The sequence below is a fragment of the Eschrichtius robustus genome, chromosome X (assembly GCF_028021215.1).
Source record: "Eschrichtius robustus isolate mEscRob2 chromosome X, mEscRob2.pri, whole genome shotgun sequence".
Classification (NCBI taxonomy): Eukaryota; Metazoa; Chordata; class Mammalia; order Artiodactyla; family Eschrichtiidae; genus Eschrichtius; species Eschrichtius robustus.
In genome coordinates this window covers 8,299,940-9,139,692 of record NC_090845.1, presented here as the reverse complement: position 1 = coordinate 9,139,692, position 839,753 = coordinate 8,299,940, and the positions used below count along the sequence as shown (strand labels likewise).

Below are 839,753 nucleotides of genomic sequence, written 5' to 3'. Positions count from 1 at the left end.
CGGAGGTGGGGGCATTTTAGCTGAGACCTGAATGATGAGAAGGGCCCAGCATGTAGAGACCAGGACAAAGAGTGGTCCAGACAATGGGAACAGCACAGGAGAGCTTCGTGTGATTGGAATGAACAGGGGAAGGCCAGCGGGGCCTGCACGGGGTGAGTGAGGGCAGAACGTAGGAGAGGATATGGGGACTGGAGCGTGCTGGGCTTCTTGGGGCGGGGGGTTTGCATTTCCTTCTAAGTGAGATGTGAAGCCATAGGAGGGTTTTAAAAAGAAGAGTTATTGACCTGACAACAGGGAGAATTTGCTTTTCTCAACTTCGCTCTTCACCACTCTCCAGTTATGCCTGGACACCTTCACTTGGCTCCCAGCCAGCGCTGCCCTTGACCTTCACAGTCTTTGCTAAGGTCTGAATGCACAAAGGCGAGTTCCTAAGACACAGCCGGTGGGCGTCCTTGTAGCTCAGTGTTCCATGGGGTCTGCATGGGTTCACCAGGACTCGCCACATCGGTACGCAGAGGGACCGTGTCTGTATCATGTCTCTCTCAAGGGCCAGGGCTGTCTCTCACTCTTTGAAATACAGTAAATGCCACTGTTCTTTTCTTTTTTTTTTTTTTTTTTAAAGTCATGTTCCTTGCTTTTTTTTTTTTTAATTTTATTTATTTATTTTTGGCTGTGTTGGGTCTTCGTTTCTGTGGGAGGGCTTTCTCTAGTTGCGGCAAGCGGGGGCCACTCTTCATCGCGGTGCGCGGGCCTCTCACTGTCGCGGCCTCTCTTGTTGCGGAGCACAGGCTCCGTAGTTGTGGCTCACGGGCCTAGTTGCTCCGCGGCATGTGGGATCTTCCCAGACCAGGGCTCGAACCCGTGTCCCCTGCATTGGCAGGCGGATTCTCAACCACTGCGCCACCAGGGAAGCCCCAATGCCACTGTTCTTCAAAGGGATTTGTTGCCAGTAAAATTAAATTACTGGAGGTTATCATTCTGTTTAATATTTTTAATACCACTGTAATAACTTCAGAGAATATATTATTGCAAGTTCCAAGCTTGTGTGTGTGTGTGTGTGTGTGTGTGTGTGTGTGTGTGTTTTATTTATTTTTTTGATGAGACCAGGCTCTCTCAACATAAACCTCTAAAAAATGAATTAATTTTAATTCACTGATGATAGATAACTACCTTTTATTGTGGGTCACTCTCAACTTATCTGAACCCTAGTTCCATATCTCCAGATGTACACAGGGCATGACTGTTTGAAGAAGTTTCTCTAATTTATAGCTGAACTTATTTAAGACTGAACTCTCCTTGATATGTGCCAAGTGGGCCTGGGAGGACACTGACAGGCCTGCTATGGGACCAGTTCAGAAAACTGAAGCTTGTCGTCTGATGAATGCTGACAGGGAGATGCCCAGCCTTTTACTCTGTTTGGGAATCCATCATGTATGAGGTTTGATAGGAGGCAGGGGCTTGCTTCCCTCTGTAGCGGTGGTTCTCAGGTGGGGGTGGGGGTGGGATTTTGTCACCCCCATCCCATCCAGGAGGCATTTGGCAATGTCTGGAGCCATTTTGGGCTGTCACACTGGAGGTAGGGATTGCTTTTGGCATCTAGTGGATCAAGGCCAGGAATGCTGCTTAACATCCTGAAATGTGCAGGACAGCTTTCACAACAAAGAATTATGCAGCCCAAATGTCAATAGTGCCAAGGTTGAGAGACCCTGTTCTAGGCAAACCAAAGGCCAGAAACTTGCTGTCCTTGATACCTGGCAGCTAGAGCATGGGCTCCTACCTCCTCAGCTTGGGCAGCATATAATATAGATATACATGTACATGTATGTGTGTGTGTAGTTACTAAGTAACTACATTGGGACAATTTAACTTAATTCTCCTCCTTTCCACGCTATTCTTTTTTTTAATTAAAAAAATTTTTATTGAAGTATAGTTGATTTACAATGTTGTGTTAGTTTCAGGTGTACAGAAAAGTGATTCATCTGTCTATCTATCTATGTATTCTTTTTCAGATTTTTTTCCCTTATAATTACAAGATATTGAGTATAGTTCCCTGTGCTGTACAGTAGGTACTTGTTGGTTATCTATTTTCACCCCAGTTATTCTGAAGCTGAAATGGGGGGAAAAGCTAGTGTTTAATAGTAAAGTGTTATTATTATTATGTTATTGTAATTAAGTTATTAGGCCAGTTGTTACCACAAGTGGGCCTTTATGGGTGAGCAGATTTGACATGGTGGACTGAGAATGACAGGAGTACCACGGGTCACAACGGGAGAAATGCACGTTGCTCTGGAGAGGAGCTATGCAGAGCAACGTGTTACCAGCCACGCAGGCAGGAAACATCAGGATAGTCTTGCCTAGAGGAGTGCGAGATTTCATCCTTTCTCCCCTGTGGAAATAATTGGTAATGGATCTGGTTTGCTAATAATTACCAAAGTTAAATAGAAATGGAGCAATAATAGGGTTATGTTAATGAAATTTCCTGCAGGTATTGGATTTGCCTTTCACTTTTTAAGTATAAACTATAGCCAAGGGCCATCCAACATAATTTTTCTTTTGAAGGGGAACAACAACATGGTAGGCTATGTCTGAAACTACCAACTTACCGTATAAAGAGAAAATTAAGATAAAGAAGGTAAGAAGAGAGGGAGTAAAAGAAGTGGCTGCTGATTTTGAGAAATGTCTGGGTTTAGGGGCAAGATGAGTTCATTGTTGGAAACCCTGCAGTTGTGATGACAATGGTTATCAACAGTGAAATCCAAGAAGCAGTTCAGAGCACAGAACTGAAACTCAGGAAAGTGAGAGCTGGTTACAAATAAAGAAACGTAAGTCATCTGGTGTGGTTGGATGGTAAAACCACAAGGATGAATGGTGATAGCCTTCACGGCTTTTGTTCTTCTTTGCTATCATTCCATACTTACCAAAGAGTCTTCGGACTAGTTGGGTTTCCCTACACAGAAGGGAATGCTTGACTAGCTCACCTAAATATATTCCTGCCTCTTCGGCAGTTTTGTTTGTTATTGTAAGCATTGTGAATTAATAAATTGGAGAGAAGAAAAGTAAAAATGGAAGGAAAATCAAGAAGGTAAGTTATGAGTGGCTGTAGGGGAAGGAGGGAGAGGCTCTCTTAAGTGGTTTGGATTCACTCTAAAGTGGGATTGAAGAATTAAAGCCACAAAAGACAAGTTGACAAACCATTCTCTACCACCACCACATCAGACACAGTTTTCCAAGAAATATGCTTTGGGAGATATTAAAATTCATACTTTAACTCTTGAATCCTAGGAACAGATGTTTGTGATATTATTTTATTGCTTGGTCTCCTTATGCATTAAAAACCAAAGATATACAGGCTCTAAATACAGAGTTATTGGTACAAATATTTAAAAGATATAATCAGAATGTAGCAAAGGTTTGGGTTTTTCTTCTCTCTCTCTCTCTCTCTCTCTCTCTCTCTCAGTCAGTCTGTCTGTCTCTCTCTCCAGCAATGGCAATATAAGGCTTTATAGCCAAAGAAATATATTGTGAATTATAAAGCATGAAATAAATTGTTAACATAAATGCTAAAATATGTTACTCTGCCCCTCTGCTCTGGGGGCTCTCTACTAATTTGCTCAAGGCTCCTCTTCAGTTGCACTTTCCTTGATGTTACATCAGAAGCAGAGGCAGCCATGTAAGTAGGAAGCCTAATGCATGAGGTTATCTGAGGAGTGCTCTTTTGCCCCAAATCAGGGTTCTCCAAAGAAACAGAACCAACAAGAGATCTGGCTAGCTAGCTACATGTCAAGAAATTTATTTTAAAGAATTGGTTCACACAACTGTGAGCAGTGCCAAGTATTAAATTTGCAGGGCAGGCCAGCAGGCTGGAAACTCAGCAATAAGTTGACATTGCAGTCTTGAGTCTGAAATCTGTAAGGAAAACATTTCCTGAGCTTCTACCATGTGCTGGATATAGAGCCAGTCTCAGAGGCCATGGGGTGGGTGGGACACGTTCCCTGCTGCCTCACCAGTACTCTAGGTAGTGAGACAGACGCATCTTCAGATAATTTCATTTATTTCGTAACTTTATAAACTTACTGTGGGAGGATAAAGAAAATGTATTTAGCCATGGCCTTTACTCTGGAGGAGATGACCTCTTAATTGACTTTTTAAAAAACCATTTTAACTGTTTTTAAGTGTGCAATTTTGTGGCATTAAGTACTTTGACAATGTTGTACAAACATCACCATGAATTGCCCTTTAAAGGCTAACTGGGGGTTATTCCGGTGTATCAGACACGGTTAGATGCAATATAACACCTGTTTTCTCCCTGCCTACATTTTTTTTTTTTTACACAAATGGTAGCATACTTCACATAGAGTTTTCACCCTTGTTTTCTTCAGTTAAAATATCTTGGAGGTTTTCCATATTGATACATAAAGCATTCCAGTTTGTTTTTATTTAACAATTGTACACTGTCCCATTGTATAGATTAATATAATTTTGTGTAACTGGTCTCTTAATAGTGAACAAAATTTAATTGTTTCTAATGCTTTCCCATTGCGAACAATGCTGCAATGAATAACATTGTACTTACATTTTTTCTCACATGCGAGCAGATCTGTGGAATAAACACCTAGAATCAAAATGACTGGCTCAAGAGGAAGTTGCTTTTATCTTTGGTAGGCATTTCCAAATTACCCTCAATAGGTGGTTGTACCAGTCCCTCTCAGAATGTATGAGAGAGCCCATTCCCTCACACCTTCATCAATACATTGTACTGCTCTTTTTGTTACTGATTTTGTAGGAACTATTTACATAGTAAGGAAATTAACCCTTTTTCCAAAGTATGAGTGTGTTAGTCTGCTCGGGCCGCCATAACAGAATAACACAGACTGAGTGGCTTAAACAACAGAAATTTATTTTGTTCTCGAGGTTAGAGGTTCAAGATCAAGGTGCCATCAGCGTTGGTTTCTGGCTTCCTGGCTTGTAGACAGCTGCTTTCTTGGCCTCTTCTCTATGCATGTGGAGAGAGGGAGCTCTCTGGTATCTCTTCCTGAGAGGACACCAGTCCTATCAGATTAGGGCCACGCCCTTAAGACTTCATTTAACTTTCGTTACCTCCCTGAAGACCCTATCCCCAAATATAGTCGTATTTGGGTTAGGACTTCAACATACAAGTTTGGAGGGGTAGCACACAATTCGATCCATAACAATGAGTTAGAAATATTTTCTCAGTCTTTTTTCTTTTGTTTTTGTTTGTGGTGAATTTTGCTTTGAGTAATTTTTGCGCACCTTAATTTCACAGTCTTTTCTTATATGGTTTCTGGGTGTTGGGGCATCGTTAGAATCACTTTCGTTTAAGTCCTAAATGAATTCTTCTACGATTTTTCAAATTTATAAAAATTTTACCTTTTTACTTTAAACCCTAGATATATTTGAAATTTATTCTGGTGTAAGGAATAAAGTACAGCTCTACTCTCCCCTCTGTTTTTTTCAGTTACTCAATTGTCTCAGGACTATTTTTTCAATAAACCATTCCCCCCTATCCCCCTACACACATACAGAGATTTGAGATGTCATCTCATTATTAAGACACGAAATTCCCATGTATACTCAGATCTATTTTTGGACTTTTTACTCCAAGCCATTATTATGTCCATGAACAACACACCAATACCACGTTAAAGTACTGGGACCATCTGGCAAGTCATCCTTCTCTCATTATTCTTCTTTTTCAGAATTTTTCTTGATACTTTTGCTTGTTTATATTTCTGAATGAAATTTGGAGTTGGCTGGTCAAGTTTTTTATTTTTTTGGAAAATCTGGATGGTAATTTTACTGGAATTTTGTTAAACTTATATATATAGGAAAACTAGAACTCTTTAGAAAAATGTGTCATCCTATACGTGAATATGCAATGCCCTCCCCAAATGTTCAAGTCTTCTTCTGTGTCCCTCAGTGCAATTTTAAAGTGTTTCTTAAAATCATTTTAAAGTGTTGAGTTTATTGCTTGGTATTTAAACTTTGTTTTTGCAATGTAAGGGAAATCTTTTCCTTTTTTATATCTTCAAACTTATTATTGGTACATTTATGAAAGCTGTTGACTACATTCGACTTATGTTTTGCAATGTTTAGAATTCATGTATTGTCGTTAGTCTTATTTTTTGTCTCTTTATCTTGGATTTTCCAGGGATTCTTTCATATAATCTCAACTAATAATAATTTTACCTCCTCATTTCTAACTCTAATGCCTGTAATTTCTTTTTTCTGCTAATTGCAAAATGTTAGGACTTTCCAGCAAAATATTAACTAATAGAAGTGGTTGTGGACATTCCTAATTTTTGTGGGAATGTGTCTAGTGTTATTTATCCATTAAGCATAGTGTTATGTATCCAAAAGCATTAACCTTTTAGATTGGCATATAGTTTTTTTTTTTTATCATGTTCAAGAAATACCCATCTATCTCTTTTTATTCCGAGGTTTAACAAAATCAACAAATGCTTTGGTGAATGGGCTTCTGTAGAAGATGATAGAGGGGTTGATTTGTCCATCTGAGTCAATATGAACTGAACCAGCACAGGTAGAAAGAGGAGTCCAGAGGCAGAGGTGACCATGGGAACATAGATTTCTGAGAAGCACCATATAACTTAGGGAAACTTGATCTTCTGAGGACCTGGAGATTCAAGTGAATCAGATCTTGAGCCCCAGGTGGTAGGAAGGCCAGGCCTAGCTGACAAAGGCTTACGCTTTGCTTAAGGGTGAATCTATTAAATATTGTATAAAATGTGATGAGTTGATAATAAAACATTCTATGGTCTGAAAGTTATATGTGTGTGTCTGTGTGTCTGTACAATTGCTTTTGATTTTCTAGTTTAGACCAATGCTTCTCATACTTTACTGGGTGTACATATCCCTCAGGGATCCTGTTAAAATGCAGATTCTGATTCGCTTAGTCTGGATAGGGCATGAGAATCTGCTTTTGTATTTCTCACAAGCACCCAGGTGATGCCAGTACTTCTGGCCCAAGGAGCACACTTTGGATGGCAAGGCTCTCGAGTGCCCTGTGTGTTGTCCGTAGAAAGAAATACAGAGATTGAGAGGAAGCATTTAGAAACTTTTGTAGCCGTTTAAGAGAGTAATTTTCTTTCTCATGAATCTGAGAATAAAGAAATTTGGCGTACATTTTGCACATTTGCTTTTTATTTCACTCCATTAGTAATTTTTTGGTTTTTGTACGAAAATATCGGTGGGCAATTGATTAGAAATTAACAAAAGAAAACAACACAACCAGTCTTTCACTACGGATGGTTCCAGAAGCATTACTTGAAAGTACCTCCTCTTGAGGGAAAATTGATTCTCTCTCTTCTCTCACGTGGAAGCAGGAGCATTTGTCTAAAGTTTTCAGTTACCCCAAATTAACTCAGCTTTATAATTAGGGAGTAGAAGAGACGAGGATGACTATTCTACTATTTACAATCATAATATAATTAGCCCCTAGCTTTATCTGAATAATTTCAATAATAATTATCAATGAAAATAATATACTTGCTTTATTTTTTTAAATGCCTTTGTAATTGCTCAGAGTGGCCTCACACTTGATTCCATTGCTTTTTGCAGGGTTGTAGCACTGAGCCCCCTGAGGTGAGAAAGGATTGTGTGGCACTGATGCGGTTTGAGGGTCACCTACAAGGTGATACATTTATCCTCAGGTGAGTCTGCTATGGTGCTGGAAAATGGGCTACTCCTTCGTGGGAAACAGCATGAAATATATATTTTATTGTATCACATGATCTGGAAACAATTGATTGCATATTATACTAGTGGTTAAATACTTAAAAGAAATTTCCACTTGTGGGAACTTCCTTGGATTTTGTGTTGTTGTTGTGTGTTCATATGCTTTGCTCTCTGCGAACACTTGACAATATAGATGAGAATTGTGTGGTGGGAAAAGGGCTAAATTTAAGAATGTTCTAAAGGTTTCCTGAAAATTGTGTGTGTGGCGGGGGCGGGTATTATTTTATTTTAACAGAGAATAGCTCAGTCTGGCCCCCAAAGTACCACAGGGAAACACTGAAAACCGTCACTGTAAACTATTAACTCCAATAGATTACATTTGTTTAAAGTCACATCACTGAAAACAAACTTCAAAAGTGTGCTGAGGAGATTCATTAAGGACAAGTGAGCATTTAATTGGTGGGTGGCGTTAATTAGGGAGATAGCAGGTCCTTGTAAGAGAATTCTTTTCTCTAACTCTCCTTTCTTTCTTTCTTGTTCTCTCTTCTCCCTCTCTCTCTCCCTTCCTTCTGGCCTTCCCCCTTCCTTCCGTCTTTCTCTCCCACTACTGCCCCTTCCCTTCCTTTTAACAAATTATTGAGCACCTCCTATGTGCGAGATATTATGCTAGACAGGAAAAAAGAGAGAAAAGATAGACTTTGACACTAATAATGAGGCCCCCAGACCACCAGGATTTGGGATACTTGAGCAAAAGAGATTTGATGAAGTTTATCCTCCAAAGGTAAGGGGAGATGGGTGGTCAGAGGAGGGGAACGTTCTGGCCGGAAAGGAGTCAAGATCTGAGTAAAGGAAGCTGAAGGACACACACTTCCACTTTGGGTTTAGGAGTGGCAGGAATGCTTGGGGTGTAGGAGGTTAGCACCAGGTCAGTATTATCTAAAGGACTATAAGCCTGGCCTCTAATTTACAAGGGGTGTGGAGGCAGGGTCTAGCAGGCGGTGAACCAAAATAATTTACTGGGATCTGAAAAATAAGCTGAAGTAATAACTCCATCGTGGGTAGGCAGGCAAGAACCTTCCCCTTTCTGAGTTGAAAATAAGCCTCTTCAGTCTGGACTTGCTTTCCTAAATTCCACGTCCTCCCTTTCTCAAAAATGAGGTGAAATTCTTAATACCAGCCACCAAAAAGCATTGACTATATATAATGTGAGGCTGTGATCTTATTATGCTATAGAAGTGTCCCTTGGCTCTTTCATATGTATACCTGCTCTCTCCCTCAAAATAGTTTGTGTTTTTGGAATCCCACATAGCCTACATTTTGTTTTGCAGAGAAAACATTCAATGGCTGTGGCTGAATGAGGTCTCATCTCTACCCCCCATGCAATCAAGGCCAACTAGGTCTCTAGGCCCTCTTGATGCTAACCGCTGAGAGTCTTCTCTGGATTTGGCGATTTGGCACTGGTTATTTCCACCTTCTCTGAGAATGAAGCCTTAGAATAGAGACCATACTGAGAAAATCTTCAAAGTCTCTTTTGCTTTGAGAATCATGAAAGCAGGTAGTACATCTTACCCATCTTCTGTCCTTGGTACCTCACACAACGTGTGGCACGTACCTAATGTACAGCCGGCTGGATGGAGGTGCCCACAGCGTGCTACCAGGAGGCTGCAAAATTATTGTTGCAGTGCAGAAACACTTTTTTCCCTTTTGTTTTCCACAGGATATCTTCCTAAACCTGTCTAAATGGATGGGTGGGAGGATGGACAAGGGGATGGGACGACAGGTGAGCAGACGGGCGGGGGACTCTTCAGTATCATTAAACTATCTGATGACTCAGGGCAACTCTATCACCTATTTCTTGTTTTTTAAAATTAATTAATTAATTTATTTATTTTTGGCTGTGTTGGGGCTTCGTTTCTGTGCGAGGGCTTCCTCTAGTTGCGGCGAGCGGGGGCCACTCTTCATCGCGGTGCGCGGGCCTCTCGCTGTCGAGGCCTCTCTTGTTGCGGAGCGCAGGCTCCAGACGCGCAGGCTCAGTAGTTGTGGCTCATGGGCTCTAGGGCGCAGGCTCAGTAGTTGTGGCGCAGGGGCTTAGTTGCTCCGCGGCATGTGGGATCTTCCCGGACCAGGGCTCGAACCCGTGTCCCCTGCATTGGCAGGCAGATTCTCAACCACTGCGCCACCAGGGAAGCCCTATCACCTGTTTCTGAGTTTCACCTGGTTAAAGTTTGAAATCACGAACTTTCATTCATTTGATTCTGCCACTTTGTGTATTAATCTGCTGCAGGTTTTGACAACCTAACAGTGATAATTTCTAGTTATTTGTGTGGGTTTGATGTTGGCTTTTACAAAGTTTTATATACATGGTTTATAAACCTTCATATTTTTTGGCTTTAAATGGTTTCTTACCTTCTCGGACAATGTTACAAAACATTTTATGGTGGAAAAGTTTACAAAGGGGTAGCATGAGTTTAAAAATTATAGTTAATGACCGTGATTTAATTGAACCAGAAGAATGGAAACCCTGATCTAGATCCTCTAAATTAAAAACAAAAACGCATTTGAGGTAATCACTTTAATATTGGACTCTACAGCTATGATAGGTAGGAATTTTTTCCAAAGGGCATCCTGATTGGTGAGATCTGTCAATTGCATGAATCTACGACCCTGTGACCCAGCAGTTATAAACTCAACATTACTAACACACCTCCACACACACATTTCATAATCTTCATTGTGAGAATTTTTTAAAAAAAATTTTAAACAGGTTTGGAGGGAAGAATCATAACCTAAATCTTTTTGAGTAACTAACAAAAAGACTTAAGAAATTGCCACTGGGGGGCGATGGAAGTTCAGAAACTGCCCTGCTTGTCCCTGAGGCAACGGAGCACTTCAGCTGGTTTATTTATTCAAAGCTGGAATTTGGACTAGCGAACCACCAAGCTCAGGGAAATTCCTGGATAAGGAACACAGTCCTGGGAAAAACCTACCAAAGATGGAATTAGCACCTTGGCGGACCGCCTTTAACACAAAGAGCTTTCCTTCCTTGTGCGTCTTAAAAACTGACTGTGGTTCCCATCAGTTAGAAACAGAGGAAGCCAAGTTAAGCTGCAAAGAAATGAGACAACAAAGGAGGGTGCTTATTTATCATGACCTGCAAACACATGTAAGTGCATAGTTTAAACGGCATTAAGGTATCGCCCAGCCACTTGGATCAGAGTTTTGGCTGGTGTGGGTGGGCCTCAGTCAGGAACTTTCCTGGGGGAGGAGGGAGGTTGTAGAGTTTATCTCAGGAAACTCTGAGTCATAGCTAACACTTCAGGTGGCAAAGGATCTAGTGAGGCAGAGTTTAGATGGGTTTAGAAAGGTATCTTCTGGAAAACAAAGGAGAAAAACATGTGTCTTCACTGAAGGGGTAATTTTGCAGCCACTTGGTGGTGGGCTGTGGGTTTTATTTCTCCTTCCCGGTTACCTCTGGGATGCTTGGGACCACTGGTCGGATTGGGGTCCAAACCTGGCCCTAGACTTTGGCCCTCCCACTCCATTCAGCATTATCATTGTTGGGGGTCCACTGATCTTACTTGGTTTTCTCTTGTTTCCCAAGATTGATACCATCAGTGTCAGCAGCACAAGGGTTTTTGTCCCACTTCCACTCCAAGAAGGGCCAAAGGACAGGGAGAAGTAGAACTTGAGAAAGCAAGTCCAGACTGCACCTTCGTGCATAAGAGAAGGCATAAATATATCCAAGGAACTGTGTTGCACCCCGTGTCCCATAGGTTCTCCGTTTCTAAAGCCCTCGAACCTGGCAGAGGGATGGCCTGGGAGTTCCAAGATTGCAGCTCGGATGAGGACCCATGGATCCCGGTGCTCAGTGCCTGGTGCCCTCTGGAAGTTGCTGATGCATGTTTCTGAGGACACTCAGAAATCTATCTGGAAGCATGTTATATCAGTGAGGACATTTGGGGTTTTGAGTGAGAAGCCCAACTTGAATTAGCCAAGCAGAAAAAGGAATTTATTGGTTCACATCCCTAGGAAGTCCAGGGGTGGGGAAAGCTTCAGGAAGGGCTGGATCTGGGGGCTCTGCCTCCCTCTCTCAGCCCGGTGTCCATCTGTGTGACAATCTCTCTCCCAACTTCTTTAATATCCTGGGTAATTAGCTCCTATCAGGTCACATACTTTCTTTCGGATCAATGACTCTGTTGAGGGGTAGAACAAGGTAATATGATTTGTGGGGGCCCCGAGCGTTGTAACTGATAGCCCACCTAGGACCACATGAAATGGGAGAGAGGATGTTCCTCAGAGGAATTGATGCTGGACAGACTAAAGCAGCAGGAATCTACATGCAAATAATTTCTCTGTGCGGACAGGAAGATCAATAAGTCAAATACTAATGAGATCAGTTAGCCAACAGTAAAATTAACCCCAATTGTAGTTTTGCGTCCTTAAATCCTACCATAGGCCTAATGAAAAGGCTCTGGATTCTTGAGTAAGTAAGTTGGGGAATGTCTCTACTAATTCCAAGAGGATCTAGGAACTGTTTTCTATTGACAAATGCCTCTATCAAAAGGAACCTGAGTTGTAATCAGTACAATAAGGAAAGCACCATGAGTTCAATATCGGATGCTGAAAAGAAAAGGGAACATACTGTCTAATAACGAAAAGGACCAACAACTGCATTTGGGACTAACAGTCCTGAAATTATCCCTGGAAACCCCTTAAGGTCTCCATAATTATTTGCAAGGCTCCCTTAATTCAAGTGATCTGCTTTCTATGTAAATCCTAATCATATAAAACACATGCCCCGGTGCAAAACATAAACTGAAACAAAAGAAAACTGCAAGAAACTGAGCGCCTAAAATAGCTTGCAGCAAACACTGATAGGGTGTGATTGGAGACAGCGGGGCATTTGGGCCTGAGTGACAAGAGTCTGCAAGGCTGAGAGGGTTGTCGGAAGCCATTGTGCTGAGGGCCGACATCCACCCACAGTTGCAAGGTCTAAGAGGAAAGCCCTAGGCCCTGCGGTGGGGTGGCCTGGGAAGGATACCCTTCTGAATGTTCTATCCCCGTGTTTGAGTTCTTCTCTCGAGCTCCCTCCCTGCGGGCTGTGTATCTGGAAGTCACTTCTGCTCCCAGTGGAGTGGCAAGAATACCAGCCTGTGGAGTCATCTTGTGGATGGAACGAACTATCATATACCGGTCTAACCCAGGAGTTGGCACACTTTTTCTGTAAAGGGCGGGAGAGTTAGTGCTTGGAGCTTTGTGAGCCCTAGCCTCTGTCTGGAAACTGCTCGGCTCTGCAGCTGTGGGCAATATGTGGCTAAATGGGCGTAGCCACAGTTAGCTACCTCTCGTCTAATTGGTAGTTCTTCCCTGTTCTCGAAGCGTTATCTCCTCCCTGTCATCCTCTTAACTCTTCTGCCCCTTGTAGGAGAACATCCTTCTATGGACTGAATTGGGTTCCACCTCCCCACCCACCCCCCCGACCCCTGCCAAATTCATATGTTGAAGCCCTAGCCTCAGGTGTGACTGCATTTGGAGAAGGTTTTTTTTTTTTTTTTTTTTTTTTTTTTTTTAAGGAGGTAATTAAAGTTAAGTGAGGTCATATGAGAGGGGTGCTAATTCGATAGGACTGGTGTCCTTATAAGAAGAGGAAGAAACACCAGAACTTTCCCAGTCCACCATGTGAGAACACAGCAAGGCGGTCATCTGCACGCCAGGAAGAGAGCTTTTATCAGAAACCGACCCCGATGCCCCTCGGTTTGGGACTTGCAGCTTCCACAACTGTAAGAAAATCAATTTCTGTTGTTTAAGCCCCCTAGTCTGTGATGTTTTCTAAGGGCGGCCCCAGTAGATTAAAACAATGATGCACAAATTAACTGTATGAATCTTGTTGTCACTTTAAATTTCTTTCTTCTCTCCCTCTCTCCTTCCTTCTTCCCTCCCTCCCTCCCTTGCTTCCTTCCTTTCTTTTTAAAATTTTTTACATCACTCAAATGGAGGTAAAAACATCTGCCCTGCTTATCCAACAAAATTTTTCTGAAGCTTAAATTAAATCAAAAACACGAGGTACAATATAGTACAAGCAAATATTAAAGTATTTCTGTTTAAGCTCAATCACCTATATTTGCAGATGTAACCTAGCAACTCTGGACTCAAATGTTGAGGGCTTTCCCACCAAGCGAGGTTACTTGGTCAGTGGAGTGGTGTTTGTGTTTATTTGCTGGCGTGCTTTTATTTTTTGAGAGGTAGGGGAGCTACAGGGAGGCTAGGGGAAGAAAACATAAGAAAAGGATTCTGGTTCTAGCCCATGGTGGAGAGGTAAGGGAGGTTGGGCTCAGAACTGAGAACAATTGAATAAGGAAAATAATTACAGACTCTGAACAACGTCAGGGAGAAAACCAGCAGGGTCATGTGACAGAAGTTACAGGCCTGGGACTGGCTGTAGACGAAATAAACAGTCTTTATGGCCTCTTCGTCTTCCCTCTCATCTTTTCTTCCCCCAACCCTCATCTCCAAGGCTTTCAGGCTCCTAGTTTCTCATGAAAATGTTGAATCAGGATGCTGTTCTTTTCTTCGGTATCATCCATAATGTACAGTTCACAATAATAGTAATGACTGTTGTTAACTGTGTACTTCTGACCTGGGCACTACTATGCTAGGTGTTTTTTGTAATAAACTTTTAAAATTAGAGTAGTTTGAGATCTACAGAAAAGTTGCAGAGCCATACAGAGAATTCCCATACACTGCACACTCCGTTTGCCCTATGACTAACGTCTTATATGAGCATGGTGCATTTGCACAAGCAATAAACCAATTTTGATACATTAATATTAAGTAACTTTCATTCTTGATTTGAATTTTGTTAGTTTTTACCTAGTGTCCTTTTTCTATTCCAGGATCCCTTCCAGGACGCCACATTACAGCGGATCATCCTGTCTCCTTGGGCTTCTCTTGGCTGTGACAGTTTCTCAGGCTTTCCTTGTTTTTCAAGACCTTGACAGTTTGGAGGAGGACTGGTCAGGTATGTTGTAGAGTATCCCTCAACTGGGATCAGTCTGATGTAATGCATTAGTTGTTTACTCTGATGGCTAAGCTTCAGTGTTGGTATAAATTATTCATTTCATCGTTACAGATGAAAATATTGAGGCACAGAGAGGTCAAGGAACTTCCCCAAAGTCACACAGCTAGCAAATGACAGAAGCAGTGATCAAACTCAAGGTTGACATGACCTCATGCCACACACTTACTTGGCCTCCCCAGCTCCTATCTGCTGGATTCTTGACATTGAAATAGTTCCCTTCAAGGCTACCAGGGTGATCCTTTTTGTAGCTGTTCTTGCATACAGTTTTAAACAATTTCCTGGTATGTTTAATTAGGTTCGAACATTTCTCCAGTCAGTTATTTGCTGAACTATTTGTGTCGCTTCAGTGGCTGCTTTCTTAGGGCGCTTGGTTAATCCAGAAGGAACGTCACTAGAAAGTATTCAAGAACCTGTGTTTTCTAGGCGTGGTTCTCAAACTGTGCTCACCTGGCGTCCAGGATGGTCACCTGGACTGCTCGTTAAACACGCACTTTGCCGGGGTAGGATGACCACCTGGCCTGGTTTGCCCAGAACTGACCCGTTCCCAGGATGTGGTGCTAAAACCCAAACCGGGACAGTCCAGGCAATCCAGGATGGTTTGTCACCCTACCACAGCATTCCTGGGACTTGCTCGGGCCCAGCAATCTGCTTTTAAACAAACTGTGCAAGGGGTTATTCTGTTAAACATACGGAAGTTGGAGATCCACTGCGTCGGATATGGGAATGAATTGCTGACGTTGCTGGGGACGGGTTTCTGGAGATACTGAGAAAACCTCGATTTCCATCTGTTTTGCTATGTTTGATTCTGCTTGGAGTTGAAGTAGAATAATATCACCCAGCCTCCAGCCCTGATAACATCAGTGGGCTGCTTTTGCCCTCTAGGTAAGAAATACGCACTACTTCTCCAGTTCCACCTTTGAGCTGAGGAATGATGGGAGGTCTTAAAAGATGTAAGGTCTTTAGGAGGTCGTTATGTATCAGTTGTGATTAATGAATCTGTATTAACCTGCGGCGGTGGTTCTCAACCTTGGCGGCTCAGTAGAATCCCCAAGGAGAGGTGAAAAATCCTAATGCCCAGGTTCACCCCAGACCAACTTCACCAGAATCTCTGGGATGGGAACCCAGGCACCAGTAATTTTATAATTGGAGAACCGTGGCTCTAAAGCAGTACTGTCCGGTAAAAATAATACATGAGGTGTTATTTTCTAGTAGTCATATTTTTAAAAAGTAAAAGAGAAGCACATGAATTTTAAGAATGTATTAAATTTAACTCAGCATATCTGAAATTTTAACCTGTAATCATTCTAAAAAATTATCAATGACATATGTTGCGTGCATTTTTTCATGACAGGTCTTTGACATCTGGTGTGTATTTTACACTTAGAGCACTTTCTCGATTCAGATAGTAAATTTTCATCAGAAATACTTGATCTGTCTTTAGATTCATATATCTGAGTTGTTCCCAACGTATTTAGAAGTATTCCAGTAATGGAATCAAGTATTAGCTTTTAAATTCACATTTTAATAATTAAACTAAAAGCAGTTTCTCAGTCTCACTAATCACATGTCGGGTGAATAGACAAGTGGCTAACAGCTTTTGTAGCGGGTAGCGCGGATCTAGGCCAGTGCTTCTCAAACTTGAATTTGTACATACAAATCACCAGGCGATGTGGTTAAAATCTAGGTTGTGATTCAGGCGATGTGGGGTGGGGCCTGAGACTCTGCATCTCTAACAGGCTCCCAGGTGATGCTGGTGCTTTGCTTTGCTGATGCTTTGCTGGTGCTGGTGACCACACTTTGAGTAGCCGGGGACTACAGTAATCTTGAATGAGGGCTGCCTCAACTGATTTCTCCACTTGCTTAGTGGTATTCTCTCATTTCAAAGGCTAAGAAATGTGTGTTGGTATGAATATATACGAAACAGACAGGTAGGCATACATACACACGTTATGTATCTGAAGTATACATAGGTGTGTGTGTGTGTGTGTGTGTGTGTATATATTTATATATATATATATATATAAAATGTCTGATCGTGTCTAGACACAGAAATAAGCTCCGCAAAGAGAAGGAACACTTGAGTACTACATGTGTTATTTGTCTTCTTCACTTTCTTTCACATTCAACTTGATCTTCTTTGGTTCACTGGAACTGAACAACAGCTGAACGTTTAATCTTGATTTAAGGCCCTATATTCCTTTGTTTGCTTTTTTAAATGAGTGCAGTAGGTTTCTGCATTGTGTTTCAGTGTTTGAAGTTATTTAAAAAGTATTTGATGACCCAGGCTCTCTGTGGTTTTGTGTACAGTGCAGAGTAAATCCCAGTTCCATTTGCTTCCCTTGTGCTTGTACGTGGAAGTTGAGTGCCTCAGTCCTTGTATTTATTTCTACAGATGATTTTTATTCTTTTCTAGACATCAGTATGGAAAGGTTATGTATTACTTTTGAAGTGTTGTTTCAACATGTATTTAATTATGCAATTCAGTTGGTTCCTCTGAGCCAAAGCTTATTTGAGCCAAAGCTGATTTAACTCCTACGCCAGGTTCCAAAAAACAGATAAACAACAACAACAAAAAATCCAAAAAACAAAAACTAAAATTGAGTTCTCTTTTTGAGGATTTATAATCTGAGAAAGTTATCTGAGTATAAATAGCAACGAAAATCATAGTGAAATTGGAGGAATTGGTCATGCTTCTCCCTTTATTGTCCTTTAGTTTCTTTCTGAACTCAGACAAAGGAAGATAGGAAGAACGTAGCTATTAAAAACTTCGGGGGGAAAATCCACAGGATAACCCATTAAAATTGAAGGAAATAAAATGAGGAATAATAATTGGGTCTCTCAAAGCGGGAAGTTTTTACTTCAATCCTAATTTTAATTGTATTATCTACTATTGGTCATGTGAAGTGGGGAAGTTCTTTTTCTTTATGGGATAGATTCTTTATTCTGTATACCCTTACACATCCCAACAGTTATAGACCCCAATAATTATAAGGTATGGCATCATCCATGAAAATGGCTATTAATTCAAAAGCTTAATTCACTGGGCTAGATTCAAGAGGAGTCAAAAGTCCCAAGGGAAATCAAGGTGGAGCTGAATATTAAATGAATGTTCTCTTTATTTTTGTTTTAACTGTATGGGTATCTCTGGGTCAAGTTAGGAGTATGCTACATTTTTTATTTCCTGTGCATCAAACTGCATTTAATTATAGCTAATAATAATAGTTAGTATTCATTAACGGCTTAAAATGTCAGGACCTTAATTACTTTATTTGCCTTATTGTATTCTCATAATAACTTCATGATGTAGGTACTGTCAAAGTATTTTTAAAGAGCTAAAAACAGGAGTCTCACGCAAATAGAGAATGAATGCATGTCAAGAATTTACTCAACTCATTAATAACGGGAACCCTAAGAGGGTTAAGATGATGCCAAGAGCATTTTGAAGAATTTGGTATTTATAGACATTTTGAGGGGAAAAACAGTGTGTTGGAATAATATTGCTAGGATAGATTCAAAACTGGTTAACATGCTACAGGGCAATAAAACTACAACCTTTGAGGTTATCTTTACCACTGGACAAAAATCTATGAATTAACATATGACTTCAGAGCATATGAATTCTAATCAAATAAAAGAAAGTCAAACACAAGTACATTCCCTGGGTAATTAACTCTTCAGTAGGCAGGTTAGTGCCCCAGTAAGATTTTTTTTTTTAACATCTTTATTGGAGTATAATTGCTTTACAGTGGTGTGTTACTTTCTGCTTTGTAACAAAGTGAATCAGCTATACATATACATATATCCCCATATCTCCTCCCTCTTGCGTCTCCCTCCCACCCTCCCTGTCCCACCCCTCTAGGTGGTCACAGAGCACCGAGCTGATCTCCCTGTGCTACGTGGCTGCTTCCCACTAGCTATCTATTTTACATTTGGTAGTGAATATATGTCCATGCCACTCTCTCACTTCGTCCCAGCTTACCCTTCCCCCTCCCCGTGTCCTCAAGTCCACTGAGAGAGGGTTTGGAAACTGGTATTCTAACTGGATATTTTGGGGGCTTTTATTGGCAAAGATTATTCAGATGATAATAATATCTTGACCATTTTCTTCCTCTTTTTAAAAAGAAACCTCATTATCCTTTGCCCATTAAAACACCTGTCATTAAGGAGAATGCTTCTCAATTGGCTTCTTACGGATGGGGGTAGGGCTTGCACTGAAACATCATGCATATTATCCTTGCCCTTGACCACCAGCACACACCTGAGAACTGGCTGGCTAGGGGAGTTAGACTTTGAAGTCCTGAAATTGGCTTTTCCTTGGAACAAAGCAAAATATGTTCATGCAGAATCTAAATTCATGAACCCTAGTCTATAATCAACTCAGCCACCCAGCTTAGATCACAGAGAGCTAATACATGCCTTTTAGGTGCAATTTGAATGAAGATATTATCTCTAAAATCTAGATTTTAGAGAGAGAGGAAGAGAGGAAGAGAGAAGGAGATGATATTAATTAAAGGTAAAGTTAAATTTTGTATCCATTGAGAAGACCAGCAACCAGATTTAAAGGTTAAAACATGGGGGTAGCAGGTGGGAGGAGTGTTCGGATATGGGAACGTGGCAGCATGGATGGGCTCCACTCCTTTCCTTGGTACGCCCAACTCTGATGTACTTGCCTCCCTTGAGCCAGGCAGTTGCCAAGAAGTGGGTCACTAGAGTGGGTGAGACCTTGGGGTCTGTTGGGGCCCTGGGAGCTGGAGAGACCTAGGCTGGACTACTGCACACGGGTCACCTGACGATGTCTGGTGGGTGGCAGATCCCAGCTTGGTGTTCAGAATGCATGATGATCCCACTCGAGTGTTCTGGGTTTATGTGATCCCCATGAGTAATAAAAGAAGACAGGTATAAGAACTAGCAACGGTCATGTGACCAGTTGTAGAAACGAGGATTGTATTAAGGCATTTTTCTTCCAGTTTTGATATGGATATCTGTATATATCAATAAACTGTGTCCTTCCCTTTGTTATGTAATATAAGGATTGAGTTAAACCTGTATTTCAATTTTTAAATTGCACAGTAGGAAAGAGCTATTGTGACTGAACTGGAAGACAACCATCAACCATTTATGGATAAAATAACAAACAGGACTTGGTGGCGCCACTTGTGGGGAAAGCTTGAGTGAGTTTGCGGTGGATAGGGAATCGTTGCATCAAGTAGAACAGTAGCATTATGTTGTTTATTTGGAAGTTACAAATGGGTAAAGGGAGACTGTATGGATGCTACATTGACCAAGGGGTGGAATGTGGTGGCTTAGCCACGGTCAAGTACGATAGGTATCACTACCTCCCCTTCTAAGATCTCTTCTACATCTCTGAGAAGCCAGGTGGGCATGACATCCCTTCCAGGCTCCTTCCCTATATGGTCCTGAGTTAGAGTTTGCCAAAGAGAGTAACATAAACTTTTTTTCAGGTGAAAGGAATAGAAGCGATTATGTTCAGGGGTGGTTGCAGCTGGATGTTGGGCAGGCAGGAGACTCACAGTGGCTTTTCAGGGAGTGACGGAGAACCAAGACACTTTGGTGATGCAGACTGACACAGTTGCTGAGAGGTTGCTCGTAGAGTCTTGCAAAGTGGAAAAATTTCTGTAGTGCTTTTGATAACCACCCACACTGTGGTGATGGGCTGATGGATTCAGTGCCTGCTTCCCTGCTCTTTGGTAGTGACCTTCTTTTTTTCTTGTTTTTTTTTTTTTTTTTTTTTTCATTTTGGAATCATCTTGCTTGATCCCACTCTCCCAGATATTCCAACCCTGATATAAGCCCTAATTCGTGTATTGACTTCTTTATTCCTGGGATGTTTAGCATGAGTTTATTTTCTTGATTGAATCTAAGCTTATGCAGATAGTTTGATGAGAAGTGCGTCTCAATGATTGATTTAAGGAACATGCTATTGGAACATCGTGAAGATGCACACAAGAATCGTAGGTAGTGCTGAGCATGTTTTAAAAATACAGGGAATGAAAAAAAATAAAAATAATAAAAATAAATAAAAATACAGGGAATGAAAAAAAATAAAAATAAATAAAAATACAGGGAATGGAAAAAAATAAAAATAAATAAAAATACAGGGAATGAAAAAACACTATAATTTTCAATTGGATCTAAAGATTGGCATCTTCAGTCTGTCTTGGAGAGACATCTACGTTTTATCCCAGGGGTAAGCAAACTATGGCCTGTGAGCTAAATCCAGCCTGTCACCTGCCTTTATAAAGTTTTATTGGAACACAGCTCTGCCTTTTTTTTTTCTTCTTTTTTTTTTTCTTTTACTTTTTGACTATGACTGCTTTCCCCATAATGGCAGAGCTGAATATCTGCAGCAGAGATCCTGTGGCACACAAAGCCAAGAACGTTTGCTATTTGGCCCTTTACACAAAGTTTGCTGACCCCACTATTCTCCTAATTCCTACTACCTTCAAAAATGGAAGCTTTTTTTCTCATCATCAACTTAGCTCACTTGGTGGGATTGGACTAAATAAAAATATTAATTTTTTTGGCAAAGAGATTGAGGATGTCTTCAGAACCTTATACCTGGCTCCAAGTACCCACTTACCAACACTTCAAACTTGGCATTGCAACATGTCATGTTTATTGAGCTGAGTCCCTCCTTAATCATTTTGGCTACCTTTGCAGTGTGTCCCTCCGTGCATTGCTTAAGGTAGACAAATTGGCTCTTGCTGCCTTACATGGTTCCCAGAAGTCTCATCAGCACAAGGACTTCTCTGAAGGATACCTTTGCTCTCCAACTGGAATTGTGTCACGGATGCGAGGAGGATTGCTCCCTTCTGTCTTAATCTTCAAATAATAAAAAAGGTTTAGATGTAAAAGTGGAGTGTTTCACATCTTAAGACTCAACATGTGAGGAGCAACTGAAGAGAGATTTGGTACATTACTGGAAATAGAGAGGAATAGTGATTAAAATGCTTTAAAAGCAAAACCCTCAGTGAATCTGTTGGAATTATTCATTTTTTTTTACCAGCTGGCCATGCTAATTTCTTCTCTTTATTAAGTGACAAAATGGAGCTTGCCCTCTTCTCTAAAAAGTGGTGCTGTTAAAAAGAAACTCTGGAGAGGGTTTGACACGCTACAGCCCTGTTACGACATGCAAAGAAGATTCTTCAGCTTTTGGTTGTGATACTGCCTCTGCTATAATCCAGTGGGCCTGCAAATCTGTAAGATAATTAATCTGTTGATAAATATAATCCATGTGCACGTGTCATTCACTAAGTCCAGCCCATGCTCAATTAGCTCATTTAAAAAAGTGTGTACGCAGGGAGATCAGCTCAGTGCTTTGTGACCACCTATAAGGGTGGGAGGGAGGGGATATGGGGATATATGTATATGTATAGCTGATGCACTTTGTTATACAGCAGAAACTAACACAACATTTGTAAAGCAATTATACTCCAATAAAGATGTTAAAAAAGTCATGACGGTTGGCTGTTTAAAAAAAAAAAAAGAAGTGTATATATGTATGTACTTAGTTCCTACTGTGTGCCAGGCCTTGCTTTAGTTCCTGGGCTTATGAGGACAGGAGGCAAATAATGAGAGAAAGGAAAGTTCTGGAAACTTCTCTTGGGCTCATCCGATTGTGGAGAAATAGCTCAGTTATACAAACCCTGTATTAATGGCCGTGAGACTAACAGCTCTAGCGTGGCTCAGCCAGGCGGCCTCCTCCGCACTTACTCCTGGCTTCTGTCCTCTTGCTACGTCAGCTCTGCGCACAGAGTAACTGCAAAAGCACATAGAAGGATCACTTTGAACGGATTTTTTTGTGAAGAATCAACTCTCAAGTTTGTATTGGACCAAAGTTACGATGGAGCAGCAGGAAGCCTCTTGCACTTGGCCTTCCAACTCCAGAGCCTGATATTTATTCTTCTTGACAGGAAGATAGACTGCCAACTTTGTTTTTAATTATTTGAATAAAATTACATACATCAGTCTCCTTTTCTCATGCCTCCCTCTGAAATCCCATCTTCTGCGTAGCTGATGCTGATGAAATTGCCGGGTTTGGCATTAGTGCTTCTGTCAGCCAAGTGAGATGAACTGAGTTAATATCCACACCCTGACATGAAGCCAGGAACGTTTACCTTGGCTTCTCCCTCGCTCCCCTCACCCTCTGCCTCTCTACCTGCCACCCTGCGGACGTACCGCACGTCGATCGCATCTAACCTGGCGCCTGAATAAACATTTTCCAGTATGTTCTACTTCCCTACCTTCCCCCATCCCCCTTTCGTTCTTTTCTCTTTTTTTTTTTTTAAACAAAAGAGGTGAGTCTTCTTTTGTATTTTAGTGTAAACACGGAACAAATGTGTAACTCATCATAATGGACATCTGTTACATGAATAGTGGCGAGCTCATATCTCCCAGATTAATCACTGTTTCTATTCATATGGAATTAGCAACCTGTGACTTCGAGTAACTCCCTGATGAAACAGAACACACATTCTTTTCACAGATGTATAGAAAGAGGAATAAATCTACAATTTGGCAAGAGCTCCAGGTGCAGGACACAGTGCATACTTATAGTAAGAAAATATAATAACTGTCTTAGACTAATACATGGTTAAGTCTGACAAAGAGGAATTTATATAGTCAAAACTTCTTGAAAGCAGCCTCACCTGCATGAGTGTTTTCTAAACTCTGGCCCTGGGGGCCTGTCGTTTCCTGACAAAGTTTTCTCCTGTTATTTGTCCTCCTCAGAGACTTGAAATTCCTCATCACTTAGAAGCAAGATAGAAATTTGGAGGCTCTGAAGCATAACGGAATTATCGTCTGTAGGAGCCAGGGTCTTACTGGCTACCCTTCTTGTCAAGGGATGTTTTCAGAAAGAGTGTGTTTCTGTGTGCTAGGACTGTGTATCCAAGACATCTATCATACACGGACCATTGAGTAATTGAGTCTGCATATGCTAATGACTCACAGTTGTATCCCAGTGCACATCGAGACAGAATATTGCACGGAAACCCGAAGAAGGAGTGTACAGCGTGAAGTATTTGCTGAGTTCATTTATGCTATGAAATCATGCCAGCTTTCATGATGAGGTCGTTCGTTCATTCAGTAATCGTTATACTGAGTACCTGCTCTTCTGATTCTGGCGCTGTTCTCATTTGGGGGATAAAGACATGAACTTTTTTTCTTAAAAAAACGAATAGTGTAATGAAGGAGACAGCTATGTCTACACATGAGGCCGACACCACGAGAGGTCCTTGGACAGGCATGGCCAGTACCATGGAATGGCCAGTCTCTCTTCACTGGGCTGTAGGCAGTGAGAAGAAATTCAGTAGAAGATTAGAGGGAGAAGGTGGTGTCTTAGAGTCTTGGAAGAGGGTTCTTTATCTGGGGCCTTGGGGACAGTGTTGGACACAGGGTAGTGACAGAGTGGGAGTGTTCCTGTCTTCCTAAGGTTGCATTCTGCTCCTATCTGCTGCCAGAAGCAAACTGCGAGAGTAGAAGATAGAAGTAGGAAAATTATATAGCAGGGTCAAGGTTTGAGAGCAAGAGATAAGCGACAGCTTAGGTCACTTAACAGTTGTCATAATTGGATGGTGGGGGAAACATCAAGTAATTCACCTCTGGTTTCCTGCAGTTGACTATGCTGAGGACAAACAAGATGATAAGAAAACTGTAGATCAAAAGTTGTCAGACGTTGGTAGTTTCATTAGGTTCAATCTAGGAGGTATAACATGCATGTGCGTGGTACAAAAATCCCCAAAAACAAGAGAATGAAAAGTATGTCTCAGTTCTGTCCTCTTTCTTTGCCCATCCATTTCCCTCCTCAGGGAAGACCACCACTGGAATTCTTTGAAAAGATAACCTTACCATATTCAAGCATTTCCATAATGTCCCATGTTGTTAAAATGGGACTCTTCCAGGGTCATTTTTGGCTGAGGAATGAAGACAAGGGACACCACGTTCCAAGAGACCACCAGGACAGTCATTTTAGGTAGGCCATGGAAAACCTAAACAGAGGACTCACTGACATGGAAGATGAGAGTCAGGAGGATAGAGAAGAAAGGTGTGTTTGTGAGGGGGTTTCCTTGGAGGAAGTAGCACTGAGAGTCCCACCATTTCCCCCACCATCCAAGAATGAGGGCAGGGGACTTCTACCCCTAACCCCTGTCACAGTGAGGAGAGCACCTATGGGACTTGCGCTGAGACATGTGAGGTCTGTCCTTTGCACCCGAGGACCCCAGAGGGCTGGGGCTGGTGCCTGACTCATCTGAGGAAGCCCAGATGGCTTATGCAGAGGGAGGGGGCTCCGTCTGGAAGGAAACCGCCCTCCCTGTAGGTTGCATGGATTCTGGAGACTATCTGTGGAGTTTGTGATGGGAGTATTGGCCGAGGGTTGTTTGAGCAAGGATCTTGCAGCTGAGTGTTGTGAGTTGGTTTCTTCAGGGAGCACACCATGAGAGAGGGTTCAGTGTGCGCATGTCTAATAGAGATAACCTTGGGGTCGACACCTGGGAAAGGGAGAGGAAGGAAGCAGGATTGGGTAGAGGGTAAAGTTGAGCTGCCATGCAGGCCTTGTTAGCCTTGGCCATTCCCGTGGGGAACTCTGGTATAAAATTACCCATTATAGTGGTCCTGCTTTAGGCCAAAAGTCAGGAATTTTATACCTTTGCTTTGACCAGTGGTCATCGGGTGTACGCCACCCTGGGAAGGACCTGACCTTGACTTTAGCAGCCCTCTGCTGCTAAGTTGCCAGCTGAAGGTTTTTGGCCCGTGGCATTCTCAGCAGCTGGGGCAACAAGCTTTTCCTTGAATGGGAATCCGGATAGCACATCTCAGCGCCCATCATACCGAGCAGGGCTACCTCAGCATTACAAGGCAAGTGTGTGTGCTGCTGGGGGCAGAAGCTCAGAGGGGACTGGCAACAGTGAGTCAGAGGAAAGGCCGTATCGTGTCCCAGGGATTGCAGTCAGAGGGATCTCTCGAGAATGTAGGTTCGTGCCTCAAAAAAGCAGCCATCTTAGCATAAATCCGTCTCACAGTGGTATGAGTTAAGTTACAACTTTCCTGACCACTTGGATGAGTCATGGTATGAGCAGGAAACCGATGGCACATTCATGTTGAGTCATTTGCAGAGACTTTATTAAAGGGTCTAGTTACAAAGGTGTGGAAGCCTCAAGAGGGTCCAGTACCCTGGGGCTAGTAAGAGTTGATGCTGTTTACATCCTCAGCCAGAAGAGTGGAGGGGAGAGAACAGTTTCCAGGACCCAGAGGCAAGGAGAGCTCAGTCAAGGAGGCCAGCTGCCTAGGCTGTGACCTTCGGCCAACAAACAGAGCCTGGTTGAGATGACCCTGCAGCTAGGGCGCTGGGGGAATTCTTACTTCAAACTCAATCTTCTTGCTTTCTCTGATATTATGCTAGGACTCCCCGCTGGGGTGCTGATTCTTGTAGTCTATAGAGGTCAGCCCCCAGGGGTCCAGAGCCAGGCTGCAAGAGTGGAGTGTGCAAATCTTCTCTTCTCCCTGGGTGGGGTCCAAAGCTTCAGCTGTCAGTAGGCAGATGAGATCAGAGAAAGAGAGGGGGAAGGGGAGAAGTGGAGAGGTTGAAGAGAGGGATTGAGGGAGGGAGGGAGGGAGGGACATTGCCCTTCCCAAGCATCAGGCAGCTGGACTGCAGCCGGTGATGGCTGGGGAAAGAGGTCGCCGGCGAGGTTGTTTTCAAGTGAGAGCTGCGACCACCTTGCTTGTCTCTACGCTATACCACCCCGAGGTCACAATCTATCAGTACACCTTCTTAGTTGGGATGTAGAATGAAGTGAAACTCTTGGGTCTAGTTGAATCATAAAATGGGTGAGAGGAGGTGAGGTAGTAATATGCTCCTTGGTGTTTGCTCTGGGAAGGAAATGGGTACCCTATTTGGATTCTTCCCTTCCCATCTCCCCCTCCCCCATATCAAGGGTGCTCTTTTCATCCTAGGTCACGTGCTTGGGGACGGCTTTTCTTTCACTGAGACTTCTGAATCTAGATGAAAGAAAGTCCCAGAATTTTAACCTGGACCTTAATTGAAGAAATTAGTCCTGGGATATTTGAGCCTTGGGAGAAAAAGACACGCTAGTGTTGAAGTTTCTGTGGTTTATTTTGTTGCTAGAGATGGATGCTTGGTTCTACTGTGAGGATGATTGCTCTTCAGTTGTGGGAAGAAAAATGCCCACAGTAAACTTTTTGGTTATGTCAAAGGGAAGCTGTAACTCTAAGCCATGTGCCTAATAATTCTTCACAGCAGGTCAGAGTTGGACCCTCACAGGAGGGGAACCTGAGGCTGGTAATCAAGGATAAACTAGTGTTTCCTCTCTCTAGGTCCCAGGAGAGTTTGGGTATGGGGGAGACAAAGGTCAAAAACCCTCCCAGGAGGAGTAGGTAATGGGAGGTGGGCTCTACGCTGTAACATGGTGGGTACCAGGAGCTGTACTATTTCATATCTAGCTTTAAATGTTCTCTTCTGCATTATAGTTTTCTCCTGTTAGCCTCATGTGGTCAGCAAAAATTGATTAAGTTCTAGGGCCTGGTCTTAGTAGTTCTTTGTGAAATTAAAGGAGGGATAGGGTCCCTGTTGAGGGCAAAGCTGTGAGAAGAGTTACTGCAGCCTGCTGGGAATGGCTAGGAGACCATCAGGCACTGAATTCCAGGACTGGCTGTAGCCCCCAAGGGCACCAGGGTGAACTGAAGGAATAGTCAATACATCTTTAGGCATCTCCATGCCAGAGATACCTGGGCTGGAAAACATCCTGTGTCGTGAGCGGGGATTTGAACACTCTTACAGGGACATTAAAGGGAAGTGTCACCATGAGGCAGGAGCACTTGGCACATCTGGACACCACTGTTGGAAGGACTTGAGTGCTTTCTCTAATATGCATCTTATCCAGCCACTGCTTGGGTATCCATAGTCGTCCTTTTATAGTGTTGCATGGAGCTAGTTCGTAGAAAATCCTTTCCAATGAAAACTGAGTTCAGGTTTCCTTACTTGCCTCTTCCTACCTGTCTCCTCTTATGCTCCTCACTTCTGCACTTGTTTCTTCAGTTAAGCATTGCTTTGGTCAAGGAGCATGGCGTATGGTAGAAACAATGCTCTGGAGTCATGAAAACTCAGTCCGCATTGACTCTACTTCTTACTGGCTGGATATTCTTGGACAAAGTATTTCACTTCCCCCAGCCTGAGTTTCTACAGTTACTACTTATAAAATGTGGATACTGAACTGCAGTTACTGTTTGATGCTCAGATTTTCATAGATTTGACGAGTAGGAGCCTCTTTAAGCTGGTTCCAGTGTCCTTTGGAAATGATTCTATTTGTCTTTAAAATCTTCCTTGATTTCTGGCACTACAAAAATGTCCCAGGTTCATCTTGTATCTTCCCTGCCACTGAACCAGATCTTGAATTGGCCGTTTCTCCAAGAAACTCTGATACCTTTCAGAGGGGAATGGAATTAGAGGCCAAAATCTAAGGGCTTGGGCATTTATTTCTACTGGTCATTTTACTTGTCAGAACCAGAAAGTATGTATTTTTAAGACTTATGAGTTCATATTAATAATACATATTTCCAACTCAAATTAACAATACTAGTTTTCTGCTTTAATTTTATAATTATGACTTTGTTCTCTTATATGGAAAATCTTTTTGTAATACTAATAGCATACTTGTTTGCTTTATACTACAGGAAAAAATTCAAAATAACAATATAAATATTACTACAAAATATAAAACAACAGGGTGAACCAGAGCGACAAACTACTAATTGAAAAATACCAAATTCATAAGGTTGCAATGTGGATTTAATGATCTATGTCAATTTCTGAGACTAACACCTTGGACAACAGTCAGTACTCAATAAATGTTAGTCTTCTACCCCTGCCCCACCAACTCTCTGTCTCATTCAAACTTTTCCTTAGCAGTCTTGTAACTGTTGGATAAAGCCTAAATACAGCCTGACATTTTGGCCCTCTCCAAACCTTCTCCTGTCTGCTTTCCCTAATCCCCAACTACTCCCTTGTATTCCTGCTTGAGTTCATTGAATCCTTTCAACATGTCATATGCATTTCTGCTTTTTAGTTTTGCTTTCAGTGTTCCATTCCCCTCCTTCCTTTTCTCCCTTCCAAACGTATCATATATTTTTTTCCCTTTGTAATTGAAACAATTGCTTTAACAGACATTGAATTCTTATATATTTGAATCTCTTTGTCTTTTCTCATGTTAATTCCATACCCTTTTATTATAGTAACTTTATTATATGTTTTAAAACGTTGAGCAAATCTTTCTTTATTACATTTCAAAAATTTCTTGTTTTCATAAAAATTTATAACCATTTTCATCTGATTCTTCACCCCCCTACCCCCCCTCAAAAAAAAGTCCAACAATCCAAATAAAGTTCACTTGGATTCTTGTGGAAATAGTATTAAACCAATAGATTGACCTTCTTATTAAGTCTTCCAGAAAAGGACCCTGGTACTTCTCTACCTTTAGAAGATCTTGTTTTAATAATTTTAATATAATTTTGTAGTTTCCTTCATGTAGGTTCTATACCTTTTAAAAATGTATTTTGAAGTATTTTGTATTTCTTGCTATTACGATTTTCTTTCACTCCCCAGTTTAATTGGTATTTTAAGAGCCATTGTTTTTTAAAATAATAAAACTATTATCTTAGAATATCTTTTCATTTACAGAAAAGTTGCAAGGATAGTACAGAGTTCCCAAATACTGCACACCTGGTTTCCCCTACTAACATCTTACATTAGTATGGTACATTTGTCAAAACCAATGAACCAGTATTGAAACATCATTAACTAAAGTTCTTTGTTGATTCAGATTTCCTTAGTTTTTACCTGATGTCTTTATTCTGTCCCAGGATCTTATCCAAGAAACTGTTTTAGTCATTGATTTACATATAGTCGTCATGTCTCTTTAACTAACATCCTTTTGGCTGTGACAGTTTCTCAGACTTTCCTTGTTTTCGATGACCTTGACAGTTTTGAGGAGTCCTGGTCCGGTATATGGTAGGATAGCCGACTAATGAGATTTGTTTTTCTTATAATTAGACCGGGGTTGTGGGTTCTTGAGAGGAAGACCACAGAGGTAAAGTTCCATTCTCATCACATTATCAACAGTATATACTGCCAACATGTCTTATCACTGTTGATACTGAGCTTGATCACCTGACTGAGGCAGTGTTTGTCAAGTTCTACACTGTAAAATTACTGTGTGTGTGTGTTTTTTTTTTAACCCCTTTCTGTACTACATTCTTAGGAAACAAGTCACTATACCCAGATCATATTTAAGGAATGAGGAATTATCCTCTACCTCCTTGGGGGCAGATGATCTACATGAATTATTTGGAATTCTTCTGCATGGAAGATATGTCTGGTCTCCCCCATTTATTTATTCAATTATTTATTTCTACCAGTATGGACTCATGGATAATTATTTTGTTTAGGGTTATAATCCAAAACTACTTTATTCATTTTTTTGTTCAAATTGTTCCAGGCTCATTTTGTATATTGCTTGCCCTAGCCCTAGACTTAGCCATCACTACAAGGCCCTCTGGTTCCTTTTATTGGAGAATGTTATTAAAATCCAAGATCTGGGTATGAAGTGGGCTTGTTGCTAGTAGGTCCTCTCAGTTGACAGAGTAAGGAAATCTGTGCAGTCACATAGCTTAATTTACAGACATATCTATAAATATTTCTATATGTGAATATCTGTTCCTACATTAAGCTAAACAGGAAAAAGCTATTGATTTTTGACAGTATCTATTTAATTTTAAAATGAACATCTAATTTTACCCAGTACTCCCAATTTGGAGACTTGGTTCTAGAGAAATAAAACCACCAATAGATAAACATATGCAGAGGGATGTTTATTGTAGCATCACTAGAAGAAGCAAATGACTAGAAATAGCCAAGATGCCTTTAAAAATGGGAACAGTTGGGACTTCCTGGCGGTCCAGTGATTAAGACCCTGCGCTTCCAATGCAGGGGGCGCGGGTTTGACCCCTGGTTGGGGAACTAAGATCCCACATGCTTCAGAGCGAGGCCAAAATAAATAAATTTTTAAAAATAGGAACAGGTGAATAAATTATTGTATATTCATACTGTGAGGCATTATGCAACTATTAAAATAGAACGCATGTTTTCACGTATTAAGCAGAGGAATACTGATTATTGATAAATGAGAAAAGCAAATTGTAGAGTAATATAATCCTATTTTTGGAAGAAAATTAAAAGGCAGTAGGTACTTGTAGTGAGGTGGATGGACCTAGAGACTGTCATACAGAGTGAAGTAAGTCAGAAAGAGAAAAATACCATATGCTAACACATATATATGGAATCTAAAAAAAAAAAAAAAAAAGGTCTGAAGAACCTAGGGGCAGGACAGGAATAAAGACGCAGACGTAGAGAATGGACTTGAGGACACGGGGAGGGGGAAGGGTAAGCTGGGACGAAGTGAGAGAGTGGCATGGACTTATATATACTACCAAATGTCAAATAGATAGCTAGTGGGAAGCAGCCGCATAGCACAGGGAGATTAGCTCGGTGCTTTGTGACCACCTAGAGGGGTGGGATAGGGAGGGTGGGAGGGAGGCTCAAGAGGGAGGAGATATGGGGATATATGTATATGTATAGCTGATTCACTTTGTTACGAAGCAGAAACTAACACACCATTGTAAAGCAATTATACTACAACAAAGATGTTAAAAAAAAAAAAAAAAGGCAATAGGTACACCTTACAGTGAGCCTAAGAAAGATGTAAAAAGGTATATACCGAACTGCTAACAAAATTGTGAGATTTGGAAAGAGTTAGAATATTATTATTTATATATATATAGCTTAGTATTATATGATCATTATAGGAAATCATATGTTACTTTATAGTCTTAAGATCTATTTAAGATAATATAAATCATACACACAAATACGGATGGGTGGATTCGGGGCTACATAGAAAAAGTAGACTTTATTCCATTTTATCTATTCTCAGCCCTACGTGTTGCTACAAATTGTCTTTGGGGCTAGTTTGATGGGAAACATGTATGGTGGAACTCATAACAGACCTTCATTCTTAGAATTATGTAAGTCATCATAGCATTGGAAAACCTTGTTTCAAATATGTGTTATTATTTGGTAAAAAGACACCACATTGTATTCCAATGACAGTTAATATTTCAAGCACATAAGAAAATGTTTCTTTATACATATTTTCATATCTCCCTATTTAACAAAAATAGATGTTAGATTCTTAAGTTGGTGTACAAGTCCTTCCCTTCTCTCCCAGGTGTGGTCCATCTCATTTTCACTTTTCACCTCTGTGAAATACTGGGAAGAGGGGTGAGGTAACTAATTCAGCTTTTATGAGTTGGTGATACAATGTAGCCGCGTTAGGTAACTTGACTAAAATACTCCCTGCAACTCCCTCTGGATGGCAGTAGGGCTGCTGGACAGTGATGGCAGGAGAGTGATGGTTTATCCTCCGGTTGGACATCACTTCTGCTTTTTCTTAGTTTTGTCTGGTGATAAATTGTCAAGTCTCTCTGCAGTACGGAGGAAGATAGGCACAAGGATGATGTGAATGTAGCCAATTTCTTTTTATTTTTTTAATTATTTATTTTTGGCTGAGTTGGGTCTTTGTTGCTGTGCGCAGGCTTTCTCTAGTTGCAGCGAGTGGGGGCTGCTCTTCGTTGTGGTGCGCGGGCTTCTCATTGCGGCGGCTTCTTGTTGCGGGGCACGGGCTCTAGGCGCGTGGGCTTCAGTAGTTGTGGCTCGCGGGCTCTAGAGCACAGTCTCAGTAGTTGTGGCGCATGGGCTTAGTTGCTCCGCAGCGTGTGGGATCTTCCCGGACCAGGGATCGAACCCGTGTCCCCTGCATTGGCAGGCGGATTCTTAACCACTGCGCCACCAGGGAAGCCTTGTGGCCAATTTCTTGAAGGAAATAGTTTTCAAACCCAATGTAAGTATTTTATTGAGAAATTTGAGTTTGTGTATAATTTGAATTTTTATTAAGTAGTAAATGCTGTAGTGATGAAAATACTATCAAGCAGTGGACTAAGATCTTTTAAAAAAACATTAAATTTCCAGTAATATAAATGTAAATAATGGAGTAATACTAATGATTTGGGATTAAGGAGATGTAGTTCTAGAATTTTTTTGGAGCTCTTGTAACTAATATTTTGGAAAAGGTCTTTTCTCTGATATATTGTTCTATTTATTCTCTATAAACATCTAGGTGGTATGTTAACATAGTCCCCTTTGTGGCGGTATTGCCATCTTCTTTCAGTTGGAGATAGCATAGCATACTGAAAACTGCACAGGCTTTGGCGTTAGGTCTGCATTTAAATGCAGCCGTGGTCAAGTTATCCAGCACCTCAGGGACTTGCTTTCTCATCTGTTAAATGGAGATGAAAACATTGTCTCAAGGATTAAATTAGATAACATATAGTTACTACAGTTACTGTTTAATAAAGGATAGTTATTAACGTATGTATGCAACAGTTTTACAGCTCTCAGCTTCTAAAGAGTGAGCCAATGAATGGATGCAAGGAAATACGTGCACAAATGAGAAGGTAAAAAACTGTAGGAAGGAAATTAAGACTTTGGCCTTGAATTAAAATGGATTTTTAGGGGGATTAACCAAGATGGCGGAGTAGAAGGACGTGCTCTCCCTCCCTCTTGCGAGAGCACCAGAATCACAACTGTCTGCTGGACAATCATTGACAGGAAGACCCTGGACTTCACCAAGGAGGATACCCCACGTCCAAGGACAGAGGAGAAGCCACAGTGAGACGGTAGGAGGGTCGCAATCAGAGTAAAATCTAATCCCATAACTGCTGGGTGGGTGACTCACAGACTGGCGAACACTTATACCACAGAAGTCCACCCACTGGAGTGAAGGTTCTGAGCCCCACGTCAGGCTTCCCAACCTGGGGGTCCGGCAACGGGAGGAGGAATTCCTAGAGAATCAGACTTTGAAGCCTAGTGGGAATTGATTGCAGGACTTCGACAGGCCTGGGGGAAACAGAGACCCCACTCTTGGAGGGCACACACAAAGTAGTGTGCGCATCGGGTCCCAGGGGAAGGAGCTGTGACCCTGGGGGAGACTGAACCAGACCTACCTGCTGGTGTTGGGGGGTCTCCTGCAGAGGCGGGGGGTGGCTCTGTTTCACTGTGGGGACAAGGACTCTGGCAGCGGAGGTTTTGGGAAGTGCTCCTTGGCGTGAGCCCTCCCAGAGTCTGCCATTCACCCCACCAAAGAGCCCAGGTAGGCTCCAGTGTTGGGTTGCCTCAGGCCAAACAACCAACAGGGAGGGAACCCAGCCCCACCCATCAACAGTCAAGTGGATTAAAGTTTTACGGAGCTCTGACCGCCACAGCAACAGTCAGCTCTACCCACCACCAGAGCCTCCCATCAAGCCTCTTAGATAGCCTCAACCACCAGAGGGCAGACAGCAGAAGCAAGAAAAACTACAATCCTGCAGCCTGTGGACCAAAACCCACAGTTACAGAAAGATAGACAAGATGAAAAGGCAGAGGGCTATGTACCAGATGAAGGAACAAGAAAAAACCCCAGAAAAACAACTAAATGAAGTGGAGATAGGCAACCTTCCAGAAAAAGAATTCAGAATAATGATAGTGAAGATGATCCAGGACCTCGGAATAAGAATGGAGGCAAAGATTGAGAAGATGCAAGAAATGATTAACAAAGACCTAGAAGAATTAAAGAACAAACAAACAGAGATGACCAATACAATAACTGAAATGAAAACTACACTAGAAGGAATCAATAGCAGAATAACTGAGGCAGAAGAACGGATAAGTGACCTGGAAGACAGAATGGTGGAATTCACTGCTGCGGAACAGACTAAAGAAAAAAGAATGAAAAGAAATGCAGACAGCCTAAGAGACCTCTGGGACAACATTAAACGCAACAACATTCGCATTATAGGGGTCCCAGAAGGAGAAGAGAGAGAGAAAGGACCAGAGAAAATATTTGAAGAGATTATAGTCGAAAACTTCCCTAACATGGGAAAGGAAATAGCCACCCAAGTCCAGGAAGCGCAGAGAGTCCCATACAGAATAAACCCAAGGAGAAACACGCCGAGACACATAGTAATCAAAGTGGCAAAAATTAAAGACAAAGAAAAATTATTGAAAGCAGCAAGGGAAAAACGACAAATAACATACAAGGGAACTCCCGTAAGGTTAACAGCTGATTTCTCAGCAGAAACTCTGCAAGCCAGAAGGGAGTGGCATGATATACTTAAAGTGATGAAAGGGAAGAACCTACAACCAAGATTACTCTACCCGGCAAGGATCTCATTTAGATTTGATGGAGAAATCAAAAGCTTTGCAGACAAGCAAAAGCTAAGAGAATTCAGCACCACCAAACCAGCTCTACAACAAATGCTAAAGGAACTTCTCTAAGTGGGAAACACAAGAGAAGGAAAGGACCTACAAAAACAAACCCAAAACAATTAAGAAAATGGTCATAGGAACATACATATCGATAATTACCTTAAACGTGAATGGATTAAGTGCCCCAACCAAATGACATAGACTGGCTGAATGGATACAAAAACAAGACCCATATATATGCTGTCTACAAGAGACCCACTTCAGACCTAGGGACACATACAGACTGAAAGTGAGGGGATGGAAAAAGATATTCCATGCAAATGGAAATCAAAAGAAAGCTGGAGTCGCTACACTCATATCAGATAAAATAGACTTTAAAATAAAGAATGTTACAAGAGACAAGGAAGGACACTACATAATGATCCAGGGATCAATCCAAGAAGAAGATATAACAATTATAAATATATATGCACCCAACATAGGAGCACCTCAATACATAAGGCAACTGCTAACAGCTATAAAAGAGGAAATCGACAGTAACACAGTAATAGCGGGGGACTTTAACACCTCACTTACACCAATGGACAGATCATCCAAAATGAAAATAAATAAGGAAACAGAAGCTTTAAATGACACAATAGACCAGATAGATTTAATTGATATATATAGGACATTCCATCCAAAAACAGCAGATTACACGTTCTTCTCAAGTGCGTACGGAACATTCTCCAGGATAGATCACATCTTGGGTCACAAATCAAGCCTCAGTACATTTAAGAAAATTGAAATCATATCAAGCATCTTTTCTGACCACAACGCTATGAGATTAGAAATGAATTACAGGGAAAAAAACGTAAAAAAGACAAACACATGGAGGCTAAACAATACGTTACTAAATAACCAAGAGATCACTGAAGAAATCAAAGAGGAAATCAAAAAATACCTAGAGACAAATGACAACGAAAACACGACGACCCAAAACCTATGGGATGCAGCGAAAGCAGTTCTAAGAGGGAAGTTTATAGCTATACAAGCCTACCTAAAGAAACAAGAAAAATCTCAAATAAACAATCTAACCTTACACCTAAAGAAACTAGAGAAAGAAGAACAAACAAAACCCAAAGTTAGCAGAAGGAAAGAAATCATAAAGATCAGAGCAGAAATAAATGAAATAGAAACAAAGAAAACAATAGCAAAGATCAATAAAACTAAAAGTTGGTTCTTTGAGAAGATAAACAAAATTGATAAGCCATTAGCCAGACTCATCAAGAAAAAGAGGGAGAGGACTCAAATCAATAAAATCAGAAATGAAAAAGGAGAAGTTACAACAGACACCGCAGAAATACAAAGCATCCTAAGAGACTACTACAAGCAACTCTATGCCAATAAAATGGACAACCTGGAAGAAATGGACAAATTTTTAGAAAGGTATAACCTTCCAAGACTGAACCAGGAAGAAACAGAAAATATGAACAGACCAATCACAAGCAATGAAATTGAAACTGTGATTAAAAATCTTCCAACAAACAAAAGTCCAGGACCAGATGGCTTCACAGGTGAATTCTATCAAACATTTAGAGAAGAGCTAACACCTATCCTTCTCAAACTCTTCCAAAAAATTGCAGAGGAAGGAACACTCCCAAACTCATTCTATGAGGCCACCATCACCCTGATACCAAAACCAGACAAAGACACTACAAAAAAAGAAAATTACAGACCAATATCACTGATGAATATAGATGCAAAAATCCTCAACAAAATACTAGCAAACAGAATCCAACAACACATTAAAAGGATCATACACCACGATCAAGTGGGATTTATCCCAGGGATGCAAGGATTCTTCAATATACGCAAATCAATCAATGTGATACACCATATTAACAAATTGAAGAATAAAAACCATATGATCATCTCAATAGATGCAGAAAAAGCTTTCGACAAAATTCAACACCCGTTTATGATAAAAACTCTCCAGAAAGTGGGCATAGAGGGAACCTACCTCAACATAATAAAGGCCATATATGACAAACCCACAGCAAACATCATTCTCAATGGTGAAAAACTGAAAGCATTTCCTCTAAGATCAGGAACGAGACAAGGATGTCCACTCTCACCACTATTATTCAACATAGTTCTGGAAGTCCTAGCCACGGCAATCAGAGAAGAAAAAGAAATAAAAGGAATACAAATTGGAAAAGAAGAAGTAAAACTGTCACTGTTTGCGGATGACATGATACTATACATAGAGAATCCTAAAACTGCCACCAGAAAACTGCTAGAGCTAATTAATGAATATGGTAACGTTGCAGGATACAAAATTAATGCACAGAAATCTCTTGCATTCCTATACACTAATGATGAAAAATCTGAAAGGGAAATTATGGAAACACTCCCATTTACCATTGCACAAAAAGAATAAAATACCTAGGAATAAACCTACCTAGGGAGACCAAAGACCTGTATGCAGAAAACTATAAGACACTGATGAAAGAAATTAAAGATGATACCAACAGATGGAGAGATATACCGTGTTCTTGGATTGGAAGAATCAACATTGTGAAAATGAGTATACTACCCAAAGCAATCTACAGATTCAATGCAATCCCTATCAAATTACCAGTGGCATTTTTTACGGAGCTAGAACAAATCATCTTAAAATTTGTATGGAGACACAAAAGACCCCGAATAGCCAAAGCAGTCTTGAGGCAAAAAAACGGAGCTGGAGGAATCAGACGCCCTGACTTCAGACTCTACTACAAAGCTACAGTAATCAAGACAATATGGTACTGGCACAAAAACAGAAACATAGATCAATGGAACAAGATGGAAAGCCCAGAGATAAACCCACGCACCTATGGTCGACTAATCTATGACAAAGGAGGCAACAATATACAATGGAGAAAAGACAGTCTCTTCAATAAGTGGTGCTGGGAAAACTGGATAGCTACATGTAAAAGAATGAAATTAGAACACTCCCTAACACCATACACAAAAATAAACTCAAAATGGATTAGAGACCTAAATGTAAGACTGGACACTATAAAACTCTTAGAGGAAAACATAGGAAGAACACTCTTTGACATAAATCACAGCAAGATCTTTTTTGATCCACCTCCTAGAGTAATGGAAATAAAAGCAAAAATAAACAAATGGGACCTAATGAAACTTCAAAGCTTTTGCACGGCAAAGGAAACCATAAACAAGACGAAAAGACAACCCTCAGAATGGGAGAAAATATTTGCAAACGAATCAACGGACAAAGGATTAATCTCCAAGATATATAAACAGCTCATTCAGCTCAATATTAAAGAAACAAACACCCCAATCCAAAAATGGGCAGAAGACCTAAATAGACATTTCTCCAAAGAAGACATACAGGCGGCCACGAAGCACATGAAAAGATGCTCAACATCACTAATTATTAGAGAAATGCAAATCAAAACTACAATGAGGTTATCACCTCACTCCTGTTAGAATGGGCATCATCAGAAAATCAACAAACAACAAATGCTGGAGAGGGTGTGGAGAAAAGGGAACCCTCTTGCACTGTTGGTGGGAATGTAAATTGATACAGCCGCTATGGAGAACAATATGGAGGTTCCTTAAAAAACTAAAAATAGAATTACCATATGACCCAGCAATCCCACTACTGGGCATATACCCAGAGAAAACCGTAATTCAAAAAGACACATGCACCCGAATGTTCATTGCAGCACTATTTACAATAGCCAGGTCATGGAAGCAACCTAAATGCCCATCAACAGACGAATGGACAAAGAAGTTGTGGTACATATATACAATGGAATATTACTCAGCCATAAAAAGGAACGAAATTGAGTCATTTGTTGTGAAGTGGATGGATCTAGAGACTGTCATACAGAGTGAAGTAAGTCACAAAGAGAAAAACAAATATCGTATATTAACGCATGTATGTGGAACCTAGAAAAATGGTACAGATGAGCCAGTTTGCAGGGCAGAAGTTGAGACACAGATGTAGAGAATGGACATATGGACACCAAGGGGGGAAAACTGCGGTGGGGTGGGGATGGTGGTGTGCTGAATTGGGCGATTGGGATTGACATGTATACACTGATGTGTATAAAATTGATGCCTAATAAGAACCTGCAGTATAAAACAACAAACAGAACAACTAATACTAAACTTTCATTGGGTTATTTGTATGGAAATATGTTAATATAAATGTTTCAGACATTACATGCAATTTCTAAACATCTTATATTTGTATTTGTATGGAAGTATGTATGGAAATATGTTAATGTAAAGGTTTCAGACATTATATGAAGTTTCTAAAAAAAAATGGATTTTTAATTTATTTTTAATTTTTATACAGTTTTAAAGGGTACACTCCATTTACAGTCATTACAAAATATTGGCCATATTGCCCGTGTTGTACAATACATCTTTGTAGCGTATCTTACACTCAATAGTTTGTACGTCCCACTCCCTCACCCTATATTGCCCCTCCCCCCCACTGGTAACCAGGAGCAAAATGGATTTTTAATAAAGAATCCAACTCCCTGCGATACATTTAATTATTATAGCCTACAAAGAAAATGTCAGTATTTAAGTAAGTCCTCAAATTTATCATAGAACTGTATAATGAATTATTTATAACTATGGTTCATACTTTGAGCAAAACAATAGATTTTCCTCTAAAAGATTCAGAGAAAATATGTCCTTCTCAACATTAATCGTATTTTCTTCAATCCAATTACACTGTTGCCAATTCACAGGAAATTCGGTTTGAAGAAAACGGTTAAAATTTGAGGATATCATTCATTGGAATGCCACAAGAGTAGAACACAGATTAGAGAAACGGTTTCCAAACCAATGTCTGGGATTTTGTTTGGAATTATCCTCAAAACCCCAATTCTGGAGTTTAACTGGTAATATCAGATGACTTGCCATGTCAATTATTTCTCCTGTCCCCTCCTTGTCCCTCCTTTCTGCCAAATAATTTTTCCCTCTAACTATGGCATTATTCATTCAACTGAACCTCCATGAATGAGAAACAGACTGAAAACTCACATGGAGTCAGAAGTGGAAATAGCAGCTCATATTTTTGATTGTATAATAATGAGATATGGACTCTACATTGTAGTCCTTTTGTGTTGCTTCCTTAGCCAGCAGTGCCTTCCCAGAGTTGGAAATGTTACATATTTCAAGAAGCAGTTCTTTGTGTTAATATTTGGAAGGCAAGCTCCTTTGTGTGGTGTCCCACCCCACCCCATTACTGGTATGAAGCTGCATATTTCAAAAATGTCTTGCTTATGAATACCAGGCAGAAAAAGCACCCACGTCAGCATTTAGAGGAGAAAGAAACAGACTAAACTGGATGAAGGGCAGCATAAATGAAATTTGGAAACCCTGATTGTTTTTCTAAAGGAGTTTCCCTGGTTCCTTTGCTCTCCCCTCCTTCCAGTCTTTATGGAGCTATTTCAGAGCCAGAAAAAGAAGAAAAAAAAAAAAGAAGAAGAAGAAGAAAAGAACCACGGGGGGAAAAAAACTTCCATATGCTGTAGTATTCCTTTCCTATCTTTGTGGTTTTCTTTTCATGTTGAACAGATACTAGGTATATTTGCCTAATTTCCATTTGAATTTGCATTTTTAGTGCTTGGCCACTGTGAACACACTTATAAAGCAATCTACCCTCTTACTGATACTTGGATTTTGCCTATTGCAGTCTCTAGGGTCTGCCAGTTTACTGTTGATGTGCTTTCCCTTCCCCTACTCTGCACAAGCAAACCTCTTCTCCCTTTCTTGTTCGTTCCGAAGACTGTTGTATATCTAGGATTTTTATCACAGTTATTACTTATTTTGGAGTCTTAGACAATTTTGTTGTACACCTCACATGTTTAAGTCCTTAAGAAATTCTACAAAAAAATAATACTTTTAATCTTACAGCTTGTCTCTTTGCAAGTGGATTTATTTTACTTTTTGCTTCATTTAAAATCATAGTAGGAGCAGGATTACAGTCAAGTTAGCCAGGTTTGCTGTATGTGTAATTTCTGAGACAGGGGAAACTGTTGGATTCAAAGTATAATTGTTCCCATGAATTTATTAAGGTCTAAAATTACCTATCTAGTTTTGCACATCTCCTGTTATTTTTATATTGCTATATTTATGTTGTCTGTTGCTAAATTTTTGTGAAGCTAGAAATATCAAATTAAACAAAGTGATAAACCAAGGGGAAGCAGTTCTCTTTTTCCTCCTCCCCTTCTTCTTTGCCACTGAGGATTGGTCAGTTTCCTTGGTCCTGCTTACTGAAGAGCAGGTGAAATCAAGGCAAGAATCCTTAGTTGCCTTTACAAAAAAGGAGGGAACTCCTGCTTCCTCCAAGAAGGGGTGGTGACTCTGAAAAGGGAGCACCCACTCTCCAGGTCAATATGGTTGCTTAAAATGTGAGAATTATTTTTGCCTTAGGATCTTGGATCATTTCTGTTTGGCAGTAAAGAATCATTTCTTAATGTCCATCTTCTCACTGTTGTGGACTCTTTTTTTCCTTGGTATCCTCTTCAGCATGTCATTCGTTTCTCCATAGCACATTAACCAGAGGAGAAATGTATCTGGAAAAAATTGGGTTGGGATAGACCTTGTATCAAGCAGTGAAGTGAAATTATGGAATTGCCATGTTTATTCAAGCTATTACCAGCTCCTCTAATAGCCCGCAAAAAACAAAACAAAACAAAACAAACCCTCAATTAGAATAAGAGGAATGATTGCCTGCAAACAGCAGAGGTTTAAATAAAATGTTTAGAACCTAAGTGGATTTGAAGATAATACTTTGTTCCTTTCTGACCATACACTGTTATACCTGATCTAGGATTATTTCAGTTCCTAGTGACGGAAAACCAATTCAAACTAGACAAAGAAAAAAATAGAATATACTGATTTATGTAACTAAGAGATAAAATAATTAGTTCTGATTTCAGGCATGGCAGGATCCAGGGAGCCTAACAATGTCATTGGGAGATATATATGTGTGTCTTTTTGTCTGTCTATATGTCTAATCTTTTTTTTCATTCTCAAAGTTCTTGTAGTCCTTAAAATTTTTTTGTGATGAAATACATGTAACATACAATATGCCATCTTAACCATTTTAAAGTGTGTAATTCAATGGCGTTAACTACCTTAACAATGTTGTACAAAGAGCACCACGATTTGTTTCCAAATCTTTTCCATCACCCTAAACAATCTCTGTAATCATGAAGCAGTAACTCCCCATTCCCCTCTCCCCCCTGCTCCTGGTAACCTCTAATTTACTTTCTGTCTTTACCTATTCTAGATATTTCATATCAGTGAAATCATAGCAATATTTGTCCTTTTGTGTCTGGCTTATTTTACATAGCATAAAGTTTTCAAGGTTCATCCATGTTATAGCAGGTATCAGTACTGTATTTTTTATGGCTGAGTAATATTCCATTGTATGATATACCATATTTTGTTTATTCACTCATCTGTTGATGGACATGCATTTCCATATTTTGGCTATTGTGAATAATGCTAAAACAAACATCGGTATAGAAATACCTGTTCGAGTCCCTGTTTTCAGTTCTTTTGGATCTATACCTAGGAGTGGAATTTCTATCTGTCTAATCTTGATTCCTCTTTCCTCTTTGTTCCCTTATCCTCAGGCAGATAAAGACAGTTTATTCTGTACTCCTCAAGTTCTTTAAAATATCAAGTAAGCTTGAGATTTTTCTCTCAGAGCCCATATTAACCACTAAAGAGAAATTCTGATTGTTCATATTCTGTTCTCCACCCCTGGATGGGTCACTATACCTAGGGAGAAGCTCCTTCGTGACTGTGACCAACAACCCACTGGGTGGGAGGACAGTTCTCTGTAGAAAAGAGAGGCTCTGTTTCTAGAAATGCGGGATGCTGTTGGGTAGAGGTGTAAGAGGTGCCCACGGTCGTCTCCTTCCAGCTGTGGGCCAAAAACTCATCTTGGCTGCTGATCAGGGATCCTTGGATGAGTGGAATAACTGAAGAATGACCTAGTTGGGGTTTTGGCCGGAATGAGGGAAGACAGAAACTGTCAGTGCTTCTGATTGGAATACTAATTACGGTCACCCGTTGGGAGAGCATTTTGGTGGTATCTAACATGGCTGAAAGCGTGCAGACATTCCAACACTCTGCCCTCGATGGGGTCGCAAGAAAAACTCTTCCACTCTAGCCTCTGGAACCACGGAGAAGACTCTTCCTTGTAGCATTGTTTGTAATTGTCAAATGGACGACACCATTTCCAGCAGTAGTGGAAGCTTTTATTGGCTGGCTAAAAGACAAACTGTAGTGTAGTTACAGAAAGGAATGAGGTGCTGCTGTTAAAGATGACCTCCATCTATAGGCTCGGATGTATAACACTGAAAAAAACAAACAAACAAGTTTCAGCATCATACGTACTGTATTGGTAGCGTTTATGTAGATAAGAGAAAACATACAAGACTATATTCAGCATTGTTTTGGAATATATATATTTTTTATTATTTTTGGAATATATTTTTGGAATATATAATAAATTCCAATATGTTTGGAATATATATTTTTATTTTATGTAGATAAAATAAAAGTACAAACCCATGTCCTGGAAGGGCTCCCAACAAATTCAATAGTGAGAGGCAAATAGGACAAGGAAAAAAGTCAAGGGGATTTCAATTGTTCCTCTTCTCTTTTTTTTCATTTTAAAATTAGCTTTGTTAAATTGACTAAAAGTGAACGACCGTCATTTCAGGCTGGTTGATACTGTATTTTCTTCACTGTTCTATATTTTTTTTCAAGCTTTTCACAATTAAAAAGTAGCACATGGTTGGAGTTCAAATGGAAATCCAATTTTTTCTTTAATCTTAAAATTATGGGATATGTATGCAGATAGATAGAAAAGATAGATACATAGTTAGTAGATAAAGTATTGTGGTTTTTTTTTTTTAACTTGGTGTTTCTTCAAGTAATCATAAGAACAGGCTCTTGCCAAAATCTCCCTGCTGTGCTATACTTCTTCATGCCATTTTATTTCAGTTATGTGTTAGAGAGCATTTTGTCCTTAATCTTCCCTGTGCCCTAGTATTCCCCTAACTAGCAAAATGCCCAGTGTGTTTCCCATTAACCTCAAAATTCCTACCAGGATTTAGTCTTAGAGCCCTGGAAGGCCTCCTATCATTTGAGCAAACAATCAGGCTGCTCCCTGAACGTCAAAAGCTGGCAGAAATAAACTACCCAAATCAGTATTCCTATGAGAAGAAAGTCCTGGGAGGTGAAGATAGATTTCAGAAATCCTATTCATACCATGAGGGAAAAGTCATTAAATAATTGTGCATGAGGCAGTTGGTGACAGCCTTGTCTCTTTCGCTTTTGCCAAAACGCTAACAGAAAGATTTGCAACATCTTGCTCGATTCTGAAGTGGTTAAAGTTTTATAATAGGAACCTTAATGGCAAGGAAAAGGATCTCAGAAAGAGCATTGCTCGCTGAGCCCTGACATCACCGTGTGGGAATGAGTATTATCTTACACAATGGAATGTGCTCTATCCCTCCTCCGAGAGGGAATTTGGCTTGGTATGCAAATTAAAATATTGTTTGGAAAAATCTGTTGCCTCAAATGACAGAAAAAATTTTTTCTAATCCAGTTCTTCGGTCCTTTGTTGGCTAAGCAGTTGACAGCAAGCTCATCTAGCCAGTTTGCCTGGGCCACGCTCTTGGATTTTGTGATGGAGCCCAAGCCAATCTCAGATTTTTGTGATGGCAGAGATGCAAAAAGCCCTAAATTCTTGAGGCCTAAAAGAAAGGCAGGATAATCTACTTGAAATACTTGCAAACCCTTGAAGGCATTTAGAGTTTGAGTGTAACTTTGTTCTCTCTTTGTTGGAAAGTTAGCAGGTGAGATAGTAAGAAACTGGCTTACTTTGATAGGTGGCCTTTTTCTTCTCCTTTCAAGCTTACTTGAAGGTCTACCCCAAAATGAAGTCTTCCCAGTCTCAAGTTCTGCAGCCTGGAAATAATTTGAAATTGTTCAAAAATGTCATACATTTCACAGCTCTTCTCCCCATTGTTGTTCGTCTGGGGTTGAGCCTGAGTTCACAGGTGAGGATTCAGGGAGAGACTGATGCCATCACTTATGCTCATGGCTCCTGCATCACTCAGGGGCAGTGGCTCTCCAAGAGTGGTCCTGAATAACATTATCAGCATCACTTGGGAGTTTGTTAGAACTATACATTCTTGGAATCCACCTTAGACCTACTGAAGGCAGGACCCCAGAATCTGTGATTTAACTAGTCCTCCAGGTGATTCAGACACACACTCAAGTTTGAGAACTACTGCTCGAGGTAAATCTGTCTACTTGGATGGAGAGAAGCCCAACTCTGAGCCCTTTTACTCTTCCCCTTCCTGCTGTGGCTAAAATCAAAATGCCAAATTTGTCATCAAATTGTTTATAGTGGAATAATTTTAAATCATCATCATGTGCAAAGGACTTTGGGTGTTACTGTTTTGAAGTTTGCAGGGAAATGTTTTTCATGAGAAAGTAAATGTGTCATCCTGAGTTGTGAAGAGAGGAATGGGAGTCTGGGGTTAGTGCCCTTATAAAAGAGACCCCAGAGACCTAGCTCCCTCGTCCCTTCTGCCACATGAGGCTATAGTGTCCAATTAGCACTTATATGGATCCCTTTTTTCTTCAAGACATAAACTTGAAATTAATATTGAAAAAATCTTTCCCTGATGGTATATCTCCTCTAATGGCTTCTATCACTTAGTTGTGCTGCTACAGGACTCTTTGCAGAAACTAATTTGGCATTTTAGGTAACAGTCCTCAGACAGGTAGTGACATTTCTGGTTGCAGAATATAAATATATTTTGTACATAGAACTACCTAAATGCAAGGAATGGAGAACTATATCTAGATACTTCACCTTCTAGTTTTCTTGATGTCTATCTTTTAAAAGGCTCCGTATGGAAATAATGCTATAATTACTGATGGGGAAGGGGTTGAGGAAGAAAACTGACATTTATCAAGCAGCTAGTATAAGCCAAGTGTTCACCATATACTATCTCATTTAGCGTACCAGACAATTATGAGAATAGGTCATTTGGATCAATTTACAGATGACCAAACTGAATCTTTAATCACTTATTGTAGCAGTTCATTCGCTGTTCAGTGGTGATTTCTTTTTTATTCTTTTGTTAACAGAGGAACCCAGAATTACTGCAGGTAGCAGGTAGTTATGTGCTCAGGGAAGGAGGGCTCAGTCTCGGGATATGAAATATGTTTGGGCTTAAGTCAAACATTATTCTCTTTCCCAGTGATTCATTTGAGGGTAGCCATGTGACCTGGTTCTGGCCAATTAAATGTAAGGGGAAATTGTGGGGACTGCTGTGAAAAGCTATCCTCCCTAATAAAGTAGCGATCTGCATATTTAAAAGACCTCATTCCTTCTTACATTGGACTGCTGGCTTGTAAGGATGTGGTGTTTTGTTGGAGCTGCAGCAGCCATGTTGCAACTATGAGGTAAAAGCCAAGGGAGAACTATTGCAGTTGTCCTCCTTGGCATGGTTCCGTTTCTAGATTTCTGGTTGTGTGAGTGAAGAAATCCCTATTGTTTAAGCCACTTTTTGTTAGATATCATGTTACTTGTTATTGAAAGCATACATTCTGAGAACATATGTGTTTGTCAGGTACTAGAATAGGGATTAGAATCTACATTTAACTGATGGTTAGCACCATCCTGGTATGTTCTCTCTCTCACCACCTGCCTTCCTGCCTTTGCTTTTTTTGCTTACAAAAATAAACTTTGTCTGCCGTTATTAGCCTACGGAATTTGAATTCCTAGAAAAATGGCCAACAGCAAGGGTATTTGAAAACATTCTATTACGTACAGTTTATTCTAGACTAGATTGTGACAAGTAATACTTCATCAGTATTTTTCAGGTAGCCTGGTAGATTTTAGGTATGCATGTAATAAACACATTCTTCTTTTAAGAATTCAAATATTACACAAAGCCAAATTTGTCCATGACTCAATCCCACTTTCCTCTCCAGAAGTAATCATCCATCCCCTATTAGTAGATATCTTCCTAGATTATTTTCTATGCAGTTATATTTTTACATGCTCAGATCGAGATGATTTTTAGGAAACAGCCTTATACTGCATATATTGTGCCATGATTTTTTTAACTTCACAATATGTCTTGTAGATTTTTCCACATTAGTTGATTAGGTGTCTTTTATTCTTATTACATGAACCCAGTGTTCTGTAGTAGGAACATACCAAGATTTTATTTAGTCATCCCTTTGGCTAAAACAGTACCTGGCACGTAATAACCACTTGATAAACATTTGGTAAATAAATTTGTCTTTGAAATTACTTAGGGCATTTGTAACTTTTCCTTGTTTCAAGCAATGTTTCTATGTAAATTTTAGAGTCCCTTTGTCAATTTGCCCAAAAATAATCCTGTTGGGGCTTTGGAATTTTATTGGTGAGAATTGACATTTTTATAAGTTTTTCCATGCTTTTTTTTGCATATGTATTTTTACAGGATGCAAGTGGGATATGAATTTTTAAGATTTAATAGTTACCGCCAAAATTATTTTCAATAAGGCTTGTACAGTTTTCTGTACCATCACTAGTATATGATGGTGGCAGTAATGGTGATGCTAACTGTAATGATATAGTGATAAGGGTGCCAGTGGTGATTGTAGTGCAGTGGTGGTGGTGGGGTGATTATACTATGTTGCAGAAGAACCCAGGGCTTTTCTGTAATAATTCAATTTACCTCTGATTATCCTCAGATATCTGATCAGCTGCAGATTTTATCACTCCTCATTTTGCGCGTGGAGAGAAATCCGGATGCTTCAGCTAAAGCCATGTTAGGAAAACTAGGCTTGACTGATAGTATCCATTTTATAATTGCTACCAAAGTATTGGGCCAATGCTAGGTGAGTGCTTTAGTATTGCAGTGTTGAGTTATGCAGAATTACTTTTTAGGAATAAAGACTCCCACAACCTTGAACCACTGTCATAAAATGTCCTACGATGGCAGAGGAAGACTTTAAGAAGGGAAGGCAAGCAATGAAAATAAAATAGTTGACTGTTGGTATATGCTTATGTAGTTGTCTTGCTGAGTACCGGGAATCCCAGCTGAACTCCTCCAGTGTTTGTTTCTTAATAAATCCACAGATTTCTGTATATAGGTGGATTCCTGAACGTCAGAGGCAGCACTTAACTGGATGCCTCCATTTAGGGTTTATGTATACATTTTTAAGCTTGTTATGCAAAATTTAGAACTCCTAAACTTTCATCGCATTATGACGGGCTCATCTTCTTAAACTAGCAAAACTATGGGCAGACTGAAGACTTCTTTTGCTGACATGTTGTGTGCACATACGTTTTAGTTGTTTGTGTTTCTTTGACAAAGTATTTGTGTGCTCAAGAACTAATGCCACTAATCCAATTTTTTAAATTAATTAATTTATTATTTATTTTTGGCTGTGTTGGGTCTTCACTGCTGTGCGCGGGCTTTCTCTAGTTGCAGCGAGCGGGAGCTACTCTTCGTTGCGGTGCGCGGGCTTCTCATTGCGGTGGCTTCTCTTGTTGCGGAGCACGGGCTGTAGGCGCACGGGCTTCAGTAGCTGTGGCGCACAGGCTCAGTAGTTGTGGTGCACGGGCTTAGCTGCTCCGCAGCATGTGGGATCTTCCCGGACCAGGAATCGAACCTGTGTCCCCTGCGTTGGCAGGCAGATTCTTAACCACTGTGCCACCAGTGAAGTCCTGCCACTAATCCAATTAAACCTGATCAATTGCAATAACTCTTGTATATCATACTACATTAAGCATTAGTATTTCTTGTTTTACATATAAAGTTTTGTTCTGAATGATAAATCAAATGCTTAAATAAAATGGTTGGGGGATTTATGAATATTCTGAATTATTTAGATTCAATGACCCAAGTGTATTTCTCTAAAAAAAATAAAAGAGGAGGTCTGGAATTCTTGTGTAGAGATAATATCTTAAATATTTTTGGAAAGATTTAAGACTTGGATGCCAAGTATCATACTGTCATTATAATCTTACCATCTCTTGTAATGCTATTACCAGAAGGTCACTTTGAGGCAAAATCTGTGTTCCTTTGTATCCCTGTGAGGAGCAACATTGTACTCAGCAGAGTCGTTGGGGAAGGAAGCTGTTTCCCCACTTGGTTATGGAAGCAGGCTCTGACCCATTCCAGAGAGGGATTACTGACCTGCGTCCCTCCTTCCCTCCTTGGCTGTCAGGCAGCGTGCTCCTGCTAACCAGTGTGAGCTGAAGTTTTGGTGTAGCTCCTGCATATGGTCCATGGCTCTAGTCCCAGATGATTCTGGAAGGTCTGCCTACTCTGTGGAAGCTGCTGGTCAAGGGAAGTCCTACAGATGGATGGTGGGAATACATCAGAGGAGATGTATTGATATTAATTTTGAGTTAATACATGAAAATTAAAATGCCTTTCCAGAATGTTGACTTTGAATTCCAAAAGCTATCCTTGGTCCACTGCTGGGACCCTAGCTTGCATGTTTGAACCTGAAGCAGTCAAATGTTGAAGCCTGGACTGAGAATTCACACGTGGAGAGAGGCACCTTCGAGAAACAGAGAACTTAATCCTAGAGAAAAGAAAACTTGGTCCTTACAACTCAAACTGTGGTCCGTGGACCAGCAACACCCCGTAACCTGGGAGCTTGTTAGCAATGCAGAATCTGGAGCTTCACTCCAGACCTGCTGAATCAGAATCGTCATTTTAACAATATTCCTTGGTGATTCCTCTGCACATTAAAGTGTGAGAAGTGCCATTTTAGGAAGTATTAAGACAAGATGTGTGTTTTTTCACCTACAGTCACCCTACTGCCTAATACCACTTTTCTTCTCTATAGGAGTAGTTGTTTCTGAGCGTGTCGAAGGAGCCTCACAGGAAAGTGTTTGCACAGGCTTGTATGGAGAAGTTAAGATCAGAAATGGCAATAACAAAATAATCAAGCAGTTAATGGTAGAGCTCTAGCAAGCCATACGTTGATAAGCTCTGTGTGGTTAGAGTGGGAATCCCCAGTGCTTTAAGGGCTGACCTTGAACAATTAAAGGCTGACACTGAGAGATTATGCAGTGACACATCAGCAGGTTTTGGGTGAATCAGCATGAGATAACACTGGGTAGAAACAGATGAAAGGATAGGATCACTCATGAGGTGTGGGGTTGTGCCTTTTTTATAGCAAGTCCCGTCGTGTCTGCACCCGACTGCTAAATGCTCTGAATAAGAGAAGTGCTGTGATTGTTTTATATTGACCTTGGGTGGCCTACAGGACCTGGCTTTTATTCTTGTATCATGGACTCAGTTTGGAGCTGACTCATTACAGTATAATGAAAGAATGATATTTAACCTTGTACCTTTTAAAAGCGAGGTATAATTAAGCTATAGTAAACTGCACAAAAGTTCATTTTGATTAAATTTTGACAACTGCATGTATTAACCATCCGAAGCCAAAAAAACAGAACATTTCCACTATGCCAGAAGCTCTCTTGTGCCCCTTTCTGGTTAATTCAACTACTGTCTTGGGTTTCATCACCATGCATTGTTTTGCCTGTTCTAGAACTTCATATAAATGGATGCATACATGTGTACTCTCATGCTTGGCTTCTTTCACTCAGCATAATGTTTCTGAGAATCATCTTTGTTTTTGATTGTATTGGTAATTCGCATTGTTGATTGATTGCTGAGTAGTATTGTATTGTGTGAACATACAAAATTTTATCTACTTACATGTTGATGAACACATAGCATAGGTAGTCTCCAGTTTTGAGCTCATCAGTAAGACTGCTTTGGTCATTGGTAAACAAATCTATTTTTGGACGTGTATTTTATTAATCTTAGATAATTACCCAGGAGTGGAATGCTGGTTCTTAGGACAGATATGTGTTTAACTGTTAGAAACTGCCAAACAGTTCTCCAAAGTGGTTGTACTATTTTCAACTCTGACCAGAAATGTATGAGAATTCTAGTTGCTCCATATCCTCACCGGCATTTGATGTCTGTCTCTTAAATTTGGGTTTAATTTGCATTTCCTTGGTAACTTGTCCATTCTTATTACTATTTTCTTATTGCTGACTTGTAGGAGTGTCATAGATGGGTTTCTCTCAACTGAGAAGCCCGATGCCTCTGGTACCTCAGAGCCCAGAGGGCCACTGATGCAGTTTTCTCCGTTCTGCTTTTAGAGATGGGAGATGGCTGCCGTGCACTTGGGAAAGGCCCTATTCTTCTCACGGGGAAATCCGTCTTCTGTCCTGTCCCAGCCTTTGGCACAATACCCCTGAGAACTTGGTGACAAGCCGTGGGAATGATTTGATGGGTCAGCATAGACTCGCTCTGTGGCTGAACCCTTGATGTTGTCCTCTGTCCTGCCAGACCACATGTGACCATTGAACTTTCACTGCAATCTTGGCTTCTTTCTCCTTATCCTTTCCATGTGAATTTCTTCTCCACTCATCTTTCTGCTCTGAGTGAGAACACTTACGGCTCTCTTCTCACCTAGGACAGGCTCATTGTTTTCTGGAAATTTGTTCATTTCGGGTTCTTTGCATACCCCACTCTTAGATAGAGTTTATAAAACTTTGATTTTGTAGCTTATCAGGCTTATTTTGGTGGTTGGGGTAAGAATGGTGCTCTCTTAAGACTTTGTACATTCTAGCCAGAGTCAGAAGTCCTGCACTTTCCCCCCTACTCCATTCTTTGCTGTGATGTGCCAGAAATGTTCTCTGGATTAAAGCCTAAAGAGTGGGACATTGCTTTAGAAATCATGGGCCAGGAGGCTTATAGTAACCCAGTGTGGAAACCCTGGAGTTAGTACAGTAGAAGAGCCAAACTATATTACACTTTTATGTTAATATTTTAAAGATTAAAATAACATCCAGTAAACCATGATGGCTGTTGACCCTGAGCACGTTACTAAACATCACTGTGTCAAGTTTCCTTGTCTATAAAATGGGAATAAAAAGAGTACTTGCATCATGGTGTTGCTGGAGGATTAAACAAATTAATATATGTAAAGAGCTTAGAGGCCTATAGCAAATGCCTGATAAATGAAACCCTAGCTGTTATTAATACATTGGGAGTAATGACAGTTAGTAGTTACAGCATTGGAATTTTTTTTTTTTTAATCAAGGACTTACTTCCTCTCAGCCAATCCCTTTTGTGTCTTAATTAAACCTTAAATCAAACTTTCTCTAGGGATTACTAAGAGTTAACAGATAGAGCCAACCAACACTGAATCCATATTCCAGTTCCATGAACAAAGAGATCAGAAAACTGTGGCTTCAAAATTGATGCCTGTGGTAATAGTTAATATTATTCAGCAATATCTTTGGTTCTTCTGCCTTTGGGTGGGATTGTACCTTTGTGCCCCCTTGACATGAGGCAGGGCTACATGACTTGCATTGGCCAATGAAATGTGGCTGGGAATGTATTGCTTCTGGACAAGTCTTTTTTTTTTTTTTTTTTAATCAGGTAGGCTTTTTTTTTTTTAAATTTTTGGCTGTGTTGGGTCTTCCTTTCTGTGCGAGGGCTTTCTCTAGTTGCGGCGAGCGGGGGCCACTCTTCATCGCAGCGCGCGGGCCTCTCACTATCGCGGCCTCTCTTGTTGCGGAGCACAGGCTCCAGACGCGCAGGCTCAGTAGTTGTGGCTCACGGGCCCAGTTGCTCCGCGGCATGTGGGATCTTCCCAGACCAGGGCTCGAACCCGTGTCCCCTGGCAGGCAGGCAGGCAGGCAGATTCTCAACCACTGCGCCACCAGGGAAGCGCAGGGCCACCAGGGAAGCCCTGGACAAGTCTTTAAGAGCTCATTTGCACTGCATCGTGCTTTCTTCCCCTAGCCATGGGGACCAGGGATGTTCCAAGTAGAGGAGCCTCTGAGCAAAGGTATCTTGGAGCAGAATCATAGCTGGGCCATGATGGATGTGTAGAATAAGCCAAACATAAACCTCTGCTTTGGACGATGGAGAATTTGGAGCTGTTTGTTACATAAGCGTCACTAAGCCTATCCCGATTGACTGATGCAGTACTTTTAGGACAATTCAGACTGTTTGCTTTGCTCTTGTTGGGCAGGATTGAGTCTAGTGGATGCACTGGACACAGGAGTTCGGATGGAGGGATAGCCAGAGACATGGGTGCCAGAGAGTGAGTTCAAACCATATTCAGACAAGGTGCCAAATGTCCATGTGTCCAAATCTGTCCAAAGATCAAGTATGGGACTGGCAGGGAGAGGCAGGAAGTAGAGCCAAAAGGTTTGGAGCTGAGTAAAGGCAGTGATGGAGCAGGAACCAGGGAAGAGAGTCTGTCCATGATGTTTCATTACATAGCAAAGGGAGAGCCAAGGCGTGGTCATCTCAGGAGCAGCCGTTGGGTGTGTGGTGGGCTACCCAGGGCAAGTCAGCAACTCCTTGGAGCGATTTTTCTTTGGATGTACCCGTCTTCACACCAGCAAAATTCCCTGGTACCTCAAGGCCTGAGGAACGATACAAAAATTCACTCTGTTCTGGGTAACTTTTGCGCCCATTCTCTTTCTTATGCTGGGGATCTCCAACTCCAGAATTAAAGAGAGCTCACTCTCTAATTAGCTGAAGAATCACATTCCCTCTGCCAGAGAGAATCTCTTCTGGAACATCAAAACACACATGTTGGCTCCATTTTAAGGTACCTTGTCATTTAACTCATACAGAATGTTACAGATACAGAACTGTCCATGTATGTTTCTAATTGGGTCAGCGATGTTAACGTAGCAGCAGTGTAAGCAGAGCATTTAAAAAAATTCCTCCAGTCCTTTTGGAATTCAGCTCATGGGCTTAACAGACATGTATTGACATAACTAACTTGTTCAACATGTCTTTCTGTAAGTTATAAGTGAGGGGAAAGTAAAGCTTTGCATTAAACTAACAGATGAGATTTTTCTATTACGGATAATGTACTAATATGATACACACTAAGAGGATACAGAACTCAAAAGTGCAGTTTCATCATTTAATGCAAAATGACCTCCTCCTGGGAACTAAAGATTATTTTACAGGAAAGAGAAATAATGTGAAGACTTTCTGGGCACTGAGTAATAACCTAGAATGTGAAATAACTTGACCTGTGCCATTCATTGGCCATGTGCAGTATCCCTCTATTGAAGGTGATTGTCCAGATTCTATGGCGAATGGGTTATCAAGGCTGGAGAACGGACAATTCCTGTTACCATACACCAGGGACCAAGCTTTATAAAAGTTTGTTTTATTCTCACTTGTCCCTTAATAAACTAGAAAGGTAGAAAATTGTTGCATATGTCTGTTTTTACCTGTGGCTGTGAATTTTTTTTAACATTATTACTTATTAGTTGTTTTTTTGACAGTTGACTTATTATGGTAATAATATGCATTGACACACACCAGCACATCCACCTATACAGAGTAGATGTTTAATAAATACTTGTTGAAAGTGATTATATAAATACATTAATAAAGTTTGAAATCTGTGTTGCCAGAAAGCTGAGAACTCTTCTGTAAGAAAAAAAAATTCAAAGCAATAAAAAAACATTTCAATAGTTTGTAACATACGTGTGTATGATATGTATTATGTATATATTCTACATATATATATATATACAGAACCATCTCTGAAGAAATATTATCAAATAATCTTGAGGTGTTTAGAGGAAGATCTGTACAAGAAAGGTAGGTTCAAAAAGAAAAGCTGCCTTAACTTACTTTATTGCTTCTTTGCTAAAGGTATTTATTCAGAACATCAGAAGTAAAGCTTTAAAGTCAGATGTCTGGAGAAATTTAAATATATGTGAATGCGTATGTTTAAACTGAAGAAGAATGTTGACAGAAATAAATCACTTTTAGAGAGAATTCCCAGGACCTAGTAGTCCCTTTTAGGAAAGCTCTCTTGGTCCTCGTGCAAATACATGTTCCTTTAAAGTACTTGCCCACATAATTTATGGGTTTATGTCTGTATGCCTCTGTTTATTTTCGGTATAAAAATCCTTGCTTATAAAAAGGATAGTTAAGTATGGTACTACATAACTGTGATCCCTTTTGCCTGACTTAAGAGCTTGTACTTAAGGAACATAAACTAAAGTCGGAGGTAATTCAATTAACATTCCGAACACACAAAGGTATGCTTGCTTCTCAGCTTGAGGGCACAAAGCAGCCCCGTTAAATTATAGCAGTGATTACATCACGCATGCACATTCTTAAAAATTTCGTGAATCACAAGGCCAAGCTCTAATTTGAGATGTTTGTGTCTGTCTCTGGAGAATCAACTAAAATAGAAATCTTGAAGCCAAAGAGCTCAACTTGTCCGACTTCACAAAACAAAAACCATCACCTTCCATTCTCAGCTACATTCCCAATTCTCCCTGTTTTCTTACCACTCATACTAACTCATCACTAAACTCCATGGATGTTAGCTCTGAAATAGCTCATGAATCTGTCTACGTCTGCCCGTTTTCCTTGCCATTGCCCTGGTTCAGGATGCCATCTTCTCTCGTCCGTGTCAATGTCAGTGGTCTTCTACCTGTTCTCTCTGCCCCCATATTGTCTTCTCCAATCTCTGTTCCACTCTGCATAGATCCAAACTTTGAATAAAATAAAACTGCACCAAGCAGGATCTGCAAGTCTCAGCTTACACATCACTTCCCCAGGCCATTCCTGGGTTCAACTCCCTTACTCTGCCCTCCTGAAGCCCCTTGTAATTCCTCTGCCGTAACAAGTGTCACACTTGATTGTGACTTCTCGAGTAGTTTGTATTTTTCAGTAGATCACGAGTTCTGTGAGGGTAGGGACTGCTCGTCTTGTTAATCCCAGAACCCTTGGCTTCCGGCCCAGGGTGAATCTCTCAAATTATGAAGGAATTTATCATAACTCTTTAATATTAGACCAGTTTAGAGCCAAGGCATGTACCAACCCTCTTTAATGTACTAATATACTACTAATATACCATTTTTCTCATGCTAGTACATTTACGGCTCTAAAGGAAAATTCCCCAAGGTGTGCTGTATCCCAACAGCCTTTGTTTTAAATGATGAGAATAGTAAAATCTTACAAATTTTTTCTTGAACTAAAGGCACCAACTTAAGTTCCTTCTTTTGACTTTGACTAAAATGCTAGTAATGAGATTTTAAAGTATTTTAATTTTAGGCATGCTTTATGATAATGTGAAGTTGTATATAACTATGGTATAAAATGTGATAGGAAAATCTGCCCATGGAATCTGTGGAATGGGGTGTGGCATTGATTTCCTTAACTGTGTTAACATGTTAGATGACTTTTCATGTATTTTTCTTATTTCTTTAACACCTTATTTATAGATTTTTTCCCCGTGACCAAAAAAAATCTGGTTTAGGCTAGAAGAATGTGATAGAGGAAGAAAAATTACATGTGTCTTTCTGTGTGTATTTGTATGTATGCATATATGATGATTGATTAATGACTATTATTAAAGATAAGAAAAATGGAACATGTGGGAGTTCTTGGAGCAAAGTTCATTCACAGCTCAATTGTTAAGGAAAGGTCATTGTCAGTTCAAATGCCATCTTTTTTTCCCCTAGCTTTATTGAGATATAATCGACACATAACATTATGTAAGTTTAAGGTCAAATGACATCTCGTCTTTATTGCAAATGTTAAAATGAGTAGTGTTGAACAGACTCAGTCTGTGTTACGAAGATAGTAGAAAAAGAGGTAATTCTCCTTGCAGAAGTCAAAACAAATGTTTATTTAATTATAGCCATTGATAAAATTGGCATAAAATCTCACAAGAAATATAAACTTAAACATATATGTATATATAGAAATAATTGTAGGTGAAATGGTAATAAGCCAGGGTGAGGAGGAGAGGGAAAAGTGGGTAAGGGAATGGAGGAAAATAAGAAAGTTTCCTGAGCTGATAGTTCCTGAAACTGAGTGATGAGTACGTGGTGAGTTATTATATATTCTCCTGACTTCTGTATATGTTTGAAAGTTTCCGTATACAAACTTTTTACAGAGCAAAAAAAGAAATATGTAGAAGTAGAAACATCCTGAAGCTGATAAAGCTTAAACCTGAGGACCCGCCACTGGATGGGTCCCTTCTAGAATGCTGGGAGGAGCCCCTGTTTTCAAATGTTCTGTGTTTTTGTAAAATTTGCAGAAGTAATATAATTTAACTACAGTGGGCTAAAACTGCTGTGTCTTCCCATTTCAAAATCCCCTCCATTATACCTCTCTTCAGGGTGTTTGAGAGGCCGTGGGCTTTTGGGGAATCTAGCTAAGGGAAAGTTGAGTTGGGGATACACATAGCTAACTTTTGGTATGTTTACTCATGACTGAAAAATACAGATATAAAATTCCCAGCTGTTACATGTACTTTGACACCCCCATAATTAGTGGTGGAATATATTTATTATCAGTCTCTTCTGTGTGTATTACCACTAGTTGTTCTAGTGTAAGAATGGCTTCCATGAAGACTCCTTTTGCCCACTGCTGACTCACTCTGTGTTATGACTTGAAGCACAGGACCACAGATTGTATTGGGGTATGAGCGTGCCCCGTGGGATGTGGCACAAAAGTATGTAGATAGTGGGGAAAACAATAAAGTTTGAAATGTATGAAGCCAGAAGTCAGTCTATGGACATTTTTGCTAATCAACAGATGTGTAAAATTATATGCATTGGATTTAGTTCTCGTTGACACCTAGTTAAACTAGAAATCCTATCCAGTCAGAAATATACTCAGTGCTGCAAACCTAATTATAAATGTGTCATTGTTTTTGCATTTTTGATTGAAATCAAGAGAAATATAATTTATCAAAATGTTGTGTTGGCAGTGCACAGACTTCTAGTACCAGAAGCATAAATTTGAGTTTCCTCAAATTTGTTCAAGTTGAATGTGTGTAGCTGCTTGAATATCCATTCATTGTATCTTATCTAATGCATTTTTTCCCTGAAGCAGTGTGTGATCCCACATCTAAAGAAACTTAAAAGTGCCTCTGATGCAACAAACTGGCCTGTGTGCGCGCGCGCGCACACACCCATACTGTGGATTGAACCAGCAATGAGTGTTAGAGGTGTTCAGACATTAGTAACTGGACGAAAATGTTGCAGTCTAGTGAATACTCTTGTGAACTGAAAGATTTTTGAACGCCCCCTTCCAGAGTGACTTAAAATACGTAATGTGCTCTTTGAGGATAAAATTCAAAATAAAATGAAATCAGATGCGTTTCTAGGTTTGAAACCAAAGTTTCTTACTACTTCAAGTTTGAGCCCTTTGTGAAGATGGTTTCAAAGATAACAATCTGTGTTTTTTTTTAAAAAAATAGTCCCTCCAGAGAACTAAAGCATAGCCAAATCCCTCAACATAGAAAATTCACTTAAAAGAGAAAAGCAAGTCGTCCTGTTTCACTTGGTTATTTTCTCTTCCAAATATGGAATATAGGAATCTAGAAAGCAGGGTAACAGTGAGTTAATATTCATCATGTTTTGTTTATCTTGGCTTTTAAAATACGCATTTCTTAAATTTCTGGCTTGTATAATTTCTATATTTACCCAACCAGCCTTATATTTTATCCAAGTTTTCACTTAAAAGTGAAAATCTTAGTCCATTTTTCTCAAGTTTTCCTTCTCTTTTCCCAGACATTGTTCATCATTTTTTCTAAGAGTCTGTTTACCCAGAGCATGCTGACAGGGTACTTTGTTTTTGAAACAAAATTTAAACACATTAACACACAATCAATGATGTGTATCATATGTATGGTGAATGCAATTACATGATCCACTTATATCTTCCGTAGCTGAATACAGGATGCCAGTTGTTTGTTGGTGTGTAAGTGGTTATGCCTTTGATTAAATTATCTCCACTAGCTAAGCCTATAATGGCATAGAAGTCTTTGCTTTTTCCTGAATTTTCTAGGATATTTTTATGTGTGGAGCTTCTCTGAGACAAGTTTCCTCAAATATCGAGGAACCTTCTCACAAACCTAGCTCTTATGACTGCATTCAAATGTGTTAAGGTAAGCAAAACTATCTGTAGTGATAAGTGACCTGTAAATCTCCATGGCATAACCCAAGCACGGTTGATACGGTGTGTCAGAAGGCTGTATTACATTCAGCCATTCAGGGACCCAGGTTCCATACGTTTTATGGCTCTACTCTCCCCTGAGGCCTCAGAATTTGACTAGGTTATTTTCAACCAAATGGTAGAAAAAGGAAGAGAGGATGCATGGAGAACTGTCTGTTTTTTTTTCGGGGGGGGGGGTGGTGGTGGTAGTTAAGGACCTGGCCTCGCAGTGGGCAGCCATCACTTCCACCCACACTATGTGGGCCAGGATTCATTCATACGGCCCGGCGGCATCACAGAGGAGGCTGGGAAATCTATAACATGGAGCCTAGGTGGGTAAGAAAATGGAGTTTGGTGAGTTTATGGCCTTGACTCTGCCACCATACAGGTTGACTGCTATGATTTCAAAGGTACCGTCAAGGCCCCTGATGTTCCCCAACCACTTTCCTACGGCAAGCTGATTCCTTGATTTAGCTTGCATCGAGGTTAAATGGAAACACTGATTTCTGTTAGGTGAGACTTTAAAATATTGTCAGTCATTTAATCTCCCATGTGGATGAGGCTTTGAAAGCAGGTCTTGTTTGAGGGTAGGTGGGAAAAATTCCAAGGGTACCAGCTCGGTAGTAGGAATGAAATACTGCAGGGTGAGCAAGGTGGTTGACCAGTTATTCCTTACATACTTACAGTGGGCTAACTGCTGATTGCCCAAGAAGGACAGTGTTAAAATCTGCTGGACCCCAACCTTTCTCATTGCCACCACCGGTGGTGTTGGTTCTTTTCCTCTCCTGTAGTCTTAGTTGGGTTCTCCAGAAAACAAACTCTGAGATGGAGATTTTCATGCAAATAATTTATTGGAGAGTGCTCTCAACCCCTTTGGAGGAATGATAGAAGTAGGATAGAGAGAGGGAGGAGTTGAAGTGGTCGTGGGTTAGGAAGACTTAGAGCTTTGACGGATCTTCAGAGTTGTCCTGCCTTGAGACAAGGGGCCCAGGCTTTTATATCCCTCTCCATTGAACAGTCATTGGATGCAAGCTGCACTCAGAGAGGGAGGTGTGAACTAGGGTGAGGTGGCTCTCTTAAGCGATGAGTAATTCCTAGAGAGGAACTCAGCTGTGAGTCATCCCTATCCAATATGCATGGCAATTGGGGGTCTGGGCAGCGCACTACAGCATCTACTACACTAGCGAAATCTATCTCTAAGAAGTAGAATCAGACGCAAAGTTCTCTTTCGGAGATGATAATGCCTAGGCCTCTACCACTGCTCTTCTGTAAAGCCCCTACCTCCTCGGAGTACTGTATGAGAAGGAGTATGAAAGAGGAGCCCACGAATGTGCCTTCAAAGGCCATAGTTCTGTTTGGCAAAATGCTTTTGCAAAGACCAGTTTTGCTCAAGCTCCGTTTTTCACACCCACCTCCTACCAGCATGGAATGGCCTCCTCACTTTTAGTAACTCACAAAAGATAGCCACATCCTTTGAGGTATATCTAAATTTTCACTTTTGTGAGGCACTCCCTGCTTACCTGGATTCTAAGGGAATTCACACTCATCAGAAATCTTTTGTAGTAATTATTATCTGAGTTATACGTCTGCTACTCTGTAGGTACTGTTTTACATTGCCAGCTATGCTTTCCTGTGTGTGTCTTCACCCCAAAACGGAAGTAGTTGAGGGCAAAGGTTATGTTTTGTATTCCGTGAGTCATCATCCATGTTTGGCACAATGCAAGTCTAAAGTTATTTCATTAGTTTGACAAATATTTATTATGCACCTATTATGTTTAAGGCACTGTGTTGAATGCTAGGGAGACTTAGGTAAGAATTCACACTCAAGAAGGTGATTCTCGAGAGCAAGAGGGACAGACCTTTAGTTCCAATGCAAATAGTACTAATAGAAGTTTAAGGTGATATGGAAGGATCTAAACTCTCTGATGGACAGAGTTGGTTCAGGGGCTAGGGGCGAGGTCATGGATTAAGGAAGGCTTCAAAGAGATTAGTAACCATTAATACGAGGGTATAAAGAACTCTGAAGCCCAGGTGCTTGATTCAAATGATGGTTATTATGGTGGAAGGTTGGGAAGCAGGAACAGAGCCTAGGACTTTATGGTAGTGGGCATTAATTTATGGAACTATGGGTTTAGCCCAGGGTTTCTCAACTTTGGTGCTATTGATATCTTGGGCTTCACAATTCTTTGTTATGGGGGCTGTCCTGCGCTTGATACATGTTTAGCAGTATCCCTGGCTTCTACCCACTAGATACCAATAGTTCTCCTCAGGTCTGACAACCAATAAAATATATAGATATTGCCCAATGTCCACTAGAGGTCCAAATCATTCCCAGTTAGAACAACTTGGCTAGAAACTTTAGCAATAGGCAACACTTGCCATGATGGCAGCTTCTCTGTGAGCAATGGACATTGCTTTTGGGAGGAGGAAAACTTAGGAGTGTGTTTAATGCTAATGGAAGTCCAGATACTGACACTCTCTCTTGGGAATAATGCACTTGTGGTGGGTATTTCACTGTCTACTCTTGATGATCTGCCCATCTCAAAATAATCTCTACAGTTGAGATCTGGTATATGGACCTTATTTTCCCCACAGTTAATAGCTCAGCTTTCTCAAATGTTTCTTACGGGATACATGGTCATGGAATAAAAAGATCAGAGTTAATAATCATTTGTTTATTATTTTTTGGAAACTTTGACCAGCAGGGAAGTATGAGGATTTTTAGAAATCACCAGGGTACAGTGAAAGTTGCCAATAAAAATGTAAAATAATACAGATGTTGTTATGAAGCAGAAACATGTTATGTTTTAAATAAATCAGTATTCTTAACTATTAGCAAGAGAACTTGAGTTTTTAAAAAAGAACAATGGTATTATAATTTTATTATCTTTTTCCTACACATCTGGAATTTTGAAAAAAATTTTTGAATAAAAAAATCCCATTAGATTATTTAAGTCACTCTTGAGTTTCATTGTACTTTTGAGAATATATGGAAAAGTTCTGCCTCAAATCTCTTCTCCTTTTACAGAATCCTCCTAGTATTTTGAAAGAATTTATCTATGAGTTATTGCCTGATATATGTAGGCAAAATTCAGGGATAGTCTACAAATTTGGTTTTAAAATCACACATTCCTTTTCTTATATAACTATAAAATTTGAAAAAGAGAGACAAGTATAAAAAGGAAAATGAATGTAATTTATAATACTCTTATCTAAGTTTTATAACCTTTTTCTTGTTAGATTTTAGCGGTTCCTTAACTCTAATGTGCATAGGAATCATAGTGAGAACTTGTTTAAAAAGCATGTTCTACGTACACTACAAAAGAAGGGTAAAGTATGGGGCCTGGGAAACAGCATTTTAACAGATACCCACAGATGATCCTGATTCAGACGGTCTATAAAAAGCACTTGGAAAGACTGATATGCATCCTTATGTTGCCATCATCTCTGTATTATACACTGACTAGAGGAGGGAAGAAACTATGGATTTTTACCTTTGCTTTGTCTATTTTGGTTGCGGCATGTAGGATCTAGTTCTCCGACCAGGGATTGAACCCAGGCCCCCTGTACTGGGAGCACGGAGTCTGCTTTGTCTACTTTAAAAAGGAGCCCTGCCCCTTGTAAATATTAATTCTTTCTACAACAGTTAGCTTCTATCTAAAGACACAGCATTCATTTTAGCCTTTTGGGTTATTTTCCCTGGATTGATAATCATTCAGTGTTTTTTTGCCTTGTGTTATTTGGAACAGATACGTGAATAATCCATTTAAGATTTAATAATCTTTGAACAAGTTGAATACTTGACTTGTATTTCTCTTGATGTTAACTCTAGGCAGGATGTGTAATGGGGGTGTAAAACACAATGTCAGTGGGGAAGGAAAGGAGTGACATAGGCCTGGATGAATTTGTGAGGCAAAATCTGTAGTAATTAAAATCTGTTAAGGTACAAGGGCGGATGAGAAGGGGATGTCCTGGGTGACCTCAAGTTTGTGATCCTGGGTAGCTTGAGAGGAAGGCACAAAGAGGAGCTATACTGGGGAATCTGAGGGTGCTGGGGCAGGGAATGTAAGAAGAGAAGCATGATGTAAAGTTGCGGCGGTCGGTGAGTCATCTGTTAGCGATGTGTACATGGTAACGATGTGTACAAGCAACTTAGAAATGTTGAACCATGCTTAAGAAGTTGATCAGGGTTTGAGATAGAAAAATTGGAGCCAAAGGCGTGAACAGACTACCAGAAGAGTAAATATTAAAAGAGGGCCCCAAACTAAGCTGTGAGGTATGCCTTCATTTAGAAGCCTGAGGAGGAAAAAAAAAAAAAGGAACAAAAACTAAGAAATGGACAGAGAAGAAGTAGGAACACCAGAAACAAACAAACAAACAAAAAAAACCTGTCCTGGAATCAAGGGAACACTTGGGGAAGAAGATGTGTCCAGTAGGGGCAACCCAGAAGAATCGAAAGAAGGAAAAGATTGAAACAAACTTGTTGAGCCTGGTGGCCAGGATTTCATTGGTGACCTTTGATATTAAGTAGACTTAAATGAAGTGAAAAGCCAGGAGCTGAAGAGAGAATTTAATACTCAGTCACAGCAAGAACTTGATTCTTCATCATTAGGTTCCTTGTCTTTGTTGATTTCTGCCTGCAGGATACGTATTCACCCGCAGTCGTCCTTTGGTGACCTCTTCAATGTTCAGTGTAACCAGTTTAGTATTCTGGTGCTCGTCTGTGACCCTCATTTGAAGCTTTGTGAATTAGGCAGGATGCTTCAGTGGAGTTAATTGTTTCAACTGGCAATTCACACCCAAGAAAACTTGTCATCTCCCCAGTGACCTCTTGATGGAGAATGCCAGGAAATGAGAGGGGAGTTGAACTAATCATCTATAACCCTTTTATTTATTGTCCATGGTATAATCCCTCTCCCTTTTGCTCACCTAACACTACCTCAAATATCAAAACCACCCAATTCAACTTACCAGATCCCTGAAACAACTTAATAAAATGATATAATTCAGACATTTGGAAAAGGCCCATGGTGGGGTTGATGTGTTACCCACTTCCTTTCCTTTCTAAGGTTCAAAGTACATTTTTAAGAAACCAATTAATTTTCTTCACTGTGTCCTGTTGCATTGTCAGCTTCTCTACTGGCATGGGCTTCTAGCAAGGCATTAAGGCTGTGAACCTTTACTTAACTTTGAGAAGCTAAGTAATTTGGAAGTTGCAGAGTTGAATTTGAGCCCTGATTGCTCTGACTCCATTGTCGATAATATTTCCACCATACCATGCTACCTTGACAGATCATCTTTCTCTTCAGGTTTTATTTTAAGAATGGATAGTTAACATTTTCTTTCTGCTGCCTCCTGTGGTACATAAATACAGTTAAGAGATAAAACCAAGAAAACACACAATATCACATTGATTATGTATGACCCAAATGCTTAGGAACGAAAAATTTAGCCTTATACCCATTCATACTGCATGTGCAGCTAAGAACTAGTCCTAGTTATCGTAATGTACCTCTTGATGAGCTAGAAAAGGACCATAATGAACTTCTGTAACACATCTCTTATGTTTTAAATATTTTATATAGAGTCAATTCGTAGAGTTAAACTTCTACAACCAGATTATGGGATCTGACAGATCCCATCTTTTTAAGGCAAAAGTTGAAAATGTCTAATTCAGAGGCATCATAAATTACTTATATGTAAATTAAAGCTTTTAAAGTCTCATTTTTGGATTGCCCTCATTTTCAGGGAAGGAATGAGTTGGGATAGCAAGTTGTAAGTATAGTTTTGAGCTATCAGCTTATTTCCAGATATGGGGATGTGGAATACCCCATAAAGCATGCTGGGGAGCTGTGTATTTTATTTCTGGGTTTGAATGCTCTGAGGCACGGGCTAGGGTGAGGCTGAAGACACCAGGCCTAGGGAAAGATGAGGGCTTGGTTCTGGATGGCGGATGTGTCCAGGGTAATGTGATCTGGTTGCTGGGTCAGAGTGGTAGTCACTGGGAGGACAAACTTTATGGTTGTAAACGAGTCCCTCAGAGAAGGACCTCAGGCAGGAGCTGTGGGTTTATGGGAAATGGCACCCATCAGTCGGTCACTCAAGGGACAAAGTTGGCAAGAGTTGGGAATGGGTAGGGATGGCAGGGATAGTTCCTGGCCGTCCCAGTGGAGAACCCAGAGGATAAGGATGATTGCCATAAGGGGAATTAGGATGGCCAACAATTGGGTAGCACTGTCTCCTCCTGGTGGTAGGACTTGGTACTCCATGGCTACATTGTCACAGAAACCCCATGACGTCGAGCCCACCATGGTAACCCCAGCTACAAAGGGCTGAGATAAAGGGAAGCTGACGACTTCCAGTCTATTGGTCTTTGATCCTATAGGTCCGTGGCCACAAATACTTTGTATGTGTTTGTGATTAAGTCTCCCAGAAGTCAGCAAAGCATAGTGAATATGAGCATAGACTTTGGAGCCAGGCTGCCTGGGTTCAATTGTGGGCCCTTAGACAAGTTACTTGACCTCTTTGTCGTTCAGTTTCCTCATCTGTAAGTTGAGGATGATAGCCCCTACGTCATTAGCTTGTTATGAGGATGAAATGAGTTAATATTTGTAAAGCATTTGGAACCACGGCTGGCATAGAGTAGGAGTTCTCTTATTACATTGTCAAAACTAACAATAAAACTTCATCTGGGTTAATCGGTCCATTTGTATCAGTCTCCAAATAGGGGCATTGTTTAAAATGCAGATTCTGGGGTGTTACACCAGACGTAAGCAAATTCTTAAGGGTCGTTCTAGGCATCTATGTTTCTAACAAGTCTCCCAGGAAATTCCATTGATCAAAGTCAGATTTGGGAGTTAAATAGGCCATGTCTCTTGTTCACATTAGATTTAAGGTCATTAGCAAATTATTTTTTGACTCATTTATTAAGAAAGACCCTCAGTACATGGGACAAAGCTTCCTTACTTAGCTCACATCTTATTTATTTGAAACAAGAAAGGATATAAGCAAATCAAACTTTCTCCCTCGCCCTATTCCAGATGCAAATATATTGCTTATGAATTTTAGAATCTAGCCTCAGGCAACTTTTTGGCATGTCATTTAGTGAAACTAACCAAGAATTTGGTTTAGATTATTAACTGTTTATAATATAATAATAAAGGAAATGCAGTTATTCTGTGTTAGAAATCTCTAAGCAGATTGCCTAATTCCTAAAAGAAAAAATCACTGCAAAAGGCAATTGCTAATTTTTCATGGGTACATTTGCAGAAAATGTAGTCATGATAGAAAATCAAATGACAGAACCTCTACAAAGATTTAGCTAAATGTGGCTGCCAAGACAGTAATGTTGCATTTTAGCAATAAGGTGGCTTGTTCTTAGTTAAAACGAAAACAAAAACGTGATCTGTTCTTCTATAAATGAGTTCAATAGAACAGTAATGTACAAGTAATTTACTTGGAAAGAAAACAGAAGATGATTTCCTACTCCTGTCACTGTAAATGTTTATAGGCTGCCCTTATTTAGGCAAAGAAGATGTCCTGATATATCTTTTTTTTTTCTGATGTATCTTTAACAGATCATGTGCTAGTGGAAATGGAATTACACTGAGCCATTCTTTTTATTGTCTGGTTGCGCTTGTTAGCAGTATCATTTATTTTCAAGATGACTGGCTCTAGTTAAGGACCTATTCCATGACCTTGGAGCAAAGCAGAGTTAATTGATGTAGCGAAGCATTTGTTAGCACTTGTATCTCAACCATGAAACCAGATGGGCAGGGTAACTTAACTGAGAAATTAACTGTATCTTTTCTTGCCTCTGGGCTTTTCACACACAGATAAAGGAAACTTTGTTTTCTTCCTCTTCTTTTTTAACTTAGGAAGGCAGGTATGGCAAATTATATTTTCTCAAACTGCCACAGCAACATATCCAGTCCCACATGGTCCTCTAGAACCATGCCACAACCCTATCAAGAGGTATAATCCATTTTTCTCCTCCTCTGAGCCTGAGTAGAACTTTGGGATGGGCTCAACAAATAGAATGTAGTGGAAGTGACACTGTATGACTTAACGAGGCCAGGTCATAAGTAGTGTCCTGGCTGTACCTGGCGTGCTCTCTCTTTGGGACACTTATCCTTGAGATCCACCCACCGTGCTGTGAGGAAGCCTCAGCCACATGAGGAGACCATGTGTTCATTCCTGACTCGGCAGCAGTAGCGGAGACCATCTCCCACATTGGCAGCCACGATCAGCCACCAGAAATGTTAGTGTCCTAGCCTTCAGATAATTCCATATCCCAGTCCTCAGCCTTTGAGCAGCCCCAAGTTGCAGGGTTTCAAGCAAAACGTGTCTCCTCATGTTACTGCCTAAGGTGCAAAGTTGGGGGGTAATTTGTTCATCAAGATGACAGAATTGTGGAACCCCAGGGCTTCCTGTCTGGAGGCATGTATAGTTTTTTGCTTCAGGGGACAGATAAGGGGCCCTTGTTTTCAGAGGTCAGGGAGAACAAGATCAGGGCTCAAAGAGTTCAAGAAGTGAGGCAGCAGTCCCAGCCCCTAAGGAGCAAAATTCCCAAGCCCCACGGATAAGAGCTGGGAGTTCTGAGAGCAGTGGAGAAGGTGCCCCACTCTCAACTGGGCCTTAAGGAAGCGGCAGAACTTCAGAGTGGTGGTAAAAGGCTGTCATGATCCCTTAGGGTGTGCATGTGTGTGTAGTGGGCAGGTGGTGTCAGAAAAGCCAGCTGCCTTCACATGGCCCACAAGAGCCAGAGCAAAGAGAAATGGCAGAGATACGAGCAAATACTGAAAGACATCCTTGGAATCCTTGTCAGCCCCTGGGACCCTTTTCTGATCCTGGGAGGTGGTAGGGACTCTCAGAATTTATTCTGATGAAGGCTTTATACATATGTATATGAAAAGTGTTAGTTATTTGTTATAATGTCATTTGTCAACTGGCTAATTTGCATGTTAATCCTTTTCTCACCATTCGAGTTAGTACATTATCATATACCAAATATTTTTCTGTATTTGGTTTTGCTGTGTTTTGCTCCATTAACGTATCTGTCTGTAACCACTAAAATGACTCCATTTTAGTAATGATGTACTTATATTTTAATATCTTGTAGAGAAATGTCTCATCATTATTTTTGTCCGGAAGTCTATTGGCTTTCTCACTAGTATATTCTTCCAGGCAGGCTGTCAAATCATTTGGTGAGATTACCCCCCAAAACTTTGATTGTGATTGTCTTCTACGCAAATAGTTAAGAATGGCAGGTTGAACATATAAGTACTTTAACTCCTCTTCTTCCCCAAATCCCACTAAATGAGAGTAAAAGAACGTGAAAAGAAGATATAAATAGACAAGGACAAATAATGAGATAGGAGACAACAGTGACAAAATCTTAGAGGTTGGTATGAAGGTAGATGGGAGTTAAATGACTTCACAGACATGAGAAAGCTGAATCCTAAGCTGGAAGTTGGGAGAGGGGAGAAATGACCTAATGTCCATTGCAGAATCCTCCAAAGGAGCAGAGTTTGGCAGGTGGAAGAATTGGTTGAAAGTCTGTTTAGGAATTTAGCCCCTCATAGCTCCCTTCCAAATTTCGGCAGCTGAGCAAACATCCCTCCCCTATTCTGGCCAGAGGCTTGAGGTTTGTTCTGTAAAGAGGATAAACAGATGATCTTTGAACGAGACAATATGAGGCACAGCTAAAACAGAGAGACCAAGTAGAGAACATGGGGATTAAGATAAACCTTATATATGAGACTTGAGATCGCCAGCCTTCTCCCCTCCCATGGCTCAAGAATTTTGGCAGCCAGACATGTACTTTCAATGCAAGAGGTCAGAAGTATCTTCTCTGAAAACCTAACTTCCAAAAGAAATGAGCAGAAGATACTGGAATCGGAGGTCTTCCAAATATCACCATAGAGAGAAAAGCACCATTGACGAGCATTGCCCCCAAGAGCTCCCAGTCACCTTTTTAGTACGTCACCCTTAAATATGACCAGGCAGTCAAGGACTGCCAGACATTGATTTTTTAAAAACTAACTTGAAATACCAATGGAAAGAAAAAAAATGCAGAATAACTTTTATTAATATCTTCAGAGAAGATATGAATCTGTGAGGCAAGCAATAGAGACTATAAAAAAATTCAGTGAACGCAAAATCTTAGACATTAAAAGCGTGCTAACGCACACTGTTAGGAGACAAAATTAAGGGGACTGCCCAGAAAGTAGGATAGAAAATAAAGAGGAAAATAAGACAAGATTTTTTTTAAAAAAAGACCCATCTAGAATGTTCTGGAATAGTTGAAGTTCTATGAATAGAGGACAGAGATAACAGAGGAAAGGAAATCATCAATAAAATAATTCAAACAATGTCTCCCAGAATCGAAGAACGTGAATGTTCCAATAGAAAGGGATGACTTAAGTGTCCAGAACAATGGGTAAAGCAGACCCACTCCAAGGCACGTTATCAATGAATTTCAGAAAGCTGGGGACAGAAAAGAGATTCTACCACCTCTGAGGGAGGGGGAAAAAAAGCAAGTTTTATACATAGTATCAAGTATTAGAAGACATCAGAGTTATCAGTAGCAACAGTGTGTAAGCTAGAAAGCAGTGGAGCAGCACACACTGAAAATTCTGAGGAAGAAAACCCTTCAAACTGAGAACTGCATATTCAGTGTCTGAAAACAGAACTTAGCTTCCCATGCTGCCCTTTTCAGGAAGCTGTTTGAGATGTGCTTCTACAAAAGTATGGAGTTAATCAAGAGAGAAGACATAGGGTCCAGGAAACAGGGACTCCAACCCAAGAGAAAGTAATGAAAGAAGATTCCTGGACGACTTCCAGTTTCTAGGTGTAGTAGTAGGCAGAATTCTAGGACAGCCCCCAAGATTTCCAATCCCTGATAGACATGCTGTGAATAATCCCCTCCCCTGTGTCTGGGCAGGGCCTGTGAACATGATGGGATATCACTCCCATGATTAAGTTAAGTTATATGGTGAAGGTGAAGAGATTTTGCAGATGTAATTAAAGCCCCTAACCAGTTGATTTTAAGTTCATCAAAACGGACGTTATTTTTGGTGGGCCTGACTTGATCAGGTGAGCCCTTTAAGAGGGTCCAGAGATCATAGAGTGAAGAAGTCAGAGAGATTTGAAGCAGCAGATATTCTCTCCTGTTGGCTTTAGGGAAGCAGACAGCCATTTTATGGAGAGGATCACATGGCAGGGAATGGTGGGTGGTCTGTAGAAGCTGAGGGCCTCAGTTCTATCACCACAGGGAATGGTATCCTGCCAAGAGCCGCATGAGCTTGGAAGAGGACTCCGGGCCTCAGATGGGAATGCATCCCTGGCCATCATCTTGATTTCAGCCCTGTAAGGCTGCGTAGAGAATCAGTTCTGCCATGCCTGGACCCCTGACCCAGACAAACAGTGTGATAATGAATGAGTATTGTTTTAAGCCACTAAATTTATATCAGTAGATAACTAATGTGGGTATAACGGATCATCAATCCAGATTGATTGAAGACTCATGTATCAGATTTATCAGAAGACTCTGGATTTATCCAGAGGTGTCAATGTGTCCTAATGTCTTGAAAGATGTACACAACTTGAGGATAATTGGAATAAGTGTTGTTGGTAATAAGTACATACAAAACTAAGCAATCAAACACAAGACCATTAGTAACGGTAAGAAAAACAAAATGTTGCATGGGAAAACAGTCATAGTATATAACATGACTCAGTTATAAACAGGATTTACAGAGCCATAATAATATAAAAAGCAAATGACAGCCTAAGCAAAATTACAGGATGAATACTGTGAAGGAGGAAAAACTTTTCCTTGATCCTATTTGGGTCCCCGGCTGGGTCTGAACATCAGACTGACAAAAACAGATCGACAGGAGAAAAGCATACAAATTTATTTAACGTGAGTTTTATGTGACACAGGAGCCTTCATAAGGAAATGAAGACCCAGAGAAATGGCTGAACGTGAGTGCTTTTGTGCCAGGTTTGATGAAGAGTAGAAAGTCGTGGAAAGATACGATAGGACAAAGGGTATGAAATGAGTAGAGTGAAGTGAGGGAAACATAGCAAGGCCGGTTCATTCCGATTCCTCTCTCTGTCCCTTTGACTTTGGAGATGAAAGTGCTCCTTTCCTCCCCGTGTAGGGAGGGCACGTCTCACGGAGGGGTTTCTGACCTGATCAGGAGAAGGTCAGAAAGTCCTTCGCACACCTGCCTTTTCTCAAATTCCTTCAGCTGAAAAACTGCAATATGACAAGGTGCCGTACTTGGGGGTAGCATGTCCTGAACCCTGTCAGTGCTTAGGAGGGCTGGAGATGGGAGGTGTCTGTGGGGAGTCGGGGTGACGAGGAACAAGGACCGAAAGCTTCGTCTGCCATCGTAGAAGTAATAGGTAATGACCAGAATGGAAATAGGCAGAAGTAGCAATATATGTCTATCCTAGTGTCTATGGGACGGGGAACATTGGAGTCGAGGGACAGGTAACTATTCAATGGATCAGGGACCTTGTGAAAACCTTGTGGAAGTACTTGACTCTTTAAAATATGTGATTGTATAGATGGGACAAAAATCAAGATGAATCTAAAACAAAGCATTGAAAGTTCAATAGATGAATGTAAAGATTGGCTCTTGAGATGACATTTTCATTTAATTGCATTTTCAAATCCCTCTCCCTTTTGGGCTGTTGATAAATGAACAAGATTATAAACGGTAAAATTCAATTCGCTTCTTCCATGTGTGAACAAATGCCACAAAATAAAAGAATTTCTTTTGCTCCCGATTACATACATTGCCCTTGAAAAATGACCTTCAAGAAGCTAACGTGACCAAATAAACGAGAGCTGCCGCTTCTCAATTTTTAGCACATCGTAGAGTTAAGAGGGTGGTTGTCTCTGTTTACTGGTTTGTTCCTGAGAGTAGTTAAAATACTTGTAATATATTAACACCCCCCGTGAAAGATGGAACACTTCTTCAGTGTCTGTTTCTTCCGCGATCAACTTCTTGTTCGGAATAGCAGGACTCTAAATTCATTTTTTTTTTTTTTTTTTTTTTTTTTTCACTTCGCACTCTCCAGAAGCTGTGATTGAGCTTCTGGAAAGGCCACGTGTTGCGGTTGTTCCTGTATTTTCTACTGAATAGTATTCACTAGCTGCGCACCAGCAGTGTGCACCTGTTGCCAAACATGCACTTGCCGTGCAAGTTCCTAAACCTTGTTAAGCAGCTGTTGCCATTTCCATCTGAAGGATATAGTAATAGCATCTCGGATATAGAATTTTCTTGGAATTTTTGAATTTTATTTTTTTATACAGCAGGTTCTTATTAGTTATCTATTTTATACATATTTGGGTATAGTATTTTTGAGCGGCTTAAATGCGATAAGGGGGTGAAGGGCTTATTAGCACAATGCCTCACACAAAGTGAGAAATCAAGTGTTAGCTGCTGTTATCGTTGTTACTCAGGGGAACAGAATTGTTAGTAATAATCATTTATATTCGTGTGCCATAAATTTAAGAATGAAATTCTAACTCTAATCCAGTAGAGGCTTTTCAATTTTGTTTGTGGAATTTTCTCACCCACTCCAGGAGATAAATGGTGAATTGATGTATTTCTACCCTCTTTCTGAAACTGAATTAAACTTAGGAAGCATGGTAATTCACATACTCTTTTTTTCAACTGTTAGAATCTGTGCAGTCCAAAAGAGCTTTTGATGTTACATTCATGAAAGATGTAACTTTTCAGACTTAGAATTTAATAACAAATTTTATTTAAAATCCTCAATCCCTTCAGGAAGTTGGTAAGGAAATTATATCTGCTAAGAATTAGAAATCAGTGGCTATCTAAATATAGGAAATTATATTTAGATAGCCACTGCTCTCTAATTCTTAGCAGATACCAAAGGATTAATTGATCCTATCTAGAAAACCACATGACTATCTGTGGTTACTATTTGCATATATGAAGCAAGAAGAAGTGCTAAAGATTTATCCTTGTTAAAACTTGATTCTTTAGTTATTAAGGCTGTGGTCAGGAAAGAGGGAGAGAGGGAGAGAGGAAATGAATATGAATGATAGTTCCCCAGTTCAGCTTTTTCCATCACTTTTACCCATTTATTTCGTGCTCAAAAACAAATTTTAAAGCACAGATACCTGTGCTTTGATATTTCTGAATGATAAATTGTTAAAAGTTCACTTTAGCAGAATGGTAATTTCTCAGGAAAGATCCTTAATACAAACGTAAAGAATAAGAACCCATAAAGACATATTAATCTTTTGTTCTGGTTTATTGTTGTTCCATTGCAATCCCATAAAGACACAAGAATTAAGAACTTTTGAGTTAGGGACTGCTAAGTTGAAGATTTCTCTAGAATGCTTTCTTCCTTTAATAAGCCCATGGAAACTAAATACAAATATTGCTACCACAATATCAACGTGCGAAGTCCAATTTTTAGAACAGTTGTCAGGAAATTCCAAAAGTTCTACAGCCCAATTACGTGGGTGTTGTGGCCTGAATGTAATTTTTCTATTCCTCTCTCCCTTGTAAACTTATACCTGCAGTGCAGTTCTGTTCATGTGGTAAAACCCGTGTCCTAATTTACCCAGAATATATAATATGGCCAAGTTCTCATTGCGCCTAAGATCCTGAACTAGAAATTTCCTGAGTGTTGATTTTTCACCCTTTAAACAATTTTGCATTAATGCATACCATACAGAGTATCAGCTTGAGAGAAGAGGAGGTAACAGGATAAGGAGATTTATAAACACATGGCGTCCACAGAAAACAGTTCAATAAGACCACGTTTGCTGTTGGAATAAATACTTTGTGAGGCAGTCACCTGGTCCTTCTAAGCCTAATGAGAGGAAGAGAAAGACAAATTGTATTTTGTACAAGAGCTATGCTAGACTTGCCTCATTTATCACTGAGCTACAAAATGGAAACTTTGCCTTTGTTCACTCACAACTCTAATGTTTCAAGAAATGTGCACAAATTTGAACAACTCCCACTTCTTCTGAGTGGTCAACATGAAACCCGAAGGTTTTAGACCTTAGAAAAAAATTTCAACAAGGTAAGACATTTTTATTTGGAGATTCAAACTATTAAATACTGGGGATCTAGAAGGGGATTGGGAATGAAGAGAGATCAGAGCTGTCCAATATGGTGCAAAGTGAAATTGATGTTAACATAATTAGTTAATATCATGGTGGATTTAAGGAACATGTCTTCTGTGCAACTGTAGGAAACTATGATCACTATATAATAGAATGGGGTTTTTTTTCCCTTTTTTTTTTTTAACTGGGTTATTTTCCCACCTCCTCATCCCCATCCCTGTCCCTCTCTCCCCCTCTCTCTATTTTAATGTTCCAAATGGGACAGAATTGGCTGGAGATGGTGGTCCCAGATGCACGTCTCTTCCGCTCTTTTTTTTCTTGCCTAAATCCTCCTACTTCAGAACCCCAATTCTGTGGATTCACACTCTTTTGGTGCTTGGGCCACACCGCCCCACCTTGCCTCTGCCACGTAGCCATCAAGCCACTGTACGCTCTCTGACGGGGCAGCTGGCAAAGAGAGGGGCCACCACCCCCTTGATGGACAGAGCTGATCATTTAGTCAGTCAACAGTTGCTTGTGAGGGGTGATGTTTTTCCAGCAGCCTGACTCCTCCACGCCAGCCCCTCACGGTCCCGTTCCACAGCCTCGCGTGGCTAGCAGGCTCCCGCTCACTTTGGTGATCCCGGATTCCCAATTTTGTTCCCCTAGACTTAGGAGACTGTCAGAAGTTCTACTCAACTTCTCCGCTTCTCGTTCCCTTCTCTTGGACTTGACAAATCTCCCTCAGGGAGAAGGAGCACCCAAATGGCAGGATTACCTCTTTGTGATTCTGTTTCCAGTTCCTTGACTTTAATACGCCAATAAAGATGTATAAAAAATAAAAATAAAATAAAATGGCTTACTTCCTTGTCGTTTAATGCCATAAATGAGCTGTTTTAAGTATCTTGTCCAGTTTTCCTTCTGGGGAGGGGTGCTTCCAGTGATCTACTCTGCCATTATTGGAACCCTTCACCTTTTAAATTCATTTCTACCTCATTCCTTTGTGATGTTATATCTCTGATACCCCTTCCTTCTAGGCACAAGTCATCATGTCATCCTCTGTGCCAGCAAACTCATGGGCACATACTTGATTAGAGAGTATGTCTATTTTATAATTACCTATTTAAGCATCTGTTTCTCCCAATAGACAGTTCCTGTGTAAAGGGCCCCAATTATACCTAACCCATGTTTGTGTCCTCAGTGCCTAATGTTGATGCATATAATAGGTGCTCAGTAAGTGTTTATTGGTGGAAATGGTTGGTATTTCATGTAAATTTCATGTCTTTATAAATTCAGCATCTCAAAAATCATTTAATAGCTATGCTCCCACCACAGGAAGAAAAAATAAAGAAGGAAAACCAAAAAAAAAAAAAAAAAAAAAAAAAGCAGAACTTACTTGTCTCTTTTAGGGTGCTTCTGATATGGAAATTTTAAAAAGCAAGTATCGTCTTTGCTTTTATCAAAGGAAGGATGGGGAAATACGAAAAGAGAAGTACAGTAACCATCAAGGTTAGGAAGGGAAAAAGGAAGAAAAAGTCCTGATACATAGATTTAAAGGGATGATTTTCCAAATGCTAGTCTATTTGCGTCATTCAGCCTCTGCATGTATGCCTCTGTCCCCCAAAGGAACATCACGTGCTACCCAAATATCTGCCTCTAACATTTTACATTTACCCAATGCCTGGTAGAATGGAAATTCAAAAGTTATTTGGACAATTGTTCTCAGAGGTATCCATCTCAACGTTTAGGTTTTCGAAGTGGATATTCGATCGGTGAATTTTGTAGCAATATATATATATTTTTTTATGGCTGCATTGGGTCTTCGTTGCTGCTCACGGGCTTTTTGTAGTTGCAGCAAGCGGGGGCTACTCTTCGTTGCAGTGCACGTGCTTCTCATTGTGGTAGCTTCTCGTGTTGTGGAGCCCGGGCTATAGGCATGCAGGCTTCAGTAGTTGTGGCACGCAGGCTCAGTAGTTGCGGTTCGCGGGCTCTAGAGCACAGGCTCAGTAGCTACGGTGCACGGGCTTAGTTGCTCCGCGGCATGTGGGATCTTCCTGGACCAGGGCTTGAACCCGGGTTCCCTGCATTGGCAGGCGGATTCTTAACCACTGTGCCACCAGGGAAGTCCCTGTAGCAATATTTAAGAGTACAGAAAAAAGTGTACTTTTGGCATAAGATGTGGATGGGAAAGAATTAAGGAAATATTAATTTTTCCTCTCAGTGGAAATTCTTTTATAAGTTAAGAAAAATTGCTTTGCTTACAATAGATTGATTACTGCACATGGCAAAAGCAGATGGAATTTGTGTGCAATTCTTAATTTATCAAATAGTATGAAGAAGTTTATACTCCAAATAGAATATTGCTGTGAAAAACCATTGCCAGGTGTGATATTTTATTTCTTCACCTTTTAGACTATGAAGCAAGTAGAAAAACAGGAATAAGGGTAAAAGAATAAGAATTTGTCTTTAAAATGGAAAGTTTAAAGCATCAGAGGATTAATACCTATTGTACTGTTCTCTATTATAAAATATGTAAAGGAATACAGATAATTCACACCCATTTTTACCATTTCATTCTTATCTCCTCATTTTTTTCTCTATACTTTCCCTTATAAAGTCAAAGAAAATAGGCACATGGACAGTTTCTCTGTGTTGTTTAAGGATGTCCCATCCTCAAAACAGCAACACTATGCCACAGTTATGTTTCTAAATTCAAATTTTACAGTAAAACCAACAAAAGCAAAATCTGTCACTCAGATAAGATCAGTAAGGCATGGAGATCATGGTGTGACAGCCCTAAAATTGCTCTTAAAACAATAAGGGCTTCACTATCATTTGTTCATTCAGCAAACTTTAACTATTAAAAATCCAAGGAAAGGGGGTCTACAAGCATTATGAATCTTAACACACCAATCTCATATTCTCTCCAACAGCCTGTGCAGTAGGTGGTATTACCTTCTTAAAACCTTAAGAGACGAGGCTTCTGAGAAATGTAATATCTCATCCAAAGCAAGGAAGAGAAAGAAGAGAACCAGAACACAAACTCCAGGACATAAACTTCCAAATCCCTGCTCTCTTCCCTTGACCACACTGTTTTTAGTCCTGAGGCAAGACATGTGTGGATCACGATCCCGACACCTACAAAGATGAATCCCTCCAACGTGATGCAAAATAAAATAATGCCAAAGCCTAAATAAGTGCAAAGAGGTCCCGTGAGGTTTTACATTTTTCCCAAGGCTAATATTATGCTTAGTTACTATGGAAATAGCAGTAACCAAGTATTTTCAAAGAGCACCCCAACCCCTCTTTCTCCCCCCAAGCCCCGCTTTGGTATTGTCATAAGCACATGCTTTTTGTTTTTCATTTATGTAACATGGTACTAGTCGGGGTAGGAAAACTTCTCTGTGGAGCAGAGATTCTCAAATAAGGTTAATGGACCACTAAGCAACCAGTGGATGAACTAAAGATGTCAATGAAACCCCGAGTAGTGTGCAAAGCGTTGGGTTAGTGTATGGGCAGTTTTCTGGGGGTGAAGGCTAGAGCTTCTCTTGCCATCCCCAAAAGCTGAAGAACCACTGTTGTAAAAAGTTGGGGATGCTGGGAATTCCTCAAAGCAGGAGAGGAGACTGAAGAACAAATAAAGAGTAAGTTATTCAGATTGCTTTTTTAAGAGAAATGCTAGACGTTTCACTCATCTGCTTTGAAATTAAGAACAAGGATTATAAAATCCAATAGCTACCAAAAATAAAGATGACATTTGCTAACTTATATGTACCCAGCAATGTTCTAAGCATATTGCATACTTTAACTTATTTATTTTTTCCAGTTGTTCTTTTATTTTGTATTTTTATTTTTTTAAATTTTTATTGGAGCATAGTTGATTTACTATGTTGTATTAGTTTCAGGTGTACAGCAAAGTGAGTCAGTTATACATATACATATATCCACTCCTTATAGATTCTTTTCCCATATAGGCCATGACAGAGTATTGAGTAGAGTTCCCTGTGCTATACAGTAGGTCCTTATTAGTTGTCTGCTTTATATATAGTAGTGTGTATATGTTAATCCCAGTCTTACATTAACTTATTTAATCATCACAAGAACCCAATGAAGTTAGTGTTAGTGTCATTTCCATTTTATTTAAAGTGCAAGATGTTTTCAGGAAGAAAAATAGAGCAAAGAAGGGATGGCGGATGAAAGGGTGAGGAAGAGAAATCTAGTAGTGAAGTATTGCAGGAAAAAGAAGTCATAACTGCTGAGACCATAGTGAAAAACACAATTCTGCTATTTGCCAAAGTCACATGCATTTACAGATTAATCATTTTAGAAGAAAAAAGAATATATAAATGATTAGATTAAAAACATGTATAAACACTGTCAAAATTTATTAGAAGCGTTTGAATTTCAGCCTAATATTTGGAAATACAGACATTTCTGAAATGTTTTCTTTTCTTCATTTGATGGAGAAAATCCTTATTTGCACAATGTAGAAACAGACCGAGAAAATAGTAGTTTTGTCGAATAAACATCCATCTTCCACTTGGTCTTTTGGACTTTAATTAATGGTCCCTCATAGTTCATACTGTATGTTGCTGAAATTAAGCCAAGAACTATGTGGAGACCACAGATGAATGCTAGCCCATCCTTCCTTGCTAGCCAAGTCTACCGTGAAATTGAACCTGGCCTGTCATAATTGGAAAGTAAATTATCTATATTGTACTGAAATGCTTTCAATATGTTTAAAGTAGCCCTGTATACTACCTGCGATAATAAACATACTACTGTAGGAATTGTAACTGGATTCTTTCTCCTCTTTAACGAAAAATTGAGGAAAACAGTGAATGTATTTAGCACAGTGAAGTTCGCGTGATTTTCCTATCAAAGAAATTTCATTATGCAAGAGGGAATGGATGACTTAGGCTCAGGATCAAGTTTTCTTTTTATTTTTTTACCTTTAAAAATGTGGAGGGAAGAGTGGAAATGAGTATTAAAATTGACTTCGTTTTTCTACCTTTATTCTCAGTGATCAGAGTAGCTCTAGGATGTATCTTTTTTGAGTGTTTTCTAATACATTTGGTATATGTTGCATTAATTCTCCCCTTTGCCTACCTCACTCTCATCCCCTGCATACACTGTCTACTCTACAAGGCTACAGGGCCATGGAATTGTACAATTTGGGGGTGTGGGGTGAGGATCTACCATTCAGATACTCTGTGAATTGTCCCACTTGCAGAACTGATTCGTAACAATTTCAACTAAATGGCTGTCAAAGTTCGACGTTAAATTCCTTGAATTGACTCCAAATGACCAATTCTTTTTCAAAAATTTAAACATGTACATTTCAAACATAGAAAGGGAACTTGCTTATTCACTATTCCCTTTATGTTCATTTATAAAAATATGTACTCCCTACTTGCCTATTCCTCTCACTGGACATAGACTGTTGTCACAATCAGCTCATGAAGCTGTCAGCAGGTCCATGGAGACCACCTTATGATGTCAAAGTAAAGGCAGAGTAACACTGATGCAGATCCCATGGTTATTAACAAAACAAACAGAACTCATTTTAAATGACTTTTACAGTTGAGGTCCCCTCTCTGGACTCTTCCTCACTACTGTGTCTCCATTTCAAAGTCACATCTTTGTTAATAATATCATGGGGTCCTGAATTCAAATTGCTTGTGTATTGCTAATTTTGGGAAGACTCACGCTAGTGTTCTAATTTCCCTTGGGCACATTAGAAAACCACAAACTATTTAAAAGGTTTTTAGTGTTGGTTAGGCACTTTGTACATTACAATGCTATATTATTGCATCGGAATTTAAAATCTTCCCTTGAATTGGGGGTATTGAGTCAAAGAATTCAGCTAATGGTGTATCACTGGACTATTTGCAGATAAAGAACATTTGAATTAGGATTTCTTCAGTTTTTACTCAGTCTTCCAAGAGGAACATTTATTAAGTGCTTACCATATGCCAGACGTTGGTTACATGTTAAATAGGGAGAAGAATAATGCAAAGAAGGCACACCCGTGACACTCATGGGTTCTATGGAGGTTATGAGTCAGGGAAACACAAATGCATAATTCCAGTACAGTGTGCCACTATGTAGGTGTGCTCCGTGAGACTGAGAGCCCGATGCCTGAGGGAATCTGATGATGTGTCTTAGGAGGGGGATATGAATTTGGTCATAAAGAAGGAAGGATATAGTGGATGATTGTTGTCTAGATTCTTTTAAACACTATTGTAATAAGTGGGAAGCTTCTTGCCTCCCAAAGTAGAAGGCAAAAAACTCTCCCCCAGCCTCATTTGGAGCCAGACACTTGCCCATGACCTAGATTTCAGCAGTCAAAGGCACCCATAGGAGACATTGATATAGAAGTGAGCAATGTAAGTGTATGGGATTTGCCTTCTGAAGACAGAAGTAGAGTTTTGGTGTGAGCTGTACAAGGGTGGGAAAGCTGTGATGTTGGCCTCATTTGGAAGAGACTAGAGTGGTTGGGTATTGTTCTTGGCTTCCGAGTAAACAAACTGGTCCTTGGTTTTTGTGGAGATTCTGTACATTTCCTAATACCACTCAGTACGTTGTGTGAGCTACTGATATCCTGTAAGTAAGACAAGATTTTTTTCCATGAGGTATGCCTATCAGGTAGGCCTGCATGTCTAATTCTTCCCTTTCCGAAGTGCAACTTTCCGCCCCACAGGAATTGGTCTAGGATGCAGCAGGGTGATCATCTACTGGATCCAAGATGTGTCCATGACTCAGTGGAGTTGATCCTCCCGCGTGGCCTCGCATGGAAAGGCGAGTCAAGCCAGTCAGATTCCTGCCCCTTGGAAATTTAAATTAGGACGTGCAAAGCGAAGGGTTGGATTTTCCTTCCAGCTCTTCTTTAGGAAAGATCAAAAGCCTGAGGTAAAAAGTAGCAAGGTAGAAGGAGGGCCATGGGCAGGACTCCCACAGTTGTGCAGTACAGAACCTGGGTGGCCATATATGGCAACCTTGGCAATGAAACAGAGAAGCTGTGGTTATGAGGATTCACAAGTCATGAGTTAGCTGAAGCTATGAGGTAATGAAAAGATAAATGAAGTGGGGGAAAAGAATATACCAGCCACAGTGTATGCAGGGGGCCAGTTCACCCTGGGTCCAGAGAGAAGGAGGTACATCGTATACAGATAATTTTAAAAGACTAATAAAACTGGCTGAAAGGTGGTCTTATTTTCATTATTACCATGCACCTGTGATTGTAAACACTGTCAGTGATAAAATACCACTACCTCCCCTCCCTGCCCTTTTGGTATACCACTGGTCAATGAGTGGCAAGAGAAGGGAATAGAAATACAGAGTAAGACTGAGACTTTACAAGAAAAGGACCATGTGCGTGTGTGTGTGTGTGAGAGAGACAGGGAGGCACAGTGGGCAAACTGAAGGTTCCCAGGAGATCCAAGGGAATGACTGACCCTGGAGTCCAAATTGGGAAGGGCAGTTTATGAGTTTATTGATTCTGATCAATAACAATGGTTTATTGTTCAACCATTCGCTGATTACTATGTGCCTGATTCTCACCAGGTCCCAGCGGCTCTTCTATCCCCAGATTTCTGCTTTGTTAAGGAAGGATTTAAGAAAGGAGATGACAGCCTTCAAGCCCGACTCCTTGACTCTCTGCTTTCCTAGACTCCCTATCACTAAGAAGGTCTGCAGTCTCTGGCCTCGGACACTCCAGTCTCTGAAATGCGTTTGATTTTTCTGAGTATCTTCTGCACTGTGTTACACGAAGAGCTGTTGTTATTCCCATGCCTTAGATTCTGTTCTGGCCGAGGCGAAACCTTCTCAGATTTATATTATAACGGGTGTTCTGTTTGATAAAGAAGCAAAATATCAATTACAGTTGTGTTGGGAATGGGGGGGGGGATGCAGTGGATGAGAGAAGGGAAGAAGGAAGAGAAAATGGGGAATGAAGACAGGAACAAAAAGAGAAAGATACTTTTTAAAACATCTTTATTGGAGTATAATTGCCTTAATGTTGTGTTAGTTTCTGCTGTATAACAAAAGTGAATCAGCTATACATATACATATATCCCCTCCCTCTTGAGCCTCCCTCCCACCCTCCCTATCCCACCCCTCTAGGTGGTCGCAAAGCACCGAGCTGATCTCCCTGTGCTATGCGGCTGCTTCCCACTAGCTATCTGTTTGACATTGGGTAGTGTATATATGTCCATGCCACTCTCTCACTTCGTCCCAGCTTACCCTTCCCCCTCCCCGTGTCGTCAAGTCCATTCTCTACGTTTGCATCTTTACTCCTGTCCTGCCCCTAGGTTCATCAGAACCGTTTTTTTTTTTTTTTTTAGATTTCATATGTATGTGTTAGCATACGGTATTTGTTTTTCTCTTTCTGACTTACTTCACTCTGTATGACAGACTCTAGGCCCATCCACCTCACTACAAATAACTCAGTTTCGTTTCTCTTTATGGCTGAATAATATTCCATTGTATATATGTGCCACATCTTCTTTATCCATTCATCTGTCGATGGACACTTAGGTTGCTTCCATGTCCTGGCTATAGTAGATAATGCTGCAATGAACATTGTGGTACATGACTCTTTTTGAGTTATGGTTTTCTCAGGGTATATGCCCAGTAGTGGGATTGCTGGGTCATATGGTAGTTCTGTTTTTAGCTTTTTAAGGAACCTCCATACTGTTCTCCATAGTGGCTGTATCAATTTACATTCCCACCAGCAGTGCAAGAGGGTTCCCTTTTCTCCACACCCTCTCCAGCATTTATTGTTTGTAGATTTTTTGATGATGGCCATTCTGACCGGTGTGAGGTGATACCTCATTGTAGTTTTGCATTTTTGCATTTCTCTAATGATTAATGATGTTGAGCATCCTTTCATGTGTTTGTTGGCAATCTGTGTATCTTTGGAGAAATGCCTATTTAGGTCTTCTGCCCATTTTTGGATTGGGTTGTTTGTTATTTTGATATTGAGCTGCATGAGCTGCTTGTATATTTTGGAGGTTAATCCTTTGACAGTTGCTTCATTTGCTAATATTTTCTCCCATTCTGAGGGTTGTCTTTTCGTCTTGTTTATGGTTTCCTTTGCTGTGCAAAAGCTTTGAAGTTTTATTAGGTCCCATTTGTTTGTTTTTGTTTTTATTTCCATTTCTCTAGGAGGTGGGTCAAAAAGGATCTTGCTGTGATTTATGTCATAGAGTGTTCTGCCTATGTTTTCCTCTAAGAGTTTGATAGTGTCTGGCCTTACATTTAGGTCTTTAATCCATTTTGAGTTTACTTTTGTGTGTAGTGTTAGAGAATGTTCTAATTTCATTCTTTTACATGTAGCTGTCCAGTTTTCCCAGCACCACTTATTGAAGAGGCTGTCTTTTCTCCATTGTATGTCCTTGCCTCCTTTATCAGAAGTAAGGTGACCATACGTGCATGAGTTTATCTCTGAGCTTTCTGTCCTGTTCCAATGATCTATATTTCTGTTTTTGTGCCAGTACCATACTGTCTTGATTACTGTAGCCTTATAGTATAGTCTGAAGTCAGGGAGCCTAATTCCTCCAGCTCCGTTTTTCTTTCTCAAGATTGCTTTGGCTATTCGGGGTCTGAAAAAGATATTTTGAGAAGCTTGACACAAAAAAGGTTACAGGAGTTCATTATGGCTGAAAGGCTGTGGGGAGAGGTCCTTAGGAAGTCTTTAAGATGTAAAAAATGATAATAACCAATTCTGGACGGGTGAAAAGGGCATTAAGCATTGCTGGAGGCAGTAAAAATGTGTATGGCTCTTTTGGCAAGAATCTAGAGTTTGGCAAGAGCCTTAAACATGCTTATACTGTTTGGCTCAATATTATACTTGTGGGAATATAGTCTAAAAAATATTTCTAAATTTTGAAGGAAAAAAGAACTTTATGTACAAAAATTTTTTCTCAGTAGTGTTTGCATAAATAAGTAATGAGCAAGAACCAATATGAGTAACAGTAGACACGTGATTAAATAGTTTTCACAGTTAAGTAATTCTTGTCACTTGATTGAATATTAGGTAGTGAAAATGGTGATTTCAAAGACCATGTAATATAGAAAATACATTAAATTGTTATAATAACAGGCTGCAAAAAGGCTATATGAGCCCATTTATGTTTATAAATGAAGAAAAAATGTATGATAAACATTAGGGAACACATCAATTAATAGTGGTTGTGTTTGAGTAGTGAGACTACAGGCTGGATTTGTTTTTCCTTTTTAAAAAAGCACTTTAAAAAAATTAAGGTATTATTTATACACAATAAAATTTACCCATTTTTACTATATGGTATAATGAATTGTGGTATTCAGTCGATTATCACCTTCCCAACTTTCACCGTGAATCTCCTCTCCCCACCCCTAGCCCCAGACAACTGGTCTTTCTGTCACTAAAATTTTGCCATTTCTTGAATTTCACATAAATGGCGTCATGTAGTATATAAGACTATAGTTATAAAGCTTTAATCTACTTTTAAAATGTTTCTTCAGTGACCACATTAAAACATGATTTGAATCTAAAACATACAGATTTCAACTGTCTTTTTCCAATAAAGGCAAAGCAGGAAAGAAATGAAGAACTTTGATTACTTAAGAGAAGAGATAGTTAGAACAGATCTGAGTTATCAGGGAGCTCGTAAAATCTCTGACTTAGAGACCATAAATAGATGCATACTCACCAAGTGCTGGTGGAACACTGACTTTCCTTCAAGGCTGACTGAGATGGAGTAGAAGATAACTTTTTTTTTTTTTTTTACCATTCCTTTTAATTGAAGTATAGTTAATTTACAATGTTGTGTTAGCTTCAGGTATATAGCAAAGTGATTATATATATGTATAATTATATATTTATATATATATATATATATATATATATATATATATATATATATATATATATATATATATATATATATATATATAAACTGATTCTTTTTCAGATTCTTTTCCATTATAGGTTATTACAAGATATTGAGTATACTTCCCTGTGCTATATAGTAGGTCCTTGTCGTTTATTTTATATATAGTAGTGTGTATATCTTAATCCCCAACTCCTAATTTATCCCCCTTCCCCGCTATCCCCTTTGGTAACCATAAGTTTGTTTTCTATGTCTGTGAGTCTGTTTCTGTTTTGTAAATGAGTTCATTTATATCATTTTTTTAGATTCCACATATAAGTGATATCACACCATATTTGTCTTTGTCTGACTGACTTCACATAGTATGATAATTTCTAGGTCCTTCCATGTTGCTGCAATTAGCATTGTTTCATTCTTTTTATGTCTGAATACTATTCCATTGTATATACGTACCACATCTTCTTTATCCATTCATCTGTCAATGCACATTTAGATTGCTTCCATGTCTTCATTATTGTAAACAGTGCTGCTACAAACATTGGGGTGCATGTATCTTTTTGAGTTATAGTTTTTTCTGGATATATGCCCAGGAGTGGGATTGCTGGATCATATGGTAACTCTATTTTTAGTTTTTTGAGGAACCTCCCCAGTGGCTGCACCAATTTACATTTCCACCAACAGTGTAAGAGAGTTCCTTTTTCTCCACACCCTCTCCAGCATTTATTATTTGTAGAGTTTTTAATGATGGTCATTCTGACTGGTGTGAGAGGTGGTACTTCACTGTAGCTTTGATTTGCATTTCTCTAATAATTAGCAATGTTGAGTGTCTTTTCATGTGCCTGTTGGCCATCTGTATGTCTTCTTTGGAGAAATGTCTGTTTAGGTCTTCTGCCCATTTTTTTTAAATAAATTTATTTTTATTTATTTACTTTTGGCTGTGTTGGGTCTTCGTTGCTGCACGCGGGCTTTCTCTAGTTGCCGTGAGCAGGGGCTACTCTTCGTTGCAGTGCATGGGCTTCTCATTGCGGTGGCTTCTCTTGTTGCAGAGCGCGGGCTGTAGGCGCGCGGGCTTCAGTAGTTGTGGCACGTGGACCCAGTTGCTCCACGGCACGTGGGATCTTCCTAGACCAGGGCTTGAACACGTATTCCCTGCATTGGCAGGTGGATTCTTAACCACTGCACCACTAGGGAAGCCCCTTTCTGCCCATTTTTTAATTGCGCTCTTTCTTTGATATTAAGCTGTATGAGCTGTTTGTTTATTTTGGAAGTTAATCCCTTGTTGGTAGCATCGTTTGCAAATGTTTTCTCCCAGTCCATAGGTTGTCTTTTCGTTTTGTTTGTGGTTTCTTTTACTGTGCAGAAGCTTTGAAGTTTAATTAGGTCCCATTTGTTTATTTTTGTTTTCATTTCCATTACTCGAGGAGACAGATACAAAAAAATACTGCTGTGATTTATGTCAAAGTGTGTTCTGCTTAGGTTTTCCTCTAGGAGTTTTATAGTATCCAGTCTTACCTTTAGGTCTTTAATCCATTTTGAGTTTACTTTTGTGTGTGGTGTTAGAGAATGTTCTAATTTCATTCTTTTACATGTAGCTGTCCAGTTTTCCCAGCAACACTTACTGAAGAGACTGTCTTTTCTCCATTGTGCATTCTTGCCTCCTTTGTCGAAGATTAATTGACCGTAAGTGCATGGGTTTATTTCTGGGCTTTCTATCCTGTTCTGTTGACCCATGTGTCTGTTTTCATGCCAGTATCATATTGTTTTGATTACTGTAGCTTTGTAGTATAGTCTGAAATCAGGGAGTGTGATTCCTCCAGCTCTGTTCTTCTTTCTCAAGATTGTTTTGGCTATTCGGGGTCTTTTGTGTTTCCATACAAATTAAAAGAAATTTTTGTTCTAGTTCTGTGAAAAATGCCATTGGTAATTTGATAGGGATTGCATTGAATCTGTAGATTGCCTTGAGTAGTATGGACATTTTAACAATATTGATTCTTCCAACCCAAGAACATGGTATATCTTTCCATCTGTTTGTGTCACCTTCAGTTTCTTTCATCAGCATCTTACAGTTTTTGGAGTACAGGTCTTTTGCCTCCTTAGGTAGGTTTATTCCTAGGTATTTTATTCTTTTTGATGTGATGGTAAATGGTTAATTTCTTTCTGATATTGCACTGTTAGTGTATAGAAAAACAACAGATAGCTCATCAATGAATTCAGTAAAGTTGCTGGATACAAAATTAATATACAGAAGGTAGCATTTTAAAGTTTGTGTCTAACCTGATAAGAGGATAATGGGAGGGCAGGAGAAAGATAAGAAGAGATCTCTCTCAGCAGAAAACTGAAGGAAGCACACTTCTTCATTCCTCTGTATTTGAATGTACACTATTATAAATTTAACGTTCTGGAACATTCTATTTAAAGAATGCAAAGCTCCTATGATCACCCACTCTGTGTCCTTCCTTTTAAAAAAATATTTCTGCACATTAGTTCTTTCTTAGGCCATTTAATTGTAAGGCAAGTAATGCTAAGTTGAGCATAATTATGACCACCATGAACTCAAAACGATTTTTAGTAAAATTACAGTTTGATTAAGTGTAGTCATGTGATTATCTACATGAAGATCTGTGCACTTTAGATCAGTTATGAAGTATAGACATAAAGTTAAATATGCTAAATGTCCACTGACAGAGGAATGGATAAAGAAGATGTGGCACATATATACAGTGGAATATTACTCAGCCATAAAAAAGGAACAAAATAATGCCATTTGTATAAGCATGGATGGACCTAGAGATTGTCATACTGAGTGAAGTAAGTCAGACAGAGAAAGACAAATATCATATGATATCGTTTATATGTGGAATCTAAAGAAATGGTACAAATGAACCTATTTACAAAACAGAAGTTGTCACAGATGTAGAAAACGAACTTGTGGTTACCAGGAGGGAAAGGGGAGGGGGAAGGGGGGGATAAATTGGGAGATTAGGATTGACATATACACACTATTATACATAGAATAGATAACTAATAAGAACCTACTGAATAACACAGGGAACTCTATTCAGTACTTTGTAATGACCTATAAGGGAATAGAGTCTAAAAAAGAGTCGATATATGTGTATGTATAACTGACTCACTTTGCTGTACCGCAGAAACTAACAGAACATAGTAAATCAACTATACTCCAATAAAAAAATTAATTTAAAAAAGTTAAATGAAAATGCTATACACACATACATGTTTGTATGTATGTATACATCCATACATGTGTGGCTGGGCGTGTTGAATCAAAGGTTTTTTACTTTTTAAAGAAAAGGTAAAATTTTAAATGTTTAACTTCCCACAACTCCTTAATACCTTATTTTTTAAAAATTTTAATTGTGGTAAGATATATGTAACAAAATACACCATTTAAATCATTTTAAATATACAGTTCAGTAGCATTAAGTATATCCTTATTGTTGTGCAACCATCACTCCATCCACCTCCAGAACTGTTTTCATCTTGTAAAACTGAAATCATGTATCCACTACAGAATAACTCTGTATTCCCCCTTTTTCTCCAGGCCCTGGCAACCACCATTCTACTTTCTGTCTCTATGACTCTGACAACTCTTACGTACTTCATATGAGTGAAAGCATACAGAATTTGTCCCTTTGTGTCTGGCTTACTTAACTTAGCATAAAGTCTTCAGGATTCATCCTGCTGGAGCATGGGTCAGAATTTCCTTCCTTTTTAAGGCTAAGTAATATTCCACTGTATGGGTAGACTACATTTTGTCTATCCATTCATCTGTTGATGGTCACTTGGTTGCTTTCACCTTTTGACTCTTGGGAACATATTTCTTTTTTTTTAATTAATTAATTTATTTTTATTATTTTTTTGCTGCATTGGGTCTTCGTTGCTGTGCATGGGCTTTCTCTAGTTGCGGCGAGCGGGGGCTACTCTTCTTTGCAGTGCGCGGGCTTCTCCTTGTGGTGGCTTCTCGTTGTGGAGCATGGGCTCTAGGCGCGTGGGCTTCAGTAGTTGTGGCTCGTGGGCTCTAGAGCTCAGGCTCAGTAGTTGTGGTGCACGGACTTAGTTGCTCCATGGCATGTGGGATCTTCCCGGACCAGGTCTTGAACCCGTGTCCCCTGCATTGGCAGGCAGATTCTTAACCACTGCACCACCAGGAAAGCCCTTGTGAGTATATTTCTTCATAGTAGAACGTTTCTAGCAATATTCTCCATGGTGATATAGGAAAGCTGATCTTATAAATGATACAGAGATGCCCTGGGCTGCTTTTGCTATGTATCATGATGCTAGACTGTTAGTGGTTCTGTGACAACAGTACTGCATTTGTACTTTTCCTGGGAATATAATTAGTTCATGGTATGCTATTTCATAGTCATATAATAAAGCAGAGTGGTGCTCAACCTGATGAAGGACTCCATTGTGTTACACACTTGACAGGAATTTTCAATCTGGAAACTTCTTAAATTCTGGGAAATTTATGTATTATTTCTTACATACTTTTCTCCCTACAATATTCTCTGCTCTCTCTGAAATTTCTAATAAGTTGGATTTTAGACCTCCTAAACTTACCCTCTAGTATTTTTATCTTTCTCTCTAGTTTCCCTAATTTTTTGTTTAAAACTCTTTGGCAACATTATCAACTTCAACTTTTAATCCTTCTCATACATTTTAATGCCTATTATCATGATTTTACTTTCTAAAGTCTGATATTTCTTTCTTTCTTTTTAAAAATACCACCCTGTCTTTCCTTTCTGAATGCCATATCGTTTCTTATCTCTTGGATGATATAATTTTTTAAAGTGTCCTCCCTGACTACCTATCTTTTCTTCAGGTCCTCTTTGGTATTGATCTGTCATTCCTGCTGGAAGCTTTCTGGAAGGTCCAGGGATCCTTGGCTTCCAGCTTATAAAAAGGAGCTAATTGGTCGCTCTGGATTCCTGTGTGGGTATTGGGGAAGGAGGGCCTTTTAGAGCAGTGGGCTTCAATGTGGAATCATTGGTATGAGTTATTTTGTGAAGGCTCCACAAATCTCAGGATCTGTGAGTCTTTTCTTTGGGACGAGCTTCCCCAGGGAGAAGTGCTCCATCTCCTTCCTAGGAGATTTAATGCTGGCTGGAAGCTACTCAGTAGGTTATCACTTATTAGACAGTGGAATTTCACTTAATTGCCCTGTATACACTACTGCATCTTTCCCCCTGGCCATCCCTAAACCCAAAGCACCTGCAACCCATCACCTCCCAAAAATATACCTGCAAACTTTTACCAAAATGAGAGTAGTTCCAGATCACCTGGGTTAGGGAAAAGATACATGACTTTAACTGCTTTTTAAAATGCAACTAATCATACTATTTTCTGCATTGCCTGTAACCCAATTTTAAAGGTACACAGTGACTCCAGTTCCTGAATGATCCCAGGGTCCTGTGGTATGAATTGGCTTGCTTTAGGGGTTTCTCATTGCCATTTTAAATTCCATCTGTGTTTCAGATTCCAAATTTTGGGTACAGGCTTTTTCCCCACTTCTTTATTCTTGTGAGTCTTGGCCCTTTTATAACTCTGTAATTTTAGTGGAGTCTGGGGAGGGTGTAGAGGTAAACGTGTATATCCAGGTTGATGTGTGATATTGGAAATTAGATGTGTGATTTTTAGTTCATATTGTATTTTTTTTTAACATTTAAAGATTAATTTATAGCTGTATCGTAATTACGATTGGAAAACATGGGCTGTATGATACTCCTTGGTGTTGAAATTTTCTTTGTGAACTATTACATGGTCATTTTTATAAATGTCCCATGAATACGTGAAAATCAGTTCTCTGGTATTGTGGAGTGCAGGGAATTTTCTAATTCATTTAGTTCAGGGTTGTTAATTGTGTCATTCAAGTCTTCTTTGTCCTTGCTATATACTTGGTTTCCTTTTTTTTAAAATAAATTTCTTTTATTTTTGGCTGCGTTGGGTCTTCATTGCGTACGCAGGCTTTCTCTAGTTGTGGCGAGCGGGGGCTACTCTTCCTTGCGGTGCACAGGCTTCTCATTTCAGTGGCTTCTCTTGTTGCAGAACACGGGCTCTAGGCGCGCAGGCTTCAGTAGTTGTGGCTCGTGGGCTTAGTAGCTCCACGGCATGTGGGATCTTCCCGGATCAGGGCTCGAACCCCTGTCCCCTACATTGGCAGGCGGATTCTTAACCACTGTGCCACAAGGGAAGTCCTATACTTGATTTCTGAAAGAGTTATTTTAGTTTGCTCTTACGAGTATCATTTTCACCATTTCTCCTTATATTACTTTCACTTTTTGCTTTATATATTTTGAGCCTACACTGTCGGATGCACACATGTTCAGGATCTTCACATATTCCTGGTGAATTTTTTCAATTACCATTTTATGAAGATCCTCTTCACCTTAACCTTTTTTTTAAATTTCTTTTTTGCTCTCAAATCTATTCTGTTTAATGTGTACCAGCTTTCTTTTGGAATGTGCCTCTTAAAGTTTTTTTTCATTCTTTTACTTTAACCTTTTGTATGTCATTCTATAATAACAGCTTTATTGAAGTATAATTGACATATAATGAACTGTACATATTTAAATGTACAATCTCATAACTTTTGGCAAATGTATACACATGTGAATCCATCATTAAAATCAAGATAATGAACATATCCATCACCCCCCCCCCCCCAGGTTACTTTGTGTCCCTTTTTAACCTTTCCTTCCGGGCCCTCCCCATCTCCTATCCCCAGATAACCACCAATCTCCTTTCTGTCATTATAGGTTAGTTTGCGTTTTCTAGAGTTTTATGTAAATTGAATTATAGTTTGAATTATACTTTTATTAGTCTGGCTTTTTTCAGTGTAATTATTTTGGGTTGATCCACATTGTTGCATGTATAAGTAGCTCATTCCTTTTTGATTGCTCAATAGTATTCCATTGTATGGATATACCACAGTTTTCTTAATCTAGTCACCTGTTGATGGACATTTAGGCTGATTCCACTTTTGGACTATTACAAATTGGTATGATAATTTATGTGCAATTATTTGTTATGAGTATGTATTCTATTGGAATGTCTGGAGTATATGGGAGGTATATAATTAAGTTTTTAAGGAATTGCCAAAATGTTTTCCAAAGTGGTTGTGCCAATTAATACTCCCACCTGCAGTCTCAGAGTTCCAGTTCCTCTGAATTCTTTCCAACACCTAGTTTGGTTCATTTTTAAAGTTTTAGTAGGCATGTGATTGCATCTCATGATTTTAATTTGTGTTTCCTTAATGACTAATGTTGAGTATCTTTTCGTGTGCGTGTGGTTTTTCTTTTTCTCCTATATGTATATCTTACTTTCGAAGTGTCTATTCAAATCTTCTGCACAATTTTATCTGTTGGGCTGTTGGTTTTCTTATTACTGAGTTTTGAAAGTTCTTGGTGTGTTCTGGATACAAGCCCTTTATCAGATAAATGATGTGCAATGATTTTCTCCAAGTCTGTGGATTGTCTTTGAGTTATGTCTCTTATAAACACCACAAAACTAGTTTTGTTATATTACTCAATTGGAGAATATCCTTTTACAAGTATATTTAATTTGTTTATATTTTTGTGATTATTGTGATATATAAATTTATTTCTGCCCTTTTATTTTTCATTTTCTTTTTTCCAATTTTTTCTCACTTTTCTGTCTGAGTTGTTTTTATCTCCCCATATTTCTCTGCTGGTTGGAATTATTGCATTCTGTTAATTTAATGTTAGCCTTAAAATTAAAAAAGCATATATGACTTTTATGCCAGGTGGATTTCTTCTGGGTCACCACATGTTATGCCTCTGGATTTGGAGCAAAGTCCACTCTGGCATATGGGGCTCTTTAAAGAAGGGGCTTTTATAGGGGAAATTGAAGCAAGAGACTGGAAGATGCAGGTCTCCCTTCAATCCACCATCCTACAGAGAGCTGTCTTGGGCCCATGGTGCTGCTGAGCCTGCAGTATGTGCCTGTGTTTGGTAGTGGGAATGTGCCCCTTCCTACAAGGCAGCATGGAACCTCTCCCTTGCTACAGGGCAGCATGGAAAGCATCCTCAACAATCAGGGTGAACACACAGGCTGCTTTGAGTTTTCTATCTAGATTTGGGGTGCCAGTTGATTATAGGAATTCTCGGGTTCCAGCTGTTTAGTGCTTCATGTGGAGCCCAGTCCCAGCCTGCTGCCTGTCTGCAGCCCAGATGGGTTTCTGTGTTCTCATTCAAATAATGCTCATGACTGTGCCTCTGTGACTCTACAAAAGGTCTCAGTCACTTTCTACAGTCAGCCTCTTTCCAAGCAATATGAGACCTTAGGACTCTTTAACTTTGATTATTCTCTTTGCCCTATCGATGTTATTGTGGTCTGGATTTTTAGTTCCAACTTACTGTTACTATACCCATTAGTCAGCATTATTGTAATGTTCATTGTTCTCAGTTACAAGCAGTGATTGTTTACATTTATTATCTCGTTTTTCCATTTGTTCACTCTTGCCTCTCATGTCAGTTTTCTTTCCTGAGTTATAACTAAGCTTTGGCAATCCTTTTATTAAAGGTCTGAGAATGGGAAAGTCTCTCAATCTTGTTTGAAAAATACCTTTATTTTCCCACCACTTTGAATGATATTTTTTTCTGCGTATGGAATTTTAGGTTGACAGTTATCCTCAGCCCATTGATGATATTAAGCCATTATCTTCCACTTCTGTTCAGAAGTCTGCTAGAAGTCTAATTGTGTTTGTTTGTTTGTTTTTATATGGAATCTGTCTTTTCTCCCTGGCTGCTTTAAAAATTTTCTAGTAGTCTTTCGTGTTGTGTGCTTTCCCTATGTCTATGGATTTATTTTTCTCCTCCTTAGGACTTACTGTGTGACTTTCAATAGGGGGGCTCATATAATTTGTTGGACTGGTATTTCCATAATACAGGCTCCTATAAATTCATTCCCAGACCACCCCCATGCCAAAGCAGAACAGACCCCAGTCTTAATAAGGTCCATGTCCTCTTGGCATACTTTGGTGTCAGTTTACTCATTTACTACTCTGGCTTGAGAGTCCTTCTTTTTCCTTTTTTATTTATTTATTTTTTTGAGAGGATTTTCTTCTCTCTATTCTCTTTTCCCCTTCCTTCCTTCCTCCCTCCCTCTCTGCTCTCCTCCCTCCCTCTCTGCCTTCTTTCCTTTCCTTCTTTCAAGGTCGGCTGTATACTAAAATTTTTTATTGTATCCAGCATTTATATGCATTTGTAGTAGCACCACGTCAATGCTACTGTAGCTGGAAGTTTCCTATATTTAAATCTTTAACTCTTCTGAAATTTACTTTGAAATATATATAGTCATGAAGATAAAATCTGTGCTTTTGTCACAGTACTGTGTAATGAATTTGCCTTCCTTTTATCATTAATAAGCTATAATATACAATAAATGTAATTATATAATATATAATAAATTCTCATATGTATCAAATTTGCATGCATATAATTTAATATTTGGTAGATCATACTTTCTCGCACTTTCTTTTTCTCTTTCAAAATTTTATTTTTACATGATATCCCTTTAATCTTGATATAATTTTGAATAACTTTTTAAAGACTCTTCAGATGTGCTGGTGGAATTGTAGTTGGAATTAGGTTAATCTTACTGTTTGCGAAGAATTGTTGACGTCTTACTCATTAGTCTTTCCATCCAGGAAAATGGAATGCCTTTTCAAGTTTTTGAATCTTAAGTCTCACGATAGATTTAACAATTTCTTTACATTCCCTATTAATCCTAGATTAAATCTAGGGTTTTTTCCTCATATTGTGACTATAATATTTATGTCATTATATTATTACTAGAGGTATATAGAAGAATATTTTATATTTCTATATTTTTATCTTGACGTACTTTGCTGTTATTTGTACCAATACTAGCTTTGTTTTGTTATTTAAATTTTCTACATAGATAAAATCAGTCACAAAGTAAGAGTTTTCCCTTTCTATGGGAATTAGCTATAAATGTTTTCTTTCATGTCTTAGTACGTTGGCTACAACTTCTAGGACAATTTCAGGAAATGTGGTGATATTGGGCATCCTGAGTTGCTCTTGATTTCCGTGAGAATGCATTTGTGCTGACATTCAACTGTGATACTCTTTTCCTAACAGAGATGTTGATTATTATGATATGGAAATAGTCATATTCCTGGATTCTAGAATTTTAAGAAGTTGGCAACAAGTATTGTATTTAACAAAATACCCCTCTGAGATGTACTTGAAATAACATTTTTCTCCTCTGACATATTTAAGTGTTCAATCAAAATAATAAAATTCCTAGCAGTAAATCTTAGATAAGTCCCATGTTTCTAAGGTGTGTCATTCTAATAATACACAGCAGTTGTTTTAATTCACTGTCTTGATTTGCTTCTATTCAATGTTGATTTTTGTTTATGGATTTAAGAATGATTTAGGCTATAATTTTCTCTTTAATCTTTCTTTGTCAGGTTTTTAATCAGCCTTATGTTTACATATTTATGGTCTGAAATGTTTCTGGGGCATCTAGTATTCTGTCTCTTGAAGATTTGACAGAACTCATCCGTAGAACTATTTAGACATGGTGGATTTTTTGGGGAGATAATTTTTGAGAACCATAGAAGACATTTTACAAATTATTGTTACAAGCAGAAGTTTTCTATTTTTTCTCATGTCAGCTTGGTGATTTATACTTTGCTAGAAATAACCCATTTATTAAGATTTTAAAATGCGTTAGCAAAATTGAGTTATTTGTAGTGAGGTGGATGGACCTAGAGTCTGTCATACAGAGTGAAGTAAGTCAGAAAGAGAAAAACAAATACTGTATGCTAACACATATGTATGGAATCTAAAAAGAAAAGGTGCTTCTGATGAACCTAGGGGCAGGACAGGAATAAAGACACAGACGTAGAGAACGGACTTGAGGACACGGGGAGGGGGAAGGGTTAGCTGGGACGGAGTGAGAGAGTAACATTAACATATATACACTACCAAATGTAAAATAGATAGCTAGTGGGAAGCAGCTGCATAGCACAGGGAGATCAGCTCGGGGCTTTGTGACCACCTAGAGGGGTGGAATAAGGAGGGTGGGAGGGAGACGCAAGAGGGAGGGGATATGGGGATCTACGTATGCATATAGGTGATTCACTTCGTTGTACAGCAGAAACTAACACAACATTGTAAAGCAATTATACTCCAATAAAGATATTAAAAAAATAAAAGTGTTAGCATATAATTATAATATTTTAATATTTAAAAAATCATGTCTGTGACTGTTGTGTATTCCCTTTCTCATTTCCACATTTTGTGTTTGATACTTTGCAAGATTTTTCACTAAAACTTGACTGAGGGTTTTCCCTGTATTATTTTATTTTTCAATTCTCAGATATTTGATTTTATAATTACTACTTTATGCTATTTTCTAATTCATTAATTTCACCTTTTACCTTTATAGTTTCTGTTCTCTGAATTTTCTTATGTTATTTTCTTGTTCTCTTCTTGATTGCATTAGCTCATTTATTTCCATTTCTCTTTTTCTTATCAATATCAATAAACTTTAAGGTGGTGAAGTTACCTTTAGTATAATTTTGACCCTGCCTTATATCTTGATATGTTATAATTAGCTTTATTTGTAGAGCTTATTTCCATTATAAACTGATACAAATTTAGATTTATGCTTTAAAATTTCCAACTTGTTGATTTTTATGTGTATTTAACTAAAATTTTGTTATGAATTTCTAGTTTGTTGCATTGAAGCCAGTAAAATTTTTACTTTGAGGAAGTCGAAAAATAGGTTTTTGTGTGTCTGTGTGTCTGTGTGTTGCCATTTGTAAACATTTATGAATGTGGGTACACATTCTTTGTAGAGGGCACAGTTCTATATGTAAATATTAAGTAATTTTAGTACTTATTCAGATTTTATTATTTGTTTCGGGTCTATTTAAATATTTCAATATTGTTTTATAATCTAACACTAAAACATGCTCCTTTATTTTTTTTTAATTTTTATTGGAGTATAGTTGATTTACAATGTTGTTAGTTTCTGCTGTACAGCAAAGTGAATCAGTTATACACATACATATATCCACTCTTTATAGATTCTTTTCCCATATAGGTCATTACAGAGTATTGAGTAGTTCCCTGTGCTATACAGTAGGTCCTCATTAGTTATCTATTTTATATATAGTAGTGTGTATATGTTAATCCCAGACTCCTAATTTATCCTCCCCTTCCCCCCTGGTAACCATAAGTGTGTTTTCTACATCTGTGACTCTATTTCCGTTTTGTAAATAAGTTCATTTGTATCATTTTTTTTTTTTTAGATTCCACATATAAGCAATATCATATGATGTTTCTCTTTTTCTGCCTGACTTACTTGACTTATGATAATCTCTAGGTCCATCCATGTTGCTGCAAATGGCATTATTTCATTCTTTTTATGGCTAAAACGTGCTCCTTTAAACTCTACTTTTAATTACAGCAACATTTACTACATATTTACTAAGACCTACATGCGCACGGTCCAATATTGTAGTCACTCATCACATGTGGCTTCTTAAATTTTAATTTGAATTATAATTAAAAGTGCAGTTCACGTATCACTCTAGCTGTATTTCACATACTCAGTAGCCACATACGGCTACTAGCTACCATACTGGACAGCACAAGTATAGACCATTTCCATTGTCATTGAAAGTTCTATTATACAACACTGATCTAGACTATTATATTTTATTGTGGATTATACTTTTGATCAGTGTAGTGTTGCTGTATTTATTATTTATTACAATCTGTGTAATGCTTTCTATTTTTGTCTTTTAGTTGCTTGATACATATTTTCCCATCCTTTCATGTGTAATGTTTCTACCTCATTTTGCTCTATGTATTAAATTTTTTGTACATAATATATAGTTCTATTACTTAAACATTTAAAAAAATTAACAAGTTTGTGTTTATATTTATGCTAATGTATTTGATCTTCTAACACCTTGGTTTACATTTAAAAATATTTTTCTGTTGTCCCTATTGGTTTCCATCTTTTGATGCATGTGTAGCATATGAGTTAAGACCATTAGCTCAAGCATATGCCTTCCTGAGCATGGATCTCATTTCAACTTTTCAAGAATCAGTAGCTCTTAAATTCTTTGTACCTAAATGTCCTCATTTGTAAAATTTGTAAAGTGGGGATAAAAATAGTACCCATTTCACAGGGTTATTCTGAGGGCCATATAAATAAATACCTTGAATGTACCTGGTATATAGTAAAGAGTATATAACTATTATTAGTTAACTCCTGGACTGTTTTCCTCTGGAAACACAGTGTATTTTCATTATAATGGTTACCATTAAATTAAAAAAATACAACCTGTATATCTCTATTTGTCAGTTTCACAAAGGAAATATAATTATTTGTATCCCATGTAAGATGAGGTTATTAGTTGCTTTTATTTTCCCCTCCCCTGTGTATATTGCAGTTCATGATCTTTGTTGGAATTGTCTGAGATTGTAGAGCCATATTATTTAATATTGAAACTATTTTAACTCATACATTTGCTTTCAAGAATGATGAATTATTTTGCATTCTGTACTATAATCATATGTATTTGACTCACTTTGGATCTAAATATTTTCAGTGCTTACCAACAGACAGAAGGTCTCTCTTATATTCTTTTTCCTTTACATATTTACAGTTGTTAGCCAAACAGTATCACACTGTGTAAAGTTTGAATCTGCCTTTATTTCCTTAACAATCTTTGAGAAGCAGAATCATCCCAAGAGTAAAAAATAAAGTTCAACTGATATGCCAAAAAAATATGAACTATAACTGTCCAGCTCCCTCTGAGTCACATGGTTTGGACCGTAGAGTTTTCTTTGTTTGGGTGTTTCCCATTTGGCTATTTCAGTATGGGTGTGCCACTCTCTACGTGCTTTGCTTGGAAGCTGAAATGCATCTCTTCCCTCTGCTAGGGTGAACTGTATCATCATACATGATTTCAATTACTGCATGTACCTAGATGACTCCTAAGTCTGCATCTCCATTTCTGTACTCTCTTCCTCTTTCTAGTACAATAACTCTTGTTTTTTTTTAAATAGATCTTTATTGGAGTATAATTGCTTCACAGTACTGTGTTAGTCTCTGTTGTACAACAAAGTGAATCAGCCACGTGCACACATCTCCACATCCCCTCCCCACTGAGTGTCCCTCCCACCCTCCCCATCCCACCTCTCTAGGTCATAGCAAAGCACCGAGCTGATCTCCCTGTGCTATGATGCTGCTTCCCACTAGCTATTTGTTTTACATTCAGTACTGTATATACGTCGATGCTACTCTCACTTTGCCCCAGCTTCCCCCTCCCCACCGCATGTCCTCAGGTCCACTCTCTATGTCTACGTCTTTATTCCTGTCCTGCCACTAGGTTCATCGGTACCATTTTTTTTTTTTTTTTTAGATTCCATATATATGTGTTAGCATACGGTATTCACTTTTCTCTTTCTGACTTTCTTCACTCTGACAGACTCTGGGTCCATCCACCTCACTACAAATAACTCAATTTCATTTCTTTTTTGGCTGAGTAATACTCCATTGTATAGATGTGCCACATCTTCTTTATCCATTCATCTGTCAGTGGCCACTTAGGTTGCTTCCATGTCCTGGCTTTTGTAAATAGAGCTGCAATGAACATTGTGTTACATGCCTCTTTTTGAATGATGGTTTTCTCAGGGTATATGCCCAGTAGTGGTATTGCTGGGTCGTATGGGAGTTCTATTTTTAGTTTTTTAAGGAATATCGATACTGTTCTCCATAGTGGCTGTATCAATTTACATTCCCACCAACAATGCAGGAGGGTTCCTTTTTCACCGCACCCTTTCCAGCATTTATTGTTTCCAGATTTTTTGATAATGGCCATTCTGACCAGTGTGAGGTGATACCTCATTGTAGTTTTGATTTGCATTTCTCTAATGATTAGTGATGTTGAGCAGCTTTTCATGTGCCTCTTGGCCATCTGTATGTCTTCTTTGGTGAAATGTCTATTTAGGTCTTCCACCCATTTTTTAATTGAATTGTTTGTTTTCTTGATGCTGAGCTCCATGAGCTGTTCATATATTTTGGCGATTAATCCTTTGTCCGTTGTTTCATTTGCAAATATTTTCTCCTATCCTGAGGGTTGTCTTTTCGTCTTGTTTATGGTTTCCTTTGCTGTGCAAAAGCTTTGAAGTTTAATTAAGTCCCATTTGTTTATTTTTGGTTTTATTCCCATTACTCTAGGAGGTGGGTCAAAAAAGATCTTGCTGTGGTTTATGTCAAAGAGTGTTTTTCCTATGTTTTCCTCTAAGAGTTTTATAGTTTCTGGTCTTAGATTTAGGTCTTTAATCCATTTGGAGTTTATTTTTGTGTATGGTGTTAGGGAATGTTCTAATTTCATTCTTTTACATGTAGCTGTCCAGTTTTCCCAGCAGCATTTATTGAAGAGGCTGTCTTTTCTCCATTGTATGTTCTTGCCTCCTTAATCAAAAATAAGGTGACCATATGTGCATGGGTTTATCTCTGGGCATTCTATCTTGTACCATTGTTCTATATTTCTGTTTTTGTGCCGGTACCATACTGTCTTGATTACTGTAGCTTTGTAGTATAGTTTGAAGTCAGGGATCCTGATTCCTCCAGCTCCGTTTTTCTTTCTCAAGATTGCTTTGGCTATTCGGGGTCTTTTGTGTTTCCATACGAATTGTAAAATTTTTTGTTCTAATTCTGTGAAGAATGCCATTGGTAGTTTGGTAGGGATTGTGTTGAATCTGTAGATTGCTTTGGGTAGTATAGTCATTTTCACAATATTGATTCTTCCAATCCAAGAACATGGTATATTTCTCCATCTGTTTATGTCATCTTTGATTTCTTTCATCAGTGTTTTATAGTTTTCGAAGTACAAGTCTTTTGCCTCCTTAGGCAGGTTTATTCCTAGGTATTTTATTCTTTTTGTTGCAATGGTAAGTGGGATTGTTTCCTTAAATTCTCTTTCTGATTTTTCATTGTTGTTGTATAGGAATGCCAGAGATTTCTGTGCATTAATTTTATATCCTGCAACCTTACCAAATTCATTGATTAGTTCTAGTAGTTTTTGGTGGCACCGTTAGTATTTTCTATGTATAGTGTCATGTCATCTGCAAACAGTGACAGTTTTACTTCTTCTTTTCTAATTTATAGTCCTTTTATTTTTCTTCTCTGATTGCCGTGGCTAGGACTTCCAAAGCTGTGTTGAATAATAGTGGCAAGAATGGACATCCTTGTCTTGTTCCTGATCTTAGTGGAAGTGCTTTCAATTTTCTCCACTGAGAACGATGTTTGCTGTGGATTTGTCATATATGGCCTTTATTATGTTGAGGTAGCTTCCCTCTATGACCATTTTCAGGAGAGTTTTCATCATAAATGGGTGTTGAATTTTGTCAAAAGCTTTTTCTGCATCTACTGAGATGATCATATGGTTTTTATTCCTTAATTTGTTAATATGGTGTATCACATTGATTGATTTGCGTAATTGAAGAATCCTTGCATCCCTGGGATAAATCCCACTTGATCATGGTGTATGATCCTTTTAATATGTCATTGGATTCTGTTTTCTTAGTATTTTGTTGAGGATTTTTGCATCTATGTTCATCAGTGATATTGGTCTATAATTTTCTTTTTGTAGTATCTTTTTCTGGTTTTGGTATCAGGGTGATGGTGGCTTCGTAGAATGAATTTGGGAGTGTTCCTTCCTCTGCAATTTTTTGGGAGAGTTTGAGAAGGATCAGTGTTAGCTCTTCTCTAAATATTTGATAGAATTCGGCTGTGAAGCCATCTGATCCTGGACTTTTGTTTGTTGGAAGATTTTTAATCACAGTTTCAATTTCATTACTTGTGATTGGTCTCTTTATATTTTCTAATTCTTCCTGGTTCAGTCTTGGAAAATTGTACCTTTCCAAGAATTCATCCATTTCTTCGTGGTTGTCCATTTTACTGCCATAGAGTTGTTTGTAGTAGTCTCTTATAATCCTTTGTATTTCTGTGGTGTCTGTTGTAACTTCTTCTTTTTCATTTCTAATTTTATTGATTTGAGTCCTCTCCCTCTTGATGAGTCTGGCTAAAGGTTTATCAATTTTCTTCATCTTCTCAAAGAACCAGCTTTTGGTTTTATTGATCTTTGCTATTGTTTTCTTCATTTCTATTTCATTTATTTCTGATCTGATCTTTATGATTTCTTTCCTCTACTGACTTTGGGTTTTCTTTGTTCTTTCTCTAGTTGCTTTAGGTGTAGGGTTAGATTGTTTATTGGAGATTTTTCTTGTTTCTTGAGCTCAGATTGAATTGCTATAAACTTCCCTCTTAGAACTGCTTTTGCTGCGTCCCATAGGTTTTGGGTCATTGTGTTTTTGTTGTCATTTGTTTCCATGCATTTTTTATTTTCTTCTTTGATTTCTTCAGTGATCTCTTGGTTATTTAGTAGTGCACTGTTTAGCCTCTATGTATTTGTGTTTTTTACTGTTTTTTTTTTTTTTTCCTGTAATTGATTTCCAGTCTCATAGCATTGTGGGCAGAAAAGATGCTTGATACATTTTCAGTTTTCTTAGATCTTCCGAGGCTTGATTTGTGACCCGAGATGTGATCTATCCTGGAGAATGTTCCATGTGCACTTGAGAAGAAACTGTATTCTGCCACTTTCGGGTGGAATGTTCTGTAAATATCAATTAAATCTATCTGGTCTATTGTGTCATTTAAAGCTTGTGTTTCCTTATTTCCTGTTTGGATGATGATGATCTGTCCATTGATGTAAGTGGGGTGTTAAAGTCCCCTACTATTATTGTGTTACTGTCGATTTCCCCTTTCATGGTTGTTAGCATTTGCCTTATGTATTGAGGTACTCTTACTTGGGGTGCATAAACATTTATAATTGTTATATCTTCTTCTTGGATTGATCCCTTGATCATTATGTAGTGTCTTTCCTTGTCTCTTGTAACATTCTTTATTTTAAAGTCTACTTTATCTGATATGAGAATTGCTACTCCAGCTTTCTTGTGATTTCCATTTGCATGGAATGTCTTTTTCCATCCCCTCACTTTCAGTCTGTATGTGTCCCTAGGTCTGAAGTGGGTCTCTTGTAGACAGCATATATATGGGCCTTGTTTTTGTATCCATTCAGCCAGTCTGTGTCTTTTGGTTGGGGCATTTGATCCATTTACATTCAAGGTTATTATCGATATGTATGTCCCTATTACCATTTTCTTAATTGTTTTGGGTTTGTTTTTGTGGGTCTTTTTCTTCTCTTGTGTTTCCCACCTAGAGAAGTTTCTTTGGTGGTGCTGAATTCTCTTAGCTTTGGCTTGTCTGAAAAACTTGATTTCTCCTTCGAATCTGAATGAGATCCTTGTTGGGTAGAGTAATCTTGGTTGTAGGTTTTTCTCTTTCATCACTTTAAGTATATCCTGCCACTCCCTCTGGCCTGTAGAGTTTCTGCTGAAAAATCAGCTGATAACCTTATGGGGATTCCTTTGTATGTTATTTTTTGTTTTTCCCTTGGTGCTTTTAATATTTTTTCTTTGACTTTAATTTTTGTTAGTTTGATTAATATGTGTCTTGGTGTGCTTCTCCTAGGGTTCATCCTGTATGGGACTCTCTGTGCTTCCTGGACTTGGGTGACTATTTCCTTTCCCATGTTAGGGAAGTTTTCCACTATAATCTCTTCAAATATTTTCTCAGACCCTTTCTTTTTCTCTTCTTCTTCTGGGACCCCTGTAATTCGAATGTTGGTGCATTTAGTGTTGTCCCAGAGGTCTCTGAGATTGTCTTCAATTCTTTTCATTTTTTTTTCTTTATTCTGCTCCTCAGTAGTTATTTCCACCATTTTGTCTTCCACCTCACTTATTCGTTCTTCTGCCTCAGTTATTCTGTTATTGATTCCTTCTAGTGTATTTTTCATTTCAGTTATTGTGTTGTTCATCTCTGTTTGTTTGTTTTTTAGTTCTTCTAGATCTTTGTTAAACATTTCTTGTATTTTCTCAATCCGTGCCTCCATTCTATTCCCAAGGTTCTGCATCATCTTTACTATTATTACTCTGAATTCTTTTTCAGGTAGATTGCCTATTTCCTCTTCATTTATTTGGTCTTGTAGGTTTTTACCTTGCTCCTTCATCTGTGACATATTTTTTTACCATCTCATTTTTTTTTTCCTTTTTTTACGAGTGGGATTGTGTTCCTGTTTTACTGGTTGTTTGGCCTGAGGCTTCCAACACTGGAGTTTGTAGGCTATTGGGTAGAGCTGGGTCTTGGTGCTGAGATGAGGACCTCTGGGAGACCTCACTGCGATGAATATTCCCTGGGGTCTGAGGTTCTCTGTTAGTCCAGTGGTTTGGACACAGAGCTCCCACCGCAGGAGCTTTGGCCCGACCCCCGGCTCATGAACCAAGATCAGGTTCATTTGGGGATTCTTCCCGTCTCCTTGGGTGTCAGGGATCCCCACCAGGTCCCTAACTCATGGTTTTAATAGGGTATTTCCACAGGTCTGTTATTCATAAGGTGTATATTTCTTCATTTATAAGTAATGGGATTAGATTAAATGATCTCAAAGGCTTATTCCAGGAATAAAAGTCTATGATCTATAGCTACTATTTCTTTATTATTCTACCAACACTGCTCTTTAAAATTCTTTTAAACTCTTCCCTCTGAATTTTCCTTTTTTCACTATTTGTCTGGAGGGTGGCCATTATTTCTCTAACAAATTTACTGGAACATGCTGCCTTTGTAAAACACCGATAGTCTTTGATCCTCTCAAACCCACCCTGCTACAGTTAGTAGCTCCAGTATCCAGAGGGAACATACTCACCACCTGTGTTCTCAGCATTCAACTACTCACCAGTTTCCTTCTTTCTTACTCATCCACAGATGCTCTCAACTCTCCAAGCCACCTGATAACTCACCTTTGGGTGCCACTCAGAAAGCAGAGTCCTAAGAACTGGCACCAGTGGGATGAAGGATTAGTTCAAGGGATGGTGGCTTTTCCCTCCATTTCTGTTTTCTCTATGTTTTCAAGATTTTCAGTAGCACCTGACCACCAGTCATTGCCTCACTTCTTTCTTGGTTGCTACTCACTTTACTCAGAGAGTTCAAACCATAACCTTCACCTCAGAGGTACTGACACAGTTTTAGTCCAATAGATATGGCACATGTCACACTATGAGAACACCCAAGAGAGAAGGGTGAACCTCACTGGGGCTGAGGGGGTCACTTCAATAGAAGGATGATCACCGTCGGTATGATCTCCAGAGATGATTTCAGGTTCCAGTTTACGTGGCTAGTCAGAACACCTCTTTTTCAATCTCAGTCTCTCAGTCTCTCTCTCTCAATCTTTCTCGCTCTTTCTCTCCCCTTCCCCCTCCCTCCCTCCTTCCCTCCCATTCCCTCTCTCCCCTTTGATATTAGTTTTCATCTCTGATCCATACCGGAAATGTTTCACATTTGAGTCTTTAAACTACTAAGTAATGTTACTGCTGCTCCTACTCTTACCATTACTACTAGACTGTTACTGCTGCTATTACTGCTGTTAGGGCAGCCATTACTGTCATAGCCACAGTTGTCATTCTTGTAGCTCTTACTCTATGGCATGAAATGGGTGAAGCTTTACATACATTATCTCATTTAATCTTTACAGTGGCCTTTTTGGGTAATTTTCATTGTTTCCTGTTTTCTCAAGTAGGGATAATAATCTAAGGGAGGTGAAGTAAATTTCCTAGACTGTCTGAGCTTGTAAGTAGTGGAGCTGTGGTTTTGAACCAAGGTCTGGTTGATCAGAAAGCCCACTGCCTTAACTGCTACCAGGCTCCAAGCTGGAAAATTCCTGCCCGAGAGCTGACACCCTGTCTTTCTGGAGTACTGTCAGATGTTGCTAAGAGACTCCAACCCTCTTTCTGCCCAGATATGATCTCAGAATCCTTCAGAAAGGGCCTATGCAGCCACTAGGGAAAATCCATCAGCTTTGGCATGTGAGCCAAATGTGAGTGACTCCTGTTTGTGAGTCATGTACTATGTGACACGAAATGGTGTTCCCCTTCTGCTTTCCATTTTGTGGTTCTCCTTTGGAACTGAGATGGCAGAGGACTGAATTCAAAGCCCAGTCACTTGGGAGACCCAGTAATGTGGAGCCAGAGGCAAACATCGAGGCTGTTGTCATGATATACTTCTTCTGTCCCTTCCCTTGAATGACACATTGACTGTGCCACATACTTGAACATTGAACTGATGGTGATGAAGTCGAAAGGAACTCAAACATTTTGTATATATTCTCCTTTAATATTTTTACAGAGCAGGCAGCTCTGTGCCTCCCACACCATTGATCACAATGTCTCTCCTCACTAGAATCCATTCTTGTTATTTAGAATGGGATTTACAGCACTTAGAACTTTCTGTAACTAGACAGCTTTCAAATCATGAAATGTACATGTATGAGAATCACCAGCAAATTCAAGTTAATTATAATTGATGCAGTGAAGCAAAGTCAAACTAAAAATGCATATCTGTATGATTGTGCCCTTAGAAAAATGCCCATTTATTCTTTGTGTTGGTAGAAGATGTGTCAATTGAAGGAGAAGAGATTTCTTCCTGTTATTATGAAGCATTGCCAAAAAGAAAAGATCAATTACTCTCAAGACGCATTTAGTTGAGCCTTCTTCCCACATCCTAAATACTTATGTTTATGTGAGTTATACATCTGTACAATGCAGCAATTGTTTCATCTTTCTCAAACTAATAGAGATGCTAGAAACATCTGGTAGTTGATAGTTAATTCACTTTTTCATTGCACCTTTTCATAGGAAGCAGGGAACGCAATTCAATATATCCCCTGAGAGAATCTTGCATTTATGACAGGTGTGTATTTCTTAACAAGTCGTTGTTTGACACCGTTGCTTCTCCTTGGTCCAGCTGGAAGTACGTTCATCTGGCAAAAAAGAGAAAGGAGGAGAAGTGAATTTTGAAAGAAAGTTGGCGTTTCAGGCGGTTGTCACACGAAGCATCCAGTTCACTTCAGTAATATTTATTCTGCTTATTTTGTGCAATTTCCTGCAAGTGCCTTTTACAGGTCTGTCACAATGATGACTTTCTCTGTTTTGAACGTTATTTAGCTGCATACTACTCATTTATTTGAAAAGGTAAAATGAGGTTTCTTTTCAGCGTGGAAGTAATAGGAGTTGATTCAACATAAGGCTTTACCTGTGGCACAGAGAGCCTCATCCCAGTATGCCAGCATCCCAGCCCCATCTGAGGCTCAGAAAGAGCAGGAGGATATAAGATGAATCATTATATCCTGAATTTTCTGACCCTTTCTTAGTATAACTCTTTGATCTCTAAAGACTTTTTTTTTTTTTTAGCTCCTTGTGACCTCACCGAGATTATCTTTATCTTCCCCAGGAGTTATGATTAGCTAGGGTTATTTTTACTGAAAACTTCTCAGGGCTTGAAGTAGGAGGGTCAGGATGCTGCATTCTTGGTGGAGGGCCCAGAGTTTGGAATTCTTCCCTTGATCTGACATAATGAATTTTAATTGTCCTGCCCTTGGGCCATGGCACAGCAACCCCAGCTGGCTGAGCCTGAAGGACTGGTGCTACCTAGGGAGGGGTTCAGAGGTAGCTCAAAGAAATGCCATTAGTAGGCAGATAGTGAATGTAGGGCCACCTTGAAGGCCGAAACTATGGCATCTCCCCTGCTGGTGTAGCGACTTCCTCATTTGAAGGCTTGGATTGCCAGATACCTCTAGAATATTTATTCCAAAAGAATATACATGCGTGCACGTGTACACACAGACACGCACACACTCACTCTGAATGAAGAAAAGCTCTGCTGTTAAAAGAAACATTTGATCTCCTTTTAATGGTCAACGTCATGCACAATAGGATGACTGCCACTGGCTCAGTAATTTCCCATTCAATTTCAGTGACAGAGACTTGGAATATGGACCACTTCGAATTGGCTCTTCAAAATAAAAATCAGAATACCTAGAAAATTGTAGAATGCCCAGCTCTTTTCATCCGTTTCTCTCAGGAGTCATCCAGTAACGAGATGACAATAATATTCCCACTAGACTCATGGGGTCGCTGGAACAATGAGGGATTTAATAAATTGACCAAGGTCAGTGCTAATGAACAAAGTGGCTCCGCCTCCAGGTTAAATTACCTGGCTAGTCCTGGTCCTAAAATTTCACTTAGCACAATAAATTATTTTGATTTCCTTGAAGCATCTATTGTAAATTGGCAGAGCTAATCCAAATAAACAATTGGATTTTGACAGCACTGGGAAGTGGTGGGGTAGCTGCTAGAGCTGAGATGACCTCAGCGCCCAGGCATCTCCATCCCCTCAAAGCCTTCTCCTGCTGATAAGTTCAGGAAGGCTCTTGCTCAGTTCACACTCTTACATTAGCTGGCACGCCCTCCCTTATCCTTACTGCCACTTAATGGCTATAAAGAAATGTGTTTTCATGAGTTACCCACTTGGAAATGGCTTTAGTAATTGCTGTTTGTGCTGCCTCCAGTTAGTCGTCTTTTCTCTGTCATTAGGGGTGGTCCAGTGGCCTCAAGAACGCCACAAATGTGAAGAATGTGTGTAAGTCTGGGGCTCTGATTTCAAGGCAATTTCACCTGAACTCCCCTCCCCCTTCCTTTGTCACTGCAGTAAAGAGAACTTGAGTAATTAGGTTACTCTCTTTAGGAAAAAGTTCTTGGGAGAAGTTGTGTGTCAGCAGCATTGGAAAAGTGACTACAGAAGGTATTCTGATTCGTCTTGGCCATTCTGTCTTAAAAGTTTTCTTTGTCTTAGAAACCAGTGCAGTAGATTGTGGAATGACCTAATAAGTGTTATATTTCTTCATAGCAGGAAAGAGAGAAATTTCTTTTCCCAAGTTATGGTCTTCTATTCCTCTTTTCTTTAAGTCCCAAGAGTGGTATTTAATCTTTGAGAACATTATGCTTTGCATATGGTAAAGATTGTTAAAACCATTGGGGAAATTTACCAGGAAATTGGTGCATTTTTTCCTTCTTCCTTTTCTGCGTAGGGCTAACAGGGATCCTAACACTCTGTTTTCTGTGATCTAAGATGCATAGTAACAGGATGAGCTTTAAGGATTCCACCAAAATCTGTACAGACTGGCTTTGCCCGTATCTGCTTGGCCATATGATTGGCAGTGGAGCTCCATCTGAGGGAGATGCACCAGAATCACCCAGAGAGTTCCGTAGGACTTGGATTGCTGTCTTCTACCCCCGGAGTTTCTGACTCACTGTGTCTTGGGTGAGTCCCAAGAAGTTGCCCATCTAACAAATTCCCAGGGTAATGCTGATGTTGCCAGTCCTGGACCAGGTTTTGAGAACTCCTGGAGAGGGAAGTAAGAGTGTACAACACGTGCCCCATAGTTAACATCTGGAAGCTAGTCCTCGTGCTAGGGTAACCTGCGGAATCGATGTGTTGGAAGTGTTGGAACAACCTATGCTACTGCCAGGAAGTTTCTCATTCTGTTGTCACCCTGTTGGAAAAATGGACCAATGATACATTTGCAAAATATACGACTCTAGATTCTTAAGAGATATTCAAGATACCATTCTTTTATTGCTTTTTGTTCCAAATCCTTGTCTTTGGAATTGTCGTGTTGTGAGAAAAATTACTAGAAAAGCCACCAGGAAAGGAAGGTCTTAGTACGATATTCAGTTTAACACCTGTTGGGGAAGGATTTGTTTTTCCCGTGTCACATGGCTGAAAAGGTTAGTTACCCAGGACAAGCCTCGATGTGTCTGGACTGAGCTAATGAGTGGCTGAATCGTTTACCCATAAGTGCAGAGTAATCCTCATGACCATATGATATAATATGGAAAATAATCCACAGTTTTAAAAACTGACATCACCCAGCCTATTGTTTTCATTTGACTCAACTGATAGTTCCTACATGCCTTAAAGGGAAAACTGGACTAATTAGTAGAGAAGGGAGAAACCACCTGGCAAAGAGGCCCAACTCTAATTACACATGCAAGCCCAGCCACAGTCCTCAGTTACAGCATGTGGAGCTGGGTGAGAAAACAGGGCAGTAAGAAGCCAGTGCCCGGCAAAGACGAGAGGTAGAGCCTGCTGCCAAGGGACTTAATGACAAGTTCCAGCAATGTCACAGATGCTTTGTGAAAGGAACAACCAGATTATAATCGGCCAACTGTTGGAAGTGAAGTTAATGATAGTGTCTTCCTCTCGTAAATGACCTCTTGAGAGAGGCTAATGTATATACATTGCTTGTGACAACTTAGTGATGAATCAGTAGTCTCTAAATGCCCAGATGTAAAGCTTTATACAGTTTTAGGTGAAAATTAGTTTCTGGTATTTCATGGCAGGAAATGGTACAAAACTATAACATGAGAACAATAGGCTAACAAATTATTTATTGATGGAGAAACTTAATTTTTTTTTTCTCTCAGCACAGCGCTTCTGTGTTGTCCAATGAGATTTTCCATGTTAAGTTAAAGAACTGGAGGACAGTTGTAAAGGTTTTAGGCTCGGGTGCCTCCTGCCACGAGGCACTTGCTCTCCTGTCCTTCTGAAGACACCTATGAAGGAAAGCCTGGCAAACATTTGACCAGGGACGTTAATGGTCTTTGTCTCCTGGCATTTCCAATCTCTGCTTCTTGAGTACTGGTGTTCTCTCATCCTGTCACCCTCCCTGTGTTAACTGGTGTTTCCACCCTGCCTTCTGTCTTCTCCCGTGCTGCCACTGCCCACACCGAAGTGAGAGAACTTGGAGGATCCCAAGCGGTTCCCCTGGGACTTCTAAATGACCTCGGCTCTTTTGGGCTCCCCGACCCAAAGAAATGTTGCCATTTCCATTTTTGTCAATTGCCTCGGACCGCGCTGGAGAACCCGGGTGTACTCTGTGCCTTACAGCAGCTTCCTCGCAGTCTCCGCCCGTGAATAGAGAGCTGAAGATAATAAACGTCACATCCAACAGATATTGCAGGGTAGGCATTTTTCTAAGCCTTTTCTAAGCTGCTGAGTATAATTAAAATAGAAACCAATTTTCACATACTCAAAACATATACAACTTTGCAGGAATGTATTTGAACCTGTATAGCACTTTTATTTTTAGAAGAAAACGCCTAGATAAGAAATCAGGATTCAAGAACTGACTTTCTAAAGCAGGAGACTAGTGACTTTGACTTATTTTGCTAAATTTAAATGAAGAGATTATACTAGATCTAGAAAAAAATCCTTAAAAATGAGACTTGGTGGTTTCCATTTTGAGATCATTCATGTCTTCGTCTCACTGTGTGCTTGGTAGTGAAGAGATAACCCTGAACAAAAGAGATGTTTTCCTTCCTGGCAGTGTTTAAAGTCTAGTGGGAAAGACGAACACGAAAATGAATAATTATGGTAAAATCTGATGTGAATTATGTTGGTGGATGATAGAAGAAGCTTTCAGTAGGGGACCTAACCATGGTAGAAGTGAAGGTCTTCCAGAATATTTGGTATTTATGCTGACACCTGAAGGATTTGGAGGGTCAGCCTGGTAATGAGTGAAGGACAAGCATTTCAAGTAGAAGCAACAGGATGTGTGAAAAATCAGAGGTGGGAAAGTGCGTAGTGTATTCAAATAACTGAAAGATCATCTAGTACCAAATTTCATTTAGCAGATGAGGACATTCAGACCTAGAGGGGTGAAGAAAACTGTCCAGTGGAGCCAGGTGTAGGATGCAAGTCACTTGACTTGAAGAGTTGGCATCCTGCCATGTGCCCCATGGCCTTCTTTGGACTGAGTAGACCTCTGGGGAAGGGCTGCTGCAGCTCATATGGCACCTTCGCATGAAGGAGAAATGTAATCTATTTCTAGATTGTCATAATATAAAAATTTTGCTAGAAGGAGTCTGCCATAAAATTATGGCAATAAATATACAAATCTACTGTGTTTGCCATCTTAATGGTTTCCTTTAGGTATACAACGTGAGGAATCATGTTGTCCTCTAACTATTCAGATCAATCAAACCTAAAGTAGTCATCTTTGAACCTTCTGTTGGGGAAGAGTCCATAACCCATTTCACTCTGGTGGCTTTTTAATGGTTTCTGATGGGCTGCCCAGAGTGGAACCACTGACCTTGACCTCCTCTTAGGCATTTGTGTTCTCTTAGCTCCTGATTTATGACCCATTGCCTGCTGTGACCTTCAACATTCCTGTCTGTTCTCCTGCCTGCTTGCCTTCTGGTTTCTGATTTATTTACTTTTCATGATCTGGTTCATTTTCTGTCTGAAATGAACGTAACCATGAAATCATAGAATTAGACATTTAATTTTGAAATTTTCCTCCTTATTGGGTTTCTTTCCCTCTCCTGTTTTGTCTCTTTTCTTTGTAGTTGACCGTAACCCTGTGGCTTTGTTTGGGAAGGTCACTGGAGTCTCTTTTATAAAGGACAAGCTGGAGAAAAGAATGGAAGCTGGACTTGGATTAGAATAGATTTTCCCAAGTGTGTTATGCTTGGGAAACACTAGTTTTGCATGTTGTTCGCAGGCATTCAACAAAAAGAGGGAAGAGTCATTAATCACATAATCTTGGGTAACTGTCGGGTGGCAACGGGCAACTGTTTTTCTGCACTGCAGTCTTCAGAGTCATTATCATGTTAGTGTGCTTATGAATATGCAAGTGTATGCAGCATTTGTAAGGTTTATTTGAACATATAAGTAATGAGATTCTTGTGCTCCATGCAATACACCTGGACTTGGTGCTCTACCCAGGCCATAGAAGGACTCGGTTCAGAAGAGAGAGAGATAGTAGTCCATTCCTTGATGCCCATAGAGGCATGGCAAAGGGACGGCTCATTCTGGGGGGGCTGCCCATATCCCAGGTACTGTTTAGCAGCAAGGGAAGGAGTGGCCAGGGAAGGCCAGAGGCAGTGTCCCACCCAGGGAAAGAGAAATGGTAAAGTCTGATGATCACAGCTTCTGTTAGCTGTTCAGGGCAGGGCTCCAGCTGCACTGAGAAATTGGAGTGCCCATCTGGAAACAGGGACTGGGGATTATGGAAGAGGATAAGTGTGGTGCTCCTAACAACTGCCTCAAAGCCGTGGAAGAGTGGCCAAAAGCTGTGAATCCAGAGTCATACAGATTTTTATTTTTTCTCTCACGCAAGTGTGAGGGAGATTCAATGGCCCTTGGCCATCTTGAAGCATAGATAGTTTTATATGTATACATCTTTTTTTTGTACAAATGTTAGCATATATATATAGTGTTCTGCACTTTGTGGGTTTTTTTTTTTTTTAACTTGGCATTCTATCTGTGAAATCATTCTATACAAAGCTACTTCAATTTTTAAATAGCGACATAGAATTCTATTGTATGGGTGTCCTGTATCTACTTGATTAGCTTTACACTGGTGGCCATGTATGTGATTCACAAATGTGAGAGTATCTCTGCAGGATAAATACTTAGGACTGAGATATCTGATGCAGAAAGAATGTGCACTTTAATTTTGTCAGATATTTCCAAACTGCCTTCCGTAGAGGTTGAACCAATTTATGCACACTCTCATAATGTATGAGAGTACATTCCTCATCTTAGTCATTTTCTGTTGGGCCTACACAGTATATAAAAAACCTGAATTTTTAGAAAAGGGAGATTTAATTTTAAAACTGAGATACTGGGGTTTTCTTGAAAAACTTGACATTGACCCCACGAACCCACAGGCATCAATCAGCTAGGATCGGTCGCCTCCCAACATTGAAGCCATACTTTGGTGCCATTTATTATCATGTATATGTAAAATGTATATACAGTAAGTCCCCTACGTACGAACGAGTTCCGTTCTGAGAGTGTATTCTTAAGTCCAGCTTGTTCCTAAATCCAACAAAGTTAGCCTAGGTACCCAACCAACACAATCGGCTATTTAATACTGTACTGTAATAGGTTTATACTTTTCACACAAATAATACATAAAAAACAAACATAAAAAATAAAGAAAACACTTTAAATCTTACAGTACAGTACCTTGCAAAGTACAGTAGTACAGTACAACAGCTGGCCAGCTAGTGTACAGGGGCACGTTCGCATCTTTGAAAGTTCGCAACTTGAAGGTTCGTATGTAGGGGACTTACTGTATAGGAGAGTTATATATACATTTATACATATATACATATAGGAGAGTTAAGAGAAAAGCGAAGTATTTCTTGTCTACAGTAAAGACAGAAATGTGTGTTGATTGTAGACATATTAGATACAGAACTCAAACACCTCTTTGCCCAGTACCTCAGCACATAGGAAGCTCTCGATGAAAGTATTACTGGTTGGAGGACAGATTAATTGGGGTTGGGCTAGAGTGGGCTCGCCTCTTGGGGGCCTTTAGTGCCTACAAATGAATGGGGTTGGAGACTCTGGGGCTTACATTCAATACATGTTTATTGAATGGAATTGAAAAATCTAATTTTAAAAATGATTCTTAAACCCTGGGATCCTTTTGCTAAGCATGCATATATTTTAAATGGTTTAGTTTTACAGTCTTGATTGAGGATTAACATCCTGTCAAAAAAATGACATAAAGAACAAGAAAAGGAGCTTCGGATGTGTAAGAGATTGAATATGAATAACTTAGGTCTAATATTTTGCGTTCCTCTAATATATCATAGAGAGCCAGGCTTTTATTTCCTCCTTAGGTCTTTATTTACACTGTATGTGTTCCAGGCTGCCTGATTCCAGGGGAGACTGTGCCATGATTGTCTGGGTGAGGGAGGGCTCCTGGGTATTCCTTTGTCTCCTAACGCGATGCCAGGCAGGTCAAGCTACCTTGACTTCCCTTTCCCTCACCCTAAGGGGAAAGATTTGAACTTAATATATTTTCTTAATTGAAATGGGGAAGTGAGGGTACAGTGACCTCTAAGCATTGCTGGGAGATCAGGTAAGTGATAAGAATAGTAACTCCACTTTCCCCACCCCTCATGGAGCTGGGTGGGTAGGGGCCGTGGTAAGTCTTCCCACAGCTTCGACCTCTTAGACCATCTCCATGTGAGCTGGAAAAAAAAAAGATGGCCATGGAAATGGACGTCCAGCATGTTCCCAACTATGTAAAAATACCCGCAGCAAAGAAAAGGACCAAAGCAAATGCACTGCAACCTCAGCAAGAGGTCATCTCTGAGCAGTGGCATGATTGACAATTGCCATGTTTCTCTTTTGTTGTTAAAGTTTCCAGCCATTCTAAAATGAGTGTTACTTTTTGTAATCAGTAAATTATTAAAGTATATTTATTCCTCTGCCACAAAGAAGAGAAGAAGATGCCAGTGACAACCACCGGTGTTTATCTGGCTGGTCTGCCTCCACTGCTTTCCAGGGGATGCGCCCCCATACTCACAAGGTGACTTCCTTCCCGATGCTGTGGGAAGTGCCTGCCATCTCTCCCCTCCCCTCCTCTGGGTCTCTGTGGGGAGGGATGTTTTAAAAATAAATTTATCTATCTATCTATCTGTTCATTTATTGGCTGCGTTGGGTCTTCGTTGCTGCGCGCGGGCTTTCTCTCGTTGCCGCGAGCGGGGGCTACTCTTCGTTGCGGTGCGCGGGCTTCTCATTGCGGTGGCTTCTCTTGTTGCGGAGCACGGGCTCTAGGCGCGCGGGCTCAGTGGTTGTGGCTCGCAGGCTGTAGAGCGCAGGCTCAGTAGTTGTGGCGCACGGGCTTAGCTGCTCCGCGGCATGTGGGATCTTCCCGGACCAGGGCTCGAACCCGTGTCCCCTGCATTGGCGGGTGGATTCTTAACCACGGAGCCACCAGGGAAGTCCACTGGGGAGGGATTTGATTGCTTTTAATGACCCCAAAGAAACTACTTCCACTGCCGATGTCTCTCGAGCGCATTGCTGCTGCAGTTGCAACCGACGCCCTCTGTCAAGAGTGTGCCTGGTGGCCACCATGTCACCAGTATGGTTATCAGAATGAAGCAGCCACTGCCATCAGTGCCTCCTCCAGTGCCAACTCCTCCTCCACAATCACAGATTTTCTGTTCCTTTGCACTTTCAGTAGCCCTCGGAAATTTTGCAGAAACAATTTTGGTTTCTAGTAGATATTTATTAGAGTTTCTTTGTCCAGAGACTCAGGGTGACTCCACAATGACTGAACGAGGAAACAATTCTGTTATAGGACCTATGCTGTGCTCAGGATGACCCCTTTCTTTCAAAGCTCACCTGTTGTCTTTGAAACACACTTTTGCTGCTGACCCTTTGCTCTCTTAGGATGAGGAGTTTTCCGAGAGGCCTCTTGGTTTCTTTTGTGTCTAGATCCCTGGCAAGTTCACTCGGCTGGATCTTCCTGAGTCACGAGGTGAAAACAGTGGTAGCTCAAGCCCCTGCCTGAGTCTGTGATCACTGATGGATGGGAAATCTCAATTCTCAACAGGAGGTAGAGGAGAAAGAACACAAGAGAAATGAAGGAGGATCCAGGAACCCTGAAAACATCGGGCTGTGGGAAGAGGATCGGACTGTCCCCTTCCTCCCTCTACCTCTGTGGTATTCATTCCAGAAATTATCTGAAGCCAGAAAAGGGAAGGGAAGTGCTCTTTGTTGAGTGCCTGCCGAGAAGTGCTTTATGGCCAACATGTTCTTTGACCCTTGCAAATACCTGTGCAGTTGTGAGGACCCAGGTCTTGTAGATGAAGAAACTGAGACTGAGACATGTGTAGTAATTGCCTGAGCTCATGCAGCTGTGAAGAGGCGGGCTCTGGATTGTGACTGTGGAGCCCCTGCCTGGCTCTATCCAACTCTGTCCTTGGCCGTGTAACCCGGCTGCTTCTCCATCACCAGGCTGACCTTTGGGATTGGCGTCTTTTAGGCCAGGGTTTCTCAACCATGGCATTAGTGACATTTGGGGATCACATAATTCTTGGCTTGGCTGTTGGAGGCTGTCCTGTGCATTATAGAATGTTTGGCAACATCCCTGGCTGCTACTCGCTAGAAACCAGCAGCATCCCGACCCCAAGTTACGACAACAGAAAGTATCTCCAGACATTGCCCAGTGCTCTCTGGTCGGGGGGGGGGGGGAGGGGGAGGGGCAAAATTGCCCTTGGTTGAGAAGCACGAATTTTTAGGGGTTCCAGTTGGAAGGCATCTCTTATTAGGTGACTCCACTTCTCTGCTCACCTCTCTTAACACTTCCTCATTACTCGCTCTAGCCACATTTGCCGTGCCAATGGGTGGCCCTGTTCAGACGAGGATATTGGGTGAAAGCGATGGCCCTGAGAGATGAGAGATGAGCCAGGTGGGGATGGATAGGGGAGCCTCTGGGGAGGACAGGCTGATGCTCCAGTGCTCTTCTTCTTGTTTCCTCCCTCCGTGAGGGGACAAGAAAGTGGGAGTGGAGGTGCAGCTGAGGCCTTGCCCACACCTGCACCTCTCCCATTCCCATCCTGAACAGATTTTGAATTTTTGCCTCAGATTGCTGGGTCTCCCCTGCCCTGTGTTTCCTGCCTCCTTCACCTTTACGCTGCTTTCCGCCCCTTCTAGGAGAGTTTGGGCGTGCCAGGTCAAAGGGGAGCCTCATCAGAACGAGTTGAATTTGGTGTATCAAAGGAAGCATTACATCCTTTACGTTGACTTCATTCCCTCCCAATGATACCAACTGCCTTAACTCAGCAAATTCCACAGCAGTACTTGCCAACTGTGATTAGACACATCACAGCACACATGGACACATGTGTGCTTTAACACAAACACAGATAACGGTACTTTTGCTCCCACTGAAATAGTGTATTTTTGTTCCTCTACACTATTGTCTTATCTAGACACCTCTTAATGCAGGACAGCTTCAAAAGTCACCTTACCTTTGATCAGGTCCTCACCAAACTGCAAATAGCACCCCCATGCCTGCTTGGCTGTCTTTAAAGAATACTAGAGAAGGATGACTCAGTCCTGAAGATTGGCCTTGGTGAAGGACAGATGAAAGGGCATTTGAGTGCTCATTGGTTGGCCCAGAGAATATGGACGCCCAGTGTTGCCAGCTTGGCTTTCAGAGTCTTCTCATATTATGGTTGTGTCTAGAAATCCCTGGCACTGTGGTGAGCTCTACAAACCATTGTGTTATGCTGCTGTGTTAGGGCGTCTTCTTACTTCCTGTCCATAGTTGCTGGATGGGGAATTTTGCATACTCTGGGAGATCTATTCCAGATTTTAATTTTCTGGTCTTGAAAAAAGAAAAGCGTGTACTCTTCCTGCTTAAATTCGATGTAGATCAGATGCCTCCTGTTCACATCTTATTCCCAGCCATTATGGTTTTTGTAATCTCTTCTTTGTTGTCACTTGAAAGTTGACCTGCCACTTGTCATTTCTTGTGATTTCACCCCTCTAGTCTTTCTTTATTTCTATTGTCCCCCACTCTTCTTTCCCTTTCCTTTTTTTTTTCTTTTTTTTCTTTTTTTTCTACTGCAGGTTCTTATTAGGCATCAATTTTATACACATCAGCGTATACATGTCAATCCCAATCGCCCAATTCAGCACACCACCATCCCCACCCCACCGCAGTTTTCCCCCCTTGGTGTCCATATGTCCATTCTCTACATCTGTGTCTCAACTTCTGCCCTGCAAACCGGCTCATCTGTACCATTTTTCTAGGTTCCACATACATGTGTTAATATACGATATTTGTTTTTCTCTTTCTGACTTACTTCACTCTGTATGACAGTCTCTAGATCCATCCACGTCTCAACAAATGACTCAATTTCGTTCCTTTTTATGGCTGAGTAATATTCCATTGTATATATGTACCACAACTTCTTTGTCCATTCGTCTGCCGATGGGCATTTAGGTTGCTTCCATGACCTGGCTATTGTAAATAGTGCTGCAATGAACATTCGGGTGCATGTGTCTTTTTGAATTACGGTTTTCTCTGGGTATATGCCCAGTAGTGGGATTGCTGGGTCATATGGTAATTCTATTTTTAGTTTTTTAAGGAACCTCCATATTGTTCTCCATAGCGGCTGTATCAATTTACATTCCCACCAACAGTGCAAGAGCGTTCCCTTTTCTCCACACCCTCTCCAGCATTTGTTGTTTGTAGATTTTCTGATGATGCCCATTCTAACAGGAGTGAGGTGATACCTCATTGTAGCTTTGATTTGCATTTCTCTAATAATTAGTGATGTTGAGCATCTTTTCATGTGCTTCGTGGCTGTCTGTATGTCTTCTTTGGAGAAATGTCTATTTAGGTCTTCTGCCCATTTTTGGATTGGGGTGTTTGTTTCTTTAATATTGAGCTGCATGAGCTGTTTATATATTTTGGAGATTAATCCTTTGTCCGTTGATTCGTTTGCAAATATTTTCTCCCATTCTGAGGGTTGTCTTGTCGTCTTGTTTATGGTTTCCTTTGCTGTGCAAAAGCTTTGAAGTTTCATTAGGTCCCATTTGTTTATTTTTGTTTTTATTTCCATTACTCTAGGAGGTGGATCAAAAAAGATCTTGCTGTGATTTATGTCAAAGTCCCTTTCCTTTTTTTCTCTCTCCTGCTTTTTCCTAGTTTATACGTATTTTTCCCTCTGCAAAATTTTTTTGCATCTGCGTTCCAATTGTAGTCAACATTTGTTGGTGCTGAATTTGGACAAGACTTTGCATTAAGTATTATGGAAAGCGTAAATACGGACATGATTCATGCCCTACCATCAAGAAAATTCATCACTTGAATAATAATACAAGACAGATTATAAAACTATATTTCTTTGATCCATTAATTCAACAAAAATTTAATGAGTAAAATAAGTCTGAGGCAATGTTTGGGGCATTGGATGCACAGTGGAGAATAAAATCGACCCACCTTGCCCTCACACAGCTTATAATCTTAGATGTCATCAATTATAGGATGCAACATCAATTTAATAATAGATTTTTCAAGAACAAAAACTGCATTAAATGTTCATTTCAGTTGTAAGATACGCCTTGGCTTCAGAAAATTTTTAATGTGAAAAGTAGTCTTGTTTTCAGTTTGGTCCCCAGAAACTCTGAAATGAGGATTTATATGTAAGTGATAAAGAAAACGCTTGCAGGTGATGCAGCTGACGGGATTGGGTAAGCAGGCAGCAAGGGCTGAAGCCAAGCAGGGATGCAATGGCAAGCAAAGTCTCATCTTCCTCCTGCTGGGCTACAGCGTAGCTCCAAGAGCAACTTACACCTCAGAGGCTGCCGCCTCCTCTGGTGCCTGGAGCTGTGTTTGTTTACATGCTCCCCTCTTGTTAGTCATGAGCTAAGGGTCAACTACCAGGTATGTCAGGATGTGATATAGCCGAAGTTGCTCCCCTAGTCCAAGGGCAGTGCCACGTGCAGTGGCTGGAGGCCAAAATGTAGCAAAACCAGGGGAGGTGGCCCAGAAGGAGTGAAAAGGACTTCAGGGGATCTGGAGGGAGCAAGTGTCTACCACCATTCCATCTCAGATCAAGGACCCTTGGTGAGCACTGCCATTTATAGGTGTGTACGCACAGATATGTGTACACATATACATACAAATGTGTATGTGGATATGTACATTTTTAAACCATTTTTAATTGAAGTATAGTTAATTTACAGTGTTGTGTTAGTTTCAGGTGTCAGCAAAGTGGTTCCGTTACACGTATATATGTGTATATATAGAGAAAATATTACTTTTCAGATTCTTTTCCATTATAGCTTATTACAAGATATTGAATATAGTTCCCTGTGCTATACAGTAGTTACGTATATTTCAAAAATTGATTTTATAAGTAAAATATGAATGTGGAAAGTGTAAAAAAAAAATATGAGAAACAAACTTCCTCGTAATTTTAACATCCAGTTGCAAGTTGCCTTGAAGATTTAGTCATACACCATTTCAGCCTTTCTTCTTTTCAATTTATGCCATTCAGGTTATAAGAATTGGACTTTTCAGGGGAGTTTGGTCTAATATTCCTACTTATATTTATGGGCTAGATTCACCCTGCCTTCCGGGCAGCTGTGTGCCGTAGAAAGGGAACAGGCACATGGCATCTTGCATCTCTTCCTCCAAGAAAATGCCTGGCTTTCTTGTTTCAAATAATGATGATCTCAGGCACCATCTGTATTGTTATCACCGATGGTTTTGTCATTGCTCTTCTTTTTATTTTTTTGAGTAAATGCACAATTGCTTAACAGTCAGTGTCAAGTGCAGGCATTATGATTACAGACTTCCATGCGCAGTACATAACTGCTGGGAAAGAGTGAAACACATACAGATAGACAACTCTGTTAGTGAGGAATTAAAAGACCGTTTCCTTGTTATGTTATAACAACTTGTGTACAATACTGACATGATTGGGTTCATTTAATATGACTTGGTGTTGCCTTAGCATAAATCGGTTGATTTTTGGGTGTCAGAAATGCGTGAAAACTTTCCTCTTTGCTATTAATGGTGATTTTATTTCTTACTTATGAAAATTGACCTTAGGAAGGATTTTTTTCTAGGAGGTAATGACTCAAAAGGTAGGGGGCAAGACCTGTGTGTGTGTGTTCAGACATAAATGTGGCTGTACCTTTTTCAAAAGTTTTTACTTTGAAATAATTCGATTTACAGGCAGCTGCAAAAATAATACAGAGATCCAATGTACCATATACCCCGTTTCCTCCAGTGGTTATATCTTATGTATATAGGTATTTGACACTATATACCACAGTGTCCAAGTCATGAAATTGACATTGGTGCAATGTGTGGGTATCGTCCTATTCCATTCTATCACATAATGTAAATTCGTGTAGCCACTACCACTGTCAAGATACACAACTGTTCCATGACCACAAGGCTCCTTCATGCTCTACCCCCTTATAGTCACACCCACTCCTGCTTACCATCTCGAACCTTTGGCAACCACTGAATTCTTCTCCAGCTCTATAATTTTTCTATTTTGATAATTTTATAAAAATGGAATTATGCAGTATGTGGCCTTTTGAGATTAGCTTTTTCCGCCCGCTTAGAATAATTATCTGGAGACCCATCCAAATTGTTGCATGTATCAAGATTTTGTTCCTTTTTTTTTTTTTAGAATTAAATTTTTTAAAATTTATTTTATTTTATTTTATTTATTTATTTATGGCTGTGTTGGGTCTTCGTTTCTGTGCGAGGGCTTTCTCTAGTTGCAGCAAGTGGGGGCCACTCATCATCGCGGTGCACGGGCCTCTCTTGTTGCGGAGCAAGGCTCCAGACGCGCAGGCTCAGTAGTTGTGGTGCACGGGCTTAGTTGCTCCGCGGCATGTGGGATCTTCCCAGACCAGGGCTCAAACCCGTGTCCCCTGCATTGGCAGGCAGACTCTCAACCACTGCGCCACCAGGGAAGCCCGATTTTGTTCCTTTTCATTGCTAAGTGGTATTCCATGGTATGGACATACCAGTTTGTTTATCTGTTCATCAGTTGATGGATGTTTGGGTTGCTTCCCCTTTTTGACTAATACCAGAAAAGCTGCTGTGAATATTTGTGTATAGGTTTCTACGTGGACATAAATTTTCATTTCTCTGAGATAGAGGCCCAGGAGTATGATTACTGGGTTGTATATTAGTGTAGATAGGGATTTTTTTAAATGCAAGAATGTGACCACATTGGTTAATTTTTAGAAGGTACGGACTCAGCCAAAAATGTTAGAAAAGATGAACTTAACATTAAGATAACGATGATTTTATAAAATAAGGTTTGTTCCACAAGGAATTCGTGTTACAAGTATTATTTCGGTTTTCTAATCTTGTACTGTGTTTCTATTCCTTGTTCTAACCTGTAAATTTGTAACAGGCTCCAACTCCCCGTGAATTCACTTGGAGTGGCTGCTTTTCTGCAGTAGGAAGCACAGTTTCCTTAGTATCAGATCATCATTATTCCACTTAAATTTACTCTTTCTATGCAACTAATCATTTTGGTACAGCAAATCTGAGGACATTCTAAATGTGGCCAGTATACATTGTTTTCCTTTCAAGGGGTGCCATTTTAGTTTTCAGTTTTCTTTCTCCGTCTTTCAACAAATGTAGTTTTAAATGCCTGTAAAACCTGGCAGTCCTTCACATTCAAAAGGCGTTGCTAATTTATGGTTATTGTCTTGTGTAGCTTTCACACTTTTAAACACTATAGAAATAAAGCATTGTTTTGTCATGTGAGCCTAAAACATCAGCTTCAATGGGGTGACTCTCACCCCCTCCCATCCAATGTTGAGAATCAGCTTGATGAAACAATTTCATGGTATTTGATTTAGTCAAGATTTCAGGCACTGTCGCACTGGGCTTCTGGGATTCTCATCACACAGTAAGTCCAGTGACTGAAGCATGAAGAAGAAAGATATTGCCAAACGCGTAGCAACCACTGATGTAATTTGCAGTTCACTTCTTTTCAGTGAAATAACATAGAGCATATGTGGCTAGACTAAACTTATTTTTAAGTCAGAATGTCTTCAGAACTGAAAGAGAAAATGAAAGAGAAGCGAGAACCTCATACATTAATTGAGTGGCACTTTAGATGCGGGTATAGCCAAGCTCTTGAAAGCGTATACCTCAACCCTGGAAGTCTGCATTCCAGCCCTCAGTCCTTCCTAGACAGCTCTATTGGCTTTGAGATTTATGATTTATGACTTGCCACTTAATGAAGTATTTATAAAATTTCAGTGGAAAAGATTCTGACCAATGTCATGATTAAAGGACAAGGGTTTAAACAAGTAGGACAAGGGTTTAAACAAGTTGGCCAGGGTCAAAAAAGGAACTTGATTATGAAGTTGGCATTAGATACCTGGCCCTAGCTTTCATCTTCTCAGTCAGAATTAGCTTGAATGACCATAAGATTTAGTTTTCTCAGGCAACTCCAGGTTAAGTGGCCCCAGTGCAAATAGTAACAGTGCCCTTTGTGCTCTGAAAAGTTTCCCAGTTTCAAGGCACATTCTGTGTTCACCCTACTGTTAGCTATGTTAGTATATATTTTTCTTGATACATAATTTAAAAGATCATCTATTTTTCCTTTATGCAAAATAGATGAGTGATGATCGTTGTGTCCTTTAAGTCTTTATACTGATATAAAAACTTCAGTTTAATGATTGATATTTTTTATTCGTTAATATTAGAGTTTCACTCCTAGTTATACACCCAAGGGAACAACATGCATATATCCAAACGAAGCCTTGCATACATTTTCTTTACGAATGGTCCCAAAATATTTTTTAAACCCCACAGATATCCACTAACAGGGTCTGTGGTATATTTCCATGATGGAATACTACATAGTAACAAAAAAGAACAAACCACTGACACATAAAACTATATGCATGAACTTTAGAAACGTTTTGTGGGAAAAAAGCTACAAAGAGTACATATTGTGCAACTTAATTCTAAAAAAAAGCAGAGCTAACTTTCATTGATAGAAATCAGAATATTGCTTGCCTTGGGAGGTGGCGGGTGGGTTTTAACTGGAGGCAGGGAAACCTAGGGTAACGCGGTCTTGATCTGGGAGGCGGTGACATGAATGTATACATATGTAAAAAGTCATGGAGCTTTACACTTCAGATTTGAGCATTTTATTATTTATATCTCAATCTATGAAAAGCCAGAGAAGAAATTATGTAAGCACCACATCTATTAAACATGTCTATTAAATTTCTGCAGCATGGCTATCATTGGTATATTCTAAGAAGTAACCCAAGCTATGAATAAAATATCCTAACTCATTTTGATTAAGAATGGGTTATCTACCTCTTCCCTCCCTTCCTTCATCACATCACTATGGTTGAGTCCTGACCATCTCTCACCAAAGTTCTGTGGTCTTGGGTGAAAACGCTGAGCAGATGAGAACCTTGTCGTGGCATGAAGTTGGGGCAGAGCCAAGGTGATGCTTGAAGTTTGGTGGGCAGGTCCTGGAGACCTGAGAGGTTGGTACTGAGTGTAGGCATCAGAACGAGGCCAGAGCTGAGCGTACGGAGCGTTCTTCTCTCATTCCTCCCCTCTCTCCAAACTCCCCGCTAAGGAATGGAGAAGAGGAGAGAGTGAATTTAAGGTTGGAAGTGCACCAATTGGCTCTTCTGAAATTTGCTACAGAGTAATATTATAATTACAAACAGGCAGGCTCTGTTTTCATGGCAACAAAAATACACTTTGAAGGCAGAAGTGTAGGGGGAGTGAGGAAAGGCATAGGGTTGATTAAAACAAGTTTCCTTTTTTCCCCACCAAAACATTTAAGTGGCTTTAGAGCTAAAGAAGGTTCATAGCCAAAGGTGCCAGTGAGTTCCTTTTTATCCCACTTTTCATCTCGGCTCTTGTTCCTATTTTGTGTCGAGGTTTATATAGGGGCTGAAGGATTTAGACCAGTGTTTCTCAGTCTGGGGTGATTTTACCCCCGACCCCAAGGGGACATCTGGAATGTCTGAAGACGTTTTTGGTTATCACCGCTCAATGGTAGGGCGCTACTAGCATCCAATGGGTAGAAGCCAGGGTTGCTGCTAAGCCTCCCAAGCAACGCACAGGACAGCACTCAAGATCAGTGACTCATCCAGCCCCCAAGTCAGTAGGGCTAGCGTTGAGAAACCCGGCTTTAGACTGAACCCCACGTCTAGGATTAAGAGTGACGGTGGAGTGTGTTAAGACCCAGAATCCCATCTTGGAACTAGTCCCTTAGGGATCTTTTCCTTTTCCAATTCTATTAGTTAGACATGAATTGCTTTCAAAGGGCTTGGGTGGAACCCATCCTCCCAGCATTTCTCAGTGCCCTCAGTGGGGGCATTAAGACAAGCACAACCACAAGAACCAGTTTGTTCTTGCTATTTTGATTCAAGGTACATTGAAGCAAACTGGAATGGGGTTATAATGGAGGAGGAAGTTAATACTATACAACAATAAAGAATGTTCTCGAGGAAGGGGACAGTGAGAGAAGATCATGGAATGCATCATCAAAAAACAGCGTACTAGTCCTAAACTGCCATGGATCTCTGATTTTGTGACATTGGATGGCTTGGAGACTCTTTTTGTAGATCTTGCTTTCCGCATCGATGAGATGAAGAGGCCAAAGTAGATTATTTCAAAATCTCTTAATGCCAGTATTCAGTGATTTGAAAGGAATCAACATATTCTTCACTAGAAAAATAATAGACACCATTAGCTTTGGAATATCTCAGACAACTAAGTGACTGAAGGAATATAAAAATTGTTATCCAAGAAACTCTTCTTTTAAAAAAAATTCTCTCATGCCTGTCACATAGACGAATTTCCTTTGTCTCTATGACATCAAGATGTGTCTTTCAAACTTGTCATTTTAACTGTTTGGCAAAATGTGTTCCAGGTACAGAAAAATAACTGTGCAGAGCTGTTTAACATTTGTTCCTAATGTTAACTGTTAAACTCTGCTTAGAAAAATAATTCTGCTCAGAAATTTGATCTGTCTGCCTTCCTTTTGTATTGCTTTTGGCTCTTCCAGAACTCAGAAACGTCAATTTGTTATTCATGTTTGCCTTCACTAATCCTTCCAAAAGAATGTGAAAAGTCCCACAGTCTTTTATATTAGGAAATAACTAAGATTAAAACGGATTAAGTCTGAGCACCTTTCTCTTGCTCTGTACTGGTGTAATGAGTGTTATCGCAGCATTTATGAAAGCGATGGGGTTTTTCATACTAAACTATAATTTCATTGTATGAGCAATTCAGTAGGGGCATTGATACAGTTAGGCCTGGCAACTTTTCACAAGCTCAATGCCAAGATCCTGTGGTGTCCTTCTGAAATGTTGGACAAGGTGGTGGATGGGCAGGGATTAGAGAGACAGAAGTCTGTGTCGAGTCAAAGTCTTGAAGGGGGGCGGGCAGGCGGGGACTGGAGAGACAGACTGAGGGCTGTTGACTTGCAAAATCAGTGGGAGAGCATAGCATGGTGGGAGAGTTCAGCTACTAATGAATTGGAAGTAGAATTGTTTATGTGAATATCTTCTATGTAATATCTACTTTTATCACCAAGAATAATAGAATGCTCTCCCTTTACATGGCAGATGCTGTAGGTCTCACATCGGGAAGATGGTGTTTTATTTATTTTCCAGTAGTTACATAGAACATGCGGATGTATCCACATGACTTTGTAGACCTATTTAGGATGCGATAGTGTGACATAAGGCAAAGCTAACCAACCTACAGAGGTGGAAGCGCATGTGGCATTTTGGGCTTCAATTCTCGCCCCCAGGCTGGCATGTCAGTGACTTTAAAGAGAGTGAATGCATGATGATATTGATTAGATCTTACTCAGCTAGATTCTCTAACCCAAAGCCAAGAGAATGCTAGAACCAAATGCTCTCAAGGGTCTGGGCAAAAGTGTTCCCTTTTTAGAGACTGGATGAGCAGACTGCCTCCCAGAAATCTGCAGTCTGTGGTTGTTTACAGCAGTTGAGCTTTCCAAAAGGGATTGACTCATGTCTGCTGCTCCGTAGCGACCTTCCAGCTCTCATATCCCTTCCAAGGAGCCACAGAGCATGTCCCTCAAGGGCCGTGTGGCGTCACAGGAGCAGCCCGGGTTCCACATGAAGGAAGGGCTTCTCAGGTCCAGAATGGCGGTTCACAGTTCAGGATGGCAACCAACTGTCCAGGATGGAGGAAGCAAGCAGTTGAATAGATTATTTTTTTATGGTTTACTCAAAGAAATAGTTGTGATGCCAATTCGTTTTGGTTTCAAATGGGGAAATCAGACTTAAGCTCTCTATACCATTCAGAAAAAGCTGCTGAAAAGTGAAAAAACAAAAGCAAATCAGTTTACCAATTGATTCTCTTCATGCCAGACACCAGTGTAACCAAAACACTCTCCTTTCTGCATTCCCCTCACCCCAGTTGGCTGATTATTTAGATTTAATCACCTTTTGTTTTTTATATATTTCATGAACTGGACTTTACAACTGGGTATAAGAGGAACAAGGAGAGAAGCATATCTTTTTTGTGCTAGATCATTTCTTTTTTTCACGAAACAGTTTATACCTCACTTTAAAGGTCACACGTGATAAATGCCCCTTCCCATGTGATTGCTTGAGTTGTGAAAATTTTCTGAAATTATTTGAAATTCTAATTATTTCAGAGTAGAAGTTTTTGCACAATGAGACTTGAGACTGCTTGGTGGTCATTTTATTAGTATAACCACATTTTATTGGTATAACCATCCATTTTTCCTTGTCCTAAAAAGGCAAGAAAACAAACAAATGAAATAAACATAAGTAAATAAAAATGAACGTTTGTTCCTACTCCTTCAAAACAATCTTCCTTGAAATCTTCCTTAAAGTTCATCTGTTCACTGAAAGCTTGTATCTCAGAGGTCACCCATGATACACTAGTAAGAAAGTCATGTCCTTTTCCGTAGTGATCACTCAGCAGTCTTGTTTCATAGCAGTCAAGCTTGCTGATTAAGCCTTCCTCAGAACTGTCTCCTCGTCTTTGTGACTTCTGTCCTCCTGATCTTCTCATCTCTCTGATCACTTGGTTTTTGCCTCATCTTTCCCTTTCCTTATCGTGATCATTCGCCACCTCTCTCTCTTCCCCCCTTCCTTCCTCCCTTCCCTCCCTCCTCTCTTCCTATGTATTAAATGTTATCTATGTCCCAGGAATATTGTCTGAATTCATGCTCCCAACCTGGTAGTCACTTGTCATATGTGGCTTGCAGTGTGGCTCGTGTGATTGAGGCACTGAACTTTAAATTTTACTTTCTTTTTAATAAATTTCAATTTAATAACGATACTCAATTCAGTTTTTGGGAAACTTAGAAGGAAAGAACTTCCTTCCTTCCCTTCTTTCTTTCTTTCTCCCTTTTATGACCATCCTGTACTAACATGGCTTTCCCTGTTTCTCCTAAATGGAGAACCTCACATCTTTATTCATTACCAACCCATCCTTCTAGATTCATCTAGACCAGGATTTCTCAATGTCAGCACTATTGACATTTGGAAGCCAAACAATTCTCTGTTGTGGGGCTGTCTTGTGTACTGTAGGATGTTGAAGAGCACCCCTGGCCTCTACCCACTGGATTCCAGTAGCACCCCCCAGTTGTGACAACCAAAAATATCTCCGGACATTGCCAAAGGTGCCCCATGGAGCAGAACTGCCCCTCGTTGAGAACCACTGTGATAGATGTTGACCAACAGTGGGTAGCAAGAAGTAGACGCAGGTCTTAGAAGAGGAGAGACAGTTTTGAAAATAAGTAGATTTTCCCTAACAATGACATTAATTGGTAGGTTTTTCTCAACAGTGAGATTAATTTAACTTCTAACAAATTAGAAAGGAAATCGATTTTTGCTTTTTCTCACAGAAGGTAGTTAATTTTGGAAGGTCTTTGTTTTCATACAAAGTTTTTAGCTGTAAAGAGCTAAATGATAATAAAGAGAACTGGTGTCCTTGGAGCTTTCATCTTAATTCTGTATTAAAGATCACTTATTTGACCTTTTTTTTTTCCATGGAGGAACAATAAACTCCTTTAACAAAACTCTGGAACATACCCAATACCAAAGGGAAGAAACGTGTAGTTAAATGTTAGACAAAGTGCAGGCTTAGCCTTTAGACATTTCAATTAGAGAAGGCAAACATTCTCCTTTAAGCCAAGTGTCTGTCTCTTTAGAGTCTATTAATTTAATTTTATCAGTTCTAACTAACTAAGAATTAAATAAACTGTGTTTATATCCTGGCATTTTAGTTTTTAGAGAAGACATTAGATTTAGGAGACAGAGGGCCTTGGGAAAACAAGCCTACCATTCAGGTTTTATAAGACAGACTTGCTGCCCAGGGGATTTTTATCAAAATTGCGATTTCAGACTGAAATTATTTAAGTGTAGGCACACAAAACAAAGAAAAGTACCATGAACTTTTGACTTGATAGTTATGCTTTTGGAAAGATAACCTTATTTTCAGCTATCTTAGTGAGGTCTATTTGGATTTTCTTTAACTTTAAATCTTTATTTATCATAAAAAGAGAAGCAGTACAGCCATATATGTATTAGTTTCCTATTGCTGCTGTAACGTATTACCACAAACACTGCAACCTAAAACACCACAAAATCTCAGAGCTCTGTGGGTTAGAAGTCCAAGTTGGCTTGGCTGGTTTCTCTGCTCAGGGGCTCACAAGATTGAAAGCAAGCTGTCAGCTACCTGGGCTCTCCTAAAGAGGCTGTGAGGAAAAATCTGCTTCCAAGCTCATTCAGGTTGTTGGCCAGTTTGATTCCTTGTGGTTGTAGTACTGAGGTCCCTGTTTCCTTGCTGGCTGTCAGTTGAAGTACTCTCTGCTACTAGCAGTTGCTTGCATCCTTCCTCTTGCTTTCTCAGTGGCCTCCTCCAGAAACAGCGGGTCAAGTCTCTCTTACCCCCTTTCCTCATCTCTCTGACTGACTCCTCTGCTTTCCTCTCTGCCTTTAAGGGCTCATGTGATTCCACTGGGTCCACTCAGATATTCCAGGAAAATCTTCCTACTTTAGGATCAACTGACTCACAACCTTAATTCCATCTGCACAGTCCTTTCACAGCAGTACCTAGGTGAGTGTTTGAGTAAGTAGTCAGGAGACAGGGAGCTTTGGGGCATTTTTAGAATTTTGCCTACCATGGCATGCATATGCGCAGCCCAAAGTCTTTCCCAACTTATTCCCCAGTCATAATGTTCTAACCTCTTCCACGAAACAGGTAAGCACAATGAGTAGCTTCTTGTTATCCTTCCAGAGTTTCTTCATGCATATAAAGTATAAATATATGCATTCTACTTTACTCCCTTTCTTTATTAAAAAAAAAAATAACCTTCTATATGTAGTGTTCTTCACCTTCTTCTTTCAGGTATGACAGTATCTTAGAGAACTTTCCATATTGGTATGTAAGGAACTTTCTCATTCTTTAGAGTATTGCACTGTATGGACGTACCATCATTTATTTAACCAGTTCAGTAGTAGTGTACTGTAAGGTGGCTTCCTGTCTTTTGCTACAACAAATGATGTTGAAACAAATGCATTGTATCAAATATGTGCTGATGTATCTATAGAATGAATTTCCAGAAGGGGAATTTGTAATTCTAATAGATATTACCAAATTGCCCTCCATAAAGAATGAACCAGTTTATCATCCTTGCCCTAGAAACACTTGAATGCTGGTTTCCTACAGCCTCGGCAGCACAGAGTATTATAAAACTTTTAGCTTTTGGCCGATCTGATAGTTGAAAAATGGTGTTTCCTTTTTTATATCTTTCTGCCTCATGGTGTTTGAACTTTATGACCACAAACAGTTTTTGTCTAACAGTGTAATGCTTAAAAATATTTTTTTTCTGTCATGGAATATTATTCAGCCAGAAAAAGGAACAAAGTTCAAATGCATGCTACCACATGGATGAATCTTGAAAACGTTATCCTAAGTGAAGGAAGCCAGTCACAAAAGACCATATGTTGTATGTTTCCATTTATATGAAAGGTACAGAAGAGCTACAAACAGTACAATAGTGGTTGCCTAGGGCTGGAGGGAGAGGTGAGAAGTGACTACTATTGGGTATGGGGTTTCTCTTTAGAGGGATGAAAATGTTCTCGAATTAGATAGTGGTGATGGTTGCACATCACTGTAAATACACTGAAAACCACTGAACTGTATTTTAAAAGGGTGAATTTTATGGTATATAAATGGTATATATATGGTATATATATATCTTTGGGGGAAAAAAAGCAGTTGTCATCCTTACTGTTTGTGTGGCATGGACATGTGAATTACTGAAACTGTTTGAACCCCAAATGTGTCTCATCTGTAAAACGGAGGAGGGCTCCCACTAGGGATGTTGGAAGGATGGAAGTTGATGATATTTGTGGAGCCCCTGCACATGGTCTGCCCTCAGTACATGGGAGGGAAATGCCCCCTTCAGTCCCTGCCCAGATCCCAGAGAGGGGCCCGAGGAGGACGCTAAGGGACTGGTTCCTGCAGGGGAGTAAGGAGCACCAAGGAGAAGGGCTGAGAACTGCCCAGTCACCCTTCCCTGATTGGACTGTTTCATGAGCTGGTCCTGGTCTTGGGAAAGCCATGCTAGAGTAGAATCAGGAATAGCTCTTTGGAGAGACATGTTTATCAAAGGCCAAGTGTATGAAATCTTCTGCAGAAGCAGCATGGATAAGATGATGTGCTTTTCTTTTCCTTAAAGTTTGATATCTCTTTTTTTTTAGTCACATGGTTCCCAAGTCCCATATAAGATAAATAATTTGAATGAAAACCTTAGAAACTCAAAATGTAAGGTTCTCCAAAATAAATTGAGATGCAGTTCTTATGTGAAGGGAAATTATTAACTTGATTGATTTCGAGGGGTTTCTTTCTCAGTGTGGAGGAAAGCAGATATTATATATTGTCAAATGATTTTCAAGGCATTGATTTACTTAGCAAACATTTATTGAATGTCTGCTTTGTTCAAAGCATTGTGTTGGGCACTCTTGAGGAAGAAAGAATGATTCCTGTCTAACAGAAGGAAGAGGGGAAACCCAGGTTTTCGGAGAAGCTATGACTCATGTAAGCGCCATAATAGCCTTGGAAGATGAGAAGTACATTATTATTTTCCCCATTTAAAAAATTTTTTCATTTCCTCATTTCAAAATTATATACCTATTTTTCTCTCTTCAAATACCATATGATAATGATGACAGAGTAAAATGTTAAAATATACCTAAGCTTCACTTTATGAAAACAGCTTTGTTTTTAGCCCAAATTATTTTAAGGCAAACACATCAATAATCTGTATTTTATATCTATAGCACTGTTGACCTATCCATGTCAATTCCTTTTCCTGTTATGTTAGGGTTTTATTAGGGCTTTACTTTCCAGACAGTTGTACATCTCCTGAACAATTATCTTTTTGATTTATAACCAGGGTGAGATACATTTGGAAGGTTTCTTAATATCAACCTATTATATATATTAACCGTACTGAATGATGTCTATCATTCATATTTTATGAATTTATTATACCCAATTTTGGGTATTAATGGGATTGAGCTTGTTAAATGTTATATAGTGAGTGATGAAGATTCAAATCCAGATCAGCTTGACTTATACATGTACTTTCTTTTTGCTACTCCATACTGCTTCTCTTTTTTACACTTCATAATTTTTTAAAGATATTTTCATAAATTGGGTTTTTAACGTATTCTTACACTGTCATTGAAATGGCTTACATATTTCACATAAACGTAAATTCATTGAAAATATAATTTTTGAGAAGGTTAATATATTTAATATGTTTTTAAAATATAGGTCTGTGGACTTTACATACACATGCAATTAATTTAAGGAAAAAGTAAATAGCTATATGAAAAAAATCTATATCTTTTCCACAAGGATTATATTTCTACAAGAGCTTAGTTCTGTATTTATTTGGCTAGAATAATGTTAGACATTTTAAAATAAGCAAGATTTTTTTTCCCCAAAAATGTTGACATCTTTAATGTCTACATAAAGTCAGTTGTTTTTCTAAAATAACTTTTCCCTTGTATGCTTCTTTCTCTTCATCCATGGGCTTCAATTGCCAGCAAAAAATTGTTTGAACTAGTACGTGAGGTTCTTGAAACCTATAACAAGAATATAATAGTGTCAGCAGTAGAAAGCACATAATTCTGTTTTCAACAACGGGAAGCCATATGATAAAGGTTATACATTGATGAAAATGATACTCTGTAACCAACTTACCGAGACAGAGATGGAGAAATTCTTACCTGAAGGCAGATCCAGCTATTTGGGCTAAGAGTTCTATGGCCCGTGATGATCAGCTCATGGAAAATTTCCATTTCAATGAGCTGCTTTGACCATTTAATTCAATAAACAGCTAGTGCTTATTACATAAAACACAAAGTTCTTTAGGACTCATGGGAAGAGGGCCTCTCTTTTCCAAAACAAAACAAAGAATCATTTTATGTTTATGAAGACATTGGTATAGAAATTTTCAATCTGCATGATCTCAGAGAATTCCTATTAATGTCATTATGTTTACCATTTTTCCTGTGTGTCTCTGAAAGGCTGAACAACTGAATATTCTTTCCCACTTGAGAACTTCTTGATTTTTAAGGCAAGCAAACAGTAGAAGGGGGAGTAAAAGAAGATATGGATTTTTAGCTCTGGAGATCTTTAGGAAAAAGCTAGAGAATGATTCATCCTGCATGGCTTAGATGTTGCTTCCCTGCACACAGGAGTGGAGCTAATGACCCCTCCGTATGTGTTCCAATGACAGAAGCTAATGGGTGGAGTGAAGTTGAGGAATATGTGGGATGGCATGAGATCCAGGTGGCATGGAGAGGATGTGGATTGGGGAAGGAGAAAAGGTACTGATTTTGAGACAAGAGGGAAGAAAAAGGAGTAAAGATAGAAGCAAAGTTGAAAGGCTGTAGACGATCTTAACCTCAGAAAAGGTGAGTTCATCTAACAGTGAAGTGGGAGGAGATGGATTTGGGATCCCAGGCAGAGGAGAAATACTTGTACCTTCTGCTACTAAGCCACTAGTGAGAAATCTTAAAGGAAAAAAAAAAAAAATCTAAAATCCAGTGATTTATAAATGGCTCCAATTAACTAGTTTGGGATCTGTTCCAACATCATTTAGAAACTGATGAGCAGGAATGAAAAAGTCCATCATTAGGATAGAAGTCAATCAGAGTTGGAGAATGGCAAGGCAGGAATCCAGGAAGACCCCAAACAAGAGGAATTCTAGGGTGAAGATAAGGGCAAAAGTGAAGTTATTGACTGTTGGCACTCTCAGAACTGGGTTAAGAGGACATTCAGCTGCATGAGTGGTGTATTAGTTTCCTATCACTGCTGTAGCAAATTACCATAAGTTTAGGGGGTTAAATTGAAAATGTATTATCTTACAGTTCTGGAGGTGAGAAATCCAAAATGAGTTTCACTGGGCTGAAATTATGGTGTCAGGGCTGGTTCCTTTGGCGGCTCCAAGGGAGAATCTGTTTCTTGCCTCTTCTAGCTTCTAGAGGGCGCTGACATTACTTGGCTTGTGGCTGCATCACTCCAATCTCTGCTTCCACCCTCATGTCACCTTGTCTGGCCTTGCTCCTCCTATCTACTTCTTATAAGGACCTTCATGATTACATTGGGCCTTCCAGGATAATCCAGGATTCTCTCCCTATCCCAATATCCTTAATTTAATTGCATCTGCAAATCCCTTTTGCCATATAATGTAGCATATTCACAGGTTCCAGGGATTAGGCCATGGACACCTTTCAGGGCCTATTGTTTGACCACAGATGGTGATCCACTGGGAAAGCAGGGAGGGGTCAAGAAATGGGTGTCATGATGAGGAAAGAGCTGTAGGAGGAGTTACGATTTGGAAGAGTTGAAAGGTCAGGAGGTTGTTACCTCTTCGAGGACTCTCACAGTTTGAGATTTTGGTAGCAATCAATGGCTAAGTGTATTGTGATGCTTCCTTAGAGGGGAAGTACCAAAGAAATGAGTTCTTAGTGCCCTAAAGGACAAGGATCTGGGAGGTGTGGTGTCAGAAAGGGTTTCGATAGGGTTGTTAGAGCCTTAAAGGATGATAGCCACTGAAAGGGAAGATTGGGTTGGATGCTCAGTATCTTAAAGGTCCTGGGAAAGTGTCCCAGGATGTAACAACAATGAATGGCAAAGGAGAGATGCATAAGCATATGAAAAAAGACTTAAAAACTAAGAGTATAATTGCATATTGGTGGGGCAGGAACCTAGAAGCTGCAGAGTAGAGTAGAGAGTATTTCGTCACCTCCTAGTCATTCTACCCCTACCCCCAAATCATGGGAGGTGTGACAAGGAGCAGCCTATCCTCCTTTGGTCAGGAAAGGAGATGGAGCCTTAATGATAAGAAGCAGAGGAGAACAAGACTAGGGGCAGAGAGATGAAAGAAAATGTAGTGGTAGGGAGATGTTACCAGTAGACGGAGCTCCAAAAATGGTAAGAGTGGCGTTATCTTCTGGGAACTGGACTAGGATGGTTCTGAATGTTGAGAAGGAGAGTTTTCTGGAGATCAGAGTGGGAAGACATTTGTCCCTATAGCACGGAGTGCTGATAAATGAGACAGCACCCTTTCTTCCTAGAGGAAGAAGGCCAGTGCATTCTTTTGCCAAATATTCCTCATCACACCGATGTGTCTGAATAAAAAAATACCTATGTGCAGCATCTTGGCACTTAGAAAGCTTCTTCACAAACCCCCATTTCTTTGAATCCTCTACTCATGCTATAGTTATTTATGTCATTGTTTTACAGATAAGCCCACTGGGCTCAGAGGGACTCCAGGACCAGCCATGGTCCACGTGGCTCATAAATGCAGAGTTGGGGTTGATCCCGATTTTCCTAATCCAAGTGCAATCTTTCTTTTTCTCCTGCATCTAGAAAGGAGAGTGGCCTGAAAAATACTGGCACAATTGAAGGAAGGTTGAGAAAAATAAGGGAAATTTATCAAACCACCAGATAATTTCAAAATTGCTTCTCAACAAAAGGAAGAGGCAGTTAAGAGATATTTTTCCCTTAAAAAAATTCAGCAGCATAGCACAGGGAGATCGGCTTGGTGCTTTACGATGACCTAGAGAGGTGAGATAGGGAGGATAGGAGGGAGGCTCGAGAGGGAGGGGATATGGGGACATGTGTATGCATATGGCTGATTCGCTTTGTTGTGCAACAGAAACTAACACAGTACTGTGAAGCAATTATACGCCAATGAATATCTATTTTTAAAAAAAGAAGTAAATATGAAAATGATAGCACAACATCTTAGAGGAAAAATTTATTGCCTTGTGAGCCACCCAACATTTTGTTGACTTGTTCATTTCGTGGTGAACCCAGAAAAAGTTGGCCTAAAGATTTTCCATGTGGTGTGGACACTGTAGTTCTGGCTTCTAAAATGACTGTATCATTTTGGAATTTCAAGTGACAGAAAGGCAGGACAAACTCCCAAGCCAAATGGAGCTGAAGTCATTCTTACAAGTTCTTGAATGGGCAAAAGTGCAGTGACTGAGTGGAGTGTGTTTGTTTGTTTGTGTGTGTGTGTGTGTGTGTGTGTGTGTGTGTGTTCCTCAAGGCTATTTAATTGGAGGATGAGAAATCACTATTCTCCCAAATGTGCCCTGGTTACGAAGTCTTTGGAGTAATTGAGCCTGTTCTTGGGCCAACTAAAAGGAAAATCAGATAGATAGACTGGAAATATAACACTCTGTCTTTCTAGAATTTTAACCTAGAAGCTGTGAATACTGAGTAAATGCATGATTTCTTTTAGCCAGATCTTGAGAGGCTATCATTTAGCTAAGAGTTTAAACATTTTCCTAATGTTTTTATTTCCATTTTCTGGGAAAGATATGGAAAAGGAAGGGAGTCAAAGAAGAATTGAGAGAAGAGGGGATTTTACATACAAGTGAGATTTTTTTCCTGTAATTATCGTGAAAAGAAAATTAAACACTGTCAGAGATTAGGGAAACAAATTCCTTCAGCTGAATTTTTTTTGGGGGGGCCTTTCAACAAAATATTTTACCTCAACTCAATTGTTCTGCTGATGTTTATGTGAAGTACTCTGGAGGAATTTTAGATTTCATTTCGGCCAGTAATTTACTGATATGTCGTAAGAGTTAGTTTATTTTAGCTCAACTAGTGCCAAATACTTTCAGCTTAGGAATAAATCAGAGTTAAAGGATGGTGGGGTAGGGGGATTACTCCTTCAGAACAGTTTTAACTTTTTCCTGTGTCAGACTTAGAGGATGTACCTCCAAAGGAGACCAAATGCAGTAAGCACCTGTAAGTAAGCACCTCCATTGTATATTCTTGCCTCCTTTATCAAAGATAAGGTGACCATATGTGCATGGGCTTATGTCTGGGCTTTCTATCCTGTTCCATTGATCTCTGTTTCTGTTTTTGTGCCAGTACCATACTGTCTTGATTACGGTAGCTTTGTAGTATAGTCTGAAGTCAGGGAGCCTGATTCCTCCAGCTCCGTTTTTCTTTCTCAAGATTGCTTTGGCTATTCAGGGTCTTTTGTGTTTCCATACAAATTCTGAAATTTGTTGTTCTAGTTCTGTGAAAAATGCCATTGGTAGTTTGATAGGGATTGCATTGAATCTGTAGATTGCTTTGGGTAGTATAATCATTTTCACAATGTTGAGTCTTCCAAGCCAAGAACATGGTATATCTCTCTATCTGTTTGTATCATCTTTAATTTCTTTCATCAGTGTCGTATAGTTTTCTGCATACAGGTCTTTTGTCTCCTTAGGCAGGTTTATTCCTAGGTATTTTATTCTTTTTTTGCCATGGTAAATGGGAGTGTTTCCTAATTTCTCTTTCAGATTTTGCATAATTAGTGTATTGGAATGCAAGAGATTTCTGTGCATTAATTTTGTATCCTGCTACTTTACCAAATTCATATCATCTGCAAACAGTGACAGTTTTACTTCTTCTGTCCCTATTTGGATTCCTTTTATTTCTTTTTCGTCTCTGATTGCTGTGGCTAAAACTTCCATAACTATGTTGAATGATAGTGGTGAGAGTGGGCACCCTTGTCTTGTTCCTGATCTTAGTGGAAATGGTTTCAGTTTTTCACCATTGAGAACGATGTTGGCTGTGGGTTTGTCATATATGGCTTTTATTATGTTGAGGTAAGTTCCCTCTATGCCTACTTTCTGGAGAGTTTTTATCATAAATGGGTGTTGAATTTTTTCAAAAGCTTTTTCTGCATCTATTGAGATGATCATATGGTTTTGTTTTTTGTTTTTTTAAAATTAATTAATTAATTTATTTTTATTTTTGGCTGTGTTGGGTCTTCGTTTCTGTGCGAGGGCTTTCTCCAGTTGTGGCGAGTGGGGGCCACTCTTCATCGCGATGTGCAGGCCTCTCACTGTCGCGGCCTCTTTTGTTGTGGAGCACAGGCTCCAGACGCGCAGGCTCAGTAGTTGTGGCTCATGGGCCTAGTTGCTCCGCGGCATGTGGGATCTTCCCAGACCAGGGCTCAAACCCGCGTCCCCTGCATTAGCAGGCAGATTCTCAACCACTGCGCCACCAGGGAAGCCCGATCATATGGTTTTTATCCTTCAATTTGTTAATATGGTGTATCACATTGATTGATTTGCGTATATTGAAGAATCCTTGCATCCCTGGGATAAATCCCACTTGATCATGGTGTATGATCCTTTTAATGTGTTGTTGGATTCTGTTTGCTAGTAATTTGTTGAGGATTTTTGCATCTGTGTTCATCAGTGAGATTGGTCTGTAATATTCTTTTTTTGTAGTATCTTTGTCTGGTTTTGGTATCACGGTGATGGTGGCCTCGTAGAATGTGTTTGGGAGTGTTCCTTCCTCTGCAGTTTTTGGAAGAGTTTGAGAAGGATGGTGTTAGCTCTTCTCTAGAAGTTTGATAGAATTCACCTGTGAAGCCATCTGGTCCTGGGCTTTTGTTTGTTGGAAGATTTTTAATCACAGTTTCAATTTCAGTGCTTGTGATCAGTCTGTTCATATTTTCTATTTCTTCCTGGTTCAGTCTTGGAAGGTTATACCTTTCTAAGAATTTGTCCATTTCTTCCAGGTTGTCCATTTTATTGGCATAGACTTGCTTGTAGTAGTCCCTTATGATGCTTTGTATTTCTGTGGTGTCCATTGTAACTTCTCCTTTTTTGTTACTAGTTTTATTGATTTGAGTCCTCTCCCTCTTTTTCTTGATGGGTCTGGCTAAAGGTTTATCAATTTTGTTTATCTCCTCAAAGAACCAGCTTTTAGATTTATTGATCTTTGCTATTGTTTTCTTTGTTTCTATTTCATTTATTTCTGCTCTGATCTTTGATTTCTTTCCTTCTACTAACTTTGGGTTTTGTCCTTCTTTCTCTAGTTCCGTTAGGTGTAAGTTTAGATTGTTTATTTGAGGTGTTTCTTGTTTCTTGAGGTAGGATTGTATTGCTATAAACTTCCCTCTTAGAACTGCTTTTGCTGCATCCCGTAGGTTTTGGATCATCATGTTTTCGTTGTCATTTGCCTCTAGGTATTTTTTGATTTCCTCTTTGATTTCTTCAGTGATCTCTTGGTTATTTAGTAATGTATTGTTTAGCTTCCATGTGTTTGTGTTGTTTATGTTTTTTCCCTGTAATTCTAATCTCATAGCGTTGTGGTTGGAGAAGATGCTTGGTATGATTTCAGTTTTCTGAAATTTACTGAGGCTTGATTTGTGACCCAAGATGTGATCTATCCTGGAGAATGTTCCATGTGCACTTGAGAATAAAGTGTAATCTGCTGTTTTCGGATGGAATGACCTATAAATATCATATCTGTCTGGTCTATTGTGTAATTTAAAGTTTGTGTTTCCTTATTAATTTTCTGTCTGGATGATCTGTCCATTGATGTGAGGTGTTAAGGTCCCCCACTATTACTGTGTTACTGTCGATTTCCTCTTCTATAGCTGTTAGCATTTGCCTTATGTATTGAGGTGCTCCTATGTTGGGTGGATATATATTTATAATTGTTATATCTTCTTCTTGGATTGATCCCTTGGTCATTATGTAGTGTCTTTCCTTGTCTCTTGTAACATTCTTTATTTTAAAGTCTACTTTATCTGATATGAGAATTGCTACTCCAGCTTTCTTGTGATTTCCATTTGCATGGAATATCTTTTTCCATCCCCTCACTTTCAGTCTGTTTGTGTTCCTAGGTCTGAAGTGGGTCTCTTGTAGACAGCATATATATGGGTCTTGTTTTTGTATCCATTCAGTGATCCTGTGTCTTTTGGTTGGAGCATTTAATCCATTCACATTTAAGTTAATTATCAATATGTATGTTCCTATTACCATTTTCTTAATTGTTTTGGCTTTGTGTTTGGAGGTCCTTTTCTTCTCTTGTGTTTCCCGCTTAGAGAAGTTCCTTTAGCATTTGTTGTAGAGCTGGTTTGGTGGAGCTGAATTCTCTTAGCTTTTGCTTGTCTGTAAAGCTGTTGATTTCTCCATCGAATCTGAATGAGATCCTTGCCGGGTAGAGTAATCTTGGTTGTAGGTTCTTCCCGTTTTACTTTAAACATATTGTGCCTCTCCCTTCTGGCTCGTAGAGTTTCTGCTGAGAAATCAGCTGTTAACCTTATGGGAGTTCCCTTGTATGTTATTTGTCGTTTTTCCCTTGTTGCTTTTAATAATTTGTCTTTGTCTTTGATTCATGTCAATTTGATTACTGTGTGTCTCAGCGTGTTTCTCCTTGGGTTTTTCCTGCCTGGGACTCTCTGCACTTCCTGGACTTGGGTGGCTATTTCCTTTCTCATGTTAGGGAAGTTTTCGACTATAATCTCTTCAGTGTTTTCTCAGGTCCTTTCTCTCTCTCTTCTCCTTCTGGAACCCCTATAATGTGAATGTTGGTGCATTTAATGTTGTCCCAGAGGTCTCTTAGGCTGCCTTCACTTCTTTTCATTCTTTTTTCTTTATTCTGTTCCGTGGCAGTGAACTCCACCATTCTGTCTTCCAGGTCACTTATCCGTCTTTCTGCCTCAGTTATTCTGCTATTGATTCCTTCTAGTGTGGTTTTCATTTCAGTTATTGTATTGTTCATCTCTGTTTGTTTGTTCTTTAATTCTTCTAGGTGTTTGTTCTTTAATTCCTCTAGGTCTTTGTTAAACATTTTTTGCATCTTCTTGATCTTTGCCTCCATTCTTTTTCCAAGGTCCTGGATCATCTTCACTATCATTAATCTGAATTCTTTTTCTGGAAGGTTGCCTATCTCCACTTCGTTTGGTTGTTTTTCTGTGGTTTTATCTTGTTCCTTCATCTGGCATATAGTCCTCTGCCTTTTCATTTTGTCTGTCTCTCTGTGAATGTGGGTTTTGTTCCACAGGCTGCAGGTTTGTAGTTCTTCTTGCTTCTGCTATCTGTCTTCTGGTAGATGAGGCTATTTAAGAGGCTTGTGCAAGCTTCCTGATGGGAGGGACTGGTGGTGGGTAGAGCAGGGTGTTGCTGTGGTGGGCAGAGCTCAGTAAAACTTTTAATCTGCTTGTCTGCTGATGGGTGGGGCTGAGTTCCCTCCCTTTTGGTTCTTTGGCCTGAGGCAACCCAGCACTGGAGCCTGCAGGCTCTTTGACGGGCCTAGTGGCGGACTCCGGGAGGGCTCACGCCAAGGAGTACTTCCCAGAACTTCTGCTGCCCGTGTCCTTGTCCCCGTGGTGAGACGCATCCACACCCCACCTCTGCAGGAGACCCTCCAAGACTAGCAGGTAGGTCTGGTTCAGTCTCCTACAGGGTCACTGCTCCCTCCCGCTGAGTCCTGATGCACACACTACTTTGTGTGTGCCCTCCAAGAAGGGAGCCTCTGTTTCCCCCAGTCCTGTTGAAGTCCTGCAATCAAATCCCACTAGCCTTCAACGTCTGATTCTCTGGAAATTCCTCTTCCCATTGCTAGACCCCCAGGTTGGGAAGCCCGACATGCGGCTCAGAACCTTCACTCCAGTGGGTGGACTTCTGTAGTATAATTGTTCTCCAGTTATGTGAGTCACCCACCCAGCAGTTATGGGATTTGATTTTATTGTGATTGCGCCCCTCCTACCGTCTCACTGCGGCTTCTCCTTTGTCTGTGCATGTGGGGGTACCTTTTTTGGTGAGTTCCGGTGTCTTCCTGTCAACGATTGTTCAGCAGTTAGTTGTGATTCTGGTGTTCTCACAAGAGGGAGTGAACGCACGTCCTTCTACTCCACCATCTGGAACCAATCCTCACTGTCTGCTTTTTTGTATTTTGAAAATGTAAGTTGAAAAGCGGTTTTAGAAGAGATGGGAGAGAAACCCATCCACAAAATAGCATCACATAAAAGGTTTCAGTAGCATGCGTTCAGAGTCAAGATATTCTTAAGCAAGCTGCCTTAAGCCAGAAGGAGAGGTATTAGCTCACATAACCAAACATCCATAGACGGAGCATGTTCAGGGTGGTTGATTGTGTGACTTAATGATATCAACAAGGATCCAGGTTCTGGACACCACTTGCCTGGGTCATCTTTATGATTAGTTTAACTACAGATAAGATGACAGCTCAGGTTCCAGGCATTGCCTATGGACACAGTACTTTCTAGGGAAAGAGGAGAGAGAGTCTCTCCTCTTGCCCTCTCGGGAGAATTAGGTAAACCTTTCTCAGAAGCCCCTCCCTGACTTCTCATGTCTCATTGGCCAGAATAAGGTGACATACCCATTCTCTGTCCAATCACTGGTGGGAAGCCTCCTTTATTACCCCTAGATCAATCAGATCCACGAGTGGAGCTGAAAATAGGATCAGACTCCCTAGCATGAAACACATGATTGCACTCGAATAAGGTATGTTTGAATGAAATAGGAATCCGTTAGCAAGGAGGCAAGGAAATGTATGTTGTACAGTCAACCAACAGTTCCTGCTTATAGACCATCCTAATATTTTAGAATATATGGCATAGAAATGTTATAAATCTCAGTGGAAAAATAGGTAGCTTGATGGTCACCCCAGGATACTTTGAAAAGTAAATTCACTAATAGTATCAAGTTTCAATCAATCATATCATGTCAAGTAAATCCTGAATTCGTAATTTGACTAACCATGCCTCTCACATTCAGTGGCAAATAATGGATTGGGAGATTTACGTTCATATTCAACTAGCCAAGTTTAGGAGGATGGAATGAACAAACCCCCACCCCAAATCTTATATCTCTGAATGAAAACATGGAATCTTCACACTCTCTTCATCTCCTCTCAACTTCTAGGATGATTGAAAATTAGTCAAAATTCAGGGTACTGATTCTCAGTTGGTCGTGAGGTTGGCCAGGACTATGGCCATCAGAATCTCTTGGGGGAGCTTTTTTGCATATCTCCTTTACCTTTCTTCCCATCCCTTTTTTCATACGTCCCTGTTCCTCTCTCTGATGGTGAGAGTAAATTTTGGTGAAATGTTTCTATTTTCCTAATATTCTAGGTTTTTCCAATTTTTTTTCCACATGAAGTAGCAAAAAAATAAATCTTAAAATAGTAAAAGTCCTCAGGTTGTGTAATAAATATTTATTGAACACTTACTATGTGCCACACATGGTACCAGGTCATTCAGTAATCACTTAATCCATACAGACATTTTCCTTTGGGAATCTCGTCCCTGGGTTATAACGCAGACACTCCAGATGATTTGAGGGAACTGCCAGAGGTTCCCCTGATAGTAAGTGGAAGAGCTGCGACTCAAAACCACAGCTCTCTATGTCCAAAGGCAGCTCTCTTCCCAATAAATGATATGTTATTCTGAGAGAGATGTTTTAAGCTTGTGGAAAATGAAGCATAGCATATCCAAAGTTGTGGTTTGAGAGACCAAGAGCAAGCTAGTAGTGGACCCGTAGTAGGCCAGTGAGAGAAGAGCAGAATCCCAGCCCTGCGTTTGTTATTGATGAATGATGAGACCTTGGGTAAAATAGCTAACATCTCTAGGCCTCTCTTCCACAGAAAGGTTCTACTAGATCAAGGGTTAGCAAACCATGGCCCTTGGTCCAAATCTGGCCTATCACTTGTTTTTGTAAATAAAGTTTTATTGGAACACAGCCATGCCCACTTGTTTACATATTATCTATGGCTGCTTTCACCATGCAACAGCAGAGTAGTTGTGACAGATACCATATGGCCAGCAAAGCCTCAAATATTTCCTGGCTGGCCCTTGACACAAAACGTTTGCCGACCTCTGTACTTGATCAGTGATCCTCAACATCAGCGATGCCTTAGAACATTTAAAAATAACTCATGCCTGAATCCCACTCCCAGAAATTTGTATTTAATTGCTCTGGGATGGGTCCCAGTCATTGCTACGCTTAAAAGTAATCATTCCATTAAATCTAACGTATAGCCAGAAATTCTCCAAGTGTAACATTCTTTGAGTCCATGAAGACGTACATGTTTAGAGTGAGTTCTTTCTTAAACTGGTAAATGGGCAAATCAGACTTTGAATAATTTGAATTCAGATCTTCAGAACTTGGGCTTTTTACCACGACTTACTAGCTAATGAGTAACTTCTCTGAGCCTCTGTCTCTTCATCTACAAGATGGGGATAATAAATTTTTTCCAGCCTGCCTTAATGATCAAATTGGAATGGAGTATCCAAATGTATCTGGACAACTGTGAAGTGTTAAATAAATGTAAATACTCATATTCTTGGAACCATTTTCTGGGATCACTGGAAGAGACTTTAAAAATCTGGATATTAAGATTTTTTTATTCTGAGCTCTGGTAGGAAAATTTGGCTTAAATATGTATTATCCGAATTTCATTCTATCTCATGTTTTCAAGTCTCCAGATAGATGAACAGCATATACCTCTTCTTTCTACAGTATTTGCAGTGTTCTTACGTGAGCACTTCGGTGTGTCCTCTGTCGTCTTCATTTATCCCACCTTGTTACAGATCTTGGGGTCTTTTTAATCATTCTCCAACCATTAGCTCCCTGAGCCTTCTTTCTGGCTGTGTGCCTCTGCATGCATGCCAGTGACTGTTAAAGCTTTCCAAGTTTTTGGACATTTTTTTCCATTTTCTCTTTAATGAAGTGCCTGGACCTGTCTCCATTTTTCCAAGTGTGATCTCATCAGCATCTTCTCGAGAGGGAGGGTTATCTCTTCACAATCGCAGAGTGAAGCCTGTGAGTGTGGCCTAAACAATGATGTGGCCATTGGCATTGCTACTCTTTGGTCTTTCTTTTATTATTCTTATTATGGATTCATTTATTATTACTTGGTGTCATTATTTTTCTAGACATACAAATTTTCACTCTACTGTTTCTGGATGTTTTTTAACATTGATTTTTTTTCCTGTTTGTTTTCTACTTTTAACTATTATTTTCCTGATACTAATTGTGATCTACACATTATATCAGTAGTTAGTAAACTACAGGCCAAATCCAACAGCTGCCTATTTTTGCATATAAAGTTTTATTGATGCACAGCCACACCTGTTTGTTTACGTGTTGTGTGTGGTGGCTTTCGTGCTGCAATGACAGAGTTGAGTAGTTGAGGCAGAGGCGGTATATCCTACAAAGCCTAAAATATTTGCCCTTTACAGAAAAGTTTGCTGATCCCTGCATTAAATGAATACACTGATTTGGACTTTTACCCCATAGTTTGGGAAGGGAGTTAACCATGATATAGTTACATACCTCTTTCATTTTGTACATTTTATAATAAAATCAGTTTAGAGTATATTGTCTTTCACGCATTGCTTGGTTTATCACCACCATGTGTCATGCGTGGCTCTGAGCTCCTGGGATGAAGAGGGAAGCAAGATACACAGGCCTCTTCTCTTAAGAGTTTATGTGCTGGTGTGAGGACACTGACAAACAAGAAAGCAAAGATAGGCACTAAGATCCCTTCAGACGGTAAGCAAGGTGAAGGAAGTAAGACCTAGTAATGTGTTCAAAAGTCATGTGCAGACTGGTTCTGCAGTGGTCAGGAGAGTGCTTCCCGAGAATTTAGCACGAAAGCTGAATGAATGAAGAGGCAAGTATGTGAAAATCAGGGGAAAGAGGTTTCCAGGCAGAGGGAACAGCAGGAGCTTAGACACCCCCCCCCTCCCCCCAGTGCTTCAAGCTGAGTTGAGGGAAAGGAAGGGAGGTACGAGCTGAGATCTTATAGAGCCATAGGTGTCAGAGTACAGGAGTCTAGACTTTATGCTAAATGCAACGGAAACCCTTGGGAGGATGGCAAGCATGCGAGAGACATGCTTTGATTTACGTTCCTGAGGGACCACTCTAACTTTTCTCTGAAGAATGGATTACAGGGAGTCAGGAGGGAAGGCAGGCATCCTAGTTATAAGCTCTTAATACAATACTATCTTCAATTACAGAGGAAACTTAGTCAAACTTAATGGAGCCCAGACCTCCACTTGGGATGGGAGATCCAGTTTAACAAACTGGGAGGCAAAGATGAATAAGCTACCATCCAATCTCAATTGCAGTGTTCAGCCAAAGAGAAAACACATATATGTGGTCCATTCTGCTAAGGAGAACCTACTTACTGGTCATTATTCTCTCTTTGCCTTGGCCAACAGGAAGCTCAGAGTTACATCTGTTATTTTCATCAAATGTATGAGTGTACATCTTTCTACATCCTTTCATGACCTCAGCTTCCTATTTTTATTCGGAATTTATGTACTTACTTAAGAACTGTCTCAAATTCTGCTTTGGAAGAATTCACCAAGATATAAAGTAATGATGGAGTCTGTAATTTCTAGGGTCTACCGAAACTTCTGAAAGTTGTTTTCCCTTTGTTCCCTTAGTTTCTCTTTGTTTTCCTTCGTGTATTCATTTACACTGGCTGTGGAAAGAGGCCCTTAGAAGAGTTTATTATATAGGTGAAGAACTGACAGTTATAATTAGCACCAAAGCACTGAAACAATTGTTCCTAATTATTCAGGGAGGCCATGGACCCTTCTCATCACTGTTGAACTCAGTACACTTTGCAAAATTAACTCCCTCTTATATATAAATATAAATATAAAAAAGAAGTTCTAATTAGTTCCTTAGTGGAAAAGAACCCTGGCTGGGACAGATTTCTGCACTACTGTTACTGCTCTGAGCTACATAATTAAGAGAAGAATTCAGTGGGAAATGGCATGTTTAAACAACACTTTCTTTGATTGGTTAATGGAATGCCGGGCTTATGTAAGGGATACTTCTTTCTCAATAGAAGCACCGTTCTGTTTGAAGTGCGGTCAGCTGTTAGATGCTAAATGCAAGGCTGAAATGCAAGATGTCTTTCTGTTGGATTTACAGTCTCAGGCTACACCAGAGAGGGGAAGAGTAAACAGTTCTCTGTAAACTGGAGTCTGCGATCAGACATGCTGAACCAGCCACAGCAGCGCTATTCATCAATATATGTGGCATAACAAAGATGGCAGGTGCTTGCACAAGATTGCACTCTGAGGCAGAATTTATTTCTTAAGACTCTCTGTTTTCAGAGCCCAGAATAGTGCTTGGCATGGTAGCAGCGCTGAAGGGTTATTTGTTGAATCAGTAAGTGAATGAATTATTCTCTAAGGGTGGAGGATATGTACCTAGATAACCAGGGTATAGGCTAGGATCTGATGACTACCTTACGGGAGTTAAAAGCATCAACCTAGGGTAGCAGAGAAGACTTGCAGAGTGGAGGGAAGGGTGGCCTGTGAGCGGGAGCTTGAAGGCTGGGCAGGGTTTGGCAGCTTGGGGATACTGGGAAGAGGCAGCCTATGCTGGGAGAAAAGCATAGACAAACACAGTGTATGCACCCACCATACGCTGTACGTTCTACTTGGCAAGATCCACAAATCCCAACAATTAATTAGGGAATATCAGAGCCCTTTCATGGTAACATACCACTTTTCACATGCCCTTAGGTATTAACCAAAAAAAGTATCTCGTCCTTTTTTCATAGTGTAAATTAACTAGTTTTAAGTAGAATGTATTTAATTTTGATCCGTAGTTATTTATTTTATGATTTTTAAGGGCTAATAACTTTATTAATGATACATAAAGACAAATTCTGTCTTTTCCTGCTTAATAAGTTCCTATTTAGCAGTCTTTAAAAAAATTTGTTTAATTGTGTTTTTAAAACTGTCAAAGGTCCATGAGGAGAAAGCAAGGTTGGGGGAAGTGTGATTTGTTGACAAATAAATTACTAGCTGTGGGACGCTGAGCTAATTGTTTACCATCCACAGTGACCTCATCTCCACACATAGGCTGTCACAAGCATTAAATAATATATTGGAAGACATTTTAGCAGTTATAAAGGGCCATAAAAATGCAATACTGGATGGGAGTTTGAAAATATCTCTCTACAAGTTTGGAACCTACTGCACAGTGTAAGTGAAAGGGAAGGAAGTCCAGAACTAATGGTAGAAATTTGGAGAAGATCCAATGAATGTGAGTGTCCTTTCAGGAACAGTATGGATCAAATTCAGTGGCTAATTAAATGAACAAAGTTCACAGGAGGAGGAGGAGGACATGAAAATGGCTAAAGTCTTGAACATATATGATTAGGCAGATGATATTAGTACATGCAAACACACATCTGTGAATGCACACATACATACAGATATATTTGTGTCTGTGTGTGTGTGTGTGTGTGTGTGTGTGTGTGTGAATATTTTAAGGTGAGAATGGAAAAGATTCCAGAGACTGTTCTTCATCTAATCATGCAGCAAGACAAATCTTGTTCTTTGGTAGTTTTGCGAAAGTGTTGAGGGAAACAGTGTGGTTGAACTTGACACCTCCAGGGAAATGGCCACCATCCCTCAAGTGCCTTTTAGACAGTTGCACAAGACAGAAGGTGTGACTGAGGATGATTTTCTTAGCCGTGAGTGTCATGCAACTCTGGAGCAGAGTACTAAGGATGCCTTGAAGCCTCTTTTACTGGAGTTTTTAAACACGAGAGAGCTGATCGTTCACCCAATGTAGGTCACTTTGGACTGGGGACAAACAACTGCCTGGAGGTCCTCTCTGATCCCTCTGTCTACTGGTCCCCGTGATCATCTGTGAAAACGGGTATTGAAATTGCAGAGAGGAGGGGAGAAACGTGAAAGCCAGGCAGAATGCCCAAATTTGGTGATCACTGAGTCACGCTGCAGATATTCACTGAGTGTACAAATGTGCCAGGACAACAGCTGAGGACAGCCTGGCCCTGCTCTCGAGGTAATCATCATGTAGTGGGGGACAAAAGGACGAAAGCGATTGCTGCTACTTGTAATTCATAGACCCTAAATGACACAGTTCAATTTCTCTCTATTTTCTGCTTTGCCTCACGTGTCTCATCATCCCTGAAATCATTGCTATCACTCCTAGATGTGTGACAACGTGACTGTGTCACAGGGGAGTACATTATCAGGGCTGAAATAGTCAACCACTTGTGTGGTGGGTTCTGACATGTGCCAATAGTGCCACTTATTTAAAAATAGCTTCCCAGCAGCCATCTAGGAGGCCTGCATGTCCTATTTGAGACTCATGCCCTGGGATATAGTATTAGAGCTTGAGAAGTTCCCTTTAGCTGGTAGCGTTGGTAGTAGTTCCCAAAATGAGTTCTGTGGAATATTCTTCCTGTAGGACACTCAGGAGAAAAGGAAGAGTTCCATATTTAAACAGACTACAAGATAGCCTGTACTCCGCTGACCCATCGCAATGAATATTTACAATGAACGTTAACATGGAAAGCTCTGGGCATAAAAGGTTTTGAGAAGTTTTCACTCCCCACTCTTTTGCCGTGGGACGCGTCTTTCCATGGGGCTCTTGTCAACAGCCGGTAAGGCTCATACTTTGGGAAGTGCTGGTTCATCAGAATGGGTGGCATCTGCAAAAAGCAGATATTTAAGCCTCAAGTGAATGGAACAGCAGACAAGCAAATTAGAATGGAAGAGGGGGAGGAGGAGATTCTGGACCCTGCATTCTCCCGGCAGCCTTCCGCCTGCAGTCTGAGCCTTGTCTACACTGCTGGGGGGAATAGTGACCTGCAGAAATGGAGTGAAGTCCCATTCTGAGCTGCATTTTTGCTCAAGGCATTTTCAAGAGACAAGGGTGAAGGATTCCAACTGTAAACATATATACATGTGGGTGTAAGAGACATAAACAGAAAAGAGCACTTATGGGTAACAGAAGTGCCAGCTGGGACTTTAGAACTGGGCGGTTTGTGTTTGCACAGTTTTTTGTTGTTTTTTTTTTCAGCCCAGACTAGTTCTTAGAGTACATAATCCATATGGTGTGTTTAAAATAGACCACATAGTTTGAAAATGGAGCTCCTGAGAAATTCACAGATAAAAATCTGAACTGTTAGTCTCATATGTATAAAGCTGGAATCACCTTGTAAAGATAATTCGGGATGAAATATTTCCATTTCCATTTGAATGCAGAATTAATTGGTTTTCATTGCAAAAACTCCAGCCAGAGCCTCCTATTAAAGTCATATGCCTGACTCCAGGCATTTTTGAAGTGTCTGTTACAACGCTTCAGTATTTAGCTGGCAGGAAAAGATGTAAAGAGAAGATAGGTAAAGAGAAGATCTAGAATGAAATATTCTAATAATTTGTTCTACTGGGGAACAGGGAAAGGTGACCTGTAGAATTTTAAGTGTGGATGGTGCTTAACTACTCGGATTTATGATAAAAATCCCAAATCACTTTCAACTCTATCTTTGCTTAACTTTAATTTATTCCTGAAAACGATTAAATGGAAAAAAAAAAAAGCTTTTGTTAATTAGATACTACATAAATTAAATAGGTAAATACATAAATAGATTTTATATGTAAAATATAATGTTTTGAAGGTTTGTTGTCATTTCTTTTTCTGACCCATTTTCCTTACCAGTTTTTTAACCTTTTAAGGCTTATGGTTACATTATACTCAAACTTACAAATGAAGTTGTAGCACAGAAAGTTACTTTTGGAGAAACATTAAGGTTAAATATGATTGTGCTTAAAAATATAGAAATGGCACATGTGGCCAACAGCCATCAACCTGTTCATCTCGCTTGCTTGGTGTAAGGACCAAACAAAATTCTTTGGGTTTATTCAGACATGGTATACCTGAGATTTGTTCCATACTATTGAATTTTCTGACTAAAAATTGTTGTGTCAGGTAAATTGGTATGTCATTGCCTACATTAATACGTTGACATATCACTTCTTATAGTTTATTTAGGGTGTTTTGGGGTTAAAAAGTTGATGTTCTGGGAAAAAAGGAATTGTCCCCAAAGTGATACAACTCTTCAAAAGCCGTTATGGCAAAACAATTATTAATGACAGTTACTGTGTATTAAGTATTATGTATTATATATTGCATTTATTGGGTCTGTATAATAATAATTTTCAGCTCACTTTAAAGAAGAACTGTGCTGTGTACTTAGTGGAAAGATTTTAACTTTAGATAAAATGATAAATAACTTATTCAGGGACTTATATCAAGTTTATAGACTCAAAATAAACTAGACAGTGCAAATTTACACAGCCATTTTAGAAAGTTTGATTCCAAACAAGTCAAGCAAAGCAAGATTAGTCTATTGGGAAAATCCCAGAATACTCCAACAGAAGAGCAGAACTTTTGTCCACAACTGGCCACTAACCAGCTCTGTGGCCTTGGAAAAGTCTTCTAACCTCTGGGAGCTTCTCTTTCTTCATTTGTAATGAGAGAGGTGTGGTTGCACTAGATATTTATTAGTCCTTCAGGTATCCACATTCTGGAAGCTAATAATGTTTCAGTTAGTCTCTAAAAGTAGAGAATACGGTACATGCGGGATTTCCAATTTAAGATGTCCCCTGTGGTTACAGAGGTATATCAAAACCTACACATATGCCTATACTTGAAATAGAGGTTGATTTGAGCATTTTAGAATAAAATATTCCTAAATCATCTCACATCACCTTCGTTGATAGAAATTGCGGGACCCTACTGGGCCCCAAAGTATTTGAATACCATATCAGGTTGATAAATATAGATACTAACAAACCATCCAGAAACTTGAATTGCAAACACATTCTGAATGAGAGTCAGTAAATCACTAGACACTGTCAACACCTACTATGTGCAGTGCACTTTGCTTCATGCTTTTGTATTCATCTCTGGAGTGTCAGTTTGGTGCCAGGTCAGTGCTTCAGGAAATTAGTTGCCACTGAGTTCTTCTCAGAGTATTTCCAGAAGTTGCTTTGGTGCCACCTGGGTGACTTACATAAAACTGTAAATGCTGTGCCTTCAATGAAAGGCACCAAAAGTCTGAAAACCAAAAATCTGCTCATAAAATTTAAATCTATTTTAATTGGATTTATACCCCATGGTCAGACAGAGTGACAAATGTTTTAACTTTAAATGAGAGTGTTTCAGAGTTGGCACTCTTGACATTTGGGCCAGGTAATTCTTCGTTGGCGGGGGGGGGGGGGGGGGGGGCGCTGTCTTGTGCATTGCAGGGTGTTTAGAAGCATCCCTGGGCTCTACACACTAGACTCCAGTAGCTACCCCCCTTTCCTTGTTGAGACAACCAACAGTGTTTCCACGCATTGCCAAATGTCCCAGGGAGGGGGGCAGGAATTGCCCCCAGCTGAAAACCACAGCTTTATAGCGAGATAAATTGACAGTGATATTACATCACAGATTTTATTTCCTTAAATAATAGTGGCATGATTATCCATTGGACAAGTGAAATAGTTTGATGCTAACTGAACCCTGCTTTAAGCTTTCAGTGCTACTTTGCTGTCCTCTATTTGTGAATGGGATTCAGTAGAGTTAATTTACTGCCCTTTTAAATTCTTAGGCAACATGGAGCTAATTCACATACATGGAATAGGAGCTGGGCCGGGAATCGGGAGTTAGTCCATATATTAAAATAGATGGAGGGAGATTACTCTCAGAATTGCACAAAGAAGAACTTGTTCCTTTCCCTTGGAGTAGATCTAAAAACTTAATTTATGTGGATGTTTTTTTTCCTTAAGAGTTGGCAGCAAGGAAAATAAAACCAGAATACAAGAACTTTTAAAAATGAATAAATCAAAGTCATTTCTTCCGTCCTCATTTCAGTCGAGAATGTTCTCACCAGATGATGATGGATAGACTTAAACTTCTCCTGGAAGGTCATAATGCTTTTGTCCCCCACCACAAAACTTGTTTTTTGAGTGACTATTGTATATAGACTGCTGTATTCGTTCTTTTTGTTTTTTCAAAAATTTTTTATAATCAGATTCAGACTAACAGTTTGTGAAAACGTCGAAAAAGAGAGAGTCCTGAGGAGTTGATGTTCTTATATATAATACATATATAAAATATACATTTATAAATGTATTTTATATATATACATATATATATGTGTGTATGTATGTATGTACATATATATATATAAATAGAAATATATACATATATATATAAATATATATATATATAAAACCCAGTCTTGCCAGAAGCTGAGAGACCAGCAGCCAGGGGACCATTTTAATAATCTAGAAGAGATTAGACCAGGCAATTTGGACCTAGGTGGTCAGAGTAGAGGTGATGAGTGCAGGTGATAGGATTTGCTGGAGAATCAAATGTGCGTACGGGGGGAGTCAAGGGTGTCTCTAAGCTCTTTGGCGAAAGCATGAAGATAGATAGAGTTGTTATTAACTGAGACTGAAAAACCAGGAGCAGGATTGGCAGCAAATGGCAGGTGAGGGAGAATATTAAAAGTTCCGATTTGGACATGTTGCATGTCCAAACATGGTGAGTTTGGAAAATGCTGCTAATGAGCCCCACGTGAGAAGGACTGAGAATTGAGGTTGGGTTAGTAATGTGGAAGTAACTAGCGATCTTTCAGTAGAACAGCGTTGGTGAGTGGTGACTGCAAAAGTTTGATCAGAGGAAGTTCACAAGATGGAAATTCATGCGGCCAGGAAATTGGAAACCGGAAGTAGAGACAACACTTTGAAGGACTTCTGTTGTAAAAGGAAATCGGGAAATGGGCAGTATCTGGAGAAGGATTGAGTGATGGAAGAAATGACGGCATGCTTTGAAAACTTTGACTTACTCCTTTTTCCACCCGATAATTACTCAAAAGTTGCTGGCAGGGTTTACCGTTAGAGGGTGAATGTACTTGCAAACCAATCCATTACTCTAGTCTACTTATTATCACTTTGGGAAGAAACACATTCGATGAGCACAGTTATAGAAGTGCAAGATGACTGAGTGGCATTTGTGTACTTCTATGGTACATAGCACACACGTGAACACACACACTATTTAATGACCCTGACTAAAAACAGTGGAAACACAGTATTTTCACTGTATGTCATAATGCTTTTTGGGGCATTGTATCAGATTTGGACAGGCTTGTTGATACTAGAAAACACTGCTGCCTGCAAATATAGCTGACGATAGATTAATATTTGTGCTGTAGAATGAAGTCCTAGAGAGAGTTTTCACTATGATTTTATTGACCTGTTTAAGGACCCACCACAGGAGAGCAGAGCCGTGAGCTAAAAAGAAGCCCTCCTTGAACTGATGCACAAGCCTAATGAGAACATGGTCCTAAAATGAGAGAGTAGAGGATTGGAAAGAAAATGAGTTTCAGCCTCAAAGCAGAGCTGACTTGTTTTGTACCTGGAAGGTTTTCAAGTGAATGGGTTTTGTTGTGAGATGAAGAAATTGAAGTAACATGGAACATGTAGGAAAAGAGACATCAGGCTTGGAGTACAGACAATTCTTTATAGGAGTTGTGTTATGAATGATAGGAAATAAAGAGCGGAGTAACTGGAGGGGGATTGGAGTAAATATGTTTTTTGTAATAGAAGAAATAGTAGGATACTTGTAAAGGCAAGTTTTAAAAGTTTAACCTCTTCTTTTCCCCAACTCATAATTTCTCAAAAATTACTATTAATAGGTGAATGCACTAGCAAATCAATATCCATCACCCTTGCCTAATAGCGCCATGTTAGGAAAGCAACCATTACCCTTTTTACCTTCATTGGAAAGGTTAAAATCGACAGTTGTTTCTAAAATAAGAACACAGCTTTAAAAATCCACAGTTCGCAAATTTGTGAGTTCTCCCACAATCATTCCTCAAATAAAAGGGATACAACTGCTGTGTCCATTGCTAGGACAGTGGCTGGGAGAAGGGATAAACAATATGGGAGGTGACTGGAGTCACTGGATGATTGATTAATTTCAGAGGTTTGTGTAACAGCCAACTGCATGGACATATTGTTGATGAGTACATAGGGCCAGCATTAGGGACATCCTGAACCCACTCCCATCTCTGTAAGAGGAAAAACACAAGAGCAGGATGCATGGGGAGGCGACCCGCCAAACATCTGCGTTTAATTTTTCAGCTGCAGTGACCACCCAGGGGGCAGCAGCTTCTTCCCAGGGAAACTCAATTACACCAGCATGAGGTGCCTTAACTTCCTGTAGGAAAAATGATATCTTTGGTCAAGCAGAAAAATCTGCTTTGGAAAGAGCTTCCCAAAGTGTTGTCCCTGCTTCATTCAGTTCAGGAAGGAGTTTTAGAGGAAAACTTTCTAAGCCCAGTAGTTTGCCCCCTCTTGTCACTTTCAAGTTCTGGAGGAGGCAGGGGAGGTGAGGGAGGCCCACTTTGGAGCAAGTCAGGCAGTGGGGAGTTGGCGAGATCCTATGTTCTGTGCCCCGTCTGCTGAAGTCGTTATCGCTTGAGAGCAGAGTCTTCTAATTGAGTGTGTTTCCGGAAGAATTCAGAACTCTATTCCTTTAGGTGAGTGTTCCTCTTGGCCAGCCAGAGAGATGATTAAGGCTCGCCTCCAGATGCTAATATGTGCTGGCAACATCCTTGGATGTTCCGGGAGAAGCCATGATGGATCTGGATAGAGACCCACGCATTGTTCATGGTGCCTCAGGTGCCACTTACCAGCCCAGCAAGCCTGCCCTGCCCTCTGTTCCATGTAACCCCCTTATACCAAATTGTCTTCCCTTCCCATTGGCATCAGCTGTCTCTGGACAGTATTCCTTCTCTTCTGCGTGAAACAGTATTTTCTTTACTAGTCTTTTCCCACTTATACATGAGAAGATTTACCTTTATTAGGTCTACTGCTGAGCCTAAATTTTCTTTTCATGATTTTGACTGAGGTTATTTGCTGGAGTATTTCCTGTTTTATAGCATTTCTTCCTGTTGGACTCTGGCACCCAGAGAGGCCGTGTCGTATTATTATTCTATTCCATCTTAATTAAATGGCAGCCTGCCCATTGCCCTGCCTACACTACTGCCTTAAGGGTAGAATTCGAGGACCTTGTCTCTTTTGTCCTCAAGCCTATTGTCATGCCTGGCATATAGCAGCATTCTGGGAATATGCGTTGAGCGAATGAATGAACAAATGAATGGGACGAACTGGCCAGGTCATTCGGGATTTGACACACGCTGTCCACACCAGCCTGTTAGAATTAAACTGCGGACTCTGACGCCAGGCTACCTGGGTTCGAATCATAGTTTCATCCCTTACTGGGCACTGTGACCGCTCTCTGCCTTAGTATCCTCATCTCAAAAATGGGCAAATAGTAATAGCTACCTCTCAAGTGCTGTGAGGGTTACTAGGAGTTATTAAGCTGGAAGAACTACGCATGGTGTGTATTAAAACTGTATGAGGGCTTCCCTGGTGGCGCAGTGGTTGAGAATCTGCCTGCCTATGCGGGGGACACGGGTTCGGGCCCTGGTCTGGGAGGATCCCACATGCCGCGGAGCAACTGGGCCCGTGAGCCACAATTACTGAGCCTGCGCGCCTGGAGCCTGTGCTCCGCAACAAGAGAGGCCGCGATAGCGAGAGGCCCGCGCACCGCGATGAAGAGTGGCCCCCGCTTGCCGCAACTGGAGAAAGCCCTCACACAGAAACGAAGACCCAGCACGGCCATAAAAAAAAAAAAAAAACAAAAAAAAAAAAACAAAACTGTATGAGGATTAACCATTTTTATGTCTTTTCGCTCCCTGCCCCCAAATCTGTGCTTGAATCACATGCACTCTCACAGCCTCCTGGAACTTCTTTACTTACCATGTACTACAGCCTGCAGTTTTAAAACTTCCTTGGCTTCCACAGTCTGTGCAGGCTGCTGCAATCACGGGCATGGGCGCCACCACGGACATACCGGTCAGAATGCTTATATTATTTTATAACTGGCTGTTGTCTGTCCTTCCCACAAAAGTGTGAGCTCCTGTAGAATGGGGACATCCTTTTTCATCGGTAGAACCCTAATGGGGCCCGTGAACAAAATTGGACCTCCCAAAATGTCAGACGCTGAGGAGTGTCTGGACAACAGCGACATTTCTGGGTAACGGTATATCCCTGTGTTTGACTACGTTTTTGAGGCATTAACCAGATAAAACGGTACAGCAGCTTCTCTCCAGGAGTAACTAGAAGATTCGAAAAACTGAAAACTGAAAGATAATACGCGAATTACGAGGATGCGAAAGAATGCGAAAGCTAGCCAGGAACTTATCAAATTCCAAGTGCAGTAAATTAAATAAAACCAGAGGCTACTGAGAGAGACAGTTTGGAAATTGATATGGTTTGGTTGGTAGAAGGAGAGAGCAGCCCAGGCTGCACTGTGCTGATAAATGCTTAGCAAACTTTTCAACGTTTCAAAACTCCTCCCAGATTCAGGGCAGTGTTATCAGGCATGGTGTATTATCAGAGCATCCTCAGAGCAGAAGAGAAACGTTAAATATTTCCATCATGGGTACAGAGAAAAAATATCTTGTGCCCTAGGGTCAGGTGCACAAGTTTGGAAGCCAGAGTATCTGAAGTTTTCTGATATCAGTATTAATTTTCTTAGGGCCTTTGGCCAAACGTCAAACCCTTCGGTTCATTTCTCACCAGAGTGTTTTGGTTTTGGTCATTAGAGTGTACTGTGTTTGGTGATATTTTTGCAGTAATTAAGGTACAGAAATATTTCTCATCACCGATGAAGTTGTTTATTAGAACAGAGTCAGAGTCAATATCGCAAAGCAGTTAAGACCGAGGACTCTGGAGCCGGATGCCCTCAGTTCAAATCTCAGCTCTACCCCCTGGGGACCTTGGGTGATGTTTGCTGACTCTCCAAGCTTCAGAGTTTTGATCTATAAAATGGGCATCACGGCCATTACCACCTCAGAGGGCTGTTGTGAGGTTAATAGACAACCATGTCATCCCAGAGCTCAAGAAAGGGGATGTGCCCTGACTTCCATGGATGTACATTGGGCCCCAACAGGCCTGCTGGCCGCTTTGGTCTCACCATGCTTCCAAGACACGTCTGATCCTCTGTCAGGGACCTGTGCATCTTTACTCTCTTAAAGCATGATGTGGTCAAGAGACAAGCAACAATTCCACAGACTGCTTTAGCCAGTTATTTCTCTTTATCAACGGTAGGGAGGCCAACCTCAGCTGAAAGGTCTACAGACCTGAATATGTAAAGCATAATGTGCTTGTTCCCAACCCTGGCTTCCTAGTAGAATCCACTCAGAGCTTTCAACGAACGGCAGTGTCCAAGCCCCACCCTAGACCAATTAAGTCAGGCTCTCTTGCAGGAAGATACCTGGGCTTCAGTATATTTTAAAGGTCCCCAGGTGCTTGGAATGTGTAGCAAAGATTAAGAGGAACTGTGATAATTGCTTGATGTGGTGGGAGGAACCCAGACAGATCAAAACTAGACAGTTCCAAACTAGGTCTATTGGCAGTTCCTCAAACAGTTAAAGATAGCATTACCATATGACCCAGCAGTTCAACTCCTAGGTATATGCCCAAGACAAGTGAAAACATATGTTGACACAAAAACTTGTACATGAATGTTATTAGCAACATTATTCATAATAGCCAAAAAAGTAGAAACAACCCAAATGTCCATCAACTGATGAATGGATAAGCAGAATGTGTGCAGTCCATACAATGGAATATTATTCAGCCATAAAGAAGAGTGAGGTAATGATTCATGCTTCAGCATGGATGAACCTTGAAAATATTATGCTGGGTGAAAGAAGCCAGGCACAAAAGACCACATCATATATGATTCCATTTATATGAAATGTCCAAAGTAGGCAATTGCATACAGACAAAGCAGATTAGCAGTTTCTAGGGGCTGGGGGAAGGGAGGAATGAGGGGATGACGAAATGTTCTGGAATTTCATAGCAGCGATGGTGGTACTACCTTTTGAATGTACTAGAAAACATTGAACTGTACAGTTTAAGAGGGTGGATTTTATGGTGTATGGTATATCTTTAAAAAACTAGGTCTAGTCCTTACTGTTTGTGTGGCATGGACATGTGAATTACTGAAACTGTTTGAACCCCAAATGTGTCTCGTCTGTAAAACGGAGGAGGGCTCCCACTAGGGATGTTGGAAGGACGGGAGTTGATGATGTTTGTGGAGCCCCTGCACATGGTCTGCCCTCAATATATGGGAGCGCAGTGCCCCCTTCACCCTCTGCCTAGATCCCAGAGAGGGACCCGAGGAGGACGCTAAGGGACTGGTTCCTGCAGGGGAGTAAGGAGCACCAAGGAAGCGGGCTGAGAACTGCCCAGTCACCCCTCCAGGATTGGACCCCTTTGTGTATTATCTGGTGCTGGTGTCAGGAAGCCATGTTGGATGTTATGGATTGAATGTTTTCCCCCCCCACCCCTGGGCAAATTTATATGTTCCAGTCCTAAGCCCCAGTGTCATGGTATTTGAGATGGGAGGTAATTTAGGGTTAGATGAGGTCATGGGGGTGAGTCCTCATGATGGGAAAAGTGCTCTCGAAACAAGAGACACCAGAGAGCTTGCTGTCTCTCTGTGTCTCTCCGCCATGTGAGGACCCGGCAAAATGCAATCCAGAAAGAGAGCCTTCCCCAGGAACCAAATTGGCCAACACCTTGATGTTGGAATTGCCAGCCTCCAAAATTGTGAGAGATGTCTGTTGTTGAACCCCACCCCTACCCCCAGTCTATGATATCTTGTCATGGCATTCCAAGCAAACCAGGGCGCTGGAGTAGAATCAGGAATAGCTCTTTAGAGCTGTGCACCAAGGCTCCAGTGTATGCAACCTTCTGCAGCAATAGCATAAATGAAAGGCTGTGCTTTTCTTTTTCTCAGTTTGGAGTATCTCTTTCCTTTTTCGCTATGTGGTTGCCAAGCCCTATAGAGGACGAATAACTTACAAGAAAACTCTTATCTTTTTCTAAAATGGGAAGATTCACAATTGAAGCATGTATGATATGATTATTTCCCTTATTGTGAAGGAGCGGTTAAATTAGGTTCACAGAGCAGTGAGGGTAAAGTTCTGCTTGGCTAAGAGCGTTGAATTCTCATTGGCAAAGGCTCATTTTAGTCATCGTCGTTTCTCTCCTCGTTCCTGGAGAACTCCCAAGTCTTCTCTCTCAGTGTTTCCAATCTTCAGGACTCAGAACAAGAAATGAGAATTCTGGGGAATTTCATAGGTTATTCGCTATTAGCATTATTGTTAAAATACTTCCAACATTCTTCATGCTCTTTAGGAATTATGGATATCAAAAATTGTTGAATAAGGAATTTTCGGTTTAGCCTTATCTACAAAGAATTGTGACCTATAACAAATATTCAAAGACTGGAAAATGCTGGCAAGTGTTACTGGGTGGTATCCGAATAATCTTACATTCAGGTGTCCTTATGAGATTAACAAAGCTACCCAGAGTTACACATGGAAATTGCCAATTGAAGAACTTATCTTGCTTCAAAAACTTGCCTTTTTTTGAACACCAATGATATGATTTGTATGAAGTATACTATGCATATAAACTTATTAATATTTATCTTATTTGCATGAACACACATGTATAACATAGCAACAGGGGCAAGCAAGGCTGACTGACTAGCTCATGACCTCTTTTCTGGGCTCCTGTCCCAGTTCCGGAAATGCCGACGTTGTTCTTTGACTGTGTGCATCAAGAGTTTCCTGCTCTTTTGACTTGGTGTCAATGACTTTCGTCAAACCAGTTATGTCTCTATGTTGACTGTTCAGTCTTAACTCTCGGAGGAGAATGATTACAACACCTTTTCTTATTTCCTCGATGTCTCAACTAGTTTTTTTTTTTTTTTGAATTTGGATTTTAGAAACACACATAAATTCCCTGAGAAATGCCAGGAGGGAATTCACACATGAAAGTGCTACCTGTGATAAGCCGTGAGCAGGCTGGGAGAGGCTGGGCCCTGGAGATAAAACAGCATGCTTGCCAGGGTGGGGCTAGCTCCTAGGGTACAGACCCAGCTTCAGGTGCTGGAAGAAAGTCCAGCCTGGCAGGTTGTGAAGGCCCTGAGCGTGCACCTGGCAGGCCTGTGACCATGGGACAGGGAACCGACCAAGGGCCCCAGCTGCTGCCCCGTGCAGTCCGTCGTGAGGTGTGTGTGCCAAAGCCCCCCCTCCCACAGGCTGCTCCCTGCCAATGGCTTCAAGGCAAGCCCGTCCCCGGAAGACACGGTACCCCTCTGATGGGTGACTTTGCTTGAGATGCCCTGACAGCTCTTCCGAACCTTCCTCAGGCTGATGGGCCGACTAGGAGCTTCTACCTTCTCCCCTTCTCTCCTTCACTGGAAGTCACTGTGTGTCACAGTCTGGTTGCTCTTCCGTCCTTCTCCATTCCCCAGCCTAGTTCCTTTCACACAGACTTGCCCCCTAATGAAATCCTTGAGCACTTCGTCCTGTCTCAGCACTTGCTTCTCAGAGGGTGTGGGCTAACACACCAGTGGATCACAGTACCCAGCCATCATGCCTACAGTAAACAGGGGTTAGAAGATCTTGTGGAGTGTCTGACAAGTGGGAGTAACACGTTGGCAGGAAATTCAGGAGCCAGAGGGGCTGTTGAGCAATCTCAGCAGCAGGCAGGCAGGAGACTGCAGGAGTGTTCTTCCCTGAGCTGATGCGGAGCAAGAGAAAGCAGTCCTCCACCACTGCAAGGTACCTAGAAGGGATGAAGACAGTACATGCCTAAGGACGCTGAGCTCATTCCAATTACTGAGATACAGATCGAACCCAAGAGGTGAGCTGGGAGGCCACAGGTGAGGCAGCTATCCTGGGGACGAAGAAGACATCCAGTTACAAGAACACCAAGAAAGTATGAAAGGGTGTTCTAGATATTAAAAAGAGCTCCTGAAATCCTTCCAACGAAGTTAAAGATTGGTTCCAGAAACTAGCACAGGATTGAACCTTCAGTTATGAGAAGGATTTTTGTAGGAAGCCCGAGGGCTCAGCTCTGGGAGAGAATGGAGCTGCTGAGGGTCCCACAGAGCAAGGTAAACATTCATGTGGCCTGGAGAATGGGGCCGCCCACTGAGGTGACCCTGGCACCGTCACTTTACTGGCTATTCCTGGGAGCTGGGCTGGCCTGTGAGAGAACATAGACCTAGGGACCAGAGCAATAGTGCACTGAATGTGCTGAGCGGTTTGCACTGTATTTTGCAGTTGGAAGTATATTGTTCGAAAATTATCCAAGTCACAGTCTGGCCTTAACATATTTTGGCTGATTGATATGGAGAAATATTGAGAGAATTATTCATTCTTTTATTTAAAAAATCACCGGACAACTATGTGCAAAGCAAATATGGAAAGATGCTCAGTTGTAAAGCTGTTTATATCTATGCTGTAACATATCAGTTATTTGCACCTGAAGAGTATTTGCTTTGCTTGAAAGTCTCAAGAAACCATGAAAATTTAAGTGCTGAAATAGCCCAGTGTAATGCAAGATCATCAGAATTTAAAGTAATGAGAACATATAGTAGATGGAAGGCTTTTTTTTTTTTTTTAAACATGGATTCAGGTATTGTGCTAACATTTTATTCTATTCTATTCTATTTATTTATTTATTTTTAATTTTTTTTTTTTTTTGGCTGTGTTGGGTCTTCGTTTCTGTGCGAGGGCTTTCTCTAGTTGGGGCAAGGGGGGGGCCACTCTTCATCACGGTGCGCGGGCCTCTCACTATCGCGGCCTCTCCTGTTGCGGAGCACAGGCTCCAGGCGCGCAGGCTCAGTAGTTGTGGCTCACGGGCCTAGTTGCTCCGCGGCATGTGGGATCTTCCCAGACCAGGGCTCGAACCCGTGTCCCCTGCATGGGCAGGCAGATTCTCAACAACTGCGCCACCAGGGAAGCCCAATGGGAGGCTTTTAAATGAGTAACTTTATTCATTTTTATTGATTATCCCTATAGGTGAAATCAAAGATTCTAGCATATTTCTCCCAAGAAATATGGGGTATTGGCATCATTAAATCTGAATTTATTCTCCAAAGAAATCTGGAGGTCAATATTTCTCTAAGTTTTACCACTGTCATGGCTGATCAAATTTGGCATAGCTCTTCTGGGATCAGATCTTGTGAGAAATTAAAGTAGTCCGAAAACCAGGAGAAAATTAGATGTAAAATCTCCTAATTTAAATGCAAGCTGAAAATATAAGCCACATTATGAAAACCCACTTTTTTAGATCACTTATCTTCACTGTGAGTGTACATTGTCACTAGCAAGAGAAAGGAAAGGTTCAATTGAGTTAGGTCAGTGCACATATTTGCAATCTAACATGTTTTAAAAAGTGCTAAGCTGAATGAAATGAATTAGACTTTCTCCCACTGTTATTGCACACTTATTAGTGAAGACACAAAAATACTTGATGAGCTTTCAGAAAAGCTACTCCCCTGGTGTCAAGGCAAAGATTAATCTTGTTAATGGATTTCAGGCTGTCTCTATGGTCTTCTCCATACCAGGTAAAGACCACATGCCAACGTCATGTTCTGGCTTCAGTATAAAGCTGCCCTTGGAACTGGGGATATATGTGGGCTGTGACGACTGCCTTCAGCGTCTCAATGATATTACCAAATGTTATGCCCAAACCAACGGCCTAATGTTGTATTCTGAAAGGAGAGCCTGATTTACTGCCATGTCTGAAACTTTTATTGGAACAGGATACTGTGTTTTCTTTCCAATGACTGCACAAGAACTATACGCTCTCTCAGAATTAGCCCAAGACACCTATAAAGCTACTTTCAAGTGTTTATAAGATTGGAATCAAAACATGAGATCATGAGTCTTTTGCTGCAAATATCATTACTTGTTTAAATGTCCTTTTCTGTCATATTACAATATCAGGAAACTGCACTTTATGTGTTGACTAATGGCGCAGTTGAAATCAGAAAAACCAGGCTCAGAGACTGCCTGAGGTAGATGTCTGTGTTGGTTTAACTTAATTGAAAATTTGGGAAAAGGAAAAATAAAGTTTCCAAGTCCTTATCTCACATTGATTTACCATACGTTAGATGATGGTTCAATTATTTTCTCCCAGTATTTATTGGATACTTACCACATGCAAAGACAGAATAACAGGACATTGAGAGCTAATACACCCTGTTCTCAGTGGGCTCCCGCAGTCAAGTGGGGAGTAAAATACTCTGATTACTTTGAAACAAAGCATAAGATTAGAGCCAAGTGTCATTAAGTAGGGGCAAAATACAGCTGTCCAGGTGACTGCGTAGAGATGACGACGTCCCCAAGCAGGACCCATGGCTCAGTTCTGCCCTGGGCACTGAGAGTACAAGTACACTTGGCTCCAACAAAAGTGGCAGCAGGAAGTAGCTGATGACTCAGTGTGCCACACATCGTTCTGTCCTTTTCATGCATAATGTTCTTCCTAGAACATTCTCTTCTCAGCATCCCCTACTACCTCCCCAAGCCAACCATATCCACTCACTTGGCCTAATTTCTATTCATTCCTAGTATTTTGAAATCACCATCAGTTCCTTTAAGAACGTCTCTTGGCCCCTTCCCAAAGGGACTCCATCCTCCGTGCCCCATAGCACCATGTATTTCGTCTTGTATCCCAGCTTTAATCGTGAGTGCTTGCTTGATTACTTGACTCTCCTAATACAGGTGTATCTTGGAGATGTTGGAGGTTCCGTTTCAGATCACCACAATAAAGTGAATATTGTAGTAAAACAAATCATGAATTTTTTGTTTTCCCTGTGCATATGAAAGTTGTGCCTACACTAAACTGTAATCTATTAAGTGTGTAATAGCATTATGTCTAAAAAACAATGTACATACCTTAATTTAAAAATACCTTATTGCTTAAAAAATGCTAACCGTCATCTGAGCCTTCAGTAAGCAGTAATCTTTCTGTAGTAGTAACATGAAAGATCATCACTACTCACAGATCACCATAACAAATATAATAATTTAAAAGCTTGAAATATTGCAAGAATTACCACATGTGACAGAGACATGAAGCGAGCAAATATGGTTGAAAAAATGGTGCCTATAGACTTGCGTGGTGCAGGGTTGTCACAGACCTTCAATTTATAAAAAACGCGGTATCTGTGAAGCGCAGGAAAGCAAAGCGTAATAAAATGAGGTCTGCCTGTATAGTGTTAGCTCCATGAAGAGAGAGACTTAATCAGTCTTGCTCACCAGGATCTAGTACAGAGCCTACATATGATAAACACCCAATAAATACTTCATTGAGTGAACAAATAATCTATGATAATTATTTAGAAAGCTTCCTGTTAAGGCTGTTATGAACAGTTGAGCAGGTTGTACACTGTACAACTCCCAGGGACACTGTTCACTTCAAAGACTGTGAATGGCTCTCCCTGGAGTTGAGCAGTGTACAACCAGTACAGCCTTACATGATGGTCTTCCCATGTGCTATGTATTGCTCCCAAAGTTTTCTTTGTTGAGTTAGTTGAAACATAGACTTTTAGTGTTTAATAAAAGCCAGAAATTGCATTTTTAACCTGCACGTCCAATGTAACTCAATAAAAATTCCTTGGAACAACTGCACATGACTTACAAATCTAACATTTGCATGGCCCTTCACAAGGATTAAAGTCTTGGAATCTGGTACAACAGGAAATTGTCATTAAAGAAGGCATTCTGGTGGTGGTGACAGGATATGTTCAGGCAAAGAAAGTTAAGACAGCCTTGAGTGAATCAACATTCTTGCTCTTTACCTGCTTTATCCTGTTAAGAAAGAGCAATCCCCTTCATCTCCAATCTTTAAAAAATAAAAGGGGAAGAAAGAAAGATGGGAAGGAGCAAGAAGGAAGGAAGGAAAAGAAAGAGAAAAAAGAAAGGATGAGTTTTTGCAATATCCCAGAATAGAAGAACAAAAATGAAACCAGGATGAGAATGGAAAAGTTAAAATTTTAATACATGATTTTAGGCTGTGATGCTATCAAAGTCAACTACAAACATAATGCTGATTTCTCTGGTCTCGCTCAAACACAGGGCAGCTGTACATCTCACTGACCCGAGTCAGTCAGCCATTGACGTTAAAGCCATTACTGCCGAGGGATGGGCCAGAAGATAGCTATTGATAACGTAGGCTCACAAAGTTACTCCTTGGCTAAGAACCTCAAGAGTTTTTGTCATCTGATAAGCCCAGCATCTTGGGGCATAATATTTGCCAGCTGCTTTCAGCTTTACATATTGCAGTCCCCAGGGATGCTTTCCTATAATCCAAAGTTATTCTATCTTTAAAAAAGGTTTGCTTCCCTTAAGGATTGCTGATCCCCCTAGATTAATTAATAGCTTGTTAAGTATAACAGATGACTCATCTGTCCCCAAAGGATAGGCTATATTGTCTTCTAGGTTGGCTTAAGGCCTTTGAATAGCTCTGGTGACTTCAGGACTTTGTTTCCCTGTTAATTCTATTCAGATCTCACTAACTCCTGAGATCATTTTCCTACTCAAGGATTCAAATTGTCCTTTTGGCTTTGAAGATTCAAAAACAAATCATGATGGGATGTTTTGACAATAGTCACTCGTTAAGTTGCTAAAGAGGTTTGGCCAAAAACACACAAATGTCTTTGCCAAAGCTAGCTTATAAATCCTCCTTCTCTTGGCCTATAGGAGAATGCCCATTCTCCTACACTGCCCTCTCTCTTTATACCCAACAGCCATCCTGCAGGTGTCTGCTTCTGTGAAGGAGGTATATTCCTGATGCTGGAAGCCTCTCTCTTCAGATGGGGCTGGAGCATTTGTATTTTTAACAAGGCTATTATTATATGCATAGCAACGCTGGAGACCCACACCTTAATTTATACCTCTCCCAATGTACCTATTTTTCTTATAACTGTGTCCTGGTCTTACATTTTCTGTCAAATATGACCCCGGAGAACATGAACTACATTCTATGCATCTTGACTCTTCAGGTGGTACCCAAGGCAGTGCCTTGCCCAGAGCAGGCATTCAAGTTAACGTTCGTTGTGTTAAATTGTGTATATGCTTGAGAGATGTGTATATGCTTGAGAGATGTGTATATGCTTGAGAGATGTGTAGCTAAACAAATCAGGCCATGTTTGCACTGAATTTCGGGGAGAATTCTAACTCATCAGCAAAGCAAAATTACTTACATCCTTGGCCATTTACCTTTGATTTTACATATTCTATGAATTTGGGTATCCTTGGAAGTTGGACCTTAGAGTAAGTTCTAGAGCAGCATTGTCCAATAGAACCGTCTAGGGTGACGGGAGTGTTCTAATCTGTGCTGTTCAATATGATAGCCACATATGACTAACTAGCAGTGGAAATGTGGCTTGTGTGGCTAAGGCACTGAATTTTAAATTTTCTTTCATTTTAATTTTAATTTAAATAGCTTCATGTGGCTACCCGTTTCCTTATGGACAGAGACGCTCTAGAGGATAAGTAGATAGCCTTTGGCAGTAAGATGATGAGCATTTTTATTCTTCTCTCTTTTTTTCCTCCTCTACATAGTGTCTGGCACATTATTTATTTACTCTTTGTTTTTTGTTAACCTGAACTGAAAATTTTTCACTCTTTTTCCTTCCTTCCCTTCACTCTCCTAGTTTTGTTTTTTGTTTGTGTTTTGGTTTTTAAAAATGTATTTTTTTTTACCCCATTTAAAAACTTACTCTCCTTCCTACGTCTTAGGTCTGTCCCATTGGTCTTGTTGGTGGCCCTCATGGATAAAACAGAATGTGATCCAAGGTACAAGAATTCCCCCCTCCCTGAACCTGATAGGATTTTAAGAATATACAACCTCCTTGGATAAAGGAATCAGCATATTATACTCACCGCAGGGTCTGGATGGTTTCTATGTGGCTCTTCACTGTTCTTCTCCACCTGGAGGCTTTGATCTCACATCTCGAGGTCACATATGGATCAGCCAAACATTTCAAGTGTCACTTCCTCTCCCTTTGGCCAAACCTGAGGCTTAACGCCCTTGCTAATTCAACTCTCCCACAAAGTGAGTCATCGTGCCAAGATAGGTACAGATATGGGCCCATCTGATTAAAAACCCAGCCATGCAGTTTAAAATGTCAGACCGTTAAAATGTAGAACTAAATGAAGCAAGTAATCCAGTGGTTTCATAGCCAGGAGTACCAGATGCGCGCACCTGGACCCCGTTTGTAGATGTGGGCAGTGCTGCTCACGTGTAATCCTTTCCAGCTGAGCCCTCTGCTAATGGACTGTGTGGGGAGGTCTTTAGTTTAGGTGGGTAACTTGAATGGCATCAAGAAGGAGGAGATCACATGGGTCTCGATTTTCAGGGATGTTTAATAGACACCATCTCCTCCTTCCAGATATGACTTAAGCGCTTTTTGGGGGAGGGGCATTTAGGGCAGTGGTTCTCAAACTTGAGTGTACCCTGGAGGGCTTGTTAGATACACATGTTGGACCCCTCCCCCAGAGTTTCTGATTAGGGGGAGGTGCCGAGAATTTGCATTTCTAACAAGTTCCCCAGGGATGCTGCTGGTCCAGGGACCACACTTTGAGAAACTCTCTCTTAAGGGATATGTAATATACAGCCACCCTAGATCCTGAATTTTCCAGGATGGTTCCAGTATATTGTCATTTTCTTCTTTCCTGCAAAGCTGATTTTTTAAAAACCTGTGGCTTAATTTGTGTACATTTGTCAGATGTTTTATGAACATGCACATAGAAATTAATTCATTTGACAAGCGTTTCCACTATATGCCAGACACTATGCAAATTTCTGGGGCTACAGATGTGAACCAGACAGACGACCTGCTACAGAGACTGTGGGTAGTGAGTGAGGGCAGAGAGTGCCCTGTAAACAGGTAGATACAGTAGTGATAAGGTGCCGGGAGGGATGGGGCACCATGAGTTATTTCGCCACCTGAAGGATACATGATGTAAACTTGGACGCTTGGTGGGGGTCTTCCTGGGGGAGGCAGGATTTAAGTTGAGATCTAGTGAATGATAAGTAATTAGGTGGGTGTAAAAGATGAGGTGGGAGGAAAGGAGAGAGAATGACAATATGGAGGACTGGGGAAGAGCTACATGGTGATGTTCTGTAGGAAGTGAAAGAGTTTCAGTGTGGCTGGAGCACAGAATTTGAGCAAGAGGGTATTCCAGGAGTAGGAGGGATAAGCAGGCTCAGGGCCACACCAGGCCTTATCAGCAATGGGAAGGGATTTGGATCCTTCCAGCCTCAAGCCAAACTTCCTGTCTGTCACATCCTTCATCACCTTTTTCATTTCGGGAAATATGGTCACTCAGAAATGAAAGAAAAGCAAAGGTGAATCTTATTTTATAAAAATGGTCTGATACCTTTAGATCATATAAGGACAACCGATGCTACGATCAAAATGCAATCTTATTGATCTCCCACATCCCCCACAGAACTTTGTTTGGAAGGGTTGAATGTCCCCTGCCCCAGGATGGAAACTTTTCTGCTCTTTCTTAGGTAACATGTAGCTCTCACGGTTCTAGAGAGTTGCAAACAGTCTTGGTTCACAAATCAGTGTCCAATCCAGGATAGTAATGAAAACTCTGAACTTGATTTAAAGGCAGCACTTCATCACTTCCCCAGGCTTGAAGCCTCCAGTGGAGAAAGGAGGCATGGACTTGGATTTCTCCTCTTCTCCAGCCCTCCAGCCCGTTGACCGGCTGGCTCAAGCGTCTGCACATAGGGAGGAGTCGGAAAGGGAAGAGGGAACGAATGGCGTTGGTCCCTTCTGAGCTGGCTTTGCTTTTGCCGCGATTGACAGTTGTTTCAAGCTGTTTTTTTTGTTTGTTTGTTTTTCATGTGGGCCTTTTTGAGGGCTCCTTGGAGGATCTCTACTTGACCCCTCGGACCTTGATTCCCTTGAGCTAGGCAGGTGCTTCTCTCTTTTGTTTGGTCACTTGCATCATCTTCCGCCAGCCATGTGTAGCAGATCCTCATGGTGTCTTTCACTATGTGCTCTTAGTCTAACTGATCTCCGTGCAGCTGGGACGAACATTCGATGCATTCTGCCAGCTTGCAGCATCTCCATCTCAGCATCTCTTTGTTTGGCTGCTAGGAGCTCTCTCCAAAGCAGCGGGAGACTCTTTAGGTGTTAAACAACCACTGCTCTGAAGTGTGAGGGGGATGTTAGTGCTCCCAGGGGTGACCCTGATAAGAGGGGCAGTGAGAGTCAATAGACAAATAACTTTATTTCCATTTCATTTGATGTGACATTTCTGAGGTCTCTTTTACTGGCTCTTCAGATGGTTTTGATTGGGCTTGAGCCCCAGTTTCCCACACTCTATTAAAATCAGTAACTCAGTCTTTTGTGGCTTTTTCTCTCTTCCTGTCTCACTCTCCTTGTCCCCTCAGTTCTATTTCAAATATCACGTGCCAAATTCACTCAAGTCATCATCTCAGGCTCTGTTTTTAGGCAAACTCCACAGCGAGATATCCTGATGATCCAGGTTATCATTGCTGGGATCCTTCTATCCTACAGGAAGGCCAATCAGATAGGACCCCAAACCATACACCACTTACTGTCTCTCCTGTGTTGCCCATATCCTGGCCAAAATAATCATTAATACATTACTTGACCTGAAACTCTGGACTATCCCAATTGGGCAATCCTGCTCTGCTTCCACAGTCCAGCCTTAGCTTTCTTATCTGGTAATTATTTCTCCTTAATCCTTGTAATAAGACCAGGAGTCTTATTCCATGGAGACATTGAACTAGAGAGGCTTCAGACTGCGGGAGGATGGGCGGGGGTGGGGTGGGGTGGGGGGAACACGTGGCACATCTTAAGGTGGAGGTGAGGGTGAAATGCAAGTGTGCATAAAAAGTTATGGAAACTTCATTCTACACCCCCACCCGGCCTCCTGCCCCTGTATGGCTCTCAGAATATCAGGGCCAAGTTGAGAACCCAAGGCACAGAACTGGAGGTCCAATGAAGAAGCTATTGGCCATCCAGTTGCCCTACAGGAAGCCCACTAGTTGCCAAGACCATCACCGTTCCCCCCTGCCACACATAGAACTTTCAATCAGATTTCTAGTGCTTCAATCTAAAGAAACAGGGCAACCCTGGATCATCAGACATTGAGGAATAGCTTTCAATACACACATACAAAAAGGAAATAAATGATATAAAAAGCAGGAAAATAATTTTAAAAGCTGTAATTCTTATCCTCAGAGATAAGGAAAATATTGAATCAAACACGAACTATATACTATAAAAGAAGAAGAATCAAAGGAAAGTACTCTTGGAAATTAAAAATATGATAGCTCCCTCCCTCTCCCTCTCCCCTCCAATGTTTTTAATAGAACGGTTGGAAGGAATTTTCAAATAAATACCGCTAGAAGTGGAAAAGAAAAAAGTCAGAGATACAAAGTGAAAAAAAGATTAAAGATTAGAAGATTAATCTGGGAAGTCTAATATCTTACTGATCGACATTCCAGAAATTGAGAGCAGAGAAAGCAGTTGGGAGAATATTTCAGAGAAATGTATCAGTCAGGGAGCACTGAGTGTTATGACAAATAAGCTCTAAACATCAGTGGCTTAATAAAACTAAAGTGACATTTCTCGCTCACACAACAGGTAAACATTCCTGGTTACTGGTTACCAACTGCTTCTTCCCCGTGATGACTAAGGGACCCATGATCCTTCTATCCTGTGCTCTGCCATCCCAGCACCTTGATATCTGCGCCTTCATATTCACTGGCAAGTGGAGGAAAAGAGAATAGAGCAATCTGCCAACTTCCTCATTACACTGGCCCAGAGTAACACATGTCACTCCTTCTCCCACTTCACTGGGGAGAACTTATCATCTGGCCTACCTGGATGCAAGGAGGGGGCTGGACTCTGGAGAGGGAAAAACAAAACTCTGTTTTCTATCTTAGTCCATTCAGGTTGCTATAACAAAAATACCATAGACTGGGTGATTTATCAACAGCAGAAATACATTGCTCACAGTTCTGGAGGCTAGAAGTCCAAGGTCAGGGTTACCAGTATGGTCAAGTTCTGTTGAAGGCCCTCTTCCGGGTTGCAGACTACCAACTTTTTGCTACGTCCTTCCATGGTGGAAGGGGCTAGCAAGTGCTCCGGAGCCTCTTTTATATACAGGCACTAATCCCATTCACGAAGACTCCACCCTCATGACCTAATCACGTCCCGAAGCACCTACCTCCTCATATGATCACCTTGGGGTTAGGATTTCAACCCATGAATTTTGAGGGGACGCAAACATTCAGACCATAGCAAAGGGGAAAAACAACGTTCCAATGGGAGTTTAGGTGTCTCTGCCACATAACTCAAGAAAAATTTCTGGGACTCAAGTACATAAATAACCATATTGAAAAGACCCACCAAGAGCATAATTCAAAGAATTTAAAAACCCCACATCACGGTACATCAGTTATGAAATTGCAGAATGTAAATAAGATCCTAAAATATTCCATGGAACAAAATCAGGTCCTATATGAAAGATCAGGAAGGAAAACTATTTTGGACTTAGTAACTCTGTTAACTGGAAGAAAATGGAGCAGTGACTTCCAAAACTTCTGGGGGAAGACAATTTCCAACCGAGAATGCTGTACTAGCTAAACATCATTTTATGAGAGTAAACTCATCATTTATGAGAGTAAAACAGACATATTTAAAGGTTTTTCTAGTGCATCTTAGGAAGTTCCTGGAGCATGGGCCATACTATAGTAAACCAAGAAAGAAGAACTCAAGTCCTGAAAACGAGAGATGCAGCACAGGAAAGAAGAGAAGGTTGATGGGAAAGAGAAGTTTCAAGAAGACAACTGTCAGAAGTCCAAGAAAGTAACTGGTCCTAATGGAACAAGAAGATGAAGAGTATAAGAAGAAAGTCAGAAAGGAGAAAAGGGTATAGGGACTGAGAGATTTGATCACATAGAAATCTGCATTGCCGTAATATTTTACAGTTTTGGAAGAATTAACCATAAGTAAAAAGACAATGAAGCAAAGGAAAATGAGACAATTATTAGCACCAGAAAATAAAGTTTACAAGAAAGTTAATTTAATCATGGTAAACAATTGGCTTATATTTACCCAATAATGTTCGATAACAATGTAGCAGAAAGTTACCATCTCCCCATATTTGGATAGTAGGTTGAGGTGAAGGGGGTGTAAGAGAACTGCATAATTGCATATCAAAATGGCTAATAAATAGACGATGTCACTCTTTAAAAAAACTGGTTCTGTTATGAAACAAACTTAAAGATATTTTTGGATTTCGGAGCTTGTTATCTTATATAAACTATCTCCTCCAAGTGTTTCCAAAACATATTTAAGAGAAGTTTAGATTTTCCATCTATATGACCCAGTAAGTTCACGCTTTGGTGTACAGTTTCTGCTCCCAGCACATGACAATGAGATATGAAAAAGATTTTTTTAGAGAGCATGTAATTAAACAGTTCTGTGGTCCAGAAATATAACAGAAGAGCAAAATGGCAGGCAGAGGTGAAGCAAGCGACCTCTTGGAATCTGAGTCTGATAGCAGGTAGTTGGACTTCTGCAAAGTAAGAGCAACTAAAGTACTCTCTGATTCTCCATCTCCACTCGAGATGCACTAGGATAGGCTCATTACTTAAAGCTGGGGCTGAGATGGGACTTCCTTTTACCTCACGAATGAAAGGAGGCTGAGAAACCTGCTGCCACTCACTGCCCGGGACCATGCTCACAGGTAGTTTACCTATGGGCCAAGCCTGTGGGAAATCTCAGGCGTAGTTGGTTAACTAGGAGCTTACCCGAATCACCAAATGGCTTGGGACCCAGGTCTGTGATAACTCTTGCTTAGTGCAAGGAGCAGAGACCCTGAATTACATTTTAAACCTGGTTCTAGAATTGGTGTCTAGGGTCTGGAGAAAGAAACAACAAAATTACTAGAAAGAGATGGGTGATAATTGAAAGAGAGAAAGAGAAATAAAGCAAGACTTTCCTCTTCAAATGAGCTTACAAACCAAAATGCAAAGACAAGTGAAGAAATCTAGTGCAAGAAACATAGCCAGAAATATTGATAATTAAATAATTATTTGTTCTTCCCACTTAAAATTAATTTATAGAGGAGACTGACAAAGACTTTAAAATACATAGGTTTTGTTTCCAAGAAGATGCAGTAGACATACTTTTCCCTATTTCTCCAAGTAGGTAGAACTAAAAACTCTGAACACAATACATAAAACAAACATAATGCTTAGAAAGGTGTAGAAAAGAAGGCAGACCCACTAGGGATCTTGGAACCTGAGGTTTCCTTTGTATATCATATGCCCCAGACTGGATACCTGGAAATGCTAACAGGCACAGACAAAACAAACAAACAAACAAAAAAACCCAAACACCTGAGAAAAGCCATCTCTCTCTAGCTAAAGGACCAGGAAAAGGACAGACTAGCGACATAAAGAACTTTTAGGTACTAACCACTCTAGTCAAACACCACAGAGAAGACTGGAGGCGCATGACCACCCTTGCCAGCAAACACCAGGTGCAGAGCTTAGACTTCCACCCTCTCGAGACTGGGACGAGGTACCTCAACCCCCTAACTGGTCGAAGTGGTGTCAGATTAGAGGAAATGACTGTTACAATAGCTTAAATATATCTAAATTGGAGAAAGACGAGTCCTCAGTTTAAAAGAATGCCCCCCATACTAAGGAGGTTAAATGAAAATAAATCTACACCTAGACCCATAGTAATGAAACTACAGAACATGAAGGGTAGTATACAAAAGGTCTTAAGAGCTGCCAGAGAGAGAAAGACAGAGAATGGACTGTTGTCAGGTAGACTCCCAGGACATTTCTTCATAATTGGAAATAGATGCCAGAAGATAATGTAAGATTAATAGCCTCAAAGTGCTGATGGTAAATGTCAACCTAGGGTTTTATACTCAGTTAACTGTCATTCAGGAACAAAAGCAAAATAAAGACGTTTTCAGTTTCACAAAGACTAAGTGAATTTACCCCCAAGAGACCCTCACTAAAGTACCAAGGAGTGAGGGGCTTCTGCAGGAAGAAATGTAAACCCAGGAGGAAATGTGGGATACAAGATAAAAAGGGGAGCATAAAATTAATAAAATATGTAAATGGACATAACTCTGATAAGAAATAAGGTTATTTTTTGAAAGAGAACAAAGTAAAATTATGAACAATAATAAAAAGAGAGGGTGTAGAATTTTCTATGGAATTTAAGGCATTAAAGTACTTGCTTTGTCCTGGAAAAGAGTGGGACCATCAAATAACCTTAAAGTTGTTAGAAAATTGTAGAATTGCAATGTATATTAACATGAAGAGCCACTGAAGTAATATAAATGCAAACGATATCTTTTTAAAAGAACAGAAAAAGTTATTAATCCAACAGAAGTCAAAAAAGGAAAACAAAAATAGTAGCAGAGAATAAAGAAAAAAGTAAAAGGTTACATAAATTGTAACTTGTCAGTAAGAATAAATGCAAAAAGGTTAATATATTTATTAAACATGAAGATTATCAGATTGGATAAATAATAAAATATATGCTGCTCACAAGAGAATCATAAAACAAAGTGATACAAAATATTTTAAAATAAAGGGATTAAAAAAAGGATATTCAGGGAAATATCAAATCTCACATACATGTGCACACAAACACAAAAACAGGCATACTAATGTATTATAAAATAGAATTAAAGAAAAATGGGAAAAGGCATTAAAAATGGAATGAGTAAGGAAAAAGTAATCTAGTAAGAGTATTAAAGGGTTTTAGTATTGGTAAAATGTATTTGACTAGGAGTTGATCATATCAAGTATCTCAAGGATTTCTGTACATTTTAAGTATTTTATTTTTTAAATTTTTTACAGGTGTACAACAGAGTGACTCCCAATTTGTAAAGGTTATACTCCACTTATAGTTTTTATAAAATATTGGCTATATTCCCTGTGTTGTACCATATGTCCTTGTAGCTTATTTTATACATAATAGTTTATACCTGTTAATACCCTATCCTAAGTATTTTATTAACAAGTTAAAATAATTTTTAAAAGAAAAGAAATTTATATACTAAGAAGCACAATATTTAAAAAGAGGTAGTACAGTGAGTAATTTACAAAGGGTAAGAGCATGTTTCTGTCTATTTTACAATTTCCTGTTTTTCAAAAAACAAGGTGATCAGGCTTAATAGTAACAATGCATTTAGGTTTCTTAAGCTCTTATTCTCAGTTTTTATTGTCTATAGAGAAATATGAACCCCTGAGAAGAACAAGTCAGTTTTTTTAAAGGCTCCAAATAAAATATTAGAAGGTGTGACTCTTAGAATCGGGAAGATAATTAAAAAGCTGCTTACTACATAATTGATAAAGAAAGAAATATTTATCTTGTACAAATATTAAAGGTAAAAATTAGTTTGACCTGGGAGTTGGATATGGTATCAAGGATCACATTTTCAAGGATAAATTTCAGAAATGATATGGCAGGAAATTGACTCTGTGGGGATGGAAGATTACATTAATAAGCATCCTCCCCTTTTCTAAAAAGGATGCTATATGTCTTGAAAATAACCGAAGAATTATTTGTCACAATAATAATAATTATTATTATTCAACAAGAATTATTGTTCTTGTTGAATTATTTGTCACAAAGTTTTTATAACTTGTCATTTTCATATCTAAAATCTCACACATTATTGGCCCTTACATGTTAATTTTGTGCAGGCTTGATTGCTTTACAAAGCTCCTGTCAGTGTTAACATGGCCTTAAAAACAGATATTATCCTTCTAAATGTCCCATTGATAGCAGGATGGCTAAGTAAATTGAGGCAATGTCACTTGAATATCCAACCTAGCAATTACAAAGGAGAGTTAGCAAACAGAGAACCGTGTTGATAGGATAATATGGAATGAAAGACATTTGGGGAAGAATTCTGTACACTCTCTGACTGTCAGTTTGCAGAATGCAGTACGTATATTAAAAGAACAAAGAGCTACTGCAATTGGACAGTAAGATTATAAATGATTTTCTCCTCTCTACCAAAATTGTTCATGTAACTATTACTTTTATAATTAAATTGTTACTTTTATAAGCCCAATATTATTATATTTTAAAATAACTTAGAATAATTTGAATGAGTGGGAAAAGACAAACTTTGAGAAGCTGAAAAATATATCAAAGAAAGGAGAATGAAAAGAGCCTTAAAAAGGAGGTTCACAATGGCACATTCAGCAGTAAAAAGAGTAGGGGCGTTCAGGCCAAGCAACAAATCAAATACCAATGCCCAGAAGAAAAACAACACTGGAGAGTTAAGCACTTCAGATTTTTTATTAGCTCTTAGTAAATAAAGTAAGATTAAAGGAAAGCATTGGAGACAGCCAAGAGATCTTCACTCTTCAACCTCCTCTTGTCTTGGCGCTAAGCACGAAGGAATTAAATAGAGACCATATGTTCTATTCTTTCACCTGGTCAGCAGGCTGACCAGCAGGGTTTTGAAGGAGAATAAAATAAGGACAAGTTTCCAGAGCATTCAGGTGTACAGCTCAGCATGGGGAGCTGAACTTTGCTTTCACTCTAAGTGGTCACTGAATGCAACCAAGAGAAGCCAGTGCTAGAACAGAATTATGCACAGCTTGATTTCTCACAGGGCTTAAGAATTCTAGTCATGAATGCCTGCAGCACTGGCTTGGCCTTTGTCTCTCTTCAAAGCATGTTATGCATTCCTACCTTTGACTTCACGAAACCTCCATTCTGCCCCAGAATGTTTCTTTGAAAAATACCAATCAAATTGATAAAATTTTAGCCAAACTGTTCAAGAAAAGAGGGAGAACTCACAAATTAACAGTATCCCAGATAAAAGAGGAGGCATCATTAAAGATCCTAAGGACACCAAAAGGGAAATAAAGGGACTATTATGAACAACTTTATACTAATAAATTTGATCACGTAAATGCAATGAAAAATACTGCTCAAAGGTCATAAACATAACACTCAAGCTCACCCATGAAGAAATGGGTAATGTGAATAATCCTATACTAAATAATGAAATTAAAGTTGTATTTAAACACCTTCCAACAAAGAAAACTCTGGGCTCTGATGACTTCACCAGCAAAATTTATGAACATCGAAAGAAGAAGTAGCACAATTTTATATAAACTCATCCTGAAAATAGAGGAAGATGAAACACATTCCTACTCAAATTATGAGGCGAGTATTACCCTGAAACCAAGACCAGACAAAGACATTTAAAGGAGAGAAAATAACAGACCAATATCCCTCATGAGCATAAACATAAAAATTCTTAACAAAATATTAGCAAATAAAATGCGTGAAAAAAAAAATAAGTTATGACCAAGTAGGACTTACCTTAGGAATGCAAGATTGGTTCAACATTCAAACGTCAATGAAATTCATCATGCTCATCTCAATAAATGCAGAAAAATCATTCGACAAAATTCAGCGTCTATTCATCATGGAAAAAAAAAAAGTACTTCCTCATTCTGATAAAGGGCATCGACAAAAACATCCATCATACTTTACTGTTAAAAACTGAATATTTTCTCCCCAAGATGTAGGAATAAGGCAAGGATGTTTATTCTCACTACTAGTCAATATCAATTCCTAGCCAGTGAAATAAGGCAGTTTTTTAAAAAGGGACATATTAGAAAGGAATAAGTAAAACCGTCTTTTTCAGCAACATGATTGTAGGAAATCTCAAAGAATCTACAAAAAATCTATTAGAACTAATAAGTGAGTTTAGGTGGTTCTCAGGATATGAGATAAATTGCTGGTTGGAATGTAAAATGGTTACCACGCCAGTGTAGATAAAAGATAACCATACACTTATTTTATAATTCAGCAGCCCCACTCCATACTTACCCAGTAAAAATGAAGACATCTCTTGATCTGTCGACACAAAAAAACTGAAAGTATTTAGCATTTCTATTCATAATCACTTACAATTGGAAACAACTCAAATGTTCATCATTGGTGAATGGATAAAGAAGTGGTCGGACATCCATAAAATAGAATACAGCTCAGCAATAAAAAGGAACAAACTATTGATACTCATCACAACACTCCCAAACTCATTCTACGAGACCACCATCACCCTGATACCAAAAGCAGACAAAGATGTCACAAAGAAAGAAAATTACAAGCCAATATCACTGATGAACATAGATGCAAAAATCCTCAACAAAATACTAGCAAACAGAATCCAACAGCGCATTAAAAAGATCATACACCATGATCAAGTGGGGTTTATTCCAGGAATGCAAGGATTCTTCAATATACGCAAATCAATCAATGTGATACACCATATTAACAAACTGAAGGAGAAAAACCATATGATCATCTCAATAGGTGCAGAAAAAGCTTTCGACAAAGTTCAACACCCATTTATGATAAAAACCCTCCAGAAAGTGGGCATAGAGGGAACTTACCTCAACATAATAAAGGCCACATATGACAAAGCCACAGCCAACATCGTTCTCAGTGGTGAAAAACTGAAATCATTTCCTCTAAGATCAGGAACAAGACAAGGTTGTCCACTCTCATTTTAAATTTTTAAACATCTCCCACTTGAAGAAGACCTTCACTTGGTCCCATTTTCACCTCTAACTCCCAGCAACACATTTTTGCCCCTTTATACACATTGTCTTCACTTCAGCCTCTCCAGAGCTCTTCTGCACCCATTCTAATCAGTTTATTTAAATGCCTCTTGTCAAAGTCACAAATGATATCAGTGTTTTCAAATCCAGTAGGCAGCTCTCTGTCCTTAATTTATCTCAAAGCACCATTCACTTCAGTTGATCACTTATTCCTTGAGCTTCTAGGATACCACACTTTCCTAGTTCTTCTTTTCCTCACTACCTGACCCTTCTCAATCTCCTTCCTGGACATCTAAGTATTGGGGTGCCGAAGGACTCATCCCAGGCATTGTTCCTCTTCTCTCCCCTGGTGGCCTCGCCCAATTCCAAAACTGTAAATACCGCCTATACACCAATGACTCCCTAAAGCAGATATAGCAAATTGACTTATTCAACACTCATTCCAAACTCCTCTAGCTTGCCTTCCAGTAATGGAGAGCTTGTAAAGCTAAAATTGTACGTTTTTCTTGTAGCTAGAATGGAGACGTGTGACCAAATTTCTGTGACTCAAATGCACAGAAGTGCAAGATTCGGGTGCACTCATGCCTAGGAGAGACAGGGTCCCCTTTCATGATGGCTGAGGTGTCTGGTTTGTCTGAGGCAAGTCAGATAGATTTCCAGTGTCCAGTTCCTAACATCACAGTGGGTAGTAGCAACAGTGGTGTTTCCATTAGAACTTTCCCCTGGTGTGGTTAGACATTTGCCCTGGCTGCATTGTTTCTGGCTGCATAACATCCAAGTGTTGTTTTATCTCACCCCAAAATTCGTGGAGCTACGTAACATCCCTTCTCTATTTAAACTGGCAAGAGTGGATTCTGTTGTCTGCAATTAAGAACTCTGTGCAATACCACTCCCGTGTTTTTATTTCCAGCCAAGCACCTAACTTTAGATTCATATTTCCAAATGGCTACTTGACATCTGTGCTTGGATATCTAACAAGTTCCGTAATGTTACCATGTCAAAAAATGAATTTTTGATATCCCCCCAAACTGGCTACTTCCCTAATTTAGTAATTCAACTTAGTAATTCATGCCATAAACCTTGGGTTTGTTTTTTTTTAAGTTACTTCTTTTTTTTTTTTTTTTTAATTTTATTTTTGGCTGCGTTGGGTCTTCGTCGCTGCACGCAGGCTTTCTCTAGTTGTGGCGAGCAGGGGCTACTCTTCATTGCAGTGTGCGGGCTTCTCATTGCGGTGGCTTCTCTTGTTGCGGAGCACGGGCTCTAGGCGTGCGGGCTTCAGTAGTTGTGGCTTGCGGGCTCTAGAGCGCAGGCTTAGTAGTTGTGGTGCACGGGCTTAGTTGCTCCGCAGCATGTGGGATCTTCCCGGACCAGGGCTCGAACCCGTGTCCCCTGCACTGGCAGGCGGATTCTTAACCACTGTACCACCGGGGAAGTCCCTAAGTTACTTCTTACACTGAATTCATCTACAGTTCTCTTGGCTCAGTCTTCACAATGTATCTCTAATCTGACCGCTTCTCAGTCCCCATCCCTGCCCCCGGAGTCTAATGTAATAGATTTCTAACTGATATCCCTGCTTCTACCCTAGACCCACCATAGTCTGTTCTCTTCATAGCAGTGGAGGGATCCTGTAAGTCCTCTTTTATCCATATTGTGTTGCTTTACTCATCAATGTTTTCCATGTGATGTTCACAGAGTGAATCATCTGACTCCCTAATTTGGTTGCTCTTACATTACTGCTGACTTTAAGAGTAGGACATTCATAAGAATATTACTTTCAAAGGAGGGAAGTTACATGAAGAATGATGACCTCAGTCTATCAGAACATCCCTGGTTCATCTCAATACTTCTATCTGTATTTAATGAAGAAACCATATTTTTAGATCCCCACGCTCCAAACTTCGGAGTCCTTTGGCTTCCATTTCCTTTGTAATGATCACTTCTTCTTTCAAAATCTTATTTATTTTTTATTTAAAATAGTTCTCCTTTTTGTTCCTTTGTTCCTCATTCACGTTGCCATTATTCTGCTGATGTACTTTATTGATCCATAGGAAGAATATAAAATAATTTTGTTACTATCTCCATGCCTTCAGGTTTTCCCTTCTCCAATCGTTCTAGCACAGTGTCACATGATGATATTTCTAAGTAATTGTTTTGGTCATGTCATTCTCGATACTCAAAAAAAAATGTGTCTCCAAACTCTTTAGTTTGGCTACCAAGGTGCTCCACAGTAATTGACCCAACCATCCACCCAGGCAACCAACCAGCCATCTAAGAGGGGGTGCTATAAGAAGATGATGAGTTGTACATAGCACCTATAAACCAGGCAGTAGGTAATGAATGGTACAAACCCAGTACCGTGAAACAGCTCAAAAGAGAGTGGGATCATCCTTTGGAATGGTCACTGAGGCCACACAGGTGCTCTGGTTTGGGGATTTGGGGGCAAATAGGGAGGTCATGAGCCGAGGCTAGATGTGAGTTCACAGAATGGGTCCTAGCCTATGTTGACTGTGGTTCAGGGCTCTTGCTAGGGGGATGTTAGGAACAAGGTTAGACTGTGGGCTTCCTAGGCTAATCCATAAACTCTGTGAAGATAAGCATCATGCAAAGATCATGTCTAGTACCACCTAGTGTCTAGCACCACTCTTTATAGAGTAGTTGACTGTGGAATGTATCAATGAATAAGTAATTCAAAAGACAGAAGATAGATACTTGTCGTGCTGGTTATAAAATGGTGGTTCTCAACAGGGGATGATTTTGTCCCCCAAGGGACATTTTGCAGTTTCTGGAGATATCTGTGATTGTCACGACTGGGGTGGGGGTGGGTACTGACATGTAGTGGGTAGAGGCCAGGGCTGCTGCTAAACATCCTACAATGCACAGGACGGCTCCCACAACAAAGAATGATCCAGCCCCAAATCTTCACAGTGCCAAGGAGGTTGAAAAACTCTGGTTATAAAACATTACTATCTTTTTCTCTTTCATCTGGTAGTAAAAAAAAAAAAAAAAAAAAAAAAAAAAAAAAAAAAAAAAGAAAGAAAGGAAGAAAACCACAATTCTAATAGGTAGAATCAAGCAATGACTTTGCCAACATGTTTACTCTAAGGAATTTGATCAGTAACATCATGTTCCATTAGCTTTGGCGAATGGGTCCATTCCACTAATGAAAAGCCTGGCATTGTCCTTCCACTGGTGAAGGTCTAAAAAGACAATCTAAGTTCCAAAAAGAGAACTTGGCAGAAACCAAATGTAATTGTGACAGAGCACAATGCCCTGGGGGAGACCTGCCTTAAGCAGAAACTTAGAAACTTAGATCTTCAGGTTCTAATGGTGACTAATTGAATCCATGAGAGGCTATGTATGTATGAGTGTCGAGTCCCCTAGTGCTTAAAATGTCATGTCTTCTAGAGTTGCCTTGAAAATGAAACTAGACTTTTTTGAAGCTGGAAGCAATGCAGTGGGCTAACTTTATGAAATTGAACAGTGAACAAAAATGCTAATGTTTACTTTTTAGCTACCATGAAAGGCGAGTATATGGACTGCTAAGTTGCACCATGGTTCAATAAGAGAGGTGTATATTCTCCATGATGAAAACTCTGTCCTCATGAAGGGGACATTCCCCATCATGATGACTCAGTGTTATTAAATATTCTGGCAATTGTTGGAATACATTTCAGTGTAATACACCCTCCTTTCAGGACTCTTTTGGGTTTTCCAAGTTTTCTTTATGTCAACTTTGCCCCCAGAAGTAAAACCCACATACCTTGGCTCAGATCACCCAACCAAGGCAAAACAAAAAACAAAAAACAAACCCAAACCCCCAGAACACTTGAAAAGGTTTGTTTTGGATACCAAAATCAAGAGTTATAGAGTGGATAGGAGTCTTCGAAACCACATTTTTCAGACACAGATTTAGAAGTGCACCTTTGTTCCTGCCACATAAAAGAAAAGCAAACCTTTGTTTAATGGTTAACAGTTTTTGGCAGCCACTACCTTTTAAACTGCTCCAGGGCCGTGATGACTATCTAGAGAGGCGAATTACAGATCACTTAGACAGATTATGCCATGTTGACCCGCTCTGAAGTTTGATTTTAAACAGCGATTATATTCTTATTGTGCAGGCTACATTTACTTGAGCCTTGTTATCTGGACCAAACGGTAATAGAGCTAGCAAATACATTTGTGCAAACTCTGAAAAAGAGCTGAGGGGATGTAGCGAGCCATATAACACAGCACGACAGTTTGCATTGAAGAAAAGTCTTGTTACCACCAGGAATTTAAACTGAGATATTAATTTAAAAATTAGAACAGAACAAGTTGCTTATCTTCAAATCTACATAGTGATTTCTGGATTTTTGTATGACTCAACTGTGAACTAAAGTGGAACTAATTCAAAATAAAATATTGTCTGCTTATTAAATGAAGTGAAAGTTAAAACTGACATGACTTAAAATTTTCTTATTTGGGTTTTATTCCAAAACAAAACCAAAATTTTATTTGGCTGAAGCCCCTGATACACCTCTTGATAGGATGTTTAATTACTTCTCCAGTTGTTTTGAGGGCCTACTATGAACAAGCCTTGTATGGAACAATGCCAGGTGAGAGAAGCAAGTCTTCCTGTCTGGTGGCCAAATAAAGAACCCCTTCCTGTGTCCCCACCTCTGTATTCGTCCTTTCTGCCCTACCCTGGGCTGGTAATGCCAACCCATGTTTTCACTGCCAACAGAATCAATTGGCTACACTGTTTAATAGTAGCAGTCATTTTTTAAGTATTTTGATCTGTGAGTTAAATGATGCACCAATTCTGTATTCTTAATATCTGCCTTATAATCACCAACTACTTCAGTGCAATAAAAATATAATTTGGAATAGCTAAACTATAACTTTGGTAAAATCTGAACTAACTTCAAACGATTTCTGAAAATTCAGTGGAACCTCAATCATTTGGAGAGAGTAGGACCTTGGATTTTTTTTTAGCTTCCACTTAATGTCATAAGGAAATTAAATTTAAACAAAATAATCTTCAGAAAGACACTTCTGAGGCAATTGGGGATATTTGAACATAGACTATATATTAGAGAACATTAAGGAATTGTTAATTTTGTTTTGATTACATTTTGTTTTATTTTTAAAGTCATTCAAGGGATTCATATTGAAATATTTAATAGTGACATGAAATAAAGTATGAGATTTGCTTTAAAGAACTACAGAAAAAAACAGAAAATGGTAGTAGTGCTTGATGAAACTAATGGGCAAAATGTTGATAATCATTGACACTTGGGTAATCAGTTTATGCAGATTTATTATACTATTCTCTCTACATCTGTGCAAGTTTTTTTAGACGCTAGGGAGAAAAACAACAACAACAGTAACAACAAAACAAGTTATTGGGTCAGCCAAAAAGTTTGTTCGGGTTTTTCCGTAATATCTTACAGAAAAGCCCGAACGAACTTTGTGGCCAACCCAATTCTTGCCAAATAAAAAACAGTATTAAAAAACCCACCTAGGATGATTTAGAGCATCAAAACTATTGATGAGATACTACTGTACACTTATTAGAATGGTTCAAAACAAATGAAACAAACAAAAATCTGACAATATCAAATGTTGGCAAGGATATGGAGCAACTGGAGCTCATACATTGTTGGTAGAAATGAAAAATGGTTGGGTTCCCTTGAAAAGATTTTAGCAGTTTCTTATAAAGTTAAGTGTAGAATTATATGATGCAGTAATCCACTCCTAGATCCTTACCCAAGAGAAATTAAAATTTATATTCACATAAAAACCTGTGTTATACTGGCTTTATTCATAATTACCCAAAACTAGAAACAACCCAAGCATCCTAACACCTGGGAAATGAATAAATAGTCATATCTTCATACAATGGAATACTATTCAGCAACAAAAGGAACAGACTACTGATACATTTTCTGTCATTGGCACAGTGCTGGGTACCTTTCTGATTCTTGCTTTTCTTTGTTTCTAAGTTGACCATGAAAGGAACATGGTCACACAAAAACGTGTACATGAATGTTCATCACAGAATTATTCATAATAGCCTAAAGGTGAGAACAACCCAAATGCCCATCAACTGATGAATAGATGGACAAAATGTGGTCTGTCCATACCATGGGATATTATTTAACTATAAAGAAGAATGAAGTGATTCATGCTACAATGTGGATGAATCTCAAAAACATAATGCTAAGTGAAAGGAGTTAATCACAAAAGACCACATATTGTATGATTCCATTTACATGAAATGTCCAGAATAGGCAAATCCATAGATACAGAAAGTAAATTAGTGGTTGTCAGGGCTAGGAAAAGGAGGGAAGACTGAGTGTACTGCTTAAAAGGGTACAGAGTTTTCTCATTGCGGTGATGAAAATGTTCTGGAATTAGGTAATGGTGATGATTGCACAACTCTGTGACTATACTAAAAATTACTGAATTGCTCACTTTGAAATGGTGAATTTTATGGTATGTGAATTGTATCTCAATTTAAATTAGAGAACATTAAGGAATTGTTAATTTTGTTTTGATTACATTTTTTTTAAAAAAATTAAAAAACAAAAGAATGCTTTCTTTTGATGCCTATATTCTGTAAGTCAACTATCTATCGAGTTTTGGTATTGAAGGGGACTTGTATTTCCAGCTGATCTCAGCCTTATGTGTTGATTTTATTGTTCTACCTGTTAGGGTTCTGAATATAATTTGCTCTCAGTTCAACGAATTGCCTTTAAGAATAGCAGTCATTTGCCACTTTTCATAAAACCATAAAATTACTGGTTACATTTTATGAGTACAGATCAGTCTTAGTGAACTTTGTATCCTGATGCCTGGCATGTAGCAAGGATTTTATGTTCATTAATATTTACTGAATGAATGATTCTTTTGGATGAGAACAAGCTCTGTTTAGTTTGAAGAGGTTACCAACTTCCTTTTTCTCAGTGATTCATTTCTTTCGTTAAAAGAATTTTACCTGAATGTTCCTCCAGTTTGGACTGAGGAGCCTCCATTAGAACTGAAAACTTTTCCTTAAAACGCTGCCAGTTGCATGCAGCCCTCTGTGAATTCCTTCCAGCGCCATATTCCATCACTCTTTTGTTCATTAAAGAAATGAATTCCAGCAACTCAGCTTTGTAAACAACTTTGCAATAAAAAACAAGCGTTCACATTCAATGAACGAAAACCATTTTAGACAGGAAATGGGCTTCAGGTTCCAAATTCAGTGCCTGTGTTCCAACCAGGAACGTGATTAGGAAAATATTGGAATGGGGAAGGTTTTTCTCTGAATAGTTAGTTAACTGATGACTTTTTGGTTCCTTCACAATTGAAAGAAATAATGAACTTCAAAACGCTTCCTTTTCTGTGGTTAAGGATACCTATATCAGATATTCAGATAAAAAGGAGAAGAATCAAATATTATCCTTTATTTGCTGGGATGAGGAAAGATTTTGCAACTGCTTCTGTCCACCAAATACTGTTTTAGGCAGCTGATGTGGAAGTAATAAGCTTGGAATAAGAAATTTAGGATCTAATCCCAATTCTTTTTGCTTTCCTGCTATGTGATCTTGGGACTTTATAAAATGAGGATAATATTGCCTAACTAGAAAAGTCGTTGTGAAGTGTAATTGGTAATAAGTAGAGGAAACACTTTGCACAGGGGGCTGATAACACCAGGTGTAATCAATCAAACTGAAATATTGATTGAATTGCTATAGTACGCACAAACCACATAACTAGCACATGAAAGACAACTACTTAATATCCCTACCCTCACAGAACTTACAGTCTAGTGAGAAAGCACTGTCAACTTCTTAGGCAATGAGAACATGACTTTTCTTTTTCTTGGTCTTCATTCATCTGTATGAGTTAGTGCAGTGAAGTTTTTATATGGTCATTTTCAAGGACACTAGAAATAAACAGGAATTTTTTAAAATAAATATTGTTAGGATCGGGAAAGCAAAGAGTCCTGACTAATAAAACCAGTAAATACTCTGAATATTCCATGGGAAGGTAAGCGAGGAACTGGAACAAATCAAGAGGTTCTGCGCACTAAGTATTTCACCTAGTAGGAATTATCCCCCAGGTGGGGAACCAGCACCCGTTAAGGAAATTTTACAGCAATCCCGCCTTATCTTAGAGGTTTCCTTTGTAACTTTTGGACATGTTAATTTCATCAGCCCCCCCCCCCCTCCTGTTTTATGTAAATGTTGGACTGTAACTTACTGAGTTTCATAAATTTAACCACAAGTTTTAAAACCATTGAAGAAGTATGTCAGCATCTTTCACGTTTATTTTTTTCCTTTACAAAGAGAAATCTGGAAATCCACTTTCCTCTCATAGCCAGGGAATTAGAGTGGGAAGTTTTGATCTAGATCAAAGTAGTACTGCTGGTCTGACTCAATTCTTATTAACCCAAACCTTGGAAGCATGAGGTTGACATTAGGTTGTTTCTGAAGTTCCTTCGTTCCTATCCTCCCGCATGTCTAGGTACTTACTCGATTCCTGTGCATTTCATGATTTTATGGAATTTCTCAATGTATATTATAAACGATAGCGTTCAGCTCCACAGCCAAGGAAATGGTTGTGGCTGTGATATTTCCTCTAAAATCTTGGAACATTTCAATAATTCTACACCTACGTGAGAATACACATATTATTTTCCAAATCAGAGAATACACTGTTCAAATAATTTACTCAAATACTGAGCTGATCTTTTAAAGCAAATGATCCACGTGAAGGCTTCTAATATATATACCACGAAAAGCCCCTGGGTATCTGGAAGTCAACAAAAAGAAACTGAAATAGGGTCATTGCTTGTGCTGGAAGCCTTTCTCAGCTCGTGACTTACAGATTTGCAGAAATATTGCAGTTTGAAATACTCTGTTGGTTCACATTACTGCTTACTTGAGGCAACTAAGTATTTTTGTATCCCACGACCAATATGATATAAACCCACTCCTTTTCTATTGGAGATTCCAGGTTTTTAAATCAAAACCTCAGAGTGTAGTTCTAAAATTGCTTAGTGGTGAATATTTTTCAGTGAAGCCGTATCTTACAACCACATCTGCTGAACCATAAGGTTTGTCAAGCTGTGGTCACCCTCCAACTGCCCTGTGGCCTACTTAATTTATGCCCAAAGGAATGCATGGATTTAATAATCAGGATATTCACAGCCCTAAGACTCAAATGATTCTCTAGTCTGTTTACTGGTTTTGGATGTGAGACTATTATTTTTTTTCACAAGGTAAAAGCAAATTGCTGACAAGTTTCTTACATGAAAAACAATTTGCTTAATATTTCAACTCCCATGTTACAAAGTAGTAGATTGAGACATGGATCCAAGTGTGTCTTACACCAGTATTCAGTCTAATGAAATTTAAAACGGGATAACATCTTCCTGATATTTTATTGAAAGTGGCTCTTTTACTTCAAATCAAATCTGCAAAGTATGATACAGGCTCGAAATTAAATTTCCAGAGAACTAATAAGACATTATGGAAACTGAAAATATTGAAAGGTATTTTTCTCTCTTTATTCATCCCGCAGATGAGCAGCTATGCATTTTGCCTATCTTGCATTATGTTTGCATCCAGATTACTTACAAGGCTGATACAATTATAAAATATCATAAAATTAAGTTAGCAAAGAATTCTAAAGTGTTTTTAAGGCTACTTGAGAATAAATATACAGAAATATCTTCACAGGGATTCCAGTTATAGAGAAGGGATTTCAAAGATTCAAGAAAAGCCCCGAGGGTACAAGGAAAATAGAATTGATATCTTACTCCTAAAAGGGTTAGTTTAATGTTTTCTGTATATTCTAACTCTCCTAGAGCAAGATGATTTGAAATTCTCCTCTGGTTCATCCTCCTCTATTTAGCCACCATTATGTTCTAAAAGCTTGTATTTCAAAGGTATAATGTTTAAGGAGAACATTAAACAAAACGCTAGGCCAGAGATGAATCAAAGGACGGAGAGAACGTTAGTGTTTCCTTTATTTCAACTTACTGAAATAATTTAAGGCAAGAACTTGGTTCAAATTACTCATATCCTAAAATTTCAAGTTAAGAGGCCATTTAATAATAATAATAGTGGCTTATATTCAATTTTGGTTCAAAATATCTCAAGAAACCTCAACATAAAGCACTTCTAAAATTTAACTTCCAAATAAAAGTATATAATGTATGTAATTGGGGGGACTGTATTATAAACATAAGTAATTTGGTTAAATTCCAAGGTAATGCTCACCCCTCTATCTAGATATAGAGCAATAACTAGAGGAACTCCGACCCCTCGTTATCAAGAATCCTCCACATTATTCTGCCTTGTTTGAAGTGACTGTAGTCATTTGTTTCGTCCTCTGCCCCTTGGGGAGGTTTTTAAGTGCAGACGGGACCAACCAGGAGGTACTGTGTATAGAACCCAAAGGACATTTTGGCTCCAAGTGTGCTATTGGCTCTATTTGCCTCATGATTGGCAAACTATGATCCACAGGCCAAACTGACTCACAGCAAGACAAATCCTGCCATTCCCATTCCTTTACATACTGTCTGTGGCTGCATCCACACTGCAGCTGCTGCAGAATTGAGTTGTGGGACAGAGCCTGTAGCCTACAAGCCCAAAATATTTATTCTCTGGCCCTTTGCAGAGAACAATTCTGACGATACCAGCTCATCTTTGCTATTTTCCCGTTATATCACACTTGCCTGGCTTCCTTGCTTTCACCCAGATTCCACAGTTCCCAGTCCTAATCTTCATGAGATCTTGGCCTATGTTCTTTCTAGAATTTCTTCACTGGCCCTGCCACCTTTGGTCTGAACTCTCTTGGTAACGGCTTGTGTTTTGACCAAGCATCCAATGGCCATCAAACTGTTTAACCTTTTCTGCCTATACTCTCTGAACCCCAGAAAGTCTTTTGTTCCTGCATTTGAAAGGCAAATTGAACTGTGCAAACACGTATCTTCAACCAGAACAGTTTGGTCTACAAGAAGCAACAGAGAATGGGAAGCAGCCCATCTTCAGCAAATGAGGTTTGGAGGGAGGATTTCAGGAGAAGTAATCTGGACCAATTGCCCAGTGCCTCAGTCCAGTGGTTAAACACCCCTGGTGTTTAATTAAACTGTGAATGTTTGGAAGGTCAAAAAGCTCATAGTCAAGTTTCACTGCAAAAGGAGCGCTATGAAGCCACATACAAATATCATGTTTAGGTATCTGGATTACCTGTGCCTCTGTTCCTCTGCATTCCGTAGTTAATAAAGAACCAACAGAAGTAATATTTCTGCCCTTATTCACCTAAACACTGCCCCTTTCCTTGCATTATTTATTATCATTCGAAGCAACACAACGCTGCCAAGCTTATGGCTCTATCTGGCCTGACCAGTCCCCTGGGAAATACTCCCAGGGCTGAAGTCTGCCAACACTAGACTAGTCTTAATAATCTGCAATTGGCAAGTCATTCATTTCAGATATTAACCAAGATGAGCAAGGCAGCAGAGACTGAAGGAGAGACATGCACGCTTGTCAGAAGCTCAAAGAAGTGGAAAGGAAAGAGGGGAAACACCAAATACAAAAGAATGACATGTACCAGGTAGAACAATTCAAGTGGAAAAGGAAGAAAAATGTCGGACATTCCCAGAAGGAGCAGAGCTGGAATAATCAGTCAGGAGGGAAGAGAAGAGAATGCTTCAAGAAAGTCTTGAGAGAAAACATGACTCAATGAATGACCCTGGACTCAAGTCCCTTAACCTCGCCATGTCTCAATGTCCTCCTTTGTACTCCCTCCCAGGGAGTTACACTGGAGCATTCTGATGACTGAAAGTCTAGGAACTGAAATATACTCATATATATATTTTTTTAATGATGTCAGTGGCTTATCCAACTTCTAAATTTAACATAGCATCCTTTAAAGTTGTACCCCCTTGTGTTTTATTTCACTAGTTTCTTCAGGGTAAAGAATTTCATTTGGAAAGCAACTAGTAAGCATAAAATAAAATGAACATGGTGAAAGTTGTCAGTAGACTTTCATGTATGTGTCAGTAGGTGGTGAAAGTGATTGTCTGATTTGTTAAGACCTCATTTTTGGATCAGCCCCTCCATAAATACCCTTCTCACACCTCAGAAAGACCAAGAAAGGAATATATTTAAACTGGGCTAACTGGATGAATCCAAAGCCTTGTCAGAAGATCTGAAGCCTTGAAACCGTAGGTTCTCAGTGTACGAGTCAAGTGACACAAATTTATTCCAATCCTGCAGTCTGTTATTTAAAGGAACACATTCTTATCTCTTCTTGGGTTTTCTTATTTGTTCGTTTTGGTTTTTTTACTTTAATGTATTGAAAATTCTCCACATCTGGCAAACGTCTGTATGGTAGAGAGGAGAGGGAAGGAGATGGAACGGGAAGAAGGAAATACACTTGGGATGGGTAAGGGGGAGTTCCAGAAATATTTTCCGTGCAAGTTTCCACACCAAGCCAATGGTAATGAGGACTTGTTACATGCCAGGCACTGGGTGAGGCGTACGCGGCACCATGCTAGATAGACATCAAAGAGACAGCAAAGAAACACAACAGCTTGGCAGACACACTGACTTAAAAACCCATTTACACAGGCTTGAGAGTGCCTGTCGTCTCCTGGGGAGGCTTTGGCATGGACAGAAGAAAACATCAAAGACACTCCAGACTTCAAATCCCTTCCAAGGGTGCAATCAGCAGGACAGGAAATGGGAAAATCATCCTAGAAGGGATTTGGAAGGGAAGGGGCTCATCCAAGGACGCCTCTGGCCCTGCGCATGAGCTGTCGCCATGTGCACGTTCAAAAGACGTGACACGGTGAACAGCTTGGCACCCCGTCAGTAGCAAGTCTTGCCCTAGCCTCCCACCAAGAAACTGCAGGGAATAAGGCGACACAGAAAAGATAATGCAATGAGAGTGTTTTGTCACCTTCGTGGTCGACTTAATATTTTGAAAGGATCCCATGGAACAAGAAAGCCGCATTCTAAAACAACGGAAGCATAAATAAATATCCAAAGATAGAAGCCCAAAGGAATAGGAGAAGACCAAATTCAACCAAGAGAAAACGAACAAGTAGGGCTGACCTGAAATCATATCTGGTACGCTAGACTAAAACTCCTGGTAACCCAGCAGGGTTGTTCACGCTTATAGTACCTCAGTATGATCGAAGAACCAAAAGTTGCCAACAGACACAAGGAAAGGCCTTTAATTCCACGTCGCTGGGAAATAATGACAGACTATGAAATCTGCCCCTGCTCAGAGCCCAAACAAGGCTGAAATTTCACGTGTGGCCTGCCACTGAAGTAGGATGGTAAAAATGAACTTGGTCAAGCTTTTTTTCAAAACACCAGTTCCTACAAAAGCAAGGGATAGGAGCTTTCTTGAACGTTAAAGCAAATGTTTGGGATACACCGGATGTATATTGATTGTGTGTACTGTATGTTGATTCAACCTGATAGTACATACTGCATACATACATACATACATATATATATATATTTATTTATTTATTTATTTATATATATATATTTATATTTTTATATATAATATACTTATATGTTTTAAAATAAATTAAAAGATAAATGTAAATTAGAAAACATATTTTAAATCAAACAAAGCTAAGATTTTAAAGTAAGGCCACAGCAAGTGGGGAATTTTAAGATGAGCCTCCAAGCCCAGGAATCCTTTCTTCCACATGCTTAGCTAGCAAGGACCCACGCACGTGGTTTGGAGGCCATTTACTGGTCAAGCTTGGAGTTTCTAGAGTGAAACCTTCAAGCCTTAGACACCAGGTTCGCTACTAAATATCAGTATGACTTAGAAAAGATCCAGACCTCAAAAAACATGGGCATAACATCAGTACTTACCTTCTATGGCAATCGTGGGGACTAAGTGAGATAATATATGTGAAGCACTAGACTGGACCCCAGCACATATTAGAGACTCAATAAACATTTACTATTAATACGACAAATCTTTTATAAATCTATAAGTAGAGATTATAAATCTGTGTCCCATATCACTTTGTAGTGTCCACAGCAACTAACAGAGCAAAGAGTAACCAGTAGTATTTAATACATGCCTGTTATTTGATTTTGACCTTAGGTAACCCATAATTTGTTTGATTCCCTAAATATCACAATATAAACAGACATATAAAACAGAACATTTCTTTTTTCTTTTTTTTTTTTAACCACCAACAACCCTTTATTTATTTATTTTTTCACACACACACACACACACACACACACACACACACACACACACTGTATTTTATTTTTACAAGAGATAAATAGACTGACACCAAGCATTGTACATGGATGACCACGACAAAAGCAACAATGATTGCAATTACCAAACACGAAACACACTCATACTATGTCATAATATTGACCTTCAGTCCGGTAATCCTCCACTGTAACAGCTCCTTTACTTTGCAGTGAAAATTGATTTGTATATTCTTGTTCCTCAAGGTTTCGTCAAGGAGCAGATTCGCCAGATGTGACTAGGTACCCCTATTAAAAAAAAAAAAAAGAATTCTATATTGAAATTCATTTAAAATGTTGGATTAAACAATGTTAATCAGGCATGTAGGATTTATCAGAGCCTTAAATATGCTAATGTGTGCTATGAATCTCTAAGAGATGAATCTAAAGTACCACATTTCCCCCAACCACTTGTCCACACAACTCCTTTTTCACGGAATTACCTCTTGCACAGAACTATGATCCCTAGACAGAACTAATGCTCTACGACAGCTACTTTGGGACACCCTATCTTAGAGGGAATACCTGAAATCTGCTGATTTTACCCTGTGAAGTGGGGTCATAATCTCATGAGAACACAATTACTTTTCTACTCAGATGGTCTGCATAGAAAGCAATGGTAGCTGTCACATGTCAGTGCTCTAATCCCTAGGGTTGATCGTGATAATTTTGCTGGTTGGGAAGGCTCCTCCTGCCTCTATAAGCTCAGAAGATCCAAATGAATATAATACTGTTTTCAGTCAAGGTCATCACTTGTTCTGGAATTGTGTCACGCTAAACACATCATCCGTGGATACAATGAAAGATAACAAAATCTACATGTGTATCATACTTTCCAGCTATTTAAGCCTACATTCCAATTCTGCCTCTTGATCAGTATTTCACAAACTTTAGGATAATAATCACCCATGGAGCTTGGAGTAAATGGTGATTCTTGGGTTCTACCAGCCCATGTGTTTTGAAATGTTTCCCTGGTGAGGCTTATGATCAAGCGTCTTTGGGAAATTCACACTTGGCTGCACATTACAAATCTTCTTGTTTCTTGGAAAACACCAGAATCCTAACAAAAACCCTACTGAATCTGAATTTCCAAAGGTGGGCTGGGTAACTGTATTTTTTAAACATCTAAGAAATTTGGAGAGCCAGCTCTGTAAGGGGAACTGCAGCTCTACACCTCAGGTTCATCTACCAACAGAGCCAGAGATGGAACTGCAAGGAAGCTCCTCCAACATGAAGTCCCAGGCTTCTTCCCTGGGATCACTTAATACTGGCCACAGGGTTCTGACCAGCATCCACCCTATACATGGGAGAAGCCCAAATACCCACTGAATGAGGACGGAAGGAACGTTAACAGTAATATCTAAAACTAAACAAATAATTTTCTTTGAAAATAGTCAGAGGTGAGAGCAGGAAATTTGTCCTAAAAGCCCCAACAGCGTTTAAATCAAGAGGCTCTTCTCTAGAAGATGCGATCATTCTACTTCACCTTCTAGTATTTTGTGCAGTGTAAAATAGCTCCTTAGGTTTTCTGTCCAAGACATGAAGTATCTTCCCAAACTTCACCAAGTAGTTTTCTGACTGGTGATGTGGTTGCCCAATATATTTCTATTTCTGTTTGGTCCCCCACCCCCTGGAGCCTGAGTCTGTTTAGAATGAACTCTCTACAAGGGCCATCTTTCTGAGTGGAAAATGCGAGAATCTTGCTAAAAAGGAGAAGACTCATGACTGACTACTGGGCACTGGACACTTCACACTAGAGAGAAGAAGCCATCTCAATGCAGGTTATGGAACCAGTTAATCATTCTGTCAACCTTGAGAATCTTTTATTTGGAGAAGTAGCAAAAAGGGTAGAGGTATTGGGAAGTAAAAAAGGATTAAAAGGGAACTTCTGGAGCTAATTTTTTTAAACATGATTGCAACAAGATACCCCTTAGAACCTAAGATGTAATTTCTTTTTAACACTTAATCTTTTCTTTTGGAGATAATTGTAGACTTACAGAAAAGTTTCAAAGACAGTACAGAGAGTTCCCATATACCCTTCACCCAGCTCCCCCTATTCTTAACACCTAAAAAATTAACTTCAGCATAAAACTACCAGCAAAAGTACAGAATTTATTCAGATTTCACCAGTTTTCCCACTAACATCCTTTTTTTGTTCCAGGATCCTATCCAGGATTCCACATTACATTCAGCTGTCACTTCTCCTTAGTCTCTTCTGATCTGTGAGAGTTTCTCTTTCTTTCCAGATCTTGACACTTTTGAAGAATAGTGGTTGCTTGTTTTGTTAGAATGCCCCTCAATTTGGGTTTGTCTGATGTTTTCTCAGGATCAGACTGAGGTTATGCATTAGGGGCAAGAATACTATTGAAGCGAGGAGCACTTCTCAGGGTACCATATCTGGGGGTGCATGGTGTCCACAGGTAGTACTGGTGATGTTAAATTTGACCACCTGGCTAAGGTGGTGTCTGCCAGGATTCTCCACTATAACTTACTCTTTTTTCCCTTTGTAATTACTAAATATGTTGGGAGAGATACTATTGAAGCAAATATCCTGTTTCTTCTTAGACTGTTACCCACTCACTGAAGCATCCATTGGTGGATCTTCAGTTATCACTGTGGTTTTCAAATTCATTTACAACTGTTTTATTTAGAAATTTTATTTTTGATTTCCATCATTTTTTCTACTTTTGTTAATTGGAATTCTTCCATAAGGAAGAGTTGTTGCTTCCCTCCTCCCCACATCCAATTAAGACAAGAGACTGAAAGAACAAACCAAACACAGGCTACACAATTTCAGGTAGACCAGTAGGACGGAATGCGTAGCAGATTGGGTCTTGAGAACATGATAGACCACTATTCCCTGAGGGGATTCTACCCTAAAGACTAGCAAAACACACAGTAGACATGGAAAATCCTAGAGTTTAAACCTAAATGTAGAGCTAGGACAGAGATGGCAGCTTGGTGGTGATGATGCGAGGAGGGGGTATTGCTGGTGGTGTCCATCTGAAGAAGATGTCCATCATTAGGAGTGTCAGCTCAGCATATCTGCCACTCTGTGCTTCCTCCTTCCAGGGAGGTCATAGCTCACAAGGTCCTGCCAAAGGATTGTTCAACACACAGAGTGTGGTCTCTGGCAATATCCTTCTTTCATACTTACGGCCAATTATGTTTTCAGAAGGAAATAAATACATCAATACATAAGTAAATACAAAAATATACAAATACAGAATATATAAATTTTTACATGTATGTGTTTTTTAAAAAGAAAATCTACATCTTGCTAGAGTGAAAGAAGGATTTGTCTATGATAAAAATCATGAAAAACAAGAAAGAGTTAAGGAAACCACTGGACCAAATGTCCAAACAACAGAAAGTGTTACCCTAAATACACAGTTTTTCAAATTCTTTGTAAGTATTTATGGAAGTTTTATAATGTGACTTGCATTGTGTTAGATATGCTGGTATCTAACAAATAAATATAAGAGATTATCTTTGCACACAAAGGCTTTACTATTTTAAAATCAGAAACTTTGCATTGGGCACCCAGACGGCATTCCCAAAAAAGGTGAATGAAAGAATATGCATTCCAAATAAGCTGGTCAAAAGAAATTGAGGGGAAAATGCTTCATGTTCACTTAGTGCTTAAAATTTAGAAATATGTGCTCATGAGAAATAGCTCAGAGCTTTCTTAGCAGTATCTCCCAGTAAAAAAGACTTCTACTAATTTACCATCCTGTCTTTGCCTAGAATATAATAATAGCAAATAGAGAACAAGAGAAGGTGAAGAAATTAGGTAAATAGTAGGGCTATGATTCATTTTAAAAATATACTTCCGCTCAACCATACCTGAAGTTGATTACAAAATACTAGGTTAAATGATAGTAGTCACTTTCGAGCCCCAAACGGGATCACTCAGAAGATAGTCAGAAGACAAATCGGAAGACCCACCAAGCCTGCCTCACAGGTGTTTGAGGCCACTGGGATTAAATTGCTCCCACACCCTGAATGCTTCAGCCTAGTATGGAATGTGACTGTAAGCGTTCAAGGTTCTTAGACACGAATGTGCTAAGCTTAAACATTGTTTGCTGTGTGGAGATTTTAGATTGTATTACATTATATGTTATGGCCCAACAGACAGCCCCACCTCTACCCACAAACATTTGCTGATTCTTTTGCTATCTCCCCTCTCCAAGGCCTCCTAACACTCAGCCGCTTACCCGGGGTTGAGGGACAGGGGTCTGCATCTAGCTGTTGTGTAAACAGTCTATAGGTAATAGCAGAACAGGCTACTTTTCCTTTGTCTGGGCAGTTTGAATGGCTGTGTTACGCAACCCATGACACTAACCCAGGAAATGTTGGAAGGTGATGACACAGAGGACTAGATCTGAAGACGAGTTGTCTGCTCTTGCATCAGGTTGTCCTTGGTTTTGCTTGACGTGTAAGAATGGGGTAGAAGATTACAAGCATTGGAATTCAGTCAGTGTGCATAACAGCCTTGTGTATATAGAATGTGAATTGGACATAATGTGTGCTCAGGGGTGAATGGATCTGAAGTGTGAGATTTAACAGAACGTAATGTATTTGGATGGCTTCCCCAGTTCTCTCTACTGGAAGCCTGACCCTGCTGTCCTGTGTGGGTGTAAAGACACCCTGTTAGCCATGATTTTGAACGGTGGGCTTTTCTGCTGCTTGTATAAGTCTGAAACTGAACATAGAAAGCCAGAGAGAAATTTGAGATTGCAAGCAAACCCTCAGCTCCAGAGACCTTTTGCTACAGACAGGAAGGGACATGTGCTCATTATTTTCATGTAGCTAAGAAATAGAAGTTCAACTTAGGTTTAAATGTAATTTAACCTAAATTCCTATGACAACTCCTAACAAGTTAATTAAATTTGCCCAGGTGCTTAAATGTACTACTGGGCATATTTTTTGTAGTTTTGTTTATCTCACTCCAGAAAAACAGCAACTGTGGAAGGGGTATGTACATTGAAGCAGCATTAACCTTTTCTGAATATTTAATATGTGCTAGACCAATGCTTCTCAGAAAACTTCTAAATAAAAATTTAGCAAATCAAATCCAACAATATCTAAAAATTATAATACATCATGACCATGTGTGGTTAACCCCAGGAATGCAGGTTGGCATAAAATGTGAAAATCAACCAATTAATTCACTATATTTACAAACTAAAAAAAAGAAGAAAAAAACCTATGTGATAATATACACAGAAAATAGCACTTGTCAGAATCCAACCTCCCTTCCTGACAAAACCTCTCAGCAAACAGGAATAGAAGAGACCTTCATCAGTCTGATAAAAGGCATCTATGAAAAACCCACAGCTAACGTCATACTTATGGTGAAAGACTGAAAGCATTCTCTCTAAAATAAGAAACAAGATCAGGCTGTCTATTTTCATCACCTCTATCTGAAATTGTACTGGATAGTCTAGCCAGAGAAATTAGTTAAGGCAAAGAACTAAAGAGTAGAAAGGAAAAAGTAAAACTGTCTAAATTCACAGATGACATGATAGCCTATGTAGAAAATACGATGGATCTATTAAAAAGCTGCTGCAGCTAGTAAGCGAGTTGGGAAAAGTTGCAAGATACAAGATCAGTATACAAAAATAACTACTCCTATATACTGGCATGGAGCAGTAGGAAATTAAATTCAAATACCATGTACAATAGCATAAAAAGTGAAATGCTTAGGGATAAATTGGACAAAATATGTAAAAGACATGTACGGGTAAAGCTATAAAACATTCTTGAGAGAAATTAAATAATTACCTACATAAAAAGTCAGATATGCCTTGTTCAAAGGCCAAAAGACTCAATATTGTTAAAATGTCACTTCCCCCAAAATTGATCAATAGATGTAATGCAATCCTAGTCAAAATCCCAGTAGGATTTTTTAGTAGATATTGGCGAACTGATTCTAAAATTCATATGGAAATGCAAAGAAGCTAGAATAACCAAAACAACTTGAAAAAGTAGAAAAAAAGTGGGATAACACTACCCAGTTTCAAGAATTATTATTAAGCTCCTATCAAGACAGTGTGATATTGATATAAAGATAGACAAATATATCAATGGAATAGAACAGAGAACCTATTAGTACATGCACGTATATATGGACAACTGAATTTTAACGTAGGTGCAAAAGCAATTCAGTAGAGAAAGGATAATCTTTGCAAAAAAAAAAAAATGGTGATGGAACAACTGGATATCCATAAACAAAAAAAAAAAAAAAGAAACTTTGATCTCTGTCTCCTATGACATACACAACATATTTGATCTGTGATCAAAACGTGATGCCTAAAACTATAAAACTTCTGTAAGAAAATAGAAGGGAAACGTTTTGTCTTGGATTAGGCAAAGACTGCTTAGATACAACACCAAAATATGATCTATAAAAACACATTGATAATATGAACTTGATCAAATTTTTAAAAATCTGCTCTTTAAAGTCACTGCTAAGAGAATCGTAAGACAAGCGCAGACTGGGATAAAATGTTTCCAAATCATATATCTGATAAAGGATTTGTATCCAGAATATAAAGACAACTCTCAAAATTTAATAATAAAGAAAACAGCCACCCAATAAAAATTGGCAAAATTCTTGATAGATAGGATGCTCTTCTCCATACCTAATTTCAGAGACCCAGGATCTTTCCATCATGTGGGTTTGCTGTCTTCCACACTTGTTGAAAAGGGGGAAAGAGCAGGGAGGATCTACAAATGAGGGGTTTTACGAGCCAGGCCTGGTGGTGGGTGGTGTACATCACTCCTGCCCATGTTTCACTGGCCACACTCTGTCATGTGACCACACCGAACTTCCCAACAAAAGAGGAAGATGGGTTTAGCAAACAGCTAGTTCATCTCTTCCACATTCTGTGTCATTAGAATTAGTGACTATCAGTGGCTGCTGAAATTAAGGTGGTTTTATGGCAAATGAGAATATTCTACAGTAAATCCCAAACGTGTAAAACATTATTACAATACCATGGGTTTGACCCAATTTAACTCTTTTTTTCCCTTCATTTATTTCTCATGACATCATAGGGGTAAAGAAATCCTCTTTCCGGTTGGGTAGAGTTATCTCTCTTTTCATCTGTAAATAGGAGAATTGTGGTCCTTTATCCTTAGTCATTCATGGTATGCATAGTGGAGTTTGAAAAAAATGTTATTTTTTTGCCCTGGCCTCACAGTTACTTTTAGGAAGAGAAATAATTAACTGCTTGAACTGTGGCAGGTGATATCCCAATTACATGATTTGTAAAGGGGGAAGTTAACAAAGATCTAGGGGGCATAGCAAATATTGAGTGCGGAGTGGAGATCAAAGAAATGAGGCAAGGCTGGGAATGTGAAAGATGGGGCAAGAGGTTGGAGCCTATGGAAAAAGAGTTGATGGGAAATTCTAAGATGGGGTGTCAACAAAAGATTCTGAGGACAAGGATGCTAAAGATGCAGTCTTACATCATTTTGTGTGTTACAGGCCATCCTTTGCCTCCAACCTTCAGTAAAAAACTGCTAAACACAGAGCCTTGTGTCCTTGGTACTTTGAGTGGCATCTGGCATGAGGCAATAAGAATAACTATGTGTCAATTCAGGTCGTCTGAGAAGCAGATACACAGATGGAGAAAATACCAATGAAAGATAAGGAGGAGGTAGAACAGGAGGAGGCAGGGAGAGCCTTTAATCCATGATGCACGAAAGAAGGAAGGAAGCAAGACTGGGTCAGGAGCCTCCTGGCCAACAGTGCAGCTCTGAGACCATCGTGGCCTAGACGATGGGGAGTCCCTGAGCAAAGCTCTCCCATTAGGGAATCCACGTCAGATAGGGACTTGGATCTAGTCTCCTCTCCTGCTAATTCTTTGGCTGGGAGTGGCCCTGAGGCAGTGTAGCCATGGCATAAATGTCATCGCAGATCTGTAGGTACAGCCACTGGCGGCTGTCTGCTAACCACATTCCTGGCAGCAAATTGTCCTGAAGGGAGATCTGACTGGTACAACCCCATGACCACCAAAAAAGATAAGCTCAAAAGGGTGACGCAGTCCAAGCACCACTAATTCATCAGAAGAAGGAATTAAGAGTCAAAAACAACTAGGAGAAGTCCAAGCCCCACCTGCCCCCATGAATCCCTGGAGGGTCTGTACTGCTGTTGGGATGGAGGTGCCAGCTGATTTAGTGAGAATCAAAAGGGAAAGCATGGCTGGGCTGACATCTGGGTTACACCCTGAGTCTTCTTAAAGAATAAAAAAGTTCAGCCAGTTCTCATCCCTCATCTGTGCATTTTGTCTAGCCATCAACTCAAAAGTAGATGGAAAAGTTCTCAACCAAAACACCTCCTACAAAATGGCCGATTGTGAAGGACAGATAAGAGAGGTGTCTAGTTGTCTGCAAACTACTTAATATATAATCTGGGAGTGTTAATAGCTCCTTTTCAGAGGTCTTTGCTTCACATCCGATGCATTTAGATACGGTCCCCAATTCTGTGCCTAGCTGAATGTGGACGACAGTGGCAGATTCAGGTATAGCTTTCTTTAAAGTCGCCACCAAAATGTCAGCCACTGGTGACTTTTTCCCATAAAATGGGCATTGCATTATCTTGGAGAGTCCAATGCTAATAACGATAAAAGAAGCTGCTTTCTAAATGGCTTTCTGAACATAATATTGCCTTTCCACCCATACCGTAAACGTCCCTCTTCCCCTCATGGCAAAACACTAAGTTGATGTACATCTTAGACTTGACATTTATCTTAGGGAAGGTTGTTTGTCTCTAATTGAATTTGTTTTAGAATATACTGCGTTTATATCAATATCCTGATTACTCTGGAGACGTTAAACTACAAAAAGCATTCATTTTAAACTTATAAAACATTTAATATTGTGGTTTCAGAATTTTTTCTTCCATTTTGACACCATGAGCATGTCCTAGGGATGATGTCAGTTCTGGGCACATGAAGGACAGTCATATATTCCAATATCAAACCCAGATGGGTACAGTTTTAACACCCGTGACAGGTTTCCCTGCTCTTGGCTGACCAACTCGTCAGAGTTTCCCAGGACTTTCCCAGGCACTGAAAGTCCTATATCTTGGGAACCGCCCCAATTCTGGGTAAATGGTACAATTAGTCACCTGCTTTTAACCTCAAACAAAAAAAGAAAGTGCCATCATCAGGTGGCCATTCTTGGCTGGCAAATTACACTCCTGTTTACTTTCAAAGATGGTGAAAAAGCAGGACCCTATAGACATCTTTGATTGCTGTCACAATATTTCAAACATTTAAGACTTACACTGGTTTAGGGTATCTAGTGGATTTGCCTGTAGTTACTGATTTATCAGAATATATTCTTCTTAAATACTGAACACATAAAACAATACTGCTTATTTTCCAAAAGCAGTGAAGGGATGGAAACAATTGTATTTTCAGCAATCTACATATATATTTTATTGTTTGTCCTCTCTCTCGAGTTCACTTTTTTTCAGCTTCTAACTCCTTGGAGCTGCCCTAAACAAAGAAATCAAATTAGCAGTAAGCTGAACCATGCACGCATTGCTTCTCTTTTTTAACTTCAGTCTCTGTGTGTGTGTGTGTGTATATGTGTGTGTGTGTGTGTGTATATATATATACACACACACACACACATATATGTATATTTCATAGCACATCTTGCAAATCAATAAATCATAGGGGAGAAAAATGTAAAAAGTGGTGGTTCATTCCTCAAAGCAAATTCAGTCCAACTGAATTACTATTTCAGTTTGCATCGTGACAAAGCCAATTGGGAATTTCCAGATGCAGCAGAGGTAAAAATGCCAGCTTTATTAAAATGTAAGCCAAAGCAAAATCACAGTCTAAAACTGAAATGGGATTGAGGAAAAGGCTGATTTTGTTTGGCATGTACTGTAAAATTCTAATTTCATGTAGGTTAAAAAAAACGAACGCCCACCCTCATATAGCCATAGAGGGAAAGAAAAGCCCACACTAAGCTGATTGTCCATGGTTCTTAAATTTTTTATGTTAATAATAATAATCTAAATTGTTGATAATATTTTGGCACTCGATTGATAATGACATTGGAAGATTTCATGAACTAAAACAAATTATTTTAGTAGAGATCACCAAAAGGGAGATAAAATTTGATCTTGGGAGACCAACTTGGACCTACCACGTAGCTATCCATATCATACAGCTGAAGTCATAGAGGAGCCATGTTTTTTAGAAAAGATTGGAAGTATGAGTACACCTTTCCATAAACCAGAGAAAGCCAATTTTTTTCAGTGCTTTAAGTAGGACTTCTCTTAGACAGATGATCCACTTATCTGTATATAACCTACACAGGAAGGCCTCAGGGAGTGACATTTTCACAAAGATTGGAAGGATACACACTTAGGAAAGTCAGGCTTCTCTGCAACTTCAGGTGTCATTTCCCTTAGAATGATGACCTAATGCTGAATGCAGGACATCTCACTTCAAAAAAAACATTATATTAAAAGTAAAAATTTCTGACCAGTGTAAAACCTACCGTACACAAAATTGAAAGACAGAAGACGAATATGACAGATGAAGAGCCGATGCTATTAAGATATAAAGAGTTTTTACAAATCAATACCCAATAGGCATGTACAGGCCAGTCACAGAAAAAAACAATGAATAGCTTTTAAACAAATGAGGCTCCAACTTCAGCCATGATTAAGTGAGTGTCTGTTAAAACAACATAAGAGTAAAGATGAAAACCACACCATGTGTTAGGAGAAATGTGAGGAAATAGACACTCTCATTCACTAGGTATGTCAACTGGCGATCCCCTTTGTTATTGCTTAGATGAATAATAAAGAACGTGAGGAATGTTAGTCTGATCTCCTGCAAATAAGAAAATATGTGGGGCACAATGGCTTAAATAAGTCCAGGTTTACTTTTCTCACATAATTTGAAGTTTGGAGGTAAGTGGCTGCTGGCAACCCAGAGCCCCCGAACCATAGCATTAGGAACCATGTCTGCGATCAAGTCAGTAAGGAGCGAGGAGGGAGGGAGGGAGGGAGGGAGGGAGCAGTGCTGGCACATCCATCCCTTTATTAGGTAAATAAAATCGTACCTAGATAGGTCCCAACAGACTTTGATTTATACCCTACTGGCTAGAACTGTGATATATTGAACACACAGAACTGAAAGGAAGACTGGGAAAGTCTTAGCTTAATGATGGGAGGCAAAGGCGAAAAGATGGGAGGGAGCAGTCATCTCTTGATCTGTTGGCCTTACCATTCCTCAGTAATAATAAAGCTTATTAAAACAGAAATGTTCAATATCTTAATTGTGTTGGTGGTAACTGCACATTTAAAAAGGATGCATTTGATTGTATATAAAGTTTATTTAAAACAAAAGAAAATGTACACACCCCTTATGTCAGCAACCCTACTTCTAGGAATATATCCTTCATATATATTTGCACATGTATGCAGTGGTCAAACAAGATCTTCATGGCATTGTCTGTAATAGTCAGTCTGAAAACAAGATAAACGTCCACCATCTGGGGATTGTTAATGCAACATAACCTGGGCTATCACAGCGCATATTCTACTGCATCTCACGATTTTTTAATTAGACCCACCTACAGACCTCCCATTTGGCCAACTGCACCAAGTCAAGTCCTAAATGTACAATGAAATATTATTTAGCCATTAGAAAAAGTGGGTCATTCTATGTGGATGGAAGAGGAACAATGGCCAAGATAACCTTGTTAAGTTAAAAAAAAAAAAAAAAGCAAGGTTAAGGACAGTGTACACAGTCTGCTCCCATTTTTGTTGATAAATATGGGGAGGGGGTAGGTTTTATACATTGTATACATCATATATTATGTTTGTGTGAGCACAGAATATGTAACAGTAACAAGAGTTGCTTCTGGGGAGGACGAACCTGGATGCCTGGGGTGAAAATGAAATGTAGTTCACCCTGCATATCCTTTGATAAGGCTTAATTATTATTTCAGCATTGTATAAGCATACTAATCTTTTAATGAAAAGTGGCCGGTTATTTTATAATCAAAATGAGAAAAAGTTAAAAATGAAAGCATTTAGAATTTGCAGAAACACAATTTTTTCCTACCCCACAGACTGATACAAGAATGATTCTTCTTCCTATTGGATCGGCTACTGTTCTTAAATTAGTAAATAGTGTAGCAATTCCATGTTTCGTTGGGGCCAAATATCTCAATGGGGAATGAGGACCCAAACAGTTTAGCATGAAACAAACGTGGGAAAATATAAAACAGATTCCAGCATGCTGTGGAGGTCCATACTAGTTCTCTTGACCACTCCCTTAGAATGGAGTGCCTGTTTCAATTATAGCTCACGTTATGCAAAATACACCACATTTCCCCTAACACTCCCCCCGCACCCACACACATTCATTCTCATAACCACCTTGGGAAATACCACTCTTGTCCTTGCTTTACAGAGCAGCAAGAGGAAACCCAAGACGATGGTGGTTTGCTGAAGTTATAATGAGGCATTGGAACTCTGAGTATGTGTGTAGTCTCATCAGTTAATTGTAGACAGTTGACTTCCATGTCAAATCTGTCTTTCAGAGAGAGAGAGAGCGGGAGAGGGAAGGAGGCGGGGAGAGAGAGAGAGAGATAGAATGAGAATGAGAATGTTAGTTAAATATAGAACAGACTGGTTTGTTATGGTTTGTGTCATAACTTCATATGTTAGTGGGAGGCTCAGAGGAAAAGAAAAAAAAATATGAACCCTTTTCCTCCCTTCACTGGCTCAAATAAGCATGAGGAAGCTGATGAATATGACATATGTGGTAAAAATAGTGCAGAGGGCCAAACCAGAGGACTGTAGGTGGGTCAAGCTTAAAATCGCGAAATGAAGTAAGATACCAGTTGGGATAGCACAGATTATGCTGCACTAAAAAAACCCTCCAAAATCCTAGTCAGGTAGCACAATGAGGTTTATTTTGTTTTTACAAAAATAAATTTTATTTTTTTCTTCCAGTTTTATTGAGATACAATTGCCGTACAACACTGTATAAGTGTAAGGTGTACAGCCTCATGGTCTGACTTACATACATCATAAAATGATGACCACAATAAGTTTAGTGAACATCCATCTTCTCTTATGGATACAAAATTTAAAAACTAGAAAAAATTTTTTTTCTTATGAGAACTCTTAGGATCTACTCTCTTAATAACTTACATATATAACATACAGCGGTGTTAATTATATTTATCATGTTGTACATTACATCCCTAGTACTTATTTATCATTTTCTCATTGAAGTATAGTTGATTTACAATATTAGTTTCAGGTGTACAGCATAGTGATTCAATATTTTTATAGATTATATTCCATTTAAAGTTATTATAAAATATTGGCTATATTTCCCTGTACTGTACAATATATCCTTGTAGCTTACTTATTTTATACATAGTAGTTTGTGCTTCCGAGTCCCCTACCCCTATCTTGCCCCTCTCCCCACTGGTAAACACCAGTTTGATCTCTGTATCTGTGAGTCTGTGTTTTGTTATATTCATTTGTTTGTTTTATTTTTTAGATTCCACATGTAAGTGATAACGTACAATATTTGTCTTTCTCTGTCTGACTTATTTCACTAAGCATAACACCTTCTAGGTCCATCCATGTTATTTCAAATGGCAGGATTTCATGATAAGGGGTTAATATCCAAAATATACAAACAGCTCATATAACTCAATATCAAAAAAACAAACAACCTGATTAAAAATGGGCAGAAGAAGGCATAAATAGACATTTTTTCCAAAGAAGACATACAGATGGCCAACAGGCACATGAAAAGAAGCTCAACATCACTAATCATCAGAGAAATGCAAATGCCGTGGCTAGGACTTCCGAAACTATGTTGAATAAAAGTGGCAAGAGTGGACATCCTTGTCTTGTTCCTGATCTTAGAGGAAATGCTTTCAGCTTTTCACTGTTGAGTATGATGTTAGCTGTAGGTCTGTCATATATAGCCTTTATTATGCTGAGGTAGGTTCCCTCTATGCCCACTTTCTGGAGAGTTTTTATAAGCGTGTGTTGAATTTTGTCAAAAGGTTTTTCTGCATCTGTTGAGATGATCATATGGTTTGTATTCTTCAATTTGTGAATATGGTGTATCACACTGATTGATTTGTCGATATTGAAAAATCCTTGCATCCCTGGGATAAATCCCACTTGATCATGGTGTATGATCCTTTTAACATATTGTTGGATCTGCTTTGCTAGTATTTTGTCGAGGATTTTCGCGTCTATGTTCATCAGTGATACTGGCCTGTAATTTTCTTTTCTTTTTTTTTTTTTTTTTTGTGGTATCTTTGTCTGGTTTTGGTATCAGGGTGATGGTGGCCTCATAGAATGAATTTGGAAGTATTCCTTCCTCTGCAGTTTTTTGCAATAGTTTGAGAAGGATAGGTATTAACTCTTCTCTAAATGTTTGATAGAATTTGCCTGTGAAGCCATCTGGTCCTGGGCTTTTGTTTGTTGGGAGTTTTTAAATCACAGTTTCAATTTCAGTACTTGTGCTTGGTCTGAGGTTTATTTTTTAAATCACATCTGATAAATAGCAGATGTCTGTAAAGGGTGCTTCTCTATGTCATTCTGCCTCTGGAACCCAGGCTAATAGACTTACCAACATGTGGAACATCACCAGTCATGACAGCAGTGGCAAGAGAGTGCTGCAGGGTCTCACAATGACAATCAAATTCCCCAGCTGGGAAATGACACAAGTCACTTCTTCCCACAGCATATTGGCTATTACTAGTCACATGACGCTGAACAACTGGACATATAGCTCTAGGGGAGAGGAGACGCAGATATGTGTGAACAGGAGAAGTCTCTACCACCAGAACGAAAGCAAAGGCAGGCTAGAAGAATAGTGAGCTGGAATCTGATGGAACGACAGCCCTTGTGATTTCTCTACCTTGGAGTCATCCTTCAGGACCTAAGAAAAAAATTGCATCTTGGACTAAGTTTTTGATCAAGAGAATAATCCTTATTGGTGAACTTTGAGATCCCTAGAATGTTCATACCAGACCCACAGGTTGACATTGGAGGCAAATACATTAATTAGTGTCATATTTATACTTCATCCAACCACTGTAATAGTTTTGAAATGTACTCTTTTTTCACTATATTAAACTTGTCACTCTTGGAAATGGCATCATCTTGCATTTCCAGTATAGGTCTAGACTTAGTCAAAGTTTTCTTCTGGATCTGCCCAAAGTCGTCCCTGGCTCCTAATGATCAGTAATGGAGTCAAGGTCCTGGTATGGCATCTCTAAAATTACTGCTGTCACTCACTCCTTGAACATTCTCAGCTTTCAGCCTAAAGGATATAGATATAGATATATAGGCATATGTAGATATATCATTGGGTCTAATTCCCTTACTAATATTTCTTTCCCTGGATGACTCATCTCTCTTGTAGTTTGACAGAGTATGAGAAAAGTGAATAGAGCTCTATTTGGCTAACTGAGCAGAGAGTTTAGTGGCTTTGAATGACAAAGAATACAGACTTAATTAGTTCAGGAAAGTCACCAAAAAAAAAAAAAAAAAAAAAGAAACAAGAAACCAAAGCCCAAATATAGCAACAAAAAAATAACAACAAACTCTAGGAAAAGGGGAGAATCTGATTTCCAGGGTGGCTACCTTGTATTATTTTAAATGTCTCATTTTTAACAAAAAATTATGAGATATGGAAAGGAATAATAAAGTATGGACCATCCACTAGGGGAAAAAAACAGTCAGTAGAAACTGTCCCTGAGAAAGCCAGATTTTGGCCTTACTAGACAATGAGGGCTTTTTTTGTTTTGGTTTTGGTTTTGGTTTTTTTGTTGTTGTTGTTGTTTGTTTTTTTTTTTGACTGCATTGGGACTTTGTTGCTGCGCAGACTTTCTCTAGTTGCGGTGCACAGGGGCTACTCTTCCTTGTGGTGCACGGGCTTCTTACTGCGGTGGCTTCTCTTGTTGCAGAGCATGGAATCCAGGCGTGCGGGCTTCAGTAGTTGCGGCACGCGGGCTCAGTAGTTGTGGCTTGCAGGCTGTAGAGCACAGGTTCAGTCGTTGTGGCGCGTGGGCTTAGTTGCTCCGTGGCATGTGGGATCTTCCCGGACCAGAGCTCGAACCCGTGTCCCCTGCATTGGCAGGTGGATTCTTAACCACTGTGCCGCTAGGGAAGTCTCTAGACAATGACTTTATTTATTTATTTTTTTTTTAAACATCTTTATTGGAGTATAATTGCTTTACAATGGTGTGTTAGTTTCTGCTTTATAACAAAGTGAATCAGTTATACATATATATATGTTCCCATATCTCTTCCCTCTTGCGTCTCCCTCCCTCCCACCCTCCCTATCCCACCCCTCTAGGTGGTCACAAAGCACCGAGCTGATCTCCCTGTGCTATGCGGCTGCTTCCCACTAGCTACCTATTTTACATTTGGTAGTGTATATATTAGACAGTGACTTTAAATCAGCTATTTTAAATATGTTCAAAGAACTGAAGGAAACCATGTCTAAAGAACTAAAGAAGAGTATGAGAATATCTCACCAAATAGAGAATATTAATGAAGAGCTGGAAATTATTTTTTAGGAGCCAAATAGAAAATCTGGAGCTGCAAAGTATAATAACTGAAATGAAAAATTTACTAGAGGGGCTTAACAGATTTGAGCAGATAAAGACACCAGAATGGAAACAGCAGGCACCAAATATTCCCACTTTCAATTCACAAAGTCCATAGAACTCAATGAGAGTTGGGGGGCCCCAAATAGCTGCAATTTCCTCACCACTTCCCTCAACCTGTATGGGTAGAAGACTGCGAATACACTGGAGAATCATCAGAGAACATCTCTAAATTTTAAATCAAGTGCTGGAGAAGGTTCTAGAGCATCATTATTAGAGCTGAAGTATGTCATTTAATTCCATAGTTGGCTGTTTGCCTGTGTAACGGACTTGCTGATTTCTTCTCTGGGACTGAGGAGCATGGCAATCAATGTAGAGAGATAGCAAAACAGAGACCAAGGAGCACTCACTCTGGGTGAACCTGGACATTTGGCTTTCCCACGAGTCAAACAGACACAAAGAAATGTACCTGGGCTTGAGTCATCACCTCATGATGGCTGCCTATTTGGCCAAGGGCAGTATTTGCGGTGGGTTCAAGCTGAGGTATATGCTTCATGCATGAGAACTGTGTGGTGGGAGGATCCATCCCAGGGTGCTTCTAGAAAAATATATCCATGAGCCTCAGGTCAGAGGGAGTGTTTGGTTTCATGCATGCACGAGGCCCCTGAGGAGGAGCAGGAATAGTCAACAGAGAAGACTGCAAAGCCCTCTTCTATCGGGGATGTCTGCCCCAGGTACCACCACCCCTGTTCTTTCTCCCTAGGCTCTGATACAGAACAGGAGGAGAGAACCCAGAAGAGGGCAGTATGAAAGAAGTCAAAAATCTCTCCCCGTATTCAAAACCCTTCAGGCCAAGGCCCCGTACTGGGCACCCAGAGAAAGAGTTCATGATAAATTGAATATGAGATTGAAGTTTAAACTGGACTGGCCCGGGCATTTTCAAATATCAGAATAGGCAGGCAACTAAAGGATCTGCCCGGGATATCTTGGAGGAAGGAGAAGGGAGCTGGAACAGAGAATGTTTGAAAGGAGTAGCTGGAAAAGAAATGTTCTTGTCATGTTCTCTAAACTGGTTCTGAATAGATATCGTGGAGATTATCACAGTGAGTGAGTACACAGGGCGACACAATTGTTGGTGTCATTCTTGTGTATCTTGAAAACACATCTACTAGGTAACCATGACAAACTTTGAGTTTCTTCTCTTCTTTGTGCCTCAGATCACTCATCTAGAAAATGAACTGGTTTTACCAAATAATCTCTAGAAGTACCTCTAACTTTCTTTAGCACAGAAACCAGTCATTGGATACCAGTAAGTAACCCACTTATTTGTAGCACTTTACAAGTAATCCAATATAACCCACTTTACAAATAATCCAATACTTACAAGCACCCTGCAGGTTGGTAAGAGAGATATTCTTGGTCCCTTTTTTTTTTTTTTTTTAATAAATTTTACACTTTATTTATTTGTTTATTTATTTATGGCTGTGTTGGGTCTTGGTTTCTGTGCAAGGGCTTTCTCTAGTTGCGGCGAGCGGGGGCCCCTCTTCATCGCGGTGAGCGGGCCTCTCACTATCCCGGCCTCTCTTGTTGCGGAGCACAGGCTCCAGACGCGCAGGCTCAGCAATTGTGGCTCACGGGCCCAGCTGCTCCGTGGCATGTGGGATCTTCCCAGACCAGGGCTCGAACCCGTGTCCCCTGCACTGGCAGGCAGACTCTCAGCCACTGCGCCACCAGGGAAGCCCTCTTGGTCCCTTTTAAGATGAGGAGGATCATGAGGCTTCGAGAGGCCAAATGACTTGGCCAAGTTCCCCCAGCTGGTGAATGGCAGAGTGAGTGCCGTGAATCAAGGCTACTAACTGAAGAGCGTGTCTTCTCTCCAGTAAATCACACCATTTCATGCTTAGTCCAATTCCTGCATATGTCATCCAAAATGTTTTCCAAAATGCTATTTTTGTCTCTTAATATTTCATGCATTATGAGAGGATTATACTTGTGAGCAAGAAAGAACATTCTGCAAAAGTTTCCTAAGTGCTGGAGCAGGTCGCTGGTGATAGTGGAAGGGGCAGTGCTACAAGTTGTACCTCCGTGGAGGGTCTGAAGACATGTATCTGGACTGGCCAGGAAAAGAGGCAATGGGTTGCAGGGAAATGAGGAACCTGCAAAAGTCATCTAAGAAGTTTCTTTCACTTGGGCTAACATCAGAAAGAAGCAATTGGTTGGTGACCTGACAGCAAGATCAAGAAGAAAGAGAAATGCTGGAATCTTTTTTGAATTTACTCTCATAAAAATAAAAAGCCCTTCCAGAGAGTTCCAGGTTGACATTCTGTTCAAATAGATAGTACTGGAGAATGATGGACATCCAAGCACTTCACATGACAGTATTTGTGTAAAAGCATTTGGAATCGTGGTTATTATCCTGAGAATGACATCCTGGGGAAAGTACGTGTTTCTTTGGATTTTTAAATCTACAAGCATCTACCGTTATGTGAGGCCAGCTCTTATTTACACAAAGGATCGCTTTCCAACCTTCTGTCCACTCGGAATTCTTGAAGCGCTGCATTACATTGTTTTATCATGTGGTCATGTGTTTTGGGTTACCCTCATCATAAACTGCAGCTGCAGGAAAGAACTGTGTACCCAGTCTACTTTAAACTTAATAAAATCTTCCACATGGAAAAAAAATTAAACCATCCTATTGTGGCACATGTTTATTGTGATGACAAGAGCAGGGGGGTGTTTGGCTTCCTGTATTTTTGGTTTAGGACATTGGGCTTTTGAAGCCCCCTGGGACGTTGACCTCTATAGAGGAAATCCACTACAACCTCAGTATTCAAAGTTGGACGTGTCTAAGTAGGTCTCTGTGGAGAAGAAAGTGGAGGCCAAGGTGATTGAGAGACTCCAGGCCCACCCCTTTCCTTCTCAAAGGTGATCAAATCTGTGAGGTCCCCTCTGAGCTGGCCACTTCACCCAGATGGGGGCTAGTTTGTCACTGACCCCCAAATTGCTTAGAACTAGAAATATTTTTATTAAAATCGATCTGGAACTCATAGATTCCCTGAACCTAAAGTCCAGAATCTACCTTCAGGGTAGATGTGGTAAAAATAAGAAAGGGACAGAAGAGATTTTTCAAGGAACAAATAATCAGGTCCGAATATAGAGTTTTCATGGATCATTCAAGCCAGTTTCCTAAGTTTCCTTTGCCTGGGATGGGCCCTCAATAGTATTTGTTTAGTAATTCAAGAGGCTTCAACTCTATCTTCTTTCCCACAGTATGGGAAAGGGTCTTCTATGAAAGCCTGTTCCCTCCCCCTCTGCCAATGTTTGTGCACGCATACATGCTCACCCACCACTAGCACCAGCACCAGCACCATCAAAGCTCAAATGAAGTTATCCACCTCCTCAGAGATAGTGGTCACCATGACCAAAACATACACACTCACACGTAGATTTACATGCCCAAGATGCTTTTATTAATGTTCTTTCTGTAGTATTACACTTCAGAGCATGGGATGGTAGAGATATAGATGAAAAATGAGAATGAAATGCACCATGACCAGCTGAGTCTTAGGTAACTCTACCCTGCTCGTATTTCTGGGATGAGTTAGTCTGTATTCCAAAAGTGGGTGTACCTGCCTTACTGAAGAGGGGACAAAGGGGACAGGCAAAGGGAGTGAGAGAAAAATCCTTTGACAGGACAGTTAGTAATTTGATAAATGTGAAATATAGGACATGGTAGGTCTGGGGCACCTTTGAATTTCTGCTGTCCTTTTTCTCCCGCGAATGCATTCTGTTGTACACGTTGAAGCATCCACAATCTAATCATGAAGAAATCCTTAAAGATTAGCAGTTGCCTTTTACCATAGGCCATCGTCAGCTACATTGCTTCTTTATTCATGGCGAAAAAGGACTCAGCTACATGATGTATTTAGTTCCTATACTTAAGGACAAACAAAATTGCAAATTATTTCATCAATACCATTAGAGTAAAATGGAAGCATAACTTAAAAATACATTTAACTGTGGTTCTGACAGACCTAGGGGCAGGACAAGAATAAAGTTGCAGACGTAGAGAATGGACTTGAGGACACGGGGAGGAGGAAGGGTTAGCTGAGACGAAGTGAGAGAGTAGCACTGACATATATACAGTACCAAAGGTAAAATAGCTAGCTAGTGGGAAGTAGCTGCATCGCACAGGGAGATCAGCCCGGTGCTTTATGACCACTTAGAGGGGTGAGATAGGGAGGGTGGGAGGGAGATGCAAGAGGGAGGGGATATGGGGATATGCGTATACATATAGCTGATTCACTTTGTTATACGGCAGGAACTAACACAACATTGTAAAGCAATTATACTCCAATAAAGATGTTAAAAAAAATGAACAAGATAAAAACTGGCCAAAAAAATACATTTAACTTTTTTTCATTGTCCATACATCCTTTTAATGCAGTTTTTTAATTTTTTATATTGGAGTATATTTGATTTACAATATTGTGTTAGTTTCAGGTGTATAGCAAAGTGATTTAGTTAGACGTATACATATATCTATTCTTTGTCAGATTCTTTTCTCATATAGGTTATTACAGAATATTGAGTAGCGTTCCCTGTGCTATACAGTAGGTCCTTGTTGATTATCTATTTTATATATAGTGGTGTGTATATGTTAATTCCAAACTCCTAATTTATTCCTCCCCCCACACCTTTCCCCTTTGGTAACCATTTATTTTCCATTTTGTAAATAAGTTTATTTGTATCATTTTTTAGATTCCACATGTAAGCAATATCATATGATATTTGTCTTTCTCTGGCTTATTTCACTTAGTACGATCATCTCTAGGTCCATCCATGTTGCTGCAAATGGCATTAGTTCATCCTTTTTACGGCTGAGTAATATTCCTTTGTATATATGTACCACATCTTCTTTATCCATTCCTCTGTCATGGGACATTTAGGTTGCTTCCATGTCTTGGCTATTGTGAATAGTGCTGCAGTGAACATCGGGGTGCATGTATCTTTTCGAAGTATGGTTTTCTCTGGTGTCTGTAAAAGTAATAAACAGAAACCTCAGTTAAATAGAGCTGGGAGACAAGAAGGGGGCGCTCTCATGCCCTGTGACTATAGTAGAGCCCAGCAGGAAGAAGAAAGACTCCTCTTCTTTCATGGCGAGGGTTGAGCCAATGAAAAGCCATGGACTCTTCATTTATTCTAGCCCTCCCAACTTCCTTTTTCCCTCTATGAAAGCATCCTTCTTCCTTTGCCATGTGGGGACTTGCACGTGGCTCACCATGGTTGCAGACCCTGAATCGCAATTCTCTGCTGATCCCAAATAAACCCATCTTTGCTAGAGAAATATCTGGCAGTCTATTTGTTTTAGGTCAACATGCCTATAGTTACAGTTTGGATTTTCTTGGCTACTGACCAAAGAAAGTAACAATGTCTTTTATGAAATACTTTATCCAAGCATCAAAGTATCTCAACGGTGTTTGACAAAATCACAAAAGAGTCAAAGGAAACCCTGGTTGGTCTCACTTTGGTACACGTGTGTGCATGCATGCACACAAACGCACACTCACTCACATAAAACTTGTCACTGATCAGACCCTGTGTAGACTCACGGAACTCTATTTTTGAGGAATGGAGCTGCAGAGGAATCTTGGCCAATATCCTGTATGAACTGAAGGCATAGGAATTAGAGCGCTGCCTCAGGGATTGGCTCAGATTCCCTGCAGCTTCTAGCTGGAACTGGAATGTTCCTTCCAAAGCACTAGGGAATTGCTGCTCCACCCAGATTCTGCTGGATTATGTGATTCTTGGCACTTTGATTATGCTCAAAACTTCACACCATCTTGAAAATTCGTTTCAGAGTTCAAAGCTGGGTTGTCCCATATATGGTTGCTGACAGTCGCTGACAAGGGCCATAAACTATCAAATAGTTTAGGACGGTGATCGCAGAGCATGTTTGATTATGCAAGTCTAGGAGTAAAAATAAATGCACACAAAACCTAAATATATGTATATTAATTTATGTTATACACGTGAATCAGGAACCGGTATGTTTTGAGATGTGTTGCTCACTGTGATGGCTTCATCCTATGGAAAGGCTGGGTACGGTTTGTCTACAATGGAAGTGGTTGTCAATACATGTTTTATATGGATTTCTTGATAATGTTAAATATTTGTGGCTGAGTTCTTTTTGGCTCCGAACGAAGGGTCATAATGTGGCTGACGATGGCCTACTTGGAGGAGAGAAAGAGTTGCTTCTGGCATTTTCTTCTTATTAGCTTGAAATTGCATTAATAGTATTACCTCTACCCATGGTTTCCTTCCAGAAAACTTTGAAGACCATTGGTCCATTAGGTGAGGTTTATTCTAGTTAAAATTAGACAATAACATTTTTTTTTGAAGGTTGTTCTTTTCCACTTTATTTTTATTATTATTTTTAAATTTATTTATCTATTTATTTATTTATGGCCGTGTTGGGTCTTCGTTTCTGTGCGAGGGCTTTCTGTAGTTGCGGCAAGCGGGGGCCACTCTTCATCGCGGTGCGCGGGCCTCTCACTGTCGCGGCCTCTACTTGTTGCGGAGCACAGGCTCCAGACGCGCAGGCTCAGTAGTTGTGGCTCACGGGCCTAGTTGCTCCGTGGCATGTGGGATCTTCCCAGACCAGGGCTTGAACCCGTGTCCCCTGCATTGGCAGGCAGATTCTCAACCACTGCGCCACCAGGGGAGCCCGACAATAACATTTTAAGTTCACTTAATAGGGTCTTATAAAATGCAATACGTTGAAGTACTCCAGAGGGAGAGTGGCTCTCTGTCATAGGGGCCAAGTGTAGGGTGCCAAAGTAAAAATTTAAATAATACCAATTTTTAATTTCTATCTTGTTTTCTATTTTAAAATAAATACAAGTAGATGTTTTCCTCTTTCCCCCTGTTCTCCAACTGATTAACTTGCTCACTCTCAGTAGTACACACGCCTCACTTTGGAGACGAAGAGAGGGGCCGTAGGGATCCAGGCTCTTAAGAACATACAGCGTGAATTGCTTATCATCAAATGACGGCTCAAATGTCCCCTCTCCAGAGACATCTTCCCTTAGCGTTGTCTCCCCTCTCCCGCAAACACAGCCCATCCTGTCACCGTCACCATAGCATTTACCTTTCTTGGAATTATATTGTTCCTATATTGGCTCACTTATCTGTTGGTATATTATTTCCCTCTTATCCTCCATTAGAATGTAGGCACCACAAAAGCAGGCGCCCTTTCTGTTTACACCACCCTTGTCCTTAACCAGGCAATCAGTTAACCTTTTGATCAATATAAGTTTTGTTGGGTAGCCATTTACTTCACTGTTTTCAGTACAATACACTGCTATGATAACCTTCACGGTGCTAGGTCCAACCTGGCCTTCTTCAAATCTTGCAGTTACCTTCTCAGTTGCTCAAATGGATAATCACATATGATCGTTGGCTTTTTATTTGGGGGAAGAATTCCTAGCTTCGACCACAGAAGCCAAAAAATTTTTCTAGTTCCTATCTTGTAGAAAGCCAAACCCCAAACTACATATAAGTAAAAATTATATGTAGGCTCAAAAATTGTGTTTCTCCTGTATTAATTTTGAAGATGAGAGGATACAAACTGAAATCGTTTCATGGGGCTTTCCAAATCACAAAATGACATCTGAAACCTAAACGGTTATCATTATTACTACTGAAGTATTTGTGTTTCCTAACTCAGGGAAAATGATATGTATTAAAATGGTGTGTAATAACTGGGGACTAGTTCGAGCACTTTCTCTATAACAGTAACTTTACCTGCATTATTAATTTAAAATTCAAAAATCTAAACCCTTTGAAGTGGTTATTTTTATACTCATTTAATATGTAACGACATCAAAGCAACAGAATGTGTCTAGGGATTTTTTGTGTGTCTATAGGGCAAAATTTAAAACACTCATAAAATAGCTTTAATTTCCACCACGTTTCATTATTTATAACTGCAAAGGCAAAGGTCTCTAAAATGTTAAATAATTATTTAATAGGTGTTGTAGTAGGCAGAGTAACGGCCCCAAAGATGTCCACATCCTAACTTCTGGAACCTATGAGTATGTTACCTTACATGGCAAAAGGGACTTTGCAGGTGTGATTTAGTTAAAATCTTGAAATGGGGAGATGATCCTGGATTATCCAGGTGAGTTCAGTGTAATTAGAAGGGTCCTATACGTGAAAGAGGGAGACAGGAGAGGCAGAGAAGGAGACGTGAGGACGAAGCAACATCAGAGTGATATGATTGATGTGAGAAAGGCTCGCCAGCCATCGCTGGCTTTGAAGATGGAAAAGGGGGCCACGAGCCAAGGAACACAGGCAGCCTCTAGAAGCTGGAAGAGGCAAGGAAACGGATTCCCCCCCAGAGCCTGAGGAAAGAACACAGCCCCACTGACACCTTGAATTTAGTCCAGCGAGACCCATTTTGGACTTCTGACCTCCAGAACTGTAAAATAATAAGTTGGCTTTGATTTAGGTCACTAAATTTGTGGTAATTTTTTACAGCAGCCATAGGAAAGTAGCACAGCTATTTTTTTAGAGTACACAGTTTTATAAATTCACCAGTTCCTCTGTGTAGCCTCTCACATTGAGTGCTTGACACATTTTGATGGCTTCAACAAAAGAGTTTAGTTAGGGCTTTTGAAATCTGAGCTTTGATCTTATTAGAGAAACATTTTAAATCGTGCAAATGGGATAATAATGCCAGGTCCTTGTGGGTGATCGTTTATAACTCTACGTTCATATGCATGCATATAAAAGACAGCTCCTTGACACAAAGCCATAGTTAGATGATAAACTATTTGAATGTTCAGTCCAAGCCTCTTATTTCTATGGAACTGAGCAAATAAGACCATGCTCTGTAAGGAGTGTGTGCTCAACAGATGTTAACAGATCAACATAAGACACACAGGTGTGTGGGTGGTGGTCTTTGGACCTACAGATCTTCCCTGGTTTCAGAGTCTGATACATGGCTGTCTACAGCCTATTGCTGTAATGGAACTTATGGCGTCACATATCAGCATTGTTTTTCAAATGGAACTAGAAGTAATTGCGTGGGAAACGTACTGTTAGCTGGAACCAGAAAGAATCATGATACTTGAAGAGTCTTAGCACTCTGGGTGGACTACTATTTTCCATTAATCACATGCTACTACCCAGTCTTCACTGCAGAGTGCACCGTAGCAAGATCCACCAGTAAAATGCTTTAAGAACAATCCATATGGAAACCATTGGCAATAACACATGCTGGCATATGGCAAATGACATGTATACATGTAAAAATAAAAACTATAAACATTGCAGGCTATTTTAATAATGAAATAATTTTCTCCCGCACCACCACCTCTCCAACAAAATACAGCAAAGAGGCCGCCCAACCTCTGCCACCCGAACCCCCCAGCAGGAATGTGAATTGTATAATAATGGCTATGCTCAGTCACTGTACCAGTTAGGGTCCCAACAGGAATCAGATGACACGCTCAATCTTGCCAGATCCTCCTTTTGGCCAAACCCAACCAAACTGCAGCTGGTCAGGGGTCTGGATACTACAGTCCATGGAAGTCTCTCTGGCAGAGAAAACTGGACAAAGAAAGGTGTGAGAATGGATGGAATATAGAGAACATCTAGCACAGTTTTTCAATTCAGCAAATATTTTAATGAGCACTTACTGTGAGTTATGCTCTGGGAGATAGATGTGGTAGAAGTGATCGAAGCGGTTTAATTTGCCTTACAAAACTCAGAGACTGCCAGGGGACAGGCCAGTAAATGGCAATATGATGGCAATGATAACATGATACAAAAACAAAGTATTATGGAAACATTGATTTAAAGGAGCAAGCTCACACATATGGGATCAGAGACAGCTTCTAAAAGGGAGTGAAATCTAAGGCAAAGCATGAAGAATTCGTTGGTCGTCACTAACTTTCAGTGAGGACTGTCCTAAGGGCTTCACACATTGTAATACATTTAATCCTTCCAAGGCCTCTGAGTGGGAACAAGGATTAACCGTAAATAGTAGAGAGGGATCTCTTTGGGGGTGATGGCAATGTTCTAAAACTGGGTTACAGTGATAGTTGTACAACTTGGTGAACTTACTAAAAATCATTGAAATGTACACATAAAGGGGGTGAGTTTTGTAATATGTAAATTATACCTCAATAATTGCCAAAATAATGCCAAAACAAAACAGTCTGATGTAATTATGCAAGGAAGACAAGATGGCTTGAACCAAGGTAGGGGCGGTGGGGATAAAAGTTAGATAAGCGCTTGAAACTGGGAATGCCACCTATGATTGGGAGAGATGGCTGGAAAATTTGGCACCTTGACCTAGAGGTTTTAAGAAAGGAACTATGGCTCTTTGCCTTCCTCGTGTTGGAGGTTTACTTTGTTGGAAGGCAGTGATCTCTAACTCTGGAAGGGAGGTTACATAGCAGGCCTTGCCTTTTGATTGAGCGGTAGCTCTCTGCTGATAATAATGCATAGAGTTCTTGCAAGCTTTCTGACATCAGAGGCGAGGTTTTGAGAATTAGCTCAATATTTTGGACTGAACTCTAAGAAGGCACTAAGAACAAGTGTAGCACGATGTCTTTGTAGATGACTACCCTCAGCTATGTCAATCAATTTGCCAAAACAAGAATGAGGATATCTGGGTTCTTGAGTTAATGCCCCTTTCCATATCAATTATAGTGACATTTGGTATCCCTTGAGGAATGTTTGGGTTGTGAGGTCCCCTAATGTAGCTTGAGAGCCAAGAAAATGTCAATGATCTTTCTGCTTTCCCCTCGAGCCACAATAAAATCCAGGCTCTGATTAGTTGTTTGGGCGACACCCAGTCTTGTTTTGATGGAGTTTGGTTAAACAAGTAAGAAGATCCACTTTTCCCAGGCCCGTGAAATGCATGTAGTGGTGAAAAAAAAAAATTGGGTTAGACTGTGTTTCCCTTGCCAGGACATAGAGTTCTCCGTGTAGTTCGATACCCCCTAAGGGATGGTCCAACCTTTCAGCATATGGTTAGTTAATCTCTCTTATGCTGGGTTATCAGTGGGTCAGCTGAAAGGTCAGAAGCCACAACAAGAACATGAGAAGTCTGAGCTTCGAGTTCTGAATTGTAGGATGACTTTTAAAAACATGGGATAGGGGTGAGGGATGTCTAGGGCAAGGTAAGAAGGGGAATTTCCCGCTCTGTTTCGACAGCTTTTCTCTGTGTTACCTTTTCTCCTCTAAGATATCAGAACTACCTGCATCTCTGATAGGAGATTTGCTCTCTGTATTTACGTTTCTGGCAGCTGGTAGGCAGATGTAGCAAAGTGCTGCTCCACAGAATGTTCTCAGCACATTACTGATTTTAAGCTGAGACCTGGGACTCTTGGTTTAAAGCAAAATATTTCTTCTGGTTAAAATATCTTGAGGGAGATGATCTGAACCAACAGTATAAGCTAAGAATTGTGCATAGGGGGGGATAAATATATCCTGGCACTCTCATGTGGTTTTAGCTGTGAGGCTTAACGTGGGCAAGTTGGGGTGACAAGAAAGAAGCTTTTGCATCAACTATTGATCAGGAATACATCCTCTCGGTAGTAACACGTGCCTTTCCTGTACCCTTGAAAATCATCCCTGGGGCAACCGAGAAAATTCCGTATTTACAGAAGTTTTTCTTTTTAAGTTCTACTTTGTATTGAAAACAAAGTCACCTTCTGCTTCCCACTGAAGAGTAAAAACTGAGAAATCACGTGTTGAAGGACTAGGACCTCATTTTCTTTCTTATCCTTTTAATGCCTTGTAAGTCTTCAAATTGTCTGCTTTGACAATAACAAGACTTTTTTTCAGCCTGGGTTCTTGGGAAGCAAGTGAGCAAACTGAATTCTCTGCTGCCTGATAGAGTCCCGAGTAAAATGCAAGCTCAAATCGGATTACTGGACTGTTATTAGGAGAAAAGATACAAGGGGCAGATGGAAGAAAACCCAGATTTCTCATGCTGTGTTGAGGACCTTGCAGCTTGGAATAACATGTCTTGGTTCTAAATAAATTTATTAGAGAATGACCAAGAGAGAATAAGCATAGAATGTTATGTTCTGGTTTTGAGAGGACTCTGTCAACAATAGCATTGGCAAATCTGACACAGAAACTTGAAAGAAACTTGAGTCACAGTGAGGAAACACTTGAGTGTTCTCCAAGGATGACTTGGAGAACTTTTCTTTTCGTGTAGAGGCATAATTGTTTGTATTTCTTTGTTTAAACTACACCTGCCCACTTACTACATAATGCTTTTGGTGGGGGTGGGGGGGACTCGAGATTGACTTAACTCACGGGGAGCATCAGTGAAAATATATTTTTGGTAGCAAATTCAGGAGTTAACTCCATTTGCTTCTTTGGATGAGAGAGGTTCTTCAGTTTATCTCTGGGCTGCAATAGGAAACTTTAGCATTGGTATCTGTTTCCCTTAAGCATTCCCTTAAGGTATTTTTGGAGGCCTTGTTCCCCTGAGGAAAAACAATTCATTCCTCTAGCACTGAAACAAAATGTAAATGTCGCTACAAGTCTTATGGAGATCTTAATGAAACATTATTAAAACCTCATCTAAGTGTCCGCAAAAGAGATTGTTTGCTTTGGAGATTCTGTTAAAAAAGAAGATACATGTAAACACTTATGCTCATCAAATTTTTTTTAATAGCTGTCGATGTCAAGAGGGTGAAATGCATCATATTTAATATCTGTTCTGGTCTAAGTAATTTTAAAAGTAGCCTGTATAGTAGTACATTTTTTTTGAAGTAACTCTGCCAGGTCCCAGGAGAGTTAGGTGAGAATTAAAGTTTAAACTTCAGGTATTTTGACGAGAAAAAAAAAAAAGTTCTATCCATATGGCCAGAATGTAAACTGGATGGATGGGAATGTAAATTGGTACAGTCACTATGGAAAACAATTTGGAGATTCCTCAAAAAATTAAAAATAGAACCACCATACGATCCAGCAACCCCACTTCTGGCTATATATCTAAAGGAAATGAAAACAGGATTTTGAAAAGATATCTGTACTCCCATGTTTATTGCAGTATTATTCACAATAACCAAGATATGAAAGCAACCTAACTGTCTGGCAACAAATGAATGGATAAAAACGGTGTTATGTATGTGTGTGTGTAGACACACACACACAATGGAGTACTAGTCAGCCATGAGAAAGAAGAAAATCCTACCAATTTCAACAAAATAGATGGACTTTGAGGGCGTTATGCTTAGTGAGATAAGCCAGACAGAGAAGGGCAAGTATTGTATGATGTCACTTATATGTAGAATCTTAAAAAGCCAAACTCATGAAAACAGAGAGTAGAGTGGTGATTACCAGGGGATGGAGGTGGGGGAATGGGGGAGATGTAGTTTAGGGGCACAAACATGCAACTAGTAGATAAATAAGTCCTGGAAATCTAATGCACAGCATAGAGATTATAGTCAGCAATACTGGATTATAAACTTCAAAGTTGCTGAAAGAGTAGATCTTAATTGTTCTCACCACAAAAAAAGGAATGATAGTTGTGTGACGTGATAGAGGTGTTACCTAATGCTGCAGTGGTAATTGTATTGTAATATATAAATGAATCAAATCAACACATTGTACACCCTAACTTACACAATGTTATAAGTCAATTATATCTCAATAAAAAAAATAAAAAATAAACTGGGTGGAGAGATCGGACTAGGTCACCAGTTAACTTCAGGATACCTGTAAAGAGGCTTGGAGCCAGCTAAGGTCAAAAGGAAGGTCAATGCCCTGAGTCCCACCCAGATAAATGTTGATACCTGCAAGTGAATCCAGGTCATGGGGTTACAGCTCCCTGCTGAAGGCGTCCCACACGTGCTCATCATTCTTCTACACTAGTGGTTCTCAAGCGGAACAGTTGAGGCCCCCCCCCCCACAACCGCCTCAGGTGACATGTGGTAATGAATGGAGACAATCTTGGTTGTCACAACTAGAGGAAAGGCTACTGGTATCCAGTGGGTAGAGACCAAGCATGCTGTCAAACATCCTCCAAGGCCTAGGACAGCAGCCCCTACTGTCAATAGTGGTGAAGTTGAGAAACCCTGTTACACAACCATGATTGTGAGGGGCTTGTGATATGAGGTCAGTGTAACAGAATTCTAGAATGTAACCAACTGTTGGTTAGAAAATTAAAAATTAAATCACGACCTCATTACTCCATGCTATGGACTGAATTGTGTCCCCTCAAAATTCATATGTTGAAGCCCTAACCCCCAATGTGATGATGTTTGAAGATGGGGCCTTTGGGAGGTAATTAGATTTCGATGTGGTCATGTGGGTGGGGCCCAATTGATGGGGTTAGTGCCCTAATAAGAAGACACCAGAGACCTTGGTCTCTCTCCACCATGTAAGCACACAGTGAGAAGGCAGCCATCTGCAAACCAGGAAGAGAGCCCTCACCAGAAGCCAACTATGCTGGTACCCTGATCTTGGACTTCCAGCCTCCAGAACTGTGAGGAAATAAATTTGTGTTAAGTCACCCAGTCTATGGTGTTTTGTTATGGCATCCTGAGTTGGCATAAGACAGTCCTCAAACTGAGGAATATGCAGCAGGGACCCATATCAGAATTTAATTCATACTTTCAACCAAACTGCCAAGTTTATCATCAGTTAACATTTAAAAAAAATTTTTATTGGAGTGTAGTTGATTTACAATGTTGTGTTAGTTTCTGCTGTATGGCAAAGTGATTCAGTTATACATATACATATATCCACTCTTTTTTAGATTCTTTTCCCATATAGGTCATTACAGAGTACTGAGTAGAATTCCCTGTGCTATATAGTAGGTCCTTATTAGTTATCTATTTTATATATAGTAGTGTGTATATGTCAATCCCAATCTCCCAATTTATCCCTTCCCCCACTCCCCCCCACTCCGTAAGCATAAGTTTGTTTTCTACATTTGTGACTCTATTTCTGTTTTGTTTTTTTTTTTTTAACATCTTTATTGGAGTATAATTGCTTTACAATGGTGTGTTAGTTTCTGTTTTGTAAATAAGTTCATTTGTACCATTTTTTACGATTCCACATATAAATGATATCGTATGATATTTGTCTTTCTCTGTCTGACTTACTTCACTCAGTATGACAATCTCTAGGTCCATCCGTGTGGCTGCAAATGGCATTATTTCATTCTTTTTCATGGCTGAGTAATATTCCATTGTATATATGTACTACATCTTCTTTATCCATTCCTCTGTCAATGGACATTTAGGTTGCTTCCATGTCTTGGCTGTTGTAAATAGTGCTGCAGTGAACATTGGGGTGCATGTATCTTTTTGAATTATGGTTTTCTCCAGATATATGCCCAGGAGTGGGATTGCTGGATCATATGGTAGTTCTATATTTCGTTTTTTAAGGAACCTCCATGCTGTTCTCCATAGTGGTTGTACCAATTTACATTCCCACCAATAGTGTAGGAGGATTCCCTTTAGTAACTTGACATTTGTCTTGTATGTGTGACAAATGGTGTTGTCTGATTTGTTTTACTCAGGAAAATCTGTGGCATATACTTTATAACCTTTAATTATCATTCAGGTTCAGTAGTGTGATTCTCATATCAGTCATCTGTTCATTTATTCCTTCAGTAAATAAGTAAGCAAGCATTAGTTGAATATCAACTAAGAGAATTTTCTGCCTAAGCCCTAAGTATTTTTACCAAATAATTGTTCATAACTGATATGGGAGATGATATTCCAAAGCTCTGTATATGTGCAGGCTAAAGTTAAAGATGTTACATATTTTTAAACCCTCTATATCAAAAAACCTTAAGAATTATACTTTTAAAAATTAGCATACATATTAATTCACAAGTTCCACAAGTTCTGAATTAGTTGTATGAGATATCATGTGTTCATTTTTTAATCCAGGCATTTTAAATACAGCATTATAATAAATTCTAGAAATAATCTTTAATATTATAATCCATAGGACACTCCAGTTTTAGACTATCTCATGGCCTTTTCTATTGGCATGATGCAGGAGATGCATATTTCTGGCCCTTTGCAAAGCATTTCAAGCATATGCTGAAATTATTAGAAGTTACTCTTTAAGGTTAACACTTAGACTTCAGGAAGGTCCCTTTTATAGATGGGGGGAGCTCAGGATAGACTCCTACCTCTGTCACTAGCTTTGGGGCATTGGCAAAGTAAGCATTCCCTCCTTGGGGACTCTTTTTCATTACACACACACATACACAGTCACACACTCACATACACACTCACACACACACTCACACACATATAAATAGTGGGCTGGCCAAAAAGTTCGTTCGGGTTTTTCTGTAAGATGGTACAAAAACCCGAACGAACTTTTTTGCCAACCCAATACACAGTTTAAAGTCTATTCGATGCACAGATGTATATACATATATGGTTTAAATTCTATTAAATACGTATATGTGTACGTACATACATATAAATATGGTTTAAAGTCTATTCATTACATATATACACATACATCTATATGGTTTAAATATTATTCAGTACACACACATATATATGTATGTGTGTGTGTGTGTGTATATATATAAAGTCTAATCATTATAAAATCTATTCATTATACACATACACAGACACACAGAGTTAATAATGTCACCTTTGGAATTAGATTTGCCTCCTAATCCCAGGTCTTCCTACTTATTAGCTGTGTGGCAACTTCTCTGCAAGTCACTTTTCTTATCAGCACACGGCGATATAATACTAACATTGATACTTTATCTCAGAAGTTTAAATAAAACCGTACAAAACATGATATACTGAGCACAAAGGCCTCACACATATTAAATGGCATTATTATCCTGGTAGTTGCTATGCCCATGATCATGATTATCACTGTTCTAAAAAGCTCAGTGGGAAGCAGTGTATTTTCCAACAGTTGCTTCCTCCAAGAACTTAGTGATTGCAAAGCGAGAACTTTGCTACTAGTTGGCTTCAGTGGTCTTTTTCTTCTTTTTAAAAATGTAAGTCTTGGGCTTCCCTGGTGGCACAGTGGTTAAGAGTCTGCCGGCCAGTGCAGGGGACACGGGTTCGAGCCCTGGTCCAGGAAGATCCCACATGCTGCAGAGCAGCTAAGCCCATGCACCACAACTACGGAGCCTGCACTCTAGAGCCCGCGAGCCACAGCTACTGAGCCCGTGTGACACAATTACTGAAGCCCACGCGCCTAGAGCCCGTGCTCCGCAGCAAGAGAAGCCACCGCAATGAGAAGCCCGCGCACCACAAAGAAGAGTAGCCCCCGCTCGCGGCAACTAGAGAAAGCCCGCGTGCAGCAACGAAGACCCAACGCAGCCAAAAAATTTAAAAAAAAAAAAAAAAAAGGAAGTCTTGGATCTTGACACAAGACAGGCTGCTACCTTAATGGCACAGGCTAGTGTGTTAATGTAGAAATGAGAGCCATCTCATTTGGGCCTGAGCCATCACTGGACCCTCAAGTGGAAACCAACTTTCCACTACACAACGGGCGTGCAAAGGCTGTAGCCAACCTCTACTTGGGCCAGACTAGCATTAATACAAAAGCTCTCTGGTCCGGGGGCACAGGTTGGAAGCAGGGGCTTCTAGTAGTATCATGATTTCAAGTCAGCTGGGTGGGAGTATGTAAATTCCAGGCAGTCAACCCCCTTAGAATCAGTGTCTGAGTCAGAATAGGAGGCCCCACTCTGTCAGACTCACTGAGAAAAGACCTCATTTTCCACAGACAGAGAACTGTCTGTGTAGCATGATCCAGGGTAATGTGTAGTTTAGAAGGGAAGAACACAAAGGGTGTATGCCCCCATCGCCACCCTCATGACCTATTCTGTTACATTGTCCCTCTATACCCAGCGTGTGACATTTGTCCTACAAAGAAAATAATACAATGGCTTTAGTCAGGGTAAGCAATGTCAGCTGCTGAAATGAACAGTGACTTCCCACAACTGTTGATTACTCACATTTGACTCCAGCGCAGTTGGCCAATGACAGTAGAAAGGGAGTAGTTGCCTGGGGATCCATTTTCCTTCATTCTAGTGGCTCCGTCACTACTAGGGCCTCAGAGGCATTGGCTGTGTTCTCAATATCTGGCCAAGGGGTGAGTGAAGAGAGAGTTTCACAGACCAAGCAGGAGGCTTGAGGAGGCAGGCCATTTGCCACAGGCCAACTCCATTCCTTGGCCTCACTTCACTGCAAGGGGCTGGGAAATATTGTTTAGTTTTGTGCCCAGGAGGGCTTGGCAAGCACATGCCAGCGTTTCTGCCAGACTATCATTGCAATATTTGAGGAAAATGTGATGGAGCTTGAAATAGGATTAGTATTTAAAATCAACTGCATAAATTGTGAAAGGGATTCTCTTTATATTGTAACAGGACAAAATTTACATTTTTTTGACAAGAAAGTAAAAATAATCAAAACTCATGCATTTCAGAGACCCACTCTTACCATGTCAATTTATCCCCCTTCATTCCTTCATCTCTCTCCCTCCCACTTAAGCTGCTACCCTGAGATGTTGAGGTCAGCTCAGAGACAGTGAGCAACCGAGCTGGCAGCAGAGAGGGGCCTGGGGGTAATGATAATGACTGTCTCCAAGGTCCAGACACTGAGCTAACCCATAACATTTTTTTTTATGTAAAGGACACAGCTGAGATATCACCAGAGCCCACAGTCTTGAATTGTTTCATGTCCACTTCCTGTCAAAAGCCCAAATGAAATGGTTGTTTTCTTCTAATCATTTATTCTCCTTGGTTAGTCCTTTTCCTAACTTGGTTGTACACAAGCATTATCCAGAATGCTGCGGTGGAAAGACTCTAAGAAGACCCACCCCCACAGTGATCCCTTCTCCTGGTTTTCTCACCATTGTGCAATCCCCTCCCTTGAGTGTGTGTGGGACCTGTGACTTGCTTCTAACCAATAGAATACGGCAAAGGTAATGGGATGTCACCTCAATGATAACATTACTAAGATTGTAATCCCTGCCTTTGTAGTGGACTCTCTCTTCTGCTGGCTTTGATAAGGCAAATTGCCATGTTGGAGAGGTCTGTCTGAAAAGGAACTGAGGGCAGCCTCCAACCAACAGCCAGTAAGGAACCTAGACCCCCAGTCCAGCAGCCCTTAAATAACTGAATTTTGCCAACAACCTGGGTGAGCTTGGAAGTGGGTCCTTTCCCAGTCAAACTTTCAGATGAGGCCCCATCCCCAGCTGGTGAATCGACTGCAGCCTTAGGAGACCCTGAAGTAGTGGAACCAGCTAAGGCGTGCCTAGATTTCTAACCCACGGAAACTGGGAAATATAAATGTCTGTTGTTTTGATCTGCTGAATGTGTAGTAATTTGCTTGCAATAGTGACAACTACTATAGATGCTTGTTAAAAATACAGAGTCCCAGGTCCCAGCCACAAAGTCTGTTTAGCAAGACTGGAGGACTTGGGAATCTGAATTTTTCATCATCATCTCAGATTCTGATGTACCTGGTTTAGAAATCACTCCAAATTCTCTAGTCTTGATTCTTTTTTTTTTCACTTTCTTTTATTTATTTATTTATTTATTTATGACTGTGTTGGGTCTTCGTTTCTGTGCGAGGGCTTTCTCTAGTTGTGGCAAGTGGGGACCACTCTTCATCGCGGTGCGCAGGCCTCTCACCATCGCGGCCTCTCCTGTTGCGGAGCACAGGCTCCAGACGCGCAGGCTCAGTAATTGTGGCTCACGGGCCCAGTTGCTCCGTGGCATGTGGGATCCTCCCAGACCAGGGCTCGAACCCGTGTCCCCCGCACTGGCAGGCAGACTCTCAACCACTGCGCCGCCAGGGAAGCCCTAGTCTTGATTCTTATACCTAGTCAGCCTCATCAGAAAGTTATATAACTCAGCCATATTATTTTTACTTCCAACAGAAGCGAGCTAAAAGTTATATTTTAATGATTTTTCTCTTGATCCATTATAAAAACAATCTGTATTCATTTTCTATTGCTGCTGTAACAAATTACCATAAGTTTAGTGGTTTGAAAAAAAACAAATTTATTATCTTACAATTTTGTGGTTAGAAGTCTGAAAATAGATCTCACTAGGCTAAAATCAAGGTTTCAGCAGGGCTAGTTCTTTCTGAAGTTTTCTGAGGAGAATCTGTTTCCTTGGCTTTTCCAGCTTTTAGAGGCTGCCTGCATTCTTTGGGTCCTGGGTTCTTCCCAGCAATGGCACCCCTGAGACCTCTTCTGCTATTATCACATCTCCTTCTCTGACTATGCCCCTCCTACTTCTTTCCTTCCCATATAAGGACCCTTGTGATTACATTGGGTCCACAACAATAATGTGAGAGAACCTCTCCATCTCAAGACCCTTAACTTGATAATGTCTGCAAAGTCCCTTTTACCATGTAAGGTAACATTCACAGGTCTAGGGATTAGGACATGAACATCTTTGGGAGGCCATTATTCTGTCTACCACAAGATCCGTTGAATAAAATATCTATGTCTTGATGCTGGTGAAATGGTTGTCTCTTTCTGTATGTCACGTGAACTGTGTAATTTGTCTCGTTTCCCTTTCTTCCTTGGCTACCAGGGTCTTAGAGCTAATAATTGTGTTCAGTTGTAATAACTGTGCTGACTTGCTTTCTAATCCAACTGCTTCCTTTTGTTCATTATTTTGTTCTTACTCTTTTATCCTTAACAGTTCTATTTTGTCTTTGTCATTTATTATAAGTTGATTTTGAAACATAACTAGAATATACAAATCCCCATATTTAAGCTTAACCCCTGGATCCCCTGATTCGTAATCTCTTACCCTCCAAGGCCACCAGCCACTGAAACATTTTCTCGGTAGTTGGACTTTCTCCTATATCTTACTCCACCTCTTCTTCTTTGTCCTTCCCACAGCCATCCCTGGCTCTCCAAGCCACTTACCAATCTAATTGTCAATTTCCCCCAGGGGACTGTGGGTAAGTAGTTCACCCTCCACCCATTACGTAGATTCTGCTAAGGCCCTTTATGCTGTGATGGATGAACTAGTTCCTGAACCCTTGGTCAGTCTGCCCATGGAAGAAAGATATCCTGAACTGATCTCAAATACACTGGGCTCATTAAAGTACTTGAACAAATTGCCCTAGTTACTCCCATTAATAGCCACACACCTCAGGGAGACCAGTAATCTTATCCATATGTTACAAGAGGAAATATTCAGTCAAGGAAAGCGAAGAGAACTGTAGATTCTATTTCTTTGGGAAAATTATCTTGGTTTCAGGGTTTTAGATGACTTAGATGGATGAATCCCAATCCCGGTTTTCCATTTCATCAGTACACCCCAATTATTGTTAGAAGTGGTTTGACAAAATAATTTTGTTAGCCTAATTAAAATATAGATTTCAGATACCATATTTTGGAATGGTCAAAAGAGCAGAGAATGTAGTGCAAACTTTAGAAACATGATGATTAAAGAGTCTGCCAAAATGTTTTAAAGTTAAGCGTATATGTTCAGCTTAACAAAGTTTTAGAAAATGAACACCTGTATAGTCACTCTCTCCTTAAGACCAAATTCTGTCCATGCCTCAAAGACCAGATTAGATGCCCTTCAACAAAGACTTGCATAAGCCTCTATTTGTAATCTTTTTCTCATTGAAGTTTAGAAACATATTAGTTGGATTCTTCTTATGTCACATACATCTGTATTATGTGTATATGTGTATGCGTGAGCACAGATTGTTCACACAGTAAATTCCTGAATCATCCTTTGATCTTCTGCAACACTGAGTGTCACTGTTTAACTATAACTTGAATATAGTTCATCAGAGAAGGAACGAGTGAATTAATGAGGCAGTGAGAGAATGAGGCCATGGAGGTCACTTACACCAGGGGTCGAGTTCACGGTGGTCACCCAACCCAGAATAGAATAGTCAAATCCACCATGTTTTGGAAATTAGACAAGGGTCAGTAAGCTGGGTCAGCCAGGGCAGCTCTGGACAAACAGTTCAGTCTTGACTTTGAGCTGAAGCTGATCTCCTCTCTGTCCACCTCCTGGGATTATGTGTCCTGGGGGCCCTTAAACAATGGTCAGGGTTAAAAGGGAGTCATATATTTTTAAATGCATCCTCTTTCTGTTTAAGGAGGGATAGGATGGAAAAGTTACGTTGAAAGAGTAAGGCATACACTGCTGCCACTGTATCTACATTTATATCATGTATAAATGTATTTTCTCAGCAGGCTTCACATATATGTTCTTGATTCAAGCACAGGAGGAACATTAATTTTAGTACTGCATTCAAAGCTGTTGACCATGGAAGCCAGTCTCCAGGGGCGTTAAGCAAATGACTAAATGTTTATAATAAGGCACTTGGTCTTATTGATCTCATTTCGTCTTCAGAGAAACCCTAAAAGGTAGAAATTGTTCTCTCTCCCTTTTTACAGATGATGGGATCAAAGAGCCTCAACGAGTTTTAATGGCATACCCAAGGTCATCTGTCTACTTCCTAGTTGAATGTCTGTGTTCTACTCAGCTGTGGTATGGAGGAGTCTGGTGCATTATGAAAATGCAGACTCTGGGCTGTTGATTCAAAGAAAGTGATCCAAGTTATTCTAATTATGGTCTTGTTTATGATTAAAGTTTAGAATGAAGTATTGATATACCAGTTATATATTCTTAAAAATGTACCATAATTTATTTTAGATGATAATGATTGAGTACCTACTGTGTGCAAGCCACTGGGTTAGTGGGCAGGGTACCCCGTGAAGTTGTCTTTTCCTCATCTTTTAGATGGGAAATAGGATAGTACTGTCTTTGCTTTCAGAAACCAAATCTCTTTGGTCGGGTTGTTGTTTGTTTGTTTTTTTTAATTTCTGTGGTCTGAATCAGCTGGGGCCCTGGCTCTTAATATTTAAAGAAAAACTTTTTAAATTAAAAAAAATCCCATTTTTTTCCCCCTCAAAAGCCTACTTTTTTATATATCAAATGAGCTTTGCTTTTCATATTATTATGATCTGCTATGACTTTACTAACTTGATTTTGCAAAACAATTGACTTATGTGTTCTAAGCTGTATCTGAAAGCAGTGTGCACAGAAAAAGTGTGTTGCCACCTGGTATGCAGAAGAGTAGTAGGTAGAAGGCATAGGGGAGGGAAACATATGGGAATCCCAAAATATTGTCTTGCATTTATTACATACTGGGTTGGCCAAAAAGTTTGTTAGGGTTTTTCCACACCATCTTACGGGAAAACCCGAGTGAACTTTTTGGCCAACCCAATAGTATTATAGTTTATTATTATAATAGATCCTTACTGACAGCAAATCTAATGTAAAGTCATTATGTGTCTTCATCCCTCAAAATCCAGCCTTGTTTTCATTATTGGGAAAAATGAAGTTTGGCCTCTCCCAGGATTTAGTGCTTTTCTAATCAGCATTGTTTTAGGAGTAAAACCACCAAAACATGCATTTCTAAGTGAAGTTAATTTTCTGTACAGAATACATAGTTCCTAGCACTGATAACAAATTCAGCAGACCTAATCAGATTCAGATTCGGTATGCTGTTTAAGGGGAAAAAGAAAACAAATATAAGCGGGCACTTCAGAACTTTGGCTCTTGCTGAAGAGTTTATGTAATTTGCCGAACACATGTTTAAATCCAAGCTCACAAGAACTTCACATTTATGATATAAAGTTAATTCAAGATGAAATATGCAGTCCCCTGAGATGTCTTCCCAGGTCTATCTCCCTATTCTCCCATTTTCAACATGGCAACCATTACCAAAATCTCAATCAGTTTGTAGATAGAGATTTCTTCCATGTGATATGTATGTGGATTCTCCGATCAAGCTCAATAAAAGATTTGGAGACCTAGGTGTGAGTATCCCATCCACGAAACACATGGTTGGACTGATATAGGGCGCACACTAATGAAATACTTTTGACTGGCTGTTAATTTCTCACACTTAACCTGGTCAAGACTATCCTCACTTATTGTTAATACTGTTTCAAGTCCTTTTTAGAAAATACCATAGAAAGTGTAAATGAGTGCACACTGGTCCGCACAAATTCTTATCCTGCATTAATTCAGATTAACTGTGGGGTTAAATGATCGGGGAAACCCCTGTGAAATACTGGGACAACTCTTCTAAGAAGAAAACCCCGAAGACTTCATATGTGCAACCGTAAAAACAGAACCTAACTTTAGGGATTTTTTTTTTTTTACTATCTTTTTTTCTTGTTTTGCTTCCCGTCATATATATTCCCAAGTAGACCAAGAACTAGATTGATTTCTAAATAGAAGTGCTTATTAGGACTAAGTCAAATACCAATTCTAAATGTATCCCTGGTGGCATTGGGACACTAGAGAGAGTGGCATTCTCAAAGAGCAACTCTTTGGCAAACGACAGCTTTCAGTGTTGAAAGTTTGGTGATCAGTCTCTCCGAGGTTCCTGAAAAACTTGGTAAACCAAAGCTGTTCATTGACACACCTGCAAAACCTTCAGAACCACGTAGAAAAAAATACCTAACGTTTAAAAATGGAAAAAGGCAGCGAAGAGTCTCTGTGTGCTAATATGTTTCCAAACTATGTCAAACCTCTCAGTTCTTTTAAAGAACGATCCTTTTCTCTGATCCCTGTAGCTTAAGAGAATAGCGGAGAGCCACATAACAAGGCAGTGGAGTTCTAACACTCTCCTGGAGCCCACCCGTCTATTTCTGTCTGTTGCTCTTTGTATGTCCCTGCCTCTGGTCTCTGTCCTTGGATGGATCTTTTCTCAATCTTGTTTTTCCTTCTCTGGCCACAGTGTGAAATGAATGTGGTGTGTTGTTTTGTTGTTCTTGTTTTGTTTTGTTTTGTTTTTAAATAACTTTGGGGGGAATCATTTTAGGTTAACAAAGAAGTTTCAAAATAAGTACAGAGAGATCCTTTATACTCTTTAGCTGGTTTCCCCTAATGTTAATATCTCACATTACCATGGCACTTCTGTCAAAACTAAGAAACCAAAAACAAAAAAAAAAACAAAAAAACTAAGAAACCAACACCAGTATATTACTATTAACTAAACTACAGGCTTTATTTGGATTTCTCTAGTTTTTTCACAAATGTCTTCTTTCTGTTCCAGGATCCCATCCAAAGCACTACATTGTATTTAGTCATCATGTCTCTTTAGGCTCCCCTGGGCTGTGAGTTTCTCTGTCTTTCCTTTTCAAAACCTTCCCAGTTTTGAGGAGTACTGGTCAGGTATTTTATAGAATGTCCCTCATTTTAGCTGCCACAGTCTGAATGTTTGTGTCTCCCCAAAATGCATATGTTGAAATCCTCATCTCCAATGTGATGGTATAATTCTCATGATTGGAGTTTGTGCCCTTATAAAAGAGGCCCCACAGAGTTCCCTAGCCCCTTCCACCAGGTAAGGATACAAGAAGTCTGCAGCTCAGAAGCAGGTGCTCACCTGACCATGCTGGCAGCCTAATCTTGGACTTCAAGCCCACAGAACTGTGAGAAATAGATTTCTGTTGTTCATAAGCCACCCACTCTGTGGTATCCTGTTATAGCAGCCCAAATGGACTAAGACCTTAGGTTTATCTCTTGTTTTCTCATGATTAGACTGGGGTCATGGTTTGGGGAAGGATACCAAGGAGATGAAGTGCCCTTTTCATCACATCGTAACATGCTATCAACCTCACTTATCACTGGTAATGTGTTCTTGTTGATTTCTAATGCCACTAAATGCACATTGCTCTTAATGTAAAAACAAGAAAATGCAATATTTTATATGTTTCACTATAACATAACTTTTGAAACTCTTCCAACCTTTAGTTAGGTTGCTGTTATCTACCCCCAAATATGAATGTGTGTCTGACACATAGTATTTAATCCATGTTACTTGCTAAGTGAATGAAAATCTCTATATCTGTCTCCAGCCTCATCTATACCATAGGTCAGGGTCCCTGGGTGGGAAAAAGAGATATCTTAGGCAGCCTAGATACCAACCACTCCATAGTGCAACCACTCTTATCGATTTGGGTTTTAAAGCGTTACTTAAAAATAACTTCGGAAAGCTGTGATACATTTTCGTCCTCCTAAAAGGATGTTCGAAGTGTTCTTTTGATTTTGATATTCAACTGTGGTGTTGTCAACAGTGCTAATGCAGTGAGAGCTAAGCAGGTAGGAGTTAAGAGATACAGACGTTGGGAAATGGGGGGGGGGCAGTTTAGAATTATTATTGTACAGTTGCTTATTTTCATTGCTCTTTGAGGATTTTCCCTCCTGCATGGTGTTTTGCCATCTCATTAAAAGAGCAACTCTCAAAGACATCATCCTGAAACACCTGCCTAGCGAAATGGAAAGAGGCAGGCTTTTAAGAGCTCTGGCTTTATTTTCTCTGTGGCTTGACCGAGTTTTCGTGCTTTACCCAAATTGACAGATGCAACTGCAAGTAAAGTGAACTGTTTAAAAATTCAGCTTGCTTGATTTTGCGGACCATGCATTCCCTCCAAGCTAAGTTTAAAAGGCCAGAATGATTGCTAGCCTTTGCTGGTGGCACTGGGGGCACTGGTGGCGTGGGGGTTGTTGAATGAAGGAGCCGGGTTCTCCTGTACCAGGGCCTGTGGGCAAATGATCTGCCACCGTGGGGAGGTGAGGGGGCAGGCTGATCCGAGGAAATAAGAGTTTCTCTTGTTTCCTATTCTTTTCTATATTGGTGGTTAATAATTTTAAACTGTCTTGGCATTTCGCGAGTTATTCAAAGGCCCCAAATCCTGGAGGGTGGGGTGGTTTGTGGGAGTGAGGTGGGTGGGAGAATCTGTCATTCTCGTTTTCTGTTTTGAGAGTAAACATTCTTGACTAAAAAGAAAGTGCAAAACACCTTCTCTCCCCCATCGACCATGAGCCCAAAATTCAGATGATGAGTCCGTGAGGGAAATAATGAACAATTTTCTAGCCTTTGTTCCTCTTCGGGTTCAAAAAAATATTACGAAAACCATGGGTGACAGAAAGGGCTTTTACAGGGACTTAGACACCTAAAAATCACTTTCAAATAGAATTTCAAAACAGAAACTCCCCAGGACAATTCATATACCACAGCAAATTGGGTGTTTGGGTACTTGGACACTGAATTGCAAAGGAAAGGTTTCTTAAGATAAGCGTTTGTGTTTCAAATTTCCCCCACTTGGCTCTTTATGATAACAGCTTTCATAAATAGCATAGCAGTTGAAACATTTATTATTGGAACAGAAATGCAATTACATGCAGATGTTGTCCTGTGATTCATTGCTTTGTGCTACACACATCTTCAAGCTGGAGGACGAACAAGCAGGTCATCAAGTAAATGCTCTCGGCTGAGCTCCACCTACTCTCCTGACTTGAGTTATCTCATCTCTTCTGTAAGTGTTGCCACGATCTAGTCCTCCGTGGCCCTTCTTGGCAGCCTGTTTCATTGTGCAATTACTCCAACTACCGTCAAGAATGTCTTTTCATCCAACATAAACGTTCTTTACTTAATCCAAACCTGGTTCTTTCTCCAACATTCCTGTTCCAAGGCAGATAAAAAGACCACCCCATTTATTATTATTTTTTTTTAGTTTGTCATCGTTTTTGCCTTTTGGTAATGTCACATAGTGATCAGAGCTATGAAGGTGATAAAATAGGACAATTGAGATGGAACCACTGGAGGTGGGATGGGTGGTGATGTCCTTTTGGGTTGTCATTTATCACGGATGGCCTCTTCCTGGAGAAAACTTTTGCATAAATTCTGAGGCTTTAGGGGTTAGCTGTGAAGATGCCAGGTGTATCCGTTTCCTATTGCTGCTGTAACAAATTATCATAAGCTTAGTGGTTTGAAACAGCCCAAATTATTTTTGTACAGGTCTTTAGGTCAGGAGTCCAACACAGGTCTCACTGGGCTAAAATTAAGGTGTCTCCAGGGCTGCGTCCCTTCTGGATACTCTAGGGGAGAATCTGTGCTCAGCTTCTAGAGCTCAGGCTCGGTAGTTGTGGCGCACGGGCTTAGTTGCTCCGCGGCATGTGGGATCTTCCCTGACCAGGGCTCGAACCCGTGTTCCCTGCATTGGCAGGCAGACTCTTGACCACTGCGCCACCAGGGAAGCCCCCTGCTAGAGGTTTTAAGCAGAGGATGGCATGATCTGATGTATATTTTTAAAAGATGGTTTGGGATGTTCTGTGAAGAATAGACTGTGGAGAGGCAAGGGCAGAAGCAGGGAGAGCAATTAAGAAGCAATTACGGGGAATTCCCCGGCGGTCCAGTGGTTAGGACTCGATGCTTTCACCGCCTTGGGCCCGGGTTCAATCCCTGGTTGGGGAACTAAGATCCCACTAGAAGAAAAAGCAACTACAGTGATCTAGTTCAGACGTTCTTAACCAGGGGCAGTTTTGCACCCCAACCCAGCACCCAGGGAACATTTGGCAATGTCTGAAGACACTTTGGGTTGTCGCGACTTGGGGTTAAGGGGAGAGAGTGCCACTGGCATCCATTGGGAAGATGCCAGAGATGCTGCCGGGCATCCTGCAATGCCCAGGGCAGCCCCCAGCACTAAGAATGATCCCGCCCTAAGTGCAGAGGCTGAGAAGCTGGAAGGGTCAGAGGCGATAGAAAGAAGTAGTCAGAATCGGGATTCAGGGGCGTTTGGACACACAATCACCCATAACTAGGCTTTAGATTTCAGGGCTTTATCAAAGGAGGGAGAGGCCGTGGGGTTGACTGCAAAACAGACTAGATTGGAGAGTGAGGGGGTGCGGGGCACTTGGGGGAGGGAAGGAGAGGTGATATTTAGAGTGCTGGGCTTTCCTCCAGGCACCCAGAAAGACACGCCGCAGGATTTTCATTGCATTCTGTATTGGCTCTCTTTTCCGAGTTCCTATGCATTTGGTGTTTATCATGGTCTAGAATTGTAAACCCAGGGAACCCGGGTCCTATTTTCTTCTCCATCATCACTAGCTTGGTGACATTAGACAACTGAGTTAACCTCTCCTTGTCTCCATTTTCACCTGTGTCTAATTAAGACAAGATCTGCTTTATCAGACTCAGCTAGTTACAAAGAACTTGGGAAAAAAATTAAAGGGGCTATATGCGTATATTCTGCTTTGCAAATTTTTGTTCCCTTTAATTTCATTATTGTAATCCTTCTTTTCAAGGTTTATTATATTTTTCACCAGTAATATTTTTATACCTAAAAGACAATATAATTGATAAATATTTAACAAATTGAGAAGGTAAATTATATTTTGGATTTTATTTCCATGACATTTTCAAGAATTACACAGTCCAATTCTTTTTGAATATTTCATAAGGAGACCAGTGTAGTAACATTTTTGGCTAATTTAATTTTATTTATTTCACCAATTTATTCACTAGCACCTGTGTGGAAAGCAGTATTAAACGAACTAGGCCAAAAATAGGGTCCCTCTTGCCTTCTGGGCACTTGCAGTAAATGTGAGTACCTTGCCATTCTGGGACAGTTCTCATAATGTAGAGAGAAGGGGTCTGCAAAGTATAGCCCAAGGTTGGCTGCCCCGGTTTGTAAAGAAAGTTTTATTGGAACACAGTCACGCCCATTCATTTACATATTATCTATGGCTGTTTTGGACCACAGTAGCAGAATCGAGTAGTTGCAACAGAGAAGCTTATGGCTGGCAAATCTGAAAATATATTTACTATCTCGCTCCTCACAGAAACAGTTTGCTCACTCCTGACCTAGGGCACTTAGTCTTTTGGAAATTTCTGCTTTTGCTTCTGAATTTGCTCTGATTTCTTATTTCTGAAAATGTGGATCCCCAGTAAAGTAGTATTCTGAGAACACCTCTTTTCCTGCGCTTACATGGCTAATACCACCATACCAAAGGCTTTACAAGTAAAAGTGCTAAGCTGCCAGAATATATTCAACTTACAGGCTAGTATTAGCTCAATATAGTTTTTCTACCATCCATTTTGTAGACCTTTCATTCCAGTCTTCTATTTATCACTGTTGAACACAAGCTTCTTTCTTAACGTCATTTTCCCCCAACTCTTCAAGGTCACTTTGAATTATAATACAGTCCTCTGAGGTGTTAGCTATCCAATTTGGCACCATGTGCAAATTAAATCAACTTGCCTTTTATTTCACCACTCAAGTAACTGATAGAAATATTCAGAAGAGCCTGCCTCAGGACATCCTTTTAAAATGTCACTGTTTCCCTCAAGGTTCAGCCAGACCCACTGATAATCTGTGAGTCCACATTTAAGCTCCCACTCTTCTAGAAATTGGATCTGGTCAGTGATTTCCAAACTTCAAATGCCAGGCATTATGCCATAGGGGTCGTGAATATGTCCACTGAATGGCTCCATCCCTCCAGCCGGATGATTTGCCATAGCTGTCATGTCTTCATTCGTCACGTATTCTAGTTCTCCTGTCTTTCTCTGAAGTTAAGCAGGGCCAGAGGACTTGCTCTGGCCAATGAAAGGTGAGCGGAAGTTTGTGTCCTTTACGGAGTGAAGTTTTGAAAGGCACTTCATGATTCACCAAGTCCCTGTTTCCTGTCTCAGCAGCCGTGGAAGTAAGTGTTGAAAGGAACCTTCATCAGCTTGGGTTCCTGAGTGACTATGAATAGGAGAACCGGCCCTAGTGATCTGCATAAGTGTGCAGCGTGAGTGGGAGACACACCTTTGTTGTTGTAAGCTACTGAGATCTGGAGGTTGCTTGTTACCAGAGCATAACCTCACCCATTGTGCCTGATACAGCTCTTGAGCACCATAACATTTTTCTAGAAACCTCCGTTAAAGCTAGGGACCATTCTTTTTCTATGTATCCTTTTCTGTGTGTATCCCTCAGAGAACCTTATCCATTGGGCACACCAATTAAATGTTTAGTGCGTAGAAGTGAATTAATAATAGATTAATAGATAGATAGCTGGCTAACATATTTAGGGAATCTTTTTTATGCTTTTCCATCCCATTCATATATACAGAACTAATGATAAAATAACTCCATGTACATCCAGCTTCCTAAGTATCTTCAAGATGTTTTTCAGTTGAACATGCTGGCCCCCCTCAACGGTGAGATAAAAGGACATTGTCATTATGGTGGAGGCATCCAGTTTTACCTTTCCCTGATATTTGCTTCATTTGGCTCAGCCCAGGTCTAACAAGTGTAATCATGGTAAGGCCAGCCTCTGGCCAGTAAGAGTAACTTGCGCTAACTATAGTGAGAGCACTAGCTTGGACATTTGCCTATTAGTATTTCTATACTGAGGTGGAACTTCAATTAAACATGTTTGTGTTATAAGAAATTTGGGGAAACATTAGAGTTTCACATTCCATAATACAGATGTGCACAGGCTTTTCTTCAAGGTTGTTAGCTTCATGCAGGGGGGACATGCCTCACTTGCTCATGGTTGTATTCCTAGAACCTAGCAGAATGCCCAGACCATAGAAGCATCAATAAATATGTGGAAGGATTTTTAAAAATCGCATTCGGTACTTCCCGTCGTCTGTGAGACACGCACCCATTTTTATTTCCATTTTGGAGGTGAGGCTCAGAAACATTATAAGCAACTCATGCAAGGTCACACAACCAAGGGACGGAACCAGAATGGAAGCATCTTCTGCCTCTAAGGCATTTGCTCTTTCTTGGATAGTGTGGTACACTCAGGGTTCAGTAGAAAGAGCAAACATTCTGTAGTCTGATGGACCGAGATTTGAATTATAGCTCAACTACTCATTGGTTATATGTCATTGGGAATTTCTCAAATCTGTCCCCTGATGTTTTCTTTAAACCACAATGATATTTTCTCCCCTTCAAATCGGTCTTGTATTTTATTTAGTTTCCCATAAGTGCTATTTTTTTGGCATGGTGTAATTATTCAGCTGTAAGTACTCTCTCATTGGGGTCCTCTATGGTTAGGTTGAATTCATGCTGCTTCCGTGACCCAGTCTTTCCCAAACCATTTCTTGAGGCATCCAAAACGGATTTAGCAGAGGGTTATATTCCCGCTTTGAAACAGGCTACTTTCAGATCCAAATTTCGTTTTGACCTTCCAATTCAATAATTATAGCCTAAGACATTTTATGTTTAAAGCCTAAATGATTGTTTGCTTAGAATTGTAAGAACAAATTTGGAGGCCAGCTTAAGGCACTTAAACGTTTAGCCTGCCCTGGAAAAAAATGCATTCTTTGTCTTGCATCGACATGTTAATAAAGTCTAAAGTTCCTGCACAAACAGAACTTGCTTCCGTGGGAATTATGAGAACCTAAAGGGTGCGGGATCATAAATGGACTGTATTAGTGAAAGCCATTTACCTAGCATGGCACACAGAGTTTTATTTAAGATTAATGAAAACCCAATAAGTAGGAAACACTAATATTCCTTCCAGTGGGGCAGTCAAGATGAGTCTTAACTTGATATAATAGAAATGTGTGTATTGTGAACAGAAGAACGTGTGCAATATTTGCAAAGTTATATTTTCGTAATATTTTTTAACCCAAATTTGTATTCAATAGAAATGCACTTAATATCTCATTTTAGGATCATTCTGGAGTCATGTAAAGGCAGTCATTTTAGCAGTAATTTATGACTTTATAAAGAGTATTTTAATCAGTTTGTGTATTGCCTTTAAACTCTCTGGACATGTGATTCCTAAAAATTATACCTGAACATGGAAAACTGCCATTTTAATGTTCTTCTGTCTCTTCAAGTTGACTTGGTTTTTGAAAATTCTCTTGGAAGTAAATTCTAGAAGATCTGGGATTTTGGATCTGCCACAAGTGGATCCCGAGATTTTGGACCAGTCGCTTTGTCTCTGTGAGTCAATTTTGTTATCGTGAAAAGGAAGTAATAACACACACTTCCTATGGAGATATGAAGAGAAATTGTATGGAAAAGTCTTTGCCCAATGGAAAATGCAATCAAAGAGTAGCTACTCTTCCTGCCCCGTGTTTTTTGCACTCTCCCGCTCTTAGCAGAAACCCTTCATCATTGGCTTGTGTTGGTGCTGGCTTCCGTAGTGTGTAAACATTCACTCTCTCCTCTTTCCCAAGCAGAGACCTAAAACGCAACACTGAGCTATTTTTGCTAAGATTGGCATTACTCAAGGAGCAGTCAACCAGTGGATGAAATAGGAACAAATGATTCATTTTAAGATAAGTTTTATTTAGCAGGCAATCTTCACCTCCAACACTCAGGTACCTAAGTCTTGAGTCTGTACTTCATATTGAGACTTCAGTGGAATTGGTTAGACTTTAAAAGAATTATTACTTTCCTCCATGGTAGATAAATGTAGGGCGGAAGAGCCAATTATTAGACAATTGATGTGTTACTACACACTTACATTTAAAAGCTGTTTTGAGCCTAGAGTTAGACCTTCCACAGAGTACTTTTAAAGATACATTTTCTTATCTTCTGAAGTCTAGGAGGTTGTTTAAAATTTTTTCCATGTAATTATGCAGATTCACAAGTCTTAGATTTCTTTCCTGAAACCATCAAATAACACTTCAATATGTGGGCTCAGGAGGGTTATTTCGGGGAATAAATAGATGTCATTATGTGTCATTTCGCCCATCAAAAAAAAAAAAACAGTAGCAATTACTGCATTGTAAAAGGAGTAAACTCAAAATGATCTTATTGCATAATCTACTAAAGGCCTGGGAAAGTTGAATAAGTATTAGTTACTCTGCTCAAATAAGGCATTGGAGTCTTACTTGACAGAGGTTTGTTCGTGTTCTTTTCCCATCACATGTTCTATTTGCTTCTTTGAAAATCATTTCAAGACAAGTTATATCCTATGCTTCGGTTTTCCTCTCTACAGTGTCTTTATATAATATAAGGTCGGTCATAGCTCATGATATAAAATACTAGCTGTTGACTCACACTAGAAGAGCCAATTTTACAGACTGCCGGGATAAAGATGATTTTAATTAAATCGCACAAATCCCTTTGTACTGCAACCAAACCATACGCAGGCTGGCTGACTCTGAGCCATTCTGGCGTGTGGAGAGTTAACCGGGTTACCGGGCTTCCTAGTTAACTTCTTTCACCAGGAATGCAATTCGTGTTTACCTATATAAGGAAACCTGTTAGGCTGACCTGAGTTTGGCGGATTTTTGCGCTGACTGGGAGGCGTGGAAGCACACAGCCCGGAGAGGGGGAGTGATTCCGAGCTGGACAGAGCAAGCTCCCTGAACGCCCCAGTCATTCAGCTGACCCGAGGCAGCCTGCTTGGAGGACCTACAGGTTTGCCTCTTCCAGATCACAGCTGAGGAACAAAAACCCCGTCCTAGGAAAAATGGGGAAGCCGGTGAGTCTTACCGATCTCTCTCTGCTTGCTTCTGCTAAGGGACACGCCTCACTGCTCTCACCCAGGAAGCAAAGGGAGAGGCGTTGCTCAGCCTCTCACTCCACAGCTCCTTCCCGAACAAACACAGTGCTTCGCAAATACCTCCAGACAACTTTTCCTGCCTGTTTTGTACCCCAAGAATCCACAGAGGCAGTGATTTTCGCTCCTTAGACATTCCAGAGAGTGTTTTTTTTTTACTAGCCAAGAGTTTCTCTCCCACCGCGATGAGCAAACTTTCTCATCTTTGTTGCACTCTGAAAGAGTGGAAATGAGCCCTGGGGTGCTTTGCGAGAAGGCTGAGTCCCCCAAGGAAGTAATAGTAAATCTAAGTGGGGTTCCTAAAACCACAGGCACTGTGATAGTCTGCAGAAGTGCAATTTGTCACTAAAAAGGCAGTCTGAAGGTATCATTTTTCATTCATGCGGCAGCAAAATCCTTGCATCCTGCACATGTAATAAAGGACACCTTCTGAGACACTGAGGAAAGAAAGAAGCCGAGCGGGGCTCTTTGTTCGAGACAATGTGAAGAAGCCCACTCTTGTATTTTGACAAGTAGCGTATGTCTATTTCTACATAAGGCAAGAACGATGAATAAAGGCTTTATGTCAAAGGCATTGCAGTCGATTGAGTTAAATTTTGGCTCTATTCTATATGTAGACAAAAATTGAAATCTGAATGTAATTAAACATGGAAATGTGAAAGTGTTTAACAGACTTGCAGGGGAATTTTAGTAATACTCGGGAATGGTCAATTATCAGAGGCAACTGAGTGAGAAAGAAGAAAAAGCTATTCCAGCTGAGTTCTGGGGCGTAGGTAAAACTTTTGAAAAGAAAGTCGATTTTTTTTTTTTAATGGTATAGCCATCCAAAATGGTTTTGGAATTGGGTACAAATTTTTATTTTTTTATGGCAAGGTGGTTTTGTTAATTGAGTGAGCTTGGATAATTGTTTTGAACGATTTGCCTGTTCATCTCGCAGAGAAATATTGTCGTTTTCTGTCGCAGCGACTTAATCCTAAGGGTTTGGGGAGCAGGCAAGTGGCACAAAGACCCAATTTCCAATTTCTCATATTAAGAAATTATTATTTTTTAATTAATTTCAAGAGAAGTAATCAGCGCAAGCAAGCAGATTTGAGAGAATGGCCACTTTTTTAAAAATTGCAAGTCATGGTCCATTCCCTAGTGAGGCTATTGGTTCAATACAGGGATTGGCAACTGCTTATTCATAAAAACAAAAGCTATGGCCAGTTTTATTTAGCGCTCTCGACTTGAAAAAGCCTTACTGTTCGCGGTAACACAGTTTAAATGAAACCTGCTCACCTCGATGGGAATGAAACCAAGAAAAGCAGTGTGTGTAATACCGTAGATGTCTTAGTAAATAAAATTAATAACACAAGCAGCAGAACTGAGAAGACTAATGCAAATGTTTTAAAGCTTGTTATCTCCTAGGTGCTGCTCAGAAAAACAGGAGTCTTGATATTGTATTGCTTTTGATGGGAATTAGCAACCCAGGAGACACAAAACACTATTTTAAAATACACGGTTAATAACAGATGTTTACACCGGCTTGTCTCACCCTGCCGAAGAGATGGCCCCAAGCCAAATCAACTAGCACGTCTGCCATTTTTTCTGTGAGTTGATATGTACGCAGTTATTATACACTAATTACATCAACAGCCAAAGGAATATATAACCAGAAAGACAGATAAGTCTCCTAGGGTGAGGAGCGCTGGGGGTAAGCTTGGGGTTTGGGGAATCTCCTGTTTCGAGTTCTCCTTGCCAGTGTCTTATGAATTACTGTCAATGACTGGGAGCCCTGACTCCTGAATCTACTTACCTTTGGCTCCTCAGGCAGCTCATTTGGGGGCAGTAATAGTGATTATTGTATTTAACACCTGGCCATTAATAGAGTTCCAGGAAGATTCCTTCTTGAAGATTAAAGTTATTTCAGTGTCAGAACTAATCCTGCAATGAGAGGCAGGTAGGATGTGGTGGTGTTGCATTAGCTCTTTTCGAGTCACTGGTGCTGCGTGCTTGTGTGGACGTTGGAACCATTCGGCAGCCTCCTTAGGTCTGTGAGATGTTAGTAAGTGTCCTGGTGAAGGAGGATGAAAAATCCTGGGGGCGGAAAAAGAGAGTAACGGAGCATTAATACGGTCCTTTGCTAATGTGTGTTGTGACTCCCCGAAAAAGTGCAGCATATGAAGTATGGTTTGCTGCCAATTTACCTGATGGCTCCATTTTTTCCTGATCATCCCGAGGAACATTCTCTAAGGCAAAGCTTCCCAACAGATGGGCCACAGAGTACTGGTAGATGATCAGTGGGTTGCAGACATGCCCAGGACTTGATCCCTCTTGGCATCTGGGTCATCTAGCTGTGCCTGGGCTGGGCGGATCCCCCTGAAGGCTATCCGTGGACCACATAGCTTCCTCACTTTGCCCCAGTATGTTGTACAGATAGGGTCAATTGCTATATCTGTCATGATGTGTAAAAGCTAGGAAACCGTCTTTGGCAATCCAGGCCCAGAATACAGATAGAGCCAGTCAAAGTTCAACTACACGGTGTTAACCCGAGCCTTGGGGCTCAATGTGATGGAAAATACCCTAATTTTTATCATCTTTCATGCTACGGTGGGGATGTCAAGGTCCTCTGTATGTTATCCAGTTTTCCCCCTTTATTCTATAAAGAATTTAAATAAGTATTTGTGCGTGTGTTGCTGTCGTCGTCATTGTTGTTCTATTCTTAAAGATCTCCTGGAAAGCTGATGGCAAAGTGTTTCCTCCTGGGATCCTTTCTAACGTCTTGTTATCATTTATACTTCCCTTTCTCAAACTGCTATCACAGTGTGTTTGGCTGAGATTCTCCTGCCGCCAGTGTGGCCTAGTCCAGAGGCAATGACATAAAAGAACCTGGTTTCAGAAGTTATTTATCAATTGTAAATTCTTTCCTTAGACCCTGTACCAAATTTGTACACAGCATTCCTATCCCTGGTGAACTTTCTCTGGCGCTCTCTGCCTACCATTTGACATCAATTACCTTTTCAAAAACATTTTGTGTTATTAATTCCTGTTACATTCATTCAGCAAATACTTATTGAGTGCCTTTTGAAGTCCTATGCTAAGTACTCGGGAGGAAAAGCGGGCATACAAGAGACAGATGAATTTAAACCAAATCTTCATGCAACTGATAGCATTTCCGCAAAGAGAAGTCTCATTGCCTGCACGGTGAGCAGCATTTGAAGTATGATTTGCTACAAACTTACTCGACCACTCACTTTTTTGGCTGATCGTCCTGAGGGACACTCTTGAAGTCAGAGCTTTCCAGCTGGTGGGCAGAAAACAGGTAACACACAGGTCAAGATGTTCATGCTTTCAGTGACCAGATGATTTCCAGGTCAGAACGTGTCCGGTAGATGCCCTGCAGAGCGTCTCTTAGTGACAGGGAGCTGGATGATACCTATTTATATTTTGCTGATGTATTCTTCAAGGCCACATTTTCTTGGATTGTCAGGGGTTCCTAGGGCACCACATTAAGAAGAGAGGTTTCCAGAGTACTAGGTGACTCGAGAGCTTTTATACTGGCTTTTAACCACTGGAAATTACTAATTGTCCAGGGACAATTCTTATGAGGCTGGCAGGAGCACCATGCTGTTACTTGTAGGGTTGTAGATGTGAGGCTCAGAGTCAGGGACCGCGAATCAATAACTGCTTTGCGCCAGTAGGATTTTCCAAGTATCTAGGACGTTGGCAAAACCAATTTAAAATCTATTTATATTTGAAGAAAGCTTGGCTGGCGAGGTGATAGACACGACTAGACTAGGACTTCTAGTTAAATGTAAAGGTACATTTCCATTTTTTAATTAATTGCTTGCAATCACATGGAAGGGAATCTTCTGTGAGTGAAGCTTTCGGAGAAATTGAGTTACTTTATGTATAGTTGCCCAGGGTTCAGTTAATTTTGATTTTTATTTAAAAGGAAACTGAAAATGGCTAGCAGTGCTTTGTGGAATGTAGCATTCTCAGCTATGCTGGCTGCTTGATAGCTGGATCTGCATAAAGATTGGCTCCAACTGCACACACTGTCTTGTGAGTTGCTCTTCACTTGTCTAAACTTGAGACAGAGATGAAATTAAGCAGAACCCCCTCAATTTGACAGTTTGAGTTTTAACACGTGACAGAATTGGAATTTTGGTCAAAGAGCTCGAGCCAGGAAATCCTGCATTATTTATAGCTATTGTTCTGCAACAGAGGCCTTGGTTATTTAAACCAGAATTATTCCCCCCTCCCCCATGAGTATCTAATTGTGCAGCTATTTCGATCTGTACTGACAGAGTCATCGTGTATTGCCTTGGGGAACAAAACAGTACATAAACTACTAGAGAACAGATAACAAGTTTATTCGAACTGATATACTTGGCTTAAAGCTAAGAAACAAAAGAATAGCAGTGTTTCCTAAGTTTCTTCCAAAGTAGTGGATGGTGGCTTTGGCTAAGTCATCTTAAACTTCTCTGGGATTCAATTTCCTCATCTATCACTGGAGACATAAATACACAATTCACTGGACAGTTATGAGTATTGAAAGCACCTAGCACAATGCTGGGCAGGAGGCCAATCAATAAGTATTAGTTGGATGTGAAATGTGTCGGGGTGGATGAGGCATCCTCGAGTAAACAGTTAAGGGGTGGGGACTTCCCTGGTGGTCCAGTGGTTAAGACTCCGAGCTCCCAATGCAGGGGGCCCCGGTTCGATCCCTGGTCAGGGGACTAGATCCCACATGCCGCAACGAAAGATCCCACGTGCGGCAAAAAAAAAAAAAAAGGCAATTAAGGGGTTGAAGAAGCAGAAGACGAACACTGGTGTCCCATATGTCATTTTGCCCACTCGGTGATTTAAAATATGCTTTTCAGTGAAGCATGATATACTTTCTAATGTCTTGTACCAGGTCCTCTTTTCTAATTTGTGTTACCTGTTTGTCCCCTGTAGGTTTTGTGTTTGAGACTCTTGTTCTAAAGGCTTCGGTAGCAATCTATGTTATCTCAAACATAAGTTTCCCCCTTTTAAGGTGTTTTCCCCAAAGTAACACATTTTATAAGCAAAACAAAAAAATACTCATTTGGTACGCATTAATTTGACAGCTTGAAAGCTTTCCAACAGGAGTGGTGGGAGAGACTGGGCTAGTAAGTTCATTGATAAAATCCACTTGTTTCATTAACAATAAGTAGAAATCTCCCTGGCTTCAGTTCATAACAGTGGTTTTCCAGGGGTCTTGAGGATGGACTTCTCTAAGGTGTTATGCCCCCAAGGTTATCCTCAGATCCCATTCTCTTTCTCCCACTCCCCACCCATCACATCCCACCCCAGTGGAATATAACATTTAATCTGATGTCGCTCCTAGGATGTGGACGGGATGTGTCCTGTGGGCTGATGTGCCCTGCCAAAAGTTCACTCCTGGCTAAGGCAAGTGGGGACCGCACGGTGTTGGTTTGATGAGGAAACAGGGCAGCTGTATGAGTCAGCTCAGGCTGCTATAACAAAACAGCACAGACTGGGTGGTCAAATCCCAGACATTCATTTCTCAGAGTTCTGGAGGCTTGTAGATAGCCGTCTTCTCACTGTGTCCTCACCTGATGGAGAGAGAGCAGTCTCTCTCTCTTCCTCTTCTTACACAGGCACTAATCCCACCATGGCGATCCAGCCTTCATGACCTCATCTGACCCTAGTTACCTCCCAAAGGCCCCATCTCCAATATCACCGCACTGGGGGTTCGGGCTTCAACATATGAACTTGGTGGGGGGGGGCACAATTCAGTCCACAGAGGTGGCTTTATCAAAACGTAGATCAAGTGACTCTCTATTTCTGACTTATTTTCACTGAACTTGAGATAACCTCTATTGTAAGATACAGCATTAAGAAAGAAAAAATATTCTTCCATTTAGACCCTAACAGTGTTTTCTTAACATTGAAGCATTTTATGCTACTTTTATCGAAAGGATTCTTCTAGGCTTATTTAGAGCAATGTTTTACAAAAATCATGTATTCCTCCTGTGCATACATAAAATGGAAAATATAGTCAGGATAAACTTTTTAAGATTCCAACTTTGCTAAATCACTTTTCATTTGGAGTTGTCATGTGTGTGCTTTTCTGCACGATGCCATCATGTTCTGTGCCAAAATACAGCATTTCTTTTTAAAGAGCTTCTCTACTGTCTCTGAGTCTCTACCAAAAGGTAACAACCAGAACTATGTTCCTTCCTCAAATGGTCCTACCTGGGAATGCAGTTATCCCTTCATACCCCCAGGAATATCCACCAAGTGACTACACTTGTCAGTGTGCTCATTCTTTAGCCCTTCTGACACATTTCCACAAATGTGTTAAGAACCAGCACTCTTGGTGGGTTCCATTGATCTCCTAGGTATCTGTCCAGACGACTTTCCTCTAGTCCCACCTGAGCCCTAAGAGGATCTCTTTCTGGCCTGGAGGAAACCTTTCCTCCTTTTCATTTCTTTGAGAGGCTTTGCCAAGCATGTGACTTCTCTTCTCCTAATGTGGGGGGCTTGTTTCAAATAATGCCTAGAACTCAATAGAAGTGAGAAAAATATGAACTTCTATGACCAAGAAGGTTCATGGGCAGGCAATGACAATTATATCATGACTGCCCCCTGGGCAGCAACAAGTGTAAGATACATCCCAATGTCAGCCTTGTTAAACTGGAAAGCATTTCCCCTGAGAACTCAGGAAATAGAGTGTATCTCCCCCATCCCACAGGGATGCCTAAAATCTCAGCATTATAGAATGATTTAATTGTCTTTTAAGGTGTCAAGAGTGTTTTAGTAGAAATTAATGGCTCTAGAGAGAGCAACAATTGTAGTTGCCGTATTTACTGCTTTGGCGTGGGTTTCTTTCCCATTAAGATGAAGTAAGACAGCAAGAGCCTGTGAAGATGGGACAAGGGATGGGATAGCGATGAGGATATGGGAATGGAAAGAAAGCAGGAAAAGAGAAAAAAAGGAGAAGCTCAACATTCATTCAACAATATTTATCAAATTCCTGCTTTGAACCAGGCATCACCCTACGTGCTAAGACCGAAGTGGTGCCTGCACTCAAGTACATAACAGTCTAGTGTAGGAGACAAGCGTTGATGACATATCATGCAAACAAGAGTAAAAGTCTGCCTAGAATAAAAGCTATATAGTTACATGTTGCCATGAGATTGTACTGGGAGGATTTAGATGATCAAGGGAAGTCAGAGAAAGCTTCCCCAAGAAAGGGGTGCTTCAACTGAGAGGTAGTAGGAAGGGATGTGAGTCAGTGTTTGGAGGGGTAGGAAATGGCCAGACTGTATCAGGGGGTTTTCAACAAGGGATGACATTTGTCTTTCAGAAAGACCACATTGGCAGCATCCTGGAGACTAGATCGGAGGGCATCAGAGTGAATGTGGGTGAGCCTAAAAGAGGAGTCCAGGGAAAGACGATGTCTACTTGTACTAATATCGTGGAGGTAGACAGGAAGAGAAGTGGGTGGATTTCAGTTATATTTCACAGGTGAAATAGACAGCAGTGGGTAATGAATGGGACATGAGCGATGATGAGGGACCAGGAAGCGTCAAGGCAGACTCCCAGGAATTTGGTGCACCTCACTAGAGGAATAGTGGTGTCATTAATGATGTAGGGAACAATGAAAGTTGACCTAGTTTGACAGTAGAGAGAGGAATCATTTGTAGCCTGATGCAGTGGAAGATGCACGAGCTTTGGGGCCAGAAGTCTTGGCGTGGGTTCAAGTCCTCGCTCATCCATTTACTAGCTTTGTGATGCTAAGTCTCTCTGAACCTCAGTTCTCCCATCTTTAAAATGAGGGGAATTCCGTGGAGGTCCAGTGGTTAGGACTCCCCGCTTCCACTTCAGGGGGCACAGGTTCGATCCCTGGTCGCGGAACTAAGATCCCGCAAGCCGTGCAGTGCGGCCAAAAAAGAAAAAAAGAAAATGAGGCCGTAAACACCCATCTCACAGGGTTGTTGGGACAATCAACACAACTTCAGATATGGTCGAAGGTCCTACCTACATGAGTTACTATTATTATTCCAAAATCGACCAGCAATGAAGCCTAGAGGAAGAGTGGCTATTTTCAAGAACTTCCGAGGGGGTGGGGTGGTGTGTGAGAGTTTTGACAGCTGAGATCTCAACACTCTGTAAGTTTACCTTAGTGAAGTTTCGCCTTGTTGATAATGTACAGGGCAGCTATTGGCTTCAGCTGTCCAGTGAATTCCTTCTATTTCATTCCAACCCCCTCTCCTCCTCTCTCTCAGCCTGGATTAAGGGATCCCATATAGGAATAAGCTACATTGCTTTTCTCAGCTGAGATCCCTTATCACTTGTAAGAGGACTATGGGATTTAGGAAAATGTAACCCGAGAGTTTGCACCAACAGATGAGCACAGTCGATTAACTACATACTCCCTGTAGGGTTTGGGTGAAGGCTTTCCCATTCTGTTTTTCTAGCATCAGTTTAGCGGGAGCATTTTATACGACATATGTAATTCCGCTGCCCTTGAGTGACCTCAGCGAATTCCATTCTGGCTTCCAAATATTCCCTCGTTAAAGGGAGCCATTAGACAGTGAAAGCTGCAGCCATCGGGTTAGGAAAACGCTGCAATGAGCAGGTGAAAGGGCAGAAGGGGTTAAGCCCCCCGTGGAAACCAGGTATTAGCGTCCCGCTCTGCAGGTGCTCTGGCGTTGTAGGATCCTAGTCGCTACCAAGTCTCCCCCTGTCGCCTGGTTCCACTTCTTTCCCTCTGTTCTTGACCCACTATTGTCTCTTTATAGCCACATTTATCTCTCACTGAATTATCAGAAAGATTAAGTGTCCCATCCAGACCCCATTCAGTTATTTTTCCACGCAAGAAACACTTATTTTCATACAGAAAAATGGGTGGGAGAGAGTGGGAGGCATTTTATTTCGTTATTTCACTTGTTTGGGTGGAAGAATGTGACACATTTGTATGACTTTTCGGATAACCAAGTTGTGCTTGGTTCTCCATCTGGATATTTGAGAGTTTACTGTATACACCCAGGCAGGGATTTGGGTGTGTGGGAGGAGTGGAGAAGGAAGTGGAGTGGAAGCTCTTAATCTGAATTAGAAGTCTTAGGCATGCTTTTTTTTTTTAAAAAGGAATTCCTTTGTTTATTTATTTGTTTGTTTATTTATTTATTTATTTATTTTTATTCATTTTTGGCTGTGTTGGGTCTTCGTTTCTGTGCAAGGGCTTTCTCTAGTTGAGGCAAGTGGGGGCCGCTCTTCATCGCGGTCCGTGGGCCTCTCACTGTCGTGGCCTCTCTTGTTGCGGAGCACAGGCTCCAGACGCGCAGGCTCAGTAGTTGTGGCTCACGGGCCCAGTTGCTGCGCGGCATGTGGGATCTTCCCAGACCAGGGCTCGAACCCGTGTCCCCTGCATTGACAGGCAGATTCTCAACCACTGCGCCACCAGGGAAGCCCCAGGCATGCTTTTAAGACCTTCCTCTTTCCACTACCTTCCCTGCCTTTATAATTTTTTCTCTGTGTGGTCCATTTTGATGCAAATGCATTTCAAGGTATAAGAGCAATTTAAAAAGGCGATTCTAAATCCGAATTGTATCTCCCAGAGGAGCTGCCTTTTCACTTCATAGAGACCCACTTGGCTTTAGTTTTGCTGAGTTCAAAGCAGGAGCACTCAGTAGAAACTTCTAATTAGCATGTGCAATAGTAGTTGGTCCAAGTCTGGATGTTTGAGGAGTCACAGTGCAGTAGCAGGAGCTAGACAGTGTCAAACCAGAGAGAGTTCACTTTGTCTGTGAATGTAGTGACCTGCCAATAGTAAATCATTTGCCAATAGTTCAAAGATAAAGAAGGAACCTGGTAGAATGATCCAAAGTGAAGGTTGCAGCAAAGAGAAAGCACATCAGACATTACAGTGAATGAAAAATGGTGAGAACTTCTGTTTCCAGGCCCCCAAATAAAGCTCTTGCAAAGATAAAGATGTGAGCTTTGCACACCATCAGGCCTTCTGATCTGTTTATCCTGCTCAGGAAGACTGAAATTGGGGAGGAGGAAGGTCTCCGCCAACAGATTGTAGGTCATAAATTAGTTAATAAAACCTGTCCCGTGTTATCTCTGAAGCAGTCTATTTTATATATACTTGTCCCTTTGATTTATTTGTTTCTCTGCTTACTCCAGGCTGTATTTTGGTAGCGTAAGTCAATATGTGAGTTTTAGATTATACAAAAGTTTATTTTTAAATGACCTGCCTTCTGTGGGGAAAAGAACAGTTGTGTGTGTGTGTGTGTGTGTGTGTGTGTGTGTGTGTGTCGTATATAACTTATTGCTGTTGATCAGGAGTTTCACAGTTAACTTTAGATGTCAATATATAACACTAGTAATTCCAATGAAACGTGAATATTGTTATATGCCAAAATATATTTATCGTAAAATTAATTTTTATTGCTGCTTCCAAGACCTTTTCAGGGCTTATATGGTTCCTGTAGAATATTTCCACATACTACTGTTAGTACACCCAGTTCTTGTTTTATCTATTAGAGTCACTGTGGATGATATAGCGACACTCTATGTATCTATGTATGTATCTATGTATGTTACATGTATACAAATGTATGTTTCCCTTTGAAAGTTTGGATAAGCTGTAGCCATTGTTGACTGATTATTTTTAAGTCGAATGAAACATAAGAAAAGAAAAGGTCACTATTTTTTTTAAGACCAAATATGATGATTTAGAAGTCATGTGGAAGTCCAAAGAGGTCAGGGGTAAAACAAAGAAAGGAAAAGAAAAAAGAGTATAAGAAAGAAAAGAGTAGCAGGAGATGATAGAGGAAAGGAGGTCTCAAAGCAACAAAAATCTACTCTCCCCTCCCCAGCCAAGTCCACCCTCCATCTATAAACAAAAGCCTAGCAAACAAGCAGGTGGAAGACAAAGGGATCAAGAAAAGAAGGGGCAAGCCACAAATTGCCAGAAAATACTGGGGACCAGAGAGAGAGAGAGAGAGAAAGAGAAAACAAAACACAAAAGAAAGGGTGAGAATGAAACTTCACGGGAAATGCTTGCAAAGTTAAAGCAAATGGGCAGGAAAAGCCAACTACAGAAGTAAGTAAGAAATGAGGAGGTAACATTAAAAAATCAAGAAATATGATACGAGACAAAAATGGTCATTGTGCTTGAGTCGGTGGGGCTGCGAAGACATTGTTCTCTAGGTGTCTTGATAAAAAAGAGGATTAGATGGCACAGAAGTGAAAGCGGGCAAGTGATGGAAGACAGCAGGAATCAGGCGAAAGGGGCACTATTCTTCCACGTGACAAGACAGCCAGCCAAGGGGTAGGTGCCAGAGACTGGCTGCAGAATAATGTCCTGGCGGGGTTCATCCCGGTGAAACTGACCCCTAGAAATGGCAGGGCTTGTCTGGTTTTTGTAATTAGTCGTATTCTGCAATAGTGTGAACGCAGTTTGCTTTATTTATTTATTTGTTGGCTGCGTCGGGTCTTAGTTGCAGCATGAGGCATCTTTCATTGCGGCATGCAGACTCTTAGTTGTGGCACGCAGGGTCCAGAGCACGTGGGCTCTGTAGTTGTGGCATGCGGGCTTAGTTGCCCCACGGCATGTGGGATCTTAGTTCCCTGACCAGGGATTGAACCGGCGTCCCCTGCATTGCAAGATGGACTCTTAACCACTGGACCACCAGAGAAGGCCCCACAATTTGCTTTTTAAATGTCCCTACTCAAAAACGCCAGTGTAGCAGGAATCCCGGCTCCTTAGCTCTGAGGTGCTCCAGAGCTGGTTGGCTATTCCTGATTTAATAAATGATTATTCTAGGGCAGTGGCCCTAGAATTATTCTAGCCTGGTGGCCTAAAGAGTTAATCCTCTAAATGCCTTCCATACTCCCAGGAGTCATTTACTGAGCCAGAAGAACCTGGCTTAATATTTATTGAAAGCTGTCAATTTCTGAAGGGGAGTGGGGGGGGAGAGGGTGTCTTTTCTGAATCCATTTCCACTATCAAGCTTTACCCAAGTACCCGATGCTTGACTCCCTAACTGCGAGGCTTAGAGAGGCTGTGCGTGAAATTCCAAATCCAGTCTCTTGTGGGTTTGGACTCGCTCGTTTATTTTTACTGTGCTTCGCTCATAATAACTTATGTTTGTAATTCAGCAACCCGAGGAATTGTCTTTATGGCACGTTCGGATCTTACAGTCAATCACGCGCTTCAAGGTCCATTTCAGGAAATGAGTTTGACATAGCATGTTAACGGTGAATTATTCATTCTTACCTGCAGCAGGGCATGATGTTCAGAGTGGCCCGGGAAAGCTTACCGGTTGTTGAGTCAAAGTTACGCAGCTGTATTTAAAACTCCAGTGGGCAGTTCTGAAGATGGCAAACTTTACTTTGATACCGTGCCATAGCACCTCCATTAGTGCCCTGGTTAGAATGCAAACATCTGCTCGCTTTTATTGCCCATGTGTTACTTAAGGTGGTCTGTTTCTTGATGACGTAAATCACTGGAATCAACTGACCATTTTTAAAGACTCTTTTAGTGTTTCCCTGAAACCATCACTCTTTACATTTGTTTAATAGATCATGGACCCTTTAGGTACACAAAAGTTGTAAAGATCGTATTTTCTACCTTCCTGATCTTTTTCAAGGATGACATTATGACTCAAGGACCCTGGCCTGCTGTGGAATGCGTTGTCTTTGGGGGTTGTGTGCGCCACAGGTTTACATCAGCACATGAGGTCAAAAGAAACCTCACATTTTCATTTACTGAATATGGGACAGCCGACCTACTGGTTTGTGCTCACTGACCATGGCTTTGTGGATTTGCCTAGTTCAGTTTGCCCCGCAAGGGTTCGCTATTTCCTCCCCTGCATACTTATGTTACCCTGACGTGTGCCAGGCAATCTATTTGCCCTCTGGGCTACGCTCGTGTCCAGCACAGATAAGCTTCAGGGCAGCAAGGACCGTCACTTAGATTCCAACAGACTGGCTGTATTCCAGGGCCTCTTGGTGGGCAATTTTATCTTACTTTTATGGCAAGTAAGGGTTTGAAGCCAGTGGGACTGCTCAAGAAAATGAGATCCATGAAACAAAGAAAGGCTCTACCGATGGGATAAATAAAACCCATCAATTATGATCCCAGATTTGAAAAAAGACTGGCAAAAGGTATAATGAATACTATAATGGCTCTCCCTAGCCCACTGATTGGAAAGGCTTGGGAGGACATATCTGTACATACTGGGTCCTGTACCTTGTAGAATGTTACAAAATAGGCCAGATAGGTGAGAGCTCTCATGGCATTCCATAAAATATGGCTCTTAATCAAATCCTAGGATTGCATGGAGGCAGGAGGTTTCCATGGAGTTCCCAAGTGAGAATATTGGAAGATGATCATTTGAAGACTGTGAAAGTTCCTGAAATTTGCCAAAGAATTAAGGCAAGACTAATTAGGAGCTCTGAGAGACCAGACAGAACAAATGTGGAAATATTTGGTTGTAATGATTTCTATTTGTTTCTTATTCTTTCTGGGTTCCAAATATTGAATTTGTGAAAATGGAAGGGAGGAAATGAGTGTGTACCAAAGGGAAGCAGTTAGGGGTGGGAAAAAACACGCCCACTGCCTCATGACTGGGGAGACAAGAAGAATGGGATGGAGAAATTTGAGGCCATTGCATGGAGTAAATGTAACAACTATAATGGAGTGTTTAAGAAAAAGAATACAGTGTTCTGTAAGTCGCAAATAGAGGGGTGTGAGAAGGGAGATAAATTAGAGTTCAAATTAATTTCATTTAATTAGTTGAAAAGACTAGATGAGTGGTCTTCAAACTTTTTCAATATTTCTGAGTATTCCTTTCCTCCCTCCCTCCCTCCCTCCCCCCCCCTTCTCTCTCTCTCTCTCTCTCTCTCTCTCTCACACACACACACACACACACACAGATGTACACATGATGCAAATTATTCCCCTATAAATAAACCAAAATACAACTAATACATATGTGTTGCTTCCCATCCCAGCTAAGGAAAGATACAGAAAAGAAGAACGCACATTGAAGAACCATCACTAGCTGTTAATGCCCTGTTAGGAAGTGCAGAATGGCGTAGAGGTTAGGAGAACAAATTTCTCTGGGGGAGAGGGTGCCCGCTAACAAGCTTTTGACTTTGTTGGTTAATACTGCTTTTACTCCAAATCACTCAGAATTGTTTAGACTTCCTTCAGAGGTCCACGGACTTAGGCGGGACTTGGGATCTCTTTGTTAATATAACTAATGAAAAGGCTTGATAGCATGTTGAGACAGTGACCTGCCAGAGTTGAAGGTGGACATTCATTTTCTACCACCCTGTCTATTCAGTTCACAATGGACAGCTGTATAACTTTAAAGAATCTTTCTGAGACTAGATCAGCCTGGAGCTTTGTATATCAAACATTACCCAGTATATTTGAATTAATGCTACGAAAATATTCAGGGATTGCCAACAACTGTTGTAACGCATGTTGGCTCAAAACTAGTTTTTAAGAGTTTTGCCTGGTGACAGATTCTCTGTGAAATACTTGAACAAATTAAGTACAAAGTTAAAATTTGTTTGGAAGGTGATATTTTACCCAGACGGGTTTTGTATTTCCTCCTGGATCAACAACATGTTCATCCTTTTAGAAATCTACATGTCCTGAAGACCCATTTCAACAGGGCAAAAACCCTAATCAACAACAAAATCCTGTTCCTATAAATACGCAAAGATGGCAGCAATATTAAATGAAGGAAATGAATATCTGTAGCCATTTCCTCTTCCTGTCACTCTCAAGGAAATGTTCTTTGGATGGGAAAGAAAACCATGTTGAAGTCATCCTAAGATTATTAATAATTGTAGATTTCCAAAGTACTTCATTGCTGAAGTCTTCTTATCATAAACGCTTAATTGCACTTTTTCCTCCTCTTAAATGCCGAGGCACGGATGAATGATTTATTTGCTTGTTTTACTGAAAGGTAGTTTACAAAATTTGTATCCCTCTGTAGTGTTGTATAACAAAGAACACTGAGGAGAACACTTAGAATTTCCCGTCCTTCAAATGAGCTGCATGAAAATTCAAGAGCCCAAATCTTCCTTGCTAAGTGATCTCAGATCCTTAAGTAGAGATGTGTTTTCCTTTACACATATCTGATCCTTCAAGAGTGCTTATTTGTCATAATACCTTTCTGTGGTCGTGTCAGTTACTCTCACTCTTACAGAGTAACCGACAGGCAGAACAGTCTAAAAGTTCAACTTCAAACAAAGAGCTTGAGACATCCCTACCTTAATGCCAGAATTTGGATCATCTGGTAAGACTGTGTAATTTGGTTTCTTAACTAGAAAAATTGTAGAAGCAGAAGCTGGGGCCTGCCGGCTTTATTGTTCCATGAGTGACCCTTCTGAAAGAAGGTACCTCTGTCACAGGGCACCTTTGTTTACTCACAAGCCTCCCCAGACACGCTCTCAAGTTCCATTTTGTAGGCAATAATATTTTTTAAACAATATTCCAGATGGCACCTATGAAATTAGTTTTTCCCACAGGCACATGGAAATAATGTCCCCAGTAAAATTATTTGGAGTCAATGCAGTAACACCAAAGATGTGATTTCATTGGTTGTTGTTGTTGTTTATTCAACAATCTGCAAGTCCTTTGTGTTCAGGGAAATCTGCTGGATACTTAAGGATAGTCAGAATGTTTTCACGATTCCAGAATCTTCTACAACCTTCAAGTGCACTGTTCAGTGGAGGACAAAACCACTGTAATATAAAGCACAAACCATTCATTTGTTCAACAACCATTTATTAGGCACCACTTTATTAGGCTATGGAGACACACGTTTCCTGCCCTCAAGGAAATTACAGTTTGATAAGGAATTTTAAATAGGTGCTAAGTAGAAGCACAAACTGAACATTTTCATTAGAAACGTAACGTACATTTGGCACGTGTGAAGAGAGCTATGATCTGTTGAGTGTCAGAAATAACAACTCTGGCTTATGCTTGTATCAATATTGACCTCGTAAAGACTCTGTAATTGACAGAAAAGGACTGAAACTGTTCTGCTGGCTGTTTTTTTTTTAAACTTATTTGCAAGCTATGGCTTCCGTTTCCGTTGTCTACTTGAAATATAGTTTTGAAGTAGTTGTACCACTGCTCAAGCTTTAGTGAGCTTCAGCACCTCCAGGCAAGCGCTAGTAAAGAAGCAGATGGCTGGGCTTTACCTGCAGCAATTCTGATTCGACCGGTCTGGGGGCGGGGCCTGAGAATCTGCATTCCTAACAAGTTTGCAGGTGATGCTGCTGGTCCAATGACCCTGTTTTGAGGAGAACCAGTTTAAGATATGGACACACTGTTGCAATGCCTCCTAGATTCTGAGGAGAGAGTGGAAAATGTAGGGAATCTGCAGTTCTGGTCATGGCCATTGGAGTGAAAAAACCAATTGTCCCAACTCATGTAGAAATGAAATAAATTCTTCTTTGGACCGTTCAGGACCTCGGAAGTTGTCCGGTAAGGCTTTAGATCGGAGGAATTGTTAACTTATCCAAACGAGTTCAACCCTCTCTAATCAGTAGAAGCAACTTGTTAACCGTGCAGCTGCATAACCCCTGGGGGCCTGATGCAAAGGGTTTGTTTGCTGTGGTCACAGAGCATTCGAGTTTCCACTTTCCACACACACCCGGGGGAATCACACTTTGCTGTCCCTGATCACTCGCCCACACCGTGAGGCAGTTTCACGTTTTGAGTGGAGAAGCCACACAAGACCGCATTGAGTGGGGCCGTGTCAAGGACGGATGGTTGGATGTGAGCTCACAACATCCCCAAGGGCCAAGAAAATCATGTCCTTTCCCCTGTGATGAGAGACACCCCATCTTTGGCCGTTTCCATTTGTAATTTCACTGGTGCAGTGTGATAGGAAGAGAGCATTAAATGGCAAGACAGAAGCGATTTCTTGTCCTGGCTTACCCTGCACTGACCATTCTGTAACTTGTGACTTTTTGGGGTCAGTTCAGTCCTCTAGTCTGGAGTTCCTGGGTCTATAAGATGGGAATGCAAGGCGGCAGGAAATTTTTAAAGGGCCTTTACCATGCCGTCATTTGTTACTGAGTATTTTTGAAATGATGTTAAAAAAGCTTATTTTGAAACATGCTCAAAGGGAATTTTTAAAAAGTAATAGTATGAAATTACCATATATCCCAGAAATTGCACTCTTGGACATTTATTCCAGAGAAATGAAATGTTCACTTAAAAACCTGTACACAAACATTCATAGAAACCTTATTCATGTTAGCCTGAACCTGGAGAGAACCCAAGTGTCCTTCAACAGGTAGAGCATTAAAGAAGCTATGGTACATCTACACCATGGGACACTACACAACAGTAAAAAGGAATGAACTACTGATACATTCAACAACCTGGATGAATCTCTAGGGAATTATTCTGAGTCAAAAAAAGCCAGTCCCCAAAGGTTATATACTGTATGATTCTATTTATATAACGTTCTTTAAAAAGACAAAATTTCAGAAATGAAGAGCCGATTAGTGGTTGCCAGGGGTTAGGGATGGAAGGGAGGGAGGGAGGTGTATGTAGTTACAAAAGGGTAACACAAGGAATCCTTGTGGTGATGGTACTATTCTGCATCTTGATCCTGGTGGCAGATATACAAATCTGTACATGTGATAAAATTGTATAGAACTAAATACACACACACACACACCCCAATACAAGTAAAACAGGGGAAATCTGAATAAGATCAGTAGATTATATCAATGTCAGTATCCTCCTTGTGATATTATACTATCGTTTTACAAACTATTACCATAAGAGGAAATTAGGCAAATGGTGCAAGGCGTTTCTTTGTGTTGTTTCTTACAACTGCATGTGAATCTATATTTACCTCAATGAAAACTTCAAGTAAAAAATAGCTTTTAAAAAAGTCATACACCCAGGGAACTCTACTCAATATTCTGTAATAACCTATATAGGAAAAGAATCTAAAAAAGAATGGATGTATGTATAACTGAATTACTTTGCTGTACACCTGAAACTAACAGAACATTGTAAATCAACTATACTCCAATTAAAAAAAATAATAATAATACACCCCAATTTGGGATTAAAAAAAACCTAAGGAAATAATTTTTTTAAAAAGTCATACAGAACCTCATTTTCTGTGAGCCACTCTAGAAACCCAAAATTGGTGTTACTAGGACTTTTTTTAAAATTTTTATTGGAATATAGTTGATTTGCAGTGTTGTGTTAGTTTCAGGTGTACAGCAAAGTGAATCTGTTATACATACATGGTGTTACTATGATTTAAAATGCCTAGTTACACTTAGTAGTTTTCGTTAATTAGTTGTAAACAGATCTTCTGTTCTACTTTTGTAAATTTTCTAGAAGTAAGCTATGGAACATACATGAAACAATAAAGTATGATCCTCTACAGCAGGTATTGGCAAACTGTGGCCCACAGGCCAAATCCAGGTCTCCACACCTGTTTTTGTGCGGCCCACGGGCTAAGAATGGTTTTTACATTTTTTTAATTCAAAAAACATTCAAAAGAAGAATAATATTTTGGGACAAGTGAAAACTATATGAAATTCATGAATAGTTTGATTGGCACATAGCCACACTTGTTCATTGATGTATCGTCCATGGCAGCTTTGGGGCTACAACGGTACAGTTGAGTAGTTGCGACAGAGACTGACTCATAAAGCCTAAAACATCAACTCACCAACCCTTTTCAGGAAAAGTAGGTCCACCTCTGCATGAGAGGGATAATTGCCCAGAATTTGCTAGGCTCTGAGGGCTTCCCATTGTCATTTGGGTTTCCTAAAGTAGCCCTGAGCAGAGACATGTGATTTCCAGGCATTCCCTGAGACAACGAGGAAAAGGATGCTACCAGGTCACAACATAAACTCCATAGGAAAATGCCTGAGTTGATAGCATGTGATCTTGGGTTATGTTGCTTTGTCCTTCTGGCAAAAACATCACAACTTTCCAAACTCAGCCCATAGGGCAATAGGCATCCGCTCAGAGGGAAGGAACGAGGTTTCTTGTGGAGCACGGGAAACGATATGATCTCAGAGCAAGACAGACTTGGGTTCCAATTCAAATCATCATTGAGCCATTTGCCAGCTCTGTTACCCTTCTCCCCGGACTTTCTTTACACTTCTTTCAAATAGAGGTAATGATAACCAGTCTCAGGGACGTTGAGAGGATCCAGTGAACTCATACGTCAGGTGCCTAGCCTGCAGTGGGACGCCGCAAATGCTAGCTCCGGGATGGGAGGCCACTACTTGCTCTGTTTCGTGTCTGGGCTCTCCATGCCTCACATCCCTCAATCTAACCCCAGAATCTACCAAGAGTTCTCAGAATCCTTTTTCAAACATCACCCTGGCTCCATTTTTGCAGCGTTCTCCACAAGTGTCTATGGAGCGTCTTTCTTTCAGAACGAGACCGTCTCCCTGTTGCCCAGACCTCTCCACTAAGAGACCCAAGTGTAAGCTCTGCCACAGTGGAATCTAAATCAAGTCTGTTTTTCAGTTATAGGATGAAATATGTCTTCAGTGCTGGGGGAAACCTGCAGATTGATGTTATCCTAGTAGGCTCAGCACTAGTCTCCAGGAATAGGCCAATTCAGGTTTTTATTTTTTAATGTTTCCAGGCCTTCAGACTGTAAAGACAACCTTCCCACTGAAATCGTGTAGTCTGAAGGGAGGCATGCAGGGAGACTGGCTTTGCCAGTTCATCACAGGTGAACGTTCAATTCACAGTGCCCTGGCTTGTGATTAACTCTCCACATTGGTTCAAGGGGGACTTGGGCGTGCTTCCCACACGACTTCTCCTGGAGCAGATCAGGCTGGCGGCTGGGAGGCCTGTGTTCCTTGCCACACACACTCTGGAAAGGACATAACATCCAGTCTCAGGTGTCCTCCCAACTCTGGAACAGGCAGAACAGGACTGGAGTGACTTGACTTGCTGATGGAGACATGCATCCCTGGTCATTACTTTGATCCCTCATAGAGATGCTCAGGGAGGAGATTTTTAGGATGCTGATGTTTATCTAGTTTGGCATAACTGAAAGAGAGGGGGTGGTGAAAAAGCTGATGGCTGATTTTTTCACAGCGACAAATGAGTAATTTTGGAGTTGCCAATAGTTTTGCTTCAGAGCTATGGCTTAAATTACTTAATTTCTTTATGTCACTCCTCTTCCCCATGTGTCTTAAAAGATATGGCAACCTAACAACCAGCAGAATGCAACTACATGCATGTAAGGAGCCAAAATATATTTTTTTCTGTGTGGTCACTCAAGTTTAGTTGCCTAAAGATAAATGAGAATTATCTATCCCCACTGTAACCTGCCCCTCACCCCCCTTTCCTCTGTCAAAACTGTCTCTGTCTTTCTCTATCTCACTTACTTCACTTAGTGTGATAATCTCGAGGTCCATCCATGTTGCTGCAAATGGCATTATTTCATTCTTTTTTATGGCTGAGTAATATTCCATTGTATAAATATACCACATCTCCTTTATCCATTCATCTGTCGATGGACATTTAGGTTGCTTACATGTCTTGCCTATTAATGAATAAATTTATACATTTTATAAATGTAAAAATTTATAAAAAATTATAAATATTTATAATGTATAAATCTCTATTGTAAATAGTGCTGCAATGAACATTGGAGTGTATGTATCTTTTCGAATTATGGTCTTCTCCATATATGTGCCCAGGAGTGGAACTGCAGGATGATATGGTAGCTCTGTTTTTAGTTTTTTAAGGAGCCTCCATACTGTTCTCCATAGTGGCTGCACCAATTTACATTCCCACCAACAGTATAGGAGGGTTCCTTTTTCTCCACACCCTCTCCAGCATTTATTATTTGTAGACTTTTTAATGATGGCCATTCTGACTGGTGTGAGGTGATACCTCATTGTACTTTTGATTTGCATTTCCCTAATAATTATTGATGTTGAGCATCTATTCATGTGCCTTTTGGCCATCTGTATGTCTTCTTTGGGGAAATGTCTGTTTAGTTCTTCTGCCCATTTTTTGATTGGGTTGTTTGGTTTTTTTTGATATTAAGCTTCATGAGCTGTTTGTATATTTTGGATATTAATCCCTTGTCTGTCACATCATCTTAAAATATTTTCTCCCATTCTGTAGGTTGTCTTTTTGTTTTGTTTATGGTTTCCTTTGCTGTGCAAAAGCTTTGAAGTTTCATTAGGTTCCATTTGTTTATTTTTGTTTTTATCTTCATTACTCTAGGAGATGGATCCAAAAAGATATTGCTGCTATTCATGTCAAAGAGTGTTCTGCCTATGTTTTCCTCTAGGAGATTTATAGTATCCAGTCTTACATTTATAACTTTAATCCATTTTGAGTTTATTTTTGTGTGTGGTGTTAGAGAATGTTCTAATTTCATTCTTTTACATGTAGCTGTCCAGTTTTCCCAGCACCACTTATTGAAGAGACTATCTTTTCTCCATTGTATATTCTTGCCTCCTTTGTCATAGATTAATTGACCATAGGTGTGTGGGTTTATTTCTGGGCTTTCTATCCTGTTCCATTGATCTATATTTCTGTTTCTGTGCCAGTAACATGCTGTTTTGATTACCATAGACTTGTAATGTAGTCTGAAGTCATGGATCCTGATCCCTCCAGCTCTGTTTTTCTTTCTCAAGATTGCCTTGGCTATTTGGGGTCTTCTGTGTTTCCGTACGAATTTAAATTTTTTTTTGTTCTAGTTCTGTGAAAAATGCCACTGGTAATTTGATAGGAATTGCATTGAATCTGTAGATTGCCTTGGATAATATAGTCATTTTGACAATATTGGTTCTTCCAATCCAAGAACATGGTATATCTTTCCAACTGTTTGTGTCATCTTTGATTTCTTTCATCAGTGTCTTATAGTTTTCTGAGTAGGTCTTTTGCCTCCTCAGGTAGGTTTATTCCTAGGTATTTTATTCTTGTTTTTTTTTTAATGGCAGGGGACTAATATGAGTTGTTGACTTTAAATTTTGCCACTAATGACATAACAATAACAAAAAAACCTTCTTCCACACAACATATTCAAAAAATGGACATTTTACCATCAAAAAACATAAGCAGGATGTAATCTTAAAGAGGAGTCATTTATATTAAATAAATTTAGCTTTATGAACAAATTATTAAATTATCTACATTTTCTTCATTCCACTGCTCTTCATATGAAACTTCGTCGTGGATCAGTCCTAGTCTGATCCTTCATGGTTTCAAATTTCAGTAGCCCTGACAAATCTCTTCTTCATGATCTAGCCCCTTGCCTACCCTCCCACCCAAAATTTTCCTCACTCACATTCATGTACTCTCTGTGTCAAAATCACCATCAATGGAAGCCTCTCTCCCTTTCTGGACTTGATTTGACTCCTTGATAAGCACAAGAACTGTATCTTTGTTTTGTACCTGGTCAGTCTTCAAAAATAAATTTATTAACCTTTCAACTCAATGCTTGAGAGTATAGATTCTTAGCCAGACTGCCTGGGTTTGAATCCCAGCATCTCCGCTTACCAGCTGTATTAACTTGGACATGTTTCTCAACTTCTCTGTTCTCAATTCCTCATCTGTAAAATCAGAATTAACCGGATTTAATATGTTCATGTTTATAAAGTGCTTACAACAGTCCCTGGCTCAGAGTAACCACTATAAAAGCTATGGTTAAATAGAAGCAAAAACAGGTTTAAAAAAAAAAAGAAAAAAATTTACCTCACCAAAAACAGCACACCAAACTGTGCCCTGTCCTTTTTTCATGGAGTGTGCCACTGGCCCTAGGAAAGGACCAATATGGAGGGTGTCTGGATGAGTCAGTGAAAATATATCACAGATGCTGGAATAACAGCTCAAAGCCACTATGCAAACATGGACTTTGCTGTCCTATCCTAGTCAGAAGTGACCTCAGAATTCTCCTCTATGGTATCCATGGCTGCTGGCCATCTTGCCTCTACTCAAATGCCTCTAGGAAAAGGATATCATCCCCTAAAGGACATTTTATCCCACTGATAAGGGTGCCATAGAGAAGGACACTAGAGAGAGGAAAAGTATATAAAGAAAATCCTGAAGACTCCGTCAAAAAACTGTTTGAACTAATAAATTCACTAAAGTTGCAGGATACCAAATCCACACACAAAATTCAGTTGTGATTCTATACACTAGCAGCAAGCTATCTGAAAGAGAAATTAAGAAAACAATCCCATTTACAATAGCATCAAAAACAATAGAATACTTAGGAGTAAATTTAACCAAGGAGGTGAAAGACATGTGCTCTAAAAACTGTTAGACAGTGATTAAATGAATTGACAAAGGCACAAATGGAAAGATATCCCATGTTCTTGGACTGGAAGAATTAATATTGTTAAAACATCCCTACTACACAAAGTGGTCTACAGATTCAATGCAGTTCCTATAAAATTTCAGTGGCATTTTTTACAGAAATAGAAAAAAACAATCCTAAAATTTGTATGGAGCCACAGAAGACTCTGAATAGCCAAAGCAACCTTGAGAAAGAACAAAGCCGAAGGCATCACACTTCCTGGTTTCAAACTATACTACAAAGCTATACTAATCAAAATAGTATGATACTGGCATAAAAACAGACACATAGACCAATGGGACAGAGTCAAGAGCCCAGAAATAAACCCACACATATATGATCAACTGATCTTTGACAAAAGCACCAAGAACACACAATTGGCATATTCTCTTCAATTAATGGTGTTGGGAAAACTGGACATTCACGTGCAAAAGAATGAAACTGTATCCTTATGTTACACAAGATGACAAATGTTAGTGATGATGTGTAGAAAGGGGAATCTCTGTACAGTGTTGGTGGGAATGTAAATTGGTACAGACATTATGGAAAACAATATGGAGAGTCCTCAAAAATTAAAACTAGAACTACCGTATCATCCAGTAATTCCACTTCTGGATACGCATCCAAAGGAAGTAAAATCAGCATCTCAAAGAGATATCTGCATTCCCATGTTCATTGCTGCATTATTCACAACAACCAAGACACAGAAAACTTAAGTGTCCATCTACAGATGAATAGATAACGAAGGTGTAGTGTGTGTGTGTGTGTGTGTGTATAGTGTATATATATACATATATATAGTGTATATATATACATATACAATGAAATATTATTCAACCATAGAAAGAAGGAAATCCTGCTATTTGTAACAACATGGATGAATCTGGAGGACATTATTCTAAGTCAAATAAGCCAGACAAAGGCAAATACTGGATGGTATTACTTGTATGTGGAAACTTAAAAAAAAAAAAGTCAAACTCATAGAAACAGAGTGGAATGGTGGTTGTTGGGGAGAGGGGGTGGGTTGGGGGGTGGGGAGATGTTGGTCAAAGGGTACAAACTTTCAGTTCTAAGATGAATAAGTTCTGAGGATATAATGTACAACATGGTGACTATAGTTAACAATACTGTATTATATATCTGAAATTTGCTAAGAGAGTAGCTCTTAAGCATTATCACCATGCACACACAGACACAGGCACAAAAGGTCACCATGTGAGGTGATGGATGTGTTAATTAATTACACTAATCATTTCACAACGTATACATATGTTAAATCATCATATTGTACACTTTAAATATATACAGTTTTATTTGTCAGGTGTACCTCATTAAAGCTGAGGGAGGGAAGTCAAAAAGAAGCATAATAAATTTTTAAAATAAAATGAAAAAAAGGAGAATAGAGGTTACTAGGGGCTGGAGGAGGGCGGAATAAGGAGTAGTTATTTAATGTGTACAGAGTTTCAGTGTGGGAGGATGAAAAACTTATGGAAATCAATAGTGGTGATGGTAATACAATGTTGTAAATGTACTTAATGCCATTGAGTTGTACACTTTAAAATGGTTTAAATGGTAAATTTTGTGTTATGAATATTCTACCACTGTAAAAAAAATAGTTTAAAAAAGAGAATGGCTTCTCAGAGAGGGGCTTCTTAAAAACAGGCATCTTAGATGATGACTTCCTGGAGATAGGCATAATGAAGAGGAATACCACAGAAGGGGCACTATAGACAAGGGCATCGTAGATTGACTGCATCATAGAGAGGTCCATCACAGATAACGGCATCATAAAAGGGGACATCGTGGTAGGTCATTACAGAGATGGATCTCATAGGAAGGAGTTTTGATGGTTACCATATGTAAGTTCATCATAGAGAGAAGGAACATAGGATCATCCTAGAGAAGTCTGTCAGACAGGAACGCCTTAGAAGCTTTCGTGTCAGCTTCTCCTCTCTGGACATCAGGTTGTGAGCTCCATGAGACCAGAGATGGATCTTATTCATCTTTACTTTTCCAACATCGGACACATACTTCGGCATACAATAGCTACCCAATCTTGTTTGTGGGGTGACTATATGTATACCATCCCTTCTACACATGGCCTTTGAAAAATGTAGAACCTGTTACCCATTTCTTCTCTTCTGCAGACTGAATTGGCCTAGTTCTTAGAAAAATTTCCAATGTGCTGAATATTTCTGACTTTTCCCATCCTAAGAGCCCTCTGCATACCCATTTGTGGTAGGCAGAATTTTTAAGATGCCCCCCCCCCAAAGATGTCCTGCCCTAATCCCTGGAACCTGTGATGTTATGAGATATTACTCCCATGACTACGTATGTTATTCCCTATTAAAATAGGGAAATTATCTGGTGGGCGTGATGTGGTCCCACGAGCCCTTAAAAGCAGAGAACACTTTCTGGCTGGTGGCAGAAGAGGAAGACAGAGAGATTCAAAGCATGAGAAAGATTTGATGCAACATTTCTGGCTTCGAAGATGGAAGGAGCCATGTGTACGGATGGAAGAGCAGCCAGTAGGAGCTGAGCAACCCTTCACTGGCAGCCAACAAGGAAATGGAGACCTCAGTCCTACAACAACAAGGAACTAAATTTGGTCAACAATCTGAATGATCTTGGAAGTGAATTGTTTCCCAGAGCCTTCAGATAAGAGTCCTAGCTGTCAAACACTTTAATTTCAGCCTTGTGAGACCCTGAGCGTAGAACCCAAGACAGCCTGTCCAGATTTCAAACCTCCAGAACTGTGAAATAATAAAAAGTGTTGTTTTAATTCACTAAATTTGTTGTAATTTGTTAGGCAGCACTAGAAAACTAATATGTCATTTATCACAGTCTTTCTTTATAAGTTCCTGGAATTGATTCTTTTAATGAGCATTCTAACTAAATATTTTTCTTTCAGTTCTAAGTAGGAAAAGAATTCCTTCCCCATCCCTGCCCCTTTGATTTGAGAGGATTTTTTTCTTTCCTATTTCAGATCATTAATTGCCAGTTAGATTACTTAAAATATATTTTCAAAATGAACTGCGGTAATGTTTGCACTTATGAAAAAGGAGCAATTGTTTTCCTATTTCTGATTTGTTTCATGTAATAAGATATGGTTGATAATGTGAGGAACTTGAGTGCTGTGATAGAAACACATTTGGACAATTGGATTTCTAGATCTTTAGATTTCTAGATCTCTCTAGTTGAGAAGAGTGTAACTTGTTCATAAATTTAAAATATTTTAACAGCAGAACCATCTGGTTTCCACTCCAGCATGTAAAGAGCTTGGAAACCATCACTTCTGCCCTCTTAACAAGAAAAAGGCTGAACAAACTGAAAATCAGTAACTGAGCTCCATCGGAGAATGAACTCACAAGGCAAAGTGCCATCCTCAAAACTGGAGAGACAGGCAAATACAGAGACTATAATCAGTTTACCTAAAGCGGAAGCCACTGGACCCAGTAGCTGGTAGCAACACTTAAACCAGAACTTCAGTGAATTGCTGGTGGCTGAGTATCGACTAGCTTGAGAGTTAAAAACTACTGGGGGCTCAGTCTAAGTGGGGACCCCATACTTTTGCGTGTTTCACCTCTAGGATTCCCACCAAATTCTCATGGTGAAAATCAGAGGAAAATCCTCTAGTGCTTGGGCAGAGTGAGGGGGAAAGAAGCCATTTCGAAATACAATTTTGAAATAAGCTCAGGGGAAAAGTAACTATTTTGAAACAAGCCCAGAGCATTCTTTACAACAAAAACCTCACCAGCAAGAGAAAAGAATTTACCAGAGCTTTATCGACTTGAGAGAAGGGAAATTACCCAATTTCAGCCCTCTTTAGCCTTCCTACCTTGCATGAGGGGAACAGCAAAAGCTAAGAAGTGCTTGTGAGGATCACGTCCCATGGGCACAGGCACACTCAAAAATTAAGAACTAATCATAGGATTATAGAATGCCCCCCCACTCTGTCATTGCATTAATAGGGCTCCTGTCTAATGACAGTAGATTACAAGCGAAATAACTATGATGCTCAGACTCGAAGCAGGAGTTTTTAAGGAAACACAAAGACCACAGGAGGGGAAACAACACAAAACAGAACAAGGATACTCAAGGAAGTTGAAGCCTCTGATACCTACAGCTACAACAAACACAGCCTAATTCCTAGGCAGATCAACATAAAGCCTATCTCAGTTCCTATTACTCAACACATCATGTCCAACTTTCAACAGAAAATTACAAGCCACTCTAAAAGGCAAGAAAAACCACAATCTGAAGAGACAAAGCAAGCATCAGAACTAGACTCAAGTATGGTACAGACTTTGGAATTATCAGACCAGGAACTTAAAATAATTGTGATTAATATGCTAATGGCTCTAATGGAAAAAGTGGACAACATGCAAGAATAGATGGGTATCATAAGCAGAGAAATGGAAGCTCTAAGAAAGAATCAAAAGGAAATGCTGGAAATCAAAAATACTGTAACAGAAATGAAGAATGTCTTTGATGAGCTTATAGTAAACTGTACATGGCCAAGGAAAGAATCAGTGAGCTGAAAGATATGCCAGGAGAAACTTCCCAAAACTGAAATGCAAAGAGAAAAAAAGAATAGAAAAAAAAAAAAAAAAAGGAACATAGTATCCAAGGGTTGTGAGACAATTGCAGAAGGTATAACATCGACATAATGGGAATATCAGAAGAAGAAAGAGAGAAAGGGGCAGAAAAAATAGCTGAAGTAACAGTGACTGAGAATTTTCCACAATTAATGACAGAAACCAAACCATAAATCCAGGCAGTTCGTGAAACACAACTAGGATAAATACCAAAGAGTCTGTACCTAGCCATATCATATTCAAACCACAGAAAACCAAAGACAAGGAGAAAATCTTTAAAATATAGTAACAGCTGCTTATTATGTGGCAAGCATAATATAAGCATTTTACTTATGTCACTTAATTTATATGGAAATCCCATCTCAAGGACTTTATATTCATCCACATTTACAGATTATAAAACTGAGAGTTAGGAGGTTAAGACTACTTGTTTAGAAAGTGAATTGACAAGAATTCAAACTCAGACTGTGTTCTAAGTACTAAGAAATAGTGCTGATGGAGCATAACTTAGTATGATGAATACGTATTGACCTCAGAATGGAAAGTTATAAATTTCTGCATTCTGATAGTAAAGTTTAGAGCTGTGGTTTCCCATTAGTATGGAAATTGTCAAACATAAATTGTCACTTCTAATAGTTATACAAAGGAACTGATATTGAACATAAAGGCTGATCTACAGATGAAGAGAATAACAAAATCAAATAAATAGGAATTTTAACAATTCCAAATGAGCTTTGACTAATTTTTAAAGCCAAGGGAAATTACTTAATTTCTCATATTACTAAATGTAATCAGGCCAGAAATTTTTTGAATTTGAGTCTTGATTATTCATTTATTAAAAAATAAAAGCTCCAGAAAAGATGAAAACTTTCTAATCCAAAGGACTGCTCCCTGCTGATGAAGCTAAACCAAACAGAGCTAGCCTAACCAGCCAGGTTACCAAAATGATTCCTTAGGTGATGACTCAGCCATCCCCTAGTTTTAAATCTCAGTGTAGGTTGGAATTCTCTGTAACTCCAGCCTGGTTAAATAAAGTGATTTCTAAAATTTCCATCATTCAGTATGTACTTGTTCTTTGTTCATTTATATTAATTCATTGCATCTATGTATTCATTGATTGTTTTTCTGCCTAATGGTTGCACCCTTTCTGTTTTATACTTTTGACACAGGAGTTAAGCAAAGGTATTAGGCCCAGGAGGCAATGTGTTCACTGCATTGTTTTTAGCCTATTTTGGGGGTGTGATCTAGTGGAGGAGTTCAGCTATCTGTCACTTTGAAAAAATAGCATCACTGTATTCTGTGTGTCTCAAACTGGTAGCTACATGTGTCAAGCCAGTTGGTTTTATTTGGCCTTTCTGTGAGGCTCTTGTATTAGGAATGTATTGCTGCCTAACAAATTACCCCAGAACTTAGAGGCTTAAAACAATACACATTCATTATCACACAGGTTTTCCTGGTCAGGAGTCCAGGCATACCTTAGCTGTGTCCTCTGCTCAGGGCCTCACAAGGCTGTGATCAAGGCGTCCACTGAGGCTGAAGTCTCATCTGGAGGCTCGACTGGGGAAGAATATGCTTCCAAGCTCACTCGTGTTGTCGTTGGCAGGATTCAGTTCATTGAGGGCTGTTGGACTGAGGGCTTTATTTCCTTTCTGGCTGTTGGCCAGAGGCCGTGCTCCATTTCTTGCCATGTGGGCCTCTCCAACATGCCAGCTTGCTTCATCAAAGCCAGCTAGGGAGAGAGTCTGCTAACGAGATGGAGATCACAATCTTTTTTTGACCAGTCATGGAAGTGACTTCCCTCGATGTTGCCCTATTCTATTAGTTAGAGGCAAGTTACTTAAGGGAAGGTAGATACCAAGTCATGAATACCAGCAGGTACAGACCATCGGAGACCATCTTAGAGGTGCCTACCATAGTACTTTTGGTGGTTTGAAGGACAGTATAATTAGGTACCTATTGTGCCTGATCAAAAAGACTTCTAGCTCCAGAAAAGAGTTTAGATTCCAGCTCAGCTACTTCCAATAAGTCTGGACTTTGGTAGTTTCTTGCCTTCTTTAGGTCTCAATTTCTCCTTTGAGAAATATGGAGATAAACACACTGGCTTTGCCTAACAGCTGTGAAGATGTAGGAAGAGTGTCTGCTGGTCTCCCATCTGGTGGGTGAAAGTGTTCATGGCATGCTACTATCTCTTCACCTCCCTCATGGCTCGAAATGAGACTTTAATCAGTCTGTTTGGTATCTCAACCACACCCTAAACTTCCTGGAAGTTCTGGAAGTCTGTTGAGTTGTCATGATTTTTCTTATATCTCACCCAAACCATATACTGATTAACTCAGTAAATGAATGCTTTTTGGTAATGATGGTTTTCAATTATGATATTTTTATAAAATAACCCAAAGGATTTGATTCTGACTTTTTACTCTCATAAGATTTTTCCCTGCTACCTTCATGCTCTGGCCTACGTGCATGGTTAGAAATCTAAGTTTCCTACAAATTACAGTATCTGTTGCCCCTCATCGTACTCTGCATGGTGGTCAATAATTGATCACTTTGCCCAAATTCAATACATTTCTCTTTAAAACAGTTTTTTGAGTGCTTGCCTACTTGTCCATTATTCCTCACTGACATTTGCTTGAGAGGGGGAAAAAGGAAGGAGGACAAAATTTGTGTTAAAGAACTGTCTGCAGAAACCAAGGTAGAGGTGGCCACATCACAGTAATTTTAGTAATGGTGGCCTGGTGGGTGAGAGAGGTTTGGAGAGGGGTTGTCTCTGATGTGAATGTTGATCCGATGACCTCATCTCAGTGCTGCTTGCTAATATTAGATATTTTAGAAGGCTGATCCCAACACCAGTAAGAACTAAATGTAATATGAATTCACCTTATAAATAAAAATTCCAACGATATTCACCAATAAGAAGAAGAGTCACCCACAGTTACCATCATGGTGACAAAAAAATCAATCCAAGACACATCTTCTCTTACTCCAATATGTGGTGTGTCTTCTGTTTGGCCCTGGAGTATTCATGGTTAGACTGAGGAGCACAAAAATGGCTGCCGACTAAGAAATGGTTGTTAAATGTCAGGTGCTTACAAAACACAGTCTCTAAAGTTCCTACAATGACCATACAGATGGACTGTCTTGCTGTTTTTTTTTCTTCCTTCCCTTTACTTCTTTCCCTTCCTTCCCTTTCCTCCCTTCCCTCCCTTCTCCCGACTCCACTCTCTCCTTAGAAGTAGGAATGAGGATCATGGTAAACTCAGAGTGATTAAAGATACTCCTCACCACATAGCTCGCCGGAGACTCCAGAGTCTGCAGTGTGTCTTCTTCACCCTTCTGACTTGCACTAGAAATCTAAGGGAAAATAAATCAGTAATAGAAGCAAAATGCAGTGAGGAATCAAAGTGGTCAAGTGCTGTTGTAAAGCTTGAGTGAGTGAAGTTTAAAGAATTCAGATGAGAACTTTCAGAAGATAGAAACCAAAATAGGAGAGGGGAGGGGAGAGGGGGGAGCATCAAGGTGAGCCGGGCACGGTTGTTAGACCCTAAGGCAATCCACAGCAGTGAGCAGCGTTATCTGCTTTCGAGGGGCTCCAAGTCCTGGGGACACGACAGATGATTCAGGACGTTTTAATGTAAGGTGACGAAGCAAATCGAGAGGGACCCTCTAGGGGACTCACTACGGGAAGGGGAGCTGTAGAGAATAATTGCTCTAATAGGAGAATATAAGGAATTAATTCTCTAGGTCACAGCCACAGCTGGCAAGGCCCCATCTGCAAAGCCCACCGCAAATGCAGCACCTGCCGTGCTCTCTGGAGCCCGGGCACTGATAACCATAAAACAACTGCTGTTGGGACTTCCCTGGCGGTCCAGTGGTTAAGACTTCGCCTTCCAATGCAGGGGGTGGAGGTTCGATCCTGGTCGAGGAGCTAAGATCCCACATGCCTCGCAGCCAAAAACCCAAAACATAAAACACAAGCAATATTGTAACAAATTCAATAAAAACTTTTAAAAATGGTCCACATCAAAAAAATTCTTTTAAAAATAAATAAATAAGGTATAAAATTTAAAACAAAACAAAACAAAACTGCTGTTTCAGAACCCACCGCTCCAATGTGCAGCTCTGTTACTGTACCCGAAGGCACTTCCAAAGGCCAGGCCCCTGCTCAGTGCCTGCTTTCTGGCCATTTAAAGTGCTGGCAGAATAAAGAACAGCTGATGGGTAAAGGCTAGAGAAGAAAACAGATTGGCTGGACAGCACGGGTGAGATTTTTAAGGACTAAGCAATGCATCAAGCATGGGGTTTTGCATATTGGTCTGTCTCAGAGGGAGAGTAACATACAGGAAGGATACTTAGTCACAGGTACTAATATTGACTGGTGATGCCCACGTCCTCGCGATGGGAGCCAACAGCTCCCCACCTCAGGGCGATGACTTCCTCTTCCCCGTGTAGGGGAAAGCACCGACTATATGCTTGGGTGGAGCTACCTTCAAGGCCTGTCTCAGCTCCTTGCTGGCTACACGACTCTGGCGAATCACTTTACCTCTCAGTAAAATGGGAGAAACTGCACCTTCCTTGTAAAGTGAGTGGAGAACTGAATAAAATAATGCAACAGGAGTGCTCCTTGTAGGGTTTCTATTCTGGTGGTGCTGGTCAATTTGGCTTTTTTCATAAAGGGAGCTGATATTGGCACTGAAGACCACAAATGGATCGTTAAACCCCCATGAATCGCTCTGCGAACAGTTAGGCAAGCTGAAGAGAAGTGCTCTGCCCTGATTTATTGGGTCCCACTCTAAATATAACTCCAATTGTCCTCAGACTTCTTAAATAGTTAGCTTTTAAGTAGTATTGAAAACCTGAAAATAGAAAGAATACAGTGAATGCCTGGCCCGTAAGACATTTCACTGTGCAGTAGTTCACATGGATGAATTTCTGTTAGGTCACCTGAAAATTAGCAACCACATTTTTGCAGAGAAGGTATATTGATAGATGTATCTCCATTGAATGGGGGGATGAGAGGGAAAACAATAGCACACTTTATTTAAGTAGTATTCAAATCATTAATTTCCTTGATTTATAACTACAAGATGCTCATTATTCATGATTGGTTATTCTAGAAATTACATGAAAGTGACTTGGAAGCATTTAGACTCCTCTTAAACTGAATCTATGATGCCAGTATGATCCCCAAGCAGCTGTTGAATTAGTTGATGGGAGACCTATAGAAAGGAAGGGTGTTTAAATTGTCATTCATAAAAGCTCAAACGGCCCCTAGTCAAGAGTTAGACTCGGGGCCCAGACCTCCCACACTCCACATTTGTGGGGAGCCTTGCTGTTCCTCGAGAAGAATGCTGGGTACACACCCGCCCTCTGTGATGAGCCACATTCTTTCCAGCTGACCACCCTGAACATGGCCTAGTTTTGGTTTTGTTAATAAGAAAGGCAAGGTATGAAATAGATCACAAGATGCAAGCTATTCGTCGAGGGCTTAAAGCAAAACCACAGGTTAGATTGAGATGGACTATGTCAAATATATTTCTCTTCAGCCCCAATAAAAATGTGGGGTTTGCACCATGCATGTCATTAACCCATCAGGAAATAAAGATTAAAAAATGCTACTAATCTACTTTTCATCTCTCTGTAAACACCCTCTTAAAGAAATTATACCATTCATACCAAATGTGCATCTGGTGCTAAATCAAAACCCATAAAATATCATACAAGAAAATTGTGAAAGCAAACAAAATCCCTCGATAGTGTAACGTGAAATAACCCATGTACGATTGTCAACAGCTTTTAAAATGCATTTTTCCAATTAGGATAAATTATTCCTGGGCAAATAATAAAGTTTATGAAAACCCTGAAGAAAAGCTTTGTCTAAATCCGTGTCATCTTTACACAAGAAGGCTGATGAAGATTTATGGTAGATTTCTTGCTAAGTCTTTCTTCCCACCTAGTGCCTTTTAGTGAACAAACTTACAGCCTCATTCCTCCATGGGAAAAGCAGTGTATAGAGATTTGGTTGATGGCCTTTACTGAGTAAAGGCAGATAAGAAGTTTTATGGGTAGCAAGATTTAGACTTGGAGGATTTACTCTTGGATTATAACCAAGACAAGGGAATGAGGCAGTTGGAACACATTTTCTTTAGGTTGTCTTTAGAGATTGTTTGCTGATTAATGGCCTTTTCAGAATGTAAAATCTTGTAAGGCCGATACCAGGGCTAGTTCCGCTCTTTCTGTTGTTAATCTAAATACATCGTCATTAAGAGAGGTTAGTTACTTTAGCAAAAGGCAGAGACAAACGACTTATTTCTTCATTGGTTTCAAACTAAAACCAGCTCTCTTCTTTCCCTTTAAAGAGCTCTTCGTACAAATATTATGATCTTTAAATGTCTGGTTTGAAACTAGTTTTGAGATCCGTCCACCAATTGCAAATATTGCCGAGTCTTAGAGGCATTTACAGGCCCTGGTTGTTTTAAAAAAGTGTAATCTTGGCATACAGTTCTTGATGAAGGCATAAAATTCTGCATTGAATTTCAGGGAGTCTTCCTCCAAGAGCAGTCGTGGCCTGCTGGCATTTCAGAAAAATGCTGAGCAACGTCCACGACTCAGCAACAGATGATACAGGGCAATGCGTGTACACATTCTGGATTGATAAGTTTATAGTGTCCAAGAGATAAAATGTGTCAGCATATGTTGAAAGAGGAAAATAATTCGAGAACATTTGCTGATCTTTTTCTTCTAGTTTTTCATGTACAGTCGCTTTTTTTTAACTTTTTATTTTATATTGGAGTATAGTTGATGAACAATGTTGTGATAGTTTCATGTGTAGAGCAAAGTGATTCAGCTATACATATACGTGTATCTATTCTTTTTCAAATTCTGTTCCCATTTAGGTTGTTCCATAATACTGAGTAGAGTTCCCTGTGCTATTATACCGTAGGTCCTTGTTGGTTGAACAGCGGTTTTCAACCTGGGTTGGTATTGCCCTCCAGGAAACATTTGGCAATGTCCGGAGGCATCTTTGGTTGTCACAGCTGATGGGTGGGTGCTACTGGCATTTAGTGGGTGGAGGCCAGGGAAGCTGCTGAATATTGAACAGTGCACAGGACATCTCCCCTTCCCCCATCCCCTTGCCACCAACAGAGAATTATCTGATCCAGGATGTCCGCAGTGCCTAGGGTGAGAAACCTTGCTCAAGAACGGTCACGGAGTCCATGGAAAGTACTAATTGTGGGCAGATGGGCTGGGTGGGTGGGTGGGTGGGTATGTTTTCATTGGCTCAGTATGTGTGTGAATTAAGAAAAGGTCAAAGGCTTGACATTTTTCACCTTCAAGTCTCTTAATGGATCAACTGTTATTTCAAAGATTAGAAAGGAAAAAAAAAAACCATAGGTAAGTGCTGAATGTATAATGAAGTCATGTCCCTTCTTGTTTCTTGATCTGCTTCCAAAGAGAAAAGAAAGAAATCACCCACAGACTGATGTTTATGCTTCTTTTGTGTTTGGGTTAATTAAACAAAAAAGGAATGGCAGTTACCGTTTCGGGGAACGTGGTATCCATGACTTATAGATTTCCCCCAAGTGCATAGCTCTCTGGGTAGTGAGTTGGTTACTCCGAGGTGTCGGTGCAAACTGTCATTTTACTCGTTGATTTATAGGGTGTGTCACCTTCAGTCACTCAGTTCAAGTTCCTTAGCTGCGTGCCTGCTGACGGGTTTCTATGTGACGGTTGATCTTGTGTTGGGAGCAGCTGATTTCTCTTAAACGCCTATGTCTATGTTTGCTACATTTCTATGACAATGTGTTCACACCAATATAATTATGACTGCATTAGCACTTGCCCTGTAAACCACATGATTCAGGGCTTTATGAGTCTGTAATAAAAACTCTCTCCAGGCAGAAACTTGTCTCAGACATGGAACTTTGGGGGTGAGGGCAGTTGTAAATGGTCGGTGTTGATTAGGACCTTCTGAAGTTTGTGGTCATTAGAACTCCCATTTATTGGTTAGCGCTCCGCAGAGGCAAGACTGTGTGCTGTGGGATTTCCATCTTTAATCATTAGCTAAACCTAGGACCTTTGCCAGGTTTCACCCTCATCCATTAATTCTTTCAACAAATAATTGAGTGCCTTCAATGGGCTGGGACAGGTGATCCTTCAGTGAACAGCACAGAGTTCGTGTTCTCATAGAGCTTATATTCTATGGAAGGAGGAAGGAAAGAAAGGAAAGAGGAAACAAGAAAGAAGAAAGGAATTGAAGAGTTGTTGCTACTTGGGAACAGTAGACAAAGACAGTCTCTGTGGGAGGTGACCTGAAGGAGGACGCAGCGTGGGCAGGGCATTCCAGGCAGAGGGACCAGCCGGGGCCAGCCTCTGAGGCTTGATGTGAAGGAAGGCCCATAGGCTGATGCACAAAGGGCAAGGGCAGGATGCGGCACGGGTGCTAGCCAAGGAACCAGGGAGTCTGGGCCCTTCTAAGTCGGGGTGAAGAGCTTGACTTTTTAAGCTGGAGTTAGTGGGGGGACAGGGACATGAGATGACTGAAGGTTTAAATAGATCCCTGGCAGTTACGGGCAGGAGAAGGAGCAGGAAGACCAGGTGAGAGCCAGCTGCTGAACACCAGATGGCGATATTGTAAACTGGTTTGCAGGGCCTCGTCTGCACCCCCCCTTCAGGGAAAGAACACAGCTGAGGAACATTCAGGAAGTGAGGGGCAGACTGACACCCACCTCCTGCTAGAGGCACCATCCACGTGAGATCTGCGAGATCAGGAGGGATGGGGGAAAGAGCATGGCCTTTGGCAATTCGTTTGCTCATCTGCAAAATGGAATTTAGAACGCGTACCCTGCGGAACCGTGGGAAAGGTCAGCAGAGCCTGAAAAGCTCCCAGCCCAGTGCCCAGCGATAATCATCTTACGTCCCGGCAAATCTGTTGTTAACTCAGGTAAACAGATCACACATCCATGGCCACTTTCCAGGGAGGTGGAAGGGTAAGGTATTACCTTTTAATTGCTCTCAGGACGTGGTAGAGGCCCTTTTGTGTTCGACTTGATATACAGAGGACCATCCCAGTGGCTGACATGACTGATTGATTGATTTGCTGCTTTTCCGTTTCCACATCTTCTTAGCTCCTCTTTCTCTTTCGCTTCTCACATTTGTAGGACTTTTAATATATTGGGTTGGCCAAAAGGGTCGCTCGGGTTTTTCCGTAACATCTTACGGAAAAACCCGAGCAAACTTTTTGGCCAACCCAATATATTGCCTCATATTGCCTTCTGGAAAGATGGAGGCATTCAGTGAGAATGTCCTGCTCCCTTTATTAAAAACTGAGATATAATTCACGTGCCATAAAGTTCACCCTTTAAAGTGTCCAGTTCAGTGGGGTTTTTGGTACATTCACAGAGTTGTGCCACCATTACAACTCTCTAATTCAGAACATTTCCATCAGCCCCAGAAGAAACCCTGTGCCCCCTAGCAGCCACTCCCCGTTCCCTCCTCCCCAGCCCCTGGCAACCGCTAACCTGCTTTCTGTCTCTATGGATTTGCCTCTTCTGGACGTTTCATCTAAGTGGAATCGTACAATATGTGGCCTTTTGTGTCTGGCTTCTTTCACCAAGCATCATGTTTTCAAGGCTTATCTATGTTATAGTTAGCTCCTATGTCTGAGCTATGTATTTATTTATATTTGTCAAAATAGGATTTTTTTGCACAGTAGTTATAGTTGGTAGGAAATTCTACCGATTAGTTTTATTTTCTCACATGTCAAGTCAGAGTTTATTGATTTATTATCATTCTCTTAGTATATCTTACAACTAGAGCATTCTCTCCTTGGTACCACTGCAGTGTTTCCATCAATGATTCTATTTTTCCCACTTGTTTTGGAGCTGTCTCCCTTGTTCCCAGTTGGTTTTTTTCCTTTCCTTCTGTGTAGTTTGGTGCAGGGCTGGCAAACTGTAGCCCAGAGGCCAAATCTGGCTTGCCATCTCTTTTTTTTGTTTGTTTTAACATCTTTATTGGAGTATAATTGCTTTACAATGGTGCGTTAGTTTCTGCTGTATAACACAGTGAATCAGTTATACGTATACATATGTCCCCATATCTCTTCCCTCTTTTTGTAACTAAAGTTTGATTGGAACACAGCCATGCCCATTCGTGTACATCTTGTCTGTGGCTGTTTTCATGTTATGATGACCATGTTGAATTGTTGAAAGAGACCATATGGCTCACAAAGCCTAAAATATTTACTAGCTGACCTTTATAACAAAAGTTTGCCAACCCCTGTTCTAACGTCTGACGGACGACAGGACCTAAGTGTTTATTTGGTTCTAATCAGAATGATTTGTGACTCATCGTGACCTCTCTGGACTGGGGCAACTCATCGACAAAAATCATGAAGATGAGAAAATCATTTGTTGATATAATTGTTTTCCTCTAGACAGGAGGGTAAAAAAAGTATTCCTTCAATGAAAAAAGATGTTAGACTCTTTCTTAATATTTCAAGACAGAAAGAATGTTAGTGAACATAACTGTTACCTTGAGGATTATAAATGTCATATTGTAATCACACACGCCCATACATACCACCCAGTGGCACACACATGTGTATCAAACTTGACAGCGGGTAAATTACTTAAACCTTTCTCAGCTCAGAAAATGCAGGAACTCTAGCTGGAGGCTTCCACGATTGCACCATTTGGGTTTCCATTATGATCAGAACCCACATGTTTGGAGTCTTGTAGTAAAACGCAGGCAATTTTCATGTCATTGCATCTTTGCCTGCCAATGTGAACTGGACCCTTTTATCTGGGCTGAGACATTACCCCAAAGCAAGCTTTTGGCATGGATGTTACTTCCTTCTCTTCCTTCCTGAATTTGAGGAACAAAGAATTTACGGTCATATGAGCCCTCGTGTTTTCTGAACAAAATTGAAACGTGCTCTTAATTTTTTCTTTTTTTATTTCCAGATGCCTCCCTTGTAAATCATCCCCCTTTGATAGCAGTCTCTTTCTTGACCCTGCTGTGCCCCTGGCTCAAGTGTCTCAGGTGCCCCATTACCTTTACATTTCTGTCTTCCCCATTGGCCTATAAGCCTTTGAGAAAATAGACTGTTTCCTTTCCATGCCTCTCTTCCCAATGCCTAATGAAGAACGTGGCACTGCACAGTGCTGGACAAATGTCAGTTGACCACGTGCATGAATGTACTTAAAGCTTCAAGCATTTTCCTTCACATATGTTGTTTTATTCATCCATAAATTCCTTGTATATATATATATATATATTTTATTTATTTATTTATTTATTTATTTATTTATTTATTTATTTATTTATTTATTTATTTATTTATTTATTTATTTATTTATTTATTTATTTATTTATTTATTTATTTATGGCTGTGTTGGGTCTTCGTTTCTGTGTGAGGGCTTTCTCTAGTTGCGGCAAGTGGGGGCCACTCTTCATCGCGGTGCGCGGGCCTCTCACTATCGTGGCCTCTCCCGTTGCGGAGCACGGGCTCCAGACGCGCAGGCTCAGCAGTTGTGGCTCGCGGGCTTAGTCGCTCCGCGGCATGTGGGAGCTTCCCAGACCAGGGCTCGAACCCGTGTCCCCTGCATTGGCAGGCAGATTCTCAAGCACTGCGCCACCAGGGAAGCCCTTGAGGATTTCTTGGTGGGGGAGGAGCTTTAGAGGAAACGGAATATGCGAAGCCTCTGAGTTGGGATCATTGTGGCTAAAGCAGAGGGAACAAGGTGGCGGTGCGAGGTCGTCAGGGTCCAGGTCACAGGCACCTTGCTGGTGTTGAAGCCAGGTTGAATGTTATCCCCAGTGCAGTGGGGATCTGTTAAGAGGGCTGAACAGAAGACAGTCTGATCCTGGTGCACAGCAGTCTCAGAAAGGAGAGATGATGGGAGCTTGGCCAAGGGTGGGGCAGAAGAATAGGAATTCATTCCCTTAAAAATGGAGAATCCTCTTATGTATTATTAGCCCACTTCTAGAAAAGTTATCCTTTGTCTTAATCCCACAGACAGATAAAGACAGGATTAGGGCATTTATTCAAGAATAGATGACTTACATTTTTAATCCACTCATTATTGTGGAATTATAAATTCCTCTGTTTAGCTGGTATAAATTTCCTCACTTAAAATCTGGAACGAGTAATATGCTATAGCAAAATATTTCTAAACCTTGGCACTGTTAGCATTTTGGACCAGATAGTTCTTTGCCGTGGAGGCTGTCCTGTGCTTTATAGGATGTTTAGCAGCATCTCAGGCTTCTGCCTACTACATGCTACTTCCCCAAGTGTCACCACCAACCTGTGTCCAGATATTGTTGAACATCCCCCGGGTGGCACAGTCACCCCTCTTGAGAACCACTTCAGATCAGCACATACGCTGGTATTGCCCTTCTCTCTTTCACATGGGGTTATTATTTTCTACCTATCTTCCCAGGAATGTGGGGTTCCCCAAAAGCAGGGGTGATGCCTCATTCTTCTCCCTGACACCGTTTCCTGCACACATAATAAGCAACACATTGGGAGATCCATACATATTTGTGGAACAAGTGAATGAACAGTGAATGGACCTAAAATGTGATACAACCATGAGCATGGGATTGGGATCCAGGGAAACTTAAGTCATTCTCTCCCACTGCTGGTTCTTCTAATTAAAGAAAGGATCACTAGAAAGAGTATGGAGGGAAGTTATTAGAGACTGTTTAGGCTGTATAAAATATTACTATTTCGTACAGAATTGCTTCAAATAAATCCATTAAACTTTACAAAGTCATTAATTGTCTAGATTCGGTTGTTTAACTTCTCTCATCAGGTTCAGTTAGTCAGTTTCTCTGAGCTGTATCTCCTTGAGTTGAGGGAGTATGGTGGCTGACTCCTGAGCTTTGGAGTCAGAATTTGGATCAAATTCTGGCCCTGCCACTTATGACCTGGGTGGTAACAGCCAAATAGTTTAACATCCCTGAGTTTCAGTTTCCTCATCTGTAAAATGATGATGGTGAAATCTGTCTCACCATTAAGTTAATAAATATGATAATGAATGTAAAGTGTAATTTCTAAACTATAAAGCACTATATAAATATTCATTATCATTAATAAGAGTTAATCACAGTTCATTAGGGAGCCCTGTTTAATTTTTTATTATGTTTTCCTAACAAAACATTTTTTAAAAACTTGCTTTGGGTTATACTACATTTTAGGAAAAAAATCTAATGTCAGGAAAAAAAATATTTCTTTTGCTTTTCTTTAAATAGAATGTTTTTGTTATTTTCTTAAAATCTTACTTTTGGTTATACATGTAGTATATGGAAACATTCTTGTTACAAAATATTCAAACTAGCAAAAATACATAAAGTAGATTGATGAAAAATATATTCCTCATTGCCCCACCACCATTACTTACTCAAGGGAAACCAGTTTTAACAGTTTGGAGTTATTTTTCTGTATTTTCACATATATTTACTTTATTTTTACATAGCTAGGAATATATTTTTTGTACCGTGATATCTTTTTTTTTTCATTAATTCACGTCTTAAAATATTTTTTGCCATTATGTTCTAATAAATGGTGGGTTATTGAGATATCTTATCTTATCTTGGACTACCAGCCTATTCTTCATCTAAATTAGTGCCCACAATAAATTAGAAAGTATTGCCTAGAAACATGCATTCTTCCAGGCTTCTCAGAACAGATTGAGAAGGGCATCAAATGTGTCACATGTGGACACTTGGAGCTTGTTGATTCGTGCGCTTTTCTACCATGGCACAATCTGACAATGTAAAAACTTTGAAAATACAACTTGTAAGGGGGGTTGGCATTGATGTTAGTTGGTGAGTTCCCATAATGAAAGTCACACCAAAATGTGTCAATTGTATTTGACATTCAGGTTTTCAAATCTAATATGAATGCTGCCAATTCCCATTGCTGGAAAGTAACATGCGTTTCCCATTCACTTTTGTGTGAGGGCATTGTGAAGTGTAAGTTCTCTGCAGTGCTGTATTTGTGAGTCATTGTGGGTATGTAATCCCTGTAAAAGTCTAATGAGCTTCATTACGTTGATGGCAGAATATGCTTAATTATTAACCACCCTAACGTTTGGTTTGGTGTGGTTAATTTCTTGTATTTTAATGTTATAGCTTTGTAAGAACAGGATCAAGTATAGAACTCTGAAATAAAGCAGAATGAATTGTATTTTCTCCTCATCTTTTCTGTAAAGATAAAGATTACCTTTTTTATTTGTAGCAAAATGTTGGTACATTCAGAAGTCTAATATCTTTCGTGAAATTGATAGGAAAACTGCTTTTATTTCACCAAGAATATGGCAGTGGCATTTTTTTTTAAAAAGCTACGAGTCTGTTTCCAATCCCAAATTTAGTTAAGGAACAATTCTGATGGAGGTAGAGGATGGAGGCCAAGGGAAAATGCTTTCCTGCTGCTAAAGGAATGATGAGGCAGGCACTGTGTTTATTTTTATAACAATGGATTTTGATCCTGTGACAAATGCTTCACCATGACTTTAACATTTTTCCTATTCTAAACTAAATTGTATATGTTAACATTTTGTTTGTTTTGTTGGTTTTTTTAAATTTTTGAATTTTATTTATTTTTTATACAGCAGGTTTTTATTAGTTATCTATTTTACACATATTAGTGTATATATGTCAATCCCTAGTGTTCTTCTAAGGACACTAGGGTGCATTGTTGGTGTTGAAGACTTTTCTTTCTGGTTTCATGGAGGTTTAATTCAATTACATGGTTGATGAACGTCTCCCACTTGCAAAGTACCGTGTAGGTGTTGTTGTGGGATAAAGGATGATGAAACCAGCACCTCTCCATCTGGGGGAGGACAAACCCATCCCTAAGTAACTTGGGCACAAAACAGAGAGTAATAAGTTCTATAAGAGAATTAAAAAGAAAAACACCGTAAAAAGAAAACAAGGAGGGAAGTTAAGTTAAGTAAGGAAGATCCTGGAGGTCTTCTTGGAAGAGTTGAAAATATTGAAAGATGGGTGAAGTTTAATAGATTACTATGAGAGTGCTGGGGTTGGAAAACCATTCTTCCTCGGTGGACTGAAAAGCTTAAAAATACGGCACAGGGGTGGCACTGCAGCTGTCCATCTAAGGATAGAGTATAGGGAATAGACTAGTGCTGTCCGATACGGCAGCCACTGGCTGCATGTGGCTATGTAGATTTCAATCAAACTAAGTAAAGTTAAAGATTCAGTTTCTCAATTGTAGTAGCCACATTTGAAGTGTTTCATAGCCACCAGGGGCTACAGGGGGTTGAAGGAGCAGTGGAAAGATTGTTAATCAGTGCCTCTCAAATGTTAGCCAGCACCTGGAGGGCTTGTTAAAACACAGGCTTCCGGTATCCACTCCTAGAGATTCTGAGTTGGTAAGTCTGGCGCGGGACCTGAAATTCTGCTTTTCTAACCAGCTCCCAGATGATGGGGACGCTGCCGCTTCAGGGACCACACTTGGTGTAACACCGTTGTAGAGCAGTGCTTCACAATCAGTTTTAAATTGTCAGTGTGTGGTCTGTTGATAACGTATGTTTTTCAAGAGTAAAACTGAGTTACTAGAAAAAAGGTATTAAAATATTTTTTAAATTTACAAACTTGAAAGCTACATTAGCAGATTCAACAGATATATAATTACATTTCAATGAATAGAATCAGAACAAATATAGGAAAAAAGGAAAGAATGTCTAGAGAGGTTTCTCAACGATTACTCCCTATTTGTCTCTGTCTCCCCATGGTGAACCACACTGGTCCCTGGACCATATGTTATAGTTTGAATATCAGCTTGAGGATCCTGCACTTCATGCTGTTTGTAATAGTGATTCCTCCTGACTTGTGAGCCAGGAAATTATATCATCCAAGTCATAGGAAGAGAAATGTGGTGGCGGTAGAGAGGAGTGATGGGGAAAGGACGCTGCCAATACCAAGGCCATGACAAAATCCAGGCAGAAGGAACTATGGGCGGCAGACAGGAGGGGTCAGATGCCAGACACGTTGAGGTCATAGAATCAACCGGATTGGGCAGCTACTTGGCTGCAGGGTGTGAGGAAGAGGAGAGATGTAATGATGACTTTGTGGTTTCGATCCTGAGGAACTGGAACAGCGGCAATGGCACTCACCAAAACAGGAAACACAAAAGGCGCCCCCATCACTTTCCACCGAGAAGCCGATATAAACCCTTTTTGTTATCCCTCGGATCAGATTGAAGCTGCGTTCATCTCTGTGCTTTTTCTTTAGGGTATTAGTGGACTCTTGTCTCAGAGGTGTACTTTATAAGTCATTATTACACACACATCAGAAAAGCATCCTGTTGGGTGAGCGACTCATAGGATAATTATCTGTGTGTGTGTGTGAAACGGACATTTAAAATGGCACAGATAAACAATGTTCTAGCAATCCAAAGCACCTAGGAAAAGTACTGTGCAGCTCACAGATTTAGGAGTGGTTCAGAGCTCTTTTTTTTTTTTCATTATTATTTCATAGTGGAGTATAGTTGATTTACAATGTTATGTTAGTTTCAGGTGTACAGCAAAGTGATTCAATTATACATATACATATATGCATTCTTTTTCAAATTCTTTGCCCATATAGGTTATTACAGAATACTGAGTAGAGTTCCCTGTGCTGTACAGTAGGTCCTTGTTGATTATCTATTTTATATATAGTAGTGTGTATATGTTCATTCTAAACGGTTCAGAGTTCTTGAAACACCTTGAGGACTTTATAAAACATCTTCATCTCTTTTTTTTTTTTTCAAGCTGACACGGGGAATTTATTTTGTAGAAAAGCAACATCTAGAGAATGCCATACAACCCTAGTATGTCTAAAGTACTATATATAAAAATGACAATTGCTCATAACAACGACGTTGAAGCGGTGAAAGATACCAAAGTACTTTCTGAATCCAAGAAGTCAGGTTATAACCAGTTGTAGAAAAACGTACTGTTGTTGTTGTTGTTGTTGTTGATTTTAAAGTTTTGAGATCTTACTATGTTTTTTATTTTTATTTTTAAAAATTTTTGAATTTTATTTTGTTCATTTTTTTATACAGCAGGTTCTTATTAGTCATCAATTTTATACACATCAATGTATACCTGTCAATCCCAATTGCCCAGTTCAGCACACCACCCTCCCCACCCCCCCCCACGGCTTTCCCTCCTTGGTTTCCATATGTTTGTTCTCTACATCTGTGTCTCAACTTCTGCCCTGTGAACCGGTTCATCTGTACCATTTTTCTAGGTTCCACATACATGCGTTAATATACGATATTTGTTTTTCTCTTTCCGACTTACTTCACCCTGTTTGACAGTCTCTAGATCCATCCACGTCTCAACAAATGACTCAATTTCGTTCCTTTTTATGGCTGAGTAATATTCCATTGTATATATGTACCACAACTTCTTTATCCATTTGTCTGTCGATGGGCGTTTAGGTTGCTTCCAGGACCTGGCTATTGTAAATAGTGCTGCAATGAACATTGGAGTGCATGTGTCTTTTTGAATTATGGTTTTCTCTGGGTATATGCCCAGTAGTGGGATTGCTGGATCATATGGTAATTCTATTTTTAGTTTTTTAAGGAACCTCCATACTGTTCTCCATAGTGGCTGTATCAACTTACATTCCCACCAACAGTGCAAGAGGGTTTCCTTTTCTCCACACCCTCTCCAGCATTTGTTGTTTGTAGACTTTCTGATGATGCCCATTCTAACAGGAGTGAGGTGATACCTCATTGTAGTTTTGATTTGCATTCCTCTAATAGTGATGTTGAGCAGCTTTTCATGTGCTTCTTGGCCATCTGTATGTCTTCTTTGGAGAAATGTCTATTTAGGGCTTCTGCCCGTTTTTGGATTGGGTTGTTTGTTTCTTTAATATTGAGCTGCATGAGCTGTTTATATATTTTGGAGATTAATCCTTTGTCCGTTGATTCGTTTGCAAATATTTTCTCCCATTCTGAGGGTTGTCTTGTCGTCTTGTTTATGGTTTCCTTTGCTTTGCAAAAGCTTTGAAGTTTCATTAGGTCCCATTTGTTTATTTTTGTTTTTATTTCCATTACTCTAGGAGGTGGATCAAAAAAGATCTTGCTGTGATTTATGTCAAAGAGTGTTCTTCCTGTGTTTTCCTCTAAGAGTTTTATAGTGTCCGGTCTTACATATAAGTCTCGAACCCGTTTTGAGTTTATTTTTGTGTATGGTGTTAGGGAGTGTTCTCATTTCATTCTTTTACATGTAGCTGTCCAGTTTTCCCAGCACCACTTATTGAAGAGACTGTCTTTTCTCCATTGTATATCCTTGCCTCCTTTGTCATAGATTAGTCAACCATAGGTGCGTGGGTTTATCTCTGGGCTTTCCATCTTCCTCCATTGATCTATGTTTCTGATTTTGTGCCAGTACCATATTGTCTTGATTACTGTAGCTTTGTAGTATAGTCTGAAGTCAGGGAGTCTGATTCCTCCAGCTCCGTTTTTTTCCCTCAAGACCGCTTTGGCTATTCGGGGTCTTTTGTGTCTCCATACAAATTTTAAGATTTTTCATTCTACTTCCGTAAAAAATGCCATTGGTAATTTGATAGGGATTGCATTGAATCTGTAGATTGCTTTGGGTAGTATAGTCATTTTCACAATATTGATTCTTCCAATCCAAGGACATGGTATATCTCTCCATCTGTTGGTATCATCTTTAATTTTTTTCATCAGTGTCTTATAGTTTTCTGCATACAGGTCTTTTGTCTCCCTAGGTAGGTTTATTCCTAGGCATTTTATTCTTTCTGTTGCATGGTAAATGGGAGTGTTTCCTTAACTTCTCTTTCACATTTTTCATCATCAGTGTATAGGAATGCAAGAGACTTCTGTGCATTAATTTTGTATCCTGCAACTTTACCAAATTCATTGATTAGCTCTAGTAGTTTTCTGGTGGCAGTTTTAGGATTCTCTATGTATAGTATCATGTCATCTGCAAACAGTGACAGCTTTACTTGTTCTTTTCCAATTTGTATTCCTTTTATTTCTTTTTCTTCTCCGATTGCCATGGCTAGGCCTTCCAAAACTATGTTGAATAATAGTGGTGAGAGTGGACATCCTTGTCTCATTCCTGATCTTAGAGGAAATGCTTTCAGTTTTTCACCATTGAGAATGATGTTTGCTGTGGGTTTGTCGTATATGGCCTTTATTATGTTGAGGGAGGTTCCCTCTATGCCCACTTTTTGGAGAGTTTTTATCAGAAATGGGTGTTGAATTTTGTCAAAAGCTTTTTCGGCATCTGTTGAGATGATCATATGGTTTTAATTCTTCAATTTGTTAATATGGTGTATCACATTGATTGATTTGCATATATTGAAGAATCCTTGCATCCCTGGGATAAATCCCACTTGATCATGGTGTATGATCCTTTAAATGTGTTGTTGGATTCTGTTTGCTAGTATTTTGATGAGGATTTTTGCATCTATATTCATGAGTGATATTGGTCTGTAATTTTCTTTTTTTGTAGTATCTTTGTCTGGTTTTGGTATCAGGGTGATGGTGGCCTCATAGAATGAGTTTGGGAGTGTTCCTTCCTCTGCAATTTTTTGGAAGAGTTTGAAAAGGATGGGTGTTAGCGCTTCTCTAACTGTTTGATAGAATTCACCTGTGAAGCCATCTGGTCCTGGACTTTTGTTTGTTGGAAGATTTTTAATCACAGTTTCAATTTCATTACTTGTGATTGGTCTGTTCATCTTTTCTGTTTCTTCCTGGTTCAGTCTTGGAAGGCTATACCTTTCTAAGAATTTGTCCATTTCTTCCAGGTTGTCCAATTTATTGGCATAGAGTTGCTTGTAGTAGTCTCTTAGGATGCTTTGTATTTCTGTGGTGTCTGTTGTAACTTCTCCTTTTTCATTTCTGATTTTATTGATTTGAGTCCTCTCCCTCTTTTTCTTGATGAGTCTGGCTAATGGTTTATCAATTTTGTTTATCTTCTCAAAGAACCAGTTTTTAGTTTTATTGATCTTTGCTATTGTTTTCTTTGTTTCTATTTCATTTATTTCCGCTCTGATCTTTATGATTTCTTTCCTTCTACTAACTTTGGGTTTTGTTTGTTCTTCTTTCTCTAGTTCCTTTAGGTGTAAGGTTAGATTGTATATTTGAGATTTTTCTTGTTTCTTGAGGTAGGCTTGTATAGCTATAAACTTCCCTCTTAGAGCTGCTTTTGCTGCATCCCATAGGTTTTGGATCGTCGTGTTTTCATTGTCATTTGTCTCTAGGTATTTTTTGATTTCCTCTTTGATTTCTTAGTGATCTCTTGGTTATTTAGTAACGTATTGTTTAGCCTCCATGTGTTTGTGCTTTTTACATTTTTTTTCCCTGTAATTCATTTCTAATCTCATAGTGTTGTGGTCAGAAAAGATGCTTGATATGATTTCTGTTTTCTTAAATTTACTGAGGCTTCATTTGTGACCGAAGATGTGATCTATCCTGGAGAATGTTCTGTGCACACTTGAGAAGAAAGTGTAATCTGCTGTTTTTGGATGGAATGTCCTATAAATATTAAATCTATCTGGTCTATTGTGTCATTTAAAGCTTCTGTTTCCTTATTTACTTTCATTTTGGATGATCTGTCCATTGGTGTAAGTGAGGTGTTAAAGTCCCCCACTTTTACTGTGTTACTGTCAATTTCCTCTTTTATAGCTGTTAGCAGTTGCCTTATGTATTGAGGTGCTCCTATGTTGGGTGCATATATATTTATAATTGTTATGTCTTCTTCTTGGATTGATCCCTTGATCATTATGTAGTGTCCTTCCTTGTCTCTTGTAACATTCTTTATTTTAAAGTCTATTTTATCTGATATGAGTATTGCTACTCCAGCTTTCTTTTGATTTTCATTTGCATGGAATATCTTTTTCTACCCCCTCACTTTCAGTCTGTATGTGTCCCTAGGTCTGAAGTGGGTCCCTTGTAGACAGCATATATATGGGTCTTGTTTTTGTATCCATTCAACAAGCCTGTGTCTTTTGGTTGGAGCATTTAATCCATTCACATTTAAGCTAATTATCGACATGTATGTTACTGTGACCATCTTCTTAATTCTTTTGGGTTTGTTTTTGTAGGTCCTTTTCTTCTCTTGTGTTTCCCACTTAGAGAAGTTCCTTTAGCATTTGTTGTAGAGCTGGTTTGGTGGTGCTGAATTCTCTTAGCTTTTGCTTGTCTGTAAAGCTTTTGATTTCTCCTTCGAATCTGAATGAGATCCTTGCCAGGTAGAGTAATCTTGGTTGTAGGTTCTTCCCTTTCATCACTTTAAGTATATCATGCCACTCCCTTCTGGCTTGTAGAGTTTCTGCTGAGAAATCAGCTGATAACCTTATGGGAGTTCCCTCGTATGTTATTTGTCGTTTTTCCCTTGCTGCTTTCAATAATTTTTCTTTGTCTTTAATTTTTGCCACTTTGATTACTCTGTGTCTCGGCGTGTTTCTCCTTGGGTTTATCTGTATGGGACTTGCTGTGCTTCCTGGATTTGGGTGGCTATTTCCTTTCCCATCTTAGGGAAGTTTTTGACTCTAATCTCTTCAAATATTTTCTCTGGTCCTTTCTCTCTCTCTTCTCCTTCTGGGACCCCTCTAATGTGAATGTTGTTGCATTTAATGTTGTCCCAGAGGTCTCTTAGGCTGTCTGCATTTCTTTTCATTCTTTTTTCTTTATTCTGTTCCGCAGCAGCGAATTCCACCATTCTGTCTTCCAGGTCACTTATCCGTTCTTCTGCCTCAGTTATTCTGCTATTGATTCCTTCTAGTGTAGTTTTCATTTCAGTTATCGTATTGTTCATCTCTGTTTGTTTGTTCTTTAATTCTTCTAGGTCTTTGTTAAACACTTCTTGCATCTTCTTGATCTTTGCCTCCATTCTTTTTCCGAGGTCCTGGATCATCTTCACTATCATTATCCTGAATTCTTTTTCTGGAAGGTTGCCTATCTCTACTTCATTTAGTTGTTTTTTTGGCGTTTTCTCTTGTTCCTTCATCTGGTACATAGCCCTCTGCCTTTTCATCTTGTCTATCTTTCTGAGAATGTGGTTTTTGTTCCACAGGCTGCAGGATTGTAGTTCTTCTTGCTTCTGCTGTCTGCCCTCTGGTGGATGAGGCTATCTAAGAGGCTTGTGTAAGTTTCCTGATGGGAGGTACTGGTGGTGGGTAGAGCTCACTGTTGCTCTGGTGGTCAGAGCTCAGTAAAATTTAATCCGCTTGACTGTTGATGGGTGGGGCTGGGTTCCCTCCCTGTTGGTTGTTTGGCCTGAGGCGACCCAACACTGGAGCCTACCTGGGCTCTTTGGTGGGGCTAATGACAGACTCTGGGAGGGCTCACGCCAAGGAGTACTTTCCAGAACTTTTGCTGCCAGTGTCCTTGTCCCCACGGTGAGCCACAGCCAGCTCCCGCCTCTGCAGGAGACCCTCCAACACTAGCAGGGAGGTCTGGTTCAGTCTCCCCTGGGGTCACTGCTCCTTCCCCTGGGTCCCGATGCGCACACTACTTTGTGTGTGCCCTCCAAGAGTGGAGTCTCTGTTTCCCCCAGTTCTGTTGAAGTCCTGCAATCAAATCCCAGTAGCCTTCAAAGTCTGATTCTCTAGGAATTCCTCCTCCCGTTGCCGGACCCCGAGGTTGGGAAGCCTGACGTGGGGCTCAGAACCTTCACTCCAGTGGGTGAACTTCTGTGGTATAAGTGTTCTCCAGTCTGTGAGTCACCCACCCAGCAGTTATGGGATTTGATTTTACTGTGATTGCGCCCCTCCTACCATCTCATTGTGGCTTCTCCTTTGTCTTTGGATGTGGGGTATCTTTTTTGGTGAGTTCCAGTGTCTTCCTGTCAATGATTGTCCAGCAGCTAGTTGTGATTCTGGTGTTCTCACAAGAGGGAGTGAGAGCACGTCCTTCTACTCCGCCATCTTGGTTCCTCCCTCTGTACTGTTGTTTTATATATACAAAATCAGATTTCCAGGAACACTGGATAACACTGAGCAATCTTAATGGAGTGTATTACTAATTATTCAAAAGATCATCCTCAGTACCATGTACATATGGAGGTGTAGATAGGAACTGTTTTAAACCCACAAAAGCAAATGGTGGCTTTATCTTTGAATTTAACAGGAGTTATGGAATCTTGGGGAATTTTAGCAACAACAAATGAATGTCATATAACGCACTAGAAAGGCTCTGGGAAATCTCCTCAGGTCACTAAAAGGAATTTGATGGTTTCCTTTCTTGTTCAACATGCATAACACATCTATCAGATTTAAACCTACAAACAGCAGTGCAGCCATCTTGAGAGTATTATTTTTAATGGACCTGTACATCACAGGGTATCACTTAGGGTATCACTGTCCTGGGTGTTTGGGGCAAATTTCTGTGATGACAGGCAAGGAAATGTCATTTTCAAATATAATTCTTACTCCTTACATTTTTCAAAAAGTGAAGAATGCACTGTTTATATTTTACATCACTGAAAACTCCTGTGTTCACAGACTAAAGGAGATTTGATATTTTTAAAAACTACTTTTTTTTTGACTTATCTAGGCCATTTCAATATTCAGTTCTCAGCTTAAACTGTAAACACTCAACCTGGTATAAAGGAACTCAGGAACTTATTGTTACTTCCTTCATCTACGTTTCTTTGAGACTGATTGGATTCATTGCTTCTCTCCTCCCAAACTGTATTTAACAGTATGCTCCTGGCTGAAATTAATGTTTCAACAATTCGTTTAGTATAACTCCCAAAACAAAGTAGAAGATTTCTCTCTCTATTTAGGACCAAGTGTCTGGATTAAGTTTTTTTTACTTCTTTCTGATGCTCCCTGCAACGTATACAAATAAAAACTCTACTTTCAATTCTCCACCCCTCCACACCCCTCCCACCATCAGAGCCCTGGTGATGGGTAGAAATTCATGAGATAAATTGTGAAAACCACAGGATTGTGAAGTCATCTCACTTTCTCAGCTAATGGACATTTGAAAGGCTGTTGGGAGTTGGTCTCATGTTGTGTGTTCACAGTAAACACATGAATAAAGATGGGCTCTCTCGAAATTGTTACTCTTAAAATGGAGGCTTCCAGAGAATTCAGCCTTTATCCATCATTCCCTCTTCTTTCTTCCACTTTAATATCTTCCCCCTCAGTCTACAACATGCTCAGATAACCCCCAACTTCAAAAAGTAGCAACCAAACAAGTACTCAAATACTTCTGCCTCAACTCACCCAGTTCTCACCCTGCTGCTCACCCAACTTTCAGGAGAACCTCCTAGAAATCATGGACTGCCATTGTCTCTACTTCCCCACCTCCCATTCACTCTTCCACCTGATCTGGCTTCCATCCCACAGCTTTACTGCAGCTACTTTTGCCAACGTCACCAAAGACCTGCCATATTGTCAAGTCCAGCGCCCTCTTCTCTGAGCTCTTCCCACTTGGCCTCAGGTAGACTTTAACTTCACTGACCATTGCCTTGCTAGCCATCTCACCCAGGCTTTTGTGACACAGCGCCCTCGAAGTTTCCCTCCCACCACCTCCTCATTTCTGTAGCTGATCCCTTCTCCTTTGTGAAACCCTTCAAGGTTGCTTTTTGCCAGGGTGTAACTCCAGCCACTTTCTGGTTCTTGCTCCTAGTGATAACCCCTTTCAGCCCCTTGGCGTCACCATGACCTATATACTGCAGACTCCCAATTCAACACGTTTTACTCTAGCTTTCATGTGAATTCCAAGTAGGTGCACCCCAGGTGCTCAAATTCAGCAGTTGTAAAATTGAATTCTTAATCTTCCTATTTGTTCCCGTATTAGTTTCCTGCTGATGCTGTACCAGATTCCCACAGACTTAGTGGCTTAAAACAATGGAAAAAGTCCAAAATGGTTCATCATTCCTGCCTTCCTTCTGGAGGATCTGGGGGAGAATCTGTTGCCTTGCCTTTTCTAGCTTCTAGTGGTCACCTGTGTCCCTTAGCTCATGACACCTTCCTCCATCTTCAATGCCAGCAGCAAAGCCTCTTCAAATCAATCTCTCTCTCTCTCTCTCTCTCTCTCTCTCTCCCCCTTTCTCCCCCTCCCTCCCTCCCTCCCTCCCTCCCTCCCTCCCTCCCTCTCTCCCTCTCTCCCTCTCTCCCTCTCTCCCTCTCCCCTCTCCCCTTTCCCTCTCTCCCCCCTCCCTCTCTCCCTCTCTCCCTCTCTCCCTCTCTCCCTCTCTCCCTCTCTCCCTCTCTCCCTCTCTCCCTCTCTCCCTCTCTCCCTCTCTCCCTCTCTCCCTCCCTCGCTCCCTCTCTCTCTCACTCTCTCTCACTCACTTCTGCTTCTATCATCATATCTCTTTCCCCGCCTCTGGCTCTCCTACCTCTCTCCTCAAAGACCTTTGTAATTACAGTGGGTCCATCTGAATAATCTCCAGAATCCAAAAGAATCTCTTTATCTTAAGATTCGTAATTTAATCACATCTGCCAAACCCCCTCTGCCATACAAACTAACATACTCATAGTTTCTAGGGATGAGGGCATGGACACCTTTGGGGGCCATTATTCTGCCGACCACACCCCCAAACCATTGTGTCTCTTACCTCCGTGAATGCTTCTGCAGCCGCTCAGCCAGTGAAGCTAGAAACTTCCGAGCCATCTTCCGCCCCTCTCTCTTCACTTACATTGCAAGTTTCCCAGGTCCCATATGTTCTACAGCTGAACCTCCTCATAAATATACAATCTCGCCATCTTAATCATCACTGCCTCTATTCAGGCCCTCTACTTTTCTACCCTGGACTCATAAAACACCATCCAAATTCGCTTTCCTGCCTCCTGTCCTATTCTTCTATTCAATCGAATCTCAGATCCTGTTTCCAAACTTCCCAATCCCTATTACCAAGTATGTTCATGCTTTGGAGACTTTGTTTCTATGTTCTCATCTGCCTGAAATGGCTTCCTGCCTTCTCTCCCTGATAGACTTGGTCGTGCTCCAAGGGCCAGCTCAGTCCTCAGAACTGCGGTGCTTCCTCACGTGCTCACGCAGAAGGAGTTGCTAGAGGATGTGTTAGCACAGCACTTCGCAAACACAGCGGCACTTACCATGGTTTACTGTAGTTCTCTGTTTATATGGCCTGTTCTGGCTATGTGATAAGTTTCATAAGGGCAAGACGGGGTGTTAGAAGTTTCGGAGTCAGATTCCAAATTCTCCCTCTTCTCCCATCCTTTCCAATCAATCTCCCTTGCTCTTCCCCCACCCAACTTGCCCTTCTTGCAGCTCAGTTAAGTATAGATAATCTCTACTCATACACATGCTCAGCGGAAGTGTCTCACACAACCCAGGTAGATTTTCAGTTCCTTTCTCTGTGATTCCATTGCTTCTCGTATGTGCATCTCTGCCCTAGACATGACCTCATTGCACGGCATTTGGCCGTTACATATGTATTTCCTAGATTCTGGAGAGAAGGAATCATGTACCTTTCCACCTCTGTGTCCTCAGCACGTGGCAGCCCAGTGCACGGCACATAGTGACTGCTTAATGTAAATTTATTGAATACATAATTGAAAATAAGTGAAGGGACTGGTATTCCCATTGCCACCTTCTCCACCTGGAAAAATCTAACTCATTTAATTGTTTATTTCCCTGTTTTCTTGTCTCCCAGGCTAAACAGTATGTTTTAAAGATAGGGACTACATCTAGCTTATTGTAACCTAACCACAGAAATAGCATCTAGAACATTCTAGGTGCTCAGTAATTGTATGGGGTTAAATTGGATGCTCTTTTTTCATCACTTTTGCAAGAACTTAATTCAAATAAAGTTAAAGTTTAATTCTGGTGAGAAGCCTGAAATTGGATATTCTGGCTGTCATGAATATTGGAATAGACCTCAAGCCTTCTGAGCTCTGTCTGGATTCTGTAACTAACTTGTTTGGTGTGGCCTGAGGTTAATCACTTCACCTTTTAGAACATCTGTGTCCTCATTTTGAAAACTTGCCTGCGCCTACCTCGTAATATTACCAAGATCAAACAAGATAGTAGAAAGGCATCTTGAAAAAAGGCAGAATCGCTCTATGAGTGCAATTTATTGTTGGCATTCTGCTTTGGGAAAAAACTGGTGTTTTGCTTTGTCTTGGGGGTTAAGGCTCTTGGAAATCCTTCTTCATGCTGATGGAGAAGGAATAGAGGGCAAGCCTTAATGCCTTTAGATAATCTGGACAGTTACTGTGGGAATTGAATCTCTTCCTTCCATCTGGCCCTTCTAACTCACAACTGTTCAAAAGAGAATAGGCTTCCTCCATTGTCTACCTGTCAGGAGTTGTTTGTGTAGGAACCTGAGGTTGAAGAACCCTTGAAGCTATTGCTGATTAAATTAGCAGAAGCCATCTCTCTTTCCCTGGGGTCACTTGTTTTTGAATCAACCTGAATATACAGGCTGGCATTATTGGGTCCCATTATCCACAATAAGGAATCCAGAGGATTGCTGGTCTTCAGGGAGGCCAAGGCTACCTTGCAGGGTCTCATACGGTACACTCCCCTGACAGGCAGAAGGAAATTTATAGTGTCTCTGTCTGATGCAGGGCCTTCATTAATGCCAGAAATATTCTCTTTTATAACACTTAATGCTGTGCTTCCATCCTGAGGATCTCAGTGTGATATGTCAAAACAAATCATTCATTCATGACTCAGTTTAATGAGTACTGGACCTGACCTGTATATAAAAATGCAGGGATACTCCCTGCCTCCTTGCTTCCCCTCCCCTCCCCCACACTACGTAGCAGTCAAGCACATCTGAGTCGAGTACTCTTTGGTGTCCAATGCTGGGAAATGTCTAATGTGTGGTTTCTTGACCCACATTCTCCCTCTTCCTCCTTTCTTTCCAATCTGCCTTGCTCTTCTTTCCCCACCCAACTAGCCCTTCCTACAGCTCAGTTAATTATAGATCACCTCTTCTCATACGCATGCTCTATAATCCCCATTCTCTATCCTTCCTCGCACCCAACTCCTGCCTGGTCATCTTTCCCCCCATCTCTCTCTCTCTCTCTCTCTCTCTCTCTCTCTCTCTCTCTCTCTCTCTCTCTCTCTCTCTCCCTCCCCTCCTCTCTCCCTCCCTCCCTCCCCCCCCCACTTCCCTCTCTCTTTCATTTTCTCCTTGCTCCATCCCCATCCCCTGCCCCACTGTTCACTGCCATTCAGGACCTCCAAAAAATCCCATTGCAGTTTGCTTCTTCCTAAGATTCAAAGCATTCTAGAGCTGGAAGAGTTTCAAGACCATCCACGCCAAACAGAGGAGTAGTTAGAATTATACCACTTTAGCAAAGAAAATAAAAGTTGTTGAGACTTGAAGTGGACTTAGATGTAATCAAGAGCCAAAGCCACCAATCTCTAAAGCCCATGAAAGCTCCTAGAAGGCCCCTTCAGAATTTGAGGAAAGCCTTTGACTGCCTCCATATTCTGTTCTAATCAAAGCTGCTTTTCTGGGAGTACCAGAATTCAAGTTAAAGTCATTTTTAAAGGTATTCCTCATAAATTTTATTTGTTTTCCTCACAATACTGGTTTTGTTATTTTCTCACAGAAAATCTATAAGGCTAATTTTATTGTTACTTGTACACTGGCTCTGGAGGAACTTTTAAAAGAGTAATTCAGAAATTCTTGAACGAGTTTAGCTTAATTAGAATTTACACCTGCATTTCCAAGATGGCTTTCCCAAGGACCAGCACTCACTTAGACATGTAGGTTCCAGCACGTGCATTAATAATCACGCTCGGAGTTCTGTGTCTTCAGTATAATTGGTGTTTCACGGAACATGGATTCCCTGCTCCAAACAACCAGCTTCAGCGTCGGCTATTGGCCTGTGTGTGAACTGGGCCTGCTTATACCCTGCATCAACACTAAACTCCTTTTTTCAATTAATGTTTGCAACAGTTATCAGGAGTTTCTTCTGCTTTTATGCCTTCATGCCCTCTGTGATCCCAAATGAGGCATTCTAAATCAGATGCGCAGATATCTGAAATAAATAGGACAGATATTGGGGGGAAAAGGTGAGAAAGACAAATATCATATGATATTGCTTATATGCAGAATCTAAAAAAAAGATACAAATGAACTTATTTACAAAACGGAAACAGACTCATAGACTTAGAAAACAAACTTATGGTTACCAAAGGGGAAAGGTGGCGGGGGAGGGATAAATTGGGAGTCTGGGATTAACATATTCACACTACTATACATAAAATAGAAAATCAACAAGGACCTACTGTATAGCACAGGGAACTCTGCTCAGTATTCTGTAATAACCTAAATGGGAAAAGAATTTGAAAAAGAATAGATACATGTATATGTATAACTGAGTCACTATGCTGTACACCTGAAACTAATACAACATTGTTAATCAACTATGCTCCAAAATAAAATAAAAATTAAAAAAATCAGATGTGCAGATATCTGAAAGAAATAGGACAGATATTGTGGGGAAAAGGTGAGAAAGCGAATAGACATGTTTTCACGCCATGGAGACTGGCTTTGGAGAAAGAGTCAAGCCCCAGGTTGGCTAGTTATTAGCTCTGTGTCTTGTGCCTCAGTTTCTTTATCCATAAAAATGGGGTGCAAAGTAAGTAATGAATCCAGTTGTTCTGCTACAATGAGCAGCGATAGAGAAAACATCTAGCATAACTCAGTGTCAGCTCTCTTCTTCTGTGGCCTGAAAGGTTAGTGTTAGTCTGAAAATCTGGAAGAAAAGCGCCCCCCAAGATATGTGTAGGATGTGCTTTGACAGACTTATGCTCTTGTTTTCTGAATAAGCCATATTATATTCTTCTCATGTTCTCTGATAGGGATGGTTTTCCTTTTTTCTGGTTGCTGTCGTGAATGGCATTACCTTTCCACCATTTTCCGTGTGTCAATATTGCTGTTGGAGATCAGTGCTACAGAGTTCTGTAAATTTACCTTTTCTCTCTCCCTTTTACACAATCCTAATTAAGACTATATTTTTAAAGGTAACTCCTTTTAATTGCTTAGATAGAAGATTATACTATCTACATAAAATTATAACTTTTAAAAAATTTTTTATTTGTTTTTAAAAAATGTCTTAATAATTGATAACAGCAACTGCTAAACTATCAAAAATAACGGTTACACTATACATTCTTGCCCTCCCTCCCACCTTGAACAAAGCAACACCCCCTAGGGCTGTACTGTGCTTTATAATGGCCGTTAGCACATGTGGCTTTTTAATTTTAAATGGATAAAAATGAAATTAAAATTCAGTTCTGCAGTCACAATGTCCATGTCAAGTACTCAGTAGCCCTAAGTGGCTAGTGGCTACTATATGGGACAGCGGAGGTAGAGAACATTTCCGTCATCACAGAAAGCTCTAGACAGTGATGCGCTAGGGCGTGGCTGTTGGCTTTCAGTGTAAGACGGGTCTTCAATGACATCTTAATGGGCACTATTTCTATTCTTCTTTAATTCTTTAAGGAAGTACGCATTCATTTTTGTCAAATATCTTTTGTTATCTCTTGAAATGTTCACATGATCTCTTTCTCATTAGAATATACAATGCTACGTCAATGGATTTCCATTGACTGAGCTTTCCTAATATTTCTGAAAGAGATCATCCAGGATTTGGGATTATTTTTATTTCAAAGCATTACAAGATTCTATTTGTTACTTTATTTTAATGTTTCATTTTGAAGTTTATGAGTGACACTGGCCACTAAAACTTTTTCTTAAGTTTATCAGGTTTTAGAATTGAAGCCATAATTATTTCCAAGAAAGATTTTGCTAACATGAGGAATAGCTACTCAAGAGACTTCAGAAGAATTCCCTCAGTAAATCCGTAATTTCTTAGCGTCCTTTAGAATTCTGAGTTTGGGATGGGGAAGGTCACTTAAAACTTTTGATTTCTTCTCTTCTTCAAGAATTGAAGAAGAGGAGTTGTCTCTTCTTTATTGTTGAGGTTTTGAAGTTTTCTTCTCTTTATGGTTTGATTCTTTATTACTATCTTGTTTAGAGTGAGGGTGAGTTCTCAGAATGCTGGATATATGCACCTTTGAAATATACCCAAATCCCCAAGAAAATATAAGTAATTTAAACTTTCTTTTTGTTATTTTAGATAGCTGCCTAAAACTTAGAGTTGATTATGTAGCTATCACTGTAACATATATTTGTGACATTCATATTAATGAAGATATCCTCTATGCTTTAATTAAACACTTTCAGGAAGATTAATGATTTTATCAGATTGTTTTCATCTCAGTTTTTAATTAACTTGGCATAATTTGTTCATTAATTAAGTTTTTACTAAAATGCCATTTGTAAGTGCATTTTTCTTCTGTTTCAATAATTGAACTTCAAATAAATGAGGGCAGGAGAGATGAAAACATTAATTTCAAAGGGTTGGATAAATGGAATCTTGGAAGGTATTAGAGGTATTTGCTCTGGGGACAGGATAAGTGTGTTCAGCACGTATGTATCTCTCCTCAGTGACGGATTTGTTACATAGGCTACCTTAGGCCAAAATGGAGCAAAGGACTGAGGGGGAGGTAGAAATCACAGACTTAACTAATACACAACAAACAATGCAACGTAGTGTGTAAAACAAGATAAAATGTAACCAGGAAAAAAATCGAGTGCTTAAGTTCAAGAAAGTTCAACCGCACAACAGTAGAATCAGGGCGATTTGAATTTACATCAGTTCTAGCAAAAAATAATTGGCGGTATCAGTTGACTAAAAGCTCTGATACGAGGCACAGTGTGACTTTGGGACTAAACAGTGTACTCTGAGGCTGCATTAGTAGAATCATAGCATCTAAAATGGAAAAATCAGTAGAGTTGCTATTCTCTGCACTGGTCAGAACACAATGATTAAAGGAGGAGAGGTAAGAAATAGCTAAATTTAAAACCTGCACACATAAATACACACATACTTGTGTATGCACGCGCACACAGTGATTCTCAGTCCATTCACCTAAAGCTAATATAGAAATGTCCTGATTTATTAGAAGATGGCATTAGAGCATTCCAAGGAGTATCTAAACAGCTTTAACACAACTAGTCAACCGTAGCATCTGATGATGGGTTACATGTATATTTTCTATACAGTCAATTTAATAATTAATAAAATATAATCTGTTCAGAAATGTATTATTTCATTATCAATAATCAAAATATCAGAATTGGTCATTTTTCAGTTTAAACTAAATTAAGTACTTTGGTTTTGCAGTCATCTTTCAGCATTTTTAGTTGCTTTAACCAGTTTATTTTTGTAATCCTTCATGTCCAATTACATATTTATAGTTAATGTATTTCAAAATTGAGCTACCATTCACTCAACTCTTCATATGTCCTTCCTGGGTTACCATAACCCCTTTCCACTTCTTTACATGATTTTAGCTCCATGTCAAATCTCAACTGTTTAAAGAAAATTATATATATGTGTGTGTGTGTGTGTGTGTGTGTGTGTGTGTGTATAATCAAACCCTATGATAGAATTGTTTGGCAATTTATGAATATTTGCTTTTGGATTTAAATGTCAATACTTTGAATTAAATTTCAACTTCATTTTTAATTTTAAATGCTGACTTATCTGATCTGCCTTTTAATTTGCATTTTGAATTTTACTTGTACTTATTTAATTAAAGTTTAATTTCTATTTAATTTAATTTACAATTTAAAAAAATTTCTAATTGCTAGATATAGTAGGGAAAGACTGATAGTCCATTAAAAACTAGATAAATGGTTTAAAGTAGAAAAAAAGAGGGAGTGTCTTTTAAAAACGTCCAGACTGAAATCAGAAGTAGCTGAAACAGTCTTTATATATATTGGCATATATAAAAAATGCCAATTTTTAAATTAAAAATAGTTTTCCATATGGGAAGTTTACAGTATTTCTCTTTTGCCAGACTTTTAGCATTTTTAGAATTCTTATGCTGCCCTTAATTTACTTACATTTCAGAAAATATATATCAGTCACTAAAATCCAACATTCCACTCAAAACTATTAAAGTGATTAAACCTACAATGGGTAGATTTGGTGCATTTGGCTTCTTGGAAAATTAGCTTTTGGCAAATTGGCCTCCTTGTGTGAAAACTAGGTTTATTTTAAGACGTAAAAAGAATCTTAAGGAAGATAGTTTTGAGCCATTTTGTACAATTTTAAGAATGGATAAAAAGAAATGGTTAATTATGATAAAATGAAGTGGTTTAGACTAGCTGTGTAGGTTAATTTTCCCTCAAAAGGAACTCAAATATCAGGCACATAATTGATGAAAGGGACATTTCTCCTGAGTTCTGAAGCTAATTGATTGCCTACATAAACACCAGCCTTGGAAGAGTTTAGTCAGAAACTCATTCAGAATTTTCAATAAATGATCTTCTAACGAATAGAGGATCTTTAGCATACCTTCTTAATATGTTAAAATTACCCCCCGATATGTACACTGGACTGACCTTCTGCATTACTTCACCTGAGATTTGCCCAGTTTGGGTTCCAAAGTAGAAATGATCCCTGTCATTTCCCAGAACAAAGGGCTCAGTAACATGGGATCCTTCTGAAAGCACAGAGTAAGCCAGCAAGTGAGCAAATCCTTTATGCAAAGCAGGTCCTCAGAGGCTAATTTAATTTGGAGAGAGAAAACTAAAAACAGGATAGAATGTTTCATGAAGCGGATCAGTCTTAAGACCCTTCCTCATAGCCCCAAACTCACTGTTTTTAGTGTGTTCACCACGTTCCTTCATTAGTGAGGGCGCTATGCAGTTTCCAGTCTGAGGGAAGAGACAGGGTGGACCCTGACTGTTCTGTTGCCATAGTGATGACATTTGAGCTTTGGAGTGGTGAATCTGATTAGTCAGGTCAGTGTTTTCCCTCATTTCACTTCGTTACACAGGAAAAGATACTCCAAAAAAGACGGTTTCATGTGGATTTGTATTTGATTAAAATATAAATATTGTTCAGGCCAGCTCATCTATGGAAATGGCAAGACAGTCAAAAAGCCCAGCAGTATCATCTCAGCTGAGAGTTAGTCCTGTTGCCGTAGGAATTGAAACATGAAGCCTGTGGGTAGAAACAGCCTGCTTGGTGCTAGATTAGCTGCGCCTCAGTTACCTTCACCTCCTTCTACCCAGGCCTTCCTTTTGGAGCTTCAGTGAAAGAGTCAAAGTCTCAGTGTATTTGCGTTGATTGGTTGGCGAGCTTGTAGTTAATCTCTTTCCTGAAAAGAACAGGAGTGGAAAAAGAAAATGAGGAAGTTAAGCGTAATCTTTGTTTGCTTAGAAATGTATTTGTTGATGGCCAAGCCGAATCCAAGGTATTTTTGGTTCTTGTGTCCTTCATTGAAAGAAAGGGGGGAAAATGGGTCCCAGCGGAAATGGGGATGCTTGCTCTTAGAAGCAAGCCTTGTCATCTTTGTGTTGCGGAGGGCCTGTGACAGGGAGTCCCAGGACACCGAGGAAGGAGTGGGGAGGGAGCCCGTTTCTCCCTTTTCTCCTATCCATCACCATTGTTTGGCGGCCCTGATTAGATAACACTTATTAGCAAGCAGCCAGCAGATGGCGCTGTTTGGTTTAGCGCTAAATTGAGAGCTTCCTGGGTTTGGTTTTATTTTTTTAGCTGATAAGATAAAAAGGGTTTCGCTTTTATTTTCAGCTTACTATCCTGTCATCAGGTCTGTCTAAATACCGATTCTAGCTGTTATGAGGTGTCCTCACAGGTCATCTGGATACATTGTCTGAATTCAGAGCAGGAAAAAAAAGACAATAAAATCATACGCCTCTTTTAACAACTGCACATCATGGAATTGCAGAGCATAGTCTTGGTATCATTTTCAAATGATAGGAAATTAGAGGAAAAAGTAGATGCCAGCCTTCACTTTGCCCTCCTGTACTCAAAAACGCGCTCCCCCTACCCAGCGCTGTCAGACAGTTCTCGTAAGTGTGTTGTCGCCGTATACTTTGCTTCATGGCACCTCATTGCTCATCTGCTCATGCAGAAAAGGAACTCACTGAGATCTGTAGAAACTGCTATATAAAAATTGGAAAGTATTGTAGAATGAACCCTAACAAATTAACAGACGGGGGAGGGTGTATGAGTAACCCTGTTGGAAACGTCCTCTACAGTGGGTGCCCTGGGACTAGTCCTGGCCATTTCAGGCCTGGGGAGAAGTGAGGAGGGGGGAGAGGCCTGGGATCTCTAAGGATCCTTCAGAACTAACATTCTTATATTCTGTTTAATGGTAACTGAGCTTCCAGAAAGGATTCTAGTCAGCACCATTGCCTTATCTGTCCAGGGGCTACAAACTCTGCTTTGCAGTTTCCTTCAGGCAAATGGGGCACATAGGATTGGCTGCAGAAATCCTGTACCTGTGGAACCTGGAAAGTTGTGCACCTTTCTGACATATCACCTTTGCTCAATAGTTAACATTATTTCTTGATTGCTAAAAGACAAGTTGGGTTGTTATTAATGATTTTTTAAATGTCTAAGGCTGGCATTTTTCTTTTGTTTTTTTTTTCACATCTTTATTGGAGTATAATTGCTTTACAATGGTGTGTTAGTTTCTGCTTTATAACAAAGTGAATCAGCTATACCTATACATATATCTCCATATCTCTTCCCTCTTGCGTCTCCCTCCCTCCCACCCTAAAGGGCTATATACAGTTCTGTAGGCTTTAAATTGATAACTAACTTATTTAAGTGACAAAAATCAAAATATCCCTCAAGCTTTAAGTTCAACTTACAAATATTCTTTTTCTGCTTATAATTCAAGTAACATTTTTGTATATAATAAGAACAAATAATTTTACAGAGGGTTTTGATTAGTGTTGAATTAATTTAAGTTAAACAGTCTAAACTCAAACAATTGCTCTCATTTCTAAATTTAATTAGCTAAAATTCTTTATACATTGTAATCTACATTTATAAAGTTAATATATTCTGTTTTCTGTTTAACCATTCAAGTATCTATCTAACTGGGCAAACTTACAACCCTAATAGGCAAAATCTTTTTAAAAAACTTAAACAACTTTTGTAAATCTAATACATGGATTAATTTATTCAACAAGTTCATTACCACTTAAACTTTAAATGTTTCAACTTATTACCGTTAAAACTTTAAAATATTTAGACTTTTACCATTTAAACATTTCAGTGGTTGAGTTTGTTAAATATCTGGAGTATCCATACTTATTTAGAGAATTGAAAGTTCACCTTAAGAGTCCAATGCTATTTACCAAACAGTTAAATTCTGTTATACTTTTCAATTTACAATCACAAGTCTAAAGTCAATTTCACGTTTAAAATTTGAATCAAAAGGCTAATACGGGGACTTCCCTGGTGGCACAGTGGTTAAGAATCCGCCTGCCAATGCAAGGGACACGGGTTCGAACCCTGGTCCAGGAAGATCGCACATGCCGCGGGGCAACTAAGCCCGTGCACCACAACTACTGAGCCTGCGCTCTAGAGCCCGTGAGCCACAACTACTGAGCTCACGTGCCACAATTACTGAAGCCCGCGGCGCCTAGAGTCTGTGCTCCACAACAAGAGAAGCCACCACAATGAGAAGCCCGTGCTCGCCACAGCTAGGGAGAGCCGGCGTGCAGCATCGAAGACCCAACACAGCCATAAATAAATAAATCATTTTTTTTAAAAAAAAGGCTAATACATTTAATCATTTGACAAATATTTACTGACTAAGCAAATATGTCCATTTTCTAAAATGCCAGAGTGCTCTTAAAAATTAAAAATTCTTTCAATCATATACCCAGATTGTCACTACAGTTACTAAATGTGTTCCTAAATTTAAAACAAAAGAACGCTATGAAATTCATTTATTAACTCAACTGAGTTTCCATCATGGGTTGACTGAGGGTGTTAACATGGTAGCTTCTGGGTTAGAGATTTGACCCAGGGCGTAGGACAGGGGGGCTGCTGTCAGCCAGGGCGTATGCACTGCGCCTCCATGGATATCCTTTTTTTTAGAATCACCGTGTCAACCTGTGACCCTGAATCCATTTCATTACCCATTTCTTTTTTTTATCACTCTTTTTTTAATTGAAGTATAGTTGATTTACAATGTGTGCCAATCTCTGCTGTGCAGCAAAGTGACTAGACATTCTTTTTTTGTATTCTTTTCCATTATGGTTTATCACAGGGTATTGAGTACAGTTCCCTGTGCTCTGCAGTAGGACCTTGTTGTTTATCCATTCTAAAGGTAATAGTTTGCATCTACCAACCCCAAACTCCCGGTCCATCCCTCTCCCTCCCCTCTCCCCTTTTCATTACCCATTTCTTTCATCTGATTTAGGTTGAAAGAAGTTGGCTTTCTTTGTGTTGTCTTTCTGGCAACAAGTCTTAAGATATTTTAATTCTTCTCATCTGGCTCTAAAGATAATTTGAAGTCATTCCATCATATCCTGAATAAATCTCAGTCCTTTGTTTGGTTCTCTTCCTGCATGGAAGGTTCCCACATGCCCACATCAGCTGGAACCTTCCAGCTGCTGCCCCTAGAGAGAGCTGGTGCTCTCCAGTTCACTGCAGGCCCCCCAAATGCCCTCCAAGGCCAGACAGGGTTTCTCAGTCTCAGCACTCCTGCATTTAGGACCTGATCATTCTTTGGTGTGGGGCTGCCCTGTGTCCTGTAGGATGTGTACTAGCCTCCTAAGCATCCTGTGTATCCGCTAGATGCCAGTAGCACCCCCTTCTAGTGGTGACAACCGGAAGTGTCTCTAGATGTTACCAGATGTCCTCTGGTGAGCAAAATCACCTCCCCCTCCCCCCCCCCACACACACACACGTTGTGAACCACTGGCTCAGGGCAACAGACTGTCCACCGAACACAGTCACACAGCGATAGGACCATTTGTGCCATGACTGTGTCGTTCTTTTTCTCATAACCTATCAGTGCCCTCGGGTCTGCTCCCTGCCCGCCTCCCCTTGGGTTTTTGAGTGTCTGCACCCTGCTCGGACCCTAAGGCAGGAAGCTCTGCGTTGGGGAATTGAGCACCGTTTTTTTTTTTTTGGTTTTTGATTTTTTTTTCTTTGTCTTGCAGCCTGCGCAACATTAGGCAGCATGCTTCCTAGATGAAAGGGTTCCGTGTCAGCTTTTAGCTTTGTATTAACAATCGTTACACAAATTCTGCTATTAAAAACATCCGTTTATTTTCATACGGTATCAGGAAGTGAGCTTTTAGAAACACTGATGTTTCTACACATACTCATTGTCCAAACCAGGACTCTAGTTTCACATGAATTTCTTGACTCTATCTTTCTTTACATTAACAGTGATGAACTGGAATTTTTTTTCAAAGCCCACCTTGGCAACGTTTTTGGTTAGAATGGTTTGAAACCAAAAATAATCAAAATCCAGGCAGTCAAAGAAAATCCAGAGTCTTAAAAACTGAGAATATAGACAGGCTCAGAGATGAAAGGGAATCTTATGGCTTGATCTATCACATGCTACGTGATAAATCATTTCTTCTTGAAGACGAGAGGAACCTGCATCTTGCCTCACAAAAGGGATACACGGCGCAGTCTAGCTTTATCTCAGAATACCACCCTTTGAAATTAAGGGCAGATTAAATTACCCGCTAAAATAAAGGTCACACTGTGAGATTGCTGAAACCCATCTTAGTGAATGAAACGTTTTTAACGATGGAAACCTGGAAGAAATTCACCTTTAGCTAGTTCACTCGGCGGCACGCTTGATGTTCTCGTGGAGGTCTTCATGAACCGTTCACCAACATCTGCACACCAAACTCAGCTTGCACATGAATACTTCCATAGCGTGTCAGGGCAGCTGGGTTCGTGTGAACTCTGTGGACGTGCGTGCCTTTCTTTAACTTGTTTCTTATGGGCTGAGCGTGTTAGTTAGCCAGTCTTCACGGGGGTGAACCAGAACGATCATTGGGTTGGTGTGAGATCCTGTTAACATGAGGAAGAGCTAAATAAAAGTGGTGTCAGAGTACACCTTAATGATGAGCTTTGGGAAGCCAGGGGGAGATTCCACATGAAATTGGGCTGGGAGGGGCATGTATTTCCTTTGGTATTCCTGTTGGCTCTTATTTGGAAAACAAAAAATGTATTGTCTAATATGGTCACCATTTAAAACAGGACTGAGTAACATGCAAATAGACGGAAATACTATTACATTGGTGCTACATAGACCCAATGTTGATCTTTGTGGAAATAGCAGAATGAATGTCCTAAACAGAATAATTAGAATGAAATTGAATTAAATCAGCCTGCCGGCAGGATTGAAACTAAAATATTCTGTCCCGCAAATGTTGGGGAACTTTGGACCATAAGGATAGATACCATGAATAAAACCCAACCTTATGATTGTCCTACACAAAACCTTTAAAAAGTTCTGATATTTAAAAGCCAGCCCAAGAGATATTTACATATAGTACGGATATTATAGTAAAGAAAATATCTGAACTTTAGTGTGGCTCATTTTGCATTAATATCAGCATGACTTTTGTCTTATAGTTTATTGTTTATAGTAGTTGTCTGCAAACTATGGCCCACCTGCTTTTGTATACAAACTTTTATTAGCACACAGCCATACATATTCGTTTACATATTGTCTATGGCTGCTTTTGTGCTACAACCGAAGAGTTGAATAGTTGCAACAGAGACCATATGGCTCACAAAGCTGAAAATATGTACTATCTGGCCCTTTCCAGAAAAAGGTTGCTTGCTCCTGGCAAAATCATTTTACGATCCTTTGCAAAGTGAAATAACTTCTGTAGCTACAACAGAAAGGAAGGCAAGCATTTTCTTGTTGTCATTGCTTTACACAGAGCGGATGATGGGTTTAATTAGAAAACATCTCAATTATATCAAATATTTATTTGAAGGAGTTTATGGAAGAGAGGGGAGAGAAAAAAATGTTCACTTTTTAAGGAGGACATTTAATGATCTTCTATGCTTGATTTTCTTTCAAAAGAACTTAATGTTTGAAAATTTGTCCATAACATGAAACTTGTGTCCAGAGCAATATAAATAGCTCAGCGGGACTTACCGCTTTTGATAAATCATCCCTTTTGGGCACCGGGCAAAAGGAATGGCAGATTTTGTACTTGAATTTTTCGAAAGACCTAAGGCAAGGAAAAGAGAGGAGTTATGTAAGTGAAACCAGAAGAAAATGAGCAAAAAATTAAACGATGAAAAAAATCATGGAATACAAATACTGACTCAAGTATAAAATAGACTTTCTCTTGTATATTTTACTGAATAAAAATAATAGCTAAGGGACTTCCCTAGCGGTCCAGTGGTTAGGACTCCACGCTTCCACTGCAGGGGGCACAGGTTCCATCCCTGGTCGGGGAACTAAGATCCCTCAGGCCACACAGCATGGCCCAAAAAAAAAAAAAAAGCTAACATTTACTGTTCTACCATATGCTGGGTAAACTACATACTTTACCCATTAACTCCTACTCTTCAAGGTAAGTATGATAATCCTGGCTTTACAAATGCCCAAACAGGCTCTGAAAGATGAGGGAACATCCCCTTTGAATGAATATAGAGCCATTCGACTCAAAAGCTAATCTGTTTCTATTAGGACTCTCTCAAGATTATACTGAGTAACATGATTGTATTGTTATATCACATTTAAAAGTAAACTAATCACATGGACCACTACCAATTAGTGCTGTAAACCAAACCTGCCTGATACTGATTTAATGACATGTCAGTTAATACCGCATAACAAACCATCCCCACATGTAGTGGCTTAGAACAGGTATGATTTATGATGTTTCCCAAGTCTGCTGATCAGCTGAGGGTTGGCTTATCTGGTCTTGGCTTGAGGAGGGCTCTGCTGCAAGTGCCTCCCATTCTTCTCTTGGGACCAGTAGGCAAGCTCAGGCATCTCATTCTCCTGGCAATGGCAGAGTTGCGAGAGCAAGTGGAAACACACAAGGCCTCTTGAATCCTGGGCTTAGGACTGGCACAGTGCCACTTCGACCTTGTTCCTTGGGCTAAAACAAGTCACGTGGCCAAGTCAAGAGGCAGAGAAGTACAGCCTGCTCACGGTGTACCATGGCAAAGGGCTGGGACACAGGGAGAAGTGAAGGATCAGAGCCAATCTTCCACTCATAGGTTGATTAAAAGTAAAAGGACTTTATTCCAAATGTTACAAGTTTCGATTATCTGAAAGCCAGGCCCAGAATCATGCTCATTTTCAACTGTAATTACCCTGTAACCAAAGAGGCAGCCAACTACTGTTCTCTACCAAGACCTCATGACAGGAACATCTGAGATGCACATTGTCGGATTCTGGACACACAGCCTCACAGAGTTCCTTGGACCCTTTTCAACCACCTGAGTCCTATTTTATACAAAACTCTGCCCCGAGAGTAGCCAGCACTTCATTGTACTTGGTTAGAGAACAAGCCCCTGACATGCTTGGTGGAGCACGTTACCATTGATTAAATAAATAGGTCTTGGGACTTCCCTGGTGGCGCAGTGGTTAAGAATCCACCTGCTAATGCAAGGAACACGGGTTCGAGCCCTGGTCCAGGAAGATCCCACATGCTGTGTAGCAACTAAGCCCGTGCACCACAACTACTGAGCCTGCGCTCTAGAGCCCACGAGCCACAACTACTGAGCCCATGTGCCTAGAGCCCGTGTTCTGCAACAAGAGAAGCCACTGCAATGTGAAGCCCGCGCACCGCAACGACGAGTAGCCCCCGCTCACTGCAACTAGAGAAAGCCGGCGCGCAGCCATGAAGACCCAACGCAGCCAAAAATAAATAAATAAATAAATTTGTAAAAAATAAATAAAAAAATAAAATAGGTCTTTACCAGTTAAGGAAAGCAGCATCTTCTCCATCTATAGAAGATTTACAAGTGTAGTATGTGTGTGTGTGTGTGTGTGTGTGCGCACGTGTGCACACACTAGAGGGGGGAAAAAAGGGGGTGGGGAATGAAAGAACGGAATGCAGGTTCTACATAATTAGACTTGTGTAACCATTTACTTGAAAGTCCTAGTCTGTATTTTAGTAAAAGGAATGATTTCCTTACTGTTAGTTGCTCTGAGTAAGAGATGATGGTTGATGCCAGCCGTGTGATAACTTCCTGCCGTTCGTTCTCAGGTACTTACACAGTCATTGACAGAAAATAAAAGTGATCGTGAAGCTTAGACAATTAGTTTCCAGGCAGGAATTATTGATTGGTGTGAATATTCTATAGATTCTCCTGCCGGAAGAGCAGACAAGACAATTCTGGACTTTCCCCAATGATTACCCAAAGCTTAGGGCAACCCAGTTTTTTCAAGATGGGTCCAGTTTTCTTTTTTGTTTTTGTTTTATTTTTTGACAAGACAAAGACAACTTCATATTAACATTCTCCCCCTCCCCGCCCCCTCGGCGCATAATACAGTCACAAAAGCACATGAGATGTTTATGCGGACAGCATAAAAAGGAAATGTAAATTTTAAAGTTTTCTTTGTTATCTGAGGCATACCCCAGAAAATAAAAGTCACTTTACAGTTTTGGAATGAAGTATATAGTGATATTCCATTCTTCTCGTATCTTTAGGGGGAGGGGGACTTAACTAGGTAAGTCAGCAGAATGAAGAGGAGAGTGGGCAGGATTTACCGCGTCCATTGTGGAGATGGTGCAGTTGTAGATTAATGAAAGGCAGCGTGCGCTTTTATTGCCCCTGAACGAGAGCCTTCACCTGCCCTTGACTATCCGGGGCTCACATCACTGTCATGCACTGAGCCTTCATCTTTCAGGGCTGTGGTTGGTGGATGACTTAATGCAAAGTGTTCAATTCGAAGAATAGGTTGGTTTCAGGGACTTCCCTGGTGGTCCAGTGGAGGGAACTCCCCGCTCCCAGTGAAGGTGCCCGGGTTGGATCCCTGGTTGGGGAACTAGATCCCACATGCCGCAACTAAAGACCCCGCATGCCGCCATTAGAGATCTCGCATGCTGCAACTAAGACCCGGCGCAGCCTAAATAAATAAATGTTTAAAAAAACAAAAAGACAAGATAAGTGGATTGGTTTGGAAAAGCGCTTCCCAGGATGGTGTGCGGACTGCACCCTTGAGGCTGGGCGTCCTGGAAGGGGAATCCTGTGGGAAACAGGCACAATAGCACCGCGAGCGAGCACATTGGAGAGGAGAGGTGTCCGCGTGGGTCAGCTGAGGGTCCAGCCCAGATTCCCCTTGAGCCTTCTCTTTTTCTTTAATTGAAATGTAGTTGATTTACAGTGTTTCAGATGTATAGCACAGTGATTCATTTATACATACACATATATTCTTTTTCAGATTCTTTTCCGTTATAGGTTATTACAAGATATTGAATACAGTTTCCTGTGCTATAAGTAGGTCCTTGTTGTTTATCTGTTTTATAAATAGTAGTGTGTATCTGTTAACCCCAAACTTCTAATTTATCCCTACTCCCCTCTTTCCCCTTTGGTAACCATAAGTTGGTTTTCTATGTCAGTGAGTCTATTTCTGTTTGGTAAATAGGTTCATTTGTATCATTTTTTTAGATTCCACATATAAGCAATATCATTTGAGATTTGTCTTTGTCTGGCTTACTTCACTTAGTGTGATAATCTCTAGGTCCATCCACGTTGCTGCAAATGGCATTATTTCATTCTTTTTTATGGCTGAGTAGTATTCGTACTACTCAGTATATATAGTATTCCATTATATATATGTACCACATATTTATCCATTCATCTGTCGATGGACACTTAGGTTGTGTCTTGGCTGTCGTGAATAGTGCTGTGATGACATGGGGGTACATGTATCTTTTCGAATTAGAGTTTTCCTCTTTTCCAGATACATGCCCAGGAGCGGGATTGCTGGATCATATAGTAGCTCTATTTTTAGTTTTTTAAGGAACCTCCGTACTATTTTCCATAGTGGCTGCACCAATTTACATTCCCACCAACAGTGCCATTAGGCTTACTCTTGCCTAATATATCCGGCAGCTGAATTCACTTGCCTGGAATACTTTTTTTTTTTTTAAGATTTTTTTTTGATGTCTTTATTGAATTTGTTACAATACTGCTTTTTTAAAGTCTTTATTGAATTTGTTACAATATTGCTTCTGTTTTAAGTTTTGGTTTTTTGGCCACGAGGCATGTGGGATCTTAGCTCCCTGACCAGGGATCGAACCCACACCTCCTGCATTGGAAGGTGAAGTCTTAACCACTGGACTGCCAGGGAAGTCCCTGGAATACTTTTTATATCAGTTTTTAAGTTGCGCTTTACCAACCACACGGATACTCCTTTTATTAGAGGACTGAGTGCGGAGGTGGCCCAGAAGAGAGGAGTTAAAACTGGAAAGTTGGGCAGATGGAATGGGTGCAGAGAATCACGTATCAAGTGGGCGACACAGTGATGTCAGTGACAAAAGTGACTAAGGAGAAACCGGGGTGGGGGGTGGGGGGGGGAAGGAGGGGGCGTTGGAAAGCGAGGTGAAGGTACTCTCTGGAGCATGGAGACTGCACAGGTGCTCCCAAGGCAGCAGGTAAAGGAAGGTGGCTTTGCAGACGAGCAGAAAGTGACTCAGGTGATCTTGCCCATGGGCATCGTTCACCAGAAGTCTTCCTTATCTCACATCACCTGAGAAATCAGATTTGATGTATCTGTGTTTCCAACCCCTTCACACCGCAGGAGAAAGTTCTGCAAATCATTAAGGCCACTTGCCCCACAGCCTAGAGGCACCACATGCGAGTGGAGCCTACCCCCTTGCTCTCCCTCTAGCATTCAGCTGAGGCCCAAAGCCGGGCAGCAGCGCTTAGGAGGAAGTGCTGCAGAGTTTCGCTCTATGGGAACGTCTTGTCACCCATCTGCAAAGGTAAAACGACTCGAGAAATTACATGATTTCAGCCACCTTCTTCACTGCCCAATAGAATGATGTATGTATATGTCGTCCGCGTCCCTTGAAAATGGAGTATTTACTATCTGGGAGCTTCTGAGAAAGAAATGAGCGTTTTACAGGATGAAGAATGCAAAATGGGAAAGGTTACGTGTGGGGAACATCTGTAATCATTTGCCGGCCGGTGCAAAATTAATTAACTGCGTACAGATTTTCAATAGTTCACTTCATCTGCTTGTTATACAGATATAATTTGTGATTTGCATTCTTTAAATTTTTGCAGCTTTTCTATTTGAATTACATGTGGAGGAGCGTGGCATGGTAAAAAGTACTATTAAAGATTGTTTTCAGGGACTTCCCTGGCATTCCAGTGGTTAAGACTCCGCGCTTCCACTGCAGGGGGCACGGGTTCAATCCCCCTCAAAAAAACAAAAAAAAAAAAGATTGTCTTCAAGAAGACATACAGCCATTTGGAGACCTAACAAAACTCTTTGTTGACGGCCTGCAGATTCAGATGAGGGTTACTCAAGAGAAGAAATAAACCAACTTAGAACAAAGAAGCTTTCTATCTTGTCTTGATAGATAAACTGGTCTTTAATGCAAAATCTAAAGTGAGTTATGAGAGCAGTTGATGTACATTAATACGGTTTAACACCACTACCATGATTAGTACATTTTTGAGTTGCCCCCAAATCTGTATTTAAATGATTATTAATTTTCTTTCTTGTACATATTAAGTTAACCAAAATAGAAAACCTGATTTATAAATAACTACATTGTTCTGAATAGCAGGCTTGAACAGAACATTAATTTCTTCATTTTGATAGAGTTCCATTTTCTGCTGAAAAGTAAAAATCCAATAATAAGACTATCCAGCTTAAACTCCGTAATACTTTTCTTTAGAAAGGAAGAGTTTGGATGTAAAGTTGCGGTAATTAAAAAGCTCTTTTCTAATGAAGTAGTTTCAGAAATACTTAATTTAACCCCCAAATGACATAAAAATTCCCCACACTTCTTAGAACTGCGTGCATCCACCTCAACAATTACAGTAATTACTTGTTTAGCTTTTATTACTTAAAAACTTAAACTTAAACCGCATGGTTTTCTTTCTTTCTTTCTCTATGTGTTTGAATGTGTGCGTATCTCCCCCTTTTGATACATGAATAAACGACTGGACACACATAGCCTTGACCCAAGCTTGTGTGTGTGATTTCACACGGTAGGAATGTCCGGGATCTCAGGCTCCTCGTCTGTGAAGGGAGGGAGCTGGGGCTCCCGAAGGCCTTCGCTGCAAGTCCGCAGACCCTAGTGTTTTCCCTTGTCTTTGTTCACTATATGATTTAGCATCTTAATTAGATACAATCAATCTTAATACTCTATTCAAAATGTTCCTCCCAGAATTAAAAGCTCCTCATGAAATTTCTCTGCTTTGCTCCACACATGCAATGTCCTGATTTTTAATTTCACTGCTCGTTCGTAGATGATAACATTATAATTATCAAGTAATCTGAGAAACTTGTTTGAAAACACCTGCATAAATACATAGCGTGGGTTTTTTTTTTTCCTTCCAAAGGAGCTTAATTTATACGGACTACAGAAATCTTCTATGTTGTAAATGGCTGTTTGCTGTATGCTTTTAATTTTGTTTCCCTATATGAGACTGTATGTTTGCATGTGTGCATAAATAGAGAAACAGGGTTATCTCCTGGATATCTTGTTCATTTCTTAAGGTGGTGTCACGTCACCAAGAAAATTAGTGACAGATTCACACCATAGCGTGGAATTCAATTCATTAGAAACTTTTTACAAAGTACACCCTTTTCTGCTTCCTCATAGTAAGTTTGGGTGTGCAAGCATGGGAAAGCATTTAGCAACAGAATGAAAACAAGCCATGTCCCCTTTTCACCAGTTGTCCCACCCCCGTTTTGTCCTTGAATTTCTTGACTTCAGTGGGCCCTCTCTGCCGTTCTGAAATTTCTGGAAAACCGTAACAAGATGTACTCACGACACGCTCCTAGGCGTCCACTGGTAAATTGCTGACATTCTTTCCCGCTAAACTCAGCTCGCTCGCTCCATATTTATTAGTTCATCTGAGATTCCACAGCTGCCACCTGAGCTTTTATGCGGGCAATAAGTGCCCCTGGCTTGGGGGTTGCTGAGATTCTGGTTTAGCCAGGCCCTAGTCTGCCTTGTACCAAATGTCTTTGCTAAGAAACAGATAAATCTGTTCTTTTTCTCATGCTCCCTATGAAATGACAGGTAACTCCCCTTGCTCCATGAAAGCATCATTTGACATTTAGTTTGTCTGTTTTAAAAATTCTTTTTCCTGTGCTCGTTGCCAGATTAGCTACCATCTCCCCATCTCCTATCAGCAACTCTTGAAAAAAATCTGTACACTGGACAGTGGAAATGATTCAATATTCCTCGTTGTTTTCTACTTTCTACTTTCTGTTACTGTTTCAGGGAGGGAAGTTGATTTTTGTTTTCTACAATCTTCTCTAGGAATTCCTTTTACTGCTCTGTAGCCTAATAGAGGGCATATTTGGATTCATGTTGCTTTTCGCTTATTTTTCCAAAGCATTTCTGTTTAAATCTTCAGTCTACAAACCAACGTCCACTACAGTCCACCTTATAACCAGCTGGATAGGATTTACACTAGCATTTTCGTGCTTATCCCCTTATATAAGTGTCACTTTAAGATGGCTTTTTCAAACTTTTCCTGCAAGTTCTCTGGCATTGCACTTCTGGTATGAGAAACAGCCTGGTTTTTAAAAAAAAAAAACAAAAAACAAAAAGAACTTGTATCTTAGAATCAAACTTATAAGAAAAAAAATTTTAGGATGATGTAAAGCTCAACATTTTCATATGTTTGGGGCCAACTTCTTTGAATTTGGATACCTAGAAAACAGTAAAAATAAGAATTATGTTTGATGTATTCTACAACTGAATAATTATTGTTTTTGAATAATGAGACTTTTCATTTGCGATGATGTGAATTTTCCTTGGGAAATATTCCCTAGATCTGAGACTGATCGAAGAGATTACAGGGTCAATAGAAAATGGCCTTCTGGTCCCACAGGTCGGGCTAATCACATCTGCTCCGTCACACAGCACACCTCACTCAAGAAATGAATACAAGATAGGGCAGGAGGGAGGTTTTATTCATCTCAGCCCCTCTCTGGGAATTATTTGTTTTCAAAGATAAAATTCCATTTCAGGGGGTCTCATGACATAAAATTCAAATAGAAAAATTGTCTTCATTGCATCAACAGTTGATTTGTGTTAAGGTTATTTATAAAAGCTCTTTTTTTGGCTAGAAAATATCACCAAGTTCATTTTTTAGTGAGACGAGCTGAAATTTGAACTCACTACTCTTGAAGACCTTCTGTATATTTTATCTCTGATGATACTTCACGTAGCAGCAGCAGGCCAGCTGATGACAAAAAAAATGATCTTATGTCTTCTTGGCTAATAAGACAATTCAGTGTAAATAGATGTCAGAAAACTCACCTGGTACAAAAATGTCTTGAGTTCAACAATCTCTCTCCTTAGGAGTTTAGCACTCAGGCAAATACTTCACTTGCACTCATACGATTAAAAAAAAAACCCACCAAACTGCTCTGCTCGGTTCTTCCAAACTTTCGACAGCTTCACTATCCCTTTCAAATATTCTCCATCTACTTATTCACTGTAAGCTGAAACTGTGCCATTTGTACAGCTTTCAGGGAGATTTGCGACAGGTCTGAAAAGGATTTGAATTTCTTACTTGGGCATTTGACAACTCCTCCTAAGAATATATTGTCCAGGTTACGTGGCTTTAGTAGCCTAAAGCTTCAAAGGGCTTCACTTAGTCAAAATTACTTATAGCCTCTTTTCGTCTTTTTATAATTGTGGTTCTTAAAAGGAGTTTTTTTTAAAAATTTCAACATTCTATTTAACATCCAGTTTTCCACCTACCAATAGATACATCCATATTTCCTAAATGTGGATATCTTTTGGCCCCGATATGAAAATATTTTTACAACTTTTAAAAAAATTTCCCCCAAATTCATTTTCAAGTTCCAGGCAAAGAACAATATTTCAGACTTGGGGGTTTTTTGAATTTTTTGAGCAAGACTGCATTTTCCCAACATTTTTATCCTGTGAGATGTTAAACACCTTTCATTTGAAAGTTTTTTTAAAAAAAGTATGTCCTGGATATGTCTAATGAATAGTCCTTGAAAACAGAGTCACCTTATTTATAAATTCAATTCTCTTTCCATTCATATGAGGAACTTTATCCTTCCTCAGGGCATATATTTAATAACCATTAATGAAATCTGAAATTATATATGAGCACTGAGACCCGAATTTGCTACTCAGTTTTTTTTTTTCCCAGTGGAAATTTCATAAGGGTTTTGGCATGGGAACACAGCAGACATTTAAGGCAGATGGAATAATGCAGTTGGCCACAACGGCTCCGATGGAATCATAACAGTTTATAATCAATAATTTGCTTACTGGGGAAGACAGTCTTTTCAGCCAAACCAGCACAGCATACCATTCACCCTCGTAGTTAGCCGACGACTGCCACCGTTTCTGCAACCTCGTGACTCCCGAGGATGTTACACGTGGAAGCTGGGGGCTCAGCGCTCATTTGGTTTGTCTTTGAAGATTTCTGTTTCCACCCACCCCTTCCCATCACATGTCCTATTCCCATTTCCCCTCAATACGACAAAAGCCATTTGAGCAGACAGAGGCAACAAGGGCCAGATTCGGCAGGCATCTGCCGAAAAGGGCAGGACTTACAGAGGAGGAGGGTCTGTTCATTCTAACTGGTTCTAGATTAGAGATTGCCAGATGAAAGAGGCCTTGGCGGGGGCGGCGGTGGGGGGGGCCGTGAGAGGGTGGGGCAGGGCCTTTGGAAGTTCAGATGCATTTTCACTGGGCCTGTTAGAGTGAAGTTCTTGCAGACTTTTCTTTTGAAAGAAATGAAGAATGAAGTAGTGGACTCTAGACTCTGAAAGGTGAGGTGAACAAGAGAAAGGCAGAAAAACATGTCCTCATCTGATGGGCTGCCCTACAGAACAATGTCCCCATTTGGGTGCCAGTTTCCCTGCAGAGGACAGAGAAATCTGGGTACCCAGGAGGCCATGGAGGAAGGGGTCTGGGCAATTGGCCCCCATCTGCTCTTGCAAGTTTCTAGGTGGAGGGACTTTGGGGGGCAGGTTGACGATGCTATCTACTAGGTCCATCGCCTTACATTTTCCCATTTAATCCTCTCAGCGGCTCTGTGACAGAGGTATTATGAGGATCCCGTTTTCTAGGGCCCACCTGGGGCACAGGGGAACTTGCCCGAGGTCTCATCGTTTGTAAGAGACTAGTAGGACTTGAAGTAGGCAGACTGGCCGGAGAATTCACACTCCTGGTCCCTGCACCATACTCCTTACATTGGCTTTTTTTTTTTTTAAGATTTATTTATATTTTATTTTATTTTTTTTTTTTAGCTACGTTGGGTCTTAGTTGCGGCACACGGGATCTTCATTGAGGCACGCAGGATCTTTCATTGCGGCACACAGGCTTCTCTCTAGTTGTGGCGTGCGGGTTTTCTCTTCTCTAGTTGTGGCGTGCAGGCTCCAGGGCGCGTGGGCTCTGTAGTTGTGGCTCACGGGTTCCAGAGCGCGTGGGCTCTGTAGTTTGCAGCATGCAGGCTCTAGTTGAGGCGCACGAGCTCAGCAGTTGCGGCACGCGAGCTTACTTGCCCCGCGACGTGTGGATCTTAGTTCCCTGACCAGGGCTCAAACCCGCGTCGCCTGCATTTCAAGGCGGATTCTTTACCACTGGACCACCAGGCAAGTCCCTACTTTGGCATTTTTAGGGAAAAGAAGACTCTTTCCAAACTGCTGCCCTGTGAGGCAAAATCCTTTGCGAGAGAAGCCAGCGCTTCCTATGACTCCAGGAGAGAAGTGGGCCCCGTGTGGAGAGCTGGGTGTTTCTTCTGAAGCCTCAGGAGGGGACAGGGAGGGCAAATGCTGACCGTCGATCCAGCATCAGGCCTGCAATTCCCTTCTTATTTCAGGCAGTAGAGACCTTTGTTTTAAATGAGAAAATTACTGAGAGAAACCCTGCGTTGACTTTGTATCGTTTTCTGATGAAGTGACAGCATCACCAGCAGGCGTGACTGTGATCCTGAGGACACAACCCTGTGTCCACTGCCCATTTGGAATCATTGGCATTTCCCCTCAACAAAAGTATACTCACTAGTATGCTTCTAAATATAGATTCACACTTCATCAGCTGTCTTGGATAACTCTAGTCAGGCCAACAGCAAATGCAGGTCTATAATTTCAAGTTTTCATGGTCAGTAAGTCTGAAGATGGCTGTGGATTTGAGAATGGGCCCGGGTTACTCAGCAACCAGATCCGGACGTTGATGCCCATGAAGTTATGATAGTGGCTTAGAAGCAGTGGTAGGTAGTAGCTAGTTGGGACACAGAGTGATCTACAGGAGATCCAAAAACAACCAGCTCCAGGAGAAGCACGCAGGTGCTTGCTAAAAATGGAGATTCCTAGGCACCTCCTCAGATCAATAGAACCTGAATCTCTGAAATGTGATCTGGAAATGTACATTTGTAAATAGTCAAATGCTCACCCTGCTTCGGTAATCAGTGGGTAGAATATTGCTCCCTGGCACAATAGCGACTTTATCTTCAACCATCTCTTTAGTCGTCTTGGTTTGGCCATCCTTGTTCCAAACAACACTGCTCTTCTTTCTTCAAGGTCAGTGCAAACCGTAACGTGCAGTCAAATCATCCTGTTAAAGCGCAGACTCTGACTCAGCAGGGCTGAGGCGGGACCCAGGATTCGTCGTTTCTACCAAGTTCCCAGGAGACGTCAATGCTGCCGGCCCGTGGACCGCACTGGGAGTAGTGAGGTCCTGGTCTACCCTTTCTGGCGGTGACGTCTCGGCTCGGACCCTTTGTGCCTTCCTCTTCACATACTGTCTGCGATTTATCAGTGCCCTGCGGAGACAGAGCTCTTTCAGGCCTAATGGAACACTGAGGAAGAGCCCCTATGATGGGAATTTCAGATAAAGCTGGAAGAGAGGATGGGGAAGTGGTGGATTATTAGAGGCATTTCTGGCGGTGAAGATACACGAAACACTCCACGTTACATAGTGTGGCTATGCGTGAGGACAGGGTCAGAACCTTCCAGAAATAATCTGCTCTGCAGAAATGAAAAATACGCATGACCCCAGAGCTGACTGCAGAGGAGCAGTAGAAAGGAGGTGCTCTTGCAGTAGCAGCAGCAAAGACTCTCTTGCCTTATGACAGCACCAGAGCGTACCTCCCACCCCCATCCCCGTGGTACCGACATGCCCCGTCACACGTTTCTCTGGCACATTGAATTAATGAGGCTGAAAGTACCAGCGGTCAGACCCCTGCTTATCTTATAACCCACCATCTACTGTACACTGTGGATGAAGCCATTTTTCTTCTGGGTGACGTGGCATACGTGCTACACGACCACCAGCGTGTGTATTGATAACCCTGAAATTGGTTTTACGTCTCCCTAAACCCTACTTTGTTTTCCATTCATTCACTTCATTGTAATTATTATAGTTCCCACTAGCTTTCGGGGATGGGTTAATTCATAACAATAAATTACTCAGGTGATAACTACCCAACATTATAGTCAATTCCTATAAATTAAGAGAAGTTTTTTCTCGATGTAAAGGCGTCAATAACCTATAAATACGCACTCATCTGTAACTCAGACTTCCTTCTGAGTTGTTCGGGCTAGTATATAAATCTTTAAGGCTAGCAACATTGACCAGCACGATCTCAACTTGCTTGCTGTTTAATTTCAGACTTCACAAAGTGCACCTCATAAATCAAAGGTGAGTTTTCACATTTAGTTGTTTTCTGTCCCATGGGAAAGGGCTATAAATTAAGCCTGGGCCTGGGACCGTGAAGCCCTGGCCCTGCCGTTGCTGGCTCTGTGTCTTAGCATCATGACAGCCGACTCGATGGGCGGGGGCCGGAGAACAATGGGACTGCTTGAAGAGGGGCCCTGTGAACAGCAAGCAGGGGAGAGGCCAGCCAGGTGGGAGAAGCTGGAGCCAGTTGCCAGCGGAAATATAGGAATATCATTCCCGGGGGCAGCAAGACTGTATAAGTTCCTCGTGATTTGGGCCACTAGAATCTCATGAACCATTGTCATCTCCAGCTCACTAAATGGACCCCAGAAGCTTAAAGAATTGGTACACCTAAAAAAAAAAAATTTCTCCTTTTTTTCCTGCAAGATCAGGCCAATGTCTGAAGCTTTTGGTTTTGAAAGGTATAGTGTGAGGAACTTTTAAAAGGTGTGCGCAGATCTTAAATGCATAAACGTCTCCTCATAAAATAAATCCCACAAATTTGGGGTTCAAAGGAAGGACTACTTAATGGGTAGCTTCCAAATACACAGAAGAGGGAAGGTAATGAGAAAAAGCTTTCCATGAAGAAATGAGTTTAAAGCTTTCCACGAAGAAATGAGTTTAAAGCCTAGAGAAAACATTTTTAATATACACACACAAATGATCATTTTATTGTCTTATCATCCACAGCCCTTGCCTTAATTAGGAAAATTTATATAGCCGGTCAATAAGGTCTTGAAGTTGCGATTTTTGAAGATTTGCTTTCACCTGAAATTCACAAATATTTGAGTTTTAAAACAGACTGTGAATGTTTTGGAATCCTCTGACTCATAGATTGCTTTTAAAAAAAACAAACAAAAACACGGACTTCCCTGGTGGTCCAGTGGTAAAGAATCCGCCCTCCAATGCAGGGGACGCGGGTTGGATCCCTGATCGGAAAACTAAGATCCCACATGCCTCGGGGCAACTAAGCCCACGCACCACAACTCCTGAGCCCACGCGCCCTGGAGCCCACGCGCCACAACTAGAGAGAAGCCCACACGCCACAACGAAAGATCCTGCATGCCTCAACTAAGACCCGACGCAGCCAAAAAACAAGAAAAAAACCTTCATATCCCAGCTGCCACTACATTAACTCTCACTGTCGTGCTAATCCTCGTCAACTCTGTTCTCAACGATTATGATGGCTCTTCTTTCCTCTAGTGTCCCCTATCCCTTCCAGCCTTCCCCTGTTCCCACGCTGAGCCCACTAACAGACTGAGCACCTCCCTCCCAAGCTCTGAAGCCTTCAATGGCTCCCTCATCTGCGCAGCTGGATATCAGGGCCAACGTACCTTGTGTTCTGGCCACAGTTCTTTTTGCCTTTTCGGCCCTTCCCAAGCGTGCCTTGCGCTGTCCCGCCACCCTGACTCCACATTGTCTCTGCTCACCAAGACCTCCCATCTCTTCTCTGCCTGTTGAACGTCAAAGCTCAGATCAAACATTATCTCTTTTGTGTCTCCTTCCCTGGCCTTCTTCCAGATGTAAATCATTGTGTCTTCCTCTGGGATTTCACAGCTCTCTTAGTCCTCGTCTCTGGGTCTGTTTCAGGGGTCCGACTGTGAACACCATAAGAATAGCAGCTGTGGTTAATTTCTCTAACCTCAGTGCCGACACACAGAAGGTGCTCAGTACATTAATTGCTGGACTGCATCTTTGCTTCTTCTCCTTTGCATGTGTAGAAATGGCCTTAGTCACAATACCAGTTCTCTTGCCCTCTAGGAAAATATCAATAACTCTCCCACATGTTCTCAGACTCTCTAGAGCTTATACTTGTTAAGGATGGGATCTTCTCAATAGTGTGGTGAACTCAATTTCCACCCCTTCCCAAAGCGATGCTTAGTCTTAAACTTACACGTGGCAGAATCGGGGCCGGGATCTAGTCTTTGTAATGTTTTTGTCCAGCCCTTTTCGTTTAGCTGTTTGCACTTAACTTAGTGAAAACCAGGCACTCTTGGCCACTAAGAATAAGTCCATCTGGAAGCTGGAACATCTGGACAGTTGCAGCAACTTGGTTCAGTGAGTCGGGGGGTACAGTGGGGGTGATCGCTGTCAGCGGGGCCACTCCACAGCAGATCATCACTCTGCAGTCACATCAGTCACATCGTGTCTTCTTTCCTCCATCCTGGACAGGCCACTTTCCATAGGATTCAGTTAACAGATGGGGGGAGAAGCAGCCGTTCAATGAACTTCTTCACCCGGGCGTGAGAGAGTATTAATATAAACATTTATGAAATACATTGTGTCAGGCACTGTGCTAAAGATTTTTTTCTCATCTAACTGTCACCTAGATCCGTGGTAGGTGGGAACCAAGATGGTCTCAGGGAACTCAGGAACTAGAGCCAGGTATTCAAATGATCTGGGGCACTTCTTTCTCCCATCTGTGCATGTCTGTGCTTGTAAATGTCATTCTCTTCCTCCGTAGACCAGCTTTATCCATGTGATGGGAAAAGCGATTGCCAGTAGCCCTGCCAGCTTCACCACTGGACAGAAAGGATCTTGCCCTGGACATATGTGAACCCCATCCCCTGATCTAGTTAAAATCCCAGTGGCAGGATTCTGGTCAACCTGGTTTGAGTCATTGCCCAAATCCTTGTGCCAATTACTGTAGCTGAGACAGGGGTGGGTTTGGCAGGTGCTGGTGTTCTGACTTGTAACCCCACTAGAGCCTACGTTGGCCGGGGATTTCTCCACAATAAGAGCAGGGGAGGTCCGTTACTGGAAGAAAAGGGGCACGTGGTGCTGGGCTGAAAACTCGCCCGTGCATATTATTATGCACCTCTAAGCACAGTGAACACTCTGAGACTTGAGTTTGTGTAACTTGCCCCAGGTCACCAGGCGGAAGGATCAGAATTTGAACCCAGGTTAGCCAGACCCCAGAGGCTATACTCTGGACCACTGGGCTGTGCTGATCATGGCAGTTGCATAATACAGTATGTCTGTCCTACGGCTATTTGGAGCTAGGTAGCTAGTTAGCTCAGGGCTAAAGTCCCTTTTTCCTTTTGATGGGGCTAATCAAGTCTGGAATATGCGTGGGCTCTTGGAGTCCATCTTGAGCAATGAACTCACGGGGCCCCGGGTCTTTCAAAGGAGAGCTCTAGGCTACCAGGTGAGCAAGTAGCAGAGTGGGAATCAGTCCTAATCCCGTCCACCTTCATTACTAGTAGAAAATAGCACAAAGCTTAACCTTTACCCACAAGGCACCCGTAGCACCATCTCAGTATGAGAAGGGCCTCAGACTTTCATTTCCCTTTGCAGATCTTCTTACATTTTCCCTAACAAGACTGCTTTCCTTTTCATTTTCCCCACCGCACTGGCCCCTGCTGGGCTGAGAGGCAGCGCTATCAGGGCTGATGTTATCACAGCTCACACCCCCTCTGGCCATTATTAAGTGGCAGCCTGTGTTCAGTTGCATGTTTCTTAGCAACCACCCGTACGTCATGTCCTTCCTTTTATTTGCGTCTTCCTTCTCCAACCTAGGGGGCAAATGTAGTAAGAAATGAACCCCTGCCTTCTCAGATTTCTAAGCCATGGAAACCAGAAAGCTGACAATGATTGCATTTTCGGTCTCTCAAAATGATGACCAATTTCATGGGCCGGGCGGGGGGTGGTGCATCGGGGAGCAGAATCCTATTCTTACCTATTGAGCAATGGTTTGCAAAGCACGCATGATTTATAGCACGTGTAAACTCATCCTAGGAAAATTGATTTAAACTGAGATTCTTCCTAAGATCAAACATGTCTACTGCGTTTTAAGTCGCTGAAGTGCTAGACATGCATTTAAGCCTAAACATTTCAAAACATGAAGACTGCTTTCTAACAAGTTTCTATCAGGACCAGCCGGTTCCCCTAGCCTATTCCTTTGCCTGTGGTATGCACTCAGTATGGTTCTGTTTGGGAGGAAGCTTCCTGGGACAGATGTTTAATTTCTTATAGCCAGCCAACTGCTTGTTCTTATTCCACATACGTGGGAATAAATAACTCATCCCACACCCCCGCCCTAAACATAGTTGTGAAGATCCTGGAACATGCAACAAAGACTAGAATTTGTTTCTCTTGCAAAGCTTGGAATCTTGGCTTTCATTTCTATTGATCTGGTGTTGTTTGCTTGCTTTTATTTTGCATTTTTAATGCTCTGTTTCCTATTTCTCTTCGGCTTACGCGTTCTTCTCCCATCACCACCAAATCTTCATCATTTAATCTCATTGGGGTTTTTTTGCTCTCAGCTGTAGCCATTCAGGTCGTTTTGTACCGACGTGCATTTGGGAAGCTGTGAAACAGTTTATCAAACGGTGTTCCCAGGGCAGATGGTAAAAACGGTCACCCAGCCCTAGAATTCAGCCTCTGTAACGCATCGTGTTCCTTCTAAGCCACAGTGGTATTCTTCTGTCTAGACGCAGTCTGTTCTCTAGAACAGATGACTGTAATTGAATATGTCAGCTTGCAGGGAAGACTTGCTTCTAATAAGCTTTTAATTCCAAGTAACAAAATTTAGCAAAATGCAAAGACAGTCTATTGTTGAAAGCAAGGCTTTGGAAGTGGATGTTTTTGGCTTGGCTCTACTAAACTGTTGGGTAACCTTTCCCCTGAACATAATCTTGAAAGGACCAGAAAAGTCAAGTTCACTTCATTTGTTTGAATGTCCCCAACAGGCTTATCTGTAGACCAAATATTCAAACACACTCGGTTTTAGTTCATTTGATGGGTTGGAGTTAACGCATTAGTCATAGAGACTGCCAAAGTCAACCAATTGTTCCAATGACTGGAGATTTGAAATGCCACAGGGCCACTTATGTTAGGATGGGGACGTGAAAATTTCATAGACTTGTGAAGAAAATGAGTCTAATTTTTCTACTGAGAATAATTTGTAATTATTTGAAGAAATCAAGAAGTCAGGGATAAAGTGTCTTGCCCTCTGGACGTTTAAACCACAAGCAATTTGTCTTTACCATTTAAAGTGTTTTTAAGTTACTACCAAAGAAAAGTCACAATAAGGCATTGCAGAACATTCCCTTTCTTTGCTTTCTGAGAAAAGTAGATTTAGTTCGGTTGGTTGTTGGAAGGACTAAATTCGACCTTCTACGGTAAGCACATAATGCCTTTCGCAGGTCTGTGCTCCACATGTGTAGAGGGGATTCTTATTTTTAACATAGTGTGTTTTCATGAAAACCCTTCTTTTGGTCCTTTCCTCCTCAAACTCCCTTATTCCTTCTTCCCACTTTCTGGCCACAGTCTTGAATGCCACGTAAAATCATTACTTTAACATTAATCTTTGATCCCTATTAAAATGCAGTTCTGGGGCTTCCCTGTTGGCACAGTGGTTGAGAATCTGCCTGCCAATGCAGGGGACACGGGTTCGAGCTCTGGTCTGGGAAGATCCCACATGCCACGGAGCAACTAGGCCCGTGAGCCACAACTACTGAGCCTGCGCGTCTGGAGCCTGTGCTCCGCAGCAAGAGAGGTCGCGATAGTGAGAGGCCCGCGCACCGCGATGAAGAGTGGCCCCCGCTTGCCACAACTAGAGAAAGCCCTCGCACAGAAACGAAGACCCAACACAGCCAAAACTAAATAAATAAATTAAAAACAAAAAACAAAAAGCAAAAAAAAAAAACTTAAAAAAAAATGCAGTTCTGGAAAAGGGGAGGTAAAATATGGTCATCTCATATCAGTTTTTATAACTTTAAATGCCAGGGTTTCAGACTCTCATCTGAGATCAGGAATTGATAACAAATACAGGAGGGAGGGAGAAATGAAGGCACTGGGCCACAGAGAGAGATGGGGCGAGGTCTCTTAGTAGCAACAGGAGCCGAAAAGGGGAAAAGGGAACTAAGTTGGAAGACTGAGGCCTCAATATCAAATTCATCTTATTTCAAAATGTTTCCTAGGTTTGCTTATTCCTCCAGTTTTTTTTTGTTTTTTTTTTTTTTTACCAAGAGCTTTATAGAAATATAACATGCTTTTTTCATTCCCTTGAATATGGCTAGTTTTAGCCACTTATTCCTCCAGACGTTCCACTCAATTGTAACCTTGAGTATATTTATTCATCAACTAATTCTCCTGAAAAGACAAAACATCTCAATTAAATGTCACTCGGTATTATTTTTCTTCTTAAATCCCCCTTCTTCCTGAGACATGATTTTACACAATTCATTTTACAAGTTGCTCCTTTAGTAGAATGTCTCCCCACTCCCAACAGTGGAATCAGTCTTCCATTGGGCTGTATTTTATGGTGTTCCTACTGCAAGCTCAGCAGATTATGAACAATTGTCTCCTTCCCCCAGTGGACAGGCTTGGAACAACTACCTTCCTCTAGATTCTTAACAGCTGTAAAAAGAACAAAGATTATTTTCAAAGACTGAAACCTTCTTAATCACCTAAGAAAAAAAGAGTGTATTGGGAAGAAATAAGAAAAGAAAAGAAAGCATGTCTTTGTCCCACCTTGTTACCACGTACAGTGATTCAGGGTGCAGCCGAGAGCCCAAGGCTGCTGTCTTGATCCACACATCCCGTCTGCACACAGATCCCTAGCATGCAGGTCTCTCACCATCTCAAAACATTTTCAGAATAACTGCATACTTTAAGGCTCTTAGTGTTGAAATTGGTAGTCTTAATTTATTTCCGAAGTTTATCTTTTCTCTCCAAATTAAATAACAGTGTCATGAAATGCTTCATCATCTAATATCCTATCAGCAAAATCCTAGCTTTAAAAGTCCAAGGTTATCTTCCGGGCTTTAGAAACTTAGAGGCGTTTAAGCAAAAATGATGTTGACAAGACACAGATACCCTTGGCAGGAGCACAATGAACTTTTTCCCCTTTTGTGTGCATTTCCTCTAAGTCCAGCTTCAGTTGCTAATAGGCTTGGTTCCACATCTCACATTTGATTTCTGATAATTTTGCACGTTTCTCAAAAATCATTAGAAAATATTTCTATGGATTGCTCTGACTGGACTTTAAGATAAGTTACTTTTTGGTGATGCTCTTAATCCCTTCTTTCAAAATGCCTGATGCTCTTAGAGCAAGCCCACAAAACGAGACTCCACAAGCAACATCCTAGATTGATGGGCAAGTCAACACTGAAGGAAAGAGTATAATCCACACCTTGAGATAATCATCATACTAACAACAGTATGTGCAGGTGGGGGCATTTTCTTTTGTTCGGCCGCACTGGGTCTTAGTTCCCCGGCGAGGAATCGAACCCGCACTCCCTGCAACGGAAGCACGGAGTCTTGACCACTGGACTGCCAGGGAAGTCCATCCAGGTGAGGGCATTTTCTATGCTAAGACTTTACACATATGAACTTATTTAATCCTCACAATGACTCAGTGGAGAAAATATTATTTTTCAACCTATTCTACTGTTAGAAAAACTAAGGCTGGGAAAGGAAAGAAACTTGCTCTTGGATGTACAGCTAATAAATGATGGAACAGAGATTTGATTCCAGGACTCAGTAATTAATCACTATACTACCCTTCTTTCTCTTTTCATTAACCTCTGTAAGTTGCCTGGACACAAAGAAAGATCATAAAGGTCAATTTACCTCATATCAATCATATGGCATTGGGGAAGGCACCTCTGGTTTAGCGAGAATAGCATGGAACTTGAAAATTAAAAGCCCTGATATTGGTCCCTGGCTGGACCTTCACTTCTTGAGTTACTGTTTCCTTATCTCGAAAATGCCATCAATAATTCCTACCTTATTGCAATGTTGGGAGGGTCCCATGTGAGCATATAGCCAACCCCAAGCCCTGTGTAAAGTCTGAAGTGCCCCATAAATGTAAGTTAACATCTGTTCATATATTGGATTTTCTCCATTTATCTTTCCCCCTTATGCCTTACGGCCTCCGAGTTCTAAAACTAAGAAAGAAAAAAAAGGTGATAGCGGTACAGTTCTAGAATATCTTTAACTGCTGTGCCAAAGGCACAGAAGATTTCAAGTATGTAAGCTTTGTATAAACATTTTCTGGGTCAACACATCTTCTTGGGTTGCACTTCAGAGGCCTCTCTGACAGGAGGTCAGTGCCCACACGTGGGCCATGAACATATTCAGAACAGATGCAACCTATCCTCCAAGACCTAGCCTCTGGCTAATTCTCTCCTGAGTTCTCCAATGCTGTGGCTATATACGCTCAGAAAAGAGAATCTACATTTTAGGACACGGGGGGATAGGGAGAGTATTGCCGCGGCGTACGCTGCGCTCCATGTTCAAGTAACAAGTTGAATAGGGCTTTTGTTTCTCCACGGTCAGACTCCTCTTTGCCCCAGTTACTGTTTCTAATCTTCGTTTTGCATTCTTCACTCTTCTGCTGCCACGTTTTCATACGTTTATCCTTCGCTTGCAATATCCATATTCCACTCCACCCACTGGCACTTCCCCGAGACATGCTGGGGTCATCCCAAAGTCCGTGTAGGGCCCTGATATTCTCTGAGAATATTTGATGGGAAGGCTAAAACTTTAGCTTAATCATTTTGGAGGGGTTCCCAAGTTTTCTATGCTCATTTCTTCTAAAGGCAAATAGGAGGTGTTTCACAGAATGATGAGGCTTGATGATAGAGTTTTTCAATGGATTGAAGACTCTTAAGATGATAGAGTTTTTCAGTGGATTGAAGACTCTTAAGATGATAGAGTTTTTCAATGGATTGAAGACTCTTAAGAGTACACATGGGCCCATTTTTAAAATCAATGCCAGAAAAATCCCAGTTAGATGGAATCTTAGAGGTCATTTATTCTCATTTCCCACCCACCACTCGTACAGGAAGGCAGTAATATAGCTCCTGGACAGGGAATCCATGCTACCCACACACAGGAACAGGATGTCTAATTGTGCAATTCCATCTCCTCAACCGCCCCTCCTCAATCTTATTTCCGTTCACTGGATCTTCACTCAACGATTTATCCAACCTATTGACGTCCTTCCCATCCCATACCAGGTTTTCTGCTATTGGAAGAAGTAAACACATTGTCTTATCTCCTGACAAAATGTTGCTTGAATCAAAAGAGATGCTAGAATGAAAAGCAAAGCAAAACAAAAGAAAACCCTGGCACGTGGGACAAAAGTTGAGGAAATTTTTTTGTGTTTAGCAGAAAATTGCTACACTGTGAGGGTAAATCGTAATAGATGTCATTAACCGTAGATATAAAAAGGATGGATGAGACAGTAGAATTAGTGAAAATAGGTTAAGAAAATAACAGGGGGAAAAAAACAGACCTGAAACCAAGGTTGTCAGATAAACTACAGGATGCCCAGTTCAATTTGTATTTCAGACAAGCAACAAATAACTTTTTAGTATCAGTGTGTCCCAAATGTTGCATTTGTCTCTGCCACTCTCTCTCCTCCCCCTTCCCATTTCACCCCCGTTTTCAGTGTGTCATGTCTCCCTCTCCCTCTCTCTGTGTGATATATTTATCTTCAAAAAGTATTACTTCTACTAAAGTGTTATTTATGGTTTATGTGAAATTCAAATTGAACTGGGCATCCGTCTGTGTATTTGCTAAACCTGGTAATTCTGGCTGAAATGCCCACTGACTTCTTGGAGAAAGAAGGTTCCAGACAAAGTATCCTGATACCAGAGGCTTTCTCGTTTGCTTTTCGGGTCTGGGTCTTAATCCTTCCTGGGCAGGGCCCCTCCCTCTGTTGACCAACTGGAGATGGTATGACTGGTAAAATCTGCCCACGACCTTGTGAAAGGCAGTGAGACCTGCTGCGGGTGATTCTACCTAGGGTTACAGCTTCTGCTTCCCCCTCCGGCACCCCCTGGCTTTACTCTAGCGTTTCCTGTTATGTGTGTGCCCTTCATCTGAGCCATAACTGGGGAGGGAAAAGAGAATGCCTCTTGTAACTCATCAAGACAGTGAGAAGGCCGGAGTGGTGATATCTACGTTTGCAATGAGATCAGGACAGCCTGGTGGTTGGAGAGGTGACCCGAAGCTCCCTGGACTCGGCCCTCTGAGGTTTTGCATTTCATGAGAGAAGCAGTCCGAGGGATGGATCACAGGGGTGTCCAGCCGCACGGCTGGGCCATGCCCATACTGCTCCCAGCTGCAGCCCTTTCTGGTGGCTTAGCTGCCAGCGTGGTCTCCTGTATGGTTAGGTCATTCCAGGTGGCTGTTCTCCTGATCTCTGTACATCCCCTGCCTAACCAGTCCCTGCTTCACTCATGTGACTGTCCAACCCTCTTAATTATAGGGCTTAATTAGTCCCTGGTAGCTGATGAGCCCACCTGACGTCAGTTCCCCCTCTAAAGGGTAGCCTCCTTCTCCCCTGAGTAGTGAAGGCTGCTGCCATGTCCTGCCCGCCGTGTGCTGCACACAGGCGCCAGGACCTTGCTTCAGGTGTTTAAGATCCCTATCCAATAAACCACTGATGTCTCTGTTGCTGTCTCCGGGCTCTTTCTTTGGTCTCAAGGCTGGGCAAGTACAGGGCTTGCAGACCTGCAGGGTACGGACCAACATCCCCTCTTGCACAGCCTCCCTCAGACCCTTTTCTATCCCTCCCCCTGTCTCTGCAAATCTGCACCTCTTCTCCCCTTTACCTTTCTATCTTCTTCTCCTTTAAGTGTGTCTTTGTCCCTGCATCCCTCCCTTTGTTCTATTTTGGTCTCGCTTTAGTCTCTCTAGGCCCCTTTCTACTTCTGCTCTACTACATCCCTCCCCTCCGGTCCTGTCAGCCCCTTCCCTCCATTGTCTTCTCCAGCGCTCCAGTTCCTCCCTCCACTCTGCGTCTCCCCCTCACTCCATTACTCCTGGCCTCCTGCCCTTCTTCTGCCTTTGTCCCTCCCTCCCACCCTCTCCCCCTTTCTTCCTTTCTCCCTCTTTCCCCCTGTCTGTCTCACGCATTGCCATCGGCGTCACTCTACAGAGGAGGCATTTCTGAGACTGTGGCAGGGGCCTTCTGTGATATTTCTCCTTCCAGGCTCTGCCACTGGGAACAACGACATTTTCTGTGAGGGGCTGGCCCAAATCTACACACCAAACCTACTTAATTTGGGGCTGCAGGATCCATCCAGAGAGCAGATTTACTGAAACCAGGGACAGAGCAGTTTCTAGCACCCCTTGAGCATCGATAGGGAGGGCCTCATTTACAAGGCCCCCAGTGTGTGTGTGTGTGTTTGATGTGTTTGCTTGGTTTTGTAGAAACCAGTTTTTCGAGAATTCTGAGAAAATTGCTCTCGGAGAGCTCTGAGAATCACGATTCTGTCAAATCGCTCTTATCCTTGGAGCTTACGTTTGTTCCTAAGCATATTTTTGAAGGGATCAAAATAAGGTTTTCATAAGCTCTTTCCCACTTCCTTGTTGAGAATGAAAAGCAATATTCTTAGACTCTTTATTTCCCAAATCTGGAGGGGAAATGCAGAGACTATTTTGAAATAAGAGTGTGCTTACATATTTGTGTGAGAGGATATATATATACACACACACACATATATACAATGTAAATACAGTAACTCTATACATGTATTTCTTCAAAATATATTTTATATATATAAACTATATCTGAATGGGAATCTATAGTATACACATATATGTACAAATCCTCTAAAGCCTGTGGTTGTATGTAAATACTTGATTATACAAAAAGACTGTTTAGGATGTTATCACGAACCATGGTTAGGGATGAAAGAATGAGGAATTTGGGGGTTTCTGATTTTATTTAGCGATGTTATGCCACTTCTTGGTTTAAGTTTAAATTAGGTTTAAGCACTTTCATTTTAACAGAATATCTCAAGTAGCTCTCACAAATAAGTGTAAGAGGAAATGAGCCTTAGCTCAAAGAATTCTTTGGTAGCAGGGAAAAGGAGGTCACCCTGGCAAAATCAAAACACCTTGGAATTCAGAAGTCTGATGTTCTGGTCACAAATGGACGAAGTTCACACGCCAACATGTCTTCTGCTTTCCACCACATGTTCAGGGCCTGAGGACAGCCTGGTGACCTTGAGAACAACACTCCACCTCCGTCATCAAACCCTAACACTTGTGAACAGCCTCATCCTTGGCTCTCTTTGGGGAAGGGAGGGAGTTGGAGTCTTGAACAACAACAACAGCAAACATGGCTTATGAATATCGAGGACAAAATGATTCTCTGCTCTTTCCAAAGAAAAACTCAATAATAGACCAATTAGGAAGTGCTGCTTTAAAAACAACCCCTCCCACCCAACTCAGAAAAACCCTGTGATTTCAAACTCAGTGTGAGAATCATAATTAGGGTAAAATCAACAATTTTAGATTAAGGATATCACAGCTAACCCTTGACAACTGATTTTAATTCACGTGTAATATGTACTCCATGGTCGAGGTTAGAAAAATATTCGATGGTAGCACACCCTGACGGTGTACCTCAAGAATCATAAATAAGTATATAAAATTATATGCAGGAATCCCTTGCCTTTAAAGGCAGAATACTTTGAAGTTTGAAGGATAAGAAATTTAAACAGAACTTCAGCTTGAGACTCACTTACACTTAAAATTCACCAAAAATTCCCTAACCTTGTTAGAGAACAGATCATAGATTTTCTTTTAGGGTAGGGGAAAAAAGGGCATACAGTGTAAACAGCAAGAGCAGTAAGGACAGAGAGAAACTTGGATGTAATTGGAGGCCACTACTATGATGTTAATGCTTGTGTTTCTTAGTCCCTACTATGTCTGATGGACTCTTGGTGGAAAAGAGAGGGGAAGAGGTACCAAATGGAAGTGACCTTGATAAGCAATTGACCCCCGAGATTCCTATGTCGTATTTCAAATAAGCTAGCAGTGACTGACAAACCACTGCTATGAAAAAGATAGGAATCACCAAAACTCGTTAATTGAGGTAAAAACTGACATAAGGTGAAGCGCACAGATCAGAAGGGCACAGTTTAATGAGTTTTATTATACGCCAAGGAAGCGCAAGTCCAACCACTAGAACGCTGTTAGCACCCCCCAAGAAAGTTCCTTCAGGCCCTTTCCCGTAGGCGTTGGCTGTTCTCACTTTCACCACCGTGTAAATGGAATCATGCCTTGTGAACTCTCTGTGTCTGACTTCTTTTACTTGGCATAATGCTTTGAGATTCACCCATGTTGTTGCCTACATCAATTTTTTGTTCCTTTTTATAGCCGAGTAGTGTTTTGCTGCACGAACATACCGCAATTTATTTATCCATTCACCTCTGATGGACATTTGGGTTAATATACAGTTTGGAGCTGTTATGAATAAAGTTACTCTAAACATTTGTGTGTAAGTCTCTGTGAGGACATGTGTTTTCATTTCCCTTAGGTAAATACCTGAGAGCAGAATTGCTGGGAACAGCATAGGTGTATGTACTAGAAACTGCAGAACAGTTTTCCAAAGTGCCTGTACCATTTTACACTCACCCCAGTAATGTATGAAGATTCTTCTGGTTGCTTCACATCCTCACCAACATTGGGTGATGTCTTTTTAATCTTTACCATTCCCATGGGTATGAAATGATATCTTGTTGAGTTTTTAACTTACATTTCCCTGATGATAAACAGCGATGTTAAAAACCTTTTTTCTGTACTTATTCTGTTCATATACTTTCCACTGTAAAATTTCTCTTCACATGTTTTACCCATTTTTATTGGGTTGACTATCTTTTTATTATTGAATTGGAGGGGTATTATTATTGGGTTGGCCAAAAGGTTCCTTCAGTTTTAAGTAAAAATAAAAGACACATATTTCATTTTTACCAAGAACTTTATTGAACAACGTATTCATTAAGCGAACAAACTTTTTGGCCAACTCAGTATATATCCTGGATACAATTACTGTGTCAGGTGTGTGTGTGTGTGTGGATGGCTAGATGGATAGATAAAATATTTCTCCTGGTCTATATATTGCCTTTTCATTTCCTTAACAGTGTCTTTGATGAACAGACCTTTTTTTTTTTTCACAGCCCTTTTTTTTTTAAATTTTATTTATTTATTTAATTTTGGCTGCGTTCGGTCTTTGTTGCTGCGCACGGGCCTTCTCTAGTTGCGGCAAGCGGGGGCTACTCTTCATTGTGGTGCGTGGGCTTCTCATTGAGGTGGCTGCTTCTCTTGTCGTGGAGAATGGGCTCTAGATGTGCGGGCTTCAGTAGTTGTGGCACGAGGGCTCAGTAGGTGTGGCGCACAGGCTGTAGAGTGCAGGCTCAGTAGTTGTGGCGCACAGGCTTAGCTGCTCCGCGGCATGTGGGATCCTCCCAGACCAGGGCTCGAACCCGTGTTCCCTGCATTGGCAGGCGGATTCTCAACCACTGCGCCACCAGGGAAGTCCAACAGAACTTTTAAATTTAGATGAAGCACAATTTTCAATTTCTTATGTTTATTATTTTTTGTTTCTTCTGTGAAAAATGTATTTCTACTTTGTGGTTATGAGATGTTTGCCTTTGATTTTTTTCTAGAATCTTTACATTTTTAGCTTTCAAGTTTAGGTCTGTGCTACATCTCGATTTAATGACTGCGTAATGTGAGGTAGAGGTCAACGTTCGTTTTTTATAACATGATTTTCCAGTTATTCCAGCACCATTTTATGAAGACTGTTCCTTTCCCCACTTAATTATGTTGGCCCCTTTGTTGAAAATCAACTGGCCATGTATATGTGAATATATTTCTGGATTCTATTTTGTTTCATTGGTCTCAGTCTGTCCTTAAGCCAGAAACAAACTGTGTTGACTTCTGTAGCTTTATAATTAGTTTTTAAATAAAGTAGGGTAGGTTCTCCAACTTTGTTATTTTTTTAAAGATTGGCCATTCTTGTTCCTTTGCATTTTCATGTAAATGTTGGAATGAACTTGTCTGTTTCTACAAAACAGCCTTGAGGCTTTTAACAGGAGTTGCATTAAATCTATAGATCAATTAGAGCAGAATTGACATCTTAACAGTATTGAATCTTCCAAGCAATAATCATGGTATATCTCTCCATTAATTTCTATCTTTTAAAATTTCTCTCAGCAATAGTTTATAGTTTTCAGTCTAGGTCTTGCACATCTTTAAATCAATTCCCTGTATTTTATCCTGCTGCAATTATGCAAAATATGACTGATTTCTATATTAATCTTGCATTCTGTGACATTGTTAAATGTACTTATTATTTTGAGCAATTTTTTGTAGGTTCCTCAGAATTTTTTATATAAGCAATCATGCAGTTTTTTTCCAAAGAACAGATTTACTTCCTTTTAAATTTTTATGTCTTTTCATTTACTTTTCTTGTTTTACTGCCCTGGCTATAGTATCCAGTACATTGTTGAATGTTAGTGGTTAGAGCAGACGTTTTTGTCTTGTTCCTGATCTTGGGAGAAAGTGTTCAGTCTTTCACATCATACATGTGAACTGTAGGTTTTTCCATAGGTGCTCTTCATTTGGTTGATAAAATTGCCTTCAATTCCTAGTTTACAGAGTTTTATATCATTGAATGGATGTTGAATTTTATAAAACTCCTTATTTGCCTTTATTGAAATGATCATGTGATTTTTCTCCTTTTTCCTCTTAATGTGGTGAATTTTATTGGTTGATTGATTCTGAATGTTAAATTAACCTTATATTCCTGGTTGTGATGTATTACTTTTCCTTCCTTCCACTACTTTGGATTTAATTTGCTGCTCTTCTTTTAGCTACCTAAGGTGTAAACTTAGATCACTGATTTTAAACTTTCCTTCTTTTATAGACATTTAACTCTACAGATTTCCCTCTAAGCAATGTTTTAGCTGCATCTCACAAATTTTGATGTACTGAGCTTTCTTTTTCATTCAGTTCAAAGTACTTTCTAATTTTCCTTGTGATTTTTTCCTTTACTCATGGATTATTTAGGAGTGTGTTATTTACTTTTTAAATATTTGGGGTTTTTTTTAAAGACCTGACTTTTTTTGTCTAGTTGTTGTATCTGTTACTTAAATAGAGGCATATATACTGTAGAACTATAAAACTCCTAGAGGAAAACACAGGCAGAACACTCTTTGACATAAATCACAGCAATATTTTTTTGGATCCATCTCCTAGAGTAATGGAAATAAAAACAAAAATAAACAAATGGGACCTAGTTAAACTCAAAAGCTTTTGCACAGCAAAGGAAACCATAAACAAAATGAAAAGACAACCTATGGACTGGGAGAAAATATTTGCAAACAATGCTACCAACAAGGGATTAATTTCCAAAATATACAAGCAGCACATACAGCTTAATATCAAAGAAACAACCCAATCAAAAAATGGGCAGAAGCCCTAAATAGACATTTCTCCAAAGAAGACATACAGATGGAGCTTCTCTGGTGGCGCAGTGGTTGGGAATCCGCCTGCCAATGCAGGGGACATGGGTTCAAGCCCTGGTCTGGGAAGATCCCACATGCCATGGAGCAACTAAGCCCGTGCGCCGCAACTACTGAGCCTGCGCTCTAGAGCCCATGAGCCACAACTACTGAGCCCATGTGCCACAACTACTGAGCCTGCGCTCCAGAGCCTGTGCTCCACAATGGGGGAAGCCACCGCAATGAGAAGCCCGCACACTGCAACAAAGACCCAATGAAGCCTAAAATAAATAAATTTTAACAAAAAGACATACAGATGGCCAACAGACACGTGAAAAGTTGATCTACACTGCTAATTTTAGAGAAATGCAAATCAAAACTACAATGAGGTGTCACCTCACACTGGTCAGAATGGCCATCGTTTAAAACTCTACAAATACAACTATATTCCAATTTTTTTAAAAAAAGTCTTCAAATAATAAATGCTGGAGAGGGTGTGGAGAAAAAGGAGCCCTCCTACACTGTTAGTGGGAATGTAAATTGGTGCAGCCACTATGGAGAACAGTATGGAGGTTCCTTAAAAAACTAAAAACAGAGTTACCGTATGATCCTGCAATCCCACTCCTAGGCATATATCCAGAGAAAACTCTAATTCGAAAAGATACATGCACCCCAGTGTTCTTTGCAGCACTATTTACAGTAGCCAAGACATGGAAGCAACCTAAATGTCCATCAACAGATGAATGGATAAAGAAGATACAGTGTGTATACACACACACACACACACACACACACACACACACACACACAATGGAATATTATTCAACCATTAAAAAGAATAAAATAATGCCATTTGCAGCAACATGGATGGACCTAGAGATCATCATACTGAGTGAAGTAAGTCAGACAGAGAAAGAGAAATACTGTATGACATTGCTTATAGGCAGAATCTGAAAAGAAACGATACAAATGAACTTATTTACAAAACAGAAACAGACTCACAGACTTAGAGAACGAACTTACGGTTACCAGGGGGAAGGGTGGGGGGAAGAGATAGTTAGGGAGTTTGGGATTGACATGTCCACACTGCTATATTTAAAATGGATAACCAACAGGGACCTACTGTGTAGCACAGGAAACCCTGCTCAATGTTATGTAACAACCTAAATGGGAAAAGAATTTGAAAAAGAATAGATACATGTATATGTATAACTGAATCACTTTGCCTTACACCTGAAACTAACACAACACCTGAAACTAACACAACATTGTTAATCAACTATACTCCAATATAAAATTAAAAGTTTAAAAAAAAAGAATGAAATAATGCCATTTGCGGCAACATGGATGGACCTAGAGATTATCATATTAAGTGAATTAAGTCAGAGAAAGACAAATATTATATGATATCACTTATATGTGGAATCTTAAAAAAATGATACAAATGAACTTATTTACAAAACAGAAATTGACTCACAGACATAGAAAACAAACATGGTTAGGAAAGGGTTAGCAGAGGGGCAGGTAGGGAGAGAGATAAATTAGGAGTTTGGAATTAACATATACACACTACTATATATAAAATAGATAAACAACAAGTACCTACTGTATAGCACAGGGAACTATATTCAGTATCTTGCAATAACCTATAATGGAAAAGAATCTGAAAATAGATAGATAGATAGATGTATAACTGAATCACTTTGCTGTATGCCTGAAACTAACACAATTGTAAATTAACTATACTTGAATTAAAAATGGTTTAAAAAAATGGTTAAAAATAAATAAATAAAAAATAAATAGAGGTATAAAATCTGCAACTAGGAGCATGGATTTGTCTTTTTCTTCTCCAGTTCTGGCACTTTTTCTTCATTTAATTTGAAGCTCTGTTATTAAATATATACATATTTATTGTCATTATGTCATCCTGACGATTTGCCCTTTTGTCATTATGAAATGTTGCTATTTGTCTCTGACAAATGTTCATTGACTATCCTATCTGACATTATTATAGCTCGGCTAATTTTTTATGCTGAGTATTTTCATAGTATATCTTTTTCTATCTTCTTACATTTAATCTTTTTGTGTTTTTATCTTTAAAGTGTTGTCTCTTCTACACAGCATATGATTAATTATATATATATATTTTTAAGTGCAGTCTGACACTTTCTGCCTTTTAATTGGAGTGCTTGGTCCCTTCATGCTTAATATAATTATTGGTATTGTTAAGATTAGGTTTACTACCTGGTCGTTTGTTTTCTATTTGTCCCCTCTGTTTTAGATGTTTTCTTTTTTTTTTTTTTTTTTTTTTTATTGGAATATAGTTGGTTTACAACGTTGTGTTAGTTTCAGGTGTATGTTTTAGATGTTTTCTTGTACCTTTATTGCATTCTTTTGAGACTAACAGACTAGTTACTAATAACTATAAGTATTCTTTTCACCTCAAATATTTTCAGGATTTAAATTTAATATTTTTTCTGTGTATCTGTGCAGTTGAGACATCACAAAGATTAAAATTCTGTTGATCATATATAAACAAACTTTAACATAAAAGAGCAGTCAAAGTAAGAGAGTAATTTTTACTCAGATTTTAGCCACACTTAAATTTTCTAGATTCCAATAAGATGTGATTTCTTCTTTCAAATCGCCGATCTAAAAGGTTGGTTGGTTGGTTGGTTGGTTGGAAACATTTCTAATCTCCTTAATGTGGGCATCGTATACTTTGATTTGATGCTTCTTTCATGTAAAAGCAAAGTAATTGTTTTTGAGATTAGATCTCAATTTTTATTCCTCTACACTTACATTTCCTTACACTCTTCCTGCCATATATAAAGCATGTAAGTAAATATTCAAAAATCAGGTGTCAAGGTGTGCATTCAAATCTGACTCTCTCCTCATAACAAATATATACTAAGATAATCGTGTTACATTTTGTTAAATGCAAAATACAAGTTTTTAAAAAGTCTTTAGGAACATCTAGAGTCTCTAAAGTGCCATTTCTAGGAATAAAGGAATTCCTACTGTACAGTCTCTTTTGATTATTTTAAAGAGTTCATGTCCAAGTTCTACAACATTTCACGTGATTTGTGTTTTGTAATTAATAGCTTGAAATAAACAGTTGACGTAGGAAAAATCCATTATTTTATTAATAATCACAGGTACCTTTTCACAAGCTGGATTGGGATAGCATCTGGATTGAGGAAGCTTCATTATTAGAGCTCCATTTGCAAAATTTTAAAGTCAGAGTTAATTATTAAGTAAAATTATTTGTTTTCCTTTTCACAAAGTCACAAGGTGACGTATCTTTGGATGGACACAATGATTGCTTTAAAAATTTTTTTCAGTTGATTTTCCCTTTATACTCATGACCCAAGGAAGGATTAGCACTGAGGAGCCAAGGTTAAAGAATGTACCATTGATCCACCCAGGCAGTGGTTTCAGAATTTAATTTGGTCAGCCTCTGGTTTAGCCGGACAAACAGAAAGGAAGGTGATAGCATACCTAGTGCCTGTTGCTGTTGGAAACGTGAGCCTCCTCTACTTTTGAACGGTTCCCAGTTTGTCTGCAGGAGCCAGGCCCTGTGACACAGGAGAGCAGTCAGAGAGGACGGTGAGTGAACGTGGATGACAGAAGTGTCTGTGCCACTCATTCATTAGGGACTCACAAAGGGGCATAGAAATTCTGAGCTTCTGTGGGGATGGAGAGCTTCATATCAAATGTCTGTTGGGTAATTTAATTACATGGGCATGGTAGGAATGCTACTGGTTACATTAATAAACTGAGGCATTAAAGAATAATAGCCCAGTTATTGCTGAATTATGGGAAACACGCTGCCTATTCATTCCTGGTGATGTTAGAAGGGAGAAGGAGGGGGCTTCCCACTTTGCACTCGCGATGCATAAAGAAACAGTTTCTTGCCTCTCCAGATCTGGGGAAAACCTGGTACAGTGGAAGGTCCAAAGTCACACCCCATAGCATAAGTCTCGCTTTGTTTAAAATGCTTAAAATATCATAAGCTAAGTCTGTTTTCATGGTGCTAAATAAAATTGACCTGAGCCAGACACAGTAATGAGCCTGTGCTGTGCAAACGTCTCCAAATAGCCTTTCCGACAGATCTCAGTCCTGATAATTCTCGCACGTTGTCCTGGGCCTCTTGTTAATAGAATCCAGTTTATATGATCACAGCCTCCTAGGTTGGTAACTTCAAAGAAGTAACCTATTATTTAATAGAAACGGAAGTAATTTTCATCTTCCCTCATCCCTGTAGGAGCAGGGAAAAAAGGAACACACGTTTTATTTCATATCATTTTTCAACAAACATTGATCGAACCATGCCAACACTGTTCCAAGAAGTGCGATATGGAAGGGAGAGAAGAAATGAATACGATGTGGTCCTTGATTTCAGATTCCAGTAGAGGAATTTATAACTTAGCTACTGGCCACCTACACCCACTTAACCCGTGAAGATTCCTCTGCATCACCTCTCACAGTCCTCATCTTGTGGCCTGAGTTTCTCCCTGGGTTAAAATATATATATATATATATATATATATATATATATATATATATATATATATACTGACGAATTTTAAAGATCCGTTCCAATTCTAAAAGTCTTTGAGCCCATAAATTCTGAAAAATGTATTTCAGAGAGAAAATAAGCGTTTTAATTGCACAGAAACCACCAACAATATATGGAGAATGGTCCAAAGAATTACTATTCAATCATACAGATGATATTCTGTGCTTTGGGCTTTTAGGAAAACCTTGGGCAATTTGAATTTGAACCAGCCAAATGACAGTATTTGAGGGGGCAGGTGGCTTATTTTCTTCAGCTAAACTAGAGTGGTCTGATGTCATGGACAAAATACAAAGTTGAAGTGGCCCTGGTAACACATCAGCAGGCAGCCCATTTCCCAGGGGGAAGCCAGCACTGTTTACTGTCATAGAAGTCACCTCCGCACTGATTCCTTAGATCAGCGGTTCTCAAGTTGAGCATGCGATAGAATCACGTGGAAGGCTTGGTAAAACCCAGATTGTTGGGACCCAGCCTCAGAATGCTGATTAAGTAGGACTGAGATGGAGCCTGGGAGTCTGCTGCATTTCTATCCGTCTAACCCCTCCCCATGCTGCTGCTGCTGGCGGGGGACCACACTTTGAGAACCACTGCTTTAGACAGAACAACGATGCTCTCAAGTCTTAAAAAAAACAAACTTTAACAAAAAGTCGCAAAATCCCCTCTCCTTGAGCAGAATGAAGACCAATTTTCATTTCATTTGGATCTACCCATGGCTCTGATGAGCCCATTCTTCATAAGTCAAAAGGCAGAGTTGAAAAAGAAATAGCAATGAAATAGACACAGCATGAATCTTCATTCTGCCACATAACAGAGACACTACATAAATGGAGGTTTGATTGCAGACCTACTTCTTTGCTCCAGCTCTTCTGAGCATTCCATGGGGATCCAGAAAGCAGTCTTGCGATATCTGCTAATTGTACCCCTTCCCAGTCCCACTATGTCATGTGCTCCGGGCACAGAAGAGGAATCCAACCGTTGCCCACTGGTTCCTGTGTAGCCACAAGCTTCAGAAAGAGTTTAGTCAGCAATTCCTGGCTCCCTGACCCACACGAACCACAGTGTGGCCACCAAAAATGTGGGTCAGCGAGTTGCCAGAATGCCAAAGCGTAGCGGTTATAAGGACCAGAAGACTCAAGTTGGAAACATGTCATGCTGCCACAGTTCTTCAAATGGGAAATGAGGGCAAAGGTAAACCTTGCTGTTCTTGGATTTGCTTCTGTTATGCCACCCCTTTCTAAAGCCAACTGCTGCTTACACGGTTTTCTTCTGCTCTCATAATTTCTGCCAGACAGTGGTTTCATTCAGGCAGGCTTGGCTGTTGAATTTGAGTCAAATGTATCTTTAGTATTCTTTTCTCAGAGAACGAAACACTCAACTAAATTTTATATTACAGACTGAATACGTAAAATCCCTGACCTTCGATCTTAACCTGAGTCACAAAACCTACAGTGTTAAAAATGCCTACTTTTCTGTCTTGATTTTGTCACAAAGTACAAGTAAATAATTTGATTTAAATGTTTACTGTTTTTCCCTCCTAGGGAATTAGATTATTAGCTTCTTAAAATATTAAGAGCTCTCTCTTAATTGTATTATATGGGGCAAGCCAAAGTGATCAGTTTTGTAAGAAATGACAAATGCTGCTTCGTCGATATACAGAGACTATCTGCTTCTGGCTCTGGTGTAAATATCTAGTGAGAAGTGAAGCTTAGATAAGGCAAGGCTAAAAGAAAAATGTCAGAACATATAATGTGTTGGATCGTACCTTGCTTACATAGCTTTATCCACAATCAGGGGCTTAAAAACATGTAGTGGATTTTTTTGTAAACTTCTACCTTGTTCCATTAAGAACTAAAGAGGCTAAATTCTAGGAATATATTATAGAACATATTAAGAGTAACTATGTAACAGTGCAGGAAAGAAAAAATATTCGCATACTCTGCAAATTTCATTGACGGTATTATTTCTTTTATGCAGTTCATTCTTCTTTTTCTAAGGATGTTGACCCTAAGCATGGCATGTGGTTCCGTCCACTAATGTACGAAGATTTTTAAAATTCACTTTTAATATTTAGCACGGCCAATATATCCTAAAAATAATTTTTTTTTGAAAATTGGTTACATTTAGCTTTATCCCTACATGTATAATTTTTACCTCAGATCTTAGAAAATACTCTTGTATTCTTTTTGCTCTCCTCAAAACCAAATCTCTCTTAAGCAGAGGGTTTGCTGGGAAGGCGCTTGTGCAAGTTGAGAGAGACACGATCTGGACGTTTGGGTACAACGAATTATAGCTTTGGTGCCTGATTTTATTTATTGAGCTTCTTTAGGGCCCTAAAGTGGACGTAGTTGGCTTTCTAGATAGAGGTTTGGCACCATCAGTGTCAGTGACATCATCCCTGGAAGGAAAAAGAGGGCTCCTTTTTTTTGTAGTGAGATGATAAGATTTATCCCCCTGTGGGGAAGTGTTCCCTGAATCGCTTACACAATACTACACATCTTGAGTTCACAGCCATTGCCTCATAGCCATGAGGCTATAACAAGGGAGCAACCTCCATGGAAAATGAAGGCCCCCCACTGGTTCCATCTGACATCTCCAACGAAGCTTGCTGAGAGGCACACAAATTGAACCCGTCCCCCGATTTTTCAAAATTAAAACTCTTTTCTCTACGGAAGACCACACTTTATGAGTACAAAAACACTGAAAGCCTGTGATTAAAAGTCCAAAGTCAACTAAGGTGACTAAGGAAAACAGTAAAACCACAAAGTGGACCAGATGGCAAAAAGGAAAAGCTCCTCTATTTATTTTATTTGTTTTTCTATTTTCCTGCAGAGAAATAAGTACTAAAGAATCAGTTTGAAAGGCCCAGCTCAAATGACACCCCATTCATGAGGCATTTCGGGTTTTCCCAGCTGGAAATGATCTTGCCATCATCCTCTGAACTACAGAGCGCCCAGGCCTCTTTTATTGAATTATTATATTCGGCTGCATGCTCTCATGGTCCTTGGACATGTCTTATCTCCTTTCTTAGACTCTAAGCTCCTTCAACAAGAACATGATACTTTGGACAGCACTGTGTCCCCCAGGGAGGTCAGCCTCAGACGGTGCTCAAAACTCCGTGCTGAATAAGCTCATGTACAGGACAGGCTACCCAATTCACAGAGCCCGGTGCGAAATGAGGACGCGGGGCCCTTGGTTTAAAAACTGTAAGAAGTTCAAGATGGCGACAGTAGAGCATTAAACCACGCTCACGGTTCTTCAAAGCACGGGGCCCTGTGCAACTACACAGGTTGCACACCCGTGAAGCCAACCTCACAGGGCGTGTAACTGAGTGAATGAATCCATCAGTCATTCACTTACCCAACCAAAGCCGTGGTTTTCGGGTGTCTAGTCATGGCTTCAGTTTTAAAACAAACAGCAACAACAAGAAAAAAAAAAAAGCCACACTAGCCAGGAGACAAAGTGTTTTGATTCCTTGAAGCAATTCTATTTTGTCTCTTTTACTCGTCACTTCTATTTAAAGGGTGTTTCCTTAATATCTCAGAGGTTAGCAGACATCATTGAAGATAGTCAAGCCGACAGTATGCCTATTACCAAAAGTTCAATCAGCATGCAGTGCATTTTGACAGTCTCCTTTTACTGTCCCTTATTTACTTTTAGCTATTTTAAATGATAGGTAGTTTAAATATGTAAACTGTGCCTCCAGAACTGGTAAATGAGGTAAAGAAACTACTCCTTGAATGAAATACCACTGTTTTCCTAAACTTTCTCAAATGACTTTTTAAAATCAGTTTGTGGCCTTCCTCTGTATTCCTAAGAAGCCTGGGAAGGCCATTGTGATGTGTGCTTTCATAACAAATTCCTTTGATGATTTTTAGTAGGGGAATCATGGAGGGTCGAGCAAGGCTGAACCTCAGCGCATCCTTCATTCTCGAGTGAGGCTTGTTTATGCAAGTCTGTGAGAGGGGAGCTCTGCAAAAGGAAAATGGGAAAGCAAAGTCTGCCCTGGAAAAATTCAGCCGCTACAAATGTGGTCTTGTCCAGATAGTGAGAAAATAATTGTCTCCAGGTTTGATGAAGGGTTTATAGTGCTAACATTTTAGGATGAAATACAGCTGGTTTCAAATTCCACTGTCAACTCAGAATCAAGCTAATTTCATGTGGTTTGGGGTTTTGCAACTACTTTTTTGCAGAGTACTTCTCAGGACTTTTTGTTCCAGAAATACCCTTGTGCCCTTCACCCCCCGCCCCCAAAATTACTTCAGCCCCAGTAGGAAACCTACTGGGCAGCATTACTGAGTCTCTCCAGCAGAGGGCACCATTACACCTCCATCCATTCTTTACCACCTCAACTTCAGCGACCCCCTAGAAGAAGAGGTTCTTTAGATCCCCAATCCCGACACACAGTCTTTCTGATAAGGTTGGCAGGAGGGGGTGACCAGCAAGGAAGGGACAGTTACACTTTCCAGAAACAGCAGCTTCTGCGTTTCTAATGGGGGCTCACAGTGTCAGAGGTTGCTACAGGGATTTTCTCCTCAGAAAAACTAAATTCTAAGACGTGATTTGGGCTGGGTTTCTGACTGCCTAGGCTCCCTTTGTTCCTGTGCCTTTTCTGAGCTAGATTTCCAGTCATCTCAGAAATTCCTTTTCTGCTTAAATAAGTAAATAAATAATTTTAAAAAAAACTAGCATGATAAGATAAATTTCAGTTTTCCCCTTGAGGGTTGATATTCATTAACCCTGCAACTTAAATTACAGGATGTTTCTCAACCAGGGAAGGTGTTTTTGCTGCTTTCATGGTTCGTTTGGTGGGAGAGAACAATTGACTAATTCCTGTTTGTCTCGTATTTCCCCCCCCCCCCCCCCCCCCCCCCGTTGGAATGGTCATTTGTGTCCTCGGGGACTATTTAAAGATTTGTCATCTCCAGTTGGTTAATAATAAATAAGTGGCCAGCATTACTAAAAATCCAGATCATATCATATATTCCTAAAGGAATTTTTGAGACTCCAAATTCACATTTGCTTATATAATTTGCTATATATTTATAATAGCAGTATGAACTTCCGTGGGATAAGCCAGCGGAGTGTATCCTTTTACATGGCAAAAGAAAATACGATAACGAGAAGGGGCTTTTGAGAAATTTGTGTCCCCTTTCTCCCAACTCTGGGCAAGAATCATCATCTATGATATGATTTTTATGCAGCCACGTGCTTACTTTTAAAATTGTACCTGGCGTAGGATAAAATGTTTTTCCTAACCGTACATTTACTCAGCGGTGTAAAGATATGGCCAAAGAACTGTGTGTGTGGCAATTTGAAAATATTTCTTTGCATAATCCCCAAAATAGCAAGCCTGTACCCTATAAAAGAAAGTATTCTGTTTGAAGTGCAGAACTATTGATTTGGCCTTAATTTTCAGAAGGAAATGTTTTTAGATGTAATCTCTTTTGCCCAAGAAAGCAGTTCTTGGTTTTTGCTAGCATCATTTGTTAAGGAAGTTTTTTTGCCCCCATAATCCTTATGTTCCAAGTTGAACTTTGGGTGATGGGAAATTTGATCCTGTGTTTTGGGCACAGAATGACCATGGAAAATATTTGTTGATTGATTGATGTCACTGAAACATTAGCAAAGAGGGCTGTTATCTTTAGATCTGATAAGCCAGAAACTCACAAAAATATACTTTATATGAATTTGTCTCCGAGTTTGAAACATACAGACCTTGTACATCTGTTATTACTCAGTCCTGTGCATATGGCATTGGATTAATTACTCTTTAATTCACACTGTAGAAAGCTGTCCTTTAGTTCTGATTATAGAGAAATCTATCTATTCACGTGCGTGTGTGCATATATATATACATATACATATATGTGTGTGTGTGTGTGTGTATATATATATATATATACACAGAGAGAGAGAGAGAGAGAAAATATCCTATTTAACACAAGAAAACCTCAACATCTAACTTCATTTTTGAGAAAAAACTGACTTTCTAATGCATGCCGATTAAATTATTTCTTTAAAAATTGCAATACGTACAGTATACAAAAGAGAATATTATGCCTTGATTACATAAAATTAGAACAAAAAACACTTTTGGAAATTGTCATATTTTAACGATAGAATTTTATTTAATGAAAGCTTGGCATTCTACGTATTATCACTAATTGCTTTAGTAGCTTTTTTCCCCCTTAGGTCTGATGGTATTGTTCCCTCATGTTCACATCTTGGCAGGCTTCTTGGATATAAAATCTTTTCAAGCCCTACCAGACATGGTTTCATTTTCATTCTCTTTTCATAATGTTTGGAGTATTATAAATGAGGCTGTTTGGTGTGTTACCTGTGACTGACTTTTATCCATGATTATCTGGAAGCATGAGCTACAGTTAAATCAGCAATGCCGCTAAGACAATTGAAACACAAACCGTGTTAGAATGTTCCAGATTCGATTAACAAAGATAGATTGCTCATGAATTATAAACAGACTGTGCTAGTTCTACACAAGAGCAGCAACTGTCAAAGATGAATCTGTGCTACTTCTTTTAGAAGAGGAATTCTTCATTTGGGCATGAAGGCCCCATGATCTGTATAGATTTCCAGGTTCCACAGTCACCTCACTTAGGGCTCCCTTGGAACTGAGGGTCTTCTGTGCCCTCTCCTGCTCAACTTTCACTTGGGCTCCACTTTAAGCTGTGCTCCAGGAAGGCATGATTCTTCCCTAGGCTGGGATGCTGGCATGATCATGAGTGTTTCTGGTTGTTTGGGTGCCCAAGGACTGGCACAAAAGAAGGCTTTCCCCTCACCCTTTCATTGTATTTTCATTTTCCTCTAAAGGTAATCTTTTCAAAATGTAAAGAGAAAGCATCTTGCTGTGGAGTCTGTAAGAGGGAATTCTGCCAGAGCATAAAATTCCAAGTGTTCTAAGTACAGTGGTGCACCTGGGAAGAAAGAATGATTAAACCAGGGCAGTGCTAGAATAGTAACTGGAAACTGGGCATTTTCTTCTCTCTGCATTCTGAATCCTGTTGTCACAGGGCACAAAAATGCCAACATGAATGATGACATTTTTTTCAAAACTTGAAATTGAGATGAGTGCAGATGTGATAGGAAGTATTAACTCTTCCCCCTCTTTGATCATGAAAAGCCTGAATGTGCCCAGGAATGTCATCAGGAGAGGGTCCCCTATCGCCTCCTGGCCTAAAACTTACTAAATGGCAAGACTTCAGCTCTAAAGATCTGTGGACTCTCTCAGCTCGTGAGCTTTTTTTTTTTTTTTTTTTTTTTGATGAAATAAAAATTTTAAATTTCTATGACTGTAATCGGTAAACACTGACAAACATCAAATGAGAAAATATTCACAATGTATATATGACAGAATTAATATAAATAAGATAAATCAATAAGAGTACATACAAGATATGAAAGACAATTCACAAAATAAAAAATATAAATAACTTACACATAAAAGATGTTCAATTTCATTAGTAATCAAGGAAATACAAATTAATACAATAAAGAGATCATTTTTCACCTATCAGATTTCAGCTCATGAGCTTTAAGTCTACATATCCATGACATCACAGGCTGCCCTGGAAACGAGATTCTAAGTGAAAGCCCCAACTCAGATTTTGTACTTTTTTTTTTTTTTTTAAATTGGTACTTTTTTTAAAAAATTTATTTATTTTTATTTATTTCTGGCTGTGTTGGGTCTCCGTTTCTGTGCGAGGGCTTTCTCTGGTTGCGGCAAGCGGGGGCCACTCTTCATTGCGGTGCGCGGGCCTCTCATCATCGCGGCCTGTCTTGTTGCGGAGCACAGGCTCCAGACGCGCACGCTCAGTAGTTGTGGCTCACGGGCCCAGTTGCTCCGCGGCATGTGGGATCCTCCCAGACCAGGGCTCAAACCCGTGTCCCCTGCATTGGCAGGCAGATTCTCAACCACTGCGCCACCACGGAAGCCCAGATTTTGTACTTTTAAATTAAGTTGTTGAGGTTAAGGGATTTCCCTGGCGGTCCATTGGTTAGGACTATGAGCTTTCACTGCTGTGGGCCCAGGGTTCGATCCTTGGTCAGGGAACTAGGATCCTGCAAGCCGTGCACGCGGCCAGAAAAAAAAAAAAAAAAAAAAAAAAGTTGTTGAGGTTAAGAGAATATCTTGATTTGTTCTTGAGTAACACAAACCTAGATCTTCCTTAAGAAGTTTTCTCTCTGTTTCTCTGTCTTCTCTATCTTGCCAACATTTTTTTTTTAGCTGAAGTTGTTTTGAACTTGGGCATGTTATCAGCATCACTTGGAAGACGTGGTCAATCACAGTGAGACACCATCAGTTTCAGGTTCTGTAGGTCCGGGTGAGGCCTCAGAATTTACATCTGTAACAAGCTACAGTCTCATCGTATAGTGGTCTCTTGTTCTTCCAGGACTTGCAGAAGATTTCAGCTGATCTGAAGGACTTAACTTTCAATAGGAATCCTCCTTAACCCCTCACCTTACAATTAGAACGAGTTTACAAAGGAGAGCAGCCAAACTTTACGTGATTTTTTCTAGAACCTAAAAATGTATCCAGTAGTTTCTTGAAGAGAAAAGGCACATTTCTCATTGTTCCTCTTCATGGTTTTCTTTCCCCGACAATGGTCTTTCAGAAGAACTCAAATGTTACTGAGGCACTAGCTACCCCTCTACAGAAGTTTCCTGATATGAAAATGAAGGCTTGGGACTTCCCTAGCGGTCCAGTGGTTAAGACTCCATGCTTCCAATGCAGGGGGTGTGGGTTCAATACCTGGTTGGGGAACAAAGATCCCACATGCCATGGGGTATGGACAAAAAAAGATTTAAAAAAAAAAAAAGAAAAGAAAATGAAGGCTTCTACCTATAATCTTGGCTAGAGTTGAATTTTAAGATCACATGTTGTCACAGCTGATAAGGCTTGAAATAATTATTCACATATCAACTTTGAATCAAACAAACTGAATTTGAAGTACATTAAATCGTAGTTTCTCAGCCTTGGCACCACTGACATTTAGGGCTGGTAGTTCTCTGGTGTGAGAGGTTGTCCTAAGCTTTGTAAGATTGTTTAACAGTATCCCTGGTGTCTACTCATTAGATGCCAGTAGACCTCCATCCCAGTTGTGACAACCAAAAATGTTCCAGATATTGTCAAATGTCCCCTTCATGGTAAAATCACCCCTGGTTGAGAACCACTAAGTTAAATCATTCACAAAATCACTGAAGTGTTGAAAAGGATTAGAAGGTACTCTCGTAAGAACGTGCCACCGTAACTCACTTGAGCCTCACTTTCAACATTTGGCCAGTGCAAACCTTCATACGCTGTCTATTGCATCTTAACCCTTTGCCTCATCAACTCAACGATCCTAACATTTGTTCTTTCTTTTCTTTAAATTTTTTTAATTTTCTGGCCATGCCACACGGCATGTGAGATCTTAGTTCCCTGGCCAGGGATCAAACCAGTGCCCCCTGCAGTGGAAGCGCTGAGTCCTAACCACTGGACCGCCAGGGAAGTCCCTGCTCTCTCTTTTTCTCTACGTGAAGGGAAATAGTTGAAAAAAGAAGAAAACCCCCATTAAAAAACAGTGTAATTTTACTTTGGACCACTTGAAAGAGGCCTGGCCAGAATTCCTAAGCTCCTAGTATGGTCTGTGGGATCAGTATGGTTGGGAGTGTTTTAATCATGTTTCACGTCGCGTACAGCTCAATGTGTTTTATTAATTTATAATTATTGGAGTGGTTTGTTGGCCTTTAGTAGTCATTGTAAAAGCCCAAACATCACAAGGGCTTGAAAGCGGTCCATTAATGATTTGAAACTTGTCAGACCATTCTGGGCATAGAGGGAGCTCTGAAGTTCCTCTCACTAATTTAAAAGTTACTTAGGGGCTTTCTACTTACAACGATACAGAAAACTCCCATTAACTGTCACTTTCCTTGACAAAAAGACTGTTGTTCATCCTGGCTTCTTAGAGCATCATGAAAGTAGCTCATTAATGTAATAGTCTGCCATAAGGGAGGAAGGCCACTGAAAGATGCCTCTGCGTAACCCATGCACTCTTGTCTCTGCACTGCTTTGGAGCTGGGCCTGGGGAGTGGGGATGTGGTGAAGAGACACCATAGAAGCATCACTGAGGAGGAGAAGGGAGGAAGAGCTACTTAATGTGTTGAGCCGTCAGCCGGAAGATGGGACATGGCGGCTTTCTGTCCCCCACAGTTCCAGGGACAGTATTTCCAGAGTAAAATCAAGGATGTGTGTTACTTCCAGATGTGAAAAGCATCTGGGAAAGGGAGATTGGAGGTCGACATGTTGGAATTTTCAATGATATTTATGTGGATTCCATAAGAGGGCAAAAGATGAGATCATAGAAAATCATTACCCTCCCACACATGCTGGCTAATGTGATCGGAGACTTGGTGTCCCCTGCCTGAAAGTGGTAGGTGATGGATCAGTGTCAGGGGGGAGGAATAGAAGGAGAGAAGGAGAGAAGGGAGGAAATTAGGAAATATGCCCTGTTCTCCTCCAAAGTCGGGAATGGCCTGGCTGGAAACTCTTAAAACATACTAATAACTCTCATATGGTTGGTGAGATTGCAAGTGAATACAAGTTTTAAGGAAAGCACTTCATCACCTCTGTTAAAACGTCCACCAAAAAATATATCCTATTACCAGTCAATCCTACTTCCAGGAATTTATTCTAAGGAAGTAATTGGACAAATTGCTAATATGAATATAAAATGATGTTGATAACAATAATCCATATTCGAGCCAAAAGACTGTAAACAATCTGAAGGACCAACAAAAGTGGATTAGTTGAAATAATGTATGGTATATACATATCCATACAGTGGAATATTACATAGCGGTTAAAAATGATAATGATACTATTAAAAGGGCAGATTACAGAGTGGTATATGTAGAATAATCCCACTTAAAAATATTTATATTATATTATATTATATTTACATGGGAAAAACTCTGGAAGTTTACAAAATAAATTGCTACCAGTGGTTGACTTTGGAAGGTGGGCTAGCTCATAAGTGGTTTTGATGTACTCCCCTGGATTTTCTAGTATCGAGTTGGCCAGAAAGTTCGTTCGGATTTTCCAAATGAATTTTTTGGCCAACCCAATAGTTCTACAGTGACCATGAATTACTTGAGTAATTTTAAAAGAAAAAAAAAAGTATTTAAAAAATAATTCAGTGTGTGTCCACCTCATCAATTTATCCTGATCACTCACTGGTTAATTGTTTAATATAGTGACAGCTTTTCTCCAGAGTTATTCTAAGGGACTCATGCATTTGTTAGATAGGTCATTTCACTATACAGAGGTTTTGATTGCAAAGACATGATTGTTGCCCAATAACGTACTTGTTAATTTATGTAACTTACTAATTAAAACTATAAAAGATAATCTTATCACTCTAAAAAGAGAAAAACTTGGCTGCTTCTTATTTTAGTGTAACTTCTGGGCAAAATTAAGTCAGTGGACACATAAAATTGGTCGTGCATTTCTATAGAGAAATCATGGGTTGCCCCTAAATTCTGAAGTACAGAGCAGAAAATCCTAGCTGCAGTAGCTACCTATACCCTTTACTGGCACACAGCTTTGGCTGCCTCCCACCGCCCCATCAAGGAACCCCACCTAAATTTCCTGCCCTAGAAATTCTCTCTTTGCCAGCAATGAGTTCCCACACCTGTAATAACAATTGACCATGAATGTTGGACCGCCAGGTAGCTTCTTTCCCCAGAGGACTCCAGACACATAATCTTTCCCAATGGTTAGACCCATAAATTCGGGGCAGTTAAATTGAGCTGTCTCATTTAGAAGTGAAAAATCACTTTTTTAAAAAAAGGGAAGAATCTGCTGTCTTCCTCTCTCCCCACACATCCCACACACACTCCCTCCTCCCACCTTCTCCAGACTTTCTGACTTTTTCCACTTCCTTTCCTGAAGTTCGTCTTTGGAATCACAATCATCATTGCTTAAAGATGAGTCTACTAAGTTAGAACAAAATACGAAAGTTTTACCTGGCTCTTATAACCTGTCACAAGGGGATTACAGCTTCCAAAATGGCCTGCCATCCAAAAATGTACAGGGTTCAGAAGAAAGGACCCAGTGATGGTTAATAAATAGCACGTGAATTCTGTACCACGTAAGTGAATCCACTTGTATAAATTTGGACTGGAGTTTAAATTTCGGTGGGTGACAACTATGATGGTGGTCAGAATTTGCTAACTGCCTCTGGCTGCCTTCACTCAAATCATTTTCCTCTACTTTCAGAAACTTGTCAACTCACCAAATTCTTTCTTAGACAAATGAGCCAGAAAGGGCAAAACTCGCCTAACCCGCCTGCAGCCTGCTCTTCTGTCTCTCCCAGATATTAAAAGACTCAGATCTGTGATATCAAAACCATGCAGTACGTTGCACACACAATACTTATAACAGTGGAAAAGGAAAGATACCATCAGCCAACAACTTCTTTTTCTTCTGTGACGCCAATGACTGATCTATCTTTTTGGTTATTGCTCTTGCAAACTGGTGCAATCAGTCAATTGTTGGACAATGTTGATTTTTTGACAGTGTCAGTTTTTAGGTTCAGAACTTCTTGAGTGCTTTGGTCCACACTTAAAGTGTCATGGTCCAATACTTTGAGAGTGTTGGAGGTCAGAATATTGGGGATTTTTAATTACCTCAAAATAATGCCCTTTGAATTATTTTACTCCATTAAGTATTTCCCCATCCAATTTGTTGTAGGGTTTCTCAGCAGGACACCGCTTACTTTTTATAAAGTATATGTTCTCAGAAAGCTAAATCTTGAGGTTGCTGGACCTTAAGGAACTGCCGTTTTTGCCAGTCAGAATGGTTGGGTAGTGACCATTTCATATTGTTCAACGTAAATATGTGAAAATAACTTTTATAAACCACAATGTTTTTTATGGGCTCCGAGGAAAAGTCACTAGTTAAATACATTTTACAGTGACTGTTGCAGTAAAGAGTGGTATCCCTTTGTAAATTTAATAACGACAAATGAATTTATCCCTCCGGTTCCATGTTCCATGTGCTTAAAGCAGGGCATACTCATTGTCTGGAGAGCAGATAAATGGGGAAAGGGAAAGCCAGTGTTGGTTCTCTGTTCACACTGAGGTTTGTGGGTTCTCACTCCAAAAATACCCCCCAGGATTGCTTTGGAAAAGTCGATCTCTTTAGTTGCACTTTCTTTTTAGTTGCAATTTCTCCCAGGAATTTTTATTTTCTAATATGAGTCAAGCAGCCTAAGGAGAAATTAACCAACATGTGCTTTAGCTCAGAGACCCGAGACTTCTCTTCATCGCCCTTTTCCTCTCTGCCCTGCTAACCATCCTCCTCTGCCCCAAATTTCCATGAAGCTTGAAGTCAGGATGCTGATTTGTATCCTGAATCATGCAGAGTGCACCCTGACTACTTAAGGTTAGGAATTATTTTGTTGTCATTCAATTAATTCTTTTTTTTTTTTTTTTTTTTTACCTCATGGGATAAAAAGAAAAGCATGATTATTTATTCATGTGTGAACCACCAGCCTACATTTCACTCCACTAAAATAAAATTAGTTTCATAGAACATACATTTTAAATAATGAATACATGTTAATAGCTTGGCATGCAATGCCCAGACATTCATTATTTTATGATTTGACTAAATCCGAGAAAAATAGAACCTAGGATATTCATCTATATCAGTAAAATGACCAGATAATTTCTGCTAACCATTTTCCCATTAGCTGATTTATGATATATCTCTTTATTCAATAGTAAGGTCTTGACATCGCAAGATTCATTCACAGAACACTAGCAATATGCTGCATTTATTTAAACCACACTTGACTAGTGGTATATAAATAATCTCCTCCAAACCATATTGATTTCCCAAAGGGAATATTAAATGCTAAATAACTTCACAGATTGGAAGCAGTCCTGTCTCTGCCTTTGTTTTTGATATAATCAAAAATGATGACATTGTAGCTAGCTTATTTTTAATAATTCACACATTGAGAGCAAAAGAAAATATTACAGCATCGTTTAGGGACATGAACTTGTACTGCATAGCACATTCTCCTTTCTGTAATGAATGATAGCGGATTGACCACATCAGGATGTCTGCCAGGGATTAAGAATGTGTCTATTCATAATGGGGCTATAAATTAGCATAGCGTATTATTCTCTAGATATCAGATATATACATAGCACAAAATCTTTGGGAAGAATGTAGCTTGCACATCTTTCATTAGTCCTCACAGAATCTTTATAAAGTATATCATATTCTGATTTTATAAATCAGAAAATGAGACAATGTATGGCTCTCGGGCAATGAAAATGATTTTGACCATATGGGCCAAGTATGGCTAGATGTTCACCAAACAATTCTCCTTTCCGCCCTGGACACGCAGTGGGACTCCATATCCCAGCCTCCCTTGTATCTAGCAGTAGTCATGTACCTGAATTCCTGCCAATGGAATGCACTAAGTCCCCTACATATGGCACTTCAAGTTGCGAATTTTCAAAGGTGGGAACGTGCGTTCACGCGTCCAGTCACGTAAGTTAATTCACGTGTCTGGTGTACATTGTCACGTGCGTGCATCCTCTACAAGTGGTTGTGCTTTTGTGTACTTTCTTGTTCAGTACTGTATAGAGTACAGTAGTACGGTATCTTTATTTCAAGCCCAGGATGTCCAGAAGCAAGAGTATTATTTGTGTGAAAAGTATTATAAACCTATTACAGTACAGTACTATGTAGCTGATTGTGTTAGTTGGGTACCTAGGCTAACTTTGTTGGACTTATGAACAAATTGGACTTAACGAACGCGCTCTCAGAATGGAACTCATTCATAGGTAAGGGATCTACGGTATCAGAATTCTAGTCAGAGTCTGTAGAAACCTCCATCACCATCCACACACTATCGAAGCCTGGGTTCCTGAGTCTCAGTGTGGAGCAGGGGGCCGGCCGCTTCCTAACAGGCCACACAGCAGGAGGTGAGCGGCGGGCCAGTGAAGCTTCATCTGCCTCTCCCCGTAGCTCCCCATCGCCTGCATCACCGCCTGAAGCATCACCCCACCCGCCCCTACCTCCCCACCTCCGCCACCCTGGTCTGTGGAAAAATTGTCTTGCAGGAAGCTGGTCCCTGGTGTCAAAAAGGTTGGGGACCGCTGGTGTAGAGAACTGAGTTTTCACTGTGTCATTTTTTGGATTGCAACAGTTAACCTGCCAGGGCTAATACCACCAGCAACCTGAAAGTTCTGTGATCAACCTGACAATGTTGAACCTAGCAACCCCCAATTCAATGCTTTGCTCACCTGCCCAATTATAAAACTACAATTAGCCCCAACTATAGTATGAGTCACTATGTCTGTATATCCCTTTCAATCTTTTTGGAAACATAGTAATTAATTTATGGCATACTCTGTTTCAGGGAAGTTGACTATGGAACATATTTCTATGGAGCAAATTTTTTTTTTTTGGTTGTGCCCTGTGGCCTGTGGGATCTTAGTTCCCCAACCAGGGATGGGGTTGAAACCAGGCCCTCGGCAGTGAGAGCGCAGAGTCCTAACAGCTGGACTGCCAGGGAATTCCCTATGGAGCAGATCTTATTGACTTCTTTTTCCAAACTAGAGATAGTTCCGCCATGAAAGCCTTCAACAGAGGAATGTGAAACCTTTTTGTGAGGTGGTAGTTACGTGTCAGGCTCTACATTATGGCAGATGACTGAGTTTTGGTTTTTTTTAATCGAAGTGTAGTTGATTTACAGTGTTGTGTTAGTTTCAGGTGTACAGCTCAGTGATTCAGTTATAGATACCCACTCTTTTTCAGACTCTTTTCCCTTATAGTTTACTACAAAATATTGAGTATTGTTCCCTGTGCTGTACAGTAGGTCCTTGTTGTTTATTTTATATATAGCAGTGTGTATATGCTAATCCCCAACTCCTAATTTATCTCTTCCCCTCCTTCCCCCTTTGATAACCATCAGTTTGTTTTCTATATCTGCAAGTCTATTTCCGTTTTGTAAATAAGTTCATTTGTATCTTTTTTTCTTAGGTTCTACATATAAGAGATATCATATGATATTTGTCTTTCTCTGTCTGGCTTACTTCACTTAGTATGATCATCTCTAGGTCCATCTATGTTGCTGCAAATGGCATTATTGCATTCTTTTTTATGACTGAGTAATATTCCCTTGTATCCATGTACCACATCTTCTTATATCCGTTCATCTGTCGACGGACATTTAGGTTGTTTCCATGTCTTGGCTACTGTGAATAGTGCTGCTGGGGACATAGGGGTGTATGTATCTTTCTGCATGAGGGTTTTCTCTGGATATATGCCCAGGAGTGAGATTGCTGGATCATATGGGAGCTCTATTTTTAGCTTTTTAAGGAACCTCCACACTGTTCTCTATAGTGGCTGCACCAATTTACATTCCCACCAACCGCATAGGAGGGTTCCTTTTTCTCCACACCCTCTCTATCTGGGGGTTTTTTGTTTGTTTTTTAAAGACAAACTGTGTATCTTAAAAGAGCCTCAGGCTCAGTAGGAGTTCCCTAGTTCCTTAAGCACAAGACTCTTAATATTGTATTCACAAGAGCAGTGGTTCTTATTCAGGGCAATTTCCTCCCCAGAAGACATATGGCAACGTCTGGAGACTTTTTTGATTGTCACAACCTGCTGTCTAATGCGTGGAGGCCAAGGACGCTGCTCAGTATCCTCTGGTGCACAGGACAGCTCTCCGTAGCAAAGAATTGTCCAGCCCCAAATGTCAGCAGCACTGAAGTTGAGAAACCCTAGGCTAGGTTGTGAGCTCCATGAGGGCAAGGGCCATGTCTGTTTTCTTCATCATTGCATCTTCAGCCATTCATAAAGTGCTTGAAACAAAGTGAGTACTTAGTAATGTTTGCTCAGGACTACCCTGGTGGCGCAGTGGTTAAGAATCCGCCTGCCAATGCAGGGGACACGGGTTCGAGCCCTGGTCCCGGAAGATCCCACATGCCATGGGGCAACTAAGCCCATGGGCCACAGCTACTGAGCCTGCGCCCTAGAGCCCGCGAGTCACAACTACTGAAGCCCGTGCGCCTAGAGCCCGTGCTCCACAACAAGAGAAGCCACCGCAACGAGAAGCCCACACACCACAACGAAGAGTAGCCCCCGCTCGCTGCAACTAGAGAAAGCCCGCACGCAGCAACAAAGACCCAATGCAGCCATAAATAAACAAATAAATAAATAAAGCTTGTTCAGTGACTTAATAGACTCAGCCCCTCCCGATTAGCAAAGTGGCAGTGGGTAAAGCAGGATTTAGAGTTGGAACTTTGCCCTCCTGCTCAGTAAGAATGTGTTCTTGAGCAAGCAACTTTTCCTTTTTAGGTCTCAGTCTCCTCATCTATAAACTGGGGATCATGATAGTATCAACTTCGTGGAGCTGTTGTAAAGATTAAATGAGCTGAAGCATGTAGAATGCTCAGTGCAGTGGTTGAGATGCCGTCGATAAATATTAACTTTTATTCAGGGGAAAGAAACCAGTGTCTTCTGGGCTTCCGTCATGTGCCAGATACAGAGTTAAGGATGTCCACCATCTCATTTAATCTTCTCGACAATATCAATGGAGTAGGACTTTTTGTTTCACAGAAGAGGAAACCGGGTTTTAGGGATGTCAAGCAGCCTGCCAAGATCACAGAGCTATGAAGAGGCACAAACAGTGTGGGAATCATAAGACCCCAAAGCCCAGGTTCCCTCCTTCACAATACACTGGCTTCTTTATGAAACTCCTGAATCTAACTAACTTCTATGAAACCAAAGGGTGTCGGGCTTCCCCAGTGGCACAGTGGTTAAGAATCCGCCTGCCAATGCAGGGGACACGGGTTCGAGCCCTGGTCCAGGAAGATCCCACATGCCGCAGAGCAACTAAGCCCGTGCACCAAAACTACTGAGCCTGCGCTCTAGAGCCCACGAGCCACAACTACTGAAGCCCGTGTGCCACAACTACGGAAGCCCATGTGCCACAGCTACTGAAGCCCGCGTGCCTAGAGCCTGTGCTCTGCAATAAGAGAAGCCGCCACAATGAGAAGCCCGAGCACCACAACAAAGAGTAGCCCCAGCTCGCCGCAACTAGAGAAAGCCCACGCGCAGCAACGAAGACTCAAAAAGCAGCCAAAAAAAAAAAAAAATCAAAGGGTGTGAAAGTGATCCCTTTGGGCTTTACAAAGTTCCTCTCATGTGGTATTGACAATGTTTATTAAGCTAGGTGGCAATATCCCACTTTCCAGAGCTTTCATCTAACATATAATGGACTCTGGCCAACACATTTAGCAGGTTATAAAATCGTTGATCCCATATTGTACCATTTCTTGTAAATCAAAGTTGCAAATATTGTAACTTTGTGCCTTCCCTGTTTTATCAACTGGATTCTAAGCTTCTTAAAATCATGCACTGTATTCTACTTCTTCTGTGGTGATACCTCATCCAATGCTCCTGGCAAGGACTGAGTATGGATTTCTCAGAGCAAACTTACTGCCGTACTGCCTGGGAGAAATCACGTTTACTCGCCTAGATACAGTTTTCATAGTTGTCTCAATTTTTAAGATGCAAAAAAGTCACCCTAGAGTGCTATAAAACTTCCATTGGGTTCATGCTAACAAAGGGATTTAATAAAGCCTCAAATTTCTGATTAAAGCTTATCCAACATTCATCTAATACTTAACAAGATTTAGCAAATTAAATTGAACAATGTTTTGAGAATCAAAACAAAATAAAATCATAAAGGAAAGGAAGCTAGGTGATTATGACCTTTCTTTTTTCTTCCTTTCTTTCTCTCATTCTTTGAGTTTAATATTTCTCAACTCATCTTCTTTTTCAGTAATATTTGTCAGTACAATAGCATTTGGATTCTCTGTTACTTTTACTGATATTCACATGCCATATCAGCTTGACAGAGCTTTGGTGCCTTCACAAAAGCAAATCACAACAACCGTTAGAAGGTTCTGGAGACAAAGCTACTGGTGATGGGAGTGGTGGGATGCAGTGGTCCCTGGGCTTTCATTGAACTGCGTTTCTTTAAGAATAAAATTCATAGGAAAACTTTGACCTGCTAAAGACATAGTAAGTGAAGCTTAGAGCTAAATGCGTCTTTAAAATGTCATAATTATGTAGAAGAACTAAAGTATAAACAGTTAGGAAAGATTTTGTGACCACTTCAAAAAGTGAGATGACTGATAGAAAGCTTACTGCGTCTATTGGACAAGGCACTGGGGAAAGAAAGGGGATGGGCCGAGTGTTTGACTAGGAACTGGTTTGAAAGCATTCTTTTACATCTTCTTTTCCTGTGAAACTAACACCATATGGTTTTGGTACAACAGGCAATAACTGGTCTCACGATACAAATTGTATTATAAAAGCTCTCCAACATACACTTAAGAGATGTTTTGGCAATAGATTTGTTTTAGTGATTTATATTAGAATAAATCTCATTTCCATTCATCAGAACTTGGAGATGAAATAAAACTGGCATTGAGTGTTTATGTATTGATTTTAAAAGAAAAAGGAACAATTCTGAACCCACCAAAGGGAAAGAAAAAATCATTATGAACAAAATATCTGATTTTAAGCCATCCTCTTCTCCTCTTTCTTCTCGCTCCTCCCCCCCCCCCTCTCCCTTCCTCCCTCAAAGATGAGAATGGTTGGGGTATTTGGTATAGGATGTAATAGAGGAATTTTAAATAATTGCTTTTAACCAGCTTTCTCAAAGTGAGTTATTCCAGATGTCCACACGCAGTAGGTACCATGGTCACATAAATTGAGGAAACACTTGAACAAAGTTATACAGGTGTCTTTGTACAGACCTCCCAGGGGCTTTATGATGGCAAACTTTCTTGGTCTCGTGACATCCTTAATGGGAAGCATCTCAAGGAAGCATACTTTAGAAGCTGCTGCATTTGGCAAAGTGGTGGAGCAACTATTTCTACCCCCAGAGAACTTAACTTATATTCAGTTCAGACACTGAGGGTGCCTCATCGTTGTGCCTAACAGAGAGATAGAATTAGAGATAAACAAATACATCATTTTTCAATGGAGATAGCCCCTAAAATATATAATACATATATAGAGGAGTATTCATTTTAGTTAGATTAAGTATATCACATTTTTAACTCTCAGAAAAAGGAAAATCCAGATTTGATAGTATACCTGCATATGTAACATTTTATATTCTGTCAAGCTTTAACAGTTATTTTTTTAACACAATTTTTATGTTATTTATTTTTTAAAAAAATTAATTAATTATTTATGTTTAGCTGTGTTGGGTCTTCGTTTCTGTGCGAGGGCTTTCTCTAGTTGCGGCAAGCGGGGGCCACTCTTCATCGCGGTGCGCGGGCCTCTCACTATCGTGGCCTCTCTTGTCGCGGAGCACAGGCTCCAGACGCGCAGGCTCAGTAGTTGTGGCGCACGGGCCTAGTTGCTCCGCGGCATGTGGGATCTTCCCGGACCAGGGCTCGAACCCGTGTCCCCTGCATTGGCAGGCAGATTCTCAACCACTGCGCCACCAGGGAAGCCCCCTTAACAGTTATTTTAACACTATTAAGTTCTCTGCAAATTTAACCTTCTGAAGGCACCAGTATTGTCTTTAGTGAACTTCTCTGTAGGACACTTAAATTTACCAATTGGAAATGGTGAAAGCCCGAAAGCGGGCTGTAATTAACAAGTTGAATGTGAAATGGTGAAATATCTTTTGGAAAAATCATTGAGAAGGCACAACAAGGCATCAGAATCCTTGTTGGATTATTCGTTTATTCAGCAGATACTGATGAGGATGTTCTGGTCTAGGCGCCAGGGATAGAGCCCTCAACACAGAGAGAGAAAGACGACTGTCCTTGAAGGATTTATATCTTGTGGAGGGGAATGTTTGTGAATAGACGCTATAAAAATACATGTGTAAGCTCCGTAAGGATTAGAAGGTGGTCAGTGCAATGAAGAAAAATAAACAAGGAAGGGATCTGGGGGAGGCTGCAGTTTTAAATAAGGCGATCATGGGAGGCCTCGTAGAAGGGAGACAGTGGAGAAGAGGTAAAGAAACGTGGGAGAGGGAGCAGCCATCTGGGAGAAGAGTGTTCCAAGTATCGCTTGCTGAGTCTATTACTTTGGGCAGGTTACGTCTCCTACCCGAATCTGTGTCTTCATCTTGAAAATGGGAACAGAAAATAAATACAATAAAATGGGAACAAATTGTACCCAAAATTGTATTTATTCTGGGTGGTCCCGTGAGGTAAGCTGTGTAAAACCTTTACGTAATCCGTAGCCCGTACTATATATTCCTGTCACGGTCACTACCACCATTGTGTTGCTATCAGGACCCCCGCCCCACTGAGGTTGTCCCTTAGGATCTCGGGAAATTGGGCTAAACTCGGGACGTGCCTACAGCGTCCGAAGTTCACTTTCCCTGCTGCGCCCACACCCTCACATATCCAAGCATCTGGCTCCCAGTTGTAAACCTCCGAGCTGCCTAAGTTGAGAAGATTCTAAAGTATTTTCAGAGTCGTTGGGGCCCCAGATCCCCTCTGATTTGATGGGGATTCCCAAGAGGGCGCTCTCTCCCTCAGAGTCATTAGCCTCTTCCCTTCAGTGGCAGGAGAAGTGGTTCTGAGGTGCAGGACAGGAAATGATTTGGGGCTCATCAGGGCTGTGGACAAAGGGTTGAACTATAAGTGCACAAAACAAGTTCATTAATGGAGAGACTCCTTGAGGCAGCCATGCACGATTTACTCCCTCACATCCTTCTTTCTTTCCTTCCCTCCTTCCCTTCCTTCTCCTTCTCCTTCCTACCCTTTTGTGACACTTACTGAATACCTACGGTGTGTTAAATTCTATCCTCGACCCTAAACATCCATATATGGCTAAGACCTTATTACCCCTGCGCTTTCCCGTCTAGAGGCAGAGACAGTTCCATATCTAAGCACAGTCTAATGTGAGTGATACCTCAAGGAGAGGTGTTTAACGTGCTACGAGGAAGAAAAGTGAGGTTGTGGTTGGGAAAGAGGAGCAGAATTCCGGAGAAGGCAAGATCAGACCTGAATCTGAAAGGCGGATTTCCCCAGACAGGAGGAGGAAAGTGAGGTGGGAAGGGGATGGTTATAGCTTTCAAGGAAGAGGGGCCAGCCAAGGTTTGAAGGTAAAAGTCAGCCTGGGGTGTGTGTGTTTGTGTGTGTGTGTGTGTGTGTGTGTGTGTGTACATGCACTGGAAGGGGGTGAGAGTGCAGTATAAGCAACTTGGTGTCATATCAATATAAAGAAAGAAAAGTGGCATCCGTTTTCATGCTAGTACTAATGGATATTTGAAAAGCCTCCACAAATTTTGTTCAGAGTCTTGGAATCTTAAAAGAATGTATACTTGGTTATTTGTTTTAAAAAAATGGTAACCTACCTTTATTAGTAATTTCTTACTAGAACACTCTGATCTCAATTTTACCATCTAAAATAATATTTACTCTAATTTGGAAAAAAATTGATGTTATATATGCTAGAGTTACTGAATGAAAACTCAGAGTTAGAAGAACCACCTACTGTAATTGTTTTCCCTTAACTCAGTTTCCAGTTGAAGACTAGAGAGATCAAGAATGTATGTTAATAGACTAGGTCGAAATACATCTAAAGTTTTGACAGATCTGAATGAAGATCTGAATCTTCTGAGGCTTTGGCCTGGGTTTTCATTTAGATGGGGGACCGTGGGTGTGTTTCTCAGCATTTCATAGCCCCCTCTCTTCGTTTTTTATAAAACAGCATTATTGAGATATCATTTGCTGACCATAAAATTCACTTATTTTAGGTGTACAATTCAATAAGTTTAAGAAATTTACAGAGTTGTGCAACCCTCATCACAATCCAGCTTTAGAAATTTTCCATCACCCACAAAGATTCCATTTGCCCACTGACAGTCACTCCTTGTTTCCATCTCCAACCCCAGGCAACCACTAATCGATTTTGTGTTTATATAGATTTGCCTTTTGTGGGCATTTCCTATCAGTGGAATCATGCAATATGTGGTCCTTTGTAACTGACTTCTTTCACTTACCATAATGTTTCAACGTTCATCCATATTGTTGTACATATCAATAGTTCATTCCTTATTATTACTGAATTATATTCCATTGCATGGATAGATCACATTTTATTTATCCATTCACAAGTTGATGGACATTTAGGTTGTTTCTACTTTTTGGTCTTTCTCATTTTTAAAATGAGAGAATTATATTGGAAGAGAAGATTCAAAACACCTCTAAAATTCTTAGGCCACGTCTTATTTTATTTTGTGAATTATCCATCACGTTTATTTTGTGTTGCAAAAAGAATGTATTAAACATTGCCTTCAATGGCTAAAAATCCTGACTCTGGATATAACGAACTTATGACTATCTCCTTATGTTTTGCTGTTACTTAGTGAGACCGTATAAGCTGGTAGCTAAATATCACTTTTAATTGTGTGGATATTGCAAACTGTACCGTTTGAGTGTGAAGCAGTAAAAATACTTAGAGGCTAAAGATGCTTATGGTGTGATTTTCGGTTACTTTTCCTTCTTAAATCCCAGTATCCTTTGTGCTTGCTCCAGGAATCCTACTGTAATGACAAGATTCTAACTAAAATATATTTGTGCTACTAAATTGTGTTGTTCATTGTATTAGTTCGGGCTGCCATAACAGCATACTACAGACTGGGTGACTTAAATAACGGACATTTATTTCTCACAGTTCTAGAAGCTGGGAAGTCCAAGATCAAGGCGCCAGCTGATTAGGTTTCTGGTAAAGGCTGTCTTGCTGGCTTTCAGACTGCTGCCTACTCACTGTGTCCTCACATGGCCTTTCCTTAGTGCATGCACGTGGAAACAGAGCAAGCTTTCTGGTGTCTCTTCTTATAAGGACACTAATCCTATTGGGTCAGGGCCCCACCCTTATGACCTCATTTAGCCTTAATTACTTCCAGAAGGAATCCATCTCTAAATACAGTCACGTTAGGAGTTAAGGCTTCAATATATGAATTTTGGGGAGACACAGACATTCAGTTCATAACATTCATTAATTGCAGGAAAGAGTAAACTGTCCTATAGAATTTTTCATAACTACCAAAGAACTTTCCTGGTGATGAAGTGAATGTCGGGAAAGAACTTGTATTGGTGCAAAGCTAGTTTGCTTTCAAAACAACACAATGGTATGTATTCAACTTAGTCATGGATTCTGAAAATGGTGTGTACTTAAAGGCAAATAAGTAAGATACCTAAAGTAAGTCCTGATGTATATATGATTTAAATTATTTAAAAGAACTTTTCATATGGATCTTCTTCACCTTAAGTAATAAAACTATGCATCAGACTCAGTTTGAAGATGACATATCTTTCTGAACAGATTCTCCACAATTTTTGGAGACATGCTATAATACACATTCTTTTCAGAAAAACAATTTTAACCTAGGGCTCTTGACAGCTTCATTTTCAGGCTAGTCAGCTAGGATGAAAATTGAGCTGCCCAAAGAGAGTTGGCAAAATAGTTTACTTGCTATAATTAAAAAACGGGAAATTTCTAAACCACAGTTGTCTTCAGTGCTAATGTGAACAACCAAATGTTATTTCCAGTAAGCTTTTTTTGTTTCTTCATTCTTGGCAAGTTGATACAGCTTTGTGCAGTTGGGAATCAGAAAGTTTTTCCTCAAGATAGAAATGTTCTTTGTGCTAAACACATCATGGTATAATTATCCTACCCATTCACCGCATACATTTAAGTGCTGAAACCCAAGTCCAATAATTTTAAATTTGAACACTTAGCTTTACACCTTTAATAAAGAAAAGTCATCACGACTATGTATACTTCTGGCAGAATATTTCATGTGGTCAATGTTATTTACTTATAAAATTGGAAAATGACTTGATTGCAACCATGTTGAAAGTCTTTGCCAAGGTATGAGCTTTTCTTACATTGGATTTTTCTTTACGAGAATAGGTAACTTCATTTTGTGATTTTATTTGGTTCTGCTCAGTGACACAATCTAGCTTAGGAGACATACTTGACAGATCTTGATACAGAAAAAAAAAATCATATGCAAGCATTTTGATTTCAGATCCTTGCAGATGAACTGCTGTAATAAACAATCAATGTCCACTGGACTGCAATATTAAAGTTAGTATATCACCTTGGTATTGGGCACACAAATAAGTAAGTCATTGATAATTTCCAGATGTTTTACTTTTTTAGCTGCTGCCGCAACTCCTCTACTTTCCTCCTTCTTCTTCTTTAAATGAAACAAGTTTAAATTCTGAGCTCCCCAGAGAAACTTTTCCAAGTGCTCCACATCTAATGTACCAATCATGAAATGGCATCATTGTGTATTTGGGAAGAGACAATGGGGGCCGCAAGGGAATCTGGGAAACAGGGCGGGGGGGGCGGCTCCCTACTTTGTCCACCTAAGCATGCTAAAGAGGTATTTGCGCAGACTTTGGCCCCTGCCTATTGTGTGTATGTCAAAATCTTACACTAAGACGAAAATGCCTTTTGAATGGTTTCACCATTTTTGCACATCTCTGTGGGTCCTATTTACCAGTCTTGAGATCATGATGGAAGTAAAATCCTAAATCTGTTCAGGCTAAGATGTAAGGATTAAGGAGTGGATAACACTTCGGCGCTAATGGGATTCACACTTTGTTAGAAAATAGCCTTGTTGCTGTAACCTTTGCTTGCATGAACGGCAGCTGCTTTAGAGTGAGTATTTGCTTTTCTTCTTGCCCGTGAGGTTATATTAATTTCTTTTTCCAGCTCGATAGTCTGCCTGTTCTGGATTTTACATTAAAAAAAGCAAAAACCAAAAAAAACAGAGTTTCCAGCACTGCATTCTTAATGGTTTGTGTTCAGGCTTGCAAGCCTCTCTTTAGTTGTCTAAAAATATGATTTTTTTGTCTCCATAGTTTCAAAAAAGTTTTTTGTAGATGACATTAAAAAACTGCTAAAGTCTACAGATTTACTTTCCCACCAATGTGGTTTTTTTTTTTAATTATTTAGTCAAAAATATTGATTCTCCTTTAATTCTATCTATCCAAGGCAAATCTAATTCTTTCCCTAAGATATCTTAAAGCTACCTCCCTCTTTCTTTGCTCTGCTACTATGCAAGATTTTGCCCTGTAATCCATTACTTGAAATCCCACTTTCCTAAACGTAAAGAACTTTCTAAAAATGTCTTTTTACCCCAATTTCTATTACTCATATTTCACACAGTCCATGAGATGTACAATACATTGAAAAGGAGGAAAAGTATAACGGGGTTTTGCTACATCGTAGGATAAATTTACCTTTCAACTGCATTACAGTAGAACTTGACTAAAGTACCGAGCTAGCCACTTTACCTAGCCTGCATCCAAGAGTCTATCTAAAAACTGCATGCTGTTAAGTGAAAAGATCTAGGCAATTCGTTAACATATTCAAAGAGTATATCTGTGGTCGTTTGAGTTAAATTATAGACTGTGATGTCCAGAAATTTATTTTGCCTCACAGAGACTGAGTGTGGCACCACTAGGAAGTACAGTTCCTCAGAGGGTAGGGGCAAATGCAGGACTCTGCTCTGGGGAAAGACCAGCCACACCTATCAAAACAGGACTACAGAAACAAGTGATGGGTCTAATGGGAGCCTCTGAGCATAAGTCACAGGGGTAGAGCTGCTTCTCAAAAGGGCAACTCTTTGTAGGAGGGTGGGGGAGGATTGTCCAGGGATTTAGTTACTTAGTGATGGTTAAAACTGGCAAGGCCCACTGGTGGAATAAAAGTGTTAGTAAAACTTGTTCTAGATAGGAGGTATCAGTCCCCCATATTTGCACAATTGCAGCATGATCTGTTCTATGTCCACATGGGAGGCCTCTTCCAGGTGCCAGCATGGAGTCTGGGAGGGAAAAAAGCTCATTCCTCTACCCTCTTAGGTTCAGTGACCGGGACCCTGCAAAATAAACTGACAAAAGACAGATTAACAGGAGAAAAAGGTTCATTAAATATGCATATGGGGGGGGGGCTCACAGAAATGAAGTGAAAACCCCAAAGAGGCTATCAGACCTAGAGGCTTATATTACTATTTTAACAAAGTGCTATAAATTGGTGGAGATGTGCCAAGACAATGGAGAAGGGTTTCAGGACTCTAGGGGCAGTAAATTGTGAGGAACACATGGAGGAGACTAATGGAAGATAAGGATTATTTCCGTAAGATTTGTTTATGCAGATTTCACTGCCATCTCCAGTGATAAGTCGTCTCCTCTTCTTGATACCGGAGAGTGTAGGGGAGACATCTTCACAGAGGGAAATGTATGCCCTGCCTTTAGGCAAATAGGGGAGGGTAGAGAGCTTTTTTTCTATCTGCTGTTTCTCAGTTGCCTTTGGCTCAAAGTCATCATCATGCCAAAGGGGCATATTTTGGGATAGCATATTCCGCTCCTCTTCAATGGGTGTATGACTGTAGAAGTGAATAGTGGGGGATACTCAGGATGTTGATCCCCTTATTATAAAATGGCACCCCTTACCCTTTCTGCAGTCAAATGATCTACCACTGAGCTATATACCCCCTCTTACCCTTTCTGAATCACTTTTAGGACAACATTCACAAGAGCACACCCATATAAATTCAGTCTACCTTACTATTAAATGTGTGCTCTCAACCAGAATTTTGCATTTGTCAAGATGTCGGTTGTCCATTTAAATGAGATCCATTTTTGAAAAACTAATGTTACCGAGTCCAAGCTCACGGACAGGCCAATAAATCGGAGGTGAGGTGTTGAGACAAGGAAGACGACTTTATCCGGAAAGCCGGCAGACCGAGAAGATGGCAGACTAGAGTCTCAAAATAACCATCTTATCGGGGTTTGGATGCCAGTTTCTTTTATAGAGCAGAGAGGGGGAGGAGACAAGGAAGTAAAGTAAAAACGCCATAAGTTTTGCAAATATCCCCTGGAATGGCCAGCCTCGGGGAAGGGATGTGTTAATTTCTTCTTGCCTGTAGCCATCCACAGGTGGACAGCGGTCCTGGATGTTTCCCTGAACAAAGGCACTTTAGTTTAACATTCAGGCAGAGGGGCAGGGTTCCCCGAGGCAGGCCATTATGTGTAGACAGTATCCTTTTAGTGAACAAAAACAATGGGAAGCAAAGGTTAAAGTAAAAGAAACAGATCCAACATGTAGTCAGATTTGGCCCTTCCCTGTTGCACTAAAATGGGCCATTTTATTTCATTTAAGGGTGAACACAAATTGGGGTTATGAGACTATCTTGTTTCTTTGGGGTGGTTGCAGAGGATGGGGGCGGGACTCGCCACAACAGAATGTCGACGTGTGACCGGGGCCTCCCCAGTAAAAGATCCCTTCAGACTGAGGCTGGACTCTCAGCTTGCCTGACAGGGTCAGGGTTCAGCGGAAAACGTGTTCTCTCCAACACTGTCCCACTTGTTAGAGAGATTTTAGAAACACACATGTCTAGGTCTGCATCATAGCACTTAAGGGGTGAAAAACAACCGGGAAAATGCACATCAATGCTTTGAAGTCTGTGTCTCTATAAATACTGTATTTTAAGGGATTACATCAGTGGTTCTCAAGAGGAGGCGGGGGAAGGCGATTCTGACCTCCAGGGGACATGTGGCAAAGTCTGGAGACATTTTTGGTTGTTACCAGCGGGATGTGGTGAAAGCTACTGGCATCTGGTGAGTCGAGTCCAAGGACGCTGCTAAACGTCCTATAACGAACGCACAGGACGGCCCCCACGACAGAGAATAATCCAGCCGCAAACGTCAATAGTGTCATGATGGAGAAAACCTGCTTTCCATCACCCTGCGGCACAAGTCAGGGCACACCCACCCCCTGCCTCCCAGCCGTGGCTCCAAAAACAAACCACCGCCACAGGACACCCGCAGACACCACGCCAGATATGTAGAAAGAGACCAAAGCCTTCAATCAATTCTTAAGAGTCTTATGTGTTTTTAAACAAACATACTGAATCATCAGGAAAGATATTTGAGCTTCTCTTTTTTGATAGACTCAAAGTGAATTTTTCATGGAAAAAAAACCCTCATCAGTGATGAGTGATCACAGGCAGTCCTGTATAAATCATCTCTCTTGCCTTATTTTGAAAGCTTCTGCATACTGAGAGACAGTTCTCATCCCCAAATTCCCCTGCTCCAAGCTTCTGTAGGTTTCTTTCAGTGTTTCTTTGGGTTTTGTTTGGACTTGTAATCTGAGTTTAGGAAACGTCCCCTGAGGCGTTCTGGGATCCAGTCCTTTGAATGTTGATCCTTGGATGGATCATTAAAGAGCCATTAAGAGCTGGCTGTGGTGTCCCTTTGTAGAATAAAGTCAGCATTTTCACCCGCTGAGAGTAGCCCTGTTAATCCATTGTTTCTATTTCTTAGAGGAAGTAGCAGATTTTTGTTAACTGAAAAGCAAAACCACCTGGTAGATTTCTGAAATACATGGAGTCTCCAATCTCCCAGTTCTTTTATAAATGGGATAAATGGTACTGGGAACCTGGGGGGTATCCCCAGGCCCTATGCTTCTTGAAACAGAGGGAGTTAGTAGCAAATGTATAAGAAAGTAAAGGTCGATGAGAATTGTTCTAGTAATGACTTCTCAAAAAACTGTTTTTAAAAAAAACACTTGGCTTGATTATGGGCAAAGGTCAGCCTGCTGTTTGTTCCAGGCAACACAATTATTAGCCAGGATGTAGCTGGGCAAAATTGTTGCTAGCGACCTCTTAGAGCCCACGTTATTTTTCGATACACCGACAAATCCTAATCTGGCTTTTCAGGCCCTCCCTGGTCTGGAACAGCACTGTCCAGTAGAAATACCATGTGAGCTGCATGTGTAATTAAAACATTTCCGGTAGCAAAATTACAAATAAAACACAGATAAAACTCAATGTAATAATATATTTTATTTAACCCAATATAGCCAAGGTATTATAATTTCAACATATGATCTGTGTTTTTAAAATTATTAACGAGATATTTTTACATTCTTTTTTTTAAAATTCATTAATTAATTTTTGGGTGTGTTGGGTCTTCGTTTCTGCGCGAGGGCTTTCTCTAGTTGTGGCGAGCGGGGACCACTCTTCATCGCGGTGCGCGGCCTCTCTTGTTGCGGCGCACAGGCTCCAGACGGTGCAGGCTCAGGAGTTGTGGCTCACGGGCCTAGTTGCTCTGCCGCATGTGGGATCTTCCCAGACCAGGGCTCGAACCCGTGTCCCCTGCATTGGCAGGCAGATTCTCAACCACTGCGCCACCAGGGAAGCCCGTACATTCTTTTTTCATGCTAAATTTCTGAACGCCGGTGTGTATTTTTACATCTTCAGCATATCTCAACCAGACTCACTGCATTTCAGTTGATCAGTGAGCCACGTGGAGCCGATGGCGGTCATATTGGCCAGCGCAGTCTAGCCCCTGTCTATCTATTGGACTCCATCTATTTTTTCACTCTCCCTTGTGAAACTCACATTCCAGTGTTGGTGAATTTCCTTCTGTCGGCCCACGCGTTGTTCTCTCTTATTTCTTGGTCCTTGTACAAGTCTCTCCCTGGGGCACACTCCATCATCTCTCCTACCCTACCTGGCTAATTCCTACTTATTCGTCACCAAAGTTGATTCTTATGGGGAGAAAAAAAACTGTTGGGGAGGAAAAACTTTTCCTCTGCCCCCTTAGGTTTGTGATTGGGAGGGACCTGAGAATTTAAACGAACAAAATACAGATTAGCAGGAGAACAGACGGACTTCATGTACATGTGCTGTGCACATACATGGGAGGGCTTGGTGATGAGTATTTCAAAGGAGTGGTTAAAATCTGGGGCTTATATACCTAATTCAGTAGGCGAAATGGAGTGGGGAGTAAAGACATCTATGGGGAAGAACAAATAGGTCTTTTTTGGAAAGTCAAATGGGTTTTTAGAAGAGCAAATGGGAGATTTTTAAAGTTTATGATAATGTTTGCTTATGCATGACTAGGAAACTCCCCCCAAGAGGGGATTTATGGTGGGTTTACTCTTGGTCTGTCTCCTGGGAGTAGAAGCCACACTCAAGAGGGAATTTATGGTAGTCTTCATTTCTCCTAAGTTTCTGCTTTTAGTCAAATAAGGGAAACTCCAAGAAGACTTCTTCTGTATCTGTTGAATCTCAAACGTCAACATCTTAAAATAATCTTTATACCGACTTTGGAGTTCCAAGTGCGGGCTCACGGAACCATAGAAGAGGTTAGGTGTTTGCTATTCCATGCTCTAATCTACCTGTACCTCTCATTTCATAGTTCTCATTCATTGTATTATCCCCTCAAGTTGAGTGTTTTTCTTCCCAAATAGACTCTAACCCCTGGGAAAGCAGGATCAACTGCGTTTCCTGTATGTTAGTGTGAACTCATCATCTAGGACAGTGGACTGGCACATAGTAGACCCTTGATCAATATTTGTTGAATGAATCAACCGACTCTTGGAGGAAAGGAAAAATATATTTTTCTTCTACGCTTCTAAGTTCTTGACTGGGGCCTCTGTAACAAAAGACATATTAACAAGAGAAAAGCATACATATTTATTTAACAAAAGTTTTACATGACACAAGAGCCTTTATAAAGAAATGAAGACCCAAAGAGTGGTTAAACCTGAGTGTTTTTATGCTAGGTTTGATGAAGAGCTACAAATGCTATTTAGGGATAAAAACCAATGGAGTCATAGTCCATGTTACAACATGGATGACGCTCGAAAACAATTTTTTTTAGTAAAAGAAGCCATACCCAGAAGACCTGCGTATTGTATGACCCCATTTATAGGACGTATCCAGAACAGACAAATCTATAGAAATAGGAAGTAGTTGCCTAGGGCTGGGGTTAGGAATGGGGATAAACTATAAAGAAGCACGGGGGTCTTGTTGGAGTGATGGAAATACTCTAAAAATGACTTTTGGTGATGGTTGCAGAACTTGGTAACTTTTCTAAAAGTTATTTAAAATGGTTGAACTCTGTGATACATAAAGTATACCTCAGTAAAGCTGTTAAAGATTCAAAAATAATGATACTTTTTGAAAAACACAACGTAAAAATGTATATATATATATATATATATATATATATATATATATATATATCTCCAGTATGAACTCAATTTGTTGAATGTTATCTCTATCATTTATATCATCCATCTATTTATAAATATGTATAACAAACTATTAATAGTGGTTATCACTTCGGTTTTGAATTATAGGTGATTTTTTTTCTTAGATTTTTTTTAATATCCACAGTTCCACATTGAGCATTTATTAATTGAAGCAATTAACTTACAAACTGAAAAAACAAAAACAAAAATCAAAAACTCTTTGGAAAGGCGAAATGATTGACTCTTTGGATGAATAATGTCTTGCCTGTGGGAGTTGGAGGTGGGAGGGGGTGGGTGTGAGTGTGGGTGTGTGCGCGCCTGTGATTCAAGTGATTAATGATCCGATTCCGAAAAGGAGGATCAGAGATCCTGGCTTCCAGAAACAAGATGAACTGTGTTTATTCAGGATGTTAATGATTTTGTCATTAAGAGTTGACCGTGGAACTTTTTTTGCTTCTAGAGAATCAGAGCTGAGTTCACCCATGCATTCTTTCAGAGGAGTGACCTTTCAAGCGATGGAGTTAGAGCTCTAGCGTAAAATATTAGAGATTTCAATTGGAGTCAAGTAAAAGGAAATGACTACTATTGGATACAAACATGACAAGGCTTACTAAAAGCTGATGACTATTAAACCAGTTTATGAGTTCAGCTAAAACTATATTCTTCCGGTGTCACACAAATGACTCTCATTCTATCAGGATTGTTTGTTTAATCCAGCTTCATCCAATGCCCAAATTTGACACTATCGCTCTCCTACCACAAGAGGAAATTGTACATTCACATTGGTTCATGTATCATTTCTAACATCTTGGTTAAACAGCGCTTTCAAAGTATTTGCTATATGAGAAGTTAGCAATTTTGCTTCCAAAAATAAGTTCTATTTTCATATATTTAAAAAATATTAATGTTCAAGAAAAAGGTAGTGATAGTGTAACATGGTGCCTTACGTGCACACCACAGTTTTTCTTTTCTGATATCCTGGTCCCCATTGAACTGTAGCCTACTATTTCAGTGATGAAAATGTGAATTGATTAGTGTTATTCTCACCAATGACTAATTTGGAGACAAATTACTGTAATGAGGTATCTTATATTTTAAAATAATTGTATTTTATGTTGCTGGTGCTCTTTTGTTATTACAAAGGAAAGAGAAAGTTCTTAAAATTTTATGTCCCTTAAATTCTTTAAATATTATACCTTACATCAATTAAATGCTTACAGATAGCTAAACAATCAGTTCTTGCAACAAGCAGAAAAAGGAAAAAGTGCTTGGCAGGGAACATTCTAATTAGCTTTGAATTATCTTTAAAAAAATAGGGCAACCTTTCTGACAATCAGCTCAGATTATTGTCCTCTGAGGTTCATTTTGAAATACCTTTTAATTTTCTATGAACATTCATTAAAAGAATATTACAAACTCACTATCTTAAAAAAGTGAAACTGTAATCCCATCACAGAAACATAACCAATGTTCACATTTTGATGTAGCTTCTCTTAGAATGTTTTCAATATAGATGCAAGCATAAAACATAATTCATTTCTATACAACAATTTATTCAACCAATGTTTGTTGAGTGTCAGTTATGTGCCAGTGTTCTTTCTAGTGGATGGCACCATATTGGCTATTCTAGCAACTCAGCATTCACTATCATTTGAATGTCTTTCCATGTCAATAAATTTGGATCTGCCGTATCATTTTAATGACTGCATAATTATGACAGATTATACTTTCCAAAATGATGACAACCTTTCCATCACCCCCTTCACTTTCTGGACCTGTCATGCCCCAGCAAGAGGTAGAGTCTACACCGCGATGAAGAGTGGCCCCCGCTTGCCGCAACTAGAGAAAGCCCTCGCACAGAAACGAAGACCCAACACAGCCAAAAATTAATTAATTAATTAAAAAGTGAAAAAAAAAAAAAAAGAGGTGGAGTCTACGTCCCCTTACCCTGAACTTGGGTGAAGTTTTATGACTGCCTCAGTCCGCCAGATGTGACAACATATGATTTCCAAGAGAGATCATAAAAGGGGATATGACTTCTGCCTAGTCCTCCCTTCGGACACTCACCCTTGGAACTCAGCCATCATATTTTGAGGAAGCCCATGCCACATAGGAAAGGCTGTATGTAGGTGTTCTAGCCACCAGCCCCCACTAAGGTCTCAGGCAACACCCACTATCAACTGCTATCCATGTGGTAAGCGAGTCTTTAGATGACTCCAGCCTCCATCCTTCAAGCCACAGCAGCTGATGCCAAGTAGAGAAGAGGCGGTTGTCCACGCTGGGCCCTTCCAAAATCACAGATTTGTGAGCACGGTGCATGTGGCTTGTTTTAAGCCACTAGGTTTCCAGGTGGTTTGTTATATAGGAGTAGATAGCAGGAATAGCAATATTCCTTTGAATGACCATACCACAACTTTTGTAGCTGATTTCTTCTTTGGGGACATTTCTTTTGTTACTAGTATTTTGATGTTGTTGCTTTGCTAATTTATACATCACTTGTATGTATATCTCTGAACACAGTGGTATGTGTAGCCTTATTTCCTCAATATTATTTCCCAAAAGTAGAGGTGCAGGTCAAACGATGTGCATATTTTAAGGGCTTTTGATGCAATTTGGGGGCAGTTCACTTTTTAGAGGCTCACAGATGTGTATGGTTTAGAAATAGTTAAAATACTTTGACAAAATCAGTTACTAGAAATTCGTTAACTGAAAAGGAAAGATCATTGAGTATAGGAAAAACCACTGATAGTTCTAACAAAAAGAAGTTCTGGTTTTTATGTTAAAAATAACACATTCAGGGGCTTTCCTGGTGGCACAGTGGTTAAGAATCTGCCTGCCGATGCAGGGGACATGGGTTCGAGCCCTGGTCTGGGAAGATCCCACATGCCGCAGAGCAACTAAGCCCGTGTGCCACAACTACTGAGCCTGTGCTCTAGAGCCCGCAAGCCACAACTACTGAAGCCCGCGAGCCACAACTACTGAAGCCCGCGTGCCTAGAGCCCGTGCTCCGCAACAAGAGAAGCCACTGCAATGAGAAGCCCCCGCACTGCAACGAAGAGTAGCCCCCGCTCACCGCAACTAGAGAAAGCCCTCGCGCAGCAATGAAGACCCAACTCAGCCAAAAATAAATAAATAAAATTTAAAAAAAAATTTCTTTAAATAATACATTCAAAGAAGAAAAAGTGATTACGCAAATATGAATTCTGAGGGTGGGAGTCTCTTCCTCAAATCTGAGTACATATTTGTCACATATAGTCCCCAGATGGACCCTAAATACATGTAGTATGCCATACTTCATAGTAAGATAACCTCTGTTAGATGAATTTTAACTACTAGAACTTAAAGATATCTTCAAGTCTCAAAATTTCAAGAGCTTTCTGAAAACCAAATAATTCTACTGCAGTCTGAAGACCTTGTCCTGAGTAGGCTTTTACCTGTGAGTCAGTATTGTCAGATGATCAGATGCAATGACTTGACTAGTTGTGGAAAACAGATGGGAGCTGAGAGTTATCCTGTGACCATGGCTGATATAAGAATAATATTACCTAGAAATGTTAAGTGGAGAAAAGTTTAAAGGCAATGTTTTCTTGTCAAGTGCTGCAAATTTTTTAAATGTCATGGCTATTCTAATATCAATTGTCTATACTGATTGTGTGTGTATATGTGTATTACCTATCACCTTCTAATATAATAATATTAAAAATAAATCTTAGGTCAGTATAGTAGTTGAGAGTTTACAAGGTGCTTTCATATTTGTTTCACTGTTTTTTTTTAATTTATTTATTTTATTTATTTATTTTTGGCTGCGTTGGGTCTTCATTGCTGTGTGCGGGCTTTCTCTAGTTGCGGCGAGCGGGGGCTACTACTCTTCGTTGAGGTGCGCCGGCTTCTCATTGCGGTGGCTCCTCTTGTTGCGGAGCACGGGCTCTAGAGCGCAGGCTCACTAGTTGTGGCACATGAGCTCAGTAGTTGTGGCGCACGAGCTTAGTTGCTCTGCGGCATGTGGGATCTTCCCGGACCAGGGCTCGAACCCATGTCCCCTGCATTGGCAGGCGGATTCTTAACCAATGCGCCACAGGGAAGCCCTGTTTTATTGTTTTATTTAATCTTCACAACAAAGCCAGGGGTCATCACTTTGCAGATGATGAAAACAAGTCCAAGGAAGTTAAGTAACCAGACAGAGACATCCAGGACTTGAACACAAGTATTCTGATCTCAATTTAACATCTTTTAAAGTAGAAACCAGGCATATCTACCTCACCTTCTTAAGACTGTCTCTTGCAGTATGCTAAAAGTCATCTCATCACACAGAGTGGGGATCAGCAAATTTTTTCTGTAAAGGGCCAGATAGTAAACATTTTAGGCTTTGTGGGCCATTCAGTCCGCTACTGCGACTACTCAGCTCTGTCACTGTAGCAGGAAAGCAGCCGTGGACAACGTGCCATGAATGGGCATGGCTGTGTTCTAATAACCCTTTATTTTCAAAACCAGGCAGAGGGCCTTTGGGGTCCTTAGGCTATACAGATAGTCCCCGACTATCGAACCTGCACCCCCTGAAGTGGAAACACGGAGGCCTAACCACTTGACTGCCAGGGAAGTCCCATGGTTTTTTGACTTTATGGTAGTATGGAAGCGATACACATTCAGTAGAAACCGTACTTCGAATTTTGAACTTTGATCGTTTCCCTGGCAAGCGATATGCAGTCCGATTCTCTCTCGTGATGCTGGCCAGCGGCAGGCCGCACTCAGCCCCATGATCATGAGTGGAAACAACCATACAACCCATACTTACGACCATTCTGGACCCAGACAACCATTCTGGTTTTCACTTTCAGGACAGTATTCAATAAATTACATGAGATATTCAATACTTTATTATAATATAGACTTGGTGTTAGATGATTTTGCCCAACTGTAGGACTGAAAGTCTCTATATGCCTGTGCCTGTATTTGCAAAAAAAGGTAACTCTGGAAGGATAAATAAAAATCTAATAAAAATAAGTCTTTATAGGGAAAGGAAGTGAGGAGGGGAGAAGGGCAGAAACGGACATGATTCCTCTGTGTTTAATTATCCTTTTCTGTCTGGGGTTGGCACACTACAGATCCTCCTCGACCTGTGATGGGGTTACATCCTGATAAACCCAATGCAAGTTGATAATATTGTTAGTAGAAAATGCATTTAATATACCTAATCTACCAAACATCAGAGCTTAGCCTACGCTACGTTAGGACTTTTAGTCCTCCCACTACCCCTTCCTTATTTCTCACAGCCCCATGCCCTCTTCTACACTTTGTTTCAGTGACCTGGGCATTCGTCATACTAGTACATAGAGATCTGACCTTCCTTTTGCAGTTGTTCAGAACTTTGCTATGTAGCTGTACTATGGAATAATCAATCTACTGCCGGGCTTTCCATTATTTTGCTTGAACGTATGACATTCTATGCTTGTACTGGTGATTCTGTGGAAGAGATGCCTAGAAGTGGTATGGCTGGATGGAAGGGCACATGCATCTCTAAATTTGTTACTTATTGCCACATCCCCTCCATATTTGTAGTAGTGTTTTGTACTTCCACCAGCAACCTATGAGAGTACCTGTTTCTCCAATGGTGTATGAGGCCAAATCTTTGGATTTAGTCTCCTCTATTAGGTGAGAAATGATATCTTGGTGTAGTTTTCATTTGCATTTCTTACTGCAAGTGAGAAAGAACATCTTTCCATACATTTAAGGACTAATGATATGTCACCTCTGTTTCATAACCTTTGCCCATTTTTCTTTTGGGTGGTAGGTTTTTCTCTTTTCAAAGTTTAACCACTTGTTAAACATAAAGGAGAGAGGCCCTCTGTCCCAGTTCTTCATTTCTTTTGACTTGGCTTATGCTGTTTTATGCCATGCCAAAGATTTTGATTTTTATATAGTTAGATCTACTGATCATTCGTAGATAGATAGATAAGCTAGAAAAAGAATATAGATATAGATGATACAGATAGAGATATAGATGAGATAGATTGATAGATAAATAGATGAGATAGATAGAGGAGACAGACATAATATAGATATAGATATCTTCTGGGTTTTTTATTGTCTTTGTGCCACACATCTGAAATTTAAATGGGTGAAAAGGATGGAGGTAATGATGAGAGTGGCAAAGATATTAGAGCTTTTATTTGCAAGTACGTTTGTATTAGAAGTTCAAATGGACTTACTAAGCATTACTTTTTTTTAATTATGTTTTTCTGCTTTTATTTTTTTATTTTATTTTTTAAACATCTTTATTGAAGTATAATTGCTTTACAATGGTGTGTTAGTTTCTGCTTTATAACAAAGTGAATCAGCTATATGTATACATATATCCCCAAATCCCCTCCATCTTGCATCTTCCCCCATCCTCTCTATCCCACCCCTCTAGGTGGTCACAGAGCACCGAGCTGATCTCCCTGTGCTATGCGGCTGCTTCCCACTAGCTGTCTGTTTTACATTTGGTAGTGTATATATGTCCATGCCACTCTCTCACTTTGTCCCAGCTTCCCCCACCCCCGTGTCCTCAAGTCCATTCTCTACGTCTGCATCTTTATTCCTGTCCTGTCCCTAGATTCTTCAGAACCTTTTTTTTTTTTTTATATTCCATATATATGTGTTAGCATACAGTATTTATTTTTCTCTTTCTGACTTACTTCACTCTGTATGACAGTCTCTAGGTCCATCCACCTCACTACAAATAACTCAATTTTGTTTCTTTTTATGGCTGAGTAATATTCCATTGTATATATGTGCCACATCTTCTTTATCCATTCATCTGTCGATGGACACTTAGGTTGCTTCCATGTCCTGGCTATTGTAAATAGAGCTGCAGTGAACACTGTGGTACATGACTCTTTTTGAATTATGGTTTTCTCAGGGTATATGCCCAGTAGCGGGATTGCTGGGTCGTATGGTAGTTCTATTTTTAGTTTTTTAAGAAACCTCCATACTGTTCTCCATAGTGGCTGTGTCAATGGCCATCATCAAAAAATCTACAAACAACAAATGCTGGAGAGGGTGTGGAGAAAAGGGAACCCTCTTGCACTGTTGGTGGGAATGTAAATTGATACAGCCACTAAGCATTACTTTAAACGTTAAGACTGGTGACGTGTACTGGTTCAGAGAACAACTAAAACACAGAATAGAGCGAATAGCCAAGGTTAATTCAAGAGTTATATATTACTTGAGAGTGAGGAAGAGGAAAATCTTTTATAATCAAGAAAAATGTGGTATTGAGTTGCGGTTAAGTCTGAAAATCTTCACACGGACACTTGAAATATCTTTGCAGTTGTTTGTATATAATTTCATTGTAAAATCTCTTAAATCACGTGTAACAGAAGGACATCAGTGTCGCTGTGGAAGTGTTCAATAGTGATAGGAAAAATAAAATGTTCCTTTTGAAGGTTACTCTTTTGCTGTCAGGTGATAAACTTTTAGAATATTGAATTCTGTGCTTTTGTTTGGTTTTGTCTGAATTTTCTCCCCAGGCCATTCATATCTCGGTCCTCCTTTCATTACCCCAGCCAAGGGGAATCAGAAAATTGAAGTGAAGAAGGACAGATAAGTTATAGCATTTGCTTTGCACCCCGGGCTCATTTTTGCTTTTGAGATGGCATTGTCACCAAGCAGGGGCAGTTTTCTATCGAGAGAGGAGAGGCTGGACGGGGCCTGGGGTAGGGGGTGCAGGCAGAACCGTGATGTCACAGATTGCATTGTCTCTTGGGAAACTCATCCATCAAACCGTCACTTCTGATTCCGTGCAGGGTCACTAGGGAAAGAGGCGGCCCGCCCCAGTTGGGGCATTCTGGAGTGTTAGTATGTAGTAAAGCTGGTGGTGTGAAGCCGATTCATTGTGTTTCAAAGGCCCAAATGGCATGCTGCCGAGCCGAGGCACCCGCGCAGCAGCGCCTCCTTAGAAATAATGACCCCAAGGCAGACAGCCCTCACTGCAAAATGTAGAAGGGTGCCATCTGTTCGTCTCCTCCTTGATTTATTCGTTTCGGGGTTTCAAATGACACACTAGAAAGGTAAGTCTTCTTCTTCAAAACTTGAGGGGAAAGGGAGGAATTCCAGATTGATTATAGTATCGCTGAGATATGTGTAAGCTATTTGTCTTCGGTTGGAAGGGGATTTGGATTTGTAAGGTGCGAACATTTTTGTGAAATACCAGGGTGAACCCTGTCCTGGGGAAAACAAGGTAAACTTTAGATCTTAAAAAGGGTCATGCCTTACAACTTAGCAACTGACTTTTCCTTACTATTTTTAAAACATGATTTTTAAAAAATGAAGTTTGGTCAGAACAGTCATTTTCAGGATCTTCGCTAGCGCATGTCCATCCACATTTTCCTATCTGCTATTTGCCTTTTCTCGATGTTTTCGATTTATTTTCAGTTTGGGGATACATGAGAAACAAGCAGCTGCTGTAAATTGTCAAGGGCTTTGAAAGTGCTAGCTAGATTTGGGCAGCTTCTAGCTGATTTCTACCTACCTTGTTTGAAATTCTTCTGTCCTGGGAGGGAGTAGAAAGGAGTGTAGAAGTCAGATGAAGTTTTAGGCCGAGCCGCCTTGCCCATCCCTGAGCGTTTGGAGGGTACCGAGAAAGAGCAAACGTAAATTCCCCACGCTTGCCAGGGACCCATCCCGGTCCCGGGCTCCGTACTTGCTGTGCGGGTCCCACGCCTCTCTGAGGATCCGCCTCGCAGGAATCACTGCCAGCGAACACCCCCTTTCACCCCCTCCCCTCCCACTCCCCAGGAGAGGCGCTTCTGCAGAAGTCATTTGGTGTGTGTGCCGGTTTTCCTTGTGAGGGGATTAGAGAATAGCAGAGCGCTTTGTGAGAAAGGCCCTGGGAGGGCTTGCTGGGGAGAAACCAAACAGAGCGAAGGAAGACTTCAGCCTTCTTGGTCCCCTCAAGTCAAGTGACTCTGAGAAACCCAGTTGCCCGGCCTAGAGCAGCTGGGGGCGGTTTTCTCTCGTCTACCGTAGGAGAAACTGGTAAGGCTCCTTTTTTTTTTTTTCCGTACTGCTCCTGGGATGCTACTCTAACTGCTTTATTAAAGTGCTGGTGTTGGAAGGAAGGGAAATTGGTTAGCGATTCTGGGGGATATCCTGCATTGTCTCTGGCTCACGTATGGGAAAGGCGCTGTTTCCTGCACGAAGGGCTGGTAGCCAGAGCATAATTTGCCTTTTCCCAAATTTGATTAGCACCACTTTTGAGCAGCTGATTTCAACAAAACACACGCAGACCCTATACTCCGTATCCGAATGCAACTATTTATAGGATAATCATATTTTTAAAGCAGTTATATCTAAATTTGATTAGTTTGAGGATGTAACTGCATGGAGGTGGGAGAAAAATCAGGCCTTTCTGGAAAGGAAGGATGCCCATTTCTGAGGACGCCCATTTCACCTGTTTTGTAACTAGGGCCGTGTGGACCCAAACCACTGCTGACCAACCAAACAATCCCAAGAGTAAGTTCTAGACAGTGTGAGATAAGGGGAGAGTGGTCCCACCTAAATGAGGAAAATGGAATTTTGAGTCAGTCACGAAGAACTTACATTCTCTATTCATTACTCAGCCAGTGTTCTAATCGGAAAGCAGTGAGAAAGCCGCCCCAGAATCAGAAGGAATAGGTACCAAGGCTCCTTCAGCGTTTTCAAGGAATCAGCTCGCTCACACGGCCTTATTTGGCAAACGTTATGTCTTACTCCCTAATTCCATTCTGTTATTTTTAGAATTGATTTTGGTATTTGTGTGGAGATATATATATATATATATATATATATATATATATATATATATCCTTTTAGTATATCCTGGTAAACTTGAGCCTGAATAGTTTAGAAATACATGAATTCAGTTGGAGGCCATTTATCCCTCAAACAAACTACTAAAGTCCTCCAAGCTGGTGTACGCATGGGGAAGATATAAGTGACAGACAGCTGTTGTTTCTGTGACGGACAAGTCCGGAAGCCTGTCCCCAGAGCTGAGAACCAAATTCCTGCAAACCCTGCCGCCCCTCCTATCCACAGCACAGGAGGGGTGGTAATCTCTGCTGTGGTGGTTTTTCCCTGACAAAGTTTGGGTGCTGCCTAATGTAGCTGACGGCATTTTTTCCCCTCCTCATTAAAATAAAACTAAAAATTTTGAAGCTGTGCAAAGTTCTGCAAAGTAGATGTTTAGTTTCTAAACTTAACATATACCAAATAGTACACTTATGATCATTCCAGTTGAATCTGTACATCATGCAGACGATACTCAAGTAAAATGATTCAGCAGCAAGTAATTACGCAGGTCTGCAACTTGAACCTCAATTGAGATTAGGCCCCTGGAGTTTTGCCTCCTTATTTCTGCAGTCTTAAAATGACCCGATTATTAGAGTATTCAAAAATTGAAAATGTGTGGCATTTCTTTCATTAAGAGCAATCAGGTTTTCTAAGTATATAACGGAATGCAGGCAGTTAATTTGGGGGTCCTGGGTGTGAGATAACAGTTAATCAATTTATCTGTGAACTCAGAGGATGCCTGGGAGGTTTTCAGGTTTGATCCATGTTATTTACTATTCTCTGCTGCTTGCTCATTGCAGTTTCAAAGACTATTTAGGTTCATGATATTTGAGCCCGAGAGCATCGAGTTTATTAGAATTGATTTTCTTTCCAGGTTGATCTTTTAAAATACTTTTGCTGGTCATTTTTCACTACCACCTTACGCAGTTGTCATTCATCTGGCCTCTATTTATTGAGTGTCTAGGTGTCACCCGTGTGGCCCACATTTGCTCTTAGAGATAAAAACTGTATTTTGCTGGGGCTCCCTGCAGAGGTGGCCACGGCTAGAAGGGAAGAGACCAACTTGCTGCTCTGACAATTGTTTGCTTGTTCACATGGTTCAAGTGCAAATGTGGTTTCAGCAACCACAGAAAATGCTCCTTCTTCTGAATTATTGATACCTTAAAATATATTACTGGCTACTCAGAATCTGGGAGCTGAGTTAATCAATAATCCCCTCACACTGCACAAGATCCACTGTGTGTTATTCTCACGGCTGGGCATTTCAAGAATTCAAAAGTCAGGTTTCTCATGAATTAATCTGGTCATGGTGCAGGTTGGGAAAATATGGACCAAAACGTTTTCACAAGCTTAATCTTTACAGCTTATAAATGACTGTTCCTTCTCATTTTTTATCTTGACTTATTAGCTTTTTTTCTGTTAGATGGTTTTTGTGAAATGTTTTTGTCTCGTTAAATGATGTATTACAATAAAGTACATAGTTTACAATAACATCAATCGGAAAAGGGCACCATGGGAAAGAATGGAACCTTTCTTGAATCCACCATGTAGCAGACACTGCCCTGGCATCTTCACAAGCATATTATCATTTAATCTTCTCAACAATGCTGCAAAATAGGTATTATTATGCCCATTTTAAAGATGAGGACGCTGAGACCCAGAGAACTAAGAATGAAATCATGTCATGTGACTACTGAGGTCGCAAACCCAGATCTGTCCCTTGCTCCACAAAGGCACTTTTTAGCCACTTCTGTGTCACTCTCTTAACACCTATGTCTTTCTTCCCAGATCCCAGATCACTTGATCATTCCCTACAGCTTATCTTAATGCTTCCAGAGACTCTCCCTTGACAGTTTCACCCTGTTCCCTGCTTCCTTTATGAGCTGACAGCCAACATATGTATGTAGGGATTCGACAGGTGCTGTATGTATTTACGTGTAAAAACAGCTTTTGAAACGTCAAAGTAGAAACAGCATATTAAAATGTAGAAGGCAGCATATTAGGTTTGCTTGGTTAGGGGAAATGAGGAGTACATTTGGTTTGGTTTTTGGCCACGCCTGCCCTGGTTTTCACCATATATCCAGTAGGGGTCCCAGTCTGCAGGCAAGCTGGGATGCAAGTGGGTCTCTTCCTCTATTTGTATAGACACGTGGGTTTCCCACCCCGCTAGGCCTCACTTCCTGCCTCCTGCAGGGAAGCTGAGGAAAGGACAGAGCTGTAGAAACCTGGGAAATGCATCCCAGCCCCCTTCTAAAGCAGTGAGTTGAGAGAGAGGAAACAGTGGCATGTCATGAATAAAAAAGACTTCTAGATGTATCGGTGCATTAGTCTGGTGCACCCATAGTATAGTCATTGATTGACCTCAACACATTTATTTAGTCAGCACTATCTATCCAACTGCCTTGTGTATTTGTTTCCTGTCACTGCTGTAACAAATTACCACAAATCTAGTGTCTTAAAACAACACAAATTTATTTTCTTACAGTCCTGGAGGTCTGAAGCCTGAAGTGGTCTAAAGCCAAGATGGCAGCAGGGCTGCATTCCTTCTGGAGGCTCTAGGGGAGAATCTGTGTCATGCTTTTCCCAGCTTCTAGAGGCCACCGGCATTCCTTGGCTCGTGGCCTCACATCCCTCCGACCTCTCTGCTTTTATCGTCATGTCTCCTTCTCTGACACTGATTCTCTTGTCTCCTTGTTTCCCTTAAAAAGACCTTTGTGATTACATTGGACCCACCAGGCTAATCCAAGGAAATCTTCCCATCCCGACATCCTCAATCACATCTGCAAAGTCTCCTTTGCCATGTAACATATTTACAGGTTTGGGGAATCAGAACACGGACATCACTGGGGAGACATTATTCTGATTTTCCCACCCTTTTGAATATTTCTTTATAGCTACATGATATTTATTTATTCCGTGATCTTGTAGGTAAGGAGGAGCCACGGAAGCATTTCAAGTGGAGAGGTGAAATAATCAGGTTTCCATGCTAGGAAGCTTACAGAGAGAGTCCTATGGAGATGGAGACCCAACTAAGATGACAACTGGAATGCAGGACAGAAGAGTTGTAGAAGAGGGGATGGGGAAGAGTTTGAGAGATAAAAAGAGCGTGTCGGCAGGACAGCTGAGAGGAAAGGGTCTGTGACTTGGATAACTTGGGTGGGTGACGGGGAGCTACAGAGGATGGGTGACTCTGAGAAGATGTGTGTACACTGGGCTGGGTGCTGGGAATACAGTGGTGGCCAGAAATACCTCTTTGCTCGGGTAGCTCAAAGCCCAGTTATGAAGATACCAGTGATAGTAATAACAAGAACTCATATTTATTGAGTGCTTTATCTCACTCCAAGCACCTTACGTTTACTCTTTATACCAACCCTCTTAGGTAGATATTAGTATCATTATCATCCCATTTTTCAGATGAAGAAACTGAGGGAAAGAAAGATTATATAATTTGCCCAAGTTTGAGCAATTCGCACGGGGAGAGAAGGGAGTTGAAGCCAAGTAGTCTGGCTCCAGGGCCCACGGTTTTAATTATAACACTCTACTGCCTCACTTCATAACTAATTTTAATTTTATGGGCTGTTTAGTATGAGAGCTATCTGTACATTTCCATGGGAGGGCCACGGGGATAGGATGTGATGCGTGATAAAATAAAATATTGGTATGGAGCACTGAACTAGGCATAAGGGCAACCTTAGAGAAAGATCCTATTTCCCTGCTCTTTAAGAATTTATGTCCACATGGAGAAAACCATATTGCAATCATAAAAAAATACATGATCAAAAACGAAGTGCTTCCAAGGCCCTCTGGAGAACTCTGCCACGAGGATGTAGTCTTCTTCTAAAAGGAAGTGGGAAAGAGCAAGGCGATGAGAAGGTTAAGATGGTCAGATGCAGGGGTCTTGAGCCAATGCCTCCACGTGCTATGCACTTTCTGTACATTCTTCCATTTAATCCTTACAGCAATGCTATAAAATTACTGGCCTTATAGATGGGGAAATTTAGGCAGAGAGAGGTACCAGAGTAACATTTGGACCCCAAGGTCTCATTTCTCACTCTGCTAGTGTGTGTCTAAAGGCTTTGGGTTCAGTATACCAGACCTTGAAATAAAATTTTTAAATGCCTCAGGAATTCTAAAATAATGTTTACATCTTTTGAAAAGCCCTGGTCCGTGATATGGTTCTTCTTCAGTATCGTTATCATTGACGAGTCTGTTGGGTAGAGCTGCCTTGTGTGTGTGAAGATTTGAGTATCGCTCACTGTAGGTGGTCTTTAAAAGGAAAAGCGTCCTTGCCAAGAAAGATAGGTGTAAACTTCTTTTTTACATTCTCTTGTTATCTTCTTTAAACTATTCTGTAATCTTTGCAGAAGTTACAACGTGAAGTGGTAGAACAGGTGCCTATGGGCTCTAAAAAAATAATACAGTAATCACTAGGTAACAAATACCAAGAGATATTATTGAGAGGAATAGGGTGAGCTTTTTTTCTTTTACAGCTAGCTCACCAGGAAGATATGAGACCTTGCCCCTTAAGTTGGCTTCTTAATTTATGTAACAGAAAAGTTTAGATGTGTTTATTTATTTATTTATTTTTATTTATTATTTTTGGCTGTGTTGGATCTTCGTTGCTGTGCGCGGGCTTTCTCTAGTTGCGGCAAGTGGGGGCTACTCTTCGTTGTGGTGCGCGGGCTTCTCATCGTGGTGGCTTCTCTTGTTGCGGAGCATGGGCTCTGGAGTGCGCGGGCTTCAGTAGATGCGGCGCGTGGGCTCAGTAGTTGTGACTCATGGGCTCTAGAGCGCAGGCTCAGTAGTTATGGCGCACGGGCTTAGTTGCTCCGCGGCATGTGGGATCTTCTCAGACCAGGGCTCGAACCCGTGTCCCCTGCATTGGCAGGCGGATTCTTAACCACTGCGCCTCCAGGGAAGCCCTTTAGATGTGTTTAACCTTTTCTACTGGATGTTTATTTCACAAACAATGATTTGGTATCTACTGTGTGTTGGGCACACATTTGCTTTCATTTATTCCCTGCAACTCTTGTTCAGAAGGCTCCTCTTTCTAGGGGAGGAAAGAGAGTCTTGGAGAATGGCACAGCCGGACTTGAACTCCTGGTTTCTGCCCTTTAGCCCGGAAGACTGGCTCTCATGCCTCTCAAGCTACTGAGCTAAGATGGGCGCTCAGAGCTGCCGGAGAAGGACCCCATGATGTTTCTCCATTCGGCAGAGCAGACTAGGAGAGTTTGGTCATATTCCCATGTTAGGCTCATTTTGGGATCAATATTCCTATTTATCAAAATAATCTGCAGCTTGCTTTAACGAAAGAGGATTTCAAAGCCCATGTGTTGAAAGGATAACGCTCTACAATTGTATAATTTGCTTCAAAGTGAGAATTCCAAAAAATAGGAGATTCACCCAACAGCTTGCTAGCCAGTGGCTGAGAGATTTACATTCAACATGACATCTGTTCAGGCTTACACTCTGCTTACATACGTGTTGGCAAAACACTCTCTGTAAACCTTCCAAATGTTCTAACCCCACGTTCACTTCTCCCAAAACTCCTGACAAGAAGGGGGCCAAGTTAGAATGGCCATCCCAGAGTACCTGACCCTGGGATCAATGCTTACAGTAGGTCACGATTAGTTTTAATAGTAAATAATACATAATCGCTGACAGGTGCCTTTGGGCATTGGGAAATAGCACTTAAAATAATGTTTCAGTGATACATTGCCTACAGGAAGATGTCATCATGCAAACTTAATAGCACTGCTTGACGGTGAGAACTCAGTATCTTATCGAAAGGGAAAGTTTGCTCAGATTTTTTTCATCCACCATTAGGTAATCAAACATCTCAAAATAAGAACTAGCGTGCCTTATATTTTTAAAACTAATGAACAAAGAAGCTAAAATCCATAATTGCAACCTAAATAAATACAGTTATCAACATGCCAGTAAGATCTGCAAAGCCTGACCCCTCAATGAAAAATTATTGTGTTCAATGAATTTCCATTCAGAGTTCAGAGATCCTCAGGTCACAGTAATACTGTATTATTCTTCGCTCTAGTTCTGCACCACAAAGATAAGTTAACGCTTTATATTCACTAGTTCAGATTAAGGTGATCAACAAATTTAATTTCCATATACCTGTGTAACTTCAAATATATAGAGGCCTGAAGCTACTGTAAACACAAGCTTACTCACCGAATTTGTTTCATAATACCCATCCTCTTGCCACGTAACAGCAAGAGCAAACATTCTAAAACTTCTTGTAAGTGAAAGGAAATCATCCGTCTTTGTTAATTATGTGAACTTTCCCTCATTAGTCATGCACCGTATGGACCCAAGAAAAGTGTGGGAAATTGGCACGTAATTGGGACATAATAGGCATTTAAGCCTTATATTTTCATAACAAAACTGTCCTAAATTAAAATAAAAATGTTATGCAAATGAGATTTGTTTAGCTAAATGTGGGCAGAAGGGCTGTAAAGATATCAGAATGTATTAGCACAACATGAATAATTTATTTTATGATGTAAAGCCTAATAAAGATTTAATGATCACCCATGTGCCTTTAAAATTATGGGAGAAATAGCAATACAGTGGGCACACAGAGCTATCACAACTGTGTCTAAAACTCTGTTTATAACTGTTCCTATGTGAGTTATTTTCTGGAAAGGGTGGGTCACAGAATGAGGCAATAAATAGTTGCAAAGAAGTTTGTGTCCCGAGGTACCCATTCAGTGAATTCTAGACCTAAGCTGCTTTTCTCTAAAACCATGAAATATGCACTCTTGCTTCAGAATTGGACTAATGATTTTCTGATTTATAAATTTAATGATTGCAATATCATAGAATAATTTCTGGGAAGAAAAACTATGTTAGGGGTTTCATTTCCTACAAATACTGTTGGCCTGTTGCTTTTAATTCCATCTGAATGCATGCTACGGAGTAGTTAAGTCCGTAGCATCTTGGTTATTCATGGATGAGTTCCAGTTCTTTTGGTGATAGAATTAAAAGCTCACAAGATGCTGTGTATCAGCAATGAGACAATTAGTCTTTGAGAAGCTTTGGGGAAATTACTCAAGCAGCGAATTAATCATTGTGATTCTGGTCTCCCTTCACAGATGCTAGATCTCTGAAAGGAGTCCCCCACCCATCCTAGTTCGCGGTGCTCTTATTAAAGGTGTAAAATTTCATAAACTTTGGGTAAAACATTATGAATTCTTTTTCTGTGCAATACAACTGGTATTTTTTCCAGACGTGTATTTCCATAATTAAACATCCTAAAATACAAATCCCATTATTATTTGTTATGTCTAGTCAGTAATTAGACCTCAGCTGGTAGGGCAATTTCAGAACAGAGTTTACCAATTTACATACTAATCCAGCAGAGTCTGGTGGGACATGATTAGCATAGATTCAGTCAACATCTTAATTAGCCCTAATCCCAGCATGCACTCCGAGGTGCCTTACCCCACCCCCACCCTGGTGAGTCTTGTTTAGCTGACTTGTTTCCGTCAACAAATTCCCACTCTTCAAAGATTTTTTTTCCAGTGTCCTTTTTCACACATGAAATGGTTATATCTCAAAGTAGTATGCCAGGCAAGGTATTTTGTGTCAAGCCCTAGAAATGTGAGAAATTTGGTCAGGCAAATGATGAATACACGAGTCTGAAGTCAAACCAGATTGTGTTCTAGAATGTTAGAATAGACCCACTCTATCATCCCACCCCCAACTCTAGGTAGCAAGGTCTGTAAGCCATCCCACACCTAGGAGAGTCTTACTTCTTTTCTAAGACACTAGAGGATATTCCTTATTCCCATCCATGATCAAGAGCCCATTTCATTATTTGCCATTTCTCATGTCAGGGAATTCCTTAAACTTAACTGAGATCCCCCATGTTGCCTGTCTAAGCCTCTTGCCTCTCTGTCCGTGCGTAGTGGCGATGGAGGGCAGGTGGCCACCTTGCCTATGAAAAGCTCCTCATGTAGCTGAGGACCAGAAGTCAATTATGTCCTTAATCTTCTCTCCTCCAGATTGAATTTTTCCAGCTCCCTGACTCTTTCCTCTCAGGTCCCTTTTCTTCAACTCTTTGATCTTCTTTGTGGCTTTCCTCCGAACTCTTGCCAAGTTTTCCACACCCCTCTTTAACTGTGGCGCTCGGAACTAGGCAGAGTACCTTTGACATAGTTTGAATGGCCAGATTTCTGCAGGCTGGGTAGCTAATACTTTAGTGTATCTCCATATTCAACTTACTTCTACAATCAGTGCTTCCTATTAGGTAGCTGGATAGCTTTGTTTATTCCTTTCCCATTGAAAAAGAATTGATGTTTCTCTTTTTGTGTTATTCTATAACCTAGAGGGGATTTCTTCTCTGTTCTTTGTAATATTTTATTGCAGTTTATCAAAGGCATTTTGAGTTTCAATTTCAGTTTGCAAAGCTATAAACCACTGGTAACTCCTGCTGAGGTTTGAAGTCATTGGCAAACTCAAGTTGGGCATTACCAATGAGTCATTGTACCAACCAAGGGCATGAAGACCTCAGTGGGAACCGGGATGATCCCAGGAGAATAGTACTTGCTAACACCCTCAGCCAAGGGTGCCTCCTAGCTCTTGGTTTTTTGCTCTCTGCCACCCTTCCCCGCTTCTGACCTTTTTCCCAGGACGTACTCTTTCCCTATTTCACGCTCTTTTTTTCCTCTCTTTTTTTCTGTTTACTCATCCCTTCTTCCTCTGCTTCTCTTCCATTTTCACTCAACACCTTCCAGCTCTCCCTGCTGGAGATGGTTCCCCAGCCAGAACGTTTGTTTACTTATCATGGTTGGGAGTGCCACGCTGGCTTCCCTGAAATCCAGTCACATAGTTCACAGATAGGAACAAGTCGAAAGCACCAACTGATGGATCTTATAAGAATCAAGAAGAAGGAGAAAAAATGGCCACTTCAGCCCCAGCTGCCTAGCAGTGCCAGCCAGGAGACTTCTGCATCCCTCTCTGGCACACACCTTTCTGGCCACACAAAAAGAGCTAGTCAGAGCATTGATAGGTTTGTGCACAAAAGAAACAACCTCCTTCACCTCCAGACTCTTACTTGATTTGTCAGGGGCCAAGCATGTGTTTTAAATTCCAGAAGGTGTCCCAGCTTGTCTGAAAAGCCAAAGTCTGTATTGATCCCTGTCTAGAAACTTAAGAATCCTTGAGATTATAAAAGGTTTATTCATGCATCTTTGGAGATTTTTTTTCATAGTTGTGTGTCTGTGGGCAGGAAGCAGGTGTGAGGGCTTTTGCATGGATGTCTTTATAGCCCAAAATATCTCTTGCTATTGAAAACTAGAAAATTATAAAAACAGTTCAAATATCTCCTAATTCTTCAGGAGATGAAGAAGCAAATGCCTGCACATTGGGAGTTTCTGTTTGACTGGTTGGTTGATTTGGTTTGTTTTTATTTTTGTAGGGTAATTGAATTTTGTGTGGATGTGTATTTGTTGTCATCTAAAATTTTAATTTTCCTTGCCAAAAGGTAATTCACACTCTAGATGTAGAATTGATAAACACATCCTTAATTTCCTTGCTTCCCATTCTAATTCCTTTCTGAAATCACGGTGAGGCAAATACACTCTCCCATCTTTCAACTGGCCAGTGAAAGAAGGGACTTTGGAGTTTACCAATAACAGTCAAAACAGAAGCCCTCAGAGTGACTTTGTTAGCTCAGGTTAAAAAAAGGAATTATTGGTGGGATGTAAAATGGTGCAGCCATTTTGGAAATATTCTGGCGGTTCCTCAAAAAGTTAAACATAAAGTTAACATATGACCCAGCAATTCACTTCTAGGTATAGACCCAAGAGAAATGAAAACATATGTCCACGCAAAAACTTGTACATAAATGCTCATAACAGCATCATTCGTAATAGCCAAAAAGTGGAAAGAACCCAAATGTCCATCAACTGATGAAGGAATAAATAATATGTAGCAAATCCATAGAATGGAATATTACTCAGCAATAAAAAGGAATGAAGTACTGGTACATGCTACATTACGCTGAGTAAAAGAAGCCAGTTACACAGGATCACATGTTCTGTGATTCCATTTGTGTGAAATGTCCGGATTAAGTAAATCTCCATATAAACAGAAAGTAGATTAGTGGTTGGTAGGGGCTGGGAGTGGAAGGTGGGGGGAGTGGGGACTGATTGTTAATGGATACAAGGTTTCTTTTATGGGAGCTCAGCCTGTTCTGTGAATTAGATTGTGCTGCTAGTTCTACAACTCTGTGGATATTCAAATAAAACCTTGACTTGGGCGCGTTAAATGAATAAACTATATGGTATGTGAATTGTATGTCAGTGAAGCTGTTAGGGAAAGAAAAGGAGTTATGATACAGAGCCCAGTGTTCCAAAATGCTTTTATTTGTTATAAGTTAAAAAGAGAGGGACTTCCCTGGTGGCGCAGTGATTAAGAATCTGCCTGCCAATGCAGGGGACACAGGTTCGAGTCCTGGTCCGGGAAGATCCCACATGCCGCGGAGCAACTAAGCCTGTGAGCCACAGCTACTGAAGCCTGCGCGCCTAGAGCCCGTGCTCCGCAACAAGAGAAGCCACCACAACGAGAAGCCCGTGCACCCCAACAAAGAGTAACCCCCGCTCGCCGCAACTAGAGAAAGCCCGCGTGCAGCAACGGAGACCCAACGCAGCCAAAAATAAATTAATTAATTAAATTTAAAAAAAAAAGATAACTAACTCCTGTTATCGTTTTAATTAAATATTTTCGCCAAGTGGCACTATTGGAGATGCCAAACAAGATAATTTAATCATGACCGTGGCTTTAGAGACTGTGGCTCAGAATGAAGTACCTTGAGCAAGGATGTGGAATCTGGTTTTGTTTTTTTTTTCTCATTTATTTTATTGAAGTATAGTTGTTGTGTTAATTTCTACTGTACAGCAAAGTGATTTAGTTATACATATATATACATTCCTTTTCATATTCTTTTTCCATTATGGTTTATTACAGGATATTGAATATAGTTCCCTGTGCTATACAGTAGGACCTTGTTGTCTATCCATTCTATATGTAATAATTTGCATCTGCTAATCTCAAACTCCCACTCCATCCCTCCCCCTCCCTCCCTCCCCCTTGGCAACCACAAGTCCGTTCTCTACGTCTGTGAGTCTGTTTCTGTTTTGTAGATAAGTTCATTTGTGTCATATTTTAGATTCCACGTATAAATGATATCGTATGGTATTTCTCTGTCTGACTTAACTTCGCTTAGTATGATAATCACTAGGTCCATCCTTGTTGCTGCAAACGGCATTATTTCATTCTTGTTGGTGGCTGAGTAGTATGGAGTCTGGGTTTTAATCCCCCACCTCACCTTAGCATGCCTTACAAGAGTAAGCTAGCGGTTGGACCCCTTTAGAAGTTAGCTGCCCATTTTCCCAGTGAGAATAATGGTAACGGCCTCTAGTAAGTTCACAGAATGATATTAGGATAAAATTAGGTGTGTGCTATCATGGCCTCTTAAAGAATGCCATGGAAAGGCAAAGACTTATTATATAACCAGCAGTATGTATTATAAATATCAAATATATGTATGTTTAATATGTTAATAGTTAGGTTGAATTAGGTGATTCCTATGATCCTCTTGATCCTGACGTTGTATGATTACACACCTCCGCACACATACGCAGACACACACGGTTACACCCAAGTGAAATATGAACAGACATTTACGTTAGGTATAATCTTGGTTTGTGCTATGTTTTGTTTTTTGTTTTTTTAATTAATTAATTAATTTATTTATTTTTGGCTGTGTTGGGTCTTCGTTTCTGTGCAAGGGCTTTCTCTAGTTGCGGCAAGCGGGGGCCACTCTTCATCGCGGTGCGAGGGCCTCTCACTATTGTGGCCTCTTTTGTTACGGAGCACAGGCTCCAGACGCGCAGGCTCAGTAGTTGTGGCTCACGGGCCTAGTTGCTCCGCGGCATGTCGGATCTTCCCAGACTAGGGCTCGAACCCGTGTCCCCTGCATTAGCAGGCAGATTCTCAACCACTGCGCCACCAGAGAAGCCCTGTGCTATGTTTTATATTCTTTTTTTTTTAATCTCTGAACTTCACTCATGAAGAGGAGGAATGCAAAACTAGGATTTTAACTACCAAGTTTTTAAAAAGAGAACAAGAAAGTTAAAGTGAGAGATCCAGTGACACAACTAGGTTTATGGGAATTGTAAATACTGTTTTAATAACTACTGGAAGGACATCTGAAGCAGTAAAAGTAAATAGAGCTCTCAATTATAATTGTTTACAGAATTCTTTTCTGAGTGAATTGAAAATGTGGAGTAAATAGAATTTTTGTTGAGAAAGTTAACTTATTGTCCAAAACTCCTTTGACTCCAGACCCCTACCCAAGTGCTGGGAGTAATATGTCATATGGCTCTGTAATTGTAATTATCTAAGCTCTACTAAGACAGCACATTTTTCTACAAGTCGGAAAAATACATTTTTATTCGGCATCAAAAATGGATTTTTGCTCTAACTTTTTTGTAGTGTGAAATAGTCTAAGACACAAAAGGTTGCAAAACTAGTACTGAGAATTCATATGTACACTTCATGCAGCTTACCCCAATGATAACATTCTTCATAAGTGCATATAGTGTCAAACCCTGGAAATCGACACTGACAGAATACTGTCAAAAATCGATTTTCATAGTGGTAAAATTTCCCTGAGAAATTGGGCTGCAAATTATCACAGCTTGTCTCAAGTGTCACAATTGAAACTGTTTTCATTGGATCAAGCTTTTAATTATTAAAGAGTGTCATTTGCTTCTTCATGTAAACAAATGTTACCCTCAGTGTTTTTTATTTTTAATTACATGCATTGAAACCCCAGATAGTGGTGCATTTTAGATTACATTTGTATCCAAAAATACTATTAAGCTCCTTTTCAAAATATATTACTATTTTTTAACTCTGCATTGCTTTCAAACAACACTTAGATCATTAAATTAGATCCTCATTGTTTCCTCAGAGGTGGCAGGCATTATTAAAATGTATTCTGCATATTTTGTTTCTGTAATTATGTCTAATCAGTGTGAATTGATGCTGTAGTAAAATACTTAATTAAAAACACACATTTGAGAGATAAGTGGGGAACAAAAGAGAAACTCTCCTACTTTGCTTCTAAGTGACAGAAATTGATAGAAAGTTGAAGTATTAGACAAGACCAGCAGCCTGGAAACAAAAATATGTTAATAGGTAGAGAATGCAAATTTTCTATAGAAAGATCCTGGCCTTAAAACAAAAGCAAGGGCTTCATCATTGTGAATTCTTTTTCCCCTGCAGAATCAATTCTCAAAGATATGGAGATCTCATAAATGTCTCCAAAGACCAGTTCACAACACCCAGCAAGTGAGGCTTTCTGAAAGAAATGCCTTCCCAGGCTGTGTAAGTGCATGTGTCAAGGGGGAGAGACCCCAGCGCTGTCGTGATTGAGCAGGGGCGGCCGAGGCCCTTTCCTTTGTATCCTGATCATTTACATGACTTAAACACAACAATGTGCTCCATAGTCAATAAAACAAGACGCTTTGCCATAGCAACAGTTTCAGAATGTGGCACAGCTTCGGTGCTGTCCCTGAGACAGAGAAAAGTACCATAAAGGAACACTCCTTATGAATATGTTCAGAGATTTCTTTATTCCACTAGTACTTGTTTCAGATGCCACTGGGTTTAGGTTTTATTTACGCAGCCCATCTTTCCTTTGCTCTGGGAGAACGAGCTTTGTGTGTCAAACTTGTGGACGTGACTGAGGGGTCAGAGGGTGGGAACATATACTTGGCTGTGATGGAGATGGAATTCCAGAGTATCTTCGCGGAAAACTCGTAACGCTATCAAGGAAACCACGTAAAACTCAGGAATGTACTATACATCCCTAAGTCGCTGGTTTCTTTGAAGATATGTAATAAACAGCCCTTTTAGCATTTGCACTTTTCACTTCTTTCTATCACATATCAACATGTGCACATAATACCACACTCTTTAGAAAATCATAAGGAAATAAACTCTACGCTCAATGCTGTTGTGCAAAAGACGTAGCACATGTGTTATCAAAGCTGTAATTAGGCTTCAACGTTTTCCTTTTCTTTCAAGGTCATTTCCTGGCATGATAAAATTTTCCAGTTAAGAAAGAGCCCTCTCTTTTTTAAAAAAGCAATAGTACTTCCTACAAGTTTGAGTCTAATGCAGCTGTTCTGGTGAAAACTTCACTGAAGAAGGCAAATCAGAGGGGAAGAACATAATTTTAATGATCTTTTCGTTCTTTTTTTTTTTTTTTTTTTTTTTTACTATGCCACGTACAGTGGGTTTTACCTTTAGGAGATAGAGAGCTTGGTCGTTTGTAAGTAGTAAACTCTTTACCTTGAGACATTGGTGCTTCTTCGGAAAGATATCCCTTCTGTGGCATATGGGTCTTGTCCCTTGTCCTCATCTCTGTTCTCTTGGTTGATTGCTGGGAAGTAGCCAGCCCTTAACACTGGAGCTACTTATAGTGATAGATGAGGCATTGAATCTGTGCACCTGACTCCATAGTAATCTATAAATTAGTTATGAGCTGGTAATAAAAAATCCTAAACGTCCCTGCTTCTTGGAGAGCCGCAGACTTCAGGGGTCACCAGGCAATGAAAGGTCAAACTGGACTCACCAGTGAAGACACAGTTAATGATTTACACACATCAGCATTTGACATTGGTATAATCTGAATCAAGAGATCCTTTGTTTGCTACATTGCGTCACTGACTGGTGCCCTGAAGGCTGTAAGTTTGGGCACACTGTTGTTCAGGCCAAAGGGAGATGAGTACACAGAGAGTGAGTGATAAAAGGTGAGCTGTGAGGGTCGGATTTTATGCACATGTTGGTGTCAACTAGAAAGTAATGTGGATACTGCAGTGATACATTCAGGAGGGTTGGAAACACAAAGATTGTGTGTGGGCGCAGAGTGGAAGGGATGAGGAGGGGAGAAGCAATTATAATTCCCTTATCTCAGGCCAGTGAAGGCAAGTTAATTTAACCAGACCCGGGGAGAAGTCCTCAGGGAGAAGGCCTTCCAAGTAAAATCCCACTGGAGACAACTTCAGCGACACCGGAGAGGAGTGACTCCAGTTCACGTCTCTTGGCTACTCTGCCATTCTCGAAAATGATTTCTCGAGCACAGCAGGGCTCGTGAGTTTCATAGCAGACATTTCTGGCTCGATATCATAGGCATTTTACACGTTAAATTGTGCACTGGAGAATAAAGCGTGTCCTCCTGAGTCGGGATGCCTCTAATATTTAGCCTACTCCAAAGGCTGAGCAGGTTTGAGTCTTTGTGTGAACCTGGGGAAGAGGAATAATAATCTTCATTTTGTAGGTTCTCTGATTTGCGAGGCTTTTTACAGGCAAAGGGCTACCGCTTGAACGCTGTGGATCTGGTGGGCCACTGCTGAACAATAGGGCAATTTCATTAAGCCGAGCCAAGGCTAATTTTGAAGCTAATTTCTAATACGTTCTCTATTAAGTAGAGAGATTTGATTTCCTACCCTCCCTTTCACGCTCGAAGGATCTCAGAATTCTTGACGAAGCAATGACAACAATACTGGCCGTATACATTGTCTCCCAGATGCCGAAATCACTTTTTTTCTTACACGCTTCATCATTCAGAACTATTAAGCATTTTTCTGCTCTTTGTTAGAATAGGTCCGAGATGTATACAGCAGTCTTTCCTCAGTCAGTTCAGACACTTTGGTTGCTCACTATCCCAAAAGATGAAAAGTAAACATGTTCAATATTTAAGTCATATGTACCAGTAAAGACTCATCATTTTCTGGACCACACAGAATCCTTGTACAAGTTTTGGATATAATCTCTGCTTTTGTACTAATTCCAAAAAAAGTCAATGAAGTCTGAAGGCATTTGGCAAAAGAACTAACCGATTTAACTCTGTGCTCAAAAAGTCAATGTTGCATAAATATTTGAACGTAGTTTTTGGAACACCCCTGGCTATCTGTTTAAGTTGTACTTTGCTCTTAGACACAGAATCATATCAGAGTATCATTCTCCCATAAAAATCTGCAGAGTAATGCTTGAATAGCTCCACATGAAAAGAAATTAAATTCCACAAGTTTATTGCCCTGTGGATATTGGGCAAAGTGACTGATGCCCATGTTATAGATGAAGCAGGTTATAACCAAAACTTTCCCTTATATTCAGCCTGTTTCAGTTACTCCACTATCAGGAAAATCACCCAGACTCTTGGACAGAGGGCAAATGGGGCCCAGCGGCAGCTCTTAGCCTCGTTACCATCCAAGTGGCTGGTTCTGTTCATCCTCACATCGTTAGGCTCTTTTCCCCCTAAACTGTTGCCATCACCTTCATAGATCCAACGCCTGTCCTTCAAGGCATCCAATAGGTGGGTTATTGTCTTTGTTTGGGTTCTCCTGGATGTAGATTTTGAAGCAAAATTTCAAGCGCAAGTGATTTATTTGGAGGAGAGAGACAAAGGAGGGAAGGAAACCAATAAAGGATGTGTTTCAAGTAAGTTATCACTGTGGGCACCTGAAGCTTAATCCTACTGGGGAACTCTGGGAGCCAGTGTCAGACAGACTTCTCAGCGGTATCCCAGCCAAGTGACAAGGGAGTTGGGGTATTTATATACCAACTCTGGTCATTGACTAGGTAAGGACTGCACAGGGCCAGAGGTGGGAGACTTTGATTCTCCAGTACCTCTGGCCTTGCCAGAGCAAGCAAGCAAAAATTGGCTCTAGCACCGGAGAAAGCTCTCTAGCAAAGAGATGTAGGGGCTGGCAGTTGTCAGGCCACCAGGCACAGAAATGGAAAGGCTTAAGGGAACACGAGTTGAGCGTTGACCTATCCAGTTCATATTATTCGGAACCATCTTCACTGTCTATGCACCTCAAAGGCAGCGCACAGACTCCACCGGTCCCTGCAACAGCCTTGTCAATATTCTTCCACCAGGAAGAGAGAGTATTTCCTTATGACTTGTTTTTAAAAATCACCATCCACTTCTGTTGTTTACAATTTATCATCTGGATATGAGAGCTCCTGGAGATTCACCTAACTTCCCAGGCCCAGCTGTATCTCAGACAGAGGATAAACCGGAAGAATAAGAGCATGCGAATCTGGGCCTAATGGAACAGAACATCCAAAGAGGAAGCTGGCTGTCCGTATTTGGCAGGTGGATAGCTCTCCTCTTTGCAGGAGGAGGTCTGCACAGACAAGTGAGGAGTGGTGGCAGTAGGTCCGATGATCAGTAACAGATGGAGAGTCGCATCATCAAGCAGTTGGCATTGGGAAGAGCCAACAGGAAGTGGCAGGTACAGACCCTTGGCAAAGGCCACGGGAAGGCGTCCAACCTGCAGGTGTTGGGCATGGAGAGAAGGGAGGAGATGGTTCTTTGGCAACTTGTGAGGACAGAGCATAAGTGGGTAATGGCAACATGGGGGTTGGGAGGAGAAGCTTGGGATTTAGGGGCATAGTTCGAGTCACAGAATAAACTAAATGAATGGACAGAGCATCGAGGCGCTGACACGAACACAAGAAGCCCTTTCATTTTAGTCAGGATGTCTTTTGGTTGTAAATGGCAAAAGAAAAAATCTTTTATTTTAGGGAAAGAAATGGAAAGTTTGTGTTGGGTGTGTGTGTGAGAGGAGTGTATCAGCTATCCAGTGCTGCATAACAAGCTATCTGTAAACTTAGTGGCTTAAGACAACAATCATTAGGTCATGATTCTGTGGGCCAGCAATTACCTGGACTCAGCCGGGTGATTCTTCTGCTGGTCTCCCCTGGGGTCACTCATGTGTCTGCAGTCAGCTGGCAGGTCGTCTGGGAATTGGTTGGTCTAGGAAGCATCAGCCATGATGCTTCTACATGGTCTATATGATCTATGCTCTCCATGTCTCCCATCTTCTAGATGGCTGGCCTGGACCATTGCATAGGTTAATGGAAAGGTACCCAGCAGCAAGAGAGGGCAGCTCCCAAAGCACAAACACTTTTTAAGCCTCTACTTGCTTCACGTTCGCTAGTGTCCTGTTGACCTACAAGAACTGTATAACCATGCCCAGATTCAAGGAGTGGATAGATTCTACTTTTTGATGGAATTTGTGGCCAAATTTTGCAATCTACTAGAGAAGGGCAGCTGAGGACCCACAGAATTAGGAATAGAACAATGAAAGAATACAGCCTCTGCTTATTATCTTTTCTATTCGTTCTCTACCCACTTCAATCTCTTGGGCCAGCTGTCTTGACAAGACAGGGGCTCTCGGGTCACTTTCAGCTCTTGGGCTCACATCCTCACTACATCATAACCTGAGAGAAAAGTGTTCTTTTCTCTTAGGCCCAATTAAAATTCTGAGAATAAAGGTGACTGGCCTGGCCTGCGTGTTGGGGGATGAAGATGGGTGGCTCTTTCCACAGATGGAAGCCATACAGAGCAGGCTGTCTCATGGCCCGTAGGGCAAGTCCAGGGTCTAAAGTGATTGAGTACTTACTATACTTCAGGTGTATGTTTTAAAAAAGAGGTTTGGCAAATATTGTTTCAATCTTCCCAACAATTTGTGATGGAAGTGTTATTGTTCCCATTTTGTTGAGGAGGAAATTCAGGCTCAGATTGTTAAATAACATGGAACGCATTTTGATCCAAGCCAACTGGACTCTAAAGTCAAGGTTTTCCACTACATACTGGTGTCACCCCACAAATGTACATTACTTAAGTTGAGAGGATCATATATTACCTTCCTAAGAGGTCTTCTCTGACTTCTCGTGTAAATTACAAACCTCACATCTTGCCGACAATACTCCCACTGCCTCTTACCATATTCTGTTTCCCCATAGGGCTTATTTTCTAAGATACTATATAATTTATTTGGTTATTTTGTTTCTTGTTTATTATCTTTCTATCCTGCTATGGCAGCACATCAAAGACAGAGATTTTGTCAGTTTATTTCACTGATGTATCCTAAGCATCTAGAACAGTGCCGGGCACATAGAAGGCGCTTAATAAAGGTTTGTTGAATGAATGAATGTATCAGAGTGAGTCTTCTGTAGCACATACTCCTATTGTTGCCCTTCGACTCTACCCCCATGTCTACTGTGGGTTTTGGGGATTTTATACATTTTTATATCTCCAGTGCCCTACCCACTCAGGCATGTGTAGGAGCCCCATAAATTGTTCTTAAATAAATAACTGACTTACCCAAGAAAGGAAAAGTAGCTAATGTTATTGGAAGGGAAAATTCTTCTCATGACAAAAGTGTTTTCCCTATTTAGGTAATGTTTTCAAGGTAGAGGAAGTACATGAATAAATTTATTAGGTGGAATAAGACCAAATTCCTTTTGGTTGCTGCTGTATTTATATCTACATGTAACTGTAACTATATTAATGTCTATGTCTAGGTGCACTAAAGGTTCAGTTGCCCCAGCAGAAATTCCATCTATGCTAGAACTATATCTGCTGAGAATAATCTTTTTTTTTTCATCTTCATTAGATTATAATTGCTTTACAATGTTGTGTTAGTTTCTGCTGTACAACAAAGTGAATCAGCTATATGTGTACCTATATCCCCTCCTTCTCGGGCCTCCCTCTCACCCTCCCCGAGAATAATCTTTTTCTCTTCTCAAACTATGTATATAAAACATGGTCTCCATAAATATTCATTGTCTGAATGACCGTAGAAATGATACACAGATCTTTATAATGCTTCACTAAGGAGTGTGGTTAATTGAAGCTAAAGGACAGTTCTCTTAAAATATTGGTAGAATTTTCTGTTATTCAAGGAGAATGCTTGGCAGGGACGACTTACACAACAGACATTTTTTGATAATTTTCTTTTGCATTCCCATGGAGGAAAACCTTAAAAGGTATGGCTAGGAATGACAGTAGATTTTGGCAAAAGGCCTTAAAACTTATCATTGTCTTTTTTAACCTCCATCAACAAAATAATTAAATTTTGTTATGCTTTCACATTGTGGCGAGCCGGGGCTACTCTTTGTTGTGCTGCGTGGGCTTCTCATTGTGGTGGCTTCTCTTGTTGTGGAGCACGGGCTCTAGGCACGTGGGCTTCAGTAGTTGTGGCACACGGGCTCAGTAGTTGTGGCTCGTGGGCTCTAGGGTGCAGGCTCAGTAGTTGTGGCGCACGGGCTTAGTTGCTCCGCGGCATGTGGGATCTTCCCGACCAGGGCTGGAACCCGTGTCCCCTGCATTGGCAGGCGGATTCTTAACCACTGCGCCACCAGGGAAGCCCTGTTTTCCTTTTTTTCTTTAAAGAAATGTAGGTTTCTATTTCTACCTTTTTGGTCAGTGATATAAAAGAAAGGTTAAGGCAGGTATAGACCTTATCTTCCATTGTTAAGAGCAAATATTTTCCGAGAAATGTGCTGTGCTGATTTTTGCATTAGCAGTGCCTGGTGCCGGGCTTCCTTGGTGGTGCAGTGGTTAAGAATCCGCCTGCCAATGCAGGGGACACGAGTTCGAGCCCTGGTCCGGGAAGATCCCACATGCCGCGGAGCAACTAAGCCCGTGCACCACAACTACTGAGCCTGCGCTCTAGAGCCCGTGATCCACAACTACTGAAGCCCGTGCGCCTAGAGCCCGTGCTCTGCAACAAGAGAAGCCACCACAATGAGAAACCCACGCACCGCAACGAAGAGGAGCCCCGGCTCGCTGCAACTAGAGAAAACCCACACGCAGCAATGAAGACCCAACGCAGCCAAAAATAAATAAAATAAAATAAAAAATAAATAAATTTATAAACAAACAAACAAAAACCAATGCCTAGTGCTGAAAATATGTTTTAGAGAGAATTTTGGTTATTGCACAGGAGTTGATTTCTAAGTCAGAAGGCAGGAATAAAACACAAGAATTACTGAATTGGTCTTGCCTAAGTTAACTTAGAGTTGAAACTAGTTAGTGCCTTAATTAAGCTTACATTTTATTCATTAATTTATACATTTGAAGGGTAATATATAAGGCTGGGAAAACAGCTCATACTTTGAAGAACAAATTCAAGGGACAGGAGGTAACCTCACTGTGAAAAGAACACATGAAGCCAAGGGACCTGGCAGGCCAGGGGCGAAGCAGGAAGTTGAGGGCAGTAAAGCGTTCATGCCTCCCTCGGCAAATCTTACTGAGCACCAGCAATATATCCAGCTCTATTCTAAATGCTGAGGCTACAGAAGTCAATTAAACAAGTCCCTGTCCTCATTCGGCTTATATTCTAACGTAGAGAGACAGACAATAAACCAACGCGTGTCTAATATGTCAGGTAGTGAGAGATGCTGTGAAGACAAAGAAAGCTCCAGAAAGAGAGAGGAGTGAGAAGGTTGTCCTGTCATATGAAGTGTCTTGGAAGGCCTGTTGGAAAAGATAACAGTTGAGCAGAGACCCGAAAGAAGTGCAAATCATGCTGTTCTCCTGGGGGAGAGAACCCCAGGCAGAGAGAAGAGCAAGTGCAAAGGCCCTGACACGAGAGCATGAGGTGTGTGTCATGGATTGCCAGGCAATGACCTTCTAGAGGCTTGTAGGTGTTGCGTGAACTTTGGCTTTTACTCGTGTGCAAATGGGAGCCATTGAAGAGTTTTGAGCAGAGGAGTTCAAAAGAATGACAGCCGTGGGGCTTCCCTGGTGGCGCGGTGGTTGAGAGTCTGCCTGCCAATGCAGGGGACACGGGTTCGAGCCCTGGTCTGGGAGGATCCCACATGCCGCGGAGCGACTGGGCCCGTGAGCCACAACTACTGAGCCTGCGCGTCTGGAGCCTGTGCTCCGCAACAAGAGAGGCCGCGACAGCGAGAGCCCCGCGCACCGCGATGAAGGGTGGACCCCGCTCGCCGCAACTAGAGAAAGCCCTCGCACAGAAACGAAGACCCAACACAGCCATAAGTAAATAATAAATAAATTAATTAATTTAAAAAAAAAAGAATGGCAGCCTTAAATAGGCTGGGGAGGGGGTGCGGGCCGAATGCAGGGTAGAAGCAGGCACGCCTTAGGAGGCTACAGCAGGAATGCAATCAAAAGATGGTGGTGGCTTGGACCAGAGCAGTGGGATATGGTGAGAGGTCATCAGATTGTAGGTGAGACTGACAGAATTTCCCGATGAATTGGATGTCAGATTTGAGAGAAAGAAACAAACCATGGATAACTACAAAGATTTTGGTCTGAGCATCTGGCTGTGTTCATGGCTGGCTCGAAAATGCTCACTTGCTTTTAGGGATGGTCACATGTTTAAAGAGCCAGAGATGGAACAGATAGGAGCAAATGTGTTCGGATTAGGCTAGTCACAGTATTCAAATCCAACAACGTGAAATGAATAGAATATCAGTCCTTCTATCATTAAACTAAGTGCAAAAAGGAAGAAATGTAGCTTGGCAGCCATGGGATCACTATTGCAGTATTTTTTTATTAATTTTTATTGGCGTATAGTTGCTTTACAGTGTTGTGTTAGTTTCTGCTGTACAGCAAAGTGAATCAGCTGTACGTGTACATATATCCCCTCTTTTTTAGATTTCCTTCCCATTTAGGTCACCACAGAGCACTGAGTAGAGTTCCCTGTGCTATACAGTTGGTTCTCATTAGTTGTCTATTTTATACATAGTAGTGTATATATGTCAGTCCCAATCTCCCAATCCATCCCCCTCCCCCCTTCTCCCCCTGGTATCCATACGTCCGTTCTCTACATCTGTTTCTCTATTTCTGCTTTGCAAATATTTGTATCATTTTTCTAGATTCCACATATAAGCAATATTATACGATATTTGTTTTTCCCTTTCTGACGTACTTCACTCTGTATGATAGTCTCTAGGTCCATCCACGTAAAAAATATAGAACACTTCACAAATCTGCCTGTCATCCTTGCACAGGGGCCATGCTAATCTTCTCTGTATCATTCCAGTTTTTAGTATATGTGCTGCCGAAGTAAGCACTGCAGTATCATTTAGTTTTTACTCAAGCTATAGAACAACTGGAGCTAAGAAAAACAAAAGATCATGTGGGGACATAAAAACAGACCATATGAGAACAAGTTGGCTAATTGTAGGAGTAGCCCCAAAAACAAAAGTGAACCAAGAAGCATGACAACTATCTTTGAATATCTGTGGGGCTGTTGTACAAAAGCAGAATTAAACTTAGTCAATATGACTCAAGGTTAAGCTGGGTCCTATAGGGAGAAGCTACTGCAAGAAGCACTTTAGCTCAATGGAAGGATAGCTTTCCTTAACAGACACAGCTAGTGCTCTCAATGATCTGTGAGCTCATCTCCAGCCTTGGGACCCTGATACGCTATATGTCCTAGCCCCCCTTGTAAGTCAGGTGGGATCGCTGGCCTATGTCAGGCCAATAAAACGTGGGTGAGATTGATGTACGCTACTTCTAGGCCTGACCCCTAGAGCCGCCTTCGAGACCTTCCACATGCTCTCTGTTCCCTTGCCTCCCTGCCTGCCTGCCTGCCTGCCTGCCAGCCAGCCAGGCGCAGAAGACCCAGGGGAAAATTCTGAGACCCTAGAAGATGGTGTTTGGAAGGAGCCTGGGTGCGTGAGAGGAATCGGGTCAGCAACTCCATGTTAGACTGTGATATGAACATGAAATAAATCCTTACTGTGTCCAGCCACGGAGAATTGGGGGTCTTTTGTTGTAGCAGCTAGATTTACTTACCCTGACAGTATATCTTCTAACTTATAGAGCTGCCCAACTGTAGAAGGGATTGCAAGAAAGGGGATGAGTTTCCTGTCCCTGGATGTGTTCAAGCACACTTACTTAGATGTGAAACTCTTGAGGCAAAAATCAAGCTGGAGATAAGTGATTTGACCAAATAACTAGTATAGTGCTTTGGAAAATTTTCTGCTAAAGTATCCCTATCAACACAGAGGTTTCACTCCCTAGTGACCGTGAGTTTAGTTTCCAGTGAACTTTCTTTGACATCTTTTGTTTTCATAATCTTATCTTAAACATGTATGCAGTCTCTGTATTTTTCTGTTTCTTTTAATATATATTTATTTTAATATATTTCAGTTTTAATATATATTTTTAAAAGTTATGAAGTGCATACTATTACTGAAGAGGACTGTTCCTTTTCAATCTTCCAGTGAGGTAGACCCTTTAGGATTAAGTGTTCAAAAATTACTATTTTCAAAGTCAAGCTATATCGAAATCAGTAAATTCATATTTAAGCCCTGTTTCAAGTGAAATGCAAAACCAAATTCGAATGAGAATGTACATTACATTTCATTAAGCTAAAAATTTTAAATCATTTCCTGTGTTAATAGTATTCCACATTACATGGTTCACATTAAAAAATTGTAATGCCAGCTAGAGTTCTTTGGGAAATGCTGGAGACTTCTTTATCTTCTAGGTAACATGTATAGAAATTATCTCCATGCCATTTTTTTACTTAGATGGATAAAAATTGTAATTCTGTTATTGTGCCTGCTTACAAAAAGAAGAAGTTGCTATAAACATGATACAACTCATAAAACGAAAACTATGTTGCCATTAGCAGGCACACACATTTACTTGCTCATATCTCGTGGTAAATGTGATTCAACTGCAAGGAGAGGTGGATTTCTCCTTCGGCATTTTCTCACAAGCCCACATCTTCCTTTAAAACCAGCCCTGCCAGACAGAGTGGAAATGCAGAGTGTGTGTTACAAGCTGCAGGAGAAGATAAGATGTCTAGGCTGTGCTTGAGAAAAGGAAAAAAAAAATGTATGTGCCTAAGGACATCATTTTCTTTCCGGGCATTCTTCCTAGTCGATGTTTAGGTATAAATAATACCACTTATATGCACCTCCTTAGAGGGGTAGCTGCTTTGCTTCCCTGGGAAGAATTTGTCCATGGATTTTGCAAACTTTATCTGATATTTTTAAAGCCACTTCCCCATATTTAATTGTATATAGATTTTGAGCTAGCTTTCTTAATGATTAACTTGCCTTTCATTTTTAAATGGAAAATAGAAAACATGAGTGAAAGGAGATCATCGTAAATTGAAGTAAATCTTGTTAGATATTTTCATAAAATAAAACTACTCAATGTCCATCTAGTGGCCAATATGAAGACTTGGTCTCATGCCTTGAAATTCAACAGTAATATGACACTGGGAGAGCCAGCCAGAAGATCACGTGGGATATTAACAGGAGCCAGGCCACAGGCGGATTGCATCACTTTTTCCCACAACGCAGAATTCAGTCATGTGATCGAGACCTATTCATGTGGGAAACGGGGGAAAAATTGCCTTCCTGCGTGTCCAGGAAGAAAAACAAAATATAACACGATTTGGTGGCCGTATAGCAATCTCTGCCAGGCCAGATTTCTCATGTATAATACAACAGTTAACAATAATTAGTGGATTCTTACTATGCCCTTACCATCTCAATGACGTAGACATACGTTGGATTCTATTTTACAGGTGAGGAAATTGAAGATCAGATTTGTTAAGGGGTTTTTCTTTCTCTGAATCACTCATCATATCCTCTTATTGGTCTGAAATGAATTCTCTTTCTTACAGTATTAAATTTGGCTTGTGGTTAGTGAACATTTCAAAGTACCATAACTCAGCTTTTCAGATTGCATGTCTTTAGTTGGGCACTTTGGGTGGCTTGAACAGCAGAGATTTTCTATTTTTCTTCTTCTTTTTTTTAAAAAATCTCTCACACACAAATTCAAGCACAGTTCAAGGATTGATTAATTTCTTGGCATGACAGTGTCATCAAGAATCCTGATGCGTCTCAGTTTTCCATTCTGCATCCTCAGTGAGTAGGCTTACATCAGCAAGCAGTTGGAAGATGGTTGCCCTAGCTCCAGGCATCACCTCCTCACTCCCCCGTATCCGAAGGCAGAAAGTGGAGTTACTCTTCACACATGCCCCCTTTTTGTGGCTTTGAGAGTTCCACCTCATCACTTGGAGTTGAGGAGAGCACACCTCCCTGAAGATATTGCTGCCCCAGACCTGACAAAACTTGGGGGAGGGTGCTGTTAGCCAAGATTAAGGGGCAATGGCTATAGGACGGTCAACCACAAGTGTCTTCCAGATACAATCTTGCCTCTAATAAGTATTAGTAATGAGAGATAAAATGAGAAATGCTAGAGCATGGGTTTGAATCGAAGGACTTAGGAAATTATTTAATTCAACCCTTACTTTACAGATGGATAAACTGAGTCCCAAACAGGTTAACTGGTTTTTCCAGCTTACACAGCTAGATAAGGGTAGAGGTAGGACTGAAAGTGAATTTTCTGATGGCCAGTTTAGTGTATATCTATGCATATCATTGCTTAATAGTCAATAGACTATTGATCACAGTATTATGATACATTGTACTTGCTTACTTGGTTTTTGGGTTTTGGTTTTCAACTTGTCAGGGGAAAAGAGCCTCTTATTGAGCTTTGAATCTCCAGTGGGTAGCACAATGTCCTATATTCAAGAATAGTAGGGGGGAGGGATAAATTAGGAATTTGGGATTAACATATACACACTACTATATATAAAATACGTCAACAATAAGGACCTACTGTATAGCACAGGGAACTCTACTCAGTATTTTGTAATAACCTATATGGGAAAAGAATCTGAAAAAGAATAGATATAGAGATAGATAGATAGATAGATAGATAGATTGATCTGAATCACTTTGCTGCATACCTGAAACTAACACAATATTTTAAATCAACTACACTTACGTAAAAAAGAAAAGAATAGTAGAGTTCATGTTTGTGCCCTACTTAATGATTGGTTGTATTTAATTCTTACCTTAACCCTAGAGGTACGTGAAAAAACTGAAGCAGTTTTGGGACTTACCCAAAGTTACATGGTCATTGAGGCATTGTAACAAAAGCATAGCTACAAAAGCATATGCTCAAGTATACAATAGAGGGAAAGCCTCAGAGAAATCTTTTTTTATGCTGCTCATAAGTACATGTATGAAATCTTAGAAATGCTAATGGCAGTGGAGTCTCATATTTTTCTGCCAGAGGTGAAGGTAAAAATAAAACATAACTGGAATAGTTAGAACCTGTGGCTGGAGATTACTGAGGAATTTTGTTCAATACTTTTTCATAAAGATGAGAGGCACACAGTGATGTGTACAAGATGAAAGGAAAAGTAACTTTTGACAACTGGAGGAGATCCCTAAAATGAGGAATGAAGAACATGGCTGAGTCATTTGTGATAATTTTGCTTCTCTTTTACCTGCACATAAGACCATTCTGCTGCTCAGTGATTTCATCCAGGACCACATTTGAATGGCACTGACTGTAGTTTCCATAGTTACCTACACAAAGGGACAGGATTGTTCTGCTGAGGTTCACTACATGCTTTGGACACATGGAATCAGATGCCTCCTTAAGCCTATAACCACCGCCCCCCCCCCCCCAAATTATAACCTGTTTCTTTCTGGTAACATGGGTACTAAATGCCTTTGATTCATCCATTTCCAATTTATCATCCGTTACCTTTCGGGTTTAGGGTTTTCTAAAAAAAAGTAGCACTTTTTTTTTTTTAATTTTTGTTATCACTTAATTTTTTTCCTTCCAGTTTTTTTGAGATATAATTGACATACAAGTTTTAAGTTTAAGTTACGCAGCATAATTATTTGACTTACATACATCATGGAATTATTGCCAAAGTAATTTTAGTGAACATCCCATCATCTAAAGTAAAAAAAAAAGAAAAGAAAAAATGTTTTCCTTGTAATGAGAACTCTTAGGATTTACTCTGTTAACACCTTTCATATATAACATACAACAGTGTTAATTATATTACTCGTGTTGTATATTACCTCCCTAGTACTTACTTATCTTTTTTATTTATTTATTTATTTTTTTAAACAGCAGGTTCTTATTTGTCATCCATTTTATACACATCAGTGTATCCATGTCAATCCCAATCGCCCAATTCATCACACCACCATCCCCATCCCCCTGCCGCTTTCCCCCCTTGGTGTCCATATGTTTGTTCTCTACATCTGTGTCCCAATTTCTGCCCTGCAAACCGGTTCATCTGTACCATTTTTCTAGGTTCCACATATATGCGTTAATATACGATATTTGTTTTTCTCTTTCTGACTTAGTTCACTCTGTATGACAGTCTCTAGATCCATCCACGTCTCAACAAATGACCCAATTTCGTTCCTTTTTATGGCTGAGTAATATTCCATTGTATATGTGTACCACATCTTCTTTATCCATTCGTCTGTCGATGGGCATTTAGGTTGCTTCCATGACCTGGCTATTGTAAATAGTGCTGCAGTGAACATTGGGGTGCATGTGTCTTTTTGAATTATGGGTTTCTCTGGGTATATGCCCAGTAGTGGGATTGCTGGATCATATGGTAATTCTATTTTTAGTTTTTTAAGGAACCTCCATACTGTTCTCCATAGTGGCTGTATCAATTTACATTCCCACCAACAGTGCAAGAGGGTTCCCTTTTCTCCATACCCTCTCCAGCATTTGTTGTTTGTAGATTTTCTGATGATGCCCATTCTAACTGGTATGAGGTGATAACTCATTGTAGTTTTGATTTGCATTTCTCTAATAATTAGTAATGTTGAGCAGCTTTTCATCTGCTTCTTGGCCATGTGTCTGTCTTCTTTGGAGAACTGTCTATTTAGGTCTTCTGCCCATTTTTGGATTGGGTTGTTTGTTTTTTTAATATTAGGCTGCAGGAGCTGTTTATATATTTTGGAGATTAATCCTTTGTCCATTGATTCATTTACAAATATTTTCTCCCATTCTGAGGGTTGTCTTTTCGTCTTGTTTATGGTTTCCTTTGCTGTGCAAAAGCTCTGAAGTTTCATTAGGTCCCACTTGTTTATTTTTGTTTTTATTTCCATTACTCTAGGAGGTGGATCAAAAAAGATCTTGCTGTGATTTATGTCAAAGAGTGTTCTTCCTATGTCTTCCTCTAAGAGTTTCATAGTGTCCGGTCTTACATTTAGGTCTCGAATCCATTTTGAGTTTATTTTTGTGTATGGTGTTAGGGAGTGTTCTAATTTCATCCTTTTACATGTAGCTGTCCAGTTTTCCCACAACCACTTATTGAAGAGACTGTCTTTTCTCCGTTTTATATCCTTGCCTCCTTTGTCATAGATTAGTTGACCTTAGGTGTGTGGGTTTATCTCTGGGCTTTCTAACTTGTTCCATTGATCTATGTTTCTGTTTTTGTGCCAGTACCATATTGTCTTGATTACTGTAGCTTTGTAGTATAGTCTGAAGTCAGGGAGTCTGATTCCTCCAGCTCCGTTTTTTCCCCTCTAGACCGCTTTGGCTATTCGGGGTCTTTTGTGTCTCCATACAAATTTTAAGATTTTTCGTTCTAGTTCCTATTGATTCCTTCTAGTGTAGTTTTCATTTCAGTTATTGTATTGTTCATCTCTGTTTGTTTGTTCTTTAATTCTTCTAGGTCTTTGTGAAACATTTCTTGCATCTTCTCGATCTTTGCCTTCATTCTTTTTCCGAGGTCCTGGATCATCTTCACTATCATTATTCTGAATTCTTTTTCTGGACGGTTGCCTCTGTGCACTTCATTTAGTTGTTTTTCTGGGGTTTCATCTTGTTCCTTCATCTGGTACATAGCCCTCTCCCTTTTCATCTTGTCTGTCTTTTTGTGAATGTGGTCTTTGTTCCACAGGCTGCAGGATTGTAGTTCTTCTTGCTTCTGCTGTCTGCCCTCTGTTGGATGAGGCTATCTAAGAGGCTTGTGCAAGCTTCCTGATGGGAGGGACTGGTGGTGGGTAGAGCTGGGTGTTGCTCTGTTGGGCAGAGCTCAGTAAAACTTTAACCCACTTGACTGCTGATGGGTGGGGCTGGGTTCCCTCCCTGTTGGTTGTTTGGCCTGAGGCGACCCAACACTGGAGCCTACCCGGGCTCTTTGGTGGGGCTAATGACAGACTCTGGGAGGGCTCACGCCAAGGAGTACTTCCCAGAACTTCTGCTGCCAGTGTCCTTGTCCCCACGGTGAACCACAGCCACCCCCCGCCTCTGCAGGAGACCCTCCAACACTAGCAGGGAGGTCTGGTTCAGTCTCCCCTGGGGTCACTGCTCCTTCCCCTGGGTCCCGATGCGCACACTACTTTGTGTGTGCCCTCCAAGAGTGGAGTCTCTGTTTCCCCCAGTCCTGTCAAGTCCTGCAATCAAATCCCACTAGGCTTCAAAGTCTGATTCTCTAGGAATTCCTCCTCCCGCTGCCGGACCCCCCCCCCAGGTTGGGAAGCCTGACGTGGGTCTCAGAACCTGCGCTCCAGTGGGTGAACTTCTGTGGTATAAGTGTTCTCCAGTCTGTGAGTCACCCACCCAGCAGTTATGGGATTTGATTTTACTGTGATTGCGCCCCTCCTACCGTCTCACTGTGGCTTCTCCTTTGTCTTTGGATGTGGGGTATCTTTTTTGGTGAGTTCCAGTGTCTTCCTGTCGATGATTGTCCAGCAGTTAGTTGTGATTCTGGTGTTCTTGCAAGAGGGAGTGAGAGCATGTCCTTCTACTCTGCCATCTTGGTTCCAATCAGTAGCACTTTTTTACACCAACACTTCTAGAGTTTAATTCGCCATTTGAAGTTGAACTAAGAGAACACATAATACTCTTAACAGTTTTCCAGAGATGATTTTGACCCTTCCCAACCTCATATATTTCATTTTCTGGCAGTACTATTGGGAAAAGACCAAATAACTAGTAAAAATACAAAGTGATTTCTCTTTTATAGAATGATAAGCTCAACAAACAAACTAATAAAAATGTCTCAATATAGGTGTGGTGGTGGTTAGCATCCTGGATCAGGAAGGAGAAGACGTAGACCTTATATCCTGGTTCTGCCTCCTCTATCATTTAAATGTAGGCAGGGGCTTCCCTGGTGGCGCAGTGGTTAAGAATCCGCCTGCCAATGCAGGGGACACGGGTTCCAGCCCTGATCCGGGAAGATCCCACATGCTGCGGAGCATCTAAGCCTGTGCGCCACAACTACTGAGCCTGCGAGCCACAACCCCTGAGCCCACGAGCCACAACTATTGAGCCCACGCGCCACAACTGCTGAAGCCCACGTGCTCTAGGGGCCCATGTGCTGCAGCTACTGAGCCCACGTGCTGCATCTACTGAAGCCCATGCACCTAGAGCCCGTGCTCCACAACAGGAGAAGCCACCGCAATGAGAAGCCCGCGCACTGCAATGAAGAGCAGCCCCCACTCGCTGCAACTAGAGAAAGCCCACACACAGCAACGAAGACCCATCACAGCCAAAAATTAAAAAAAAAATAAAAATAAAAAATAAACGTAGGCAAATGCTGAACATTGATTTCCTCTACTAAATAGTAAGGATCCCTATTCTGCCTACCTCCCAGATTGTTGTTTAGATTGAAGGGTGCAGGTAAGGTGAGGCAATGCCGTATAAACCCTAATTCACCAGAGAAAGCCCAGGTCATTTGTACATCTTATCCAGTAGTATTATATCAAGATCATAGAGAAGAAGCCTCAAGTATTTACCTATTACATCGTCCAATGAAGACGTTCAAATCATGCCAAAAAAGACAGGCTTCTTTTCATTTCTCTAAGCCTATTCCACACCTTGTTGTCCTGGAAAATGACCTGTGGAGAAATAAATTAGGGAAATGCTGCTTTCTGAGTCTCCCTCTCAAAGAATCACAATATATATTATTTTCAAGGCCCAGAGAAAACTTGCCATCTAGAAAAGAGAGAGCCTGCTTAACTTATTTTCCAAACTTGCTTTACCAAAACTACTCTCCCTCCCCTTGCAACAAGGGTTAATATCCCTTCGTTCTGTTCTAAAGGGAGCGATGACATACTTCTCTCATTTTCTGGCAACTTGCAAAAATGTGTTTTTTTAGAAACTTTTCTCCTGAACTTAAAAACTTCCGTTTTGAGCAGAAATGCAGGTGGAAATGTCCTTCCTTTAACATTTTGCTTGACATCAGGGAGTGGAAGAAAGAAGAGCCGTTTCTGGGTCTTTCTCATTAGCCTATTTCTGTTTAAATTACTCTCTGTTATATTTCCTTTCCACTTATATTAGGTCACCACGTGATGTAGCCAACTACACCCTGGGACTGTACCAGAACCTTATGCCCGGTGGCCTCTCGAAGTCAGGCAAAAAGCTGGAAGTAATTTTCAGTTATCCTGGCCACTCAGCCTCTTCCCAGCCTGTTCTTATTATAAGAACCACTGGGCAGAACTGAAGTCTTCCAGCAAGTAATTGCAGAACCATCCAAATTTAGAGCAGAGAAGGATGACAGTGTCTGATATAGAGTCGGCTGTTGTCTTAGCCTAGATAGCCCCCAGAGCGGATCCTGAAGCACAGCCTCCTTGCGGGAAGTCTGTATGGGAAGTGGTCTCAGGGGGCAGCACTGTGCGACGGGGGAGTCACAGAGATGGTGGGAAGGCTGGGCCAAGGGCATTGTCAAGTTCGCTTCTCCCATGGGCAAAGGAGATTTATCCCAGGGAGTGTTTTGAGGAGCTTATCAAGTGCGTCTCAGAACTCATCTGTGGGACAAGAGGCTCCCGTGCCCCAGCAGTCTTGTGTGGCCCCTGTATTTCCGGTTGTGCATCCAGAAGATCTGAGATACAGGAGTCCCACGCCCAGTCAGCAAAGCCCTTAGGCAGGAATCGAGAGGCCCTTGGTACACCCAGAGGCAAGACACCGTCTGTTACACCCAAGGGAAACTGGTTGAAGCCCACGTAGAAATGGTCACCATGGCAGAGGGGCTGGAGGAAGAGGTGGCAATGAGAGGAATGAGATGGTGCCCAAGAGGCGTCCAGTACGGTGCTTAGTAAACCCTAGTGGTTTATCTGAGTGAAGTCCAACCCCTTGCTGCTCCCCTGAGGACTTTGAGACTCTGAGAAGTGAACCAGGTTGCCCTGGGATGCACAGAGCTTGCTGGTGGCAGAAAGAATTGGAGGCAGCGCTCCTGACTACCTGTTCCCTGGGGCTTTCAGCCACGTGGCACTGCCTCACCTCCATACTTGCTGTGGTTAAAAAGCCTGAGAGCAAGATGCCATGTAATCGTACCCGTAAAGTCTGGGAAGAAGTTCAAAAGAGTTGTCTGCCTTCAATAATGATAATAACAACAGAGAAGGTAATGCAAGCTAGAATAGAATCAATAGTTAAATGAGTGATACAGACAGTGAGTCTCAGTGGAATTACAAGGAAGGCAAGAGAGGTCTAAAAGGAAACTGGGCTTTGGAGACCTACTGCTGACGCTTGTAATCTGTGCATCTTTCGCTTTCTGAGTATGGAAGGGAATAATGTTTTTGTGTCACGCTTGAAAATTGTGCTGTGTGACTGTCATGGGAACTTCGGACCCTGTTCTGAGCTAAGAATAGCTGAGATACTAATTAGGTTACTCGGACAAATGCTGAAGAGGAACTCATCAAGTCCAGAGAATTCACAATGGGGCCTCGTGACCAGACCGAGGTTGGCTCTAACTAGGGTTAGCACGTTGACAACATCCTTGCTTTCTCGTAAGGAAAATAATATGTATTAGAGATCTCCAAGTTTAAATATTTGAGTATTGGTTTTTATTGTCTCTAAATTCAAATATTTGAGTATTGAAATAATTGGACGTTCAATTATTCCGTACAATTGAGTAATAGCATATGAGTAATCACAAAGAAATGTCATGGAGGGAAGGAATAAAGATAGGGTTTGAAGTGGGCCTAAAACCCCAGGGAAGGAGAAAACAGGGAGATAACAGAGAGGAAGGATAAAGGAAGGTTCTCCTCCTGAAATCTAAACATCGCATGTCTGGAATTTTTTCCTTAAGAACTGGTTCTCTTGTTAATCAGAGTAGGCAACGGTATTCCTTTATCAGTGTGCTTAAAGGGCACCATTTTAATGACTTCGTGTTAAGGTATATAGTTTAGTGCCCGGTACATAACAAACAACAATAAATGATTGCCTATTAGTAATCCTGTTTCCTGTGAGAGAATTTTGGCCATCCTTTACCACTTCCCCTCAGTGTATTCACCCATATTAATTTCTGTACTTTCTAAAGAATAACCTTTTGATTTCAGAACATTTTTAAATTTACAGAAAAGTTGCAAAGATAGCATAGAGAGTTCCTACATACCCTTCACCCAGATTCCTCTAATATTTTAAAAAAATATTTATTTATTTATTAGGCTGTGCTGGGTCTTAGTTGCGGCACATGGGATCTTTGTTGCCGCGTGCGGATTTTCACTGGGGCATGCAGGATCTTTTTTTTTTTTTCTTTTTTTTTTTTTTTTAGGTTGCAGCATGCAGGCTCTTAGTTGCGGCATACATGCGGGATCTAGTTCCCTGACCAGGGATTGAACCCAGGCCCCCTGCTTTGGGAACACGGAGTCTTAACCACTGGACCACCAGGGAAGTCTTTAGCTTCCCCTAGTGTTAACATCTTACATTGCCATGGTACATTCATCGGGACTAAGAAATTAACATTGGTACATTACCATTAATTCCGTGTACTTTTAAACAGATGTTGTCTAATTTGGGGGCACTAATTAGGAGCCCAGATCATTCTTTGGGGGGTGGGGGGCCAGGAATAGAGACTTTATTTGGAAAGCCAGCAGACTTAAAAAGATGGTGAACTTGTGTCCAAAGAACCATCTTACCTGGGTTTGGCAAGCCCAGGTCATTCAAATGGTGATATTTGATTGAACTAGGATACTTATTTGGGAATGAGCAATAAGTGGGCTTTATAATTTCAACACTGTACGCACAGAATTTGCCATGGGTTTTTGGTCAGGTTGACGTAGTCTTACGAGAATTCCATGGCTTCTAGCTGCCCTGGGAAACTGCTGGTTTATTGCTAACAGTAAGTAAAGCTGACCCCTGTTGAAACCAGTTTTAAAATATGTGTTTGAATATTCACCTTAGCTCTGTTGGAAACCTTCAAGCCTTTTTTGAGAACATAAAACATCTCTTTTTGAACAAAACCTTCTAACCTGCTGTGTAAATGTGATGTGCTCAGAAACAGGATGCTACAGATGGCAGCACTCTTTGGGACATGACAGTTGACACAGGTGACATTGTAAGGTTCAAGATTTTGAAAAGGGGCCCTTGGAAACATCCCAGATGAGATAGCTCAATGGGAACCTACCAGATGGAATTTATGAGCCTCTGTCCCAAACAGATGTTTTCCAGCTGTGACAAGAAAATGCACCCAAATGCTTCTAATGGACAGATCTCTGCGCGCACACACTCACTCACTCCCTCCCTCCTACAGACACAGAGCTTTTTAAGAATTGAAAATATCTGGATTACTTAAAAACATCCATTGCTTAAAATTAAAATTAAAATTTCGAGTGTCAGTCACCGCTGGTCCATCCTTTATTTGAAATACTAGGAAAGTTGGAGGTAATTTTGTACTTAACACTTTATTTTTTTTAAATTTTATTGGAGTAGAGTTGATTTACAATGTTGTGTTAGTTTTCAGGTGTACAGCAAAGTGAGTCAGTTATACATACACGTGTATCCATTCTTTTTCACATTCCTTAACCATATAGGTTATTACAGAATAGTGAGTAGATTTCCCTGTGCTATACAGTAGGTCCTTGTTGGTTATCTGTTTTGCATATAGTCGTGTGTGTATGTTAATCCCAAGCTCCTAATTTAGTTGATGAGCAAACATAAGGAAAACTCTACCTCTTGTCAGAATAGCCCGATTTGTCGGCATCTAGTCTCCCCATCATCTGTGAGAGTCTTTGAGACTAGTGAATTAATTTCAATTTCCACCAAGTCAGTTCTGGGCTACTGCCTTGAAGTGGTTTAGTGAGTAGCTTACATTTGCACAAAATCTCAAGAACACCAGTCAGGTGGCCTCTGACTTCTTGAGCTTTTGACATTCAGCCACCAGAGGCTGCTCTGAGATCATTATCCTCCTTTCACTCTGGGTCCAAATCCCAACGGGGCAACCTGTAAGGACAGATTTGGCTTCCATTGCTTTGAATTGTCCTCACTCAGCGCAGCTCCCTGGTGGTCAGCTGCTGGAGTAGTTGATTAATGACGGTATAGAGGAGGAACTCTACTGTTTTGCCTTTCTCTCTATTTTTAAACTCTTCATCTTGTTCTCTTTCTTTTAAGTAAAAGAGAACTGGGCAAGGCTTTCCTACTGGCACTGGCTAATTTTTCATCAGTTTTTTCCTCTGTTACTGTCTTTTCAAAGAAGATTTCTGAAGATTTTTTTTTTTAAACTTTACTCCACAATACACACTTCCACATGGTTTCTATTCTCCCACGTTTTACCAGCATTGTAGAGTTGCTTTCATGCTGTTCCCTCTGTTTTATTTTTTAAATCTCTGTCTTTCTCCTTTAAGTCTTTTTCTTTATCTAACAAAACAAACCAAAAATTAAACAAAGGAGCATCTGTAGTTAAGGACAAAGGATTAAAAATGCTTTCGGTGCCTGTAATGTATTTTGTATTCAATCTTGGACAACTAAGCACTGATTTCAATTGTTAATTGAAGAATGAAACTAGTTTCTTCATGTGAAATTGCTTTCAGTCTTCTTGAGCAAAGGCACGATTGTGGTAGACACCCATCAGCCCCTGGAAAGCAACTGGTTTTATGTTATCGTTGCATGTCACCCTAATTAGTATACTTCCATGAGAATAAGTTACTACATAAAGATGTAAAATTTTACAGCCCTGACAAATACCAAATTAATAGTTCTGTGGCAGGCAAAGTCATCAGTGTATAGATGATCTGGAGAATTTCAACACTGCAATTCTTTAATTCTAGACTTTTTTTTGGGCAAGATTCCATGTCTGATTGAAAAGGGTGTCATTTAAGTATATGTCTTCTTACATGTGCTTCCTTTTCTATAGATTACAGAAGAAAACCAATTGAACTTGAAGGAAAATGAATACGTATTTTATTAATTTCTATTTTTAGTAACAGATGAAAGTTTCAAGATTTCTTTTGCTCTGAAAAGAAATTCTTGAGGTACCAGGAAGCATTCCTGAATGTTTGGTGCCATTGTATTCATAGAAACGTTTGCTATTTCCCCTCAAGTGTAATCATAATGGTAGAGATCCTTACCTAATAAGTTCATGACTAAAGTAGGATACCTAGTTGCTTATATTTTCAGGTAGAATAATGACAGCCACAGTATGCAAATTGGGGCGTATTTCACTAAATGCTTCCACAAAGGTGGAACGCCAGCGAAAGTGCTAGATTCCTTCTCTGTGGCAGGTTCCGCTTTTTGTCTTGCCTCAACTAAGGAGAGAACCAGAAGTCTTTTGCCGATGAGTAAAGCCTTATTAAACCATCATGATTTAATGTGGCATATTTTTCTCTCGATTTGCGTGCCTGACAATCGACTTCCTAAATATCACATTTAAGCTGAGCCGCGGAAGAAAAAGAGACCCACTGAAGTAGCATTAGGTCAGCTTTGTGGGATGCATTAGGGGCCTGTCTGAACAAAGACGAGGGATTTAGGCCCAGAAAGTCATCACGTGGCCCTGGGCCCTGGGCGCCTTGCAAATGCATAGCGTGACTCATTATTAAACGTGCCGAGAACAGACAAGTTCCAGGCAAGTGAAACATCCACTTATTCAACTGCAGTTAGGTGGGTCGTGTGATATTTGTCTTACTGGCTTTTCCTTAAGGAACTCCCACGCCATCTCCAGCCCCTCCTGAACACCACATGTCAAAGGCCCAGAGCAGCTGTATTAAGATAAAATTGTGAACATTAAAGACAGGCACTTAAATTAGTATAACCCTCAGGCCAGGTAGACTTCACTAAATTGCACAGGCTTTAAAATACCAGCGCTCAATTAAAAAAAAAAAAAATGTATCCATAGCAACCTCTTTGTCAAGGGAATAGTTACCTGAAAAGATACACATCTTTTCAAAGAAACAGGGAGAAATAAAACCATATTAGTTAACTGTGGATGATATTACTTGGGTTTAAATTTAATTAGGGGCATGATTCAGGAGGAGAAGGGGCTTTTAAGAAAGTTTTACAACGTATGTGCTTATTTCCAGTAGAATGTGTTTTCATGCCTTCTTTATCACCAAAGGGTTCTTACATATGGGATTTTTTTTTATTAAAATGCCATGAAATAACTTCGGGTTTCAGATATTTAAGAAGAAATAGCAGACCCCCTCTTCTTCCTGGCCATAGCATGCCTACCATTTTTTAGAAAGAGCCTTCGTTTAGCCTACACGATGGGTATTAGCCTGAGGTTTCTGCTGCATCTGGATCTTTGGTGGTCATTTCACGGGTATTTGTTACCAGAAAGGACACAAGATCACGTAAAAGTCCACAATCTTTCTATTGTGAGGTGACCTGACTTAAGTCATCCTGTTTCCAAGATGCTCTGTCTGATGGAGTGGCCTTTATTTGGTCGTGTTGTATGACGTAGGCTGCGAGGAAAAGTCAGGAGTGGGCCTTTTGATCATCTCTGATGACAAACTGAGGTATGGTAAAGGGGTGCTGTAGAACTGAGAGCCTGCAAACTTCACCTTTTCCCATCTCTTGGGTAAGGAGTGTCAGGAAGGAAAAACTTTTCCTGTGTACTCTCTTAGGTTTATTCATTGGGGCCTGCGAATTAAACTAACAAAAGCCAGATTAACAGGATAGGCACACACAGTGTTAACAACATTTACGTGCACTGGAGTTTACAGAAAAGGAATAAAACTCAAAGAAGCAGTTAGACTCGAGGGCTTATGTACCCTTTTCACAAAGAAAAGAGGGTTTGGGCTTCAAGGCACAATAAAATGTGAGGAAGTGACTAGGAGAGAGGTGTGGAGGGACTCGTAGAAGATAAGGGCTATTTTAGTGCAGTCTGTTTCTGCAAACTCATCTTGGTGTTAACACTCTGTCTTCCATGATAAGAGTCACTCTTCTCTCCTTCGGGGCGGGGGGTGTGGGGGGGTGTGGGGTGTGGGGGGGGTGGGGGGTGGGAGAGACCTTACTCAAAGGGAAATTTATGCCCTGATTTTAGACAGATAAGAGGTGGGCAGAGAACTCTGCCTACATCTGTTGGTTCTCAGTTGCCTTCAGCCCAAAATAATCCTGATGCCAAAGTGGTATATTTGGGGGTGGCATATTCTGATCTGCTTCGGACGGTAAACACATCAAGCTTGGAGCATGCAGTAGCCAATGTCATTCAGGGCTGGCTTCGTACGTAGCAATGCAGTCACGCAAGGCCCCGAGCTTGGCTTAATGATTTGTGGCTGCCTTCCAATAAAACTTTATATATGGACACTGAATATGGATTTCATATACTTTTCACATGACAGGAAATAGAATTCTTTTGATTTTCTTTTCAACCATTTGAAAATGTTAAAAACCATCCTCAGCTGGTAGACCATCCAGTAACAGGTGGTGGGTAGGATTTGGCCTGAGGGCGGGGATTTGGAGAAGGGGGCTGATCTAGAGAAGTGGTTCCCAAAGCAGAAGCATCGGCCCCACCTGGGAACTAGGCAGAAATGCAGATTTCCAGGCCCCACCCCAGACTTGCTGAATCAGAAACTCTGAGGCGAGGCGGGGTCCCGTAATTGTGTTTTAACAGTCCCTCGAGGGGATTCTGATGCCTGTTTGAATTTGAGAGCCACTGATCTAGACAGACCTCTGGTTCCCCACTGCTCATTCTAATTACCTAGGGGAGCTCTTTAACAATCTCTCTGCCCAAGCCCAGCCCAGATCCATTAAATCAGGGTCTCTGGGGGTAGGACCCAGTCACCAATATCTTTTTTTTTTTTAATTGAAGTATAGTTGATTTACAATGTTGTGTTAATTACTGCTGTACAGCGAAGTGACTCAGTTAAACATATATATGCATATATATACATTCTTTTCTTTATATTCTTTTCCATTATGGTTTATCATAGGATACTGAATATAGTTCTCTGTGCTATACAGTAGGACCTTGTTGTTTATCCATTCTCTATATAAAAGCTTACATCTGCTAATCCCAACCTCCCACTCGTCCCTCCTCCACCCCCCTCCCACTTGGCAACCACCAGTCTGTTCTCTATGTCCCTGATTCTGTTTCTGTTTCTTAGATAGGTTCATTTGTGTTGTATTTTAGATTCTACATATAAGTGGTATCATATGGTACTTGTATGTTCATAGCAGCACTATTCACAATAACCAAGACAAGGCAACAACCTAAGTGTCCATCGACAGATGAGTGGATGAAGAAGAGGTGGTACATATAAATACAGTGGAATACTACTCAGCCATAAAAAAGAATGAAATAATGCCATTTGCAGCAACATGATTGCAAATAGAGATTATCATACTAGGTGAAGTAAGTCAGAAAGAGAAAGACAAGTACCAGTATCTTTTAAATCTCCTCCAGGTGATTTCAGTGGGCAGACAAGACAACTCGTGCTTTCATTGTACAAGTAAGGACACTGAAGCTCAGAGGGTTTGACTTGCCCGAGATACACAACAAGAAAAAATAGGTATGGCATAGTCCACTTAGGCTTTTTTAGACACATGAGCCTTAAAATAGTACGTTTGGTGATGGAATATATTTGCCAGCAGCTTCAGGGGTCATGTTGTCTTTTATTAGTAGCACTGATTAATTTAAAAACACATCTGGAAACATGCCCTCAATAAAATGAAAACTGGTTTTAGAAACTATAATTGGAAGAAATAAGGTGCAGAGGTGCAGGACAGGCCCATCTGCAAGCACTTTGGGGCTGAAGCCAGACCTCCAAGATTCGGAGAGAGGACAAAACTCTGAGAGCGTCTGAAGGTCTTTGCCTACCCTGGAGCTACTTGCCAGTGTATCTGAGCGATTGTTTCCTAGTCCATATCTGGAGCACACAAGTAAGTTACAGTCTTGAATGTCATTAATGACAGTGAGAAACCAACATTTGCACACTTGTGATGGGTTTTCTGACTCTTAAGGACTCCTGTGCCTTGGGTGTTTTTAAAGGGAACTTTTTTTTTTAATTGAAGTATAGTTGCTTTACAGTGTTGTGTTAGTTTCAGTTATACAGCAAAGTAATTCAGATACATATTTTTTTCCAGATTATTTTCCATTATAGATAATTACAAGGTATTGAATACTGTTCCCTGTGTTATACACTAAATCCTTGTTGCTTATCTAGTTCATATATAGTAGTGTGTATCTGTTAATCCCATACTCCTAATTTATCCCTCCCCTCCCTTTCCCCTTAGGTAACCATAAGTTTGTTTTCTATGTCTGTGAGTCTATTTCTGTTTTGTGTATGGGTTCATTTGTATTATTTTTTAGATTCCACATATAAGTAATATCATATCATATTTGTTTCTCTCTGTCTGCCTTACATCACTTAGGATGATCATCTCTAGGTCCGTCCATATTGCTGCAAATGGGATTGTTTCATTCTCTTTTATGGCCGAGTAGTATCCATTATATATATGTACCACATCATCTTTATCCATTCACCTGTTGATGGGCGCTTAGGTTGCTTCCATGTCTTCGCTATTGTAAGTAGTGCTGCTGTGAACATGGGGGTGCATGTATCTTTCTGAATTAGAGTTTTTGTCTTTTCTGGATATATGACCAGGGGTGGGATTGCTGGATCATATGGTAGCTCTATTTTTAGGTTTTTGTGGAACCTCCATATTGTTTTCCATAGTGGCTGCACCAATTTACATTCCCACCAACAGTGCAGGAGGGTTTTAAAGGGAACTTTCAAATGATGAATGCTTTGTTCTGATTTTCTCAGCAAAGCTTTCAGCATATCTGTGCATTCCATGGACAGAAGAACACAGGCTGTGTACCCAAAATACAGCTGGAGACAGTGAGGCCCGGTAGAAACCGAGCCACATGATGATTACAAGTGGAGTCGTACAAACTGACCATTGGGTGTTTTCATTGTTTCGGTAGTCACCTCATCGTAATGCAAGCCACGATCTGTGGGCGATTACTATGTGCTGCATTCTCATAGTTCTGTGATTAAGAGCGTGTTTTCAGGGGCTGGTCAGCCCGAGCACATAAACCAGGATCTGTGGCCTCTTAGCTTTGTGACCTTGGTGAGACACTTTGCCTCTCTGTGCCTCTGTTTTCTCTCAGAAAGTGGGGATAGTAATGCGAGTGCCTATTCTCCTGGGGCAAAGGAGAATTCAGCGTGCTCACAAGCACTTGGCATCTAGTAAGCACTCAGTAAAAGTTAAATAACATTAACTGTAAACAAATCGCCTCATTCAAATCACAATAACTTTGAGGGAGAATAAGCAGATGGGCCATATTCACAGTTATTAAGTGTCAGAGTTGATCTTTGGACTGAGGCTGTTTTCAGAATCAGTGCTCCTAGCCAGTGTGCTATACTGTATTGATTGGGATTAATAAACCAAGTACTTATGGGCAGTGGTTTTTTTCCACGTGTAGCATAAACATTTTGGCTTGGTTCATATATCCCTGGACCTGCTTTCTTTCTGGACCATCTTCCACTGCCTCCAGACTCCCCCTCCCACAGGAGACTGAGGCAGGGAGGTGGCCCCTCCTTCCAACAGCTCCCCTGACTGCGTTCCCATCTCAGTCGATGGGGACTTCATTTTTCCAGCAGTTCCAGCAGAGAACTTGGAAGTCATCCTAGTCTCCTCTGTTTGTCTGATACATTCACTCTGTCTGCAAGTCACACTGGCTCTATCTTCACAATCACCATCCAAAATCTAGCCCGGTCTCCCCACCTCCACTGTCGTACCTTCCACCACCATCTCTTACCTGGGTGACCACAAGAGCCTCGTCAGCGACTTTCCTTCTGCCTAACAGGCTGCTGTCCTCCCAGCAGTCACACTGAACTCTAAAATGTCAATTGGCTATTGTCACTCCTCCTCTCCAAATCCTCCACGCCTCCCCGTCTTGCTCCACGGGAAACCCAAAGCTCTTCCCGTGATCTGCTAGACCCGACGTGACCTACAGACACTGCCCCCCAACACACACACACACACACACACACACACACACACACACACATTCAGACACATTCCTGAGACCCCAGCTCCTACTGCTGTCACCCTTACTCACTGCAACCACCATAGGCTCCTTGCCTTGACTTTGCCCTGACCTCAGAGCTTCTGCAGTCGCTGTTCCCTCTGCCTGGATGACTGCCCCATCCATCGTCAAAGCTGAAAGTCTTGCTTCCTCTCACTTCCTTAGAACTTTGCTCAAATATCACCCTATAAAATATCAACTTCCCAACCCCACCAGTTCTCCCTGCCCCCTTACCTCTATCACCATCAGACCCACTTTACATTTATTTGTTGACTGATCTCTGTCTCCCTTCACCGACAGGCATGCTTATGAGGGCAGCCTTCAGCCTGTCTGCACCTGTCTGCCTGCCCCTCCACCGCCTGGAACACCGCCTGGCACATAGTAGGCACTCAGTAAATGCTTGTTGGATGAGTGATTGGCCGTTCGAGCATAAGGAAGGCGTACCAGTGCATGTTTTGTTAGCACAAGGTTAACGCATGCAAGCCCTCAGCCTCTTTTTCTTTTTTTTTTTTTTAACATCTTTATTGGAGTATAATTGCTTTACAATGGTGTGTTAGTTTCTGCTTTAACTTTTTCTTATAGGAGGCGCTTGTCTTTACACTTGAGATCTTTGGATGCCCTGAGGGTGATGAAAGTCAATTCACAGAGATCTACAGATACTATGTGTTGCTAATGAAATCAATGGTTAAAGCATTAATGTACAAATTAGCTTTGAGTGAGGGGGAAAAAAAAAACACTTCATGGACTGCATTCCTAACTGTGGAAATGAATCACAGGAATGTATTCCATCGGGAAATCCATTGGAGAATTTTGAATGGAGAAGGGAAACCTCATTCACAGTCCTAAAGAAATAGCCCTAAAATCCACATCCTGCCCTTCATGGCACAAACAGCGACATTTTTTTCCATGAGGAATCTCCTATCAATAGACATATATATTTTATCCCCCCTAACTACAGATGATCAGGCGAACACAGTCTAAATGTAGAGAACCATTCAAGGTAAATACAAATCATGAAAGTGCTTCAGTTTGTTTTCAAATGTGATGGTAAACTCCTAGCTTAAACTCGAAGGCGCAGTGTGAGATGCTTTGGGAGGTGAATCTGGACTAGGTGTCAGCATCGTGCTGGAAAGAGCACCGGTTTTGGCGTCAGAGAGATGTGTTCCAATTTCCCATATACAAACCATAAACTGGCTGTATCTCCAAGAGGACCTGATGCCTCACTGGTCCATGAAAGATGCGGGATCCTTTCGTTTCCTCCCTTTTTACTCAGCATAAATACCTCCTGGTGGGTTTTATTGTATGAAATAGCATGTCTCTCTAGTGCAGGTATCTACTTTTTAATTTAAGGTTTAACTAAGACCTCTTAGTGTGTGGTGTATCAGCTCGTTTTAAGTTCCTTTAATTGGGTTAGATTAGTTTGCCCAGTCGAAGATAAGTATCACCAGTTGGTTGGTTTCTAAAGATGACTGTAACAGAATGATCTTTTCCCCACATAGATATAGTTTCGGAGAAATATCAGTAGGTCTTTCTTTTTTTTTTAATTTACTTATTTTTATTTTATTTATTTTTGGCTGCGTCGGGTGTTCGTTGCTGCGCACGGGCTTTCTCTAGTTGCGGCGAGCGGGGGCCACTCTTCGTTGCGGTGCGCGGGCCTCTCATTGCAGTGGCTTCTCTTGTTGTGGAGCACGGGCCCTAGGCGTGCGGGCTTCAGTAGTTGTGGCTCGCCGGCTCAGTAGTTGTGGCTCGCGGGCTCTAGAGTGCAGGCTCAGCAGTTGTGGCGCACGGGCTTAGTGGCTCCGCGGCATGTGGGATCTTCCCGGACCAGGGCTCGAACCCGTGTCCCCTGCATAGGCAGGCGGATTCTTCACCACGGCGCCACCAGGGAAGCCCCTCAGTAGGTCTTTTTGATACAACGTAGATAATGCTACGAATAAGAGTATAGTTATCTTGTTCATTGTATGACGTTATCTGAATCACTCCCATTAAGATGATTTCAAATAGCGACACTATTTATAAAATAGGCAATGTTAAGTCCTTCCTTTTGTAAGTTAGTAAGTTAAAGGAGAAGTACAATGAAGCCTCGTTTGAATGCAGTTTCTCAGACATTTAGAACTCTTTAATAAATATGGAGAAAGCTAAGGCACTGGTGTTCACCGTCTGCTTTTGTTTCCTTACCACAACTCAATATGTTTAGCTTGCATCAGGGGACTAGTATAGGAAAGCCTACCTCAGTACGTGTGACTTTTCATAAGTGGTTTCCAGCAGAGGAAAAGCTCATGGTGAGCTGTCTAGTCATAAGGAAATAAGGGCAAATATTATTTCCTTGGCTCTTAAAAAAAGAGTAAAACATACCCCTGATCTGTGTCTAGCAAAGGAAAGAGACATGTAAACCATGATCCTTAAGTAGTTTTTATCTTTACCATCTTAAAGCCATCTTAAAGCAAGTATTGATATTACATGTGAAGTGGGAGAGGGTTTTCATCACTCAGCAAAAAATACAGCAATTTCAGCGATCATTCTGTGCTTCTGAGAAGTGCGAATCTAAAGGATAAAGAATTGTCTTTTTACAAGCAAGGAGCTCAAGTCCTGTTCAAAGCTTCTTTTGATTAAAATTTCTGTTCACCTTCTGTCCATGTAATTATCAATGAACCAGCCTGATTTGCTTGTTTCTAACATACACAAACTGAGATCTGATTCACAAAAGTTAATTCTTTTTAATCTTTAGGTCTAATTTAAAAATCAGCTTCGGGCATTAAAATGTTAAAGGTTTGAGAGACTAATCCTTTTCGTATATGATAAAAGTAAGAAATCATTTTCATATATAAGGAAAGTCAGAGCGATAAAAGAATAAGGATAAAGAGTAAAATGGTAATAATATGAAGAACAGTAACCAGCTATTCCTAGCCATACTTAAGCCCCCTCCCCAAAAAAAGGATTTAAATCAAGAATGATGCCAATTAGGAGTAAGAAGAAAATGGGGTGTTTGATTAGTCTAATGAATTATTAAGACATCTGGGTTGTAGAATCTTCATTCCTTTTAGATCTAGAAGAAGGTTTGTTGAAAACAGTTTGGATCAGGACTCATATATGTGTTACTCGCTACACATGGCAAATCAGTCATAAACTCTGAGTACGTTAAATCTGTGGTGGGAGAGAGAAGAAATGCCAATCAGATCATATGCGCATGAGGTGGTGACATTGCACTTGGGCTTCAGAATGGGCCATCAGGCGTCTAACTTCTCTAAAGCTTCACTCTGACTCTTTGGTCAACTATGGGCTGGATAATTATAAAATATTGCTAGTTTACAGGAAGTGAATTTGAGGACAGGAAATTGAGTTAATAACCAGAGAATATCTTTTTGTTTCTTTTTAATTAGTTTAATTTTGATCAAAGTAATACATGTTCAAAGTACAGATATACTAAAGACATGTAATGAAAAATAGCTATTCCTACCCCATCCCACTCCATTCTAGGAGTAATCACTTTCAACTTGTAAAATTTCCTCTGGTATATACTTTCATATTTTCCATAATGTGCTTTTACTACTATTCCTTGGTTTATGAACTTTAGACATTATCTTTAATACCCTACATATATCAAAAAGGAATTACCTCTCTTACACATCCCCACCCCACTTCCTCTTAATATAAACATTTCGGTTAGGAATTGTGTTCATCTAGTAACACAAATTCCAAAACATTAGCTCAAACAAACTAGCAGTTTATTTTTCTCACAAAACATGAAGTTAAGGGCTCATTAGGAGACTCCAAGATGTCATCAGCAATCTAAGAAATCCTTCTACCTTTCCTGTTTTCCCGGTTTACCATGTATTGCATCCTCATGGCGACAGAATTGTCCCACTACATCAGGCATTGCAATCGTATTCCTGGTGAGGAAGCCTGGGAAGGGCAAAGGGCATACAGTCTGTGTCTCCTTTAAAGGGCTTTCCCAGAAGCCTTACACAGCAGCATCTATTAAAACTCCATAGGTCATAATAGTTTCACATGACCACCCATACCTGCAAGGGAGGCTGGGAAATGTTCTTCAGCTGAACACATTTCTGCCCCCAAATAAACACCCGTAGTCTCTGCCACAGTAGTGTGCTATGCTATGCTTCCTTTTTTGTGCATTCTTTTGTTTTTCCTGGAGTTAATAATGGCCTCGCCTTTTGCTTATATTTATGTATATCTGTTCATTCTCAAATGTGATCTATCAGTATCATTTTGTTCCCTGGTGACCTACCTCCAGGAATCCTCCATCCTCCTGGTACAGTTTAGCCTCGGGCCTTTCTAAGACTGCTGCATCTATCCTCTTGGACTTTATTGTCTTTGTGTTGGCTTCTCTGTTTTCTGAGTCCCATTGTCTTATCTTTCTTGGTTAATTCCCTCCTTTTGCTAAAACACATCTTTGAGCGGATTCCAATGAAAGAATACATGGGATGCAAAAATGTTGAGTCTTTGTATGAAAATAATTGCATTTTATCCTGGTATTCGATAAATCGTATGACTTGGTATACAATTATCAGTTAGAGATCATATTTTATCTCAAAACTTTCTAGCTCCTACCTTCTAGTGTTGCAGTTGATAAGTGTATAATAAATCTATTCGCAAAGTTTCATTATTTAGAAAGAAGAGAACCTTCTACTAGTGGAGGTTTTTAAGTTATTATTATTACTCTTATTCACAACAATTCAGTGAACATTTTTTATTGACTGATTGATCATATCCTCTGTGCTAGTTGTTAGAAGGGACATACAACAGTCCCTTGGCTAGGCTATAGTACAGTTATTCAATCAAACTCTTAATCTAGGTGTTGCTGTGAAGGTATTCTGTAGATGTGGTTAACATCTATAATCGGTTGACTTTAAGTAAAGGAGATTATCTTTGATAGTATTGGTGGGTTCGTCCATTCAGCTGAAGAGCAAAACTGAGGTTTCCCTGAGGAAGAAGAAATTTTGCCTGATAACTATAGAATGAGCTCCTATCCACCTGCCCTATGGATGTCAGACGTACCAGTACTCATAATCACATAAGTCAAGTCCTTGTAATACATTTCAATATATATGTTAAATATGCCATTGGTTCTGATTCTCTAGAGAACCCAGACTGATAAAGGCCTCAATGACCTCAGAATCTAGAAAAGGGGTTAATAAGACAAGTAAAAGATAAATTATTATAATAATTTTTCTCTTATAAATTTAAATGTAAGATTATAGTAAAAAAAAAGTAGATGATTCAGAAATTGAAGAATTACTCTTGAGAAGTAAGATATTATTAAGTTGACGTGAAGCACAAGGTTCAATTGGGAGTGTAGAGGATTTTTGACAGTGGGGAGATTACACAAAAGCCATTGCTAAATTCACGCATAAACCTTTATCAGATCATTAAGAGGAAAATAACGAAGGATTGCCACAGTTAATCAAGAAAAACTAAACAATGTCAAAATATTTTACCTCTAAAAGCATAGAATTATTAAATGGTAAGTTACAGTTAAAATTTAAGATAACATGATTGTTTTAACTCCTTAATTTTCATGTAATGAATTGTCAAGCTCAATTTATTTAAAATTGAGCCCTGATGACTAGTCAGCCCTGTCCTGTCTGAAAGTCTACCCTTTAGGACATATTCTCCTAAAAGTTTCCTCATGGTGTGTCTATTTGTTCTGCTTCTGTATCCACAGATTTCTTCCCTTCTCTCCAGAGTCTGTCATCCAAATTCATACAGTAAGCGATAGTTGCAAAAAACTTCCCCATATATGATTTCATTTGTCTTAGTCCATTTGAGCTGCTGTAACAAAGTACCATAGACTGGGTGGCTTATAAACAACAGAAATATATTTCTCACAGTTCTAGAGGCCAGGGATTCCAAGATCAGGGTTCTGACAGATTCTGGGTGTGGTGAAAGCCTACTTCCTGCTGCAGACGGCCATCCTCTTTCTGTGTCCTCAGGTAGCAGAAGGGGCAGGAGAGCTCTCTGGGGGGTCTCTTTTACAAGGGCACTAATCCCATGCATGGGGGCTCCACCCTCATGACCTGATCACCTCCCAAAGATACCACCTTCTAATACCATCATATTGGGGGTTAGGATTTCAACATATGAATTTGGGGAGGGACACGAATATTCAGTCCCTAATTTGCCCAACTGTCCCCTGAAAAACCTTGGGCTTAGAGATGTCATTTGGTTTACCTGACATCTATCAGCCAGTTTTGTGGCCACATTAACATCAAAAATGGACTCCAAATCGTATTTGCAACCCACGCTTGTAGTATGCCACATTGCTTTGGTTAACCAACTGAAAGAAACTAACTGAATGAGTACTTGTACTCAGTGAGTAGAAACTTGTTTCTTTTTTATGACATCCTATAAGAACTATAGGTGGGATTTTCTTTCTTTTCTTTTCTTTTTTTTTTCCTAAGTAGAGACTCATGTCATTGTCCACTTAAATCACCTTCACTAATCACCTCAAATTTTCCATGGCTGCCATAAGTATAAAACAACTGGATTTCTGGAACTTCCGAGGGAGAATAAAAAGTCTTTTCATAGCCCCTCAAGACTGTGCCCTTGCAGCAGGCATTTTCCAGGTGGCTGAGTAGGCAACTTCAGCTTGGTTTTCATTGACTTTTGATGATGTGTCCTGATACATATTTCAGTAAACTATAGGAAGTTACTAACAGTCAACCATTTTTTATGTACACATAACCCCATACGCTTTGACCTAACAGAACACTGAAAGAGGTAGCACGGGTACTGCTAATTGCCCTCTCAGGTGTCGTCCCAGTGTCCGTCCATGTCCAGTAGGGCCTGTCCAAGACCACTAGCCCAGGAACCCATGTTATGTTTGCTGTGGAGGTCTGTTTATAACCAAACCTGCACTTAACTACACAGGATTATCACCCCGGCTGCTGTCTTAAGAAAGATTTGCCAAGACTACCACATCCCTTCAGCTGACATTTGCAAATGCTGTTAATCACAGACCAGGGAACAGAACATCCAAACCTTTGGTGAAGCACGTTTCTTTACTTGCTTCAGTTTACTTGCTTACGCTGTTTCCAATAAGTGGATCTAATCCTCACTTAAGGGACAACCCCCTAAAGGGCCGTTTATTGAATTAGAAATGTTGAAAAACTATGGTTATTTGTAAATGAAAAAGTAGACTTCATTTATTTACATTGTTTCCTTTTCTTAAGAGTTTTTTTTTTAATAAATTTATTTATTTGTTTATTTTTGGCTGTGTTGGGTCTTCGTTGCTGTGCATGGGCTTTCTCTAGTTGTGGCAAGCGGGGGCTACTCTTTCGTTGCAGTGCGCGGGCTTCTTATTGCGCTGGCTTGTCTTTTTGCGGAGCACGGGCTCTTGGCACACAGGCTCAGTAGTTGTGGCTCGCGGGCTCTAGAGCGCAGGCTTAGTAGTTGTGGTGCACGGGCTTAGTTGCTCCACGGCATGTGGGATCTTCCCAGACCAGGGCTCGAACCCGTGTCCCCTGCATTGGCAGGCGGATTCTTTAACCACTGTGTCACCAGGGAAGCCCCTTCTTAAGAGTTTTAGGAATCATTTCTGGAGACAGCATATTTTACAACAAAAAGGAGAGTAATTCTCATCCCAAACACATAAGTTTAATTCCTAGTACAGCAATTGATAACTATCAGACCTTGGGTTCTTTGCCTCAACGATCCTGTGTGTTCATTCTTAGCCTGATAGTGGTGACGTCTATGTTTTGGTATTTTGGTGCAGATGAAACGGTGCATATTTGTAAAGTGCCTGGCAAAATGCTTGGCTCATAGTCATATGTAGTAGATATGAGTAGATACTCACAAGTAGTGTTTGTTAATAACCCCACCGTAGGCATTCCTGTCCTTATGCATAATGAGAAGATGGGAGAGAGAACCATCAATCCATCACTGTATCTCTTACCAGTGGAACTTCCCTTTCATGCACCTCCCAGAGATGATCATATATGTATTCCTCCTAGAGATCTTGTCATCTATAGCTGATAAGATGTCTATTATGTAGATGCAGAAGTGTGTGATGCCTTCATATGAAAACTTAGAAGATAGACTGTCTCACAAAGACGTCCGTGAAGGTGAGGTTCTGTTTTAGGAGGCTGGTCTCTTCTCTTGCACTCTGACCTTGGATGTGGGAGTGTTAGGATAAAGATGGCATTATGCTTATTGTTGTCATAAGTACAGAATAGATATTAAATTATGGTAAAAGTGTAACTTTAATAGTTTAGTTTCCCAAGAGATTCTTTTCTCTTCCGTAACGTGGCATTGGCCGCAGTCACATTGGTGTCCCTTTCTCAGGGAAGCATTTCGTTCTCTTTCCACACACGTTTGTTGACTACCTCCTGTGCTGTGGGCGCGTGGGTACGATGAAGGTGGCTGGGTTACAGAGATGAATAGGATACCATTCTTGCTCTCGAGAGTTTTATAGTTTGCTAGGAGACACAAATTGAAGAATAGAAGGTTACGGTGCAACTTAGATGTGAAACAGCCGAGATGTATCACGGTTTGCTCAAGCTGGTGCTTACCATCCCCTGGCTCAACACAGCTCTTCCCACCTCTGTGTTTAGGGTCCTTACTGCGGGAAACAAAGGACTGTTAACACTATGGAAATTGGCAAAGGCTACAACAAATCTTGGCTTTTTTTTTTTTTTTTTTTGAGAGCTGGTTGTGAAACATTTACCAGCACATCGCTCAGTGTCTATAAAATGTAGAGAGGAGAGAAGGGATTACTTTGTCTTGGGGCGTTTGGGGAAGCCACAAAAGAGTGGTGACATTTTGACCTTGTAGGATGGGGTGGCAACGGGCCAAAGGAGAAGAAAGATGGATGAAACTTTGACAGGGCACAGAGATTGCAGGAGGAAATCCCAGCTCATATTTGCCTTGGAGGTGATGACAGCTTAAGGCAAATGCAGTCCTGAGAAGCTTCTGTTGAAGGTGATAAATAGATATGCCTTGGGATTTAACTCCAGTGATATTTAATGGCAGCAGCCCTGGGTAGTTTCCTGTGTCCTGGGGCTGAGGGCATACCTAGGGCAGGAATAGGTAACAGTATTTCTTGAAGTGAATCAGTGTCCTTTGGCACTGGGATAAAATGCAGATTCCCAGGCTCCTCCTCAGACCTACTTATCAGATTCCCTTGGAGTAAGAGGTCCAGGGATCGGTATTTTTCACAATGTCCTCAGAGGTTTCTTTGCGCAGTTAAGTTTGAGAACGAATATTTCCAAGGCGGGTACATCAGTGGTTCTCAACTGGGTATGATTTTGCCCTTGGTGATGTCTGGAGACATTATGGACTGTCATGACTGTGGAAGGGCTCCTGGCATCTGGTGGGCTGAGGCCAGGCATGCTGCTGAACACCCCACAGTACAGTGCCCACCACAGAGAATGATCTCACCCCAAATGTCAGTGGTGCTGAGGTTGAGAAAGCCTGGTCTAGGTCATAATCAAGGGCTCTGTAGTAAATACAACAGGAGGACCGAAGTCAGCTTGTGTCACTAGGTGGTCCCTTAACTTACTAAGGTAGCGGGGGCGGGGGGGCGGCTGGAACGGGGTTACAGACCTCCAGGTCCAGATACTGGGCTGCCAAGTTGTCACAGAACTGGGCACAGCTGACGTCTATTGAACCCATACAGATGACACACCTGAAGCTGCCCGTTCATTATTTGCTAAGTCGGGTTTTTTTCCCCTCTCTGATACCAAAATTTTTTCTTTCTTGAATTATTCTCACAAAATATTGGCCACTTCTTTGGGAAAAAACTATATCACTGGTGCTACACAAAGTAGTCTTTGCTCGGCTTGCACTTTTTTGCCATCCGAAAGGCAGGTTCCCACCGAGATCATATTGGTTAAGAGTTGAAAAGAGTTACTGTTTATAGGAAACTAAGAAAGCAAACTTTGGAAATGCTTTTTTGTTTTTTTTTGTTTTTGGCTGCGTTGGGTTTTCGTTGCTGCACGCGGGTTTTCTCTAGTTGGGGTGAGCGGGGGGCTACTCTTCGTTGCAGTGCGTGGGCTTCTCATTGCAGTGGCTTCGCTTGTTGCAGAGCACGGGCTCTAGGCGGGTGGGCTTTAGTAGTTGTGGTGCACGGGCTCTAGAGCGCAGGCTCAGTAGTTGTGGCTCAGGGGCTTAATTGCTCCACGGCTTGTGGGATTTTCCCGGACCAGGGCTCGAACCCGTGTCCCCTGCATTGGCAGGCGGATTCTTAACCACTGCGCCACCAGGGAAGCCCTGGAGGTGCTTTTTAAGTGTGGGTTTAAGTTTGCTAAGAAGCCAGCTAGCTCTCCTCCCATCCAGCTGAGAGGATGTCCAGTTCGTCCCTTTTAATAAGTTCACCAGATCAACCTTGTAGGTCAGGTGAACCTTAGTGAAAGGTAGACACACTTCTTTAAAATGTTTTTCTTCTTAGCCAAACATCAGTGCCTGTTTTTCTAATAACAATTTTATTTAAAATTGTGCCTCGGGCCCTCACTAGATAAAGATTCTTGTTCATTTGCCGTGCTTCAGCAGATTTGTGTGCACGTTCCCGTTAAGATCTGTGTTTCTTGGATGGCTACACAGTTCATCTGTGTGGAAATGAGGTGGGTGGCACCCTCCTCCCCGAGTGCTGGTTTAAGTTCAGGTGTTCTGAGTAACAATTTGGTTTCCTCCCCAGTGTTTGGTGCAAGATAACCCTTTTCAAAATCCGTCTGATCCCTGAGTGTGCCCTTTTCTGGCTGAAATCATTCTGCCCCTTCCAAATGCTTGCGTGCTTTTAGGGAGCTCTTAAAAGGCCAGGCCTTAAGCCAGTTAAGCTTTGAGCAGACCCAGAGCTGTGAGATAAGAATAGAACGCATCTTTTACTTCGGGAGCTCAGCTCGGAGGCTGTTTCCAGCTGCTTCCAGCCCTTGCAATCCTGAAAGCTCTCGAATCCTCGCGGAGACAGCCCCTCCGGCTCCCAGGGCCCACCCCCTCCTCCTGATTGGCGAGACTCCTCCGGGGCCCCAGCCAGCCACCTACGACGTCTCTGAGACCCGATTTGAAATAAGAGCCAGGCGGTCCTCGCTTCCCTGCGCCCGACTTTTCATAGGCTAGGAAGCAAAGCTTGAGAAACTTGACGTTGTCTTGGGCTGAGTGCGTGTAGCAACAGATCAAAGAAAAAGAGGAAGAAAACGTGCTCTCAGCTGCCGGGGGATCTCGCTGAGTTGCTTTTGTCTTGTGGGCTTCTGTTGGCTTTGGTGTTTCCCCCTGGAAGACCGCTGCGTGGGCTTCGAGGCGGCTCGCTCCCTGCCGGATGGGTGATGGAAGTCTAAACATGAGGCAGGTGAGCTCCGGGGGCTGCACGGGCGGGTGGAGAGGGAGGGCGCCGCTTGGGACCCCTGGGTTGTGACTCCGGATGAGCAGATGCCTGGCCAGTTCCTTCCATTTGGCGGAAAGACGGGGCTGCATTTTCCTAAAGGAACCCAAGAAGCAGATTTCCTGAGGTTCCCCCCACCTCTCTCCATGGGAATTGGTGATGTCAGGCAGTCATTGTAAAGGGCTTAAGAGCGGTTCTTAGAATATGTAAATCAATTCCAGTTTGCAGCGGCTGGAAGTTATTGTTCAGGATCTATCTCGAGCTCTGAGCCTCTCTCCTATGCTTTGGGTGAGAATAAAGACAACTGAATATCCTGAAAAAGAATTACACGGGGCCTCATATCTCATTTTGGTTTCCCATCCTGAGCACTTACTGTGTTTATGGCTGAGAAGGCGGAACCAGCCCGAAATGAGCACAGACAGTCCTTCCAGAAAAATGCAGATTTGTTTTTATGTTCTAGCAGTTTTGAAACTGTTATTGCTTCTGGACGCGAGAAGACAGCCCTGAAAGTAGTGAGCTGAGAAACGGCTCGGAGATGACTTCCATGAGTCTCTGAAAAGACTTCTAAACCAGCAGCTTCTTCTGTGGCTGCGGGGCATGGTGATAAAATTCCTTATCAGCCCAGGCCGAGGTTTATAGCTTTGCCAGTAAGAAAAGAAAGAAGTGAGTGTACCAAGCCAAGAAAAGGGTGTGATTTATAACTCAACCAAAGTTATAGAAGAATCTTATGTCAATATTTCAGTATCAAGATCAGTACTCATATAAAGGGCTGAAAGACTGGAAAAACATGCTAGTAGGCTGGCAAGGGCAGAGAATCCCAAGAGGAGCGATATTGCTCTTGCCAGCTCTTAGTAAATGTGGGTGGGAAAAGTTAGCATCCGTATTACCACCAGACAAGCTCTGCACTTTTTTCTTCTACGTGGGTTGGGTGCTGGCCACCCTGTGCGATTTGGGGGAAGTGATTTGCATAGGAAGCAAACTTTCCGTTTAGGGGCTGGGGCCAGGGGGTTAGAACTTTCTGTCCGTTTTCTGCAGCCTGGGGAGGTGAAGCAGAGCCCTCACCGTACGCTCACCTTCTTGCCCCCTCACCTGCTCGCTAAGCAAGTGTGCTTGGCAAGTGGTAGTGAGCGCAGAAAAGCACGCCTAGACCGGCAAGTGCTGTGTGTGTTTCCAGTGAATTGCTCTTGCCTTGCTGGATGGAGGCTGGGCCGCTGATCAGTTTCAAGTTCTGCAAACTCACGGTCTGACCGCCCCCCCCCCCATTCTTTTTGCGAGCAATCCGATGGGATGGGGAAGAGAAGCGAGAAGCCTAAATGGAAGGGATTTAGCAAAAGGAGAAAGAGGAACGCAAAACATTTTTGACAAAGGTCCTTGGCTGGAACAAAGAAGTCATTTGATCCAGCGCGGAGCCACCTGTCCTCTCGGTGGTGTCTGAGCTCACTTTTCAGAATCTCTGTTCCCACACGATTCCTCTGGAATGGAGGCACTCCCTGTGCCTGATGCCAGAGGCGTGCTGTCCCGAGCTTGGCATGATTTTTCCCATGCCTGGCTCCTTCTGGCATTCACGTGAATTGGAATTCAGCCCGGTAGTGAAGTTTTAAGGGTACACATGGAGTAACTCCTTAGTCATTTAATGAATGGGCAGCTTTTCTTTTTTTTTTTTTTAATATAAATTTATTTATTTACTTATTTATTTTTGGCTGCGTTGGGTCTTCGTTGCTGCGTGCAGGCTTTCTCTAGTTGCAGCGAGCGGGGGCTACTCTTCGTTGCGCTGCGCGGGCTTCTCACTGCGGTGGCTTCTCGTTGCGGAGCACGGGCTCTAGGCGCGCGGGCTTCAGTAGTTGTGGCACGTGGGCTCAGCAGTTGTGGCTCGTGGGCTCTAGAGCGCGGGCTCAGTAGTTGTGGCGCACAGGCTTAGTTGCTCCACGGCTTGTGGGATCTTCCCGGACCAGGGCTCGAACCCGTGTTGCTTGGAGTAGCAGGCGGATTCTTAACCCCTGCGCCACCAGGGAACTCCCAGCAGCTTTTCATCCCACAACTCTGTATGTCCAATAAGTTTTTGGCCTGTGCAGTCCTTGAAAAGAGGGTGGGCTAGGGGTGGGATGGGAGACGGGGGAAAAAAAGGAGGCGGGGGCGGGGGGGGGGGGGAAGAGTCATGGCCCATCCAAAGAATCTGGGCAGTCCAGCGTTTCAGGAATCTGACACGTTGTTCCGCAACAGCCAGAACAAGAATGTGGAGGGGGAGGAGATGGTGGAGTTATTGACTTGGATTAATCCTAACTTGATCTGAGTTTCTCTTGGGGGAAAACGTGCGTCCAGGTGGGGTGAATTGCACCCACCAGCCAATTTGTCATCTCAGCCCGGCAGCCCCAGCTGGATTTGCAGGGTTAACTATCAAACAGGTCCGTGTGTCATCAGCTCAGCAGTGAAATCCAATCTCTTCGCTGAGGAGTGATCCGTCCCTAGGGCTGCACAAATGCTGAACAATGGCGTGGCAGCCGAGAGACCCCCGCCCCTGACTAGCCACAGCGGGTAGCCAGAAATGGCCAGCAGAATTAGAAAGCTGCCTGACTGGCGATGAGATTCAGAGAGGTTTTGCCTTCTGCTAGGTTGAGGCAAAAGAATGGTGCAGAGGGATAGTATTCTTTGAGGGTTCCTAAGGTCACGCTGAGTTAGGCCAAAAGAAAAGGGTGAACCCTATTTGCCTTTATCAGGAAGTAATTTTAAAGCGTGTGCCAACCGTTCTCTGCCCTCTGATCATAAATGGGAAACTTCTGAAACTTCCTTGAGAAGGAATTTGCTGTGTTCCCAGGCAAAAGGAAAGGCATGGCCACCTGTTCTAGCAGCCCAGCCAAAAACAACAGGTTTGCCTGTGGCATTCCCACAACTGCAAATATCCTCAAATAGCACGCCACCCATTGTCCCTACAAATAAGAACAAATCATTCTTTCTCACACCGGGAAAGAAAAAAAAAATCAGGTTCTTCAGACAAAATTGCCTCCCAGACACAGTTTGTGTTTTTAATACCCTGATGATTTAAAAAAACACTCCAAGAGAAGAGGGTACTCGCTCTATTTCTGATGGACTGAAACAAATCCTTGCAGTCGCCTTATAGCATGAAGGGAAAGAATAAGGCGGTTAGCCAACGCTTTAAGCAGCTGCTAAATTCTTACAAGGCTAGGATGTTGCTGTTACGAGGAAGCCGTGACTCAGTTGGATTTAGCCCGTTTTGCATTCTTCAGATTGGAATTAAAATGCCCAAGGACATCTGGTTTAATAATGAACGTCTTTGTATTCATCTTTCCTTTGAGGATTAGAAAGTCCTTTACGAACACGATCTATTTATTCTCTGCCACATCCCCAGGAGAGAATGAGGTGGCATTTTGATCCTCATTGAACAACTGGTGAGGTGAAGACAGAGAAAGTTGAAGTATAGAGATACCCAGCAAATTAGGTACAAGTCTGAGATGAATACTACCCACCCAGAAAGACAGGCTACTTGTACGGGCTCAGAATCGACAGTGAGTCTAGGGATTAAAAGGGAACTCTCTTACAGCTTCCCTTTTCTTATTCTGTAACCAGCATGTGGTGTCCCAAGTATGTTCTATGTTTTCCTTCATTTGAAAGTCAAGCGTGTAAAAGTGTAAAAGGCATTTCTGTTCTCATTTGTCCCAACACTGAGATGAGGCAGCTTTTATGACACCAACTAGAAAGATACTGAAACTAACCGGAATTTAAAGTCTGTATCTGAGACATGTTCCTTTCAGCAGACCTTGTAGGGTTTTAAGTTTTTTTGGTTTGGTTTTGTTTTATGTTTTTATATCTTTATTGGAGTATAATTGCTGTGCAATACAGTGTTAGTTTCTGCTGTACAACAAAGTGAATCAGTTACATGTATACATATATCCCCATATCCCCGCCCTCTTGAGCCTCCCTCCCACCCTCCCTATCCCACCCCTCTAGGTCATCGCAAAGCATCGAGCTGATGTCAGAAAGAGAAAAACAAATACAAAACAAACGCACGTATATGGAATCTAAAAAAACCGGTACTGATGAACCTCGTGGCAGGGCAGGAATAAAGACGCAGATGTAGAGGACGGACTTGAGGCCACAGCGGGGGAAGGGGAAGCCGGGACGACGGGAGAGTAGCACTGACGTAGGACCTACACTACCAAATGTAAAGTGGATGGATGGCTGCTGGGAAGCTGCTGTGTATAGCACAGGGTTTAAGTTTTTGCACGTGGTTCGGAGGTCCAGTATCTTCAACACACATTAGAATTTTCATTTCTTCCCTACTGTCTCTCCTTGGCAGGGAATGTTACAATCGTGACTTACTGTCAGATTAAAGATCTTTATTGGTCGTGTTGAAATAGTTTTTTCGAGTTGGCTTTTCCTTGCCATTCCTTATGACCTGTACTCATAGTTTGCTTGGCTAGGGACCGCGTAGGCCGCGAGCAAATCCTTTAATTGGTAGTTGCATGTTATCCTCAGACATTCCAGCAAGTTTTAAGGCTACGTGTGTATGTTTATGTCTCCTGGCTTTGATCCCGTGTAGTAAATAGACATCCAAGGTAGCTATGGCAACCTGGGCTGTGCATTGGTGAAAGAGGGGGATTTGGTCACTGGACAAAGAGTAATTTGTTTGATTAGAAAAAGGTGGGGCTGATCAGGGCACTTTTAAGCCTGCATGATTTGAGGATCATAGTTCATCCAAATCATTTGGATTTTTCTCAATAGGCAAAAAGAATTAATGGCTAACCACGACCAGGGTATGTTGCAGATGTAATTTAAATCCTTTTCAATCGAGAGGTTGCTACTTTCAAAAAGTAGCAACTTATAAAACAAAAGGGAAGTCCCACATATTATATCAGTTTCCCTGTTGCACATATGAATGTTTGTGTTTTCAGAACTTGGTGGGATTTGAAAAAGAAATACCCAGCTCTGATTGGGCAGTGTGCATTTCAATTATCCACCTGCAGAGGTCAGGCTTGAAGTGTCTATGATGGAAGGCCAGGCGGTGGACGCCTCTGCTGGGAGCCGGGATCAGAATCAGAGAGAATTGCTCTGCTTATTTGGAACAATTAGTTAGTGATTCTTTAATCTTGTGACCAAAGCCACAGTGAAACAGAGTTCATTCAAGGAAGAGAATATCAAATACACTGAGATTAAAGAAAGGGCTCCAAAGCCAGGTCAAACAGGAATCTAATCTCCATTAAGATATGGGACAGTTTATCAACACGATGCTTTCTGGCTCATTATTAACTCCTTTTATTTCACATGAAACTCATCTCAGGGGTTCTGTTGTAGAAGATTGTTTGCCTAGTTTTATGAACTGGCAGGTTCTAGAAATTCCTTTAAATGAAAGGACAAAATATTAGGGACTCTTCCAGATCCACAAAATCTTTTTTCCTGCCAGAGGAAGATAGTCCATTGACACAGAGCAGGATAGTTAATGGCCTACAGGAGGTCACGTGGTGTTAAGGAGGTGAGAAAATTGAGGCACTGAAAAAAAAAAAATGCTTAGAAGGGACTTTCCTTTAAAGCAAAACGAAACTCTAAGAGCTTACGTGCTTTGTGCTATAAAAGAGAATTCTAAGTTAAAAGGGCAACCAAAAAAAAAAAAAAGGAGGTGCTGATCATTAGTAGTAGATTTTTATATACAGTCAAATATTTATGATGAAATAGTCAAAAAGGAGAAATAATACAAAGGCTCTCCTTCATTTCTTATATAATTCAAGGACATTTACTGACTGCTTACAGAATGAGTATATTCCTTAGTTAATTCAATAAAACTACCCTAAATGATTATTATACAGCAGGCCACTTTGGGGCTGCAAACATGATTTTGATACAGTCCCTGCAGTTATATTTATATGGATAAGAATCTGCTTAATAAATTGATGGTAGCCAAAACTTTCCTGAACTGAGACTTGAGAAATGATTTGTAATTGTGAAATTTAGTTAATTTTTACCCACACATCCATTTGTAGGAATTTATGAATTCCTAGTTTAAATAAATTTACCATAATTAGTAGACAGTCAATTAATTTTTCTCAATAGAAAAAAATAACTCATAGGCAGTCCCCAATCTAGGAATGCTTATGCACTAAGAGTTTGTTGTTTGAAACCCAGAACATTTTCCAGGGAGAAATGGTGCAATGATGGAGACTAAAGCACTATTTTAAAAAATAACCAATGTGATTAATGTCAGATTAAGTTCTGCATTTTGAGGACATGCTTCCATGTTATACAGGACGGAACATAGAAGGAGAAGGGGTTGCCAGACTCTTGGTAACAGGCCAGTCTTGCAAATATTTGAAATAGGAGAAGTTTGCACTAGTTTTCACCTTTCTCCACCCTTCTAGTATCTTCTGGGTCCCACTGGGATGTCTCTCCCGGGCCTATCCTAATACACAGTGAATTGAGTTCCCATAATTTCCCATCTTCCCACCCTCCCCTCTCCCACCTCCAAACCACACTCCTGTTTCTTCTAGACAATAGTCTCAACCCGTTGGGAGAGAAGCAGTATGAATGCGCTAAAACTCATGACTCAGCCCTTTAACCCTCAGGATGAACCTTTAATTGGGGAAATAGCAGCCAGTAGAGCCTGGAGCTGCAGAAACCACGAATGCCCTTTCAGGGACAACATTTGTGGGCAGGGTTGTGCCTTTGGCAGACAGGACTTGCTGGTGTGTCTGTCAGTGGGTCGAACTTCTTCACTTGTTCTTTTCTCAGCATCCTGACCGAACTTCTGGACTCCCTGGGGTCTTTGTGAATGACAGCCAGGGAACCACAGGGGACCAGGTGAGGGGAGTTGATGGCATTTGTGGGTTTGGGTTGTTTGTAAGTACAGTCTTTGTGTGCTGAGCACTGTCTGTTTGGATCGCAATAAATGGAAGGGATATAGCTGGAACTTCCTGTTATCCACAGAAGCATCCTAAATAGTGTATATATTTCCAGTTACTCATTTGTCTGCCTGCCTCGGGACTGAGTTACTCAAGAACAAGAGTTACGTCTTAATTACCTTGAAAACCTCAAGTCCAAGCACAGTGCCTTGACACCCAATAAGAATCAATAAATATTTTTTGCCATTTGCAGCAACATTGATGGACCTAGAGATTATCATACTAAGTGAAGTCAGCCAGACAAAGACAAATATCATGTGATACCACTTATATGTGGAATCTAAAAAAAAATGATACAAATGAAATTATATACAAAACAGACCCACAGACATAGAAAACAAACTTACAGTTACCAAAGGGGAAGCGGGGGAGAGGAATAAATTAGGAGTTTGGGATTAACATATACACACTAGTATATATAAAATAGATAACCAACAAGATCCTACTGTATAGCACAGGAAACTATACTCAATATTTTGTAATAACCTATAAGGGAAAAGAATCTGAAAAAAAAATAGAGATATATGTATACGTATAACTGAATCGCTTTGCTGTACAGCTGAAACTAACAGCATTGTAAATCAACTGTACTGCAATGAAAAAGAAATAAAAAATAAAATTAAAGAAGAATCAAATATTTTTCAGGTGCATGCTGGATGAATTTTGGCAGGAAAGAGAATGGAAAATGCTCTTTAAGATCAGAGGGGTATGAGGAAGAAAGGGCATTAGAAAGGTTGGGGAAAGAGCAAGGACTGAGTAGATTGACATTAGAGAAAAATTAGATTGCGGTTGCTTAGCTATCTCAGCCTCTCGGTTGTGTTCGGGGTGAGGCCACAGCCCAGAGCTCGGTAGGCAGCTTGTCTTATATGCTCCTTGATGGGACTACAGAAATGGTTAAGAAATGGGGCACGCTGTCCAACAACTCAAAGCCTAAAAACGAAGATGGAATCTGCTGCCTGTTCTCCCTGAGCCCAACCTGGTGTTTTAGCCTTTGGTCCGTGTGCAGTGGGTTTATTTTGCCAGGTGAGTGGCGTGCCCAAGGCCACTCAGCAACTGAGAGTCTGTTTCTGGAAGGACACTGAAGTCTTACGCTCTGCCCCATGCAGATGGCGGCCACATTTTCTGCAGTGAAAATCAAGTCATATGCCGGACAAAGCATTTTCACTGCTTCTGGGTGTGACGGACCCTCTGAGAGTTACGGTTAAAATGATGAAATAGAAATTTCTGAGACACTGAGTGGTTTATGGAGACAACAGGACTAACACATTTTCAGAGGGTCCATGAGGTAGACTATGTTATTTGTTCTATGTCCAGTTGTGAAGTGTGGCTTCAGCTGCATGTATTTTGAAGTGACCTTCCCTAAGCAATTGAGAGCAAAGGAGCTGTTTGTGGACAACCGGAATTCGTTGAGTGCCCTGCTGAGTTACCAGTAACTAGATGGATGGCCAGACAAAGCGAAATATAAATGGAAGGCATCACCAAGTATTAGAAATCTACACAGGATCAAGTCTCCTATAGGAGATGCATTAGGAATTCAGACAGAAAGTTCCGGTTAAAAGTTTAGCGTTTGTGGGTTGAAAATGTTAGCACAGGGGAATGCTTTACCTTCCATCAGGGAGCAAAGTTTACATTTAGAACCTGGCTCGTCTTCTAGATTCCTTATCTTATTCTCTTTTGACTGTACTGCATGCCTTCTAGCAAGGTATAATTTGGATGTTTTGGGGTCACATACTAATTTAATGTGCTAATAAATCCCAGCACAATTTTCAAATAGGTTGATGGTTTAGAATGAATCAAGAATCAGGAAAGACTGTATCACTTTTAGGAGAAAATACTATCCAAAAAAACCAAATAGTCTTATACTTGATTTTGTGCTACTTTGTCGAGTAAAAACTAGGAGGATTATGTTTACACAGAAGAAAGTTTAAGGAGTGAGATGAATCCTTTTTTTCTACGAATTAGTCAGCTGGGCTTGGTGGAGATAGTGCAGAAAAGTGAAATGGAACAAATAGAAGGGAGAAGAAAGTGTGAGTTATTTCAGTCAGCCTGTGGGGAAAGCAGAATAGAAAAATTGGCTATCCAGTGAGTGACACGGTTTTTTCCCTTGATCAGTGTTCAAAGTGGATTTCTAAGGAGATATTGATGCGGCTGCCCTTTTCATATGGCTGTGAGTGAAAGAAGGAAACAAAGTCGTAATAATTGGTTGAGAGAGGTATGGCTTTCTGCGTAGAGAAAAACATGATAGGAGACTATTAAATAATGAATATTTATTGCTTAATGCTTCTTAGCCTGGAGGAGACACTTTCTGAATATTTTTAACATTTCCCCTTTCTAACATTTCACCTGTCAGAATTGAATAGTTCACATGTAAACTACATTGTTTTGGTTTAGCTAACAAAGAGTGATAAGATATGAATAGTTTGTGACAGCCCCGAACATTGATAACAGAAGACATTAATGCCTGCAGACACAACCTACATGGTAAAATTCTGGGAGCAAAAATGCTTATTATGTTAGGCCAACGTGCTTTGACCTAGTTTTGCTTTTCTGCTTGGAAATTATGTCAGGATTCGTTACATCATTCCTGTGGATGAGCAATTTCACATTCTTGTTTATTTCAGCGTCATTTTATTCATTTTGTGTATTTAGTTCTGACCTCCAGGAAGCCAAACTAATCCTCATGGACTTGCCTTTTCCTTTTGAAATGAGTCTTCTGCATGCTAAAGAGAGAGGATTTTATGTATTAACAAAACAATCTAAGATGCAGTCTTCAAAGACATTCATTTCTCCTTGATTGGGAGCCACTGCCCTCTTGAAGGCTCCAAGAGGCTGGCCAGTTTTCTGCTGATCTGAAGTAGTGTTCCTTTCTTTGTCTTATGGGGATGGAACAGATTACTGTGGCATAGTTGAATAACAAAAAAATTAAATAAGACGGGGAGGTTGATGGGATACTTCTCAGCCCATCATCCTGAAGTTTGTCCATTGCATATTTCTGGTTTATTCATCCAGTCAAAACGGGCCCAACATATTTTTCCTATTTAACATTTTTATTGAATAATTTTCAAAATGAATTATTTCCTCAGTTGATTTCAAGCACATTTTTTTCCTGCCGTTTAATACTTTCTATCACTAGAGGAAAAAAACGTTTAATTCTTTCATACGTTTATGAATTCATATCTTCAAAGAGTGTGAGTTCTTCCAGTGATGATCTGACATCAAATTTACAAGTATAATTTGCTACCAAAAGACCTTGAACGGTTTTTGGTGCACACGTTTTGGCATTCCTTAGTAACAAATGTAATCAGGCAAGAGCCCACAGGAATATGTATTCGTGGTTCCTCTTCAAAAATCGACCGTTTGCTCTTGTTTTCTGATTAAATCCCTTTGTTGTTAGCTCCTTTGCAAATCCTCTGTCTGCAGGCAGAAAACCTAAGAAGGGGGCGTCCCCTTCAAAGCACTCCCAAACTGAATTTTAACCAGGTAAATTGCTGATTAGCTGTGGATCATTTAAAGAAACAGTATGAAAGTAATTGGGATAGACACAAGCCCTAACTGTGATCCCAGGGGGCTTCAAAAGTTGATTGAAACAGTCAACTCAGAGGATTGTTTTCCATGTCTGATCCTTATGCTAATTTGAATACTAGCATCTTGAAGAAAAACTTCTTCAGAAGATTTCTGGAATCCCTAATTGGTATACAAACACTGTCACTTCTAAGCTACCCGAAGTGGTGAAATATACCCTGTGGCTCCTATGATGATATTTATTTCTAGGTGTTGATGGCAGACTCCCGGCAATTTTTTCAGATTGTCATAGGCAGATACAAATATATTTCCCTCATCTTACATAAATGGTGGCGTTCCGTATACCCTATTTTGCAACCTGTTTTTTTTTTTTTCACATTACAATTTTTCCTGGAGATCTTTTCATAACAGTGCACAAAGAGCTTCCCTCCGTCTTTTTTTTTTTTTTTAGAAATTCGCGTTCTTTCTTTCTTTATTTATTTATGACTGTGTTGAGTCTTCGTTTCTGTGCGAGGGCTTTCTCTAGTTGCGGCAAGCGGGGGCCACTCCTCATCGCGGTGCGCGGGCCTCTCACCGTCGCGGCCTCTCTTGTTGCGGAGCGCAGGCTCCAGACGCGCAGGCTCAGTAATTGTGGCTCACGGACCCAGTCGCTCCGTGGCATGTGGGATCTTCCCGGACCAGGGCTCGAACCCGTGTCCCCTGCGTTGGCAGGCAGATTCTCAACCACTGCGCCACCAGGGAAGCCCTTTTTTTTTTTTTTTTTAACAACTGCATAGCATTCCGTAGTGACAATATACCGTAATTTACTTGATCCTTTCCCTACTGGTCACATTGGTTGGGTCCAATCTTTTGCCATTAAAACAATGAACATAGAGAAGCCTTGTGCATTCGCCAGTTTGTGTGGAGGATGTGTGTCTGAATTGTAAATCCCCAGGAGCGAGATTGCTGGGTCAAAGGGTGTATTGCGGTTTCTCGTTTTGATGAATAACTAAATTTGCCTACCCAGGGTGTGTGAGTGCTTCCTCAGAGCCTCCCCAAGACAGGGCGTCGTCCACCGTGTACATCTTTGTCTACTTGATACATGAAAAGAGGTATCGCTGTGTACATTTCTCTTGTGAGTGATGTTGCGCAACTTTGCGTATATTAAGGGCCATTTGCATTTCTTGTGCAATGTCTGTTTACATCTTCCATTTCAGATTGTTCTTGACATTCATTCTCCAGTCTACCTACCTTTCTAATCATTCACCAAAGAGATACAGCTTGTTGCCTTTCCCCAAGTAGGTTCGAAATAATCCAAAAGGGGCTCCTGTAGTAATGTAGCTAATCCTAAAGATTTTATATGAATGGAAGTGGGGCTGGTTCACAGCATACATTCACGTGAGAGTCTGGATTTCTAGGCCTGTTGATCACTTTCTCTTCTACTCTCTAGCCAGTGAATGTCGGGAGGCTGAGCTTTATAAAGTAAAGATAACCTCCAGAGTGTTGAAAGCTTGCTATCGAGGGTCTAATTTGGGGAGAATGCTTACGTCGTTAGTACTCAGTTTGTTGGAATTGTGACCATTTTCCAAGGAAGTAAGAGTTTCCACTTGAAATACTCAAGATCCTGGAAAGTCTTTAAGGAAATAGTTTCCACTTTTCCTCTCAGATTGCCAAATGTCAAGATGCACCATTGATAAAATGATTTTAATATTTCTGCACAGTGTGGTGGTTCTCTGTCACCCTTATTGAAGACTGGGGCTTTATGTTCAAGACCAACAAGAGGAGAACGGTTGCACTGGTCTGAGGTTTCAATGTATGTTTTTTCATTTAATAAGGAAGATCATTTAGTGCTTATAAATATGCACAGCAAGTCCTTATCATTTTATGGAAATGATCCAACTACTCAATCGTGTGTGATTACACTTACCTCCCCTGTAAAATGGAAATAAAATGCAAATAATAATCATAGTACCTATACTCTAAGGTTGTTATAAAGATTAAGTGAGTTACTGTTCGTCTACCACTTAGAATAGCACCTGATACAGAGTAAGTACTCTATAAGTGTGTGTTGACTAAGTTATAAAATGGTGGTTGTCAAGAACTGTGAAGTGTCTGAGACTTTATCCCACTTGCACACCAGCAACTTAGCCTGCCACTGTTTCTTGGATGCTGGCAGAAGACATGAGACTCCTGGGTCAGAGACAAAGGACTGTATTACTCATGGCACTGCAAGTGGCATGAGCTTCGGGTTCACATTCGTTCTCCTTGCCTCCCAGGTTCCCCCAGGACAACACAGAGGACCCCAGGTAGATGTTGTGCGGGCGGGAGAATTGCCTCCCGGGTGTGGATCCTGAGCTGAGAGACTCTGAATCTCTTGTCATTGGTAGTAAGCACACACCTGCCCATTGCTCTGGAGGGAGACATTATCTCTACCTCCCAAGGTTGTTTGCTAGATAAAAGGCCTTGAAAAGATCATCAGGAACAAGGGCCACCGGTGCCTCTGCTCCTAAGATGTGCAAAATGCAAGGCATCCATGGAGAATTTTCCCCCAGTGGTAGTCCAATGAAGTATCTTGACCTTTGCTTCTCAGAGCCCTAAGACTTCTGCAGAGCTGCCCAGGGCAGGAGGAGAACCATGTTGCCCAGACACAGGAAGAGGGAAGACACGCAAGAGTAAGAACCATCCTCTAGTTCCCTGCCTTTCCAGCAAGAAGAGCTTGGATGTGTTCTGCTTTTCTGCTCTTCCAAAATGTTGGGCTTCTGGTTAAGCTTTCCTTGGAATAAAGGGATCTTTCTTTAAAAGAAAAGAAAAAAAGAAAATGCCAGGTCTAGTACAGTGGTGTTTGACATTTTGACAGTGATAAAATTGTCGAGAGAATCACTCCAGGCAGTAGATTTGGAAGCACAGTATCAGAGATCCTCCAATGAGGCCCCTAATGTGCCACTTCCTAGCGCTGTGACCTTGGGTTGATTCCTTAAGCCTCCCAAGTTTCCTTACCTATAAAATGGAAATGCTATTACCAACTCGTAGGGTTTATGTAATAACTAAAGGAAGAATGATATATAAAAAATGAAGTATAAAGCACTTAGAGTATTGGTTACATATCAGGCATTTAAGAAATGTTAGATTACCTTCTCTTTTGGTGGAAACAAACTAAAGGTTTCAGAGAAGTCTTGGTTTTATGGATATTTCCACCTGTTAGCCTTGGAATGAATACATACCTACCCACCCAGAGGCATGCATGGGTGGACACATGTACACACAGTGGAGTAACGTATTATATGGATGGAATGCTCTAAAGCCATCTATCTCTTCAGGCAAATATCTGTGTGTGTGCATGTATATATAAAAATATCCCTGTAAGGCGTGAGGAAACTAATTTGTTGCTGAAAAATATACCTTTGTAGGACAAATTCTCCTAATATGCTAAAATAGTACCAAATCTTATTGATGAACACGATCAATCATCATTAGTTATCATATGTTAAAATTATTCTTTTTTCTTTAAAATATTTTCACGTACTCTCTTTCATTGTTTTTTTTTTTTTTTTTAAATTTAATTTATTTTATTTTTGGCCGCGTTGGGTCTTCGTTGCTGCGCGCGGGCTTTCTATAGTTGTGGCGAGCGGGGGCTACTCTTGGTTGCGGTGCGCGGGCTTCTCATTGCGGTGGCTTCTCTTGTTGCGGAGCACGGGCTCTAGGTGCGTGGGTTTCAGCAGCTGTGGCACGTGGGCTCAGTAGTTGTGGCTTGTGGGCTCTAGAGCACAGGCTCAGTAGTTGTGGCTCACGGGCTTCGTTGCTCCACCGCACGTGGGATCTTCCTGAACCAGGGCTCGAACCCGTGTCCCCTGCATTGGCAGGCGGATTCTTAACCACTGCATCGCCAGGGAAGCCCAAGAAAATTATTCTGACACTTGCTAAAACAGTAAGGAAGACTTTATTCAGGACTACTGCAGCAGCCGTAGGGGAGGGAGGTTGGACTCAACTCTGAATACAACAGAGACAGCTGGGAATTTATAGCCAAGGAGCAGAGCGAGGGGATCAGTGGATGGAAAATAACTAAGAGGAGACATCAAGGGTTAGGGGGATTCTTGCTAAACCAACCTAACAGGATTCTTAACTGAAGACAGGCCGCAGTGATCAGATATCAAGGGTGGAGGATTACCTCTACACTGACTTAGCACAGGATTCTTGCTAACATTGGGCTGTGCAGGCACAGCCAGGACAGAGGCCACGGTTGAGGCCTAGTCCAGAGGAGAGCTCAGAGGAGCCTGACTAAAGTTTGGTCAAGGAAAGTCTTTGTCACATAGCATCATACAAGAAAGCTTTTCCTCTTCATCTATTTTATTCTTTAGAATGGTTAAAATCTTGTACATACTACATACCTTATATTTAAAACTATCTCAGAAATGAAATTACATTTATACTCATGTTTATGTGTTTATATCCTTGAAGCAAAAATGAGATGCTAAGCAGAACAGTAAATACTACAAAAGGTAGAAATGGAAAAGAATGTATTTTACAGGGCATGGTGCCTAGAATTGCCACGACTGAGAGCTGAGACCATAAAACTGACCAACCCTACAACTGTGAACGTGGCTATTTGGATGCTCTTGTTTCCCAGGGCTCTGCTGATAAAGGAATATGGTTTAAATTTTTTTTTCTATTTTAAAATAATTCTAGAGCTATAGGAAATTGCAAAACAATGTACAAGGAGGTGCTATGCACTCTTCACCTACCCCATCCTCCATCTTTAACCCCTGGCAACCAATAATCTGATCTCCATCTCTATAATTTTGACCCTTCAAGAATATTATATAAACGTAATCATATGTAAGATTGGCTTTTTTTCCCCCACTCAGCATAATTCTCTGGAGGTTCATCCAAGTTGTTGTATCTATCAGTAGTTTGGTCCTTTTCATTAGTGAGTAGTATTCCATGGTATGGATGTACCACAGTTGAACCATTCACCCTGTTGAAGGATATCTGGGTTGTTTCTAGTTTGGGGCTATTACAGATAAAACTGCTATGAGCATTTGTGTACAGAATTTTGTGTTACCGTGAATTTCCGTTTCTTTGGAATAAGTGACCATGGAGTGTAATTGCTGGGTCACGTGGTAAATACATATTTCGTTTTGTAATAAACTGCCAAACAGTTTTCCAGAGTGGCCGAATCATTGTACATACCCACCAGCACAGTATCAGTGATCCAGGTTTTCTGCATCCTCCCCAGCTTTAGTTGTTGACCCTATTTTTATTTTAGCCATTCTAGTAGGTGTATAGTGGTATCTCATTTGTATAGGTTTTTAAAAGGTGAAGAAATGCTTCATAATCCAATGTAGGTGTGTTCGTATCTCCCAGGTAAAATTCTCACACCCAAATGGGCCTATATCCCAGGTTTGGGTGCCCATCTGGGCACTGGTGATAACACTAATCTCTTCAAATTTGTTATTCCACATTATGGCTGAAGCTTAGTGGTTAATGGAGGACGATAACAGCCCTTGTTTCTTAAATAGCTTATACTCAATACTTTAAAATATGAATTGAACACACAAAATTAAAATAAGACTTCATGCAAGTGTGGTTTTGTTTTACTTCGTATTGATGTTTTATCACTTACACTGGATATCATGATTATCTTAACAGATAGAAAATTGGATAGATAATAAAATACCTTTATAAAATGAGTTATATCTGTATGTGCATAGAAAATTTTATTGAGAAATTGGCACAATACTGGATCTTCCTCTGACTTGTTTCTCTTAATTCTCCATTGGTAGAGGTTTTAAGGCATTTAAAAACTTTAAAACAGGCAAGAGAAAATGCAGTCTGTTTTTAAAATTTAAATTATATGGTGAAAACAATTTATTATTTATAATGCTACATTTTTTCCTTTAAATTATATTTACAGGGTAAAAGTATACTTTATTATATCTTAATATATTACATAAATATATTTTTCTATTTTAGAATTAAAAGATAGTAAAAAATAATCACTGTATGAAATACTATTAGTGGTAGATTCTTATCAGTATTAGAATTAAAATATATATTTTATTTATTTATTTTTTTAAGAGGGTATTAAATTGTTTATTTATTACACATGATAATGGATGATACACAAGCTTCATTCCCATCTATATCTGGTACCATAATCTAATTTAGATATATTGCATAGGATGTGCCAACAATCATATTAATAATCAAAAAACTCCATGACTTTGCTTGGGTGACCCTTTTTTCACGGTGAACTCCAGGTCACAATGCAGTAACTGTCAGTTCAACTACACCAAGGTTTCGGAAGACAATAGCTTCTCCACCAAAGCAGGCTGTGAATAAATTTTGAATGGAACCTGGCATCACCCTGAAGGAATACTAACTTCACACTGTTGGGGTAGTTTACCAAAATGGCTTCAGAGTAGACTAACTTTACACAGCACATTTAAAAAAAAGACACATTTATTCAGCGTCATGATCAGACTATTACATTTAGCAATCAACAGCATGGGTGCAAAAAAAAAAAAAAAAAAAAAAAATCTACATTAAAACCCTTTGTTGGAATGCTTTACACTTTCCACAGAACAGAAACTAAAATAACCTGTTATACAGTTAGTCACAAGTACAGTCCTCGAGTTTTTTTGCCCATACACATGAGTATTGTCTAAAACATGTCTTCTTTGTAGCAGCTAGGCCCTGCCACCACTGTGCTTGGCTGAGTTCACAAATCTGTTGTAACCTGTAGCTTCCCTGTCACTTCTCTGGCTCTCCTCTCCTGCTAAGCTTTGTTTCCTGGCATTAATCAAAACCTTCTGCCACTGCCATAGCTACTGCTGCTGCTGGAACCACCATAGCCACCTTGGTTTCGGGGTTTGGCAAAGTATTGGCCTCCACCACCATAGGGGCCAGAACTTCTGCCTCCAAAGTTTCCTCCTTTCATGGGTCCAAAATTTGAAGATTGATTGTTGTAACTGCCAAAATCATTGTAGCTTCCACCACCTCCAAAATTGCTTCCATCATTACCAAATCCGTTATAGCCATCCCCACTGCCGCCATATCCACCACCACCGCGGCTGCCACCAAAGCCACCTCGACCACTGAAGTTTCCTCCACGACCAAAGTTGTCATTCCCACCAAAACCACCTCCACGACCACCACCAAAGTTTCCAGAACCACTTCGACCTCTTTGGCTGGATGAGGCACTAGCCATCTCTTGCTTAGATAGGGCTTTCCTTACTTCACAGTTGTGGCCATTCACAGTGTGGTATTTCTGAATGACAATCTTGTCTACAGAGTCATGGTCATCAAAGGTTACAAAAGCAAAGCCTCTCTTTGTGCCACTGCCTCGATCAGTCACGATTTCAATCACTTCAATTTTCCCATACTGTTCAAAATAATCTCTTAGATGATGTTCCTCAGTGTCTTCTTTAATGCCACCAACAAAAATCTTCTTCACAGTTAAGTGGGCACCAGGTCTTTGAGAATCTTCTCTTGAGACGGCCCTCTTTGGTTCCACCACTCTTCCATCCACCTTGTGTGGCCTTGCATTCATGGCCGCATCCACCTCCCCCACAGTGGCATATGTGACAAACCCGAAGCCTCTGGAGCGTTTGGTGTTTGGATCCCTCATTACCACACAATCTGTGAGCGTTCCCCACTGCTCAAAATGGCTCCTCAGACTCTCATCGGTTGTTTCAAAGCTCAAACCTCCGATGAAGAGCTTCCGCAGCTGTTCGGGCTCTTTGGGTGAGAAACACTTATTGTTCCTTCTGGTCGCAGCAAGCCACGTGCTTCTCCGCACTGGGGGAGGCGGTATGTTGGGTGCTGGGTGGGCCGAGAAGCGCCGAGCGCATGCGTCCCTCACTCCATTCGACGCACGCGCAACAAAAGGACTAGGAGGGAGGAGTACATCGCCAATATCGACTACAAATGCTCTTTAAGAAAGTCGCCCACTCTGACTTAGACATGACGGCAGTGGAGGGGGGGCGGGGGGGGAGACGTCAACGATGCTTACTCGGCGGCGTCCACGGGCAGAAAGAAGTAATCTGCCGAACGTATCTCAAAATATATATTTTATATGTACATATAAATTACGAAGTGCCTGAGAAAAGGATAAACTGTAACCTCATGTGAAAATTAAATATTCCTGTATCAGTTATACAATTTAAATTGCACTTTATTTTTCACCCTTCCCTCATTTTGTTAGTAACAGAATGTAAGTTGGTACAGTGTGCTCAAGGATTTGGACAATAGTTACCATTAATTCACAGCTATTATGGCCGTGCCTGTAAATTATGCCGTTGAGCTGTATTATAATACAAATCCCCCAGGAATGCTGAAGCCTTCCTTTCTCAGGAGTAGAGATTTATAAACTGCCTGGAGATATCGCTATTTCTAGATGAAGGTGTGTCCTGAAGTGTTCTTGTTCTTTTCTGTGCACTTAATGTTCCCCGCAGACTAAACTCAAGTGATGCTTAAATACAGCAAAGGCTCTTGGGAGTGTATGAGTTTTAATAAGAAAATTTACCAAGAAAAATACACTGGAAAGCAGATTGACTCCCCAAATAATAGAATACATTTGCAAATGTATTTGTTTCATAGTATGACAAATAATACTCAAAAATACTTGAAAATGCTTGACTCTATTTCAAAAGTGCCCAAAGGGCTTTGTAGATTATGTTGAGAGAAGGCTTTAGAGGAAGAAATATTATATCCATATGAGCTAAGAAAATGATCCTCCTTTGTTTATAGGATTATATAGAGGAATTTTTACTTCTAAAGTGAGAATACAAATCACTATATAGGCTAAAATCGCCCTTCTTGTAGGAAATGATACCAGTTTTCTTCGTGTAGTATTCTTTCAGAAAGCCTCAGTGAAGTTATAACATTATAACTTCAGGCATCCTTCATTTAACTTCATTTAAGATCTATGTTATGGTGACTTTATGCACGCTTCCGTTTCCTACACAGTCCTTATGAGCAGAGCAAGAGGTTCATTTATTTTTGGAGTTATGTAGCAAAGGGTTGCTGGATCCAAAATAACATCTTTCTAATTTCCATTATTGCCTGACAAGCTCTATTTTAAAGGTACAGTATCGTGGGATAAACCTAATAATGTGACCTTGGTCCCCAATCGTGCTCATATTTGCCTTCCCTTCTTCCTTTATATATAAGGTGACCTTTTAGGGGTACAGTATCTTCTTACAAATCGTGATCGATTTGCTGAGGTTATCACAGCAGCTGAACATCCACTCAAATCCATAAAATGTCGGTAAAGAAAAAAAAAGCCTTTGATTTTTGGCATTTCTTTTAAACGCCCCTTTTTAAAGAAATTTATTTATTTTATTTCATTTATTTTTGGCTGCGATGGGTCTTCGTTGCTGCCCACGGGCTTTCTCTAGTTGCGGCGAGCGGGGGCTACTCTTCGTTGCGGTGCGCGGGCTTCTCATTGCGGTGGCTTCTCTTGTTGCGGAGCGCGGGCTCTAGGCGCGTGGGCTTCAGTAGTTGTGGCGCACGGGCTCAGTAGTTGTGGCTTGCGGGCTCTAGAGCTCAGGCTCAGCAGTTGTGGCGCACGGGCTTAGTTGCTCTGTGTCATGTGGGACCTTCCCGGACCAGGGCTCGAACCCGTGTCCCCTACATTGGCAGGCGGATTCTTAACTACTGCGCCACCAGGGAGGCCCCTAAACACCTCTTTGAACTGAGTCCTTGAAACCTGTACAGTGGAATTTTCCCCAATGCGTAGCACAAAGCTTATTTATCTACCTGTTGAATGGATGGATTACTGAATTAATGAATGGAAAGTGAATTTTTTAAATGGAACTTACTGGTTATTTGGGATAAAATGACCCATGTAGTGGAACATCGTCACGGAAGCTGTGGGGATTTTCAAATACTCTAGCTGGTACTAAATCTCATTGGAGCCCCTCAAGTTATAACAGGATAAGCAAGTAATATTTAATATAAGAAAAAAATTGTCAGTCTTAAACATGTATATAGCAGAAGTAATTCATTTTTTTTCCCCTGATAACAAAGCCTTCTAAAAGCATTTTATTGTACTAGTGTACAAGAGTTTCGAGGTTTTTAATTTTGAACCAAGGGTAGAAAACGTAATATCAAGAAATGAAGAATACTTCGGATTCGTTCCAGCCTAAGGCAATGGCGTGCCACTAGATTTTAAATTATTGTGTTCTTCATAATTAATGTCAAGGTAGAGTCTTCCCTATGGTTCCTAATTTTCTTGTTAAAAATACATACTGCCTTATGTTTTTAAATTTCAGGTTTTCTCATGGAGCTCTTGTCTAATGATCATTTTAAGAATCTCTGTATAAAGAGTAAGCATTTATCATTCATATTTATATATATGAATATATTTTTTCTTTTTAATTCCCAAAGACTACTTTTGGCCTTTGCCCAAATATCTTTTTTGTTTGTTTGTTTTTTGTTCTGTTTTGTTTTAAATTTTTTATTTTATGTTGGAGTATAGTTGATTTGCAATGTTGTGTTAATTTCAGGTGTACAGCAGAGTGATTTAGTTATACATATACCTATTCTTTTCCAGATTCTTTGCCCATATAGGTTATTTCAGAGTATTTAGTAGAGTTCCCTGTGCTATACAGTAGGTCCTTGTTGACATTCTATTTTATATATAGGAGTGTTTGTGTATGTTCATCCCAAACTCCTAATTTATCCCCTCCCTCACCTTTCCCCTTTGGTAACCATAGGTGGTAACCTCACCTTTCCCCTTTGGTAACCATAAGTCTGTTGTCTAAGTCTGTGAGTCTGTTTCATGTTTTGTAAATAAGTTCATTTGTATCATTTTTTTAGATTCCACATATAAGTGATATCGTATGATATTTGTTTAAGAAAGAATATAATACTATCTGGACAGGTTAAAAATCTCCAACACTTACCTATAAATGTTAACTAATGCTCTCCTTTTCATTTGCTAAATTGCTGCATAAGTCGTTTAAAGATTATGTTACCATTGACATTGAGACCTCATCATTATCACTTTCGAAAACACACCCCGATCTTTGGGGTTGAACCATCATAGCTGCTTTAAGCTAAAAATCTCTCCGCATGGGCTCCTATCACAGGCTCGCCAGAGAATCTACATCCCTGCGAGTGAAAGGTCTGGTCCACCTCTTCAAACCTGATGCAATTTGAATTCCTATAATATCACCAGCATCTAAGGGCCCCAGGAATGCTTACACGGCAGGGGGTTCTGCCGAGGTCCATTCCAATTTGGGACAGCATTTGCGGGTACAGTTTGTCCATAGGTGAAATCTGTGTGTGTCTCCTGATTGCCCTTCTACACAGCACAGAACACCTGCAGTTACTCTGTTCTCTGACAGCACTTCAAAGACAAAGCTAACAAGACCTTCTGGGGGCATTTTTCTAGGTTAAATATGCCCAGATGTGTTTGATTTGGACTGTATCCTTTAGGAGCAAGCAATGTTCATAAGTACAAATGCCCAACAGTTAAATGATCTGTCCATGGGAAAGACTCACCTGATTGGAGGAAAGAGGTACCATTTGGCTTCCAATACCCAGTGACCTTAAGACCAGTATTTTCACTTCTCGCTGTCTGGATTATAGGGACTTTGCCTAGCTTACTTCTGGAATGGAAATTCTGAGTCTTTACTAGTGAGCGAGCAATAACATGATGGCCGGCATTTAGGTACTAAGAAAAAAATCAGTAATGGGCGAGGTTTGAATTTTATTCCTTTGCTTGTCTGATACTCCATGGACATGTGCAGTATCGTGTTGATGTGTATTACAGGAGTGAAAATATTAATCAAATGAAGGAGTCCTAAGATGGAAGAGAAGAAAATAGGGGGCTGATGTGTAGGAAAAGAAGAGTGCGTGAGGTATCAGGAGCTTTCTTCAGCTATTTGGCAAGTTGAAGGCCAAATTTTATTTAGAGCCCCTTAAGAAATTACATCATTTTTATATAAAAGACTAACACTCTGGAAAATACACACAGTGTGTTGGCAATACGATATGTAAGGGTTGACAGATCAAGCCAGTATCTAACGAAAAGTAAGGTTGTGAAGACATAGATCTGAAACTCGGGGGGCATGTCTTTGTTCCCCATCTAGCACCGTACTCGGCATATACCAGATGCTCTACAAATATTTATTGGGTAAATGGTAGGATGAGCGTATAGAGGCCGACTGATGCCCTGAATGGCATTGCTGAGACTCAGGGGCGTCCCTTTGGCCTGTAAGAAAAGTTTGTGGGCTGCTTAACTCATTTCAAAAAACTCAAAGGAAATTGGATAGTCATTACTTAAAAGTGATTATTTTCATCAGACACTTCTAAACCGGGGGATGTGTGAAGTTAAAAGTGAAGAGGCTTTTAAATATATTATGCTAAGTGAGAGAAGCCAGCCATGAAGGGCCACATATTGAATGACGTATTTATATGAGATGTGCAGAATAAGCAAATTTTATAGAAACAGAAAGTAGGTTAGCGGTTGTCAGGAGCTGGGAGGAGGGGAGAATGGGGCGTGACTGCTACTGGGTGGGACGTTTCTTTTTGGGGTGATGCCGGTGTTCTGGAATTAGTGGTGATGGTTGCATATCTCTGCGAAGACACTAAAACCCACTGAACTGTACACGTTACGTGGTTGAGTTTGTGATGGGTGAATTATATTTCAATGAAGCTGTTTTTAACAAAGACAACCACTACCCCTCCTCCCCTTAAACAAGGGAAGGGGGATGGCAGTGGTTAAAAGGTCAGGAACCACTTGCTAATTGTTTGGTAGATTTTCTCCCGGATTTTAAAATACTCCTATTCTGTCTCTCTGAAGGGTATAAGCAGAATATTCCCACAACCATAGAGACTGGAGGTTGACCCTGATATTGGTTACTTTCTTCCTTCCTCATTCCCCCCAAATTAGGAAAAAGTGTGTGTGTGTGTGTGTGTGTGTGTGTGTTTAAGTGTAACAAGGGCGGTAGTGCTCAGAGCTAGGTCATGAGACTTCCAGGATCTATGGACAGACCCGAACTCCTAGGGGGGCAAAGTTTTGGGCTGTTTGCACCATTCTCATACCACATAAATCTAGGCCAGGGTTCAGCACACTTATTCGTAACGGCCAGATAGTAAATATTCTGGGCTTTGAGGGTCATGCAGTCTCTGTCAGAGCTCCTCAACTCAGCCATAAACAATCGGTAAGCAATTGGAGGTGACTGTGCTCCGAAAAAGCTTTTTGTCGACTCTGAAATTGGAATTTCATATCATTTTCCTGGGTCACAAAATATGCTTTTGATTTTTTTTTTTTTTTAACCACCTAAGAACGTAAAGACCACTTGTAGCTCGCAGGCCACAGAAAACAAGCAGAAGACTAGATTTGGCCTCGGCCGAAGTTGGCAGACCTCAGGGGAATAGCTTAGAAAGGTACTAGGATTAATCAGCACTTTGTTGTGCAGCATGTCACATTCCTTAAGCCAGTGTACACACCTTAAAGCAGCAAATAATGCCACCTGTTTGAAGGCCGAGCTATTGAGAGACTTCATCGCCTTGTTAGCAAATAAAGAAAAATCAGCAAATAGTATCTTTTCTAAAGTGTGTTTAGGCTATAATAATGCTACCTTGTGTGGTTTTGAGATTTTTAAGTCAGGGAAGCTATGGATATCTTGAACATAGGCCATTGAGAAGTCTGCCAAGGCCGTGAATGTAAAGTCCTGGGAGTTTTTCATTGCCCCTGGCTGCTGAATTTTAACAGCAAAGTTATTCATTAAGTTCACATTTTTAAAAAGAAACTATCAACAATGCTTCTTTATAGTTTATCTGCATTTGATACACTTCCAGAAGGATGATCTTTGACTAATGAGTGCATCCATTGTTATTTTAATAACAAGTGATTTACAGAAAGAATAGCTCTTCCGCAAGTGTCCTTAAATCTGGACGTGGAAGTCCCCAATGTTCCAATCCGCGAAGGAGCAGTTGGTATTAGATGGCTCCTACAGGATGTGGCCATTAGAAATACATTGGAAATACTTCCTGGGTGATGGGCTGGATATGCAAAAGGAAGAAAACAGTTTGAAATATGTCAGCCATCTTATATCACAGTTTTTGAGTTTATTTTCTGATTTGAGCGCAAGTCAGAAGCTGAAGACCATGGAGACTTGGGGGAGGTCTGGCCCACTTCCTGCACCTCCCGCCCCCAAATAACCCTCCTTGGTTCTGTCATAGAAGTATTGAGATCTGTTAATTTGAAGGAAAGTGAAACCCATATTGACTAGGATCGTAATAAATAAGAAAATTCAGGAAAAAAATCAATTTTTGAGCTCACCACAGTTTTCTGCTTAAATTTCACTCTTTTAACTGATTTCTTTTGGTGCATAAATAAGTCAAGTGCCTGCTGAGGCCATAGTTCTCAGCAGACCTTGTAGATGTGCAAGATGAATTGAACATGGGTACCATCCTCAGGGGGCCTGTGGTTTACTGAACTTTACAGGAGAACCAACAGAAATATCCTAACAAATATAACAACTGCAGAACTTTCTTCCTGATCCTAAAACTCTTTTGTTGTTATTGGTCAGAGTAATGAATGCGGCATCCTAAGGGCAAATGTAATGATCTCCACATCATACCATAGTCTATTGTCAAGGCTAAAGTCTGCCTTAAAGAAGGTTAACTGTGACTTTGTTCTTGTGATAACAGAAGAGATAAAGAGATCATTTACAAAGCTACCTCCTGAAAAATTGAAAGTATTTTATGCAAGCTATTACCCGAATTCATTTCACGGTGATATTTAACTTTTTGCATAATCCAGTTTCTGTTATATGGGCCATCACTGTTTTTTTCCTCCTTGCAGCTTTATGAGTTAAATATTACTATTACTCTTTTACAAACGAGGAAGATGAGGCCTAGAAAGATTTAAAACATGCAGCAGGTACAAGAGGTGATGAAATACTGTCGGCATCCACTCGTCGTCCATCATCTGTGGGTTCAGCCAACTGCAGGTTGAAAATATTCTGAAAAAAGAAAATTCCGGAAGGTTCCAAAAAGCAAAACTTGAACTTGCCTCGCAGGCAACTATTTATGTAGCATTTACATTGTATTTGCCACTATTTACATAGCATTTGTATTGTATTCGGTATTATATGTAATCTAGAGATGACTGAAAGCATACGGAAGTTGTGCAGTAAGTTATATGCAAAAAATGGGCCATTTTAAATAAGGAACTTGAGCATTTGTGGATTTTGCTACAGGGTCCTGGAATCAACCCCCCTTGGATACTGAGGGATGGTTGTACTGAGAAAACTTCAAGTTCAGCCACGTCTGTTGCCTAATCCCCTTCTTACTCTTTGTACCTTGGCATATGACTTAACAATCACTGCTTCTAGTTTTCCTACGGAAAATGAAGGCGTGGAAGAGTATTCTGACTTAATCCTCTGAGCAACCCATTATAGGAAAATGAAGTCACTGGGGACTTAGTGAAGTGGATGAAACATTCTAGGTGTAGGAAAAAAGTTCTAAGCAGTTAAAAGACAGTTCAAGTGAAGTACATCAGATGGATGCATGAGCTGGAGAAGACGCCAAGCACTCAGTAAACCAGGTGGTGGAGGGTGGGAAGGCGGGTGAGCACCGAGAACTTGATACTTGATCATTAAGTGGAAGGTGATGAAAATCTTCCTAAGGGACAGTTGATCAGGGCAGGGATCAATTGTCCCTTGCCTAAGGGACAGTTGATCCCTTAGGCAGATTGACTGTAGATTCTCAAAGGGTTGAGACAGTCTGAGAGTCCCAGGATTGGAAACTTTATTTGGACTGATGTCACTGACCGGGGTCTGTGACCTAGGAGACAGATATTGCCAGGATGCCACCCATTGGTATGATTGTAGAGTAGACGAAGGGAAGGTGTATTAGCTTACTATGGCTGCGTAACAAATTGCCACACCCATTTGTTAGCTCATGGTTCTGTAGGTCACAAGTCTGGGTGGCCCGCTGTGTTCTCTGCTCAGGGTCTCATGAAGCTGAAATCAAGGTGTTGGCCGTGCTAGGCTCTGATCTGGAGGCCCTGGGGGAGAACCTCCTGCCAAGCTCACTCCAGTTGTTGGCAAAATTCATTTTCTTGCAGTTGGAGAAATGAACTCTCCATTTACTTGACAGCTGTCAACTGGGGTCCACTCTTCATTCCTAGGGGCCACCTACGTTCCTTCTCACGTGGCCATCCATTCTCAAAGCAGCAATGGCACATTGAGTCTTTCGCACATGTAGGATCTCTCTAAATTCTTCTGCCGTCAAGTGGAAAAAGCTTTCAGCTTTTAAGGGCCCGTGTGGTCGGGTCAGGCCCATCTGGATCATCTTCCCCTAACGTCAACTGTGCTGTGTATAACACAGCACAGTCAGGGCAGTGATATCTCATGTTCATAGGTTCTGGGGATTAAGGCAAGAATGCCACCGTTTTTGGCGTTCTGTCTCCCACAGAAAGTGATGAAGATTTTCAGCTTGGAAACGCTATGGCTTTTCCTTCCTCCCCGACACACTTGCTTCTTCCTGCAAGGAAATCTATGTCTTTGGGCGTTCTCTCTGTGACCTCCTCCTGGGTGCGGGTGCCGTGAAACACTGGAGGACAGATGGTCCATCGATCTGGGGCATCTTAAGGTTACTGGGAAAAGACGTGTTGGAGGCCCAGACGGCACAAGAGGGCAGCACAGAGCAAGAGCTCATAAGTGTTGAAACGCAGACTCCCCCACCGCCCGGCCCCGCCCCCCCCCCCCCCCACCGTCCTAGGCCTTTCAGAGATGATCTGTTCATCTGTCTTCAAAGCATCTTCTCACCCAACATGTGCCTCCTAACCCAGACCCCCACTGAGTCTTTAGTCAGAACATGGCAGATATAACATGAGCTGACCGTAGGCGTATCGCAGAAAGTCAACTCTGTAAAGATCTGCTTCTTGGAACCTTGGTTTCTCCAACTCGGAAATGGGCTGGAATTCATTCAAGGGTGAGACATTTAAAATGGAAAAATTCATCTTTTGAATTCCAGCAATGTAAAGGCCCCTATTTACAAGTCTGATGCTGTAGTGCAGTGTTTTCACAACCCCTTTTCGTTACTGATCCGCCATGGAGCCTTTTAAAACATTTTTGTCCTAATTGCCCCCTCCATGAAATTCTAATAGTACAACTACATCGTATATCTATTTACGTATATCTGTGCTTTGTCCATCAAAAGAGGAAGATTTTTTGCCACCAAGAACTAATTTTCTTTCCCCAGGGGCCGTATCTCCCTCGCTTGCAATGCATGTTGTAATGGGAAGAAAGAAATTGCTCACATTTTAATATTGTTAAATCTTCGGTTTACACGGTCTGTTTGATTTGGCAAGTGGCAGTAATACTTCAGTTGTACTAAAAGGTACTTAAGATGAGTGTTGAGGAATCAGAAGGGTCTCTGAACATGAAAAATCACCCAATCTTTTATATTTAATGTACCAACTTGCAAAATCAAATGTGAAGTCTGATCCCATTTTTGCGGATAAGATGTATAGAAAGATGGCTGGGAAGATCGATCTACCAAATGTTGCTTCTTAGGGGTTAGATTCTCTTCCAGGCATTTTGCTTTGGGGGAATTTTATAAATGAATCCATGTTATAATTGTGTCAAGAAAGGTACTATTAGAAGGGTAATCCATTCTCTTTTTTTTTGCCTTCAACATTTAGGATGTATAGGCAGTGTAAACGCAATCATTCACATGTAGCAGAAGGAGAAATTTTTTGCATGGTCCATTCATGACTCCTTTAGATCTCAAGAGGGCCTCATGCCTCCAAGTTTACTGTTGCATTCTTCTTAATGCTGCTTGAACGCATGTACATTATTTTCTGCAAAGAAATACCACCTACTAGAGAGTGTTTCTTCTCTTTTCGTGAGGTTTTGGTGTCCCCGGAGCCCCCTTAGTCCTGTTTATTTTGGATATTTCAGGACTTACTGTAGGATTTAACTGTGGTGAGTTTTTAAGCCCTCTTCTTAAATTCATCAACTGCCTCTAATCTTAGAAAAACGTCAGGTTCCACTTTTGAGAGCTTTGGGAACTTGACATTTTGTAGCCCAGTTGGGGTATAGGCTGCTTCCATCCTGAGCGCCTGGTCCCAGTTTACGTCAGAGGGAGTTATGTACAGGTCAGGGCTGAGAGCAGGTTATAATTAATGGGACGGACAAGTGGATTTTTAGTGTTTCATAAAATAAAATGGAAATCACATGTGCTTAGAACAGTTGTGTGTTTTTAAATATTTACATTTATTCTAGTAAACATTAATTATAACTGATATATTTCTCCCGTGAACTTGCTAACTGGGAGGTCACAGCCATTGTTCACTGCGTAGGAAGGACGGATGACAAGCTGGTTATATATTAAAAAAGAAAGTACTTGGGGAGATACTGGTGCGTGAACTCGTGGAAGTAATTCAGTGTTAGGTTTTTGTCCTAATTTTCTCTCATGTTTAAAGCACCGACTTGCCAATACGATCCAGATGTCAGTCCTTCTAAGGGAGACTGGGGAGTGCTGAGCTTGTGAAATTCCTGACTGGCTCCTGGTGAAGACGCACGACCAGTGCTTAAGTATTAGTCGTCTTTTATTAAAGTTCAGAAGTAGTTGAAGCCCTACCCGAATTTACAGCATCCAAATTTTCTTTACATTTGTACATCAGAAACTTCGGACTCCTTGCGGACATAGCAGCAACATGTTCCTGAGGAAAGTGATCTTTAAGAGTCAGAAAAACCCAGATTCTAAACTGGACTCTGCCCTGTGCCAGCCGTGTGGCCCGGGGCAAGATGCCTTAATTCTGCGCCTCAGTGTCACCATCTGCAGAATGGGGGAAGTGATACCGACTATTTAGGGATCGGGTAGGGATTAGAGACAATTTATATAAAGTATTCCACAAATTGCTGGTATTTAAAAAAAAAAAATGTCAGCAACGGGTATATGAAGGAATGGTTGAAAAGAGGAAACTCAAAGGAAACCTTACGTAAATTGCATTACCTGTCAACCATTTGGGTGTTAGGTGTATTAATGCATTCTTTATTATTGTCTGGAAGTCTCCAGCTCCCCCAAATAAATATTATTTCCATTAAGTTAATTCCTTTTACAGATATTCTTTGTTTTGTGCAGTGAAGAATCAATACAAGGACCCTGTCTATTAGGGTATAATAGTTAACTAAGTAATGCAGCAGGAGACCTTTTTGCCCCTTTCTAAGGAAGCCATTTAAGTATTTAATGAAAGAGCAACTTCGCATCGAGTTAGTTGGTAACAGTCTACAGGACTTCCTGATGCTGCTTCTAAAAATGACCTGGAAGAGTGTTTGGTGGTTCTCAATGCGATGGGGCCCACGTGCCCAGACCCTTGGACGTCATATCAACCCAGTCAACCTGGAAATCTCTGTGGTGACTGATGTTGGAGCCGAATTGCCCTCGGGTCCCTTAACACTGCTTTTGAGTCTCCCAGTTTCGAAAGTCTCTGCAGAACTCTCCAAGGTTTTAGGTCTATTGTATTCCTTGAGGGGCCCTTAGGAAAAAAAAAGTGCCTATGTTTTGGGCGTTGTTACCCTTCTTCAAGGCAAGACTTTGTGAAAAGATACTGAGACAAGACAGTATAGATAGAAGGCAAAATGAGCAAGAAGAAAACTCCATTGATCATGGGCAAGGTCTCCACTGAGTTTTAGATTAAGATCTATTGATAAAATATATATACTCAATACACATATCCTCAGTGTATACTCAATATATTTGTGCCAAAGATATATTAGTTGGTAAAATTAATACATAAATGGGTATATTTGTGCCTTACAGTAAATTCCTATTTTTAGGGTATAACGACTGTACCATTTTCAAAATACTGCCGCTAAATTTTGGCATCATTGATCTATCAATACCTATAAGGAGATGTTTTGTAGGTCCATAAGTGAGATATGGCTGATCCCTTCAGCTTCATTCGGTCCTTTATGGACATCTTTATAAAAATCCTTCTGTGTGCCCAGTAGCTAACAGAGTTCCTGACAAATAATAGGATGTCAGTACACTTTAGATTTTGCCTTTAGATAGTGCTGCTTGGAGGATGAGCGCATGGTAACACCCCTCCCTTCCCCCCAAAAAAGCAGCGAGAGAGAAGGAGAGGGGAGGGGGAGGAAGGGAGGGAGGAGCCGGAGCCCCAGTCTTGTCCACCCACACACAGTGTAAGGTATTTGCAATTGGAAATGATCTTAGCTGACATTTTCCAGTCTCCTACCCAATGCAGGAGTTCCTTCTACGATAATCTTCACCAAAGGGCAGCAAGCCTGCTGTAAGAGTAGAGGTCTCTTTCTGTTGGGCAGCGATTTGGTTCAATATGGTGTCATTATTTGTAGCTTGAGGTGGCACGGTGTAAAGTTCTGAGGGAAATTAGACCGTGGAGCCCAAGTGAGGCCTGGGTTGGTGGTGACCACATTGTGGAAGGCCATTTGGGACCCGTTTTGAGCCGCCGTTATGTTCCATGATGAAACCTAAATCCTAGAGCTTTCTCAGTGAGGTTAAATATATACATCAAAGGAATTTACATCGTCTTTAATTTGTGTTAATTGTTTGGAAGTACTATATTAAAATTATTTAAAAAAATATTTATTTATCTATTTGGCCACTCTGGGTCTCAGTTGCGGCATGCAGGATCTTTTAGTTGCAGCATGCGGGATCTTTAGTTGTGGCATGCGGGATCTTTAGTTGTGGCATGCGGGATCTAGTTCCCTGACCAGGGATCAAACCCGGGCGCTTGCATTGGGAGTGTGGAGTCTTAACCACTGGACCACCAGGGAGGTCCCTAAAATTATTATTATTTTTTTTTTTTTAAAGAAATTCACGTTCTTTTATTTATTTATTTATTTATTTATTTATTTATTTATTTATGACTGTGTTGAGTCTTCGTTTCTGTGCGAGGGCTTTCTCTAGTTGCGGCAGGTGGGGACCACTCTTCATCGCGGTGCGCGGGCCTCTCACCATCGCGGCCTCTCTTGTTGCGGAGCACGGGCTCCAGACGCGCAGGCTCAGTAATTGTGGCTCACGGGCCCAGTTGCTCCGTGGCATGTGGGATCTTCCCAGACCAGGGCTCGAACCCGTGTCCCCTGCATTGGCAGGCAGATTCTCAACCACTGCACCACCAGGGAAGCCCCTAAAATTATTTTTTTAAAGAAGAGTGGATATGTGTATGTGTATAACTGATTCACTTTGCTGTACACTTTAACACAACATTGTAAATCAACTATATTCCAATAAAATTTTTTTAAAGATTAAAAAAAAATTATTTTTTATACTTATTGGACATCAGGTAGAGAAGGAGTTTTTGTCAGCTTCCTTTAGCATGAAAACACGCAGAAACCTCAACTTACCTGAATTTTGCCAAAATAATTAAACCTGTCTATTAACCACAGTTTTCTATGTTATACTTTTCCAAGAGATCCAAGGAAAAAAGGTGATATTTTGGATTAATGTGAAAATCGATTGTCATGGATACAAATATACATTCAACTCGATCTCTTAAATCTTCTCTATTTATGATTAAAGGGAAAAAAAGGTCTTTTTATAATGATGATCTCAAGGAACAGTAAAATGTGGAATTACCTAAGAATCTTTCAATTAGATCTAGTATATGGTTGGTAGTTATGCAACTAAGGTGGACTCAAGCATTTTAGGAATGCTTCAACAGGGATTTATTTTAAAAAAAGGTTTCTATTTGGAGTTCAGTTAACCAGAAAATTAAATTAACCAGAACTCTTCTATTTCCAGAGAATTTCAATTAATTGAAGTTTGACTGTACTTTTATTGTAGTCTTAGTTCCCACGCAGAAGTGAATTCCATTTTCTTTTCCTTTTAATTTATGTTATTGAAGTATAGTTGATTTACAATGTTGTGTTAATTTCTGCTGTACAACAATTGTTATACATGTATATATACATTCTTTTTCGTATTCTTTTCCGCTATGGTTTATCACAGAATATTGAATATAGTTCCCAGTGCTATACAGTAGGACCTTGTTGTTTATCCATTCTATATATAATAGTCTGCATCTTCCATTTTCTGACTTATTTCTTGAGGAGTGCTTAAGGGCAGTGAACACCTCAAATGAGCAGGGCAGTGGTGGCTTTTTGGTTTTGGACTTTAATTATTACTATATATCCATCTACATTGATGCATATCTATACATCTACACACATATAGAGAAATAGAGCTCCCTGGCAGTGCCGTTTATGTTTAAAGAAATATGAGTAGATAATGCTTTCACTATGATTTGACTTCCATCTTTCTCTCTCAAGTATACTTTTCCCCGTTCAAACCTGCCATTTAGAACTGAGGAGTTATTTTCCTAGAGATAGAACAATGTTTTCTTCTCTGTTTCTTAAAGTAGCGCACAGAAGGAAACGGCATCGTGGTAAAAAGAATTTATAAGTGAAATTATAATGTTCTGCTAAAGATAACCAGGAAGTGAGGAGCGAAAACCCTCAAGTAGCAGAGAGGCCAGATGGTTTGTTTTTTTTTTTTAACGCAGTCACTAAGCAGGAAATTCTGCTTGATTAAGAGGACGCTGGTCTTGATTTTCATTCACTAGTTTTGAGGTCCTTTTTTTTTTTAATGGGTATACGTATACACATACAAAACACACGGTTTTCATTCAGCCAGTTGATCGTTTGTGCCATTGTCAACAAGATTCTGCTGATGAGAATGCGAAGTCTTAATGATAAAGAAGGGAAATGGGTTCCCAAGCCTCAGCTCTGAAAGAACTTGGAATCTGCCCACTCCGCCCCAAACGCTCCATCATTACCATCTCCATCAGATTGTTGTAGGGTCTGGTGTTTTGTTTTGTTTTCTTTTACTAACCCAGAATGAGAAAAGCTGTGTAACACAGTGGCTAAGTAGGGTTTTGTGAGCTACAGGGTAGACGCAGGGGAGAAAATAGAGGTTTTGGAGTTCAACACTCCAGGGGGCTAATGTGCATAAAGGACCCGAGTTTAATCCTCGGAGCTGCCAGTCAGGATCTTGATGAAGAAGCACCCATGCAAAGAATTGCTTCTGGATGCTGATAGGCTGGGGCGGGCACGGGGAGCAGAGCACCCCTCTTTGGGCCGTGATGTTTTGGCCGTTGATGTTGGGCAGAGGTTGCCTGGCAGTGGCTCAGACACAACAAAGCTCCCTTCTGGGAAGTCACACTACCCTTGTCTTACACCTTTTGCCCAGCACCCCGGGAGTGAGCGATTTCCCAATCTGTATTCTAAGGAAGAAAATGAATAGAGTTGTGAAACGGAACATTTGCGTCCATTTATGAGGGAGAGTCACTTGGAGGAATTTGTAGTGGAAAGAATAGATGTAGACAACGGGCAGAATTGTTTGGAGTCAAGCCCTGAATCTAGAGGATGTTGATTTAAATAAGGACAAGCTAAAGAAACTACGTAACAAGGGATGGCCCAGCAATCCTTACCGTAAAGATGATAAATCAGACGTTAAAACTTGTTTTTGATTTATTATCAAAATAAATACATTTCCACTTGAAGATAGCTTAGCTACCTGGAAAGGTCACTCACTGTTCTCAAAGCTAGACATTTTTTTCATAAGTGAATTTTTAAGCCCTAGATTGCATCTCAAGTACTGAGTCCTTTGAATGTCGCCTTTTCTTATATTCAAAAAGCCAGCTTCTTACAGAATTTGATCCAATGAGAGGATGAAATGTACAAGATGAAATGCACACTTATTAGCTTACAATGAACCTTTTTTTCTTTAAGATTCACATAATCCTAAACCACAAACAAACAAGACCCTAAGATCATACCATTGGACATTAATTCCAAGGTAATATTGTGACTTCCTGTTTTATAAGTTACATTTATAATACCTCTCAAAAATATAACAAGGAAACATATTTTGATAATGCAAGAAGAATCTCAGAGTTTAGCCTGCCTTGAGAGAATTTTTTTAAAAGTCATTAGAAGGCTTATAACATTTATGGGATTTGTTTTCATATGGATCAGAAATATGTATGTGTTTCACATATTCCTTTTTGCAGAATTATCAAGACTTCAGAGAAACAGTTTAAATCTTGGCTTTTAGGCCAGAAAGCCTTTGGCTTGGGGATACGTCACTCTCTGAGAATTGTTTGCTTTATAACTCGCCACTCCATCCTCTCCTAAACCTTCTTGTGTGTTTCCGTGTGGAGTGGTTGACAGTCTCCACTGAGACTTCCCCAAACCCTTGCCTTGGCCTCTGCTGTAGCTACAGTAGCAACTCTTTATTCTTCCATGACAGTTCCCTCTGTGGTGTCTCTAGCCTTCTAGCCTCTTCTTGAAGAGATGGGCTCTAACGATCATGACTATTCCAGTTCTACCTAGCCAGTGGATTTCTTTCTGCTGAGATACCTTTTGTTAATGCTGTTATTGTCAGTGAGACCCCAACAGGGCTCTTAGGCATTGGGACCGTTCTAGTATTAACTCATCTTTGATCCTGCAGTTGTGAAGCCCTGGTTCTTCATTTCCTCTGTGCTGTTTCCTCACTTCTTTCCCTTTCCTTTCTGAAATTTCTTCTCCTAGAGAGACCAAAAACAGGTAAGTCCAGAGAAAAGCAATGACTCTTGAAGTGCCCCAATTAATTTCCTTCACACCCTTCCCTGTAACCTTAACTGCAGGTCCATGGTTCCTTTCAACTTTGGTTTAACTTCCTGCCGCCAAACACTCAGACATTCAGGGAATTCTAATTACCCTACATAATTCCTATTTTTTGGGGTCCACAGTGTGATTGTGGCTTTTCTCTCTCAAACTGCATTGATCAAGTAAACAAAGAGGTCACTGATTTCCAATGATTCATCACTTTGTGTTTTTCATGTTAGAAATAGTCAAAGTTGGATTTTAATGTCCTTGAAAAAGAAATCATTCCTTAAGGAAATCTGAAACTAAATATTTAACAACTTGGGAAATTAAATCACAAGTCTCTGCTCAAATGCTGGAAAGTTTTATCCTGAAATTAAGATGTTCTTTGCTTGTTTATGGGCAGAGGAAAAAGCCAAAATATCAGCAAAGCCTACACAGGTCAGAGCAGAAATATCTTCCTAGCTAAAGCAGACCTGCGCTCACCCCTCTGCCTTCTATCAAGTCATCCTTTTTGTTTCTTTCATTTTATGTATGGTTCTTTGAAATTACCATATTTTCTCGTCCATTTTCTGGTCCATTTTATGTTTCTCTCGTTAAAATGTAAGCTCTCTCAGGGCAGACCTTTGCTGTCATATCCACCAGTGCATCTCTGAGGCCTCCGTCAGTGCCTGGCACACAGCAAAACCTCAGAAATACCCGCTGAATGAAAAAATAATCAGAGAAGTGACTTTCTCTCTGGTTATACTCCAAAAGTAATTCTAAAAGAATTTTGCAATGCTTAAAGAAAGCCAAAGTAATGTATGTATAGGATTTCTAATGTCATAAAAGTAACAAAACTGGCTTATTCTTCCAAACTCTTAAAATGAGTTTAGGTTAAGAGTAGCGAAGAGTTGAAGTTCCAGACCAGATACAGGCTGATTTGGGACGAATAAGGACGTTATTAAGGGCTCTGTGTATTTGGGCAAAACCTATGCTTTGTTGTCCATTATAATAAAGATCATGACTCTCTCCAGGGCAAATGTTGGGCTTGTTTGCTTGCAATCCGTCATCAAAGATTCAGGCTTCCTAAGCTTGGGGTTGCTCAGCTGTGATACAAACCCCTGGGTGTGCGGCATGCACCCGGGACATTTGCTCCATGGGACCTGGGGACAAGGGGAACCGACGTGAACAGGAAACACGCGCTGCTTGCCGTGCCCTGACTCAAAACGTTCTTTGTCTCTGATTCAGGAGTCTCGTGTCTCCTGCCAGCACCCCTGAAACCAGGAGTGATTAGCTGATTAGCTTGCAAGTAGGAGAAATCTGAAACCCTTCACTGTTCTTGATGGTCTCACATGCCCCACCCCATGCCAGGGTCCCTTAATTCCTGCAAAATCACAAATTCTGGCAAAGGATGCATATGGGAAAGGGAGACCTTCACTGGGGAGCAGAGAACTGAAGCCTCAAGATCACGATAGGCGATCCAGTGGTAATGAATAGAGGTACATCCAAGTCTAGGAAATCAATGAGATTGCCTTTGTGAAGACCATTATTAAAGAGTAATTAACATTAATAATAGGAGTTATTACTCATGCTCTTCCTTCACATAAGACACTCAATGAACGTTATTGAATGAATAAATGGATTTGTAACCCTTCTGCTTCCGAACGTGGTTTGAAGAGATTTCCAATTTAAAAAATTACAGATAATGAACTTAGTGAAAGAAGAGTGGGAAGAGGTGATTCAGGACAAGAGGCGAAGAAGGATGTGAGAGCTACAGTTTTGCCAGGCAATTTTAAGACTTTGCTTCACAACTTAATCCTCAAAGGACCCTTCGAGATGGCTCTCATTGTCACAGTTTACAGATAAGGAAGCTGTAGAAGATAGGAAGCGGATCTGTGAGCGTTAAGATACATTGCATAGCTGGCTCCTGCCCGCCTTTGCTAGGAAATGGCAGAGCCAGGGTTTGAACTCAGGTTTATCTGGTTTTGAGGTACACGTTGCTTTGCACGACACCGCACCGATGGCCTCACCCCAAAACTAGACCGAGAACGGTCGGGCCAACTGAGCTCAAGGGCTTAACCCTGAGTTTTCTGACAACACGTCAAAGAGAAAGGCGGATGAAATGCATGATCTGAAAGACGAAAGCCTATCGGTTCATCTCTCATCTCACAATAGAAGGAAAGGATGGGGAAAGGTAAAAAGAATAGTAGAACATAGAGAAGAGGGAAAAAGCTTGCAATTTTAGATGCAGTGCAAGATAGGGTATATTATTTACTGTTCTAAACCCCTTTAGCTTAGAGACTGCAAATAATAATAATAATTCTTGTTGTGTGATAAATCCAACAAACTAGATAAACTCCGATGATCTTAAGTGCATCGTCCTACTAGCAGCTTTAGCAGAATTTGCGTCAGAAGAAAAGTATAAGATGATAAAAGCATGACTTGACAAAACCTGGCTGTTCTGTTAATGTTAGCAAGTTAGTTGCAGCGATTGTTTCTCAATGTAGAACCCGTTCCTTAGCTTCTCTGGGAGTTCTGGAAAGCTCTATTTAAAGGTTATCTTTAAAATGTATGTTAGAGTATGCTAATCAAAAAAACTGATTTCCTTAGGAATACATACTAAGTTAGCTCAGTTATCTAACAAAAAAGAGTATTTTATTTCAGATGGGGCAAAACATAGATGTAGAATTTTCAAGAAGTGGATCACAAGTTGAAAAGTGGGTGATTTAGTGTGATTTGAAAGCAGTTTTAATTTTATGATACTTTGTGTGTGTGTGTGTGTGTGTGTGTTAATGATAACCTAATTTTACTGCCCCAGACTTTAAAGATCTCTTGCTGCCAGGAAAACGAGTTCATCCATTAGCATTGAAATCAGTTCAAGGTATTTTTGCTCAAATTTCTCCCAAGAAGCCTCCTGCCTTTGTTCTGTGGGGACACCCAGTTCCGACACTGTTCTTAATATCCTGTTTTCGTTTGTCAGCACTCTTGTCCTTTTCATTGCCCTGTTCCCGTGTTCCCCATCCCTCGTGTGGTGCTTTACAATAACAACTCAGAACAAAAGAGTCCCTCCTCTTTCTGTTGCCTTAAAAAAAAAAAAAAAAAAGACTGCATCCCCTGACTGTAGGGCTTGAGTGATCACGGGAAATGTTTAAAACGTGTTCTTCATAAAAGTTAACCAGGAGTTGTGAAGCAGGGTTACTTTATTTTTTAAGATCGCAAAGTAGCTTCAGGGTCTTGTGAGCGCTAGGGTTTTGTGTGTGGCTAACTTTGAAACAGAGAGGAAAAGCGATTTCCTTTGAGAAAAGGAGCTCTCATATTTGAGAGAATTTCCCAATCTTGTAGTTCTTCCCAAGAAGAACTACTTCTTCTTACAATAAGAAGTAGTTCCTATGTAACATTGTCATTACCTGAGTGCACAGTTTGTGCGTGTCGTGTCATTGAACTTAAGAGAAAAATTGTGCAGTGCCACATTGGCCATCATCAGCACCCATTTACTGATACGTTGTCCTCCTGGTGATAAGAAATGGGAAGGGGAGAATGTGCATTTTCTCTGCCTTCCAGAGGAGTGTTGGAGGAATGAAGTAAGAAAACATTTCCCCAAGAGGCAAGCAGTTTTCCAGGTGGGATTTTCTTGCTGTCAAAATCCAGCTCCACTGGTCTTGTCCTTCAGAGACTAGACCTCTTGTGTGGTTTTGCTGATTTCCAGGTCACCCTTTTCAGATATGAGTGGCAGATTTTTTTGGTCATTTGTTTGTTTTGGTTTTTCATATATAAATTTATATAAATATATATAAATTATTTACAGGTTTCTGTTTTTGCACAGAGGAAGGAAAGTTTTTCTCATGCAGGAGGGATGCTATAACCCAGAGGTTTGTGAAGAGTGAATACTAGCAAGTCCCAAGGAATTTTGCAAAGGTGCTTTTGTACATGTATGTGTGTGGGTGTGTACAGATGTATCCACGTGCATGTTTATATATGGCTCCAAGAACTAATTACACCGTAGACATACATAGGATTTTATATAGACATAGAAATAGTTCTGTTAATGTACGTGGAAGTGCCTACTGAACTATGAATATACACTTGGAAAAGCATTCAGGGAAGGCAGTGTTGGAGCACTTTTCCTCTGTGGGTGGTTTCACAGGACTCAGTGGCTTCCATTTCTGCCACCACCATGCTGTTGGGCCTGCTCTTCCAGAAGGTTCGATTTAGATTTTTGTCAGGAGACTAGATGTGACACATTCTCACTCCCTTCCTTCTCTTTCAAGTCTGCTCTCACGGCCTTCAGAACCAAATTCTTGCCTGACACCCGGTACAGCATAGACCTGGAAAACATCAGTCATTTTCAATTTCGTGTAAAATAGGTTCCATTTGTCTTTAAAACCGGATGCTTTCTTTCTTAACATAAATTCTAAAAGCTACGAAATGTCGGAGACCCCCTGACAGTGGGAAATTTCCTGTTGAGGTGGTCAGATTATGCTCTCTAGAAGATGACAGAGTTTGTTGTTGTTTATCATTTTCTTTGGCTTTTGAGGGGCAGAGTAAATGTTCCCTGATGTTTCGGGCTAATTTTTCCACAACAACGCCAAAATGTCTTGGAGAAGTCTTGACAATTTTAACGTTGTTTTAACAAAAGCGGTGCTTTCAGATCTCTTGATGAACAGTTCTTTTGTTCTATTGGATGATGTACGTGTGTCCCTTCCATGGACAGTAAGAACTTCTTAGGGAGGTCATCTGTCGGTGAAATTGAGTAACCCCGTTTTTTATTGTTAAAAGACAAATGAAATTATGATTAGTAGAGACGCAAGTCAAGAAAATGTGTGTTTGCATTTTTATGTCCAAACACGAGAGGCGTGCTTTGGCTTACCATGAGGGGTTGCAGTGGCATGAAAGTAGGTGTCACAACATGCGAACCAGGTGACACGGGGAAGCTGTTCTTGCCTCCTGCTGGCCCTGTATCAAGAATGTTCTTTAAAGTTAAAAAAAAAAAAATGTTCTTTAAACACCTTTGGTGGAGTCCAAATGTCTGGTTTACAAATCGAATTGTGCAGGTTCGCAAGCAGTGTGGGTTTTTAACTGTTTTTGGTTTTTTGTTTTTTTTACACTTTTCTGATGATTTACTTTAGTTGCAATTTTTTGCCTTGTGCAGTGTGATAAGCAACATCCTTGAAAGAACTGCAGCGCAGGGCAGGTTTTTTTTTTTTTTTTGCTTTGAGGAAGACTACTTCCCTTTCTTCCTTCAGACAATCAGTTTTTAAAAGATTACTTTCCATTCTCGATTCACTCTTTCTTTGCCATTCTGGAGACTGAAATTTGGGACACCCATCACAGATTTGCTTTGTGTTTGTGTGTGTTTATGCTTGTATTATATGTACATATATACTTATGATATGTCTATATATGTGTACGTGATATCTACATATATGTAGTGTATATATGTAAAGCTTGCTTGTGGGTGTATAGACATACATGTATATTTCATATGTATATTTTCAGTTGTTTCTCAGGAAGATAGACTGCAATTTAGATCTCTCTTTCTCAAAGAAACAATGACTCTGCTTTATTGTGTCTCTACAAGAGATCATGCTTCCTGACGTAGCGTTAAAAAAAACTTCTCCTAGATGGTATATTTTAATTCCGAAGATAGATGCAAAATAATAAGTATAGTATTTAAAAAAAAAAAAAACAAAGCAGCCTCCAGAGCATAATGTGATCATGTGCTCAGGAGGAGGCCGAAAGGATGAAAACGCAAGGGAAGCCAGTGCCCGTTGGTGACCCCGGGAGCTGGGGTGGGACGGCTCCCGTTGGCAGTGTGGAAAGCTGGCATCCGGCGCTCAGCTGTAGGACACTGACCCGCTGCTGGTCCCTGTGAGCAGTGAGGGTAGAGGTCCTGGTGCCAAGTCATGATTTCGGGGAGGGGGAGACGAGGCAGTGGGTGTTGACCTGACCCGAGCTGCCTTTTCATTTGGTTCACATGAGCACTGAGTGGGCCGGGGCCCAGGGAAGCCACGGCAGGGTCCGAGGAAAAGGCAGTTAGAAAGCAAGAGGGAGTTTTGATTCTTCAACTCAGCAACCCTGGCAGGGTGGATGAGGTGGAGCTGGCCTTCCTGGAATTGTCGCGTCGATTTTCCTGTTGTGTTTCACTGTTGACGCTCTCACAGACACACAGGACCGCTCCAGCACTGCCTGCCACCCACCATCTGGTCTCGGTGGCCTGTCTGTCCTTTCGTGGGTCCCCATCCTCTGCCTACGGCGATGTTTCTTCAAAAAGAACTAGGGTGCAGTCCATTGGTGGGTATTCAAGGCAATCTTTTTGTACGAATCTGGAGAGATGCTAAAAGAAGTCTTAAGGACAAATGTTCCATTTCCTGTTTTTAACCTGTTTATCCGTCTTTCAGTAGAACAAATTGCGTCTCTGAGACTGTTGAAGGGGTTTCTTCACTGTTAAGACAGGGCAGAATCGGGCAGCTGTTCCTCCAGAAATCAGGATTGCTTTTTTCCGTCGTCATTTGTGTCTTTTTGCTTGTCTGCTGGTATAAATGAACTCCAGAAGGTGTATTTAAGCATTCTGTTAAGTAAATTTGGAAGACTGGGGGTTTCAATTAAAATAACCAGACAGTGTGACCTAGCTCCCATTTCTCCTTAATTCTTATCATTAAAGGCTTCATATCCCTAAAGACATCTGCCAGGCTTCCAAGTGATTCTTTTCAGGAATGTTCATTCATTATTAATCAGGTTGCATGGGCAAGAGAGTATGTGATTATTTTAAAGAATGTCCTAGAGATCCAATTATTAAAAAATGAGCATGTTCCAGACAGATGTGGAAGGACAGGAAAGGGTTTGTGAACAGTTTAATTCAATTTGCATGAATTCCACCAGGTGGGTGTTGGGTGAAATTAAAAGTCTTTCCTGGTTCTCAGTTCAGGTATCAGGTAAAACATTTGAACTTCAGCACTCCTTAGAATACAGATGAAATGACAAGCGATTAAAAATATCTCTTGTACTCATTAGTTATTTTAAAACTTGAGGCTAGTGCCTCCGTGCTTATATGCTTGTCCCTTTTTTTCCCCATCAGTCCCTCTGGTCTCCTACAACTTGGTTGGCAGAAATTTTTTACTCGTCTCTCATAATGAGGTGAATGAATTTGAGTGTGCTGATGGTCGGAGGTCAACAACAGTGATATTTCAGAGGCATTACCTATAGAATGTTACGGGATCACTTCTTTTTTCACCTGTTCCTATTCCATGTGTTATTTATACTGTTGCTTTAAGAGCCCTTTTGCATTTTGACTGTTCTCTGCCGTAATTTGGGGTGGGATATAGCCTATGTGGTGGTTTCAATTTCTAGTCTTTCAGAATGCCATTAAATTCAATTGAATCTCCCTTGCCCCTCTTGCCATCATCCCATGGCTCTGTTTTATTGTGCATTTACTGACTCACCTGCTTCTCAAATCAGCCAGGATACTAATCAGTAAAGTTAGCATTCTGGTAGTATTTTTATTGTGTGGTTTTTATAACTCAAAGTTAAATACTAAACCAGGGTTGAATGTGCAGACATTGAGTGCTTGTATTATGTTGTTTTTTTAAAAATAAGTTTATTTATTTATTTGTTTTTGTTTTGGGCTGTGTTGGTCTTCGTTGCTGCGCGTGGGCTTTCTATAGTTGCGGCGAGCGGGGAGCTACTGTTCGTTGTGGTGCGCGGACTTCTCGTTGTGGTGGCTTCTCTTGTTGCGGAGCACGGGTTCTAGGCGCGCGGGCTTCAGTAGTTGTGGCACGTGGGCTCAGTAGTTGTGGCTCGTGGGCTCTAGAGCGCAGGCTCAGTAGTTGTGGCGCACGGGCTTAGTTGCTCCGCGGCATGTGGGATCTTCCCCGGCCAGGGCTTGAACCCGTGTCCCCTGTATTGGCAGGTGGATTCTTAGCCACTGTGCCACCAGGGAAGCCCTATTCTGTTTTTTAAAATACTCGATTTCTGGTGAATTCATCTGGGGTGTAGCACCCAGTTTTTACTGAGTTTCTGTTAGGTCATGTTTGGGGTTTGGAGGTTATATTTTTCTGAGATGAGACCACGTCCTTTCTGAGTTTAGTCTCTGTTGCAAACCCTGCCTCACCAACTGAGGTTCAATTCCAGTGTTTCCCAGTTCCCAAGTATTTAGTCCTCTGACAGTCTGTATTTCTGCCGATCCAAGACAAAAACATCGTTCCACAGTCCTTAAAAAAAAAATACTCCACCTGTGGCTCTGTAATAGAGATAATCTCACAGCAAAAATCCAGACGGCAGTTAAGTCCACTCAACCTTAATTACTCATGTGAGGAGAGAGGGTAGGAAATTGACTTGATCCTGTTTCTGAAATTTAAAAGAATTCTTTTTAATTCTTAAAGAATTAAATGTGTGCATAGCATTTCTGACGCTGTCTCATTTTCACAACACTTTTAGGAATTGCTTTCACCAAACCATTTTTATGGGGCTTGGTGTAACGTGCAGTTTTGACGGTGTTTGCAATCTCAGTTATGTTTTGGTAAAACGTATGTTTTGGTTAACATCCAGCTTAGTTTCAATACTCCAGAGGATGTGGTGGGAGGGGGTGGGGGGGGAAAGGGAGGAAGTCCTTGGGAATCACCCGGGCAGCGGCTGAGAACCACCTGATATCGACAGTTGACCACAGGCCGCCCAGTGTCGGTATCCAAGTTTATTCCTTGGTCCAGTGACATTAATTTCCCTCATAGCGATGGTTTCCAGAGCTTACAAAGTGAGGGACTGAAAGTAAAATTATAGGTGGCTAGAATGCATGTTCTTTTTCATATACTCCCAATTAGAAAAATTATTATTGTTGATGGAGTATGCAGACATGACATAGAATACATTGTAGGGAAGCAGTGAGAGATGGATTTACCTTATGATTAAAACGTCAACGTCTCCATTAAGAGAAATTTGGAATAAAAAAACGCGGGGATGACCTGCTGACAATTGAATATCTCCTTATCCTAGTTGGGTGATTGAATTCATAGAATGCACTTGGTCTGGAGATTTGTAATCCTTGGTCACTTCTTGATTATATGGGTAAAAAATTTCCATACTACTGGGGTTTTGAACTGGAAAGTCTGCTCATTGACTCTGACCATGGATTAAACCTTGCAATGCATGCCATCCTCACAGGGGTCCTAGGTGTTTCTTCAAGATGCAGGTTATCTTCATTAAGTCATAGCAGAAGTCAGGAGAGACTCCAAGCAATAAAGTTGTGCAATTCTAAAATGAGCTACCGAGCAGGATGGTGGCAAGGGTTGTGACAGCATAGGCAGGGGGTTAAATGTTTTCTCTGCATTGACTTGTCAGGTGAATAGTTTTGCCTTTTACTTCAAAGGAGGGGGCAAAAAAGATGAATCCAAGAGATATGAACACAGATATGAACCCTCTTAACTTCCATCTCCCTGGCCTATCATAGTGATCCATAAGGGCACCCATCCTGAGTTCAGCCATCTCCCTTCTCTAGCCTAAACCCTACATCTGAACTCTTTAAGTCCCAGTGTCCTTGCTTTTCCACTGGGAACTTTCTCCTCCAATTTGTTTCCTTCCGTATCCTGTACCTTGGACAAAAGAAAGCCCTTCTCCCTCCGGGAAAGTCCTCCTCCTGGGATGAGTGCTAGCTCAGAATGATGGTACCTAGAGCCCAGAGGGAGCAAGGGGGCATCTGCCCAGGCAGCTGGATCAGCCAGATCACCTTCACCATCACCTGGGTGCCAAGGTGCTGTCACCCCTACAGCCCTCACCGCTAGCTCTCCCGCAGTCTTTCTGTTGTTCTCAAGTTTTGACTGTGAATGTTACCTCCATATGAGATTCGTGTTTGTGCTCACACATGCCTGCCTGTATCGGTCCCAGAGCTAATCTGATTCTATTGAATGAATGATGAAAGAAAATGACTCATATAACTTTAAACCTGAGTCTCATTACTGATCACTCTGTTGTGTACTAAGAAATACTATTTTCAAATAAATATTTTAGTTATTTTGTGAATAGGGTAGTTATTTTGTTTTGTGTTTTTCAGCTAAAAGCTTTACTTGGCTAATTGTAAACATGTCAGACATGTCACACTTTTTAGAGCCATCTTTTAAAACATTTCTTCTTTGTTTAGTATGAAATCCCCAAATACAATAGTGGCCAGGGCTCTTTGGGCTTCTAGGAGGTTCGGCTGTCATTTTAAAAAAACAAGAAAATGAACATGAAACCAAAAAAAAAAAAAAAAAACTCACAGGGGTGAAAATGATTTGTGCTAGGAAGAAAAGCAAGGGCAATTGCTAAGAGCAGAAAATGGTCCCGTTTACTGGGTCTCTGGTACAGGAGGTGAGTGATAGGGAGGGAGTAAGGTTAAAGAAGCAGTTTGGGAGAAAGTTGGGCAAGGCTTTGAAAAAGGAGATCAGATGTCAGGACTCATACTTTGGGCAGCAGGGAGCTGCTCAGTGTTTTGAGCCTTTAAGTGACCAGAAAAAGTTATGATGCCGGAAGCATGTTGCAAAGATGAAACTGAAAGACGAAAGATTGGAGGTAATAAATCAAATTAGGAGATATTTTTGTGTGGGTTTTTTTTTGGTTTTTGTTTGTTCGTTTGTTTTTGGCAGTAGTCTTGGAATGCAGTAAAGATCTAGATCAACACGGAGGCGGTGAGAACAGAGAAACCAGTCAAAGAACTACTAAGGTTTGACATTTACGTGTCTTGGCTAATGGTTTGGATTTGGGGGAAGGAGAGTGTACAGTTTCCAATTGATTCTGTAACAAATTACTACAAACTTGATGGCTTTAAACAGCACTGGGGGTCATCAGTCTGACACTGGTCTCACTGGGCTATCATCAAGGTATCTGCAGGGCTGTATTCCTTTTGGAGACTCCAGAGGATAATCTGTTTGTCTACCTTCTCTAGCTTCTGGAGGCTTCTCACATTCCTTGGCTTGTGGCCTCCTTCTATATTCAAAGCCAGCAGTAGCTTGTCAAGTCTTTTTCACATGGCATCATCTGACTCTACTCTTTTGCCTTCCATTTCCATATTTAAAGACCCTCGTGATTACCTTCAGTCCACCTGGATGATCCAGGCTAATCCCCTTGTCTCAAGGTCAGCTGCTTGACAACCTTAAATCCACCTGCAACCTGAACTCCCCTTTGCCTTGTAATGTAAAACATCCACAGGTGTCAGGTATTAGGATGTGGCCGGCCTTGCCGGGGCGGGGGGGGGGGGGCCGTTATTCTGCCTGCCCCAGAAAGGGAGGAGTAGAAAATGAGGCGGGTCTCTGACTTGTGCCGATCAGGAGAATGGAAGCACCATGAGGCCTGGAAGGCAGATGGGTTTGGGAGGGAAGCTGATGAGTCCCATGAGATGCACGCTCTGAGTTGAAGCGCTTACGGTAGGTAAACGAAGCAAAGTACTGTCAGTGCTGAACTGGGATTCTGAAAAGAGATGGCACTGCAAGACATGAGCCTAGGCATCAGAGAAGGCAGTCCGTGGATCAGCCTGGATGGCTATTTGATGGAAGGCTGGCTGGCCCTTTCGAAAACACCTAGGCTTTGCTTAGCTGGAGGAGAGAGAGGAAAATCAGAAAAGCCCGATCTCAGTGCTACACAGAATGAGGGGTGGGAGTGGAGGTAAAGGAGCAAGGGAGAGGTGTGGAAAATAAATATCCATTTACTCAGTTCCCATTTTAAAGAAGTGCTTTCCTTCGAAGTCTTGAATCTATAAGAAAGTTTCTTGAAAAGGTGTCTGGTGCCCAGTGCTTTCCAGCATCCAGAGCTTAACTGCATCCTGTGCCCAAAGACTTTGCTGCTGAGGGATGTGATTGGAGTGAGTTGGAGGGAACATCTGCGGACACTCACCCAGGGACACACAGCTAATAGCAGAGCTGCAGATCATCCTGCATTATCTGGCCACCCACGCAACTCTCTCCTTTCATTCACTGTTCTGTGCCCTGTTCTGAACCTCAAACGGTGGATGAGTAGAGGTGTGAGCTGCGAATTGTTTCCGTCCCCAGTCTGTTGCAAGGCTTCCCATGATGACCGACATCCTCCTCTGAATGAGAACCAATCAGCCCATTCAGAAAAATGTTGAGCTATAGCACTTCCTGACAATGATATGCACGTGTGATTTCCTTCCATTGTAGTGAAAGCTAAGAATCTCTCTCTCTCTGTCTCCCTCTCTCTCTCTCCCTCTCTCTCTCTCTCTCTCCCTCTCTCTCTCTCTCTCTCTCTCTCTCTCTCTCTCTCTCTCTTAATCGGAGGCCTGGAAATTAAATTACAGGAGTTCAGAAAAGAAAAAGATAACATTTGGCACACAATCTGCCCCTACTCTCACACCTCTATGTGCTTGGTGAAACCCCTGTTCATCTTTAAAACCCACTTGCATGTTGCCCTCCTTCAGGAAGCTTCCCCATTCTCTTCTCCCCCCAGTCTTTGGCGTGTGTCTTTTGTCATCTTGGAAAACCATTTGTTTGTATGTTCTCTCCCCTGATAGACCATAAGATCGCTGTGAGGAGGCGGGGCAGGTGTTACCATTGCTTGTCCCAGGACTCAGCACCTAGAGGGACTTCATTCAGTATTTGGTGAAAGAATGAATGTCATTTTCATTTCTCAAAAAAAGATTTTAAAGCTAGAAAATAAACCGTGCTATTTTTTTTTTTAAGGTGGGAGAATGGCATGCATGCTTGGTAGTAATTTATCGTTGAGTAGTTTAACAAGAATATCGCTACCATGGCAAAATCTGGATAAAAGTAGTAAAAATGAGATCCGCTGTAGATATCAAATCAAAATCCCTTCCTTTCTGGCAGCACAGAGGCCAAAGGTTCAGAAAATTGGCTGAACCTCACTTTGCATCTCGATATTTTGTCATCACTTAATATAATTAACCAACATTTACAGCATAGACACTTGCATAAAGCGCCACGCCAAGTGCTAGGGCAATAAAAGAAAAAAGGTCCAGTTCTGAGCAGCTGCTATTAAATCATTCTTACGTAAATTGCCCCTGAGCACTTGACTCACATCGTGTCCATTGATGTCAGGGTGAAATCCCATCGCATGGCATTTCCCGTTAGCACTCGAAACTTGTACATGCTTGTCGAAGTCTTACTCTCCCAGTGTGGCCATTGTTGCCTGCACAGCATTTTATTCATACTTCTTTGAGAGTGCTTTTCATTTCTCTTTTGGCTGGCTGGACATGTTCCTCTCTTCTGAAACATGGGTCAGCAGAATAAGATCCGCACGCCAAATCCAGCTTGCTACCTGCTTTTGTAAATACAATTCCATCGGACAGCCACCATCTTTCATTTCTGTAGTGTGTATGACTGCTTTTGCGTGCTGCAGTGGCAAAATTGAGTAGTTGCAACAGAGACTGTCTGGCCTGCAATGCCAAAAATATTTACTGTCTTGGCCTTGGTAGAAAAACTTTGCTGACCTCTGTTCTCATATTTTTGAGAGATTCTTGAAAGCAAGGGTTATGTTTTATTCTTTTTGGTTTCGTCCCCAACATCAGTACTTTGTATTAACTCAACCAACAGATGTCCGAGTCTTACTGTGTGCGAGGCGGTGTTCCCGGTGCTGGCTGTGCATCCCTCAAAGAGCAAAGCGAAGTCTCTGCTCTCGTAGAGCTGATATTCTAATGCTGGGGCCATGGGGAGAGACGGAGCAGCGAACAAACTAATAGACTATGTCGGTGATGAACATCATAGAAGAAAACAAACCGAGACAGGGGAAGAAGGGTTGCCGCGATGGGTGGCTGGGTGGTCGTGGTGGTCTTAGGGGAATTGCTTTCATGTGGGCTTACAGAGAAAGTGACATCGGAGCGGAGAGTCATTCCAACGACCTTGCCAAGGGGAGACAGGACGTGCGTGGCGTGCTTGAGGAATCACAAGGAGACCATGTGCCCAGAGCAGAACAAGGGGTAGCATGGGAGGAAATGAGGTCACTGTCTGAGTCTGTGTTTTCTGGGGCTGGTTTTATTCTGGTGAATTTCTCCCTGAGTGAGATGGGAAACCCCTGGAGGGTAGAGCAGAGGCGAGGCAGGCTCTGTCGTGTTTTAACAGGCTCTGGCTTCTGAATGGAGGATAGGCTATGGGGGGGGGGGGGCGGGGCGGGGCAAGAGTGAGCAGAAGCCAGGAGACCATTAGAAAAAATACTGCGATCATCCAGGTAGGAGAGGATGTTTGTTGGCTTGGTCCATGATCATAGAAAGGGGATGAGGAGGAGGCCAGAATCTGGCTTCTCGAGCCAGCTCAGTGCCTGGCATTCGGTAAATGTCTCTTGAATAAAATGTCAGCATCTCCATCGGGGTCGGCAGTGTAATCGCCTCTAGAAATTCTGATTGCACCGCTCCGGGATGGAATTCTGGCACCTGCCGAAAAATACAATCGTCAAAACTCTCCAGACATAGTTGAGGCTCAGCCCCCTGTTGAGATCCGTCGGTAGGTGTTTTTGTTTCACCTGAGAACGAAGCAGACCACAGGGGCTACCTTTTTCCTTTACATGCTTCTGATGGGAAGTGAGAAGAAATTTGATGTAGAGAGAATTCTGTTTTTCCATGATGAACCAAAATGATGATTAATGGGTAAAACCTTTCCATTTCTTCCAAGCTATCTGTAGGAAGGGTTGGCCGGGAACAAGCGGGGATGGTAAGTTTCTCACAACAGCAGCCCTGGGGTTTCCATTGTAGGTTGTGGAAAGATGAGAAAGCTTTAATATTTCAAATCTCAGCCGCCCATTTATCCTTTCTTATGTAGTTAACATTAGCGGATGGCTGGAGAGGTCTTTAAGATGCCAGGCTTCTATGAAGCCAGCAGCTCTTTAATTTTTAACAAGCTTAGCACATACTTTACACTTTAATGATCAGTTACCGTTCAGTTGATAGCAAGATGAGCATTAGTTTAACCAAAGCACCCCATGGTATTTCTGAGGGATGCTATTTCAGAGAGGGTCAGGGCATTCTAGAAATTGCGAATTTTGTAAATAAATGGAGGTGTGAATACAGAAAGGCTGATTGTCAGAATCACTAAGCATAGCTTTGGATGTGAAGCCCTCCTATGAATCAGGCTGAGAAAACCCCCCCGGAGTGTGATTTGAACCTTGCATCTACTGGGTGAACTGCACGATTCTCCCACAGCCCGCAGTGGGCTGCGTCTAATATGCCCGTCACCGTTGCGCAGACCTCTGCTAATGGCCTTGAAAGGGAGAAGGTTCAAAGGGGCTTGGTTCCCAGGCCTGCTAATGAGCATAAGGCCTCTTCCCTCTTAATGAGCAGGGGTTTATGTGGGATTCTTCACCCTCCCGTTTTGGAAGGGGAGGCAGGCGAGAGTTCACAAAAGCAGCAAGTCTTCCCGGCAAGGGGAGCGTGCAGCTGGGCCACCCGAAGGCCGCCTGGAGCAACAAAGCTGCCGGAGGTCGTGCCCGGGCCAACGTGGCTCTGAGTGTGAGGCTGGACCTCCTGCTAGCCTGGCCTGTCGCTGGCGACAGTGGCAAGCCCTTGATGGGAGATTTCAGGCCGGGAGGGCTGTGCAGGGTCCGTCGGCAGCCCTTGTAAATCTCCTCGGACGACTGCGACTACCTTCAACTGCTTTCTCAACTGTAATCGTCCCCACTGTTACAGCTTAGCAAATGAATATTGTAGCCACGAAAATCCTTGTTCTAATGAACTATGTCGTTATTAGTCATTGGTCCCCAAGCTCACCGCCGCCGCTGAAAAGGCCCCCAGATATTTTTCTTTGCTTCCCTCTGCCCACCCACGTCCCACCGCTGGATTAAACAATAGAATTATTCAGAAGAGTAACAAACGCCTGCCAGAAACGTTGCCTCTATCAGAGTCATCTTTGTGAAAGTCACTGTTTTTTCTCGGGAATGTATTTTGGAAACTGACATCCCCTGCTGAAGCATTATCATTGCCCCTGAAATCAATCACGTGTTTGATTTCATACACATTTCATGCCCATTTCTACAGTAAGTGCCTTTCTCCTTCTCTGAAGCCTGGTTCGGTATCGCAGAGTAGAGGCCCTTAAAACACGTATACTTAACCTGTAAGTTCATAAATTCAAAGTTATGAAAGACTCCATAGTTCATTAATTAATGTTTCTACATTTTCATTTTCAACGCAAGGAAAACCTGGCCGTGGCACAGTAGGATTATTGTGATTAGATATGGAAATTACAGTTTCAAGAACTTGCCAGTTTGGAGTGAGATCCTTTAAAGAACAAAATTGCAAAAAAAAAAAAAAAAAAAAAAATGCTGCTTTCAGTGACGGGAACCTTGAGGAAATGTTAGCTGGTCTGCTGGCTTAGGGTGTTTCCCCACACCCCGCATTTCCCCAGTGAATAGAGAGAGAATTATTTGGAATGTATACACATTTACCCTTCCGTGACCTGTGTTGGGAATTATTCTGAGATGTGTTCAAAGCTGACAGCCCCCCATGGCTGACCCCCTCGCGCCTGATCAAATCTTACGTTCTGTTTCCAGATAGCTGATCAGCTTCCTTGGATTTTGCTGATGACCCAGGAGAGCTTTGCCTGAAGATGGAAACACTGGAGTCGGAGCTGACCTGCCCTATTTGTCTGGAGCTCTTTGAGGACCCTCTCCTGCTCCCCTGCGCACACAGCCTCTGCTTCAGCTGCGCCCACCGCATCCTGGTGTCACACTGCGCCACCAACGAGTCCGTGGAGTCCGTCACTGCCTTCCAGTGCCCCACCTGCCGACATGTCATCACACTCAGCCAGCGAGGTCTAGACGGGCTCAAGCGCAACGTCACCCTGCAGAACATCATCGACAGGTTCCAGAAAGCTTCGGTGAGCGGGCCCAATTCCCCCAGCGAGACCCGCCGGGAGCGGCCGTTCGACGCCAACAGCATGACTTCGGCCGAGAAAGTCCTCTGCCAGTTCTGTGACCAGGATCCTGCCCAAGACGCCGTGAAGACCTGTGTCACTTGTGAAGTGTCCTACTGTGACGAGTGCCTGAAAGCCACTCATCCGAACAAGAAGCCCTTCACAGGCCACCGTCTGATTGAGCCCATCCCGGACTCGCACATCCGGGGGCTGATGTGCCTGGAGCACGAGGTTGAGAAGGTGAATATGTACTGCGTGACCGATGACCAGTTAATCTGTGCCTTGTGTAAACTGGTCGGGCGGCACCGAGACCATCAGGTGGCAGCTTTGAGTGAGCGCTATGACAAATTGAAGGTTAGTCCGATCCGCCTTAAGCCAAACCCCTTTCTGCCAGCAAATGTCATGGAAAGAAAAAGTATATTCACTGCTAGCTACGTGGCAGGTGAAGGTTTTCTCTTCGCCTTTGTTATCTGATTCGTTATAGCACGTCCTTTTGGCAGCCTAGCCACGTTACACAATAAGGGTATCTTGGAAAAGTTGACTGCTGCTTGTAATGTTAGCGTTGTCAAGGTGAGGGCGAATTCGGAAAAATCTGGATCATTTTCAATCCTTGCAGTTGAGAGAGAGAGAGAGAGAGCGGGGGGGGGCGGAGAGAGAGAGGGAGGGGGAGAGAGAGAGAGAGCGTGCACGCGTGAGAAGGAATGGCAGATGAAATCTGGGTTTGGGCATTTTGGGGGCGTTTATTTTCCTTACTCATCAGGGAAAACTCATTTCACTTGCATCGTACCTGTATCTGGTTACTGCCCAAACAGAAGAATAGAAGGAGGAATGCCTATAGCAAATGTGGGACTTTAGAGGACATGTGACCTTTTATTCCTTGCGTAAATGATATCCAGCGTATTGGTGAACTAGAGTGTCCCGATCGTCTCGGGTTTCACGAAAGAATTCCTTTTCGTGGAGGCTTTTTATGCCATAAGGTTACCGGCAAGAATGTTTGAACTTCACTTTTAACATGAATTAGGAACCAAACTCCACCTCAGGGAATGATAATTAATATGACTATACGTCAGATTTAAAAAATCACTCTCTAAATATGGAGAGAAGGCACCAGGGAAGAAATAAGCCAGGCCTCCAGGTGTCTGTTCATCTGCGGGCGATGGCGGGTCTAATTATTGCAAACTCAGCCGAGAGAGTTTGCTCTGATCATGAGACGCTCTGTCTACTCTGTTCACCAGCTAATTTTAGATAACAAGATGCCAATTAAAAGGAAAGGAAGTATAAATTAAGAGCTTTGCGTAAATATATATTGAAGTCCTTCCTCTCAGGACAAACACACACTGTGTTGTTGAGCAAACAAAATGAATCACATGATCAAAGGTATTACCGCTCAGAGCTCATCGTCACGTCTCACAAATGGTTCCTATCACTTCTGCTCGGCGCTGCTGGGGGCTTGTGTTTACCAGGACCACGTCGTTTATTTGGGGGATGCTGGGATGAACGGACCACATCTGTGATTTGGTTTGGCTATTTCTTGGTACGCTGAGGGAGTTGGGCATGCCGAAGTGAATCCTTGCTTCCAAACGTCACTTGGGGAACAAAAGCATCACCTGGGCAGCATGCCTCACTCAAAGTGAGGTGACTAGTATAAAACCATCTTTAGGGAGCTGAGCCAGAGGATGGAGGTGATACAGACAAGGGAAGAGAGACGCTGACTGTTTTTCTAGTGTCGTGCACGAAGGTAGCCAAAAACACACCTCCGGAGTTCTTAATAGCAAAGGCAGTGCGTGTGTGAATTGTGCTGCTAAAACAAATTCTTCAGAAATTGCTGTGGCTATCAAATTTTAGAAACCAAGGTGATCCCTCCATCCTTTTTTGGTGGGGGGACAGAATGTTTAGGATGATTGAACATAGGTGTTTTTTTTCCTTTTTTAAAAAATTGAAGTATAGTTGATTTACAATGTTGTGTTAGTTTCAGATGCACAGCAGAGTGATTCAGTGATATATATTCTTTTTCAGATTCTTTTCCTTTTTAGGTTAATACAGAGTATTGAGTAGAGTTCCTGGTGCTATACAGTACGCCCTTGTTGGTTACCTATTTTATATATTGTAGTGTGTATATGTTAATCCCAAACTCCTCATTTATCACCCCCCCATGACCACCTTTCCCCTTTGGTAACCATAAGTTGGTTTTCAAGGACCTAGGTGTTTTTGCTTGCCGAAACGTAAAGCTGCCAGATCGTTTTTTTTTTTTTTTTTCCAAAAAATGTTCCTTTAATTGGCTTGACACTGCGTGTAATGACCATTTGTCAAAGCACCACAATGAGGTTCCATATTCAGCAGCTCCCAGACTTGATATTTAAACCTGATCCTTGAGTTCTTCTCATGACTTGGGTACCGTCACAGAGGAGTTCTTAGTTATTTACATCTCCAAATTTAAGAGGTGACACTTACATGCCCTAGCCCTTTTTGTGATGAAAATGAAACTCTTCAATTATGAGCCCTGCACACTTGTCTAATCAAGCCAATGGGTTAGCGGTCATTTATACTGTCACCGGGAGGGCCTGAGAATTAATGATCTAGTGGATTTTGTCTTCTAATTCCAGAAATATGAGCATATAAACAGCACCCAGTGCACCAAAACACATTTATAGCCGCTCAACAAAATATGCTTATAAGCATTTATTTACAGCCATTTCACAAAATGTGCTTATGAACATTTAAACAAATAACATGCTAGCATAGCCTGTTTGTTCTAAAACATGCCACTTAGGTTAGAATTTTTTAAAAAATCATAGAATAGATGACATTTGGGTGTCTGGCACTTCAAAACCTAAGTACAATATAAACATTGAATTTTTGAAGAAAGTAATAGCATACTGAAAGGACCAAAACCAAGACAGGGTATTTTTGTTAATTACTTTGATCTGAAAAAAGTAAATGTGTTTTTTTTTTCTTTTGGTTTATTAACCATGTTTTTAATGTCTTTATTGGAGTATAATTGCTTTACAATGTTGTGTTAGTTTCTGCTGTATAACACAGTGAATCAGTTATATGTATACACATGTCCTCATATCTCCTCCCTCTTGCGTCTCCCTCCCACCCTCCCTATCCCACCCCTCTAGGTGGTCACAGAGCACCGAACTGATCTCCCTGTGCTATGCGGCTACTTCCCGCTAGCTATCTATTTCACATTTGGTAGTGTATATATGTCCATGCCACTCTCTCACTTCGTCCCAGCTTACCCTTCCTCCTCCCCGTGTCCTCAAGTCCATTCTCTAAGTCTGCCTCTTTATTCCTGTCCTGCCCCTAGGTTCATCAGGTAAATGTGTTCTTTTAGTGTATTTTCCTGAGGCTTTAGCATCTCGTACAGAAATGGACTTGTGATGATGTGGAAACACAAAGCATGTAGGAATTTGAGGATGCTTTCATTGATAAAATGATAGACTTGTTTCACTTATTTGAATATGTAAGGATTCAGGTGTCTGCTGTTTGAAAATGTTTTTTTTTTTTACTTCTGTTAGTAAAAGTCCATTATTTGAAGAGGGGGAATTCTGCAGTGATTATGAAGAATAATTATTTCTTGCAATAACACTCAACTTTGAGGGACATTTTTTACTCACATGAGCTCTCAGTATACGTGTGTTGATATAGAGGATTGGAATATACTTTTGTACATTACACCTTTTTTTCTAGACACAAAAGGAAAAAACATTAAAAAATTCCAGCATGTAGAATTCATGCAAGCAAAATCTTTCACATCATTTGAAATAGCATCAGGAATCTAATGCTTTCAGAGACTATGCATTGGGAAGTACTCTTAAAATATTGAAGCAAAGAGAAAATTAAACCAGCACTTCCTGAACTCTGTTTTAAGATAAAAAGAGAAAAGTCTTCCTGACAAATGCATAAGTCTCTAAATGGAGCATATCATAATGTGCACCTTTTCACATCGTTTTGATTGAATTTTAAGAAGCCTCTCAGTCCTCCAAACTTGGATCAAAAGTTTGATTTGTGAACCACATAACATGTAAGAGAATTTAATAGAACGCATTCCGGAGTTTTCAAGGAATTACGATGCAGTAATTTCTTTTCCTCTGTTCCAGCATACAGTGTTGCAGCTCTTGTTTCTTTCCCCTAGTTACACCTATAAAAATACACAAACCAAGAAAAATTGACCTTTCCTTGCCCTTCAATTTCAGCATAGTCCGACTTCAAGTCAGCTGAAGCTGAAGTTCCAAATCATTGTTTTGCTTCTCTGACTCTAATTGGCCTTCTGTTGGCCGAGGGATCATCCTGTTATAATTTTATAATAGTTTGATAAAGCTTCCAATTAAATCTCAGCCTTCCTCTGTAGCCCTTCTCATCTGGAGGTGAAGACATGGGGTTTCACTCTTCAGCTTCATTTATAGATCATAAGGGTCTATATTTTTTAAAGTCTTGTACTTTATTTGCCATTGGGGAAGTTGTAAGTAGAAACTGAGCTAGACTTTTTCCTTTCTCCTTAGAGCTTCTATAGCTTGTTTCTTCTCTGAAAATAGTAGCCGGTTTAGTGCAGGTTCCAGTGAAAGGGTGTGTGTGTGTGTGTGTGTGTGTGTGTGTGTGTGTGTGTGTGTGTGTGTGTGTGTGTGTGTGTGTGTGTGTGTGTGTGTGTGTGTGTGTGTGTGTGTTGCGTACATATGCGGATAGAGGCCAGTGTGTGTGTGTGTGTGTGTGTGTGTGTGTGTGTTGCGTACATATGCGGATAGAGGCCAGGGTTGCTACATCCTACAGGGTGCAGGATGGGCGCTCCCACGTAGAGTTGTCTGGTCCCAAATCTCAATAGTGCCCAGGTTGAGAAACCTTCATCTGTGAGAATTTAGTGTTTGTCACCGTATGAATTTGCCACGACTGCCACAACAAGGGACCACAAACTAGGTGGCCTAAAGGAAAGAAATGTATTGTCTTACAGTTCTGGGGTCCAGAGGTGCTAAATCAAGGTGTCAGCAGAGTTGATTCCTTTTGAGGGCTGTGAGGGAAGGAAGAATGGATTCCAGGCGTCTCTCCTTGGGTTGTAGGTGGCTATCTTCTCCCTGTGTCTCTTCACATGGCATTCTCCCGGTGTGCTTGTCTTTGTGTTCAGATTTCCCCTTCTTGGCGTAATTTTTTTTTTTTCTGGCCGTGCCACGAGGCATGCGGGATCTTAGTTCCCCGACCAGGGATGGAACCCAGGCCCCCTGAAGTGGAAGCACAGAACCTTAACCGCTGGACTGCCAGGGAAGTCCCAAATTTCCCCTTCTTAAAAGGACACCAGTCATATTGGATTAAGGGCCCACTTTACTACAGTATGACCTCATCACAGCCAATTAGAGCTGCAATGATGACCTTATTCCTAAATAAGGTCCCATTCTGAAGTATGCGGGATTAGGACTTCAACATATGAAATTTTAGGGGCCACAATCCAACCCATAACAATCACTCCAGTGTATACCTAGTTATCCAGTCAGGTGAACACTCGGTAGGTCCCCCTCAAGGATTTCATCACCCTAAGTTAGGCAGAGACCTTTGGCTCCCACTGCCCCATCACCCACCTAAGACTGACCACAGGGTCTTGCAGGTAATGAATTCCCAATAAGTACTTGTCAGCTGCTTCACTGATGATCAACTGTTAACACTACATGAAAACTTAAATTCCATTCCTAATAATATTGCAGATATTCATCCGTAAACCCGATAAAGAATTCTATAAGATAATCTCTAAATAAGAGCACAGCCAGATATTACATTATGTTTTATCCAGCTGGATGTGAATGATTATTTTGGTCTGTATTGCATTTCATTGGTTTAAATTTAATGGTGTGAATTTTGATAAACTAGATCTCAAATACTTGTAGAAAGCTCACCTTTGTTTTATGCTCCTATGTGATGGACACTTGATAGACCCATTATACCTACCATTTCCTTTATCCTCCCATTAACCGTATCTGACATATGGGTTCTATCTATCTATCTATCTATCTATCTATCTATCTATCTATCTATCTATTTATTTATGGCTGCGTTGGGTGTTCGTTGCTGCACGCGGGCTTTCTCTGGTTGCGGCGAGCGGGGTCCACTCTTCGTCGTGGTGTGCGGGCCTCTCATTGCGGTGGCTTCTCTTGTTGTAGAGCACGGGCTCTAGGCACGCGAGCTTCAGTAATTGTGGCACGCGGGCTTCAGTAGTTGTGGCACGCGGGCTCAGTAGCTGTGGCTTGTGGGCTCTAGAGCGCAGGCTCAGTAGTTGTGGCGCATGGGCTTAGTTGCTCCGCGGCATGTGGGATCTTCCCAGACCAGGGCTTGAACCCATGTCCCCTGCATTGGCAGGCGGATTCTTAACCACTGCGCCACCAGGGAAGCCCTGACATATGGGGTTTTTTGAGAGGTCACGCAAAAGTAGGTTAATGTATGCTGCATAAATGAAGGCAATATGAACAGAAACAGTCTCTCTCCTTCACAGAGCTTAAAGTTTAGCAGAGAGTGCCGGTGGGTAAACATTTTCTCTGGTGGTGGTGGAAGGAGGCACGCTGCCCAAAGCAGGGACGACACCAACCCCAGACCTGAGAGACGGAGAAAGGCTTCCTGGAATAAGGGCCATCACACCTACCATTGCCAAGCTATTTATTAGAAAACAATGTTGAATTTACTAGATGTCCGTAGATTGTTTGGTATCATTCTTTTTTTATTTTTCCCACTTACCATAGATTGTTTGGTATCAGTCATTCTTTTTTATTTTTCCCACTTACCACATCCCTTGTGCAACCCCTGTATCTTTTTTCAGACTAGTTCACAATAATTCTAGGCTAGATTTTAATCTAACATGTAGATATACCTTATGACATTTTGTCACACGATGCCACTGGGGATATGTGAATGTCAGACACATGTCTTCCAAAATGTTTTGGTCATATGAGGTCTCACCAGTTCCAACTGGCCCCTTCAAATTGTGATTCTGCTTGTATTTATTTCGTGGGAACATTTCTTGAGTCTGCAATATATTTTTTAAAACTTCCCATGTGACGAAATACAGTTTCCAAATATTTGTCAAATATGTTAAACCTGTATTTTAATTTTCTTAGTTGGGTACAAAAACTATTTATGATATACGGAGTAAAAGAAAACATCTCTAAGGATATGTTCTTAACAGTAAGTTAAAGGCTCCATCTTTCTCCTCTCTCCTTCTCATCTGCCTATTCCCCCTGAGGAGTCCCCTCTCCCTCCTTCAACTGCGGATAGGAATGTCTTATTGCCTGATGATTTATTGTTATCGGAATCATTTTTGAGAAGCTCAGAGAGTTCTGGGATATGCACAGACAAGTACGCAAGGTACCTTTTAGTCACATGGCTGTGGAAACAAATGCAGTTTTTGAACGTGTTGCTTAGCTTAACTTCCTCTGTAAAACAGGGCTAATAATGTACTTACTTGCGTAGAATCATGGAAAAACAAGATAAAATGTTTCACGTAAACCCTCAGCCTTGCGCCTGGCAATATATTATAACGTAAAAATACTGTAAGAAACCAGGGGGTTAGAATGGCATGATGGTTAAGGTGTGGAATTTGGAGGCAGACCACCTGCCAATTATTTTTTTTTCTTTTTCCTTTTTTAATTTTTATTTATTTATTTTTGGCTGTGTTGGGTCTTTGTTGCTGTGCGTGGGCTTTCTCTAGTGGTGGCGAGTGGGAGCTACTCTTTGTTGCGCTGAGCGGGCTTCTCATTGCGGTGGCTTCTCTTGTTGTGGAGCACGGGCTCTAGGTGTGCGGGCTTCAGTAGTTGTGGCATGCGGGCTCAGTAGTTGTGGCACGGGCTCAGTAGTTGTGGCGCACGGACTTAGTTGCTCCGCGGCGTGCGGGATCTTCCCGGACCAGAGCTCGAACCTGTGTCCCCTGCATTGGCAGGTGGATTCTTAACCACTGTGCCACCAGGGAAGCCCTGCCAATTATTTTATTTTATTTTATTTTATTTTATTTTATTTTATTTTATTTTATTTTATTTATTTATTTATTTATGGCTGTGTTGGGTCTTCATTGCTGCGCGCGGGCTTTCTCTGGTTGCGGCGAGCGGGGGCCACTCTTCATCGCGGTGCGCAGGCCGCTCACTGTTGCGGCCTCTCCCGTTGCGGAGCACAGGCTCCAGACGCGCAGGCTCAGTAGTTGTGGCTCACGGGCTTAGTTGCTCCGCGGCATGTGGGATCTTCCCGGGCCAGGGCTTGAACCCGTGTCCCCTGCGTTGGCAGGCGGATTCTTAACCACTGCGCCACCAGGGAAGCCCCTGCCAATTATTTTTTAACCAGTGCTTGTCTTATTTGCGTGTGAGGTAAGAGTCCACGTTGTTGCTTTCATGGGCTTTGTAGTTCTGTGTCTCAAGCACCTGGCGAAGGGCGGGGGCATGACAGTGAATAAATGCTTGTTGATGGACAGGTGCGGGATTGATGGGTTAGAGGCGTGTTTTGGGATTCGGAGGAGGAAAAGCCAACTCTGGGTTTGAGTAGACAAGAAACTGTGCTTCAGGGTGGTGGGCTTTAAGCCACCTTGACAGATGGGTGGATTATGCATCAAAGAAGAAGAGCAAGGCGTTCCTCAGGAGTGAGGCCAGCAGAGACCTGTTGGCAGGAATCCTCAAGACAGCTTAGGGATTCTAGACAATGCTGGCTAGAGCCCAGGGTGCCGATGGAGCGGCCAGGAGGGAGGATGTCAGTAGAGTCTTGTTGGGGGAAGAGTTTGAGTCTTTGAGTGCCAGGTTAAGGGTTTGGGGCATTTTTCCTCTTCTTTATAGCATAACACTGAAGGAGTTTTGTTTTTGTGAGAGAGGCTGATGTCATGTAGATTTTCTGAAGGCAAGGTCAAATGAGGATATCAGAAAGATTAGGGTCATTGTGTCCACAGAAGAAACAGAAGGGGGAAAAGATGTTCACATTACTTTAGATTTTGTGGTCTCTTTTTTAATATGCAAGGTGAAGTAGTGTCATAGGTCAAAACCTCCCACACTCAACAGAAACATGCAAATAGGTGAGTCAGTATCTTGTCCTTGAAGACCAAGGATAAATAGGAGTGGTCATTGATGAGTGGCTCTTGGGTCCAGACATAAATGTGATTCTTTTCCTGCTTCCCTAGTGCAGCGACATACTGGTGACCACGTGTGCTTATTTCTTCTGGCTTTTTGATCCACTTATAAGGAGTTTGCTGTTCAAGCCTCTGAATGCCTACCACAGACTTCAGGAATGTTTTAGAGCCAGATGCAACCTTGAAGGTCATATTCTTTCATCTCCATTGTGCAGATGAGGAAATTGGGGCTGACAGTGGTAAGAGGGGTGACCCCACATCACCTGGGGAGAGGACTTGGAACTAGGACTAGAACACAGTTCCCCTGCTGCCCAGTTGTTCTGTGTCTCTTCGGCTACTTCTTCTCCAGCTAACAGTGCATTGCCTTTCAAGTGGTTCCTTTGAGGTTTGGAGACTTAACTCAGTGATTTTACACACACAGCTGGCCGGGCTGTAGGCCACCATCATGGATGGTGGTTGATGCCTCTAGGGTCACCAAAAAAGCTGCCTTAAGATATCTCCATGCCAACATTTTCTCCAGTTGAGCCAGCGTAGACTGGGTTGTCTTGAAGGGCCAGATCTCATGCCAGGAGCTGAGTTCACACAGATGGCCCCCAGATGACCTTGGGGACACCTCAGAGGAAAGGAGATACTCGTGTGGAAACTAATGAATTGTCCTTGCAGGTTCCATGGGCTCACCGATTTCCCTCATAGGGTAATTTTTTCCTGAATGTCTTAATATATAGTTAACTGCTTAATTTTATTTAAATATATAAAGTGGGTAAATGTTAAGTGAGGAGTATCTATTTGTGCATGGTGTTTGAATTTAAGTTGAAAAGTTTTGAAAGAACACGATTCGTCTTGATCAGTTACAAAGTTAAAGCTAGCAGGATTTGCTGAAATTACATTAACTAAATATTTCATTTTTTAAGGCTGTGATATTCAGAATTCTCTTTCATTCTCTATCATTGACAAATCATACATTAGGTTCTTTTTAGAAAGGCTGGCAAATTTTTTGACACTGGATAGGTAAAATAATAAAGAGGACACAAGTGGCCTGAGGAAGTGAATGTAGCTAAAGATTGGATATATTCTCAGTATGTGACATTCTGGAAAAATCTGATACAACTATCAATACACTTACAAAATCCACTTAAAACTTAATTCACTTTATGTTTTAGACTTTTGGGCAGGATACTTAAGGACTTTGCCTACCCGTGAGGATAGCTTTTAAGCTGACAGAGGAGAATACATTTTGCATTTCTCATCAAAAAAGAAAATGCTTGTAAAGTGCCTAGCCTTGTGATTGGCACATAGTAAGCGTTCCATGAACATGAGGTATTATTATATCTGGGCATTTACTGTTACAATAAAGGCTTCATTGGTGTAATCCAATCGTGGATTTCCTGACAGTATCATAAATTACTCAGTGGTTATAGGGTCTATTTGTGTTTCTGGCTGACATGGGAAATTTTGAACAACCCTCTGGGGAATTATAATTGGGTGGAAACTTTGATTTGTCCTTCTTTTTAAACCAAGCTAAGTAGTAAAATGGACTTTTAAGAAGCAGTGAGCAGTGGACTGAAAGAAGTGGCTTTAAAAACAAGCACCATTTTGAAGTCCAGGGGGACGAGCTAGTCTTTCATGTTCCTGGTTTATCGGATGGAATCAGCACCCCAGGTGTCGACAGAGGACCTCCAGCTGCTTCCGAGGAAAGAGAAGCTGGCATTCGGGTTTACGCCATGACTGTCACATTTCGACACAGATAAGACAGATGAGACAAATATAGGTGACATGACAGGCGGGCAGCCTGGACCAATCACAAGCTCAGTTGGCCAGCTTTCCTTTTTGTTGTAGATTGCCTTGGGTGTGTGAACGAAGGATGGAGCAAGGCGGCCCTGGGCTCTGCATCAGCAGCTGTCTCCCTTAGAATAGGAAGAAGGAGGGGTTTCAGTATTGGATGGGGCTGGGGGAGGAGGAAAGCTCTGAAGCGACGGAGCTTGCAGACGGAGGGGGAGGCCTTCAGCCCCTCCACTGTAGCGGCCCTGGGTGTCCTGTGCCATTGCCGCAGAATGGATAGAGCAACGTGGCCATCATCTCCCTCCTCCCTTGTATCTCCTTTACTGCTTGTTGGGGAGAACAGTCAGGCAAATAACAGGTTTTATTCATGGGGGTAGATTGGCTTCTTATTACTGAAACGATATGGAAAGCCTGAAAATCTTCTACCCCCTTTGTGTCTTTATAAATGATCTTCTTCCCCATCTGCTTTGTCAAATCCTGCTTTGAAAGAAAGAAAGAGAGAGAGAGAGGAGAGGAGAGAAGAAAAGAAAAAAGAAAAGAAAAGAAAAGAAAAGAAAAGAAAAGAAAAGAAAAGAGGGGCTTCCCTGATGGCGCAGTGGTTAAGAATCCGCCTGCCAATGCAGGGGACACGGGTTCGAGCCCTGGTCCAGGAAGATCCCACATGCGGTGGAGCAACTAAGCCCGTGCGCCACAACTACTGAGCCTGCGCGCTAGAGCCCGTGAGCCACAGCTACTGAGCCCGCATGCCACAACTACTGAAGCCCACGTGCCTAGAGCCCGTGCTCCGCAACAAGAGAAGCCTCTGCAATGAGAAGCCCGCGCACGGCAATGAAGCGTGACCCCCGCTCGCCACAACTAGAGAAAACCCGCACGCAGCAACGAAGACCCAACGCAGCCAAAAATAAATATAAATAAATAAATAAATTTATAAAAAGAAAAGGACCCATATTTATTCACCTGAAGGATATTTGTGTTTAGGTAATGAGATAAGCCCTGGATAAACTCTGGGAATGCAGAAATGAGTCACAAAGACACGTCGTTGCTTTCATGGTCTAGACATAATTATAACATGTGATAAGAGTATAGAAAAGGGCTTTGAAAAGAGTCCATGAAACTCAATCCATGAGATAGTTTTTAATATGACTTACAGTCCAAAATTGCTGACTGAGGTGTTGCTCTCTGGAAATTGCCTAATTCCAAAAGCTGAAGGGAAAACACATGTCCTCTCTGAACACTGCTTTTCCTTGACAACAGTGACATTCGCACCACGCATCCCTTTGGAGTGGCAATCAGGGCAACATAGGAGGACTCCAGTCCGTGAAAAAATCTGGGCCAGACCCTTTCTTATTAAAGGTCCTCTGATCACGGGCTGAACTGCCAGCGGTTCTCACGTGCTTTCCTCAGAGGTCTCCGTTTCCTTCCTGACCGGGGCTCATAGGTCGGGTCCATATCCAGGCAAGGGAGCAGTTTATGTCATTTCCACTGTGGAAGGACCCATCTCTAGGAAGACGCCGTGAGAGGCCACTGGAGGAAAAGCTGCTGTGTGACCAAGCCAGCCGGGGAGCTGGCTTTATCTGTTAGGGAATTTTTACGAACTTAGGTGTTAGGATGAACATCCTGGCCTGGTAGAGAGGTTTATTTCTCGGTCCTCTGACCCTTTCTGTGGCTGTCCAGAGCTCAGCTGCTCTTCGTTGGTGGCGTCAGATTTAAGGCCGAGAGGAGTGAAACGGGCGGGCAGGCTTTCCGACTCATGCTCAGTGTGGCCTATCGCTTCTGGAAGATCGAGGAGACCCAAGGTCCCCATACAAACTCCACCCAGGAGGGGAGTGCTTTTCTTGCCCCTGGATTGCTGAATAAAGCACTGGAGAGTCCCGGCCGACCAGGATCTCACCCATTTATAGTGTTCAGCTCGTCAAATAAAGTGGTTCCAGTTTCTCTTTTATTCTAGAAATTCATCTCGAAACGTATTAGGCAAGGCCATCACGCTGCCTTTGTACCTCTAGAAAACAGTCCTGTAGGTCAGGGCTGTGGGGTGGTAAGGGAGGGAGATTCTCTTTCAAGATGCTGCTTGAAGTTGTTTTCAGATGTGGTTCAAGGGTATTTGCTTATTCGACACTGAGAACCAGCTATTACCGAGAGGAATAACTAGCATTTGTAAATCTCCAGATTGACAGTTTGCAAAGCACTTTCAAGTATTATTTGATCCTTGGAACAACCATGTATCCCCTGCAAAAATATAGGAATGATAATACCTGCTCATTAGGGATCTTGGGAGGATTAAATGAGATAATATAGGTCTAAGTGTCTAGCTCAGTGTCTAGTGGGTGGGGGAAGCTGGGTAAATAGAAACCTCCTTAATCACTTGGAACGTGAGGTCATGGAAATTAAATAGCATTAACTATGGTTAGAGAAATCCGAGTTTGGGGGTTCAGACCCAGGGACCCCATCCTGCCCCGAACTAATCATCACCTATGATTAAGGCAGAAAGAACTATGGCCCAAACATGCCACACTTCAAAGAAGTAATGAGAAGGAAAAAGAGCTTGGGTGATGGAGAGACAAAGTGCTTTTGCCTTAACTTCTGACACAAGGGCTCCCTGGACTAAGCAAAGAAATTTCCTTTAAAGTTTGAAGCTGATCTATTTTCCATTCTAATATAAATAATGGAGTAAAAATACAAAAATGAAATACGGAAATCCATGTGGAATAATTTTTATTTACTTACAGTAATGTTGAATTATTCAATATTCACTGGCTACTCTATACGTTAGTGTTAAATGAAGGAATGAATGAATATCTGATGATCCCTAAATTCATGCCATCACTTGAAATGTGATGATTTATTTGCCGTGGTTAAAAATGTAAATTTAGCACCTTGGTCTATGAGTTTGACATTTCAAATCTCTTAAGAGACCTAAATGAATTCTTATTCATATTTGGTTATTTTTGGCAAAGCATGTACACAAGTGAAAATGGTCACCACGTGTTAGTCAATAAAAAGGTTTGGGGTCTGTTATCCATTCCCCTCTCTAGGATTGCTTATCAGTCAGAATTGTAGGTTTACATTAGTTTCTTAGACCAGAACGTCTCAAATATAAATGTACACAGGAAGTACTTGGGGGTCTTATTAAAATGCAGGTTCTGATCCAGCCGGTCTGAGACAGGCTTGGAGTCTGATTTCAACTTGTGCCCTGGCCTTGCCATCTTAAATTTGTGTGAACTTAGGTTCAGGAAAAAAAACCACAACTAACTTCTCCAAGACTTAGGTGTTCATCGGTGCAACAGAGGTATAATTGAGGATTAAACCCGGTAATGCTTGACCCTTAGGAAGCCCAAGGTTCCTCTCTCCATTGCTATTCTCCCCTGAAGGCTTCCACCCCACCCCCCAACTTATTTGCAAATTTTAAGCCTTCTCTGTAGTTATAAAAACATTCTAGATTCTTTTGTAAAGTTGATATAAATCAAAGTGGGTAGTCTTCCTCCTCAAGCCTTCTACCTCTTCCTCTACTAACTCCAGTTGATTCTTAAAGGACTAACTCTAGGCTCACCGAGGACTACTCTAGGTTTGCTTTTCATAAAATTCTCTAATCTCAGACATGCCATGTTGTCTTTACTACCCCTTCAGAATTACACTGCATTCCGTGTTATTTTATAAACATTTCTGGGTTCAAGCCTTCCAGCCCCAACCATGTGTTCATTTCTCAAGCTCAGCGCCTGTATCTCATAGTTCTTTGGTATCTGATTATTCATTTTTCGGTGACTAGAGCATTTCTAAAAGCTACAAGGTGTTTTATCAGTAGTAAATACTTGTAGAAACAAATGGAACAGCCCGTAATAATTTAGTCAGATGATACAGTACAATTTGCCCATCAGGTAAAAAAGGAAAATCGTAGGCCACCAGCCATTCTTTTGAACTTTGAATACATAAGCAAGCAAAATATTGCCTTTCAGGTCTCTGCATTCATTTCTGAATCGACAAATTGCTCCCCAGTGATTTCTTCTGAGAAAGTATTATAGAGAGAGACCATTCGATTTTTAAAGACTTTAGTTCAGACAGAGGTGATGAAATATTTGTCATTCACAAGGGGCAGGATAAAATAATACTATATACACACACACACATATATATATGTGTGTGTGTGTATATAGTATGCATATTTTTTATGTATATTAGTTTGTTCCCTGCTGCCTCAGAACAGTTATCTTTAATTCCCCTTTGAGGCAGGATGATAAGAAATCATGAAGACCTTAGGGGGTAAACTTAGCAGCACACAATTGCCTTATTATGACAACCTGAAGGGCGAGGGGTATCTAGTGGATCAAGGCCGGAATGCTGCTCAACATCCTGAATGCACAAGACAGCCCCCATGGCAGAGAATCATGCGGCTCCAGATGTCAGTGGTGCCAAGGCTGGGATACCTGTAATTAACCAAAGCATCTTTGCCGGCAGCGCAAAGGGGGAAAGCTCAGTTTCACTCTCAGAGGCGTTGACTTGTTTGTGTGACCTCCAAAACCAAATCTGTTTTGAGACTAGAAAGCTCAGCCCTTGCAGAATCCCCTCCCACCATCTGTGGACGCCCTGAGCGGCAGGCTGGCGGCCGCCCCAAGGCTGTGCACGGCGGGCTTCCTGCACCCCAGGCCCCCGCCCTGTCTTGAGCAGTCTGGGCCCGCCCATGCCGTCCTCCAGGCTGTTTCAGCAATATCTCAACCTCCAAAGGCTTCTTAAATATTCTTTAATCCCTTCCCCAAATGTGATTTAGGCGCACTTGATATTATCTCCTATCCCCCCGATTTCCTAGCTGTGGCAGTTCACGTTCAGGACTACCTTCCAGGGGTAGCTGTCTTCCAAAGGAACTGTTTATATGTATATAGCTCTGCATGTGTATCTGTGCAGAGCTGTAGATTCTCAGCAACTCAAGTCGGAGACTTGGAATGGCATAAATCAGATGTGAGTCTTCAGTGCTGAGGCTGAAGTTATTTAGGCATCGTTTCCAAGTGTTTGTTCCTGCTGGCAGATACTATTTATTTCACAAGAAGTACACGTCTTGCAAGCCCCAAGCTGGAAGGGCCTTTGCTGTTGTCTAGTCCAGTGGTTCTCGCCCTGGCTGCACAGAGGTCACCTTGAACAGGGGCCCAGCCGGATGGAACAAGATCCTCTGGGGTGCAGCTCAGGCCCTGAGATTTTCCCCAAACTCCCCCAAGTGAATCATTCATTCATTCATTCATTTATATTGAAGTATAGTTGATGTACAATGTTATGTTAGTTTCAGGTGTACAGCAAAGTGATTCAGTTATTCTAAGGTGCAAACTTGGTTGAAAAACGTCAGTCTTGCCCAACCTCTCAATTACAGATGGGGAGACTGAGGCCCAGATGAGTTTCTAAAGGCAGGAGTCAGCAAACATTGGAGGAGCCAGCTACTAAATATTGTCATATGGTTTCAGTCGGGACCGCTCTGAAAGCAGCCCTAGACAGTAGTAGACAGGATGTAAAATGGGCGTGGCTGTGTGCCAATGAAACTGTATAAACACAGGTGGCTGGCCAATTTGACCCGAGGGCTATAGTTTGCCAACCCCTGGTTTAGGCCTCACAACTGGTTAGTGGAAACCCATATACCAGACCACAAATGTACCAACCTTCAGTAAATGTTGTTCCACTTGATGTCGTCTTTCTGTTTGAGGCAGTGTCTACAACATACCCAGTTTCTGTAGAAGTTGAATAAATACCTTTATGTAAGTTACAACAAGAATCTTAATGTAGATGCTTTTAGTCTAGAGCACAGAAATTTTCATTATCTGTGTTCTTATGAGAGGTCTTCATTTTGAAGATACCTATCAAAGTTAAGATGATAATAATAATAATCACAATGTCTCAGTTCTACTGAAGTAATAAGCCAGTCAGTAGTATTTCTGTCCAAGGGATTTTTTTCAACTGGAAAGGCAGAAAATAAGGCAATATGATCAGACCATCAATGCAAGAAGAAAAAAAAATTCTGCTAAGGAAAACGGGTTGTGATTTTTCTTTTCAACGAGTGAAGAAATCAGTTGTAAATCTCTAATTCTTTATCATTGTTCTGATGATCTGTGAGGGGGTATTTTATTCAGATTTCTTTTGAATAAATCTGAGCAAACTTGAATATTGTATCTGAGAGCTACAGATGCCTCCCAGGAGTCCTCAGGAGTGACCATGGAATAAGGCCACGGGGGTGCGAATGAAGCCATCACAATTAATCTGGAGAGTTACGTGTTTGGTTCTTAATGACAATTTTGGTCTTTTTCACTGTTTGTGTAGCCCTTCCTCCAAAATGCACTCATAAAACAGGTTTCTTGGAAGGTTCAAAAGCCATTGAATCTGGTCTTTTTCCTTGGAAATTGATTTACCTCTATTTGGTAGTTACCTACTACATACCTGTATTTTTCAGCGAAAGTGACTCGATCTCTTCCATTTTCTGTCTAAACAATATGCTCAGTAAAAGTGCTCCTGTCCTAAAAAAAAATCAACATCATATTTACAATGAGAAAGTGACTTTCTGGCAAAGATTTCTCTGAATGGATAAACACTAGAGATGGTGAAACAAAATCAAATTTGTTTCCCACAGGAAGTATCCCTCATCCATCTCTCTGATCCCCCTGTTTTGGATGCCCTCCCCCCCATGTCCCCCTCTTTGACGCCCCACAGATGTGAGGATGGCTCTAAGTTTGCTTTCTTCACTCTGCTCACTCCATCATAGTGAAGTTTCACTGCTGCCTTAATCTTTGATTCTGGAGGCTGAAGGAGAGTCATTTTCCCCCTGCAGTTGAGAGTTATATAGCCCTGGGTGATTTTATGAAATAAAGTGTTCCAAAGGAGTGTTCTAGAAGATCAGTGATAGGAGTTAATACCAAGCGTGTCTTCGGACAAGAAAGTGTTAGGTGCTAAGACACCAGGTGAAGGTTCCACTGATCCTTCCCAGGTAAGCTCTGCACTTGGGGTTGTCTTTGTAGGATGGAAAATGTTCGAAGAAATAAGTTCTATTTGTTTCACACTATCACTGCGAAAACAGCTCTAAAGGAGACAGAGCGTGGTCATTAAATGCCACTGAACCCTTGACAAATAATTTTCGTGAAGCAAAGCCAAAACATTTCAGAACTTTTTTTTTTCCCCCCAGATTGAGACAAAATTGTTCTTCCTTTCACTCTTTCTAAATATTGGTTTGTTTTGGGGGTTTTGCTGTTACTGCTTAAAGAATAATTATTACCTTAAAGTATTTAAAAATTTTTTTCCTAAGTCATAAATTCCATGCAATAAGACAATAAGCAGAGAGCGTCATGCCAGAACATTCCAGGCGTGCCTGAAACTCCACAGCAGGATGGATCCAGGAAGCAGCCTCATGGAGCCTGGCCATTTATCTTGTAAAAGTCTCAAACTACCATGGGAAGCCCCTAGAGGACATGCTGTTTTTTGGGAGTTCCATTTAAAATACATTAGCAATAGTCCATATTTTTCTAAAGTTCTGGAAATCTACACTATAAGCTTATTCAGACGTATTATTTGTTTCTTCCAGCAGCCAGCGCTGCCAAGCAGAACTAAAGAAGGAAAAAATAAAGATAATATAAATATGAGAATCATGACTACTATAAACTGATAAACAAAAGTTTTTAAAGAGCAACAGATAGAGCACAGTCTTGTTTGGGGGCTTTAAAGTAGCATTATCTAGGATGGGTTTCTTTCTCCCAATCCCCCCCCCCCCCCCCCCCCCCCCCGTCATTCAGAAATAATCATCTTATCACTACGGGGATACATCCCATTTTGAAGACATTTGCCTGGGGCCTTTTCCTCTCTTTTAATTTTGTGACCTGAATATTGGTGTGACTTTCATCCTTTTGGCAAGCAAAGGGATTACTAGATGTACTGAAGGAAGATAAGAGCCTTTCCATGATTGTAGACTGAGCAAAGGGTGGAGAACAATATTTTATTTCTTATTTCACAACAGACCCAGGCTCCCAAAATTACCTTCTGAGTTTGTCCAACGGTATCATGATAGCCTACTAGGTGCTGAAAACTTCATTCATCTGGGCTCAAGATTCCACATTTTTCAAGAAAGAAGGGCTGAAACTTTCCGTAACGTTCTCTACCTTAGGTTTCACAAACACGCTTACAGCCAGATATTTTTTCTTATGAAAATCCTGAAGTAAGTCGAGGTGTACATACGTAATGATCTAAAATTTATCTTTGAAAGGAGATAGCCTATATTTTCACAAATTAGAGTTTATAATTATGTTGCATTTTTACTCTATGGGACAGCACCATTTTTTACCTAGTCTGAATTCGTCTATTAGCCTTTCCTTACAAACTTGAACCCAAACTTTCATCAGGATGAATATTGATAGATCTCCCTATAATTGATACAGATCTAAATAAGAATGAAGTCCTAATAAAAGTTTGGGAGAGGGACTTCCCTGGTGGCACGGTAGTTAAGAATCCGCCTGCCAATGCAGGGGACACAGGTTCGATCCCTGGTCTGGGATGATCCCACGTGCCGTGGAGCAACTAAGCCCGTGCGCCGCCACTGCTGAGCCCACACGCCGCAACTACTGAAGCTCATGTTCCGCAACAAGAGAAGCCGCCACAATGAGAAGCCCGCGCACCGCAACGAAGAGTAGCCCCCGCTCGCCGCAACTAGAGAAAGCCCACGTGCAGCAGCGAAAACCCAACGCAGCCAAAAATAAATAAATAATAAATAAATAAATTTAAAAAAACAAGTTTGGGAGACACCTGTGGTGTTAAAGAAGGAATGATGACATGGAATACTATATATATTTCTACTCTTAAGTTGGATTCAGTCCTGTTATTGTTTATGAAATGCTAAATTGGGTCAATGACCCAGAGTTCGTTTTATTTAGAGTGAGTTGGATATGAAAATGAAACAATATTTCCCTTCTTCTGAAAAGTCTTCTGATAAAGATTTCAGTTCATGGTAGAAAAGCTTTTCCCAAACTAAGGTCTTTTCATTAAGTCCTAGTAAGCAGTTCTAAGCATGCCTTTTCCCAGAAGAGGTCTTTCCACATAGTGCAGCTAATGTTGATGAGATTTCAAATCCTCTTGGTTCTAACCAGTGTCACTTAGATGAGGAACCTTGCTTATTGGCTCTTCCCCCTTAAGTGTAACCTTGGAAATCCCTACCTTCCCTTTGAAGTACTGACTCTCCCTTTGGCATCTCAATTTGTAAAGCCAGTGCGACACGTGCTCATAACAGGCATTTTCCTGTTACAAGGAGGCCAATGTTACAAGATGTTACAGGGGAGCAAGGACAACAACAAAAAAGAATGAAAAAAGTTGACTTTTTAGAGAATGATGCCATAAGGATCAAGACTCCAGAAGTTGGATGGTGTAGGAGGAGAACAGGCTTTGGAATCAAATGGAACTGGGCTTGGAGGTCCAGCTCCAGCGTTCACTAGCTGTGTGAACTTGGGAAAGTAAGTCTATCTGAGTATGTTTCTCCATCAATAAAGATCAGGGTAATAATACATTCCTTATAGCATTATTAAGGGGACTAGGGATAAAATATGCAAAATACTTGGCACATAGTATATGTTCAATAAATGGTAGCTGCTATTATCATTGCTACTACTAGTACTACTACTACTACTACTCCTATTGCTGCTATTAGGGCTGCTGCTACTGCTAATCTACTACTACTATTATTGTTGCTATTATGACTCCTATTGCATGAGGAGAGCTGTGTGGAAAGAGGAATTACCTCCTCTAGTTCTAAACAAATCAGTCATTACCTCATCCTAGCCCACCTGTCTACTGCGATAGGAGAATGATCAAGTGCTTTGGAATCAGATAAACTCAAGAGTAACTTATGAAGAATGATAGGACCATAGAGGCTATGAGAACTTGAGTACGTTCCTAATGCTGTTTGCGTGGCTGTGAACATTGTTTTTCTGAAATCACATATTGTCAGAGGTGTTGAGATTTATCTCGTGGTCAATATTTGATCTTGCAAAGCTCATCAGTACGTAACATACTTCGAACTGGATTAGAAGTTTGTAGACTTTGTTGTGTGGGTTTTATCATGAGCATTTATAGACCAGTGAGCGTGTCATAGAGGGAGGATTATTATATGTTTGGTACATGTTAGTTGAACTAAGACTTCGACTTAATGAACTGGAATTGAGTTGCCCTAAAAAACTGTTTAAGAAAAGTAAACTCAACTGTAATTACGGTGGCTCCTACCAATGTGGCATGGTTGGAGTATCTTTGAAATCTGTTGCATTTGAAATAGAATGGAATGGAGTACTTCAGTTACTCCCAGCACCAAGGTCCATTTATGTTCCATTGCAATTTAGATATTTATTGATCCTACTCAGTGTTCAGAGGGGAGGACACTAAGATTAGCACAAAGGTACTTTTGTCATTAAGGATGTTACTGTCTAGTAAACCTGGCTGCTATGTTTAATCTACGATCATTTAAAATTTTTTTCATTTTCATTATAAAGTCATATTCGTTGAAGGAAAGAATGTATTTAGAGCAGCAAGGGTTCAATTCAACCCTTTTATTCTTCAGCGTTTGGTTTAGACACTTTCTTTTTTTCAAAAAAATATTTTATTTATTTATTTATTTTTGGCTGGGTTGGGTCTTTGTTGTTGCGTGCGGGCTTTCTCTAGTTGCGGCGAACGGGGGCTACTCTTCGTTGCGGTGCACAGGCTTCTCATTGCGGTGGCTTCTCTTGTTGCAGATCACGGGCTCAGTAGTTGCAGCAGGCGGGCTCAGTAATTGTGGCTCGTGTGCTCTATAGAGCGCAGGCTCAGTAGTTGTGGCACATGGGCTCAGTTGCTCCACAGCATGTGGGATCTACCCGGACCAGGGCTCAAACCCGTGCCCCTTGCAATTGGCAGGCAGATTCTTAACCACTGTGCCACCAGGGAGGTCCTAGATACTATTTCTGATGTTAATCACCACATTAAGTCTTAAATTTCCCACCCCAGAAGCCCTCATTGTAGCCCTTTCATTTCTTAAAACTGGCAGACATTGGTAAATAATGGGCTACAACATTTTTTTTAAGGTCTTGAGCACTTATTCTAAGAGCACAAAGTACCCTATGGAGACGTTGTATACACTAGTAGCAAGGAGCAAATGTTTCTTTTATTTTTATAATTGTTTTGGAAAAACCATATGATTGCCAAAGACAGCGTGCACATGGTCAATTTGGATTCATCCCAACTTAAAAAAAAAAATCTGCAAAACGCATTAATGGTTGTAATGTATACAGTTGAGATTTTTTTGAACCTGCCTTCCAGCTGTACATTTGTAATGTTTAATTTAGGTGAAAATTCTATGAAGGCTTTAATTGATATGATCCAGAAGTGTGTTAACCATGTCAAATGGCCAATGATTTTGCCAAATTCCATCTTATGCCATAAGAACATAATCCACACTAGGTTCCATTAGTGGTGAAAAAACTCCCCAGATAGATTTGATTCTTAAGTCAAATGGTAAAATGGCTGCCTGGAAATAAACAAACCAGAGTCCTAGGGAGTCTGATTAGGCCTGAAAAATCCAGTGGAAATACCTAGCTCTGGAAGGTTCCAGAAGTCTTTGAAGTAAGGTTTTCTCCCTTACAGCCCCTACCCTCCCACATTCCTCTATCCATCCCTTGATTTGCCTACCTGTGCTCAGAAAATTCACCCTTAGGGTTTTTATTTTGTGATTTGAACTCGTTTCTGCAATTTCCTCTTACACTTCCTAGAAACTTCTTGTAACAGACACTAAACTACAATTTCAGGCTGATGTGTTGAGGAGATACTTGGCTATACTACAAAATGCAAATCATGTAGAATGACTTTCGTGTCCTCGCTTTTAAACCCTCGTTGTACTTTAGGACTAAAGGAAGGAAAATGCTTGTCAAGTGACAACTTCTTCCTGTTTTTCCATCTCGATGCATGTAATTGGTTATCAAAAGGGATGGCCTGCACGTAGCCCACTTCAGAGTACCTTGAAGAATGTTTTCTTCAGATTCAAGTTTTAAAGTTAGTGATTTTAGATATTGAGAAGTTGGAATAACCAGCTGTGAATGACTGGAGGGAAAACGTGTTACTAGCACCTGAACTCCATGTTTTCTGTTTGTCTGTAATCCCCAAACTAGTGTCTGCTGGTTTTCATCTGCTAAGTTGCAACAGCAACTTTCTAGGCAAAGAGGAGGAGATGGAGCCCTGGGAGCGAGGCCTTTCTTTTCAGCACAAGTACAGGAAAGAATTAAGGTTTTTGACAGAGAGGGAGACAGGCCTACTGCCTTTGGTATCTTCCATAGAGTGTCAGAATGGATCCTTCCAGAAAGCTCTCAATAGCATCAGAAGTGCCCATTTGAGGGAACTGGAAAAACTTCCAACTCCCAGGCAGCACCAGCGTAGCTCTGTGATCGGAGAACTTTCTGTACCCCCTAAATTCATTCTCAGGATTTGAGACTAACGTGTCGAATTATTTTCCCAAACTCTGTAGGAACCCTCCTCCACCTACCCTGCCATCTATCTGCCCACTCACCCACCCATCCACCCATTTTTTTAAGCAAATATTTGTTGAGAATCTACTTTGCAACAAACATGGCGTTAGGTACTTTGAATCCAGTGGGGAAAAAGACAGACGGGAGTCCTGTCCTAATGATGCTTTCCTTCAAGGGAGTTTACATCTTTTCCACCTGAAGTCCTCTAACTATGAGAAGAGGCAGGGAGAGTGTCAGTATGTGTTACTGGAGGACGTTGGCACTGGTAGATTTAATGTTCACCAAATCGACTATTTGGGTGGAATTCTCATTACCCGCACCATATATTCAACTTCACGGCCCATGACTCCAAGGGTGAGATACTCTGTCTCAGATGATCAAGGACAAACTGACTCTCATACCTTGAAGCAATGCATCAGATTCTATCATTGAGCTAGTTTCTTTCTGAACCTCTTTCTATGACCCACTGAGCATTCTGCAGACAACAGCTAGAACCATTGGCGTGGAATACTGACAGCGCAGGAGACAGACTAAGATCACAGGCAGAACTCTCTGGACTGATTTCATAAGTACTTGGTGCTCTGAAGGATCTGGGAACTTCCCAGATCTTGGAACCTTGCAAAGGCCCTCTAAAGGGGTCTACTTTCTAAAGTTCTGCAGGCAGCATGCAGGGGTCTGCCTCTATCCGAGCTTCCATTCCCATCTCATAAAGCACTTGTACAGTGGTGGTGAACATAGGCCCAATCACTCTGTTGTCCATATATCAGGAGTGTAATAGACCCACTTGTGGTGTTGCATGTCCAATAACCAACCACTGGCCCTGATTTCCTCTGTGAAGTCTCAGGAACTAAATGGTCATTAAGATTCATGCCAACAAATCTAGATTCCACAAGGAGCCAGGAACCCACTTACCTGCTATCTTTTAGCCTCCCTCTGATCGCAAGGGCTGGCTGTAGCCAGAATCAAATCTCTTTGGCATACCATCCTAGAGTGGGCTCCTAAGGGGCCCTGTTTTCTAGATCTAGGATTTTGGTGTAGAATACACTTGGGGAGCTAGAGACCAATAGCAGGACTATCAAATTCTCTAGCAATATCATTCCATCCTGACAACACAAAACATGCCTTTCTGATTGGTCCACCTCCAAGCTGTTCTGCATATATGCTGTGGCATAATCATATCAATCCCTCCCATGACGCTCCGGTTTACCTTTGTATCCTGAGCACCAAAGATGCCACGTTTCATTAAACCTACATGCAGTTCCCCTTAGACACATCATCAAAAAAATTTTTTTTCTAGTTTTGTACCAGCTTACTTTTATTTATTTTTTTAAATTTATTTTTATTGAAGTATAGTTGATCTACAGTGTTGTGTTAGTTTCAGGTGTACAGCAAAGTGATTCCATTATACATACATAAGTATCTATTTTTTTCACATTCTGTTCCCTTACAGATTATTACAAAATATTGAGTATAGTTCCCTGTGCTATACATACAGTAGGACCTTGTTGTTTATTTTATATATAATAGTCTGTATCTCTTAATCCCAAACTCCTAATTTATCCCTCCCCCGCCCTTCATTTTTAAAAAAATTTAAAATGTCTGATCGTTTGGTTGTTGGGGAAACGATAGCTGTAAATAGTATTAATTTTCAAGAAAACTGATGAAATGTTAAAATTCAGGAAACCACTGTAATCAACTTTAATCAGGAAGAGAAAGTTAAATATGCAGCTAAGTTTCTTTAGTTGTCATTATATAAAATAGAATAATACTGCAAAGAAAAATTGGATACAAGAGAAAAATCACAGTGCTAACATGTGGTTGAGGAAGTACTGGAGGTTACTGGTAGTGTAAATTCTCTGATTATTACCAGACAGAGACGAGCTTTATTTGACAGAGATGGGTCATCATTAAGTCATCCGTCTGATCTCCAGCCAGCAGCACGATCTAATGATTTCATTCCTGGATTATTTTTAATGCATAGAATTAGAGCTGTATGGGAAACGTTTGCTATTATTTTAATAGTACAGTTTCCTCCTAAATTGCTTTTGTTACGTAAAATCATGTTGTGTTGGAAGAGAGTGTGTATTTTCTTAGTAATGCTTCACAATTCCTTGTCTTACAATTCAGTAAATCATCTTACACCTGTCAGCACATAGAGTCTAAGATTTATTGCCTGATCCATTGCGTAGTAGATAGTTCCTTGGCCGGAGAGCAATTTCTGAAACTCATTTAATCAAAGTGTTTTTATGATTTAGTGAACTCTGGCTTGATGTCTCAAATATGTATTGATGTCTTCAGAAAGGTATGATTTAATCCGATCCAATTTTGAAATAGAATGAAGATTTGGCTTGATGTGATGTCTGTTACAGATAGAAAATCTTTAGTTGCATGGATATTACTCACGTCCTCCTTTATCGAATAAGCATTTATTGGTGCCTCTAGCCCTCTGCTAGATTCTGAGCTGCCATGGGGGGAATGAAAAAATTCTAGATTGGTGGAAAGATGCAGCCAGGGGCTCAGAAGGAGCAACGGATGTTGCAGTTCTTGACCAATAAGGAATCCATTGTAACTGAAGTTGAATGTTCATTGTGCAGGGCGGTGGTAGTTATAGCTGGCTTCCCCTGGGGAAATTCTAAACCTACTACAGTTTTTCTTTTAATTTTTTATTTTATATTGGAGTATAGTTGGTTTACAATGTTGTATTAGTTTTAGGTGTACAGCAAAATGATTGTTATACATATACATATATCCATTCTTTTTCAGATTCTTTTCCCATGTAGGTTATTACAGAATATTGAGTAGAGTTCCCTGCGCTATACAGTAGGTCCTTGTTGATTATCTATGCTATATATAGTAGTGTGTATCTGTTAATCCGAAACTTCTAATTTATCCCTCCCCACCACGTTTCCCCTTTAGTAACCATAAGTTTGTTTTCGAAGTCTGTGAGTCTGTTTCTGTTTTGTAGATAAGTTCATTTGTATCTTTGTGTTTTTTTTGTTTTTTTTTTTTTTTTTTAGATTCCACATGTAAGTGGTATCATATGGTATTTGTCTTTCTCTGTCTGACTTCTCTTTAGTATGATAATCTCTAGGTCCATTCATGTTGCTGCAAATGGCATTATTTCATTCTTTTTTATGGCTGAGTAATAGTCCACTGTATAAATATACCACATCTTCTTTATCCATTCATCTGTCCGTGGACATTTAGGTTTGCTTCCATGTCTTGGCTATTGTGAATAGTGCTGCAGTGAACACTGGGGTGCATGTATCGTTTAGAATTATTAAACCTGCTATAGTTCTGAGGACTTTGCATCCCAGCTCGGGAGTTTGAGCTTAATCCTTTAAGAATGGACAGCTTTTTGAACTTTTGAGAATGTGATGGTGCAGTAAAATACAAGCTTACTGGGATGATGACTTTGGTGGCCATGCATGGACCCGACTGGCTGGGCAAAAATTAGAGGAATGAAAACCAGCAATTCATGGAGGAAGACGGTTAGAGTAGTAACCTTGAAAGAAAAGGGAAGGCTGAAGCCAAAGGGTCTTTTAATGAGCAACCAAACAGCCTTAGAGAGTGATTAAGAGAAGGCACGAATGAGAGGTCCGAGTCTCAGGTGATGTTCCGGTGTTCACCTGGGGAATGGTAATATCCTTTATATCCTCTGTAAAGACTAGAAAGTAGAAAGTAGGAAGAAATTTCAAAGGGGCACATGATGCAGTTAAGAATGGTGAGTTTAAAATAACAAGGGATCATCATAGCTAAGAGTCGGTCAGATTTGAGATCTGAGATCAAAATTTGAATATTATCAGGACAGAGGAGAGAATCAAAGCTGTAAAAGAGAATGCATTTACTGAGGGAATGTGTATATTTGAAGTCACTGCTGTGTCATAATTGTTTGGAGATGGAAAGAACACGTTCTGCTGAAAAACTTGCTTGCAGTCAAAAATACACGGTGTGAAAGTCTGCCTTTATAGTAAATACCTTTGATTCGAAAATGTATTCATTAGCCATATTAAGTGGCACTTCATTCCAATAAAAGACGTTGGAGGAAGACAGTGGTTAGGGGAAGGCCACTACGTGTGATTTACTACCGCCACTTAATTATTGAGCAGTCTCTGATGTCGTATGTCCTATCACAGTGGTTGACCAAGTCACAGACATTTGAAAATCAAATGACAAAGGTCACACTAAAAAATCCTGAGGGCAAAGTTTAACATGTTGGCTTTCAGCTTTATACATTTTGTGTCAAACGAAATCTTCAGGAGGTGCACTTACTCCAGCCAGTGGGGGGGGACATTCTATTTTCGTCAAAAACAAATGAGTTTGGGTCCTCAGCTGGCTGAGTGCCCTCTCCCCCTTTCAACACCACTCAAAAAAAAAATTTTTTTAAACAGCATTTATAAGTAATCGAGAATACACTAGGGCAACTTCACCAAGACTGTTTTTTTTTTTTTTTTTTTCTGGCACATTCTGAACATCTGAGTTCTGTGTATGTTTTTATTAGAAAAAGCAATTTGGAATGGCCAACGGTGAAGGGGTAAAAAGCATGAATGAGTGAGGCGCACATCCATTCCCAAACCTTCCCCCTGCCATGACGTTGGGTGATCTTCCCCCACCTCCCAAATTCTCCAGCCCTCCTTTGTCCCTATGTCTTGGCTGGCACCCTCTTCCATTATGCTTCCTGTTCCCCAGTGGAGACCAAGGAACCAGGGGAAAGCCCAAGAATAGGGCCTGATGACAGAGACTGAGTAATAAGATCCAAAGGTGTCCATGAGAAAGGCAAGGTGGAAAGAGCAGTATGGGAATCACTTACCTGTAGCTTTTCCTGTCTTTAAAATGTTTAACCACCTCCCCACCCAGACGCACACACTGAAGGATGTTACGACATTTCGTGTAAGTGGTTCTCAAACATTAGCAATCACAGAATCCCCTGAAGGGTTTATTAAACCACAGGTTGCTGGACACCCCCCACCTCTAGAGTTTCTGATTCAGCAGGCCTAAGAATTTGTCTTTCCAGCCAGCTCCCTGGGGAAGCTGTTGCTGTCGACCCAGGAATTCCTGGTCTCTGTTCTAGACTCTACAGATAGGACAAGATGAGACTTTGTAATTCACGATGCTTATAACCGGCAAGTCTCCTCCAAGTTCTCTGAATATTGGACCGTTTTCTCCCACTGGGTTAAAAGCAACTGACTTTAAAAACATTTTTTAAGTGACATTCATTCTTTGTCTTTCCTTTTAGCAAAACACTGTAAATGTAAATTAAAATATATTCCAGGGAAATGAGAGCTAGTTCATTTTTTAAATACAGTGACCCTTAAATTGTCTTTAGTCATGTGTTAACAAACCAACTCTGGGAAAATGGCTTAATAATTTGTTGTAAAGCACTGCAAATTAAATAATTAACTCTCCAGATTGTTTTTGTTGTTGTTTTAACTAGCAGACAGGTGGCCATCCATCAAAGAAACAATACTAAAGCAAAGATGGAAGGAATTAAATGTTAGCCCTGTGGTTTCCATCGTTTCAGACATTTGCATTTTACCTTTTAAACCACAGAGGAGTTTCTAGTCCTCAGGGCAAGTTGTATTGCCTCTGTTGACCTTTAAAAGAATCTGGGTAGGGGAATGAATCTATTCTTCCGTCATCAGAGTCCTTAAATTTTTTTTCCCTAAATGTTTAATTTACCATATAAAAAAATCTTGTTTAATTATAAACATCTGCAGTCTGCTTCTCTTATATTTCTGGGGAAGTAATGACTGTTAAAATCAACAAACCAAATTTGTATGCTACTAATACTGTTCAAAGTATAAACTGAGGTAACCGCTCAGGAATTATTTTTAGACATTAGGAATACTTGAATGATTCAACAAAGCATTCCCCTATATTTTCAAGTCAAAAAAAGCCCTCTAAGTTTCTTTTTTAACTTTTATTTATTTATTGATTTATTTAATTTATCTTTGGCTGCGTTGGGTCTTCGTTGCTGTGTGCGGGCTTTCTCTAGTTGTGGTGAGCGGGGGCTACTCTTCGTTGCAGTGCGTGGGCTTCTCATTGCGGTGGCTTCTCTTGTGGCAGAGCACGGGCTCTAGGGTGCAGGTTTCAGTCGTTGTGGCACGTGGGCTCAGTAGTTGTGGCTCACGGGCTTAGTTGCTCCGCGGCATGTGGGATCTTCCTGGACCAGGGCTCGAACCCGTGTCCCCTGCATTGGCAGGCGGATTCTTAACCACTGCGCCACCAGGGAAGTCCCTCTCTAAATTTCTTAACGGTAATAGTTAGTGTTCCCTGCAGAGCACTGTTTCAGTAAAGTTCCTGGGATTTCCTATGATACATTCACATAAATTCACAGTTCTAGTGTAGCTATATATAATTTTATTCCTGCACTTTTATTATGTACATATGCTGCATTACAAAAATATTCCTTTTATTCTGAATAACTCTTAAAGTGTAAAACTAGTAAATTGAGTACATGATTAATTTTTGTACACTGTATCACAATCCAGCGACTTGGCAACCTGGTTTTGAGCAAGAGTTCTCACACTTGGTTGCACGTTAGAGTCTCCTGAGGAGTTTTAAAGATCCCGATCCCTGGACCTCACCCCAATCTAAGTAATTCATACTCTCTGGTTGGGAAGGGGGTGTAGACCAAGCATGGTATTTGTGTAGCCCCCCAAGTGAGGGCAGAGTGCAGGCCAGGGTGGGAGCCACTCACCCAGTGGATGGTTGTCATCTTGCTTCCTTCCTTCCTTCCATAACTTTCATGTTGCTTTAATTTGGACTCAGTCAACTCACTTTGATTGGACAAAGACAGCCTCAGTCCTACTAAAAGCAGAGGAAATGGCTAAGTAAAGGTGGTGAAGTCAGGGATGAAGGATGCAATGAATTCAAGGAATTTGAGATTCAAACGCCTGAAACCCAAGGAAGGTTCTGTCTTTGAAGGTTACTCAGGGCTGAGAAACAATGCCATGCTTTCTTATTCTTCTTTGATTCTCTAGGCTGTCCCAAATGGGGAATTGTCTTACACAACATTGATTCTGTCAATTCTTAACAGACCAGACCCACTTTGGATGGAATGGAATTTTAATCTATATTTTTTTTTAGTCGAAGATTGTAACCTCCCTTGACTTTAATACTTTTCCCACTACCCAGATGGGGATATGACTGTTGTGAACATCATGAACCCTTTTTGGGAATGCCACAAATTCAAGAGCAAAGCTGACCGTGTATTGAATTTTAATTCATTTTCAGCAGCTGGTCCAGAAAAGGCATATTCCTCTAAAACTTAAAATTATTTTTTATATCTTTATTGGAGTATAATTGCTTTACAATGTTGTGTTAGTTTCTGCTGCATAACAAAGTGAGTCAGCTATATGTATACATATATCCCCATGTCCCCTCCCTCTTGAGCCTCTGTCCCACCCTCCCTATCCCACCCCTCTAGGTCGTCACAAAGCATCGAGCTGATCTCCCTGTGCTGTGCTGCTGCTTCCCACTAGCCATCCATTTTACATTCGGTAGTGTATATATGTCAGTGCTACTCTCTCACTTCGTCCCAGCTCCCCCCCCCACCCCGCACCCCCCACCGGGTCTTCAAGTCTGTTCTCTACGTCTGCGTCTTTATTCCTGCCCTGCCACTAGGTTCATCAGTACCATTTTTTTAGATTCCATATATGTGCGTTAGCACACGGTATTTGTTTTTCTCTTTCTGACTTACTTCACTCTGTATGACAGACTGTAGGTCCATCCACCTCACTACAGATAATTCAGTTTCGTTCCTTTTTATGGCTGTGTAATGTTCCATTGTGTATATGTGCCACATCTTCTTTATCCATTCATCTGTCGATGGACTTTTAGGTTGCTTTCATGTCCTGGCTATTGTAAATAGTGCTGCAATGAACATTGCGGTACCTGTATCTTTTTGAATTATGGAAAAACCTAAAAATTTGAGGAAATAAAAATTGCTGTAGAAACAAAGCAAATCATAGTTACCTAGGCAAAATTATTAGATCAAAGACTCAACTGTTTTAGTTTGAAATACATTCGATATATTCACTTCAGTCAGCATGAAGTATAGGTACTGGCTTAGAAAAAGATTTGGTCTTCCCACAGTATCTTAAGAATAAAAATGTAAAAAAAAAATGTTTCCATTCATCGAAGGCTAAGCATCCACCGTGAGACATTCAGGTCTGGTAAAAATGTTTGATGGTATCAGTTAAAACCCTACTTAAGTAGAAAGGCCAGAACATGTTTGTTAATGAGTATCTAGCAATGTCATCATCTACTTAAGACAGAGCAAAGGGGATAAAATCAAAATTATTCAATCTCTGAGTGATGGAGGAAGTAAAGCTTGAAGTGACATATACAAACAACGTGTATGACATCCATCAACGTCAGGAGATTTTAAAGACATTAATTATCCAGTGCTCTAAGCTCTCCTTTGAGGTGTATTTAATGATTAAGAAAAAAGATACTGAGGAAAAGAAAACTGATGGAAACAGCAATCGATGAGTAATTCCGCATTGGAGGTGTACTCACAACCCAACACTTTACACTTATTTGCAGAATGGAAAGAACTGACTAATCCTTGTGCGGTTCCTTTTTTTTAAATTGAAGTATAGTCAGTTTACAATGCTGTGTTAGTTTCTGGTGTACAGCAGAGCGATTGTTATATGTATGTGTGTGTGTGTGTGTGTGTGTGTATTCTTTTTCGTATTCTTTTCCATTATAGTTTATTACAAGATATTGAATATAGTTCCCTGTGCTATAGAGTAGGTCCTTGTTGTTTATCTGTTTTATACACAGTAGCTTGCATCTGCCAATCCCAAACTCCTAATTAATCCCCCCAACCATGTTTCCCTTTGGTAATCATAAGTTTGTTTTCTGTGTCTGTGAATCTGTGTCTGTTTTGTAAATAAGTTCATTTGTATCATATTTTAGATTCCACATATAAGTGATATCATATGATATTTGTCTTTCTCTGTCTGGCTTACTTCACTTAGTATGCTAACCTCTAGGTCTATCCATGTTGCTGCAAATGGCATTATTCCATTCTTTTTTTATGACTGAGTAGTATTCCATTGTATATACGTACCGCATCTTCTTTATCCATTCATCTGTCGATGGACATCGAAGTTGTTTCCACTTCTTGGCTATTGTGAGTAGCACTGCCATGAACATTGGGGTGCATGTATCTTTTCAAATTAGAGTTTTCTCCAGATGTATGCCCATTGTCTTCTTTACTCACTTTTGACCATGTTCTTGCTATAGCAACCTTGAGCCAACTGAAGATCCTTTCTTACTCTCTCCTGGTCTGAATCTTCTGCTTCTCTGAACAAAGGTTGCAGAGGAATTTATTCAGACATTGCGTTTTACCGGTGATTTAATGCTATTTTTTTTCTTTTGTGAGTTAAAAATTATTTGGGTATCCAACAGAAAGATCTTCTCCTTTAGAATTTTGAGTACCTGAATGACTGAAATTTTAGCCATACTCCTACACTCTCATGTTAAGCAAATTGAGTTACATTGAAATTTTTAAGTGGTTTGGACCAATAGAGAAAATACTCTGTATTAATTAATAAGAGGGCCGTGGATTATTTTTTTAAGATTTTTTTTTTTCAAGGAGACAGCAATTTTCTGTAAAGGGCCAGTACTCAGTTTTTGTCACTGTAGCACAAAAGCAGAGAGAAACCATCAACAAATGGGAGTATCTGTGCTCCCACGAAACTTTATGGACAAAGAAATTTGAATTTCATGTACTTCTCATGTGTCACAAAATTTTATCCTTCTTCTGATTTAAAAAAATCATTCAAAAACGTAAAAACCATTTCTACCTGGCAAGCCATAGAAAAACAGACAGCGGGCAGGATTTGGCCTGTGGGCTGTAGTTTGCCGACCCCTGGTTTAGGAGATTAAATATCTCCCCAACTTGAAAGCTCTCACTTGATCAAAATAACTAACTACTATTAGTCTGTTTTCCAATAGTCCCATAATCTTTTCACCATCTAACTCTTGACTGACAAATTGGTCACCTCTCTTGAGACGACCCCATGGATCCGCTATGGCAGCCCAGAGTGCCAGAGAAGACAGCAGGACGGCTGCCATATTGGACCTTCATGGCTCTTACCCCTATGCTGTCATCTTACAAAATGCTTCCCGTATGTTCCAATGATAAAAGTCATAGTCATTTTCTCTAAAACATTTCTCTTAGGAGATCAATTTTTTTTTTTTTTTTTTTAATAATCGAGACTTTCCTTTTTTATTGAATGAAAGATTCTTTAAATTCTAGAGTGCTTTACAGTTTTCAAAAGTTTCACACACATGATTTCATATAATCCCGTAATAACCCTTTTCCCCCGCTACCCCTATATTGTTCTTCTCCCCTTCCCTCTCTCCTCTGGTAACCACTAGTTTGTAGGAGATCATTATTTTTAAGTTCAGAGACTTTCAAAGCTTCCTAGGAGTCCAGCTCCCTTCACTCAATATTGATTCTCAAAACTGACAGATGTGTTATCGGTCAGTTGCTCAGCTCTCTTACTACAGGCAGAAATAGGGCCGAGGGATGAGGAATGAACAAGAAAGGCCACTCACATCTCTAATACCTGGAAATAAGTAGTCATCGTTGGATCTGCTAAAATGACAACTAAATGAATATAATTATACTAAGAGATTTATTTATCTCCGTTAACATCTGAAAGTTCTTCTAGGCCGTAAACGGTATTTAAAAGTTGTTCTCTGTATATTATTGACTACCAGATTACAGTAATAAACACTGAACTCCTGACGATGGAATTTATAAATATATGGTGCAGATTCTGTGGTGTTAATATAGAAATATCAAATAAAACCTGACAAGGTAAATACAGTATTGCATGTCAAAATGGCTTAAATTGTCGTCCATGGAACACTAGACTTAAATTTGTATGCAGATTGGGTTTTATTATGTTTTTGAAGCTCCCTGGCGACCTGTCTTGCCAGGGCATTTGGAAATGTTAACTATCATAACCAATGAAAAAAAGGCATTAAAAAATCAAACCAGCATAACTCACACAGATTTGCGGTCTGTCATGAGTTGAACCTGAAGATAGCCTTAAATTCCTGCAACGTAATTAAAACATCTTAAGAGTTTAGTTACATGTTAAGAATTTATGCTTTTATGCAGGTGGCGTGTGTTAATACGGGTGTGTTTTTGTATGAAGGATTGTGATTAAAGTTTGTTAGGAAAAAATATACGGATGGTGGCACTCGACGTGTTCATATCCTGGTTGTGCTGGAGGGGCGGTGTTGGGTGTCAGGGCTATGAACACAGTTCCTGAGTGTCACTCTGAATATTATGGAATGGAACAAGCCAGATCTGTGTTTGCCTTGAAAGGTATCCAGACTTAATATTATACTTTAAAGACATTCTGAGGCGTTGACTTCAGAATAAGAGCAAACATTCTTTCTTTAGGCCTGGACAAACCCGAAAGGAATTACTGCAATCTCCTGTTTCAGGCATACATTTCCATAGTAGTGCTCAATGACAAGTCATTCATTCCCTGTAATCTGACTCTTAGGTGCAGGTCTCCAAAGGCTAAAATGAGGGGTATTTTTGTCTGCTTACCTTGCTATTTGATTGGGTCTCAGTGTATGTAGTACAAAGCTCATCTGTTAAGTTGGATTTACTACTCTCAGCTGGTGTCCATATCCATGCCTAAAGGCTTGTATTGAGATGGGTTGTAAAATCAGCTATCCTGCCATGATTGTTCAATGATCAACTCAGGAGGTTGAGTCTGGCTCCATGAAAATGCATTAGAATTGTATGTGTTAAAACAAACATTACAGGAAAAATTAGTCATCCTTTCCGGAGAAAGTATGCAGGGGAGCCTCATTCTCGAAGCAACACATGTTTTACAAGGTTGTCTTTCACAAGTTTGACTTGTACCCAATCTTTTGCTTAATATGAGGAAACGAAATCTGACTCGTTGCATCTTTACCTTTAGAAGGACCATTTTGAGTTATTTATATTCCTCTTCTTTGGTGGTGATGGCATGGCAGGAGGGGGCGTGTTGAATTACAACAAATAGTCGCACACTTAAAAAAGCCTCATCTTTCTCAACAAAGACTTCCTTTCCCTTCATAGAGTAAGAGGAGTGCTGTAAAAAAAAAAAAAAAAAAAAAAAAAATGCCCGGGAGAGAGATAATGAATTAAGGCTAGGAACAACTTGATTTTAGGTAGAATTTGAAATAGATGTGTCAGTGATAATTGCTAGACTGTCTAGTCACGTAAACGCTTGTTTATTCAACAGTGTAGTATTTGCCTTCCCTGAGATCTTGTGATCTAATGGAGTCGTATAGCATCCCTTCAGAATGCTTCTAAACTGTCAAGTCCCTCTTCTTGGGTTCAGACTCAACACTACCAATGAGAAAAGCCTTAAAGGGTAGAAGTCGTTGTTTTAACAATATATAGTAGTTGCTAAATGAACTTACTAGTTAGTTGATTTACTACATTCAATTTCAGAAGTGTTCTCCGATGAATATTCAGTTTTCCATGCTAATTGTTCCCACAGTGAATATTTGAGGATTTATAATGGGAAGGGACTAAGCCATGATGGGTATACAGCAGGTACTCAGTACATACTGTGGTTTTGTTACGCTCTCTCCTTGGTAGTAGAATTATTTCCTGCCATGCAGATGCATTCCAGAGGCAAGAGCATGTTCCCCGGGCCCAGGAAGGAGCTTGGCCTACGGGCCAAATCTCCCTCACCACCTGTTTTTGTAAATAAAGTTTTATTGGCACACAGCCCTGCCCACTTGCTGACATATTGTCTATGGCCACTTTCTTACTAAAACAGGAGAATCGCGTAGCTGCGACAGAGAGCATATGGCCAACAAAGCCTAAACTATTTACTACCTGGCCCTTTGCAGAAAAGCTTTGCTGACCCCTGTTCTAGACTCGGATGCTGTGCTGTCCAGTAATGTAGCCACAAGCCACATGTGGCAGCTGAGTGTTTGAAATGTGGCCGTTGTGAATCAAGATATGTTATATGTGTAAAACACACACCAGATGCCAAAGACTTAGGAAAAAGAAAGAAAAAGCATGTAAAAGAGCTCATCAGTTTTAAAATATTGATTACGTGTTGAAATAATACTATTTTGGAAATTGAGTTAAGTCAAATATATTGTTAAAGTTAATTTTACCTGTTTCTTTTTAATTGTTTTTTAAAAAAATATGACTATTAGAAAATTTTAAATGTGACTCCCATTTGTGGCTCACATTGTATTTCTAATGACACTGCTGGTCTAGAGCCTGGAATTTGGAGGCTATGTGATCTGTACAAAAGGTTAGAAAGAGGGAAGAGAAAACAAACCTTTGTATTAGCAAATATCTTTCAAAAGCAATACAATCTTCTGTTAATTTGGCTATTCCTCATAAGAAGGAATACTCAAAACTAACAGATTAGGATGTCTATGGGAAAAGTTTTAGTTGAAGTCTCCCAGAAGACCCTAACTCAGAATTCGAATTGGGAGGTGATCCCGGAAGCATCTGGAAGGGAGAGGGGAGGCGGAACCGAGGAGGAGAGGAAGCGGAAAGAGGGCATGGTCAGGAGCAGGTGATTGCTGTGGGCATCGGGCTCCTACAAGTGCGGGCGCTCGGGAGATTTTCTGAAACACGACTCAGAGTGGTCCCACCTGGAGGTGAGGAAGCTGGGCAGTTCATCCACCGACTGCCAATAGTTGCTGGCTGAGGGCTGCTCCTAGGGGCATCAACCTCCCTTCTCCTCCCCAGCACCCCCGCCTGCCCTGCCTGGGGCCAGAAAAAGCCCTGGAGCCTGAAGGAACAGGTGCTTGCAGCAAAAAGCCACCAGCAAGCTTGAGAATGGTGACTGCCTGAGGCATGGGGTTGGCCCCCGTAGTGTCTGGTACTGACACCAAACAATGTTTCACCCTAGAATTCATGATTTCTTCCACAAGCATTTGTATAGTTCCTGGTGCGTGTTCATTTTCTCCTCTGAACTGAACAATAGCATAAATGGGTACATTTGTTGTTGCTACACATCATGGATGGGAAAACTGAGCCCAAGCGTCATTTGTCCAGGAGAATTCAGCTGGGGTCGTGGCCCCGGGCTCCTCACTCTACATGTGTGGCCACTCATGCCTGACTCCTTGGACTTCTACAAAGTTCAGCTCCATAAGGAGATGGAAATGTATTGATGTTTTCGAGGTGAGAACAGGAAACTAGAACTTTTTGGGGGGGTACTCTGTAGAATTCCTTAGATATCCATAGGGAAGTAGATACTTATATCCACTTTAGTCCCAAGACTCTGATGCCAAAAAATGTTCTCTCTCATTTGCACAAGGCACAGTCAAAATCAAGGGGTTATAGGACATGCCGATCACCACACAGGATGTTAGTGATACAGTTAAATTCGAGAAAACTCCACAGAAGTCCCCGTAGTGGCAGCTTATGGGTGCGTGGTTCATTGAGGACTGGATTTGGTTACCTGCCCGTTACCCGGGCTCTCTTGAAAAGTGTTGTTAGTCCCTTTGGTACCTCTTGGAAACAAGTCCCTCTCTCTCAGCTTCATTTCCCTTTATTATACTTCTTAGTGACTTGGTAATTCTTTGCGGACTTCGGTAACACTTGTACTATTTAAATTTGAATAACCCCAAAGGATCTAGATAGGCCAATGTGTTTAAACCACAGGCTTTAGTCTGCATATTAGTTGATTAAAAACAGATTTTATACATGATGTATCCTTAATAAAAGGAGAGAAAAGCAAGCAGATGTTTGTAAAGTCTAAATGTGTTAGATTATATTTATTTGGATCTCTTGCTGACTAGCTTAAGTCATACCTATGACAATTGAACTTTAAACAGTTTTCATGATGTATTTCCCTGGTAATTTCCTGCTCTGAAGGGTCAGCCAAAAAGAAAAGTAAAAGGATTCCCTAAGACGAACATACAAAAAGAAGTTGACAAACATACCGTAAAGTGGTCATATCTAAGTCAAAGACACTGAATAATGGAAGGCGTCGAAATTATTCTCTAGTTTCGGACCATAAAGTGGTTGCACTTTGTTTAATTCAAACAGTAGAAAAACATTTGGCTTTTGTGCAGGTGGTAAAGAGCTTTGAAAGCAAGTTTTTCGTTGATGCAAACATGAGGTCATTAAGTTGCACCTAAATCACTCTGTCTGGTTCATTCTCTGACTTTTTGTGGTATCCCACCCTTCAAGGGAGAAACGATTCTTTTTCTCCCTTAAAATATTTATATTTGAGACCCTTTGAGTGTCTCGAAGTCGAAATGGAAGATTTCCTGTTGATCTTCCGGTTCAGATGAAATAACGCCCCAAACCTCCCTCTGAATTCTGAACACATGAGAATTACAGATAAAATATTTTAAAACGGATTTTAAAGAATAATAACCAAGCTTAAACATAAGTGGAAAGTCTCCGAGGATCAGAAATGAAAGGAAATGCAGACATGAGAGGGGGGAAGAGTGAGGGGGCAGTGGGGACCTGAGGGGAAACATGGTGGAATATATCCCGCATGTGGCAGCAGAAATTAACACAACATTGTAAATCAACTAGACTTCAATAAACGAAATTTCAAAAAATTTTGATGTTCTAAAGGAACAGGGAATAGTTCTAGATTCTTAAGGAGGACCGTGATATGAAAAATGTAGCATTCGAGGAAATTTGATCTGGCATTGATAGGTTGATAGGCAAAGAATAGAAGCAGGTACAGTGAAACGTACTATGAGTAAACGTGTATGATGAGGACTTCTTATCAATGCCTATAAATGACCATAGTGTCATCAATAGCTGGACAGTTCAGACCTTCTTCCAACGGATTGACCTCAGCCTGCCCATAAGATGGTAAATTCTAAAAATCCAACAGTAGTTGGTTTGATGTGGGAATATATTCCTTCTATTATTGCCATTTCTGATTCAGGTAAAGGAATGAGAAATCCAGTTACCTCTTTTCTCCCTCGTTCACAACCTGGAAATAACCTATGACTAATCATTCAGTGAAATATGCCTGAGTTCGTACAGGAAGCAGGAACAAAAAGTGAGATCTGAACATTTTGAAAATAATCTTTTACACTGTAACTTTTCAAAATCCAGTTTAAATCTATAAGTACTTGAAACTGCGTAGGTTTCATTGAGATTTCTTTAAAAATGTATCCATTTTCCTGAGTATGAGTAATTTTGTATATACTAAAGTATTAAAAGTATGCAGAATAATATTTTCCTCTCTTTTTTTTCAACAGCAAAACTTAGAGAGTAACCTCACCAACCTTATTAAGAGGAACACGGAACTGGAGACGCTCTTGGCTAAACTCATCCAAACATGTCAACATGTGGAGGTGAGTATCTCTGCGTGCTATTTTTCATATGAAAACTGCTTGATCACGGTTTTTATACCCTCACCCTTTATATTTCTCCAATGGGAATCTTCTTAAAGTCAGAGTTTTTGCAGAAGCCAGATATCTAACATGGATGAAATTAGAAGGAACTAGAACCTTCGAGAATCTCTCCCCATCCACTGCTTTGCTCTGCCCCTGCTCCTATCACAGCTCTCCCTAATCCGGCTTTCCTTAGCATTCCTAATCTTGTAGATTTGAATCACTCTTACAAAGAACAGCCCAAAAAAGCACTATTTAAAAGGTGTTGTATTAGTTTCTGAGGGCTGCTGTAACCAATCACCACAAACTTGGATGGCATAAAACACAGACATTGATTCTCTCGCCATTCTGAAGGCCGGAAGTCCAAAATCAAGGTGTTGGCAAGGCCTTGCTCGTTCTGAAGGCTCTTGGGGAGTGTCCTCTCATGCCTCTTCCCACCTCCTAGTGGATGCAGGCAATCCTTGGTGTTCCTTGGCTTGTGGCTGCATCACTCTAATCTCGGCCTCTGTCGTCACGTGGCCTCCTCCCTGTGTGTCTCTGTGTCTGTGTCCAAATCTCCTTCTTACAGGGACGCCTGTCATTGGATTACGCTCCACCCTACTCTAGTATGAACTCACTTTAACTTGATTCCATCTGCAAAGACCCCATTTCCAAATAAGGTCATATTTACAGATACCAGGGGTTAGGACTTGGACATGCCTTTTCTTGGGGGGGATACAATTCATCCCACTACAGGTGTGTATTAAATACATCTTGGCTGTCAGATATGTTTCCATGAAATTGACCACAACTGCAGCATGTTGGGATTAAGTCAAGAGCATGCAGGCAGCACTGACAGCAAGGGCGAGTTGCAGAACCCAGATCTTTCTAACCCTCCGCTTAGAACAGATTCGCTTTTGGCAATGATCTTTCGAGGGAGCATTTGGAGCCTTGCTGATTTAACAACATTGTAAATAATAGTGAACAAGCATAATGTTTTCATTATAGGGTGAAGTGAATATGTATTATAGAATTAAACGGATGAACAAAAAAATGATCCATGTGCTATATTTCATTTTTATGATGTGATAGCATTTGATGTTTAGGACCATAAGAAAGAATTACTTCTCTTCAGTTAAAAAAAAAAAAAAAAAAAGAAAGAAAAGAAAAAATTACCTGTGTTGTATGGCAAAATCTTACAAATGCAGTATGGATTAGGTGATTATTTCATTCAGTTTCAGCTAGTTACTTCTTAAAGCATTAGTGTCTGGTTTCTATTATGGCCTTTAGTGATTTCAGAACAACTGTCTTGCTCCTAATGCAATATTAGTATGGCTTGAGCTTACAAAAATGCTGTTCATCCTAACATGTAAAATTACATTCTGTAATGTTCAATAATTTCAAATGATAGATAGATGTGTCATTCACAAAATTTACAAGCAGATTCTGTTTTTATTTCAAAAGATTAGGTATTTAGTTGACATACAGGCTTTTAAAATAAAGCTATTACTGAATTGATTGCAGCAGACTTTCAAATAGACACGTACATGCCATTAGAAGTTATTCTAGACAAAGAGTAAAGAATATTCATTCCATTCACTGTTATTATTCCTGTATAAATCCTTTGGAATGGAAAGAAATGTGTGTGGGTGAATAAACTTGGTATTTAGGAAATTGATTCTAGGTAAGAGTCAAAGAAAATTATAAGTAGAAAAATAATGATACCAGCAGTACCTATTTTTACGTGTTCCCTTATTCATAGTTATTCATATTCTCAAAGTATAATTTTTTAAAATTGAGCATCTAAATCTCATATAATAATCGAATGAGTCTGCCTCGAAATTTGTTTAATCTTTGATGAAGGAATAAGCAAGATGATAAAGCTGGCTTAAAGGAGGATTCGTATCAGAAACTGATACGTACAAACATGGGGGTTGGGAGGTAGTAGGGAGAAAAGAATGCTAGAGTAAGATAGCTAAATTCAATGCAAAACTGGTCGGTGACCTAAGGGGCAATAAAATCATTACATTTGAGCAAAATAAGTTGCATACCATCAGTTTTCTCTAAGTTAACATTTAACTTTGCAGAGACTAAGCCCTCATCAATAGTAAATAGAAAGTCAAACTCCGTTACACCCCAGCCTGGAGAGTCAGATGACCCTTCCTTAGGCTGGCTTCATGGAGTCTGCCCTAGTATGACACCAGAAGGACTCAGTCTTCTTTTTGCCTTATTTCCAAGATGTGGATAATTTAGCTTAAGCTGACTTTCTGCTCTTCCTGTTCTGGACACTGTTGATCTCTGAGCTGTGTCCACTAAACACATATTTCTGGGTGAGGGTGTCAACTTTTGCCTGAGGTCAGTTACTTTGGTTTGGTAAGTGGTCGCACTAGTTCATTCCATTAATGCGTGGGGAGTGTCCTCCGTGTGTGTGTGTTGCCCTGTGCTAGGTGGAAAGGACCCTGCCCACACGGAGCTTACTATCTCAACTAAGATGAAAGAGCAAGACCAAATAGAAAAACGAATTGCCATGAGAGAGGTGGGGATTATATACTTTGGAATTTCAGAGAAGTGAGAAATTTCTTCCAGCTGGGGGAGGTAGTACACGATCTGAGGCTGCCTTCAAGGGTATGTAACATTCGGGCCTGTGGAGACACGGGAGAGGCTCTGCTTGCAGGGCAAACCAAGGCATGGGGATGGAAAAATGTATGTGCACAAAGCCAGGAGTTCATTCTATAGGAATAGAAAGTGTTTGAGGGTGGACAAGTAGGAACTGGCTTTGGAGAGATGAGGGTTCAGTGGACTTTAACATTGCATCTGAGTTTGAACTTTATTTGGTTTTGAAGGTTTTAGTGAGGGCTTGAGGAACGCTGTGTAAATTTCACAGTTACAATTAGCATCCCTAACTCTTTTCAGGAAATGATATTTTTGGTTATTGGGAAAATAGTATGGACATCTTGATGCAAAACGATCACACATCCAAGGGAAAATGTCCCAGCACTAGTAAACTCCAAAAAAGGTGGTGGGATTTGTTCGGCACCAGCATGACAGTCTTTTAAATCAGTGCGGTGGAAAAGAATTTCCTGGTTCACATCCTAGGTTCCTAGACCTTATTTCTTCCTTTTCCTCTTCCTGAAGGTGTCCTTGTGTTCGGGTATGAGCATTCCAGGGGAAAATAATCCCTGTGCCAGCTGGAGCTAAAAACACTCAAAGCCCAGAGGCAACTCTCAATTGTTGTAAATGAAATCAACGAATTCCCACCAAATCCTGAGGAAATGCCACATCCTTATAAGTCCACACCTCCTTCCTGGGATTCACTTCTGCTTTTCTTTAGAATGAAAAGAGTCTGAAGGTCTCCCACCCCCATCCCCATTGTTTTCATAGCTTGTTTTTTTTTGTTTTTTTTTTTTTTTTTACATAGCTTGTTTTTAAACAAGCAAGTGAAATAGCTTTTTGATAGTAAGTACCAAATTTTTTTAAAACTAGAGGACAGAGGGTATGAGGCCAAGGCAGTCTAGGACTCAGAGATAGAAGCATTGAAAAGGCAACAAAAGGCAACATCAGGTCAACTCCCACGAAATGTTTGTGTAATTTGGTGGGATTCTAAAAATTAGTGGGTTTTAGCCAGAGTTTTGTTTTCTGCAAGAGAAGAATGCAATAGAAAATTGCCTTGGGTTGAGTTTGGAGTTAGTTATGGGGTGTAGAACGAGTCCATGAAAAGTGGTCAAAATTTGGATCAGCTGCAGCACTTCACATTTTTAGATCATATATGGACTATTTCTCTTCGTCATCTCGTCTTCCTCCCCATTTTCTTTTAAAAATCAGAAGACCTAGTTTATTAGCTAAGCAGATACTTAGAATCAATGACGGATATCATATTCTCCACACATTCTGAGAATCAAATTCTTTCACAGGGAATACAATACCCAGATATGCAATAGATAACTCATTTTGGGAATTACAGGTAACCAGTGACTAAATCCACAGTGAGATGGCAGAGAAAAACTATGAAAGGATGTCTAATTGCCGTAGCATTTTGGAGAAGATAAAGGCTCAGCTGACTTCACCGTCCTTGCCCAAGCTCATCCTAGCAGGCCATTCTCTAAGCCAGCATCCTGTCAAAGTCCTGGCTTTTTAGCTCCTTTGGCTTATCTTGTCTTGTTTATAATCACTTTTTTGTGTCCTTTTGCCGTTGATTTTCACACCAAGTCTTTAAGTTATTTTTTTTTCTTTTCTTTTAATAAAATAGCTTAAGAAATGGTAAAAACTGATTTGGGAAAACAGATGAGGGTCTGTAAAAGAATTTTTCAGCCATTCACCAAGCTCTAAAAAGCATTCAAATGTAAACTTTGAAATCAGGAAAAAATTGCTGGGTTAAAAGAAAGATGAACCTTTATGTTTAAATTCATTTTGTTGTGTAGTTTTATGTCAAAGCATTCTCTGTCTATGGAAACCTTGGCAGTTGCTCCATCTGGAGCCACTGGATTAAGACCACCATCCGAACACCAAAGGTGCTGCTGTTTGTATCTTGTGGACAGATGTCTGATCTTGGATGACGTGTATCCTGCTAGGGGCCAACTTGAATGTCCAAAGTCGTGATCCAGTGTCACTTGCAGATAAGGGTTAGATTCCCACCCCACATGAGCCCTTGTGAGGAATGTTCTCAAGGTATATTTAGAGTCAGATTCTGGAACCACATCAGACAACCCACAGTCATTCATGGCTCTTCGTTAAACAGCTCTGGAATAAGGATAATGTGATACTGCAAATATGGTGGCATTCAGAAACTGGATTATGAGAAGCCACTGTGGTAAAGATTGGTCTCTTAAGTTTAAGTTTTAGGATTCTCAGGACAAAGGAGAAAAGGGACTCCTGGACTACACAGAATTTCATCTTCTCTGGAGAGGATTCTTTTTTTTTTTTTTTTAAATTCAAGTATTGTTGGTTTACAATGTTGTGTTAATTGCTGCTGTACAGCAAAGTGATTCGGTTATGCATACATATACATTCTTTTTTTTTAAACATATTCTTTGCCATTATGGTTTATCACAGGATACTGAATATAGTTCTCTGTGCTATACAGTAGGACCTTGTTGTTTATCCATCCTATATATACGAGCTCGCATCTGCTAACCCCAACCTCCCACTCCACCCCTCCCCCAACCCCCTCCCCCTTGGCAACCACCAGTCTGTTCTTTATGTCCGTGATTCTGTTTCATAGATAGGTTCATTTGTGTCATATTTTAGATTCCACATATAAGTGATATCGTATGGTATTTGTCTTTCTCTTTCTGACTTACTTCACTTAGTAGGATTATCTCTAGTTGCATCCATGTTGCTGCAAATGGCATTATTTCATTCTTTTTTATGGCTGAGTAGTATTCCCTTGTATATATCTACCACATCTTCTTTATCCATTCATCTTTTGATGGACATTTAGGTTGTTTCATGTCTTGCCTATTGTGAATAGTGCTGCTATGGACATAGGGGTGCACGTATCTTTTTGAATTACAGTTTTGTCCGGATATATGCCCAGGAGTGGGATTGCTGGATCATCTGGTAATTCTATTTTCAGTTTTCTGAGGAACCTCCATACTTGCAACAACTTACATTCCCAGTGTAGGAGGGTTCCCTTTTCTCCACATCCTCTCCAGCATTTGTTCTTTGTAGACTTTTTAATGATGGCCGTTCTGACTGGCATGAGGTGGTACCTCATTGCAGTTTTGATTTGCGTTTCTCTAATAATTAGCAATGTTGAACATCTTTTCATGTGCCTATTGGCCATCTGTATGTCTTCTTTGGAGAAATGTCTATTTAAGTCTTCTGCCAACTTTTGGATAGTGTTGTTTGTTTTTTTGTTGTTGAGTTATATGAACTGTTGTATATTTTGGAAATTAAGCCCTTGTTGGTCACATCATTTACAAATGTTTTCTCCCATTCTGTAGGTTGTCTTTTCATTTTGTTTGTGGTTTCCTTTGCTGTGCAAAAGGTTGTAAGTTTGATTAGGTCCCATTTGTTTGTTTTTGTTTTTATTTCTATTGCCTTGGGAAACTGACCTAAGAAAACATTGGTACAGTTTATGTCAGAGAATGTTTTGCCTATGTTTTCTAGGAGTTTTATGGTGTCGTGTCTTACGTTTAAGTCTTTAAGGCATTTTGAGTTCATTTTTGTGTATGGTAAGAGGGTGTGTTCTAACTTCATTGATTTACATGTGGCTGTCCAACTTTCCCAACACCACTTGCTGAAGAGACTGCCTTTTTCCCGTTGTATATTCTTGCCTCCTTTGTCGAAGATTAATTGACCGTAGGTGTGTGGGTTTATTTCTGGGTTCTCTATTCTGTTCCATTGATCCATATGTCTGTTTTTGTGCCAATACCATGCTGTTTTGATTACTGTAGCTTTGTAGTATTATTGTCTGAAGTCTGGGAGGGTTATGCCTCCTACTTTGTTCTTTTTCTTCAGCATTGCTTTGGAGATTCTGGGTCTTTTATAGTTCCATATGAAGTTTAGGATTATTTTTTCTAGTCCTGTGAAAAAATGTCGTGGGTAATTTGATAGGGATCATATTAAATCTGTAGATTGCTTTGGGTAGTATGGCCATTTTAACAATAGTCCTCCAATCCAAGAGCATGGGATATCTTTCCATTTCTTTGAATCATGAGAAGATTCATTTTTGACTACTGCATGTGTTTAATGGCTTTGTATCCAGTTTACTCAACCAAGGTTGCTAAAATTGACAACTCATGAAGCAAATTTAGCTTTTCTCAGTGGAGATTAAATTTAACTGTTTATTAAGGTAGTATGTAACACATACTTGAATGTCTCCCCTTGGATTCAGTGCTCTTGCCTTAAAAAAAAAATTGATTCATAAAGGGCATTGGATCCTGTTTCCTCCTTAGTTATATTCATGAAGAACAATGAGAAGACATCAGTAGAACGGCTTCCAATATTTTGGAATAAGAGATGAATCTTATGAATGAACGAATGTAAGGCTTAATTAGTTTGGTATTACTTTCAGAATAACGTTCCCAAATTTCAGCTTTGAAACTTTTTGAAACATGATCCAAACCTTTTATCATCTATAGTCTTTCCAATTTGGATGGAATGAACTATTGTGTCCGCTTCAGAATCCTACCAGGTGGTTTGTATCGGAGCGTGATCACGTGTACCTGCCTCTGAAGACAATCCCTCTTACATATTTGAATTTAGCAATGCAGATTTCCAAGGCTAATACTTAGATGTGAAATAATCTGCCTTAATTGGGGATGCCAAATGGTTGAGCAGTAGGAATGAAGAGCGAAGACATGGTTTTACTGACATATCTTAATGTAGTTTCTCCCCATAACACAGGAATTCTTTATCATGTCTCCTCTACCCTATTCCACACACAACCTTCTTGCCTTGAAATATTTAGATGCTTGATGAGAGCAGCAGAGTTGTTTCTGGTGTGATATAAAGAATAATAAGAACAGGCCATGAAAATTTTTTAAATTGCCATCATAGTTCTAACTCAGCTTTCACTTGAGATGGTGGTAGTTGGATGGATCCAGGTGAGAGAGTCAGAGGGGTGAAAGGAATGATCCCAGATGAGAAGGTGACTGTATGGTAGAAGACTGAGTCCCATTATTGCTCCGGTGCCTGCCATCCAGAGACAAGTGTGATCCCACCCATCAATCCATCATTTTGTTACTGAACCAGCCTCTTTTGTTTCTGGGTCTTAATATCTAGTTTATAAATCAGCTATACTCCAATAAATTTTTTTTAAAAAGAAGAAAAAAACCCAACAAGGTCCTACTGTATAGCACAGGGAACTATATTCAATATCTTGTAACAAACCATAATGGAAAAGAATATGAAAAAGAATATAGATAGATAGATAAAACTGAATTACTTTGCTGTACACCAGAAACTAACACAACATTGTAAATCAACTATACATCAATAAAAGTTTTAAAAAAATATCTAGTTGAAATTATTTTTCTCAATATAAAATTGCTTTTTGTGATAATCAAGCTGAAATTATCTCTGTATATAAGATCATGAGAAAAACAGGACACATCATCTTTTACCTTTATTCAATTGACTTCTGTTTTTAATTGCTAAATGTTGTAGGGAAAACTGAAAAGCTTTGTTCTAATTTTGAAACTCCCCAGCAAAAGAGATGAGTCATGCATATCAAATGTTTGTTAACAAGAGCGCAATTGTAGCACTGGCTATTTTTGTTTGAAACAGAAATATGGAAATTTAAATTCAGCTATTTAAAAAGCCTGAGGCTACCCCTGAATGTACAAGGCTTCCAGTGAGGACCAACACAAAGATTTTTACAACCAAGTGAGGTAACTTCCTGGCCTAGGAATTTATGACAGAGCTTTTACTATGCTTTTAAAAGTATTTTCACTAGATATAACAGCAGGTTCATATATATGAGGTGATGAAAACTATCACAGTAGCCTAATTCTCTGACTTGGCAAGCTTGGCATTAGGCTGTGCTAAGTTCAAGGATACCTTCCATCTATTTACCCAGGTTAGGAAGATGGTGCCTTGTCCGTTCTTGCAGGTGTTCGAGATGATTACTGTATCAAGTGGGTACAGTTCCACAGCCAGGTGTAGACTGTGGTGTAGGGAAAGCAGAAATGGTAGGACTTACGCAAATGTATATGAGAAACGATAACGACCACTTGACAAACTCCTACTATAACTTCCTGACTTCAATATCCTAATGGCCCTTTGAGGTAAATGGCACCACAGAAATGTGACTTGAAGCCAGACAGAACAAGAATCGGCCAGTAAAGAAATGGGTTGAATCCAATCAAGTAGTAAAGCAACTGGAGTGGTTACCCGGCCTCAGCTACCCAAACCAGGTGGTAGAGTTGAAAGACATGATTAAAAATTCCTAGGGGGAATTCTCATGACCAGAAACATTCCCATCTGCTGGGGAATTGGAAACCTTGTCCAACCCGTGATAGCGAGGGCCCAATGGGTATACATCAGTGGTACCAGTAGAACCAGTGAGCCTTCGGGTCTTGTGAATTATCCTCAAATCTTTGACTGTTAATCCTTGACCTGGTAACCTCAACTTCTTTGAGATGACCAGTTTACTTCCTTAAGTAAATAAAGTTCTTTTTTCCCTCCTCCCCTGGAAGTTTGAGAATGATGTTAAAACAAAAAACAAAAAAAATGAAAACCTAAATAATAGCCATAGAATCAATATTTTGGGTTACGGTTTAGGACTAAAACATACGTTTGTATTTTAAGGGTTTGTAGCATTAAAGAGAATATGCCATACTCCAGAAATTTGACAGGTTAGCTTTGAGATTCTAATCTGAAACATGTAATTTATTCTAGACTTCTGATTTTAAGGTGAAAGCGTAAAATCGTTTGTTTCAAGCCAATGTTAGAATGTTCACTAGAACTTGAGTTTCACTACGTTTGTAAGTTTTTATTAGATTTCTAAGAGCTACGTAAGGACTTGAGAAGGTTTACCTTGTTAGGGTTTTAATTTTGTCCCGTTAAGCATTTAAAGTGGTTATAAAGTAAATTGCATATGTTACATTTATAAACACAACTTAAAATGTTACAGGAATTTGGTGATAAAAATCTGAACAATGATTACCTGAGGGGGTGAAAATTGACTGGAAGAGGGGCTTGAGGATACTTTCTGGGTCGATGGAAACATATCTTGATTAAGCTGTTGGTTAGGTTGGTTATCAAAACCCGTTGAATTGTCCCTTAAGATTTATTTATGCATTTCCCTGTATGTAAGTTTGACCTCAATTCTTAAAACGTGTACTGGAACTTAATCAACTAATATATAGATGGAAGTGACTGTTTAATGGAGTTGAGTCTGTTCAACTTGAGTTAATCAGACATTGATTCAGGGACCCCTGAGAGTGATTATCCTTGGTTTCATAAAATTTCTTGAATTTATGAATAGAATAATGAGATCCATAATTTCAACTTAAAAGCTTAAGGAGAACTGCATAGTGATTTGTTGATATAGGTACAGTCCTTGGGCAAGAATCCTCATGATTTTTAAGTGCATGTCTCTTCCCTCTCCTAGTTGGTTGGACTCGTTGGGAAGCAGGACAGTATCTTTCTTTTCCTTAGAAAATGACCAGATAGCCACTTGGAATTAAGTGGAGGGAAACACTTTTAAACACCTCCACAGATGTAGTATGGATAATCAACCTAGGTCTGAAGATGGTGACATTTTCGATATCAGACTCTCATGACACACACACACACACACACACACACACTCTCTCTCACACACACACACACACACACACACACACACACACTGCAGCCTCAGAATCAGAAACTGACAGACATCTGAATTCTACGGTCTTTGCTCTTCTCTTTCAAACCAGATTAGATTCACTTTTCACTGTCCTTTTGGCAAAGCCCATCTTGAACAGCAACAGTGCTCTCCAGTTTCCCTCCCATCTCCCCTCCTCCTCACTTCATAACTTTGACTGCCACCACAGTTTCAGAAGAGAACCCTGGGAAAGTAAGTAAGCCTGGCTAGCTTCAAAGAGAGATGGTGCAGACCCACTAGGTGAAAGATGCAAAGGAAGTCAGTGAGAAGAACATGAGGTCTAGGAAAGACCACACCCCCAACCCCGCCAGAGTTAAGCCTCCCAATTCACTGTTCAGTCGAGATATAATGGGAGCCACATATGTAATTTTAAATTTCCAAGTAAACACAGTTTTTAATAAGTAAAACCAAATAGTTAAAATTAATTTTACTAGACAGTGTATTGGACCTGATATATTCAAAACATCATTTCAACATGTGATCAGTACAAGAGTGATTAATGTACGCGTTTCATCCTCACGACCCATCTCAGCTCACACTAGCCACATGTCAAGTGCTCAGAAACCGCAAGTGGCTAGTGGCTGTCATACTGGACCCCACGGTGCTAGAACTTCTGTAGCCCACGGTTTAGCCATGGTTAATTATGTGTGCACGTGGCATGTTTGCTAATTGTTTTCTAGTGCAGTCATTTTCTCGAAAAGGCAAAGTTCCCTTTCTAGCGTGGCAGGCGCTCAACAAGTCCATAGGATTGCTTCGTGTATTATCACTTGTACAACGGTGACATCCTTCTCATTCAGGGAGGGATAAGGGCACGCGCGTTTCCTCTTAACTTTGGTTCCTTAGCTACTAAGACTATTGCAAAGATCTCTGGAGACCAGTAGCTTTCGCCACGTGTACTCTAAAACTCAGAACTGAGAAGCAGGGACTGCATCAGAAGTTGAGTTTGCTGGCAGAATCAGAGTAATCACTGCATTAAGATTTGTGTGGTTCCCAGTTTTATAAATAGAGTTTGCAAGGGGAGAGTGTCGGCTTGTTTATTTTGGGTGCCAAATGTTCCTTCTTTTAGCGTGTTATCTGGAAATGATGACGGCAAAGAGATGATCTCCTAGAGGAAGGTGGTTTCTTTTGTATCTCTGACATAGCCTCTATCTAACCTTAACGAAAGCACGGCTGCCTCAGTGAACAATGGAAACAAATGCCCGTAGACAGTGAGTGCACACACGTGCTAACCTGGAGTCGGGCCCTGACTACTTCAACAAAGGGTTGCTTTAATTTTGGCAGAATAAAGTACTTTTTTCCTTCTGTTTTTCATGACATGGCCTTAAAGAATTCCTCATATTTGTGGTCTCAAAAAAATGACAACTATGCTCATGAGGCCTGCCTAAAAAGTGTTCTACTAAACAATAAGAGGGCTTTGTTCTTGGTAATAAAATTAAAGCAAGCAGTGTTTCCATTACCTGGCAGGATGCCACCTCCTTGCCACCCCCTGATCCTGACAAACATAAACAGAGCCTTCTGTTGCCCAGGTAGGAAGGTGAGAAGGCAACATCTGTCAGGTTTGTGTATAGAAATACAGCTGACCTTTCAGATAATGGGGTGGGGGGGGGGGGAAGAGGGAGAGAGAGAGAAGCACTTCTTCGTGTGATCCCTAACTCAAGTGTTTACAATTCAGTTTTACTGCAGAAGATTACATATTGAGCCTTAAAGCTGTAAAGCCAGTAATAATTTCACAGTGAGTTGAAATGATGGAAAAGTGACGGGTCTCTAGATAAAGAAATATATGTATTTTAGTCTGACTCATTAGATTTCATGCGTTTTCTTTTCCAGGCAACTTTGTTGCTGGAATTTAGACCCATTGCTCAGATTTAGACCCATTCACGGTCAGTTGCAAATGGAAGTTTGTAGGTGGATTGTGGCCCCAAGGTTAGGACTGATCAAGGTTAAGATAGAAAGTGCTGTCGGATACAAACTCTGTGTAGCTCTGCAATTAGTCCTAAGTCACTGGAGCTACATATAGGACAGACTGGACGACTGTGACACCAAGTGTCCTCTGACCTCCGTGACAGCTCTTCTTGAAGAAACATCCAGATGGCAGTCCCCCGTAACGCTCTAGCACCCCTTTCTAACTGTCAGTGCCAGGCCCGTAACGGCGCTCACCAGTCCCGTGTCCGCCGGCCTGAGAGCTTCCAGCTGCAAGAGGCTAAGACTCTGCCTGGGGGCTTTTCCCACCCCACCCCAGTTAATTCCGGAGAGGAGTTCATGCCCACCCACCCCCAACAGGCTTCCAACCAGCCACTGATGGGAGATAGTAGATAAATGCCCCCTCTTCTTCCCCATCAGCTGGAAACAGTGTTCTGCACCGTTTCCCAAAGTTACCCATTGGGATTCATCTCCATTTGACCACAGTGGCCTTGGTAAAAGCACACTTGACTGGCTTCATACGTTTCCTCCTATCTCACTTCCCCGCACCCCTACTGGTATTTCCTGGTGACAACTAGTACTTCAGCCCGGTCTCATGCTCCGCTCCAAGGGGAACAGAGCCACAGACCTCCCTTCAAACGGAATGATAGCACCAAATCCATTTTCCCCGTTGTGACCGTAGCTCAGTTGTTCGTTTTCTCTAAACTCGCCCTTTCACTGTATATTTGAGTAAATATGCGTATTAAACACTGGGCATCAAAAAAATATTTAGAAATCAACCTCCCAGCTTCTGCTGCTTATTCTAGAGTGACAACAGCCAGGCAAGATGGTTCGTAGATAGTGCTTGTGGATACATCAGAAAGCCAGAACAAAGCTTGACATTTTCCAGTTATACTTCCAAGTGCAAGTCTAATCAGTGACATAATCACGTCTATTTCACTCACGGTCAGGAAGACCAAAGAGCCGGCATCCAACCCTTGTTCTCCATAACTCTGCAGGAGGGCAGATAGCACCCACCCTTGAGTAACTCAAGCCTGAATACGAGTCCAACTTTGTATTTTTCCAGTCCATTGCTATTCAGGAATCATGGCACAACAACTAAAAAGAATGCCACTTAATGAGAAATGACATGTAAGATTGAAAATGAGTAATGGAAGGTCATGGGATAGAAGCTTCCTCTTTCCATCAGAAATGACTTCCCTTCCCTGAAACATATCACCTCCATCCTCCCCGGCATTCAACCGTCCTCTTCCAGAAGTTACTTTTTAGCTCTGACCACAACGTCTAAAAGCTGATTTTTGCCAAATACATTGGTTCAGAATCACTTCATAGAAAGTAGCACTTTCCAGAAATTTTATGAAAAGACTCGATAGAGACAAGTGCCCATGACAGATTAACAGTTTTTTTTTTTTTTCCATTCTGTGTGCCCAACCCAAACGGAAGGGTGTAGAGCACTTGTGTTATAAAGTGTGTAATTAATAAGAGAAAGGAAGGGAGGAGTTTATTGTTTTTGAATGAATTATGAGCAACACCTTCCATTCTGCTTCTTCATTTTGGAACAGCTTTGAACAGAGTTACCATGAAACACAAAAAGAGAAGTCAGTGGCATTCATGCCAAGAATGTAAGATTGAAGTTACTTGAGTGTAGTCCGAGAAACACCTCAGGGGCAGAGCGGCATTTGGTATAACTGGGACAGAAGTTGGCAGGACGTGGTGGGCAAAGTAAAAACCATACTGCAAGTTATGTTTTCATTTTCAAATTGAAATCCTATGAATTCAGTCTTTGGATCTGTTCATGCCCTGAAGGAAGAAAACTATTATTTATCAAGCACCTATTAAGTGCCAGAGAGTTTACAGATATTTTCACTGAAAGTATGCAAATGAGAAAACATTCTCACAGAAACTCAACACATTTTTCACACCTGCAACTCTTTCACTCCAAAGCCCAAAGGCTCCAAACGCCATAGACTCTTTTCCTCTGTGCTAGAGGTTGGCAAACTATGCCCCTAGGGCCAAATCTGATTTGTCACCTGTGTTTGTAAGTAAAGTTTTATTTGGGACGCGGCCACACCCATTTGGTTACGTATCATCAGCGGCTGCTTGCATATGACAACGAGGGCATCGAGGAGTTACAACAGAGACCTGGTCCACAGAGCTAAAATATTTACCGTCTAGCCCTTTACAGCAAAGTTTCCCAACTCCTGCGCCACATCATGGAAGACTCATCTCCAACCCTCACCTCCCGTTGCATCAAGAAGGATACGAAATACATTCGGGATTTGAAAGTAACTCGAAAATTCCGGAATTAGTCCTCCTGTTATAGCTTCCAAAGCTATTGTTTTGGTGAAAGATGATGAAGGATACAAGTTTTGATTCATGCTAGAAAGTCCCCAGGTAATTGGCACAGGCCAAATGGTCCTAGAACATCAAGTGTTGATTCTATATGGACATTCCAGATAAACAGAGCTTCTTAACCGTAGTGGTAGTTAACATTTATTGAGTAATTATAATGTGCCAAGCACTTCTCAGTGGCTTTTCATGTACTAATTCATTTAGCTCTCACCACAGTCCAACCCTGGGGTTTCTACCACAACACTGGTGACATTTGAGGCTTGGATGATTCTCGTTTCTAGTGGGGGCTGTCCTGAGCATCGTAGGATGTGTAATTAGCAGCAACTCTGACCTCTACCCTCTAGATGCCAGTAGCACTCACACACCCTCTCCCCTGCCCCCAGTTTTGACAACGGAAAATGTCTCCAGACATTGCCATTGTCCCCTGGGGGAACATCTGGTCAACCAGGTAGAAGTTGGTATTTTCTTCATTACGCAGATGAGGAACTTGAGAAATGGATAGTTGAAGCAAGTGGCCGAGAACATACAACTAGTAAGGAAGCAAGACCTGGTGTTCAATCCCGGGAAGACTTCCTCAGGACCCTGAGTTCTGAACTCCTGCCTCCTCTAGCCCTTGTTCACTCTAAATCATTTCACCTCAGGACTTCCCTGGTGGCGCAGTGGTTAAGCATCTGCTGCCAATGAGGGGGGGGGGGGGCACGGATTCGAGCCCTGGTCCGGGAAGATCGCACATGTGGCGGAGCAACTAAGCCCGTGCGCCACAACTACTGAAGCCCGTGTGCCTAGAGCCCATGCTCTGCAACAAGAGAAGCCACCGCAATGAGAAGTCCGCACACCGCGACGAAGAGGAGCCCTCACTCGCCACAACTAGAGAAAGCCCGTGCGCCACGAAGACCCAACGCAGCCAAAAATAGATAAATAAAATAAATAAATTTAAACAAACAAATAAATAAATAATTTCACCTCGTTTGACGGTTTTGCTTTACTGCAGAATGACCCACATCAACAACATCTTGGATGGTCATGTTGCGTGTGCTACTCTTGGGAGAAAAATTCTTTTGTGGTGACGTTTCCAAGTTTTAGGCATTAGCAGTGGCGTTCTTGCCGGACAGTTTTAATGTATCGTTACCATTATGTTTCATTTATAGGAAGGCTTTTATTGCTTAGCTCACCACAGTGTGTTGCTGTTTTTAATGGCATCTCGATTCGTTATCCAACATTCAAGCATCATCATTTTAGAAACCTCAAGAAAAGAGGATTTATCATGAGGTTCCTGGGAGCTTTTTTTTTGATCCCATAGTGGAAATAAAACAAAATCCCATCTGGATAGTTAATCAATATGTATAATTGGTCTCCTCTGGGCCAAATCGTTTTCCACCACGTCACTCTACAGTAAAGGTTGGATTACATGTGACCTTCTATCCATGCCATCACTACTTTTACTTCTCACCAAAAGCACTTGATGAAGGAATTCCATTTTTTTTTTTTTTTTGAAAAGCCTTTCTTGGACTTTTAAAAGTCTTAGTGAAAAGTGTTCAATATTAAGTTAACATGCTAAATATTATATTTAAAAAGGTTATCCTGTACTCTAGTTTCTCCTCCAAAAACAGGGACCCTGGGATCGTGGCCAGTTGTTCCTCTCTCTCATCTCCTTCAGCTCGGTCCACAAATACTTGACTTCAGTGTGAGAGAATTTCAGGATGGAGATTACATATAAACATATTATTGATAGATGAATTACAGTAATACAGTCTGCTCTTTTCTCAGCTCTCCTTGGCTCAGTTTTATATACAAACTCAAATATTAGAATCCCTTTCATTGTTCCTTCCGGCAGCTCTGTCTAACTTCTGCCCCAGGATCTGGAATGTTCATTACAGCTGCCTTGGACAATAAAACCCAAAGCACCCTCAGATCCTCACATTTTTCTTTGCACCTGGTCAGCAGTCTGCAGTGGGACGTAGAGCCTACTTGCACACAGATTTCCCGGTACCCTCGTCTTCCCGGCCACATCATTAGCTCCTCTGCTGCTCAGTGGCGCTTTAGTTGCTCCAGCCCTGGGCGTATTGGAATTCACTCCTCCGGTGTTTTTCTTTTTGAACGAGACAGGATTGTTCGGGACATTGTGACATATAACAGTGTGAAATAGTAGTGTTATTAAGATACAATAACACTAGTCCCTTTAAGTTTGGATGCAGACTCAAAATTCCATATTCTTCGTAATAGAGAAAAGTGCTGTTGAGTTTAAACAATAGCAACAATAGCAACATAGCAGCAAACCATAAAGGGTTTTTTTAAAATTTATTTTATTGAAGTATAGTTGACTTACAATGTTGTGTTAATTTCTGCTGCACAGCAAAGTAATTCAGTTATACATATATATACATTCTTGTTCATATTCTTTTCCATTATGGTTTATCACAGGATATTGAATATAGTCCCCTGTGCTCTACAGTAGGACCTTGTTGTTTATCCATTCTATGTATACTAGTTTGCATCTGCTGACCGCAAACTCCCAATCCATTCCTCCCCCTTGGTGACCACAAGCCTGTTCTCTAGGTCTGTGAGTCTGTTTCTGTTTTGTAGGTAAGTTCATTTGTGTCACATTTTAGATTCCACATATAAGTGACATCATATGGTATTTGTCTTTCTCTTTCTTATTTAACTTAATATGATAATCTCTAGGTCCATGTTGCTGCAAACGGCATTATTTCATTCTTTTTTATGGCTGAGTAATATTCCATTATATGTATATACCACATCTTCTTTTTTTAAAAGATTTATTTTATTTATTTTTGGCTGCCTCGGGTCTTAGTTGTGGCATGCAGGATCTTCATTGGGGCGTGTGGGTTTTCTCTTCTCTAGTTGTGGCGCGCAGGCTCCAGGGCACGTGGGCTCTGTAGTTGTGGCGTGCAGGTTCCAGAGCACGTGGGCTCTGTAGTTTGTGGCACGCAGGCTTAGTTGCCCTGCGGCATGTGGGATCTTAGTTCGCCGACCAGGGATCGAACCCACGTCCCCTGCATTGCAAGGTGGATTCTTTACCACTGGACCGCCAGGGAAGTCCCTATACCACATCTTCTTTATCCATTCATCTGTTGATGGACATTTAGGTTGTTTCCATGTATTGGCTATTATAAATACTGCTGCTGTGAACACAGGGGTGCATGTACCTTTTTGAATTATAGTTCTGTCTGGATATATGCCCAGGAGTGGGATTGCTGGATAATATGGCAAGTCTATTTTTAGTTTTTTAAGGAACCTGCATACTGTTCTCCACAGTGGCTGCACCAAGTTACATTCCCACCAACAGTGTAGGAGGGTTCCCTTTTCTCCACATCCTCTCCAGCATTTCTTATTTGTTGATTTTTTTAATGATGGCCATTCTGACTGGTGTGAGGTGATACCTCATTGTAGTTTTGATTTGCATTTCTCTAATAATTAGCAATATGTTGAGCATCCAAAAAAGAGTTTTGACCTTTCTCAAGGTCACCGTCATTTGAATCACGGTGCAGCTTTGCTTTTGCCAGGAGGACCAATTCTAGGCCAATTTGTAAAGTAGACATTTGTCTTCTAAACCCCCAATCTCGTTGGTAGTGATTTCAGGGGATCAAGGTTTAGAGTCTTAAACCAAAGGGGTACAATATCAAGAGTACACTAATGGTGGGCCAGCGTGGTAGGGGGCTCTCCTGGGCCGCACAGGTTGGCGGGGGCACCATTCTCGTGCTTTCAAAGTGAATGGTGGGGACTTCCCTGGAGGTTCAGTGGTTAAGACTTTGCCCTCCGATGCAGGGGCTGCGGGTTCGATACCTGGTCAAGGAGCTAAGATCCCACATGCCTCGTGGCCAAAAAACCAAAACATAAAACCGAAGCAATATTGTAACAAGTTCAATAAAGACTTTAAAAACGGTCCACATCAAAAAAAAAAAAAATCTTACAAAAAAAAAAAAGTGAATGGTGGCCTGTGGAATTGTGCGATGCCAGCACCCTTCTTTCCTCAACACCCTGGAATAAAGTTTCCTTTCCCTAGCACATCGGGGTCATCCTCTCCTAGGCTTACTTCATTGTTTGCAGTGGGTATGAATAGGAAGTGATCTATCAAGTCAGCATATCCTTTTCACAAGAGGGATTGAAAGGTTTTACTCTGAAAATCTAGAGGTTTTTAACATGCATATTAGTCCAATTCCACCTGTGCGAAGTGGCCAGATATTTTTCCACATTGATGTTTCCTTATAAGAGTTCCATAAAATATTTCTAAAGATGTGAAGGCCACACATACCTGAAATCTGATGATGTTTATACCCTGCACTGAACATCTCAGTGGAATACAAGTCAAATTAAAAGAGCAGGGACTTCCCTGGTGGCGCACTGGTTAAGAACCCGCCTGCCAATGCAGGCGACACGGGTTCAAGCCCTGGTCCGGGAAGATCCCACATGCCGCGGAGCAACTAAGCCCGTGCGCCACAACTACTGAGCCTGCGCTCTAGAGCCCGCGAGCCACAACTACTGAGCCCGTGTGGCACAACTACTGAAGCCTGCGTGCCTAGAGCCCGTGCTCCGCGACAAGAGAAGCCACCGCAATGAGAAGCCCGCGCACCGCAATGAGAGAAAGCCCACGCACAGCAGCAAAGACCCAACGCGGCCAAAAATAAATAAATATATATATATTTTTTCAATTAAAAGAGCAAGTTTTTAGAAATACTTAGAAACTTTACAGACTTCTAAGGAACATGTCACAGACACGTAGTGCAATTTTTAGTGTGTGGATGTAATTAAATCCCTTTAATGTTGATATACATATGACAAGAACAAAATAATAAATTGTCCATTTCACCCCACCCCTTCTGTGAAATACTGTAACACTATTACACCATAAAATTTAGCGGGGGGACTTTTTACTGGGCCTGGCTAACCAAGTGCTCTGGAGAAAATAGCCAACCCATTTATGTGATCATTAACTAATCTGGGGAATGTGTACATGTAACCCGCATTTCTAAAAAAAGGCAGATAAACTGTACACCCATTGGCAACTTACACGGGACTGTGGCTGATTCTTGGTAGCTGATCCAAGCATGAATGCGGCCGGTGGCCCTGTGCTGAATTAGCTCTCAGGGCTACTGCTAGGGTGAGACAGGAGCAATGGCCTCACTTCATTATTCAACTTGCCAGTTTCTCTTTCACTGGGCTCTAATGGATCAGAAAGTCAGAGTCTGTCAAAGAGAAGCTGCAAAATTACCCTAGGAATAGGAGACAGTGGGTTAGCAACTCCCTACAAGCAAGACTCCCTTCTTCTGTAGCTTACAAATTTCCCTTCCCATCTTACCCTTCCTGCCCCCAAAAAAGTTAGTTTAGGACAATTGTGAACACACTAGATCGAAGATAAATACAATGCATTCTCGTTATTCACAGTACTTAAATTCCATAAAGTCACCAGGAACACTGGCTAATAACGAACCATTGCTCTTCAGGGAAGTACATACACACACACACCCCACACATAGATTATAATCTTAAATCCTAAAAACAAGTCATCCTGGTTGATTGTATTTTCTTTATTTTATAAACAAGAAAAGGAGGTTTCGAAGTATTAAGTGACTTGGCTGAGGTGGCCCCACTAACGGATGCTAGAGCGGGGACTCAGACCCAGTCTAACTCGCTGCAGAGCCGGCGCTGCTTGCTCAATGCTCTGCCACTTCTGTTGTCCCCATCCTGTGGTTCTATGAGAGCTGCCACAAGAAGGCGGAACGTGTCTTGTTCAACCGCAGCTGGGTGCTGGCTCATTTTTTTCACGCTCCGAGCCTGTCTGCAAATGGATGTGAAAAGGCCCCAAGTATTGATGTGGAGGTCACAAACGAATTTTTAAATGTTTGCAAGGAGGTCTGTTAAATCCATCATACTCCAATAAAGATGTTTAAAAAAATAAATAAAAAGACATGGCTAAATACAAAAACAAACAAAAAAGCAGCATCAGGAGTGCCTGCAGACACCCTTTCCACATCTTTTGGCTGGTTCCTTTTCATCCCTCGAGAGACTTGTCGGAGAATTCTTGTCTGATCATGACCACTATTAAAAAAAGACCCTCCTCTCAGCCGTGTTCGATCACATTACCCTCTGTGATTTCCTTTACACACGTCACGATCTGAAAGTTTTATTTATTTCTTGGCTTGTTCAGCCTGTTGCCCTTCACTTAACGTGTAAACTCTGTGATAATGGGAACTTTGTCTCTCTTGGGTCCCAATGTATGCCCAGCACTTGGAATGCTGGCTGATACGCTGTGGGAACCCAGTTGCTGTTATTTGAATGAATAAGTGAATGGAAAGGTGAATGGATCAACAGTGGTATGTAGCTCTTTCAAAGTGAAGGCTGCAAGTGTATTCTGAGAGCAGTCATGGCTTGAGTTTGTGTGACATCGGCTATGGTACTTCCAGTCTCCGAAAAAGGTGTTCGTTAGGACCTTAAAAAAGATAGGGTGATAACTCGGGAAAGAAGAAATAAGTTCTGAAAGAACTGGGATTAGATCTCGCTTTAGAAGAATTTAACTTAGAGTATTTTGCAAAGAGACAAAGTTAGTACTAAAGACCAGGAGACAACGGTGGGGAGGATGGCGCATTTCACGGCAAGAAAGGAAGCTGTGGGGACTTCCCTGGTGGTCCAGTGGTTAGGACTCCATGCTGTCACTGCCGAGGGCCCGGGTTCGATCCCTGGTCGGGGAGCTAAGATCCCACAAGCCATATGGCACGGCCAAAAAAGAAAAGAAAGGAAGCTGTAACTCCAGATGTAGAGAAGATACATGGTAGCACATGGTTGAGGCCAACACAGAGATGAGGTGAGAGTGACCGAGTTTCTCCTCATGAGGGGCTGATGTGATATTTACTCATGAGTGCAATGAAGGTGAGAAAAAAAGTAGCAGTGAGGAGCCTGAAATGGGAAGAGGGCTCAGTTTTAAGCTATATTTTGTCCTGCGATGTGAAGGGCTCTATAGGATAAGCACCCCATTTCCATGTGGTCCAGAGGTGGTATACAGCAGTTAACTACCACTGGCCATCATTCCTAATTCTCTCCATCCCCCTTGTCTTTAGGTTAAGGACCAAGAAGGAGACTTATGACACAAAGGTGGAAGTGTAGGTCTGTAAAAGAAGGTTTGGGGGTTGTTTCTTGAATCCTTAGATTGGCCCTACTCAGAGCACTTCCATCAGCGTTCGTGGTTTCTGAATCAAAAGATGTGAATCAGAAATAAAAGCTAAAATCATAACCAGGAGCTGCCAGCTTCCAAACCAAAACTGGGAACTGGAAACACCTGAACACACTGCAAGTAACCAGTAAACCCTGCCATATTTTAATTAATAGCCCGTATAAGAAATGAAGTCCAATGAAATCATTAACTTTTTTTTTTTAAGTGACAAATGAAACAGCACAACTGTGGAAAACTTCTTTGTACTGGAAGGATCTTAGAAATATAGGATTAGCATTCAACTCATTTTATTGTACCTTTTGGAATATAAGAATGGTAGGGTTACAAATATTTGGAAGCTTCATCAAAGTGGAAAAAGAGATTCAACTTTCCCAGTTTCAGAGGAGTCACATCTGTATTCTTTGAAAGATCTCAGGATAATACTTGGCCTAAAATGATCAGATGATAGTCCCCAATTTCTGGGAATTTATATTTTGGGACGATGGTGGTTGCAGTATCAGCCTTCTCAAAACATATTTGGCTCAACAAAGTAGATTTCAGTCCACTTTGTTGGTAAAACAAACCTATTCATTGTAAATATCGATTAGTCAGAAGTTGGATTAAATTGAGCCCCACGTTATGATGGCGACTGAGACACTTTTCCTACCATAGAGTAACCCAAATTTGCAATGATTTTGCGAGTGAAATAGATCCCAAACTAAATCATAGTCTCTTAACAAACTACTTCCCAATGCAGACAGTACTACCTCAGATTTGTCTATGGCTTCATGATGTAAGTCATTTCCCCATATATTATTCCTCATATATTGCGGTATTGTATTTACCACAAAAATCCCACTTGACTGAGAGAGCAGACAATAGTCACCTCATTTTACAAAATAGGACAACTTAGAAATGGACATCCTCCTTGACTTTCTCAGTATCATCCTACGAGCAGAGCTCGTACTCCATACCACATTTCATGGCACCTACTTTAGAGTTACTAGCAGGGTCTCACTAGGTTCAGTCAAAACCAGAATATCTTTTTTTTTCGGGGGGGCGGGTATAGTTGTTTTACAATGTTGTGTTAGTTTCTACTGTACAGCGAAGTGGAGTTCCCTGTGCTATACAGCAGGTTTTGTTAGTTATCTATTTTATACATATCAGGTAGTATATATATGTCAATCCCAATCTCCCAATTTATCCCACCTCCCCTTTCCCCCCCTTGGTGTCCATACATTTGTTCTCTACGTCTCTGTCTCTATTTCTGCCTTGCAAACAGGTTCATCTGTACCATTTTTCTAGATTCCACATATATGCGTTAATATATATTTGTTTTTCTCTTTCTGACTTGCTGCAGTCTGTATGACAGTCTCTACATCCATCCACGTCCCAACAAATGACCCAATTTCGTTCCTTTTTATGGCTGAGTAATATTCCATCGTATATGTGTACCACTTCTTCTTTATCCATTCGTCTGTCGATGGGCATTTAGGTTGCTTCCATGACCTGGCTATTGTAAATAGTGCTGCGGTGAACATTGGGGCGCATGTGTCTTTTTGAGTTACGAAAACCAGAATATCTTTAAGCAGAGAATATGTTAGCAGCCACATCAAAGCCTAAGGACCTCACAATATGGTCGATTGAGTTTTGACCAAGTGCTAAGACACTTCAACGGAGGAAAGAATAGTCTTTTCAGTAAATAGTGCTTAGGCAACTGGATATCCATAAATATAAGGATGAGGTTGGACCCCTACTTCTCATAATAATACACAAAACTTAATTTAAAATGGTTTGTAGACATAAGTGTAAGAGATAAAACTTCTAGAGGAAAACTGAGGTATAAATCTTCATGACCTTGGATTAGGTTTCTTAGCTACAACACCAAAAGCACAAGTGACAGTAGAACAATAGGTAAATTAGACTCCATCAAAATTAAGAACTTTTGTGCTTCAAAAGTCACCATCAAGAAAATGAAAAGACAACCCACAGAATGGGAGAAAAGATTTGCAAATCACATAGCTAATAAGGGACCTGTATCCAGAATATATAAAGAAATCATACAGTTCAACTATATAAGACAAATGGCCCAATTACATAATGCGCAAAGGATCTGAATAGTCTTATCTCGAAATTAGGTACACATATGGCCAAGAAGCACATGAAAAGATGCTCAACGTCATTAGCCATCAGGGAAATGCAAATCAAAACCACAATGAGATGCCACTCCACACCCACTAGGATGAACAAAACAAAAAAGACAGACAGTATCAAGTGTTGACAAGGATGTGGAGAAATTGGAAGCCTCACATACTTCTTGTTGGAACATAAAATGATGCGGCCCCTTTGGAAAACAGTTTGGCAGTTCCTCAAAAAGTTAAACACAGAATTAACATGTGACCCGGCAATTCTACTCCTGTACTCAAGAAGAATGAATACATATGTGCACACAAAAATTTATACATGAATGTTCATAGCAATATTGTTTATAGTGACTAAAAAGTAGAAGCACTCCACATGTCCATCTACTAGAGAATGGATAAACAAAATGTGGTATATTGCTTAAATGGAATAATGGAATAATATTTGGCATAAAAAGGAATGAAGTACTGACACATGCTATGTGACTTGGAGAAATCTTGAAAACATTATGCTAAGTGAAATAAGCCAGACAAAAAGGATCGCATATTGTTCGATTCCATTTTTATGAAATGTCCAGAACAGGCAAATCCATAAAGAGACAGAACATAGCTTAGTGGTTACCTAAGCCTCGAAATGGGGTGGGTAGCAAGAATGTGGAGTTACTGCAAATGGGTATGGGAATTCTTTAGGGGATATTGAAAGTTTTCTAAAATTAGATTGTGATGATGATTATGGAACTCTGAATACACTCAAACCCACAAACCGTACACTTTAAATGGGTGAATTTTATGATATGTGAAGTATATTTCAATAAGGCTGTAAAAAAAAAAAAAAATCAACACCCTTCCCCCTAAAAAAACAACTTCTTAAGACATATTTTTGTGTCTATACAGTCCTAGAAAACCAATAAATCCAATACCTGCATATTGAGTGCTTGTAAATATATCATGATAGCTACTTGCTTCATTACATTTTACCTTGTCTCTTGTTGGAAGATCATTTTCACTATCTGTTCATTCAACAAATAGCTTTTGAATGCCTATTTTGTGCCAAATATGGTGCCAGATGCTTGGGATAGATGTCTCATTTCATACAACAGCCAGAGATCCCTCCCTTTATGGAGCTTGCATCCAACTGGATTTACCTTGATTGTATGTTCAAGTACAACTTAGCTCTGAGGGCTCATTCTAGGAGATACTTTTCAAGTGTAAGGTGCTATTTTCCAGAAATTTCACTTTCTCCATTATAGTGGGCCCATGGTTTCGATATGATCCCATCCTTTTCACGGCTCGGTGGTAGTCAGTTATTAAATTCAGTTTGAAGTCAAAAGAAATGACAAGAAATTTCTTGAGAGTAGTAGGGTTTCAAGTAAATATTTCCATAGATAGCTCAACTTATTTGAGAAGCCTCAAGGGAACTAGAAATGATGACAGAAAAGTAATGGTAAGAGAAATTGAGCCCAGTGATTAACTTCCTTGAAATATTAGCCTGAGTTCCACGTTCTGTGCTTGTCCGTTAATGCATTCTTAATTCTTTCTTTTGTTTATTAAACATTTAGCAAATATGTCTGTGTGCTAATCTGACATAGGACATGATCTCATAGTTCGCTGCAAATGGCCAGTGACCATCATCTTCTCAGTAAGACGGTATCTTGAGTTGTTTCTCTGCCCTGTCTCACAGTGATCAGGAATAAAAGTCAAGGAATCCTGGTCTCTGGAAACAGGACATGATTTCTCTGAACAGCCATCAGTGAATTTTTATTCTGAACTCCTGACCCCACTTCCGGTTTGTGTCATTCATAGGGATTGAAATTACTCCAGTTAAAGAAAGTATCCCTAATCAAAAGGGCTTAATGACTGGGCCATGTCTCCTCCCTGAGTTATACTGGAGTAATCAATGCTATTGTCATTCTTTGTAACACTGCAGCTTCTCCTGCGCTGTGTTAAAATCATAAAACTCATGCATGCTATCTCCATTTCCCACAGCTGTGATTTCTGGGTCTCTGTCTGTGAATAAGCATTTCAGAATTGTCATGAGATGGAGGAAATAGCACGTGCAGAGTATTTCCCAAGCCCAGTTGCCAAGAATGAGCTAATTTTAACCCTCCCTTGCATACAATGAGCCTTAAAAACTTCAAATACAAGCCCTTCTACAATGATCTACCTTTCCAGGAGAATGGCAGGCTTTCACTGTAGAACCCTGGTCTTCCTGAAATATACCAGAAGTAAGATTTAAAATTACGTCATAAGATTAATAAGATATTCAACCATCCTTTTCCTTTTTGATGTTTTTATAGTGATTAAATACAAAGTTCATGTCTGTGTATAAAAGAAAAGTTAAATAAATGTAATGTAACCTTGCTGTCTTGCTTTTGGAAAATTTGTCCAAAGATACTGATCATAATCTATCCTCCATAAAAGAATAATATTAGTTTTTTCTAACTTTTTATGTTTAACAGGCTAAAATTGCACTTTCCTTCAAAATATTATAAAAGCAGGAATTGCAAATATATTTCAAGTGTCAATTTTCAATCAATTGGTAATAGCTACGTACATGGTGTGTTAAGAAAGATCCTGAGGGACTTCCCTGGTGGTCCAGTGGTTAAGACTCCGTGCTCCCAGTGCAGGGGGCCTGGGTTCGACCCCTGGTCAGGGAGCTAGACCCTGCATGCCACAACTAAGGATCCCGCACACGGCAACAGAGACCCCGCATGCTGCAACTAAGACCCAGCGTGGCCAAATAAATAAATATTTTTTTAAAAAAAGAAAGATCCTGAGGTTCAGTATGGCTTAGCAAAAAAGACTGCTATCATTGGATAATAAATGTTTTCCAGAGGTGCAAGAAGATAGGGAGTGGACATGTAAGTCCTATATTTGCCATCCCTGCATAATTGGAAGAAGAGTTAACATTTAAAATATCTTTTCATAGGGAACACTCTTGCACTGTTGGTAGGAGTGAAAATTGATACAGCCACTATGGAGAACAGTATGGAGGTTCCTTAAAAAACTAAAAATAGAACTACTGTATGACCCAGCAATCCCACTACTGGGCATATACCCCGAGAAAACCATTATTCAAAAAGAGACATGTACCACAATGTTCATTGCAGCACTGTTTACAATAGCCAGGACATGGAAGCAACCTAAGTGTCCATCGACAGATGAATGGATAAAGAAGATGTGGCACATATATACAATGGGATATTGCTCAGCCATGAAAAGAAACGAAACTGAACTATGTGTAGTGAGGTGGATGGACCTAGAGTCTGTCATACAGAGTGAAGTAAGTCAGAAAGAGAAAAACAAATACGGTATGCTAGCACATATATATGGAATCTTTAAAAAAAAAAAAAAAAAAAAAAAAAAAAGGTTCTGAAGAACCTAGGGGCAGGAAAGGAATAAAGACGCAGACGTAGAGAATGGACTTGAGGACGGGGAGGGGGAAGGGTAAGCTGGGACAAAGTGAGAGAGCGGCATTGACATATATACACTACCAGATGTAAAATAGATAGCTGGTGGGAAGCAGCCGCATAGCACAGGGAGGTCAGCTCAGTGCTTTGTGACCACCTACAGGGGTGGGATAGGGAGGGTGGGAGGGAGACGCAAGAGGGAGGGGACATTGGGATATATGTATACGTACAGCTGATTCACTTTGTTGTACAGCAGAAACTAACAGAACATTGTAAAGCAATTATACTCCAATAAAGATGTTAAAAAAAAGAAAACAGTAGACAAATAAAAAAATAAAATATCTTTTCATGACAGAGATAGAGAACAAACTAGTGGTTACCAGTGGGGAGAGGGAAGAGGGGAGGGGCAAGATGGGGTAGGGGAATAAGAGGTACAAACTACTATGTATAAAATAGATAAGCTACAAGGATATATTGTACAACACAGGGAATATAGCCAATATTTAATAATAACTATAAATGGAATATAACCTTTAAAAATTGTGAATCACTATGTTGTACACCTGAAACTTATATAATATTGTATAGCAACTATACCTCAATAAATTCTTTAATAAAATATTTTTTCAGCAATTACCAGAAATATACTAGTCTACATTTTAAAAAGAGCATTTAACTGAAACAAACACCAAATTAATGCTCACCATTTTATCTATCCCCATAGGTCAATGCATCACGTCAAGAAGCCAAATTGATGGAGGAGTGTGATCTTCTTATTGAGATCATTCAGCAAAGACGACAAATTATTGGAACCAAGATCAAAGAAGGGAAGGTACGATTTCTAGGGCCGAAGGTCTTGTATTCTATACCTAGAGAAAATATACTCCCATGCACTTCAATAGCTTAGGAAATATCGAATGACCCCTTTTTCTATATTGTCTGTCATCTCGTCCTAAGTCTTTAAGACGTAGTTCAAAGCCTCTTGGTTGGCCATTTTTTCCTCCACCCTTTCTTTGTGTTATGGTCTCCTATGCACACCTGTAATACAAAGGCTGCTCCTTTACCCAACTCCAGGGCACAGCATGGAGCTCTGGTCTATTATAGCCACTGTTTTCCATCTCTCTTCTCTATGAGGAGGTGGGTTCCATAGAGGAAAAGTTCATTTCATATTTATTGCTATACCCTAGCAATCAAAACAGTATTAAATAAATGTTTAAATGAATCAGACTTTATATACAGAAATTATGAAGTGCTTTCTCATGCTCTTGAGGGAATTTAGACAGGTGTCATTTCATCGTGGCAAAACTCCTGTAGTTTCACTATATCTTATACCCCTTTGTGGATATACAGTATTAATAGTACTTCTTGGCTAATGTTTGTATGTTTAAAATTCCTATGGTTTTATAGTAAACTATATTCAAAAAGCAATTCACAAATTTAGGTTATATTCTTTACGGCCATCTTCTTATTTATTCAAAATTCATTCAGAAATGTTGATAACTTAAGAATCCATCACTTTATTCTATTTTTAAATTAGTCATATTTTTATTGAAATTCTTACGATCTACTTTATTTTCCCCATTTCTCTGCCACCCTCACAAGACAATTTTGTAAATACCTAAAAACAGAAACATTCCTTCCAGATCCAGTCAATTCATGAATTTCTATTATTACTGCTCATAACTATAATGACACGTATAATTAAATCCAGTTGGCAAGTATTAAGTAGTACACAGAGATTACAACAGCTAATGTACGTGCTCTTCTCTGTTTTCTTCAAACTTTTTTTAAAATTAATTATTTTTATTTTTTAATTAATTAATTAATTTATTTATTTTAAAAAAATTTTTGACTGTGTTGCGTCTTCGTTTCTGTGCGAGGGCTTTCTCTAGGTGCGGCAAGCGGGGGCCACTCTTCATCGCGGTGCACGGGCCTCTCACTATCGCGGCCTCTCTTGTTGCGGAGCACAGGCTCCAGACGCGCAGGCTCAGTAGTTGTGGCTCCCGGGCCCAGTTGCTCCGCGGCATGTGGGATCTTCCCAGACCAGGGCTCGAACCCGTGTCCCCTGCATTGGCAGGCAGAATCTCAACCACTGCGCCACCAGGGAAGCCCTGTTTTCTTCAGACTTTTAAACGTGCTTCTAATATTGTAGAATGTTTTAGACTGCTTTGTCTGTATAGATTGAAAAATATGTATACATGTACATTGTGATGGTGATCAGAAAAGTTGAAGTCAAATCAAATAGTTCTGGAAGCTGTTCCAGTAGATTATCAAATTAATACACAATTATTCCCTGGCCAGGGACGGACTCAGATGTGTTGAACAGCTACTTTCCCCCACATACAAATTATCCTGAATGTCAGCCTGGAATCTGTACAGGATCTACTTCCTCTTCTGTCATCATGCACCATGTGTATTTCTCTTAATACCTGACGTCTTTCAGGTTCTCAGGCACATGAGAGCCTGAAAACAGCTGTAATTAATTATTAACATGCATGTGGAAGGTAATTTGTTGCCTTTACGCGGTCGTGTGCAGGGATCAGCTCTCAGTATGCATATTACTTCTTTATTGCTGCTGGAACAGACTACCCCAAACTTGGTGGCTTCAAACAACACAGATTTATTGATACCTGACCTTTTGGAGGTCAGAAGTCTAAAATCAGTCACAACTGGGCTAAAGTTAAGATTTCAGCAGTGCTGTTTCTTTCTGGAGGCTCTAGGGCAGAATCCATTTCTTTTCTGGCTTTTAGAAGCCACCCACATTCCTCGGCTTGTGGTTTCTTCATCATATCACTTTGAGCATTGCACCCATCCTCAGATCTCTTTCTCTGGCACAGACTCTCCTGGTTCTCTCTCATAAGGACCCTTATAATTACATTGGGGTCAACCAGATAATCTAGGATATCCCCCATCTCCAGATCCTGCACTTAATCACATCTGCAAAGGCCCTTTTGTCATGTAAGGTAACATATTTTTAAAACTCCTGGGATTAGGATGTGGACATCTCTGGGGGCCCTTATTCAGCCTGCAGTGACTCTCGCCACAACTTCCTGGCCAGCAGGTCTTCCTTCCCCTTACGTAACTTCCCAGCAGGAGGGTTCCTCTCATGAGCTAGAGCAAAGTAGCGAAGGGGTGTGTGTCCCCAGTTCCAGCCATGGTGATGCATGGGCTTCATGGTCTGGTGCACCCACTCTAGCCTGGACACATGTCCGTGATAGAGAACATAGTACAATAGAAAAGCAAAGAGACACATAGCTGGGCCCAAAACCAGATAAACATCTCCATGGGCCAGAAATAGAGGAAAACTACAAAGCCATGATGGTGGCTTTTTAAGACACAGGCTCCTGGGACTTGGTCTGGAAGAGACTAAAGCAGCTACACCTTCAACTCCTATGGCTAAATAGTTTTGGAAATGTTGGGGTAAAAGGGCTAGAAATGCTCCAGATGGTATGGGAAAGTGAAATCAGGCTCATTGGTTAATGCCATGGGCTGTGTAAGGCTTCTCAGTTCATTCAAAGGGACCGAAAACAGATTATTGCCAGCCTTCACCTAGGGTCATAGCTGTTAGCAAACTTCAGGCCTGGGAGCCTAGAGCAAGTCAGCTGGGTTGGAGCCTGGCTCTGCGCTGTTTCTGATACCTCCACAAAATGGGAGCCTCAGAAATGCAGAGATAATACAAGATTCTGGAATGAGGACCCCCAAGGATGAGGTGAAGGAGACTGTAAAACAGACAGGATAGGCTAAGCAAGGTGGGGGAGGGAGAAAAACATTATGAATGACTTCAGCCCTTGAAAACAGAAACTCAAACCACAATTCCAAAGCAAATAAAGAGATCTTGAATTTCTAAAAATACAGCCAACAAAATCAAAGACATTTTCTCAACTCAGTTGAAATTAATTTTATGTGAAAATGTTAAGAAGATGTTCAAGGAGATACATGAAGGAATGACTTCTATCTTCAAAGAGCAAAAAATTGTGAAACCACAAAAGAAGGATGTGAAATAAGAAACAAAACAGATATAAAAATAACAAATTAGAAGTTTCGGAGGGAAAAACGTATGCACTGAAATGGCAAAGAAAACTCAGTGGGAAGGGAATTTTGGAAGCTGAGTTTTAGCCTCCACATAGGGGAGGCTGTCTGCACATAAGGATAGGAAACTTGATCCATACTGCACACCACATACAAAAGTTAAATGTCAATGGATCATATACCTGAATGTAAAAGGTAAAAACTCTGAAAATTCTAGAAGAAAGAAAACGTGGGAGGAAATCTTGGTGAGCTTTGGTTGGCCAAAGATTATATACACTGGCAGAAACATAAAAGAAATATTTACAAACTATAGAGATAATTATATATTGCATTTCACCAAAAGTAAAAACTTCTCCTCAAAAGGCACTCTTAAGAGAACGTAAAGACAAGCCACATATTAGGAGAAAATACTTATAAATTATTTATTTAATAAAGTAATCGTATCCAGAATGTATAACAAGTTCTCAAAACTCATTAATAAGGAAATAGATGACCCCTTCACCAAAATGGATAAAAGATTTGAATAGATACTTTACCAAAGAAGGTATAAGGCTGGCAAGTAAGCACATGAAAAGATGTTCAAAGTCATTAATAATTAAGGAAATGCAAATTAAAACCTCAGTGAGATACCACTACTTACCTACTAGGATAGTTAAATTAAAAAGATGGACCATGCCAAGTGTTGGTGAGAATGTGGAGGAACTATAGCTCACACACTGTTTCTAAGAATGGAGACGGTATATTTTAGAAAACTGTTTGGCAGGTTCTTAAGTAGTTAAACATACACTTACCATTCGATCCAGCCATTCTAGGTGTTTACCAAGAAAAATGAAAGCGGATGTTTATAAAAAACTTGCATGTGAATTTTCACGTTAATATTAAGGGTAATATTAAGGGTCATTTCCTGACTGGAAATGACCCGAAGTCTATCAACAGATGAATAGATGAACGGTTTGTGGCACTTCCATACAATGCAGTACTATCCAGCAAGGAGTGAACTCTTGACACATGCAACAACATGAATCTCAATATAATTATTGTGAGTGAAAGAAGCCAGACAGAAAATAGTATATACTGCATGAGTATATTCATACAAAGTTCTAGAAATAACACTTTCTAATCATCTACAGTGACAGAAAACAAATCAGTGGACGCTTAGCGATGAGTGACAGAGGGGTGGGCGGGATGAATTACAAAGGGACAGGAGGAGAATGGGGGGGTGATATATATGTTCATTATCTTGAATGTGAGGACTGTTTAATGGGTTTACACATATTTGAAAACTAATCAGATTTGTACTTGAAATATGTGCAGTTTCTTACATATTAATTATATCTCAGTAAAGCTGTTTGCAAGACAAGTAAATTGTACATTTATACAATGGAACAGTCTTCAGAAATTAAAAGTAACGAACTAGGGTGATACGTATTCATATGGACAAATCACAAAAATAGAAGCAAGTTTTATGATGCTTCTTAGGGAATGAGAAATATTATATAAAGTTTGGTGAACTACAAAAAAATCCCATATAATGTTTAGGCATATATACATCAACATGCTTGGGAGTCATCAAGAGGGTGTTCTCCTCTGCAGAGGGACATGAATTAAATTAGGGAGGGATGCACAAAGGCTTCAATGCCATCGATAATATTTTACTTCCTTTTGAAAAATCAGACGCTAGTATAATGAAAACACTGAGATTTGCTAAAGCCGGTACTGTGTATGGGGAAAGTTGATCATATGACTTTAAAAACGGTCCGTATGTTTGAGATGTGTCACTTTTTTAAAGTGCACGTTTGCTCAGGGATCTAATCTCAGAAGGCAGTGTTACTTGGGAAAGATGAAGAGACGAAGGCCCCGTTCAGCTTTCCATTGAGTTACTACTTTGGTACACGACCGAGGACTGGTTCATCCCAGACCCGGGAATTCACAGTGACTAAGTCCCTGGCCAGGGCATTGGGTGTCAGAGATACGTTTTAAAGAAAAGAACATGGGTGCCGACACCCTGGAAATCAGAGGGGCTGGGCAGAGAGGGCAAGTATGGACTTGGTGCCCAGTCTGGGTGCCCAGGCTGGTGGTTGGGAAGTCTGAAGACACTCAATCCAGAGAAGGGCTAGTGACTTTGCCCTCATCTGTCTCTGGCGCCAGTCGCAATGCCATTCAATCCGGAGGAAACAAACGCACCGCAAATCCTCCAACTGGGGAGGTTGCCAATCAGACGATGTTACACATGAGCACATGCTGGTAATTCCTGCTCTCAGACCATTGCACCTTCTTTGAAATAAATAGCTCAGCAGCCTTTATACTTAGACTGATTGAAGAGTCTGAAGCTCTGAGACTCCCCGGGAGAGAACTGGCTTATTTCTTCAGTAATAGGGGATAAATTTCACGCCAACACAGGAAAAGCTGACAGCAAACTCCAGATTAAGCCAATTATGTGTCTTTGTTCAGACACATACCTATGGTAGAAGGCTGCAGCTAAAGAGAAAAAGGGTCCCTTCTCGTCACTGCTTTTATGTACTCTGAATCTCCAAAATGTAACATAATTACCCTGGACTACATGTCAGGGCTTCTGTATAGCCTGATAGAAACACTGAGGACAGTCCTTGTTGATTCAGATACTTGTTTTAATTGAGGACCAATGGTTTGGACCTAACAACTTTGGCATGGGAACCCTACGTATATACAAAAGCATTTAAAATACATTTAAAGAAAAATAAAGGGCCACTTTTAAAAAGCATTTGTAAGGTAAAATAAACAGCAAATAGATTGATTTAAATAGGCCTATGTCCCCAAAAGGAGGCAGAGTATTTCCATGATGAGTGTGGAGTGAATTCCACAAATAACAACGTGCCGTCGCACTTCCCAAAGGAAAAAAAGAACAGTGCCAACGTGGAAAAACTTTTAAGTAATATATTAAAAAAGTGTTTTCTAATGAAGAAATCCGTATATTGCTAAACACTCAGCGTCTGATTCTGAAGTGTGGTACCACATAGGACAGTGTTTCACAGAGTGTGTTCAAATGCAGGGCCATCTGACCAGAATCGTTTAAGTCAGCAAACTTTTTCTGTAAGGGGCCAGATAATGAATATTTTAGGTTTTGCCCTTCGGTCTCTATCGTAACAGGTCGCTGCTGCCCGACGGTGTAGTGTGAAAGCAGCCACAGATGATTCAGAAACAGATGCACGTGGCAGTGTGCCATTAAAACTTTATTTGCACAAACAGGTTGTGTACTGGATATGGTCCACAGACCATAGTTTGTGAACTAACTTAGAAAAGTTTTTCTTTTCTTTTTTCTTTTTACTGAAACCCACAGTAAAAAATACATATAACATCAAACCCAGCACTGACACACACAAACACACACATAAACAACACACACACACAGAGAAATAAGTTTTACAAAACTTATCTTGCCCTTTCTACCAGGAATGCTTTCTGCTACCTTCTTTTCTCCTCTCCTCTTTCATTTAGTTTTTTCAATGCTAATCCTGTCCATACGGACGATTCATCACCTGCAGATCAAAAAACATTCATTGCTTGTTAAAATGCAGATTCCTGCCACCCTGCCAATGACAACTCCTCACCTAGGATATGTGAGGGCCGGCCCAAACATCTACAGGTTTTCTTTAACAAAGGTCCCTAGCTGATTCTTGTGCACACCAGGTTTGAAAAGCTCCAATCTGGTGTATCAGATGGAATTGTACACCGAACTAAAATTAAAATTACGCCAACAGTTTTCTGTAAAAAAAAATTCCTATATTTTCAAAGGAGGCTCTCATTTTGGCTTGCTTCAACTTATGCATGATTTAGGGCTTTTTTTTTTTTTTTTTTTTTTTTTGCTTCTTCCTTTTCCTCTTATGTCGCTTTTAATTTCCAGTATCATGATAGAAATTTTTTAAAAAAGAAGAAAATGGAGTTCAAGCATTTTTCCATTTGTCGTCTGTGTGGTCACTATTATTAGGTATACCGAAAGGACGTGAAGTTATTCAAAAGGAATATTTGGTCCTTATTTTGTTGTTGCTGTTAGAACTGTATTAAATATCTTCAATTCTGCTATGTAATTGAAAGCATTCTTTATGTTATGTGACTAAATATTTCTTCCTCTGACAATTTCTTATGGATGCGTTCTAATATCTTGAATTGGACTCTGTGCCTTTCTTAGCTTTACCTCTGGATATAATGATGTTAGCAGCTGAATTCTATTTGGTGTAAAATAAGTGTTATTTTATTCAACTAATGAACACAGTTAATCTGCGGTGATGGTCACTATAATTATATACAATGAGGTAAATCTTTTACCGGGCTTAAGATAACATACTCTTTGCCCCAGAGTTTTGACACTTCATTTCTCTAAGCCTTTACTCTCAAGAATCTTTCTCACCCTTGCCTGCAGTCTTGTGGCTGATGCCTCACGATTCAGCATTCATTTCCTTTGTTTGCTGTAGTAGGACAGAGCTGAAATTGGACAGTCCTCAGAGGCCTTAAGTCCTGACATCTCCTTCCTTCCTTTTCTTCGATTAGACTTGCGCGGGGACGATAATGATGACTTGGAGAAAGGAGGAATTTCTTGGAGTTAGCAGGAATTCTGGAGGGAGCCTGAGCCAGCCTTGTCTGTAAAACAGATGAACTGGCCTCCTCCCTACCCTTTCACCCAGGGCTGTTTTCCGTTCCGGAATGATCATAAAGCCGGCCAAGACCTGTCCCAGGCTGTGTGCACCAGGGCACCAGGCGCACGGCAATTCCAATTAGCCGTCTCATTTGAACTTGGCTTCTGGCCAGAGGGCTTCATCTCTGAGCACATTGCAACCACCGGAGCGAATGGTCAAGTGGGTTACCGTGGACTTATCTTGGCCTGCCCCAGAGGTTATGGTCAATTACGTTTGAGGGTCGTTTGCAAGCAAGACGGAATCAGGAGTTGGAATGGAGGTTGGAACCAAACGTGCGTTTTTATCCCGACTGGGAAATGCTTATCAAAATAGTTTTAGTTATCAAGTAAGCACAAAGTGCCTGGAAATGACGTTCCCGGTGAGGGGAAATGGCCCAGCTGTGCTTTTTTTGGCTTTCTCTCATCTGTTCAACAGGAAAAATATTAATCAATGGAAAAAAATGCTCCCTTTCTGTTAATTTAACACATGAGTTTGAGATAGTGTGGGAAATAGTGATACCTAGTGTTTTTACATCGCGATTTTATTACATGGATGGCAAAGAACTTTTTAGAAAATGGTTTTGACTTAAGGCACACATTTGTACCTATGGAGGTGTTTTATTTTCTCAATGGCCCAGCTGAAAAATTGAACTAGAGAAAGTTTCAGGGTTCCCTACGATCTTACGGTAATTGTGTGAGGGAAGGGGTCTGGTGACCCTCTGTAACGCACACTGGGCAACACCTTTTTCCCCCATCAACAGGGAAGCAATTGGCAATTCAGGGTTTCCTCTTAAAACAAATTAGCAACACTTCTCCAAGGGGATAAAGAATAGCTAAGACAAGAGCGCCATAGCTGGGATTTCCGTCTTTCTCTGCCTCCTTTTTGAACGTTTACTGAAGGATGGCTCGCATACAATAAAACGCACACACCGGGAGGGTCCAGCCCGACACATTTTCACTAAGCGAGCCCACCCGTGTAACCATCTCCGTGCCTCTTTTGTTCAAGGTGATGAGGCTTCGCAAACTGGCTCAGCAGATTGCAAAGTGCAAACAGTGCATTGAGCGGTCGGCATCTCTCATCTCCCAAGCGGAACACTCTCTGAAGGAGAACGATCACGCGCGTTTCCTCCAGACCGCGAAGAATATCACTGAGAGGTGAGTGCGGGGGCTGCTGGGAAATTCTCGGCGCCTGGGCTCCCGTGTCTGGGGTGTGATTGGTTGGCCTTGCCCTGCCTTGCCTTTGTTTGCATTTTCAAGGCTGAGTACCACAGAGAATAGAGGCTTTGAGGTGCTTTGTTCCAGCTAAAGATGCTTCCCTTTGACGTGTCAAAGCCTTTTCAGTATCAACCTAGAGTTCAAGGCCTTTGAAACAAGAGTCCGCCAGTTAGAAAGAATAAAATCAGCCTGCTTTTAGTGGGGGAAGAAAGCTTATGATGGCACAAAACAGCATTTACTGTGACTCTCAGACCTGATCTTATCGTATACTTGATAACAAAGCATCAAAATGAAGACCAAAACATAAAAGGGAGTCTTTTCTTCCATCTCAGGGCTTATCTAGTTTTAAAAATCGCCCAGGTGTTATTCTCTGTTAGGCCTGTTTTTATTTGGTTGAGAAGCTTTGCCTCTCCTGAAAGGTCAAGGCCGACTCATGTGGGAGAGAAAGAAAGGACAAAACTGTCAGCTTCATACCTCCTTCTTTTAAAATATTCTTTATTCTATGGTAGGGGGACATAAAAATGACATGATTTGAATGGGCAGGTCAGCAGTGAAACCGACAGGGGTCAGTGTGCCTTCAGTACTCGTACTTGATGGGCATAAAATTACTCACCTTTCACGGATGCAAGCACCTATAGCAATTCTTGTGGAGCCCAGGAAAAGCACCTAACGCCACCTAAGTGACATCTCCAACCAATGCCAGTGGCCTTGACTCTTCATTCGTTCAAAGTTTCAGAGTCAACTGATCCTTTTCCAAAGCCATAATAGAAGACTATCCCTAGAAGACCGCCGGACAGCTCCTTCATGCTGGTCTATTATCCTAGAGCAGGAGTCTGCAAACTTTGCCTGTAAGGGACCAGAGAGTAAATATTTTCAGCTTTGCAGGTTATCAGGTCCCCATCACAACTACTCAACTCTGGGTAGGTCTCCAGCAGCCTAGCGTAGATGGAAATGAATGGGCGAGGGTATGTTCCAATAAGACCATTGACAAAAAACAGGCGGCAGGCCAGATTTGGCCCTCGGGTGGTACTTTGCCAACCTTTGGCCTAGGGCAAAAAATACCATCTTCTGACTTGAATTTCTTCGAGGAAGGAGAGAGAAAACTAATGCTTATGGAGGGCTTGCTTGTGTTGCACACTTGCTAATTCTCAAAATACCGCATAGAGGTAGGCAGTGGTATTTCCGTTTTCACTGTTCCTTCAATGGGAGGAGGGTAGAGTATCTTTACAACTCTGGTCGAGAATCCAACCGGCTTCTTTGTGTTACTTCTTCTATTTGAGAGAATTTCCTCTGAGACTGGTTAGATACTTATCTCTTCCAAAGCACGTGGATAACAGCTGGTTATCATACCTTTTATATCCTTAAAATGATCTCCTCCCTTCTCCAAGAGCGGCCAGCTTCTTTCCTCATGACTCGTAGGTTCCAAGTATTTAATTGTCTTCGCTGCTCTCAACTGCCTCCAGTTGCCTGAAATACTCACGCTAAAGGTAAAAACTGCAAACAGCGCTAATACTCCAGTGTACCCAGGACACTCTACTAGACAGCGTTTACACTTACGTCATTGTTTCCAACTGGGATCCAATAGTACTTTTCTCCAGCTATAAATTGTGAGATGTCCAGATGAAATGGCTAGTGTGAGCTGCATGTCTCAGCAATCCCTAAAAATCCGATCCAGTCTAACACGAATAAATTCTCACCTAGACGGGGGGAGAATGTGGCCCCATAACAGTCAAGAGAGAACTTAACTGGAAGTTAAGACCTGCATTTGAAGTCTAACACAAGCGCATGGATGCCCACATGTGATCTCCCTCAGACCCAGCAGGTCATACCTGGATCCATTCAGCGCTACCTCTCACAAGCCCATCTCATCAAGAACAGAAACATGACTGATTGCTCTTTCTACAAATGAGTTGTATCATATACTGTAGTCTCAAGCCTCACTAATATACAGTTCTTCGTGTGATTGTATGTACACTTTTCTAAAATGATGTTAAATTAGCAAAACTCTTCACTAAATCCAGGCATAAGTAAGTTGGCCCACTGCTTATGAGAAGTCTAACCTTCCATCAAGTTTGAATACGTGGTGCCTGTAAAATTTTGCTAGGAGCCCTTGTCCCTGTGTTTCTGCATCCTATCTCTTTCTGTCTCTATTTGTCAATCCTCTTGGTCAATTCCTGAGCCCTTTTCCCTTTCCAGCAATTAGAATATAGTAAAAAGGCACTGGGCTTGGACTTGGAATTTGGAATCCTGGGTTCAAATCCTAGAACTGTCACTTTTTGACTGTGGTTCTTTGGGTTTCTCCAAGAGCTATTTTTTTTTTTTTTTAAAAAAAAAAAACGTTTGTTTTTTTTTTTATTTATTTTTTGGCTGCGTTGGGTCTTAGTTTGCAGCACGCGGGATCTTTTTTTTTTTTTATAAATTTATTTATTTATATATTATTTATCTTTGGCTGCGTTGGGTCTTTTGTTGCCGCGAGCGGGGGCTGGTCTTCGTTGCGGTGCGCGGGCTTCTCGTTGCGGTGGCTTCTCTTGTTGTGGAGCATGGGCTCTAGGCATGCGGGCTTCAGTAGTTGTGGCGCGCAGCCTCAGTAGTTGTGGCTCACGGGCTCAGTAGTTGTGGCACACGGGCTTAGTTGCTCCGCAGCATGTGCGATCTTCCCTGACCAGGGCTTGAACCCCTGTCCCCTGCATTGGCAGGCGCATTCTTAACCACCATGCCACCAGGGAAGTCCCACGCAGGATCTTTCGTTGTGACGCATGGGCTCTTCATTGCAGCATGCAGGCTTCTCTCTAGTTGTGGCGCATGGGCTCCAGAGTGCGGGCTCTGTAGTTGTGGCGCGCAGGCTCAGTTGCCCCGCGGCATGTGGGATCTTAGTTCCCCGACTAGGGATTGAACCGGCGTCCCCTGCATTGCAAGATGGATTCTTAACCACTGGACCACCAGGGAAGTCCCCAAGAGCTATTTTTGACTTAGAAAACTGGACTCATACTAGCTACCTCTATCAGTAGTTGCGATAACATTGCTGGCGACTCCTATAAACAGGCCTTAAGTGTTGTAGATAGTCCATAATGTTTGTTGGATTTATGTTTTCATATTACTTAACATTCTTCTCTAGAACGTGACTTCATAGTTGTGTTTCCTGTTGTGTCTGCCTTGGGCTTTGGCGCCTGTGTATTTCTAAACCATCTTTATTCTTCTATTCAAGGGTGGAATGCCCAGAACAAGCTTTTAATCCTGCAGGCCTTCCTAAAGTGAGAGTTGGATGTGATTTTTCTGCATCGTTAAACCACTTAAAGTGGATATGTTCGCCCACAAGCTGAATCAGACCACAACAAGTTTTTCAATTCAGAAACATCAGAAAACCCCAAGTAGAGAGAGAGCCTCAAGTTTTACGTTGTAGGAGATGCATATGCTTTGGAATCAAGCGCTTGGCTCTGTGCTAATTGCTCAGGAGTAATTACGGGTAGCACTAGGGCTGCTCCCTAATACTTGTGAGTCTCATTTTGCTCATGTGCTCCCAGCGGGCAGGACCCCTAGCCATCTTGTTTTCACCATTGTGGCCCCAGCACATAGCAAACTGCCTGATCTGAATGAATGTGTGAACAAATCTATAAAACAGGGCCGATTATTCCTACCTAATATGGTTGCTGTAGGGATAAAATGAAATAATGTAGTAAAGATATTAGCTGAGTTCCTGTCTCAAGGTGAACTTCCAACAAATGCTAATTTCCTTCCTTCGCACTCACTAAATAGATGCAAATGGGTTGTACAACGTACTATATGCTCAAGCCTCGCTAATATATATAGTTCTTGGTGTGATTCAATGTGCACTTTTCTAAGATGATGTTAAATAAGCAAAACTCTTCACTCAGTCCAAGCATAAGGAAGTTGGTCTACTACTTATGAGACATCTAAAATTGAAATCATTTTTAGCAGCAAATTATCTGTATCAAGAGGATGATAAAAAGAAAGTTCCCTCTGAACAGTACCGTTTTTCAGAGTTCCTAGGAGGGACTCAGACTCCACTGGATGACTCCTCTGTCCCTCACTGCCACAGGCAATTCAAGGATCCAGCAGACTTCCCCAGAATACAAAACCGAGAACTCCAGTTATCAACGGGAGTGCATCTGATGAGTGATTTTTGAAATGTGTTCTACAGGGTGTTAATTGGTGTTAAAACAACAAGGTTCCAGGGTCAAATGCGTTTGGGAATTCCTGAGCTGACTAAAGTAAACCACGTTTTGTTACTGTGAGAACTCACCGGGTTTTAACCATGGTGACGTGCGTCGTAGCCCACCTGCCCAAGAGAGACCCATTTAAGTGCCATTGTCAGGCGGTCGGGCATGGGGGAATAATAAGCGGGAAGGGTAGAGCATCTTCCCCTGGTGTTGACTGTTTGGCAGAAATCTTGGAAGCACTCTAGCTCTAGACATGTCTTCCTTCCAGAAAACTGGCCCCACGTGGCTGCTAGCAACTGAGTGTCATGGAGATTAGGGGCATCGAAGTCAAAATAGAAAGGGGAAGTAACGTGCAGCCCACCCTATTAAGTGTCAAGGTAGGACACAATGCCCTTATTTGCTCCAGTATGTTAACAGCTTGACACACACACACCCACAAGCATGTGCACACATATTCACACACACACACACACACACACACACACACACACGACTCTAAAGCACAGAATTGAGAAAGTGGCATGTGCTGATGGCCCTGGTGGATTTTGGCAATTTATCTGAAAGGCCAAGAGATGGGCAACAAGGATTTGGGGAAGAAAAACATAGCCTAAAATGTTGAATTTGGCAGATCTCCGCTCGCCTGTCAGTCCAATTAAGAATTTGAAATTGTAGCCAAAGATAAATGTCTTTCCTTCTATCAGAAAAAATGTGTAGGTGTTAAAAGCTGCAGTCGTCTCCAAAGAGTCTTGCTGTCAGTCTTTGCCTCCCAGGCTTAGGAACTTTCAGCCTTTCTGTTCCCACTCTACGGAGTTCCCACCATCAAGATGTCAGGCATTGTCAACAGTGTCCCTTGACTAAAGCATGGTTTAGTTAATTGTTTGTGGACCACAGAACCAGGAGAAAGTTGGGAATGAAATCTATTTTGGATGAACCTGAACAGAAGCTTGTGCCACTGGACAGGGGAAGTACCAGCTTGAGATTTTCTGTTCACAGCATTCGAGATCTCCTAACCTGGTGAGCACAAGATCTATGCCACGCGGAAACAGCAGAGAAACACAATAGAAAGTTCGGTGCTTGTTTCATGATAGCTTGGTGCAGTTCTCCCTGTTGGACATCATGAAACAGAAATAACTGGGGTTTCACTTTGAAATTTTTATTCGAGGAGTTCAAATGGCACTGTAGCATTTCTTTGAACCTTTCTGCATTGATGCAAATATTTGGGGCTTGTCAGTAAATGACATATTTGAAGGGCTTAGTCAGTATTCGTTGAATATTTGGTGACTAATCCTGAGATCTCTGAGTTTGAAGGAGTTTTTGTGATTATCGGTCATAAGGAAAGCGTTTTTTTAAGTCCAGTCTGACCGTCTGTGAAAATTGCCTAGCAACCATCCCTTTATCCATCAGTCTGAATTAGCAGTTGGTTGTCATAATAATTAGTCCAATTCTCTTGGGTGCAATAGTTAGCTAATAAAATCACACAACTCTGCTCGTCACTGTTTCTTGGTGAAAGGATCAGGTGGTGAATTTAGATTCTCTACCCTCATTCAAACACTTGAAACTTTTCTTTCCAGAGTTTATTCCTCTTCAAGCTTTCATGTATGGATCTCAGTATCGTTCCAATTATTACTTTGTTGATTATCTTCTCTACTTCCCTCCCTATATAGCACTGAATGTGCACCAGAAGTACAATTACAGAAACTTTATCTCTAAGGATTTCGAGCATTTCATAGGTGTAACTTTTTTATTGAGGTGAAATTTGCATAACATAAAATTAACCATTTTAAAGTGACCAATTCATTGGCATTCAGTACATTCACAGTGTTGTACAATTCCTGCCTCTATCAAGTTCCGAATTATTTTCATCACCCCAAGAGAAAACCCCACACCCATTATGTAATCACTCTCCATCGTTCCCTCCCCCAGCCCCTGGCAACCACTGATTTACCTTCTGTCTCTATGGATTTGCCTATTCTGGACATTTCATACAAGTGCCTCATACAATATGCGGCCTTTTGTGTCTGGCTTCTTTCACTTATCATAATACTTTCAGGGTTCATCCATGTCATAGCATATATCAGTATTTCATTCCTTTTTATGGCTGAAAAATATGCCATTGTATAGATGTGCCCACAGATGTAATTTTTATAGCCAAGATATATTTCTTTATAAAATCCAAAACTTTAAGAGCCATTGAGAGATGCAAGAGGAGATCTGTCTTTTAGTGTAACCAGGTTGAAATGTTTCTAGATTAAATGGAAGAGTACAGACCTAGAATTCTCTCCCTGGCTGCTGCTGCCAGCTAGCTGTATGGTCTTGTATAAATGAGCATCAGTGCCCTTCTCATTAGAAAATAAGTAACTAGGTTATGGCTAAATCATTTAAAGGTTGTTTCTTTGCTCAAAAATTCCCAGTACCCTACACAGTATCCTACACATAGTAGGTCCTTGGTGGTGTTTATTGAACTTCCTGAAATACCAAAGTCAAGATTATGAGTCTAGCATAGTTTGATGTGCTCGGAAGTGGTTTACATCATCCCATAATTATCTTGTTCTTAGAAGAATCACTTGCATTGTTAATTAGTCAAAATGTTCTGCTATTAATAATAACTTTCCCAATCAACGTGAGAGTCCATTGCAGGAGACTGATACATACCAATAGCTTGCTTTATAGATTATAAACGAGAAGTCTAACTAACAACCTTAATGAAGAGGAGAAACGGTGGACCCATCGGGGGAATTTGTGAGAAAGCTCATGTATATTTTCCATGGCATCTGCTGGGAATATGGTGCAAGAACATGAAGACAAGGAGAATGAAAACGAGCCTGACAAAAACTCCTTTTTTAATGTTTATTTTTAGGGAGAGGCTAGTCATTGATTAAACTAATCCAATATCTGGAAACATTCTTTATTAATCTTCACTTTGCCTTTTATGCAGCTTGAAATTTGGGAGACTCTTCTTTGAAGTGGAGCAGGGTTGAGTCTGAAAGGAACAAACAGTTTCCCAGACAGATGTGTGAAGAAATGCCTGGAGCTATGTGCTTCTCGCTGGGGTTAGATGTGCGGGGGCCAGAGAGTTAAATATACAGCAATGTGAAATATGAATATTCTTTCGCCTCCACGGGGAATTTTTTTCCCGATAGTAAAAAGGAAGGGAGGAAGCCATTCCGCTGTTTTCCCAGTTCCTCTGCCTTCTCTCGTAGCTTGTACCCATTTGCACCGTGTTGCCTGTTGTGCCATTCCGAGATTTTTCTTAAGGCTCACGTGTAAAAAGAGCACTGGTTTTATTTTTTGACATTTTTTAAATTTATTTCTTTTAATTGAACTGTAGTTGATTTACAATGTGTTAATTTTTGCTGTACAGCAAAGTGATTCAGTTATATATACATTATTTTTTTAATATTCTTTTCCATTATGGTTTATCACAGGATATTGAATATAGTTCCCTGTGCTATACGGTAGGACCTTGTTGTTTATCCATCCTATATATAATAGCTTACATCAAAAACAGCACTATCTTGGACTCCCCTGGTGGCGCAGTGGTTAAGAATCCGCCTGCCAAGGCAGGGGACGCGGGTTCGAGCCCTGGTCCGGGAAGATCCCACATGCCGCGGAGCAACTAAGCCCGTGCGCCACAACTACTGAGCCTGTGCTCTGCAGCAAGAGGAGCCATCACAATGAGAAGCCCGCGCACTGCAACAAAGAGTAGCCCCCGCTTGCCGCAACTAGAGAAAACCCGCACGCAGCAATGAAGACCCAACACAGCCAAAAATAAATTAATTAATTTTAAAAAAACAGCACGATTTTTTAATGATATTTCTTCTTGTTTTATTTTTTCACTCTGATGCAGTGATGGTAAAAGCCAGCTTGACATTTCTAAAAAGTTGTTTTGTTTCAATTATAGAGTCTCCATGGCAACGGCATCATCCCAGGTGCTAATTCCTGAAATCAACCTCAACGACACATTTGACACCTTTGCCTTAGATTTTTCGCGAGAGAAGAAATTGCTAGAATGTCTGGATTACCTTACAGGTATTGTCTTTTGTGTTTTCTTTAATACTGGGTATGTTCAGTGATACAAACGTTGACACTTGATCAGTGTCCTAAAACCAGAGGCGTGGGCTTCTGATTTAGGAATGAAGTCTAATATTCCCGTAAAACATTTTTGGTATTCCTTTGGTTTTTTTTTTTTTTTTTTTTCAAGCAAAATAGTACAGTCCAAAACTAAACTGGGGACAGAGGCAAAAAGAGAATCTCGGTCATTGACAGCATACTTACCACCATTTCCTGCACTCTCGGCGTGTGGGTACCACACATGATACGTCTGTTGGCCATCAGAGAGGTGCATGAGCCCGCGTGGCTGTTTTCCATTTCATGTCAGCAAGGCAGATGACTCTCACAGTGCCTTGGCAGAGAAAAACTTAGCGGCTAACTCTAATGGGGTATCTACCCTGCTCTGGCTCTTTGTGTTTGTTTAATCTTCCCAACATCGAACCGAGGTAAAGTATTATAATCCTCATTTTGCAGACGACAGAGGTCATCCATCTTGCTGGAGGTCAGATGGCTAGGGAGAGGCAGAATTAGGATTTAGCTCAGGTCTGTACAGACTCCAAAGACCTCCATACTTTCTAGTAAAAGACTGAATTTCATCTTGGCAAAGGTCACCATGGCAGATGTCCCAAAAATCACACTTGTATTCCTGGTGCCATGTTTCAGTTCTGTGCTTTCTGATAGGCATTTTTTTGTGTGGCGGGGGGTGAGGTCAAGCTGAAAAAACAAAAGCAGCCATAATAAAAGGAATCTCTGGCTACTCCTATTCCTAACCATGCTTCCAAATTTTTCTTAGCCGTCGACCGCTTAAGGCAAGAACTGACCACATTCGCTCATAGACTGTGGACTGTTTAGATGACTTTATTTGTGTTATCCAAAGCCGCGGGTGCCGCGGGGACTTCAGAGAAGCTCCGCGTATACAGTGAAGCCAGCTGTGCCCTGAATTTAGGATGTGCCACCTTCAAGAGACCACATCCCTAACTTAGCGCGGCACCAGTGTCTCCACTCTCATTGTGTATGTGTGTTTGTGGGAGAGCAGTTGGGAAAGGGGAAGCAGGAGAGACGGAGCATTGGGTGATGTTTATTTTTACAGTCTGTGGCTAGAAAGCAAAGGATTTCTATGTTCAAGGAGCACTGTACCCAGATCAGTTTTTTTTTCTTTGCCTGGACCCGAGGTGCCGGTTTTATTTAGCCTTTGTGCATTTGCAAGGGAAGCGAGTCACCCCAGAAACATCTTCTTATCTTAGGTAATTCTTTCACACCATACCATGCCTATGAAGGAAGAAAGAAGTTGACTCAAAAAGCACGTCCAGTAAGAAACCAAACTCGATTTCAACTATTTATGAATGTAGCTTTTCACTCTGAGATTTACCTCAACTAACACTATGCCACAGAACTTTCTAGGATGATAGAAACACACTGCACTGTCCAGCAGGGTACCTGCTAGCCACGTGGGGCTGTGTTGAAAATCTGAAATGTGGTTAGTGAGTTTTTACTTTTGTCTCACTTTAATTAAAGTGAAATGTAAAGAGCCACACGGAGCTCGTGGCTACTGTGTTGGACCCTGCAGGTGAGCCTTTCTCGGGCTGAGCTGCTTTTTATGATGGCATCCTATTAAAAAGCTCCTGTTTTCCTATATCATTTGGGAATGAGTGTGGTCACAGCAACAGAAAATCCAGTTAGCAGTGACTAAACCCATCAGACAGTGTTCCTATCACAGAAACGGGAGGACAGAGGCTTCTGTTGCCGTCCAGGGCTGGGCAGCGGTTCAGTGACGACTTCGGACCCCAGGCTCTTCCTCTTTTTGTGCTCTGCCGTCTTCACTGTCTTGCCACGTGACTGTCTAACTGTTCCACCTCCAAGCGTTATGCCCAAGTTACCGACAAAAAGAGAGAGGGACAGATGGGAAATGATGACCAAAAGCTCTGTCAGCCAAGTCTGTTTATGAGGAAAACCAAAAGCTTGCTCAGAAGATCCATCTAGCAGACTTCCACTTGTGTCTTGTGGGCTAGATCCATGTCATAAGGTCACGCCCAAGGGCAGAGAAGACTGAAAAATGTTTGGCCGGGCACGTGGCCATTCTGCACAAAATCAGTGTCTTATTGTCAAGAATGCCCTCCCCATTTCCCCAAAATTGTTGAATAGCATTTCAATAACGTATGCCCATTCTAATCTCTACGTGAATGCCACAGTACTGACTGCAGGGGAAATTGTGAAAGTAGTTTGCACTGACTTGTAGAGTGTACACCATATATCATCCCGATGGCTGTTTATGCCAAACTAAAGACCATATGGGGTACCTGCTATTATGCCTTCTTAGCTGTCACCCTCCAATACAAATTTGGACCGTTTCTAGACATAACATCGATCCTGGCCATAACATACAATGCTTGGCTGATATTGCCAAGTCCAAATAGTTTATCAGACATTCGTAAGCAGGAAATGAAGTGTTTGTGGAGTATTAGCCCACCATTTCTTGTGTCCTGTTTATGATAGAGGCAAGAAAATAACAGTTCTGGTATACCAATTGCATGAATATTGAAATTGGCAGCATGCTGCTGTTCTCGTTTACTGTAAATTGGATATTGACTTTTCAGGACAAACCCATTGGGTTTATAATCAAAACAGGGTTAGTCTGCCTGGCTGTGAAAACAAGATTTTTTTTTTTTTTTCGCCTCTGACATGCCTCTAAATGGTATGTCAAGTGAATAACCCAGAGAGGTGACATTCCCTCCCTGATTACAGCCCCTGCCATGTGTCTCCCAGCTACCTGCCTATTTCAAACACAGTGTTCTTTATATTTAATCATATATTGCAGTGCAGAAAGAACCAAATCTTTCTACGATGGTTGATGGAGAAATAATTCAATGAACTATTTAGATGATGGGAGAATAAATATTTCTCCACTGATCCATGCAGGGTGATCCCACACTAACAGGGACCACACAGACAGCAATGAGCATGTTTTACGATGCAGCTGGGCCTCCTCCGTGGAAGGCATCTCTCGATCGGTATCACTTATTCATCCAAGTCACAGCACATGGCACTAAATCTTTTTTTTTTCCACGAATAAATTCTACCATTTTTTTTATTTTTTAAAAAATTGCAGCTTTATTGAGGTATAATTGACAAATAAAATTGCAAGATATTTAAAGTATACATCTTAGTGATTTAAGTTTTGTATTTTTGGATCTTGTTTAAGAAACCTTTCCCCATCCTAAGTCACAAAGATATTTTGCTTCTTCCATTAGCCTCATTGTTTTACTTTTCCATTTATATCTTTGAGCTATCTGAAGTTTACCTTTGTATTTAGTGTAAGGTAGGGATTTAACTGAATTTTTCTTCATATTGTAAACCAGTTTTATCAACATAATTTCTAAGCAATCTATTCTTTCCTCATGAAGATGGCTTTGCCACCTTTGTGGTGCTGCCTTTTTTGTGCGTCAAGTTCTATGTATCATGGGTCTATTTCCAAGCTTTCTATCTGTTCTTTTTTTTTTTTTTTTTTAACATCTTTACTGGAGTATAATTGCTTTACAATGTTGTGTTAGCTTCTGCTGTATAACAAAGTGAATCAGTTATAGGTATACATATGTCCCCATATCCCCTCCCTCTTGCGGCTCCCTCCCACCCTCCCTGTCCCACCCCTCTAGGTGGTCACAAAGCACCGAGCTGATCTCCCTGTGCTATGCGGCTGCTGCCCACTCGATACCTATTTTACATCTGGTAGTGTATATATGTCCGTGCCACTCTCTCACTTTGTCCCAGCTTACCCTTCCCCCTCCCTGTGTCCTCAAGTCCATTTTCTATGTCTGCATCTTTATTCCTGTCCTGCCCCTAGGTTCTTCAGAACTTTTTTTTTTTTTAGATTCCGTATATATGTGTTAGCATACGGTATTTGTTTTTCTCCTTCTGACTTACTTCACTCTGAATGACAGACTCTAGGTCCATCCACCTCACGACAAATAACTCAATTTCATTTCTTTTCATGGCTGAGTAATATTCCATTGTATATATGTGCCACCTCTTCTTTATCCATTCATCCGATGATGGACACTTTAGGTTGCTTCCATGTCCTGGCTGTTGTAAATAGAGCTGCAATGAACATTGTGGTACATGACTCTTTTTGAATCATGGTTTTCTCAGGGTATATGCCCAGTAGTGGGATTGCTGGGTCGTGTGGTAATTCTATTTTTAGTTCTTTAAGGAACCTCCATACTGTTCTCCATAGTGGCTGTATCAATTTACATTCCCACCAACAGTGCAAGAGGGTTCCCTTTTCTCCACACCCTCTCCAGCATTTATCGTTTGTAGATTTTTTGATGATGGCCATTCTGACTGGTGTGAGGTGATACCTTCATTGTAGTTTTGATTTGCATTTCTCTAATGATTAGTGATGTTGAGCATCCTTTCATGTGTTTGTTGGCAATCTGTATATCTTCTTTGGAGAAATGTCTATTTAGGTCTTCTGCCTATTTTTGGATTGGGTGGTTCTTTTGATATAGAGCTGCATGAGCTGCTTGTATATTTTGGAGATTAATTCTTTGCTTCGTTTGCAAATATTTTCTCCCATTCTGAGGGTTGTCTTTTCGTCTTGTTTATGGTTTCCTTTGCTGTGCAAAAGCTTTTAAGTTTCATTCGGTCCCATTTGTTTATTTTTGTTTTTAATTTCCATTTCTCTAGGAGGTGGGTCGAAAAGGATCTTGCTGTGATTTATGTCATAGAGTGTTCTGCCAGGGTTTTTCTCTAAGAGTTTTATAGTGTCTGGCCTTACATTTAGGTCTTTTATCCAGTTTGAGTTTATTTTTGTGTATGGTGTTAGGGAGTGTTCTAATTTCATTCTTTTACGTGTAGCTGTCCAGTTTTCCCAGCACCACTTGTTGAAGAGGCTGTCTTTTCTCCATTATATATTCTTGCCTCCTTCGTCAAAGATATGGTGACCATATATGCGTGGGTTTATCTCTGGGCTTTCTATCCTGTTCCATTGATCTATATTTCTGTTTTTGATGACACTAAATCTTGCATGTGGATACTTCAGGAGACAGATGTATAAAGTCATATTCCAGAAAGAACGCTTTAAGGGCTCTGTAGAGCCCTTCTATCTTAATGCACATCTTTCTTTTTTCAAGTTATCTCCTTTTTTAAATTTACTCTGTTGAAGTATAGGTGATTTACAATGTTGTGTTAGTTTCAGGTGTACAGCAAAGTGATTCAGTTATACATATAGATATAGTATACACAAGCTTACGGCAAAACCCGAGCGAACTTTTTGGCCAGCCCAATATATTCTTTTTCATATTCTTTTCCATTATGGTTTATCACAGGATATTGAATATGTTCCCTGTGCTATACAGTAGCACCTTGCTGTTTATCCATTCTATATATAATAGTTTGCATCTGCTAATCTCAAACTCCCAATCCATCCCTCCCCCACCTCTCCTCCCCCTTGACAACCACAAGTCTGTTCTCGATGTCTTTGAGTCTCTTTCTGTTTCATAGATAAGTTCATTTGTGTCATACTTTAGATGCTGCATGTAAGTGATATCATATGGTATATGTCTTTCTCTGCCTGACTTCCTTCACTTGATATGATCACCTCTAAGTCCATGGCACGTGGCATTATTTCATTTTATGGCTGAGTAGTATCCCTTAATGCATACCGTAATGCAGCGCCTGCCGCAATAACGTTTGTGGAATTCAATAATCAACAGACTAAGCTGGGCTAACTGACTTTATGCCACAGATATAAAAGTTACTTGCTTCGTACGATATTTGTCCTGCATGTATCATCAAGTGGCAAAGTGCAGAGTACTAAAACAATTAAAGTTTTAAATTTTACCATTTTCATAAACTTTCCTCCTTCGTCGGGTTTCTTTAGGACTCATCCATCCTAATCAAAGTTTCAAGCAGGAAAGAATTCTCTAATAGTGTAAGCAAACATTGCTCCTCATCTGTCGGATGCAGATATATTTCTCCTTTTGAAGTTAGGTTCTGGTGTACAGAAGAATGGGAAAAAAGGCCTGGATCGACGCTTTAAACCAGGGCTCGGCCAACTCTGACTGTAAAGGGCCAGATGGTAAATATTTTAGTCTTTGCAGGACATACGGTTGCAACTACTCAATTCTGCTATTGCACAAAGGCAGCCAGAGACAGTACATCAATGAATGAGCCTGGCTGTGTTCCAATAAAACTTTATTTACAAAAACAGGCAGTGGGCCAGATTTGGCCCATAGCCATAGCTTGCCAGCTCCTGCTCTAAAATATTATTGCCAGTGCAAAGCACTCACTGCCTAGGCTTTTTCTTGCTCACAAACTCGTCTCATAAAACCAGTTATTGAAATCAATCCAGTAGAAGTCAACTTAAAATCATCATTTGGGTAGGATTTAGACTTCTCTGCTCCAGAATGTGTTCAAGACATAAAACAGCAGCCTTCCCCAACGATAAGTTAACCAAATGCCAAGGAATCCTGTTTTTCTTGAGGAAGGAAAATGTACGTCTTAGATATGATTGATTGGCAATCATGTTCTTAATTTGAAATCTCACCTATCAACTGAAAAAATGAGAAGAAAACAGAATCACACTAATACATTTTTATAAGGCATCAAAACATGTAATGAAAGAAAATTTTCAAACAATTACCTGACTGATATGTTATGGGATAACAAACATCAGTATTTTTTCAGTTGGGTGCCTGAATATAAAAATACGTGGCAAAAAAAAACAAGCAAAAACAAAACAAAACAAAATACGTGGCAAAACAAACAAACAAACAAACAAACAAACAAAATACGTGGCATCTTGTAGCTCAGAGGTTGACTAACTTTGGCTCACATGCCAAATCTGGTCCTCACTTGTTTTTGTAAATAAATAAAGTTCTACTGGAACCTGGCGAGGTCTATTTGAGTACAGTTTGTCTCTGGCCACTTCCATGGTACAAAGGCAGAGTTGAGTAGTTGCAACAGAGACCAGATGACCCACAAAGCCTAAAATATTTACCATCTAGCTCTTTACCGAAAACGTTTGCCATCCCCACAATGGGGATGAAATGACAAGAGTTCATCTTGTTTACTTTTTGTTTAACATGTTTTCTTTCATGAATAAGAGAGTCTTGTTTGCTTACCCTTCTAAACGTGCTTTCATGATAAACAGAGATAAGATACTGGCTGGCTGAAGTCACACTACCTGGGAAAAATCACAGTGATAACCAGCCAACCAAATGTTCTTTGGATTGGGATCACCATCTCTAGTTTAGTAGTTCTGATGGATATATTTTAAAAGGCCTGCTTTGACTGTCAAACATCTCCTTTGAAATGTATCCCAGAGGTGTCTGCTTCTCTGCTGATGACCGTCTTGCTCCCCACAGCTCCCAACCCTCCCACAATTAGAGAAGAGCTCTGCACGGCTTCCTATGACACCATCACCGTTCACTGGACCTCCGATGACGAGTTCAGTGTGGTTTCCTACGAGCTCCAGTACACCATATTCACCGGACAAGCCAATGTTGTGAGTGAGTATCGCACACCCTATTGACTTCTCTGTTTGGTGACTGTTTTCAGATCAGTTGCATTTCTGAATTTAAATATCAAGGGAAGACAAGGACGGAAAGAGTACACAATATTTATTGGCTTGTCTTTCCTAACCAAGAAGATGGTAGCACTCACTCGTACGGTGCTAGGAAAAATAACAGGCCAAATAGCGTTGAAAATTATTGATCTCTAGCAAACCACATGGATGAATCTTACAAACATATTGTTAAAGGAATCAGGAAACCAAAGGATGAATGCACTGTGAGTCTATTTGTACATACATAAGTTAAAGATAAAAAGCTCTTGTGTTTAGAGATGTATACATAGGTGTACAAACTATAAATAAAAGTCAGGATGATGGTTGCCTCTTGGATGGGAGGGGAGTAGCACCATTGGAAAAACGTGGGGAGATCATGGGCTTAACAGCACTTTCTGGGTGGGAGTTATATGGTTTAGTCATTATATCATACGTTTAGTTTTCTTTTCTTTTCTGAGGGTTATTTCAGAATTTTTTTTGTTATTGACTTTGGGTCTATGTCACTTTATTTTTTATTTTAATTTTTATTTTATATTACAGTTGATTTACAGTGTTGTGTTAGTGTCAGGTGTACAGCAAAGTGATTCAGTTATACAGATACATATATCCATTACTTTACAGATTCTTTTCTCATATAGGTTATTAGAGAATAGTGAGTAGAGTTCCCTGTGCTGTACAGTAGGTCCTTGTTGGTTATCTGTTGTATATATAGTAGTGTGTAGATGTTAATCCCACACTCCTAATCTATCCCTCCCCCGACCTCTCCCCTTTGGTAACCCTAAGTTTGTTTTTGAAGTCTGTGAGTCTGTTTCTGTTTTGTACACAAGTTCATTTGTATCATTTTTTTAGATTCCACATGGAAGTGATATCACATGGTACTTGTCTTTCTCTTTCTTACTTCACTTAGTATGATCATCTCTAGGTCCATCCATGTTGCTGCAAATGGCATTATTTCGTTCTTTTTTATGACTGATTATTACAGGATAGTGAATACAGTCCCCCGTGCTATACAATAGGACCTTGTTGTTTATCCATTCTGTATGGACTAGTTTGCATCTGCTAATCCCAAACTCCCACTCCATCCCTACCCTGCCCCCACCCCCACCCCCACTTGGCAACCACAAGTCTGTTCTCTATGTGAGTCTGTTTCTGATTCTTAGAGAAGTTCACTTGTGTCGTATTTTAGATTCCACATAGAAGTGATATCACATGGTATTTGTCTTTCTCTTTCTGACTTACTTTGCTTAGTGTGATCATCTCGAGGTCCATCCATGTTGCTGCAAATGGCATTATTTCATTCTTTTTTATGGCTGAGTACTATTCCATCGTGTATATGTACCAAGTCTTCATTATTCACTCCTCTGTCGATGGACATTTAGGTTGCTTCCACGTCTTGGCTATTGTAAATAGTGCTGCCGTGAACACTGGGGTGCATGTATCTTTTCAAATTATGGTTTTCTCTGGATGTATGCCCAGGAGTGGGATTGCTGGATCATATGCTATAGTTCTATTTTTAGTTCTTTTCAGGAACCTCCATACTGTTCTCCATAATGGTTGTACCAATTTACATTCCCACCAACAGCATAGGAGGGTTCCCTTCTCTCCACACCCTCTCCAGCATTTATGGTTTGTAGACTTTTTAATGATGGCCATTCTGAGCCGTGTGAGCTGATACCTCATGGTAGTTTTGATTTGCATTTCTCTAATAATTAGTGACGTTGAGCATCTTTCCATGTGCTTTTTGGCCATCTGTATGTCTTCTTTGGAGAAATGTCTCTTTAGATCTTCTGCCCATTTGTTCACTGGGTTGTTTTTCTGATATTGAGCTGCATGAGCTGCTTGTATACTTTGGAGATTAATCCTTTGTCAGTTGCTTTGTTTGCAAATATTTTCTCCCATTTTGTGGGTTGTCCTTTTGTTTTGCTTATGGTTTCCTTTGCTGTGCAAAAGCTTTTAAGTTTAATTAGGTCCCATTTGTTTATTTTTGTTTTTCTTTTCATTACTCCAGGAGGTGGCTCCAAGAAGATATTGCTGCAATTTATGCAAAGATTGTTCTGCCTATGTTTTCCTCTAAGAGTTTTATAGTATCTGGTCTTACATTTAGGTCTTTAATCCATTTTGAGTTTATTTTTGTGTATGGTGTTTGTTTAGAGAATGTTCTTGTTTCATTCTTTAACATGTAGCTGTCCAGTTTTCCCAGCAACACTTATTGAAGAGGCTGTCTTTTCTCCATTATACATTCCTGCCTCCTTTGACATAGATTAGTTGACCATAGGTGCGTGGGTTTATTTCTGGACTGTCTGTCCTGTCCCATTGATCTATTTTTCTGTTTCTCTGCCAATACCATACTGTTTTGATGACTGTAGCTTTGTAGTCAAGGAGCCTGATTCCTCCAGCTCTGTTTTCCTTTCTCAGGATTGCTTTGGCTATTCGGGGTTTTTTTGTGTTTCCATACAAATTTAAAAATTCTTTGTTCTAGTTCTGTGAAACATGCCATTGGTAATTTAATAGGGATTGCATTGAATCTGTAGATTGCCTTAGGTAGTATACTCATTTTGACAATACTGATTCTTCCAATTCAAGAACAATATTGATTTTTCCAATTCCTTTCCATCTGTGTGTGTCATCTTCAATTTCTTTCATCAGCATCTTACAGTTTTCGAGTACAGGTATTTTGGCTCCTTGGGTAGGTTTATTCTTAGGAATTTTATTCTTTTTGATGTGATGGTAAACGGGATCGTTTCCTTAATTTCTCTTTCTGATCTGTCATCGTTAACATATAGAAATGCAAGAGATTTCTGTGTATTAATCCTGTAAGCTGCAACTTTACCGAATTCATTGATGAGCTCGAGTAGTTTTCTGCTAGCATCTTTAGGATTTTCTATGTATAGTAGCATGTCATCTGTAAACAGTGGCAGTTTTACTTCTTTTCCAATTGGGATTCCTTTTATTTCTTTTTCTTCTCTGATTGCCGTGGCTAGGACTTCCAAAGCTATGTTGAATAAAAGTGGTGGGAGTGGGCATCCTTGTCTTGTTTCTGATATTAGAGGAAGTGCTTTCAGCTTTTCACTGTTGAGTATCATGTTAGCTGTGGGTTTCTCATATATGGTCTTTATTATGTTGAGGCTCTGTGCCCACTTTCTGGAGAGTTTTTATCATAAATGAATGTTGAATTTTGTCAGAAGCTTTTTCTGCATCTATTGAGATGATCATATGGTTTTTATTCTTCGATTTGTTAATGTGGTGTATCACATTGGTTGATTTGCGGATACTGAAGAATCCTTGCATCCCTGGGATGAGTCCCACTTGATCATGGTACATGATCCTTTTACTGTATTGTCGGGTTTGGTTTGCTAGTATTATGTTGAGGAATTTTACATCTATATTCATCAGTGATATTGGCCTGTAATTTTCTTTTTTTGTGCTATCTTTGTCTGGTTTTGGTATCAGGGTGATGGTGGCCTCGTAGAATGAGTTTGGGAGTGTTCCCTCCTCTGCAATGTTTTTGGAATAGTTTCAGAATGATAGGTGTTAACTCTTCTCTAAATGCTTGATAGAATTCGCCTGCGAAGCCATCTGCTCTTGGACTTTTGTTTGTTGGGAGTTTTTAAATCACATTTTCAATTTCAGTACTTGTGATCGGTCTGTTCACATTTTCTATTTCTGCTTGGTTCAGTCTTGGGAGATTGTACCTTTCTACGAATTTGTCCATTTCTTCCAGATTGTCCATTTTATTGGCATAGAGTTGCTTGTAGTAGTCTCTTATGATCCTTTGTATTTCTGTGGTGCCTGTTGTAACTTCAACTTTTTCATTTCTAATTTTATGGATTAGAGCCTTCTCCCTTTTTTTCTTGATGAGTCTGGCTAAAGGTTTATCAATTTTGTTTATGTGTTCTTTGTCTCTATTTCATTTATTTCTGCCCTGATCTTTATGGTTTCTTTCCTTCTACTAACTTTGGGTTTTGTCTCTTCTTCTTTCTCTAGTTGCTTTAGGCATAAGGTTAAGTTGTTTATTTGAGATTTTTCTTGTTTCCTGAGGTGAGATAATATTGCTATAAACGTCCCTCTTAAAATTGCTTTTGCTGCGTCCCGTAGGTCTTGGATCATCAGGCTTTTGTTTTCGTTTGTCTCTAGGTATTTTTTCATTTCTTCTTTGATTTCTTCAGTGATCCATTGGTTGGTTAGTAGCATATTGTTTCACCTCCACGTGTTTGTGTTGTTTACGGTTTTTGGGGGGTTTTTTTGTAGTTGATTTCTAATCTAATAGCTTTGTAGTCAGAGAAGATGCTTGATATGAGTTCAATTTTCTTAAATTTACTGAGGCTCACTTTGTGGCTCAGCATTGTGCTCTCTCCTGGAGAATGTTATATGTGCCTTTGAGAAGAATGTGTATTCTGCTGCTTTCAAATGGAATATTCTATAAATATCAATTAAGTTCATCTGGTCTAACGTGTCATTTAAGGCCTGTGTTTCCTTATTGATTTTCTGTCTGGATGATCTGTCCATTGATGTAAGTGGGGTGTTGTTATTAAAGTCCCCCACTATTATTGTGTTACTGTTGATTTCTTCTTTTATGGCTGTTAGCATTTGCCTTATATACTGAGGTGCTCCTTTGTTGGGTGCATATACATTTACAATTGTTTTATCCTCTTCATGGCTTGATCCTTTGATCATTGTATATATATAGTGTCTTTCTTTGTCTCTCGTAACAGTCTTGATTTTAAAGTCTATTTTTGTCTGGCATGAGTATTGCTACTCTAGCTTTCTTTTGATTTCCATTTGCGTAGAATACCTTTTTCCGTCTTCTCACTTTCAGTCTGTATGTGTCCCTAGATCTGAAGTGGGTCTCTTGTAGACAGCATATATACGGGATTTATTTTTGTATCCATTCAGCCAGTTTATGTCTTTTGGTTGGAGTATTTAATCCTTTTACATTTCAGGTAATTATCAATATGTATGTTCTTATTGCCATCTTGTTCATTGTTTTGGATTTGTTTTTGTAGGTCTTTTTTCTTCCCTTCCTCTTTTGTTCTCTTCTCTTGTGATTTGATGACTGTCTTTGGTGTTGTGTTTGCATTGCTTTTTCTTTTTTAATTCATTACTCTGAATTCTTTTTCAGGTAGATTACCTATCTATCTATCTCCACTTCACTTAGTTCTTCTGGGGTTTTATCTTGTTCCTTTGTCTGGAATATATTTCTCTGCTGTCTCATTTTGTGTAACTGTCTGTGTTTGTGGTCTCTGTTTCTCAGGCTGCACGTTTGTAGTTCCTCTTTCTTCTGGTGTCTGCACCCTGGTGGGGGAGATTGGTCCAGAGGCTTGTGCAGGCTTCCTGGTGGGAGGGACTGTTGCCTGCCCCCTGGTGGGTGGAGCTTGGTCTTGTCCCTCTGGTGGGCAGGGCCATGTCAAGAGGTGCATTTAGAGGAGACTTTGTGCTCAGGAAGACTTTAGGCAGACTGTCTGCTGATGGGTGGGGCTGTGTTCCCACCCTGTTCATTGTTTGGCCTGAGGTGTTCCAGCACTGGAACCAGGCAGTGGGGTGGGGCAAGGTCTTGGTGCCAAAATGGCGATCTCTGGGAGAGCTCACGCTGATAAATATTTCCTGGGGCCTCTGGCCCTTGCCCCTACGGTGAGCCCCAGCCAACCCCCAACTCCCTAGGAGACCCTCCAAGACCCACAGGTAGATCTGACCCAGGCTCCTATGGAGTTGCTGCTTTGCCCTGGGTCCCAGTTCACAGGAAACCTTATGTGTGCCCTCCAAGGGTGGAGTCTCTGTTTCCACCTGTCCTGTGGAGGAGCTCCTGCACTCAAGCCCTGCTGGCCTTCAAAGCCAAATGCTCTGGGGACTCCTCCTCCTAATGCTAGACCCCCAGGCTGGGGAGCCTAAAGTGGGGCTCAGAACTCTTACTTCTGTAAGAGAACCTCTGCAGTATAATTATTTTCCATGTTGCGGGTCACCCATCTGGCGGGCATGGGATTTGATTATATCGCAGAAGCACCCCTTCTACTGTCTTGTTGTGGCTTCTTCTGTCTTTGGATGTAGAATATCTTTTTTGGTAGGTCCTAGTCTTTTTTCTCAGTAGTTGTTCAGCAGTTTTGATTTGGGTGTTTTCATGAGAGGAGGTGAGCTCAAGTTCTACTCTGCCATCTTGTCTCCGGAATCTGTTTCACATTTTTTTTTTTAAAGGATTTAATAATATGAATAGCCAAAGAATACCAAATACCTGGTCTCATTCAGAGGCGAGCAGGGCCATCATCTGAAATATTAACAATTGGCCCCCACCTAGGAAGAATTTTAGACCTTATTCGAAACACAGAGAAACCCCTCTCTCACTGGGGCCCATGAGATATTCAGTATTGGAGACAATTTGATGATCTTGAATAGCAGCAAAGTAGCTGGTCAGAGAGATGATAATAGAGGAAGCACTCCCTCTCACCCCACAGTTATTTAAGTTGAATTAAGTAAATGGCAAAGGACGAGAAGAAATGTCTTTTTAGGGGAGCAAGTTTGAAAGCTTCTTTAGCAAATATAAATAGAATATGTCAAAGTAGAATAGGATAGAACAGCAGTCACTTTTCAACAAAGAAATGTTTTGAATAAATCCATATCAACCTTGCTTTTATTATATAAACCTTTTTTTAACTACACTGTTCTTTCCTAGCACAAGTAATTCTGAGGCACATGATGCTTAAAATAGAAATTTGATTTAGGAGTAATTAAAAGAGTGATGCAGAAAGACCCACACTTCTAAGGGGCTAAAGTAGAAGTGACTCATACCAACAAATGGCTCCCCCTCCCTATATCCCCTTCTCCCAGCTTCCCCTCCTGACCCCTCTGAGCTTTCACTCCTTAATCAGCCTGCCTTGGAAGCTTTTCTTAAAAATCTTACTTAGCTTTTATTAAAATCTTCTAAGAATGTATAATTTTGGAGTGAAAGGGAAAATCATGAAACGTTGAGAACGGCTTTGGCAAGCTGCCTGAGTAGGTAGAAAGCAGAGAGAGGGCAGAAGTGGTACAACCAAAAGGTCTTGGGGCAAGTGATCACTAAGTCTTGAAAGAGAGTGGGTACCTATCAGTACAGTAAAGGCATACCAGACAGCCATGTTAAGCAAACCTATAGAGACAGAAGGTGGCAGGGTGTAGTGGGAGATCTCGTCTAATTAAGCCTGGCTAGAGAGTTGAGTGAGGAAGGGGAGACGGTGAGACATGAAGATAGAGAAATAGCACCAGGACTCAAACCCTTACAGGTGTAGTTCTTCCTGTTTGTGCATCTGGAGTCAGCTGGGGGTCAGCTAACCTGCTGATCTTGGTCAGGCTGACAACTGGGGCAGCTGTCAGCTGCTGGACAGCGCTCTCCTGCAATCTAGCGCAAGCATGTTCTCCAGGGGATTGCAGAGGTGAAGGCAGAAGGGTGGGCCCAGTCGCCCACATGCTTTTCAAGCCTCTGTCTTTGTCATGTTAGCTGACGTGCCATTGGCCAGACCCATTCCCACGAGTGAGCCTGGAGTCAGAATGAGAGGCCTGCAAGGTTACACAGCAAACAAAATGCGTGGATACAGCAAGAAGGAAGGGAGTGGAGCCAGAGGACCATCTATTGTAGAACCTTAGCTCGATACCAGTGCTTCACTCCATCCCCGAAATGAAAAAGCAAGGTACCTGTCGCTTGAAACTTAGGGTTTCCTAGGTGACTAAACTGTGACTAACTTGACTTCCATGCTGTTGGCGTGGAAAAGAATACCAAAGTAAGACACTTGAACGGAATAGATGAGAAAAGGCCACACCTGTAGAAATCCAACAACAACAATACTACTGAAATTAGAGCTTTATGTTGGGTGATTCCAGAGAAGGGGATTTGTTCCCAGAAAGCAGTTGCCACAAGAAAATAAATGCACATGGCTTAACGAAGATTACAGACCTGCCTTTTGTTGTGGTTGTTCTTATAATTTTTTTTTTATTGAAGTGTAGTTGATTTACAATATTGTGTTAGTTGCAGGTGTACAGCAAAGTTTCAGTTATTTTTTCAGATTATTTTCCATTATAGGTTCTTACAAGATAATTAATATAGTTCCCTGTGCTATACAGTAGGTCCTTGTTTATCTAGTATTTTAAATTTTTTTTTTATATTGGAGTATAGTTGATCTACAATGTTGTGTTAGTTTCAGGTGTACAGCAAAGTGATTCAGTTATACATATATCCATTCTTTTTCAGATTCTTTTCCTATATAGGTTGTTACATAATACTGAGTAGCGTTCTCTGTGCTATAACAGTGCAAGATCTGCCTTATTTAAAACGTAGATGCTGAAAAGGCCTGTTCTCCCAGGACAGATGGAAACCAGTGAAACTGCAGTTGTTCATCTAACTGGGGTACTCTAGTCAGCTTGTTAGTATCAGCATTTGTTTGTCTCTTTAATGTCCATTAAAGCAGTATAGTGAAGTGAAGTCCCAATGCCTACAGGATCAAATTGCGACAATGCAAGAATAAATTTAGATTAAAGGTAACTGAGATGTAAACATTCTCAGATTATTTTTTCTTCTGTAATTTAATCTTTATTTTATCTTGGAGTATAGTTGATTTACAATGCAGTGTTAGTTTCAGGTGTACAGCAAAGTGATTCAGTTATACAGATACATATATCCATTACTTTACAGATTCTTTTCTCATAGGTTTCTAGAGACTAGTGACTAGAGTTCCCTGTGCTGTGCAGTAGTAGGTCCTTGTTGGTTATCTGTTGTATATATAGTAGTGTGTAGATGTTAATCCCAAACTCCTAATCTATCCCTCTCCTGACCTCTCCCCTTTGGTAACCACAAGTTTGTTTTTGAAGTCTGTGACTCTGTTTCTGTTTTGTACATAAGTTCATTTGTATCATTTTTTTTTTTTTTTTTAGATTCCACATAGAAGTGATATCACATGGTACTTGTCTTTCTCTTTGATTTACTTCACTTAGTGTGATCATCTCTAGGTCCATCCATGTTGCTGCAAATAGCATTATTTCATTCTTTTTTTATGGCTGAGTACTATTCCATTGTCTATATGTACCACATCTTCTTTATTCATTCCTCTGTTGATGGACATTTAGGTTGCTTCCATGTCCAGGCTATTGTAAGTAGTGCTGCAGTGAACATTGGGGTGCGTGGTTTTTTTCAAGTTATGGTTTTCTCCTGATCTATGCCCAGGAGTGGGATTGCTGGGTCGTATGATAGTTCTATTTGTAGTTTTTGAAGGAACCTCCATACTTTTCTCCATAGTGGCTGCACCAATTTACATTCCCACCAACAGTGTAGGAGGGTTCCCTTTTCTCCACACCCTCTCCAGCACTTGTTATTTGTAGATCTTTTGATGATGGCCATTCTGATCAGTGTGAGGTAGTACCTCTTTGTAGTTTTGATTTGCATTACTCTAATGATTAGTGAGGTTGAGCAGCTTTTCATGTGCTTTTTGGCCAGAGATGATTTTTTTCTTAACTATTATGCATAGTTGTAGTGATTGAGGGAGCTCTGGATTTGAATCCCAGCTTTGGACCTCACTAGCTCTATAATTTGGGGCAAATTATTGAACATCCTCTGTTTCTTCATCTGTAAGAAGAGGTAATGTTTTAACTTCACATGGCTGAGATACTAAAAGTAAAGGTCTTAGCCCTGTGTTTGTTAGCACTTAGCTATTCAAAGTCACTGTTCCTACAAAAATATAGCCTAGACTCACCCGTCATTATATTTTTTGTCATATGATAAAGGTCAATCGTGCAATTTGCCAGGATTAGCTACATGATGGCATTTTACACAGTCTTCGTGTGAAAGGTCTTCCTTGCATGTTGTTTGTTCTTCTAGCCTACCATTTGAAAGGACTATCCTGTGCAGATGTTCTATTGAATGATAGGATCTAAGAGTACAGACTCTACTGGAAAGAAGGAGAAAGAATACTCCAAAGCTGGCTGTAGCTCCTTGTGCCACTGGGCAGTCTTTTACTGTCCCTAGGTCACAGTTCCTTCACTTGTCATAATAAATGCTAGTTAATTGCCCTCGAGTGACTTCAGTGAAGGAGAACTAGATACTATCTATGGAGCTTTTTAATCTTATAAAAAAAACTATATCTCTCATCAAATTCATACACTCAAATGCAAAATTAATGACAGTTAATTTTTTATTTTTCATTTTTATGAACAGGCTTATGACTACAGATGTTAACGAATTGCCTATTGAGAAATAAATAGATATGTATTCAATTTTACAGTTTTTTCCAAAACTACTTTTAATGCATCATTGAAAATCTTCAATTGGAGCCTTCTCCCAGCAGCCTGTTATTTTTATTATTGGCAAAAGTCAAAAGATCTGTGTCTTCAAGCCTTCATGGCAAAGTAGTTAGTTATCTGTATTTAATTTATTTTAGTCATTTTGAAAACATTCATGAAAGTTATTAAACATATACTACTTGCATTGAGAAGAAGGAAAAGAATGTTCACCTATGTCCAATCTGGTCAAAGAAACAAAGGGTGTTTGTTAGAAGCTGGTGTGCAGCCTCTCTGAAGGGTGTCCGTGTTGCATAATGTTTTATACATAATGATGTTTTACTGTAAGATGACAGGCAGTTACGGTACAAGGCTCTGAAGTCCCAAACGTAATTAGGATCTTGTAAGGAGCAGCATTATGTAGGGAGGTGCTTCTGACCCATTGTGAATGAGAGGAAAAAAAGTACAAAAATCACAAAACTCAATTATTGTATTATGAACTAATCATCTTCCAAGTTCCATTGTTGCTTTAATACTTCAAGCTGAATTGGAGAAGGTGAATGTTGGCATCCCCTCAAAGATGATTGATTGGAAACGAATTTAGAGAAAAGTAGAAGATTCAGTCAGGACAGTTATATGGATGTTTGTTTTCATAAAGTGATGAATAAAACCTGGTCAACGGTCTCAACACAGTGGGGTATCAAGGCAGAGAAGTCTGGCGCTTGGCACCATATGCAGGAAGTTAAGTGGTGCTGGCACTAGACCAACACTAGCAATGCAATCATGGTGTACTCCGAGGCATCCCACTAACTGCAGCCCCCAAAAGAGAACGGGCGATGTTGCTTTCTTGGCATTTGTAATCAACCTCTCAGTTATGACCTTGGCCGTAGTAATAATATAAAGGGAAGCCTAAATAGTTAGAGTTAGCATTCATCAAAGCAGATTGTCCCAGGGTAAAGTTATCCAATCAAATTTTACTACTCCATAAACATTTTGTTCTTTTAATATTCAAGTAAAATAATTAGTGACTTGTTCACAAACTAATCAGGATGGTCAGGGTCCCTTTTTTGGTTTGGAAAAGTTTTCTGCAACATTAAATCTTTTCTTGTTGGGTTAAGACTTTGGATTGTAAGCCAAGTTGCAGTTTGCAGCAATTTCAGACATCTGCTTTATGATGTTGCTGAAAGCATTCCGCCACCACATTAAACCCAGCTTTGGGGTTGTACAGTGATGTAAAGTTTATTGAAAGATTTTTACATTTGCTTTCTTTGACCACAATACTCATTTCGCTGTAACATATGCAATTAAATAGGAACAGTGTAAACACAGTGACACTGATAGGATTCTCATTTGATTCTGCTGACTGCTGTTATTGTTTGCATTTGTGCCGGACTGCTGTTGACAAAGGTCTAGGAATATGAGTGGATTGTCCTAGGCAATGGAAAAGCTCATCGTTTTGTTCTGTTTTTTAATTAATTTTTTATTGGAGTATAAGTTGATTTACAACGTTGTGTTAGTTTCAGGTGTACACAGCACAGTGATTCAGTTATACATATATATTTTTTTTCAGATCCTTTTCCCTTATAGGTTATCACAGACTACTGAGTAGAGTTCCCTGTGCTATACAGTAGGAGCTTGTTGATTATCTGTTTTATATAGAGTAGTGTACATATGTTAATCCCAAACTCCTAATTTGTCCCTTCCCTCCCTTCCCCTTTGGTAACTGTAAGTAAGTTTGTTTTCTGTGGCTGTTGTTTTATTACTATTGTGACGCTCTTATTAAATATCTAAAGTGAGTTACAAGCACTGCCAGGGCTTCTGCTTTGGGACTAGGAGGGGTAGCTTCCGTGCCACAAGAGTTCAGTCTCCATAGTACTCGCTGGGATTTGGGCTTCAGGAGAACCTGGGGCTGTGTCCATGCTGACAGGACCTGGGTTTGCCCAGGATCTGCCCAGGGAGGTGCCGCTGGGAGTAAAAGTTCCCTGACCAGGGATCGAACCTGCGCCCCCTGCAGTGGCACAGAGTCTTAACCACTGGACAGCCAGGCAATTAAGAAGAGGCTTCACTTGGGGGAGGTCAGTGACAAGGAGGGTAAGAAAAACCATGCTCAGACCAATTTTAATGAGGCTGTAGATGAGAGGATTCAGCACGGGAGTGAGCACACCATACTGCACAGAGAAAGTCAACGCCAGAGGGGATCCTAAAGTTGGCATGAGGTAGCAGAGAAACCCTGAGTCAAAGAAGAAGGGTCACTGCAGTGAGTGGAGAATCTACAGCTTAGAAGTGGGAGAAGATGTCCGAGAGACAGACGAGGCCACTTGTCTTGATTTCGAGTGCTTAGAGTGGGACAAAGAGCAGAAGAGTGGAAAACCGTCTGGCCCCCTGTAGCTCCCCAAAGCACAGGTCAAGCCTGTGCTGGGGAAAGGGGAACGGGTGCAATGTGCATTGGGTTTGAAAGTAACTGGGAAGTTGTGAAATAATTCTGAGGGATCGTTAAGGGATGGAAAATGAATATTGGCTAAAGCAAGGGGGAAAACAGAAATTGGAAAAAAATTAAGTCTGGGGTTAAGACTTGCTTGACAACATATATATCCCACCCACTCCATCCATACACACACACCAAGCTTGTTTTAAAAACATTTGGATTTGGTGAGAAGATGGCAGAGTAGAAGGACATGCTCTCACTCCCTCTTGCGAGAGCACCTGAATCACAACTAACTGCTGGACAGTCATCAACAGGAAGACACTGGAACTCACCAGAAAATATACCCCCACATCCAAAGACAAAGGAGAAGCCACAATGAGACGGTAGGAGGGGCGCAGTCACAATCAAATCAAATCCCATAACCACTGGGTGGGTGGCTCACAGACTGGAGAACACTTATACCACAGAACTCCAGCCCCTGGAGTGAAGGTTCTGAGCCCCACGTCAGGCTTCCCAACCTGGGGGTCTGGCAATGGGAGGAGGAATCCCCAGAGAATCAGACTTTGAAGGCTAGCTGGATTTGATTGCAGGACTGGGGGAAAGAGAGACTCCACTCTTGGAGGGCACACACAGGGTAGTGTGCACACATCCAGACCCAGGAGGAGGGAGCAGTGACCCCATAGGAGACTGAAGCAGACCTACCTGCTGGTGTTGGAGGGTCTCCTGCAGAGGCAGGGGGCGGCTGTGGCTCACTGCAGGGACAGGGACCCTGGCAGCAGAAGTTCTGGGAAGTGTTCCTTGGCATGAGCCCTCCCGGAGTCCACCATTAGCCCCACCAAAGAGCCTGTGGCCTCCAGTGCTGGGTCGCCTCAGGCCAAACAATGAACAGGGAGTGAACTCAGCCCCACGCATCAGCAGACAAGTGGATTAAAGTTTGACTGCTCTCTGCCCACCGCAGCAACACCCAGCTCTACCCACCACCAGTCCCTCCCATCAGGAAGCTTGCGCAAGCCTCTTAGATAGCCTCAGCCACCAGAGGGCAGACAGCAGAAGCAAGAAGAACTACAATCCTGCAGCCTGTGGAAGGAAAACCACATTCGCAGAAAGATAGACAAAATGAAAAGGCAGAGGACCATGTACCAGATGAAGGAACAAGCTAAAACCCCAGAAAAACAACTAAGTGAAGTGGAGATAGGCAACCTTCCAGAAAAAGAACAGAGGCAAAGATCGTGACGATGCAGGAAATATTTAACAAAGACCTAGAAGAATTAAAGAACAAACAAACAGAGATGAACAATAACTGAAATGAAAACTATAGTAGAAGGAATCAATAGCAGAATCACTGAGGCAGAAGAACGGATAAGTGACCTGGAAGACAGAATGGTGGAATTCGCTGCCGCGGAACAGAATAAAGAAAAAAGAATGAAAAGAAATGAAGACAGCCTAAGAGACCTCTGGGACAACATTAAACGCAACAACATTCGCATTATAGGGGTCCCAGAAGGAGAAGAGAGAGAGAAGGGACCAGAGAAAATACTTGAAGAGATTATAGTCAAAAAACTTCCCTAACATGGGAAAGGAAATAGCCACCCAAGTCCAGGAAGCACAGAGGGTCCCAGGCAGGATAAACCCAAGGAGAAACACGCCGAGACACACAGTAATCAGATTGGCAAAAATTAAAGACAAAGAAAAATGATTGAAAGCAACAAGGGAAAAACGACAAACAACATACAAGGGAACTCCCATAAGGTTAACAGCTGATTTCTCAGCAGAAACTAAACAAGCCAGAAGGGAGTGGCATGATATACTTCAAGTGATGAAAGGGAAGAACCTACAACCAAGATTACTCTACCCGGCAAGGATCTCATTCAGATTCGATGGAGAAATCAAAAGCTTTGCAGACAAGCAAAAGCTAAGAGAATTCAGCACCACCAAACCAGCTCTACAACAAATGCTAAAGGAACTTCTCGAAGTGGGAAACACAAGAGAAGAAAAGGACCTACAAAAACAAACACAAAAACAATTAAGAAAATGGTCATAGGAACATACATGTCGATAATTACCTTAAATGTGAATGGATTAAATGCCCCAGCCAAAAGACATAGACTGGCTGAATGGATACAAAAACAAGACCCATATTTATATATGCTGCCTACAAGAGACCCACTTCAGACCTAGGAACACATACAGACTGAAAGTGAGGGGATGGAAAAAGATATTCCATGCAAATGGAAATCAAAAGAAAGCTGGAGCAGCAATTCTCATATCAGATAAAATAGACTTTAAAATAAAGAATGTTACAAGAGACAAGGAAGGACACTACATAATGATCCAGGGGTCAATCCAAGAAGAAGACATACCAATTATAAATATATATGCACCCAACATAGGAGCACCTCAATACAGAAGGCAAACGCTAACAGCTGTAAAAGAGGAAATCAACAGTAACACAATAATAGTGGGGGGCTTTAACACCTCACTTACACCAATGGACAGATCATGGAGACAGAAAATTAACAAGGAAACACAAGCTCTAAATGACACAGTAGACCAGATAGATTTAATTGATATTTTTAGAACATTTCACCCAAAGTAGCAGAATACACTTTATTCTCAAGTGCACATGGAACATTCTCCAGGACAGATCACATCTTGGGTCACAAATCAAGCCTCAGTAAATTTAAGAAAATTGAAATCATATCAAGCATCTTTTCCGACCACAACGCTATGAGATTAGAAATAAATTACAGGCAAAAAAACACATAAAAACCACAAACACATGGAGGCTAAACACTACATTACTAAATAACCAAGAGACCACTGAAGAAATCAAAGAGAACAAGACAAGTCTGTCCACTCTCACCACTATTATTCAACATAGTTTTGGAAGTTTTAGCCATAGCAATCAGAGGGAAAAAAGAAAGAAAAGGAATCCAAATCAGAAAAGAAGAAGTAAAACTGTCACTGTTTGCAGGTGACATGTTACTATACATAGACAATCCTTAAGATGCCACCAGAAAACTACTAGAACTGATGAATGAATTTTGTATGGTTGCAGGATACAAAATTAATGCACAGAAATCTCTGGCATTCCTATACACCAACAACAAAAGATCAGAAAGAGAAATTAAGGAAACAATCCCATTCACCACTGCAACAAAAATAATTAAATACCTAGGAAGAAACCTACCAAAGGAGGTAAAAAGACCTGTACTCAGAAAACACTGATGAAAGAAGTAAGTCAAAGATGACACAAACAGATGGAGAGAGATACCATCTGCTCTTGGATTGGAAGAATCAATATTGTGAAAATGACTATACTTCCCAAAGCAATCTACAGATTCAGTGAAATCCCTATTACCAATGGCATTTGTTTTTAACAGAACTAGAACAAAAAAATCTTAAAATTTGTGTGGAGACACCAAAGACCCCAAATAGCCAAAGCAATTTTGAGGGGAAAAAACGGAGCTTGAACAATCAGGCTCCCTGACTTCAGACTATACTACAGAGCTATAGTAATCAAGACAGTATGATACTGGCACAAAAACAGAAATATAGATCAATGCAACAGGATAGAAAGCCCAGAGATAAACCCACACACATATGGTCACCTTATCTTTGATAAAGGAGGCAAGAATATACAATGGAGAAAAGACAGTCTCTTCAATAAGTGGTGCTGGGCAAACTAGACAGCTACATGTATAAGAATGAAATTAGAACACTCCCTAACACCATACACAAAGTAAACTCAAAAATGATTCAAGACCTAAATATAAGACCAGACACAATAAAACTCTTAGAGGAAAGCATAGGCAGAACACTCTGACATAAATCACAGCAAGATCTTTTTTGACCCACCTCCTAGAGTAATGGAAATAAAACCAAAAATAAACAAATGGGACCTACTGAAACTTAAAAGCTTTTTGCACAGCAAAGGAAACTATAAACAAGACAAAAAGACAACCCTCAGAATGGGAGACAATATTTGCAAACGAATCAACGGACAAAGGATTAGTCTCCAAAGTATATAAAGAGCTCATGCAGCTCAGTGTCACAAAAAACAAACAACCCAATCCAAAAATGGGCAGAAGACCTAAACGGACCTTATTCTCCAAAGAACATACAGATGGCCAGGAGGCACATGAAAAGCAGCTCAACATCACTAATTATTAAAGAAGTGCAAATCAAAACTACAGTGAGGTATCACACCTCACACCAGTTAGAATGGGCATCATCAGAAAATCTACAAACAACAAATGCTGGAGAGGGTGTGGAGAAAAGGGAACCCTCTTGCACTGTTGGTGGGAATGTAAATTGATACAGCCACTTTGAAGAACAGTATGGAGGTTCCTTAGAAAACTAAAAATAGAACTCCCATATGACCCAGCAATCCCACTACTGGGCATATACCCAGAGAAAACCATAATTCAAAAAGACACATGCACCCCAGTGTTCACTGCAGCACTATTTACAATAGCCAGGACACGGAAGCAACCTAAATGCCCATCGACAGACGAATGGATAAAGAAGATGTGGTACGTATATGCAATGGAATATTACTCAGCCATAAAAAGAAACGAAATTGAGTCATTTACAGAGACGTGGATGGACCTAGAGACTGTCATACAGAGTGAAGTAAGTCAGAAAGAGAAAAATATCATATATTAACGCTTACATGTGGCATCTAGGAAAATGGTACAGGTGAACCGGTTTGCAGGACAGAAATAGAGACACAGATGTAGAGAACAAACGTATGGACACCAAGGGGGGAAAGCGCAGGAGGTGGGGGTGGTGGTGGGATGAATCGGGAGATTGGGATTGACATGGATACACTAATACGTATGAAATAGATAACTAATAAGAACCTGCTGTATAAAAATAAATAAATAAAATTCAAAAAAAAATAATAAAGTGAGTTACAGGCTTCTTGGGGCCCAGAGCTGAGATCCAATTTTGGGTGGATCAAAATCTACTATTTGGTTGTGGCACTATCCGGAAGCATTGAGTTTGTCACTGCTGTGTTCAAGGAAAAGGGAAGGTGAGAAAGTATCAAAAGAGATATGTAATTGGGAGAGTCCCATGTTACTAAGCTATTTGTGGATGTTCACCTGGGTCTAATACAAGTGAGAACTGGTCGGAGAAATAGGGGGAAATTGGGGGTGGGGGGATGGTGCCTTAGTTGCTCTATTATGTCTCCAAAAACAAGCACCCCACACTCAACCCCTTCTGTGAGCCTCACATCATTCCCTTGCTTTATGGTGGCTCTGTCAAGTCTTGGCAGTCCTCCTGGTTTAAATGTTTACAGATGGAAGTGAAAAGAGGTGAGAGAAAATTCACAGGATTTTTCATGTATATGACTATATACATGTTTGCTTATTTTAAGACTCACTGAAGTGCACCTGCAAATACCGTGCACCCAAGATACAAGTCGTAGGAGGTGGATTTTCACAATTAACAAAATATTTTCACGTTCGTCTCAACTGTGAGACTACCATGAACAATGTTGAACGAAAAAGTCGGAGACGGTATTTAGTAGGATTCAGAGACAGCTGTCATGGGGCCGTGAACATCTTGAAATGCTATGCAGATATTTGTGGGTTAGTAGGGATATGGGTTTGTGAGTTTCCTTCTACAGAAATGTTTTATTAGAGTCTCAAAGAGGTAAGACCAAAGAATGATGAAGGGACTGCTTCTTGGGCGTATGGTTAAGGTGTAAGTTGCCTCAAGATCAAAAGAACTAACCTTTGACTTGCAAATCCCCTGAAAGGGAAGGAGGGGAGGCAAGTTGAGCGCCCCTCAGGAAGTGGAGGGGCCCAGCCCTCTACCGAGAATCGATGAAGGAAATTCACCAGAGTCAGGAAACGCCATGACAGCCCAGTCACCAGGGGGCTGGGAAAAGGTTCGATTAGCATGGAGATTGATGGGCGGAGAGGAGAGTCGGGCCCAGGACCAAAGAAATGTTTTCAGCATCAGCCAGCTGAAAAACAAGACGGCTTCCTCTTTCCTACATGTTCTTCCAAAGCCTCCTAAATCTGCAGGCTGCTTCTCAAACCACATCCTGCAGCATGCCGCCAGAGGAGCAGCCCTGCTCGTCTCTGGAACCAGCCATGCTAGGGGTGCAGCTGGTCCCAATCCCTGTTGATGCTTTTCTCAGAGCTGCCCTGGGCCCTGAGCTGCCCTCAGGTGCTGCCACTCCAGGGTTCTCTTAGGGACACATGTCCTGAATCACTGAAGTACGACCAGGATAGTACTGGGTCACACACAACCCCAGTGAGCATTCTCTTAGTTCCCCTGTCAGAAGTTGCGCTGGTGCTGGCCAGTCTCTGCTGGTCTCACTCCCGAATCGGCTGGGTAGTCGGTGAGAGGAGGAGACTATCGGGAACGTTCTCCCTATGGCCGTCCCTATGGCAGTGGCACGAGGGGGCAACAAACCCTCAAGGCCTTGTAATGCCTCCTCTTGCCACTGGCACGTTATCATTTCAGCCTCATTGTAGTGGCCAAAGCGGGTCACATGGCCAAATCCAAAGCTACGAGATAAGAGAATATACCCCATGTCTTTAGAAGGAGCAACTGCAAAGTCACCTAGACGCGGATCCAGGGCAGGGTGAAGAACGAGAGGCCAAAAATGCAACCTACTGCATCTACGTTAGTGAAGTCAATTTCTCATACGTGACCCGGGTCTCTCCTCACCTTCTGTGAGTCTCAAAATTGATGAGATCAAAAACTGAATGCTCATCATAATGAGAACTGGGGGAGGGATCCGTGGTTACTTGCTTGCTTTTCATCCCACGGCACCTAGTAACACATCGTGCCCGTAGACGGCGCTTAAGATCCTGGACAGAACCATCCTTGCTGCTCCTAGCCACACTGAACAGGGTTTGCAATATAATCATCTTAGTTGGTCTTTCCACTTCGAGCACACAGCCCGAATATATAATAATAAATACAGGTTGCCATCCTAGTTATAGGCAGGACACTGGGCACTCGAGTTGATTGGTGGTCTCCCTGAGAAGTGACAAAGCTCTCCACTTCCGGTTCAAATAACCGAAAATCCTGCGACCTTAACATTATGCAGATCTACCCCATGCTGGCACCAAAGAACCCATCACGTGTGCTTGGCTTTGCAGGTCTGTGTAACTCGGCCGATAGCTGGATGATCGTGCCCAACATCAAGCAGAACCACTACACCGTCCACGGTCTGCAGAGCGGCACCAAGTACATCTTCATCGTCAAGGCCATCAACCAGGCGGGCAGCCGCAGCAGTGAGCCTGGGAAGTTGAAGACGAACAGTACGTGCCGCCAGCTCAGCAGAGCTGTCGTCTCTCATCTGCTCTCCTTTCAGCTGCCTCTAGCGCCCCTTCTTTTCCTCTTCTCTGTCTCGGGTATCGCTGACAGCCTCAGAAAGCAAGCAAAGAGCCAGTGTGCAATCGTGGGTTTTGCATCAGATTCCTCTCGGTTCCAAGCCTGACAGACACAGAGTCGGGGCGCTGGAACTGGCAGATAGTATTCTTTTCCACAGCAGAATAGCAAATTACTAACTCTTTCTTCAGGAATTCTCTTCCTCCAGATAGCTGTCCAGGTCTGGGGTTCTCAGTCAGAGGTGATTCTGGTCCCCCGAGGAACACTGAGCCACGTCTGGGGTCATTTTTGGTTGTCACAGCTGGGATGGATGTCACTGGTGTCTAGTGGTTAGAGGCCAGGGATGACGGGAAACGCCCCCCAGTCCTCAGGATGGCCCCTACGACACAGGGCGAGCCAGGCGGTACGTGCGTCTTGTAACACTGTCATCTCCCCCTCTCTGCCCACCTGGGTTTTATTTTGTGCTCATCTTTCTTTACATCTTTTTGATCTAGAAATATTATGCTGTATAATATGGTATTCCTTTGCATAAGACCTCCCAAGAGACAGTCACTTGGAGTGTGTCAATATCACAGCACGTTCTAGGGTTGCCAGCCAGTCAACAGGAACTACTTTTTAAGAGGAACCCTCATTTAACCCAAATCCTTGATTTCAGTAGTCAAGTAACTTTATTCCAGGTATACGTGTTTAAGATACATACTCTTAAACATAAGCTAATTTCTCCTCTCCACGTGTCTGCTGGTAAAGAAGAAAAACGTCCTCAGAGAGTAACTAAGAAAACAAATGAATACATACATACACTGAAGTTAATTCTATAGAGTAGATCTAAGAGACATCTTGTTTGTGCTTCACCGGTTTTACCAAAGATAATGTATTCATTTCATATAGACAGGTAATGTCATCTTCTACGTCTAGACAGGCAATCATTGACCAGATGTTATTAAGTTACGTACAAGAGGTTGGTAAACTTTTTCTGTAATGTGCCAAATAGTAACTGTTTGGGGCTGTGCAGGTCAGATGGTCTTGGTCACAGGTATTCAACTCTGTCGTGCAAAAAGCACGGCATGGCCACGCTTCATCAAAACTTTATTGACAGACACGGGCAGTGGGCTGAATCTGGCCTGCGGGCTATAGTTTGCCAAACTCTTAGGTGTACAAGTCCTACAGTGCATTGAATTCTTTAGCCAAGTCAATGATTAATTTGTTCCCTGCGCTAATTTGTCCTCATCGAAGCAAAAGCCTTGAACCTAGACAGAGTAGGTCATAGTTTCCTTGAGAAACACATCCGAGGCGCAAGTGGAATTTGTTCCGAGAAGGCAGGGGGTTGGGCCTGACATCAGGTGGCACCTCCAGTCTTTTCAATGGCTGTAACGTTCTGATCTTCCTCCCTGGAAGAAGGGCAAGCAGAACACAGCCTTCATTTTCAGTGATGGGTGCGCGCCTTTAGGGAGTGCCTTCCTAATCCGCCCATTAGGGTCCAGTTATTTTTACGCACGTCCTATCTTCCACCTTTTTTTTTTTCTTTTTTTCCAATTGTACTGAAGTATAGTTGATTTACAATGTTGTGTTAATTTCTGCGGTACAGCAAAGTGATCCAGTTATATACACATTCTTTTTCATGTCCTTTTCCATTATGGTTTATCACACCTTTTAAGCAAGCCAAACTATCTTCAGATTCTTCTTGTCTTAGTTCATACTTTATCCCTAATAGTTGCTGGTGTGATCATTCCTGAGGACAATTTTTTTTTTTTTTTTTTTTTTTTTTTTAACAAGCCAAGCCAAAGTTTAAACTACACATGGAATCCAGCCCATCTTACAGCCTTTGAGAATACCCACTGCCTGCTGAGCACTTGAGGATCTTCTCAGCTCCCCTTTAAGCTTTTCTTTGATATGAACAGAAATCTAAAATGGGTCAGCAAACTACAGCCCGTGGGCCAGATTCAGCTGCCTGTTTTTGTAAATAAACTTTTACTGGCACAGAGCCACGCCCATCTGTTTACCTATGTCTCTGGCTGTCTCCACGCGAGGACAGTAGTGTTAAGTAGCCCCAGAAGAAACCACAGGGCCAACATAGCTGAAAATATTTCCTATCTGGCCTCTTGCAGAAAAAGTATGCTGGTCCCCGACCTAAAAGAAAGGATTTTAGAAGTGCTGGTGTTGTCATGTCTGTATCCGAGCAGCGACTAGAAATCCTTTGGCCTACCTGCATGTGATGTCACGCACACTGCTCCAGGCTCACTGCCTCAGTGTCTCAGCCATCGTGTATTGCCACAGTCAGATTTACCAGACTTTTTCCTGTGATTGTCTGCGACCCGTGCACTGTGGGAAGCAGCCTCCCAGCTGCACCAGTGGCTGTGGAGTTTGAACATCATGGGGTTTGCATCACGTTGTAACTCACTTCCTGCCTTTAAGTGCCTTGTACCGACGTCGTGTTGAGTGACAGGGTGGCCTCCACACCAATGGTGAATTCTCAAAGAAGTAACAGTTAACAACAAGATGTTCAGGTGTGATTCTCCCAAGATTTTATAATGGTTCAATTTTCAAAACACAAATGTGAAAGAGAGAGGACCTTCTTATATAGACAGATGAACTCACGAGGCAAAACCCAGGTGTCTGTCACCATCACATTGCTTGCCTGATCTTGTGGGCTGAAAAATAGACAACTTTATAGTCATTCGAAGCTCATGAGAGTAATGCTTAATTTGGAACAATCTCAAAATAATATAAGCCTTTAGAATATTCTATACATGAAAACCTGCCGTCTTGATTTGTTTGGTTTCTGGTCTGTAGTCTGTTGAGCATGAACCCATTTTAAGCTGATTGAACATGGGAATGGTTGAAAACGAAGCCTTCATTTTCTCCTCCCTTCCCGGATGCTGTTCAGCCAGTATGTACCTGTGCCGCTGGGGTACAGCTGGGATTCCCCCAGGATAGCTTATACCACATGTTCTGGTTGATCCTCGCCCATGCCGTTGTCGAATTGTGAGCGTAGCACCCCTGCGTCCGCATCTTAGAACTGACTGACTGCGAGCTCATGATGGCAGGGACATGCTTGTTCTTACTATTTTCCTGTACTTTTTAAAGCTGATTCTGAAAATACGTTCTCGCTCATGTTAAAATCAACAGTTCTTTTCATCTTCTGCTTTCTGTTTTGTAACCGTTTCCAGGCCAACCATTTAAACTGGACCCCAAATCTGCACATCGCAAGCTAAAGGTGTCCCACGATAACTTGACAGTAGAACGTGATGAGTCATCATCCAAAAAGAGCCACACGCCTGAGCGCTTCACCAGCCAGGGCAGCTATGGCGTAGCTGGAAACGTGTTCATTGACAGTGGCCGGCATTACTGGGAAGTGGTCATAAGCGGAAGCACATGGTAGGCAATTTTATCTAAATATATTCTTTCACATTCTCCTCCACCACAGATTATTACAAGGTATTGAACATAGCTCCCTGCGCCACACAGCAGGGCCTTGTCCCCCATCTCTTTTACACATAGTAGTTTGTGCCTGCTAATCCCAAACTCTTAATTTATCCCTCTCCCCTTTCCCCTTTGGTAACCGAAAGTTTGTTTTCTATGTCTGTGAGTCTGTTTCTGTTGTGTCAATAAATTCTTTTCTATCATATTTTAGATTCCGTACATAAGTGATATCATATGATATTTGTCTTTGTTTGACTTGCTTCACTTAGTATGATCATCTCTAGGTCCATCCATGTTTCTGCAAGTGGCATTATTTCATTCTTTTTTATGGCTGAGTAGTATTCCATTGTGTGTGTGTGTGTGTGTGTGTGTGTGTGTGTACATATATATATGTGTGTGTGTGTATGTATATGTATATATATATATATATATATATATATATATGTATACACACACACACCACATCTTCTTTATCCATTCATCTGTTGATGGATGTTGTCCTACAATTATAAAAAGGCACATCTTATTCTGGACTTTGTCAGACCATCAACACATAGCAGGGTCCATCTTGAATAATAATATGCAGAAAATCTTGATCAGTCAGCTGTTGCTACAGTAATGCTGCATAACAAACACCCCAAAATTCAGTGGCTTCAACCAACAATAATTTACTATTGCTCACTGACACCCACATCTGTGGGTTAGCTGCTCAAGGCTAATCTTAACTGGGCCTTGCTTTAAGCTGTAGGTTGGATCTAGGTCTGTTCTATGGGTTTCTTCATCCTCTTTGGACATACGGGCTACCCAGGCCATGTCCTTCTCAAGGAGCCCAAGAGCGCAAGCCCAACTATGCAAGCACATTTCAAAGCTCTGCTTGCATCATGTCTGCTAACTTCTTATTGGCCAAAGCCAGTCACATGGCCAAGCCCAAGGCTAGTGGTGCAGGGAAGTATATTTTCTTTGCATGGAGTTGAGAGGAGGGAGTGGAAATATACCAAGCAGTCATCTAATCTACCATTCGGCCAATAAGAAAAATTACTCATTTTAACTCCACCCATTTTTTATTTACAGCAAGAATTGAGTCCTGGTCCCAGGGAGAGCTAGCTAGTATGCTAACACTGCTCTTTCATGCCTTAAAAGCATGGGTCAGCAGACTGCAGCCCTTGGGCCAAACCCAGCCCACTGTCTGCTTTTGTAAATAAACTATTTATGGGAACACAGCCAGGCCCACCCCACTCTTCTCCAGTGTCTATGGCTGCCTTTGAGCCACACAGCAGAGTTGAGGAGGTAAAACAGAATCCTGTGGTCCCTGAAGCCAAAATTATTAGCTCTCTGGCCCTTTACAGAATAAGTTCTCCAATTCCTACTCGTCATCACTTAAACTAATTTCTGTCGCCTTGTACATTTTGTGATTCTAGACTGGGCCCATCAGTGCAAATAGCTGAGAGCTGAGGCTGGGGGTGAAGCAGTGATCCTTGGCCAGGGCTCATTTCAGAGGGTCCCTTGGATCCAGCCCCGTGTTTTGAGCCCACTGAGTTCTCTGAGCCTAAGGGGTGGAGGTCAGGGCAGTCTACATGGGAATTAGTTAACCCCACCAAGTTCACCGTACAAAGCTGACCTTGCCTATTCCACAGCCATAAACTGCACCTCTCACCCTGGCCATCTGTCTCACAAATGCCCACTTAACGAGCTCCCTTTGTGAGCAATTATAATTTTTATTTAGCCAGCCCTTATCTAGCACAGCTATGTCAGGCACTGATCTAAGCATTTTACGAATGGTAACTCATTTATTCATCCTAACAGCCCCACAAAGGTAGGTGCTAATATCCCATTTTACAGTTGAGATGACTGAGGCCCAAGGGCACAAAGCTCATAGTGACAGAGTTGGGGAGTCTGTAATCAGGGTACAAGCTGTTAACCAAGGGTCCACAAACATTGTCTGTAAAGGGCCAGAGAGCCAGTATTTCTAGGTTTGCAGGCCAGATGATGATTTTGTCTCAACTGCTCACCTCTACTGTGGTGGTGGGAAAGCAGCCATAGACCACACATCCATGCATGGGTGTGGCTGGGTGCCAATACAACTTCATTTATGAAAACAAGCAGAGGGCCAGATTTGGCCCATGGGTTGTAGTTTGCTAACCCCCGCTCTTAACCACCATGCTGTATTTTTGAAACATTATAATTACAATTTAGGCAGGAGGCATAATCCTCCCAGACTTCAGACAATAATACTACAAAGCTATAGTAATCAAACAGCACGGTATTGGCACAAAAACAAACATGGATCAATGGAACAGAATAGAGAACCCCAAAATTAACCCACACACCTACGGTCAATTAATCTTCGACAAAGGAGGCAAGAATATACAATGGGAAAAAGCCAGTCTCTTCAGCAAGTGGTGTTGGGAAAGTTGGACAGCCACATGTAAATCGATGAAGTTAGAACACACCCTCTCACCATACACAAAGATACACTCAAAATGGCTTAAGGACTTAAACATAAGGCATGACACCATAAAACTCCTGGAAGAGAACATAGGCAAAACGTTCTCTGACACAAATCGTACCAATGGTTTCTTAGGTCAGTCTACCGAAGCAATAGAAATCCAAAGCAATAGAAATAAAAGCAAAAATAGACAAATGGGACCTAATCAAACTTACAAGCTTTTGCACAGCAAAGGAAACCTGTACAAAACAAAAAGATAACCTATGGACGGGGAGAAAATATTCACAAATGATGCGACCGACAAGGGCTTAAGTTCCAAAATATACAAACAGCTCCTACAACTCAACAACAAAAAAAAACAAACAACCCAATCAAAAAATGGGCAAAAGACCTAAACAGACTTTTTCCAAAGAAGACATGCAGATGGCCAAACAGGCACATGAAAAGATGTTCAACATTGCTAATTATTAGAGAAATGCAAATCAAAACTACAATGAGGTACCACCTCTCACCGGTCAGACTGGCCATCATCAAAAAGTCTACAAATAACAAATCCTGGAGAGGGTGTGGAGAAAAGGCAACCCTCTTGCACTGTTGGTGGGAATGTAAACTGGTGCAGCCACTATGGAGAACAGTACAGAGGTTCCTCCAAAAACTAAAAATAGAGTTGCCATATGATCCTGCAATCCCACTCCTGGGCATATACCCAGACAAAACTCTAATTCGAAAAGATACATGCACCCCTATGTTCACAACAGCACTATTTACAATAGCCAGGACATGGAAGCAGCCTAAATGTACATGGACAGAGGAATGGATAAAGAAGATGTGGTACATATATACAATGGAATATTACTCAGCCATAAAAAAAAGAACGAAATAATGCCATTTGCAGCAACATGGCTGGACCTCGAGATGATCATACTAAGTGAAGTAAGTCAGAAAAAGAAATACCATATGATACCACTTATATGTGGAATCTAAAATATGACACAAATGAAATTCTCTAAGAAGCAGAAACAGACTCACGTAGAGAACAGACTTGTGGTTGCCAAGTAGGGGTGGGGGCGGGGTAGGGATGGATTGGGAGTTTGGGATTAGCAGATGCAAACTAATACATATAGAATGGATAAACAACAAGGTCCTACTGTATATAGCACAGGGAACTGTATTCACTATCCTGTAATAATTAGTCATAAAAAAGAACAAAATAATGCCATTTGCAGCAGCATGGATGGACCTAGAGATGATCATACTAAGTGAAGTAAGTCAGAAAGAGAAAGACAAATACCATATGATATCACTTCTATGTGGAATCTAATAAAAATGATACAAATGAACTTACAAAACAGAAATAGAGTCACAGATGTAGAAAACAAACTTATGGTTATGGGGTGGGGGGAGGAAAAGATTGAGATTGACAGATACACACTACTATATAAAACAGATAACTAGTAAGGACCTACTGTATAGCACAGGGAACTCTACTCAATACTCTGTCATGACCTATATGGGAAAAGAATCTAAAAAAGAGTGGATATATGTATATGTATAACTGATTCACTTTGCTGTACACCTGAACCTAACACAACATTGTAAATCAACTATCCTCCAGGAAAAATTTTAAAACTATGTATCCTGTAATGAACCATAAAGGAAATGAAAAAAAAAATACGCTTTAGGGCTAACTGTGGTGTACTTCATGAGTGATAGTTTAATCTTTGCCTAAAAAAAACCAACTGCCTAACTTGAAGATGATGAGTATTATTAACAGTGTTACTTTTGAGATCAGAATGCTAAAACACTTATTTATTTAAAAAAAAAACAAAAACAAAAACTTTCAATTCAAATCTAGGCAGACAATGCAGTGTGTCTAAGTCCTTTACAGTGTTGGTACAAGTCGTGCAAAATCCAAGAAGTCAAATCATAAACTTGGGTGTCTTATTTCTCCCAACAACGGTCCCTATATTAGCCAAGCAAGTAGGTTTCTTTTACTCTTGCCACCTACACGGTTCTCTTTGCTCAGAACATTCCTGTTCCAACATTCCACTGGAGGGTAGAGGACAAATCCTTCCCCCACTCTGGGCCAGACTGGCATTTATAGTTTGTAGCTGCACTGGGGCAAGATAAAAGCCCAAAGGAAAATACAGTGAATTTTTGCAGGTGCAGAAGAGCAAACATTTCTAGTTAATTAACGGACTCTGTTAATCTGGGATGGAATCCAGTGTCTAAATAATTACAACCCCATTAATAACTACTTATGATAAATGATACCTGACCATTATGACCTCATTCCCATTGATGAATGGTGTGGGGAATTCCACCAGACCACTTCAGTTATACAAACACAGATCAGCACTGCCTTGAAAACACCAGATGTCAAAACCAACTCACGAGGAGGGAAAAAGGTTCTCAAATTAATCACCACACTTTCGGATCTTTACAAACTTGTGTCCACTGCAGAAAATTCTCATGTAGAAAGTAGCTGAACATTTCCTGGGAGGAAAGGGTGACGCTTACGATAAAAAATGCCTGTAGTACCTTGATTTGCAACAGCTAATGACACAGATATTTTCTCGTGACATAGAGTCCTGACTTGAAATTAACACGTACGTTATGATCCGTGCCCTGGGGCATGTTAACACTGCTGAGAAACATGATTTTTATACTTTTTGAATTCTCCGAGTCTCACTGCGCACCTTAATGGAACACTGCCTTCTGCCTGCACCTTTCAAGCTCGGTGGAAAGATGTACATAGTTTTACAGATTAATGATAATATAATGGTGTTTTCCTTTGCTTAATGGACTATACACGGAGTTATTTTCTTACTCTAAGGCTGTTAATGTGCTCTTGGTGTTTTAGGAAATGGTGTTAACGTGGGTTCACGCAAAGATTACTGGGCCCCGAGTTAAGCGGCGGGGCGGGGTAGGGGAGGCGAGAGTCTGGATTTTGCTCCTCATTTTAACCTCTTGGTTTTCCCACTTGCTACATGAAGTCAGTCATACCTGCCACAGCTGCTTCGTAGGGGGTTCAGTTAAGGTTCATATGGAAAAGAAACGTCAAAGTTCTTTACCAAAAAATGAAAACAGTGTGTAGCAACAAGAAGGAAACAGTACAGACATGCAGCTATTTTGTGATGCAAAGGCAAGTTCCAAATTATCTGAAAAGAGAAATGGCACCTGCCAGGACAGAGAGAACATCTTGAGGGAGAATACTTAAAATTGCAAAACGAAAACCTTTCCCGAGTGTCTGTTAGGGTTCTGAGAAAAACAGAAGTCATTCTAGGTACGCCAGGGAGGAAGAGAGCCAGAGGCTTCCAGGGGCCCTGGAAGGGCTGGGAGCGCAGGTCAGGGAGCCCACGGCTCCCGTCCATGAAGCTGGAAAGCTACCCACAGCCCAGAGACAACTTATACCCAGGAGTTTGCCTGGAAGCTTCCACAGACCTCACCTCCGCTGTCTACTATCTTGAAAACAGTGTTTCCCCTCCTGTTAGAACTTCTGGATCTTGTGCAAGGGTGTCAGTGGCTGAATCTGACGCAGACTCTTATTGGGAGGAGGACTCTGGGAAAGGCAGCCCCAGGATTGTCCCTGAGGTGCAGAGCAGGATTGACAAGAGGGAAGAGAAAAGGCCGGTTTGACGGCACACAGGCTGGTACCCTGGGCTGAACAGATGACGAAGTCCGTCCTCTTTTAATTCAGTCATGGTGTGTTATCTTATTTTCTTTTTTAAACACACCACTCTTTAAGTGATTGTGTTTTAAATCCAGCACATGATTTTCGAAAGAATGTCTGTTTTATCAAAGACCAATGAAGTTTTTCTCTCTGCAATGGGTAAGGTACCATATGTCAATATCCAGCTAGACTAGTTTCTACTGTAAGAATGGAACTCTGAATCACTCACTATTTATTAAGAATGATGGGGTTTGCTTATCTCAATAACTATGAAATACTACAAATATTATGGAGGCAAACTTCAGCAGGGTGAAAACAGATTAAGCAGCTTAGAACACTGTAGAGAGAATTCTTAACTTTTTTTTTTTTTTGAGCAGTGAGAGGACATTTAGAATAAGTAGGATATCCATCTTCTCAGAGACAGTCAGATTTTTTAAAAATATAGTAGGAAATAAAACCAAAAGGGCTCTTCTGGTGAGGAAAGGCATTAGAGAGTGTTATTTAAGTTTGTGGCCTTTTGAGTCATTCTACATTCAAATTCTGATTCTGGTAGTTATTAGTCGTGTGTCACTGGGCAAAACTAATAACAATTAGTGGATATTATATGCCAGGCCTTGTGCCTGGGGTTGTACACGTATTCTTTCCTTAACTCCTCAAAATAACCCTGAGACACAATGACGGTCGTTGTCCCTGTGTTTCAGATGAGGAAACTGAGGCTGGGAGAGGACAAAGAACTTATCCCCATAAATGAAAGTCATTCTCCATGCTTGCCTTTTGAAATCATGGAAAATGACAGACAAGTTGTCAGTTGAAAAATTCAAAGAAGGTCAAAAGGAGAAGTCTAGAGTTGTGCTGTCCAATTTGGTAGCTCTTTAAATAGTTTAATTTTCATTAAAATTGAATAAATTTAAAATTCAGTTCCTCACTCACACCAGCCACAGTTCAAGTGCCCAATAGCCACATGCGGCTCGTGGCTACCATACTGAACAGAGCAGAACATGTCCATCATTGCAGAAAGTTCTACTGGACGGCACTGGTCTAGAGAATTCGTCGCGTGGGTCGTCATGAACGTAAAAAAAAAAAAAAAAAAAAAAAAGACAGCAGAACACAAAGTTTCAATTCTCTTGTAACGCCTGAACTGAAAACGGGAATGTGGGTCAATACAGTGGCCCCTTTCTGCCCACTCTATGTTCGGAAGGGAAAAAGATGAGGAACGTGGGTCCAGGGTTCTTGCCAGCTTTCACTGAAGAATGAACAGGGACGACAGAGGATCGCGTTTTCCTGACCCCTGAGGACCACAGAAAGGATTTCACGCGTGTGTGCAACATGGCTCATGGTTTTTGTCGTTGCTGTTTTGTGTCTGCAGGTATGCCATTGGCCTCGCTTACAAATCAGCCCCGAAGCATGAGTGGATTGGCAAGAACTCTGCTTCATGGGCGCTGTGCCGCTGCCACAATACCTGGGTGGTGAGACACAACAGCAAGGAGATCCCCATCGAGCCAGCCCCCCACCTCCGGCGCGTCGGCATCCTGCTGGACTACGATAACGGCTCCATCGCTTTCTACGATGCCTTGAACTCCATCCACCTCTACACTTTCGACATCACATTCTCGCAGCCTGTGTGCCCCACCTTCACTGTGTGGAACAAATGTCTGACCATCATAACCGGCCTCCCCATCCCAGACCATCTGGATTGCACAGAGCAGCTGCCGTGAGCACGTGGCCCCGCGGAGCTGTCTTCCGGGGAATAGAAAGGGTGGTGGCCACCATTTCGGGGACACAGAAAACACAGGCTTCCAGAATGTGATTAAATCTCACCAGAAAGTATCCAGAAATCCGCTAAGATAGGACTCCAAATGGGCGATTCCTCCCTTTCACTGTGTTTTGTATCAAGTACAGGCTTTAATAATTTCTTCACTTTTTTTTTTTTTTTTTTGTATTTACAGGAAAATTTATAGATTATTTATAAAAGGAACATAACCAGGATTACAACTCTTAGGAATTCTCTGGTTTTGCACATTAGGAGGCCCGTAAGTTTACCAGCTCTTGACCACCTTTATTTCAGCACAGTCTCTGGGCTCGAGAAAAACGTTCTGTGTGCTTATCTACCTTCTCACATCCTATTTCCTACGGATCCCGTGGGAGGTCCTGTCACCCCAACACTGCATAACAGTATGCAACTATTTTCAAAATAAAAAATAGTTCTGAATCTAGTAGGGAAGTAAACAGGCTTCCTTACTCTGGTTTATCTTGAAGTGTTCTAACTGTGATGTCAGAAAAATGTATTGGGTTCAAGTAGGATGGAGAGAGCAAGAGAGAGAATGGAAAGACTTGACTTGGGAGCTTGGAATCTGCCATAGTGAAATCTGTAATTACCCTCCGATGGCTGGTGGGATGATGCTGGAAAGAAAGGTTCTGAAACCTTTGGCCACATATTGCCCTGTTTTTCCCAGGATTAAGGATGCTGGGAGAACATGAAGAATGAGATTGCAGTTGAAAAAAGTCGCCTTGAATCCTACTGATTATTCAAAAATTCAGGCTGATTTGCGTTTTCTCGGAAGTGGGATTCTGTGACATGATAGAAATCTATTTCCTTTTAATAGTTTCTTTAGGCCTGTGAAATTTCTTCACTATGTTTAATAGCTGTCCTGTGTCCCCCCTCCCCCGAATAATTTTTGTCTCTGGGGCTGAGGAAATAAACATTTTCTGTCACAAATGGCAACACCCCACTTTGGATCGATTTTGCTCTCCAGGACATCAACACGTGGTCCCAACTGCCACTACCACATCCAACTGTAAGTCACCCGAAAAACACTTAATATATATGAGTTGGTAATGACAAGGGACATTGCATAAAGTACTGTTCTCCAGTATACGTGCCTCAAAAGTTATTATAAACAGACTTTTATTGAACACATCTTGAAAGATGTAGAAGTCCCTCTATATTCTAGTGTAGTTTACCATAGAGTTGTAAGAAAAAACAAAAAAAAATCAAACTGACTATTCCCACTCCGGAACCTGCTAGTAGAACCTGCTAACGCCTTGTCAGATGGGATGCTTGGCATGCTGACCTGACACGTTGGAGCGGTCCGTGAATTAAGGCTTTTTTAAGCCGTCCTTGGACTTGGGCCAGGAATCTGGCATTGGTTCTACCTTGACGAAGGGCGTGACATCTATCAACCATTTCATTTGCTAAAATATTTATCTGGGCTACTGGGTTGGCCGTTTTGACTGAACAGACTGGGGGATTTAGACATTGTTTTTACTGATTTTGTTTTTGAGCAAATCAACCAAGTGTTTCTTTGAAATTCGTCCACAGACCCACTGTTTCAGCATCGTGTTACGTGATGACGAATCTGGACTTCATGGGTGGCTTCCCCGGTGCTCCTGCCTCTTCATTGGCAGATGCGCTCCTTTTTCTTAACAGATTCTATATATTTACTATATTATTTATACCCAGATGAATATTTTGACAGCGACTTAGGACAATTTCACATCTAAAAGGTGGACGCCTCAATAGACAAAAAAAACATTAATCATTGTCTGGAAACTTGATGGGATTTTTTTCTTCTTACACTATAAAAACAATGTGCATTGGCCTTCCCTGAATAAACCAAAAGGGTTGGCTTAGTAATTTTTACATACTTTTTTGGTAGCTGAATAATGGATATTTTCGTGCACTTTGTACACTAACAGGTTTTAAATAAAAGGGTCTAAAACTCAGCTTCTGAGGTTCTTAAAATCATGGTCTCCAGGTACAATAAACGCTCCAGTTTGCCTTATGATGTTAATCTAAAGCATTTACGAGGACAATATTTCCATGAATTATAATGCTTTTCAATATAAAGAAGTTACTACTCCAACTTTCACTGAAAGCCATTTAGGTTATGTTTTGGCTATTTTTATAAGGACAAGAGGGATTATGTATCATTTTGTTGTGGAAGTCTCACTCTTTGCTAACTTAAAAACATTGTGGATAATAGCAATTACTATTTCCATGTTGTCATATTTACAGGAAAATATGTATATGATGAAAGGCCACAGTGTTTACTTTCATTACTGTAATGATGTAGAAAGATTTCCATGTGGATTTTCTTTGAAAGCCAGAAAAATATATGCTATAAACATTTGCTGCAGTACAATTCTTTAAACGGACTGGGGGCACGGCATTTTGTTTTTGAGGTTCTTACTTCACAGGAGGCACCGCAACATGGGGGAGAAAGAGCTGGCAATGCCAATTACATTAATACACAAAAGTGATACAGCGTCAACCAAGGCTACCAGGTCCGACGTCATGGGTGTGTGAACAGTGCTGGAACCACCTTGAAATGCTTAATAATGTTTGGACAAGGGGGCCTGCATTTTCATTTTGCTCTGGGCCTTGCAAATTGTGTAGCCAGTCCTCATAACAGAACTCAGAAACATGGTACCTCTCTTTCTGGTGGATACAAATGAAGAACCCTGGATCCCATGTCACAAGTGGCTGGCCATATAATTCAAGTAGGAATCTAGGTGGATTAAGATGAGAGGGGGCTTGGGTGAAGATTTTCTTTCCAGCTTTAAAAGAAAATGACTTCAAAAACTGACTGCACATATGGATGAGAGTTTCTGCTGGAGAAGAGGAAAAGGCCTGAGGACAAAGAGGCATTTTATCATGGTACTGAGATCTAGAGACTTCCTGAGGAACCGAACCAGCGCCCCCCAGTGGACACGGCATTCCATTTCGGCTCCAGGCACAAATGCAGTGCCTGCAGAGAGACCCACATGTCTGGGAGCATACCTGTGCTTTCGGTGTTGGGAACCTGATGGTCTGGTTTAAAAAGGATACAGAGACGGTAATGGGGGCGGGAGAATGTTTCTAAAATAGCGCGTCTGAACCAAGGGGCGATATGGTGAAGTCTGGAGTCGTCTTTGGTTGGCCCAACTTGGGGGAAGTGCTACTGGCATCTAGTGGGTAGAGACCAGGGCTGCTGCTCAGAGGCTGTGCTACGCCTTGTAGGATGCTACGACAAGGAATTATCCGGCCCCAAATATCAATCGTGCCGCAGATGAGAAACTCTTATTTTGGTTTGGTTTGGTTTTTTAAATCAGAACCCTCACAAAATTTTTTTTTTTAACTTTTCCTGTAATTGATTCAATGCCTGGTATATCAGAAAGAAAAGAAAGGGGGCACCAGAACCTTCACTGCAGTGGCTCCTTCCCTTTAAAAAAAATATTTACAAAATTGCTTGAAAAATCTGAAAAGCAAGCCCAAGCCTGTGTAGATAGAAATCCACTGACAAGTGTCACAAAGATTTGGATGTGATTTGCTTAGTTTGGAAATGAAAGGTCTCTGTATGCTGCTCCTTGCACCCGAACAAATTCAATCCCTGGTACTTGGGTCACGCTGCCAGGCCCTCAGCCCAGACTCTCCATTGCTGTTGCTTTCTGGTTGAAAATAAAATCATTTTTGTGGTTCCCACGCCCTCTGTCTCTGCCTGTCTCTGTTGCCTTTTTTGCCAGTGTGTGTGTTCACATCCACGATTCCCACAAATACTGATTCAACTTCTGCTAATCTTTATACTACTTCGCAACATACCCATTTTCTTTTATGCTTGAAACTTTCCCGCCTCCACCATCCGGCCTCTCTCTAATCAAAATACAGTTACTGTACAAGACACAAAATAGTCCCCGGAGAAGGTAAAGACGCAGTAAGAGAAAACCTATACAGGAGCGGAGATTGGAAGAAGAATGGCTTGGTTTCCAGGCTTCCGGCTGGGGTGGAGGAGGGGAGGGCAAGGAGGATGTGAGCAGGTGGGTGGCGGTCTTCACAGCGTGGTCCGGAACCATCCCAGCAGTTGGTCCATGAATCTATCGCCAGCCCCCTCCCCTGGCTAACGGGACTTGACTTTCATTAGCGATGCAAGCCTTTTTGACCTAAGTCGGCGCTCTGCAGACTGTGGTCATGGGTCTGCGGCATGAGTGGCACCTGCATGCTTGTTACACGTGCCAGCTCTCTGGCACGTGTAACCCCAGACCTACTGGGCAGAATCTGCTGGGCTGGGACCCAGCGATCAGAGTTCCAACCAGCCCTCCGGGGGATTCTGATACTAGCGGACGTGCGTGAAGCGCCGCTCTAGAGGGCATTCTCCAGGCTCATATCCCATATAAACACGCACTTATAGCCTGAAATGTCTTTTCAAGGTCATGTGCTTTAGAGGCAGCATGATGTAATGCAGTGACTCTTAACCTGGCTGAGCATGAAAATCTTTTTTTTTTTTTTTTTTTTTAAACAAATGCCAATTTCTGGATCCCATCCTGAAAGATGGGATGAGAAGGTCCAGAGTGCGGCCCAGCACCCTGTGCTTTTCTTTGAAGTGATTCTCGAGTGCAGCCAGGATTGGCAGCCAATGCTATCTAGCAGCACAGGTCTCGGCCCCTTTTCTGTCAGCGTCAGAGAGGGACTCTTCTAGGGTTTGCAGGCCATACTGTCTAACAACTACTCAGCTCTGCAGCTGGAGAGTGAAAGCAGCCAGAGAGGATGTGTAAACGAATGGGTGTGGCTCTGTTCCAATAAAACTTTATTTACAACAACAAGCACGGGGCACATTTGTCCCACGCTGTGATTGGCCACAGCAGATACAGTGCTGGACCAGCGGCCTGAAACCTCCAGTGCATTGTCTTATCTATCCCTCACTCGCTGGGGACTCAGCCATGTCCCCTCATGGCTCTGGGCCTCTGAGCTCACAAGTCCTTTCCAACACTGAATTACATCAATTCTGCAATCACAGAACTCATGGAGAATTCGTTACCGAGTGCTTAAGACAGGGCCACTCAAGGGCTATTAAAAGATTCTTTCGTTCAACAGAGTAGGGTGTGCCCGTTCTAGTGATTAGCTTTACCTCCTTCATAATTTTGACTTAAATCAGCCCTTCTCACAAGTGACAGGTGTAAAATATATTCCCTTTAGCAAGAGTTTTGAAGTACATTTAATTTGAACTTTTGAAACAGACGCTGCTGTAATTAATCACCTTTCAAAGTCAACCTGAAGGGCATGTCACACATGCTCCAGAGAGCAGCCCCCATTCCCCTCTTTTACAAATGATTATTTTGTAAATTAGAGAAGCAAAATAGGTTGAAGAAGAGAGCTGCTTGTGATTATAATAGGAGCATAAAAAGAGACACGTGGAACTTGCAAGATCCCTTTCCCTGGAGTACCATTCTCACTGTGGGATGTACTTTCAAGAGTGTAAAATTAAAATGGGGTCAAGGGCTTATGGAAAAACCTCTCTTGTAGTTGTCCTGTCTTAATATGGGTGATTTATGGAAAGGAATTCAGGTCTCCCTCTGAATCTTTTTCAGCCATGTTCTCTAAGAGAATTATAAAGGCATGATTAAATAGGAAGTATGGCAATTAACAAGCAAATCTGTCATGGCCAAAAACCAATTACCAATTAAGGAGAGACATAGAAAAATGATTTAATGAACATTGGTTCTTTAGCATGGTCTATTTATCCTCAAAGCTCAATTTTTGATGATGGTCATTAAAAGTTGTTTAGTAAAATATTTCAGGTAATAAAGCTTATCTCACCCCTTCCCCAGTCTTATTCTCCCTTCAGCTTCTGCCCTCTCTCTCACCTCCTCTTTTCCGTCAAGCTTCTCAAAGGGCAGTTCAGATGTTCTGCTTCTGTTTCCTCGCTTCTCATCATACCTCCCCCCTCACTCGCATCAGGCATTCAGTGTCTTCACTCCACCAAACAGTGTTCAGTGATGTCAGCAATGTCATCTGCATCAATACATATTCCCATGAATGTCTGGCCTCGTCTCGGCACACAGCAGCTTTTGAGATGTTAACCCGCTTCGGTTCTTTCTTAATCCCTCCCTAGACAACGCGCCATCCACACCATCTCCTCCTTCACCACTTTGGGCAGATGCCTCCCAAATCTCTATCTCCAGCTCTCATTTCCCTGCTGAGCTCAGCCCCATATATTGACCCGCTTACTTGGTCATCGCTTCTGGATGCCTAAAGGGCACCTCAAATGCAATGTGTCCAAAAAGGCACTCGGGGTCTCTTCCCCCCAACCTTGCCGTCTCCAGCCAGTTTCATGAACCAAAAATGAAAGGTTCATGTTTGATGTCTTCCTCACCCTCCGTGTCCAGTCTGTCACCAAGTCCTGTTGATTTTCTCTCTTAAAGAGCTCTAACTGACCTCCTCTCTACGGCTGCACGAAAACTCCAAGCTTTCACATCTCACTCTACAGCTGACATAACCTGCTAACCAGTCTACCTGTAATCCACACTGCATCTTCTCTTTCAACTCATCCCCCAGAGCAGCCAAGGTCATCTCTAAGTGGGATCACGTCACACATACCCCAACATGCTTCTCCCACCATTCTTATCCCCGCTTCTGACCCACACACACTGACTTAAACTTTTTCAAAGTGTTCCGTCTCTTGATACTTTCCATGAAACTCCTCCACAGTTCCTATGAGATCCTCCATGGCCTTCTCCCTGAATATTTCCCAAGCATCATCTTGGATCATTCTCGCCTTATCCCCTGCGCTCCGGCTACACTGGCTGCTGTAGCGATGCTCTGCTCTGCCACAGACCTCTCCTGGGACCACCCTTCCCTCACCTCCTTACCTACTGCTAATATTTTTGATTACTTCTCGACCACCATTTCCTGTAAAGTGTTCTCCTCATCTGCCTGAGCCAAGTTCCCCTAGAACTGATTCACAAAGCACTCTGCCTCTGTTCACAATTGCAGCTTAGCATTTCTTTCTGTAAATTTTGTTTACTACTTGTTTCTTTGCCACCACTAGACTGTAATATTACTGAAGGCTGAGACCAGGATTGACTTGGCTCAACGTGTGCCACATAGTATGTGCTCAAGAAATATTTAGAGTAGAATTCCAACGTCTCATGAATGTGTTCTACTTGCAACTTTCTCTTAAACCACCTCCCCCCCCCCCCGGTGACTTCAACTCTTCTCTTTAAAAGACTTGTGTTAAAAATAAATAAATGAATAAGTGCTTCATATATTGGCAGAAACCACATATACCTGCACGATGACAAATAATATCAAAATAAAAGCTAGAAAATCTACCTGCTAGCAAATTCCATCCTGTCTTCATAGTGGCTTCAGGTCATCCAACAGAAAAGGAACCCTCAAAATTGGGCAAGTAAATCTGCCCATCAGTGTCCTTTATCATCTCCCGCCTGGCTCCCATCCCTGAATTCGAAGTCTGAAGTTGTGCTTATATAATTCTTAATGGCTCAGCTCATCCCACACTCTAAGACAATCCAGGTGCAAATAAAATGAGCTCTAGGGTATCACAGTCAACCTTGGTCTGGGTGAAGGTCCCCTCTGACCTTGGTGTCCCACCTTCGCGGAAGGTCTACTCATTTTCTTAGAAACCAGACTCCCTATTCTTCACGACAGTATCACAGAGTCCCAGCCTCCTTTCTAGTTTTATGTTTTTGTTTTTGTTTTTTTTTGGCCACACCGCTTAGCTTGCAAGATCTTAGTTCCCCAACCAGGGATCAAACCCGGGCCCCCCCCAACCCCGTCCAATGCAAGCTCCAAGTCCTAATCACTGGCCCACCAGGGAATTCCCAGCCTCCTTTCTCATTTCTGAGCAGGAGCACCCAAGTTGGTGACCTAAGATCAAGGTGAGCAAGCAGGCAACACAGCCATTGGGTGGCATTCCAAGTGGAGAACTTCCACTGCCTGGGAAGTTCAGAGTCCATGTTGAAGGTCAGGTCGGAAGGAGTTCAAGGACAGAGAACCCAGCTACTGTTGAGCTGTGTTGAAGTTCCTCCAGTACAGATGGTAAAAGATACAGCACACAAGCACTCACCCAAAGAAAGCTGGGGTACCTGTATTAACAGCAGACCAAGGAGACTTCCAAACAAGGAACATTTCCTAGGAGCCAATTCACTTAACAAGGAAAGCATGATTCCCTCTTCTTTCCCTTTTCTTTCACCCCCCGCCCCCGCCCAGAAGAATGAAAGTGGGAGTGAAGACAGGGTTAGTTGAGGAATACAGGGTCTGGAATTGGAAAATTTGGGGCAAACCTATCCAAAGGGAGTTGGCTATGTATTTTGCTCGGGCCTACTGCATTTTGGAGGCTGTTACTCCAATAGATAAGTTACTGTAGACGATGACAGAGATGACTATTCCTGGTTTAAATCCCTATGTCAGGCCCTTGGGGCAAATCCCTCTTGACGAGGCCAGGTTCAGAAGCAGCAAGAGACACAAACAAGAATAAATGTCTAGCCCTCATCGTGGACCAATGAGCGCAATCAAGGCCTCTGCCCTTCAGCCCCTGGGGACTTGGTACACACAGAGAAAGGAGGGGAGGGCGTCCAAATCGCAGCATCTGTTATCGGTTGCCTCTTGCTCTCTCCCCGCATTCCGGACCTGGCACTCAGGACATCCTGAAATGGAGAAGGTTGCTGGTAGGAGGATGTTTGCAACTTTCAAATGATTGACTGGAAGCAGAAGTGCCAGGGCGTGAACCCTCAACCCCAGAGTTCACGGGGCCAACCAGCCTGCAGAGCCCGAGCCCTTGATCCTGCTAGACAGGCAGTTCTCATTAAGCAATGCCGCTGGACTCAGTGCCAAAAACATAAGGCCAACTGCTCCCTCCTGGGCTTCATTTCTAGGCTCTGAAATACATGTATTTCTCTAAAATTTCCAAGTCAATCCATCTTTTCTTGGTGGAGGTGCTTGAACAATGCGAACATTTATCGAGCAAGAGATGAGAGTCCAATCGTTCTCACAGATGGCCACGGGGAGACGTCCCGGGCATGGAGGACAGCCCAGAGAAATGCCACAGGCCTCCCACTCCCTGCAGGGAGCCAGGCCAAAGAGATACTCCTGGATCAGCACAGAAGCAGTGCTCTGGGCTGCCGTCTGCACGATTTCAGAGAGTGACCGCACATGCTGGGGCAGCTGACCTTTAAAGGCAGCTCACTCTTTCCTGAGGTTTTTGCGCTTAAAACCAGGAAGTCCTCGGGGACAGGTCTGACGGGAGGAAAATCAACACAGCTCAAGACAGCATCCGAGACGCAAATGTGAACAATTTCCCTTCATGCTGTCAGACCCAGCCGTCCAAAACATCCCCAAAGTGCAATGACCAGGCTCCGTGTTGCAGAAAAATTCCACTGCAGGGAGACTGAAATCATGACACCTTTACAGCTCTGGAAGGAAATGAGATGACTGAGTGTTACAATGCCCTGGCGAATTGGGGAAAAATGAGGAAGTTGTTCATTCTCGCTAATTACAGTCTGGGTGTCAAGTTTTCATTTTCAATTTAGGCAGGATATTACGAACTTTGTGTGCTTATGTACTGAGGGTCTAATGAGATTGCCGAGTACAATCTTCTACCCTCATGGACACACAGGATGGGAAAGCCGGTATCTTTTGAGTATATTTCCGGATATACTCTTTCTTCCTCATCTCACTTGTTCCGTGGATGAAGTCGTCGTCTTCTTTTTTCGGGGGGCCGAGCAGCATGTGGGATCTTAGTTCCCCAACTAGGGATTGAACCCACGTGCCCTGCAGTGGAAGCTTGAAGTCTTAACCCCTGGACCGCCAGGGAAGTCCCTGTGGACAAAGTCTTCTGATCAGCCCAGTTTCGACTCTGTTCAGTCCTTTCTCTAGCTGTCCCATCTCTAAAGCAGGAGTTCTCTGCCTTGGCACCATGGACATCTGGGGCTGAAAAGTTCCTTGTTATGGGGCTCTCCCGTGCACTGTAGGATGTATAGCAACATCCCTGGCCTCTGACCGCGAGATGCCAAAAGCACCCCCGACCCAGTTGTGACAACCAACTATGTCTCCAGACAACTGCCAAATGTCCCCTGCGGGGTGGGGGATGGGGGCACAGTCACTCCTCTTTGAGGACCAGTGACCTAGTGAACACTTCAGTGGTGACATCCATCCTATATCATGATGACATCCCTTCTGTCCACAGAATCTTCCCACATCACCTTCCTACCAATTTTCTATGCCCTCCTCTGCTCCCAGGCCACTAGGTCACTTGTGAGGACTCCGTTGATAACGCAGGCATTGTCCAGCTCACTGGCTCAACACCCCAGGCCCGCCCAGTGTGCTGTCGGTTACGTCAGCAGAGAGGGAGGCAGGAATGTCAGAAGCCCTCTTCCTCCTGGAACTGGAGCCCGCAAAAAATGCAAATACAGAAATTGGCCAAGATGGCGGACTAGAAAGATCCAGAGCTCACCTCCTCTCATGAGCACACCAAAATCAGAACGATTTGCAGAACAACCATCGACCAAAAAAACTGGAAACTACCAGAAAAGAACTTCTACAAAAAGAAGGAACCACAACAAGATGGCTAGGAGGAGCAGACTCACGGTATAATCAAGTCCCATACACCCAGGTGGGTGACCCACAAACTGGAGAATAATTATAGTGCAGAGGTTCTCCCACAGGAGAGTTGGTTGGTTTGTTTGTTTATTGGCTGTGTTGGGTCTTCTTTGCTGCGCACGGGCTTTCTCTAGTTGCGGCAACTGGGGGCTACTCTTCGTTGTGGTGCGTGGGCTTCATATTGCGATGGCTTCTCTTGTTGTGGAGCACGGGCTCTAAGCGTGGGCTTCAGTAGTTGTGGCGCACGGGCTTAGCTGCTCCACAGCATGTGGGATCTTTCTGGACCAGGGCTCGAACCTGTGTCCCGTGCATTGGCAGGCGGATTCTTAACCACTGCGCTACCAGGGAAGTCCCCAGGAGTGAGAGTTCTGAGCCCCATGTCAGGCTCCCCAGCCTGGGGGTCCTGCACCAGGAAGATGAGCCCCCAGAGCATTTGGCTCTGAAGGCCAGCAGGGCTTAATTTCAGGAGTCTCAAACGACTGGAGGAAATAGAGACTTCACTCTTAAAGGGGGAACACAAAATCGCAAATGCACCAGGACCCAGGGCAAAAGCACTATTTTGATAGGAGCCTGGGCCAGACCCACCTGCTGGTCTTAGAGAGTCTCCTGGAGAGGCAGAGCGGGGGCGGGGGGGGTGCCTGCAGATAACCCTGGGGACAGAGACCCTGATGGCAGCCGTTCTGGGGAGCTTCTACCACGTGGACACTGGTGCAGGAGGGCACCATGGTGGGATCCTCCCTCTAGTTCATTAGCACCAAGACCTGGTACCACCCAACAGCTGGTAGGCACCAGCGCTACGACACCTCAGGCCAAGCAACTAACTGAGTAGGGACACAGCCCCACTCATCAGCAGACATGCTGCCTAAAGACTTTCTGAGCCCACAGCCGCCTCTAGACATAGCCCTTAAACACAGCCCTGCCCACCAGAGGGCCAGGACCCAGCTCCACCCACCAACGGGCAGGCACAAGCTCTGCCCTCTAGGAAGCTTGCATTAGCCTCCAGACCAGCCTCACCCGCCAGGGTGCACATACCAGATGCAGCAAGACTACAATGCTGCAGCCTACAGACCCAGCCTGCCCACCATAGGCCAGACCCTGCCCAGGGACCAGATAAGACCTGTCCCTGCCTAGCAGCAGGCCAACATAAGCTTCAGGACACCCTGGACCCTGTACACAACTGTCTCAGGAATCGCCCCCTCACCACCAGTGATCTGACACCAGCTCTGGGATCACCTGGGCCCTGCAGCCAAACTCCAGGACTCAGCTCTGCCTGCAAGTAGTCCAGCAATAACTCCAGGATCTGGCTTCACCCACCAGTGAGCCAGCACTAGCCCTGGAGTCCCCTGGTTTTCTACGGTCAGCTCCCTCATGACCCGGCAGCCTCCACACAAGGCAGGGTCTGGCAACCAACTGGATTAGGAGCTAACCAAGCCTACCAGGTCACCCACATAGCCCACCACAACAGAAGGACTCATCAGCCCTCATAGGGGGAACCCCTAAAGCATACAGCTTGGGTGATGAGAGGGGAGTGCACTACTGGGATGCATAGGACGTCTCCTAAAGAAGGCCACTTCTCCATTCATCCAAAAGTAGCAGAACACACATTTTTTCAAGCGCACAAGGAACATGCTCCAGGATAGATCACATGCAAGGCCACAAAACAAGCTGTGGTAAATTAAAGAAAACTGAAATCATATCAACCATCTTTTCTGACCAACAATGCTATGAGACTAGAAATCAACTATAAGAAAAAAATGCAAAAACCACAAACACATCGAAGCTAAACAATATGCTACTAAACAACCAACGTATCACTGAAGAAATCAAAGAAGACATTTAAAAATACCTAGAGACAAATGAAAATGAAAGCATGATGATCCAAAACCTATGGAACGCAGCAATAGCACTTCTAAGAAGGAAGTTTATAGTGACACAAGCCTACCTTAGGAAACAAGAAAAATCTCAAATAATCTAACCTTACATCTAAAGGAACTAGAGAAAGAAGAACAAACAAAACCCAAAGTTACTAGAAGGAAAGAAATCATACAGATCAGAGCAGAAATAAATGGAATAGAGACTAAAAAAACAATAGAAAAGATCAATAAAACTAAGAGCTGGTTCTTTGAAAAGATAAACAAAATTGATAAACTTTTAGCCAGAGTCGTCAAGAAAAAAAGGGAGATGGACCACATCTGTAACATCGGAAATGAAAAAGGAGAAGTCACAACTGACCCCACTGAAATATAAAGGACCTTAAAAGACTACTACGAACAACTATACGCCAATAAAATGGACAACCTGGAAGAAATGGACAAATTCTTAGAAAGGTACAACCTCCCAAGACTGAACCAAGAAGAAAATATGAACAGACCAACTAACGTGAATGAAACTGAATCAGTAATTTTAAAACTCCCAACAAAAAAGTGCAGGACCCGATGGCTTCACAGGTGAGTTCCACCAAACATTTAGAGAAGAGTTAACACCTAGCCTTCTCAGATTATTCCAAAAAAGTAAAGAGAAAGGAACACTTCTGAACTCATTCTATGAGGCCAGCATCACCCTGATACCAAAACCAGACAAAGGTATCACAAAAAAGGTAATTACAGGCCAATATCACTGATAAACATAGATGTAAAAATCCTCAACAAAATATTAGCAAACCAAATACAAGACATTAAAGGGATCATACACCATGATCAAATGGGATTTATCCCAGGGAGGCAAGAATTTTCAATATCCATAAATCAATGTGATACACCACATTAACAAATTGAAGAATAAAAACCATATGATCAGCAGAGAAATCAAGATGGCAGAGTAGTAGGAAGTGGGACTCACCTCTTTCCACAAATACATCAAGAATATAGCTACAAATGGGACAATTCTCACAGAACACCTACTGAACAAAAGCAGAAGACTTCAAACACCTGAAAGGACAAGAAAGATCTCCACATAACCGAGTGTGAGAAAGGAAAAAAAAAAAAAAAAAAAAAAAGAGGAAGTGGGATGGAATCTGCACCCCTGGGAGGGAGCTAAAGGAGAGGAGAGGTTCCCGCACCCTGGGAAGCCCCCTCACCAGTGGGGAGATCAGCTGGGACAGAAAAGGAGCTTCTGAGGCTTAGAGGAGAGCACAACGACTGGTTTGCGGCAGGCAGGACAGAGAGAGACCTACACAGAAGGTCTGTGCCACCATCCTGCACGCCCCAGCCTGAGACGCATGTCCTCTGGTATGGGTGGGGGCTGAGTGCTGGAACTTGGGGTTTAGAGGACAGACCTGGGAAGAGGACTGCTGTTGGCTGCATGGAGACAGCCTGAAGGGGCTGGAGTGTGGGGCACCACAGTGGGGAGTGTTCTCAGAAGCAGCCCAGGCCGCCATAGAAACGGAGCGCCACTGTTAAGTGGCATGCAAAGGGAGGGGCGGGGCGACCATAGCAGCCTCTTTCCCCACGTGCCAATCCCTGCCTCTGCAGGCTCCAGGAGAGGCTCCCACCTGGGCAGGCTCTCATGCCCCGGCCACCTCCTTGGCAGCCCCAGGAGCAGACACTGGTGGGTTGCCCACATGCAGTGGTGGGGCTGAAATTACAGCTGAGCCCCAGGGGCTGTGCAACTTAGGAAGCAGAGCTGAAATCTCTCTCCAGGGCTGTGTGAACCACTGATTTATACCTCCACTGATGGCTTTGCAAATTCAGCACCTGTGGAACATCCGAATGGACAACAGGTGCTCCTGTGACTGGGACAGGTCTGACCTTAGCAGCTGTGGGCTTTGTGGGTGTGTACACATGGGGGCTGGGCTGGGCCAGAGTCTGAGCTGCCTCCATAGCTCCCACAGCAGGTCCAGGTGCATGATTACTGCAGTCCTTGGACCTGACTTCAGTGGATCTGTCCTGGTGGCCTGGTGAAAACAGTGCCTGAGAGACACCAGGGCCAACTGCCAGCACACCCACGAATGAGGTGGGGCCGAGGGCAATGCCAACAACAGTGTACTTTGTGGGCCCGCACAATGGGTGAAAAGTGACACAACAGAGCACGCTCACAGGTGAACAGCTCCAGCAGACGAATACTCAGTGGCTCCTCTCCCAGTGGGAGCCCTCCAATCCCGCCTGCCTCACACTGCAGATCAGAAATGAAGCTCAGAAACAGACCTGGGGGCTTCCACTCCAACAACTAGGGAGCAGACCCTGCCCCTGACAGGGCAGTGACAACCACAGAGCAAAGAGGAGGCCCCACTCAATATCCATAACACCAGTCACACCTCCTATCAAGGGGTTAGTGGCCAGCATACACTGAGGAAAGAGGTGGCAGGCATCCATACTAAAAACAGCCCTTGCACCAAAAAATATTAAATCCACACAGGCTACACAGGGACATTCCCACATAAAAATAGCCCTCCAAGACCACAGTATATAATTACTTCTTCTAAACTCATAGAGCAAGAGAAATATAAGTAAAATGAAGAAGCAGAGGAACCACATCCAAATAAAAGATCAAGAGAATTCCCCTCAAAGAACAAACAATGAAACGGACCTCTTCAGTCTAATAGACACTGAGTTCAAAAAGGAGATAATGAAAATACTGAAGGAATTAAGAAGGGCTATTGACATAAATGCAGACTACTGTAAAAAGAACTAGAAACTATAAGGAAGAGCCAAGAAAAATTAGCAAATTCATTTGAAGAGAAGAAAGCTGAATTAAAGGCTATGAATAGGGACCTCCCTGGTGGTCCAGCGGTCAAGACTCCACGCTCCCAATGCAGGGGGCCCGGGTTCAATCCCTGGTCAGGGAACTAGGTCCCACATGCTGCAACTAAAGATTCCACATGCTGCAACTAAAGATTCTACATGCCACAACTAAAGATCCAGCACGTGGTAATGAAGATCCCACACGCAGCAATGAAGATCCCATGTGCCACAACTAAGACCCAGCACAGCCAAATAAATAAATATTTTTAAAATAAAAAATAAAGGCTATGAATAGCAGAATGAATAAGTGATCTGGAAGATAACATCATGGAAATCACCCAATTAGAACAACAGCAGAAACCCAAATGAAAAAAAAAAAATGAAAGCAATATAAGAGACCTATGGGATAATATAAAGTGTGCCAATGTATGCATAATAGGGGTCCCAAGAGGAAAAGAAAGAGAAAGGAGGATTGAAAATGTATTAGAAGAAATTATGGCTGAAAACTTCCCAAACCTAAAGAAGGAAACACATATCCAGATACAGGAAGCACAGAGGGTTCTGAACAAGATAAACCCAAACAGACCTACACCAAGACATATTATAATAAAAATGGCAAAAGTTAAAGAGAGGATTCTAAAGGCAGCAAGAGAAAAACAAAGAGTTAATTACAAGGGAACCCCCATAAGTCTATCAGCTGATTTCTCTACAGAAACGTTGCAGGCCAGAAGGGAGTGGCAAGAGATATTCAAAGTCCTGAAAGGGAAAAAATCTGCAACCTAGGATGCTCTACCCAGAAAGATTATCATTTAGAATGAAAGGAGAGACAAAGAATTTCGCAGACAAGCAAAAACTAAAAGAATACAGCAGAGTACTAAACCTATCCTAAAGGAAATATTAAAAGGTCTTCTCTAAATAGAAAAGAAGTAAGAATACAGAGGAAAGGGAAGATCACAATTGGAAAGTAAGTCACTTAAATAAGCCAGTACACAGATTTTTTTTAAAAAATCAAAAAATTTCTGTGAAAGCAATGATAACCACAATGAATAGCAAAAGGACGAACATGAAGATGCAAAAGAGGACGTTAAAATCATAAAATGTCAGGGAGGAGAGTAAGAAAAGGTAGATATTTTTTTCTAGAATGTGTTTGAGCCTATATGACTACCAGTCTAAAGCAAGTAGATATAGAGGGGTTAACATACTTAAAAAATAGGGCAACCATAAATCAAAAACGTACAGTAGATTCACAAAAAACAAAAAGAAGAGAACAAAAGCATAATACAAAAAAAAATCATCAAGCCACAAAAGGAAAAACAAAAAGAAAGGGACAAAGAGAAATAAGATCAATGGGAAAATAAGGTTTAAAATGGCAATAAATAGATATCTATCAATAATTACCTTAAATGTCAATGGACTAAAGGCTCCAATCAAAAGACACAGAGTGGCAGATTGAATTAAAAAAACAAGAGCCTACAATATGCTGCCTACAAGAGACCCACTTTAGGGCAAAGGACCCACATAAGAGATGGAAAAAAGATATTTCATGCAAAGGGAAATGACAAGAAAGCAGGGGTCACAATACTCATATCAGACAAAATAGATTTCAAAACAAAGGTTATAAAGAAAGATAAAGAAGGACAATATATAATGATAAAAGGATCAATACAAGGTGAGGATATTATACTCATTAACATATATGCACCCAATATAGGAGCACCCACATACATAAAACAAATACTAACAGACATAAAAGGAGAAATTGACAGGAATACAATAATTGTAGGAGACTTTAACACCCCACTCACATCAATGGACATATCTTTGAGACAGAAAATCAATAAGGCAACAGAGATCCTAAATAATACAATAGAACAGTTACACTTGTTATCTTCAGGACATTACATCCAAAAAAAGCAGAATACACATTTCAAGTGCACATGGAATATTCTCTAGGATTGACGACATACTAGGGTCCAAAACAAGCCTCACCGAATTTAAGAGTATAGAAATTACTTCAGGCATCTTTTCTGACCACAATGGCATGAAACTAGAAATCAACCACAGAAAAAGAAATGAGAAAAAAAACCAGTTACATCTGAACAACATGCTACTAAAAAACCAATGGGTCAATGATGAAACCAAAGAAGAAATTTAAAAATACGTAGAGGCAAATGACAATAAAAACACAACCATACAAAATCTATGAGATGCAGCAAGAGCAATTCTTAGAGGGAAGTTCATAGTGATACAGGCCTTCTTCTGGAAATAAAAAAAAAACCTCAAACAAACCTAAAGTCAGCAGAAGGAAGGAGATAATAAAGATCAGAGGAAATAAATAAAACAGAGATTAAAACAACAATAGAAAAAAATCAGTAAAACCAAGAGCTCGTTCTTTGAAAGGGTAAACAAAACTGACAAACCTCTGACCGGCTCACCAAGAAGAAAAGAGAGAAGACCCAAATAAACAAAATAAGAAATGAAAGAGGAGAAATCACAACTGATACCACAGAAATATGTACTCAGATTGATGGGAAGAGGTAAGATTGTCATTATCCACAGATGGCATAATATTATATGAGGAAAACCCTAAAGACTCCACACAAAAACTACTAGAACTGATCAACGAATTCAGCAAGGTAGCAGGATACAAGATTAATGTACAGAAATCAGTTGCATTTCTTTACACTAATAATGAAATATCAGAAAGGGAATGTAAACAAACAATTCCTTTTAAAATCACATCAAGGGAGTTCCCTGGTGGTCTAGTGCTTAGGACTCAGCACTTTCAGTGCTGTGGCCTGGGTTCAACACCTGGTGAGGGAACTGAGATCCCGCAAGCTGCACAGTGCAGCCAAATAAATACATACATACATACATACATACATAAATAAAAATAAAACCATATCAAAAAATAAAATACTTAGGAATAAACCTCACCAAGGAGGTAAAAGACTTATATGCTGAGAACTACAAAACATTAATAAAGGAAATTAAAGATGATTCAAAGAAATGGAAAGATATCCCATGCTCTTGGATTGCAAGAATTAATATTGTTAAAATGGCCATACTACCCAAAGCAATCTATGGATTTAATGCAATCCCTATCAAATTACCCATGACCTTTTTTTTTTTTTTTTTTTTTTTTTTTTTTTTTTTTACAGAACTAGAACAAATAATCCTAAAATTTATATGAAGCCATAAAAGACCCAGAATGGCCAAAGCAATCCTAAGGAAAAAGAACAAAGCAAGAGGCATAACCCTCCCAGACTTCAGACAATACTACAAAGCTACAGTAATCAAAACGGTGTGGTATTGGCACAGAAACAGACATACGGATCAATGGAACAGAATACAGTGCAGAAATAAACCCACACACCGGATGTCTGGGCAAGATGGCGGAAGAGTAAGACGTGGAGATCACCTTCCTTCCCACAGATACATTAGAAATACATCTACACGTGGAACTGCTCCTACAGAACACCCACTGAACGCTGGCAGAAGACGTCAGACCTCCCAAAAGGCAAGAAACTCCCCACGTACTTGGGTAGGGCAAAAGAAAAAAGAAATAACAGAGACAAAAGAATAGGGACGGCACCTGCACCAGTGGGAGGGAGCTGTGAAGGAGGAAAGGTTTCCACAAACTAGGAAGCCCCTTCGCGGGCGGAGACTGCAGGGGGCAGGGGGGGAGCTTCGGAGCCACGGAGGAGAGCACAGCCACAGGGGTGCGGAGGGCAAAGCGGAGAGATTCCCGCACAGAGGATCGGTGCCGAGCAGCACTCACCAGCCCAAGAGGCTTGTCTGCTCACCCGCTGGGGCGGGTGGGGCTGGGAGCTGAGGCTCGGGCTTCGGTCGGATCCCTGGGAGAGGACTGGGGTTGGCGGCGTGAACACGGCCTGAAGGGGCTAGTGCGCCACAGCTAGCCGGGAGGGAGTCTGGGAAAAGGTCTGGAGCTGCCGAACAGGCAAGAGACTTTTTCTTGCCTCTTTGTTTCGCGGTGCGCGAGGAGAGGGGATTCAGAACGCCGCTTAAAGGAGCTCCAGAGACGGGCGCGAGCCGCGGCTATCAGCGCGGACCCCAGAGACGGGCATGAGACGCTAAGGCTGCTCCTGCCGCCACCAAGAAGCCTGTGTGCGAGCACAGGTCACTCTCCACACCTCCCCTCCCGGGAGCCTGTGCAGCCCGCCACTGCCAGGGTCCTGTGATCCAGGGACAACTCCCCCGGGAGAACGCACGGCGCGCCTCGGGCTGCTGCAACGTCACGCCGGCCTCCGCCGCCGCAGACTCGCCCCGCATCCGTACCCCTCCCTCCCCCCGGCCTGAGTGAGCCAGAGCCCCCAAAGCAGCTGCTCCTTTAACCCCGTCCTGTCTGGGCAAAGAACAGACGCCCTCAGGCGACCTACACACAGAGGCGGGGCCAAATCCAAAGCTGAATCCCGGGAGCTGTGCGAACAAAGAAGAGAAAGGGAAATCTCTCCCAGCAGCCTCAGAAGCAGCGGATTAAAGCTCCACAAACAACTTGATGTACCTGCATCTGTTGAATACCTGAATAGACAACGAATCATCCCAAATTCAGGAGGTGGACTTTGGGAGCAGGGTATATTAATTTTTCCCCTTTTCCTTTTTTTGTGAGTGTATATGTGTATGCTTCTGGGTGAGATTTTGTCTGAATAGCTTTGCTTTCACCATTTGTCCTAGGGTTCGGTCCATCCGTTTTTGTTTTTTTTTTTTTTTTTTACTTAAAAAACTTTCTTTCTTAATAAATTTTTTCTTGATAATTTTTTCCTTTTTATTTTAAAAAATTTAAAAAGTTTTTCCCCTTAATTTTTATTTTAAAAAATTAAAAAAATTTTTTTCTTAATTTTTTCTTATTTTTTATTATAAAAAATTAATAAATTTACTTTTTAAAATTAAAAAAAATTTCTTAATAAATTTTTTAATAATTTTTTTCTTATTTTTTATTATAATAGCTTTATTTTATTTTATTTTATTTTATCCCCTTTCTCTCTATTTTTTCTCCCTTTTATTCTGAGCCATGTGGATGAAAGGCTCTTGGTGCTCCAGCCAGGCATCAGGGCTGTGCCTCTGAGGTGGGAGAGCCAACTTCAGGACACTGGTCCACAAGAGACCTCCCAGCTCCACGTAATACCAAATGGCGAAAATCTCTCAGAGATCTCCATCTCAACATCAAGACCCAGCTTCACTCAACAACCAGCAAGCTACAGTGCTGGACACCCTATGCCAAACAACTAGCAAGACAGGAACACAGCCCCATCCATTAGCAGAGAGGCTGCCTAAAATGATAATAAGGCCACAAACACCCCAAAATACACCACCAGATGTGGACGTGCCCACCAGAAAGACAAGATCCAGCCTCATCCACCAGAGCTCAGGCACTAGTTCCCTCCACCAGGAAGACTACATAACCCATTGAACCAACCTTAGCCACTGGGGACAGATACCAAAAACAACGGGAACTACGAACCTGCAGCCTGTGAAAAGGAGACCCCAAACACAGTAAGATAAGCAAAATGAGAAGACAGAAAAACACACAGCAGATGAAGGAGCAGGGTCAAAACACACCAGACCTAACAAATGAAGAGGAAATAGGCAGTCTACCTGAAAAAGAATTCAGAATAATGATAGTAAAGATGATCCAAAATCTTGGAAATAGAATAGACAAAATGCAAGAAACATTTAACAAGGACGTAGAAGAACTAAAGAGGAACCAAGCAACGATGAAAAACACAATAAATGAAATTAAAAATACTCTAGAAGGGATCAATAGCAGAATAACGGAGGCAGAAGAATGGGTAAGTGACCTGGAAGATAAAATAGTGGAAATAACTACTGCAGAGCAGAATAAAGAAAAAAGAATGAAAAGAACTGAGGACAGTCTCAGAGACCTATGGGACAACATTAAACGCACCAACATTCGAATTATAGGGGTCCCAGAAGAAGAAGAGAAAAAGAAAGGGACTGAGAAAATATTTGAAGAGATCATAGTTGAAAACTTCCCTAATACGGGAAAGGAAATAGTTAATCAAGTCCTGGAAGCACAGAGAGTCCCATACAGGATAAATCCAAGGAGAAACACGCCAAGACACATATTAATCAAACTGTCAAAAATTAAATATAAAGAAAACATATTAAAAGCAGCAAGGGAAAAACAACAAATAACACACAAGGGAATCCCCATAAGGTTAACAGCTGATCTGTCAGCAGAAACTCTGCAAGCCAGAAGGGAGTGGCAGGATATACTTAAAGTCATGAAGGAGAAAAACCTACAACCAAGATTACTCTACCCAGCAAGGATCTCATTCAGATTTGATGGAGAAATTAAAACCTTTACAGACAAGCAAAAGCTGAGAGAGTTCAGCACCACCAAACCAGCTTTACAACAAATGCTAAAGGAACTTCTCTAGGCAAGAAACACAAGAGGAGGAAAACACCTACAATAACAAACCCAAAACATATAAGAAAATGGAAATAGGAACATACATATCGAGAATTACCTTAAATGTAAATGGATTAAATGCTCCCACCAAAAGATACAGACTGGCTGAATGGATACGAAAACAAGACCCGTATATATGCTGTCTACAAGAGACCCACTTCAGACCTAGGGACACATACAGACTGAAAGTGAGGGGATGGAAAAAGATATTCCATGCAAATGGAAATCAAAAGAAAGCTGGAGTAGCAATTCTCATATCAGACAAAATAGACTTTAAAATAAAGACTATTACAAGAGACAAAGAAGGACACTATATAATGATCAAGGGATCGATCCAAGAGGAAGATATAACAACTGTAAATATTTATGCACCCAACATAGGAGCACCTCAATACATAAGGCAAATGCTAACAGCCATAAAAGGGGAAATTGACAGCAACACAATCATAGTAGGGGACTTTAACACCCCACTTTCACCAATGGACAGATCATCCAAAATGAAAAAAATAAGGAAACACAAGCTTTAAATGATACATTAAACAAGATGGACTTAATTGATATTTCTAGGACATTCCACCCAAAAACAACAGAATACACATTTTTCTCAAGTGCTCATGGAACATTCTCCAGGATAGATCATATCTTGGGTCACAAATCAAGCCTTGGTAAATTTAAGAAAATTGAAATCGTTATCAAGTTATCTTTTCCGACCACAACGCTATGAGACTAGATATCAATTACAGGAAAAGATCTGTAAAAAATACAAACACATGGAGGCTACACAATACACTACTTAATAACGAAGTGATCACTGAAGAAATCAAAGGGGAAATCAAAAAATACCTAGAAACAAATGACAACGGAGATACGACAACCCAAAACCTATGGGGCGCAGCAAAAGCAGTTCTAAGAGGGAAGTTTATAGCAATACAAGCCTACCTCAAGAAACAGGAAACATCTCGAATAAACAACCTAACCTTGCACCTAAAGCAATTAGAGAAAGAAGAACAAAAAAACCCCAAAGCTAGCAGAAGGAAAGAAATCATAAAGATCAGATCAGAAATAAATGAAAAAAAATGAAGGAGACAATAGCAAAGATCAATAAAACTAAAAGCTGGTTCTTTGAGAAGATAAACAAAATTGATAAACCAGTAGCCAGACTCATCAAGAGAAAAAGGGAGAAGACTCAGATCAATAGAATTAGAAATGAAAAAGGAGAAGTAACCACTGACACTGCAGAAATACAAACGATCATGAGAGATTACTACAAGCAACTCTATGCCAATAAAATGGACAACCTGGAAGAAACGGACAAATTCTTAGAAATGCACAACCTGCCGAGACTGAACCAGGAAGAAATAGAAAATATGAACAGACCAATCACAAGCACTGAAATTGAAACTGTGATTAAAAACCTTCCAACAAACAAAAGCCCAGGACCAGGTGGCTTCACAGGCGAACTCTATCAAACATTTAGAGAAGAGCTAACACCTATCCTTCTCAAACTCTTCCAAAATACTGCAGAGGGAGGAACACTCCCCAACTCATTCTACGAGGCCACTATCACCCTGATACCAAAACCAGACAAAGATGTCACAAAGAAAGAAAACTACAGGCCAATATCACTGATGAACATAGATGCAAAAATCCTCAACCAAATACTAGCAAACAGAATCCAACAGCACATTAAAAGGATCATACACCATGATCAAGTGGGGTTTATCCCAGGAATGCAAGGATTCTTCAGTATACGCAAATCAATCAACGTGATACACCATATTAACAAATTGAAGGAGAAAAACCATATGATCATCTCAATAGATGCAGAGAAAGCTTTCGACAAAATTCAACACCCATTTATGATAAAAGCCCTGCAGAAAGTAGGCATAGAGGGAACTTTCCTCAACATAATAAAGGCCATATATGACAAACCCACAGCCAACATTGTCCTCAATGGTGAAAAACTGAAACCATTTCCACTAAGATCAGGAACAAGACTAGGTTGCCCACTCTCACCACTATTATTCAACATAGTTTTGGAAGTGTTAGCCACAGCAATCAGAGAAGAAAAAGAAACAAAAGGAATCCAAGTCGGAAAAGAAGAAGTAAAGCTGTCACTGTTTGCAGATGACATACTATACATAGAGGATCCTAAAGATGCTACCAGAAAACTCCTAGAGCTAATCAATGAGTTTGGTAAAGTAGCAGGATACAAAATTAATGCACAGAAATCTCTTGCATTCCTATACACTAATGATGAAAAATCTGAAAGTGAAATTAAGAAAACACTCCCGTTTACCATTGCAACAAAAAGAATAAAATACCTAGGAATAAACCTACCTAAGGAGACAAAAGACCTGTATGCAGAAAACTATAAGACACTGATGAAAGAAATTAAAGATGATACAAATAGATGGAGAGATATACCATGTTCTTGGATTGGAAGAATCAACATTGTGAAAATGACTCTAGTACCCAAAGCAATCTACAGATTCAATGCAATCCCTATCAAACTACCACTGGCATTTTTCACAGAACTAGAACAAAAAATTTCACAATTTGTATGGAAACACAAAAGACCCCGAGTAGCCAAAGCAATCTTGAGAACGAAAAATGGAGCTGGGGGAATCAGACTCCCTGACTTCAGACTATACTACAAAGCTACAGTAATCAAGACAGTTTGGCACCGGCACAAAGACAGAAACATAGATCAATGGAACAGGATAGAAAGCCCAGAGATAAACCCACGCACATATGGTCACCTTATCTTTGATAAAGGAGGCAAGCATATACAGTGGAGAAAAGACAACCTCTTCAATAAGTGGTGCTGGGAAAACTGGACAGGTACATGTAAAAGTATGAAATTAGAACACTCCCTAACACCATACACAAAAATAAACTCAAAATGGGTTAAAGACCTAAATGTAAGGCCAGACACTATCAAACTCTTAGAGGAAAACATAGGCAGAACACTCTATGACATAAATCACAGCAAGATCCTTTTTGACCCAGCCCCTAGAGAAATGGAAATAAAAACACAAATAAACAAATGGGACCTAATGAAACTTAAAAGCTTTTGCACAGCAAAGGAAACCATAAACAAGACCAAAAGACAACCCTCAGAATGGGAGAAAATATTTGCAAATGAAGCAACTGACAAAGGATTAATCTCCAAGATTTACAAGCAGCTCATGCAGCTCAATAACAAAAAAACAAACAACCCAATCCAAAAATGGGCAGAAGACCTAAATAGACATTTCTCCAAAGAAGATATACAGATGGCCTACAGACACATGAAAGAATGCTCAACATCGTTAATCATTAGAGAAATGCAAATCAAAACTACAATGAGATATCATCCCACACCGGTCAGAATGGCCATCATTAAAAAGTCTACAAACAGTGCTGGAGAGGGTGTGGAGAAAAGGAAACCCTTTTACACTGTTGGCAGGAATGTAAATTGGTCCAGCCACTGTGGAAAACAGTATGTAGGCTTCTCAAAAAACTAAAAATACAATTGCCATATGATCCAGCAATCCCACTCCTGGGCATATATTTGGACAAAACTATAATTCAAAAGGTACATGCACCCCTATGTTCACAGCAGCACTATTCACAATAGCCAAGACATGGAAACAACCTAAATGTCCATCGAAAGAAGAATGGATAAAGATAGATGTGGTATATATATACACACACACTCACACACACACACAATGGAATATGACTCAGCTATCAAAAAGAATGAAATTTTGCCATTTGCAGCAACACGAATGGACCTAGAGATTATCATACTAAAGAGAAGTCAGAAAGAGAAAGACAAATACCATATGGTATCACCTATTTGTAGAATCTAAAATACAATACAAATCAACATATCTATGAAACAAAAACAGACTCAGATATAGAGAACAGACTTGTGGTTGCCAAGGGGGCTGGGGGGGGGAGGGGAGGGTAGGAATGGGAGCTTGGGATTAGCAGAGGCATACTATTATACATAGGATGGATAAACAACAAGGTCCTACTGTATAGCACAGGGAACTACATTCAATATCCTGTGGCAAACCATAATGGAAAAGTATATGAAAAAGAATATATATATAACACTGAATTTCTGTGCTGTACAGAAGAAATTAACACAACACTGTAAATTAACTATACTTCAATAAAATCTAAAAAAAAATATGATCATCTCAATAGATGCAGAAAAAGCTTTTGACAAAATTCAACATTCATTTATGATAAAACCTCTCCAGAAAGTGGGCATAGAGGGAACATACCACAACATAAGAAAGGCCATAAATGACAAGCCCACAGCTAACATCATACTGAACAGTGAAAAGCTGAAAGCATTTCCTCTAAGATCAGGAACAAGACTATGATGACCACTCTCACCACTATTATTCAACATAGTACTGGAAGTCCTAGCCATAGCAATCAGACAAGAAAAAGAAATAAAAAGAATATAAATTGAAAAGGAAGAAGTAAAACTGTCACTGTTTGCAGATGACATGATACTATACTTAGAAAACCCTAAAGTTGCCGCCGGAAAACCACTAGAGCTCATCAACGAATTTGGTAAAGTTGCAGGATAGAGAATTAACATACAGAAATCTGTTGCATTTCTATACACTAACAATGAACTATCAAGAAAGAGATATTAAGGAAATGATCCAACTTACCATCACATCAAAAAGAATAAAATACCTAAGAATAAACCTACCTAATGAGGCAAAAGACCTATACTCCAAAAAGTATGAGACACTGATGAAAGAAATTGAAGACGGCACACACAGATGGAAAGATATACCGTGTTCTTGGATTGAAAGAATATTGTTAAAACGACCATACTACCCAAGGCAATCTACAGATTCAATGCCATCCCTATCAAAATACCAATGGCATTTTTCACAGAACTAGAACAAGCATTTTTTTAAATTTGTATGGAAACATAAAAGACCCTAAATAGTCAAAGCAAACTTGAGAAAGAAGAATAGAGCTGGAGGAATCACACGCCCTGTCTTCAGACTATACTACAAAGCTACAGTCATCAAAACAGCATGGTACTGGCACAAAAACAGACTCATAGATCAATGGAACAGAATAGAGAGCCCAGAAATAAACTCGCACACAGTCAATTAATCTATGACAAAGGAGGCAAAGATATACAATGGAGAAAAGACAGTCTCTTCAATAAGTGGTGCTGGGAAAACTGGACAGCTACATGTAAAAGAATGAAACTAGAACATTCTCTAACACCATATACAAAAATAAACTCAGGGCTTCCCTGGCAGCGCAGTGGTTAAGAATCCGCCTGCCAATGCAGAGGACACAGGTTCAAGCCCTGGTCTGGGAAGATCCCACATGCCACAGAGCAACTAAGCCCTTGAGCCACAACTACTGAGCCCGTGCTCTAGAGCCCGCGAGCCACAACTACTGAGCCTGTGGTCCACAACTACTGCGCCTGTGTGCCACAACTACTGAAGCCTGTGCACCTAGAGCCTGTGGTCTGCAACAAGAGAAGCCACCGCAATGAGAAGCCCGTGCACCTCAACAAAGAGTAGCCCCGCTCGCTGCAACTAGAGAAAGCCCACGTGCAGCAACAAAGACCCATGCAGCCAAAAATAAATAAATAAAATAAATTCATAAACATAACAAAATAAATAAACTCAAAATGGATCAAAGACCCAAACGTAAGACCAGAAACAATAAAACTCCCAAAGTTTTATCGTTTCTGGTCTTACGTTTGGGTCTTTGATCCATTTTGAGTATGCCCAGAGGAAAACATAAGCAGAACACTCTTTGACATAAACCATAGCAATATTTTTTTGGATCCATCTCCTAAAGCAAAGGAAATAAAAGCAAAAATAAACAAATGGGACATAAACCTGGAGACATATTCTGCATAGAATAATGTGGGGAGGCTGCTTTTGGAAAGGATACGGTTGCTCCAAAGTATAGCTATTATATACTTTGGAAAAGAGGGGGGAGGGATAAATTCGGAGTTTGGGATTAACATAGACACACTACTATATATAAAATAGATAAACAACAAGGACCTACTGTATAGCACAGGGAGCTATACTCAATATTTTGTAATAACCTATAAAGGAAAATAATCTGAAAAAGAATAAATATAGACATATAACAATTGCTTTGCTGTATACCTGAAACTAACACAACATTGTAAATCAACTGTACTTCAATTAAAAAAAAAGTATAGCTATCATATCTTTTCTTTCTGTCCTTCCTTCCTTCCACAGCTCAGAAGAATTCACAAATTTCTGCTTTCCCAAGGGATTTTTTTTCTCACCCCTCCCCCTCCCTTTTTTTCCCCCTCCTCCGAAGGATTTTTTCCTCTGTTGGAGTGTAAGCTCCCTGAAGGGAGGGGTTGTGCTTAATCATTACTTTTTAATATCTCTGGTACCTAACACAGTTTAGGATATTTACTTAAAAAAAAAAAAAAGGGAAGGAGGGAAGGAGGAAGGAAAGGACAGATTGAGGGAGGGAGAGAAGGAGCAGGAAGAAGGGAAGGGAGAGAAGAAGGGAGAGAGAAGGAGATCAGGGGAGAAAAGGGGAGAGAGAGAGGGAGAAAGGGAAATAAGTGAAGGAAAAAAGAAAAGGAGGACATCAATGCTAGATTCATGCAGTACACAATTCAAATTTGTTACGAGTGCTAAAGAATTTATTCAAGTGATGGTTGGCCTAACTCACTCTCATTTGTTGCCATATAACACAGAGATTGGTGGTGCTTCCAGGATCCAGCATCTCACGCAGAACAAAAGGAAGTGATGTGCTGGTTTAGGTGATACAATGGATATAGCGGAATAAAAACTGACAGCAAGAGAAAATAACCAATGACGATGAGTCAGTAGATGCTCAGTTAATTCCTATTAACTTAACATTAGAAAAGGGAACAAATGTTTCTGCTTTGGAGCCATAAAGGAGAAACAGAATTAGAATAAAACAACAAGCATAAAGGTCCCCCAATCCATCACCCCACCTTCAAGCAAAGCCAAAAAAAAATTTTTTTTCCCTTTCTACAGATGTTTGAAGGAAACTCCACTTCTTGAAAGGTCCTCTTCATATCACATCAAGTTGTCGACTCTCAAGTTTAGTCTGTTTTCTCCAGTCTAGTAATATATATTTATTAACGAAATTTTTGAAAAATATCAAAGGACACAAAAAAAGCAAAGCAAAATAAACATCCATATGCTTCTGGGAATCATGTAATCAATGAAAATTTTCATTTCTGAAAAACCTCATTTCTGCTACATATTATTATATATATGAATCATTCTGCCTTTACATCCTGCTTCAAGACCTAATTCTTTATCGGCCATTAATGAGAAGTGTTGTATGTTTCTGAAGTGTGTTTAAAAAGTCTTATTTTAGGACATGGGCCAACAGGCAAGGTTCTCCAACTCATTAACCTGCTCCATAAACTTTAAACCACTGTTTCCTACGGGAGAAAAACATACCTGGGAATAGTTACTATTTTAATTCTTTCCTTCTATTTCAAGACCAGTTTACTCCCATTTCATCTGAATGAAAATTACTTGAGAACGTTTCCTCCCTTGTGCAATAAGGGACTTAACGACTTAATTCTGGTTAAGAAATCCAATTGCTTCCATCAGTCAAAGAACCAGAAGCTAAACAAAAATTCAGAACCAAAGGAAATCTGTCATGATGGTGTAGGGAGCCCCATGGAGGGTGCTGCCAGTCAGAGGGACCGGCAGACAGAACCTTCTGACCTTGTTAACTCTGAGCTGAGTTTCCTCAAGCTTCTGCCAGAAGAAGGAAGGAAGGAGTGTGGCCCTGTGTACTGTTTGTCCACAACCGTCTCCCAACTATTTCCTTTCCAACGGAGAAAGGGAATTGTTGGGTTCAGTTTGTATGAATGCCATTTGTTTTTCAACTTCAGGAGTATGTTCTTTGGCCGGGAACTGGGGAATTCTGCTTCTGCAGGCCCCAGCCTGAAAGCCATCACTTCTCCAACTTCTACAGGCCGGAGCTGGCGTCTGGGCCACTCAGGAAGCTTCTCAGCTTCCAGGGGGCCCGCGGCCAGGGCTTCCTGCTCTGTCAGGGGCAGCCTGCTCCTGAGCCTGGAAGGGGGCTGCTTTCTGGGACCCGGGGCTGGGTCCGTGGCCACATTTTAATGACAGGCTGGAGCCAAGTGCCTTTGTGATTGGGAAAGCTGTATGCTTGCTTGGGGCTTTTTAGTCATAAAAAGCTTTTGCAGGCATTGTTCCCAGGCTGTTTCCACCGTGGCCTTGGGATTCTGAGCTAAATAGTCCGCACGCTGTTATCAATGGTCAACATACCCTGCCAACATATTAGGGCTCTCCAGCGTGGTCTGGCCTTGTACAGAATCAATAAAAGACATAACCTCTGTCTCGAAGACCTTGTGCCCCTAAAGCCTGGTAAGCATATGTAGATACGAATGCTGACAATCAATCATTGACAAACATCTGAAACATAGTAAAACCTTGTTAACCCACTGTTGCTGATCCCAAATAGCATGTAATTCAAAGCAACTGCTGTTCCTGTCCTCCATTGTTCTTTAATGAAAATATTCAATAACTCGAAACTGGCAGTGGGATGTTTATTTTTCCAGGTCCCTGGCACTTCTAATTTTCAGGACATTGCTCTAATTTTATTTTCATGATTAACTAATAGATATTATTTTCCTAGATCTGCCAGTCAATCTCTCCGTAAGAAGTTTCACCGGTGCAGCTACAATGGCATTAGTGTTCTGATCAGAAAGCTAAGTCTCACGTTGTCCAAAGAAATTGTTGACCTCAGCTAGAAATCTAAGCATGGATTAGTGACTTCATTTTTTAAAGGAATTTTTATCTGACTTTTGAAAAATGATATATGTTTATTGCAGAACGTTACGAAAATAAAGAATAGCACAAAGGAAAACGAAAAATACGCTCATGACCCCAACAAGCAGAGAAAACACTGGTTTATTTACCTCAGGCTCAAGGTTATGAAGATGTCGATCCAGAAGAGATGGGGGGAGGGGGAGGGAAGAGAGAGTCACTCCCTTATATTCTGCTCTCTTCACTTGAAAAAACTGATACCTTCTTCATACTAATTTGGATCCAGAGATCCTGAGTAGAGAGTTCAACCACTGTTGCCAACATGGTAATAAACTCTATTTTCCATGAAACAGAATTCATGATAAATTAGACACAGCTCCCATTTCAATTCCTCAAGTAAAGAGAAACTCATTACAAAATGGTCTCATGCAGGAAGTGAAAATACAGGCTGAACCCCAAGGACAATTTTATATGCTTGATGCTACATCAGGGAGATTGAGTTAAACCAGTGGTTCTCATTTTGGAGTGATTTTATCCCCCAGAGGATATTCGCAGTGTCTGGAGACGTTTTTGGGTGTCGCATCTTGGGGAGGGGCTGATACTGGCATCTAGTGGGTAGAGATCAGAGATGCTGCTAGACATCCTACAATGCACAGAACAACAAAGAATGTCCCCATGGCAACAAAGAATGTCCCCACGGCAACAAAGAATGATCCAGCCCCAGGTGTCAATGGTACTGAGGCTGAGCAACTCCGAATTAAACTCATCCCATCCTTATCCACAGAGAATCACAATCTAAGAGGCCACATGGATGCAGAGAGAAGAAACCAGATGGGATGCCTTTCTGATGACTTGGTGGGTGGACGGATATTCTGACAGCATAGCATAATGTTTAAAAGCACTGGTGTGAGGGACTTCCCTGGCGGTCCAGTGGTTAAGACTCTGTGCTTCCACTGCAGGGGGCACAGGTTCATCCTCCGGTGGGGGAACTAAGATCCCACATGCCATGCAGTGCAGCCAATAAAAAAGCACTGGTGTGAAATATCACTAATTATTAGATCAAAACTACAATGCAGGGGGCCTCAGTTCAATCCCTGGTCAGGGAACTAGATACCACATGCCTCAACTTAAAGATCCCACATGCCGCAACAAAGATCCCGCGCGTGGCAAATGAAGAGCCCACATGCCATAACTAAGACCCGGCACAGCCAAATAAATAAATATCTTAAAAAATAAAATAAAAAATTAAAATTTAAGATAAAATAGTAACACACACACACACACCCCCCCCCCCAAAAAAAACAACAACAAAAAACAATAAATGCTGGAGAGTATGTGGAGAAAAGGGAATCCTCCTGCACTGTTGGTGGGAATGTAAATTGGTACAGCCACTATGAAGAACAGTATGGAGGTTCCTTAAAAAACTTAAAATAGAGCTACCATATGATCCAGCAATCCCATTCCTCGACATATATCCAGAGAAAACGATAATTCGAAAAGATACATACACCCTGATGTTCATTGCAGCACAATTTACAATAGCCAAGACATGGAAGCAACCTAAATGTCCACTGACAGATGAATGGGTAAAGAATATGTGGTGCATATCTACAATGGAATACTACTCAGCCATAAAAAAGAATGAAATAATGCCATTTGCAGCAACATGGATGCAAATAGTGATTATCATACTAAGTGAAGTAAGTCAGAGAAAGACAAATATCATGATATCACTTATATGTGGAATCTAAAAAAAATGATACAAATGAACTTATGTACAAAACAGAAACAGACTTATAGACTTCAAAAACAAACTTATGGTGGGACTTCCCTGGTGGTGCAGTGGTTAAGAATCTGCCTGCCAATGCAGGGAACACGGGTTCGAGCTCTGGTTCGGGAAGATCCCACGTGCCGCGGAGCAACTAAGCCCGTGAGCCACAACTACTGAGCCTGTGTGCCACAACTACTGAGCCCACGTGCCACAACTACTGAAGCCCACATGCCTACAGCCCATGCTCCACAACAAGAGAAGCCACTGCAATGAGAAGCCCGTGGACCACAACGAGGAGTAGCCCCCACTCGCCGCAACTAGAGAAAGCCCGCACGCAGCAATGAAGACCCAATGCAGCCAAAAATAAATTAAAAAAAAAAAAAAAAGAAAAAACTTATGGTTACCAAAGGGGAAAGGTGGGGGGGGGGGGGATAAATTAGGAGTTTGGGATTAACATCTACACACTACTATATATAAAACAGATAATCAACAAGGACCTACTGTATAGCACAGGGAACTCTAGTCAATATTCTGTGACAACCTATATGAGAAAAGAATCTGAAAAAGAATGAATACACGTATATATATATATATATATATATATATATATATATATAACTAAATCACTTTGCTGTATACCTGAAACTAACACAACATTGCAAATCAAATCCAATATGAAATTAAAATTTTTTTAAGAAAGCACTGGTGTGAAGACAAAATGAGTGTAAAATAGTTTAATGCCTTGCATGTTGTAAGTGGCTCTATAAATGGTCACCATTATCATCGTGGGCTAAATCCAGTAACTTTTGATATTTGGCTTCCAAACTGAGACGCACGGTGGAGATGTCCTCTATGAACAAGTCAATAAAGGGCTCTCAGAAAAACCGGAATCATTTCTTTAAGAGTTCACTTGAGTTCTAAACAAGAGCCATGCATCACGTGCATGGAAGCCTTTTTGGGTTACCCTTGTTCTGTAGTCATGGTATAATCAAATGGTCTCAGAAATCCTTCTGGCTATAGATTGCTTCCCCGACACTAAGAACCTTCTAATGACAAATGCTAAATGAATTTGTGGCAAATGTTGTAACGATATTCTATTGAACAGTTTTCTAGCCAAGTAAATCTTTGGCTTTAGAATTCTAGACAGCTATCATCTGGCCGTCCTTCCCAGCATTAACTAATCACCAGTAAAAAACACAAATGTCATTCACAAATCATATCAAAGACGGGAACAGCTGGAATCAAATTCAAGAGACTGCATCATTTTATCATCTTGACATTAATCATTCTACATGGATAGCACATGCAATCTGGAGCAAAGAATAATTTATGTTGCAATATAAATGTTAACCATTTAGGCCTGGGAGGCTCTCTTCCTTCTCCCTCCCCTCAACCCAGAGTGCCCCTAGAGACTCAAGTGCAAAGATTCCATGAAAATGTTTTATGAAACATCATTTATAAAGTAGCCTTGAGAGCTGGAAAAAAAATCCCAGTATATACAAGGCTGAATTGTCCGACCATCTAGGTTAGGGGTCAGCAAACTACAGCCCGCAAGCCAAATCCAGCCCAGTGCCTGTATTTCTATGACCTGCGCACTCAGAATGATTTTTACATTTTTATTTTATTTTATTTATTTATTTATTTTTAAAATGTTTTGACTGTGCCACATGGCTTGTGGGATCTTAGTTCCCCAACCAGGGATTGAACCTGAGCCCTCGGCAGTGAAAGCAGGGAGTCCTAACCACCGGACCTCCAGGGAATTCCCGACTTTTACGTTTACATGGTTGGGAAGAATCTAAAGAATAATATTTGGTGACATATGAAAATTAGACGAAATTCAGATTTCAGTGTCTATAAAGAAAGCTTTATTGCAACACAGCCACGCCCACCTGCTTACATATCATCTGTGACTGCTCTCGTGCTACAAGGGCAGAGATGAGCAGTTTCAGCAGAGACCATATGGGTCACAAGTCCTAAAGTATAACCTAGCCTTTTATAGAAAAATGTTTGCCCATTCTGATCAAGGGATCTAGGGACTCAACACTGTATTTTTTCCTATGCAATAATTACAAACATCACTAAATATCTGTTGGGTTTACCTGCTTTACTGCAAACCCCCAATAGGATAGCACTCCAGTATCGTGATGGGCAATTACCTCTCCCCCATTGTGAGTGGTCTTGGTGGGAAAGCAATTCCCAGCTCACCCAGTCAGTATGTCTGCTGTCCTACTGGAGTTTTCCTAGATTTACATCTATACTTCAAGGGGACCTCCTTACAATGAATTCTTCATGTATTCATTTGCCAAATATCTATGGAGCGCTGTGTTGGCTATTTCCCAAGCACTGTGCTAGGGTCTGCACAAGGTGAACCAAGTCTTAGCACCTGTGGAGCGTACATACCTAGGATAGATGATAAACAGCCAAACAAGTAAATGGACGAGTAACTTCAGATAGTGACGTGTTACAAAGACGATAAAAGTGGATATTTGACAAGGAGTGAGAGAGGTTGGCTAATGTCAATTAGTAGTCAGGAATGGCATCAATGAGTCATGTGAAATGTGGACTGCCCGTTGACATTGACTTGGAAATGTCTAGTGGACAGTTTGTAGCTCAGAGACATTAAAGCTGGAGGTAGAAAATGGGAAGTCATAAGTCTATAAGGAGAAATTTAAATCCCTGCTCATCTAAGGAAAGAGCATAGAGAATGAGGGAAATGTGATACCCAAGGAGACCAAAGGAAGCAATGGTTTAAGAACAAGGAAGTGATTCTGTTGAGGGAAATTTCAGAGGCAGGTCTATAAGGTGCCAGCACTAGCTTGATTCAGATTTCAGAGTATGACAGTTCCCATTGCAGGTGGTCCAGAGGGACAGTGGAGAAAAGATATCCCCTCAATATACAGTCAAGCAGGACATCTCATTTCCCTCTTTGCCCAGGATGGGAAGACAGAAGACCTCAATTAATTTCAATACTGAATCATGGGCCGTAGCTAAAGATCTGGTTGGCTGGTTCATGGGTGGAAGAAGCAAGAATGAAGGGACTGGTGATAAGGGTGGGAAGCAACAGGCCTTGTTGAAGGGGTCTAGAACATTAAACCTTTCATGTCATATCCGAACGCTAATCTGCCTACCCCATTGCAAAGCGTTCAATTTCCCAGAAGCAGTAGAGCAGAAAACGCTGCTATCCACCAACATTTCTCATGCTCTCTCCTTAGTATAGAGTTGCCAGTAGGAAATGGCCGCTCAGCTAAAGGCAGCTGTTCCCAGGTTCCTTTGCAGTGTGGTGTGATCAGGTGACTGAGATCTGGCCCATGAAACGTGAGCAGAAACATGCCCCAACCCTAGGCCTGGCTTATACACCTTCTACGTGGAATTCCTCCATATGCTCTTGCCCTTCTAGGGGCTAGAATCACGATGACCCCCATACCCAGAGCAACCTTGGAAGTTCTGTGTTAAAAGTGGTGGAGTTTCCACCACCCTGGGCCCCAGATGACTGTGGAGGAGGGAGGGACAGTCTGCCAAACTCTTCATTTACCCAGTACTGTTTCATGATCAAGAAATGGACTTCTAAGTCAAAGACAAATATCATACAATATCACTTATATGTGGAACCTAAACAAATGATACAAATGAACTTATTTACAAAACAGAAACAGACTCACAGACATAGAAAACAAACTTATGGTTACCAAAGGGGAAAGGTAGAGGGTGGGATAAATTAGGAGTTTGGGATTAGCATATACACACTACTGTATATAAAATAGATAATCAACAAGGACCTACTGTATAGCACAGGGAACTCTACTCAACACTCTGTAATAACCTATATGAGAAAGAATCTAAAACAGAGTGGATATATGTATGTGTATAACTGATTCACTTTGCTGTACACCTGAAACTAACACAACATTGTAAATCAACTGTACTCCAATATAAAATAAAAATTAAATTAATAAAAAAGAAATGGACTCTGTTGCATGAAAGCCAATACACATTTTGTCACCTTTTGTTAACAGCAGTTCATCTACCTTAATAAAAACCTGAACCCCTTATGAGATAACGTACTCTAGGGTAACCTGGTGGGTCACACCAACATTTATTGGCCACCCCTAGCTGGCTGGCAAGTTGCAGGTGACAGTATCAGAGACATGACTTCCCATCACCTTTGCCGTATTTTATGGGTTAGAAGTAAGTCACTAGGGCAGCCCACACTCGAGAGAAAGGGATTGCACAGGGCATGAGTATAACAAAGTGAGGGTCATTGGGGGGTGTATTAGAGACAGCTTGCCACACTAAGTAACACAAAGTAGTTGCAATAATGAAATATAAATCCCTCTCTCCCCCTTTATGATATACTGATTGCCTTGAGGTAGAGGAATCAGCAGAGAGCAACCTTGAACAAGACATTGGGCGGCCGGGAGTACTACCAAAGGACAGGGTCCCAGCAAAAGGCTGGGACTGCCACAGTGCACAAATTTCTTGTTCAGATCAACAAGATCCTCTTCGGTTGAAACTTGAGATTCAACGTGACCTTCCCGATGTTTCTCCCCTTTCCCTTCCCCAAATGGCCTTGTAAAACAAGCAAAATAGTGAGGCTCCAGATGGAACCATGTCACGGTCAACACGGGTCATTAAGTTGGGATGTCTATGTGTTTTTCACAATTAAACAATTAAATAATTTTCAGTAACTTAATAAAATGAATGTCCAAATCCTGAGAATCGTCTCCTTTGGAGCCAAAGGCAGGAGATCTGGAGGATCTGGCACCATTAATTTATTCATGATTCCAACAATTGACCTCTTTTGGTTGTTTATTTTAGTTCTTGGTGTTCAAAAGGTCTATCTAGGTTAAACCATGAGTAGGAGATGGAAAACTGAAGTGAGCTTTCTGCAAATTATTCAGAGATGCCCAGAAGCTATTCTGTAACACCAGTGTTTTTGAGGACCAAGTGACGCGAATATCAACAGTGAAGTGCTATGCTGACTTACAAAAGGTCCCCAGATGAAAGCTTGCAAGGAAGGCTGATCTACTGATATAAAACAGATAAACCCGGACACATCTGATTAAAATTTAGGTGGGGCACAGAGAACTCCATCTGCCACAGTCCCCTTTACTTCCCTCCAGTGGGCACTAACGATGTCCCACAGAGCGGATTTGAAAACCATGGGGCTACCCAGCTGGACGGCACTGTTCCTTTATCTTTGGGGGCATTTACTCTCCAAGGTAAATTTGGTCTGCTTCTTCACCCTGGAAATCCTGGCAGGCAGGTGCTTGTCAAGTAACACCTAGAAACTGCATTTGGATATTTTAGAAGAGGCTGGATGTTTTGGAGCTAAGAGGTTGCGCCCTTCTGAGACCCAAACAAATTTGGAGCAGGGACTTCCTTAGCCTTGAAGAGGGCTGAGCTGGGAGAAGGATGAGGTGGAGAAAGAAACATTTGAAGGGAGATTCTGGGAAACACCATTCAAAATCACTTCTGACCCAGTTTTGGAAGTACTTGTCTCTGGTTTCTTGAGAGCCACTCTCAGAATCTAAAAAACCAAGTTAAATTTCAAAATTTGAGGAACTATAGGAGGCTACTCTGGATTTTTATGATCGTGTGTCAGCACGGCCTCCGTCAATCCAAAGTTTTCCTTTTCTTTGAATTCACTGTTAATTTAAATTTATATACATTAAAAAATTCGTGAAGACTTCATATAATCATTGTAGCTTATTCATGTGCCCCAACCTTAGAGTAAACCATTTGGACAACAAATTCATGGAATCTTTATATACAGTCTTTGCTTATTTGTCATACATTCTTTTGCCGCATTAATGGTCACGACTATAAATTCTTGACAATGTCAAATTAAGCATTATTCAATACAAGAACTTTTCCAAAGAAAAGAACTTTCACAGCAGAGGTGAACTCAAACATTCATCTGCCTTTTTTTCCAGTTAATGATATTGACATTTTACTATATTAGTTCATTAGAGCATGAAACTTCCTGTCTTATTTTTGAAAAGCTACTTTAGTACTTCATATAAAAGTAACTCTATACCACTGGGACACAGCAAATGCAATGAAACCATCAGCCACTCAGTGGGAAAGAAACCATTATTTTAAACGGAGCACATTCTAGACCTCTCACCTCACAGAGGCAGCCTGTACTTTTCTATCACAATAGGTTCCTCACAATGTCTCTAAAGACTAGGGTGGTGAAAAGCAGATCTTTTGTAAACTCTTGCCTATGCCCTGCAAATTCACTATTTTACCTAGAACCCATTCTTGAACTAGCTGGTACCCACACAGTGGTTAAGGCATCTGGGGAGCCCGATAGATATTTGAGGACTGATAGAATGACACCATCATGTCACTAAATTGACAACCAAGTGGAAAGTCTGTGTCCCCGTTACTACTGCTGCACCACAAACCATCCCAAACCTACTGCCCAAAAATAACCATTTCATTATGTTCACAACTCTGTGGGCCAGGAATCTGGAAAGGGCAGGGGAATGGCTTATCCCTGCTCTACAATGTCTAGGGCCTCAGATGGGGGCAACCCAACAGCAGGGGCTGGAATCATTTGGAGGCTCATTCACTCGCACACCTGGCAGTTGATTCTGGGTAGCCGGGAATACTACGTATGGTCTCTCTGTGGCTGCCTTGGGCTTCCTCACAGCATGGTGTCTGGGTTCCGAGAGTAAAAAATCCCCAAAATAACCAGGCTTGGAAGTCACCACAGTCACAAGCTCAATGAGGGCCACACCATGAAGGGCCTCGGACACATGACAGTAGACACCCCAGGGTAACACATGCAAGGGCCACCTGGACATTCTGCAAACAGCAGCCCCTTGGCCAGCTTTCAGGCCTGGGCATGTGCCCAGCAACACTGTCTGCCCTCAGGCACAGGAGGGACATTGGGAAGAATCCATGCAGTCTTAGAAGCAGCCTTGGGCATTTGGGCAGGGAATTCCTAGGTCTTGGGTACAAGGCATGTGGTCCAGAAGGGGTCACCACATCCACTTAGCCCAGTGGAATCCTGGGCTTGAGGAGAAGTGTAGACAGAGGAGGACTCTTATGACATGAGGTCCAGGACTGGTGTCCAGGGGAGACACACTGAGGAGTACAACGTGGAAGTGTTATTCTAACTCAGCCACTTAGAAAAGGCATCAGCGACTAGAGGACATCTGTACTGCCTTTTCAAAGATGCATTTGTGTCTGCAAGTATGACTGTTGGCATTGATACAGACTTTGCTGTTGGTATTATTCAGGTTAAATGGTAGACAGAAAACCAGTTAGTGGACTAAATATTTTCCTTTTACATTGGTTTCGGTGCAATGTAGGAATCACAAATTCAAACACAAATGGTCATCACATGGGGCCTGGCTTTGAATTGTAAACCTGAGCTCTCTTCTGGGCCCCTACTACCATCCGCATGTGCAACTTTATGAAGGCAAATTAACCTCTCTGAGTCTGGAAAAAGAGCTTATGAGCCTTGTACCAGATGTGTAAATCTATAAGCAAACAGACTTAAAATTCTTGAGGAGACGGTATCATATAAATGGACTGAAAAACCGCCAATTGCTCATTGCTCAAAAGGAAATGAGCACCATAAAATAAAGTGAAATGAAATGAAATACAGAATAAAAGCTTAGACTTTATTAACTGTCCTTAACGTTAAGGTGTGGCATCAGCAGACATTTTCTGTAGAGTGACAAAGAGAAATATTTTTTGTTTTGCCAGCCATATAGTCTCTGTCACAACTACTCAGTGCTGCCATTGTAGTGCATACATAGCCCTAGACAACACGTAAACAGATGAGCATGGTAGTGTTCCAATAAAACTTTAATGACAAATACAAGCAGAGGGCCAGATCTGGCCTAAAGGCTGTAGTTTGCCAACTCCTGCTCTATGTTAAGACATAATATCTGGGGTCATTCCATTCTGTTAAGCAGTGTGAACACCTCAGTCATTATATTAAAAATAAAACTAAGCAGTATGACTCTAATCTTGACTACGACCTCCAGAATGTGCTGGAAGTAATCAGCAATGTTAATGGACACCTTTGCCTTTTTTTGTGAGCTGGTTTGCTTTGAACTGAAACACAGCTACCATCAGCAGCAGACACAGCCCAGGCTACCGGGATTCTGTGCTCATTGAGTTCGTCATACAGGATCAATGTAAAACAGCAACATAAAAAGGAACTTTTTTCTAAAAATAAAAAGCTCTTTTTACTTATGAGATTACTTACTTTTCTTTGGAATGTTGTTTTTCCTAGATCCATTTCCAAAGTAAAAACTATTGAAACTGTTTTAGATTTTTTTAAAAATTAAAACTATGTATGTGCAAGATACATTAAGTCATTGATCTCAACCAATAAGAGAGATCAAATAAGAATGAAAAGTACCATGATACAAGACCAAGCAAAGCAAGCAAACGTAGAGCCATGGCTTTTCAAGGCAGGAAGAGCTCTTACAATCCATCTGGTGCAGCCCCTGCCCTATTGGATTGCATGATTGCATCCCTGAAAAGGGGAGTTCTCAGTTCTTTGCAGGAGTACTATGTCCCAGGGACCCTAGTCAGTCAGGAAGACGCGGTTCTTGGCAGGGAAACCAGGCACTTCCCAGGCACACGTGCTGTGCTACCAGAGCTGGGACACAGGAGTCACGATGTGTGAATGGCCCAGCCCTGGCAATGCAGAACCCAGGTCAAGGAAAGCAAAACCAGTTCCAGATCACACCACCAGTGGACTTGAGATTGAGAAGACAGACACTCTCAGTCCTGCTTAGGACTGGCCCAGAAACTGCTCGGGAAAGAACATACGGTGGCAGGCCCAACAGCAGGCTGGGGAGGGCAGGCAGGGCTGACAATGAGTGACAGTGACCTGCCGGTATTGGATCAGCCAGTTTAGTCAATTCTTAAGACCCCTTGAGTGGCTGCTTGGTATGGATTAGCAGTTTGCCTTGAGAAGGTTCCTGTTCTGTGGCACCTAAAATATCTAAAATCTCAAATTCCCTGAGTATTACCAACTATGCAGAGACTAGGAAGCAATCATATTTCACACAACTTAAGGTTAAAATGTGCTCTGCCAATAGCATCTTCTGCCCTATCTAGTCTCATTTGCATCGTGCTCTTCTGACTCGCTGTGTGCTTTTGAGCAGGTTATTTAATGTCTCTGTTCTTTAGTCTTCTCACTTTACAGAAATAGGGGGAAAGCAATTTCTACCCACTTCACAGGACTGTTGAGACAATGAACTCATGCCTATAAGGTGCTGCTGTGGGAAGCTACTGTTCTGCTGCCCAAACTTCACCTACTTGTATGAATTATGTGTTTATTTTCTGTATTTCATGACGCTTTGACATTTGGGGGTGGTTCATCCTAGAAAGACCTTCCATCCCAAAGCTAATTCCTAGAGACAGAAAACCAATCAATCTACAGCCCATACCTGCCAGCTGCCTCCTTGATAGAGCTCTCTCAGATTTAGCCGCTATCCCTGTCATGATCTGCATGTCTGTGCACTCCCTCCAAATTCATATGTTGAAATGAAATCCTAACCCCCAACATGATAGGAGGTGTGGCCCTTGGGAGGTGATTAGGTCATGAGAGTGGGGCCCTCATGGATGGGATTAGTGCCCTTATAAAAGAGACCCCAAAGAGATCTCTAGTTCCTTCCACCATGGGAGTATGCAACGCAGAAGGGGGCCCTAACCAGAATCTGACTGTATTGGCAACTCTGATCTCAGACTTCCAGCTTCCAGAACTGTGAGAAATAAATTTTTGTTGTTGACAAGCCACCCAGTCTACTGGATCCTGTTATAGCAGCCAAAATCAACTCAGACAACCCCCCTGCCCTAGTATCACCCCAGGGCCAGCTACTGGGCAACTAGGGGCAGTCCCTACGTCCTGAAATTATTCAAACTAGCCAATCCCACGTATGTCTATCCTTCCTTGCCCCGTCCTACCTGTGAAAACCACAGTAAAGGCTTTTGCCCATGATTTTCCTCAGCCCTCCACTTCCTAACCAGCTCTAGGTCCCTTCCTGGTGTGGCCCTGTGTGGTGTGTCATGACTCCTGTTTCTAGAGATCTATATGAACTTTTTCCCTAGTGATAATCATTTCTGTGTCTGTGTATCTTACCACACCTGATTAAAACAAATCCCAGGTACATTTTAACACACTGCCCTTCTCCAGCATCCGTATCCCCAGTCCCTCTGGTACAATGTATTGGTTATCTATTGCTGCATTACAAGTTACCACGAACTTGGCAGCATAAAACAAACATTGACTATTATAGTTTCTTTGAGTCAGGAGTTTGAGCACAGCTTAGCTGGGTCCTCTGCTTCATGGTCGTCACAAGTTGGCAATTGAGTGGCTGGCCAAGGCTGGGGTATCATCTGAACACTTGACTGGGGAAGGATCTGCTTCCAAGTTCACATGGTTGAGGGCAGGATTCAGTTCCTAGAGGGTGGGTAGACTAACGGCCTCTATTCTTCAATGGCTATTGGCTGGAGGTTGCCCTCAGTTCTTTGCCATATGGGCTCCTCCAACATGGCAGCTCGCTTTCATCAAAGTATGCAAGCTCAGAAGCCAATAGAGTCTGAGAGCAAGGAAGAAGTCACTATCTTATGTAATATAATCACAGAAATGACATACCATCACCTTTGCTGTATTCCACTGGTTAGAAGCAAGTGACTAGACCTAGCCTTAAGTCAAGGGGACAGGAATGCACAAAAGCATAAATATCAGGAGGCAGGGATAGCTGGGAGCCATATTAGAAACTGCCTGCTACAGGGATCATCCATCCTTATTTTTGGCCCGTAAGTTTCGGGTAGGACTCCCCTGATTCAGGAGTGGGGCATGTGATTAGGCCTTAGCCAGTCAGAATGCCACATTTCCCTAGGCTTTGTGATTACCGATTAGTTTCAGGATAGGCACATCACCCTTCAGCATCAGTAAGATTCTGAAAAGGAACCTCTCACCTCCACGGGTTTGAACCTAAGAGGATGCAAAAGTCTAGATCTACTGCCACCATCTTGCTATCACATGAAGTTTGAGGTTGAACCAATATAAAGTAGATGGAGCCAAGAGATAGAAGGTTAGAAAAAGAGGTGGCAAAAGAGACTGTTGGAAAGCTAAATAATTTAATGTGTCTAGAAACATTAATCTCACACTGCTGAGGTCAAAGGATGTATCTACAAACATGTACCTTGCCATCCTCAGCCCTTTTTAAAAGCTGAGCTGACACAAGAGGCCTCTGATTTTTGATGAAAAAAGCACCAAATCTCCTGTTTAACAAATAAAAAAAGCAATGTGCATTCCTTGGCCAAAGTAGACACAGAGTTTAAGACATTTTAATTTCTAAAAATAAAGTCACATACAATCCTCTGAGGTGTTCTCCAGTTAATATTTATGACTGAGGATTTAAAACTAATCAGCCTCCATGAAAAGCCATCTCTCCCCTTTTTTCTTAATGCTTTTTTGACGGAAAGTGTTTCATAGACTGAACTCTCTAATGAGGGAATATTTATATGACATACCAAAGCAGATGTGAGTCTCATTTTATGAAATCCAAACCCAGATGGTCTTTTCTTTCCATTGTCTTAGGTAATTTATATGAAAGCGGAACATGAAAAAAATTCAAATGTAATTTCTTTTCCACCATTTATACCTAATGGCCCTGTAATCACTTTCATGGCCTCAGTTTCTCTGCCGAGTCTCCAGAGGGTCTGTGGATTAGTTCATGTCACAGAGGCGCTCTCCAGCAATTGGAAATGCCCAGCAAGAGTGGAAATGTCTGTTATCATGAAACATGCATTTTCAATTTAGGTTATTCCACCATGTGTCCTCCGTAGAGAGTCCAAAATACTCTCCTAATTTGAATCAGCCCAGAGGGTATAAACTAAAAGAAAGACCCGTGGACGGAAAAAAATAAAATAAAATAAAAGACTGACCCTGAACTCAACTTCTTTAAATGAGTTTTCTTCGGGAACTTTCTGTTTCATTTGGTCATCTATGGGGAAATGGAAAAGACGGTTGAAGGATGAAAGGGAAGAGAATACAAAAGGGCTCCGAGAGGTGTCCAGGAATTTCTTTTTGCTTGAGAATTCCTGGAATATGACGGAGTCAGGGTTGAATTTTTCCACTTGGCTTAGTGACAGTTTCTGCTACCTTCCCAGACATTACCTTGACAACCCATTCAGGCTACGTTCTCGAGAATTCGTTAGCAGGCTCCAAACAGAATAATCACACCCATTTAGTTACCCTCTATTTAAAATTGTATTTGTACATGTTGGCTTCAGACGCTCTAAAGGGCGTTTGGAGCTCCACGGATTGCATGAAATCGGACTGTGTAATGTAGTATATTTTCCAGCACCTCATAAATTGTACCGTATTCATATATTCACAGCGGAGAGATATCTCGGATTCTCTTTGAAATTAAAAATTATTTTCTTCTCATTTCTCCTTGAATCCAATTCTCCACATTCCCAAGCATGTGAGTAATGGAGTGAACAGAAGACAGGGTTCCCCCATCCAATGGTGACCAGATACCTGCAGAGCTTTGGGAGCCTGAACGGATAGAGGCAGGTGCAGAGAGGGAGGTCTGAGCAGCCAAAAGAAAAGTAGTATCAGGGACCTGGACACCTGGGGTCTAGAAATTTCCACAAGCCAAGGAGAGCTGGCATTTGGATGTTTTTTTTCTGAGCACAAAATTCTCTGTGCATTTAACTCGGGGCATTTAGTACTCTTTATTTTCCTCTTTGTGCTTCTAAAATTAAATTTTGAAAAAAAAGAAAAAAGCTTTACCACATTTGCGGGCAGCAGCTAAGAAGCAACAAAAGAGTTTTTAAAAAATTGACACACCATCACATTTCGGGTCCCTCCTAACACGGGGAGCTTTTAGGACAGATGCTGAAAAGATCTGCCTCCTCAACCGTGTGTGGAGGCTCGGGTCAGGCCCTCCGTCATTTCACTTTCTTTTAAGTTGATTTTTTTTCAGGAGATGGGCCTTAAAACGTCTTGTATTTCCCACTCACCAGGTCTGTCCTTCCGACAGCACCTTGATTCCCCAGAGAGCATCCTGTCAGCAAATATCAGTCAGTGGAAGCCAGTCTACCCTGCAGGTCCTGCGACTGCCTCCAACTCCAAGCTTTCCCCGCCTCAGACACTCCTATGAACTCGGAGTCCCAAGGAAAACTGATGTGGATGAAGATCACCAAATCCAAACTGCTGCGCGTACCCAGCGTGTGGCTGCCTTTCCCGCGCGCTCGCGGGGCAACGGCCCGGGTCGCGGGGGCCTCGAGTCCCCGGAAAGCGCACGAGGCAGCCAAGGTCACCGAGTGGACTCTTGCGCTCTGTCACCTCAATGAATTCGAAGCAAAATCTTCAGGTCTTTGGTGCAATGTCCATCCAAGGGGTCAGAAGTCCCTGCGCAACTGCGATTTAACCATGCACAACGAAGAGCCCGCTTTTTCTATGTACTGAGTTGCCACTGCGCGCTACTGTTTCCATCTGGATGTCCCGATGTCACCACGGCGCCACAGCCCACTCACCAGCCCACTGTTAGACAGAAACCTACCTCTCCTAATCAAAGAAGAAACGAGGACGTTTGGTGGTCGAATGATTTATATCTCAGAGGCAGCTTCACATATTTTTAGAGTTATATCAGCGACTAAAACCACACAGTAAATACCTCCAGATTCAGAGAACTCTTAATTTTTTTTTTTTTTTTTTAAAAACACAAACCTTCAAATCTAAGAAACATTTTGGTCACTTCCATAAAACACAATTGATTTTAAGAACTAAATTACCACAAAGAGAGCCTTAATTGGTACCACCCCTCCCCCTAAACGGAAATGGGTCTGACTTTTCAGATGTTATGAACAGAAAGGTATATTATTTGATGATTTTCTATGCAAATAATGTCTCGTCTATTTCAGCAGCCTACCATTCCCTTAGCAAAGGCATTTGGGGAGTGAAACCATATTTTCCCCATTAGAAATTTTGTTTTAAATGAAGCCTCGCCCATAAAACAGAAGATAAGCATCTAATTTGAGAACCCTGGGAGTTTCAAGTTAGAATTTTGATCATACAAGCTTACTGCCATCTCTGGCTGAAACTGTCTGCCTATCCGCACACAAAAGCACACTGCTCTCTGCTTGTCATGTTTTTAACTTGAATCTCTGCTATTAAAAAAATGGCATTGTTGGGCCCTTGAAAAGCTTCAACTGTCAGTAGGAAATATAATAACCTTTCCTGCATAGAGGCCAGGTGTCCTGTAGTAACAAGCCTGGTGAAAGAGGGGAGAGTTGTCTCTAGCAGCTATGCATTGGTGGTCTTGCTGGGCTGCAGTCAGATGCTGAAAACTCTGGGCTGAGGGACGGCTAGGCAAACCACACTGTCGCACACAATGGAGCCGTGCTTTGGGCGGGGGGGGGGGGGGGGGGGGGGGGAGGGTTACTGCTGGGAGCCTTGGGAAATACAATAAGCTTGATCTCTCATGTAGGAAAATCCATGGTGTTTCATAGCTTCATAAAATGGCGTGCCTTTGTCTCTGTATATAAAGTCCCCAGTAAATTCTTACATTACCACCATTATAAAGCACAGCAACGGAAACGCTAAGCTGTGCTATGTGAACCCCAATGGCAAAGGTTAGGAGGAACCAAAATTCATAATGACTTCCAAGAAAATACCACTAGGGTGTAATTTAAGCAGGCTTTGTGGCCATAACTTTCAGCGCAACGCAGAACGTGCTTTCGTGACATACACCCCCCCACCATAATGGTAACGCTTCCCAAAGAAAATCGACAAGAATAAAAAAGATGAAAGGTCAGGAGGGAAATGAGGAGTGGAATCATGGCGACAACTGGCTCTGAGCGCGAGTCCAGAGGTGACCACATGTTGCTCGATACGATTCTGTGATAGTGTGGAAGGGGCTGCTCTGCCTTCTGCAAAGACCCCGCTTTCTGCAGAACTGTAATTTCAGTGGATACCTCGAGCCTGTGATTTGAGGCTGAGACGGGCATTTCCACTGAATCCTCATGGCTTTCGCTCACACAGTGGACATTTATCTTCATAGGGAGCCCTGCTTGTCACTCAGACTTAGGTGAAAGTGGTCATCTGGATTTTCCCCAGAAACTGTCTTCAATTCCTGAGCGTGTATTAACTTCACTGTGTGGTGGGGATCTTTAGGGAGGAAGGGAGCACAAACTCTAAGGATACCGGCATGAGAAACTCATGGAGAAAATCCTCTGCTACCCACTAATTTGGGTCGTGCGGTGTTATGATTATTTAACTACCCAACCTAATATAGGATTAGCCTAAATGCATCAATTTTCTGTGAAGTGAAAGACTATAATGTATACTTAATATGCAATTAACAATTCAATAAATTCCACAAACTTAGAAAACGCATTTTATTTGACAGTCTATAAACTTTGTCTATAAAAGGGCAAATCATAAATATTTTAGGCTTTGAAGGCCATATGATCTGTCTCACCCACTTAACTCTGCTGTTGTACAATAGGGAAGCAAATGGCATGGCTGTGTTCCAATAAAACTTTACTTACACCAACAGGCAGTGAGCTGAATTTCGTCAGTGGGCCATGGTTTGCAGACACTAGGTCTAGAACAGCCCTGCCCAACAGAAATATAACACTACATAGGTACTGTTAAATTTTTAGTAGCTACCTTTAGAAACATTAAAAAGAAATGGGTAGGGCTTCCCTGGTGGCGCAGTGGTTAAGAATCCACCTGCCAATGCAGGGGACATGGGTTCGAGCCCTGGTCCGGGAAGATCCCACATGCCACAGAGCCACTAAGCCCGTGCACCACAACTACTGAGCCTGCGCTCTAGAGCCCGCGAACCACAACGACTGAAGCCTGCATGCCTAGAGCCCGTGCTCCGTAACAAGAGAAGCCACCACAATGAGAAGCCCGCGCACCACAACAAAGAGTAGCCCCCGCTCGCCACAAGTAGAGGAAGCCCGTGCACAGCAACAAAGACCCAAGGCAGCCAAAAATAAACAAATAAATTAATTAATTAAAAAAAACAACAACAGCTGTCACTTGAAAACCTTGTAAAAAAAAAAAAAAGAAATGGGTAAAATTAATTTCAATAATATATTTTATTTACCCCATTATATCAAAAATATTATAACAATACTTGTCAGAGTGGCTATCATCAAAAAGGACACAAACAACAAGTGGTGGCGAGGATGCGGAGAAAAGGGAACCCTCGTAAACTGTTGGTGGGAACATAAATTGGCGCAGCCACTGTGGAAAACAGTATGGAGGTTCCTCAAAAAACTAAAAAAACAGAGCTACCATAACACCCAGCAATTCCACTCCTGGGTATATATCTGAAAAAAACAAACACTAATTTGGAAAGATACATGCACCCCAATGTTCATAGAATTATTTACAATAGCCAAGATATGGAAGCAACCTAAGTGCAACAGATTAATAGAGAAAGAAGATGTGATATATATATGTATATACATATATATATATATACATATATATATATATACACACAATGGAGTACTACTCAACCATAAAAAAGAATGAAATTTTGCCATTTGCAGCAACATGGATGGACTTGAAGGGTATTATGCTAAGTGAAATAAGTCAGAGAAAGACAAATACTGTATGATATCACTTATATGTACAATCTAAAAAATACAAACTAGTGAATGAGAAGCAGACTCACAGATATAGAGAACAGACTAGTGGTTACCAGTGGGGAGAGGGAAGGGGGGAGGGGCAATATAGAAAAAGGTACAAACTATTATGTAAAAAATAAGCTACAAGGATATATTGTACAACATGAGGAAGATAGCCAATATTTAAAAATAACTATAAATGGAATATAACCTTTAAAAATTGTCAATCACTATACCGTACATCTGCAATTTACATAGTACTGTACATCAACTATACTTCAATAAAAAAATTATCAAAAAATATTATCACAAATGTAGTCAATACAGAAATTATTAATGAGATGTTTTACATTCTGGATTTTATTGTCTTCGGAATCCAGTGTGTATTTTACCAACACAGCACATTTCAATGCAGACTAGTCACATGTCAAGGGCTCAAGAGCCATAAGCACCAGGGGCTCCTGTTTTGGACAGGACAAATTGAGAAGCTCTGTCACAACTGTAACCAGGTTCTCTAATATTAAGATTTTGCCCTCCACAACTGCTGACTGATGAAATTAGAATGACTGGTGTGAAGTACTGCAAGGGATCCTTCTCCGGAACTAGCAGTTAGAACTCACGGCAGAGAAAAGGCACTGGGTTTCCATATCCTAAGCTCAGGGGACCAGCAATTGCTGGCAGCCACCTCTCCCCCCACCCCCCCCCCGCCAGAGGATGCACTGAGACGGGCCCTGTCAGCACAACAAGCCCCACCTCAGATGTCAAAGAGGCCATGATGAGGGATGCAGGTTTAAAGATAAGATGCACTCCCCTCCAGGAAGCAGCAGAGCTCCTAGACCCAATTCCTTCCCAAACAAGAGGAGAGAGCTCCCTGAAAACCCTCTCTCAATCACCTGCAGAAGAGCATCCCATTTCATGGCAGAACACTTCCTGAGCTACTGCACCTGCAGCCCTGCCCCACTGCTCAGACGTGGAAAGAGGAGCCCTGGGGAGAGGTGGAATATTCAAGTGAACAGAGGGGAAGGGGCAGCTCCTGATGGGTTTGGAAGACACATCCCACCTGTGCCTGGCAGCCCAGAGCTGGTGCTGCTGGAAATTGGTTGGCATTGGATTTCAGGTGTACCCAGAGGAAAGGGCAAAGAAGTGTGCCTGTCAGAGGGCCAGATGCCTGTGGAGCTGCAGGATGGAGTCAGAAAGTGCTGGGTCTTAATTCCACTGCTCTGGGCATATAGCCAGAAGAAAACATAATTCGAAAGGATGCATGCACCCCGATGTTCATTGCAGCACTATTTATTCAATACAATCGCCAGGACATGGAAGCAACCTAAATGTCCATCAACAGTGGAACGGATAAAGAAGATTTCATATATACGATGGAATATTACTCAGCCGTAAAAAGGAATGAAATAGTGCAATTGCAGAGATGTGGATGGGCCTAGAGATTGTCATACAGAGCGAAGTAAGGTCAGAAAGAGAAAAACAAATATCATATAATATCGCTTAAATGTGGAATCTAGAAAAAATGGTACAGATGAACTTATTGGCAAAGCAGAAATAGAGTCACAGATGTAGAGAACTTACAGTGGGCTTCCCTGGTGGCGCAGCAGTTAAGACTCTGCCTGCCAACGCAGGGCACACGGGTTTGAACCCTGGTCCGGGAAGATCGTACATGCCGCGATCAACTAAGCCCGTGCACCACAACTACTGAGCCTGTGCTCTAGAGCCCCGCAAGCCACAACTACTGAGGCCCGTGCACCTAGAGCCCGTGCTCCGCAACAACAGAAGACACCATGATGAGACGCCCACACACTGCAACGAAGAGTAGACCCCACTCGCCGCAACTAGAGAAAGCCTGCGCGCAGCAACGAACACCCAACGCAGCCAAAAAATAAATAAAATAAATAATAAAAATTATTTAAAAAACATTTTTAATGGGGAGAAGACCTAAATAGACATTAAAAAAAAAAAAAAGGACTTACAGTTACCAAGGGGGTAAGTGGGGGTGGGACGAATTGGAAGATTGGGATTGACATATATACACGTATAAATAGATAACTAATGAGAACCAACTGTATAGCACAGAGAACTCTACTCAATGATCTGTGGTGACCTAAATGGGAAGGAATTAGAGTGGCTATATGACACGTATAGGTGATTCACTTTGCTGTACACCTGAAACACAACATTGTAAAGCAACTATGCTCCAATAATAATTTAAAAAAAAAATAGTGCTGGGTCTTGCAAAGTAGCTGCCTGCAGAGATGGCTAGAGCCACAGCCGTAGCCTTGGGCTTCAGGAAAAGGGAGCTGTGAATGGCCTTGGGCAGTGCTGCCTTAAAATGCACAGGACTGTATCCCCAACACAAGACTGTTGAAGTAAGTGCCAGTGACCAAAGTCATGAAATTGGATGTAGCTGCACGTTAGGAGAGCCCCCTTCCAGGGGGAAGCAGTACGCTGGTGAGCACTTATTACAAGGTGCAAGGTCATTTGATCTGCAGCCTATGGGTCGAGACTCTTCAGGGACGTGGTCAGTAGGATTTTCACTCAATGGACGCAGGATATTAGAGACCTGTTATAATTATCGAGGCCTAAACCATTATGGAGAAATTTTTCCATATAAACGAAAGCCGTGGCCTCACAGACGAGACAATTTCAGATTGAATTACTGTTGAGAAGAAGAGAAGGAGCCCCTGTCACCAAGGAGCTGGCAGCCACTCCCAGCAGGCTTGGTGTTCTCCTGCTGAACGTGAACACTTCCACAGAACAGCTGCATCAGTCAAGGTCACCCTGTGACCGGGATGGATTAAGACAAAAACAAGAGTCCTCTGCAGTCATGTCTGAACACAGACAAAACACCAACACCGCCCAAGCCACAGATGACAAAATTTCCCCCTCTCCTGGCTCATATAAATGACTGCTGCTTCTTCATCAATTACAGCTTTGGCCTTGTCCTCCTCTTCCCTCCTCCTAAATGAGGTTTATCGCGTTACCCAGTCCCAGAAGGACCCCTGCTTCCCGAGATTGTGCCATCCAGAGCGAAGTCCCGCGTCCTTACACCCTCCCCAGAGTCACCTCCCTTGAGTTCAAATCCCGTAGTAAGCGTGTCAGGGATCCCCAAGATCACTCCCAAGTTCGGTGATACACTAGGAAGACTCACAGGACCCAGCATATAGTGCTACTCATGGCCGAGATGGAGTACAGTGAAAAGATACAAAGCGAAAATCAGCCAAGGGAAAAGGTGCATGAGCCAAGTACCAGAGGAAACCAGGCTCCAGCTTCCAGAGTCCTCTCCCGGTGGCTCGCACAGGACATGCTTAATTCCTCCAGGATCGATCAAGCTGTGACTATGCCTGTGAAATGCCATCACCGGGGAACCTCATCAGAGATTCAGTTGCCCATGTTTTTACTGGGGGCTGATTACACAGGCACTTCCCGCCTAGCGTGTACCAACATTCCAGACTCCCAGGAGAAAAACAGGGCTCAGCATCACCTCACTGCCTGCACAGACAACTGAAGCACAGCGAGCCACTCCTGTCAGTTTGGAAATGGTGGGAACATTCCCGAAGTCCAGATTCCCAGATGAAGGCCAAGGGCCAGGCTTGCAAACAGGCCTTTGAAAGAATAGCCGCCTCATGCCTGCTTCGTTACCTGTTTCCTGCACGAGTCTTTTCTCTGACTCAGATGTCCCGCTTGGCCCCCAGGTGTGCATTCTTGCTCTCTGTGAGCAAGGAACCTAATTTGTTCACCTCCAACTCTCTTCCTAGGGGTCTGTGGCTGGAGGCCATTGACACTGCCCAGTGACGGTTTGCAAGGATTTTCAAGGGGAACCCTGAAATCAGCCCTCGTCTGTCCAGTGTTACCCCTAGAAGCCCCTCCAGGAGGTAGGCTGCAAGTCTGACCAGTCAGCAAGACCATGGAGGGCAGGCAGCACGACGCTAAGGAAGTAAAGCAAGACGAGCCCACCCCGCGGCTGCAAATATGCCTCCCAAGCACTCACTCACCCTGCGTGTATATGATGAGTACCTACTGCACACAGCCCACCCCCCAGGGACTGGGGGAGGTCAGGCCTTCTCCCTGCAGCGAGGGAAACGAGGCATCGCTACCTAAGAGGCTAAAGGATTTAAATGACAGTATCCAAAATAGACGTGGCAATGACTCAATTATTGCACCTAGAGTAGGGGGCACAGGGGAGGTGGGTAACCAGTACTGAGCTGTATGCCTAGTATATATTCTCTGTCTTGATGCTCATAGCAATTTCCCAAGGTAGACCTTGTGTCCGATTCATTCTGGGTAACTGGGTGTCAGGAAGGAGAAATCACTTGCCCAAGATCCAACAGTATGTGGCAGAGCTAAAATTCGAACCCAGGGTTAACTGGCTGGCAATCCCTTGCTCTGGGAGTTTTCATCGGCTCTTAGATTATGTGGCTCCCATCATCACCCCACATCACACAAGAAGTATGGTGATGGGGGCAAAGGCGTGAAGGGGGACAAAAAGCCAGATACCTGTGGAACAAAGTCCCAGGCAGGGTGCTTGGCTTTAAAACTGTGGGTAATCATTATTAGTCAAATCCATTTCACCCGCCTTCACTAATCAAGGTCGTTTTAAGACTTGCACGTCCTCCAAGCTGCAAGTAGCCTAAACAAAAGATGTTTGCCTGAATTATTTTCCAGGAACTTGGAGTCACCTGTGTCTACTTTGACCCAAGCTGCTTAAGACTGGATAGGACCACCGACCCTCCAACTGGGCACGTGCGAGTGTCCATACCTTGATATCAGAGGGCTGAAAACTCCACCCTTAAATCATGCTAAGCACCTCCATTTTTTAACGTGCAGAGGCCTGTGGCTTAGACACGCCTGCGCAGAATGACAATTACTCCACCTATTTCCTAATCACCCTTCCCCACACTCCCCCGCCCCCTCAGACCGCCCTGCTTCTTTATTCATTATCCCATAAATATCCCTCGCCCCTCGAGTTCAGGGTAAACCCTCTCTTTGCTGCAAACCTCAGCGTCTCGGCGTTTTGGCTTGCTGCGCGGCAAGCAAAATGAATGTGGTTTGGTAGCAGTTTCAAGCAAGGGAAACTCAACTCTGCGGATCTTAAAGTGAAGAGGAATTTATTTAGAAGTTGAAAGCGCAGCTGATAGGCTCAGTGGGACAGCCGTAGAAATGGGCCCAGAAAACCTAGGGCCAGGGGGTTAGGGAACAAGAGAGGCCTGGTAACAGAGCCAAGCCTGGTACTTACACCCTGTTCTTTCCCATAACCCTCGTTGTATGCTCATTCTTTTGTCAGTGAAGGCCCCTCAGCTCAGGAAGCAGGGCTCTAGGGACTCTGCAGGCAACAGACTGCAGTCCCTACCCTTGAGGGCATTACAAACTAACAGGGGAGCAATAATCAGGTAAAAATGCTAATGAAAGTAGCAAAAAGGGAGCAATTAGCCCCAGGAGGCGGGGCACAGGAAAGCTTTATAGGAGTGTCTCTATTGCCTGAGAAATGGTTCTATTTCCTCACCTTTTTGTGTCTCAGTTCCCAAACCAGATTGGAAGCTATTCAAACATAGGGAGTGTAACTTCTTACCACTTCACAGCAAAGAACCCTTAGCAGGGTGTGGGAATGTGAGCTGGCATCTAGGGCAGACATACTAAATTTGGTTATAGCCCTCTCTCCCTGGGCAAGGGTGCATCTCAGCAACCTTCCCAACGCAGTTACAGCCATCAACTGCATTTGATCCAAAAGTGTATTCTTCATGGCTACTTTAGGCACAGTGCAGAAAAAATAATTTTGCTTTGAATCACTGGCGTTTCATCCACTGTTTTTTTAATTGCCCAATTAATAAAACACAAAATACCTCTCTTCAAGTTAACTCTTTTCATTGACAGTACTAATCTCTTTCAGTAGTTCATCTCAATATGGTGGAATTGTTTTATCTACACCCAGAAACTAGGGACTTTGAGTGTAGCTCGTAAGATGATTTAATTTTCCACTTCCATCACGTAAATCACAATGTCTCATTTTAGATTCTTTAAGTTTGCATGAAAAATTCCAAAGTTCTGGTTCTGGAAACCAGATACTTTGTGCCGTTTCATGGAGTATTATTTCCACTGTTGCGAAAGTTGATACCCTTGCAATTAAGTTGGTGAGAAGTGTGATTCTTGACAGGGATAGTTATGTCAGCTCCTCCCAAGTAGGAGGGGGACAGAATCACTGGGTGGGGCTTTCAGCTGGTACATATGTCCCCAGAAAGTTCCAATTTCCCTGCTTCCAATGGGGTCCCTTGCCCGAGTAAATTCTTTATAAATTCTTTATGGTATATGGCTATTCCCCCAAAGAAAGGTGGGAGCCCTTGGTTTAGGGAGAGAGGCCAGCTTACAGCTTAGACCGAATACCCAGGTGTGCAAACCTTGATGGCGTGCCTGCAACAAGGTCCAGTTCATGACCTTACCTGCAGCAGGATCTCTGATGGATGGTGAAAAGAAAACATGACCTCCCTCTAGCTGCACTGACGTACAGGCAAAATCCTTACATTTTAAAATAGTCTCCACGTAGCCCATCCTTCTGTTCTGGCAACATCAACCTGGCTTGGCCACCATAAAATCTTTTTTTTTTTTTTTTTTTTGATTTGAAAAATAAGGGATTTTTTTTTTTTAACATCTTTATTGGAGTATAATTGCTTTACAATGGTGTGTTAGTTTCTGCTGTATAACAAAGTGAATCAGCTATACCGTAAAATCTTTTAATTTCAGTTTTCTTGATGAGGGTAGGGGGATCCCCAAGCATTTCGGTAGCTTATTTACCAACACCCTTGAAAGTCAATACTCCCTTTAGGGAATAAAATATAGAACAGAATATTTGCCATGCTTGTCATCTTTCATTTTTATTTTGATTTCCTTTTGGGTACTTTATATGAATTGTTCTCCTTTTCAGTATTCATCATGGACTCAGCCTTCCACAGACTCACATTTTTGGTAAAGTATTTCATACCCACCTTGTTTTACCCTCCAGCAAAATATAAAATCCAATACTCACAAAAAGCTCTTTTATTGGAAAGCAGAATTAAGAGCCCAAATCTGGGCAGTCAGGGTGCATAGTAAGGACTTCTACATATGTACTAGCAGTTTGTTTCCAGGTCACTGTAGTAATAGAGCTAGAATGATTTTTCTATTTAAGGTCATGACTTCACATGGTTATTTCTATTATAATGGTAATACTAACAAATCCCTTTTAAAGCTTTTGCTTGCATCTAAGTGTTTAATCCTTATATTCTGTACAACGTAACTTACACTTTTAACTCCTTTCCCAAGTTGTAATCATATCCCTTCTCTCTCGAATTCTCCACATGTCTTTTTGACCATTATTTTGTAATCACTTTTGGCCTGTATATGTCTATTGGGAATTATAATATCTACCTCACTGGGTTGTTTTGAACACTCAATGAGATAAATGAAACTTTTTTTGTAAATTGTCTTTTTCTGATTAGCATACTAATGTACACCAATAAAATAGCTTTCACAAAAGTAAAACTGGGAAAAAGACATATTTCTAATTGAAGTGGAATAGTTTTGAATCTACTCACAGCTAGTCCCAGATATGTAATCACTTTTCTGTTTTTATGTATGTACCAAGCCTTAAACACATAATGAAATAAGAAACCTGAACTGTTGAAATATACTTCAATAACATGTTTTAAAAGCAAGCTCTGTGTCCTTGTGACAAAATAAACTCTGAAGTCATTTTAAGTTTTAACCATCTATGCTTCTAGGGTTGTATTTTTCTTAAGAAGTATTTCTATACTTGAGGATATTTTCATAAGGAGACCACAGGAAAGCGAGGAGCAAAGGATCAAAGCCTAGGAAATCAAGGGGACTTCTCAGAAGGAAAAGTGGAGAGGCCTTGTCTATGTGCACAGATAGCAATGAGACAACACATCAATGTTTCCTTTAGCCTGGACTTTATTTGAAAATATTTTTAACGCTACATTTTAAAAAGATATGGAGAAAACTACTAGAGCTAATCAATGAATTTGGTAAAGTAGCAGGATACAAAATTAATGCACAGAAATCTCTTGCATTCCTATACACTAATGATGAAAAATCTGAAAGAGAAATTATGGAAACACTCCCATTTACCATTGCAACAAAAAGAATAAAATACCTAGGAATAAACCTACCTAAGGAGACAAAAGACCTGTATGCAGAAAACTATAAGACACTGATGAAAGAAATTAAAGATGATACAAACAGATGGAGAGATATACCATGTTCTTGGATTGGAAGAATCAACATTGCGAAAATGACTCTACTACCCCAAAGCAATCTACAGATTCACTGCAATCCCTATCAAACTACCAATGGCATTTTTCACAGAACTAGAACAAAAAATTTCACCATTTGTATGGAAACACAAAAGACCCCGAATAGCCAAAGCAATCTTGAGAAAGAAAAATGGAGCTGGAGGAATCAGACTCCCTGACTTCAGACTATACTACAAAGCTACAGTAATCAAGACAGTATGGTACTGGCACAAAAACAGAAACAGATCAATGGAACAGGATAGAAAGCCCAGAGATAAACCCACACACGTATGGTCACCTTATTTTTGATAAAGGAGGCAAGAATATACAATGGAGAAAAGACAGCCTCTTCAATAAGTGGTGCTGGGGAAACTGGACAGCTACATGTAAAAGAATGAAATTAGAACACTCCCTAACACCATACACAAAAATAAACTCAAAATGGATTAAAGACCTAAATGTAAGGCCAGACACTATAAAACTCTTAGAGGAAAACATAGGCAGAACACTCTATGACATAAATCACAGCAAGATCCTTTTTGACCCACCTCCTAGAGAAATGGAAATATAAATAAAAATAAACAAATGGGACCGAATGAAACTTAAAAGCTTTTGCACAGCAAAGGAAACCATAAACAAGACGAAAAGACAACCCTCAGAACGGGAGAAAATATTTGCAAACGAAGCAACTGACAAAGGATTAATCTCCAAAATATACAAGCAGCTCATGCAGCTCAATATCAGAAAAACAAGCAACCCAATCCAAAACTGGGCAGAAGATCAAAATAGACATTTCTCCAAAGAAGACATACACATGGTTAAAAAGCACATGAAAAGATGCTCAACATCACTAATTATTAGAGAAATGCAAATCAAAACTATAATGAGGTATCACCTCACACCAGTCAGAGTGGCCATCATCAAAAAATCTAAACAATAAATGCTGGAGAGGGTGTGGAGAAAAGGGAACCCTCTTGCACTGTTGGTGGGAATGTAAATTGATACAGCCACTATGGAGAACAGTATGGAGGTTCCTTAAAAAACTAAAAACAGGGGCTTCCCTGGTGGCGCAGTGGTTGAGAGTCCGCCTGCCAATGCAGGGGACACGGGTTCAAGCCCTGGTCTGGGAAGATCCCACATGCCACGGAGCAGCTAGGCCCGTGAGCCACAATTACTGAGCCTGCGCGTCTGGAGCCTGTGCTCCGCAACAAGAGAGGCCGCAATAGTGAGAGGCTCGCGCACCGCGATGAAGAGTGGCCCCCGCTCGCCGCAACTAGAGAAAGCCCTCGCACAGAAATGAAGACCCAACGCAGTCAAAAATAAATAAATAAATATTAAAAAAAACAAACTAAAAACAGAACTACCATATGACCCAGCAATCCCACTACTGGGCATATACCCTGAGAAAACCATAATTCAAAAAGAGTTATGTACCACAATGTGCATTGCAGCTCTATTTACAATAGCCAGGGCGTGGAAGCAACCTAAGTGTCCATCGACAGATGAATGGATAAAGAAGATGTGGCACATATATACAATGGAATATTACTCAGCCATAAAAAGAAACGAAATGGAGTTATTTGTAGTGAGGTGGATGGACCTAGAGTCTGTCATACAGAGTGAAGTAAGTCAGAAAGAGAAAAACAAATACCATATGCTAACACATATATATGGAACCTAAAAAAAAAAAATTGGTTCTGAAGAACCTAGGGGCAGGACTGGAATAAAGATGCAGACGTAGAGAATGGACTTGAGGACACGGGGAGTGGGAAGGGTAAGCTGGGACAAAGTGAGAGAGTGGCATGGACTTATATATATTACCAAATGTAAAATAGATAGCTAGTGGGAAGCAGCCACATAGCACAGGGAGATCAGCTCGGTGCTTTGTGACCACCTAGAGGGGTGGGATAGGGAGGGTGGGAGGGAGGCTCAAGAGGGAGGAGATATGGGGTATATGTATATGTGTAGCTGATTCACTTTGTTATACAGCAGAAACTAACACACCATTGTAAAGCAATTATACTCCAATAAAGATGTTAAAAAAAAAAAAAAGATCTGGAATCAATGTAATACACCATGTTACAGAATGAAAAAAAATCACATTATCATCTCAATTGATGCAGAATGAGCATTTGAAAAAATTCACACTTTTATGATCAAAATACTAAAAAAGAAAAAAACTAGGAATGGAAGGAAAAATTTCAACATAATAAAGGCCGTATATTAAAAACTCACAGCCAACGTTATAGACAATGGCGAAAGGTGGGAAAGATTTCCTCTAAGGTCAGAAACAAGGTAAGGATGCCCACTTTTTCCACTTCAATTCTATTCATAGTACTGAAACTTCTAGCCAAAGCAATTAGGCAAGAAAAAGAAACACAGGACACCCAAGTTGAAAAGGAAGAACATCACCTCTGTCCACATATGACATGATCTTATATATGGAAAACCCTAAACATTCCCCCCAAAATCGTTTAGACTACTAAACAAATTCAGCAAAGTTGTCCAACATGAGATCAGCATGCAAAAATGAGTTTTTTCTATACACAATGAACAATCCAAAGAGGAAATTGAAAAAATAATTCCGTTTATAATACCAAAAAGAATTAAATACTTAGGATTAAACTTAAGCAAGAAGGTTAAAGACTTATACTGAAAACTATAGAACAATGAAGAAATTAAATAACACACAAATAAAGGTATCCTGTGTTCATGGATTGGAAGACTTAATATTGTTAAGAGGTCCATACTACCCCCATAGATATATACAGATTCAATGCAATCCCTATCAAAATCCCACCAATTTTTTTGTAGCAATTACAAAATTTCCTTTGTAGAAAGGAAAATCTATTCTAAAATTAATATAAAATCTCAAGGGACCTCAACGGACAAAACAATCTTCAAAAAGAACAAATTTGCAAGTCCCACACCTCCTGATTTCAAAATTTATTAAAATTACAGTCATCAAAAGTGTGGCACTGGCATAAAGACAAACATATATACTAATGGATAGAACAGACAGCCCAGAAATAAACCCTTCAATATACTGCCAAATGAATTTCAAAGAGTGCCAAGGCCATTCAATGTGGAAAGGACAGGTTTTTCAACAAATGGTGTTAGAAAAACTGGATATCCATATGCAAGAGAATGAAGTTGAACCCTTATCTTACATCATATACAAAAGTTATTTCAGAATGGATCAGAGACTTAAATATAAGAGCTAAAACCATAAAGCTCTTGGAAGAAAACATGGGAGGAAAGCTTCATGACTTTAGATTTGGAAATCATTTCTTGGATATGACACCAAAAAAGGAAAATAAATTTGACTACATCAAAATTCAAAACTGTGCAAAGGACACTATCACAGTGAAAAGGCAACCCAGGGGAGAGAATATTTGAAAATCATTTATCTGATAAAGTGTTAATATCCAGAATATATGAAGAACTCCTACAACTCAACAACGAAAAACCCAATTTAAAAAATGAGCAAAGGAATTGAGCAGACATTTCTGCAAAGATATATAAATGGCCAATAACCACATGCAATGACGCTCAACATCACTAAGCATTAAGGGAAAGCAAATGAAAACCACGATGAGATACCACGTCACGCCCATTAGGATGGCTATTATCAAAAAACAGAAAGTAACTGTTGGCAGGCACATGGAGAAACCCTCATGCACTGCTGGTGGGAAAGTGAAATGGTGCAGCTGCTGTGGAAAGCAGTGTGGCAGTTCCTCAAAAAATTTAAAAATAGAATTACCACATGTTCCATCAAGTCCACTTCCAGATATATATTGAAAAGAATCGAAAGCAAGTGCTTGGATATTTGCACACCCATGTTCACAGCAGCATTATTCACAACAGCTAGAAGGTGGAAGCAACTGAAGTGTCCAACAACGGAGGTACGGATAAACAAAATGTGGTCTATATACTCAATGGAATATTATTCAGCCTTAAAAAGGAAGTTCTGACACAGGCTACAACATGGATGAACCTTGAAGGCATTATGTTAAGTGAAATAAGCCAGTCACAAAAGGACAAATACCGTATGATTCCACATGATTCCGTATGTTTTCTATTTTCTACCTACATAAAAAAAAAAGATGGAATTAAAGAACTCTACCATTTGAGATGCTCTTGAAATATTAACCAATATGAAAAACAATTAAATATAGTGTCCCTATTTCACACACATCTCAACCCAATAAAGAAATACACACATCTTCAAGAGGCCAAATTCATTCTGGATATATCTGGAGAACTATTTGACCAGGATTTCTTAAGCTGAGGTTCAGGTAGGCCTTAAAACTCCTGCAATTTGATGCACATATGAAGTGTATAGATGTGATTTTTTTCCTGGAGTCCATGGTTTAATTCAGATTTTCAAAGGACTAGGACACCCTAACATTTGAGGATGCTTGAAAACATTGTGACCTTTAGCTTGGACTCAAAGATCATGCTGATGGAGATGAGGAATCAGGTGAGCTGGAGAAGATGAAAGCAGACCCAGGGCAGGACAAGCTACCGTAGTATCTCCCAGTTCCCGTACTACTATTCAGTCCTGTTCTCAAACTTCTGCTGCATATGGAAATGCAAGCACACAACCCTGCCTTCATATTGAACCCGTAGGTATGTGATGACGGTGACATTCACTGGGAAAAGACCTCTGTTGCTTTAGTCTTTATTTCATTTGCCTGATTATAATTCGTTTTAGCTTATTCTTTAGTGGTTATGGGTGGACTTTTTCCCACTGCTGCTGGATAAAAAGAAAGCCTAAAACTCTTGTCGTGAAAACTTCTCGATATTACTTTGGGAGCCTTTAGTAATGGTTTTCAAACTGTCTTCTGATAAGATTGTGAGAAGGTGCTTCAGGAGTACACAGGGAGGGAAGTGGGGGGGCCAAGCTGGGTCTCCAGACTCCCAACCCAGGTTCAAACAAAGCAGTTTTGTTTGTATCTGTCTAACACACACACAGACACATTTCACTGGAAGATATTATGAACACTTCTGAATTATACAAACTCCATCAAGTGTCAAGTTTCTATCGAACTCCAAGTATCAAGTTTGTATCAGTCAGTAGAGACTAGATTATACTACAGTAACAAACAGCTCCCAAGTCTTAGTGCTTCACTCAACAAAAACCTCATTCTTTCTTGTATTATATGTATTACAGCAGTTTGCACAGGTTTATGCTCAGTGCAATCACTTGGGGAGCAAGGTTAATGGAAACTCCATCTGGATATTCTCCCATAATAAACAAGCTAGGCAGAGGGTAAATGCTAAGTTACATACCGACTCTTAAAGCATCTCCTCCCATTTTTTTTTTTTTTAAACCAATCCAAGTCATCTGGTCATGCTTACCTTCAGAACAATCAGAGGGCTGACATCCTATGGCATGCCAGGAAAGACAAGACAATTAGAGTATTTGTGACAGCACTAAAAATCTCTATATTGTTTGTATTACTTAAGCTACAATCAAGTAAGAAGTGTTTTATAAAATGATTAATAGTTTCAAGTTCTGTTTGGGATTATCTAATCTTAGAGGAGGAAAGTGTGTGCCAGGAATTTTCCCACAAAATGTTATTCTGTTTTTTTTTTATTTTTGGAAGAATAAAGGTTAAGAAGTCAAACTAATCATATTTATGATTCAGGCAGTGACTATGTATTGGGATCAAGTGTATTCCATACCAATGGTAACTTTGGTACCAGTTGGTATTGCTCTAATTTAGGGAGACAAATTCAGCAAGTCATAGCAGTCTTCTGACTAGGTACCAGTTGGTATAACCTAGTCAGAAGACTGCTGTGACTTGCTGAATTTGTCTCCCTAAATTAGATAAAGCAGCTGAGCCACAGTAAATAGACTCACCCTTCCGCCCCGACTCCTCTGACTGGGCCTGAGGAGAAAGTAAACCAGTGAGAGGACAGAATCTGGAGCTCTGGAAGGGAAGGGCCAGTGAAGAACCACCCCACCTTTCCTATCATTGACAAGAGTGGGGGTAGGGCACGGAGAGCAGGCTAAGGCCTAAAGCTGAGGCCACTGGAATCGAGGTGTTCCAGCCACCATGTTCACATTTCCCGGAGACTCAATTCTCCTTCTCTCCTTTTCTCACACAGGAAAGATGAGGACAGACTCTCAGGACCCAAACATGGCACATGAGGGGATTAATACCACACCAGTGCATCCTCAAGGAAAGAGCAAATCGTCCATCAAGGAACACTGTCATGAAGCCAAAGTAGGCGCCAAGTATATAGTAGGCTTCTTCCCCACGTCCACCTCCCTTTTAAGTGCTTTGTGTACCACAGCATAATTTGGCGGAAACATGCTATTTTGGTTGGTCTTTGAGTACTGAAATAGGCCAACTTTAAATTACTCAAACTACTACAAAAATATGATGCAAAATATCCAGTATTCATTCAACATATATCCACTGAGCAGGCACTTGTGCTTAAACATGGTGGATTAAGCACAAGTGCCTGCTCAGTGGATATATGTTGAATGAATACTGGATATTTTGCAGTTCTGATAAGACAGCTCCCTACCTGTGCCCCCTCCTAAAAAATTATAGATAACATTTCTACAACTTGAAAATGGTTGATTCAGCTTCCCATTAATACACACTTGTACCTCTTCCCCTTCCTCAAATCCTTTCCTTAACTCTCATGACTGTTAATAAACACATTCACGAAAGGCAGAAACCCAGGACAACGAAGAAAAAGAGATAATAGGAACAAAATTTCAGCAGCTGGTGATGTTAATTGATTTACTAGGCCCATGAAAATGGGACCCTAAATCAGCAGTGGGGAAAGCCAAGGGAAAACCAGTACTAAGGAACCTCCAAAGGCTCAGGAATTGATTGGCCCAGACACTCCAGCAAAAAAGTACAAATGTAGAGCTAATGATAGAAGGGTTAGTAGAATGTTTATTTAAGAAACAGTTAAACGCTGAGATCCTCTCAACAACTAAGGATCTAATGTCCACTAAACCCAGAACAAAAATGAGTGTTTATTCTTAGAAAAGAGACAAACAGGGAGTCTCTGCCTGGGAAAGTGCTTCTCAACTTGGGGCGATTTGGCAACGTGTGGAGACATCTTTGTCCCAACTGGGGGGATGGATGCTACTGGCATGTAATGGGTAGAGACCAGGATGCTGTTCAAGATCCCACACCACACAGAGCGGCCCCCACCACGAAGAATCATCCCGCCCAAAATGGCAATACTGCCAAGGCTGAAAAAGTCTAGGTTAGGGCGAGGATTCCGCACTGGAGAGCACGGAATTAATCAACATATATATTCTAAATACGGAGACACCAACACTACAACTTCTCCCAGCTTCCCATACTCAGCTCCCACAATGGTGATAGCTCTGCAGGCTCCAGTGTGCAGGTAGGCGTGTAGGAGTCCCCTCAGAGCGATCTTATCAGCTTGAGAAAAACGTGTCTGAAGAAACTGACATCAGAAGGTTCCTGATCCAACAGGCCAGTTGCCTTAGAACTAAGCCTGTAGTAAACAGCTTCCCCCACGTGCTCAGAGCTTCCTGTCAGTCTTAGCGCCCCACTCTTACACATCAATGGTCAAGGATTGCCAAACAGTTGGGGGAAGTGGCGTATAATACAAAAGGAAGAAATTTGGAGTGAGGAGGAGGAAAGGAGGAGGAACGGAGGAGGAACGGAGGAGGAACGGAGGAGGAACGGAGGAGGAACGGAGGAGGAACGGAGGAGGAGGAGGAAAATTCAAGAAGGAAAACCCAAGGAGAAGGAAAATCCAAGGAAATTAATATCCTTGGAGAAGGACAGAAAATATCACATGCATGAAACAAGGACAAATGTCATGAAAAAAGGAACACTCAGAATAAAAATGACAGCAATTAGAATTTTAGAGTATAATCGCAGAAGTCAAATACTTTAAGGATTGGAAGGAAAGTTGAGAAAATCTGCCACAAAATCACCTTAAAAGACAAAGAAAAATGGGAGAAGAAAAAATAAGGAGGGGGAGGTGACATAAAATGTCCAGAAACACAAAATTCAAAAAAAATTGGGGTTACAAAGTAGAGAACAATGAAAACAGGGAGTTGGAAATTATCACGTAATCCAAGAAAATTTCCCAGAAACAAGAGGCTTGATTTTGCAATTTGCAAAGTTTACCCACAGTGCATCCAGGGCAATGCTTAACAACAGACTCACACCAGGTTGTCTCATCATGAAATCTAAGACCACTAAGCGCCAAGAGAAGATGGTCAAAGTGTCTACAGAGAGGGAGGAAAAAGCAACAGTTTTGACGCAAAGGATCAGGAATCAGAGTGGCACTGAAATTCTCGACAGCAACACCGGATCGAAGCTGAAAGAAGCTAAAGCAATGCCTTCCAACTGCTGAGGGAAAATGACATTTGGCATGGAATTCCATAGCCAGATAAAGCTATCAATAAAGGGTCAAGACATTTTCAGCCATGCAATGTCTCAAATGTATGTCCCATGCACCCATCCTCAGGAATCAACCAAGGGGTACACTCCACCACAGAAAGCAGTGTGTGAATGCACAGAGGAGAGATACAAAACCAAGGTAAGGCTTGAGAATGCATCCGATACATGCCTAGAAAACTAAGCCAACCAGAAAAACTAAAAGCCTATTTCTACTTCCAGAGGGAGCCCACAAGAGCAGCTGGGACGGCTCCGTTGTCAACAGCATTACGTTGTCATGATCATGCCAACTCTGAATCTTGATCTAAACAAAGTTATAGAATGACTATTTCCAGGATGGGCGGATAGGAGCTGTGCATGTGGTGGTGGGGGGCAAAGAGGTGGTGACAACAAAAAAAAAGAGACTCAATCCTCAACCTCCAAAATGGGAAGCCAGTGGATGATGCGAAATTGAAAAATTAAGAAGCGGTGATATAAGCTTGTAACCTACAGGCATCACGACCAGCTTCCAGACAGTCAGTTGAGGTTGTAGGAAGTATGGAGTAAGAAGTTACTAGAGGGGGCAAGCCTATGGAACTATGTCACTTTTGGAACTGCGTGCATGCATAACTTGCAGAATAATAATGACTAGACTGCAAGAGAAAGGCTACCCAGTGTGTATTTTGTGCCAGCCCCTGTGCTAAGCTGTTTGGGGGATCCAATGATAAATAACACATAGTCTTAAAACTCAAGGAGTTTACATCCCAGGGGAGGGAAGACACGCAAGTAAACAGCCCCAAGTCCAGGTGTCGAGAACCATAAAGGAAGAAAGAACTTCTTCCTCTACTTCCTATTTGGGATGGAAGGTTGAAAGGAGGGCTATCAGCGGCGACTTTGTGGAGGAGTTGGAAGGATTAAAGTGGATTTTCTCCAGCTGCGATGAAGATACAGTGAAAGGTACGTGGGAGTGGGGAGAACATATGAGAAGAGCACTCGAATTTGGTCATGAGATGCACGTCCTCACCCCTCAATATTACACGGACCCACCCATCTCAAGGTTATGATGACCAACTTGGCTTGTCATCTAAATGCTTTCAGTATGGCAACAGGAACCGAGTTTGTGGTTTGGGGACTGAGTTCATGATTGTCAAATTGGACACCAGGAAACCAAGAAATAAATCAACAAACTTCCCAGTTGAAACCTTGACCTCTGCCAATCAAAGGTGAAGGCAGATCAGGCTCCTGGCGGCTGCATTATATACACACAGAAGATTCCAATCCCGAGGCCCTGCCAATCACAGAACCAACACCAACACTATGTTCACCCAAACGCACTCAGGGCTTTTTCTCCCGAAACAATTTTGTTTAGATAAATCATTTTCCCCAAGAGTTATATTTTATCGAACTCACTGTTGTCTTTTTCACATGCTAGAGGTGATGGATCCCAGGTAAGAAAACTTGCCCGGATTCCAAGGGCTGGTTACTGCTCTCGTTTTCCCGGCTGAGCTGAAATCAGAATGGAAAGATCATAGTAACCAAAACTAAAACCAAACATCCCTACTTTCTGTATTTGGTCAAAAGTTGCCTGATTCCTTTTTATGAAAGTAAACTTTCAGACTTCCCTGGTGGTGCTCTGGTTAAGAATCCACCTGTCAATGCAGGGGACACGGGTTCGAGCCCTGGCCCGGGAAGATCCCACATGCCGCGGAGCAACTAAGCCCGTGCGCCACAACTACTGAGCCCGCGCGCCTAGAGCCTGTGCTCGGCAACAAGAGAAGCCACCGCAATGAGAAGCCCGCGCACCGCAACGAAGAGTAGCCCCTGCTCGCTGCAACTAGAGAAAGCCCGTGCGCAGCAATGAAGACCCAACGCAGCCAAAAATAATAAATTTATTTTTCAAAAAAGATGAGGGGAGAAGTCAGAGGCTGAGGCTGGCACAACCTCCACGTCCAAAGCTGGGAGGGGCTGCGTCTTCCTAAGGCCCAGAGAGTGATGCCGAAGGTAGCTGGGCCAGAGCGACCTGCCCCAGGACACGACTGTCATAACACGGTGGGGAAACTAGGAAGAGTCTGAGGACCCACAGGAGTAGGTACCCCCCCACCCGACGGCAGTACCGCATGCGAGAAAGAGCACGCTAGGGGATGGCTGCCCAAACAGGACCCCAGTACCCGATGGTGAGAGCGTCACCAGCGTTAGGCTTCACTCCCTCATCTCCCGCCCTCCTCCCGGACACCGTGGGGGAAGGAGGGCAAGGCTCAAGATGGGCATGAGGAAGAGACCCTGTGCCTTTTCTTCACTAAGGTTTCCCAGCTGGCCAGGCTGCCTAAGGGGAAAGCCGGGAACCTTTGAATTGCTTTTGCTAAGAAAGTATCCATTTAGATTGGCCCAGACTTCTTAAAAGCTATACATGAGACTGTTCTAATGCCCAGAAGATGCCAAAACACCTAGCCTGAGATATGATCTAGTGGGACAGGGGTGGGGAAGATGGATGTGCCCCAGTAGATTTTAGGAGCAACGAGGAGAGGAAAATCAAATCGTTCTCTTAAGGACCCTACACCATTCGGCTCATTGCTGCTCACCTGGGTCTTGTTAAAAGGCAGATTCTGACTCAGGAGGTCTGGGACCAGGATTCTGAACTGCTAACAAACTCCCAGGCGAGGCTGGTAATGCTGCCCGCAGAACACACTTTAAATAGCAGGACTCTAATCCAAAGGCCTGCAAACTCCGGCCCACGGGCCAAATTCGGCCTGCTACCTATTTTTGTAAATAAAACTTTATTGGAACATAGCCTCGCTCATTCTTTTACACATCGTCAATGGCTGCTCTCACACTACAATGCAGAGTTGAATAGTCACGACGGGGATTATAGCCCACACAGCTGAAAACATTTACCATCTGGCCCTTTATAGAAAAGGTTGACAGACTCAGTTATATGATCATGCTAGTCTGTGGGGCATCTGTTGTGGTGATGGTGTGGAAGCGTTTTGAAATCCATAAAGAGCCTCGCACACATTGCATGGTTAGGTTCTGCCATCCCACACATGTTCTTAAAAGGATTTGACAAAAGGAAAGGATTTGATAAGGCCAGAGGAGGAATATAAGAAAAAAAATGGTTAAATACAGATCAATCATCTGCTAAAACAGCCCCTTCGCCTCTACTAGAGAACAAGGGATTTTTTTTTTTTTTGCCATAAATGATATATTTCTTCTACAAGAACTCTGAGTTCTTAGTGGCCCAACCAAGATGGTGACCCAACAGGGAAGTCCTCTGCCTGTCTTCTTATAAATACCCTCTCTTCCTAATTTCCACTGTAACCTGACCGTTTGGGGGGAAAAAAGGCTCCTTTACTGCCGTGGGGAGATTTGGATGTGTTGGGCTGCACTCTGCAGGCTTGCAGACCCTGCACTTGCCCAGACTCAAGATGGAATAAAGAGCCCGGAATCAGTGACAGGGACATTGATGGCTTAATAGGTGGGGGAATCTTACACACCTGAAGAAAGGTCCTGGAGCAACACGCCACCGTGTCCGACAGACGCGAGACAAGACACAACAGCACTCTTCACTAGCGAACGGATGAAGGAGACGACCATTTATAGCAGGAGCTGACGTCAGATAGGCTCATTAGTTACCAGGGAAACCAGCAGCTGAGGCACGTCCCTCACAGCCCCTCCCCTCAGGTTAACGAGCATCAGGAGGGCAGGTGTTTCCCTTTAATAAACCACCAGGTGAAGCTGTTCTGTCCTGAGGGGCAGGGGGCAAGCACGATCGGGTGGGGAGGTGCAGATGAAGCAGGGGATGTACCAAGAGCAAGCGAACAGCCACCTTGAGTGGCCTGACCATACAGATGGGTCTCGTCTTTTCCACTGAGCTCAGTGTAACACACATCAGGCGCCCGTGCCATCGGCTCCTGCACCCAAGGTCACTCTGAGAGCTGCTCATTTGTTCTTGAGGAAACGATGCCCTTTATTTCTTGATTTCAGGATGCAAGTCTCCTCACAAACATCAGACCCCTAACCTGGAAGTCCCCCAGGAGTCTGCCCACATCATTTCTCTGCCTTAGAGTCTCCCTTCCTCCACCCAAGGACCAGAGCAGAGACCCTGCGAAAGCTCCTGGCTTGTCTTCTTGGGTCCTTCTTAACTGATTCCGAAACAAGATCCTCTGAAGGTCACACATCTTTCACATCACTACCTGCCACCCAATAGCTACATCTCTGGCCCAACACTGCCTTCAAGTCACCATCCTTTCAACAAATATTTTTGGAGCACTGCTGTATTCTGGGCCCTGTCCTAGGCGCTGGGATTTCTGCTGTGAACAGGACAAAATGCCCGGCCCTGCCTTCACTGACCTTCCATCTCTAGCTCTATTTAATACTCTCTGGGTCCCCTGGGGCTCCAACAGCCGTCTCCATAAGCTCTTGAGATGGAAGCATCTTTTATATTTACTCTCCAGCTCCACATCAGTTGATCCCTAAACTCACATATGATTTGGGGAGACATATGACTTTGAGAGTCTACAACAGAATGTGCCCAATTTGGGATGAATTATGATGCTAACAAAGGTGATTTAGGCCTAACCAAGAGCTAGGAGATAGGAATTCCAATATGAATCCTAGAGAAGCCAAGTATTTGTCAACCATTGCTTTGGAACGGCAACTCTCCCAAAATGGAAGGGGTCCCTCTCAGTGAAATGTGACCAGTGCCCTCCACAGGTGACACCCCCCCATCATTATATCCAATAGACAGGTCCTTCCTGGTCATTGGAAAATCCTCCAGTGGCTTAACTTTTTATAGGGTGAATGTCAAAGACCTCTTGCAGGTGTCAACCACAGGCTCCACTGATTTTCAAGGCTTGAGTTTGATCAAAGCCAGGTGGGTATGATTTCAACAGGAGTTTTCCCAAAGACACCCCAGTGTCCATATACATGGATATGGGATATGGACTACACGGCATATGTATGCATATATATACCACACACCCACACACCATATGTACCACTTGACTCTACAGATAAGAAGGTGGTTCTTTCTAGTCTCGGAACATTCCGGCATCAATAAGTAACAGGCTGGAAGGTGTCCATGCCTCTAGGACCTCATCCTGCTCCTTCCCCAAGTCTGCCGCTGCTGAAACCCAGAGGGACTCCTGACTGTCCTGATGCTAATGGTATTACCATGCACACCTTCTGGCCTGGTTTATAGTAGTCGGAAATAAGAGACAGAGCTCCAGTGACTTGCTCTCAGACAGACATCAAAGCAGATCCTCAATCAGAATGCAGGTCTACAGGGTGTTTTGTTAAACTCTTCCCTTTATTAAATGTTACACGTAATAAATTTCCAAGGCAGCGCCATTCCCGGAGTGTACAGTATACATTACCCAGGGCCCAGCGAAGTTAACTTTGCCACAGATGCCTCAAGACTCATTTCTGTGTTTGTTTCTCTGTTGGTGGGTTTTTAGAAGAAACAGTAAGCTTTTCGCCCACATAAGACAGAGAACATCATTTCCCAAAAACGACCTTTGAATGGGACTGCTACTTTTCCCGGTTCACCATCTTAGACATGATTCTTTTCCAGAGAGTTGGGCAGCCCACTGGAAGCAGCAGAATAAATTATCCAAATATAGAGACCATTTTTCTAAATAAGAGGTTACTTTTCCCCCAAAGCCTATGGGTTTCTATGGGCCATTTTAGTAAATAATGAAAACAGATGAAATTTATTTAGTGTGTACTCTTTGACAAGCTGCATGCTAGGTACGTTACACGAATTTATTTGCACTTCAAAACCACCATTCAAAACTACTATCATCATCATCATCCACATTTTACAAGTAAGAAGCTGAGGTTTTGAGGGGGTAAGTAATTACCCAAGGTGATGGGGTCAGAATTTGAACCCATGAGTCAACCCCAGGCAGCCAGGCACCAAAACTGAGGCTCTCAGCCATCTCTGTATCTTATTTCTCTGGTTACCACCAAATCTGCAAGTTGAAGTCGCTTTCAGGGTCTGCTCTAATTATTTATTACTGCACACAACAAACCACCCAACACTTACTGGCTTTTAAAACATGTATTATTATCTCTGTGATTCTGTGGGTGAATTAGGCTCAGCTGACGGTTCTTGCTAGAAGTCTCTTGCCAGGTGGTAGCTGTCAGATGGAGGTTGGAGCTGAGATCATCTGAAGGGTTTGCACTCACACGAATGGTGCCTGGGATGGCTGGGATGGCTGGGATGGCTGGGATGGCTGGAGCTGGTCAGTCATCTCTCTCTCCGTGCGGCTTCTCCACACGGCTAGCTTGGACTTCCTCATAGTATGGTGGCAGGCTTCCCCCAGAGCAAGCATCCCAAGAGAACTTGGCAAGGCTTCTTATGCCCTAGCCTTGGAACTTTCAGAATGTCAATTGTACCCTCTTAATTAGAAATGTTCTTTTGACTATTGTTTCCTTCTATTTTGAGAAAAAAATGTTTTTCTAATAATTTCTTTTCTTTTTAATGGAAATAAAATCGAATCCAATTCTGAAAAGAGATTAGTTAAGTTTTAAAAGATGATTGGTTTCACTTTTATTACTCTTTGTAGATTTTCATTCTCTCTTCCTAATCTTCCTAGTCTACTCTTCAGCAAGTTGAAGACATTTATCTAAACAGAGCTCTACATTTCGTTTCATCCCCAGAAACACCACCGCCAACTCCACCGCCAACAGTGAAACAAACAGAGGTCTAAATTGAGCCCAGCGCAAAAAGAACGTGACACCAGCTTGGACTTTATTGTGTATAGAGTCATTTGTCACTGATTCCTCAGCTCCACCCCAGCCTCCAGCTCAGCACATGGGTCTTGGTCATCTAAAGGCTGCTCTATCACCTATCCAAGACAATGATCCTTCACAACTGAACATTTCAAACAGCAATGGAAGTGTAAGAACCAGGGAACTTCACTTCCCTCAGCTTTTCCCAAAAAAGTAGATGAGGGACTCTCAGCCAAAATTCAAATCCTTTGGTGACAATTAGGGGAACTTCACATTTTTCTTACTCTAGACACTTTGTGGTAGTTGAGATCTGCCTCTACCTTTGTTTTATCTTTGTTTCATGAAGCGGGTTTTCTCTAGAGGAACCCAGAGGGTAAATCTGAGCACAAAGATGCTTTTAAACCAAAAAGCTTGTCTCTGTGGAAACACCTGTGACAAGAGACTTCAGGCTGTAATCCGTGGCCATGTCGTTGTATAAGCAGTGTTCTTTTGTCTCTAGCTGAGAATGGTGGGGGGGGGGGGAAATCCATCTGGTCTTGAAAAAGCACCTATTGAATAAAATGCATCTGAATGATAAAATATCCTTTCTATAAATAAAACAAAGCTTTCAGAGAGGTGAACTTGACTGAAAGAGGGACTTTGTTTGCTTGTTTTAATGAGACTTCAAAATGTTGTTGACTGAGTTGGGAACTAAGACTTGGCCCAACAATGAACATTATTAACCTCAATGGATGCGTCAGCCATGCTCACCTTCTTCCAGTTGCTTGGGATAAAGTCCTTAGTGACTTACTTTCTCAAGAGTGCAAGAGCGGACATTCTCTTCCTGGTTTGTTGTCTTAATGTTGACTAAACAAAAGTGGCACTGGCTTATACCAAAACCAAGCTCTCCTGGCTTGCTGGAAGAGTAGAAGCTACTAAGAAGCTGAAATGTAAGACTTGATTTCATTAAAGTAAATTGAATCATTGTGCTGAACTTAACTCTAATTGTTGAAACAGCTGCCATTAACGAGCCAATTCTGCCTCATCTAGGTTTCCCTAAAGCCCATATCATCTTCTCTCTCATCTTATCTGGGACTGATTTGAAAAAGTCATTTATTTTTAAGAAATTGTTTTTTCAGTGAGTGTCAAACATTCCAACCCAGCCATCGAAATCTGTGTTTACGTGACAGGAGCATAACAACGCCTAGGGGATGGAGCCCTGAGTCTTAGCCTTGGAATCTATTCACAATCTGCCTTTGTATTTTACCCCTGAATGTTCTCTTGCCTAAAGCTTCCATCACATTTTGCCTGGATCACAGTCGCATCTTTGTCCCTTTGCACATGTGAATTTCTCCACCCAAATAATCCTTCCTTCTTCCTAGCCATCCTTCCAGGCTCAACTCTAGTTCAGAATCTTCCATGACGTCACGCTTGACAATTCCAGGCCCCACTCATCTCTTTTTAGTCTCAACTGCTATGACTCATCGGCCATAAAAGACACATCCGTACCCTATATACATTTAATTTATTGTCCAGATGAGGGTGTTTTTGAGAGTTAGAGTGGTATTAATAATTCCACTGGGACAACAGGTATAAATTGGGACACTATGGGACATATGGTCCTTCCTCCTAAGTGGCAAATGATATTGATCTGATGTTCTCCGATGGTACTTAAAATACAAAGAGATTGTGGAGAATAACTGAGAAATGCTAACTGCATTGATAAATGCTTAGATTAAACATATATATGATTAATTACAGCATTCCTGCAATTAGCTTTGCCCATTGCCAGTCACTCTTTTGTTCGACAACTATTTACTGAGCTGCTAGGATGTGCCTGGCCCTCTTCTAGGCCCTGAAAATGTAGACAGAGACAAGTAAATAACCCTGTAAATATATATTCAATAAAAAAGTAAGCACAAAAATATTGAATAGTATCAATGAATATAGTGAATAAACGGATAAAATAAATGGAATAGAAACACTGATGAATGCTATAAAAAATTAAGCATGGTGACTGACAAGGGAGTAATCTCCAAAATATACAAACAGCTCATGCAGCTCAATATCAAAAAAACACAAACAACCCAATCAAAAAATGGGCAGAAGATCTAAAAAGACATTTCTCCAAAGAAGACATCCAGATGGCCAAAAGACACATGAAAAGATGCTCAACATCACTAATTATTAGAGAAATGCAAATCAAAACTACAATGAGGTATCACTTCACACTAGTCAGAATAGCCAACATCAAAAAGTTTACAAATAATAAATGCTGGAGAGGGTGTGGAGAAAAGGAGACCCTCCTACACTGTTGGTGGGAATGTAACTTGGTGCAGCCACTATGGAGAAAAGTATGGAGGTTCCTTAAAAAATTAATAACAGAGCTATCATATGATCCAGCAATCCCACTCCTGGGCACAGATATGGAGAAAACAATAATTTGAAGAGATACATGCACCCCTATGTCCATAGCAGCACTATTTACAATAGCCAAGACATGGAAGCAACCTAAATGTCCATCAACAGATGAATGGATAAAGAAGATGTGGTACATCTATACAATGGAATACTACTCAGCCATAAAAAGAATGAAATAATGCCATTTGCAGCAACATGGATGGACCTAGAGATTATCATACTAAGTGAAGTAAGTCAGACAGAGAACAACAAATACCATATGATATCACTTATATGTGAAATCTAAAAAAATGATACAAATGAACTTATTTACAAAACAGGAATAGACTCACAGACATAGAAAACAAACTTATGGTTACCACAGAGGAGGGAGAAAGGATAAATTAGGAGTTTGGGATTAAAATACACACATTACTATATATAAAATAGATAAACAACAAGGACCTACTGTATAGCACAGGGAACTCTACTCAATATTCTGTAATAAGCTACAACAGAAGAGAATCTAAAAAAAGAATATATATATATGAATCACTTCGCTGTACACCTGAAACTAACACAACATTGTAAATCAACTGTATTTCAATAAAAATTTTAAAAAATTTAAGCACAGTAAGGGGCAAATGTGTAAGTTGTGCAAGGGACTGCTAATTGGTCAGGTAAAACTGGTGGAAAATTCAAGGAGGTCATATTTAAGCAGAGACCTTGTGGAGAGTATCCTCGGCAGGCGGGAACAGCATGGACCAAGGCCCAGGGGTGGGACCAGCAAGCGGATCAGTGTGGCTAGAGAGTAGTGATCAAGGTGGCCATCTGGGCAGCATGAAGGTGGGGAAGGAGAGAGGGGCCAGAACAGGTAGGTGCTGGCAAGTCATGGGAAGGAGGTGGGGTTTAGCCTGAGTGTCAGGGGAAGCCGCCACCGAGTCTTATGAAGGGTGTCATGAGGTCCAATTTCTGTTTCTTCAAAGACCAACCTGAGGGTTATGTGGAGAGGAGACTGCAGGGGGCGTGAGCGGAAGCAGAAAGATCAGTTAGAGGCTGCAGCGGTTTATTTCTCCCAATAATAATAGTCCTCTCTTAAAGCTTCCCCCTGTGCCATTGGAGATGCTCTGGGTTAGGCTTCCATTTCTCAGAGGCTCTGCAGGCCGTGAGGGTGGGCGGCAGGCGGGTGGGTGGGGGGGGTGGTTCCTGAGCAAATAAGCCAGTGCTGAACTTTTGCTATGATTATGACACTTTGCACCCCCTGCTGCAGATCCTTGCCTGCCCCGTTTGTTTCTCAGGCACATTTTCCCATTCAGTTCCTGCTCTCCGTTCCCTGGCTTCTCTCTCCATAGGACAGAGACCCAATCTGAGGTGACGTTGCCCACCAGGGGACATTTGGCAATGGCCGGAGACATTTCTGGCTGTCGAACAAGAGGAGGGGAGCGCTCCTGGCATCCAGTGAGTACAGACAGCAGGAACGCTGCTAAACATCCTACAGCGCACAGGACAGCCGCCCTCCCATGACAATTATCCGGTCAGACACGTTAATGGTGCCGAGGTTGCAAAAATCTGCCCTAGGGTACCCATCCGGTGCCCCCATCCTCCCCCAGGCATCTCCCAGGGGAGGCCACTTCCTGCCACTTCCTGACTCTGGGCTCTGACCGTGGGGACCCATTCTCAACTCACCCCATCCCTTCCGCGTGTTCCAGCCCCTTCAGCCTGGACGAGGGTCGGGGCTCTTCACCCCCCACTGGAAAATCATCCATTGGGTTGTAAAGAACTGGCCTCCAGACAGGGCCACCAACAAGACTGTCCCTTCTGGGAAACTAAACAATCATTTCTTTCCATGGTGCTTCTCGATTCTTTATTTAACATCCTCCTTAGCCCAGGAGCCGAGGACAGGATCACATCTGAGTTATACTTAACCCTCTGTTCTAGCTCACAACGTCTAAGATAAATGGGCCTTTGGATGCCCTATTTCTAGACAGAAAGCCAATCATGAACACACTCAAAGGATTTCAAAAACGTTTCTTCACGTTTTCAGAGTGGCTTTTTAGTTAGTCACCAGATAAAATAGACTCCCACGTAAATTTGAATTTCAGATAAACAGCGAAGTTTTTTCATATAAGTATGTCCCAGGCAATGGATCTCAGCAATGTCGTAAGGCCATATTCGAGACATATTTATACTAAGAAATTATTTGTTGTTTATTGAAATTCAAATTTAACTGGGTATCCTGTTTTTTGTTATTGTTGGGTTTTTTTTAATTTTTGGTCTTTTCTGATTGTTTCTTGCCCAAATCTGGCAACTCTATTTTCTGTATATTCAGGGCAGTGTCAAGTATGAGTCTCTGAGTTCTTTCTCCTTCTGGTAGCTTCTTCCCACTTTTCTCTTCCCTTCCTTTGACTTCCCAACTCCTCCTCCTAAGATGGGTGCCAACGCTCTCCCTGAAGCACTCTAAACCACGCTCCTGAGTAACTGTGACACATTTTTAATCCCCCTTTCCACCAAAAGTGGATCAAGTTGAGGAGTGGCTGAGGGGTAGGCATGAAAAACCTTATTCTGAAAAGCCCTACATTAGGAAAATGAAATGAACTGAAACTGAATGTAAACATGCTACTATTTTCATCAAACCTGGTTTTTTTAAAGTTCTCCTTTACAAAAAAAAATATGAATAATTAAATGATTGCCTTCCTCATACAATTCCTTTATGTAGAAAATTTCCCTTGGACATTCAACATCTGATTTAATTTACTAATTCAATGATAGAATTTTTTAAAAATATGGACTCAGAGAATGTTGGGTAAATAAGTATGGAAGAAAAGATGGGAAAAACAAATCTGGGATAAGTAAAATCTTTTGCAGCATAAAAGAAGACTTGAGCATTAAATGCTTCAAAGAAAGCTCAGTACTTGAAAGGGATTATTTGTAAGTAGTAGAAAATGAATTTTGAGGAATCTGTAGTCTTTTTTTCCCCCAAAGTAATTAAATAGATCATTGTGTCAATAAATGTTTGTTGAACTGAATTAAAGACTTAGTCTCCATCCTCAAGGAGCTCTCAAATATTGAAAAGAAGAAAAAAATGCAAGTGGAGAAATTAAAGTATAAGTCATGTGTGACCTCTGTAGTCAGATAATAAAGTCCTTACAAATGAACAGTAGAAGCTAGGATATGAGCAATTATATGGATACCCTGTTTATAGTGTCTAGAATTCCAGTGGCTTCTACTGCTTGCCCGGTCTCTGTGTTTTGCGCAAAGGGGATACACTATGCTTCATCAATTCATCAACATCCCTGGGATTCATGCAAAGGAAAGGTGAGTCTCAGAAATATCATAATGCTAATGGTTCAGAAAATAGACTTAATAGACTTGTGAAGGCAGGAACCAGATCTGTCATATTTACCTCTTTTCCCCTAGTACCTAGAACAGCACTTAGGCAAAGACAGATGCTTGAAAGAATGATTCCGTAAGCACGATCATTATATCAATATTTTGTAAACTTGCCTTTATTTACACGAGGAAGTGAATGATGATAAAGCATTTCTCGTGTAATAAACAGAGTAGGTGATGGCGTTGAAGGATACGTGGTTGATTCCCCCCACCCCTTCAATCACCACCAACCCCATTCCATCCTCAAAGGCTACCGTGGGTGAAATTCTCCCATTCGTGATGCCATCTTTTCAGGGAGGGGCAATGTCTACCAGGATTTATTGAGCACCTTTCTGCTCTGGGCCAGGCGTTGCAGTAGGCACTAGAATACAAAGTTGCTCTCTTTTGGGCTTCCCTGGTGGCGCAGTGGTTGAGAATCTGCCTGCTAATGCAGGGGACACGGGTTCACGCCCTGGTCTGGAAAGATCCCACATGCCGCAGAGCAACTGGGCCCGTGAGCCACAACTACTGAGCCTGCGCGTCTGGAGCCTGTGCTCCGCAACAAGAGAGGCCGCGATAGTGAGAGGCCCGCGCACTGCGATGAAGAGTGGCCCCCGCTTGCCGCAACTAGAGAAAGCCCTCGCACAGAAACGAAGACCCAACATAGCAATCAATCAATCAATAAATCTTTAAAAAAAAAAAAAGTTGCTCTCTTTAGTAAAGAGGAGCCAGAGGTAAAGTATTAGTTTCAACTCATAATTGAAGAAACTGTGTACCCTTATAGCAAATTAAGGTGCCCTAGAAGTCCATAGAAGGAAGATTCCATAGAGGGGATGATGATTGAGCTGAATCTTGAAGGTCCTAAACGAGATCACTGCAAGAGTCAACACAGGCACACTGCTGTGACAAACAACCCAAAATCTCAATGGCTTAACACAAGAGAAGTGTTTGTGCGGACACAAAGCCCAAGGCGGATGTCTCCCATCACACGGCTGTCCTGGGCAGCTCTCTTTCAACTAGTCCTGATAAAATGAAAATAGGGTGAAACCGAGAGGGAAGTTTAAAGTAACAGGCAAATTAAGAGAGACCGAGGGCTCTGATGGAAGTTGACAAGGAATTCTGTGCGGTATAATATCAGGAGGGAAAGTAACCCTTAAAAATAAAGGCAGAGGGGAAGAAGTGTGTAATGACCAGAGAGACAGGAATGACCCATGGATATTTTCGAGAAAGAGCGATAGAGAAGTCTACTCTTGCCCAACTGCCTTCTAGAGTTCAGCTATGCAGTTATTTATTAAATCTTCATAAGATTATAAGAACACAGCCCTGATTCATACAAATCTAAGACTTCTTTATAGTTCTGACTTTCTCCTTTCTGCAAGATATAACAACAAGAAGCTTTCGAAAGTGGCCAATAAATATACAGGAATGCAGTCCTTCTGGAAAAGCCACAGGGAAGGGACCGAGTGTACCTAATATTTATGTAAATGTTAACCACATAATGGGCAACTCGGGAAATAATGATGTGACCTCTGGGACCGATCTCTTGAACTGCAAAAGCGGCTGATTCACGGGAACGGTGGTGATTATTCTCCCTTGCAGCCTTGCCGCTCTGTCAATAGTGTAGATTTCGCATTTAGATCAGTTTTGGTGGGAACTGAAAATAGGAAACCTAAATATGAATGAACTTAGTGATGTCTGGAAGAAACGTGCAATTTAAAAATGGATGTATAGCGTGAAGAATTGTTAGTCACACTGAGTTCTACAATGCCAGTATACTAAGAATATGTTACTGAAACATGAAAGAAGTTGACCTCTGCGATGCCAGATTCAATGTTTCCTTTTGCTATTGTGCCCTTATTGTTGCATCAAAGAGTTGAAGAAATGTATATGAAAATATAAAATTCCTCTCCTGACTGGATAGTTCTTTGAAAAATGAAAAATTCTGTGAGACAGTGAAATGAATGCTTTAATATGTTACACGAGCCTGGAAGGGAAGCAAGCAGAGGGTTCATTTCTTTCCCTCCATTTATTTTCCCATCATTTTCCTCCTCTCTCTCACACTTGTATTTACTTATACCGTTTATATAGTGGTTTTGCATCTGTTCTAACTATGCTTCTAGATTTCAATATTTAAATAGTGCCCCTATGTTTTCCCCCATTCTGTCCAGAACTAAGAGTTTATTTGCATCATTATCTCATACTTTTCAAATTTATTACCATCTTCGACTCTCTGCAAATGGCTTATAGACTATAAGTTCCATTTAAAATTTAAATTTTCATAAGAATCACTTGCATATTCCAAACCACTCCTAGTTCGTAATTTTCTGTCTCCTCAAAGAAGGCACATGTATTATTTTAAGAGTAGAGACTGGTAGATACAAGAGTTCTCAGGAGCCCTGGCTCCCAGTTTTGCTTTGTGCCTCTCCCTAGTCAGCTTGATTCCTGCAACGGGAGACTAACCGGAAATAGCAAGTAGCAAAGTACTCCTTGGTGTATTAGCCTGACAATTAGTCAGTCAGTCCCACTTGGTTTGCAAATAGCAATGTGTGTTTCTGCAAATGAATGTGATCTAAGAGAAAAACCTAAAGTATTTTTTTAATGGTACGTTTACGACCACTCCACTGCTCTCGTGACAAATATAAAAGGTCATTAAAATGTAGAAGACTTTTGTCAGATTATTTAGCTCTCAGGACGACAATAGGCATTTCACAGCCGGTGGAAATTAACAACTTGATCCCTGACCAGGAAACACGTCAGTTCCTCTCTATAAATCCTCTTAAACATTACAACTAGTCAAAATCGATTTACACTTGAGAAGGTCACATGTATCCCCCCGGGAAACACTCTCCCGCTCAACTACATTCTGAGGCAGACATTACGAAGAACAGTGCCTAGCTGACAGCACATCCGACTTCCCTTTCTCAACCTGGGAACTCGAAGGCACGAGCAACAATGGGAGCTGTCTTTTTTAGTCATTGAAAGCAAAGACAGTTGAATTTGGTTTCATTTAGAGTTAATTGTACATTTTGAGTGATTTGGTTTTGGCAAAATCCGAAGCATATTTTGCAAATCGCTTTTCCCATTAAATGCTAAAACCCTTTATTTTTAAAAGGAAATGTAATCCATATGCTTGGAGTTTGTTTACACTATAATTATAAAATATATATATATATACATTTTTTATTCATGTTCCAGAAGCTTTCTGCACCATTTTGTACCACTTTCAAAAATCAAGAAATCGTGTACTGCCAAAAACTAATGAGAGCAAATCCATAAACGTTAGAAATATTGATTTTATGATCCCTTATGGTCTGACCTTAGAAAAACATGTCTTTGGTTTTCAATCACACGTTGTAGAGAAAAACTTCCTTTCTTTGGAGAAACCTGTATACCAAACAGACCTTTTAGGGGTTAGGGGGCTGAGTTTTCATTGCATAGGAAGGTTTATTTTGCTTACACTTTTCAAGCTGCTTGACCAAATTAAATTTTGAAAATGATTTAATTCAGTTTTTAAAAAAACCCCAAATCAGAAATTGAGAATTTATGAAATGTTTGCTTATTAAAAATCCTATCCAAAATTGTCAAGTTCAACTCTTGGGGTTCATTAAACATGAGGAGGTTTCACACAGTCAGAAATCTCCCACCGGAAAATAAGGAAGGCCGAGAGGAGATAAAGAGCCTAGATGTTCCTTCATAATAAGGCTGAACATGAAGATGAACTTATATTTGCCTAGCTGCATGAAATTGTCATTGGCTTAGAGCAGGGATCAGCCAACTGGTCCTGAAAAGGACCTGAGAGTTAATATTTTAGGCTTTGCAAATCAGGTCCTGAAAAGGACCTGACAGTTAATATTTTAGGCTTTGCAAATCAGGTGGTTTCTGGCACAACTACTCAGATTCTGCCACGGAAGTACAGTCACAGTCACAGGCAATACATAAATGAATGGATATGATTGTGTACCAGTAAAACTTTATTAACAAAAACAGATGGCGGGAGGAATTTGGCCCAAGGGCCATAGTTTGCTAAGGGCCCTGACTTACAGCTTCTTAACAAAATATACAACTCTATTTGGTATATATCTAAGATCACATTTGAAAAAATTGACTTTGGACGCTGAAAGACAAGAGTCAACTTTCCATCTCTTCTCCTACTTGCATTCTTGAGGCTCTCATCTTGAGACCCAAAGAATTAACTGGTGAAGAGACCAAAACCTTGTCCCCTGTACTCATAAACACTAATCAGATGCCTAAAGTTACCCATGCCAATGTAACCCTCCTAGAGTTGGTGTATTTGTAGCCTACTGTGCACGTCTGGACCTTGTATCGTGGGCAGCGAATTCTTAACATGAACAACACTGAAATGTTTGAGAAGAGCTAGTTTTTCACTAGCGTGATCCTGGTCTGGTTACCCTATTTCCAATGTGCTTTTAATAGTCTATTTGCTTAATTAATACATTATGTTGACCTGTGGTCAAAGGTTGCAAACCCAAACCTTGGGCCATGCCTTCCGCATAGCTACTGAGAGCACAGGCTGTGGAGCCAGGCCATGCCAAATCAAATACCTGATCTGCCACTTCCTAGCTATGTGACCTTGGAAAGATGTCAATGTCAATGTTGATGCTTCTCTTCTCTCCTATGGTAATAAACTCTCAGTGTTTGTCAGGGCATATAGCTCTGAAGAAACAATGGAATAAAAACCACATTTTTCAGCTTCTCCTGCAGAGAGTTGTAGCTACATGACCAAGATCTGGACGCTGAGAACAAAAGTGATATGATTTATTAATTCTGTTTTCAGAACTTAGATGTGTTTATGCATGGATTTTTAAAATCCAGCTTGGGATTCAGTGGGCTTCTGTGCATTGACGTCTTTCATCATTTCTCAAAGTTTCTGATCCTGCATCGTTTCAAAATTCTCTCCCAATTTCTCTCTCTCCTCTCTGTTTCTGAGATGCCGATTAAACATATATTAAGCTTTACCACTATCTTCTGTCTCTCTTCTCTTCTGAGTTTCATCCTTTGGCTTTCTGTGCTTCATTTTGGACTGTTTCTTTGAGCTTACTCTCAATCTGCTGTTAATCTTATTTTCTATTGTTGTCTTTCTCAGATCTAGAATTTCTATTTGGCTCTTTTACAAAATTGCTATATCACTTTTTATATCTTCCAGTTCCCTGCCAATTAAAAAAAATTTTTTTAATATTCTCCAACAAATTGAAGATTTAGGTGACATTTTCTTAGTTCTATTGACCTCTGTTAGGGACCTGGGGTTAGTGCTTGCAGTTTAGTGTCACCTTGATCTAAGTTTTAGATTTGAGATTTTTCTGAGGGAAAATCATATTTTCACAAAACTGTTTCAGATGAGGCAAGGGTTAGTTTACTTCCAGCTTACCTTTACTTCTAGGAGACGATCCCTTGGGGCTTTTTTGGGGCCCAGCCTAAAGAGGATTCAGATTTGTCCTAGTCCCTTGGGGTCACCAAAAGGACAACTAAGCATCCCTTAAGACAAAGGCTTTGCTCATTTTTTTCTGAGTTCTCGGCCTCTCTGCGATGTCAGACCAATAATTGCTCAGTATCGTATTAGCTCTTGAATGCTTCCTAGGTTTTAAGAATAATCCATACAGCTTTTTTAGTTGTGATAAGATTGATCTCTATTACCTAGTTCATATTACCAGGAGTGGAAATCCTGAGATTTCTACTGATATTCTTAAGGGAGAGGGGAGGCATACTTTTCTCCCCTCCCTGAGAACCATCTTTACTTTGGTTGAAGTGATGGCCAGTCTTAGACTGTACACGAGTCCACCACTTGAGGGAAAGGCAGAGAAACCAGATAAAAAGATCCCAGGTGCCTGGAGACCTTGTTGAACACACCAAACACACAAGCCTGGGCTGCCTATCTTTGCACTAGTAATGATCCACCATTGTTTGGGACCTCTACTACACACAGACTTACCCACGTCCTAACTAAAAGAAAAGTTACTTAACCTCTGTGGTAGATGTTTCCAATGATGGTCCCAGTTCTTCCCCTGACCTCAAGACAGCAGAATGCAAGCAGGCTTCAAAAGTGCTCATGCATTTCTTCTTGCCCCACTGCTCGCTCATGCACGCCTGCCTCTACCACGGGAAAAAGCCTGAGCTAGCCTGCGGGAGGGGCCTGAGAGACGTGGAGGAGGCTCGCCATGTGGTAAAGTCAACCCAGCTGAGGCCATCCTAGATCTACTGCCAGGGGACCTGCAGCCGCCTGTGGATGAATGAGTGAGCCCAGCCAAGCCCAGCAGAACCACCAGCTGCCCCACACCCTCAAAAGCCATAATAAATGGTGGTTGTTACAAACCACCGAGTTTGGGGGAGCTTTGTCACACAGCATTACGTATGACAAGAGCTAACAATTACGTGGAGATGACTATAATACTTAACATCATAGGTTTATTTTTAGACTTAAATGAGTTATTTCAAGTATGCCCCCTTAGAAGAGTCACTGGTACCTAGTAAGCACTCAAAAAGTATTATCCACTCATATCATAGCTACCGTTATTACTACTATAGCTAATATTGAGATCCACAATTCCTCCCAAGCCGGGAAATTCAGTGATCAGTGGCTATAACTAACTCTAGTGTCTAAATTATCAACATTTTCTAATGCATCATTATTTCCTTTGTCCTTCTCCCTTTCTCCCTTCTTATAAAATCTCACCTCTCATATTTAGTACCTCAAAGATCATTTGGCTGGCTTCTTTTGAACATCACATAGATGAAACACACGAGTACTGGGGTGAGTTCTTTGCTGCTCATCTCTGATTTGGTGTAGGAAATTGTCTGGGTGGCAGATTGCTGAACCAGGAGTCATGAGGCAGGGGTGTTAGCCCTGTTTTCTCCACTGACTAGTTGTAGGACTCAGATCAGTCCCCTCAGATCTCCAGGTGAAGTTTCTTCACACAGGACTGAGATATTTTTTTAAATTTTATTTTATTTATTTTTTATACAGCAGGTTCTTATCAGTTACCTATTTTATGCATATTAGTGTATACATGTCAATCCCAATCTCCCGATTCATCCCACCACCAACCCCCCCGCCACTTTCCCCCGTTGGTGTCCATAGGTTTGTTCTCTACATCTGTGTCTCTATTTCTGCCTTGCAAACCAGTTCATCTGTACCATTTTTCTAGGTTCCACATATATGCGTTAATATACGATATTTGTTTTTCTCTTTCTGACTTACTTCACTCTGTATGACAGCCTCTAGGTCCATCCACGTCTCTACAAATGACCCAATTTCGTTCAGGACTGAGATACTTGATGGCAGCCTGGATCTTACTTATTGCATCTCCGTGGCTGATACATTCCAGACACTCGGTGAATGTTTGTTGATTTAAATGAATAGAATTGAACCAAACTGAGTGAATGGAGCTAAGGAAATTGGCTAAACCTCAGAAAGTTCCTTTTCAGCTTAGACTTTCTATCATTTTACCACATTTTTTTCTTTTAATTCTCCTCTTTTAAACTATACCTCTCTATTACAAAGGAATGAAATAAAATCAAGCTGGCTTCCAGTAGAAATCACTTTCATCCTTCCTGCCCAATGGATGTTTTTAGGAAAAGATGCTAATATTAGCTGCTTTCTATGTATCCATAGACTTTGTCTTCCTGAAGTGACGGGCTAATTCTCTTCCCTTATCTCCTCAACCTTGCACCAGTGACCATGCTGTGGGAACAAGATGGGCAGGACCCCAGTATCAAGAAAAAGGTTTTACTTTTTCTATTACAGTTGCAATGCAATAATAAACTGTAATAGTTATGGAGAAATCATGAAATGTGAAAGCATGAGGGCCATCAGTTTCCCACCTTGAAACTTCACACCACAGGAAGCAAGCCTGCAATCTGAATCTTAAACTGGCCTTCTTCAAAATATTTCTCTTCAATATGTTGACTTAAGCTTTTCGGTATGTGTTTCCTATTCATTGTTTTGTCTGAATTAAAAATAAAAAACAGGGGCTTCCCTGGTGGCGCAGTGGTTAAGAATCCGCCTGCCAATGCAGGGGACATGGGCTCAAGCCCTGGTCCGGGAAGATCCCACATGCCGCGGAGCAACCAATCCCGTGCACCACAACTACTGAGCCTGCACTCTAGAGCCCGCGAGCCACAACTACTGAGCCCACGAGCCACAACTACTGAAGCCTGCGTGCCTAGAGCCTGTGCTCCGCAACAAGAGAAGCCACTACAATGAGAAGCCCGTGCACTGCAACGAAGAGTAGCCCCCGCTCGCCGCAACTAGAGAAAACCCGCGCGCAGCAACGAAGACCCAACGCAGCCAAAAATAAATAAATAAAATAAATAAATTTATTTAAAAAAAACAGTTTATTGGAAATATGTCTGTATGTATGTTACTTTGGCAAATAAAATGGAATTTTCTCTTACTACAAAAACTAAGATATACTATCTTAAGGTTGTCAGGAAAGAGGGCACGAAGTTAATGGGGTGACTTAACGGTATAATCACTATTAAGATGGCAGCTTTGGTTTTGAGTGGGGAGGAATTCGGTACAGCTCTGTTTCTGTTTGTATTTCCTGCTACCAACATTGCGAAGTGCCAGGTCTGAATTGTCTGAATTGTCAAAATGTCAGATCTGATTGTTTTGGAGAGTTTTCAAGACTAACCTGATGAGGCTTTGAAGTTAATATAAGCAAGATGCATCAGGCAAGAAATGAGATGGTGATTCCTCAGTGCTATAGCACCGTGCCACTTACAGGAGGAGAACCAAGATTGTGTTCCATCCACCAGAGGGAAAACGGGAGGGAAAACTATAGACAGCTAGGGTGGACAATGTGCTGTATCTTATTCCTGGGCATATAGGAAGATGACATTTCCCATCTTCCCTTCCAGTTAAATCAGGCCGTATGACTAAGTTCCAGCCAACAGAATGTGATAGGAAGTGATGTAAGCCATTTTCTTCCCTAGTCCTTGAAAACATCTCACAAAACACTTTAGCCTTCAGACGAGGGTCAGATGTTCTTTAGAGACAAAAAAAAAAAGTTCAGGCTCAGTGTTAAATGATGCACAAAGACCACAAAGGTAGGATTAGCAGGGCTGATACTGAAGTCTGGATCCTCTACCCTTTATTTCAGCAGACTCATTACCCTTGCATAGGAAAATCTTGGGTCATTCGCTGTGCTTGACATAGGTCAGGCATCAACAGAGAAAGATATTACCCTAGGAACTAACATCCCTTGGAGAGGAAACAGTAGCTTAACTAGGGCTCCTCTGGGAAAAGACAAATAAGAAGTCTGGTTGTGACAGCACTGACCCCAAGGGAAATGGGATATATCGAGTGTCTGTCTGTCTGTCTGCCCTCAAGGCTGATAGATTCAAAACCTAAAAGCTGGCTGGGGTGTCACCAAAGAGAAAGGCCAAGTCTAACACTAGCTAGGGAAGGTGCTTCAGGCATGAAGAGCCCGTGAAGAGAAAGGAAGCTTCTGCAAGGTCAGTTCCAAAGCCTACAAAGCACAACAGAAGACATCTTAGAATAGATGTGGTGCCTCCTTCCAAGCTTGGAGAGCCAGAGCCAGACCAGGACCCAAGACAGTACATGGAGCTGTAGAGGTGAAATGAGGGGGACTGTCCAGAGTTGGACCACGTAGCTATGACGTCTGCTCACAGAGAAGACTTGGAAACAGTTTCCAGGCAGAGTTAGAGTCTATCATCTATCAAAGTGGGGTCTAAATGGGGTAGAGCAGGTCCTAGCAAAATATGGCCCTGGGGCCAAATCCAGCAGCTGCCTGGTTTGGGGCGGGGGGTTTATTTTTAACTTTTTTTATTGAGTTATAATTCCAAATCCACATAACATAAAATGAACCATTTTAAAGCAAACAATTCCATGGCATTTAGCATATTCACACTGTTGTACAGACACCACCTCCACTGCGTTCCAAAACATTTTTATCACTTCAAAATAAAATCCTGTCCACATGAAGCTGTTACACCCCATTCCCCCTTCCCCCAGCCCCTGGCAACCATCTATCTGCTTCCTGTTTCTATACATTTACCTATTCTGGATATTTCAATATGAATGGGATCATACAGGACATGACCTTTTGTGTCTGTTCCTGTCACTTAAGCATAACGATTTTGAGGTTCATTCACACTGAAGCATGGATCAGTACTTCATTCCTTTTTATGGCTAAATACTATTTCATTGTATGGATAGACCACAGTTTGTTTATGCATTCATTCACTGATGAGCCTTTAGGTTGCTTCCACTTTTTCATTATTGTGAATAGTGCTGCCATGAGCATTCACGTACAAGGATTTGAGTACCTGTTTCCAATTCTTTTTGGTATATATCCCCAAGTGGAAGAGCTGCCTGTTTTTGAAAATAAATTCTATTGGCGCATAGCCACGCCCATTCATTTATACATTGTCTATGGCTTCTTTCACGCTACAATGGCAGAGTTGAATAGTTACAACAGAGAAAATATGGCCACAAAACCACAAATATTTACTATCTATCCCCTGATAGAAAAAGTTTGCCGACCCCTGGGATAGACGAAGCGTCACCCCCATCCTTCAGACCTTGATATGGCGCATACCTTAAGCTACTTTTCTCCTGGTCATCGGTGAAAGGAACTGGATATTTCCTTGAATTTGTGACAGCCAAGCCTCGATGGGCCAGTTTTGAGGTGAAATAAGAAATATGTGTTGGTGACCGTCCCTCTCATTCTCTCTGCCTCTCCCTCTTCCCTCTTCCCCTCCCTTTGAGAAATGCCAATATTTGCTCAGTAAACAAAGAGAGAAGAGACGTTCTGCACCTGTCAGGACAGGTGAGGGAATCAGTGCTCTGCTCATTGCCAAGTGCAGAGGGGGCAGCAAGATCCACTTTGCTTGGAAGTCAGGAAATGGTCCGCACAGCTGGGGCCGATGGAAGATGGAAACCTGGTGTTGTCCCGTGTGACTTTTATCCACACTTTAATGTGCAAGCAAATCACCTGGGACCTTGTTAAAAAGTAGATTCTGATTCAGTAGGTCTGGGGCTCTGCTTGAGACTCTGCATTTCTAAAGAACTCCCAGGAAATGGCAATACTGAATAGCGAGGTGAGCACTGGTTCCCACACAAAGCTGCTTTTTTTTTTTTTCTTCTTCTCTTACTGTCCAGGGTGACATTTCTTTATCAGTTGAGACATTTTTTTTTAAGGCTTTTTTATTTTTTATTTTTTTTATTTTTGGCTGTGTTGGGTCTTCGTTTCTGTGCAAGGGCTTTCTCTAGTTGTGGCAAGCGGGGGCCACTCTTCATCGTGGTGCGCGGGCCTCTCACTATCGCGGCCTCTCTTGTTGCGGAGCACAGGCTCCAGACGCGCAGGCTCAGTAGTTGTGGCTCGCGGGCTCTAGAGCACAGGCTCAGTAGTTGTGGTGCACGGGCCCAGTTGCTCCGCGGCACATGGGATCTTCCCAGACCAGGGCTCGAACCCATGTCCCCTGCATTGGCAGGCAGATTCTCAACCACTGCGCCACCAGGGAAGCCCCAGAGCTGCTCTTTGCAATCCCCTGGGGAATTGCCCAAAAAAAACTCCTAACACCTGACTGAGTCTTGCTCCCAGAGACTCTGATGAACTTGGTCTGGTGTGTGGCCCGGGCATCTGGATATACAAAGTTCCCCAGTAGCTTCTAATACGTGGTGAAGTTTGAGAGACAGTGTTCTTGAGTTCAGGAGGTGAGGATTGGGGTTGGATCAGCAAGAGCTGTTTTCAAAAGAGATTATCAGTAAATATGAATAAAGATAAATTAATTCAAAACTCAAATTGACCATCTACCCATCGCTTATCAAGTGATTCCTATAAACTCTCTTCCATTATATAAGTAATTTGGGCTATCAGGGGGATCCATGTAATTCAAAGCTGGATACGTTTTACAAATAAGTGATCTGATTTCATTACTCTTTTTCCTGGGAATTGTGCCTGGCCAAGCTGGGATCAGCTTCCTGCCTCTCATTGTATCAATAAATACGTCAGCATCAGGCCACTGGGACCTCATCTACACCAAGAGCAGAATGTGCAAGACGATCCAACAGTTAATGTTTTAGACTTGTCTCTTCCCATTTCCAAATTACACACTTATTGTATTCAGGCAAAATCTACATGGGGCCTGCAGATGTTTGAAAACTTCCAGATGATTCCTAAAGTTGTTCGTTTTTCATCCTGATGTAAAGATGCCTACATTCATGGTCTTTATTGGATATTTTAAAAAGTGTTTCAAGAAACCCAAGTGTTCTAGTCTTATCTTCCATGTCTCCAGACTGGGAGCAAAAACACATAAATGTTTATTAACAAGATGAAAATGCGAGTTGCTGTATCACCACCCCCAATCTGGCCTCTTAGTGCCTAGGTCTATCTGGGCTACTCCCCAGAGATTACTGTCTTCGGCGCCTTGTATGTCAGTCCTTCGGGGATCAAAATCCATTTTTAAGATGAGCGCCCCTGGCAACACCAACACTACTCGTATCCTCTTCCTTGCAGTCTATTTTCTCTGGGTCATGATCCTGTTCCCAGCTTCTATCACATCCCCCCAAAATGGCTACATCTGAAGAACTGAACCATTTCTATCTGTGCAGCACAACCTGCCAAATACAGTTAATCCAGTTCACATTCATGGCTTTACATCAGTGGTTCTCAAAGTGGGTCCTGGACCAGGCAGCAGCAGCACCAAGAAGCTTGATACAAATGCAGATCCTTGGGCCCCAACCCAGACCAAGTGCCTCAGGCTCTCTGGGGGTGGCCCTAGGAATCTGTGTTTCTCAAGCCCTCCAGGTGACTCTGGTGTGAGCTCGAGTCTGAGATGTGCCGATGTAGAGGAACTGCAGTTATGCTGTAGCTTTTGTGCTCTGCTATCACCAGGTGTGTTAGATTAGCTATGAAATACAACCCCACCAAATCTCCCGGGCACCCGACTCCAATCAGTTCTTTCTCGCTCGTCGCTTGCTCCCTGCTCCTGCAGGCTGGCTGTGGAGCTCTGCTTCAGATGGCGGGTTGGGTCCAGATGTGCTCCATGTGTCTTGTTCTGGGGCTCTGGTGGAGGGGTGGCCACTACTTGGCATCTAGTTCTCCTGGCAGAAGTCAGAAACTCCCAGAGAGTCCATCTTCTTAAGGCCTCATCTCAGAACTGAGACATCACCTCTCCTGCCCTCGTTTCATTGACCCAAACTGGTCACATAGCACAGCTCAGTGGGGGAGAGAAATATACTCCCATGCAGGTGATCGCGTGGCTAGGTGAGCCAAGTGAATATCTGCTGAACAAAAATCTAATAGACAACACTGGGACAATGGGTAAATAAACCCATTGGTAGACCGTGCCAGCTATCAAATGCCATTAAATTTTATGAGGTTAACAATGGTAATCCAATGAGAACAACGGATATTTCAAGAGAGTGGCAGTCAGCCTATAGACAGTTTTTTGTCATTCTTTCATGTTCATGTGATAAACCCTGGACAAAGAATTTCCATCCAGATTTCCTTTCTGGTTCTACTTCTAAAGAACCATTGCAGGATGAACTTACAAAAAAAAAAAAAAAAAAAAACAAGGGAAATACCTGCTGCAGCATTTCCCCCCGTGGTTATTTCCACTTTGAAAAGCTGACGGAATATTTGCCTCTTCTACTGTGTTTTTTAAAAGAAAACTCTCTTAAATTCCCATCATTGACTCTACCACATTTAACCGGCAGGAGCCAAAAAGAAAAATATCTTCCCTGAAGATACAGTGAAGTCTGCCCCCACTAACAGAATTAATCATGTGCGAGACGTGGAATTATTACAGGATTGGGGGCAACACCATTGTACCCTGGGAAGATGAGAAGGCAACTTAAAAATCCCTTGATGACCAGACTGAGAGAGCCTTCATTTCCTGAGTTCAGTCACTGGGACATTGGGCTCAATAAATATTTGTTGAAGTGAAAAATGCATGGATTCTGCTCAAGGTGCCAAGTAACTGGTGATGTCCTGCTGAAAGGGGAGCAAGGGACTCCCCTGGTGGTCCAGTGGTAAGACTCCGTGCTCCCAGTGCAGGGGGCCCGGGTTCCATCCCTGGTCAGGCAACTAGACCTCACATGCGTGCCACAACTAAGATGCCGCATGTCGTAACTAAAGATCCCGCGTGCCGTGACTGAGACCCAGCACAGCCAAATAAATAAATAAATATTAAAAATAATAATAACAAAGTAAAATAAATAAATAAAAACAAAGGGGAGCAAAAAGAAGCCAGTTCCAGAAAGATCACTCTCCACCCAGCTGCCATGAGCCAGACACTCAAAGGTGAGTGCGTCACCATGTAATGGGCACGTAGAAGGGAGCAGGGAGACTCCATCCAAGGGGACAGTGCAGGTTCCCAAACATTTGTGCGTGTGTGGATTAGGGTTAGTTGAAGAATTTCTAATGGTGTGAGAGATTTTAACACCTATAGATGGAACTCCCAGGGCAGGCTGCATGCGTGATCCTGATTTATCTGGAGAAGAGCTCTGGGAAGGGCAGATTTAAAAAAAAAAAAAAAGAAAGAGAAAAACAGCTCTAAAAAAAATAAAATAAGACTTTTGGGGAAAAGTGGGACATTGTGTTCAAATTCCTGGTCTTGGGTTGCAGCCCTGGCCCTGTTTCTTACACTGTTAGACACTAGGCAAGTTATGTAAACCTTTTCAGCCTCGGTTTCCTCATCTGTAGAATCAGAATAATATGCCTGGGTGGCTCTGAAGCTCAGTTGCATTTGAACGTGAAGTGGTCCACTGATATGTAGAACATTCTTACCAGGAATAATACTGACACTGGGGAGAATTGGGTGATGGACCCTTTTCCCTCAGAGGGACTGGCTGGAATAGACATTGTGGTCTATGTAAATGGCACCCCTAGGGTTGTACAGTGCACAACCTCTACAACTGTATGCTGAGCTGCATCTCTTCCCAGACCTTGGCCGTGGTGGCATCTAAAGGCCACAATGATGAGATTTTCAAAGATGGTACAAATATACCAAGAGTCACCCCCATACTCTCTGAGTGAGTTCTTGATTGAGGTCAGTAGAAAAGGTGTCGTGTGTCCCCTTTAATAATAATAATTTTTAAAAATTCTTCAGACAATAATAGAATGATTCCCCTAATCACTGAGGTGATGAAAGCTGTGGAGTTGGCATCTTTCTTGTGACTTTGAAGTTTTCTTATAATTTTATAGATATTGTCATTCTCCAGGGTTTTATTTAGGGGGCAGCATGGAAAATATCTTCCCTTTAACTCCCTTGGTGTTTGCCTCCAGCATACTTCTCAGAGAGGGGAGCAAAAGGGGGCCCATTCCAGAAGGATCACTGCCCCTCAGTTCATTCCACACCTGCTATGAGACAGGCACTCGATGGTAAATGAGGTACCATGTGGAATGAAGCAGAAGTACTCAAACAAAAACAGTAACTCAGTGCCCCAGATTTTGCCCCATTTCTCACTATTTGTGGTAGACACACCCTAAAGTGACCCCAAAGGAGTCATTCTGTTGTATTATTCCCTCCTTTTGCATGTGAGTGGAAGCTGTGATTTGTTTCTAACCAATAGAATATGGCAAAGGTGACAGGATGTCACTCTTATGGTTGCATTATAGAAGACTCCGTCTTAGCTGACTGGAGAGAGAGACACTTTCCCATTGGCCTTGCAGAAACACACACTCATGTTGTGAACTACCTGTGAAAAGAGTCACACGGCAGAACACTGCTGGCAGCCTCTAGGACCTTACAGCAGCCTCCAGCCAACAGCCAGGAAGATGCAGGCACCTCAGTCCTACAACTACAAGGAAGCAAAGTCTACCAACGACCTGAGAGAGCATGGAAGCAGAACCTTCCCCAGTCAAGCCTCTGATGAGAAGGCAACCTGGTTGGCACCTTGACTGCAGCTTTGTGAAGCCTCTAAATCTGTGGTAAGTTGTTACACAGCAATAGGAAACTAATACATAGAATAATACATACATAAAATATTACATTGGATTCTATTATTACTATAATTAATCATCAGTTTAATTTTCTCTAATAGATCAGAATCTGGGGTATGCCCTATTCAGAGAGAGAAACCCACTGTGGGCTTTTAACATTGAGTGGAAAAGAGAAACTGGACTTTTCCACCCTACAGCTCTTTTCCTATAAATAACATGTACATTGCTCAGAGGTCACCTCAGCAGAGTGGGAAATCCCAGAAGCCCACTGATTTTCTGGATAACGTAAATCCACACAGACTCCTTTATGATGATGCTATTTAATTATTATTGCACTGAAGTTACCCTCAAGCACACATTCACCTCTCAACTCTCATGGCATTCAAGGAGTTTATACTTAGAAAATACTCTCCTTTTCCCAGGTAAGAGAGAGACTCTACAGGTATGAATTTTAAAGAATTGTAGCCTTCAGCATGTTTGGTGGCATTTGACTTGTTTTTCAACATAGATTCCAGCTTCCTTGGTTTGGTTTTTAATAGCTTACTGAAAATAGAAATGTTGCATATGGTTTTATAAATTGGTCCTTTAGAATAAATTGCACATAGGCACAAAAGATTTATAGTAGCTCTGATATAAAATGATTCTTTTATTCCTAAACTCAAATCACATTTTTATATCATGGGTAGCAACTTCTATTGCAAATCTCATGAGCTGATCTTAGTCAAACTTTTAATCTGGCCTGGAAATTCTAAAACGGTAGTAAGATCAATTCTTTTGACCACACTGAGAACTGATCTGATCTATAAATATCTTCAAATACCCTGTTCTCCCTCTCTGCTCTACTGTCACAGGGTCATGGATTCCTTAAATAAATGGCTGCTGAGTATTATCAAACTACAAGAAAGTCTTCTATGAAATGTCAAGTTGGGTCCTAATACAAAATAATTCATTCTATTCCAAGTTTTATCCTTAATGTGGTGTGTGACTATGGGGGATATTTTCAACTCTGACGTTCAACAAACCCATAAAAGCTTCCAGCATCTCCCAAGTCCCACGGTAAACTCTCCATCAATTCTAGTTTTCTTCCTCTCCAGGATCTTAAAGTCTGAACTTAACACATTATTGACAGGGGGATTTTTGCAGAAACTGACGCCTGTGGCCATAACACGTCTCCAGTCAAAAATGTGTTAAATGGTCATAATTGGTCGTCTAACTCTACTGTGTTTTTTGTAATATTTAACTATTTTCAGAGACTGTCCATATATGCAGAGAAATACACAAGCCTGTGATACAAATCCACATTACAAGAAAGACGGGGACACTTTGATTTCCACTCGATTCTGGCCTTGGGTTTAGCAGCAACCGTGGCATGACCAATGAAACACAGTCTCCACGGCCATGCTGGTGACCTATGCACCAGCAGCTTGAGCGTCCATGGGAGCCTGATAGAAATGCAGAACCTCAGTCCCCACCCAAGACCTGCTGAGCCAGAATCTACATCTGAACAAGAGCCTCTTGTGAGTGATAACGCTGGAGAAGCTGCATTTCGTGGCAGACTGTAACTCCAGGCCGATTGGACATCTAGCCTCTACTGCCAGCTCTCCTCGTTTCCCCAGTCTCTGTAAACGAGACGCTGAAATGCTGAGCTTACATTGGTAATGGGCCTACCTCCAACAAACTGTATCCTTGGGTGGCTCCTCGGGTCGTAGCTATGATCTTCACACACCACCCAAGGACACTGGTTTAATGAGAAACAGCAAGGCCAGAATGAGGTCTACACGGAGCAAAGTCCACTGGCAGCAGAGGCTTCCACATCCAAATATATAGCAAGATTGGACGCAAAGGATAAAGGAAGCCACTGTTGTTAAAAATCCAAATGCCCTCTGTTTATTTATGAGAAGCTGCTCTCAGGGTACTGATAGTATGTGATATTTCAAGGTCCGACATTTCTTTATAATTTAGGTGTCACGGAAAAGAAACAGCAATGCCGTGATTATGTAAGATATTAACATTAGGGGCAGCCGGGTGAAGGGTATGCGGGAACTCTGTGTACTATCTTTGCAACTTTTCTATAAATAGGAAATTATTCCAAAATTAAAAGCTTATTTTTAAAAGTATAAAATTTGGCTTGCAATTTAGGAAAATGAGTCCCCCCCAGAAACTTTTCAAATGACATTATTTAAAGAGCTAAATACATTAGAAGTGAGAAAAAAAAATAGAGCAATGGGGATAAACACCCTTCTTACATATTCACCATATTTTTTCACCCTATGTTATAATAGCATATACCTATTGCTTAGCAAACCCAATGGGGCTCAAGGGTATGAAAAAGCCAAAAAAACGAGCAAAGGAGAATGAGTGATTATAACTATAGTGCCAGAGATTTGACAAATATACGTTAAGAAGATGAAATTATGGGGGCTTCCCTGGTGGCGCAGTGGTTGAGAATCTGCCTGCCAATGCAGGGGACACGGGTTCGAGCCCTGGTCTGGGAAGATCCCACATGCCGCGGAGCAACTGGGCCCGTGAGCCACAACTACTGAGCCTGCGCGTCTGGAGCCTGTGCTCCGCAACGAGAGGCCGCGATAGTGAGAGGCCCGCGCACCGCGATGAAGAGTGGCCCCCGCTCGCCACAACTAGAGAAAGCCCTCGCACAGAAACGAAGACCCAACACAGCCATAAATAAATAAATAAATACATACATACATACATACATAAATAAATAAATATTTCTCAGAATTTAAGCAATAGTAAAATAGTATATATTAAAAAAAAAAAAGAATATGAAATTATGGCAGAATCTCCCTTAAGCAATTTGTTTCACCTCTCCCTTCAAATATCTACCAAAAACAATTTTTAGTGGAAAAAATGCAGTGAAAAAATATATACTTAAAAAAGAGCTATATCCATCGTCACATATATGAAGTACTCAAATTTTATTTTATTGGTCAGGATTCTGACTAGTAAACAATGGAATCTATTCTCTGGTGAGTTTAAGCAGGAAAAGGGCTTATTGAAAGATATTCAGTAGCTCCGGAATCATTGGGAGGGCTGAAGAAACAAATCCAAGGCGTAGCTTCCAGGAAAAATGCCAAAACCATGCTGCGAATTAGCCTGATTTGGGGGGAGACGCCACTGCCGCTTTACTGTTGCCACCACCAAGCCCCTAGTGCCAGGACTTCAGCTTGATTGCAAATGATAGAGCTTCAAGCCTCTGGCTCTTGCGCATCAGGACCTCAATCTTGCAGCCACTGCCCCCGCCCCTGAAAGTCAGCCAGCAGGGAACATCATCCCTGCCAGCAAGATGGAAGCTCGCTGCAAGTTCGTTTCCTTCCTAGCTCAGGTCTGAATCCAGGTCTTCGGTGTTTTTCAGTTCTAAATGGCAGAGCCTTGGTTATATGCCACATCCTAGCCCCAACAGAGCCTAGGAATTTGAGCTCTGATTCTACATCTGGGAGATAAGACCCAGGGTGACCAACTTGGGCAGGAATTTTCTGGTTTTGCAATTAAAGGAATTGCATCCCAGGAAACCCCTCAGTCTCAGGCAAACCAGCACAATTGGTTACTAGACTGAGAACCCATAACCTGTGCATTTCCCCAAGTATAGAAAGGCTTTGAAAAAGATGATGGGGGACCACAATGATGCATATCCCCGACAATAATCAATACACACTAAAGAAAATGTAGATTGTGGCAATTCATATGATCCAGCAATCCCACTCCTGGGCATATATCCGGACAAAACTATAATTCGAAAAGATACATGCAACCCTATGTTCATAGCAGCACTGTTCACAATAGCCAAGACATGGAAACAACCTAAATGTCCATCGACAGATGAGTGGATAAAGAAGATGTGGTACGTATACACAATGGAATATTACTCAGCCATAAAAAGAATGAAATAATGCCATTTGCCGCAATATGGATGGACCTAGAGATTATCATACTAAGTGAAGTAAGAAAGACAAATACTGTATGATATCACTTATATGTGGAATCTAAAAAATGATGCAAATGAACTTATTTATAAAACAGAAACAGGAGGATTAAGCAAGATGGCGGAGTAGAAGGACGTGCTCTCACTCCCTCTTGCGAGAGCACCAGAATCGCAACTGGCTGCTGGACAATCATTGACAGGAAGACCCTGGACTTCACCAAGGAGGATACCCCACGTCCAAGGACAGACGAGAAGCCACAGTGAGACGGTAGGAGGGGCGCAATCAGAGTAAAATCAAATCCCATAACTGCTGGGTGGGTGGCTCACAGACTGGCAAGCACTTATACCACAGAAGTCCACCCACTGGAGTGAAGGTTCTGAGCCCCACGTCAGGCTTCCCAACCTGGGGGTCCGGCTACGGGAGGAGGAATTCCTAGAGAATCAGACTTTGAAGCCTAGTGGGAATTGAGTGCAGGACTTTGACAGGACTGGGGGAAACAGAGACCCCACTCTTGGAGGGCACACACAAAGTAATGTGTGCATCGGGACCCAGGGGAAGGAGCAGTGACCCTGGGGGAGACTGAACCAGACCTACCTGCTGGTGTTGGGGGGTCTCCTGCAGAGGCGAGTGGTGGCTCTGTTTCACCGTGGGGATAAGGACACTGGCAGCAGAGGTTCTGGGAAGTTCTCCTTGGCGTGAGCCCTCCCAGAGTCTGCCATTAACCCCACCAAAGAGCACGGGTAGGCTCCAGTTTTGGGTTGCCTCAGGCAAAACAACCAACAGGGAGGGAACCCAGCCCCACCCATCAACAGTCAAGTGGATTAAGGTTTTACTGAGCTCTGACCGCCACAGCAACAGTCAGCTCTACCCACCACCAGAGCCTCCCATCAAGCCTCTTAGATAGCCTCAACCACCAGAGGGCAGACAACAGAAGCAAGAAAAACTACAATCCTGCAGCCTGTGGACCAAAAACCACAGTTACAGAAAGATAGAGAAGATGAAAAGGCAGAGGGCTATGTACCAGATGAAGGAACAAGAAAAAACCCCAGAAAAACAACTAAATGAAGTGGAGATAGGCAACCTTCCAGAAAAAGAATTCAGAATAATGATAGTGAAGATGATCCAGGACCTCGGAATAAGAATGGAGGCAAAGATTGAGAAGATGCAAGAAATGATTAACAAAGACCTAGAAGAATTAAAGAACAAACAAACAGAGATGACCAATACAATAACTGAAATGAAAACTACACTAGAAGGAATCAATAGCAGAATAACTGAGGCAGAAGAACGGATAAGTGACCTGGAAGACAGAATGGTGGAATTCACTGCTGCGGAACAGACTAAAGAAAAAAGAATGAAAAGAAATGCAGACAGCCTAAGAGACCTCTGGGACAACATTAAACGCAACAACATTCGCATTATAGGGGTCCCAGAAGGAGAAGAGAGAGAGAAAGGACCAGAGAAAACATTTGAAGAGATTATAGTCGAAAACTTCCCTAACATGGGAAAGGAAATAGCCACCCAAGTCCAGGAAGCGCAGAGAGTCCCATACAGGATAAACCCAAGGAGAAACACGCCAAGACACATAGTAATCAAATTGGCAAAAATTAAAGACAAAGAAAAATTATTGAAAGCAGCAAGGGAAAAACGACAAATAACATACAAGGGAACTCCCATAAGGTTAACAGCTGATTTCTCAGCAGAAACTCTGCAAGCCAGAAGGGAGTGGCATGATATACTTAAAGTGATGAAAGGGAAGAACCTACAACCAAGATTACTCTACCCGGCAAGGATCTCATTTAGATTTGATGGAGAAATCAAAAGCTTTACAGACAAGCAAAAGCTAAGAGAATTCAGCACCACCAAACCAGCTCTACAACAAATGCTAAAGGAACTTCTCTAAGTGGGAAACACAAGAGAAGAAAAGGACCTACAAAAACAAACCCAAAACAATTAAGAAAATGGTCATAGGAACATACATATCGATAATTACCTTAAACGTGAATGGTTTAAATGCCCCAACCAAAAGACATAGACTGGCTGAATGGATACAAAAACAAGACCCATATATATGCTGTCTACAAGAGACCCACTTTAGACCTAGGGACACATACAGACTGAAAGTGAGGGGATGGAAAAAGATATTCCATGCAAATGGAAATCAAAAGAAAGCTGGAGTAGCTATACTCATATCAGATAAAATAGACTTTAAAATAAAGAATGTTACAAGAGACAAGGAAGGACACTACATAATGATCCAGGGATCAATCCAAGAAGAAGATATAACAATTATAAATATATATGCACCCAACATAGGAGCACCTCAATACATAAGGCAACTGCTAACAGCTATAAAAGAGGAAATCGACAGTAACACAATAATAGTGGGGGACTTTAACACTTCACTTACACCAATGGACAGATCATCCAAAATGAAAATAAATAAGGAAACAGAAGCTTTAAATGACACAATAGACCAGATAGATTTAATTGATATTTATAGGACATTCCATCCAAAAACAGCAGATTACACGTTCTTCTCAAGTGCGCACGGAACATTCTCCAGGATAGATCACATCTTGGGTCACAAATCAAGCCTCAGTAAATTTAAGAAAATTGAAATCATATCAAGCATCTTTTCTGACCACAACGCGATGAGATTAGAAATGAATTACAGGGAAAAAAACGTAAAAAAGACAAACACATGGAGGCTAAACAATACGTTACTAAATAACCAAGAGATCACTGAAGAAATCAAAGAGGAAATCAAAAAATACCTAGAGACAAATGACAATGAAAACACGACGACCCAAAACCTATGGGATGCAGCGAAAGCGGTTCTAAGAGGGAAGTTTATAGCTATACAAGCCTACCTAAAGAAACAAGAAAAATCTCAAGTAAACAATCTAACCTTACACCTAAAGAAACTAGAGAAAGAAGAACAAACAAAACCCAAAGTTAGCAGAAGGAAAGAAATCATAAAGATCAGAGCAGAAATAAATGAAATAGAAACAAAGAAAACAATAGCAAAGATCAATAAAACTAAAAGTTGGTTCTTTGAGAAGATAAACAAAATTGATAAGCCATTAGCCAGACTCATCAAGAAAAAGAGGGAGAGGACTCAAATCAATAAAATCAGAAATGAAAAAGGAGAAGTTACAACAGACACCGCAGAAATACAAAGCATCCTAAGAGACTACTACAAGCAACTCTATGCCAATAAAACGGACAACCTGGAAGAAATGGACAAATTCTTAGAAAGGTATAACCTTCCAAGACTGAACCAGGAAGAAACAGAAAATATGAACAGACCAATCACAAGTAATGAAATTGAAACTGTGATGAAAAATCTTCCAACAAACAAAAGTCCAGGACCAGATGGCTTCACAGGTGAATTCTATCAAACATTTAGAGAAGAGCTAACACCCATCCTTCTCAAACTCTTCCAAAAAATTGCAGAGGAAGGAACACTCCCAAACTCATTCTATGAGGCCACCATCACCCTGATACCAAAACCAGACAAAGACACTACAAAAAAAGAAAATTACAGACCAATATCACTGATGAATATAGATGCAAAAATCCTCAACAAAATACTAGCAAACAGAATCCAACAACACATTAAAAGGATCATACACCACGATCAAGTGGGATTTATCCCAGGGATGCAAGGATTCTTCAATATACGCAAATCAATCAATGTGATACACCATATTAACAAATTGAAGAATAAAAACCATATGATCATCTCAATAGATGCAGAAAAAGCTTTTGACAAAATTCAACACCCATTTCTGATAAAAACTCTCCAGAAAGTGGGCATAGAGGGAACCTACCTCAACATAATAAAGGCCATATATGACAAACCCACAGCAAACATCATTCTCAATGGTGAAAAACTGAAAGCATTTCCTCTAAGATCAGGAACGAGACAAGGATGTCCACTCTCACCACTATTATTCAACATAGTTCTGGAAGTCCTAGCCACGGCAGTCAGAGAAGAAAAAGAAATAAAAGGAATACAAATTGGAAAAGAAGAAGTAAAACTGTCACTGTTTGCGGATGACATGATACTATACATAGAGAATCCTAAAACTGCCACCAGAAAACTGCTAGAGCTAATTAATGAATATAGTAAAGTTGCAGGATACAAAATTCATGCACAGAAATCTCTTGCATTCCTATACACTAATGATGAAAAATCTGAAAGAGAAATTATGGAAACACTCCCATTTACCATTGCAACAAAAAGAATAAAATACCTAGGAATAAACCTACCTAGGGAGACAAAAGACCTGTATGCAGAAAACTATAAGACACTGATGAAAGAAATTAAAGATGATACCAACAGATGGAGAGATATACCATGTTCTTGGCTTGGAAGAATCAACATTGTGAAAATGAGTATACTACCCAAAGCAATCTACAGATTCAATGCAATCCCTATCAAATTACCAATGGCATTTTTTACGGAGCTAGAACAAATCATCTTAAAATTTGTATGGAGACACAAAAGACCCCGAATAGCCAAAGCAGTCTTGAGGCAAAAAAATGGAGCTGGAGGAATCAGACTCCCTGACTTCAGACTATACTACAAAGCTAAAGTAATCAAGACAATATGGTACTGGCACAAAAACAGAAACATAGATCAATGGAACAAGATAGAAAGCCCAGAGATTAACCCACGCACCTATGGTCAACTAATCTATGACAAAGGAGGCAAAGATATACAATGGAGAAAAGACAGTCTCTTCAATAAGTGGTGCTGGGAAAACTGGACAGCTACATGTAAAAGAATGAAATTAGAATACTCCCTAACACCATACACAAAAATAAACTCAAAATGGATTAGAGACCTAAATATAAGACTGGACACTATAAAACTCTTAGAGGAAAACATAGGAAGAACACTCTTTGACATAAATCACAGCAAGATCTTTTTTGATCCACCTCCTAGAGTAATGGAAATAAAAACAAAAATAAACAGGTGGGACCTAATGAAACTTCAAAGCTTTTGCACAGCAAAGGAAACCATAAACAAGACGAAAAGACAACCCTCAGAATGGGAGAAAATATTTGCAAATGAATCAACGGACAAAGGATTAATCTCCAAAGTATATAAACAGCTCATTCAGCTCAATATCAAAGAAACAAACACCCCAATCCAAAAATGGGCAGAAGACCTAAATAGACATTTCTCCAAAGAAGACATACAGACGGCCACGAAGCACATGAAAAGATGCTCAACATCACTAATTATTAGAGAAATGCAAATCAAAACTACAATGAGGTATCACCTCACTCCTGTTAGAATGGGCATCATCAGAAAATCTACAAACAACAAATGCTGGAGAGGGTGTGGAGAAAAGGGAACCCTCTTGCACTGTTGGTGGGAATGTAAATTGATACAGCTACTATGGAGAACAATATGGAGGTTCCTTAAAAAACTAAAAATAGAATTACCATATGACCCAGCAATCCCACTACTGGGCATATACCCAGAGAAAACCGTAATTCAAAAAGACACATGCACCCGAATGTTCATTGCAGCACTATTTACAATAGCCAGGTCATGGAAGCAACCTAAATGCCCATCAGCAGACAAATGGATAAAGAAGTTGTGGTACATATATACAATGGAATATTACTCAGCCATAAAAAGGAACGAAATTGAGTCATTTGTTGAGACGTGGATGGATCTAGAGACTGTCATACAGAGTGAAGTAAGTCAGAAAGAGAAAAACAAATATCGTATATTAATGCATGTATGTGGAACCTAGAAAAATGGTACAGATGAGCCGGTTTGCAGGGCAGAAGTTGAGACACAGATGTAGACAATGGACATATGGACACCAAGGGGGGAAAACTGCGGTGAGGTGGGGATGGTGGTGTGCTGAATTGGGCGATTGGGATTGACATGTATACACTGATGTGTATAAAATTGATGCCTAATAAGAACCTGCAGTATAAAAAAACAAACAAAACAACTAATAATAAACTTTCATTGGGTTATTTGTATGGAAATATGTTAATATAAATGTTTCAGACATTACATGAAATTTCTAAAAATCTTATATTTGTATTTGTATGGAAATATGTATGGAAATATGTTAATATAAATGTTTCAGACATTACATGAAATTTCTAAAAATCTTATATTTGTATTTGTATGGAAATATGTATGGAAATATGTTAATATAAATGTTTCAGACATTATATGAAATTTCTAAAAATCTTATATGTTCTGGTATAATGATATAAGTAATAATCCTAGTTATTACTTTAAAATGTATATCTCAGAAATAACTAATTTTCTTGTCAACTGCATTATTATGAACTTTCATCAAATCTTTAACCGTGGTCATTTTTAAGTCTTTTGTCATTTACAGACAGTTCTGGGTGTACTCTGATGATTTTGCAAATATGTTCCTATAAAAGGGTTTCATCTTCAAGAAATTCATGGAAAAGACTCTGACAAGTACAGGTTTCTGGTAACTGACTGTACTGCTGAACTGAATGAATAAGCATTTTCAGAACTCTAATGAAAAACTGATGAACTCATAAAAGTGCTAACAAAAAGATCAAGATGAAAAAAAAAATTAATTACATGGGACTGAGTGAACTGATGAGGATGAGTATAATTTTTGTGACTTTCTGTCTGAATTAAAAAAAAAAAAATCCCACAAGGACACAGAGGCAAAGAATATAGAAATCAATTTTCACTGCAAAGTAAAGGAGCTGTTACAGTGGAGGATTACTGGACTGAATGTCAATATTATGACATAGTATGAGTGTGTTTCATGTTTGGTAATTGCAATCATTGTTGCTTTTGTTGTGGTCATCCATGTACAATGCTTGGTGTCAGTCTATTTATCTCTTGTAAAAATAAAATACAGTGTGTGTGTGTGTGTGAAAAAAAAAAAAAAAAACAGAAACAGACTCACAGACATAGAAAACAAACTTATGGTTACCAAAGGGGAAAGGTGGGGGAAGGGCGATAATTTAGGAGGTTGGAATTAACATGTACACACTACTATATATAAAATAGATAATCGACAAGGACCTACTGTATAGCACAGGAACTCTACTCAATACTTTGTAATAACCAAATGAGAAAAGAATCTGAAAAAGAAGAGATATAACCAAATCACTTTGCTGTACACCTGAAACTAACACAACATTGTAAATCAACTATACTCCAATATAAAATAAAAATTAAAAAACCAAATGTTTATAGCACCATTACTCATAATGGCCAAACAACAGGAAAAAACTCAAATGTCCATCACTGGATGAAAGGATTAATGAAATGTGGTACACCTGTATAGTGGAATATTATCAGCCATTAAAAAAAAGGAATGAAGTACTAATATATTCTACAACATGGATGAACCTGGAGGATATTACATTAATTGAAAGAAGCCAGACACTAAAATCCAGATATCAGATGATTACGTATGTATGAAATATGCAGAATAGGCAACTCCATAGAGACAGAAACTAGATTAGTGGTTCCCAGGGGATGAGGGAGAAGGGAACAAGGAGCGACTGCTAAGAGGTACAGATTTTGTTTTGGAATGATGGAAATGTTCTGGAATTATGTAATGGTGATAGTTGCCCAACATTACAAATATACTTTAAAAACCCACACACTTTAAAATTGTATACTTTAAAATAATGAATTTTATCTCAATACAAAAACATGTTTTGAAAAAGAAAGATGTGATATATAATGTATGTGTATACACACACACACACACACACACACACACACACAGTGGAATACTACTCAGCCATAAAAAGAATGAAATAATGTCATTTGCAGCAACATGATGGGCCTAGAGATGATCATACTAAGTGAAGTAAGACAGACAAAGACAAGTATCATATGGTAACACTTACATGTGGAATCTAAAGTATGACACAAATGAACTAAACAAGAAACAGACTCACAGATATAGAGAACAGACTTGTGGTTGCCAAGGGGGAGGTGTGGTTCGGGGAGGGGGGGTTCGGGGAGGGATGGATTTGGAGTTTGGGGTTAACAGATGAAAACTAGTATGTATAGAATGGATAAACAACAAGGTCCTACTGCAGAGCACAGGGAACTATACTCAACATCCTGTGATAAACCATAATGGAAAAGAATATAAAAAAGAATATATATGTATAACTGACTCACTTTGCTGTGCAGCAGAAATAAACACAACATTGTAAATCAAGTATACTTCATTAATTAATTAATTAATTTGCAGCATTTGCATCTGTAGCCCAATTGGTCGCTAGGCCAACTGACCCATCTCCCGTTCTCCTCACTCCTCCCCAGCTCACACGTCATAGTTTGTTCCTGCTCACACATAGTTAATTGGTATAAAGTGCAAATAGTTTTCCTGGTCACCGTGCATTTCTTACGTAGGCTGTTTGTACCTGACGATTACTGAATTGGATTTAAAGTAGCTTTTCCATTTTAAGCAACCCCCTTCCCCTCCCCCGCCCCCACACACTGAACTAGTTTTCAGGGCAGGTACCGAAAACTGTCTCTCCAACACTCACTCCATTTGACTTCCAGCATGGCTTTCTGTAACGTTGAGGCTAGAAAGCTGAAAACTTTTCCAGACTCCTTTGCAGCTCAGATTTTGCATGAGACCCAGGGTCCTTCGAATGGCTAACAGTCCCTGAACACCGCAGCCCCTGTTATCGCTGTGCATCCTCTCGACCCCTCTCGCCCTTGTTTGTTCTGCTTCAGCCACATCGCCGCCTTGTTTTTCCTTGAACGCCCCAGAAACGCTAGGGCTTCAGACCTTTGCACTGGCTGTTCCCTCTGCCTGGAATGCTCTTTGCAAATATTACATGGCTTGCTCCCTCAATCCTTCAGGTCTCTCTCCAACACATCTTCACACTGAAGCCATCTCTGGCCACTTTTCCTAAAACGACAACCCATTTCCCCATACCCCCAATAACTCATCTCAGGTTTATATTTCCTCCTTAGCACCTATAACTATCTAACATACAATATATTTTACTTCATTTTTCTTGTTTTTTGCCTCTCTCCCCGCCTAAAATGTAATGTCCTCTAGGGCATTTTTTTTTCTGTTTTGTTCACTGTTCTATCCCTGTACCCAGAACACTGCAGGCACATAGTAGGTGCACAATAAATAATTGTTGAACAGATGACTAAAGATGTCAAGTTGCCCTTGATTTAAACCAAAATATAAAACTACCTCAATAGAAATGCCAATATTTTTAGCAGAAGAGCTAAAGTTGATATTGAAAACTAAATAAGAAAAATAGCCAGAAAAACCCTTGAAAAAAAACCCAGAATAATAAAGGGGGACGAGCCCTATAACATATTAAAACACATTATAAGGACTTCCCTGGTGGCGCAGTGGTTGAGAATCCGCCTGTCAACGCAGGGGACACGGGTTCGAGCCCTGGTCCGGGAAGATCCCACATGCCACGGAGCAACTAAGCCCGTGTGCCACAACTACTGAGTCTGCACTCTAGAGCCCACAAGCCACAACTACTGAGCCCGCGTGCCACAGCTACTGAAGCCCACGCGCCTAGAGCCCATGCTCTGCAACAGAGAAGCCACCGCAATGAGAAGCCCGCGCACCGCAACAAAGAGTAGCCCCAGCTTGCCACAACTAGAGAAAGCCCCCGCGCAGCAACAAAGACCCATTGCAGCCAAAAATAAATCATAAAATTAAAAAAAATAAAAATAAAACCCATTATAAAACCATAACACCTTAAATAGGGCTTAGCGTGGAAATACAAAAAGATCATTGAGTCAGAATAGAAAGCCTAGAAATAAACCCAAATACATCCAAGAATTTCAGTATCTGTTAAAATTGACATCTCAAGTCAATGAAAAAAAGATAGATTTGTCGATAAATTGGGCATGGTATCAGATTAAAAATTGGGGGAGGGCTTCCCTGGTGGCGCAGTGGTTGAGAGTCTGCCTGCTAATGCAGGGGACACGGGTTCGAGCCCTGGTCTGGGAAGATCCCACATGCCGCGGAGCAACTAGGCCCGTGAGCCACAATTACTGAGCCTGCGCGTCTGGAGCCTGTGCCCCGCAGCGGGAGGGGCCGCGATAGTGAGAGGCCCGCGCACCGCGATGAAGAGCGGTCCCCGCACCGCGATGAAGAGTGGCCCCCACTTGCCGTAACTAGAGAAAGCCCTCGCACGAACCGAAGACCCAACACAGCCAAAAATAAAATAAATAAATAAAGTAGCTATAAATAGCTTTAAAAAAATAAAAAATAAAAAAAAAAATTGGGGGAAAAAATACAAAAAGTTCTATAATTCACCCATCATATAAGGATAAATATCAGATAAATAAATGAAATATGTATACTTTTATGTTTATGTATAATATATACAAACATATGTATACACATAAATACATAAATATATACATACATGTGTGCAGGTTTATATATATATATATATATAAACACACAAACTAGAAGAAACCACATGGCAAATGGTGAGGTCTCAGAGTGTCAAAGACTTTTCAAAGCATCTATCAATATGATCATGTAATTGTTCTTCTTTAGCCTGTTGATGTGATGGATTACATTAGTTGATTTTCAAATGTTGAACCAGCCTTGCATACCTGGGATAAATCCCACTTGGTTGTGGTGTTGTATATAATTCAATTTATATATTGTTAAATTTATATTTATAAATTAAAATTTGTATAAATTTTTATATAAATTTATAAAATTTTTATAAATTTTAAATTTATAACAATATATATTTATATATTGTTAGATTTACTAATATTTACTAATGTTACTAATATTTACTAATAATTTACTAATATTTTGTTTGCATCTACGTTCGTGAGAGTACTGGTCTGTAGTTTTCTTCTAATGTCTTTGTCTGGGTTTGGTGTTAGGGTAGCCTCGTATGTTTGATTTTTTAAAATTTCCTTTTCTACTGGCTTAGAAGTTAAAGCCTTGAAAATTTATCACCTACACTTAACACAGTATAAAACTGATCAATATTTTAACTCTTTCCCAACAAATTGAAAGACCTTAGCACACTTAACTATAATAATTCCTTCCCACCTGACCCACTACTTTTCTGAAGAATTTTAGATAATATTTTCATACTGTTATTTATAAAGATAACGTTCATTTACATTTCCATATGCTTTTATAAATGTACATGATCACCATTTGTTCTGCATATCAAATGTTTATTCTGAATTTATTTTCCTTCATCCTAAAATAAATCCCTTAGAAACTCCTATAATTTACCCTTGTTCCTGAAGTATAGTTTTGCTAAGAATACAATGCTTGGTTGAGGGCTATTTTCTGCCCACATTTAAAAGATATTCCCCATTATTTGGCTCATCCCTTTGAAGATGAAAACATTTTTTCTCCATGGCTGCAGTTTTATAACTACATGTTTAGGAGATTTCTTTTTATTTACCATTCTTGGTATACATGGTGTTTCTTCCATCTGTGAATTCATAATTTTCATCAGTTCTGGCAAATCTCAGTCATTATTTCTTTAAATATCTCCTCACCCTCACTGTAGCTGTTCTCTCTTTATGGAACTCCAATTAGATCTATATTAGCCCTTCTCTCTTCCATGTCTCTTCACTCTTATATTTTCCAGTCCTTTATTACTCACTGCTTCATTCTGGGTAATTTCTTCAGATTTTTATTCAATTTCACTAAATCTTTCTTCATCTATGTCTAATCTGTTTAAACATACATAGTTTAATCACTTTTATTGTGAAATACCACACATGTACAGAAAAGTGTGTGTCTTAGTCCATTTGGGTTGCTACAACAAAAATACCGCAGACCAGGTGCCTCATACACAACAGAAATGTATTTCTCACAGTTCTGGAGGCTGGGAAGTCCAAGATCAAGGGGCTGGCAGATTCAGTGCCTGGTGAGAGCCCACTTCCTAGTTCATAGATGGCTGTCTTTTTGCTGTGTCCTCACGTGGCAGAAGGGGCAAGGGGGCTCTCTGGAGTCTTTTTTTTTTTTATAAGGGCACTAATCCCATTCATGAGGGCTCTGCCCTCATGACCAAATCACCTCCCCAAAGGTCATACCTCTTAATACCTTCACATTGTGCATTAGATTTCAATACACGAATTTTGAGGGAACACTAACATTCAGTCTATAGTGGTGTGTAAAACACAAAATTCAGCAAATTATATAACCATAAGTCAAACGTCTGTGTAACTCCCACCCAGGTCAAGAATTAAGACATTGTGAGCCCTCCAGAAATCTCCACATATGACTACTCAATCACACTGCTGCTCCTTCCGCACTACAGGATATACTTTCCTGCCATATCCTGCAATCTCTTCCCCACTTTTCTTTATAGTTTTACTACCTAGGCAGGCATATAACCAGAGTTTCTAATTATAATGATTTTTTTTTCATTTCCAAAAGTTCAATTTGGCTCTTTTGAAAATCTGCCTGGATATTTGTTATTGTTTCCTGCTCCTTTCTCATTGTTACTCTGTCTGTAAACATTTCATAGACTTATAGTCATTGCATAGTCTTTATCTGATAATCCTAATGTCTTAAGTTCCGATAGTCAACATCTTCTAGTTGTTTTTGCTGATTCACTTGTACTGGCTTGTTTCCTCATTTTTTTAGTAAGTTTTTTATGGTGAGCTCATATTTATTGTTGTTTCCTCTAGCAAAGATTTGTATTGACTTCTGATGGACTCCAGGAGCTACCTATCTGGAACTACTTTAATGTATCCACATTCAGGACTAGTATAAATCTGAACATCAGAACGTAAGTGATATCAGGTCTGTGGCTGCAGGTTAACAAAGGAAGATCTTGTTATAGCCATCATCATCATTATTCTTCTTAATATCTTCATGACATTATTCTTCACCCAGAGCCCCCTCCCAGGGTCCTGGCTCAGTGCAGGAGTTTCAGGGCCAGCAGCCCCATTTTCCAGAAGCCCTAGATTAAGTACCCAATTTTCTCCCCCCATTCAACCCTGCCTGCTGTAATAGTGGCATTTGTGCCCAGGGCAACTCTAAAATTTCTGTTTGCTTCCTGCCCACTTGCCTGGTCTGATCATGCTTGTTGTTTTTATTATTATTATCACCATTTTTCCTTTATAATTTTCCTTCCCTTTATTGGATACTCAGAAAAAAATATGTTGTTAATTTATCCAGAATCTGGATGTGTTATACCATCAGAGCTTTTTAGAGCTTCTAGTACCCTAGAAAGCAAATTTCCCATGTTGAAAATGACTTTTCACAAGTGAAAAGGTAATAAAAGAAACGCAAATTAAATGCGCATTGAGATACCATTTCTCATGTATTAATTCAGCAAATGTAAGTTTAACAGACTGTTGGTGAGAATTGGGGGAAATGAGTACTCCTGTACATTGCTGATGGGAGTAGAAAACTGGTACCACTTTTAGGGAGAGAAATCTAGCCACTTTTGTCATAATTACAAATACATATACCTTTTGACCCAGAAATTCTACTTTCAGGAATTTATTCTACATGTAATAATGCATGTGAAGCTTATTGATTGCACCATTACTTGTAATAACCTAACATTTGAAAGAACTTATATGCCTATTAAGAGGGAACTATTTCGATAAATTATGTACATCCATACAACAGAATATTATGTGTTATTTTTACAAATGAAAATATTTTAATATACTTATATGAGGCAATATCCAAGATATATGTTCAGTGGAAAGTGTAAGGTGTAGAACTGTGTACATCTTATGCTTTTTTTAAAAAAAAGTACATATTCACATGTTTGTTTGTAGAGCCATAAAATATTATTGGAAGGGTACATAAAACATGCTGTCAGTGTTGGCTGCCTCCAGGTTGGGGACCCAGGTACCTGGAGAAGGAAGGTAAGAGGGAGACTTATCATTGTAAACCCTTTTGTACTTTTTGCATTTTAAACCGTGTGAACATATTATCAATTTTTAAAAGGGTTTGTCTTCTTGTGGTTGTCCTTACACGGAAGTGCCGAAGAGAGAGTGCCCAAGACGAACTTGGTTTGTTTTTTTTTTTCTCGGTTTTGCCTAAGGCTGTTCTCAGCCCAGGCAGAGAGGGAGGGTGGAAAAATCTGGAAGCCAGGTTGTCCAAGAAAGACCGGGTGAGCCAGTGCTGATTCATCGTCCTTGCAATCTGCCTCCTGACCTCATCAGGTAACTAGTAACAAACCCACCAGCTCTTTCTTTTATTGCTTTTCACCCAGAAATTTGGAATGTCACAGATGGTTGTGTTTTGACAGGAATTTAATGCACACTCAAATGTACAAAATTCCAGAATCTAAGTTTTTAAAAGCAGCAAGTCCTTCTCTTTCTCTTGCTTAGGGCCTGTGTTTTATGTTCGGTGCTCCTGACGGACAGCTTGGACTTGAGATGTACTACCAGATCATCTTTTCGGACATCTCACTGCAGGAGCTCCATTTCTTGGTCCCAAAACTTGGAAAGGGAAAGGAAATAACTAGGTTTCTTAAGTGAGTACCATCACACAGTAGGCCCGGCTTTGGAAATCAAAATTAGAACTAGAAAAATCAAAATTGAAACTATAAAGTTCAAACTGCAAACCAGAAGGTTCAAAATACAAACTGAAATTCCACCGTAGGAAAAAATCCAAATTCCACCACTCTATTGTGCAATTTTGTTTCCCCCAAAATGGCAAAAATACAAATTCCGTAAGAAAAACTTCATCTTTTGTTTGTTTGTTTTGACTTTGTTTTCTGTCACAGTCTGAAATGTTTCAGGTATACAAAAAAATAGAGAGGATATTCTAAAGAACATCCATATACCTACTAGAAAACTTTGTTAAATCTTAAACGTTCGCCATATTTGCTTCAGATAATTCTTAAAAAACAAATAATTTTGGATGTGATTCAAGGCTCCCGTGTCCCTCTTCCCTTATCCCCCCTGCTTCTCCCCCTCTCAAGAAGTAACTGCCAATGAATTTGGTGTTTCTCATTCCCATGCATGCCTTATGCTTTTCCAGCATGGGTAGGTATTCATAAACAATATAAAAAGCTGTTTTTCAAGCTTGAAACAGTACATACATGATATTCTGGATCTGCCACTCAAAAATTTCCTTTTTGCATTCAACTTTTCTGTTGAAGGACATACGGGTTATTTCTGGTTTTTTCCCTTTACCAAAATTGCTGCAATAGAAATTTTGTACCTTTCTCTCTTTTCACATGCGAGGCTCTTTCTCTGAACTAGGAGACAATTGATGGGAAATAGGATACGCCTCTCCTCATCATTTCTAGATAACAAACTACTCTCAAATGTGGTCATACCACTTCACCCTCTTTGAAATAGCCCTAAAGTTTTCTAGGTACGCTTCCTAGCTTCATAGAACCGCAGGAGGAAAGACATTTTGGATCCAAGTACTAATTTGGCAAATGAATCTGTAGCAGATGCCATCGGCACCCTACCCGTATCCCCTCACTCTTAGCACTTCGATGAATACCAGCCAACTCCCAACTGCCAGGACCTGCATTATTTTTTGCCTGAGAATGTTCTCTGGCTGCCAGACATAATATTGCTGTTGGGACAGCAGTAGCAATTAGGACAAACTGGGGAACTTACCTCCCTCGGAGCTGCCTCAACCAATGACTGATGGGCGTTGGTGTATCAATACCTCAAGTGGGACAAATCTGAGGCACGTGTTTTATCCAGATTTTTGGAGTGCCCAGCAGGATTAAGCCACAGTTGCCCACAGTGATGATCTGCTTGATATCAAACCCGATATTCAACAATTCTCTGTCTTACTTCCCTTCTCTCCCTCTCCCACCACAGTGTCTTGAGACCACCTCCCCAATAAACTACCGATGCTCAAACCCTGGGCTCAGAGTCTGTTTCTGGGGGAACCCAACTGGATTCCAACTAGCTCTCACACGAATGCTTTCAGATGCTAGTAATGTTCATAGGTTTGGGGGAAAATGTCACTGGTTGTAGAACTTGCCCATAAGCCCACCACAAAAAAAAGACGAAGAAAGAGTTTACTTGTTATTCAGAGAGAAGATACAATAAAGACTTTGCAGCTTGGTTCTTGGAGAAGATTAGACAATTCCACAGATGAAGTGTTCAGAGCTGCTACACCCGGAGACTTTCCTTTAAAAGCCACACCTTTCATTTCCATTCTAAGTCTCTTCCAGGGCAAAAGGGTAGGGATTTGTGTACAAAAATCATCTTATTTGCCTGAGTTTGAAGAAGAGGACTTTTCAGAGCCCAGGTTTTGCGTAGCTTTTTATGGCATTTTCCTCTTTGTTGTTCTATTCTCCAAAATTGCACAAACAGCAGCTCTATGCACGAACATTTGGCAGCAGTTTTATAATGTCTTCAAACACTGCACCTTGATCTTCATTTTGGGGAATATCAAAACTGATGATTTTTCTAAACCTTTATCTTTGGCAAATTTTAAATAAAAGAGCATTTGTTGCAATGGGCTGTGCAGAGATGATGCATAGTGTTGGGTTTTTGGTTTTTAGGTTTTTTAGCTACAAATTGTGAAGTGAGGTAAATCATGTAGTCGTGTGAAGGCCAAGGCTATTGCTGTACACTGAATGTTTGTGTCCCCCCAAAATTCATATGCTGAAATCCTAATTCCCACTGTGATGGTATTTGGAGTCTTTGGGAGGTGATTAGATAATGAGGGTAGAGCCCTCATGAATGGGATTAGTGCTTAAAAGAGACCCCCAGGGAGCTCTCTCACTCCTTCCAGCCACGTGAGGTGACAGCAAAAAGACAGCCATCTATGAACTAGGAAGTGGGCTCTCACCAGTCATGGAATCTGCCACCACCTTGATCCTGCACTTCTCAGTCTCCAGAACTTTGAGAGATATTTCTGTTGTCTAAGCCACCCAGTCTTTGATATTTTTATTATAGGAGCCCAAGCTATGATAGCTAAATTTTGCCAGCCTGGGAAGGTCAATAGGACCAAAACATAAGACCTTTGATCCATCACTACTACAAACTGAACTGTATCCCTGCTCCTGCCCAAAATTCATATGTTGAAGCTCTCACCCCTGATGTGACTTTATTTGGACATGGAGCCTGTGAGGAGGTAATTAAAGTTAAATGAGGTCGTAAGGGTGGGGCCCTAATCCACTAGGATTAGTGGCCTTAAAAGAAGAGGAAGAGATCTCTCTCTCCCCTGCCCCCCCCGCCCACATGCACAAAGAAGAGGTCATGTGAGCACACAGCAAGAAGATGGCTACCTACAAGCCAAGAGAAGGTCTCAGAATGAAACCTACCTGGCTGGCACCTTGATATCAGACTTCCAGCCTCCAGAACTGTGAGAAATAAATGTCTGCTGTTGAAGCCCCCTGGTCTACAGTATTTTGTTATGGTAGTCCCTGCAAACTAAGATAATCCTGGAGTATGAACCACCCTATACTGAGTAGGAGACAACCAAAAGTTCATGTCCCACTTTTCATATTGATGGAAACAGCTTTAGGCTGCAGGCGGAACTGCGTGTCTCACTGCAGTTCTGGATTAACTGACTTGTGAAGACCTGTCTTCAAATTCAAGGGCTTGTTTCCACGGTTAGTGTTCTTTCACTGCATTTATTAAGACACATCCACGTTGACAGGTATTAGAAAGTTCATACTTAAATGCTCACTTTCTAAAGTGAGTGTGAATTGAGTATTGTATACCTGGCTTTGTAGACCCGGCTCGGAGTTCCAACTTGGCCACTTTTTTTTGGTATGTGTGATAGGAAAGTTACTTAACTTCTCTAAGTTTAGCATCCTCATGTGTAAAATAAGGATAATCATAGTACCTATGTCCTTGAGTTGTTGGGACAGTAAATGATGTTCCCATAGGATTCTGTACCTTACCCCTCTAGAAAGGGCAAGAGACTGCTGTAATTTGTGAATCTTATAACCAAAAGCAAAGAGGCAAAGTTGAGTCTTGAAAGAATTGTTTTCTAACTCCTTTAACTCACATTAATGTAAAAAAAAAAAAACTAAATAAACTGTGGAATATACAAGTATAAAAAATAAAAATGAATCATTCTCCTATCACCTAGAGGGAAGCACCAGTCATCACTTATCTATGCATATGCTGTGCTCCCCGAGTTTTACATAAAAATTGTCTTGGAAACGTGTTTGTTTATGTGACTAACTGCCAATACTTCTAAGGAAGGTACATGATTTATTTAACCAATTTAGCCAATTTCCTAGGCCTTTGGATTTGTCTTTTCCCAATGTTCAATGCTTCAGTGGCATTCTTTGATGATATGCCTTTATGAATGTACATCTCTGTTTCCTTGGTCTGAATTCCTAGAGGAGTAATCACTCATTTAAACAAAACAATAAGGACACTTTTAAAACTCCTAATACCAGTGCCAAATGGTCCTCCTGAAAGGTTGTTCCAGTTTGCACAGTGATTCATGGTGCAACGGGGTGTTTGAAGACATGAAATATTTTGTCACATGACAAGAGTTACCACAGATGCCCTGAGAGAATGGAGGCCTGCAGGCCTGATCACACATCCCAGCCTTATTTTCAGTTTGGTTTAAATTTGCATTTCAGCAGTGTTATTTACAACAGGCAAGACATGGAAGCAACCTAAATGCCCATCAACAGATGAATGGATAAAGAAGATGTGATGTGTGTGTGTGTATATAATGGAATACTACTCAGCCATAAAAAAGAATGAAATAATGCCATTTACAGCAACATGGATGAACCTAGAGATTACCACACTAAGTGAAGTAAGTCAGACAAAGAAAGACAAATATCATATGATATAGCTCATATATGGAATCGAAAAGAAAAAGATACAAATAAACTTATTCCCAAAACAGAAAGAGACTCACAGACATAGAAAACAAACTTACGGTTACCAAAGGGGAAAGTGGGGTAGGGGGAGGGACAAACTAGGAGACTGGGATTAACAGATACACACTACTGTATATAAAATAGATAGGGAATCCTCTGGCGGTCCAGTGGTTACAGCTCTGCACTCTCACTGCCGAGGGCCTGGGTTCAGTCCCCGGTCAGGGAATTAAAAATCCCACAAGCCACATGGTGCAGTCAAAACATAAAATAAATTTTAAAAAATAAAATAAACTTTCAATTTAAAATAAAACAGATAAACAAGGACCTACTGTATAGACAGGGAAGTATACTCGATATTTTGTAATAACCTATAAGGGAAAAGTTATATATATATATAACTGAATTGCTGTGCTGTATACCTGAAACTAACACGATATTGTAAATCAACTATACTTCAATTTTTAAAATATTTTTAAAAGTAAATGTTCACTTCAACACACTTAGAAATTCCAATATGTCTTAGTTCTCTGGAGGCTAATAGACAAAACGAGAAGGCCAAGTCACGAATACCAAGCTTTGCCCTGCAATTATTTTTAAAATCAGTGATGACTGCTAGGTTCTAGAGGGCACAAGCCACCCTGATTTGTCTCTTCCTCTTGAGGACCTGCCCCCCAGCCAGCTGGTGTGTCTTCTGTCCTGGCTTCGATGAATGAACCCCCCATAGCACTCCTGGGTCGCGCTGGTTATGAGACAGGGTCCAAGGTGCTGAATTAATCCTCAAGAAGATGTTCACGGATAACAAGGCACTTTCTTTCATTCGACACTTCATAGGCACCTATTCTGTGCCAAAGAACTCTGCAAGGAACAAAGGTGCAAAGTGCAGAGACCTTCGCAGTGAAGGTAACTGTTACATTGCTTGAAAATGAGGACTCGCAATGTTTAACTCAAAAACTGTCGTATCACAAAGGAAGAAATACGAATGGCAAAAAAAAAGGGCAAAAGGCTGAATGTTTCTGACACTAAAGCTTTGGCTGCTCGAGTGCGAACGTTTCACAGTATCTGACGAGATGGCCTGCCTGCACTTGCCTGGGCAGCAGAAGCCCTTCAGTTTCCTGCAAGATGATGGATGTGTCGTCTGCTTTCCTGCCGCCACCTCCACCGCCCCTCCCCAGCACCCCAGTCTCCTGCAGCTCGCTTGCCCTCGGGGTCTCGGCCAGGACACTTCTGACAATCCTGCACTTCTGTCCTTTGCAGAGTCTGGCTATCATACCCGTGTTTATTCCCACCCCTTCGCCATTCTCTGCCACCAGTCTCTCATACTACTTCTGCTTGCCTGTGCTGAGCCACAGTTTTCTCTTCTTCTAACCCATAAAAGTACCTACAGAAAAATCCAGAGACAAGATATGAGTTGCTGTGTTTCAGGAAGACCTCAAATAGAGATTATAGTTGTTGCATATGTTAATCTTAAAGGGGCTTCAAAAAAAATAAATCCCAGACATGTTATCCTACGTAATGACCTTATTTTTCAGCTCAGGTGCATGTGATGTGAAGATTCTTGCCACTGATTTTGAGGCCATACTTGCTTGTGGCCATTCTCAGCTCCACAGAGGCTAAAGGTCATGAGCCTGAGGCTTTGGCCGTGTTCTCTCCCTGTCCCTCCAGAAGCCGCTTCTTGGAGCAACTGACTGCTTTCATTTCCATGGAGGAGGGGGAATTGTCAGGTCCCTAATTCGATGATTTTTCTTTGTCTTCTACAAATTATAAAATGCCTCTCCACTCTGCTCCTTTCCATATTTCTCTTCTCGCTCCCTACCAGCACATATACTTGTATTCTCTACCAAATAAGTTGACTGAAATGAAAGAGTCCACTTATTCACGTTGTTAACATCAGGAAAAGAAAATAACTGCTTCTACGTTATGCTAGAGCCTCCCAGCAAAATCGTGTGATCTACGCTGGGGTTTACCGGTCCCATCACCGCTGACATTTTGAGCTGGACGATTCTTTGTTGGGGGAGATTGACCTGTACATTGAAAGATGTTTACTAGCAGCATCCTTGGCCTCTATCCACTAGATGACACTAGTACCTCCCCAACAGTCAGGACAATTAAAAATTCCTCTAGACTCCAAATATCCCCTGGGGGACAAAATCATCCTAAGTTGGGAACTATTGGTCTACTCTACATGGAACCTGAATGTTCCCAAAGTGACACAAGCTTGGATAAAGCCACACTTTGTTTACTCTCCAGGAGCTGAGTGCCAATTACCTTGACTCTAAAAATCCATAAGGCTCATCAAGCTCAGATACCTATGTATGGTTTCTTAAAAATATAAGGCTATGTATAACCTGATGAATAACTTGGGACTTTGAGGCAAATTCATTGATTATTTGAGAATGACTGACCTCACAATTAAATGGAATGACAGGACAAATTAGAAATAGTACACAGGGGTGGATATCATCGCCTATCTGGGTGTTTGAACTCATAGGACCTATGTAGGCCCAGAGAAAAAAAGGACGATTGATCAGTGAATTGGGCCAGGATAGGCTACATAGGTTGGCCATAGCGGTCAGCATGCTGGCACCAGGTAAAGACATTCAAGGGAATTAGATTAATGTTGACATATCAGGCTCCTGTCCAAAAATGGACTGGGGACATTTTGGTACACACGGAGACAGCAGGTAGGAGGCCACTGGAGCAGTTTGGATAAGGGACGATGGTGCCCTGGGCCAGAGTGCTCTCAGTATACAGTATCTCCTAACGGGAGCAGCTAAAAAATCGGAACACACAGGTGAGCAGGAGCTCTAGAATTACTTAGCTCTATAGTCACTTGGGGTAAGACACTTCATCTCTCTAAGGCGTGGGTCTAGGGCTTTATCAGATTAAGGGGCTAGCATCATATTGTCTGAGGGCCTTTCTAATCCTCCTCCCTACCCTCCTCCCTCTCCAAAAAAGCTGTGGGTTCAAAAATAGGCCAGTGCAGGTGACTGAAGGACTACTCACTGCTCCTCATCCACAGCGTCTCATAGCAGAATGAGAAGAAGTGTGAATGCGAGCCAACCTCAACATACACTGGCAAGTCACCCCAGGTCCGAGCAGCTAGCGGGAGAAAAGCCAACAGAGCACCTTTCTGCCTGCTTTGGAACCACAAGCAGGAGGCCAGCGTTCCTGAGGCTGATGAAGCTGTGAAAGAAGGTTCTGATCCTCTCTAACAGCCAAGTCCAGAGCACGTGCGCAAACATACTCCCGGACACACTGAGAGGTCACTGACACCAGACAAATTCTCTCCCTGGATTATCAGCAAAACTCTTCAGCTTCATTCTGATGGGACCATGTCTGAATCCATCTCTGTGGTCAGGAACTGCCCTGATCTGATTGGCTGAGAAATGAGTTCCCTAAACCCATGACAGAGGCCAGGGGGTTGAGATTGGTTTCATCTAATTGGAGCTCCACACTGAAGGAAGCTTGGAGTGGAGTCATCGCTGCACACTGACAGCTCCTACCCGATGCAGTAAGGTGGAATGGATATTGGGGGGCCCACCGCAATGCTCCCTATACAGTGTACAGAAATGTCTAAAATACAGAGTAAAAGAGAGGACTGTCATAAGAGATGGCATAGTAAAGTATTTAGGGCTGACCCAGAAGATATATTTTATTTCTTTTTCAATCCAATTTTTTAAATTGAAGTATAGTTGATTTACAGTGTTGTGTTAATTTCTGCTGTACAGCAAAGTGATTCAGCTATACATATATATACTTCTTTAAAATATTCTTTTCCATTATGGTTTGCTATAGAAGGTACATTTTAAATTTGAATCCAGTGTTCTTTCCACTGTACTAACTAGTGTGGCTCAAGTTGTGTACATGCAGTGAGTGTCCAAATGGAGTCAATGTATGTACTATTAGCTCACAATACCCACCACTCTGATATCAACAAACACATGATTTATTTCACCTCCACAGATGGTGCAAACACCACTATAATGTTAGCACCAAACCCAAACAAATGCCTCCGAGTTTGTTTGAGGCCACGCCTCTCAGGCAGAACCTCACTGGATTACAATTTTTTTTACTTACATGCTGACCTCATCCATTACCTATGAATGTCTCATACTTCTATAACCAGGGGGTGTTCTTATCGTTGAATAAATCACAGTGTTCCATGAAGCCAACAGCAATTTTGAGACTATTTTATACTTCTATATTGTCTGTCCTATCAAAAAAGGATGTTTGAAACTTTAAAAAAGCAATCTCCTAAAACCCCCAAGTCTCCTAATTATTTAACTATTTGACTATGTAAGAATAAAATATGCACTAAATCTGTTTTTTCAGATAACTGCAGAACTGACAACGCTCACTGCAACGGCCTGACACAGACTTTTCTCATGTAAGTCTGTGTTTTCCAACCTTGCTTACTCATCATACTTGCTAGAGAACTTTAGAAAATACAGTTCCTCAGGTCCCATCCTGAAATTCTTTCTTAATAGGTCTGAAGTCGATCAAGGAATGTGCAGCACTTAAACGTCCCTGTGAGAGATGGCATTATTATTCACAAAGATTCGCTGTGGCTCGCTGGGGAGAACCATACTTCCCGAAGCCCACCTTTAACCTGGGCCACGTGGCTCGCCCTGGCCAATGAAACTGAGCACTGGTGGCAAGAGCCAGCTGACACTTTGCCAGGCTCTCTTTTCTCTCCGCCATGACAACCGGTAGTATTCCAGCTAGAGGCTACTGTGTCACCTTGATGTCACAGTGAACACAAGAGTGAGCAGGGCCATGGGTGACCCACAATGAATACATGTTGCGAGTGAGAACTAAGTCTCCACTGTAGTAAGCCATGCGATTTGGGGACCATTTGTTACAGCAGTATAGCCAGTTCTATTAGGACTCAATCGTTCCCAGAAGTGATTCTGATACACAACCATGATTGAGAATCACAGGTGTAAATGTACTCAAACACCACATACACATACATGTTTGTATGGGCAGCGTTCGTAAGACAAAATATGTGAGTCCTGGGATGGTGATTTTCCTCCAGGCTTGGAGATTCCTGGGCGATACATGAAATTCTCATGAATGAACTTTCTATGAAAAACTACTCATCATGGCTAGTTACCTCTCCCTACCCCACCACTCCAAAAAATCTGTGAAAACACAATGGCTTTCTCTGAGGCTTTGTTCAGTTCTCTCTGAATATGAATTAATTCCTCATGGTTTTAAAAGGAATTTAAAAATGAATGGAACCAATTATTCCCTGCATTTTCTCCATCATATCCCTGCAGAAATGGGCCTTTCTAGACTCCAAATTGCCCTGGAAGATGGAGATAGGAGAATCCAGCCTCATTTTGACCAATATGTTGGCTGTCGAACCAGGCTGAAAGGTATTTTTAAAGGCTAACCTCTTTCAGTTATTTAATAACTGTATTTCAATAAATGAATGACTCATTAAAGTCATTGAAAAACTGAACTGGCCTGCGCAAAATCAAAACTAGACTTGTATCTCTTTGGCAGAACAAAAGCACTTTACCTTCACCATAGTTTTGGACAGTGACAAATGTATTGATTAAAAATCATCAGCTTCCCTGGTGGCGCAGTGGTTGACAGTCTGCCTGCCAATGCAGGGGACACGGGTTCGAGCCCTGGTCTGGGAAGATCCCACATGCCGCGGAGCAACTGGGCCCGTGAGCCACAACTACTGAGCCTGCGCGTCTGGAGTCTGTGCTCCACAACAAGAGAGGCCGCGATAGTGAGAGCCCCGCGCACCGCGATGAAGAGTGGCCCCCGCTTGCCGCAACTAGAGAAAGCCCTCGCACAGAAACGAAGACCTAACACAGCCATAAATAAATAAAAATTTTTAAAAAAAATCATCAGCACGCTTGGAAACGCATGAACTTAGGTCCTCTCTCTCTGTGCCAGCACACTGGGCAGGGCGTCAGGTTGATGCAGTACCAGAGGGCAAAGGAATAACGATGCTGCCGGCAAAAACACAACCTGGGTCAGCACGAGTCATACTATCCCACCAGCTTCCTTCCTCCATCCTCCCTCCCCACCAGTGACCCTGACTCTGTTACTTCCCTATTTTGCTCTGTGAGAGCTCCCGGACACACTCAGCCTACAACCAATAGCTTTGGCCGTTGATGTTTACAGGTGTCCCTGAAATGATTCTGCTTCTTGACAGCTAAACGGAAGGGCAGGCTGAGGCTGCAGTGCGGTGAGAAGCTGGGGGGACCAGTGGAGCCCAAGAGCTGATTAATTCTGGGCTGCAGAGAAGGGTCCCCAGTGGAATACTTGATCCTGGCTAATCCTAAAAAAGGTACCAAATGACCGATCAGACATAGGTTTTATATAGCAAATAATGCAGCAGAGGATTTCTACAGCAAATGAAACAACTTTTACCTTTTCTCATAGAATTAGTACTCCCCTTAGATGTATAGATTTTCACCCTAAAAGATGGAGCCAGATGCACCTATTCTTAGAACACAAACTTGGAAGTGGCCATTTTGGGGCACGATATACATACAACCAGCCACACGCATCCGTCTCATCAATTCCAGAACCTTCTGTGCTGTGCGGTCCAAACTATATTTCAAGGCAAACTACTAGGCCAAATTCTGAATCTCATTCATTTTACTGAAAACATCTGAGAATTCTTTATGGATTTTGTGTATCATTCAGCCTGAAAACAACTCTTATTTGTTCCAATTTCAGCAATTCCCTGCCTCACTCTCACCCTAATCTGGGTTGGACGAATCGACCCTGACATGCTTGAGATAAAATCAAACATAAATTGGCTGACTGGGCCTCTGGCTTGCACTTCATCTAACACAGCAAAAAATGATTCCACCCTTACAAAGGTCAGAGAATCTCTGACCACTTGAGCAGAGAGGATCATCATAAATTCATTATTTGGAGCTTTTATTGACAAATGCATGTTCCTAGGTTCATTTAAGCACAATTTAAATATTAAAGGGGGAAAAGGAAGTGGGAAAAGATAAAGGGGTAATGTGTCACTTGTGTGAAAAAAAACCAAGCAACTCTTAGAAATTCCAAAAGAAATTCTCAAAATAGCCAGAAAAGACAGCATTACTTTTATTCACATTTCTACCTATTATCTCTAAAATGGTATTTGATGCTGTATCTCTTTGCTGTTCTCTCTTAGATCAAACTCTGATGGTTTTAAATAAATGTCTGCTTTTATTCTTAAGATTCCACCCAAAGGCTTTGTGAATTACTTGGACTTAAATATTCATGGCAAAGGAAGGGGGCCTTTGTTCTTTCTTCTTCTCTGGAGCAAGTCGCAAAGCAGAGAGAATCCTACGGTTGTTCCTGGACATGTCTTATTTCCAGGCATGACGGATGCATGAAGAAGAAAGAAAAACATCAGTGTCTTTAAGTTTCAAGGAATTTCCATGAAATGAAATTTAAGCCAATATAAAAATGCAGGTTAGCAGGACTGGTATTTGTCTTTACCTTCCTTGGACTTGCATTAGATGCTAATTAGGTCAACTTTATCAGAGCTGGGGTGCGCTTCCATCATTAAATAATAAGAGGTCGGTTTCTACCCGCAAGGTTTCACTGGACGTGCAGGACACATAAAGGGAGGAAATATGTGCTGTAAATATTAGAGTTTCTAAACCTAAAACAAATTTGAGTTAGGGATTTCCAGCTCTGGGGCAGGAACGTGAGAGATGGGGCGTCTGAGTGATTTTCCTGCACGGCGCACCCGGCATTGTTTTGCGTCATTGTAACCCAGCGCCAGGAGTAGTAAGCAGAGGGAAAACTGAGGCGTCGGGTTTCTGCAAAGAAATTTAATCGTAAGAGACATTGTATGCTAAGCACATCATCCTTCAAGCTCTCCTAATATAATACATCAGACAGAATACATCAATTAAAATAATGTAACAAAACACGGAGGAAAGCAGGACAGAGAAAATTGTTTGTGGTACTTCAAAGGTACCACATGGACCCCGAGTTCCCCGGAGGATTTCCTGTATGGTAAAGATGCAGCGTGAGCAAACATGTTTTCCAGCTGCAAAGGCCAAATGCGGAGACTGATTAAGAGGGCTGGGTTCTAGCTCTTCAAATAAAACACCAGGTGTTTACCTCAAACATTGCCTGGAAGAGACAAGTATAATTGGATGCCTAGAAATGAGACTAAAGGAGCTTAAACGTGAAGTAGAAAGCATCCATCCAGAACTGAGTACCCAGCACAGGGGATGCGAGTTTGACGTGGTGTCCGGCTCAGATTCTCCAGCACCCGCTGGGCATGAGGAAGGCCCCTGCAGGATGCCGGACACCAAAAAACTTTGGAGGCCCGTGTAATCCTCTCAATAACATCACTAGACAAAGGGCAGGCAGGCAACATGAAGAGAGGGCCGTGTTTGCCTTTGGTGGCCATCTGGCCCAGGTGGCTCTACATCCTGGTCTCGGCACCCTTGCTCTTCTTTGTGTCCCACTCCCCTTGGGGGCACAGATCTGGGTTTCCTCTCCTTTGTGTTTCACATATTTCCCTTCCTCTTTTCACAAATCTTCTGTAGTCACCTGCGAGAAAAATGGTTGGCCAAGGAACTTCATTTACATATTTTAAAATCATTCCCTCTAAGAGCCTCTTTTGTCTCCACCCAGGATATGGGGGTTGCTGAATTTTTCACTTTTCAAATATGCTGCTGTGGATTACAAACAGCTAATACCACCTCATTTTCTTTTACTAAAATATGGAGAATGTTTCTTTTTATAGATGATATTTTTGACATGCTTTAGAATTTTTTACTAAGAGAAACTAAACTGTGAAAAGATCAGTTTCCAAAGTGTTTCACTTAATTATATGTTGGTGCATCCTGTATTCATTCCTGCAAAAGTTCTTTGATAATTTTTATTAGAAAAATTATTGGAATATATGTGGAATCTAGAAAAATGGTACAGATGAACCTATTTGCAAAGCAGAAATAGAGACACAGACGTAGAGAACAAACATATGGACACCAAGGGGGGAAAGGGGGTGGAATGAATTGGGAGATTGGGATTGACACATACACACTCCTATGTATAAAATAGATAACTAATGAGAATCTGCTGTATAGCACGAGGAACTCAGCTCGGTGCTCTGTGGTGACCTAGATGGGTGGGATGGAGGGTGGGAGGGAGGTCCATACGGGAGGGGATATATGGATACGTATAGCTGAATTACTTTGCTGTACAGCAGAAACTAACACAATATTGTAAAGCAACTACACTCCAATTTTTTTAAAAAAGCATTTTCCTTTTGTTTCTCTTTAACCCTTTTTGAACCAGTTCCGGGCACCAGTTGAGACAGACAAGGTGCACCCCAGGAGTTTCTGGTTTCATAGTGGAGACAGAGAGCTTGCAATGCTGCCTCCTCACCCCTTGGGCTAGGTTTTCAGTCTAAAGCGGTGGTCCTCAACCAGGGGCAGTTTTGCCCCCAGAGGACATCTGGCAATGTCTGGAGACATCTGTGTTTGTCACAACTGAGAGAGAGCTCCTGGAATCGAGTGCGAAGAGGCCAGGGACGCCGCTAAACATTTTACAAAGCTCTTTGGGGTTCCTGGACCCATTTCCAGCGTGTGTGTGTGGAGGCTTCCCCATATCAACAAGAAATTCTCAGACACCAACAGGGTGCCCGAGAATTCACCTCAACTCTGACACTGTCTACCTGGAGAGAGTATCAGTTTCCACAGGTAAAGGGCTCAGTCCGACAAGACCACCCTCCACTTCAAACACCCATCACAAGCCCAGGTTGTTACCGGTGCTTCTGAACAACCAGCTCCAATTGGAGGTTCCAATGACCCCCTCAACTCAGGACGCTAATCTCAAGTCCAGGTTGTCACGTGTACTTCTGACCGTCTGGCTATAAATCAGAGGTTCCCACGACCTCTCCACGGGTTTGATTAACTTGCTAGAATGACTCACAGAACTCAGGAATCCTGTTTACTCACTAGGTTATCAACTTATTATGAAGAATATTAAAGGATACAAATCAACAACCAGATGCAGAGACACACAGGGCGAGCTCCTGAACAAAGGAGCTTCTGTCCTTGTGGAGTTTGGGGCCTGGCACGGTGGCAACATGGAAGTGTACTGGTTCCCTAACCTGGAAACTCTCTGAACCCCCTCCTTTTGGGTTTTTATGGAAGCGTCATTACCTAGGCATTGTAAAAAAAATAATAATAATAAACAGAAACCTCAATTGAATAGAGTTGAGAGACCAGAAGAGGGAGCTCTCACGCCCTGAGAACTTTTGAAATCCCCAAACTTCATTTCCTTAAAACCGAATTAGGGGGCTTTCTTGGTGGCGCAGTGGTTAAGAATCCGCCTGCCAGTGCAGGGGACACGGGTTCGAGCCCTGGTCCGGGAAGATCCCACATGCCGCGGAGAAACTAAGCCCGTGCGCCACAACTACTGAGCCTGCGCTCTAGAGCCCGCGAGCCACAGCTACTGAGCCCACGTGCCACAACTACTGAAGCCCGTGTGCCTAGAGCCCGTGCTCGGCAACAAGAGAAACCACCCCAGTGAGAAACCTGCGCACCGCAACGAAGAGTAGCCCCCGCTCGCTGCAACTACAGAAAGCCCACGCGCAGCAACGAAGATCCAACGCAGCCAAAAATAAATTAATTAATTTTTTTAAAAAAACCAAATTAGACTAAATAGCTCAAATTTCCAGAACTGAGAGGAATTCTTGTTTCAGTTGGTTTTTTTGAGGCTTCCCAATGTTATGAGGAATCTAAAATTGCCTCTCAGCATATATCCAGAAAAGACAAAAACTCTAATTCGAAAAGATACATGAAACCGAATGTTCATAGTAGCACTATTTACAACAGCCAAGACAGGGAAGCCAACCTAAATGCCCATCGACGGATGAATGGATGGGGAGATATACCAAGAAGATGTGAGATATATAGATACACACACACACACACACACACACACACACACACATATATATATGAAATAATACTCAGCCATAAAAAAGAATGAAATAATGCCAGTTGCAGCAACATGGATGGACCTAGAGATTATCATACTAAGTGAAGTCAGTCAGAAAGAGAAAGACAAATACCATATGATATCACTTACATGTGGAATCTTAAAAAATGATAGAAATGAACTTATTTACAAACCAGAAATAGACTCAAAGACATAGAAAACAAGCTTATGGATCCCAAAGGGAAAAGGGTGGGGAGGGATAAATTAGGAGTTTGGGATTAACAGATACACACTACTATATATAAAATAGATAAACAACAAGGTCCTACTGTGGAGCACAGGGAACTATATTCAATATCTTGTAATAACCTATCACGGAAAGGAATACGAAAAAGAATAAATGTATATATATACTGAATCACTTTGCCATACACCTGAAACTAACACAGCATTGTAAATCTACTATACTTCAATTAAAAAGAATAACAAAATTGTCTCTCTGCAAAATAAGATTTTAAGGTTAACTGAGGCAAACAAACGACTAGAGAAATGTAAAACGGCGCCCAAAGGCTCACGCTCTCCTTCCTGGGCTTCTCCGTGGCAGGCTCTGCCTCTGGCACCCTCTTCCTCCTTCCCTTCTGTGCTGCCCATGCCTCCACTATACCCTCAAGTCACCCATACTCTCTTGCCAAACTTCCCTTTTCCTCTGAAACTCTCCTCACTCTCCCTTCCTCTGAGCTTGTCAGAACCTGTCCTTTAAAATTAAGCCTTCTGAGGATCTGGAAGCGAAACCCTTAATTTCTTGTATTCCCTGGACTCAAACTTAATTGTGAGCCACAAAGATTTTCCCAAAGTAACTGAAGATCCTCACAGCTGTGCTGAGGAATTTAATATAGTCACTCAAACTTATCAACCTGGCTTCTCTGACTTATGTCGGCTGTTCATATACTTGTCAGTGAAGGCCAGGCCCAGCATTGGATGAAAACCTCTAAGTGGGAAAGTTCAGAAAGGTGTCTAGAATCACACCTGGGAGACAAGCCCGCTAACTTAGTATACGATCAGGGCAATCACTAGGCATCTTCATGGAGAAATTCCTACGGCTTTTCCAAAGCCTGTGGATTGGAACAAAATTCAGGCTTGCACACAAAAATCTGGTGAATCTGCTCATGGCTATTACAATCAACTCCAGATTGTCTTTAAAGGAAATTCTGGTTTTCCTTCACATGTTGATTCCACCTGAGGGGCTTTTAACTCTATGTTTACTAATGGGCTGAACCGAGACTTTCCCCTTCTAGTAATCAGGACCAGGATGGAAAGGCAAACTATGTCCACTCCGGATCTGGTTAATCTGACAAACCAGCTCTCTCACACTGCAGATGAGTCACCTCCAAGGAAGACCACTAAAATTCTTAATTTTCAACTCCAGCAAATGAAGGCTCCTGAACAAGACCAAAACCCTCCTAGTTTCTGCTATTATTGCAAAGAGCCAGGGCTTTGGAAAAGAGACTGTTACAAAGTTAAGTGCTCTAGACGCTTTCAGCTCTCTAACCAGCCTTTCCAACATTCTCCCAATTCTCAGTGATGGGGGTCTTCCCAATCCTCCCTCTTAATTGCCTTGGCGAAGCATTTCTCCAGATTGGGGATGAATCGCCCAGTCCTAATCGACACCGGAGCTACACTCTTGGTGCTCGACCCCACTACTACAAAGCCCCTGCCTCGGAGTACTAAAACAGTTCAAACAGTGGGATCTCTAATGAACCTCAAGAGGGTCCTGTCTCTGAACTTATTCCCTTATGTTTAGGCCCTCTGAGAGATACATACCGTTTTCTCCTTAGTTCCTCTGCCCCAATGCATTTACTAGGCTGAGACTTCTTAGAGAAGTATCATGCTGGGATTTCTTTCTCCCAAAAGGGGGAAATAATCATAGAACTTGACAGTAGTCATCAAAATAACCCACCAGGTGAACTGAATGACCCTTTGACGTCTTTTATTTGTTCCACCTCTGATGGAACTAGAGCAGATTCTGGAAACACTGACCTTTTGTCTCTATTCAATCAGCTACCACTTTTCTGTGGGCAAAATCTCCAACTGATGCTGGGAAAACCCATGGCACAACTCCAATCAGAATTAAAATCGACCCCTCAAAACTTCTTCCCAGAATTAATCAATACCCTATAAGTAAAGAAATCCTCCAAGACATAAAGCCCATAATATAAAATTACAAGGCTCAAGGCCTCATTATCCCTTTTACTAGCCCCTGTAAGCTCCTTCTTACCGGCGAGAAAACACAAGGTACCAAGGGTGGAGGTTTGCTCAGGACCTCCAAGCAATAAACACTGTTAACCCTTGACACCCTGTTATTCGTAACCCTCATACATTATGTTACTAACATCCGTTCCCACCAGAAGTCAGTTCTTTACTGTAATTGATTCATGCAGTGTGTTCTTTTGTGTTCCAGTTGATGAAGCTATAGCCAATACCTTTTTGCGTTCACTTGGGAAGAAAAACAATTCACCTGGACAGTACTGCCTCAGGGTCCTACTGAGAGTTCTTATTTCTCGCAAATCCTGAAGGCTGATCTGGATGACATCAAGTTCCCTAGAGGCTCTACTTCGTCGCAATATGTGGATGATTTGCTTCTTTGTTCTCCTTCTCAAGCCTCCTCACAGGAAGACACCATCCACTTGCTAAAACTTTTCGCCTTAAAGGGACACAAGTTTGCCAAAGAAAAACTGCAGTTTGCCCAAACCCAGGTTCAGTATTTAGGGCATCTGATGTCAGAACAAGGGCTACACCTAGATCCAGATACGCTTCATGGTATCCTAAGCTTCCCCAAACCCAAAACCGAGCACCAACTGCAAGGTTTTCTCTGGCTAGCTGGTTATTACGAAAACTGAATTCCAAATTCCTTTCTTATGATCAAACGTCTGTATGTTTCACTCAACAATAACAACCTGGACCCAATTTAATGGGATGAAATGGATGGCACAGCCTTCAAGGCCTTAAAGGAGCGTTTGACGAACCCACCTGCCCTTGGGTATCCCGATCGGCAGATTCCCGCGTTTCCTTTTTGTGTATGAGAAGGAAGGGAATGCCCTCGAAGTACTCACCGAAGAACATGGGGACCACCATGGACCCATAGGATATTGTGGCCCACAACTGGACCCTGTGGCACGGGGATACCCCTCTGACCCTAGAGCTATTATGGCCACTGCGCTTTGGGTTAAAGCCAGAAAATCATCGTTGGATCCCCTTTAACCATTTTTGTACCGCGTGCAGAAGATCTCCCGAATTCTCATCACACTCAACACTTCTCAGTCATTTCTCGCCTCACCTCCTGTGAAGTCCTTTTGTTAACTGTTCCTCACGTAACTCTCTTACACTGTAATAACCTTAACCCAATTACTTTTCTCCCCTCCTGTCACCGATGAAGTCCCTCATGACTACTTAACCCTGATGGAGCACCTCCTGACTCACGATGGATCTACAGGAAATTCCATTGGGTAACACTGACTTCTCATGGTTCACTGATGGTTCTTATTTAAAAGGTGACCATGGCAAATATTGTGCCGGGTATATTATTACAAATCCTTTTGATGTTGGGGCAACATCTTTACCTATGGCTACTTTGGCCCAACAAGCTGAATTACACACGGGCTTGGACTTTAGCCCAGGACAAAACTGCCAATATTTATACTAACAGTAGATACGCTTTCGGAGTAGCTCATGATTTTGGAATATTATGGGAGCAATGTGGTTTCCTTACTTCTAAAGGAAGTAAAATTTAAAATGGTCTCCACGCTCAGGAATTAATGGATGCAGCACTTTTATCTGCTGTTTAGCTATTATTAAGATTCCAGGGCATTCTAAACCTGACTCTCTGGAAGCTAAGGGAAATCACCTTGCTGATACTTCTGCAAGGAATGCTGCTCATAACGGGATCCACGGCAGCCAAACCTCTGGCATGGTCCAAAGGGATTTATCCCCAAATGATAATTTAGAAAAACTGGCTAGAAAGGCCCAACAACTGGCTTCAGAAAAGGAAAAACAAGATTGGAAGTTTAGCAATCATTGGTTTGATAAAAAGAGAAAGCTCTGGTTTGAACCAAATAACAACCCAGTCCTACCAGAGACTCTAAAATTCCCACTTCTCACCACCATACATGCATTAAACCACTGGTCTGCTAACAAAATGATAGCCTTCATGACTCACCATTGGTGGGGAAACATTAACAAGGCCACAAAAATTGCCTACTGCACTTGTCTTACTTGTTCGACGTACAACCCAGGGAAGTCTGTTCGTACTACTCCCAGACATTTTAAACTTCCTAATGGACCATTCGAAGCCTGGCAAACGGATTTCATACAACTTCCTCCATCTAATGGATATAAATATGTTTTAGTCATGGTCTGTGTGTTTTCACACTAGACTGAAGTCTCCCTTGCAGAAAAGCTACTGCCTCTTCTGTGGCTAAAGTCCTTTTGGAAAAGATTATCCCTACCTGGGGACCTCCTCTCGAATTTCATAGTGATCAAGGAACCTGTTTTTACTGGCCAGGTACTTCAACAACTGTGCTGTTTGGCTGGTTTTACAACACTTTCACTGTGCTTACCATCCTCAGCCCTCTGGTTTAGCTGACCACACTAATGGCATCATTAAGACTCAAACTGGCAAAATTTGTAGAGGCCCTCCAAACACCTTGGCTGAAAGCACTGCCATTGGTCCTTCTAAATCTCAGATCCACCCCTTTTGGAACTCATAAGCTCTCACCCTTTGAGACAGTTGCAGGATGCCCAATGCACTTGGCTCCTGCTTCTTTTGACCCACAACCGTTAAAAGAAGAGATACTCCAGTATTGAAAAGGCCTAATTGCGTCTATTAAAAAAAACAATGCTTTAACCTAAATGTCCATCGACAGATGAATGGATAAAGATGTGGTATATATATACAATGGAATATTACTCAGCCATAAAAAAGAAGGAAATAATGCCATTTGCAGCATCATGGTTGGACCTAGAGATGATCATACTAAGTGAAGTCAGTCAGACACAGACAAATATCATATGATATCGCTTACATGTGGAATCTAAAAAAATGATACAAATGAACTTGTTTATAAAACAGGAATAGACCCAGAGACATAGAAAACAAACTTATGGTTATCAAAGGGGAAAGGGGGGAGGGATAAATTAGGAGTTTGGGATTAACATATACACACTACTATATATAAAATAAACAACAAAGACCTACTGTATAACACAGAGAACTATACTCAATATTTTGTAATAGCCTATAAGGGAAAAGAATCCAAAAAATATAGATATAAAACTGAATCACTTTGCTGCACACCTGAAACTAACACAACATTGTAAATCAACTATACCTCAATGAAAAAATAAATAACGATACTTTGGTAAAGCAATCTTTCCACAGTGTGCCCTTGGGAGAAGACCTTAAGCATCATACATAGTTTGCAACCTGAAGATTTTGTCTATTGGAAAAGACACCATCAGAAGAAAACTCTCTTCAACCTCACTGGAAAGGCCCTTATCAAGTACTGCTAACAAACTCTTGTGCCATCAAACTCCAGGCAATAGACTCTTGAATTCACGTGACACACCAAAAGAAATTGCCAAACCCTGACTGGATCTGCACATTATCTGGTGACCTGAAAGTAAAGATTTCCCAGAAATGAAGCAGACGACATCTGATGATACAGCTTTCCCAAGATATCTGGACCAGGCCTTTTAGAATTCTGTCACCAAATCTTTGACGATGACATAACGCTTCAGATGATCTCCAGTGTCCACGATCTTGATAACAGAGACTTTAGATTAAAAAATACCTGAGAGTTCTCCCTCCTACCCCTCCATGTAACTCAAATGTGAACTTAATAGGTTTCCACTCTTACACTTTTTCTCCAATAGGAGACTTTACATCCAAGAAAGGTCCTTCCTGACATTAAGGAAAAAAGGCCTCTGAATCTAGAAAACCTGACTTTTGATCAGCAGTGCTTTCAGAGATGGCTCTTGATCAAAAGGGGGAAATCTAAAAAATCAATAAACAGAAACGTCACATAAATAGAATTGGGAGACCAGAAGTGGGAGCTGTCATGCCCTGTGACTACAGCAGAACCCAACACAAAGAAGAAGGACTCCTCTTCTTTCCTGGCAAGGACTCAGCCAGTGAAAAGCCATGGATTCTTTGTTTACTATAGCCGTCCCAACTTCCTTTTCCTCCCTATAAAAATGTTCTCCTTCCCTTGCCTTGCACGCAGCTTGCTATGGTTGCAGACTCTGAATTGCAATTCTCTGCTGATCCCGAATAAACCCATCTTTGCTAGAGAAATTTCTGGAAGTCTATTTGTTTCAGGTCAACAACACGACTGATTAACTCATTGGCCATTGGTGATTGATTCAACCCCCAGCCCCTCTCCCCTCCCCAGAAATCAGAGGGTGGGACTGAAATTTCCAACCCTTTAATCAAGGTTGATCCCCCTGGCAACAAGCCCCCATCCTTAGGTGCTTTCCAAAAGTCACCTCATTAATATAAACCCTATTGTGGTGGAAAGGGGCTTGTTATGAATTACAAGACAACCATTTTTCCTCTATGGCTCTGAAATTCCAGTTTTCTGGAACTGAGGAGAAGTAGCCAAATATTGTAACAAAAGATACTCCCATTGTTCTTTTCACTCAAGAAATTCCAAGGATTTGGGGAGCTGTGAGTCAAGAATTGTGGATGAAGACCAAATATAGGAGAAATATATTTTAGTCATCTGAATGACCAAATATGCATATATTTCTTATAAATCACAATATCACAAATACACAGAACAGCTTCCACAACAAAGAATTAACCGGCCCCAAATGTCGATAGTGCTAAAGTTGCGAAAACTTGGTCTAAAGAGTAAGTAAGAACTCATGCATGGGGGAAACTTAAATATGGTTTTAGAAAGATATGCTAAGTCGGGCAATCAATTTCTAGGCAGGTAATTGTCAGGGTTCAGGCGGAAGACAGAAGGCCAACTGAAATGCTGAAATTCAAGGAGGTTTTAATCAGGGTGATGTTATCACACACCCCCCTGGGATTTCCACACCATGTTTCGTACATACCAGCTCCCCCAGTCTTTTTACTCACAAGCAGCTCCTACCTCTCTCGGTCGAAAAACTGCCCTGAGACTACTGGAACCTGCTTGGCCCACAGAAAGGAGCACGGAGAGCATGGAAGAATTCACATCACCTTGGAGCTGCTCTACACCAATGACTCATGGGTACAGGAATAGAAGGCCGCCAGGTCACCTTCCTGGTATCTAACTCCTCTGAGGTGTAGAGGCTCCAGAGCTGGCTCCACAATTTCCTTCCATGGGGCTTGGCTGAATACCACACCCTCACGGGCCCCCCTCAGCCTGGGCCCCCATCCCCTCTGCCCTTTAATGGGTTTTTCCTCAAAACCACCTTTACGTGGATCCTCATCTCTGGCTCCACCTCTTGGAAACCTAACCCAAGACAGAGATGACTTATAAGGATGGACTGGGACTTGTGAAGTCTCAAAGGCCAGTGCCACGTCCCCAACTCCCCACCCTGATCACCACCCCAGCAGAGGTTCTGGAAAAGATGATGAGAAAGCAGCTGGATGGATGGGTACAACCACTAAGGGGAAGAGTATGGCAGTTCCTTCAAAAACTAAAAATACAACTACCATATGATCCAGCAATCCCACTCCTGGGCATACATCCAGAGAAAACCATACTTTGAAAAGATACGTGCACTCCAATGTTCACTGCAGCACTCTTTACAATAGCCAAGACATGGAAGCAACCTATCCAGGACAGAGGAAAGGACAAGGAAGATGTGGTACATATATACAATGGAATATTACTCAGCCATAAAAAGAGGGAAATAATGCCATTTGCAGCAACATGGATGGACCTAGAGATGATCATGCTAAGTGAAGTAAGTCAGACACAGACAAATATCCTATGATATCACTCATGTGTGGAATCTAATTTTTAAAAATTATACAAATGAACTTATTTATAAAACAGAAACAGACTCAGATTTTTTTAATACTTTATTTTTTTTATTTTTTTAAAAATATTTTATTTATTTATGGCTGTGTTGGGTCTTCGTTTCTGTGCGAGGGCTTTCTCTAGTTGCAGCAAGTGGGGGCCACTCTTCATCACGGTGCGTGGGCCTCTCACTATCGCAGCCTCTCTTGTTGCGGAGCACAGGCTCCAGACGCGCAGGCTCAGTAGTTGTGGCTCACGGGCCCAGCTGCTCCGCGGCACGTGGGATCTTCCCAGACCAGGGCTCGAACCCGTGTCCCCTGCATTGGCAGGCAGATTCTCAACCACTGCGCCACCAGGGAAACCCCAATACTTTATTTTTAATAAATTTATTTTATTTATTTTTGGCTGCATTGGGTCTTTGTTGCTGCGCGCGGGCTTTCTCTAGTTGCAGCGAGCGGGGGCTACTCTTCTTTGCAGTGCGGGGGCTTCTCATTGCGGAGGCTTCTCTTGTTGCTGAGCACAGGCTCTAGGCGCGTGGGCTTCAGTAGCTGTTGCACGCGGGCTCACTAGTTGTGGCGCGTGGGCTTAGTTGCTCCGCGGCACGTGGGATCTTCCCGGACCAGGGCTTGAACCCGTGTCCCCTGTACTGGCAGGAGGATTCTTAACCCCTGTGCCACCAGGGAAGCCCCAGACTCACAGATTTTGAAAACAAACTACAGCTACCAAAGAGGAAACATGGGGGGAGGGATAAATTAGGAGCTTGGGATTGACATACACACACTACTATATATAAAATAGATAATCAACGAGGACCTACTGTATAGCACAGGGAACTCTACTCAATATTCTGTAATAACCTATATGGATAACGAATCTGAAAAAGAATGAATATATGTATATGTATAACTGAATCACTTTGCTATACCTGAAACTAACACAACACTGTAAATCAACTATACTCCAACAAAATATATATAAAAAAAAAAGAAAAAGAAAGCAGCTGGATGGACTCTGGGGAGGGCTCTCTGGTTAGGGGAAAGTGAGTCAGTGATGAACAGGAGCCGTTCCGCCACAGGCGGCCAACAGGAGGCGCTGCAAGTTTTGGAGGTCGTCAGGAGATTGCACTCTAAAGGCCAACGGCCTCCCAGCCAGCCCAGCAGCCTTGAGTGGAGGCGAGTGCTGAACACTGGCTCAGCCCCAGGTGCCATGTGCTGGGAAGAATAGCCACGCCCAGGACAGCAGAACTGAACTGTGGGAAGAGGCCGGTGGCACCCCCCCCTCCCCGCCCCCACTGACTCATCGGCTGCTCCCAGGGGCAGAGACCATAGCGTCTTTTCTTTGTATGCTCTAGCACCCAGCACAGGGTCAAGCTATGATAAACGCCCAGTGGATGTGTGTCGGGTGAACTCATTAATTAACTCTCAGGGAGCAACCTGGGAGTAGCTGATGTGGGGGCCCCCGTGATCCCCACCTCCTGGTGTTCACGCTTTGTGTAATCCCCTCTGGTTGAGTGTGGGCAGGACCTGTGACTTGCATCTAACTAATAGAAAGGTGAGACTCAATGTGGTAAAGGTGACAGGAGGTACGTGATTACGTGTACACGATTACATCATCGGAGCCCCATCTTACTGGAGTCTCCCTCTCTCTTCTTTCTGGCTTGGAAGAGGCAAGCTGCCACGTTGAGAGCTGCTGGTGGAAAGGGCTGATTGGCTGGGTGTCCAACCCAGGGAGAAACTGGGGCCTCGGTCTGACACCCTGCCAGGAACTGAATGCTGTCAACAATTTGAGTGAGCTGGGAAGGGAACCCTGAACCTCAGATAAGACTGCCACCCTGGTCCAATGCCCTGATCTCAGCCTTGCAGAGGACCCAACTAAGCCGCGCCAGGAGATAATACATGTGCATGGTTTTAGGTTGATAAGTTTGTGGTAATACTGTTGCACGGCAATAGATAGCTAATATAATTGAGCAATGATAAGTTCAGCTGTGCCTACTTGACATGAACCATAAACACCCACGGAGGGGTTGTGCTGTCTTGAGCCCAGCACGAAGTACATGCTCGGTCTTGTTTTTCCCAGAGAAGCAGAAAATGGGAAAGATGATCTTATTCATCCACCATTTTCCATGTACACTGACTGGTCCTTAAATACGAAAGAGGGACGAACTAACTCTCCCCTTGTTTCTTCCATCTTCATCACTGCTTCTCATCTTTGTGCCAATGACCACGCCAAAATGTGCCAAAACTCATTTCAGCCATTTCACCCAGACTGGGCTAACTCAGCCCAATTTATAGGGGGTAAGATTTACAGATACAATTTTTACAATTTCATATGGACTTTAAAATGTAAAAGAAGTGGGAGAAAGAATATTCTGGCAGGTGAAACTTCATTCGCTGTTAGAATCACAGAGTGCTAGAAATGAATTGGATTCCAGAGATGATGGGTCTAAAACCCTCACCTCACAAAATAGAAAACTAGATCAAGAGAGGAGAAGGATTCAGTATCACACAGGTAGATAGATACCTGGTAGGACACCGGTTTTTCACTCCACCAGTCTGTCATTCCATCACATTCCTATCCTTCAAAATTCAGGGTAGAGACCTCTTCAATCTCTGCCATTTTATGACCTAAGAATTTTCCCAAGTATTATGCCTAAGCTGAAAGTGAAACCATGTGTAATCACATTTCACCTGCCTTCAGTAATCAAGGTTGCTTTAATTGTTGCTACAAAAGACTTGCATGTCCTCCAAGCAGCAGGTAGCCTAAACAATAAGATGTTTGCCCAAATTGTTTTCCAGGAACTTGGAGTCAGCTGTGTCTAGTTTTGAGCTGAGCTGGTTAAGACTGGATAGGACCACCGACCCTCCAACTGGGCATGCGCGAGTGTCTGCTCAGTGATGTCTTGACGTCAGAGGGCCAAAAACTCCACCCTCAGACCGTGCTAAGCACCTCCATTTTTGCAAGTGCATTAGTCTGTAGTTTAGTTATGCCTGCGCAGAAAAACAATCACTGTACCTTTTTCCAATCACCTTTCCCGGCGCTCCCCATACCTCAGACCGCCCTGCTTTTTTATTCATTATCCCATAAATACTCTGAGCCCCTCCCTTTCGGAAAGGTGGATACGAGACTTGTTTCCTTGTCTCCTCTCTTGTCTGCCTTGCGAATAAACCCTCTCTTTGTTGCAAACCTAGCATCTCACCATTTTGGCTTGCTGTAAGTTACGCAAAATGAACCTGGTTCGATAACAAAAGGAATCCTTCCCTCTTTTTATAATCTCTTAAACATTTAGCAGTCCAAAACTCTGCTGAAATCCTGGAGAAGAATAATATGAGATGGCTATGGCTCTGCCTTTACCAGGAAAATTTACTCAGGTCAGGGTCCCGCTTTAAAATATGCTTAAAATAGCAGAAGTTAAAAACGGGCTTAATGCTGGGTAAGCTCCATCTTTTGTTGGGCTGGTTTTGCCTTGACCTTTGGACTCACAACATGTCATCCTTCTTTGTCCAAAGCTGTCATTGGGCAGTTTTTTTTCCCACAAAATGGGGGTTCTCTAAGATTGGATAGCATTTCAAATTTCCGTAATGGGGGTCATTACACACTTTTAAGACTCAAATAGCCCCACTGCCTCCCGGTTGGCTGCTTAAAAACACAAAGGGTTGGCAGAGTTTAGGCGAATTGCTCACATTTGGGGTTTTTATGTATAATTTTTAGACATATGAAAGACAAAATAAGGTGCAAAACCCCTTTCATAACGGGCCCCATCTGCTGCAAGGAAAAATATTGTTATCATGTGTGAAAATTCAACTACATGGTAAGGGGGAAATCAGAGCATAATCTAAAAGTAAGAAAGATCACATGTTACCTTAAACTCCATCTCTTACTCTGTCTCCTCCATTTCATTCCGGTATAAGATACACATAGCAGGCCTTCAGCTCTCTGCAACTGTGGCACCAAACATAGCATTTGTTTTTAATCACGGAAGACTTGATTTTCATCCATTTAAAGCCGAGGGTAACCACGAACTTATGTGAGAGTTCAGAGCGAGGCTAGAGATGCCCTAGACCCGCCCCCAAGAGAATGTGGTTGGTCTGGGCTTTGGGCTCAGGGTGAATTGCTTTCACCTGCCCAGTGTCCGCTGCTTGACGCTGACTCAGGCTGCCAGCAAGTTCTGCCAGGGTGCTGAAGCCAGCTAACCCAGCGTCTGAGCTGTGAGATCTCGGAGGCCTCTGCTTACTTGATGTTTCCGGTGCTACAAGGTCTCTGCTTCACTGCTGAATTTATTCTCTTGACCCTCCCTGAGAGGAGGTGGAACAATGACTTAAGGCCAGCAGGATTTGAAAGGGTAAACTGTGACTTACAAATCGCCAAGTCGAGAGATTTACCAGAGTTCGCCAATGCAGTCTGCGTCTAAGGTCATCTTCAAAATATTGATGTTGAAGAGCTGCTTTCCATCTCAGTAAAATGCTAAGTGTCTAGAGCGATGTTCTGGGCAGGCTTTTATCTTAGGGGAAAAAAATGTAGCATTAAATGGTACCACCATTCATCTAAGGGCTCAAAACAGGAAGCTCCCAAGCCTTCCAAGCCCAATGAGTCCAAAGTTCTGTTGTTTCAACAATTTTTCTTTTTTATTGTGCTTATTACTGAGTGAACACGAGACAATGTTTATGCTACATGTTTTTAAAATCATTATAAAATATATCCCTGTGTTTGCATCGCTGCATTAATTCAAGAAAAATGAACATTACTATTATTTTTTCCCCTACGTGCCCGACGTCAGACCCACTCCCTTTTCCAAGGTATCTCAAGCTCAGCACTTGCTGCAGAAGGCTGTCCTGTGCACTGAAGAATGTTCATCAACATCCCTGGCTTCTACCCATTAGAATGCCAATAGCACCTCCCCAGACAAGAAAACCAAAAATGTTTCCGGATATTGCCAAATGTCCCCTGGAAGCCAAAATCACCCCTGTTTGAGAACCACTGCTCTAGAGGTAAAGCTCATCCTGAATTTTGGGTTTATTGTTTGTTGCTGACAGTTTTTATCACTTACATTTGTATAAATGTTACTTAGGTTTGCATTTTTTTTAAGTCTTATAAATCTAAGTGTTTAGGAAAATATATCCAAAACTTACAAATAAGGAAAAAGGATGCATTGAATCTACTGATGAACTGGTAGACAACTGGTATCTTTATACTATTGAGGTTTCTGGCAGTTCAAAATATGTCCAAAAACTCTTTGACATTCCCTTCAAAAGATAGAAACTATTTCTCCCTCCCTTGAGTACGGGCTTGACTTAGTGACTTGTTTCAAGTAAATAGAAAAAAGCAGAAGTGACTTCAGAGACTCTCTCTTTTTTGGATCTCTCTCTCCCGGGGAAGCCAGCTGTCAGGTTGCCACTTGGAAAGACCCGTGTGGTGAGCAACTGATGCCTCCAGCCAACAGCCAGTTAGGGACTGATGCCTCCTGCAAACAGCCATGTAAGTGAGCTTAGAAGTGGATCCTCTACCCCCAGTCAAGCTCCCAGATCACACCACATTCCCCCAACTGACATCTTGATTGCAACCTCACAAAAGACCCGAGCCAGAACCACACAGCTAATCTGCTCCTGAGTACCTGAACTACAGGAACTGTGAGATAATAAATGTTTGTTTTTATACCTCTTATTTTTATACCACTTATACTAAGTGTGGGATAATTTGTTATGCACCAAGAGATAACTAATACATGTGTTCATTTCTCTGAATATGACTCTCCATTTTTTAATCCTTTTTAATGACATTCAACAACTCTTTATTATTTCCATAAAGCTCTGTGAAAATTATCCCTAAATACTTTAAAATTTTGAAATAATTTTTTTCCTTTTCTGTTACTGGTGAAATGAAACAGCATTAATTTTGTGCGTTTATCTTGTATTCAGCATTTCCAAACACTTATCTGAAAATGACCTGGAGTTTTCTATGTAGATAATCATATTATCTGTGAATAATGAGAGTTCCTTTTTCAATTCCTATAGTAATTTTCCTGGCCAGTATCTCTAATACAATGATGAATAGAACTATTGACAGCAAGAAATTTTCTTACACATGATTTTAAAAGGAATACATTTAACAAGTCATCATTATGTGTGAAATTTGCTATAATCTCTTTGTAATTATTCTTTACAAAATGTAAAGGAAGTTTTGTTCTATTCCTTGTTTACCAAGATTTTTATCATGAATATTGCATTTTATTAAAAGCCTTATATACATCTATTGATGTGATTATATATTTCTCCATCTCCTTAATTAATAACATTAGTTGATTTTTTCTCTTATTAAAAAAATCTTACATTCCTGAACTAGACATTAATTTCTAAACCAACTGTGTCTTACTTTTGGAAGCAGAAATGAGGGTTTAAGACTTAACCACCACCCCACCCCGACCCGGGAGGGATGGATTGGGAGTTTGGGATTAACAGATGCAAACTGTTATGTATAGAGTAAACAACAAGGTCCTACTGTGTAGGGAACTACATTCAATATCCTGTGATAAACCATAATGGGAAAGAATATGAAAAAGAATGTATATATATGTGTAACTGAATCACTTTGCTGTACAGCAGACATTAACACAACATTGTAAATCAACTATATTTCAATCAAATAAATTTTTAAAAAGACTTAACCCCCCCACCCCCGCCGCTCAAAGTGGTTAACCTATCCAATATGACTGTAACCTTCAGCAAGCAGAGAAATATAAGTGATTTTTGGTTTTACATATACCCATCAAACAATTGTATTCATTATTGTGATCCTGAGCAATACTTTAAAAGGGAATTAGCTATAAGGCATTCTGGAGAAGGCAAAACTATGAAGACAGTAAAAAGATCAGTGGTTTCCAGGGCCTAGTGGGGAAGGGAGCGATGAACAGGCAGGACACAGAGGACTTTTAGGGCAGGGAAAACAGTCTGTATGATATTATAAAGGTAGATACGTGTCATTATATATTTGTCAAAACCATAGACTATACCACACCGAGAGTGAACCCTAATGTAAACTATGGAGTTTGGGTGCTGATGATGTGTCAATATAGGTTCATCAGTTGTAACAAATATACCACTCTGGTGGGAATGTCAAGGAGGCTGTCCACGTATGGAAGCAGGGGGTATGTGGGAACTTTCTATAATTTCCAGTCAGTTTTGCTGTGAACCTAAAACTGCTATTAAAAATAGTTGTGTGTGTGTGTGTGCTTTTTTTAAGGGAGGGGTGGGTTTGGTTGTTTCATGTTGGAACTGCATATTGGAGTGATTCATGGGCCCCGGGTTTATCTCTAGAATTGACAAATACTGAAACATGCTTAAAACATGCTTTTACACTTTTTTTTTTACTTCGCAAAGGATGGAAGGGGTAGAGGGGAAGGGGAGGAAAAGAGAGATGTAAACAATTTTGAATATTACATTTCCATGGTTTGAAACTTTCATACTACATTATTACTGGAAAATATTCATGTTTGCAAAAGCCTTGTTCGACTTAAATTTGTACTGCTTTGTTTTTTCAAGAAAACAAAACCAGCTGTAAACAAACCACTCAATGCCACAGATGGGTTAATGTTGCCAGATTTTGTGATACCGTGTACTTGAAATTATTTCTTGAGATTACAGTCAAAGTCTTTTTTTTTAAGTAGTAGGTATTTTTTTTAATATATATGTATTTATTTTATTTTTTAAAATTTATTTATTTTTTGGCTGTGCCAGGTCTTAGTTGCGGCACGCAGTCCAGTGGGTAAGACTCCTTGCTCCCAATGCAGGGGGCCCAGGTTCGATCCCTGGTCAGGGAACTAGATCCCGCATGCATGCCACAACTAAGAGTCCATGTGCCGCAAATAAAGTAAGTCTTTCTGATGATCTCTTTGTTTACTCACTTTTTCTCTATCCTGCTTCCTGCTCTTAGTGAAAGTGAGATATCCCAACCCACAATTTATTGGATTCTGGTTGTTCATTTATTGAATCCGTAATACATGTAAGGAACCACACTAAATGCTGTGTTCAGCCCTTCAAGAATGAACTAGAGGGGGCTTCCCTGGTGGCGCAGTGGTTGAGAATCTGCCTGCCAATGCAGGGGACACGGGTTCGAGCACTGGTCTGGGAGGATCCCACATGCCGCAGAGCAACTAGGCCCGTGAGCCACAATTACTGAGCCTGCGCGTCTGGAGAGGCCGCGATAATGAGAGGCCCCGCGCACTGCGATGAAGAGTGGCCCCCACTTGCCACAACTAGAGAAAGCCCTCGCACAGAAACGAAGACCCAACACAACCATAAATAAAATAGTGTTTAAATAAATAAAAATAAAAATAAAAAGCCAGCTTGTATATCACCTGCTCTTTAAAAAAAAAAAAAAAAGAATGAACTAGAAGACTTCCTCAGAAGTTTAACAACCTGCACTGCCATTTGAACAACATTTTACTCACAGTCTCAAGCCAAAGAAACTATCTGGCAATGCTAACAACAATGCCAGATTCTGCTCTCTGTCTAGATGTCACTTACGAAAACAAGAAGAATATTTCTTGTAAAGTAACAAATACGAATATTTTTCTTCTAGAGGAAAACTATGAAAAGACTTTTAAAAAACATTTTGGCTCAAAGGAGAATGAATTAGATACCCATCTTTTTAGAAACCCAGCTAGATTAAAAATAAGTAACTTCTTTCTGATTTAAGATTGGGAACATCATTTGGTATCCAATTGTGAAATTTATCGTGCCTTGAGGATTCAAGGGATTTCATGAGAGTCTCAAAATGGTTGTCTCCTTTCCAGAGAAGTCAAAAGTTTTTTTGGTTTAAAAAGAAAAACCCATGAAACAGAAACTTTGTCTGGTTTGAGAGTCAGTAAGAGTGCTTTCGTGAGACAGCTGGGAAACACTGTTCCTGTGTTGTGGAAACGTCTACATTTTGGGCTGCTTTCACATCAAGGCAATCAAGCAGTAAAAGCCTAGAGCCATCCCAGAGTGTTTCCAGGGAGTGTTTCATATCTTGATCCATTGAGGCTTCCCTTCCTGCTATTAGGTAAATATTATATTGTTTTTAAAGAAAGGACAGAAACTAAGTATGATAGATTTAAGATTGTTTCATTCTTTTCCAGCATATTTGCTTGAGTGTGAAGAAACTAATCAAGAAACAACGTAAAATGCTTGGTAAATTTTCACCACAATTTTCTTAAAGCAGAGGGAAAAAACTATGTAAAGAATTCCTTGTCAAAGGATATTTAGAGAGCTGTGGAAGAAAGACTGTGTGATTTGAAGGAGACAGTCCAAGATTCATTAAAACTTTGGACCTCAGTTGTCTTATCTGTGTATTAGGTATAATAAGGACTTCTTTGAGAGGCAGGATTAAATAAAAATGCCTATATGAAAACGTCTAGCATAGTGTCTGCCTTACAACAGAAGTTTTAAAAATGTTAATTTTTTTGAAAGGACAAAACACCCATAAGAAATACCAACTGCTATTCCCATTGCCATGAGAAGGAGGGCCTGGGGAAAATCTGGACATTCTTGGATTTCTATCTTTAATACTATTTTACTCAGTTAGTCTATGTCTATCTTCCTAAGAGGAATAAGAAGTTGTATTTATTAGGGCATTTTCCACGGCAAGTGAGAGAAACCCAGCGCCATCTAGGTTAAGTAAAAGGGTGATAACTGGCTCATATAACTGGCAAGTCCATGCGTGCATCTGGCTTCAGGCACAGGGTCTCAAATGTGGTCGGTTCTTTGCTTCCCCATCTCTCAGCTCCAATGAGTTCTGTTAGTCCCTTTTAAAGAAAAAAATTATTCTGACACTTGTTAACATTATAAGGAAGACTTTATTCAATACTATTGCAGTAGAGGAGAGAGATTGGGCTGAACTCCTAATACAACAAGGACGAGTGAGGATTTATAGCTAGAAAGCAGGGTGAGGGAGTCAGTGGGTGGAAAATTACTCATTAGAGACACACAGGGTAGAGGGATGAGAAACTTGATCATATATCAAAGGTGATCAGAAATCAAGTGGGGGGCGGGGGGTGGTGAGATTCTCAATAAACAGACTTAGCAGGATTTTTGCTAAGACTGGGCTATGCAGGCCAGCAAGGAAAGGATGAAGACAGAAGGCCAAGGTTGAGGCCCAGTTGAGAAGAGGGCTCAGAGGAGACTAACTAAAGTTTGCTCAAGGAGAGAATCTCTGTCACGCTCGCTCTACGTGCCAGTCAAGATTTACATCCTTCTATTCTAGCAAAGTGAAGAACAAACATTGATCTTTCCTAAGATCTCTGGTTAAAAATTATTCTGATTAGTCTGGTATGGTCCCCATGCCCATCTTTTAACCAATCACCACGTCTACTGTAATGTCCCATGATGGGTCAAGCTTGGTTTATGTTCCCTCTCCTGTAAGTGACAAAGAGCCCCATTGAGACCATATAGAAGAGAGGAGAAGAGTCTCACAGGAACCAGCAAAAGGAAGAGGGACAAACATGCCAGGCACTCAGAATGTGTGGTTGCCACAGAATATCACATTTATAGTATACATTTTCTACAAGACTTTGAATTCATAATAACAAATAGAAATAGTGATAAGAGGGAGTATTTTAGATGTGGTTCACATATCCACAACACAGGATGCTCTGAACTATTGTATTTCTTTTCCTTACCTCCCAGAAAAATAAAACCCCAGCTGCTCTGCTTGCTCTCCCCACTCAGGCAACTCTTCCATCTGCATGCAATGGACTACTCTTAGCTCTTAATTCTATTCGAGAAAGCCCTGCCCATCCTCCAGGGCCTCATCCAATGTCTTCCCCAACGTGGTGCTTTTCTAATCGATATGGTGCATGTCTCATCCCTCCTCATCACTCACAACCCCACCACCCCCTTAGATTGTGAGTTCTTCAAGAGCTACGTCTCCTGTAATGTGGCGTACATCTTGGACAGCTTCAACATGGTTCCACGATTAAAGCAAAAATTCAAATAAAATTTGCTTAATGAACTAATATGTTAATTCCCATTCCTTAGGAATGCATTCTGAGTCTATAAACCCTTAGCTCTTGTCTTTTTCCAAAGCTTTACCTGACACTGAATCACTATTTATTTAGGTGTTCACATATACGACCATTTGTAGGTATATTAAGAGGATCGTTTAAGGCACTCTGTGTTCGTCCTTTGGAATTCTGTCTTATCACAGAGCAAGAATTCAAGTGGGAATCAGAAGACCTGGCTTCCAGAACCAGCGTTGTCACCTACGAAGTGCAGGTAAAATTTAGTGCTGCAATGTTATCTGTAACTTGTGGGATACTCCAAGAATTTTTATGGCTCTAAAACAATTCTCTGGTTTCTGATTGTTCTCTGTGAAACTGTGGCCCTTTGTCATTCTAGGGACTCTCTCCACAGTAATTACTTTTAATGTTATGGGTCCTCCAAACTGCCTACTGCTTCCTGATGTAACAGATATTTACATCTGTATTTCACTAAATACTTCATCTCGAGCTTTCACAACAACTGCATTTAATTTTCATGACAATGCTTCCTGGTAGGTATTATTTTCCCCATTTTAATGATAAAAACACTGAGGTTCAGGGAGGTCCCATGACTAGTAAGTAGAATATCAAGTCTTGGACCCAAATCTTTCGACTCCAAGTCCGGTGCTCCTTTCACTACAATGTCAGGAAAGGACCTAGGAGGACATTTTTGGGTGATTGTGTATAAGATGAACAATAATATAAATTAGAATATCCATGACAAGACTTTGGACTGATCGCCAGAGGAAGGCAGGTAGGACTCAGATCACACGGCCCTGGTTCTCATGATGACTTGGAGTAAGAACTGGTCTCTGGGAGTGAAAAGGAGATGATGTGTGGACTCTCTTAGCCCACATTTGGTTATATTTTAAATGAAATTAGAGATGATTTGCAAAGATGCAGAAGATCAAACAAAAGTGCACCTGAAGGACTCTCCAGGCAGGAGGACACTGGTGCACAAACACACGACTCTGTTTATGAAAACCTTGAAATGCTGATTTGGAACCTAAGAGCATCTTGCTTTGAATGAGCACCCCTACTTCACCTCCCCTCCCCCCATCGCGAGCCTCTTCTCTTCCTCCCAAGCAGCCAGTCTAAACAGAGGCCTGACATTTCTTTCAGAATTGCTCTCCATGGAGGCACTCCCCTAGGGATTATCAATTTTCCTGGAACTTTGAAAGAAACTCACTAAACAGGCCTCTACTCCTTTTTCATCTGTATTTCTTGAGGCTATTTTATCCTCATCATTGTTATTGATGATCCCTGGGATTTGAGCTGAATAAGATCTAAGACCACAAACCCAGCCCCTGACGTGAACCAGCAAAGCCCCACTCCCCACTGTTTACTGTCACCCAACTGGTGGGACCTTCAAGCTATTTCTTTGAAATCAATATGTTTAACATGGGCCAGTGGCATGTTCAGAGAGAGATTTTCGTAGTAGGTGGAAAAAGGAAAGGCAATGAGGGGAGGTTTCCCACCATCTGTGAGGAACAACGGAGGAAATAAATTTAGTAGCAAATTTATACAACAGTAATGACCATTAAGCCATTTCAGCTACAAGAACTGAGCCAAAATGAAATGAAAATAAAGAAGGAAGTAATGAAGATGAACTACGTTTCAAGTATCTCATGTTCAGATGTTTTGTATCTTCAAAATTTGACTGGTTAACTCTCATTCTGATCTGATCTTGCACATGCCTCTAAAAAGATGGGGGGGGGATAGATTGGGAGTTTGAGGTTAGCAGATGCAAACTATTATATATAGAATGGATAAACAACAAGGTCCTACTGTAGAGCACGGGGAACTATACTCAATATCCTGGGATAAACCATAATGGTAATTTCTGTACAGCAGAAATTAACACAACATTGTAAATCAACTATACTTGAATAAAATAAATTTTTTAAATTAAAAAAAATACATAAAAAATAAATTTAAAAATGAGGGAACTCGAATTTCCCAAACATCTACAATATGTCAGCCAAATGAAAGAACACAAGCATTTGTGTTTGTGTTTGTGTGTTGGGAATGGGGCGTTCCTCACATACACTCTTCAGAAAGAACAGTAGGTGCCTCCCTCAAGATTGCAACTAACATGTTTTTGGCCTTGAGCAAGTTACTTATTCTCTCGGACCCTCAGTTGCCCCATGTGTAAAATCAATGTAGTTATACCAGCTTCAGAAAGTTCTGGTAAGTAATAAATGAGATATGTGTGGAAAACACCCAGTCCAGTTCCAAGTGAATGGGTGATCAATTACAGATAGATGTTATATTTGTATTGCTGTTATTGAAAGTTCTATATGTCAATATCTAGATGCATATCAATATTTAGAACCAAGTCTAGTTCTGTATGTCGATATTTGAATATCCGTATGCCAATACTTAGATATCTGTAGGTCAATATCCACAACCGAGGACCCTGCCACCATTCTTCCATCCAGGCATGTGGACTAAGGATTTCTTAGCTAATAAATTGCAGGTCAAGAAGCTAGGAAAACATAATATAGAACACCTCTGTTATCTGGACTACATTTCACTTGCCTTTCAGTTGGAGAACCGAGGCCCAAATGACATTAAACCAGTTATAATAAGTGCTAAAGAAGATATATATTTTTGCATCAAATATATGGGACCTTAATACATATATATGGCTTTAATTGATACATATGTTCATATACCTTATATTTTAACAAGCTGCTCTTACGTAAAGACCACACGTGATAGGCTGAATAATGACCCCGAAGATGTCCACATCCTAATCCCCTGAACCTCTGACTATCTTACCTAACGTGGCAAAAGGGACTTTGCAGATGTGATGAAGTTAAGGATCTTGACAGGGGGAGATTATCCTGGGTTATTCAAGTGGGCTCAATATAATCATAGGGGCCCATGGAGGTGGGGTGGGGGGGAGAGAGAGAGAGAAAGATATAAGGATGGAAGCAGAGTTCAGAGAGGAGAGAAGATGCCTCACTGTTGCTTTTGAAGATGGACAAAGGAAACCACGAGGCAAGGAAAGTGAGCAGCCTCCAGAAGCTGGAAAAGGTAAAGAAAGAGATTGTCCCATAGAGCCTCCAGGAGGTATGCAGCCCCGTGGACCTATTTGAGACTTGTGACCTCCAGAACTGTAAGATACTAAATCTGTGGTGCATTAAGCCACTAGATTTGTGGTATTTTGTTACAGAAGCCAGTGGAAACTAACACACTGCAGAAATCTGATGTGACTCATGCTTCTCAGTGAGAACCGTGGAAATGTAAATAGCCATGCCTTGCATTTCTCTTTTTGGCCAACGGTAGGTGTTTGTCACCCATCCGTACCTCGATGATTTGGAGATTGTGATGATATACTGGCAAACTGTCTAGCAAACATCACCACAGCACGACTCTGTCATTATTTCTACCACACTGTATGCAAATAAAGGGATCTTGAAACAAAGATTCCATGTAAACATGACCTGGACTTTTCAATGCCTATCATCATCTGCAAAATCTCTTGTCTGCAATTCAGATGAGCAGTTTAATAGAGCAGATTGGGTCACAATTTATAAGGAACAGAGATAATTGGGGGCAGCCATAACCTCCTACTCCTGGTCCCCAAGGCATAACAGAAATGCAAAAAATTAACAAACACAGCTACTTTCTTTCTCATGAGAGTATTTCAGTTCCCTGTAACTCCCAATCACTCGGTGTTTTCCTCTGCTTGGGCTATTTTTCAAGAATGTCCACCCACTCCCCTTTCCCCATGGTGATCTCTCTCTTGCCCATTTTCTCTTCATACTGGGTGTTATTTGACAGAAGAATAATCTTCTGGCAGAGGAGGGGTCTAGAAGAAATCTTGCCTGGTGCTATAGAAAACATTTGGCTGACTCCTTTGGGGTAAATGTGATCCTAAAAGAAAATTTCCCAGGCCTTTTTGCAGGCTTTTCTGAAACATTTTCTGGCACTAAAAGTAAACTTATGGATTCCAGGCCCTTTTGTGGGATCTTTGATCTAGGACTGCTCCAGAAATTGCATTCTCTATGCATTATGCATTTCCTAATTTGCTGTCCCCTGGTCCATTTCCTCGAATCCTCAGTCAGTGCAGACTTTCCCTGGCTCTGTTGATTTACTCTCCTGTCAGATCCCTCCCTCCCTCCCTCCTTTCTGTCTTGCCTTTCCTCCTCTCTCCCTTTCTTTCTGTTTCACGTTCTCACTTTTTCTGTCTTCTTCTTTTTCACTTTATCTCTCTCTTTCTCCCTCTCTGCTTTGACCCAGGCCATATAAAGCAGGTTTTCCTAACCTTCAAAGGCAGAGGGCTTATCATGAGACTTCATGGGAACAAGTCGATTTTCCAAGGCGCATGGTCGGTCATGAGTGTTGGTAGCTTCGCGAGGACCCTGGAGAGTTTTTAACAGACTCTCTCGTTGGAATTAGCCCTTAGAAGCTTAGTGTCACCTGCTAACAGGGAGGCCCACAGATGGTGATTCTGAGGGATTTACACCCCTATTAACTTCACAGACCAGATTCTAGGTAAGGAAATGCCCACGTGCACAAGAGGAAATAAATTACTAAATAAGGTGGCATCGAATGGCTAGGCTGGTTCTCTTGCAATCTTAAGTTTAATACGGGAAAATCAGACACTTTGTCCAGAGCAACAGGAAAGTGTAGAGGTTTCTGACTTAGGTCTGCCTTCTCAGGGCAGTTGAATTCCTGTTTTGCCACTGACAAGCCTTGCAACTTTGGGACTTCCCTGGTGGCGCAGTGGTTAAGAATCTGCCCGCCAATGCAGGGGACACAGGTTCGAGCCCTGGTCCGGGAAGATCCCACATGCCGCGGAGCAACTAAGCCTGTGCGCCACAACTACTGAGCCTGTACTCTACAGCCCGTGAGCCACAACTACTGAGCCCACGTGCCACAGCTACTGAAGCCCATGCGCCTAGAGCCCGTGCTCTGCAACAAGAGAAGCCACCACAATGAGAAGCCCGCGCACCTCAACAAAGAGTAGACCCTGCTCGCCGCAACTACAAAAAGCCCGCGTGCAGCAACGGATACCCAATGCAGCCACAAAAAAAAAAAAAAAGCCCTGCAACTTTGAACAAGCTCATTCAATTCTCTGAGCCTAGTGTCCTCCTCTAAAGGAGCCCAGGTAGTGGTTTACTTGCCTCATAGTATTGTTCTGAGAATTAGATTAGAAAGGGCATAGAAAATGCATAACACGGTGTCTGCCCCATAATAAGACCTAATATTTGTTAGCAACTATTAATCTATCCTTAGGGAATGTCTCAATCCATTTGAGCTGCTGTAACAAAATACCACAGACTAGGAGGCTTATAAACAACAGAAATTGACTTCTCACTGGAGCCTGGAAGTCCAAGATCAGGGTGCCAGGATGATCAGGTTGGGGAGGGCCTCTTCCAGGTTGCAGACTGCTGACTTCAGCTGTATTCTCACCTGGTGGAAGGGGCGAGGGAGCTCTCTGGGGCCTCTTTTACAGGAACCTTAATCCCATTCATGAGGGCTCCACCCCCATGACCAAATCACCTCCCAAAGGCCCCACCTGCTAATGCCATCCCATTGGGGATTAGGATTTCAACATATGAATTTGGGGGGGACACAAACATTCAGATCATAGCAGGGAAGTTAAAAGAAACCATTTTTTAGCTCTTCCATGCTTATATATCTAATTTAATACCCATAATGACTCTACCCGGTACATAATGTGAAGTCAGCAACTCTGAAAAGTCTGAGACCTTATTCTATTTGATCTGATGGGAGGCACGAGGCTTTCAGAACTGGAGAACAATTTATTACTCAAGGCAAAACCAGCCAGAGCAGCGTCCTAGCACCAGTTTCCCAAACCCTCATCCCCATGGGGTGATGGAATGAAAGCCAAATGTTACCTGCGCATGCAACAGGGCTGCAGCCTCTAAGAAGAGCCCCCAAATTAGGAGACCCGAAGCTTCTATAGCCTGCCGGCACATATGCCCATCGTGCCCTCCGAAAAACAGAAAGATGACTCAGGAAGCAAATCTCATCCGTCTGGGGGTTGGGCGGGTGTCTCTAGCTTCCTTACCCTGATCACAAAGCAAATGGCTCTGAGGTCAGGCTCTAAATCTCTCCGACATTAGGGAGATGCTATCTCTGCTTCCGAGACCTTTCCTCAGAAAACCTGGACCCTGTGGAAACATGGGAATAGTCATGGAGAACCGTCTCCCAACTGGTATCATCCACGTTATACAGACATAATGCTGGGTGTTCCTCTTGGGGTCAGGAGTAGGAGACACTAAGGCTGAGTCATTATGCCAACTCTGCTTCTTTCATTTGTCCCCAAAAGCAGGAAATAGTATTATTTATTGTATTTGTAAGAGCCAAGTCTTAAAGTGCTTAATTCATCTGAACCATTTGGGCGCGCTGGGGAAAGGAAACTAGGCTATACAGTAATCAAGTCAGCCCATGGAGATTCTCTTGCAACATACCCCTAACTTTTGGACTTACTACTTCCTTCTCCAACCCTAAATTGACCTTTTATCTGTTCCGTTTCTTCAGGGCATTTTAAAATAATATTAAAAATAAATTTTTGTAACCTCTTTTCCTACTAAGTTACAGAGTTGAGGTGAGTCTGAAACCATTGCGTTTTAGAGCTGGCAGACACTTTAGAGAAGCGTCTCATATTCTTTACAATTTTTTTAATTGAAGTAAAGTTGCTGTACAATATATGTTACAGGTGTACAATATAGCAATTCACAATTTTTAAAGGTTAGCCTCCATTTAGAGTTATAAAATATTGACTATATTCCCCATGCTATACAATATATCCTTGTAGCTTATTTTATACCTGATAGTTTGTACCTCTTAATCCCCTCCCCCTTTCTTGCCCCTCCCCCTTCCCTCTCCCCACCGGGAACCGCTAGTTTGTTCTCTATAACTGTGAGTCTGCTTCTTTTTCATTATATTCACTAGTTTGTTGTATTTCTTAGATTCCACACATAAATGATAGCACACAGTATTTGTCTTTGTCTGAATTATTTCACTTAGCATAATGCCTTCCACGTCCACCCATGTTGCTGCAAATGGCAAAATTTCATTCTTTTTTACTGCTTAGTATTCCATTATATATATTCTAATTATATATATATACTAATACTAATAAATATATTCCATTATATATATATGTATATATATACCACCTTTTGTTTATCTATTCATCTGCTGATGGACATTTAGGTTGCTTCCATATCTTGGCAACTGTAAATAGTGCTGCTATGAAAACTGGGGTGCATGTATCTTTTTGAATGAGTGTTTTTGTTTTTTTTAGATATATACCCAGGAGTAGAATTGCTGGATCATATAGTGGTTCAGAGAGCAAAATCCCTGAGAACTACTAATCCAATTTTATAGTTAATCAACATAATTTCAAGTGGTTAATAGAAATAATTGCAGGTAGTTATGAGAGATATGGTGCTAAAATTAAGACAGAAATTTTTAGTGCGTTCTGTTGTAGAACCAGCTCAGTGGCTTATGCAGCAGGCACACAAATATTCATATTCCTATCTTTGCATAAATGGTTCTCATTCTTCGTTTCCTTTCATTTAACCAGGTGTATAGTTTCACTTCTGTTTTATCTTTTTACAATGACAGCTAAAGGTTACATCTCAGAATGTAGAGGTCTGACTTAAGTGTGGTACTTAAATTCTAATAATAATGAAAAATAACTCATCAGTGAGAACCCTTTTGGAAAAGATCACTGAAGGAGAAAATTGTTCTTGACTGTGTGTAGAGCACCGCTCGGCTCCACCGACGGGCAATCCTGACGCATGGGAGAAAAATCACCATTAGCTATCAGATAACATCCTTCCAGATGCCATCAAAATTCTCTCTCATCTTCCACAAGTACAGTACTCTGTTCCTCACCACCTGTTTCATTTGAATTAGCTGCCAGAGAGAGGAAAGGAAAGGTGTTCATTCCACTGCTCTGAAATTGCCCAGAAGTCAGGCTTTATAATGCAAAATATTCGAATTTTGTATATTTCTTGAAGTGGGAACATCAAAGGGAATGCAAGACAGACAACAGCCCTAGGTTTTATCCCCCTTCTGCCTAATCTGATGCACAGGCAGTGCTCCTTTGCATGGCAGCACAGGACCATAAATGACCGTGCAAGCTGGAACTGTGCCAAGTGAACCTAACCATCAATCGGACAACGATGATTGTACTGTCAATTACAAAGTGTGCCAAACTATTAAAAACTCTTATTGTCCGTTATAAATGCATAGGGAAATAAAACACAGCAAAACTATTATTTACTTGGTACACTGTAATTCTAATAAAACGTTAGAAACATTAAGAATCAAAGTGTTTTACTTGTTTGTAAACCATTTCACTCACGATGGAGTATCTTTTCTATACCTTGGAAAACTGTCATACTGTTTTCTTTTTCTTTTCTTTTCTACACCTGCAAAACTGTCCATTTTAAACGTGGACCTGCTTCTAACATTCTATCCTTTGTCCCTTCAATATCATGAACTACCTCTGAGAGTTCCTTCAGGGAACTTTTTTGCCAGCATCACTTCCTCTGGGACATCTTCATCCTTTTCATCACAACCACTTTGCTCATTTACGTTGCTCTGTTCCCCTTCACTAGGTTTCTCTGGCTGCTTATCTCAAGTCTCTTAAATGGTGGCAGCATCAGTATTTCCGCAGTCAGCTTTCTCTTCTGAAATTCCATTTACGTGTGATTTGCATTTCATATCACTTTTCATTTCTTTGCTGCACTTGCTTTCTTGTTGGGCAATTCCCTCTTTCAGTTGTCCATTGTGTATGATATCATGTGGATTTATCACTTGGGGACAAGGAGACAACACAACTACATGCGTTGCTGTCTGTGTGTGAATGACAGATGATCAATTTGTTTAAATGCAATTAAGTGAAGGATCAATTTGCAAAATGATTGATTTGCCAAATGACCAACTGATTGAATTCGCCAAAATTACTCATTGTCTGAAACCTTCCTTTAAGGGATAGTCTTCTTGAATATATTTAATGAAATACTTGATTTTTAGGATCATATTCTTCTTAACTATGGTAAATAAAAACACTGAATAACTGTTTTGGAGTATATTCAATATATTCATAATATAAAATATTCATAATTATTAATATATTCAATAAAGAACTTCACTAGCATGGTTTTCCACAAATATTAATGGAAAATATATTCATGAAGTCAAAACCACCCTATAACCCAGGACTTTCGACAAGTTACTGTGTCTAGGGAAAATACAGCAATTGACTAGACTCAAGAAGAATATTCTTCAAGTGTTTTGTAAGTAGACTTTTAAACTTTGATGAATCAGCCACTAGGCATTAGGTGACTTGCCCATTGGGCAATTAGCTCTCAGCAAGTTGGTCCTTGGCCAACTGGTTTTCAGCACACTGTCTCCGAGGCTACCTCTCTGTCCCCTCCACCCTCCCTCCTCAAGGCTGGTTTTGCTGTCCCAGCTGTTTGCCCCCTGGTGTCCTGTGCTCCTCTCTCAGGGTATTCTCTTGTGCTGCCTTTAACCTTGCTTAAATGTCTGCTTTCCCCTTTCCACTACAAGCTCCATCAGGTCAGAGCCCAAGTCTGTTGTATTTATTTTTGTGTCCTAGCACCTAGCACAGAATCAATCCCATTTCCATGGGTAACATTACTGACCTCTTCCTCCGTGCCAGGCGCCTCACTGGTGCTTTATGTGCATCATTTCATGTATCCTTCATGCATTCCCATGAGGTGGGTGAAATTATCATTACCACTTTACAAATAAGGAAACTGAGGCTGAAGGCACATAGCAACTACCTGATAAAAGAGAATCCAGAACCTGCTTAGCAACTTCTCAGCATTAGGAATTCCATAAACATGTGTTGACTTAATGAAGCACTTACTAATGTTCATTCATAGAGCCGTGGCTTGGAAAACTATTGTGTGCCAGGAACTTCTGTCTACATTGTCTCCATAGAGAACAAGCAGGGTCCTTGTACTGCAAGAAGGGCTTTGGGCTGGGCCCCTAGGAATAATCTCTGGAACCCACTGCAGAACTAGTGCTGCATGAGTGTTGCTAGTTCTTTCTTAATCAGGAAAGTGGAGATCAGGAAGTGACACTACAGATAACTCACTTGTTTTCATTTCTTTTGGTACTTCTAAGCTGTGCTTTTCCATAGCAATGAGTAATATTTCAAGTGTATTTCTGAAACCTGTTAGCTTTTCTTCTCCTGCTGGGAAATGGTTTCCCAGGAAGATTCCAAGCGTTTCAAAGGCATAATTTACACAGAGAGCTTAAGAGTTCACATCAGCTGATGGCTCATGGTTGCTTTTGCTTTGCTTTGCTTTTCAAACAGTAGAGGGGGGCCAAGTAGGCATTTCAAAATAGCTAAAGTCCAGGGAAATGGAAATTGCTTCGAATTAAGACAAATATTTACTAGGGTGATTTTTAAATCTTCCAAATGTTGAAATAGCAGAGAAGGAAAATGAATTGTGGTGACAATGTATTCGCTAGTAGTTCTTGGTTGCATGTGGCAAAAATCCAGGTGGTTTAGGCAGGAGAAGGATTTATTTTAAGGATACGGGTGTCTTATAGAACCAAAGGAAGGGATGAAGTTGGGCATCAGGGAGGGAATATAAACAAGAACCAGAAAGGAGGCCAGAAAAAAAGGCTGAGGGGTGTGTATGTGTATGTGTGTGTATGCACACGTGTACATGCATGCATATCCGTGTTGATTGGCTTTTCCTGCTTCTCCAACCATGTGGCAGAATATGGCTAACCTGACAAGACCCTCAACTTAAATACTACCATTCTGGGCTTCCCTGGTGGCACAGTGGTTAAGAATCCGCCTGCCAGTGCAGGGGACATGGGTTCAAGCCCTGGTCCGGGAAGACCCCACATGCCGCAGAGCAACTAAGCCCCTGCGCCACAACTACTGAGCCTGCGCTCTAGAGCCCGCGAGCCACAACTACTGAAGTCCGTGCGCCACAACTACTGAAGCCCGCGTGCCTAGAGCCCGTGCTCCGCAACAGGAGAAGCCACCGCAATGAGAAGCCCGCGCACCGCACCGCAACGAAGAGTCATCCCCGCTCGCCACAACTAGAGAAAGCTGGCACGCAGCAACGAAGACCCAACACAGCCAACACATACATACATACATACATACTACTATTCCAAGAACACTCAGAGCTCATCTGTCCTTTAGTACCAAATTAAGTTCCCAGGAGAAAATCTCATTGGCCCATTGGGTCAAGTGTACAAACCTGATCCAGTCAATTTTAGCCAGAGTGGGCATGGTCACATGTCATAATCGAGGCTGCTAGAGGGTCATCCATATATCCAATATTCCAACGAATATGTATTAAGTGCCTATTCGACCAGATGCTGGAGTAAAGCAGTGATCACCAGGACAAACGTTTGCACTCTTGAGGACAGTTCTCAAAGGGAGAGGATAGCTTGTGACCAGAAACTCCCCAAAAGATTTCTACCACACAGTTTCTAAGTTTTTAAAATTTGTTTTCAATGGTGAAAACTCACTACCTCATAGAGTTTCCCTAAGATCCTAATTCCTAATCTTAATCTTTAGCCTTTATGCATTCATTCACTCCTTTCCTTCAATAACATTTATTGTGTATTAGATGCTGAGGAGAGTAGGATGCCCTAGTCTTGAAGGGCTTAAGTCCCTTAGGAGGGATTCAGACTTGTGAACAAAATTCGGCATTAGTTAAAGACATTCATTAACATACAAGGACAGACATATATATGAGAAATATTGGGGAACCAAGAGTCAATGAGGTCTATTCAATCCTGTGGCCAGGAAGGGCTGAAAAGGTGATTTTGTGTTGTTCTGCTTTTATTTCAAAGGTACCTGAAAGAATATCATGAAAGCCTAAATACCTGGTATACATTAGCAGAGCTGGAATCTCTGGAGTCTTGAGTTTCATTTTAATGACATACCACATTCTAACCTTACTCAGAAATGCCCTCTAACCTCTATCATCCCTCTCACCCTCTGGTGGGTCAAGGCTGAGAGTACGGCTGGTGTTCTTTAATCCTTCCCAGCTGTGATGAAGACATCAACCGTTCAGTGCTTCAGACTGGGATCTTGGGTTGGGCCCCACTGAAGAGCTAAACCATTTGCAACTCTCCTCTAGAAGGGTAGCATGCATCTGCCTGCACTCAAGCAATAGTCTCTAATACCACCCCTCAAAACGCCTTAGCAGTTCCTAAAATGTCTTTTTTAATTAACCAATCATAATACAGTAAGTCCCCTACATACGAATGAGTTCAGTTCCACTTGTAGAGGATGTACACACGTGACAATATACGCCAGACACGTGAACTAACTTACGTGATTGGACATGCAAACGCATGTTTGCATCTTTGAAAGTTCGCAACTTGCAGGTTTATACGTAGGGGACTTACTGTATTTAATTATCCATAAACACCACTTTCTTTTTCAATAGAAACATCTAAGTTTTAGTCTAGACCTCCTTCACATTGTGAATTAAAGACTCTTCTACGTCACTCTGGGCTCAGAGTCGTGAGGTTTTATGATGTCATTTTATCATGTTCTGTTTTGATGCATCATTTCAAAGATTGATGTTCTTTCGTTATTTGGGGTATTTTCTTTCTACTAAGCTCTCATTCTGCAAGCTTGGTGCAGATATTACAATAAGGCATAAGAAGAAACAAACTCAGATCACTATAAGTTTCATACTCTTTCCTTAGAGAACTGGTTCTCAAACTTCAGTGTGCATCAAAAACGCTTGGAGGGCTTGTTAAAACACAGATTTCTGGGCTCCATCCCCAGCATTTCTGATTTAGAAAGTCTGGGATGAACTTCAAGAACTTTATTTCTAACAAGTTTCCAGGTGGTACCAATGCTGTGGCCAGGGCCACACTTTGAGAACCACTTGCCTTTGATCTTCTCTAAATAGTTTCTTGAAACATCAAGGGCTTGAAGGTGACCAGCTGTACCTTCAGGAGTAACAATTATGGCATAGCACATTCTGCTAAACGTATTTTCAGCTGATTAGATGAATTAACTGTCCATGGAACCCATTAAAAAGTTATGGCTAATTGTGTTAACTAGAGATGTCTTGTATGAATATTCAAGAAAGTTTTACCAGCCTTGTATCAACACAAAAATCTACGTTCACCTTTCATGCAAGTATAATTATATCTTTGGGAAAGAAAATATATACACCATGTTGTAACTTGTGTTTTGAAATGATACAAGGTCCAGCAAGTTATTTTGTGGATACTGACAAACTGATCCTAAAGTTTATATGGAAAAAAAAATAAAGTTTATATGAGGAGGCAAAATGCCCAGAATAGCTAACACAATATTCAAGGAAGAGAACAGAGTTGGAGGACAGACACTACCTGACTTCAAGACTTAGTATAAAATGACAGTCATCAAGACAGTGTGGTGTCGGCAAGAGAATAGACAAATAGATCAGTGGAACAGAATAGAGAGCCCAGAAATAGACTCACAAATATAGTCAACTGATCTTTGACAAAGGAGCAGAGGCTACACAATGCAGCAAATGTCGTCCTTTCAACAAATGGTACTAGAATGACCGGACATCCACATGCGAAGAAAAAATGAATCTAGACACAAAACTTACACCATTTATAAAAATTAACTCAAAATGGATCATAGACCTAAATGTAAAATGAAAAACTATAAAACTCCTAGAAGATAACAGAGGAGAAAACCTGGATGACCTTGGGTATAGTGATGACTTTTTAGGTTCAACACCAAAGGCACATTCCATGAAAGAAATAAGTGACACACTGGACTTCATTAACATTAAAAATGTCTGCTCTGCACGAGGCAATGTCAAGAGAATGCCATGACAAGACATGGACTAGGAGAAAATATTTGCGAAAGATCCATCTGATTGCTGTCCAAAATATAGAGAGAACTCTTAAAACTGAACAATAATAAACAACCTGAGTAACCTGATTTTAAAATGGGCCAAAGACCTTCACAGACACCTCACCAAAGAAGACATAAAGATGGCACATAAACATATGAAAAGAAGCTCTACATCATGTGTCATCGGGGAAATGGAAATTAAAACAATAATGAGATATCACCCCATACCTATTAGAAGGGCCAAAATGCAGAACACTGACAACACCAAATGCTGGTGAGGAAGTGGAGCAACAGGGACTCTCATTCATCACTGGTGGAAATGCAAAATGGTGCAGCCACTTTGGAAGACAGTTTAGTGGTTTCTTACAAAAGTATACATACTCTTTACATACCATTCAGCAATACCATCCAGCATTTACCCAAAGGAGTCAAAAATTTATGTCCCCACAAAAACCTGCGCATGGATGTTTATAGCAGCTTTATTCATACTTGCCAAAACCTGGAAGCCACCAAGATGTCCTTCAGTAGGTGAATGGATAAATAAACTGTGGTACATCCAGACAACACAGTATTATTCAGCACTAAAAAGAAATGATCCATCGATCCAGGAAAAGACATGGGGGAACCTTAAATGCACATTACTAAGTGAAAGAAGTCAATCAGAAAAGACTACGTACTGTATGATTCCAACTATATGACATTCTGGAAAAGGCAAAACTATGAAGACAGTGAAAAGATTAGTGGCTGCCATGGGCTCGAGGGAGGGAAGGGAGGGATGAATAGGTGGAACACAGAGGATTTTTAGGGCAGTGAAACTACTCTGGATGATATTATAATCATGGATACACATCACTATACATTTGTCCAAACCTATAGAATGTACAACACCAAGAGAGAACCTTACTGTGAATTCTGGACTTGCACAATAATGATGTTTCAATAGGTCCATCGGTTGTAACAAATGTAACACTCTGGTGGGAATGTTGATAATGGGGGAGGTTGTACATGTTGGGGGATCAGTTTTGCTGTGAATCTAAAACTGCTCTAAAAAACAAAGTCTTTAAAAAAATTAAATACATTATACACACACATACATACACATATATATATGATACAAGGTGACAGGAGCAGTAATAAACAGCATCAAAATGATGTATTTCATTTCAAAACTGGTGCTTTGAACTTACTATCTTTAACAGCTTTAGGATTGGCAGCATAATTTTTTAATTATTTTAAATAGGGATAAAATACACATCACATAAAATTTATCATCTTAATCATTTTAAGCATACAGTTCAGTGACATTAAGTACGTTCACACTGCTGTGCAACCATCACCACCATCATCCATTTCCAGAACTCTTCATCTTGCAAGACTGAAACTCTGTGACCATTAAACAACCCATTTTCCCTCCCCTCACCCCTGGAAACCACCATTCTACTTTCTGTCTCTATGAATTTGCTAAAATTCCTGAAGTGCAGAAGTGGATAAGTACCAAGCGAGACTTTAAAATAGCATAAAAATATGTACTGATAAACCATTTGCAGGGGAAGAGAAAAGACGAAAAGAGTATGGGTATCATACTAGTATCAACGCTAGTAACGCGCGCTGGTGCCAATTTCCCAGTAAGTGATGTTGTTGCTAAGTAACCTGCCCTAACACCCTCTCACCTTCTTTCCACACCACACATCTCATTTCTCACCAGATCCTAAGTGGCCTTTGTGCCCTTTATCTCCTTAGACTTAAGAATTCTAATGATTGGGTAAAAGCAGTGGACGACCAAAATACCATGAAGCCCAATTTGTTTTTCCTTTTTTTTTTTGCTCCTCGTCTTTGAAACCCTGATGTTACTGAAGAGTCTGAGCAGAATCATGTCATCATCAGCCTCAGGTGTACAAAAAACCCGGCCACAGGCCCAAGCTGGGTGACGACGCGGGCCAGGTTTGCAAGGTCGTGGCACAGGAGCAAGCCAGCACTCCTCTGGATGCCTGGATGCAGAGTTCAAAGGAAACAGCTAGCAAATTCTAACTGTAGTCAATCCCCAGGCCAAAGGTAGACTTTTCAGTAAATTAATAATCCCTGAGTGACATCTGATGGCTTCTTTCTAAGACATTTCCCTTCGCCCTGCCCAACCCCGACCTACACTTCATCCCTTGTGAAGTGAATGGAGCTCCTTGGAATGACTTCTCCATTTAGACTTGTCCTCGCCCTCTCGCTAAGCAGAAACCTTGAGAACACCAGATCATCAATTTACACTCAGGCCTTTCTGCAGAAGCTAGATGTTTTGGTGCCTTTCAATTTTACATTATTGATTTTTGAGAAGTTTGCTTTAACAACAACAACAACAACAACAAAAAGTAAAGGTTCTGGCAAAAGCAAAATAATGTTTCATGAACACACTGTGTGTTTACCCAAAAAAGCAGCTCCCAGATCATGTTTTTAATGCTGTACTTTTCTTTCCCCAATAATATATGATTAACTTTGTAAAACTCAAAAGTGAAAAATTACAGGTAAATGCAGACCTGAAAACTTAGTTCAGGGATTAAGTTGTATGTTGCATCGTAATCAAAGGGGAAATACTAAGCTGGCATTATGGGAAAGAGAACTGACATTTACTGAGTCCCTATCATGTGCTAGGGACTCTGCTAGATCTTGTGCTTGACCTCATTTATGACTACTGTAACAGCTACCACCTCCAATTTTGCAGATGAGTAACTTGTTCAAGGTCATAGAGTCGATAAGTGACCGAATCAGAATTCAAATCATGTTTTTATTCATTTCTTTAAAATTAGTTATTGGACACCTATGAAGGGCCAGGTGTGAAGGGTCCCATCATTACTCTTCATGGAAGTCCTAATATGTCCAAAGCACTCCTTTATATGAATTATCAAGAGTCCTCATACCAACCCTGACAGTCAGATGATATTACTATCTTTGTATTGACTCTGGACACTAAAGAGGAAGAATAATTTGTCCAAAGTCACATGGCTAGTGAGTGATGAAGCTAAGTTTTGAATCTAGGTCTGTCTGGTTCAAAAAGCAATACTTTTCATTATTATGTTTTAACTAATCCCCCTGGGCCTCAGTTTCTTTGCCTGTAAAATGGGGTTCACAATAGCTCTATTCATAATGGCCAAAAGGTGGAAATGACCCCAGTGTCCATCAAGTGATGAACGCATAAAAAAATATGATCTATCCATCCAGTGGCATATCATTCAGCCATAAAAAGGCATGAAGTACTGACATAAGCTATGACACGGATGAAACTTGAAACATTATGCTAAGTGAAAGAAGCCAGACACAAAAGGCCACATATTATGTGATTTCATTTTTTGAAATGTCTAGAATCATGGTGAAAGATTAGTGATAGCCAGGTGATGGGGGTAGTGGGCAATGGGGAGTGAATGCTAATGGGGACCAAGTTTCTTTGAGGGGTGATGGAAATATTCTGAAATTAGTGGTGATGGTTGGACAACCATTGTGAATCTCCTAAAAAACATTGAATTGTACACTTTAAAATGGTGAATTTTATAGACTGAATTATCATCTCATAAATAAACAAATAGGGCTAATAAGGGTATTAACTCCTTAGATTGTTGTGAAGATTAAATGAAAAAATTCCAGGGAAGTGGTTGGCACAGAATCTACATAGGGCTTTTTAGGCACATAAAAGCCCTCCACCAAATGTTGGCCTTTGAAACGTTCTAGGGGAAGGGCTGGCTGGTGGGGGTGGCCACAGCCCTGCTGTGAGTAGCCTATTCTCTGCCCTCGTTCCTTCCTCCGTGACAGCCCTTTGTCTGTCCATCTGTCTGTCCATGAGACCTCTGAACCTCTACCCCAACTGCCATTTCTCCTCCCTACTGCTTCCCCTCCAGCCAGTGAGACAAAGGAGGAGTCCCTCTGTGTTCCTTGTTCAGGGATGTGGGTCCCTCGTTGTGGCCTCCTCTGATGTTGCCAACTGGATGGAAGAGCCCACAACCTTGAGTAAGAACTCACAGGAAGGGGGAGGTAAGAAATGCCAGGACATGCACAGTTCTTAACAGGGGAGGCGAGGAGAGGAGAAAGGAAAGGGGTTGTCTCTGAGAGGGAATGGGAGCATCCGTGTGAATGTACAAGTGACGTTTGAGGAACTGCCAAGAAGTCAAACTCAGCTAACTCTGCAGATCCCCGCAGAGTGAAGAGAAAGAAGACAAGCACGGATGGGAGGATGAGGGGGTCTCATAGGCCCTGCTACGATGTTTGAACTTCATCCAAAATATCATGGGGCTCTCCTGATGGGCTTGATGGAGGGAACGCCATAATCAGATTTCTATTTTAGAAAAAATACTCTCGCAGCGTGGAACAAGTAACAAGGCCATCAGTAAAGAAAGGAATTCAAGGGGAGGGGAAGGTGGGGAGAGAGGGTGGGCAGTGCTAAGTCCAGTTTGGGTCCTTTTGAGTTGAATATACCTATGGGAACTGGAGATGGAACTTTCTGGAAGGGTCGGGTGACTGAGTTTGGAGCATCAGAGGGAGCCTTAGGAGAGAGAAGGTGAACAGCGCCAGGTAGAAGAGGAAGCATGAGTATAGTTGAGGTCTCCAAAAGGAGAGGGACAGAGCCAGACATGAAAGAGGCTGTGGAGGGAACTGACGTTTACAGGTGGTGAGAGGAGAGCAGGGCTCTCAGTCCAGAGCACATGAAGTTGAGCCATTGTTTAGCCAAGACATGGAAACAACCTAAGTGTCCATGGAGAGATGAATGCATAAAGAAGATGTGGTACATGTATACAATGGAGTACTACTCAGCCATAAAAAAAAAAGAATGAAATAATGTCATTTACAGCAACATGGATGGACCTGGAGATGATCATACTAAGTGAAGTAAGTCAGAAAGAGAAAGACAAATACCATATGATATCACTTATATGTGGAATCTAAAATATGACACAAATGAACTTATTTACAAAACAGAAACAGACCCACAGACATAGAAAACAAACTTATGGTTACCAAAGGGAAGGGGGGGGGAATAAATTAGGAGTTTGAGATGAGCAGATACACACTATTATATATAAAATAGATAAGCAACAAGGACCTACCGTATAGCACAGGGAACGATATTCAGTATCCTGTAATAAACCATAATGGAAAAGAATCTGAAAAAAAAAAAAAAAGAGGAGCCACTGTTGCCACAGTCTGGCATTCGAATCCTAGCTCTTCCACTTCCCCACCATTTTCTGGAAAAGGCATTTTCCTTCTACATCTGTAGTTCACCCCCAGAGTCCTGAGAACATCACCAATTTTTAAGAGACCACTACACACACTTCTCCATGAACAAATGTTGTGATGTGCAGGTGGGCGTAGAGCCACATGCAGAAATAGCCTGGCGATAGCCTGGTCATCAGTATAATCCAACAAAGTGGTCACAGATTTTGTTTCTTTTTTTCATGCTGAGAGGTTCATCGTTTTTGTACTGTTGCAGAGCAAATAAGACAGCAACATATATTGTGCAATTTGCATGGCCAGCTGCATGTACTGTGATCGTCCCAGCCCACTTCTAAGGGCAAAATGCTTTCACTTTGTGGGGCTTGGGGCGAACAAGAACCCTTCAACCATGTGAAGGAAAGTATCAAGTCACCTCCCTCCCTACTTCCTTCCCGCCAGTTTAGCCCAGTTTTTCTTATTGAGCAAATGATTCTCTAGCAGTCTCAACAATAAGGGAGCAAGAGTTGAAAACTGGCCATATTTTGAACTGTCTTTCCAAGAAATTATTTGCTTTTTCTGAAACGTGTAGATTTTTTTTTATTGGAGTAAAATTGCTTTACAATGTTGTGTTATTTTCTGCTGTAGCATGAAGTGAATCAGCTACATGTATACGTATATCCCCTCCCTCTTGAACCTCCCTCCCCCATCTAGGTCATCACAGAGCACGGAGCTGAGCTCCCTGTACTACACAGCAGATCCCCACTAGCTATCTATTTTACACATGGTAGTGTATTTATGTCAAACCTAATCTCCCTATTCGTCCCACCCTCCCCTTGCCCCACTGTGTTCACATGTCCATTCTCTACGTCTACGTCTCTATTCCTGCCCTACAAATAGGTTCATCTGTACCATTTTTCTAGATTCCACATATATGCATTAATATATGATATTTGTTTTTCTCTTTCTGACTTACTTCACTCTGTATGACAGACTCTAGGTCCATCCATATCTCTACAAATGACCCAATTTCGTTCCTTGTTATGGCTGAGTAATATTCCACTGTACATGGGTACCACATCTTCTTTATCCATTCATCTATCGTTGGACATTTAAGTTGTTTCCACGTCCCGGCTATTGTAAATAGTGCTGCAATGAACATTGGGGTACATGTCTCTTTTTGAATTATGGTTTTCTCAGGGTACATGCCCAGTAGTGGGATTGCTGGGTCATATGGTGGTTCTATTTTTAGTTTTTTAAGAGATCTCCATACTGTTCTCCATAGTGGCTGTATCAATTTACATTCCCACCAACAGTGCAAAAGGGTTCCCTTTTCTCCACACCCTCTCCAGCATTTATTGTTTGTAGATTTTTTTTAAATAAATTTATTTATTTTTGGCTGCATTGGGTCTTTGATGCTTTGCGTGGGCTTTCTCTAGTTGTGGCGAGCGGGGGCTACTCTTTGTTGCAGTGCGTGGGCTTCTCATTGCAGTGGCTTCTCGTGTTGTGGAGCATGGGCTCTGGGCCCACGGGGTTCAGTAGTTGTGGCACACGGGCTCAGTAGTTGTGGCTCGTGGGCTCTAGAGCGCAGACTCAGTAGTTTTGGTGCACGGGCTTAGTTGCTCCGCGGCATGTGGGATCTTCCCGGACCAGGGCTCGAACCTGTGTCCCCTGCATTGGCAGGTGGATTCTTAACTACTGCGCCACCAGGGAAGTCCCTGTAGATTTTTTTGATGATGGCCATTCTGACCGGTGTGAGGTGATACCTCATTGTAGTTTTGATTTGCATTTCTCTAATAATTAGGGATGTTGAGCATCTTTTCATGTGCCTCTTGGCCATCTGTATGTCTTCTTTGGTGAAATATTTATTTAGGTCTTCTGCCCATTTTTTGATTGGGTTGTTTGTTTTTTTTGATACTGAGCTCCATGAGCTGTTTGTATATTTTGGTGATTAATCCTTTGTCAACTGCTTCATTTGCAAATATTTTCTCCCATTCTGAGGGTTGTCTTTTCGTCTTGTTTATGGTTTCCTTTGCTGTGCAAAAGCTTTGAAGTTTAATTATGTCCCATTTGTTTATTTTTGTTTTTATTTCCATTTCTCTAGGAGGTGGGTCAAAAAAGATCTTGCTGTCGTTTATGTCAGTGTTTTTCCTATGTTTTCCTCTAAGAGTTTTATAGTGTCCAGTCTTACATTTAGGTCTCTAATCCATTTGGAGCTTATTTTTGTGTATGGTGTTAGGGAGTGTTCTAATTTCATTCTTTTACATGTAGCTGTCCAGTTTTCCCGGCACCACTTATTGAAGAGGCTGTCTTTTCTCCATTGTATATCCTTGCCTCCTTTGTCATAGATTAGTTGACCATAGGTGCATGGGTTTATCTCTGGGCTTTCTATCCTGTACCATTGATCTATATTTCTGTTTTTGTGCCAGTACCATACTGTCTTGATTACTGTAGCTTTGTAGTATATTGAAGAATCCTTGCATCCCTGGGATAATCCCACTTGATCACGGTGTATGATCCTTTTAATGCGTTGTTGGATTCTGTTTGCTAGAATTTTGCTCAGGATTTTTGCATCTATGTTCATCAGTGATATTGGTCTGTAATTTTCTTTTTTTGTGATATGTGTCTGGTTTTGGTATCAGGGTGATGGTGGCTTTGTAGAACGAATTTGAGAGTGTTCCTCCCTCTACAATTTTTTGGAAGACTTTGAGAAGGATCGGTGTTAGCTATTCTCTAAATTTTTGATAGAATTCTCCTGTGAAGCCATCTGGTCCTGGACTTTTGTTTGTTGGAAGATTTTTACTTACAGTTTCAATTTCATTACTTGTGATTGGTCTGTTTATTTTCTAATTCTTCCTGGTTCAGTCTTGGAAAATTGTACCTTTCCAAGAATCTGTCCATTTCTTCAAGGGTGTCCATTTTATTGGCATATAGTTGTTTGTAGTAGTCTCTTATAATCCTTCGTATTTCTGCGGTGTCAGCTGTGATTTCTCCTTTTTCATTTCTAATTTTATTGATTTCGTCCTCTCCCTTTTTTTCTTGATGAGTCTGGCTAAAGGTTTATCAATTTTGCTTATCTTCTCAAAGAACCAACTTTTAGTTTTATTGATCTTTGTTACTGTTTTCTTCGTTTCTATTTCATTTATTTCTGCTCTGATCTTTATGATTTCTTTCCTTCTACTGATTTTGGGTTTTCTTTGTTCTTTCTCTAGTTGCTTTAGGTTTAAGGTTAGATTGTTTATTTGAGATTTTTCTTGTTTCTTGAGGTGAGATTGAATTGCTATAAACTTCCCTCTTAGAACTGCTTTTGCTGTGTCCCATAGGTTTTGGGTTGTCATGTTTTCATTGTCATTTGTTTCTGTGTATTTTTTTATCTCTTCTTTGACTTCTTCAGTGATCTCTTGGTTATTTAGTAGTGCACTGTTTAGCCTCCATGTATTTGTGGTTTTTACAGTTTTTTTTCCTGTCATTGATTTCCAATCTCATAGCATTGCGGTCAGAAAAGATGCTTGATACAATTTCAATTTTCTTAAATTTTCCAAGGCTTGATTTGTGGCCCAAGATGTGATCTATCCTGGAGAACGTTCCGTGCGCACTTGAGAAGAAAGTGTATTCTGCCACTTTTGGGTGGAATGTCCTATAAATATCAATTAAATCTATCTGGTCTATTGTGTCATTTAAAGCTTCTGCTTCCTTGTTTATTTTCATTTTGGATGATCTGTCCATTGGTGTAAGTGGGGTGTTAAAGTCCCCCACTATTATTGTGTTACTGTTGATTTCCCCTTTTATGGTTGTTAGCATTTGCCTTATGTATTGAGGTGCTCCTATGTTGGGTGCATAAATATTTATAATTGTTATATCTTTTTCTTGGATTGATCTCTTGATCATTATGTAGTGTTCTTCCTTATCTCTTGTAACAGTCTTTATTTTAAAGTCTATTTTATCTGATACAAGTATTGCTACTCCAGCTTTCTTTTGATTTCCATTTGCGTGTAATATCTTTTTCCATCCCTTCACTTTCAGTCTGTATGTGTCCCTAGGTCTGAAGTGGGTCTCTTGTAGACAGCATATATATGGGTCTTGTTTTTGTACCCATTCAGCCAGTCTGTGTCTTTTGGTTGGAGCATCTAATTCATTTACATTCAAGGTTAGTATTGATATGTATGTTCCTATTACCATTTTCTTAATTGTTTTGGGTTTGTTTTGTGGCTCTTTTCCTTCCCTGTGTTTCCCACCTAGAGAAGTTCCTTTAGCATTTGTTGTAAAGCTGGTTTGGTGGTGCTGAATTCTCTTAGCTTTGAAATGTGTAGATTTCAAAAAGAAAGACTAGTTTAAAATATTGCTTGTCTCAACATATTCAAATTGAGCAGATGTAAAGGAATACATTAAATCCGTTGTTAAAGGATATGCCCATTACAGACACATTCAGACGTGATTGAGCACTTACACTCTTTATCGACAATGTGAGCCTTCCTTAAATACCAGTGATTATCACCTCCCAATGGCCAGCCCCAGATTCCTTCTGCCTTTTTGCCAGAGAATCCTGAACTGGGCAACATGCAGCCATCTGTTTCCCCTTTGGAATTGCCGTGTGTTATAATATACAATCACATGTGATAAAAGAAAATGTAAGAAACATATGGTACAAGGGCCGAAGGCATTTGCATGATTGCACCAAGGGCCACTTTTAGCTCACTTTATACATGGCCAGAATAATAAAAAAATTTTTTTTGCCAAGTCATTTGCAACAGTATATTTGTTTGTCCAGCGTGATTGCCTTCTTCATTGGTTCTTTTGATGTTAAATCACCAAGTGACAGTGGAGTGAACCGACCATAAATCAACAGGTTACAACTGGGTCTCTCTGGCATTCTTCTCCACTCAGGCTGTCATGTCAACCAGCATATCTGGAGATAATTCTATAAATTAGGTTATCTCGAGAAGGGGAGAAGTGAGCAAGAAGAAAAAGGATGAAAAAAAGAGCATAGCAAGCTCAAAGAAGCTCTAAATTCCTGATAAGGATCGAGATGGCTCAGCTCCGTGATTTACCGCAGTCACAGTTCCGGCTACTCCGCAGACAACTTGGCTCCAGATTTTTTCAGGCTACATGTTTTTAGTTCAGTGGCATCCAATAACAGCCTGGTAGGACTGACTGACCTTGATTACAGGGGGAAAATAATGTATTTTTCCCAACAAGATACCTTGCTTTCCAAAATAGAATCATTTGTTCGTTCAACACAACACCCCTAAACATTGTCTTTTTTTTTTTTTTAATTTAACAATTATTTATACAGGGCTTATTACAGGCCAGGCACTGTTCCAAGGGCTTACAAATCTATTAACCCTCCTAACATAAATATTATAATACTGAAAACAACCATAGGACATCAGCGTAATTATTATTCTCATTTGCAGATAAGAAAACTGAAGCACAGAAGTAACTTGCCCAAGGAAGTTACAGTAGGTGGCAGGGCTGGGATTCAAATCCACCTCTTGAATCATTTTGTTAGAAATCAAGAAAAGAGACACACTTGGTTATCTCAGGTAAAAAGGAGTATCTCAGAATGCACGTGGACTCACTGGAATTAACCCTGGAAATGAAAGCCTCCCGTCAGAGAGAGCACTAACTCTCTCTGCGTCTCTCAGTCATGGTCTGTGGCTCCAAGAATCTCCCTTTCTCTCTGCATGTCTCCATGCTCTGCAGCTGGTGGCCTCTCATGGTTCCTTCTACTTCTTTCTCTCTCTCTCTCCCCCCATCTATCTCTATCTCTCTCTCTCTCCCTGCCTCTCCCTTCCTCCCTCCCTCTCTTTCTCTCTCCTGCTCTCTCTCTCTCCTTTTGACTCCAGTTTCTCTAGAAAATGGCTAGCTACTGGCTTTATCAAGCCAGGCCACACTGTACAGCTTAGCATTGCCTTCCCTTGAGTCAAGCCCACTGCTGCCACTGGACTAATTAGATGCATGTGGTAAGTGACCTCCAGAGAGGGCTCCCAAGAGTTCTCCCACCTCCGTATGAGCATGCTGCAAGAGATGAGTCCACTTCCCCTCCCCTTGAATCTGGGCTGTCCTGTGATTTGCTTTGGCCAATAATTTGTGGTGGCAGAGACATCCTGGCACTTCTGAGCCCAGGTCTGAGTAATAATGACAGCTTCTGTCTCCTTCCTCTTGGACATCAGCCACCATGTTCGAAGACTGACTACCCTGTTGGAAAGAAGCCCAAGCCCTTACACCATGTTGCAAGGAAGACCAAACTAGGTACATGAAGATACGGCGACTGAAAGAGAGAGAGACCAAATGGCATCGTGGAGTAGCACTGAGGTCCTAGATCCATAAGCAAAGCTTTCTTGGATGTTCTGGCCCAGTCCAGCTGCCAGGTGATACAGCCAAATGAATAACCCTAGCTGACATACTTGAAGCAGAAGAACCAGCCCTCTGATCCCTGCCCAAATCCCAGACGCGCCACACTGTACCAAATAATAAATCATTGTTTCAAGGGTCTAAGTTTGGGGCTAGTTTGTTACGCAGCAAGAGGTCAGTGCAACAGTGGGCTAGTGTGATTTTTAATAACATTTTTCATAAGGTAAAACAGGGGAAGGGTAATAGCCAGATAGGCAGACGGGTGTCTAGGTGATGCCTACCAATGGTGTCATCAGTGAAGCCAGAGAGAAGCAGGACCGCTGGCTCCAGCAGGACCCAGCCTTCCCTCCTCGCATCATTCTGGCCTCACCCCAACCCTATGAGCCAGCTAATCTTTTGGGGAAAAGCGTGTTGATCCAACTTCCATCAAGTCCTTATCTGGGATTTAATCCTGACTTTGATACCCCTGCTCATCTCTCTGTATCATGCATCCTCCCTTTCACGGACAGGAACTTTAGTCCCCAAAGCCATATGACCCAACTCCCCAGCCACGAGCACTGAGCTTGGCCGGACACCTGCGCACAGGTGACTGTCATTCGCTGTGTCTCACGCTGCAGGCAGCAGCCTCGCCAGGAATTGCTTCACTGGGACCAAAACCAAGACCCACTCTTATGTCCCCTGAAGACCCAAGTGGGAACCTTCCTTTTGTAGTTTACCTGCCACCTGCATCCCCAACATCAGCTGCAAACATTCCTGGACCCCAACTACATGCGGGGCCCTGTGCTAGCAGCCCAGGATACAAAGAGATTAAAACTCCAACGTTGACATCAAGGAAGTTAATGGAGGAGACAGATAAACACATCAGCCACAGGCAGCACCGCGTGGCCATATGCGCAAGAAGCCGAAAGAACACTTTAGAAAAACAACACTCGGATAAGACATCATGGTGAGTACGGGGGCCCCTCTGGGAGGGCAGAAGAATAAACTAGACTCTCAGGAGCACAACCTGGATTTCTCTAGTGAGAAGGGGACTTTCACACCTCTAAGGACTGATCTTATAGCGAAAAAAATGTATTTCTGAAAAGTTTTCAATTTTCTGAATTTTGACATCAGAATTCCTAGCCAGATTTTTCAAATCCTCTATCAAATTCTTCTACCCTCCATAAAACAACTCAGATCTTTTTTTTTTTAAATTTAGTTTATTTATTTATTTTTGGCTGCGTTGGGTCTTCGTTGCTGCGCGCAGGCTTTCTCTAGTTGTGGCGAGTGGGGGCTACTCTTTGCTGCGTTGCGTGGGCTTCTCATTGCGGTGGTTTCTCTTGTTGCGGAGCAGGGGGTCTAGGCACGCGGGCTTCAGTAGTTGTGGCACACAGGCTTAGTGGTTGTGGTGCACGGGCTTAGTTGCTCCGCGGCATGTGGGATCTTCCTGGACCAGGGCTCGAACCCGTGTCCCCTGCATTGGCAGGCGGATTCTTAACCACTGCGCCACCAGGGAAACCCCCAACAACTCAGTTCTTACATGAGTTTCTCAGCCAATTTTCTCTGTTGAGTATTTAAAATTTTTCTCGCAATGTTCCATATTCTCAAAGTAGCCCTTGTCCTTTCTATGATATTTGGAAATAATTTTTATCTCTTACTGGAAACCTTCACAGACTTTTAAAACTCAGTTTCATATCCTAATCATCTGCTTCTGTGCATCCAAGTTTTGTTTTTGTTTTTGTTTTTGGCCACGCCGTGTGGCTTGCAGGATCTTAGTTCCCCGACCAGGGATTGAACCCGGGCGCTTGGCAGTGAAAGCCTGGGGTCCTAACCACTGGACCGCCAGGGAATTCCCTCAAGTATTTTCATTAACTAACAGCTGTATACATACACATTGGTTTTTTCATCACTAAATGGTTGATACATGGGGAAAAATTATTATTTAAATTATTTGAAGCTAGTCAGGGTGTAAAACAGATTTAGGTTTAGTTTCATTTAATTACATGGATAGAAGCCCTCCAAAGAATGATACGCTCTCAAAGTGAGATGCACGAACAGCTGGAGAAAGCAGGAGAATCAGTAGCTGTGCAAACCACAAGGCAGCCAGCCTCCTGACCGGTCCTGAGCTGGTCCCCAGAGAACATGGAGGTCAGGGTGTGACACGCGGCCAGGGAGCTGGCCATCAGATGGCAAGAGCTCACACCAGGCCAGGCTGCCTTGGACTCATCTCCTTGTCCCCACCCCATCTGACCCTGCGCCGTGGGGGCGGCCAGCTCCCAAGCACACTGCTGGTTCCCACCTCAGTGCCAGGCTGGGTCTCTCCACTGTGTTTTCTTGGGGTTTTCTCTGCAGAGCCCAGAGCTCACTCAATCCCCCTGTGCGGGGACCGTCCCAAAGTGCAGGGCATTAATGTACTTGGAATAACGTTCCACTAAGGAGAGCTGGAATTAGAGGGTAAATGCCTCCCGCCCCATGCTTCAGAGTGGCAATTCTAAGGCACATTCTACAAAGTTCCGTAGGAGTCCCTGGTAGGACTGAGCCCCAGCTGTCCGCAGCTGTAACCCACTCATGAACGTACTGTTTATTGGTTTTTTCCACCCTCCTTTCCTCCCTCTCCTTAGTCCCTCACTCCTGTCTCCTGCCATCACCTCTTCAGTAAAAAAACTGCACCTAAATCCTTATCACAGACGCTCATCTCAGGGGCTAAGCCCAAGAGACAGCTGGAAACGAGGGAAAGACAAGACGAGGTGCTGAAGGAAGATTCCACACTTTCGGTGAAAGGCAAGAGGTTGATCGAAGCCAGAAGCGTCTTTACAAAGACAAACCTCCTAGATTCCAGGTTGCCCCATGGCTGACCTTTTAAAGGGGACCCTGCCCAGTACAGGCTGAAGAAATGAGCAACAGTTGGCTGAAATCTGAACACTCCACTTAGGGCACTGTTTAAGGAAGTCTCATTTTAATAAAGGGCACAAAAAATAACAAACTTTTGATATATCCAACTTGGATGGAGCTTAAGGGTATGCTGGGTGAAAAAGCCAATCTCAAAGGGTTACGTGCAGTATGATTCCATTTATATAACCACATTGAAGGGACAAAATTACAGTGAGAGAGAACAGATCGGCAGTTGCCAGGAGTTACGGTTGGGGGAATGAGGTGACCATTAAGGGGTAACATGAGGGAGTTTCTTTGTGGTGATGCAACAATTCTGTATCCTGATTGTGACGGTTATTTGAATCTACACAACACACACACACACACACACACACACACACACGCTTTAATAGTATTGTACCAATATTAATTCCCTGGTCTTGACAATGTACTACTTTTATGTAAGATATCATCACTGGAGGAAGCCATAGTCCAGGAACTCTCTGTACTATTTTTCCAACTTCTTGTAAGTTTTAAACTATTTCAAAATAAAAAGTCATAAAACCGAAAAATGTTTTTTAAAATTGGATGCTGAGAGAGAGAGAGAGAGAGAGAGAAATACAGCCAGCTTTCCCTTTCTTCTCCCTCAAATGGCTGTTTTGGCCATATGACTGGTATCCAAGGATGAACTAATGAGATAATCCATGTCACGGGCCCACCCCAGTATGTTCAGAATAAACATTATCAGTTCTTATGATGACTGTGATTACTGACAAATACAATACAAATTATTACTCCAGCCACCTAATCAGCCAATAGTCGAAGAATTGAATGAAGGCATTTATTCTACTGCTTAAGATAAGGAATTGAAAAATTGTCTGAACATTTTCTTATGCTCATTCCCCCCTTGGCCACGACTGCTAAAGAGAATTTCAACTTGGTGAACGTGATTCAAATTGAAGTTGGGAAATGTAAGGGCTAATACCAGTGACCAGGAAGCCAGCCTTTGATCGGGGCATCATGCAGGGAACTTGATGCAACAACTGCATTGAACCTGATCCTGATGAAAAGAAGATCTGCCTGCCGTATGCATGGCTTCCAACAGAAGGCTCTGGTCTGCTGTGTAGGTGCACACGTGCGTGTCTGAGAGTGCCAGGGCATAAGCAACTATTTGACTCAAAGCCATATGATAGGACGGAGCATTGGGGCCAGGTGGTGAGGAAAAGTCTAGCGGCTACATGATGGGAGAATTAGTCACTGGGAGCCGATGTTAGAAGCCAAAAGTAGATCGTTGGAAGGAAGGCAGAAGTGGCAGAGAGCCCGCGGAGTTTAAATCTTTTCACACAAGCAATTAAGCAGATAATCCACGGAAAATGTTTAGCAATATTTAAAAAATTATTTTCTGTGTCCTAAATGTTAAAGAAACCTTAAATGTTAAAGTTTTAAGAATTTAACTTTAAGATATACATTTCACGGCCACCTCCCTTGAGCCATTTCTCTTTCAATAGATTAAGGGCTGAAAATTCACTGGAAGTCATGAGAACTGGGCAGAGAGAGAATCCACAAAGGAAACATGAACAGAGGGTAGACAGTGTTTTGCCCGGCTTCAAAATGGAAATCTTGCAACCCAGGAGACAAGAGCAACTCACTATGAAACCAAACAGAGCGCCTGGAAAGACAGAAAATCAAGGCCATGTCAAGAGATGCCTAGCCAACCCCCCACCAAAAAATCAGAATTTAGAGCAGTGTTTCCCCTACCTAGATTAAGCTCTAAACCTGCCTCAGTACTTTCAACTCTCTATGCTGAGTCCACCACGATTGCTAAGGAAAGGATCAAGAAAAGAAAACAGGTAGGTCTGAAGTAGCAAAAAAATGCCTGGCTGGTCCGGGAACCAGGGGTTAGGACAAACTGATTGTGAGGGTAAATAGCGACTTGTGAAGAGACTATTTTGTGAGAAGGGGATCCCATTTTCAGAGCTTGGGCTACAGGAGAGCTGAGAACCGTGTTACAAGTAGAAGGACCTAAGCCCAACTTCTGACACATCATAGGCAGTCAATGAATATTCCTAGAAAGGATAAATGGATGGATGGATGGATGGATGGATGGATGGATGGATGGATGGAAGGAAGGAGGAACATAGGTATGAAAGGTAGGGACACTGTATTTCTAACTCTGGTAGTACTGAAAAATGACAGTAGAGATATTCTTTAGTTTTGTTAAACATACATTATTTTTTGTTTTATTAGAATAAGGAAAAGTGAAATCTCTTCTTCCAGAAATACACGAGGAAGGGCAAGGAAGCCCGTGTTCTCACAATAGAGCTGCATGTCACATGCCACCAAAGGGTCTTCTCCAGTGGTCATTCCTAAGCCAAGTTCAATACTTGAGCCTTATTGCTGGTTAATAATGCTAAAAGTTTAAGAAAGTTATGAAGTGGAGCCATTCTGCATTACAGGATACAGAAAAACTAATTCCAACAAATGACCTAACCTGGCTTTAAGGCAAAGCCCACAGAAGTCATTTTCCAAATAATAAAATCTCATTTCAGCCTCCAAATAAGATTCCACAAGTGCCTTCAGTATTTGATCACTGTCACAATTTCTCTCCACCATACCTGAACCTCCAACCTATCTCCTGGAGCGCAAGTCTCACCATCCTCTTCTGAATAACAACCATTCATATAAATCGAGATTACAAGTATGTTTTCTCTTCTCCAAGACCTACAAATCCTAGTCTTTGGCCCATGCACACAGATCTTATAGTTCCTTTTTAAGTTATCATCGGCCATCTTATCACCCTTTATAAGTTCTCTTTATCTGTCATAAGGTAGTACAAGGGATTTTAATAAAAGTTCATCGATGCATTCATCCTTGTGACAGAGTAGATGTGGCTTATATAAATTTAATTTCAGTTCTGCTGTCAAGAAAAAATAAAAACATAAATTTGTCAAACTTAGTAACAATCAAGAATCTTTGCATCTTAAGTGACACAAACTCAATTGAGACTTGTTCAAGGAAAAGAAGAGAGGTTTATTGATTCACATAAGTTCTAACTTAAGGCATGCTGATCCGGAATTCAAATACCATTGCCACCTCACTCTCCCTGGCTCTCCCTCCATCTCCAGGTCAGTGTCTCCCCATTTGTGTTGTCACACTCTCTCCCACAGGGGGCTTCCTCCATGCCACTACTGGATTCCAACATCACAGCCAGTGACCCAAGTAAAAAGACACTGATTCCCTCTCCAGCTGAGGCTCAGGGCACAGATATCAGTAGCCCCTTCCAGTTTTACTATCTAGAGATGTAGAGATCCTGGGAATCCTTCTTCTGGTTGAATTACAGAGCTTCTCCTAAGGTTACAGCCACCAGCCCAGCCTCTCCTAAAACAGTCTCAGCAGTACATTGGATTCAATCCCCTCACATATACTCAAAGCCAAATTCTGACTCTTTGCTCACTGGAACAGAAATACCCTTGTTTTTCCTATACATAGCTCAAACATTACTTTTTAGAATATAAAAATCACTCGCCACACACCTATGGTCTATCAGTATGTGAGTATCATCAAAATGTGCATTTGAGGCAGGTGACTCTGGTGTCAGTGCGGGGTATGGATTGATGTGGGACAGTCAGTAGATGTCACCAGGAGAGCACTGAGAGGCCGTTCAGACAAGACATGATGAGACTCTGAAGTGACAGCAGACATGAAGAGGAGGCCACATGTTTGGGAGAGATTTAGACGATAGAATCTGTGGGTCTTGGCGGCCAACCGGCAGAGGAAGAAAAATCGGTGCGGGCTCCTGAGTCTTTACCCGGGGTCATGGAGTTTCTGTGACCAGGAAAGACAGAAGGGAGCAGGTTTGGAGGAGAAGGGGGTGAGCCCGATGAGGAACGTGCACAGCCTGAGGTCCCTGGGAGTGGAGATAGCGAGGAGAGAGGATTCCAGGACAAAGAGCCCAGCCCTCAGGAGAAAGATCTGGGTGTGAAGCCAAGTTTTAGAGGAGCGTTTTTCGCTGACACCACAGGAGCGACTGGCTGACACTTAGTGGAATAGGTGAAGCAAGAAGAAAACCAAAGGCAGAGCCGTGGGGAACACCGATGTTTCCAGGGTGTTGAGGAAGACAGGGCTGACGAGGGATCGAGAAGGATTTACTAGAGAAAAGGAAGCAAAATGCCAGAGAGTAGAGAAACACATCTCAAGATGGAGAGAATAATGCTGAGTCTAGAACATTCTGGAGTTTTCTGTGGGCTGAAGAGACAGTGTCACGTGGAAAACAGGAAGATCAAGAAGAAAAATATTCCATTTACCAAAAGGAATGATTAAAATCCTTATAAAATTCCTTTGTTACAGCATCATGTTCTATATATGGTTGAAAGGTTTGACATAACTTTCTAGGTGGGTGTAAAATTTACATGTAGACCTTTTTCTGCAGACGGGAAAGACTTTTAGAAGCAGGGTCACTAAACTTTTTCTCCAAAGGACCAGATAGTGAATATTTTCACATTTGCAGGCCAGACAGTCTGTGTCACAACTACTCAACTCTGCCGCAGTAGCAGGACAACAGCCATAAAGCACATGGACGTGAACGAGCACGGCTGTGCTCCAATAAAACTTTATTTACAAAACCAAGCAGTGAGCTAGATTTGGCCTGAGGACCCTAATCTGAGGACTCCTCTTCCATAGTAATATCTTTACAGACCTTCCCCCTCTTCACAACCAGGTGTCAAAAGGAGGGGAGTGAACAAACCATGTCCAGAAGAGCACAACTTTTCACAGAAACTGCAGACTGATGCCGAGAACATTCCAGAACATTCCGTCAGCCCTGTAACCATGACAGACTCTAGTCAACGTTCCTGGGAATTGAGAGGTGTTTGCTTCTGGCAGAGACAAAGTTCTGCCTATCAGCATACTTATTACATGCTGTGCCTACAAATTAAAACACTTAGAATTTTTCCTCCAAGCTCCAACTATATGCAAATGCCATTGTTTTGTTTCTTTCCACTACTTCCGCTTTAAGTCACTTTCAATAGTCTGTGTAAAACTAAAAGAATTCTAATTAGATATAGACATGTATGTTCTAGTTCTTTTCCCAAACAGTGATTTGTATACATAATGCTGAGAAACAAGGCGTTTGAAGTCTTAAGAGGGAAACTCCTCAGCAAATTCTTAAGTAAACACAATGCAAGACTGTAACCCAGCTAAATTATTAGAAATATTGTTAGATATTTTAGAAACATTAGAAGGATTTCAGTATTTTCTAAGTGTGTGTGTCCGCTTATGGCGGTGATTCATTTAAGTTTTGACTAGTCATCCAACGGGAGCAGATGTGATTTGTGTCACTTTCAGGCAGAAGCTTTCAGAACCATAGATGGCTCTTTTCCTCGGCCATAGTAACCAGCAAATTCCAGATGGTCAACATTCTTTCAGCCTGGGTATTAAACTCTCATCTGGGGGGGCACTCTTTTTTCTGACTACACCCTGACTAATAAAGACACTGACCTAGTTTAATACCCTCGTCTGAACAGCAGTTCCTCTAAACCGGGGGTTAGACAATTTTTTCTGGAAAGCCCCGGAAAGTACCTATTTTCAGCTTTGTAGTCTGTCACAACCCTTCCACCCTACCACTGCAGCAGGGAAGCAGCCTCAGGCAATAAAAACGTAAATGAATGGGCGTGACTGTACCAATAAAACCCTATTTACAAAAACAAGTAGCAGCTGGATTTGACCTGCAGGGCAGTAGTTTGCCAACGATCTAAACTAACGATCTATGTAACTCAGTCTCAGAGTCTCCATGTATTTCTTCCTGGTGGGGGAAGGGCTGACAGACATTCCAAAGAAGGAGGTAATCATAGCTGAGAGGAAAAACCTATTCACTCTCGTGTTTCCCAACTGCTGCAGGAAAAGCCTGCCAGAAATAAAGGACCAGAGAATCCACTGGACTCAAAGTTGAGCACAAGTGGAAGGGCAGAAATTGCTATGGAATTAAATATTTTTAGTATAAGGAATTTGCTACACAATGATGTACACTTTTGTGTTAATTCAAAATTCCCCGTAATAAAAAGCGAAGGAGGAGGGACTTCCCTGGTGGCGCAGTGGTTAAGAATCCGCCTGCCAGTGCAGGGCACACGGGTTCGAGCCCTGGTCCGGGAAGATCCCACATGCCGCGGAGCAACTAAGCCCGTGCGCCACAACTACTGAGCCTGCGTGCCACAACTACTGAAGCCCGCACGCCTAGAGCCCGTGCTCCCGCAACAAGAGAAGCCACCGCAACGAGAAGCCCGGGCACCGCAACAAAGAGTAGCCCCAGCTCGCCACAACTAGAGAAAGCCCGCGCAGAGCAACGAACACCCAACGCAGCCAAAAGTAAATAAATTAAATAAATAAATAAATAAAAAGTGAAGGAGGAGGAGGAAGAAATCTCTAGTATCTCATCTAAGTGTTTTGGAAGATGATTTCTGGGTATTAGTATAATTCAGGGCTTTGTATTTGGCAAAATTCACATAAAAAGAACATTATGGCTGGAATCACGGCCAGCATTTTATCTCGGAAATAGCATATGCATTTTTTTTTTTTAATGATTTCTCTAGTCCCTGAGAAACTATAAGGGCTCAGCTGGCCCCTTAATCCATATGACATTTTTATGACAATTAAAATATCACCCCAAGGAGAGTCTTTCATTCCATTGTCAGATTTTATCGGGCTAACATAAGCTAACAAAGCAGAATAAAATTATACAGCTAATATTATATTTAAACCATCAATTTATTACATTTAAGGCTATACCAAGAAAAAACACTGGCCTTTGGTGTCAACCAAATAAAATTCATCACACAGATGTTTAATATCTGATTATAATTTTTCCCTAAGAGTACGTTTCTTTGTTTGGACCACATTTAACAAGATTCATCCTCTCAAACATAATGAGAATTTTAACAGCAACTGAAAATCATTTTATGTCCTTTTGTCGGGTCCTTGTAGTAGTTGTATGTAAATTCACCAAACTCCTTCCAAAGGAAAATTGTATGTCTTTTTGTTAGGGGAGATGCAGCTTTCTCCCTCTCTCCCTCCCCGTCCCCCGCCCTTGGGCTTTGAACTGCAGAGTCATACAGACTTGACGTCAAACCACCACCCCAGCACTTGTAACTGTATGACTTGGGCCAAATTGCCTAAGCTTTTTAAGTGTCACTTTCCTCATTGGCTAAAAATAAGTAAATAAATGCCCAGGATTAATCTCTATAAAGCTTTTAGCATGGTGGCTGACCCATAATAAGTATTCAAGAATTGCTAGCTGTTTTCCTTTCCCTGGAACCACTATTTTCCCAAAAAGTCACTGCCCCCTTGATCTAGTTCTATTACCCATCAATCCTATTTGGCCGAAGATCCTGGACTTAGCCCTAAGGGATCCCGTGTTCCGTGCAGCCTAGCGTGTGTTCAATCTGGCTAAGCTGTAGAACCAACAGGAGAGCTTTCAAAATACAATTTCCCCGACCCACTGAGCTGTCAGCCTCAAGGACAGCACCCTGGAATCTACATTTTTAAACAAGACCCCAGGCAGTTCTTTGGCAAGTGGCCTGGGGTCATCCATACAGCTTACTTGGTTGTCACCCATAAGGCAGGGCTTAGAGTCAATGTGATGGTCCATTTCCTCACCCACAATCCCTAGGTGTTCCATCGCACTTCTTTTCAGTATCCAAACTTCACCTTTTTAGAACACAAACCCAAGAAATGCAAGAGAAATACAAGAACCGCACCAAGAAATGTTTTTGTGAAGAATTGCTTTCAATGTTTTCTTCAGGCTAATGTCATGCTTTCTTGCCAGTGGTATTTTCAGATGTAGGGCAGACTTTAAGGTCAATATAGGGACTTCCGTGGTGGTGCAGTGGTTAAGAATCCGCCTGCCAATGCAGGGGACACGGGTTCGAGCCCTGGTCCGGGAAGATCCCACATGCCGCGGAGCAACTAAGCCCGTGTGCCATAACTACTGAGCCTGTGCTCTAGAGCCCGTGAGCCACAACCACTGAGCCCGCGAGCCACAACTACTGAAGCCCACGCGCCTAGAGCCCGAGCTCTGCAACAAGAAGCCATCGCAATGAGAAGCCCGCGCACCGCAACGGAGTAGCCCCTGCTCGCCACAACTAGAGAAAGCCCGCGTGCGGCAAAGACCCAACGGAGCCAAAAATAAATAAATTCATAAATAAATAAAAAATAAAGTCAATACAAACTGGAAAGAAAACACCAATCCAACAGCACAGCCTCCCCAAATGTCATTGATATTGAGCATGGTGGCCACCGACATTACAGGGTTCGGGGTTCTATTCACATGTGATTATTTCTCTTCGCTACCAACCTTTCTCTAGCCGTTCCTCCTGAATGAATGCCATCTCCAGGTAGTGATTTTTCAAGCAATGTGAGTTTTAATTTTGCTTTCATAGAGCCGCACTGTCCCAAGCAGACACACCAGCAAGAGAATTCCTATTCCCAGTGTAGACCAGACAGGGTGCGTCGCTGAAGGCCTGTGTGCACAACTTGACTTTGCCTTCCTTTTCACTGACCCGGCTTCAAGAACTAAACATGCTAAAACATTTGTACTGAATTGGGGTGGGGAGATCCTCAGAGACCGAAGAGTTTTAAGGTCACCCACTGAATGTTTATGAGAGAAAGGAAGGGAGGGAGGGAGGAAAGAGGGAAAAAGGAAAAAAGAAGAAAAAGGGAAGGAAAGAAAATCATCTGTTGCTGGTGGTAACAGACCAACCAGAGATAACCCCCGGCCGTAGAGCCCCCCGACGTGTCCGTCTGAGCACTCCCGGCCTGTAACAGCTATCTCCAACTGGAAGAAATTAGGTCTGATTCCTTCAACGAGGCTTATGTGCCGTGTTCAGAGCCCCTATCTCACTCCTAGCCCACTAACGGTCATCAGGGTTTCTTCTCATTAAAATAGTGTTTCGTAAAGAAAAAAAATGATATATAAAACCTGAATCGACATAGACTATGGTGCCTTAAGCCAATAAACCACGTATGCCCACTTTGCTCATAAGGAACTAAAACAATGAATTCCCACTATCGTAATTTTTCTTTTCACTTTGCTAAATCTTGGTAATTTTTGCCTCATCAGTCAAGGCCCTATTTTCACTGATGAACATGGTGAGCACGGTTGAATCCTTTGCTCACCTGAGAGAGGCCTGTGACGAAGGACGGTCACTGGACTGGGAAGAAGGCGACTTGATCCAGTTCCAACTCAGCCACAAACCTCTGGAAACTTACCCGCGCGCCCGGGGCCTCCATTGTCTCTTCTGTGAAATGAGTTGGGAGATCCTCACGCCTTCAAGTCTGGTCCTTGGATTAACAGAATCAGCACCACCTGGAAGCGGCTGGAAATGCACACAGAACCTCGGGCCCCTCCCCCAGACCTGCCGAGCCAGCATCTGATTTTAACAAGACTCCCGGGGATCCGAATGCACGCGGAGGGCAGTGAGGCTCTGACGGGGACGGCTGCTGTGGGTGCGAGGCTGCCTCGCCCGGGGTCCTCCCTCCGCGCGGCCTGCTTCCCACGCCTCACTCGCCGGTTCTCAGCGCTCGCTCAACATTGGCACCATCTGGGGACCTTTTACAATTCGGATGCCCAGACCAGTTAGATGCGAACCTCGGGCCGCGCAGGCCGAGCAAGGGCACTGTGGAAATCTCCCCAGGTGATTCCTGTATGCAACCCTGGTTGAGAGCCTCGGCCTAAACATTCCTCCCGGGCTTAGGCACCCTGTAGCTCATTCTCTCGTGCGTGCTTTTTCCCAGTTCCCAGAGGAACAGCAGAACTTGATCCCTTCTGTTCTGAACGCTCTCTTTTGCACAGCTGGCTGCAGGGAGAGGACAACGGTAGCTGCTGTCAGCCCCCGAGCCCCAGGGTTTTGGCATTCACTTTGGGCATCTGGGATTTTGGTTAAGGGGCAGCCAACCGATGTTTGCCACAAAAGTGCTAAGAATGGAACCACCACCAGTAATAGTACCTATTTATTAAGCACCTCTAGGTTTGGAGCACTATAGAATGCAAAGATGTGAAATGATCACGCATCCTTGCTTGTTTCTATGCACCCACCCCCTTTCCTGAGCTCAGAAGAGAAGATTCAGCAGAAGCTGGAGAGAGAGAGAAGTCCCAACCAGACCAAAATGGAGGCCATCCTTGCAGCTGCCTGGTGAAGATCACTGACGACTGGGACCTGGGGATGGGCGACAGGACCTCGCGGGGTAGTTTTTAGAGTTACTTCTGGCTCTGTGTCACATCCTTCTTTCATGCTCCCGAGCTCCTGGGTTAATGAACTCCATCATGGATTGTTATATGCAGACCACGGCGTGGTAGGCAGACTAATAGCCCCCAAAGATGTCTACATCCTAATCCCTGAAACCCAAGAAGGTGTTGTTGCCTTAGATGGCAAGGGGGATTTTGCAGATGTGATACAGTTAAGGGTCTTGAGGTGGGGCGATTCTCCAGGGTTATCCGGATGGGCCCAACGGAATCACAAGCGTCCTTACAACAGGAAAGCGGGAGAGTCAGAGTCAGAGAAGGGGACGTGCTGATGGGAGCAGATTTTTGGAGTCCTGCCATGGCTGGCGGGAAGGGAGCCAATGAGCCAAGGAAGCCGAAAAGGCAATGAAGGGATTCTCCTTCCGAGCTTCCAGAAGGAACCAGCCCTGCCAACACCTTGATTTTTAGCCCCTTTTAGACCCACAGAACAATAAGATAAGGAATCTGTGGTGCTTCACATCGCTCAGTTGTAGCGATTTGTTACAGCAGCCATAGGGGACTAATACCAACCAGGAATAAGCGCGGCCTTCCTATGGCAGTCCAGATTCCCCAGCCCACAGCGGGCAAAACTAGGTTCCTGGCCACCATGACAGAGCCCCGTGTTAGGAACTCTGTCCCTTGTTGGGATGTGCTGCCGGTGACACGCAGACCAGGGCCCCCAGGCCTGCAGGGGCTCTCCCTGAGGGAACACCCTCCCTCACCCTTTCTCCCCACCCCGCCCCCAACCAGTTCCCCGATTTCTATAACTAATAACTGCCACTGGCAAAAGAGGTCAGGTTTCCCAATGTGAACATTTTAATTATTTTAAGAAAAACAGAGTATTACTTTGCTGTGGAACCCTTTGTGGTAGAACAAGGGAAATACTCATCAAAGACATAAGGAGAGGGGCTTCCCTGGTGGCGCAGTGGTTGAGAATCTGCCTGCTAATGCAGCGAACACGGGTTCGAGCCCTGGTCTGGGAGGATCCCACATGCCGCGGAGCGGCTGGGCCCGTGAGCCACAATTACTGAGCCTGCGTGTCTGGAGCCTGTGCTCCGCAACAAGAGAGGCCGCGATAGTGAGAGGCCCGCGCACAGCGATGAAGAGTGGCCCCCACTTGCCACAACTAGAGAAAGCCCTCGCACAGAAACGAAGACCCAACATAGCCATAAATTAAAAATAAATAAATAAATAAAAATTAAAAAAAAAAAAGTTAAAAAAAGAAAAAAAAGACATAAGGAGAACACACCACCAAGGAAAGTAGATGCTGGGATTTTTTTTCCCTTTGGTGGTCAGCGTTCAAACCCCTCCAGGACATTGAGCCAACAGTAACATCTAGAGAAGCGGAATGTTTCTGTTGCCCATTAGTCAGAGTTGGGACTTAACGGAGATCAGAAGTTAAACAGAATTTGAGCTGAGCTGACCTAGTGGTCAGCCCAGTGGAACCTCAGGCCCACCTGTGTTCAGTTCTTCCAAATCCTGAGCGTATGCTCAGCCATGAGCTAAGTACCAGCTGTGCTCCCAGCCCGTGGTAGGAGGCGTGTGGAAGGCTCCAGAGTCCTCCCTCCAGAGCAAGAAAGGCCATTACGAGCAACACCATGAACCCAAGGGATTTGTTACCGATCGGAAGCACCATTGAAGACATGAAAGGTGCAGGATGGGAATTCCCATCCATCTCCACTAACCTCTGCACTGTAAAGCGGAAAAAGAGAGATGGGTCGTGGAAAGTCAGAGGGTGACTCCAGTTGAGGCTGCTCTTCTAGATGCAGTCTCTTCACTGGGGAAAATTGAAATCCTACAGCAACACCTTCATGTCGCTCTTATGCCACCATGGTACCCCAGACATGGCTCCTTGTGCCACGTCCCAGCCCTACATCTGTCTAAGGGACACAGTTGCCCATCACCCAGCACACCAGGAAGTGCTCTTCATTCTTTCTCGAAGGTCCAAGTTGTGCTCTAGTGTCACCTCCTTCCCGCCTGAAGAGCTGCTGTTAGCATTTCTCATAGTGCAGGTCTGTTAGCAAAGAATTCCCTCGGTTCTTCTGAAAACATCTCCAGTTCTCCTTAATTTGTTAACCTGACCCCTGGGTAGTGTTTTTTGTCACTGTAGTTATTTCTGCTACAATCGGTACCAACCTGTGTTGCCTTAAATAAATTTAAGCTGTAAAAAGCGAGTCAACACAGACATAAAGAACAGACTTGTGGTTGCCAGGGGGAAGGGGGGGTGGCGGAGGGAGGAATTGGGAATCTGGGGTTAGCAGATGCAAACTATTATATATAGGATGGATAAACAACAGGGTCCTACTGTATAGCACAGGGAACTCTATTGAATACCCTAAGATAAACCATAACAGAAAAGAATATGAAAAAGAATGTATAGATATATATATAACTGAATCACTTTGCTGTATAGCAGAAATTAACACAACATAGTACATCAACTATACTTCAATAAAATTAAAAAAAAAATACAACTGCTATTACAAAGAAAAAAAAATGGTCAAGTGTTCCAAATTTAGGAGGCGTGCTATCCAGGGGCAGGAACCATGAGCTATGGCTGAAAAGTTCCAGACTAGTTGACCCTCTAGTCTGGGTGACCCCACATAGGTGCAGGTCTAGAAACCAGAATTGTAGAAGTGATGGGCTCTTAGAAGACACAGCCAATCCTTTTGCCTTCTGGAGGAAAAATTGTTTTAAGTGACTTGTCCAAAGTCACAAAGTTAGCAATTACTGGCATTAAAACTGGGACCTCCTGCCGGTTCACCCCTGCTATGTCCTCTCTACAACCCACCCTTTAAGCTCCCGTCCAGCCTTCTAGACAAAGACTTGCCACATCTACATTTGTCTGAGAGACATAGCTAGCATACCAACTCCCATACCACATTAGCTATGGAGTCAGCCTGTCCGGTGTCTGTACGGGGCTGTAACATACAGGAAGCGAGAAGTGAAAAGAAACGTACGTGGTCTGTGAGCTGAAAACATTCAGCAGCCCCGAAACAATGACTAGTTTTGAAAGAATGAGCTTGTAGGTCACATTAGCCCAAAGAAAATTACTTTTAACAAGGATTAGCTCAGAATCATGTACACAGATTTCTTTCTTTTTTTTTAAGGTGCCTGAATTTTATGATGTCACATTTGTCTGTTTGACGATTCGTTTCTTATGGCAAATACAGGCCAAAAGAAAGAGAGGAAATTGGTTCATAGGACAGATTTTCATGTACTCTAAGGGTCAAAATAAACTCCTTGGATGAGAGACCAGTGGACTCAACATCATTAAATATTTTCATCTCTGAAACTGAGGCCTCAAACAAACAGTGACCTGGGACACATCCTACAGAGAGAATGCAGAGAGAGAAGGACCTTTCCAGTGGTGAACGGCTATGCCCAGCTCAGCTCTGGGAGAGCCAGGCTGTGATGACCTTTTCTGTTTTGAGAAGGTCAGGCAGTAGCCGTGAATAAATTGTGCCAAACAGATAATGTATTCCAAGCTCGTGCCTGCCCTGAAGAAGACATCAGCCTCCGCAGCTGCTGGTAGAAGGTGTTAATATTTCTTCCATTTTAGAGGCGGCATCGCAATGAGGAGAACACACTCGTTAGACGTGGGCAGAGACCAACAGATGCCAGCACATGTCATCTGGCAGCTGTCTGTACCAGGAACTAGAAGGTGCTATTTCCCATAAGTAAAATAATGGGGCATTAGCCCCTGGCAAGTGAAAACCTAATACACGGAGTTTATGAATTGATAATTCTGTTTACCACAAGGATATGATGACTCATTATTTTCCCACCCAGGAAGAAAGCTAGCTCTTCCTTCCTGCTGGTTTCCACTGAGCATGGTTCTGATTGGCAGGTCAGCGGAGGAGACTGGTTCCCCTTTTATCATCTACAGGTGTGTCTCACTTTATGCCACAGGTAGAGTCCAGAAAAATTGTGAATGTGTTACACTGCTGAATAAGGAGGCATGTTTTTTTAATTGGAGCAGAGTTGATGTACAATGTTGTGTTAGTTTCAGGTGTACAGCAAAGTGAGTCAGTTACATATATATATATATATACATATATATATGTATATATATATATATTCTTTTTCAGATTCTTTTCCTTTACATGTTATTACAAAATACTGAGTATAATTCTCTGTGCTATACAGTAGGTCCTTGTTGTTTATCTATTTTATATATAGTAGTGTGTGTATCTGTTAATCCCAAACTCCTCTTTTATCCCTCCCCGCCCTTCCCCTTTGGTAACCATAAGTTTGTTTTCTATGTCTGTGAGTCACTTTTGTTTTGTAAATAACTTCATTTGTATCATTTTTTTTTTAGATTTCACATATAAGTGATATCATATGATATTTGTCTTTCCCTGACTTAGTATGATAATCTCTAGGTCCATCCATGTTGCTGCAAATGGCATTATTTCATTCTTTTGTATGGCTGAGTAATATTCCATTACATATATATATATATATATATATATATATATATATATATATATATATATATATATATATATATATATATATATACATACACACACACACACACACACCATACATACCATACATATATATATGTGTGTGTGTTTGTGTGTCTGTATATATATACCACATCTTCTTTATCCATTCATCTGTCCATGGACATTTAGGTTGCTTCCATGTCTTGGCTATTGTAAATAGTGCTGTAATGAACATTAGGGTACATGTATCTTTTCAAATTAGAGTTTTCTCTGGATGTATGGAGGCATATTTTAAATCCCCAGTGAGAATGAAACTTGTGCTGAGTGACTGTCTACTTCATTGCCAAGTCCTTCTTCTTTCACGTGGCTCACAGTCACGTTTCAGAGACCGCTCCCATTTCTCACCAGCGGCCCCAAACTTTTTGTAAGGCAGAAGAATGAAAAACTGAATAAGAGTATTCATTCATTCATTTTTGATCTCGTACAGAAATGAAGACTCTAGCACAAAAACATGACAAGTCACAACCAATTTTTTTAGTTCTGCAATTTAAAAATTTTTTCTTTTCTACAGTAAACACTGTGCTATCTGGGCAGGTAGAAGGGCAGAAGTTCGTAAAACATTCCAATTAACTGGGCATTAAAATTCCCTGGGTGTGTTTGCAAAGAACTAGGATGATCTCCAGAGGGCTTTGGAGCCTGGGGCAAGTCACAGGAGATAACTGAGTCTTCTGTTACTGAAATACATTTCCTCAGGCGAAATCGGGTTAAAATGAACTTCAAAGCTTCCTCAGATCAAGAGAAACCAGAGCTTAAATGTCAGGATCAGAAGGAGATAAAATTGTGATTAAAATAAAAGAAGTCATCACAAGACAGGAAAAGTCACAAAGGGCAGAATTCAGTTATTTGTTTGCAAATGATTACTATGCTTCTCCTCACTGTGCCAGAGGTCGGGGATTCAACAAGTAAACAGACACTTCTGCACATTTCAACAATCTCACAAAACAGCCATGACGCACATGTACTAGGCGAGAGGCGAACAGTCTGTAATTAAGCACTGAAAAGCCTAGGGGCTCACGGAGGGCTTCACAGGCATGAGCGTCCAAATCTTATTTTTTAAATATTCGTATCGTTTAAAAAATGTGCATATGCATCTATGTAGATGGATATATACACTCCTGATGCTGTGAGTTACAAAATCCTTCGAAGTCACACTTGGTTCTCCTCGTATTCCTTGGGTCATATACGAGCAGCTCCTCTAAAAAATATCGTGTATCCACACTTTCCTGTCCAGTGTTTACAACCACTGCAGGTTCTAAGTTCTAGGAGAGAAAGCCAAGCTAAAGGGAACTGTGAAGTTCACGGCCACGTCGTTATAAGATAACAAGTTACCCACCTCTGTAACTGGCGTTAGGCGGGTGGCTTCTTCCAGCCGCATCAGGAGACAGTTTCTTTTTTCCTGAAGTAGAATCCTGTAGGTACAAAAACAGTCCACTGGTGGATTTCAAAGATGCCAAGTATATTTTCCTAATAAGAAATTCAACTGTAAATTCCCCCAAACTGATTGAGGTGTCAATGACTAAATTCTAAAAAAGCACATCCAGGTCATAAACACCAAGATAACAGAGATGGTTTTTGTTTTGCTTGAAAATGTACCACCGGCCCCCTGAACAGTGCCTGATACAACGCCGAAGTGCAACACATGGGTGGGTAGGTGGGTGGGTGGAGAGATGGATGGATGAATCAGTGGGTGGGTGGGTGGATACATGGATAAACGGATGGGTAGGTGGGTGGAAGGAAGGAAGGAAATCCTGAGTAGGAAGTCTATCTCCGTTCCCAGGTACACCCTGAGTCCTTTTAGAAGTTCTGATCAGCTCCCTAAAACACAGTAGCTGGAAGTTATAACACAACCCTACAGTATATTCTTTGGAGTTGGTGGTAAATATCTATTTAACAATATTAAAATGGATATAGTTCTCTTTCCATAGCCTGGTTCATCTCCTCTCAGCTAATCCTCTTATTATCTTCATAAAGTCCCAGGTCAAGGAACCCCTGTTGCTTTGTTATAAATTGATGTATAAATTGAACAAGCTCTACCTGGCTATTGAAGTAAAGATAACTATACCCAAAATGTGGGGCAAAACCAGTTAAGCGACAGCCCTTGCATATTTTGTCTCCAGCAGGCTTGTTTCTGTCAGATGTGCTGCATCTCACATCTGCTTTTCCTAGTCCAGGGCCATCTCTGCTGTTATTTGTACCTGGAGTCACTGCCCTGTCTACAGTGAGTGCTAAATCATGACCCAAGAAAAGGACCCCAAGGGCAATAAAAGAGTGTTTCAAATGCAGCTTGATTGACCTTTATCCTCGGATAGTGCTTTCTGGCCTAATGATAAGGAACTTCTTTCTTTTCCTATTGAGTGGCAACTGAATTCTTTTTTTGCAACACACAGAGGTGTATTTATTGATGTACTGCAACTGTCTAGATGCACTGAAGGTTTCTTCATTTAGCTGCTTCCTTTTGACCTTTGGGTGAGACATTAGGGGTAAGGCAAGGGCTCCTCCTCATCACACCCCCATCCTCTGAAAGGATGAGGCCCGCCCCCAAGCCCAGCATTAACTCACTCAATAAACCTTTAAAGCCTGCAACCTTGCGGCGGCACTGTTCTATGTCCAGACAATGATCTCCCCCAAAAGAGCTCACGGCCTAAGACACGGAACAGAGAGGTACGTGATCATTACTTTCATTCAAAAAACTTCTGTTGAAGAAATATTTGCCAAGGCTCAAGTATGAGCATGGGAAAGTGGCTACTGTATGCCCCTGGCCATAAAAGCCTTTCTCAGACCGCTTTCAAAGCCACGTTTCCACCTTCATGACTTAAAACACAACGATGAACAATCCCATGGGAGATTTCACAAGTCTTTCCTTAACCAGTCAGAACCTCACACCTAGAGCCCCTTCTGTCTCGGTTATCTACTGCTGTGTAACAAGCCACTCCAAACTTGGCTTAAACCAGCAACGATTTATTTTTTCCACACGAATCTGTGAGTTGACTGGGCTCAGCTGGTGGTTCTTCTGGCCTTGGCTAGAGTCACTCACTCGGCTGTATTCAGTGGGCATCTGGGCTGACTGGAAGGGTCACAAAGCCTTCACTCACATCTGGTGCCCAAGTGGGCTCCCCACGTGGTCGCCTTGGGCTTCCTCACAGCATGGGGGTCTCAGGATAGTCAGACCTCTCAAATGGCAGCTGGCTTCCCAGAGGGAGGACCTTAAAGCTGCCATTCCTTTTAAGGCCTGGGCTCAGAAGTCCTAGAATGTCATATCCTTGACATTCCATTGGGCAAAGCAAGTCACAAGGCCACAGTTCAGATACCAGGGGAGGGGAAACAGGTGCCGCCCTTGCTGGGTGGAGCATGTGTGTACAGGGAGGAGAGGAACTGATGGTGCCCATCTTTGGAGACTGTTTACCCCACTTCCTCATAGGAAAGAAATTCCCCCTTTTGCCTAAGGTTGTCAAGTTACATCATTAACAGTGAACTTCAGTACTGTGTGACAGGTGACATCAGACAGGTAAAAATTTGTTGTTATGTTGTCAGGAAAGAGGAAATAACACTGATTTTGGAAGGATGCATCTGGAAATTCTTCACAAAGGTGAGAACGCTTTGTGGTAATCCTCAAACCCTTGAGCTTTAGCAGAGGTGTTTAGGGTCCTAAAGGGCTTCATACAGTGCACATTTCTTAGGGAAGAATAAACTGTGACTGGCTAAGAGGTTTGTATTAGTCAGGTAGGTTCACTACTGCAGCAAACAACTCCCAGATGTCAGGGGTCTCACATTAATTTAAAGGTTCATTTCTCATGCATATCACAGTTCAATGCGGTCCATCAGGCAGGCTCTGCTCCACACGGTAATTCTAGGACCCAGGTTCCTTCCACCTAATGGCTCTAACATCCCTGGGGGTCTTGAGGGCCTCCACTACATGCTCTGCATTAGGTCATCCCTCAGGGAAAGAGAAAGTATGGGAAATGACAAGGAAACTCTTGATGGGCCAGGCCTGGAGATGGCTTAACAAACACTTCATCGAACTACAAGGAATCTGGGAAATGTTGTCAAGTTTGTGCCCTAGAAAGAAAGGAAAACAGTTTGGAGATCAACTAGTCAGGCTCTGCCACAAACTCTTACTAACGCATCCCTACGTTTGTGAAATGTAAATACCCTCTGTTATTGAAAAAGTGCTTAATTTGCATTTAATGCCTGTTAGCAGCCATTTGAGAAGAATTGGATACACGATATAATTCTGAAGAAATATCTAAGTAGGGTCCTGTGAAGAGCTTTAGAGGCCCTAAACTCTGAAAGATATGACAGAAACTCCATCCATAGCCAACCCCCTTTCCCGATGTCAACCTAAATAAAAACAATACTGAGGTGCTTCCCTGGTGGCGCAGTGGTTGAGAATCTGCCTGCCAATGCAGGGGACACGGGTTCGAGCCCTGGTCTGGGAAGATCCCACATGCCACGGAGCAACTAGGCCCGTGAGCCACAACTACTGAGCCTGTGCGTCTGGAGCCTGTGCTCCGCAACAAGAGAGGCCGCAACAGTGAGTGGCCCCCGCTTGCCGCAACTAGAGAAAGCCCTCGCACAGAAAGGAAGACCCAACACAGTCAAAAATAAATAAATTAATTAATTTTAAAAAAAACCAAAACAAAACAATACTGAGCCCAAAAGAATAAATGCAAGGAAGTCCAACAAGTTTCTGATTTTCCCATGATTACAAGTTTGCTATTTTTTCAAAACATCTAATCTCCCCCCGCACCGAATGGTGTGTGTGTGTGTGTGTGTGTGTGTGTGTGTGTGTGTGTGTGCATGTGTATGTGTGTGTGTTACGAGTACCCTAAGCCCATGCATTGTATGCCTATCAGATAGTCAAATTTAAACCAGTAACTAAAGAATGAATGCCAGAAGATAAGGGACAGGAATACAGAAAACACTGGCAAATGCACAAATTCCCATAGTCCCCTCCAATCCCTGCCCCACCAGGGACACTCCTCAATACTACTTTCAAGCCAACTGTACCCATCTTGTAAATAACTTAATATTCCTGAAGAGGCAGCGTTCTGCAGTTCTGCATTGACAAACCACAGAACTTCTAGGGTCCTGGGTAGTTTAGAAGAAGAGATTATTTGAGCAGAAAACTTGGGTTTGTATTTGCCTGTTCATTTTTGTTTACTTTTTTAGTTTGAGTCCTAAAGGAGCTTAACCAGAAGGTTTCTCCACCTAGCCTATTCTGATACTTCAGATATTTGAGGCCGAGATCGCCATACTTTTAATATATTTGTAACCAGTTCACAGAGAAGACAGTGTATATTTTTCCAAGAAGGTGGAAATTCAGTTTAGTCAGTATAGGATTGGCTATGCTGCAGTAATAAATATCTCAAAGGCTGAGCACAACATAAATTTACTTCTTACTTAGGTGAAGTCCAATGCAAGTTGGCCAGGGCTCACTTCCATCTGGTGACTCAGGGATCAAGTTTCCTCCATCTGGTGATGCTGCCATCATAATATGTGACTTCCTGGGTTGCCATGCTTGGGAAAGAGAGGGATGTGTCACTTACGGGCCAATCCTTCACTTCCCTGGCCCAGAAGTAACACATGCCATTTCCACACACAGTTCCTTCACTAGAAGTTGTCAGATGGCCCCCAGTTCCCAAAAGGCTGGGAAATATAGGGGAGCACACTGTAAATTTGATGACTAACCATCTTCGCCATATAAGAGAAATAAAATTATTTTTAGAAAATTAAACAGGCAACATTCACATATCATGAATGCAATTAGGAATCAGGAGCATGTGTGTAAATGGGTGACTGAAGAGTCGGGGAGATATCCAGAGCTCCATGAAGACCCTGAGGCTCTGGAAAATCATTGGTTAATCTGAAGATTAACAGGCACTGGGGCTTCCGGTCACTGGCAGTGTGTCAATTTTTCCTTCGCCTGGGAAAGAAGGGATGCCTAAACTGACACTTTTGTCAATAAGGCAAGGTGCTGCCAGACTCTTGCTTCAACCCCAAATATAATTTAGACACGCTGCAGAAAGGGAAGAGAATTGCAGATACAAGTATAAAATTCCTGAGATAGAGCTTCCTCTTCCAAAATTGTGACTTGCTATCTTAATGATACTATGAGAGGAAACCTTCCAATGAGAAGAGTAAATCATAAGCAGAAAACACCAGCTCTCATCATTTCTGCCCCAGATGAAATAAAGTCACTTTGTCATACCAGCCAAGCTTGGCTACAGGCATGCCTCCGTTTGCCCTGTCCACCATCTTGGGATGAGCACGCCAAGTTCCAACATTTGAAAGATAAAGAAAATCTCACCGATATGGGGCTAAAAATCCCAGTGTGGTTAATGTGTGATTATTATTTGATACTGTCATGGAAAAAAGAAATGAAAGAAAAACTCTTCTTGTGTTTGTTTGCCTACCTCTTTGTGTTTTGAAATGTCCATCCCAACACTTTCAAAAACCAATGAGATAATGAGGACTGGTAAGAAGTTGCCCCTATCCTGGTAAGATCAGAATTACACCAGCCTCAACTTAGACAGGCAGGTCTAGAAGGCGATTGTAAACTATTCCATTGTGTTATATTCTTTCTAAAGAAAGGCTCTTTTTTTTTAAGGTGAGATGATACTGGTCTACCTGTAGACTAGAAACATGTGTATAATAGAAGCAAAATATGGTAGGGTTTATCCAGGAGAGAGAAGCCAGCACTGAATCTGACAAATACAAACTCTCTCATTCTTAGAGATAAATACTAGGGAGAGAGAGAGTTGAGTGGTTTAACAGAGTCACCGTGACCTGGATGGAGTAGTCTTGACCATCCACCAGCCTTGATCCTAAGTCCTTGTCATCTACCCAGTCTTCTCATTTCTAAGCCAACTCCCCAGATGTCTGGACACCAGGACAGAAGGCATCAGGATGGCTGGCACAAATATTCCAGCCCGGCACCCGGTTAGAGCTTGCATCTGTGTTCTGTGTTATCCCTCAGTCTCTTAGGTGATTGGCTAGCTTGAGCCGATTCCCAAGAGCCCAACATCTCTGACGACATTGATAAAATAGACTTTCTGTCTTTGAAAACCCAGAACATGGTGAGCCCCTGCATTGCCTAAAGTGTCAGCCCATCACCTCACCTCATCTCTCTGCTGTCTTCAGCTGCACCTGTGAAGACTTCTCCCTGGATGCACCCACAGGGACTCAGTACAACGAAGTCACTTACCTTTGTTGTAGTTCATGATTTAACAGGAATGGACAAAAAAGAGCTCAATTCTTTAAATTGCAAAGTAGTAATTATATAGCCCTTTGCTTGTTAAATTTATCCAGCTACAGACATGCTTGTAATAGCATTTGCCTTAAATTTGCCCCTTGGGGCCATGGGAAAAGTTTTAGGACACTGCCAGTGACGCATACTGGATTTCCAAGACAAAGGTTCCACAGAAGACCATCATTATTTGTATTCATATCCAATCTCAGTGATTAGAAGTCAGATGGGTGAACCAGACCTTCTATTTTGTTCTCTTGAATGCAGGTCATGAGAAGTCACTACGGGAATGTATTATGATTCTCATACACTCAGAAAAATAAGGATTTTGTTCATTTTTATTTGCCTGCCAGCGAAAATAACAGCGATCGCAGATCAGTTTCTTCAGACCATGTGACCTGGAATTCATGCCTTTTACTTGGCTGGCTTCTGATGGCCATTTATAGACCCATAATTCTATGTGCCACCTTCCCATAAAATTCACTCCCAGTTTGTAAGCCCAAGGCCAATGACATGCAAACCAGGTTTCTGGAGACGCACTAGACAGAGTGGTCTCAGAGAAATGATGACACTCAAGTCTAGGGTAATAACCTGTCTCCTTACTCTCCCTTGGACCTTGGATTTCCAGTTTAGCAAGGCCAAAGCCAACCCCCAAACAAAAGAACTCATCCCCTTCCATCATATGCCTGCGGGCAGACGGCAACTCAAATGGCAGGTAGTCTTTGAAATTCGTGTGGTCCTACATCAGCTTCTGACCAAGGTCAATGCCTCCGTGAGAAGTGGCCTTGGCTGCATGGGCTGCCCTGAAGAGTGTGGGAGAGCAGGCTGTCTCCCTGCTCTGTGTTCATTGCCCCGGCTTGAAGGAACCCATGGCCTCACGAAAGTGCAGGCCCCGCAGTTGGTGGGCTGCCCAAAGCTAAAGCATAGTTTTCAAATCCAGATCTGCCTTGTATTTCTAGGGCCAGTTTCAGAGAGGTAGTTTGGAAGTGGTTTTGAAAAGAAGCACCAACAAGGCGGTGACTGGGAGTCCTTTGTTGTACCCACTCAAAGCTTGGGGTTCTCACCTCCCTCCTCCGTCCTTTCATCCTTCAAGGTCTCTCACCCCCGGGTGAACGTCGGTTATTTCTTCCTCTACCCGTGTGCCAGCTGAGTTCTCCAGGAAGCAGGCACCGAGATGTAGTTAGGAATGCGAAAGATGTATTGGAGAGAAACGCCTGAGGGAAAAAAGGGAGGAAGAGGAATCAGGCAGAAGAAGATGCCAGACTATGATGCTGACCCGACAATTTCTCCATCAACACAACTGGGAGGTCCAGAGCAAAAGCCACCCTTAGAGGAGCCTGCATTGGGAGGAAATGGCTTGGGACTCTGTAGCCTTGCCTTGTTCGGGCCTCGGCCAGGGGCTGCCCTTGGAAGAGCTTGACCCTGGCTCCAAAGCGAAGGCAGTTGGCCAAACACATACTCAGCGGCCAGCCAGCTCAGCAACCAGCTTTTGCTTGAAGCTGGAAGAAAGGCCTGCACAGCACATCTGTGCGTCTGCCAGAGCCAGCCACCTCTCCACTGGGAAACAGCCCCACGCCAGCACCACGCAACTCCAGCAGGGCAAGGAGTTGAGACCCTTTGCTTTCTTGGTCACGGGGATGAGCACACACCCCACGGAGGGATGATCAGAATCAGTTTTTGGACCTCAGGCAGAAAGCGGAGAGGGTCTCTCTCTTTCTCTGCAGTGATGAACTCTAAGGACCATGACAGCTTGTCGCTTCTCGGGGGGGGGGGCGCATCTTATCACCATGTGGATAAGCCTGTCTGAGGATCAGGCAGATGCACACAGTCAAGAGATGGCCCAAGAGACACGGAGATGGAGACACACTGATGGTGAGGGAGACCCCTGTCTGAGCCACTTCCAATCCTCTTGGCCTCTGCCCTTACTCCACTGCTGCCGGGATCAATCTCGCGCAGGCTTCGACCAGGCTCGTGCAGGCACGACCTGACGCTATGTGCCACCCTAGGACTTCCCCGTGGCCGCAGCGAGTTCACCTTCTCCCCGGAGACTTCTCTCTGGTGGGACACCTGTGGAAGCTGCTCAGCGCTCGCACGTGCCAGCCATCAATGTGGGAGGAGCCCACACCCATGGGCCACGCTTGATGCCTGCAGGACAGAGCCGACGAATCCATGCTTCCCCCTTCTGTCTCCGGGAAGGACAGTCCTGAGATGCCCTGGAAGGATCTCCTGAAGATCCCACAGCTTGAGCTCCAGTTTCCCATAATGCCAGGCAACTTGTTCAGGCATCTTTTGCTTAGGTCTCCCACCTTCCCTTTCCAATGCTGCTCCCAAACAGACTACCAGGACACAAACCTTTGTCTTAGGTTCCTTTGTGGAGGAACCCAGCCTATGACAGATAACGCTATTTGAGCACCTGGATCCAGCTGTTCCTGAAACCACTCCCTTGGCCGTCTCAATTCCTTGAGTCAATCAAATTATCAAGTTTCTTTTTTTTTCCTTTCTTTGTTGTACGTGTGCGCGTGTTCAAGCTAGTTTGAGTTGAGTCTTTGTAATTTGCAACCGAAAAAGAACTCACCCACCACAACCTTATTCTCCTCTTCTAAGTCGCTCATCACCCCCATTAACCACCACCATGCCCACCTTCCCAATACCTCTCCACGCTCCCAGTCAGCTCCAGGAAGACAAAGTGTCATCACTGACTCCTTCTCATCCCTCTCCTCCCACATACGAGCAGATGCCAAACCTTGCAAGCTTTCGGTGTTCTGCATCTAAAGTGTGTCTCTTATAGACAGCACGTTGAGTTTGAAGTGCCTGGGGGACCTCCGGGTGCACCGGATCAGCAAGGTACAGAAGCCAATCTGGAGTCCTGGAGATAGGGCAAGGCCAGGTATTGGGGAGAGATGGTCAAAACCGAGAGCCTGGATGAGGTCGCTGAAACAGCTTGACAGATGGGAAGGTCAAGGCTGGAGCCCGCAAGCCCATATTTACGGGCTGGAGAAGGCCAGCGCTCACTGTTAGTTTCCCCAACATTACAGGCATGTTACATGGGCCCAGAGGAAACCTCAACAGCAAAATTTCAGGTGCTGCAGAAGATAAAGAAGGACCCAGGAGGTAGCAGAACCCTCACTGAGTGTCCCTTTCCTCACAGACGGACTCCCTCCGTCCGGGCATCACAGGGGTGGGGATGAGGGGGCGACAGCTCCCCGTCGGCACCAATCAGGTCACTAACGACGATTGACTGGGGCAGGAGTGCGACTTGGAGGGCTGAAAACCAATTTCTGCCCTCTTTTCTGGGCTCAAATCTCTCATTTGTTATCTTTGATTTCTCGTTTTTCCATTAAAAACCTCTCCGTTTCTGGTGGCTGCCGATCACTTCCGTGGGCGAGTGGCAGGCCTGAAATTTACTTAGTTCTGAATTTGTGCACAATTAAGGACTTGGGAAAGGTCCCCGGGCTTTGCCATCATGCTCGAACTGCATCAAAGAGGAATTTAAGAGGGGACGGGGAAAGAGCTGGCATTCCACAAACCTGGTTGAACTTGGCTTAGAGAGGCTTGGGAAGTGCGCATCGGAAGGACGATACAGTATGAGGTTAGCTGAATAAAACGGGAGGTGACAGCTGATTGTTGAGAAGGCATCTTAATGAAGTTTCTAAGCCAGGAAAGAATACTTGCTGACAGCGGTCGCTACTATGAGAGCAGACAATTTTCTGGGGCTTTGACTAGGAAGGCATTTTGTCTTCACCAACGCGTCCACACTGCAAATGCCAGACGGCTGGTGTACACCGCACGCACTTCGGATGACGGAATTCTCTGCTCTTTTATTCTTTCCAAACATATTGCTTCTGATATTTGCCTTCGACGACTATCCAGTAAAAGACAAGAGAAATTCGTCGGTCACCATTCCTAAAATATTAGCTGCCCAAACTATACAACAAATCACAAGATGAAATAGAATCTGACCCCTAGCGCCTGCATTTTTCCAGGAATATTTACTCCAGTAAGATGGCTGAGGGTTTAGAAGGAGAAGAGAAGCTAAACTTCAAAAGGCAAAAGGCAAAAAACATTCTGTTCACCGCCCTGATCCTGGGGGTCCCCCGGGTCGCACACTCATTTGCTAAGGGAAGCTCTGCATCTCCCATTTTCCTGAGCCTCCGTGCGTTACCTACAAAAACCCCGAGGACTGGCTTAGCACAGGGCTGTCAGGTGGTCCTCACTGCTTTCAACCCCATGATTTTGCAAATGAGGTACGCAGTTGGTCAAGCCAGAAAAGGACTGAGTATCTGCCAGAAGGTCGAACCAGGGACTGGCAAAGCGTGGCCCGTGGGCCAAATCCAGCCCCCGTCCTCACGCCCCTCCACCCCGCTGTGCTGTGTGGCCCGCAGATGTGGCTGGAGCAGGCTGGCACCTGGGAACCTGGAGGGCAGCCAGGGCGTCACGTTCCACCCCTACGCCCCGCTCTGCACCCAGAATCTGCATCCGGGCCCAGTGGCCACTGCTCAGGGCCCGTGCTGGTCCCCACCTCCACACCGGGGCCTCTGCTGTGGGCGCCTGCTGGGCGCTGAGCGGCCCGGGCCCTCCAGCCAGGCGCCCAGGTTCAGATGACTTGGCGCTTCAGGAGGAGAGACGAGTGTGCTGGGGCCTGGCGTCCCTGAGGCAGAGAGGGAAACTGAGCAGGGCGGCGTGGCCCCCTTCTCACAGCCCCCCGATGCTTCCGCCAGCGCCAGGCCCCAGCCCCAGGGCGGGCCACTGGGCCACTGGGCCTCTGGAAGGCTCCAGCGGACGGCACTGGACACCAACTTGCCCACCAGCCAAGACCAGCCACGTGGGCACATGGGGCAGCGTGTGGCAGCACTCTCTCTCTCGTTCTATCAGAACCTGCAGAAGAGGCTCCGCTTTGCCTCTTGACCTGCAAAATCAGGAATACTTACTATCCCTCTACAGAGAAAGCCTGAGACCACTGGTACAAATTTCCATAACACGTTTTCCCCAAGAGATTCATCATGACGGTGAGGAGGGGGCTGGAGAAGGGGGCAGCCTTGGGCGTCTACGCTGTTAAATCAGAGGTTCTTAATGCGCATTCACAAGACAGGTGCAAACCTGATTATGCACACGCTGGAGTACACACACTTCTGAATGTTGCATTCATTTCTCACCTTTCCTGTCATTGGCACACCAGCCTTGGTTATAGTGGGTATTTGAAGGCCACCTGCTGGGAACAAATGGCCTCCACTCACTGGAAATGAACTGGGCGGTGACAGCTGGCATCTGACCGCATTGCCTGGCTGGGCCACGCCGCACGTGACAGCCGGCGAAGGACGTGCAGCGTGCTGAAAGGTATTCTCTGCCACAATCAAACTCCTCACTCACGGCAGAGCGGGGTTTCTCAGCCTCTGTGGTGGAGGTCGTCCTGTGCATTGCAGCGTGGTTCTCAGCTTTCCCAGCCTCTACTCATGGAGTGGGCTGAACTGTGTCCCCCTCAAAATATATGTCCAAGTCCTAACCCCCAGGGCTTGTAACTGGGACCTTATTTGGAAATAGTGCCTTTGCAGATGTAATTAAGTTAAGGGTCTGGAGATGAGATCATCCTGGCTTCAGGGTGGGCCTTAAATCCAATAACAGGTGTCCTTACAAGAGAAAGGAAAGGGAGATTTGAGGCACGGGGGAAGAGGGGAAGGCCCCGTGAAGCTGGACGCAGAGATTGGAGTGATGCGGCCGCAAGGATTGCCGGCAGCCCCCGGAAGCGAGGACAGAGGCCTGAATTGAATTCTCCCTCAGAGTCTCCAGACGGGACCAACTCTGCAGACATCTTTTGGACTCCTGGCCTCCAGAAATGCGAGAGAAGAAATTTCCCTTATTTTAAGCCACCTGGTTTGTGGGAGTTTGATACAGCAGCATAAGGAAACTAATACACCCCATTAGATGCCAGTAGCACCGTCCTCCAGTTGTGACAATCAAAAACACCTCCCCAAAGCAGCCACATAGCACAGGGAGATCAGCTCGGTGCTCTGTGACCACCTAGAGGGCTGAGATAGGGAGGGTGGGAGGGAGACGCAAGAGGGAGGGGATATGGGGACATCCGTATGCATATGGCTGATTCGCTTTGTTGTGCAACAGAAACTAACACAGTATTGTGAAGCAATTATACTCCAATAAAGATCTATTAAAAAAAAAATACCTCAGATGTCCCATGAGGAGCAAAGCTGCCCCTGGTCGAGACCCACTGTGTTAGCATTACAGTTTCTAAAATTGGAAGGGAAGGAATCTTCCAGTCCAAAAGGAAGGAATTCCTGAGTCCAGAAAGGCTGCCCAGCCATCATACAAACTGAACCCAGGTTGAGACCACTGACATGCCGGGCCAACGCGGACGGCAGCTGGATCAAGGGAGTGGTAATGCGGGATAACCAGCACCTTGCTTTCTGTTGCTTAGACATTCTCTCTGCACCACCACTGGACACGAGCAGGAACACTTTCTAACCCATTTTGCTCACGAAACATTGAGACCTTGCAACGTCGGTGGTGAAGTCCAGCATCCATCACACCCAGGGAGGCCCTCCCCTCACAAAAACGTGTCTCCAGGAGAAAGGGCAACAGCTCACGGAGGGCTGCTTTGCCTCCTGACTCGTTCGTGGCCTCTTCCACTACCAGCTAAAGCGAGATGCCAAGTTCAGGTCTATTTCCGAGAACAAACTCGAGCCATTTCCAAAAAGAGGGTGACAGCATCAGTGCTGGTTGGAAGTGTGGGCTCGAGAATCTGGCCGCCTGGTTTCGGAGGTGGGCTCTGCCATGAGCTAGTTAAGTGACCTACCCAGAGCCCCCGATCCTCGTCTGTACAGTGGGGGCGGCCCTGGGGGACTCAGCTCTGAGCAACTCTTCAAAAACGTAATGATCTTAAAAAGTGCTCGGCCGGGAGCTTGACTGGTCAAGTGTTCAGGAAATATTTGCTATTATTACCTAGAATGAAGCACATTCCTGAATTAGCCCACCAGTTTCGTGAGAAGATAAAAGTTATTGGTGCTTGGGAGGCCCTACCAGAGACTTAGAGCTGCAAAACCTTAGGATTCCAAGTGGCCAAAAAAAGAGTGTGTTCGGGCAGAGAATTCTCAATTATCTGGATGAGGGATTATCCACAAACAGTTCGGGTAATCAAAAGCAGCAGTTAATCCAGAAATACCTGGACCGCAATCGGCAGCCACCATCACCAGCAGATTTCCCTCCCGGCAACGGCTAACCTACCTGTGTGCAAGGTCAGGGGCTCTGCGCTGAGAAGCCAGCCGATGAGTGATAGCAGACCTCAGAGACACACCAACCCTGACTTTGATTTGATCACAGTTAGCCCACAGAGCTGATTCCCAAAACTAACTGAAAAGACTCCCAAACATCACAATTACGTCGGATTCCCCCAAAGGCAATTTAAAAATACATAATTTGGGGGGACTTCCCTGGTGGTCCAGTGGTTAAGACTCTGCGCTCCCAAAGCAGGGGGCCCAGGTTCGATCCCTGCTCGGGGAACTAGATCCCGCATGCATGCTGCAACTAAGAGTCTGCATGCCACAACTTAAAAAAAAAAAAAAAAAGATCCCGCATGCCGCAACTGAAGATCCCGCATGCCGCAACGAAAGATCCCACGTGCCACAGCTAAGACCCGGTGCAGCCAAATAAATACATAATTTTTACAAAATACATAATTTTTAAAACTTGACTACGTGGGTGTATCTCTCCTCTTGCTGCTGTAACAAATTACTACAAACTCAGAGCAGCACAACTGTACTACAGTTCTCGAGGGGAGAATCCACACGGGTCTCATGGGCATTCCTTGTCTTTTCCAGCCTCTAAGGGCTGCCCACATTCCTTGGCTCCTGGCCCTGCATAACTCCAAGCTGTTTCCATCATCCCATCACCCTCTCTGACTTCGACATTCCCGCCTCCCTCTCATATGAACCTTGACAAGCCCACTCAGACAATCCAGGATCATCTCTGCATCTCAGGATCCTTAACTGAATCACACCTGCAAAGTCCCTGTTGCCACATAGGGTAAAATATTAATCGGTCCTAGGGATTAGGATGTGGACATCTTTGGGGGGCAATTTTTGTGTCTACCACAAGGCAGAAATTCTGATGAAATATACATCTAATCCAAGATGACTATAATCATGCTAGATTGTAAGAGAACTCTCCAGTTCTGTCATTTTTAAGAGTGTGATTCAAATCATTCTTCAAATCATTCTTCTTATACGTGATGGCACTGAAGGGACTGAATGCAACAGAGGTCAGGGTGTATATGTTACATCAAAGTCACGGTCAAGGGCCGCCAGGACAATACACGTGAAGTCCACACGGAGAGCTCAGAATAGGGGAGTCAGCTCACCTCTGACAAAGCAAAGAGTAAAGAGATTCTCAGGGGCCAGTTAGGGAAAGAACAGAGACAAGCTGGCAGTCTGGACAGGCTATGGGCATCCTAGACATGCCGCTGACCGAAGAGAGCTGACAGATAAGACACCCCAGCCATTGTCTCTTTGGGGTGAGAGCTCTGAGATGCGTGTTCCGCACTGTGTCCCATGTCTCCAGTCACCCGCAGAGGCCACTTGCTGGATAACACACCTTGTGTCGGCTGCCTCTCCCCCTCTGCCTCACTCCTTCCTGCTCCCGTATGCTGTTTCCCGGCATCGCCTTCCAAATAAATGACTTGCCCTTGAATCCTCATCTCAGGGTCTGCTGTTGGGAGAATCCAGACTGAGCCCCCTCTGTCCTGGCGTCAGCCTCCCTCACGGGAGTGCAGAGACAATAAGACACCTTCCCCGGTGCCTGTCGTTACCGAGTGCTTGGGAGTGAGGGCAGGATCCCCAGGCTGCAGAAGACACCCACCGGCCAGGTGGGCCAGTGACAACCGGATAAAGCAGGGGGGCAAAAGAAGACCTGAAATTTCTCAAGAGACCCAAGACATAAAAATGTAGCCCTCGTCTCAAATATCCCTTTTTTTTAAAAAAATAAATTTATTTTACTTATTTGTTTTCTTTTTTTGTTTGTTTTTTGGCTGCGTTGGGTCTTCGTTGCTGTGCGCGGGCCTTCCCTAGTTGCGGCGAGAGGGGGCTACTCTTCGTTGTGGTGTGCGGGCTTCTCATTGTTGTGGCTTCTCCTGTTGCAGAGCACGGGCTCTAGGCACATGGGCTTCAGTAGCTGTGGCACGCGGGCTCAGCAGTTGTGACTCACGGGCTCTAGAGCACAGGCTCAGTAGTTGTGGCGCACGGGCTTACCTGCTCCGTGGCATGTGGGATCTTCCCGGGCCAGGGATCGAACCCTTGTCCCCTGCATTGCAGGCAGATTCTTAACCACTGTGCCACCAGGGAAGCCCCACAAATATCCCTATTTTCAAAGGGCAAAGATTAGACTGTTCTCCCCCTTCACCGAATGCCCCACCTAACCTCGGGTGTCAGCTTCCATCCTTTCAGAATGTCTCCTCTGTTGAAGTTATTCAAACCTGATCTTGATTCACAGACACACACACTTTCTGAGTTATACACATACACAGTGCACTAGGTTATGAGGCTCTGGGATGAGACAAAGGGGAAAAAGATACATTCCCAGTCAGTCGTGTTCTGGTAAATGTTCTCCAAAGGAGCCAAAAAAAAAAAAAAAGCTGGCTGTAGTACCCGCTGATCTCCATGGTGTAATATTCCCACCATGGCTGATTTCAAGCTAGGAATGTGACATCAACCTGCTGGCAGAACTCCTACAAATTTAAGCATCGGTCTTGTGAGCTATACAAGCTGGCTCACACCCCACTGGCTAGAACTAGTACATGGCCACACCTAACTACAAAGGATGCTGGGAAATGTAGTCTAGCTGTGTGCACAGGAAGAAGAGAGAGCACGGATTTGGTGAGCATCCGCTGTCTCTGCCACAGTCACATTTTTGAGCTTTCACGTGTCAGGTACTGTCCTCAACCAGTTTATATGGACAGATGATGAATGAACATCTTTTACAGATGAGAACTGAAACTTTCAGACACTGACTTTTGTCTTACTGGTGAGCCTTAAGTAGGAATGGATTCCTCCAGGTACAGGAGGAAAGAGCAGACATCCACCAACACAGCTCTGCATCAGCGGCTGTGAAGTAGGGTACAAGCAGTTTGTTAATAATATGACGTACTCACGTATGCACAGTATCTCTTCTTCTTAAAAAATATAACTTAGTATACTTATTCCTGCAGGATCATTCCCCAGCATTTTGCCTCAGCCTCTTTGAATCCCCAAGAAAGGAGTCAGGGCGCAAACAGTGTCCTCGGGTTTGCCCACAAACTCAGAGCCTCCCTGTGGGAGCGTCTGTGCTGGTGAATTTCAGCCATGTGGAATGTCACAGCTGAAAACCACTTTTGGAACCACTTCTCTAAAGATTACGATGCTCTTTCTATCTACAGCTATATTTTTATTCCCCTTCAGACATGGCTATGAGACGCGCCTTTTGGAGAATTTTTCTACAAAATCACTTCAAGTTCTTACATTTAAAAGAGAGAGAGAATCTATTAACCAAATCCAGAAATACTGAAATTTAATCTCATTTCTATTCTCTCTCAACACTGAACACCAAAAGAACTTTCCAGTCAGTAGGGCATTTTTCCCTTTGATGTGACATGTTCAGTAAAGCCATGGGCATGGATTTCCTGAGCCGGCGGTCTCTGCAGCATTTAGAACTTGCCACGCTTCTTTGTAGGTTCAGCTGGATCAAAGATACACCAGGGCACAGAGTCTTCAGACTCCATTTTCAGATTCATTCTTTGCAAGTTCAGGATCTCTCAACCCAGCAGCCCTTCTCAGGCTGTGAAACACCAAGCCAATTACCATTTTCTTTTGACACGGAGTGTTTTATGTGACATTTTACACAATGACAGATGGGTCTCTTCTGAGGAGACGCTCTGTGTCTTCAGAAAACTCTGCCAGGATTATTTTCTTGATTTATTCTAAAAGGTCACAACTAAAGAATGGGTTTTCAGCACTTATCTATTCTTCAAAAATACGTAATGGTTACTTACCATCTATACACAAGATACTAGAACTGACACTGAAGAAAGATCTTGGAGACATCACTCCTTAACCTTGAGAAACTCACAGATTTGACCAAGAAGGCCAGTCTCAGTTTTTCACCTTCAGAATTTCCACTTTCAGAATCAATACTCTATGGATCTTAGTTCTGGGCTGAAAAGTCAAACAAAACCGCAAGTGATCACATCTGCTTCTAGAGACTGTGCTTTGGAACTTAAAATTAAGCTACTACAGAAAGCGAGGCCTGCACTTGTTAACGCTTAAGAGTCCAACTTGAATGTCAATGTGCAGACTTGAAACCGTCATGAGCTCACATGGTCCCACTCATCTTGGAAACAGCATGTGCTTTTCAGTTCCACTCTCTAGATCCAGTAATTGCAAAAACAAAACCCAAATCAGATGATGTGATTTCACCCAACAACAGCCCTTTCTCGGAGTCTGTAATCACTGTTTATACTTTCCCATGTCAGTCTGTGCGAGTCTCCCTCTCTGCTTTTCTTCTCCCGTTGGCAGCTGGTGCTGTGAACGTTTGGTTGAAACAAACATTCTTTGCCGGGGCATGAACGTCTGTCCCCTCGCTCTGGGCGACCAGCGCACGGCCCTGAATTATGTATGTCTTGGTGCAATTTTCAGATTGGGAATGGCGATGCTTTGGAGGGGGAAGCTCTGAAAGGGACCGAGGGTGAGGCTGGATTCTTTCACCCCTCTGCGCCACACTGAGGTGTCCCTTCCCCTTGACAAGTCTTGACTAACGATGCCTATTTTGGAGCTTGCGTTACAATATGACTTCTGGGGCCTTTGAAGTCCCAGCTGCAGGAGCAAAAGCTCTGTAGTGATTAGGGGGCCGGCCCTCTCTGGGAAGGAGATGGCTGCACAGCTGAATACGAAATGCAATTAAGAAGGAGCACCTGGGCTGAAATGGAAGCAAAGACTGTGACTTTGGCTCCAAGTAGAAGGGGGCTCGTGTAATCACGCAACAATGTTCATCTCTACCAAGTGCTTGATTCAGAAAAACCCCAAAACTTTAAAAAACGAAAAGGAAACAAAACAAAACACCCTCCGACTGGCCAGCACAACAAAGGAATGCAGGAATTCTTGCTAACACCTTCAGGGCCGCCCAGGTAACATTAAGTTAGCAGAGGCTGATCCCGGGACAATGATGAGATCTTTTTTTCTTTTCACTGCCCTGGTGTTTTCATACTTCCCCAAACGCCCATGGATTCTGAATTTTTCCATCTCTTCTCACGCTCATTCTGCCCAGCTACACCCAGGCTAATTTCCCAGAGGCAGTGTGTGTGTGTGTGTGTGTGTGTGTGTGTGTGTGTGTACACGTGTGTGTGTGTGTGTGTACGTGTGTGTGTGTGTGTTCTGGTTTTAGCATCTTACCTCCATCACAACTCTCCCATCACTTTAGACCAGTGGTTCTCAAACTTGACCTGCATCTGAATCAGCTATTAAAACTCAGATGGCTGGGCTCTGTCCCCGGACTTTCCAATTCTCTAGGTCCAGCCTCGGGCAGAAAATGTGCATTTCTAACAAACTGCTGGAGGATCTTGATGCTGGTCCAGGGACCACACTTTGAGAACAACTGGGTTAGACCAACCAGTTCAACTCAGAGACTGATATAAGCGATGGTGAGTTGTCATGCTGAAGAAAAAGTTCCTGGACTTAAAGTCACCAAGATGAGCCAAGTTTGAGCTCTGGTCAGACCACCAATGAGCTATGCCAACTTGGGTAGGGCTTTTCAGTCTCGACCGCACTCCAGAATCCCCCAGCAGCCTTTTACCAAGTTAATGCCAGGCCCCACCCAAGATGGACTGAATCAGAATCTTGGGGTAATTCCCCTGTGTTTTAACCTCTCTGAGCCTCAGCTTCATCTTCTAAACAATGGGTGTAATAATTTTTACCCCACAGAACCACTGAGGGGAATAAACACAAATATTAAAGCCCCTTCATAGACATACAGATGGCCAATAGGCACATGAAAGATGATCAACATTGCCAATTGTTAGAAAAATGCGTATCAAAACTACAATGAGGTGGGACTTCCCTGGCAGTCCAGCGGTTAAGACTTCACCTTCCAATGCAGGGGGTTTGATCCCTGGTTGGGGAACTAAGATCTCACGTGCCTCGGGGCCAAAAAACCAAAAACATAAAACAGAAGCAATATTCTAACAAATTCAATAAAGACTTTAAAAAATGGTCCACATCAAAAAAAAACTTTAAAAAAAAACAGGAACATTTATCTTTAAAAAAAAAAACAAACTACAATGAGGTACCACCTCACACAGGTCAGAATGGCCACCATCAAAAAGTCTACAAACAGGGATTTCCCTGGTGGCACAGTGGTTAAGAATCCACCTGCCAACGCAGGGGACACGGGTTCGAGCCCTGGTCCGGAAAGATCCCACATGCCGTGGAGCAACTAAGCCCGTGCGCCACAACCACTGAGCCTACGCTCTAGAGCCCACGAGCCACAACTACCGAAGCCCGTGCGCCTAGAGCCCGTGCTCTGCAACAAGAGAAGCCACCGCAATGAGAAGCCAACGCGCCGCAACTAGAGAAAGCCCACGCACAGCAATGAAGACCCAATGCAGCCAAAAAAAAAAAAAAAAGTCTACAAACAATAAGTGCTGGAGAGGGTGCAGAGAAAAGGGAACCCTCCTACACTGTTGGTGAGAATGTAAATTGGTGCAGCCACTATGGAACACAGTATGGAGGTTCCTAAAAATATGAAAAATAGACTTGCCATATGATCCAGCAATCCCACTCCTGGGTATATATCCAGACAAAGCTCTAATTTGAAAAGATACATGCACTCCTATGTTCATAGCAGCACTATTTACAATAGCCAGGACATGGAAACAACCTAAATGTCAATCGACAGATGAATGGATAAGGAAGATGTGGTATATATATACAATAGAATACTATCCAGCCATAAAAAAGAATGAAATAATGCCATTTGCAGCAACATGGATGCAACTAGAGATTATCATACTAAGTCAGGGAAAGACAAATACCATATGATATCACTTATATGTGGAATCTAAAATAAAAAACACACAAACATACCCCAAAAACCCCCAAAAACCACACAAATGAACTTATCTATGAAACAGAAACAGACTCACAGGCATAGAGAATAGACTTGTGGTTGCCAAGGGCGGGGGGTGGGGGAGGGATGGATTGGGAGTTTGGGGTTAGCAGATGCAAACTATTATATATAGGATGGATCAACAACAACGTCCTACTGTATAGCACGGGGAACTACATTCAATATCCTGTGATAAACCATAATGGAAAAGAATATGAAAAACAATGTATACATACGTATAACTGAGTCACTGTGCTATAGAGCAGAAATTAACGCAACATTGTAAAGCAACTCTGCTTCAATAAAATGAATTAAAAATAATTAAAAATTAAAAAACAATGTTTTCAACCTTCATAAATGACAAAGCGCCAGTCAAATGTTAGTTTCCCTGGCAGAAAACATTTAAAGTTTACCTGAGGTCACCAATACCTCTGCTAATACCTAAGTCAGGACAGATATCTCGGGCACAAGTTAAACTCCTGGAGAAACTTGGAGGAGAGAAAAGCATTTTAACACGTTCATCTTACTCCACCAATACACACGCCTCTCTTTGCTTCTGTTTTGAAAGCAACTCTTCAAGTTTTCCACCCAGTGCAAGAAAGAAAGTTAAATTACTCTTGGTGGCTCTCCAGTGGTTCGGTGACCCTAATTAACTCTAAGCCAGGAGTCAGCCAACTTTTTCTGTAACAGGCCAAAGAGTAAATCTTTGAAGCTTTTCAGGCTATGCAGTCTCTGTTGCGACCACTGGACTCTGTCTTTGTGGTTTGAAAGCAGCCACAGACAATGCGGAAACGAACAGGCATGGCTGCGGGCCAATAAAACTTTATTTACGGAGACAGGTGGCAGGCTGGATCTGGCCCATGGGCTGTAGTTTGCCAACCACTGCTCTAAACTTGCAATCAAGACGCAAAAATGTTCAAAGTCGACTCAAGAAAGCAGCTGGTATCTCTGTAATGAAATGTCAGAAGCAAAGAGCCATTTTCTACCCGTGGTCGCATGTGTGGACCAGAAGTGGGAGACATCTGGGGAAGGAGGACAGGGCAGATGACACAGCCGGCTGAACGTCAAGTCACTTGCTTCAAAATCGCCACTTGGTGTGAGCTGTGTGCCACGGTAAGGTGACTACAGCCTTGCCCGGTGGGCCACGTTAGGTTCTCAGGAACCAACAAGGACCTACTGTGTAGCACAGGGAACTCAATATTCTGCGATAACCTGTAGAGAAAAGAATCCGAAAAAGAATGAAGATACGCATATGTATGACCAAATCACTTTGCTGTATTCCTGAAACTAACCCAACCTTGTAAATCAACTATACTCCAATAAAATTTTAAAAAATTTTTAAAAAGGCAAATGTCCCCCCTCCCCTTAAACTGGTGCTTTCTGCTTAAAGGTGGGGGGACACTCTTCCCCAGCCACCCAACACAGCAATGCCTGTCCCCAGGCCTTGGATTCCTCACCCTGTCCTTGCCTAACACGAGGCATTCCCCCCCACCCCCACCTCAATGAAAAACTCACCAAAAAAGTATGGTCCCTTTGTCCATGCTTTGTAAATCTCAGGGCTCGCTGCTGTACAATTCGAGCGCAGGAAAGGGGGGATTTGCCCCTCACACATACACAACCTGGCAACATCCGGAGACATCTGGGGTTGTCACAACCAGGGGGATGGCTGCCACTGACATCTAGTGGGTAGAGGCCAGGGATGCAGCCAAGCATTGTCCCGTGCACGGGCCAGCCCCACACAAAGAAGGATGGAGCCCTCAACGCCACTAGCGCTGACGCTGAGAAACCCTCAGTGCGGTGGTGACTGGGGAAGTCTGGGGGCTGGAAAATGGGATTGAGAGACCTCATGCCAAGCTTCTCTCCACCTCGTTTCTCTGGACAGGCCCCTTCAGTGACTCAATCACTGCAGCCACCACTGTCTCTTTCTCTGGAAGTGAGAGAATGTTGGAGAACTCTGGATCTTAGAGCTGGAAGTAAACTCAGGAGATCCCCTCGCTCAGACCCGTCACCTAGGGTAGTGCTTCTCAAACTTGACTCTGCACACAAATCCCCAGGGATCTTGGTCAAATGCAGATTCTGACTCAGCAGACCTGGGCGGGGCTTGGAACTCATTCCTAACCAGCTCTGGGGATGCAGGCATGGCTAATCCCTAGACATCATTCTGGTTATCAAGCATAAGGAAAGGTCACTGCCTCACAGATGATGTGCTTGAAGTTCATTAAAGGTGCCTCACTTCTTCCAGGTCGCTCAGATAGAAATTCTGAAAAGAAACTAAAAAAGAGACACTCCTGACGCCATAGCAGTGCCTCCCCAAGACTGGTCTTTGGAACCCCAGTCCCATGAGATGGAACTTTCCAATTTAGGGAAGCTCAGAATCCACTCTTCTCCTCGGGCACCTACCAGCATCCTGCGGAAACACTGTATCTTGGAAACACTTTGGGAAGCGCATGCCCACTGCATGCAGACCTGCTCTTTGAGACTCCTACCCCACGGAGCAAAAACTCGATGCTGGGCAACTCCCTGGAGAGAGTTCCTCGGTGATCATGTCAACCACCCACAGCCAGTCCTGGAAACGCTCTGGTCTTTCTGGGGAGTGACTGAAGTTCGAGAAATGTCAGTAAAGGAAAAGCGTTCATCACAAGGGAGCTAGCTCCAGTTTCCGCTGGGGTCAGCACCCTCAGTGGGAGGCAGGTGGGAGCCCCGAGAGGGAAGGGGAGGGCGTGAAATGCACACGGAGCCTCGCGGCAGCATCCTCGGGCCTCAACCTGTCAGGCAGCCTGCGGAATGAGAGTTTACGTGTGTTCTCAATGTCTCTGACACAACCTGTCTGGATTGAGGACGGCTGTTTAATCTTTGAAATATGTGTTCCATCATAAACGCTGGAATCACATAGAAATTGCTCCCTTCATTCTGGGAGCCAAACCCTGACCAAAGGGGTTTGGAAACCCCCGCAAGGTGCTCTTTGGTTATTGCTCATTCGGAAAGAAAAAGCCATTTCTCTAATGAAATGCAGCGTTGAGGAACTGCCAGAAATAGATGCTCTCTATCTGCCTTCCCATATGGTAGCTTCTTTCTAGCCAATTAACTACCAACGAACTGGGGAAGCGCTGTAACAACAGGCACGCCGGGCTCCGCCATGCCCCGCCAGAGTGCGTAGTCCCGGGAGGACGTGGACGTTTCTGGCCCCGTCTCAACTCATGGAAGCCCAGGAAGAAGGCTGCCTAACCCGGACATTTATTTGCAAGGCCATTCTGGTAAGCTCTGGCTAAGCCCCCAGAGTTAAAACATGACGGTTTTTCGCCTTTCGGACAAATCCTGTTAGTTCATTCCCCCACTTTGGCTTTTAACTATTGTACATCATGTTGAAGGGAAATATCCAAGGCCTATGAAAGGCTGGTCTTCATGAGTTTGACTAATGAGACTTATTTCTACATTAACACCATGCCGGAGAGAGTTTTCTCTGTCTGCAAGTGTAGTGGGTACTGGGTTTTACATTGCCTGAAAACAAGCAAGTTACACACAGTCTTGTTTCAGGAACTCTTGCTCCAAATATGAAGCTAGTCAATAGTTCAGCATCATGTGTATTTATGCTTTTCTGCTCAAAAGTCAATATAAAAAAGAATATATATGTATACATGTGTGTATATATATGTATAACTGAATCACTTTGCTGTACACCTGAAACCACTAAATCAACTGTACAATTTTTTTAAAAGACAATATAAAGCCACAGAGAAATGGAATTTCCTACCACGTGGTTTCTTTCCTAAGAATTTCCCATTAATTTGGAGTCAGTGAGGTTTGTTTGTTTTTTGTTTTTTGACATCCCTTAAGAGATCTGAGATGTTGTTTATTTTGTTTGCTTGGTTTCATTTTGTTTGGGGGGGGGATGACTGCAGGAAGAGTTGGAGAGAAAGGCAGTTGGTTAGCTCAACCTCTGTTTACTTTTAGCAGTCTTATAATTAAAGTGCAATATGTCTTTTAACAACACAAAATTAATTAAAGTAACTTCCAGTTAAAGCTACTGGGAGGACGGGCTTCCCTGGTGGCGCAGTGGTTGAGAGTCTGCCTGCCAACGCAGGGAACACGGGTTCGAGCCCTGGTCTGGGAGGATCCCACATGCCGCGGAGCAACTAGGCCCGTGCGCCACAACTACTGAGCCTGTGCGTCTGGAGCCTGTGCTCCGCAACAAGAGAGGCCACGATAGTGAGAGGCCCGCACACCGCGATGAAGAGTGGCCCCCGCTTGCCGCAACTAGGGAAAGCCCTAGCACAGAAACGAAGACCCAACATAGCAATCAATCAATCAATCAATCAATCAATCTTTAGAAAAAAAAAAAAAAGCTACTGGGAGGGCATCATAATGTGAGAAGATGATAATATCTACCATTTGCATGGTCTATTCCATGCCAAGTGCTTTACAGTGAGTAACTCTCACAGCCATGCCTCTGGTCAAGGGCACTGGCATGCTATACAGCAATGGGGAAACCCAGGCTCTGAAAGGTGAGATTCTTTGACAATGTCACACAGCCAAGAGGCAATGGAGCTGGAATTCAAGGGCAGTCCTACAGGCATCTAAGTCAGTGTAACTCCCTAAAAACTCAATGTTGAAATTCTGTTAGAATGTTGGCTCTTTTTGCTCTTCGGACACCACTAGACCACAGAAATTTCCAGGTATGGCTTTAATACCACGGATATGCCTATGGCTTGATTTCCATCGCCAACCCTAACGATTCCCCTGAACTCTGGACTTGAATGCCCAACAGATATCTCCAATGTGGTACTTCCATCTCAGTAAATGGCGACCTAGCTGTACCATTTCATATCCATCCCACGACAAATCTGTTGGTTCCACCTTGGAAATACATCCAGAACTCAAGAACTTCTCTGGGGCAAGCCTCCATCAGGGCTCACCTAACAGCCTCCCAGCCAGACTCCTGGCTTCTGGTCTTGCTATAAAACAGCCAGAATGGTTCGTGTACCATGCAAATCAAATCATGTCCTTCCTCTGAATTCTGTATCTGTACCTGGCCCTCCATGACCCGGAAGCACCTCCTTGTGTCTCCCCTTCCCGTACAGGAAAAAGGAAACCAACTTCAAAACCCTCACTCCTTCCCCAGGCACCACACACCCTGCAGCCACTCACCCCTGGTGGCCCCCAGCTTGACCCCAAGGCTGCTTCCCCACAGGACAGTTGCTCTCGCGGGCCCCTCTGCTGAGGATGATCTTCCCCTGGCTGTCCCCGGGGCTGGCTCCCTCCCCTGTCAGGGGGGACTCCCCTCACTGCCTCTTCCAGGTCGTGCTGGTTTTTTTTGTTGTTTTTCCAAATTTTCTAAAAAGTTGACAATTTCAAAATACAACACTGGTGAGGAAGGACATAATTCAAACCCATCAGGCTAAGAACAAGGGATTTAAAAGCTGAGCCAGGGCTTCCCTGGTGGCGCAGTGGTTAAGAATCCGCCTGCCAATGCAGGCGACACGGGTTCGAGCCCTGGTTTGGGAAGATCCCACATGTCACAGAGCTACTAGGCCCGTGAGCCACAACTACTGAGCCTGTGCTCCAGAGCCCACGAGCCACAACTGCTGAAGCCTGGGCTCCTAGAGCCCGTGCTCTGCAACAGGAGAGGCCGCTGCAGTGAGAAGCCCGTGCACCGCAACGAAGAGTAGCCCCTGCTCGCCGCAACTAGAGAAAGCCCGCGTGCAGCAACGAAGACCCAACACGGCCAATAAATAAATAAATAAAATTAAAAAAAAAAAAAAAAAAGCTGAGCCAAACAGAAGCTCCAATCTCACATGACAAGTACCTCCCAGTCACCAGAATCAGGTTTCAAAGGTTCCACGGGGTAGCAACAGGCTGGGAAATCGGTCTCTCTTACAATTTACAACATGCTTCTTGAGGACTCTGTGCTTGTTTCATTTTTTAAAATAGAGTTCTGGGGCTTCCCTGGTGGTGCAGTGTTTAAGAATCCACCTGCCAATGCAGGGGACATGGGTTCGAGCCCTGGCCCAGAGAGATCCCACATGCTGCGGAGAAACTAAGCCCGTGCGCCACAACTACTGAGCCTGCGCTCTAGAGCCCGTGAGCCACAACTACTAAAGCCTGCGCACGTAGAGCCCGTGCTCCGCAACAAGAGAAGCCACCGCAATGGGAAGCCCGCGCACCGCAACGAAGAGTAGCCCCCGCTCGCCGCAACTAGAGAAAAGCCCGCATGCAGCAACGAAGACCCAATGCAGCCAAAGATAAAAAATAAATAAATTTATAAAAAAAAAAAAAAAAGAGTTCAAACCCTCCTACATTGTTAGTGGGAATGTAAATTGGTACAACCACTATGGAGAACAGTATGGAGGTTCCTTAAAAAATGAAAAGTAGAGCTACCATGTGATCCAGCAATCCCACTCCTGGGCATATAACCCTGAGAACACCATACTTTGAAAATATACATGCACCCCAATGTTCACTGAAGCACTATTTACAATAGCCAGGACGTGGAAGCAACCTAAATGTCCATCGACAGAGGAATGGATAAAGAAGATGTGGCACATGTATACAATGGAATATTAGCCATAAAAAAGAACAAAATAATGCCATTTGCAGCAACATGGATGGACCTGGAAACGATCATACTAAGTGAAGTAAGTCAGACAAAGACAAATATATGATATCACGTGTAGGTGGAATCTAATTTTAAAACATGATACAAACGAACATATTTACAAAACAGAAACAGACTCACAGATTTCGAAAACAAACTTACAGTTACCAAAGGGGAAAGGTGGGGGGAGGGATACACTAGGAGGTTGGGATTAACATACACACACTACTATATATAAAAGAGATAATCAACAAGCACCTACTGTATAGCACTGGGAACTCTTCTACTCAGTATTCTGTAATAACCTATATGGGTAAAGAATCTGAAAAAGAGTGAATATATGTATAACTGAATCACTTTGCTGTGTACCTGAAACTAACACAACACTGTAAATCAGTTATGCTCCAATAAAATAAATAGTTCCTTTAAAAAAACAGAGTTCAAACATGTAATGTTTAGTAAGGTGCCAACGTTTACACAGAGTGTTACAATAAATTTTTTAAAAACCCGCATTGCTATGTCATCATTCCAACACCAAATGCGAATATATCTTTTTCCCAGCACAACTAGGATGGCAAATAAATAGTTAGGACTGCGCCGGTGAAAATGGAGTCTGGTTCATGTTTCCCAACTTAGATAGACAGGCTCCTCGCTCAGGTCAACCATTTCAAAGGTTAGAAGCTGAGTCTGATAAAACACTGCCCACGCGAAATGAAAATGAAGACATAATATTATAATTACTTGAAATTCAATAGTTCTCCTCCTTGGGTTTCTCACCTGTTCCAGTTCAGCATCTGAATAATAAATACAATGAATACTGAACAGATTTCGCATGTGTTGATAATTTAAAGGAACCAGTTCTCACCTAAGTGAAACAAACTGCTGGAAATTTTTCAGTTTCTGTGACTTATTAGGGCCAAAAAAATATCTATTGACATGTCTTCTCCTTTATCAAGTCGTCAGAAAATATCAAATAGAGAACTTTAAGATTGCCTGGTTCTAAGGAACAGCAAACACTGAATACAGATTTGTCTCTAGCACACTTGCTTTTCCGTAAAAGCCACATGCACATCTGCATTCCCAGGGGATGCGCTGAAAAACACAAGAAATCCACATGTCACATTCGGGATGCTTTTTATTTGCCATCTGTCCTTCTACAACACATTCCCTTAGTGATAGAAAAAGAGCAAGAAGTAGGTTGATGTGCCTCATTACAGAACTCCTTTTCCATTATGTACTTATATTTATTTACATTAAAAAAACAATTCAGAAAGAATCCAGAAAGTTCAACGAATGTCTACAGCCTTTGGTTGTGGAAAATGAAACAAAAACAGTATTCTAAGAAATGTTGGTTTCACGTCCACATTCCAGATCTACTCATCTCGTTCATCAGATCACCAGGTAAAGTGGATGAAGTTCTACATTGGAATACAGCCAACACCTTCAGAATTCCCATCCACGTACTTCTACGAGAAAGTGCCACAAAGGGCCCAGCAGTGCGTTCCCCGTGAGTGTGTCTGAGGCCCGGGCCGGTGGCTACAGGTCAGGGCTCCAGGGAAGGCAGGCAATTGGCTCTGGCAGTGACGCTGCAAGCCCCCCATCCCGGCCTCGACCTGCCTGTCTGATGCTGGCCCTCTGAACCCCATGGACGTCTCCACGCTAAGCACTGGGGAGAGGACACAAGCCCCGTCGGTGACCTCGGCCCAGAGTCAACTCTCCCCTCCCCTTCCCAGGCCTCAGCTGGAGGAGGGGGAACTCTGTGGTTTTACTGACCTTTGGCTGTCTGTTCACTGTTTCGTGTTCCCTTCTGAAGCTCCTTGTTTCGGCTAACAGGGTGCCCTGGATTATAAAAATCCAGGCTACGACTAAGACTCTTTCGAGAGCCTACATGGGAGTTAAGAAGGGAACTACATTAAGACTTTTTAGGATTGACGGTCCAGGAGAATCCAGCTTCACTCGCACTGTTCCATGGAAACCTCAATAGCAACAAAATGTTAGGATCCGTTACTCAGTACTTAGGTGCTGTGAGTGAGACAACAAATTTCATTCTCTTATAGGACCAAAGGTTACATTCTCTAGTATAGACTGACCTTTCCACACTGAAGTGGCTATCTGATATTATTTGGGAGGAGGCCAATTAATTACAGAAACATATTTTCCATAATTTGTCAGCGTGATCTGACTTAAACTCCTTTAAGTTTTCAGTCAGGTTAAACATATCCGTATATTTTCTTGTATCCACTAGAAGTTGCACGAAACCCTCTTATAGCTAGGTTTTTATCTAGAATGAACATTTTAATTAGGGCTAAGAAACGATGGCATCCGACTGGGAGTTCTACGTCAAAGCCAAGAGGAGGGGTGGGGGACGATAAGGTCACAGGAGAGTGTTTGGAGGGGGTCAGTGAGAAAGACAATGACTGACAGGGACACGATGACAGCATCCCACAGAGCAGACAATATCCCCCTCCCGAGGAGCAATCCCCCTTCCTTACTCAGAGAATCTCAATCTCATTCAGCGTAATATGCCTACGTAGCTAAATATTTTCCTTTCCAGACTCACACGCAGCTGGGGGCGCCGCGCGACAGAAGTCTAGCCAGTGGAGGAAAAGCCGAGCATCTCGGGGAAAGCACTGCCTTCCCGACACAGACACTGCGGCTTGTCATTTGCCTCTTCCTCCCTCTTTCTGCTTAGAAAGCAGATATCGGACCTGGCGGTTCAGTGAGCATCTTGCGACAACAAGGCAGTCACCCAAAGGAGAAAGGGTAAGGACGGTAGGAAAAAACTACCAAAGACTGTGAGTCGTCGATGATACTACGGAGACAGTCCTGAGTGCCCACCTCCAGGTTCCTTATGCAGCTCTTCGTTGTGTGTTCAGT

At 41.3% G+C, this 839,753-nt stretch overlaps 2 protein-coding genes and 1 non-coding gene across 7 annotated transcripts; 1 reads left to right on the top strand and 2 right to left on the bottom strand.

Moving 5' to 3' along the window:
- The first annotated feature begins 7,617 nt into the window (after positions 1-7,617).
- MID1 (midline 1) lies at positions 7,618-622,803 on the top strand. 5 transcript variants are annotated; one of them, XM_068533512.1, is made up of 11 exons: positions 7,618-7,688; positions 14,607-14,731; positions 494,760-495,475; positions 534,695-534,790; positions 562,836-562,943; positions 571,795-571,943; positions 580,083-580,210; positions 587,593-587,736; positions 607,572-607,733; positions 610,971-611,178; positions 618,709-622,803. In XM_068533512.1, exons 3-11 carry the CDS (start codon positions 494,816-494,818, stop codon positions 619,055-619,057), a joined length of 2,004 nt encoding a protein of 667 aa, XP_068389613.1. In that variant the 5' UTR covers positions 7,618-7,688; positions 14,607-14,731; positions 494,760-494,815; the 3' UTR covers positions 619,058-622,803. The 5 variants fall into 5 exon arrangements, with proteins under 5 accessions (XP_068389613.1, XP_068389612.1, XP_068389614.1 ...); XM_068533511.1 differs by lacking the exon at positions 7,618-7,688 and adding an exon at positions 13,372-13,493; XM_068533513.1 differs by lacking the exons at positions 7,618-7,688; positions 14,607-14,731 and adding an exon at positions 245,451-245,574 and having other exon boundaries at positions 494,760-495,361.
- On the bottom strand, positions 411,887-411,994 carry LOC137757573 (U6 spliceosomal RNA). Its single transcript, XR_011072412.1, has one exon. It is a non-coding gene; the product is annotated as a U6 spliceosomal RNA (small nuclear RNA).
- Positions 460,156-461,675, bottom strand: LOC137757074 (heterogeneous nuclear ribonucleoprotein A1-like). Its single transcript, XM_068533679.1, has one exon. The coding sequence runs from the start codon at positions 461,339-461,341 to the stop codon at positions 460,514-460,516; it is 828 nt and encodes a 275-aa protein (XP_068389780.1). The 5' UTR covers positions 461,342-461,675; the 3' UTR covers positions 460,156-460,513.
- Positions 622,804-839,753: the final 216,950 nt, after the last annotated feature.

Bases quoted from the DNA above. Each gene is read 5' to 3' on its own strand.
- LOC137757074 (XM_068533679.1), bottom strand. From the start codon at position 461,341: ATGAGGGATCCAAACACCAAACGCTCCAGAGGCTTCGGGTTTGTCACA.
- MID1 (XM_068533512.1), top strand. From the start codon at position 494,816: ATGGAAACACTGGAGTCGGAGCTGACCTGCCCTATTTGTCTGGAGCTC. The intron at 587,737-607,571 runs GTGAGTATCGCA...TTGGCTTTGCAG, and splicing joins CGGACAAGCCAATGTTGTGA to GTCTGTGTAACTCGGCCGAT. The intron at 607,734-610,970 runs GTACGTGCCGCC...AACCGTTTCCAG, and splicing joins TGGGAAGTTGAAGACGAACA to GCCAACCATTTAAACTGGAC.